Source organism: Acomys minous (assembly GCF_964271855.1).
Source record: "Acomys minous genome assembly, chromosome: 9".
Taxonomy (NCBI): domain Eukaryota; kingdom Metazoa; phylum Chordata; class Mammalia; order Rodentia; family Muridae; genus Acomys; species Acomys minous.
In genome coordinates this window covers 71072640-71970139 of record NC_140490.1, presented here as the reverse complement: position 1 = coordinate 71970139, position 897500 = coordinate 71072640, and the positions used below count along the sequence as shown (strand labels likewise).

At 43.4% G+C, this 897500-nt stretch overlaps 3 protein-coding genes and 1 long non-coding RNA gene across 12 annotated transcripts; 1 reads left to right on the top strand and 3 right to left on the bottom strand.

The window, feature by feature from the left end:
• Positions 1 to 25342: 25342 nt before the first annotated feature.
• On the bottom strand, positions 25343 to 35006 carry LOC311604737 (putative G-protein coupled receptor 141). 2 transcript variants are annotated; one of them, XM_084794801.1, is made up of 4 exons: positions 34966 to 35006; positions 33776 to 33955; positions 31651 to 31824; positions 25343 to 28359 (listed from the first exon to the last, which is right to left on the bottom strand). In XM_084794801.1, the coding sequence occupies exon 4, from the start codon at positions 28352 to 28354 to the stop codon at positions 27455 to 27457; it is 900 nt and encodes a 299-aa protein (XP_084650927.1). In that variant the 5' UTR covers positions 28355 to 28359; positions 31651 to 31824; positions 33776 to 33955; positions 34966 to 35006; the 3' UTR covers positions 25343 to 27454. The 2 variants fall into 2 exon arrangements, with proteins under 2 accessions (XP_084650927.1, XP_084650926.1); XM_084794800.1 differs by lacking the exons at positions 31651 to 31824; positions 33776 to 33955; positions 34966 to 35006 and adding an exon at positions 31194 to 31614.
• A 31838-nt stretch (positions 35007 to 66844) lies between these two features.
• On the bottom strand, positions 66845 to 69388 carry LOC311604635 (putative G-protein coupled receptor 141). The gene is made up of 2 exons (XM_084794659.1): positions 66921 to 69388; positions 66845 to 66877 (listed from the first exon to the last, which is right to left on the bottom strand). The coding sequence occupies exon 1, from the start codon at positions 69214 to 69216 to the stop codon at positions 68299 to 68301; it is 918 nt and encodes a 305-aa protein (XP_084650785.1). The 5' UTR covers positions 69217 to 69388; the 3' UTR covers positions 66845 to 66877; positions 66921 to 68298.
• Positions 69389 to 344152: 274764 nt separating this feature from the next.
• ELMO1 (engulfment and cell motility 1) lies at positions 344153 to 875704 on the top strand. Of its 8 annotated transcripts, none has more exons than XM_084795122.1 (24): positions 344153 to 344324; positions 412116 to 412284; positions 444614 to 444764; positions 466939 to 466979; positions 467825 to 467897; positions 507739 to 507789; positions 518280 to 518449; positions 527627 to 527662; positions 540989 to 541088; positions 549138 to 549289; positions 551647 to 551725; positions 553975 to 554019; positions 555481 to 555531; positions 556691 to 556813; positions 558757 to 558888; positions 613206 to 613310; positions 646471 to 646579; positions 723782 to 723918; positions 833962 to 834125; positions 841746 to 841858; positions 850991 to 851098; positions 858402 to 858484; positions 868618 to 868695; positions 874240 to 875704. In XM_084795122.1, exons 3-24 carry the CDS (start codon positions 444687 to 444689, stop codon positions 874438 to 874440), a joined length of 2229 nt encoding a protein of 742 aa, XP_084651248.1. In that variant the 5' UTR covers positions 344153 to 344324; positions 412116 to 412284; positions 444614 to 444686; the 3' UTR covers positions 874441 to 875704. The 8 variants fall into 8 exon arrangements, with proteins under 8 accessions (XP_084651248.1, XP_084651246.1, XP_084651247.1 ...); XM_084795121.1 differs by lacking the exon at positions 344153 to 344324 and adding an exon at positions 344331 to 344501; XM_084795120.1 differs by lacking the exon at positions 412116 to 412284.
• Positions 786250 to 802552, bottom strand: LOC311605508. The gene is made up of 4 exons (XR_014781990.1): positions 801893 to 802552; positions 800635 to 800827; positions 794014 to 794144; positions 786250 to 787279 (listed from the first exon to the last, which is right to left on the bottom strand). It is a non-coding gene; the product is annotated as an uncharacterized lncRNA (long non-coding RNA).
• Positions 875705 to 897500: the final 21796 nt, after the last annotated feature.

Here is an 897500-nt window from a genome sequence, read left to right as displayed (position 1 = left end):
AGCTAGCTCACTCCAGTTACTTTTATTCAATCATCTCACAAAATTAATTGGAGCTAGGAAAAGTTCCAACTACCAAAGTTATCTTGCCTTTGTCGCCCGAGAGAGCAGAAGACCCACACAAATCTCAGTCCCTTTTGACCATGGCTACCCATAGACATTCCAGATTTGCCGGGAGTGTCTTAGGACCAAGATTTGTGCAGCTGCAAGTTCTCTCATAGTACCAGGTGGAGACGACATCCCTTCAAGGCTCAAACAGTCTCGAAACAATTTCTCAGCCTCTACTGACAAATCTAAACAGAGCAAAGGTTTTGGTGAAACATTTCACTCAAAGCCAAACACAAGGGCTTTACTATACTTTTTACTTAAAGCCGATCGTAAAGGCTTTACAATACACATCACTACAACATTTATGAGTTATCAACCCAAACCTTGCCTATTTCTTTAGAGAACTATGCTATTTATATACTTATTCTCTCAATACCTTCTCATATTCCATGTGCCACTCAAGTCAAAGTATTGACTGTGTAATGTAACTACGTGTGTTTACAGGAATACAGTTTTCATCTGGAGTTGCGGTGTATAGTAAGTAGTGGATCAGAAAAGCTATTATGAGGATCTGCAGCATTTGAACACTGGCATAGAAATGACACTGTTACTCATATAATGAAACATATTATCTCTCAGGAAATCAATCAAAAACAGCATAAATGATGCAGACATAGAAGAGGATGCTACCGAAGGCTGCTCATGTTGAAAGATGGATAAAGACTAGAAATGTGGTGTACACACCGAAAGGGACGTCCGTCTTTGCAGTGGAAGGTGAACCTGTGAAATGCTCATCTTGATATTGTCTCTAATTCTCTTTTATCGTCCATGAAATCTTTTCCAGATACATTTCCACTCCATGCAGATGAACCTTGTGTGGCTCCTCTCCTATATTAACATGTCATTCCACTCCCCCTAAGCTCACAGGCCTCCCCACGGCCATGGCATGTGCCTTTTCTTCAAAAGATTGTTTTTCTATCTTTGGGGAAAGGGCACAAACCTTGAGATAGAAGGATTCAGAGTAAAATGTCAGCTTTCACCCCCTCGCAGGTTGACCTCCAAGCATTGCCATATACTCTTTCCAGTGCCGCTTACCCGCCCCCCCCTGCTCAGATGACTGTCGTCATAGGTAGCCATGTGTATGTGAGTGCCATATTGTAAAGCACTAGGCCAAGAAGTCTGCTAAGTGGGCATGCGAGTTTGCCTCTCTCCTGGTTTCTCTCCTTTTCTCTTGAGACATGACCTGATGACAGAGGATGACTTCCAAAGCTATGAAACGTGCCAGGAGGGCCGTAGCTTAGCAGAGTGCTTGCCACACAATCATCGCGCCTAGTCTGGAACTTGGTGCAATCAAAAATCAGACTACCAACTATTGTGCTAACTGAAAGTGAATTTTCTAACAAAACTTTCACAGATGTTCACGGACCCTTAGTTCCTAAAATACTAAATACTTTGACAAATTTCGGCTTGCTAATGCTAGCTCACTTACTCAACAAAAATCCCAATATTTTCACCTTAGTATATTCTTCCTGAAGTCCTTATAAGAATTTTTCACTTTTGCATGTTTATAAAAACATTTTGTTTATTGTGTCTTCTTGTTGAATTTCAAAATTAAAAACACATAATTGCAACTTCTTAGCATGTCCACCAGGTGGCAGTACGCACTTCTTTGGCTAAGACAGACTTTGCACAAGAGGAAATCCCACAAAATTCTGATCGCCTGCTGTCTCCAGGGCTCTGAAGTTTCCCGGTCTATCATACAGTGAGGATCAACCACTACTTGGGACAACAAAGATACTAAGAGCTCTGGGCTCCTAGCCCGGGGCTTTGTGTTGATTACCCTGTTGCGGAGCTCCGTAATAAAATGACAACAGTTGGAGGAGCAAGACTTTCTAGCAGTTCACTTACTCAGCTTGTGCTGAGCCTCCATGGTCCCAGTCTTTTGTCGCTTGTTTGTTTACTTGTTTGCTGGAGAGTGAATCTCACTATGTCCTGTACCCCAGGTTAGCACATATAATAATATATTTAAACATGGAGTGTGCAGTTTATTGCATATTTTGAAGAGAAAAATGACACAAAAAGACTATGCTGAAAAGGGGCTAACCTGGGGATAACAACCTGGATGTAATCTGAATAAACTATAATAAATTAAAATTTTAAAAAAAGAAAAGGAAAAAAATGGGCAGTCTGTTTTCAGATTGAAAAGTAAAAGCACATAAGTTTGAAAAAAAAAATCTATTCTGGGTAGGAACCAGAGAATGTGATGAAAGAGAACAGGAAGAGATGAGGAAACTACAGGGAAGGTGCAAGGGCAACCAATGTGAAGAAGACTGTTTGCTGTGAAGGAGGCAGCAAGGAAAATAAAGTGTGGGTGCCAGCAGACAGGCAGCCCTTGATAGCAGAGGCCTGGTGTGTCCCTGGGGTTTCTGGGATGTCAGAGTACCATTTCAATTCCAGACAGCTGCAGCGAAACAAACTACTGGAATTTTGCCTTTGTTTCTCAAAACGTTTAAGATTGTGTTTGCATATTATAGTTTATTTTTTATTTTTATTATTTTTACTTTTTATTATAGTTTATTAAACATGCAAAAACATTATGTTTTTATAAACAATGCTAATAGCTTAATTTACGATATCTTATTGTCAGCAAACGGTAATGTTTTCTTGTGACATAAATGTTACCATCAGAAGTTGGTTATTTTCTGATTGGTTCTAACCCATGAAATGGGGCCCAGACCTGACCTCACTGAAGGAGCCAGGCACCTGTAGCTAGATGGCCCCAGGAAAGAACCCAACGCCACCATTATACATCGTGTTAAAATGGCTCCTGGTGACTCAGTGCTATACCCACAGATTAGCAGAGCACCTCTCAACCCTCTTCAGAAACGCTTCTCCTGGCTGTGGGTGACAGTTCACTCAGAGAGCCTCAGCTGGTCAATGTAAAGAGACTCAGGGACGGTGGAATGCTGAGCCCTAAGTGGGACATTTGTACCCTCTAGCCTCAGGGGTCTCTGTAGAAGAGGCAGCAGACATGTTTTAAGAGCTAGAGGTGACCAAGAACATCAAAGAAATGGTGCCAAGTAAACTCACAATGATTGTGACTGCATGCATAGACCTATACAAGCTCCAGGCAGACAAAGTCTTGGCATGGGGGCTGGGCCAGGGGAGCTTGAGAAAACTACCAGTAGTTGAGAAGCTGGTATTATTTTGGCTTCTGGGTTGAGGATAGTCAGTTTCCTTTAGGATGTGACCCTTGGTAGGCTGACCGCACTCCAAATACTAACAAGGCAACACAGTGATAATGGTGATTGTATGGGACGTTGGGGATGGATGTTTTCGAATACATTGTCTGAAATGCCCAAAGAATTATTAAAACTATTAAGGAGGAAACTGAGTACAAAGGAGTAGACACAGATCAGTGGAGCAGAATAAAGCATCTAGAAAAAAATTTTAATTCATTTCACAGCCTGATGACAGCCTCTCCTTGCAGTCCAACTCTCACACTCTCTCCCTCCCTCCCTTATCTTCTTATCCTCGATGAACAGGAGGCTCCCCCTTATGGGGACCAACCTACCCTGGTACATCAAGTCCCAGGAGGACTAGACACATCCTCTCCCACTGAGGCCAGATAAGGCAGCCCAGCTATGTGAAAGGGATCCAAGGGCAGGCAACAGAGGCGGAGACAGCCCCCACTCTAACTGTTTGGAGAACAAACTGCACATCTGCTACATGTGTGTAGTGGCCTAGGACTAGCCCATGCTTGCTCTTGGGTTAGTGGTTCAGTCTCTATGAGCCCCCATGGACCTAGGTAAGTTCACTCTGTAGATCTTCTTGTGGTGCCCTTGACCCTTCTGGATCCCTCAATCCTTCCCCCACTCTTCCATTAGACCCACTGATTTCTGCTTGTTGTGTGGTTGAGAGTCTCCACATTTGTTTCCATCAGCTGCTGGAAAGCAGCTTCAACAAATAGTGTTGATCTTCCTGGATATCTATACATAGAAAAATGCAAACCAATCATATTTATCACCCTGCACAAAGCTCAAGTCCAAGTGGATCAAAGACTTCAACATAAAACCAGAGACACTAAATCTAATAGAAGAGAAAGTGAGGAAGAGCCTTGAAAACACTGGTACAGGAGACAACTTCCTGAACTGAACACCAACAACTCTGGCTCTAAGATCAACAATTAATAAATAGGTCGTCCTGAAACTGAAAAGCTTCTGTAAGGCAAAGGACACTGTCAGAACAAAATGGCAGCCTACAGACTGGGAGAAGATCTTTACCAGCCCTATATTTGACAGAGGCTTAATATCCAAAATAGATAAAGAACTTAAGAAATTAAACACCAGCAAACCAGATAACCCACTTTGTAAAAATGGGATATAGTGCTAGAGAATTCTCAAGAGAAGAATTTTTAATGGCTGAGAAGCACTTAAAGAAATGTTCATCAAAGAAATGCAAATCAAAACGATTCTGATATTCCATCTTATACCTTTCAGAATGACTAAGATAAAAAACTCAAGTGACAGCACATGCTGGCGAGGATGTGGAGAAAGAGGAACACTCCTCCATTGCTGGTGGGAGTGCAAACTTGTACAACCACTTTGGAAATCAATCTGGCAGTTTCTCCGGAAACTGGGAATAGTTCTACGTCAAGTCTCAGCTATTCCATTCCTGGGCATATACCCAAAAGATGCTCCACCACACAACAAGGACACTTACTTAACTATGTTCATAGCAGCTCCATTTGAAATAGCCAAAAACTACATTTTTAAGTTAATGATTATCTGGAGTAATTGAACAGTTGCATAGACAGCCCATTCAGGATTGCCAGAACATTCAATTTGTTAAAAAAAAAAATGGGGTACAGTAAATTTATTTAATCATGCTACTCAAATAAGATGGTTACATTATATAATTTATTACTGAGAATTTCTTCATATAGGAAAGATTAAATAAAAGCAAACACTGGCCCAGGCTGTAATCTGGTTACATGAGTAAAATATTTCATCTTAAGTGATTTTTTAAGTTCAAAATTCTCATGGGTTTCTTAAAATTTTAATAATATAATTTTTGTGAAGAGATATGCTTTTATTTCTTACCTGCAAGATGTGTTAGCATCAGTGTTTACAAAGTATAATATTGTTAATTTTCAATAAAGAATGTGATTGAATGCTTGATTTTTAAATACTGGCTTAATCTTTGCATGAGAGAATGATTCAAATGCCTGGATAAGTTTCTTTCTTTCTTCCTTCCTTCCTTTCTTTCTTTCTTTTCTTTTCTTCTTCTTTTTCTTTCTTTTTTTTCTTTTTCTTTTTTCTTTCTTTTCTTTCTTTTTTTTTTTTTGAGTTATTTCAGTGCTGGAAATACTTTTTCACAGGAGAATGTGGCTTTAAAAGAAAAGCAGGAAAGGTTGTCTGTGCTTACTCTATCACAATACAGAAGATACTCAGTATTATCAGAAAATTGCTCTGACTTCTTCCAGTAGTTTAGATTGAGTGATTAATTGCAATGAGCTAATGGTGACAAAGCTGTTTTATATAAACGCAGATTTATTGGAAACAGCCCAGGAGGGGGGAGGGGGAGGAGGAGGAGGAGGAGGAGAAAGGAGAGCACAAGCACATGCGCTGGGGTGGGGGGAGGGAAGGAGGGAGGAGAGGGAGGTGGGAAAAGGACAAGGGTGGACAAAAGGGGGAAAAGGCCAGTGAATCCAAACTGTCTGCTTTATGTAGTGAGTCTCTGGGAGAGGGAAAGCCCCGCCCCTAGGCAGAGGGCAGGGCGTGCGGCAGGACCTAACACAAATCTCAGCAGGTTTTTCTACTTAATTCATCAGGGTGCTTTACAGTTAGCAAATCATGGACAGTAATGGTGGGAATCAGGTCATTTGGGGATTTTTTTTTTGAGAGAATAAAAAGTACTTGTCTTTTTACAATTTTAATTACTTTAAGTATATTCATTTCTTTTGTCTGCTTGTGTGAATGTGCGTGAAGGGTAGAGCTGAGGGCGGTGTGTAGGGAGGTCGGCCAGAGGACTTGGTTTTCTGCTTCCACCATGTGCATTGCGAAGATCAAACTCAAGTCAGAGGTGGCAAGTACCTTTCCTCACCGAGCTATCTCACCAGCCTGGCGGTTTATTATTGAAAGTATTCTTACTTGTCGAAACTTGAGGTAGGTAATAAGTTGACGTTATCCTCTTGTGCCACTGCAATAGGAGACCACACACATACTGGTCAATTTGTGAAGAAAATACACTTGCTTTCTACATTTTGGGAGTCTTGCAAGACCAATATCAAGGTGCTAGCTGGGGATTAGGGACATTGCTATGGCAACCGCATATGGTTGATAAGGGAGAGCATGTGCAATCACAAGCCCACAGGCCTGCAGGGTGAGGGGTTGAATCTAGACTTTCTTAAGGAACCATCCTGGGTAACTCAAGGCTATACTCAAATAGCAGGAGTTCAATCACCTAGGGTGGAGCCCTCAAGAACTAACTACCTCTCAACACTAGCACACTGGTGGTGGACTCAGCCCAAGACGTGAAACTTGAAAGAATTCATTGAAACCCCAGCATACATACGGCCTGTTTCCACTGTTGATTCAGGATTGGCTAGCACTAAGGGACAGATTCAAAATGAGTGATATTCTGCAATTATAGGTCTGTGATTTGTTTAAAGGGGACATACAAATCTGTAGTTATTTGAGCATGATAATATTTAAATTAGTTAAGATATCTATCACCTGGTTTTTGCTGTAACCAAGGATGAAAAGGTTTGGGGCAAGTTGCAAAAGTGGGATGTGACTGTGTGACAAATTCCTGACAAGAGACACTCAATAGATATTAAGCTTTCTGGCAGCTTTGCACACATATAGTGTTTGAAGAGCTTTAGAATGAGTGTGTTTTCTATTATTCAGAAATTGTAGGACAAATAAACCAAAGAGTACATCACTTAAAATAAATATGCAGGTATAGTGATAATGTCTTTCCCATGTATCAGACAAAAATGTGCAAAATTAATAATGTCTAGTTTTAAATTTTATTTTGTATGTGAGTGATTTGTCTGCATATATGTCTGTATACCAAGTCTGTGCCTAGTACCCAGGGAGGCCAGAAGATGTTAGATATCCCTGAAATGGGGTTACAAATGGTGTGAGCTGCCATTTGTACGTTGAACCCTGGTCTTATGGAAGAGCAGCCAGTGCTCTTAACCAGTGGGCCTATTCTCCAGCTCCTGACTTCCTTTCTTTACCTTTGGAGCCTGGTTTATAGACCCAGAGAACTTGAAGAAATCGTGTTTACAAAATTGAAAATGTCTGTGCTGAAGTTACAAATCTGCATGCAATCGGCATGTGAGGGTCTTAGAAGGCATAGCCGAGCAAAATATGTAGTTGGAGGATGAGAGCACCCAGGCGAGTAAACAGGAAGATCAAAATTTAGGAACAGATAGAATCCATGGAATTTATAAAAGAAAAACTACATGAAATAACCAAAAACCCAGCAAGAGGGGCAGAAAAGGATGATGTTAGCAGTCAAGAAAGATGTAATGATAAAGAAAACTTTAACAACAGTCCAGTCTTAAGTGTGGCCAGGTACAGGAAGGCACAACCTGGGTGGCCTCAGCAAGAAGGTCACAATGGTGCTGTGCCTACAGCTGAGTCCCACGAGAAGCAGCCCAAGGAGTGAAAGTAAAGGTAGGAAATGGAACCTGAACCAAAAGTGCCTTCTACAGTCTAAAGAGTGATGGATGGAGGAAAAGAGTCCATCACCAAGGAAAGGAGGTGCTAAAGGGCTTGTCTAGTAATTAATAAGGTGGCATCAGCTTGGCTATCTGCATGGTCCTTTAGCAGTCGCTGGAGGAGAGGCCGATGAGCTGGGAGACAGGAGACAAGAGCGGGGCCAGCCTCAGATGAGAGGGAGAACGTTTCTGCTAGCAAGATCCAAAACAGCAGCAAACAAACCCCTAATGTCTATAGACTCTACCTTATCCACTGTATTCATTTCTAGTATATTTATGTAGATTATTTCTTTAAAAGACACCTTATGGTGGACACATGCTACCTGTAAAAAAAAAATCTGTGCATAAAAGCTGAATTGTAACCAGTCTATAATCCCAATTATTTAAAATTACTTTAGTATGCAAGATAAATAAAAATATTAAGTTATCCACATTATGCTCATATAAATACAAAATAAAATAGCATATTGTTATACAATTATTAGACAAAATAATTTTACACATCAATGGATAGATCTATGCATGACTGCCAATTTATAGAATTTATAGTTTCATCTTCCCACACTTTCTTTACTATTCCTGTGTGTATATATTTATGTCATCTCTGCTGTACACATTTTATTTGTGTTCTGCACATATCATTCGTCAGGTGAGTTCACCAAACTGTCATGTTTGTGTCATTTCCGTGAAAACACAAATATTACTAGTAGAAAGCAACCTGAGATTTGCTCTGTTAGAAGTTAAGATACCCAGGTGGGCGGGGGTTGCTTTCTTCCATGCATAGGAAACAAGTCAGTTAACTTCCTTGCACGTAAGGCTGTGTTTTTGGAAATCTTCTGCCCCCAGATATGTTCCTATGAAGTCTCCATGAAGCCGTATGGAGTGACCATGGTTTCCATCAGCTTGGCCAAATTTCCTGATCTCCCATCTCACCAATGTTTTTGCTGAAGATTGTAATACATTTTAGTTGATGAATTCTCTGAAGATTGAATGATTGAAATATAGAGTCCCCCACTGTATGGTGAATATTCTGTAATTATTAAATATTTCTGTGCAAAGATATTACTTCATACTACTTTTCTGTGCCAGGCAAGGGGAAAGACTGTGTGGGGGAGGTGTGCGCGGGGACGGGCTCTCTCTGCCGCTGCTGATGTGGGGGAGGTGTGCGCGGGGACGGGCTCTCTCTGCCGCTGCTGATGTCCTGTTACGCTAAAGGAGAAAACAACATTTGACTACAGCGTCTGGTTTTAGGTCATCTTAGCACCATTGTGTCATCTGAGACAAATTGCTCTTTCCACAGAATAAAAAGGGTCATGAATATCCGTGACATACTGTTCTGTAGTAAATAGTTTGTGGGTCTCACAGAGATAGAGAATAGAGTTGTATTCTGTCCCTGGACTAATACAATAGAAAAAATGATGAAATACAAGAAACAATGGCATTTGAGATTTAATTTTTTTCCTTTTTTTATTAGTTTATTCTTGTTACATCTCAATGGTTATCCTATCCCTTGTATCCTCCCATTCTTTCCTCTCTCCCATTTTCCCTTTATTCCCCTCCCCTATGACTGTTCCTGAGGGGGATTACCTTCCCCTGTATATGCTCATAGGGTATCAAGTCTCTTCTTGGTAACCTGCTGTCCTTCCTCTGAGTGCCACCAGGTCTCCCCCTCCAATTTGAAAATCTAAGAGAAATGAACGATTTTCTTGATCAATTTCACTTGCCAAAGTTGAGTGAAGAACAGATAAACAAGCTAAATAGTCCCATTTCCCCTACAGAAATAGAAGCAATCATTGATAGTCTCCCAACCAAAAAAAGCCCAGGGCCAGATGGTTTCAGTGCAGAATTCGACCAGACCTTCAAGGGCGAGCTAATACCGATACTCTTCAAGCTACTCCAAAAGATAGAAAGGGATGGAACATTACCAAATTCATTCTATAAGGCATTTAAGATTTTAAATGGGCATAAGTAAAGAAGGGCAATGGTCCATGGGAAACAGCAACCAAATGAGATGTGCTCCTCCTCCTGCACCCCTCCCCTACACTCCTCTCCCCTGCACTCCTCCCCTGCACTCCTCCCCTGCACTCCTCCCCCTGCGCTCCTCCTCCCTGAACTGCTCTCCTGCACTCTTCCCCCTGCACTCCTTCTCTGTACTATTCCCCCTGCACTCCTCCCCCTGCACCCCTCCCTTGCACTCTTCCTCTGCACTCCTCCCCCTGTATTCTTCCCCTTGTACTCTGCCCTGCACTCCTCCCCTTGCACTCCTTCCCCTGCACTCCTCCCCCTGCACTCCTCCCCCTGCACTCCTCCCCCACACTCCTCCCCCTGCACTCCTCCCCTGCACTCCTCCCCCTACACTCCTCCCCTTGCACTCCTCCCCCTGCACTCCTCCCCCTACACTCCTCCCCCTGCACTCCTCCCCCTACACTCCTCCCCCTGCACTCCTCCCCCTACACTCCTCCCCCTGCACTCCTCCCCCTACACTCCTCCCCCTGCACTCCTCCCCCTACACTCCTCCCCCTGCACTCCTCCCCCTACACTCCTCCCCCTGCACTCCTCCCCCTACACTCCTCCCCCTGCACTCCTCCCCCTACACTCCTCCCCCTGCACTCCTCCCCCTACACTCCTCCCCCTGCACTCCTCCCCCTACACTCCTCCCCCTGCACTCCTCCCCCTGCACTCCTCCCCCTACACTCCTCCCCCTGCACTCCTCCCCTGCACTCCTCCCCCTACACTCCTCCCCCTGCACTCCTCCCCCTGCACTCCTCCCCCTACACTCCTCCCCCTGCACTCCTCCCCTTGCACTCCTCCTCCTCCACTTCTCTTCCCTTCCCCCCTTCCTGCTGCAATTCCACACTCTGTGAGTCCTAGCAAGCTAGGGAAAGGAGAACACAGAAGTGCAGGAGGAAGTACACTTATTTCTCAGGGAGTTGTGAGCAGTGCATGCTCCCACCAGGCAAACAAAAGTACTTAGCTTAGTGGGTGTTGGGAGGAGTTCTCAAATAACACTGGCCAACATGGTGTTCTTCATGTAGGTTTCTAGGACTCTCTGGATCCTTCTATTTCCCCATCTCCTATATTTGTCTTACCTAGAGTCCCAGTGGAATGTCCTCACATCTATCCCAATCTCCTGGTAAGTGGAAACTTCCATGGGACATGTCTTTTGGCCTAGTGTCCAATTATAAGTGAGTATATACCATGTGAGCCTTTCTGCTTCTGGATTAACTCACTCAGTTATGATCATTTCTAGTTCCATCCATTTGTCCACAAATCTCGGGAATTCCTTGTCGGGGCCTGGGGGGGATCTGTTCAAACTTTTGCACTAACCAAGGACAATACAAGTAATAAACATCGAATCCTTACTCTGATCTACCCAATGGACAGGACATTCCCTCAGTTATGTGGAGAGCAGGGACTGACTCTGACATGAACTCTGGTGCTCCATATTTGAGCACCTCCTCTGGGTGGGGAGGCCTGGTGGCACTCAAAGAAGAATAAGCAGGCTACCGATATGAGACTTGATAGCCTATGACCATATAGAGGGGGAGGAGGTCTCCCTAGGGGAGGGGAATAGGGTGAAAGCAGGAGGGAGGGAGGAACGGGAGGATACAAGTGATGGGATGACAATTGAGTTGTAATCTGAATAAATTAATAAAATAAAAAAAACCCTGGCTGAGTACTGGCGAACTAGTCACATGAGCTTGAACAGTGCTGTGAACCTGCTTAACAAACCTTAGAAACACCTAAAAGAACCAAACTACATCCTAGGGGGGAAAACCCACGAAATTATAAAAGTACAAGATACCAATATCCAACTAGATAGAATTTCTACTCAATGTCATTGAGTTAAAAGGGCTCAGCAGTTTGGCAGCCCTCCCAGAGGACCAGAGTTCTGATCCCATAACAGGAGGTTCACAACTGTCTGGATCTCTAGTTTTAGGGGACCTGTCATTTGCTTCTGGTTTTCATGGGCATCCACAAATACCCATAAACCTGGTGCATGTGTGAACACACACACACACACACACACACACACACACACACACACACACTAAAACCGTTTTTTAGATGACAGATGAATGAATAAGCAGGAAAGGACCACAGTGAGAAGCACAGCTAATCAAGCGTAGCTGACCTGGAAGTGACATCAGTTCTGAGACCCAATGGATAAGGTCGTTCTTGTCACTTGGGACTTAAATGCCTCCCAAGAGCCCACTTGGTAAAGTCCTGACCTCTGGCCAGCATTGCTACCAAGAGGTGGAGAAACCTTTAAAAGGTAAACTCTACTGGGAACCTGTCAGGTAACTGGCGCATACAGCTGGCTGGCTGTCAGTCAGCTGAAGATCACACCCAACTGAGGCTAACAGAGTCCCTTGGCCTTCAGACCGGGCAGAGCTGGCTGTGTGCAACCTCTGCATCCTCTTCCTTGAATTCTGTAGGGGGAAACTGACTGAAATCTGAACTTTACACATAGCTACTAAAGCGTTTATTGGTTTTTATAGGCTTGAGTAGGAAAACAAAGGGGAATAAAAGGAGAAAAGCAAATTGGTAGTGAGAAAGCCTTCCCAAAAGCAAGGCGGAGAAGGGGAAATCGTTAAGAAGAGGTTGAAGATAACGACACTGGAGACCAAATCTCTGGAATATATTCCATTCGCGCAGTGAGAGCTACAGAATCAGCTCCTACAGCATTCCAAAGCCAAATCTTTTTGTCATTTCATTCAGTGAGTTACCTAGTCATATCTAAATTATCCACCGTTTTGGCATTGCACTTTTACTTCACAAGCAAAGAAATGGTGCAATTACTTTCTGTACTTGGCCTCTGACAATTCTGTTCCTTTTTAAATACTCTCAAAATTTTTCTCAATTTTATAATTTCTCAGATGCTGTGTGTTCTAAGTTGTGGCCTCCACAGAATGTCACTTTTGTGTCACAGCTCTCGCCTTCTCTCCTCCTCACTGTCCTGTGTTGCATTCATTTGCCTAAAGTAACCTAAGATTTTGTAACTTTAAAATGATTCCAGGCACAGACATAGCGTTCACCCACAGGAATATCCTACGACAAGACACATATGTAATCAGCTTCTAGAATCTAGCATGCAGACATGATGCACTGAGATACACTGATTGCTTAGCCTGAGACAGGGCTACTCACTCTGGCCTTGATCAAATCTCTGAAGCCCCTTGTGTCAACAAAGATGCCACTGCTGAGGGTCTTATTTTTCTTTGTAGGTCATGTTACTTAATTTCTTTTTTATTATTTTATGTACTTGTTTATAATAAAATAAAATAAGATATATTTTATTAAGTGTATGTAGGTATGTATGTCTACATACTCCTTATACGCCTGGTCCCTTCAAAGGACAGAAAGGTGTAGTGGATGCACTCATGTTTTTGTTATGATCCCAAGTGTGGGATATGTAGGGATGTAAACATGTTATTGTTTTGAGCCCAAGTACGGGATGGGGAACAGACTTGTGAGAGAACAGATGATGTGTATCCACTAGAAGTCAAACCACTTCATGGGGGGGAGCTTGGTTTTTTCCCACTGAAACACATCCTAGTACAGACTCTGAGAGGAAATATATGTGTGTATATATACGTGTGTGTGTGTGTGTGTGTGTGTGTGTGTGTGTGTGTGTGTGTACATATGTGTGTTTGTGTGCGTATCCAAAACAGGAGGCTGGGGCTTTTTGGGTCTTGGTATTGTATGGCTGTTCATTGCTTCACTTCGAGACACTCCTAGAGAAAATGGCTCCAGCAAAGGCTTCGAGCCTCCAGGTTCTGGCAGCTACACTGGGCTTCGGCTGCTGATCTGGGTTCCGGCTGCTGTTCCAGGTTCCTGTAGTAACTTTGGTGGAATTGCTGGTCTGCTGAAATCCTGCCGACCACGCCAGGGGAATCACTCCCAGGAACTGAATTCAACAAGGTCTACTTCTCCAGTTCTCATTAACCTCTTTCCTTTCCCACCTAGGGTAGGTGGGTTGGAAGGAGAGGTATAATAAGCATTTTATAAAAAACAAATAAAGTAGGTTTGGAAAAGGTGAAGACTACATGTAACTCTCTCAACAAAAGAAGCCAAAAAGTCCAGAAGAGAAGAAGCAACGAAGGCGTGCACTCAGGCCCCTAATTGCTCAGCTCATCGGGTGTTGGGGAAAGGGGACATCTTGAGACATCTTGGCTGAGGAGGCCTCGTCGCAGAGCTGTGTGCTCCTGGGCTCCTGTGCCTCCGGATACCCTTCCACTGGGACACTGCCCCGCTTCAGAGCTGGGATACCTTCCCAGGCCTCGGGGTTGTGGGTTTCCTGGACACCTTCTCATCCAATTAGGAAGGCCAATACCTCTTACATATATTAACTCAAAATAGATAGCAGACCAAAACATAAAACACAGAATCAGAACCTAAAAGCGAACATGAGAGAGACTCCAGGCAACCCTGGACTAATTAAATGGTCTTTAAAGGCAAGAGGAAATAATGGGTAAGCTGGGATTCACTAAAGTAAAAACACTCTACCCTGAAAGAAAATAAAGAGTCAAGTAAAGACTGGGAGAGGATATTTGTACTAGATACAGTTGATTAAATATTCTTAACTTCAGTAGACAACAATTTTTTTAAAATCAACAATAAAAATATTTTTAAATGAGCCCAGAACTTAATCACACTCTTCATAAAAAGACACTCAGAATACAAATAAGTGCTTTAAAAGATGTTCTGTGTCACATGCTAACTGACAGCTATTAACAATGGCAAAAATCCAGAACTCTAACCACAGGAACTCCTGCTCATTGCTCATGGGGTGTAAAATGATGTGACCTGATTCTAACTGATAACAGTAAACAGCGAAGACACTGTAAGTATCTTGTTACAAAATAAAGGTCACTTGACCCTATGATATAGCAATCCTATTCCTTAGTATTTATGTAAGTTGCAGAAGGATTACAGCCACATAAACCCTATATGGAATACCTATAGTAGCTTGGAAAGCAATATTCTCTGGAAGATGAGTAGACTGTCATCAAAATGGTGGAATAGTGTTTGATAACTGCCTGCCACAAAAAGATGCCAGGAAAACCTAAGCACATTCTATAAGGCTGTGGGCTCTATGGCTCCAATCATGTAAGTCTGAAAATTACAAAGCTATGGAGGCAGCAAAAAGATAAGAGGTCCAAGGGCTAGAAAAAGGGAGGGACAGATAGAGAGAGCCAGAAGGCTTCTTGCAAATGCTTTGAAACTTTTAACTATGTAGCCATAACTGTGGGTGCATGCCATCACGCAGTCTCAAAAACTTGTGGAATATCCAAAACCAAGACTGAACACTAATGCCAACTGTAGACTTTGAGTGATTCTGAAAGCTATATGGATGCATTGAGGTGGTAAAGGTACCAGTCTGAAAAAGGACATTAGTGTAGGGTAGGGTGTGAATTTTCAGGAGTAAGTGGTACATGGCGCCACTATCCTCCTTAAGGGTTCTGTCAACTGGAAACTGCTCCAAACATATTCCCAATTAAGCAAAAGGATTTATATGAAATACATATCCCTATGTCTCATGGACCATGCCCTATACCTGCCCTTCTGCCAGGCCTGGTAATAATAGAACTGAAGGTGTCTCTCCACTGAATAGATAGATGGTCACTAGCTTTGGTTTCCTAACTCTAAGCCCCCAGCCCCTGCACCTTTTCTAAAATTTAAATTTACTTTTTAAAATTTATTCATCAGATCGTAGTGCCCTCCCTTATTTCTGCAAGCCCCATCCTCCCTCCTTCTCTCCTCTTAACCCCTCCCTTAGTCCTCAGAAAGGGGAGCCTTCTTCCCTTACTAACTGACCACAGCCTATTATGTCTCATCAGGATTGCCTGCATCTTCTTCCTCTGTGGCCTGGCAAAGCTGCCCTGCCAGGGGGAAGTGATAGAAGAACAGGTAACAGAGTCGATGGCAGACACATCCCCTGCTACCCTTACTAAGGGACCCACATGGAGACTGTGCCGCCTATGGACTACATCTGAGCAGGAGGCCTGGGTCCTTTGCATGCATGGTCCTTGGTTGGTGCATCAGTCTCCTCAGGTCCCTCTTGGCCCAGATTTTTTGCCTCTGTTCATCTACTTGTGGAGCTCCTGTCCGCTCCGGTCCTTCTATCCTCCCCACTCTTCCATAAGACTCCCTGTGTTCTGCCTAATATTTTGCTATGAGTCTCAGAATTGGCTTTGATCATCCGCTGGGTAGAGTCTTTGGGAGGACATCTGTGGTAGGCTTCTGTCCTGTTCTCTCTCTTCAACTGCTTCCTGTTTCTATTCTATTTGCCCTTCTGAATGAGAATTAAGCATCCTCCCTAGGGTCCTCCTTGTTACTTAGCTTCTTTAGGTCTGTGGATTGTAATATGCCTATACTGTATTATGTGGCTAATATCTGCTTATAAGTGAGTATGTACCACGTGTGTCCCTCTGGTTCTGGGTTACCTCATTCAGAATGATTGTTCCCAGATCCCCCAAGTCCCTTCTTTTTTTATTTTATTTTATTTTTTTTAATGATTTATTTTTTTATTAAGTATACAGTGTTCTGTCTGCAAGTACACATGCACACCAGAAGAGGGCACCAGATCTCATTATAGATAGTTGTGAGCCACCATGTGGTTGCGGGGAATTGAACTCAGGACCTTTGAAAGAGCAGCCAGTGCTCTTAACCTCTGAGCCATCTCTCCAGCCCCCCAAGTCCCTTCTTAAACCTTCAGAGGCAACATTCAACTGTCTGCCACTTCCAGCTTCTAAGCTAATGGAGAAAGTAAAGCTGCTTTCTCTATCAGAAACTTCCATCAAGATACCTCCCTACACTGATAACAGTTGTTTCCTTGAGAGTAAAGCCTGTCCACAGAGAATAATGTTATTGCTACAACTCTTCTAGAACAGAGGGCTTCATAGTATCTTACCATATAACTGCATCATTTGAATATCATCATACAATCCCACTAAATATATTTATTCATAGTTATATCCTCATGCCCATGATACCCCACATATATAGTATCAGTACTATGCTGTTACCAGACTTGCTAAGGTCCAAACCTGGGCCTTTGTCGCCCTACAAGCTGGTCTGGCTATCAGTGGACCACTGAGAGAAAAGCCAAAAAAGGAAATGTGTTCAACATAGGCACGTGAGGAGTAAATAGAGGTTGTGTGACTCCAGGTTTCCTGCCAGGGTTCTGATACAGGCTAAGGTTTAAGCATAAGGCAAGAGGCATGTACAGCCAAGCAGTCCTGTCGCAGTGAGCTCCTGCTTCTCGCTGTCTCCTTACTGTCTCAGCTCCAGGCTCTCCGGCAGTGAGGTCTAACAGATTGTCACAACTGTGTGAAATCTCTTTCAGAGGGAGAAGTTTCTCCTCCAGCTGACAGAGACTGCAGTTTCTCACCTCCCTCAGCCTGGAGTTCCTGGGTAAATTGCAATTCCTTGGGGACCCTTGCTTCAATAGTCTGGCAGGTTAAAGAAGGGACACAAGGGTCTTCGTGTGGAATGTCTTTGCCCTGCCTTGCCACTCCCCTGGCACAGCAACAAATCTCGCACTCTCCCACACTCCATGCAACAGGAGTGCGGTGTTGGCCGCGCGGTGCGGTGTGCTTTAGGCACTGCATGCTCTTCTCTTGCGATTGTTTTCCTTTAAAATAACTTACATGATCTTCCTGCTTGGTGAGCTTAATGAAGAAACCTTATGGAAATAGAAACTGTGAAGCCATCTTCAAAGTACATGTGCATTTGAAACGGTAGATGCGGTAAGTTTTATTTTTAAAATAAATGGATTTTTTTTGCTGTTATTTAAGTGCTGCGTGCATGTGTGCACACGCATGTGTGCTCTGGCCTGCGGCAGAGAGCAGCGGTATCTAATCTGTAAGCCACGTGATGTCAATATTGGGAACTAAACTCGGGTCCTCTACAAGAGCACTGTGTTCTTTTAACCTTTGAGGCATCTCTACAGGCCAGGAAAATGTTTCCTTAGCCTTCTTCAAACCCCAAGTTCGTTACAGGAATATTCCCCAAGTGTAATTTAAAGGGACCCTTGTAAAAGTAGTAGTGTAAAAAGGAAATAGCACTCATGGCGTAAAATAAACTATGTGGAGCTATTTACTATTAAAGCAGAAGATTGCAACTTAAGAAAGATGAACTTAAATGGATCATAAAATGGATGCATATTTTTATAGTAAAATGTTTGCAAATAGAAAATTTTTATTTGTTCCCTATATTTGATAGAAAAAAGAAAAAGTAAGACAGGAGTGGGGACATGCGGGAGACATTCTAGATTCTTCAGTGCTCTGGAATTTACACCAGAATTAAGTCCTTAGAGTCTTGTACCCTGGGGAAGGAGAGGAAGCAGGTGTGTCCTCTTCTAGGCAAGCTAAAATCCCCTGCTTATCTTTCATCTAGCACCAAGAGTTTGTTACCACAGAAAATTCACCTCCTCTTCCTGCCCTGTCATTTGTTTAAGTATGGTGGCATTCGCAAAGCGTTTCCTCCAGGGGAAGGGGGAGGTCATGAGCAGGCAGAGAGGGGTCTACCCCTCCTGTCTTGAGGCATAGGTTTAAGCTCTATAGAACTCCAGGCAGCTTTTAAAAGAAGTGGAATACAGGTTGTATTAATAGTATAACTTAGATGGATGCACTTAAGGATGCTGCTCTTTCTAGAAATGTGAGCGAGAATAGGCACATCACCAAGTGACATGGTGTACCTTGGTGTTAGCACCACCTGATCTGAGAGGCAAGAAAAAACTCAGTGGTAAAAGAACCAGTGAGAGCCAGACTGCCCATAGGAGGAGTCTTCTGGAAAGGATGTAGGTAGAATCTGGGCTTTGGTGAGCAAGAAGGGAAGAGGAATTCTCAGTCTCTCTCCTCCCACTAGATGGCACCTCCTGACAGTGGTCCAATCAAACAAGATGTCAGATAGAAAAAAAAAACCCTAAGTCAGGCATGAGGGCCAGCCTACTGCTCAGAACATGGCAGGACAGAAATAGTGCCTAAAAGCTGGCATGGAGCAAAGAACCACTTATGGCCAGAAGGCTCATAATCAGAACTGTTCAAGCACACTCATCAAAAGACTGGCTGATATTCTCCCTGTGAGATGAAGGTCAAAAGCTAATGACTCCAAAAACAAGCTTATGAGACTCTTGGGCCAAACAGAAGTGCCTTGGAGTTCATCCAAGGGGTTCGGAAAAGAAAACTGTTCCTCAGGTCCCTCTGTAAATCAGAACCTTATGGTTATGGCGATAGCTGCCTTATACATCTTTTCTTTTTGTAATTCTCTGTTCTTGCTCCAAATCCTCCTGTGTCCTCCTCAAAACCTCCTCTCAATTTTGTGACCGTCCGTGTGTGTGTGTGTGTGTGTGTGTGTGTGTGTGTGTGTGTTTTGTAATCTATAGCTGACTGAGTCCAATCAGAGTTGCTCATGTGTACATGTTTTTAGGGCTGGGAATCTTACCAGGAGTCTCTACCCTGGAGAACTCTGATTATCTCTACAGCGGCAGCCACTGACTGCCCATCTCCAACTAGGAGCATGTTGTAACTGGCATGGTCATGAAACACGCTATGTGCAAGCAATCATATTGTTGACATTTTAAGGGCACAGCATCATGTCTTGTGCAGAAGACACTAGCTCCCAGCAGTCCTCCTGGTTTTCACAGTCTTTCTACCCCATATGTTCTCTGAACCTTAAGTGCAAGGGCTTTATATAGATGTACAAGTTGGAACTTTCATTCATTTTTTTTTTTTTTTTTGCATTTTGATCAGTTGTGAGTCTTTGTGGTAGTTCCCGTTATTGCAAAAAGAAACTTCTTTCGTAAGGAGTAAGAGCTACATTTTGCTCTGGATCTAAGGCTAAGTATTTACAATACAAATGGAAGTTATATTGATTATTGATTAAGAAAATGAAAGTTGTAGGCTCTCCCATAGGGTCTATGATCTCTTCAATCACAAGTTTCTGACTAGGTTTAGAGTAGTCACAGGCATGAGTTTCTGCCTGTTGAGCGGGACTAAAGTCCAATTAGACAGCTGTTGGCTACCCTCAAGACAGAGTGCCATTATTGAACCACTAAGAATACTTTGCTGGGCTGGTCCTCATTGTGATTCGGAGGCTTCGCATCTGGGGATGACTGTTCACTGCATTTCCCCTTTAGCTGCTTGCCTCACACCTTCCAATACTATGATCGTCCCTAGGGGGGAGGCCTCTACATCATACCAGTTTGATTCTTCTAAGTCCTGCGTCCAAAGTGCATGGAATCTTAAGCAATATGCTCTCATCTTCAAGCCTGGGCAGTAACAGGGGAAACAGCAATATCCTGTATTGTTTTAGGAGTCTCTTGGAACCTATCTGACCAACAACTCCAAGGGAGGAGTCCTCTGCCTGACACTAGAGTTTTTTTAGGCAGTCTGTGGATAGTAGGGTTAACTTTATCACCCCATGTAGGAAAGTTCTACTTAAATAACGCACACACAGGCACACAGACACACACACACACACACACACACACACACACACACACACACACACACACGCTATGCATTTAAAAATTTTATGAACAAGGGGCATGTCCCATGAAAGTCTTCACTTACTAGGAAAGTGGAACAGAGGGGAAGACTTCCTACTGGGACTCTAGGTGAGAGAAAGATCCAGAAGGTCCTAAAAAACCTACAACAAGAACATTATGATGGGCAGATCTGGGCCCAGGGGTCCTGCTCAAACTATAGTATCATCTAAAAACAATACATGCAGTAAACTTTGAACCCCTACCCTGATCTACCCAATGGAGAGGACATTCTCCACAGTTGAGTGGAGAGTGGGGACTGACTTTCACACGAACTCTGGTGCCCCATATTTGACCATGTCCCATGGATGGGGAGTCCTGGTGACACTCAGAGGAAGGATAGCAGGCTACCAAGAAGAGACTTGATACCCTATGAGCATATACAGGGGGAGGAGGTCCCCTTGAGTCACAGTCATAGGGGAGGGGAGTAAGGGGGAAATGGGAAGGAGGGAGGAATGGGAGGATACAAGGGATGGGATAACAATTGAGATGTAATATGAATAAGTTAATAAAATATATTAAAAAATAAATAAAATTTGATGAACATAGATGATTTGCCTGCAGGTATGTCTGTGTATCACTGTGTGCCTGGGGTATGCAAAGACAAGAGGAAGGCTTCAGATATCCTGTAACTGAAGTTATGGATTATTAAGTCTCCATGGGGTGCTGAGAATTAAGCCCAGGTGCACTGGAAAAGCAGCCAGTGCTTGTAATTGATGAGCCATCTCTTTAGCCCTATTATATGTATTTTCAAGGAAGCTTGTAAAATGATACCCAACATTTTACTTTGTCCAACATTCTTAGTGTTATTTCTCTTCCTCCTCCTCCTCCTTCTGTGTTATCTTCCCTCCTGTGCCTCAGTTGTCTTCTCCATCTACTTCCTGCTTTCCCTCTTCACAGTGCCTGTAACCTTCTACGCCCTGCTTCAGCGTGCCTTCTACTCTCACCCCGTGCTTTCTTACTCGTTTCTGTGTCTACCCCAAGTTGTATATTCAAATCTCAAGATTCAGGGAGAGAGAGAGAGAGAGAGAGAGAGAGAGAGAGAGAGAGAGAGAGAGAGAGAGAGACAGAGAGAGAGAGACAGAGAAAGAGAGAAAGAGAGATAGAAAGAAGAAGAAGAAGAAGAAGAAGAAGAAGAAGAAGAAGAAGAGGAAGAAGAAGAGAGCAGAGAGGAGAGAGGAGAGAGAGACAGAGAGAGAGACAGAGAGAGAGACAGAGAGAGAGGAGAGAGGAGAGAGAGAGAGAGAGAGAGAGAGAGAGAGAGAGAGAGAGAGAGAGAGAGAGAAGTTGTCTTTCTGGATCTGGTTTACCTCACTCAGTTGTCGTTTTCCGATCGACCCATTTAACTGCAGATTTCACTCTTCTTCGCGGTTGAGTAAAATTCCTCTGCAAACACACCACATTTTCACCACCTTCTCACCAGCTGACTGACACGTAGGCCAGTTCCATTTTGTCTCTATTTTGAGTAGAAAGGTGATCAACCTGCCAAACTATTACCTCCGTACTGAGGCACTCTAATGTTTTAACTTATTCGCTGACATTTTCATCCTGATGTTCTGCATCTACCACCACCTCTACGCAACTTCCTCCAGGGCCTCTCATCCAACTCCCTCCCAACCTCAGGCTCTCCTTGGTTACGGCTGTTATGAATAAAAGCAGGGTGAGCCCACTCAGTGATGCCGTGTGTGGGTAGCTGTGGGGTCATCTAGTGGCACGTGAGGAATTCCAGCAGCAGCCATACCTCGAATGTCTGACTATGGGTCTCTATATTTGTTCCTTCCTGCTTCAGGAGGAAGCGTCTCTTTTGATAGACGAACAAGGCACCGATCTATGAGTATAGCAGAGTAGCATTAGGAGTTGGTTTACTACTACATTTTTCGTCATTTTTTAGACCAGTAGTGTTTAGTTTGACTGTAGGCTTCTGGGATAGCTAGTCTGAGGTTGTTGGTCACCCAAGATGTGTTGGGTATGGATTCCATCTTGTGGAGTGGGTCTTAAGTCAAATCAGTTATTGGTTTTTCCCATAAGCTTCGTGCCACAATTGCCCTAGCATGTCTTACAAGCCATACACCATTTTAGGTAAAGGGTTTGTATCTAGCTTGTTGTTTCTGTCTCTCTGTCTCCAGTACCAAAGACACTGGAATGTGTCTGTGAAGGCTCCATGTGAGCACAAACAGGACATCTTCATTGTTAATGAGTTGTGTAGGTGTTATCGTCAGCAATGTGGCCTTGCTGTCAGTTTGTGGAGAGCAACCTAGTAGTCTTTGCTTTCCCATGGGGCCTCACTTAGCCAACAGCCCAATTAGATGAATGGCATCAAATTTAAATTATCTATGTGGCAATCATCTGTTGCTGTATAACAAATTATTCAAGAATATAATATTTTATTGTCTCACAATGACATATTTATCTGTAACTTTTATAGTCTGTGGTATCCAATTGTAGCAACACAAAATAGACTAAGACACAAACCACAGACGGCAAAACTGATAGTGATTCAGAATCCATATATGAAAGGACTAATGGTCTATACTTAGCATTGACTATGAATTCTTATCCTGTTGTCCTTCTTGAAGTGTATCCTAAACTACCCAGATCTGTTTCTATGTACTGTCACATGCTTACCCCCTACCATGCAAGCTTCTGATGTAGTGACACACAGTTCTTACTATCTCGGAGAATAGGAAAAGATTGTTTTTACCAGTAACTGGGAAAGTAGAGACCAGCAGTGAGTTATAAAATTCAGACACAGTGCCTTACACAGAAGAATTTTGTACATGTGATTAATTTGCTTTAAAACATCCTACATCGCCTAAGGCACAGTGTCCAAATGAATCACCTAGAGTTCCATATCAAAGTCTAGAAGTGGCTTAACTTCGTTCTTCTGTCTTGGGGTCTCTCATGAAGCAACAATGAAAGTTCTGGCCTAGTAAGCAGTTATTTTATGGTTTAATGGAAAAAGGATTCGCAACCAGGTTCATTCACAGGGCTGTTAAGAAATCTCAGTTCTTTGCCATATAGGCCTTTCTACAGGCCTATGTCATGATATGTGCTTCTCCATAAAAAAAAAAATAACCAAAATGAGAAAAAGAAAGGATGTCCAAAATGGAAGCCAAGTCTCATAGTGGGAAGTGCCACCTCTTCACAATGCTACTCTATTTGCAAGCCAATAGAGGAGGTGAGGCGGAAGAGCTTGGGCAGTGGTGGGAATGTTAGTAGGCAGCTGCCATTAGCATTCTTCTTAGAGGCTGTCTATCATATTAAAAAAGCATGGAAGTGATTGTACTAGTCACTTGAGTGCCATCTGAATTAACCACAACCATTTTGAAGAGACTAGTTATTGAGACATATCAATCTTATAAAAAAAGAGTAATTAAGTTTAATTTAAGAGCGCTGATTCTAATCTTGTTCTGTAACAAAATAAGACATTTGGACTATAGTATTTTGAAGTGTAATTGGTAATCATAGTGTTAATAATGACAAGTTTTATGGACAAAAATAAGCATTTATATCTTGATTTAATGATGAATTTAATAATAAAGCATGATATAAACATTTGTCAAAAAGATTGCAAGTCTCTAAAGTGTATTTCTACATGGGTTAGCATCCTCTGGGATTTTGGCTCTTGTATTAATGTTACTTTTGCATCGTTGTGACCAATACCTAATAAGATAACCTTAGGAAGGTTCTCAGATTCTGAGATTTCTCCATGGTTTCTTGGTTCAATGCCCTTGAGGAGAGCACATAAGGGCAGGAGCAGAGAGCAAGGATGTGTCTTTTCTAATTGGCAAACAAAAAGACAAGCCCAGACAAGCAAAAGAGTTGACTTCTAGGATGTAGAAAATGGAATAGTGCTTTTAGAGGCCGGGAAAGGTAAGAGAAGAGGGGGGGAAAGATGGCCAAGAGATACTAAGGTGTTTGTGGGGGTAGAGGTGCTACATCCTCAAGAAAACACACCCCATAACTCATTTCCTCCAGCTTGGTTTGAGTGCCCCTGTTTCCAGAATTTCATCAAGCAAAGGCCAAGAGTTTAATCCATAAGCCTTTGAAGGGAATGCTTCATTCATATCTAAACCAGATTTTCTCTTGTCCCCCAAAAGTCTTGTGTCCCTGTCACAATGGAAAATATATTCTGCTCATCTTCGAGAGGTTCCAAAGTCTTTACAGTTGCTGACAAAATGGCTCCATGAATAAAGACACTTGAGGTCTGATTACCTGAGTTAGATCTCTGGACCTAGACAGTAGAAGGAAAGAACTGGTTTCTATATGTGGCATATGTACCCACACGTACACACACACACACACACACACACACACACACACACACACACACACAAATTAATTAATCTAATTTTTTAAAATCTTAAGTTAAACATCTCTTCTGAGACTTAAACTTTTAGCTGTGAGCTTCTGTTGAATTATTTTTTAAGTTACATTTTTGAAGGTATATTGGTTGGTATAGAATAAATAATCCACTCCAAAAAGAATAAATGGGATGATAGCAAGAAGGATAGAGCCCAAGTAAAACTAAATCCCAGTAGAACAAACACTAAATTCTATATTCCATTTCAAGTACCCAGGGCATGTGCTGGCATGATCTAATCTCCAAAGGCGTGAGCAGTCCTCTGCCCATGGCCTTGCAAGAGAAATCCACATAGATGATCATGGGTTTTTTCTCACTTAGTTTTTAGTTTTATACTGTGTATGTGTCATGTGTATGTGTGTAGCATTGTGTGTGTGTTTGTTTAGTGTGTTGTGTGTAGTGTATGGGTGTGTATATGTAGTGTGGTTTGTGTCTTTATGTGTGTATGTGCAGTGTGTGGCGTGAGTGTGTATGTAGTGTGGCATACGTGTATGTGAAGAGGGGCACAAGCATGCAGGTTCTGAGGATCGAGCTCAATTGTTCAGATTTTTGTAGCAGCACCTTTACCTGCTGAGCCATCTTTCCAGCCCTGTTAAGGGTGTAGACCTGTCTGGCCTTGAACTTGTGATCTTCTTGCCTTTGACTCCTCAACATATCTTCCTAGAATGTAGTACCACATTTGACCACATAGCTTCCTTCTTGTCTTGCTCCTCTTGTTGCTTCCAGTTTTTCTGGATACATATTCAACATTCCTGGCATCCCTCAAATCTGAGGTTTCCACAGAAGCTCAGACTTGACCTTGTAGCATCTTATAGGCTGTGTGACCTGTCACAAATTGACTGGATTCCAGAGCTTGCTTTTGAATCGTGGTAGAAATCTCATTGTCCCATAACTCTTTTTCTTGCAAAAACTTGAAAAGCCAGTATTTACTTTAAACTGGCTAAAAGCATTCAGAAAAAAAGATGCCATTGCCTGAAGGTTATACTGTATTGACATTTCACTCACAAAATTTATTAGTACTTCATATTTAATCAATATGACACATAATTTCAGGATATAAACAAAATATAGCTTTGTCATAACCAGCATAGATGGCATTGGGTGCAATTCCCAGAAAGGTCCCAGTCTCCCTTGCAGCTTCATAAACATGTTCATAAAAGCCGATATTCTATCAACATTTGGTCTTCTGAGCTACCACTAGAAGCAACGCTGCTTATGTCACTTCAGAACTGCTTCAACCTACCTTTCCTAATTAGTCCACATTCTAGCCACAAATCAGTTCCAAAGCCCCAAGAAACAATGAGTCTGATCTGATACCAAGTTACTAACAGGACAACTTAAAGGAGGATTTATTTAAACTCACATTTTGGTACTACGCACTTGAGTAAAATATCAACCTAGAAAGGGGTTGTGGCAAAGAACCTTCTTTCTTCCTCTATGGAAAACAGGAAGCAGAAAATAAGAGAAGAAGAACCATTGACCAACTTCCTCTTGGGTAGGTCTTGCTTCCCAAAGTTTCCAGAACATCAACATGGGGACCAAATTTCAATACATGAGCCTTTTCAGGGTATACACCATCATCAAATCATAACAGCCTATCTTGAAATTGTATTGTTCAAGATGCCACTGAAATAGGGAAGCAAAGAGCTAACACTCCAAGTCCTACATATTGAGCACTCTTTTCTGTCACAGGGTCCATGGGGAGAATTTCCAGATAGCTGAGCCAAAGTTCAATGATTTCTGAACACAGATAGATCTCACCCTGACCCCACCAGGTCTCCACATGACTCTAAAATTCCTTTGTATTAGCTATGCTCACCTATTAGCCACTAGAACATTGTTTGACTATAGCATTGATTAAATAATTCTTCAAGGATGCATTATTATAAGCAAAGTATAAGTATATGTCAATTCTATATGATATAAACAGGAACCAAGTTAGTTATCTTGATTGTTTTTATTGAGTATGGCAGACACAGATGCTCATCCTAATTATATAATGGTTCTTGAAAGTATAGGATGTCTTTGGAAAACCATAAAAAGTGTTCTGTGGCCTCAAAGGTTTGTGCCCAAAGAGTCTGCTGGCAAGTTCAGCCTAGGTCCAGGTTTTCTATTTTTTTCAATGTCTTTTACTGCAATTATAGTGGAGGTCCATTGGGAGATGGCCTCTGGCTTCCAAGTCTTACTGTGGTCAGAAAAAAGCCATGCCACTGCCCAGTCTCCTGGAAGAGTTTCCTCTCACACTCTCTTGACCACCCTCTTCAAACAAATGCTCCCCTCCCAATGCCCATGCCAGCAGGAAATTTTAAGTTGCATAAATTAAAGCTATTTTAGGGCCCTGTTTATCTATAGGCTATCTAGCTCTTGGTGGACAGGAATGGGAGGAACAAATATCCAGGACAAAACATGGTAGACTAAATGCCTCAGGAGCCCAGGAAGAACCTAGACATGCTTTTCTGAAGTGATTGCTGAATGGAATGGAAAAAGAAGGGCATGGTGTGCTTGGTGGCTATAAGGCTAAGAATTAAAACCTATTCTGGGGATACCTTTGGAACCTGTAAGCATTTTCAAAGGAAAACCAGATGACTAGGGTCAATTAAGTTTGTGTAGGAAAACAATTTTGACTAACTGAAATCTGTTTTCTATTCAGAAGCAGGGAGTTTGAAATTTAAAGATGATTAACAGCACTTCATCTATGCAGTGGAAATGTTTTTAACCCTGATGGTCTATAAACCAGTCACACACACAAACATGGGAAAGTCTAGTGGATGACACCACCTATGAAACATAACATATCCAGGCAGCAGAAGGCTGTTAAAGCAAGACAGATTTCATTGCAAAGTATTAGCTTAGAGTTTTCTTGTTCTGGATAATTTTGAATAAAGTATACCCTGAATGCATGGTGGGGTATAAAGCAGACAACTATGACTACCAGGAAGAAGAAACTCTTGATTTGGGCTCTGTACTCTTGATGGGCCCACATATCAGGCCAATAGGCTTTTATCAAATGAAGAATGACAGACAGCTGTACCAGAAAGAGGACCAGAACTGTTGTCATCATAATGACAATTATAGAGTAGTTTATAATGATGATTTCCCTGGCATTGAGAGATCTATAAAACTCAAAGCATCGTTGTTGGTCTGTGTAAATTGGATCAGTGCCGTACTGTAAGAAAAATATCGGTAAGAAGATGAGGCTTCCTGCCATCCAAATAAGAGCACTCAGAGCCACAGCATGGTACTTCTGTAACTGTTGCATTTGGAGTTTCTTAAAATAGGCGAGCAACCGAAGTATTACAATGGCCACATAGAAAACAAAGGTAAGGTACATGTGGCCATAGATGGCACCACTAACCACTCGGCAGGTAAAAGACCCGAGCTTCCAGACTGTGGAGAGATAGTAGCTGAGACGGAACGGCAGGCTGATCAGGAGGAGGCAGTGCAGGACAATGATATTAATGATGATCGTGGCAATCGCTGATTGGCTATTTCTTTTGAGCATCATGTGTGACATCATAACTGCTCCAGCGGTGCCTCCAAATAAAACCACACTATAGGCTGTTGTCAGAACTGCCCTGCAGTAGGCATCACACAATGGTCTTGCAGTAGGCATCAGCATGCTCGAGCCATTTGACACAAAGGTGACATTCATCACGTCCATGGTTCCTTAGGAAAAAAATTAGATCACAAACTGTCAAATCGAAAGTTTTATAAAATTATCATTGACATAGTGAAACTATGCAATCGTGTGCAAATATTGGAATTTTCAATCCTCAAGGACTCTTTAAAAACCATGAAATTGTACAAAAGAAGTACTGTTGGAGATTCTACTCAGTAATTCAGATGTATGTACATACATACATACATGCCTACATATATACATACATAAGTACATACATATATAGGGGCTATGCCCCTAGGTATTCTACAAACAGATATGCTCATATATACATGTCAGGACAAGTGGAGTATCAGGAGAGAGAAATCAGATGCAAAATCTAACAGCCCCAAACTCCTTTAGTAATTGAATTAAATTGTGTGTGCTGTGCCTGTGTGCATGTATACTCATACATGTGCCCACCTGTGTGGAGGTCAGTTAGCAACAAGGTGCCTTCCTCAGGGGTTCTCCACTTTAATTTTTGAGACAGGGTTTCTCGGTGAACCTTGAACTTTTCATCTCAGCCAGTTTCATTGGCCGTCCAGACCCTGAGATCTGTCTGTCTCCACACACTTCCCCTGCCTCTCTGTGCTGGGTCACAGACAAATGCCTCCAGGCCTAGCTTTTACCTGGGCCCTGACGATGCAGACTTAGGTCTTGCACTAAGCCTCTCCCCAGCCCATAAATAGTACTTAAAGGCAACATATTTATGATACACAAAACGACCAAATTTAAATGAAGTTGAAATCGGTAGAACCCAGTGCACATTGAGATCAGATTTGTAAATGTGACCCCTCAAATTTTATGCGAATGATTTACAGCAAAGTAGAGAAAAATCTACACAAATCCAGTCACTAATCATAGGTAGACAGGTCAGGTGACATTTGGGATCATTTCCTGGGAGCAGTTTTGAAGCAAAAAGCTCTCTAGCACGTGCCCATCCCTGGACCTCATTCTGCTTAAATCTGAATACTTTCGTGCACTGGTGTGTTAGCTTTTGGTGAAATGCTACTGGAGGGTGGTTTGCTTGGTTGCTATTTAAGTTTTTCAACTGTGATAGCATGAGGGGCAGGTGCAGTGCTCAGTTTAAAGCCGAGGTGGCTTTCAGCCAGTGCAGTCCAGTTTCTAGAGGCCCCAGAGGGAGCAGGAGCCACTGCAGTTTCAGGGGCATCAGCTGCACAGGGAGGAAGGCTGTGGGGATTGTGGTCAGGGCTCATTTAGACATTCAGTGGGCTAGTTTGCTCCAGACAATTTTTTGACTAAGACACAAAAATAATGAATTTTAATATTAAACCGTAGAGGCAGTTTCAGCTCTTGACTTTTACTCTAAGTGCCGTGATAGATAATGAGGATATTTGAGACTGATACTGCACGATTATGTGTTTAATTAATATCTCACTATTTTAAATGATAACTCTTTCTCAAGACTTCTGTTCTACCGTGAGGAGGCTCAGACGTTGACAGCTTCAGCTTGCCCTCGTGTGCCTCTTGCCCATTTGTTGAGAAGCACCTTAGAATTATTTGTGTCTGAATGTGAAGTCACCCTGCAAATGTGTTTCCTGGAAAGAAGAGCTTTTTTAAAAATTCAGGTGCTCTAGCACAGTTATTGCCCTCAATAAGATTTTATGTTAACTTAAAAACATTACAACTTCCATAACAATCTAAATGCTTATAGTCAAAGTAAGCATTTTAATGAGGCATATACATTAAAAGTCTGTAATATTTACCTGCTTTTATGTGATACTATATTTTATATGATATTAAAATCAACAATATAAAATTTTTTTTGATCTTTTCCAAATCTAAGTGTATGATTTAGGATTGAAATTAATTTAAAGTATTTTGAAATTTACATTAATTTTAAATTTAATTTGAAACTAACTAAGCCTAAATTATGGTGCAGCTCCACAGCTTTAGTAGCAATGTGCTAAGGCAGAGGAGAGAATTTGGGAAAAGACAAGTACCATAGCTGCCCCGTTAAGCAGCTTCAATAGGGCAGGTAATTAAACATTGCCTCTAGCTGTAAAAAAAAGTTGAATGATGCCTCCCTTCAAAAATTAATTTGGATTGCATCCATATAGAAAATAAAAATCATGACATTTTCAAGAAAAAACTCAGAAAGACATGTAGAGCAAATAGAACCTAGACATAAAATGATCTCTGTGTGTGTGTGTGACACACACACACACACACACACACACACACACACACACACATATCTATATAGATAGATAGATAGATAGAGAGAGAGAGAGAGATGTGTATGGTGAGTCACAAAATTAGAAAAAAGAGCATGACAATAGAGAAAGAGATATTAAAAGAAAGGAAAAATAGAAGTATTGCATTTAAAAAGAAGAACAACTCGAGGAGAGAGAGACAGCCAGATAGAGGTGAGCAGAGGAAACGGGAGAGAGTGGGGGAGGGGACAATGACTCAGAACCAATCAATTTATGCATGTGGGTGAAAATGCTGCACCAAAAAGTAACTTGTGAGCTAACTTAGAAACTAGTAAACCCGTAAATCAAATAACCTTTTCTGGCATCTTAAAATTTCCTCCTCTGTTATGCACACAAAGCTGTTTAACATGACACAAAAGACCTACCTCACCTTTTGTTGTTTCTCAGGAACTTCCTATATTTTCTCTCAAAAATTTACTTTAAGATTACAACCCTATTTCTAACATTATCCTTCAAAGGCCTGTAATTAATTCTAAGTATTTTCTTTGCTTATTAAAACCAAGTACTAAAAATTTCTAGATACACCTTCCACTAAAACAAAACAAAACAAAACAAAACAAAACAAAACAAACAAAAAGAACAACTTAACCACCAAAAGTACTTGCCTGCTCCTTCCCAGTTGTGGTTGACGGCGGTGGGAAACTCAAGGCAGCGTGGTCACCTGTCGCTCTCCATCAGAGCAGGCAGGAAAAGCAGCTGCTGGAACCAGGACTGCCCTGAGTGCAGTCAGGACCCACGGGTAGGGTGATGAAGCGAGTGACCTGCTCAAGCGTTGCCCTGAAGGCTCAGGAAGTCCAACAGTCAAGATGCAGATCCGTGATAAGCAAGCCCTCTGACCTCAGGCGGACATTATCTCTACAGTGGGGCAGATTCGAAACTGCTCCTCGGGTCAAGACTTTTGTTTTCACTCCCAATGACTTATTTGCAAAATTAAAATGAAACCCGTAGAGGAATTTTTCAGTGCCGTTTCGTCCCACTTCTATGTACCACCCCAAGTGTTCTGTGCACAGAATGGGGTACGGGGAAATCCTTTCTGGACAGTTTTCTCTCTGACGGGCTCACCTCACATTCCACTGTTCACGGGCACCTTTCTCCCAGGCAGGCTGCTATTTGGAGAGTTGGTTCTTTTGAAGATCCGCCTCCAGCTGATGTTGCTTCTACTGAGGGTTCGCATCTTCCAAAGGTCTCATCTCCTTACATGAGCTTTCTCCCTTCTGTCCTAACCTCACAGACATCCTAAGACACCAAAACATGATGTAAAAGAAGTGTCAACTTAGTACACTACCACAGGAAGATAAAAGGAGCCAACCCACCTTCAACAGTTGCAGCCACACCTGCCCCAAATCGGACCAATGTTCAGCTTACAGAAACTACAAACCTCTGAGAAGTTATTGTCTATAAGGCAAGCTCCTTACGGCCTACGAGCACCAATGGAGACTATTTTCAAACTGCATTTGAAAAGATAAGCGTTGCCTGTACCTGTGCCATCTGCTCCTCAATCAGCCAACAGTGCTGATTAATTTGAAGATGTAAAATAACAGGATCTTCTTGTAACAAACCCATCTGCTTAATTATTTGAATAAAGCTTAAAGAAAAGACAAAAATTTGACTCTTACCAAGAAAGTAAAAATTAACCAGCTCAATTCGGCTAGAAAAAAAAAAATCAAATGGAAACAATTTTCAACCAATTTTAAGCATCTCTTTTTAAGTCAAATTAATTCATAAAATACAAAATCTGGGTCACAGCCCAGATTTGGATGTATTAATCTGACAATCTTTATTTTTCAAATAAAGTGTGTTTCTGGAATCTGTACGCTAAAGTATGTTCCCATAGAAACGGTGCTATGTTTAGAGGTTCCTTGTATGAGGAAGGAAAACTGGGAAATAGGTTAGTTGCAACCAACAGCAGGGAATAAAACTAAGACAACGGTAACTGCGAATTGAGCGCTGCGCACCCAGTGTTCACACTGATGGTATGGCTTTCTGCTAAAATGTGTGCGTGTCCCTTCACGGCAGGAAGAGCACAGCAATCACACACTGTCTCCACTCGCAGTCAGACTCAGCCTTTTTTCCCATGCAGACACACTAACTCTTCAAAAGGAAACAGCACACCCTAACAAGAAAGCCTTCAAGTGATTTACTTCTGGAAAAGACAGTCTTCCTAGTCAACCAAAGCTCACAGCTGAGGACAGTTATCAAGGGGGAAACTGAGGTTCTTTTTCCAAAATAGCAGCCTCTCACCTCCAGGATGCACATGTTAGAGGGTTTCTGTTAGCGTAACAGCTAATATGTTTTCTACTGTTTATATTTTTATTTGAATTAACCTTCATTCACTATACAAAAGGGATGCTTTTTGACATTTTAATACACATATATTATGCATTTTTCTTAGATCTTCCCAGATTCGTTTTTCTGGTGTTCTTTCTCCTCTTTCTTTGTCTCCTCCCTCCCAAATACACAGGCTATATGTGTATTCAAAGAAAACGCACAGGATCTGCCTTTCTGAATCCAGCTTACTTCTCTCACCATAATGATTCTGAATCCCACTCATCTCCTGAAGCTGGACATGATTTTATTCTTTATTACCGAAACACTGTTGTATATGTGCTGCATTTTCTTTATCCTTCATCAGCTGGCGAGCATGTGGGCTGCTGCAACCTCCTGGCTGCTGTGAACAGTGCGGCCAGAAGTAGGGTTGCACACGCACCTCAGCAGCACCACGGCTGGCACCCCTTCAAGTGTGGTCAGAGCAGGATGCCCATCACTTGGTCAGTCCATTTTTGGCTTTCTGAGGGATCTCTGCACAGATGTCCATGGCGGCTGCACCAGCATCTAAGGGTTCTTTCCCCCTCAGCATTCCTGCTAGCATGTACATGTTTGTTTTCTTGAGGGCTGTGGGAAGTTTGAGATAATCTCTGAAACCTTGGTTTCAGAATGGAAGTAAACATTGGTATAGAAATACCTTTAAAATTCCAGACAATCAAATTTTAAAGACATATTTATTTTTATTCACACGTGTTTATGAGCATGTGCCCATATGAGTGCAGGCACACATGAAGGCCAGAAGAGAGTGTTGGGTCCTCTGACACCGGAGTTTCAGGCAGTTATGGAACTAAACTCAAGTTCCTCGGGAGCAGCAATACATCCTTTTAATTACCGAGCTGTCTCCCCGGCCCTCAAAACTCACCTGTACAGTCCATCCTCATCGCACAGGCTGAAGTCCGACATGAACATTAATTATTAGCCTGCTGTTTTTCAGAAGGCGTCCTCGTCATGCACACACAAGAAGCAGATGTGGCCGGAAGAGCTACTGTGCACCTTTCTATGGAAGGTGTCTTTTGAGAGGTCTCTTGATGGGTCTCTGCTCCTGAAAAAAATGGGATGGAAATTGACTATTGTCTTTATAGTTGCTAGACTGCTACTATTGGGAAATGTCCTTGGGCAATTGGTAACAAAGCCAGAAACTACTCCCTCTCAAACGTATTTACATTCTTACATTGTAAAGTCCTGGAAAATGCCATCTACTCATAAATTCCAGAGACTAGGTCATCCTGGATGCTGGCTGCAGTGTGTGGGATTTCAAGCACTCTCCACATGAGCATCTGTGTTCTTGGTTTCGGTTCATGTAGGTCTCTAATGGTATGTACATGTCCACTCTGGCTCATGCTCTCATAGGCAAAAACAAATTTTCTATTATAAAGACACGAGATTTGGAATGAAGAAGAATAAAGTGTCCCTCTAACTCTTCCTCTTAGCGGGGAGATGACCCAGGCAGAACTTTCTAGTCTCCTTAGGAGTCAACCGAAGTCTATTTTGAAAAAAGTATATTCTCAGGCTGGCTTTCTCATATATAGAGATTCAAATAATAAAAGTACACCTGGCACACAAAATTTTTCAGTAGCCGAAAGTCTTGGATAGCCTTTCTTAAATACATGAACCAGTCCAACCTTCTCTCACCATTTAGGGTGTCACATGAGCAGATTTCAGGACCAGGGAAACTATTTGGGAAAAACTGTCTATACTAAATACTTGTATTTTTTGTGTCATTGTTCTCGAAAACCATAACTATTTTGGTAGCTTTTACATTGTAGTAGGTATTGATTAGGTGGAAAGGAGATGGTGACATATTAACACTACTCTATTTTGTTTAACAGTCAAGAGACATTGTGAACCATAGATTTTGACATCAAAGATTGCTATGAGGAGCAAATCTTCCATGAAGACTGCAGGCTAGCTGGGTGTCTTTTCCTGGCAAAGTGCTCTTTACAACTAAAAGGAAAAAAATATAGTCTTAATTTTTTACTTTGATGTATGCATGTGGTGTATGTATGTGTGCCATTAATGCTTATACACATATGAGTGTAGGTGCACACATACCACGGACATCAAAGGACAACTTCTGGTGCTGGTCCTCAGGGTCCACCTTGTTTGAGACAGAGCCTCTGTTATTGTTGTTAGGCACTGTGTGCGCCGGGCCAGCTGGTCAAAAGGCTTCAGGGCACCCTCGAGTCTCCACCTCCCCGCTCAGCTGGCACATGTTCTGGCGATTCAGAATCAGTGCCACACACTTGTGTGGCGAGTACTTAGACTCACTGACCGAACGGTGGGCTCAGCCTAAGGAAAAGATTTAAGTAGAGGAAGAGAGAAGTTTGAACTTATACCCAAGGAAAAACTCTGCTGAAAGAAAGAGATAAGACCTCAGTTCACAAGATGCCATGAGGTCTCTGGACTTTTCTGCCCCTGGAGTACCCTTAGGTTTTTATGCATTGTGCCTTTGTCACCTGCCTCAGACTGGAGAGGTGTTGTTTCTCTCCTGAGCACGTGAGGCAGTCCTTTGTCATTCTGGTCTCACTGACAGCACTTCCTTGGGGATCCCCCCACCCTGGGGATCCTCCCACCCTGGGGATCCCCCTACCCACCACAGACAGTCACAGTGTTGGGAGACTGCTTGGGTCTCTGTCTCACCGGCCTGTTCAGTTCCTTTATGAATGAGTCCCAACGGCTCTCTTAGGGTTTATTGGCCCCTTTTTTCCCCTGAACCGCTCTGCCCTCAGGCTCCATGAGCTTGGTCTCTGGCATTTTAAAGCGTGAGACCCCATCGAAGTTTTGAGAATAAGGAAAGATGGTTTGTCTGTCACACTCCTAGACAGACATACATTTCACAGGACATTAAGCCTATTGCTTACTGTTTCCCAGTGATCAGCTTAGAATCTTGCATAGAGTTCCTACAATAATTCAATAATCTAAATGAATATATTACTATATGTGACTTTTAAAGAGTGGTTGTGGGATAATCTCTTTTAGTGATGATTTAATAATTTCCCCCTTAATTCTTACAACTTTCCTGGGGCTAGAGATGAATTTGAGATTTGGCATTGGTCTATAAGAGACTCTATCGTATCAACATTACTCATTTTTTCTTTTGTTACTTTTTGTGAAAGTTTTTTCAGACACTATAGTTTCACCATGTCTTCCCCTCCACTAACTTTCTTACTTCTCCTGACCCAGCTTTTTGTTCTTTTTTCTACATAAATAATAATTTTTATTATTCTTACATATTCTTATCCTTATAAATTCATATATTATACACATTATATGTTGTTATTCTCTATACTATAGTAATTCTTTTTTCTTTTTTAAAAATTAATCTATTTTTGTACATATACATTTACATTATTACACATATGTACAATAGATTACCTATGGCAAGAAGAACCTTGACACAATCAGGAATTAAATCAATGTTACATTCTTAGTGTTTTGGCTACTTGTATTTGACAGCCTTGAAGAAGACATCTTTCCTATCTTGGTGTGGCTAAATTCTGAATGTAAATCAATCTTTATCACATATTGTCATTATCAATTTAGATCACCTATCTTGATCTAAAAACATCTTAACCCCTAAACAATTAAGCTTCATTGTAAAACTAAGCTACCTGCTTTTCAACTCCCTCAGAGACTTAAGAAGGAGTAAACTTGATTATCTGAGTATGTCAGTAGTGCAGGTTAGTAGCTTTCCAAATGAAAACATGACAGAGACAGTTTTCTACCTGAATAGTCACCCAATACTCTTTATAATCTTCTTCAGCCTTCTGGCCCAATACATCTGACAGACATATTTGTGAGGCAGGATTTATTGAGGACTTGCTTACCCTGTCTTGGCAGAGTTTGGCCATCGACTCTGCTTGCATACAAGCTTGCCCTTTTTTAGGCAGAATTCTGTCTGTGGTAGAAATGAGGACTTTTGCCAGTGGCTTGTTTGCCACTTTTGAAGCCATCTCCAAAAGGAGGTTTTTTGATGCTCATCATCTTCTTTGAGGTAGGCTGGGTGTTGTCAGGAGTTAACCTGTCTCATTGTCAATGAATCTTTAAAGTAATATAAACATTTTTAAAAGCCATATTTTGCATGTATCTGGGATTTTTGAAGACATTGTCTTTCTATAGAGTCATATCTATCTGCTGCACCTAAGATGTATACTCTTATGACAAAAGTAGACTAGCAATTGACATGACCATGATTTAATTTGTATAATTTATTTCTCCTAAACAGCTTGATAGCACTTTCAAAGCATTGGAAGTGAACCTTATATTATAATTGAGTTATATGGGTACAATAACTTATATTAGAGTATATATATATAGTGTATATATATAGATTATAGAGAAGAAATATATATATATAATAGACATATATATATTATGTGTGTATGGAGAATAATCTTACATTTGAATTCTATACTACTGTATCTAAAACTTATTTTGCATTTATGTACAAAATTCTGTATCAGTGAATTAAAAATATCTTGTGAGTAACAATTGAGGTATTACGTTGAGGAGTAAATTCACTAATCTACTTTTTGTTCTATCTTCCCTGTACATTTCTATATTCCCTCTTCTTTCTTTTCAACCACTTTCTCCAAACAGGATGTCAATGTTCAGTATATTGTGAGGAATGCATCCTGTCAGGTCTGATCCAATGTTATTGCCTGGTTCTTTTGTTCTGGAAGCATATACTTTCTCACAAGCATTATACAGTCCTAAAATTATAAGTCTATAAAAGGTGTGTGTGATGCATGGAACAATTAACTCTGGATTTCTGCTCTTTGTGTGAGCAATAAAAGGAGACCTCTGTAAATCTTCATTCATGCTATGTGAAGAATGGCATCTAATAGTAATTCATAGGGGTTCTGTAGCCAACAAGAAGCATTGTCTATGCCTAGACATTCACGTTTCAGCCAGTCTCAGAGCTACTCCCATATGGTGGGATTAACAGTATAAGTTACCTGTTTGTTCTGCAGTTTAAATTCTTCACATCCTGATTGTATCTCCCTCCTCCATTACCTCTCAATCCTCCCTCCCTCCCTCATCTCTTCTCCCTCCCTCCTCTAGTATTCAGACAGGGGAGCCCTCTTCCCCTAATATGTGACCTTAGCCTATCAAGTCTCATCTGTATTAGCCGTAACCGCTTCCTCTGTAGTCTGGCAAGGCCATCTTGCCAGGGGGAAGTGATCTAAGTTCAGTGGCCAGAGAACATGCCTGAAGTAGTCCCTATTCTCCAGACTTGGGATCCACAAGGAGACTGTGCTACTACATCCCAGCAGTGGGTCTAGGTCCACATCATACATGGTCCTTGGTTGATGTTTTTGACTCTGTTTTGTAGTATAGTTATCCTGTATTATGTAGCTAATATCTGATTATGAGTGAGTATATACCATGCCTGTATTTCTGCATCTGGGTTATCTCACTCAGGATGATCTTTTCCAGTTCCATCCATTTGTCTGCAAATTTCAAGATTTTCTTGTTTTTAATAGCTGAATACTATTCCATTGTGTAGATGTACTGCAGTTTCTTTATCCATTCTTTGGTTGAGGGACATCTAGGTTGTTTCCAGATTCTGGCTATTACAAATAAAGCTGCTCTGAACATTGTTGAGCAGATGTCCTTGTTGTGTGGTGGAGCATAGTTTGGGTATATTCCCAAGGGTGGTATGGTTGGGTCCTGAGGTAGAATTAATCCCAATTTCCTGAAAAAGGACCAGAATGGTTTCCAAAGTGGTTGTATGAGTTTGCACTCCCACCAGCAATGGAGGAGTGTTCCCTTTCTCCACATCCTCACCAACATGTGCTGTCACCTGAGTTTTTGATCCTAGCCATTTGGATAGGTGTAAGATGAAATCTCAGAATTGTTTTGAGTTGCATTTCCCTGATAACAACAGATGTTGAGCATTTCCTTAAGTGTTTCTTGGCTATTTGATATTCCCCTATAAAGAATTCTCTGTTTAGTTCTGTACCCCATTTTTAATTGGATTATTTGGTGGTGTTTAATTTCGTCAGTTCTTTATATATTTTTTATATTAGCCCTTTGTCTGATGTCAGGTTGGTGACGATCTTTTCCAAGTCTGTAGGCTGTCATTTTGTTATGCTGACAGTGTCTTTCACCTTACAGAAGCTCTTCAGTTCCATAGGATCCCATTTATTGATGGTTGATCTTAGGACCTGAGCTGTTGGTGTCCTGTTCCGGAAGTTGTTTCCTATGAGCTCAAGGCTTTTACCTACTTTTTATTCTAACGGATTTAGTGTGTCTGGTTTTATGTTGAGGTTTTTAATCCATTTGGACTTCATTGTTGCACAGGGTGATAAATAGGGATCTATTTTCATTTTTCTACATGTAGCCATCCAGTTAGACCAGCACCATTTGCTGAAGACGCTATCATTTTTCCATTGTATGTATTAGGCTTCTTTGTCAAAAATCAAGTGTCCATAGGTGTGTGGGTTTATTTCTGGGTCTTCAGTTTGATTCCATTGATCAACCAGCCTATTTATATGACAGCATCATGCTGCTTTTCTTACTGTTGCTCTATACTATAGCTTGAGATCTGAGATGGAGATTCCTCCAGAAGATCTTTTATTGTACAGGACCATTTTAGCTATTCGGGGTTCTCTGTTTTTCCATATGAAGTTGAGAATTGATCTTTCAAGATCAGTAAAGAATTGTGTGGGTATTTTGATGGAAATTGTATTGAATTGTAGATTGCTTTTGGCAAGATGGCCATTTTTACTCTGTTGATTCTCCCGCTCCATGAGCATGGGAGATCTTTCCATCTTCTGAAATCTTCTTCAAATTCTTTCTTTAGAGATTTGAAGTTTTTTTTTTCATATAAATTTTTCACTTTCTTGGTTGGAGTTACACCAAGATACCTTATATTATTTGTGGCTATTATGAACAGTATCATTTCCCTAACTTCTTTCTCAGCCTCTTTATTACTGTATACAGGAGGGCAACTGATTTTTTTTTTTGAGATGATTTTGTTTCCAGTCACTTTGCTGAAGTTGTTTATCAGCTGTAGGAGTTCTTTGATAGAATTTCTGGGGTCACTTATGTAAACTATCATATCATCTGCAAATAGTGTTAGTTTAACTTCTTTTCTGATTGATTTCCCCTTGATCTCCTTTAGTTATCTTATTGCTCTGGCTAGGACTAAAAGTACTATATTGAAGAGATATGGAGAGAGTGGACAGCCTTGTCTTGTCCCTGATTTCAGTGGAATTGATTTAAGTTTATCTTCATTTAGTTTTATGTTGACCATAGGCTTGCTGTATATTGCCTTTATTATGTTTAGATATGTGCCTTATATACCTGCTCTCTCCAGGACTTTTAACATGAATGGGTGTTGAATTTTGTCAAATGCTTTTTCAGCATCTAAGGAGATGATCATGTGAGGTTTTTTTCAGTTTGTTGATATGATGAATTAAATTGATGGATTTCCATATATTGAACCACCCTTGCATGCCTTGGATGAAGCCTACTTGGTAATGATGAATGAGAGTTTTGATGTGTTCTTGAATTCAGTTTGTGAGTATTTTATTGAGTATTTTTTCATCAATGTTCATAAGAGAAATTGGCCTGAAATTCTTTTTCTTTGTTGAGTCTTTCTGTGGTTTAGGTATCAAGGTGATTGTGGTCTCATAGAATGAGTTTGATAATGTTCCTTCTGTTTCTATTTTACAGAATAGTTTGAAGAGAATTGGTGTTAGCTCTTCTCTGAAGGTTTGGTAGAATTCTGTGCTAAATCCATCTGGTCCTGGGCATTTTTTTTTTTGTTGGAGACTTTTGATAACTGCCTCTATTTCCTCAGGTGTGATAAGACTATTCAACTTGTTTACCTGATCTTGATCAATTTTGGTAGTTGGTAGCTATCAAGAAAATTGTTCATTTCATTTAGGTTTTTGAATTTTGTGGCATATAGGCATTTGAAGTAAGACCTGATGATTCTTTGGATTTCCTCAGTGTCTGTCATTAGCTCTCCCTTTTCATTTCTGATTTTGTTGATTTGAATACTCTCCCTCTGCTTTTTAATTAATTTGGCTAAAGGTTTGTCTTATTGATTTCAGCCCCAAGTTTGATGATTTCCAGCTGTCTACTCCTCTTGAGTGTGCCTGCTTCCTTTTGTTCTAGAACTTTTAGGTGTGGTGTTAAGCTGCTAGTATGGGATCTTTCCAGTTTCTTTATAAAAGCACTTAGTGCTATGAGCTTTCCTCTTAACACTGCTTTCATTGTGGCTCATAGGTTTGGGTATGTTGTGCCTTCTATTTTATTGAATTCTAGAAGTTTTTAATTTCTCTTTTTATTTCATCCCTTACCCAGATGTCATTGAGTAGGGAGTTGTTCAGTTTCTATGAGTTTGTAGGTATTTGGTTGTTTCTTTGGTTGTTGAGTTCCATCTTTAATCCATTGTGTTCTGATAAGATGCAAGAGATTATTTCAGTTTTCTTGTATCTCTTGAGGTTTTCTTTGTGGCCAAGTATGTGATCAATTTTGGAGAAGGTTCCATGAGGTGCTGAAAAGAAAGTGTAATCTTTTGTGTTTGGGTGAAATGTTTTGTAGGTATCAGTTAGGTCCATTTGTTCCACGATGTCTATTAGTTTCCTTGTTTCTCCATTTAGTTTCTGTCTTGATGATCTGTCTATTGGTGAGTGTTGGGTGTTGAAGTCTCCCACTATTATTGTGTGGGGTTCGATGTGTGGCTTAAGTTTTAGTAATGCTTCTTTTACAAATGTGGCTGCTCCTGTGTTTAGGGCTTAGATATTCAGAATTGAGAAATCATCTTGGCATATTTTTCCTTTGATGAGGATGTAGTGACCTTCCCCATCTCTTTTGATTAGTTTTGGTTGAAAGTCTATTTTGTCAAATACTAGAGTAGCTACTCCAGCTTGTTTCTTAGGTCAGTTTGCTTGGAATACAGTTTTCCAGCCCTTTACTCTCAGGTAATGTCTATCTTTATTGCTGAGGTGTGTTTCCTGTATGCAGCAGAATGATGGATCCGGTTTTCACATCCATTCTGTCAGCCTTTGTCTTTTTACTGGGGAATTGAGGCCATGGATGTTAAGAGATATTAATGACCAGTGTTTGTTAATTGCTTTTGTTTTGATGTTGGTGGTGGTAGAGTGTGTGTTTCTGTGTTTTGGATTTGTGGATGTGGAGTTATTTATTTCTTGTGTTTTCCTGGGTGTAGTTAACCTTTTTGGGCTGGAGTTTTCCTTCTAGTACCTTCGGTAGGGCTGGATTTATGGTTAGGTACTGATTAAACTAGGTTTTGTCATGGAATATCTTGTTTTCACCACCTTTGGTGACTGAAAATTTTGCTGAGTATAATAATCTAGGTTGGTATCTGTGGTCTCTTAACGTTTGCATGACTTCTTTCCAGGCCCTTCTAGCTTTTATTGTCTCTGTTGAGAAGTCAGGTGTAATTCTGATTGGTTTGCCTTTATATGTGACCTGACCTTTTTCTCTTGCAGCTTTTAATATTCTTTTTTTGCACATTTAATGTTTTGATTATTATGTGGCAGGAGGATTTTCTTTTCTAGTTGAATCTATTTGGAGTTCTGCAGGCTTCTTGCATGTTATGGGCATTTATTTCTTTAGGTTAGGGAATTTTCCTTCTATGATTTTGTTGAAAATGCTTTCTGGGCCTGGGAGCTTGGATCCTCTCCTTCTTCTAGTCCTATTATTCTTAGATTTGGCCTTTTTATAGTGTCCCAGATTTCTTGGGTGCTTTGTGTCATGAACTTTTTAGTTTTAACATTTTCTTTGACTGATGTATTGATAACTTCGATCATATCTTCCACACTTGAGATTTTTTTCTTCCATTTTTTGTATTTGGTTGGTGTGGCTTGTGTCCATAGCTCCTGTTCTCTTCCCTATGTTTTCCAACTCTAAGATTGCCTCAGCTTGTGCTTTCATTGTTGTTTCTAATTCCCTCTTTAGGTCTTGAATAGTGTTATTCATTTATTTCTCCCATTTAATTGAATTTTCCTTTAGTTCTTTATATGATTTATTCAATTCCTTCATCTCTTTAGATCTATTTTCCTGTAGTTTTTTTTTACATTTTTATTAATTTATTCATATTACATCTCGATTGTTAGCCCGTCCCCTGTTTCCTCCCATTCCTCCCTCCCTCCCACTTCCCCCCTTCTCCCCTCCCCTATGTCTGTGATTGAGGGAGACCTCCTCCCCCTATATATGCTCTTAGAATATTGAGTCTCTTCTTGGTAACTTGCTATCCTTCCTCTGAGTGCCGCCAGGCCTCCCCGTCCAGGGGACATGGTCAGAAAAGGGGCACCAGAGTTCGTGTGAGAGTCAGATCTCACTCTCCACTCAACTGTGGAGATTATCATATTCGTCGGCTAGGTCTTGGTAGGGGTTAAAAGTTTACTGCCTATATTCTCCTTGGCTGGTGGCTTAGTTTGAGTAGGACCCCAGGACCTAGATCTGCCTGTCATAAAGTTCTTCTTGTAGGTTTCTAGGACCCTGTGGGTCCTACTATTTCCCCATTCTTCCATGCTACTCTCGCCTAAAGTCTCAATAGGATGTCCTCTCCTCTGACCCACTTTCTTGGTAAGTAAAGTTTTTCATGGGACGTATCCCTTGGACTAGTGTTTTGATATAAGTGAGTATATACCATTTGTCTCTTTTTGCTTCTGGGTGAACTCACTCATTATGATAATTTCTAGTTCAATCCATTTGTCCACAAATTTCGGGAATTCCTTGTTTTTAATAGCTGAGTAGTAGTCCATAGTGTAAATGTACCACAGTTTCTTAGTCCATTCTTCTACTAAGGGACACTTAGGCTGTTTCCATGTTCTGGCTATTGTGTATAATGCAGCTATGAACATGGTTGAGCATATGTCCCTGTTGTGTGGTAGGGCATTTTCTGGGTATATTCTAAGGAGTGGGATAGCTGGGTCTTGAGGAAGCCCTATTCCCATTTTTCTGAGAAAATGCCAGATAGCTTTCCAAAGTGGTTGTACTAGTTTGCATTCCCACCAGCAATGAAGGAGTATTCCTCTCTCCCCACTTCCTCGCCAGCATGTGGTGCCACTTGAGTTTTTGATCTTAGCCATTCTGATGGGTGTAAGATGGAATCTCAGTGTCGTTTTGATTTGCATTTCTCTGATGACTAATGAGGATGAGCATTTCTTTAAGTGTTTCTCAGCCATTTGATATTCCTCTGTTGAGAATTCTCTGTTAAGTTCCAATCCCCATTTCTCAATTGAGCTGTTTGGTTTTGTGGTGTTTAATTTCTTGAGTTATTTATATATTTTGGATATTAAACATTTGTCAGATGAAGGGTTGGTGAAGATCTTTTCCCAGTCTGTAGGTGGTTACTTTGTTCTACTGACAGTGTCTCCTACCTTACAGAACTTCTCAGCCTCATGAGGTCCCATTTATTCATTGTTGAGATTAAGGCCTGGGCTGTTGGTGTACTGTTCAGGAAGTTGTTTCCCGTGCCTATGTGTCCCAGGCTCTTCCCCACTTTTTCCTCTAACTGAATTAATGTCTCTGGTTTTAAGTTGAGGTCTTTAATCCACTTGGACTTGAGTTTTGTGCATGGTGACAAATAAGGGTCTAATTGCATTTTTCTACATGTAGACATCCAGTTAGACCAGCACCATTTGTTGAAGATGCTATCATTTTTCCATTGAATAGATTTGGCTTCTTTGTCAAAAATCAAGTGAGCAAATGTGTGTGGATTCATCTCTGGATCTTCAATTCGATTCCATTGATCCACCAGCCTATTGCTTTGCCAGTACCATGCTGTTTTAATTACTGTTGCTCTGTAGTACAGCTTGAGATCAGGTATGGAGATTCCTCCGGAGGATCTTTTATTGTATAGGATTGTTTTTGCTATTCTGGGTTTTTTATTTCTCCATATGAATTTGAAAATTGATCTTTCAATATCTTCAAAATATTTTGTAGGTATTTTGATAGGGATTGCATTGAGTCTGTAAATTGTTTTTGGTAAGATGGCCATTTTTACTATGTTGATTCTCCCGATCCATGAACAAGGTAAATCCCTCCATCTTCTGATGTCATCTTCAATCTCTTTCTTCAGAGGTTTGAAGTTTTTTTCGAATAAGTCCTTCACTTGCTTGGTTAGAGTTATTCCTAGATGTTTTATAATGTTTGTGGCTATCGTGAAGGGAGTAGTTTTCCTAATTTCTTCCTCTGCCTGTTTGTCATTTGTATACAGGAAAGCTACTGACTTTTTTGAGTTTATTTTGTATCCTGCCAATTTGCTGAAGGTGTTTATCAGCTGTAGGAGTTCTCTGGTGGAATTTTAGAGGTCACTTATATACACTATCATATCATCTGCAAATAGGGATAATTTGACTTCTTCCTTTCCCATTTGGATCCCCTTGATCTTCTTTTGATGTCTTATTGCTCTGGCTAGAACTTCAAGAACAATATTGAAGAAATATAGGGACAGAAGGCAGTCTTGTCTAGTTCCCGATTTTAGAGGGATTTTCTTGAGTATCTCTCCATTTCATTTAATGTTAGCTATTTCTTTGGTGTCTGTTGTTATGTCTCCCTTTTCATTTCTGATTTTGTTAATTTGGATAGTATTTCTCTGCCTTAGTTAAATTGGCTAACTGTTTGTCTATCTTGTTAATTTTCTCAAAGAACCAGCTCTTGGTTTTGTTGATTCTTTGGATTGTTCTCTTTGTTTCTAATTTATTGATTTCAGTCCTCAATTTGATTATTTCTAGGCATCTACTCCTCTTGCGTGTTTCTGCTTCTTTTTTTTTTCCTAGAGCTTCCAGATGTGTTGTTAAGTTGTTTATGTGGGATGATTCCATTTTCTTTTTTAAGGCACTTAGTGCTATGAATTTTCCTCTTAGCACTGCTTTCAATGTGTCCCACAAATTTGGGTATGTTGTTCCATCATTTTCATTGAATTTCAGGAAGTCTTTTATTTCTTCCCTTATTTCTTCCATGACCCATGTGTCATTAAGTAGAAAGTTGTTTAGTTTCCATGTGTTAGTATGCTTTTTGTTATTTCTGTTGTTGTTGAAGTCCAGCCTTAGACCATGGTGATCTGATAAGATACAAAGTATTATTTCTATCTTCTTGTATCTGTTGAGGTTTGCTTTGTGACCTACTATGTGATCAACTTTAGAGAACGTTCCATGGGGTGCTGAGAAAAAGGTATAACCCTTTGCATTTGGAAAGTTCTGTAGATATCTGTTAGATCCATTTGATTCATGACATTGGTTAATGAGGTTATTTCCCGGCTTAGTTTTTTAATCAAAGACCTATCCTTGAGTGAAAGTGGGGGTGTTGAAGTCTCCCATTATTAATGTGTGGGTATTGATGAGTGGGGCAAGCTTTGTTAATAACTCTTTTACAAATGTGGGAGCCCTTGTATTTGGAGCATAGATGTTCAAAATCATGATGTCTTCTTGTTTGACTTTACCTTTGACAAGTATGAAGTGTCCATCCTCATCTCTTTTGATTAATTTTGGTTGAGAGTCTATTTTATTAGATATTAGAATGGCTATCCCAGCTTGTTTCTTGTGACCATTTGCTTGGAATATTTTTCCCCAACCTTTTACTCCGAGGCAATGTCTGTCCTTGTGGTTGAGATGTGTTTCTTGAATGCAGAAGAATGTTGGGTCATGTTTATGCATCCACTCCGTTAGTCTGTATCTTTTTATTGGAGAATTGAAACCATTGACACTGAGAGACATTAATGACCAGTGATTGGTAAGTCCCTTCAATTTTGGTATTTGTAACAGTCGAGATTGTTATTTTGCAATGGTACAGTTACCTATTTCCTATGTAGCTTTGGTTGTAGTTTGACCAATTTGGGTGGAGTTTTCTTTCTAGTAACTTCTGTAAAGCCGGATTTGTGGATAGGTACTGTTTGAATTTGTTTTTGTCATGGAATATCTTGTCTTCTCCGTCAATGGTTATTGATAATTTTGCTGGATATAGTAGTCTTGCCTGGAATCTGTGTTCTCTTAGGGTTTGCAGAACCTCTGTCCAGGCCCTTCTGGCTTTCATGGTCTCTGCTGAGAAGTCAGGAGTAATTCTGATAGGTTTGCCTTCATATGTTATTCAGCCTTTTTCTCTTGCCACTTTTAATATTTTTTCCTTGTTCTGTATATTTTGTGTTGTTATTATTATGTGGCAGGAAGATTTTCTTTTCAGGTCTATTCTATTTGGTGTTCTGTAGGCCTCTTGTATGCTCGTATGCATCTCCTTCAAATTGGGGAAATTTTCTTCTATTATTCTACTGAAGATATTTTCTGGGCTGTGGAGTCAGTTGCCTTCCTCAATCCCTATTATTCTCAAGTTTCATCTTTTCATGTTGTCCTTTATTTCTTAAATGCTCTGTGTCAGGAACTTTTCAGATTTAGCATTTCCCTGGATGGTTGTTTCCAGTTCTGTGATTGTATCTTCAAGTCCCGATATTCATTCTTCCATTTCTTGCTATCTGTTAGATAAGGCCATCTCTGAGATGCTTGTTTTCTTCTCTGATGCCTCTTGATCATCTTTTTCTTCTGTGTGTTCCTGTATCATAGCTTCCATTTTTATCTTCATGTCTTGTACTGTTTTAATGATTTCCTTCATCTGGTTATTTATATTTTTCTGAAATTCTTCAAGTGCCTCTTTATATGACTCTTTCAACACTTCAGCCCTCTTATTTGGCTCCTCCTGCATTTGTTTACAGATTTTATTGTTTTTTCCATTATCATCTTCTTTACTAAGGACTTGAGGTCATTTTCTTGACTATCCATTGCTGTTAGGTTCTCCAGGTTGTTTTCATTGGGAATGTTGGGATCCGGAGATGCCAAACTGTTTTGGTTTTTGTTAGTGTTCTTTCGCTGTCCTCTTGTCATTTTGATGGCTCTGTTGTTGGAAGGTATTTTGTAGTGACATTCACTGGTTGAGAGTGGTTAATTGATGACTGATTACAGGTCAGGTGCTCTTGCCTGTGGGGATCAGGGAGTATTTCCGTGGAACAGGTAGGTGATCCGGTTTCACTCCTGGTGATTTTCCTCTGCACCGTGGGCTCCAGGCTGAGTCAGCCAAATTAGACATCTGTTTGGATTTTACTGCTGTAATTCAGATCAGCAGTTTTGGGACCTAGAATAAGGTCTGCACACAAACGTTCTGGTTGTGTAGGTTGATCCCAGCTGCCTATCCTTCCTGTGGCTTTGTAGTCAAGATCACAGGTATATCAGATCTTCTGGGGGTGTAGCTGTCTTTTAGCTCTGTCTCTATATCCTGTAGATGTGTCCAACGTCTCCCAGAACTATATGCCTGGAGGGACCAAGGTCACTCTTGGTCAGCAATTAGACACTGCAAGCAAGACCCACGTTTCATCTCCTGATAATGTGAGAGTGCCTGGCTTGCTTGGGCCAGGAGCCCCAGCTAGGCTCTCTTGTTCTGGGAGTGCAGGGCCAGTGCCTTGTGGCTGGGACCAATTGGGTTGCAGAGCTCTGGCGGTTGCCCACAGAACCAGATCTTCCCGCCAGGCTATGATGCTCCACTAATGCTCTAGGTCAGCAATTAGACACTGCAAACACGACCCACCCACGTCTCATCTCCCGATAATGTGAGAGTGCCTGCCTTGCTCAGGCCAGGAGCCCCAGCTAGGCTCTCTCATTCGGGGAGTGCAGGGCCGGTGCCTTGCGGCTGGGTAGGAACAATAGGGTTGCAGAGCTCTGGCGGTTGCCCGCGGAACCAGATCTTCCCGCCGGGCTCTGATGCTCAGCTATCGCTCTAGGCAAGACCCACGTCTCCCAATAGGTCTGTGGAAGCACTCCAAGCTGATTTCTCACTGCCTCTGTTTACAGGCTCAGTCCGCTGTGATAGGTGTTAGGTTGGGCCCCGGATGGCCAGCGAGCTGCAGTCCCACTTTAGCTGTCTCTGTTGGATTCTGCCACCTGTGTTTCCACTCGGCCTAGGCGGGTGACCTCCGCAGTTTGGGGTGGTGTGGAAGGAGGAATCCTAGGGCAGATTCACCCTCTTCACTGAGACTCCTCTGGCTGGGGACTCTGGAAAATCCCCTCCCCAAACAGCGAGTCTGTGCTTTATACGCAGGCTGCAGTTTGCATGTGGATTCCATTCTCGAGTTTAGAGAGTGTGTTTAGCACCTCCGGGATGTTGCTTGTCCCAGGAGGGTAGGCCCCCTGTTTGGTCTGCGGCCTTTGGGGCCCCACTCACCTACAGTTCTCAAAGTCCAGCAATCTGTTGCTCCATTTATGTCCCTGGTCTCCTCGGAGTAGATCAGATACGTGGCTTATTGGTCGGCGCCATCTTGGAATCCTTTCCTATAGTTTTTAAATAGGATTTATTCGATTCCTTCATCTGATTGAGTGTATTTTCCTGTGTTTCATCGGGTGATTTATTTTCCTCTTTCAAAACTTCTATTACTGTCATCACCTCAGATTTAAAGTCTTCTTTTTGCATTTCGTGAGTGTTCATATCTCCAGGGCTTGCTGTGTTAGGATCACTGGTTTCCTGTTGTTGTTATATGGCTCTCAGTTTTGTTGCTAGTCTTCTTGTGCTGTCCTCTAGTCATCTGGTTGTCTCTGGTGTTAGCAGGTATAGGGCCTCCTCTAATGAGGTCACTATCTGTGTCCCAAGTTGGCCACGCAGATTGAGAGCAAGGACGGAGAACTCCAAGTCATAGGTTATTTGCTAGGGCTCCCCAGAGGCCTCCTTATGATGTTGGACAGTGGGTGTTAGAGCCTTCACCCAGCTCAGCTCAGCTGGGTTCCCGGACTGTATTCCAGTTGAGTCAGGCAGTTGAGGATTGAGCTGATATATTTCTATGCCCAAAGTTGCTCAGGAACTCTACAGTCCTTTGTGACATGGCAGGGTTCTGTCTATCTGCTGTGTTACAGATGGTTCTTTGTGCTCTGTTTGGGTAAGGCCAAGGGAGAGAAATTAGAGCTCCAAGCTTCTCATAAAACAGCAGTGAATGTGGGGTATGACCTGCACAAATCTCTAGGTGGATCTGGCCAATAAGCTATAGGTGGCAGGGTGAGATCAGGGTCAGCAGCTGGTAGCAGGATTGCAGTTAATGTGTAATGTGGCCCAAGCTGGTTTCTGCTCAGTGTGCTTGCCTTATGTCTTAACTGTGTCTGGGTGGTATAATTCAGGTGGGTGTGCATATACAGACCAAGGCCTTAAGTTGCTCTTATGATGGCGGCTAATGCAAATGTGGCCAGAGCCTGGATTCAGCTCTGCCAGCCACAAAGTTTGTTGCCAGCTAGTAGACAGTCGGGAGTCTTGTAAGAAATCGGGTCTTCACGGTGCTCATAAGTTCCACAGGTCCTCTTGGGATGGCAGAGGTGTATCTATTTCCTCCATGACACATCCAGTCTAGGCCAGGAGGTAGCTGGGGGTCTGAGATAGCTCAGGGCTCAGAGGTACTTAGGTGCCCCACACTCTTTTCTTAGGAGGCATCTAATGAGGATTGTGTCCTGTACCGGGACTAAGCTCTGCCTGTTCACTCCCTATCCAGGATCCAGAAAGCAGAGGACGGGGGCTGGGGGCGGGAGTGAGAGCCTGGTGCTGCAATTATATCCCACAGTTTTTCTGTCCAGGGTCCAGCAAGTGGTAGCCAGCAGTGAGGTCCCAGAACTGCAGGGATTTCCCACAGCCCTCCGTAAAATGGCAGCTAATGTGGGCTGTCCCCAGGGATTTTTTCTGTGGGTTAGCTGGGTGTCCAGGGGTCAGACCCACCTGTGCCCCACACCATTTGGATCCCTCTCACCTGAGAATCACCAGCACTGGTGTTTTGTAGTTCTCAGTTTGGTCTTTAGGTCTCTGTGCACTCCTGGATTTCCTGCTAATCAGATGCAGTGTGCGATGGGTGCCGCCATCTTGAATTGGGAAGCCCCTGCTTTTTGTTAAATTCCTCACTTAGAGGGAGGACCTGAGCTAGAGAGGCAGCTTGAGTCCGGGCTGAGGAGGGGACCTGGTTTGGAGGTTCCTACATCCACTTTTCCTTAGTGACTCACTGCTGCCCGATGTAGTGACCTCAAAGCCACTGTAGCAGAAGGTCACACCATAGTCCAAAAGATTTTTTTTCTGTCTTGGAGGATACTATACCTCTTAACATTTTCAGTAAACAGTGAGGGAGTGTTGGGTTCAAAAGAGACTTTTATGATTCTTTTCAATTCCAGGTCCTTAGAGGTTTGTGAGAGTCATCTCTGTGCCTGATGACTCCAGTCTGAGAAAACGCAGCTCACCTCTTAAAAGGGACTGTGGGATTTGTCTAATCCCCTTCATCTTTGATTCTGCTCCTTTTTGAAAGGGAGATTATTATTTCCTCAGAGAAGATCACAAGAGAGGAATGCGCAGTCTAGCTACCACAGGAGATGTAGTTCTGATCAAAAGATTAAAGCCAACAGTTTCTTGAGATGACAATGATCTTGAGAGTTTATTAGGGAGAGGGAGTTCAGTTGAGACATGATTCACAGTGTATCTAATCTAAAGTGCCAAGGGACACAGGGAAAGTCGCAGTGCCTCTTTAAGGGTATACTCAGAAGTGCCGAGAACACAAACATGTGCATCACTGCAGCACTTTTAAAAACTCAACCTCCAAAAGCAACACTTCTCGGTGTTTACTGTGCTTATGAATCATCTGGAGTCTAATTAATGTGGAGAATCTGACTCGGCAGCACTCTGGGTCCTGAGGTCCTGCACCAGTAACTCACACCCAAGAGGCATACACAGTGCTTAGTGCTCCACAGAGCACACCTTGTGCAGTGAGAGTGCACCTCACCATGCCTATGGTAGCCATTGGCACACGTAAACAACCAAACAATATATAAGAATTCACATGTTTAGTCACACCAGACACATTTCATGTGCTCTCTCAAAGAAAATAATATTGAATATATTTTTTTAAGAAAGTATGATTTATTGATTTATTTATTTTTAATTTTCTGTATGTGAATATTTTGCCTGTATGTGCACCATGTTCATGCTGGTGCCTATGTGGCCAGGAGAAGGCACTGGATCCACAGTCACTGAAGTAACAGGCGGTGGTGAGCAGCCTTGGGGCCGCTGGGAACTGCACCTAGGTCCTCTGCAAGAGCAGCAAATGCTCTTGAGTAAGGAGCCATCCCTTCAGCCTCCAAAGTACAACTTATGAAGTAATTCCTAGTCTCCGTGACTGCCCTTCACACCCTTAGAGCAGTGAGGGTCTTAAAGCATCCGGAGAAGGAGCACTGTCAAGATGGATGTGATCAACACAGAGATTGTTGCTTAGGTGAAGCCACATGTTAAGTTAAAAGCCATCCACGGAGAATGGAGATGTGCTCAGGGTAAAAGAGGCTTCGTAGCTATAAAAATATAGGCTTCACACAAAGGATTTTTAATTGGAAACCTTTTTGCTTATTTATATGATAAAACTAAAAAAAAAATGCCTGTCTTATACAAGCTATAGGGGTCAGTGTGGGCTATCCAGTCAAAATGGGCCCTGTGGTAGTGACCTTTTCTAGATCAATAATTTAATTGAAACACCCTCATCTATTCAGGATCCCATCTCCAATCCTGCATGTCCTAAGCTTTCAGAGAAATCTCCTAGTTCCTTCTATCTAAGTAGAGAAATAATTGCTGTGTCTTGATTACAACAGTGACTGCAGAACTCTGGGTTCTTTTTTACGCTTCAGTTGGAATGAAGAACGATTTCACTAATCACATTTAATTCAAATTTTCACAAGTTCCTTTAAAATAAGCCTTCTTTTCAAGGAAAGCCCTAACCCTGTGGGGTTTTGCCAATCTAACCTGGACACCTTGTTCAGAGTGTTAAAAGCTCTTTTAATTAAGTACACAGACCTGCCTCCTTTGAAAGGAAATAAGACTTCTTAAAAATCACTTTATTTGTCCTTTTATTAGTAAATGTAAAGGCACAGCAAAGCTTGTAGGCGTGGGTGACAAGCAGGGTGGATCACATTTTCCAAGTGCTGCAGCATGGAAGGCCACTGAAGAGCACTGGCCTCATCACGGGGAGGCAGGGTTTAATTTCCCTGGGGCAGTGTGCTGCCTCAGACACTCTCAGAGCACTGCCTGCTATATAGCTCCAAATTCCTACCGGACCACAGCGTCACTGTGTTATGCAACAGACCACTTGACATGCCACTTGCATTGTACTCTTGAGGAAACGGGACAACTGGAACTTGGGCTCAGATAGGTAGTGTATGACTTTGCACAAAACACAGGATCTTTGAATCCTTTCATTTTAAAAACAGGCAGTTTATAATCCTGTTTCCTACAAGAAAGATCCCCCTCCCCCCCGCCCCCCCCCCGCCACCAAGAGATGAAACTGTGAAACTGACAGATAGAACAAACATGTCTTGGCCTCCTAAGATGAAAATGTGGTATAGCTCATTCTCCAAGCCTTCCTTAAGTGTACAGCTAGTAGTGGGTTTTGTTTTGTTTTGTTTTGGCAAGGAATTAAGAAACATCCCTATGACTCATGACGAAGTGATGGTTCTGGAAGGCCCATGGCAATGCCATAGCTAAGTTTGGCTCAAAAGTAGGCACTAGAGAGAAAGAGAGAGGGGGACAGGAAGCAGATACTAAGGAAATAGACTGCGGCAAAAGAGATGCCTCCAGGAACTGCTCCTCAGAGAGGCAGCTAGATAGAAGGGAGGAAGGTTCAGAGTGACAGACCCAGAGAGGCTGGATCTGGGAAGAGGAAGAAAGCAGATGGAAACAAGATGGTGGCCGTAGGTGGCAGATAGAGAAAACACTTCTACTAATGTGTTTATTCTTGCACAGGGGGGTAAAAGAATAGGCAGCAGATTGGGCAAAACTTCAAAGCTTTGACCCAAGTTAATCCACCTGCATGGCTCCCAGCATGGCACTTCCTTGTCACCTGTGAGGAACACTATTGAGCAGATCATGGTCCTATGATGCCGGAAGACCTCTTCTTAGAAGGCCTCATCCTTCTATGCATTAGGGTACCACACAAGAGGGCCAGACTTGTCTGCAGGGACACCTAAAAGAAGAAGATGGCATTCTAAACTCTAGAGCAAAGTAAAAGTAGAGTCAGATCTTGGTAGATGAAAACCATTAACTTGGAAGCTTACAAAAGGTGTCCATGCCATACATGTCCTGCCTTAGATGCAGTCTAAGAATTATGGCACAAGGTGCAGACTTAAGAGATAGAAATAACCTTGGAAAAGTCTAGGTTATGGGCATGCATGATGGGGACAATAGCTTCAGTTAGTGATTGCAGTCAAGAGATGTATCCAACACAAAGCTAAGAGTAAGAACTTTATACTCTACGTAACCAGAGGAAATAGCTTCAAGGTAGGCTGGCAGAGTTGCTTCCCCTGTGATTCTTTTCCACTTTGCTTTTTCTAAGACCAAGAAATAAGAGGAAGAGGAAAAACTGGAGCTAGGGAGGTGGCTCAGTAGTTAAGAGTGCTTACTCCAATTTTGAACGTCTCAAGTACTGTTTCCAACACCAACATGTCCACTCACAGCTGCCTATAACTTCAGTTGCAGAAAAATATGATGCTCTCTTCCTGCCTTCCTCGGCACTAAACACTCAAGCAGTGCCCAAACATACATATGCATGAATACTCATACATGAAAAAATAAATAAAGAACCCCTTTAAAAAGAAGAAAAGTGAAGAGGAAAAACAGAATTGGTCATTCTGATTTCTTGACTAGGAGTGATTTCTCCCCTCTCCATATATACTTACAGATTGATGCCTAGCCCAATCGTCATCAGAGAGGCTTCCTCCAGCAGCTGGTGGGAACAGATGGAGAGACCCACAGTTAAACATTAGGCAGAGCTCAAGGAACCCCACAGAAGAGAGGGAGAAGGACTGTAGGAGCCAGAGAGGTGGAGGTGAGGGAACCAGCCTCCTTAAGGACCCCCATTAAGGCCAAAGTCTGGGGAAATGTGAAAGCTGGCCTACCCATTCTTCCCTTAAGGACCCCCATTAAGGCCAAAGTCTGTAAATCTTATCTGCTTAAAGTGTCCAGTTTGTCCCAAGGACAGCCCGCCTGTGCTGAGAGTCCAGTTTAACTCAAAGACAACAAGTTTGTGTTACAGCTTGTGTTTAAAATTTTCCACTTTCCCAGGAGTGTACTTACCCTTCCCAACTAAGAAAGTTCCTAACACCCTCTGCGACTGCTTCAACCAATCTTCTCCATAGGTCAACTTGTCCCTCCACCAATTACCCAACCAGAAACACCAAGGCTTGTAACTCCCTGCTTACAGCTTTTCTGCCCAAATGCCAACCAATCACATACTGTAAAACTCATTTCTTTGTTGAAAACCTATAAAATGCCCTTGTGTCTGTTTCTCTGACTCTGCAGCTTGAAAGAGCTGGACAGACCCCATTGAGTCCACTCAAGAAATTCCTATGCATTTGCATCGACAACGGACTCTGTCTCTTAGTGGGGACTCCGAAAATAGACTAGAGATCTCTCTAGAGGTCTCAGTCCTACAGAGGGCATCAGAACACAGCCCATCGGATCAACTAGCATGGCTCATAGGGGCTCACACAGACTAAGGAGGCGATTACAGACCCTGCCTGGATCTGTACTAGGTGCTCAGCACACATGCTGTGGTTGTTTATCTTGGGGATCTTTGTGGGACTCTTAACAGTGGGACTGAGGGCATTTTTTACTCCTTTACCTGCTTTTGGGACCCTCTTTCCTCCTACTGGGTTGCTTCATACAGCCTTGATGTGGTAGCTTGTGCCTAATCTTACTGAGTTATGCAGTGTTTGGTTGATATCACTGAGAGGCCTGCTCTTTTCTGAAGGGAAATGAAACAACAGTGGATATAGGAGAGAGGAGAGGGGGGAGGGGTGGGCGGCAGCGCTGAGACTGGGAGGAGTTGAGGGAGGGGGAATTGCAGCCAGGATGTATTGGATGAAAGAAGAGTAAATAAAAAGAAAAGAAAGACTGATGCATCAACCAAGGGCTGTGCATGGACTTGACCTGAGTCCCCTACACATACCAGCAGCATGGTTTTCCTGTGGGTCCCCTAGAAAAAGGAGAGGGGGCTGTCTCTGACATGGATTCTGTTGCCTGATTTTCGATCACTTCCCCCTGGCAGGGCTGCCTTGCCAGGCCACAGGGGAAGATGTGCTCAGTCCTGATGTGACTTGATATACTGGTGTGGGTTGGTAGAGGGGCTTTCTTATCTGAGGACTAGGAGAGGGGGCACAGGGGGAAGAAGGAGGGGGACATGATCAAGATGTAAAGTAAATGAATATATAAATAAAAAAGAAAGCTGGAAGGGAGGAGAGAGAGAGAGAGAGAGAGAGAGAGAGAGAGAGAGAGAGAGAGAGAGAGAGAGAGCCTTGCCACCTAAACAGGAAAAATAATTATGTCATATGGTGACCAAAGTTCTTTTATTTATTTGTTTTTTTTTTTTACTTGTGGTTTTTAATTTAAGACAGTTTTACAAAATAGAAACTTGAGTATGCTAGAGGATCAGCCCACCCCACCCCCAATATAACAGGCACATCGAACCTGACCCAGTGTTTGAAGTCGGTTGTGTACCTTCTGCAAGCTTGGTCTTCAATGATCAGCAGCATCTGCTATGAGAACCCTAAGGGCACACAGCGGAGCACCACTCTAGATCCTGTATGTGAACCAAGGAGAGGCATCTGGCCCCTCCCAGAGAGAAGCAGAATCTCTGGAGGGCCTGTAATGTTTCCAGTCTGATCATCAGCCAATCTTGGCTCATAAGCATCAATTCCGCAGCAAACTGGGTCTGACCGAAAGAGAGTGGACTTCCTTTTCTACTTGGTTCCTGCTTCCCTCTGTGTGTGTGAGATTTTCTTTTCCTTCATAACAAGTGATTTTCCCCAGACAGTGGTGCAGAATGTGAGACACAGATTGGGTCTCTGCCAACTCTGGTTATGTCCTCATACCAGTGACTCAACTATTCTGGCTTTTACTTGTAATACCTGGAATAGGTGAATAGTAAAATGTATATCTGAAAAAAGGAAATTTATCTTAGGATCTATGTATACATATACTTTATACAATATTGACACATTTCGCATGCAAATTACCACCCGGAGTTCATTCCCTATGCCACAGCTCCCTTTCTCATCCAGACCAGAGAAGCATTATAAGCCTCAAGAAAGCCATCCAGACAAACAGAGCCTTTCCAGCGTCATCAAGATGAACTTTGAGTTATCAACTATTTTCAGAACCAACATTAATTATCAAGATCTTCATCACTCTGAATTGTCTTGTTTATCAACCTCTTCCTTCCTATGCAATACAAAAAGTCATACCGAGCAATGGTTGGGGTGACAAGAGACAAAGATTAACAGTTTTTGATAACCTGGGTAACTGATGCAATCACCAAGTCTTGTAACAGGGTGAGAAACATCATGTTTCCTGGGGAGCAGACCTGACTAGGAACATGTGGACCTCTCTGCCTTTTAACATTTTGATTTTGTGTACATAGAGATGTTATTAATTTCAATTTTTAATCAAATTTACCGAGAGAGAAAGACTCTAATTAAAATGACCTCAACATTTTTGTTAAAATTATTAAAGCAAGAACATAGTTTATTAAGACCCCGAGGATTTTTTTCAGATTAATGCTCTATTGAACTAACTCAAAAAGTCAAAAGAAATAATTACAATCTCTTGAAAAAAATTATAGGACTTCTCTAGGAAAATGGTTTACCTTCTGTGAAAGAATAATCTTAAAATCTTTCATAAGAGAAAGAAAAAAATTACAGTGGAAAGAGCTTCCCAAGGAAGCCTAAGCATTATAGTTTTATCTGAATAAATGCTGCGTTGTTAGCTGAAGGATAAGTCATAAATATACTCAGATATACATATTCATATGCTGATGCTAACAGCTCACCCATCTAAGGTTTTTTTATTGCCTCATCTTACTGTATCTGCAAAATGAAGTGTTCAGTACTTCTGCCTGATGCACCCGTTCTGCACACTCACAGGCCCTCTGTAAAGCCATCCATACTTTTAGAATATAAACATTAAGCCCAAGATTCCCTTTTGCAGATGCCATCCAGACTCAAGCACTGGCTTCCTTTGATAAACTAGTAGTTCCGACTGGTAATGAATTTCCATAATGGTGCTGGAAGTTTGGTTGCTTTCGGCTACTATCGTGAAGAAAATGAGTTTAAGGTTCTGAGAAATTCATAAACTGGCCGGTAATTCACATTGAGGAACAGCTGAGAGAAGATACAAACCAGAGTCATCCTTTCTTCCATCCATTCATTCCTCCAATGTGTTTATTGACTGCCACTATATAACAATAACTCCTGGAGTTTATAATAAACTGGAAAACTAATCCAAGCTTTCTTTCAGGATATTTTAATAGTAGTAAATGGGACAGAAAAAAATCAGGAAGCAAGGAATAGATACTGTAACTTGGGGCAAAGTAGCTGGAAGGGGTGGGAATGAGGAATTGAAGTTGTAGAGAGCGCCATCACAAGTTGTGTTTGTGGACATGGCGCTGAGTGTATGTGGACGACATGAAGGACCCAGCCAGAAATGCACGTCATCAGGGCAGAAGCAATGGAAAGTGTCCAGGACCAAACAAACATGAGAACAAAGAGAACAGAATGGCATTCAGTGGGAGACAGGCAAAGTTGGTTGAGAAATTAGGAAATTTTCAGTAAACACGAACCAGGTTTGATTTATACTGTGAAATAATAAGTGATTCTTTTCAGAGGAATTACAACAGTCAAAATTGAGAGGAGGCTGGTACACATAGGCAGTAACAGCAAACTTGTTGGGAAGTGATGACGCACAACAGAATCAGAAATGGTAAGTAAAATCTGTTTAGGGGTAAAACAAAGGTACTGTCAGAGCAGCGGGGTGTGCTGCCTCTTAGTTGCAGATCCAGCCCTGTCCCGTGGTGAAGCTACAATATCTTTCCTGTGCCAATAGACATGGTGCTAAGCTCAGCATCTCCACTGCAAGATGCTGACGAGGCACTGGGGAGTAAGAGGCCGCCTCCCTGCTCTCGTATCTGGCTCTTGGAGCAGGCTACTGTAATCATAAGCACAGTATCTCTGGGCTGCCTCCCCTTTACTCCAGTGCAGGGCTCCCTGGGATATCCAGTGCCTTGGGCAGATTCCCAGTGTGGTCTCTACTTTCTCCCCTGTTACATGCTGCCATGACACCTTTCTTTGTGGTTTTCTAGATGCTTCCATCAGCATGTCACCGAGAACTTTTCCTTATTCAGTGGTTATTGCAGAGACCCTCTGCTACACTCTTTCAACCAAGGCCTTAACTTCAACCTGTGGTGGTGGTGATGGGAGTGACAGCCCTTAGGCAAATGTGTTTCCTCTTACATTCTCCAGCATACACCTGTAAACAGCAGCCATATCTCCTATCTACTGTCTCCTGTAGTATTTTACTTCATAGCAGTTAATCTCTTTATTAGTCCAGTCTTCTATAATTCCTAATGACTCATTATATTAAATTTTCTCTGATGAATTACATGTAGTCTCCATTTCCTGACTGGAACTTGCTGGACATAAAAAAAAAAATTAAAAGTGGTTTCTTGGTATTTGGTCTGAGAAAATCAGTAAAGCATGGTGCCAATTTCTGAGATGGGCAAGGCCACAAGAGGGAAGAAAAAGTGTTCTGCTCTGGAAATTTTAGACTGAAGCTTCCTTTGATTATAAGTGATGGTTTCAAGTTGGCTCTTCCATCTTTGTGGCTAGGATTCAGGACAGAAGACAAGGAAAGAGCTATATCCTGGAGAAATCAGTATATATTTGACATTTTTTTGTCACGAAATTGTATGGTCTCTCTTCTGGAAGTTTGTAGAAAGAGGCAATAATACCACTGAAGACTGAGCTCAATGGCACTCTACACTTTAAAGATAGGATAGATAAAAATTAAAATAAAATAACTCAAGTGGTATGGGGCAAAAGCACTTAAGAACAAGAGCTAATAATGGAAGGAAGTATTTCCGTGGTAGAGACATTTATCATTGCTTTCTTTGAGGCTAAGATGAAGACTCATAGTTAGCCAGCAGATTTGTAAACTCATGTCAACCAAAAACATTGACACATCTAATAGTGGAGCTGGGTGTCCAAAAACAATGGGACTGAGCCAAAGAACTGATGGGAGGTAAGGAGCCAGGCACAGAAGGCACCAAGTGCTTTTGAAATGTTTGTTATGCAAAGCTTATGGAGAAAAGCAAGGCAGTGACCCAACACTGAGTATGGAGTAGTTGCATTTCATGCATTCTTTATACAAATGTTGAAATTCAAATATGGAGGAGGGGGTAGGATAATGTTCCAAGAACTTGATGAAGAAGCACCGGGAATGATAAAACAATGGAGGTGTTGTTACAACATTCATAATTTTGTGGTTTCATATTTTAGAGCATTTTTCCTTTAAAAGAATGACCTACATTGAGCTTTTGGATCTATGTATTATGTTTATGGATGCAAAAAGTTGTATTTCCTCAAAGCATCATTGTAGAGCAATCCATTTGCATCATGCATTATAGCTGTTCGATTGTTTTCATTTAACTTAATTAATCTGGGACAAATGTGTGAACAGTGAGTGCTGCATTCCCAGTAAGTCTGCTCCTTGCCAAGCTGGATACTGTACTGGACACGCCCTCCTGTGAACCCACCCACAGCACAGTTCACGGTGAGCACGTTCTCACCCGGCCAGGCCTTTTAAAGAGCATCCACACACTGCACGCCAGCTGGAAAAAACCACACTCTGACAGGCATGGTATTCTTAATCTTTTAATATTGACAAGAGGCAGACTTTATATCTAACATGAAAATATCACAAGTCGATAATTCCAAAGCAGTTCAGCATATGTTCAGTCTTTGAATGTTTACAACGATATTCTTTGAATGTTTACAATGATATTCAATCTCACATAAAATGTTTCTTTTTTTATATATAACATCGGCAGACTTTCTGAAGCAGTGTGTCTGAAGCAAGGATAATGTTGCTAACAGTAACAACAGACACGGGTTCTTTTTATAGCCACTGAATCCTAATGTTGGGCAAAAAAATATCAAGGACAAAGACTTCTTTTCTAACTGTCATTGTCAACATCCATCTATGGTTCTTTCCACAGCCACCATCCCAAAAGTCACGTAGTTAAAATCTCATAATTTGTATTTATCATATTTCTACAGTTCTGTGATGCAAATACCATGAGTTATCGAAACTATTTTACAAGATGGCATTCAATATATTTTACCATTAGAAGACTCACTGAACGGTTCTTGTATTTCTCAGTATCCTCAATAGATAAACGGAACACGCACTATGGACAAGCACCTCTCATCTGTAGATCCATACGCTACTTAGAAGTTCACTGTCACTGAGTAGAGGGCGCTTGTATAAAAGGACTCAAGTCATTCTAGATTAGCAGAGCTGTCCACTGAACACTGCACTATTAGTGACCATAAACAGGAGGCCTGGGACCTGGGGCAGTTTTCTATAATCCCTCTGGCTGCTGCTGATTTGCAATGAGCTTCCTGCCTTACTAAGAAGCCACTGAGAAGTATGCCAATGTAGACAAAAAGCAGCCAGGATAGAGTCATATGACCTCCTCGAATGGTGAAGGAAAGTGCCTTGAAAAGAATTCTCTGTGACAGGGGGAAAAAAAAAGCAGGCAGGATTGGAAAGTTTTGAACTAGTTAGAAAATTCAAAGTATATGTCTCTTGTAGGATAGGAAATTAAAGCCAAAATTATAAGCCAGTAGTTCGTGATACAATTTGAGATGGTAAAAGAAAGCAACATTAGAAAAGTAAACATGTAATAAAAAATCATAAAAGACCTTATTTAATTATCTTTACCTTATCTTTCTATAGAATCATATCTATCTGTTACACCTAGGATGTATATTCTTGTGACAAAATAGACTAGTAATTGACATGACCGTGATTTGATCAACTAGCAATTAGCCTGTATAACTTACTTATCCTAAACAGCCTGCAATAGCAGTTTCAAAGTATTGGAAGTAAATCTTGTATTATAATTGAGTTGTATGGGTACAATACCTCATATTAGAGTAGAAATATATATAATGTCTGAAGAATAATCATAAATTTGAATTCTATACGAATGCATCAAAAATTAAACTCATTTTGCATCTATATACAAAATTCTATATCAATAAAATAAAATTAAACTTATGAGTAACAATTAAGGCATTACGTTGAGGTGTAGATTCACTAATCTACTTCTCTCTCTCTCTCTCTCTCTCTCTCTCTCTCTCTCTCTATCTATCTATCTATCATCTGTCTGTCTATCTGTCTGTCTATCTATCTATCTATCTATCTATCTATCTATCATCTATCCATTTCTATATTCCCCCTTCTTTCTTCTCAATTCCTATGTCCAAACCTAAGAATGAAAGATAAAGTAAAATGGAGGTCTTCAAAACAAAACCTCAGAGATGTACAGAATACGGCATTTAAAGATGCTGTTATTATTTTAAAGATTTGTTGACAATGAGATGGGTAAACTCTTGGCAACACCCAGCCGGCCTCAAAGAAGATGATGAACGTCAAAGAACCTCCTTATGGAGATGGCTTCAAATATGGCGAACCAGTCACTGGACAAAATGTTCTTGTTTATACCACAGACAGAATTCTGCCTAAAAATAGGCAAGCTTGGATGCAGGCAGAGTTGAAGGTCAAACTGCCCAGACAGGGTAAGCACTTGCTGCAAACTGTCTCTGTCATCTTCTCATTTTGGAAGCTGCTAACCTGTACTCCCTGTATACTCAGGTAATTAATTTTATTCCCCCTCAAGTCTCTGATGGGGTTGAAGAACAAATAGTTTAGTTTTATCATTAAGCTTAGTTGTTTAGGGCTTAAGATGTTTTTATGTCTAGATAGATGTTTTGAGTTGAAAATGATGAGATATGATAGATATTCATTTACATTCAGAATTTTAGACTCCCCACGATAGGAAAGATGCTTTCTTCAAAGTTGTCAAATACAAACAACCAAAATACTATGAATGTAACATTTATATAATTCCTGATTGTTTCATAGTTCTTCTTGATATAGGTAGTTTATTGTATATTTCTGTAATAATATATATATATATATATAATAAAAATAAAAATAAGTGAGAAAACCAAAAAATTCATAAAAGATTTTGATGCTGGTTCAAAAACAAAGGGGAAGATAATTTAGAGCATGTATCCGGATATTTTCTGATTCTAACTGATACACACAAGGACACAGTAGCATGGTTAGGAGTTGGGGCGCACAAAAGACAAATCCAAGAAGTGGAGCACTAGGGAGATGGCCTGCAAGAACTGTGGAAGAACTGTCCTCCTAGGCTTGATGGTTAATGCATCATACTGTAAAAGAATCATGGATTTGCTAGCAATTTGCCACCTGAAGGATGACTGGTGAGGAAGCAGAGTTGGCCTTCTGCTGGAGAAGACCCTGGTGTTGGAGAAGCATGTTTGTGGGGTCATTGCCTTTGAGATTTAGAGGAGAGTGGTCCAAAAATACCTTCTTTAGCATATGAGCATACACAACAACTTACCTGCTTGTGGGGATTGCAACTATATTTTACATCAAAACCCAACAGATATTAATCTCCCCACCTTCTATGCCAACTTTTCATTCTCTTGCCTGCACGCTGTAAGAGAACATAGTTAGTTCTTTTCCTAATTATTTTTCCTTTAGCAGTGAACGCTCTACATTCATGGAAATCAATGGCACTTTTCTCTGCCGTGGTAGGTGGACTGCCATCTTTGTGCAGATGTGCCCTGGATGCTCTTTCATGCTGTCTATTCTTTAACTTCCTCCACGTGCTCAGTTCTTGCACGTCAAGGTTGCTATTATGTATATCAAACTTCCTAAGTATTAACAACTAACCTTGGAAACCATATAAATCTAACTGACTCATTGCCTGTGTTCAGTGTGAGGTCCATTGCCAAGAAGAATGCTCTTTATGGTTGCAGAAAGGAAATGGACAGGTCAAGGGGTACGGCAGACAAGTGGGTTGTCATGAATCATGTGTTTTGTGTACAGAGTTGGAAACCGTGCGAGACTTCCTTGGCATTTCTGAGTTTGAGACTCTGTAGGCCTGCAAAAGTTGGGCAGACCTGAAGATGTGATTCTGGGAGGCAGGTGTTTACTCTTGACACTTAAGACAGTGTTTTTTTCTCTTAAGAACAAAAGAGACAGTCTTGACTCATCTAGATTTTAAGTGACTCTTTTTCTCATGCAGGGACGAGATGAAGATTCCTGTCTAAATCGACCAGCTAAACTGGCAATAATCACATCTTTGTGCCAATACCATGCCCTCTGTAAGAGCTATGGTTCAAAGTGAAAGAAAAGAAGGAAGGGAATTAAATCATTCATTGATAATTGCATGAAATATTATGATATACCTAAAACAAAAAAATATTCCCCCAACATCATTTTACCTTCACTGAAACTTCTTTCTTGTGCATTCCTCTTGCTGTCCTTGGCATCTGCCATCCAGGTGCACCTTCATGCTTGCCCCTCAAGCTCTGATGCCTTCAACTTGCAGCTCTCCAGAAAAGGTCTCATTTTCCCAAACATCTGCCTCTACTTCTCAGACTCCCCTGCCATCTGATACAGGTTAAGCCCTTTGCATGGTGAGGTTTCTTGGTATTATCAAAACAGCGCAGCATCACTGTGGCCCTTTACCATTGACTTCTCTCCACAAGCTGTGTAGAGGACCTTCAATGAGACCCTTATTACAAGGAGATGTTCTTTGTTCAACAGTGCTGATGGGTGGGACAGTATTGTTCTTGGCCTTGTCCCTCATCTTATTTAAGCAAAAATTGTGCAATCTAAGATGCCAGGACCACAAATGTCTATCTTTCTGACTTAGACCCAAAAACTGATTACAGACACTCATCTTCAGAAAAATAAGCATCAAGGCAGGAATACAGATTTAATGGCAATTTCTTGGAGTAGCATCTTGGAAGGTATATATATTTTCTAGACCTCTTGATTCTCGCCACATAAAACTCATCCCATTACAAATAGAGTGGCTTTCTCTCTAATTCCATGGCCCTTTCACAAGAAAAGTAAGTACAGAACACCTGTTAACTGGAGCAACTCTTAATGGTTGCCAGAGCAACATTTTTACCTCTACCTGCATCTCTGCTACTATCTTGCCTTTGGGTCTAGATTCTATTGGACTTGACTATAAGCCAATCAGACAATGATGACACTAAGAGAGATGGCCTTTACTTATCGACAAAGAAAGCATAGACAAAGATGTTTCTGTTATCTTCCTAAAGATCACACTTAATAGAGGGAGGAAACAATTGAGGATTTTATCAACTTGAAAGGAGCATTCCCAAGACATTGATATACTTTTCCATGGTTCTAACATTTATACAGACAGATCTCACTTTACAACTGATCCTCTTCATGGTAAATCAGTGGCTCTCAACTCCTAGATCCTAACACGCTTAGCTTTGTATCACAATATTAAATAACACTTTCTCATTCTATAACGGAGTTTGAAGATAATGAATTTCATAATTTTCCTGTGATAACATATATATGAAAATACATATTTTAATGTGTACTAACAAGAGTGACAAAACAAGGCAATCTGATATTGGCATCTCTATATAATCCTCACCTGAACACAGCAGCTAAACTTATCACTTGTGGTATATTTTAATATCATAAATGGTTTTGCTTGTTCATCATGTGATTTTTGTTTTAAATAATAAACTACTCTTAGTAAAGTTCTGTGGGAAATGGAATAAAATCTTTCCAAACTTTTCTTGATATCTGTGGTAATTGTAGTTTCAAAAAACTCACGTCAAAAAATATTATATGCTTATGAATGCTGAGTGAAATCCATTGGCTCCCATAATCACCCACATATATTCCACTTCCTACATGTCTGGTAGATTATTCAACTACACTGCAAGACAAATGACCCTTTTTTGTGCAAGGCCACATGTTTAAACCCCAATCTCACCACCAGATCCTACTAGTAGTAGTCTTGTAGTGGTGACATCCAAAGTGGCCTTTGAGGCTAATGTCACTTCCCATTCCCATAGGGCACCCACATTTATGGCGACCAAATCAAAAGACCAGACAACTTGAAAATGTTTCATTTATTTTGTGGCACTTGATCAATAAGGTATTATAAATTACAGAATGTTGCACATCTGTATTCTAGGTAACATGTAGGCTGTAGAAATAGATGGACGCTTTCTTGTAGTATTGAAAACTGCATAGCTGCTTTGCATCAGCATATCCGAAATCTGGAAAATATAATCCAGTCTATAAAAGTAAGATGCACAGTCTATAACTACAGTCACCATAAGAAGAAAACCTTCAAGGAAACCCTCAGAAGTAAAACGAATTTTAAATAATTCATGCTCTTTACTTTCTTATACATTTTGTAGACGTTACACCTTTTCTTAAAATGTTTATGTGAGTTAGTAATGATCTTGTAACCTTTATAAATAAAAGTGAGGAAAAACTTAGAAAATAAATAAGAAAAGAAAACTTAATAAATGAAATAAATGCTTTTTTTTAAGGAGATGGGAAAGAAGAAATGAAATTTTAAAGAGTAAAAGTTAGAAACAGTCATGTTTCAGTGTGTTGCTACATCTTTTCTTTAGGATTAGTTGCTATGCCTTAGTAATTTTATTGAAACTAGAGCCTCATAGGGCCCTTCTTGCCCCTCAGATTAAGGTGGGATCCATCAAACAGCATCAAGTCATGACCAGCCTTTAGATGTAAGGATGTCTCTTCTGAGAAGAAGAGTTCTTCTGACCCACCTGACCCTAACCCACCTGACCCTGACCCACCTGACCCACCTGACTCTCCCGACCCACCTGACCCCCCTCCCCACCTGGCACACCTGACCCACCTGATTCTCCTGATCCCCCCTGGCACACCTGGCACACCTGACCCACCTGATTCTCCTGATCCCCCCTGGCACACCTGGCACACCTGACCCACCTGATTCTCCTGATCCCCCCTGGCACACCTGGCACACCTGACTCTCCCGACCCACCTGACCCCCCCCCCACTGGCACACCTGACCCACCTGATTCTCCTGATCCCCCCTGGCACACCTGGCACACCTGACCCACCTGCTCTTCTACTCACACCACTAATGACTCCAGGTTTTCTGAAACCTTACATTTGGACATGGCCCACTTCCCTGAAAAGTTTCAAGATTGTGAAACTGAGGGGGCCAGAAACAGATATAAGAGGAATAAGCAAATTTTTTTAAAAAGCCAATTAAGTATAAACTATAAACCTGTATGTGAGCTTATTCTTGAATCAGTATTGAAATAAAAATGTAATGCAGTTTAATATGCCATATCATGAGTTAGGAACCAAATTGCAAAATGCTAGTAAGAATTTGGCAATGATAATCATATGGTTTAATATTTTAAAGGATGGAATGGTGTTACTTTCCAGCCTATTTATTCATTCATTTTAAAATGTTTTCTAAAACTCTCTTAACCCAACCTAAATTTATATATTCTAAATTAAGGATCATCCCATATCTTCTCCAAATTTCTTTCTGTTCAAAACAATTTTTGTTTACTTAAAAACATACGACTTTAAGAGTGGCGTGCAACTTAAAGAAGTCAGTAAGGGGAGAAATGCATTAACTGTGGCCCCAGACATGCAAAAATCCTTAAAAAAAACAGAAAGAAAAAAAATGTAATTGTTCTGTGTTGTAGAGCACTGGCCTGGAGCATTCTCTGAGTCAGACTTTCATTCTGACGTGTGCATTTTAGGAAAGTTACAGGTAATGTTCAGAGAGAAGAGTATGGTCTACCATATTGTGCAGTCACATCCCCAAGTCCCTACACATAACCATTAAAAAGACAGGGCCAGAAAAGCTCATTAGAACAGGACTTTTGGTGTTTCCTCGAAAGTTAGGATGATACAGAAAAGTTTCTCACTCCTACACTTTCCTGCTTTCTTCCCAGGGTGTGTGTTAACTGTGCCAACTAGTCTGGTAAGCCAAGCAGAGTTTGCCTTGTTGAGGCTGGTTGATAACCAGGATTAGCTTTACGAAGGGGAAATTGAGTGAAAATAAGTCTTTAGCTAACTGCAGCCCAAAGCCTAGTAGAAAAACCATGTTTCAAACCCAGGAAGTCACCAGGCCCTAACAGAACCCCAGCACCCAGTAGACATGGTTTCTGGGTGGGCCGAGCAGACACCGTATGCTGGAAAATCATGCAGTGTTGCAATTCCATGTAGGTTTAACCACAACTCATCTCTGCATGGGCATCCCTCACAAACAAAGGGGGTAGAATAAGGAGTGGGCATGGCCCTTGGACACTTCTTATTCTTTTTCTTTGGCTGATCAAGCAGTGCAAAACCACTCTCGCCTCCCTTGCTTGTTCTCATCCACAACAGAATGAAATGAGCACTGTAGGTCCCCGGCTAGCGGCATAAAAGACAATTCCATAGGTCGGTAATCTTTTGCTTAACCCAATGGCTTCCCCCAAAGACGAAGAGCAGCAAATCATAGCAGCTGATTGCTGTTGTGCTCAGGAAGATTTCATTGTAAAATGCAACTTTGTTCTTACAACTCTCGGAATGTGCCACTACATACAAGTAATAAATCCTGAAGAACTGGTAGGGAATAAAACAAATCAGGATTATGCCTATGAAGAAAAGATTCTTCAGTTGTGCCCAGAACTCCTGGTGGGACAGCAAGGAGTGGCGAAACTTCTGCGCCATGGACAGTGTGATGAAGACTTGGAAACCCAGGAGAATCATCGCAATGGTTATGACAACAATGACTATCATATAGTTCACAACTTGGACATAATCGTGGGCAAGTTCTTTATGGAATCTAAAGCACTGTTGTTCATTGTACTCTTCATTATTTCCGTACTGAGAAACTATCACGGGCACCACAATGACAATGACCAAAAGCCACATGGCAGTGCTAGCAGCGACTGCGTGCAATTTTCTGTAGAATTCGACTTTGTCTCTACGCTTAAAGAAGATGAGGTACCTGATGACCAGGATCACCACGTAGAAGAGGAAGGTGAGGTACATGTGGATGTGCACCATGGCGCTCACGAATTTGCAGAAGGGTAATCCAAACGTCCAGGTCCCCTTGATGAAGTACGCCAAACGGAAAGGCACGGTCAGTAGGAATACCCCATGGACCACCACCAGGTTAATGACGGCCATGGTGGTCACTGAACGTGAGTTCATTTTCACCAGCAAGAACAGGATGGAGATGACGCCTGCCAGTCCTCCAATGAGCACCATGAAGTAAAGTGGTGTTAAATGGTGTACCGGTATAGGATCACAGGAGGAATTCTTGGAGGTATTGTATCCATCCATTCTTCAAACATCGCCTGCACAAACAAAAAAACACCAGCACACCTGGACAAACTTCCAGACCTTTGTGCACAGCTCCTCCAATGTACTGACAGCGTGGCTCTGTACTTTATCTGTCTTCACGGCATACACTTTATATGCTCTAAAAATGAAGATAGCACTCTCTGTAGCCACTACACCTAAAACAACAAACCACTTCATTAGTATGCTTGATATTGATAATAGCAATGCTGCAGATGGAGTTTAAAAAGAGCTTCATGGTTCTGAAAGCACAAGGTCAAGGGCCATGCTTGATGACGTTTTTTCTTTCTGACAGGGTTGTAGGGAGGAAACAGAACCCAGGGACTGTGATGTGAACGCATCTCTTCTAATCTCTTCCCCTCTTTCCACAAAAACATCAGGATTTATGAGAATTCTATCCCAGAGGCATGCTGAGTGGTTGATGAAGTGATACAAAATATTCTTAACATGGTTCTATTTCTCTAAGTCCTTCCAAGTAATTAGCAAATGACCCAAGAATATTCATATTTAACTCCTTAAGAATGCTGACTAACTTGACCAAAGCCCAGGGAAGTCAAGGCCATAGAAAACTACACAAATCTGCTTTTCTTATGATAGTTTTACATTATCCCCTATGAGGCTTTGGGTAAGTTCTTATCCAGAAATGTGACATGGCTCCCAATATGCCATGTCTCCAAATGCTTGCAACTTTAAGAAGACCCACTCTCACTTCTTCTTAGGACTCCTGAAAATCCCTCTTTATGAATACTCAGTCCTCCATTTTCCAAATGGAGAATAATCCATTCTTTGAATTCTTATTTTTATTATTTATTTTATTTTGTTTTTCGAGTCAGGGTTTCTTTGTGTAGCCGTGGCTGTCCTAGACTCATTTTGTAGACCAGGATACAAAGGGTATTTTGCCTGTATCCATATGTGTTCAACACAGGAGTGCTTGGTGTTCAAAGAGGCCAGAAGAGGATGTCAGACAACTCTGGGAATGGAGGCACAGATGGTAGGTGCTGGGAATTGAACCTGGGTCCTCTAGAAGAGCAGCCAGTGTTGTTCTCAACTGCTAAGCCATCTTTCTAGCCCTCCACATTTTCCATTAGTTATTAGTAAGAATTTTTTAATCTTTGGATTTCACTGCACAAACAAAATCTAATTTCCTATTTAAATATTCCAATGGTTTCTCATCCCAAAAGATCAATAATATACATAATCCCAGTATGAAACTCTCAAGAAATTAAAACATATTATTAAAAATCCAAAATGTGGTGGGTTACAGTGCCCAAGTTTTCTTGGTTAAAGGGAGGAAAATAAGTTTGGTCATGCCTAGTGTTCTGACTTGAACAGTTGCATAATAATGAAAACATTTAAGATATTTGTTTACTGACATTAGGAAAACTGGAACTGAGCAAGAACAGCGATTGAGTGATTCACTGAGTACCTGACTTTTGTAACACATTTGCAATTGTTCTTAAAGCTTTCTGAACACCTCTTCAAACAATGCATGCTTACTGAAATTATAAACTAATCACTAAACCAAATGATATACTTTGTGTCCATAAATGTCAAAAACTTTGTATAAATCACGTAAATTCTCAGTGAGGTCACAGTGATTCTAAAGGTACAAAGAAGGTTAATTAAGGGTAAGGAATATTATTCTATGTATCAAGTAGAGATGCATGTATAGTAACTAACCAGACACAGAGATATACTAAATTTTCAGAGGAACAGGGAAGACAATCAGAAAAAAGATCTCTAAAATATTTTGTAAGAAAATAATGATTTCTAAAAAGTTGAGAAATTCTGCAGTAATACAAAGTGACACAAAGTATATATATTGTAGAAAAGTAAAAACTAATGTGAGAGGAAAAAGGTAAATGTAGCCTAACGTGTAGGGGGAGAGGTGGGCTTTAGTTAAAGTTGTATATAGAACATTGGGGCATGGGTGTCTGATGTCATCACAGAATTACACACTTAAAATGATGAGTGCTCATGTATTCTCTTTACCATCATTAAAACATGATGCCCTGACCCCTTCCAGAAAGCCTTTGCTTTTGTGGGCACAGCACACATTTCAGAAAGCTGTGACGCACCTAACTGTATCTCCTTGGAAGCCCTGAAAGTTTGCTGTTGCGTTGCGTAATCTCACTACTTGCCTTTAGTTTTTTCTCAGTAGAAGAGCAGTTCTATGGAGTGGAAATGGCCTTGTTGTCATCTGAGTGGAACATGGATGTGCCACCAAGACATCTGTTCACCATTTCCTCCAGCTGTTGGTGTAGTAAGTCTGATTCCTAAAAGAAAAGAGTAAAGTCAGTGGTCTGTCACTTGAATCAATCTCTTTCTAAACCTCCATGATCACTGCCTTTCAAATATCAGAAACATGTGTTAAACAATTTCTATGTGCCAGGACTACACCATATTGGGTGATTTATTCTTACAGTAGGCTCCCAGCTGCATAACAACATTGTTACATGGAATTTAAGGAGGTGAAACAGCCCCAAGGCCTCCCTCACTGCCTCTCCATAAGGATGGGAGACCACGTGCCACATCCTATAGAGCTTCTCACTCTTTCTTGCTTCCTTCACTGTTGCAGACTTTCTGATGCTCTAGTCCCTGAACGTGACTGCGGGTGGAGCCAAGAGTTGGACAGTGATAGATGCCAATATGCAAAAACATCTGTGTTATCTGATAACACCGCAGCGGGGCGATCCATTTGCTCTCGGACAGCTATGGCAGAATTCCGGGGTTCAGAGCTATAAGTTTCGGACCTCAGATATCAAGGCATGTTAAATATCCATCATACATTTTATCTGGTGTAAACGGAGTAAAGCAGTAAAGAGTCAGGTCAAGAGACTGGGCTTTTCAGGCTGAGTTAAGGAAGGGGTCTGCTCCTCGGTATTTACGAATGCCAATCTTTAAATTCAAGAGCCGATAGAAAACTGTGACGTGCTCAGGTACTCAGTGTGGAGTGCTTGCAACATGTCTTTTTGTTTTGGCAACAGAGTCTATCAGGCCTGTGTAATCAGGCCAATTAGTTTTTGTTGTCAACTTGACAGAACTAGAGCCACCTGGGGAGAGAGAACATCGGCTGAGGACTTGCTGAGCTCAGAGTGCCCTGCGGCCATGCCTGTGAGACCATCTTGATGGATGTGGGAGAGCCCAGGCTACGGCTGGCAGCACCATCCCTACCCAGGTGTTCTGGCTGCATATGGCACCTGGCTGGGCATGAGCCAGCAAGCGGGGCTACTCAGTGGTATCAGCTTCAAGTTGCTGCCCTGCCTGAGCCACTGACCGGGCATCCCTCAGTGGTAGGCTGTAACTTTTAAGATTACGTAAGCCTCCTTCTCTCCCAAGATGCTTTTGCTTTGTGTTTTATCATAGCAACAGACAAGCAAACCAGGACAGAGTCAATGCTAGGCTCAGACCCCTAATTCTCAGCCTCAGCTGGCTGGCTGGGTGGCTGGCTGGCCAAAAGCTCAAATTATGAATATGCACCACCATACCTGGCTCTGACTTCAATGTTTCTAATAATAATTTTCTATAAAAATCTACCTTTTCTGATGTTCTTGAACCTGTTTTGTTTACAGTGGTTCTTAGCCTGTGGGTTGTGACCCTTTTGCTAGTCACATATCAGATGTCCTGTATATCATGTATTTACATTACTATTCATAGCAGTAGCAAAGGTACAATTATGAATTAGCAATGAAATAATTTTATGGTTGGGACATGAGGAACTGTATTAAAGGTTTGCAGCATTAGGAAAGCTGAGAACCATTGGCTTAGAGTCTATATTTTGTACCTTTTTTCAGTCTCTTTGCTTATAGGCTTAAGGATTCAGAGATTTAAAATGTATACTTTTGAACAAAAAAAATGTGTTTGTCTGTTCTGTTGTAGTACTACAAATTCAGAATACTTTGGATTGATTTACCCCTTCCTTTCATGTTACTGTTTTCATGAATTTTAAGTTTATGTATGCTTTATTATCCTAGAATAAACAACTTAAACACATGGCCTGTAAAAGTTCTTAGACAAACTATACAAAATGGTCCATGTCAGAAAAGTTATGGTGGTATTAGCTACAAGGTTTAATGTTCCAATTTGGGTTAAAAGTATCACACTTCTCCATCTTCTACAACTAAACAAAGTTAGATTAGCTAGAGAGTATATTCTAATGGAGTGGCTGCAGATTTTAGCCATCACAAGTAGGTAATAAGAAATGTGGGAAATATGATGATAAGAATAAAATAAGATACCATCCTTCTTAAATGAAATACCTAAATTGGGACAGGCAACTAGCACTAAAGACCTCTTTTGGAAGAGCTATTTTAAAATCCAGGGTAGCAATATAATACACTTAAATTTTGTATTTTAAGAAATTATATTAAAATACTAATAATTATAATCATCAAAACAAAAATAAATAAATGAAAATATCCACATTCATTCACCGTGCTTTTTGGTTAGACAATGGTTGGGGAAATGGATAAACAAAGAAAGCCCCTGCGTCCTAACATTTTGCATTGATCATGATACTTCTAACTTTTTGCTCACACATTGCAAACAGCCAAGGCAGAATAGAAATCTGCCAATATGTATTTAATCACCAAAGACTGAGGATGACTGGATATTTTTCCGGTTGTGTTTCTAAGATTGTGCCCACTAACTGCAGACAATAAAAAGAGGCAAACTTGACAGATCAGAAGTGGTATGTGCCTGACGATGCCATCAGCTTAAACAGCACTCTTGTGTAAAGTCTATTCCATGGAGTTCTGTGCTTGGAGGGGACCTTTTATTTCATGCCTTGCTGTGGTGGACATAAACATGTTTTTGTTTTTATCCCAAGCGTGAGATATGTAATAGATGTAAACATGTTTTTGTTTTGATACCAAGTGTGGGGTGAGGAACAGATTTGTGCGAGAACAGGTGATGTTTATCCACTAGAAGACGAACCACCTCATGTGAGGGCTTGGTTATTGCCAGCTGAAACATATCTTAGTACAGACTCTGAGAGTATATGTACACATGCGCATGCACGAGACACACACACACACACACACACACACACACACACACACACACATATGTGAAAACAGAAGGTGGGAGTTTTTTGAGTCTTGGTATTGCTTGGCTGTTCATGACTCAACTTCGAGATGCTCCAAGAAAGAACCACTCCCTAGAAGGCTTCGAGGCTCCTAGCTCCAGCTAGTGCTCCTGGTTCTGGCTGCTATTCCAGGTTCCAGCAGCATCTTTGGTTGAATTGCTGGCCTGCTGAAATCCTGCCAGCTACACCAGAGGAATCCCTTCCAGGAATTAAGTATAAAAAAGGTCTACTTCTCCAGTTCCCATAAACTTCCTTTCTCTCCTATCTAGGGTAGGTGGGTTGGAAGGGAGGTATAAGCATTAAAGAACCCCAAATAAAGTAGGCTTGGAAAAGGTTGAAGCCTACACCCTCTTGGGATGTTTGCTATTGAATCATCTAGTTAAAGGTATTTGGAAGTCTTTATGGAATACCAAGGTGGAGCATTCCTAGATTTCAAGTATCTACACATTTTCTTCCTAACTTGTATGTAACAGGATGATAAATTTTGGTCATAAAATAGACTTCGGGTTCTATGTTGAAGTCTTCTGGAAGAAATATCTCAAGTTTAAAAATTCTGCCTTCAAAATGGGAATTCTGGGCGCTATCGATAACCACATGGAAATAAGAAGTCTCACTTTCCTCTGATTTGCCCTTGTGTCAGGAGCGACCTCACCAAAGGTAGTAAGGGAAAAGGGCCACAGTCAAAACTCTTTATCAGTGACAATTGTTTCAGGAGGGCAGTTCTGCGGCTCAAAAGGAAGGTCCCGGTTAAAATGGTGAAGTCAAGAACACTGGGGCTGAGAGATAAAAGAGTTTGAGGCTGCAAGTGAAACAACCACAGGAGCAGATAAGGGGAGGGCAGGGATATTGGTCTGGTGTCAGCTGGCTGGCTGGCTCCCCAAAGAGCACATGAAAGGCCCCCCTGCTTTCCTGCACACCCTTGCTTCTGATGCAGCTAAGAGGAACAGGTTCAGTCATAAGGATGGAGTCTTAAAAAGCCCGCATCTATTTTAGGAAAAGTGAGTTAACTATTAGGTAACCAAGAACAATCACAGCTCTCTCGTGGTAGCCATGATAGGGGTCACCCTCACTCGTGGTGAAGCTACAGGTTGACCTCAGAAATGTGCGAGCAAACATAGCATACAATAGTTTACAGCTGACAGAACACCCGGAAAGTTGGTGGCTACTGGGAAGCAACTCACAGACAGTCAAGGTCACCAGCTAACAAACAGGTTTAGAGACTGATGAAAGGGGAGGTTCACCCACCCCTAACTGGGTGAATAACATGAACAGAGCATGCTCGCCTGTCATGTGTGCCAAGGCTACACGCATAGAGCATGTATACTTCCCTTCGGCTCAGCCCATGATGGCCCAGAATACTAGCCAGTCTCAACAGAAAGTCTGTTTGTCTTTGTCCAGTTTCTACCAGAAAGTCTCTAGGGTCCCTCTCTTGGGTACCCCTGCTACCCTCAGAAGTGTCTTTCCCTAATTTTCCTAAATAAACCTCACTTCCACTTTGCTTACTCCCATGGGTGTCTGCATTTTTAAAAAATCTTTCTTGGTATGAAACAAGAAGCCACTGTTTCAGGGTGAAGCTGGGTAACTGTTTTTGAAATCCTAAGTACCTGGGTCCTGCAACCCTTAGGTGAGAGTTATCTATTCTTCTCAAAACTGAGTCACTCTAACACTAGGAACTGGGTTTCCTTCCTCTGGACAGAGAGCTCTCATGTCAGTTTGGCCTTAGCACTGGCTCTGGCTGCAACCATCTCAGATGTGGAAGAATCAAGTTCTGCACATGTGTTATACCTTGTGCAACTTTACTGTAACTGTTTCATCCATAACTTTATATTTATCTACTCAGCTTCCTTATCCACTGTTTGTTATATCCTCATGCTCCTCCACCTAGAGTAAGTTTGCTTCTGCTGAGAAACTCCATTTAGTATTTCCTCTAGTGAAAGACTGTGCGTTCTTAGTCTTTGTGTGAGTGCATCGGAAGATATGTCTTCATTTCATCTTCAATGGGAGATAAATTTTCATGGTGTAGCAGCATAGGATAATGCTTTCTTCCAGCACTTTAAAGATGCTGTGCCATCATACTATAGCCTTCATAGTTGGTACTTTGGCCGTTGATGCAGCTCCTGCATCTACTAAGGATCTACATCTTGTTTCTTAAGCTTTGAGCCAAGTAGGTGGTTTTCTTTGTGCTGGGCATAGTCTCATGACTGTGGGTCCTCCTCCGATTATCTGGCTTGGTATCTCTCTTCGTTTTTTAAGTGAACTGCTTGATATCCTTGGCGACCTTAGGGCAAGTCTTACCACTGACCCTAGAGATGCTGTTTTCTTCCAATTCACTCTTTTCCTTCACAGCTCAGTTACAGTTGAGCTAGGCACAATTGAGCTAGGCATCTTCGTTGTTTCTCTTATCTCTACTTTATCTTTTTTTTCTTCTATCTGGGTATTTTCAGTTGTTCTTGTTCAGTTCTCTTATAACTAGCTGTGTCTTATCAAATAAAACAGATGAGTTCATAGCAAAACACTTTCAGTTCTAGACTCTGCTTATATTGGTATAAAATTTTACTTTGCTTATGACACTTTAGCAAAAATTATTTTGACTTTATTTTTTTCTAATTCTTAAATATTTTAACTAGTTTATTTAAAAGTCTTGGTACTGGCAACTATAATACATTTTAGGTGATTTTTCTCTTGTTTTTCTATTATATGATTCTAATATTTCATATATAGTAATTTAATATTAACTTCTGGAATTTAGTTTTTCATATGTAAAGTTTCCATATAATGTTTTTTCTTTAGAAGTTGAAATTACCTTTAACTCCAAAATAGATTATTTTGACTCATGGCTTGCACTATATACCAGTTTTCTCCAATGCAAACATTGCAACCTAGAACAAAAAAATATAGCCATTTACAGAGCTCAGGAAGCTCCTGAAACTTACAAAATTGACCTGGCTTCCCTCCAAGGTTACATAGGCAGTAAACATGAGATGACACTCTCCAGTCTATCGAGATGCCAGCAAGTCCTGGAGAGCATTCCAGGGCAGCAGCTTTTGTGAGTCATTACCCATGCTGTTGAGTTTTCAATGGCACAGCTACCTTTGAGACTTTCACCCTCAGTCTATAACCCCTCACCCATAGTTTTGTAAGTAGCTTCTGTAAACTCACTAGACATGGCTAGGATCGTGTATTTGACCTGTCACTGGTTCCCTATCTATGGGGAGTAAAAGCTTCTTCCTATCTCTCCAAGGAAGGTCGTAACAGTTTCCTCAGTCCTAGTAAGGCTTAGTCTACCACTTTACTCCTCACACATTTTCAGTAATAGTCAAAAGTATTATTCTGGGTACCTTTAGAGAATGATCTAGGCCATCAGTTCTCAGCCTGTGGGTCTCAACTGCACTGGAGGTTTCATATCTGATATCTTGATGTTTACATGATGATTCATAACAGTAGAAAATTACAGTTATGAAATAGCAATGAATAACTCTATGGTTGAGGATACTACAATATGAGGAAGTGTGTTAAATGGTCACAGCATTAGGAAGGTTGAGAACCACTGCACTAGGCTGACCTCAAATCTTTTCTTGCAAAGCCATTTACATCTCTCCCATACTTTATAGAAATTTTCTATTTTAAGACTGTGGGTCTCTCTCCCACACCAGAATCCATCATATTAAGAAAGAATTTGAATTTGTAGCCCTGGGTTAGAAAATGTCAAAATGGAAAAGAAGTTGTCCAGGTAACTTCTTTGAGTTCCTCAGGAGGCTTGCCTATTTTACTCAATGCCTTGACTACATATTCAGGCCAATAAATTCTGCATTTTATTTAACTTAGTTAAGTTTGGTGCTGGGGCTTAAAACAAGGGCCTAGTACATGCTAGGTAAGTATTGCCCATTTGTTTATATCGTCAGCCTGTGTTTTATCAAATTTCGCCTTTTAGATTGTTCTTGTTGAAATATCTGATCATCTGATAGCCACTCCATCCCATGATGATCCAGATGCCAATGCAATCTGGGGTGTTTTGGTAGCACAGTAAATACTGTTTTAGAACTGATGAATTATTTCTACCCCAGAGAAAGGTAACATCCTTCTAAACATGCAGATTCGTTTCCTAACTGTGTCAATGTTCTACTATGACTTGAATAATTCCATTATGAATGGTAAATTATGGATGATGTTGTGAATTGTACATTTGGGAGCACATTACCTAATGCCTGCATAAGTGAGTATACTCCTCAATATTCGCTAGTCACCCTGCATGTCCTGGTTACAGTGACCTTGTTCCAAGTTCTGCAGTACCCAGACTTTTTTCACCTAGTATTCTCATTTGAATCCCATTATCCAGTTATCCACTAATTCTTTAGAACTCAAGTCCACTGTCATCACTTTGTGGAGGCTGCTTTGCATCCCAGACAGAGTAGGTCAGGTCTGCCTGGCATTTTCTTCCAGAATATTCTAGGCTCTTCACTTATGTGCTTAAACAATTACTTGGACAAAAGGATATTGTTTTTTTATTTCTCCTTATCCAAACCTCCAGGTTACAAATTCCAAGAAGATGAGATGGTATACACTTTTCTTCATTTCCCCTGCTGTATTGACAGAGTCACCAACACAAAGTATTGTCTTAAATATTAAGTTGAGGAATAACTAAATGACTATCTAAGAGCACAGGAGGTTATTTCATTCCTTACTTTTCTCTGTTTTCAAAGTTACTATGGGAAAATTAATCAGTTTCTGTAAGGCTTATGTTCTCACCTAAAATGTAATCTTTTTTCTGTCTCAAATAATCAAGACAAGTTATGTAATATATGGGAAGATTTAAGATAGTAGTAACCAATAATAGTACATGATCAGTAATATCAATTAGTTTAAGAGAAAGAAAACGCCTAAAAGCATGAAGTAGAAATGTTTTCCCAGAATATCCTAAGCATCCTCTAAAAGGCCTGCTACCTTCCGGGTTTCTGAGTGGCCCAGGAAAGTGGTCTGAGGACAGCTGAAGCAGGAACAGTCAACGGTGCTGAGCAGAGCCGCGTCTTTCCATGACTTTCTTCACCACGGTTCCCAGCCCGTGTTCTGCAGACATCCGTTGTACTATGGTGACACCAGCTACTGCAATGACGTAAGGCTTTCCCTGCGCTCAGAACTGGAGTCCAAGCTGCTAAGATGACTTTCCTCGCCAAGCAGCCTGCGGAGGAAACAGGTCTAACCACAGCTGGAAACTGATGCGCTAGAAAAGGACAGCAGGGAATGCCGCATCTTCCCGCACTGCCCACGCCCATGCCCATGCGCACAACTGCTCATTCCTGCCTTGCCACAAACATCGTTTGTGTTCTCCGCCTCACTTGACACTTTGGCGCACTCCCTGTAGCCAAAGGGCTGTAGTCCCCTGACTCAGCGGCCGCTTATCTGACCTTCTTGGTTGTTTCACAAAGAAGTTGATGTGGCAATATCTCCCATCAGCCTGAGTCGGGCATTTGCTTTTCTCTTCAACAATCTCTCTTCCGCCAAGCTCAGCCCCATCCCTCAGCCTTCTTGCCAGTGATTTCAGTTCCAACCTTAAGCTTGGGGCCAAGCATTTCCCAATGAGAAACTGTTCATTGACAAGCCGGGAGGTCCTGTTAAACCACTCCCTGCTCCATCCTGTCCTCAGCACGGCTCCAGCAGTCCTTTCTTTTTCAGTCTCATTCTACTTCTTTGCCCAGCTCCACTCCCAGGACTGCTTGCACTCCTGGCCTGTGCTGGACCATCAGTGCTATAGCATATTGGCTGCCCCCCACCCCCACCCCTGACCCTCGAGTGTTCTTGATAGACAAGCTTTCTTCGTCCACCTATCGACAACACCTACCCAGCTAGGAAACTGGCCCTGAGGGACTTTCCTGGGGCTCCCTCAATAAGCCTGCCTCCCTGCACCTAGCTTTTTGCCGGTTTATGATTCCATTGCTACTGTGCTTTGCTCCTGGGTAATCAGGAGATTGCGTTAGATTTCCCAGCTGGTCTCGCTCAATCTAGAGCTTCTCCATTCCGCCAATCGACCCTGCTAATCTGCTAATCTGCTAATCGACCCTGGCATTAAACTGCTGCTGCTCCCTCTCAACGTGCCTGCTGGGGGCGCACGCTCACTTCACACCAGACTCAACCACCAGGCCTTGAGGAACCCGTGTAAAGCAACGAGAAAACAGAAGCTAAAAACCTCTGTCCCGTGTGTGAAACAAAACAAAACAAAACAAAAAAAACCCGAAAACCTCCTTCCTCTTTACCTCTCTCTCCGAGGCACTTACTCTTTTGCTCTTCTCTTAAAGAGGACCCGAGCCAATGTAACGAGTACCTACCTCCAAATTGGCCACCAGCCTTTGAAAACTAAACAATTATCAGACCAGAGCCAACGTGTTGGGGGCCATGCAGTGGGAACAGCAAAACAACAGCTCTAGAACTCATGGAATCCGGCCCACAGGTTAGCAGACCCCCCATGGACGTGTCTTGGTGGGGCCTAGCCCTGAGAACTAGTGTCCTGAGGACTTCATGCTGTTATGGAGCACAGCTCTGCGTGTTACCCTTGCGGTCCTCATAATCCTTCTAATACATGAATTGTGTGAGTACTAGAAAGGGGTCTTCCAGCCCCTCCCTGGGCAGTGCCACTGACACACACACAATAACAAGGCTAGATCTCTTTCAGGTGTTGCTGCTGGAGCACATTAATGATTCAGTCATCACACTTGAAAAGAACCTGCAGATGTAGATGGCTAACAACAAGGTTAGCTAAAGACATTTTTGTCATTGGCTCTGATGCAGGAAATCTTAGGGAACAGTTTGAGGTTAAGAAAAAGTACACTCTTAATTGTTAAAGCTAGGGACTTTTTGAGGTTGGTAAAGACAACACCCCCAATTAGCACTAGCTGACGTGACTCTCAGTGAAGCTGGACTTCAAGGTGACTAATTTCTTAAACTTAGTTTTGCTCTCAGCTTCCTGATATGATTTAATAAAAATATTAATAAATAGATGAGTACATTTAGGATTTAGTAAAAATGGCTGACTTTTTAAATATAGAAGCTTAGATTTGTGATTCTTTTAAGATTTTTATAATATTACTTTTTAAGATAATTGACTCTTTCTTTGTAACCACAAATTACAGCCTGCCAGTGAAAAAAAGCTGGCTGAGAAATTACCTTGCTTGCTTATTCTCTGTTAACACATAACTGTTGCCAGCTGAAAAGATCCCATGAACAGACTCTGGGAGGAGATATATAAATGAGCCCAGAACTGGAGAGGAGGCTTGTTGGAGACTTCGCATAGTTTAGTTGTTCATTGCTCCACTTTGAGACCCTCCTAGAGAGAACCACTCGAGGGAAGGCTTCGGGGCTCCAGCACCCGCTGAGGTTCTGGGTTACTATAGGTTCCAGCAGAAGAAATCCTGCTGACTATGCCAGGAGAATCATTCCTTGGAACTGATATCCTTACAGTTTTGTTATTGTGTTTCTTAATCCTCTTTTAGTATTGTTTTGGTTAGTCAGGTTATAAGTGATGTACGCTTGGTTAATAAGTTGTTATAAAATATATTGGTTAAGAAAAGTGAGCCTACACATAACAAGTTGGTTAGTTACAAATGTTTAAGTATTCTTGGAAATAACTTGTTTTTCATCCATAATATGTAAAACATTTGATCATGTGAAGATACTGAGGGACATGTTTTTCTTATGAATACTCATTGTAATTATGCACTTAAAGAAAGATAGATTGTGACCACATTATGAGTTTTGTACAGTTTGAAAGATCTTGCTGGGATATATAAGCTGTGAGAGAAATAAGAAAGTTGTTGGCACTCGCTCCTCGGGGTTTGTTCCATCCACCAAATGTCTATATGTGTGTGTATGTGCATATGTACAGTAGCTGGTTGGGTTGAAACTTGCTCCTCAGAGTTTGTTCCATCCACTAAGGTGTGTGTGTCTGTGTGTGTGTGTCTGTGTGTGTGTGTGTGTGTGTGTGTGTGTGTGTGTGTGTGTGTAAAGTAAGAGAAGCTCGAGAGAAGAAGCTTGTTGGAACTTACCTGCTAGAGTCTGTCTTACTTCATCATCAAGTGTAAGTGTGTGGTCCTTTTCTCTCCTTCTTTCCTTTCTCTTTTAGGCACCTGCCACCACCAGTGAGAGCCCCCACTAGAAGCCATGAGCTCTAGACCCCACTTACTTGGTAGCTGTGAGCCCTCACCAAGAAGCTATCAGCCCACAGACAACAATTTGATTCTGGCCCCTCAGTTTGCAACTCAGTGGAAGTCATTGCTGGTAACAATCAACTCCAGCCTGCAAAGTTGCCCTTAGAGAAAGTCTGCAGTGTCACCAGCCAGCCCCCAGATCCACGCCCCTACCTCAGTTTACCCGGTTGATGCCAAAGACAGTCCTTGATACCAAGGGAAGAAGATGATGAACTGATAAAAGGTTTTGAGAGCACAGCAGTTAGAGCCCATTTTCTTCATGACAGAAAGAGAAGGGGAATGGGGGGGGGGAGAGAAAGATAGAGACCAAAGGAGAGGGGAGGGGAAGAGGGAGAGAGGGGAGGGGAGGGGAGGGGAGAGAGAATATATGTAAGAAAAGTCTTCCTATACAGAGTGTATAGAATAGCCATAGGGATGCTGAGACTTTTAAACTAAATGACCTAAATGGTTTTTTTTTCTCCTGAAGGTGATTTATTATCCCATGTGGATGTGTAGCTCACAGCCATGGCTGTGCATGTTCAGTGTCATACCAGCAGAGTCCAAGAGTAACATCATCACTTGTGTAAGAAAAATGCCAGGACTTTATATCCATAGCAGATCGTTTTGATCTATGAGAAACGATAGCATGGTGGACCAAATTCTTATATCAATATCACACTTAAGAATTGTACATCCCATCCAGACTGAAGCAGAAACATTGAAATCTGTGACAATCCTCCTGAGGGGTTTGGATTTAGCAGTGGTGAACATCCACCCTGCAGACCTCATTTCTTTACACAATGTTTTCTCCAAACAAGGCATAACAGTGGCATTAGCTAGCCAAATGGAACCGAAGTCATTTGCATGACTCTAGACTTACTAAACACTTAGCCCTCTACTGCATTTGCCTGTGAGACTTGAGTACCCACAAAGAATGGGGGATGAGATCCATTCCACAGACACTGTGGACAGGAAAGCAACAACAATCACAACAACAGCAAACCTAGAAGACACCCGGATAGAATGTTTGGGATATAGTAGTTAATGTTAGTTAAAGATACCACCTCACATATGAATGCTATAGAAAAAAAGGGGTATAGTTACTCTATCTGTAATGATGCCACACACTCATGAAAATAAAACAGTTTGTTAAGAAAATATGTAAGGGAAAGAGGACAAAGATGAAAGCAAACAAAAGGCAAACAGAGAGACTGAGTGAGGAGGAGGAGAGAATGAGTCCCTGGCAAGAGAGCCACTGTCATCTGTAAGCTTGGCGTCAGCTGTGGCAGCTTTCTGGGTCCAAGTTTTTCCTCCAGGAAAGGCTGAAAACTTAAATATGTACCTAGCTGGCTGTTGTTTAATAAAAGATAAACTATTTGCCAACAAGGCAGCTGATCCCTGATGAGCTCCTGGAAAGTAAACCATGCCATTTCTGCTTCCCTGATAGGAGCAGCCATGCCAGCTGCCGGACAACATGAACAACGGTTATGGAGGCCTAATGTCTCCCCCAGGCCTCTCCGTCAGGCCTCTTCTTCCCCGGGAGTCCACCTCTGCCATGTTCCTGTGCTTCCTCAGGGTCATTTCTCCAGAAACGCTTGCTTATCTTGTCAATGGGCACATTCTCAGCTGCTTCTCAGGATGATTTGCATTTGTCTAACAGTCATGCCATCCTTGTGTCATTAACCCTCAATTTAACTCCGTACTTTGGTTATTTATGTACTAGTTTGTTTTAAACTTTGATTACTTTTAACATTGGTATGATGCTCGAATAGTGGTGATGAGTTGTTTACTAAATGGGTGAGATGATGTGAGGAATTCAGTGACCTTATTGAACCTTTCTTTAATGAACTTGTCATTTACTATAAAGCAGTAACAGAGGTCAGGGTCATGGAAGCGGTCTATGGCCCCTGAGAAAGCTCTCCCAAGGAGTGTAGGCTCCACTCAGTGCAGTGACTACGTGTCCTGCCCAGGGACCCCTTCTCTGTCTCTGATTGAGCCAAAAGAACCAGCCTGAAGCCTTGTCACAAACTCTCGTCCCCTGCCCTGTCGTTTTCCTACTTGAAAATTCTTCTTTGATCTCGTTCAGTGAACAAATGAGATCAGAGTGCCTGACCCGTCCTGTCATTTCTGTCCTTTGCAGTCCAGCTAAGTCACATCACTTCTCATGCCCACTTCTTTCATGTTCTTCCTACTCCCAGGCTTACCAATCCAAGAATATTCTCCTTCGTACGTCCAGGTTCTTTCTTTTCCCTATGCACTCCAAATGCCCAGCTACACAAGCAGAACTGAAGTCCAAAGTGCATCACAAATTATTCCAATTCTCCTCTTAAAAACTTTCCCCAGCCTTCTGTTATGTTTGGGGAATGAATATATATATATATTAAACTTCCATCTATGCAGGTTTGCCTGAAGCTCAGCTGCTGGCAAATTCCTTGTATCTTGCCAGTTCCCTCCTGATCCTTTGCCACAACCTCACTTGGCTGTGTGGTTATTGCCAAACTCAGCAGGAACGACACAAAATCAGAAGTGAAACTTGGAAGTGGTTTCTATGACTGTATTTTAAAGAATACCTGATAGGACTAACACTAGCGAGTAGCCGACAAAAATAAGACTCCCGGAGATGTTGTCGCATTTTACAAAGTAATGTGATTCAGTCCCCTATCCTCCCGTGTGTATAGCCTGTTTCCAGGACACCTTTCCATTACAGAAAGGCTAGGGAGTAGGATCTACAGTGCGGCTTCTCATCCCAGTTGTTAAACAGTATTATTTTAAGTGTTTACTGTAGAGTAGGTAACACAGATTCAGTATGAACAAAGGGCTTCACATCTCTATATTTAAAGGAGAGAAATGGGAAGATAAATTACTTAACAGGATCCCCACGGGTCTGAAAAGCGCATGGAATTTTAAAAGAAGAGTTGCAAGTGGAAGATAAAAAGGGAAAGTGTCAAGTGGAAAAGAGGGGCAGAAAGATCGTAACAGCCACAGGATGAAGGAGTAAGCTGCGAAATTGTGTCGCCTAGTAACTTCAGAAGCTACACCCATAAAGTCTCACTAACACGACTACCCAAATATGTGCTGAATAAAGGCAACACCAACGCACAGGCCTGTGAGCAGGGAAATGCCCCTGAGGCCTCAACCTTACACAAAAAACTATGAGCAGTTGAGAAAAGCTGGTGGCTGTCCCTAGGAAAGGGGACACTAATTGGTTATCTAGTGCTAGATGGTCGTCCCAGAAAATGTGCATCCAAGTAACATTGTATACGCTGAGCAGGTTGTATTAGTAATACATATGAATATACATATGCTCTTATGCTTACAATAACAATTAATGGGAGGGAAAAAGCCATGAATTCAAAGGGATGCAAGGAAGGTATATGGGAGAGTTTAGTGAGCCAAGGGGAAAGGAGAAATGATGTAATTATAATTTCAAATATATGAATTTAAAATAAATATTTAAATATCTAAAATGTTTAATATGGATCTGCAACAGGTGCTGGATTTTGAAGGATACTTTGAAGTTCTGGTTGAACAGAAGCATAAATAAAGCATTGTGGGTAAAGATGAGGCTCTGAACAAAGATTTGGATGCATCTATTGGAGGTTACTAGTCACTTGATATGTCTGGCACCTCAGTGAGATAAGAGAAGAGAGCACAGGTGTCTGCTAAGGAGTCTCACCGAATGCTCAATGTGTGGCCGTGTGAGTTTTTCCTATTTTAGCCTTGAACTACGAAAGATACAGAGATTTTTAGATCACCAAATGACATTTCCATGTTTTCATCTTTAAAGCTATTTTTTTGGCAATGGAATGAAAGTTAGAGAAAGGCCAGGTAGACAAGACCATATCACTGAATGGATATTCTGTTGGTCAAGTTTAAATAATATAAGGCTTGGCAAAGGTCAGCATGACCCAGGAGCATGTGCCCTTTTACTGAACAAGAGTTGAAAATGGGTTGAAGTGTGCTTTGAGTACTTCCATGACAATGTCATCCCAAGACACAAACATGGAAAAAAACAAGATCTGGTTCTTGAACGCTTTGGGACAATAAATTACATTAGAAAGACACCAAATTTCTCAGGCAAAAGAACTATGCTGCTACTTAGTTCCCTAACATGGAAAATGTCATTTTAAAAGTCATCAGAAAGAAGAATGAGATGTGAAAAAGACTCCGGTGGGGGGGGGGGGGGCTGGATGCTTTCTTGGAGGTCCCATACACAAAAATACTGTTTTGAATATTTATTTATTTTATTCTATGTGTATGAGTGTGAGCATGTGTATGATTTCAGGGTTGGCTACCTGGTACTGGATGTGCACTGGGGACTCTTCCCCCAGGGAAGACCATGTCTCACACTCAGCATGCCTTGGTTGCCTATAGTTCAATGTTCTATTAGTTTTACTTTCCCTGACGGCTAAAAATGTTGAACTTTTTTCATATATTCTTTGGCTATTTTGCTTGACTGTTCTATTCATCAGCCCATGAATTGATTGGGTTATTTATTTTAGCAGATTTAGCTTATTTATCTTTGTGGTGTTCAGCATATACTTCCTAAAAAGGTAGTCTTCTGTTGGTCACAGTGTTAGAAGGCAACACCGGTGTGATTGCAGCACTTAGTCTTCAGGCTCTGTTGACATTTTGTCAATTATAGCTAAAATATCATCCTGCGCAGATTCTTAGGAGGGCAGGAGATACTATCTCATGAAGAGTGGAAATGGGCTCTCCGTTATTCCAGGGGAGGATTATACATACAAGAAACATCACACCAACTGTAACGGGTGTGTATGTGCACGCATGTGTATGTACTTGTGTAGGTGTATGCACATGTGGGCAGCGTGGGGGTGTGGGTGGAAGTGTGTATATGACCACAAGGAAGGTCATGAATTTGAGAGAACAAAGAGTGCACATGCAAGGGGTTGGAGGGAGGAAAGGGAAGGGGCAAATGATGTAATTATACTTTAATTTCAAAGAATGAAAAAATTTACAACAAAAATAAGCACACACATACACACAGAGAGAACACTGAAGTTCCACCTTACCCTGGTCAGAGTGGCTACCTAAAAGAAGTAAGTGAAAACAAATGCTGAAGATGGTGTAGGAAAGCTAGGACAATTATACACTCCTGGGGAGGATGCAAGTTAGCGCAGTCACCAGGGAATAAGTCAGCATTAAGAATCCTCAAAACACTTAAAACTAAGCCAGGCTGTGGTGGCACATGCCTTTAGACTCAGCACTCACAAGGCAGAGGCAAGTGGATCTCTGTGAGTTCGAGGGCAACCTGGCCTACAGAGCAAGTTCCAGGACAGCCAGGGCTACACAGAGAACCCTGTCTCAATAAAACCAAAACCAAAAAAACCAACAAACAAGACAAAAAGAGTAACAGTATTAAAGCAGCCACATAGTCAACTTCACTACTCAGGAATGTACAGCAGAAGTCAGGAAACCACAGACACGTGCACAGCCAACGCAGTGCTCACAGTAGCCGAGACGTGGGGACAGAGTTCGTGAAAGGACGAGTAAGGTGTGCTACAAGACCTTGGGGAACTGTGCAAAGAAGAAGGAATTCATGCCATTTGCAAGAAAAATGAATGGAACTAGAAACCATTAAGATAATCAAAGTAAACTAGATTTGGAAGACAAATGTGTTTTATTTCCTTTGCAAAATCTAGCTTTAAACATATATGCACATGCACACATGCACATACATGCACACATGCGTACATATACACAGAGGCACACATGTTCACATACACATATGTACATACACATGCATATAATATGAGAGTGAAAGAGCTCTTTGGAGAAAGGAAATGATCAGCAGAAGGCAGAAGGAGATGAGAGAGGGTAAAGTGGGGTGAAGATTAGCAAGTATGCAATAAACATGGTTTCTAAAATGTCATAATGAGACCCATAATTATGCTAATAATTATAAATATGCTAACAATAAAAACATTGTGCCGTGCTTATATTTTGAAGATATGAAAAACCAATGCAGTAAAATATAATAGAGGACTCTGGACTAAGCAAAAATTAGAGTTTACATCATTTTATAAGATTTTTGTAAATAGTCAGTAAAGAACTATCTATAAATAAATGGTATTTTAATTAAGCAAAAGAAATCTGGGATAGGCACATTTCTCACCACTCACATGGTTATGACTGACAGGTTGAAATTTATCTTTCAACTGAATCTTCTTCGCTGCTTCTCCTACAGTCCAGCCTTAGCTCAGCTGGCAGAACCACCCTCTAAAGAAGGTCAGCCCACTCCTCCCCCAGTTCTCCAGGGGCCTCTCTCCTTACTCAGAACCACACCAAACTTAGAAGTGTTCTCCATCATCCTGTGGGGAGTCCTTCCACTTAGCTATGCCCTTAACCCCACCTGCAATTTCCTCGCTCATCAATACATGGCAACTGAACATGACCACTGACATGCTCCTGCCTCAGGCCTCCTGTACAAAAATAGGGACCTTTCTTTAGGGCTGTTCCCCACAGAGCTGCTGAGCATGCTTGCTTCTTTTGTGCTTTGGCCTCAAGTCCTTGCTCAGAGGTAAGGATGCCCACACACACACACACGTACGTACTGGAGTTAATAGTCTCCACAGCATGTGTTAATGCTTTTCACGTCACTTGCCTGGCTGCCCTGTTGCTTTGTTTGTGTGTTATGTAGGTATCTTGTTTGTTTGCCTGTTTGTCCTAATGCTCACTGAACCAGAATCTAAGAAAGTTGAAGACAAAAACAAATCTGCTTTGTTCCCATTTTAACTTCCAGAGTTTGGACTGGGGCTTTGTGCATATCATTTTCTTGATAAATAAATGTTTAATGAGTAAATTCTAGTGAAGCACAAACCCACTACATAATCAATAAAAGATGCCGCATGCAAATCATAAGAAGGAACAAAGGCAGGAAGGAAAAAAGCTAACACCATAAAATAATAAAAAATTGGCTGGGTGTGGTGGCGCATGCCATTAATCCCAGCACTAGGGGGGCAGAGGTAGGTGGATCACTGTGAGTTTGAGGCCAGTCTGACCTACAAAGTGAGTTCAGGACAGCCAAGGCTACACAGAGAAACCCTGACTCAAAAAACAAACAACAACAAGAACAACAATAATTAATATTAATAATAACAATAATAATAAATCAACAACCCTGGCTAAGTATTATATGCCTATATTCCGAGCACTTGAGAAACTGACACAGCCAGGGTTTGGAGTTACCCTGAGCTACAAAATGAGACTCTGTCTCAAAATACAGCCGAAAAGTTAACAAGCCCAAAATTCTGACCAGTATAAATTATGTATAATTTATTCTGTTTTTTCTTTTAGAGAAATTATTCATAGAATAATGTAATACAGAAAAAAAAAACTGAATTTTAAAAGGATAAATCATATACTTAGTGAATCATCCCATAAAGCCATTACTTAAAAAAAAAGAAAAAAGCCAGAGGACACCAGAAAAACACGAACCACAGAATCAACTGAGCAAGGCTCATAGGAGCTCACAGAGACTGAAGGTGCAATCACTGAGCAGCCTGCGTGGGTCTGCACTATGTCCTCTGCAAATACGTTATGGTAGTCTAGCTTAGTGTTCTTATGGGACTCCTAACAGTGGGAGTGTGGGTATCTCTGACTCTTTCTCCTGCTCTTCGGGCCCTTTTCCTCCTACTGGGTTGCCTCACTCAGCCCTGTATGAGGGTTTGTGCCTACTCATATTGTAATTTGTTAGGCCATATTGGGTTGATATCCCTGGGATGCCTGCTTTTTTCTGAATGGAAACAGAGGAGGAGTGGATTGGAGGAAGGGGGCTGGAAGGAGTGGTGAAAAGGGAATTGTAGATGGGATGTAGAGTATGAGAAAAGAATATTTTTAAATAAATAAATAAATAAATAAATAAAGGTAAAAAGGTAAGGAGATTGTGCCTACGCTGAGCTTTGGCTCAGCGGTGAGAAAGGCGGGGGAAGCACTGAACAGACGTCTGGTGTTAGTGCAGCGGTGCAGTGTATGCTTAACACAGGTAGGCCTGGGATCCATCTCTTCATCTGCACACCAAAGGGTACCAAAGCGGAGATGTGGTGGAGCAGGCGACTGCTTCCCGCTGTGAGGCAGATCAGGCCACTGATGACTTCAGCTGTGCTCATCAAAGCTCTCATTGGCTGTTACTTCAGTAACAGAGCCCTGGAGACTCATCCCAGCCCTGTGATCTTATCTCTCACTCCTCTTCGCTCTTGCTTCATCCCCGGGGTCTCTTCTGTATGGCCTTGCTTTCAGCTTCTCGACAGTTCAGCTGCAGGGATTCAGCCCTGGCCAGTAGATTTCTGAGTAGCGCTTCTCACTGCAGCACCCCCCGCCCCCCCCCCCCCACTTTCTCCACTCAGCCTTACCTACTGCATCTCTAGAGCTGGAGGCACACACGCAGGGCAGACCAGAGAACAAAGAACACAGAACCACTGCGTTTTGTGAAAACGGAGATCCTTGTGTTGAAATACTGGATTAGACTGCAGAAGGCACGGAGACCCACACAAAGACCTTCAGAAGAGAGCCAGCCACTCACTGGCTGATCTCAGAGCTCTGTTCTATTCTCTAGACAAAATCCCCATGGTAGCAAGCGGCAGCGTCGTGCCTTAAGCCCCCACAAGCTGTAGGGCGCTAGTGAGTTTATGAGCGTGTGTGGTTCTGGAGCTCAGCAAGAAGGCACGGAAAGGGCGTCCGCAAAGAGGCTAGTCCTCCACCTTTGCCAGCCAAGAATCACATCTAGATTCCAATATTTGTTGGAAAGGCAGAAGAGCAGTCACTTTAATATCTTTTGGAAAATGAACAGTAGCCTATCCAAAATGTGCCGAGGAAACCTCCAGCGTGACAGCAAAACCAAAAACCCAACGCTATCTTAAAAAAACAAAACAAAACAAAACAAAAACAAGAGTAGGTGAACCACAACACAACACCAGAGCAATCAGAGCAATCTAGAGAAACCCATTTGAGGAAATCCCTTACGAAAGTACGAAGACCCGCCCCCGTCTCCATCTCATGCTCTGTTTTTAGATTTCCACTCTCCGGTGGTCATTTTCCTCTGCAAACTGAAAATAATCACCTGGCTTTTCAAAATCAATAGCTATAAGGAGAAATCTCCCAAACAGCTTCCGGTGAGATGAGGAGCCTTCAGAGCCCACTCAACTCCAGTGTAAACAGAAGAAACAACAGAAAGATGTGGAAAGGGAGTGAAGACGGGAGGGAGGCTGGAAGGGCTGGACTGCGGGTGGTTGGGGGTAGAAATAGTGGGAGGGATGAATGAAACCAGGATGAGTTACATACATCTCTAAAATTGTTAAACAATAAAATAATTTAAAATTTTCCATGCAGGTAGAGAAAGCAACTCTGGTTCAAACCTCTGTCACTTGACAGGTTAAATGTGCTTCCCCCCCCCCCCCCCCCCACTGTGAAGACAACCTTCTGGTTACCTAGAAGGGAAGTGGAAGTGAGGTAAAGCTCCATGAGTTTGAAAGCCGTGGGTTTTGTGTTTTGTGCAAGGCAAGAGCCACACTGTCGTCTTCATTGTCGTGGTGTCAAAGGCGTGAGCCACCACAGCCTGGCTCCCCACGCCCCCTCCTCAACAAGCAGAAACAGCAGCCCAGTTCTTCCCATTTCCGGGAGAACTCCGCACAGACTCAGGTCTCCTCATTGAGATGCCGTGTGCATTCTGATCCTCACAGGTGCTCCCTGCCTGTTTGCTTCAAAAACATTTCCTATCCAGTGACTGTATTTTGCTTTAAAAAAAAAAAAAAAAAGCCTGTGAAGTGCAGTGCCTTCTATTCCTGAGTGTGCAGAGCTGCCTAGCTGTCTTGCCATCCTTCCAGGGGAGCTTTCTAGTGCCACAAACAGAAAAACAGAATGACAGACAAGCAAGCATGTGTGAGCAGTTAAGGGATTGAACATAACTTCACCCAGTCATCGGCCTTCATCGTGCCAAGGTTTCAACCCACGGTCTGTTAAATAAAATCATGATTTCCGCTACCTTCCATTCTGTGCCATGAAATCTCTTGTTATCTCCTTTCCTCCTAGGGCAGGAAGCATCCCTGTATCCGGTGTGTCCGCGCCATGGCACTACTCTCGCGTTCTCACGGAGAAACGACTAGTTGTCGGTTCCACTTCTGCAGTATCTCTGGGTTTTTCTTCTCCTAACCTTTGTTTTACCAAATGACAGCCACAAAGCACTAGCTGGAAATCACAATAAGCCAAAGAGAAGCTGCAATGTGTTTCCTGTGATTAAAAAGACGGCGATTATTGACCTAAAGATAAGGAAGGTATCATAGACGTTTGCTGAAAGCCCATGGAAAGAAAGCGTTTTGTGTCTAAGACTGTGAAGAAGGAAGAAGCAGGCTGGGTTTGCTGTCGTACTCAAAATGCAGAAGTCATAGCTGCAGAGCGCGATAAACGCCAGGCTCAGAAGGAAAAGCGGTGAAGCCAGAGCATCTGGCGCTGCCTGCGGATTCAGCCGCGCAGTGCGGCGGTCACAGAGTGTGTCTTCAAGGATGAGCTGAGCTGCTGCAGTCAACGGCGCTGGTGACTTGATGCAGCACCAAGCCACTATAAAGCAAGAAGCAGAAACTGGTCAAGATGGCTGCCGGCCTGTGCTCATTCCACGTGCCTCACTCTGAGTCTGTTCCTCTTACAGCATTGAGTAGACCTGCATTCCTCACCACCACATAATGTGCGTTACTATCTACAGCCTCATCTAGCCCGACGTTAGCTTTACTTCCTCCTAGACACTAACAGCATTCTGTTTCTTTTTCTTTTCTCAATGTTTTTGTCGTTTTATCTCATTGTAAGAAAGTCAACTAAAAGAAATATAGGAATACTCCATTTAGCATACGTCTTAAACACTTGCGCGTATTTCTTAGTATCTTTTATGAATCTGTGTTAGTCTGGCCTATAGCACTTCAGTTTTCAACAGCGATGTGTCAAAGGTGCTGGCCCTTGACTTGTCCACCCTTAAATGACGGCTCAGTGTTTCACAGAACTGTTTAGCCAACTGCTTAACGGTGGCACGTTTCTAACAGTCATAAATAATCATGGCAAATGCTTTGTGAACTGTGTTTTGTTTATATTTTATGTCATTTCTAGGTGATACATAGAAAATTATGGGGAAATAGTTATTAATATAGATTTATAGTACCAAACTAATTTACCTGGAAATATATGCCAAATATTGCTTAAGGTCCAATGTAACACTTTCCTAGTGGGTAAACTTAAATTACTTTAAGTCCAGCTATCTTCAGTAAGCTAACAGCCTTCGCTTGCTGTGTGTGTAGACAATATTTCTGAAATCCTCAAGATGGAGTTTTGAGAGAAGTGCTGTCATCACGCCATGAGCCATGTGCTAACTTGCAGTGTCGTGAGCTAATCTGTCTGTAAGGGAAACCTCTTCTTACAAAAGGGGTTCTGTGGGCCCCTTCTGTTCCCTTAGCTCCCCTTCTTACCCAAGCAGAGCCTTGAAGAAATCACTGACTCCCATCTTGATAGTGAATATAATCTGCAAAGTAGTTCAGCCATGACCCTGGCATCAAAGCCCGAGAGCAGCAAGAGCAGCAGCAAGAGACCGCAGAAATGGGGCAGCTCCCGGAAGAGCTGGATGTACTGCTTTTCCTGGGTGGGTTGATCAGATTAAGGTTGGATTTTTGCTTTTGCTTTACGCTACTCATGCTGTGTTCTGCCAAAAAAGCTTGCGTTTTAAAATGAAATAAAAAGAAACGTGGGGTCTATTTATTAAGGGAGCAATGGTGTTTCATTTGGAGACTGAGTTAATATCCATGCTTGGAAAGTATCCTAATTCCAAAGTGAACTTGACCTGTCAGCTAAGACAGAATACCAGGCTCGCGCCCCTCAAATCAGTGACCCACAAAATATCCAGCAGGCCTGTGAACTGGACCCACATTCCATCTTCCGTCCCAGGAGCTTCTGGGTCCTTCTTTCTCACTAATACTAAGCGTGTTTACTACGATTGCTGCCCTCCTGGGTTCCAGGTTTTGAGTCCATATTCCAGTACTGGAACTGAGTAAAGATTGATATACACATTTGTTATAAAGTTCCCAAGGATTCTAGTATATAAATATTTATCACCCAAGTTCTGGGACATGAAAGGTCCTGGAAATTAGCAGGTCTCTGTCATTCCCTCAGCTAACTAACAGGACTGATTTGGGTCTCGGCACCATATCATGAGCGACAGCATTGCAGGCCTCCACTGAACCACCATGCTTTCCTGAGCTGAGAATTCTAGAGAACCAACGGCCCCCAGATTTCCTTGGCACTGCTTATATCTCTGTGACCAGTTGCTAGGATACCTGAAGGTAATTCATTTGCATACTAGCAGAAGACCCAGAGAAATCATTTAAATGGGCCCACTCAATGTTCTCCAAGATGAATAAAAAGTTCATATTTTGCAGGTTGCAATGCTAGGGAACAAACACTGCATTCAGAACTTAATTACCAAAATTTAATTTGTCCCTGAAGGAATCCGGAGTTCTTCTAAAATTTCTGTAACTCTTCCGAACCCTTCGTCTTTCTTTCAAAAGAAAGACATTTCTTTGAAATGGGAAATCACGCTGAGATTATCTTAGGGTGGGGCCTGTACACATTCTCTGCCCCAGATGACTGTGCCCAAGGGAGCGCATGCCTCGCCATCAAGGGACTCCCAGGACGGCATCTCTAAGTGTTTTCTGTCCTGTCCCAGCAATGCCCAGAAGCACAGCCAGTTGTGGCTCTCTTCTGTAAGGACCATGCTTGAGTCTTGCCATGCCTTTCCTCTGACTGCTTCTGACTAGCTCCATGCTCCTTCTGTGGCCCAAGCCTCCGTGAAGCCCATCCAACTCCCTTCACTCCATGCTCCCCTCTCACACTGCAAGGCTTCAGCAGCAGTTAGACGCACCTCAGCGAAAACACGACCCCCATGGGAGCAGCCTTGCCTTAGACTCCTGTTCCAGCCCGGCTCTGCTGTTCCTCAGAGGTGCATCTTCGGCACCCCAATGGACCCCGCCCATCTCTCATTAAGCTTCTATAAAATTTGAGCCCCACCTTTCACCCTTATCCCCTCCCCTCTTTTTTTCCTTAAAAAAGTTTATTTCCTGTCTCATTCTACAAGTGGTCGGAATTTTTCCCATATAAGTTCCCCCAAATGAGAGAAGTTGGGATGTAAATTACCTCAGTGTCCTATCAAATCTTCAGGTCTTTTATCTGGTTTACTCTCTGCATGGCTGGGGTGACCTCCGAGTTCCCGAAGATTGAGCATCTAGGCCCTTCATGGAACACTGACTCACAGCTCGCATAAGTTGCAGCAAAGTATGAGTGTTGATATTCTGAGGAAGGGAATCTTGCTGCTAGGGGTTTTCACATCATCTACACAAGAAACTAAAGCCTGTTTCTCTATTATGAAACTGGGAGAGGTTTATGTTATAGAAGTTAGAGTGACCAGGAGAAAGTATGGACTACCAACGCTAAGTGAAAAAAGAAGAAATACAGCCATCCAAACCTCCACTAAGACTTTTCTTGGCAAATGTGCGCATAAAAATGGATTTGAAGAAATAAACTAAAGAAATATCAGAAGATGGAAAATTCTCTCATGCTCATGGACCGGGAGGATTAGCATAATAAAAAAAGCCATCTTATCAAAAGCAATCTACAGATTCAAAGCAATCCTCATCAAAGTTCAAGCACAATTCTTTACAGATCTTAAAAGGATGATACTCAACTTCACATAGAAAAACAAAAAAGCCAGGACAGTAAAACAATCCTGTACAATAAAAGAACTTCCAGAGGTGTCACCATCCCTGAATTCAAGCTATACTACAAAGCTATAATAATAAAAACTGCACGGTATTGGCATAAAATCAGACATGTTGATCAATGGAATCAAATTAAAGACATAGACATAAACCCACACACCTATGAACACCTAATTATTTTATAAAGAAACCAGAATGCATTTTCAACAAATGGTGCTGGCCCACATGGATGTCTGGATGTAGAAAAATGCAAATGGATCCATATCTATTACCCTACACAAAACTCAAGTCCAGATGGATCAAAGTCCTCAGCATAAAACTAGACACAGTGAATGCACCATATTCCTTAGGAGAGGCTAGATAACAAGGAAAGTTCTAGGGAGATGCATGGATCTCCCGGGGAAGGGGAAATAAAATAGATTTTACAGATGAACTGAGCATGAGTGGGTATGGGAATAGGAGGGATCAGGTGTGGAGGGAGAAAGTGTGGGAGGAATCATCTGGCATTGGAGAGCATTTGAGGGACAGTGTGGAAACCTACTATAGGGCGAATTCCTTAGAATTTGTGGAAGTGACCCTAGTAAGGACTCCTGGTAATGGAAGATACTGAACCTGAACCAGCCATCTTCTGTAACCAGGCAATACCTTCAGCAGTTGGACTGGGACATCAACCCAGGCACAAAACCTTCAGCCTACAATCTGTCCTGCCTACAAGTTATACTGGGTCGATGGTGGTTCAGAATGTGTAGGAATGGCCAACCAATGACTTGTCTAATTTGAGGTCCACACCACCTAAAACAGCCCATGCCTGACACTGCCTGGATGGCCAGGAAGAAAAGGCTGGATAGCCCAGAAACTTAGGGTGGAACCAAACATGACTGGGAAAAAAATAAATGAAATGATTCCTAATGAATTTCTGCCTAGTCCAATCATCATTAAAGAGTCTGCCTCCAGTAGCTGATAGGAACAGACACCCGTAGCCAAACATTATGTGGAGATAGAGCCCATGTTGAAGGTCATCATCAGGTACCTCTCCTTAGAGCTCAGGGAACCCAGCAGAAGAGGAGGAAAAGGAATTGTGGGAGGCAGGAGGGTGAAGAACATGGCCCGCAGAAGAAACTAAGCAAGGCTCAAAAAGACTGAAGCAATCACAGAGCCTGCACGGGTCTGTACTAGGTCCTCCTTGTTAGGTTATGATTGTTGGCATGGTGTTTTTGTGGGACTCCTGACAGTGCAAGTGGGGGTGTCTCCAATTTGTTTGCTTGCTCTTGGGATGCTTTGGGATGCTTTTCTTGGCTTTACCCAGTCTCTATGTGAGGTTTTTTGCCTGGTCTTGTTGTATCTTGTTCTGCCATGTTTGGTTGATGCCCCTGAGAGGCCTTGTCTTCCCTGGAGGGATATGGATGGAGTGCACCAAGGGAGAGGAGAGGTGAGGCTGGGAGGTGTGTAGGGAGGGGAAGCTGTGGTCGAGATATATTGAATGATAGAAAAATAAATAAAAATTAAAGGGAGAGAAGAAACAGCATTGTTGGACCATGAGCCAACAAGATGATCAATCCTGAGATTCTACATGTCAACAGAGACCTGGGTTTTACGGTTCTATTTTGTTCCATTTCTTAGTCCACATTGGGTGCCTCCTTAAACTCAGACAACATAACTGTTCTGCATTGTACCAGTTGCTAAGCAACCAACAATCTCTGCCTCTCTTCTGATTCTGAGACAACTGAACTACCTAGATCTCTGTGGACATTTCAAAAAACAAACTAGCTATCCTCGGTATCATAATCTTTCCAGATTACAGAAGAAAACTAAGATCTACCAATGAAGCATGTGTAAACAAGAAATGTATTCTTTTGCTTCCAAATGGCCCCTGCCAACAAACTGATGCCGGGCAGCGTTGGTTCCTGAATTTGTTTTAAATAGATGCTTGGTAACCAGTGTTATCACCAGCCAGTTAAACGTTTAAACCTATTTCTTAAAAACTGTCTTCTGTTGAATTGCTGTTTTACTTTCTTTATGTCACTGAATATAATGTTTAACTGTAATTTTTTTCTTGCCTTACATATTGCTTGGCCATTTTCCTTAATAGAATAGAATCTCCATGAGAGCAGTCACCATGACATTTTAGCTCATATGATGCTGGGTACATAGAAAATGCTGCATGCTTTGTGAGCTATTTGCTTAATTTAAGATTTTATTTTTTATCTCTTTTACTATTTCTATGCTTTTGAATGATGTAACTTTTCCATATAATTTTACTTCAGCCAAGAGATGAAGAAATACTCTGCCACATCTAGAGATCAGGGTGTCCAATCCTTGCTATATTTATTGTAAATTCTCCTTCTGAACAATTGGAAAACTTACATTTAATTTATAAATGCACCTGTTTACCCAAGAGGTGCATAAAAATTGCTGCAATAGTTAATATCATCAACCTGGCAAAAATCTATGATCACCTAAGAGACAAGTCCTCTGGGCATTCTGTAGATTAGGACAGCTGGGATGGAAAGGCCCACGTTGACTTCAGATGGCACCATCCTATGGGGTTCCAGGTGAAACTAGGAGAAATCAAGCTGAACATGAGTGTTCCTTGCTTCTATTTCCTGACTGTGACCAAAATGTTATCAGCTGCCTCATGGCTCCTGTCAAGCCTTCCCTTGTACTGATAGAATTCCCCCAAACTGTGAATGAAAATACCGCCTCTCCTCCTAAGGGTGCATTTTCTTTCTTTCTGACCTTTGTTAGGTATTTTGTCCTAGTCCCATTTAAAGTAATTGATTGCATGGTAATAAGTTAAGAACTCAAGATAAAATGCAGCCAAATTCCTCAAGCAGTTCAATGAAGAAGACATGATATGAGTGAAAATGGGGATAAAAGATTGTGCAATAAAAGCCTAGCTGGGAAAATAAGCCCAGCAGGGAGAGAGCAACACAACAGAAACTGCACTTAAGTAGAACTGAAGGGCAGAACGTATTGGGCAAACAGAGGCGTGAAAGTGAAAAAGAATGTGGAGAAGTGTCAGGACATGGAACAGAGTTAGCCACAAAGGACAAATGCCAGCCCTGAGATGTTTGCTAGTGGCCAGATGTTCTCCTCTGTTATGATCGGAAAAGCATCATGCAGCAAATTCACAACCTTTGTAGACTTTGACAACCTAGCTCGAGTTTTTTTTTCAGATGTGTCCACAACAGCCCTAACGGCCAGTAAGAAGTATATTCAGTTCTCTTTTTAGTTTAGTTTTGGGCTCTATATCTCAGAGTAAACAAAAGGAGAGATTTCTCTTTGCTGCATTTGACATCAACTTTTTGTTCTCAGCACAGTGCCTTGTCTCTATCCTAGTGTTCAGCCTTTCCAGCGCACGTATGACAAGTTATATGCATGTGAACCTTAATTCAGATATTCATAATGAGCAAGGCTCTTGGACATCAGTTGCACCCTTGGGTTTTGACACAGCTTTTTAAAAAAATTCTATCTGTGATAGAAAATTGAAGCTCACTGTCTAGTTGAGTCTCTCATGTAACTTATACAGAGGCAGTGCCTAAGCAGTACTCACAGCACCCTTGGGTCCTCACCACAGGTGCTTTTCCTCTAGGGTGTAAATGAAAATTCTCTCCTCCGCCACCGGAAACAAAGAATGTCAGTTGAAAACTTAATTGAACACCCTGACACCCTCTGTCCTCTATTAAAACAAAACAGAAATAAGTGTGTTCATCGAAACTTCACTTTAAAATAGACATTTCTGAGGGGAAGCCATATACACTGAAGATTTCCTGAGTAAACAGGGCTTATGTGGAGAAATGAATCAGAATTAGATCATGAAATGGGGGGTTATTTATTTATTTGTTTGTTTGTTTGCTTGCTTATTTATTTATTTATTTATTTACTTATTGCCTTCAGAGCCCTGTGTTTTCTACCACAGCCCCGGGCATTACTTAGCCGTCTTATTTCTCGGTTCCTCTTGTTGCTTAACAAGGTTTATTCTTTTCTGTGTCCCATTTTATCACCCGGGCTTGAAAACATTCCTTCCTGGCTTCTCCTGTTCACCATCTTTGGAGCTCATCCATTATTCCTCCCAGTGAGTAACCACCCTAGCTCACAACAGCACAACATCCACACTAGCACATCATTTTGTGTTCTGACTAGAGCTATTAGCTGCCATCTCTCTCCACAATGAAGGATCGACACCCAGGGCAAGAACTGTAGCTCTTTTCTGTTTCCACCACAGCTCTTAGCAACTGTCTGCTGTCTAGTTGCTCCACTGGAGGAATGACAATGTGAACAGTCATCTTGTGTCATGTCCCCAGACTCAATTCCTGCCTCCTCGAATGCTGCTTCCATCCCAAGATTTGTACCATATGAAGAAAATGACTTCATGTCTCAGCTTCCAGGGTGAGTTTCGAACATGCTCCAAGATAAACTAAACAGCGTGTCTTCACTCGTACCTCATCCTTAACATCATCTCGTCATGGACATATGACCTAAAATGAGCAATCACGGTGAGTTTCATGGCTCTTTCTCAGGATGCTGGATGATGGTGAACTCTCCTGTTTTGATTAGTGAGATGTATTTGCTCATGGTCCAGAGATGCAGCAGTCATACTGTCTCAGCAAAGGTTGGCATGTGAAGCTAACCGTCACCTCAGGGTGCCTCTGGTATCTACTATAACTACTTTGTCTTAATGGGAAATGAAGCAGGATGGAAAAAAATCCCCTACTAAGGATTGAATCTGTCAAAGTCTGATTACAACATAAAAGGCAGTTAAATCAGACTTCTGCCCTGATAACATCAGTGAAATTGCTGTGGTGTCTCCATCTGTAATGTGGCACATAGCATAAAAGGCCGGCACAGCTGGGTGATCACTCCACAAGTCAGCACTTGCCCTGTCTTCATTCCACATCTTAGTCTTTAAAACGAAATCTTATAGTGGTGCATTTTAAAAATCAGAATAAATATCTTCCACCTTTAATGGGGATAAAACTAACACAGATGAGGGTTCCCTGGGTACTCTGAAATGCCTACTGCTTGAGATACAGACTAATGGACAGCCACTGTAAAAGACATAAGAGCTTACAAGCCGTTTCTGCACCGGAAGCAACACAGCATGGTGTAATGCGACTTGCTACAAAAGGGGCAGATCACAGCCTCACATAGCAAAAGGGGTTTGATGTCATGGACCATTTCTTGAAAATGAAAGGTGTTCCTTGAAAAATGAGCATAACATCAACTCCTTTCTTCAAAGTTACTTTAATAAATGTAAGTTAAATTGAATGCTGTTAAGATTACCCTTTAATTTTTCAGTATTATGTAAGGTCTGAGTAGAAGGCTGAGCAATTAAAATGTTTGTCACACAATCCGGAGGGCCCAGGTTTAAATCCTCAGAAACCTGCATAAATTTCAAGTAGGTACAGCATCCCTTCTGTAATTCCAGCCTTAGAAGACAGACAGGAACTCCCAGAACAAGCTGGCTAGCTTATCAATGATCTCTGGGTTTGATTGAGGACCCTGCCTCAGTGAATAAGATGGATTGCAGATGATTTCCTATATCAACTTTTGGTCTCCTGACATGCATGCAGAAACATGCATACACGCACAGCCATACAATACACAAGAAAATAGGGGAAAAGACAAAAAAAAATTTGTAACTGGCAACTAGTTACTAAGAGAACCAAGTTATTTATAATTCTTGCTCTAAACTAATACATTAGAAACTAGTATATATATACTACAGGTATGGTGGTTTGAATAGAAATAACCCCCCATAGACTCATGTGTTTGAATGCTTGGCTTATAGGGAGTGGCACTATTGGAAGGTGTGGCCTTGTTGGAGTAGGTGTGGCCTTGTTGGAATGGGTGTGGCCTTGTTAGAGTAGGTGTGGCCTTGTTGGAGTAGGTGTGGCCTTGCTGGAAGAAGTGTGACACTGTGGAACTAGGTTTTGAGGTCCCTCATATGCTCAGGCTACACCCAGTGTGAAAGCCAGACCCCACTGCCTGTGCATCAGGATATAGAACTTTTAGCTCCTCCAGCGCCATGTCTGCCTGCATGCCATCATGCTTCCTGCCATGATGATTATAGACTAAACCTCTGAAACTGTAAGCCAGCCCCAATTAAATGCTTTCCTTTATAAGAATTGCCTTGGTCATGGTGTCTCTTCATAGCAATGAAACCCAAACTAAGACAATGGGGCTACATAGTAATTCTCTATTGGTTTATTTTTATGTTGTCAGACTGTGAAAATATCTCCACTTATTATTTACAAACTCTGAAACCTTGGAGGAAATGTAGTCCTTAGAGTCCAAGTTAATTGACTAGTCTCATCAGTAAAATTGTGGAACAATTACCATGATTACATTGTTTAGTTGTATGTCTGGGTGCTAATTACTATCTACTACAAACAGAAGCTTTTCTGATGAAAGCTGGGTAATGTACAGTTGTATAGGTATAATAATATGCCATTAGGATTACTGTATTGCTATGTTAATTTAGCAGAATAATAGTAGTAGGTTTTCCCTAAAGGCCCATGAATTATCTAATCTCAGGTTCTTGGTGTTATTAACAGTATCAGGTATGGGTACTATCCAAGAGTGGGTCTTAAATCCAATAAAAAATAAGTGGTTGTTGGTTCCCTAACACCAGTTGCCATGATGAAATATAATAATTTGAATGATACGGCAGGAAAAAATAATGAGCCCATGTCCCAGCCTGGCCACTTAATGACTTTCTAAAAGTCTCTTTACATCAAACTATCAGGTCTCTCAACTTTTTGGAGAATAGTGATACAAGCCTTGCTACACCCACATCTTCCCAACACTGTAAAACAGGATCCCAGTCACATTTTTCCAACGAACTATCAGCATGAGACCCATTCTACTCTCAGTAGCTCAGAAAATCTAAAAGTCAAAATGTGTATATAGGGTAAGGGAATCACTGAATCAGAAGACATGAAGAAGGAGGAGGAGGAGGAGTTAACTTTGCAAAAACAGCACACCTCTATATTCTGATACTATCAGTGGCTCTCCCAGTACAATTTAATATAATAGATCGTGTCATCAATATCACAAGATTGTTGTGAAGCATAAAGGTTACAATACAGAATTCTGTTTAGAGCCTTGCATACAGAGGTTCTTAATAACTACTAACTGAAATAGGAATACTCAAAGAGTGAAATAAGGTTTCATTCATATGATATGTAACTGACCAGCATTTTGGAAAGTGAAATGGAGGCTCCTTAGTAGCCAAGTGGGAGACAGCATGTATCTCAAGTGATTGCACAATTACTGATATGAAGTCTGAGATGTTTTTCTAGCTAATACAGTTTAATAGTGACAAGTACATCATTGGAGCCAAGAGAAACACAGAAAAATCAAGAAGCATCTTGATAGCAGAAGAAGAAAAGAAATCTAAACAAGACCAAATAAAAATGGACACATTGACTGAAATTAGTTTCACAGTTATCCACATTAAAACTTTTATAAATTAATCCAATGGTATTTTATCTGAATTTTCTGATATGTAACATCATTGAACTTAACTGATAAATGACACACATATTTGTGTACTGCGTTAAGGACTTCATTGGCCCAATTCTTTATCCTGCCTTTTCCTCGCAGCCCATCACCAGCACATGCGGCCATATGGCTCCTCCCTCTGAAGGAACAGGCTGTGTTTGTGGCTCCCTGACTTGCTGTTAGGCTGGCTCTCTTGTCTTGTTGAATACATGAAGTCAGAAAAGAGTGTGTCAGTTCTAAACTCTGCATTAGATGTGGATTTTTATGCCTTTTCCCCATGTCTCCATCATTACCAGGAGGAAAGCATGCTGCCCTGAGAAGAAAGACAACACCAGTAGATCTAAACCTTCTAGAACACACACCAGTCATGGAAGCAGGCTCCATTGAGGTCTGCAGAGCCACCCGACAGTGTCAGACCTAGTGTCTGAAACCCAACCCCTGCATGGGTCTGTAAAGACAAGTCATCACTCCTTAGGATGTGAGTCTTCTAATGACATAGTGCACAGCATTCTGTCGGTGCCTAATGGAACAGAACGTTGTTAACCATCTTTAAAATTATTGTCTCCATCTGCTCATATAAATGGAAAAAAAGCCCAGTCTGCCATCTTTCAAACATCAGGTTTACTTAAAAACACTGTGAGTCATAACCTGATACAGTAATAATATCACTTAAAGACACAGACACAGTGAGGTGGGTAGTAAATTTCCATCTAGCTTTGGTGGACAGTATTAAAAACAATATTAAATATGCACAGGTGGTCATCATATTTTTCCAACCTTTGTAGTTTCCATCCAACCTATTCCTCAGCCATATACCTCGAGAGCCCCTTAACCACCGGCTTCTAATCTTTGAGTCATTTTTTCTTCTACAAAAGCATATATAACCTATGAGTTCAAGCCCAGAACACAAAGTTAAGGCACTGTACCCAGAAGGGTCATAGCCAAGAAGACAAAGTCCCTTTATTTCCTTGTGTCTAAAAGTCCAGTGGTGTCTTGGTCCCCTAGTCATGTTCCATATGCTCTTCCCTTGGGACTTCTCTGGGGAAGATTTCGTCTTTCTAAGACCTGATCATTTGGGCTATAGATTTTACTGCTAAACAAATAACAGGGGAGCTATGAGGGAGGTGGTTCTCCAGAGAAAGTTACTAAGCTTCCAGAAACCTCAAAGTCTAAACATGGTCCTTAGACGGAAATTTCTGAGTTGCTTATGACCTGTTTCTACAATACAGAGAGTCCTGGTTATCTTAGTCCTCTGGCACTTCCTGTTTTATTTCATCAAACCTCAGAGCCAGTATTCCAGGAAATGTGTAGTCTTTTCTATGAAGCTAAAAAAAATCTGTGTCCCTGAGAGCAATAGTTTGTCGGACTGCTTCCTGTTTGAGAATGTCTGAGCAAATCCGGTAGGATACATTCATGGCCAGTAGAGCAGAAGAAACAGACACATAGGATTCCACAGAGAGGGTGGTTAAAGCCAGGAGACTCATAAAGCTCAATAATAGTTTAAACATTGCATTAGACAAGTAGAGCTTTAATTTTTTTATTTGACTTTCTAAGAGCAGCTACCCTAAAAAGACTGAATCCCTGTTTTTTAAAAAAAAAAAAAAATTGAAGGCTCCTAAATAGATTCATAAAGGCATTTGAATCCTTCCTTACATTGTGTTAGACAGGGATGCCCTGACTCAACCCGTGGATTCTGGCTTTCTGATTCCAGGGTTTCAGCATCTGCTCTTGGGTTTCTCAAAATGATCCAGCAGTACTTCAGAAGGTGTCGAGCCAAGAAGGTGCTCACTGTGCTTGCTCAATAGGTAACATGTAGCCCACTGCCCATGAGTCAAGGCATTGACACTGTATCACAAAAGCTCCACCCTAAGCACAGTCACAAGCCTTTCAGATGAGTCCTGGCTATATTAAAATTATATATACAAACAGTAAATCAACTACTATAATATATTAGATCTTATTTTCTCCCTCACTTAAGAAGCAAAAGGTGAGGTGATGAAATGATTGAGAAATTTTGAATTGTAGCTACGTAATGATTTTTAAACAATTATTTTAGGTATATAATCTAGTTTTAATTTCATCTTTTACATGTCTATATCTAGATATCTAGATACAGATAGATAGATATGTGGATGGTAAAATGATCAGCTCTGGTTTTCTGGCGTTTTCTTTACAATGATGTGGTTACAAGGGCTAGAGAGGAAATGGGGTGAATCAAACCTGAGTGTCGTAAAAACTCATCCCTGCAGCTGAGTAAAACTGAACAACAGCGGGATAGTGTTCCTAGTCTGAAGTTCCAAATGTTCCATGAGCATATCTTTTGAGGAAGAAAACACATTTTGTTAGCACACTGCAAAGAGAACAGTGACTGCGGCAGCTGCAGAGCCACCTCATACTAGCACTTTCAGATTAGCACTCTGAAAACAGAAGAATAAGGGCAGAAAACATGTCAAAACAAAAAACACAGAAGCCCAAACTGATGAAATAAAGACAGATAAAGCTCCATTTTATTTCCTGAAGCATGGAGAATAAAATATGACTTTGGCGAATGCCACCAAGAGAGGCGTTATGTGAGGGGCTCCCACTAGGCCAACACACATGCTAGTTCTCTGCTTGGAACCTTCTTTCTTTACCATCTGCAGAACAGATTTGGGAAACTGAGGCCTCATGTCATGAAACAAATGTAGGAGGATGCTCAGTGCCTGTGTGGGGTCCCAGCAGGCATTTACTGACTGGTCCCTCAATTAAAACATACTCAAAGTAGACATTAGCCACATAGTACAGGATAACCATGCTATAATCCACAGACCCAAAGACGTTCAATAACAAGGAGGGCCACTGGAGGATGCCTGGAGCTCACTCAGAAGGGGAAATAAAGTAGGCATTGGAGGTAGACGGAGTGAAGGGGCTGTGGGAGAAGGGTGGGGTGGGGGACAGGAGGGATCAACCACACAACATTGCCCTGCATTTCTCTATTAGTGGCAATAACTTTGATGGTCATTAAGAAAACAACATTCTTGCATATAGTGTAGCATTCATATCTCTATATAGATTTTCTGGGATTTGCTTAATTATAGTTTAATAATCTCTCCATCTGAAGCAAATTTCAAAGATAAAATAGCCAGGAAGTCCCTATTGTTGAAGGAACCATGGTGCCCCATGGTGCGTGGTGGAGAGAAATGAAGTTAGGGCTGAGATGGAAGCTTCCTCGCTGGCACCTATCTCTCGTAGTCCTTGACTGTGCTGTGCAGACAGCTGGGAGAGAGAGGCTTCAATGGTTTCACTCATCCATGAATCCTACAATCTAGGAGAGCAGCCTGCCAGGCAAGAGTCACCCACTTATGCAATAGCAGAGCTATTGCTGCAGGGGTAACCAACGCCTCTCTGATTGGCTATGAGATCATCTCTACAGAAGGGAACCCATGGCTGTTGAAGGATTGAAGGTCCTAGCAGGGAATTGAATACTGTTGCTGAGCTAAATGATGCCAAACTGCCTAATGAAATGAATGCTTGTGCTAATATCCATTCATAAATACAATTTCAGACATAATCAAAGAAGCCTCTCCAGGCAAAGGTGGCGAGTGCTAAGACTCATAGCTATAAAAGATGCTGAGAACAGTGATGGACAAGTGTTCAGCCCTAAACAAGACATTTGTACGATTCACTCTAAAGCTTACAGAATGTTGAAGAAGATGTGGAGGAAAGAATATTAGATAATGAGAAAGGCTGAGTGATGTCATCTTCTGGGTAAGACACAGCCATTACAGTCACAAACTCACAGTAGTTATAGATGCCTGCACTGGGTCTTTACAAGAATGAGCCCACCAGCAGTGAGGCACGATACAGAGTGGCCTCAAGAGCTCCACTCCTCACTGCTGAACTATTTGCTACTAATAGATTCGGAAGGTGGGAGTCATCCATTGTCTTCAACTGTATTCCCACTACTGACCCCATCAGAAGTCAATGGATAGTTCCAACCTAAATGTCACCCAGATAGCACTGGGGAAATAAAATTGGTGACAAAACAAAAGATTCAATTCTAGGAAACAGATGGGAAAAGGATGAAAAGAAGTTAATAGAGATAGGGGCAAGATAAGAGGACAAGGTGGAAGAGTCATCAGAATCCATTAGATGTAAGTGTCAGATTCCCAAGAGTGAAATGAATCAATAGAAAGAAAGAAAAATAAGAGCCATTAGCATGACATATTTGAATAAATTTCCTAAGCAAGGCCTTGTAGCTTTCACATCTTCCTGCATGGAGATTCTGGTCACTCCCAATGCTTTGCAAGACATGGACCCAATACATATGGAGTTAGCACCCTACAGTTGCCTCTGCTTCCCTCACTCTTTTCCCAGGAGCAACACAGGACATTTCTGCTTGCAGTTGGAGAGCATCTACCTCCCAGGCAACACAGCGCGCATGGTCGCAGTGTTATCAGTTGGTTTGGGTTTGACTACTCTCTGAGGATGGCATCTCAGTCGGCTGCCTCCTTGCTAGTACTTGCAGAAGAAGTAAGAAAAGCCTATTCCAAGTGTAAGATTAAATTAAAAGGCAACTCTTTACTTAATTACAACAGAGGCTTCTCAGGGACAGCTTTTTCCTCCAAGGATATTATCAGGGAAGAGGTTTTTGGTTTTGTTTGGTTGGTGGGTTTGTTTTGGTTTTAATGGCTGTAGCACTAGTGACTAGACTTGGGACTCACTTCCACAGCGAAAGTAGTTCTTTACCCAGATTCAACATCTGTCCTCATTATGCTTTACTTCAAGCTCTTATAAAATCAGACCTCTAAATCTGCTGGTCTTCTGTGGCAGTTCCAACGAGCCAATAATATCTACAGCAAAGCACCTGAGAGGTCACCTTTTAGCTCAGAAGTCACGAATACTCTCATGTTCTCTTCAGTTTAGAAGATTTTCCTAGTATCTAGATGCTTCCAGGGCCAGAGGGCTCACTTTGTTTTCAGAAGCAGTCTGTGGCATTGTTAGACAAAAGGTAAGCGACTCCTGGGCAGCAAGCTCACTGTGGTTCTAGTCTCAGGAGCTTGCCATTTATAGTCATTTTTTGTCTTTTCCAAGCACTGTTTCCTCATCAACTGAATTCTCCTGTCTTCTTGATTTGCTTCCAATCTCTGTCTTCCTTTGAATCCTGCCATTCTTCATTCCCAAGGAAAGGAAGTTTTTAGCATGGGATGTGATTGCAGACTTGACTGAGGTTTTGCTGCTTTCATTTGCTAGCTGAGCTCTATTGCAAAACTGACATGACATGTCCATTTTAACATATTAGTTCAAGTGACCATAATCCTCCTTTCATCTTCAAATTTTCCTATCGCATGTTTTATAAATGCATGTAGAAAATCTACCTAAAACAGACCTCGGGATCAGACATTTTATAAATGTTGGCTGCTGGTGAGAATGAGAGGGAAGGTGTTATACCACGTGTCTATCCTATTTGGATAGCTTGGTTCATCAATAATCCTTATAAATCATACTGCCAAAATTAGAGACATAAACAGGTATAGTTAGGGAAACCAGAATACAGGTGGATGCTTAGCAGTTGATCTGGATATCTATTGGACCTCCCACACCTATAGATTCCTCTTCTATACAATCAGATGAAAATATCTGCCTTGTAATACAGTAAATATGTGCAAGTCCTAGATGTAGAACCAAATTCACAAAGGTTTAGGGTTCTCTTGGCAGCTAGTGACATGAAGCTGCCAGGTGCATCCTGTTCCCAAGAACATCCATCCAGAGCTGCTCACAGCCCACCTGAGTCTACCCCCAGACTCTTTCACAGGAGAGTGACAAAGGGAAGAAGAGAAGAAATGAATTAGGGAGGCACGAGGGACAAAGAGGAGGGTACGTGAAAGAGAAGTGGGGAGCAGGCAAGTGGGTGAGTGGTTGTTTTTGAAAGCAGGGAGCAGTTGGAAAGTCACTCACACAGGAATCATGTTTCATATCCTGTCGTCATGTACAGCCTCATAATCAGCCATTACAAACTATGCAAAAAGAAAAACATGTCATAAAATCCACTCATTCCTTGCTTATAGGGGCAACAGTGCAAAGAACAGGAACTTTGACATCAGTCATGGTTTCCCTTTGATTCAGGTCACATTTTCCCCTTTCCACTTGAATAGCACTTTGCCAGAGCCTCTGCCGAGTGTGGCTGGCAAATCGCGGCACCAAGACCCTCAGGTTCTTATTTGTCCCTAGTATGCAAAGGTTTGCACACTGCTACCAGCTAATCAATAAATCTTTTAATTACAATTGAATTAAGTCTTTTCCCAGGGGCCACAAATTCTATAGCATACTCATATAATTTTAGTGATCTCTAGATCACTTTTCTGACTTTATATAAGTTCCTTGAAAATAGTTTCAATCCTGTTTAGGGAGCAAAGACAAGGAAAACTCCCTGTTCAGCACAAAGATTATTTTCTGAATAATTTCAATTTGCACTGGTTGGCTGAGCTGATGGCAATGAAACTTGTTGATACGCATGGCTGGCTGTGCCTTTGAAAAAGTCTTTTGGGGCTTATCCCATCCCTAAGCTCTACTATGCTTCTGTGTAACTGGAAAAGACTCACGGCAGCAAGTAGTGATCACGAATTCTAGTCAGAGCCCAGACACTAGGCTCTGAGTAGAACATTGTTAAGTTGTCTGTTTAAGGTATGAAAATGATAAAGTTCTCGGTCCCTTTAGAGAAGAATCTAAGTAATAGTAAGGTTATGTTCAACAATATACATGTATTCTTTGTTTTTAAATAATTGACAGAAAGCTGGTTATTGATAGCCTAATGATGCCTGTAAATTAAGGGTGATCTTTTGTTAACTGTATAAACTATCTTAAGCTGCCAACCATCATTTTGAAAAAGCTGTCTCCTCTCTGTTTTGGAAGTACATTGCTGATGTTGAAGCCAATGCCTTGTGCACGCTAGGGAAGCTCTCTTGCACTAGCCACAACCATGCTTCTTAAAAATGCTTTTAAAATTCATGGATGAATATGAAATCAACAGAACTTCCCATGGGGGGCGGGCGGAATCCAGAACTGTAGTTTGGTAAGGCTAGTGGGCCAGAACACAGAGAACACAGCATACAAAACCATAGTCCAAGACAAAGTTAGAGCAAACTGTATTCAACTACACAAAGCTGACGTAGGAGGAAAAAGAACTTGGAGAGTGTCCCTCTCTGCTGCAATACATAGAACACCTTCATGTTCCGGTTCTTGTTTTCAGGGGACGATAAATAAATTCCCCTTAAACAATTCCACCTGAAAGTTCCCAATTGAGAGACAGGATCTTTCTTTATCCAGGTGCCCTCAAGAACCATAATGAAATCTTAGTCTGAGCTGGCCAAGGGGCTCTAAGTATCTGGCTGAACGCACATGGGAGCAAAGTTCTAAGTCTGATGAAATAAATGAAACAATAAAAGAGCATATTTGAACTAATGTTAAGAAGCTTAGGGTATGAAAAATCATTTGTTTAAGCTTCTTTTTAAAAACAGAAGTTACTTTTTTTAAAGTTTACTTTTGAAACTAAAAAAGTATGGTGGTAAAACTAAAATCTCAAGGGAAATATTAAATACAGAGAATAAAATTTGGTGAATTATATACAATAAACTGTTACTTTTCTTAAAGTTTACTTTTGAAAATAAAAAGAGTATAGTAGTTAAACTAAAATCTCAAGGGAAATATTAAATACACAGGATAAAATTTGGTGAATTACATACAATGAAGAATAAGAATTCTTCCAAATACAGCAGAGAAAGAAACATTGGAACACATACACTGTATCCTTTATCACGCTGCAGCCTCTGCTAAGTCATGGAGACGCCATGAAGTTCAATAGAGCTTCAAGAATTTACAGAACTGAGCACACGATGGCACAGAAAAGCTAAGGAACTCACCCAGATTCCAGCCTGTAGAACTGGGCTTGAGTTCTGTTTCCTAGCAACTGCCCTGCGATTCTGTCAGGAAAACGGAAATTATTAAAGAGGAGTCCCATTGAGTTTAAATTTGTCCCAGAATAAGCAATAGTGAAAGTGAAGCAAATAACTTTTTTTTAGAGAGATGATGACTGAAAGTTCTCCATAATTGATGAAAAGCATCAATCATTCAATTTGGTAAGGGTCAAATTTCTTAAGTAGAATTTGACGGAAGACAGAAAGAAATCCTATCCAGGCACAGACCAGTGAACCCCAGAATTGTAAGGAAACAGAGATGTTGGCCACAAAGACAGCCCGTTAAAGAAGACAAATTGATAAAATGAAACCCTTTATAAAAGCAGTGGGCTTCTTAGGCAGTACTGGAAGCCAGGTGACAGGCAAGTTATCATTCTAAGGTAAGGGAAGATGACCATCAGCCACAAGGGGTACCAGTAGGGCTGTCATTGAGGACTGTGAGCAATGTAATGCTTTTGTTTGTTTGTTTGTTTGTTTTTGTTCGTTTGTCTGTTTTTTATTTTTGTATTTTATTAATTTATACATCTCAATGGTTATCCCATCCCTTGCATTCTCTCATTCCTCCCTCCCTCTTCCCCCCTACTCCTCTCCCCTATGTCTGTGACTGAGGGGGACCTCCTACCCCTGAATATGCTCATAGGGTATCAAGTCTCTTTTTGGTAGCCTGCTATCCTTCCTCTGAGTGCCACCAGGCCTCCCTATCCAGGGGACGTGGTCAAATATGGGGCACCAGAGTTCGTGTGAAAGTCAGACCCCACTCTCCACTCAACTGTGGAAAATGTCCTGTCCATTGGCTAGATCTGGGTAGGGGTTCAAAGTTTAGTGCCTGTATTGTCCTTGGCTGGTGCCATGCAAACAAAATTGAAAGAGAGTAATCATGTACCTTCACTAAAGGAAAAACATAGAGGCCATATCCAAGAAAGAAAGAAAATAATACAAGAAAGACAATCTAAGCTATAAAGCAAAAACGTTAAGCTGCACATACATGAATAAATCTAAACCAGTTTTCTATAAATAAATACAAAAAATCAAAATGCTTAGAAGAAAACTAATTAAAATATAAAACTGACAAGTGAGAACTAAAGAATTATTACTAAAGAGGCCTTAAGCCAACCATGGAAACTGATGTCTTTGGAAAGGTAGGGTCTTCGGTGGGAAAAACTGATTTTTCCAGACAGGTCAGGGGAGGTTTGAGAAAAGCTTCAGGAAAATGTAAAAAAGAAACAAGCATTTGGCCAACATTTGTGAGCACTCACCCTCCCACAAGGTGAGCATCCTCTCTGATAGCCCCATGCCAGTGCTGCAGTAATTTATCATCTCCTCGGGCTCCCAACTTACAGACAAGGCTAGTGAGCCTACCGGAGTCAATGCATTTAGGAAAGACGCAGGAACAGCATACATCCTAAAGTAGCGTATATATTGCTAGACTAGGAGGTTGTTTAAATTCATTCACAGCATTGGGTAGTAAGTCCTCAAGTATAAATCACAATACACACAGCGTGTGTTCCACAGCAGAACAGCAGGACACTTTAATAGAAAGGTCTTTGGACATAGCAAGAGCTCAGCAGAGCAGTGAACATCTTCCCACACTGCGCAAAATGTCTCCCTCAACATAAGCACTGGTGGGACTGACATGGCGGGGTTAGGGGGGTCTTGCAACTGACCCACCATACTGCCTTATACAAAGGAGCCTGTAAAAAAAAAAAAAAAAAAAAAAAAAAAAGGAGCCAAGGATCTCAGGCTCCAGCAGTAAAGAGACTGAATATTTGCAGAGCACTCACATCAAGCTGTGCCTTAATCCTCTCAAAGGTCTCACAGGCTTCCATGGACATGAAGTGTCAAGGCCCACCTGACCTGTCCTACCTTTCCAGCTGGCAGCCGCTGCCTTGCTGGGCTCTGCTTTGGGCACTACTTGGGCTGCTAGTGAATTCACACTCATTTAAATGTTTTCCAAGCATTGTGTCACCTCAGCTGAGAGATGGAGATAGAGCAAGAGGTATCAGTGTGAAGGTGCTTCAAACAGCTGTAAACAGAGCTACACGATCCATCGACACCAAGCTTGGGCAGATATCTAAATGACTCTGTATCCTACTACAAAGATGCTTGCTCATCCATGGTCATTGCTGCTCTAGTCACAATACCAGGAAATGGAAACACACTAGATGTCTGTAAACTGACGAATGGATAATGAAAACATGGTTCATTAACACAATGGAATATTACTCAGCTATTAAGAAAATTGAAATGATAAAATTCGCAAGTAAATGGGTCATCCCGAGTGAAGTAACTCAGACCTGGAAAAGACAAATAAGTATTGCTTATTTTTCCTCTTTGTAGATGTTGGCTTTGAACTTTCAGATGCGCACGTTTCATTTGACAAAGCCACAGAGGTCAGTCAATGACTAAGAGCCTGTGGGGAGTGTGGGAGGCACAGAGGTCTTTTGTCCTCTTAGACATGCACTAGGGCAGTGGCTCTCACCCTTCCTAATGCTGTGAGACCCTTTAATACAGTTCCTCATACTGTGGTGGCCCCAACCATAAAATTATTTTTGCTGCTACTTCATAACTTTTGCTACTGTTATGAATCGTAGTGCTAATGTCTGTGTTTTCCAGTGATCTAAGGTGACTCCCCTCCAAAGGGATCACGACCGTCAGGTTGAAGACACCTGCGCTAGGGGAACCTGAAATGTTAGCCGTGCAGAACTTCATCCAGAAGCCTGAAGCAGACCTGCTTTCTAGCCTGGGGACCTTTGCACAATATGTGTGGCTGAAGCGCCTCCTCCAGACCCACTCTCTCATAACCTTGGTTTTTTCCGTCAGTCTATACAATCTAATTTTCTGAAAGGTGTTACATGTACTTTACAAAGAGTCTTGAAGTAGTCGCACCTGATCTATTAGATTTAGGCATGCTTTTTTGTACATGTGGGATTGGGTTAGTCATTACAAAAATAGTTTTCACCCGATTGCGCTGTATTTAAATAAGCCTATAATAGGACAATCAGGGTCAGACTTTCAGAGTTTGAAACAACACTGGCTACTGAGCCATGTTGCGCCAAACTGCCTTCAGGCCTCCCATGGCTCATCCCTCTGCTGCCAGTCAAGGTCACATAGATCCCTGCAGGGGGAGGGGCTTTCAAGGGACAGAAAATAGAATGTGTTGGTACAAAGTGTTAAAATGTAATTATGGGGCTCAGTAGTTAAGAGCACTGGCTGCCCTTCCAGAAGACCTGGGTTCCATTCCCAGAACACACGTAGCAGCATACAGCCTATCTGTTACTCCACTTTTAAGGGATCTGGCACCCTCATACAGATATACATGCAGGCAAAACACCAATGCACACAAAATACAAATAAATCTTTTTAAAAAGTTACTGGGTAGATAGATTGGGATGGGATAAGGGATAACAGGGCAGAAGAGGGAGAGTGACTGGGATGAATACCACTAAGAACTTTTCAAAAAAGCCATATGGGAACCTGGTACTGGAGAAATATATACATATATCCCACTGGTGCAGTAGTGGTACAAGCAACACGGGAGTAATAAACCACTCCCTGGATTTAAGTTCAATTCCACATCAGGCCGAGAACCTCCAGATCACAGCCCCAGGGAAGAACTTATTACTGTTATTCTACTAAATGTATTAAATTTTACATAGTACTAAACTGATTGCTAGTGACGTCTTCTTATACGCATAGATAAATACATGTCTCAATATTCATCAGAAAAGCTTCTATTCTCAGTAGATGGCACATAATATAGGAGCCCACAGCCTGCCAATGGACAGAGAATGAGAGAACGGAGAATGCTTCGATCTGAATGAGTCACATGTACCTCACGCCCTCCTTCAGGGATTATGACAGAAGAGGGCACAGAGGGAGAGTCAGAGCCAGAGGCAGCGGACGACTCCAAGGCTGCGTCGTCTCCTACTCCAGCATCGCAGATGCACACGGGAACTCACTGCAGTTGCAGCAGCGTGCACAAGACCTGTGCAAGCCTAAGCCAGACCAAATGCCAGCATCGAGAGAGGAGTTTGGCACAGTTCCACTGAAAGCCAAGGAGGGATTAACAATTTTAGCTGAGAGAGGGAAGGGCAGAAGAAAAAAAGAAAAGAAAAGAAACTAAGAAAACCAATAAATTGACCACATTCTATTGGAAAGTATTTGAGCAACACAGATTGGCCTTGAAAGAAAAAAGGGAGCACATATCAGGTAGCTGGGGAAAGGTGAGTGGACCTAGGAAAATTTGGGTAAGGGAGACTGATAATGACCAAAATGTACTGTATGAACTATCAAATAACTAAAGATAAGAAGGAAAATAGTGTCCCAGGAAACAGACTACAAACTGGGCACTCACCCAGTCATTTGGCTAGTGATGTTTTTTCCATGCTCTTTGTATTTATTCTAACCAATATTATGCTAACAAACATTAGTCTGGCAAGGATTATATAACCACTTTGTTTTTCTATAAATGTCTCTGCCAAGAGCAAAGATTTTAATGGGCCTGTTTCTGATCTCTGCCCACAAAGAAAATTTGACACTAAATTTCCAATTTCTCTTGATTGGAACATTGTGGAGAGGAGAAAGTTGAGTGCAGTGCATGCAGGGCAGCGGGCTGCAGAAGGGTGGTAGGTGATGTGGGAGATGTTCCGGGTAGAATCCCTTCAGACTACAGCCCACTCACGCAGCCATCCCTTCAGACTACAGCCCACTCACGCAGCCGTCCCTTCAGACTACAGCCCACTCACGCAGCCGTCCCTTCAGACTACAGCCCACTCACGCAGCCGTCACTGAAGGAGGTCCCGCATTTGTAGCTCAGTTATTTTTACGGGACTCTTGGAAGCAAGACATTTTTCATTTATACAAAACAACCAATATTACATACAAATGCCCTAATTCTATCAAGTTCATAGAAACTTAACATAGAATAGAAGTTATTGCGGACTCGGAGACAAAGGGACTCAGGGAAATTACTTCATATGTATAGTTTAACTTGGGGAAGATAAAAAAAAAATCTTCTGGAAATGAGTAATTATTGTGTTTGCCCAACAACATGAATATAATAAGCAACTGAACTATATTTAAAAACGTGTAAAGAGGAAAATTTTGTATACATCATTATAACTGTAATTTTAAAAGCGGTGAAAAGGGGTTTGTCTTCTGCACAGAACCTCCCTGTGGCCAGGAAAGAGTGGGCCTGCCGACCACATGGTGCCTGAAAAGTAGGAACAAGTTGCAACCACTGCAGCTGACTCAGACCTGGAGAGGCTACGTTCTGTTCAATGGTTCCTCCTGCCAGAGATGGCCTGTTTCTGACAGCCTGTGCTCAGTGTCACACATAAGCAGAGGTCAGAAGGAGAGCCCATATTTACGGACGTGAGAGCAAGGAAGTATTTCCAAGCAGGAGGCAGTGAAGTCACATGGAAGGAGAAAGCATCCAAGGGTGCACCAGAGCGAATATCTTTTAAGGATATTCAAAAATGTCTTCAGTACAATTGCTAAGCAGAACAACAACAAACAATGTTTACCAAGAGATGATGTGCACACAGCACAAGTCGGCCACAAAGCTCTACAATTCTGCTTTTCCCCCTAGGTTGGAGAAGTAGCAGCCAGTGATAGATGACATGCCTCATTTCCCACAAGAAGGCATCAGAAATAACTGCCTTTTGTTATTATTTCCTGAAAAAAGATATGAGACAAATTCTCACTGTAGCTCCTAACATTTTTTCATCTTAAGATTTAAAGGAATTAGTAACCTGAAATATTTCCCCTTTTTTTTCTGTTTAAAACCATATCAAATTACTTACTATACTGCTATTAATAGTTAATATATAAATACAGCATTTTAACAATATTATATATTTGTTAAATAAATAATATATATGATATATAATATATAAATAAAATTTAAATTTTCTCTGAGAAGTAAATAAACTATTGAATGTGTTCTTTTAAAAAATGGGATTATTCTTGAAACAAGAAGTGCCGTATACCCCAAGTCCCTCTCTGAACCATGCAGCTGTGAGAAAGCCCTGGCCAGCAGGCACCACCAGAAGAGCAGATGGTGGAGCTCAGTTTGAGCATCTTCGTCAAGGAGCAGAGCGGCACCTGTCTGTCTGACTGTTTGGCCTCTATGGGGAAGGGGAAAGCCTGCTGTTTACCCACAATGCTTCCTTCACAGGTGAGACTTTCTATCCACTCCCCACAGGGCAGGCAGAAAGCCATCAACAAAACTTCCCTCCCCAGCCCAGCCCAGAAATCATGGTGCCAGCAACTTTGCAAGGTCTGTTTCTTTCTCCTGTGTGAGTCAAGTGCTGTAAATGCCACTCTTTTTTTTTTTTTTAAAGTGACCATAACCTGCAGGAACTGTGATCTTCAGGCAACCACATATTTCAAAATGACAGTTACAGCCAAATCTGAAAGGAGAAGCAGCCTTCGAGCTCTGCAGCTAGGTTTTTTTTTTTCTTTTTAGCCTTGGAGTTCCAGGCCTTCAGTGTTTCTCTAGCATGTTCCCCACCATGACATCTTTACTTTCTTGCTCACACACTTAGCTATTTGAAGGATGCTGCTATCTTAGTGAGCACCAAATACTGTTCTCGAACACAAAGGTGAGGAAATGGTCCCTGCTGCGAAACAATATATTATACAAAAGAGACTCCGGTCACATGAAACTTGATTGTGGTTATCATGAATAATAACTTAACTTTGGCATCCAATATAAAACAAGACAGGGAGAAAATTAAGATAATTTAGGATATAGTACAAACTAGCTTTTCAGATACTTAAAAATTAGTATGTTAGGAATACTTGCAGGTGGGCTGACGCTTACAGTGGACTCAAATTGACTTGTGGCATAGTCTCTGAGCCAGATCCTCACCACTGAAAGCTATGTTGTTAAAAAGTCAGGAAATAATGTGCTGGGGGGAAAAGGGGGGCGACTTAGGAAAAATTATACCTGCTAGAGTTTAGCAAGAGGTTGAGTTAATGAAAAATTGCCAAAATTAAAAAAAAATTGAAGCTTACCAATGTAAGGGTTATAGTTGCTAAGTAGAAACATGGCAGGACTCCTTAGGTGTGAAGAAAGTGTGGCTGTACTGGGCCAGGGTCACCCCCAGAGCTGCCTGCTGTGGTGGGCACAGCAGAACAAGTTTGCATCTCCTCTCTGATGTTGCTAAAGACAGTAAAACATAGCTGTGCTAAGGGGTCCATGGAACTTACAGGTCTAACTCTTGGGGGATTTGTTGACGAGTAATTACATCTTCAGAGTGATTGATGTATTGGTTAGGCCACAGTCAGGAACGAGTATCAGCACAGAAACTGTTGATCCAGTGTTTCAACCCAAAATGTCAGATATGCCAAAACACGCCGCTGGCATTCTGACATGGCTGTTGGCTGGTATGTAGTCACCCTGGCTTTGACTGTTGGCATTCTGTCGTGGGTATCAACACTCCACAGAGCTCTGACACTTTTCCAGAAAGAGCTGCGACAGTGGTTGTGACTCCGGGCATGAAGGGAAAGGCTGTTATTAATGCCTAGTTCCAATATGTTGACGATCTTAGGTCATGAACCAAGACAACTTCAAATTGGGTTCATGAAACAATCTATCTCTCCACGCATTAATTCATGGATCAAACTGACATCACTACTCTATCACTATTAGTTATCAGTAAAAATGAACTTAAATTTGTCTAAGAAGAGTTGGGTGAAAGGTTTGACACCTCAGAACTACAGGAAACATTGTACACAAACTATGTCCCTGGCAAAAGAGATGCGGGAATTAACCAAGAATGATAAGGCTGGAAAAGAAAAGATAATACCTGAAAAAGCCGTAATAAAGAATGCTAGCAAGCAGGATCCTAAACACTGGTTGGTTGAAAATCTGGATGTACTTATGGCTTCAAATATTGTCCAGTGCTTTCCAACAATGTTGCATATTGTTGCATTTAAATAAAGCAACACAGAAAGCCAGCAGCAATATACTCGGGTGGATAGCGCTCCATTGTTCCTAATGCTCTCAATCAAGGGAACTGTGAAACTGCATTTGGTGAAGTGTAAGACATGTGTGGTCATTTCGGCACTGTGATACCTCTGTTCTCAGTTACACAATTGTTACTTCTGTTTCTTTAGTTAGAGTTTTGCAGATTCTAAAGTTGTGTAAGAACACATCAACATGAACAAAGTTTTCTAAGATCCCATTTAATATTTGAAAGAAAACCAGTAACACAAATTTTGATTACTGACTACAAAATAAAGTATGTTTACAATTAAAAAAAAAAAGAAGTGTTTGAGCAGCTTTAGGATTTTTCTCTGGCCTCCTTGAAGGGTATCATTAATTTAAAGAGATTATAATATTCTTTAATATATTTGCACCTGTTATTTCAGGAACAACATTCAATACTCCTTAGGGTGCTAAGACCGCGGATCATACATAGTAGACCCCAGAAGACACTGCAGACCATGCCGGCTTTACATTTGGAGGGCACTTTCATGAATAAGTCTGATTTTCTTTACCTGAGCTGGAATTAAGGCCACCGTGGAAGTCAATGGAATCTGTACGCCCTTCTTTCCCATTTAAAAAACCAGTTTTGCATCTACGCAAACTTTTGTAGACAAATTAAGGGGATTGGTAGATCACCCCAAAGCAAGCAGTATCTAAAATGAACAACTCTGATGACCTCTTACATTATAATTGTGAAAAATAATAGTCTAGAACGGGGGACACAGAGGGGGTGGGGGCAGGCAAACAATGTTCCTAAGCCAGATCCGCCTCCCATTTTGCTTTTGTATCCTATGAACTAAGAACAATTGAATGTTTTAATGTTGCATTTAAATAGTTATGGCAACACTAACATGTTGCTTCCAACTTTACCTCTCAGTCTTCAGAGCCTAAAATAATTAGTCTGCATCCCTTATAGAAAAATCTGTCAGGTTTCTGGCCTAGAAGGTTTAGAATCTATTTCTATAACTGAGCAGAATTTTGACGAACAAAATTGCCTTCCCCTGATGGATGACCTCCCGGGCCTCCCGGGCTTCTTGTTGACTAAAGTGCTGACTTACGAACACATTTAGAAACCAGGATAAGGAGTTGTAAAACTGAAGAAGTGATTTCTCAATCAGGTTCTACAGCTGTGAGGAAACTGAAACACGGTGAATTGAGTGACTTGTTTTCATGTTTAGAGCATGCTTACAGAAAAGGCTGGGCTGGCTTCTTAGAGCCAGCTAGTGTGATAGTGACTTACATTTAAATTGCATCATCTTTCATTCCGCACATTGGAAATATGCCATTAGTTGTAGATAGGAGACAATGACATAAAAGGACTTTTTAAATAACATTCCTTGAACAGGTATTCATAAGTTTTATTTATGATTTTTAAAATGAGTGTTGGAGTCTTTCTGTCATTTAACTTAAAATTAGAATGACAACATTTGCAACATGCTGAGGGCTCAGTTGCCTAGTCAAAGCAGGCCCTGGGGGTGAGCTCCAGAAGTACAAAAGGAAAACAATAGAAAGGACTTAAAAGAAGTCTTATCTCACGGATTGTTTTGAGCAGACATCTTTAGAATGTCCTCAGAATGTGGCTGCTATCATAATTTCTCTGTATTGATTAGGGTAGCCGGATGCTTCCAAATGAAACATGTTGATATTGCTAATAACAGTGCTAAAGGGCTTCAATACTAAAAACCTCAGGATTTTAAAGACAGCTATCTGAACAACTGGATATAAATCTAACACCAAGTGCTCTATGATGCTGTAACCAGAATTCATTCCAGGGTTTTTTTTTGGGGGGGGGTACCTTAATTCTGAAATAACTTTGTCCATATTTAATATTAATACAACAAGTTAGGTTTTATCTTCAGAAGCATGTGCCTCACACAGGAAGGATAAGGCAATACTCTTTATAATGGGGGTTTGTGGAAAAAGAAAGAAAGAAAGAAAGAAAGAAAGAAAGAAAGAAAGAAAGACAGACAACGTATGTTCTTTTCATACTATCTGGTTCTAATGATTCCAAATTAGAGGTCTCTCTTCTCACTGCTGTCATTGCAGGAACTTCCACCCAAGGCTTCAACACTTACCTTGAAAGGGCAGATTTCCAGTGCGAGCTGCAGAGTCGGGGCCACAGGTCTGTGCTCCAGGCAGAGTCCTTTCCAGCAGCAGAGTACTTCAGTGCTCCACCCTCTGTGTGCGTAGAGGCCCCAGACTGGCCACCAAACAAAAGGAAGCGCAAGGGTGCTGCTTTTCTCAGGGTGTCAATAGACCACAAAACCTCAAAGTCATTTCAAGCACACAGACCAAACAAGCCAAGCTTTTAAGGATGAACAGTCCAACATGCAAAGATGACAGGAAGGCCAACCATCAAGAAATATTTATTAAAGCTTATTGATTACTCTGAGTTAAATATTTCTTACCAAACTTTGTAGAGAATAAGAGATAAAGTTAATATTGTCAAAACAGAAACAAGAGGTAGACTGTGTATTGTGTTTTGAGAAGTGTGTGTGTGTGTGTGTGTGTGTGTGTGTGTGTGTGTGTGTATGTGTGTGTGCGTGTGTAATATTTCCTACACAGGTGTCCCAGGACTCCTTCTCTTTTAACTTTGTTGATCAGCTCTTTTCTTGAGATGTTATTAATATACATCAGTGGCCAAGATAAAATACTATAACCATATCACAGAATTAAGAGAAAGAAAATTTGAAATCTCAATTGTAGCCCCCTCTCTCATCGCCTCCTGATCTCACCCCCTCCCTCATCTATCCCCGATACCATCACCTCTCTCATCCCGTTTCCCTCTCTCCCTCCCCTAGTCCTGAGATAGGGGAGCTCTCCTCCCCTAACATCTGATCTTAGTTTATCTAGTATCCCCATATACTACATATGATAATGAAGGTTATGTCTAAGTCATTGGTATAGAATTTAGTATACTGATACAAAACATGAGCATGTCAAATACTTGGCAGATTTAACAGAAGAATATATATCCTAAGTCTAACATATAGAAATGACTCTATCAATAAATGTGGTAAATTAGTTGAATAAGGTCTTCAAAAGCCTCAGAGACACACAGAATATGGCATTTAAAGCTGTTCTTACAATCCTAAATTTCTTCGACAAGTTAACTCCTGACAACACTTAGCCGACCTCAAAGAAGATGATAAGCATCAAAGAACCTCCTTATAGAGATGGCTTCAAAGGTGGCAAACCAGCCACTGGACAAAATGTCCTCGTTCCTGCCACAAGCAGAATCTGCCTAAAAATGGGCAGCTTAGATGCAGGCATAGTCGACGGCTGCACTTTGCCAAGTCAGGGTAAGCAAGTCCTCAATAGTTCCTCCCCTGTGAACAAATCTGACAGAGATATTAGGTCAGAAAGCTGAAGATGAAGCTTCAATGTTATAAAGTGTATTGGGTGACTGATCAGGTAGTAAACTGTCTTAAGTCAATTTGTACCTTTTGGAAGCTGCTAACCCACACTGCTGGTTCACTCAGGAATTTAAGTTTTATTCCTTCTCAAGTCTCTGAGGGGCATTGACGACAAGATAGTACAGTTTTACAACCAAGCTTAGTTGGTTAGGGGGCAAGATTCTTTTAGATCAAGATAAAGAAGTTAAGCTATTAGAGTTGAGATAGGATAGATAGTGAATCTCATTTGGAAATTCAGACCCAATAAGACAGGAAAGACATTTACTTCAAATGGAACGAGTGCAAATGGCCAATTTACTATGAATGTAACATGTATAGAACTCATTACTCTCATGAATGTCACATGTTTCTTCCTGCTGTATGTATTTTGTTTTATACATGTGTAATAAAATAAAAGTATGAAATAAAAAAAGGAAAAGAAAAGAAACATTACCCCAAAAAAGAGTGTATTTCTGCACAAATACATTGATTTTTTTGTTGTTCTTTTCTTGTGTGTTTGAGACACAGAGAAAAGGAACGTGGGTAAGAGCCAGAGAGAAAAACGGGAGTGAGTATGCCACACTGTGTGTAAGGAGGATGCCACACTGTGTGTAAGGAGGTCAGAGGACAACTTTGAGAGGTTGAGTATCTTCTTCCATTTGGGTTCCAAAGACTGAAGTCATGTCACAGGTCTGCATCATAAACACTTCTACTCATGGAAACATCTCAGTCCCAGGTTCAACAGAATCTCAAAAGAAATATCTACATACACAGTCATAAAGATATATAGTTTTGAAAGAAAAATAAATTCTTTGACCCATACTAACATATGTACTTTAGATCATTACTCTAGGTTACTATTTTTAAGGTTGAATTATTTGTATTTTTATTTAAATTATATAATTATATTATTTATTATTTTAAAATAAGCCTTTAATTTAAACATACTTTGATCATATTCTTCCCCTCCTCAAAGTCCTTCCATATCCTCCCCGCTTCCCTACCCAGCCAAATTTAAGTTCTTTCTCAAAATAAAACAAACAGAACCCAATCAATAACTAAACTCTTCAAAACAAAACGAAATAAAAACTAAATTCAAAAATAAAAAAAAAACACAAAACATCAACCTGTAACCAACCAAAAAAACCACAAAAACATGTGGAGTCCAATCATATGTTGGTCAACTACTCCTGCCCCTGAGGTCTGTCCTGGAGTGGCTGATGTGAGGTCTGTCCTGGAGTGGCTGATGTGCCCAGTGTCCCTCTAATGGTCTCGCTTCCAGTATGTAGAAGTGACACTTCAGTTGTTAACCTTTACCCTCAGGGCTGGGCTTTCATTCTTTAAAATTATAACAAAACAAAATAGAATAAGATAAAACAAAACTATCATATCATAGTCGGAAGCACAAACCAAAAGAAAAAAAAAGAGCTCAAGAGAAGGCACAAGAATCAGTGACCCACTCGTTTTCGCTCTCAGGGAGCCCATAAATAAAAATGCTCAACAGGAAGCCATAACATATACAGAAGGCCCGGTGCTGACCTCGTGCTTGCTGCTTCAATCTCTGTGAGTTCATATGAGCTTTGCCCGTGTTGATTTAGAGGGCTTGGCTTTCTTGGTGCCCTCCACTCCCTGTAGCTCTTACACTCTTTCTAACTGTAATTCTATGGGGTTTCTGAGCACTGAGGGTAGGGATTTGAGGGTGACATCTCATTTAGGGCTGAGTGTCCCATTATACTGTCTGTGTAATGGTCTCTTCATCTATTCCCATCTGCTGCAGGATGAAGCTTATCTGATGATAGCTGAATAAGGAACCAATCTGTGAGTATAGCAGAATATTATTAGGAGTCATTTATCACATTTCTTCTTATTTTATATCTGTAGTATTTGATTTTACCATAGGCTACTGAGCTACCTAGTCTCAAATTCTTGGTCAGACAAGCAGTGCCAGACAGGGAGGTCTATCTTGTGGAGATGGGCTTTAAGTCAAATTTTAATACTATCATTACCTTGTAAATCACACAACAGTCTAAAAAAATTTTGACTTATAAATGTTCTGTTTAATCAATGTCTTAGACACACCGGATATATATATATATATATGTATATGTATATATATATATATATATATATGTAATATTTTAAAAAGCCATTAAGGCATCAAGTTGATATTAGCCTTGGGTTTTCTTTATTTTGAAGGCCCTAGTTAGACAAATTTGATAATTTCTGGTAGATTCTGGTCTCCAGCACAGTGCTGGGATGTTGGTATTGTGGTCCATCTTATGGCAGTGCATTTACAGTTGTAGTACTCACGTATAAGTGGTCTAACTTTGCAATTTGAAGGGAATTTACACAGCAAAGTCTTGGATTTCAGCATCTATGTGCCGTCTCTGTACATGAGGAGAAATGTTAAACATTAAAACGCCTCATTGTAGAGGGATTTCCATGTTTTGGTACTTGTAGAATCTGTAGATTAATGGGGGGAGGGAAGGAGCTGGAGGGGGCAATCTTTAGCAAGTTATTTATTAATTTAAGGGGCAAGACCTGCAGTGCAAGGCATAAACAGGTGCCTGATTTCCAAACATGCTTCTCCCCTCAAGGAAGTGCTGACTCTAGGCTCAGGACTGAGGACCAGAGCAGAAAGGGGGCAGAGGCACTGGGTAGAAAAGACATCAGCTGAGGGACAACACAAGAGTTCACAGCAACCGTATGGAACTCTGAGATGCTGCCCTCTGAGAAGACATGGACCAGAGATAGCATATCACCATGTGTGTAAATCTCATCCCCAAATGTACTGGGCAAGTTAGATAATTATGTGAGAGCTGGAAAGGTTAGGGCCTTGACACCACAGCACTTGCCCACCACGACACACCTGCTCTCTGAATGATGACGTCATCCACATTAGTCAATCCTTGGTCTTCTGTAACCTCAACCTGGACACGTAGCTGATGCGCGCAGGAGCTTTAGGACAAGCGCGGCGCCTGTGCAGAAGAGCTATCGCCTGCGATGACTGCTAACATCCTTCCCAACTGGCTCTTTGTTTTGGTTTCATTTGCTTTGTTTCTTATTTCTTTGTCTCAGAAAGGCCCCTCTAAAGAAAGTCAGAATGAACATGTTTAAGCCAGCATAGACCATGAAGTGCATCTGCTCAGTAAGTACACTTTGTTCATGAAATTTTAATTCTAATATTAAACTCTCTGGCCTGGAGACACTTGTGACTAATGTTTTTAAACATGCGATGTGCATGAACATGCCTGTAACTCCATGAGCTGACCAGTCTCTCCTGTACTGATGTACCTAGGTCAGCAAAATTGGTTTTGTTTTCTTCAGAGACATTGCTTTAGGAGGCTCTCTACTCATCTGCCCTCTTCTTACTTGCTACAAATACTGTGAGTGTTTGTGTGTGCTTGTGTGTGGATGAGTATGTGTGTGTGTGTGTGTGAATGTGTGTGACTGTGTATGTGTGTGAGTGTGTGTGTATAAGTGTGTATGTGTGATGTGAGTGAATGTGTGAGTGTGTATGTGTGTGCCTGTGAATTTGTGTGAGTGAATGTGTATATGAGTGTGTGCGTGTGAGTATGCGTGTGAATGTGTGTATGAATGTGTGTGAGTATGTGTGTGTGCGTGTTCTGATGATTAACCACAGGGCCTCTACCACTGAGTTACACCCCAGCCTTCTTCCCTCTCCTACTTCCTCCGTGTTTTTATTGACTGCATCACACACCAAATGGGTCAGCCCATCTTGTTCTTACAAAATCATGAAGACACACACACACAAAAAAAAAAAAAGAAAGAAAGAAAGAAAGAAAGAAAGAAAAGAAAAAAAGAAGCAAATGCTTAGAGAGGTCTGGGAGTGACTAGCTTGAAAGTAATTATAATTACTAGTTTGAAGAAAGAAGAAGAAGAAACAAAAAGAGTTAAACTGGACTCCGCTTTATGAACAAAAAAGACATTTTGGAAATTAAAAAATAATGCAACTAAATTTAAATACTCAATTTATGGGAGGTAGCAGATACACATAGAAAAGAAGCCAGAATACAAGTCTATAGAAAGCAATAGATTGAAGAACAATTGTAGAGAAAAATTAACAATTATGTTAAAATTACACAAGTGATACAAAAGAAGAGTCCGCCATGCCTGTGACGGGCTTGGAAGGGGCAGTGTTGCTAAAAGGTGCGTTGGTGAAGGATCAGGCGGATCCCAAACTGAGTGGGGAAAACAATAAAAAACAGTGTACAGATCAGAGTTATTGAGAGCTAACATTTTTTTTAAAGCCATAAAATAAATTGAAGGTTGAAAAACTATTTGTATGTATGGATAACATGGGAATAAGTATATCTTTTCAAAATTGCACAGGTACTCTGTGTGTGTGTGTGTGTGTGTGTGTGTGTGTGTGTGTGTGTGTGTGTGTATGTGTGTGTGTGTAGACTAGAGGTCTACAGTATTGTTCTGTGTGCATCATCCACCTTTTTTTGCAGGGACAAAATTTCTTACAGCGATCTGGGAATTTCTATTTAGACTGACCAGAGAGCCTCCAGGATCCCCCTGTCTTCAGCTCCCCTGGGACTGGACATGTGAACGTATCTTAACATGCCAGCTTTTCCCGCGGGCGCTGAGAACCAATCTCAATTCCTCCTGAATGTAAGGCAAACACTTTACTGGCTGAATTATGTGCCCGCACCACTCAAAACACTTTCAATAGAATAACAATTAACAATGAAAATGGATGTTTTTTAAAATAAATAGTAATGAGACCCAGGGACTATGGAATGGCATTATTCAAATTATGGATGAGAATAACTGCCAGCTTAAGAGTATTTTTCCACTGAAAATATTTACTATCTACCAAACGATTCATATGAATCAAATATAATAACAACTTGTGCCATACTGACAGGCAGTAAGGGAGGCAAGAAACAAACAAGCAGTTTCAGATGAGCAAAGGAGATCTAAGGCGGAAGCCAGGAAAACGTGTGGAGCTGATGAAGTATAAGAGGAAGCAGATGCAGGGTAAACCTTAAGATGGTGAAGATGTAAGGTAATGGTAGAAATACTCACCAGCACGGTTTCCAACACAGGCAGCACCACAATAGCTAGTGCAACAGGAAATGGCCACAGAAAAAGAGAATTGAATGTTCTCAAGTCTACACATCTTCATGGAGCAGGTGAAAGTACTAATTTCTAGTTAATCAGTTAAGAATGTTCGTTGTATACACAAAGCCCATCCTGGATGCTGACTGTATGCAGAAGGAGATGGGTAGAACTGTTCTGTAGTGATCGAAACGGGAGAAAACTGATTACATCTACAAACACTTGGGACTTTTATATTGTGTAAAAGAAACCAGACACCAGAGAACTTCTTGTGGGAGAAAATGTCTACGTAGCTTAATTACAGACACAACGGAGGTGCTGTATTGCAGCCTGTAATGAAGGCCCCTGGGGACTAGTGGGAGGAATAAGGGCCAAAACAGATGACGGGGGCTCGGTACTGTGTCTGAATTGGTGGCTGCTTGTCTTGGGCCCTGGCCATTGGCCACTTTTCTATTGATACATTATACTTAAATAATGAAAGATCTTTTAATGAGTCGCAATGAAAATTTGGCAGTTCAGTAAGTGACTATTTCACAGTCCCATCAGTGCTAAGGAGGGGTCCCGCCAACATTCTTTTCCTCCCGGAGAGGCTTGCAATCAACTGCCTTCCTTTTCCAGATGTCTTGCATGCCAAGCTCATGTTCCGGGGCATGGTCTTGAAACATGCCCTTCCTCATTTTGAAATAGGCTGGGCTTGTGCTCTACCTCCACTGAAATAAGTGCTAAAACAATTAGTTCCAAATCTATAGTGAGAGCCAGCTTTGGAACAAATTTGCGTGTGGCATCTGTAGGCTTCCAGCTCTCAGCCTTTAATTCAGGATGTGAAGCTGACTGTGGCTGAGCTCCGCCACAGAACTTCAAGGCCATTTCAGTCACATAGAAGGAATGGCTTCCAACCCTGGCTCCATGCAGAAGTGGGCACGGTGACGTCATACCCGGCCAGGGGACGATCTGTGCAGCACAGAGCCTCCGTGCTCCTTGGCGCTCTTACCTAAGCCTTTACCCTATTTCTGCTTGATCTTGCCATGACCCTGGCACTTAAAGGTTTTAATTGCCTGAAAGATGAGACGCACATCTTGACCTCCTTGCTAACCTCTAACTTACAACCCAGGAGCACTGGTCTTGTGTGACCTGAATCTTCTCTTCTCCATGTGCAAGGCTGTAAATGTTTTAATTTTCTTTTTCCTTTAAAAAATATTTTTCATATAATATAATTTAACTACACTTTTTTTCCTTTTTCCAGTTCCTCCCAGATTACCCCCACTTCCCTACCCACCAAACTGCATTTCTTCCCTCTCTCTTTTTAAGAAAGAAATAAAAGAAGGAAGGAGGGAAGGAGGTGGGGGAAAGGAAGAAGGAAGAAAAACAAACCTAATCAAACAAATAAACAAACAAAAAGTAAGACTAAAAATCAAACAAACTGTCCACAAAACAACATGGAGTCTGTTTTGTCTTAGCCAGCTGCTCCCGGGCATGGCGCCTCTCCTGGAGTGTGGGTCACATACTCAGTCACACTCTGTTGGAGAAAAGTGATTTCCCCCTTTCCCAACAGATAGCAGTTGCAAACAGTGGGGCTCTGAATACATTTCCTCTTCTCTGTGCTGGGATTTTGCGTTGCTGGAATGTGTGCAGGTCTTATGCATGTTGCCACAGTCTCTAGATTTCATGTGAGCATCAACAGTCAGAAAAACAAAGCAGTTCCCTTGGAGTTGCCCACAACCTCTGGCTCTTCCATTCTTTGTCTGTTTGTTTGTTTGTTTATGGAGACAGGGCTTCTCTGTGTATCCTTGGCTGGCCTGGACTCACTTTGTAGACCAGGCTGGCCTTGAACTCACAGTGATCCACCTGCCTCTTCCTCCCAAGTGCTGGGACTAAAGGCGTGTGCCACCACGGCCCGGATGGCTCTTCCATTCTTCCTGCTACCTCTTCCACACAGATGCCGGGACCTCTGCAGAAAGGTTACCATAGACATCTGTTCAGGCTGAGTGGTACACAGGGTCTCACTCTGTGCACACTGGCCAGTTGTGAGTCTCTGTGTTCATTTTCATCATCTACTGTGAAAGGAAGCTTGTCTTATGAGTGTTTAGTGGTGTACTAACCTATGAGCAATATGTCATTAGAAGTCATTTATTGCTATGTTCCTTTAGCAAAATAACAGTAGTACGTTTTCCCCTACAACACATTTGGTCAGGTTCTTGGCCATATGCAAATGTGTTCCATCTCACGGAAAGGGCCTTACATCCAACTGTTAAAAGTACTTGGTTACTCCCACAACATTTGTGCCGCTATTGTAACCAATCTGTCTTATAAGCCGGTCACTATTGTAGGTCTCAAGGTTGGTAGCTGGGTGATATTGATGACTACTTTTCTCTGCTGGTAGCATGAAGAGAACCTTCTAGCACCAGCTGGGGGTGCAGCTTCTGCTTGGGAACCAGTTTGATTTCTTCTTGTTTGATGGCATGAGTAAGTGGTGTCTTCAGCAACAGAGCCTTGCTATCAGGTTGTGGAGTAAAACTAGTAGCCTTGGCAGCAGCTGGTGGTATTTAGGGGGTCTAAGGGGCACCTTTGACCAACGGATCATCACATTTTAACACATTCATTCCTGGCACTGGGTGTTTTACTTGGTAGCCTAAGATGTCAAGTTGTAGTATTATTTTCCCCATTATATAGTGATTTTATTTTAATTCACTTAAAATATGTATCTATTCAGGAAGCTTCTACAGTGCTAGGTTTCCATATGACTTCTCAAAGCCTTTGGTGTTGGTTGTCCCTTCCTGTATTTCTTCCTTTACCATGCTTTTTTATTCCTATCACCATTTCATTCTCTTACTCTAGTTTCCTCTTTATCTCTTTATAACACTATATCCTGTTTCCCTTGCAAGTCCCAGTACTATTGGTCTTATCTGACCTGAGTCTTCTTTACCTCACATGTGGAACATGTGTAAAAACAAAGAAAGTGGTAAGGTCTTCAGTGAGTTCCTCCATAGGCCTGGCCTCTCCTGTCAAGTTCTTCCTTCTCACAGGGTTCCTCTAGAGCCATGCCAAATGCCTCCAGCATTGTCTAGCCCACCAAGTGAAGGGCGTCTTTTGTTATATAGTAGTTTTCAAAAGATCTTATATAAGCATGCCTTCCACTGCCCTGTGTTTGTGGATCTATATAAATACCATTAGACTGATCCTTAAGAAACTTACCCTGTTCCAAGCTTTTTCGGGAGTTTTTGACACTAAACTCTGACCATTGCACTTACATTAGATGTGAAATATGTCAAACACAATTTACCTCAGGTTCAAGTCTTGCTCTGGCCCTCTAAAGCTTCCGGTTGAGTGCCAGTCCATGTATGGCGTCATACAGCCCGAGTTTCTACCAGATCGCCATGGCCGGCAGCAGCTGCCCAAAGCCTGGCCCTAAACCACATAGGCAATGCTTTCCTACAGCCTTTTGTTGCCTAACATTAAAACTTGCTAGTTGTACAGACTGGTGAGAGATTTCAGCCTCCTTACCTGATGGGGCCCCATCCTGAAGCTCATTTTCAGAGACAATTCCCTTAAGTCTAGTACATCTTCAAATGAGAGGCTCCGGACTTACTCTGAGGGTCATTATCTCCTTCTAGAGAAATATAATAGTTATAAAGGGTCTTTTCATTAGTCTGCCCTAATTTTCTTGTACACACACACACACACACACACACACACACACACACACACACACACATTCTCCTTTTTCCTTTATTTTGAGTACTGTAGTACCAGAGTACATTCCATCTAAGGATGATGAACTTATTAATTAATTCAGATAATGCTTCTTCCCAGCCATTGTACTAACATGCTTTGGTGCTGCCCGTGGGTTCAATTCTGCTCTGGCTAGAGAACTGTCATCTGCTGTGTACCATCACGCATGGGCCTCACTGAGCAGGCCATCACTTCGATAAACAGTCTCCTTGTTTTTCATTTCCCATTTCATCATTTACATCAGGTCCCAAACTACACAATAAATCTTAATTTATATACCACAAAAAAAACCTCATTTGTGGGCTGGACATGTATGTCAGTGGACATAACATGAACAGTACCTCAAGCTCCAGCCCCAATACTACAAAAAAACTTTATAGTCTGTTTCAATTTTATATCCATACAACATTTGCATTTCACTAGAAAAGGGTTCTAGGAAGTTAATGACTATGATTTATGTACCACTGACTGACAGCCACACAAACTCATTGCATATTGTATTATAATCAGTGTTTTTTATTGAATGGATAGTTAGATAAATACTAACTATGCCAAGAGAAAGCTAAAATTTCCATGTTTTTTAATACTGTCACCATAACAATTTTATGAGTGTGAATCATCAGTCTCGTTTTATAGATGAGAAAACAAACTAAAACATTGTGATAGTCTATCCAAAACATTGTTAACAGGCAATACTATAACTTAGTATTATATTAGCCAGTCATACTAATGACATTTATATCCAATTATCTGGTATTTCTTGAATCAGTGCTGTCTTATGCTGTCCTCAGGCAACCCTGGAAGGTAGTGGCTTCCTGCGTTCATTATGTGTGCTCTTTAATACTATACACAGGTGTCCCATGAGTATGATAGTATGAATGGGAGACAATAAGAAGTCTCTTCTCACTTCTTCACACTTCTCCATCCCTAGTCAGCTGAGGAAGTAAACAAACAGAAAAAGCTTCTGTGTTCCTGGAAACAGTCTGACCAAAATACAATCTCTTTCTATCTCATCAGTTACTCTAGTTCCTCATTTTTGGAAAGAAAGTTCTGTGGACCACTAACTTGTCTTCACTAAAAATTGTAAACCTCCGCACACCGTTAGCAAGGGGATCTCCTCAGTTCCATTGGACTGTGCCACGAACTGTGTGTTTGTGTGCCCCAAAATCAGTATGTTAAGACCCAACCCCAACGCGATGCTGTTTGAAAGCAGAAATAGTGGCCTTATACATGGGATAAATGGGATCAGAGCTTGTTCTCTATCACAGAAGGACAAAGCAAGACTCCACGACGAGGTCCCGTACTGTGGGCCAAATCAACACAATGGTGGCACTGGACTCCCAACCCTCCAGAACTAATTTTTTTTTTAAAAAACACCTTTGTAAAGTCATGCAGTTTGTGGCATTCTACTGCGGCATCCTGGCAGACTGTGAAGACCTTGTGATTCACACTGAGTCATAGTGAGAACTTTTTATTGCACTCTGGGTGAGATAGGAAGCCATGGAGGGTTTTGGGCAGAATAATGGTCTGCTCTGTCACCAGCTTAGAGCCCGTGATGCCATGGCAACTGTAGCTGCTTAGGGACTGAAAATGGTCCAGAGTAGAGAAGAGTAAATAGTAAATGGAAATATGATATAGAGAGTTATAATGCCTAAACCGGGGTGGGAGCCATGGAGATGGTAAGAGCAGACAGATTCAGAACTACTGGAAAGTAGATCAGATACATCACATGTGCAAGGAGGAGACAAGGCCAGTGCATAGCTTCTCACTTAAGTTCTCAGCATCATCCTTCACGGAGGTGAGACAGTCTGCAGGTAGGTTGAGTTGGGAAAATAGTAAGAGTCTGACTCTGAACATCTTAAGTAGGACATGACCATTCGACTTCCAAGTGGAGGGCTTTATTAGATAGATGGATGTATATATTTCTAGTCCAGCCAAATGTAGTTGAAAATACCTTGAATTATGGCTTTAATCTGTCCTGTTACTATGAAACTTCATGAAGCAGTTAGGTCGTTGGAACACGGTATTGGGCAAAACTAAATCTGTGCTGCCAATCAGAGCCATGAATGGGTTCTGTCATACTCCTTTAAGACGAGAGCCATTTTTATCTATGTTTACAAAGTCATGACCCCGAATGAGAAATGAAAGGAGGCATTAAATGAGTAAAGGTAAGAACTAAGCTGCTACAGCTGTGATATCTCAAGGGGAGACATGAAGATGACAAAGGCAGCCAGCTGAGAAGGCACATGACCCACTAGAAGGAATATTACAAATGGCTCTCCACAGGCTTGCCAACAGCCATGTCATCAATGGCCTTGGCAGGATTCCCATCCTGGGCCTGCCATGTCCACTGCTCCCACTGCAGTCCCACGTTGATAGGCTCTTGTTCTCGATCTCATGGTCAACTCTTCAGAAAGCCTTTCCTTGACAGCCCCGTGACAGGGAGCCCAGTCACCCTGGCTTGATCTACCACAGGACTTGTTCCTATTCTGTCCCCATGCATCCGAACGGCTAGCATTTACTTGTTTGAGTCTTTCTGCTCTTCCTCAGTACCCAGAGTTAAACCCATCTAAGTGAGGGTGGCATGAGGTTGCATCATCTACGAAATGGCTTAAAGTTCAGCAGGTTCTCAAAGGAACCACAGGCTCAGCAGCACCAGAGACCACAATCCTACTGCACTGTGGTCTCATGAAACAAGAGGCTTTTTTATTCCATTATATTTAATAATATTTTATTTATGGCCTAGAATGGTAATAGAGAAGTTTCTAAGAGCTTTGTGTATTTTGGTTCTAAACTGTTTGTGTGGTGTGTGTGTGTGTGTGTGTGTGTGTGTGTGTGTGTGTGTGTGTATGTGTGTGTGTGTGTGTGTGTGTGTGTGTGTGTGTGTGTGTTATTTTTATTTAGTTCAAGAATTTCTAAAGCTCTTCCTCTATTTCTTTCTTTGGAATATACACCATTGTTTTCCTCTTCTGGCTCTTTTACCAGCTTACATAGGGTAGCCTATGATCTCTCATTTTATCTGGAAGTCAGTGCAATTCATGTATCAAGGTTTGTCAGTCTCAATGAAAAAATTTTTAAATATTTTATTAATTTATTCCTATTACATCTAAATTATTATCCCATCCCTTGTATCCTCCCATTCCTCCCTCCCTCCTGCTTTTCCCCTACTCCCCTCCCCTATGACTGTGACTGAGGGGGACCTCCTCCCCCTGTATATACTCATAGGGTATCAAGTCTCTTCTTCTCAATGGCAAATTTTAAGTGACTGGTAAAATACTTGTATGGGTCCTTTCTTGCAGTCCTAATACAGGTAAACTTGTGGAAACTGAAACATAGAGAGGCAAGTCCTTTTGCCAAACTCAGTTGGGTTTATAACTTAAATTCAAGTCTGTCTCTCTCTACCCACAAATTATAGGCTAATATTCAGTTTTAAAAGGTTAAAGATATGATAAACATTTCAGTACATTTCTTATTTCTAAAATGAAGCATATTCTTGTATAAAGATAATAAAAATATACTTCATTGAAAGAAAAAGGAATAAGTCATAGTGATTACTTATAGTGAACTATTACCCATGTGAAATGTTTAAATTTCTGAGTGTCTACATCTGCTTATGTAAAATTATACGTATAGATAACAGCATTAGAAGTTAAAATGAGATTTCAGAGGTTAAAAAAAGAATCTTCACATTTTCTTCATGCACATTTTAAAATGTAAATTTCTTTTCAGTGTTATATTAGCAAAGATTAGTAAATATCAATAGTATGTAGGTAAAATTCTACAAAAATTAATCCAAGAATACCCTTGCACACAAAGCCTTGCTTGAGGTACATCTGAAGACTCCGGGGGCGGGGGGGGGGGGGGAGATGCACCTGTCTGTGCCATGTACAAGACACCTACATGAGACATGGGATGCAGACTTACTGTCAGTCATGGGAGGGAGACGGTACATTCACTATATTTATTGTGTTATTTTCATTGGCATTGTTTTCTTTTTCAAGTGCGGGTTTAGACTATTTAGAAATTGAAAACTAGGGCTTTGTGATTTATTTTACTGTAAGAAACAGCAACCACACATTGCCCCTTTACATCCACAGAACTATGCCCAGGGCTCATGGCCACCGTGGTCTTCTGCATAAATACTAGAAAAGTTACAGCAAAAACACAGCATCAGAACAGAGTTCCATTATCAGAAACTGAAACTTAGAAGTGGTGACGTCATAGATCTGTGTCACAGTGATGTTTATGGTATTCTAAACTTGAAATCCATGCATCAATGCTTTATATTGTAATCTAAGTGGCATGATGAAGAAAATAAAAAAAAAATCAAGCCAAAGAACAACAAGTTATTCCAAGATCTACTTGTGATAACACTGGGGGTTTACACGGGTTTTAAAGGCTACTGAAGTGAGGTATAGCTCAGTGGCAGAACTTCAGCTCAGCAGGCTAAGATCCTGGGTTCCATCCCAGCACTGTACACATAAAACGACAAAATACGGGAGCATTAATGCAATTCTGACTCACACATGCAAAATTAGAAGTTTAAAATTGAGATATTGTAGCTGTATTAATGCCAATATTAGCACAGACTAGAGGAAGCTTCAGCAGGAGGGAGTCAGCCTCTAACATCACTGCTCACACTCAATATGGGAATAGAGGAATTTTCACGCCCTGCTCACCACCTCCAATACCTGGTTTCCCTGCAGCTGCAACTAAGTGACAGAGACAATGTAGAAAGAGCACACCTCTTTTAAGGGTTCCATTCCACACACCCTCCCAACAAAAGCTCACTGGGGAAACCCAGGGAAGGTTGTTGGAGGTTGATCTGACGTATTTTGATGCTGATTACTGCTTGTTGTCTTTGCCCCACCTGCACTTTGCCTAAGAGCCTAACCTGTTTGGCCAATAAAAGGCCATGACACCTGGGGCAGGGCAAATGGGATAGGTGTGGCGAAGGTTCCAGGACTTGGGAGACAGGGAGAATCTTGGGAGAGAAGAGGGACTGGAGGAGAGGACAGGAGGAAGAAGGCTGCACCACAGGTTAGGTGGAGGAGAAGCATGTGGCAGGCGTGGATGGAGACTTGGCCCAGATGATGGTAATTAGCAAGTATTTGGGATTATGGATGGGAGGTAGCTTGATAGAAATTATTAGAAGCAGATGGGATACCTGCCCCACTATGGGAAGTAGTTCAGGGGATTAATATCTGCCCTGCCCCAAGTTAACTAAGGCTATTTTAAAATACACTGGTGTCTGCATCTTGATTGATTGCTAGTGGGTTAGAAAATACTGCAGTAATAATAATTATAGGCCTAGTAATAAACATTACTAGGCCATGCTGGTAAAATACTGGCAACAGAAGGTTCTGGATTGATCCTGTAAAGAAGGAATGGGGTTGAAATGACAGCAACAAAACAGGCTTTAAGAGCACCTGTTCTTGGTAGAGGTGCCCAAATGTTGAAATATTACAATAAGTACTAAACTTTGCTTTGTAAACATTCCTAGGATACCATTTCAAGAAGCCATGGACATGTTAAATGGAGACTGATGTACAAGTTTCATGAGGATAATTTTGGATAGCTATGTCACTAAGGAAGTTTAAACAATCCTCTCCTCACAGGCTGTGGACAGGGGGAGATAAATACTTCAGCATGTCTAGCTGATGTGGTGCAGAACATGAGTCTGTGCCCAGCTGTGCATGCTAACATCAGCAGCAGTGAGAACTGAGGAGCAAGGGAGGGCAGAGCCTGCTCTCTGTGGACCCAGTGTTGTTTTGACAACTGGGACAGGCGCAATGTAGTATTCTATATTTTACACTATACACAGTAACTAATATACAGTATTGTCCAGAATTAGTAATCATAAAGCAGCCCTTTTCTGGAGGAAAACACAGGGTGCAGCAAGCAAATGCTTCAAAGCTGTATTTTTAGAACTTCATGGCTAAGGTGGCTCTGTCCGAAAGGCTCATTCCTACATTCACAGCCAATCCCGTGGTCCTCAGGTAGACTCAAGGACTATGTCTATATCATGAAGTTACATTCATGTCTTAGAGATTTGTATCTTCTGTGTGGAAGGCCAAGAACTACTTGTACAAGAGATGCAAATAAATCCTGTTGACTTTGAAGATCTTCAGAAATCTCATTTGGGGTTGTCGAAGGCAGAGCTGCCCCTGGCTTCCACATTGTGACCAGCGGTATGCGAACCACCTTCCACTTTGCTGCGCTGAGGGGCTGGTCCCCGGCAGAGCAGGTGCAACCACAGGAGCACAGAGCTGTGCTCACTAGGAGCCTGCTCCACAGTGAGGCTCGGATGCTGCCACTTAAGAAGTCTGACATTTAAAAGAAATCGGCAAGGGATTCTTCAGTGACCTCTGTGGCCACACCTAAGCCATAAACAAGGGCTTTGTCATTTTCCCAGATGCACTAGCCTTTAAGCCAGAAATCCCAAATACCCTGAGGATTATCACTCCATGGAGGATTTGTTTTGAATTCCTAACAGCTGTCTGAGAACCCGCAGGAGAAAGACTGCTAGGCAGTTTCTCATCCCACTAGGCTGTAAATGTGTCTAACTATTAAGGCTTTACAGGGACTCCTTAGCATAAACAGATACAGCTTGACCACTTCCTCTTTCTCTCTCTAGTGCTATGTGCTGGTGCCAGCCTAAACCACTATGATTTGTTAGAAAGCTAATTTCAATTTTAATTACTTACCTAATACAGAAGAGCTCATAAGCTAGCATTGTCTGCTTAGACTCTATACAGATCCATAGTATGCTTGACTGTCTACATTAATCTGCTAATCAGTAGCAAAAGATTCCATTTCTAGCATCGAAGAAACCAGGCCCATCCTGCAGCTGATGGGTTTCTTCCTTAAATCTAATAATACAGCGGTTGGTTCTTCCTATAACATTTGTTCCACAGTTGTACTCATGGACAGATCACAGTATGGCAGCCATTGCTGCAGTTATTAGCTGTTACCCAGCTGTTTCCCAGTTCAAATGCAGTTACACAGCATTTATAGCTGGGTAAAATCATTGGCCCCGCCAGCCCCCTGCAGTCTGCGTAGCACCTTCCATCACTGTGAGAACTGGCTAGTTGGATGGAGCTTCTCTATGTCTGTGACTAAGGTGCCTGGTGTTTTAGCAGCTGGATTTCCTGGGCAAACTGCCTAGTGGGTTGGTGCCTGGAGAGACATTGCAGAGACTGATGGCAGAGGTCTTAGTCCAGCAAAGTTAACATTCTCATCAGGATCAGAAATGGTAGGCAAACCTGAAACCAGCACCCGTGTTGGTGTTGAAGGCTTAAAGAATTCAACTGGCTTACTTCCCCAAAAAGGCACCTAAGTCTAAAAAGTATTTGAAAATATGTGTGTGTGTGTGTGTGTGTGTGTGTGTGTGCGCGCGTGCACACACACACGCTCGCGCACGCATGATCTTGTTTGTGATAAAACTCTATGACTCCTGGAAACACACCATATGAGGAAAGCAGGCAGTGAGTCATCTCCAAAAAACATAATTAAAAGGCTGTTAAGCATTTCCTCTTACAACTTAGTTTGGTTAGCCCAAGGCAACCGGTTTTTGTACAAAACTGACCATAAGAACTGTGATGAAGCCTGAAAGTTACACTAATCTATGAGTAAAGAGATATAAATTTACAGGACAGTCTGAGACTTTGTCCATTTAGCAAAATAATAGCAATAGGTTACCTCTCTGGGGCCTGTGAACTCTCCAAGACCAGTGCCAGGTATGAGATACCTCCCTCTTGAGTTGTTGGTCAGAGATGTCCCAGAGACACTCCAAAACAATAAGGTTATTGTCACTGCTCTTGGTTGCCCACCAGAAGTTGATGGTAAGACCTGGTTGCTAAAACACCGTGCACCTTGGCCACAGATCATGGAGACTCCCCATCTCTGCTAGCCAGCTCTCACAGTGCTGGAAGGTGCTACACAGAGTGCTGGGGGTGGAGGAGGCCAGCAATCTAACTCATCTAGAAATGCTGCGAACTACAACAAAGACTGGCATGACGAGATAAGTCCAGGAACATAATTGTGGCACCAGTGCTGTGGGGAGAACGAACCCCTTTCTTATTAGATTTAAGGGGAAAAAATCACATGCTTGGTCCTGCCAATCTGGTGTGATTCTTTTAAAAAGGACATCGCTAAGCACACCCAAAAGAACGTCCTCTATCATGGAGAACAAAGAAAGTCAGTGTTCATTTTTAAAATAATGTGGGAAAGTTTTGTTGGAGCATTTAGAATGTTAAGGTGTGCAGAGTCCTACCATATGGCCAAGCACAGAGAACATAGACAGTGAAAGCCAGCCCTATTGTTTCTATAAACAAATTTAGAAAAATTTCAGTTTGGCTTGTATTCCATTGAGAAATCATGACTATTTTACTTTAATCATACTTCCTTTCCCGTTCATTGGTTATTTTTGATGTTGTTAAGTTGTTATGTGTACCTAATTACCACAAACTAAAGACAGAAATTTAAAAGGAAAAGAAAATACTGTGGCATAACCATGATCCCACCGACAATTGTGACGCAAGCATTCTTCTTTCTGAAATCCTTGAATGATGCCACCAGAGCTTCCAAAATTACTTCTGACACGAATTGCCATAAACTGGGTGGTTAGAAAGACTAGACAGACTCTCCAATATTTCTACAGTCTGGAGTTTAAACTCAGGGCAGCAGCAGGAGCTTTGGGAAAACCTTCCCTTGTCTGCTCCAGCTGTGGGCTACCCCAGGCTCCCTGAGTTGTGGAAGTGTCTTTTTTTCTCCACTTCACATGGTCGTCACTGTGGGGCCTTCTCCTTTTGTCTCTTACCAGGCTACCATCTCTGGATGACCTCCCCTCGGTATCTTTACCTACTTTTATCTGCAGAGACTCTCATTTCAAATACATTACACTTTGAGGCTGTGAGTAGAGACCCTTTCCTTTGGCGGCCATCACTCAACACACTAGAGACCGGAACATAGCTAGGAGCCCAGGCTGCACCGTAACTGGGATAGACTTACTTGTGCTTCCTTGAAAGACAATGCATTCTCTTTCAGAAGACTTCAAAACATTACTTGTCCACAGCTAAGAGCCCTGCCCACTCCTGAGCCCACCTGGCAGCAGATCCTGCTACATGAGAGGACCAGACCTTTGGAATTACTTTTCTAAATATCCTGAAGCAGAGAAGAACATCGGCGCTGGTATACCTGATAAGTTAACAGAGTCCGTGGTCCCAACCCTTGAGACTCAAGAAAGAAATATTCTCAGGGTGCACACTGAGAATTCTGAAAGTAAGAAAAAGCTGATGGAACTAAAAAACAAACATAGAAACAAACAAATGTCGGGGTGGGGGGACAACCAGGGGTTCTAGGTCATCCTCAGCTATATGCACATAGGACCCTGTCTCAACACCTTACCGACAGCAGGAAAGTCAAGTTTCTATCCCTAAAAATGGGGATTTGCTCTAGGTTTGCCAATGAACTGGGCACAGCTAAGTGACAACTCTAAGCGGGAGTGGGGGTGAGGGTGGGTGTTGACAGTAAGGATCTTAACAGAAATGTTCTCCCCAGCTTCTACGTCCAGAGAACCCTCAACCAGAGTAAGCACAACGTAAGCGACAAGGCAGACAGTCTTCGTCAGAGGCCCAGCACTGTGAAGGATGACGGGGCTCACTGGGAAATATAGAGCTTTGACTGAAAAGAAGACTGGTATGCAAAGACTGACTAGTAATGAGAAAGGGGGAAGAAGCAGATAAAAAGAGAGGGGAAACACAAGTAGCCGCAGGATGGGGGAGAAGGGGCGGGAAGGCTGGGTTAGACGGTAAAAGTAAGCTGTGGTTTGAAGGACGTTTCTTTTCCCCACCCAAGGACCGAACAAGAATGGAATTCCCACAGACATTCATTAATTACCCCAAGAGAGTGAAAGGTTAATCCAAGTTGTGACCTTTGAGAAATGACTAGATTGAGTTAGATTAGATTCTGGTGGGGTTTTCATGGCTGACATGTGCTGGATTTATTAGGAAGAAAGAGACCACACAGACAAAGAAATAACCTGCTCTGCCGTGATGCAATGCAGCCAGGCAGGGCCCTGACCACAGCCTGTTCTGTGTTGTTTAGACTTCTGGCTTCCAACCCCAGTCTAAATACAGCTGCTTTCTTATAAAGCAGTCTGCCTCAGGCATTTTGATATAGTAATGACAAATGAACTAACATAACTAACAATGACTACTTGTTATTATCAACTGGATCAAGATGAGTACAAAGTAAAGGTTATAGACTTTTTGTCTTAAGTACCAGATAATAGCTATTTTAAGCTTTGCAGAGCCTAGACTAGTAAGCTTGGCCACCAAAGGATGACAGCAGTCAGACAATAAATTAATGGGTGCAGTTGTGTTCCCATAAAATTTTATTCCTACAAGCAGGATATGCACCATTAATATTCATTTGGAAGATAAATAAGAACATTCTTCCTAGAGTTAGAACTCAGTAGTTGCTAATTCTCTCTTAACAGTTGTAATAACTTTTTAGCTCCTGTGTTCACAGATAATCAAACCCCCTCACTGGACCATCTCTTACAGGGTGGTGCACTGAGAAAGTGGTTTAAATATTGCCTGTGAATTTCAATTCCAGGGCAATGACACCTAACCCATAAAATAGTCTGTTTGGTCTTCAGGTAACATTACCAGTGTCTAAAACACTCTAAACAATCATCATCACACAGCAAAATCTCCGAGGAGTCCATCTGTGCTTCAGCTGCCCAGCTGATGCAGGGGACTGTACTCTGGACAGCACAGCGCAGTTCAGTGGACAATCATAAAATGCAGTCGTCCACTCACCCTTTGAATCTACATGGATTCTCCCTGCTGCCTTGGTGCGGTCCCGTAACCTGCGTTCTGTGGAGCATTCTGGTTCTCCATCTGGGGACCTGCACTCAAGACAAGAATCTGATGAAGGTTAAAAGAATTCTGACAGTAAGTACTCCCAGTGATGACATCAGTAGCCTCAGTACCCACCACAAGCTCATTAGCAGGTGGCTCAGAGGCAGATTTCCCTACTTACATATTTGGATGCCATGACATAAACTGAACATCAGGGTGCCTTCCTAGTGGGTACTAAGCCTTGTTGAAGGCAGATTTCCAGTGAAATACACTGAACCTCACAGAGGAGCAGAAGGGCTGCATTCGTGGTAGAGTGCTGAGGCCTGTTGGTAGTTCAGGATTAGTGTTTGTTTTGCTTGGGTTTTAGAAAAAAAAAAGATTATCTGATGTACTGCATAGGGACAGAGGCCTATGCAGTAGCTAGTGTGCAGCCAGGCATTCTCTTGAAAATAACAGAAGTGGCCATCATCAGATGATGGATAAAGAGTCTTCTTCAGCCATAGAAAATAATGTTCTGCCATGTGATCAAAACTTGATATTAAATGAAGTCCCCAGAATTCAATTGTCTGCAGCTGGCAAAGATCACGCCCCTGCTAGTTAATAAGGAAAATCACAATCACCAGCTGTGAAGCAGACGCTTCTCCTGCACCTGGGATTGGAATGAAAACATGTTCACATAACATAACTGGGTTTTTAAAGGAACCAAAACTCTCACTACAGAGCCGTGCTAGAGTCGCCAAGTCTGCAGGGGTGATGGCGTTTCTCCTTGTGCTCAGTCACACTTATGGAGGTCAGGCCTGGCTTCTTCACACAGTGGCAGAGAAGGCCGATACAATCTGAAGGCCTTTCCCAAGGCTGACTCCCACTACCAATGTCCTATCAACTAAAAGTCCCAAGGCAAAGGTCAGAATTCCAGGAGTGATCAACAGACTGCCATGGGGTGTCTGGCTAAATGCATGTGAGGACTGTGGCTGTTTGGGTACAGCTGAGATGAAGGGCACACTCATAAGTCACTACAAAGATTGGCATGGAGATAGGTGTAGACTGGTCACACTTCATCACTGCTTGTTCTCTCTCTCTCTCTCTCTCTCTCTCTCTCTCTCTCTCTCTCTCTCTCTCTCTCTCTCTATCTCTCTCTCCCTCCCTCTTTCCCTCCCTCTCTTCCTTTCCTTTTTTCTCTCTTTTCCCATTTTCCATGGGAGTGGTACATACTACAGCACACATGTGATGGTCAGAAGATAACCTGGTTCTTCTCCTTCCTCCATCTGGGTTCCAAAGTCTGGCCATCAGGCATACCGGCAAGTGTCTTTACCCAGTGAGCTGGCTCTTGCTCCTCGGCCACACTTCCCAGTACTTGGAAACCAGATCACTTCTTGGGGTGAAATGATACTCCCATTTTCTGGAAACAAATTGAAACTTTTCCCAATGTGAGGACATGAGCTGCATTTTCAAAAAGGTCAAAATCCAAAATCCAAAATCAGGGCTTCAATATACAAGACATTTTCATGAAGTTCTTTTTTTTTTTTTTCATTTACTTTATCCCAGAAGTGAGATCTGTTTCTGTACACTGAATAACTCCTACACACATACCAATTCATATACTGAACTCTATATTAGTTATTTTTCTCCTTGCTGTGACCAAATACCTGAGAAGAAGTAGCTTAGGAGGCAACAAAGAGCTCAGCCTACGGTGTTTGGTATATCTGCTCCAGTTGACTAAGACATACTCAGCAACTGCTCCTGTGAGGGTCTCCTCTCTTCCACCTTCCTCTCCCTGTGAAGTCTGCAATGGAGCTCATTCACTTTGGAATTTTTGTCCTTCTGAGGTTCAAACTCTCTAAGCCACATCAGAGCTCCTCAGTCCTGCCCACCCCCTTCCTGCCTCTTTCATGGCAGTGGCTTTTCTCAGTCACACCTTCAGGTCTCTGCAGGATTGTTTTCACTGCTTTGTTAGTGATCTCAAATGTTTCCTTTAAAAACACCTGCCCCTCAGATGGCCAGCCTTGCTTGCTTTTTCCTAGGAGTTTTCTACATTTCTGCAAAGGTCCAGAGCAGACATGGCTGCCACACTGTATGCTCTTCAAAGCCTGACTCGGACTCTTTGATATGGTGGTGAGGACTGATCTTGGTGTCACCTTGACTATATCTAGAATCAGCTAAAACCAAGCAGCTGGGCATGCCTGTGGGAGATATTCTTGGCTCACTTGAGGTGGGGTGACCACCTAAATCTGGGCCACACCTTCTGGTGGCGCTCACATGAAGGGACATTGAAGAAGGAAGCTTGGCTTTCTGCCACCTTGCCCTCACGCTCACAGGCAAGTTCATGTATCCTGTTCCTGAGGCACTCCTTCACTGCTCTTAGAACCTACTTCTTTGGGGGCTCCAACACAGACTGAAGAGCGGCTGAGACATTGAGTCTCATGGACCGAGCAACTGCCAGATGCTTAGCCTTTACGTCTGGAGACAGTCGTTGTTGGATCACATAGACCACAGCCTATAAGCCATCCTAGTAAATCATATATATATTCACACACATACATATATATATGTGTGTGTATATATATACATGCATGTATATGTGTTTATGTGTGTATATATACATTGTATACATATTGTGTGTATATATATGTGTGTGTATATACATAAATACGTGTATATATATATGTAATATATATATACACACACACATATATACACACACACATTCACTCTATCACTTTTGTTCCTTTAGAGAACCTTGACTAACTGACTAACATATAAACTCACAGGCAACTGGCACTCCATAAAATTCTGTTAACCCAAAATTCTACTCTTCTTAGAAAAATCCCATCTTCCTTCTATTAAGTGGTCCACATTTCCATATACATGGCTTAATAATGCATCCAAGTCCTGCTCATCCTTGTTTGTGATGGTGGCAATGCTGAAAGGGGGTGCTGCTCAGCAGCCATGGTGAGACTTGTGAAAAGGGAGGCTCGACCAGGCCCTGACACAGGGAAGTCTCCACATAGGGCAGGCCACACCCTAGCCATAAGGAATCTACACTGGAGATGTGCGCAGGACTGACCATCATGGCTATGCTGCCAACAGGCTCAGCTTCCAGATACACTCCTAAGAAGGACCAGAGTCCAGTCCATAGTATTCATGAGGGACGGGTCATGATCTCAGCTGTAGGCTCCTCCCTGGACTGGACCACAGTGAGGCTCAGCTAATAGAAATGAACCTCATTGGGTTGCAGCCTGAATGAGCCCATGCCAATGGACCCATTCACATTCTGTATAGGATTTTCACCTGCCATTCTTTTGCATTCGAATCTTCAGGGAACATACTCTGGGATATTGTAGACAGGGGTCAGAAATGGTCTCTGTAACTAACCACAAAATAGATAATGTTGTCTTTTTTTGCCTGCATGGCTCTGTGTGTGATACTGTTCAGTATCACTAACCTTCAGACTGCTAAAAAAAAAAAATAGGAATTGTTGAAGTTTATCTGATTGTTAAGCTCCGTGGGACAACCTAGACACCTCACTATCACATTGGCATTCTTGGTGTCTTAGAAGCATGGACTGTTTCCTCTGGGCTTGTTGCTACTATTTAATTTGGTCTCTCTAAGCCTCCACAGCCCATTGTTAAAAATGTTGCCAGAGTGAACACGCCATCAAAGTGTTACTCTGACCCCTTTAGAAATTTCTCATTTAACTTAAAGTTGCCTAACTATTCGGCAGATACTCATGATTGGTCCAGCATTTACCACCGTCTCTAACCAGGAGGAACAAAAGCTCTAAAGCCTTTAGAGAAGTTCCCTGAGTAATTCATTACAGTTACCACAGTTCCCTGTGAAGGTGAGTGTCTGTAGTCAGGTAAGAAATGCTAGCAGACACTTAAACTTACCCATCTAAGTCAACGTCTTGTTAAACTGTGTGGCAATGCTGACTTTGACTAGGATACTGCAAAAGGACGTCATTACACAGTCTTTGAAAAACCTATGAAGATTTTGAAACATATTCCCTAGTCAATTTCCTATCCGGTTCCTCAAATGATCCACCCCCCCAAAAAGTGACATGCCCTTTTAGCTGCTGGGGGCCACCCTAAAACAGTAATGCTCTTTCAAAATGTCTGTGCTATAGTCATTTTAGGTAACGGTGCCAAATAATCAATCTCTTTACTTCACCTTTTCAAAATATAAAAGTACCTATTTGTTGCGTCACTCCCACAGACAGGCCCAAACAAGCCTGCAGCGTAGCTGCTTTGGACAGGTGGCTCCCTGGGGATATACTCCCCTGCCGAGATCTGCCTCGATGATCTGGCAGGACACTCCCACAACATCTGTCAGAGCATCAGATTGGAACAGGGGATTGTTTCAAACACTTGTATGCATTTTTTTTTCGTCTTGTAAATAGGTGAGAGCTGTGATGGCCAAATCAGCTGGTAAGACACAACACCTGCATTTGATCTCCTACAGTAACCACAGCAGAGCAGGGATTTTTTTGAACTTGCCTTCTCTTCTGTTGGTCCTAGGTCCTGGCTTATGTGAATCATAAAGCATCACCAGAAGACACTTAGAAATAACCAGTCACAGGGGTTCTTTGACATCCATTTCACAAATCACCACACTAATGTTGAGGGGTGGGGGGAAACAGCAAGCAACAGGTAGTGGAGGCTAACGATCCATCCAAACTGTGTAACACACCTATATTTCCATTTGCTTGGTCCAGCCGCAAAACCTTAACATAAAAAAGCAACATGAAAAGAAGATTAATGCCTATAAAATGCATTGCTATGGCAACACTCAGTACATAAAGCCCGCCTCCACTAGAGTGTCCCACTGTTTACCGGTACACAGCTGTCTGAATATAAACAACACAATGATTTTGTTGATAGTATCAATGACCCAGACAATAATTTTCTTTTCAAATGATTGGGGACTAATGCCTTTTGGATAATTGTCACCTAGAGACACACATATTAAAGGTTGAGTCCCCAGCTGAAGGCACTACTAGGAAATAGCAGAATCTTTAGGAAAGTGGGTAATTAGGAGCATGAACTCAGAGAGAAAATCCAGCCTTGCCTCTCTTCTTTCTCTGTCTTTGGTCCTTGGCTTCCCAGAGCTGAGCGTGTCCTTTCCCCTCAACTGCCACTGCAATGCTGCACCTCACAGGATCACAAGCAGTGTAGCCAATGGCTGAAACCCGTGAAACCCTGAGCCAAAGGAAGCTTTGCTTTTCTATAAGTTTATGGCCCTCGGGTATTTTGTTGCAGTTAAAGAAAGCTGAGTCACATGGGCGCCAATCTCTCAGCTTGTATCTATCCTTCCTTCTGTAGTAAATTCTGCTTGACTGTATTCCTTGTTGTGTTTAGAACTACTGACGCATTTTTAGTTGGGTCATCCTCACAATCTAAAGCATCTGTTGTTCTTTTTGAATTTCTACTAATTGTCATGATTCAGGGACCCTTTTTAATAATGTTTCCCTTCGCTCTACCAAGGAACTCAGCGTCCTCACACACTCCTGGGCTTTTGTTTCTAGTATTCTTATCTGTTTCACACTGTTGTTTTTTATTTTGAAATTGTGGAAATCTACACTACTTTTTCAGTTGAGTTCAGGTTAAAATACTTTTCTATCACAAGCTGATTTTCATTATTCTAAAGATAACCCCATGTCACCTGATGTAGAGGCAAGCATTGATTTTGGACAGGTGCTGTTTGTTGAGGGGAGAGTCTAAGGGGTGAGACACGGTGGCAGTGCAGTTGGGATGAGACATGGTGGCAGTGCAGGTGGGCGGCCACGGGAAGAGAACCCCACTCTCCATTCTTTATGCCTAACTAGTTCTTCCTGGTGTTTTTGTATCATCAGATCCTCACCTAGGCTTCCATCTTGGGGCAGGCAGCAGGAGCTCTTACTCCTCTTTCATCTCTAATTACATCTTCACTCAAGGTGCTGCCTGTCTTAGCTCTCAGCACAGACCCAGCCATGGTGGCAGGTAAAGTGGATGAGCAGAGGGCCTGCCTGGACCAGCTGCTTTCCAAGAAGGTCTTTCACCGATGATACTCAGAGGTGATGACTGACTGCCTTTGTCCACTGGCTTTCAGACTTCTCTGGAGCTGTTTAGGGAAGGAAGATTTCCACGTGACATACTTTTTCTCCAGCATATTTTAGCACTGTGTTCTTTTCAGCTCTGGTCCTTCAGGATTGTAATGTATGTGATTTATGCTCCCATGACTGTACCAGTTCATATTTTTTTCTGTCACTGTTAGGGTTGATATCTTTTAAAATACAACTTTCAGTTATGTCAGTGAAATTTGGGACAGAAAAAGAAATAGTTGTACATGCTGTGTCTGCCGTCTAAAAGAGATATTTTAAGAGTTCATTTGTTCTTGTCAACAGAAAACAACTCTTGGATGAGAAACATGGATCTGCTTTATTACTCATTGTTCTTTCTCATATATATAATATATTATATATATTATATGTTATACATAATATATTACATGTATCTGTGCATACTATTGATATACTCTTATTACTTATTCTATTTTATAAATGTGAGTTTTTAAAATTTAATTTTTTGCTCATTAAGGAAATATATACTATACCTTATCAACTAATTAGGGAAATTTATGCTGGCTTTTTATCTATTTTTAATGATTTGTTCCAACTAGACTGGACTTCTATTGTTTCAGGATGATATTTTATCCCTCTGTGTCACAGGTGAGACCCCACTGTCTCTGGATGCAATCTAAGAAAACTATTCTTATACAACTTCCATCCTCTAGACAGAGATAGCCCCAGGTGATAACCTCCACAGGCCATAACCAGTTGGATGACAGGGCACCATGGCAGTGACGTCATACGATGGAGTCCATGAAGATCACTAAGAAATGGTGGCAACAAAGGGAATGTTTTTGTACGGTGTCAGGAGTATTTAGCATACAGTTGCAATGCTGTGAGCACAGATGAGGTGCCTCACAGCATTCCTTCAGAATTTTCTGGAGAAAATGGATTTCCTAGCTGACCGAAGCCACGTTCCAAGAAATAAGGCAAAGAGCCAAAACAGTCTGAGAATAAATATCATGGCTTCCCTTTTGCTTCTAGCTATGGGGGTCTTCTAACTCTGGCTTTAGTTTAGCCATGTGTCTAAATTTTAATATGAAGTGTTAACGGATAATGCCACAGCTTCCTTGATAAAGCAGCTTCGAGTCTAATCGTCCTTCTAGATATCCAGTGTTGCCATTTGTTAGCTTTGTTTCTGCCCTGCGTTTACCTGATTAGCTTTTCTGTATCCACTAAAGCTTCTACTGAATGATACAACTGTCCCTCTGTAGTGGTGGTTTCTGCATCCACTGTGGATTCTATGAACTGACAATCGAAGGTTCCCTTTGTCAATGACACCCACAGGCTTTTCTTGTCATTGTCCTCTAAACAATACAGTATAACTCTATTTACATATCATCGGCATGGCATTGGGCATGACAAGTAACTTGTAAGTGATTTACATCTTGCAGTAGGAGATGTAAAGGCCAAGTGCAAACACTATTATACATCATATGAGGGCGTTGAGCACCCACTTACTTTGGAATCCAGGGGGCTATGGAAAAAAATCTCAACTGTGCCCTCCTCAAGAAATCACTTCATTAAATAAAAGAATGAATGCAAGCTGCACAGGGCCAGCCAACTGTAAGCGTTAAATCCGTATTTACTGCATTTGTGGTACGTGTACCATAATAAATGTTATTAATTTATTCTCTATTTAGAGCATTATATTAACATAACCTAGACCAACACTGTTGTTTATCTATAGACTTAGAGAGTTTTATAAAATAGCTATATGTATGTAAAAACAGAGCTCTAGCTGTGAATTGTGGGTCTGCTTTTCTTTTCTTTTCTTTTCTTTCTTTCTTTCTTTTCTTTTTTTTTTTTTTTTTTTTAGGTACAGATGTTCATTGTCAGATAAGTGTACATACTATAGAGAAGAATTAGTGAAGCAAATAAGGAGTGACAAGTGATGATACTTTAAACAGAGAACTCCTTGCTGCTAATAGAGCCTGGGGACTTTCAAGCTCAAGGCATGAAAAATACAACAGAGTTATCAAGGCTCCTATATAGCAATAAAAGAACGGTAAATCATCCAGAAGTTTAACAGAGAACCAAGAAACACATTTGCTAAGATGAGCCCTTCAGGAGTTAACCACATGCCTGCAATGTGGTTTCACCTTAGCTGAACAAGACTGTGAGCAACGGCAGCCTGAGTTACTACCAAACTAGTAGCCAGCCATGCATGTACTAGTGGACCTAGGAGCTGAGAGTGACATGAGCCTAAGTCTCAGTGTAGTGGGCAGAGAAAGACAAGCATGACTGTAGTCAGCTACAAACCGTTGTGATGGTGCTTGGGCAAGGGAGCCAGGGAAGCTGTGCTGCAAGGATCAAACTCAGACCTTAAATGCTGCAGAAGAGCTCACCTACCTAAGTCATTAAATAAATACGCAAGCAACTGGGTATACAGAAAACGTCCTCAGGAGAGTGGGAGGGAAAGCATCAGATTCACAGTTGCCCAAATAGATTATCAAAGCATCTATTTTATACAAAAATAGTATCAATGAAATAATGAAAATATACAAGACAAGACTGTGCACAAACAAGAAAAGGAGAAGCCAGTGAAAATCCTCTCAGGGGCCTCCATGTTGATCCTACGTGAAGAAGACTTCAAAATAGCTATTATAATATCAAAAGTGTGAAATGATACTTATTTCCAAAGTAAATAAAAATGTGATGACGGCCCCTCACCAAGTCAGACTATCAAGAGATAAAAGGTAAAAGGCCGGAACTCAAGCTCTGGATTTGAAAGGTAAAATAACTGAAAATAGCTTAGCGTACAAGTTCAAAAAAAATCTGCAAACATCAAGATACATCAGTAAAGACAGCATAAATGGAAGAACAAAGAGAAGGAAAATAAAAATTGCATTAACATCTCAGTAACCACAGCAAAAGCATTCTGCAATGTCCACCGTCCCACCACAAACACTCAACAAACCGGAGAAGAATATCCTCTCTAACTGACAACAGCTGGTGTCATACTGAATGCTGTGAAGCTGAGCGCTTCCTCCTAAGGGCAGAAGCCAGATAAAATGGCTGCTCTCTCAAGACCTCTTCCAGACACTGCACTAGAGTCTAGACACATAATAATAACAAAGATAATAAAGCATATGATTCTGAAGAAATTTATAAAATCATTTCAGGAACTGGGTATGGTGATGTACTCCTTTAAACAGAACACTTAGTGATTTCAAGGCAAGCCTAGTCTATATAGTGACTTCCAGCTCTACATGATGACACACTGAATCAAAAAAGAAAAAGCAGCCTTGGTTTCAAGGAACATGAGCTTTAAAAAAAAAAAAAACAGAAAACCCTTCTAAGAAATGCCTAATTAATGACTTAAGCTACGTTGCAGAATACAAGATGAACCTACAAAATTTAAGGGTGTTTTCACACCATAGAAATGAATACTACAAATATGAAATTGAGAAAAGTATGAATATAACAGCTCACCAAGAATAAAATGTGTGTAGATTTGGAAAAAGAAATGTACAACTTAATACTGTTTGTGGGAGCTTTTGTAGTATAAAATAACAAGTCAATGAAACTGTAAAACTATGGAATAGTATTAAAATCAAGTAGAAAAGTCCACAACAATGGAAAATATCTAATGTCTATGGCTCAGAAGCTAAAACACTGTTAAGATGCCAATGCTCCTCAAATTGGTCCACCAATTCAGTGCAATCTTTATAAATTACATCTTGTTTGCATTGTATATGTGCCAAATCACATGTATGACGCACAGAGGACAGCTTTCTGGAGTGGGTTCTCTCCTTCTGCTACATGCCCAGATGTCTAACTCACATCATCAGGCTTGGTGGCAGCTGACATAATATGCTGAGCCATCTTGATGCTCCCTCAATGCAATGCATATGAAAAACCAAGATGTCTTCTTTGTAAATTGGCAAACCCATCCTGAAATTCACAGGAAAATGAAAAGGTCCCAAGCTCCTCAAAATCATAACAAGGGAAATCCCCCAATTTCAAAACTTACTTTGGTATGTGAGATACAGATAAGAGATATGGATCAAGAAAGTGGAATTAATATTCTAAAATTAAACTCTTATATTTACACCCAATCAGTATTTCTAAGTATGTGAAGATCATCCAGTGCAGGAAGGAACATAATAGAGTAAATTAATGGAGTGGTGACTGCCATTGTACAATGGAGAAGAAATGGACCCTTGTCCTACACACACACACACACACACACACACACACACACACACACACACACACACAAAACATTAATTTTTTAAAAAACAAAACAAAGCATTAAAACTATAAAACTGGGCTAGCATGATGCTTCTTATCTTTAATCCCAGCATTTAAGACTCAGAGGAGGTGGATCTCTCTGAGTTCGAGGCCAGCCTGCTCCTCTTAGCAAGCTCCAAGACAGCCGGGGGCTACATAGAGAAACCCTACCTCAAAAAAACATAATAACAAAAAACATAAACAAACAAACAAAAAAACTATAAAACTTACAGACAAAAATTTTCATATATATCTTCAGTTAGGCAATTCTTTCTTAAATGTGTGCAGAAGCATGGTGTCTTAGTTTCGGGATTCTATTGCTGCGATGAAACACCTTGACCACAGCAACTAAGGGAGGGAAGGGTCTATTTGACTTATATTTCTACATCATAGTCCACCACAGAAGGAAGTCAGGGCAGGAACTCAAACAGGGCAGTAACCTGGGTACAGAAGCTGGCACAGAGGCCACGGAGGGGTGCTGCTTACTAGCTTGCTCAGCCTTCTTTCGTATAGAAGCCAGGACCACCAGCCCAGGCATGGCACCACCCACAGTGGGCTGGGCTCTCCCCCATCAATCATTCATAAAGAAAATGCTCAACATGCTTGATTGCAGCCCAATCTTACGGAGACATTTTCTCAATTTAGGCTTCCTCCTCTCAGATGATTCTAGCCTGTGTCAAGCCGACATAAAATTAGCGAGCACACGTGGGCACTAAAAACTGTGTGTGTGGATGCATATAGCATCATTACTCATAGCAGCTCAGACTGCATCTAAGCCAAGTGGCGTCAACTGGAGATGAATTAAACAAATCGTGGACTGTTCAGCTAGCAGAGTATTACTTGCCTATAAAAAGGAATGTAATGCTGAAACACACGGCAACATGAGTAAGCCCTAATGTTAAGTTAAAGTGAGGAGACACAGAAAGCTTCGTGTTTTGATTAATTCCACCTATGTGGCATGTCTCCACTAGACAAAGCTGGAGTAGACCAGTCGGGAGAAGGAGAGCATAACAGAGATGGAGAGCTAGCAGACATGGGGCTTTTTTTTTTTTTAATGGCAAAGGTATTCTAGAAATAGTAATGCTAAATGTAAACAATGCAGAAATGGTAAGACTCACATATAAACATTTAAAGTGAGAATTCTGTTTAAACTCAGATGTTTGTGGATGCTTCTACAGTAGTGGATTTCTGTGTGATTTTTCTCAATGTCTTCAGTACTTATCTTTCCCTGTAGCCCCTCAATAAGCTTGTCCTGCCCACGGCCATTAAACCGGCCCTGCACCATTATCCCTCTCCCACTTTTATACTGCTGCGTTCTCTCTCCCATGCCTGGTCTCCCACCCATGGCTTCTGACTAATTTCCTGAACTTTATGGTTAACCCAAGCGAAACACACACATCGGAAGATTCAAAGCTAACATCGCCAAGTGAGAGACAACATACATTCTTCCTTCTGGGTCTGGGCTACCTCACTCAGAACAATTGTTTCCAGTCCAATCCATTTACCTGCAAAGGTCACACTTTCATTTTTACTAACAGACCAATGATATCCCTTCATGTAAATGTATCACATGTTCCTCATGTATTCATCGGTTGAGTTGATACACAGTTGGGGGCTTCCATTTCCTCGGGCCACACAAAATCACTGCATGGAGAGTGGAGGAGGGGCATAAAGTCCCATCCCAACCTAAGAAGGAAGTGACTATTGATAGCTACTAGAGGCTGAGGGTGAGATTTCTTTATGGATGCAGTCCCTGGTGCAACGTTGGATACATAGAGGAGAGGGTTTGGACCCAGGAGGAGTGAAGGAACTGGTAAATATGATCAAATTTATTGCATAAAATTCTCAAAGAACCATTTTCTTACCAAGTGAGAAACTTTGGAGCACTAAGCCCTCTACTGAATGCCTCTGTGAGACCTCATCCCTTAAGGCTCAGGGATCTACAGAAAGATTGTAAGAGCCAGAAGTGATGAATGACACCAAGGAAACAGAGTCTTCCAGATACAACAGGGCTGTGACAGCATGCACAAGACCTGCACACATTCAGGCCAGACAAAAATCCAGCACCAAAAGGGGAAGTGGGCAACGGAAGAAAACCAATAAGCTATTTGTGGGGGTGCAGGGTTTGGGGCTTAGAGGGAGGAGGATATGGGAGAGAGAGAGAGAGAGTAGAGTATGCAGCGAAAGAATAGGAAGTGGGGAGACGAGTGGATGAGCACATGGCTACAGGGACCTATGGAGCAGAGCCGCCTAGGAGTCATCAGATAAAATGGCCAACTTGAGGAGATGCGAACAACTGTCCACTTACCTCCAAGAAAGCCTCAACAGACCAAAGAAACAACGTACCAAAGTCCATGCCCCACCCTCCGTGGACCAGTGAGTATTGCTGCAGGTACTCAGGCAAGCCTGGGTGTTTCAAGGGTAGCCACGTCACTGCTAAGGCCACTCCTACAGGGTTGATGGCTCCCAACAGCTCCATCAGTGGAGCCCTCTGCACTTCTCGCTGTCTTCCGTGCCAAAGCGCTGACCAGCAACTGTTTACTGTTTCCGTAACCTTGAGGAAGAGCTTACAGGCCTTGGAAGTTTCCCCAACTACCAGACAACAGTGAGCTTTCCTCCTCCCTCAAGGAGGGAATGTTTCAACTTGGGCAAATACCTACAGGATACTAGATTAAAGACTGTAATTGGGTGTGCCATGTGGCTCGTTGGCTTGTGTCTCCAGTCTCTTCTCATTTCTTCCTTTTTCAATCACTCATCCCATAAATATTAGTGCTAGGATTTGGTCTGAAGACTTAGTATGTGTGTAGCAAGCACATCCTCCTAAGCTGCACACGCAGCACCTAAGTTCTTAATATGAACACAAACGCCCGTTATCTTTATAATTATATTCTAGCCGGGTGGTAGTAGCACACACCTCTAATCTCAGCACTCAGGAGGCAGAGGCAGGTGGATCTCTGTGAGTGCAAGGCCAGCCTGGCCTACAAAGTGAGTCCAGGACAGCCAGCACGACAAGAGAAACCTTGTCTTGAAACACACACACACACACACACACACACACACACACACACACACACACACACAATATATATATATATATATATATATATATATATATATATTCGAATAATGAAAACATTTACACAATTGGTTTTTCTCTCAATTGCTTTTTCTATTTTCTGTTGATGCAGTCATAAGAGTTCATTTTATTTTTTTAATAAAAAAATTATAATGTCCATGTTTATCACTCCTTAATTTTTTTATGAATCAAAACATCATATTATCTTACCGTCTTGTTTAGGGTTTCTATTGCTGCAAGGAAATACCATGAACAAAAGCATCTAAGGAGGAAAGGTTTTTTTGTTTTTGTTTTTTTCCCAGCTTACATTTCCACATTGCTGTTCATCACTAAAGGAAGTCAGGGCAAGAACTCAAACAGGGCAGTAACCAAGGTACAGAAGTTGGCACAGAGGCCACGGAGGGGTGCTGCTTACTAGCTTGCTTCCCATGACTGTCTCACCCTGCTTTTTCATAGATCTCAGGACCACCAGGCCAGGTTTGGAACCGCCTACAATAGGCTGGGCCGTCCTCTATCAATCACTAATTACGAAAATGCTTTACAGGTGGACTTTATAAAGGCATTTTCTCAACTGAGGCTCCCTTCCTTCAGATAACTCAGTTTGTGTGTCAAGTTGTGATAAGACTATCGAGCACAATCATCCATATCACCTAAGATAATTTTTACAGTTTCTTCTTTTCTCTTCCATTTCTTTCTCTTCATGCCGAAAAGATGAATCCAGGCTTGCATATGGTGGGCAAGGGCTCTACCACAGAGCTATGTGCCTGGCTTTATTCCAACATTTATCAATTTCAAAAGATTAAATATCTATTACTATGAATGGGGGAAAACTCAGTAAAATTTTCATTGATCAATTTGCAGCAAACTATCTAATTTTTCCCATAAGTTTTACACTGATATAAAAAGAAAAGGTGTGTCATTTATTGGGGGAAATTTGGGGTGAGAATTTTATTATTTTGGTGTTTCTTTGTTTGTGTTAAATAGCTACGTTCTCTTTAAAGAAGCTATTAGTAATTGATACCTTTTGGGAAAGGACAAATCAATTTTCTCTAATGAAGTGACACTGGATATATGACCGTGCACTCCAGGGCAAGCCTCACACTCACCAGTGTCTGCTCACCCAGGTGTGTGCGCGCGCGCGCTTCTTTGTTTTGGGCTTGAGTTTTTGTTGTTGTTTTTTTTTTTTTGAGAGAGAGAAAGAACATGAAGTTAGGTGGGAAGGGGAATCTGAGAGGAGTTGGGAGAAGAATATTATCAAAATATGTTGTATTAAAGTATATAAATAAATAAATGTAACAAAATAATTTAAAATGGTGAATATGTGAATTTTATTTTTTTTTCATATATGCCTACTGTATTTATACCCTTTTCTCCCTCCCTCTTTTCTCTCTAAACCAGTGGTTATCAACATATTTCCTGTGGTCTTAGGAACTGAGATACCACTCAGTAGCAATATTACAGTCACAAATTCGCAACAAAAATAATTTTATGGTTGGAGGTCACCACTACACAGGGAACTGTCTTAAAGGGTCACAGCATTAGGAAGGTTGGGAACCACTACTCTAAACACACACACACACACACACACACACACACACACACACACACTGACACAAATATATCAATACAACCTGCTAAACTCATTGTGTGTTGCTTCTGAATTTTCATTGATTTCGAATCATGGCTCAGGACAATAGTTCCTAGCCATAACATCAAATGCACTAAAAAGTAAAAATATATTTGAGAGATAATAAGCAATCTATAATTCACTTGTGGTGATATCTGTGTGACTGTAACTATATATAAAAGCTATTGGATGGTTTAGTGTACACATCACATCTCAACAAAGCTCACCAGGAGACTGCAGGCCAGCAGACAGGTACAGGAGGCAAGAACGGAGGCAGAATCAGAGCACACTCAACTTCACTCAGCTAAAGGATGCTGAGAGCCTGGGCGAGACAGGCAGAGTCACAGGTGGACAGATGTGACTAGATTCAAGAGATTTGTACTGTGGAAAAATCTGTAAAATATAGAAACAAGCATAGGGATAAATAAAAGCAGTCTGTAAGCGTACATGGTATTGGAATAATTTACACTAATTAGCTCTTCAGAGAATAACTGCCAGATAAGTCTAAATAAATAATGAGAATGGGCCGCTTTGACTAAGATGCAAGGCTATTCAGCAAATGTTCTGCTTAAAAAGCTGTATCTTTCTTGATTGCTCTTGGCAACTGCTCAGAAAATCTCATTTAATTGTTTTATTGTGAGGCAAGATGTTTTGCTTCTAAAGCCTACTTCCTAAAGTAGAGTCCCTGTCAGAGGCTTAGGTAAGAAAACCAACGTGGGTGTTCGTGGTGTCTCATAACAAATAGGATGCCATTTATTTCAGAGCTGATGTTAAAGGATTTTAAAAGTAGAGGCCTATATTTCAAGTAATTATTTGCTTCACATTTTTCATGTAGGCAGCAAAGAGAAAAGAAACCATATTTGATAATTTATAAGCAAGCATGTTGACTGCAGTTCCAAGGGCAAAAGTCATTGTTTTAATGTATGACTTTCTCATCATTGCTTTCTTTACACAGTTTACTGCGTCTGTTGTGTGTACCTGAGATCATCCCATTTGGAACTCATTTGATGGGGCACCATTCTAATATTTGGTTTAGCATGTTTGCACAATTAGATAGCTTAAAGACAAAAAAAAATTTTTTTTGCTAAGCTAGCAGTGGGGAAAGTATTTGGAAAGTAACATCCTAAACTTGAAAGTACAGTTGATAAGGATTCTTAAACATTTTAGTAAATTTTGGCCATCCCCGGCTTCTATATGACTGAACCCAAGGCCAGGTTTCTAATGTAGTAGACCAGCTATCACTTTGTTTTGTTTCTTACCCATAACTTGATACCAATATCAAAACTATTCTAATTGATATTTGTGCTTTAGCATTAATAGAATGAAAGACTTTTTAACGTAATAAGCTCTGCAAAGTGTACCTAGAACATTCAGGGATGAAAAGCAGGTATCCGAAAGCCAAGTAGCTTTTGCTCCAACAAACAATTTTAGTGTAGCTTACAAAAATATAACAAAGGTGGATAAACAGATTACAGATACGGAAAAAATCAAGGAAGAAGTTGATAATAGTTTTAAAAGGCAAATATTAGGTTCTTACAAAACACAGTGGAAAAAAATTTTAAATGAAACACTTTATATATCTGATTGCAAAATGTGTGTGTGTGTGTGTGTGTGTGTGTGTGTGTACATATACACATTTCAGTAGATTCCAGATACAATCAGACTTGCTTTACTTATGGAAGCAAGATCCCACCCATTTGGAGAATAGCACTTTACATTAAATCACTCTACACAGTTTTCCTTTGCAACCAAATAAATAGAAGAGAAAAGAACATTAAAAGTCATTTTGGGTTTATCAGAGTTCTTGGTCCCTAGTCTATAAGTTGATTTCAAATTTAGAACAGCAAAAACTTCATTTTCCCCTCCGCTGCTGTATCTGTCTGAGCTACACGGTTATCTCCAAAATTCTCGGCCACGCTGAAATAGGAAGCTCCAAGATATGTCGCAAAGATTTGAGAGCGTGCAAAGAAACTGAGATAAAATGTTCCTAATTACTCACACACACGACGCCATAGCAGGCACTCCCCAGTGCAGTACAGACACCTGTCTCCTTTGCCTTGCTCTCCTAGCATTTCAGGCAGGGCAGGGGCATTTTTGTTGCAGTTTCTTATTTTCATATCCTTTGGGAAAGGAATGATGCCCTGGAGGCAGAGGGTCAACATTTCCAGTCTCAAAGGCACCGTGCAGGGACCGCACTGCAGGGCAAACCCTGGTGGATGGGTAGGTGGGTAAGTAGCCAGAAGTCTCCACTTGCTGAGTATATGCAGCATCTGCACCAAACACTCTATCTGGTGCCTGGCAAAATTTAATGTTCACAGCAGAACCGTGTCCTCATTTTTAAAACGTCCAAAGAGCAAAGTTAATTGTTATACCAAAGTCAAATGAGAGCACAGCAGAAATTTTAACCCAGGCTTATCTGTCTCTATTACATTACGTTATTACATTACATTATTAGTCATGTTTCACCATAAAGATGATTTATTTCTCTAAAATGAGCGATGAGGATACCAGTGGCTATTAAACTATACAAAGTACATTTATCTTATGTTAACAATTATAAAGGAAATATTTACTGGATGTAAATGTGTTTACTCTTAGATGTGATATTATGTTTTAAACACACAATCTCGTTTGAGCTAAATATTATTTTATATAAGGAGCTCAGAAAGCTCACATATTCAAGTTTGATGGGGTCCTCAGAGATATTGCAAATTTGATATTGGAGAATGATCTTTACACTTAAGAATTTTGGTAATCAATGCGTAGGGGAAAAAAAGAGCCATGTCTTCTAAAAGAACAAAACAAAACCTCAACAGGCTGGAGCTGTGGCTCAGTGTAGAGTCCCTGCTGCGTAAGTGTGAGGGTGGGAGTTCAGATCCTTGGCTCCTAAGACACAATATCAATATGGTGGCTCCCTACAGTCTCACCACTAGATGGGCACACACAAGAACCCCAGAACAGGTGGGCAGACCAGCCAAACTGGTGGGTTCTCAACATGAGTAAATGGCTCAGCCTCAATACACAGATGGAGAGAAGTCCATGATGACCCCAGCCACCAACCCCTTCCTGTACCGTACATGTGCCCCACACACGTTTTCTAGTGGAGGCGATTGAATTACAAGAATTTATTGGCCTGTTGTCTTCTCACACAGTCAATGATAGAGCCAAAAATCATGGCTCCTGGCTCTGAGTCGTCTTATTTCTCTGGAGTGTTCCTAACAGTGAGAAGCTGGAGTCAGCCCTAGTAATTCCACTGCTGGTCAAGCTTTTATGACCTTATCCAAAGCTGGCCTCCCAGTATCGAAAAGGGAGACCACTGCTTGCTAGAAACATTGCCTCTTCTCCTACAAAGGCCAGTGATGGTATCGCAGGGGCAGCTATTCCGTCTAGGGATTTTTGTTTGTTTTATTGTTTATATTTGTTAAAAAAACAAATTTTTAATGAAATATGCCTTTGAGGGATAAAAATGCTGCTTATAAAAAAAAAACAGTCTCTCCAAAGATATAGAAACCTCACAAAAATCCACCATAAAGGGTTCAGGTGCAGTGTGTGCTGCATGCCCCTGTGAGAGTCAAGGGGAAAGTAAGAGAGCTTTGAAAAGGCAGGATCTGGATACAATCCAGCTCCCTGGTCCTAACACCTGCACACATAATGAACAGCATGAAGATGAAGGCTGGCTGCTCACCCAGCTCAGCAAAGAAGAACACCGATGTGCCTGAATATGACGTGGCTAAAGAAAGCTGTCACAGTGGAGAGGGCAGCACCGATGATGCTCTGAACTGAGCTCTACCAACCGAAATGGAGGAGGCAGATGGAATACCTAAGGACGTTTATATAATTCGTGTGTGTGTGTGTGTGTGTGTGTGTGTGTGTGTTAGTAAAAATGACACAAACATTGACCCAGGCATTGGAATGATTTTGTTTTCATGATTAATAAGATAAGGATAAAAAGTAATAACAGTGACTACAATGTACTTACAAGTCTTACTGATGGATTTAAAGAAAATATATTTGTACACACAATAGATACAAATATAATACAATACAACACACACACACACACACACACACACACACACACACACACACACAAAACTATAATTTGGATCTTGGATGTCCCCTCAAAAACCCCAGAAGCTAAAGGTTTATTCAGTCTGTGACGTTAGTGGATGGTGGTACACCTTTAAGACATGGTGTCTAACCTGCAAGAGTTATGCTATTGGGATATTAGTGATATTAGGGCCCTGATTCTTCCTTTCTGTTTTTTAATACCACTAAGTAAATAGGATTTCTCTCCCACGAGTTTCCACCACGACACACCATGACATCAGAAAACCAAAACAGCAGGGCTCAGCGAAAGCACACCGAGCTGTGAGTGAAAATGTGTGTTTCTTCCTCATGAGTCATATGAGGCATTTTCACTGTGGGACATTTTAAAATTCACACATACCTAGAGAAGAAACTAGTAGAATAAGAAGGGGGAAAAGAGACTTAACTGGGGAAGGGAGAAGGAGGCAGAAAGGTTAAATAACACTATGGATGTTTGTAAAAGCCACAGGGAATCATAATTTCATGTTCACATAAAATTACATATATAGTGAATATTATGTATGCATACAAATATATTAATACAGCTTAAGTAAAGTTGTGTCATTTGAGGTGACAATGTTCCCCACCAAAGCCATAGACTACGTAGCAAAACTTCTAATGCCAAACATGGGAAACCTCCTTCCAAGATGTTGGTCAGAGGAACACAAGAATCCCCCAAAACAATCTAGGCTATAGCCTTTGCTTCTAGTTGCCTCCCAGAAACTTTGGTAAGAAGACACCACACATGACAGACAGAGAACTGGGGCAAATAGAGCTGGAACTGACCTGGACGCCTCTTCTCTGAGATCCAAGCAGCTGTCACCGTATGGGAGGAGCTATGCAAGCTGCCAAGGGGAGAAAAGCAACTGATAGTCCCACCCAGCTGTAGTGCCTGCAAACAACAGCAAAACCCAGAATGACAAGATATCTTGAAAGGTTCAATGGAGGCATTTACATCCTGGGGGCTGTGCAACCGCTATCTGCTCAACAGGAAGGAATGTATGCTTGACAGTGTAAACCCAGCCCGCTACCCATGCTGGTGAGGCCAGGCGCCCCACTTCCCTAAACCAGTCCGATTCCTAACTCCATTCCAAATCCTCATCTTTACACCCACAGGTAAGTGTAGCTCTGTCCCCTCACCAAGAAGCTTCTTTTTGGAGCAAGTAGAGACCATTACAGAAAACCACAACTGGCCAGAATGAAGGGACCAACTGACCATGGATTGCTGTATCGCATCCCCTACACGTAAGGCTCGGGGAACATCTTGGAAGAGGGGGATAGAAAGAGTCTGGGAGCCAAAGAATCAGGATGCCTTCTGGGAGACTGTGCCTTCTATGCATGAGCGGGAAGCTACACCCAAGAAATTTCAGCAATGAGGTTACCTAAAGGACACCTGAATAAAGCTAATACTAACTGATGTGCCAACGTGGATGGGGGAAATCTCACAAAGCCCTTAGAGGAGGAACCACAAATAATAACAGCTACCGAAAGAGGCAGAACCAGTCTTGTCCAGTGATGAGCCCTGGGAGAGGTTAATCCCAGTGGTCAGCTCTAAATATACATACACATGCACAGCACTAAATGAACTCAATGGGAAATATGTATGAATTTATATGTATACACATACGTATAATCTATGTGTATATGTAACAATGATTTTTAAAAATTAGAGACTGTGAATCTGATGGGGGCGGCATTGAGGAGTTGGAGGAGGGGAGAAAGAATATAAATATAATACGCATATATGAAATTATCAAAAGAAACCACATATAGTATGCCCACATAATAGTGTGTATATAGATATTTACATATATAGGTAAAGTATATATTTTCTGTTTATACAGAATACTTAACACATTATTTCGGCATTCATTCAGATGCCTAGTAAATGCTGGCTGACTAAGGATTTTTGCTCTGCTCTCTCTTCTTTATCTCAACTTGATTTTCCCTCAAATTCTCTGAATCCCTTTTCCTATTTTGTATTTAAAGCACATCTCCACGGGCTAAAGAAATCTGTGGCCTGCTACTTGAATAGGCAGTAAATGCCCCTGTAAGCTCTGCACCCTTCCTCTTAAGAAGGCAAGCAAATGGACTCAGCAGCTTTCGTGGGTCATTAACTCACCTTGCAAGCCTCAGACACAGGAGCAAAACCAAGAGCCAAGCAGCAGCGCTGCCCTGGCTGTGCTCCGCTGTCTGGCAGTTTCAGTGTCTCCTGCAGCCATATTTGCTGAGCAGCCTGCAGCACTTCCTTACTCGGAGGGTATTTATTGCTCTGCACTGTTGCCCTATGTTTGGGCCAGATTCCTTTCCCGAAAGATAAGCCTGTTATTTGCTCTTTACAGTGTGTGATGCTGGGTGGCACTGAACCAAGTCCGACCCTCCTTTGCTCCAGGGTTCACACTGCTGCCTTCGCACCTCCTGACAACCCTGTAGGCCTAGCCTACAGTACAGAAGGATGACAGTAAGAACAAAATCAAGTCCTTCCCCACGGATGACATCTATCAGGGCAGAGCAAAGGATCTGTTTCCTGTTTCTACCACCTACCCAAGCCTGTAAATCCGAGTGGGCAACCTTTGGAGTCAAGTCTGCTGCGCTCTGCCGATGCACAGCTCTACCCCCTAAGTAAGGCAGATCAGCCTTCAGGTCTCAGCCATTATTTGGGATCACTGGGTTTTCTTGTTACACAGTGCCCCCTCCCCGCAAAGTGATGTTTTATTATTTTAAGTCATGTGCTGTAGGTTGCATTTGTGTGCACATTGAAAAATAACCATCGTTTTCACAGCCCATTGGTTAGAATGCTCAAACAGTATGTGATTTCTCCAATGGGTCACTTTACTTGAATATCATGCCTGGCACACAGTACACATGTCATATACATATGTTGAATGGTGCAATTTCAGTAATGACCCAGCAGAATAAATCATATAGATAAACATTCCTAACCTCAACTGCCTAAGAAGATGCTGAGTATACGCCAATACAATGGAGCAGTGTGTAAGGTAGCCAGGGTCTTAGGGAAAGACTGAGTTGTTAAGCTCAATCCTGGTCAATCCATGTCTTTAAAAGCCCATTTTCCACACTATGCCTGGGGCTAACATGCATCCACTGCCCAGAAAAATATCAACTGTTCTCTTCGTGACGTGACTACGGCATTCTCTTTTAGACAACAGGCCCACAGCGAGGAAAGGGTGTCAGCTTCCAATGTTCCAAGCATTTCCTATGTGCCCCTTTCGGCAATGAAAAGACCCCGTGTCCACTTGTGTGTATTCCCTAGAGCACCTGTCAGTTTAGAGTACATAGCAGATGGTTCTGTGACCACTCCCTAGCACTTGTCAAGTCACTGCACGCACGGCATGTGGGCAACTGCAGATGTATAAGGATGTGTTTTGTATTTACATGATTCCTGAAGAAAACAGTAACTAGAGTCAAATCATAACATTGAAAAACAGATTCTTAGTGCTACATCAGAAAGTGATGAAATCAAAAGTATTTGGGGGGTAGGGAGCTGGCTCAATGGGAGAAATGCTTACCAAGCAAGCATGAGAACCCAAGTTCAAATCCCTAGAAGACATGAAAACCCTGTGTGTGGTAGCGTGAATTTTTACTACTAGTGCTTCTGCAGTGAGAAAGGAGGTGCAGACCAAATCTACTGATGTAGAGATTCTACTGTTCAGTGCAGAGCAAGTAGATGCTAACTACCTTAGCATATACAACAGCGAACAATAAGAAGACCCTGTCACAAACAAGGTAGAAGATGATGACCAATATCCAAAGTCGTCCCATGACCTCCACATGTACACCATGGCATGAACACATAATACACATGCACGCATGTGCATGCACACGCGCGCGGACACACACACACACACACACACACACACACATACACACACACACATGCGCGCACAGTGGAAGTTTTGGTTTCTTTATGTAAATATGTTTTGGTTTTAAGTCCAAGTGTGGGATATGGGACTGCCTTAGTCTATGCCAGCTGGTAAGAGCCTCATGAGGCATGGAGAGGAGAAGGGTGTGGTCTTTGCCAGCTGGAGTTAGTGTAATTCTGAAGACTCTGAGACAATACATACACCAGACCCAAGAGAGCACTAGAGAGGGCTTCCAGGAGAAGGGCAGAGGAGGAAGATGGCCACTCATCTGTCCTGCTGAGTTTGCCCTTTGCTGTTGCTGGACTGCTAGACATCCTGATGGCTGATACTGGTCTATTCCCAAAGAACCCAATGACCCTGACCAGCTGGAACTAAGTCTAAAGAGGTCTATGTCCTCTTTCCCTTTCATCATTCTCTCCTGCCTAGGGGCAAGGGGTGGAAGGGAGGTAGAGGCTAAAGGAAAACCAATTAGAATAGTACTAAAAAACAGCACCTGCAAACACACAATCAGGAACCCGTGTTAGTCACTAAAACACGTTGTTAGCTAACTATGCAAAAAGTAAACTCTCCAGTCTCCAATGGGTTGAGATAGATGGGAACTTGTTATAGGGAAGCCTCTAAAAACACGCTCTGGGGGATCCTTTCACATTCAGTGTGTGTGTGTGTGTGTGTGTGTGTGTGTGTGTGTGTGTGTGTGTCTGCCTATGTGTTAGTCTGTGTGTGTCTGTATGAGTCTGTGTGATATTGTTCACAATGGAAAATTATAAATAAGTATAGGAATATGAAGAATGGCACAAGGAGCTACAAGCATCCGTTGTTTAAGCATCAATAATTCTAAATATGAGACATGTCTTGTTTCATTTATATCTCCATTATTTCTCCTTCTAAAATTACATTTTTGAAGAAAATCACATATATTATAGCACTTTATTCAAAAATGTGTCAGTCATAAATATAAAAATTCTTTTTTGACATAGTATGTTATTTTCACACCAAAAATCATAGTTTTTTAGTATCTTTACATTTTTTTTATTTTAAAACATATTTTTCTACTGTACAATATGTCCCAACCACAGTTTCCCCGCCCTCCACTCCTCCTAGTTCCTCCCATTTTCCCTCTTCCCCAGATCTGCTCCCCTCCATTTCCTTTTCTGAAAAGAACAGGATCTTAGAATTCTTGGTAGTCTTAGCATGTTGAAATATCCAGTTAGAACTCAGCTTTTCCAAAATATTGCGTACAGTTTGTTTTTGTTTGTTTGTTTGTGGTTGGATTTTATTGTGTTCTTCTTGGCTGCTGGCTTGTTTGATCAAAATCCAAGCAAGGGTCACCCTTTATCCTGAGGGGCACAGCACAGCCCTGGCCCCATTCCTCAGGGTTTTCCTTTGTGATTCATCCTGTGATGCAAATGGACCAGTGGTTCTCACTAGACTTTCTGGATGTGGCACAACCCACTGGTTCACTTGCTTCCCTGTCTCTGGTGCTTCCTGAGCAGTTGCAGGCTGGAAGGGATTTGGAGTTGATACCTAGAGAGAATATTTCATAGCTTGTGCTTCATGTCACGTTAAAAGATACATAATATCTCTTCATTGTATTTTTTTTTGTAATAAAATCCATAATCAGATTCACCTTGAAAGGGTCATTGTCAATCTGAGCATTTTCTGTATGTGTGTGAGTGTACGGGTATACATTTGGTACCCTAACTTATAGTTAACATAAGAATGGCAAAATAAACATTTTCCTCTTGTTTTTCAATTGTTAGGGTGATTCCTTCCCATCTTCCAGTGATATTCATTGTGTTTCAGGTGTTGTAGTTCGTAGTACCACTGTAGACACATGGGTTTAAATATGTTTGAGATGTCTCAAGTTATTACCATTAATATCCATATCAATGGCCCAGTTATCCCTTTTTTAAAGTAAGCAGGCTCTCAGATCTTTAACACGAGACTCCAGTAGTTTCTAGTGACTTCCTCCCCTGCCAGGCTGAGGTTTCAGGCTTGTTTTGCATAATGGCCTCCACAGACATGGCCCTGGTGCTGTGTCAAGAGAGCTTGGATTCCTCATGAGGACTGCAGGCCTGACACTGGGAGAACCACTTTCTTCAAGTTGCTGATAGACATTTTCAGAGGGAAAAACAGAGAAATGTGTAACTTGAAAAACAAAACACACTGGGTGTTTACAGAGTCCGCAGAGGTATTACAAGTCAAATGCAGTAGCATGCACAGCCGTGAAATTTCTTTCACTTCGTATTTGAATCTCTTTCTTCATACACTAAAAATATTGATTTAAATCTTGTCATTAGCATAGCTAACATAATTCCCTTTACTGTAACACATACACGATTGTAAGCATGTGTGCACATTTGGGTACACAAACAGCACATATGCATATATGCATATTGATTTACCATTTCAATAGGATGATATTATTAACACTATGGCTACTAGGCACAGTTTTAAATTCCTCAGTTATGATTGGGCCCCTTGGGATCTATCTTTTCACAGGGAATATGCTAGTAAGACATTGTTTTAAAAGGATTTGAACCATTTTTTCCCCACCTCAGTCTAGATTTCCACACATTTACATTACTTCACATCTCTTTATATTAATTTTCTTATGATTATATAAGGAATATTTATAAACCCAAAGTTAAATCTCATAATAAGAGTATGCTAAAATATCTGTTTTCCAACACAATGTTCTCTATTCTATTTTATTCTACCCTTAGAAAAAAATTCTTACAGGTGTTAGGCTTATCTCTTCCCTGACATAAATTAATTGCTTGCACCACCTCCATTTTTAGGTAAAAAGCCACAGTTTTCCTCCTTGATGCTACAGCTGTGTTTAGTTGCTGTATAAAATTTTAGTGCTCTCTTTTGGTTTCAATAGTCTACTTTTTCCTGTTTTACACAATGAATATGCAATGCTTGTAATAACAAAAGCCAATGTGATGAATGATTACAAGCATAAACAAAATTAGATCAATAATATCAGTTAGCTCTAGGTGAAATGCATATGGGGAACTCTCATCTCATTTCGTGTTTTCTGTGACTCCTTACACTGAACAGGCATAATCTAAGACTGAGATACTATTGCTGCTCTTAAACTAGAGTCCAGGCTTTATTAGAAAACTCATAATTATCTGGTTCTTGCTCACATCAAACCAACTCTCTTTTCACCTCCTCTACTATAGTCCAAAATGGGGCAGAATTGCTCTCAGTGGTGAGAACTTGTAGAGCGTGTAGCTCTTTGTGAAGCAATGAGGCCTTGGTCAATGGTTTTATCTTTACCACCACATAATAGCACAAAATTTCTTATATTACTTTAAATAGCTCATATATTTAGGCATATCTTGACTGTAATCTCATCTTAATAAGAACTTGCATTTCTTAAGATACATTTCTTCTAAGCCAAGTAAAAATTGGTAATTTTTTTAAAAAGCCAGCTGTGGTGGCACATGCCTGTAATCCCAGAACTCTGTGGGCCAGAGGCAGGCAGATCTCTGTGAGTTTGAGGCCATCCTGGTCTACAAAGTGAGTCCAGGATATCCACCAGGATATCCACGACTACAAAGAGAAACCCTGTCTCTCAACTCACCCCCAAAGAGTAACATATTCAAGTAATTGACAAACATTATTTTAAAGAAATAGGAATTATCTGTTTACCTTTCCACTTAAATTCTGAATGCCTCAGATAGCTACCTGCAGGGATTGGATTCATCTGCATTAAAACAAACCCCTTGAGAGTTTTTGGAAGTTGAACTAAAACAGAGTAGTCAGCTGAATTCTTGGGCATGAAGACAGAGATAGACGTAAAGAGTGGTTTCTCTCTGTTACTTGGCCTTTATAGAATGTGCTGTGATGAGCTCCAAGAAAATGCATTACTGATGTGTTGTAATAAGCGATTCTTTCTTCTCTGTTCAAATAATGATTTATTTTCTATTAACCGTGCCGTGAAACATTGCCACTGCAGGTTGTTTTTCAGCACAAGGGAATTGTATTCAATTCCAGACCCTGCTTTCCCATCTACCGCAGTCGCTCTCAGGCTTTGTCAACGAGGCGAGGCGGCATTTATGTCAGAGCACTTGCCTTCGCATTCAGCGACGAATCAATGGAACCGAAGTATTTTTCTTGCCCTAATCATCCCTTTTGTTCCACGCCTTTAATACTCTTCAAATTCTAAGAGATCTGTGGTTCATTCGTGTGGCCACTGTGTTTCATTTATTTCACCTTCTACAAAAATAGGCCTCTAGCTGTGCTACCATAGAGAAGAGAGACAGACCAAAGAATAATTAACTGTCTTGTTTTTTAATGGGCCAGCCTATGCTTTGTGTTTTGCACAGCACTGCATGCCACATCCCATCGTCTAGTTGTACATGCAAATAGCAGCTGCGCATCAGGTGCTTGCTGGAGCATCACGACAGGCTCAAACTCCAAACAAGCGGATTTTCTTTAGAATACAAAGTAGATGAGAAAAGTTAAATCGTATTTACTGTGAGTTTATGAATGCATGCTACACAGTTATTAGTAATGTTCAGCCCAGGACACATCTGATGATGATTCACTTGTCTCCTCTTAGCATTCAGTTGGCACTAAGTTATAAATACACACTACTAAGTACACATTTCTCTCTCTTTTTTTTTTTTCCTTCTGCAGTGGAAGATCTCTGAGTGCCAAATGCTGTTCTAGAGACTGTCCCCAATCTGACTGGGATGGTGACATAGGAGAAATTTGAGGATGTTACACTAAAGGATGCACCATTGTGGGTAGTGACTGAGGTTTGCAGCTGGGAACCCTCCGGCAGACGCGATTGGTGTGGTAACCAGTAGAAATTGTGGTGGGAGAGGGGATTCAGTGCAAGACTTGGGCCCTGTGACCCTAGCTGAACTCGGCCCGCAGTTCGGGCCCCGTGACCCAAATCAATTCGGCACACGGCTCGTGCCCAGAGACCCTAACTGGACTCGGAGTGTGGTTCAGCTGCTGAGATCCTAGCAGAGCTTGGCGTGCGGTTTGGGTCCAGAGTTCCTAGCTGAGCTTTGTGAACAGTTCGGCCCCTGACACTCTAGCTGAGCTCGGCACGCAGTTTGGGTCTAGAGTCCCTGGCTGAGCTCGGTGTACAGTTTGGGCCAAGAGAACCTAGCTGGGCTGGGCACACAGTTCAACTCCTGAGACTCTAGCTGAGTTCAGAGTGTGGTTTAGGCCCAGAGTCCCCGGCTGAACATGGGGGGGGCAACTTGAGCCCAGAGTCCCTAGCTGAACTCAGCAGGCAGTTTGGGCCCAGAGAACCTAGCTGGACTCAGCAAGTTGTTTGGGCCCAGAGAACCTAGCTGGATTTGGCAGGCAGTTTAGGCCCAGAAACTTTACCCGAGCTTGGCACGCGGTCCCAGTCCTGAGACTTTGGCTGGACTTGGTGCGCGGATTGGGCCCAGAGCCCTTAGCTGAATTTGGTGCACAGTTTGAGTCCAGAGCCCCTGGCTGAGTTCATTGCACAGTCCTGGCCTTGAGACTGCTGAATTCGGTGGGCAGTTTGGGCCCAGAAACTCTAGGTGAGCTCATTGCTCAGTTTGGGTCCAGATTCCCTGGCTGAACTTGGCGGGCGGTGCAGGGTCTGAGACTCTGGCTGAGCTCGGTGCACGGTTTCGGTCCAGAGTCCCTTGCTAAGCTTAGATGGCAGTTTGAGCCCAGAAATTCTAGCTGAGTTCAGCGTGCGGTCCAGGCCCCAAGACTCAGGCTGAACTCGGCAAGCTAAGTGCGCAGTTTGGGCCCAAGACCCTTGTTGGACTCAGCGCTAACTGGGTTAAGTGCATGGATTAGGCCCAGAGACCTGTTTGGGTCCAGAGGCGTGAACTGGACTCAGTGTGTGTGCGGTTTGGGCCCTATGACACTAACCTGGACTCTGCGAGCGGTCTGGGTCTGGAAATGCTCCCGGGAACCACAGACTACTGGACCATCAAAGCTCCAGGACTAAGGAAATCTTGGGGAGACAGGGAGTAGGGTGGCCAGTAGACCCCCTACGTCCGACCTGCTTCAGTCCCTGGAGAGCTCCAGTGCTACAAGGGGACCCAGAAGGCTGTGAACACTTTGACCTCACCCAACACACATTCAGTGACCCAGGATGATTACAGGACCCACAGCACAGGGGCGCTGGGGATCACTGGCTGTGAGAGACCCAAACTACAGTGCTAGCCTCCTGCCATCCAGACCAGTGAAGCATCAGAGCTTCCAGCCTAGGGAAATCATAAAAAAACAGGTGAATCTATCCCCATACTCCACTCAACTCCGGAAGCTACCTGCCAAAAACAGAAATGGTAAGATGAGTAAAGGACAGCATAAAATCATACGCAAAAAAAAACCCCAAAACAATATGGTGTCTCCCGATCACAGTGATCCCAAAGAAAACAACCCAGAGAACTCAAACACAATGGAAATACAAGAAAATTACCTCAAATCCTTAGTAATGAGAATGATAATGGAGGAAACAAATAAAATTTGTAATCAAATGCAGGAAGATGCAGCCAAACAGGTGGAAGACATAAAAAAGGGTTGTAGAGAAGCACTGGAAAAATTTCAAGACAATACAAACAACAAGATGAAGGAAATCAATAAAACTCTTCAATCTCTGAAGGCCTATAGTCAATGGAAGAATCTCAGGAATATACAAACAATCAGATGAAAGAAATCAATAAAACAGTTCAAGATCTGAAGATGAAAATGAATTCAATGATAAACACACAGACAGAAGAAAAACGGGAATGTGACAGCTCAGAGAGGAAGGCAAGCAACACAGAGGCGAGCCTTTCTAACAGAATCCAAGAGATGAAGGAACGAATCTCAGGTCTAGAAGATACACTCATAGATCTTGAAGCAACCATTAAAGAAAATGTTAACCTGGAAAAATCCTGACACAAAACATCCGAGAAATCAAGGAAACCATGAAAAGAAAAAATCTGAGGATAATAGGCATTGAAGAAAGAGAAAATTCCAGACTCCAGGGCCCAGAAAATATTCTCAACAAAATCATAGAAGAAAACTTCCCGAATCTGAAGAAAGAGATGCCTATAAAGATACAAGAGGACTACAGAACACCAAAAAGAATAGATCAGAAAAGGAAAACTTCCTGTCACATAATAATCAAAACACAAAATATACAAAACAAAGAAAAAAATATTAAAAGCTACAAAGGAAAAGGGCCAAATAACATTTAACAGCAAACCTATCAGAATTACACCCAACTTCTCAACAGAGACCATAAAAGCCAAAAGGGCCTGGAAAGAAATCCTGTAAACCCTAAGAGACCACAGATGCCAGGCCAGACTAATTTACCCAGCAAAACTATCAATAAACATTGATGGAGAAAACAAAATATTCCATGACAAAAACAATTTTTTTTTTTACATTTTATTTATTTATTTATTTTTATTTTACTTTTTCTTTTTTTATTAATTTATTCTTGTTACATCTCAATGGTTAGCCCATCCCTTGTATCCTCCCATTCTTCCCTCCCTCCCATTTTCCCCTTATTCCCCTCCCCTATGACTGTTCCTGAGGGGGATTACCTCCCCCTGTATATGCTCATAGGGTATCAAGTCTCTTCTTGGTACCCTGCTGTCCTTCCTCTGAGTGCCACCAGGTCTCCTCCTCTAGGGGACATGGTCAAAGGTGAGGCACCAGAGTATGTGAGAAAGTCATATCCCACTCTCCACTCTACTGTGGAGAATGTTCTGATGATTAGCTAGATCTGGGTAGGGGTTTAAAGTTTTATGGACTGTATTGTTGTTGGCTGGTGCCTTAGTTTGAGCGGGACCCCTGGGCCCAAATCTGCCTATCATAATGTTCTACTTGTAGGCTTCTAGGACCCTCTGGATCCTTCTACTTTGCCATTCTCCCATGCTTCTCTCATCTAGAGCCCCAATAGAATGTCTTCCCCTCTGTCTCAGCTTCCTGGTAAGTGAAGGCTTTCATGGGACATGCCCCTTGGGCTAATATGCAGATATAAGTGAGTATATACCATTTGAGTCTTTCTGCTTCTGGGTTAACTCACTCATTATTATCATTTCTAGCTCAATCCATTTATCCACAAATTTTGGCATATCCTTGTTTTTAATAACTGAATAGTATTCCATAGTGTATATGTGCCACAGTTTTTTTATCCATTCTTCTACTGATGGACACTTAGACTATTTCCATGATCTGGCTATTATGAATAAGGCTGCTATGAACATGGTTGAGCAAATTTTCTTGTTGTGTGCTGGAGTATCTTCTGGGTATATCCCAAGGAGTGGAATAGCTGGGTCTTGAGGAAGCCCTATTCCCAGTTTTTCTGAGATAGCACCAGATAGATTTCCAAAGTGGCTGTACTAGTTTGCATTCCCATGAGCAATGAAGGAGTGTTCCTCTCTCCCCACATCCTCACCAGCATGTGGTGCCACTTGAATTTTTGATCTTAGCCATTCTGATGGGTGTAAGATGGAATCTCAGAGTTGTTTTGATTTGCATTTCCCTGATGACTAAGGAGGTTGAGCATTTCTTTAAGGGTTTCTCAGCCATTTGATATTCCTCTGTTGAGAATTCTCTGTTTAGTTCCAAGCCCCATTTCTCAATTGGGTTATTTGGTTTGGTGGTGTTTAATTTCTTGAGTTCTTTATATATTTTCGATATTAGACCTGACAAAAACAAATTTAAACAGTACCTATCTACAAATCTAGCTTTACAGAAGGTACTAGAAGGAAAGCTCCACCCCAAAGGGACAAGCTACAACCAAAACTACACAGGAAATGATAATGATACCACTGAAAAAACATAACCACATAAGTGCTCTACTGGAACCAACATCAAAATTAAGACTCTTAACAGTCACTGGTCATTAATATCTCTCAACACCAACGGTCTCAATTCTCCATATAAAGGCACAGATTAATTGAATGGATGCATAAACAAGATCCAATATCCTTCTGCATTCAAGAAACACATCTCACCCATTAAGATAGACACTACCTCAGGGTAAAAGGCTGGAAAAATATTCCAAGCAAATGGTCACAAGAAGCAAGCAGGCGTAGCCATTTTAATATCTAACAAAATAGACTTTCAACCAAAATTAATCAAAAGGGATGAGGAAGGACACTTCATACTCATCAAAGGTAAAGTCAACCAAGATGACATTACAATTCTGAATATCTACATTCCCAATACAAGGGGACCCACATTTGTAAAAGATCTATTAATGAAGCATAAACCACAAATTGATCCCCAGACAATAATAGTGGGAGACTTCACCACCCCACTCTCACTGAAGGATAGGTCATTGAACCAGAAACTAAACCGAGAAATAACATCATTAACCAATGCCATGAATCAAATGAATCTAACAGATGTCTATAAAACCTTTCACCCAAACAAAAAGGAATGCACCTTCTTCTTTGTACCCCATGGAACCTTCTCCAAAATTGACCACATAGTATGTCACAAAGCAAGCCTCAACAGATACAAGAGGATTGAAATAATACCTTGTATCCTATCAGATCACCATGATTTTAGGCTGTACTTCAACAACAACAGAAATAACAAAAGCCTACACATACATGGAAACTAAACAACTCTCTACTTAATGACACTGGGTCAAGGAAGAAATAAGAAAGAAATGAAAGACTTCCTGAAATTTAATGAAAATGAAGGAACAACACACCCAAATTTGTGGGATACATTGAAAGTAGTGCTAAGAGGAAAATTCATAGCACTAAGTGCCTTTAAAAAGAAATTGGAAACATTGCACATAAGCAACTTAACAGCACAGCTGGAAGCCCTAGAAAAAAAGAAGCAGAAACACCCAAGAGGAGTAGACATCTGGAAATAATCAAACTCAGGGCTGAAATTAATAAATTAGAAACTAAGAAAACAGTCCAAAGAATCAACAAAAGCAAGAGCTGGTTCTTTGAGAAAATCAACAAGATAGACAGACCATTAGCCAAACTAACTAAAAGGCAGAGAGACAGTATTGAAATCAACAAAATCAGAAATGAAAAGGGAGACATAACAACAGACACTGAAGAAATACAAAGAATCATAAGATCCTACTTTAAAAGCATATATGCCACAAAATTCTGAAATGGATGATTTTCTTGATAAATTCCACTTGCCAAAATTGAGTGAAGAAGAGATACACAAGCTAAATAGTCCCATTTCCCCTATAAAATAGAAGCAATCATTGATAGTCTCCCAACCAAAAAAAGCCCAGGGCCAGATGGTTTCAGTGCAGAATTCTACCAGACCTTCAAGGATGTGCTAATACTGACCCTACAAGCTACTCCAAAAGATAGAAATGGATGGAACATTACCAAATTCATTCTATGAGGCCATAGTCACATTGATACCTAAACCTCACAAAGACCCAACAAAGAAAGAGAACTTCAGACCTATTTCTCTTATGAACATTGATGCCAAAATACTCAATAAAATACTTGCAAAATGAATACAAGAACATATCAAAGATATCATTCACCATGACCAGGTAGGCTTCATTCTAGGCATGCAGGAATGGTTTAATATATAGAAATCCATCAATGTAATCCATTATATAAACAAACTGAAAATAAAAAAGCACATGATCATCTCCTTAGATGCAGAAAAAGCATTTGATAAAATCCAACACCCATTCATGTTTAAAGTTTTGGAGAGATCAGGGATACAAGGCACTTTCCTCAATATAATAAAGGCTATATACAGCAAGCCAACAGCCAACATCAAATTAAATGGTGAGATACTTAAGGAAATTCCTCTAAAATAGGGAACAAGGTAAGGCTGCCCCCTCTCTCCATATCTCTTTGATATAGTATTGGAAGTTCTAGCCAGAGCAATAAGACAACAAAAGAAGGTCCAGGGGATCCAAATGGGAAAGGAGAAAATTGCAGATGATATGTACATAAGTGACCCCAAAATTCCACCAGAGAACTCCTACAGCTGATAAACATCTTCAGCAAATTGGCTGGATACAAAATTAACTCAAAAAAGTCTATAGCCTTCCTATACACAAATGACAAGCTTGTAGAGGAAGAAATTAGGAAAGCCACATCCTTCACATTAGCCACAAGCAATATAAAATATTTAGGAATGACTCTAACCAAGCAAGTGAAGGACTTGTTTGAAAAAATTTTCAAAACTCTGAAGAAAGAGATTGAAGATGGCATCAGAAGATGGAATGATCTTGCTCGTGGATCAGGAGAATTAACATAGTAAAAATAGCCATCTTACCAAAAGCAATTTACAGATTCAATGCAATCCCTATCAAAATACCTACACAATTTTTTAAAGACATTGAAAGTTCAATTCTCAACTTGAGAATATGGAAAAACAAAAAACCCAGAATAGCTGAAAACAATCTTGTACAATAAAAGATTCTCTGGAGGAAATCTCCATACCTGATCTCAAGCTGTACTATAAAGCAACAGTAATTAAAACAGCATGATACTGGCACAGCAATAGGCTGATTGATCAGTGGAATCAAATCAAAGGCCCAGATATGAATCCACATACATATGGTCACTTGACTTTTGACAAAGATGCCAAATCTATTCAATGGAAAAAGATAGTATCTTCAACAAATGGTGCTGGTCTAACTGGATGTCTATGTGTAAAAAAATGCAATTGGACACATATTTGTCACCATGCACAAAACTCAAATCCAAGTGGATCAAAGACCTCAACTTAAAACCAGAGACACTAAGTCAATTAGAAGAAAAAGTGAGGAAGAGCCTGGAACACATTGGCACAGGAGACAACTTCCTGAACAGAACACCAACAGCCCAGGCCTTAAGGTCAACCATTAATAAATGGGACCTCATGAGGCTGAGAAGCTTCTGCAAGGCAGGAGACACTGTCAACAGAACAAAGCAACAGCCTACAGACTGAGAAAAGATCTTCGCCAACCCTACATCTGACAAAGGTCTAATATCGAAAATATATAAAGAACTCAAGAAATTAAACACCACCAAACCAAATAACCCAATTGAGAAATGGGGCTTGGAACTAAACAGAGAATTCTCAAAAGAGGAATATCAAATGGCTGAGAAACCCTTAAAGAAATGCTCAACCTCCTTAGTCATCAGGGAAATGTAAATCAAAACAACCCTGAGATTCCATCTTATACCCATTAGAATGGCTAAGATAAAAAATTCAAGCGACACCACATGCCGGCAAGGATGTGGAAAGAGAGGAACACTCCTTCATTGCTCGTGGGAATGCAAACTTGTACAACTACTTTGGAAATCTATCTGGTGCTATCTCAGAAAACTGGGAATAGGGCTTCCTCAAGACCCAGCTATTCCACTCCTTGGAATATACCCAGAAGATGCTCCAACACACAAATTTGCTCAACCATGTTCATAGCAGCCTTATTCATAATAGCCAGATCATGGAAACAGCCTAAATGTCCCTCAGTAAAAGAATGGATAAAGAAACTGTGGTACATTTACATTATGGAATGCTACTTGGCTATTAAAAATAAAGAGTTCCTGAAATTTGTGGACAAATGGATTGAACTAGAAATGATAATAATGAGTGAGTTAACCCAGAAGCAGAAAGAGTGAAATGGTATATAGTCACTTATATCTGGACACTAGCCCAAGGGGGGGGGCATGTCCCATGAATGTCTTTACTTATCAGGAAAATGGGACAGAGAGGAGGACATCCTATGGGGACTCTAGGTGAGAGAAGCATGGGAGAATGGGGAAATACAAAGATTCAGAGGGTCCTAGAAACCTACAAGAAGAACATTTTGACAGGAGGATCTGAACCCAGGGGTCCTGCTCAAACTATGGCATCTGCCAAGGACAATACATGCAGTAAACTTCGAACCCCTACCGAGATCTAGCCAATGGACAGGACATTCTCCACAGTTGAGTGGAGAGTGGGGACTGACTTTCACACAAACTCTGGTGCCCCATATTTGACCATGTTCCCTGGATGGAAAGGCCTGGTGGCACTCTGAGGAAGGATAGCAGGCTACCAAGAAGAGACTTGATACCCTATGAGCATATACAGGGCGAAGAGGTTCCCCTCAGTCACAGTCATAGGGGAGGGGAGTAAGGGGAAAATGGGAGGGAGGGAGGAAGAAATGGGAGGATACAAGGGATGGGATAATAATTTAGATGTAATATGAATAAATTAATAAAATACATTTTTAAAAAAAGGATGCACCATCGCAAACTGAGCTGAGTAGCCCAAGGAAGGAGGACACAGGTATAACATCTTTTCCAGGCGGGGTCAAACAGCTGAAGTCTAAGGAGGAAAGAGTTAACAGGTCTTGGCCTCTCACACCTCAGTCTGCTCAGGCACTTGTTCCTTCAAATCCTAGAACTAGACAGGGAAGAGGGTTCAAAGAGTAAAAGGCACCTCTATGCAAGGCCTATGGGCTGAGTTTGATGCCCAGAACCCACATAAAGAGAGGAGAGATCTAGCCCCACTAACCGAGCCTCAAACCTCCACATATGTGTAGTGATACATGCACACCTATGCTTATGTGCACAGATCACATCAAACATACAGAGAAAGCTTTACACTTTGTAAATGAAACAAATCCTAGGGTCATGATGTCAGAAAGCTCTGTGAGACGCCTTCTGTGCCTCCACTCATCTCCAGACATTTTCCCTACTGATGCCTTAGGTGAAGAACATGCTAGACCTGCCCTGGCCTGACTTTACACATTTGGTATTCTGTGCACTTAGAAAGACTTCTGCTTCTACTGTTGGCACTGTAACACATGACAACTGCAGACACGAAATGCCACATCCCTGCTGAAGCGGCTGCCCACCTACTACTGCTTCACGTGGAGAGCTCGGTCCAGAGTGTTGGCATGTTCATCATCAGGAGAGGAAAGAGAGCAGTGGTGATGCCATGTGGATGGGTCTGGGAATTCAGCAGCATTGACCAGGCATTCTTCCACAAGCTGCCACATTTCATTATGGCTCATGAGTAAATGGCCTTCACATCTTTACACACACACACACACACACACACACACCACATACCACACATACACGCATGCACGCATGCACACGCACACACACACATGCATACATACACATGCATCTTTTATGTAAATTGTACATAATTTATTAGAAACCTTAGGTAAAGATAGATAAAGCAGGGTATTCAGGATCATCTTGGAATAGTTTAAGCCAAGAAATAGAATAATGTTTTAAAAAGACATTTTAGTAAATACAGATCCTCTAGGCAGATATTGTCCTTGGTGGGTAGCTGTTCAAACTTAAGTTCTAATGATGTCATATACTGGTGCTGGGTAACTTTTCGTGGGGTTATGTAACATTTTGCACACAGGCATAACCAACCTGCAGCATGCAAGGTCCACACACCAAAAGACAGCTATGAATATAATCCAATGCAAAATTACACTTATTAAAATATCAGAATTTTTGTTATTTGTTTACTGACTGTAACTTGATCACATAGTTCTCAAATTTGAACTTTGCAGATGACAAAAATCACATTGAGGGCCTAGCAGTTAGACATACACCTGGTAGGCAGATGGATAGGAAGAAAGGCTGCAAACAGATACGAAGGCACATTTGCCATTTCTTCCTCATACTCCGGTCCCAAGACAAAGGCCCAAAGGCCTGGTGTTCCTTTTCTTCTGCTCGTACAAACCCTGCTACCAGTGAACCAATCCTGTAAATTCAAAGCCAGATCAGTCCATGTTTCCCTCAAGTCACTGAAAACCAGAACTCAACACTTGGCCAAGGTCACTTAGCTCTGGACACGTTCTAAATTCCAAGTCACCCAGAGGTCTGTACATGTCATTGTTTGGAGGAGAAAATGTTGAGGTTGTATACATAGCAAACAGTTAGCATTGTTTTATAGTGGGAAAGACCCACAAATAGAAACCCAGATGAAGACTGGAAGGTTCCGTGTTCTGGTCACAGCAACATAAGTGGTTGTCTTCAGAGTGAAAGGGAGGCCTGCACAGTGGCTTGTCTTGTTCTCCAGCCGGTGGCTGTTGACTTAGAATCCAGATGAGTGAGCACTGACTTTATGCTGTGCCTTCTCTGAAGCTCTCCCACCTTCCTCTAGTTTTTAACTTGATTTTCATAACGTGCATTGTGTATCTAAAATATCAGTTTATTTTCCTGATCCTTCCTTCTGTGTTGGCTCTGATTCCTTAATGATTCTACTTTACTAGGAATTTATTGAAGGCATGCACCTCCCTTACAACCTCACTACCCTAAACAGGAAGCCAAGGAGATTAAGGAGAACAAGAATGAAACCTTCTGGGTATCAGTTCTGCGGGGCAAATCCCCTGGCGTAATTCTCAGGAGTCTAGCAGAGCCTCTATCCGACAGAAGAAAAAGCACCATCCATGGACCAAACCTGGAGGAATCCACTGAGCTCGCTGCACACCACCAAATCTTCCAACTCCTTGCACAGGAGTTCGGCAGGAACCTCCTCTGGTCTCTCTCTCTCTCACTGATTCCCCAGTGTCCTCCTCCTCCAAATCATGGTCCTTTTGCAATACAGTACCCAGGCCAGAGTCGCCAAGCCTGTCTTTTGTCTTGGGCTGAAACTTCCGGTCTCTCTCTCTCTCTCTCTCTCTCTCTCTCTCTCTCTCTCTCTCTCTCAGAATATCTAAGATCTTTATCAGTTTGTAGAGACAAAGTCTCAGTGGGGTCAAGCCATCCAGGATTGCTTTCACCTTGGGCCCAGCCTAAGGCAAGGTTACATCCTCTTTATACTTCTGTGTCCTCAATGGATGTTGTGATAAATTGTGTTGTAAAATCAACTTGATATTTGCAGAGAATGGGGTTTATGATAAAGAATATATGTAAATGCACACTAATTTATAAGATACTTGCATAACAGTGAAAGAACTATAACTATAGCTATAATACATATAAAACTATATAAACCTCTATTATCATGACCGCTTTGTTTACAGATGAGCAGAGATACTCAGAATCAAGGTCACACGGCTCAGTAAGCCAGTGAGCATTCAGCCTGTCATTTTTGCACTGTCATTTCTAAACCTTCTACAACAGGAAGGGGATGGAATTTGGTGCTATTCCTCAGCACCATCAGAAATTTATTCACTTAGAAGACTTCATTTGATCTTAATCTCCCCAGTCCCTCAGAGGGACACGCAGAACTCTGATTCCAAGGGCTTACTTAGGCTTGAGTCACAGCAAACACCAGAAACAGGGAGGATGATAAGTGGGCTGCAGCATCACCATTCATTTTCAAACCTAACAAAGATTTGCAAAGGATAAGAAGGCAAGAAGATATTCCTGAGCAATGTCAGAAGCAATACCAAGGCAGGTTACCTGGTGCCTACCTCTCCATGGGCACCAGGTAAGTGTCAAGCACTACAAAAGCACTGTTATCTGTTTAGATCACTGTTGGTACAAATGGCAAGTTTTTTATTTTATATTACAAACTCCTATAGTAAGCAAAGACATTGGTGATAGAATAATTTGAGTTCCTAGTTAGCAGTGGTTGGGCTATGCCGGGATTCTCTGGCTGCCTTGAGCAAAAGGACTATCAGTCTAACAGCCAGCTGGATTGTCCTTGTGCCCCTGGACCATGAATACTCCTTGGATGCTTTAAGGCAACTGTATAAAGACTGCAGCTGATTCCCTGGCACCTGAAGATGCAGCCCAGCCAGGCTATTTAAAACATTTTGTTTGGGGTTTCCTGCTATCCCAAGCCTCAGTGAACTCTGACTGACCCAACAACCATCAATGAATGCCTTGGCTAGAAGGTGGGACTTTCCACAGATGGTCCAGCAGATGAACTGCTACAGTTGATGCTAAGAGGCTAGGGTGTGAGTGTCTCTTCACCCCACCTCAGTCGCAAAATGGTGATGATGCACCCAAAACAGCTAGAATTGGTGCTAGCAATTTGATCTGATTGGCCTAAACATCTCGTATCAGAAGACATAAGAAGGATGCTAAGCCTCAATGAGCCAACATACTGGTAACACGGAACAGTGGTGGGAGGGCATCAGACAGGAGTAACCATTATTGCTAAGCAGTCAGTAGATGGAAACTGGACCCAGGCAGGCCACTAATTGACAGCTGAAGAAGTGGTGGGCTGCTCGGCTCTGTTCCCCAGCTCTCAAGTACCACTATCTACTAGGCACTCCAAGCATCGAGCATCTTCTCCTAAATAGTATCAGCTTCTAGGGTTCCTGTCTCCTAAGCATGGTCCATGCAGAGGCAGGTACCCAAGTTTTCCATCTGACAGTTCTAGAATGTCTAGGGCAGGAGAGGGAGAAGAGGAACTGCAGATACAATAAGAAAGTGGAAAATGGAAACTAATGACGGACAAAATGTATAAGTAGCCTGGAAAGAGACCCTGCTGGGTGCTCTCATCATCAGTAGCTTCAGAGAGCTCTCACCAAGCATGGCTGGGCAGTTGCAAGCAGAGTCACTAAGGGAACAAGAAACTTATAAAACTATAAGGTTCCACTTGCCACTTCTCCCTGCCTCCAGCCCCTGCCACCAATCAAACACCAGGCACAGGAAAAGCTGATGGAAGCTTGCATTTGCACAGCTCCTTGCCTGCCCATTCTTTCTCTCCAATGTGATCAAAACAAGCCCTGGGCATCCAAGTAAGGGCAGTGCCCACAAGGCACAGACACAGACTGAAACAACCTTCATCAGACACATGCCGCACTGTGGGCAGAGTCAGAGCGTTGTTATCAAACCTCCCCCATGATTGTTAGAGCTGATTGGGTAGAACAAGCAATCTGCGCTCAGTTCCTGCCCTAGAGTAAGGTCGGTTCTTTATTTAAAAATGTGAGGGGCTGAGTGATCTATAGCGCCACGCTCAAGCTTACAAACCTAATTACTCTCATGAAGTTTCACAGGTTATCTCCCCATTGAAGCATTATTTCACAGCTGTCGTTACATACTCGGAGAACAAAAGATGCTGCTAGACCTGGACTAGAGTCACCTAGTGCCTAGGTACCACGGACGTTAGCTAGAGGCTGCGGCGAGGTGGAGGGGAGATTCTCCTAATGGAAGGAAATGATGAGGAGAAGCTGAGAGGATGTGGATGCTATGTCAAGGGAAATGAAGCTGGGGTCAAGGAACCATTTTTCAAGCAAGAGACTTTAAAGAGCCAAAGTATCTAATGGGGAGTTTTAAAGTTATCACTTGGGTATATCTGACATAAACATCTCACTCTGCCCACTAGGACTCTTCAGTGATGTCTGAAGAGTCCAGTGCTTTCCCAGTAATGGGTTTGTAGCAGGGAACCAGTCAAGTACTGAGTCCGATTTCTAGGCTGGTGCCCAGCATGGACAGATGCAGAGACTGGGAGGTGACCTGGTTTAAGAGGGCCAGTCATTTCAGTGGAATGTGCCGAGCATCAGGCCGAGCGCTAAGGTTCTAATGCCCTAGACATTGTGGGGAGGAGATGAAATTTTAAAAAAGAGAGTAAAGGAAGAGGATTACAAGGAAGGGAGGGGAAAAGCAAGTGAGCAATATGCCCGACATGGTTGTTTATTCCCTATTATACGAACAGTTCCAGAATTGAACCTGTCTCTAACCACAAGGTCATGATTTTTTAAAGACAAAGTCTTGCTGTATAACCGGTCTAATCTCAAACGTTCTCTTTGTTCATATTCTTTGTTCTTACTTTCTCTGTTTTTAATACCCTGTGATTAGCATGCAATTATATACAATATCCATAAATGAAAAATATACATATAAATATAAAACACATACAAAGAAACCATATGACAGATAAGATTTAATGTTTTCTTTCCATTCTCCTTCCTATAACATTTTTTATGTTTTGTTCATTTAGTTTTTCCATTATGGAAAATAAGCCTTTTTCTCAAATAACATATCTGACTATGATTTCCCCTTTTTGTACTCCCCCCAGGTCCTCTCCACCTCCCCTCCCATGAGCATGCAGCCCTTTTTGTCTCTCACTAGAAAACAAGCAGGCTTCTAAGATATATGATATAATATAACATAATATAATATAGTATAATATAATACAATATTTAACATATCAGAATAGGAAAAATGAAAAAACAGAAGGGAAAAAGCCCAAGAAAAGTCACAAGAAACACATATAGATGCAGAGACCCACTCTTTCTCTCACTCAAGAATCCCATAAAAACACTAAACTGGAAACCACAATAAATACAGAAAGAACCTATAGGGCTAGAAAAGAGAGTTTTATTTTAAAACTCTGACACAATATTGTGAGACAACGAACCTCCAAAGGGGTCATTGAGTTCATTTTCTGTTGGCATCTACTGCTGGGCATGCATCCTGCCCTTCAGAGTAGTTGGGCTAACTGGGCACAGTGGGCACACTTGTAATCCCAGCACTCAGGGAGGCAGAGGCAGGCAGGTCTCTATCAATATGAGGGCAGCCTGGTCTACAAAGTGTGTCCAAGACAGCTAAGGCTACACAGAGAAACCCTGTCTCAAAAAGAGAGAGAGAGAGAGAGAGAGAGAGAGAGAGAGAGAGAGAGAGAGAGAGAGAGAGAGAGAAAGAATATTTGGGTTGCCTTTGAGACTCTGTTGGAGAAAGTTAATGTTTATTTGCAAGTGGCTATCAATTGGAGATAGTTTCTGAGTTAGGGCTGGGACATGTGTCCACTTCTCCTTTCAGCTCTAGGACCCCCAACTGATGCTATCTCAATGTCTGTGTATTGATCCTGTTGACTTAGAGGGCCTGGTTTCTGTGGTGTGGTTCATCCCCTCTGCCTCTTACACTCTGTCCATCTCCTCTTCTGCTGGAATCCCTGAACCCTAAAGGGAGGGGTTGGAGGGGGATACCCCATTTAGGGCTGATTGTTCCAAGATCTCTCACTCCATGCACAATGCCTGGCTGTGGGTCTCTATATCTGTTTCTATCTGCTGCAGGAGGAAGCTTCTCTGATGATTGTTGAATAAGACACACATCTATGAATATAGTAGCCTATCATTAGAAGTCTTTTTTTTTCACAATTTTCTTCTTTAGACCAATGGTATTTGGTTATATCATAGGTCTCTGGGTGGCTATCTAGTCTCAAGTTGTTGGTCACACAGGTAGTGTCAGATATGGGTTCTATCTTGTGGAGTGGGCTGTAAGTCAGACTTTAATGCTATTATTACCTTGTAAATCCCAAAATTGTCTATAGGTTTATGAGTCATAAATTCTGTTTTTAGTCAAAATCTTAGACAGAATATTAGCAGGTGTCATTTTATTGCTAAGTTGTCATTTAAGTACAGTAGTATTTGGTTTTACCCTAGGTCCCTGGGCCAAATGTTGTTGGTATTCTAAGTTACATTGCAGGATTGATTGAAGAAAAAGAGACACCGTTGGATGAATTTAGTCCTCTCAAGAAGTAGGGAAATCAGCCTCTCAAGGGCTGAACACCACGCCCTTTTTGCAGAGCTTCTTTATTGTTACACAGAAGGCACTTTTAGCAAGTCAATTTCCACATTCCAAAACTTCTTATCTGATCTAAGGTTTGTCTTGAAAGAACCATCCCCTTAAGCAATTCCCAGTCATACAAGACTTCCTCCAGGTTTGTCAGGCCTGTCTCAAGATTAAATTATGCAAAAGGCTCCAAGAAACCTTTAAAAAAAAACCCAGCCCCATAAAATCTCAGATGCCTATCATTGACAAAAGACTTCTTCACAGCCAAGGTGGCAGCACTCTGGAATTCATGCCAGATACAATGGTTCTGCTAAACTTCTGCTACAATATGTCTCAGGTTCTTGACTGCCCAAGCAGTGTCCTATATGAGTTCCATTTCATGGAGTGGGTCTTAAGTCAAATAAGATGCTGATTGGTTACTTCCTCAGGCTTTGTGTCACCATTATACTAACACATCGTGCAGGCAGGACACCATTGTAGATGAAACGGTTTGTGGTTGGGTTTCTTCTTTGGCAGCCTGCAGAGTACTTTCTTGTTCCAAAAATGCTAGGACACAGAGGTGAAGGTCTAGGTAGGGACCAACTCAACTTCTCCATGTTAAATGAGTTATGTAGATGTTGTCTTCAGCAATAGGGCCTAACAATCAGTTTGTGGAGACCAACATATAGTCTTCCAACGGGGAGGGGGTCCCATGGGAAATGCCCAAACAAACTCTCCCCCCCCCTCTCTCTCTCTCTCACACACACACACACCACACACACACACACACACACACACACACACACACACACACACACACACAGAGTATATTTAGGCTCACAGTTTGAGGTTCCAATTCATGGCCTATGGGTCTCATTGCTTTAACTTCTAGAATGGCAGGATGTCATGGTGGCAGCATGTAGCAGATTGAAACATTTACCAAAATAGCCAAGAAGCAAAAAGAAAGTTGACGGTCCATGGTCTCCCCAATCTTCTTTGAGGGAACTAGTAAAATCCTAGAAGACCCCCTACCTCCTAAATGTCCATAACATCTCCCAGCTATTTATATTCTGGAGGCCAAGCCCTCAACACATGGACTTTTAGTGCCATCCAACATGTCAACTTTATTACAGAGGAAACATTAATGGCTCCCACTCAAACGTCCCACTCAAACTCTTCTGGCCTCCTACAGAAATATTTGAGACCATTAGTTTAACATTTCTTTCCACCTTCTAGAACAGTCTAGTCTGTTTCACTTTATGTAGGCAGTCTTCCTTTACACTTCCCTTTGTCCCTCTTTTTGGATGAGCAAATCTATATTCATTTTCAAAGCTCTACTTGAAACACCCCCCACCCATGTGGAAAGAGATCCCAATTGTTCTCACTCCATGGGCATACCTTTGTTTGTTTCTGTGTCTCTCTCATCTTCTGTCATTGGTGTGCCCCTTTAAATATACATAGGATGGGGACATACTCAGCTGCTAATAGATACCCATCGCTGAGAATATAAAGATGATGTGGCTTTGGCATTACCTGTAGTAGACCTAAGTAACTCTTGACAAAGCACTTACTTTATTGGGTATGCCTCAATGGTAGAACTTTTGCTTTGAATGAATGAGGCCATGGGTTCAATGCTTAGTACAGAGTCTTTAAAAAATTAAAACACATTTGTATTGTCAAATGTTCCCTCTCAGAGGGAGGGACGTTGTAACAAGACATTGTCATCTATAAAGTTCAGTGTTGAAAATTGCAGTGAAATTAAAAAAATATTTTAATTCTTAGATTTTCTTTCTTTCTTTCTTTCTTTCTTACTTACTTACTTACTTACTTACTTACTTACTTTCTTGAGTTTTGGGTACTGAACCCAATGCCTAATGCATGCCAGGCAAGATCTATCACTAAGGTACAGCCCCAGGCAACAATGGGTAATTCATTTAACTTGTTGGTTTATTGGAAAGTTAGTTTATATCTTCTCTTGTCTGCATGCAACCTGTGAGCCAAAGATGAGATGGCCTTGTGGAATTTCTCCCAAAAAAAGACAAAAATCACATCAGAATGACCTAAGGCTGCACTCAGAGGCTGCCAGTATGATCTTCTAAGTCACTCCTATAAAGCTTGTGCCTGTGCCTACAGAGCACATAAAATAATACACAACAGAAATGCCAATGACCTCACTTTATCCCCCAGCACTCATTTGCCATGTCTATATCGAATTCTGTTTCTGAGGTAAGTAACAGACTTGATGGGCACACAACAGAAGTTGGGGGACATACATGGGATTTCCAGTTTCTTGGCCAAGGTCTTCTCCACACAAAACTCAGGGTGACAGACATGCTTAGTGCCTGCCTCTCCCTGATGCCTTAATTGGCACAGAGAGGATTCCATCCTCCCAGAAAACCCATATTAAAATGAAAGACTATGTTGGTACATAAAGTATCGTATTTATTCTGTACATATTATACCCATTTGGAAATAAACAAAATTACTAAAAGGTTTATGTCCTTTTCCATAATCGTACTGCCAACATTATTCTTCCAAGCCTACACTGCCTTTCTTTAAAATGCTCCAAAGTGCTTCTCTGAACACAATCAACCCTAACAAAAGAGGAGATACTGCTGACTGTTGTGTCCTATTCCTTCCTCAAAAGGCTCCTTAAAGTTCTACATCATTTAAACATGATGGATGAAAATGAGCCAGATAGAAAGATAGCAAGTGAGATGGAGCCTGAGGCTTCTACAGAAACAAAATAATGTGCTGTACAGAAAAGTGTGGACCACCTGGCAGAGCAGATTGGCAGAAAGACATCAGGCCAGCTGCAGACTGCCTCCAGCCATGCCTGAACTGGGCCTCCTCTGGGCTAAATGGCATCTAAGGTAATATTTTTTTTCCTCCAGAATATCACTTGCTTACTCTGTAGCTATACCCCACTTCCTCCTTCTCTCCCCTTTAAGAGGGGCCCAGCATGGTATGGGACTCAGCATCAGTAAGAGGATAGCAAATAGACAAAAGAAAAGAAAGAAAGAAAAAGAGAGAGAAAGAAAGAAAGAAAGAAAGGGGTAAATCCCTGGGTAGAGGAAAAGGGAGAAAGAATGCAAGCATGGTGTTACAGTTCTGGGAGGCCATTTTCACACCCCGGAGTAATGCTGACAGGAGCAGCCTATGCGTGAGCTGTGCTTCTGGAGATCCGGACGCCCATCCCTCTTGTCCCTGTAATTATGACATCAGCCACCCGAGACACCTGAGTGCCTCAGCCTTGGTCACTGCCCCTTTAAAGTTTAAGTGATTGTGGCTCGCAATTAGAAATAGATGTCTATGCCTCCAGTTGTCAAGTGGCACAATACTCTGCAACTTATATGCAAATATCCAGAAAACCATACATAGTATAATAAGTAATAAAAATGTAAAAATATATACCGGGACAGAAAAACAAATATGACAGGATAGTAATCGTGCTTGACTACACAGTGGGAAGACAGTTCTATTCTCTCAGCATTTCAGGATGCTTGAGCTCTTCACTGATAAAAATAATTGCAGAAATACATGTAATTATTGTGTGAGTTAAAATTCGAAATTATGTTTTTAAACTTGGGATTTAAAACCTGTAAAATAAAGAGGAAGAAAAGAACAAATGCAGCCACTTTCCTGGAGATGGTGGGGCCCATTCCACCTGCTTCTCTTCCTTGCCATTCCTATACCTGCTCCTCCTCCCTGATACAACCTGCTCCTCCTCCCTGATACACCTGCTCCTCCTCCCTGATGCTACACCTGCTCCTCCTCCCTGATGCTACACCTGCTCCTCCTCCCTGATGCTTCACCTGTTCCCCCTCCCTGATGCTACACCTGCTCCTCCTCCCTATCACCGCTTGTGCTCCTATTTGGAGTTTTAAGCAGTTCACAGAGTCACCTTGTCTGCACCTTAACTTTTGTCTTGTGTTTGCCCATGCTGCCTTCCCTTCATGCCACACTAATTTAAACATGGAATACAGTGGCTTTTCCCCCCAGTCATATAAATATTCACTGCGGGCAGTTTACTCCCTTGCTCAGCAAAGATTAGGGGATATATTTCTTTTGCACACCTCTAAAGGAGAAATGAAAACTGAATGCACTCATCCCCCAGTGTCCACAGGAGCTTTGTTTCAGGCTCCTGTGGATACCAAAGTTCCATGGTTGTTCAAGGTTTGTAAATAAAATGGAACAGTATTTACTGTACCCTATCATCCTGTGCCTTTTAAATATTCTCTTTCTTAGTTATACTAAATACAACATAAATGTTAAATAAATAGTTGCTATAGTAGACTAGGGAATAATGCCAAGAGAAAATTTGCATTGTAAGTATTCCACATAAATAGAAATTCACCCCAAATATTTTTATTCCAACGATGGTTCGATTTAGATACATAGAGCATTCATGTGTTTGAAACCTACCGTTACTAAAACTCAGTTTGCTTTTGTGGTTTCACATGAATGACATAACTCAGCACTTTCTTCTTACGGTCCCCTCTACCAGAAAGGACAAGAAGGCTTTTTAGAAGTCCCTACTGACGCCTTCAGGAGAAGAGCCAGGCCCCTCGTTGGTTTTCACCTGGTCATTTCTTCTCAGCAGGCAGCCTCCGCCCTACCGCTGGGCTCACTTGGCTCCCTCTCCTCTGCCCCTTCCCTCCCCCCTGCACATGCATTCTGAATTCAACTCTATTCCGTATGCAGAGCCCTCCAGTTCTCTCCGGATTCTGCCCTCGGCCTCTAAATCACAGATCTGTGCATATGTTAGGGGAGGCTGTCCCCGTAGCTGCTACATATCTATTAATTCATTTGGTTAAGTGAAAATTCATTTGCCCCTTGAGAGCAATTACGCTAGCAGAGGGCAGAAGCACTGGTGAAGTGCTTGTTTTAAAGCAATTTTTAAAATTCTTGCTACTCTGAACTGTAGCTTCACCAAACAGCCCTATTTAAAATGTGACAGGCGCACAGGGGCAATTTGTATGGAAACTGTCTGCCAAGCTGCCACAGGAAGGCAGTCCTAACTGGAAACAAGTTGGAAGAATGCTACTGTCGCTGCATTTTCAGGGTGACTGGCTTGAAAAAGGACAATTGAGACGATGTAAAGAGGTCTACCTCCTCCCCAGGTTCCAGCCCCGTTATCTGCCCAGCAGCTTCATTTGCAGTCCTCACTTGCCCCTCCAGCTGACAGCTCGATTCAGTCTTTTTAAACCCAGGTCTCAATCCCTCTGGGCTCCTTCTTCCAGGCTGGCTTTCTCTGCATTGTCCCCAGTGCTCATATTGTATGAGCCAGGTCTGTCCTCTGTATCATTTCTGCCACTTGATCCTGCCACTACATTTCTCAAACCAGCTGTCACAGGGGCTTCTTACAGGGAAGATAATCTGACCTTTCTATCTTGGAGAAGGCCAGGGCCTCCTCTCTCTCTCTCTCTCTCTCTCTCTCTCTCTCTCTCTGCCCAGCTTTTGGAAATTTGGGTCACCAGATAAAGGTACCAAAATACTAATGGTCTAAAACCACCCAAAGGCCTCTTTATTCTGAGCAAGATTGTCATAGAACCTTCCATTTGCAATGCAATGAAAACTTCAGGACAAAAAGAGAAAGAAAATTATTCCAGAGTCTAAACGCTTCCTATCCCATTAGATAAAGTGTCAGAAGTACTCAGACAACTGCACACGAACCCCTACATAGAGACATGATCTTCACCCACAGGGTCATCTGATCCCCAAACTGCACACACCGCTCTCTGTGGGCAAAGCCACGAAAGCTTAAAGAGCAGTCAGTGAGACCTGTCCCAAGCAGCACAGCCGCCTCCACACACTGGTTATTTCAGTTGGGCCAAATGTTACTATCAGAAACTTCCCTTGCCAGCTTTGAGACACTGGGGAAAACATTTCATCATAACTCTAGTAGAATTATAAATCAGGTAAATATTTCTCAATGTGAGCTTTCAATCTATGATTTGCCCCAGCCATGCGTTCACCTTTGTTATTGTAATTTAATCTATCTACAGGTCATTTCTGTATCAGTGGATTTCTCCAACAGTTTATTTACTCATCTATTCCTATGGAGTCAGGGGGTCTCCAGGAACAGTGACATAGTATACCGTGGTACCACTATGGAAGTGATAGGGCTATTTTTCGAAGAACCTTCCTCCCTGGCCAAGTTCTTACAGGCACAGCCATGTACTCACTCAGCATCTGTAGCCTGAGTTGGCAACTTTCATCCCGGGTCCACCAGACCTTCTTCCTATGGACCTGTACACATAGGAAGGTGCTGGCCTTTCTTCTCTCTATGAAAGAGTTGAAAAGTCATAGGTCCAGTGGCACCAGCCATCATTGTGTGCGTGTCATGTCTCCAGCTCACCTATGAGAGAAGCAGAAGTGAGTGACAGCAAGAGAGCTGACAGCATCAAGAGTTCTCAAAAGAGCCATGGCGGCACCTCCCAGAGTTCCGCTGGGAGGCTGCGGGAGCGGACCAGTTTTGCCCTGCTGGTGTTAGTCTTTACTTTATGAGCTACATTAATCACTGCAGTGAATCTTGTTTTGCTTCAACAGACTCATGCAACTTTCTATTACAACAAAGTTGGAGGATAACTGACCAATCACCTATAGTTTAATCACTGTATCAGTTAATCACACACACATGATGACTGTATGCCAGAGCTGGTGTAGGCATTGGAGAGGTGGGATGAACAGCAATGTCAGAGCCTGGAGGAGGAAGGTGGGCAGCTCCCCTTTCTGAGTTGCAGGACAGAAACGTCCTGTCCTTGGCTTGTCCTGCTACTGTCCAGTGCAATCATTAAAGGCTTTGCAGGGACACATGGTGGGAATAAATGCTATTCAGTGATGTCGAAGCCTTCAACAAACTGTGTCAAATGTCAGGACTATCCAGTTGAGGGTCTGTGCAATAGAAAATTCATACTCAACAGTCGCCATGTCAGAGCAAAGGGCATTAAGTAATTTCCTTTTTATGTAGTCTTGATCTGGCTATATAAATAGCCTCTTTACTGAATATGAGTGGGGCAGTGGTAGAGAACTCAGGAAAATGAAACATGGAAAAAATATTTGTCAACATCATTTAATTTTCTAAAAATATATTATTAGTTTTGTTTTGTTCTGTTTGAGCCAGGGTTTCCCTCTGTCATCTAGAGGGCACTCAAATTTATGATCTCTTGCCTCAGTCTTCCAAAGTGTTAGGACCACAGGCATGTACCAAACTCACCTTATATTAGCCAAATTAATTTATTAAATAATATTAAGAGGCCACACATACCCAAAGGCCTGACCCTCAAATAGACAGTAGTTCAGGGTGTAAAAATTTATATCACCACATGCACTTACCCAAAGAGCAGCATGAGATTGCATGCCAGTGTTTACATGCCAATAGTACACAAGCTTTCTGTTTATTCTGGGCATGACTCTTCCCGCACTTAGGAATATAAGGTCCAGCAGAGTGACTCTCAATTTGATTTGTTACCAGGATTCATGTAGAGAGTGTCACAAAATGCTTGTCTTTGAACATTGCAAATGGGTAGGTGCATTGTGTGTGTGTGTGTGTGTGTGTGTGTGTGTGTGTGTGTGTGTGTGTGTGTGTATCAGGTAATTCTAGTGTGCAGCTGAGGTTGAGAGCCACTGGTCTAAGGAATCACTCAGAAAACAAAAGCACATAGTGAAATAGACAGACATGAAACCCTCTCTGCCCAGGTTTAAGGGGTCACAAAGCCTTTTCCAAAGGAATATCTCAGCAGAAACCCGACAGTTCATGACAACTAGTCAGGAAAAATGGTAGACAAGCCTTACAAGTAAAAAGAACAGAAAGTAAATACACAGGACAGTACCCTGAAAGAAGAAAACATGGAACACGGGAAAAGATTAAAAGCAAAGGGGGAAAATATTACAGTGGAAGAAAGACAGGAAGTGATAAAATTGGAGTAGGAAAAAAAAGTTCAAAACACAGAACTTGACATTTTGACATATAATTCACTTATGGAGCAACAGAATGTCATTACGGGCTCTACTATAGGCTTTTGAAAACAGCTACGGATGGAGTGGGCAGAGCAATCTTCCCCTTCTTCGAATGCCCATCAGAATGTCTCCTAGGGCTGGACCTACAATAGGATTGCCCTAGTAACAGCATGGTCAATGCATATATATCACTTCCTGTTTCTCAAAGCTATCTAGATCTCACCATTGTGTTTGATATATTTACATGCTTATCCTCGCCAGGACATCAAAGCAGCTGCATCGTCTCATTAACCTTCACTCCCCACCCCTGGAGCCCATGACAAGGTAAATTATATTAGGGAAAATTGGAAACACTTAACGTTTGAAAGACTTGCCAAAAACTCAGTATGATAAGCTGAGAAGATGCCAAGTCCTGGGACTTCTTGTATCCCCTGAGTCAGAGACTCCAGTTCATCTGTAAGGTGACATTGCTGAGAGGAACAGGTCAGCCTGGAGCATCTACGCTGAGGAGAGCATCACCAATCTCCAAGCTCACCTGCACTTAGGAAAAAAAAAAAAAATAAGAGGGGAACAAAATTGCTTTCTGCTCAGGGAAACTCTTGCAATTTCAATTTCAGGGGAAATAGTTAATTTGTGAACTGGGCTGTCAGGGGAAGAAGGTCTGTGCTGGCTCCTGGGGGATACAGATTTGGAAATCCCCACTGGTAACACAAATATTCCAGCACTTTATATTTGCCCTCATGGGTGAGAGCTTAGATGCTGCTTGTCTAAACCAAAACACTTAGAATTTGATCGGATCTGGTGGTTTTTACTGACTCAGCAGCTATACACTTGTTTCTTCGGTTTTAGGTCTGCCTACTGTAGTTCCCAGGAAACTACCAAATTCTTAAATGGCCACATCTGATCTCCTCTTAGTCTGATCTTGTCTCTCCCCTATTCACTGCCGAGATTTAACTTCTTGCCTCTAGCACTGAGCTCAGCCACAGCCTGAGTTCAAACAAAATAAACTCAGAGAATGGATGAAACCATTTGAAATGCATTTAGTGCATTTACTGCATCTCAAATCACCTACAGACTATAGGCTGGTGAGCCCCAAATTGCCTGCAGACCACAGGTCTGAGATTCGACATTTCCAATGTGCTCCCAAGTCATGCTAGCTCATGAACTTTGTTCTGCTTTTTCTGAAGTTTGAAACTGGCTTCTCCCCTCTTTCAAAATGATCTTCTCTATCACTCTGCTTTGGTTCCCATTACTAGACAGAGTGGCCTGGCCTTCAGAGTCTTCGGCAAAGCACACTCTCCTGAAGGATTAATATCTGATGCTCTTTCTCCCGGCTAATAGTATTGGGGATTATGTTTCAATTGATTGAAATCCAAACCAAAATGAAATATTAGGACTGTGGCTATTCAAGAGCCAAGGTCAGCAGAGAGCAAAGAAAGAAATGCATTGATGACAATATCCCTAGAAGAAAGGAAGGGAGACAAAACAAAAAACAGAGATACTCAGAGGAGTGCCACACCAAAAGATGTCACAGAGATAATGCTGGAGAGTTAGCATTGGGACTGACGTCCACTTCTATTGTGGGGTAAGCCCCTGAGACCACCACATAGATGCTTTTAAAGCCAAGAAGAATGCCTTTATTGCTAGCCAGCGGCCCTGAAACTCACAGCTCTATTTTGTTTATGCACAAAACCCACATCCTAGTTGTTATAGTTTAGTGAGCAAGAAGCAGACAGAGCTACAGAGGCAGAAAAGCAAGGTTAGTACATATTTCTGGAACTATAGACTAGGTCTTTAATGGATCAGGTCTTTGTTTCCATGAGTTTTAAGGTCCGAATGGTGATTCTAACATGGCTTCAGTTGTGCTAAAGTCTGGGGGCCTGATGCACATCAGTCCTAGGACCATGAATCATGCAGCTTTTTCCATGTACTTCCTAATCTTTCAAATGGAAATGCTATCAAATTCCATCCCAAACCCCCTCTCCAAGTGAATAGGATTAAAATTGGTGTGTGTGACCTTAAGTGTGGCCAAGCAGTGAGTATGGACATTGTCCAAGTTTGCTTCTCTGTTGCTATGGTAAAACACTGACCAAAAGCAACTTATATAGGAGATACGGGTTTATTTCATCTTACACTTCCAGATAACAGTTCATTCCTGAGGGATGTCAGGGAAGGAACCTTAATCAGAAAACAAGAGGAATTCTGATCTTCCTTATGCTACTCAAGACCATCTGCCCAGGGATGGTACCCACGCTGCATTGTGCCCTCCTACATCAATTAAAATGCCAATAGGTCCAGAAGATAGAGGTAATCCTGTTCAGATTTCCCCTTTCCTAGGTATGCCAAATTGACAACTAAAGCTAGCTATGACAGACATCACAATCATTTCACATAATATGGTCAAAATATATTCAATGCTAGTCGCAGGAGTTTGGCGGTGGAAGTGATACAGTTTATGATGCCCCAACTCACTTTGGGTGGTTGACTTGTTTGTGTGAGAATCTTCCCACAATTTTCCCTTTGGTGCATGGAACTATGTGATTTACTTACAGGGTTTACCCTGGGAAATACCCCCATCAAGAAGAAAAAGCATCATCTGGTACCATGGGTAATTCATCCAATCCTTTGCTTAATTGGACATCAGTGGTGGAAAATTTCACCTGCCCTTCACTAGCTGAACTTAGGAAAATGAATTTCCTCACCTTTGGTATCTGAGGGCGTCGTGTGAGACACCTGCAGCCCTGATGTGTCATTGTAAATCGTAGCTCTCTCTGCTTCATACCCACCAACCTCCCTAGCATCTAAAGGCTGTTTTCCTTAGAGACTAACCCACATTCAAGACCAATCGGGCCTCTATTTTGTTGTGCTTTTCCAACTTTCAAATGTCCATTCCCGTTCTTTCAGCCTTTGCCTGGATAATGTTGTCAATCACCTCCCAAACTGTAGCAGCTAAAAACAATGAAATAAAGCAAAGCCTGATACGGTGCATGCTGAATTGTGGGTGATGCTGTCAGACTGCTCTCTTTAAGCAACAGGTCTGAATAGGGAAATTCAAATGTCTCGTCTAAGGAAGAAACAGCTCAACAACTCACCACTCAGATGCAGCTGCTCTGAGAAGCTGGAGGTGTGAGGAGTACTACTACAGCAGGCTGATAATAAGGTCTCACCTCCTCTAGAACCCAAATAGCCTCAGGCCAAGGATCCAAAGCAAAATTGCCAGCATATGGTTCTTTTCTTCTATCAAATGATGTTCAATTTGATCTGTGACGGTGTTTTTTAAATCCCATTTAGTATAAATTCTGTTTTATATGAGCTAACAGATGGGCCTGAAAGCTATTGAGCAGAATGGCTATACAGCGTTGTAAGTCACATTAGCAGGATGGCAGAGTCCATGAGTCTGTAAAGCTTGGGGAGCAGTTAAAATGTATAAAGAAAATTAGGTTACTAGTTAGGTGTACTTGGTGTGAAAAAAAATCATAATTTACAGGCCTGGGAGATGTTAATCTAGGTAATTTTAAGACAGGAAGTAAGATGCTAAGATATGCATTGGATAGAAAAGCATGTTCAATTATCTCATAGTTGGCAAAGTTTTCTCATCTGTCAAATGATATTTGTTTTGAGTTAATCATGGACAATTTTTCATCCCGTGTGCAATATCTATACAGCCCTTGCAAGTGACTGCCTTGAAAACCACCTGGGAAGCCCAAGGGTCTACATTAGTCAAATTTCTAGAGAAAATAATAAAGAATTGTATGTGCCTGTACGTGATTTATTGTTTTATATTGATCCACATTTACAAAGCTGAATATCATAATCTATCACCTGTAAGATGGAGACTCACAAAGGCAGCTCAGGGCTAGGTGCTGATGACGTAGTCTCCAGGCTGATCTGAAGGTTTGAGATCCCGGATCACCGAGGGTGGAGGACCTTCTGCAGCTCAAGCACACAGGCGGAGAGAGGATGGAAACAGCGCTCCTTCGGCAACCTCCAGCAGGTGTGAACATTGCCGAAGGCCATCGCTTTACTGAGTCTCCTGATTCGAAATCTAACTTCTTCTGAAAACACTCCAAGACACACCCAGAAAAAAGTACTTAAACTGATATATGAACACCCCACAGTCAGTCAGGCTGGCACATAAAAGCTCTCTCTGGATTGATCATTAATACAGCCACTTATCACTCAACCACTGTATGTTCTGAGAAGTGCACCAACGAATGATTTGGCAATTGTGTGGACATATAGAGTGCATTCACATAAACAAAGATGTCTATGATATCAGTAGGCAAAACAATAATTATAGAATGACTGTCCTACACACTGTCCAAATGCCATTGTGTGTCACATGACCAAATCTGTCATGAGTCCAGGAAAATGGTGGTCATGTTTGTTTGAAAATAACTTGCCATGTACTATGTATCCTAGGCTGGACTTGAACTAACTACTAGGATTACAGGCATGCATCACTATGCCCAGCTTTGCCTTTCATTTGTGCATCCGTGTGTGTGTGTGTGTGTGTGTGTGTGTGTGTGTGTGTGTGTGTGTGCATGGGCATGTGCGTGTGCATATGTGCATAGTACATATGTGGACATGTATGTGAAGGCCAGAGGTTCACTTCAGGTATCTTGCTTAGACACTCTTCACTTTTTAAAAAGATACCTTTAACTTTTTAAAAATTACTTTTGGTCTTTAAGAATATGAATGACCCCAAAATTTCTAGCAAGGAACTCCTACAGCTGATAAACACCTTCAGCAAAGAGACTGGATACAAAATCAGCTAAAAAAAAAAACCAGTAGACCTTCTATACACAAATGACAAATGGGCTGAGAAAAAAAATAGGTGAAACTACAACCTTCATAATCGCCATAAATAATATAAATATCTTGCTGTAACTCTAACCAAGCAAGTAAAAGACATGTATGAAAATAACTTCAAGTTTCTGAAGAAAGAAATTGAAGAAGATATCAGAAGATGGAGAGATCTCCCATGCTCATGGATTGGGAGAATCAACATAGTAAAAATGGCCATCTTACCAAAAGCAATCTATAGAGTCAATCAGCTCCCTTCAAAATTCCTACATAATTCTTTACAGACGTTGAAAGATCAATACTCAACTTCATTTGGAAAAAGAAAAAACCCAGAATAGCTAAAAACAATCTTGTACAATAAAAGATCCTCTGGAGTAATCTCCATCCTGGATCTCAAGCTGTACTATAGAGCAACAGTAATTAAAGTAGCGTGGTACTGGCATAGAAATAGGCTGGTTGATCAATGGAATCAAATTGAATACCCAGAAATTAACCCCCAAAGCTATGGACACTTGATTTTTGATAAAGAGACCAAACCCATATAATGGGAAAAAGATAGCATCTTCAACAAATGGTGCTGGTCTAACTGGATGTCTACATGTAGAAAAATGCAAATAGATCCATATTTATCACCCTGCCCAAAACTAAAGTCCAAGTGGATTAAAGACCTCAAAATAAAAACAGATACACTAAATCTGTCAGAAGAAAAAGTAGGGAAGAGCCTTGAACTCATTGGTGCAAAAGACAACTTCCTGAACAGAACACCAACAATTAATAAATGAGACCTCATGAAACTGAAAAGCTTCTGTAAGTCAAAGGGCACTGTCAACAGAACAAAATGACAGCCTCTGGTCTGGGAGAAGATCATCACCAATCCTACATCTAACAAAAGTCTAATATCCAAAATATATAAAGTACTCAAGAAATTAAACACTACCAAACCAAATAACCCAACTGAGAAATGGGGCTCAGAATTAAACAGAATTCTCAACAGAGGAATATGGAACGGCTGAGAAACACTTATAGAAATGCTCAACATCCTTACTCATCAGGAAATGCTAATCAGAATGACTCTCAGATTCCATCTTACACCTGTCAGACTGGCTAAGATCAAAAACTCAAGTAACAGTACATGCTGGCAAGAATGTGGAGAAAGGGAAACACTCCTCCATTGCTGGTGGGAGTGCAAACTTGTACAACCACTTTGGAAATCAATCTGGTGCTTTCTCAGAATATTGGGAATAGTGCTATTTAAAGACCCAGCTATTTCACTCCTGGGCAAATGCCCAAAAGATGCCCCACCATACAAGAACATTTGTTCAACTATGTTCATAGTAACTTTCTTCTTAATAGCCAGAATCTGAGAACAACCTAGATGTCCCTCAAATGGATGGATAAAGAAACTGTGGTACATTTACACAATGAAATACTTTTCAGCAATCAAACACAAGGAAATCATGAAATTTGCAGGCAAATGGATGGAACAAGAATAGATCATCCTGAGTTAGGTGACTCAGACCCAGAAGGACACGCATGGTATATACTCACTTATAAGGGGATATTAGCCCAACATAGATGTTCTCTGAAAGACTCCACCCAGCATGGGACCTGGAAAGGTACCAGGACTCACAGCTGGATGCTGGGCAAAGAGCTGTGAATAGTACGGAAGAGTTGGGGGATGGAGGGGTGGGCGGTTGCAGGAGCTCCACAAGGACCTCTATCAAGGCTGGCAGATCTGGACCCCACGGGGGCCTGCACAAACTGATGCACCAACAAAGTCACTGCAAACAGAGGACTTAGACTCCTGCTCAGATGTAGTCAATGAACAATCGAGGAATGGGTGACAAAGGTCAAAGAAATATAATCAAAGCTTTGTTCCTGCTTAGCCATTGAAAGACTAAGGGTAGCATTTGTTTCTCAGTAATTTTACTTAACTCTCTTTTGTCTTCTGTACAGAATAATCATTAGACACTTTTGCTTATAAAAAGAAAAGGAAAGCTCCATAGCAGCCAGAATTTATGACAAGTTAATTGGCTCTTGGCTGTGTATCCAAAATTACTCATGAAATCTTCTTTCTTTATGAATGACCAGACATGATATTCTCAAACTGCCTGGTGCAGGCTACCTGAATTTTCCCTCTAGATGGGGTTAGACCATTTTCTCAGGCTACATGTAGAGGTAGGATCTCCATCTGACTCTGTTAGCCTCACTGTACACCCGCTGAAAACATATCCTGGTTCTCCTTAGGGTACTGGCCCTGTGTGGTGCTTTGCCTTCTACTGCTTCTCTCCATATTCCTTCATGCCTCTGTGATAACACCTCCTCTCTGCCCCTCACTCATCCTCTTAAAACATCTAACTCTGCCTCTGGCCCTGTCCTTCTGTTCAGCCCTACCTCACAAGAAAAGCACAGGTGATAATTTTGTCTCTGACCCATAGAGAAGCTGCAACTCCACAGATTGTTCACACCCATTTATCTCTGCTTGGTTACAAGCAGGGACCACTGGGATCGAGATCCTGATCATCTCGATTGGAGTGATCCTCCAATCTCTATGTAAAGGCTATTCCAACCTCCCCCCCCACACACACACACATACAGTCTTCACCTTCAAGGGAAGCCAACCTCTGGGAAACACTGAGGAACTATGCACTTTGCCATGGTGGCAGCTGATGAGACCATAACTGTGGTACCAACCTCAAAATGTGCTACATCATCTTAGGTCAGTCACACAAAGTACCAAATAAAGAAACGTATTGTCTGACAGGTATGAAAGGTACACTCTGGGATCAGGGTTTCTGTGCAATTGAGTTATTCTGGATCAAAGAAGAGCAACTTATTTCAGAGCTCCCTCGGGTTCCTGGGAGTCCTGGTCACTCCTTGGCTTTAAGATGGTATCTTCCAGTCTTTGCATCATCCCCCTTCGAGATGTGTAAGACTCTATGACCAAATAGGCCCCTGAGTGAAACATCAGCCATAATAGGCAACATGAATGAATGTCCACTGTATTGGCCTCTGTAGTGTAAAGGTTATTTAGACCCTAGAGGGCTTCTCTAGCCCACTAGTTCCCAAATAGTCAAGACAGAGACCCTTTGGTTTTATAAAAGTTTTAAGGCACCATAATTGGGCAGATATCAGCCCTCTAAGCTATTTTGCTATTTCCTAGCTACACACCCCAAGTTACCTGCCATAATTTTTCCTGCTGGGGCTGCTTTCTATTCAAGAAGGCCATCCCTCATGCCCACCTGTTCACAGTCCATACAGCCCCATGGCGACTTTCCTGGCTTCCTCTCTCTTCCCAGCCTCCTGGTGCCTATCTCACCTCAAGCCCAGGAACCTAAGCTCCACCTACTTTTTCTTCTGCCCAGTCACAAGTTTCAGCAGCTTTACTAAACAATCAACTTTAAATTAGGTAGAGCAAGCTTTACACAACAAAGACAGGTGTTCGTGAGAGTGTACTTGTCTGGACAGCAGCCAGATCTTGGGGGCCAGGAATTATCATTAGAATACATGGCACCCTTAGTCATCTTGCTATCTCTGCCCAGGGGTGTCTGCTCAAACTATTGCACTAACCAAGGACAAAACAAGTCGTAAACATTGAATCCCTACTCTGATCTACCCAATGGATGGGACATTCTCCACAGTTATGTGGAGAGCGGGAACTGACTCTGACATGAACTCTGGTGCCCCATATTTGACCACGTCCCATTGGTGGGGAGGCCTAATGGCATGCAAAGAAAGAATAAGCAGGCTACCAAGATGAGGCTTTACAGCCTATGACCATATAGTGGAGGAGGAGGCCCCCCTCAGTCTTAGACCTAGGGGAGGGGAATAGAGGGAGGGAGGAATGGGAGGATACAAGTGGTGGGATAATAATTTAGTTGTAATATGAATAAATTAATAATTTTTTTAAATAAAAAAAGAATACATAGCACCAGACCAAGCCCCAACAGGCCTTAGCTTACCCTGATAAGCAAATACCTTATTTCACAGGCACTTGAGGTAAAGACTCCAACATCTGGTGGAAATAGATAATTCAGCCTTTAATGCTTCAACACAACATATCATCATTGTGTGAGCATAAATATCTGAATAATTTAATAATTAAATTTTTTTATAGCACAACAGTACTTTTAAATAAAAAATATAAAAAATGCATCAGGGCAGAAGGATCAATATTTGAATGTCTTCATACACAAATGAACAATGTGTTTGTCCTTTAAGACGTCTTTGTTTCTAAGTGTTTTATCTGAAGTTTCCTCTGGAAATTCATTTAAAGTTGCTTCCTGGCCTTTTTCAGTGGGCTTTAGTTTGTAGAGTGGCATTTTATGTAACTCCAGTTACAAAGCTACTGGTTTCCAACATAATTTTTTTTAACACAAGCACAGTAATATGATCAAATGACACCTTGGATGATGTATGTGACATAAAAAGCTTTAAATTTTTAAGTAGCAATGAATATTAAAATAATACAAAAGTGAACAAAATCCCTTGCAGAAATTCTGGTGCATTTAGACCTAAGACTGACCCCCCACTTCCAGCCACTAGTAGAGTGCATTTACCAGCCTGCTGAAATGGCAACAGTGCAAACGGCATACAATCATATTGGTCCCGTTTGAAACTAAGTGTGTCTTTAAAATGGTCTTTAATTTGGAAGATCTATGTTTTACTCTTCAAAATTGATCAACCGATAAAGAATTTGTCGATATCTTCTGTTATATTATTTCCAATTACATCAGTCAACTCTGCACCAAGGCCACTGTACTTCGTAGCAAAAGCTTCTTCAGTATTAAAAAATCATAAAGTGAAAGTGGCAGAGGAGACAAGCTGCAGCGGATGGGAGATGCCTGAGCCTCCTGAGAGGTCGGCCTGGTGAGGACCACTGTGTGAACAGCCCACGGGCGTTTCTCTGCCCCGTGGCCTTCATTTTCTTCCCTCTCCTCGTCTAGACACATCTCCGAGCTTCCAGCAAAGGAAATATGACCTTTATCATGTGCTCTCTGGGCCTCTCTGTCTCCAGACACGGGAATAGGCCTGTCACCCCTGTGTGTGTCCTCAGCTACTAAATCAAAATGACCCGAAGGTAGAGCACGGCAGTCAGATGCTCAGCAGTGTGGTGTCCTAGCAACCAGGCACAGGGAGTCCTGGGCTTTCTAGCTCTTATTCTATCCGTAGTTCTACTTCCTGGAAACGTAGAACTGGAAATCCAGGAACACCTATTCCCGATAGCAAATGGTTTTATATATTCATTATTATTATTATTATTATTATTATTATTATTATTATTATTATTATTATTATTATTATTATTATTGCTAAGCTAGCAGAATGCCAAAGGAAAGTCATTGAACGTTTGCCTGATCTTTTCACAGTGGTCGTCTGTCATGCCCCGAGACCCTCAAGCCATGAGGACCGTACCTGCTGGCCGCTAGATCTTGCCTTTTCTGAGTTCCCGTCTACATCTAGGCCTAATGCTAGAGCATCTGCGGCTGCTTAACCAGTCACCATTTGTCTCAGCTTTAGTAGCCTCGCCTCGTTGTTATCTACGCCTTCCTGCGCTCCAATCCCAGTAGGCAAGTGAGGTAAGGAATGCCTCGACTGCCACCAGGTGCCCGGGCAACCCAGCATGAGCTCCTGGACAGGAGAACCTGCGTGAATGCGCCGTCCACATTTCCTAACCCAATTCACATCATTTGTGTCGGATAAGACTTTTACGTTTTGGTCTTAGACCTGGCGGGGGGCGTGGGGAGGGGAATAGGGTGAAAGCCAGAGGGAGGGAGGAACAGGAGGATACAAGGGATGGGATAACAATTGAGTTGTAATGTGAATAAATTAATAATAAAAAAAAGACTTGTACATTTTGAGGGTGAAATAATCTGACAAACATGCATATCAAGTCACAGTGCGTTAAATCTCAAATCAACTGTCTCAATTGAAAAGAACCCAAACTACATTAGCTTCACGTACACGCCTGTTCCAATCAGTGAGCCGAGGGCGGGACTCCACAGTCCACGTCATGCTCTACTCTTTCCAAAGCTGAGCGCCCTTTCTTCTTCACAAAATCCTTTCACCACTGCATAAAAGGAAATATTTCTTTCCAACCTAACGGGGAAAACACCCCAAGAAGACCTCTCCCTCTGGTCTCTGGAACTGCAGGGTAAAAACTCTCCTCAAACATTGAACAAGGCTTGTTATATTAATCATATTTTCACATAAAGGTTTGGTTTCGTACATAATACTGATTTGTGCTCAACACCTCTATGGGGTTGCTTCTTTCTAGTTGTTTCTGTTCTTAGGGAGGCATTGGACAGTTATCTTCTATCTGCCCTCACAGCATTGGAGGCCAATAAAAAAAATAATAGAAAACAAGAAAAAATGCAACATCTATGAACTGAGTCTCCTTAGATGTGATTGAAATCTTGAAGACAGAACGTTTAAGTCAGAAAACCAAGCTTTAGTGAGGGTGAGTGGCTTCCTGAGAAATCAGGTCTTGCCGCATGAGGACCATGCAGCCTATTTGTTCTTTTATTTTATTTACTGTGCCTTTTTTAAATTAATTCATTCATTTTACATCTCAATAGTTATCCCATCCCTTGTATCCTCCCATTCCTCCCTCCCTCCCACTTTCCCCTACTCCCCTCCCCTATGACTGTGACTGAGGGAGGCCTCTTCCCCCTGTATATGCTCATAGGGTATCAAGTCTCTTCTTGGTAGCCTGCTATCCTTCCTCTGAGTGACACCAGGCCTCCTCACCCAGAGGATGTGGTCAAATATGGGGCACCAGAGTTTGTGTGAAAGTCAGTCTCCGCTCTGCACTCAAACTGTGGAGAATGCCCTGGCCATTGGCTAGATCTGGGTCAGAGTTCAATGTTTACTGTACGTATATTCCTTGGCTGGTGTCATAGTTTAAGCAGGACCCCTGGGCCCAGATCTGCCCATCATAATGTTTTTGTAGGTTTCTAGGACCCTCTGGATCCTTCAATTTCCCATTCTCCCGTACTTCTCTCACCTAGAGTCCCAACAGGATGTCCTCCCTTATTTGTTCTTAAGAAACACTGCCGGAAAGGGAACTGACAGAGAGATCAGGATACACGGAGCATGCGGAGCCTTTGGCTATATCTCTGTGTTCAAGAAAGACTCATTAGCGTTACAGTCATGTTCAGTGCCTACTAATCTACAAGAGAAGCCATTTACCACAGCCAAATACCACTTGTCCACTACTAGTTCACTCACTTGATTGCTTTCATAAAAGAGAAAGGGGCAGATATTCCTGGGCACTGACTTTGGATCCCACAGTCTCTCAGACAATAGTCTCCTGATCTGAAGCCACATGGGTATCTAGAAACCCTCAGGGTCCTGATCTCCTTATCAGTCAGTATTTCAAAGGAACCTGGTCTCTTCCATCTTGTTGTTTTTATTTGGAAAAGAAATGTGGTGTGTTTTCAAAAAATCAGAAACTGTAGCGCTAATTCTCAAGGTGAACTTGGACTACTGAACACTAGTTGTAAACTCTATGACCTGCAAGCTTGAGTGACAAGCTGTTTACAGTTTTAGATGACGCTGGAGACTTGAAGACCTCTCTACGAATTTCTTAATGTTTTTAAAATATTTAAAATAGAATTTCTGAGTAATTCAAATAGAATGTTTTTAAATGTTTAAAAATAGAATGTTTTTGAAGGGGATCATTAGGAATAATTTAACTACTTTATGTGTCTTAATGTATATTCAGGTAACCCTCTATATCTCTAGCGTCTACATCTATAAGTTCAAACAACTTGTAATGGAAAATAATTGCTTATGTACTGGATATGTAGACTTTCCCTACCATTCTTTAGAGGAAACAGTGTATGGACTATTTAGAGGTGTGTGCATTATATTATGGATCATCAGTAATCTGAGATTACATATGGGCTATGCTATACCACTCCGTTTAGCCTTCAGTTCATTAGTACTTGAGAAACATCATGATTAAAACTAATAATGAGGAACATGTAGCCATTTTAGTGGGCAGCTCTTGTCAGTGGCTGCAGAATAGACTGAAGACAGCCTGTGTTTAAACTCTGCCTGGGTAATCGTAAGCAACACTATGTAGTCTTCCTGGGCCTTAGTTTCCTCATTTACAAAATGGAGTGGACACAGAACATCTCCCCAGATGATGAGTAGGATTATATCATAGCTCTAATCAAATGTATAAGGCATGAATTTGTAATGTAGGTGCCGTGACCCCAATTTGCAAGGCCCCATTACTTGCCTTGAGAAACTGGCTACTGCAGATCAGAAAAAGATGCCAAAATCAATCAAGGTTTGGGTGTGGTTGGTGATTTTTAGAGAAAGAATGAGAGTCTTCTATGTTAAGATACCCAAAAGTCAACCCCAGGGGGCGGGGCAGAGATCAGACTCACATCGCATGCTTAGCACCAGGAGGCTGTGGCTTTAATCTCCAGTGCACACACAAACCAACAGTAGGCTATAATAAACTAAATAGTTAAATACAAAGGCAAAAGTTCAATTGTAAGAAAATATAAAAGTATAGTATTATGGTCTCTGTGTTGAAAAACATTTTTAAACTCTATTAACAAATTCAGCTATGTTAATATTAAGAAATACATATTTTTTAAAAACTTTTAAAAATAGGCACCAAATGTGAGAACATACTTGTAGCTTACTCATCAGACAAAAGACTAATATCTGGAAAGAAAGAGTGCCTATGAATTGTCCCAAAAAAAAAAAAAGACAAATATACTAATAAAGAATGGGCATAAGACCTGAACAGGTCAGATACTCTCCAGGAGGAAATGGGAGAGGGCAGTCCTCATGAAATAGGCTCGGCGTAGAGAAAGCAATGCACGTTCAAACTACAAGGGAATGCCACTCCGCAGGCACATGTGGATGAAGTACCAACATGGGGGAAGAAGGGAAGTAGAGAACAGGAGCACAGATGCCCTGCAGGTAAGTACACAGGCCCAATCGGTAAAATATTAGTCCTGCCAAGTAGTGACAGAAATACATGACCATACATTCCAGAAAGACCATTCCTAAGATAATTCCCAAACCTAGCTACATAGCACAATCACTTGCAGTGTTTTTAGAAGTCCCAGAGTTTAGATGGCACCAACACTAGTTAAATGCGGGTATTTTCTAATACAGTTAGATAAATCTAACTCACAGGGGCATGCCATGTCTGGGTCTGTCTTTGGCCTCTCTGGTGGGTATGAAAGTGGAGTAGGTCCAGGATTGATGGAACATTCAGCACACGTAAAGCATGAGAAGTGAGTCCTGAACATGCTTTTTGTCCATGCACTGTATACAGAACAGAGGCTCTTATCACCCTGGTGTCACCTCTTTTGTCACATAAAGAGGAATTTCTCAAGCTCTTTGTCCCAAGGCATAGTCATAGCCTGCTTCCCAAATACCAGCTGGGTAGTGCTGCTCAAACCAGGTGGTTGGAATGGCCTTCCTGGGCTGAGGCCCAAGGCACAGAGAAGTCAGGCAGCCTTTCTAGAAAGGTAGCTTTAGTTAGATGTCTAAACTGAGTGCTTCCAATAGTCCATGGCCACCCGTTGAGAACGGCGGTGTGCTCTGGCCATGAACGCCTACCTAGCAAGCAAAAGCTTTCTCATATCTTCAGTCAATTAAGAAGTTTTTATTGATTTTTGAAATCTAATTTCATTAATAGGATATTTTCAACCTAAAATATTTCAACAGAAGAGAAGGAAGAGTTCAGTTCTTTAAGTGTAATCTTTAATTATTAAGTAACTTTAAATTTTTTAGTAATTTTTTTAGTTAAGGTAAAAATAAGCTATTTTTTAAAGGGAATGTTCATGCCTACCTATGTGTTTTTATGCCTTGTTCTCATTTTTTGCATCCACCACTGCTTTCCCTTATGGCCTCTCCTCAAGCTTTAAAATTTGTACTACCAGGCCAAAAGGATGACTCAGTAGGTAAAAAGGGTTTGTTGATAAGCTTGAGGACCTGAGTTCAATTCCCAAGGCTACATGTAGAAAAAAAAAACTGACTCCAGCAAATTTCCTCTGACATCCAATCACATGTATATCATGGCAAACACAAATACACACACACACACACACACACACACACACACACACACACACACTTATTTAATTAATTAGGTAAAAAAAAATTATACCTATCTTAAAGGCAATGATTTTTAACAGTGGCAACTATCAAAGACTTAAGGAGATCTTCATTTAAAATGTCTTAACTAAAAATCTCATGTAACCATTTCATGCATAAAACTTGATTTCCTAATATTTATTTTTATTAATTTTAACTATGTATGAGTAGGGAAGGGAAGAGATGTATGTGTGCATCAGGCCAGGAGAGGGGATCCCTTGGAGCTGGAGGTACAGGCAGTTATGAGCCTCCCAACTTGGGAGTTCAGAGCTAACCTACTGTCCCTGTAAATGCAGCACGCTCTCTGCTCTCAGTCACTGAGTCACCTCTCCAGCTCTGAAAGCCTGTCCTTTAAAAGTATGTTCAAAGATAAAGCTCATTTATTTTAAAATAAAAAAACCACTCCTTGAGGACTAACACTCACAGTACCAGAAGGTGCTATGCAAGTTGCCCACGGAGGGAAACCAATCCCCCAGCTATATGCCTATGAACCACATCAGCCAGATAGCCCTACAAGTGCAGTAACAGCTCTCATATTTGGAGGTAACTAAAACATGTCTAATTGGATTTAAGGTACTTTTAACAAGTGGGGAATTGTGCCTGCTACTGCAAACCTGGACAACTCTCCATGAGGAAGTGAAGTCATAGATCTTAGAGGAGAATCTATTACGTTACTTTACTAACCCAGGATAATTCTTAACTTCAATCTATATATTTATCCTTACACCCACAAATAAACCCAACTCTCTCCCTTTGTCAACAAAGCTTCCTCCTCTTTGCAGAAGACAAAGACTATTACAGAAAAACGCAATTGATCAAAGTGCAGGGAACAACTGACGACGGAGCGCCCTCGTTCGGCTGATACATGTGCAACACAACTCCTGCACCTACGGCCACGGTGACATGCAGGAGAGCCAATGGAAAGCCTGGAAGAGACAAAGATCCGGATGTTTTCCCTGTGACTGTGTGATATATATGGCAGGGAAGCTGCAAGCTTGAAATCTCAACAACATAGCTGCCAAAACACGATCTGAACAATGATAGCACCAGTTGACATGTGACTCTGGACGGGGAAATTTTACAAGGCTCACACCAAGATAAAGAGTTATAAGCAGTTAATGCTGCTGAGAGAGCCATAATCTGTTTTCTCATATGATGAGCCTCCTAATGGTTATCCAACTAGGATGTCAGTTGGTCAGCCCAGAGAACATACGAACAACGCTAAATAGACTCACAGTAGATTTTATATTTATATATACAATAACTGTATACTAAATATAAAAGATAAATGCTTAATCACATGTATCACATATATGATAAGACTTAAAGTCCATAAATTGAGAGTAAGCAAAGAGGAAACATGGGAGTGATTGGAGGGAGGAGAGGAAGGGGAGAAATGATTAAATTAAAGAGGTTTGATTTTTTTTTTTTTAGTTGCAAATAAAAACATAACAAAATAAAAAGTTCTGTTTGGAAGTTTTACACAAATTCATTTTTTATTGCAATTATCAAGTAGAAAAATTTCTCTGTTATCATGAAGGCTTATGAAAAGACTCCTCATATCCCTCCAACTGACCCCTTCATTCGGGCCAAATGGAGCTATTTTCTGTTGTGCCTTGATGTGCTTGGCCTGTGAAAAAATTTGCATAAAACCTGATCAAGATTATTCATAACAGCATCGCCACCTCCCTAATAGTGAACACACTACATGCCCAGCGCCCACTTCAACAGAGTGGTGAATCTGATTTGATGAAACAAAATGCAGCAGGGAAAAATCAGTGACCTAGAGGTATGCCTAAGCATCAGTGAACATAAAAGGCAGCATACAAAGTAACAGGAAAAGCAAGTCACTGAAGAAAACTCACAACACTTTTTAAAAAAAAAAAAACTGAACAATAAATTCAAAAGATAAAATTGTTGTGGTATTTTTAGACAAAAAAAAAAAAAGAATTTGTTGTTCAACCATCCTCCAAGCCCACAGACTTTATACTTGCTGTTTGGCTCTACCTGGAGCAAGTCTGAATTTTTTTTTTTTTTTTTTTTTTTTTTTTTTTGCCTCAAACAGGCTTTCTCCAGAGTGATTTGGTTCTTTCTTTCCTACAATTTCATTTGTGCTCAAATTCTGCTTTACTTGTGAAGCCTTCCACACCTATATAGTCATCCATATTACATACACATACCATGCACACATTTCTTTACCCAACCCCCCCCACCCACCCCATTCTATGTATCTGGAGAATGGTCTATATTAGCTACACTTTGGACTTTGAATGAGTGGGTTTATTAAGTATATAGCACGCAAACGTGAAAGAACAAATTACAAATAACAAAAAACAATATGAAGCAAAACATCACATCGGGAGGAGTCAAGGACAGCCAACAGCGAAGAGTAGAGTCACCCGATGGCGTGAGCCAGTAAAGGTAACATCCTTCCATCATGACTGTAAAACACCAGCAGGAACTGACTGGGGAAGTTGAAGCATCAGCCAGAGTGCTCAGGTTGAGGCCTTTCTCTTTGTGAATGGGCTTCCTGCTTCCTGTTCCCACTCCATGCATTTTGATAATACCATGATAAACAACAGCAACTTCTGTTGGAAGTGGTATGCCTTCAAACTGTTCTCAAGGACATAATGTTTTTACTATTCTTGGAGGCTTGTTGTTTCTCTGTCTCTGTGTTACAGAGTCAGGAGGACCACCTGACCCAGGACGTGGAGTTCCAAAGGAGAGATGACAATGTACCACTGTGCTAATCTCATTCCCAAGGAGAGAGAAATCACTTCTGGGAAATAACCTCTCTCCTAAAAGAAATGTTGCAGGGGCAGTGGGAGGGGGGCAGGTGGAGGGTATACTAAAATTTTGTATTAAAAGCCAGAGATGGAAAAAAGGAGTAGAAAGATGCATCTTAAAATGGGAAAATTTTGTTTTCAACCAACAAAATTGAGCATGAGAACAGGAAAGTGTAGTGGAGACAAAGAAGAAAAAACTCACACTTGACTTGCACAGCCCTTAGAGGGTGATGTTAAACATGACACTGCTGCCTTAGAATTTGGTAGGTCAAGGTTAAGTGTTAAATACATGTCATTTCATTCTTGTAGCGTTTTCTGAACTCTTAATGTGTTCCAGGAACTGTTCCAGTCCCTAGAAGATAGCCATGGGTAAACAAAATTACAAGTTAAGCAATACTAAATTATGTTAGGAATTAAATTCTATAAAAGAAAAGTTAAAAGGCCAGGCAGTGGTGGCCCACAACTTTAGACTTAGTACTCAGAAGGCAGAGGCAAGTGCATCTCTGAATTCAAGGCCAGCTTGGTCTACAGAGTGAGTTCTAGGGTGGCCAGGGCTACACAGAGAAGACCTGTATTGAAACAAACAAACAAGAAAAAAAAAAGAGAAGGGAGAAAAAAAAGAAAGAATGAAAGGAAGGAAGGAAGGAAGGAAGGAAGGAAAGAAGGAAGGAAGGAATAGATTGGCAAATAGCCATGTGCTTGTTGAAAGTGGACTGTGCACTCTGGGAAGAAGGAGAGTGTCCTTTCCTCTTGCAAATTCTCTGTCCTGGGTCAACCCTAAAGGTAATTTATTTGAATTTTACTGAGAAACTACACATTCACAAATCTGGATTTATGGTTTGAACTGGGGCTGCAAGCTGCAGTTTGCTACATGACATAACATCACAGGGATGGGAGAGACTCTAAACCCACTGACCACAAAGGAGATGCGGAGGGTGCTGTTACTTTTGGTAAAACTGATTTTACTTTTATTTCACTTTGTCTTTCTTTTTCATCTTAACTCTTGTATAATATCAGTAAATGGTCTTACTTTAGTCTTCGTATTATCCTATTAGATCTTCTGACCATTCCTTAGTTTTCTACACACCTTCTTCTGTGCACTATCTACTATTCTTCCTCTGTACAACCCATACATTTCCCCTACATTGCTAACTCATCTTCATGCTATCCTCCCTGTACCCCATCTTTTTATTTCTTAACTATAATTTTCCATAACTTTAATAAAATCTTTTATCTTTTACAATATCCCAACTGCAGTGGTTTCAATAAGGATGGCACCCCTAGGCTCATATATTTGAATGCGTGGTCAATAAGGAATGGTGCTACTTGAGAGGAATTAGCATGTGTGGTCTTGTTGGAGCAGGTGTGGTCTTGTTGGAGCAGGTGTGGTTTTGTTGGAGCAGGTGTGGTCTTGTTGGAGCAGGTGTGGTTTTGTTGGAGCAGGTGTGGTTTTGTTGGAGCAGGTGTGGTTTTGTTAGAGCAGGTGTGGTCTTGTTGGAGGAAGTGTGTCACTAGGTTGTGTGTGGGCTTTGAAATATCAGAAGCCCAAACCAGGCTCAGGCCTTCTCTTTCCCTCCCTCCCTCTCTCTCTCTCTCTCTCTCTCTCTCTCTCTCTCTCTCTCTCTCTCTCTCTCTCTCTCTCTCTCTCCCTTCCTCCTTCCCCTCCCTCCTTGCCTGTATGCCACCATGCTGATAACGGGCTAAACCTCTAAAACTGTAAGCAAACCCCAATTCAATTCTTTCCTCTATAAGAGTTGCCATGATCATAGTGCTTCTTCACAGCAATAAAACATTGTCTAAGACACCAACTTCTTACTTTCATCTACTCTACCTTCCCTAAGCTTTTTATCTTGGTGGATATAATACTAATCACTATCTTTGCTCATCTTATTTTCCTTCCATTCTTCACTTTAGTGACAAATATCTTGATGTATACCATACTACACATGCTCTTTTATCACCTATGGTTATTGAGGTTAAAAAACATCCATTCAACTAATTAGCATGCTATTTGCATACTAAGCCCCCCCCCCGTAGAAGCTGCTTTTACAGTTAATATTATACATTTAAAGTGATAGTAATATTCATGGTTTGTGCCTAAGCACGAAGACTAAGGGTGTAGCTACTAAACTATACTCCTAGTGCACAATTGTCAACCCAAATTATTATATCCATCAAAACTATCCATTGTAATTGAAAGACAAAGAACAGCTTTTATTAAAGATGTAAGTAAAGTATCACTAAGTCAGCACTGCAGAAGATTTTGAAGGAGATACTATATTCTAGAAAGAAAGATAAACATATCCATCAGGCTACAGAAAAGGAAAAAACCATGGTAGAACAGTAGATAAGCAAATTAGGAGTACAAAACTTTTTTTTAAATCAACAAAATACATAAATACATATATTTCATAATATATGTTTTTCAATATGTCACTAGGGTGAAAAGATGGAAAAACACATTCCAAACAAGTGGAATAGGAAAGAAAGTAGGTGTCCCTGTTCTAGTATCATACAAAACAAAGTTTAAATTCAAGTTAGTCAGAAGATATAAAGATCATGTTATATTGATTAAGGAAAAATCATCCATCAATGTGTGTAATAAGTCTAAACAAATACTCACCAAACATCAGCGTGCTTAATTCATAAAACAAACACTAATTATATAAATACTTTTTGTGATTAAAAAATCTCTGAATAAACTGAGAGTAGAAAAATATATCTTAATAGAATAAATCTATATGCAAGAAAGCTAGAGTCCACATTATCCTAAAAGGTAGAAAAAGTTTTCCACTAGAACCAGGAAGAAGACTACGATTTCTCTTTCCTGCGATACAGTGCTTTAAGTCTTAGCTAGAGCAACTAGACAGCAGAAGGAAATAAAACAGGCATAAATTGAAAGTAAGACATGGAAGCGTCTTTTATCTCACAGACATGGTGATGATGCAAGATGAAAATGGCCCTGAAGACATAACAAAAGAACTCTTTAAACCGAGAAACATTTGCTGCAAACTAGCAGAACACAAAAATCAACATAGGAAAACTGGTAACCTTCCGATATACCAATAACAAGCACACTGAGGAAGGCATTAGGAAAACAGCCACATGAAATAGCTTCAGAAAATACCTTGAAGTAAACTTAACCGAGAAAGTAAAAGATTTCTACAGTGAATACTTTAAAACCCTGAAGAAAAATTCAAAAAAGGTGTTAGATGGAAAGCCACTCCATGCTCATGGATCAGCAAAATTAATAATGGAAAAAGGGCTATACTGTCAAAGCAATCCCATATTCAACATAATGACCATCAAAATTCTCAGAATACTCACAGAATAGAATAAACAGTCCTAAAGCCCAAATGGTAGCAGCATTGTGCACAATGACCATATGCCATTAAAATACATTCCTACTCTAAAGTGAGCGAAAATCATTATTTACCTCCCTGAGTCAACGGAGAGACAGAGAGAACTCAAAAAGGTAGCTTTGAGCAGGGGTGGGGGGAGAACACAGGGGCTGCAGAGATGGCTCAGTGGATCAAGAGCCTGCTACAGAGGATGAGAACTGAGGTTGAGTCTCCAGCATTCACATGAAAGCTAGACGTGGTGGCATACCCCTGAATTTCTAGTGCTGGGGTTTGCAGAGGCAAGTGCTTCAGAAAGTCACTGCCACCCATGCGGCCAGCTGGTGAGGTCAGGATTCAGTGTGCGACTCTGTCTCTGAAAACTAGGTAGAGGGCAGTAGGGTCATTAAGCAATTCCACGCACATGGACACACACACACACACACACACACACACACACACACACACACACACACACACACACATTTTAAGGGACATGGGGCAAAATTAGCTAAAGTCATCTGTAACTCTTGTCAGACCTGTTACCACATTTTTATGTACTAATGACTTTTTGCTGCTTTTTCTAGTCTCTCCTGTGATGTAATTTTCCTTGCGTTCTCACTGAGCGCAGACTGGTGAACGAGGTGCAGGTGCCCTTCAGCTTACCCTTTCTGTTCTCTGTCCTGGTTTGGATTTTGTCACCTAGATTAGGGACATAGCTTCTGCCACTGCACTCCGGAGATACAATCCTGACTGTGCCGATCTCAAGAAGTGAAACCATGTAAATCATTTTAACTGTCTGCCTCCGTTTCCTCATACCTAATGGGAAATTATTTATAATTTCACTTACAGCTTAGCATACATTTAAGAATTATGTGATTATATAATGTTTCATATTAACATGTAGTCTTAAGAAACATGGCTAACACAAATCAAGGGTCCCATAAATTATATCTTATTAAACAGTTCATTATGTTAGGATTTCTGTGGGAATTATCTAAACCCAGTTAGAAGCCTCAATCCAACTTTATTTCCTTATTAACCAATGCTTGCAATAGTAAATTTACTATTTGCTGAGTCTTTGCTTCCTCAGGTCGGGCTTAAGAAAATACAAGGTGCTTTCTCTCATTTGCCAGAAGGCAGCCAATGTAAATAAGCAAGTTGTATTATTCTGCACACAATTCCCATTTATATGTAAACCACAGAAGACTGTGTTCACCCCTCAGGACCCAGGTGAAATGTCCACTCCAATGATGCCTCTCTATTTCCTCTCATGGCCCCACTACCCTGTTCCCAGCTTCCAGGAAGCACTTGGCCTACGAGGTCATAGCTCTTGTATCTCCTTGTATGTACATCTTCCAAATGGACTATGCCTTCCTTGGGGCCGAACTTGCTTTTTATTTGCATCTAGTCTCCAGCACCCTCAGCAGAGCCTGGCCCCTAGGAGAGAGCTGCATGACTGGATGAATGAATTGGTAGGTGGGGGAGGGGGAGGGAGGAGAGGAGCCTAGGGGCGTTCCATAGCTGTCTTGCTGTAGACAGATGAAACACCATGAGATAGCAATTTCCTGTATCACTCCAGTGGCTTCACAGTGGTTTTGGAAGCTTTGAACAGCACATTTCTAGGTAAATGGTGCATAACTCCATTATACCTTGTGAATAATGGACCCCTTTCTCCTTGCTGCATATATAGATAGACCAGAGAAATCAGTGCCTGGAGTGTAGTTGGTATCTCCTTCCTTACTGAAAAGGAAACATACATTAGGATTGTTCGGAGCTAATGGAAACTTTTGGAAAGGACTCCTTGGTCTTGTCAGAGCTTGCTCCAGCCTCCCTGTTCTGTCTCCCCTTTATCTGTACTCTTCCATCTGCTGAGAAGACACTGCAGAGAGCCTGTCACGGTCACATTCAGCCCCTTTCTGCAAATCCTCATAGCATTTTGTCTACTTGTTCCCCATTCCACAGATAAAGAAAATGAAGATCATACAGATTAAGTAACAGGAACAATAGAGGATTCATGATTTAAGAATATAAATGTTCTTGAGCATGTGTATAAACCTATGTTAGTGGGTACATCAACAGATTCAGAAAGAACTCACAAGCTGCACTGACACAACCGTTTTAAAAAAGAATGGACAAAAATTACCTGGTATAGCTTAGTTATTTTCCCTTTTAGATTATCATGGAAGTGTGATACATATAAACATACATACATAGTCGAATTGTGCAGATACATTTATAATGTGTGGTTTTTCAAGGCTAGAATAAAGCCTGAAGCTCAAAATAGGGTCATGTTAAGACTAATGATTGTTCTTTAATTAGCTTTCTGCCACTTTCTTTGCAGAATTGACACCAGCTGCTAAGCTTCTTCTCGGTCTGTTTATTTCAAGAAAGCCTTTGAAATGTCACAGTTGTTATAATATTTGAAATTCTATTCACCTGGGTTCTCAGTACTTCAGATGAGGCTCAAAAAGGCACCGTGGTTGTCATTAGCATGACAACAATGTTATTCTCTTAATCCACCAGAGCCATCACTTACAGTGTAAATACAAAGCAAGTGAGTGTCTGGCTGTGTCCTTTCATGTTTCCTGAGGACCTGTTTGCTTCCATCCTCTGTCACTAAGATAAAACACTCTCACCAAAACAGCTTAGAGGAAGGGTGGGATCATTTCAGTTTACAGGCTATAATCTGTTATTGAGTGAAATCGGGGAAGATTCTGGAATCAGAAACCATAGAGGATTGCTGCTAGCTGCCTTGCTCACAGACCGGTGTTGAGCTAGTGTTCTTACACGGCCCAGGGGCACCTGCTCAGAGAACAGGACTGGCCACAGTGAGCTGGGTCCTCCTTAGTCAATTAGTCTTTAGGACAATTCTCCCACAGACATGCCCACAAGGCAAACTCCTCTATGAAAAGTATCTCTCAGAAGACTTTAGGTTGCATTAAGCTGACACTCAAGAGTAATTAGGACAGAATTCTAAAGTACTTTTAGGCTCCCTAGTGTTGCCAAAAATTTACCAAAAACAGCCTCTTCTGTTTATACCTAGGAACTCAATCATCAGGTCATTGGCCTGTCCCTAGTGTGAGACCCCCTTCCACTTCCACACCCCCATATTCCCCATCACACACTCTCTCTCCTGTGAAGGAGAGGTATAGGACAAACAAGGAAGTGCTAGATTCTGAGATAATGGCCTCTTGTACCTAAAAACATTGCACAGAGAGCGAGCCAGAAGGCACCGGGGCATGTACCTGAACAGGATCAGTAGGGCAAAGGGTGGACCCACAGGCCCTCTAAAATACCCAAGCTAGGGCCTGGTTAGCAGATTCCCAGGGTTAGGGCCACTCTCATCCCAAAGAGACAAGGCTGTCATTGTTCCTTTCCCCACAGCTTTGTCTTCTGTATTTCCAGGAGATTTCATTCTTTGTCCATCCAGGGTAACAGACTCAAGGCTTATGTCTGATCTTGAATCTCTGCTGGATTGGGGCATGCCCTGACAATTTCTTAAGGTAACTAGACCCCTGGCATATTTATACTTCTTTCGCAAACAAGGGCTTTCTGTGATTTATCGTAAGAATCGTCTTAGCTGGTAACCTTGGAGACAGGCAATGCTAACATGACTAACTGCCCCCTTAGAAGATGAGGGAACACAGACATCAGGGAATACAGACAAACCATGACCCCATCCCCTCCCCCCCCCAAAAAAAAGACTGGATATGACCTTTCTTAGCATGAGCAGAGAGACCTGGGTAGCCACTCAAATCACAGCTTTCAATTTCAGTTACACAGAAGGCCCTTAACCAGCAACTTGATTAGGACAAAATGTTCCTTTTTTAAGTTTAGGATGGAGAGAAATGTTTCCCAACACTATTCCTGAGGGCTTGCTTCAGAGCAATCTGCGGCACAGACATGACGACAGAGGGAAAGGGTTGTGAAGGAGAGCTTCAGGTGCTTTCAACACTTAAATAAGGGACCACTTCCATCACCTGAGATTGCTTAGGGCTCTCTGCAGGAGGGACATACTTTATAGGACCATAGAAATGTTCCCAGAACCGATAGTTTCCACTTAGTGATATTTATTTGTTTACATTTTAATATTTTCTATGCTTCCCAATATAACCAGAAGAATTATAAAAACAATTTCCAATGGAAATTCTACTCTTAAAAAATGGAGTCTCGTTGGTTATATAATTTTAGGACATTTGAGTGGAACGTTTAAAAGATCTTGGTTTCTTTTTCCTTGTTGCAATATTTTCTCAAGTTTTCACTTTGTGACAGTGTTAATGTCTATATATTTATAAACCCTCTCTTCTCTCAGATAATTTCTCTACAAAATTCCCTTTTCCAGAACTTTAGGGCCCAATTTTTAGAAACTGCTCTTTGGAAAACATGACCCCTGATTCACTGCATGGCTATTTCTATAGAAGTAGAATATATTTTCTCCCCAAAACAATAACACCAGAGAAAGATCTTTTAAGCAGTAGTTAAGAATAGATGTAATATATTTGAAATCTTTTCAATTTTTCTTTAAAATTTCACCATGTAAGAAAATGCAAGGTCTCTCCTTGCCAGAAGGCAAGAAAGAGAGACACGAGAAAGTCTAAGCCATTACAAGGACCCCACAGAGCTCATGGACAGAGTTATGATCTAAAAGAGGCAAGAAAGTCAGGTGAAGAAAGAGCTTCTCCGAACTCTGAGAGAGAGGCTTCCCATCCACAGTGGTCTCCATCTCTCCGTCTCTAGAGAGGAGCCTTTGTACTCAGGCATGTAGGGTGTCCTAGCAGCAGTCCCTTTGGGCCCTGCTGAGGACTAACAGAACTCTCTTCTAAGCAGAACCTTTGGGGAAAGTAGGAAACAATCTGTGCTTAGAATTGGTGAAGAATTTCCAGGACCACAAACAATCCAAACGCAAATCCCTAGGCCTGGGCCTTACAGGCCTCCAAGCCTGTTTCTCCGGGCAAACCAAGCTGTGGACTGAATTGTACCCAACTCAATTCCTGTGTTGAACCCCTACTTCCCAACATGACTGTATCTGAAGATAAAGCTTGTAAAGTGGTGATTCGGGTTAGAAGATGATGTGAGGGCTAGGTCCTAATACCACAGGAGGACAGAAAGAAATGCAGCCATCTACAAGTCTCTGGAGAAACCAAATTTTCTGACACCTTGACCTTGAGTTTCCAGAGACTCTCATGACTAACCTAAGTCTCCTAGTCTCCCTTGTCTTGTTAGCACAGCACACATTGATGATGCCTGAAAGGATACTGTGACGTGCACTATTAAAAGAAACCTAGCCCGGCGTGGTGGCATAGGCCTGCAGTCCCAGCACTCAGAAGGCAGACAGACCCAAGAGAATCACAAGTCCTAGTTTTAGGCCAGCTGGGACTAAATAGTGGTGCCTCTCAATTTAAAAAACAAACAAAAACAAAAAAATTAGAGGGGGGAGGGAGGAGCACAGGGAAATGTCCTCCATCAGCTCCTTTATAAAAATTCATCCCTAGGTCTTCCTTTGTCCATTGTTTTGTCCCTGATGACTTGTGATTTGCTTCTACATCCCAAAGACGAGATCCTTACTGCTGCCTGTGAGCGTCCTGTGGTACCATGAGTACTAGAGAGAGAGAAGATACTTCACATCAGCCACAGAAATCCTCCCCATAGGACCAAGAAACTCCTTGAGGACTTTCGTTTTCCTGTGCTGCAGCCACCAGACACAACCACAATGGTGGGAGCACCCATTTGTCTCTTGTGTAGTATTTGTGGGATATTTTGTTTGTTTGATTGGTTTGTTGGCCGGTTTGGTTTGATTTTTGTTTTAGGGGGTGCAAAGGTGGACAACTGGACTGGAGAGGAGTGAGAAATAATTATGACTGGGGTACATTGTGTGAAATTCCCAAATAATAAAAACTATTATGTAAGGGGAGTTATCCCATTTCCGATACCTGCTAGAAAGCCCGGTAGGCTTCCTGTGGATATTTTCTCCCTGTCCCCCAGATGAAATCCCCTAGACTTACCATCAGGTCTGCAGCAGACCATCCATAGCTGCTTCCCTGCCCCTGCCCCGGCCCATTCCCATTTCCTGCCCATCCTACAGATCCTCCCTATCTACTGTAACCCCACGCCCTACACACTGGTTGTTTTTTCTCAGTGCCAGCGTCAGCAGGCACTCTCTGCTAACCTAGAAATTAGTTTTGCCAGGGAAGTGGTAGGCTGCCTATAGATCTTGCCCTCTTGGTCTGTTCCTCTAGATCCAATTCCATAATCTCATGCCCAGCATTATGGCAGACTCTGTGGACTGACCTCTCTTCACTGTCTCCCACATTCCAAGGAGACAAAATAAGCAGAGCCTGGAGAAACACTCTCATCTCCTCCCTTCTGTGAAGCTCTTCAGACCCCTAGTCTATTCCCATCCCTAAGTGTCAGCTCACAATACCCAGAAACACATTTTCCCTGCAATTCTTAGTGGCCACAACTGTCAGGTCCAGGCACCATGCAGCCATCACACTCTCCAAAAATCCAAAAAGGAAACAGAAACCAAGGAACAAAACACTTATTCAACATAGGCAAATCCAGAAATTAGCACCTTGATCTATAATCATCCTAACCCAGACGCCATCATGCAAACATGATCAATATCAACCAGTGGTATTTTTAAACACAATCCCAAGCATTCGACTTTACTCTGGAGCCAGATGCTGAGGTGAAAGCCTTCCAGGTCAAAGAGGCAGAGAAAGCATCCAGGTGATCTGCCTATTCAGCCAACATCCCAGAGGGAAAAAGTCCTTCTTCTCCATGCTGTCTTATAAACCCTTCACATTGAATCCCTCCTTTCTACTTCCTGTGACACTCTCTATGGAAGTCTCTATGAAGTCCTCTGGACTTCCCCTCACTCTCTATATTTTTATCCTATGTTCACTTTCTGTCAGTTGGTTTCTTGCTCTGCCTCTTGAACAATGGTTAGCTTTATTTAATCCTGTTCACAGAAAACTCTTGGATTAAAGGTGTGTGCAGGGGCTGAGCCATAACACAACTAGAAGCAGACCTGTGTTCACTGTGTGATCAAATATCTTGCCACAAGCAAGGGTAATGTATCTCTACTATCCTAGCCATCCTATCAGAGCACACCCTGAATATTCCAACATAGCTGAAGCAAAAGAAAAAAAATGTTAAAACTTACTACATGAAGATGATAGAGGTCCTTAAGGAGAAAAAAATAAATCCCTTAAGTAAATGCAATTTACTTAAACACAAGCAATTAGAGGAAATGAATAAGGATCTTAAAGAAATCCAAGAAGATACAAACAATGGAAGGAAATGAATAAGACTCATGAAGATCTGAGATGGAAATAGAATCAATAAGGAAAACAAAAATTGAGAAGATTCTGGAAATGAAAAATTTAGGAATTCAAGCAGGAAGTACAGAGTCAAGCTTCACCAATAGAGTACAAGAGATGGAATAAAGAATCTCAGTTGCTCAAGATAGGATAGAAGGCATAGATGTATCAGTCAGAGAAAATATTAAAATATAAAAAACTCCTGATGAAACAATTTAGGAAATCTGGAACATTATGAAAAAGACCAAAAATAAGAATAATAGAAATATAAGAAAGAGAAAATCCCAGCTTAATAGCCCAAAAAATATTTTCAACAAAACTATAGAAGAAAAACTTCCTAACCTAAAGAATGAAATAGCTATAAAGATACAAAAAGTGCCAAGAACACCAAATAGGTTGGAACAGAAAAGAGAGTCCTCCTGTCACATAATAATCAAGCTACTAAACGTACAGACCAAATAAAGAATGTTAAAAGCTGCAAAGAAAAAAGACAAAGTAACAGAGGCAGTCCTATTAGAATTGTACTTCTCAACAGAGACTCTAAGAGCTGACAGGCCTGGACTTGAGATGTGCTGCAAACTATAAGAGGTCATAGTGTCAGCCTGTGATAAAGAGAAATTCAAACAATATCTGTCTACAAATCCAGCTCTACAAAGGTGCAAGAAGGAAAGTTCCAATCTAATGAGGATAACTACAGCCATAAAAACACAGAAAATAATCTCAGTCCAGGAAAGTCAAAAGAAGGGTAACACACACACACACACACACACACACACACACACACACACACACACACTCAAAATCACACACACACACACACACACCACTGCAGCCATCATCATCAACAACAACAACAACAAAATAACTAATCAGTAATCCCTAGTCATTAATATTTCTCAATATAAATGGTCTCAATCTCCAATAAAAAGACAAATAAAAAGACACAAACTAACAGAATAGATGTGAAAATAGGATCCATCCTTCTGCTGCATACATGAAACATACCTCAACATCAAGACAGACATCACCTCAGGGTAAAGGATTGGAAAAAGATATTTCAAGCAAGTGGACCTAAGAAGCAACCTGGTATACTTCGAACTAAAACTTACCAAAAGAGATAGGGAAGAACATTACATACTCACCAAAAATAGTCCACCAAGATGACACTTCAGTTCTTAACAACTATGACCCAAACACAAGGGCACTAAACTTTGTAAAAAGAACACTACTACAGCTTATATCACATATTGAACCAAATGCACCAATAGTGGGAGACTTCAATATCCCACTCTCACCAACAGACAGATCCTCCAGACAAAAACTAAAGAGAGAAATACTGCAGATATCAGACGTTATAAACCAAATACACTTAACAGAACATTTCACACAAACACAAAAGAATATGTATACTTTCTCCTCAGTACATCACAGAACGTTCTCCAAAATTGACCTCATACTCAGACACAAAGCAAGTCTCAATAGAAAAAGAAAATTGAAATAACCCCCTGAATGCTATCATACACACATTTATTAAAGTTGGATATCAATGGCAATGGAAACAACAAAAAGCTGACAAACTCATGGAATGAAAAATGGACCAAGACAGAAATTAAGAAAGAAATTAAAGACTTTCTAGAATTGTATGAAAATTAATACAAAGCTTACCCAAACTTATGAGACATAATGAAAGTAGCTCTAAGAGACAAGTTCACTGCACTAAGTGCCTACATCAAACAAAACCAGAGAAATCACCTACTAGCAATTTAACAGCACACCTTAAATGTCTAGAAAGAAGGTATCATGCCCAAGAGTAGTAAACAGCAGGAAACAATCAATGGAGAGCTGAAATCAATAAAATAGAAATAAAGAAAAGGATACAAAGAATCAAGGCAACAAAGATCTGGATCTTTGAGAAAGTTAACAAGATAGACAATCCCTTATTCAAACTAACTAAAGGCTAGAGAGAGAATATCCAAATTAACAAAATCAGAAACAAAAACGTGGACACAATAACTACAATCAAGAAAATCCAGAGAATCCTAAGAACAATTTTAAAAGTCTGTACTCTACCAAATCATAAAATATAAAAGAAATGGTTAATTTTCTCAATAGATACCACTTGCCAAAGTCAAATCAAGATCAGATAAACAATTTAAACAGACCTACAACCCCTAGTGAAATAGAATTACTCATTAAAAGTCTCCCAACATGATCATCTCATTAGATGCATAAATGGACTTTGACTTAATCTAATACCCCTCCATGATAATGGTCTTGGAAAGTTAGAGTTAGAAGAAACATACTTCAACATAGTAAAGGTAGTTTGCAACAAGCCTATAGTGGCCATCTTTTGTCACCAAAGGAGGATTCCAGTAGTGGAACTGGGTTTCACTAAACTGAGTAGTCGGCCAAGGGATTGCCATAGAAATTCCCAAACAACCCAGGCTGTTGCTAAGACAATGGGTTGCTCTCTGCAAGCTGACAGTAGGCCCTACTGCTGAAGACAAGACCCACACAACTCATTGAATATGGAGATGAGCTGGTGCCTATATGCAGCCTTCACCCCTACATTCTAGTGTTTTTATTGCAGGAAGGTATTCTGAAGGCTGCCAAAAGAGAAATATAAACACCTACACAGCCACAAGACTTTTGACTTACAACCTGTCCTGCTTACAAAAAAAATGCCATGGCATTGATGATACAGAACTTGTGAGAGTAGCCACCCAACATCTGATTTGACTTAATGCCCACTCCACAACATGGAACCCATTCTGGACACTGCTTAGGCAACCAAGAACCAGAGACTAGATAGCACGGAGAACTCTGATAAAACCAAACACTATAGATCAGGACCTTATTGCCCTGGCCCGCCGGGGTTCGACTAAAGCTCCGGAGGAGAACCAACCTGTATGAAGGACAGAACACAAGACACAAAGAAATGGGGGCAAGTCTAGATTCTGACCAAACCCCATTTATTGACAATTTTCAGAGTTTTTATAGGCACGGGGGCATGGTTATTTGTGTAAGCAAGGGTTGCTATGGATGCCTAACTCTGGAATGCTCCAGCAGGTGTCTACCTTTACAGCTGATATAATCACAGAAGAGGGAGAAATTCTAGAGAGAAAGGAAAGTTGTAAAAGATCTGGTTAGTCAGGAAAAAGTTCCCGGATGCCGGACGGTGGTGGCGCACTCCTTTAATCCCAGCACTCGGGAGGCAGAGGCTGGTGGATCATGTGAGTTCGAGGCCAGCCTGGTCTACAAAGTGAGTCCAGGACAGCCAAAGCTACACAGAGAAACCCTGTCTCGAAAAACTCAAAAAAAAAAAAAAAAAAAAAAAAAAAAAAGAAAGAAAAAGTTCCCGGAACTGCTGCTTGTAGGCAGCTGGCCTCTAATCTGATTTTACCATAGTCTTACTGGAAAAGCTAGATTATGGCCAGAAAGGAGTAGCTCTTACTATGAGCTCGGGGGTCTTAGAATGACCGTCCCCCACAATAAACCACAACAGGTGTTTAACTGCTGAACCACAACAGGGTCAGCTGGTTTCTGGTAAATGACAGACTCCTGGAGAAATAGGAGCCTAAAGGTGTAGGCTCTGACAAGATGGCTGAACACTGGCCATATGGCCTACTGTCCCCAACACCTTATCCAGTCATCAGCAGAGAAGCTTTCTCTGACAGTAGAGGGAGAAGATGCACAGACCCAGAGACAGAGTCTAACTGGGATGTCTTCATCAAATCCTTCCCCTCAAAGCTTAGGGAACCCCATGGAAGAAGAGGAGAAAAAAAAAGTAAGAGCCAGAGGAAATGGAGGGCATCATGAGGACAAGGCCCTTTGCATCAACTAAGCAAGGCACAAAAGAGCTCACAAAGACGGAAGCAGCAAGCATGGGGCCTACACCGATCTGCACCAGATCCTCTGATTATGTATTAGTGCTTATAGCTTAGTATTTGTATGGGACTCCTGAGTGGGTCTCTGATTTTTGTGCACGTCCTTGGAGCTCTTCTTCCTTCTCTTGCATTGCCTTGTTCAATTTTGATATAATAGTTTTTGCTTTATCTTATTATGTTTTACCTTGTCGTATTTGGTTCTTGTCTCTTAGAAGTCTGTTCTTTTCTAATGTGAAACAGAAAGAGAGTTCCAGAAGGGAGGGGAGGTAGGGAGGAATTAGGAGTGGAGGGAGGGAAAACTATAATCAAGATATACTGTGTGAGAAAAGAATCTATTTTCAATAGAAGGAAAAAATTATCCTATTTTCACAGGCAAAAAGAGCTACCAAGAGGCCCAGTGAACAAACGACTTGGCAGATGTCATAATATGCCTGCAGATTCCAGCCTTTGAAAAGTGGACTGACAGGCTTGTGCACTTCTCCAATTCCTAGCAGGCAGACAGCAGTCAACAGACACAAACTGAGCTGCATGCTAATGTCTAAAAACTGCAGAGAGAGAAAAACCTTAAGAGACAAAGGACAAAGCCATGTGCAAGTATGCTGCTTCGATTTTTTTGGTTTTGGTGTTTGGAAGACAGTCTTGCTATGCAGCCCAAGCTGGCCTTGAACTCATGGCCCTTCTCATTAATTCCTCTAGAATTAGCATTACATATGTGTACCACCAAACATGGCTGGAGGGTTTTGAAGTAAAGCAACATACATCTCTTTGTGGGGGTAGAGTTTTGGGTTGTTGCAAGGCAAAGACAGCCTTGTAAACAAGTTACAAGCTCCTAGAGTAAGTTGTTCTGGTTTGTTTGCCAACTTGACACAAGCTAGAGTTATTGAGGGGGAGGGGCATCAACTGAGAAAATTCCTCCATAGAGCTGATCTGTAAGCAAGTCTTCGGGGCATCTTCTTGATTAATGATCAACGCGCAAAGGCCCAGCTCACTGGGTGGTGCTACCACTGGGCAGGTGGTTCTGGATAGTATAAAAAGGCTGAACAAGGCTTGCAAAGCAAAACAGAAAGCAGTGTTCCTCCATGGCTCTACTTTAGTTCCTTCCTCAATTCCTGACTTGGCTTCTCTCAATAGACTGTGACCGGTGACATGGAAGCCAAGCCAACTCCCTCCTCCTGTAGTTGCTTTTCGTTGTGTCCTTTATGAAAGCAACAGAAACCTAACTAAGACATTGGCCTTTAACTAAAAGATCAATCTAAGGATATTGTAATGTTTCCTGTAAAGAAAAGATTTATTTTTAAGTAGGAGGAAGGAAAGTGATGCAATGGATTCTTCTGAATGACCATCACATGTCTACAATAGAGACTGTCAGCCTTATAAATGGATACAGCCATTCTGCTTAAGTGTGTGACAAGTTCTGTATTACACTCAAGGTTGGAGGACTGTGCCCAGCTGTAGGCTCACATAAGCATGCTGAACATACATAACACAGACTGTATTATCATGCTCATTAAGTTGTATATTCAGTACTTTTATTAATATATATTAATCATACACTATAGTGAGTCTTACTAAGGCATTTTCATATATATATTTTTTTAATTGCTCCCATCCCTCATTTTCCTATCTTGTTCTCCTCCCACACCTAGTCTCCTGTTGATAACTTCTCTTCTCAATAGATCCCCGAGTCCAGTCCTCTTCTGCTTTCATGGTTGTTTGGTATGGGATTCTTCCTACTGTTGTTCTTACTGTTGTTTGGTTGGATGCTTGGGGATTTTTTTTGCCTTTCTTTTCTTTGTCTTCTTTTCTTTTGGGTAATTTGTATTTTATTAGGGTTTCTTACAGTATCCTACGTCAATGTGGGCTCTGTAACTGTGGTTATACAACTAAAGAGAATATTTCCTCATCTCCTATTATGGCTGACTACCTATAGATAGATAGATACCCTCAGAGAGAGCAGGACCTCATGAGCTGTCTCCACTGACTATCATTACATCCTGTCCATAACGTCCTCAGAAAGGGGACCGTTTGTAATTGGCAGCATCTGGTTGTTGTGCCCAAGAATCTCCTAAATTCCCACAAATAGTACATGAAATCACACTGGTCCTGGACTTTTCTCTTGTTCACACTCTGTGGTGATCCCTTGCTACCATGAGTTTTCCAAAGTCAAAATTTTCACATGTTCTCCCACTCCCCCACCCCCCCCTTTTTTTTTTTTTTTACTGTATACAATCTACAAATCTTAGCACACCCAAAGAGTCTCTGCCAGTGCCCTCTACTCCTTGTATTCACCCATCTCTTTTATAGGCACTCTGCTGTAGGTGCTCACTGCTTGCACACAGTTCACCTCATAGTCCCAGATTGAACATACAAACAAATAAATAAGAATTATGCATTAGTTTAGAAGATATTTAAAAATATTAGAAATACCATTTTAAACTTAGAAAAGAGTAACTAAGAACAGTCTTCAATAGCAGAAGGAAGGAAGGGATTACAAAAAACTGGGAGGAATGAAAGACAATATTTTAATGTATATATTGGTCAAAAGTACAGTAAGAGTGTGACTTTGAGGAAACAGAACCAAAGTAACACAAAGACAGAAGAGAAGAAAACAGAGCGGTCATGGGAGACTATGAAACTTGAAAACAATAAAAGACAATTTTCAAATATAAAACCAAGACTTAAAAGGATCCCCCACCCCAAAAAAATGATCTCTCAGGCTGGAGAGATGGTTCAGCAATTAAGAGCATTGGCTCAACTTCTATAAGACCCAGGTCCAATTCCCAGCACCTACATGGTGGCTCAGAACCATCAATAACTCCAGTTTCAGAGGCTCTGGTGCCTTCTTCTGGCCTCTACGGGCAACAAGGACATGTATAGGATGCAGACATACATGCAGGAAAAACACCCCCACACACAAACCAAAATAATTCTTAAAAAACAATCTCTCACCTCTTGCACATCAGACCCTGACTTCTCTCTCCTGCTCAGGCTAGGCTGTAGATTGCCCAGTAGTTCTTTTTTCTGCCCTTCTAGACCACCTCTTCAACTTTCAGTTCTTACAGTACAAAAAAACAAAAGTAAAAGGAGCAGGGTTAAATTAGGGACCATGATCCATTTCTCTCATAAATATGTATTTTGCAATTTTAAGATAGTAAAAGTTATGTTTATTATAAGCATTTAAATTTTTTAAATATCCCAAAGCAGGTATTAAAATTTTTAAAACTAAATTACTACTTTTTTCAGGTAGTTTTTAAAATTTTAAATGGCTATTTATTAAATTCTCTTAAAATTTATAAGAGGAATATACTCATTTAATTAAGCTAAATAAAGCCCAAAGAAAGAAGCTTTGAAGTAAGATGTTCAAATGGAGTTTTTTTTTAAAACATGGAACAATCAGGAATTATATTAATGTTACATTCATAGTGTTTTGGCTATTCGTATTTGGCAACCTTGAAGAAAACATTTTCCTATCTTTGTGACTCAAAAATTCTGAATGTAAATAAATATCTATCATATCTCATCTCTACAAACTTAAAACATCCAGACCTAAAAACATCTCAACCCCTAAACAACTAAGCTTAATTGTGAAACTAACATATTTTGTCTTCAACCCCATCATAGACTTGAGAAAGAATAAAATTAATTACCTGAGTAAACAGGAAGTGCAGGTTAGTAGTTTCCAATTTGAAAATAAAAATGACAGAGACAGTTTGCTGCCTGAACAGACACCCAAAATTCTCTATAATGTTGGAGCATCGTCTTCAGACTTCTGGTCTAATATAGCTGACAGACATATTTGTGAGGCAGGAACTATTGAGGACTAGCTTAGCCTGTCTTGGCAGAGTTTGGCTGTCGACTCTACCCGCATCCAAACTTGCCCCCTTTTTAGGCAGAATTCTGTCAGTGGTTGCCCATTGGCTTGTTTGCCACATTTGATTACCACTTTTAACCTTAAGATTGTTTTCAAAAAACATTCTATGCACGCCCCACATTCAACCACATGCCTACACTATTTCTTTACACCTTTATTGGTGGCATTCTAGTAAAGTAATTAAATCTAGCTGCTTTAAGAGATGAGCCAAGAAAACTGTGTTGAAATACCAGGACCTTTAGACCTCTTTAGAGGTCAAATTGTTGCCATCAGCAAAAGATTCTGCCTGTCACCTCCAGGCCTCTCCAGTTTATGACACAAGGTGTTCTAGAGCCACATCAGCACCATATTTCCAAAGTCACAACAAAAAGAAAAGGGCAATGAATGACGAGTCTTTGCAGATCAGGCATAGAAAGAAGTGAGCATCGCTTCTGTGTGTGTTCAGTTCAGTCGGTCCTAATCAGAGAGTGCCAGTTAATTGAAAAATGAGTAAAATGTAGCCATGTTCCCTAAAACAAGCACAAGCTGTAAATACTTGTAGACTTTGGAGTTTATAGTCATTGTAAGATGCATCCACAGACTCTCTAATCTATTCCCCTTCAAAGGGGAGACTGCAGTTTTCCTGCTCTGAGTGTGGGCACGAATCCTAATGTGACTGTCAATGAAAGAAACAGGTCTCACCACAAAGGATTAAAAGAGGCGGTTTACTCTAGAGCCAAAGATTAGTGAGTGTGACCCAGGAAGACAGATTTAGATTTCTTCCAATATTATGCTTCAATTACATAGCAATTTCATGAAGTTTCTATAGAAACAGAATAAAGAACGTCATAAATCGTAATACTCTTCAAATACATTTCAGGAGACATGAGACTGGGTGGGTTACAGCAACTAGGAGAAACCTCTGTTACAGGTTTCTAGTGTCATCTTTTGACATTCCTAGCTTTGAAGTTAACAAAACTTGGTGATCTGCTAAATTAACACATTTCAAAAGGTTTCACTTGATCACCACAAGAATGCTAGAGCAGACACAGAAGTTGAAAAGCAATGGCTACTAAGATAGCCCAAGATTATTTATTCAATAGTTTTTATTCTTTGAGAAATTCGTCAGAACGTGCTGTGAACCTATTCACCCCCAACTCCTCCCATTCCCTTCCCAGTCACCAAAGAATAACGTCTAACCGTAAAATTTTGGAAGCCTTCCAAGAGTATGGCAATGCCTAAGAAGCATGGGAGTATATGTGATATCTCAAAAAGAGGACACCTGCTGCTGGTACTAGGGCTTTCATTTACTAGCATGAACTATTTTGTTGAAGAATAGCTCCATTACACCTCTTCGTATGTGTATATGTGTATGTATACATATAGGTATATATTTTAGGAAGCTTTTGACAATAAAGTGTTTCCCTAGGTTGTTTACAAAAAGCCTTTAGTATTGCTCATTCCTCCCCACATTTCCTCCTCTGCTCTGCCTTCTGTTGGGCCAGGGAGCCACATAACCAGGGGAGCAAGAGTGAAGTTGAGGTATATCCAAACCCCCAAAATCTCATCCGGAGATCAGCAAGAGTAGGGCTGTTCCATCTCTGCACTGGGCATGCCTTTCCTGGCACATGAAGCCTTCTGGGCCCCACCTCTGCCACTTTTAATGTGGTCACATAGCCTGGCAGCAGGTTACAGGCAGGCAGGCATGTTACACGCCCAGCAAGCACCTGGAATTCCTCTTCATTCAAATAAGGCATTCCCTGCACCTTGCCCAAGCCAATGATGTACACTCACCCCCCAAAGGCCTCTACCCACTCCCCAAAGATTTAAATAGTTTTTGTTACCAGCAATTAAACAAGCTGTCTCACTGAAGCTGTCTCCAGAGAAGGCTGTTTATTAAGTATTCACCGAAATGAGATCTTGAATTGCACCCTCCTGCCCTGGCTTAGCTTCCCTTCCTCCAACCCAGATCCATGTGCAATGAGCCTTGGATACCCCAAGGGGGAAGCAGAAACTGGGCAGCAGCCATCTATGCCCTACCCAATTTAACCCTTGCTGACTCATTATGCCCCTTGAAAACCTATTCTGTTTCACCTCCATTAAAGCACCTTCCTCCAGTAGCCCTTTTCAGAATTCCTGACATCTGGGTATTCCAAATGGAATATATGAAGACTGAACTGTAATATACAGAAATGAGAGAAAACATCTAGTGTTTCTCCTCTGCCTGGTTTATCTTGTTCAGGATCATTGTTTCTAGCTCCAACCATATACCTGTTAATTTTATAATTTATTTTTTCTTAACAGCTGAAAAATATTCAGCATGAAAACGTACCATATTTTCATTATCTATTCATTAGGTGGTGAACATATTTGTCATTTTATTGCCTGGCTATTGTGAATAGAGCTGCAACAAACATGGATGAGCAGGTATCTCTGTACTGAAATATGAACATCCTTCGGTCATGTGGGTGGTATGCCTGTATCTTCTAATAAATCTGTTTCAGCTTTTTGAAGATCCTCCGCTTGGTTTTCATAGTGGCTGCACAAGTTGTACTCCTGGCAGCAGGATAAGCATTTCTCTTTCCTCACTTCTATGCCAGCATCTGGAGTCATTTGTTTCTTTTGGCCATTCTGAGGGAAGATAAGATTTTAAAAGTCCCAACGTACTTTTAATTTTCAATTCCCTGAGGGCTAAGGGGTTTGCACATTTTAAAAAGTGTTTCTCAACCTTTTGATGACTCTTCCATTTCATTTCATTTTTGTTTGTTTGGGGCGTTGTTGTTGTTGTTGTTGCTGCTGTTGCTCTTTCATTGTTCTATATCTAACCCACTGACAGATGTGTAGCTAGTAAAGATTTTTTTCCTCATTCTGTAAGATACCTCTCTTCACTAGAGTCATGGTATCATTTTCTGTTCATAAGTGTTTTAGGTTAATGTGGTTCCATTTGTTGATTGTTTATTTTTATGCCTATGTTATTAAAAATCCTCTTCAGAAGGTCCCTTCCTGTATCTATGAGTTCAGGAATATTTTCCTTCTTTTCCGTAAGATTCAGGATATCAGATCTTTCATCAGGATCTTTTGTCCATTTATAGTTGATTTTTGTGCAAGGTGAGAGATAGGACCTGTCTCATTCCTCTTCAAGTAATTAACTAGTTTGAGCAGCACAGTTTGTTGAATGCTGTCTCTTCTTCATGTGATTCTTTGAGAAGAAGGAAAAAGGAGGCGGAGGAGGAGGGGAAGAAGAAGAAGAAGAAGAAGAAGAAGAAGAAGAAGAAGAAGAAGAAGAAGAAGAAGAAGAAGAAGAAGAAGAAGAAGAAGAATGAAAGTAGTAGTGGTAGATATAGTATATAGTTGCTGTGTGTACTTATGTCTGGGTCCTCAATTCCATTCCACTGATAATTTTGTCTGTTTTATGCCAGTACTACACTGTTTTTATTTCTAGAGCTCTGGGCTACAGCCTAAACTCAAGGCCACTAATTCTTTTATTGCTTGGGATTGTTTTAACTATCCTGGTCATTTTTTGTGTTTCCAAGTAAAATATAAGATTTGTTTTTCTGTGACTAATTGAGTCCAAGTTTTTGTGGGAATTGTGTTGAATCTGTAAGTTGACTTTGGTAGAATGACCACTCTCACAATATCAGTCTTATCAAACTGTGATCATCGTGGCTGTTTCCGTCTTCTGATGTATTTGTAAACTTCTTGATGTTTTTGCAATATGTCTTTTCCATCCTTAGTTAGAGTTAGCCTACTTTTTTGAGGCAACTGTGAATGGGATAGATTTCCTGATTGCTTTCTTGGAAGATATATACTACTTGTCTATAGTAAACCTACTGATATTTGTGTGTTAATTTTGTATCCTGCTACTTTGCTACATGACTTTAGCATTTCTTAGTTTTTAGGAATTTTCTGATAGAGTCTTTAATGATCTTTTATGTATAAAATCATATCATCTGTAAGTAGGATTTTGATTTCTTTTTTTATTTGTACTCCCCTTATCTATTTGACTTGTCTTATTGATCTTCAGCACCATGTTGTACAGGAATGCAAAGAGTAGACATTCTTGTTTTGTTCCTTGCTTTTCTACAAATGCTTTGAAGCTGCCCGTGAGATTGTATATCACCTTTATTATAGTTAGGTAAGTCCCTCATAGCTCTTGTCTCTGCATTACTTTTATGATGAAGGGATGTTGGATTTTGTCAAAAAAATTTTTTCCTGCATCTAATGAGAGGATTATGTGGCTTCTGTCTTGGAGTCTATTTATGTGGTGAATTACATTTATATTGATTTATATATGGTAAACCATTGCTATATCTCTGGAATAAAGACAGCTTGATCGTGGTGGGTAATCTTATATGTTCTTGAATTTTGTTTATATATTTTTTTATTGAGAGAAATTGGCCAATAATTTTCATTTTTGTGGTTGGGATGATCTTTGTGTGGTTTTGGTATCAGGGTAATATTGATTTCATGAAAGAAATTGGAAGTGTTCCTTCTTTTTGTATTTTATGGAATCATATGACGAGTATTAATGTTAGCTCTTCTTTGAAGGTCTGACAGAATTTTGTGATGAGCCTACCTGTGCCTGGGATTTTTCTTTCTTTCTTTCTTTCTTTCTTTCTTTCTTTCTTTCTTTCTTTTTTGGGAGGGAAGGTTTGGGTTTTTTTTTGGTTTTTGGTTTTTCAAGACAGGGTTACTCTGTGTAGCCTTGACTGTCCTGGACTCACTTTGTAGACGAGGCTGGTCTTTAACTCACAACAATCTGCCTGCCTCTGCCTCCCGAGTGCCGGGATTAAAGGAGTGTGCCACCACATCCAGCTCTGTGCCTGGGATTTTTAAAATTGGGATTTTTAAATTACGGCTTCTATTTCATTGGTTGTTATGGTTCAGTTTAAATTATTTGTTTTATCTTTATTTAATATTATAGGTGATATGTATCAAGGAATTTATCCATATCTTTTAGATTTTTCAGTTTAATTGAGTTGTGTGTGTGTGTGTGTTTGGTTGGTTGGTGGGTTTTTAAAGAGACAGGGCTTCTCTGTTTGTCCTGGCTATCCTGGAGCTTGCTCCACAGACCAAGCTGGGCTGGACCTCAGAGACCAGCCTGCTTCTGCCTCCTGAGTACTGGGATAAAGGTGTGCATCACCACTGCCAGGCTATGAAGCATCTATCATTGAAGTGTGTCTTTACCCTTTTTAGGATTTCCTCATTATTTGTGGTTATGTTTCCATTTTAATCTCTGATTTTATTCATTTGAGTCTTCTCTTTGCTTAATTTGGCTAGAGTTCTGTGAGTATTGGTAATCTTTCCAAAAAAAAAATCTCAGCTCTATTTATTCTTTGTTTTTTTATTTCTATTTAATTTATTTCAGCCCTGACTTTTATTGTCTCTTCTTTCCAGTCTTCTCATTTTGGATGCTGCCAGTGCTTGTTTTCAGGTGAAACATTAATTATTACTATGTGATCTCTCTAGTTTTTTATGAATGCACTTAGTGCTGTAAACATTCACATTAGGACTGATTCATTGTGTCCCATAGATTTTGGAAGGTTATGTTTTTATTTTTGTTCAATTCTAGGAATTTTTAATGTTCCTTCTTGATTTCTCCCTTCACCCATGTGTGTTGTTTAGCTTATATGAATTTGAGTGCTTTGTGTCATTTGTATTATTGTGGCTATCTAGCCTTACTCATTTGCCATAAGATAAAATGCATGATGTGATTTTAATTTCCCTAAATTTGTTGAGACTTGCTTTGTGTCCTAATATGTGGTTGAGTTTGGACAAAGTTCCATGAGCTGCTGAGAAGAACATGTTTTATTTAATATCTGAATGGAATGTTCTATAAATGTCTGCTAGATCTACTTGATTTATGAGATAATTTAGCTCCAGGGTTTCTCTGTTCAGTTTTTGTCTGGGTGGCCTAAGAACAGAACACTGGAGTCTCCCACTACCACTAGGTGGGAGTCCATCTGTGATTTTAGATCTGACAATATTTGTCTTATGAAACCACATGCCCTATATTTGGTGCATAAATATTAGAATTATAGTAGCTTTAATGACTGTGAAACATCTTTCCCTGTCTCTTTTAGCTAAGTTTGGTTACTTAGATTTTTCAGTTATTAGAACAGCTACCATGATTAATTCTTTGTTCCATTTACTGGGACTCCAGCCCATTACTTAAGGAAGTTTCTATCACTAATAGAAACTCAGTATGTATTTTTTTTTTGAGGCATAAAAACGATGGACCCTGTTTTCTAATCCAATCTCTCAGTGTCCTTTGTTGGAGAATTGACACCTTTAGTACTAAGGGCTATTCTTGAATAATGCTTATTAACTACCATTATTTTTATTGTGGTTGTTTTGTGTTCTTAGTCATCTTTTGGGAAAACTGTTCAGGGATTATATATTTTTTGTGTCCTCTTTGGTATCTTTAATTTTCAGACCAAAGTAGTTCTCCTGTTACTCTCTGTCAAGCTGATTTTATATGACTCCCTCTTCTGGCCTTTGTGGGCACTGCACATACGTAGTACACAGATATACATACAGCAAATTAAGTGTTTTTTATCATGGAAAGTTTTTTATTCTCCTTTGATTATGACTGATATTTTTGCTGGGTACAGTAGTTTGGGATGCCATCTGTGATCACTTATAACTTCTGGAACATCAGGCCAGGATCTTCAGGCTTTCAGAGTTTCCATTGAAAAGTCAAGTGTTATCCCAATGAGTCTGTCTTTATATATAGTGTAGTCTTTCTTGTTATTCTCAATATTCTTTCTTTGTTTTGTACACTTAGTGTTTTATTATGGGATATGGGAATTTTACTTTCTGGTCCTGTCTATCTGGCATTCTGTATGTCTCTTAGACCTGAATGGGCCTCTCTTTCCTTAGATGGGAAATATTATTCTATACTTTTGTTGAAAATATTTTCTATGACTTTTGACCAAGGTTTCTTCTTTTAACTTTTTATTGATTCTTTGTGAGGTTCACATCATGCACCCCAGTCCCACTCTTTAGCCTGCCCCCTAGTATCCACCATCCTCCCTTGTAGCAACTTCCCCTCTCCCCAAATAAACAACACACAAACACACAAAGACAAAGCCTTGAAAACATCTCATCATGGCAGCTGTAGGGTGTCACAGTGTGCAGTGTGTCCCTCTGTCTACACATCTTCACTTGCAAATGTTCATTGCAATAAGTCATTGGTCTGGCTCGAGGTCTCTGGCTTCTGTGACAGCATCAATATTGGATCTAATTGGGACTCATCCTGGTTATCCTGTTGATGTCCTGTATCACGAAGATCCTGCAGCTTTGCATCAGCAGGACCAGCCCTTTCACAGTCCCTAACACTTCACCAATGATGTCATTTTGGGCGTGGGCCAACTCAAAGCCCAGGATCTGAGCCTGGGTGGTGACTGAGCTGCTCAGCCCGATGGCTCTTCTTTATCCAAAGCACCAGGGTGAGATCTCCAGCACTGTTCTGGCTAGGCCACTCAATGCCACCACCATCAGCAGGAGGCAGCTCACCCTCACCCATACCTCCAGAGCCAACTCCATTGTGCTGCCCAGTTGAGACACAGGATCAACTCTCCCAAGTGCTGCAGCTGGTGAGGGGCAGGACAGCTCTCTATTCTCACACCATTGGCTCTGCCTCACCCATGCCTTCATCATCAGGGCTAGCTCCACTGTGTTGGCCAGGAGAGGTAAAGAGCCTGCTCTCCTACCAGTGACATGCAGAGATAGCTCTCCTACTCCTGTGACCTCAAGGCCGGCTCTCCTGAGTACCACAAGTGACAAGGGACAAGGGGGACATCACCCTTCCCCACCCTCTATCCTCTACAGTGCCCACTCCACCTCAGAGCAAATGAGTGGAGGGACCAGTTCTCCCGTGATCATGCTCATGGGTCTGGCTCACCTCTACCCCATTCACAAGGGCTAGCTCTATTATGCTGCTCAGGTGAGGTTCAGGGCTTTCTCTCCCAAGTGCTGCAGCTGCTGAGAGATGGGGCCACTTCACTCTCTCATGACCCCTGACTGCCTCAGGCGGCAAGGGGAGAGGGGAGTGGAAACATCACCCCGACCCATGCCACTCCAAAAGCAGATGAGTGATGGATCCAGCTCTCCTATGCTCTTGCCCAAGGACCAGCTCACCCATGCCCCACCACTGGAGTCAGATTCTCCGTGCTGCCTGGGCAACGGTGAGATGCAGAGCCTGCTCTCCTGAGTGCTGCCACCTGTGAGAGGTATGGCCAGCACTCGAGACTATCATAACCAGTGATGAGCGGGGCGAGTTTTGCACAGCCCTTAGACAGCGTGGTCCTAGGAGGCTGCCCAGAACCAAGAGCATCCACATGGTCTCTACAGACAACATGAGCCACAAACATCAACACTGACCCTCATGGTGCCACATGAACATGAATCCAGACAAGGCCTTCAACAGCAGCACAGGCTAGGACTTCACCGTGGCCTCGGGTGGCCATGGTCTCGCGTGGTGACTCTGGCTACTTACGACATGCTGTTTCTCTCCCTTCTCAAATCTTGTGTCACTTCCCTTGGCAGTGCTCAAATTGTGTTGCTTCTCTTCCGCTTCCATCTGTCCACCGCACACTTGTACACTGTAGTGGCTCCCGCTGCTGGAAGACCTCTAGGTGTCTACAGCCCACCTATGTGGCATGGCAACAGATGGGTCTCTGTGTGTCTACCGGCCAGCCCGCGCCATGTGGCAGAGCACAGGTAGTTGGCAGGTGTCTGCATGTCTCCTGACTTTACTTTCAACCTCCACTGCCGTCAGCACAGCCCTGGGGTGCTGTGATGACCTCCTTGTCACTAGTTTCTTCTCCTTCTTATGCACCTTTTATACATATGGCTTGTTGTAGTTGTGTTGTTGTTGTTGTGGGGTTGGTGGGATGTTTGATTGGTTGGCTTTTGGAGAAAGGGTTTCTCTGTATAGTTCTGATTGTCCTAGAACTTGCTCTGTAGATTAGGCTGGCCCTGTCTTTGCCTATACTAAGCACTGGAATTTAAGGCACTGCCCAGCTACTCATAGGCTTTTTTTTTTTCTGTCCCAGATTTCCTGCATGTTCTGTTCATGCAGGGGATTGGTTTGGTTTTGGTGTTGTTTAACTCTAACATTTTCTTTCACTGGGTGATTCATTTCCTCTGTCTTCTTTTTGAGACCTGATATTCTCTCTTCCGTTTGACCCAGTAGATTGATGATACCTTCCCCTGAGCTCTTTGACTTCTTGAATTTCTCAATTTGAGTTTTATCTCATTTTGACTTTTCTTCAGAGATCCTATATCTTTATTAAAATCTGCTTTTATATCTTGAATTGTTTTTCTTATTTTATTCAACTGCTTGCATTTTCATGGCACTCATTCGGACACTTGTTTATATCCTCCTTGAGTTCCTTAGACATATTTATAGCTGCCATTTTGAAATCATTGTCCTGTTCACAGAGAACAGTTCTATATGGTGCAAATGTCTGAGAAAGCCATGGCATCTTAATTTAAGTCATTTGCAGTGTTTCTTTTTGTTCTTCCTTTTTTTCTTTTTTTATTATTTAACTAATTTATTCAGATTACAACTCAATTGTTACCCCATCACTTGTATCCTCCCATTCCTCCCTCCCTCCTCCTTTCACCCTATTCCCCTCCCCTAAGTCTATGGCCAAGGGGGACCTCCTCCCCCACTATAGAGTCATAGGCTACCAAGTCTCATCTTAGTAGCCTGCTTATTCTTTTTTGAGTGCCCTCAGGCCTCCTCACCAAGGGGAGGTGGTCAAATATAGGGCACCAGAGTTCATGTCAGAGTCAGTCCCCGCTCTCCACATAACTGTGGAGAATGTCCTGTCCATTCGCTAGATCAGAGTAGGGGTTCGATGTTTACTACTTGAATTGTACTTGGTTAGTGCAATAGTTTGAGCAGACCCCCTTTGGGCCCCGATCCACCCATCATGATATTCTTCTTGTAGGTTTCTAGGACCCTCTGGATCCTTCTATTTCCCCATCTCCTATATTTCTTTTACCTAGAGTCCCAGTAGGATGTCCTTATATCTACCCCAATCTCCTGGTAAGTGAAGACTTTTGTGGGACATGCATTTTGGCTAGTGTCCAGTAAGTGAGTATATACCATGTGAGTCCTTCTGCTTCTGGGTTAACTCACTCAGTATGATCATTTCTAGTTCCACCCATTTGTCCACAGACTTCAGGATTTCCTTGTTTTTAATAGCTGAGAGTATTCCATAGTATAAATGTACCAGTTTCTTTCCATTCTTCAACTGAGGGACATTTAGGCTGTTTCCATGTTCTGGCTGTTATGAATAAGGCAGCTATGAACATGATTGAGCATATGTCCCTATTGTGCGGTGGAGCATTTTCTGGGTATATTCCAAGGAGTGGAATAGCTGGGTCTTGCGGAAGCCCTATTCCTAGTTTTCTGAGATAGTACCAGATAGATTTCCAAAGTGGTTGTACTAGTTTGCATTCCTACCAGCAATGAAGGAGTGTTCCTCTTTCTCCACATCCTTGCCAGCATGTGGTGTCATTTGAATTTTTGATCTTAGCCATTCTGATGGGTATAAGATGGAATCTCAAAGTCATTTTGATTTGCATTTCTCTGATGACTAAAGACATTGAGCATTTCTTTAAGTGTTTCTCAGCCATTCTTTATTCCTCTGTTGAGAATTCTCTGTTTAGTTCTGAGCTCCATTTCTCCATTGGGTTTTTGATTTGGTGGTGTTTAATTTCTTGAGTTCTTTATATATTTTGGATATTAGACCTTTGTCAGATGTAGGGTTGGTGAAGATCTTTCCCCAGTCTATAGGCTGTCGCTTTGTTCTATTGACAGTGTCACCTGCCTTACAGAAGTTTCTCAGCCTCATGAGGTCCTATTTATTAATTGTTGACCTTAAGGCCTGGGCTCTTGGTTTTCTGTTCAGGAAGCTGTCTCTTGTGCCAATGTGTTCCAGGCTCTTCCCCACTTTTTCTTCTAACCGATTTACTATCTCTTGTTTTATGTTGAGGTCTTTGATTCACTTGGACTTGAGTTTTGTGCATGGAAACAAATATGGGTCTAACATGCTGTTTTAATTACTGTTGCTCTATAATACAGCTTGAGATTGGCTATGGAGATTCCTCCAGAGGATCTTTTATTGTATAGGATTGTTTTAGCTATTCTGGGTTTTTTGTTTTTCCATATGAAGTTGAAAACTGACCTTTCAATGTCTTTAAAAATTGTGTAGGCATTTTGATAGGGATTGCATTTAATCAGTAAATTGCTTTTGGTAAGATGGCCATTTTTACTATGTTAATTCTCCTGATCCATGAACAAGGGAGATCCTTCCATCTTCTGATGTCATCTTCAATCTATTTCTTCAGAGATTTGAAGTTTTTTCAAACAAGTCCTTCACTTGCTTGCTTAGAGTTACTCCTAGATATTTTATATTGCTTGTGGCTATCATGAAGGGTGTAATTTTCCTAATTTCTTCTTCTGCATGATTGTCATTTGTATATAGGAAGGCTACTGATTTTTTTGAGTTAATTTTGTATCCAGCCAATTTGCTGAAGATGTTTATCAGCTACAAAAGTTCTCTGGTGGAATTTTAGGGGTCACTTATGTACACTATCATATCATCTGCAAATAGGGATAATTTGACTTCCTCCTTTCCCATTTGGATCCCCTTGATCTCTTTTTGTTGTCTTATTGCTCTGGCTAGAACTTCAAGAACTATATTGAAGAGATATGGGGAAAGTGGGCAGCTTTTGTCGTCCCCAATATTAGAGGAATTTCCTTGAGTATCTCTCCATTTAATTTGATATTGGCTCTTGGCTTGCTGTATATAGCCTTTATTATGTTTAGGTACATGCCTTGTATTCCCCATCTCTCCAAAACTTTAAGCATGAATGGGTATATTTGCAGTGTTTCATAATGTGGATTCTTGGGCTCCTTTTTTTGTTCAGTGTCGCTATGACCCCAGCTTGTCAACTTGTGGACCAGCTGAGTGGCTCTTGGTGTTCAGCTGTGGGGCCACTCAGTGTTGGTTTGCTGATGATAAGCCAGGATTGGTCTCAGTTCATTCAGGGATTGGCATACTTTCTGAACCTAGGAGATAACCTCTGTAGACACTCTCTATATAACTTTTCATTGTATAGGGAATTGGCGTTCTCTATACCTGTCTTCATGAGTTTGAAGAGGGCTCATGGATTTCTCATGCATTATCCTACTCCTTAACCAGACTAACTATATATTGTGTGTCCTGACCAATGTCAACAGCCATTTACACTCAATGAAACATTTTATGTGATGTTTGGAGCATTTGAAGTAGCTCATTGCCTTTGAATTTCAGTTTCTTCTAGCCTCATTGATTCTATGAGTTAGAACCAATCATGTGGAGTGGCTAGCTCTATTTCCAAGAAAGACTAGTCTTCAGCACTGTGGTGATTTGAATAGGAATGCCCTCCCCTACAGACATTAGCTCATAGACTTCAATGCTTGATCAGCATACTATTAGGAGACATGGTCATATTGGTAAAGGTGTGTTCTTCTTGGAGGAAGTGTGTCGTTTGTGGGGGGATGGTCCATGGCTTCATAGCTATTTCAGACTCTATCTGTAACTGCTGAGTTACAATGCAGGCTTTTCCCATCTCTGACTTTGGAAATATTTCAGAACAATTGAAATATACTATAATATTTTAATGGAGTTCCTATCCCTTTTCCTCCTCTTGAAATGGCATTCCTTCTATATGTCATGTTTTAGAAAGTGAGTCACTTTCTAAGGAATGTCATTCCTCCTTTGCAATGAATGCAGCTTGTTCTAGAATTTGTGATCCAGGACTTTTACGTCTAGTAAGGCTCTAGGCTCTAACAGCTAGTCAAATTTGACTCATCTACAATGAATCCTGTTGCCACAGGAGACTGATAGCTTCTGTACAATTTGGATAAAGAGTCAACCCAAAACCTCTGGATGCCCCATGTAAAAGTCAGTAGAGTAAAAGCTGTTCCAGTGTGGGCAGACACTGAATGTGCCACAAGGCATCCCAAAGTGCCTGATAGCAATAGCTACAGCATGTGGAACTGGGTCGACCAAATTACTTCTATGAATTGGATTTCATGCAGTCTGCAGGTATCATTATGTCTCATACTGTGAGATCAATAGCCACATCTACAGCCACATTGTGGGGCAAATAGTTATCAGGCCAGACTATACTGTGACAGCAAAGACAGGCATTTGCCACAGATTAACCATTAAATCCAGGAATCTGTTGTATCTTATTCCCAATATCACTGGTGACACAGTTATCTAATTGGATAGACCCAGTTAAATGTATTCCCTTTTCCTTCATGGAAAAATGTATAGTGCTTTACAAATAGCAATTATATATCTTGAAGAAGGATGCTCCTCCCCAAAAGAAAATGCCCTTAGATTTAAATTAGCACTCTGCTAGTCAAAACCTGGGATTTTTTTTTCTTTATTGAAATTATACTGAATAATACAGGAGTCTGTTCCTGGAAGTAGTGAAATTTTTTAATACTTTAAAGCATATATACATGGTTCAAATGAAATGGGAATTTGGGTAAGCAAGCCATTGTAACAAAACTGCAGTTAACAAAATGGTATACTATTGTTACAGTCTTTAAGATCAGCATTATGTCATTATTTATATCACCTATAGAAATACACTACATAAGATTTAAATTTCTAACATACAATATATATTTGAGTTCATTTACTTGTGATTTTTAATAGACAGTAAGACTAGAGGCTATAATCGTCTATCTGTTCTGAAATTGAGGTAGGTATGTCCTCAGGAGGAGGCAGTACATATTGAGGTGGTAAATGTGAATGTAAGACTCTAAGCCCTGAAATTCTATAGCTAAAAGTGCCTGATAAAGTCTTCTTCAGTGAGGCTAAAGGGAGTCCTTGATATAGTATCCTTTCCAATGGATGGAATATCCTGGTCTTAGTTCACCCAGTTCCTCATCTCCTGGGAATTTGATTTATGAAGAGTATACAACCAATTTAAATTTTTAATTATCATTTTCAAAGAGTCATTTATGATCATACAGAACACCTCCCATTAGCAGAAATGGCTCATGTAACTCTTCGTCCATTCTCATAAGGTACCTTTGGCTATGTCAAAAGGAGACAATTGATGTTTTTCAAAGGGGATAGATCTAAGAGTTAGGAGAACTAATGAGAGTGCTTTTGGCCAAGGGAGGCTGAAAGCTTCAGTTAACTTTGCCAACTGTTTTTTCATAGTGCCAGTTGTTCACTCAACAATTCCAGGAGAGTAAGGATGGTAAGCAGAGTGACAATGTAGTACAACAAGCCAAATTTTATGATAGCTTTAAACACTTGTCCTACTGAATGAGTTCCATGATCACTATCCTAGTAGGAATAATTCATTCTAACAGAAATTTTCCTGTGGCAAGAGAAAGCTTCACCTAAATGAGAAAACATACAAATTAACACTAAACCATATTTTTTATTATTTTTATGTGAATGGGTGTTTTGCTTGTATGTATATCTGCATACTACATGTGTTCAGTACCCAAGGAGGCAAGAAGAGGGTGTCAGAACCCCTAGGAATGGAGTTAGAGATGGCTGTGAGTTGCATGATAGGCATTGAAAATCAAAACAGGGTTCTCTGAATGAAGAGTCAGTGCCCTTGACCACTAAACCTCACTAAGACCTCTTTCTATCCTTGTGTCAGAGGCATTTTGATGAAGACTAACTACCAAGCTTCAAATGTCCCATTTGGCAAGGTAAAATGTCCATGGGCTATGTTCGGGATAAATAGACTATTTTAAGTATACCTTGTGAGCTATTGCTAGGGACGGCTTCCAGAAACATTGTTTATTCTGAGAGGTCACAGTTTAGGGATCCTGATGAGCTAAATTATGTATATATTCCAGAAGAGGCAATTGAGCACTTGGGGGTATTATGGTCTTCTCATTAGAACCCAAACAAAGACTACTCTGTAGGCTGACATTGCAACCCTTGTGTTGTCAGGAATCCATTTCTTGTTGTGCCATCTGTTGATCTGGAGGAAGAGGACAGAGATAGAATACCCACAGGGAATAGGACACACCCACTCAGAGCAAGCCATTCTGTGCAGAGCAGCTCTTTTTACTGCTTTATCTGTCAAATCATCGCCCTTTGTTTCTTCAGTGTTTGGATCAGAATGTTCTAGAATTGTAATGATGGCTAACTGTTTGGGCAAATGGAAAGCATCTAATAATGCTGAGATTCGCTGATTATTTTGAATAGATTGCCCACAGGAAGTCAGAATCCCTCTTGTTTCCACGGCGTCCCATGGCTATGTACCACTCCAAATGCATAGTGACTGCATGCATAAATGTCTCTCACTAAGGCACTGGGTCCAGCCATCTGAGCAGGTTTAATACAAGGCAATTGGGCACTCTCGATTGTATCAGGAGTGGAAGGAACTGCTTAAGGTTCCTGAAAATGTCCTGTTCATCTTCTAATTAGGAACCGTCCATAAACAAGGCCAGTTCTGCATTTTCTATAGGAGTTCTCCATAGGTCCCTCCAAGGGGAACGGAGTCTATCAGCTATTTGAGCTCAGTCACACTCATCCTCCTTTATCTCATCTAGTAAAGTGAGGAAGATAACAAGATTAACAGAGCTGCCCCGCACCAAAGAAGCATTAGGAGGTGACAGCAGAAGTAGCTCATTAGAAGTTAGGCGACTCACAGAGCAACACTGGATGTGACAGGAGCTCAGCAGATGTTCTGCAGAGCAGGGTCTATCAGTGGGGAAAAGAAAGCCCAAAGTAACTTCTCTGACTGTTTTAAGGGGAAAAGCAGTAGCAAAGATGGCACCTGTGAGGAAGATGTGCTCTGGCTACTGGTTTAAGGCTGACTGAATGACCCTAGGACCTAGAGAATCAGCAGGCCTAATGAATTTCCTTCCTTCCTCTTGAATGAAAGGGAGAAGGAAAGATTATTATTTGGGTTCCCAAGGGCAAGGATTCCCTTTTAAGCTATCTTTAGAGTCTTGATTGTCATCTCTTCCTCCAGGCCTAGTTGTATGGCATCTGGTTGGCCCTCTTTGAGCTTCTTATGTAGGGATTGGCAATTAAGGAATCGTTTGGAATGCAGTGTCAACAGTAAATACTTAGTCCTAAAAAGCCCTTTAATGGTTTCTCTTTGTTGTTTGGGAGGTAGGAAAATTTCCAACAGCCTTGCAGTAAGGATTTAGGAGCTGCCTTGAGGGTTTCACTCTGTGACACAGGAATTTACCTTTCTGTTAGCTAAGTTGCACTTTATCTTTTGATACTTTGTGGCTCCTTTTATGTGGTTTCTGTAATAAGATTATATCTTTAAGACAGGCATCATATGAGGGAGAACACAACAGCAAACCATTTATGTAAAATGTATCTCTTATAAATCAGTTTTAAGAATTTGAGAAAAATAGGTGGACTCTTCAGTGTATCCTTGTGGCATCACCATTTCATACACCACCTCTCTTCTTGTGTGAATGTAAACAGACACAAGCTGTTTGATGCCACAAGGATGCTTTAAAAATGTCACTGCAAGCATCTATTACTGAAAAAACAGGTTGTATTTAGAGGAATACTAGATAACAAGGTGTGTGGATTAGGCACAACTGGATGTCCTGGGATGGCTGTATCATTTTTGGTCCAGAACTCTTGCACAAATCTCCACTCTCTTTCATTTTGTTAAGAGCAGATGCAAGAGACTCTAAGTTTCTTTCTTGCATTCTTTTATGATGAGTTTGATTTCTGTCAGGACTTCTGTATTGGGAGGTATTGCTTTCATTTGGCAAGTTCATACTTTTCTCCACTGTTATCCCAATCAAGCACATTTTAATTAGGATTTCTATTACTCTGATAAAACGCCATGACCGATCTCTGCACGGCAGGCACAGGGCTGTGGGTTTGAAAGATGAGGTCCTCAATGCAAACTGAGAAGGATGATTGTGTTCCAGAGTTACACAGAAATGTTCATCCCTGAGAGTGGCCTGATTGGGAGGAAACACTAAGCACAATGAATTAGAAATACCCCAGCCGAGATCATCCAAGATGGCTTTGATCGCACACTGTGTCTGATCCTCAGAACAGCAGTGACTGTCCAGCCACCAAAGGACCATACTGAGAGCTCCAAAACACAGTGCTGGTGTTCCTCAGAAAGAAAGAAATTCTGTAATGTCAATCATCCATGTCCTTTTACTGTAGAACCATGAGATCATGCTCAGGTGAGCTCCCAGGCACCCTGGGCCACCACTACTGCTGCCGATTTTAGAGTTATGGCCAGATGCACTGCAAGCCAAGGAGATGGTGTTCGATGAGGGGGTGCTGTTTGAGTCCAGCCTGAACAAGGACTGAACCACCCCCACCACAGGCCTCACAGACCTCCTCTTACAGGCCAGGGACATGCTCAGTGCTGAGAGCTATATCATGCAAAAGTGGATGCTAGGGACAGCATTGAGGTGAGGGGAATGGGGGGAAAGGGAAGGTGGGGTGGCCATGGTGGGTGGAGCACACAATGGAACCAACAGAGCCACAAGTTCCCCAGGACAAGAAGCTGAGCTGGGCCAACATCAATGGTTTCCGTGAGCTACTCAATGAAGATTTTGAGGGGCCTCCACTTGCCACCTGCTTGATGGCCCGCAAGATCCAGTATCCACAGGAGTAGGAGGCCATCCAGGCCTTGACAGCCACCAACAATCTGGCAAATTGAAGGGGAGCAGGTGAGCCAGCCCTGGGAACATGGGAGCCTGAAAGCTGGCCCTGCCTTGAGGATGCAGGAGCTGGAGAGCTGTTCCTGCCCTGAGGACATGGGAGCAGGTGAGCTGGCCCTGTCCTGAGGACACGGGATTGGGTGAGCCAGCCCTGCCCTAATGGCATGGGCACGGGTGAGCCAGCCCTGCCCTGATGACACAGGAGCAGGAGAGCAGGCCCTGCCCAGAGGACACGGCAGTGGGTGAGGTGGCCCTGCCCTGATGGCGTTGGGGTGGGAGAATGGGCCATGCCCTGAGGACACGGGGGCAGGTAGGTGGGCCACGATCCAGGGTTCTGAGTGAACCTCACCCCAACATCTATCCCATGTATGACCTGCTGGAACACATGAGGGGGCCATACCTTTGGATTCAAAGAATAAAAATCTCCTTGACACACAGCAACAATGGGATATCTGACAACAGTCCCAGTGAGGATCCAGTAACAATAGTATGGGCCTCCAACCAGACCCATGACTCAACAATGAACATTTGAAAGTAAACATATGTGGACAAAAGGCTATACTGTGTGATACACTACAGCTTCTATGACAAGACTTTTTGTTTGTTTGTTTTATTTTACTAGGGGAAGGAGAGGGATTTTGGTGCATGACGTGTAAATCACAGACATTCAAGAAAAGTATAAAAAACAAAAACAAAACCACGGCATAACCAAAAGCATCCTGGAAGTAAACGGCTTATTTTAACTTCTATTCTTAATCACAGAGCATCCATGAAGAAAAATCAAAACAGAAGTCAAGGCAGGAAGTGAAGCAGAGGCCAACGAGTATATCTATTAACTGGCTTATTCCCCGTCACTTGTTCATAATTTTTTCTTACACCATCCAGGAAAAACCAGTTGCCCAGGGGTATCACTCTCCCCAGTGAGCTAGGCCCATTCACATCAATCATCAATCAAGAAAATGCCCCCACAGGTTTGCCAACAAGCCAATCTGGCCAGAGCATTTCCTAAACAGAGGTTCATTCTTCCCAAATGACTCTCACTTGTGTCAAGATGCTATAAAACTAGCCAGCAAAGGGCAGCTGATCTTATTTGTCCTGTGTCTATTAAGGATTTTGTCTATAACCTCTCTGCTACTAGTGTTAGGGGACATAAGAGTCAAGTGACACCTGAGAGATAAGGAAGGGGGTCACAAATAAACCAGATGGCAAACTTCCAGCTTCTTCTTTGCCTAGGACAAAGTTCATGGGCTTCTTTTCATGCCAGCAAGTCCCTTTCTGATGACTTGTCTAGACATATTTTTGGCAGGCTCTGGACATGTCTAAGTTTGCATGGGCTGTGAGCCAATGAGCATACTCCCTTGAGTTCAAGCAGATCAACCTAAAACAAGGGGAAGGGACTCATCCAATGTCACCAACAAACCATAAAAACTCAAGTCCTCCTAGGAAAATTGATTGCTGATTCTAGATGCCCTTTTTGCTTGTTCTAGGTGTGGTGTGTGTGTGTGTGTGTATGTGTGTATTCACTTCCCTCATTGGATGGGACTGCAAAGTTTGCTGCCTTTCTACAGGGAGAGAAATTAACCCAATTCAGGCCACTAGATGATAAAATTTGGGAGATAGGTGGGTGGACAGGTTCTTACCTAGGAGTATTCTGAGAATCACCAGGTCATTAAGATCAGTGTAAACCAAGCCAGACTATGAGAAAGGAGAAAGTGGTTGGATTGTTCTGGGCTTCTTCTTTAACTCCAGAACAGGGAAACCACACACACACACACACACACACACACACACACACACACACACACACACAGAGAGAGAGAGAGAGAGAGAGAGAGAGAGAGAGAGAGAGAGAGAGAGAGACTGATAATATTTTTTATTCCTTATCTGATACAGTTTGGTATCAGTGCCCTTTCTCCTCTACACCCAGTTCCTGCTCTCATGTCCTTCTCCATCCATTTCCCCCTCTACTTCTTTTAGGGGAAAGGGGATGCTAAAGAGTACCAACCCACTCTTGCACCTCAAGTCACAACAGGACTAAGCACATCCTCTCTCACTAGGCCAGACAAGACAGTCCAGCTAGAAGAAAGGGATCCAGAGGCAGGAAACAGAGTTAGAGGCAGCCTCTACTCCCATTATTAGGGGTCTAAATGACCTCTAGGGCATGAGAAAATGGACCTGAAAGGAACCTTGCATTATAATATCATTCTCCAATTAGGCTTAAGTGAGAAGGAAAGACTACCGAAACTTCCAATCTAATCTTCTTTTACCTGCAACCTCATCCAGAACATTCTGGAGGATGGAGTCGCAGACTTCAGCCAGAGCATTCTTAAGCCTAGGAAGAGATGTCATAAAAGGGAGACAAAAACTAGAAAAAAAAAGTCTCTCTCTTTTTCTCCTAAGAAATTCTGGTCAGGAAATAAAAGTGCCTGAGTATCTACCCTATTGTTCAGTAGAGGAATTTTAATCCAGCAACATGGCTGTTCTGACCATATCCAAGACCCTCTAAATCTGTGTTATCTGGCTGGAATGCTGACACATACTTAGTATACACTTTTAATCCCAAACAATAAAAGTAAAGTTAGTTTATAGAAGGAAGCACCTATGTTTGAAAATGATGGCTAATTGAGAGGCAGACAAAGTGACTAATCAGAGAAAGAATTGACCAAATAGGATATGTAGGGCCCAACTCTCATGAGAACAGAAAGGGAAGAGAAGCTATTTGAGATATAGCAACACAGAGGAAGGGAGAGAGAGAGGGAGAGAGAGAGAGGGAGGGAGGGAGGGGGTAGAGAGGGAGGGAGGGAGAGGGAGAGAGAGGGGGGGAGGGAGAGGGAGAGAGAGAGAGACAGAGACAGAGAGACAGAGACAGAGACAGAGAGACAGAGAGACAGAGAGACAGAGAGACAGAGAGACAGAGAGAGAGTTTTACCAGGACAGTTTTATGTAGGGTAAGAACAAGCCAGACATGAGTGAAGACTGAATGAGCCAGAGAATGAGAAAGAACTAGAATATTAGAAAAGATTGCCAAAGTTAGTATGTGGCCAAGCAGAGCAATTCCTTCAGAAGAGAAAACAGTTTGAATCAGCCAGCTTGGAGAGGAGTTCAAGGGTTCAAGGCCAGCCTGGTCTACAGAGAGAGTTCCAGAATAGCCAGGGCTGCACAGAGAAGCTTTATCTTAAAGGTAAGTAGGTTGAGAGATAGTTTATATAGATATAGATATAGACATGAGATAGATAGATAGATAGATAGATAGATAGATAGATAGATAGATACATAGATACATAGATACATAGATACATAGATACATAGATAAATACATAGATAGATAGATAGATAGATAGATAGATAGACAGATAGATGTTGGATAGATAGATACATAGATAAATACATAGATAGATAGATAGATAGATGATGGATGGATAGATGATACATAGATACATAAATAAAAGATGAAGCTCTGCTCTAGAAGTAACGAGGCAATTAGGTAGCTAGGTCCTTCTTCACTTCCTGTAGGATACACCTAAGGAAGGAATTAAGCTAGGGAGCCTGGTACAACCTGGGATGGCTTAATGGATTAGAGCACTGACTGCTTTTGTGGAGGATGCTGGTTTGATTCCCACACCCACATGAAAGCTTACCACCATCTATAGCTTCTGTCCTGGGAGACCTGACACCTTCTTCTGAGCATTACAAACATATGCTACACACAGACATTCACACAGGCAAAACACACACATGCATAATTTTAAAATGATAATTTTTTAAAAATCCAGAATCCAGCTACCTCTCTACTCCTGTGATGATGGAAGGCTGTGCAGACTCATCCTGATCTCTCTGACCAACTCTTAGAAAACCCAGATCTAGCCCTCTATGTTGATGGAAGTTCTTCTACACATGAAGGAATCTAATATATAGGATATGGACTAGACGCTGACTTCTATGTATTCAAACCTCAAATCAAGATCAATTCCTAAATTTTTTGGTTCTTTGAGACAGGGTTTCTTTGCGCAGCCCTGGATGTCCGGGAATTCCTTTGTAGACCAGTAGACCAGGCTGGCTTTCGAACTCTCAGAAATCCACCTGCCTCTGCCTCCCTGAGTGCTGGAATCACAGGTTGCTTTTCTGTGGACTCAGATAAGTCCGCCTGGCTGAGCCATTTGTTGAGACATTGCATTTCTTAATGTCTCTGTCATCATTCTTGTCCTTTGGGTACCATATGCAGTACAACATTCGCTCTGGTGTGTCCCTTAACCATGGACTGGTGGAAGTGCTGTTCATTATAACATCACTGATTCTGGTCACATTGGGCATTTATTCCAATGCCAATACCTCATAAGGGACACATATTAGTTTCCTGCCTTACTCCTCATTCTTTAGGGAGAAGCTTTTGCTCTTAAGTAGAAAAGGACCACACTAGGCCTTTACAAACAAAGACTCTATATCTTTAAAAGGACAATGCATCTTTGAACATTATGTGTTCCTTGACCCAAACAATGGCATTTCATCCAGTCCCTTCCTTAATGATACATATTTTAAGTACCAACACTATTGGGTCCCTGTCTGTGTTATTGCTAATATGATGAATGCTCCTGGCCTCAGCTTGCTAATAGCTGTAAGGTCTAGTCTCTGTCAGGAATATCTACATGTAAAATCCACGAACTTGATCAGCTATGTTAGATTCACTACAATACAGAAACTGTCTCAAGGGCTCCCTGCCCCGCACTTATAGGATACTCTGGAGCTCTCTGATAAATGATCTCAATTGCTAAGAATCACTTTGTGGACTCACAGGCCTCCAAAGGCCAACTTCACCTTGTAGGTCAGGTTGGATATAACTAGATGGACCCACAGGTGGTGATCACAGTCCAAGGAAACCATAACCAAGGGTTACCTTCAATAGCAAAAGGAAACTACCCTGGAGAGAGTCAAAACGGGTCTAGGACAATTATAATGGGCAACTTCAGAGGACACACACTTACTGAAAAGGACTTCATGGTAGTTTGAGTGAGACAGCTCCCCCACATAGACGCATATAGTTACACACTTAGTGCCCAGTTGAATAGCTGTCAGGGAACGACTGCGTGGTATGGCCTTGTTGGAGAAGACGTGTCACTAGCAGTAGGCTTTTAAGTTTCAAAAGCCCATGCCACCCCACCCCACACCCCTGCCCCACCCTCCCTCTGCCTGCTGCCTAAGGGTCAGCTTCTTGCCCAACACCATACTTGCCTGCCTGTTTGCCACCATGTTCTCTGCCGTGATAATAATAGACTAAGCCTCTGACACTATAAGCAATCCTGCAATTACATGCTTTCTTTTTAAGAGTTGTTTGGGTCATAGTGCCTCTTCACAGCAACAGAACTGCAGCTGTAACTGTAGAACCCCCTATTTACAACAGACTTTAAAGTTGGCTTATTTATTCTGAGAGGAAGAATGAGCTAGAACACCCCCAACTAAAGAAAAGTCAGGGTTAAAGGAATGGAGAGCATCTACAGTGTAGATCTGAGACTGTCTCCATGGTGATCTCAAAAACAGATCCAGGTCCAACAGGCCTGCTCGGCATCCTAACTCAAATGTGATCTGAATTGACTGTGGGCCAAGGGTCCACCTTTGTAAATGCTGAGGCTAAATCTAGCAACATTTGCACTGCCTTTGGAGGCGGGGGGCAAATTGGTCTCTTTTAACTGTAAGGAGGCATCTTGTATCCTGATTGGCCATGTTCCTTCGCTGAATGAGGTGATCAAATACTCTGTCCTCAAACTCACAGGATTAGGAGAACTTACTCAGAGCACCTGTGCCATACCCATGGGGCATCACTAGCAAGCCTACAAAGCAAAAACCCAGTGGAATAACATTTCTATCTGTGGGCTCTGTTTCTTAACAATTAAACTTTATTAAACAACCCAACTAGCTTACACAAGAGGGAGAAAAGGTTAAAGGGAAAAAAGAGTGAACCTTTTGGTATCCATTTCATGGGACGGGTCCTTAGGTGTCTCTGGCCTGCATGCTGGTCCAGCCTGTTCACTGATCCACGTGTGCTCAAGCCCAGTCTCAACCTGTTGTTCTCTCCTCCCTGCCTGCCTGAGTCACGTGAGAAGGGCGGTCTTCTTCTCCCATTGAGGGTCAACTAGAAAAACATAGTCCAGGTGGAGTCCCCAGGTCTGCTTCCTGAATTCCAGGCCCAGGATGGCTCCACTCAGTCTATCTCAAGGGTTTATCCATGGAGTGCCCAAGGGTAAAGCCCACCAAGATTGCTTTTACCTGTGACAAAGCTTACAGTCTTTCCCACATCTCTCTCATATTTTCAATTTAAAAATGGCATGTACTCTGCCAACAAGAAAACTTGGACCTAAACTCACATGGGCACATTGTCCCAGTGTCCAATCCCACCAAAAATTATTTCTGCTTTGTGGGAAGTGTCATGGCTTTGTCAGCAGGGCATGGTTGATGATACATCTGCTCCCACTGAGATTTCTAAACATTTCCTGTGCTCTACAGGACTCTGGTGTGTGGTTCAACCAATTGCACAATCACATTCCCCCCAATTAAACAAGTCTATATTAACCATGATGTGGAAAAAGTCTCATTAACCTCACCTTTCGATGTTTCTTTTGAGGTTATGATAGAAGAGACCCATTGGGCATCTTCCCAATTCAAGCTAACTGATGAAAGACTCCCCAAGCTCTTGAGTAAACAGCCTTCTTTGCAATGTCCACCTTAACAACAGTAACAAAGATATCATTAGCCTCACTGGCAGCTTAGCAAAGCTTTTGGTATAATTTATACTAATGATCTCACTTTATTTATGTTGCAGATGCTACATCCCCTCCATAACACACTGTCTTTGGAGACACATTGACATGAAATGGCTGTACTTCATTCCAGATCTCTGCCATTGCTTAAGCTCTCCTGTGGCTTCTTGGATTGACCCTCATCAGAGGCACTTTGACTACAGTATTTCCCAGTATCACCCATTTTGTTAGCAGAAGACAACCAGAGCATTCTTTACCCTCAAGCCTCTGAGATGGGCTGATGAGAAAAGAATCAGACAGCACCCTGGAGGGCAGCCAGAGTCCATAATTAGCAAGATAGCAAACTTCTGGATGCTCCTTCACACTGGACAAAGACTTACTGGGCTTCTATGGTGGTTTGAATAAAAATGGCCCCCATAGGCCCATAGGGAGTGGCACTATTAGGAGGTGTGGCCTTGATGGAGTAGGTGTGGCCTTTCTGGAGGAGTTATAGTTCAGTCTTCTTCCAGCTGCCTGTCAATCTGGATGTAAAACTCCTTACTCCTTCTCCAGCATACTTGTCCCCGTGCTGCCACCACGCTTCCTCCCATGATGAAACTGGACTAAACCTCTAAAAGAGTTGGGGAGGTCACCATGTCTCTTTCTAGCAATAGACACCCAAACTAAGATAGCTTCTTTTCCTGCCTGTTGACTGCTGGATAACGTGCTGGATGTGGCCTGGAATAAGCTAAACTTGTATGGGATGGGAGCTAATTAGTTCTCTCTCCTTTCCTCAAACTCACTAATCCAAAACAAGAGGGGACTGACCCGTCCCTGCCCACCAAAGCCTATAAAAATCCTGAGCCCTACAGCAGTAAGAAATTCTAGTTTCCAATGTGTGTGTGTGTGTGTGTGTGTGTGTGTGTGTGTGTGTGTGTGTGTGTTCACTTTCAAGAAAATTTGGTTGCTTGCCATGAATGCAACTTTTGATCCATTACTTGGCAGAGAAAATGAACCTGGTCCAGGACCTAGGTAGTAACACGTAGACAAGATGTTAACTTTCTCATGTGGGGTCCTTTCTGACACCTCCACAGGTAACATGAAAAAAAAATGGAGGACGGGGGTTCTCAACCTGTTAGCATAAGATCACCACTCTCTTGAAAGGAGATATGAGTATTTTGTGTTTCTACAACATGGCGTCCTAACAAATGGACAGGGACACAACTCCATATTAGAGAAATGTGACACCCACATTTTCTTGTAAGTGAAGTTTTACAGCGTTTTCTTAAAGACAGCTGTGGTTACACTGGAAATTCCTAGAACCTGAATTTTGTTTTTATACCGAGGAAGAAATTTGTAAATACGGTGGGATTCAAAACAGATGAGTAAAGACTAGCCCAACATCCACAAAGAGATGGGTCCCTCTTATTAATGATTACATTACCTCTAGGTATCCTAGGGTGTTAGTTGGGAAATGCTGGAAAGTTCTGATTGGGTTTTTTTTTTATTAGGATAGTCAAAATAATGAATGCTGATAGCTGGACCTTGACGTTTTGATAGTTGGACCTTGGTGATCAGTCTTAGGGATGAGTCAGTGGCCAAACAAGGGAATAGATCTGGGCATTAGGAATGTAATCTAGGGAAGAAAGATAAAGGGAAAAACCTGTCTGTGCCATGTTTGCCATGCTCTGGCCTGCTCAAGCCCTTCACCTATTCTACCTGAATTTTCTTTTAAGTCTCCCTGTGGACGCATTGTCGCTTTTAAGAAAGCACTCATTTCAGTTCCTTATAATCTCTTTAATATGGCCAGGCCTCTTATAATAGTTAGGAAGAGCTTTGTCTTTTCCCAGACAGAGCTGGCTGGTAGCTCTCTTTGCCTCGAAGCTTACCGGCTCCAAGTGGAAGCTCATAGTTTTTGGAGTGATGTGCCTTTCCTTTCTTTGCAATAGTTCTTAAGGTTGTTCCTCTAAAATAATAGAAGTATCTGTGGAAAATGAGGTCAGTGCTCTATGATTCCGTTTGACCAATGTGGCTAAATCTTCCTCCAGCTTTGTGAACTATGCAGAATTTAACACAGCAGCATTTCTGTGGTCCTCCAAGTTCTTCAAGAAACTCCTGAGCGCTATTTAAATATGTTGCAAATCCTGTCTGAAAGCCAGAAACAGTCACTCCGATCTTATCTTACAGTGTTGTATTTTGGTTCAGTCAATAATTTGTGGGGACACTGTCAATATCATAGTACAGAGGCAGGTGCCCAGCTCACAGCAGGCAGTTTTAGAATCAGCATCTATTTTATTAAAGTCCTCAAGGGGTTTTCTCCGTTCTTCCAAGCAAAACCATCCTGTGCTTTGCTTCCTGAAGCCAATAATTGAATTCACTGGTATAAGCCAAAAAACCTTGGCTCATTTCTCAGTAGGATAATCTGAATTTTTTTTTTTAAAGCAAATCCTAGACATTGGTCAAGGAAGCCTGTAAGTGATGATTTCAGCTTTTTTTTTTTTTTTTTTTTTTTTTTTTTTTTTTTTTTTTTTGTCCAGGGAGAGTATCTGGGTCCCCATCCCTCTGGGTTTTATCTGAAAACAAGCCATAACATTTTTGCTTTTAATATAGAATTATGTTCCCCTAGGAATTCTTTAAACCCTGTTGGGAATTGTTTAAAAGTTCTCTTTAGAAGTACCAGGGAGAAGAGTAAGAGGGTGAGGTGGGGAAGGAAGAAGCTGATAGAGGAGGCGCAGGTGGAGTATAGGGTGGAGAAGTGGGATAGTGGAGCACAGCAGAATAAGTGGAGCACAGCAGGATAGGTGGAGCACAGCAGGATAAGTGGAGCACAGCAGGATAGGTGGTACACAGCAGAATAGGTGGAGCATAGCAGGATTAGTGGAGCATATCATGATAGGTGGAGCACAGCAGGATAGGTGGGACAGAGCAGGATAGGTGGAGCACAGCAGGATAGGTGGAGCACAGCAGGATAGGTGGAGCACAGAAGAATAGGTGGTGCACAGCAGGATAGGTGGAGCACAGCAGGATAGGTGGAGCACAGCAGGATAGGTGGAGCACAGCAGGATATGTGGAGCACATCAAGATAGATGGAGCACAGAAGGCTAGGTGGAGCACAGTAGGATAGGTGGACCAAAGTAGGATAGGTGGAACACAGCGGGATAGGTGGAGCACAGCAGGATAGGTGGAACACAGCAGGATATGTGGAGCACAACAGGATAGGTGGAGCACAACAGGATAGGTGGAACACATCAAGATAGGTGGAGCACAAAAGGCTAGGTGAAACACAGTAGGATAAGTGGGGCATGGCAGAATAGGTGGAGCACAGCAGAATAGGTGGAGCACAGCAGAATAGGTGGAGCACAGTAGGATAAGTGGGGCATGGCAGAATAGGTGGAGCACAGCAGGATAGGTGGAGCATAACATAATAGGTGGAGCACAGCAGGATAGGTGGAGCATAACATAATAGGTGGAGCACAAGGTAAAAAGAGTAAGGATGTTTGGGATTTATCTTTAGTTTTAGCACAATGTACGGTTTTGCTAATCTCCAGTTCTTTGATGGCTTTCTGTAATCCTGATATTGTTTCCAGAACTCTTACCCATTTCCTGTAAAACTGGCAATGTCATTTTTTTCCTATTTGGTGTCTACTTTTCAATTAAAGTGAGCTGCCCATTCATTATCATTCCTTACTGCCTAGAATTTCTTGTTTTGTATGTGAAAATATACATTGAAGAACCATAAAACCATACTCTATTTAGCTAGATCTCCCCATTTTTCTAAGTAGTTGCAAGTTGAAAGTCTGTAGCTGTCACACGTAGAGTTGGCTGGAGTGCCAGATGACAGTGTATTCTCCAAGCACTTCCTCCTTTAAACCTTGTGTCTGCCACACATCTTCCCCACCCCCATTTACCCACTTTCCCCCCTAAAGATTTGCAAGCCTCTCTGTGCTAGCTCAGGGATGGTACTTTACATCAAGTTTGTGTCTTGCTATGGGACTGACCATCTTCTCCCACTGGGCCTCAGGCTTAGTTATCCTGCATGTTGATGAAAACTTAAGGGTGATCAAGACACTGGATGATCAAAGCCTCATTCATGTTTTCCAAGATGAACCAATAACGTTCCTTCTGACCGAGGGCAATTACCGTAATCTAAGCACTTTTACAAGCAGGTGCTCATAAAATTCCCAGGCTAAGGGCAGAGGGTTGCAACAAGCAGCAGCCACAGGAAAGTGCAGACTTAGGTACTAGAGGAGTGCAAGGAGACAAAGGTCAAATGGTGATCAATCAAATGCTCGACAAGCAAACAAAACAAAGATAAACCAGATAGAAACCAACTTGCCTTCAAAGGTCCAAAACCCACCCAAATAAAAACAAACACAACAATCAGAAACCATAGTCCCTCCAAAGTAAACAAAATGGACACTTTAAAGCGAACAATCTGAAAGCAAACAAACAAAAACATCCACCACAGGAATAGCATCCTAAGGACCTCAACTCAGAACAAACCAATAAACCACCAACCAAATTCAGGCAGGTTCAAGCCCCACAGGGGAACTCATCAAGTTCCATGGAAGGAAACAGAGGCAAAAGGGCTCAGCAAAGGAGCCCTGCGCTGCTACCTGGCACTGAGCCAGCTGATCCCTGCAAGTGAAAAATGGATTGTTCTTTTGGGCTTCATGTTGGGCTGCCAAGAACTGTCAAAGAAAGAAACACCTCTGGCCTCAAAGGAGTAAAACAAATAAATGGTTTATTCTGGAGCAAAATATATGTGACCGTGGCCCAGGAACTTAGACTTAGGTTGCCCGAAATACCATGCTGCAGTGAAGTAGCAACTCCATGACATTTTTATAGAGACCAAACAAAGGTCACAAGTCAAGACACTTTTCAAATAAACTGGTTGAAACGTCCGGTAGGGGGTTATAGCAAAATGGGAAAAGCTGTGTTACAAGGCTTCAGATCCTATTTAATGACACTCTGAGTTTGGGAGGTTTATGAAAGCCTGCTAAGATCATAAGGTCTCCCCTGATAGTCACGGCATGTTAGATCAGACACGGAGGTGAAAAGGTCAAAGATATCCCAAGATGAATTTTAACTATGTTCTGGGCCTCCAACCATTCCAACCTTTCTACAGTGCCTGGAGTTCTAATTGGCTAAATGACAAAGCATCCAGCAGAAAGGGCAGTTTCTATCAACAGTCATCACATAACTAAATTATGGTTAATAAAGTATGGTAGTTGAAATGGCATGTGACTTCTGAGACTATATCACTGTATTAGGACTTTCTATTGTTATGACAAAATAACGGAGGCTGCACACTTTAGTTAAGTTTACAGTTTTGTGAATTCCAGAGAATGATCTGCTCTGCCAAGGTCCCTTTGGCTGTGTCACAGCATGGTTGATGGCTCTGTGGGGAGGGCACCAGTGACAGAGAGATCATATGCTGCAAGGAAGAGATACAAAAGATGTCAGCCTTGCTCTTTTCATAACAACCACGCATATAGAAACTCAGTGGGTCCCAGGGAACCCTATTAATCCATTTCTGGGGTAGCTGCTCTATCAATCCTGCCTCTCCATTGAGCTGCCCAGCCCTTCCATGACCCTACCCCTTAAAGGTCCCATCGCCTCTTAATAATGCCACATCGAAGACCAAGTCATCAGCACATAAACTTTAGAGTGACAAACTATGGCTGTCGGACAAGATGCCACAGGCTCTGCCTCACTCCATCTCCCCTCTCTTTTGAGTCACTTCCTCTCAGTAAGTGCCCATGACCATGTTGTGATGCACAAAGAACTCGACCCTCAGAGCCTGTCTCTGGCCTGTGATTATGATTCCTGCAGAGAAGTAGGGAGCTCCTGTGCTCCACCCAGGAGATGAACACAAGTCATTTCACAATATTGTAGAGCTTGATTTCTCTGACTTCTGATGATAAGGGGCCAATGTGCCCTGCCATTTCTAAGAATAACCATCTTCTCAAGTTCATTTTCACCTAAAAAGATGTGCTGCTTAAGTAAATAGAGTTCCTCAAATGGCCAATCATGAAACTGTTTCCTAGTGAAGGCCTTCCTAAGAAGAGAGAATGGACACAGCATTTAGCACATTCGTTCTTCACGTACAGCAATGAACACTGTGTGAGCTCAAGGCCTACAGTTCTTAAAGGATTAAGTTAAAACTGCTCTTTTTCACTGAATTCTCATTAGCATTTCCACTTCAATAGATACCAGGGTTTATGTTATAAGTAAATTATCAACAATTCATAAATTTACATATTTCCAAAAAAGTGCTAATATTTTATTAACTCTTTGAGACTTTTACGTAATATATTTTGAATATATTAATCTCCTTTTTCAAGACCTAACCCTCACCTCCTTACCCACCCAATTCAATTTCTAATCTCTTTACCCTTCTTCTTCTCCTTTCTTTCTTTTCTTCTTCTTCTTGCAGTTATTTTATCAGTAGGCTTAACAATGGTTATCATTAGCCCTAAAATATTATTATTATGGCTGTATTTTCTAACCTGCTAGCAGTCAATAAAAACACAAACACCTGTTCTATTTTTAAAATAGCCTTAGTTAACCTGGGGCAGGGCAGATATTAATCCCCTAAACTACGTCCCATATTGGGGCAGGTATGGAATATATGCTTCAATCCCATGCCATCTGCTTCTAATAATTTCTATTGAGCTACCTCCCCTCCATAATCCCAATTACTTGCTAATTATCATCATCTGGGCTAAATCTCCATCCACACTGGCCATGTGCTGCTTCTTGCTTAACCCACCTCACCAGTCTTCTGCTTTCTCCTCTTCTCCTTTCACCTCTCCCCACCCCTACCCCCCACCCCATGACCCCCCAACTGTGCACCACCCACCCACCCCACCCATCCACCCCACCCTCCACCCCACCCACCCCACCCTCCACCCCACGCCACCCCACGCCACCCCACCCTGCCGCTTCAAGATTCCCTTTGTCTTTCCAATCCCGGGAACTTTAGCCATGCCTATCCTACTTGCCTTGCCCAGGCCCTTTATTGATCAAACAGCAAGTTCCCTAGGCCACCTTACATAGCAACTTGGGGTACAGAGACAGCAAGCAGTAATTAGAATCAAAATATATCTGACCAAGCTCCAACATCTTTCTTCCTCTTCTTCTTCTCCTCCTCCTCTTTCTCCTTCCTCTTCCTCTTTCTCCTTCTTCTTTCCCACTGAGTCTAACTTGTGTCATCCAAATATTCTGGTGTGAGGATTGTCTCTACAGCATGATCAGTCCACTAGAGGTCACACCATTAAAGAAAACTGATTCTCAAACCAGTTAGGGTGGTGCACACATTTATCCCAGCACTCAGGAGACAGAGTTCAAGGATTGAGTACCAAGACATCAGGACTACACAGAGAAACCCTATGTCAAAAAAAAAAAAAAAAAAAAAAAAAAAAAGAAAGAAAGAAAAGAAAAAGAAAAAGAAGGAGGAGGAAGAAGAGAAATGAAATAAAATGAAATGCATTCTTCTCCCTCTCCCAAAGGCTATCGAACACTAGTATTTCCATAGCTAAAAGTAGGACTTTAAACCAATGCCACCCCTACCTTTTCCCCAATGCTGGAATTTTGTCCAGCTTGAGTGTGTATAGTTCTTCTGCATGCTTTCACAATCTCTGGAAGTTTGCGTGTGCAGCTGCCTTGTTGTGTCTGGGAAACACTGTCTCCTTGTAGGCACCCACCACTTCTTAAAATCTTCCTGCCTTCCTCTCTGGCAATGATCCCTGATCCTTGAAGATAGGGGTGTGATGCAGACATCATTTAGGGTTGAGCAGTCTGCAGACTCTTATTCTCTGCTTGTGGACCAATTGAGGGTCGCTGTGTTAATTGCAAGTGACTGACTGCAGGAAGAAGCTTCTTTGGTGAGAGCCAATGGGTGCACTGACATATAGGTATAGCAGTAAGTTCTTAAGGGGTTATTTCAATGCTCTGCCCACTTAGCAGAGTAATTGTTGTAAGTTCTCTCCTAGGGTTTATGGCTTGTCTAGTTACAGATTCCTGCCACTATTGCACCATTGGGAATATCTTGCCAGACTGGTACTTATTGTAGCTCACAGGATTCAGAGCCGAGCACGATTAATGACTATTTTTTTCCTTCAGTCATTTGTATAGCACCTTCTGGCACTATGAAAGCTAGCCAGTGGGGAGGAAGCCTCCAGGTCAGTGCCTGTTTAATTTCTTCATGCTTATGACCCAAGCATGTGATAGTTTCAGCAATAAGAACTTATTATCACATTCAGAAGGATAACCACAAGCGATGGCAATGTTTGCAGGTCTATGGGACTCCGTTGGCCTACACTCAAAAGGAGACAACCCATTCCTGGTCCTGGGTTGCTTTGTTATTGTTTGTTTTCATTTGTAATGCTTTACCAGCTGAAGATATTTGGCTACTATCCAAACAGTCAAATCTTTCCTTAAAAGACAAACTTACATGCCATGTCTACTCCTGGAGAGAGAGAGAGAGAGAGAGACTAGGAAGGGTGGCAAGGAAGAAAAAAGTTAGGCAGGAAGTGTAAAAAGAAAGCTCTGAGAATGTACAAAGAGAAGGCTTGGCTGAAAACTCCAGGGACAAGTCACTGCTGTCACTGCTGCTTCTTAGGAGAGAGCATGACATAGAGTCGGACCTGTGACCTCCCAGTGCTGCAGGCCAGCTTCCTTATCAGCATTGGAGAGCAGAACCCTACCCCCCAACCCCCACCCCACATGACACTGCATGGATGCAGTATTGAGATACTAAAATGGTTATAGTAATACAGGAACACTACAGTAAAGGTGTGTGAACTGGCTGGCTTAAACACGACCATGTGTGAGATTTTCTGTTTGCTCATTTCACCAATTGAGTAGGGGAAGGCTAAGATCACCATGTCAGCTCGTCTGCTGTCCAGTCCAGTCCTGAAGTATGAAGAGCTGTCTTGTGTTGTTTTGTTACATGGTAGAGAAAGGGCTGCTGCTTTCTCGTGACTCTTAGTATAAGGACATGACTAACGTCATGAAATCTCCTCCTTTATAACCTCCCACAGGCTGCAGTCACAAGCAGCATCACACTGGGGATTAGCGCTTCAATGTATTAATTTGGGTGAAGGACAAAAATACTCAGTGCAAAGCATTGAATCTTTATTTGTCAAGACTCTCCAGCAAAACAAAAGCAGAAGAGAGAGGGAGGGTGAGAATGTGAGGAATTGGCTCATACAACAATCGAAGTTGAAAAAAAAACGCATGGTTTGTTTGGTTGTGTCTGTCATCTGCTAGATAGAGGCATGAGACAGCTGGTGGCAGCCTGTAATGCTGAGTGATGGCTGAGACCAGGGAAGGGGAGATTGTCTCAGTCATGAGACTGGAGAAGAGAAATGCTCCCACCCAAATGATCAGCCAGAAGGCTGAAATCTTCTTCCCTTGCTTTGTATTCCATTAAGACCCTTTAAATACTGATGGATGACACCCAGAATGAGCAATTGCATTATTCCTTCGCATGTAAATGCTAGTCTCGTCCCTCAGCATTCTCATGGACACGTTAGAAACAAAATTTAGCCACATCCAGCATCATCATTCCATAACCAGTCAAGCTGGTTGAATAAAACCAACTCCCATAGTGGGTTACAAATCTCTTAAAGGACAAGCATAAGGAGTTATGAGGGTGGAAAGAGCCTCGATGGGCATTGCCACTTCTTAACCCTCCTTTGCCAAAGGCACGCCTGCTGTGTGCTGGGCCTTCTCAATGACTCTGGGTTGTTTGTTTCCCTTGAAGCCCCTTGGGGGAGACTTTCCAGAGCCAAGAATATTTGCATCAACTCCCTACTACAGTCCAGACATTCGTCCTTTACTACCCCAAAGTCGCATTGCCAGTATGGACACAAATGCTAAAATAAAATAGACACGAAAGTCACTGTAATCTCTCTGAGGACATAGTAGCCACGGTCCAGAGTACTGCTAAACCCTACAGTGCTGGGCTTGCCACTAAAATAACCAATGGCACACAGCTGTTCACTCCTTCTCCACCCTCTCCCTCCAGGGTAGTAAAATACCCTCTGCCTCAAGGACCAAGAATTTTATTTTATTTTATTTTTACTTTATTAATTTATTCTTGTTACATCTCAATGGTTATCCCATCCCTTGTATCCTCCCATTCTTCCCTCCCTCCCATTTTCCCCTTATTCCCCTCCCCTATGACTGTTCCTGAGGGGGATTACCTCCCCCTGTATATGTTCATAGGGTATCAAGTCTCTTCTTGGTAACCTGCTGTCCTTCCTCTGAGTACCATCAGGTCTCCCCCTCCAGGGGACATGGTCAAAGGTGAGGCACCAGAGTATGTGAGAAAGTAATATCCCACTCTCCACTCTACTGTGGAGAGTGTTCTGAAGGACCAAGAATTTTAATGATGGTATCTCAGGATCTTATCTAAACAAAGAGCCTAATTTTTTACAAATACATGTTCTCTCCTAGCATGCCCACATTCTCGTCTCTCCAATGTGCAATTATTAATAAAGCCCATCTCCTGACCATCCTTTCCAATCGTGCCCACTCACCTGTGGCACGACAACACTTTGGTCAAGGCCTCACAGAATGAATCACAGACGCTAAAGGAGAGTTTCTGTCTTTCTGGTGGTTCCTTATCTTAGCAAGCTTGTCAAGTGCTTTTTCAGTACAAGGAATCATGGAAATGGAGAAGCAAAGAATCCCATTAATGTGGCATAGAACTATAAATGTGCTCTGCGCAGAGGGGCGTGAAGGACAGTGTGTGATAGCATGGGACTCACAGGCAGCTGGATGCTGAAAGGCCCAAACCCGAAAGCCCAAAAGCCCAAACTAGAATTTTTCACTGAAACTAGAATTGTCACTGTAATCCTTTCTTTCTTTTTTTTTAAAGACTGTTTTTTTCTTTTTTATTAAGTATTTTTTTTATTTTTTACAGATACATTTATATTATTATGCATATAAACAATAAACTACCCTAAAAAAAAAACAACAATAAACTACCTATAGCAAAAAGAACCATGAAACAATCAGGAATTATATGAATGTTACATTCATAGTGCTTTGACTATTTGTATTTGGCAACCTTGAAGAAAACATCTTTCCTATCTTGGCACATCTAAAATTCTGAATGTAAATCAGTATCTATCGTGTCTTGTCATTATCAACTGAAAACATCTATCTAGAACTAAAAGCATCTTAACACCTAAGCAACTAACCTTAATTTTATAACTAAACTATCTGGTCTTCAACTCCATCAGAGACTTGTGAAGGAATAAAATTAATTACCTGAGTAAACAGGAAGTACAGGTTAACAGCTTCCAAAATGAGAAGATGACAGAAACAGTTTGGTACCTAAAAAATCACCCAAAACTCAATATATATGACAGACATATTTGTGAGGCAGGAACTATTGAGGACTTGCTTACCATGTCTTGACAGAGTTTGGCTCTTGAGTTTGCTGCATCCAAGCTTGCTACTTTTAGGCAGAATTCTGTCTGCAGTAGAAACAAGGACATTTTGCCCAGTGGTTTGTTTGCCACATTTGAAGCCATCTCCATAAGGAGGTTCTATCAACAAAATTAGCTTGTTCTTATCAAATAATAAGATGCTTAAAATGGCCTCTAATTTGTATCAGTCCAGTCTGGTTTGGAGGGCATCAGGAGAAAACTCAAAGGAGTGTAAGTTTTCTTTAATCTCCTCTATATGGCCGAACACAGAGACACCCCAAGACCCTCCCCACAGCCTGTGAATCAGGTACCACACCATGAGTGCCCGGTGCCACCAGAATGAACTCTTCACTCTCCAAACCCACTTGTCTGTTTATTTCTAGGTCTTCACTCTAGAGCCTTCAGTGGCCACCAGATACGTATTTGTTAAGAGCTACCCCAGTTTGGTTTGAGGTGAGATGGTCCCCACTCTTAGCAGCTATGAGTTTCTTGGGAAATTTTGCCATAATTGCCACAGCAGACATGGATTAGGAAAAGCCATGTTTGTATATCACACCGAACACTGTGCCACATTCATGTCAAAAGCCTTTGAAGGATGAGCGAATTTAGAGGTAAGATTCGAGTGGGGCTTTTGTTGTGGTTGGATATAACTTGGTAATTTTATTTCCCTTATTAAGAGCAAGTTCTCCACTGCTGAGCTCCCCTCAGATTAATGGGGAAGGATTGCTCCCTGGAGCCTTGCAGCTATCTTCACCTCCATTCTCCCACGCAAGCCACATGGCAAAGGCACTGTTGATGTCTGCAGTAGATAGGACAGTGTGCTAGCATGGGATCCCTTCAGAGCGGATGTTCTTTGCTTCTGTTGCCTTTGTAGCTATGGGACAAAATAGCCTTTGTTTGGCTTTCAGTCACTTGGGGCACTTCCTAGGCTACAGGGAACTTCCCTGCCCAAGGCAGTCCTGTGCCAGTGACTGTACATAAAGGGACATAAAAACCTCACCTCTTTGCTCCAACTCAAGATATCTGTACTTCAAATCTCCCTGTGGGGTTAGCCAAGACCTTCCTTGGGACTGCATAGCAACCAAACACGTGTCAGCCCAACCTGCTTCTGTCCCTTTCCCCTACAGATGTTGACCCAAGAATGCTTCTGAAAATAGCCCCCATCTGCTAACTTCTATCTGAAAGCACAGCCTGTGACAAAGCTTCACACTGTGTCTGTCACCCCTTCTCTGAGTTCTGCGGCAGCCATGGTATGGGTGTGGCAAACTGAGAGCTGCCAGCCTCGAGCATCTACTGCCTCTGCTTCAGCACAGGTCTTCCAAAGGTACAATCTGGGAACTGGGAGCCTGTACATCAACATGTCTCCACAGTTTGCCTTTGAGTTCCGGAGTAAACTCCATCTTCTCAGACAGTCCCCAGAGGGACGAAGCTTCAGCTACACCCATAAGAAAGACCCTGCATAATATATCCGCCCTCACCACCTCTCTGTCCTTTCCACCTTCTGACCTGCCACTAGTGGCCAAGTTGTTGCCTCAAAATCTGCTTGTGGGTGGCTTAGGGAAAAAATGGGACATCATTCTTTCTCTTTGATTGTTTTGGAAGCTCATCTTCCTAGGGACAAGAGCAGGAAGCAGACTAGACTTGCTAGTAGGCGTGTAAACGGGGGCAGCAGCCTTGGAGCACCATGGAAACAGGCTTAGTTGACTCCTGACACACCTGGCCAGTGTCACAGTATGTCACAGGGAGATTTTGTAAAGGAATATACACCCTGCACACCACCCTTGCTGCATTTTTCTTACTGGAACTGCTCATGAGCCATGAGAGATGGGCCCTCCAAAAGCTGACTGACAACAAATGTCCCTGACTGTGGAGGTACCTGGGCATACATGCATGATATATTGTCCAGAATCTCAACCCTTCACACTGGCAAAATCTTCACCATTTCCTGTAGTTGGAAACTGAGACTCTTCCCATCTGGAAGAGACAGATTTCAAATCTAGACCCAATCACCTTCAAACAGCATGTTCCTCACCAGAAGGCAGGGGGTCCTTGAAAGCTACCAGGGCCCAAGTGTACTAGTTAATTGTCTCCTGTGATGCAATTTAAACATAGGAAAGCTTTATCTTGGCTCACAGTTCCAGTGTACTCTATCAAGGTGGGAAGGCAGAGTAGCAGGACCCTAAGGCAACTGTGAACATTGTATCAGTAGTCAGGAATCAGAGACTAGTGGATGCTAGCCCTCAGCTCACTTGCTCTTTTTTTCAGGGAGAGAAGGTTCTAGGCCAGGTTTCTCTGTATAGCCTTGGCTGTCCTGGAACTCACTCTTTAGACCAGGCTGGCCTTGAACTCACAGAGATCCACCTACCTCTGCCTGCCGAGGTCTGGAATTAAAGGCATACGCCACCACTGCCTGGCTACACTTGTTTTTTTGTTTTTGTTTTGTTTTTTTTTTTTAATTCAGCCATGAAATGCTGTCTCCCACAGTTAGGTGGACAGACATTCCCATTTCATGGAATAGAGTCTGGAAACTCCCTCACCAACAAGCCAAGAGGTCTGTCTTCTAGGTGCTTCTACATCCTGTCAAGCCGAGCATCAAAGTGAAATATCACACCTGCCAAGCAAATTCTAGGCAATGTGGGGCCCAGGGGGCGGAGGTTGGAAACAATGTGGCCTGTGTACTACAGGAAGGAGCCTGAGAACAGATCCCGAGGAAGCAATCTCAAGGTATCAACTCAGAAAGCTTGTCCGCAGCAGCCTAGAGAAAGAAGAGTCATGGGATAATAACAAAATCTTCAATGTCAGCAGCCACCCTTGAGAAAAGCACCCACTGCTGTTCTGTTCCAGGGCAGTGAGGCCCTAACCACTGCCTTAGTTTCCCTCTAGTCTGCAATGAATCAGGAAACAGAAATTAAAAAGTGAAAACGGACTTGTTTACAGTTGGGTCAAACAGTAGGGGTGGGCTGGGGAGAAATTTAATTTCCTCCCCACTGTGCCTGTGATCATCCTGTAGTTTATAGAAAATCAGGAGGCGAAGTCAGAAGGAATGCAAATCCAGCCATGAGACAGATTAACCCGTGGTTTCCTAGAGGAGGTGTACTTGGGCCCCATTCTCTGTCATGGAGATAGAGTTTTTTCCATGTCCAAGAATGGACGGGTGTTCTATCTTAAACCTCTTCCATTTTTAAAAGAGAAAAGAATGCCAAGGTTCCCGTAGGCTGGTGGATAAGAATGCCCCACACCTATTCTGGGCCTGGCAGAGTGCTTTGCCCTGAAACCCATTCCTGTGATAGGTAAGGCGATGAAGTCTTCTGTGTTGTTTCTTTGGAGATCAGAGTTGAGCTCAGACTCCTGGGTGCCTTTTGAAAACAAAAGAACAAAAGCATCCTCTTTAGAATGTACGGTATCTCCTCTATGGTAGTCAGAGGCAGCATAGCTTCAGCATGTGGTCATGGGTACAAAGGTAGACCCCCTGACTGAGCTCTCCTGAGGCGGGGCTCCTGGTTTGAGCCCTATTGAGATGAGAACAGGGAGGTAACCCAGACAGTGACCGTTCTAGCATAGAGGAACCAACAGCTAACACACGCACCCTGATGCTACAGACCAGCAGCGCCGGGCAGCCAGGCAGCTACATCAGGCTTGCCGATACTTGACGATGGAGCCTCATATTCAGAAACGTGTGAAAAACAGAACCTGAACCCCCAAAGGCATGGGATCCGAGGGTCTTCCCTTGCTCTGTGTGGAGACAACGCCATTTTAAATTGCCCCAAAGAACATAAGATTACTATCTAGCCTAGCAGAGGCTTTCTGGAGGACAAAGGGAACTCTCCCAAGAGTTAATCAGAATAAGGATGTCAACCACGCAGACAGAAAAACACTTCCCAGGAAAGGCACCTGCTCCAGGAGCGTTCAGAAATTATATACTTATATAAAGCCTACCTAAACATGTAGGCTAGAATAATGATCACTTTGGCCATTTTTCCCTATCGCTTTTTAAAGCTGTGACCTGGCCACTGTCTACTCTTACCTGTTAGGGTGTTCTCTTCTTCAGGGGTTACAAATACATAGGAGCAGGTGTGTGAAGGAGAAGGCACACATAAATAGATAAATAAATAAATATTTTAATTTTTAAATAAAAGGTTTAGTTACTCAGAGAAAGGGTCAGAATTATCCATCCCATGGCACTGCCCTGTCTCCCTCTCTTGCTTATGGCCTCTATCTCAATCAAAACCCCCTTCTCTCTCTCTCCTCCATCTGTCTGTCCTTCCCTCCCTCCCTGTCCCCCTCCCTCCCTCCCTCCTTCCCTCCTTCACTCTGTGATGGATAATTTTATCTGTCAACTTGACTATGTCTTGAATCAACTAAAAACCAAAACCCTAGGCATGCTGATGAGGGATTTTCTTGAATGGCTCATCTGAGGTGGGGCGACCCATCCTAATCTGGGGCATACTTCCTGGAGGCAGCCCACATAAAAAGATATGGAAGAAGGAAGCTTTTGCCATTTGCCCACCTGCCCTCATTCCCAATGCAAGATCATCTGTCCTGTTACTGACCCATCCTTTCGCTGGCATTAGAACCTACTTCTTCCAGACTCCATGTAGACTGATCACAGGGAGCTCTTCAGCAGTTTGCTCAGCCTCAAGTACAAGACTGGGACTGTGAAGACATCCAGTTTCAGGGACTAAATGACTACTGGATTTTTTTTTTCTATTTCTATTGGAAGACAACCATTGTTGGAAGACTGAGATACCACTACCTCTAAACCTCTCTAATAAATATATAAATAAATATATGGAAGTCTTTGGAAGTCTTAGATAGGGTCTCACTGTACCTTTCTCTGGTCTATACTCACTATGTAACAGACTGGCTTTAAACTTGCAGGGCTCCTCCTACCACTGTTTCCCAAGTGCTTAGAATCCTAGCATATGCCACTATGCATATAGAAGTCTTAAAAACCAACAGAAGTCATTAAAAACCTCTCTCAACACAGGGAACTCTCACAAGGAGTTCTAAAACACCTGCTAAGGGAGTAAGTTCTCCCTTCTACACTCCCACCTGGCCAGGTAGGAGGGTCGTAGCCCTGGCAGCCATGCACTTGGCCCCTGCTTCCACACACCAACTGCCACGGCTGTGTACGGCTTTCTCTAAAGAAAAAAGTAGGCCAGCTATAAATGGAGAGAACACGAGCGCTGTGAAGCCATAGCTTTCTGCTGGGAGGAGTGATCTACGTTACAAAGCTGTGGAGATGTTCCTGGAACTCAGAAGAGCATTTACCGGAGCGGGCTCAGCTGGCTCCAGTAGTAAATACACACATCACTTTTATGGCGGGCCTGGAGAAGGTGTCTCTTCAGTGGTGTGTTTTATTTTTGTTTTGTTTTATCTTTATTTTATAACCTATGCTGTGGTGTAGGAGATAGTTTTCAGAAAATAAGTAGACCTTAAGTACTTGTAAATATTCTGCAGCCTGTACTACTGTCACGACAAAACTCATTCGCAGTTCTTTCCCTCAGAATGCTCTTCTGGTTCACAGCATCCTTGACATATGCCAGTCCTGTTCTCTCATCTTCATTTGGCTCAAATAGCTAATACCTATTTGCATTTCACAGATGAGGATCTTGAAGCTCAGGAAGTTGGCAGGGCCACATGGGGTGGAGATATGTAGGCGGTCTTCACACTGAGCCCCCGTAACCTGGAAAGAAGGAAGGCTGTCACCTGCCTGGGTGCTCAGAAACGAGGAAGTCCCTCTATTCTTGGAATGCTTCTTTAAAATGGATTCCCTTGACTGAGCTTCTTCCTTAGCAAAGCCAAGGTGTTCTGGCATCTTCTAATCTCCTTTCATTGTCATGGGCATGGAAGGTTTCTGGACAAGTCTCTCTGAAAGGCTGTTACATACGATTCTGATCAGGAAAGGAAGGAGAACAAAGCTGTAGCTTCTTGAGTGATTCAGACCCATGCCGGGGACCACTAAGGCTCTGTATGCTACTCAAGAGCATCAAGTTCCACGTGGACCCTCCTGGGGACTAAAGTGCTCCTGCTTTGTCTTTCTTCTGTTCCTATATTCTATATACCCCATTTCACTCATAACAAGTCAATCCAGCACCAAAATTAAGAAAGAAATTTGCAGACAGGGCTAGGCATGTATCTCAGTTGGCAGAGCGCTTGCTTAGCATTGTTGTAATCCCAGCACTTAGAAGGCAAAATGGCAGGAGGACAGAGAGGTCAAGGTCATCCTCCTGAGATACATAGCAAGTCCAAGGTAAACTTGAGCTACATGAACCTATCTCAGTAATGATAATGAGGGTGATACTGATGCTGATGCTGATGATTGAGGATGATGGTGATGATGATGTTCAGTTACTGAGCCATATACTGTTTCAAAGCGATTGTGTATTTGGTTCATAACTCCCAATGGGGACCTATGCATCACTGTTACTATCCCTACTTTATAGATGTCAGTGAAACACAACAAAACAAACAAACAACCAGCATACTTTCTCAAGCAAAACAGCAATCCTGAAAGATAGAATTATAATGGGAACCCAAGTAATGAAATGTTGCTGCTCTTCAGGCTATTTTTTTAAAGATCATTTTATTCTGGAAAATCTCAAGCATGTTAAAAGTTGATAGGCAAAAGTGTGATAACAAAATAATGTGTCTTTCAAAGGTTAAGCCAGTACTGGATGAATTCACCAAGAAAAACAAAACCAGAATTAGAGATGGAACTCAGTGACAGTGCCCAGCCTTGAGTCCAGCCCCCTTGCACAGTACAATGGCAGTCACTATTAGAACAGGGCAGGAGAAACTGAGCTGCCTTTCTGGTCACCTCCTTCTGGGATCGTTGCCAACACCTCTAAGAAGGAACTTGCCAGAGACCTTTGTAACTCAGTGCCCGCTGATTCAGATTTTGAGTGTCCCTGCAAGGTACTCATGTTGAAGGCTTGCTCTTGGGGAAGTGATGGGATTTTAAGGAAGTGAGGCCTAGTGAGATGTCTAAGGTCACTGGGGGCATGATTTTAGAGGGGGCTATGGAATTCCAGTTTATTCCTTTTCTCTCTTCATTCTGGAATTTTTTTCTCTCTCATCTATTCACATGATGTGCTACCTTATCACGTGCTAAAAGCAAGAGGCCAAGCTACCATGGACTAACCATTTTTGTTACTTTTAACAAAATCTCAATCACTTAATTTTACCAATAAAGACTCAGAAGCTAGTTGCTAGGGTGAAAGCCTACTAGCTCAGAGAGGCAAAGAAAGCACCCAACTGACCTTTCTACTCAGCAGACACACCCAAAAGGCTCCTTCCCGCTCACCATCTCCACACTGACTGTTCCTCGTTCTACTTCCTGTGTGTCTCTCTATCCATCCTCCAGACTTCCTCTTACTCTCCGTGGTTTTTTCCTATGTTCACTCCCTGTCAACTGGTTGCTTGCTCCACCTCTTGACCTTCAGTTAACTTTATTTAATCCAGTTTAGAATTCTCCAGCAGAAAGCTCTTGGATTAAAGGTATGTGATAGGGCTGAGACGCACCACAACCAGAAACAGATTTTTTTCCAGTCAAACAATTCAGCCTAAAGATTCACGGTATGATCAGATATCCTACAACATACTCCAATGCTGTGAGCTGAAGTAACCCTTTTCTCCATGTAAATTGATTGTCTCTGGAATTTTGTTGTAGTAATGGAAAGTCAAGTACCACAGAGTTTTCTGTGGAAGATCAGAGCTTGGGTTCTGAACCACTAGCTATGACTAAGGTACAAAGTCAGTTGCTAGTGGGCAGGGACCATGGTCATGAAGCCACCAGCCAGCTCATCAAGGCTGAGAACTGACTCTTCCAGACCAGAACTTTTGTCATCCCACCAGTCTGGCAGTGTCACTCATCCCATCCGACCCTGCCAGCAGCAACAATGAGAAGGATGCTCTGTTCCTTTGCTTGTGTTTAATAACCAAAGATGTGCAGAATGAAAACATCACCTCTCCGATGACTGCGGGCTCTTACAGAAAGGAAAAGAAGAAGGAATCAACAGCTAGATAGTGGAAACACTGCCTATAACAATGGCTGTAGACTGGGTACAAACATAGAGCCTGCTTAGGAAAGGAAATCAGTGCACATCCACCTGGATGCCAGGGCTCCTGACTAAAGCAGAATGTCAGTGCCAACGGAGGTGGCAGAATGCAGGAGCACTGTGCCATTACACCTGTGCTGTAATACCTAGTAGTATAGCCCTGATGCTGTTCGGTGCCACACCAAGCTGTCGGTAGCCACATAAAGATGAGTGTGTCTTCCTCCCGGTGTTGGGCTGTTGGTGACATCTGTGCCTGGGAAAAGAAGCACAGTGTGGTTTTAGTTTGTCCCCACTCATCCCTTAGACAATTAGGCAAATTTCCACTTTTGAACAACTTCAGGTACCCGTCAAAGTCTTACCTAAATGAGGTACAACCGAGTGACAAGTACAGGCGTATGTATCCTCAGACCTTAAGTGAGGTCACACATTGGGTAATTATGATGTTTCCAAGAGTAGGAGAAACATAGATAGTTGAAGTCCCATGAGAAGGTTTGCATACATGAAAATTAACTGCTAAGTGACTGTATGCTTGAGAAAATACAGGCATGTGTGTTACTTAACATTCCTTTGGGGAGGCTGCTCTTACAGAGCTTGTGAGTTTGTTTCTCTGCACACATGAAGGAGATCACAATTACCTCTAACACTAGCGTAAAAAGGGCTGATGACCTCTTTTCAACAGGCACCCATACTCACTCATGTAAATGCACATACCTCCCTCCCCCCCCCACACTCGCGCACTTAACAATAATAAAAATATATTTCTTAAAAATTTTTCCTGTACTTATTGTTTCAAAGATGAGAGACTACGGCTGAGAAAAATCAGTTACTAGATGGACACCAATGTGATAAAACTGCAACCAGAAAGGATAGAATCAACCATACTCTCCTTTGTGGTGGTTGCTTGGCCCGTGCTACACACTTACTCTGTGTTTATTTCAGACTATGGATTTTTTTAACAGAGAAGCATACTGCCAGGATTCCCTACACTGCTTTTTTTAATTAAAAAAAAAAATGTGTAAAGATTTTTTTTTGCCAGCATGTATGTCTAATTACTACCTGTGAGCCTAGTGCCCACAGTGACCAGAAGAGGGTGTCAGATTCCCATGAACTGGACTTACAGACATGAAACTGACATGTGGGTGCTGGGACTCGAACCTGGGGCCTCTGGAAAAGAAGGCAGTGTTCTTAACCACTGAGCCATCTCTCTCCAGCCCTCTTCTTTCTACTTTGCACTGGGTTTCTGTGTCCTCCTGTATGTTTGTCCCCAAGCTTTGGCATGCTCCTGAATTTATGAACCCCTTAGTGTTTTATTATTGCTTTAAATATGAATATCTCTCTGTGTCTCTCTTTCTTTCTGGGTCTCTGTCTCTCTCTGTGTGTCTCAGTCTCTCTCTGTGTTGGGGAAAGGGATACAAGCTCTCAGCTACTACTACAGCACCATGACTGCCTGATGTTACACTCCCTGCTATGATGGTCATGGACTCAACCTCTGAAACTATAAGCTTCAAATAAACTCTTTCTTCTGTAAGTTGTATTGGTCACAGTATCTTATCAGAGCAATAGAAAAGTAACTAAGACAATGCAGTAGTGTGTGTGTGTGTGTGAGAGAGAGAGAGAGAGAGAGAGAGAGAGAGAGAGAGAGAGAGACAGACAGACAGACAGACAGACAGAGAGACAGACAGACAGACACAGACACAGACACAGACACAGAGACACAGAGACATAGAGAGAGCTACCTGGGGAAGTTGTGGGCTTTTGAAACCCCAAAATCCACCCCTAAGGTGTGTGCCTTCTCCGATAAAGCAACAGAGCTCCTAGTCCTTCAGAAACAAAAAGTCGTTCTACCACCTGGGGACCAAGCACTCAAATATATGAGTCTATGGGGGCCACTCTTGTTGAGACCACTGCACGCATGATCTCTCCTCCGTGAAGTCAGAGTGTCCAAGCTCACAGACACAAAGGGTGCGATCCCCAGGGAGGAAGAATGGAGAGAGCTTTCTGACGTCTGGATTGTCAGTCTCTTAGGGCAAAGGACGTTCTGAGGATGAATCTTAGTGGCAGTTTCCCAACAATTTAGGTAAACACAGTGCTACTTCAGGGCAGTTAAAATGGCACTTTTTCTGTCATATCTACACTTACATGTATGTCATCACAAATTTTAAAATAGATTAAGAAAAATAAATACCTAACCCACTCTCAGAATAAGCCACCAGAATAAAAATGCTTTTCACATCCAGATACACTAAACTCTGCCCTCTAAGAATAATTTGCAGAGATAAACACGCATTCCCCCATACACATCTCTTTCTTTCTTTCTTTCTTTCTTTCTTTCTTTCTTTCTTTCTTTCTTTCTAACTTACAGGATATGTAAGCAATGCCCAAGAGAAGGAAGAAGAAAGTCAAGGTGCTACAACTTTCCCGATGCCCAACACAGACTCCCTTAGTGTGATGTGTGGAGGGAGTCTGTTTAGGGAAAGGGTTGGTTGTTTTTCTAATTTGCTGTTTTAAAAATTACGCTGTATATGTAAAAAATAAGTATTTGTTTTTGTGTTATGTGTATGTGCTTAAATGTATGTGTGTGTGCCACATACAAGCAAGCAGGTGCCTATGGCTGCCAGAAGAGGGCTCTCAAGTTACAGTCTGTGGTGAGCCAGCTGTTATGGATTCTGGAAACTGAACCCAGAGCAGCAAGTGCTCATACCTACTGAGCCATCTCTCCAGCCCTTTAATTTGCTGTCTTAGTTTAATGTTTTTGCCCTCCCCCCCAAAGGGAAACTGTTTCTAAGAGAGCTACGTTAGAGGACAGAGAACAAATGACTTTTCCACAGAATATGTTAGCTAAATTATCACATAATTTTAATTATCACATAAAAGTCATTGCTCAGTGGAGCTGGGTTTTGTGGTGATAATGAAGCTCTGACTAAACTAGTCGTCTTTGCTTTAATTTGACTGTACATCATTTACCAGATCGTGCTGCAAAGTATGCTACAAATAATTTTACTGATATTCCCACAAACGGACACTAAAATTTGTGTTTAGTCTCCATGTGAAATCTGCTGGAGCACCGTAATGCGTGTAATGGAACTCAGGATTTTGGTGGCCCTTCTCCCAGCTAAGGGATGCTGCCAGGACCAAAGCCCCTCAAAGGGCTGACATTCACATTGGTGCTAACAGAAAAAATTCTGCCTTCCCTTGACTTGTTCTTTAACCTTGATTTTCTAGAACATATTGTCAAGTTAGCCTTGCTGCACTATAATTATGTCAAGGAGATTGTTTTGTGACTTGAAAGAACATTGCTGTTTTATTATATTAGAGAACCAAGGAGACACAGTCAAGGAAGAAAGCTGTGTTTTAATGATAGGCTCTCTCTCTCTCTCTCTCTCTCTCTCTCTCTCTCTCTCTCTCTCTCTCTCTTCCCCTCCGTCCCTCCTTCCCTCCCCCCTCTCCCCCCCCCCCCCGCTCCAGAAGCCAAAGCTGTGTTGTTTCATTTAAGCCCCAAAATTATTTGGAGGTTTTTACTTTTGTTTTTGATTTCTCATTCCAAGCAGCTTGGAATCTGCCAGCGTGGCCTATAGGTCCATGTGGAAGGTTCTGGTTAATGGGTATGAACATCATCTCTCCTTGCCTGGTCCCTGGACCACTACTCACTGCTCAAGTTAAATGGCACTGATGGTAACTGCACACTCTGCCCGGTCAACCCTTGTTCTTCCATTTAGCCAAACCATTTAGGTACAGGCAGCCTGTCTCTTTAGTGCACTGAATGTGTGCAAGTCCCAAGGGGCCATTATTATTTCACCTGTCTTGAAATGGGAAGAGTAAGCGCTCTGATAAGTGCTTTGAAAGTCTGCCTCATTTCCATAAATACCTGTCTGCTGTTTATGTGCAATTATATTACATTGAAAACATTCTGAAATCCCTCTTGCATATTCCTGAGTGAGCTGATTGCAATGTGTTCCTTGCATTAACACTGCAAATATATATGAATAAATAAATAAATAAAAAGAGGTGGGAGATGATTTTCCTCTTCCTTGGGCAGTAGAGGAATTCTGCTCTCAAAGATAGCATGCTTGAACAATGAGCATTTCCCTAGAGAAATGGCAGTGGTTTTAACAACGCACACCAGGACAGGCGTAATTCACTTAATTTCTGTCTCCAAACATGCTCCCTTGTCAATACTAAGAATCAGGTAAGGAGAGGAGAGACCAGAAGATGGGTGATAAAAAATAAAAAATAAAAAAAAAAAAAAGAACAAACAACTAAACAGCCTTGCAATTGCGGCATCTGAAAACCTTGTCAGGGTAAATGAATCAATCGTGCACTGTCTGATATGTGGATATCTGCTGCAACATTAAAAACGTATCAGTCTCACCTAGGAGACATCATCCATCAGTTGCCTTTTCACATTGCAATTCGCTCATGGCAAACTTGGAGGAAGCAAGCTTTCAGGAAGTTACTCTCACAGCCCTAAACCCAGTTTCCCTGCAGAAAACCTAAGCAGACTATAGACTAAATAAACACCCATGTGGCTCCAACATGGAAACCATGGTGACACACACATTGGCAGCAGCTGTAAGGCACAGCAAGCAAACTGAAACGTAAACAGCGTTTGGTGGCAGAAGACGCCACAGAGAAAAGGCATCCTACTGCAAAGCCCAGATCACAGGCAGGCAGACTCGAGCACTGTTAGGATAGGCTCACCAGTGTCCAGGAGGAGGATGGGTATGTCCCTGTGGGCCTCTGTCATGGAAGGCAGGCACCTAGCTCCTCCGTCACATGTCACTTGGCTTGCTGTCGGCATTAGCAAAGGCAGCTTTTTGCCTTTTAGCTTCTGATGAAGAATGAGAGAAAGAATCTATATCAGAATCAGGTGTTCTGAATGTGCCAACTGCTATCTCTCATAATTAACAACAAAGGAAAACACAGAGATCTTTGTGACCTTAGCTTGTTGTATTTGCTTCAGACCTTTTGAATTTGCATGGGGGGAAAATGCAAACTAGGCCAGTTAAGTTTAAAGCTTCTCTGGCTGCCCTCCTCGGTCCTTCTCCTCCCTTCCTCCCACCACCCCAGTTTGCTATCGCCTGTCCTGGAACTAGGTCACCATTTTGTTGCTTTTAGTACTTGTGACAACTCTGAGTTGGGTTTCATGCCCACTCCACCGATTAGGAAACAGAGGGTCAGGAGTGTCACTCTTTGATCAAACTCATGCGGAGAATGGGTTGAAGAGCGAAGCAATTTGACTTTGCTCTTATTTGAGACTCAGCCCCTTTTTATTTCATCCTGTGTCCAAAAGTGTGACCCTCTGCCGTACATCACCCAGAGATGCTAATAATTCATCCTAGCTCAGTCACTTTCCATCTTTGAACCCGGATGCATGAATTTTCCTTGATTCCATAATGCAAGTTCTATCTTAAACGGTTTTCAAATTTTTGCCCAAACATGTAAACTCCAACATGAACCTCGCTGTGGAGGGACGCACTGGGACAGTGGTATTATCTTATTGTACAAACATGGGCGTCATCTCTATCTGGACACTGCATCTGCATGTTAAATAGACAATGATGCACGGGTGGAACTGCCTTCCACTCTTTACTGCTTCTGTGCCAGTTGGGTGCTGTCTGTGGAGTGATTTTCCCCCATGGATTCTTACACTTTGTTTTGTAACCATAACCCTCCAGAAGCAGCTTTAGGAAAAAAATAGAACAGTGCATAGTTTGGCATCAACAGTGGCTATGGCACAAATTGAAAAGCAACTTGAGAATATGTATTAAGAACCGTAAAATTGTGCATGTTTGGCTTAAGAACTGTGCATTTATATTCATTTTATCAAGAGAAGCACTTCGGGAATTCAAATGCAGAATGTCTCCCCAAGGTCCTTAGCGTGACACTATTAAGATGGGGTAGAACCTTTAAGGGGTGACATGTTTGGGGAGGGGTTTACATCACCAGGGGCACGCCCTCAAAGGAGATTGTGGGACCCCAATATCTTTCTGTCCCACTTCTCTGGCACCTGAGTAATGAGGTGAATTGATTGTTTGGTTCACTCCCATCAAGTTTTGTACAGTCCTTGACAATGTCCCCAAGAGTGGGGCAGCTCAGTCTTATACTGAAACCTCCAGATCCATGAGCCAAAATGAACTTCATCTCTTTATAAGTTAATCACATCAGATATTACATTACGATGAAGGTGAACTAGCTAATGCAAGTATTCTGCAACTAATAGGAAAATGCATACAGATCTTATTTATCATCACCAAATCAAACTAATATGTGACCAACAGTGTTAAATATATTATAGGAGTTTGTGTCTGAATTGTGTGTTACGACCAAATCGTTAATTGTGAAGAAAAGCAAGGCTTCCAACATGATTTAGCTAATTGGCTGTGTTGAATTTGGCAAACTAATTAGCAATCCTAAAGTTCCAGTTTTCCATTTGAAAAATGCCAACTCTGACATCTAACTTACAGAGTCGGAAAAAAAATAAGCTAAAATGCAAAGAGTTATTTCAGTTGCTAGCACTGGGTAGGACCCAAAGCTATTCCACCAAATAGAATAACTATCTGTGAAAGAGCTGATACACTTACTATGGGATGCATCTAGGAAGGAAACTAGATTTGAACATACAAACTCATACAAACTTGATTGGGGTAGTGACATTGAAGGCCACCCACTACAGTAACTCTACAACTGCACTGTTAGGCAGTCCAAGTAAAGTAGAATTTTCTAAGTTGTTACTGTATAAAGTGAGACACAGGAAGGCTCTTCAATACCAGAGAGGAACGTTCTAGCACATTCTAGATTGAGAAATTGTTGGAGTAGAAGGAGCCCAGAGACCTCTCTAATGACACAACAAGGATGTTATCTATTGTTCCACCAACCAACCACTTGGTCCTACTTTCCTCAGCTGTAAAGAAAAATGACAGTGTTGTCTAATTGATACATGTTGCACCAGAAACTGCATTATGTCCAAGTGAACTGGGAAAAAAAGTCATTTGGTTTTTTTATGGTTCCATGTCTCCCGCTGCTGCAGAGCACCACTGGGGCACTGTGCTGGAAGTCTTCTATTCTTAGCCAGAAGTCCGAGAGCTGTGGCTTTTGAGTGGAAAAAGGTGAAGCGTGGGCCCAGGTTACATTTCCCTCAGGAACGGCTGGAGTGGGCTGAATGAGGTCCGTGTGACAAGACTTATGTTATCACCGGGGATGTGGAAAAGAGTTTTTCCACAGAGTGTTACAGTTAGCTCTTTTAATGAGATTGCCGGTACCAGATGACAGCGAAAACTGAGTTCCGAGAGCAGAGGAGGTAGCTTCTTAGCAACAGGGGGTGTGGGCAAATGCCCATGCCTGATCCGGTTACAGTTAGAAGGGGTTTGATCCAAGTGGCAGGAGCTTGGGGTTCGGGTTCGGAGAGGCCTGACCTGACTTGGATAAATCGAACAGCTTCTCTGGGGTGCCAGCAGCTCACTCCTGAAGATGAGCACTGAGCTCCAGTGGTGACCTAGGCAGTTCTGCTGCAGCTACCTGGTTGGAAGTCAAGGCTGGGGGGCTGGGGCAGGTCCAGTGGTGAATTCTTTAGGGAGGAGGGGAGCTCTTCTTTCCCCAGAATAAACGCCAAGTGTCAGATGATCTTTGATGGAATAGATGGTGTTTTATTTCCTGAACATTATAAACCTTGGGCAATGCGGAAGGGTTTTGAGGATGAATGCATTTGATTGGCTAGGGCTAGGAGCTAGTGATGCTCTATTTATATGGGAAAAGATATCAGGTGACAGCTTAAGTGACTGACTACCTGTAACCACCTGGGGGCTTGGTCACATGCTCCAGAGGCAGGCACAGAAACAAGGAGAGAGCTTTGTCCCATGTCTTCCATTCTCAGGATGTGATTTTAAGTCTCCAGTTTGAGATTTCCAGGGTCTGAACATGCTGAATCTCCATCCCATGCCAATTCCTCTGGAGGCCCAGGCCATGAACCTGGCAGTTTATAAAACTTTGCTTATTTAGATAAAAATCATTTCAATACAATGCAAACTTCTTAGTAAGTTGGCATGTTATTCATTTGATCCAAGAGGAAAGGGATGGTGTTTAAACTTAGAAACAGCACGCAAGAATACATGTGTCCTTACCTCTAGGGACTGCCAAGCTGACACTCATCCTGAGTCACCCTACGGCTGCAGCCTATGTCAATACTGATGCTTTAGAGACAGACCTGCTTTAACAGACTGAAGTCACAACAGAGCCAGGTCCCGACTGAAAGACAACAGCAGCTGTTCGAGGGTGCCCTTGACCTTGCAAAACACCATTACTCTCCAGGAACATTGTGTACTTAATATTTTGTCCTTGTTATTTTCATAGCTGTAGCCAGAATGTCTGACATGTTTATGGACAGAAATTGGCTGACTGTGGCCTCCTTTTTGGGTCAGGTAATCTTCAGTGATCTCTATTTCTCTGTTAATTTCATCAAGATTTCATCAAGTGTCACCTCCTGGGCACATTCACATGCATGTACACAGTCTTTTGTGGAGAATTCTCCCCACTCTTGCAGACTTTCTTGGGGGGAAATTACGTGATCCATCTGTGTAGCTGCCAACTTCAGAACTGTTACAAGAAGGACCGAGTGAACGTAAACACTAGAGTCGAGAGTTGGCTGGATGGAGATCCTTTGACACCACACTTCTGAAAGCCAAGCTTCTCATGTAGAAACCAGCAAGTAGCTAGCTGTGTTTGTTTCAAGGCAGATAACACTGCTTTACAAATGAAACGTCTTTTAAAAGGCAGCTTTACAAATGTTTCAAAGAAGGCTGGACATGGTGGCGCACACCTCTAATCCCAGCACTCGGGAGGCAGAAGCAGGCAGAACGCTGTGAGTTCAAGGACAGCCTGTTCTACATAGTCAGTCTGGGACAGCCAGGGCTACACAGAGAAACCCTGTCCCAGAAAAAAAAAAACGTTCCAAAGAACTGATTTATCATTACATGATATATAAAAAATTAAAAGCAGTCACAATACTTCATATATATATATATATATATATATACATATATAAATTCCTAGAACTCTGACAGAATCTAGGATGATTTCTTCTAATTCCGAGGTCAAAGTCAGCTGATTGAAACAGGGTGACTGGTAAAGGCTTGTTTTGTTTCTTGAAACAACAGAGGCCTCCATTGTGAAATAGACTACATCAGTGGCTCCCAGCCAGTGGGTCACAACACTTTGGAGGTTGAATACCTCTTTGCACAAAGGCCACATATCAGATATCCTGCATATCAGATACTTACATTACAATCCATAACAGTAGCAACAAAATAATGTTGTGGCTGGAGGTTCCCACAGCAGGAGGAGCTGTATTAAAGTGTAGCAGGCTTAGAAAGGTTGAGGACCACTGTCCTAGATGAACCTCATCCTTTCCAGTTTCAACCTCCTGAATCGGATTTCCACTCTGCTGTCCCGTCAGCACTTGGGCAGAGGTTGTTGAGATGCTGAGGAATCACGATGCGCTTCATGGAACCTCCCTTCTCTGCACCCTCAGGCAGCTTGTGCTCAGCATACCGAAGAAGTAGAGGAGACAAGGAGGCCCCACATTGGTAACATCTGAGTGAGGGAAGGTAAGTCTTAAACTTGCTCAGCGTGTCAGGGAATCTCAATGCAGCAAAAGTTCTCTAAACGAAAGCCCAGCAGTCTAAGAAGTCTTCCTCAGGACTGTGAGACAGGATCACCACTTCAGAAGGTACGAGCAGTGTACAAGGGCCTCCCTGCAGACCGAATGTTGACAACCAACCACTAGTGCATATTATTTATGTGTTTGTTTGCTTGTTTGTTTTTGTTTGTGTTTGTTTTTTGTTTGTTCAAGACAGGGTTTCTTTGTGTAGGCTTGGCTGCCCTGGACTTGGTTTGTAGACTGATTTGGCCTCAAACTCACAGAGATTCTTTTGCCTCTGCCTCCCTGAGTGCTGGGCTTACATATGTGCACCATGGCACCAGGTTACACTGGGATATTTTAAATCTAATGATAAACAAAGTAGAAAAGAGGAGGAATACATATTTTTTCCATACATACATATATAGGCATACAAGAGAAAGGAAATATCCTTAATATCTAATTAAATCACAGTTTTCTGAATGCTTTACTAAAGAAAACAGTAAGAGCTGGTCTTCATGGGGTGCTGGGATACCCGAGCTCAAATCTTACTTGATTATCACTGGGGACCAATTTCTTAATTCATGTCATAGTTAGTCCTCTACTAGTAAAACGTGAGGATAAATTTACCTTCTCTTACGGAGTTGAGTTACATGACACCATTAAGTAATTAATGGTGTTGTATAAAGAAATGCTGAGCATGCACAATTCTCAGAAAAAGTAAGAGGGTCAAGGCTGACAACAGGTGTGATGGGCTTAAAAGTGTCACAACACTTTAAGTGGAATGAGTAAATAGTTAGACATGTCATGTAACTTTCTGTGCTAAACTAGATGCCCTAGTTACAGGATTATGACTTACTAACTTGCCTGTTAGAATGATTGTCCTATTAGGCACCAGAAATGCTTCCTGATACCTTCAAAACTTTCTTAAAATTTCTACAAAAATGGAGTCCTATTACTGATTTAATCTATATCATTCCTGTAATCAGTACATGTAAAATGTGTCTAAATATCCTTAGCTCGTTTCTCTGTTGGCTTCTTATTCATTTTCATTAATCATCCTTCTCACTTATTAGATATAATCCTTCTTTATTTTAATGGAGACTAAAAGTGTCTCCCTGAACATATAATATAGTTTTTTTACCTTTATTTATAATTTTTAAAGTGCAAGAGTTTTAAAATATCATATATATACATATATATTCATACTTAATTTGCAATGTAGTTTTAAATATATTGTGTATCTCTTTGTAATAAATATCCATGACATTTTCAACTCTATTTACTACCCAATTCATTTTAGTCTTTTCCCTGGCTAGTTTTATGTCAAGTTGATACAAACTAGAGTCATTTGAAAGGAGGGAACCTCAATTGAGGAAAAGCTTCCTTAAGAGCAGGTTATAAGCATGCCTGTGGGGCATTTTTTGAATTAATAATTGATGGGGGAGTGCCCAGCCCACTGTGGGTAGTGCCATCTCTGGGATGGTGATCCTAGGTTCTATAAGAAAGCAAGCTCAGTAATGCAATTGAACTGGAACTCCCTTTCTCTAAGGAACTGGGGAGGGTGGGGGAGGGGGAGGAAGAGAGGATGGGACTGGGAGGTGAGAAGGGATGGGGCTATGACCAGAATGTAAAGTGAATGAATGAATAGATAAACAAACAAGAAAGAAAGAAAGAAAGAAAGAAAGAAAGAAAGAAAGAAAGAAAGAAAGCAGGCTAAACAAGCCAATAAGGATCCATCCTCTATAGCATCTGCATCAGCTCTTTCCTCCAGGTTCCTGCTCAGTTTGAGTTCCTGCCTTGGCTCCCCTCAATGGACTGTGACTCTTGATACATAAGCCAAATAAACTCTTCCCTAAGTTTCTTTTAGTCATGGTGTTTTCATCACAGCAATAGTAACCCTAAAACAGTCATCCTCATCCCAAGGGTAAATGTTCTGTGCATCATATGACCTACACATTTGCACATGAATGTTACAGATGTGTCATTTTAATACTTCTTATTCACTTTTCTGAAGCTTAAAGGTGTTGTTATTGTTGTTGCTGCTGCTGCTGTTGTTGTTGTTTAAGCTATCTAAATGTCCACCAACAGTGTGGCAACTAATTTGAGGCAGTGTATGTGTCTGTGAGTATGGGTGCCATGGAGGCTAAAGGAGGTTATTTGGTGCGCTGGAGCTGGAATGACAGGCAGGAGTAAGCCTCCAGCTGTGAATTCTGGGAGCTGAACTCTGCTCATCTTTAAGAGCAGTGCACACTTGTAACTGCTGAGCTGTATCTTCAGCCCCATTATTTTTTAAACAAGTTATAGAGAAGCTGTATAGGTGCCTTTTTTTTTTTTTTTAGGAAAAAAAAGTATTTTTCCTATCTCTTGCTGTAACTAACACATGGAGCACACTATGTATGACACAGGAACAGACAGAGTGGGCATCTTCAATGTATTACTGGTTATAGAGAAAATGGCCCAGCCACCCTCCATTAAATATAATGCTGCCGGTCAATTTGTTGCCTATTTCATTAATTTTGTCATTTCCTTCTATGCCTATCTCCAAGGTTTTTTATATCTGTTAATCTATAAAGGGATGTTGGACTTTGTCAAAGGCCTTCCTACGTCTATTGAGACGGCTGTGTGAATGCTATCTTTAAATCAGTTTATGTACTCTATTACAATTATTGATTTACACACGTTGAACCAAACTTGCAACCCTGGTTTTAAGTATTTTATTGAGAGTTTTTCCTTTGTAGTCATCATGAAAATTGGCCTATAAGTCAGTCTATTGTAGAGGTACTTATAGCTATAATATTCACAGCAACTAAGTCATATGAATAGGTAAATAAAATGTGCTTTTCTGGGTGACGGTGGGGCATATCTTTAGTCCCAGCACTCAGGAGGCAAAGTCAAGGGAATCTCTGCATTTGAGGGGAGCCTGGTCTACAGAATGAGTTCCAGGACAGCTGTCACAGAGAGACTCTGTGTTGACAATAAAAACAAAACAGAAAACAAAGAAAGGAGGGGGAGTTTATATACAAACTGGAAATGTATTCAGCCATTTTAAAAGAAGTACGAAATTGTGACATTTGCAGGAAAATGAAAATAAAATAACCCAGAATGAAAGAGATAAATACTGTCAATTGTCTCTCAGATGTACACTCTAGATCCATATATATAATATATGAAGGACATGATAGTAAAAAGAACACCCAGAGAGTGGAGGAAGTGACGTATAGGGAAGCGAAAGGCAGTGATAGAGGGTAGTGGGAAATACATGGCATGGATGCAGACGGGGAGACTTTGGGAAAGAGGAGAAAAAGCTAGAAATAGTAGGGAGGAGAGAGGAGAGAGAAGAGTAAGAACAGAGCTTAATGACGTATTTATGAAAATTCCATTGCTTTGTATGTGCTAATTAAAAATTAAGCACCCAGGTGCCAGGCAGAGTGGTGTACACCTCTAATCTCAGCACTCAAGGAAGCAGAGACTTGGGGATCTCTGTGAGTTTGAGTTCAGCCTGGTTTACAAAGTGAGTCCAGGATAGTCAAGGCTACACAGAGTAACCCTGTCTCAAAAAGCCAAAGTAGAAAGTAATAATAATAATAATAATTGTTGTAGTAGTAGTAGTAGTAGTAGTAGTAGTGATGATGATGATGGTGATGATGATGATGATGATGATGGTGGTGATGATGGTGATGATGATGATGATGGTGGTGGTGATGATGATGATGATGATGAGCACTCAGACATGGTGAGGCAAACCTCCAATCGCAGTACTCTGCAGAGGCAGGCGGGTCTCTGTGAGTTCAAGGCCAGCTTGCTCTATACAGTCCAGGCAAGTCAGGGCAACATAGTGAAAAAAACAATACGGTTTTTAAATCATCAATGTAATAAGGCGGTAATAAGTAGCAATGAGTGCCAAAAAAAAAAAATCAATACCAGCTTTTTAATTAACTACCAGCATATCTTCATCTATCAAAGATTTTAAATGTCCAGTGTTAAGAAAAGTATGCAGATATGTGCTAAAATATTTTGGAGATCACTAGGAAAAATATATAAAGTATTCTGTATGAGCACATTTGATGCCTGTAATCAAGCTCTGAGGGTTTAGGGACTGCCACTCAGGTGACATGGTGCAGATGACACAATGGCCTCTGAATAGGTTGGGAAAGTGGCAGGTAAAAGACTTGCAAGTCCTTCAGAGCTAATTTACTTTATTTAAAGAGAATGAGTGGTGAACTTGGGAAATATCACAAGGATTAGAAGGATTACAGGAGCAATAGAGAGTAAAGGATGTCTATATACACACAAAAGATGTCTATAACACAGTTTAAAACTGTCCACAGAATGAGCCAAGTAGCCTCTTAACACACGCACAACCAGAGTCTCTGAACACAGTGTAATCATCCAGTTACTCCAGATGCCACAGTCAGCATTAGAAGTGACAGAAAGCTTGTGAGGTGACTTCTGCATGCTTATTGGTTACATAAACAGACCTTTCTCTGAGCAAGATTATTCTTGAAGGCATATGCCCTTCATAGGCTGTTACTCCATCTTGGATGAATGAAATATTCCATATTCCAAATGCCAGAAGAGTATGTATTTAAGGACCTATACTCACTACACAACAGCGGGCAATATGGTCTTCATCCATCAGGATGAAACTTGGCACCAATAGTTCACACACATAAAGGAGTTACACAGGACCACTAAGGCATGTGAATGTCCATGTTTAGTAGTAATAAGTGTCTATGGCATATAGTTAAGCTTAAAACCAAACTATAAAATATCAGCTATACTGTCTCCACGATGCTATTATACATGTTTTGTGCTGAAAACACAAATTAAAAAAATTTGGAATGACACCTATCAAACTTTAAAAGCTGGGGGATTTTTAAGCTACTGTGGAAGAGTAACTGTCCTCACAACACATGCATCCACGTCAGCCTTCCCAGGGCGGACCTCCACTCAGAGCGGGAGGGACAGATAGACGAGAAGTATGGTTGAAGATGGAGAGACACTAAACTTTGAAGGTGGGACAGTTTCCTCAAAGGACAATGGAAAGTCTTGAACCAAGGGTCAGAGAAGCTGTCGAGGGCAAGAGCAGAGACTTGTGGGAGATCAAAACAACCAGGAGGCCAGCATCATCCTTGCAAGAGCAAGCAGGAGTATTTATGGCACAGACTCATCAAAATACGACACTGAGGACAGACCTTCCATTGTCACCCTCACATTACAGTTCCCTGTCATGTCACTGACCCTTCATAATTTTGTGACAGGTCACTCTTCCTCCCAGTCCCCAGCAAAACCCATCTGCCTATCGATGAGGAAAGGGCCATCTTCCTCAGTTAATCAAGGCTGGGATGAAAAGCTGTGCTGCCTAATTTTTATATGATCTTGGCATAAGCTAGAGTCATTTGGGAAGAGGGAACTTCAATTGAGAAAATGCCACTGCCAGCTTAGCCTGTGGGCAGCCCTGTGGGGGCATTTTTCTAGCTCACCAACCCACAGAGCATGGTGCCAAAGAGGGTGGACGACCTTAAGGTCTCTCCCTCTTTTCCACAACAAAGCACGTGTCTTTCACAGGCAGTCCTTGGAAAATTTAGTTTTAGTTTGTTTGTGTGTGTGTGTGTGTGTGTGTGTGTGTGTGTGTGTGTGTGTATGTATGTATGTAGGTGTACATGTGTATACAGACATGTAGAGGGCAGAAGAGAGTGTCAGCTCCCTTGGAGTTACAGTCACTTGTGAGTCACCTGTCATGGATACTGGTATCCACACTTTGGTCTACATGGTGGAGTAGCAAACATTCTTAGCTATTGAAAGATCACTCCGGTCTCCAGAATTGCTTTTTCTCCTACTAGAGATTGAACCTAGGACCTAGTGCATGCTGGTCAAGCACTCAACCAGTGAACTAAAGCCCCAATCCCAGCAGTTCTTTTAATTCAATAAATAAGTATTTCCCCCTTAGGGATACATATAGATGAATTGCTAGCAGTTTTGAATAACACCCATCTGTGATTACAGTCATGCTGTGCTCATGGGTGGCAGTTAATTAAGACAACTCAGGAGAATATAATGGCTCATGCCTCTTCTTCATGGTCTCAACGTTATTTATAATATCATGTTCATCAAACGCATTTGTGACGGCATCACCTTTAAATGGTCTCTTTAAAAAATAAGGCATAGTTTTTGGAGTGTTTTTAAAAATGCACTCTTAATTTATGATGCTGTATAGAACAAGGGCACACTTGGCTTCTCCTATTTTATTCATAGAATCTTAGCACAGGAAATGCTGCAGTATCCAGTTATGCTTGTGGCTTTACATTCAGCATAAAATTAAGTTTTCTATCTGATGTCATTTGTCAAGTAAGCTTTTAAGGCTGTTATTTCCTGCCTCCCTTGAAAGCACTGCCTTTAAAAGCATGCTGTACCACATCACCTGAGTTGTCTCACAAGACGCAAAATGATCTGAGAGTCAGGGTTTATAATGCCACTGAGCACAGATCAAGCCAGCTCGACGGTCTTCCTCCCACAAAAGCAAAGATGTAATGGCAGTCTGGAAGTAACTCAGCAAATTAAAACACTGCTGCCCTGTGTTTCAACACTGAAAGTAGGCAGACTTTCAGACAACATTGTGTGCATGTTGAACATAATAATGCTACAAGAATTCCCTATAATAGGGAACAAACTATGTGTCTATCACAAAGAAAAGCAGCTAAATAAAAGTATAAATATTTAAGAAATGCTAGCCTAAACAAAACATTTGTTCAACAACAAATTGTTTTAAGTATTTGACTAAATACACATTTTTGATTAATGCTTTGGAGTTAAAGGTGCCTCGAGGAGAATAGAGATAGTGCATAACATCTCTGGCGTGCTGAACAGAAAAACAGGATTACCCAGTCGTCCTTGATTTACAGAAGCACCTGAATCACTCTGCACTCAGAAGAACCTGCAGTTATGTCTCTTCTCGCTAGGTGGCGTGCTCAAGTTTAAGAAAGCAGTCAAATAGCTGGCCGCATTCTTGTCACAAGGTCAGAAAAACAGAAGAGGGTAATTCTAAATGTGAAAAGAGGTGACTATTTTATATCCAATGCATTCAATAAAGAAAACAGACTAAGAGGTGTTGATAAAGGAAAGGGCTCCTCCAACAACCACAATTTCTCAACAGGTCAACCGCCACTAGAAATGCCAATGAAGACCAGGCATGCTGCCTCACCCTCCAGCACAGAAGGCACCAACCAGCTTGAGGAGACTCAGTGTAAGCCCAGTGCCTCTTCCTAACAGACATTTGATTTGTATGCAAACCATGAGAGGTGAATTCAGATTGTTCAGTAATTCTTTTGGTAAAAAAAAGTCCAGTTAAGCCAGGTGTGGTGACATGCCTTTAGTCCCAGCAGTCAGGGTGGCAGAGGCAGGAGGATCGCTGTGAGTTCCAGGTCAGTCTGGCCTAAAAGAGAGAGTCCATGACAGCCAAGGCGACACAGAGAAACCCTGTCTCAAAAACAAACAAACAAACAAACAAACACAAAGTCTGGCTAGTGTGTAAGTTCCTCATGCTTGGAAAGTGTTTTGACAGCAGGGCGTGAGTCACAGATTTCTCAGGGGAAGTCTCCTGATTAATCATTGTGACTAATGGTGCAAGAAAATTCAGAGTGGCAGACTGAATCATATATGTGATGGGGCATTTGGACAGGGGTTGCAGTTCTGTGGGAGGAGAAGATGCACTTTGTACAATGAACTAGAAGTGGCTCTCTTCTGGAAGGGAAGGGTGGTATCCATGTTAGATATTCAAAACTTCAACTGCATTGATCTGTCTTTTGAAGTAATTGCATTGATCTCTGGAGTCTACAGAAATGCATTACTCATGCCCTGTGGATGCTTTCAAGGGTCTTCTTCTTCTTCTTCTTCTTCTTCTTCTTCTTCTTCTTCTTCTTCTTCTTCTTCTTCTTCTTCTTCTCCTCCTCCTCCTCCTCCTCCTCCTCCTCCTCCTCCTCCTCTTCCTTCTACTCCTCCTCCTTCTCTTTCTGCCTCCTCCTTCTTTCTTCTCCTTCCTTCCTTCTTTCCTCCTCCTCCTTTTTTTTAACACAAGCAGTTTGTTTCCTCTTGAGTTTGATTCGCAAAGGAAACATCTTCCTGAAGTACATCTGGTTATTGTGCTCATATACTAGTTTATGTTTGTGTGTGCATGCTTGTATGTGTGCATGCTTGAGTGTGCATTGTACAAATGGGCTTTCAAAACACCTTAAATCAATTTCATGGTTTTTAACCTTTTGAAAAAAAATTCAAATCTTACTCGTTTAAGTTAGTTCATTTAAAAATATTTTCAGGTTGGGGGCGGGGGGGGGGTCAGGATTCTAAACTATATTCCCCACACTCTAATTTCAACTGAGTGAAAATGAATTCAGACATTTATTTAAGACAGCAAGACCGTGGATCCCCACACAGTGTTGGAAAGCAGAGGTGCCTTCTGCCCAGCCAGGCACTGAAGACGGCTTGGGAAGCATTGCTCTGGCCTATGGCTTGGAAACCCAGGCAGCTTTGCTCTATGAATGGTGTCCCTAGACTTCATGTTTTTCCCATTCTCCCCTTCCTTACACATGTTACTTTGGGATGCTAAACTACCGGAAGAGGTAAGGAGGCCCTCCCTTCTCCTCAGGCCTTTACCTGCGGGGGCCTTGAACGCCATCAGTCAGCTTTGGTTGTCAGAAGTGAGTGGAGGATGGTGGTGAACAGGCCTGTAGACAAAGGGCTTGATCTGCACACACCATGGAAGCAACTGTGTGCTGCCTCCTCTGCCTCTGCTTTTTAATTGTGCTCTCTCTTTTAATTGTTCCCCAAAAGGTAAAACTGCAGGTGATCGCCTTGTGAGTATTTGAACTATTATTTCGAGCAAATCTTTCTAATTTAGTTCTACTTGTAGCAATAGTAATAGCACTTGTAGAAAAGCTCTGTGGGTCCCCCAAGTTATAGAAAGCTGAAATCTGTTATTTTTTTTCTTCAGTGCTAATGGGAGCTCAGGGAATTTCTTTTGTTGTTCACAGAGATGTCTGGCTGTATTGGTGAACTCCAGTTAAAGGCTGCAGTGCATGTTATCTATCTACACTGCCCTTCACATGTATGTGGGCAGGCCTGCTCTGTTCAGAACAAACATCTTCCAAGACTCCCAGGGATGGCTGGAACCTTGGCCACCACCAAATCTCACAGTATATGGTGTTTCCCACTTCATCTGCCCATGACAAACCTTGTTAGAAATTGGACATGTTAGGAGAACAACAGCCTGGGCTGAAGCAACACAACACTATATTGTAACACAGCTTCTTTAAAATGTGTGAATTGAGCTGGATCTGGTGACGCAAGCCTTTAATCCCTGCACTCAGAAGGCAGAAGAAGGTGGCGGACCAATGCATTTTGAGGCCATTCGGGTCTATAAAGTGAGTTCCAGGACAGTCAGAGCTACCCTGCATCAAAAAACAAAAATACTAATAACAACAACAAAAAAAGCCTTGTGAATAATTTATATCTGGAATTTTCTGTCCTGTATTTTCAAACCACTTACTTAAAACTTGGACATTGCAGCCATGAATAAGGCATGAGCACTATACATGGTATACATATGCAAATGTACACATCAGTGTGGACTTGTCCTGAGGGAAAGTGCTTCCTCTCACTTGTGGGCAAAGCTTTTCTGTACTTGGATGCATTCTCCTTGAGTTATTTTTATTGCTTAATTATCTTTATCAAGGTCATTTACTGGAAGAAATGCTAACAAAAGAGAAAAAGATGATACTTCACAAAGAAACAGTTCTGAGCACTGTGACTGTTTGTCTGCTGGCTCTGGGGCAGGGCGGAGGAGGTGGCAAACAAAAGCAACAGCTTCCCTGAACAACAATTGGCTTCTCTGTGACCTGCAGCCCAGCTGTCAGTGCGGGCTCTCAACCCTCCATCTCTTCTCGCACTCGCCCTGAGAAACACTCCCTCCACCACACCCACATCCAATACCTCACACACATGGAAAGGGCTTTCCCTAAAGGTCCTAAACACCTCCTCCCAGGGAACAGAGGTACATAGTGTTTATATTTTTAATTAATGAATGATACCAGTGAATCTACAGTTGTGTAAATGCAGAGTCTGGCTCTTTTGTGGAGACTCCTCTTTCTGGAATTTGTAAGGCTAGCCTGACGACAGACTCAATAGTGGTCTTCCTAACTTGGCCTCACGCCTGGAGTAGGCTAGCTTACAATGGAAACTTACGAATGGAAACTTATTTGTTGGTGGGGCAAAAGCATAAGTTAGAGCCGTATAGTGTAAAAATCTTTGTGTCTGCTGATGATGGCTAAGTTCATCTTAAAGGCATTGAGAGGACATTTAAAATTAATGAGAAGTAGGTATCATATTACAGTGTTTTAAGTCTTTCCTGGTATCATTTTATTTTAGGTGTAGAAAAGTAAGAAAGCTGAGCTCCTGAAAAAATAGAAAGAAAGGTATATTTTTTAAAATGTGCACAGTCTCACTGAATATTTATGTTTGTTGGTTGTTTTGATTTTGGTTTTGGTTTTTTTAGTCAGGGTCTCACTATGGAGCCTTGGTTGGCCTATGCAGACCTGGCCTCACACTCATAGATGTCTGTCTGCCTCTGGTGGGATTAAAAGTGTGCACCACTCGCCCAGCTTCTGTATTCGTCTTTAACTCAGATCCAAATTCACACAATTGGAGATGCTACATGTTTTCTGCTCTGCTTTTTTTACTGTAATGCTATTTACTAAGCAATCCTGTATCTTTAAAGTTTCTTGAAAACATAATAATTTTGATGAATCATTTGGAGTACTGTGTTTTGGTGACTGTTATCGTACGTAATATGTGCGAGGTTTTTAGAAAGGTTTCTTTAGGGCAGGTGTGTGTGTGTGTGTGTGTGTGTGTGTGTGTGTGTGTGTTATTACACAGCCTTCCAGTCTGACTATACTTTGTCAACTAAGGCTCTTTCAGCAATGTATGAGGCTCCTAGAGGAACCAGGTCACGATGTTTTTCTTGGAGATTTCCTCTACGCCAGGCATCATGTTGACCGTGTCCTTGTCATCTCACCCAACAGCATCCACAGCGATAGGACATAGCGTCTCTTAACCCCACTTGACTGATGAAACACTAAGGTAGATACAAATAACTTTCTCCCAAGGCCACATGATCTGGGTGTAAACTCACTTACTAAGTTTTTGAGCCTGGGGGAGGCTTGCCAATACTTACTGGACACGCGATTTAAATATTGGGCACTTTGATAAAAGAAAACAGTATCTCATAGCTGTTTTTAAGTTCGTGCTTTCAACATTAGCTACTTCTCTGACAGTTACTGGCCGGTTATATTTCCTCCAGAGTGAATCATCTCTCTCCTTATTTGCTGTTGACTAACTCTCTTATTATATAAATTTGTTAAATGCTAAAACATTCATCGTTGGCTCTGAATAGTGGCTAAATATTGTTCCCATTTGACATTTAGTTATTTGTACACTTTGAGCATAGGAGATTTCTTCACTCCGCTGCAGTCAAATAAGTTGTTATTTCTCTCTGTGATTCTCTTCCTAGGATTTTGTGGTGAAAGAGCCATTCTCTAACCATAGATCTAATCAATACGAACCTCTGAAAACTCTTTCCCTGTGTTCATCCGCCTGCCTGCTCTACCCCAGCGCCCATCACCAGCCTCGCGCTCCTCCCTGTCTGAGACTTCGCTATTATAACAAATTGGAAACAAACACTTTCTGACATTTCTGGTGCCCTGTAAATAGAAATTTCAAGGCAACAAGTTTTGTTCTCTTCAACCTCTCACAAAAAAAAAATGGGAAAGAAAGTGTTGCGTGGCGGTTACTTCCATGGCCGCTGCGCTGAAGGCCTGACAGAAACGACTTCAAGAAGGAAGGCTCTGTTTTCATTCTCAAAGGTTCGGGAGGGGGGATGGGGGTGGGATTTGACGGTAGAGCAGAGCAGTTCCGGGTGATTTAGGACGGAGAAAAAGGAGCCTGGAGCCCAACTGGCTTCGTCCTTTAGCATCTCTAATTCTGTTGAAACAGCAGCCTACGGATGGGTCCACCCACCTGCAGGGTGGCCATTTCTCCTCCGTTTCTTTTCCTCTCTGGAAATGCCCTCACAGACATACTCAGAGGTGTACCTCACCGTCTCCTAGGTGATGCCAATCTAGTGAAGACGACAAGGATGGTCACTCATCAGAGAATAACCACATGAGCGTAGGCGTCACCATCATAAGCTCCTTATCTGACCCTACAGTTTACTTGAGTTGAGTCTCAGCGTAAGAAGCCAAAGATTAACTCATGAGGTATTACTATTCACATCCAAAGGGGAAAAAGGACACCTTTTTAGCCAAGAGGCCTGCTTTCTGAACTGGATCCCATGTCTACAGAGCTCAGCACTATCTGATTATCTGGCAAGGGAACTGCGAAATGCTACTGCAATCAGGGCTCCATAGGTAGGCTCTGTCAGGGGTACTTGGCTGATAACTCTTGGCATTCAAGCTTTGAGAGGAGCCACTTTGTTTACAGTGTACTAATGTGCAGGACAACAAAGCACCAGCAGTGTAATATCCTACTGAAAAGAAGCATAGTCCGTGTTTCAGGGACACCGCACATGGCTGCTCCATCGACCTGAAAAATCTAAGCTTGAAATTGCTCACATGCAAATTTCAGGAATTTGTTAATTAATTATTAGCCAAGGTTGGGATGGTGTTAGGAAGAGTTGATTTGATACTGCTTTCTAACTCAGTCTATAGCAGCTCAGAAGACAAAATCAGCAATTATGAACAAGATACAAGCAGCCATAGTAACCAATAGATACATTTTTTACAACAAATACAATTTTCCAAGACCAGTTCATATTTGTTCATAGCTACACATATACATGGATGGCTGACTTTTTGTTACAAGCTTTTCCAGTAGCCCCTGATGCCTTAAAAACAAAAAAACAAAAACAAAAAAAAAACCAAAAAACCAAAAACAAACTATCTAGGCAACAGTAAGACTCATTAAACTGACTTTAGTTGGATAAGCCCAGCAGCACAGGTTTTATTATTTTAGGCTTTACAATTCTGCAGCTGTTTAAGACCCTGTATTAAACTATTTTTGCCACAAGTAATTTATCAACAAACAGCTACTAATTGGAAGGTTATATATAAAATGACTTATAACATGTTATGGGATATTGAGCAATTTCTGTTTAAAAATACTAACTACAGTGGAAAGCAAAATCATTTTCTACATATAACTAGCAGTTACTTCATCTCATAGCACAAGACTAGAAATATTTTTAATTTGATCTGAGTCAACATTGAAAATATGTCCAAGGAGCTGGGGAAGCAGCTCAATTGAGCCTGAAGGCAGTGGGGTCACTTGCTGCTCGTCACCCTTCTGGTTAGGCTTGAAAACAGAATCAGCCTGCTTGAATTCAAGACCTAAGCTCTTAACTTCTACAGGATAAACAAACATTGACACATTTTGCTAACAAACCCATTTCCCAAGCTGGGCCAATTATTCCATCTGCCCCAAAGTTCTTAAATCAGTCAACATATTATTCAAAATATAGAACTATGCCAGGGGTGTCTCTGTTAGGCAAGGACATGTTGTAGGCAACTGAAGCTGATGAAGTCCCATACCTTTGAAAGCCTCTCTTCCTCAGTGGCACCTCGTCACCATTTGTGTAAAACTTTTGCTGTGTGGAAAAAAGAGTTCAACATGGCCCAGGAAGCTTCCCCTGAGATTCTTTTTTGTAAACCACAGAAGCACCGTAACGCACAGTCATTTTCAACTGGTCCTGATGCAGCTAGCAAACCAAAATCCTCAAGACTAGGGGCACATCTGCTTTTCCCTGCTTATTCTCTCTTGTCGGTTTCCTGCGTGTGTAAATGTTCTGTATCCTGTGAGATGTTGTTGCTGGGGAAGGCCAGGGGTAAGAGCATGGGACCTCTCTGTCTTGTTTTTGGCAATTGCTCATGAGTTTGTAAAAATATAAAAATAAAAGTTTTCAACTACTATCAAATTTCATCTTGCAAGGGGAAAGGAACCCATGTTTTTCATTTGGTAATTTAGAACCAAGCGTGTTTCCTCTTGGGGAGTCGCTGTCGTTTTGAGGAAGCAAGCACGTGAAATGGGCGCTGCTTATTATTACACAGGGAACAGTGAGCTACATTGACGTGGGCCAGGGCTCAGCTGTTCATAGTCCACCAGGGAATCCATCTGGAGGCCAAGTGCTTCTGAAAAACTTCCACTAAAAAAAATGAAAGTTTGGACTGGAGAGAGAGAGCTCTGTGGTTAAGAGAACTGGTTCCTCCAGTGGACACAGATTTGGCTCACAGTTCCCACATGACAGCCCCAAACTACTTGTCATGCCAGGCACAGGGAATCCAGTGCCTTCTCCTGGTCTCTACAGTCACCAAGCTCACATGTGGTGTATAGAGATGCGCAAAAGCAAATAATGATGCTCATAAAATAATAAACTAAGTCTTTTTAAAAAATGTTTTTTCAAAAAATGAGTGTTATGAGGCTAAGGAGATGGTTTGGTTAGAGAAGCACTTTGCTGTGCAGATACAAGGACCTGAATTTGTATTCCCAGCACCCTAGTAATGGCCAGGAATGATGGAGCTCACAGGTAATCCTAACCTTAGGGAGACCAAGACAAGTGGATCTCTGGAGCTCCCTGGCCAGTTAAGTCTTCTGCATTTGAGAGACCATCTCTCAAAATGTAAGGTAGAGGATGATCAATGAAGATGCCAACTTTGACCTTTGGTATCCACATGTGCACATATGCACACATACCATACATACATAAGCCACAGGAAATGAAAGTCAGCCTGTTGAAGAATCGTATGTCCCTGTACTGGTGCTAATCTCCCTTTACAAGAGGAATACAATAGGAGACAAGACGAGACCTTCATCGGGTGTGATAGAATTGGCTGTACTTCTCGTCTGGTTATGCTGTGGATAGTGACTGACAGGTTTCGGTGCTGGATTCTGACTGGAAAGACCATAAGAGTAGTAGGCTCCAAGAAGGGCGTATGTCACAGAGAGAAAAGCAAAGTAGCCTTCCCTGCTAAGTAAGGCTAGTTCAGACCAGAGCCCCAAGAAGAAATAGGGTCTCCAAAGTTTGCCTGAGAAATCTGTTATTGATAAAAAAAATCCTTTGAGTGACTATTACAGGAAGTCCACCAGAGATGACCGATCAGACACAGTTTATAGCCATTTGAAAGTCTTTCTTCCAGCTGGACTCAAGTGTAGTGCTGACTGTTTAAGACAAGGGGTTTTAAACGCAAAAAACACAGCCTGGTATCTCGATTAGCAGCTACGCCAGGAGGTTTTTCCGCAAGCAAGCGGTTTAACAGAAGCTAAGTGCTTAACTGGAGAAGGTGGTTTGCACAAACAGGCAGTTTAGCAAAAGCTAGGTTACCTTGGGTTCCTGGAATAGACTTAAATTATCATTGAGGTCAAATTTTAGTTAAATCTAAAATGGCTTCAGCAACAATAAAAGATGAAGGAACCTCTGCACTGTCTTACCCTGTCACATTACTATAAACCTTCTAAAAATGAGACACTGACATGAAGCACTAGTTGAGGTATAGACGAATGTAAAGGCTCACCCTGAAGGCACCTACAGCAGTCTATATACTGTTTGTTCCTTAGGAGAGTCAAGGGAAACTCAAACTGCTTAGCCTCATTGATGAGGAGGATCCAGAAAAACTCTGAAATTTACTCCAGTTAGAAGTGACCAGAAATGTCAGAGAAAGCACAAATAAAAGCACCCTCCTCATCACAGTCACAACGGGGCAAAAATATGTATAGCGCAAGTATTGAGAAAAAGGTTGAAACTCACAGGATGGATTCAGGGGTAGAAGATTTGTTAGCAGAATTTCTGAAGTAAAACAAAGGTAGAGAGAATCCAAGGGACATCCAGGGGATGACACAGGTCATCCGAGCCATTTGTTTTTGTTTTGTTTTTTTTGTTGTTGTTGTTTATAGATAGGTGAGTCAATGGGTTAGAAGACTTATCTCGTACCTCAAAAAGATCATTTATTACATGACTAAGTGACCCAGGATAAAACCACAATCAAGATGATTCATGTCCCAAAACCATTCTGTTGAGTCAGAAATGAAAATCCACACTTAATTAGTCTATTCCATGCATGGGAGAATTGCAGGGAGCCAGTTTAGGCACTTTGCAGGCACACTGAGAGCTGAATGTGATTATTCTTAGAAAGTAGAGAACAGAACGAGGCTCCTCCAAAGGGAAAGTGCAGCCCCTGGTCCTGAAAGAAGAGGCCTGGTGGAGAGGGTGAGCAGCTGGTGGCCCTGCCAAGCAGGCACAGGCATCTGGGAGTATATTCCCAGATGGCAGCCAGCCTGGAGATCTATTCAATTACCATAGGTTCCTTGCCAGGAGGTTTTCACCAGCTCTACTATTTATCAAGACAACTGGACCTAGTTCAAAAACCACCTTTGTAAATTGCCATTAAAGGGGCTGAGTGAGCTAGTGATGTCGGCTGCCCGTGACATTTTAACTCTTCTCGGAAGTATTCATTTTCTCTTTGCAGCAGTCTCTAGCAAAAGGTAATTCCTTCTCCTCACCTTCCCTTCTGGTTTCAAAGGCATTCAATTTAGGGATTATGTAAATTCAGGAGCTCAATGGCCCTTAGGCCAATTATTTTGCACCTTATGTGTTTCTTTATTCCATTAAGCCATCTCAAATAATTTTCCTTCCCTCAGCCAGCTGCCACCACTTCTTTTTTTCTTCCTTTTTAAAAAATCTGATACCTATCAGTTCCTACTCTATAGATCAAAGTTTGGCTCAGGTACAGAGCAATTGAAAAGCTTCTCGGGACAAACTGCCCATGGCTTGGGTGCGTTTCTGAGACGCACAGATGCTGCTGCATCAAATGTTCTACATTTTGTTAACTATGTGCAGGCACTATGTCATTTGCCATGAACCACTGGTCCTCATCTGTTGTCTCTACTGAAAACTGACCAGCTATTATTGTGAGGTGTTCCAAAGGGGTGGTCTAAGCAGCACACTCAGGACTGTGACAAAGGTAGGAATTCCATCGGTGACAGGTTCAGCCAAGAGGAAACCTGTTGAAGCCAAACCCCTTCCTAAGGGGAAAAGAAACTGCTATTGTAGTTATCATAAGCATGTACGTCTTTTCAGGCAGTGGAAAAATCAATTGTCTTTTATCCAAATGCCTGAAAATTGAATTTATATAAGAATTATTTTTATCTCTTAAAAAATAATTCATGTCTATTCTCATGCATGCAGGACACAGCTTTAAAAACCAGAAACAAGAGCATCTTATTTTAAATGTCAATTAACTGGAGCTCTTCTACATTATTTTTACTCAAACTCATTCTCCTCTCAGAACGGTTGGCATGCCCTTTCCTTCCCCCTCTTCTCAGCCTGGCCCAGGGCTGCTGCCCGTCGACTCACATGGGCAGAATTCACTAAACCAAGAGTTTTGACTGAGAAGGAAGCTGCATGAAGGCAGGACTGCAGCCTCCGCCAGGCCGGCTGGCATCTTGACATCTGCCGAAGCACTGGAAACATGAATAAAAGGGTTGAAGGATGGATGATGAGGGAAAGGTCCATGAAACCGAAGGTGGGCAGAAATATGGAGCTAGCTGGATAACGTGGCAAGGCGTTCTCCCAAGTGTCAGTGATGTAACAAACTCTTCACTCCAAGCAGTGGCTTCTCTCTGGTGACTGGCCCATGATTCGCAGGGATGAACTGTCCGTTTTCATCTCCCACCCAAATAAATTCTAATTGCAATTTTTACATTTTGCTTTTTGTAATACAAGGTGTTTCTATCAGACTGGAGTCAAATTCTATTTGGGGTTTTTTTTTTTTTGCATGTTGTTGGTGCTTTGGGGTGGGTGTTATTTTGTTTGCTTGTTAGTAAATGTTTGTTCTCAGCCTGGGGGTGGGGGGCGTTGGGAAGTGTGTTGTTTATGGAACCAAAAAAAAAAAAACCTACAGCATGGAAAATTCCTTTGGCACACATAGGAATATTCAGTTGCAAATGTTCCTGACTTAAAAGCTGAATCAAATAAAACCTGACAGCAGGGGAAAATATTGTATAGGCAAAGTGACATTTTATAATAATAGAATAATAAATGCAGAAGCAAAACATGAGCGAAGTCCAGCTCCATCCCTTGGATACTTAAGGGTGAATCTCATCGAGGCTTTCCTTCTTCCATTGCAGGAGTACTTGTGGGGACAGCTCAAGCGCTCTTCCGTTTGGAGGGCACCAGCATTTCTGATCATGTCACTACAGATCTCTGAGATCAGACAGTACCTCAGACAATGAAGGAGAAGGAACAACCATGGGAATTCCTTATCAAGCACTTCAGCTCAGAACTAAATCAAATAATGTTTTAAATTTTCTGACCAACACAATCCACTCAAAGCAAATTACAAATGTTACAAATGGAATTAATCAAGAGAAGATATGTTGATTTGCCTACCTGCCTTCATCTTCTATATCCCAGCTCTTGGCAGCCATTGCTTTTGGGCAATCATCAAGGGTCTATCTATCATTTTCCATTTCCATAAAACAACAGTTGTAAAGAATGCTTAAAGCATTGATCTTTAGTGATAGAAAAGAGGAACATCCTAGCTGGGCTTTACAAAGAGACTGAGATCAGGAGAAAGGATGGTCAGATTAAAACAAAAACAAAAAACAAACAAACAAAAACAAAAAAACAAAAAAAAAAGGATGGTCAGATTTGCAGGGAAAAGAGAATTGGAGTGTGTATTCATCCTCTCTTGGGCCTGGAGATGGGTGTTTTCCCGTCCACCAGTCCTAGTCAAATGCTCTTTGTGTTCAACGTGGCTTCTTGTCTGTGAAAAACTCATAAGCCCCATTTTTCTCATTTAAAAACTCATAATGCAGAATAATGGAGCAAGGTGACAAGGAGCTCAGTCATCAAGGCAATGGATGAACAAATGGTCTGGAGAATGTGTTCATGGTCCATGCAGTCAACCAATAGGAGACGTGTATGGTACTTCCTCTGACAAAGGTGTGAGGCAGGGTCTTCAGGCATTCAGAATTGATCTAAAAAGCTCATCTGGAAACATTCAGCTTTGCAAAGTCTGTACTGGAAGCCACATTTATGTACATTTTTTAAACTTCTGAGCTGATACCAAGGATAAAAAGTCCAGAACCCACTGATCTGAAATGTTGGTTCCCCATTGCAAAGTTGCACAGCAATCTGGAAAGGCTGCAGGCAAATGTGATCGGAGCTGGAGCAGAAATAATTGGCAGTAATTCCAGTTCCAAGCCGGCCAGGCGGCACCGCTATGGTGTGTTTCTATAGAAAAAAAAAAAGATCCATAGCTTTTCATCCAATAATCATATCACTGCTTAGAAGGTTTAACACCACGACCAAGTCACAAAACTCCTCAAAAAATAAGTGCATCCTTTTCCAGAATCTGAAAATGTGTAAATCAAGTCATAACAAGACTGCTGTGCTAGCTACCATTTCTGTCCATCTTGCATGTGACTGGGCATAACCTCCCACTTGTCCCTTTGTGCCTTTAGAAATTGTTTTCATTCTCTGCAATCCAGGCCCAGCCCACATGTCCACGGTCTTCTGGGCAGCCTCTTGTCCCTCCACCACCAAGGCTCACTGACCTCCTTCTCTGCAAGCCTTGCACTCAGACCACATGGACAATTGCTCAGCCGATGCTCTTAAGTGGCACAGGTATGACATGAGTGTCATCACAGGAGATTAAAAACAATGCTTGCTTCCACAGAAGTGCAAAAGGATTGCTTGTTGGAGAATCCAAAGGACCTGTTGGGCTGCTGCCATAAAAGGAATCTATCCACAAAGAGTAAAGAAAGCTTCACCCGGTACAACACAGAGGAAGCTGGTCACTGCCATGCTGCCACCGCCTCTGCAGGCATTAGTATTCTGAAAGAACCCTCAGAATGTCAGTCTCCCTCCACACCCACACATTTATTTTGCTGGGAGAGAAAAAAAAAGTAAAACCTGCATTTCTAGAGTGAACCGGATCTCTCTGTGCACAGAGTAAACGCAGTGTCTGTGTTTAGCATCCCAATGTGATAATTATACATCAAGTTTGCTCTGTAGCTACATCTTACATTTTTATACTAAGACTTGAAGGAATGACTAACTGGTATCGATGCATTATTTTACTTTGCCTTTCCATTGTGACTTTAAAAAAATCACGCAGATGACTGAAATGTGTCAGTGAAACAATTGTGGAATGTCATGTGCGTTTAGAAGTTGAAAATTGGATGGGTGTGGGAGAAGGTAAATTATACGACCTTGTATTGTCAATGTACACACACACTGAGACATAGTAAGCAGTAAGTGCTCATGTGCATAAGAGTATGTGTGTGTGTGTGTGTGTGTGTGTGTGTGCGCGCGCGCACATGAATATGTGTCTCTGTGTGTGAGTGTGCATGTATATGTGAAAGAGTGAGAGGAAAAAAAGAGAGGAGGAGAGGGGATTGCATGCCTGTGGAGGAAGGAGATTTTATTAATAAATGGAGAACAAAAAGCTGGGTTATGTAAGCAACACTGAATTGCTTGTATAACAAGAATAGAAACAAGGTATGAATATTCATAAGGAAAAACTGAAGAAGTGCTCGCTTGTGAGGAAGAACTAGAGATGGAATTGTGAGTTTTGTTTGAGCTTGATATTACCCAGGAAGCACTGTGTAGAGCACAGAACATGCCACAAAAATCACAGCACTCTTTTGGCCTAAATTTTAAAATTCTTCAATAGAATAACTAGTTTATTAATATTTCCATTCTTTGTTTGAATTGCTTCACATAGTTTTGATTAATTCATATTTCAAAACCTGAAAGTAAAGGGGGAAAAAACAACAAAAAGGTAAGAACTTTACTAAAAATTTACTCCTTGGGCCAGTAAGATGGGTCAGCAGGTAGAGGCTTTTGCTTCCAAACCTGACAACTTACATTGAATGTTCAGACCTCGCACAGTAGAAGGAAAGTGACTTGTGTAAGCTGTTCTCTGACATCCACAGGCATGCTGTGGTACATGGCAGTGTGCGTATGGGCACACATACAAGGTTTAAAAGGAAATCAAATCCAAATGATCAAAGCCCTAACTATAAGCCTTTTACAAGAAAACATAAGGATAATTCTCCAGTACCTTGGGTTGACTATAGATTCTTATGAAATGACAAAACCAAAAATCACCACCAATAACGACAAAAAATATAAATGACAAAAGAAATTGTAGAAAGAAAGGATGCACTGGATCAGATATATAGCTTGTGTGTTTCAACACATTAAATAAATGTAAGCAGACCAGGGGATGGGATAAAACACTTGCAAATCACATACCTACTAGTGATATCATATCTAGAGTACACAGAATAAGTACCCTTACAGTTGATGACAGCAAGCTACAGATAACCAACTTTAACAATGGATCAAAGGTCTCAACATATTTTCTTCATAGATAAACAGATCCAATAAAAAGGATGTTCAAAATCAGTTCTCACTAGGAAACTGAAACCATAGTATGACAAGACATCATGCCCATTAGAGAGATAAGAAGAAGAAAATACACTAATCACAAATGGTAGTGAGGAGTGATCAGCCTGGAACACACACAGACTTTTTCCGGTGGGAATGGAGAAGTGTTATAAGCAGTTCAGGAAACAGTCTACAAATTCAGCAAATAGTCAAATATAGAATTAACATTTGACCCCAAATTTCTGCTAATTCTTAGTAGAAATCCAAGGAAAATGGAAACATTTGTCCATATTAAAAACCTGTACATGAATATTTGTGTCCTCATACTCGTAAGAGTAAATTGGTTGAAATGACCCAACTTTACAATATCATCAGGATGAATAAAAACTTCGTGGATTCATACAATGGAATATCACTGGGGGGTGGTGCAATGAACTTTTGAGAAATGTTACACTATGGAGAAACCTTAAAATTTTTTGTTAAGTATAGAACCATATTTAAATCCTCTTAAAAAGCACATGTTGAGGCAAGATGGCAGATTAGAAACTGCCTATGCGACACCAGAGGAAGAAGATGCCAGGGAAAAACCAATAGACCACATTCCTAGGAGAGAAAGAGTTGAAAGGAAAAGAGTTTTGTCAAGGTGAGATCTTGACAAAGAGGTAGAGGAAGTGACTGCCAGCCGTCCCTTGGCAGCCTGCACAGCTACAGAGGGGGGTTCACTCCCTTTGTGGACAGGAGGCTCCGAAAAACAGAGAGCTGGGTAGTACCCACTGCATTGTGCAGGAATGACCAAGCACTGGATACATCGTCAGGGAGACAGAAAGCTTCAGGAAGTTGATGGGGGAAACTGACACTGAGATACTCCAAGGACACTACAGAGGAAGCCAGCCCACCCCAACCTCACCTCCTGCATAGTGAAAGCATAGTGAGAACACCCTATTGGTGGAGGCTGGGAAGTGACCACCCAGGAAACGGAGGTAAACACAGGTGGGAGGGGGGCATTCTGGATCAACAGCTCTAAGCTCCCCTGCCTGGGAAGAATGAATCCCAAACCCCAAAGACAAAAGTTGTGAAGGGCAGGCAGGGGTTCCAAGACCTCCTGCGTTTAATAAGAGAAGATGACACTATCACTCAAAAATCCCTCTCATCAGGAAAGATGTGTTTGATTACTAAGACTAGTACTTTTGAGCCCACCCCATAAGCTCCCACAAAAGACAATCAAGAGTGGGGACAGCCATGTTCTTTCCAACTAAGAAAAAATACTGAGGGTCTTTCTTCTATTTCACTTCCCCCCCACACACACATTTTCTCCTTTATTTTATTTATTTTTCACTTCATTAAAATGTTTTTGTTCTAGCTTGTATATCTAAGTAAGCTTTTATGACTGCTCCTTCTTTTAAAAAATTAGTGTGTGTGTGTGTGTGTGTGTGTGTGTGTGTGTGTGTGTGTGTGTGCGCGAGGCATGTGATACAGTGGGAGTCTGTAGGTCAAAGAACAACTTGCCAGAACTGCTAGCTTGCAGGAAAGAGTTGGTTCTTTCCTTTGATCATGGGGCTCCCAGAGATGGAACTGCGTGCAGCTTGGCAGTGAGTGCCTTTACCTGCTGAGCCAACTCAGCCCCAGCTGCCCTCTCTTCTTCTGTACCTACACTACAACATTTTCTCAATTATTTTATACCTCGTACATATAAATTTCCTCTTGCATTCATACCTTGATATTGCTCCTTTCTTATTCATTTTCATCTTATCACTAAATTATTAAAAACTTAATCTGCAGGAAGAAAGAAAGAAAGAAAGAAAGAAAGAAAGAAAGAAAGAAAGAAACCAGAACTCTAAGCTATATTTTTCAAATCAGTGTTCTTAAGCTGTTGTCTCTGAACCTGGCCAGGAACACGTGTGAAGTACACATATTTATTCTATTACACATGAAAACCAGAAATGCTTTCAAATTATTCTATCCCTTACTGTGGTCAGCTTTCCCCCAAAATAGTAGCAGGCAATATAAACCCAACTTGAGACAGCTCACTGGAAGAGCCATATAAAATCAAGCAAACAAAAAGAATAAGGAAAAAGGAAAAACTAGGTGCTGGGGCTGAGCAGATGGATCAGTGTGAAGTGCTTTCCGGACAAGTCTGATGATCCAACCTCAGATCCCCAGCACCCACATATAAAGGGGGTACAACCATCCCTGTCTACAACCCCAGCACTGGCAATGGAAACAAGCCCCTCCCTGCTTCTCACCATCCAGTCAGTCAAGTCAACCAGTTAACCCCAAGTTCAGTGGAGAGACCCTCTCCTCCCCAAAAAATTAAGGTGTGAAATAGTTGTGGAAGATATCCAATATCCACTTCTGCCCTCTACATACATGCACACACTTGAACACATACAGATGCCTACAGCACACAAAAACACAGGATAACATAGAAATAAAAAAATAAAGAATGGAAGATATATCTACCAAAAACTTAGATAAACACAAGAAAGAAACACGCACATGTGCGCATACACATATATACACAAGACCATGCTATTTATACACATATGTGCGCGTACACATATATACACAAGACCACGCTATTTATACACACACGTATATGAGAAAACAAGCCACAATGATGATTCCAGAAACTAATAAATCATCAGTATGGGAAGCCAACGATGATGAGATTGCTGAACTGACAGATAAATATTTCAGAGTCCTAGTTTAAAAGAGATTTAATGACTATATAGATGAGTCAAATAAACAGATATATAAAGTAATCAGTTCAGCACATAAAGTTAGCCAAGAAGTAAATGAAATTGTCCTTAGATGCAAATATCCTTAATTCACTATTCAAAGATGAGACTGACTGACCAGATTAAAAATAAAATCCAACTATGTGTTTTCTCCAAGAAACACATTTCACTGGCAAAGCCTTAGAAAATCAGAGTAGAGGGCAGAAATCAACTAACCAAGCAAATTTAATGCAAAAACAAGCTGGTACAACTTTTCTAAATCTGATTTTTTAAAAAGGGAGGTGGGAACGACCCCACATATTAATAAAGGAAATAAAGGAAGCAACTCATCAAGAAAAATATAACAAGTGTAATTATTTCTTCCATACATGTTGTGGTGGGGTCCCGGTCTCATAAAACAAACATTAATAGGCATGGAAGGGCGCAGAGGTTCTGGTAAAATAAGTCTTTTACATAATTGTCTTCAAATAGGTTTTCAAAACAAAAAGTCAACAGCAACAATAATGAAAACTTCAACAGCTAAACTATACCAAGGGCCAATCAGAACAAGAAAGATTTTCTTGTAATATACCTGACCACATGGTTCTTGGGCTTTGGGAATTGTTTTGTGTCTAGGGTGTGGAAAAGTGTGATGCTTAGGAACTGCAAAAGCCTGAGTTTGCTGGAAACAGAACTTGAGAGGCCACTGTGGTAGAAGATGGAAAGAAAAGAATGCTAAGAGAGGGATGCACATGGAGGTCTGGCTCATGAGCTTTCACAGGCCACCAAGGTCTCTATGGAGAACCTGGCTAAGGGACCTTTGAATGATATTTTGGCTAAGAATCTGGTTTGACTCTGCTAGTTCCTGGGAGGTGGAATGAAGCTGATTTGTTTGGTAGAGGAAATGTCAAGACAGGAAAGAAAAAAAAAGTCAGCAGTACTGAAGAGAAATGTCCTGAACTACAGTGGGACATTCTGGAAAGGTCCTGAGGGCAACCTTGAGGTTCTTTAATTCTTACACCTCCCTTCCAACCCACCTACGCTAGATAGGAGAGAAAAGAGGTTAATGGGAACAGGAGATCTTTCTGGACTCAGTTCCTGGGAGTGATTGCCCTGGCATAGTCAGCAGGATTCAGCACACTAGAAATTCAACCAAAGTTGCCGCAGGAACCTGCAACAGCAGCCGGAACCCAGAACCCTGAACTGTTCTCTGGAACGGTTCTCTCTAGGAACATGTCAAAGTGGAGCAATGAACAGCCAAACAATACCAAGACTCAAAAAGCCCCAGCCTCCTGTTTTTGGCTCCTATACATATCTCCTCTCAGAGTCTGTGCTAAGATGTGTTTCAGCTGGCAAAAACCAAGCCCCACATGAGGTGATTTGTCTTCTAGTAGGTAAACATCACCTGTTCTCTCACAAGTCTGTTCCCCATCCCACGCTTGGGATTAAAAAAAAAACATGTATACATCCACTACACATGAGGAACTCTGTTTTGAGACCATCCAAGCACATGCCAAGGGACGGCCCATAAGCTCAAATGAAGCTGTAGGCTTAAGGGGTTCCCAGCCCCTCAAAATCAGCTACCTATTCTGCTTAAGGCTCAGCACACTGCAGCTGCTGCAGCTGGGGGGGGGGGGAGTGAGAGTGTGGGGTGTACAAGGGCATTGTGTCCACCCCAGGCTGGCAGCAGAGCATGTCAGCATTGTCTGTGTGGCACTAGTTTTGCAGGCGTGAAAGGCCCAAGACTGAGAGACTCATGGGCTCTTACACCATGGTTTCAGAAAGCATAATGAAGCCAGGCAGTATGTGACAGGCTCATAATCCCTGCAAAGAGACTGTAGGAATTCATTGTATGAAGTCTCCAGAAGTTTTCTCCTGCCCATGTATTTGGCCCTATCGTCCATCCATCCATCCATCCATCCATCCATCCATCCATCCACCTACCCACCCATGATATGGTAGAAACATTGCAACAAACTACCTACCCTCTTAAATTGTTAAGAACACCCCAATGCTACCGTTTGCACTACCAGGTATGTATAGTGGCCCACATTGTTAATCCCAGCATTTGAGTGGTAGAGGCAGGCCCATATCTATAAATTCAAAGCCAGCATAATATACATAGTGAGTTCCAGGACAGCCTGGGCTATGTACAGAGCCCCTATCTCAAAAACAGCTAGAAAAGTATACCACTATATTGTTGACTAGAGAGTTTGCAGGGGTGTTGCATCCCTAGACCCTACTCATCACAGATAGAACTTTGATTCTCCATATATTTGTCTTGAGATTTTGAAGGTCCAATATAAAAGTGTCAAATAATAGACTATATGATGGATTGTCTCTGTGACAAGTCCCTTCAGAGGTCGTATTTTTTTTTCCTCTGTTGTAAGAAGCTAAGAATGTAGACTTTGATTAGGGAATCATTGCATCAAGAGAAGGAGCTCCCATAGCTGGCCCTGAGATCAGGCATAGCAAAGGAAAGCACTGGATAGATTTCAGTATGTTCACATTATGTGTAAATAACTCAGAAGGATCCCCAAGTCTGTTGCTCCCAGACGTCTGTTGCTCCCAGACTCTCAAGATTCCTGGAAAGAGAGAAACTGGTGAGTTCTCTGCTTTGCCGCCGACTAAAGCAAGCTCGCTTCCACCCATTTTAACACCCAGCTTCTGCTTATGGAACGAACATAGATGGCATGAAAATAGGCCTGCAGAAAATAGGCCTATCTTAACGTCCAGACGCATCTTCAGTTGCTCCAACCTCACAATGGTTTTAGCTAAATAAATAAACAAATGAAAGAGGCACTGAATGTCATTCACATAAGAAATCTCCCAAGTCCCCTGGAGACTTACCTATAAAGAAACCCCATGCTGTGTGTTCCTTGGAATATCTTAGAGCATCCTTTAGTACCTTTGCATAGGCTCAAGGACAAATCACGGCCTACGCCTTAGGCAAGCATCACACAACCCAAGCATCTGCCTTGGTGAGGAATCTCTGTCCTGCCCTTCCCTCTGACCTTCACTCTTTATCAGAAAGATGACCACCTCCAACCATGAGCAGCAGTGTGCCTTCCAAATCTCATTGTCCTACTTACATGTGCCTTAGTATCTCACTGGAGGAAACATAATTCCCACTGCATCTAACTCCCAGTGACCCTGCACAAGCCCAGGAGAATACATTAAAAAAAAAAAAAAGAAAGAAAGAAAGAAAGAAAAAAAAAACCCTCTTTCCTGCTTAGGTTAAAGACAAAGTCAGATTTTTTTCTTTTTTCTTTCTCTTTTTGATTATAGGGTATCAAAACTTAAGCTTTTAGCTTGTTTGTAGAAGAAAGAGGCTTCTGAAAATCTAGCTCTCAGAATGAACCCTTGCCGGTTTCATATGGTACCTAATAGACTCTGCCTTGGCCTTACCCAGCAGCACCTGCTGAAAACACCCCACAGGACTTGGGGAACAAGGACACCTGACACAGGTGCCCCCAGCACACAGACAGCCTATTTAATGCCTGGGCATGGTGTGCAGTTGTACCAACTGGCAAGAGGAGTCCACATTTGTTGACCCCAAACCAGCTATGCGTTTGAAAGAATTGCACTCCCCTTTCTCAGCTCAGGGCCGGTGTCTGTCCGGCCACAGCCTTCTTCATCGCCTATTTCATAGCACACGTCTTTCTGCTTTGCCCATTCGGGGTAGCCAAACACTGGACTAACGGAGCCTTAGCTGCGAGTGCAGCTCGGAGGCAGAGGATGAGCTAAGAATAAGGGGGAGCCCTGGGTTCAGTTCCTCGGCCTCAAAAACAAAGTCATGAGAACTGGGTGGAAAAGACTAAACCTTTAGATGTTTTATTATTATATTTGGGAAGTATTGCTTCGGTATGGGTCTATGTGGGGTTTGGTATTAGATGCTCTGCCTGTCTGAGATGGCTGAGTGACTGAGGCATCCTCATGCCCCACGTCACGATGCAAGTTTCATGGGGAGCTGGTTAAGGCAAAGCGGACTGCCAGTTAGATGGTACCTACAACCAGCAATGGCTCCTCCTGAGAGCCAGGTTTTCGGAAGAGAGTTCCTGTACAGTGGTGAACAGTATCCTAAGTTTAAACTATAGTAATAGGAATTATATTTTGTTCGCTGGTACATATTACCCAGTGCCTGAGGAACTGCCTGGCGGGCAGGGGCTTCTCAATTAATGTTTGTGTTTGAGTGCTTAGACATAGTTTTAAAGATCACTTGACCCAGAAATGAATCCAATTCATATGTGTACCTCATCCCTTAGGAATATTTTGTCACGGAATTGTTTAATAATTGCACAGTCAGTAACGTCATGCAAATTTGTATCATGTAATTCTTCAGAAGGTTGGAGTTATGAACACAGGCACTTGCGGGATAGAGAATGGTCTGTTTGAAGACAGAGAAACAGGGTGGCCCTGGCCCATTGAGGCCTTCGGGACCATTGTCCCTCCAACACAGTGTGCAACCAGCTGGCTCCTGTGTCAGGGCAGAGCAAGGCTCCTGACACCACAGCAAAGGAAGACATAGTCACTTCTCAAGGTCATGCATGCTTTAGATCATGCTCTTGGGAAAACCTATTTATAGAAAATGAAAAATTAAGTAGGAATGAAAGCAAGGTGTTTAATGTTAGGGAAGAGGATGAGAGATGGGAATTTTGTAAGCAGGGTGAAGTCTGTGGCAGATGGCAAGCTGACTCCAAGAGGGAGGCCATCTTTCCGTTGCAGATGGCTAGTCACACCTGGACACTAGCTGCTGTTCTCCACTCACCAGCATCCTCTTTCCGGCTCTGTCCAAGCAGGGTGGGGGATGCTCACTGATTGCCTGGAACTAATTCTAGCAGTAGCAGCTTCCTTGCTTTAGGGGAGCACAGGCTGGAGGCTTAGATGCCCAAGGCATGGGAAGCAGCTCTGAGACCCTTATCTTTCTCCCTGTACCCAACTGCCATGGTTCCCACACTTTATTTACATTCTTTTTTCACAAATATATCAAATTTAATGGAGACTATTTTAATATATTTACATATTTTATATTTATATAGTGCCTTGGGTCTTCAAGAACCTAAGTGATTTGTAGATACCATTTTTGTTAATCCCACAACTCTGTGAGGCAGGTATTACTCCCACTTAACAAAAGGGGGAGACTGAAGCATAGAGAGGTTAGGTAGTTTGACCAAGAACATACAGTTAAAATAACTGGAAAGCCTGCACTCTTGCACCTTAGTCTTTAGCTAGCTCCCAGCCAAATCCTATGAGAGAATCTATGTGTGTATGTGTGTGTGTGTGTGTCTGTGTGCATATGTGTGTGTCTGTGTGTGTATGTTTCTTTGTGTGTGTGTCTGTCTGTATGTCTGTGTGTGTATGTATCTGTGTGTATGTGTTCGTATGTGTCTGTGTGTGTATGTGTCTGCGTATGTGCGTGAGTGATTAATTTATTTTAATTTTATGAGCATCGATTGATGTTTTACCTGCATGTATGTCTGTGTGAGGGTGCTGGATCTCCTGGAACTGGGGTTACAGACAATTGTAAGCTGCCACGTGGACGCTGGGAATTGAACCTGGGTCATCTGGAAGAGCAGCCAACACTCTTAACCGCTGAGCCCATCTCTCTAGCCCCATCATGAGACACTCTTTAATGAAGAGTATTTATTGCTTTATTTCTTCCTTTCCTTAGCTCTGGAAGGTAGCCAGGGTGTAATAGACAGGAGCATTTTTAGTTCCTTATGAAGACATTTGTGTGGGATGTTTACCATGTTAGTAAATCTACTGTTTCTCTTGGTGACCTCTGTCAAAGCATGGGTCTTCAGAATCGGAAGTCCGGGCCAGTGTAAACTCAAAACCAAGAAGAGGAGTCCCAAAGTGAAGGTGAGTAAACTATTACTATATACTGGAAGGGCTTTTGGTCCTGGCCAGGGAACAGAGGGAGCTCTAGGAGAAGAATGGCATAGGACCACTGATGACAGCAGGGAGATGCATGTGATGGTAGAGAGCCAATGTGTTACATTATAGGCTGTTCACCCTCAGGAAAAGCCCAATAGCTTCAAGGAGCAACTCTGCAGAAAGTTATTTCCGTGGAGCACATGGGTCTGAGGTGGGTATAAGGTGTCCCCTCCAAGGGCTCATCTACTGGGAGGCCGTTCCTACCTGATGGCACTACATGGGGAGGGTGGAAACTTTAGGGACAACCATATGTCACTGAAGTGTGTGTGTCTTTGGTAGCTGTATTGTGTCCCTGACCTCTGTCAGTCTCTCTCCCCTGCATTTTAGCTGCCTGGAGATGACCAACCTTCCTCCATACCCTCCCACCACTACTTTGATTTCACTATGTGCCAACATAAGGGGCTCTGCAGACTGTGGACTGAAACCTCTGACATCATGAACTAAAAGGTGTCCCTCTTTTAATCCATTTGTGTGACTATTTGTCACAATAATGAAAAGTCCAAGGCTGAGAAGAACAAAATCCCATCTGGTTATTGGACCAAAGTGGCTTTCCCTAACTTACAAAAGCAAAATACAAGTGAAACTGTGAGGGAGAGCACACAATCCTATCGAAGGGCTCTCCAATGGCCTTCTACTAAGCTTATTGAAGATCCTTCTGTGACTATCAAGCTATCGAGATTGGGTCAGAAAGTGCATTCATGCCTCAGCAACAGATGCCAAGGTACGATGACATAACAAGTTTGCCTTCTTTTGGACTCCTTTCTCTCCTGGTTGCTGGAACCCTGAGGCTGGCCTTCTGCGGATCCCTCCTCTCTGGGGAGGGGCAGGCTGGTGGGGGTGGGAGCAGAAACCGGATATGCCTTCAATTGAGTTATTGCTGAAAGATGCAACCTCAACAGACTGGGAAAGAGTGCATGCAGTGACAGGAGAGACTATGATGGGAGAAGGGAAATGTGGAAGACATGGAAGCCATTAGAGAAATAGGATGCAGTAGCAGGCCTGGGAAACCCAGCTATGGCAAAACAAACAAACAAAAACACAACAGGGACAGTCAGGAAAAGCAAATCAGACGTCGGGTCTAGATAGGTGGAGAATAAAGAAATGAAAAATAAGGCAGACAGAGATGATCAGTGTGTCCTGTAGAGTTGAAAATGCTGAGAAAGTACCTGAGATGCCTATTAAAGAGTTAGAATGAGGGGACACAAGCAAGAGTCAGACATGAAATGTAGAAGTTTTTCTTAGACAAAGAAAAGAAAAGAAGTCACTAGGAAATGCATCTCAGTAAGTCGCACCACATATTCCCACAAAAACCAGATTATATTCTGACAAATACTTGATTTATAACAACTGCAGAGACAGGAAAAACAACCCTGGAAGAAGACATGTGAGTCATGCGCGAAGGATAAAATCCAGCTGGGCCCATCTTTTCCTAGGTGACACTAAATGACAAAGACAAAATGTTGGCAGGATTTTGAGGAAGAAAATGGGAACAAGAATTTTATCACATGCAGGATGGTGTCTTATAGTGTGAAATCAACAACAACAACAACAAAAAATGCACCCAGATTTACACCGGTTCTGAAGATATATTAGCCATTTCTCTTATTTTAAAATATGCATTCCACCTGAAAGAAAGAGAAAACTGAAATTAAAAAGAGTTCAATATATAATAATTTCATGTCAGACTTGGGTTGCTGACAACTGACACCACTTAGTTCAAACCAATGCCAGAGATTCCATACAGCACCAAAACAAATCTCAAAATAATTCTTAAGAAGAAGCCACACAGTACAGAAAAATAATTAGTCCTACCTTGGGTTTTAACACCTAACAAAAATCTATATGTAACAGGTGGGATATTTTCATTTCTTTTCTCTTTAGTTTTAAGTGTTTCCTAAAATAAGCATGTATCAACTTTAAATAGAAAACAAGTTAAAGATGCATACACATAAATTAAAAGAGAGACACAACCATTTTTCCTATTCCCAGTGGCCCGCACTTGCTTGCCCTCTAAAATTCACTGTCAGAGGCCACCTCTTCCTGTTAGACTCAACTGGTCATCACACAGAAAGGGGCTGAGTCTCTGCACACTTCCAGTCAGAGTGCTTTTAATAAGTAGCAGGCATTTCCTTATACAACTCAACACATTATTTTTACTCACATTAAATATGTTTTTTTTAATCCTAGGAGGACAACTCCTCATGAACCTGTGTTTTGTCAGGCTATGCGCTCCTGGAGGAGGCCAGAGATTGCTTCTTTGTTAAGCTCACCTCCTAGCACAGAACACAGGAATATGGTTGTCACACTGAAGTGCAGTGAACTGAAAGCGATGAGACCATTCTGTGAGATGGTTAACGCCACTAGGATGTTGACTGTCACCATGTCAAAGAGCATGGGACTCTGACTCAGAATTCTCTTGTTGTCCATTGAGCCATTTCAAACTGCTCACAGCCGGGTGATATTTGTTATTCTATATGCTTTGTGTACCAGTGGCTACAAGAAGCTCTAGTAGTGGAATTTCATTTTTTACTTAAATTTAAACACTTTCTACGTCTTCTGCTTTTATTTAGGTCTTGACTGCCATTTTCTGGTATGTTATTTTGCTGTTTTGGAAAGTGTATAAAAATTTAAAGATGGCACATCCAGGCCTTTGCTCACAGTGCTTCCCTGCCCCACACAGCCTTTCTCACCCCTCATCTGCCTCCCGTCAGATTTATACCCTTCTGAATGCAGCTGTCCTCATAGAGTCTCCAATCTCATCGGCTGTGTGAGACAGTTCATTTTGACGGAGTTTTGACATAAATAAATGCAACTGTGTACACACAGTATGCAAAGAACTACATCACACAGGGCAGTCAGGGCAGCCCTACTAGGAGGGAAACTAAGGCACATTCTGAAGTGGGAGGAGTCAACTGGGGACTTGGTGGGAGGCCACGGTAAGTGCATTCCAGGCCTGCAAAAGAGCATGTACAGAGGCCCTGGCAAAGGCATGGCTTATTCTGCTCAAAGGAAATAAAAGGCCGGTGTGTCTGGACCAATGGATGATGCCTTCAACAAGGAGAAAGACTTGCTGGGGCCGAGCCAGCTAGGCAGTCCAGATATAGGCAGCCCTAGTCCTGCGGCAGGTGGTATACAATCCATCACAAATGAGTTACTAGTCAGGGATGTAAGTATGGGTGTGACATAACCGTGTTTCTGCTTTTACAGGATTGATGTGAGAGTGGACTAGTGTGTGACCTTTTAATGGCCTAGAAGTACCATTTACTAAGACAGGAGGAAAATGGAATATGAGATTTACAGGTAGTTGGGTTTTAGATATGGTATAGTGGAACATAAAAAGCTCCACATAACAGGCAGGTATATGGGCTTTGGGGAAAAATGAGTTTATATTTTGTGGAAACACCAAGAGATTTAATCTGAGAGATGTTTACTTATATTAAACTGGTACGGGACACTGTGGCTAGGAACAGATAGATGACTCTGAAGGAACACAACCAAACCCAGGACAATGTCTGAGACACTCCAAAGAGTGGGAGGTCAGACGGAGGACAGAGGAACCCACAGATGGCCCCATGAAGAAGGGGTCTATGAGGTGGAGGGATGTGGCCTGAGGAAAACAAAAAGGAGAATAGTAATGTCGGAAGGAACAATAGCCCACTGTGTGGCTCATTCTAGGAAAGTTAGCAAAGCAAGGCCCTGGGAATGCTTGGGAGTTAGTAGCTGTTGATAGCCTGGTCAGGGCAGTTTCGGTGGAGTGGGCGGAAGAGGTGTGTGGCTAACAGTCCTTGCAGGGCCGCTGTGGAGTGAGAGGTCAGGAAGGACTTGGACCTTGACAGAAGTTCTGCTGACACAACTATTTTTGTCACTTCCAACGAAGCATACAACCTATGTTTTTATTTATTTGTTTGTTTCTCTGCTGTTATTTTAATACAGAGTTTGCTACCACAGCCCGGGTTGGCCTCAGAGTCAGCGGAGAGGTTACAGGCTTGTGCCACACACCTCAGCAAGCTGTTTTGAACAATCCACAATACTTCTTTCTCAAGTCCACTCCCAGTGTAAGATCCAACAACCAAATAGTAACATTTATAATAAAGGGAAGAGTGTGGGAGAAATCTGCTCATTTACTTTACTTTTTTGCTAATTTTTGTACCACGGCTGAACTAATAATAGTTGACATTCTATGAGCAATTAAAAATTTCCAGCTAAAATATTTTGTTTTGTTCACTACCTGAAGCTATCCTGGAGGAAGACATTCTGATTACCTACCTTTGTAGATGACGAACCAAAGCATTGGGAAGGTAAGAGAGACTCCATGAGGCTTCAAAGTACCACTCTGCAGATCAAATGAGGACCCAGCCTTTGACCACAGAGCTCACAGTCCCACCCCTTATAAAATAAGAGCTAAGGACAGAGAGAGAGAGAGAGGCAGGGGGAGCATTCATTACTTAAAATAAAAACTAGAATCATAGCCATCTTCATTTAAAAATGGTCATTCTCAAACTATTAATAATTTCATAAGAGAATACATTTCTTTGATGAGTAATCTTCAGACGTAATTTAGGTGATTTTGCTGGTATCTGAGAATAAATTCATGCAGGCTGTAGGTGTGATTTTTTTTTTTAAATATACAAGTGGGAAGAGGATGGAGGAAATGCAATCAACTGCTACTGAATCTAGAATATTTAAGACTAAATGTTCTAAATGATGTCTCTGACAACATGCCCAAGGAAGTCATAGAGGAAGTGTCTGAATGAAAGTAGACTGTTCTGGGCTATCAGATACACGAAAATGTGCTTTACTGAAATAGACTTTGGCATGTTAAAGAACAAAAAAAAGAAAAGCTCTCCAAACATTTGACTAACCAAAGTACTGTTTCACATCAGTGATGAAGACAAGTTCCAAGTGGAAAAAACTGAGACTCGTTCTTCAGCCAAGAGATCCACTAAAGTATAAATATACCTTAGCAAAAGAGACACAGCATCAATAGCGAGTTCTGCATAGGACAGATGCTGCAGAAGAACTGTTCAGCCCCGTACCAACAGCTGGCTGTGGTGGTTTGGATGAGAATACACCCACATATCTGAAAGCTTGGTGGCTAGCTAAAGGAAGTGTTTGGGAAGGATTAGAAGGCGTGGTCTTGTTGTAATAGATGTGTTAATGGGAGTGGGCTTTAAGGTTTCAAAAACCGATACCAAGCTCAGTTCTGTCTTCTCCCCCGCCTCTCTGCCTTCTTTCTGCATGTGGATCAGAATGTAAAGCTCTCAGTTACTTCTCCTGCGCCGTGCATGCTGCGAGCTGCCACACTTCCCAAGATGATGACCATGGACCAGCCCTCTGAAACAGTAAGCAATGAAGTGCTCTATTTCATAAGACAGCTTCTGTAAGGGCTGCCTTGGTCATGATGCCCCTTCGAAGCAATAGAACAGTAACTAAGACATTTGTCTATTCAACAAAACAAAATAAAACAAACAATGGAAAACAACTCAATGAAATCTTTGATATTTGCAAGTATGTGGTTATCTCTGCATTTAGTCATTTTGCATATAAGTTTGACTCTTACACGTCCCAGCCTTGCAAGAGCAGCAGCTCGTGCTCTTGAGAAACCTGTGCTCTTCGCAGGAAAATAGTTTGTCAGTTCAGTGGCCATGTGCCACTGGAGTGACAGGGTTGGTTTAGTTAGGGTTTCTGTTGCTGCGATAGGGCACCGTGGACCAAAAGTAACTTGAGAAGGAAAGGATTTAATTTCATCTTGCGGCTTGTACACTTCATCATCCAGGGAAGTCGGGCAGGAGTTCAGTGCAGGAACCTGGAGGCAGGAACTGATGGTGCAGAGGCCACGGGGTGTGGTACTCACTGGTTTGCTTTCTATGGCTTGGTCAGCGTACTTTCTTATACATTCCAGGGACACCAGCCCGGGTTGTCACTGCTCGCAATAGCCTATCGATCAGTATTGGAGAGAACACCTCAGAGACCCACCTACAGGCCAGTCTTATTGAGCATTTTCTTAGTTAAAATGTCCTGCTCCCACACATGTGTAACTTTGTGTCAAGCTGACAGGAGACTAAGCAGGACAGATGTCAAAACATAGGGAGAAGAGAAAACAGAAGAGAGAGGTGATAATCCATGGAAGATTTCTGGCAAACCTGTAATATAAATTAATTTTATTTTGTACTTTTAAAACAATACATGTGCCTATTGAGTCAATTACAAAGGAAAGAAGTAGAACAAACACACAAATGTATTTGCCGGGCCTTGATTTTCCCAGGCATGCATCTGTCTGGGTGATGTAGAGTGTATAGCAAACTTCCTTTTGTTCCTCCAATAATATTTTATATTTCATACTATATTGTATGGTTCCCAATCTTATTAAAAGGTTCTGAAAGCCCATACCCCTCAAATTATTGTTTAAACATTTCTCCACTCTTGGCCGTTTGGAATTCATGAAAGTTTTCCTTCAGAAAACAGGTTAAGCTATTTTCACATGACTTCTAGTGCATTTGTTTTTACTAAAAGATATATATATATATATTTGAAAAAATATGTATTATTTAATGTGTATGAGTATACACATAGAGACCAAAAGAAGTGTCAGTTCACTTGGAACTGGAGTCACAGACACTTGTGAGCTGCCAAATGCGTGTTGGGAACTGTAAGAGCAGCGAGCGCTGCTATCTCCGGAGCCATTTCTGGATGCACACACCACGCCCATGCAGCTTGTGATTGCTGATAAAGTAAACTGGGGTAGACACTTCTGTGTAGATCATCTTTACCTCATCCTTGACGTCCTTTCCTTCTATTGCCGGGAGTGAGGAAACAGCTATGTGAAAAGAATGACTCTGTCAAATTGCCTTCCGGGAAGACAACAGCAATTTCTACATCTATAGCATAAGTTTATCCACCTCACTGAACACTGGACTGGTATATTTGTAATTTTTAAGCTAATATGTTTATTAATGTGATGCCTGAAACAGCGCTTAATTCACTTAATTGTTATCTGGAGTTTTTATTGACGCATTCTGGTGTTATGTAAGCCACCCACGTTTCTTTTTCTTTTTTTAATTATCTGCTATCGTATCCTGCTCATTTGAGGTTTCAGAGGTTTAGTGTTTTAGTGATGTGAGTTTATTATATGTCAACACCTGCAACCCACTCACATCCACAGGAAATATTTCCAAATATCTTCCTTGCTGCTGGCCTGATTTTTAATTTCTCTGATTTTAATCAGAAGTTCGCACAGAAGCAAGGCCGAGATGCACAGAAATGTCTGGTGGTTTTGGAGATGAGGAGGGTTTGAGCAGTGTAGACTCAGTAACTGGAGGTCAGGCTGGAAACCTAGAGTCCTGAGGGCTGAGAACAGTTAGTGTTTGGGGTCTCTGTTAGTGTCTAGCGATGAGCTGTGAGGTAAGTGATGTTATCAACACAGTCAGAGTTGATATAGCTCATATTAAAGGAAAACAGGCCCTGCTTTACCTGTGTCAACCAAACCCAGGAAATATTCTAGAAAAGCTGGAGAGCTAAAGCTATAGGGTACAGAGTAATCTAAGTATGAATGGAATCACTTGAAGATAGGAAGCTTAAATTTTATTCATAAAAAACTTCCCTTGTCAAAATATCAACCATCAAGTGAGCAGTGGGGATTGAAAACAGAGCGGGAAAGGAGTCAGAATTTCCTTCAGCCTCCACAGCTTTGATACACTCCCAGAAGAGACAGTTTAGGAACACGCAGCAACCAATGCCACATGTCCATGTTTGGGCCCAACAACCTCATTCCTAGTAATTTATTTGCAAATGTCACAGGTTGTGACACGAAGAACTGAACTCAGAGCCTCCCACATGGTAGGCAAGTATGACGCAAGGGAAAGTTTCTGAAGTGTGTACAAGGGTGTCAGCTGGGTTACTACTTATGATAGCGAAAAAGCATAAACTAAACATCCAAAGCAATTCAAGAGAGGAAACACAATTAAGTGGGTATCGTTAGATAAAACACTGTGAAGCAATTAAGTTTAATGATACGCATTTCTGTTTGTTCACCTTGGAACGCTTTTGTAATAAATGCAAATAAAATGCAAATGAAAAGCAGTGCATTCAGCGTGCCTTTGCAGCAACCCACCTATGTCAGCTGTGTTAGCAGCCTTCTATGGCTGTGACCAAATACCTGAAGCTAACAACACACACACACACACACAAAGGTTTCCTTTGGCTCCTGGTTTCAGTTCCTCCTCAGTTGCTGCTCAGAAGTAGACCTGTGGACCTGGTCCCCATGGCTTCCGGAGAGAACAGTGAGTCTCCAGTCATCTACTTGGCACTGATCTCCTGAGATTCCATCACCTTTCAACAATGCTGCAGGCTGCAGAGCAAACCTCAATACCCAGGCTCTTAGGGTCAAATGCCCATGTCTTCGTAGGCCTACAGTCCTTGTCATCACACTTTGTAGTTCCCGAAGCAAATTTTATTTAAACTTAGCCCCCCCCCGCCCCCTCCCCCGCTCCCCCCACTCCCGGTGAAAAGTACCTACTTCTTCACATTCCTTCCTATAGAGACGTCAGTAAAGCCACAGAGGCCAATTTTCATCCAAGCACAGTCTGTGCTCCCGAGTGGCACTCAGCAAGTATGTATCTAACTAACATGAAATTAATGCATGCTCAGCATTGCTTAGGCCTATAATGTACAGCACTTTGCCAATTCTGATCAGTTCTGTGACTGCAAAGACACTCTTCTGAAAATACCCTTAACTAAGTGACAGTCTTTGAATTCGAGTCCACAGTAGTCCCCTAGGATGAGTTGTCATGATGACAACGATGATGATGATGATGATGATGAAGAAGACGATAATGATGTGGTCATATAACTTCCTGTAACTTCTTCTAACTCCTCCCATGCCCACAGTCCCTCTCAAACTCCTCGCCTCCTCTGTTATTTTTACAGACATAAGCATAAAGATATCGGCACATCCTGCTATGTCTGTCCAGTGTTGCACGGACATGATTTCAGGGCTGACCACTACTGTTGGATAGTGAGTTAGAGGGCTCCTCACGAGGAGCGACTCTTCTCCCGTTCTCAGCATCCCTTAGTTGCCTAGAATTCTTCGTCCAGGTGTAGAGTTCTCTGAGCTTTCCATGGTTGGTATTGCCCTTGTTCAGGTCTTACTTAGGTAGCCATATTGCAGGGTACCACTAATCTCATAGCAGATTTCTTGTTCCTCTGGCTCGTGCAGTCTTTCCTCCCTGCTCTGGGAAGTTCCCCGAGCTGTGGCTGCAGGAGTTGGTCCCTTGGGTTTCTACTTTAAAAGAATGACCATCAGCCCCAGATGAGGGGATCAGCTTCCAGCCCTGATCAGCCACTTAACTGGTGTGTGACTCTGGCAAACCACATCACCCTTTGACTGTCTCTTCTGTAAGATGAGGCTTTTAAACCTTTTTCTTTGGTAATTGTGAAATTAAATGTAGAAAGAATCTGTTCTCTACTTAATTTTTTGCCTCTCCAGGTGTGGGAAAAAAATGTCAGTATCTAATTAGAATATTTTTTATATTAATCAAAAAGTAGCATATTCACAAACACCTGCCTAAATGCTAAAACATTTTATTTATAATTAGTCCCTCTAGAATAAACCAGAAAATTGCCCTTCCCAGATATTATAAAACTTTTCTCTTTTCATAAACTCTTATGCAAATTAAGGAAGATCCCACTTCAATTATGAGTGCTTAAGAGAGCAAAATCACTTTATTCCTTTAACTTCTCTCAATCTTCTATTCAAATTCATGGTGTATTTTTTTTTCTGAAACATCTTTTGGTTTGACTGAAACATTTTGCTCATGGGTAGGAAGTGTTATTTAGAATTTCTGCCTTCCGGCTAAGAAGTTGGGAATTTTACTAACCTTATACGTTCCTTGTTATGCACTAAGTACTAGAGTCCTCCGGGAACAGATGCATCTGCTTGTAAGTGGCATCTACTGTCTTGTTCATAAAAGCTATTTTTATTCACACATGGCATAATGTTATGCCCATAAATTTTATACAAATACATAGTAAAGTATTTTCCTTTCTTTGTACAGCATTAAGTACCATTTAGTCATATGCCTTAGAGTAGAAATTTAGCAGTAAAATATTTCCCCATTGTTAAAGTTTCTTTTAATTTAAATTTTTTATTTTAATTTTTTTGCTACTCAATTATTTTCCTTTGGAAATAAATGAGAGATAAGGTCATGATGGAGGCAAACAGTACAGGTTATTGACAAAAAAAATTGCAAACACTGAGACATTGATATTCAAATAAAATTGATACCTTGTTGTTGAGAATTCAGGAATTTGTGCTCTAAATTCAAAAGGCAAAAATAAAAAAATACAGAGCCTGTGCTCACGACATTAGAAGATGAGCTGACTTCTTTTGGTGTCCATGTCTTTGGAGAGGCCCGTCTGACTCGGGTGTGCGGAGTCACTCCCTGCAGTGTGTGCAGTGATCTGGGAAGGGAAGCTCCAAGAAGTGCCTGTGATTCCTGGGGAGTATGTGAGAGAAGCAAAATGGCTCTCAGGCACATAGGATTTCAGTGCTATGTGCCTGCAAACAGAGACTTCCTTTACAGGGAACCCAAGAGTGACCTTCGGGGTGAGAAGGCACTCCACACTTGGAAAGAATTTTAAACAATACTTAAGGGAGTTATCACTGTTTCTGAGGCACTTTCTTGTCATAATGCTCAAGCTTGTCCTAAACTCCTGGGCTCTAATAAGAACCTATTTTAGGCCCCCAAGGAGCTGGGATGTCATGTGTGCACCACCACACCTGAAACAAAATGCTAGGCTTTTCATGTATGTATTCGTGTGAAAGTATGGTAGAGAAAAATGATAGTGAAAAGACCTATGTAACATTTGCACCGGTTCCTCCCATGGTAAAACTAAAGTATGATATCAGAGACAGGGTTGTGATATCATCGTATTGAAATGTCACCACCAGGATTCTGGCCGGTCCATCACTTTGAGGCTTCTTCTGTGCTCATCATACTGACATGCTCTTCCTTGTGGACTGTCACATACCCTTGGAGATCGCCAGTCCACTCTCCATTTCTACAGGTTTTTTAAAAAAAAACTTCAGTAATACTATTTAATAAAACCATGTAGTCCACATAGTTTCTAAACTAGGATGTTTTTCACTCAACTTAATTTCCTAGAAATTCACCTAATTTCTATGTAGTTTGTTACTTTTATTTCTGTATAATATCCCATGGTGTGATGCGCCATATTTATTTAATCAGGAATCCACAGAAAGACCAAATTTACTCACTTAAAGTTTCCATTTTTGAAGCATTTTGTCAGCCAACAATCATCACTACACTCTAATGATAAGGCATTTTCTCAAGAAGACTGAAAACGTACGTTCACACAAGCTACATTTGGGCTTTGGGCACTTTAATTGGCAATACCTAAAAACTGGAAGGCACCCAAAGGTCCAATCACTGACAACTATATAATTCCATGAATAAATTACAAGGCATCCATACAATGTAATTCTAGTCAGCAGTAACAAACAACGAATGAATCTCAAAACTCCAGAGGAAAGAGAACGTGAAAATACATTTGCCCTATGATTCCATATGTGTATTGGTGGAGCTTCCAGAGCTGGTCCAGTCCATTGATGGTGTCAGGAGCACATCAGTGACTACCTGGGGCGGAGTGAGTGGACAAGGGTGGATGTGCTGACTGACTACCAAGGATAGATTTCATCTACAACTGATACAGTAAACCCCTAAGTAGGGAAAGAATGTGTGATCTTACTTTCCCAGAAAATAAGAAACTGGCAGAAAATAAATAGATTTATAAAACATTTTTAAAAATGAAAGTAGAAGTAATAAAGGTTCAAAGAGCCAAGGCATGAAGGATAAGGAATCGCAGAGGTGAAAATAAAGGGGATTGGAGCAAAGTGATGAATATTGTTTGTTTCAAAAAGCTGGTTGGGCGACGCGGCACTAGAGACCCAGCTGACAGCAAGTTTGACTGCAAGTCCCTTATGTGGTCTGTGGTCTTTACACAGCTGTGCGTGTTGACCTGAGGTCCAATAGGAAAATCTGATTCGTTGAGTGTACAAGGAACAAAAAAATGAGTTGTAAGAAATAAGCATTAATGGCAAAGTCCTGCATCAGCCTGCAACTGGTAAGACATGAAGTCACCTCTACACTACGGTTTCTATGTGCTCTAAGAGAGTCCCTGCGGGACTCTGTGATAGAAGGCTGCTCCCCGGCACAGCAGCACACAGAGCAGTAAAACCTGTGTGAGATGCAGCGCAACTCAAAGCATCTGTCACTCAGGATATCGTTGTCAGAAGAGAATGAGGTAGAACACGGACACCACATTCTGATTTGTTCTTCAGAAAGAGTGGCTACCAGAGCAAGACTGGCTCCTGCTTCCGGATTCTTGTCTTGTCACATGTCCTCATTGGCTCTCTATTGCTGTGATAAAATGCCATGACCGAAAGCATCTTGGGGAGGAAAGGGCTGGTGGGCTTGCTCGTGTTGATCACAGTCTATCATAAAGGGAAGTCAGGAAAGGTGCTCAAGGCAAGAACCTGGAGGCTGAAACTGAAGCAAAAGTCATGAGAAATCCTCCTATTGCCTTGCTCAACCTGGTTTCTTATACCACACATGACCTTCCCCCATCAATAATTAACCAAGAAAATGCTCCCACAACCTTAACTTCAGGCCAATCTTATGGAGACATTTTCACAAGTGAGTTTTTTTTTTCCTTCCAAGATGATCCTAACATGTCAACTTGACAACGTCGACAACAACAACCACCAACCAACCAAACAACCAACCAACCAACCAGAGTACCACGTAATCTGTTGCTTTCACATGGGCTGCCACTGTGATGATACTCTCTGTATATCATTGCAGGGGCAGGGGGAGTTGATCATCAGAGTCACCACTATGTGTTTCAGCTTTCACCCATTGAAGGAGATTAAACAAACATCTTTTCCATATAATGTTCCAGTATCCAATATTTCACTGCACCCTTCTAGTACATTGTACTAGCAAAGAGCCAAAAGAAACGACTGTATTGCTTCTCTTCGGACACTTTCATGACAGAATAAAGTGACGTATTCTACTGACAGCCTACTGCAAGCATTTTCTATGCTACCAAAAAGTCTATAATGTAACAGCTAATGGCACTCTCAGACACAGATAAGCTCTTTTGTTGCAATATGCCCAAGTTCCCTCTGTCTCTGAAAGAGGGGCACCCGCCTGAGTAGTGTAGGGTGAGAAACTAAATCTGGAACTATGAGAAGCCCCTGCTTTTTTGGTTAGAGGCATAGACAGAGTATGTGAGAGCACAGCAAAAGTCGAGGCCCAGGAACAGCTGAACATTCCAGAAAGCCTGGAAACTGGTAGTGAAATGAAATATGGCTACTGGAAGTCTGACTTGGAGAAGTAAGTGAGAATAAATAGGAAACAGGGCCAGAAAGAGATACCTCACATGACAAGCTTTTCCTAAGGACCTGTGTTCAATACCCAGTACCCACAGGGCAGTTCGCAACCATCTGAAACTCCACTTCCAGGGTTACAACACACTCCTCTGTCCTCTGCAGGTACCAGGCACACATAGGGTACACAGACATACATGCAGCCAAATCTACATACAAATACAATACAAATAAAACAATGGAAAAAGAGAGAAAACTATCTGGAACAAAATTGGACTAGTCAATAAAGACTAATCTCTGCACAGAATAAAACAGCCTCCTACTTGTTTTGTTAGGAATGTGAAGGAAACACATATGTGTTTACTCAAAAGACTTGGTGGTGTTACCCTGAGGGGTGTGAAGTTGGCACTCAGGTGGCGGGGACGGAGACAAGAAGGTACTCTCTCTGGTGTGGATGCAGTGAGTTCATCACCATGACTTGCTCTTGCCAGAAAGATTTCACCTGAAGCTCACCAAAGCCAGCTTCTACTGAAATACAAACACAGCACAGTATCCGCAATGGTGAAAAGAAGAGTCAGGAAAATCTAGAGTGTGTGATGTTCTGTTTGAAGATACACTCGGACCCCATACAAGTTATTAGTCATAGGTGTTAGGAGTTCAGTTCTAATATTAGAGACCAGAAGTTAACACTTTAGAAACTGATAACTAAAGAGTTTCCATGCAGCCCCAGGCCAACTGCTCAGTGAGAACAAAAGTGGAGCTGAAGATCAGAGTTCTCTGTACGCTGCTTATAAAATGTAATTAAGCATGGAGCAACTATCCCACATGACTGCCAGCACATAGCCTGCAACTGGGAACAAGAATGGACCATGAAGTGATTGTCTTGGAAGGTAGTGAGAGGGTTCTGTCTGCACTGAGAAGGTGGCTGGCAATGACATGGTTTAGTTTAAAAAGAGAGTATTGTTCAACACCCACCTACAGGGCTGCCAGGTAATTCTTACGCTGTGAGAGAAGTTTCCTGGGGAAAATGGAATTTCATAACAGCAGAAAACACCCACACAGGCACTGTCTATATTCACAGCTAAAAATATGAGGCTTATAAACTAATGATCCAGGAACAGGAGACTATCAAGAAGCCATCAGTGGCAGAGATAAGAAGCAAGGCTAATAGGCCAAAGAAAATGGTTCTACAACTAACTCACTGATTATTTAGAAAGCAAAACAAAAATTAAAAATAAGAGCAATAACAAAACATGCCAATGACTTTTAATTAAAATCTCCAAAGAAATTCAAAGTCTATGGCGTCTTTAAAACACTAATAAGATGCTGTGGAAAAAGGAAACAATCAGAAACACTAAGACACATGAATACTGATATTAAAGAATTTAAAACAAAGAGTGGCAGAAGAAGGAGTTAAGATGTGACACAGTCACTACAGAAGCTGACAGCTAATTGTAGTGAGAATTTTGGAGTTTGGTTTCTTTTTTTTTTTTTTTTGAGTTTGGTTTCTTAAAACACATAAACACACACACACACACACACACACACACAGAGAGAGAGAGAGAGAGAGAGAGAGAGAGAGAGAGAGAGAGAGAGTATAAGATCATGTTTTTGTTTTAATCCCAAGTGTGGGATATGGGGCTGTTTCAGGTTGTCCACAGCAGCTGACTATGATTTGCCTCATGCTCCAGCAGGGGCATGATTTTTACCAGGTGCAGATAGTTTCTGTGGTCGTGTGACCTTTGGAATTCTGGGAAATTTTCAGAAGGTATATAAATGTGTGGGCCCACAGAGAGGCAGAGTAGGTTGTTAGTTACTGTTGGTCACAGTTTGTACAAAGAAGAAACAACAACAACAACAACAACAACAACAACAACAACACCAAGAAATTAGATGTCCTGGCGGTGAAGATCAAATTTTCCGCAAGGAGCATGATGCCCTTAATAAGAAGGAAATAGTCTAACAGTAATGTTGGCCCCTTCCTGATCCCTGACTTTGTTCAGGGATCTCCTCCCTTCCCTCTGTATGCTTTTTTCTCTCATATCTAGTGTTAGGAGGTTGAAAGGGCAGAGAAGAGTGGAGGAAAAAAGATCTCACAACAGAGCTAAGGCTGGTTACACTCCAAGAGCGCTGGAGCTGTGTGCACAGGCATGTGCTCAGTACTCAGTACTCTGGCAGCAGCCAGAGGCAGTGCTGTGGGGCTGGTCACAGAAGGAGCAGTCTGGATGGTGCACATAGCACAAAGAAGTGCTTACAGGAAGATTTGCAATGAGGGGCTATTGAGATGGCTTAGCAGTGAAGGGCTCATAGAGTTCTGGCAAAGGAGTAGGGTTCAGCTCCCAGCACCCACTCCAGGCAGCTCATAACTGCCTCTAAACTCTAGTTCTAGTACATCTTCTACCTTTTGCTGGCCTTCGTGGGCACCTGCACTCAGGTACACACACACACACACACACACACACACACACACACACACACACACACACCAAACACATGGCAGACACACCCAGACGCAAACATACACATAAAAAATAAAAATATAACATTAAAAGAAGAAAAGATAGAAAATTTAAAATTATAATCATCAAAGCCAAAAAAATCATAGAAATATACAAATATGAAGGAGAGTAATGGAATTCTCTCAAAGGAAAGTAAGAAAAATAGGAACAGAACAAACAGAAAATTTTGATAATAGTAATATCTATTAGACCCATGCAACGGAAAATTTAAAATAGAAGATTGTAATTTTTAAAAATTGGGAAAGAGGGATTAAAAAGTAAAAAGTAAAAGTTAAAGAAATTTAGAAGGAAGTATAAGGTAATGTGTTAATTTTAAAAATGTGTAAGCCATTTAGAATTATGTTGGTAATTACTAAAAGAATTCAAAACAGAGAAAGATTAAGTATCTTCAGTGCTAGGAACTAGACCTTGTGATAAGCTTGGGTAAATTTTGCTTTCCATTTGTTGTTTTACATTTTAAAATAAAAAGATACATATATTTTTGAAAATTTAAAATAAGTATTGGTGATATTTTAACCTGCCATGTAACATGTTAGTACCATTATAAGTACATAGAAATTAGCATTCTTTTTTTTTTTGCTGTATTTACTGAGCAGTTAGTGTGTATTGAGCCTTGTTTCAAAGAAGTATCATTATCCCATTATAGATTCAGAAAAACAGAAATGATTTGTCAAAGAATATATAGCTATAAGAACCAGCCCTGCCTGTGGAGGACGGGGAGGGTTGCAGGAGTGAGGGGTGGAGGGCACCACGGGGCACAAGCAAGCAGGGCTCCTAGGGGCTCAGTCATAGAGCCTATATGCAGTGCTTGTTTAGCTTGGAGTTTTTGTGGAACTCCTAACAGTAAGACTATGGCTGTCTCTGAGTCTTTTTTGTTTGTTTGTTTGTTTGTTTGGTTGGTTGGTTGGTTGGTTGTCTCGTTTTGTTTTAAATTTATTTATTTAACCTGCATGCCAGAAGAGGGCATCGGACTATATTATAGATGGTTGTAGCCACCAAGTGGTGGCTGGGAATTGAACTCAGAACCTCTGGGAGAGCAGGTGGTTCTCTTAACTGCTGAGCCATCTCTCCATCCCCGTGTCTCTGAGTCTTCTGCTTTCTCTTTATCTCCTACTGGGTTACCTCATGCAGCTTTGATATGAGGGTTTGATATGAGGGTATTTATATCTTGTTATACTGTGTTCAGTCAGTAGTCACTGGGAGGCCTGCTCTTTTCTGAAGGCACACGAGGAGCAGTGCGTCTAGGAGAGGATAGAGGTGTGGAAAGATTGGGAAGAGTGGAGGAAGGGAGGCTTTAGTCAGGATGTACTGTATGAGAGAAGAATAATTAAAAAGAAAAAGTAATAACCCTAGAGATGTGTAAAAATACGTATCTCTTGTTTGCACAGCCTGGTCTATGAGACTCTGTTATGGCATCCTGAGCACAGTAAGAGACCTTCCTCCAAAATGCTTGGTTTCTCTCCCTTTCATTCCTTTATCTGTCTGAGGACAGCCAGGGCAAAACTGACCATGACAACCTCTTGCTGCCAGCATCCCAGGAAAGCGGAACAAGCCTGGAAAACTTCTCGGCACAGTTCTGTTACCTCATGATGCCCCAGTTCTCTGAAAGGATCCTCAGTGGTTTCAACATTTTGACTGTTGCCCCCTGCTTTTATTTTTTTTTAATATTTATTTGTTTATTATGTATACAGTGTTCTGCCTGCATGTACACCTGCAGGCCAGAAGAGGGCACCATATCTCATTGTGGATGGTTGAGAGCCACCATGTGGTTGCTGGGAATTGAACTCATGACCTCTAGAAGAGCCGTCAGTGCTCTTAACCGCTGAGCCATCTTTCCAGCCCCAACCCTCTGCTTTTATTAATATCACATTGATACTCCACGCCTTAGCTATATAGATTTCAAAAGTTCCTTTACACTATAATTTCTACAGATCTTCACACAAAGGAAATTTTGGGCTTAAAACCATCTTCTGTGGCCAATCCACATGCATCCTCTGCTTATAATTCACCCATCACTCACACTGAGGTCTCAGTCATGAGAACCTAGAGGAAGGGAGTGTCCTTCATACCTGACTTGCAGATCAGGTCGGTATCCCTGTCTTAATATGGTACTGCAAGCCTGTCCATCCTAGATAACACATTCCCTAGCCGCTATTGTGTTTGTGAAAAATCTGTTTCTTAGTAGGCTTCATTGTTTTCCTATTACTGTGATAAAGACCATGGAAACAGCATAAGTGTCCCTCAGTAGAAGAATGGATAAAGAAATTATAGTACATTTACACTATGGAATACTACTTAGCTATTAAAAACAAGGAATTCCTGAAATTTGTGGACAAATGCATTGAACTAGAATTGATCATAATGAGTGAGTTAGCCCAGAAGCAGAAATAGTCAAATGGTATCTACTCACTTATATCTGGACACTAGCACAAGGGGCATGTCCCATGAAAGTCTTCACTTACCAGGAAAGTGGGACAGAGGGGAGGACATCCTATTGGGACTTTAGGTGAGAGAAGCATGGGAGAATGGGGAAATAGAAGGATCCAGAGGGTCCTAGAAACCTACAAGAAGAACATTATGACAGGCAGATCTGGGCCCAGGGGTCCTGTTCAAACTATGGTACCAGCCAAGGACAATATGTGCAGTAAACTTTGAACCCCTACCTAGATCTAGCTAATGGACAGCTAATTCTCCACAGTTGAGTGGAGAGTGGGGACTGACTTTCACACAAACTCTGGTGCCCCATATTTGACCACATCCCTTGGATGGGGAGGCCTGGTGGCACTCAGAGGAAGGATAGCAGGCTACCAAGAAGAGACTTGATACCCTATGAGCATATACAGGGGGAGGAGGACCCCCTCAGTCACGGTCATAGGGGAGAGGAATAGGGGGAAAGAAGGAGGAATGGGAGGATACAAGGGATGGGATAACAATTGAGATGTAATATGAATAAATTAAGGAAATTTTTTAAAAAGTAACTTGGGAGGGAAAGGGCTTGTTTCAGCTTACAGTTTCACATCACAGTGCATGCTAGAGGGAGATTAAACAGGACAGGGACCTGGATGGAGGAACTGAATCACAGGCCATGAAGGAATGTTGCTCAGCCTGCTTTGTTGTAGCATGCAGGACAGCTACCCACAGTGAGCTGAGCACTCCCAGGCAGGACAGTGCTGGGAGCATTTTCTCAGTTGAGTGTCTCTGTTCCCAAATTCTTCTAGGCTGTGTCAAGTTGATGTAAGTCAGCCCTCCTGGGTAGAATGGGAGTGTCAGAAAGGTGCACATGGTGTTTCTCTTGTACCCGTGTAAGTCTTTCTTAATCACATTTGAGCTCACTGTAAGAGGTTCGATGCATACTGAGCTAAGGACCAGTGAAGGAATGCCTCCTGCAGACTCCTGTGCTGCTCTGCTTGGCCTACAGCTGAGCCTAGTGGCCTTGAATTCCAAGTACCTGCCTCCTGTCCAGAACTCATTATCCTCGGGGCAGTGACTTCCTGGAACTGTGACCCATACTTTATGCACCAAAGCTGTTGATGACACTAGGAAGATCATCAGGGGCCTGATTTCCACACAGGAAAAAGGCATCATTTCTCCAATATATAGACCAAAGAACCTGATTGCTGATTTGGGGCAGAATTCTGAGACAAATCACTAAATAATACACAGGAGCCATTTGGAGTTCAGTAGCTGTTTCTACTTAATGGGTTACAAATTAATATTGTGAGCACATGGCAAGAACAGAGTTGGCCAACATGAGTCATTGTTGATTAAAAATACAAGAGGGCACTTTTGTACCCAGGAGTTTCATAGTGGAGATATGATAAAGCTGGCTCTAACCCCTCCCATCTTTGGGTTCTGAACACACAAAGAAGGGTAAAGGTTTGGGTAACACTGCGTGGAGTCCATGAAGTCTGGGAAACTCCTCTAAAGAGCCCTCCGTCTACACACAATCAGTCCTGAGGTCATGAGCTTGCTCGGTTTCCTTCTAATCATCTGCCACTGTCCTGTTCTCTCTTATCCTGAGACTGAGAGGTGTCCTGGAGAGGAGCTCTTGAGCATAGGCCCCTAACCACTTGAGATGTCATTGAAGCTGGTCCATTTGCACAGGGTCCAGACCCTTCCCAGGCCGACTTCTTGAGAATGTAACTGGAGGGCTGCAGTTGGAGTCTGTTTCCTTCCACACAGTAGACTTTATTTCTACTAAAGCTAGAGCTGATGATCAACCACAGGCTGTAAGGGTCCAGGGATACTGGAATTTTCATTCCACTGTGGGCAGAGGCTGCCACGTGGAAAGAGGAGGGTGGTTTTTCTTTGCTGAAATCTGCCCATGCCGTGTCCATTAGCTATTAGCTGTTGTGGACTTCACCAATAGTAAAAGTCACATAGAAGTGTGTGTGTGTGTGTGTGTGTGTGTGTGTGTGTGTGTGTGTGTGTTAGACCTTGTACTAGGAATTTTATATTAACTAATTCCTTTAGTCTTTAGTCAGTCATGACAGGTAAAACTGGTTTTAATTCCATAAGCTCAGTGGTTTTCATAAGGAAACACAGTGAGTAAACGTCAAAGCTATGGTTTATACCCAAAAGCCAGGTCTGGAGATTGGTCCATTATCTATCAAATCACACTGTCCACACTACTGGCCACTAGTGTATTCCTGTAAAGCACTTGATGACAATGAACAAAATAGGAAAATGAGGTTTGTAGATTGCACGCATCAGATAGTTGTTAACAACTACATGAGCCAAAAACTCAAGGATATTGTTTCTCACCGTGGCACAGGGCGCTACAAGAGCCCCTTGGTAGTTATCTTACAGCATTCTAATATTACCTAATCTGTGGATACAGGAAAACACAGGATGCTTGAGTTGAATCCAAGGTGACTTAAGGATGCCAGAACAGGGACATTGGACCCAAAGACCAACACCACGAGAATGGATGTTTCCTAACAGCAGCACAGCAAACAATTTCCAGTCCTCTCCATACAGTTGGTTCTATGATGAGATGAACATGGCAAGTGGAGGAAAAGTTCAGGCTACATCCTAGTTTATGTCTCTTTCCACTGAGCAAAGGCAACTTCGGGGAGGAAAGGGTTTATTTGCTTTACAAATTATAGTCCATCCTGGAGGGAAGCCAAGACAGGCACTTGGGGGCAGGAATGAAAACAGATGCTACAGAGTAATGCTGTTGACTGGCTTACTTTTCCTGTGTGTGCTTTCCATGCTGTACTGGTTTTCTTATAAAACCCAGGACTACCTGCCCAGTGGCGGTTCTACCCACACTGGGATGGAGCCTACCATAGCCGTGTCACACTGGACATGCCTACGGGCTATTGTGACGGAGGCAATTCCTAAACTGGGATTCCTTCTTCTCAACTATAGTGAGCTTTTGTCAAGTTAACAGAAACCAGCCAGCATAGGATGTACTGTGGTTGTGAAGGGCTATGTATGTTTAAGAAAATTATTTTTTTCAAAAAAAAAGATCTGACGCTACATCTCATGAGAAATCATAGTAACAAAATGTTTTATGTTGGGAAAATGTTTATGTAGAGTGTGAGGGGCTACAGTAAAAGATCTGAAATACCATCTTGTAGAGGAAGGATAGGACTCCATGTTTACTGCAATGAGCAAATCTCAAATCACAGGTTACATGGCAGTGAATTTATCTCATTGCTTCTTGCTGGTGACTGGGAACAATTATATCCTCTCATACATACTGGCTGCTCCCAATGTGCACTGAAGTTGAGGTCTCTGTATGTCTTCACTAGAAGTTGTAGATCAAGTTCACCATTAACACCACGGCCACTCCATTGCATCAGAAGATGAGATTCCACTTACTGAGTGCTTATTAAGTGACCTCATTTTAAATGCCTTTACTATTGTGGAGATGATGAAATAGAGAACCTCAGCCACCTTCCTAGAATGACCCTTCTTTAAACTAATAGCTTACCACCATCTGGGCACAGTCATTCCAGCTTCTTACAGAGTTTGCTTATAATAAGGGCTAAAAATCAAGGCTGTTCATTAGAAATATAATGTGAGCAACTAACGACAGCCATATGGGACATCTTGCATTTCTTAGTAGCCATGCTAACTTGTAGAAAAAGAAACCAGTGGGAGACCAGCCTAGCTCATTCCCTGGGGTCCTCTGAGCCTTCCAGCCATCTCCATTTCTTTGTGCCAGTTGCTGATGTCCAGAAGCATTTTCTTCCAGGAGATCCCAGTGGCCACACCAGGCTGAGCCATAGGTAGGCAATGTCCACTCCCTTCCTTTCCTCCATTACAATCTCCACGGTCTCACCTGAAGTCCTGTCGCAGGCTGCCTATGGGTGGCCCCAACCCCTGCCCCAAGTCCATTCCCTGGAGACTCTACTACTTGCTACAGACCGAGGATCTTATAACCCTTTAATCCATGTCCCTCCAGGCTTATTTTTAGTCCTACTGCGGCCTACATTCAAGATCCCCCTCTTCCCGCCACATCTTCACTCCCAGGGGACTCTACCTCATGGTGTGGCCTGGATCCCTCGAGCTCTTTATCACAGCCTTCTCAACCTTTAGCCTTAGCGCATCTCTATTCCTCTCTGTCACCCTCTGAATTGCAGAAGTATTCTACAAAGGCCACCAGAGCTACGACAATGCCTATGATCCCAGGAAGGTATCTGTTGCCAAAGAATGGAACATCCAACCAACAAAGATCTAGAAACATCTCACCCGTCATAATTCCAGATGCCTAGACCCCAGCACAGAAACAGAAGCATGAACAACCAAGATAATATGTCTCTATAAGAAACCAGTGACCCTACTAAAGAAGGCCCTGGAAAAGGCAACAGAGCTGAAGCGCAAGACAAGGGCTTCAAAACAGCAACTGTGAATATGTTCCAGGACCTTAAGGAGGCCATGAATAAATCTCTGAATGAAGACCGTGGAAACACAATACAAACTGTCTTAGTTTGGGTTTTATTACTCCAAAAAAAAAAAAAAACCCACAGTAACTCTTATAAAGGAAAAGATTTACTTTGGACTGGCTGTCTTAGAGATTTAGCCCATTATCATTATGGCAATGAGCACGGCAGCGTGTAGGCAGACATGGTGCTGGAGAAGGAGCTGACTTCTATATGTCGGCGCAAAGGCAGCAGAAGGAGACTGTGTGCCATAGCTATGGGCATAGCTTGGGCATATAAGAGCTCAAAGCCCACCTCCTCAGTGACATACTTCCTCCAACAAGGCCACACCTCCTAATAGCACCACTCCTTATAGCCAAGTATTCAAACACATGAAGCTGTGGGGCCCATACCTACTCAAACCACTACACAAACCGTTGAATGAAAGAATGAGAACACTTTAAGACATGAAAATAGACTTTAAAAAAGAAATGCAATAGCCAAAGAAAGCCCAAACTGGAAAATAAAAATTACAAGATATATATATATATATATATAAAAAGCTTCAAGGGTAAGCCTCACCAACAGATTATAAGACTCGGACAAAAAAATCCCAAGTATTGAAGACAAGGTATACGAAATGGACTCCTCAGTCAAAAAATGTTAAATTTTTACAAATCCAGGCACAAAGCATCCAGGAAATCTGTAATACCACAGAGAGAGCAAATCTATGAGTAGTAGACATAGAAAAAGGAGAAGAGGCACAGAAAATATTTGCAACAAAATAATTTTTAAAAGATTTTCCCAACTGAAAGAAAAAGGTGCCTCTCAAGGTTCAAGAAGCCTACAGAACACCAGCTATACTGAACCCGGGAAGAAATCCTCCACAACACATAATAATCAAAATAGTAAATGTATAGAACAGGGAAAGAGCATTAAAATTTGCAACTGAAAAGTATCAAGTCTTATAAAGGCATGCCCGAACTTGGAGAGACTGCAGATGCCAGTACTCTACTCAGAAAAACTATTAATGATAAACAATGGTGAGTGAAAAACATTCCACAATAAAACTAAATTTAATAAGTAGCTATCTACCAGGCCAGCTCTATAGAAGACCTTAGAATAAAAACTACAGTCTGAAGAGGTTAACCACATCCAAGAAAAGACAAAGAATAAATATTCCCAGAACAGTAAATGAAAAAAAAAAAAAGGAAAAAACCCTATACCATAACAACAAAATAACAGGAATCACAAACACTTCTCACTGAAAACTCTCAATATTAATGGTCTCAGTGGCCCCAGTAAAAAGACACAGACTAACAGATTGGAATAGAAGACTGAATTCATCTTTCTGCTGCATAAAAAAACAAAACAAAACAAAACAACAACAACAAAAAACAAACCACCTCATCATCAAGGATAGATACTATCTCAGGGTAGAAAGATAGAAAAATATGTTCCAAGAAATTGGGACCTAAGGAGCAAACAGATGTAGCCATTTTGATACCTGACAAAATAGATGAACGTGTGTGTGTGTGTGTGTGTGTGTGTGTGTGTGTGTGTGTGTAGGGGGGCATGTTACAAAAGACACTGAGGGCATCCAGAGAATCATAAGGACACACTTAAAAAAATCTGTGCTCCATCAAAGTAGAAACCTAAGAAATAGCTGAATTTCTAGATATATAAAACCTACCAAAGTTAAATCAAGAACAGAGCAGCAATTTAAAGAGACTCATAAATCCTAGTGAAGCAGAAGCAGTAATTAAACATTTCCCAACCCAAAACAGCCCAGGGCTAGATCAATTCAGTGCAGAATTTTATCAGATTATCAAAGAATTAACACCAAATACTTCTAAACTCATGCTGCAAAATAGAAGCAAAGGAACATTTTCTAATTCTTTTTATGGTGCCACAATCACCCTGATACCTAAACAAACAAACAAACAAACAAAAAAGAGCTGCCCCCAAAAAAGAAAATTGCAGATCAATATCCCTTATAGATGCAAAAAATTCCCCAAAATACTTGCAAACATATCAAAATGATTATCCACCATCATTAAGTTGGCTTCATCCCAGAGATGTAAGATTGTTCAACATATGCAAACTGAGAAATGTAAACCCACCACATAAACAGACTGAAAGACAAAAACCACATGATCATTTCATTAGATGAAGAAACGTCTTTGACAAAATCCAACATCCCTTCATGATAAAAGTCCTGGCAAGAATAGGGATGCAAGGGACATACCTCTACATAACAAAGGCACTGTGCAGGAAGACCACAGGCAACATCAACCTAACTGGAGAGAAACTCAAAGTGTTCTCACTACAACCTGGCACGTTTCTATTCAATATGGTTGTTCAGTCCTAGAGCAATATGACAGACAACTGAAAATCAAATCAATGCACATAGAAAAGGAAGAAGTCAAAGTATATCCTTTTTGATGACAATATGGGTTTACACATAAAAGACCATAAAACCTCCACCAGGAGACTTCTACAGATGATAAACACTCTTAGTAACATAGCATTTATAAAATTAACATGCAAAAATCAGTAGCTTTCTCTTATAGATATGACAAACCGACAAAGAAATCAAGGAAGCAGTATCATTCACAACAGCCTTAAAAATCTCAGAATAACTCTAATCAAACAAGTGAAAGACTTGTGTAACAAAAATTTTAAGATACTGAAGAAAGCTGTACATGATAGCACACTGCTGTGCCAGAGGCAGGTGGAGATCTCTGTGAGTTTGACACTGGCTTTCTCTACATAATGAGTTCCAGGCCCTAAGACTATGTAAAAAGATGTTATCAAAACAAACAAACAAAGAAACAGAAAAAAAATCAGAAGATGGAAAGATCTCCCATGTGCATATATCAGTAGGATTAATATGCTAAAGATAGCCATCCTATCAAAAGCAATTTGCAGATTCAATGCAAACCCCATCAGAATTTTAGCATAATTCTTTATGTAAGTTGAAAGAAAACAATTTTCAGCCTGATATGGAAACAGAAACCAGCATGGCTAAAACACTCCTGAACAGTGAAAGCGCTGTTGGAGGTACGACCACCCCAGACTTCAGGCTGTACTACAAAGCTATAGAATAACATACAGTTACAACATACAGTTATAACATGGTATAAAACAAACATGTGGATCATGGGAATAGAACTGAAGACCCAGACATAAATCCACACAGCTCTGTACACTGATTAAAAAAAAAAAGACAAAAATACATATTGGAAAAAAGACAGCACTTTCAACAAATGGTATCATGGTGGTCAGACTGAATGGCTGCACATAGAAAAATGCAAACAGATGACAAATAACTCTGCAATTCCAAATGGATCAAGGGTCTAAACCCTTCAGATCAGATACCTTGGATCTAATGGAAGAGAAAGGGGAGGGTATAGCCTTGAACTCATTGGCACAGGAAAAGGCCTTCTTAACAAAACACCAGTAACGCAGTCACCAAGATCAATAATTAGTGAATGGGACCTCAAGAAACTGAAACTAAAATCAAACAAATGACACTATCATCCCAGTGAAGTGGTACGCTATACAACAGGAAAATATTTTTACCAATTATGCATCTGATAGAGGATTAGTATTTAAAATACATAAAGAACTCAAAACACTGGACTTCAAACAAATAACCCAATTAAAAAATAGGATACAGGGACTGCAGAGATAGCTCAGCGGTTAAGACTACTGTATGTTCTTCCAAAGGATCTGGGTTCAATTCCCTGAACCCACATGAAAGCTCACAACCGTTTGTAACTCCAGTTCCAGGGTATCTGACACACCAATGCTCATTAGATTAGATTAAATAAAAAAAAAAATAGGATACAGAACTAAGTAGTGAGTTCTCAAAAGATGAAATATAAATGAGTGAGAAACAGTTAAAGGAATGTTCACTGACATTAGGCACCAGGGAAATTCAAATTAAAACTACTTTGAGATTTCATCTTACACCAGACAGGGTGGCCAAGATCAATAAAACAAATGACAGCTCATGTTGACAAGGATGTGAGGGGAGGGAAACACTCATGCATTGCTGGGTGGGCGTGCAAGCTTGTCCAGCCACTATGGAAATCAGTGTGACAGTTCCTCAGGAAGCCTGGGAAAGACCCGACTATACCACTCTTAGGTGTAGGCCCAGTGGATTCTATTCTGCTACAGAGATATTTGCTCGTACGTGTTCATTGCTGCTCTACACACAGAAACCCTGTCTAGAAAACAAACAAACCAGCAAAAACAAACAAACAAACAAACAAAACCCAACAGCAACAATAAAAAAATCAACAGCCCATAATAGCCAAAAATTGGAAACAGCCTAGATGTCCCATCAACTGATGAATGGATGATGAAAATGTGGTCCATTTACGCAATAGAATATTGTTCAGTTGCTTAAGAAAATGAAATCAGGGGCTGGAGAGATGGCTCAGTGGTTAAGAGCACTGCCTGCTCTTCCAAAGGACCCGGGTTCAGTTCCCAGCACCCACATGGCAGCTCACAACTGTCTGTAACTCCAAGATCTGACACCCTCACACCAATGCACATAAATTAAAATTAAATAAAATGTGTAAAAAAAAAGAAAATAAAATTATAAAATTTGTAGATAAATGGATGGAACGAGAGAGAGAAAAATCATTCTGAGTGAAGTGACCCAAATCCTAAAATACAAACATTGCATGTTTTCTTTCATATGTGGATGTTAGCTTTTAAGCCCGTGTTATGAGTGCTACAGTTGTATAACCACAGAGATTAGGGAGGAGGAGAGGATCTCCCAAGGAAGGGGCACCAGAATTTGTTGCTAAGAAGAGACAAAGCAGAGACTGGAGCGGGAGTGCGAAATGAGAAGGAGAAGAGAATATGGGGGCCGGGTGGGGTGGGGTTGGGACATCTAACACTAAGGCCATTTGAAGGACCATATCAAAACCTCGTACCGTGGAAGCCTCCTAAAAATATACATATACATGAAAAAAATCTAAGTGAAGTCACTAGACAGACATATTACTCCATCAATAAAACATCCAGGGCTGAGAATGGGTTCCATCTATTTTTACTCATTGGGAGCAGGGCCGTTGTCAAGGCTGCTGTTGGCTGCTCTCCATGGATGGGTGTAAGGCCCTATTGCTAAAGACAGCACCTAAGTATCTCGGTGAACAAGGAGAAGTTGAGCTGGTGCCTAACTAGAGGGTTTCAGCCCCATCGACTAGTGTTCACGGCGCTGGAAGAAACTCTGTATGTTACTAGAAGAGAAAGGTGACAATCAGCCCAGTGACAAACACTGTGATCTACAACGGTGCCCTGCCTGGTGCAGACATGCTGGTGCAATAGAGCCACAAAGGTGGAATTAGCTGCTCTGGGATTGGATTTAAGGCTCACTCCAAGAGATGGCGTGCGCACCTGACACTTCTAAGGTGACTGCATATGCTTGGGGGGAAACCAAACAGTATTGTTCAGGCAAAGAACACAGCAATATCGTGACTGCTAAGGACATTCCGCTATCATCACAGATCAGCGCCTCGCTCAGCCGTCATCAGTGAAGCTTCTTTTTGCAATAGATGGAAAGTAACAGAGACCCACAGCTGCGCAACACGCAAAGAGTGAGAGATTTTGGAGCACTTATTCCCAAATGGGGCATCTTCTTCAAACCCTCCCCTCGGGGTTTAGGGAACTAGCAGAAGAGCAGCGGGCAGGAGGAATGTGACAGCCACAGGGTAGAGATGACGCCAAGGAAACTGTCTTTCAGACACCACAGAGCCAATGCACAGGAGTCCACAGAGGCAGTGGCAGCATGCGCTGGCCTACACAGGCTGAAGCCGGATGGGTTCCCAGCACGGAGAGCGGAAGTGGGCACACACTCCTACCCCTAACCAACAAGCTCTCGGAATTGACACCTGTTTCCAAAGGAAAATTAGTTTTCTCTGATGGATTCTTACAGCACACACTAGTCATTCTTCAGGGTAGGCCCCTTGCCTAGCACTAGATCACCGACACAAAATGTATCCAGCCATATTTTAGTTAGACTTTTGGTCTCAAACTGCTTCGTTTGGGAATTTTTGCTTTATACATCTTTGCTTGTATGTTTTAGTTCAAATACAATACAAGTGTGTGTTTTCTGTTTATTTTTTAATTTTTATTATTATTATTATTATTATTATTATTATTATTATTATTATTATTAGGCTTGATTTTCTTTTTTCTTTTTTTGGTTGCTTGTTTATTTCTTAGGGAGAGAAAGAAAGGGTGTAGAATTCAGTGGGTGGGGGTGGGGTGGGGAGTCTCTTGGACGGGAAAATATGTTGGAATATACTGTATGAAAACAAATTTCAGTAAAAAGAAACTGATGATATTCATTTTAATCCTATACAGATATCCTAACCCGATACACTATCCAATTAATTTATTATGTAGGACATGCAGAACTTTTAGTTGCTGAAAGTATAAAGTCAATACAAAAACAATGAAGCTATTTTATTTTCTTTTTCATGCTAAATCCCTAATGGCTGCTAATGGACAGTTAGCACTGGGTTAGTATTTAAATATTCTGGTGATTAATCTTAAAGGGAGCGTTGCTTCCTGCCTTAGATTCTGCTATCTTCTACGGTGTGCCCCAGCCCCTCCCCCTTTTCTAGAGATAGGAAGTCTGCAGCAGCTCCCTGCCCTCTCTAGGGTGGAAATCCGACTGGGCAGGTGTTTCTCCTGAACTTTCCAACTACCATTTCCCTCCTGCCTGGCAGGTTGGAAGTAAACTGTGTTTGCTTTCTGCTTTGAAAATTACTGAAGTACATTTCATGACTTCAGTAATAATACCATGACCACAAATAACAAATTTAGGCTAGAACACGTTGCTTTATGCCATGCTATACCACACAAGGGACTCTGTTGGAGTTTAGCCTATGATAATAAAGTTATAGGCAATGGAGGAGAAGAAATGGTGTTATTTTTGCTATGCTGTGTCGACACATACACAGCAGCTTCTTCGATGACTTGTTTTAAAACAGCCCACCGAAGTTTCCCCTTCGGTGGAAAATCTCAAATAAGGTGTCCAAAATGAAAGCTTAAAAAAGGTACCACGAGCTCTCGGTCCCGCAGAGGTAGCGCTACGAGGGTGACGGAGTTAATTAGTGCCTGAAAAACGCAGTTTCTGAGCTCATCAGAGAAGTCATGCTCAGCACACACTATTTATAGCAGAGCTGAGGTGTGCATACTGTGTGACATTTCCCTCTTTTTAAGTAGGGGGACTTCAAAAAGTCGTGGGCACCCTGTCCTAGGGACTGTGCGGGGGGGTTGGGGGGAGGGAGGAGGGTAGCAGTGTGGGGGCGGGAAGCAAGCGCACCAACCACGCGTGTCCGCGCGCAGGTGCCGAGGGCGGCAGCGGCAACTCCTCGGCGGCTGCTGCCCGGGAGGAGAGTTCGCGGCAGCTCGCGGGATGCTCCTAGATGTAAGATGTGTCTCTGGCCAGCAGGAGGAAGGAAGAGGAAGTGAGAGCAGAGGCAGCCGGCGGCAGCGGCCGGCGACCCGAGTGTAAGTGCGTGCGTTCGGGCAGCGGCAGCGGGCGAGGATGGGCACGAGATAGAGGCAGAGCCACCGGCGTCCGCGGCCCCGAGAGGGGTGACAGAGCCTCGGGCACCGGTCTACGGCCCCGGTGCCGGCACTCCGGCCTCTGGGAGCCCTCTCGCCGCGTCCAGCGACCCCGGGCAGGTTTGTAAAGTTTGCTAGGTTGGCGCGGCGCCCGGCTCGCTGACCTCGGCGGCCCGGGCGGGGGCCGGGGCAAGAGGAGGGCGCCGCGGAAACACTTTTGTTTCCTCACGGGGCCCCGCGGCGCGGGCGGGTGGGGGCTGCGGGCGCGCTGCAGTTGGGAGGTCTGGACAGAGGCGGGGGTGGGGTAGGGTGGGGTGGTGGTCCCGGGTGACTAGGGGCACGGGGGCAAGGGACACTGGGGGCGGCGCCGAGATGGGGCACGGGGCCGGGACTCGTGGAAACGGCCGGGGCAGCGTCGGCTGGAGGGGGCGCCGGCGGGCTGCGCCACCGGCGTAGGGGTGCTGGGACCTAGCAGAGTGCTCCCGGGACCTAGCGGCCGGCAGTCTTGGAGCCGGAAAGCCGGGAAGCTGCGCGGAGTCCAAGCGGGCGGCGAGGACTCCCGGGCTTGCTCGGGTGCCGCAGACGGGAGGGGGATCCCCGGAGAGCGCGCTCCTGGGATAGGGCGCGGTGGGTTGTGGCGACCCCCAGCAGGCGTTCGCTAAGGAAGACCCGCCTCCCTGGGCTACGCCGGGCTTTCCTCTGGGGCCAGGGGAGGGCGGCGGGGGCTTCGAAGGAGAGGCTGGCGTGGGAGAGGGCATACTGCGCGCCTTCCAGGGAGAGCCGCGGGTTTAGGGCGCTGGGGAGGGAACCAGCGCCGCGGTGGCCGCGGTAGCCCCCCGGCTTTGAGGAAGAGGAAACCCTGAACTCAGCCGGCCGCGGTGCGCTTGTGTGGGGTTGAGAAGTCGGCTGTGTCGCGGGCGCGCGCCAGGCGTGTGTGTGTGTGTGTGTGTGTGTGTGTGTGTGTGTGTGTGTGTGTGTGTGTGTGTGTGTGTGTGTGTGTGTGTGTGTGTGTGTGTGTGTGTGTGTGTGTGTGTGTGTGTGTGTGTGTGTGTGTGTGTGTGTGTGTGTGTGTGTGTGTGTGTGTGTGTGTGTGTGTGTGTGTGTGTGTGTGTGTGTGTGTGTGTGTGTGTGTTCGCGCGCATCATGGTGGTGAGGGCGCTCTCCCATTGACCCTCGGGGATGGGGTTGTTTCCCACCTACTCTCTTACCATTTGAACTAGGCAGCTGATCCAAGATTTGAACTGACCCGACTCTGCAGAGTTTGGATCCCCCCGCCCCCGCCCCCATCAGGGACAGCTCCGAGGGCCTCTGGACAGCTCCCGAGGCGCTTTGAGCTCAATGAAATGCACCCAGGGACTCCGAGCTGATCCGCCTGCCCCTGGCCAGGTCCTACAACATAAGATACAGAGAATAGATTGTGACTTGAGGGACACCAGGGAAGAATCTCTGAATTTTATTTTCTTTTTTTGCACAATATAAAAATAACCAGCGGTTTGCCTATCAAAAATCTTTGAGAGCAACTTGAGACTGGAAGATCCAGTTTACTTGCAATGACTGTTAGGTTAGGAAAGCTGGCGACAGAGGCAGTGCATTAAATGCTTCTGGTCATGGTCTCCTCGTGCCGGCCCTGGCCCTCTTCAGCAGCTGCCCAAGGTGATTTCAAGGTTTACTGCCTCCACTCCCTCAATTGACTGGGGATTCTAGTGAGTTTAGAGCCAGGTCACTTGCAGGCTTGTACAGAAGAGTCCATATTCATTTTCTCTTGCCTGCCCTTTCTTCCTCCTTCCGTCCCTCCCTTCCTCTTCCCCTCTCCTTCCTAGCTGGCCTTTTGATCTTCTGCTCTTTACTGTGGCACACTTGCTGTCTTTTCAGAATTGTGGCTAAATGTGCACATGGCCTTCCTTACCCTCTTTGCTACTCGGCTCTTGTTTAGTTAAATGGAGAGGTAAACTGACGACCGCCTCCCCACTGTGGGGCCTTATGGTGAGAGGGCACAGGAAGCTCGGGGAGACCACAGTCTGTGGAAACTCAGTGCCCGGACAGGCATTGGGCCACAGGGTGGGTGGTCATATGATTGATGCCCATGCCCCACACACAACAGCAGTTCTGACTTCCCTTCCATTTTCCTTGTTTGCTGCTTTCTCTCCCCAGGACCTTTGCACATGCTTTTCTTCTGCCAGAGGATCTTTTCCGTGCATATTCAGATGACTCATCTTTGGCTTCCTTTACGCCTTTGTACTCAGTTGTCAGTTTAAAAGCCCTTTGTGGACAACTGCCTGGGTCCTCTGGTATTACCCATGGTTCCCTCCCAGTATTTATTACTTCTTGTCATTCTTTAGTCACCTGATTGTCTTGTTGTTGTCTGTCCCATTAGGATGGAAGTCTGAGCAGGCTGGTGACCTTGTTCACAGCATTAGGTTAACTTCCGGCACAGGGTAGTGATGTGCTCTGTAAAGGTTTTGTTGACTGATGGACAGAGAGTTGTCTATGCCGGGAGAGGCCACTGGGGAAGCATACTAAGAGAACCCCACAGTGTTAGTGGTGAGTGGGAAGCCAGGCTTTTTACCATACTCTGATCTCCTTCCCCATACTCTCCTCATACTGCCTCTGGCCTGGTTAGATCCCTCGCTCAGAACTGCAGGCTGGGGAAAGGTTCAGAGAGGCCATTGCTTGAACCAGCATAGGAAAACCAGGACATTTTATTAAAAGCCCAACTGTTCCCGGTCCACTGTAGCCTCTTCTCTCCTTGGAGGATGTCTTTTCAAAGCCCGCGTTGCTTTAAGCCAAAGAAGTACTCCTCAGGATGATGGGTATTATCAGAAGCAGCAAGTGGCCGCATATGCACCCTGGTCCCTCCCTCTCTCAAAGATATGAAGCTGAATTGAAGGCAGAGGGGAAGAGGCTGGTAGCAGGGCCAGGAGAGGGAGGCAGAGGGAAAAGCTGGGAGACACATGAGGAGGAGAAGCAAGAGAAAGTCCTGGGAAAAGGAGAAGATGAAGAAAAGGAAGCAGGCAGATGAGGGGCTTCTCCACGATCTGCTGAGTGGTAGCCCTTTTGAAACTTCAGCACCAAGGAAGGTCAGCACTAGAGTCTCTTTTAAGGACTTTGCTTACTTTGGGTGTTTGGTGTGAGTGGGCGGGGAGGGGGTGTGTTCAGGAAGGAAGGGCTTTCAAGCTCTGGCCCAGAGGATGTGGCTGGGGGCATGGCAAGCAGTGCACCGGTGCACGTTTCACGATGTGGTCCAGCGCTGAAGCTTCCGAGGGACCATTCCTGATCCGGAACGGTGGGCCGGAAGATTTCTCACCGATGTCGGCAACCACTCTTTAATGCCTGCAGCCATCCAAGTAGATAGCTTGCTTGGTTTAGACATCCTGTTGAGTTTGGAGAAGGTGGGGGAGGTTACTAAACCTCTCTGCCTTACAAAGCCTCGAGTGTTTGCTGCAAGAGTTGTGTAATGTCAATTCAAGTCAACGAACATAGTGCTTTGTTTGCTTAAGGTTGCAGCCCAGGAGGAGAGCCTGATACCCACTTAGCAGGTCCAGATCAGCTATATACAACACAAACAGAAGCAAGCAGAAGGCCAGTCCTCGGGGGAGGGGGAGGTTAAAGGATCTTGAATTAGAGGTAAGCCTGGGTTAATAGCTAGTTCAAGACCAGCTAGAGCAAGATGCTGTTTCATAGAAACAAGGGCTGGAAGGACACACACACACACACACACACACATATATATATGACATATATATATCATGTATATATATGACATATATATATCATGTATATACACATATATGCACACATATGCACATATACATATACCTATTCACATCCGTGTATATACATGCACATGTCCTTAGGAGCCACCCAGAACAGACTCTGAGTCTTATACGCCACATAGATTTGAGTTTTAAAAAATGTGCTTTAATAATACTAGAGGTTTTAAGAATTCTTCCACCAACTTGCCAGGAATTCTCATGGAAAAGAACCCACGGGGCCATGCTTTCAGAAGCATCTAGCTGTTTCCCTTTCACAAAATATTGTTAGTTTAATTTCTTGTGAAAGATGCTGTTTCCAGATGAACTGTGTGCAGTGTCAGCCTTTGCCTTCACCTTAAAAATGCTACTGTTTATAGAATTTGACATTGCGCCAGGCCTAGACACCACAGCCATCTCAGAGGGACAGGGGACCCAAGTGACCAAGTCTTTACTCCAATGATGCAGCGTCGAGCCATCCCCAGGTAGCTCTCGCTGCACTCAGAAGGAAATCAAAAGCAGCCACTGTTTTGTGGCCAAGTGTTAGCTTTGAGCTTCTGGAGGTTTACTCTGCTGGACCTTTCCTCTCCTATTTTACCCCCGGTATTCCCTGTGTGCATGATTCTAATTACCTTTGGAGTTTCACGGCGGCAGCCATGCTGTTTCGGTAGTAGCCGCACTGCTTTGATGGGTGATTAGATTAGGTATTCCTGCTGACTTGAGCTTAAGACTGGCTAGCCAAAGAACAAAGCCAAAGGGCAAGAACCTCAGCAGCATCTGAATCAGAAGGGCCATGAAGGCCAGCCACGCAGACAAGGTGTGGCTTCTGCGGTATGTGTGTGGGCCTAGAAAGCGCTCCGGTGAGCAACATGGCATTCGTAGGCTCAGCAAAGGCAGTCTGTATACCGCATTCACACATTGGCTGCTGTATTCAATTTCCTGGGTAATCGAAGTTGTCTGAGTGTTAACAATGGCAGCTTATCTGTAGTAGGTGGAACTGAAGCCTGCCAAGCCCCGCCATGCCACCATCAATGATTAAATTAGCTGCTTGTGTTTTGGCCTCCATAGGTGCAGGCGCAACTGGAGCAGAATATTGTTAGCAGACTAAAGTGAGGCGCACAGTGAAGTCCTGAGGTAGGAATATGTGTGGGTGAAGGAATGCTGTCTCATCAAATGGAATTAGCCACAGCAACAGCCTGGCCCCGCGCTGAGTAGAGAACTTAGTCACATGTATAAATAGAAGGAGGTGCTCCTTCGCTTTCTGAGCCCCCACAAACACCGGTTTCCAGAAGCTGAGCAAGATTATAATTGGAGCCTCAGTTTTAGGAATTGATGCTACAGTTGGGCTATTTTAGTTCTAACAGTTAATGTGGGGGATGCAACTTTCCTCAGTAGAATAGTGCTGGCAGCTTACTACTTGCTCCTCTCTGGGATGGCTGTGCAGGAGGGGGGTGGCGATGTTTCCAGATAAGCACCAGTAAGCTAGGGGATGGATGCCACGGTAAGGCAGCATGAAGCATTGTTCCTGTACGACTAGGCCATGAAGTGGGTGTGACCCTTCATCCCACGGCCAATGCCCTTTCCCATGGCATACTGTTTTGGAAGGAAAAGGAGCCATCAGCATGGTGGTGTTATCTAGAGCAATGGCATGCCACAGGGGTGTTTGGACACTGCCTGTAAGCTTTATTTAACTCTTCTGATTTCTCTTCTATTTTCATTTCTTTTTTCCAATACCACGGTATATGTCCTGGTTAGCTACTCATCTTGTTGGCGCAGTGTTATCAAGAGATGTCTCCACTCCTGTGTGTTAGGAGTGCCCGTGACTTAACAAGCATGGTGGCTTCTGCCTCTGACACCAGATCTTGAGATATTGGGAACAGGATGTTTGTGAGGCTAGTCTAGGCATTATAGACAGCCCCATCTAAAACCAAAACCAAAACCAACCAACAACCAATAACCACCACCACCCACCACCACCACAACAACAACAACAAAAGTAAAAAAGCCAACCACTCTCACAAACAAACAACAAGCAAACAAACAAACCACAGCTGATAAGGCTATGCCTTAGTCGATAAAGTGCTTGCATTTATGACATAGGGACCTGAGTTTGATCCCTAGAACTCATATAAGGAAGCTGAGAGGTGGACGGGGGCCATGGAGGGAGACTCAGAACATACTGGTCCCTTGTAGAACTTGTGAAGTTGGCAAATTGTAGGTCAGCAAGAGATGCTGACGAAAAAATAGGTGAAGAGTAGCTTAAGAATGACACCCGCAGCCGGGCGGTGGTGGCGCACACCTTTAATCCCAGCACTCGGGAGGCAGAGGCAGGCGGATCGCTGTGAGTTCGAGGCCAGCCTGGTCTACAAAGCGGGTCCAGGACAGCCAAGGCTACACAGAGAAACCCTGTCTCACAAAAACCAACCAACCAAACAAACAAACAACCAAACAAAAAGAATGACACCCGCAGTTGTCCTCTGGCCTCCACATGCATGAGCACACACGTACACACATACGACTTCGGTTCATAGGGGCTCTGCTCAGTGACACAACATGTGCTTGACCTTTGTGAGGTCTTGCGTTTGAGTCTCAGTGCCATAAAGAGAAAAGCAACAGAAGAACTCACCTTAGTTCAGCTGGATGGGCCCCAGGTTGCCATGACACCCAGCTTGGGATGTCTCTCCTACCGCTTGAGATGGAGAACTTCAGAGTTGATACTTCTCTGGATACTGCGTTCTCCAGTTGCCTGTAACCTTGAATCCAGATCTCTCTGTCAGCCAAGGTCATGGTATTGGAGGATGGAGGCAATTTTTAATGAGAGAGAAGAGAGAGAGAGAGAGAGAGAGAGAGAGAGAGAGAGAGAGAGCGCTTTGCCAAGGATAACAGATTCTTTAGACGACAACACTTAAATTGTGGATGAGTTAATGTGCAGGCAAAATTGTGGAACCCAGTAGTAGGGAACCAGTTGGCAGGGGATATACTTTGTGGTGCACTTGTCAGTTTGTCATTGCGTTGCTTCTTCTGACCACGGATTAATACTCACTGAGGGAACTGGAGACCGACCTGAGCCTATTAAGAAGGATGACTCTTCCTTGGGCAGTGCAGGGGTTGCTGCTGTTATTTTTCTACTTACAGACTTTTCCCCCTTTTATTTGCCCTGTATTTTGGTGCCATTTTGAACTAGTTAGTTCTGTCTTTTGAGGACTTTTCCATGTATTGCAGGATGCCCACCAACTTTCCCGGCTCTCTATTCACTAGCTACCACCATTGCCACCCAGGAACAACCAAAATTGTAGCCCCATTTTGCAGGTGTGTCTCGGGGGCGCCAACCCCAGCTTTCTCTTCCCCTCCCCTGCCTGGTTGAGAACCTCTGCTTTAGTTTCCGAAGAGCAATCTGACCAGACTTTCAACCTCGGTTGTAAGCACCCCAGTTTTCTGTCACTGGTTATTGTTTGGGGCCTAAACTAAGGCTGTGTAGTCACAGGTGGAAAACTTACCCCTTATGTCCATTTGTTTGCTTTAGTCTCCTCCCTAACTTCCCTCACTGCCAAGCTGCAATTGTCTTCCTAAGTCAAACGGTTACAAGTCTGACTTGACTCTCCTTCCTGCAGCCCAGGCTGAAGGAAGCTACACAGGGAGTTCCTCCTGTCCCAGTTCCTAGCAAGGTTTTGAGTTTGGCTACCTGTTACAGCAATCACTGTGACCTTTACATAACAGTTAGAGGGTAAACGAATGGATTCGGGGTGCTAGCGAGCTGTCAGCTTGGCTCAGTTAGAGGCCTGGTCACAGGGTAAAGAAATGTCTACTTGGAGTCTGTAACTGAGGACAATCTGCCCCTGTGCTTGGCACCTGCCCCTTGGCCTATCAGCTGGTAAAGGACAATGGATGTTCTCTCAGGGCGCTAGGACCTTGTAGCAGGGCAGGAAGAAGTCCTTCCCCACTCTCTGTATTAGATTTCTGCGCAAGGTTGTGGCATTGTTTTCTTATGTAATTCTATGCCAACCTCCTCCTTGCCCCCTCCGGCTGCTACAGTTTTGAGAGCTGTAGCCAGTGGCTTACGCTGCACAGAACCCACCTCTGCGTTGGGTATTAGCTGTGTCTCCCCAAGGCAGCAGCCTCCGCTGAGCCACAGCTCTGGAGCAACCCTCCACCCTTCCTTCCGCCCTTTGTACCTTTTATTTTCAGTTTAAGATTGCATCTGGAGCACCAGAGTTCTGCGCTCTGGGGTTCAATGGCCGAGTGTACTACATGAGCTATATTTTCCAGGCTGCTACACACAATTACCCTTAATTTTGAAGTATAATGCATTTCAAAATATTTTTTTTTCTGTGTTGGGGCTCTTTAACCCAAATGTATAAACCGCAGCTGGCTTTGCCTGTGGCCTTCAGAAGGCGTGTGGCTTGGGAGGGTGAGCCAGGGAGTGCTTTGGTCAGACTGCACTTTTTTTGGCTGAGTGAAGAGTGAATTCCAATAACACTCAGTAAGGATGGTTTCAACTTGACTCCTGCCCACCCCGACACTGCTCTGCCCTACGGTGCCCTAGATTTTTACAGTGGACCGGTACTTTAGTTACTCCAGTTACCGGCCACTTGGCGGAAATGACTACTAGGTAAACATGTTGGCTTGGGGGAAATGGGACCTATTCTTTCCTGTAGTAAGTAGTAAGTGTCATGCACACATGCACGCACGCACGTGCATGCATGCACACACACATACACAAGAGAGAGAGACAGAGAGACAGAAAGAGGCGTGCCTTACCTAATAATGAAAGGTCCTTTGAAGCAGAGGGCTGATGTTAGCTGCTAAATTCCATTTTCTCTAACACTTGTCACCTTCACATGGGAACCATGTTAAAGCTACAGTTTTTATCAAGGAACGAATACGTTCCCATCCTCCTTGGACCAAGTGACTTAAGCTCACTGGAACTGTTTTCTCAATCATCATTTGTTCTTTGGCTCAGAGTATTTGAAAAAAACAAAAAACATCTGCCTGGATTTGCATAAGAGAAGCATAAAAAAAGCTTTATTTTTTAAATAATATTTTAAAAAATCAATGTGGAGTAGATGTAGGTGAGTAATAAAGTGCAGGTTCAAGCACAAAACCTTGAATTCCGTTCTTGGCATTTGAACAGAATTTGTGTGTACACGCGCGTGCGCGCACGTGTGCGCACACACACACACAAAATATCAATCAATATGGGTCTTTAATACATATAAAGACTTGTGAATTGACCTGTTACTTGTAGGCTTAACCCTTCACAGTACTTCACCCACTTCACCTTTCCCTCAGTCAGCCGTGCCACAGCCATGTTGGCAGCTCTGTACGTTCTGAGCTCAAGGCTCTCCACACTGGAAGCTTCGCTGGGGGAGAAAGAGAAGATCAGTTGGGAGATAATTGTAACTGCCAGTACTGCAGGCTGGCAGATCACAGGGAAAAGAGTACACAGATGATCATTTGAGAAAGATGTAGAAAACTTATTATTAAAGAAAGATCGCTCAGCAGTCTGTGGTGGAGGAATGCTTGGGTGAGGGCTGGATTCATTTCTGCCTAGAGCTAGAAATTGGGTTGCATGGGTAGGAAAGCTGAAGAAGTCTCTCAGGGCGAGCAAAACAGTCAATCCAGTTTAATGAGGACTCTGTCCCATTGCCGCAGCCCGGACAAAAGACTTGACACTAAGCAGGGAGGAGAAACTGAGGAAGGTTGACACTTCCCTGCTCTGTCTTCTAGATTGACTCAAGTAAACACTCGGGTCTTGGGGAAAGCAATAAATAAATACAGCAGTGAGCTTGCTATGAGGAAAGGCTGCCCCACCCCCCCACTTCCCAACTGAGACCCCACAGCTGGCTGCCAGCCAGAGCAGACAGAGGGGAAGGGGGGACAGTGTTGCAGCCACCCACTGAAGAAAACAAATGGAGGATTTGAGGACTGATTGGATTTGGGAAAAGGAAAAGAATGGTTCTTTGAAGTTTGGAACTAAATAAACATGGACGTGCTAATTGAGGATTCTAGCTGATTTTCAAGAGTCAGATGCGTGGGATAAATGCATTATCTTGGTCAGCCTCAATTTTCACATCTGTCAGATGGTAGCCTTAGTCCTGACTGCCAAGTGAGGTTGGTGTCTCGGTTTTGCTGCTGTTGTTGTTGATGTTATTGATATTATCAGTGTTTTTGGTGGAGGTATTTTAGCACCATCATCTTGCTATACTCATTAAAGATTCGACATTGATTATTTAATTTTCTTTCTTTTTTTTTCTTTTCTTTTTTTCTTTTTGGTTTTTCGAGAAAGGGTCTCTCTGTGTTAGCCTTGGCTATCCTGGACTCGCTTTGTAGACCAGGCTGGCCTCAAACTCAGTGATCCACCTGCCTCTGCCTCCCAAGCTCTGGGGTTAAAGGTGTGCGCCACCATGCCAGGCTATTTAATTTTCTTTAAGGGGCCTGGGCCATTCATTCCTCTTAAAAGCACAACTAGACTTTGCTTCACATGTCTTTGCTTCAGAAACAAAAGCTTGAACTGCCACATTCGGATAAATATCATCAACTGTGAGTTCAATGAACCAATATAATAGACGATGCTACCAATTTGGTGTGCTCAAATGAAAACACATGTAAGTCCATATGTATCTCCTAGTTCAATCTCAGCTAACCCGGAATTTCCCTTTACTGTTAATTTCCACTGGGGAAGAGAATGGAGGTTGCTGTTCAGGGCTCTTCCTGTCCTTCGGTTCTAGCTTTCTGGAAAAGGGCTGTTTATACCTGTCCAACTACAGATGTGAGCTCTGTGAGAAATCCCTAAAGTAGTGGGATCCTAGTGTGTGACAATGGGTGGGTATTGAATTCAAATGAACTGTGTTTTATAAAATTATGCTGTTTTTAAAGGAAGCTCAGTGGTCCCCAACCACTTCATAAACATCCCCTGTGAATCACTTAGAATCTTCTTGAAAGTCCATGACTGCTTAAAGTTTCAGTGGAAGGTGGGTGGGTGTAAGGTGTTCAACTTTCTCCTTTAACCTGCGCTGGCTTGTTAGATTGCCAGCCAGATTCAAAATGGGTCACGGCATGAAGGAAGGGACCCATAACAGCTCCGCTATTCTAGCAGAGTTGATGGGACCAACTTTCTCACTTTTCAAAATGTTCCATGTAAGACGTTTCATTCCATGTCCACTTGAAGCCACAGCTACCGTTCCCATTTCTACTTGTTATTTCTGACCATTGCTTGTTTGGGGGGAATTGCTCTGCTCTGTAAGCTCCTCCAGGAAGGCTGCAGCTAGCACACAGGCATACTAGCTTCTTACACAGTAGCTCAGGTGCCCATCCAATGGTCATTTGGTAATGGCTTTTGCGAGTGGATTAGAAGAAAGCTAGACCACTTTAGACACTAAACTATCATGGATGGAAGCCTAGGTTCGAGGGGGGGGGCGGTGAGTGCCAGTGGAAAGGACTCCTCCAGACTTTGCTGTGGACTCAAGACTATTGCTGCAGTCACGAATGGCCGCTCATCGGAGCACCAATCTTATGAATATCTTGCTTGGACCCAACAAATTACAAGCTATCCGGTCTATAAGAAGAGTGGTGTGAACTTTCAGCCTCTGAATGAGCAGCGGTTGCTCCTTCCTGCCCATCAGGCTTGGTGCCTGCAGGGTCAGACATATTTAAAGAGTCTCTGAAATGTGTGTGTCCTAAGATGCAGAGTTCTGCGCCACGTACACCAACAGTTTAAAGTTCCTGAGAGGTTTGCCTCCCTTTCCCACCCCACAATGATGTGCTCTTTTGCAGCTCTGTCTTAGGAGACACGTCCAGCTGTCACTGTGCCCTCCGTTTCTGACGCTCAGGGTTGCCTCGGTTGAGCGTGTGGCTTTGGAACACTGTGTGGAGTGCGTCACAGTACTTGGTGAGCACAGATGAGGAGCAGTTTGCCCTAGGAGTTTGCCCTCTCAGGAGCATGTGGAAGGGCAGTCATGTGAGTCGCAGTCTTGGCTGCCTAATCTGGAGCTAGCTGCTTGCAAGAAGGCAGAGAGAAGAGGGCAGAATGGTGATTCCATTCCCAGGAGACACCGTTCTGTGTAGTAGACATTTTGTTGTATTTATTGCTGACTGAGGTTCATTTAAAATATTTTCTAATGTGCTGATAATAATTCTTGCGTATGAAAGTATACAAAGAAAAAGTCTGAGGTCAATTAAGGCCTGCGAGGGTCACTGTGAAAAGTTCATGGTCAGTTTTTATTTCAAAGTACATATCTCTGTCAGACAATGAACAGCTTACTTTAAGGCAATGATTCATAACCAGATCAAACCATGGCCCAGAGAAATGGACTGCTAACAGGCCTAATAATGGATTTCTTCTTTTCAAATGAAGAACCAGTGTGGGAAGAAGGGTGTCCATGCATTTGAAACACACGCCAAAGAAAGTGCTTAGGATTGTGTGCGGCGGAGAACCCCCTGTGGCACGTCAGCCCGCATTGCTAGAAGACATTAGAGCCTTTGACTTTCAGGAAAGGGACAAACAGCCATTCCCCCGCCCCCCAGACAGGGTTTTTCTGTGTAGCCCTGGCTGTCCTGGAACTTAGTCTATAAAACAGGCTGGACATGAACTCAGAGAGAAATCTGCTTGCCTTTACCTCCTGAGTGCTGAGATTAAAGGAGTGTGCCACCAGGCCTGGCTACCTTAAATTCTTAATTGTTCCTGAATTCAGATTTGCCCCTGTTGTTTGATTGGAGTTTGTTTTAAATTCATTCATTCATTCACTCACTCTTACATATTGAATCCCAGCTCTGCGTCATTATGAGGCTTCCAGAACAGCACACACATACAAGTTCGCACACACAGTTTCTAGGCAAGAAATGTGCATTCACCATGGGGTTCCAAAACTACATATTGGTGTTTCTTAAAAATAATTTTTAAAAAAGATTTATTTATTTTATTCTTCATGTATGAGTGTTTTGCTGGCATGCATGCCAGTGCACCATATGCAGACCTGCCGAGGTCTAGAAGAGGTGCCGGCATCTTCTGAAACTGGAATTGCATTTGGTTGTGCACCACCATATGTATGCTGGGCGTGGAACACCAGCGCCTCTGCAAGAATAACAAATGCTCTTAGCCAGTGAAACATCTCTCTAGCTCCTACGTGGGGCATTTCAAATGGACTGAGGCATGTGATGTGAAATTATTGGTATGGTGAGAGCCTGTAGTAGAAGCATTAATGTTGTCAGCATGAGATGATGAAAAAATATATAAAGGATTTTCCTGGGGGCTGGGGTTGGGGGAAGTGGGGAAGAAGTGCTCTTCCCGAAGGCAGTGAGGAGGATGGACTTCGGTTTTGAAGGATGTAAAGTCCAGAGCTCTGTAGCCCAGTGTTAAATTGGGGATGCAGGCTGACAGGGAGCATGGGTCTGGGCCTTTATCATGGGCAATGAGAATTCACCCATGTCTTTTCCCTAAGGACTGACAGGGCAGAGTCAATGTTGTGAAAAGCTCTTCCTGAACTGGAAATCACATGTCATTTCACATTGGGCACAATATGGCTGCCACTTCTACTTTCAGAATTTCTAAAAGACAGACAGACAGACACAGCCATTTCTAAAAGAATCCGTTTAGCCATTAGCTTAAATCCTTCAGGTTTTAAGCAGCAATTTAAAGGAGTTATTTGCTGCGGGGTCTGGCAGCCTCTAGGAATGACAGAGGGCTTGCATGTGCGGTACTCAGTGTTTGAGAGGGCCTCAGAGTCTTGGGGATCCAAAGACTGCTGCTTGGTCAGATTCTGGCTGGTTCTGAACGAGAGGACCAGTCTCGTGGTAGGAAGCCAGAACAAAATCAGGAACTGCAAGGCCCAAACCTCAGGAGGCAGCCAGCAGAGGGTGGGACCAGAGGCTGCCCAGGTGTCAGCCTGGGCTCCGTCTCCCATTCTGGAGGGATTTTCTTCCAGTGCACTTGAAACGGATTCTAAATCCTTCAAGCTTCGTCTAATTTATTTTCTAATCCTTTCATATGTGGCTCTGTGCAGCACACTGGCTCACTCAGTCTGTGTTTGCTGTCTTGTTTCATTTTGTCGGTGTTCAGTGAGACCGTTTCTCTGTGAGTCCTGGGTTCAGTTGGCGGGCAGGTGTGAGAAGGGCCTGTGTGATGGGGCGAGGCATCTCTCTGGCTGTGGCCTGATTTGCCCTGCAGCTGGAGGCTGCTCTCAGTGTACAGGAGGAGCTCAGTTCACAACTGCCACAACAGAGAGCTGTATGCAGACAAGAAGGGACATGGGGAGACCTAGCTGGGGAGGGCATGGCCTCCCTTTTACTTTCCTGTTTCCTATGCTCGTCTCCAGAGGGACAGAGAGGGACTACACATAGCTCTTTTCCAGCAAGCAGATAACAGAGCTCAGAGTTTCTGCTTAGCTGCAATCAGGGAGAGTTGAATGTGAAGGGCAAATGCCAGGCAGAAGAGAAATCACACAAAAATAATTGCGTAGTCTGTAGGGCTGGTGACAGAAAGAGACTCAAAAGTGCCTGAGCACACGGCTCCCTCTGTACACATAGTACCACTAGGTGGTCCTGTCCTCTGGGAGCCTTCTGGCATTCCCCAGCACTGGCTTCCAGGATGCACTTGCCCCCGTGTTGGTAGTGCCTATGTCACCTTAATTTCTGCTTAATGACTTTTGTCCTTAGGATTTAAGTAGATGTGCCATGCTAAGCCCATAAGGGGCACCAATGGTCATGTGTAGAGGCAAGCGTTGTTACCCATGTGTGCTTGCTCTGTGTTCTTCTACAGTCCTTTGGGGACAGACTTCCAAATGCCTTTTTTGGATGGGCCCGAGTCAGGGCCCCAGGGGCAATACATTCAGTAATGATTGACATGTGATTCTCCTTGTCCCCAAGTTTGTTGAAGACCAACCACCCTTGCCTGAGGTCACTGTGACAGAAGAGCTCCTAGCTGTGGGTCAAAGATTGTGTCAGATGTGGGAAGGCACATGGTCTTGGCTGTGGAGTATCCCATATCCTGGAGGCAACAGTTACTGTCTCGGTGTCATTCTACTGGGCCCAGATCTACCTCAGACTTGAGTTGGCCAGAGGAGACCACTGCCCTTCTGCGGTTGTATTTCAGTCTGCTGAAGGTTCAGTACTTGTCTGCCTCCTTGTAATTATCTCCTACCACACAGAACCCTTGGGGCATAAACAGAGAAGGCTGCATCTGGCAAGAATGTCGAAGCTTTTTTATGGGTCAGCCCTTAGCATTTCTGTCCCCTTCACCTTTGTCCTCAGGACAGCCCGTGTTGAACTTGGAGAGTCCAGTTTCTTCTCTTTTCATTCTCCCCCAGCTCCTGCGGGTGACCAGGCATCTGTGACACACACTGGTGGGGTGGGAATCGTGACCACATATGTGGTGGCCCATACTTCATTTATTATATTATGGAAGGACTGTGGCCTTGATAATTTATGTTTCTGGGCTATAATTACATATTATATCTGGAGCAGCTATCAGGGTTTCCAGCTAGCAATTGAAATGTGATAGTGCCTGCACTCTTCCTTGTTAGAATGATTTATCCTGATGCCCAAGTGCTGAGCTGAGCAAATAATGCCCACATAGCCACTTTCAACTTAAATGCTGAGTTCTCTTTGGAAGTGACGAAGCAAAACTGGGCCTTGGGAGCCATATGCTCCAATCCTCTCCAGCCAGTTTCTCCCCTGCAGGAAAAACAGACAACCCCTTGCTTCCTCAGTGTGAGGATACCGCCAGTCGCTGTAGATGTCAGCTCTGGTTGTCCACCGCAGACGTTGAAAGATAGCCACGGGATGGTGTCAGAGCACACAGAGAGAGAGAGGAGCCCAAGACTCCATAGACCACTTGGTGCCCATGAGCTCCTTCTCTAGCTGGGGCTACCATAGACTTTTGGGTCTCTTGGAATTGGTGTCATCAAAACCATTGTCCAGAAGTCCCTGAAGGGCCTGACTTGTTCCCTTTCTCCATTAAACAGACACTCTGAGCAAACGCTGTGTATAGGTACATTAGGAGAAGTGAAACATTGGCAGGCTACCCTTTGGGCCGGATAGAAGGATTTACTTTCAAAGGAAACTGACCTTGCCTTTATTCTGGGTCTGTAGGCTGGGAACTGGTTGAGAGGCCAACACTTTGTTCTTATGATGTAGACTTTATCTTTGTTCAGTTGCTCTGAAACACTTCTGTTCATACAGACCAAGTGAGGATGCTGTAGGCTTTCTTTACTGTAAGAAAATGCCTAAGGCTAGGTAACTTTATGAAGAAGTTTATTTTGCCTCCCTGTTCTGGAGTCCCAGGTTGAGGGCCTGTATCTGGTATGCCTGATGATTTCCATGCTGGTTCAGGCTGTCACATGGGAGGAGAAAGAGAGTACACGCGTGTCTATTTTGGCCTCGCCTTCTAAGAAACAACCAGTGTTCAGTCATGGGAGCTCCACGCTGTGACCTGTCTAATGCTAACAATCTCCCACCATCTCTGCTTTTAAATACCACAGTTAGATTAGCTTTCTATACTCTTGTCACTTTGCAGTGGGGTTACATTTTAAAAGGACCCTTAGAATAGTCCCCAATCATATTCAAATAGCAGTGGTCTCCCTAGCTTCTCATCTTTTTGGATTTTCTAGAATACCGTGATGAACCAGCTAGACTTTCAGGCTTGTGTGACTTAACACTGTTCTCCTGGCTATGGTGACACTACCACCCGTGTTGTAACTGTCAATTGTGAGCCCTGACCCCATGACTCTGTCATGTACTTCCTTTAAACGTATTTGAGGATCCTGGCTTATACAGATCCTGGTTGTAATTGCTGACCAGTTGTTTAGGGTAAATTTACAAACTCTTAATGGTTTTGTTTCCTGTTATATAAGTAGAAATTTTGCCCACGTGAGAACAAGATAAAAGAAAAATGCCATTACCTAATAGGAGAGTTCTTTGGCCTTGCCAAAGGTACATTTTATATAAAAGTGTGTATGTATGTAATCGATATGTATGTAAGAAATATTTTTTTTTACCTATCCTATAAAATTGTGTCTAAGGCCGTTATTGGTTAGAAGTCACCAGTGGCCTTACAGCGCAGACCATTTGTGGCAGTTTTCTTATGTTCTTCAAGTTTTCTGACAGTCTTAAAACACACACTATTTTAATTTCCATAGGAAAACGATGCTGTCGTCACTTGAAAGCTCACGACAATCAAAAAATTCATAGCATGTTCTTCTCTTTGCATAATGGTTCAGAATTCAAGATTGCTGGCTTTTCTAGTGCCAGAACTTGCTCCCTGAGTCTAAGTGGGACAGACAGGTGGCCTCCTTTATGGACTTTGTTCACCAACTTCTTCTTTGAGCACTCAAAGCCAAGCAGAGAAGTAGGGATATGGGATTGATTTTTCCTCCTGGGGAAGAAGGAGCCCCAGGGACTCAGCTAGAGTCTGTGGTTGATGCTCTCCTGCAGGCCAGAGATGTTCTTCATGGAGCCCTGTGGTGTCTAGTGCTTAAGAGCTAAGTAAGAGATAAAGATGTCTTAGAATCAGGGCCGCCACTGACTGTTGCCTGCGCCCTGCTTCATGTTGGCCGTCAGTGCTGAGAAAGAGGGCTGGACGAGGCTGGCGGGTAGCAAGGAGGGATCTGTAGATTGCTTAGATGCTTGGGAGTACGAAGCCACCAGTAGACTCAGAGCTCGCCAGAAGGCAGCGAGCAGTACAAAAACATTAAACTTGAGTCTTGGCACCAGAAGTTCTGACGCCGGGAGAGTTCCCAGAATCCATGTTTATGCACAGCCCCAGGTGATTATGGTAAGAAGCCCCTTCTGCAGATCTTTGGATGACTTCTAGATCTCTCCTCATCCTTTATTTTACTCACTTCCGTCTTTGGAGTCTTCTTCCTAAAGCCGTGCTGACCTTGTGGATAGCCAGCTCTCCCTAATGGATCATGCCGTGCTTCTGTGTAGAGAAGGAAAACAAAAAGAAAGAAGGGAAATAAAAAGAAAGAGAAAGCGCAGTTCATGTGTTTGTCCTCTTCCTCATTTCCGCAGCTGGCCTTGGAGCACATGAACCTAACCATGGTGCCCTGTCAATCATCTTTTAATCTGCTGTGCACGCCCACTTCCTGGCACAGAGCATCTAACCACAAAGAGATTTTCAAAGGCCAAATGGGGGGATGCTGAAACTGATCAGCGCCTTCTCTGCCTCTTACTCTCTAGATTAGGCCCTATTGAGTCACAGAGTGGCAGGAATGAACGGTAGCACAGAAAAGCAGAGCTCACCCGTGAGAAGCTTTCCAAGGTCAGTGACCCCAAAGACCTTAAAGGTCTTAATAATACTGTTTAACATCACCATCTGGGGCACCAAGCTCCCAATATGGGCATTTTAGGAGACACACTTAAACCATATCTACACCACAGCCTCACCTCTAGGAAAGACTTAAGTGTTCCAGGTAGGACAAGGGCTGTAGCTCAGTGGAGAGCTTCTCTAGCAGAGGACCCTGACCTCACTAAACAAGTGATCAAATAAGAAACATCTCAGATTTCTTATCTACTGACCACTGAGAGGTGCTGTCTTCTAGTTTCTTCTTCTCCTCCTCCTCCTCGTCCTCCTCCTCCTCCTCCTCCTTCTTCTTCTTCAATACGTGACTGTCAGAAAGGTAAACAACCACATTCCATCTGTTTATCAGAACCCCCAGAAAGGACGTACAATCACAAAGCCACTGGGGACCAAGACATATCAAGTGCCGACGTTTTAAATTAGGCGTTTTGCCTCTTTGCAACTCCTACATTATCTCTTGGCAGTTCCTTCTCCAAACCTCCCTCATTCCCACTGAGGAAGAGCCCTAAGTGTGTGTGTGCACATCCTCCCCGAGATGGTCGGAACCTCACCGGGAGAGGGAAGACTGACTTCCGTGTGGCCTCCCACACGCACAGTTCTGGGTGGCACCATCCCACGCTGTTTGCGTAATAGAGCTCCACACACTGCCGAGGCTTTGCGTCTAAGATTTGAACACATTCGAACAAGAATAGAGAGAGCCTCAGGGAAAGGTAACACCTCCCTGCAAGAGGCGTTAAGTGCCACGTCTGTGTTTCGCCTCTGCTTTTGGATTAAGGACAGAATGTTAATTTAAAAACTGCGCCCGCTCAGCTTCTGAGCAGCGATTAATTTGTGTGTTGCTCTCCTTTTGTCTGTTGAATTGTTGAATTTTTGAAAACACAAAGTGTGAAATGTATCTCCTAGGGGTCTTTCTAATGCGCCTTTTTATTTTATTGTTTTGATCTTTTGCTTGAAAAAGAGCAGCCTTGTAGGAAGGAATTCATCCCCAGACTCTGGGTCCTGATCACTGTTCACATGACAGGAGCTCCTGGGCTCTGAGCGTACACATGTTCGTTAGCTGGTTCTGCTCAGTCCCTGTCTGGAATAGAATATTCCTTGTAGTCACAATTCTAACCAGCCACACAACAGGCTTCGTTACTTTGAGTTTTGCAAGCTCTTAAAAGTTATTTTTGTGTTCATACAATTTTAATATTTGGGGACAGGCTGTACCACTTTCCAGGTGCTAAAATCGATCATTCTAGCTTCTGTGTTTTTTTCTTTCATTAGGCCCTAATTTAGCTTGAAATATAATTTAATTTTTATGGTTACTGTGTGTCTTTGACCCAATTCTCTGTTCCCTGGGCTGTGTGTCCTCAAAAGATGAAGTTTATAATATGAATAATGTCTGCTTATTAATTCCTTTCAAATGAACCCTTCCCCCACCCACCCACACGCCATGAGTATCCTTCACGTTGGCAAATGCCTTAGGAACACCTGGGGGTGTGTCCTTGGATCAGCAGACTGGTCTGGGTATTGACATTATTGTTTCCTGAAGCAGCATTTGTGTGTGCCCAGGGTGGATGTACCTACATGGAGGCTCGGGGGCCTCCTGCAATGGAACAGCCTGCCATTCACAGGAGAAAAGAGCTGTCAGCTTCTGTCTCCTCTGACTATAATTTGCTACAGCCTGGAATGAGTAAGTGGCAGCTATTAAAAGGGCTCTGGAATAATTGCGGTTAAAAGCGAAGATATTATCAACTACACTTACACTCTTTTTTTTTCATCGATAGAGGGGCTAAATATTTGGAGTCCATAAATTCCTGCAAAATATCATCCTAAGTCAGTTCATACGTGACTAGTAGTAACTGTTCTTCGCAGCTGTTTTGTGGACGTCTGAAGCAGAGTGACCGTCTATTGGTGTAGGCTCTGGTAGTCTGGGTACTGCAGACCCGAAGTGGCTGGGCTGTTTGCCTCTGCCTTTGCTGGGCAAGAAAGGTCTCCTGTTCTTGGCCAGGTGCCACTATGTCTGCCACATGCATTTTGTGGCTTTTAAAATGTGAAAGTGTTCAAACCCCAGCCTTGAAAGAAAATGATGTTTCTGCTTACAGGGTTCTAGTGACCGGTCTCTTCTGCACCCTCAAGTACCGTGCTCATGTGATGTGTATACATACACGCAGGCAAAACACTTACATAATGAGTATAATAATTAGGAAATCTTTTTACAAGAGAGTGTCTTAGCCAATGTTCTATTGCTGTGAATAGGCACTGTATCCACGGCAGCTCTTATAAAGGAAAGCATGTTAGTGGGGCCGTTTCAGAGGTTTAGTCCACCACTGTTATGGCCGGGAACATAGTGGCACACAGGCAGACATGGCTCTGGGGTAGGAGCTGGCTCTGGGCCTGGCTTGAACATTTGAAAACCCAAAGCCCACCTCCAGTGACACACTTCTGCCCACCTCCAGTGACACACTTCTGCCCACCTCCAGTGACACATTTCTGCCCACCTCCAGTGACATGCTTCTTCAACAAAGCCACACCTACTCCAACTGGACCACATCCCTTCTCACATAGTACAACTGCTGCAGCATTCAAACACATGAGCCTATCTGTGGGGGATCATTCCCACCCAAAGTACCACAAACAGTGACTGAGGCAGACACTGGACAACACACACATGTACATCCATGCACACACACACAATTTTTTAAAAATGCCTTACCTCTTAGCTAATTTAGCCCATTACAGAGATGTGGCTTTATTCTGTCAACTTCACGTCAGAAAAGCTGTCCTTTTAGTCAAACCAGTTAATCCAAACAATTGCATATGATAATTTGCTTGACAGGAAAATGCTTTAAGCATTTGAGCTTAAGGGAGAGCTAGGCATGGCATTCTTTCTTTGGAAATCCATGAGTCATTTCTGGAACTGTGCTAGTCGGCCTTCCTGTGACAAAATGCCTGTAGCGGTCAACTTAAAGGCGTAAAGGTTTGTTGTGGCTCACATTTCCAGAGGTGTTGACCATAGGACCGGGCGCCTGTTGCCTTTTGTCTTGGAAGAAGCAGCACAACACAGTTGGGGACACAGAACAGGGCAGAGCCGTTCACCTCATTGCAGCCAGAGAACAGGAGTGGGGAGGGATGGAGGAAGGGGGGAGGGGAAGAGGAAGCGGCAGCTGCTGGAGTCTCTATGTTCCTGTCAAGAGTGTGGCTTAAATTTCTTTCCGAAGGCTGAGATCTTCATGGTCCTTCCAGTGCCTCCGGGTGATGTCACTGGCTGACAACATAGGCCTATGATAACATTCAAGAACTAATTGAAAGTGATGTACTTCTTAGATACTAAATGACTTTCATGGATCTTCTGACTAGAAACCCTAGTTGGTCAGGACCACTGTGCTGACAGGGGAGGGCCGTGCGAGTGTTCTCGAAGGTGAGTTTGAGTCTTCAGAGAAGATACAGACACCCTGGAGACAAGATGGCGGATGGGAACCCCAAGGTAATGCTTTTCAGGATATGTCAGGAAAGAGTTAGGCACTGAGACTGGCTTTAAAGGAATGGTCATATAATTCCTTGTTCGTTGTCATGTGCATTTGAACAAGTATAAGAAGCACATTATTCCTCAAGACCCAGCTATTCCACTCCTTGGAATATACCCAGAAGATGCTCCAGCACACAACAAGAAAATTTGCTCAACCATGTTCATAGCAGCCTTATTCATAATAGCCAGAACATGGAAACAGCCTAAGTGTCCCTCAATAGAAGAATGGATAAAGAAACTGTGGTACATATACACTATGGAATACTATTCAGCTATTAAAAACAAGGAATTCCCGAAATTTGTGGATAAATGGATTGAGCTAAAAGTGATCATAATGAGTGAGTTAACCCAGAAGCAGAAAGACTCAAATGGTATATACTCACTTATATCTGCATATTAGCCCAAGGGGCATGTCCCATGAAAGCCTTCACTTACCAGGAAACTGAGACAGAGGGGAGGACAGTCTAGTGGGACTCTAGATGAGAGAATCATGGGAGAATGGCAAAGTAGAAGGATCCAGAGGGTCCTAGAAGCCTACAAGTAGAACATTATGATAGGCAGATTTGGGCCCAGGGGTCCCGCTCAAACTAAGGCACCAGCCAAGGACAATACAGGCAGTAAACCTTAAACCCCTACCCAGATCTAGACAATGGACAGAACACTCTCCACAGTAGAGTGGAGAGTGGGATATGACTTTCTCACATACTCTGGTGCCTCACCTTTGACCATGTCCACTGGAGGGGGAGACCTGGTGGCACTCAGAAGAAGGACAGCAGGTTACCAAGAAGAGACTTGATACCCTATGAACATATACAGGGAGAGGTAATCCCCCTCAGGAACAGTCATAGGGGAGGGGAATAAGGGGAAAATGGGAGGGAGGGAAGAGTGGGAGGATACAAGGGATGGGCTAACCATTGAGATGTAACAAGAATAAATTAATAAAGGAGGAAAAAAATAAATAATTAATTATGAAAAAAAAAAAGAAGCACATTAAAGCTGTGATTTCATCAACTGCTTGCGTGAGATGAGACCAGGCTACACTAATTTTAAGGGACGTGTTAAGTAGAATTGTTCTGGAAAAATGGTGTTTCAAGGAGAGTTTGGGGAGGCACTGATGTCAGCCAAAGCCGGGAAGCTGGAGAGGGGCAGTGTTGCTGATTAGCGCCCTTGTTGGAAGGATGCTGTGATCTCTTTATGTTGCCCCATTTTCCTCATCACCGTCCTTTAATTACTAGGATTCTTGTTCCCATAGATGAGGAAACTGAAGGCTAAAGACAATGAGGCGCTTTCCACAGGCCAGGCCGTGGAGGAGGCTGGGTGGAGTGGAAAGACATCCACCCTAGCTCAGTGGCAGCAGCTAACATCAAAGGAGACCGTTAAGAATAGTTCCTTTGTTAAGTGATTAGAAAGGCCCTTGGGAACAAATATTTATTAAGGGCTTACAAAGTGTGCTAAACTGTTGCAGGTGCCGGAGACCTCAGACGCGTGCTGGAGCCTCTTGTGAACCTAGGCTTGTCACCCAATCAGAGTGGTAGGTTGCATAAAGCACCCTTAGGGGAATTCTATCAATTAGCATGCTGAGAGTGAGGGTGGGGATTGCCTACAGCCACGATCCTTTTTCCTCCTGCAATAATTACAGTTTTCAATCTTGTTTAACGGTAGCCTTTCTTTTGTCCTCCAGTTAAACTTGGTGTGATCTCAGCCTTTGTATTCTATGACAAATCCATTTAGGACAGTCTAACCTTTTTAACTCATTTTACACATGGACTATCAAAGGGGCCCTGATAACCTGGTGACAATCGCACCTAGCTGTTGTCAGAGTTTCGTTGTTTGTTCCTCCAGCAGATCCACATCTACTGTTTCCCATGTGCCGGATATTCTAGGAGCCACAATGAAAAAACAAACAAGAAAAATATAAAAACCTTTTGGCTTTTGATAGCTGCAGTTGGTGTTTGCTGCGCCACCGTCTCTCTACTACCACAGTTTCCAGTTCAAATCAGAACGGCTGATGTGACAGTGTTAGAAGGTGGGGCCTGGGGGTGATATGGCCCTTCAGGGAGGGATCCTAGAGAACCCTTGTTATCTCTCTGGAGTTTTTAGTTCTCACACTGTAGGAGAGTCTCTGGAACTTGACCACACAGGCACTCAGGAGAGAGCGAGAGAGCGAGAGAGCGAGAGAGCGAGAGAGCGAGAGAGCGAGAGAGCGAGAGAGAGAGAGAGAGAGAGAGAGAGAGAGAGAGAGAGAGATTGGAAAGAGCCACACTTAATGTTCTCAGGATGGAGGCTGTGCCCTCTTCACCTTTCGTTTTCATTTCCCCAGCCCCATGTGTGAGCTTGAATAAATATTTATTGAATAAATTAATAATTTGTTGATGAGTTAGGATCTGCTTCCATTCCTTCTGTAATTGCAGTTAACTTAATAGTAATGATAATAAGGTATTTGTTTTGAGAATGTGTTATTCTTTTGAAAATTGAAAAACCAATTATTTCAGAGGCCCACAGATTAAAAGTAGGCTAGTCTGATGGTCACCACTTTTGAGAAGCCCAGTTCTAAATCGTGTTGACCTTAGAAACTCATTGGAGGACAGGTTGTTTGTGCAACAAGTTATATTTGAAAGTCGTCTCTATACAGTTCTCTAGATTGCTAGTTTGTGTTACTTTTAGGTCACATTTTATTTCTTATTTTGATTTCCTGGAATTTGGCCACGTGGCTAAAGTATCAGTCTTCAAAGCCTCACCCAACTTGCTGATATCAACCTGTTGGTGAGGAGTATAATATAATTTATTCTGATGTCAGTGGAAGCCAGAAACTTAAGGGGCAGTCAGTCTTCTGTAGTCACTATGTCCAGCTGTCAGTTTTTCTGAAAGTGCATTTTGAAGATTTTCCCATGAATATTAGGGACTAATAGAAGGTTGCATATCCCCTTCCCCTGTGTGTGGTAGGAAAACGCTAATGCTATTCCAGTAGGAGAGAACTGCGAGCTAGCCAGTGTGTTAGAGGTTCTGAGCGTCCCACATGGCCGGTGCTAGCAGGAAAAGTAGAGAAACTTGAGTGTCCTCTACAGGTTGCTTTGCCTCGTGAAGTGGCCTTTTCCCTCTGTGGACCTTGGTCTTCACTTTACGGGGGACTCCCTTCCTCAGCGAGTCCTCACCACACAAGGTCCATGGATCCCCACACAGCAGAGCAGAGTGGTTAAGTCCTGGGCAGACACTGGGGAAAATAGCTCATTTAGCTGAGGGAGCGGTGCCGTCAGCTTCTGAGGGTGGCACTTTAGAGATTGCCTGTGCATTCTCTCTGGTAGAGGACACTTATCATTTAGAAGAGAGAGGGAAGCGAACCTGACACCAGCTGTCAGAATCGTTGCTAGGGTTCTTGTGGAAGCTTCCTTCCTCAAGAGGGGACTTCACTGAGGAGGAACGGTTTCATCATTCATGGCTCTAAAGACCATAGAGCATTAGGCGTGTATACCTGGAGTAATGTCCGAATGACTCAGTAAATGGAAAGCTGTCAGTTATCGTCAGCTTTGGCGTGGAGAGCTTTTAGAACTTGGGAAGAGAGATGTGGGTTTCGTCTTAATTGTGGTTTGCACTGGGTTGTCTCATTAGATGGGGGCCATGCACTACTGAAGAGGACCAGTGCAGGCTTTCTCGTTATGTTCTGTTGGGAAATAACTTGTAATGGGGGAGACTAGGTTCAGGACAAAGCGCGTGGGACCTGGAGCCTGAGAGAGTTGGCACTGTATCTCCTTTCAGTTTAGTTAGCTGTCAGTTTAAGTGAGTTACGGAGTGTTGTGCGCTTTCGCTTTCCTCCTCTGTAAAGTGGGGGTAACAATAGGGAGAGTAGACTTGGCTGTGCAGTGCTGAACATACGTGGCCTATGGGAGAGTCCAACAAACGGTAGCTTTAACTATGAAGCCTAGGCAGTCAGGCCCTTGCCAGCCCCTCCCCACCCCAAAAGGAGCTCTGAAAAGCCCTTTGAGGTGCCCCCAGGCTCAGTGACCTCCGCCAGTGTGACGTGATACTTTAGTGAGTTTTGGTTCTTGCCTCGGGGCCCATGACTCTGGAACCTCTTTACTCATTCTAAAACTCTTTAGAGATTCATAAATGTCACCAGCCCCCTCTGTCCTTATACACCTGCTGCAGTGCTAATAAAACCCAACAGAACATTTAAAATGCTGAAAGCCCAGCCTCATGAGTAAACAAAATCCTGTTTGGCACATTCCTGCCAGCAGCTGGACCCTTCAAAAGAACCCGGCAAGCTAGGAGAGCATCTGCATTTAATGCCGCCGCTCATGGGCTGTGGCTTGTACCCTGGTCCCTGAGGCCAAAGCAAAGCACAGATCGGAAGTGGGGGTGGGATGGATGAATTAAGGCAATAATATCCAGCTCCGCAGCCAGCAAGATGTAAATTCTCTGTTTAAACTCATAAATAAGACTCTTCCCGGGCTGAGAACGACTTTGATGAGTAATGCCGGCTTGTTTCCATGCCACATTTGTATTTCCCCATGTTGAGCATGTAAATACTGTGTGCCTGCTTAGTGAATCAAGTTGGGGTGAGAAGTCTACAGTGTTGACATAGAGGGAAGCTGATTTTCTCATGCCGGCATTGCCTCTAATCTTGTTACCCAGATGTTCTGAGTATCAGAGCCGAGTGGCCCGACGAGCCACAGTTATCTCTGTTGCACAATGCAATTGGACTGTGACCCGCATTCTTTAAAGGTCACCATTTTTATGGGGACAGAGGCACCACATGTCGACATCTGAGGGGGACGTGTGGTCTCTGGTCTCACCCAGGACACTGCAGAAACACCGTGCTTGGCTCCATGCCCTTGAAGTTAATTTCATCGCATTTGTCCACTCTGAGCAGTGGAAGTGATTTGGGCCAGAGCAACTGGCTGACTGTTGTGGCTATCCCTCGCCTGCTGAAGAGACAAGGCTGTTCTCACCCTCCGCTGTTGGAAGAGCACTCACCGAAACCAAGAGCAATCCCTATTTCAATAAAGACTTTAGTTTACCACCTCTTCCTTTGAAGCTTTCATCCACCTTGCTTCATATTCAAATCCCAAAGAAGCCAGGGCTGAAGTGAGATGGCAGCTTCAAAAACGGCCTTGAGTTCAGAAGTCCTGATTATACGCCAGAAGCTCTCGGCTCAAGTGTTCTCAGCTTTGATATCTGGGGGCCTGTCTGCATAGGCAAAGATGTATCTCATCTGGGGCGAGAACATGGAGTGTGACCCCAAATGAACCTTGATATTTTGCTAAGACTTGGAGATGGAACAGAGTGGGTTTGTGAAGGGTGCACACGGAGTTGAGCCCTGACGGCTGATAATTGCAAAATATGTGTGCCCGAATACTTTCTGTGGGCAAGGTAAAAAGAGAGTCAAGCTGGATGGATTAAGAAAATAAGGGGAAAAACTGTTTGGGAGAGAACTTGGCATACATTTGGTATTTGTGTCTGTTTTTCTCTTGAAATAGGCTGATGTGTTGGCAGCCGCTTCTGGCTGTTGTCAGAGATATGAACATCTGTGCTTCTTTGCAGAAAACTCGAGGTTCTAAGCTGTGTGGTAGAAATGGTGTAATGCTGCCACCACTCACTCTGCCTCTGTTAGAGGAGCCAAGCCTCTGTTCAAAGTGGGCTCGTACAAGGGAATGGGTGACAAGCATTCCGGGATGCTGTGGGGTTTTGTTTGCTCTTTTTTATTTTGTTTTATTTTATTTTATTTTTTGTTACTGCATGTTCCAGCAAACTCTGGTTTCCAACAGCAAATTTCGAGACCACTGGTTCACGTGTGCCCACTTTGTTCCTAGGTTGGAAATAAGAACAAAAGATGCCAAGTTAGCAAGGTAATTGGGGTGCAGACGTGGCAGAGGGAGCCATAAGGATTTGTAAAACTTGAGTGACATGTTCTTGGAAGCCTTTGCTTTCTTAGTCACTTAGTTAATGCTAAATGCTGTTACAAATGTTAAAAGGAAAATCTCTTAGACTAATTAAATTCAACAGAGTGTAGTGCAGAGCAATTAAAAGCAAAGCAAAGCAAAACAAAACGATTAGTGAATTGGTTAGTTCTCAGATGCAAAACAAGAGGAGAATTCAGGCCAATATGATCAGACCACGCTTAGAGACAGAAAGCAGAAATTAGACATAGAGAAGATCTAATTGGTTATAGCGAAATTGGTTAATTAGTTATAGCTCACCATTTTACATTATTCAAATTAGCTGGCCTTCTGCAATTAACTGAAGCACAGCTGTCCAAAACAGGCATTCACGAAAGCCTATTCCTAAGTTAGTAAGTTTATTTAGCATGAGTGGCTTACCTACTGTTTTGATCTGTTAGGGCCAGTGTGGGATCGTGGTTTCATGCAGAGGTCTCCCAAACATTTTATTCAATATAAATGACCCCAAAATATGAATATGGTAATGCAGTAGGATGCAGTGTTTGATCACTTCAAGGTCTACTGCTAGTCAGGTGGTTTGCCCTGGGTAACCATGTTCACGTGCAGTCCACCCTCTGCTCCTTTTGTCAATGACATTTGTGGCAAATGAAGATGATTCTGGGAAACAAAGTTTATCAGTATGTTTGTAAAAAATGCCATTGATCTATTGAACGTGTCGTGTTGTCTCTGCCCCACTGCAAATATTTTCCTAAACCATAGTGAATTTGAGGTTGTTGATTCACGTTAAGAAACAGCACAAGGGGCTGGAGAGATGGCTCAGTGGTTAAGAGCACTGACTGCTCTTCCAGAGGTCCCGAGTTCAACTCCCAGCAACCACATGTTGGCTCATAACCATCTATAATGTGGTTTAATGTGTACTGTATACATAATAAATCTTTTAAAAAAAACAGCACAAATGCTTGTCCTTATATTCATGGGTGTGTGGCTCTCACCCTTCATCAAATACTTTTCTTTTTACAGTGGTCAAAGATCATTGCAGAAAGCCATAACTGGTCAAAATGGAGAGATCAAGTGACTGTTGGGTGCCCACCCCTGGATAACACATTTACAAAACAACCGCTATGCCTGAGGATCAGGGAACATCACAGAGAGAGGGTGGGAAGACTGTAAGAGCCAGAGGACCAGGACATCTACTTTAATATAGTCTTTTTTTTTTTTTAAAGATGTATTTTTTTTTGTACGTATTGGTGTTTTGTCTGATGTGTGTCTGGGTACCATATGAGTTTGCTGGGACATGTGGTGAGAGCCCAGAAATGGATGTTGAATCTTCTGGAACCAGAGTTACAGCTGGCAGTGAACCACCACTTGGGTGCTAGGACTCAAGCCCGGGAGGAGCAGCCAGAGCTCTTAACTACTGAGCCATCTCTCTAGCCCCCTTTAAGATAGTCTGTTTCTAAAAACTAAAGGTGGGAGAACAGGAAACTGGGGAGGATAGGAAGGAGGGGATGGATCCGAGAGGAGTTGTGGAAAGGTGGAACAGTAAATATGATAAAAATGTAATAAAAATGTTATTTTAATAAAGACAATAAAGAAAGTAGGTACTAAAATCAATGCTTGTTTATAATGAGGATGAGCTGGGCTCAGTCATGTGAAAGTTTTTTTTTAGCTGCTTGGTAGATGCATCTCTGCTTCTTGATGTCCAAATATAAAGTGCATTTTCCCTGATTCATACCCTAATAAAAGTGTCCTTGCCCGGTGGCCCAGCGGAGCACTCAGTGCTGGCAGGGTGTGCTGGGGACAGCCATCTCACTTTGCCCTTCAGAGTGAAAACTGCTCTAGCTTTTCTGAAAAACAATTTGGGAGTGTGTCTGAACAGTCATGACTACGTGTTCTGGTCGCCTGTGGGGGATGTCAGACAGTGCCCTAGGAGATGTGAAGCCCACAGATCCCTCCCTTCCTCTAAACACAAATCTCCCCTCCGGTCTGGAATAGATGTAGCCAGAGCATGTGCCTGTTGGGGTCTAGAATGCTTGGGATCTGCATAGTCAGGACCTAAGACACAACGGAGTGCCTGGGACCTAACAAGTACTTCCTGGGTCATCACTTGCTCTAGACAAAGATTATGTTCAAAGATGTTTGCTTGGCATTTACACGTATAGGAAAAAAATGAAACCAACCATGCAACGACCAACTGTACTACTTATAAAGTACTAGAACATCATCATATTTACAGAGACCCCGGAAAGATAACAAAGAAAGAAAACATTGTATTTTATTTAGTTACTTTTTTGTTTTTATTTTGAGACAAGGTTTCTCTGTGTCGCTCTGGCTGTCCTGGGACTCACCCTGTAGATCAGGCTGTCCTTGAACTCACAGAGATACGCCTGCTTCTTCCTCCCAAGTGCTGGGATTAAAGGCCTGTGCCACCAGGGCCTGGCGAAAACATTGCATTTTAAAACAGAAAACAAAACAACAACAACAAAAATGATAAAACCAACTCATCTAACCATTAAAAACATTGACTTGAAATCCCCAGGAAGCTTCAATGTAGGCCTTACCTCTTCTTCCTTCTGTTCCCTAATTAACCTGTTGTCACCAAGCATCCTAACACAGGGCAGTGTGGGTCTTCTTTCAATAGAGCTTAAGTCCAGGGAATGTGGCAGCATCTATTCAGCCTATTTTGTATGCGGGTTCTAGAAGATGACAGTGCATTCTGTGTTTCAAGATGGTTTGTTCCCCAGAACTCAGGTTGAAGTTTAGCTCCCCCAGAGTCTATTATTAGTGGCACCAAGAGGGCTAGAACTTGAAGACAAGGTAGCATTCAGAAGTGACGTCTTTGAGAAGTGACTAGATTAGATGGCCATTTGTGTAGAGCTCTCATGACTGACGCTCTGGTAAACAGAGACCACAGATGGAGACACACATGCCTCTACTACGGTGAAATATGACCGAGGCCGACCCCTATCAGAGCCTGTACCCCGGTGTTTGGGCTAGCATCCAAAATTGTGAGATAACTAAAATTATTGTCTCTGTATAACAGAATTCACCTCTGGCACTCCACTACAGTGATGGCAAAGCCTACTGAAATGCCACCCTGACATTGCTCTTCTAGGGGACACTTTAGAAGTGCACAATGGGGCAGAGGATGGTCCTTTCTGAGTGCCTGAGCCTACTCTTCCTACCCTACTCAGTACGCTCACCTCTACCATCGAAAAACAGACTTTCTGGGAAATCTGTAGGACTGTGTAGTAATTCCAGAGATATCTCAGACGCCCCTATATGTCTTACTAAACTTGGTTGACACTCTGTCCCTTGCTTAGTCTTTGGCCAAATATTAAAAGTCTAGCATCAGAGCCCTTGGCTCTTACCGGTTTCTCTGCCCAGTAAGTAACGCTTGACCCTGAATCCCAGCTTGGCAACCAATGACTTTTGTAGTGCCTCCATGGAGACTCATGATTCTTCCTGCCTGTGTGTGGAAATACAGTATATTGCTGGATCTGCCATCTCCATGCCTGGCTCTGACTGATAGTTTTTATTTCAGACCTACTGCTGCTGGCTTGGCTACTGACTGAGCTGACTCTGGCACATCCAAGGGCCTGATATGCCCCAGCTAGAGTTCCACTGGGGCAGCATATGTGCTCCCAGATGGTGGAGCTCACTCTCCTTGTGAGAGGCCCAGATCAGGGACCTGAATAGACTCAGTTCCAGGTGCTGAAATCTCCCCATGGGCCTCACCTCATTACAGTGAACTGGGCCAGGCCACTAGACACTGGTGAAGTTATAGGCTGCTGTGGGGAGGCAGGGGTGCCTGAGCTGTTCTACACTCAGGAGTCAAACACTTCAAGCAAGCCCACTAATGTCACAGACAGTTCAAAGTGCATTGAGCGTTTAGTCTGTAGACGGAAGTCCAGAAAATGGGCAGGCAGGAAAGACATGCTGTAGTTTCCGGTACTACAGAGATTGTGTTGAGTGGTTCACATAACAGGGAAGACTAGTTGATGAAATCTCTGGGACAGTACATTCACCTTTATAAAAAAAAAATGCAGGAAATGGAATAACTTAACCTGATAGAAATTGTCACTGCCACAGCCCTGGAAGCTAGGTGTTGAAGCATCAACAGAGCCACGTTCCCTCTGAGACATCCCTGGGAGCCTCTGGTGTTTGCTGGCTATGCAGAGGCCTCTCACCTGTCTCCAGTGTGTCTGTGTCTTTATGTAGTGCCGGTTGTTTTTAATAAGCACACCTGTCAGGATAGGATAGGACCAGCCCTCATGTCCACATTTTAATCTGATGGTGTCTGGAGAGTCATGCTCACAGATAGAGGGTTAGGACACAAAATTTAACCTATCAGCAACCTGTGACTTGGTCTTCCTATCTCATCTTCAGTTCTATGGCCATTAGGAAAACAGAGTTTCCTTGGCTATACGTGTAGGTATAATGGTGTCTTCTTAGGGGTTGCTTTGAGATTTAAGTGAGCTCATGTTTGCCTCAGTGTCTGTCATGTTAAGAAGGCGGGGCTTAGCACTTCTGTACACACCCTTCTAGTCTTTTGGGTTCACAAGGGAATGTGTAAGTCAGTGGACCACACACAAACATTAATGCTGAGACAGAGCCAGACGTTAACCCTTTCCATACTATGACACAGTTGTTATTTTTTTCTCTTCTGCACTCAATTTCTGCTACGAGCTTATTGTCAACACTTATCATACATTTGGGTGTTAGGGATCTATCTCTTCAGCATCTCTTTAAAGTCGATGCCAGAGAATCTGGCACGTGTACTGTGCACCCTCATTGTAGGTCTACCACTCAAGTGCTGCTCTGTGTGCGGAGCCCCAGCTGCACTGCCAGATCAGGCTGTGGGTCCTTCCTAGGGTTCAGTAAGGTTAAGGGTGGGCTTGTTACCGTGCGGCTCTTGAGCCGTGAGTGGTGATCTGCTTGCTGAATTATGTAGTGGGAGCGAGATTCCTGATTCGAAACCACATATTCCATAGCATTGTTTAAGCCTAGGCACCTACCGAGGGCCAGACTAGCCTCTTCCCTGCTCTGTCTTGGTGAGGCTCACATGATCCGCTTTATAGATAGTTGACAAAAATAGGGCATATGTGATGGAGGGAACAGTTGCTGTGGTTGAAGACCTAAGTAAAACTTCGTCTACTGGGCCTAGTTAAGGTGCTCTCGGCAGTTCCTTTGTGTTCCTTAGAAATCAATTGTAGAGGTTAAAACAGAGCCCCGGTTTTGCATGCTCATTCACTGGTGCTGATAAGTGGAATTGCACTTTGAAGATTTCATTGAAAACTATCTAGGACCTGAGGCTGGAGAGATGGCTCAGCGGTTAAGAGCACTGACTGCCCTTTCAGAGGTTCTGAGTTCAATTCCCAGCAACCACATGGTGGCTCCTAACCATCTATAATGTGATCTGATGCCCTCTTCTGGCCTGCAAGTGTACAGGAGGCAGAGCACTGTATGCATAAAAAACAAACAAACAAACAAACAAATAATCTAGGACCTTAGATTAAGAGGAGTATAGATTTCATTATGAGATATATTTTAACTTGATTATTTCTTTTCTGGAAATTTTATTCTGAAACATGGTGGAGAGGTGAAACTCATAGTTTATGAGTTATTGCAGTATTACTTATGCTAACACACTCTGGTCTGTTTTCTTCCCCAAGAGAATAATCAAGAATTAATGCGTAAGTTGTATCCATTTACTCTACATGAGAATTATCATCACTTTAATTTCTATTTTTTTCCTGTAGTCTTTCTGATCTTTTGGAAGATATACTGCTCACATATTAATATATTATTTATTTTCCTTCTCAGTACAGATGGTACAGTCCTAGCACTTATTATGTGTTAGTACTGATAGAATATTTTAGATAGATTGCTATTATTATTTAGTTTTTGTTTTGAGACAGGATCTGTAACCTTTGTTAGTTTGAAACTATAAAAGTTAAGTAGACAAGGTTGACCTTGAACTTCTGCACCTTAAGTGCTGGCATTAAAGGGGTGTGTCACCAAGCCTGGTCGTATTGTTTGACAGACTTCAAGCATTGCTTTTGTAACTTGCATTATGTGATGGATATAAGTGATGATGCAGAGAAACAACCGGACTAGACTGCTCTGTGGGCAGAAAGACATTTATTGGGGAGCAAACTCGGGGAGCAGAGAGGATGGAGTAGGGTAGGGCAGAGGGAAGAGCATAATGGCAGAAAAGCAAACAGATTTTATATGACAGCAAGGTGGGGTCTGCTGTGATACAGGCCCTGGGTTGGCCCAGAACTAGTTATCCTTATCAGAGGTAGTTGACCTTTGGGGGGAGATGTGAGGCTCAAGGTTGGGTGGGGAGAGCGGTGTTGTCCTAGATTAAGGGAGGTTCTCCGTGACAGAGACTACCTTAAGAGACATGTTTTTTCAAGAAGACTTTAGGTTTGTTTACCTGATAGCAATTCTCAATTTTCTGGTTAGAGTCCTTCTGTTTGGGACAGTGTCGCCAGCACTACCATTTTGGGGGAATCAGTCTTTGGACCTGGCGATAATGACCTGATCTTATGGGACAAGCTTGCTTAGGCTGTGTGTCTACAAGTGGTCGGCCCAGGACGTGAGCATAGCTGATGCGATTCTGACTCCTGAGCTCCCGCACTCTGTACTTTAGTAGACCTGGTGAATCTTTGCATTTCAGGGGAGAAATATAAGTATAAACCAGAGCTTCTCAGCGGTTTGCATTGGCTCTGCATTGCTGTGGAGCATGAGTTTTAGAGCATGTTCTTTTTTGTTGTTGTTGTTTTGTTTTTTGTTTTTTGTTTTTTGGGGTTTTTTTTAGCCAGAGTTGTTTGGCTCAGGGAGGACATTTGTGCTAATTTATCTAGGCACTGACTAAAAATCAGTGGGTATTAGTCCACTAGGCCTCCAGGTTGCAAGAGAAATTATTGTGACCTTAAAAAGATCCACAGGCCACACACCCAGATAAAGGACAGTTGACTCAGTTGCAACCAAGAGGAACACTGTGGCCCAGAGTGTTTGTCTCAGAATGTCACTTGGTACTTGAGTTTGTGAAGTAAATAACACTAAGGTCAAAGCAATTTAGATAACTAGCTTAAAAAAATAAATTTTTTTTAGCTGCAGGCCTCTCTCAAGGTTTTTCATACATGCTGTATGCTACGCAGGCCCCAAGAGAGAAAACAAAAGGTGCATCTGTGTTTTTTTTTTCAAGTGATTCTGATGGCTGTTTGTGTGTTTGATTGTTCTCTTTATTCTGGCAGGATGAGATTCATTGTCTGCACGTAGGGAGGTGTTACTGTGGAATTTTCCAGCACAGTGGTTAGGATGCGTTTGGAGGTAACTGACAGGAAACCCAGTGCTGATTGGCTTAAGCAATAGAAGTTTGTACAGGAAAAGGTTAAACGTGGGGTAAGCTGCAGAATCAGCTGGCTCAGCCCCTCTAGGTTGTTTAGGGTTTGGTGTATTCCTGCTTTTCTGTCTCTGCCAGGCAAGGCTGAGCCTTGGAGCTGATCGTGGGTAAATTTCCCAGCAAATAAGCAAAGTAGTTATGGGGAACTGCCAGAACAGAAGTCTGATATGTTTTTGGAAGAACAGATGTTGCATGGTTGTTGGAGATGTGACAGCAAGTGCCTGCGATAGCTGGTCACTTGAATAAATACCATTAATTTATTTGTGTGTGGTGTATTCACATGTATGTGTTCCTATGTGTATGTGCACATATACATGAGGAGACCAGAGACTGGCTTTGGATGCTTTCTTCTCACTCCACCGTTCTATTTGAGTCAGGGTCTCTCTTTCAGCCTGTAGCTCACTGATTGATTGAAACTAACTGGCCTGAAAACTCCAGAGACGCCTACATCCATCTTGGCCTCCACAGAGCTAGGCTTACTGGTGCCTACCTCCATATCCGGCTTCCTACATGGGTGTCGGGGATCTGAGTTCAAGTTCTTCTGCTTCTGCAACAAGCACTTCCCTTATTGAGCTGACTCCCAATTCTGGATAAATGTAAACTAGATACATGGATGCACCAATGGCCCTTTCCTCTGTCTTATGTCTGCCACTGTAAGGGCTAGCGTTAACCCGTACGCCCCACTTGCCTAAGGACGGATAACTTCCTGTAGTGCTGGAGGCTGTTACTCATGTAAGATGACAAAGTCACTTGGTTTCACTTCAGTGAACAAGGATGTGCACGATCACACGTAGGTGGGAGGTACGTAGGCAGAGAGTAGGTCAGCATATGCGCATGCTTGTCCCCATTGGGGGAAGACGGGAAATACTGTGGGGTTTGCCTCTGTGAGCACCTGAGTAACCTAACTTCAGCACCATTCTCTGGGAACCCCAGGTATGGACCTAGTGACGGTCCATATTCCTGGCCAGTATTTAATAAAGCTTGCTTTAATTCGTCAGTTATGGATCTGGTCTTTCTCCTTGCAGTTTTCAAGTTTAACAGTTACTATCTTCCATTCAGGGCTGAGAATGTGTCTCGTTGGTAAAGAAAGAAAGGCCTTGCCCACCGAGCCCTTTGTTCAATCAAGTGACCCCACCAAAACAAAACGATCACCGTCACAAACAACAGAAAGTACTGTGTGTGATTTGTATCGGATTTCTGTCTTCCCCCAGCCCCGTGAGATGTTTATTGGTGAATCTTTCAGTGGTTACCCCTGTGTCAAAGTGATTCCTGGCGGGATCGGCAGGATGCCACTGGGCACACTTCAGCCTGCCATGGGCAACTGTAAGGCAATTAGTGTCAGTTCCTCACACCAGAAGCAAGTTTTAGTTTGAATTTTCTTAGTAAAATGAGTGTCATGCTTCATTGCTGTGTCATTGGTATTTGTACATGCTATTAGTTTCTAATAAAGCACCTTAGTGGATATGAGTTGACTTTTTGTTATTATCTTCCACTGTTGGCACAGTGTTTCTCAGATCTGAGGGAAATGCTGCAGGGTGCTTTACTGTACCACAGGCTGGGGCTTTCAGCAGCAGTTTGCATGTCATATGAGTATTTGCTCTTGGCCATGGGGATTTCTTTGGAGAAGTGAAGACTATCTGCAGATCACTCACCTCATTTGGCCGCTTGTATTTCTGAACTCAGTTGTTCAAGGCGTCAGTTCAATCCTGGTTGTGGGTGAGGTATTTTGTGTGGGTTCAAAGTCGAAGGAGAAACTGCAGTCTTCCTGGTCATTCATACTAGTCACAGTTTTTCAGAAAAGAGTAACTTGGTTTGGCTAGAGACCAAATGTTGTAAAGCAGTTAAAACAGAAAGGAAGTAATCGAATGATTCTAAAAGTAGTGATTTATCCTTATAGAACCAGTTACCCTCAAGGCTTAGTGGCTTGACCAGTAGCCAGCTTCTGTTTGTATTCACAGCTCTAGGGGGTCATTAATCTAACTGGGTAACTGAGCCAGGTGCTGCCCCCTAAGGGCCTCTTACTTATCAAGAGGCAGTGTGTTGTCACTGGGGCTCAATCATCTGAAGGGTAGGTGGTCCAGGGATGGCAGAGTCACTCCCAAGGGAGAGGCTCACGTGCTTGTCAAGCTGTGTTGACGGAAGTCGCTGCTTGAACATCCTGGGGCATAGCAGCTTGCCTGCTCTGGAGAAGAAAATGTCTGTTGGTGACTGGATACTCTACTGCCTTAGTCTTGGGGATCACAGGGATCTCTTCCCAAACATCCCACGTGTTAGGAAAGACTTACAGAGTCAGCCACCTTCCTATCACCTGATACCATACTCGGACCAGTCAATTTTGTAAGTTCACAGTTGTAGAGGTTCAAGTCCATGGTCAGTTGACCCTGTTGCTTCTGTGCATGGGGAGGGGAAGTGTGCAGACCCACAGTGCCCGAGGATCCAAGAGAGAGGAAGGGTGAGCCAGTGTCTCCAGGAACCGAACTTCTTTCCACAAGGTCCCACTTCAGGAAGATTCCATCACCCTCCACGGTGCCGTGGCTGGGTCTGCAGCCTTCCACTATGGGCCTTTATGGGGTCAGTTAATATCCAGACACAGCAGCTGCTAAAGAAGGCTGAGCAAGAGAAGGAATTAGCACTTCCTTTTAAAGGGACAGGCCTGAAAGAATGCAGACACCTTGCAAAATCAAAAACATCCTTACACCAGGACAGAAACAAAATACACGCAGTTGCTTTTTCTTTAAACTGTTTCTACATGGATATTCATAATTAGTTCAGTACAGTGGCTTTTTTGGTTGGCAAACCATGGTGTAAACAATGTCTTCATCTACCAAACTACTTACTTTTTTTTTTTTTTTTTTTTTGGTTTTTTTCGAGACAGGGTTTCTCTGTGTAGTCTTGGCTGTCCTGGACTCATTTTGTAGACCACCGGGCGTGGTGGCTCACGCCTTTAATCCCAGCACTCGGGAACCAAACTACTTACTTTTTAAAATGATAATATATTAAAACATTTTACAGCTGAAGCTTTGTAAGACTGGGAACGCGGCACTGTAGTACATACTGGAAACACGGTTGGGGCTGAGGGAAGCTTTCTTCAGTTCCCAGGTTAGTGCCACAAACCCCTGGAGCCCCAAGACTGGGATTGCCTGGCAGGCACTCTGTGGATCCATCCATTCATCTCTTTGGTGCTGCTCCTTGAGGACCTGGTTTGCTCTTCTGAAGAACTCATCCCTATTCAAGGATTTCATGCTGCTTTGCAAACCCTCTCCTTGTCATAACAATTAATTCTGCTATTTGAGATAGCACACTGAGCCATAGCCTTGTTTGATTGCCGACAGTGTTTTATTGAACAGAAGCAGTTGAGAGTGGTGCCGGGATTCAAGTTTGGTGAGGTGCTTTCTTTTGTGGAGCACATATTAAAAACATGGTCATACCTCACGTCACAACGGGATAACTTTTATGATGGTGCATAAGGCATTGGTGCCATTGTGTGAACATCATAATATGTTCTTGTGTGAATCGAGGTGACATAAGTCAGTCGCTTTAAGTGGCCTCTTGATGTAATCAAGGGAGGCAGGAACTGGGCATGGTGCCACACTCCTCTTATTCCAGTTCGTGGTGATAGTGAGAGGAGGATTGTGAATGAGTTTGAGGACAGCCCAGGTACACAGTAAGATCAGGGAGGGGTGTGTGTGTGTGTGTGTGTGTGTGTGTGTGTGTGTATCATTATCCAGTGCAATGTGCTTCTTTATGTGTGTTGTGTTTTTATGCCAGCTCAGCACAGTAGGTTTGTCATGCAGCTCAGCTCATGACTGTCCATGAGACTGAATCACAGAGCTGTGATTGTGGCTGAGAAAACTGTGTCCCGCCCTGTCAGTAATGGTAGCATTCTAGTGGCCGTGAGTGTTGTGTCTCAGCGTTATGGTGTGTGTGGAGTGGGAAGGCAGTGTTCTAACAAATGCTTTGCATAAATATCTTTCATAATAACCAGAAGGAAGAGGAAAAATTTATCAACCAGATAAGGGAAAATATGTTCATTTATCTCACAAATGAATATAAATTCTCTCAGAATAACAGTATACTTCTAAGTAACAATTCCCAGTGGATAAGAGCACTGCCTGCTTTTCCAGAGGACCAAGGTTCAATTCCCAGCACTCACAAGACAGCTCACAACTGTCTGTAACTCCAGCTCCAAGCAACTCAATGCCATCACAGACATACATGCAGACAAAACACCAATACACATAATGAACAAACAAACAAACAATACATTTAAATGAAAGAAGGAAGAGACCCTGAAATACAAGAAATGGTCCTGTAGCACATGTTGCGTCTTTTCTTTAACACACTTGCAGAAAAAGGCAGTATGTTATTTAAAGAGTATTGAGGTTGAAAAGAGTAAGAGTGTTAGCGTCTCTGCCGCTATCATTTTCTATATTTTCACTGCAACAATTCACGGTGCCCACTTGTTCCTGGGAAAGAAAGCACTGTGGTGGTTTCCCTTTAAATACAGAATGCTGTGTTTGGAAAGCACGGGGGAGGGGCGAGCAGTGGCTGGTGGAAAAGAGAGCTTACTTACAGAGGTGTGTGGGGAAGGCTGCCCATTAACTCACCACCGCACCCGTGGGATTTCTCACTTAGATTATTAGCCAGGTGGAATTCCTGTATCTTGGTAATTGTTTCTTAAAGCAGTTTTCTAAAGCTAGCCAAAAACTACACCTCCAACTTCCTGTTCCGGCTGCCGGTTTTCTGTTATTTAAAAAAAAAAAAAAAGGTGAGGCAGGAGTGGGAGTCAGACTCTTAGGCCAGAGCAGACATGGGCCAGGCACCTGTCCCTCTGTTACACTCGGTCCTCGGCATCCGAGCAGGTACTCAGGCTCAGGAAGTGCCCCCTTGGCTCCACTGAGTTCAAAACTCCCTCAAACTTCTTTATTTGTATTTTTATTGTTTCTCTTGCCATGTGACCCACTGGTTTTCAATATTTCCCCAGGACTATGGGTTTTGGAATGGAATGAAAGAAGAGGGAAAGGAAAGCAAGCAGCCTGCCTGGTCTCACTATGTAGCCCTGACTGAACTGGAAGTTGCTAGGTAGACCACAGGTGCCTGGAGCACACAAAGATCCACCTGCCTCTGCCTCCTCAAGGCTAGAATTAAAAGCACCACCACCACCACCACCACACACAGCAACATAAATATTTTTAATTAAAATAATAGCAGGGCGTGATTTGTGATTTTTCTAGCACAGTCTGGAAGTTTGTAAACTGGGTGGAGCCTGGGAAGCCAGCAATCCCTGGTCCTGCTGAAGCTGCTGAGCTCAGCATGAGCCTATGTAACTAACTGAGCAGTGAAAAGCAACGCCAGGATTTGTCAGCACAACGGGGCTTCTCTGATGGAAAGCTAACCCACGCACTGCACCAGTTGCCTGAAATCTGCCGGACACTGGAAGCTCATGGGTGCATGTGATCTCACAGTGCACTGATGTTGGTCTCCATGAAATAGTTTCCCCAAGCTGTCATGGGTAGAGACCTAGCGTGTGCCGATTTATCAACTTTTCCTAGTGACCTGCCGATATATAAAGACAGCCCTGAAACTCAGTGGCTTCTAAACCAACCATGTTTGTTTGTTGATTTATCATCTGTTTGGTTTATGCTTTCAGAAGATGAGAGGTCATGCAGCCCAGGCTAGCCCCATACTTGCTTTGTAACTGTAAATGACCTTACTCTTCCTGTTCTTTAGCTCCTACGTACTTGGATTACAGATGTCAGCCACCATACCCAGCAACAAAGGGTTGATTTTGTTCCTGAAACTGTACTTCTGGGCAGGACTGGGTGGGCATTCCCTGTCTGTGCTTACATGGAGTTGACCAGGGTGACAGTCAGCCCTTTCTGGAAGATCCTTTCTCAGGACTGGAAGCTCAGGTGCTGTAGAGACCCCTAGTGCTGGGGAATTCCTCTGCCTTCGGTGCATCCCCCTGTCAGCGACCGATGCTTTTATGATGCTTTTATTGCCTCTGTATTTTGCTTCTTTAAAAACCCTGTGAAGTTATGATCAGACTTTCCACAGACTTTGTAGAAAAACTGCTTTCTTTCTTCAGAAATGGGTCTTTGAGATTAATTCATGTTTTTGTCTGCAGTTTGATAGCTTCTTTTCTCTTGCTTAGTACTGTTTCATTGTGTGCAGGTACCCACAATTTATTTGTTTCTTTATTGAAGGCTGTTTTGGTCACTTCTGAGTTTGAGAAATTATGGGTAAGCCTGCTGTAAACATTTGCACACACACACACACACACACACACATACACATACACATCTCACATGAGAGTGGGGGAGGAGAGAAAAATATCCCTTAAGCCTAAGATTTTGCAATAATGACATTTTACATAACATTTTCAAGACCAGGAAAGTTACACTTCACAATATAATCAGCCAGATTATGGGACTTACTAGTGTTTCATCCATTTTTACCCAGACCTCTTCTATATTTGAGTGTTTGTAGTTATATGATATTTTACTGTGTGTGTGTGCTCTTCTTAACTGCCAGCCTAATCAAGATTCTGAGCTGTTTTAGTCCACAAAGAAACTGGCTGGAGCTGCCCCTTCAGAACCTATGCTCCCTAGCCCCAGCCTTTCACACTGGTGACATATGTTTTTAAAAACTGTCTTGGGAGCCACTAATCCAGATTTGTTCCTCATCATCTGAGGGATATTTATTTATTTTTCTTTTTGGCTTCTTGTGTTTCTGAGGCTCCTTCCTCTCAGGTTGGCCTGAATGAGCACACACATCTGTAAAACAGGGAGCTCCCCCCCCATCACGCCCACCCGCCAGAAGTTGGTTATAAAGACGTTGCAATCTGAGTATATTTCCTGCAGAACCTGACACGCAGTTATTAGTGTTAATGCAGCAGATAGCTGAGTCTAAGACTACTACATGATAGGGAACTTGCACAAGGTTCATTAGCGAATTCCTTTAAAGAATGACCCACTTTAGTTCATTTAAAACACGATTCAATGTACCAAAAGAAAACGTGCAAATAAATTCTTAGAGGGAATGGCAATTTGTATTCACTAACCAGCAAATGATAATGTGGTTAAGAGCTAGAAAAAGGAGAGGGTATAAACGAGCTGGGAGCAAGGGGGGGGGGCAACACTGAGATGTTGATCGCGCCCATTGTGCATTTGGAAGTACGAAATTCATTCCAGTGGTCATGGTGTAGGCAAGAAAGACATAGGACGCCAGGGAGGTTCTAACTGTTGGGTGCTCAGAGGGCATAGCAATGCACACGGGGAGCCAACAGGTCATGGCTTTGAAAGGAAGAGTAGAAGTGGCCCGCTGCACTTTGAGGATGTACCACACATGCCCATCCTTCAGCTTGTGTGGTGTAAACACAATGTCGGAAGGCAACGTTCATGCCAGAAGACGGTGTAGTTACGTTGTCAAGGGCAACTTTACTCCAGAGCATTCCAGAGTATGGTTTTTCAACCTCAGTGCTGTGTATGCTTTGGGCTAGACAAATCTTTTTTGAGTGAGTGTATTAGTCTTCTGTGAGTGTGAAAAATAACTAAGAAAATTAACTTGGGAAGGATGTGTTTTGGCTCCTGCTCTGCAGGTCCCGGCCTGTGGCTGGCTGGGCGGTGTAGAGCATCCTTGGAAGGAGTGCATGGCAGAGCAGGCTGCTCATCGCAGGGCAGCCAGGAAGCAGAGACTCCACAGCCTTCCTCTTCTCTGTTGCTCTAGCTGTGTTCCAGCCTGTAAGGTGATGGGGCCTCAAAGCACAGTGAGTCTTAACCTCAGGGTTGTCTCACACACCAGCTGTCTCTGCTAACATATTCACTGGGCTCCCAAAAGTGTGCTTTAGTCACCTCTTAGGCATCTTTTTATGTCTAGTCAAGTTGATATTTAAGGTCAGCCATTGTAGTGGGAACTGTTTGTGTTATAGGGCCATTATCAGCATTGCTGGCCAATGTGCACTGGTTTCCACCAGCACCTCTGCCTGAGTTCTAGTGAAAAAAGTGTCTGCAGGCATTATCAACTGTCCCCCAGTGGGTAGGAAGAATCATTTCTGTGTAGGGACCACTCACTTAACATGCATGTGTGTGCGCATGCGCGTGTGTTGTGTGTATGTGTGTGCAGTAAGTGACTTTTTTCCCCCTCAATTTTACAATAAAGATTATTGCTTACATGACGTTCTTTATCTTGTTTTGTCCATTCATTGTATTTGTGATTCAGTCACGTGTATAGATGGTATAGTTTATACTTTTAGCTGCACTACACTAGGTGCTAGCTTGTGTCTGAATTGTCCTTTAACATGTAGCAAAGGTTAAGTCTCTCACTGGTGGACTCTGTGGAGATGGCTGAACCTTTAGGAGGTGGTGACTGGGGAAAGTCACTGGGTGTGCCTTGAAGGAGCTCTTGAGACCCTAGCTTAGCCTAGTCCTCTGTCTCCCAAGCTCCATCAAAACATACCACTCCCACTGCCTTGTTAAGCATCAAGAGATAATAGGACCAACCAACAGGGCAATCAGCCCTTATCTCTGGTCTTTGTTAGTGTAACTGGCAGCTAACTAACAAGTTAGGACACTTCAAGACTGCATTATACTTTATCTATTGCTACACACACACACACACACACACACACACACACACACACACACACACACTTCGCTTCTACTTCCCCTATAAAAACATCATTCTTCAATGAATATTTCTTTTGTATGGAAGTCTGAACATATGTGTGGTAATTCAGGGTACTGAAAGAAGAAACACCATAAGGTTTATTCAGTTTTATTGTAAATGACCAAGCATGTTGCTTTCTTGAGACTTTGTCCTTTTAGACTTCCCTCCCACAGTGTGTGTGTGTGTGTGTGTGTATGTGTGTGTGTGTGTGTGTGACACTGTTTACACTTTATCATTGTTGGTGTTTCCACACTCTTTGCCTGTTTGAAGAGTGACATGCTATTTTATTGTTGCTTTATTATGATTTCTGATGACTACTGCATGCCGTCATCATCTTGTCTTCTGAGAAGGACTCTTGAGACCTTATATTCAGCCATACGTTTTAAACATGCAAAAAACAAAAAACTTAAACAAACAAACAAAGAAAAACCAACCCAAAACCAAAACCAAAGCCTTAGAATATTTTTCTTATTCTCACTCTTTTCTTTTCTTGTCTCTCTTTGGAATGCCATTGTTTCATTGTTTGCTGCCCCTTTTTGTTTCATCACACTGATTTGACATCTCATAAAACAGACATGTGCAACAAGGGTCATAGCAGAGAAAAAAATGATGAAGAATGTTAACAGCACAAATCTGTCCCATTTCACAATTTAAAAAAATGGTTTCAACATTCTTATTTTATGAGTGTTTTGCCTGCCTGCATGTATATATACCGTGTGTGTTTGCCTGATGCTCTTGGAAGCCTGAAAAGAGAGTTGGATCCGTGGAGGCAGAACTAAGCCTTCACGTGGGTAGCAGGGAACCAAACCCTATCCTCATCAAGAACAGCAGCAGGTGCACTCAACTCTGCCGCCATCTCGCTGGACCATTTCCCAACTGATTCCCGGACCCTGGTGCTTGCGTGAAGGGTGGGATGAGGCCTAAGAGGCAGTAGGTGGAGGAGGCCATCCTGAAGGCTTCTTATGAATACCCACAATCCATGGCTTCCCAGCAGCTCGCGATTTCCTCACCTGCAGCTGCAGCAGACTGGCATTACTGATACGAGAACAAAGGATTGATGTTTTCCTTGGGAGGATGGAGGCTAGCTTCTTGAGGCCAGCTCTTAGAACTTTCATGGCTGGAGCTAGTGGGACACTTGGTTTTTCTCTGTAAAGAGTCTGGATATTGGCAAAAGCTGGCAGTCCATGAGTTAGCCAGTCTGTACGTACACTGCGTGTGCCACCAGCATTCCACCCTCACTGCTTTGGAAGCCGCCCTTCATTCCAGCCAGTCTCCCTACTCGATTGCAGTGCCCTCCCTGGGCACACACGCATGCTCCATTGGTTTATGGTGGCCAAAGCTGAGAGATAAAGGAATACAGTACGGAGGGGGCAGCCTTAGTGAGCTTGAGCATTTCATTTCATCATTGGCATTTGTGTCAGTCCAAGCAAACTAAAAGCGTATTTATTTTACTTGAAAGACCTGTTCTTCTTCAGTTTCTATGGGACCGATAAGCAGGCTTTTCATAGTGCTAAACTTTGTGGCCTTATTTTTGAGCTAAATGGTAGATGTGATCTGTGCAAATATTTTATCAAACTTAAAAATATTTCTTGCTGAAAAAGACTTTCCTAATGGACTTTTAAAGGCCGCTGCACACGGGCCTGTTGGAGAGCTTCTTGTGTTGCTTCTGTGATCTGTGTATTGAGCAGACATCTGCGGGTGACCTATGTTCTGCAGCATACTGTCACAGAGAGGCCCTGTCCTCGCCAGCTCCCTGCAAACAGATGCTGTAGTCACTAGAGAGAAGGGAGGTACCAGGCAGTCTCGGGCAGAGAGGAAGAATTGAATAAGCAGTCTGGGGAAATTGGAAAGGCTTCCAATTGGAGGAACTCCCCTGCTGTATCCCGAATAATGCCTGTGGCTGTGACCCACGGAGTGGGGGCAGGGTGAGGCCTGTAGGGGAGGACAGAGCAGGGAGAGGCTGGCTGTTAAAGGTGGGGGGTGGTGGTGGGGGTGGGGGGTGGGGGGGTGGGGGTGTGGGGGGTGTGTGTGAGGCGACTGCTGACTTAGGAGAGAAACTGTGTCTTACTGGGTTTGGGTGATCCTTTAGTCTGAAGTACTCAGAACACTCATACTCTTGGGGGTGATTCATGGCAATAGAATCTCATTATTTCTCAGAATGATGCTCTCTCAAACCATGTCAGTGCCCCGCTGGTGGCTCCATTACCATTGCTTCATTGATCAGGCTCCAGTGACGCCTCTTCAGAGAACTTTGATCAGCAAATGCTTTCTTCTGGCATATCTCAAGGAGCCGGGACTCTCAGTGAGGTCTCCTGGTCATGTGCCATTTGCTTTTTATTCAGAAAAAAAAAAATCTAACAAAGAAAGAAAAAAAAAGGACAGGAGACATAGCCAAGCAATAATTCATTTTTAAAACTATTTGCAGCTGCATTCTGAATTCCAGAGAAAAGTACATGAGAAAGGGTCCAGGAAGCATTTTGAACCAGGATACCTTCTTTTTTTTAAATGAGCTTGAAGGCTTAGCTACCCTCCACAACAGAGGAAGTGCCTTGGGCCTGTGCAGCCCGGGGCCTCACAGGTGGGCGTGCTGAAATAGGCACTGCATCCTCAGGACCTCTGCAGAAGCCATCGTGGATGTTTATACTTCCAGAAACCAAAGAAGCCTCGGAAAGGATTCTTTTCCTGCAGCTCTTGTCGTTATTGGTGGGACCCCTTAGGATGTGCGAGGCAGCTGAGAGAATGGCCAAGAACAAAAGTGAGAGGGCAGGAGAAAGGAAGCTGTGGGAGCCCCCCCCCCCCACTCCTCCTGAGGTCTTCAATAAGGGTAGCAGGGAACAGGAAGCCATCGGCTCAGAGATGAGTCTGGGGGTGTGGCTGCTCTTCCTGCTACAGGGAAATCATGGGTTTCTACACTCACGCTGTGTATCACGTGTCCACCTGTACAATGTCAGAAAGAATATTTTTGTCTTGAGCATTGTCTCTGCTTTGTCTGCTCACACCCCTTCCTTCTGGCCTCTATACCCCTGGCAATGACCATTCCTGAGTCTTTTTTAGAATGCCAAATATTCAGCATTATACAGTATGCAGCTTTCTCAGACTGGTTTTCTTTCTTCCTTCCTTCCTTCCTTCCTTTCTTTCTTTCTTTCTTTTTTTCTCTTAAAAATTTATTTAGCCAAGTGGTGGTGGCACACACCTTTAATCCCAGCACTTGGGAGGCAGAGGCAGAGGCAGGCAGATCTCTATGAGTTCGAGGCCTGCCTGCCTGATATACAAAGTGAGTCCAGGACAGCCAAGCCTACAAAGAGAAACCCTGTCTCAAAAACCAACCCCCCCCAAAAGATTTATTTATTTATCACACATACAGTATTCTGCCTGCATACCAGAAAAGGGCACCACATTTCATTATAGATAGTTATGAGCCAGCATGTGATTGCTGGGAGTTGAACTTAGGACCTCTGGAAGAGCAGACAGTGCTCTTAACCACTGCGCCATCTCTCCAGCCCCAGAGTGGTGCTTTGTTCCACAGCTCATCCAGCTGCCGATTGAAGGACATGTTGGTGGCTTCTAGTTTGGGGTACTTGTGTTAGACACATCACCTAACAGGTTTTTCTTTGTTTGTTTTTGTTGTTTTCTTGTGGACATACACTTTCAACTCATTTAGGTCTGCACCTAGGAACACAATTGCTGGGCTGTGTGCACACTATATTTATTGTGTAAGAAATGCCAGACTATCTTCCAGCATGACTGTTTCCTTCCCCTTGGCCTTTTTTTGTTTCTTGATGGCTTTCACCGGGGAGCCTTAGGTATAATTTGTGGAAGAACACAGGTGCCGCTTAGTGTCTAGCACCCTGGTGTGAAAGACTGCGTGAGCAAAGACCCTAGGTGTCTATTGCTATACAGTTTTTAGTGCTAACTGAACCAGAAGTGCCAGGGCACATACATTAAGTAGTTGGAGGATGTCATCAAAGATGCGAGCCTTTCTTTTCCTTCTGTTCTCTCCCACTGTATGATGGTTTACCATCACATGTCATGTCTTTATATACTTAACGTGAAGAAGATACCAGTAGGCTTCATTTTAGCCTGCCACTTTAATGAGGAAAGTGGAAGCCCCACCCCAAATTCCCCAGCAGTTAGTTATCTTGTGATGCCACATTCCACTCAAATGGGTCTTATGGTCGTTCTAGCTGTATAGAGGGCCGTCAGCAGTTCTTTCTGAATCTCTCTAGTGTCTGCTCATGGTTTCTCACTGTGAGGATGTGTTAGCCCATAGTCTGCTACTTGAATGACGTCCCTGAGATGATCAGCTGGGAAGAGAAAAGGTTTATTTGGTTCATGGGTTTAGAGGTTTCAGTCCATGGTTAGTTGGCACTGTTTTGAGGGCGCTGGTTACCACAGTTACCTTATAGCACTGAGCATGTTGCTCAGCATCCACCTGCCAACCTCATGGCATAGAGAAGTAAACATGAACTCCAGGAACAGGAAGACATAGGTAGCACATATCTGCATTCATCCACTTTTCTCACATTAGGTTTCTTAAAGCTTTGGTCAGTGTGTGCCCTTTTTGAGGCCATTTTAGACCCAAGTGATAGCAAAGATTGTTTTCACCAACAACCTCGCCTTCTATTTTCACCATGGTGGTATTGCAGAGAGAAAACATGTTTCTCTCACCTGCCTCCAGCTTTCTGTTAGAACTCCCGGCAACAAGAGGCAGACTAATAACCGAGAAACAATCTTAGTTATTTACTGTGAGCTTAGGTGATGATGTGAAGATGCAGACAAGTCTGTGACTAGGTTTGAGACAGATTGTTATGCTTTGGATGGCAGGGGGAATTTAAGAGGTCATTGAAGTCGGCTACTGGGGACTAAGGTGTGTATTAGAAGACGTAATAACACCATGGACAGAGTGACAACTGCATGACTCTGTGTGTATGTGTGTGTGTGTGTGTGTGTGTGTGTGTGTGTGTGTGTGTGTGTGTGTGTGTGTTGGGGGTGCTCCAGTACTTAGAGACAGCCAGCTTGGCCATGGGTCTCTGAAGAGAGAAATAAGAGCCCATATGGCAAAGGTGGGAGACTGATCTTAGACCTTTGGAGAATGTGGGGGGTTTCACAGCAAGAGCCTGCAGCCAAACCCTGAGCCCCAGGCTGGAAGGGGTTGGGAGCAGGGTGTGTCCTCCTTATCAAGAGAGCAGGCATCTCTTTTGATGTTCACTCACTTCCCAGGTGAGAAATCCTGACACTGGGCTTGTCTGTTAGCAAGGGACCCCCAGTGTGTGCCTGAGGTGTGTGTCAGGGGGACAGCTGCTGCAGATCAGTAGAGGCTGGACTCGAACACCAGTGACTAGACAGCCTATTGATTGTGGTTGCACAGAGTATGATCTAACTGTAGTGATTGGGGAGACTTCACCACGCCTGTTTGTTCAGTCTCTTGTCACTGGGCAGCTTCAGGCCCCTCCTCTGAGCACAGAGAGGCCCCTCCCACTGGGGGGAATCATATGACTTTATTCAGGGGAGGTCTGAAAAGTATGTCCACGTTTTATGGCCCATTTCAGGAGCAGTGGGTGTGAGTGACCTTCCTGCTTCTGCTGTGACAATTTTGGGACAGTGTGTCCAGAACCCATCCTGTCATGTTTCAGACGTGAGCTTAGGGGTTCCTGCAGGAAGTAAGCCGACGGTACAGTTTAGGGGTATGGATCAGCTTTGCTTTTTCTGCTAATTAAAGAATTAAAAGGCTGGAGGCTGCGGGAAATCTCAAGAGCAACAGGTAGCAGGTGAGAAACCTCAAATGCTGCAGCTGCTGGAGTCAGCAGTTAAGGAAAGGTGTTTCTCAGGGCTGGGGGTGGGAGGTGGGGAGGGTGGGGATGGGTAGGAGTGGGGGTGCAGGGTGAGGAGACAGAAGGATGCAGAGGTACTCAGAGAAAAAGACCGTTTGCAAAGCAGAACTGGGACGCTGAAAAGTCCAGTCTCTTCTCCAGGACTGTTTGTTGTTGTTTTCTTTTCTTTTAAATTCTCTGAAGAGTTTTCCTTCCATAATTTAGGGTTGGTCAGGTTGAAGAAAGGCAGGATGGTTGATTGGCTGACATCTGCATGATCCAGACTTGAATTTGCTGAGTCAGTCCAGCCGGCTGGTTGGGGACTAAGCACAGCAGGTCTTTGTTTCCAGCTGCCAGGTGTTAGGTCTCAAACCCAGGACAAATGGCTGAGATGCCTATTAACATATCAAAGCAGATCCTGAAGGCCAGGTTCTCCCAGCGTCCTTCAGTGACCGGCCCCGCCCCTCCTGGCTGGCATACCCATACCCGCCCCCTGAACTTCTCCAGTCCAGGTACTTTGCCCAGCTCCTCTGACCCCTATATAACTCAGCCATTTTGGCCATGAGATTTGAACTCTTGCCCAGTCTCTTGGCCCAACCCTTTCTCCATCTTGCTTGGCTGCTCCTCTCTTGCTCTCCCGACCCCTCTCTCCTCACATGGCCTGGCTCAGTCTGGCCATGTTAACTCTGGACACTCTCAGGTGTCGCTGCCTCAGCACCTTTCCGTAGTCTTCTTAAAATCTACAATAAACCTTCTCTTCCACCATATCTAGGAACAGCTGTGTCTCTCTTTTTATTTTATTTTTTCATTCAATAGGCTTTTGTCTCAAGGCAGGAAGATGATGAAGAGGATGGCCGTTATTACCTACCCATGGTTCCTCCCCCTGTCTGTCTTCCTACCAGGGAATATGCCTACCTCCTAGCATCTCTGAGGAGCAGAAAGCCCTAGGCTCAGCTTCCCCACTTCCTACTGGCCATGCTTGCTCCCCTTGCTTCTTCAGCGTGCGGGGCTGATCTCCTCTGGATGAGGCTGTTGTAACTCCAGCTAGAGCTATCGCTTCCAGGTAGTCGGAAGTCCCTTTTGAGGCAGAGCCTTCTGGATAAGGGGGTGTCAAGGCTCTTGGTCCTCTTCTAAGTCTTTGGCAAACATCTTTATGAGCCTTCTCTGGAAAACTTTGCCCATTTAAGCCCAGGTTGAAAGAAAATTTCACAGACCCGTTCCCAAGCGTGGGTGCTTGCTTAGCCTCTGTACAGTTGCGGGAAATGAGGTCTGATTAGTCCTGTGTTGAAACCCAACAGAGACTGTGTTTGTCTCGTACTGTAAAAACAGAAGATTTTGTGCCATCTTTAAAGTGGTTTAAATCATAGCTCTTCCTTGACAAGGCATTGGTCTGGAAGGCAAGATAAGGATTTGGACTGAGTTCATGTGCCACTTGCAGGCTTGTTTTTCCCTGGGGTCTGTTAACAGGGAGCTTATCCAGTGCTGGCAGGGGGCGTTTGTGCTGTCTTCCTTCCTTTCCTGCTTCTCTTGTACGTTTATGAGAAATCTGCAGACTTTCCAAATGAGCACCCTGTGTTTGATGTAGTATCTAATTTGTGCTAGGAAATGCCTGTGGCTTTAAAAACATATTTTAGTTAAAATGCCTTGTAATTGGCGTTTATGCCCCAAAGTGATTTTTATGAACTTTTAGGAATAGGTAAACACATGAAAATAAAAAATAACACGTAGCGATGTGCTTCCTAAGGGTGAGTGTGTGGCTGTGTGGAACGGAAGCTTTTTTTATTTTTATTTTTCGGAGCTGAACCCAGTGGCTTCACAGTTTGTTTACACGGCATCTGTGATATATGGGCAATATACTAACAGTCATACTGATCTTGTCATGGGGGGGGGGCACGGAATGATGGCTTCCCAGGCTCACTAGGGCCATATTTAAGTCAAGAATCTTGCTGAGTGACAGCTAAAGGGCCTCAGAACTCATGGAGCGTATGCTGTCTGATGTTCTTCGCTGACAGTGCCTAACTCCCCCGGAAATTGAGTGCTATCCTGTTTTGCTGTGGAAGGCAGTGACACACTAAACTTGTGCCATATTAAATAGCTCGGAAGAGGCAGGGTTGGAGCTAAAGTGTCCCCAGAAGCCCGTGTGTCTGTCACCAAATCAATAGCTCTGCTTCTGTACAATTAATTGGCATTCATCACATGATGTGGGAAGAAGGGATCAGCAAGTTTTGGGACACATATTCTGGATCAAATAGCTTGCAGATTTGCATTTACTTAATCTTTCTGAGGAGTCCGGGACGAAGGGGTTTATGCGAGTATGTGTCGGTGCGTGGCAGAAAGGACTTTATTATCCTCCACATATAGCACAGAAAGTTGAGGGTTGAAAGGTCAAGAATGAACGGCCTTTCAGGGTTTGCCGGAAGCTCCTGAGTGGGTTAGAATGGGGGCGCCGCAGGTGACTTTAACACTGGTGCGTTTGGTCTCTTTGTGAATGTGTACGTTTCTCATCCAAGGAGCTTCTTGCTGTTTCAGCTGTGACGGTCTCATGCCTTATCGGAAAGGATGATGACTGTCTACCAGAAGAAAGCAGCGAAAGCCCTTTCTTCCCTGTTTTCCTATGCACTTGCCTAGTGGCCAACTGCAAGCACAATCATCTCTCATGTTGGGAATTGGTTCCAGGAACCCCTCAGATAGCAAAGGCCTTTGATGCTCAAGTGCCTGCCTAGAAATGGTGTAGAATTTGCATATAACCTATGCACACCCTCTGGGACTCTTGAAATCATCTCTACATGACTTGTAATACCTAATGCAATTCAAATACTATGTAAATAGTTGTTGCACTGTATGATTTAGGTAATAATAATATGATTTTTTTTTTACAAGTTCAGCACAGTCACGGTTTTAACCCCCAGTACTGTGAACAGCAGTTGGTTGGAGTGGAGCCCATGGGTAAGGAAGCTGCTGTACTGTGCTCTCCTTTTCCCTGGGCTGGGCAAGCATTAGGTGTTAGGTGGAGGAGGAGCTTGTGTTGGTGTGCAGTGGCTTTGCATAGGCCTCTTAATGTGAGTTAGAGCAGCCCTGGTGGATTTCCAGCAGGAGCTCTTGACCTGGAAACATTTACATAGGATTCAGATCATAGGCAAGAAAATCACAGCCCTCTGGGGGAGGGGGCGAAATTCCCTCACCCTAAGAATTTGCTGAGTGAGTTAAATACAGATCTTGACACCTGCCGTCAGTATCTGTCAGTTCCAGGCCGACTCTAGGCAGGGTATCAGAGCAGGAGTCATAACCTGGAACATCAACTTGGTCTAAGGAACTTCCGGGTTAAGAGAACACACTCAGGTCAAACTCTGAAGGAAGATCTTTGTTCAGTCAAGACACAGGCTTGGGTATCCTGACTGGAGGTCGCCATTACAGGCTTTCCTGTGAGCATGTGGCTTGAGTGGGTGAATATATTTCATCATACATGTTGCAGCAGTTCCCTGTCCTTTGAGCCTGTGCTGTGTAGGAGCACTGTAAGAAGAAAGAACAAGGAAGGAAGTCCTCCTGTGAAGGGGCGAAGGCCTCACACACGAGTGCACACCTGTTTATCTAGTTGAACAGAGACCCAGTCTAGAGGAACAGTTATCTGCACATGTGACAATTTGACCAATGACAGAATGCATATGTATCAGTGAGCCTGAAATATAAGATTGGTACTGAGAATTCCTCTTGCTCAGTGACATTGTAGTCTGAGGTCACCGAGCTTGTGATGTTGCTGTTAGCCGACTGTGTGCTGACAGTTGCATCCAAGTACTTTAGACATTTACATTATTGGTTAAATATTTACTGTAGTATATCTTTTTGTCTTGTCTTTTCTTATGCATGTGTGCATGCATGCACGTGTGCAGGAGCCCACGCAGGTCAGAAACAGGCTTTGGAACAGGAGTTTCAGGCAGTTGTGAGTTGCCACGAGGGTGCTTGGAACCAAACCAAGGTTTTCTGAAAGAGCAGCAAGCACTCTTAACCACAGAGTCACCTCTCCAGCCCTTTCTATATTATGCTTTCAATCATCATTTAGAGAGCACTCATAGTGTGTATCTTGGATACCAAGTCTCTCCATCACCTTAAGAGACTATGTGGAGGCGTATGTATGTATGTATGTATGTATGTATGTATGTATGATGTATGTATGTCCAGGATACTCCATAGAGACCAGCTTACCTAGTGACCCATCTTAGAATGCATCTGGCATGTAGTGACACATGAGTTTATCAAAGTGAACTGTCCATCGTCTTCCTTCTATTGTCCAAGAAGAGTTGGTGGGTGCTGTGGTTGGACCACTAATGTCTCCCCAAAGTACACGTGGTGAAGACTTGGGTGCAGATGATGCCACCGATTGGGAGGTGAGGCCTAGTGAGAGTGACTAGGCCATTGTGGGCATGCCCCCTTCCTACCCTCTCTGCTCTCTGACTCCTTGTCCTGACATGAGCGTCTTTGCTTTGACACGTGTTCCCTACCATGCTGTTTGCTTTCTCCTTGGACCCAACGTGATGGAAGGCAAACAACCAGGGACCAAAACCCTGATTGAACCCTTCCTCCTTTCGATTGACCATCTCATCTATTGTGTCAGTGATGGGAGGCTGATTGACACAACAGGTGGCAGCAAGGTGGACACAGTGGGCTGCGACAGGGTAGCAGGGCCTCCTGTCCTCTGAGCCCTCACTGTTCTCAGGAGGGAACGTGTGTCCTTGGTTTCTTACTGCTCTCTAGAAAGGTTTCCTGGTGTTTCAAGTATCCAGGAAACACTCGCTGAGAGGGAACCACAGAAGAAACTAACATGGCAGAAACGTGAACAGAGTCAGCAAGCGATCCTTTATTATTCCCTACCTCGGTTTCTTATCCTGTTTCTTGACAGGAAAAAGAGAAGAAAACTTCAGAAGCAACCCAGTAATTGAGTGTTTGCATTTAAATGGTGTGTGGACTGAGATTACAGAAGAAAGATTAAAATCCTGACAGAGAGCAAAGAAAATACGAATATTTTTACTTTCTAGGTGTCTGAGACTTGAGCTCAAAAGCCTCTCACTATATTTTACATGTATATACACTAATAAAAAATAACCCTGGGAATAGAAAAGGGCCGTAAACAATGCCTCTCTTGTGTTGGTAGACACTGTGCTGGGCACTGCAAATCCGAGGCCCTTTAATTCTCCTGACAGCCCTCATGAATGTATATTATGTGTTGTGCTCTCTCAGAGGAGATGGGGCTGTAACAGGGAGGTCGCTGGGGATCAGGACCCACGCTGCTGTGTCACTGTGTGGGCAGGAATGTGCCCAACAGTCTTCTTACAGATGCTGTTGATGGCCTTCGCTCTCCCCCTTCATATTCCTGGTGTATGTGCGTCAAGGATGATGAGGCCTTTTCTAGGCATTTCTGTGAAATCTTTGATAATTGAATCTTCCCATTTTCGTTGTGGGACATTTAAAAAGCATTTCTTTTGAAAGCATTCTTGTTTTAAAGAGCAGAAAGACAAAAGACAAATGAATTTAAGAAAGTACTTTCAAGGAGGCCATGAAAAAAGCATTCCAAGCTTCTCCTGGGTCTTGTACTATTTCAGATTTTCATGTACAGGAAAAAAAAAATCAATTAATTCAGCTGACTATATTTTCCAGCTAATCTAGCTTGTTCATTAGAATCAGTGTCATGGTTGACTTCCTAGTCAGCTGTGTCTTCTGAGGCACTGCTCTGTCTTCAGCTGTACCCTCTTGTTTTCTCTCAGCTCAGCTGTTAGATATGGATAATGATCCTCTAGAACATGATGCGATCAGTTCCTTTTTCATGTGTCATAATAGTGCATCTGCTGCTATGAATTTTCCTCTTCTTACTCCCTTGTCTGACTCATGGGATTTCGTATTTGTGTAAAACATCGCTGCACTGCTCTCCCAAGATTTCCTATTTGTCCATCGGTGTGAACTTTTCTGGCTGTGTCCTTGATTTGGGTTATAAGTCTGCAAGGAATATCTGCAGTACCAATCATTCTTGTCCACGAGAAGAGACACTAAGTGCAGGTCTAATACCTTGCTTATGTCACATCAATAATCTGGTTCCATCATTTTTTTCTTTTAAAAACAGCCTTTTCTCTTGTAATGCCTTCAACCCATTTCTCTAGTCTGCCAATGATGCCATCTCATTGAACTGAATAGGTCTTTAATGAGTGCTCATTTTATGTTTGTATGAGTTAAGCCTTTAACTCTTGTGTGTGTGTGCGCGCGCGTGCATGCGTGTGTGCGTGCGTGTGTGTCTGTGTGGTGTACACAGTTGTGTAAATTCACTTTTGTGCATGCCATGATACATGTGGGAGTAAAAGGAGAGCTTCCTGGGAGTTGGTGGTTCTTTTATCTTGATTTTCAAGGCAGCGTCTCTACTGTTCCTGCTATTGCAGGGCTTATACACACTTTCTCATTCTCTGCACACAGCTTATTTTTTTCTTTTAAACAATGGGTTCTGAGGACTGAACTAAGGTCACTAGGCTTGCCCAGCATGACCCTCTATACCTGCTGAGCAATTTCCCTGGCCCCAAGTTTTGTTTTATTTTTCTCCTTGAGACAGTGTTTTTCTGTGTAGTCCTGGCAGCCCTGGAACTTGCTCTGTAGAACATGCTAGCCTCGAACCCAGAGACAGATTTGCCTCCTGAGGTACAGAGATTAAAGATGCTCTCTCCGCCACAGTCCTGTGTACCTGGCCCCAGGTGTTTAACTTTTGAAGAAAATTGTAAAATTGCACTTAGGCCCAGGTTAGAAGCCTTCATTTGCAGCCTGCAGTTGATATTCTGGTCAGTCTTCTTGGGAGAGGTAGCGTGGCCTCCACTGTACTTAGGGAGAGTGGGAGCCTAAAGGTGTTCAAGTGACTTAATGCAGGAGAAATAGAAGGTCCTAGCTGAAGCGAGGCCCCCTGTTGGCCGCCCTGTGCTGCAGAACTGTGAAAGCACATGCGTTCTCACCTCCACGTCTGCAGTGGTAAACTACAGCTCGGGATCATGCGCATGTGAAAGGACAAGACTCAAAGGATGAAATTCGAGGATGGAAAAGGCTGGAATTGCTCAAGAACTATGTATGATCCTATGGTACTTTCTCTGTCCAGTTCAAATACAGCATGCAAGCATCTGCATGGCTGTTTCTTTCACATCTCATGTAGAGTTGAAAAGAATGCCGTCATTCTCAGGCCCAGACTTAAATATATGATTATTGGGTGTGTGAAGAGAAGTGACTTAAAATAAGAAATAACAGATGCTCTTGCTTTCTATGAACACATTATGTCAGGAGAGGAGAAGAGCTATAAGTGCCTCTTGAGTCTCACCAAATGTGAGACTCCCACTTTCTGATAAGTAATCAAAATGAAAATATGTAGAATCGCCACTTTAGCTTTTTTTTTTAACACCCTAGTGTGTTTGCAGGTATTTTACAGAGATCTTGTGAAATCATGCAAAATTGAACATAACTTAACTTTGCTTAAAAGAAAATATGTGAGGTGTATGCTATAAAACCTGACCATCCATAGGCTGCTATAGCTCCGGTGCTGCTGGAACTAACTATTAAGGAAATACAAGTAGATGGCACGGGGAGAGGCACAGCAAGGGTCAACGTGTCTCCCAGCACTCTCCCCTTTTACAGTGCTATGAAAGTGCTTCTAGCTCTGCCCAAGGTACTTACTGCAATGATGTCGCCGAGGGACACAGACGGAATGAAATCATAAGCACCCAGCACGCCATGATGTCCATCCGTAGCTCAGACTTGACCCTGAGGTAGTCTAGTTGTCAGGGAGAGATGCTGCTCCTGTGTTTAAGAGATGGAGGGGTTGGTTTCTATATATGGAAGTGTTAAATTACTCATATATACTCTTCTTTCTATAGTTCAAGGCTCCTCACACTAGGTAGTTGGCACAGAAGCCCTCTTGGCTATCCTGATGTCTCCCTGTCCCCTGTACAAGCCTGTGTTTCATGCATTTCCATGATGCTGGGCCCTGGCTCTTCTTTATTGTTCCTGTCCCTGATTAACCCTGGTTGACCTTTGACCTGAAAGAAATCCATTCAGACGTCTGCTCACATATGTGCTTGTACACCTTGCTTTTCCTTTTGCTCTCTTCTGCTGGGTTCCTCAGTCAGACTACAAACACGTGGCCTGGGCACGTCGTCTCCACCCCTGCGGAGGTTCCCTTGACGACGGAATTAGGCCCACCTTTGCGCATAGTTGGACCTACTTTTCTGTGTCTGTCTCCTCTCAGGTTCTTGTGTGTATTCCAGTTCCATTTTCAATTTAAAAAGCCCTGGACTCTCCCTTGTGTTGGACTGTTTCTCTTTCAAGCTGGTCTGGGTCAAGCACCCTTTCTCCGTGCTGTCCCCCACACAGCGAGTTAGGCACAGCAAGCTCTGCAGCGTGCACTGGTGTCGTTGTGCCTAAGGGACCAAAAAGCACAGCTCTGTCCATTTTTCCTCCCCACCACTTTATCCCATCTCTGGTGACAGCGCCATCGCGGAGTGCAGATCTGCACCACCCAAGGCAGAGGAACTGCAGACAAGTTGTACCGCAGGCCCTCTCTGTTCTGCTTGCCCATGGCCAGACTCCTTGGGCTTTCCGGAATTTGAGCATAGCAAAAGCTGGAGAGCAAATGGACACTATCCACAGCGAGGGGAATCAAAGCCAGGCACCACTTGAGAACACGCAAGGAAAAGTTCGCTGCTTCGCTTTTCTGTGTGTTCCTTCCCAAAATGCACACTCCGAATCCAAGCGGGAGCAGGGGGAGTGGTGGTGGTGGTGTGTGTAGGGGGGGTGAGGGGGGGAGAAACCATTCAACAAACTCAACTTGAGAGGCATTATGCAAAATAGCCAGCCTCCAACCTTCACACATGTCAAGGCCAGAAAAGCCCAAGGAAGATCTAGAGAAATGTTTCGGCTCGAAGCTAGAGACCAAGCAGTGAAAAGCGCTAGGTGGATCTAAAGCTGCATCCTTTTGTTGCCAGGTGTGGTTGTAGGCTTTGGGTGGAATTTGAATGGGAGCTGAAGAGCAAATGGAACGTGTAGTAATGTCTCTTTTCCGATTTTGATGGCCATGTTGTGGTTATAATGGAATGAGCATTAATGTGCTTGTGGCTGATGAGGCATCTGGTTGGCAGGTTACTCTTACATGGTCCAAGATAAATGATGGCTTTTTGTACTGTAGTTGTGCTTTTATTCTATTTTATTTTTTAATTTGAAACTGCTGCATATTAATATACCGATATGGGCTGTCCTCATGGTGGGGTGTACTGCATTTATGCTCATGGGCCGTGTGCAGCTGGGGCTTGAGTAGACCTTGGGATGAGTTACAAGTCAACTTTTACTACCTGCCTGCATCAGGCTCTGAGACAGTACTGCTACTCCAGAGCACGGCAACTCCAAGATCAGGTGTAATTTGCATGCTTCCTGGAACTAGGCAACGAGAGACAAGCTGATGGTTCATTGCTCCAGCTGGCAAATCTTCTGCCTCTTGGCCACCTTCAAACGAGGCTGAGTGAAAGCCTGGAGACCGCTGGGTAAACAGGAGCTGACCATGGTGGTCAGGAACACACAGGCATGGAGAGCCTGGGCCGTTGGAGTCCACCGTTTGATAGGCTTTAGCTTGCCTATAGGATGTGGAAACTGGGCATGAACTAAGAGATGCTGTGCTTCACCCTATCTGGGATAGAGCAGGGGTGGCCTAACAGGCTCCCATTTTGTCTGCTTTAACTCATGGCCACCCCCCCCCCCCACCTCTTTCAGCATGCTCTTTCTCTAGGTGTGGTCATAGACTCAGAGAGCAGCATCTCTTAACAGTTTCTGTTTGATGATAGTAGTGCCCATGTCTCTCAAAGGTTATGCTGGTTGGTTTTATGTCAACTTGAAACAAGCTAGACTTATCTGAGAGGAACCTCAATTAAGAAAAGGCCTCTAGGCTGTGCGTGGTGGTGCATGCCTGTAATCCCAGCACTCTGGGAGTTCCTGGACAGCCTGGTCTACAAAGCAAGTTCAGGAGCCAGGGCTACACAGAGAAACCCTGTTCCTGCCCCCCCCCCCCCAAAAAAAACTCTTCATAAGATCTGGAGCCTATAGGGCATTTTCTTAATTAACGATTGATGTGGGTCTTGGGTTTTGTTGGAAAGCAGCCTGAGCAAGCCAGTAAGTAACACTCCTCCATGGCCTCTGCCTCTGCTCCTGCCTCCACATTTCTGCCCTGCTTGACTTCCTGTCCTGACTTCCTTTGATGATGAACTGTGGGGTGGCAGTGTAAGCCAAATAATCTCTTTCCTCCCCAAACGCTCTGGTTACAGCGTTCACCGCAGCAGTAGTCGCCCTAGGTAAGACACATACATACATGTCTTTGCAGGTTTGCAGTGTGCCCTCGCTCTTTCTGAGTCGGTTGTGTGTTAACTCTCAGAGGCGGGTTACTTCCAGGTCTGTGGAATTACTCTTTGCCATGTTCGGCTGTCTGACTTGGTGGTGACTTGAGTTAGAGAGAGCGTTGGCTTTGGGGCCACGACTAACCTGTTTCTTCTTGCACTGAAATATTTTATTTCCTCCAAAACCCTTCACTTTTCTTGAGTGTCACCTGACCTTGAGAGATTTAATCAAAATAGATACCTTTATCAGGGACACTGCCCCTCCCTGACAACCTGAGGTTGTCAGTTCCCCGGTTGCAAGTTTGTGCTGCCTGATGTTGGTGTGTGGCGATTACAGTACTTTCTGTAGTTCGGTGCTCTCTCAGCTGAAACCTCCCACCCTCCTGCAGCCCACTGGACCCTTCTTTTGGGATTCTTGTGTTCTCTGAACAGATGGCCACATCTCCTGCCTTAGGCCTGAGTACTGAGCCCTGGAGCCTGTGGTCCCCTAATGGCTTTGAGATAAAAGCCATTTGTTCCATGGATGCTGGAGATTTGGAGCCTGATAATGGAAACTGTGACCTGGAAGTGAGCCCGAGTCTGAGGGCATGGTGTGGCTCAGTGGTTAGAGACCAGACAGAGACGGGAGAGGGAAGGGAGAGAGAGGCATGCACACACACACACACACACACACACACACACACACACACACACACACACAGAGTTAGGAGGGCCACAGAGCAAGAGAGAGCAAGAGTGCGCGCGCGCGCACGCGTGTGTGTGTGTGTGTGTGTGTGTGTGTGTGTGTGTGTGTGTGAGAGAGAGAGAGAGAGAGAGAGAGAGAGAGAGAGAGAGAGAGAGAGAGAGAGAAGAAAGACTGGGACTGAGAGACTGCCTCTCACTGGTGGAAAGTTCTCTGCTGACTATAATTTTATGTTCACATTGCCCTGTGTATATCACTGTATACCTTCGTGCCAATGCCTTTACAGGTAGCTGCTCCAGTGCCTGGCTTGGCCTTCCTATGCTCTGTACTTTGACCCCAAGTTCCAAACTTGAAGTAGACACCCCCTTTCTCCTCCACTGTTTGCTTGTAGAGGGAGACAGCATCTCTGTCCGGGTCACCAGGTCAGCTTGGTGCCACGTTTTGACCACCTGGGCTCTGAAGACTGGTGCTGGCAAACAGTCTGTTCTCCTATTTACAGTGCCCCTTCCTGAGGGGCTCCTGGCCTTGGGTACCCAGGCATAGAGCCGTGGCCTAGAGAGGGGGACAGTAAGCAGTGACAAGGCTCAATCCGTAGAGATTTGCTTTCCATTTGCAAAGGAAACAAGACAGCAGGCTCTGTGTGGACCTTGGAGTGAGTCCCTGACATCTGCTTGTCTCTTCTTGAGTTTGGGACTGTGGTGAGTCCCAAGCCTAGGACCTGTGAACAGGGTTAGGAATAGAGTCGCCGGACACAGACTGTTCAGAGCAGTTGGGCCCTGAGGTCAGGACCGTGGCTGTCACTTTCCTTTTTATCTGGGATTCTGTGCATTTGAGGGTCGAGGCAAAGCAAGACAGGGTGTAAGAAGCCATGTATTCCTTGAGGCTCAGCTCTTCCTTGCCCAGTCTCCTTTGCCATTGGATAGGGAGTTCTGCTGTCAGCTGACAGATGACGGTGTGTGCACTTCATGCAAGTGGCCAAGAGCTGACAGTGCTGCAAGGACTTGTTCCTTGAAAGGGGCGTCTGTTCAGCATAGTCAAAGGGTCACCTTCTTGCTCCCGGTGACAGCTGAGAAGTGCTGATTTGCATGGGACCACCAGTTCTGAATTCCAACCACCGTTTGCATCTTTAAAGTCTGCATTTTCATGCTGGCGCGGTGCCGGTGCCGCTCGCTGCTGTGATAGACGCCCGTACAGCTAGCCCGTCGCTGATATTTCCCACCACATGATTTGCAGAGTGAGAGCTCAGCTGTGTACTTAACATGCAGCTCTGTAGGAGCTGGAAACGCTGGGGCATTTCTTCTCAATTTTAGGAGATGAACGCAGGAAGTGCGATGGGAAGGCTAGGAAAATTTGCAAGTTGGGTGACACCCGGGAGACGGTTTATAATGATGAATTCTTTTCCAGGGAGCCTTTCTCTGTTAAGGAGTGTGCACATGGCTGAGGGGTAATGTGTGAGTGTGAAATGTCTGTGCTTGGTGCTCTGTGCACCCTCATAGATGGAGATGAAACGTTTGGCTCAGCTACAATCTGGACAGCCTGCTTCCCATGGTCAAGGGATAGTTAGATTGCCAATTACAAAGGCTGGGTTTTAGGATCTTGAAACTAGTATGTCCTTGTTCCAGGGCCCAAGCTGTCACTTGTCCCTTTTAATGCTCCACAATGTAGCAAAACAGGAAGCTTGTCTTCCCGCTTGCCAGTTCTTGCTTTGGAGACTCTCGCACACCTGAGATGTCTTAGCAGTGTAATATAGTGTGCACGCTTCTTCCGGTAATAGCCACCTCGGCTCTGACAGAGGAGAAACACACGTGCTGGTCGGCAGGGTGGAGGCAAAAATTCAACCCCTTGAAGCAGACCCTTTTAAAACGTCACCAAGGCCGCTTGGTGCTTTAAAAAAGTCCTCTTCTGAACCTTGAAAGTATTTTTCTCCATATATAATGGGAATGTTTTATGTGGCTGTTTTGCTTAATGTGGGCTTGTTTTATTCTGGACTCTTTGAAACTCAGTATGAAGGCTAAAATTCTACTGTGTGGAGAAGCAAAAAAAAAAAAATGGCATTGCTGGGCTTGGGTTGTGCTAAATTAAAATGACAAGGCACAGATAACAGGGCATCGTGTGGCCACGGATTAGCCCTCTCTAATTTGCTACTGTGGAAAGTAGTGCCTTGGGCTTGCATTCCAATTTCTTTCCTTGAATTCAAGTTTTAAAAAGAAAACATACTTTCATGAAAAGAGAAAAACCTGGGAAGAAAAAAACGCTTTGTGGTATGGGAGTGGTCCAGTGGTTCCCTGTGCTTTGGGTTGTTAGAGGAAGTCCTGCCTCAAACACATGTAAATGGCATGCTGTTATTTTGGGAGCCACATCTCTCAAACCAGCACCAGACTATTTCATGTGCGGTTTTAAGTACCTCTCCTGTGGCACTGTGTGCACAGTTGGCAGCGGTGTGCTTGCTGTCCGTCTCTTCTGGGCACGAGGCGCCATGTTGCGGACCTTGTGTGAACATTCCTGATGGGTGTGGAGGAGTGAATGAGACCAGAGTCACTTTCTCTGAGTTTGTTTAGTTCCAGATAATGGTCTGATATTGATGAGGACTGGAATGGCATTTGGCTTCCTCAACCACAGCATGCTCTGCCCCAAACTATACCACAGCATCCCTTTCTCCTGTCTTAACTTCACAGAGAGCTCAAGCGGCCTTCTCTGATGCTGTGTTGGCACGCGGATTGTAGTATCACAAAACACCAGGTTCCCAAAGTGGGTATCAAAAGCCAGGATCCGGGCTGGGTGTGAGTCAGAGGTCAAATGGTTAACAGGCAACAAGCCCTGGGGAGTCAACCAAAACAAAACAAAACAAAACAACAAACAACTCCCACCCACCCAAAACCCCAAGTAGAAAGCAACTGGATGTACTGTTTACTACAACACTGTGAAATTATTCTTTTTTGGCCACAGTGAGTTAGCGTTTGAGTATCCTTGAATGTTGTGCAGCCTCCAGGCCAACTGCTCATTCCCAAGCCATCATGGCTGGTACTGCTGCCCTTGCTAGGCTTCCGTTACATCTGGCCTCAACATCATTTTTGTTTCTTCCTCTACCTCCTCCTTCTGCTCCTCCCTTTCTATCCCCCCCAACTGCCCCCCCCCCTTCTCTCCTTATTCCCCCTCCTGTTCTCTTTCGGTGAAATTAAGTTCATCCTGGGGGAGCATTTCTGGCTCTTCTTGCCGTTCCTTGTTTGAGTTGTGTCCGACACAAGGGCTGTATGAATGAGTCTATCTCCCCAGGATGTGATTGTAGATTACCAGTGTCGTTGCAGTTATAATTATTTAAGGTGGTGTTGTCCTGGCATTCAGGGGCTTCAGATCCACTCTGATTGATGTCCTTAAGGGAAACAATAGACAAATAGAAGCATGTGTGGGTTGAACCGAAGACTGGTCTGCCGAAAGGACCCAGCAGAGGGCCCAGGCAGGTCCGTTCTAGCTCCTACAGAGGGAGCTCAGCCCTGCTGACACCTCGATGGTGTGCTCTGGTCCGCGCAACGTAAAGCAGTAAACCACTGCTGTTTAAGCCGCAGCTGTAGTGCCTTGAAGGTCAGTCCCTGAAAACACATACCCTTTCCCTCTTGGCTTGAGTTTAAAGCAGGCCAAGCCCATATCCCTTTTCTAGATGCTTCTGAACCAGGCGTTTCTCACAGGTGTCTCATCTCATCCTGGGCCAGTTCTTGGTTAACCTCTGGGAGTAGCAAACAAGGAGTGGGTGAGTGTGTATGCATGTGGAAGCCAGAGGACATGGGCTGTACGTAACTTCCTCTGTTGCTCACTGCCATATTGTCTTGAGACGGGCTCTGTCACTGACCCGGAAGCTTGCCATTTGGTTAGGCTGGTTGGCCAGTGACCTCTCGGCTCTGGCTGTCTCCATCTCTCAATGCTTAAGTTACAGAAGGGTCTAGCTATGTCCAGCTGTTTACAGGGGTTTTGAGCATTTGGACGTAGGTCCTCACGCTTGCAAAGCAAGTTCTCTTCCCCATCTTCCAGTCCCTAGATACTTCTTTAAAAAATCTCTCCATCTGCTGCTAAAGAAGCAGGACTGAGCTGTGTGTGTTGGCAAGGGACTGTGGTGGCAATGGAGGGGACCAACACAAGTTTAGCAGTTAGCCAGAGGATTGTCAATGAAGAGTGCACACAGAGGCCAGTGGGCTGCCAGCAGCAGGGCTGTGAGCATTTTTCTGAATGGGGTGGGATGCCTCTGAAGACTCTTAACAGGGAATGACTTGGTCTGACTGATGTTTCCATGGTTCACTCTGGAGTATCAGCTGCTTTGGGTGAGACTCAAAAGAGTCAGCCAAGGAGCCCCACCACCACACCAGATAAATAGTAAGTCAAAGTAGCCTTCGGAGTATGTCCAAGGCCATGTTTATTATGCTGGACTTGAAAACAATATATGAATGTGGGCTGTGGGAGTGCATGCCTTTCATCTCAGCACTTGAGAGACAGAGGCATAGCAATCTAAGTTCTAGGTTTGGTCTACAGAGTGAGTTCAAGGCCTGCCAGGACTACATAGAGAAACTCTGTCTCAGTAAAACAAACCAAAACAACAATAAAACAAAACAAAATCCCAAAGCCAAGCCCCCACCCACCAATATATGAGCCCAATGCTCTTTGCTGTCTGTTTTCATATACAATATTTGCAATGCCACGTGAACATGGTCACACATTCAAATAAGTTCTGTGTGTTTTTTATTCCTGTGTTTTTGTGTACAGCCTCTGAAGTTAGTTAGAGATAAGCATGGAAGAGGACATTTGTCAGGCTCAAATTTCTGAGGCCTGTCTTGAACAGACCTAGAACTTAGTGATTTCCTGGCAATAAAATAGAAACTCTTCCCCTTTTCTCTTTTCTAATTATTTTGATCACTGTTGCCTACAGTTGTTGTGTCATTTTTGACTCATGCTCTTATTTGGAATTGTCTCATTTCATTGATCTTGTTTGATTCTAAGTAACCAAATATGTATAGTAACATCTTAAATCTTTCCCTGAGGTTTTAGATTGTGCGATCCAAGAGGATGATATGACGTTTCTGGGAAATATTACTCAAGTAGCACTGAGGAGACAGTGTTTCCACAACTTACTCCATGCTACAAGGAAAACACAGAAGCCACCAATACATCCGTGTTTGAAAATCCACTGCACACTTGTACTGATTTAAATGTTGCCTGAAGAATCCAAGATTAGACTCATTCCTGCAACATATGGCATAAGATAAACAGGAGACAGGAAACTCATGAAAAGAAATGAATAATTAAGTAAGCAGAAAATGGAAATCAAACTTCCAAAAAAAATCTTTAAAAATACAGAATGCAAACAGTAGAAACTATATAAGTGAAGTCTTGAGTTTTTGGTCCGGAGTGCCATGTAAATTTAATTCAAATGAGACGTCAAAGTTCATGTACTCACAAGACAGAACACTTCTTTACAAAGTGTTCAAAGCTTATGTCTTCATTAATAAGATAAACCAATGAACTGTACATCCTGATAGGAGGTGTATTGTCACTCTTCTGATATTTCTACCCTAAGCAACCAGAATCTCACTGCAAACTGCTGGTAGACTACCCCAGTTGGAGGGGCATCTTACAAAATAACCGTCATAGGTTTTTCCAGTATATTTCATGTATGTGCAGATTGTGAAAATGTATGGGTGGCGGGGAGGATAGTGAATTTCAGATGTTGGTGTACACCTGTGGTCCTAGCATTCAGAGAACTAAGCCAGAAGGATCCTAAGGCCAACCTGGGCAACATGGAGATAAGGCTATCCCAACAAACCAAAAATAAAGACAACAACCCCCAAGAAAGGATGAATTGTCTCACTAAAGAAAATCAAAGAGGGGGGCTGGAGAGGTGGCTCAGAGGTTAAGAGCACTGGCTGCTCTTCCAGAGGTCCTGAGTTCAATTCCCAGCCACCACATGGTGGCTCACAAACCATCTATAATGAGATCTGGTGCCCTCTTCTGGCAGGCAGGCACACATGCAAGCAGAGCTTTGCATACATAATAAATAATAAAATAAAGCTAAAATAATCAAAGATACATGTTAACTGCTCAGGGCCACAAGCAACCCTGGATTATTTGCTTTGGACCAGGGAAACAAATTATCTTTGTTACTTTTTATAAACATGCTCTTGACTGATAACCCAGACTGGATTGAACTGAAGATCTTCCTGCCTCAGCCCCACGAGATTGCATAGATTCCAGGTGTGCATCTCCATGTTGGTTAACTTTCAGACAAATTAGTTTTCTGCTATAAGGAAAGGCATTATCACGACAATTTATGCAACCCAGGAGGATCCTGTAATAGCAGGCATCAACCTTTATTTCCTGATTATTGGCAATGGTGCTGTGGTCCAGCTGTGGCAATGGCAACGGCGCTGTGGCTGTAAGAGGACATGGAGGTGCTAGGAGAGCAAAGGGCACCACAGACACAACTTGTGTATGTCCCGCTGCAGGGAGGGAAAGCTATCCTATTACCCTTGCAGGTTCTCTGTAGGTATCTGGCAATTGACAAGAGTAAAACACATAGGTTTATTAAGGTCAGCCATGTGGGTGCCTGTAGGGGACCCTCAGTGATGAATAGCTAAGGGCAGGTCAGAACTTTGGCCCATAGAGCATCTTTCCACGGGACAATAAATGGAGGTGGGACAAAACAAAGGGGAGAATTTAGGTTTCCATGCATGGAGGTTATGGGAAGGGAAGTATGTGGGGTGAGAACACAAGACAAGCTTAGTCTAGAAATAATAATAGCTGGTGCAAGTCTGTCTTTAATCCACCTCATCTCAGATGATAAAGAGGTGATCTTTTTCCTGAGAGAGATGCCTGGAGATTTTAAGAGGGGGCCTTTACCTTCTGTTTTCAGGCAGGTCATAGGAGAGAAGAGAGCTTGTCCTGTGTGTATTTAAAAAAAAAAAAAAAGAATGCTTTCAACTCAAAGTAATCTTTATGTCTGCCGTGTGTATTTGAGAAAGACATACTCTGGACTCCTTCCTAGTTCAGAGAAACTTGACACTGCAGGAGGAGGTAAAGCTGCAACTATGGGAAATGTCAGGAAGTCTTGTGGGAGTTAGTTTTTAGTCAACTTGACCCAGGCTGGAGCCATCTGGGCCAGGAGAACCTCAATTGAGAAAACGTCCCTGTTAGGCTCAGGTTTGCTGTAGGCAAGTGATGATGAATGAGTGAGGGCCCAAGCCACTGGAGACAGTGCCACCCCGGGGCATGCATGTGGTCCTGGGTTGTGTGGAAAAGCAGGCAGCACAAGCTGTGGGGACCAAACCGATAAGCACCGTTCCTCCACAGTCTGAGTCCAGGACCCTGCCTTGAGCGCATCTCTCGTTTCCGTCAGTGCTGAGTGCTGAGCTGTAAGATGACGGATCCCTGTTCTCCCTGAGCTGCTTTTGGTCATGATGCTTATCACAGCAACAGGAAGCAACACCTGGGACAGGTACCCTTCACAGCACCTTTTCCTGTAAGTCTGAAGTTATTTTGCATTAATCAGCTCTAAATTTAGTTCAAAACTGGACATTTTATTTTCTCAAAATTTCAGACAAAAAAAAAAAAAAAAAGAACTAGTAGTTTCTAAATAGTAGAGGATAATTTTTCTTTTTTGTTTTTGTTTTTAAAGAAAGGCAAGTGTTTCTCAAATTGTTTTAAATTCATTGTACCAAGTACCTAAAAATACTTGCAAACATTATCTTTTGTCCTTGGAGTGGTGTGAGTTCTGATACACTTAAAGAGCCTGTGGAATACAGTGGGGCTTTGGAAGCTTGTCTTACATGCATAATTCACTCAGTTGGTAGAGAAAGCTAATATGCAATTTAAAATATTTAATACACAGCACTCAGCAACTTGCAGAGGGTTACAAACCATTATAATTGAACAGGTTTTAAAAGAAGAAGAAAACTTTACTAAGAAGAAATTCACTTGAGAAGAAATTCCCAGGAAAAGGTGTGAATAAATTCTGCATTTCTTATGCTATGGCTCTAAACATGCCTGGAGATTGACTTGTGGATGAGTCAAATGTTTACTCTTAAACAATTTTATTTTCTCTTGTTTTTACCCTTGTGCTAATAGAGCCTCCATTTTATTGTGAGATCCCATTGTTACATTCAATTTGGTGTTACCTGATTAATTATCACTTAAAAATGTTGCCTTAGTCTGTTTTGTGTTACTATACTAGATACTTCTTGTTTTAACAAAATATCTTACAAAGGCAATTTAAGGAAGGAAGGAAGGAGGGAGGGAGGGAGGGACAGGGAGAAGATGGGTTTACTTTGGCTCACAGTTTGAAGATGCAGGGTCTGCCATGGTGGGGAAGGCATGGTAGTTGTAGCATGTGAGGCCTCTGGTCACAGTGGACACCTTGTCAGGAAGCAGTAATGAATCTTGTGCTGTTCTCTGCTCCCTTTCTCCTTTTCATCCCGTCCAGGACTTGAACCCACTGTAGGTAGGTAGGTGCTACTACCTTCATTTAGGATTGATCATCTCATCTCAATGAATCAAATCTGGAAAATCCCTCACATGCCCAAGGGTTTGTTTCCATGGTGATTCCAAATACCATAAGGCTGACAGTCAAGATGAAGCATCACAGTTCTTAAAGTAGGATGCATAAGACTCAGTCATTTTTGAAGAACATAGTTTGTTTTATATTTCTAAAAACCTACGATATCTAAGACTGATGGCTGCACCTGGTGAGGAGCCATCTTTCTGCATGTGACATGGTAAAAGGCGTCTTTGGGTAAGAGACAAGTGGCTAGCTTCAAAGTCTCCTTTACAGTTTTACATTAATCCATCCCTGACAGTGGAGTTCTAAAGACTTAAACATTAGTCCCCACCTCCCAATGCTCATAGGGATGTAAGTCTCTAACATACATATCGAGGGATGCATTGATACCTGAGAAGAGGTGGTAGCTGGTTCCTGTGTTTTATGTCTTCAATAGTGCAGGGCGATAGAATGCTAACGTACTTACTAGACTTTTGCCCACTGCATGAAGTTTTCTTTCCCAAGCTCTACTTTCTCCTCAGTCTTTGGTAAACTAGTGATTTGGTTTGGTTGTTTTTTTTTTTCCCTCACAGTAATGATAACATTACCAAACAGTGTACACTACATTTGAAAGAGCCCTCGTTTTCTTGGTAAGACTTGTCTATTGGATGGGCTGGTTGTGAAATTCTCACACCTGGGCTCTGTGTCCATCAACCACAAATGTTGGACAAGTCACTCTCTGTATTTATGAAAGCCCTGCATTTTTAAGAATTCCACTACTTACTGGTATTTTCCTTTAAGTCTTAAGAATTCTTATTTGTGTACTAAATATTGTGAGCTTCAATAACTAAAACCATTTACAACAAAACGGATTCATCTGCAACTTACTGTCTGTGGGACTCCCAAGACCAGCTTGAATTTCACTCTGCCTCAGCCTGCTGCTTCCTTCAGCAACCTGCAAGCTAGACAGGCAGATGGAAGAAGTCCTTTATTATTGACTTGTAACCATCAAAGCAGTGCCTGTTGTGCTCTTGTAGTCACGTGCACATGAACAGAGCAGCCACAAGTCTGTATCTCTTAATAGTTGATCCCCATCAGAGGCTGAACAGAGCTGTACTTGGTCTTCCTTTTTCGTCCCTTAGGTACCAAGCAGGTGGTGTTTTTGCCTATTTGGACTGTCTCAGTTAGGATTCCAGTTGCTGCGATGGAACGCTATGGACAAAGCACCTTAGTGAGGATAGGGCTTGTTTGCCTTACATTTCCACAGTACTGCTTATTCTTGATGAAAATCAGGACAGGAACTCAAACTGGGCGGGAACCTGGAGGCAGGACCTGACGCAGAGGCCATGGAGGGGTGCTGCTTACTGACTTGTTCCCCATTGCTTGCTCAACTTGCTTCTAAAAGAATGTAGGACCACAAGACCAGGCATGACACCACACACAGCGGGCTGGGTCTTCCCCCATCAACCGCTAATTAAGGAAATGCTCTGCAGCTGGATCTTATGAAAGCATTTTCTCAGTTGAAGTTTCCTCGTTTTAGATAACTTTAGCCATGTCAAGTTGACATGAAACTATTCAGCACAATGACATGTATTGTATTTAGTTTTAACTCTTATCCCCCCAACCCCTTCAGCACTGGAAATTAAACCCATGCATGATAGGCAGGTGTATGACCACCCAATTATATTTCAGCCTGTGATTTGAGTGTGTAAAAGGGCCACAGCGGTGGTTCTGGAGTACTGTTTAATGTTCCTGGATACACAAGGCTATGTTACATTGATGTAAGCATGAGCTCTTGGTCATCAGTTCATGTATATGTGGTCTCTGTATTAGTAAGGTTCTCAGACGATCACAACTAATAGAATAAATATATATTGCAAAAGGAGATTTACTAGGCTGGCTTACATGATTCAGGGTGGGTAGTCCAACAGTCAAGATCTGCACGCTGGAGAGGCTGAGACTCCAGTAGCTGCTCAGCACATCGAACCAGATGCTTAACAGTTCTGCTCCAGGGCTCCTGTCCTGGAAGGTTCTGGAAGAATCACTGGGCCATACACTTCCACATTACTGCTTATCATTGATGAAAGTGAGGACAGGAACTCAAACAGGGCAGGCACCTGGAGGCAGGATCTGATGCAGAGGCCATGGAGGGTACCATATTGGTACCCAAACACACCTATGACTGTGAACGCCATCAGGCACAGTGATGCCTTCCTCACATCCACCATTATCAGAGCGAAACAAAGGCAGCTGGTTGGGCAATGCAGCTCTTTCCTCAGAGCTCTTTCTGCCTGGGCCTGGGTCTCTACTGGAAGGTGGCACTCATGCTGGGGGATGACTCCCCTAACTGATTACTCTGCCGTGGAAATGCCCTCTCAGACAATTATGATTAGCCATCCCAACACTTACATAAGCATGGGCATAAAGTTGAATGTTGATTAGTTTTAAAAATAATGCTGTGTCCTTACTCCTGGGCCTGGGTTGTTGGGAACTCAGTTGTCCATACCTGTCTTGATGAGTGAGGACAGACTGTATTTTATTGTCTCTGAGTCATGGCTTCCTGAGAGGCATGGTGTTTATATTAATTATCATACAGCCCAGGGAAATCAAAGTGAGACCTTGTCATCAATATACCAGGTACAGTTAAGGACTGTGTTGGTCATGCTGGTCATACGATCTTCTTGTCACAGCTGACAGGGAAGTTAAATTACTTCCTTTCAATAGCATTCAGCAAATAATTTCACCTCCCATGGTTCCGGGTTCTGTGCTGTGCAGTGGATATCCGAAGGAGAGAAAACCAGCACATCCCCTGACTTCATGGAGATTATAGTCTATTAGAAAAGGAGGGTGCAGAATGACCAGACACACAAATGAAATATAGAGCTCTGCATATTGGTTGGTTCTAGAAAGGAAAAGAACAAGCTGGAAGCAGAGTGGGTGTCTGAGGACCTGGCAGGTGAATCAGGGACAATTTCTCTGAAAAGATGCCATTTACTCTGAGGGGGCAGATGAGCTTTTCAGTCCTGAGAGGCTGGCCTGCAGAGGAGGCCTTAGTGCCTGGCAAGTGTGAGCAGGCGATCTGGCAAGGCAGGGGCCTGTGGAGGATTTGAGGAGCACTGGAAACCCACAGGGAGGCTGAGGGAGAAGGGCTGTTTCGCCCTGTGCAGTCTCTGAGACTGGGAGCGGAGGGAGGACATGAAGTGTGAGGCACCAGCTGGGAGCCTGCTTTGGTGGCCCCGGGTGCACACGGTGTCAGTGGAGGTGAGAAGAGATTGACAGGTTTGGACAGGACATAGGATGTTGCACTTGAGGGTCTTGGCAGCAAGCATCAATGTTCAGGAGGAGACAAGACACACCAGGCATGAGTGTGAGATGGCTCGCATAGGGAGGCCATTTTCCAAAGGGGAAATATTGGAGAAGTAGATTGTGAAGAGGCAGCAACAACACTTTGTCAAGTTAGGTACACGTATTGGCACAGAAACCCATCCATGACTAGAAGGTGGTTTGACACTTGGTCCTGGCAGTGGGGGGTTCTTTTTGCCCTTAATGTGTGTTTCTTTCTTTGTCCTTTCCCCGGTGGATCTGTGTTAACTGGAAGACATACCTGCTCACTCTCCCATCAGCTTTCCGAATACTCGTCTCATCATTAACTAGGGAGTTACCAGCCCCCTCACAGTTTTGCCTGTTTGCAAGCTTCTTCGGGGTTTGAGGTGCAAGTTTTGCATTCGCTTCAGGGTATCAGGAAAGAGGAATGTGGAATTCCTTTGTGCTTGGTCCCTGCAAGGCCAGACAGTGCCCAAGCATCCTCCTCCCGAGGTGAGAGCATCCCAGAGTTGGCTCTGCCCTGGACCACGGCCCCGCTGGGATTTGGGTAGATCTGGGACCCTGCTGGACTACCTGCAAACCCACTTGGCAACACCTGCAAACCCACTTGGCGACACGTTTGCTTGTACTGCTGACTCCTCCTGCCTTTGACACTTGCCGGGAGGAGACTCTTCTCTGTCCATAGCTGTCAATGGTTTGGGACACAGGAACTGAATCAACTGACAGGAAACCAACTGACCAACGAAACTGCCAGGTTTGTTTGCACACACATGCTAGAACGCTCAGTGAGGGCAAGCTCAAGAGCCAGAGGGAAAGGCTTATTATTATTATTTTTTGTTTTATTGTTAATTATATTTGTGTGTCTATGTGCACATGGGCCAGGTGCCCTCAGAGGCTAGCAGGGGGCTGTGAGACCTCCTGGAGCCCTTATTTCCAGGTGCTTGTGAACTGCTAATTGTGGATCTTGGGAACAAAACTTGGGTCCTTGCAGGAACCAACAACTGAGCCTTCTCTCAACCTCGCAACTTTAATTAATTAAGCAAACAAACAGAAACCAAACCCACATAGTTTAGGGCTTTTGTGAAGTAGAATGAGAGATCCCCATGGACTTTTTCTCTACTCTTTTTTCCCCCAGTACTGGGAACATAACCGAGGCTCTGTGATTATTAGAGAATGGCCGTGCTACTCAACACTATGTCCAACTCGTTACATTTTCTTTTCTTTTCTTTTGAGACAGGATCTCAACGCGTTGCCCAGGTTGGCTTTGAACTTCTAATCCTCCTGTCTCATCCTCCTGAGTAGCTAGCATTGCCTACTGTGCCTCCAGGGCCAGGTGTGGCTTTTTGATGCTGAGGACAGCTGAGTTGTGAGTACCTCCTGGTGCTAACCTGAGAACCTGCTGCTGTGCTTCTCAGGGTCTACACTTAAGCCCAGAAGGCCGTGCCTTTCCTTCTGTGGCCTGTTAGGACCTTCTCAGTTTAAAGGGCCCTTCGTACCACTGAGCCATCAGTCCCTCCAAGGCTCAAGTTTTCCTTCCGGTTACCAAATCAGGTTAAAGGGCAAAAGGAAGGGAGGGTCTCCCGAGCTCATCTGTCCTGTGAAGGTGGACCAGGCTCTCTTCCAGAACCTGCTAGATCCCCTGGGGTGGGGCTTTCCAAGAGGCAGTACTGGTTTAAGCAGACAGGGATTTACCCTCTCGGCTCTCGGGGCTTCTTGTTCACTGCTTTCGCATAGTCTTGTGAGGCCAGCTCTGGTAACCTAAGATGGGCACTCAGAACTGTAAGAACTGCCCCTTGCTGTGGGGACGGGCATCTTTAGCTAAGGGACACTTAAGGGGTGCTGTGAGCCCTGGTTCACAGATTTCATGTGAATCTTTGAGATTCAGTAAGGGAAGAAAAACAAAACGACAAAGGACCCCAACTGAAACAAGGGAAGGGTCCACCGTCCCACCGTGGCTCAGAGTCCCTTCGTGCCTTCCTCTGTGTGGTCTGAACTGGGGCTTTCGGGGTAAGGAGCATTCACTGTTTGTTTCCTGGCTCATAGGATGGGAACTTCTCGCTGCTATTTTTGGTAACTGAGGTTTTAGCAGGGAACTAAACATACTGTGTGGAGGTTGTTATGCTGCTGCCTTGAGCGCTGTTACGCTTTCGTGGAAAGGAGACGTCAGGAGCCAGGGAGATGGGAGCACAGAGCAAACAGCAGTAGCTTTAGGGCTTTCATTAGCGAATGCGGTTTTTTCATGTGTCCGGTGGCGGTGATGCTTTGGGGATAATATATTGAGCCGTTAGAGAGACTTCCAGGAATTGACAGGTAGTTTTTGGACAACACGCAGAAATGGGAGTATAAATGAATGTCTACCAACCGCAAAGACTTAGGCACAGCCCTCCTCTGTCCTGAGCTCGTGTGCAGTGAAAATAAACTGGAATATCCCTGTCAGCATCCATTCTGATTGGACGCCGCATGCGCTGAGCTGGGCTAGTCTCAGAGAACAATAAAGCAGAACTTGTGGGAAAAGCAGAAGGAATCGGAGCCTCTGCCACATTAGCTGTTTGGGAACTATGCATCGTGCCCTTACCCACATATTAGTAAAATGAAAAACAATTAGCAAATAGGCGTAAAGAAGCACAGTGCTGTACCGATTGTTCCCATGATAATGGCTTCAGTATGGGTCTGGAAATACTAAGCAACAACTTATGTGTTATTTACTCGCTGGCTGGACGCTCCCGCTTTCCGGTGTGTTGCGGGTGAGCTGAGAGCAGGCCTCCGAAGGCAGCTGGCAGAGGAGGGCAGTGGGAATTCTGGCTTGGTTCTGTTTACATCTTGAGCTTCTCAGTATCAGTAGGTGTGTTGGCTGACAGCAAGTACCGTTGTTTGCACAGCTATTAAGGTTTTTTTTTTTTTTGATAACGTGTTGAGCCTCTTAGGAGGAAAACCCTGTGGAAGTGAAGGAAGTTCCAGGGAATAATATACCTTTTACTTCTTTTAATGAAGCAGGGAACATAATATTCTGCATAGGGATTTTCCACGCGAACGAGCATGCGTATCTTTTACTCCATCGCCTTGTCGGTTGGATGGCTGAGATGGCTTCCTCATGGCTTCTGAGAGGTAAGTGCCTTGGCACACATCTCTACCAGGAGCATCTCAATTGTTCACCTGGTACGGTCCCCTGCTGCACTTTTAAGGGCCAGGCAAGTGTGGTCTTTCAGGAGGAGCCACTTGTGTGGTAATGTCTCCCTACAGGTGTCGAGGCTCGCATGCCACTGCTCCTCCAGTGCGGCTGCCTGCTCTTGCCTTTACAAGCCTGGCTGTATGGTTGCGTCCAGCATCAACTGGGCATCATTGCCAGTCTGCCTGAGTGGGAAAGATGTTGCCTCATGCCAGTCCCTCCCCTCTGCCCCATGCCAGGTTGGAAAGAAAGAAAGCTGGGTTGGGGGGAGGGCCACGTGCCAGATGCCCTAATGAATGAGGGGTTGTATCTGGAATTACAGTGGAAAATTTTTATTAAATGTACAAACCAGTTGATCCAATGAGCAGAAGGGAGAGGGACAGTTTTCTGCTAATACTTGTGTTCTTATTACTTTGAAAGATGCTTGCATATGTCTCTCTCGGCTCTGAGGAGAAGCAAGATGCTTCTTAGCACAATTTGAAGTTATAACGAGGGCTAATTACTCAATTGGGAGGACATTCAAGATTAGATGTGTAGGTGATGGGTATATACAAAAATGTATCTCTGGAACATTCTGCTTGAGGCCTGCTTGGCTTTGTAATCTCAGAAAGTAAAAGCGATCATGCATTGAGTTGTTATTGTGCCTCAAAGACTCATTTGAAATACTTGGGTTCAGTAGTTCTTTGAACAACCTTATGAGATGTCAGTTTTGCTCCCATTGTACAGATGGGGAAACTAAGCCTAAGGGACTTACACAGTTACCTGTGCATACCGAGGCCTTCTCACCCCAGAGCTCATCCCCTCATTTTTTCATTTCCATTCATTGTATACCTTTTTATAATTTTTATAACGTGGTATTAGGAACAGCGTCCTTGTAATAACTCAGAACTTGGGAGGCAGCCGCTTGCCTTTTCCCTTTTCTTTTTAAATGGAAAGTCCCACAGCCACTGTTCTTTACACGCCCTTTATAAAGGTCATGAGGATGACGACTGAGCGATGATCCCCGCTCATGATTGTAGCAACTTAAGTCATTGCAGGATTTTATCTTTGATAATTATTTTCATGAGTTTTAGTAAAAGGGACTTGGAGAGAAGACATTTCTGGGCCCACTACACCTTCGTTCTCTTCCGATTTCTCCCTCCATGAAGATTCCTCCCCATCACTGTCACCTCCCTGGAGCTACCCAGCGACTTCAAAGCAAGCCAAGGACTGGGTGGGTGCTCCAAGTAACTCCTCAAGGCAGTTAGGACTGACTGTAGACCGTAAGGGCACCTCAGGGACAGAAACAGGGAGATGTGCCTGGAGAGACGGCAGCTACCCAGTGCTGTGCGGCTGTACATCCCTAGGAACTGTGTGCCTCACCCTTTAGGAAAGGAGTGACGCTTTAGTCCATTACGGAGTCCTCTGCACGGTTCAGAGTGCCCTTAAGACAATGCTGCTGCTAATTTAAGTATGTTCAATGGAATTTCATGGGTTTTCATATTTATTAGTGTAGGGAGGCCTTGCTCTCTGCTATGCTTTATATAAGTAAACTTTCCTGGCAAATGAAAACCAAAAGCCACAGTTGATAATAAATGATGATGGAATTTGAATTTTCAGTGGGTACCCAGTAGAATAAAGAAACACATAGGTAGATTCTAGCCGCTCAGCCTAATAAGTAGATTATCACCAGTCAGTGAAGCACAGATCTCATTTTTATTCCTCATTCTAGTACAAATTAACTCAGAATACTATCTTAGTGATTTCTTTGTTTTCTTTAATGTTACATAAATATAAATAATACACTTTTAACTTTATAAAAAATGCATTTTTTTCCTCCTGAAACTTTTAGTGGTTTAAGAGTATCATCCTATTTTTGATGTCACTCGTGTGACTATACCAAGGGTTTGTTTTCATTCTTTAGAGCATACACAGTCTGTATGACCAGAGAATGCTTCATTTCTCCTACAGTTGCATCTTGTATAGTCTCTTGCTGCTGGAGATGGATGCTCCTTGGTCTGCTACCTAGAGCAGTGGTTCTTCTCAATCTTCCCGACGTGTGGCCCTTTAGTACAGTTCCTCATATGATGGCAAACCCCCCCCCCCCGCCCTAACCATAAAAGTATTTTTGTTGCTACTACATAACTGTAATTTTGCTACTGTTATGAATGGTGGTGTAAATATTTTTGGAAGTAGAGGGCTGTCAAAGGGGTCACGACCCACAGGTTGAGAACCACTGCCTTAGAGCACAGGACGTACAGTGCCTCTCTTATGTGTACACAAGGGATGGACAGAGCCCATGAAAACCATCCACACTTTGGTTTCACTAGGCAGTGCCAGCATTTCCAGCAGAACTGTTTTGCCAGTTTCCCTCTCACTAGAAGTAGACAGGAATCTCTGTTGCTTTCGATGCTTGCTGGCACTTGGGGTTCTCATGTTAGGCGCAGTTTCTGTTCTCTGGGGGTTTGTTCATTATGCTCTTTATCAATGCTAAGTCTGATATAAGATGATGCTGACTAATAGAGTTTGGTTTTGTGATATACAACATAAGTTTCCTCTGAGTAGAGAAAAACCCTCAACAAACAGCATGGAAGAATAGCATAGGGACACTAAGGCCAGAAAGAAAAGCATCTTCTGAATGTCTTATCCTTTGGCAGCCTCTGGGTTGCTGACCTTTGGATCCCCCTCTGAAGTGTAGTCTCAGCTCGGTGACTCAGCTGCCAGATACGTTCTTACCAATGCAGTGGTTGTGATATTTGTAGGTCTTTATAATGACAACTAGTCATTTCACGTCTTCATATTGTGGCACTTAAGATCGATGCGTGACAGCCCTTGTGGTGATACCTGACTGTGTCTCTGCCTGGGGAGAGACAAGGAGTGAGCTGAGTGCAGACAACTCCTCCTGAGAGAAAGAGGGCTCCTCAACTGTCTGCCACGGCGAAGCTATTGGTTAGTGCATTATTCAGCCTGCTGCATCATCTCACAAGCTGTATTTGCCCCTGGATTTGAGCTTTCGGCATTTCTAAGATAGAGGCTGGCCCTCTTGGCACATCTGAGGGAGTCAATCTGTCCTTTCTCCATCCTCACTCCTGGAGAGAGCTTCTCTGGGAAGCACATTGCAGAGCAGGCTGCTGGTGGCCCTTTCTTGCCAGCAGCTGCTTTGGGGTTGGCCAGTACTGACCAGAGGGAGCTTGGGTACCAGCTGTCCCTGGAGAAAATCTGCAGCTTCTTGCTTTGCTCTGACTTCAGCCACACTTGAGTGGAGTCCCTTGTAGCAAGCGGCATTGACCACAGCTCACCAACTCCTTTCACTGCCAACATCCCTTTGAAAAAATTCTTCAGTCTGTTAAGTTTGCCAGGCTTTGATCATCTTAAAAAATTGGACATAAAGTGGAAACGTGGCCTGCCGTTAGAAGTGACTTCTGTGACTCCTGTTTGGAGCAGACAGAACAATTTGATTGCTTTCCTGGTCTATGTAACCTCAGAGTAAATCTGAGATGGCAAAGAGCTATTGTTGATAGAAAAAAAAAAACAACCTAAAAATCGTATGCACCCCCAAGCCTTACCTTTTTGATTAGGTTGTCCACTCCTGTCAAATATAAAGATGTTTGAACAACATCTACAGATAATATTCAGTATGTCCCAAGTGCCTTGACATACAGAACTCATAAAAACCTCCTGAGCTTCAGTAGGGGTCGCTTCTGACCTGCCTTTTGTAGGTCATTTTTCCATCAAAGGTGCCAGGAAAGCAAATGAATGTCCTGAGCTGCCAGGGGCTGCAGGGGCAGAGTGTGAACACAGATGCCCTCTGGTGTGTGTGTGTGTGTGTGTGTGTGTGTGTGTGTGTGTGTGTGTGTATGTGTGTCTGCTCTCTTTCTCCAACTAAACCTGCCAGATCATAAGATAGTTTGAGCCAGTGAAATGAAAGGAAGAAATTCAGTGTGACTTAGATTGGGTCCTCTTAATTATCAAAGATAATTATTGTGAAAAATATCAAACCAGAGCTAAATTGTGTTGTATAGAATGTATGAGTTATTTTTTTCCCAAGGTAGTTAGAAGTTTTTAAAAGAAGGAAGAAAGTAAGTCTCGTTCTCTGGTTGGATTAATTAATGTTTAGGGTGAGGGAAAAATCGTGTCTGAATTAAAGCTGTTCAGGAGAGTCATGATTTCAGAACAAGTATGTCAACATTCTAGCTCGTTATGTGAGCCAAGAACCCATTCAGCCTTATATTTAATGTTATATTTGACAGACTGTATATTAGAGATGCTACCGTGTGAGATGTCCTTATCTCTGAAGTTCTGTCTTGTATTAATAAAGGGATAGTTGAAAATGCTTTCCCATTCCAGTTCTAAAGAGAAAGGGAGTTGGACATTTTGCTTTCCTGTGATGGACGGATGTGAGGTGGGCTTGTACGGATGTTGCCTGTTCTTCTGTGGAACAGGAACACCTTGTATCACAGTGTACTGGTCCAGGACATGGTTTTAGTTGGAACGGAATTAAAGGAGATAATGCTTTTCCTAGGACAGATTTGGGTAGCTGTTTCCTTGTGGTCAGCTGTCTCCTTTGTAAAGTGTGATTTTCCATGGAAAATTGCTCCTTGATTTTTAAAAAAAATTTCTTAGTCACTTCTAACTCATTTCTGGAATTTGGAATTCCCAGGACCTGGAGGTGTGTCTTCTGTTGCTGTCTTCACTATAGGTGTGGTTAGATGTTTTTATTTCTTTATGGTTTTTTGAGACAGGGTTTGTCTGGGTAGCCCTGGCTGTCTTGGAACTCAGTCTAGACCAGGCTGAGATCCGCCTGCCTCTGCCACATTGCTAGGAATTCTGGTATTTAGTTCATGACAAATGCTTTCATCTTCTGGCTGTAAAGCAAGAACATGGACTTCAGGAGATTTCTTCCAAAGGTCAATTCTCCTCTTATGTGCTAAGGAATATAAAAAACACAAAGGGAGAAAAGACAAGAGAGCTAAGGTTTTTCTGCTTCTTTTTCATTAAAGTCTGGATATAAACTTTCTAAAAGTAGTTGAGGGCAAAAAGAATAAGAGAAGAGAATAAGTTCCGTGTACTTGCTTAGCCTCAGTAGAGGTCTCTACAGCAGGATGGCGATGGTGATGCGGGGCAGAGCGGCCCGCACAGGGGCCCTGCTTGGACTGTGTGGGCCTTAGTTTGTATTTAAGGCCCAGAGCAGTGGGCGTGTTTTAGCTGGGGTGCTATTTGAAAGTCCCTGGAGTTTCTGTTGTGTGTCTCTATGGAGGGTAGGTGGGAGGTTTGTTTCGAGAGTCCAAATGAGAGTGAGTTGTTGCTTTGGCCTGCTAAAGTCGGTGGGAGTGTAGCTGGATTGTGTTGAGGTCATGTGGAAGGGAAGGGAAGAGTGTGAAAAGGGACTTCCTCATACTGACATGAGAACCAGAGGTCCGCAGAGTGTGCTAAAAGGCTAAATCAGCTATGCTAACAGTATTCTCAAAGCTGTATGCTAGCACAACAGGATTTCAGGTTCTACAAAATCCACCGCAGGTCTGTGTGTCCTCCTACACTGTGGTCTAGGCTGACAGCATTTCCACACAGGTTCTGCTGTGCTCTCTGTGCCGAGGAAGCAAAAACACTGGGCACCATGTACAGGCCTTCCAGAGCCCATGGTACTTTTACTCATGTGTCTTTGATCACAGTCAGTTGTATATTCATTGATGTTCCAGCCAACCAGAGGCTAGAAGTACAATCCTCCAGTGTCCCTAGAGAAGGAGAAACAGAAACGCTGGTGTCAAGCTTGATCACAAGCCCCATTTTTAATGTGAGAAGTTCTGAAGGAGAAACTGACAATAAAGATACTATTTGATAATATGTCTTTATTATAAAAATTAGTAATATTTGAGATGCTAAGTAGCTGTGTTAAGTGGACAGTGTGATACTTGAGTACAGGAGAAGAAGGGACACAAGGAAGTGAGGGAGAGAATCAAGTCGGAAGTATAGGATTTTATATACATATATATATATATATATATATATATACACACACACACATATATATGTATGTATGTATGTATACACACACACACACACACACATATATATATAATACATAATTGCCTAGACAGTCTAGAAAAAGGTAAAGTCTTACATATGAGATCTATGTTAGTTAAGCTGGGCTTAGCACTTATTGGGTCTGTGTGATCTTAACAACTGGCAGGCCCACAGACTTACTCATGCGTTATGGGGCACTGTGAGGCCCCCCAAAAGCATAACTGCTCCGTTTGGTAAGAAATGTCACCACTTTTCTCGTGTTATATCCCTACTACCTGAAAGGACACCTGGAAGGAGGTGGCTGTTTATAAATTACATATTATGATTCATCTCATTATTCATTTTTGGATGGCTTTATCGAAGAACAGTAAAGGGACTCAGTTTTCACTGAGTACCAACAAATACATATAGTCACATGACCATCATCAGAGCCAAGACACTGGCTTTTGATCAGTCTCTAAAATTCCCTTGTCGGGGGCTAGAGAGATGGCTCTGTGGTTGGGAGCACTGACTGCTCTCCCAGAAGACCCAGGTTCAATTCCCGGCACCTCTACGGCAGCTCGTCTCTCTCTGAACTCCAGTTCTAGGTGATCATACATTCTCACACAGGCATACATGCAGGTGAAACACCAATGCACATAAAATAAAAATAAATTAATTAAAAAAAGAAATTTTGGGGGAGGGGAGGTCCCTTGTGCTCCATGCAAAGTGGTTGCTTTTGTAATCATGAATATGCTTTATAGCAATGTAATTTTGATTTTTTCCCAGAGTATTCTTTAAAAAGAATTATACAATATGTATTTCTGGCTTCTGTTGTTGATTAACAAACTTTCCCCAAAGAGACCAGGCAGTAAATATGTGAGGCTTGTAGAAATATGGTCTTTGTTGAAACCGCCAACTGTGTCATCTGTGCTGAGGATGGAGTTAGACAATGCTGTGGTTCAGGAAGGTGTGTTGCCTTGCTTTACCAACGATAAGATTCCCAGGCAGTACAAATTATAGAGTAAAAGATGGCTTAACAGCATATTTGTTTAACTAAAAATGTTCATGATACAGGAGCCATCAAAATGTCCCAAACAGGACAAGAGAAGCACCTTTATGCTCAGGCCTGGTGAAGAGGAGGTAGGCATTTAACTGGACCAGAGAGTCCACCCTGTTGGCAGTAGACTGAGAAGTAGAGCAGTGAGGTGAGCTGGCCACTTGGTTTCTTTTCAGCCTTTCTGAAAGACGTTGCTTCTTTCTGGGTAGGACTTCTTCCTCTAGGGTGAGCGATATTCAAAGATATAAAAGGGAGAGAACGATTTTTATGGATGTAAGGACAATTTGGGAGGACGGCAGTTCGAGTACATATAAGCAGCTTCCAAGGAAACAAACAAACAAAGAAACGAAAGAGAAAAAAACGTCTGATTTCCAGGACAGTAAGATAGGTGAAGTCAGAAGATCTTTGCCGCTCAGCCTGGCTTGCTCCCTTTGTTGCTACAAATCAGCATAACAAAATATTGAAGCTCGGGTGATACCTTTACATTTATTTATTTTATGTGAATTGATGTTTTGCCTGAATGTATGTCTGTGTCAGGCTGTCAGATTACCATGTGGGTTGAGGGAATTGAACCTGGATCCTCTGGAAGAGCAGTCAGTGCTCTTGACTGCTAAGCCCTAGGGTAATATTTTTTGAGCCCAACAATTTTATTACAAAGTCAGCATGACTCTATACTGGGCAGAAGTTACTTTTAATACCATACACATCAATAATTCATTATTTTGAAGTTGCTGAGTCATTGTCCATGTGTGTCTGCCATTCTGTAATTTGTTGATCCATCGATTACTTGGTGAGCATTTGAGATGTGTCTGGTTATTGGCATTTATGGGTAAGGATGGTTAGGTCATTGATATACATGTGCTGTGTAAACATATGTCTCACTGTGTTTAGGTAAATCCATAGAAGTACAATTTCTAGGTCAAAGAATAAACATTAATATTATTAGAAAGTAAAATTTTTTATTTCATTTTTAAAAACCAGTAATATATGAACATTTTAAGCTCTTGTCATTGTGGCACATTTGCACTGAATGATTATGTAAACACAAGTAGATGCAAATTATGAATGGAAATATGTTGTGACTATTGTCTGACGTCACTGATTCCTTTGACTTTTCAAGTATTTATTTTATTATGTGTATGTTTGTGTATCTTCTTGTGTAGTATATCCACATGCCAGTGCCTGAGGGAGACAGAGGCATTAGACCCCGTAGAGCTGAAATTATAGATGGTGAGCTACCTCATGTGGGTGCTGCGAATTCAACTAGCAGTGTCCTCCGTAAGATCAGTAAGCACTCTTAATTACTGAGCCATCTTTCCAGCCCAGTCATTGATTTTTTTTTTAATGTCATTCTAAAATGCTTGCTTATCTCATCTTAGGGTTTTACCGTACGTTTTCCACACAGATTTCCTGTCTTTAAATGTTAAGTGTGTTAATACAATTTTCCTAGGAAAGATACTGCAGCCGCTAGCTTTGCGGATAGCGGTGAAGTCAGGGCAGTGCTTACGCATACAAGTGCAGCAGGCAACTATTCTGCGCGTTCGGCAGGCACTTTATCACATAGGTCTTGCTGGTTGGCTGAGCTGGGTGTTGGCTGAAATCCCTTTGAAATTTATGCAGCCTAATTTGATCCCATTTTTAATAGATGGCTGCTTTATCTCCTTCAAATAGAACTGGTAAATACCCACAGGCAGATGCTGGATTTTTTTTTCTCCTAAAAATGTCACTTGGGCCTGCTTTGACCAGAGAGTTGTGTGCTCTGTATGTATGGTTGAATTAATTTTTGCTTGGAAAATTTTTAAGTAGTTGTTTGAAATGTCAACTGTGTCTTTTCCCCCTCCGATTTCAGTCAGTTTTTTTTTTTTTTATAAACTTCTACTTTAAATGGCGCAACTTCCCAGTGAACTCTCTTGTGCCCCAGTGAATTGATTTGCTATTTAGGTTCTTTTCCATAATAAGCTCATTAAATGCTTATTATGGGTATTTCGGTTTTGAGTACTTGTTCTCTGGCTGTGCTCCGAAGAGCTAGATGTCAATTAAGATTATTTCTTAGTAGTGGGAATAAAATCATGTTATCTGCTTATAAAAGAATCTCTCTGTTCTTTCTCCAGGTGAGGAAGCAGATTTGACTCAGATTAAAAAAAAAGTTCATCCCCTTATTGAGTGAAGAGGTGCAATGGTAGGGTTGTGAGGTGATCTTTGTTTTTATCACAGTTGCAACTGATCTGAGCAGTGGGGTGTTTGGGGTGTCTTTCCTACAGAACTGTCTCTCTGAGGTGGTAGTAAGTTGCAAATTATATCACAGCATGGAGAATTGAGTCATTGAGTCGTTGTTAAGCATCAAAATCCCACACCAGAACTGATTTCAAATGTCCAAAATGTCAAAAGGAAAAAAAGAAAAAGAAAAAGAAAGAAAAAGAAAAAGAAAGAAAAAGAAAAAGAAAAGAAAAGAGAAAGCGTGGTTTAGAGGTTGTATTAGAATGAGGACTGGCATGTCATAAAAATGTGCCAGACACGTCATAAAAATGTGCCCGACCTCCTGGCCTCTCTCCTGAGAAACAGGCTGATGGCTGGCTTGCTGCGCCATTGTGGGGCTCAGGGTGGTGGCTGTTCTCGCTTTGGGCCAGCACTGCCCTCACTGTGGTGTGTGAAGGTTAGAGGAAGTTTAGTGTGGTGGTTTAGCATGAGCGTCTTACTGGCACGCCCTGCTCACTGCAATTCTCAGGGAATCCATTTCCTCATTCTTAGAGTGAGGTTGAGGACAGCACTTGTATCCTGGCTGTTGTGTGGACAAAGTGTGCAATATGTGTGCGCTGCTAATAGTTATATAGTGTGGCTCCCATCACTGCCATCTTAGTGTTCATCAGTGTTCATCCTGAAGAACTGTGTGATAGGTGCTATGAGTTTTGTTTTTGTTTTCTTTTGTTGTTGTTGTTTTTCCATTTTGCATTTGAGTAAAAAAGAAAAAAAAAACAGTCTAACAGTCCTGGATCTAGGAGGAGACTCTGGGGGCTCTACCGGTCTCCACTGAACTGTTGGCTAGTGATCGATTCTTAGGGGACGATGACATTTATTGTCTTCAGTTGTGTACCCAACAGTAAGCCTGTCAGACATTACTAGATACACACAGATGGTCCTAGTTAAAATCAGTGACTCAAAGACTAAAACAGAACAGCATGAACATAGGAAAGGGACCTCTAGGGAGAAAGAGGGGATGACAATGGCGGACAGGAGACAAGAGAGGGTGTGTGTGGGAGGGCGTGAGAGTAGACTGAATGCACTGTATACATGTGTGAAGTTGTTGAGCAGATCAATTAAAATACCTTATGAAGATAGAGGAGCAATAGAAATGTCTACACGCCAAGAAGAGAGGTCTCAGAAGACGTCAACCAGTTTCATTTCCTACCTTTAGATTAATGACCCGTGAGGACATATAGTTCTGTTGTTTAGAAACAGAAAGAAGAAGAAACGGAGGAGAAGGAGGAGGATGCAGAAGAGAAGGAGGAAGAGGAGGGCAGGTTGAGTGCAGTGTGTACCTGTTACTGGCCGCCTTCTGCTTTTCTCCTGACTGAGGAGGCAATGGCCATGCCTTTACAAACAATCTGTACCAGAACAAAGAACAGGGAACTAAGAGCGGCCAGTCTTGTACTAACTGCTTGGGCTTTCCCACTGGGTCTCCCAGGAAGTCCCTGCACCCATTGACGCTGGTTACCATATTGTCTAAGAGTCTAGATTCTGTCTAGGAAGGGACAATCCTATTCATACACATTCGAAAGCCAATTCCTGGGCTTCCATCAACTCCCACATCTCCCTCTCCCATAAGTCTAGAAGAACCATATTTTGTTTGCCTTAAACATGGCAGTCACAATCCACTGTTACTGGGCTATTTGTGTAAAAACTCCCCCAAAGGATGCCTCTATGTGTATAGCAATAACATAGGCCCTCACAAGGTTTATCTCATGGCAAATTACACCAGTGTGGCTCTGGTAAGGGAGCGCAGATTCAAAACTAGAAGCCACAGATTTGTGTGAGAGCTTCCCATAATGAGAGAAGAGGGGACATCCACAGGATCTGTTTGTTCTGGTGGGTGTGGGGGTTGTGCCTCATAACCACGTGGATAAAATACAGTTGTCCCTCAGAAAATTGGTCTCAGGGGCTCTCACTGGCACCCTTGCTGAAGTCTCTTATATAAAAACGGATGACATTGTATATAGCCTATGTGCACGCGCACACATACACACACACACACGCACGCACACACACACACACACACACACACACACACACACACACACACTTAGGTTAAATCACTTCTAGGTACGTACAAGTCTTCGTATAGCATATGTGTCATATAAATAGCTGCTGTATTTTATTTTTTTTTCTTTAAAAAATGTAGTTAAAATATTTTCAATCTAAAGTTGGACCACCCGTGAGTGGAGAACTTCCAAGTCCTGAGCATCAGGGAGATTTGTGTTTTCTTTCTGGTCTTTTCTGAAAGAGTTTTCAATGGCTTCTAGACAGAGCTGAGTACTCGTGACACTTTTAGTCCCTGCAGTATCCACAGTTTCTGGGCAGCAGGACTAAGCAGGCACAAATGGGATGGTCTGACATAAGAGAGCAGATGGCATTATGGGAAGCTGGAAGGACATAATTGCGGAAGTTGTGCAATAGTTGTGTGGCAGGTCGCCTCTGTGTACTTGTTGCTCCTCCAGGTATTCATTTGCATCTGACTCTATGCACTTCCTGGGGAGGAAGGCTCTAAGATGTTGTGTCCAGGTCACGTCTCTCACAGAGAGTCGTCCTGAGGTACTTGGTTCTGAACCAGCAGAGACAATGGGTCCCATGGTTTATCATGCAGCTGTTCAGGCAATTCTCTTCAAGGAAGGGGGTGGTCCTCACAGTATCTTACCCATAATATCCACCCTCCAATTTACCTCAGTACAGCTCTTCTCCTAGAACATTCTGCATCTCCTAAAACTCTGAAGAAATTCTCTCCAAATCTTACAAACCTTCATGGACTTAGGGTGACGTCATCCTTTCCTCTTGTGGTTTGCAACCCTGTCATGTTTGTGTCTGTTGTGATTCTTTTTTAGAGGAGAAGAGCTCCTAGGCAGTGGTGACTCTGTGAATCCATAAGATGACACTACATGTGTCCAGGTAACAGTCATTCAGGTTCCCCGAGACTGTCAAATAAAAAAAAAAAGCTATTCCATTGCTTTATAAGTATTTCATCTTCATAGCTGTCTCATGAGAGGGGTGCCTTTTCTCACCTCTGATGGACCACAGCTGGCATGCATATAAAAATAAAGAAGTAACAAAGAGAAAAAAATAGGACACTTGTTTAATCAAACTTCTCTGTGCCATAGGCATGTTCAGAAATCTAGACCCAAGGACCAAAGGAAAGCTTGAGGGAGGATGGAGAGCTTGTGAAATGTGACTGAGGATGAGTGTTTGCCTTGCTGGCAATGGGCAGGACCCAGCAGAACTCTCCAGATTCTCTTCAGCTTCCCTGCCTCTTGGGTTTAAGGAAGGCCTCCCTCTGGAATGAAGTTTTCCTGGCCAGCTGTTGCCAACTTGGCACAGACCGGAGAAAAGGTCAAGCTGAGGAAATGGCTCCATCACACTGGCCCATGTGCATGGCTGTGGGGCATTTTGTTGATTAGTGGGAGAGGCCGCCCTTCTGCAGGTGGACTGCACAAAACTACAGGCTGAGCATGTCATGAAGAGCAGGCCACGATGCTGTGTTTCTCCATGTCGGCTTCTGTTTCCCCTTCCCTGACAATGACCTGCCGCTTTGAAGTGTAAGATGAACTAAACCTTTTCCTCCCTAGGTTGCTTTTGGTCAGGGTATTATTATTCCCGTTACAAGAAGCAAAGGAAGGCAGCCATTGCTCGGAGGAAAGGAGACGGGAGAGAGTGACTTTCAGAATTGCCTCTGTCGGTTTGCTGGCGACAAGTCCTAGTGCCTGTGACTTGCTGAGCGGAGAGGATTCTTGGTTTCTGTGGCCTGCTTCCAGGGACAGAGGAAGCAGAGATAGAAGCGCAGGTGCCAATGTACACCAACGGCCTTCGAATCTAAGTCCACAGGGCGTGCAGAGTGTGCTTCTCTGACCAGCACTGCCATTGCTGGTCCAGTTTGTCGACGAGGCAGACTGTGAGACATTGTGTAACTTGTTTAGAGTCCTGGAGCTTTGTGCTAACACCCAGACCACTCTCTGACTCTGGATAAACCTGCACCTATAAGCAGAATGAAAGTCAAACTCCTGAGGGAGAGGGGGAAGAGGTGAGGCCAGAGGTAAAGTGTACCTGGGTGCCGCCGCCTGATTGCCTTTGCTGCTGTGGCAGACTAGTGTGTGTGTGTGTGTGTGTGTGTGTGTGTGTGTGTGTGTGTGTGTGTGTGTGTGTGTGTGTTGGGGGGCTAACCAGCACTGTGCTCCACATAGTCCTCCCTACCAATCTGAGGCAAACGCATTTCCTAGGCTGGCCCTGGAGTTCTGGGCAGCTGAGTGAAGCGGAGAACGGCGGCGTCTCACGTATTGTTTTTTGATCAGCAGGTTTGGAAACTTTGAGTGTTTGGCTGCGAGCTGATGGAAGGGCTGCAGCGTTTCCTGTGGCCGTCAGTCTGGCTTCGGAGATAGGGAATTGGGGCCTTGGCTCTGCCTCTTGCCGGGGAATGTGTGCCTGTCACCAAGGGACAGGCCTTGTGGGGAGGAAGCGAGCAGCACTGGCATTACAGTAGAGGAAAAGGAATGTGAAAAGCAAATATCCAAAAAAGCAGAACACTAGAGGAAGTGTGTGCATTAGTTTGCAGAGTAATGAGCTTTCCAGTAGAAATTCTGATTCCCAAAGCTGGGAGCGCAGAGTGAGGGGCAGAGAGCCCAGCAGCCTGGGTCAGTCTCATCCTGTTTTCCATCGAATTTCTCCAGGAGGAAAGAATCTGGAATAGGCCGTCTTACCCTTGGGCTTCTGGCTCCCTTTCGATTTCTGTTCAAGAAATAGCTTCTGTTTAAAAAAAAAATGCTTGGAGGTTTCCTGGATTTTAAAAACAAATCATTGGCTTCAGTATTCCTGCATAATTTTTTTCAACAGTCTCTGTACTTGTGTTTAAGAAGCGAGTGATTCATTCATTCGTTCGTTTGTCTGGAAAATGTTGACCTGTTCTAAGCCGTGCCATCTGGGCCAGCCTACAACTGCAGAGGTGCAGGAGGAAAGAGTCCCACTCTAGGGCAACTGGCACAAACAGAGTAAGGGTAGAGAGGAGCTCTGGTGTCGTGGGTCCTTCTAAGCACCCGGGAACATGTCTTCTGGCAGTTTCTAGCATCAATGACTGTGAAGTCCACTTTCTGCGGGGAGCTGCTGCCTACCTCTGGCGCTGACTTCTGGGTGGGCTTCTTTGAAGCAGATACAGGGCAAAAGGAAGCGAACAGGCCAGCTCAGGAAACAGCAGCCTTTCGGTGAGGATACAAACAGCAAACCTTTGCTACAGTTCTGTTACTCCTCACCGTACCGGCAACGGGCTGGACAAGAGATTTGCCTGCTTCAGGCTCCACAGCCAGCAGACACTGCAAACGAGCTGTTGCTGATCTTAAGGGGACACCTACCTGGCACACTGACTAGCAACCCCTTGGAGTACGTACCGGTGGAGAACAGGGGTGGCTCCTTGAAAGCAGTCTGTGAACAGTCTATGTCCAGGTCTGGAGTCACATTCGCACAAACAAAGCACGGAGAGGCTCAGATTCATGTAGACCACAAGTAAATGTAGTTATAATATATACGTGAGGAATTGCACACCACGAACAGGTCTGATACAAGGAAGTTTATTTGAGGGAGGGGAAGGGGAGAAGAGTAGGGAGAGAGAGAGAGAGGGGGGGGGAGAGGCTGAGAGAAAGGGATGGTTGGAGTATGGGACCCTTTTATCAGGTGCACATCTGGCATTCACCTGGCAGCAACAGGTAATGACGTCACAGGTTGCCAGGTTTTTTAGGGGTGGGCTAGCTGACTGCCTATACGCTAACACACGTATTCTGTTTTTGTTTTTGTCATTTTATCTTCTGCTCATTTGCACCCAAGAAGCTGCACTCAGCTGAATTTTGGCTGCATTATGAGACTTGGAAACTGTTGTATGGAAGATTTGGGAGGCTTTCCTGGAGACATTCTCTCCACCAGGTGATGGTAATTCAGTATGGACTTTGGAAAAAGTTTCCTCTGCCATGTTCCATTAATTTCTGCCCAAATCTCTTCAGCAGTTCTCTTTATTGAGAAACCAAAGAGGCAAACAGCCTCGATTCATTGTCTCCTAATATCCCACGAGAAGCCAGTGCCATAAGATCATGGTCTGTGAAAAAAAAAAATCTGGACAGATACAATTGAAAATACTGTACATTGGATATGGAGACTTCACAGTATACACGTGTTCTATTTGAGCCCCCGAGATGTCCTGCTGTAAAGCCACACTCTACCCTCTTTTTAAAAAGAGGGTGACTGTATCATGGGTTGTTGACTCAGGCAAGTGTGGCCTGTGTTCTGACTGTCTGGGCTACATACGGAAATGGAGCACATGCTGTCTTTTCTGTAACGGTACTTCTTTCAGAACTCTGTTAGGAAAAGTATATGGTACGTGCAGCAGTTATTGGTAACTACTATTTGATTCAGTGTTTCCCAAGAGACCTAGCTCTCCTTTTTTCTTTCTTTGCATTGCATCCATTAAAGTCTTAGAGAAAGCATGTTGTGCAAGAGATGCTTAAGTGAGACTAATTCCAGAAATCCATGCATGACTTCAGCTAGCAGTCCTCGAGTGAAACAGCTCCCTGAGCCCTGAGGACCAGGTGATGTTGGAACTCTGAAGTCAATTACCACTGGGTGGCAAACTTCTGTTGTGTAACTGGACTATGCTTTATGCCAGTCATCTAATGACAAGATAATAATAGCCCAGGGCAAAAAACAAAACAAAACAAAACAAAACAAAAAAACAAAACAAAACGGGGCAGGGTTCATGGATTAGCAGTGGTTCAATTACAAGTAGGAGAACCATTGCTTAAACTCACAGAAAAGCAGTGAGTTCATTTGTTCCTGCATCTAGGACGGGTATCAGGGTTGGCAAAGTGGTAGAAACCAGAAACTTAGCAGCTAGGATGCTGTCCTTGCACCTGTTTTTTTTTTGCCTGCCCTCCTTTCATTGGCTTCTGTCCTTCTTGCCTCTTTCCTTTTCACTGCAGACTCCTACGCACTCGAAGGGCACAGGTCTGCAGACAGCTTTAGCTTTTCAGTCCTTAGTGGGAAGAGAGAGAACCCTGTCTTTCCATACCTCATGGGCAGTCACCAGAAACAGCCTTGTTTGGGTCCCATTTGGTTTTGATGCCTGTCCCTGGTGCCAAAGACAGGGCCCACATATCATTATCTGTCGGGCAGTAGCCCATGGGGTGGGTCCTACTACCCTAAAGGGACAGTAGAGAAATTGGGTGGGCAGAGTTCCTCATAGCCGTGTGTGTCAGAAAATGCTTGCTTAGATAACTGTTCCCACATATTGTGTAGGTGTTCATGGTTTCACGCTGAATTTATTTTCTTATTGGCTTTTAGCAGCATAAAAACAAACGTATGTGTTTCTTCAACAAATTCTTTCTCTACATCACATCTCCCTCTTAATTCACTTCAGACTATTAATGTCCACTTGTGAAGCTAGTCTGTCTGATGAGGTTTTTAAAAGTCCGATTAGATTTAACCTCTTTTAGTGGCCTAGTCTTTAATCAGGGGAGTCTCATGTCTCCTCCACCCCACCACAAGGGGCAGTTGTCAGAGTATGAAGACATTTTGTTATGCCATGACCCCCGAGGTGCTACTGGCCTCTGGTGGAGCACACTGTCAACAGCCCACAGTGCACTGATGTGTTTCTTAATCAAGAATCATGTGGTCCCAAACGCCCGAGGTGCTGTCTCTGCGAAGCCCTGCTGCAGCAGATGCTTTGTGAGAATAGAAAAATATTTTTAAAGCTAAATTTGTTACTCCAAATTGTGTGGCTGTTAGAATTTGTACTTCTTTTTCAAAAAGCTTTTGCTTGTGTTTTTTATTCCCCCTTGATGAGTGTGTGAACAGGGTCCTCATTCACTTGGCAGGGTGCTTACTGAGCACCATAGTACCCTGAGTTTCACTCCTAGCACTGCCCAAAGCAGCACCAAGGCACATGGTTACAAGGGGGAAGATTAGCAGTTCAAGGCCTGCCTGGGCTGCATGAGACCTTACCTATAAATAAATAAATAAATAAATAAATAAATAAATAAATGTATAACACTATTTTTAAGGTTTTTATAGTCTTGCCAATCAATAAACTTTTTAATCAATATAATCGACAAGCATGCTTTATGATTTTAATTCTCATCCCTTTATTTCTTCTATTGTATATGTATTAATAATGCATCTCCTCCTTCAGAAATTGCTTTGTTCATTGTCTTTAGGCTATACCAGTGTTTTCCTAATAAACTCAGGAGAGATTATTGTAGAGGAGTGTTGCGGCAGGTTGGGTCCTCTTTGGTCTAAGTGTTTTCTCGGATTGTTCCTTTACTTAAGGCCTCACAGTGGATTTTGAATACAGCGCTGTTTCAACTTCTTCCTATGAAGTCCTTACTTATGTCCCACAGTTCTTGAGGACCGAGCCTTAGAGTCACAGTGTCTGTGGAGTTGATTCCTCTGAGGCCTCGCATGTGAGCTTGAAGCCTCTTGTGCTTTTCCCTGTGTGCCTGCCTCTGCCCTCATTCTTGTCAGGTTACTAGCCGTGCTTGGCTAAAGCTTACCCCGCAAATCTCACTTTTTACTTTGTCACCTATTCAGAAGCCCTGTCTCCACCTACAGTCACATCCTGAGGTTGTGGGAGTGAGAGCATCATCAGAGGAGCCATCATGGAGGGTTCACGGTCCATTACAGTTACTGCTAAAGAGGCTTCTCTTCCTCACAATGTGGAAACATTTGGATGAAATAATTTAAACTGACCAAGATGTCAGTTGTTCACTATTTACAGAAAATAACTAGTTCCATCACGCAGTTGTGACAAAGAGTAAATAGAAGACTGGGCCTCGCCTTTGCCTCCTCTCAGATCCTGTCCACCATCCTGTCCCGTCTGACACCTATCCTATACCATTCATGATGACAAGTGAAGATGCTGGAAAAAAGATTTTCTGTCCAAGTTTCTATCAAATTGCAGGGTAATCATAGCAAATAGCACATTTCCTCTCATGGCAAGTAAATAGCCCTAGTTATTACTAAAATGACTGGTGTTTGTCAACAGCATTTACATAAAATGAAGCATTAGGCTTGCGGCTTTGATTTAGTTTCTCCCTTTCTTCACTTTCTCCTGAATGTTTACATATTCTGCAATGCTCCTTGGTCTCTAAGGCTCACTAGTTCCCTTTTGGCCTCCTAGGACCCAAGAATGGCCATCAGGTACAGACAGAGATAGACTCAATCTGTAGAGCCAACCTCTATCATATGTGGTTCATGGAAACCCTCCAGTGTAGGGGGGACACATTCCACATGGACTTCCATGTCCCTATGGACTGCCCATTCATATGATTTATTTAAAAGATTGTCCTTTGTGAAATATGTTTCAGAAAAAGAAACAAAGTCAGGACTCAGCAAGTCCCGGAATCATGACTTTAACTCAGGCTGAGTGACAGACTCTGCTTCCTCTATATCACTGTACCACTGCACCACTGCATTACTGCACCTCTGCATAACTGTGCCACTGCATCACTGCATCACTGTACTACTGCACCACTGTACTACTGCACTGCCGCATCACTGCACCACTGTATAACTGTGCCACTGCATTACTGCACCACTGCATAACTGTGCCACTGCATACTGCATTACTGCATTGCTGCACCACTGCACCACTGCATTACTGCACCGCTGCATAACTATACCACTGCACCACTTCATTACTGCATCACTGTAACACTGCACCACTGCATCACTGTGTCACTGCACCACATCATTACCATATCAGTGTACCATTGCACCACTGCATTACTGTACCACTACACCACCACACCACTGTATAACTGTGCCACTGCATTACTATAACCCTGTACCACTGCATCACTGTGCCACTGCACTACTGCATTACCGCATCACTGTACCACTGCACTACTGCATTACTGTACCCACTGCATCACCACATTACTGCGCCACTGCATCACTGCACCACTGCATTGTTGTAAAGTATGGATGTTGCCGGTCAGACTTTCAGCCACTCTGACAAGTGCGTGAGCTAAACAATTAATGAGGTAAGATTTTCTTCTCCTTTTGATTTTGAGTCATAGCTTTAGAGGTTTCAGTTCACAGTCACTTGGATCTGTTGGCAGAACATCATGGTGGAACAAAATTGCTCCCTCCATAAAAGCCAGAGTGGTAGAAGAGAGAGAGGGGCAGACGTGGCAAGTGAGTGGGAGGGAGGAGATTATAAACTTCCAAGTCACGCCTTCAGGCACCCAATTCCTCTCCCTAAGCACCACCTCGTCCTACTGCCCCCCCCCCCACAGATTGTGTCACCAGCTGGGGCCAGTGTCCCTAGCATATAAGTCTGTGGTTATTTAATCCATAGCAGATAAGGAGATTGTATCAGTCGGCTTGGAACGGAATGATGCAGCACCGAGAACAAAGCATTCTCCAACCTAGTCTGTCTGCCACGCACCTCCTCAAGGTCCAGTGCCCACCTAGTGCAGCAACCTCAAACATGGAAGCCAGAGAGCCCCAGGAAGATGAGGTCAGCCTCAGAGTGACCCGAGGCTGCCTTCAGTGGCAGCCCCTCCTCTTCCCACAGCCCGAGGCACAGGGAGATGGGAATTACTCAACATTTTAAGAACAAGGCCAGTGGCTCCTTCTCTGCTATCCCATAGGCTTTACTATAAAGCCATTTTCCATCACCAGCAGTGGTGTCCATGTAGGTCAGAGAAAAGGAATGAAGGGCTCGGGCACGCCCTTCTGCTGTTTCATGGTTTTGTCCCTCTGTTCTACCCTGGGGTCCAGTGTCCGGTTCTTTCACACTGCAATGAATCGGACAGCAAGATAGACATCTAGTTAGGCATGGAGCGACTTCTGTCCCTTGGAAACATGACTCTGGGAGACTTTCAGCGGTAGAATGGACCTATCAGGGGTTTATAGAGCCGCATATAACTGAGATGTAGAGTTTAGTAACTGTTTGTCTAGCGAAAAGGGCCTCTTTTTATCTCATACACTCAAGTGTAAACAAGCTACTGAACATCCGTAGTAAGATTGCAGGCTCTTAGTATTACACTTGGGATGAGGTGGATCTAGCAGGCAAGCAGGGTCACTTTAGGATTCTGCCCCCCCCCCCCCCCCCCGCCCTTGCCCGCCTCCAGAGATTTATGGTTACTTTGGAAAGCAGTGGTCAGGATGTCTTGCCAGATGCACCGGCTGCTTCCCCTATTGTTTCTGCCCTCAGTGGCCCTCAGATTTCAGTCTGTGTAAGAATTATTATACCAGACTGTCTGGGCTGATTGCATTAACTGGGCAATGTCAGGAAACCTGCACATTACTTGGGAGATGTAGGGTGTGGTGCACTTAGCTTTCCCTTTGTTGGTAGCTCTCATGAAAGGTTAGTCATCTGACAGCCAGCAATGAAAATGCTGACCTGGTCCTGGATGCACGTACTGTGCATCTTCCTTTACAGTGTTCCAGCATGTTGGAAAAAACTGACAAGCGGCAGGTGTCACATGTGTTCTGCTAGGGGAAGCAAAGGGTACCAGGATGCCAGACTTTTTGGGTAAAGTCTTCAAAGTATATTTCTTTCTTTTTCTTTTTCTTTTCTTTTCTTTCTTTCTTTCTTTTTTTTTTTTTGAGACAGGGTTTCTCTATGTAGCCTTGGCTGTCCTGGACTCACTTTGTAAACCAGGCTGACCTCAAACTTACAGAGATCTGCCTGCCTCTGCCTCCCGAGTGCTGGGATTAAAGGTGTGTGCCACCATACCAGACAGAGTATATTTCTATCTGTTACGACTGACCAAGAATTGGGCCAGTTTGGTCTGTGCGTTAATATTCACTGCAGATACAAAAAGACCATTTACCTGTGTAGCTCTAGTGGCACTGCCCTGACCACCAGTGATCTTCCCAGAATGTGTGCTGCCTCAGAACTTTTCATGAAGCAGGGGTAGGGTTGGCGGTTAGGGGGCTGTTACCTTTTAGTAGTGGGGAGAGATCAGAGATGCTGCCAACCCCGTTACAGTGCACAGGGCAGAGGTCTGACCTTGGTCAAGTTTTAGCAAGCTAAAGCTACTGAGATGCTGCCCTAAGCTCTGCTGGGAGCAGGAGACACAGTGCATTCAAGGCCAGGGTGACTTCCTCTGAGGAGAGAAATGTGGGAAGGATTGCTAACTCTGCCACTATGCCTCCAACTCCACTCCCTGGGAGCCTTGGTGCTCCCTGTCTGCCCTGCTGTTGTTACTACAGGGAGAGCCCTTGAGGCCTGGTTGGCCTGGGAAGGTAGCCAGGGAAGTGCCTGGCTTTTGCCTTCAATGGCCTCTTTGTGCAAGCTGCCCTTCTGCTCTCCGGGGGTGGGGGGTGGGGGGGGGGCTCTGTAGAGCCTGCCCATTGTGTTCTCACCTGTTCAGCAAGTTTTCCTCCCAGAAATAAGGAACAGTTAAAATGGGAAGAGAACAAGGCCGGCCTTTGATGCCTAGAAAGTTAAGTCACTTCTTTCTGTAATTGTAGACTGTTTTGAGGAGAGGTGGAGGGGTGCTCAATGCTGTGATCTATTCTCTTGACCGCCAGGATTGGGTGCTCTTTGTTTTGAACTGAGTTACCTGAGATGCACACTGCCTGGGTTTGCCTCAGAGCTTCTTTCTTAGTTCTTATTCTGGGGCATGGATTTGCATGTGGACCCTGAGTTGAGGTGATTTGCTCCTGATAGGGTTTGTGTTCCGGAGTTCTCAAGTATAGCAGGGCAGAGACCTTACAGAGCCAGTCCCAGTGCAGATTGGGACACTGGAGTTATTTAATAAGCCCCTATTGGTTTTTCAACTTTGAGCAGTTATAAACAGAAGAAGACTTTGTGTTGTTTTAATAGTTATTTCTTCAGGATATCATCCTAGAAAATTAAAGTTACTGAAACATAATGCAAACCATTAGGGCTTCTTAAAAAAAAGATTTATTTATTAATTTTGTGTATCTGCACGTACACCTGCAGGCCAGAAGAGGACATCACATCACACTATAGATGGTAATGAGCTATCATGTGGTTGTTGGGGATTGAACTCAGGACCTCTGGAAGAGCAGACGGTGCTCTTAACCGCTGAGCCATCTCTTCAGCTATATTCTTGGCTGAACGACTTCTCAGTAGCTGTACATGAACTTCTTGCCTAGAAATCCTGAGCCAGCCAATGGTGAAGGAGCACACACAGGGAACCCACTGCTCCCTGAAGCTTTCTTTTTCTTCTTTTTCCTGGTCTTAATTGCTTTCAGGGTCTTGCCTATCTTAAGAATATTCCAGGAATGTCTCGGCCTCCGAGCTTTTGCACGTACTTTTTCCTAGTCCAGGGAGTGATTTCTCAGCTGTCCACAGGGCCCCACTGTCACACTTCTCCCAGGTCTTTACTCAGACGCTGGCTGCACTGCGGGTTCAGCCAGGCTTTCCCTGCATTTCCTGTTTGCAGTTGTGGGCCCTTTGTCTATGCCACCTCCCTGCCACCTGAAAATCACCAACACCAGTGTGTGCTGATGGGCCCCTACCCCTGCCTCTCTCTTCTTGTATCTTGTTGGCATCTAACAACCAGGTCTTCCCCTGTGTCCTCAACACAGAGAGCAAGCCTGGCACCTAACGGAGGTCCAGTAATGATTTGTGGAGGAAAGGATAAACCAGTGCCTTGTGGGCTGGTCCTTGCTGGGCAACACTGATTAGCACAACAGGGTTCCTCGTCATCCTTAGCCAGGAGCAGGAGCTTTGTTTGAGTTTACTTCATTTGCTGGTCAGCTCCACTGAAGGTAGTTATGCACACAACTGTGGATATCACTGAGGTGTCACCATTAACTCTGTCATATTTGTCACATCACTGCGATGTGATGGTCATTGGCAATGGACAGGACTTGTGATGGTCTGATAAAAAACCAAAGACATGTTTGATTAAAGTCTTTATATAGACTTGTGTTTCTTAAAAAACAAACAAACAAACAAACAAACAAACAAAAGGCCAAGGATCCATAGAAACAGGCAGAGTTTGGACAGTGAATAAGGAAGGGAACCTGTGAAATTCCACTGCTATGTTTAGCAATGAGAAGAATACAAGCTAAAAAGTATGTTGAGGTGTGAACTTTTCAGCCTGTCAGGCTTTCAGGCTGCATACACTCCGTCTGTTGGCGAGGCTGTGTGCAAGCAGGCTGCCTCAGGCATTGCTAGAGGGAGGGCAAGTTGGTAGAACCTGAAGGAGGGGGGGCGGCTTTGGAAATGCCTAGCAGAATTTTAAACAGTATCTTCTCTTTGGGCCAGCAATTTTACGTCTGTGATTATAGTGTAGAGAAAAACTTTTACATGCTAAAAAATTACATATGCATACGTTTATGCCTTGCAGGCTTGGTTTGTAACAGCAAAGGCAGGAAAGAAAGCATGGAGTCACGCCACGGCAGGGGGCTGGCTGTTTAGGGAGGATACACCCAGATGACCAGCTGTGAAAACAATGAGTGTGCTCCATTGTTGTGGCACCCAGAGGCCTAGAAGATGGACTGGATCAAAAAGGGCCCAGGGTGCTTGCTGCCTTTGTGTAAAGAAAGGAGAAAATGTCAGAATGTATTTTGTGTTTGTTTGACATCCATGAGGGCATGAGCATCAAGAAGCAATATCTGGGGGCTGGAGAGATAGCTCAGCCGTTAAGAGCACTGACTGTTCTCTTCCAGAGGACCCTGGTTCAATTCCCGGCACTAATATGGCAGTTCACAACTGTCTGTAACCCCAAGAGCTGCCACTCTCACAGAGACATACATGCAGGCTAAACACCAGTGCACATTAAAAAAAAAGAAAAGAAAAGAAAAAAAGAAAAAAAAAAAGAAAGGAAGGAAGGAAGAAAAAGAAAGAAAGAACCAATAACTGGACAGCTGTAGGGTTAGAGGAAAGAACTGTTGGGCGGGGTGACATTTGGGGAGTCTCCATACTGTGTATTTATGCACACATCACTAAATGATCAGCGAGGTACAGAAATGGAGAGGCAGGAGAGGGCAACCATTGCTCCCTTTGTGAGAGAATTCAAGGCTCTTCTGCCCAAGCCACCTGTATAAGCTCCCTCGGGAAGACTGGCCTTGGGGAGGGAGTGGGAGCAAGCCTGTGTGAACTCCTGGGGAATTTCTCCTTCCTCAAGATATCCTGGTTGCTATAGCGCGGATCTATTTGCGACACACAGAAAATGCTTTAAATAAAACCTACTTCCTGACCATGACTTCCTGGGCAATGTGTTCTTCCGGAGACTGCTGAGCGCCAAGGTTTACATGCAGTCTGGGCGCGATCCCTGCTCACTCAGGTCAGAGCAGCATTTGAGAGCCGGGTTCCATCCTGTGGTAAGCAGGCTGCTGTTTTGCTCCTGGAAACATGGCAAGCTGAACCCCTCCAATGCTTTAGCACAGCCTCCGTTCTTTCTTTGGAGACCTGTGGTGCCTTTGGCTGTTGCCCCTGTGGCTTCAGTCTCAAGGCGCCAAGGGGAGCATTTCTCATACGCCAGTGAAAACAGGAAGTGATGAAGCCAGTTCGCCTTGCATCTGCGCTGAACTACTTCTTTCTTTTTGTCATTGCTTGTTAGGTATAGACACGTGTGACCGTCCACACACTAGGACCCCCACTTCCACCGGCTTCGGACTTCCTCCGGTCCCACAATGCCGCCACCCGCCGACATCGTGAAGGTGGCCATAGAATGGCCTGGCGCCTACCCTAAACTCATGGAGATTGACCAGGTGAGTAAAGCCTCCAGGACTGGAGAGCTCACAGCAGTGTTCCGCTCTGCACTGAATGGTTGCAGACTTTGGATAGCCTCTTCTCCCTACTATAAGGGGCTATAAAATCTGGGCAGTACTTGCTGCAGTGTAGTCTGTACATCTACAGTGGCAATGGATGAGGCTTTTATAGTCTTGCCCCATCTGCTGGATTGTGTAAATACAAGGTTCCTGTCTGAAGCAGTAGTGACTCCAGCTGGACGAACAAACTGATTGGATTCTGAGCATCAGGACAGATGGGCTGCCCTACGTCACCTGCTGGGACTCATGGGTAGGCAGATAAGTCTAATATGGGCAATATAAAACTTACTCTTAAAAAACTTATTTATCTCCAAAGGGGCCAACAAGTATTTTTATATTGTAACAGCCTTATAATAAAATTAGTACAGAGGAGCTCAGTCTTGAATCCCAGTCAAACACAGTTTTATTAGTGGCATAAAATTCCCCTTGTGTCTGGAACATTATCTGGAATATAATAGAGTCAGAAAATGTGTACTGGCTATCAAGGAGGTTCATAAGAATCATTTCATTTGTGAGCGGGGATGATTGACAGTCATGTGATATGGCTCTCACTCTTTGATTACAGATTGTCCAGGGAATTTGTTTTTGTTCTCATTTCACTGAAATCCTTCTAGAACAAGTGATTGGAGGGAAGAAAAAAGCGAGACTTCATTTATACTTACAGGGTTCAAGAAGCATAGTGGCATTTATAATTTTAATTAGAATGCCTTGGCAACTCTTAACCATTATGTTCTTGGTACTACGTTATTATTATATTCACAGTCCTTTTTCTGCTCAGATTTTATTATCAGATTGAAGATCACTGCAAGAGTTACATGGCATTGTATAGACTCAAAGGAGTAATCAAAACAAACTCCCCAGGTCAAATCAGAATGAGTGGGCTTAAATTTGCATGTAAAGAAAGGTTACATTGTGCAGATTGTTAAAAAGTGGCTGTCAGACCAGCACCTCACTGATTTTTAACCGTCCTCTGAGGTCACTGGAGAAACAACTCTTGCAAGTAAAGTATCTTTGCCCCATAGCATGGTCCTGATACAGGCAGATATCAGGCAGCCTGCACTCACCCTTCCTCCTGTGAGGGTTGTATAGGACCAGCTATGGTTTAACTTTAAAAAGATTGTCTAGTGATATTTGACAGAGACTAAACAGGGATGGGACTAGGTATGGCCAGTCCAAAGGAATGGCGACCAAGGTAAAAGCTGGCCCGTCACTTACAGCAGTCCTGCGCTCTGCTGAGGCATGGGCCGAGGTCCATTCTGCTTCACAGTTTTGCTTTTTTAGCATGTGGAGCTCAGGAACAGGTAGGTGCTTGGGCCTTAGAAATGCAGATTCCCTGGCCTTATCTAGACCCCTGACCCAGATATGCAACGTAACAAGACTTGCATCGCACCCATGTATGTAGCCTAGCTAAGTGACGCATGCTGTCCAACCCACGGTACACATTAGAGTCACGGGAGTCACTGGTTTATTCTAAGAGTCTCATTTAGTGTTTCTAATGAACGGTGTAATTATGATGTGACCATGGTTGGTGGAACTGGCGGTCTTCTGTGATAAGACAGCCTTTGATACATAGTCCAGCAGCCTGGCAGAGTCAATGTAATGTCTCTGCTTTGGAGTTGTCCTTCACTGTGTGCATGAGAGTCAACAATTTGTAAAGAAAATATTTGTATTTTGGAACAAGTTTAGATTTATGGAGAACTGCAAAGATTCTATGCTTTCACATCTATTCCCTTGTGTTTAGTATACCCTAACATTTACATCGTCACATAGTTTTAGACAATGTGCTTACTCCATAATCACATAAAATATAGCATACAGTCAATATTTATATCTTACCAGTTGACCCAGTAAAGTCATTTATTGCCATTTTCTATGCTGTCTAATAGCCCATCTGAAATCATGTACTACATTTATTATTCTATCTGTTTGGTCTGCACTGTCTGAAATAATTCTTTAGTTGTTTCTGACAGCTGTTTTATGGAAAGCACTTCAGCCTGAGGTTCCCTGGCACACCTATCTATTAGGCTTGACTTTTGCATGTCAGGATAAAGCGCCAGAGAAATGTCACTATGTCCCTTTTGGAGTGACATGCCAGAGAGCTCTCCCACTGCTCAGTTTCATTCTTGTTCATCATTCCAGTGTCATGGATGAGAACATGGATGTTCAGAGAGGCCACGTTACCCGTCTGTCAGTTGGTGATAGGCCAGGCCAGGACCGCAAGCTCCCTTTCCTCTTAAGACTTAACTTTTAAATCATAGTCCTCATGGCAGTTCCATACCGAGGCAGACGAAGAATGAGGAAGCCAGGCTCTTCCTGCGTGGCTCTGTTTCTAGCAGATCCATAGCAGTGTTTCTGTCAGATGCTGCTTCCTGATGAAAGGAGAGCTTGGCATGGGACGTGGAAACGCATGCTCATATGTGCTGAGTAGAAGCGATGACCACCTGGAGTTTCTCCTGCTTATCTGCAGCATTTGGGTGAGGTCCACACTGCCTGTCCGCCTCGTGCCCACCGGACGCTAGCAGAAGCATTAGAGAGCACACTGCTTTAAACCTGGATAACTGCTATTTCACTGACAGGATTTTTTTCCCCAAAGGTTGGGTTGGCATTGCTGGTTTGTGGTCTTCCTCCTATCACACCATGCTGTCGTTATCTCAACTGTGTGTAGCGGTTCCTTGAACCTTGTCCTAGAATCATCCGGGAAGTTTACACAAACACGCAGTGCCGAACAGCAGAGAATTTCATTCTGTCAACAAGGGTAGGGACATGCTTAATATAATAAGCACCGGCAAATCTATGCTGGTTTCCTACCTGTTGAAAAATAGCCACGGGACTCCAGCGTGGGCTTGCCTCTAAATGCTGCTTCTCCCATGTCTCGTGACCTGTCTTTACTTGACGGAAGGACGTTTCACCAGTAAGCCGTGGAGGAGGCGTTTCCTCCATTGGGAGCTCAGCTGTCCTGTAAGGGCACCTGTTTGTGAGGACATCTGCTCACAGTGGACTTGTTTACATTCTTCGGAAGTCATGAGCAGATTCTTCTGTGTTCCTACTCAGCAGGAAGAGTGCCTAGCATCTTTTTGTGAATGGACTTTGCTGCCCCACAGGACACATTCCGATGTCATCCACTATCTTGGTCCTTGACTGTGTTCCAGCCAGGCCATGTGAGGCCGAGGAGGGTGGCTGTCAGGACACACAGAGATGCTCCAGTGCTGCCACATTTTCTGTTTTAAATTACCTTTCACCTAGTATGTCTGCGTGTCTGTGGTATCTGAGCATCTGGCCAGAGGTGCTTCCGGAGTGTCAGTGCAGTACACGGGGTGGACATGGTGGTGGTGGTGGTGCTATGCAGTATAGATGTTTGCTGGGGTCGGACCAAGAGCACTGAGACCTGTTTGGAGTCTTTCCTTTGTGTTTCCGCTGCGTTAGCAAACTTCTTTAGATGGAGTAATAAACAGAACCTTGTTGCTCCCATTTTTGGAGGCTGGAAGTTCAAGATCAAGGCAACAGTGGTTGAGGAGCTGGTAGGACCTGCGGCTTCCCAAAGGCTTTCTCCTCCTCTTGGTAATATTGCACAGAATCCTCCTGAAATCCTATCCTCAGGCATCAGTGATTACTGTGAGGCTTCACTGCTGGGTTAGTGATTTGCCCACCTTGATCCCAGTCTACTTCTGTCCTGATCTTTTCTATCCTCAGCCCCGTGGCTTGTGTGCTCTCTAGATGCTTAAACATCATCCCTGTCTAAGTGATATCTGCTCCCATGACCAATGTGAGCCCTTATCTGGTACCACTTTCAAATCTCTGTCTGATGGAGACATGATTTTCATGCCCAGGCATTCACATACAAATAGTGAAGAAAAAGGTCTCTAGGGATCACTTTGTACATAGGCCGCACTTTGTGTGCAGGTCAGGGGAGGGGCCAGTCATCTTCACTAAGTGTGTGTCAGAGAATTGCTTCCCAGCTTATCGAGGCCCAGAGGGTGGTAATGTGTGACAAAGTTTTCCTGGGGAAATACAGCACACACATCTACTCAGTCCAGATAGATAACCCATGACAGACCCAAGTAGAGATACTACCAAAGTCCAACTTGGTACAACAGTAAGTTTTATTACGGTTACTTATAGGAATATGGGTGAGGGGTTCATCTCGACCCAAAGACTGCTGCACCACTAAAGCCAATGCCAGCCTGGGTGACAGCTCCTAAAAGCTAGAAACCTGACCTCGATGCACAGCATGAAGGCAGTTCAACAGGCTAGAGAGTATCCTCTTCTGGTAGCTCAGTTGGTCTGAGTCTCTTCTAAGTAGCCTCAGCTGGGGTTGTTTCTTCTAGGTAGTTTGACTAGTCCTTTCTTCCTCTAGGCTGCTAGGCTTAGCTCACAGTTTTCTCTGCAGCTTGCCTCCTCTGAGAGAACTCTCAAGCAGTCTTTAGTGTCTACCCTTGGGGAGGGAGGAGCTTAGTGAGTCTGGTCAGTTTCAGGCACTTCCTGAAAATCTTTTGAGTTGTTTACTACTTCCTGTCTTAAGGAGCTTCCCTGTAGGCTCGCATGTTCCCACCTCAAGGAAACTGCTACCCAACAGAAGGAAAGATGATCACGGCTCCCAGACTTCCTTTGGCTGGTTTTTAATTGGTTCCTGGATTTTCAGGGCTTCCTTGCTCATTTCTGCCAGGTCAGATTTATATTGCCCCATTTTTCTGTTTGGATGATTTAGAAAAGTATTTTGTTTGAGAAGAGTGTAATATCCTAAAGAAAAGGAAAGCTCATGACTGATTATGGGATTTTGTAGTGATCCCCAGTCTCACATCAAATCCTAAGCACAGCTTCCTAGCCTCCTGTAATTTCCCCAAGCAGTCTCTGTCCAGGCTGTCTGCAGGGTTGAAGTCCCCGTCTATTTAATGAATGCTGGTTCGTTAGGCGTGTGCCCCTGTGCTTTCATAGGCTTTCTCATCTCTCCAAGTTTCCCTCTGGCAGCTTATTGCCCGGAAATCCTCCTAGTGTTTTGCCTCGCTCCCCTCTGCTGTGAGTCCCAGCTCCTGCTGAGATCCACCTCCTCACGCAGCCCTTTTCTGAACACATTGTAATACAGTCCTTTTTTCCAGCCCTCTATTTTTTTTTGAGCCATTTTCATTGCCTGTTGATTTATTTGCAGTTGGTACATTAGCTGTATGCAGTGTGATTTACATTCCTCTTGTGTATACACGTCTCTTGAGATTGATTAGAAGCTACTAGTGGTCAGTCTGTGGTTTAGGGTGTTTGTGACCTGGGGACTAGCACACTGATATCTGTGTGTCTACCATAGACTTGAATTTTGAGCAGCTAAGATAAAAATAACATTTTGATAGGCCCCATTTGCTACACTTTAAAGAACACCTTTCCGTATATTAATGGGAAGTTTGTCTCCCCAGTAGAAACACAAATATATACTTTTTTTTTTGGTAACCGTGTGCAGTTTGTCTGTGTCTTCACCTCAGTCATTAATCATATTTTATAGCGTATATGCAAATATGAGTTAGCCATTTAAAAGCTCATTAGTTGAGTAAAACGCATTCTCATTTTGTACTCGGCGTTTCAGGCGTTTGCTGATTCTTCCCATAACAGGAGCAATAGTATTAGTAATGGCTGCCATCTAGTCAGCATGCGCTGTGCCAGGCAGTGTAAGTGCTCTGCGTGCAGCGTTTGGTCACATTTCTATAGCCCTAAGAGTACTATGTAGATTTCCTGTTTCTTTCTTAGCCAAGGGTCATTAATTTGGCTACAAATATTCTCCTAGGAAGGTGCGACACTGAATCCAGCAGTGCTCAGCACCGCTGCTCAGGCAATTGTTAGTCAATCTAGGTCTCTCTGTTGTCGGCTGGTTCTGCTTTAGCCTGTGTGTGTGTATGTGTGTGTGTGTGTGTGTGTGTGTGTGTGTGTGTGTGTGTGTGTGTGTGTTCCTCCTTAGTGATTCTTCCCAGTGACAGCCAGTCTGATTTGAGCAGAAACACACGCCATCACAGGTGTGCCTGCTTCACTGCTATCCCTGACAATTTCAGGAACTTGTTAGGTAAGAAAGCAAAGACGACATTTTCTTGCAAACCAAAAGCCGTGTGTGACCACTGGGCTGGCTTATTACAGTAGAGACCAGGCAAGGCCGTACTGGGCCTGGCAGGCTGGCATGCAGGAGCTGGACTCCTGAGCAGGCAGATTAACAGGGCTCTGAAGATTACAGACTTAATGGGGACTGATTGGACTCAAACAAAGCCAGCACTTCCCCGGGGTGTGACCAGGAGGAGTTTCCAGCTTTGTAAGGAAGAGCTGGCGATGTTCCTTCCTTGCCTGCAGGGACGCGGTGAGTTCAGCTCTCTGCTTAGCGATGCAGCAAGTTCTCCTTCTCCCGGTGCACAGAGCAGAACGAGAGTCTCAGATTTTAGGCAAATCTGGAACCAATAATTAAAAACTTCTCCTGGAATACGTTAAACCACCAAGGCGCTTAAGCATTGGCTTTCTGGTCAGAGGCAACCAATAGATATTGAGCTCCAAGTGAAAACACCCAAATTCAGATGGGGTGCTTAAGATAGCATAACACGAGGAAAATCAGACAGAACCTGTGCCGCAGAAACTAGAAGCCGTAAGATTTCCTTGCGGTGTTTCCCTCAAGCTCCTACGTCAGATGCTTAACCGTGGAGCTTTGAGCCTGATGATTCTTGGTTGTGGGGCTGTCCTGTGCCTCCTGGGCTTTTTAAGGACATCCTGGCTTTACTCATTAGATGCCAGTAGCACCTCTCCTGCAGTATGATGAGCAGAAATGTCTAGACAGTGCCAACTATCCCTTGGGCGGTAGATAGAATATCTTCCTGTTGAAAATGAACCAGATGAGAGCTCCCGTGCTTAGCATTACATCAGGAGTGCCCAGGAGCCATTGAAAATACCAAGGGGATAGATGAGTGGCTCAGGCCCATGGATTACTGTTTTTTCTCAAACATCCTTGAGGAGTGATCTCATGGTTAGAATTGCATTTGGACAAGACTGTTGTGAGGTCTTGGGTATTTACTGACTCTGCTGGCCATGTCTCTGGTCCCACAGTAAATTCCAGTGTCTCCCTTAAAGCAGATGACTCCATTTCTGCATCATTAACCGTGTCGTAATGATGCCAAGGCTCTCCCGGCTTTACAGTAAGGTTAGGAGTACACACATAACACCTTCAAGACCTCCCTTGATGCCAGGCGAGAAGCGTATGATAAACCAATGCTACTACATTAGGCTTTTGTGCTGAGCTGGGATGCCGTTTGTGGGGGAAGCTATCCTTCATCTGATTGTTGCAGTGTTTGGACTTGGTAACATAGCAGCTGTTTCTCAAACTTCCTTTAAAATAAAGTGACTAGGGTAGTTCCTTCTCTCTCTCTCTCTCTCTCTCTCTCTCTCTCTCTCTCTCTCTCTCTCTCTCTCTCCTCACTCTTCTCTTTCTTTCTCATAGGATTGTCTGTAGAACCTTATATGTTCTTAGAATATTGCATGCATAGGAAAAGAAAGACAACTAATATATTTCTCTCTTCAACTAAAAGCAGAATATAATTGAACAAGAGTGAACCCCAGCATTCATTCTGCTCTTGCTTTTGAAGAAAAGCTTATATTTTATATGATTTCTAGGTAGGTCAAAGGGTGTTCTGCTGACCTGCCTCCTCCCATAGGATCTTTGCTTAGTGAAGTTTTGGCAACTTGGGGCAGAGTTTTGAATCAATAGTATTTGATTGAAACTTCGTGACTAAAACTTTCTTCATTTCTTCAGTATTATGTATATGTCATGTCTTGTTTTCCCTTTTTAAAAATAGATCAGTTAGAAATTAGTGTGTTGTGGGACACACACACACACACGCACACACACGCGCGCGTGCGCACGCACAGAGAACACACAGAACACACATACACTTCACTGTGAAGGACTCTGTGTCCCCAGAATGATGGAGCTTGCACTCTATAAATAAAGACAGCATGCATTTCATCCCTCGGGGCATGTGACTAAGGAGAGGCGTGTCCGGAACTCTGAGGAAGGGAGGCAGTCACAGGAAGTAGACTCCTGCTGGCCCTTCTGTGCTTCTAGCAACCCATCAGTTGCTAAGTACAGCCTTTCAGTCGATGCTTTCTCTCTCATGGTTCCTTCCGTCTCTGATGGTTCCTCAAAGAAATCAGGGCTGGAGAGCCTCGTTCCTAACGGTCCAGGACTCTGCCCATCCTATGTCCTTTCTGTAGTTTCTGGTACCTGAGTACTCATCCTTTACGGCCTTTGCCAGCCCTTTTAGGGTCACTGTGGCTTCCTTATATCTGTCACCATATGTTTTGTCCTTCCTGTCTCAATACAGAGCCCTTCTCTCTTTAGAACCTTTATAAAAGCCGCTTTTCTTAACTTAAAATCACACTCTGTATTCCCTGCCTGTTGACATTCATTCTTACGTCTTAGGTGGAGTATAAATTCCTGAGAGGAGGTCATGTCTGCTTCTCAGCCAGGAGAGAGGAGGCCTTTTGTCATGTACACCTCTAACATCATGAAGGACTGCCCTTGCCCACCCTGAAGCCCATTGTGTGATGTTCTACATTGTCCCAGAGTGTGCCTTGTGTCTGCGCAGTGTCTGGCACATGGCAAAGCTCTAAGCTGTGTCAGTTGAGTAAAGGAGACAGATGATGTTAGCGTTCTCTGTTTTTATTGATAAACAACGTAGTACAATCATGAAAGGGAATGGCTTTTCAGCAGGTACCACCTTCCTTGTGCTCATTAAGGACATATATTTATGAGGTCTCATGAGGACCAACAGCATGTCTTCTCATCATGATTGTAGGACAAGTTTGTGGTCATATGTTTGGACATATAGTGCTTCTAATTTCTAACTGTTACCCCCCAACCTCCTAGTCCATATAGATGACTATACATCTGCCCATTTGTCTTCCCCTTCCAGACATCTCTGGAACTTCAGTTTTAAATATTCTTCATATCAAAGTTTCTTCTGCTCCTCTGAAGTTTTCTTCTCTTCCTCTTCCCTGGGTAAGAGGCTGCCTTGTCCTCTCTGCTTAACCTGAAACTGTGTGTTTTCCTAGATTCCCTTCTTTCTCAGCATTCTACCCACTCAGCCATTATGGAAGTTTTTCCTTCCATTGTATCTCTTGTTTTTATTTATTTATATATATATATTTTTTTTTTGAGACAAGGTTTCTCTGTGTAGCCTTGGCTGTCCTAGACTTGCTTTGTAGACCTTGAACTCACAGCGATCCACCTGCCTCTGCCTCCTGAGTGTTGGTATTAAAGGCGTGCGCCACCACACCCGGCTTTTGATCTCTTGTTTTTAAGCCTGCTGCTTCTACCCTTGCTTGTCAGTGTTGAGAAACACATCCCAGGAAAACTGAAAATTTTTATGAGAGAGGCAGTAATAACTACAAAAATAAAGGCAATGAACACAAAATAGGTTGTTGTAAACCAAGAACAAGTGGGCTTGGGAAAAAACTGACTAGAAACCTTAGGAATGAAACACTGGAAATAGCAAATAAAATACAAGGCTTAGTATACCACTTATTTAAAACAATAAAACACACAAAGTGGTTTAACTAAAGGAATAATTGGTAATAGAGAACAAAAGTAAGAATTCATCCAAAAGATAGCCTTAAAGAAAAGAGGATAAAAATTAGGAATGTCAGGCTCTACTGGCAAAGTCCCAACTCATGATCCATGGTCAGGTCTACTAATCGAAAGAGAATGGATGAATGGAAGAGAGATGATATTTAAAGAAACTCTACCTAATATTTTACCCCTTTGGAGTTGAAGAACATTTGACCATGAGAAACTACAGCTTTTGGGCGACTCGATGATTCAAGGCCTTCCCATGAGGAGCCTCAGGGACATAGTTCTCTGCCCAAGAAATGGAAAATCAAAAGGCATAAACAGGGGGATGACACGCTTCTTTGTACTTTCAGATGGTCCCAATTTGGTAATTGTTTCGTGAATAGCAAAATGGAATGAGAATTCTTAGCGTGGTACCGCAGCAGCCCAGCCTGGTAACAGGGGTGGGGTCAAAAGAATAGAAAGATATTTCTCCTAGAGGGATGGCAGAACCGCTGCTGTGCGCCCCGCCCCCACCCCCTGGTGATGGGCAGTGTTCTTCCTTCTGCTAAGTATGACTCAGGCTTTGGCCTCGTTTAGTGCCTGTGTCTTTCAAGTGTCCCTTGGGTTTTAACTGGCCTCTCATCCTCCAGGAAGATCTGCTGTTTGAGACTGCATCCCCAATTATGACACTTTCCCCATCTACAAGCCCGTGATGCACCAAGCTCCCAAGAGTTCTTGAATATGACGTAGGCTTTTTCTGCTCCCAGCTTGTCTTTTTAATCTCTCGCAATCTTGTGGTGCTGTCAGCTTTTCTGTATTCGCCGTAGGAGTCCACTTAGCTCTTCCTTTTCATTTGTGGTCCCTTCAGGCAAAAATGCCCGTGGAGCTTCACAAGATACCTGTTGTCAATTACTCCTCTCTATCTATAGGCAGAATAAAGAGGAAGGTTTGAGGTGTGTCCTGGAAAGGAATTGACACAATTGGGACCTGGCACGCAACGTGAAAGATAGAGGCTGTAGGTCTGTATTTCAGCGAGCTAGGAGAAGATAAATGCATGTTGAAAACTGAGAGTCTGGAGGGAATAAGTCGAGTCTGTGCTGGTGGATGAATATGCACACATTTGTGGCCATCTAAGACAAGGAAAGGCCACGGGGAAGCTGGCTTGGAGGTGGTGATTGGGATATTAGCAGCAGAAAGTCAGCTGGAGCGGAGAAGCTGGTGTACAGTTCTAGAGTTAGCATTAAGTTTTATCCTGGTTCCTGTGGATGGTGCAAAAAGAAGGACCATCCACTGGTCTATGGACCTGCTAAGAGGTCACAAATCAAGTAGCATTTATCACCAAGATTAAGCACCAAGGCGCCAGAGTCACAGAGTGCCCTTCCATTCTGATCACGTCACCTGTGTGGCATGGCTTTGAGCAGCTTCACTTACACAGCCTCATACAGTCTTCTCAACAGTACAGTAAGCTTAGTTGACATGAATATGTGGCCTTGTAGCAGCCACAGTGGTCAACTCAGGATAGACAGTAAAAGTCTGCTTTGTTGGAGGTACAAGAGTATGGAGACACTGTGGCCATTTTCTGTACATGTTAGGTTTTCCCTGCAAAGGTTGTTTTAATATCCTTTAAGCCTTCACTTATGCCTTAGGTTGTCACCCTCACATTAATGGGACATTTGTTTCAGATTAAGAAGCCTGAAGTCTCAGCAAACCCATTAGAATTAAGGAAAGATAAATTGGCGTACTGTGTCCACTCACAAAGAATGTGGATTAGTTGTCTAGTGTACAAGATGCCTGTCAGAGGGTGGGAAACCTACAGGAATGTGAACTTGACTCTTAAAATTGCCATCACCATCAGTTCACTCCTGTGTTCTTTGGACTGCCATGGCCCACGTAGTTTTATGTCACCTTAACACAAGCTAAAGTTATCTGAGAGGAGAGAATTGCAATTAGGAAAATGCTTCCATGATATGGGCAAGTATGCAAGCCTATAGGGCTGTCTTAATTAATGCTCCATGTGGGAGGGTCCTGCCCATTGTGGGTGGTGCGACCCATGCTCTGGGGGACCTGGGTTCTACAAGAAAGCATGCAGAGCAAGCCAGGGAGAGCAAGCCAGTAAGCAGCACCCTCCGTGGCTGCTGTACCAGCTCCTGCCTCCAGATCTCTGTCTTGTTTGAGTTCCTGTCCTGACTTTCTTTGACGATGAACTGTGATTTGGAAATATGAGCCAAATAAAGCCTTTCTTCCCCAAGTTGCTTCGGTCATAGTGTTTTACCACAGCAATAGAAACCCTAACTAAGACAAGTGCCAACTTACTTCCACCTTCTTTGCAGTTGACAAAGCTTTCGCAACCCTGTGTTTAAACTGAACCCGGATCCCACTTTGCCTTGACAGTTTCTCTGGCTTTTTCCCATTTAGTCACTCAGTCTAGTCACTTCCCGTCCATGTCCATGAGATGGACAGGCAGCCCGTGTCATTCTGGCCCCTTATTTTCAAACTGCACATAAATATGGTTAACCTCCAGTATATAAGCTTGATACACATAAGTAGATTATTTGACATGGAGGCAGGTAAGCAGACCATAAGACCTGAATCGTTCATTTCCATGTGGGAAAGAACATTTGGTGCTGAGGGCGGGGCAGAGTGGAACAGCTGTCCAGGGAGGCTGGAGCCATCTTGAAGCAATTCTTGGAAAGCTTTATACTGAGCAAAGTAGAGGAAGACAGAGAAAGTATGAAATTGGTTCCTGTTGTCAGAGACAATGAAATTTATGAAATATTAATATTAGCAAAATAAAATAGTAAGCGGGAGGTTATAGATAACACGAGAGCTTGTGTGTGGTGATTTAGTTTTCTTTTTAAAAATGGAGTTTCTTTTTTATTTATGTGTGTGGGGGGGGGGTGTGGGAAATCCAGCTTCTACAGAATGCATTAGAGCCTCTAAGAGAGATAACTGGTTTTTTTGGTTTTTTTTTGTTTTTTTAAGAGATAATTGTTTATTGTTAGCCTATTAATACACTGGGGTGCTAATTATGCATGTCTTTGCTTATCTTCACAGACCAGTGATTTTTTTTGTGTGTGTGTGAAACAACTATTTTACTTTACAATGGTAAAAATATATTATTAATTCATGATTCTTGAAACAAGTCCCTTTTAATAAATCATTTTGAAGTAAATCATTATTTATGAAGAAATAGCAAGCAGGATTTGTCATCTTATTTTTGATTACTGGAATTTTGTTCCAGTGACTCATACTGTAAGTCTTGTCAAATACTTATTTTTGCAAGAAGCAGCTAAATCTGCATCTTTGAAGTGTGAATTTTGTTGTTTCCTTTCAGATTAGTTCAGGTATTGTTATGAGAACAGGCAGTGTACACACACACTCCTCTCAGAACACACCACACACCTGCATCCTAACCTTGCAGCTCTGAAGTGAGGAGCAGTCAAAAGATCTCTGGGGGACAATAAAGCTAACAGAGTAACTGGTGTCACTGACCCAGTGTCAAGGCACCCTGGGAATTACATGGGCCATTGTACATTAAAGTTTCTCCAAGTCATATTGTGCGAGTTTCGGGCAACATGCGAATGCTTTCTCTGTGGTACCCTGACATTTGGAAGCTGGTTTCTTTTCTTTCTGGGCCAACATTATGCGTAACTGCTGTGTGGAATCTGTTCAATGAGTTTCCATCTATAACGCACAGGAAAATCCCCAGCGCTGTGCGGTATTGCTTCAAAGCGTCAGAATGAAGTGGCTGCCAGATTCCTTTACAGCACTGCAGAAAGGATTAAGAAACTAGGGCCCAAAACTTTAGATCTTGGTGGAAAATAGTTTTCCAATTAAAGGGCTGTGATGGGAGGGTCAGTGATTGATGGGACCAGAGCTTGCTTTGCTGTCTTCCTGTGTCACCTCCTCAGTTACCTCTCTGAACTTCATGAATAGTCAGAGGCCACAAAGAGAACTTAAATGCTTCAGAGTTCATAAACTGCATACTGTGAAGGCCTGTGTACCTGGGAACTGCCAGAGGGCCTCGGAGGCAATTGTCTTCAAAGCAAATAGACTCTTGTTGGTCAAATACATAAAAATCCCTCTAAACATAAAGATAATGACGTCCCACCGCAGGCTAGTGTCACTTGAGAGCAGGAGAAAGGATTGGATGTTTAGGAATTTACTTTCTTTAACCAGGGTTTGTCGTTATTGTCATTATTATTATTTTTTTTTTACGCACCTGTGAATGTTGAAACAGGGAGATTACATTGATTGAACCTATTTGTAGGTGACATTTATAGCTCACTATGTGCCATGTGCTGTCCCCAGGGTCTTGTGACATTGTCTCAGTTTTTATGATACTAATGTGTGCAAGGGATAGCTTTTACTATGGCTTTTGGAAGACTAAACAGACACTGAGAAGAGAAGTAATGTACCTAACTTCACAAAATCGGGGACTGCAGAAGATGGGGTGCTGTTCCAGGAGCTGCTCAGAAGGTCCCAGGTGAGAGAAAGTTGGGAGAACTAAGCAGGAACCACCATCGTGAGTGATTGTCAGAGGTCCTTTCACGGAATCTCCTCCCCTGAGCATGTCTTTCTGCCAGAAAAATATTCCAAGTGGATGTGCTTCTGATGGATGGAGTGTTGTTTCTGGGAGATACTTGTGATACACGGGTCACCCTTGACCCTGAAGTGTGGCTGTCAGGGTAGAGAACTGCAGCTCACAGTGCCTGTCACTGACAGGTGTGTGGGCACATCAGCTAGGCTGCTGCCAACTGCAGCAGGCAGGTGGCAAGGCAGAAACGTGGACAGCAACAGATTGGAGAACTCGAAGGTGAACAAGAGGCTGCTGCGTAAAGTCCTCAAGCCTGGTGCGTTGGCTGGCACTCAGGAGCAGGTGGCTGAGTAGCCAGGAGCTGCCAGCATCATCCTGCGCTGGACTGGGAGGGGCTTTGATGAGGGATAACAGCTGAGGGGTCTTCTGGGAAAGAGCCTCCTGGCAGCCTGGTCTGGCTCCCTCCTAAATCAACAGTCCCCAGCGGTCTCTCATGCCTTAAAGGGACATATGCCCTGAGTCCACAGAGTGGCCTTTTCTTTTCTTTTCTTTTCTTTTTTTCTTTTTTCTTTTTTGGTCATTTTGTTTTAAAGAAAAAAGGAGAAGGCTTGTTTTGTAAGGAGAAAGGTTGAATTTTAAGGGGTGGCGGGACATGCTTTGTAGAGCCGTGGATCTGCACCAGGGTTACTTTCAGAACCAGACCTTCGAAGGAAGGAGATGAGGACTCTGAGCTGTTTGTGATCCTGCGTTTTTCTAAAGGAAATGGGGGAGGTAGAGAGGGAGAGAGAAGAGAGAGAACCAGCACACAGGTATCCAGAGCTGTGCCAGAGATCAGGCTAGAAATGAACTGCAAGAAAATGAGACATTTCAGGAATCTAGCTTATTTTATGAAAAGTGAAAAAAAGTCTTTTAACAGGGAATTTGCTTTCTGGACTTAGAGATTTGGATCAAGTCAATGAAACAAAAGCATTCTCTGGGAGAATAAAAGATGGAATGAGAGGAAAAGGCCATTAAAAGGAGGCTAACTTCTACTGGCAGTGTAACTCAGTGGCAGAGCACTTGCCTAGTGTGGGCAGGGTTCTAGGTTCAAGTCTCAGTATAAGGGGCCTAGGTACAAATCTAAGTACACACAGGTCCAAGCCAAGTCCTTAGCTGTATGTATTGGTGTATGTCATCAGGCCAAGGTTCTTATGGAAATGTATAGCTCATTTAACACATGAGTATGTGCTACAAATAGTAAAACGGTCCATTCACTGTGGCTACAAGAAAAGGAGAAATAGCCGTGTCTCGGGGCCCTGTGCATGTAGAAATGTGGTCACTGTCTGGTGCCCTGGGTTGTTCTGAAGCCCAGACATGCTCTTTTCAGCTCTGAGCACTGTGTGGTTGTGAAAGATACTTTTAACTTCAAAACAAAAAAAAACTTCAGAAATTTAACTTTATATGGTTTATATATATATTACACATATATATATTATAAAGCCATACTTAAGCAGTTGGAATGCTTTACATTTGAATCCAAGTGTTTCCAATACAGTCTAAAACTGATTTTGAGTTCTTTGGATAGTTTTGCCATTACATTTTAGACCTAATGTTATTTGCTTTTATGCTTTTTCTTTCAAAGACTTTTCTAGTTAGCTTTGACTGTTAAGTTAACAGAGTCTATAACCCAAGCCTCTTAACTCAAGAGGAAAGCCTCAGGTGAGGCGCTGCCTGGGTCAGCCTGGCCTATGGGCATGTCTGTGTGAATTGTCGTGATTATTAGTTGATGCAGGAGGAATGTGTGTCTTGGTGGCACCATCCTTAGCCAGGTGGCCTGGGATGTTTAAGAAAACAAGTTCACATGGCTATAAACAAGCCAGCAAGCTCTGTTCCTTCCTGGTTCCTGCCTCCAGGTTCTTTTCTTGAGTTCCTTCCCTGACTTTTCTCAATATGGACTAAGACTTGAAGTCGGAGCCAAAAACCTTTTCCTCCTCAACTTGATTTTGGTCATAGTGTTATCACGGCAACAGTAAGGAAACTAGGACAGTGAGTGAAAGGAGAGTTATTCAGTGACTCTTAGGAAGCTCTCGGTGGATGTGTTGCTCAGCATGGGCAGGGTTCTCTGTACTGTACTCCCAATCTTGAAGAACCGGACAAAGACAGATATAGTTTATGGAACATCTTGGACAAGTGTTATGTAGTTAGATCATTGGCAAAGACAGTGATTGGCCTAGAGCTCGCGTCATCCAGCCAGCTGATGCTGAAATCAAAGGTTCATACAGGAAGTGAGAGATCTATGGCACCAGCCCTGTGCTTTCCAGTTTGGTATCTTAATTTGACCTGGGAGTAGCTTGCCTTGCCTGTTGGCTGCTGCTGACTGATGGTGCTCGTCCATGGCCTGCGTGTCTTTTATCATCTGCAGAGTTGTCCTCATCAGCTGGCTGGCTCCAAGCCATGCATTTCATTTCTCCTGAGACTGAACTTGTGCAGAGTCACTTGGCAGCTTTCATGGATCTGTGAGCTTATGGCCAGCAGCTGCTAAGAGCCACCCAGCAGGGGAATATGTTGTTAGAAGCAGGAAACCATCCCACTACCCTAGTCTCTCCTTTATAATAGTTTGCTCCTTACTAAGAAACGCTCTTGTTTCTTAAATCATTTCTTAATTACTTGACTAGTGATTTTGGAAGTGGATCCAGGGTGTTGTTTAAGCAGGCAAAATGCACTATGAGCACATTTTGGGTTTTTTAAAGGGCAGTTAGCTTTATGGGTTTTGATTTAATCGAAACATTGAGTCTCCTTTTAGGTTCTACTGGCACCTACATGGAGTGATACCAACACTGAGGGTAGAGAATGGGTAGTTATAGATGAGCTAAGATGCCTGTTTCTCAAGGGACAAGAAAAAAAAGATAATCTGCAAAGTACTCAGGAATGAGTCATTCTTTTTCCAGGTGAAGAGAGAGAATAATCTTTCTGGAAAGATCAGGGACATGTACTTGGAGGAGGCGGCTTTGACATGGATGATAAATAATTAGTAAGATCTCAGTTGTTAAAGGTAGAACAAAGAGAAAGTGGACACCAGCAGAGCACACGACACAGTGAAACTGTAGATGTAGCATATTGAGTTTAGTCAGACACAAAATTCAGAAGCAAGGGCTATTTGTGCAGAATAGAATTTCTTGACAGCAGACTCTGGAAGGCCTTGCATCTCAAATGTAGGGACTTATACACTTCACAGGTGGTAATGATCACTGAAAATCCATGAAGATATTAGAGGAGACAAATGTTTAAAATGTGAGAGAAAAGTTGAATTTTGTTTAATTTCGGTCGTCATGGTGATTAGACAATAAGACTACAGATATAGAGACTTAACTTACAGGGAACTGGGGTGACAACCCAAGAACAAAGTGGTAGGTACAACTTGAATAGAGAAAGAGGATGTGGTTTTGATGATGACACGAGAACTGGATTTGTAAATGTTCGTGTCGTGAAGAAGTTCTCTGAAATGTGCCTGGAAGGCCTGCCAAAAGTAAGCACACGGACTGTAGGGATTCATAGACAACAAGTCTGACTTAACTTGGCAGTCCAGCATCTGATTGCAAATTTATGGAAACAGTTACTAATTAAGGATTGATAGAGAAGCTTCTTGGGCGGGAGAAGAAGAATTCAGGATGCCAAAGTGGCAGGTGATATTGGAGGCTTCATCCGAGGGTGCAGTTGGGTTGAGGAGTCAGGAGTTCTGAAAGGGAGGAGGAGGTGGAAGAGAAGGTGATCGAGTGAGGTAGTGCTGTGACCATCACACAACTCGTCCCTACAACCCCATATCAGATTTGCTGGATTTGAAGCTAATGAGTTCCAAGGGCAAAAGTGTTGCCACAGTGAAAGTGAAGGACCACAGAGGGTGTATGCCATAGAGAGGGTGATGGGTCATGGCGGATAGGGTTCCATAGAGTGGGTGAAAGGTCCCAGAGGGTGGGGTGCCTCATTGAGGGTAAAGAGTCATAGTAGGACGGGTGCCACAATGACAGTAAAGGATCATATGAGACTGGTAACACAATGAGGTGAAGGGTCATATAGGTAGGATTCAAAGCCAAAGGATCATTGTGAGCTGGATACCATAATACGGTGAAGAACCACAGAAGGTAGAGGTGTGAAGATGAGGATGAAGAAGGTTCATAGTGGCATGGATGGATTCCACAGTGAGGGTAAAGGGTCATAGGCTGGGTACCACAGTGAGAATGAAGAGTCACAGAGGGCAGGGTGTCGCAATGAGGGTGAAAGGTCACAGAGGGATAGATGCTACAGTGAGAATGAAGGACCATAGGGGGTGAAGTGCCACAGTGACAAGGGTGAAGTGTTTCAGTAGGTGGGTCCCAAAGTGAGGGTAAAGGGTCACAGTGGGTGAGGTGCTGCAATGAGGGTGAACAGTCACAGAGGGTTGGGGGCCATAGTGAAGGTGAAGGAAGGGTCATGTCAGGGTAGGGCAGGGAGGATGTGAGGGGCGTGGAACACTCATCTAGATGTAGAGCTGGGTAGGGAATTCCCAGTGAAGCCTTCTTTTCCATCACCATATCATCTGATGTGGTGTTGACATGACCTACTCAACATATTTTTGAGAGGATCTTTAGAATCAGAGCAATGGGGCTGGAGAGATGGCTCAAATGTTAAGAGCATTGACTGCTCTTCCAAGGGCCTGAGTTCAATTCCCAGCAACCACATGGTGGCTCACAACCATCTATAATGGGATATGATGCTCTCTTCTGGCCTGCAGGTATACATGCAGGCAGAGCACTGTATACATAATAATAATAAACGAAAGAAAGAAAGAAGGAAGGAAGGAAGGAAGGAAGGAAGGAAAAGACAAGCCACATTTGCTTGCACTGCATTTGGGATTGTTGAAGTCAGTGAGCTCCAAGGAGGGTTGATGGAGAAGAGCAAAGAAGACAAGAACAGAACTTGGGAGTTGGGAAACCTGAGGTAAAGGGAGGGAGGAGGCAGTTCTTGGACTTTATTGAAAGGTTTTATAGCACAGATGCTCTGCAAAGATGTCACCAATGGAAGAAACAGAAACAACATTGAATGAAGCAGACAGGAAAAGGAAGGTGTGAGCTGCCTTAGGCCATTGGATTAAGGTTTGATTAGAGCAGATAGGAGAAGGGTCAGAAAGTGGGCCATGGGGCCAGCCCCAGCCTTGTGTAACAGTCATTTTAATTGGCTGAGATGCGTTTTGAACGTTCAGCTCACCATTGTTCCCTTCTCTCTGTGGCTGTGAATTTTTGTCTAATCTTTCTGTATTGAGTTTGTAAGCCTTTTTTGGCTTCGTGGTCTTTATTCTTTTCATGTATCTCACTTCAGAATATATAATGGTAACCCAGAGATGCCTTTCTTTTTAAGCTGAGTTCTACGTCTATGAGTCAGATGTGAATTTAAACCCAAGTGATTGTCTAAGACCTGGATTTAGAGCTTCGGTTTGGTTCAGAACAGGGGTTTTGGAAACCTTGCCCTGTTGCAGCATCATGCTTTCTTTTGGCTTTATCTGCCTCTAGTATGATTTAAGACCGAAGCCTGGCCTAGTTATTAATTCTTGTCTTTGAGAGCACAAGAAGTAAGATTTGGGGCCATGGGACTCTCTGATAGGACCCATCTTTACACCCTCACATCTTGTAGCTCTCCAGAATTGTTATCTTATTAGAAAGGTTTTGTTTGTTTATTTGATATTGCCTGTTTGTATTATTTTTTTTGAGACAGTCTTATGGTGTTACCCAAGCTGATGTTAGGTTTGAAATCTTCTGCCTCCAGAATCCTCGAAGGATAGGCCTGTAGCCATGAAAATTTTGTTCCTAAAGGTTCTTGCCACTTGGTTGTAAGAACACATTTGCACTGACACAGATCAGTCAGTGGACAGGCCCTGGCAAAGGCCCAGCATGTAACTTAGCTATAGACATCAGTCAACATTTCTTATTCTAAAAGACAATCAACTCAGGATGTCAAAAATACCAGACTCTGGGCATTTCTCAAAAATTTTGGTTCCCCCTGGGCATTATGTTAAGTGAAATAAGCAAGACTCAAAAAGCCAAATATAAGTTTTAAATTTTATGAGGACACTAAAATAACCTTAAGTTGAGAATTAGATATTGTTTACTGGAGCCTAGAATGGGGGTATATGTGCAGTACAGAGGGGACGGTTAATGGGGAGGGGGTGCAGGGGTGCAGTTGGAGAGGAGGGACTAATTTTGATAGTGCACTGGGTATTGAACCCAGGGATTCACTCATCCCAAGTATGTGACGATGTGCCACTAATTCATCCTCTAGCCCAGGGGAAAAAAAAATCAATCACTAATGTTTTGAAGGCCAATAGAATAACTGTTCAAAAATAATTACTTGAAATTTTTGAAACAGCTTATAAAAGTGATTTTGAGTGTTCTCATCACAAAGAAATGATGTATGTCTAAGAAAGTAGATACATAGTTATCCAATTTCTACACACCGCGCAACCTGTAGTGAAATGCCATGCTGTATCCCATAAATGTGTACAGGTGCCATGTGTCACTTCAACTGTATCTAAGTAACAGAAACAACATGTGAACTTAAGAACAGGCTGGTTCTGTTTCCCTAGACACTATGTGCACAGCTGTAGGCAGAGAGAGACCCCGCTTTGCACTCATGGAGGAATGTGGTGAAGTTTTTTGGGGGTACTGCATATTATCTCAGCCCTTCAGGGGGCTACCGAAGCCTGTGGAGGGCGGCCACAGCAGCAGCTGTAGACAGGCAGCCTTTAGCACAGGGCCAAGGATGAGCTTTGTCAGCAACGCTGGAGGGCAAGGAACCTAGCCGTTTTAAGAGTCTCTTGCTCTCTTAAAGTACTTCCTATTCCATTACAACCATTGAGTTTTCAAAACAGCCTTTAGGGTGTGAATAGCAGCTACCCTCACTTACAGATCAGCTAGCGATGTTTAGAAGATTAAGGTAACAGCGGTTTACACTGCAGGCATGGCAGGCTTCAGGTGTCTGGGCTTGCCAGCCTGAATCAGGATTTCTACCTGAGTACCGTGCTGCTTGATCTTCAGAGGGGAGCGAGCACTAGCTTTTTTAAATGGGCGCATCTGACAGCACCATAATTGTGTGTTATGGTTCGCCTTCTTCTGTTTCCTCTATATGTTCCTCGTCTGGGATTTGTTTCGGTTGACACCGGCCTCTCATTCCCCCTCTCTTGCTGACAGGCAGTGTCTGCTTGCATCTCTCACTGCATTCTTTCTATCTGGGGCCAGGCAGGGCACAGCTGCGGCAGTTGGGGCGAGAGCACAGCTGTGGCCAGCCACCAGTTGACTCAGGGGCACATGGTGTCACGATCGAATTTCTCCGGTGCCTCAAACATGCTTCAAGTGGCATTTACTGGTGCCACAGTTGGGTGGAAAGTTTACATACCTGTGAGAACAATTGCTCATCTCCCCACCTCCCATCTGCCACATGTTCTCATAAAAATATCATGGGTTAGGGGTTGGAGAGATAGCGCAGTAGTTAAAATCCCCCACTGTTTTTCAGAGTTCTGTTCCTAGCACCCACACTAGATGGTCTATAACCACATGTAACTCCAGTTCCAGGGGCTACAGTCACCTCTCTGTGTGCACATGCACCCTCATTCCCCCACATAGACACATATTTAAAAATAGATCTTAAAGAGTGGTCCCGAGTCAAAGTTTCTTTGCATAAAGTGAACGGGCAGCTTGCCTGACTCACGCATAACATGAGGAGCTCTGGGTGCACCTTGACTTTGCAGGCTCCCATTTGGTCTTAATAAGACAAATCAAATTTAAATATGATGGTAATGCTAAGTATAGAAACAAGGACCACAACAGTAATGAATAATTAATAAATTCAATGGTGACACCTTGAGAAAAGTAAGAGACCCATTGCCAGCTAAGAGTAGCAAATGTAAATTTTTCTTACCTAAACTTTTCTTTTTAGTAGTAGTTTCTCTCTTTTTATTTTGTTTAAAATAATGAAATGAAACTGACCGTATTTCCTTTTTCCTCTTTTTGCAGAAAAAACCTCTGTCTGCAATAATAAAGGAAGTCTGTGACGGGTAAGTGTAGCTCTGAGTTTGGCCAAAGCTCTCTAGTCTGTACATACTAAGCAAAGAAAACACTTGCTGTGGCGTGGTGAGCATTACTCATAGCACTGTCAGTAAGTGCTAACCACGCACGTGCTCCCAACTCGTGCTCAGTCGGCGCAAAGTCACTCAACTCCTGTGTGCAAGTTGCACCCCATTCTACCAGGCTTAACTGCTCTTCCTCCAAGAGCAGAGAGCAAAGGAGACGGAGCTCTGCCCTGTAGGCTTGCCTTTTCTTTATGAAGCTGTGCTCCTTTTGGCTTTTCAAGCAGGGAACAGTCTAAAGGACCCTGGGGTTAATCACACACTCCATCCGAAGACGCTGAAAGGACTCACGGGCCAAAGAAGCATGTGATGCTGTGAGGCTCTCCCACCTTTCTGCCCGAGCTGACAATTCAAGGGGGGGAACACATTGCCTAAGACCTGGAACACTCGGTGTCAGGTATACCAAATGAGAATTTAGAATTCAGAGACACTTGAAGAATATTAATCGTCTAAAATGGAAATTGTGTCTATGTCGTTTTTTTAAAAATATCTTTGCTTCAGTCTTTTAAGAGAGGAAGGAAGGTTGAGTTTCAAATTATACCCACCCCAATTGTGTTGGCCATGAAACGGTCAAAGCAGGACTAGGCCTAATCAGTCCACCTATCCACCTAGTGAGGTAGCGAGGCTGTGTGCTTTGTCTTGGAAACTGCCTTGTAGAAGTACTGCACTGGCCTAATTCTAATTCTAGGGAGTTTAATTCCTCTGAACTCTGTAAAACTAAAACAGAAATGGCTACTCTCATGCTTCTGATGACCTGTGCTTGTGTTTTAAAGGTGGTCTCTTGCCAACCATGAGTATTTTGCTCTGCAGCATGCTGACAGTTCAAACTTCTACATCACAGAAAAGGTAGGCAACTGTCCTTCAATGGGGGCCACGTGTACTGAAGGGAAGGAGGTCACTGCTGTTTCCCCTGTCTAGGGATGATCAAAATTTCACGTCCTCACCCTTGGTGACAATAGGGTCTCTCAAGCCAAAACTGCTACTTTAGTACTAAAAAGATGCTGCTTAGCACATTCAAGAGTGAAGTTTATTAACCCCAGCACTTGGGAAGCAGAGGTAGATGGAGTTCTGTGAGTTTGACACCAGCCTGGTCTACGAAAAGAGTTCTAGGATGGGCAGGGCTACATATGGAAACTTCATCTTAAGAGGGGAAAAAGAGTAAAAGCTAGTAGGTTTGTTTACTTAACAAACCTTTAAAATGTAAATATTGTATTTATTTATTTATTTATTTATTTATTTATTTATTTTAAATTAATTTATTCATATTACATCTTGATTGTTAGCCCTTCCCCTGTTTCCTCCCATTCCTCCCTCCCTCCCACTTCCCCCCTTCTCCCCTCCCCTATGTCTGTGATTGAGGGAGACTTCTTCCCCCTATGTATGCTCTAAGATTATTGAGTCTCTTCTTGGTAACTTGCTATCCTTCTTCTGAGTGCCACCAGGCCTCCCCATCCAGGGGACATGGTCAGAAAAGGGGCACCAGAGTTCACGTGAGAATCAGATCTCACTCTCCCCTCAACAGTGGAGAATATCGTGTTCGTCGGCTAGGTCTTGGTAGGGGTTCGAAGTTTACTGCCTATTTCTCCTTGGCTGGTGCTTTAGTTTGAGGAGGACCCCAGGACCCAGATCTGCCTGTCATAAAGTTCTTCTTGTAGGTTTCCAGGACCCTGTGGGTCCTGTTATTTCCCCATTCTTCCATGCTACTCTCGCCTAAAGTCTCAATAGGATGTCCTCTCCTCTGACCCACTTTCTTGGTAAGTAAGGTTTTTCATGGGACGTATCCCTTGGACTAGTGTTTTGATATAAGTGAGTATATACCGTTTGTCTCTTTTTGCTTCTGGGTGAACTCACTCATTATGATAATTTCTAGGTCAATCCATTTGTCCACAAATTTCGGGAATTCCTCGTTTTTAATAGCTGAGTAATACTCCATAGTGTAAATGTACCATAGTTTCTTAGTCCATTCTTCTACTGAGGGACACTTAGGCTGTTTCCATGTTCTGGCTATTGTGTATAAAGCAGCTATGAACATGGTTGAGCATATGTCCCTGTTGTGTGTTCGAGCATTTTCTGGGTATATTCCAAGGAGTGGGATAGCTGGGTCTTGAGGAAGCCCTATTCCCATTTTTCTGAGAAAACGCCAGATAGCTTTCCAAAGTGGTTGTACTAGTTTGCATTCCCACCAGCAGTGAAGGAATGTTCCTCTCTCTCCACATCCTCGCCAACATGTGGTGTCATTTGAGTTTTTGATCTTAGCCATTCTGATGGGTGTAAGATGGAATCTCAGTGTCGTTTTGATTTGCATTTCTCTGATGCCTAACGAGGATGAGCATTTCTTTAAGTGTTTCTCAGCCATTTGATATTCCTCTGTTGAGAATTCTCTGTTTAGTTCTAAGCCCCATTTTGCAATTGGGTTGTTTGGTTTTGTGGTGTTTAATTTCTTGAGTTCTTTATATATTTTGGATATTAAACCTTTGTCAGATGAAGGGTTGGTGAAGATCTTTTCCCAGTCAGTAGGCTGTCGCTTTGTTCTCTTGACAGTGTCTGCTGCCTTACAGAAGCTTCTCAGCCTCATAAGGTCCCATTTATTAATTGTTGACATTAAGGCCTGGGCTGTGGGTGTACTGTTCAGGAAGTTGTTTCCTGCGCCTATGTGTCCCAGGCTCTTCCCCACTTTTTCCTCTAACTGAGTTAATGTCTCTGGTTTTAAGTTGAGGTCTTTAATCCACTTGGACTTGAGTTTTGTGCATGGTGACAAATAAGGGTCTAATTGCATTTTTCTACATGTAGACATCCAGTTAGACCAGCACCATTTGTTGAAGATGCTATCATTTTTCCATTGAATAGATTTGGCTTCTTTGTCAAAAATCAAGTGAGCAAATGTGTGTGGGTTCATCTCCGGGTCTTCAATTCGATTCCATTGATCCACCAGCCTATTACTTTGCCAGTACCATGCTGTTTTAATTACTGTTGCTCTGTAGTACAGCTTGAGATCAGGTATGGAGATTCCTCCGGAGGATCTTTTATTGTATAGGATTGTTTTTGCTATTCTGGGTTTTTTATTTCTCCATATGAATTTGAGGATTAATCTTTCAATATCTTCAAAATATTTTGTAGGTATTTTGATAGGGATTGCATTGAATTTGTAAATTGCTTTTGGTAAGATGGCCATTTTTACTATGTTAATTCTCCCGATCCATGAACAAGGTAAATCCCTCCATCTTCTGATGTCATTTTCAATCTCTTTCTTCAAAGGTTTGAAGTTTTTTTCAAATAAGTCCTTCACTTGCTTGGTTAAAGTTATTCCTAGATATTTTATATTGTTTGTGGCTATCGTGAAGGGAGTAGTTTTCCTAATTTCTTCCTCTGCCTGTTTGTCATTTGTATACAGAAAGGCTACTGACTTTTTCGAGTTTATTTTGTATCCTGCCAATTTGCTGAAGGTGTTTATCAGCTGCAGGAGTTCTCTGGTGGAATTTTGGGGATCGCTTATGTACACTATCATATCATCTGCAAATAGGGATAATTTGACTTCTTCCTTTCCCATTTGGATCCCCATGATCTCCTTTTGATGTCTTATTGCTCTGGCTAGAACTTCAAGAACTATATTGAAGAGATATGGGGACAGAGGGCAGCCTTGTCTGGTTCCCGATTTTAGAGGGATTTCCTTGAGTATCTCTCCATTTAATTTAATGTTGGCTGTTGGTTTGCTGTAAATAGCCTTTATTATGTTTAGATAAGTGCCTTGTATTCCCGATCTCTCCAGAACTTTAAACATAAATGGGTGTTGGATTTTGTCAAATGCTTTTTCTGCATCAAGAGAGATGATCATGTGGTTTTTCTCTTTCAGTTTGTTTATATGATGGATTACATTGATGGATTTCCGTATGTTAAACCATCCCTGCATGCCTGGAATGAATCCTACCTGGTCATGGTGGATAATGTCTTTGATATGCTGTTGTAATCGCTTTGCGAGTATTTTGTTGAGTATTTTTGCATCAATGTTCATAAGAGAAATTGGTCTGAAATTCTCTTTTTTTGTTGGGTCTTTGTGAGGTTTAGGTATCAATGTAATTGTGGCCTCATAGAAGGAATTTGGTAATGTTCCGTCCATTTCTATCTTTCGGAATAGCTTGACTAGTATCGGTATTAACTCCTCTTTGAAGGACTGGTAGAATTCTGCGCTGAAGCCATCTGGCCCTGGGCTTTTTTTGGTTGGAAGACTATCAATGGTTGCTTCTATTTCTATAGGCGAAATAGGGCTATTTAATTTGTTTATCTGGTCTTGGTTCAATTTTGGCAAATGGAATTGGTCGAGAAATTTGTCCATTTCCCTTAAATTTTCGAATTTTGTGGCATAAATGCCTTTAAAGTAGGTTCTTACGATTCTTTGTATTTCTTCAGTATCTGTTGTTATGTCTCCCTTTTCATTTCTGATTTTGTTAATTTGGATAGTGTTTCTCTGTCTTTTCGTTAGGTTGGCTAACGGTTTGTCTATCTTGTTAATTTTCTCAAAGAACCAGCTCTTGGTTTTGTTGATTCTTTGGATTGTTCTCTTTGTTTCTAATTTATTGATTTCAGCCCTGAGTTTGATTATTTCTAGGCATCTACTCCTCTTGGGTGTTTCTGCTTCTTTTTTTTCGAGAGCTTCCAGATGTGTTGTTAAGTTGTTTATGTGGGATGATTCCATTTTCTTTTTAAAGGCACTTAGTGCTATGAATTTTCCTCTTAGCACTGCTTTCAGTGTGTCCCACAAATTTGAATATGTTGTTCCATCATTTTCATTGAGTTTCAGGAAGTCTTTAATTTCTTCCCTTATTTCTTCCATGACCCATGTGTCATTAAGTAGAAAGTTGTTTAGTTTCCACGTGTTAGTATGCTTTTTGTTATTTCTGTTGTTGTTGAAGTCCAGCCTTAGACCATGGTGATCTGATAAGATACAAGGTATTATTTCAATCTTCTTGTATCTGTTGAGGTTTGCTTCGTGACCAACTATGTGATCAATTTTAGAGAATGTTCCATGGGGTGCTGAGAAAAAGGTATACTCCTTTGCGTTTGGGTGGAAAGTTCTGTAGATATCTGTTAGATCCATTTGATTCATGACATTGGTTAATGAGGTTATTTCCTGGCTTAGTTTTTGAATCAAAGACCTATCCTTGAGTGAAAGTGGGGTATTGAAGTCGCCCACTATTAATGTGTGGGTATCAATAAGTGGGGCAAGCTTTGTTAATAACTCTTTTACAAATGTGGGAGCCCTTGTATTTGGAGCATAGATGTTCAAAATCGTGATGTCTTCTTGGTTGACTTTACCTTTGACGAGTACGAAGTGTCCATCCTCATCCCTTTTGATTAATTTTGGTTGAAAGTCTATTTTATTAGATATTAGAATGGCTACCCCAGCTTGTTTCTTGTGACCATTTGCTTGGAATATTTTCCCCCAACCCTTTACTCTGAGGCAATGTCTGTCCTTGTGGTTGAGATGTGTTTCTTGAATGCAGAAGAATGTTGGGTCGTGTTTATGCAACCACTCCATTAGTCTGTGTCTTTTTATTGGAGAATTGAGACCATTGACATTGAGAGATATTAATGACCAGTGATTGGTAAGTCCCTTCATTTTTGGTATTTGTAAGAGTCAAGATTTTGTGAGGTTGTGATTTTGCAATGGTATAGTTACCCATTTCCTATGTAGTTTTGGTTGTAGACCAGTTGGGGTAGAGTTTTCCTTCTAGTAACTTCTGTAAAGTCGGATTTGTGGCTAGGTACTGTTTGAATTTGTTTTTGTCATGGAATATCTTGTTTTCACCATCAATGGTTATTGATAATTTTGCTGGATATAGTAGTCTTGCCTGGTATCTGTGTTCTCTTAGGGTTTGCAGAACCCCTGTCCAGGCCCTTCTGGCTTTCATGGTCTCTGCTGAGAAGTCAGGAGTAATTCTGATAGGTTTGCCTTCATACGTTACTCGGCCTTTTTCTCTTGCCGCTTTTAATATTTTTTCCTTGTTCTGTATATTTTGCGTTGTTATTATTATGTGACGGGAAGATTTTCTTTTCAAGTCTATTCTGTTTGGTGTTCTGTAGGCCTCTTGTATGCTCGTATGCATCTCCTTCTTCAAATTGGGGAAATTTTCTTCTATTATTCGATTAAAGATATTTTCTGGACTGTGGAGTCGGTTGCCTTCTCTTTCCTCTATCCCTATTATTCTCAAGTTTCGTCTTTTCATGTTATCTTTTATTTCATGAATGCTTTGTGTCAGGAGCTTTTCAGATTTAGCATTTTCCTGGATGGTTGATTCCAGTTCTGCGATTGTATCTTCAAGTCCCGATATTCGTTCTTCCATCTCTTGCAATCTGTTAGATAATGCCACCTCTGAGATCTTTGTTTTCTTCTTTGATGCCTCTTGATCACGTTTTTCTTCTGTGTGTTCCTGTATCATAGCTTCCATTTTTATCTTCATGTCTTGGACTGTTTTAATGATTTCCTTCATCTGGTTATTTATATTTTTCTGAAATTCTTCAAATGCCTCTTTATATGATTCTTTTAACTCTTCAGCCCTCTTGTTTGCCTCCTCCTGCAATTGTTTACAGATTTTAATTGATTCTTCCTTTATCATTGTCTTTACTAGGGCTTTGAGGTCCTTTTCTTGACTATCCATTGCTGTTAGGTTCTCCAGGTTGTTTTCATTGGGAATGCTGGGATCTAGAGATGCCAAACTGTTTTGGTTTTTGTTAGCATTCTTTCGTTGTCCTCTTGTCATTTTGATGTCTCTGATGTTGGAAGATATTTTGTAGTGACCTTCGCTGGTTGAGAGTGGTTAATTGATGACTGATTATAGGTCAGGTGCTCTTGCCTGTGGGGATCAAGGAGTATTTCCGTGGAACAGGTAGTTGATCTGGTTTCCCTTCTGGTGATTTTCCTCTGCACCGTGGGCTCCCGGCTGAGTCATCCAAAGTAGATTTCTCTTTGGATTTTACTGCTGTGATTCAGATCAGCAGTTTTGGGACCTAGATTAAGGTCCACACACAGACGTTCTGGTTGTGTAGGTTGATCTCTGCTGCCTGTCCTTCCTGTGGCTTTGTAGTCAAGATCCCAGGTAAATCAGATCTTCTGGAGGTGTAGCTGTCTTTTAGGTCTGTCTCTATACCCTGTAGAGGTGTTCACCTTCTCCCAGAACTCTATGCCTGGAGGGACCAAGGTCGCTCCTGGTCCGCAATTAGATACTGCAAGCAAGACCCACGTTTTTTCTCTTGATATTGTGAGATTGCCTGCCTTGTTTGGGCCAAGAGCCCCTGATAAGCTCTCTATTCCAGGGAGTGCAGGACCAGTGCCTTGTGACTGGGTGGGTAGGCCCAATAGCAGGAAAGCTGTGCAGAGCTCTGGAGAAAGCCTGCGGGTTGGAACCAGATCTTCCCGCCGAGCTCTGATGCTCCACTAATGCTCTGGGTCAGCAATTAGACACTGCAAACACGACCCACCCAAGTCTCGACTCCCGATAATGTGAGAGTGCCTGCCTTGGTCGGGCCAAGGGCCCCGGATCGGCTCTCTAGTTCAGGGAGTGCAGGGCCAGTGCCTTGTTACTGGCTGGGTAGGCACAATCGCGGTGCAGAGGTCTGGAGGAAACCCGCGGGTCGGAACCAGGTCTTCCCGCCGGGCTCTGATGCTCCACTAATGCTCTGGGTCAGCAATTAGACACTGCAAACACGACCCACCCAAGTCTCGACTCCCGATAATGTGAGAGTGCCTGCCTTGGTCGGGCCAAGGGCCCCGGATCGGCTCTCTAGTTCAGGGAGTGCAGGGCCAGTGCCTTGTTACTGGCTGGGTAGGCACAATCGCGGTGCGGAGCTCTGGAGGAAACCCGCGGGTTGGAACCAGGTCTTCCCGCCGGGCTCTGATGCTCCACTAATGCTCTGGGTCAGCAATTAGACACTGCAAACACGACCCACCCAAGTCTCGACTCCCGATAATGTGAGAGTGCCTGCCTTGGTCGGGCCAAGGGCCCCGGATCGGCTCTCTAGTTCAGGGAGTGCAGTGCCAGTGCCTTGTTACTGGCTGGGTAGGCACAATCGTGGTGCAGAGGTCTGGAGGAAACCCGCGGGTTGGAACCAGGTCTTCCCGCCGAGCTCTGATGCTCCACTAATGCTCTGGGTCAGCAATTAGACACTGCAAACACGACCCACCCAAGTCTCGACTCCCGATAATGTGAGAGTGCCTGCCTTGGTCGGGCCAAGGGCCCCGGATCGGCTCTCTAGTTCAGGGAGTGCAGGGCCAGTGCCTTGTTACTGGCTGGGTAGGCACAATCGCGGTGCAGAGGTCTGGAGGAAACCCGCGGGTCGGAACCAGGTCTTCCCGCCGGGCTCTGATGCTCCACTAATGCTCTGGGTCAGCAATTAGACACTGCAAACACGACCCACCCAAGTCTCGACTCCCGATAATGTGAGAGTGCCTGCCTTGGTCGGGCCAAGGGCCCCGGATCGGCTCTCTAGTTCAGGGAGTGCAGGGCCAGTGCCTTGTTACTGGCTGGGTAGGCACAATCGCGGTGCGGAGCTCTGGAGGAAACCCGCGGGTTGGAACCAGGTCTTCCCGCCGGGCTCTGACGCTCAGCTATCGCTCTAGGCAAGACCCACGTCTCCTGATATGTCTGTGGAAGCAGTTTCAAGCTGACTTCTCACTGCCGCTGTTTGCAGGCTCAATCCACTATGATTGGTGTTAGGTTGGGCCCTGGATAGCCAGCGAGCTGCAGTCCCTCCACCTGTTGGGACCCTCCGCCTGCGTTTCCACTCGCCCCAGGCGGGTGATCTCTGCAGTTTGGGGTGGTGTGGAAGGAGGAATCCTAGGGCAGATTTCCCCTCTTCATTGAGACTCCTGGCTAGAGTCTCCGGAAAATCCCTCCCCAAACAGCGAGTCGGTGCTTTCTATGCAGCTGTAGTTTGCATGTGGATTCCGTTCTAGAGTTTGGGGAGTGCGTTTTGTACCTCCGGGATGTTTGTCCCCGGGGAGGGGGGTGGGCCCCCTGTTTGGACTGCAGTCTTTGGGGCCCCACTCACCTACAGTTCTCAAAGTCCAGCAATCTGTTTCTCTATTTATGTCCCTGGTCTTCTCGGAGTAGATCAGATACGCGGCTTATTGGTCGGCGCCATCTTGGAATCCCCCTGTATTTATTTATTTACTTGTGGTTGACAGTATGGAGGTCAGAGGACAAATTTCAGGACTTGGTTCCTGAAATCAGCTTGTAGGAACCAAGCTCATGTTTTTTAGGCTTGGTGACAAGTGCCTTTACCTGCTAAGCCATCCTGCCTCTACACAAATATTTTAGTTATCTTTTACGTTTCTTCTTTTCAAGTTCTGTTTTCCTCTCTGTATCGTTTTGTTTTTGTTGAAAGGACTTACAACAGTGACAGAACATATCGTGAGAAGTGACATTGTCTGGACACTGACGGTTCCATGGCTCTTGGGAACCTGCTTTCTTATTGAGTCATTTTTAACACTGTTTAATACGTTTGGGTGAGATGCAAAGATATGTGACGACTATGTATGATTCTGAGAGAGAGCCAGGTGTGGTGGCGCACGCCTTTAATCCCAGCACTTGGGAGGCAGAGGCAGGAGGATTACTGTGAGTTTGAGGACAGCCTGGTCTACAAAGTGAGTCCAGGATAGCCAAGCTACACAGAGGGGAAAAATATATATATATATGGGTAGGGGAAGGGAAAAGAGCATTTATGGCTCTGCTATTGTGTGCCAAAAGCTGAGCCAAGCAAATTACCTGTGTTTGCTGATGTTTTTCAAAGTAAACTCTGATATAAGCACACTGAATTTCGTTAACAGGTAAAAGCCGAGTCACTGAATTCATGCGCCTCTAAAGTTAAGAAGGAGGTTTATTTCGTTGTGCTTCTAGGATTCCGTCTTTAGAAGTTTCTGAAACAGTTAAGCATCCCACTGATTTCTTGAATAATTGTTACAGTGTAAAAGGGTCTTGCTTCCATTTGGGTGATGTCTTGTGGGGCTGGGGGGGTAAGGAAGGAGGAAACTGGTGAGACCTTGCTGCCAGTGTTCCCTGGCTGTGCTGGAGCCAGCAAGTCCATGGTGCTCTTGAGAAGGGAGAATTGGGTGACCTCAGGCTCTGAAGTATGGTCGACTTCATTTGTCCCAGTCAGCAGCTCCTGGGGGACCTTAGGAATTTTATCATGAACGAGATGGTGGGTGAAGTGTCCTGCTTGTGTCTCAGCTGCTGTCCGTGTAGATGGTGGCCCTCTGGTTATCAGGAATGGCGTAGTTAGATGCCTGGAAATGCTTTCAGAAATCACCTTTTTCTTCCCAGAAGGACACTCAGACTTTAAAGGGTGACTAGGTTTTCTTTTCATATTCCTGGCTGCAGATGTGGCTGTAGCAGTTAGACTAGGTTTCCTGGCAGGTGGTTGTTGTCTTTAAATATTCCTTTGGTTCCTTAACTTTAGTCCACAAGCACTCAGTTTTCCATTTGATTACTTTCTCAATATTTTTTATTTATATATTTGTGGCACTTATATAATTTGTATGCTATTCTTTGTGAGAGAAAGAGAATAAAAATAATAAAAGTTGAATATTGACAGTTACATTTTATCACTGTGGCTTCATTTGCCAGCCATGGACAATGAAATTGACTCAGATGGTTGCAAAGCCTTAAACATGAGAATAGAATAGAGTAGCTCAGTGTGCATGTTCTGTGGGTTTTTGTGTGTGTGTGTGTGAAATTTTCTCATATTCCCGCATATCGAACATATAGATTGAACTGCTTCTTCAACCTCGGCTGTGATGAGCAAGCCACTGGGTCACAGATACGCCAGCTTGTGTCCAGTGGCTTTTCACATCCCTTGTCAGCGTTGGCCGAAGATTGTAGTTTATTGGCAGTTAAGAAAGTCGCATAACAATCACCTCAGGGAGATGGAAATGGGGGTGGGGAAGAGACGGGGGTGGGGGGGGTGGGGGTGGGGGGGGCCGGGGGGCCCTGGAGGAAGAGAGAGGGAGAGAGAAAGCCTTTCCCAAGGGCAGATTTTCAAGTGTTAATACCATAGACTAAGTTGGTAAGCTTTGGATGGGTTCTGGAAGTTTCCATTTAAGGAATTCTCCAGGGCAGGCTGGCATAGGAGAGCCAGGTATTTCTCAAAGAAGAAAGAGCTCTTGTGCTTCAGGGACAGACAGGTTTTCTCTCTAAAGAACTGGACCTATACCCGTGGGGCATGGCGTGCTCTGACCCGAAGCTGTTAGAAGGTTAGATTAAGGAATATATATATGCTTGTACAGCCATCTCTTAGAATGATTTAAAAAAAACTACTACCAATAGCATCATACAGCACTGTGGCATCTTTTTTGAGTTAAAAGTCATATACACTCTGAAAATACAAACTGCAAAGCATAGGGGACATTCATTCTTTTTTGAGTCATCTAATCATCTTTGGAGGGGAATCTTGTTTGCCTGAGAAATTCTCACTGCTGGCTTTCGAAGGGGCCGCCCAGTCTGTCTACCTCCAGTTCTTCATTCCCAGTCACAGAGATTAGCCTTTGATTAAGAGTTTAGAGAGTGAGAAAACTGTTCCTCCCAGTCTTTGTCCTTTGTTTGTAAATAATATGTGACTACTCTCTTCCTCCGTGTGCCTGTGCAAGGCACTGAGCTAGACACGCTTGCGCAGCGTAGAAGACGGCAGTCCACCTTGACCCCCTTGGGGTCAAACCCGGGCTACCCTCAGCATGCACCTAAATGCTTGTAAATTAGTTCTCTCCAAAAAACAGAGACCCCTTTCCTTTCTTAAAATAGCATAGCTAATGTCCTCTTGTTACTTACAGCCCAGTGAGTTGTTAGGTAATATCTACATCACCATGGTAACCAGTGACTAATTTTTGAAGCTTGTTCATGCCGTTAGTTTCTGACTTTCACTTGCTGTGAGATGGTTTTCCTTCCCTCGACAAAAATCACCTATAATTTGAAAGTGAAAATATTCTCTAGCCCCCGGCTCAACGTGGGAACACATGAGGCCACTGAGGGATGTTTGGGATTCTCCCCAAAGATCCTCAGGAAGGAACCTCTCCTCTACTCATTTTCTAAAATAGTTCTCATTGGCTTATTGGGCAATTAACAGGGTTTTTGGTGAGGCGGAGACGATGCTATTATAAGGTGCATTTTGTAGAAGTATAGTATGAAAAGTTGTAGCGGACTTTAAGACGCAGCTATGTGCAAATTCTAGTTTGGGCTCAGAAACATACATTGCAGGATAAATGGATGGTGTGTGTGTGTGTGTGTGTGTGTGTGTGTGTGTGTGTGTGTGTGTGTGTATGTGTACATATGCGAACACGCATGTGTGACTGTATTTCAGTGAAATTTCTCTTTTGAGTATGAATGGTAGTGAGAGTGCTCTTTTTTTTTTTTTTTTTTTTGTTGCTGCCTTTATCGAATGAGGTAAGCATCTTTATTTAAATGGGGAAGTGAGACCAAGGGAAGTTACAAGACAATTTGTATGGGCAGACCCACCAGAAGGGATCAAGGCCACCCTGTTGCCGCTAGTTCCGCTGGCAGAACTGTGGGGTCCCTCTGTTCTGCTGTCTGTTTTCCTGTGTGTTTTACAGTAGCCTTTCCTTGCTGACATCTGCCTGGTGAGCCTGATCCCTGTTGCCTCAGGAGTCACAGGACAACACAGTCACTAGCAGGGTCGCTGTGTGAATTTTTTACGCTGGTCTATTAGGGGAATTTACATCAGGAGTAACTTCCATTAACTCACCAGAGAGTTACAGACCTTTTTTTACCTGCCTTTGCTGTAGATTAGGTGACCATCAGGGATAAGTACTGTGGTTGCACCAGTGGTGTTTTTCTTCTTAAGGGAAATGAGTAAATTGCCTTTCTGTCTTTAACTCTAAGTATGCAGAAAGGGGTGGACCCCTCCGAACAGTAGACACCGGAGGAAGCTCCATGTGCAATGTCCTTTTGGATAACTGAAACCATGCTGTATTTGCAGAATGGTGCTTGGCCCCTCTCTGCTGAGACCAACTCAATCACAGATTTGCTGTGCTTGAAGGAGGGCGCTCTGCAAAGCTGCCCTTGGAGCCTCTGGGCGGAAGTGGGATTGTTAGCGGAACACCTGTGCTCTGCCATCCCCTTCTCCTAAGGGCTCTGCATTCCAGAATTTCTGACAGAAAGCTCTGTGTAGCCTCTGGGGCAGGGCATGCTGTCCCAGGAGATCATTGTCAGGCCTTTGTCATAAGTCACCAAAGTAAAACCAGCACCCAGAAAGCAGTGTCTCTGTGCTATGCAGAGAGAAGCAAAGCTGCCTACCCAGATTTCCGTGTCAGGTTCCTCTTTTCTGTGTATCACCCTTGTCAGAGGCCTGTCAGCCCCGCCCCCTGACTGCAGCCACAGAGGACTGATTTTTGTGACTGACAGGTCAAGAACCTTCTCAAAGTTAGGGATTTCAGCTTAAGCAAACCCAAGCCCAGGGAGGTTATACATTTTGTGGCCCAGCAAGATTCTTCCGGAAGAGGGTTCTTTCATTAAGGAGTAAATGTTGCCTCCTCAGCAAATTTTACATCTCAGACAAGTATGAACAGGGTGTGTTCACACCTGCAGCCTTGGTCAGCTCCTCCAGGACCCGCCCTCAGCAAGCATGTGTGAGTGAGGGGAATGGCTCCTGCACCCCACTTCCCTGATCCTTCAGCCCTTGTGGGTTTCCTGACACCAGATATTTGTCTCCTTGGCCTCTTCTTCCTTCTGACACCCCACGCTGTTGTCTCCACTGCAGAGCACAGGCTGCTGAATTCTTTGCTTGCCTTGTGACCGAACTGGACATTTGTTAACAGTTCTTTACAGACGCCATGTTAGCTACATGCATATGTGTATCAGGCATTGTGCTAAGTTTTGGGTACAGTTGTACAGTGCCAGCCTTCCTGGTTCTCACAGGCAACCACTACCCCAGGTCACTTGGCAAGGACAGTAAGTGCCACAGTGGAAAAATGTGCTTGGACTATAGTCTTTGGCAAGTGGCATTTAGGTAAGGTCTAAAGAAAACCAAGTGTAGAGGTAGGGACAGCAATAAAATGGCCCAGATCAGTAGCTACATGTCAACTCTCAGAACTTGAGAGGCCATGGCGAGATTATTGCCATGTGGTTGAGGCTAGCCTGGTCTACGTAGTGAGACCCTGTCTCACATAAGCCAAGCCAAACCTAATCAAATGATGAAACCACACAAACAAAACAGGCCAGGGTTATTTACTTACGAAGAGCAGGCAGAAAGAGCCAAGGCTGAGGTGAACTAAATATGGCTGTGCAGTTTTGCATAAGCCACAACTTTTCAGGCCCTTAAGGGTGCTTTAAGACTTTTAGCTTTATTCTAAAACTATATGGAGGCTCCGAGGTAATTTGAAGCTGAACTTGACCACAAATGTTTGGGCTATTATCGCCCTGATTGGTTGTGTTGGAAGCCTAAGTCAGTCTATGGTAGAAATTATGAAAAAACCAATTCATTGTGGATAGGAAAAGAATTCAGTGTTGGCTTGAATAAACACAGAGACTGACACAAATGCTGATTTTTATTCTTGAATCCAACTGGAAAATGGGACCAGATAGCAGAATTGAAATATCTGTTTTCATCAGCCTGTGGTAGCATATGCCTTTAATCCAGCACTCAGGATGCAGAGGTGGCCTGGTCTATATTGAGAGCGCCAGGCCAGCTAGGGCTACCTACCAATACCCTGCTGTTTCTTCTTTTTAGAGAAAGAAATATCTGTCTTCATAAAGTGCATGATTCATCATCTCCTTGGCAATTTAACAATGGTCATAAAACCATCGGTTCATGAGTACTTGAACCAAAGTGCTCTTTACTTGTTTCAGATGATGTCTTCTTAATAAGTCTATTTTTATAGCCAGATAAAATGCCAGTGCTTACTTCCCCAATTAACATACCAACTTCAACTTACTGGTTAGCATTACTTTGTATACAGCTATGTATACACATACAGGAGTATCGTGTGTGTGTGTGTGTGTGTGTGTGTGTGTGTGTGTGTGTGTGTGTGTGTACATTTATTACTTTTATTAGGAAAAAGTTGAAAATATATATGCAATATTTTCCATTGATCAGTGTGCAGAATATAGGAAGGGGGATTTTTCCCTTAGATTTTTTAAAGCTTAGCGCATGCTGGATGGAGCAAGATAATAAGACACAGTCTTAGTCTCCATTGAAGATTCCATTCTGGAGATAGATTAGTTGATATCACTTGATGACTGAAAGGCCTTGCGTGTGAAAAGATTGTTGTGGCTATAATCTGAGTTATGTAGGTTTATAATTGAACCATTGTAATTCTGTGCCTTATTAGAACACTGCTGTGCGGAGTGCAACACTTCTACTGTCTTTCTCTATTGTTACTATGGAGCTACAGTCCACGAAAGCCTTCACTTACCAGGAAACTGAGACAGAGGAGAGGACATTCTAGTGGGATTCTAGATGAGAGAATCATGGGAGAAAGGCAAAGTAGAAGGACCCAGAGGGTCCTAGAAGCCTACAAGTAGAACATATGCCCTAAAATATAGCTGCCTTAGTTATTTTTCTTTTGTTGTGACCAAGACAACTTAGAGAAGAAAGAGTTTGTTTAGGGTTTATAGTTTCAGAGGGATGATTTTATGGCCATCATGGTAGAGCTGTGGCAACAGGCAGGCAGGCATTTCACTGGAGCAGTAGCCGAGGGCCTACATCTCGTCCATAGGCACTAGGGAGAGAGAGAGAGAAAAGGAGGGAGGGCTGGTGGGGGGGAAGGAGGAGGGGGAGGAGACAGAGAGACACGGAGCCTGAGGTGCATGATGACTGGGAATGGAGTGGGCTTTTGAAACCTCAAAGCCCGCCCTCAGTGACACGCTTCTCTATCAAGACCACACCTCCTCACTCTTCCCCAATAGCTCCACCAGCTGCAGCAGGAACGTTGAAATGTGTGAGCCTATGGGGACCAGTCTCATTCAGGTGACCAGACAGCTACACAAGTGAGCAGTGCAGTGGTTTTTCTACCATGCTTCGTCGTTTTTAGGGTAGCAAGGTTGTGATGTTCCTATGCAGGATATTTCTGTCTTCTAAAACAGTAGCCTTCAGACTTAAAAGGCAGAAACTAGAGATTTACTTCCACCAGGCCATAGCGAAGACTCTGGCACTTCTAACTCGTGCGGGTCTATCAGGAGCATGTACACCCTGAGGCATAGAGTATAGACTCTGACTCTGAGGATAGAGAAGCCACAAGTCCTATTTTTCATTAAATGAAGGGAAAGTCACAATACACTCTGTGACATAGTCCAACAACCATGGAACATTTGGACACACTGTTTATTGGAGGCAGCCACAGGAGAAGCAGCTGGAAACACGTCCCCTTGTAAGTTGTTTGCAACATGTGAAATGTGAGCCAAGAATTGGCCTGTCACCCCTATCCCAAGCTCTACATTTTGAATTTCTCTAATTGGAAATCCCAAAGATTGTTAGTATTAATGTTTACTTTAAGAGCGTATTGGAGCTTTTTCCCAGTTCAGTAGTTGAGGATCAAGGCAGGGTTCAACCAGGGGTAAAATGCTAGTTACAGAATGTGTCTAGTGCTTGGTGCTGGAAGGATGGCTGCAGTGCAGTAGAACTCACTCCTGTTGTTGGACTCCATCCACACTTCTGAATCCATCGAGCATGACCTAGAAATACTGAAACTCATGAGCACGTGTACACCCCCCCACACCACATACCTGCACACACACATACTCACAACCACACACAAGCACACACACCCTCATACACACCCCACACCCCACATACATGGGTACACATGAACAAACACACACATGCACATGCTACCCACACATGCACACACCACACATACACACACGCTGCACACCACACTATACACACAAAACACACACACTCTCATCACACCACACACATGGGCACACATGTACAAACACACACATAACATACACACCACACACATGCACACCCCCCCACAAACACACTACATCCACATGCACACATTATACATACACCCTCAGACACATCATACATCCCATATACACGTCCACCCCACACCATACACACCACATACATGGACACACATGCACAAACAGACACACACACACATGCACATACCATACACACACACCTCACACATACCACACACTACATACATGGGCACACATGCACAAACACACACATACACACATACCACATATGCACATACCATACACACACCCTCTCACACACCATATACACATGCACACATACATACCACACACAATACATACATGTACACACATACACACACCATACACACCACACACACACACAGATTTGTACACACACACACACACACACACACACACACACACACACTTCAGATTGCCCTGCCTTTATCCAGCCCCCACATTGTCTCCAGCCAGCCAGTGCCTTTGCTGTCAGGGACACCCACCTATATGCTGGTGCCTTTGCTCTTAGTGACTCAAACTGAAATTGGCAGTAGACATTTTGAAATCTCTGAAAACATTTTTGGGTGGTTTTGGAACTTTGTAATTATAGTTTGAGAACTGGATAGAAGGCCTCATTTTGAATTACTCAGTGTTTTTCCTTTAGCAAGGATTTGGAAGTGCATAAACTCCAAGATGAGGAAAACAGACAGTCTCAGTTGAGTCACGTAACCGAGAGGGGTGTGAGCGAGAGGGGCAGCGATGCTCCGGCATTCCTCAGCTGGCAGTGGGTTGTGTGACATGTTATTTAAGCTCACCACTGACTCGTGGATATGGGCTGTAACAGGATGATTACATCGATGGATGTCTTGTTTGCCCAGGCTCTGTGGCTTGTGTTTGGTAAGATATGGCTGCTTCTAGACTTACAGGCGAAGATAAATGCCATGCTCTCCAGCTCGGCAATTAAACCAGGGAACAGACAGCCTCGGTTGCTAAAACTTTTAACTGTGTGCTGCTCGGCAGCACAATGAAGGATGCATGGACTTCCTCCAAAGACAGAATTCCTCCCTGACTTTTCCCAAAGTCAGGTTTTTTCCCTGACTGCAAATGGCTCTGGAGGTACCACTATCCTTTCAAAACCCAAACAGGCAAAAGTGAGACAGACAGACAAGTTCATTATCGAAGCTGTGTGTTCCAAGTGTGGCCCTTGTCTGTTGTCATGTGTTCCAAAGCCAGGGTCTTATCGGAAGGCTTCTAAGCACAGCTGAGCTCATGTTTTTATGCTTTATACAGAAGATTTAGTTTAAGTAACTATTAGATTTTCTTCCTCAGTTTGGGGATGGAAGCTCAGTGTATGTTCATGTGTATTTGTGAGGTGTGTGTGTGTATGTGTGTGTGTGTGTGTGTGTGTGTGTGTATGTGTGTGTGTGAGTGGGTGTGTAGAAGAAATTAAAGATTCATGCAACATTAGATGCCTTGTTGCTTTTTTTGCTTGCTGTTGTTTTTAGTGTATTATTTCTACCTTGCTTTGTATTTTTTAAATATAAAAATATTCATACTTTTAAACATAAATATTTTAAAAGCCTTTCAGATTACTAATGGTTGTGTTTAACAGTTGGGCAACCATTTCATTATTTTCTGCTCTCCATGATCAAAACCAAAGCTCGATGCCATCTACTTGTGTAATGCCCCAATGGATAATTGAGAGAAGAAAGGGGTATCAGCTACTGTCATAATCCAGTAACCCGAGGTCAGGCGTAAGAGATAGGCGTGGACAGGAGCATAAGGGAGAAGATGGAAGGAAGACAGGTAGTTAGATCCGGAGCCTGTGGGGAGGGCAGAGGAAGGCAATTGTGTCTGTCCCATGGAAAGCAGTGTGCATGCAGCATTATGGAGGTGGAGTATGGGCCACTGGGTTGCTATCATTTCCACCATAGTCAGTTAAAATATGATAATTATTGCATAATATCTTTTTCTTTCCTGATTTCTATTGTTCCAATTATCTCTTGCTGTTTTCAAAAACCGTACACAATTAGTAACTTGAAATAGGAACTCATTCCTGGTGGCAGCGATTGGGTGTGCTCGCTGAGGTTTCTGGTCAGGAGTTTCGATGTGACAAGGCAGAGCCAATGGCTTTTCACTACCTGGCGCCTGGGACACAGCTTGGAAGACGTGTGGCTGGAGTCATTTAGAATCTTTATTCATAGGCTATGGTGACTCAAAAGACTGGCCTTAGAGGAGGTGGTAAACTGAGGTCTCCTCTCCCCACCAGCCCCTAGCATTCCTGTATAGTCTAGGCTTCTTCTTAGCATGGCAGCGGGGTTCTCATGGGCAGATTTATGGGACAGAGACTGTTTGCAGAGACTAAAACAGCAGCTGTGTGGCTCCTTGTGGCACACCCTCAGAGACCCTTTTAGTCACTGCACCGTGCTCTCTTGGCCTGAACGCTCATGGCCTGCCCAGATTCAAGGGGAAAGATCTAGACCTTAGCTTTTGCTACCCATGGAAGGAGCCAAAAAGAACCTAGAACCTAGAGGGCTTTGTGGTAAGACGTCCTTCCATCCTGGACCTTTCCAGCAGGGAAAGTTATGATGTAGGCATTTTCTTTACAGAGCTTGTTAGAGAAGAAACTAGCTTCTACCTTTGCTAGATGTTAACTGCTTAAGCAGAGAAGAGAAAGAAGAATGAAGGAAAAAATAGAAGAAAGTGTGTGCCGTAAAAGTGTAGGGTAGCAATGAACCGCATTTCCATGTAGATGAAGGACACATAAGAAAAGATCCTTGGGGCTGGAGAGGTGGCTCAGTGGTTAAGAGCACTTGTTGCTCTTGCAGAGAACCCGGGTTCAATCCCGGGCATCCATATGGTGGATCACAGCTGCCTGTAACTCCAGTTCCAGGGGACACGATGCCTTCTAGGCCTCCTTGGACAGCAGGCATACATATGACGTATGGGCATACGTGCAAGCAAGACACTCATACAGATATAAATAAGTAGATAATTTTGAAGAAGTTAAAAACACAGGGAAGATTCCCACTCTTCTTTCTTACCTGGGGCGGAGGGAAGACAGCAGCGTCATGCGTTCTCAGCAGCATTTATTGGGCCCTTTGATTTGAGTACAGAAATGGGGGAAGTTAGTTACCGTGGTAATTCCCTCTGTCCTTGTTTCAATAATTGCTTTTCACTGTGCCCCTTGGTGCTTTGACTGACAGGAGGAAAAGTGGGCCAGTTGTAAGCCTTTCCACTCTGTGTGTGTGACAGAGGTCATAGTAACCTTGGTTATCAAATATAGTAAACTGCACCTTGTGCTTTTGTGGACATGGGGGGAGGAGGCAGTGAGTTCATGCGTTTGTGCTGGATTTTGTGGCGCACACCTTTAGTCACAGGACTGGGAAGCAGAAGCAAGAAGATCTCTGTGAGCTCAAGACAGCTGAGTCTACATAGAAGTTCCAGGCTAGGCAAGGTGGCACAGTGAGATCCTGTCTTTAAGAAAAGCTGTGTGTGCGTGTGGTGTGTGTGTGTGTGTGTGTGTGTGTGTGTGTGTGTGAGAGAGAGAGAGAGAGAGAGAGAGAGAGAGAGAGAGATCTTACTCCAAAATTTCTGTTTTATTGAGTGATGCATAGAGAGAGATAACTTCCTGCTCAATTGTTTCATTTAATTTTATTTGTCTTCTCTCTCTCTCTCTCTCTCTCTCTCTCTCTCTCTCTCTCTCTCTCTCTGTGTGTGTGTGTGTGTGTGTGTGTGTGTGTGTGTGTGCACACGCCTGCATGGCAATTGCTTTCACTAACTGACCTACCTACTGAGTATTCTGTTAATATATTTCTTGTCTTTTCCTGGTCTCCCCTATTCTATACTATTCTCGTTCTTTTCTGACTCTTTTCCTTAGACTCTGTTTACCTTTCGTTTCTCTGTGACTTCCTTCATATTTCACTCTTTTGCACAGTTCTTCCCGGCTGTCTGCTATATTGGATTGCCAGTTCTATTTAAAAAAAAAAAAAAAAGCAAACCAACCAAACAAAAACTTCTTCCTATTCTGTCCAATGAATGCTCCACTGCTGCTTCCTTTGTGAGTGTGGTTAGGCTGGAACGTTGAGCCCAGCATGTGCCTAGGCTGTGTTTTACTCCTGAGCTGGGTCCCTTTAAAAAGGGATTTTCTTTTTGCTTTTATTTATTTATATGTGTGGCGGTGTGCACCCCACTATAGTGATTGTGTAGGGGTCAGAAGACAATGGGCAAATGAGTTCTCTCTCCTACCATGTGGGTCCCAGGGGTCAAACTCAAACCTTCAGCATTCTGGACAGTTCCAGAAATCCCATGTAGCCATCACACTGGCTTCCTTCCTTGGTCTGTGACACCGTCTTTTGCAACCCCAAAGCACAATAGTTAGGCTCATGGTTTCTGATGCTAAACAAAAATGGCATACTACCTCACCAATTTAAAACAGCTAATGTAAATTTTTTCCCCAGGATTTTCAGCTCTTAAGCAAACAGCTATGAAATCTCACTATATTTCAGAAACATTTATGCAGATAAGACACATTAAAGAACAAGCTTAAGTTCAAAAATCTTACTTATCAAATTATTAGGATAAAATTGGCATTTTGGTATATACCCTGAAATACTTGGCATAATGAGTATATTTGTATTTGTAAAGTGTTTAAAATGCTTTACACATATGTTCATAGATTGCATTTTTATGTAATATATAATAGGCATTTAACATGCCAGTTAACATACAGAGTCTATTCCATTATGTAATAAAGATTAAATGAAGGGATGGCAGCAAAATAGCCTCATATATTGGCCCTTAGACCTCTCAGAGTGAGTCATGCTTGCCGTTCTGAGGCTTTGCGAAGGCTAAACAATATCCCATTCAACTTCAGTGAGACCTTGTCTGTATCTGTACTTCTGAGCTGGTCCACTCTGTTTTGTTCTTTCTCTCTGCCTTTTAAAGACAGCGCTTAAGTATTCAGTTTATAACGCGTTTTGTTAATTCTGCTTATGAGCTATAGGTGGAGGTTGAGTGCTGACTCGCAAGCAACTGTGTCTCCCAGCATCATCTGTAGTGCTCACTCGCTGGCAGACCCTTCGGTCCCAGTCCGTCTTCTATGAGTTACTGCCTTTGAGGACTTAGAAGTCCTAGGCCTTTGGGGCTTTCAGGCCACACAGGTGCAGTGTCAGAAATTAGAACCGAATGTAGGATCCTCAGCCTTTCCAAACCTTTGAGGAACCATAGAATTTTATTAATAGCATCTTCTAAGATACCGCTTTGCGTTGCTTAAGCACAGATAAAATAACCAACTGGAGCTCCAGCAACAGACCAACCTAATGATAGAAGACAGTGGCTCCGTGCAGGCATGCGCTCTGAAAGGCAATGGTCTGATCACATTGATTTCATCTGCTTCAGTAGCAAGGCGTTCGTTTCCTCCTCCCTGGTGCATGCATTTCCACCTTTTACAAACGTGTACTTGACTAGGAAGATTGCTTTTATTTTAAGGGAGACATTTATCCTCTCAAAAGAAATAGTCCAAGCCAGTTACCGGCAGTTCTTGATGCCCTTGGCGACTGTGAGGTAGATGGGGATGCTTGGAGCTTGTTGGCTTGGGGTCATGCCAGATGTCCAATAAAGGTGAAAACCCACCTGCACTACTTCCTATAAGGGTTCAGTAGTTTTTGTCAGGTTTCCTGTATGTGCTATAAAGAATAAGAGCCGTGATCGGAAGTTAGTTATGCAAAAGTAAAGGAAAAAGGGTCCTGATCCAAAAATGCCCATGATGGCAGTGAGGAGACAGAGGGAAATATTGGAGAGTTTGAGCCTAGCCTGCACTATAGAGTGAGACTCTGGAGAGGATGGGCGAGTGGATAGGGAAAGGAGAGGGGAGAAAGGAGGGACAGGGATGGGGAGGGAGGAAGAGGGACCAAAGTAGATCCGTTCCTTTATTTCCAAGTGTCTGGAGGCCTCGGGTAAGTGGCTATAAATGGTTACCATAGCCAGTAGCCAATTTCTGTGTGCATAGCTCCAGTATTCTCAGCCCTGCTGTTAAAGGCCATGTGTGATGCTCTTGCCCTGACTCTGAATGGACTAAAAAGTACAAGGGGCTGTTGCTACTGTGGTCATGCGACACACCGCATGAAGTATTGCTAAGCGTAATTAAGGTCCACAATCCGTTGGCTGTGGATAAGTCTGAAGGGCGATGGCCCTGTGGGCCTGTAGAAGAGAGAAGCTTGAGGAAGTCTTCTGAGGAGGAATGCACTGCATGTTGCAGACAGGGCGACTGCGGAAGGCAAGGCCTACAGAATCTTGAGAGTCCTGCCTCTAAGTCGTGAGTTGTTTCTGCCTAAGAGCTAGGAGCCGGGGCATGGGGCAATCCATCAGGAATTATCCATGAAGACAGAGGAAGTGAATTCTGATGAAGATCCAAGTTCCAGATAGGGGACAGCTCAGTGCCACCTCATGTACTGGTTTCAGCCTCAGAGTCCCTAGAGTTTCCAGAGTAGGGCATCCCTCTCAGGCAGGCAAGTCTTTCAGGCCAATAGAAACCGGCCTAATTTATAAGGGAGTCTTAGAAAACTAGGACACCAAGAAGGGAATTCGGAGCTCCTCCACCCGAGCCAGACAACAGAACACAAAGGCAAACTGCATGCAGAATATCGGTATGTTGTTATAACGATCAGCTATATTGCTGGCTGTTGAATTTTTATGTTAATAAGAAGGTCTGACTATGTCTGTTGATTACCTTAATAAAACATGCATTTATGAGCCCATCAGCACACACTGACTGGTACTAGTGCAATGCCTCTTTGTCTATTTTTGTTTCTGGGGTATCATCTGAGATTCCTTTTTTTTTTTTTCCCCATTTTGAAATAAAATGGGTTCCGTTATTTGAAAACCACTGTCTGGCTAATAGGCACTTTGCAAAAAGACTGCATTTGTGGCATTTCAAGAATGTGGCTGTTGGCAGAGGAAAGACGAGCAGGACTGTGTGAGGCTACCTTAGAGTCAGCACATTGTTTTAAAATATATGTTTATCTTTAATTGTTCTTTTGTTACATTCCAAATAATGTATAGATATAAGAAACCTGCCCACGTTGATTCAGACAGAAGTTCTTCATGAGTAATAGTGGTTTCCTTAAGAGCTGAGTTACTCTAAGGGTAGTCTGAAACTTTTTAATTGGGCCAAATATAGCAAAAGTATATAAAATGCAGAAATGGACACCCTTACGTGCTGCCACCTATCTGATGATAGATGTTAAGACTTGGACTATTGCCTCAGCCCTGCTCTGCCTCTTATCATTTTCCCTGTCTCTTCCTCTTTTCTCCCCTCTACAGAAGTAAACACTAGCCTGGAGGTGATGGGCATTCTCTGCATATTTGATAGGTTCTCTGCATATCTGTACGACCATATATATATATATATATATATATATATATATATATAGTATTACTTTAAATAATTTGGGAGATGGAGGATAGGAAGATGTCTCCGCAATCAAGAGCATGCGCTGCTCTTCCAGACGACCTGGTTTTGGTTTTTCTAAACCCATATGTTGGCTCACAACTTTAACTTCAATTCCATGGGATTGACATCTTCTTCCAGCCTCTCTGGGTACATGATGCACATAAATACATTCAGGCAAAACATTGACACACATTAAAAAAAAAAAACAAATATTAAAAAGAATTGCTATCTCCTGGAAGTATGTTTTGTAACTGAGTTTTTTTCTTTGTTAATATTTGCGAGGTGAACAATGTATGGTGTTCTATGGCATGAACAAAACAGTTGATCTACCCATTTTCTTCCAGAAAACCAGTTGCTTCTTCCCTTTTGTTGTCACAGTGCTGTGCTAAAAATGTGTTTGTCTGGAACCATTTAAAAGCTACAACATGGAGTGCTAAAATGCTTTGCAGTTCAGGTCTGCCAGCCTCCAGCCGTACCCACAAGGCGGCTACTTTCTATTCCTTGATATGAAACTCGTGTGGTCACTCTCCTGCTGTCCTAAGCCAGCTGGATGGATCTTTCTGTGGCTTTAAGCTGCATTTACCAACTGCTGTGGTTGGGCATATTTTTCCATATTTATTTTCTACCCGGATTTCTCTTCTAAAATGACCAGCACAATCTTTGTCCATTTGTGGTGTGGGAGCTCTTTGTCCTCCTAGCTGGTTAAAAGAGTTGGCTATGGTGTTGTCAAACAGACCTTTATAAAAACCATTTTCACATGATCATATTTGCTTCTTTTCCTTCATCCTTTGCCTTCAGTATTTTCAAATCACTTTCTTTTTTCATGCACTTTAAAGCTATTATCTCATGTTTTCTTTCACAAACTTGTAAGTTTCAATTTTCATATAAGGCATTAATCAGTTTGGTACTCTGTGTCATGTGTGCAAACGAATGACGCTGAGGCTTAAATCCTGAGAGTTAAAACCCTTCGGGATGGAGACAGCCAGTCACCTCCTGCACTTGGCTTGCCTTGTCCCTGGCTCAGCAAGGCAGGTTTTTGTGAATCAGGGATCCCTGGATCCCTGTGCCTCTCTGTTTTGTTCTATTACCATGTAGGTTTGATTGCCTGGGACTTAGTAACAAGTCTTTATTTCCAGGAGATGGAATCTGCTCTTGGGGTCTCTCCTCACGTCCCCCTCCCTTACCCTATTTTCCTCTTCATTTTCTTCCTCTTTCATAGCAAATCAAGTCATTTAATCCTTTACTATATACATTTTAACAGTTGCTTGCCAAATCCCATTAGTATTTTGCTTAAAATAGGATTTAACGTATGGCTTAACTTTTGGGGGAAAGTGCTTTCTTGAGGTTATTGACTGTATCACCCATGATGACACTTACTAGGACATTGATTAATAAATCATTTTTTTTCTGTAAAGGTCTTGTCTTTATTGCTTAGCTAGCTCATATTTTTGTGACGATGGTTTCTTTCTTAGCTATTTGTGTACCACTTGTTGAGTGTTTGGTTTTTTGTTTTTTCTGCAGAAATTTTTTAAGCTCTGCAAATACAGAAATATTTGTATGAATCCATTTTCCTCTGTGTATAGAATAACAAACTCAAGTATCAGAGACATGAAGTAACTGTCTCTGCATCTGTGTGGACAGCTAACTAGCTGCACTTTCTACATTTTTACTCAGTTTTATCTAAGTCTGATTCTTTTGCTACCATCTTTTCTTTTCAAATTGGCCAGAGTTTTGCAGAATCATGTTACCTTGTTTAACAGGATCTTTTTATAGTAAGAAACTCAAATCTCATTCCAGGCCTTCCGTGAGTAAGGCATTTAATTTAGTAAATAGATATCCTTAATAACAATTAGCTAATTTATTTGGCCAGGCACATTCACAGCAAAGAATAAGCCTAGCAAATAAATGCTTTCTCTGGCCATTACCTTTAGCTGGGCTCCTAAGGAAAACAGCATTCCTAATTAAATTAGCTTTTAAAGTCTTATACACCCACATTACTGATACTCAGGCACATGTAGGGTCAAAGTCCCCTAGTGACAGGCAGCTGGGGAGACTCATCTTAGTACTCAGTGTTTAGGGAAGTGAGTTTCCTCCCCAGAGAAAAGAGGAAGTGCTCACATTAAGGTGTGCTGACTTATCCATGACTTTTTTAATGCTTTTATGGCACTTTAATTGCCATACAACCATTTTCTTATTTGTGGTTAAAATATTATATTTCATTGTATATCCACTTTGTAACTATTGTTCTTTTTATGGCTGAGTACTATGTATCTACAATCTATATCCCATTTTCTTTATACACTCACGCCTCAACAGACGCCTCGATGGTTGGTATCATGGCTATTGTGAATTGTGCCGCCCTAAGTATGAGAGTGCAGATGTCTTTTAAACACGCCAGCTTCATTTCCTTTGGATATGTACTCAGGAGTGAAATTGCTGGAGCATATGGTAGCTCTATTTCTAGCGTTTTGAGAAACTTCCAAACAGTTTTCCGTAATGTCTGCTCTAATATGACATCTCTCCCAGTGGTGTTGAAGTTGCCTTTGATTCATAGCCTTTGCAGCATTTGCCAGTTTGTGTTGTTTTGAAAATAGCTATTGGAGAAGCTGGGCATGGTGGCCTACACCTTTAATCCCTGCACTTAGGGCCAGAGGTAGGGCGACCTCTGTAAGTTTGCAGTCACCCTGGTCTACATAGTAAGTGCCAGGACAGCCAGAGCTACATAGTGAGACTTTGTTGACAGATAGTAGATAGATAGACAGACAGACAGACAGACAGACAGACAGACAGGCAGACAGGCAGGCAGACAGAAAGACAGACAGACAGACAGATAGATGAAATAAATAAGAAATAAATGAAGAAAGAAAGAAAATAGCCTATTGATGAGTTAGTCCCTCCCTGTGGTTTTGATTTCCATTTAAATGTTAATACTTTAAAAACTGGCACGATTTAACTCTCTTTACATGTGCTATCTGTGTTAATTGATAGAAGTGTCTGTAACCGTGTCAGAGGAAGAGGAAGACGGAAGGAGGAAGGCTGGAGTGGGGCCTCCGTGAAAGCCTCATTCCTGATGTGGGTTCCTAGGCCGCTCAGTTTTAGCCCTGAGTCCATATACTGTTCTCCTGAAAGTCGTCTTTCTGGCCTCTTCTTGCATAAGGGAGCTTTTCTTGAGGGCTGGAACGGGTGATTTTCTGGGAGCAGATGTAGACAGAGTTTGCGGCTGAAAGCCCAGAAGAGGCAGATGTCTCTTTGTGCCTTAGCCTTACAGCGAGGTGAAGTATGACTCGTCTGGGACTCACCGTAGAAGCACACCACAGCGGTGGGGCATGAGCTCAGTGTTCAATGATATCTGTGCCCTATAAAGTAAATATTCGCTGGATAACGAAGGATTATGGCTTAGGGAAGGCTTTAAACTTAGGTTGTGGGAAGAAAGATTATCATTCCTGCTTTGAAGTCCTAAGTTGCCAGTTAGCTTTAGTTCTTAGGTGTATTTTTACCTTTTCCTCCAGGTTCTGCCATGATTAAAACATTCATCCCATTCATTGAGAAAGCATATACTGAGTATATTTTAGGCTTTGGTGATGAGCTAAACATGGAAGGTGCCCACTCTCCTTAAGCACATATTCCTGTGGGTGTGGAACGAGACCAGGAGTTTTTAGAAAACGAACAAAATAGTCATTTTTATCTAGAGTTGGCATAAGACAGTCATGTGGGTAGAGTATGGTGTGTGTGTCTATTTTAGTTTACTCTGAGAGCATGGCTGTGAGAGCATATATTTAAGAATGGGCCCAAAATAAGACTTGGCTAGCTTCAAGTTTACAGTGATGCAAGTATACATGAAGGAAGGACACAGATGGGTGCACCTGGTTCTGAGTTTTGGGGAGTCACAACTCTTATTTCTCTAAACACATGACGCTAAGGAGACATTCTTGCAGCCTGACTGAGGAGGGGGTTCTGCTCTCAGGCTGGGTGCCTCCTGCGGCCCAGGCCCGGGCTCTTTGACTGATTGTTTATGCCAACCCTGGAGTAACTTATATTTCCCTTGAAGGCACTGACTGTCCACCCCGGCAAAGCACAAGGGGCTGCCTCTTTAAAAAGAACAAAAGGGAGCCAGCTCATCGCACTGTAGAGCGCAGAACAGGCAGTGCTGACGCCCTGGAGCATGAAAGAACTCGGTGTGTTAGTGAACAAAAGGGAACAACAGGACATTGGAATGGCATGGGCGGGGCGTCAGATATGAGTGGAAATATTGGCCAGGGACACACCAGGCTGAGTCTTTTAAAGCCACGGTAGGGTTTTGTAAGGATTATGGAGGGCCGTTCTTTTAACCTGTTGTCCATGAACTTGAACGGGATGAAAATTGCAACTGTATCAAAAAGTCAGCTTTACATCACTTTGTCTGGAAGGTACCCCGCAAGCCAGTATCATCATATAAGCAGCAGCTGAGCCTTTGGAAGCAGCAGGAACTATATAGCTCGCTGCTACTCTCATCATAGGAATCTTAAAGTATCATTCACGAATTCACGATCGCTGTACTTCATTGGAAAGCGTGGTAGCTCTTAGATCTAAAGTGACTTTTTTTTTTAAATACGAGGGTTCAGAGGTCAGTAACTAAAGCCTATGAAACTACGTCTTGCTGCCACCCATCTTTGCACGTTAGGATTCCTGCACCCTTTCTTCTGCGTGTCTCTCTTGCCATTAACACTTTCTGGCCCACAATGCATAAAATACTGTCTGGCTCTTTATAGAAGATGCTTGCCCACCCTTGCAGTCATAAAATACAGCATATATTACTACGATAAAATATAAAATATTCAAATAGCCATTTGACTTGCTCACAAGCTTCCATGTTTTATTGCATGTGCTCGAAAACACCCTAAAAACACTGTTCAGACAGGAGATCCAGAGACTTCAGGCTCCTGAGATATCTAAGGTCACAGAAGGCGAAGACAGGTAGAAGTACCCTCGCACATGCCTTAGGCGGAGGCTTCAAACGAATGGGCTGACCTGTGCTTGGTTACTCCACCTGAGATTCGTGCCCTCTTCTGTGGCAGCTCTTCCATTTCTTCAGGCTCTGTCACCAAAAACTACATGTTTGTGACTACAGCTGAGTCATTGTACCCGTGCTGAGCATGCCAATCTGAGGGCTGGTTTAAAGGCAGCAGCGGCTCTAATGCAGTGTCATTGTGGTTATCCTCATGTAGCCCTGAGGAAATGTTACACGCATGTGCAGTCATCAGTTCCTACCTATGTTGTCTGTATCCATTGCATGCAAACAACTCCCAGCGTGTGGTTCTTCTTAAGCCTCTTGTGTAGAACCTTCCTCCCTCATCTCTGTTCTCTACACAATGCAGTCTAACAGCGATTTTCATAGCTTCAACATTGCATTGTGGGTCGTAACTAATCTTGGTTTAAGGTATACAAGAGGTATGCTGAGGTAAGATGCAAACACCATACCCTTTTTAGCATATGGGACCTGAGCCTGATAGGCCACGTGTCTGAAGGACATCCTACATCATCCCAAATCAGTCGCCAATCACGACATTCTCTGATGGCCTTTGACACCTGCTGATGCCACGTAGGCAGTTCCTCACTGAGGTTTCTTCATATCAGGTGACTGGAAGTTGTGTCAAGTAGACAAACTAACCAGCCGGGGCTGGGGAGATCGCTCAGCAGTTAGGAGTCCTGGCTGCTCTTCAAGGTGATCTGGGCTCCAGGGGTTCCCAAACAGTCTTGTGGCCTCTGTGGGCACCAGGCATGCATGTGATGCACAGATATATATATATCTCGCAGATATATATATCACACATACATATATATATGCGAACAAAACACCCATATGATTAAAATAATTAAATCCAACCAACAATAAAACTAAGCAGCATGCCACACGCGTCTCCTGTGCATCCTCTGTGTGCCAGGAGTAGCAAATGCTCAGATGACAAAGCTACAGTCACCAAAGAGCCTGCCTGACACCTGCATCTAGGCGTGTAATAAGACATATTTCTAATGCTCAGAATTTCACTTGACAGCACACTGGCTCACTCGTGGATGGGCACTCTTCTTTTCCTAAGTATGTCCATCCTTTTGTTTCCCGGGTCTCCCCGGGTGAAGGTTCATATAACATTTTCTGCAAGCAGACTCGTTGGCGCTGGTGCAGCCCACAAGCGGCTGTGGAGTTGGTACTTGCCAAACTGTTAAGAGTTCCTATAGTGACTGCTGGTGCCGCTGGAACTGCCATTTCAAAAATGCTTTTTTCCGAGCGTGAGTTTCTTTCTTTTAGACGTGGCTGCAGAACTCGTGTGGTTTTTCTGGGACTGCAGGCTCTGACTTGTCCATCGTAACTCAGGTTTAAACCTGAGCCTGTGCCTGCGGGTTGAAGGTAGATTAAAATTGATGGTAGCAGCAGGGGCTGGCGGTTGGGTCTCTATTCCAGTGGTATTAGACCGCTTCGTGTTGTCACAGCGTTCATGCGAATTTTTTTGTTTGTTTGTTTGTTTGAAGCCTTGACAGCCACTCTCTGTCTTAAAAATGTGGGCAAAGCTTTGCGTGTGAGGCATTCATCTTACTGCCGTCTATCCCGTATTGCAGATGGAGAAAACCACGCTTAGGGTCACCCAATAGCGCGTCAGTATTTCTTCATCGTGTGCGTGATGCATGGGCTGCATTTAGAGTCATACTCCAGTGTGGCTTGCTGTCACTTCCCATATGCTCGCACAGTAGAAAACCCTGTATTCTCACACGCTGAGCATTCTTCTACAGTGACTGTATTACACAACTAGGCTGCCTAACTGTCATTTCTTTACACTTTCCTTTGTCTTGAGGAACATTTAGAAGACTTACAGTACCAGTCAGAAATCAGTGTACAGAGCCCGTATCAGTATTGAATTGTAGAAATTCAATTTACATAGCTAGTTATTATTAAAACCTGGTTAATTATGGACATCAGGGTGAAAAGGACTCTGACGAGCCTAGATGGGATCCTTGCAGAAAAATAGCTCTGGCCCTTAGTCTGAGGAAGAAGACAGTGTAGAAACTTAATTTAGGAGTGAGCACGGCCTCTCCCTGTGCAGCTCTTGGAAGAGGGTGTTGTTACAATAATGATGAATCTGGTATAAAGCAGGTTTATTGTGGGAAAGGGGGGGCGGTCCTCACAACAGAGAAAGAGACAGACAGAGAAAGGGACTGAAACAAAGAGAGGAGGGCGGAGAGTGTAAAATGCTAGCAGGGTCATTTTTATCCAGCACATACCTGGCATGCCCATGGACAGCAGGTGATGACGTCAAAGTTGGCTAGGCTCCTGAAAGGCAGGCTAGTTGGACAACCTGCATGCTAACCAGTATGACTATCACAGATCCATCTCCAGCTGCCTAGCATTCACGGACTGGTCAGAAGAAAGCAAGGTGGCCAGTTGGGTTGCAGAACTGGTTAGAACTGGTTTCTGGTAAAAAGTCTGGCCAGGGGTGTGGGGGCCAGCAAGACCTGAGAGCATTCACATGGAGTAATATGGGGAGAAGGTCACTTTGTCACCCTCTACTGGTGAAGTGTCACATTTCCCCCAGCTGGCCAAGGGAAAGGCTCAGGTCCAGCCTCAGTGCCTTAAAGTAGGGCCAAGGTTTTGAGTTGAGACAAGAAGTGACTGGTCTGTACAGGTTGGACCTTACCTTCTTACTCTGCTTTAACTATTGGTACAGGGACATCTTTTGTGAAATATTACCCGCACCGTCGATTTTTCTGTAAGGTAAAACTTTGAATAGATGTTGGATTTGAGCATTTGAAAGGCCTCTGTCAGACATGACAAAAATCATACACCAAGAATCGTGTCTCTGTTGCTTATCTTTCATGTTGTATATGGAAGGAAAGGCACATGGTGTTGTCATGGGACCCACTGGGTCCGCTCTTGGGATCTTGGCATTACCTCTGGATTGTTCACTTTGACACTGGGAGGTGCTCAGGGCCTCCATCTCTGGGGGTGGAATCTGTACACAGTTGCTCAATTCCACTGTCTCCTAGCTTCCTGAATTTCCCCCTCCTGGCCCAATTTACCACATGTGACAGATTTGCTTCCGTAAGACTCCTTCACCGTATCAGCAATCCTGCTCTCAAGGGCCTTAAATATTTCCTTTCTGTTTGTTGTATTAAGAAAAAGATAGAAAGTATTGACATTTGGCACCGGGCCCTCGCCTCCTCCTGCCGATACGGAAACCAGCGATGGACAGCAGCTGGCCCAGGCCCAGGCTGCAACTTCCTTCCTCTCACTCCATTGTCCTGTCCAGGCCACTGCTGGTCCAGCTTCCTAATCCCACCACTGTCCTCAGCACAGCACCTGCCCCTAAAGAGCTCTCGCTGGCACTTGACCTCACCCCCTGGTGCTCACACTCCGCCTTTGCTGGTGCCACTCAACTGGATGGAATGCTAACACTGTGCCCCAAGCCTCTGCGTGTATACCCTGCCTACACCCACTTAAGTATTTTCACAATCATACCCCACCTCTATTGAACAAATAGTAGTGGATAACATATCTGGGTGTTAGAAGGACAGGGGTTTGGAGTACCTTCAACCCGAATTTTAGTTTCAGGACCTGGGTACTTCCTGCTCTGTGAAAATAAGTGTCCTTTCCCACTTTGGGGCATTTTTGGACATTGAATAGTGCCTGTGCCTTTAAGAAAAGCTTGTCTGTCTTCAGAAAAACATATTGTTCTTTATATCTGATTTGGCTTTGATTGAAACACCAAAGGGGACAGGCAGTCTCCTTCTGCTTGTCCACTTGGATTTGCGTTGTCCTGGGACACCCCTGGGCTGCTGGTGTGGGAAGCACAGAATCCCTGACCGATAACTGGGGAGCATGTTAGTTGTAGGAAATGGGCTTCTTTATCCTTCAACTCCCCAGCCCACCCCACTTCTTTTCCTTCCCCCAGGTCATGGGGAGTGGGGTTCAGATCTTACTTTAGGGTATTTTTTAACACTGTTTTTTATAGATCATCTGTAGTGTTCCACCTACAGACAGCGCTCTGTAGCTTAGCAACCAATGTGGCTTCATTGGCCTCCAGATGGGACAGTGGAGCAAATGGACGGATGATGGATTGATGAGGTCATGTTTCACGCAGAGTCGCTCTGTCTGATGCTTAAGCAATGGTTCTGTTGTCTTAGAGCAGAACATCTACAGCTAGGGGCTCCTCACAACTGAGAGAGGCAGTGACAGAAGGAGGAGATGGTAAAGCTGGCTAAAGGCCAAGAGTTCTAGTATTGGTAGTGTCCCCACCCCTGGGCTTCTCTGCTACCATTGGTAAGCCACAGAAGAGGGAGCATCTGTGGTTTTAACCGGATGCAGTTCTGGATTAGGCTAAGTAGAATGCTGGCCTACAGAGGAAAGCAGGTTCTGGAGTGGAGGACAGGACAGCAGTAGCATCCTTCCTCAGCATCCCATCATCCGGGCCTCACAGAGGCTGAGTGGACAAGGTAGGCACATAAAGAAACACGGAGATCCCATCCTGATGCTTGTAAGTGTCAGGGGCCACTGCAGACTGCAGTGGGCTCTGTGGGTAAACAGGACGACACTGTTCGCCGCTGTCCCTGCTGCTTGTCATTGGCTGCATACACTGTGTGCAGGCGCGGCAGCTCCCTGCGAATGTGTTCCTTCTGCTCCTTTTCTCTTTGTGTCTGAGGAGGTGGCATAAGGAGGAGGCCTGCTTAGTCCAGACAGTGTTACCTCAGAATTCATGCTTGTTCTAACTGTGTCTTGTGGTGGTCTGTTTTTCTTTTTGTAAAATTTAAGTTAAAGTTATTGTTTTAACTGACATATAAAACATGTTAATTATATATTATATTGATACCACATTATGTTTTGATACCCTTACACATTGTATGATGTTTGAATCAGGGTCAATAATACCTCTCTCTTTCTCTCTCTCTCCTCCCTTCCTCCCTCTTTTTTCTCCCTCTCCCACTGTGTTTTTTGTTTGTTTGTTTGGCTTTGGTTTTAGGGTGTGTGTGTGTGTGTGTGTGTGTGTGTGTGTGTGTGTGTGTGTGTTTGGATGAGCTCCCCTTGGTGTGCAGATCTGTGGGCATGTGTATCAATGCATGGAGAGACCAGAGGCCAGCCTTGAATGTCACTCCTCATGAGACACTTACCACCTGTATTTCTGGCGGGCCTGATCCTGCCTTGGGACTTATTGATGATGCTAGACTGGTGTCTATCACCCAGTGCTAATATTGCAAGTACAGGCGACTACTACTGACTTTTCTACATAGCTGCTGCGGACTGAGGTGAGGTTGTCATGATTGCTAAGTGGGCACGTTACTGACAGGACTATCTCCCTAGCTCCTACAACATGCATTTCCTCAGATACATTCATTTCTAAATGATGACTATATGCAAAGTCCTTTCCTAGCCCTTTGAGATACACAGTATATAATAGTTATACAGAGTCGCCTTGTGTATAATCATACACCATAAGTCCTGACTCCGTACAGCTGTGGCTTAGCTCCTCTTTAGACCGTTTCTCTCCTCACTCCCTCACTGACTTGCTTTCCCCTCCCCCACTGCCTTGGGAACCACCATTCTCAACCCCTGTAAGGGCTGCTTTTCTATATTTTGCATATGAAAGGGGTCACATGCTATTTGTCATTCTGTAACTCACTTATTTCCCTTGGTGTAATGACTTTGGCTCTATCTTTGTAAATGAAATAATATAATTCCATTTCCCCCCTAGCCGATTGGTCTTCCATTGTGTTTCTATATCCATTCATCACTTGACGGACATTTAGGTTGCTTCCATTTTTGGCTACCAAGAATATAACTACAGGAAAACTCAAAGCGCGGATGTTTCTTCCACACAGTGATTTCATTGTCTTTAGTTATATACTTATGCATGTGTTGCAAGGCTGTAAGGGAGATGTTCTTCTAAGTTTTTGAGGAACCTCTACTATTTTCTCTGTAACTATATTAATTGTTTTTTCTAATTATTGGCAGCACTTTAGTCTTTCTTTTTTCTTTTGGGTTTTTTGAGGCAGGGTTTCTCTGTGTAGCCTTGGCTGTAATAGAACTCACTTTGTAGACCATGCTGGCCTCGAACTCAGAGATCCACCTTCCTCTGTCTCCTGAGTGCTGGAATGAAAGGCATGCACCACCATGCCTGGGTAGTCTTTACTGTAGTAGCCATTGTTATAGGAGTGAGGGAGTAAATCACTGTGCTTTTGATTGACCTTCCCATGATGGTTCATTATAGTGAGCATTTGTTAAAGACCTCACAGCAACACCATGATATTGAATGGTGTTCTGTCCACTTGGCATCCATCAGAGAGCCTAGTCAAGTCAACAGGGCCATCGGAGAAGGGCGGAATCTACTGAGGATTGGAGTTTAGGCTTAGATTTAAAACATGTGGATCGTGCTGCTGTACACACTCCAGGACTGGTAGAAACAGAAATTTTGAATTGGAGTCAGAAGAATCTTGGGTTGAAAACAATGGATGCTTTCCATTTTAGAGCTCCTGGGCTGTTGAGGAAGTTCTTGGAGAGCTCACTCATGCTTTTGACCCCAGCAGGAGACTCCTGGAAGAATGAAGTTGTATGGGTCGGGATTTTTTTTACTTGACTTCCTGGAGAATGAGAATTAGTCCTGTTTCATTTTGGATCTGTCTCAGTGCTTCATTTACGACGCAGAACACAGTAATGTAGCCATTTATTCATTAGATGCTTACTGAGCACTGACGTGGGCCAGGCCATGCAAGGCCTTGTTCTGGGCGGAGCCATACTGTCACGATACACCCACTACCACTGTCCAGTAAAGTGACATGACTAATGAACAACATGAATAAGTAGACAGATAAAATATTACACACACACACACACACACAAACTCACAATTGGTGCTTGGAAGAGTGAATCAAGAAGGACTGAGTAGCATAGTGATAAATTCCCAGCCTCCAAGTTGAAGCAGCAATTCCTCCAAGGCCAGAGGCCATGCGGATCTGCTTATGGGTGGGGGGCGGGGCATGTGCTACTCTGCTGGAATGTGCTGATGTCTTTAGGGTAACGTAAAGAGTACTGTGAGACTTACTAATCAGGCTACGTTTGTCATTTTTCAGTTGCCAGTTCCCTAGCTGGCTAAACGCAAGCCAGGGAAGAAAGACTTTATTTCGGCTCTTACAGTTCTAGAGGGCATTTGGGTCATCATGGCCGTGAAGGCAGGGCAGCTGGTGCATGGATTGGCATTCAGGAAGCGGAATGGCCACACTTCGTGCTTATCTCGGAAGTAGAAAGATAACAGGAAGTGGGCTTAGGCTGTAAAACTGCAGCTTCCTACTCCCTTGATGTACTTCTTCTAGTAAGATTGAACCTCCTCATGGTCCATAACCTTCGCAAACAGCAGGACCAACTGGGCACCAAGTGTTCAAACACATGAGCCTATGGGGGTTCAAGCCACACCAGTAGATTTATGGATGCTATTTTTGTTTTTAATAATAAACATTTGGCTTTTTTTTTTTTTTTTTTTTTTTGGCGTTTTCAGTGAGTGATTCCTATTCTAAGCAGTGTCAGTGGATTAACTATTGAATCTTTACAATGACCTGGGGAAGCTGGGCCAGCTGCCATCCATGCCTCTTCCAGCAGGGTTCCCAGCTAGGAAGTGAAGTGTGCTCCACTCCTGGCAGACTGCTGCTAAGTGATTGACTGCACCGCCCTGGTGGGAACCAGAACAACTCAACCTTTCCTTTGTTAATGAGGTTTACAGCCAGGATGAAAGAGGTGTGCTGAGGTGGAGCTTCCTGATAGGACATAGCCCCGGAAGCAAGGCTGTACCACTGTCATTCTCTCTGAGCTCAATTTGCCGTCTCTCAGGAGCTAAACGTTTATAATGATTATTGCGATAGCTCTTCTGGTTCTCCTTCCCTTCCCCTCCCCTCCCCTCCCCTGCCCTCGCCTCCCTTGCTGTCCACTTATCTCTGTCCAAAATCACTGATTACACAGAGATGGAGATTTAGCTGTTGACCCAGGCATGTGGGCCGAGTGATGGCTGGCATTGTAAGAACAGCAAAAAGTGCTTTCTTTCTACACAGTCCCAGGCTAGGCCCAGGCTCAGCTCTGGCTCTTTCTATACTATCCAGACAAGGACCTGTTGTCCACAGCACAGGGCAGAAGAATCAGGTCAAAATAGTTAGCCAGGCATTGGAACCCAGCCCTGCCTGTAACACTTCTTTGGCTTTAAGCAAGAGGACACACCAACCTCTGGTTTATTCTTTACCGAAGTTCCCGCTCTGATTGCAGAAAGCGAGAGATCCACATAGGTGACAGGAGGCAGTGTCCCTTCTCTGCCAGGCCAGCTCCTAGTAGAACCCACGTCACCGTGGTGTTGTCCTGTTGTGGGAAGGGAATCTCTGGGGAGCCACAGGGCTTCCCTTAACTTCGTTCTCGCGTCTTTGTAGGGCTGCCCCGGGGAGGAAGCAGACAGGACTGACGGTAGAACAATGTCAGGTCACATAGGTCAGAATCCTTCCGGCCTTGACCCTGATGTTGAGTCAAGATGAGCTTTGGTTTCTGATCTTTAAGGTGGACAGAGAGTTATTATGGCGATGGCATAAACGTTAAAATGGTCTCCAGCTCAGTGCCAGAGTACTGGCGCTGATACAAAGGAGATACCTAGCTCCCCACTCCAGTTTTTCATAATAAGAGAGTGCTAAACATGTCTGCCTCTTTGATTCCCGAAATGGAAGGTTCAGGTAGAGAGAGCGCACTCTCCTGTCTTTGGAGGGTGCCCGCTCTGGTTCTGTCTTGCCTGATCTGAGGGCTTACTTCACAAGGCTGCCTGCTCTCCAGAATCCCTAAGTAAGAAGAATTTCAGCTCTCCATCTTCTGACCCCGATTCCTCAGTGTGTTCTGAAGCTGGTCGTGCATCCAGCTTCCTCAGTACGCTGTAACCAGTATTCGCCGACTTCCCTTCAGCCTCATAGAACTGTAGACTCAGTAAGCTTGAAACGGGCTGAGTTTACACTGCTGCTCCCATCCAGCATGCTCTGCGGCCACTGCTTGTCCCTATGGTGATAGAAAGATGGCTCCCCACAGGGTGGCCCACCTTGGGCTTTTCTCACTGGGGATGGGTTTCAGGCTTGACCATGCATGGTGTAAAGTACCCAGAAGTACATTTTCTTAAGAGGGAGTGCTCAAGCTGCCTCCTGACAGCTTGCTTTATACTTGGAGTTTATTGTCTGTAACTAGTGAGGATTGGCCACGGGAACAAATGATAGATGGGCCTTTGGCATGTGAGGGAGGAATTTCCTGCCACCTCTGCACCTGCGGCCTCATAGCCTGTGGCTTGTTTCAAAGGATGTGGCAAGTGAGCCTCCCAGGCTCAGAGCTGCTTGTGGCCACAGCCAGCGTGAGTTCTGCCAGGTTACCACCTTCTGGAGGCTGAGCCTGGTGCATACTCTGTTGGAAGGAACTGGAATGGCAGCGAAATTCAATTGTCAGTGTTAAGGATGCCCAGGGAGGCTCCGTGCTCACAGACTGATCTGGGATCTGCTCATCAGGCTGCTTGTTCCTTCCTTTAAGAGACCAATGCCCAAGGAACCAGCCAATGCCAAAAAACTCTTTAAAATTCACAGCTTTGTTGAGACACACAACTTTGCAGGACAAAAATTAAGCGTTCTAGATATGATCAATTTGATTATTTTAATTTTATTTGGGGGAAGGGTTGAACAACTATTACTGCAATTAATTTTGAAAATTTCTCTGACTTAAGAGTACACATTTCTCTGTTGAGAATTCTCTGTTTAGTTCCAAGCCCCATTTCTCAATTGGGTTATTTGTTTTGGTGGTGTTTAATTTCTTGAGTTCTTTATATATTTTGGATATTATCAAATGGCTGAGAAACACTTAAAAGAAATGCTCAACCTCCTTAGTCATCAGGGAAATGCAAATCAAACATCTCTGAGATTCCATCTTACACCCATCAGAATGGCTAAGATTAAAAAATTCAAGCGACACCACATGCTGGCGAGGATGTGGGGAGAGAGGAACACTCCTTCATTGCTGGTGGGAATGCAAACTAGTACAGCCACTTTGGAAATCTATCTGGTGCTATCTCAGAAAAATGGGAATAGGGCTTCTTCAAGACCCAGCTATTCCACTCCTTGGAGTATACCCAGAAGATGCTCCAGCACACAACAAAATACTTTGCTTAACCATGTTCATAGCAGCTTTATTCATAATAGCCAGAACATGGAAATAGCCTAAGTGTTCCTCATTAGAAGAATGGATAAAGAAACTGTGGTACATTTGCACTATGGAATACTATTCAGCTATTAAAAACAAGGAATTCCCGAAATTTGTGGACAAATGGATTGAGCTAGAAATGATCATAATGAGTGAGTTAACACAGAAGCAGAAAAACTCAAATGGTATATACTCACTTATATCTGCATATTAGTCCAAGGGGCATGTCCCATGAAAGCCTTCACTTACCAGGAAACTGGGACAGAGGGGAGGACATCCTATTGGGACTCTAAATGAGAGAATCATGGGAGAATAGCAAAGTACAAGGATCCAGAGGGTCCTAGAAACCTACAAGTAGAACATTATGATAGGCAGATTTGGGCCCAGGGGTCCCACTCAAACTATGGCACCAGGCAAGGACAATACAGGCCGTAAACTTCAAACCCCTACCCAGATCTAGCCAATGGACAGGACATTCTCCACAGTTGAGTGGAGAGTGGGGTATGACTTTCACACGAACTCTGGTGCCTCATATTTGACCATGTCCCCTGGAGGGGGAGACCTGGTGGCACTCAGAGGAAGGATAGCAGGCTGCCAAGAAGAGACTTGATACCCTATGAGCATATACAGGGGGAGGAGGTCCCCCTCAGTCACAGTCATAGGGGAGGGGAATAAGGAGAAAATGGGAAGGAGGGAAAAATGGGAGGATACAAGGGATGGGATAGCCATTGAGATGTAACAAGAATAAATTAATAAAAAAACGGGAAAAAAGAGTACACATTTCTGTGAATATTGGTGTACAAGTTTTTGTGCGGACATGTTTTCAGTTCTATCAGGTAGAGAACTTTGAAGCCATTTTCTCTGAATACACTTTTACAGTTATTATTATGCTTTCCTATTTTGAGGTCTCATATTCCTATTGTTTGAGTTAAGCGTCTTTGTAGAAGTAATTGAAAATTACACAAATGAGAATAGAGGGACCCGTAAGAATGTTCGTTGCATAGACTCAAGACCGAGCTGGGTTTGCTTTTGTTCTCTTTCATCCAGCTTCTACTTAAAGATTTACTAAAGCTTTTCTTTCATCTTTTGCAGAATCGCAATGAAATAAAAAATGGCACTATCCTCCGCCTAACTACGTCTCCAGTAAGTTGACATTCATTTATTGCTTCTCATTAAAACTTTCCCAGCCAGGCCTGCTGTATGTGACCCGGGTACAGACCAGTGAGAGTGACTTCTGCAGAACTCAGGGTGCGGTACCCTCCCAGGCGGACTCCAGAGTCGTAGGAACATGCTGCCCTTTCTTTTCCACAATGGGAGGGTGACATTGTCTCGTGACAATGTCAAGTAAATGGATGGTGAAGACTTGAAATTTGTGGTAGTCAACCCAGAGGCAGTTCTCACAGTACAAATGCGATAGTGACTGTCTGGTCACTGTCATCTGATGCCATTGAACAGATTCAGGCAGTGAAAAAAAAAAACCCCTAGCCTCCTACTGCCTTTGCTGTGTGTGTGTGTGTGGGAGTGTGTGTGAGTGTGTGTGTGTGTGTGTGTGTGTGTGTGTGTGTGTGTGTGTGTGTGTGTGTGTAGGATGGGTGAATGGGTATTTGATCATTTTTTAGCCTGGATCTGTTATTAAAACATTTTCTAAAATCAGCTGAAGAGTACTACATGCTTATGCCGTTTTCCTCTCAGCTGACTCTGTGTAAAGCCTTTGAAGGCCTCTGAATAAACGCTGCTAAATAGGATGCCGAAACATATTTAGACTGTGGCTGGGATCGTGATCTTTCTCATGTCTAGAGATTCTGCACAGCGACACCAGTATATTTAAAGTATATCCCTGCCGAGTACGCTTCCTTGCTTTCCTGAAAAAATATCACGCACAAAATACTGCAAGTGTTACTATTTTCACACTGCAAAATGTGATGAAATGTGTATCTATCTATCATTTTTTCAGCTTCCACTGAAGCCATGTGCTAGGCTAAAAATAAAATTCAAAATTGGGGAAAGCATCTGGCTAGAATTAAAGTGCGGGTACCGTAGCTACCACAAACTCTTCTTATTGAAAATTACATTAGAGCCTTAAAAACGCAAACATCTTACCCCGTAACATCTTGAGCCTAACACAGTGGTGAGCTGTGTGGACTGCCTGCCGGACTTGGTGGAGCCGTCTTCCAGTGCCTTCATGCCAGGGCATAGGACTGACAGTTTGCATGTGGGCTTGAGTAGCTGCAAGATGAGCTGAGAACATCACCGTGGGCCTTTCTCAGGCCTTCTTCTTCATTCATGAGGTTGAATTGCTGTTAACTTGACTCTTGGAGGCTACTGTCCCATCAGGCTTTTTGTGTCTCCTAGTTCGTCTGCTAACTACCACCTGGGGTGAGGCTCGGTGTTTCATGTAGGCTGGCTCTATGTCAAGGAAGACTTGACTCTGTGCTGTTGCCCTGGGTTCCTAACAGAAGTCCATATGTACTGATGACTGACGTGGAAGGGGAAAAAAACTGGGCAACAGAGGGCACTCCTGAGAGAGGGAGGGGGAGAGTTGTAGGGCATGGGGAGAAATAGTCTCAAAGTACATTATGTACTTCCATGAAGATAACCCCATGCAATAAAAATAAACAAGTAAAATAACGTACGGGAGAGTTCTTTCCTGGAAGGAGAATATAAGTTGTCAATCAGAGACAATGGATGATTCTCACACTCTGGGTTCGGTAAATGGGTAAGACGGCGTACAGGGCACTGTTATGACACAGGCGCCCACTCACAGGAGACCACTTTGCACTTCCTACAGCAGTAGCCTCCACACTAGGACCAGCTGTAGGACTTAGAGATCCTGACGTCAGACTGGGCGACAGTGTCTGGAAACTGGACCTAGGCATCTGCACTTGAAGGAGCCTCTTGTGTTTGGCTGAAGCTACAGAGTCTATAACCAGGTGACACCACACGGCAGCTTATATGGAAATGGAAAGCTTCATTCATTGGTGGATTTTTTTTTGTATTTTGTGTTTAAATGAAATGAGTCAGACAGGCCAACACTTTAAAACAAATTTATTTAGGTTTTCAGATGGGATCTTCCTATGTTGTCCTGGAACTCCATATATAAACTAGGCTGGACTCATAGACATCTATCTGCCTGCTTCTGCCTCCCAAATGATAGAATTAAAGGCTTGCATTACCATGCCTGACCTAACTTGCTTTTTAAATGTATATAATAAAGGTGTAAAGAAGTGTCTTCATCAAATTTGTTAGGGAGTATTAGAGTGCCATAAAGAACCCAGTAGATGTTTTTGTACTACCTCTTACACAAAGTTCCTTTTCTACGTTGGTTGACTTCTCCCTGCAAATAGATAACAAGATATACAAGTGTATACAGGGCTATATATAGACATGTATATATGGTTGTACAATGGAAACACACACACACACACACACACACACACACTCCAGTTTCAGGTGAGGTCCAGACTGTATGTGCGCATTTCTGTGAGCTCCAGAGCAGCCCTGGGAGCTGAGGGGAAAGTGAATAGTGCCTCTGTGCACCTGCTCTGGTCATAGCCAGGACCTGACTCTGAGGTCGTGCACTGCATGAAGCACTATTTTGAAATGTTTCTATTGGAAAAAGTTTAGATCACCAGATCGTTGTTTTCATCTTCTTGGAATTTTAGTTTTTAAAAAATTCTTCATAATGAGCTGAGCATGCTGCTGTATTTATTTAATCCCTGTATGTGGGCAGCGGAGGCAGGCAGATCTCTCAGAGTGTAAGGCCAGCCTGGTCTACACAGTGAGTTCCAGGTCAGTCAGGGCTATACAGAGAGACCCTGTTTCAGAGAAGCAACCGAAAATTTTCTCATAATGAATATCTGGACATTCTTGGAATGAAACTCTGTATAAGTGGTATAAACCCCAAAAGTCATTTTTATAAAAACAAGGTTGATACATTTAACTACCCCAAGATAAACTCTTCAAAACCTTTGTCTTTGGAAATAACTCCAAACACAGTGTCAAGAATGGTGCATTAGATCAATCCATTTGTCCACAAATTTTGGGAATTCCTTGTTTTTAATAGCTGAGTGGACAAATGGATTGATCTAGAAATTATCATAATGAGTGAGTTCACCCAGAAGCAAAAAGAGACAAATGGTATATACTCACTTATATCAAAACACTTAGTCCAAGGGATACGTCCCATGAAAAACTTTACTTACCAAGAAAGTGGGTCAGAGGAGAGGACATCCTATTGAGACTTTAGGCGAGAGTAGCATGGAAGAATGGGGAAATAGAAGGATCCACAAGGTCCTGGAAACCTACAAGAAGAACTTTATGACAGGCAGATCTGGGTCCTGGGGTCCTCCTCAAACTAAGGCATCAGCCAAGGAGAATATAGGCAGTAAACTTCGAACCCCTACCAAGACCTAGCCGACGAACATGATATTCTCCACCATTGAGTGGAGAGTGAGATCTCACAGGAAATCTGGTGCCCCTTTTCTGACCACGTCCCCTGGATGGGGAGGCCTGGCAGCACTCAGAGGAAGGATAGCAAGTTACCAAAAAGAGACTCGATATTCTAAGAGCATATATAGGGGGAGGAGGTCTCCCTCAATCACAGACATAGGGGAGGGGAGAAGGGGGGAAGTGGGAGGGAGGGAGGAATGGGAGGAAACAGGGGAAGGGCTAACAATCAAGATGTAATATGAACAAATTAATAAAAAAATAAAATTAATAAAAAAATATATAAACATCGCTATTATATGTCACATAAATAATAAATCATTATGAGTAAATTAAAAAAAAAAGAATGGTGTGTTAGAAAAAGCAGGTGGTAATTTGCATTGCCTGGGGATGGTTCTGGAATCCACAGAATCTTTCCTGAATGGCTAGAACCTGCCTCAGTATGTATGGTCATAGGTATAATGGAAGGGAAGCAAATAAAGGGGGGGGATATATATCCATATGTACATATGCGTATGCATACATCATTTCATGTATATATGTAGAGAGGTCTTCATCTCCTTAAAGGGATGGAGTTTATGTTCTTAGTATAGTTAGTGTGAGCAGAGGATACTGTGGATCGGAGTATGAACTGGTGCAACCTTGGCAGGGAACCTTGCTGTTTCCACCCAAGTATATTATATACATTAACCTTTGTCTTAATTCTCCTGCTTGGAATTTATTTGATAAGTAGATTCACAGAACCACAGGACATTTGCACCGCTCACGTGTGCATCCAAGCACGGCCATAGACATCATGTCTTCTAGTAAACAAATGCTAGAAACCAATCATCATTCGTAAGAGTTTGGTATGTAGCACACTGGAGGTTTCTCTGAAGAACATTACTAAGTGCAAAAGTGGCTGGCAGAACAGTGTATGTACCACAGTGCCTATTCTGATTATAGAAATGAAAATAAATGTATTGTGATAAGAGGCCCAAATGTCTCTAAGAGGATACCACCGGAAGTACTTAGCAGCACACTAGCTTTTTTGCTTTGTTTTCTCTCAACGTACTTATGCATTCTTTGTGTCTCGTGCGCCGATACCACTTTTCATTAAGTGAGTACTATGACGTCATCATAGAATGCGGAAAGTAAACCAGCGCATCTGCAGCTAAAAACATGTCTGTTTAAAAGGTTATGCAACTATGTGATGAGCCATTAAGGCATATGGATGAGTTCCTCTTCCTCCTGCTTTCTCATTTCCTTCCTTGTACACAGAGAAACCCAAGCTGCTTATTACGCACCCATCATCGCTACCGTCTCCAGGCGTAACCCTCCCCACTGTTCTCCGCTGCTGCAGAGCAGCTGTGAGAGCCATCCAGCTCAGAAGGCCGGTCGCTCACAGTGACTTGGGGTTGCCTAGTTCTTGTGGTGATAAAAAAGATGTTGATATGCTAGTTTATAGGCTTCATCTCTTCCAAACCTACTGTATTTGAGGTTGTTTAGTGCTTATACCTCCCCCCCCCCAACCCACCTATCCTAGATAGGAGAGAAGAGAGGTTAATGGGAACAGGAGAAGTAGACCTTTTTGGACTCAGTTCCTGGGAGTGATTCCCCTGGCCTAGTCTGTAGGATTTTAGCAGACGAGCAATTTCACTGAAATTGCTGCTGGAACCTGTAACAGCAGCCAGAGCCTGGAGGCTCAAAGCCTTGTCTGGAGCAGTTCTCTCTAGGAGCATCTTGAAATAGAGCAATGAACATCCAAACAATACTAAGACCCCGAAAGCCCCAGCCTCTTCTTTGAGGCATATGTGTACACACACACACACACACACACACACACACACACACACACACACACACACACATATATACATACATACACACACACACACACACACACACACACACACACACACACACTCAGAATCCATACTAGGATGTGTTTCAGCTGGCAAAAACCAAGCACACCCAGGAGGTGGTTCGATTTCTTTGTGGATAAACATCACCTGTTCTCTCACAAGTCTGTTCCCCATCCAACACTTGGGATTAAAACAACAACAAAAAACATGTTCACATCCACTGCACTAGTCATTCCATAGATTCAGGCTATCAAAGATTCTTATCAGAAGAATTATTAGGTTACTAACAGATGAGAATTTTTAAATCTGTGCTGGTTTGAACAACGAGGTGGTCTCTGCAATGGTGATACGCTTGCAGAGAGAGTTGGCCATGGGAGGCAAGAGGCCAGTGACGTGTAGTAGGAGCCAGTAGCTGGTGTTGGTCCAAGCTTCTGGAGTCTGACCCAGAGTGGTTTATTTTAGGCATATTTAAGCATAGCACAATTTGGTGAAACGTCTCTGGTGATAATTAATTGTGCATGCACAACAAAGCATACATAAAACCCTTTGAGGAACAAAACACACTAAATAAAAATCAGATGTGACTACATTCAAACTCCTTGTGAAGTACACTTGACACCTTCTATACAGAGGGGCTATAGGCTGGCTGAGAAAAACAGGCTCATGACAAGTCTGGGGGAGGGCCTAGTGTTGTCTCTGGCCACACAGATAGTGCAAAGGTCACCGGACTGGAAAGCTTGTCTGCTCCCAGCCCCTGAGAAGACCACAGGTGTGGCGTTCCTTCGCTTGAGTGAACAGCCCTGTGTGCTTAAGGGCACAGGTTGCCCTGGAGCTTCTCTGTAAGCACAAACACCTCAGCCTCCTACACAAAAACCGAAGGGGGGGGGGAGAATGTTACAAATGTCTATACTCTGTTTTTCCCATTGCTTTAGAGGCCTAACCCTGGAGAGGCAGCCAGTGGAGAGAAGAGAAGGGTCAGCAAGTGACAGGCCAGGTGCTTCTTGGGTCATCCAAGTGGACGTGCAGATACACATTTTGGAATATCTGAAAAATTAATGAACTTAAAGAGTTTTCAGAAACTTAAAAAAAGCTTCACCTTTTAATTGGCACACTGGCCTAGAATTATGCTGGATGTTTGGGGCTGCATGTCTTTTGACTTCAGGAACAGAGATGGCCAGTTCTGTGCACTCACAGCCCTGGTTCCCTTCCCTGGTCTCCACTCAATGGTCCACTGCTCTCAAGTCAAGCTCTGAACCTCTCCATCCATCTGAACTGTTTGAGTGACATGAAGGGAAACTTTCTTTTCTGTACTTGGAAACACTACAAAGAAATAAAATTCACTATTGGATATGGTGTTAAACTCTGTACTCTGTGCTGAGCCCGTAAAAATCAGAAACAAGGCCATTTTACTTTTAATAATCATGGCTTTTTCCTCTGAAATATAAAAGGAGTACAGAATCATTATAGAAAAATAAAATCAAGTGTGCTACAAAGAAGATTATCGTCATTAAACATAAGTCACATTTTAATTTGCCACACTTGGCTATTTATATACAAACATGTATCTACATACATGTTTGCATACATGACTATATAAAATATAGTCATTTACTGCCATTTTAAAAAAACTCCTGGTGCGTGTTAGATACTGTTCCAGATTCTAGAAATGCTAGCTAGCAAGTCTAACACACTTCATGTCCTGGTGTGCTAGTTGAGACACACATACTTGAATGCGTGTGTCCTGCCTTCACAAATGTTAACTTATTTGTACACTGCCCATTGCCCTCAATACTCTTATCAAAAGACACACCTGTCCTCACATTTTCTTCGACTTCGGTTTATAAGTTCCCTCATTTCATCCCGAATCACATGCTGAGCAAGAGTGCCTGGAGTGTGGATGTAAACACTTCTTTGAGGTCTCCCCATCAGTGCAGTGGACATTTGCTTCAGATGTCCAAATGCTTCCTTTCAGAGCAGCACACCACCACCCAAGAAGTCCAGCGTGTTGTCCTGGACAACAAGGGCTTCCTGTCCCGTCACCTCTTCCATTCCCACCTCCTTCCATCTTCATCTTATTTTTCCAGAGGCCTTTGTCTGTCCTGTCACACACTGCAGGCTTGCTTTCCTTGTAGAGCTTTTGCACTCTCTAGCCCTGTTGCCTGCTGTAGTCTCCCATCCCAGTATGCTGGTCGCTGCCTCACCTCTGCGTGGAGGACACAGCCTCCGGCAGCTTGTTCTCAGATCATCCCATCTAAAGAGTCCACCAGTTGCTTTCTATTACGGCTCTCCACTGTAGTGTTTCCCATTAGCGACACAGTATTTAATTTTTATCCCTATTATTTGACAGTGTCCTCCTCTCACCCCAAGGTGGGTAAGCCTTCTTTGTTGCTGTCTCTCGAAGGTTCACGAATCAGAATGAACTTTCTAGAAGTATCTATGAGTCAGTGAGTGAGGATTCGGATTAGCTTTGCTTTAATTAAAGATAATTTAATATATATATCCGAGAAAAGTCTAAACAAGATTGTGTGCCAGTTTTTTTTTTTTCTGGCATTAATTGATATCCAGACCAGAAATTTCCTTTTCTAAAACCCAGCTTTATCATTACAGACATTTATTCAGCTTTATTCTGTAGAATGGAAGTTTTGTATCCAAATCATTTAGAGATTGGAGAAACTGAGTACCTTTCTGACCTCCAACTGCACGGATGCTGCACAGGCAGTGTCCTGTCAGTTCTGCGTAGTATTTTGATGGGAGGCCACATCTGGGACTCACATGTAGAGCGCCCTTTTCCTGGCTGACTCATGACGGAGCTTCCTGCTCAGCTGAGAAGCAATCTGTCACTTTGAGGGTTGGAGGGAATCTTTCATGTCATCCCACCACAGTTCCTGGATGGATCTGCTGATAAGAAAATGAGGTCAAGAGAGGTAAAGGAAAGCTCACTGGCCCACTGGCTCACCTGGAGCTGATGCCACAGCTGGCCAGGAACTTTGTACTAAGTCACATTGCATTTCTTCAGCCCTACAAGTTCTCTCTGTGCCCCCTCCAATGTTTTACGTGAGTCCTGAGATGAAAATGACGACGTCCCAAGTGCACACATGGGAAGGCGAGGGTACCACTCTGAGCTTTATGAAGAGTTGCTCCTTCAGAAAATTCCAGGGAAGGAATATGGCTCGCCTCAAGGAAAGACCACGACCCAGGACCAGCATGCACTTGTCAAGTCTTTGTACTGGTGAGGACAGAGGACTGTCCTAGAGGAACATACAGGGCCTTGGAGTCTGAGGAATCTATGGGGTGTGAACATCTGACACAATCTGTTGGAGTTTCCATGCTCCCGTTTGTACGGTCCTCTGCTGAGACCCGACCTCAGCCAGGCACTGCTGTGTTGCAGCCATGTGTGATTCCATAGGTAACATAGTTTCCCTCTGTAGAAGCATCACCTCATGGTCGCAGAATTTGAGACTCATCAATCTTGACTTCTCTGCCCAAGTTTTGGTGCTTGTCCCTCTTCCCTTATTTTACTTAGCTAATTAATTAATTTATCTTGAAGTAGGTCCTTATCAAACGCATACGGATGGATGAGAAAGAGTAGCAGAATTCCTTCTCAGCAAAAGGTCTTTGCTGAAAACTGCACAACTTTAACGGGGCAGGCAGACTTTTCTCCTTAGTGCAGTAGAGCTGGAAGGCTTTGCAGTGGCCCAGCCAGGAAGGACAGGGGTGACTGCGCGGGAGAGCCAGTGTTGCTCGGTCCCAAGATGCAGTCAGGTTGATGTGGAAGCCATTTCACACTGGGGTTGGCAAGAGGCAGCATGGAAGCCTAGTTTCTTCGGCAGATGTTTCTAGAGACCCCAACCCAGGCTTTCAAATCAAAGTCGTGCGTGTGGACAAAGGATCTGTGGTTTTAGAAGCTGTCTGGTTCAGGTGTGTTCAGGGAGCCTCTGTTGAATGCTGTTGAGCAGTGTGACTTATGGCTTTTAGTGACTTGTGGCCTGTCTGTTGCCTGGGAGCGAGTTTTCATCCTCCACCCCTGTCCGACGGCTTTGTTCTTTCCTGATTTTTCCTGTTGACTTGTGATGTAATGGGGAATCCTGGTGCGCTCAGACTACATGATACAATACATGTTCTTCTGTCTGGCTTCCAGAACAACTCCTTGGGGCTGTCTTTCTCTCTGCAGGGCACTGCCCTCTACCCGAGCTCTATTGTAGAGCGCAGTGTGTTCTTCGTTTGTTCTGGAACTAATTTCTGTTCAGCAGCATTAGCCGGTTGTTCATGTCCAATACCATGCATTACATGTTCTTCCTGTTATTGTAACGAAATACCTGATGCTAAGTGATTTATAAGAACAAGGAGTTTGTTTAGGTTACAGTTCTAGAGGTTCAAGTACTGGCAGTATTAACAACTCAACTCTGTGCAGGCCTTCACTGTGGAAGCAGTGGAGGGCGCGCCTATGAGGGAGAGCGGTGAGGTGTGTAGCAGAAAACCAGAGTGTCAACAGGCAGGGACCAGAAAGAATGCCCACCTCCCACAGCTAAGCCTCGCCGCTTAAGGCACTGCCACCTCTTGAATTGCCAATACTGGGCATCAATGTCCCAACACACAAACGACTGAGGGACAAAGCGCTTCCAAACGACAGTGTCCCCTTCTTGCTGTAGCTCGGAAGTTGAGCCCTGCTGCACACTTCTAGTCCTCTTCGTTCTGCATGCAACACACAAGTGCAAAGGCCTCAGCATGGAGAACATTAGCCCTAGGAAGAGCTCTTTTAATTGGACTTTAGCTATTCTGTTTCACATTGGTACAGTAGGTAGCCAGTGCGTGAGAAACCCGTGCTGCTGGCTGCTGGCGGTGGCGGCAGCGGCGGCGACTCATTTGTGTGGCTAATGAAGCTTCCCGAGTGCAGGAGCTTATTACTCAGAGCTGTGACTGAATGGGTAATCATGATGTATAAATTTGTGTAATTGCTTAACTAAGCAAGTAGCTTTTTGTCACTTCTAGATAATAATTTTATTGAAAAAGTAAACAGCCCCCTTTCTCTTCCCGTCTGTCACACCCTATCAGTTTCCTGGCTTAATTTTCATGCACACTTACCCGTGTTTGTGTTCTTCATTCTTCCATGAAAAGGGCCCCGTTATTTTCCTCCTGGAAGGCGGGACGGGGGGGGGGCCCTGGAGGGAGGAGTCGTTCCAATGGCAACCTGCTTTAATACGCACCTAGCCTATGCTTCTGGCCTGTGCACATTTATTTCCCAGGGACTCATTGATTTTTGTGCTATTGTATTTAAACACACAAAAAAGGACAATCTGATAGCATGGACTTATCTTCTTTCTCTTTTTTTCCCCTCTCTTCCAGGCTCAAAATGCCCAGCAACTCCATGAACGAATACAGTCGTCAAGCATGGATGCAAAGCTGGAAGCTCTGAAGGACTTGGCCAGCCTCTCCCGGGACGTTACCTTTGCTCAGGAGTTCATAAACCTGGACGGCATCTCGCTCCTCACGCAGATGGTGGAAAGTGGCACTGAGTAAGCGGATCCCACCCTCATGTCTCCCCCTGTCCCTCTCCAGGACCGTGGTAGCTGCTTCCTTCTCTAGTCCAGCAGTTTCTAGCTTTAAAGACCAGACCTTGGCCAGACTCTGTGAAAGTGGCTCAAACACATGGGCAGGCCGTGGGTTTGTGATTCCCATAGCCATGTCCTATACCCGTAACCATGTCCTATTCCCATAGCTGTGTCCTCTACACGCTACATGGTAGAGCATGCTCAGCATCCCTGAGTATCTGAATTTGCAGGATACTGAGGAAAAAACATTAAGTCATTGCCTTGAAAGGCCTAGCCCACCTTAAGACTGTAAAATTCTCTAGACTTTTAATCCCTCAAAGTTCTTGCTTATCCAAGGGAAATTCTTTCCTCTGCCTGGAATAAAAATCAGAATATGATCATATGTTTTAAGGCATTTAGAACACTCTTAAAATCCCTTTTTAAAGGAGCACCTTAATAATTAAAACACAACTAATTTAAAATTTAAAATAAAAAGTATTTATTGGGTACCTGCTATATGCAGAATGGTGACAATTGGCAACCATTTTGAATATGAGCCTTGTCTTCCCAAAATTGGTCATTATTAAATAGTCAGAATTCAAATGGGTATTAATTCCTGCTGAGGGCAAAGGGCTTGAGGCTGGGTCAATTAGATCTTAAAAGGCCTTACAGGGGATGAGATGGTGAGTGAGGCCTGGAGGGAGCTTGCGTTCCCATAAAGGAGGAAGGAGTGTCATTTCTAGTGGAGCTGACCGTTTAGATGAAGACCATTGTCTCTGGTGTGACTGGGGAAATATGGAGGAAGGCTAGCCCAGCCCCCACCTGTGCAGGAGAGTGACCATGTGTCATCATCAGGTGCCAGTTGGAGGGAGGAGGATCAGAATGATGGCCCAGGGGGTCAGCTGCTGGTGGCATGGACAGCACATGGCAATAGTGCTGTAGTTAAGGACATGTCAGCACACGGAGAAGGAGGAAGGACAGGAACAGTTACTGAGTTAAGTCTGGTCATCTTACTCCTCCTTCCTTACAAAGACCAAACGGATGATTGTACACATTGGAGACCTGTCTGCTTCCTCCCTCTGGCTCTCTCCTTCCTCCCACAGGTGGCGTCGTTTAACCGCTGCAGTTAGCCTTGGTGAAAGAATGTTTGTTTTTTCCTCAAGGACAGTATGCGTTGTTACAGTAACACTAGCATCTCCCATAGAATACTGTTCATTCGTATTGGGGTTCTTCAGCTCAGCCTCCGTAGGGGTCCCCTATAATTAAGGGAAGCAGGGGCTGTGCCTGTCACAGACTCTGTTGCCTACACTTTGATCACTCCTCCCTGGCCTTACAATGCCACAGAAGAAGAGGCAGCAGTCCTGATGAGACTTGATAGGCTGGGGTCAGAGGGTAGGGGAGAAGGGCTCCCCCTCTTGGAGGACTAGGGGAGGGGAACAGGGGGAGGAAGCAGGGAGGGTGGGGCTGGGAGGAAATGAGGGAGGGGAATTCAATTGGGATGTAAAGTGACTAAATTTCTTAAAAATAATTTTTTCTTAAAAATTTGGAAATCTTGTCTTGCAGACAAGTAGAATAAATTTCTAGGACCAAATAAGGAAATCAAATCAAGTATAAAAACACCAACAAGTGTTGGTGATGTGGACAAGGGCTGCTACAGCCAGGAGGAAATTAAGAATGAGTTGGCAGCAACGGGATTTGACCAGGAAAAGAAAGTGCCCCAGAGGAAATGTAGGGCGGGGTGTTGTCATAGTTACCTTTCTGTTGCTGTGACCCTGACAAAAAGCAACTGAAGGGCTGGAGAGATTGCTCATCTGTTAAGAGCATGTAGGACTCTTATAGAGGACCCATTTCAGGCTGCCCAGAGCCAGCTGTAAATGCAGTTCCAGGGGATCTGAGACCTTCTTCTGGATTCTGAGGGCACCCACCCTGACACGTGCACATGCCCCCACACAGAACACACATGGGTACATAATTAAAAATAAAAGTAAAGTAATTTTTTAGTTTTCCTTTTTTTATTAGTTTATTCATATTACATCTCAATTATTATCCCATCCCTTGTATCCTCCCGTTCCTCCCTACCTTCCACTTTCACCCTATTCCCCTCCCCTATGTCTGTGTCAGGAAGTTTAAAGTGGGAAATGCTAGTGCTCAGCTTACTTTCTCCAGGATCCTGGCTGTGGGAAAGGTACCACCCACAGTGGGTAGGGCCTTGGTGTATCAAATAATCTGATCAAAGTAACGCCTCAAAGGCGTGCCCAGAGACCCATCTCCAGGGTGATTATGAAGCTCATCAACTTGACCTCGACCGTCGCAGGTTTACCCATCCCTTCATTTTGGTTTCCAGTGAACAGTGGAGAATCCCTTTTGACTGGCATGAGAATGTCCTTACCACATGTCCTTCCCAGAAGGCCACTAATCCTCCTGGGACAGCGAGCCTTTGGGGCTTCTGCTTCAGGGACATTTGCTAACGTGCTAAATTAAAGTGTAAAGCTGTCACCCTGTTTGCTGATGTTTCCCAGCCTTAGCCACTTACACATCAAGGGGACTGACTGTTCTAGTGCCAGTGGTTCCTCTATATGTGCCTAGGTGTCCAGGAACTTCAGCTTTTGAATATTACTGTGTTTGGTCAATGAGGCCTGCATATCCAGGCCTTCTCCGTGCTCGTTTCTCCTGGCATTGGCCTGCTAAGGGTACCATAACACAATTCCAGGGGCTAGCAGCTTAATCAACAAAAAAATGTCCCCCGCGCCCCTCCCCACACAGTTCTGAATGCTGGAAGGTGTCAGAGGCGGGTTGTTTCCTCGGAGAGCTTTCATTAATGTGCAAATGGCTGCCTTTCCCTCATGTTCTCATGTGCCTTTTCCATGTGCCTGCACATCCTAGTATCTCCGCATATTTGGATTTGCTCCTCTTAAAGAGACACCTGTGAGACTGGATTGGACCCATTGGACCCAAAACTAATCAGGCCTTTAAAGGTTCTGTCTCCCACTGCAGTTTCATCCTAAAGTGCTGGAGGTTGCAGCTCCCACATAGGAGTTTTGGAGAGGACCTGACCTGGGTCAGCCTGTACCACTTACCACAGGACCACATCCATTTTTGTTTTACAAGAAAGGAAGGCACAAACGGGTAGCACGCCCTTACCTTGTAAGAGTCCTTGTCTCATCGATCCCACTGCCATTCCCTGTGTCTTAACATAACCCGGACTTATTCCGAATAGCCAGGTTGTCAAAGGCAGGGCTTAATCATTATCACTCTGCTTATGTGCACTGAGAGAGAATGTCAACACCAGATGTCCCTTGTGAACAAACAATACATTTTAGTCCTTGTTTTTTATTTTCAAAAGAATGTCATACTAATTAACACAATAATCGTTTGTGTTCAACCACTGCAACTCGACTCGAACTGTCAAGTTCCAGACACTTTAAGCAGCAGGAGGCCAGATCTCAGATGATGAATTCTCTCTTGTATTTTTCTTCCTTCTTCCCATCATGCCACTCTCCCGGGAAGGGAGAATATCTCTTGGGAGTCCTTCTGCGTTCCTTTGCTGTTTTGCATACATTCAAATCCACGCTGGTTCTGAAGACTGAGGAGCTAGGCCTCCAGCCCCAAGGCCTCTTTTCTCCCATTTGCCAGTCCCACATCTCATGTGGCTCATTGGATCCCCAGGCACTTTTCTGATCTTGTGCTCAAATTACAAAGAAAAGAAAAAAAGCTATTTTTCTTATAGGTAAAATGGATTCTTGGTTAAACGTAGAGCAAGACTTTAATTAATTACCACGAGGCTTTGGAGTAAAACCTCCTGCAGCTGGAAAGTCATTCAGTCATGACTCCTGGGCAGAGGGCCTGCCAGGACGCGGGATGTTTTCCTAGCAGGGCTTATGGAAAGTGGTAGGAAATACTGAAGAAAAACCACTGAAAATTTCCTCCTTACTGTTAGCCATGGCGACCTTCAGACACTCCCAGCTACTTGCCAGTCCCAAGGCTTCTTTAAGGCTCCCTCCTGACTGGTACCAGGAGAGGCCTCAGGGTGAAATCAGCAACAGCGAGCAGCACAGTGGCGCCCTGGCGTGGAGCAGCACGGAAAGCCTGAGGTGCACGTTTCCATCCTCCTGCAGTATTGATATTTTGTCCCTGGATTCTAACTGGACCAGGTGTGGAAACAATATGGAAACAAGTAGCATTGTGGGAAAATGTATTGCCCGTCCACACAAGGGGAAGGATGTTCACGAATGATGGAAAACAAAAGAGGGCCAGTCAGAGACTGCAGATAATATCTCTGACTTGATTCCAGAGACGGAAAAAATGTGCCCTTCACTCAAGTCTAGCACACACACACACACACACACACACACACACACACACACACACAGTGCAATTCACTCATTGTCCCTCCCTCCCAACTACTGAGTGGCCAGTCCTCACTGGGGACAGGCAACAGAGGACTTTTCCAAGAATGGAGGGCAGGACACGTGCAGTTTCCTTCTTACTTGGCAGCTTGAAGGGTGCATGACACCATAAGCACATGAGTAAGCCAGAGCCCCGCCCTGCACAGCAAAGCCAAGGCCGAAGAAAGCAATTCTGGAGAAGCCAGTCTTTATTAAAATTAATCGTTATTCCTTACAAAATGATACTTATCGTTAAATGTATAAAACTCCCCAGAAGGGAGAAGATAAGAATGCTTAGAAGTAAATACATTTACTATCCTCATGTTATTTTAAATACATACATGCATTAAGATTTATAAAAGCAGAAGAATTTCAGGCATTTCTTTCACAATATGATTTTTTTACACTCACATCACTAAATGTTGATCTTTCCTTTAGTGTAATTTTCCACATATGCTTTCATTTTTAGAGACTAGTTGAAACAGCCCACAGACAAATGATGCACCGCATCGAATGGTTCCCATGGCGTTTGTTGTGTCCATATCATTAGGGCTTGCCGTCCTTTTCAGGGGGTTCTGGGATCAATTTCTATTACCTTTCTTGTACCCCTAACTGTGACTATTTAAATACTCTGTGGGGAGTGGAGAAATAAGACCTTCACCTTGCTGAGGACCCCGTTCAGTTCCCAGCACCACATCAGGAAGCTCACAACTGTCTATTACTGCGGTTCTACAGATTTGGATGCTTTCTGGCCTCTGGGCACCCTCACACACGTGGTGCACATAAACTCAGGCAAGCACACATACATGCACATTATGTGCCCCCACCAAAAAAATCTTTAAATTACTTTGTAGAGTAAGACTGCTGTCTCAGAGGATGTGGGGATTTTAAACTGTTTCCCAGTAAGAACAGTTCAGCAGCTTGTGAAATGTCCTGATACTTCATTGTTAGTTTGGACACATATCTGTTTCTGGTCACAGCTGAGTGGGCAGTTCGTACACTTTCTAGTGTTCCTAGGAATGTTGAGGCATTCCTGGAGTTCTCTCTAAATTGGGGAATTAACAAGTGCTAACAAATTTGTTGAGCTGAGATCATTTCTTATAAATTTGTTTTTTTTTTAAAGGACAGTTTCACAATCGCTTAATGACATGGAAAGCCCTTCTGCAATTACCTTTAAAATAATCAACATCCTGTATCTATTAGCCCCACCCTTTGTCATCTATGTGATGCCATGGAGGAAACACAGGTGCTGGATGGGTATGTGCTGTGTAGGAGTTGTTACTGTAGCATCAGAGTGAGCCTCTGTTATGCAGGCTGTTTTTCCTTCCTGGAACTGGAGCTGTTTCTGCTGATGAGTTTAGTGAGAGTGAGGTAGAACTGTGCACAGGGATGGCGCTCTAGCTTTGGAGTTGTTGGCGCCCACACTGAGGAGGGATGTAGGCCTTAGTCCTTTAATCATATCTGTGCTCTTGACGTGCTTCACAGGACTCATGACACAGAGCAGGGTGTGTGTGTGTGTGTGTGTGTGTGTGTGTGTGTGTATACCTGTGCATGTGTGTGTATGCATACATGTGCATGTGTTTATATACGTATTTGTGTGTGTATGCATACATGTGCATGTATTTGTATATGTGTGTGTGTTTGTGTGTGTGTGTGTGTGTGTGTGTGTGTGTGTGTGTGTGTGTGTGTTAAGGAGCTACGTGTGGGGGAATGCTCTGATATCTATGACAGTTTTGTCCATGAGAGATCTTTTCTGAAACTTCGTCTTCAGTCAAAAGATAATTTTTAAAAACAAGTCACAAGGGGACAGTTTGAACCCCTGACAACTTGGTGTGTGTTTCATAAGCCCTGGCTGTTTTGGGGAGGTCTAGGCAGGCCCAATGGGTTAGTTAGCCCAGTTACCGGTTTTGACTTTAACCTCTTGTGAGGCCATGGTGTGGCCCTGCCTTCAGCCCTGGCTGAGGAGGCTCCTGCCATCTCAGTACCTTGCCTGGTACTCCTGTAGCATTCCCTTAGTGTGGCCCAGACAGTCTACCCACTCCCCCGGCAGCTCTCCAGGAGCTCTCTGGTTAATATGCATCACATAGGCCCAACAGGCCAGCCTTCCATGCGCTTTGTTGGAGGTTGTGAGGCAGAGAATTCCTTAAACAGCATTATCTCTTCCTCACCCTCCTTTGCTTTCTTTCTTTCTTTGTCTATCTGATTGGGGATGCAAAAGAGAGGAGTCATAAGGCTTCTTAAAGAAGAGAGTATCTTCTGCCCGTGGGAAGAATGGATGAGGCTTTGCAGTATAGTTCCATCTGTCTGTCTGTCTGTCTGTCTGTCTGCCTGCCTGCCTACTTACTTACCTGTCATATATGCATTCATTCATTCATTCATTTATTCATTTATACATCCTCCTTCTGAGGCAATCCATTTCAGACTACCTCAAATCTTAGCCTTTCTCTGAGACAGTCTCTCATGCTTGTGTTCTCCTTCCCGTCCCCCCATCTTGTTTGCTCACCTGCTTGCTCTCATTTGATGTTTCAAAGACAGGTAGGTGAATTTGAGGTTCAGACTATAACTCCAAGTTAGTTTGATAACAGTAGGACACATGAAAAACCTAAAGATGTTTGATTCTGGGACTTGCATATAGTTATTTATTATTAATTATCTATCTATCTATCTATCTATCTATCATCCATCTACCCATCCTTCTGCCTTCCTATCTGTCTGTCTTTCTATAGTGTGTGTGTGTGTGTGTGTGTGTGTGTGTGTGTGTGTGTGTGTGTGTCTAAGTGTGTGTCACTAGATATAAGACACAGTGTGTGGTAGCATGTGCTGTGCAAATGTTCTACCACTGAGCTGCACTCTAAGCCCCTGTATTTTCTGGGAATAAAGCCCAGCTTGGCCTCACACTTGGCAATCCTCTTAGCCCAGCTCACTGTTGCTGGGACTTCCCGTGTGTACTCCCGTGCTGGACTAGTTAATTGTAGAATCTAACTTGACGTAGCATTCCCTACCCAATTATTCTATCTCCCGGCAGTCTTCTGAACTCTGGAAGAGTTCTGTAGTCATTCTTTCTTGCATGATGGATGTATTTTAATATGATAGCTTATCAGCATCAACACAAAAACACAACTCTCCCCTCAAAGGGAACAAAAGACAGTTTATCCTGGGGCCAAATGCCAGTGACCATGGCCCAGTAACACAGACTTAGGTCACCTCAACTCCATGTTCCAGTGTGGAAGCAGTTGCATGATATTTCATGGTAACAGAACAAGAAAACATCAATTAAAATGATTTCTACACGCATTGGTGGAATTATCAGAGAGGCAGGTGATGGTATACCTAGAGAGCCTGTTAGAGGCCTCCGAGGCGAGCTGATGCCACTCTTAGCTTGGGGATTGGCAGAGACTTCTGGTCTGCTAAGTCAATTCATTTGAAAATGTTTCACCTGATAGTCACAAGGACGTTAGATCAGACTCAGACAGGAGAAGGGAATGGTAGTGGGGCTAATGGGTGAATGAGTCTTGCAGCTGGTTTAGTGGACAGTGCAGCTTCTTTCCAGGAACCTCCGACGGTATTCACCAATAGGACTGGCTCAATGGTAGTTTGTTAAAGATGCCCTTCATGACATCATGACTCTCATGTAGACATAGACATGACCATGCGTTAAAAGAATTTACCCATAGAATATGAGGGAAGCAGACAGGCTGTATTATTTTCAGAGAAAAGTGAAAAAAGCACAGATTTATAGGGAGCAAAGGAATGTTGAGATGAATTGCAAATGGATACAAAACTGGTTTTCCACAAGCAGGGAGGAAGCCAATTAAATTACCACCAGACAGGACAATAGCATCATTAGTTATCTAGAGTTCGCAGAGTCGTAAAAGGCCTTCCGGTCAGCCTGCGAGAGCCTGATAGAGCCGATGCCTGTGTTGCACACATGTGCACAGTTATCCATGGAAACCCATGCTTTTCCTCTGACTTTATCTACTGTTTTTTTCAAGATTAGGCCCAGACTCTCTGCCTTTATCATAAATGCTTGCTGGGTCTCTTAAAATTTTATCCTCCTGTTGCCATGTGATGTCTCATTGTTTTACTGATCATTTTACACTTGGCCACGTGATTAGGTCTAGGTTTCTTCACTGTGACATTTTTCTAAAAATTGGTAATTGATTCTTAAATAATTTGTAGGAAAATACTCTGAGATCATGCACCACTGAGCCTCTCACCTCAATTTCCCCTCCAGTTTTGACATTCTTATCTGAGTCACCTGTGTCTGTGATGGTTCCCTTATGAGTGCTTTGCGGCGCTATTGTCTCTGCCATTGGTAGTTACCTTCCATCCTGTGGTATTGACTCCTATGTGCTGGTGGGTGTTCATTTGGTTTAACCCTGGGCTTCTAAAATGAGATGCTTGGCTGACTCCTTGTCGTTTTCGTTCAACCATTCTAGATATGAGCTCAGAGATGATATCATGTTGGTATTCCAGATCGGCCATGGTTAGCACAGTAAAACTATAGAGGATCATAATTGTTATAAATCAGGTGCTTTTTTTTTTTTTTTTTACCAGCTCAGGGGTTTTGTTCTTAAGCTCTGTGGCCACATCAGTGTTTATAACCAAGCAGATCCTTTATTGCGGTGTGTTCGGTAGGCTGTCCTCTGTCACTTGTATCATTTATTGGTGCTCCTCTTCTACTGGCCTGTATCTAATCTTGAATTTTCTTTAAGATGGGTTCCTTGGGTAAAAACCATCATTTTGAAGCTCATATGGTTGTTTTTTAATTTTGCAGGCGATACCAGAAGTTGCAGAAGATTATGAAGCCATGGTAAGGACACATCATCTATTGATGTGATTTCATACTTTATTTACTGTGCATGATTAAATCTTGGCCTCTTGTTTTACAATTGGACATCTAGATATTTGCAATGTTTTTCCTTTTTGTTTGATGTTATTTTAAACAACCTTAAAAACTTTTCCTTTTGCGATTTTCTTGTGGCAGGAAGGGTATTTTGTGATTGTTGCTGCTAAATGATCAAAGCTGAATTTCTTTCTTCCTCGAGTGATGATAGGCATAATTGTATGCGTTACTTAAAATAAAATGTTCTCTTTTGTGGCCTATGTGACATTCAGAGTTAGAGTCTTTGACTTTCTTCAGTGTCTCGGAAAGCAAAAGATCCATATTAAAACAAAACAAAACAACAAAATTTGTACATAGAATGAAAATTATTTTGGTCTGAAAAAAGATTTTGCTCACCCATCTCCTCTGTATTATGTCACCTGCGCTATAGTCATCTCTGCAAATGTTAGACATCTGACATACACAGGTACACATGAATAAAATAAACATAAATAAATATCAAACAAATAAAAATAAACTAGATATACTTTTAAAAATATTTTTTCTTTATTATTGAGAATTTCATACATGTATACAATAAATTATGACCTTTTGCACTCATGATACCCCACCAGCTGTGTGCCCTGACACAACTATTTCCCAGTTTGTTTCATGTTTGCTTGTTTGTATGTTTGCTTCAATAACCACTCAGTCCAATGAGTGCTGTCCATACATACAGAGAAGGTCATCCACTGGAACATGGGAAACCCCCTCTGGTAGAGCATGTGTCAAGTCCAACCAGCAAGCATTTAGATTCCAATGCTGGGTACGACCATGGATGCCTTCTATGCCGCAGAAGTTTGCATAGCACCTTTTGGCTCTGTGAACGCCAGCCAGAGCAGGGAGAGGGTTTCAATCTGAAATTGCTTTCTCTGTCTTTCAGCCAAACTCTGTAGTCTTGCCATGTAGTTATGGTGGGTAACTGAAGGCTATGGCAATGGCCTGTGTTGTTCTGGAGGCTTCTGGTGCCTCCTTGACCAGTAATAGAGAGAGAACTGATGCTTTGCACTGTCATTCTCACTTAATAACCTGTGTCTTTTGGATGAGCACTGTCCACCCATGCAGAGTAATTCTGTTGGAACTGTTTTTAAAACTAAAGCTATATTTTGCAATTAACTTACTAACTAGTCTGTTTCCATCAGGCGTTTCTGTAGATGCTTAGTTTTGGTTAACCCACCTACAACTACCTCTTTTCCTTTATTTTCCACCCTATCCCAGCTTAGTCTTTTATCTCTACTTCTTTCAATTCACATTTATTCTACTATCTCTACGATTAAACTTCACTATTGGGGGCTGGTGAGATAGCTCAGCAGTTAAGAGTGCGCGCACAAACTGCTCTTCTAGACACCTGAGCTCCGTTCCCAGCACCCATGTTGGGCAAGGTCACAATTGCCTGTAACTCCATATCCATGGGGCCTGACACCCTCTTCTGACTCCTCCTGGCAGTGGCACACACATGACAGATACTCACAGAGACATACACAGGTACGCATGAATAAAATAAACATAAATAAGCAACAAACAAATAAAAATAAGCCAGACCTACGTGCCTCTACCGCCCAAGAGATGGAATTAAAGTTGTGCACCACCACATCCCAGCTTTATTTCAAATTTCAAGCCTCCAGACAGAATATTGTATGGCTAGTCCTGTCGTGTGATTTCAGGCCAGTAATCTCTTCCCACTGCTTCCACAATGGAAAAGTATTAGTTTGGGAACTCTTTTGTATATGAAATTATAATATGGTAGAATAGGAAAATGCGTTTCTGGCGTAAAGCTTCTAAATTTTATTTTCATACACATCTTTAGTACAGTAGAAGCACTTAGGTAAAGCAGCAGAAAGCATCTCTTATGATGTATCTTAAGTATGCCATCTCAGTGTTCAAATCAGTACTTTTAACCTACATCTAAGACCAGCATATAAGGCCTGCACAGTGAGCCTCAGGTCTGTGATGCAGAGGTTAAAACATGGCAGAGCTGGGATGAAAATTTGCTTTTCGCTCCCTACAATTTGCCAAGGTAGGGGAATTGAGGTTCTTAAAAAATATATTTTCTTTAAAATTTGCTAGCCCATTTTTTTTTTTTTTTTTTTTTTTTTTTTTTGGTTTTTCGAGACAGGGTCTCTCTGTGTTAGCCTTGGCTGTCCTGGACTCACTTTGTAGACCAGGCTGGCCTCGAACTCACAGCGATCCACCTGCCTCTGCCTCCCGAGTGCTGGGATTAAAGGCGTGCGCCACCACGCCCGGCTTGCTAGCCCATTTTAACTTTTGTTCTCTTAAACTGCTGAACAACCTGATGGTGTTCCTTTGTCATTTATGGACACAAATCTCCCAGCAGGGAGGGCCCTGGTTCTGCTATGACAGAGTAATATAATCAGACTAGCACAGGCAATGATGAGAAAACTTAGATTAAATGCTACAATCAAAACATCTAGAAATAGCTGTTTGATGATGCTAATGGAAGAACGTAGAAGGAATCAACACTGGGGGGTGGGGGGGCACAAATGGGCTTCAGTGAGATTTGTGTGCTTGCTGCTGTTTGTTCCAGAATGCCTGCTGGGCCCAGTGTAAGAGGTAACAGCAAGCCTCCTTGGTGTTAGCTTGTTATTAATTTGGGGCTAGCAGGCAGCTAGAATGTTAATAAGAAGCCATAGAGTCGGGGAATAATAAACACTTGACCTATGAGGTTAAAAAAAAAGTCACTTAAAGTATACTTAATTTGAGTTTCAAAAGGACTCTCAAAAAGAGAAAAAAGTATGGGACAGGAAAAATATGTGTAAATCATTGCAGAAAAAAAATCATAGAGATACATAAATTCACAGTTAAGAAACTCATGAAGCCTATGAAAGTTGAATACAAAGAAAATTATACCTGGACACATAATAACTTCTGAAATCCAAGTTAAAATGTAAAGCTCCAGGGCAGCCAGGGAAAGAGAACTGAGTACATTGCGGTAATAAAAGTAAGGTGAAGGCTGAGTTCTCACTAGAAATTATGAAGACTGGAAGGCAGCATGTTAAGGAAAAAGAACTGTGAACACCAGAATTTTGTAGTTGATAAAAACCCTCCCTGGAAATGTAGGTGAACTGAATAATTGGCTGTTTTCTAGAGGGGAGAGATGAACTAGAATGCATTATATGAAATTGTCAGCTAACTAAAAAGACAGGTTCCTGTCAACATACATACATTATATGAGATGAAAAGACAAATTCTGGGATGGAGAGATGGCTCAAGAGGTTAAGAGCACCGTCCTGAGTTCAATTCCCAGAAACCACAGGGTGGCTCACAACCATCTGGAATAAGACCAGTGCCCTCTTCTATCAGGCAGGCACATATGAGGCAGAACATTTTATACATAATAAATAAATAAATAAATAGTTTTTTTTAAAAAAGACAAGTTCTTCAAACTGAAAAAACTTAACAGCAGATAGAAATTGGGCTTTATCAGAAAGTATGAAGAACGCTGGAAACTGTTAAAAGTGCGTAACTATATGAAGATAAAATAAAATTTATGTTTTTGCTTGAAGACATGTAACTATATAAATTGAAGTTAAAATGCTGTTTTATCTTAGGATTTATGATATATGTTGACTTAGAATAAATGATAGTAGGAGCACAACAGACGGGGGCATTAAAAAGGATACTCGGGGGCTGGAGAGATGGCTCAGAGGTTAAGAGCACTGACTGCTCTTCCAAAGGTCATGAGTTCAATTCCCAGCAACCACATGGTGGCTCACAACCATCTCTTCTGGCCTGCAGGCAGAATGCTGTATACATAATAAATAAATAAATCTTTTAAAAAAATTAAAAGGATACTCTAACAAGCTTCTAATTATATACTCTTCCATGTATGTAGACCTTACTAGGTTAATAGTACACTTTGTAATCCATAAAATTATAAAGTTGTATAGCTCAAATTCTTTGGATAGATTAAATTGAGCTACTAAACTATATTTGATTAATTCAAAAGCAAGGTCATGAAAGAAAAACAGAGAAAAATGTAGCTGAGACTGATAGAAACCTATTATAAATTGATATTTTAATATTTGCAATATAGTAAATGTAAAGGACTATATACTTTATTTAAAAGGTTAGAGTTGTCAGAGCAAAGGTTGACCCCAGGTATAGACAATTTATAAAATGTAAGAGGGGAATATAAAATTTGAAAGTTAATGAAAAAATACTTCTCTTACATATGCTAATAGTAATATATTGAATAATTTTATTAATATCAGGGAATAGAGTGATAGGTAATATTTTTTCAGGAAAAATGATGCAACTAATAATCAAAATAAGTCACCAGGAAATGTAATACTAAATATGCGTGAATCTAACCTAAGATGCAAAACACATGAAGTATATAAAAACCAAAAGAAGTAAATAAACCCATTCTCCTAGTTGAGGATCTAAAGAGCACAGTCTCCTAATGCATAGGAAAGCCAAGGAAAGCCAGTAAGGTAAAGATGCTGTAATTAACATTACTGAATATTGTTTATGGAGTGTTATAGTTATCATCATAAGAATCCAGATCCCAGTATCTGTGAAACGTTCATCAAGATGTATCAGATGCAGTGCGAAATGAATCTCAGGAATTTTAAAGTAATTTGAACTACACAGATTATGTTTTTCATCCCAAGGACATTTATAAAAAAATCATTAATAAATAGCTGAAAATATGCAGATGCTTGGAAATTAGAAAACATGCTTATTTATCTAAGAGTTGAGGAACAATAACATGGTTGAAAGTGCAAAAAAAATTTTAAGCGATGGTACCAAAACTTGTGTGTTCAGATAAAGGCAGTGCTTAGAGGGGAGTGTACACTCTTAGATGCTTATTTTGAGAAGAAGCAAGAGGAAGAGGAGGAGGAGGAGAGAGGGAGAAGAAGAAGATGGTGATGATGATCAGAGATAACCCAGAAGTAGAGGATTACGTGGGGGAGGATGGGAAGGCAGTACGGAGAAAGGAATATGGGTAGGAACAATTAACACTAAGGGCCTTTTGAAAAGCCACGTGGGAACCTACTCCTGTAGAAGCTTTCTAAAACAAATACATATATGAAAGGAATTTAAATGGAGTCATCATATCGTGGGAGTGGATAGGATAATGGCCTAACTAGACTTCTTTTCCCACCAAATAAAACGTCCAGTGACAAGAATGGGTTACAACTTGTTGAGTTGTTGGCCAAAGGGGTCCACTAAACACTTACAAACATTACAGGCTCTTGCTTGCTCATCATAGTTTGATAAGCAGGCCCCTATTGCCGAACATAATACTTTCTTATGTCATCAAACATAGAGAAACTGAACTAGTGTTGAGTTAGAAGCTCCACCTCCACTAACTAGCACTCATGGAGCTAGAAGTCATTATGTAATTATCCAGCTACAAATCCTGAAACCTAAAACTGTCTGTGCATTCATGTGCGTATCAGCCCTCTCAGATGTACTGGTGCAATAATTACACATATGGTATTGGTGAAACCAATCACTTTTTTGGATTACATTTACAGCCCTAACATCTCTCACCATCTGCACATTGTCTAGTTGTGGTTTTCTGTATTAATTCCCATCAACAGCAAGAGGGAACTTCTCCGACAAGGGCCAACCAAGGCACTTATTGATGGATAGAGCAACATCTCATTAGGAATCGTTTTATTGCTATGCTTCCCTAGCAGAGTAAGTTTTCTCCTAAGCTCATGCCCTTGGCTCATGCCCATGCTCAGGTCCTTGGCTACTTTAGCAGTGTCAGGTATGGGTTCCATTTCGTGGAGTGGGCCATAATTTGTAGTTTTGATTTTTGGCTTTGTTTTGTTTTTGGAACACAGAGAAACAACATGAGCTTTGCAGAGATGGAGGTGAGGAGGGCCTGCGAGGAGTTGAGGGAGCATAAAGAATATGATCAAAATATATTGTATGAAAAAAATTTTAAATAAAAAGCAAAAATAAGAGCTATAAGTTTATACTTAGGGGGTAGGAAACATCTGAACTTATTAAGTAAAGAAAAGTATAAAAATGGTAATCAGTGAAACATGAAAGAGAAATAATAAAGAAATTTTAGGAAAATACGTTATGTGGAGCTCTTCCTGAGAGCAGAATGTCATCACAGAGGTGAACACTAGGGACTACCGAGAGTATATCACTGCAGAGCCTGGTGATTTTAAAAGCAAAACGAAGGCATACCGTGAATAGTTCTCTGCTAGTAAAATTTAAAATTCAGATCAAATGCGCAAAGCCCTTATGAAGCAGAAATCACTATGTGTACCTGCTTTAGAAATGAATGGCTTTGATCTCCTTTCAAAAACAACTTGCCGCTCAGTCCCAAGAAGTGCAGCCCCGGGACAGCTTTCAGCTACAGCACAGTCTGCATCTATGCCAGCTCTAAGCCAAGGCTCTTATTTCCCCGCAGCCCCTAGTCACTGAGCCTGGGAAACATACTAGGCCCTGCCTCTTCCTGCCCGTCATGGGAGTCTTCCAACAGCCATGGTTTGTTCTGCTGCTTATTACTCACCTGTTCTAGAGTTTTGCATTAGTTGTTTGTTAGGTCTCTGTCTGCTTCCTCTCTCAGATGTCTCTTTCCACACCCAATCCTCCTTCTACTTTATCATTTTCTTCAGCTGTGTGCAGGTCTTTGCATGTGTATGGGGGTGTACATGCACATAAGTGGTGTGTGTGTGTGTGTGTGTGTGTGTGTGTGTGTGTGTGTGTGTGTGTGTGTGCATTCAGAAGCCAGAGGCAAACGTTGGGTGTCATCCTCAGAAATGATATTTACTTCCTTTGACACAGAGACTCTTATTGGCCTGAAACTCACCAACTAGGCTAGGTTAGCTGGTTTATGAGCCCCAGGGGGCTCTCCTGTCTGCTTCCTTAGCCTTGGGGTTTCATGTACCACCCACCATCCCCAACATTTCATGCGTGTATGGCAACACCAAACCCAGGTGCTTTCACCTGAACGCCCAGCACCTTACCCACTGAGCCACCCCAGGCCCAGGCCTTTGTTTTTCATCGGTATTACCTAGTTTTTCAACAAACCCCTCAGTCTCCTAACTCTGTCTCAGCCCCTGCTTCTTACAGAAATAAAACCTATATATTAAAACTGACTCCTGATAAATAATAGCTGCGGGCGTTCATGTTTCCTCGGGAGTTAAGATCATTACAAAACAACCGTGCTGGTGTGAAAACTGATCACATAGGTAAATTCTATTTACCTGTGTGGTATATTTGTGGAAGATTTACCAAACGGGGGAAGACTTTACAGAAATTTTCGGTGGCTTGTGTCATTCTAATTCCCTAATCCAACTATGACAATACAAGAATTAAAAATTATGGACCAGCTCACCAATGAACAGAGGTACAGAGACTCCGGAAAGATATTAACATAAAGCCAAGAAATACATAAAAGAGTAATGCACCTTGTCTGATGCCAGCTTAAAGTTAAGGCTGTTCTTTTGCAGCAGCCTCTAGTCACATGGGGAGCATAGTTATTTTTTATTTTCAATTTAATTGAATTGAGAGCTACCTAGGCGATAGGTAAACTCTAATGTCCTTTCCTCCCCTTCTCTCTCTCCTCCTCTGTTTTCCTCTCTTCCTCCTCCCTCCCGCTCCCTGTGTGTGCATGTGTGTGCCCACGTTGTTGCTTAAGTGTGTGTGTGTGTGTGTGTGTGTGTGTGTGTGTGTGTGTGTGTGTGTGTAATGTAATTTCCAGAGAGAAGCACTGGTGAGAGTGAGAGAGGAATTAGACCAGTAAGCTTAGAAGCCAAGTAGAACGAAATGGAAAGACGGAAGTGGCTAGTGTAGTCACTCATCTGTCTCCATCTTTACACACACACACACACACACACACACACACACACACACACACACTCACACACTCACACACTCACTCACTCACTCACATAGTCACCTACTTCTTTCTTTGTTTGCCACTCTGAGGTAAAGAACCCCTCATGTAAAACTGTGAGCCAGTGTAAATCTTCCTTCCCTTATGTTGCTTCATCAGATATTTACCACAGCAACAAAGAGTCTAACGCATTGGCCAGTGTGATTTGTACCAGAAGCAGCTTAACATTTGAAAATCAATCAGTTTAGACATTTAACAAAATACATGATATATCAGATAAAATCACTTTTAAAGGGTAAAGACCAAAAAACCCAATATTCATTCATGTTAAAAGTTCCCTCCAGACGCAGTGGTATGTGCCTGTAATCCCAGCACTCAGGAGGCAGAAGCAGGTGGATCTCTGTGAGTTCAAGGCTAACCTGGTCTACAGAGTGAGCCCAGGACAGCCAAGGCTACACAGAGAAACTCTGTCTCAGAAAACTTTTTAAAAAGTTCCCAGCATAAAGAACTACATCAACCCAATGAAGACTATATACTCTGTGTGTGTGTGTGTGTGTGTGTGTGTGTGTGTGTAAATGCCATAGCACACATATGGAGGTTGAAGGACAACTTAACTTGCATGAGTCAATTCTTTTCTTTCACCATGAAAATTCCAGGAACTGCACAGGAAAGTGCCCTACCCAGTGAGCCATCTCACAAGTTCTTTTTTCCCCCCAGTGATATAGATAGCATTAAACTATGATTTGTGGAGAATTAGTATCTTCAACACACACACACACACACACACACACACACACACACACACACACACACACAAAACCCCTCCATATGTGTGCTCTGGCATTTACACACACGCACATGAGTGCATGTACTTGCACACAAACCAAACAAACAAACAAAAAAAAATCACCCCCTCCAAAACTATATACACAATAAATAAATAGACAAAAAAAAGAGACAAATTTAAAGTTTAGGTGAAAATATAAAACAGGCAACAACAAACTTGGAGAATTCCATAGGGTGCCCGTAAGGTCTACTGTAGGACTGGTTATCAGGACAGCATGGTATTGACATAAGGAAGGGAGGCAGATAGGTCAATAGATACATAACCAATTTCAGTGTGCAGGGAAGAAGTCATGAGCATGCCTACTGATAGAGGTCAAACTGATTCTGGAGGATAAGTGGAGTGTCTAATTGTGGCATTAGTCATCTACAACTTCCAGTGAAGGTTCATGTTCCCGTATTTGATAGAAAGTTCATGCATAGCCTGCACAGTGGAGGAACTGTAGCCTTTGACCATTAAGGATCTATTTGCCACTGCTCATGAATAGCTTTAAGAATTGCCTTTATGTTTATCATTCCTCTTGTTCTGCGTTGGGCACAGCATCCTATGGAGACATCTGGAAGGCCTGTGCTCTTGCAAAATTAGCATCTGAAGTTTACGTGCTTGTTTTTTTGGCTGGGTTTTGCTGGAACGAAGGCTCCATCTACAAGTCGATGAGAAACGTTTACTTGAATAACTCCAGCACACATGGTGTGTCAGCTGTGAGAGTGGCTGTCACCTAGCCCGTGCAGTTTGCAGACATCTTCATTTGCAGCAGTCAGTACTGCAAAGTCTTTAGCCTAGCACTTTATTAATAATAAAGAAAAAAGCTGAAATAAGTAAAAATGTCCCGGAAGGTGTCTTGTGATTTCTTTATGTTTGTAATTCTTTTAAGGCTTGATTCTCCCCTCAGCATTGATTTCAAAAGTAGATCCTGGGCCTTTGCCTTTCCTCTGTGGAGTCTGAGTCGCTCCTGCAGGAGAGGAAGCAAATATTGACATCAGAGTTCAATAAAAGCTACTCTCTCCACCTCATTTGAAAGAGGTCTTTTGATTTAAAATAGAATAAAAGTTTAGCATGGTGTCTTTTCCTTGCAGCTGAAGTTTTAAGGTTGAATTGTGAAAAAGTTTTCATGGAAACACCTAAGCCACTTTGCAATTAGTCAAAGAATTACATGTACTCTGTGGAATATAAGTATATACATATACTATAATGTGTATCGTGTATGTGTGCTATATGCTGTACCATGTAACACACACAGCACAATACTGCGTTAACGTCTAATACATCAGGAGGAGGTCGTGTTAGATGACTCTTTCTATCAACCTGTCAATCATCTAGCTGTTGAGCCAGTTGTGACCCGAGAGCATCCTCCTGATAGTAATGGTATGAGACACAGCTTTTCTGTTCCTTGTTGGCCATCATTGGTGATAATAGTGACAAGTACAGAGCTTGCTATCTGCAACCTGGGAATTTCTGCTCTTGCTCCTTAATAGCTATGCAGATTAAAGCCTCAGACAGCTCAGTTTGGAGGCTCAGAAACCAGCACACTTCCCTCCATCCATCTCCCTTCCCTGGAAGAATCTGTAGACAGATTTCTCAAACACTTTAAAAGAGAATGATTATCTCCCTCGGGCCATTTGGGTTGGGATTGTACTGAGTAGCTACCTGTGGAGCTGAGTCATTTTGCCTTTAGATTCCTTTAGAAGGAAATATGTCATGATTTATCTGTTGTTTTTAAAGAACCTAATGGAAATGGATGTGGAGCCTAAGGCCATGGGTATTCCTGGGCTCCGGTAACTGACTGGAAGGGAAGAGTTGGGCCAGCAATGGATGCTTCCTGGGGCCACTGCCTGTTCTTTTGTTGGTTCCCTTATTGATGTCACCAAGGCAGGCATTTTAGTGCTGAGTAGGGGCTGTGGTGACATCATTGTATGAGAGGTATGACATATGGCAGATCCTTCTCTTGTCTGTGAACATTTAGCACATCAGGTGTAAGCAAATGCCAAAGATCTTTTCACTCTCTGGAAGCAAATAAACCAAATAGCCAGTTTTACTTCCAAATAATATATACACAATAATGTTTTCATAGCAATATAGAAAGCTACCCAGTCTAGTTATAAATCTTACTAATTGAATATGTTACCTGCCTTTTATTTCCTGAGGCATTTCCTCTTTTAGAGGCTGGTAATGGACTTTCTCCAGATTCACTGCACATAAGGTTACTTTTACAGTTTTATTTAGACTTCCTTGGTTCTTTAAAAAAACAAAAACAAAACCAAACAAAAAACTCAAGCTTTTTGCTCTTTCCAATAGTTTTGCCCAGTCTGTTTTGGAGTTTCCTTTTGAGGCACGATCCTCTGATGCCACCTAGGGGGCACCTGCAAGATTTGGGATCCCTGTGTTTTTCCTGTTTCTAAGAACAGACCGCATTTTCCACAGTGGGATGTGGAATGTTTGAAGCCCTGAGCTTCCTTTGCTCTTCAAAGTGCTAACTGTGCGTGCTGCCGTTAGCCAACCCTCACCCGCTGCCTTCCGTTCACACCCGCTCTCCATGCTGTTTGAAGGGCTGGAGGCGTGTTGGCTGCCTTGCTTTTCCTAAATAGCCCCAGGAGTAGAACCACCATCACCACCATTGACTTTCTCTTTACTCACTTCCAATAAATGAAGAAACCAAAGCCAGGACGATGGTGATGTAACTTGCCATGTGGAGCTGGAGGCCAAACCTTTGCCATATGACTTGCTGCCTCCTAATTGCTTCTTTTGAGCGAGCTCTTTCTCTCTGCATTATTGTCCTCTTGTGAGAGTCTCTTCCTCTCTGATGGGCTCCTTTCAGCATGATGGCTTCCAAGATGAAAGTTGCTTTTTAAAGCTGGACTAGGCAGAACCGCGGCAGGGAGGGGCATGGAGAAAAAGCTGTACATGAGCTCCAAACCCATTTTTTATTGTATTAGTTGAAAATAGGGAGCCTCAGCCTAAATTTGTTTTGAGACTTTCAAGTGGAGAAATAATGCGATGTGTTATTCTGTAGATGAAAAATCTGAACAGCCAAGTAAAACCTGAGTGTAGGTATCCATATTACTGTGTAATATAGTGTAGAAATCCTGACAGGCGTTCTGTGATAGTTGCTTTGTGGAGGTAGCTTTATCATGGCAGGAAGGTGGTGTTGAGAGCAAACCCCTTCTCATGCTAGAAAGAGAGAGAGGCCAGGGTTCACTGCCCTCTTCAGCAGCATGACCCCAGTGATGTCAGGACAGCTGCTCACTAAGCCCCATCTCTTCAGGTTTGTAGACTGAGAAGGACACACATGACAAGGGCTGGGGGCCGGAGAGTGGGCGACATCCCCTAGTACTTATCTGTGAACTAAGCCTCCATGCCTCCCACACATAGACATTCCTTAAAACCTAATAACTACATATAAAATCCAACTCATGTAAAAAAAAAAGTGGGTTTACTTACATACTTATTTGCGTATGTATATACATATAAATATAGAGAGCACATGAATCCCTTTTGAGATATCTTTTGACTTGTGTGTATATGTGTGTTTATGTTCATGTGGGTACAAGAGCCTATGGATGCCAGTAAAGGGCTTCAGATCCCTTGCAGCTGATTCTACACTACAGGTTGTTGTGAGCCATCTGACATGGGTGCTGAGATCTGAACTGTGGTCCTCTCCAGGAACAACAGGAGCACTTAACCACTGAGACACCTTTTTAATGCCTTTGGATCCCTTCTTAAGGACTAGTGTTACAGGGAGCCCAACAGTTATGACCACTCAGACTCAATTTGTAGCCAACTGAAAGTCTTTATTCCAGCTGGCTGGGACTATATTCAGGTGTTTGGGTCTCCATGAAGCTCTGAACATTTAGACCAAAGGGTTTTTAAAGACAAAACAAAACAAAACAAAACAAAACAAAACCCACATCCTGTTATGTTGGTCATCTGCTGCAGGGGGAGGCTTGCACAAGCAAGCAGTTTAACAGAAGCTAAGATAAGTTAGCTGGGGCATTTTCTCCTCAGGCTCCTAGGAAAGAGCTGGGTTATTTTATTTTCCACGGGATTCTAAATCAAGGAGATCAAATTTTAGTTAAATATGAAATGACTTCAACAAGAATAAAAGATGGCGGGGCCTCTGTATTGTTTTGGTCTGTCACATTAGTACTCTTAATATTATTGTTTTGATTTTTTTCTTCTTGATTCCTATATGCCATAACATTCCTCTCTTAGTTCGTCTGTCATTGCTGAGAAGTTGGTTACGTTACTATTACTGAAAGCTTATACTCTTCACACTTTTTAAAGTGTGCTGTGTGCAGCTTTGTGGTTATATCGCAACTATCCAGATTCCCAGTGGAATAAACAGTCTCAGAGGGGATAACTGACTTGTGCATGGAACAAACCTGCCCAGTCTCTGACTCTACTTGGTTATTTAGAGTTTCTGTTCTTTCCCATAACTTGTATATGAATACTTTCCTGTTCATATCCAGCTTCCTAAACAGCTGTAGTCTTTGAAATTTTGGCTTTCCGAAACCTTCCCACCTTTCCATCTTTCCTGGTGCTCAGCTTTGGGTCTGTGACATTGATGCCTCTTCTTTTGCAGCTTTGGAGACATGTTGTCCTTCACTCTCACAGCCTTTGTGGAGCTAATGGACCATGGCATCGTGTCATGGGATACATTCTCTGTGGCGTTCATTAAGAAGGTAATGTGGTGCTTCCCTAATGTTGGCACTGTTTCTTTTTTATACTTAGCTCTCTGCATTGTGGGTATTTTATAATTGAGTCCTCTAGATTTTTATGTTGAAAAGTGTATGATTGGTTCATTGTGTGTGTGTGTGAGTGTGTGTGTGTGTGTGTGTGTGTGTGTGTGTGTGTATTCCCCAAATGCTGTGGGGAAATTGCATTTTGTCCCTACAGAGATCATAAAAAGTAGCATGTGAAACCCTAGAGTTAAGGAGAAATTAAAGTGTTCTGTTCCAGTTTGCACAGTGTAACTATATAAGACCTAAGCACAAGGCAGAGATAGGGTTAACTGGGAATGATGCGGGCTTTTGAAATCTTGAAGTTCACTTTCATTGACACACCTCCTAATCTTTTCCAAACAGTTCACCAATGCCCAGGATGGGGTGAGGAGTGAGGGTGGGGTGATGACACACCAAATGACAACAGATGATGGGTGAACAGATGACTAAGCAAGCAAATACATTGTCTTTGGGGACTATTTTCATTCAAAGCACCATACCTGCTTAAAGGATAATGTTATGGGGTTTCTATTTGACATTCATCTTGGGGAACTACTTTAAATTAAAGGAACAAGGGTGTTGGCAATGGCAGCCCCACAGGTCTCATGTCTGCAGGTCATTGCATGTTTGTTTAAGGTAAGGGTGAATTGGAAACTAAGGGCTTCCTTGACGTAGTTTCAAATCTTTTTCTACGTCTATGAACCCAGAAGTATAGGTAAGCAAAAGAGGATCATGCCTTTGTCAGTAGGCTAAATTGCTCAGGGGAAAACCATTATAAACAGTAAAGCCAAAACCACACTAAGGTGCTACAAAGAGCATTCATCTGGTCATGGCAGGGGCTACAGGCAATATCTTATGAGAATAGAACATGAACTGCTATGCCTCATCTTTCTAGAATCAGTTCCAGAGAAACAAATCCACACATGAAGCTACTAGGTTTTCTAGAACTTTATACTGAAAAGTTTTAATACTTTTAAAAATTTATAGCAGGCTCTTCTTTTCTAAATGTCCTGTTCACCATGTGTCAGAGACCCTCTTGCTGGAGAGTGACAACACTGTTCTGAGTGGGGGTTCCTGGAAATTATGCGTACTCACCAGGTTAGCTTTCTGGGTTACTGTAGTCTCCTCCTCCTCTTCTTCCTCCTCCCATCTCTTTGTTCTTCGTGTGTGTGTGTGTGTGTGTGTGTGTGTGTGTGTGTGTGTGTGTGTGTATGTGTGTGTGTGTGTGTGTGTGTGTGTGTGTGAGAGAGAGAGAGAGAGAGAGAGAGAGAGAGAGAGAGAGAGAGAGAGAGGCTGAAGATAAGCCTTTCTCAAGGAGGCTTGGGGTCAGCAAGGTCATGGTAAAGGGAACTCTCCTCAGCGGCCTGTGCCAGGATTTTTTCTCCTCAGACATATGTGTGCTTCCCCACAGACACAGAGCTAGTAGCTGCTGCCTGTGCTGCCCTCCCTGACCTACACAGCAGGGCTCAGGGATTCTTGCTTCCATTTGAGCCACCTCCAGACCCCGAGGAGCCTTTATTGTTAAAAGAAAACCATAGAAGTTGAAAAATACAAGGAGCGTGGTGAAACTAGATTTAAACAGATTTTCAAGGAAAATGCTCAGTGTCAGGAGTAAGTGATAACAAAGCTTTGTTTCTTTACATGATGTGAGTTACGTGTTCAGATACAACGGAAGTAATTTAGTTTTCTAACTAGTTAAGATGACTTCAATTCACTTTAAATTAAATTTAAAAGTCACATTACAACTAAAGGAAGCAGAAGCTAATTTTCTTGACATTTTATATCAAAATTGAAATATTTTTAGAGGCAGCATATTTAAATATTCTTATTCTAATTTCTATGGTATTCCTGCTTAGACAGGAAAATTTGAACAAACAGCAGAGAATTACTTACTGTGTATAGTTAACCCTTTCTATTCATTAGCTGAGCCAAATTCAGCATTCTGAGCACCTGGATCTGTGTACAGGGACCTGTTCTACATAGAGATTTAGCTCAAGAAAATTCAGCTAGAAAACACAGGAAGATGATTCTCTCTGTGGTATATGGTTGGCTTCTTAATGCCAAATTTACACCAGTATGCAGAAGTAGCTTTGCCATGCCAGCCTCTGCCTCTTTTTTTCCAGGGCTTTATCTTTGTCAGTGTGGCTCTAGATTCTGGTTTACGAATCGTGGCTGCAGCAGAGGATAGCATTTTATCAATGCTCTCACACTTGGGATCTGTCGGTACTGACCTGCATACCATGGCTGTTTTGCAAAGACTTGATACTTAGAGAAAGGATGGAAAGAAAGGAAAGAATAGAGCATTCTATGCCAGAGGTTGGTCATTCCCCCACGCACCCTCACCCGAATAAATACCATTGCTTTGCCTTGGAGGAGAAAAGCCTCATACCCAGGCTCTGAGGACCTGGCTCACCCCACAGATCATTTCCATGCTGAGGCAAACATTCAGGCATTCCTCTTCATTGGCCCAACGAGTTTTGCCTTTTGGAACCTGGATTGATTCATGAGCCTGTACTAGGATAATTGCAAAATTGACAGTGCAGCTTTATGCCTATGAATGGCCTTTTAAAGTTTGGATAACATTCAGGAGATTTGAGATTTTAAAAGTACTTCTGCTATCACTGGTTTACATATTGTTGACGTCCCCTACAGTGTGTGTGTGTGTGTGTGTGTGTGTGTGTGTGTGTGTGTTTGTGTGTGTGTTTGTGTGTGTATGTGTGTGTGTTGGAGGGGTTAGTACATGCATATGGGTGTGTATGCATATGTGTTGCAGGGAGGTCAGAGGTCATCTTTGAGTGTTGTTCCTCTGGAGACGTCCATCTTGGGTTTTTAGACTGGATGTCTTACTAGGACCCGAAGCTTGCCTCAGGCATCCACTTCATTCCCTTTCTCCAGCAACAGAATGACAGGTCCACACCAGGACACTTGACTTGACACCCGGGAGCTGGGAATCAAACATAGGTGGCTGTGCTTGTGAGGCAGACATGCTACCATGTGAGCTATTGCTCCCTCCCTGCCCCGAGCTTCTCAAAAGTCACCCACAGAGTCCTCTTACGTACTGATTTGCATGAATGAGTGGCAGGAGGAAGTGGAATACATACTTATTTCTAACTCCGCTGTCTTCTGGATATGGACTAGCTCTCACCAGTCTGTGCTGTGCCTGGCTGAGCTGGATCACCTGCTTTAGTGAATGCCCGGGGGGGGGGGGGGTGAGAAGCTGAAAGGCGCTGTTATTTTTGTGATCACAGAAAGCTGGAGAAAATGTAGCCAAGTGGTCTTTCACCTCCTATCACCATACTCTTTCATCTATAATTTACGAACAGGACACAGGAGATGCTTGTACCTTCACTATTAAGGAGTTAGTTTCCTAGAGGAAACCAGTTGTTGCATTCGCTTAGATCACCCCCTACTGAAAGTGTTGGACCATTTAAATGTCTGGTTCCAACCCCTGATGGATAACAACAAAAGGGAGCTGTCACTCTCAAAACCGATAGATGCTTACCTCAGAGATGTGTGAGGACTCTGGCAAACTGGGCATGTGCTTTCCGTCGAGCCTGTTCCCAACGCTGGGCTTATGTAAAATGCTCATTGGGTGAAATGTTTTAGGGTTGCAGAAAAGCTTGATCCTCTTTGTCAAAGGAGAGGTGATTTAGTAGAAACAAACTACAAAGAGTACTTATATGAATGTGAACGATTATTGTCAGGGATGAGAGGTGAGAAGGCATGGCATCTCAAGGTAAAGTATGGGTGAAGATGCTAATGCCCTTAAGTGAAAGCAAAGGTCATAGGTGATTTGTACCCCAACACAGTGTCCCATGGTTAGGAGAGAATTAATATTCTGTGAAGAACTTAAAACCTATTTTAAGAAGGTGTACTTCATTTTAGAAAACATTTGTGAATACTAATTGAGTATTTTGAGGAAGTCATTATTGTCAAAGGATATTTACTGAAGTATGTGGTCAACTTCCATTTATTGAAAAATTTTGCAGGTGCTACAATGAGAGCTGACTGGGTGCTATTCTAGAGGACTTGGGTTCAACTCCCAGTACCCACGCTGCTGCTCACAGCCACCTGTAACCCCAGTTCCAGGGAATCTGACACACTTTCTGGCCTCTGTGGGCACCAGGTACACAAGTGGTGCATAGACACACATGCACACAAATCACCCATACACATAAAAAGAAAATTAAAAGTTAAAAAAAGAAATGCTTGAGCACTGCAAGCCAGGCATTGGTGGACCATGCTTTGTAACTCTAGATTCCACACCAGCATTTGAGAGGTGAGGGCAAGATGATTTCTGTGAGTTTGACATTCACCTAGGCTGCACGGTGAGTTCCTGGGAACCTTGAACTACACAGCAAGACCTTGTCTCAACACAGAGAAAGGGGTGAGGAGGAAGCATGGCATGGAGGAGAAGGGGAAGACATTGGAGCACAGAGGACACTGAAGGTGCTGCTTTGGGAGCAGTGGATTGGTGGTTGTGTGCACACGTGGAAGTGTGTCAGAGGGAGATGTGTTCAGAGGAGTGGAGGAGAAGGAACTGGGGAGGTTAACCAGGAATGATTATGGAAATTTGGGAAGTGTGATAGTTGACGAGGAGGAAGAAGTCAGGCGATAATGTGATGGTTTCCACACCATTTAATATTTGGGTCCATTGCAATATCCAAAGGACATGACCTTTTGAGTGCCAAGAGTAAGCAATGTGCTTCATGGTACATGCGCTTTTGTGTATCCCTACAGGATTATAGGGAGCCTAAAGTTAAGACTGGGTTGAGTCCTGTTTGTTTGTATAGTTCTGAGTCTGTAGGTCAGATCAAATCTGTTGTAATTGAATCTAGTAATGTAACAAATGAATAAATACTGAACAAATGAAAAAAAAAAAAAAAAGAGACGACTTTCCCCTAGAAGCATTGCAACTGTGGCTGCTGTCACATGTGCATCAGTAGGTAGCAGAGAGGAGAGAGGCTGGGTCTGTACTCAGTGTTCTGACCTATGAACATCTGAATGATTAGTAGCCTAACAGTTCCTAAAAAAAAAAAAAAAAAAGAGCTTGAGAGGACCACCAGTCCAGAGCCAGGGGGCCAGGGCAGGGAGCTAGCCTGAGACAATCAGTGGTCCAGCACCCAGCAGGCCCAGATGCCCTCCCAGGATAGGGAACAAACCATGGATCCCAGGCAGGAATGAGCCTGAGACCAATGACCCTTGCACGGAGCTGGTGACGCCATCTGGGACCATGGTGGGGTCCTGGCCTGGCCTGCCATCTGGAGCCATGTCTGGGTCTGTGGCCCTGAACCAGCAGAGGTCCTGTTACCACCAAAGGCCAGGCAGATGCCCTCCTGGGACTTGTTAGTGTCTGAGGGCTGTGTAGAACTGGCCCCACCCCTCATCTCGGCATCATGGGAGAGTTGACCCTGAGGACATGAGAGCTGGACCGCTGCCCTGGCTCCTAGCCAGCTGCAGTACTTGGGAGAGCAGGCCCGGCACATTTGCAGAACTTGTGGGTGAGCTAGCTTGAGGACACAAGCGTGGGGGAGCTGGCTGCACCTCTTGTCTGCTGGGCAGTGGTGCAGATGAGGAACAGACTCCCTCCTTTCCTACCCTGTTCCTCACCATTTATGACAGATGAAAGAGCTGGTCATGTCCCTCACTAGCTGTGACACTCAGGAGAGCTGGCTCTGGTTGTGGGGGTTTTTGGTGATCTGGCCCAGAGGATGTAAGACTGGGAGAGCTGATGGACTGACCAGCTCAGATACCTCCCAGATGCAGAGCCTTGAATTGGCTCACCTCAACATCTACCCCATCTATGAACTGCTGGAGAGCTGAAGGGGCCTGTCCTGCAGATCCAAAACTACAAGGTCTCCATGACACAGGGCAATAACAGGATGTCCAAGGGGAGTCCCAGTGAGGTTCCTGTATTTACAGTGTAGCAGAAGCCAGAGGCCTCGTGCCAGACCAGTGACTCATCGCAGTGAACATTTGCAAGCAAAGAAGTGTGGACAAATGGGTACTCCGTGGGACATGCTGTGACACTGCAGCTTCCACAATGAGATTTTTTTTCTCTGTTGGCAGGGGTGGGGTAGTGACACAAAGATGGAGGGCTGGAGGGCGGGTATGAGGGAAGGGAAGGTAAGTGGCATTGGAATGTATGATGTGAAATGTATAAGGAATCAATAGAAAGATTTTTTTGAAGCTCCAAAAAGGAGTACCCTCTGTCCCAGAAGAAAGAAAGATAGAAAGAAAATAAGGAAGCAAGGCAGGAAGGGAGAGAAGGAAAAGGGAGGGAGGGAGGGAGGGAATGAAAGAAGGAGGGAGGGAGAGAGGGAGGGAGGGAGGGAAGGAAGGAAGGAGGGAGGGAGGGAGGGAGGGAGGGACAGAAAAAGGAAGAAGAAGGGTGAGGTTGGAGGAATTTGACTGTATCAGCAACAGGTTCCCAGGTGGCACAGTCCCTGGACCCCAAGGTTCATCTCAACAAAGGGAAGCAAGAAGAGTCGCCAGGAATAAGCGGATTAGTGAAAAGACAATGAGAAGGATTGAAAAAAAAAAAACTCCTTTTATGAGTTTTCTAATACCAGTTTGAAGAGTTATCCTGGGATAATACCAAGTGATGGGGCCTGAAGGGGAAGCCAGGGCATTTATACTCTGTTCCCAAGGGACCTATCTTAAGTAGACAGCCAGGAAAGCTGCGAGGGCAGCTGGACTTCGGTCAATTAGCAGTGGGTTTAAAGGAAGAGAGGTGGTGTTCACACGTGGATTTTGTAGGTTGGAACAGATGTGAGAGCTGAGGCAAGAGCTTGCCAGGGACAGTAAACACGTTTGCGTGAGAGGAGCTGAGATGGTCTTTCAAGGATCTTACATTTCCCACACACTTCCTGTAGCTTGTGCTATAAAAACATGGCTTGCGGCGTGTAAAACCTCTCGTTGCCGAACAGCTTCATTACTTCCTATAGCCTGAGGTCCACGGGGATCTGGCAGCATGAGTGCCATTCCCGCTGTCCCCAGTGAGCCCTGAGATAGAGACTGTGGCGTGGTAGCTGGGAGTTGCCTGGGTGCATTTGCATTTTATCAGGTTCAGAAATGGAGGGGGTTGAGGAAAGGGAGTATGTGGCATGGTGCAAAGGGAGAAACTGGGGTTGGCAGAAGAAGTAAGTGTTTCCCCATCACAGAGCTGAGCCAGGCAGCTTTTAAACCATCCTTGGGCTCGTGTAATAATCACTTTTTAGTACGACTTGTCAACAGACAGTAATAACTTTTAATGGAATCTCTAAAATAAAGCCTTTATGGCGTTCATGTGTTAAGATTGCTGTGAGCCGTCATTCTAACCCTGTGTTTTATTTCCCTCTTAGACTGTGATTTATTGTATTTAGGCTTTCGCTGATTAATTTCTTAGGGAATGTGTTTTACCTATAAAACTATTATTCTACCGTTGCTTATTTAGATGACATCTGTTTGCTGCATCACAGAGGGAAGAGAAGACTTTCCTTTAGCTACAGGAAATTGAAAGCTTGGGGGTATATATATTTATAAAACACACATATGTAGGCAGAAAAGTGGGCAGGTGCAGAGCATTGCCTGTTGAATTATATTGACAAGTACAATTTATGTGAATTCCTTAAGAACACAACAGGAACCCAGTAAAAGCATCAAGTCTTGGGTCTAGATTGTGTGGAGGAAGCAGCAGCCTACGATTGGGAAAGGAGAGGAATTGATATCTTAACAGGAAATCTGTTTCCTGAAAGCTGAAACTCAGAATAATAATCCCGGGGAAGCCAGGCAGTGTGGTGCTTTGAAGATGTCCCAGCAGTCAGTTATGGCTGAGTCATAAAATGTTTTGTCATGATTCACAAACATTGTTGACTCCATGCATTTCTTGCTCTGTTGCGGTATGTTGCGTTCTCGCTGCCTTTGTCTTCGCTGAGTTCCCAGATTGCTTTGTTTGCTCTCCTCTTTCCCTCTTTGTTTGGCTTGCCATCCATGCGTGAGGAGTCATTTGTGCCCTAATTGTGTTTTCAGATAGCGAGCTTTGTGAACAAGTCTGCCATAGACATCTCAATCCTGCAGCGGTCCTTGGCCATTTTGGAGTCAATGGTCCTCAACAGCCATGACCTCTACCAGAAGGTAGCACAGGAGATCACCATTGGCCAACTCATTCCTCATCTTCAAGGGTAAGCGTGCTAGGCACTCTTGTGCCTTGATTCTGGAAAGCAGCCACTGTGGTGGCCTGGGAAGCACTGTAGTGGTTCAGCTTCAAGCACAGAACGTCTTGATTTGGTAGCAAGTCAGTTACTCTAATTGGTCATAACCCTGAAATAGCACAGAGCCTCTCCCTTCTACATGTCCCCGGTGGCGTACACCTTTCCCCAGTGCCTAGACCATAGACTGCATTCAGTGTTGGGAAATTTTGGAAGACATTGGTTGAGTTTTACTTTTTATAAGACATACTAGGATACTTTCTCTTCTTAGGTTCTCAACAGAGTCTATATTACCCATAATAATTCCTATACTATTTTCTGTGGTACTATGAACATTTCACTACTATTTTGCCATTTTAAGTAGGGATTTTTCTAGGTGTTTTAAAGTATGTTTTTTATGAATCTTTTGACAATTTCATACAATGTATTTTGGTTATATTATTCTCTTCCTCCAACTCCACCGACATCTTACCTTGGCTACCCACCCTATTTTATGCTAGCTTTCTCTCTCTGTGTTTGAGTCCAGATCTACTTTCTTCTTCTTCTCACGGTCCCTTTCTACTTTCCTGGATTTTATAGTTATGTCAAGGTATATATTGAAACCTAATGTTTGGATCTAGGATCCATACATGAGAGAAAACCTGTTGCATTTGTCTTTTTGAGTCTGGCTTACCTTAGCCAGGATTTTTTGAAAAGCAAGCATCTTCTATCATCAAGGTGCGGGTTTGAGGAACCAAATACAAATGAATAGAAGACATGTGTATTTTCCTGAAGAACCTGACGTGGGAGTTAGACAACTGCTCTCAGACCCTGCCATCTTTGGGGGTCTCCCCATTTTTCTGCTCCTAGGCAAACTAGAAGGGTGCTTCTGACGCTAACACTGAGAGGGACTCTGTTATGGAAGTGCTTGTTCTGTTTAAATGTTGAGACGCTGTGAGCTAACTCACATAAGAAGGAGTTGGTTAGAAGGACATGAGGATGCCTTCGAGAGGCCAGAAACAGTTTAAGGAGATGCGTTTTAGCAAACACCTTGACTGGCATCAGGGTGACCTGGTTCCCAATGACTCCCACCTCTCTTCTCTCAGGTCACATTTGCTTGTCCTTAATAACAAACCTGATTGACCTGTGTGGAGTGGGGGTCTAGGAGGATTGGTTGATGGGGATAGCAGGGCTAATCCAGCAGTTCTCAACACTGAAGACGTTGGCTTATGTTTATAGTATAAACTACAGAAGTACATTCAATGTTTCATTCATTTGGAGGTAGTAGGATGGGCAGAATTTAGATTTGGAATCAGAGAAACTGTGGGCTTTGTCCTCGGTGACTTAGCTCCCGTCCAGAAGGCTGCGCTTCCTCTGTGCCTTCAGTTCAAATCACACGGGGTTCGCTATCTCTGAATGTGAGCGCTGTTGGTGTCAGTATCTGAACTCTTATCACAAATGTTCATTTACACTACATTTCATACACGCACATGCACGCATGAACACATGAACAAGTACACACACACACACACACACACACACACACACAGAGGAGCCTATAGTTTGACAAGTACTGTGCTAAGGATGAAGACACAGTGTGTAGCTCTATCTTCTGTACAGTAACCCTGGGAAACAGTATCTTCCCTAAGTGTAGCTGTGAGGCCCTGGGCTGCTGCCTTGAGCCCCTGTTTACTGTTTACCCCTCGGCTTTCCTCAGAACTTTGCTTACTTTGCGATTTCTGTCCACTTTCCAGTGAAGAGCAAAATGTGAAGCAAAAGTTCCAACACTTACTGTTACAGTGTTTCTGTTTGCCAACAGCTTTTAGAATATGTAAAGTTGCTATGGGAACAAAGCTGTTTTCTTTTTGATAAGCCCAGGAATGTTGAAACATCTACAACTGCCCCCCCCCCCACACACACATATCAGGCATTGAACTGAAAAATCACACACACACACACACACACACACACACACACACACACACACACTCACACACTCACACACTCCCCATGTTGTCTAGGTGCTTGCTTTTAATTCAGATAAAGAAAAGAAAGTTAGCCAACTGGCCTCATGTATTTTTGGGTGACCACCTTTGATCAACTAGTGTAATTGTAACTGTGCATCTACTCTGTCCAAGCCAGGGACTGTGGGAATGCATTACTGTTACCAGTGCCATCTGTGGCATCTAGGTCTCGCCTTTCTCATCTGTGCAAGGACTTCTGTGTTTGTGTGTGATTCTTAGCCTTGCCACGGGGCTAGCCTCTTCTGATTTCTTGTGTTTATGTGTGATTCTGAGCCTTACCATGGGGCTAGCCTCTTCTGATTTCCTGTGTTGTTTGGGTCCTTACAGGACAGACCAAGAAATCCAGACTTACACCATTGCTGTGATCAATGCACTTTTCCTGAAGGCCCCCGATGACAGGAGGCAGGTAAGTCAGAGTTCTCTAGTCCCAAGACTGTGATCAGGATGAAGTTAGGAGCTCTCCTTGCAGAGATAACATCTTACCCTCTGGCAGCTCTATCTATAGCTGGGTACCACAGAACAGCCATGCCTTGAAGGCTGACTGGGGCGTGGGAGGAGAAAGTTGATGAAGAAATCACTTAATAAGCCAATCTAACCAGCAATATAATCCATCAGACTAACTCAGTCTTTGAAATAAATTAGCCATGAGTTAATGCAGTTTCTTGTGGAAAGTTAATGTTGACTCTATTAACCATCGAATTTAAGATTTGCTCATCAGAACAGCGGTAGCATTATAGTTTTTGAATTAAAACTATCTGAGTGAGTTAGGAGATGCTCAAGATTCAAGTTTATGATGACCTGTTTTGGCATGCTCAGAGGAGGCCTGTGGTATATGAATCACACTAACTGCTTACTTGGATTTCTGTAGATTGTATCACAGATGAGGGTGTACACCTTTATCTGGACTTGAGCTTAGCTGTAAAATAGCATTTGTGCTGGTCTGTATTTGCTATTGGAATTTTTACTAGCACAATTTTCATTTTAAATGAAAGCATATTATTTCTATTTTACAAATGAGGAAACTGTGGCTCCACGGGAGTAAAGAACCTGGCCAGGTCACCAAATGGTGACAGCTAGAGCCGGTCTCCCACACTACATTTCCCAGAAGTCACTGGGAGATGAGGTCCACTTTCTCACTCCAATTAGATTGAAATATTACCTAAGTATTTGTACCTTGAATTTTATAGAGTACCCTCTTTTTAAAAATTGATGATTAAGTCTGAGACATTGGATCAATTCTCCTACTATTGAATAATTTGCCTTCTCCTCTTTCCTGCTCTGGGCCAGACATGCTCATAGCACTCCACTGTCAGGATTTTATTATTTATCTAAGTATATGAAATGACTTTGCAGTGACTGAGCTTTAGTGTCCCCCTTGGAGTAGTGGTTGTGCTGTCCCTCCCCTTGGGGTGTCCTTTTCCTGCTGCACAGATGACAGCAGTATGTGTTTTGATTTTGTGGAGAAGACACTGATGCTCGGTGGGCAGATGGGTCTTTTCCTTTGCTACTGTTTTAAGGGAAGATGTGTTGAGAAGATGTCTTCCAATTTTCTCTACAAATACTTAATGGTTTTTAAGCATTATTTGAAAGTGACTTTTAGTTAACAAACTCAGAAAAGACAAATTTCAAATGAAGAAGGTTGAAAGGCTCTTTTTTTGGGTTTCCAGGTAGAGCCCTGCAGTCCTTGCTGCTCAGACACCTTCACGGCTCTGTTCTTCCTTTATTCTATGTACATTTCTTCCTCGTGCATTTTCCCACAAAGTGAGCCATACCATGTGAATTAATTTTATTTACCTATTCTATTCTAAACCTCTTCTAAAAACCAACAAAGATACATGGCCAAGTGCTAATGTTTGTACACCAGTACTCCATGTTTGTGCTATTGAAGGCTAAGCTCCCTGTGAACTCTCATGGGTGTCCAAATAATTCACTAATATTAGGCATATATCCATAAGGAGGACAAAGATTCATTTGTTTTCTCTCTAATCTAGCTCCTCTTCTTAAGGAGAATTTTATAAAATACATTTGATCTTTTTATCAAACTCTTTTTGTCTGCTCTGTGCTAGACATTATCCCTCGGGCTTGGAAGGCAAAGGATGTGGCGTCCTCTGTGTCTTGAGGAGCCCGATCAGAAAATACTATAAACAAATAATTAATAGTTATTAGTTGATGACATTGTCGTGTTTCTTTTCACTCACCTTTCAATTGTATAGATCAGTGAACTGCATTTTCTTTTCCTGTTTTTGTTGCTCTGGTTATCGAACAGCACTTTGAAAATAATTTTATAAGGTTTAAAAAATAGTGAAAAGAGCTGTGTTATCCTTTGGCCCTTCTGTTTGTTATCTGGCCCAAGAGAAGAAATATGAAACAGAAGAAGCCAGTAACGGCCCACCTGCTTTTTCCGGTGTGAAGGGGCTGGTGGTCTGGCTTGTCATTTGGAGGTGTCCTTGGCCAGCACTCTTGGCTTTAAGAGCTCAGAAGAGGACCTCATCCTGGATTTGGACTTTAATGCCCCTGTGCCACTTAGGGCCTCCTGACAGAATATCCACCCTTCTAGTGCAGAGGGTCTGCCCGTGTCTAACAGAGCGCTCTGAATTTCCGTCCCCTCTTCTCTCCTGCTCGCTCTCCTTTCTGTGGTGGCGATGGCGCTGTTAGGCTGATGTAGAGAGCAATGTTGACATCCTTGATTGTCCTCTCACTGTAAGTCATCTGCGTTTCCTTTGTCAGCCGAGACACATGGGCCCCGCCCTCCCATCCCGCTCCCGCCTCCTTGCCTGTTTGCCCCGTTTTAGCTTCTCTCCCCATGCTCTTGATTCGCCCAGCTTTCTGCAAGTTTTCTTTAATCTCAGTAGAATTTATAGTTTTGCTTTGTAGCAGTAGTTTAGTGCCTTCTCTCTTAGTGAGAACTGCAATGCCAGAAATACTCCCCAGCAACCACAATAAAGAGAATATTTTGGTGTCTTCCTGTATATAAGCAGTATTTTCATATCAAGGCGGTGCTGACTAGTTTTCCCTTAGCACCTGCTGGTCGGTACTCAGAAGGACCGTCTGTGAGTCAGCCCTCTTCCAGTTTTCTTCCTGTGTCTGTGATGAGCACCATCACCAAAAGCATCTTGGGGAGGAAAGGGTTTATTCCTGTTTATAAGTTACAGTCCACTGTTGAGGGAAACCAGGGCGGGAACCATGGGGAAGTTCTCCTCGCTGGCTTGCTCCCAAGCTCCTCAGCAGCTAGTGCCCAGCGCCTCCTACCTTCCTCAGATAGCAATCAAGAAAATGCGCCCCACCCCCCACACATGCCCAAAGGTAAATCTGATTGCAGCAGTTATTCAGCTAGGGTACCCTTTTCCTAGGTGTGCCACAACTGAGCATTTAACCAAACCATCCCCCAATCCTCCGTACCAGTGGAGATGCCACAGCATGAAGTACAGACAAGAGGCCGGGCCAAGCTAAGGGGGTGTCAACTCCAGGGCCTCAGCTGCCTTCAATAATCCTGACTCAGCCAGGGCGTGGTGGCGCACGCCTTTGATCCCAGCGCTCGGGAGGCAGAAGCAGGCGGATCGCTGTGAGCTCGAGGCCAGTCTACAAAGCCAGTCCAGGACAGCCAGGACTACAAGAGGAATTCTGTCTCGAAAAACCAAATAGATAGATAGATAGATGGATAGACAGACAGACAGACAGACAGATAATCCTGACTCAGCTCACGTGCATAGACAGCCTCCCTGGAGTCTAGGGCCCGTCTCCTCATTCTTATTTTGCACAGAGTAAGTGAACTGGCTTTTAGCCCACTAAACATTTGACTCCGCCCCCCCCTTTTTGTTGCTTTGTCTGCTTATTGTATGGTAGTCCCTTCATAAGTAAATGTATAAAGTTAGCAAAAGTGATGAGAAGAGATGTGGAAGACACAGAGACACAGGACCAGTTTGGGGTATTTGAGGTTTTAATTCCTTTCTAGAAAGAACAGAAATTAAAAGGAAAAAAAAATCTACTTTGCTTTTGGACCTGGATTTTTATAATCCAAGTGGAACGTACAAAAAAAATGATTTGAATTGGCTGTTTCCCAAGAAATACTGCTGATCTACAGTTAAGCCACACACCCCAGGATGGAGTCATTGCTGGCCATGTGCAACTGAAGCCTTTGGTGGGTGTGTTTTTCTTTCACAGGAGATGGCTAATATTTTGGCTCAGAAGCAGCTGCGCTACATCATTTTAACAGTGAGTACCTGTGCCGAAGCCACTATGTTGGGGAGAAATGGCCTAGTGTTGCGGTGGGTTGTTCTGTGATTCGACACTGGAGTGTGCTGAGTAGGCCTAGTCCGGGAGGGGAGGGTGTGTTTTGAGATTGGCACAAACAGTGCTCTGCTGCAGTGGCTGGCCCTGTGGCTGGAGGGCAGTCTCCACCTGCTGGAGGAAGTCAAGGAGAACATACCCAGCGCAATGCACTACAGGCACCTTGGCTTAGTTTTGCAGGCAAAGAAAATCAGGAACTTCTTGGCTCAAGGAAAAAAAAAATCCACGAATATGAGCTTGTCGTATTTTTGACGAGGAAGCTAGTTGGAAGGTTCTTAGAGAAGGACCTGAAACTTCAGCGGGAAAGAGGCTTGCAGCGTCACCTGGCGAATGTTTAGAGATGAACCAAACAGGATAGGTTCTTTACCACCTCCTTACCAGTCATGGGAAGCAAGCTAGTCTAATGCTTACCAAATCAGCAAACAACAACCCAGTCTGATGTTGTGATGTTGTTCAGCAAGACACACACACACACACACATACACACACTTTCACATGCACACACACATGCACATTCATATTTGACATATAAGTTTTACTGTTATTTAGGTATGGAGAAAAGAACAGGTCAAAAGGCCATTGCCGCTGGAAAGAAAGCTCATGACTTAAAATTCACCAAAAGGGTGCTGTGTCCTATGGGAAGGAGTGTGACACAGCATGGGAGCCACATAAGAAGGAGGACACAGGAAATAAGAGGGCCGTAGGAAGATGTGGGCCAGAGCCCTGCTATGGTTTCCTAGGGAACGGGTGCCTCAGAGAACACACTCCAGCAAGGTGGCTACTCTGGCTCAGGATTGGCTAGCTTCATGATTCCAGCGGGCTATGGTGATTATGGGTTGTGTCTAGTCTCGGGGTACATGGCTCTGGGTGTTTGAGACACAAGGACTGTAGCCATAGGGCACCTAGTTTGCATATGGAAGTAGTTCTCTTGTGTTGTCTGGGCCTGGGGCCTGGGTGTGGGTTCTTCAGGGTGAGGAAAGTCTGACATGTCAGGGCCTCAGATCATGCCGTGAGTTAACTTTGTGGTCTGAATCCTTTCTTTAATAACTTTTTAAAAAATGTGATTTGTCAACCATGTCTCTAGCACGTCATCCGAGCACAGCGGGCCATCAACAACGAGATGGCACACCAGCTGTATGTTCTGCAAGTGCTGACCTTTAACCTTCTGGAAGACAGGATGATGACCAAGATGGACCCCCAGGACCAGGTGGGTGGATGATCCCCACAAATGTCAGCAGAGACAGACAGTGTCGTCAAATGTCTGTCCTTGAACTACCCTGAAATTAGGATCTTTATAGGATCTAATAATTGTCATCTCAGAACTTGGGTAAGTGGCTTTAAAGTTCTGGTGAGCCCAGAATCAGAGAACAAGATGAGCGAGTTCTCCCAGGAGGCCCCAAACGCATCCATATTTTTCCTTTATAGTTAAGAGCTTGAGGCTAAATCCCCTGGGCTCTCAACCATAATACACTGAGCGGAGTCAAGTTCCCAGACAACCGTGGGCAAGGAAGGTTACCTGTGGCATCAGTTCCACAAGTGGGGCTTGGTTTCCATTCTCCAGCAACTGAGAGCAAAGACGGGACCTCTTTTCCCCAGTGAACCCTCACTTCTGGGCTGCTGTTTTAGTTGGCTAGATGCTTCCTCTAACTCCCTGCTGCCTCCCTCCCTGTTTAAAACATCCTATTTCCATCCAGAAGGCTTTGGGGGAGCCTTCCTGTCTGAGGGTAGAGTGAGAGGGAACAGCTGGGAGCCCAGCCTCCGCTGTGCACATTTTCAACTCAAACAGAGCCGCAGCTTTGGGAAGGAAAACATTCACTATTGGCACGTGATGGCCCGATGTGCTGCAGATGCTGCACTGCACATGTGGCGCGTGTGGCCGCGGCGGCGGCGGCGGCTCTCCATTCATGGCGAGAGGCCATGTGATTAACAGCGGTGGAGAAGCGTAAATGGCTGTGCCCTGTGTTTTGTTGCCAGGCCAAGTATGGTGGCCCCAGGGAGACAAGACAGTTATCTTGCCACTTGGATTAAGGGAGATGGGTGCTCCCAATACGGACTAACACTCTTTGTAAACTCTTGCTCTTGTTTACTAAAAAAACAAAAAGCACACGACATAATTTATCACTTTAACCATCAACTCCATTCACAGTGCTGTAAACCTCACTGCTTTCATCCCCAGGCCTCTCTCTGAATTTCTGTGCCCACTAAACCATATTTGCTTTCCTCCTCATTTCTCCCTTCCCTTCTGGCTCCTTCTACATCATCTCTCTGCTTTCTGCTTCTAGTAATTTGACTATTCTAGAAAGGCCCCTTAAGTAGGAGGGGGGGGGGAAGTATTTGTCACTTTGTATCTGGCCTATTCTACTCAGCACATTTAATTTTTAATATTTTAGATTATAATATAATTAACTACATTATTACCCTCACATTAGCATGTCTACTGGTGCCACTGTTGTCCCAGTGATCTTTAGGCAGCCATGTTTCTGACACTTCATATGTGCAGCTCCCCTGACATTCCTAGGAGACACAGTCTCGCTGCCTATTTGTAAGGTTCTTCCTAATGGTAACGTTGGAAACTGCTCCTATCTAAGGCTGTGCAATGATCCTGTCTGTCTGAGCCACACTCGCCCTTGGGCGAGTCAGTCATCCTCTCTGCCCTCGGGATCTCCCTTTTATTTTTGTCCTGTGCTAGTTTCCCTGAAGTCAAGCCCCGGTGGAGAGAGAGATCCTCTGTAGCTCAAACAGTCCTCAAGAACCTTGTGTTCCTCTTAAGTGCTTCAAGCAGGACATCACACACACACACACACACACACACACACACACACACACACACACACACACACTCGCCGACTTAGCCTCCGCTAATCACAGCCCTTCCACTGTATTGGGGCTTCATACATTACCGCCCTGGCTAATGCTTATCGGTCCTCCTGTGACTTGGCTGAAGGATGACTTTAGATCACTGCCAAGCCTAAGCAGCAGAGAGAGGAGTCGACTGAGTTCTGACTTAGGACATGGCTTCTCTTTTCTCTCTTCTGCCTCGCCTGAATGCGGTGATTCATGTAGACTCCGGGGAGTGGGGGAGTCTTATGTCACATCGCACAGTGTGAATGCAGCTTTTTTTCCCCCTCTTTGCCTTTTTTCTTCCTTCAGGCTCAAAGAGACATCATATTTGAACTTCGAAGAATCGCCTTTGATGCGGAGTCAGAACCTAGCAACAGCAGTGGCAGCATGGAGAAGCGCAAGTCCATGTACACGCGGGATTATAAGAAACTTGGCTTCATTGTAAGTCCTCCCTCCCCAGTGAGCGCCTCTCCTCCTGCCCGCCCCGTCTGACCTCAGTCGCATCGAACGTGTGGTCCTCTTGTGCTTTACAGAATAGTTTCCACATTTCCAGATGTTGAGCTGGTTTAAGTAGGATCACATGAAAAGCTCTTCTGGCTGCGGCGAAATGGAATAAGTTGCACAAGTGTGACTAATACTTTGCTTGTTTATCCAGTTCTGATTAAGTGTAGTGGAAAGTAGTTAGCCTGGAATGGACCGAGCCTCCCTGAGCCTCCTTCGAGAGGCTCTGTGGCTCCTGAGGAGAATGAATGATGACAGTTCTAGGAGGCATCTTATTATTGGGCTTGTGACTGGATTACTCACACGTGTTGATTTCATATATGTAAAGAAAGCTGGAGGTCTCCTGGAATTGAGTCATGATGAGATTTATATATAGTGTGTGTTTTCAAAAAAAAAAAGCCTTATTTAGCAACAAATGTGAATGGGTTGTTTCTTACACACACACACACACACACACACACACACACACACAGAGAGAGAGAGAGAGAGAGAGAGAGAGAGAGAGAGAGAGAGACAGACAGACAGACAGACAGACAGACAGACAGACAGACAGACTTACTTGACAAATCAGAGCACAACCTGTCCTGGATCTAATGTGCTGTAATGTTTGTTGCCTGTATTCTGCTCTTACTCATGGCATCACCAGTTTGGGAGCTACCTTTAGCTAACTTGAAATTTTGCAGTTGTAAAATTAGGTTCCCATTTTAACCCCATCATAAGCGACACAAATAAGATTTTTGGCTTTAGTGGCTAGAAATTGCCAGAAAACAGCTTTCCCTTGGTACTGGTGGGGGATCATCTCAAGTAGGGTTTTGATTGTGCCAAATTGCTTTCAGTAAGTATGCAGTAGTTAGCTTTTTATCTTGAATGAGCCAAAGTGACCAGTTTTCAACTTTTTAATAATGTCTCTTTAATTTAAAAAGGTCCAAGTTCTTGATTTTTATAGTGTTACTGTCTTTCCGAATAAGAGTATTTATTGATACCGTGTTCAGCTTTGCAACATGCTTAACAGCATTTTCTGGAAGTGTTCGTTCCCCCATCTCGTCTTTGGTCTTGACAGATGAATTGAGCTGACTGACTGGTGAGACTTTGCTGTGTCTTGGTATCTATAACGTCACCTCCCTCACCTTGTGTCGGTCCTTTCTGCGAGATGGAAGGTGGACAGCATCCGCCTCCCATTTCACCTCCACTGCTTCCGAGCTTTCCTTCTGTGTTGAGAGAGTAAGGCAGATATCTAGTTTGCTTGGAAGTGATGTGGGGTCATGTGGTCCTTTTTTTACCCACAAGTCATCAAAATTGCCATGTGGAACCCAGCCTGGCACTATTCGGCATTGATTTCTCTTGAATGAGGTACAGAGTATGAACTAAGCACTTGCTCTGTGTACTGTTGATCTGCCCAAGGCCTTGGCAGACCCAAAATGCAGCATGGAGGCCAGAGGAAAGAGGAAAGTGAGGATGCTGGGTTTCTCTGAAAGTGGGGGATGGGAGACATGAGGAATCATCCTTAGTGTTTCCAGCCCATTTGCTTACATCATGAGCCAAGGATGTGTGATCGATCGTCCTCAGTGTTTGTGTAATCTGTCCTAGCATTATTGGTAAATCCTGACTCACTTCCGACTTCAGGCATAGGAGGCTCTTGACCTGTCTTACAGAGTTCTGTTTCCCAAATATGTGATGAGCAAGATTGGATAGAGCTTTTTCACTGAAGGTCAATTTTACATTATTCTAAGGACTTTCAAATTTATATGGCATTTTCTCTGAGGACTCAAAAGTTACTTTAAGGGGACGCAGGAGGGATGGGGAACGTTCACTGGAGAACAGCCCAAGGGAACACTGGTGTCCTCGATTTTGTTCCACAGTTCTTTAATTTTCATTTTAAAAACTCCCCTAGCAGCTTCTCCCCGGGCCTCAGCCATAGTCTTGCATCAGAGAATTGAAAAATTGGAAAGACTGTTGAGTAATGATCTATGCTGAAAATGAGCCAGCAATCTTGACAAGATGATGTTTCATAGAGCACCAGGCCCAGCTGTGGACACACAGGCTCCTTCTGCCACCTAGTGGGCGTTCTGCAGAAGCGCTTCAGACCTGTGCGCCATTCTTCTGCCACCTAGTGGGCGTTCTGCAGAAGCGCCTCAGACCCGTGTTCTATTCTTTCTCTGCTTCCCAAACAGACCCGTCAAACTCGAAAGTTGAGTGAGAGGTTTGGATAGTATTTGGATCTCTTTGAGTAAAAATTGAATTTATAAAAGGAATTTAATTTCTCACTTTGTTTCTCCCAAGTGGACATCCCAGGAATCAATAAGTTGATAGGTTCTTAGAGCCATTATTTCAGGTGTTTTCCTGCATCTGAGCCATGGGCTGCGATGCCTGTCTTTGAACATGTGTGTGATGGAGCCACTTAACTGCAAACTGGGCACAACTTCTTGTTTCAAGGTTACTCAGAGCTCTGACAAGACTGTCTATTGCTCCAACAGAGAGCTTAGCGATGCTAAAGCCCTCTTTATTATGGGAAGCACATCTCTTGGAAACTAGTCAGGGGTTTGAGTTTTCCCAGTGTATTAATCAAGGGAACAGTATAGGCTGTGTGTGTGTGTGTGTGTGTGTGTGTGTGTGTGTGTAAATTTATTGCCAGCTTTAAAACTATAGCCAAGTCATACTAAGAAGCTGAGAGACTGACAGTTTACTTGGTCCTAGAGGCTAGTGTCTTAACAGTCTGATAGTGCAGTTGTCTTTCACTGGAGCGGTGATAGCCAACAGCCACTAATTTTACAGGGTGATGTACCAGTCTAGCCCCAGAAGACTGGCAGGATCCGGGAGAGCCCGCTGGCCCCACATCCTGGTTCTGTGGTCAGCCAAGCAACCAGCAGAAAAGTACCTGGGCAAATCAGCCCCACCACAGGGAGGAGGCAGCCCAGCCAAAGGCTCAGCCTTTTCATCTGGGCCCCCACCAGACAGTGCTGCTCACAGGGAGGGCGCATTGTCCCCACAACAGGCAAGGACACCAGGACAGGTATGCCAGTGGTTCTCACGTGTGGCAAGTTGACATTAAAACCAACAGTGATAACAGGATAGAAGGAGCTGCTGCTCCAACAAGGCCGAAAGGACAGTTTTTTTTTAAAGGATGACAGTTTGATGGAAGAAGTAGACAGACTTCTGACTCCTTAGCCCAACACCCCAAAGGAAAGGGTTTTCCTAATAAAGTAACCCCGGAACACACGCACACATACAAACACACACATACACACACACACACACATGCATATATGTGCGCACATGCATGGATAAACACACACACACACACACACACACACACACACACACACTAACACAAGGTCTCACTATATAGTCTCAAGTTCCAGGATCTTGATTTAAAGTTCCTCCATGGCCTGCGTGGTTTGTGCTGCAGTGAAGGAGCCAGCTGGCCATCTGTAGAACGCCCAGCTGGGCGCAAGCTGCCCCTCACTGCCAGCAAGGACGGTGGGAAGCAGTTTAATACATGGTGATGGTGGTGCCCTGAGCCAGGGCTGTGCCCGTTCGTTTCTGTCTTGATGTTGAAGCTGTGGGTTTGTGAACTGAGAATTTGCTGCGCTCAGTCCTTAGGGTAAGCGTTGGTAGCTGCCCTTAGTGTTTCTTCCTGCTTCCTTCTCAGCCAGAGCAGATGATAAAATTGATTAAAACTTTTTTTTCTAGTGCCTCCCCCATTTCATTTACCTTGACTAAGGAACTAAACTAAATAATTGAAATTAAAAAAATCTGGTTTTCATCCTTTGTAATTTTCTTTTATGTGAGAAATTTTAGACATTTTCTTTAACTTTTTTTTCAGAATTATCATTTAACAAAAGAATAAAATAAGGTAGAAAAATAATAAGGGATAGGAAATAGATTTCTTCAGAATTAAGATCCATGTTTGGATTCAGGAGAATCTCGTCGTCTTAAGTGACAGGAGGCAAGTATGCAGTTACAAAAAATGATTACATGTAAGTCCAGGTGCAGTGCCTGCTGTCATCTTGATAAATCTTCCTGAGAGTAGATGGCAGGGAATGGCATGGACTCTGCTCATTTGTACTTCCTCACTTGGCATCCCCACACTACAGAAGGCTGCGTTACTGCTTTTTAAAATGCCTTTCGATATAACTGTTACAGGAATGCTACGTCAAGATTACACATGGGGTCTGCATTCAGGCTGCTCAGACTGTTTCTCACTCTCCCACTTAGATGGAGTGACTAGTGCAAACCGGTTCCCCTTTCTCTCTTTAGGTCTTCCGATAGGGTACTTCGGTAGAGCTCAATGGTAGAGCATTTTTGATCAGAGTGTTTAAATGCCTTGGCCTCAATCCCCCCAATCTTCCAATTAGTAAATACATAAATAAAAATAAGGAGGGCATAATGACTGTCTCTATCAATAAATTATATATACTGAGTTATCAGATACTTAGTGAACTGTTCAGAGCGATGAGTTGTCATGGAAACAGTGTGTGCACCTAGATGTTTTTATTATGAGGTCTTGAAAGCTACTAATGCTGCTGTAGAAATGGTGCCCAGTGACTCGTGATACTGTGAAATATGGTGGCAGGAAAGTGTGCCAACCGTAGGTGGGTCCTGGGGTTAGGGAGAGAGTGCACTATGCCGTTGGTAAACTGTTGGTCTGCTGTACGGCTTGGAGAGTGAGGGAAAGATTATAAAGGTTTTTAAATTAAAAAGGGGGTTGAAATACATAGTCAATCATTGTTACTCATGGATTCCATGCGTGAACAATTCTGTTTGTCCAAACTTACTTGTAACTGCAACATGAACATTCAAGGTACCTTTCAGTGTCATAGCTGGACGTACACAAATGCCACCAAGCCACTTAACTCATGTCTTGATAGAACATGGCCGGCACGGAACAGACTTCTGTGTTAGCCCTCACTCTGCAGGCTGGCTTTCTGCAGCTGATCTCAGCTTGCACGCTCTCAGTTCCGTCTTTAGTGTGTCTGTTTGAAATGGCACAATACTGAAGTTTTGCCTGGGGTTCCTCAGTAGGAGGAGGCTGTGATGTGTCATAGGAAGAAAATGCAGGATGTGTGTTTGAGGCAAGGTTCATGTATGGATTTCAATGCACTTGGCTACATGCTGAATGAAACAAATGAACCATAGGGTGTCTTTAAATAGAAATGCACTTAAGCTTGGCCATATAGGACTGTGTAGTCGTAACAGTAACAAGAATTTGTGGCCAGACACTCCTGTGCTGCCCCCAGGGAGCCATGCAGGTGTGAATTTTGAGAATTTAGAGAAGGTGAGATTGCTTAGTGGGCAAAAGTGCTTGCTGCAGAGCCTGCACACCTTAGTGGGAGCCCCTGGACCCACAAGGAGAGGAGCGACCCACATGCAGGTTGTTCTAAGACCTTTATATGTGTGCTGCCACACACACGTATATGCACAGGCAAGTATACTTAACGAATTTTTAAGTTAAAAAAATTGTAAACGCTCCTAATAAGGAGAATCTGATGTGCTCGGTTGTCCCCCTGGAGGGTCCTGCCTGTGGGAAGTGGAGAGGAGGAAACCCCTTCCTGAGTTATAGGGTGTGTCTGCGTAGACTCTGCGCTCTCGGAATAGTACAGCAGTGCGGGGTGGGGAGGACGCTAATACCTCAGAGTGGGTTGATCGAGATATTTTGAAGTGCAGCTCCTTGGAATTGCGGCTAACCTAATATCATGCCCACGGAACTGGGTGCATTTTCTCTAAAATGATTGTAGGCTGAGCGCTTGTAGTGCAGCCTGGTGTCTGGCTTAGCACGGTGCCCAACAGGGTTTTATCGGGCATGCTCACTGCCAGTGAGACTCAGTCTGTGAGTGCAAGGACAGCGTTAGTATGGGTCAAAGAAACGGGTCAAAGTGACACTGGCCTCACTTCTGTGGTGTGTGCCTCCCTCTCGCATGAAGGAGTTGATGGAACGCACGGAGCAGCATGAGCTTTGCTGAGAACGGAACCGCTTTCCCACCGGGATAATGTGATAAGTGGGCGGTATCACTAGCCCGTCCCTGGCTTGCATCTTAGTTACAGATGTACCCATAAACAACAGGTCATAAAAGCCAAACGACACAGGCTCAGCATACTTCCTAAATCTCTGTACACTCTATGGAACTCCAGAGGAAGGAAATCCTGGCTAATGCTAACGCGGATCTGAGCTCTATCTAGTTCCTTCCATCCAGGGAGCCAATGGCAGCACAGGCAGAGGGATTTCCAGAAATTTAGACCAGTGTGTGGTTCTTGTGTTTCCTTTATTTCCTTTTATTATTTTGTTTTGTTTTGTTTTGTTTTGTTTTGTTTTGTTTTAGACAAGGTCTGAGTAGGTAGTCTTGACTGGCTTGGAACTTGATCTCTAGACCAGGAGGACCTTAAACTCTTAGAGATTGGCTTGTCACCCTCTGGAATGCTGGAGTTTAAGGCATTCAACGCCATGCCCAGCTAGGTGTATGGTTCTTGTGAACCCATAAGCAGGTAACGTGTAGGCCTGGTCCTTGGGGGGAACAGTTCTTCCATCTCTCAACCTCCGAGATGCTTCCCTCTGATCATGTACCCTCTTTCCCATCCTATGTGCTCTGTACCCCAGTGCTGATGAGTTCTAGGTACACTATTGTTTCAAACCGATGCAACATAGGCTTACCAAGAGCATGCATTTGGATGGATAGAGAAGAGAGGTCTGTGAGGGCTTAGGACAGAGGAAAGACATGATCCAAACATACCATATCAAAACAGCAACAACAGGAAAACCTAGCGACTGTAGTCACTAGTAACGCCAGAGCAGCACCAGCCACCAGGTGGTGCAAAGCCACAGCCATTAGCTCCGGCCACCCTCCCACCCCCGCCTGGACTCTGTGCCTCCTACATTGCTTGAGAGCATGCAGGGATAGCAGGTATAGGACAAGTCAGGGTCCTCAGAGCCACCGAGACTGCGCTGTCACCTGGAAGGGGCTAGAAACATTCTAAGATGTCTGACTGTCTTCCTTGTGGAATGGAATGTGTCGGCTGCACCCGGGAGATGAGTTTCGTCAGCACCCTTGTGTCTGGAGTCTCATTTCCAAGCATTTCTCTCTCCGATGCTAGGAAAGCTAAGGGCGGCACAGTGCGCCTAGTTACCATGGAACGCAGGAGGATGCACTTGAAATGGAAACAATCTAACAGCAGTAATAATACATTTTGAGGTTTTAAAACATATTTCCTTAAACCATATGACAGCGATGCCATGGAGAGGTCAGAGGGTGGAGTCAAAGTGAGAGAGCATTCTGGGGAGCTGAACAGCGCTCTGGGAAGCTTGTTCTCTCTGATGGCATCTCCGGTCTAAGTAACACCTCTTGACAATTACATTTCAATGTTTTCCTATAAGCTGTGTGGGCCAAGGTTCCTTCTCTGGTCTCTCCGCGGCTTTGGCGTGGTCACATAGAACGTGCCTTACCCTGGCTTCCTGTTCAGTTTCACGTGCAGAGACCACAGTAGAGGAAAAGAGAGTGGAAAGTTGTCATTCAGAACCCAAGAGCTTCACTTCCCATCAAGGAACCACTGAGCAAGCGCAGTTCATCGCGTGCAGGGCTCTGCCCAGAGCACCACACACTAGTGCTCTCAGCTGTAGCAAGGCGGTTCAGCCACAGGGTAACAGTATCTATATCCCGGGGTGCAGACAACAGACAACCACCCACAACACTTGCAGATCTGCCCTTCCCTGATCTAGCTTTGCTGTCCCACTGCTCTGAAATGGAGTGGACCAGATCGTCACTGTCTGAGGTGACCACAGCTCCTTTGGCTGCAAACATACGTTGTCATTACCGTTTCTGTCCACCTGATGATTTTATGCATGCAGTGTGTTACTCCCAGAGAACAGAGCCGTAGAGACAACGAGGAATAAGCCCATTTCAGGGCCACCTGCAACCTGCAATAGACACTGTATGGAGAGGGAACGCCTGGATAATTGCACTGTGAAGAATTTATTTTATTTATTTATTTATTTATTTTAGACAGAGTCACTCTGTGTAGCCTTGGCACGTTTTGAAGGAAGCTAGTAAATATCTGAGTTTTATTCTTCTTGTAGTTTTAAGTTTTAAAAATTAACTTTAGCTCTAGAAAAAGTTTCTCAGGGGGTGGGAAGATGAAACAAGCTCATTCCTACTGCTGGTTTTCCAGCTTCCTTCTATTTAGGAAGGCCTTGGACTGCATTTTCTCCTTTAGAGGTAATGATGGCTTCTGCCCACTAGGTGGTGCACCGGAACACAGTCATGTAAATAGGAAACTCCAAGGATGAGAAGTGCAGCTCTGTGTGTTTGAGCAGTGTTTAACCTGCGATGTAGGTGGCTCTAAAGGGCTCAGCAGGATCTTCCTTCTTCTCTTTTTAGCTTTAAATCTAAAAGAATCTCCCTCCCCCACCCCTCACCTCCCGCTTATAACGTGGTTGTGACAGAAGGCAAACTTATTAACAGGACCCATTACTCACCTCTTATGTTTCATATAAACTTTCTTGGCACTTTTTTTTTGTCTTTGATATATGGAACTCTGGAGCCAAAAGGTACCATCCAGCAAATGAAGGGATGGAGAATGGGGGATGAAAACAAGAAAATAGGAGGGGATAGAGGTGTTCTTGGGAACAATACAATTTTACTGGAGACTAGCATTATGAATTGTTTTTTACTTGTCCCCCTTCTCTCGAAGCCTCTGGCACCAGACTCCAGGTTTTTGCATCTCTGGTCCATGGCATGTTAATTGTTGACCTTGGCCAAATTATTTAACCTTTCAACAGTTAATTAGCAAGGAGGGAACAGTAGGCTTGGAGTGGAGACTAATGGGTTAACAGACCTAGAAACTTGCCTCACACTAAACAGATTTTTATTTATTTTCTCTCATCACCCCATGTGGACAAGTGTGTGTGCATTTGGAGGCCACAGGTAACCTCCTGGTGTCATGACCACTTTATTGATTTATATACTGCCATCTTTTCTTTTCTTCAGTTAAGGTCTCTCACTGGTATCTGGGGCTCACTAATTAGACTACGGTATCTGGCCATTGAGCCCCGGGGATCCTTCTGTCTCTGCTTCCTCAGTACGGAGCTTTAGTTGAATTGGCCACAAGCACACATATGCCACCCCGTTCACGTTTTATATGGGAACTGGTGATCAACTCAGGACCTGGTGCTTGTTCAGCAGGCAGTTCACTCACTGAGCTACTCCCTGACCCCGACTCTAACATAGTCTCACTCTGGATACTGCTGTATGTAGCTGATGGCTGAGGTGAGCTGGGGCCCGCCCTGCCCCCGCTGGGTGGCTAGAACAGCTCTTTATCTGATGATAGCCACGTGCGATGAGGAGTAAAAGCAGGAGGCTTTGAGACCAGACCCCATCCTGGGATAACACATTCCCAAATCCACGGGTTTTAGGGAATTTTCCTGCGAATCTTTATAAGGGAGGACTTTATCTTTTTGCCATGTAGTAAACATCTTTCGTGATGAAAGAGTTGATCTTATTATTTCTCTGCATTTTTTAGGTTGACAAAATTGAGCATACACTTGTTTAATATCTTTTTCCTTGTTTCTTTATTAATTAAACATTTTTTATTTTTACATATACAGTTATATTATTAAACGTATATACAATAAACTACCTATAGCAAGAATAACCATGACACAATCAGGAATTATATAAATGTTACATTCTTAGTGTTTTGGCTATTTGTATTTGACAGCCTTGAAGAAAACATCTTTCCTATCTTGGTGCATCTAAAATTCTGAATGTAAATCAATGTCCATCACATCTTGAAACATCTATTTAGACCTAAAAACGTCTTAACCCCTAACTAACTAAGCCTCATTGTAAAACTAAGCTACTCAGTCTTCAATTCCATCAGAGACTTGAGAAGGAGTTAACTTGATTACCCGAGTATGCCGGGAGTGCAGGTTAGTAGCTTTCCTAATGAGAAGATGAAAGTGACAGTTTGCTACCTGAATAGTTACCCAAAACCTACCTATTACAGGCTGTTTAGGATAAATAAGTTATACAAGTTAATTGTTAGCTGATCAAATCATGGTCATGTCAATCACTAGTCTACTTTTATCACAAGAATATACATCTTAGGTGTGGCAGATAGATATAATTCTATAGAAAGATGAGGTGGGATAGTTAGAAAAGGTCTTCAAAAACCTCAGAGACATGCAGAATATGGCATTTAAAGATGTTTTTATTATTTTAGAGAGTCACTGACAATGAGACAGGTTAACTCCCGGCAATACCCAGCTTACCTCCAAGAGGATGATGAGCATTGAAGAACCTCCTTATGGAGATGGCTTCAAATGTGGCAAGCCAGCCACTGGGGAAAATGTCCTCAATTCTGCCTCAAAAAGGGCAAGTTTGGGTGAAGGCAGAGTCAGAGGCCAAACTCTGCCAAGACAGGCTAAGCAAGTCCTCAATAGTTCCTGCTTCACAAGTATGTCTGTCAGATATACTGGGCAAGAAGGCTGAAGAAGATGCTCCAACATAATTTCTCTGCATTTTTAATAATAGTCAGACCCTAATATTATTAGGCATATCACTCAGCATGTCTCTATAGACCCGTTCTACCGCAGAGTGTCTGCTCTCACGGAGTAGAGATTTATAAAAGCAGGGGAGACTCAAAACCACAACACACTCTAAATTGATTTTGCTGCATAAAATACAAGAGCTTTGGATTGAATGACTCTCTGCATCATATATCTGTGGTCTTGCTGTGTGGTCCAGGCTAACCTCAATTTCACAGTCATGCTTCACCTACCAGGTGCTAAGATTACAGGTGCATAGGCTCACACCATCACACCCAGCTTCCAGGGTACCCTGTTGGGGACACCTAGGACCGAGGATGGACAACACACGGACCAGTGTACACAGTTAGAGTCTAACTCAGGGTGAGCAGTTGAGAGGTTCCAGATCATAAGGTCAAGTTCTTCCTTCTCTTACCCTTTGCTGTAGGTACCTGGGTGGTATCTGGACTCTCGGGGACCATATCAAGGCATCCCAGAGGACACAGCTGGTCATTCTTGGGACCAGGCAGGAACTGATGGAATGGCCAGAGTAGAGACTCATAACTGAGCCAACAGCTTACCATTGGCTTTGAGTTTGACCATCTTGAGGAGTGAAACATGATCTGAGCACATCTCTTGATTTTTCTCCTCTCCTGGAACACTGCACAGCCACAGCACACTTTATTTTGTTGGCCAAGTGCTCACCATTCATTCGATAGTGTCCTTCGCAACTGAACTCTGTGTGCTGTGAACTTACTGGCCGTATTCCCTTGGACATATCTGTTTCATGTCTGTGAGGAAGCGGGAGCCAGGAGCTACATCTATGGCATGGGATTCTAATTCTGGGGATGGCATTTTGGATGTGTAGGAAGACTGTCAAAACCTTTCCAATGGGAAGGGACAGAACCAATTTGAGAATCACATGGTTATGTAAGAGCCATCCCCGTGCGGGCGTCTCACTCACTCTCTGTCCCGTTCTTATTCATTCGGAAGAAGACAGTGAGGTATGGAAGAACTGCTCCATGCGCTCCTGAAGACGTGCTAACATTTGAATGGCCATCCAGAGATGGTGCTTAGGAAGGACAACATAGTGACAAGGTCCAAGGGTATATATTTGACCTTACTACCTTTGCCCTTACTCTTTAAATTATTACATTCCCCAAGCAGCTAGCCCACTTGATGTAGCTCTTCAGGTGGTCCATGGGGCACGGGGATTATGTCACTAAGGAGTTACACCTGCTGCCCTTGGAGCAGTAGCATTTTGGTCGCCGTTCAAGACCCCAGCCCTATAACTCTGTAATAGTAATATCCCACTTCGTCTCAGAAATGCAAGGCGTAGATATTTGGTGTAGATAGGAACAAAACATGGCTTCCCAGTTCCATGAGGTTGCAGTCCTCCTTAAGGAGCTTCCTTGCTCAGCTGGAAAAGGACACGCAAGACTTTGTGTCAGTCCTCCGCTGTTTAGCCAGAGGAGTACACTACAGTGTAGGCAAGGCAGAGAGTAGAGGAAAATAGCACATCACCATGTGACTTCCAGGTACCATAAGGGGGTGACGAAGAACTCTCCACATGCCGGCCTTCTACTCTTGTGCATAGCATGCCCACTGGTGAGGATTAGCACCAGCCCTCTTGCCTTTCCCTGGAGGAAGAGATATTCAACTTGTCAAATGAAACCTCGTGGAGCATGGCCACAGATCTGTCGCATCCAAAGCCGAGGAGTGCTTCCTTGTCACGGAAACAGCCTTGCATCCCGCTTTGCATGTGTGCTAGGTGACTTTCCTGAATGCCAGGATGGCAAGTGGTGACACTTCTGTCTGCTTCCAGCATCCCCTGTCACTCAGCCTAAGGAGACATGGGCGGGCGCTGCGGTGCGCAGACGTGGTGGTGTCTAATGGGCTGTGTCCTTTCTTTGCTTGTCTACCTCTGCTGTTCTCTGTGCTCCGTTCATTGGTTCTCTTCCTGGTTTTCTTTGCCCTCCCTCTTCTTCCTGGTCCAGAGATCCCTTTCCATCCCGTGTTCACCTTTCTGTGTAGCCAGACAAAGTAGCGAAGGCAGGTTTGTGAAGATCCAGTTTGTGAGTGATCATCATCCTTTATTCAATAACAACCCCAGACATCGGTCTTGTCTCCCCACCCCCATCTCCCTTGCTTCCCAGAACCTGAAGTTATTAATTTTGATTTTGGTTCTCCTGCTTAGTGTGCAAGGATGCTGGTATTTATCTGGGAAGCAATATACTAAGGTATTTTTCTTTTTAGTTCCATGGAAAAGTTTTCCCACATTTGTTGGGCAGCTGGTTCCTTGTTCTTCCTGAGCCAGGGAAAGGAGGAGGGCTTGTGTGTGGGAATCAGTGTAGCTGTTCATCCAATGGATCACCAGAGAGAATATGTTTGGGAGCAGGCCTGCTGGGAGACCTGCCAGGTGAGACCCCAGAGAAGAAAGCTTAGTGCTCACCCGGCTCTGCCATCTGAGAAAACGCTCCCAAGTCCTGAAGCTCCCTGGAGAAAATCTGCCTCTCGTTGACTGGGCATGGGTAAGAATCCTTACGGAGCATCCAGGGCCTAAGGAGATTCCTGTGGTGGATTCCAGATGTGTGGTGGATTCCAGCTGTGTGGACTGTTAGACTTTGATCATCAGAGTCTATCCCTGGAAGCCCAATTGAGAACCAGAGTCCAGAGTCGATGCAAAAGCAAAGGAATTTATTAAGCTGACTTGTCAGGGCCCACCATACTCCGGGGAGATGGAAAGACCCCGTTCTGTAATGGTGGAGGGTTTAAATACCCTTACAGAGTACAAACATGATTGGTTAGTTGACCTTTAAAATGATAGGCTAAGTAATGGTGCGGGCAGGAAAAAAGGCGTGGGCAGGAGAAAGAAGGAAGCTAGCATCCTAGTATCTGGGATTATCCTAATTGGGAGGGGTAAATACATTCCTGAGGTAATGGAAAATTTTAAACACAAGCTGGCCATCCTGCCACACACAATGATCTGATACTGTTGTCCCCGGTTCAAGCTGGACAAATTCATTACCAGACTCGTCATGGACCACTGAGAAGCTGCATTTCCCTTGACTGCCTGTGTGGTGCCTTTATAACAGATCATGGAGTGGACTGTGGTCATGTTGACTGCTCAGCTGGTCTAAATATAAGAGGCAAATCATTTGGTTCATTTTTTAAAGTCTGACAAGTTATTAGCATTTCTGGTACTTAAGACATTGAGTAAATGAACCTGGAACACAAAGACAAGTTAAGGAGAGGCCATGCCTCCCTAGAGCTCTGCTAAGGAACAATGTGTCGTCACTCTGGGCTCCCACACATGCTGTTCCCCTGCTGGAAGTCTCTTCCTCCTCTGCAGCTCTCTGCCTGCTCTTGCTATCGTGGTAGAGGGTGATGAGGGCTGCCCAGATCCAGTCCCTTCCCACTTCAGCGCACATCCCTGCGTATTGTTAGCACTCGTCTCCCCGCCCAGCACCCTCCCATGCCAGTAGGATCTTAATTACTTGGCACACTACTGATTGCATGCCTGGCTCTCAGCACAGTTCCAATCATTGAATAGGGCGTATGTTAAATGACCAAATTAACAAATGAATTAGTGCATTAATGAATGAGTCTCCATTTAAGAAAGGACAGTTGTTTACTGTTGTGCATACATTACAAGTGGAGCTGTTTATACACCACACACACACATACACACACACACACACACACACACACACACACACACACACACGCACGCATATGGAAAATGAAGAGTGTAAAGTGCCCTTGACATTCACAGAAGGAAAAAAACATACCATGTTAGTGGAATCCATGGAATTTTCTAGTTAAGGGGGTAGTAGGTGTGAGTAGGCTGTGGTGATGTGGATGAGTTGGGGTGGTGAACTAGGAGAAAAAAAAATTGAGAAATGGCGGAGTGGTGGTGGCACATGCCTTTAACCCCAGCACTCAGGGAGGCAGAGGCATCAGGTGCATCTCGAGGCCAGCCTGGTCTACAGAGTCCAGGACAGCGAAGGCTACACAGAGAAACCCCGCCTTAAAAAAAAAAAACAAAAAATAAAAAAAATAAAAATTGAAGAATGGAAATATTCCTTCTATTTCTGCTCCTTTGAACCCAGGTCATAGAAGAACGTTGTTGGAGCATTTAGTGTTTGGTAATTATTAAAGTAGGAAATAATTTTAAATTATTGTGGCTAGAGCTGAGGACTTCAGAGTTGTGCTCACATACAGAATATGGTAGGGACTTAGGAGCGCCTGGGGCTGATGCGGGTGAAGAGTAGCCATCAGGCTGTGAGGCTACAGAGGAACAGGTAACTGTGAAAGCAGATGCTGGTCCCTCTGACTGGCTGTGCGACGCAGAAGAGCTTGTGTGCACAGGGATTGGGATCCTTCGTCCCACATGCAGGACACGGAGCTTCCGCCTAGGAGGTGGCTGGTTCCTTTGTGGAGATAGGCATCTCTGGTCTGATGCGTGTGCCCCGCCCCTATTCTACAAGTTGGAGCAGAGGCCTCAGGGTAGCCATTAGTGCTCCTATGGAAGAGCTCAGTGGAAGCCCAGTTATGCCTTCCTTGCTGTGAGAACAGTGTTCAAGGTGTCATTCTTGAGCTCTCACCAACACGCAGAGTCTGACGTCAGCTCCAGGTTGAACTTCTCAATTGGCTACACGTGTTTGAGCAAAAGGTCTGTCCCTAGTGTTACCTGGTTGGTTTATGACAGCAGCCAATGGGCCTTTCCATTGGCAGGATCCAGATGGCCATTCAAAGGAAAAGCAGTACTTGGCTCTTCACGCTTACTCAAGAGACACTAATCTGACCAGTGTTCTGTTACCTAAAAAAGAAAGCTGTGATGGAAAGAGAATTGTCTACATCCACTGTACAAACCCCACACACTGGCTCTCGAGTGTCTTCCTTTAATGCTTGCTGCTACACTTGCTTCTGAGACCATCCCAGGCAGGGCTGAGCCCAGAGCGTGCTGGTTTGCAGAGGGTGAGCTGATGAGGGGACCCAAGTAAGATGTTTGCCACAGCGAAGAGTCTAAGTTGAGCCAGGAAGGGAGACCAGCCCTGCCTGCCTGTGTGTGCCTGCCTTTAGCAGAGGAAAAAGGAGCCGGAGGAGAAAGGTGGCAACAGGGGGAGTGCCGCCACAGGAGCTGGGCTGGACCGTGAGCTGTGAAAACCATGGAGAGCAGCCAGCAGATGGGAACTGAGAAGGCCTGTGGCTTTTGGAATAGAGCCAACCAGAGGAGGACACCCCGGTGACCTTAGAGAAAGGACTTTCAAGAGTTCGCAAGGCTGAGGTCACATCCCTTGAGCCTGTCTGATGTGTCAGTTAGAAATGTGAAGAGTCTTTGGGTGGCTAACCACCCTTTCGTGAGAAGAATGTTTTTTGTTAGAGTTGCTCTATAGTTAATGGAAGATTAAGAAAATATTAGAAAAAAGAAAACCACTAGAGTTTTACCACCTTCACAGGAAAATGGCAAACTTTTGTTAATACCTTTTTATTTCTCTCCTGTGCACACAAGTGTCCTTTCCACCTCCTTTGTGTGCACACATGTGATTTTTCCATCTCCCTCCTGTGCACACGTGTGTGTGTGTGTGTGTGTGTGTGTGTGTGTGTGTGTGTGTGTGTCTTTTCCATCACTCTCTGGTGGACACCCGAAGTTCATGTCTGTCTTGTGTACACGTGGAAGACAGGTAGGTTGAATTCTCAGGGTGAAGTCTGAGCGTGTTTCCTAGATTCATGTTTATGTGGGTTGTGTATTTGTGTGTGCCTGCATCAGGGTGTGGGCTCATCCGTGTGCTCTCTACTAGAGGAGGGACACTTAGAAGAGAAAACTGGAAATGGGGTGGCCCCAAATGGGGTGGCCCCAAACTAATTAGTTTGTAAGAGATCGGGAACAGAGTGGACAGTCTCTATAACAAGCCGTTGGTGCTGTCTTGTATTTAGGTTTCCTGGTGACTCAACACTGTGTGTATGGCGCTGCCTTATTTCCATGCTGAGGATGAGTAAGTTCGCCACACAGAACTGCAGGTTACCAAGGAGCCTCACTGGCCGGCCCTGCAGGGAGCTGCTCCAGTGGGAGATCCTGTCATGCTTCTCCTTTTGTCCCTTGTGGTCAACACCTTCATCTCTCCTCCCTGCCTGCCACATTATGTAATAGTGTGTCATCCCCTGACCCCCACCCTTCACCGCAGCTCAGTTTGCATGCAAGAAGTAAGCTCTGGGCTGGTGCAGGAACATGCAGCTAGGACTGGTTGGGTAAGCATCTCTGTGTGTGGTCGGCACTGTAGGCTCTACCTGGTACAGGGCCTTGCCCTCTCCGGGTCTCTCTTCTCATAGTCAGCCTTTGCTTCCATCCCAGAGATACTGAGACAGAGGCAGCTGAGGTGCGAGGGGGAGTCACACATGGTACTATCCCAGGGAACTCTGTCAGGTTTTAAGGTTTTCAGATCCCTCACAAAATCACGTCTGAATGCACACGTGCAGTTTTGGTTTGTTGTGTGTTTAGCCAGTGGCGACTGTTTTCTTTACACTTTCTAACAACATTTCTTTTGGGAATCAGTATGATGACATCCCTACAGGGGAAGCTTTGGAGAGGAGATTGTGAAAAAGCAAAACAAACACTCAGGAAAATACTGCACCGTCAAGGAGCGCGCAGGGCAGCAGGCCTAAGGCTTTCCTTCACCGCACTTTGCTTCACTCCACAGGTGTGGAGTTTTGTTGGTAGTGGTGGTGGGCTTTTGTTCTTTGCTTGAGACAGGGTTTTATTATGTAGCCCTTGCTGGCCTGAACCTAACAGTGGTTCACCTGCTTCATACTTACTTGAGTTCTGAGAATAAAGGTATGAGCCACCATGCCTACGTGTATATGTGTGTGTGTGTGTGTGTGTGTGTGTGTGTGTGTGTGTGTGTGTGTGTGTGTGTTCGCTTCTCAGGGTTTTTATATGGAGCCCAGGCTGGCTTCCTGCCTCAGCCCATGAGTGCCGACTCTGTAGCTTTTTGTCCTACCACACCTAGCTTACTGAACTGTGCATCCCAAATGTCCATATGTTATAGTAAGTTTTGATAGCAAGGGTTTCATGACAAGGTTGGCCCATGATTTAGGGAAGGGTTTTCCTGTACCTTTGCATAGATGAGGAATTTGTACATTTCACAGAAAGATCCTGTAAGCATTTCTGGGTAAATTTGTGTAAAATTGGGATTATTTCCTTAGGCAAGATTAATCATCGACTTGGGTGAAAAATGTGAGGATGTTTGTGAAACTCTTATTATAAATGAAATTTAAACTATTTGTACATTTAATTTAAAATTATTCTTCCTGCCTAATACAATGTAGGTTTTTAGTCATAGTTTTGTGTACTTTGACTCTGGATTTGTGCTTTTAATTAAGTATTTAAAGCAACTTGTGTGTGTGCATGTGTGTGCGTGTGTGTGCCATGCACATGTGTGCTTATAAGTGCATGGGTGATGGGTGCTGTAGTGGCCAGAATAGAGCTGGAGCTGGCATTACATGCTGCTGTGAGCTCCCCATGGGGTGCTGGGAGCTGAACGCTGGTCCTCCATGAGAGCAACGAGCACTTTTAACCACTGAGTGGTCTATGCAGCCTCTCTAATCATGGTAATTCATATTTGCTCTTGAATTGTTTTAATTCTGAAAGAGGCACTTATTGTAAAGGACTCCAAACTCTACATAACAGATGACCCAGAGAAAAGCCAGGCATAATCCTCTACACATTACACGTAAACGCACACACACACACACACACACACACACACACACACACACACACGTTTGATATATGTCTTTCAGATATTCTTCTTGATTATGGAAATAATTATAATTCCACTAAAATGTGATTATGGTGGGTATTTTAAACCAAATGAAAATAAACTATCCATTTTTCAAGAGAAGAGGTACAATAGGTGAGTACCACTCTGTGACCATCGCTTTATCAGGCAGGCAGAACAGATGTCTGGCTGTGTTTATGTCTCCTTCCCCCTCCTGCAGCAAGCACACTCAGGCTCTGCCCTCCTGCTGGGCTTGGAGCTAGTGACGGATGACTATTGCTTGTCTGTAATGTCCACCTGAGATCAGCGTCCATGCAGCCAACCGAGCAAGTGTACGAGATGTCTCTCTGAGCACAGCTGCTCTTTATCACCACCGGCCTGTCGTTAGCATAATGTTTGCTTTGTGCTCCTGTGGACCTTTTATCACCTGAATTGCAGTTTATGAATATTAACCTATTGATCTTTTCTGCTCCCCTGTCTCCCGTGAGAAAGTCTGATAACTACCATCATTTCTCTGTTACACAGGTGAAGGACAAAACAGGAAAGCAATCCCTAGGTAGGCAATGCTTTCTATGGTTGTAGGTGATGATCTACAGTGTGAGATGCTATGCCTACATAAATATCTCCAAGCTTTTCTAGGGGCTTTTTTTTTTTTTGAGACAGGGTTTCTCTGTGTAGCCTTGGCTATTCTGGATTCACTTTGTAGACCAGGCTGGCCTCGAACTCACAGTGATCCATCTGCCTCTGCCTCCTAGGTGCTGGGATTAAAGGCATGCACTACCACGCGTGGCTCTAGAGGCTCAAATTCTGCTCGAGTCATAAATTTTAAGATGCCCTGTCCCTTTACTTAGCATTTCACTCAGCATTGTGACGTGTGACATACGTCATCACGACTAGATTATAAACGATCAAGGAACATGCTAAAAACAGGCTCGACTCATTCCACAGAAATCTCCCGCCATTTATCTTATTTTTTACATTTTAGCAGCAATTGACTGAGAAAGATTTTGAAATTCCTCCCTGGAAATCAGGCTCTTCCTCTGTTTAGGAGATAAGCACGTATCTAAGCGACAGTCGTATTCATGTGGTCACTGAAAACCAGCTTCCTCAGTGAGCACACTGTGTAAACTGGTGGCCTCCAAAGCACCCATCCGCCATCTCCCTGCTGAGCTTCAGTCCCCATAGGTCTGTGTTCACATCTGTCCTCCGGTCCCTTTGATATTCCCTGTGTCTTTCTTGAATGATTGCACACACCATGGGGCCCGTTTGCTGTTTGATTCGGGGTGCAGGTAAACATCTTCTTCGCATGAGGCTGGTGGATCCATTCAGGGGTGCGGAAGCATTCCCTGTGTTGCAGAAAATGTATTCATGTTAGGGTTTCCATCCTCTCAGGAAAGGAAGTCTGGAGCTTGGGCATTTCGTTCCGTGGTAGAGTGGTTGCTTTGCAAGAGCATGGCCCTGGGTTTAGTCCCAGCACGGAAGGAGAGGGAATAAGAGGTAATTAGGGAGGGAGAGAGGGAGGGAGGGGGGAGAGAGAGACAGAGGGAAAGAGAGAGACAGAGAGACAGACAGAAACCATGGTCTGGCTTCTTCTAAGGTCTCCGGAAATCTGCTTTCTGCTCATCGTGCCCCTTGACTTAGGAACTAGTTATTTCTATTGCAGTTTTTAAAAACCTGTTTCATGTCATGACTAATCCAACGTGAGTAGCTAAAGCAGCATGGCTCCACACATCACGTACCATGTTCTTTCAAACAGTTCCTTACTTTTACATGTATGTACCTGTTTAGAAACCATTACACACAGGGTCACAGTGCACATGTGTGTGTTTTCATCACTGCCTATGGAGGGCATTCCAATGTTACCAAAACCCCTACCACCTACCTCACTGACACAAGCAGACTCAGAACATCGGCTATAGACAAAAGATCTCAACCGAGGCAAGGCAGCAGGCCCACAAATAGTCTTCACTTTGAGCCCAGAGGAGAATTCACCCACCAAACCAAAGAAAGCATCACTCACCAGAGACAGCAAACAGAATTCAGGATCTCCATGACTGGACACTCACAACACCTGCAGCATGTTCCAGAATGCTCTGACACATGAAGAGCAAAGACCAAAAACCCAAGTGCATCTCACTCCATGGTGAGCCAGGTGTTGAAAGTGGCAGCTGAAGGGTGTAAATCTACCTGCCAAGTATCCGCACCGGAAACAAACTGTTTTCATCAGTGGGGATCTTAAAGGAGACATGAGAAGCAGTAGTAGAGAAACAGACACAGTGGGAAGCTGCCAAGGGGAAACTCAGGAAGTGAACAGTGTAGGGTCAGAAATTCCATGGTGTGTGATAAGTTGGTAAATGTAAATGCCCATCATGCATAAGGAGAAGTGCGATGGCTTTCCTCTGTCTCAGTTCACTTGTACTGAAGAAACAGACACGGACAGGGCAGTTCTGCCCATCTGATAGACCTCATTCTCTGCAGCCTCGTGGAAAGCAGTTTGGAAATAAGAAACTGTGTTACTTCCTAACACATTATTTACTGACTATGACGGAAGTTATTTAACTATTTCCATCAATCAGGTTTTTAATATATATATGTATGTCGTATATATACACATGTATATACATATGTATGTATATACATATATATCCCTATAAATGAAATAAGGAGACGTGTCTTTTCTCATATGATCTCTACTTTTGTGTTAAACATTTTCCTTGACACTTTTAATTAGTTATTTTTTGTTTTGTTTTGTTTTTCGAGACAGGGTTTCTCTGTGTAGCCTTGGCTGTCCTAGACTCACTTTGTAGACCAGGTTGGCCTCGAACTCACAGCGATCCACCTGCCTCTGCCTCCCGAGTGCTGGGATTAAAGGCGTGCGCCACCACCGCCTCGCGACAATTTTAATTATTTAGTTTGTCATTCAGGAGGATTCTTATGACACTCACCCCTAAACATTCCCTCTTTAACAACTATTATACATTAGAGTATCTGTCAACTTTTGATTGATGTGTTGTGTCAGCCTCCTCAACTGTACCATAAGCATCTTAGGCTCTGCATGCTATCGGTCTCTTTCATGTGTTCACCCTTCCTGACGTTTTTTTGAAGGCTTATGTGACTAAAAGATCCGCTGCGGACCGTCAGGGAGAAAAGGGGACTAATGTTTTTATGTGTGTTTACAATTGAATGGCAAGGCTGTCTTAGGTGTTTGGTACACTTCTCCATGTGCAATTTCTGGCAAAAGGGTGTTTTATCCTTTGGCTTAAGTTTGCAAGTGCTGTGTGAGCATCACCCACAGCAAGAAAGGGCTTCAGGGTTCACTGATGAAGGTGCCTCTGGATGATGATTCTTTCTTTCTTTCTTTCTTTCTTTCTTTCTTTCTTCTTCTTCTTCTTCTTCTTCTTCTTCTTCTTCTTCTTCTTCTTCTTCTTCTTCTTCTTCTTCTTCTTCTTCTTCTCCTCCTCCTTCTTCTTCCTTCCTCTTCTCTTCTCCTCCTTTCCTCCTCTTTTTTCTCCTTTTCTTCTTCATTAAGGATACTAACTCTCTTCAAAACAGAAAGTTGAGAGAGTTCAGAAGTGCTAAGGAAAAGCACTTCTAGAGGGAGAGTGACCTCTGTACCTTCCTATGTTGTCACTGTCATCTTCATTCTTTTGTTTGTTTTTCGATTTTTCGAGGCAGCGTTTCTTGGGCAGCCTTAGCTGTCCTGGACTCGCTTTGTAGACCAGGCTGGTCTCGAACTCACAGTGATCGACCTGCCTCTGTCTCCTGAGTGCTTGGATTAAAGGCGTGCGCCACCAAACCCATCCTTGTCATCTTTATTCTTACTGGAATAGTCAAGGGCGACATTTCAGTGTGCACCCTATTTCCTGCCTGAGGCCTATTCTTTGCCAGCTTTCCACCAGGTCTCCACGACACAGTAGGTAAGGTTTTGTAGTGGTTGCTTTGAAGCTACTCTACCATGCCTGTATGTAGTACACACCCACACCCCACAACCGCATTCCCACGCTGCTTAGAGAAGGATGTAAATGGTCCTTCTATGTGGAGCGCATTGCCTGCTGCTGCCACCAGAGGGCAGCATCTTCGCATAGTTTTGTGTGCACTCTTTGAGCCCGAGAACAGCGTTAAGAGCAGGCAAGAGGCTAATACTAAGCTCTTCCTGCTTCACTGCTCCAATTTGGGTAAGCCACGTGCATGCCAGCTACTATCTTTGCTTTTGTTTGTATGGGATGGGTTTCATGAGAGGAAGAAGAGGTATATTACATGTTAGCATATACATTTTAAACGTTATGAAAACAGCTGCTTAGTGTACATTTAGTATTCTTTTCTCTGAAGAAACAACCGGCTCTTCTCTCTGTCCTGGCTGCTGTGTTCAATACCCATCCCACTCATAAGCACTTTTCCTCTATGTGGAATACAGTGTTGTGTCTAGACACAAGTCTTTATGTTTACCTCTCAGTTTACATTAAAATGAATTGGCATCTTGTTTGTTAACTAGGTTTGTATTTCTGTGAGCATCCCCGGCTGATATGGAGAACACACAGGCATGTGTGTAGGGCAACAATGCTTCCAGCAAAGGCTGATTATGGTGGCGCAAGTGAATTGGATGACCACAGAGAGGGCAGCTTGGTAAACTCCGCCCATGATTAAGGTGTGAGGCACAACCACTCCCCTGACCCAAACTTTATAGCTTATCAAATCTGGAGATCATTAGAGAACATGTTAGCTTCTGAGCTGGGTCTGTTTTAGGCATGTCGCTAGTCATTGGGCAGGCTGATATCTTTCCATGGAATATTGTTTATGCTACTTGTACCCATTTGGAGTTTGGGCAACCATGGTCTCCCAAATTAAGGATTTTGAGTCTCTCACCACTTTCGTTTTTTAAAGAATTGATCATATTGTTTTTAATTATACGTATCTGTGTGCGTCTGTATGGGGGTGTGTGCACATGAGTGCAGGAGCCTGTGGAGGCCAGAGGTGTCTGATCCCCTCCAGTTGTAGTTACAGGAAGTTGTGAGCTATGTGATGTGGTGGTTGTGATCATTATTTTTATTGAGATAAACTTCACATAATGCAGGGGCAGGCAGATTTCTGTGAGTTCGAGGCCAACCTGGTCTACAAAGTGAGTCCAGGACAGCCAAGGCTACACAGAGAAACCTTGTCTCAAAAACCAAACCAAACCAAAACAAAAAAACCCGAAACAAAACAAAATATGATATTGTTAGGGCTGGAGAGGTGGCCCAGTTGTTAAGAGCACTGGCTGTTCTTCCAGAGGACCTAGGTTCAATTCCCAGCACCCGTATGGCAGCTCTCAACTGTCTGTAACTCCACTTCTCGAGGATCTGACACCCTCACAAAAATAAACATAAAATAACATTAAAATTAAAAACTGTTTTTAGAGAGCTTCACACAATGCAGCCATTTTAAAGTAAAGAATTCATTCTTGTACTCACAGTGTAGAATACCACCAATTGTCACCATATTTTAGCTTGTCATTTCGATATAACTTTAAATTGGAGCAAAGGATATTCTGAGGGGGAATCTTTCATAACTGTCAACCAAATGCATCCTTTTCATTGCTGTGGCTCATCCATTGGCTGGTTTTGTCTGTCTTTGGATCTCTCCATGTGTATGTAGATACATGTAATTCCTCTCCACCTTGAAACTTTTGCAGGCCTGATGAGGCCCCGGATGCTGTGTCACTGAAGACTGTGGCTTACACACTTCCCTAGCAGGGGTGATCGCACAGTTCTAAAACCCTGAAAATCTCCTGTGAATACAGTATTGTGGTCCAGTCCAGCCACACCCTTTCTCAAGTTTCACCAAGTGTCTTGGATGTACACACACACACACACACACACACACACACACACACACACACACACACGCCCTGCTGGCTGTTGTTCTCAGTGCCCACCCATCCCCGAGGACTGCTTTTCTTTGTGTATCTTGACCTTGCTGCGTCCTGAGGAGGGCAGTGCTCTCCGTGTGAGTTAGCTCACTTCACTGCCCGCCTCACTCTCCTTCAGGTCCCTATTGCCTCAGGCTGTCCTCACTCTGTGGAAATGAGTCCTGCATGTTCAGCATTAACCTTAGAAACACCGTTAATTACACTGTTCCTCCAAACACCCGTTTGGTTGATCGGTTTTAGCTTTACCATGCGATAGCAGCTTTCATTTCTCCAGGAGCCCACTGAGAGTCCGGAGCTGAACTTTGTATTCCAGTCTGTGACTGGAGTCTTATGGCGTCAGGACCCCTAGGCAGAGTGGAAGGGCCTGCCATGCTGTGCTCCGAGTAGAGCCACTGGGCTTAATGGGTCGCCAAGGAGTTTGCTGTGTTGACTTCTGAGATGTTAAATGAGAATTTGTGTGAACTGTTGTGATAACTAGGTCAGTCTTGGGTGGAACGTGAGCTCCTGAGGCCACTGACTGGGCTCTCGTTCCAGGCAGGATAGATCACTGCGTCAGTCTGCATTTCCCCTGCTGAGCAGAACCCTGCCACCACCACAGAATAAGTTGGTCCCAGCTTTGATACGCAGCCAGTTTCCTCATGATGACTTGTTATTTTCCAGCTAAAAATAGGAGTAGGTGCTTGAAGCAGTGACGCGGCCCTGCCCCTCCCCTCTCAGGCCCCTCCCCCAGCCTCTCCCAAAGAGTTGCATCTTCTGACCCAGCCTCTTAAATCTGATGACCTCTCATGAAAATTGTTTCTGCTTTTGTTGTAAAGGTGGAACGCAAAAGCAAACTGCACCATAGGCAAGTGAAACCCCACGGACAAACATCCACAGCCCTTTTCATTCAGACTAAGGAGAAGCTCTCCGTTGCTCTGATTTTATAAGATTTTATTTGGGGACTGATATGTGATTAACTAATCTCTTATACAACCAGAGCAGTCAATTTTTAAGTAAAGGTTAAAGCTCTTCGATATTCTGAGCCACAGGGAGCTGGCTAGTTGCACTGGGCTTTGTACTAATGCCTCCTTTCCCTTCCGCGATCCCCGCTGTGTTGACGGCCATGTCTCAGTCTCCTTCTACCTGGGCAAACACCTCATGGTTCTTTGTGGTAATGAATTCTGGTCAGGTGTCTTAGAAACCATTCTTCTGCTTGAGTTTGCTTGATATTTTCTCATGATTAAACCCCAGTTGGGTCTTTTAAAGAGCAGCACAGAGAGGTAAGGTGCCCTTCCCATCACGGCATGGAGGAACCCATGCTGTCTCTTGACTTTAGCACTCTTCTTATGGTCATCCTCTGCTCTGTAGTTTGTGATTCAGTTGGTTTTGTTTTTTACGTGAGATGCTGTGGATGTGTTGCTTAGTCATCTATGCTTCTAATTATGTATATAAAATGGGGAAACTCCATGTCAGAACATCACATCAGAACATTATTTCCCTCCCCTGCAACTCCCCAAGTCCTTTTGCAAGTTTTAACCTCTACTTGAAAAGCATGGATATGTTACTTTGGAAAAATATTGAAAGACTCTTGGACAAGATTTACCAATCTCGAGTGCTCCTCCAGGGCTTCCAGGGGACTCTTCGTGAGCCCTGAGCTGAACTCCTATAGATAGCACAGGGCAGTGAAGGGCTCTGCAGCATTAGTTACGGGATGAGTGAGAGGGGCTGGCTGATTACATGGAGTTGCCTCACAAGCGTTACAGGTCTCAGAAATTCCTGATCTGGCTCCAGAGGATGGAGATCCAAGGCAGTCTGTCCTGTGGTCAGGAGGCCTGGGCACTCAGAGCTGATGGTCTAAGTTCCAGTGAGTCGGAAGCCGAGGACAGAAGATCTGTGCCCTGGCCTAAGTAGGCAAGTGGAGGCTTTGTTTCCCTCTGCCTTTTTGTTCTGAGTCTTTACTGAAGACTAATGTCCACCACTTCCTCTGTTGCCCTCTCACCACACCACTTACGAGGCAGCCCTTACCGTATGAGAGCCCTGCCAGGCTTGAACTTCCACATCTCTGGAATAGTGGGCCAAATTAGCTTTTATAATTTATAATTTATTCAGTCAGTCGTATTCCATTACAAGAGTAGAAAAAAGATGAAGGCATTAACCGTCCCATTAACCACACTACCGGGGCGAGCCTTCAGGTGTCTGCCTTCCCACCCTAGAGACACTACCTCCATTGATTCTGAGAGGAGGGGATTTATTTCTGTGTCTGTGGATTGTTCTGGAAACTGATTTTTTTTTTCTAGACAGGGTTTCTCTGTGTAGCGTTGGCTGTCGTGGACTTGCTTTGTAGACCAGGCTGGCCTCAAAGTCACAGAGATATGCCTGCTTCTGCTTTCCAGAGTGCTGGCATTACAGACGTGTGCCACTGAGCCCGTTTGGAAACTGATTTGAATTTAATATATATACACCTGAGATAGAAGTAAAATAGACATGGATTTCTATTGTTTCATTCACTTGGCCTCAGTATATGCACTGAGCATTAAACAAAAGCTAAGTTAAAGGTATGGAGCAGTCTATAAACTATTCGGTGTGTGACCACCCAGCAGCTGGGATAGTTACTCATTGGCAATGCACCTTGGAAAACTGTCATAGTGATGTCCTCAGTGCAGTGACAAGAATGACATAAAACACACAGCAGACGAAAACAAATATGGCTAGGCTTTTTAAAAATGAGGCCAATATTTAGAAGGTCACCTTTGTTTATTTCCTAAGATTTAATTCTGCTTATGATTCCTGACATGCTCTCGAAATTAGTGTCCTGTGACTAGACTATCACTGGTCATCCATGCTTCCAGTTGGAAAGGAAAACTGGTCTGCACTGGATCTGGAGAGCTATGGGAACAAGCACTGCTCCCATGCCACTTCCTGCACTCTCTGCGACTCTGCTGTTTTTAATTGTTGCCATTTCTTGCGCATGCGTGATTGGCAGCCAGTGCCAGAGCGTCAGGAGCTTTCCCAAGCCCCATATGTGCAGAAGACTTCAGGCAAAGCAGAGAAAAGTAAGTTTATTTGATTCAGCCACAAGGTTTGTTTAGGTGACTGACTATCAAGTACCCAGTTGGGAGGGCGCCCTGTAATTTATTGAGGCTTTAATTTCAATCCCATTGAGAACTTTCCTCCCATTTCCTACCTGGCTGTAAACATGCTAGATGTGTCTGGGTCTATGTGGGGCTGCATCCCTCACTGAAATATACACCTAAAGTTCCCCCTAAGTGCTTTTCGCTGTGACAGGAGCTCTGTGTCTTGTCTTTGAGCTGTACATTTCCAAGGGCATTTCAGAACCATTTGAGGTCAACTGTACATACTTTGGAAAGCCATGAAGTATGTTTTTAAGCTTTCTTTAGTATTTCTTGCACTATTTGTATTCTGTACCAATATCAGTGGCAAGACAGAGGTCAGTTCTAGGCTTCCATTACTGCTTCCTCTCTCTGGCTCTTTTTCTCGGTTTTGTTATCACCAGAAGAGACGATGTGTTTTCCTTGACATGTAATGTCATGGCCTTTCCTCATCTTGTATCATGAGAGTCCTGATGGTTGTTCCCCTCACTGAGTTCATACTTTGCCCAAAATTTTGATATTTAAAAAAAATACTAGATTTATTTTTTAATCATGTGCACCTCGCGTGCCTATATGTGGAAATGTACACAGAAGAACAGGTATCTTCTGAGGTTAGGAGAAGACGTCAGATCCCCCGAAGCCGGAATCACAGGCATCTGTGAGCTGTCTAGCGTGGGTCCTGGGAAAGAGCCACAAGTACTCTCAGCCACGGAGCCATCTCGTCTCATCTCTCCAGCCCAACTTGGATATTTGTACTTACTTGATATATTACACTTCAGTGTTTTTCCATTTATAAACATAATTCAACCAAGCATGTTTGCTCTCAACAGTCTGGCTTTCCCAATTGCGTTACTTGAGTGTTTGAGGTTGCTTATGGCTCTTACTTAGTCTGGATGTTGCCTTCTGCGTTTTATGTTTGTTTGTTTGTTTTCAGCAGTGTCATTTCTATGAAGGTACTTTATCACTGACCAAGGATGGAGTGGGAACCAGGCAGTCTCTTTGGAAGCTGCCCTCTCCTGTGATGCTGTCTTGGCACCCTCAGGAAGTTTCTAATAGGACATGGCCGTGAGGGGATGGTGTCCTGGAGCCTGTGGGGATCTTGTCCAAGTGCAAAGTTGTCAAAGGGCCATCCTGCTGGACTCTCTCAGAAGCTGTTTCCAGTAAAAAAAAGAAAAAGAAAAAGTAGATATATTGCATTCGCTCCGGTACCCAGTCCCTAACATTGTACTCTGCTCTGCCTTTCCAAACATTACTCAGAAGGTATACGTCTAATCTGTCACCTGCTGTCATCGACAGTCATTTTAAACATCACAGCCTAAGTTTCAGTTAAAAGTGGGCGTATCCTTCTCCACTGAGAATAGAGATGGCGTCCGTTCTAATGCAATCACGGGCCATTTGTTGGGGTTTGAGTTGGTCCATGGGAAGAGTGAAGGCAAAGGTGTGGGAATTGTGTGTGGCTCTGTGTTTGAGTCTGTGGCAGGGCAGCTGGGGCACACAGCTATTGCTCCCCTTGCCCTGGCGGGAGGACCTGCTCCATAGCTCACAGCACCATCTCTATATATTCTCGTTTTCCCCAGTGGCCAGTTCATGCCGTGAGGTGGTGACTTCAGGGGACAGCCCGCTCTGAATCCCAGATTGAAAACTTGGAGGAGCAAACCTGACTGTATCCAGCTGCACACTATGCCCGGCCCTTTCCATTTTCATCCTGTTTTCCTGCCCCTAATATTGAATGTGCTGTTTTCCTTACTCCTTTTGCCCTTTGCAGCATTGCCTTTCTGTATGTTCTTTCTACTCTGACTTCCGGTCCCACTGTTCTTTGTTTGGGGGCATCCAAAATATGTGATCTAAATATATATATATATATATATATATATATATATATATATATATATATAACTACAGCATTTGGAGCTTGTATTCTGAGGCTATTGACAGAAGCAGGACTGTATATGAGGTGCCATGGGACGGATTGAAGGGTTGTAATTCAGGGTCTCCGGTGGACGTGACTGTGTTGTGGGGCAGCTGGTGCCATTTCAGCGGGATACTGACCTGTCCCTGCCATGTAATTAACAGCTTTCCAGCCACAGATCATAAAGTGACTGCTGTCCAATGAATATTATCAGGGTGCTAGTGTCTAGAATTTCTTACCCAAGGGATCCAGTGGGCTCAGGGCACCCTCGACTCTCTAGCTAGGAGTGACATTTAAACACAATCACTTGATGCTGGATTATGAGAGCTCTGACACTGGTCCCCAGACAGCTGCTCAGTACAGATGGCTGATGAGCTCTGAAGCCTCAGGCTGACACATCCAGATGCCCAGAGGTGAACGTGATCCTTTTCTTTTCAGGCACCGTGTCTGTGCTGACTTTAGAAAATTATCAGAAGCGATTTCAATTTATTTTTCAACTGAAGCTTAGGGGTTCAAGTTTTGATGATTAAACTGGATGGCTAAATATATTTCCCCAGGCCCCAGGATTCATAAACAGAGCTCTGTGCCTTGAAGTAAGCTCCCCTCCTGTCATGGGTGTCTCAGTGAAGTCAGACCTTTATACGGCTTCTGTGTTGTACACCGAACAGCAAAAACAAATGAGTTAGCTGAAAGCACATTCTTGGGGGGAACAGCATGGAGTCTGGGATGGATAACACATTTACTTGAGATGTGTATATAAATTGGGTAAGCTGGGCAAGGCACAAAAGAGTTGAGTTAGTCAGGATCTCATGCTCTGAGCTGAGGAATTGAGTGAGTGCTTTGAACAGACCCAGGACTTATGCGGAGCTGTGTGTATACCGTCTTCTCTTAGCTATAAGGCTTTATATATAACACAAACCGGGTCACCTATATTTTACCAAAGGATATGCAGACAGGATCTTATAGGTTGTGAATGGTTGCCACTGTGGCAGTTGGCATTTGGCCTTTTCAAAGCCACTGACACAGGCCGTATTAAACTTTCAGGCCCAGGGTCCTAGAGGCTCTATGTGGAGCCAGCTGGGAAGGTAGGGGCCCGTTTAGGAGAAGTGCGAGTTCTCACCAGGTTTAAATGTAGTGAGCTGATGTCAAAGGAACATAGCTCTCAGCTTTTATCCCCTGAAGGCAGCTGAGGCAAAATGTTGCCACAAGCCTTGAAGAGACCAGAGAAAATGGGAGATCAGTGCTGTCACAGCTCCTTTCAGACATACGGCTTTAGTTATTAGCTCAAAAACATCATCATGGCTGTTTGAGATTTTGAAATATAGTTCCTCTTATTCCACTTGAACTAAGTTCTATGATAATTGTCCCTGTTTACAATGACAGTCATATTTGAAATAACACATTCCAATGGAAATAAAGGGAGTTTTAGACATTGAATCAGTTGCTTTCTTCCATCAGTAGTCACTGTGACCTGTCTTCTCTGTTAATCTTCTTGGAAACTGGCCATTCAGGCCAGCAGGTGGAGTCACACACACACAAGAAGAGCTACCGTCCTGATACCCCTACTGGTGAGGTCAGAAAGCAGGATGTCACACTGCTAGCCCCCAGTCCAACTTCAGAGCGTGCCTCTAGAATAAAAGAATAAAATTTAAATTCTGGGCTACTAGCCAGGTGTGGTGGTGCACACCTTTAATCTCAGAACTCTGGAGGCAGAAGCAAGTTCAAGGTCAGCCTGGTCTACAAAGAGAGTTCCGAGACAGCCAGGGCTGTTACACAGAATAATCCTGTCTCAGGGGAAAGAATTTCTTAGCTACTGTAGATGTAATTCCTAGAGACATTTTATTGGGAAGATTAAGTTATGATATGGAAATAGCATTTCACATTTCATTGAAGAGGAAAGTCTGGTGACATTTGTTTACTGTAGCAAAACCTTCTGCTTGTCCTCATCCACTTTCCTCCTCATTTTCAGACCCCAGGTTCCCTGCTGTGCCCCACCTACCCCTCCCCCATAGCAGAAATTCAGTCTTCACAGAGCTTGCTGCACTGGGGAGCAGGGTGGCTTCTGTGGACATTGTCCCTGGAGCCTTAGTTTGCTGAGCATGAGGTACATACAGGCATCGGTTTGCCTGGAGTTTCCCAGTGAGCATACTGTTTGTTTGTTTGTTTCTCAGCATGGATGTGCTTGTAGTCCACTAATTGGTTGGTGATTGAACATTTGACTTGAGCTCCAGATCTTGTAGTATTGATGACGTTTCAACTAAGAAAAGTCACTGGGCCAATGACATGTAGACTTACAGAGCTCAGCTCCTCACAGCTTATGAATCTTGGGCCAAAGTTTACCTTTTTATTTATGATGAACCCTATGAAAGAAAGAAATATAATCAGCAATCTTGATGTTACAGTGTTTGGATGGATCCCCAGAAAGGCAGACAAATGAAGACCTGTTGAAAGGCCTTTCAGTCTTTAGTTAACCACCAGGAGAGTGTTTCCTGGACGTTACAAGTTAGTTTTGTTTTTGGCATATCTTGAATGGCTCAGAAGAGCACATCAGTTTGAAATGACCTTTTCGGGTAGTTTAAGAATGAAACCCCAGACAATCTCCCCAGACAAACACGCCTCAGCAAGGGTGTTTCAAAGGAGGAGACCAAGAGATGATGGTGACACCATTTAGACTAAACGCCGTCCATGGGGAGTGACGGTTTTCTTTTTCTGCTGATGTTGTCCTCACTGTGACCCTACGGAAGTCACTGTCTGGGAATTGTCTCAGGGTGGTTACTGGAGGCTTTTGTCACTCCAGCTCCTATTTTGCTGTCTGATTGTTTGTAGCCTCTGTGTGCTTTATGTGGTAGAAATGTTTTTGAGATAGAAAGCAATTACTCTTATAGTTAATGTGGTCAGTAACTGTACTTTTCCTGAGCAGACAATAGGACACAGTTCTAAAGGTACAATGCAGTAAGTGTCTCTCAGCACTTTCCCTTTGGACTTCTTTTTCTCTTTTATAGAGGCAAAGATTATTCCCAGCGTTGTTGTTGTTGAATTTCAGGTTTTTTTTATTTAGGTCTGATCTTACTCAGGGGAAGGAGAGGTATAAAAACACTCTTTAAACTACATATACTTTATAAGTTCTGGTAAATTGAAGAGGTACTAGAAGAAAAAGTAAGACCTGGCTTTAGGAGTAAACTAATGAATTATTTGTAGTTAATAAGTTGATCCTCTTTCTGTATCTACATGTATATGCCCATATGTCCTTGGGCAGCATGCCGCTGAATAAAGGACACGTTATGTTCAACCCTAATCTTTTGAACTATTACCCAATGCCTTCCATTGTTTAGATCTTTAAAAAGTGTTTATGTTGATCAAGTAAGCTCCAGCGGGCTAAGTGATACATGGACGTCTATGTTTAGCCCTTCTGTAAGCTCAGCGATAGCATGAGGGAAATACTCAGCTGCAGTGTGTTGCTGACACTGCTTTGTTGTATTTTTAAAACGTTTTATTGAGCTTAGCCTGGTCTAAAAGTGAATCCAGGACAGCCAAGGCTATACTGAGAAACCCTTTCTCAAACAAACAAAAACAAAACCATTTTGTATATCTGTAATTTTTATGTGCATGCATGCGTGCATGTGTGTATGTGTGTGTGTGTGTGTGTGTGTGTGTGTGTGTGTGTGATGCTGTGTTTATATGCACCACGCTCAGGCAGGAGACCCTGGAAGCCAGAGGAAAGCATTGCATCCTGTGGAACGTGAAGCTGCCTTGTAGGTTCTGGGAACCAGACTCTGGTCCTCTGCAAGAGCAGTCAGAGCTCTTAACCACTGAGCCATCTCTCCATCCCTGTTCCTGACATTCCAGCCTTTGGAGTCCAGTACTTTTGAGTAGCCCAGTGTAGCTACATTATTTGTCCCTGTTGCTGTGGTTTTGTGGTATAGCTTTTAAAGAATCTGAATCAGAGCAGGAGCCAAGAGTGTTTAAGCTACACACTCGAGTGACTCTACAGCAGCACGTTTCTGACAACTTCTGGGCTAGCAATGGAGAGAAACAGGCTTTCAGCCATTTGGATATCCGCGTTAAAAGCTATTGTTGGATTATCATCTTGACCCTGGCACCCGTTCTGTTAATTTGCTGCTGACATCTTTAATATTCACACATGGCCACTCAGACAAAATGATGATGGCTGTCTCTCTGACAGCAAGTAATTTGCAGATTTCTCTCTCCTCCAAGCTTAGAACCTCCAAAATATGGAGGAGTGAGAAAAGACTTCTTAAGATCAATGAAAGATAGCAATGTTAATTCTGAGTCCTACTATGTAAAAATAGAAATTACGGAACTTTCCATGTGAGCTGGGAATCGTCTCTAAATTGTGGAATTTTGTAGCAGTCGCTCATCAAAACTGTAAGTGACAGGCTTTGTGGGTTTAAGTATCTTCATGTCCTAATGTAAAGCGCCTTTGTCTTGCAATGCTCACAAATATTAACAATGTCTTCAAAACATGTGGAGTGACTCAGTTTGAATATCTAAATGGAAGATTAAAACTTCTTTCTTAACGAGTAGCTGCTTGTTTTTAGTATAAGAAGCCCTACTCAAAGATAGTCTTTTAATTAGGAACAGGAAGAACCAGAGAAATCCTGCTCTCACAACCCGACACCCCCCAACTCATAGCTGCGTTCCCTTCTCAGGAATGTTGAATTTAGGAGCCACATCCTATCATCGTGTTAGAAATATAAGTCGAGCAAATTAAGGTAGCATGGCATTTCCTCTCAAGATCTCACTGAGGCATTTTTAATAAGGCCACTCAAGAATTATTTAATGCTCTCTAATATCTGACTTTGTTGTCACTTGTTCACTGAGCCGCCAGCCAGCAGTTGAATGTCAATGCCAGGACATTTGACCGCTAGGACAGGAAGGCTAACCAAAGAGATTGTAGTGCTCCTTACAACACTGTAGCTTTCCAGGTAACCTAGCAACCTGCAGTCAAGTTCCCTCTGGTAATACAGGGAACACTTCTCTACGTGAACTGGTCTTTGAACAGCGAGCCTCCTTACCGTCTTCCCAGCTACTTCAACATTACATTGCACAAATCATTATTCCTGTTTACTGTGTTTATGAGTCCTGCGTTTCTGCCACCTGTGGCTGGTGCCCCCTGTAGCAGGTCCCCGGAACCTGAAAGTGTGATGCTCTTTTAGCATGCTCAGAAGTGGTTGTCTGAGACTGTGCTTAGGTTAGACTTTACCTAGTGGTTCAGATGTGATTTATCAGCGAATCTCCCTGTGTGGATGAAAGAGTTTCAGGAGCTAGCCATGGGAGGTGTACGGAGGAACATCCAGAACTGGGACAGCTACTCCAGGAGTTAGCGATGTGGGCATGCGGGCAGCCTTGGAAAGCATCTGTGTTCTCTTATCTTCTGCGGTGGGGCATTTCACTCCCTGTTTGTAGTACTTCCTCACAGTTATCACTTGCTTTCCACAGAATTGGGGGCCATGCTGTTTTCTGAGCCCCCTGAAACTCATGAGCTGGTGCTTCAGGATGACTTCTTTTTTTTTTAAGATTTATTTATTACACATACAGTGTTCTGCTTGTATGTACACCTGCACACCGGAAGAGGGCACCAGATCTCATTATAGATGGTTGTGAGCCACCATGTGGTTGCTGGGAATTGAACTCAGGACCTCTGGGACAGGCAGTGCTCTTAACCTCTGAGCCATCTCTCCAGCCCCTCAGGATGACTTCTTAAGGAGAGGGCTCTGCGGCATTAACCTCAGCCCGACCTCTGTACCCCACACACACTGACGGCAGTCTTCTCCCTCTTTTGTGACTCCCATGTCTGTCCCTCCCTCCGTCTCTCTCTCCTCTCTGTCCTTCTCTTCTGTCATGTGCTGCCCCATGTAGAAGATGATATTGTGCTTACCTGAGGTGTATGTTTATTTTGTTATTTGAAAGTTTTCTGTAGTACCTTGGTAAAAATCCTCTATGGTGAAATGCATAAAAACATGTAAGAAATTCCTTATTTTTTTTTTAATTGCAGTAGTTTTATCTAGTTCCTGAGCCATTTCCCCAGGACTGCGTAGTTTGGACATCTATTATTGATATTCCTGGGGCCAGAAGGGCTTCAGAATCCAGAAATTTGGGGATTTTAGGATATTTGCATAGAGTTTATTCCCTGACCATCCTTAATCTTAAATCTGATATAATCCAAAACTCAAAACTCTTTGAGTGATATGTTGGTGCTTTAAAAATTTCTAACTTCAGGTTCTGGGTTGCCAGCTCTGGGATACCTGGCCTGTAATTAAAGTATCCCATGACAGAAGTGACTTAGGTCTCTGATTTTGGTTTGAGAGATTACTCCAAGCACGGTACCACAGTGCCTTACATAACTCGGCACCTGGAAGTTAGGTGAAGTACATGTGTCCAAACTGAGAAATGTTACTGAGTCTTCTTCGTAGACTTATAAATAGAACAAGTTACCTTCCTCATGAGACAGTGGAAATTTCCAGGCTTGAGTGCAGGGAGTCAAGGAAGGTAGACTATATCCACCACCCTTGAGGGAGTTTTGATTTTTTTAACTTTTATTTTATTAATTTATTCATATTACATCTCAATGGTTTCCCATCCCTTGTATCCTCCCATTCCTCCCTCCCTCCCATTTTCCCCTTACTCCACTCCCCTATGACTGTGACTGAGGGGGACCTCCTCCCCCTGTATATGCTCATAGGGAATCAAGTCTCTTCTTGGTAGTCTGCTATCCTTCCTCTGAGTGCCACCAGGCCTCCCCATCCAGGGGACGTGGGAGTTTTGATTTTTAATCAGTTTCTGTCAGGTCCTTTTGGCAGCAGCCTGGGGATGGAAGATGATGACATGAAATCGGGCAGCCGGGGTCTTTGAGGAGGATGTTTCCAAGGTCCAGGAGTCAGTGTACGCTCAGAACAACTCCTGGAATTGGAACTTTGAATTCAGTGAAAAAGCCACCTTTACAATGACATGGGATGTCTAGACAGTTGTTTGAGATCCTGAAGGATTCCGAGCTTAAGCCTAGGACCATAATTCGCTCCCTGGGGAGCAATGCTGAGAGTGGCAGAGGGTGGTGAATTGAAGGTTATTGGTCCACTGGTAACGTTTCTCTAGGGCCTACCCGGTGCTGTATGCGTCTTCTGGTTTTGCCTGCATGCCAGGACAGTGAGAGGAATCCCCATCACCCCCCACCACCCCCACCCTGCCTCCACAAATCAGGTAAAGAAGAAAGTGGAGGTGAAATTTCTAGCTGAGTGAGTTTTCTTTTCTAAGATTATTAGCTAATATAAAAGATTAAGGGATATGTCCCATGAAAGTCTTCACTTACCAGGAAAGTGGGACAGAGGGGAGGACATCCTATTGGGACTCTAGATGAGAGAAGCATGGGAGAATGGCAAAGTAGAAGGATCCAGAGGGTCCTAGAAACCTCTTGTAGGAACCTACAAGAAGAACATTATGATGGGCAGATCTGGGCCCAGGGGTTCTGCTCAAACTATGGCACCAGCCAAGGACAATACGTGCAGTAAACTTCGAACCCCTACCCAGATCTAGCCAATGGACAGGACATTCTCCACAACTGAGTGGAGAGTGGGGTCTGACTTTCACACAACTCTGGTGCCCCATATTTGACCACGTGCCCTGGATGGGGAGTCCTGGTGGTACTCAGAGGAAGGACAGCAGGCTACCAAGAAGAGACTTGATACCCTATGAGCATATACAGGGGGAGGAAGTTCCCCTTAGTCACAGTCATAGGGGAGGGAGTAAGGGGAAAATGGAAGGAGGGAGGAATGGGAGGATACAAGGGATGGGATAACAATTGGGATGTAATATGAATAAATTAATAAAATATATTTTTAAAAAGATTACCCTGGAAGTGGGGTAGGACTTTGCGGCTGACACTCTGCTGCCTCCTTACATGCTATGACAGGTTATGCATCAGCCAGCGGCTTCCCTGAGAGAGACCACCAGGCCTTGAGGGCCAATGTCTCTGGAATGGCTAAGGCCATGGAACCCCTGGAAGCCCAAGGCCCAGAGAAGGGATTCCCCTCGGTGTCAACCAGAGTCCACCTGTGCTTTTTTGGGATCTCCCTTGGCTTATTTATTCTAACAACTTCCCTCCTTCTTCCATCAGGTGCCAGAGGGAAAACACAGCCCTTGACTAGAAAGTGTGGAGGGAAGGGTGTGTGATGTGTAAAGGCGGCCTTACCAGAGCTGCTCACATGTACAAAGGACTCACTTGTAGACAGCTATTAATATTCCTTATCTGAGAGGGACAGAGGCATCTACTGGATGTCACAAAATGTGCTATGAAAACTGGTCTCCGAAGTCCTCTTCAGTGTCTTCCTTCCTCTCTCGATGTTAAAGCTGAAAATGCAGCTACCCTTTACTTGCTGGCGCAAAGCAGAGGGAAAGGCTCACCATTCAGCTTTGAGGTATTATTGAAAGTAAACACACATTTGAGCTTCGAGCACCAACCGCCTATTGATTTTCGTCTGAGTGTATTGTTCAGTGATATTTAAAGTGCAAAGTCCTGAAGTAATTCAAACTACCCAAATTCGCTATGGTCATAATGTTTAATTATGCTTTAAGCTTCAAATACACAATGAAGTCTGTATTTCTAAATTAATATTTTTCATTCATTATTATTTTGAACTTTGGACAAAATAGAATACCAGTGATGGTGTTTGTACTCGCTGCTCAAACTGTCTACAAATGTGACTATTTTATGGTAGCTAAGGAAGAGGAACAAGATGGCTTCCGACGGCATTCAGCCCTCTGGTTTTCTTCTCGCACTTGTCTTTGCCATTGATGTGTGTTGTTCTCCTGCATGATTGCACACTTTGAAAACCATGATTGGCAGCACTGGGAGAATTTCTCTCGCTAACTTAATTGCACAGTAATGTTATCAATTTAGAGCCATAAGAATAATTTAAAGTAAATCTTCTGTAAAATTTAATTATTGAAGTGCCCGCTTGTGAGAGGTTGTTTTAGTAAAATAACGCCCCAAAAAGTCAGCCGGACTCTAGGAAGGTGGCTCCTGTTCCCCCTCCCCCACCTTTGTCATGTTCTGGCTGCAGGCGGACCCTCTGCACACACCCCATGTGGGTGTCCCTCTGGCAGGTGCACCTGCGTGAGCACACACACAGAAAGCCATTGTTTCCTTTGCTTTGTGTCTGTCCCTGTACAACCAGCTTATGTGTGTTGCACCGAAGCTTGCTTCTTTGATTTTCAACATATCGTGGGCATGCTCACAGTGTGTGCATGTGTGCAGATCCTTTCTAACACACCTGTATATAAGTTCCCATCACAAATTCTGCTCATTTCACAGTCTTTTTGTACACGTGGCCTTTCCTCCTTCATACCATCAGATAAGGTCATTTTCCTCTCCGCACACTCCCTGCTCTCCAGTAGGACAGCAGTCCATCTGGTGCCTGCTCTGCCTATCATTTCTAAGTGCTCTCCTGCTCTTGCCTGCTGATGAACGCATGATAATGCACACACGTGCTTGGGCCCATATGGTCTCAGCTGTACCAAAAGCGATAGGGAAAACTGCATCACTTGTTGCATTCTGTATTTGAACTTGCTATTACTGCTTATGTTTAGAAAACAATGTTAAAACATTCTCCAGAGAAAGAGCCTTCAGGAACCCAGTACAAGGTGCCCTAAGGGACCCGGCTGAACCAGAGCTGTCACTCAGTGCTTTGTACAGGCTTCTTTCCCCTGAGTCTCTGGTTCCAGTGAAGCTCCCTTCTGTCCATCTGAGAACTATAATCCATGGGTGCTCAGAAGAATTTTTCAGACCCTCTCAGACCCATCCTAGCTTGTGCTGCCTCATTTCTGGCCCAGGTTCTAAGGCTACACTCTGTTCTGCCTGGAGCCATGATCACAGGAGGGTCACCAATACAAACGAAAGCTTTAAAGTAAATAGTAGTTCTTAATTCCATTTAATCCTCTTGCTAAGGTTAGGGGCCACTTGGCGTCTCCATGGTATTTACTTAACATTTCCAACACTTCTCATTCTTTTGGGGGGAATTTATTGCTTCTGTTGGTAGTTGTCTCAGATCTTACGCCCAGCCTGAGGAATGTGCATGGCTCTGTGTGTGGCTGGGCAGATTTTTATGGGGCGAAACACAACTGTTGGCCTTGACCCGCTCTGTTGCGTTTATTTTCGATGCATCCTTTGACAACTTGTTAGAGGCATATAACCCACTCTGGTGACACTCATCTCCCCACCCTCCGCTTTCCTCATCCTCTTCTCCTGATCCCCCCCCCCATCTTCCCAACAAGTCCCACCCCCACTATCGTGTCTTTATAGTTTGCAATTTACAAGTTTAGCCAGGGCTGCCCGCCTGAGAATGAGTATGATCCTATCCATTTGTCTCACTCTCCAGTCTCTGTTCTCCCCATTGGCACCCGATAGCTGCCGGTGGTTCCTGGGGGAGTGATTGGACCTTGTCCTAGGTTAGTTTCTGTTGCCATGATAAACTGCTAAGCAAAACCAGTGTGGGAGGAAAGGGTTCACTTTGGTTTGCAGGATTTATCACTGACCTTGGGAAGAAGCCGGGGCAGGGGCTCGACGCAGTACTGGAAGCAGAAACCATGCGCTGGCTCTCAAGCTCACAGTCAACTTTCTCTCTTTTTTTTTTTTTTTTTTTTTTTTACATAGCTCATGCCCAGCAGCCTAGGGATGGTTCCACCAGTAGTGGAACCATCAATTAGTAATTTTTAAAAATGCCCCACAGATGTGCCCACAAGGCTGGCCTGTTGGAGGCAGTCCTTTAATAGAGACTCTGTCTTTCCAGTCACGTCAAACTGACTAACCACCACCGACCTTATGCATCTATTCTCCACCCAGGACTGAGTGGACATCGGCCCAGTCTTGTGTAAGCCTCATGTAGGTAGCCACGGCGGCCGCAGTGAGTGCAGGAGTGCCGTAGCCCGGTCATGATCGCAAGACGGAACTTCGAGGCCTTCTGCCCAGAATGCTAGTTTTATAGTATGGTATCACAAGTGCAGTTTAAAAAGTCAGCTTATAGATAATTCTAATATTCAATCTAAAACCATGGCAGTCTCCCTGGTCTTTTTTTTTTTTTTTTAAGATTTATTTATTTATTATTTATAGTGTTCTGCCTGCATGTTGGCTTGCACACCAGTAGAGGGCACCAGATCTTAGTATAGATGGTTGTGAGCCACCATGTGGTTGCTCAGAATCGAACTCAGGACCTTTGGAAGAGCAGACAGTGCTCTTAACCACTGAGCCATCTCTCCAGCCCATCTCCCTGGTCTTTTACTCGCAGCCCTGCGTGACTCATTCCCTTTACAGTTGCTTTGGCCTCACCAGTCAGCCACTGCCTTTCAACCTTCAGGAGCACACGGGTGGCTTCTGGTGTTTAGCTGTTCTTAGGTTGAACTAAAATGGGCGGATATTGGTGGCTTGGTTGCTTCACTCTACATGCTTGTGAGCCCTGTGTACTTATAGGTTGGAGAGCTCTGGAGCTGGAAAGCCACAGCAGGATCCTGCTGTTAGTTCCCAGCACTTCCAGGCCGTCCCCGGAAGCTGGAGTAAGAGTGTATTTTGTTGGTGTTGTAGTGATACCCCAGGCTGGGGCCCTGATCTTACGGTTCTGATTAACTGGATGAACTGGGACCTGTCAGGATGGGGTGGCTGAAAGGGTCAGGATACAGGATGGTGGTCCCTTCATTTCTCTTGGGCCAAATACCCTGGCAGGTCAAGCAAATGTACATCCTGGTACAGCCCAAAAGAAGAGGGGATCTGGGATTGTGCTTATGGTGAGTGTGGTGACCCACACACACACACACACACACATACGCCAAGACATCCTGTCCACCCATGCTGACTGAAATGCTGTTTGCATCTGTGCCACTTTCTGACCAAAGCATGTCTCTCCGGTACAGTTGGATATTGACCCGCTGACCCATAGGGAAGTTCTCAGGAAAGACTGGAGCAGGAAGGAGGCAGGTTGGAGAGCCAGGCTATTTTTCATGTTCTGCTGTGGAATGAATTTGTTTTCTTGTTAGAATGCTGTGTAACAACCCTAATCAAAGATAAGTTTAAAAAAATCAATGTACCTTCATTAGGAAAATATGGACCCCAAGACATTTTTCCATCTTCCTGTCATTATTAGTATCCTGGTGAATTCCCTTTATCTTTTTTATGCATTTAAAGTACAATTATGAAATATCTACTTGATTTATATAATAAGAATAGAAAGAAATTATGGATAAAACACATAAGAAGTAACATGTACCACTATAGAAATTGTACAGAAAAATAGTTACCATCAATTTACACTTCTGCTTTATCAGATGTAACAACTACTCTATGAACGTAACAGAAAAGGTCAGACATCTGGGAATAGCTACTCCACTGTGTGGCTAACGGATGCTTTCTATAAGGCGTGATTTTAGCACATAGACCGTGTACCATTGAATTCAAATCCCGGGACTCCGTTTAATGTGGCTGTGGGCACCATGGTTAACCTCTCTACTCCAGGGTTTGTTAATATTTAAAATGAGCTTGTTGTGGGAAAGGAACCAGACTCTGCCATGTTTTGGAGGTTCTACAAAAGGATAAATGAGGAGAGTGCTTACCGGACACAACCTAAACCCTTAGTTCATCCAAGTTACAGGCAGTCTTTTCTATCTGAAGTTCCCTTTCGGACAACATTGGAAATGGGTTCAGACACACTTGGCTGGCCACTCGGGACTCCATGACGGTAGCTGGCAGGGGAAAGGAGGGGGCCTTCAGTGACAGGGAGGGATGCCAAAACCATTCCTTTCAGAGTAACATTTTCAGTCTAGAGCATGTCTAGTTAAATTCCCGGGAATGTGTGCTGTCATTGCAGTACTTGGGTAAACACTCTGGGCTCTTACAGGAGAACCAGGGTGTTGTCCAATGAGTGAACTACTAGAATTTTAATTTTTCTTTAGGGAAAACTGTGTGTGGTTTTGTCTTCTGTTTTGAAGACCCAGTGTTTATAACAATGCCTAGCAAATGCTTTCCATAAAGGCCAGGTGACAAATGTTTAGGCTTTGTTAGCCGTGTGAAGGTCTTCATTACAAATCAGCCCTAGACAAATGAGCGTGATTGAGTTCTAAAAACACCGTCATTATAGACATGGGAATTGAATTCCATGTAATCTGCTGACCACAGATTATTCTCTGCTCTATTTTCTTTAAAAAAAATCTATTTAAAGGTATAAATGAAAAAAAGGAACCTAGATGCACATCTGAACAAAACAAATAATGGACCCAGTTAGGCTCCTGAGCTACGTTCTGTCTCCACTCCACCCCCCATCTTGGATCAGTGCTTGGCAACCATTAACATGCGAAGAATGTTTCAACATCTGCTCCCCCAACGACGTCCCTGCTGTTGGCACCATCCAAGCCTTTCTGCTATCATAACCAAAGCCTGGAAGGATGTCTTGGTATAGATAGCAGCTGGGGCATGATGGGCTCCTTGGTCCCTCTCGGCAGGTTTGGTTCCTCATGCCAATGGCTTTTCTGTACCAGAAGCTGCCAAGACAGATGGACAGAAGAGGGGTTGGCGATGGATAGACAAGGCCTGTTGTGTGATGATGCTTACTCGGTAGTTGTGTTCTTTGATGGCTGGCTTAGCCTGTGCCCATCCTAGAGATGAGGTGGAGAAACTGAACAGGACTGGAGACCACTCCTACTCCACCCCTGGTTTTGAAGTGATGAAGAGATGCTTGTAGAAGAAAATGGGGCAAAAAGAAGCTTGGCGGTGAGGACAGATGAGAGAGAGGGGATGTTACCCAGAATGCACAGCCTTCTTTGGATTGTTCATACTCCCATATGTGCTTGGCTGAGTAGAAAAAAAAATATGTGGGTATCTTTATAAACCCTGACAGCAATTTCCTTATTCATGAAGGCTTTAAAAAAAAAACTTTATCCAGCTTCATTTTAAAGGAAATTTATTCCCAAGGCATTTTAATTGAGTTTTATGGTGATTCTGTGTGTTGCTTATTGAATCAACACACCAAATAAACTGTGCTTCTGTTTTTCCTTCTAGTCAGTGTCTGCCCGTGTCCTCGAGATAATGAAGTGAGTCAGCCCAGGGTCTCCTGAATTATATGCATAAGACAGTGGAGCCTTTCTTGGTGTTTTACAACTAATTTAAATCAACTTTTTTTTTTTACCTGAAGTAGATTTTAAATGTGTATTCGTTTGTGTTTAGTACGTGTGCTCACATGCACACACACGTGGAAGTTAGAGGACAACTCAGGGGATTAGTTCTTTATTCTAACTTGAGGGTCCTGGGGATGGAACTTAGCCCAGCAGTCCTGCTGAGAAGCACCTTTACCCACTGAGCCATGTCACTGGCCCCAGATATGGATATTTTTGATGAAAGGTTCTTTTTTAAAATGTTTTATATTTTATCATGTGTGTATGTATAGGATGAGTATATGCACACAAATGCAGACATGTGATCCCCTAGAGCTAGAGTCAAAGGTAGCGGTGAACTCCTTGATGTGGGTGTTGGGAACCAAACTCAAGTCCTTTGCAAGAGCAGTGCGTGTTCTTAACCATGGAGCTGTCTTCCCGGTCCCTTGATGAAGAGTCTTATACACGTGGTCACAAGATGCAAGTCGTGTGTGAGTGCACATGCGTGTACACGTATATGTGTGCGTGTCAGTACCTTTCTAGACACAGAACCTCCCCTGTAGTTTTAACTCTTAGCACTGTGTGTGGATATAGAGTTCCCTGGGGTGGGCAGCATCCCCAAGGGAGGAGGCTTTCTTGGTTCCGTGGTAAATGGAGACAATCCGCAGATCAGCTCAACTAGACTTCGTTGTCCAACGGTTTAGGTTTAGTTTGAAGTTATCAAGGGGATGTAGAGCCAGGGTTGAGGCCTAGAGGTGGCTTCTGGGTGGGGAGATTTCAAGAGGTCTGCAGAGGTCCTCGGGAGTCCAGGCACGAAAGGAAGGAACAGCAACTGAGAGAAGTGGGGGTGGGGGTGGGGGGGGGGGAGGGGGCTACGTGAGGTGGAAATGCTGGGGCCTGGATCTTTGGCTTCATCCTGGGTGTTTTTTTTTTTTTCATGAGGATCCTTTGTGAGTTACTCAAAGAATCAAATTTTAATGATGAGGAACTGGGTTCTCATGAATTATTCGTAGGCCAGATTTCCTCTGTTCTGTAGGGATATGCTTCAATTTCTCAAGACTGTTGTTATATTCCTCTCATCAAGTCCGTTTTGCTTCCTATTTTCTGAAGCTTTTTTGAACCTAAGTTAGAAAATAATGTAAAAAAAAAAATCCCTAAGAAATTGCCAAGGTTGTCACATTTAGTAACTGAGACTTTGCCGCAGTCTCAAGTCCTGACCCTCACCGGGAAGATGAGAATAGCACCCATCCCCTTTTCTAACTCTGTCAGGGGACTTGGAGGATTATCTGAAATCCTGAATTCAGCTCCCAGCACGATGCCCCACTCTCAGTGCCCACACCAGGTCAGCCATGTTTCTGTTCCTCTCCGTGTTTGCTCTCTCCTACGTAAGATTAGACAGGCTGTCTTCTCCACTATCGTCCTATTGCATTTTTGTTTATTTATCCTGTGCTGGCCTGAGAGTCCTTTTACAGTCCAGGCTGGCCTCGAACTTGCTGCCATCACAATCATGAATTACCACCAGCAAAACTCTAGATTCTTCCTACATTTTTAAAAAAAGATTTATTTGTTTGTTTGTTTGTTTGTTTATATAGTATTCTGCCTGCATGTAAGCCAGCAGGTCAGAAGAGTGCACCAGATCTCATTATAGATGGTTAGGAGCCACCATGTAGTTGCTGGAAATTGAACTCAGGACCTCTGGAAGAACAGCCAGTACTCTTAACCTCTGAGCCATCTCTCCAGCCCCCTTCTTCCTACATTTAATGGGGAGGGACCAAGACTAGAATAGAAAATTCCTCAATGATACTTGTTGGAGACACTGGCTTATGTGGGAAATTGTGAGGTCAAACACTTCCAAGAGCCTCATTATGCAAATGACTGAAACCAACAGAGTTGTGAGCTGTGCTCTGAGTGTGTGTTCTGCCTTGCCTAGAGCAGCCATTGCGGTAAAAGTTGCTGCCTGTCCCACTACTTGATACAGGACATGGAGGTTCCAACTACCTCAGCAAGGACAGAGATCCCTGCCTCCTTGCATTTGGTTAGGGTGGCTTTAGAATACTGCCGCTCATAAAAGGATTTAGTTATTGTTTTACACTTTACATTTCAGTTGTGAATTAATAAGTACTTTTCAAAGTATATGTTGCTGAATTTCATTTCAGTACACTTGCACACCTGGAAACTATAAACAATACACATAAATATATGTCTTAGTTTATTGCTGTGAAGTGACACCATGACCAAGGCAACTTTTAAAATACATTTTATTAATTTATTCATATTACATCTAAATTGTTTTCCCATCCCTTGTATCCTCCCATTCCTCCCTCCCTCCCTCCCATTTTCCCCTTAATCTCCTCCCCAATGACTGTGACTGAGGCGGATCTCCTCCCCCTGTATATGCTCATAGGGTTAGGAGAGGACCATGGCAACTCTTACAAAGGAAAACATTTAACTGAGGCTGGCTTACGGTTGCATACGTTTAGTCCATTGTCATCATGGTGTGAAGCATGGCAGCGTGTGGGCGGACATGGTGCTGGAGGAGCCACAGGCAGCAGAAGAGACCGCCACACTGGGCGTAGCCTGCCCCCACAGTGACACACTTTATTCAGCAAGGCCACAACTACTCCAACAAGGTCACACCTCCTAAGTGCCACTCCCTATGGGCCAAGCATTCAAATACATGAGTCTATGGGGACCATCCCTATTCAAACCATCACAATGTATTTGGAAAATATACAGTGAAATTTAACAGAATTCTTTTGAGTTGTGAGATTGAGAGTTTCATTTATTTATTTTTGTTCTTAGGCATTTTCCCAAGAAACTTGAATTGTTTTGACAAAGAGAAAATACTTTTAATTTTTGATTTGATTTAAAAATTTTTATTTTTAGTAATATTTTTATTTATTCTTAGAAAATTTTATACTTTTATACAGTGAATTTTAATCACATTCATTTTCCACTGACTCCCTCCACCTCCTCATCTCTACCCCAACATCATGCCCTCCCTTTTCTGTTACTAACAACCCCCCTAGTCCAATTAATACTGTCCAGTGGACATGGACAACCTTCCAGCTTCCACATCCTCAAAGGAGAGTGGCCCTTCCTCCCTCAGCAGCCATCAGTTGCTCCTTTGCCAAGGGGAGAGTCCCCTCCATCTTGTCCAGGCATTCCCGGCTGCTGTGAATAGCCATGCCATGTCTACAGGCCAGGACTTCACAGCCCTCTCCTCCCCGTCTCAGCTCTGACTTTCTTCCCACCCACTCTTGTGTGTTTTCTCTGAGCCGTGGCTGAGACGAGGCTGATGTGGGTGACCCATCCACTGTTGAACACTCATGGTTATTTATACTCAGTGCGTTGACCAGTTATGAATCTCCGAACTAACCATTTTCTTATGTCTAAAGAAACGTCTCTGACAAAAGTTGACAGAATAAAACTATGAATATAAACATAAATATTTAGTAGACAGTATGACAGTGTGAACATTTAGAAGAAAAAAAAACCCAGTAGTTTATTCCCTTGGGCCTATGATCTCCCTTGTCATCACCTTCTCACCAGACTTACAGTGACAGACACCTCTCTTGTAGAGCAGACATATATCCAGTCAGAAAGCAGTTGGGTATCTTCACAAGTGTCCTAACACTATTTCACTAGAGGATAGCTTTCCAGGCAGGTCAGGGTTACAGAAGGCAAGGTCCAGCGCTGAGTAAGATGCTGTTTCTGGCAGGAAGAGAGTTTCCTGGTCAGCATGAAGCCAAAGTGAGTGGTGTCTTCAGCGAAAAAAAGGTCTTATCACGTAGTTATAGTGTATAGCCAAGAGCAATAGCGGTAGCCTGTGTGCTATTTTGGGTGCCTCTGGAGCCACTCTGACCAATAGCCTGTAGTGGGGTCTCCTGTGCCTGGCTGTGAGATTTTCAGTTAACAACCCTGTCTTCTGCGATCGTTATAGTCCATCCGTGTAGGGTCCTTTTGTTTAAACTACTTTTTAATAAAGAAATTAAATTAGCATATATACTCATTTCAATAAGGTTTCTTTATATACCTTCAGCTTTGGCTAACCTACTCCATACCTTTTCCTCTCCCCAATCCCTCTATCTCCTCTTAAACCTGTAGCCTTATGAACTCCTGTCTTTCTCTCATGTCATTAGTAGCCCCTCTACCACTTACATTATTTTCCTCAGGATGGGGTCATCATAGCGTCCCACACAGCTTCATTTTTATACCATTCTTGAGCTCTGCCCGATCCCACTGGACTAGAAACAGCAGCCTTTACCCTAGCCGCAGGGAGGTTCTGACATTCCTTCCAGTTTGAGAATCACTGGTCTGGAAAAGTGGCTGTTAGCGTCTTTGGGGGCATCATAATCACGCGTGAGGTTTAAGAATCTAATTGCTTAGCTCCCAGTTAGTTTCTCTCTAATTTGGGGTATATACTGCACATTGGGATTTTCAACAGCTCCCCAGTGAATCTCCAGCTATATTCCGGGCTCTCTTCTAGCCTACAGAGCTTGATGAAATATCATGCACTTAGTGCCCCTGAGTGAGGAGGTGACATGAGCAGCATATTGCTTCCAGCTCCTGCGTGACCCTCCTTCCCCCTGGAGAGCATGCCCTTCCACTGCCTGATTAACCAATGTCTGAATGTTCTGTGCTGAATGAATATTCACTCAATGTGATTTGTTTTAAAGGTTGCTTATAATGCTATATTTGTTGAACAAATGTAGACCCTCATATAGCACAAATATTAACTCCTAAATCCTCCAAGGGTTTTCCCATGATATGCCATCTGGCAGGCATTATTGTAATCATCTCTCTATTATCCACACTAATGAAGGACTAGCATGGCATTGGTAATTGAAAAACACAGATCATTTAAAAATCATTCAGGCTCTTACCAGCTCTGTTTCCCCAACCAGGAGGAAGCTGAGGGCAGACAATATTGACCGATTACCACTTCCCATCAAGGTGTTAATGCATATCATTTCTCTTAGAGATAGGGTAAATAAGAGGCTTCTAAAATATAACCCCCCCCTTTCTGAATAAATTCATTTCAAAATGTACAGCCTAAACACATACCAGGTGCACGGCATGTGTATTAATGTTGATCCAGTGAATTAAATGTGATGTAGTAGATCTTGTATGAGATTCTGGATATTGAGAGACCCAGTTTCCCATCTTCCAATACTGTCTGTGTAGTTGGAGATGAGCTATTGTACCTTCCAGCAGGTCTCAAAGTGAGGTCCACCAACCAGCAGCAGGTATGTTGCCAGAGAATTTATTATAGTTGCAAGTTCTTGACTCAGACAGGGCTAACAAATTGGACTCTGGTGGTGGTGAGTCCAGCAGCCGGTTCTCTAGTAAGCCCCTTGGGAGAGCACAAGGCCTGCTGGCCCCAAGTGTAGGTATGGAAGAAGTGCCTGTGCCGAAGGTATTCACGCTGAAGGACCTTGCTCTGTCTCTTGCTGGTTGGTCATTGCTCCCAAATGGAGTCCCTGGTGCTTTGGAAAAGAACGCAGCCATTCTGTTCCCCATCCGCTGGGAGCTGAGTGCTGTCTGCTGTGCCTCACGGAGCACCACTTCCTCAGGAGCTAACAAATGACATCCCAGAAGAAGGTACAGAGGTGCACACGCCTTGCAGTAAAACAAGGGGAACTAGCAGGCTATTCATCAAAGCCTTACGCCTTCCTTTTCAAGACAGGTGGAAGAAATAACATAGAACAAGAAAAGAAAATAAATCTGTACGCAGAGCACCTCATCAGTGAGGAAGGCGTGGCCCAGCTCTTGGCCTTGCTGAGGTCTCCCATATTTCTAATTTTTTTTTTTTTGTGACAGTACAGAAAACTTTCAAACATTTAGGCCTGTAGTTCCGTTCCTTTTCTTGTTATAAAAAAAAATCTATGGATGTAAAATGATTTCACTCCCTATTAAAGAACAGACACCAGGCTACCAAGAAGAGACTTGATACCCTATGATCATATATAGGGGGTGGAGGTCCCCCTCAGTCACTGTCATAGGGGAGGGGAGTAAGGGGAAAATGGGAGGGAGGATACAAGGGATGGGATAACAATTGAGATGTAATATGAATAAATAAAATATATGTTTAAAAGAAAAGAACAGACACCAACATATAATCAGGAGACTGGAACCATCTTACCTGGAATCAGTTCATCCGTCTACAAAATAGAATATTCTTCATCTAAAGTACAGTGATGTTTCTTAATTAGAAAAATTTGTTGAGTAATCAAAAGCAATTTTCTAATTGTCTATTGTGTAGCAAGAGCCTATTTGCTGAAGACCAGCAGGGCACAGAGAATCTGGTCTGCTACAGAGTCTGGGAGGGATGGAAACATAGTTCCTGCTTAAATAGGATGCACCACAGGCTCATTCTGCCTGAGGGGATAATGTGCCCTGAGAAGCGCTGACAGTGAGGGACCTGCACTGGATGTCTTTGTGAAATCTGCAGCAATGTCAGATTGACCAGCATCCTGACCATACAGGATTCTGCCTCATATTTATACCCTGGGTTCCGCCTCTGGCTCTGAAACTGACAAGCTACTCAAACTGAGTCTGCCTCACAAGAAGATAGATCATAGCCTCATGGACCCGGTGAGGGTGTGATGGGGACACTTTGCACAACATCTACAGCTTGATGTGTGATTTTGTTATCTACCAACTGGCTACATGGAACCGTAATGGAGCTCTAAACATCTATTGCAGTCAGCCCTCTGCATCCATGGGTTCCTTGTCCACAGATTCAGTCAACCATGGGTTGAAAATGCTTGAAGGGAGTTTATTCTGTACCAAACACAAATAGACCCTTTTAATTTCATTATTCTGTAATGACACATTATAGCACCATTTCATAGTGTTGGCATTAGGTTAGGTAATCCAGGTAGTCTGGAGGTGATAGAAGTACGCGGACACTGTGCGTAGGTTTATACAGCTCTCTGCTCCATCTCTGACTGTTTTCCTCCATCCCTCTCTCTTCCTTTCACTATGAGGACCCTCTGAATACCAGCACTCTATGTAGTGGGCACGTTATATGGCCAAGGAAGAAGATGATTGATGGGAGTAAGCAAGCATCAAGGGTCCTAGATGTAAAATTTAAGCAAGAGTGATGACTCTTACGTTATTGGAGCATTCTCTTAGTCAACTCCCTTAATAATACTTCTAGCGGGTTGTTAGGATTACGTTCAGAATTCAGAGAAGTTATTTTTCTTTCAGTTGAATTCCTTTTCTTTAGTATTAGAGACTGGAGGGGGCTTCATACATTCTAGGCAAGTATCCTAACAGTCAGGCATGTCCTTAGCTCTCTATAATGTTTCTGAGACAGGCCTCATTCAGTTGTTCAAGATGGCTTTGAATTCCCTCTATAGGCCAGACAAACCTTAACCTTGGGATCCTCCTGCCTCAACCGCCTGAGTAGCTGAGATTGCATGGCCAGGCAGAGCTTGCTTTCCTATTTATCTACCTTTACAATGGATGGATAGACTAATACTAGAACTAGCTCTGAAATGAGTATTGCGTTTTGTTCTCATGTGTATCACTCTGCCTCGTTGGCTAGCCTGTGCTACGTCGCGGCTAATACTGGATAGCCTATACCTTTGTGAAAGAAACTCCTTTTAGTCCAAATGCCAGAAGTAGCAAAGTAAATGTGTTCACCAGGGAAGAGAACATGTAGGAACAGAATGTGGTTGAGGTATAGTGTCCAAAAAAGACATTACCAAGATTTGGCTAAAGCCATGCATGCTCTGAGGTCCTGCTAGGCTTCTGGAGGCATCTACCCAATTTCTCATGAGTCCACAAGGACAGCGCAGCATCTGCTTGATGAGGATGTGGTAAAATTCAGGGTTCACCAAGTGTAGATGGCAGTAGCACTTTAAACTACTCAGTAGCAGTCCCTGTGATGTCACCCAGGCTCAGGAAAACCAGCAGTGTCAGAGTAATCAGTTTGTCTACATGGGTTAAGTTCTACTATCTTGAATTAAATAACTAAATTTGGTGTAATATTTTTTGAGTTATTTCAGGTACTCTGAATTTTTTCAGTTGGATATTAATTGGACCCTCTCATGCCAATAAATATCAAATTATGACTGAACTGGAGTTGAAAAGATGGCTCAGTGGTTAGAGGAGTGTGAGCTGCTCTTTCTAAGGCGAGGGTTCAGTTCCCAGCACCAAATTGAGTGGCTCATAACTGGCTGCCATGCCAGCTCTAGGCGTTCCAATGCCTTCTGTCCTCTGAAGTCTCCGGCACTCACAAGTGCACGTAGATATAGAAAAAGACATAATTAAAAAATAAGACTGAGCTGCACTGTGTTTGAAATGCTAAATGATTTTTTGTCATATTAATTTCATTAGCTAGTTATATCTTTCTCATCAGTAGTTGATCCTCAGTATTTTACAAGCTTGCCAATGTTTTATCACATGAATCAGGATGGAATGTCATAATAACATCCAAACCATTGTGATAATACCGCCCACTGCATACACATGATGCACTAGACGCTTTGGAACAGGAACTCTGGGCTACAGGCGGAACCACTCTCCCGAGATTTTAGATGGTCTTATTAGTTCTTAAATTAAACGTCAGATCATCCTGGGAAAGACAGGTGACACAAACTCTTGTTCAAATGAACACATTATTCAAATGTGGGGAACTGTAGGTGGCTTGAACCTTGACGCAGAAAGAAGGCTTTCTGATACTAAGGTTAGAAAGACTCACTATCAACCAAAGTTTCCCTAGTAAAACTTTTTATTAGAAAGTATTCAGACATACTGTGAAAATAATTGTTTCGTGCAAATTACATGGATTTTAAGGAGGTCAAGACTGACACCAAGGCAAAAAAAAAAAAGCCATTATATTTGATGATTTGGAGATTGAATTTAATTTTTCTTTCTTTAAAAAATTTTTATTGAAATAGATTCTCATACAATGCATCTTGATTATAGTTTCCCCTCCTTCAACTCCTCCCAGTTCCTCCCTACCTCCACTCCCTTCTGATCCACTTCCTTTCTGTTCTTTCATTAGAAAAGAACAGGCCTCTAAGAGCTAACCAAACAGGACAAAATAAAACATAATAGGAAACATAATAAGATGAGGCAAAATCTATCATATTGAAGTTGAACACAGCAACATCACAGGAGGAAACGCGTCCCAAGAGTAGACAAAAAGAGTCAGAGACACATTCATTCTCACAGCCAGGAGTCCCATAAAAGTACTAAGTGATTAGCTATAATATGTACACAGAAGACCCGTGTAGGCCCTGCTTTTGCTGCTTTGCTTTCTGTGAGCTCCTAGGAGCCTTGCTTAGTTGATTCAGAGGGCCTTGTCCTCCTGCTTCCTCCATCCCCTCCGGCTCATACAAGCGTTCTGCCTCCTGTTCAGTGGGATCCCCTGAACTCTGAAGGGAGAGACTTGATGGAGACATCCAATTTAGCCTCTCTCTGCATAATGTCTGGCTGGAGGCGGGGGGGGGGGGGGTGGGGGGGAGCAGGGGGGGGCTCATCTGTTCCCATCTGCTGCCAGAAGAAAGCCTCTCTGATGAAGACTGGAGAAGGCCCTGATCTATGAGTATAGCAGAATATCATTAGGAACCACTGTATTGATTTTATTTATGTATTTATGTATTTGTACCAGTAGTGTTTGGTTTTACCCTAGGTCTATGGGCTATCTAGTCTCTGGTTGTTGGTTGCCCAAGCAGTGTCATGTGTGGGTTCTTTATCATCAATTGGGCCTTGGGTCAGAGGAGACACTGGTTGGCTACTCCCACAAGTTCTGTGCAAATGTTCTGCCCTGGCGATACTCTGTGATTTTTATCACACACAACATGATGTTCAGAAGTAGTTATAAATTGTGGAACATTAATTCTAGTGATTCAACAAATACATTATCTCATATGGCTATAATGTATATTGTGGGTCAGTATACCCATTTTCGTAATTCTTATCCAACAAGGTTCTGGATGTACCAACAGGAACAATTAGGTAAGAGACAGGAAGTCATTCATACTGGAAAGGTTGAGGTTATATTCTCTATGTTTGAAGATGGCATCATTTATCACCTATGGTAGAAAACTCTGACGACAAAGCAACCACCAACCCTAACCTACCTGTCAGTACTATGTGAATGCAGCATGGACGAAGGTTATAAAATCAGTGTACAAAAGCCAGCGTCTCTACACAGTAAGAACAGCTTGTCTTTAGCAATATTCTTTTTCTTTTTTTTTTCTTTTTTTAGTATAAATTTTTTTTAAACCATAGTTTTCTTGAATCTATGCAGTCTGAGCTGATTGTGGTGACTGATGTTAGAGAGCGCATCAGTCAGGCTCCAACCCCGCCTATGGATAACTGTATGAAGCCATCCCATGTTGTGTGTGGCAGCTCATGCTAGATACACTTCTTGGGGGCAAGCAAATATCAGAACCCTGTGCCCATCTACACTGTACCCACTGCCTGGACTTAGAGACCTGTCTATCCCTGGACAGTTCACAAACCAACCAAAAGGCATGATCCTACTTGGCCTCACATGAGGATTAAGATGAGGGTAGGTTGTGGCTTCCTGGGGGTCGTCGTCTATCATAAATGACAGGGTTGTGGCTTCACCCCACATCTTCCCTCCCAAATGCCATTGGTTTCACTTCAGTATCGCCATCATAAATAGAATTCACCAATTATTCTTTCTTTATAATTTAATATTCGATCTCTAACTGGGTCTTTCAACTCCATGAATAAAAGCTGGTTCTTTCCTGGACCTAAAGAGCTGGGCGAATTCCCATGCACGTAGATTGGCGTGGAAGCAGGCAATGCCATCATTTTTTATTATTTGTCATTCACCCGTGACACTTCAGTCTTGAGATCTCAGTTCTTTGGTGTTGATGACATCTGCTGATGTGCTAATGGTAGAAATCTTTTGTTCTCTATACAGAATCATGTCAACCCTGCCATGGACTTCACGCAGACGCCCCCTGGGATGCTGGCCCTGGACAACATGCTGTATTTCGCTAAGCACCACCAGGACGCGTATATTCGGGTAAGCATGCCAGCTCTTCTCAGGTACTGTCCTTTGGAACTCGGTTTTCAAACCCACGCACAGAAGGAGATGGGTTCTTATATGAGTCGCCCAGAGTGTTTCCTCTTGTTAGTGGTAAACTAAAGACACGAAATTGATCAAGGGGCCAAAATAAGAACGCCTAACTTGTAAGGGTTTCATATATCATATTTAAACAATAAAGTTCGGTACTGGGTAAATTTTTTTCTTAGTTTAATATAAAAGTATGAGGACAATCTCTTAAGTAACAAAGGGACAGAAATTAACTATATACTCAAATCCTGCAAAATGTCAAGTTTGGTAGAGACTCCCTTTAGGCTTATTCCTGCGGTTAGAAAGTGGCCCCGGTTCCCCAGAGCTGTATCGACCATTTCAGTCTAATGTTAAGAGATGCAATACACTAAGCACAAATACAGAGAAAATTGGGAAATTTGTGGAGAGACGTCTTTCTACATTTCATAACAGTCGGGACATCCTCCGGGCACTATGTTAGTTGGTGGTGGGAGGCAGAAGAAAGTGGACATCTCTGTGCTTCTGTGAAATAGCAGCTGCCACCTGCTGCCTGGGCAGTGTCCTGTAGAGAAGAGAGCGGGTGACAATGACATAAAAGCTTGCCCGTTGGGTTGCACATCTGAAGTCCTGTGATGACCGATGTCTATGTCTTCAGGGAGGAGAGCTCAGATGTAATTGAGGTGGAGTAGGTGCAAGACTGAAATCAAGGAGAAATGGGCGTTGGTGTGCAGTTACAATAATGGCTAGGCCAAAGGTTAGAAAGCATTTGAAGGAAAAATGGCTCACAGGGAGAAGACTTAGACTGAGCTGAAACTTGAGCATGTCCTCTGTGTTCTGGAACATTCTCTGCTGGACTCCCAGTTTTATTGGTTTCTGAAGGTGTGACCTGGCACTGTTACTGGTTAGTGATTTAAGTGTGGAGAATTCCATTGTCTGGACTCAAGTTTTCTTCTCTTAAACAAGGGAGGTGTGTGGGGCTTTCGCCATGATGGGGCTTCCTCCGTGGGGGCTTGGAGACGAGTGTTGCTATGCCACAAGCAGATATTGGGTGTGTGGAGTGGTCTGCAGGGAGAAAACGCACCATCCAGCAGGGTCCACATAGTGAGTCCCATGCCAACCAAGGCTACACAGTGAGAGCTTGTATCAAAATCAAACAAAAAGACGCCCCCCCCCAAACCTTTTAATCTTTTTTTTCCTTTTTTTTTCTTTTTTTTCCTCCTTTATTAATTTATTCTTGTTACATCTCAATGGTTATCCCATCCCTTGTATCCTCTCATTCTTCCCTCCCTCCCATTTTCCCCTTATTCCCCTCCCCTATGACTGTTCCTGAGGGGGATTACCTCCCCCTCTATATGCTCATAGGGTATCAAGTCTCTTCTTGGTAACCTGCTGTCCTTCCTCTGAGTGCCACCAGGTCTCCCCCTCCAGGGGACATGGTCAAAGGTGAGGCACCAGAGTATGTGAGAAAGTCATATCCCACTCTCCGAAAGCCTTCACTTACAAGGAAACTGCGACAGAGGAGAGGACATTCTAGTGGGACTCTAGATGAGAGAATCATGGAGAAAGGCAAAGTAGAAGGATCCAGAGGGTCCTAGAAGCCTACAAGTAGAACATTATGATAGGCAGATTTGGGCACAGGGGTCCCGCTCAAACTAAGGCACCAACCTTTTAATCTTAATCTCTCTCTCCCTCCCCTCCCCACCCCTTCTCCCTCACACACAAACACACACACATATATCTACTGTGCAAGGATTTTCTGTGGGTGTAATCTCCTTTCATCTCAGGCAAACTAGTATTTAGGGAGATCATACAACATCTAGCCTTGGAGAATTGAGTGTGAAAAGTAGAAGCCAAGTAGAAATTTAATTTCCCATCAACTGATTGATGGTTGCAGATAAATGCCTCTAAGATTAGAGCTTGCTGGTGCCAAATGTATTGTTAATTGCATAAGAAGCATATGTCTTATGAAAAGTAATTTAATGTTTTAAGCGTGATTTCTCAATGCGTTTTCTAAACTGTGATGAGTGAAACTAATACCATGGCAACCTGAAAGAACTTTCTATCTAATGGAGGCTTGAGGAGACGCCTAGGTGCAAAGCCAGGCTGCTCTTTTTTGTTCTCCTGCAGTTGTTTGTAGGGACTGAGACACATGTAGCTCCGAGACTGTTGCATTTTCTTGTGAGAGTCCCTCCCATGGTGCTTTCTAGGTCCCACCAACTTTGAGGCATTGACTACTAGATGGAAAGCCAAAGCTACATGTGTAAATGTCATTTACTTTTGTGAACTTGGAGGTTTTCTGCCAGCAGGAGCTGGGTGGCTGTGAAGGTTGACACTAGGGTAGTGAAGCTGATGTCCTCTAGAGCACAGAGTGACTCCAGTTGGCTGGCCTTGTTTGATCTGTGACCTGGGAGGCTCCTTCCAAAACATTGAGAGGGATTTATTTTTTTAAATGATATTTTATTAATCCCTTAAGATTTTAATCGTATTGACTCCTCCCCACAGCTCCCTAGCTCCACTTCTCTGCTGACTCAACCTCTTGTTCTCTCCCCACTTCCTCATCCGGTTCAGTTTGTGCTGACCAACTACTCAGGGTGTAAGGTCGGCCTGGGAATATGACCCCCACGTAGCAGGCAGAGAGAGTGTGACACTGGGCCTGGTGCAGGCTTTAGAAACCTCAAAACCTATTCTCAGTGACACACCTCCTCCAACAGGGCCACGCCTCCTAGTCCCTCCCAGATAGTTCCACTGACTGGGAACCAAGCGTTCAACTATATGAGCCTACAAAGGCCATTCATTGTCAAGCCACTGTTTCTGTGATAAAATACCTTGACGAAAGCAATTTGATGGGGGAGGGCTTATTTCAGTTCACAACTCCACTGAATGCAGTCCACTATGACAAGGAAGTTGTGGTGTCAGGAGCTTGAGGTAGCAGGTTACCTTGCTGTAGCCAAGAAGCTGGCAATAAATGTTAGGAATCCACTGGCTTCTTCCCTTTCAGTCAGTCAAGGATCCACTTCTAGGGTAGGTCCGCCTCCTCCATTAACCCAATCAAGGAAATCCTTCCCAAACATGCTGGTGCAATTCAACATTCTGTCAAGTTGACTAATATTGGCCCTCATGCCAGGAGAAGGCAAGCCCGAGATGAGTGTGTCACGTAAAGGGAGAAATGAAGGTGAGGTGTTATGGTGTGTGCTTTGTTCATGGAGCCACCACCACCAGACCTTAATATGGGAGTGGCACTAATGCCACAGGCAAAGCAGGCACATGTCATTAAAGACATCTGAAACCATATTATGGTACTTTTTGAACCTAAACATTATTCTTAGGCAGATACAACAATTTCCATACAAGAAACCCGAACATTCTCCTAAGTGAATTAAACAAAGATATTATTTCACAAAAATCACTCTCTTTTCAGAGAACCAACATGAGAAATAGAGGCTGGAGGCTAGTGAAGAAAGCAAGGGGTGAGCAGTAAGAAATAAGGCCATAGCTATGGTGGAGAAAGAGAGCTTAGAAACTGACAAAGTGTAGAGGATTGATGGTAACCCAACCAAAGTATGGAGTGTGCCAATAGGAAGAAGCAATTTGGTTGGAGCTAAAGTAAATTTGGCTATCCAAGGAAGAGGGTGTGACTTTTAGTCTGAGTGCCATTGAAGCCTCAAGGGGACAGTGGTATCCTTGGCCATGTGGAGCCCCATTTTTCCTCTTCCTGATCCGTGCTTTTGGGCCGTCTGCCTGAGTGTCTCTATGAAACAGTCGGTGAGCTTGAGGAGCAGAGATGACAGCCACTGGGTTTGTCATTCTTCGTATTTCTTCTCTCCAGGGCCTGCACCCGCCCTAGTCAATGCATCTGAATGACTGCTAAGGTCTCTTCCATCACCTCTGTGCTTTTCTTTCTCACTACCCATACCTTTCTCTTTGTCCTGTGCACTGCCACCTAACCCTTTGTCCCGATAAAGTAATGGCTGGTCACAGGTTAGCCAGGCAGATCCCCCATTTGAGTTTGTGTGACACCCTATGTTTGAATGTTTCATGCCATCTCCCAGATGGACAGCTCTCAAGGAAAAGCTCATCTTAAAAAAAAAGTCCTGTGGCCATCTCCCAGGAAGATATAATTCACCCTGAACCCCGAATACTCAAGTCGAATTCCTTTTATAGCTTTGAATGTATTTACCTGTGTCACCTGTCTCCTGTACTTGACTAAAATAAACGTGTAAGCAGACACCAAAGTTCATTTATGTCCTCAGTTCTTGGCCCATGCCTAGTAACTTCCAAAAATTTCTTATTAACTAAGGAAATAAAAAAAAAATAGTTAGCCATCACAAAATGGACTCCATGTTTCTTTGTTTCTGTATGCTTTTAAAATGTTTTGTTTTGGTATTTTTTTTTGTCTTATTGTTTGTTTGATTCTTGGCCTTTGAAAGAGAGAGAGAGAAAGAGCATGAGTTTGTGTACGTAGGGAGGAGTTGGGGGAAGAGAAATACATGATTAAAACATATTGTATAAATTTTGTTTTGTTTTGTTTTGTTTCTTGAGACACAGTTTCTCTGTGTAGCCTTGGATGGCCAGGAACTTGCTCTGTGAAACAGACTGGCCTCAAACTCACATAGAGTCAGCCTCTGCCCACCCACACCCCCAACCCTGAGTGCTAGAACTAAAGGCATGCACCACCACCACCTGGCTCTGAAAAAAAGAATGGAATTTTCTTAGCTTTATATATTTTTTTCTTCTCATCTGAAATTCATGGCCTCCATGCTTATAACACTTCTAAGGATATTGTTTGCCACATGAATTTCTGGATGGGTGGCTATGCTTCTTATGTAATACTTAAACAAACTGCAGTAACTGTTCTAGTGAAAGCTGTGGGTGTAATTGAGTTACCCCACCGTTGGATGAGCACAGAACCCAAGGAGAAATTGCAGATCTAAGCATCACACTGTGTGTGGAGTGAAATCACCATGTGAAATCAGATATAAATCATCCATCATGTTATCAAATATTTGGCTAATACCAATCAATGTTATTCCAAGGAGTAAGAGAGCCTGGTAATGGTGTCAGAGCAGATCATTCTCAACCGATCTTTTGGTTCAGAACTCATGACATGAAAAGTAACATGAAGAAGCAATCCAGATTTCAGGACCTATCGTCAGTCTTCAGACAAAACCCAGTTAAACTTTAAACGCACAATAATCAAAACCAAATACATGAAAATGAGGTTCTTCTATGGTTGCTTGTATATTGATAGAGAATTCAAAAGGTATGGGGGGAAAGCCTATGTCCTTAGGTTTTTTTTTAAAAAAACGTTGAAGGAAACTTCCATAAGAGTTACAATCATTCATTCAATAACTCATTCAATAATATTAGCAAACACCTAGCAGACATGGTACCATGTACAGCAGATGTGGTAGCAAAGGAAAAGCTAAGATTTGGCTCTCACATAGAAGAAATAATTGCGCGCGTGTGCATGCGCACACACAGTAAGCAGTAGTAATAATTGCTTTCTATATGGGAAATTCCTTGTTTCCTCTGGGGGTTTTAGATGTACACTGTACTAGGAACCTCTAACAACTCATAAAAAGTCTGTTTGATAGCTTGTAAAGTTTCCCACAATTTTATGAAGTTTATATTGTTTACTTACATCGGAATCACTTGGGATTTCCTTCCTCCTGTGACCTTATCAATGGATTGGCTTCCTACAGAAACCTGGTAGTGGTTGGTCAGTGTGGAATAGTGAACACCTGACTCTTTGTTTAGCTTCAGTTCCTGTAAGGCTCTATCGTAAATATAGGTTTTCCTAATGAACCTGCTACCTCAGTGATTTATAGACTCTTACCCACAAAGCTGTTACTCAACAGAATTTTTAAAATCCGAGGCTTCCAGGAACAAAATACAAACTTAATCCTGGCAACGGGTTGTTCTTTATCTAACTTACAATCCTTTTTTTAATTGTGGTGTAATCGGTATACATAAACAATTTGCATAATTAATGTATACAATTTGGTGAGGTACCCTGTAATTCTTGTACAATTCTTGCTTCATCATCTCTCCTAATTTATGACTAGCATTTTATCCTCTGTAATATCCTGGGGTACTAGGTGACTGTAGTAGAAGAATTTCCCGATGAGAGGAATATAGAAATGCTTTCTAAAAATAAGATTAATTACAATATTTTTACACAATTTTAGACAAGGGTACACATATTGTACACACACACACACACATACACACACTGTTTTTTCAAATCAGAACAAAAACCATCGATAGTGTGTCAAGTAAGAGATTGTGGGAAAGGTTAAGTAAGAATGGGTTTCTTAAGGTCCTTTTCATTAGAGTCATTTTTTCCCAGAGATGAAAAATGTAAAGTATATTCATATTATTTAAAAATCTCTAAATGGGGTTTTCCTCTATACCTACCAAACTGTTGCAATTAACTTTTAAGTATGGCCCAGGGTGCTAATAACCAACACCGTGAGATTGTAGTGTATTTCAAAGCTGCAGCCACTACACTGGGAAGAATCTAAACTTCGTTAATCCTATGGCCTCAAAACCTACATATATACCAATAACATGACCATCTGATGACGCCTGGGGTGGCTTCTTCCCCAACTGTCAACTGTCCAGTTGTTGGATCTTCCAACCTCCATTTGGAAGATTTGCCTTCCGCTTCCTGTCCTTCTACCCAGCTGATTGTTCAAACAGCACTTTATTGACAAGTGCTACGTCCAGTCAAGGCATTCCTCTACAATTCCCCCTTTTTAGTCTAATAAAAGCCCCTCTTTACCTATACATTTATCTTATTACACATGTGTACAATAAACTACATACAGCAGGAAGAACCACACACACAAAAAAATCCCAGGAATTATATAAATGTTACATTCAGAGTGTTTTGCTTATTTGTATTTGGCAACCTTGAAGAAAACATCTTTCCTATTTTGTTGAATCTAAAATTCTGAATGTAATCAATCTCTATCAACCTAAAAACATCTTAACTCCTAAACAACTAAGCTTAATTGTCAACTAAACTATCTGTCTTCAACCCCATCAGAGATTTGAGAAGAAGTGAAATTAATTACTTGAGTAAGCAAGAAGTGTAGGTTAGCAGCTTCCAAAATGAAAAAAATGACAGAGACAGTTTGCTGCTTGAAAAGTCACTCAAAATTCTCTCTCTAACGTGTGGGAGCATCATCTTCAGCCTTCTGGCCCAATATAACTGACAGACATATCTGTGAAGCACGGACCATTGAGGACTTGCTTACCCTGTCTTGGCAGAATTTGGCCACCAACTCCATCTGCTTCCAAACTTGCCCATTTCAGTCAGAATTCTGTCTGTGGCAGAAAATAAGGACAGTTTTGCCCAGTGGCTGGTTTGCCACATCTGAAGCCATCTCCATAAGGAGGTTCTTCGATGCTCATCATCTTCTTTGAGACAGGCTGGGTGTTGCCAGGAGTTAACCTGTGTCATTGTGAAAGAATCCTCAAGACAATAAAAACATCTTAAAATGCCATATTCTGTAGGTCTCTGAGGCTTTTGAAGACCTTATCTAACTATTTACCTTATCTATCTATCGAATCATGTCCACTAAACTTGTGATAAAATTAGAGTAGTACTTGACATGATCATTAGTTGATCAACTAAAAATTAACTTGCATTACTAATTGTCCTAAACAGCCTACAATAGAATTTTCAAAGGATTGGAAGTAAACTCTGCATCACAATTGAGTTATAATGGGTACAATGCCTCATATTATGGTAGAAGTATATAATGTGTGTGATGAAAAATCTTAAGTTTGAATTATATACCAATGTATCAAAATTAAACTTATTTTGCATCAATATACAAAATTCTATTCCAATGAATTAAATATCACTCTTTTTGTGACTAACAATTAAGGCCTTAAGTTGAGTAGATACAATAATCTACATTTTGTCCCTTCATCCTTATATATTTTTTGGGTTTTTTTATTTAAATAATTTATTCAGGTTACATCTTAATTGTTATCCCCTCACTTGTATCTTCCCATTCTGTACCCCCTTCCTCCCTCTTTCACCCTGTCCCTCTTGTTTAGCCTGTGACAGAAGGGGACCTCCTCCTCCACCGTATGGTGACAGCCTATCAGGTTTCATATATTCCCCCTTCTTTCTTTTAAACCCCTACCTCCATACCTAAGAAAGAAAGATAAAGGAAAAGAGAGAAATCCTTGAATCCAATCTCATTTTCTCTCTGAATAAAACCAATAATAACATAACAAACTTCCAATGAAAATAGACATCCATAGCCCAAGAAAACAACCAAAACCTTACTGAACCCCCCTTAAGGGAAATGGGCTTTTTCGAGCTGATTTGGGACAAATAATACCTTTGTAGGGGCCCAAGTAAAATGTGCAAAATGGTTAAACAAGCTAGGGATACCATTTGCAGTCCAATCTCTAAATGTTGAAAAATTCCAGGCTTAATAGAAGTCCTATGTGGGATAGTCTGAAATGCTGGACCAATTGGAATCAGGAGCTTCCTTGGAAGCTGTCCTGGGAGCTGTTCTTTTCTGATGAGGAACAGCAGCTGAAGCACTTGTGGCTGCAACATGAAGGATGTGTGATGTCAGTATCTCAGCATGCTGCAGGATGAATCTTGTGAGGTCTGATCCAGCATCAGTGTCTGGTTCTCTTGTTCTGAAGACATAATTTTTCATAAGCATTATACAGTCCTAAAATTGTAAATGGATAAGGTGTACAGGATGCTCAGAACAATCAAGGCTGGTTCTCTGCTCTTTGTATGAGCAGAAGAAAGACATCTGTAAATCTTCGTTCATGCAGTACAAAGAATGGCATGTAATAATGTGTCATAGGCATCCTGTAACTAACAAGAAACAGTGGCTAAGCATACACATTCATGCCTCAGCCAGTCTCACAGTTATTCCCATGTAATGGGATTAGCAATACAGGTTACCTGCTTGTTCTGTAGTTCTTCTTACACCTGGTTGGCTGAGCCAGGAATGGTGGCAAATCCCTGCTCCCTTAGCCCTTGGGAGGTAGAAGCAGTAGGTTGTATAAGAGTGGTCTCAGCTATGTGACAGTGTCTCAAAAGCATAAAGGAAGTAAGCAAAGAGGGGAGGGAGGGAGGGAGGAAGAAACAAAATAGAGAATGAAGGGAGAGACTGGTTAGATGCTGATCTGGGGCTGTTACAAAAGAAAGCTTAGGGAGCACTGCTGGATGCCTTACTATGACAAGTGTCAATCTGAAGCCTTAAAGTACATTGCGATCTGCTCCTCGGGACAGGAAGATCAGGTGACTCCTTACCTTGTCCTCCACATGCAGGTGGCTCTGCTATGTTAGTAAAAGTTCCCCTCAATTTAACAGAGGAGGCTCATGTCAGGTTTCCTCTGTGCACTGTCAGAGAGCACCGGCACAGTTATTACAACGAGAACTGAGTACCTGAGCTTGATGGAGGTGCCTGCAAGGCTTTCATTAATTGCTCACAACACTTTTCTGCAGTTGGTACATTCAGTATTTATGCTTGAGGAAACTGACACTCAGAGAGGGTAAGGTCCCTGCCCGAGGTCACAGAGCTAGAGATGTATCAGCTATGAGCTTTAAATATTTATGATTTTTAATATATTTGTATTAAAATATAACTTTACTTCCCCTTTCCAGCCCCTCCCATAGCCCCCTACTCTCAAGTTGATAGCCTCTCTTCTTGGACTATTGTTATACATCCGTATATATGTATATACGTATATGCATATATAACATATAACCTAGCTCATGGAACAGTGTCTCATAGAGATGACTGTATAAGCAAGACCAGAACATGTCCATGTCAACAGGTAGACTAACATGGAAAGGGGCCTCACCCCTAGAGAGGGAACATGTCCATGTCAACATGGAAAGGGGCCTCACCCCTAGAGAAGGAGACTGTTTCACAGCAGGTATCCCGATATTCTAACTCTTAAAAGTCTTCCTACCTTCCCTTCCAGAATGTTCCCTGAGCTACAGATGCAGGAACTATGACATAGACTCTTTCCTGGGGCCAGGAACCCCATGAGCCACAGATGTCTGCATTGCATCCAGTCGAGGTTTAGTGTGGTGCTTCTCGTGTGCTGTAGGGTGGATGCGGGGCTGTAGCTACAGTTGTCTCTGAGCGGAAGGGTAAGATTTAGAATGGAGTTAGGCTTGTGCTGGTCTAGCAAACCAGCAGTGATGGATTCTTTTCTGAGGCTCATGGCCTCAGCAGCCCTGCGAATCTGGCGAGATTTCCATTACCAACCATGATTTACCTTCTATCTCATGAGCCTGAAATACAGCTGGTGCTCACCACTGACTTGAGCATGCCCCCTCTTGCACCTTTATCTTACCACGCTGTCATTGTTGTGGCTCACAGATATTGGATAGAACTCTTACATGTTTTCCCTCTTGCCAAGCTAGACTGCAGGAAAGAGGCTTCCTGGTCAAAGCCGGGAGGAGTCATCTGAGTGTGTGCTCTTTGCCTGTCTTTTCAGCTCAGTGGCATTCTGATGTGTATATGTACCACATTTCCCTTGCCCTTTCACTGTTAAAGGACAGCTGGACTGTTTTCCTTTCCTGGCTATTGTGTATAGGCAGCAAGAACATGGCCAAGTGGGCATCCATGGAGTATGAAATTGAGTCCTTTGGGCACACACCACGGGGTGGTATAGCTGGGTCATATGATAGATTTATTTTTCATTTTCTGAGTATTCCCATACTGATTTTCAGAGTGGCCACATCAGTTGCATCTGGAAAACCTGGTTTTGTTTTTCTGGGGTGGCTAGAAGAATTATGAGGAGGTTTCAGCCATAGTTCAGATGACCCTACTGACATTCTTTTTTTTTTTTATTAATTTATTCATATTACATCTCAGTTGTTAGCCCATCCCTTGTATCCTCCCATTCCTCCCTTCCTCCCGCTTTCCCCCTACTCCCCTCCCCTATGACTGTGACTGAGGGGGACCTCCTCCCCCTGTATATGTTCATAGGTATCAAGTCTCTCCTTGGTGGCCTATTATTCTTCCTCTGAGTGCCACCAGGCGTCTCCATCCAAGGGACATGGTCAAATATGGGGCACCAGAGTTTGTGTGAAAGTCAGATCTCCTTCTCCATTCAGTAGTGGAGAATGTCCTGTCCATCGGCTAGTCTGGTAGGGGTTCGAGGTTTACTGCCTATATTTTCCTTGCCATAGTTTGTGGAGGACCCCAGGGCCCAGACCCGCCTGTAGTTTTCCAGGACCCTCTGGATCCTTCTATTTCCTCATTCTCCCAGGCTTCTCACGCCTAAAGTCTCAGTAGGGTGTCCTCCCCTCTGACACACTTTCCTGGTAGGTACAGTTTTTCATGGGGATGTACCCCTTGGACTAGAGTCTCGATATAAGTGAGTATATGCCATTTGACTCTTTTTGCTTCTGTGTGAACTCACTCCTTATGATAATTTCTAGTTCAATCCATTTGTCCACAAATTTCGGAAATTCCCTGTTTTTAATAGCTGGCCTACTGACATTCTTTGCTCCACTAAATCCAGCATTTTCTGAGGAAAGGGGATTTGATTTGCCTGGAAGCGACTTAGACTCGTTTTGTTAGCTAGTCACCTGGACTCCTCACTTGACTCTGTTCAGCTTCTTTCTGCCTTCTGCGTCTGCTCAGTACTTTTGGTTGTTGTCTATATTGATGGCCAGCCCCAGCTGACAGCTGTGAGGGCTTCATATGGCGGTACCTGGGTGTGCCCTTTGCCACGACTCAGGTCGGGCTGAATGGATTCTCAGTCTCCTCATGTTGCCTGTCTTTCCCGTCCTTGTCAGCTCCCAGAGACCAGCGCTTCAGCCTGTCCTGGGTGTTTATTTCCGTTCTGAAAAATAAAGGACGGAACTCCAGGCTCCTGGGCGAAGGGTTGGGGAGGGTTATGCCTCCCAGGTTCTCCCGTGGTAAATTTAAAAGGAAGGAAAGCACACCATCCAGTCAGTGGAGAATGTCTTGCTTGTGTTCGGGGAGCTGGGAGCATCATCAGCCCCCTGGTGGCTGCAAGAAACAGAAGCCCATACAGACTGTCCACCAGTCAGTCCACCCTGGAAGGAAGCTGGAGCCAGCAGTGCGGGTGCTCTAAGGCGGGTGCTGCAGGGGGGTGGGGGTGGGGGGATGCTGACTCTTCAAAGTAAATTAAGGAACTTTTCACATTTCAAAGGGGGAAATTGGCAGTTTTCCAAGCAGCATAATTACAGGACAGTGTGTAATGTGTAATTAAACTTAACTATGAAGCAAATGATTGGAATACAGCTTGCTGGAACATCATTTTTTTTTTCTGTTCCCATAGCACTGACAGATCTTCCCCTCCCCTTGTCCCTGAAGCAGCTTCAGCAGCAATTGCTCCTAATTTTTTTTTAAAAATTAAATTATATGTTGCCAGTTAAACATGCGGTTTCGTGTAAAGGAACCTTTTTTATTTGAGTGACATTTTCCTTCTAGGTGATGTGGAGCGAAGATTCAGCTTAGAATAGCAAGGACCCCACAGCACAGCCTTGCAGGAACTGTTTTAAAAAATGATTCTTTGTCTAATAATTCGTGTAAATACTTTATTCCTGCTTCTTCCTCCTCTTATTTTCATTCTTTCTCTGACCAAGGGCCATGGCTCGGAGGCCTGATTTTATGTATAGTTGATTTTTTTTTCATGCTTTAAAAATAGCAGCATTAATTTTGTTGATTGTGAGGATGCAAGCTGTTACTGCCAAACACTCGGGACCCCTTGAGAGTGTGAATGCATGTGATTAGATTTACTAATTGGGCTGGAAAGCACGGATTTTGACTTCCAAAGCCAACGATTTGAATGGAATGCTTCAGCCCTTAGGATGAGATCATTGTTAAACATGGGTCTGGCTTATTTCACAGGATGGATGGGTCCTTCGGGGAGGGAGGGCAGACACACAAGAATATTCTGTGGGGTGCAATGGGTATGTGCTGCCTCCCAAGCCCTGCCACCTGCTGTTCCACCTGCCTTCCTGCACACTCCTCTCAGTGTCTGAAATCTCAAGAGTTCTGTCTCAACGTGGGTCCTTTCCTGATTTAGTCTTTCTCGGTTCCAGACCAAGCTGCGTTACAGGTTAAGCATTTTGCACTGTTTTATGCGATCTTCCTGTTAACTTTAAAGCAAGAGGAAGGACTGACGTGAAGCTTACACTCGTTTCCCATGTGGGAAGCCCTGGGTTAAGCCTGCAGCAACAAATGGAAGCAGTGGATGCTAAAATTATTGGGGTGTTATTTGAAATAAGCGTCTTACCCTATGATAAACTAACTCCGTGCTTGCCTTGTGTGTGGCTGCCACCCTCATGACCCTGTTGGCACTATCTCTCTACTGATTTTCAGGGGCCTCTCTAGTCTTTCTGTCTCAAGTTCAGCTTAGTTCTTCTTATTTCTGCAGACCCATCCTCCACGATGAGTCTGCCTGGCCTGTTTTACATTCTTACTTGGTGATTTGATTAAATGGCGCTATAGTTGCAGTGTGGGGGCTCACAAAGTAGCAACCCACTCTTGCCTAGTCCTTGGAGTGGGAAAGGCTTTATATAGAGATAGAAGGGTTACAGGCCTTCGTGACTTTTTTTTTCCTCATTGATGGCCTTTGTATTTGAGGGCATTTTTAGGCCTAGAGAAGAATTTACCATCCCGTTGCCTTGCCGGAATTGCTTAGCAGTTACAGGGAGGTTTGCTGTGGGAAATCATGTCAGCTGTGAACAAATGCAGCAGGGTTGTTTGTTCCTTCCTAATCTGTAGCAGCTTTTCTTTTTATCACCTCTTTTTATTCTCTAGGGCTACCAGTAAAGACTAAATAGGAGTGGTAAGAAACACCATTGCATCTAATTTCAAAGGACAAAGGTGTCTTACCTCTAAGTAGGATGTTAGATAATGTTGTTTTGTTACAGATGTTCTTTACCAGATTGACAAATTTTCCTTCTGTTTTTAATTCCATGAGAGTGTTGCCATGGATTAGTATTGTGCATTGTTCTCTTTTTTATTATTTATTGGTATTAGTATATCTTGAACTTGTTAATAATATGGGATATACCACTTGAGTTTCAATTTATTGTGATGTCTAATTCTTTTGAGTCACAGTTAGATTTTACTTAATATTTTTGTCGCTCCCTTAGTTATAGAATGCCATTATACTACACGTTGCATAATATTCATTTTGCGTACAGTTGACATCTCCACTGAAGCCAGGTGTAGTGTGCTTTTCCTCCCCATGTTGTGTTGTTACAGCTGCTCACCTCTTCCCCACTGCCATCCTGGCCTTGACTGTAGCAATCAGCAACATGTTCCCCCCTTGTCTGTGATTTTGTGATGTTAAAAAACGTCATGTAGATGGAGCCATGTGCATTTAGTGTTTGGGGACTAGATTCCCACACTGGGCACAATTCTCTAAGGAGTTTAGGTTACCTGTGACAAGGAAGTTTCCTTGTGTTTTTCCTAAGTAATATTCAATGGATTCATATGACAGTTTGTTTTACTGCTTGCTCATTGACAAACATGATTCATTTGTGGCTTGGACTGTTATGAGTAAACCCACTATGAACATGCGCCTGCAGCTGTCTGTGTAAACCCTGAGTTCCCAGTTCTCTGTGATAAATGTTATGGAGAATATTGCATCATGTTAAAAGACTCATCGGTCTGAAGTCCCCATTCTTTGTTACGCCTTTGGTTTTGGTGTTAGGGTGATCTAGCCTCGGCAGAGTTTAGGAAGGAGTGCTTTGCTTCTGACCTCTAGAATAAACTGTAGGGTATTAGTTGGTGTCGTTCCTTAGCTGTTTGATAAACTTTACCAATGAAACCATCTATGCCTGATGCCTTCTGGTTAGGGAGGCTATTAATCATTGATCCAGTTCCTTTAGTAGATCCGGAAGTACTTAAACGATTTGCTTTGGTTCCTTGTGTCACTCAGGGAATTAGTTCTTTCCTCTAAATTGTCAAGTACGTGAGCACAGAGTTGTCTGAGATTCTGTTATCAGGTCCATGGTTTCTACAGCATGGTGTCCCTTTCACTTTCTAAGTGAAACTGTAATTAGTTTTGTCTCCCTTTTCCTAAGCCTAGTTGGTATGTTATAATTGTTCTCTGAATCAACTTTTGATTTCCTTGGTCTTCTCTATTGTGTTTGTTTTTAATTTCATAGCTTTCTACTCCCCCTTTTATTCCTTTCTTTTTCTTTCCTTGGGTTTTAATTTTTCTTCTTTTTTTCTTAAGGTGAAGTTTTAGAAGGTGTTGTTCCTCCTGCAGGATTCTGGCTTAGCTAACCCTCTTTGAGATTTATTTCATGGGAGTGAATATGGCTTGCTTTACTATACCTTCCCAGTGAGTTGGATGTCTGTCTCAAGGTCACTCAAAGCACTAAGAACTCCTTGACCATCTACCAGGGCAAGGCCTGTTAGCCTTACCCTCCAACGATGATCACAGCCTACTTTTACACACACACCTCCCCACTTCCCGCCCATTACTGAAATAATGCACCACACAATCTCTTTCTCTCTCTTACCATCCCTTAACAACTCACTAGTCAGCTTTGACTCTGTCCAGCTTTCATACCCTTGTCTGCTCTCAACATGTTAATCACACTGCTAAGATTCAGTGATGTCCTTAGCAGCCTGGCCAAAGCATGCTTCTATCACGATCACAATCCTCAATGGTTCCCATCTAATGTAGAATACAGTCTAGAACGTCAAGTGTAGCTCATCTACATCTGATGTGTGCTTTTCCTAGGGAACAACACAAATGTCTACTCACCCAAGATGGGTAACTGACAACAGAAGAGATTGTGCTAAAGTCCAATGTGGCAAACCAATGAGCTTGGCATTACTTACAGGAATAGGGATGAAAGGTTATTTACAGAAGCACAGATGGCTCAAAGGCAACTGCATCACTGAACAGCTCATCCCAACATGGGTCCTGACTCATGGAAGCTGCAATCCTGCAGCTTTCTGCATCTAGACAGGTCATCTAAATTACGGCATCTAGACAGATCATATAGACAGGTCATCTAGACAGGTCATCTAGAGGTAGGCATCTAGACAGGTCATCTTGACAGGTAATCTAGACAGGTCAACTAGATGTAGGTATCTAGACAGGTCATCTGGACAGGGCATTTAGACGAGTCATCTAGACAGGTCAACTAAATGTAGGTATCTAGTTAGGTCATTTATACAGGTCATCTAGATGTAAGCATCTAGACAAGTTATCTAGACAGGTCATCTAGATGTAGGCATCTAGACAAGTTATGTAGACAGGTCATCTAGATGTAGGTATCTAGACAGGTCAACTAGCTGTAGGTATCTGGACAAGTCATGTAGACAGGCCATTTAGACAGGTCATCTAGATGTAGGCATCTAGACAAGTTATGTAGACAGGTCATCTAGATGTGGGCATCTAGACAAGTCAGTCCCCTTGCTCAGCAATTGTTCACTTCTGCTATTATGGCTGTTAAGATTCTTGTCAATTTCAACTTTTCCAGATTCGTGAGTTTTTATTACTTCCTGGGTTTTCCCTCCTCCTCTAAGAGTGAACTGTTTGGATTCAGAGAAAATTGCTGCAGAGCAGCATTCTGTGGCTGTGTGTCCTCTACGTCTGTCCCATGCAACTCCAGCCACTGATACTTTGTACTAGTCAGTTGGAGGTCACATAGCTAAATAATCACAGGCTGGGTGGCTTAAAGGACAGAAATGTGTTTCCACACAGCTCTGAAGGGCAGAAGTGTAGGATCAAGGTGTCAACAGGGTCACATTCTCTTGAGGTCTTTTTCTGTCAGTGTCATATAGATGGCTGCCCTCTTGCTGCCTCCCTACATAGTCATCCCCCGGGAAAGGTACATCCCAGTGTCAGTTCCCATAAGAATGCCAGGATTAGCATCCCACCCTGATGCCCTCATCCCTCAATTGCTTGTTTACTGGCCATTGCTCCAAATGTAATCATGTGCTGAGACTCGTATTAGGGCCTTTGATATGAATGGAGAGGCACAATTCACTCTCTCACATCCTTTCTGACCTTGAATATGCTTTGCCTGGGCCCTGTGAGCCTTCTTCTGGCTTTCTGTCTTGTGCATCTGTCCCGTGGTTAGACATGTGCTCTACTCCCACCTCTTCTCTTTTAGAGAATCTCATAGAAGTCCCATCACTTTGTTTTCTGTCTGTTCCTCCTTTGTTTTTCTTCAGGTCTAGCGCTCCCCCCACCCCTTCTCAGTATTTATCGCCCATTTTATTTCCTGGTGGCCCTCAAGAACCTGGAAGCCCAATGTGGGTGCAGAGGATCTCAGCTGCCAGCGTCATTACTGCAGCTCAGAGCAGTGACATTAACACTTTTTTACAAATGAGTGCCTGAACCAAATCAGTGGCAGGGCCCTCCCGTGAAGTTCTGGTGTCACGCCTCCTGGCAGGATTTACCCCCAAGAGGGAAGCCATGAAATGGGTGTCTATCTGGAGGTCTACCCTCCCTGGCTGCAGCTGCCCTTCTGGCTTGTGCCTTACTTGGCATGGGAACCAAAGAGAGAGCACTATTGGTGTGATGCAAGATGGCCTTGCCCCAGTTATGCTGCCACTCACCCTCGGGTGACTCACTGCTGACTTCCATTTTTGTATTGTATTCATGTGACCACGTAATACTGGCCCAGCTAGTATCCGAAACCTGCCTGCCAAAGCAGAAATCATTTTGTATTGGTGCTATAAAATAGAGGTGGTAATGTTCCCCCATTATATTAGTTAAAAATAGCTCCCCTAACTCAGGAACTATGAAATAGTCTTAAAATACCTAGGAGTGTGTGACATTGCCAGGTAATTTTTTTTAATTGACCTTAATTTTTATCAGATTTTTGTCCTCCATTGATATAGCTCAAGACTCCAAAAATTTAGAATGAAATCATATATCATGGGCGGTATTTTCACATTTTTTATAATTTATTTTTATTTTATGTGCACTGAGGTTTTGCCTGCATGTATGTCTGTGGATGACAGATCTTAGAGTTACAGACAGTTGTGAGTTGCCATGTGGATGCTGAGAATTGAACCCAGGTCCTCTGGAAGAAAAGTCAGTGCTCTTAAATGCTGAGCCATCTCTCCAGCCCTGTTTGTGTGTGTGTGTGTATGTGTGTGTATGTGTGTGTGTGTGTATGTGTGTGTGTGTATGTGTGTATGTGTGTGTGTGTATGTGTGTGTGTGTGTGTGTGTGTGTGTGTATTAAACATACTCAAATCATTTTAGTCACAGATGGAACAGCGCTGCCAACTAACTTCAGTTTAGCTAGTTTGTCATATGCTCTTCTGCATCGGGGCCCTTAGAACCTAGGGTGCTGGCGTTTGCCTCCTACACCTCCATTAGGATTTTTTTTAGGAGGCCTGATAGAACAAACACACAGTAAAAGGGGATTAGTGGGCCAGCTAGCACAGTGCTCTCTGGGTAGTCCATCAATGGCACTATTACTCTGGAGAGGTCGAGAACTTAGAAGTTGCTGAGTCCATGAGGCAGGACACTTGAAGAGCCAGAGAACCCATGGAGAGCCGACCGCCGGTCTGCAATGAGGAAGCTGGGTTCTCACCAGTGAAGGGATGAAGCAGCAGCAGCAGCAGCAGCAGCAATGAATGGGGTGGATGAACTTACCACTGAGATACCAAGGCAAGAAGGCAAAGAGCAAGTGTCTCCCTTGGACCTTTTATCCAGACTACCGCGAGAGGATGCTGCCCACATTAAGGATAGGTGTTTTCACGCTGGCTAACTCAATCAAGAAACTCAAACACAGATGTGCCCAGTGGCTTGTCTCATAGTTTATTCTGGCCAATCTGACCCACATGATTAACCCTTGCAGCACCTGCCCATAAATTTGCTATTACCAACCACAAGGTAGTGACCTGGCAATCTTTTAGTTTTTGAATGGTGATGCTCGTGTGCACATGCAGGCAAGAAGGGCTCTGCCTTGATGAGCATGAGAGACTATCACACAGCTGAGGTTTGAGAGGCACGGCATTAAGCAATATGGAACTGCTGTGGAGGAGTGCTATTATTAGACTCTGGTGAGGCACACCTGTGAGGATGTTGGCCGAGGCATGTCCTGACCACGAGCCTGTTGGGAACCCCAAATCCCATATCCAGTGCTGTCTAAATAGGTGCACATCAGTCAGCATGACCACTTTGCCATGGTAGCTGGCTTGACTTTTTAGGGGGTCATAAGTAAAGAAAGGATCTGAAATGAAAAAAATGGAAGACATTTTGATATATGAGACTCAGATACTTGCCTTCCCTTATATCTCAATACTCTTTTGGTATTGAGGGCTTCTGGGAGGAACCAAGAGCAGGCTGCCTCTTCATGATGCCAGGGTGTGGAAGATTGAAGATACTGGGGTTCTTTCCTGAGGGCATGCTTCCCGGGAAAGCCACAGGTATCCATTGCTCTGGCCTGCAGCACTCTCCGCTCTGCATCGGTCCTCAGAGGTATCCCTTGCTCTGGCCTGGAGCAAGCTCTCTCTGCATTGGTCCTCAGAGGTTCTCATCCTTTAGAGAGGAATACGGAGAAATCTCCCCACTAACCCAGGTCGTTAGAAATCTCTTGAGTGTTTTCACTCTTCAGCCAGAAAAGCAATCACCAGCCCAGGAAAGCAGAGTGAGTGTAGGGCGAGTTCTAGCTCAGATGGGGGCTGTGGTACCTAAGAGCCCTTCTGTGTGTGTGAAGGGGCAGGAAAGCCCATGGGCATCTTCCCATAGGCTCTCACATTCTTCACTTCATGCCTGGGATCAATTCCCAAATGTCCTTTTACAAATTATGATTCCCTCAACCCTACTGTGATGTCCTCAGTGGGTGGCTGGGTGCTGCTGTGGGGGCAGCGGGTGGGATGTGTTGGGGACACCTCCTTGGCGTGGGAGCTCCCTCCCATCATCTCATGTTTTGTTCTGCTTCCCACTCAGCATTTACAGGAACCATTTATAGCAAATGCTGGTCAAGTGTTTTCCAGAAACTCACAACTAGGACATTTCCACACATTCCAGCCTTATGTAAATGTTTATTTCTTCACAATACATAAAGGCAGTTGCGCACAGTATCCATGAACTTTGAAATGTAGGCTTTGGCTAAGTGGGGGGGTCTGCTTGTGAATTTCTTCTTCTACCAAGAGCCTTCACCCTGGGAACGCAACAGGCACAGGCAGTCTGGATTCTCCTCCAGAGCTTGGACTCTGCCTGTGGGCTTGTCCCCTAATGAGTGACGCCCAAGCCCTGAGTGTCACCTCGTGATGAAGGGTAAAGCTGGAAGTCTGTGGCCCAGGCACACTCCACAGGTGAAAGAGAACGGGGACTAGCAATGGGCAGGAAGGTGGCTGTATCTCCCTGTGATGAAGATGCAGGGAACATACAGAAATAGCAAATCTGGGAGATCACAGAGAAATTGAGGGTAGGAGAGCTCCTTGTGAATGGCGGGGCAGCTGGCTCTGTGCACAGCTGGCTCCATGCACAGCTGGCCCCACCAGAGGCTATAACTGTTGTCTCCGTTACCCACTCACTTGTATGGTAGCTATATTACCAAGTGTCTACTAGACGCGCCACTCTGCTGGGATGCGAAGCTCACGGGTAAGATGGCTCTGTCAAGGTCTTGATCCCACCAGGAAAGACAAGACTTATCCTCATCCTGACTGGGGACAGAATACTCCAGGAAAAGAGATATAAGTAATACTTTAGGAAAAAGAAATATAAATAACTGTAGAGTTTTAGAGGAAGGAGTTATAGAAAGATTTATTGACTAATTGTCATTTGAGTTATATCTAAGGGGAAGGTGTGGGAGAAGGGTTAATGTGATTTCTGTAAGAGGGGCCCATATCTAGGATAGCTCCTCTCAGAGTGGACTGTTGTACCAGGATTCTTTCTTCAGCCGAATTGCCCAGCTCTGGAATTCTGGCACAGGAGAATATGAAAAGCCACGTGGAAACCTACAACTATTGAAGCTCCCTAAAATATATATCCATGTACGGAAGGAACCTAAATGTTTAGACGTGTTTCTGCTTGGTCCAGCTTGTCTGTCCAGAAGAAAAAAAATGCTATTTTCCTCCCGCATACCTATGCCCTCAGACCCACTCTCCTGAGCCCAAGTGGCTTTCTAAATGTAGCCTCTGTACTGAGAAGTGAGGTGGGAGCAGACTGACAGGAACGCGTCTCACAGCTGAGTCTCCCACAAGAGGCCCCTGTAGTCAAGCAGGTTCTGTCCGAACATGCTCCTGACAGTAATGCGAGAATGTAGCTGAGCTTTCAGAGGTCTGTAATGCTAGCACCCTGGTGACAGCACAGAATGGGCCTTCAGAAACGTCAGGCTTCCTTTTTCACCAAACAGCATCCGCAGACAAACTCCATTGTGCCATCTTGTGCTGCCTTTCCTTTCAGGTGACAGCCATAGAGGCGTTTCTATTGAGTGACATAGTATGAACAAGTCACAGTTCTGCCCTGTGATCTTAAATCACCAATATTTTGCCAGGATGCAGAGAGCCTCAGCTCTGTCCCCACTTTCCAGTTGTAATGAGCCTTTCTGTTGCTCACCTTGGTTCAAGAACCAAAGGGATCCCTTAAGGGAGATGCTGGCAACCTTTCTTCTCCTCTGATACTAAACTTGGGGTTCCCCTCTGCGTGCGGCTCTCCCGGCCTGCCCTCTACATCTCACATGCACCTCTACTACAAAAACTGCTACCACCTTGCCTCATAAGCAATGTAACCAGCTAAGACGTATGTCAAAGCAAAGGCCGGGAAGTAAATCTGCCCATTCTGCCTTACTCTTCTGTCTTCAAAATCGGCTGAAACCCTCGGCACGATATTTTCTTCATACATGCCTTTTCTTTTTCTTTTTCTTTTTTCTTTCTCATGCCCAGCAAGTTGAAATGCTTAAAATGCTTTTTGTGAATGGATCAAAGAGTGACGAATGGCCTGGTCAGGAATGGGGAGGTGTGAAGCTGGGAGTCAGCTACTAGCCTGCGGTTCCTAGGCTTTGTGTTTCAGACCACGGTCCTTGGACTTTGAGCATCAGCATTGCATGGGGGTTTGGTAGGATTGCCCACCACAAGTCCCACTGCTGAATCAAATCCATGTTTTCACAAGGTTTCTCAGTGATCTGGGAATATACTTTGAAAGTTTGTGATAGTGAATGCCTATGAAACAGTTGAACACATGAGCTGTCAAAAATAGCAAGTTTGTGTGTCCTTCACTCTCCCAAGCACCCTATCCCTGCCTTTTGACCTTCTGTAGGACTCATCTGAATTGTCACCTATGGCCACTCATCTGGTTACTCCTGAACTTCTGGTAGTGTGTTCAAAGGGATGGTTTCCTCGTCTGTGAAAGGAAGTCTTATTATTCCCAAGGCTTGTGAAGGCAAATAAGCTGAACATGTGTGAGTTTGTGCATGTCAATCATTTGGTTTGTAGTAGTCCTTTTAAAAACTGGGGTGAAATTCACGTGCCATAAGATCAGGCATGGGTCATTTTAAGAATGAGCCACACATTTGTAATGTCACACACTCACCATCCCTGTCTAATTCCATGACATTGTCACTGCCCACAAATGGCCATAAGCAGTTGCTGCTACTTCCTGTCCACCTTAGCCCCGGCCTTGAGTTCACATGCCCTCCCCAGGGCTCTTCTCTCCTTAGTGACGTTTTACATTAGTTATAGATAAAAAGCAGGTGGATTGCTTCTTCATCTACTCTCTTTGTTTTAAATGTCTCTTAATACAACACTGTTATTAATGAGAGGAACACAGCCGATAGGTGTAGGGCCACCTTGTTTGTTTGTTTAATATTTCATGTGTGCTGCAAGGATCCAATGCAGCGCCTCATTCAGGCTAAGCCAGTGATGTATGACTGAGTCACACTCCGAGCCCCACAAGAACTGCTTTAAGCCATGGATTCCACAAACATAGACGCAAACCAGCGACACTCCTCTCGTACAGGAACTTGTCCTGATTTCAGGTTCCCAGGGCCACATCAGAATCAATGGAACACAGTTCTGGAGATAGGGCTTACAAATTGGTGCTTTCATAAGCTTCTAGAGGATTCTAGTGCAGGAACAAGTAACCAAATCACTGTTTCAAAAAAACAAACGTGGGTTGATGCTTATAGGTGCCCAGCACACCTGTAGCCATCCTTGGGCACAGGGATACTTGCAGTGGTCTAGGAGAAGCACCAAATACTATAGAGGAACGCTTAACAAAGCATCTGCCACTCCTAGCTTGCAGGTGGTCAAGAGGCCCAGTTTCTTGGCTCCCCTCATTGACGCTGAGGTCAGAGGACACACAACCACACCATATCCCATCATTTTTACCTAATCCCCTCCCCCACCTTGTTCACAGAGGAGGCCCAGCCAGCCGCGAATGCTGTAATTGCTTCATGTATTCCACACGTCTGCCTTTTGTTGCACTATACTAAAGTGCAGGGAGCGTTTCTTTTTGGTTGATTAATGTTCAATTCGAGGTCTATTATAAACCTCCAGGCTTTAATTACTACACTATTACCCAGTCGATTCCTTGCCATTTTATATTTATGGCCTTTATTATGCCTTGGTATGTGCAACTGCCTAATTTTATTCTAAATGCATTTTACCTCATTAACTGGGTTTTATTCCATTTTTCTCATTTGTCCAGATTGTTATTTATCTCAGTGCCCTGTGTGTATTTTCTGCTTTTGCTTTTTCATCAATCTGATCCCTCGTGAATTTTCTTGCTCTTTTCCCTCTGTGGGTTGTATTCCCTCCTCTTGCCCTTAGACAAAGCTCCTAAACTTCCTGGACACTCTGCTTGGGGAATTCTCTGCCCAGGCAGTCAGTTATATTCACTCTCTTTTTTAAAAATCAATTTTATTTTTAAATTTCTATTTGCTTTACATCCCAGCTGTAGCCCCCTCCCTCACTTCCTCCTGGTCCCACCGTCCTCTCTCCATTCCCCCCCCCCCCCCAGTCCTCTGAGACAGGGAGCCCTTCTCCCCTACCAACAGACCCCAGTCTATCAAGTCTCATCAGGACTGCCTGCATCCTCTTCCTCTGTGGCCTGGTACTGCCAGGGGAAAGTGATCAAAGTGCAAACAATAGAGCCCATGGCAGGGACAGTCCCTGCTCCCCTTACTAGGGGATCCCTATGGAGACTGAGTTGCCTGTCAGCTACATCTGTATCAACTACATCTGGGGGGGGGGGGCTAAGTCCTCTCCATTCATGGTCCTTGTTTGGTACATCAGTGTCCGCTGCCTGGCCTGGGCCCAGATTTGTTGGTTCTGTTGGTCTTCTTGTGGAGCTCCTGTCCCCTCCAGGACCTTCTATCCCTCCATTCATCCATAGGACTCCCTGCACTCCGTCCAAAGTTTAGCTATGAAATTCAGCTTCCGCTTTGATCCCCTGCTGGGTGGAGTCTTTCAGAGGACAACTATGGTAGGCTGCCATCCTGTTCCCTCTCTTCAGCTGCTTCCAGTGTCTATTCTATGTGCCCTTCTGAATGAGGATTCAGCATCCTCCTTAGGGTCCTTCTTGAGTAAGGTAACCCAGACCCAGAAGGACATACATGGTATATACTCACTTATAAGTGGCTATTAGCCATATAATACAGAATAATCACACTGCATCCCACAGACCTAAAGAAGCTCAGCAACAGGCAGTTACACTCACTCTTAACATGGTTGCTTCTAACCTTTTGAATTTCAGCCCCTGACTTCATAGGCTGTATCCATGGCTCAGGGAAGTTTGTTGTTTTTCTGTTTTGTCTTTTTGTCTCTAGGTCTATACTCTTAAGAAATAGTATGAAAATAATCTCTTAAATATTCTTCTACTAGCCCCTATTCCTTCAGTGCCTCAGAAAGCTTACTGTTTGTTTTTCTGACTTGCATAGTTTCTTGGGTTGAACATTCTAGACCAATGGCATGAAATCTTATGGACACCAACCAGCAACTGTATAAATCAGATGACTAGCAGGTTCTGGAACACACTAGTTTATGAACTACTGGTCTAAATACATGCTAAAGGACTTCAAAGAGAACTGCCTAATTCAGAAATGGTGTCTGTTCCAAGCCCTTGCTTTGCAGTTAGGCAAAGCAGTTAATAGCATCACGGCAGGCAGCCGCGTTTTGCCTACTGTTATCTTTTGAGACCACTTTGCCCTTGAGCTTTTTAAAGAAGAGTTCAAAAATGCAAGTGGTAATCACCCGTGGTTGGCACAGCATTACCGCATCACCATTGCTGCCATCCCGTCTGTGGTCTTTGGGGCATGAAGATCTTTACTTCCGTGTTTATTGTCTGTTAATCTTTACAAGCTTTTGTGGTAGACATTTCTGCCCCACTTTTACGTGAGAAAGCAGATGAGGAAATTTTCACAATGTCAGAAGTAGAATGCGTCCGACATTATCCCCGGGGTAGTTCCCATCCAGGGCCACAATGCTGAGCGTGTGAAGCTCTTTCTTAAAGTCAAGGCTGCTAAGTATTTCATCTTTGACTTTTAGTACGGCTCCTTAGCAAAGAATGTGTCCTCTGGGGCCAGGCCACAGAAGTGCCCAGTGAGGTCTGTTTGTTTTTGTGTTGTGTGACCTTGGAAAATTTGAACAGCATCGCTTCGCATGTGTCCCTATCTGTGAAGTGGCGCGGGGTCATGCTTCGGTTATGCATCTGTGAGTGAACGACAGCAGTCACTCAGAGTGAAGTGCAAGGCCAAGGCCTGGGCCGTAAGCTCCATCTTCCGCTGCTGTCTTGACTGCCTCTGCAAGGCTTTTTGCTTTCAGGTCTGTCTTCCCTGGAGCCTCACTCCCCTCACCTGCAGGTCTGGAGGGCATGTGACTCTAGTGGGCCCTGGATGCTGACTTGCTGTGTTGTGCTGGTTTCCATACCTTCTGCAATGGCAGAGTGTTTGTCTTGCCCACTTAACATCATCCTTTTAGGACTTCAGTGGGTTTGCTTAATCCCGTGGACTTGCTTAAGATCCATGATCACAATTAGCCTCTTGTGCAGCCTTACTGAAGGGGGGGTGGTGGCACTCTCCTGAGTATTTGTCTCTGGCTTACTGGGGACCAATCATCATTTCATTGGAGACAGGAGGAGAAGTGATTCTTGCCTGGCTGCCTAGTCTCTTCAAGAGGAGGCAAAGTTGCTTCCTCTTTGCTCTTGTAGGAATTTGGGGCTGGAGACACAATGTAACATTGTTCAGGGTGTCTGCTGGTTCTGTCACTAATGCAAAAAGATGCTTGCGTTAGGGTACGTGAAAGCCGATTGCCACAAATTAAGATTTTTCTTTTACTCCTTGGGTAATATAATTATTGGGTAAGACAGGCATTTCTCTATCTAGACAGAAGATGCGTTTTTAAAGTTTTTTTCTCCCGATGTCATGAAGGGTTCTGAGAATGACTGTTCTATATTGGCTCTACAGAAGTAGATTAGTGGTGAGATTTTAGTGCCAGAAGCAAGGTGCCATGAGGTGACTTGCTCTAGGGTTCTTTGCCCATCTTTGCTCTAGCTCCTTGTATGTCTGGCATGGGTTTCTGCTTAACTTGCGCATAGGACTTCCTAGTATGCACTTCCAGTGTAAGTTGGCAAGAGCACAGGTAGCTCTCTAGACTATTCTAAAAGAACAAGAAGGCTTCCGGCTTGTGTTCATGTATCCCAGAGGCCTGGAGGTAATCTTTTACAGTCATGATTTTAGTCTTGTTGCTGGTAAAAAGGGTTACATGAAATGCCACAGAGGTATGGGAAGGTGAGGCGCAATAGAGAGAGAATGAATTCTGATTCTGTGAAGCTTGTCTCAGGCCCGTTGCTTCCATACTGTGACCTCATGGGCACAGCCATCCCATACCATGAGTGTTGTGGAATGTCTATAGACCTTAAAGGTGCAGTGTCTTGTGGAAGCCACCATGGGAGAGTAACCACTTTGCTATCCTGACACGGTGTCAGAATTGGGCAGTAGTGACAAATCCCTGCTCTTTGTAGAGAGCAGAGTCCGACTTTTCGCTTTCCTGGCCAGTGAGGACAGCATTATGCTTACTCACACTCTCGGTAGAGTTAAAGCAACAGGACTGAGAGTGGCAGAACAGCATCCCACGGCGAGAAGAACATTAACACACAAGCGGCTTGCTCCAGGGCGTGCCTCGAGAGCCACTGAACGGGTTGTACTTAGCCTAGCGGAAAGAGCCTCAGCAGCAAGAGGGAGTGAGGGTATCAGAGACAGCACACTGAGTGCTCAGCTGCAAAGGGATTCTGAGAACAGAGGGCGTGCACGGGCAGTCCTGTCAGGTGAAATGGAAATGTGTGCCCAGGGAGGGGGATGTGTAGAAGTCTGTGTGGGTACCACAGCCACTTTGGTGACGCACCCTGAAGAACAGATACTCATCTTGAGGGAATAAGGAGATGGATGAGAAGTATCTACTTTATTTTAGGGGCACTGGGGTTCCTAGAGCTACTTCACTGAGACACAGAAAAAACAAACAAACAAACAAGCACCCCACAAAAATTTCCCTTAGCCTACTTGGGCTAAGTGCACTGACTTTTATGCCAGCTGTGTGAAGCCGGTTTCTGCTCTTACAGGGCTAGGCAAGATGTGGTAATGGAAGATTAGTGAGAGTCTATCTGTGTAGCCCAGGCAGTCTTTGAACTCCAAATACTCCTGCTTAAGGCTCCTGGGTGCTGGGATTACAAGTAGCTTGTACCACCATACCCAGCTAACACTTTAAAAATTGAATTCTAGGCTGGGCAGAAGCTAGCTGCGATCTGAGAACACACCTCTTCCTTTTATCGCAACCGTCTTGAGAAGATAATATTAATTAATACATTCCCCGTTAGTCCTGTGGGCATGTTGGGGATCAGCTGATGGACAACAAGTAAAGACAGCCTGTGCACTACAAAATATCATATAAAGTTCATTTAGTAGTACACAGAGGTATCCAGTATTCTTATTTTGTAAGAAACGCAGGTGGTTACAACTTTATTTGGCTTGTGACATATTCTAAGATGGGCGACAATACTAAGTTTAAGATTCCATTCACTGGGAGCTAACACTGCTCTTGCAGAGGACCGGAGACCAGCTCCCAGCATCCACACTGGGTGCCTCACAGCCACCTAAAACTCCAGCTTTACGGAATCCAGTGCCCTCTTCTGGCCGTCATAAGCATTGTACCCATATGCACATATGTGCCACCCCCTTCACCCGTGTTCATATAATTAAAACCAAAATAAATAAATAAATAAATAAAAATTAAATCTTTAGACTTTATTTTTGTTTCTCTCTGTGCTGGCTACTTTAAGTCAACCTGACAGAAACTAGAGTTGTCTGAGAGAAAGGAACTTCAGTTGAGACAGTGCCTCCCTGTGACTCCAGTGTGGGCTTGCTTTGCTTTCTTTCGTTTGGTTGTTTTTCCAGACAGGGTTTCTCAGTATAGTCCTGGCTAGAACTCCCACTGTAGATCAGGCTAGCCTTGAACTCCGAGATGTGCCCGCCTCTGCCTCTCAAGTGTTGGGATCCCAGGCGTGTGCCACCATGCCCAACTGGCATGTCTTTAGTGACTGAGAGGAGAATGTACAGAGTGCCGTACCTGGGTTGATGATTTTTCTAAGTAGAGCTTTTCTAAATGGCTTACGTAGGTACGACTTACTTCAAAATATTGACATTGAATATAGTTATAGAGGTGTGTTTTAAAAATATAAGCTACTGCCTTGTTTAAGCATCTCTCATTCTAGTAAAACCCCATTAGTAATAGTTGTCATAATACTTTCTAAATTATTCCTGCAAAATTTTCCACCTTGATACTCTGAAAAAGGAATTTTAAATACTGTGTCGGCCTTGACTACAAGAATCAGGAACGAAGGTTTGTTTTTCTTCGGGCAGGTGAGTATGAGAAGATAGACGATGCATTAAAAAATAAAGAGAAGGGCTTCTCTGAGCGATTTACATATTGATTACTTAAATTGCTACTTAATTTAGTGCCTGCTAATAAACTGCGCCCTGGAAATGTTTCCTGAACATTTATTGGCTGCAGTAATTCTACCTAGCGTATGCGGGACCACATCCTCATTAAATATTGATGCACTCATGAAATGTTAATAGAATGTTAATGTGAAATACAAGAGAATGCGCTCACTGGGAGCCTGGAGCGAGACGCGAGCTACCTGTCTCTGGCTTTGCTTTATGTCCTGTCTTCTTGCCGTTTTTCTTCCGTTTGTTTCCTGGTTATCAGGAGATTCACGTTTTCCCCTGATCTGCTGTCTCAGAGACAATTTTTAAGAAAGAGAAATAAGACTTTTCTGATGGATGGGAATGCAGCTGTTCCCCCCTTTCCTGCATTACCAAAGTGGATTTCGTGCTGTGAACCAGAAATAAGTCTGCTAAAGGAACTGGGGGGCAGGAGGAAGTGGGGGTCGGGGTGGGGAGCAGTTAGGCCTGAGGTCTGAGGATACTCTTCCCAGCATTCCCTGGCCTCGGAGCCAGGCTTCAAGGACTCAGGAGATGACCCTGTGTGGAAGGGCCACTGCCCTGAGGGTCCACATCACTGCGTTCTTGGCAGCGGCCTCTTTCAGTGCCCCCTTCATTCGCTTGCCCGTGGCATCTCTTCTGACATCTGGGTTTCCGTAGCCAGTAAGCTCCAGCCTGGCCTCCTTGGATTCTGGGCTCCAGAGGCTGCCCTGCAGGTTCTGACCTCGCCACTCCACAGACCAGACTGTGCTGGTGTTCTCCTGCACACCTACTCACCTGAGAGACTGCGACCTTTAGCCTTCTGCTGGGGCTGTGTTCCTGCTCACAGCCAGGTCTTGATCTGCCCCAGACTCTTTAACAACCAGGGAAACATCCTTGACCTCTGACACACAGATTCCCGCACCTTCTCTCTTCATAGCATGGGAGATGGACTGCAACTGCCCTCTTAGGGTTTTTAAAAATCTTTTTCTTCATCAGAAAACGCACAGTGAGGTCAGGGCCCTTATGAGCCTTTTCCTTACTTGAAGAAGTCTAGCCGTTTTCCTGGGAGCTAATAGGTGCTCAGTTAACATTGTTGGTTAAGTGAAGAAAATACCACCCCGGCCACCGATGAGGGCATAGTCTAGAGATGCCCATTAGTCTGTTTTGTGCTACTTTAACAACACGTCTGAGGAAAAGTAGCTCTGCACAGTAAAGAGGGTTATTTTGGCTCACAATTCTTAGACTACAAAGCCAAGACCTTTCTCTGTCAGAGTCCAGAGGTGGTGCAGGCCATACATGGCAAGAGACAAGAAGCACACACACACAGAGGTCTGTCCCTCTTCTTTTTCCTGTCTGTTCTCCCCAACCCCTTTATAAAGCCATCAGTGTTCAGTCATGGTTAGCACCCTGATAACCTGACCTGGTCCAGATCACCCACACAGGCTCCTCTCCTAAACACCAGTCTTAATCTCTCACAGAGGGGATTAAAATTTCAGCACAGCCTGGGGGAACACTCAGGCTGTCTCCAAACTATAATAAAGGGGACACAATCACTGCACAACATCATTACAGATGCTCCTGGAAGGCCAGGGTCTGAAGCCGTGTGCTAGCTAAGGGAATAGCAGTCTAGCCATAGAGTTTCAACCACAGCTTCAGAAATGTCTAATACGGTTTTGTGTGTGTGTAAAGTAAGCAGCCTTCTCAAGTATTATTGCTTTTGTTGACATACGGCTTTGGACTTTATTTACTTTGGAGAGCTAGTGTGTTCTCCTTTGTTCTATCTATGTGAAGAATGGTTCCCTTAGGTTTAAGTAGTGAGATCATTCTGAACTAGCTATAGGAGACAAGAGAATTTCTTATGAAAAGGACAATTTTCAGAAGATGGACTGAGGATCCAAACTTTGACTCTAGTATCTTCTATATGAAGAACAGAAGGCCTGGGATTCATAGACACTCCTGTGTTTTTATTCTTTGTCACTAGCATCCCTGTAATTCCTGAGCTCATACCCTGGGGATGCTGTCAGCATGGAGAGGCCTGTTTTTCCTATTATGTTAGCTACTTTTCTTGTCATTATGACTTACCTACTGTCTCACTGAAAGAACTGAAGGAAAGATGGCTTTTTTTCTGTCTCATGGCTGCACTGGTGTCAGGCTAGCGTGGGGTCAGAGCACATGACAAAGCAAAGTGGATGACATCATAGCAGAGGAGAAAAAAGAATACAGGAAGTGTCCAGGGGAAGATCACCAGCCCACATCTACACCCCCTAGTACCCTGCTTCACCCTGATAGGTCCCACCTCTGCCATTTTCACCACGTTTAAAACCCCTGTCCTCTTGTGGCTGCATCAAGGGACCTACCCACTGATTACATCAGAGCCTTGTGATGTAATCATTTCCAGAAATGCCCTTGTGGACACATCCAGATCTGTGGCCCTGCTCCCAGGTGGTTTATGATCCAATCAAGCTATTGAGAAAAGTAAAGCACTTGTTTAGTTGGAGAAGGCTCAGAGAGGTACTTCATTTGGCCCAGTTCACCTGTTCCCCAGGCATGACACAGTGAGATCACTTTTAGCAAGAAATAAGCCATGGAAATGTTGATGCTGAAGTTGCCCAGAGTTGCTGTCCCTAAGGAAGAGAGATGGCTTAAGAGACAAGGATGAAGTCCTGTCGCTTACGCAGTAATTCTATATTGTTTCATCTTGAAAAGCACGTCACAACAGAGGAATATCACATGGCCAAGAAACACTTAAAGACATGCTCAGTGTCCTTAGTCATCAGGGAAATGCAAATCAAAACAACTCTGAGATTCCGTCTTACACCAGTCAGAATGGCTAAGATCAGAAACTCGTGTGACAGCACATGCTGGGGAGGATGTGGTGAAAGGGGAACACTCCTCCATTGCTGGTTAGAGTGCAAAGTTACACAACCACCTTGGAAATCAATCTGGCATTTTCTCAGAAAATTGAGAATAGCTGTACCTCAAGACCCAGCCATATCAGTCCTGGGCATATACCCAAAATACGCTCCACTGTACAACAAGGACATTTGCTTAACTATGTTCGTAGCAACTTTATTCACAATAGCTAGAATCTGGAAATAACCTAGATGTCCCTCAGCTGAAGAATGGATAAAGAAACTGTGGTACATTTACACAATGGAATACTACTCAACTGTTGAAAAGAAGGAAATCATGAAATTTTCAGGCAAATTGATGGAACTAGAAATGATCATCCTGAATGAGTTAACTCAGACCCAGAAGGACACACATGATACATACTCATTTATAAGCAGATTTTAGCCATATAATACAGGAAAACCATACTGCAATCCACAGACCTAAGAAAGCTCAGTAACAAGGACCCTAGGGAGGATGCTTGGTTCTCATTCAAATGGAGCAATGGAATAGACACTGGAAGCAGTTGAAGAGAGGGAACAGGATGGGGGCCTACCATAGATGTCCTCTGAAAGACTCCACCCAGCAGGGGATCGAAGCAGATGCTGAGACTCACAGCCAAACTTTGGGCAGAGTGCAGGGAGTCTGATGGAAGAGTTGGGGGATAGAAGGACCCAGAGGGGACAGGAGCTCCACAAGGAGACCAACAGAACCAAGAAATCTGGTCCCAGGGGTTGGGGGTGGAGCTGCAGAGACTGATGTACCAACCAAGGACTATGCATGGAGAGGACCTAGACCGCCCCCCATCAGATGTAGTTGATAGGCAGGTGCTGTCTCTGGCATGGACTCTGTTGCCAGCTCTTTCATCACTTCCCCCTGGCCAGACAGCCTTGCCAGGCCACAGAGGAAGAGGAAGCAGGCAGTCCTGATGAGACCTGATAGGCTGGGATCAGAGGGGAGGGAAGGCGGGCTCGCCCTTTCTGAGGACTAGGAGAGGGGGATAGGGAGGGAGGGGGGACCAGGAGGAGACAAGGTAGGGGCCTACAATCAGGATGTAAAATGAATAAATTAAAAAAAAAACATTCTGAGGCACCTCTGTGCAGATAAAAAGGATCAAGCTAAGCAAAATAGCTTCCTGAAGGCCAGAGAACTGGAAAAGGCTTGAAAAATATCAAATATTACGTTCTACATTCTCCGTGTTCTATTTAGTCCTGGCCTCGACAGTCATAGTTGGGGGACCACCCATAGGTTGGGGCCACCTTCCTATGTCTTCATAGGAAGCGGGCCCAGAGTTCGGTCACAGCGCCTCTCTTCTGACCAACCCCCTGTCTCTGTGCAGATCGTGCTTGAGAACAGCAGCCGGGAAGATAAACACGAGTGTCCATTCGGCCGCAGCAGCATAGAGCTGACCAAGATGCTCTGCGAGATCCTGAAAGTGGGCGAGCTGCGTAAGTGCATGTGCATCCACCCCGTGGGTGGAGAGCCTGGCAGACCCTCAGCTTCCGAGCTTGAACCCCCGCTTGTTTGTGTGACGAATTCGCAGGTGCTGACACCTTCATATGCCTTCGCTGTGTGTGGGGGGGGGTCCATTCTCTGGCTCAGGCTTTGTGGTGTGTGTGTGTGTGTGTGTGTGTGTGTGTGTGTGTGTGTGTGTGTGTGTGCATGCGTGCGTGTCCACATGTCTGCTCTGTATAGAAACATTAAAGGCTACAATCAGAGAGAACTTGCCAGTCATTGTGGCTGTTTCCAGTATTATAAAAATGAGTAGCTATTACAGCCCCCGCACTGTTGGTTAGGGAAAAGATTCGTGGGTTTCTTTCTTGTATTCTAGTTCCCGGTGTTTCTGTAGACCATTTCCTTTACTTTCTTTTGAAACAATCTTTCTCTATAAAGAAAAATTGAATACTTTAATGAAATTCTCTTGCTACCAATGTTCCAGTTGTGAGTAATATTTACTCTATAAAGAAAGAATTATTGAAGAAAACGAGTAGCCGAAAATGAAAAATTGGTCAGAGATATCCTTTGGGCTCTTTTTCTTACTCACATTACAAAATTTATGAAAGCACATCCAGAAAAAGAGGTAATAACATCCTTGCCTATTCGCTCATTGGTTCATTCTCACTTTAGCACGAAGGCGGGTATGACTGTATCTTTTCCCATTGTCCTCGCCAATGTCAGGTCCCCTTAAAAAAGCCGATTCTCACTTCTTCTACCATCGATGGAACTGGCACACACATACAAACCCTTCCTCCTAGGTTTAATAACATGAGTATCAGAGAAGACTATATCAGGAAAAGGGTGGGAGTGCTATGTGCTTCCTGTCGTGAAAAACACGGATATGTGACCACCTGTTCGGAGAGCTTAAAATAATGTTGTGGGGTGATTAGTGGGAAGAAGCCAGATAATTACATTGAAAAGGGAATTATGTTTTACTTACATTGTAGGGCAAAGTACAGGTACTGTTGAGAAAAAAATTAAAAATTTAGGAATTAATAAGGAAAAAAATTGACAAGTTGGGCTATCGGGCTGTGCAGGAGCCAATCATCTTTTGAGGGCTGCCAGTTGGGTAGGGAAGCCCAGCCTGGCATGGAACGGCCAAGGAAGGCCATTATGTCTGAGGGTCCAGCACTGCACAGGTGCATGAGGACTGGCATCGCATACCCAGGGCAGCCTGTTACTGTGTGCTCGCCACTGAGAGTTGAGATTTCAGCTGGCAGGGATCCCTGGTGTGAGTCATCTGCCCCTCCATATTGGAGATTGTTGTCTTGGGTATCGCTTGCTGTTTGTTCAGCTTAAGTATGTAAGCCCTAAATCAAACAGCCCCCATGCACTCTCTCTATCTGATAACAGTTTCTTGTTTATCTCAGTTCCGTGGAGAGAGTTGTTGAAGGTCACTTACTAAGAAGCCTATCGGAATCTTCCCATTTCTAGATAGCGTGGAGACACCAGGATTTCTGTGTTCACGTTACTGAACTGCATTGCCTCTTCTTCACTCGCCCTTTCCACCCTCCCACGGCAATGTGTTGGCATCTTGATCTCGTTGTGAGGGAAACGGGAGGAATACTCTTGTGCTGTGAGGTCCCCTGCATGGCTTTCTGTCTCTCTCCTTTGCCCTGATGTCATAGCTTCCTGAAAAGTGGCACCATGGCAGGGAAGGAGATGCTGGTGACACAGAGGAGCTGCATTCTCTCTGCTAACAAGGTGTCTATGGGTAATTACTCCTCTAGCCATTCCTGGTCCCCAGGACAGAACACTTAGAATGGTAACAGTTGGGGTGAAGATCTGAGAGGTGTCATCAACTTTGTAACAGAAAATGCAGAAACATCAGTATGAGGAGCCTGTTGAGAGACAAGACACTCAACTTGAAGGGGCTGCCTAAGGAGGCATGGTTGGATTCTGGACTGGGCTGTGGGTAGGGTAAATGTGGGCCCAGTCTGAGCTAGCCCTCAAAGGAACCAAGGTGACAAGAGTCTGAGGTCACAGCCATCTAGCAAGTTTCTGCTCTGTGATTGTCACCGAGGCTGACTTGGAGGAAGGCACAGGTTCTAGCCTCTTGCAGTGGAGAGTTGATGTTTCTGTGAGAGGACTTGCCTTGCGTTTGGGACAATGACTGGTATCCCTCCCCTATGGCCTGAGATACTAGGATAAAGATGAAGACGAGTGTTCCTTGGACCTGGCATGGTGGTGTTTCTGCTCTTCTTGTATCTCCCACCTTCTAGTGAAGAAAAGTCCTCGGCACTCTGCACAGGCCATGCAGCAGGTGCTCCAGTGCCTCTGCACTGTGGCTGGACTTGAGTGTCCTTTCACTTCAGATAAGGTACTTGTATCTATTTGCTCAGTAAAAATCTACTGAACATTTATATAGTGTCACATGCTACATCTAGAGGTGAAGCTCCACAGAAACTTCCAGAATTTTCTTAAATCTCAGAAAGTGAACAGATGATCTGGGACCGATAGCTTATCCTGTGATTTTTTAAACTTATTATGTTTAAAAAAATAATAGTGCCTGTTTGTGATACAGAACAAGTTTCCCAATATTTTGATAGTTTCATGTTTAACTTTTCAATTTGACCTCCTGCTTGCTGTCATCTGCAAGGGCCGTTCTGGGCATCTTTCAAGGCTTACAGAATGTTTTCACTTCTCTGAAGTGAAACATGCTCAAATGAGTTGTTTTCTGGTCATAAAATATAAAGGGACGGCTGCACTCTGATTGAATGCTAGACATCAGATGATAAAACACCCCATGGTAAGAGGAAAATTGCTTTTTTAAAAATGGATTGCCTTCTGCCCAATGCCATATTAAATACGTTACTAATATGAAAAACAAATTTGAATGCACCCTTTTATTGAAGGAGATACCTATTTTTCTCCTAAGGCAAATTAGTTTCGTGTGCAAATTCATCTGCTTTTGGTTTATTTGCGTTTTCCCCTTCTCACGCCTAAGTTCACAGTTCTGAGTGCTTCTCAGTTTCGTGTGAATAATTGACCTTGAAAACCATGGTCAGTTTAACTCTGTTAGCAGATGCTGAGCTTAAAGAAGTGCCAGTTAATTTAACCAGAAGGGGAAAAAGGATGTTTACATGTAGAAAGATTTAATTTTCTAGAAATGATTTCTCATTTGATTTCAATTTTAGGTCTCTTGAGGAAATTTGGTTTGGAAGTGCCAATTATAATTTGGTATCTAAAGCAAACATTAAATTACAGCTACCAAATATACGTGAACATGTTCTTTCTAGCTTGCTTAAGTACACACAAACACTATTCTGCCTCCTACTTATCGGGATGTCAAAAGGCAAATATTACCTCTAATAGTGTGGCTTAAAATAACATCTACTTCTATTCTCAGTGCAGTTTGTCAAGGTTATTTAGCTGAAGTCTGTAGCCCTCAAGATCAATAGTATCCATGTTTATTCATGAAGGGAGGTCCTGCTCTGATGATATTGTGTGCAGTCACTCACTAAACTGCTCCCAGGATGCCCAGGGAGCTGTGCAGGCAGAGATAGGAAAAGACAATTGTAGCCTTTGCAGGACTGAAGGAACCAACTTGGAACACAGCTCAGCCACTTGTTAGGTGTCTCAGCATGCTTCTCCACTATTTTGAGCTTCTGGTCCCTTACCTATAAAATAACAACCTATTAGCAGGGTATGGTGGCACACGTCTTTAATCCCAGCACTCGGGATGCAGAGGCAGGTGGATCTCTGTGAGTTCGAGGCCAGCCTGATCTACAAAGTGAGTCCAGGACAGCCAAGGCTACACAGAGAAACCCTGTCTTGAAAAACAACAAAACAAAACAAAACAACCTGTTAGGCAGTTGTTGGGGCTTAAATGAAATAATGCACATTGCTTTAGTTGAAACACCAGTAGGGTTCTTTTTTTTTTTTTCCCTCCTTTGTAAGTGGCCTAGTCTTACTTTCCATAAGGAAATGGGAGGTAAGTAAGTGGGGGGTGGTGAGTCTATGCTAACGGGTACAATGACTTTGTTTCTTCACTCTACATATTGCTCACTTACTGTAGTCAGCCCTCCGTGGATGTGGAGTCTGGATCCACAGAATCATCCGACTCTGGATTTAAACTATGGAAAATAAATTTTGTCCATACTGGACATACACAAATTTTTCTCTTTCTCATTGTTGTCGGACACAACGACTGTGCGTCATTTACAGTGTATTAATTATTATAGGCTATCTAGAAATCATTTCAAGTATATGGGCAGCTATGTATAGGTTGTATCCAAACACTGCATCATTTGTGTAAGGCTGAGGCATCCTAGCATTTGGGTTTGGGTAGCTTTAGGACGCTCTAACCCACGGGCAGAGACGAACAAGTGCATTCTCTTAGCCCGCCTTCTCCGTGGGGCTCTTTCAGAACCACAAAGGATCATTACAAAGCTGGACGCCATCACACATGCCCAGAGTCAGGCCTGTATTCTTGGCATTCCCAGAGAAAAGAGTAAAACTGAGGGGGCAAGAGAAGTACGCTTTCAGGATAGGAAGTGTGCGTTCATTTGCTTGGAGTGTGTTAAGGTGGCGGGATGGGTGGTATAGGAGGAAGCGTGTAAATCCACATGACTGCTGCAGAATTGAGTCCTTGAAAACATATTAGTTCCCAAGTACAGAGAAATAAAGCGACAGCTGTGTTTTGTTGTTGCTGCTGTTGTTGTTATAACCCTTTCCACAAATAAATAATGAATGTAAACTTAATTTCTGATACAAATGGAGTACTTGCTTACCTGTTGAACTTGTGACACCACGCCTATACTTTTCTCCACTAGCAGTGGGCACCTTCTCTGCATGCCAGAGTCACTGGGACATGAACTTAGAACACTTCCTGTATCCTCAGGATGCCACAGGCTACCCGGAGGACACATCTCATCAACTAATAATGATGGTTAAAATCCTTTGCCATCTATACTATTTCATTGACAGCTGACTAATGTCTCTAGGAGGCAGTCTTTTTTCTGTTTTTCTGTTACTCTTTTGGGTAAGGTGTGCTGGTGAGGAATAAGAGCTAGCACATGTGGGGACCATAAAAATTCAGAGAAGTACTCTAAGGAAGCCTGGCTAGGGGGATAGTGTGAGTGGCTACTGAAAATGCGTCAACCAGAAACTGTAGGTGGAAGATCTGAGGGTTCAGAGAACTCTAGTTCCGTGTAGTTGAAAAGGAGAGTTTGGGGGAACAAACAAATGGAGGAGACGCAAGTGTGAAAACATAAGCATTTGTCATGCAGAGGGTTGGGATCTGACCATAAAGGCCCTGGGGACCAATAGAAGGACTTGGACTCACAGAGGAGTATCCTGGGCATGAACATTATATTCCAGAGTTCGGTTGTTTACTGGAGGTGAGGAGGACTTTAAGAACAATAATGTGTAGAGCCAGGACCAGGGCCAAGCTGACGTCCAGCAAGTCTCACACTGGTAACGCAGCATTGACGATGATTTCAGCTACAGCCAATAGAAATCCCAGCTGATTGCATGAGGGCAGGTCCAATCAGGCCCCAGGGATGGTTAACCTCTGAGCTGTGCCTTCAGCAACCCAGGTTCTTTCCACTTGTGCTTGGCTAGTAGCCAAATGGCCCAGAAGCATGTATGGCTGACTGCCTTTGACCCTGAGGGTCACTTCTGAAGTAATCCCACAAACTCCCTTGTATGTACCAATGGCTGCCACCTTGGCCTCTGCCTAATCCAGATGTTGGAACAGGGAAAGGGGACGGACCAAGGCACACCAGTCATCACTGCTAATTAGACCAGAAGTACAGCACGCTTTCTCTTTGTGTGTGACTCCCAGATGCTCACCATAGCTAAGAGCATCAGAGTTGTGATTGGAAGGAAAAATGATGTCTTGGAACCCTTGTATTTGAAAAGGCTTTTCTTCATTCTTCTTTGTGATGCAGAAAAGTATACCAAAATATGGCCAGATTACTGCCCTGTATCATCTTTGCTGGGAATTGGTCAAATGCATTAGGGTTTTTATTTTTCGTATGGCAATATTAAAGGTTGCGGAAACATGGATATCGAGGTTTCTTTTTCCTCACCAAGATTCGAGGACAGGGGCTCTGCTACATTATGCCCGCATTAGCAAATGGCTATTCCTGTTTCCTCACATGTGCTCTGTATGTCAGTCCCAGGTGTGTTCTGAAGGACAGAATCGTGTGTGTTGAGAGGTCCCACAGTTCCTTCAGCTTTGCCCTCTTTCCATCTTTAACCACTTACAAGTAGACCAAATAACACGTTCTATTTAGAAAAAAATTAATGAGGAAGAAACTTAACATCGTACCATGAAAACAATAATCACTTCCAGACGTTGTCTTTTGGGGCTGTATTTATTATAACGCACAAGTGGTGCTGAGTGGAGCACCTTGCTCCATTTATCACCTAGACACTTCTGCTTTAGCAAGTAAAACTAACACACTGAGCACGTGGAGGGGCTTCGGCATGCAGCGGCAATTAGAGCAGGCACTTAACTCTGGGACATCGGTGTTTGCGAACACTGAGAGCTACAATCCATCACTTTCATTCTTAGTCACAACATTCTAGTTGAGAAAAGGACAAGAAAATTAGATTTTAGCAATTAAACCTATTAAGGACATTTCCTTCTCCTAATCCCAGCTTCTGCTCTTAACCCTTAGAAAGCTGACTCTCTGGTCTTCACTGTGCCTAGAATTTTTATATTGTACTCAGCTTTCTTATTAAATTTCAACTTTCAAAGTAAAAAGGAAAGACAAAATAATTATTTAAATTCAAATAAGGCTTGAGAGAATTGTGTGTAGTTTGGTCCTTGGGGAAAAATATCCAAGTGATTGAGATGGTTCTCTAGAATAATTATACAAGTCATGGCAGGATTTATAATGCTATCATTACAAAGTATGGAACTTTATTCCAGCAGTAATTTTGGCATTCAGAGCTCAAATCCCTGAGTAAGCATGTAGACTTCTGTCAAGGTGGTTAACCTGTCTCCCTCTATCCTCTCTCCATCTGGGATGTGCAATTGTTGTCATCGTCATTGTCATCGTCCCCTTCCCCATCTCTTCTTCCTCTTCTGCCCCCATTTGATAATTAGGGGGAGACTGTAATAGGGGACTTGGTTGACTGTGATGTCCTCATGTGCAGGGAATGATCTTCATTGGGTTGTCCACAGACTAGGAGAGAGACATGGAGGCACATCTGACAGCAAAGCCAGCTCTTCTGCACACTCTAGGTTTCATAACCTTTCACCTCTATGTTTTGTTCAGATTTGCAAAGGTGTTGTTTTAGAGAAATGGCAATGCAGTGTCCATCCTCATGAGACTCGATTGTGAAGAGCAACTTGACATTTTATAAGGACATTATATCTAGCATACCTCCTTTATAAATAGAGGGCAGTAATTAATTTTATCCTAGGCTCCTTTTATGCTGTGTGCGAAATGATATGTGAACTGGAAACAACCAGGGTCTCTTGCCGTTTCCTGTTTGAGTGTATTTCAGGTTGTGAAGTGAGTCTGCTGGTTTGCCCAGCCCTGTAGAGAAGAGCAATACAGACCCATTGAAAAAGCCTGGCCTCCCACCATCTGCTCCTTGCTCTCTGGACGCATCTCCCCCCCACCCCCACTGCACTTGGTTTTCCCCGACCCCTCCCTGCTCTGCCCTGTAAGGCATTACTCTCCTTGAAAGCTAGTAGCATCTTATCCTTGTTTCTTTTGTTCTGCTCCTGGCTTCTTCTTGATACTTTTTTTTTGATTGTTTGGTTGTTTGTTGTGGTCCCATTTCCCTTGATAGTTGAAATGGTTTATATTTCAAAAACTTTAATATTTTAAAAGAAAAAAGAATCAACTCATAGAAACAAACTGAAAATGCTGGTGACTTCTGTTTGCGAAGTACATGTTAGAAAAGCCTTTGTGTTTACCTCTAAATGGACACTGGATTTGACTAAAAGTGTCATGCGTGTGTTTGTGTATCTAGTTTTATAAGACAGAACAGTGCACCATCTCACAGGAATAAGCTCCACAGAAATCCAAACACTAGTTTTATTCAATATTAAATTAATATTTGTTGACATTTAGTCCCAGGTATGAAGGACGTTGTAACAGGATTTCTCTCTCTCTCTCTCTCTCTCTCTCTCTCTCTCTCTCTCTCTCTGTGTGTGTGTGTGTGTGTGTGTGTGTGTGTGTCTGTCTCTCTCTCTGTCTCTCTCTGTCTCTCTCTGTCTCTCTCTCTCTGTCTCTCTCTCTCTCTCTCTCTCTCTCTCTCTCTCTCTCTCTCTCTCTCTCTCTCTGTGTGTGTGTGTGTGTATGTGTGTGTATAAACAAGGTGGAAGTCCAAGGACAACGTCAGGTGTTATGCCTCAGGGAGCCATCTTCCTTTTTTTTTAATTCCTAAGGTTTGCTTATTTTTATTTTATGTATATGCATATTTGCTTGCATATATTTATATACCCCATGTGTGTGCCCAAGGTGGCCAGAAAAGAGGGTAAATGGTTTTTACCTACTATGTGAGTGCTGGGAGCCTAACCTGAGTCCTCTAGAAGAGCTGCCAGCGGTCTTACAAGCTGAGCCATCTATCTGGCCCCATTTTGCTTTTTAAACCCGGTCTCTCACCAGCCTGGCACACACAGGTAAACTGAGCTGTCTGATCAGTGAGTCCAGGGCTCTGCCCATCTCTGCCTCCTCAGACCTGGGATCACAGGCCTTGCCCCATCGCTCCTGACTTTCTTCTTCTGTGGGTTCTGAGGGAGGAAGTCTTTTCCTCCTGTTTGCAAGGCAAGCGCTTTACCAACTGGGGTGTCTCTGTAGCCTCAGGATCATCTTTTTATCATTAAAAAAAAAGCTGCTCTGAACCAGCAAACTAGCATCATATTTAAAACTGAAAAAAGTTTTAAGAACCAAAATAGGATGTTATAAGATGCTGATATTCACATATATTATTTTACTGTGGTCAGGAGAACAGAGCAGAGGTAGAGTTCATCAATAGTAGCTGTGTCTTAAATTACGGATAACAAGGCTTTCTATCTACTGTCTGCAGAAGGGAAGGCTGTTAGAACTGACCTAAATGAGACAGGAGAAACAACACTTAGTAGCTTTCTCTATTTCACTGATGCTCAAGTCATTATAAAGTGGGAGAAAGTATTGCGGAGGAGGAGGCAATGACAACAACCCCAGCAGAAAGCCCCTCAGAAGGTTAGAGGAAACCATAAGGCTTCACTAAAAAATAGCACGCAGATTTCTCATAGGAAAACATTAATATGTGACAAGTATGTCAGTTGCCCCAGGTCACTGTGCTGGTTCATGTCACCCTGGAGTAGCAGTGGGAACTGGTGGAGAATGTCACAGAATAAAGAGTTCATTGGAAAGAAAAAGGCCAAAACTAGTGATGAGCACTTGATAAAGAATACCAATTTTTTAAAAGATCAATGAAAGATGTTGCATTAAGCACCACTCCTTCAAGCCCATGGAGGTCCTCTCTAAGCTTTTATAGCAGAACCCCTGAGACCAGGTAACTTATAAAGAACAGATACATTTCTTCTCACAGTCCTAGCATTTGTGAAGTTCAAAACCAAGGGGCCATATCTGGCACAGACTTTCTGGAGACTCCCTAGATTAGAAAGAGGAAGAGGCCAGAGAGCCGCAGAGGACAGCTGGGGTGTGTGAAGGGGCTAAGTTCAGCATGGGGCCAACGAAGACGACCACCTGACTGCCTATGAGTTAGAAACCAGCTCTAACAGGCCGTAACAACTCACCCTTGGAGACACTGCCAAACAATAGACCTTTCACCCAGAGTCACAAAGTAGAACGTGTACACACACACACACACACACACACACACACACACACACACACACACACACCGATAATTGGATTATGAAAAATATGTTTCTTATAGAAAGCAGGAAAAAAGGCTTTCAAAACATGTGAAGAAGCAAAAAGATAAAAATAAATATAAAAATAAGCCTTTCAAAGGCTGGGAATGCAGCCCAGTGTCGGTGAAGACACATGACCCTATGTGAGGACATGTAGACTCTCCACAAAAGGAAACAAGCTGACAAACACCTTTGGATTGGACTTGGTTCTGGCCTCTTCTCTGTGAGGGATGTACCTGCCTGTCGAGGGCCCCTCCAAGAGGCCTTGAGGAAGAAGGGTGGAAGAAGGCAGCAAAGACTGCTTGCTGAGAGGGCAGCTCTGTGTCAGGCTGCAACTTGTGTTGGCAAGCAGAGGTTAGAGAGATGCCCTCTGCCTCCTTGTCGGCATCAGAAGTGCCTTTCTGGACTCTTCTTTTGCCAATGTACCCCACCTTCCCTTCTGGACTGCCACACCTCAGCGGCAGTGGCTTGCCTAAAATCTATGGCTATACGCATGAGCAGCTGTGAACTAGGACACAAGGCTTCTTATGAAGGGGAAAACATAAACGAAAAACATAAATTTAATAGGTTCCAGTCCCCAAAGAAGCTGTTTGCATGAATATTGTCATCATACTCCATCTACAAAATTAATCGTTTTATAGTCACTCGAAAAACAAAAAAGAAGTATTATCGAATCCTCCTTTCCTCGTCACAGAGATGCCAGCTGCTTCAAATAAATCCCCAGGCTTGGAGCTATGGGGTCTTTGACTGGTTTGCTTGCTTCTTTCTTCCAGAGCCACAGGCCTAATTCCAGCATTTATTGTAGGATCATTTAGACCAGACCATCGCCTCCAAAGTCCGCGTTATAAAACTTACATTAACATGGAAGGGAATGTAGAAAAAAAAAATAGAGCAGAGCTGAAGGCTGCAAGGTTTAAATAGATTTAAAAACAAACCAGACAAAACAACAACAACAAAACCAGACAATAAAACTACAGATATGATACTGAAATAATGACAAATACTAATACGTAAGGTTTTAAAGCTAAAAGAAAAGCAGAGCACAGCAGAAAAGAAGGATGCTCATGGTGAAGTCTTTGGCACTCTGGAAGGTCTGTCCCCTTGGGCCCTTAGAGAGTCCCCAGTGCTTGGGGGAGCAGCCTCTGAGAAGCCCTGGAATGCCTTTTATTTCCTTAGCCTGCAGCCTCACAGGCTAGAGAACTGTCTTGTGGGTATGGTAGATTAGATTTTACTCTCTAAAAGATTGCCATCCATTGGATGTTTTCTTTTTTTTTATTTGTAATAATTTATCTATTTATTTATTATAATTTATTCACATTACATCCCGCTTGTAATCCCCTCGCTCTTATCTTTCTTTTCCCACCCTCACTCATTGGATGTTTTCTAAAGAACAGAGAATTCCCTGAGGTCAACACTAAGCCCAAATTATCTCTGGAGACTTTAAACATTTGCACTTAAAAGTGAGAAACCAGAGACACAGAGAAAGGTGAGACAGACAAAGGTCAAGTAGTTGGGGACAGACAGACACCTTTCATTACTTGCTATTGTCTCTGTGCAATGCTGTCAGCCACTTTCCTTGTTTTCCTTTATTGTCTTGTGCTCCTTACGGACTGTAAGCTCCTTGAAAACTTGTCTCCTGGTGAACCAATTCCCGTCCTCACCCTAGTGGTTCAAGCAGTCTACATCCAGCAAGCAGTTATTGCAGAGTTAGAGTAGTTTTCTGTTTGCTTCATGATTAATTATAAATGAATAAGAAAAGAAATGAAATAAAAAGGGAAAGAAAGGATACCTAAACAAGAAAGGAGGAGGAGGAGGAAGAAGAAGAGGAGGAGGAGAAGGAGGAGGGGGAAGAAGAAGACGAAGAGGAGGAAGAGGAAGAAGAGGAGGAGGAGGAGGAGGAGGAAGAAGAGAAACATGACCACTCCTTAGTATGGTGGAGAAGAAAGTTTATTGTAGATAAAATGGAGAGAGTAGTTAGAGGCAAGGACTCGTGGGAGAGTCCTGAGTGGTCATGGCCAGACTGAGATGTGCCACACTGGGAGAGGGGGGAGGGGGAAGGCGAAGGGAGAGGAGAGGGCACTGTAACAGGTAGGGACTGAGGGATGCTGGGAGAACCTGGCAGCCAGGTCTGCTCTGACATATTAAATAGGCACCTCAGTCAGGTGTCCCAAGTGTGCAAACTAACTAAAACCACATCACTATCTTTTTTTCTGAACTTTGCATCTTCCATATGACCTCTCAAACACTTCTTTGTTCCAACCTCGGTGGCAGTGGACTACCATCACCCATTTCCCCTTCAGAGTAATCTGCTGAGGGGCCATTGGGTCACATGTGAATTAGGGAAAAAAAATCAACACTACAATGTGGTCTCCATAAGGGGAAACATGATCTATTATTAATCTTGTATTTCAGAATATACAATGGTGTGGCCTCCTAGTCTGTTATGTCCCCAACTCTGTCTAGACAGTCCTGAGTTTGCCTTAGACGGAACAGCTCAGACTTTAGCACCAAGATTTCCCTCTGATTAGGGCCAGAGCTCCAGGAAAGTTTTGGAGGACCAATGAAAAACAAACTTTCTCCGCAGATGCCCACACCTCCAGCAGGTGCATGAGCAGCCATCTAGAAGCATGTGTAAGGGTGGCTGTGAGCCACGGGAGCCGAGGTTACCCGGTGTAGTCACTTGTAGGTCCACCCAGCTGCAGGGCTTTCTCTTTGAGCTCCCTCGCTCCTTGCTTCCCAAAGAGGATTTCTGCCCATTGTGGGGGAGTAGAGTAGGGTAGATCAGAGGTCAGGAAGCGCTCGAGGCTGTAGTGGCTTCCCTTAATTTGGATTTCCAAGAGTTTGGGCCACAAGAACAGATTGCAGCTGTGGCCTGAGCATCTTTAGAAGTGTGAATCATATTTTTCCTTCTGAAGAAGCTATTTTGAGCTTTATAATTGCATATCCCCATGTTGTTTTTTTTTTCCTCGTAGAGTGAGTAAGAAGAATGACTTGCATCTTTTTTAAAAATGGAAGTCTGGTTTCTTTGCTCTTCTGTCTTACATAACCTAGTCTATTGATTCCTGACCTTGACTGTGTGCATCAGGAACTTCTGGGGAGACGTCCAGAGGCTGCTCTGTCCAACACACTCTCCAGATGACTCCTAGGCACAGGACTGGGGTGTGTCAAGTTTGCTCATATTTTCCTGTGGTGACTCGGACTGTGCTTAAATGTGCATTTCCTTAAGGTGCACGGCTCTTGAAAGACACTTGAAAAACCTGGGTTCTGTGTGTAGCTCAGTGCTGAGCAGATCTGGACCAGTGTCAGTGTGGTCCTCATGGTCCTCTGTCATCACATACTCCAAATGCCCAGGTGCCCTCTAGCTGTAAAGCGGCTATGAAGTGGAGATTTATTTTTAATTTAATTAATATGCTTATCCTGACTGCTAAACCAGGAATACTAGAAATTTTCCACCACCTGATTATATGGTGAGTGTATCGGCTAACTTTTTATCACGTCAAAAATATCTTCAAGAACAACTTGAAGGAGGGTTCCAGAAAGCCCGTCCCTGGCTGCATGGCTCTGGGCACTACTGCTGAGTTTCGCTGATGTGGGAATGGATGGCCCAGGATGGTTTTGACCTCTGGACAGGAAACAGAAGGGAAGAGTCCAGGGCAAGATGCACCCTTGTAAGATACCAGGGACCTGCTGCCTCCAACCAGGATCTCCTTGCTACCTAGAACTTGTTGAAATAAAAACATGATCTGGAGACTAAGTGTTCAACACACTAGCCTATAGGATGTGTTACATTTAAACAATTTAAGGGTTCTGATTTATTTGTTGATTGGTGGGTGAGTGGTGGGGTTGAATATTGGACCCAGGATAACATGCATGCTGGGCAAGTGCTCTGCCTATGTGCTCCGTCCCCACCTGTGCCACCATCTGCTCTAAAGTATGTTTCTCGCCTAGGTTGTCTACCAGACTCTTTGTGAGAGACTAATGGAAATAATTTGATAAGAAAAGATATGGGTTGATTTCAAGACCTAGCATATGGGCAGAGGACTTCTTCCCAGGCAGGTTTGATGCCCTCACTATTTGGGCAGAGAATTAAGTAAATTGTTGTAGCTTTCTCATGCTGAAAAAGTTCCTTGTTGGAAATATAAACTCAGTATCACTTTTATGAAGTACTTGGACCAGAAGTGTTTAGGATTTAGGATATTTTTAGATCTTGAAACATTTGTGTATCTGTAAGTATATAATGAAATATCTTAGAGATGGGACCCAAGTATAAATATGAAACTCATTCATGTTATGCATACACACTACCCACAGAGCTTCAATATGATTTCATATAATGGTCTTAATAATTTTATCCATACAAGTTTCACAGTGTGGAATTTTTCTACTGTGATCTGATATAGTTAACCAGCATGTTTTGAGAGCTGGGCATTTTTGTTTCAACTTTACTGCCTGCCAGCAAGAGTCATTTGAGAGTAATTAAGCTTTGGTTTCACAGTTCACCCCCCAACCCCCAACCGTCCCAACCCCCCACCCTCCATTCCCCCACTCCCCCCACCTCCCCCACACCCACCCTCCACCCCCAACCCCTGCTTTGTGTGTGTGCTGGGGATTGATCAGGAGCCTTACTCATGTGAGCCACCCACCAAAGAACATGCTGGCCAGTTCCCCTTGCTCCTCTCTGCTGGACACATTGTCCCCTAGACATTCCCACACCTACACATTCTGTAGGTTGGTCCTGGAAGCTTTTGTCAGAGTGGTAGAATGAGCTGCCTTTGGGGATCTTTTCTAAAACCTAACGGGATGGAAAAGAGTAGTAGAAAGAAATAACAGGATGGTGTACAGATGAGGGCTGCCCTGTGTACACAAAGGTCCCTGTGATGAGGGTGCATGGAGCAAGCTCTCAGAGGATGCTACATCATTTTGATACTGCTGGTGTTCTTAAACACACGGTATGTTTTCCAGTGATGAGTTCTTGCTCTGTTTTATAATAGTGTTTTTCTAGACATGTTAGAAGAAGTGAAACAAACCAGCATTGCTCCCAGGTACCATGGATGGCTGTTTAAAGGGGAGTAGTCACACAGCATGCCAAACAGAAGTGGACGAATATTACCATCAAGTGGGGGGTGGAAAGTTCAGTGTGTATTTATATGCTCATAAACAGAGGAAACAGATCTGACAATGTGAGAGACCTGTGCATCCATAGCTTATCTTTTTTTTTTAATTAAGAAAACTTAAGAGAGAGAGGAAGAGAGGGAGGAGAGAGAGAGAGAGAGAGAGAGAGAGAGAGAGAGAGAGAGAGAGAGAGAGAGAGAGAAATTGACTGACTTAATGTGGCCTCTTTGGGAAAAGGGACGAAAAGGTCCAGCGACTCCCCTAACTCTGTCTTTGTGACTCCTGACATGCCAGTGAGGTTTAAATAAGAATTAAGAGATGTGTCTAATTAAACAGTACATCCAAGTGTGGTCCATTGTCCACCACTGTCTGTGTCAAGACTGTCCTTAAGGGTTAGTCTCTAGCATACACGTTCATCCTCCTGTTGCCTCTGGGACTTCAGCCTTTTTCTCTCCCAGCAGGAAAGTCTAATTTGTATGTTTCAACAGTCAGATAGCTAAAGAGGTAGCACACTGTCCCTTTAGAATATGGCATATTCATTTCTACCTGACAGCTTGGTTACATTTCTCCATTCTTTAACACCTCTATCTTGTGAAATATGTCTGTGTCTGAAACAAATATAAACAAAATCTAAGTAGGAACATGGCCAGATAGTGATGGGTCACTCTGCATAAGAGCCGTTTCTATATAACCTCTTGTGTTTTAGTTGCTTTTTGAAGGAAGGGCTGCCTTAAGCAACTACATCATTTTGACTTGAGACAGAGTCTCTACATGAAGGAGATTGAGGGTAGCCTCAAATGTATCATTTTTCTGCTCGTCAAGTGCAGTGTATGAAGGCAAGCACTGCCCTGCCCACCTAACTAGTCACTCATAGCTGTATCTTTTCACTTATCTTTAGTGATTTCCACAGAGAAAGTCTGTGGAGTACTGTGAACCAGACAGAATATATTCTTAGCATCTTTTTAAATTCCAGACTAACCATTGCTCATTTCTGGAAAATCTTAAAATGCAGAGAAGCAAAGCTAAGATCAATTATTCTGCCACCAAGATAAAATCATGTTTCTTTCTAAACTTTTTTTTTGTTTTAAGATAGAATTAAATTGTAATATTTTTATATATTTATATTTAATATATTTACATAATATCAACATATATTATAAATTAGAAGATATATGTAATAATTAATATATTATGCCTATGTTTGTTCCCACAACAACAGAGATATAATGATATCATTATTTCATGGCTGGATCTACAGTAATTAATTTACTAGACTCCTTTTAGTAGGATATTTATGGATGTTTCCATTTTTAGTGAGAAATAGCACTGTGGTGACTGTCCTCATAGTTTCATCTGGTTATTTACTGAGGACTAATTCACAGAAGACAAAGCCAGTGTTAAAGGGCCCAATGTTTAAGGCTCTTTCATTGTTTAACACGGTTTACTTCTAGACATGCAGCAGCGTCCGTCCTCTGCTGACCAGCATACCTCTGCATCTAGTCCTGCTCTGATACAAGCTTTAACCACTGATCACGTGGTGGGCAGGAATAGGTCTCACTGAGATGGAGATCATTTGTAGTAAGAAACTGAGATGGCAGGTGAGTAACTAACAGATACCAACAGGGATCCACAGCTGTGGACACTGTAGAGCTCTGTGTGTGCATCTAGACATAGCCTTGCCGTAGCCTTGGTGGGCGTCAGATGCTCTTCGGTTTCTGAGACATTACTAAGCTTGGTGTTTTATGACTGTACTGTTATAAGCACTATGTCCCAGGCTGAGTTCACTATTATACATGTGATGCTATTATTGTTTTCCTTTCGACCTAAAATTAATTAAGCAGCTGCTGCTGCTTTGGTGGTGATGGTGATGGTGATGGTGATGGTGATAATAGTGATGGTAGTGGTGGTTGTGGTGGTCGTTATGGTAATGGTGTGGTGGTGATAGTGTGGTGATGGGGTGTTGGTGGTGCTGGTGTGGTGGTGGTGATGGTGTGGTGGTGGTGATGGTGTGGTGGTGGTGGTGATGGTTTGGTGGTGGTCATGCTATGGTGATGGTATGGTCCTGTGGTGGTGGTGATGGTGTGGTGGTGGTGATGGTGTGGTGGTGGTGATGGTGTGGTGGTGGTGATGGTGTGGTGGTGGTGCTGGTGTGGTGGTGGTGATGGTGTGGTGGTGGTGATGGTGTGGTGGTGGTGGTGATGGTTTGGTGGTGGTCATGCTATGGTGATGGTATGGTCCTGTGGTGGTGGTGATGGTGTGGTGGTGGTGATGGTGTGGTGGTGATGATGGTGTGGTGGTGGTGATGGTGTGGTGGTGGTGATGGTGTGGTGGTGGTGATGGTGTGGTGGTGGTGATGGTGTGGTGTTGGTGGTGCTGGTTTGGTGGTGGTCATGGTATGGTGATGGTATGGTCCTGTGGTGGTGGTGATGGTGTGGTGGTAGCGGTAGTGATGATGATGATGATTCTAACCAGTAGGGTTTGGGTCTTTGTTCTCTCTGCTTGAGACTGGGGCTCAACTTTCTTTGCTGTTCCTAGTTCTAAGGAAAAGTTGTAATCAAAGCTAGAGAGAATTCAGGGATTTCAAGTATTGAACCATAAGCATACACACATGCACACACACACACACACACACACACACACACACACACACACCAGTGTCACAATAAATTTACTCTCTAATTAGTGACTACTATTACTTTATCCTCAGCATGCTGCACTGTCTCTTTGTAGCTGTGAGGTTAGAAGGGCCCTTTGTTGGACTTTTTCATTTTACCACATCCTGTTCCATGGGCCGTCTGAATTTAGACTTAGATAATAGCATATTTTCTACCATTTTTAAAATATTCCTCTTGAGTCACGACCTTGAATCATTTGATTTCTGACTTTGAATAGTACACGAGATGTGCTTTGGAGCATTTTTTTTCCTCAAGGAAGAAGAAAAAGCAGTATCTGGAATGAGGCAGTCAGGTGGCTAGCTCTTTGGAAGAAATTGCGAATAGTGACTCATGGGGTGGGGTGTGTGATAAAGGAAATCACTTTAGTGAATTCTGAATAGTGTTTTTAAAAGACGAAGTAAAATAACTGTCAGAGTGTGTACAATCCGCCAAGGCGCGTGTTTCATTAAGTCCCCTTCCCATCCATCTGCATCTGTACTAGTGTGTACAGAATGGTTTGTGCTGTAGGTCATGGCTGAAGAGTTACAGAAATTCCCCCAACCCTGCCCATTACAAGCAGTTCAACTTGAAATTACTCCGTAGGGCACTGTCTGCTCCCACCGTAATGTATAGTTAGGTGGTGTTGTGTTTTGGTGTTGGTTTGGTCGGTCTTTCTTTTTCTTTCTTTCTTTCTTTCTTTTCTTGGTTCAAACAAAATTTTCCATCAGAGTTGATCTTTGGGCGTGGGTTACTTGTCACGCTGTGATCCAGTGAGGCTGGCTCTCATCACAGCTGTCTGCTGACGGGTCTCTGGGTTTCTGAGTGACAGTCTCGATTCCCAAGGTGGTTCCTGATTTGAGAGAACTTCTAGATTGTAAAACGTTCACATGATGTGTTCCGCATGTACTGTGGAGGGAGCCACAAGCTGTGTCTTTAAATAACGGGGCCATATTCATTGTTTTAGCTTGCAGAGTCATCCTATGGAAACTTGACTTTAAAACAGCTTTTGTGTTTCTCGTTCACTTCACTGTTTTGTGTGGAAGAGAGTATTCTGTTTCATATATTTCAAAATGAAAAGCCACAAGTTAAAAGCCTCATATCCAAACACAGGCAGAAATGGCTGGTTAAGTGATAAATACCCACCGTCCTCTGAACTCTTTCACACACAGTCAAGGGAAAGCGAGTAAGTGGGGCATGAGAAAGCAATCTCGAGGTCCCCAGCAATAAGGAAATTGTTGAATAGGCATTCACTCCCACACAAGGCAGTTCTGTGGAGAGCCCCCTCTGGCCCTGGCCTTGCATAGCTCCCTAACCTAGTGTCTATTTGCTTTTCTACATTAACTTTCTAAGAAGACTTTTTAAAAAGCTAAACCAAAGACCAGAATCGGTTTATGTTTTGTTTCGCCGGCTGCTCCCATTTGCAACTCCCTAAGCAAGTCAGATCACTGCATGCCTGCCTCGGCCCTGGTTCTCCCCAACTGTGCATGATCTAATATGACTCAGCCTCTGTGGCCCAGGCCCATGCTCTCTCCTGCCACAAAACCTTCAGGAGCCCTCACTGAAGTCATTGTGCTCCTGCGGAGCAACTGCCGCTAGGGGCTGAAGTAGGCATTGGGCTGGGTTCCCTTCTGGCCTATGCTCTCTCTATTTCTACCTGCATGGGTCTTCCCGTATACAGACACTTACCACACATGCATATATGGGACCACACCGCCTGCTGTAGTTCAGAATTTCATTTACTCAGAATTATTACATCAGGAACTTCCTTCAGGGAAATAATCTTAATGAGCTGACAGCATTGCAGCCTATAGATATATCATAATTCATCTTTAACAGATGTATGCTTTTCTGTACTGAGGTTATATCCTATTACAAAAACTTCTTAGATTTACTGCCAGAATGAATTCAGAGAATTCGTCCTTTATCTTTTACTTGGAAAAGACTTCTAGAATTGAATTTTCTATTCAGTAGATGTGTCCATCCTTAATGGATCTACTATGCCGCTATGCTCTCAAAAGCATCCTGCATGCATCAGGAGACGGAGACAGTGCCTACTTCACCATACCAAGTGTAATCATAAAAAGCACAGCAGAATACAGACCCTCTTTCCTCAACCCCAAGTTCATATAGCAAAGAATGCAACATCGGATGCATGAGAAATGACATTTTTATGTATGTATTGGCCAGTTTTTCTATGAAAATGGTTGGTTCTTTTCTGACTGCATGACAGTGGCACATGCCTTACATTTTATAAATAAGAAAAAAACAGGAATATTCCTCCATTGCAAGCTCCAGTGAATAATTATTGATACTGGAACTAGGAAGGTTGTTTCTTTAAAAATAATTTGATGCTTGAGTGACGCTCATTTGGAGCACCTTCAGAGCATCTATTTTACTTAAATAATTTAGAGTGTTCTGAAACATTAAAACCAAGGAGCTCTGTTGATTGGAATTCTCCTAAGAACTTGAGATGCAGGAGATCATTCCTTGTTACTGTAGAAAACAGTGTGGGGAATATGAGGTCCAGACTGCTGCATCTGGAGGCTCCTTGCTGCCTATACCTGATGCTCAATAAATCAGGGTTCCTTCTTGTGATACCTATTCTCATTAATAACTCAGCTTAAGGGTAGACTCTAATGGAAGCCCAAGGATAGTATTATTAGAGCTGGAAAGAAAACCTCCTAGTGCAGGCCAGCTGTTAACCTCAGCATCTGCTCAGAGGAAAAGATGATGGAGACAAGAAAAAAAGGTACACCTTTTGCATCAAGCTGCCATGGACGTCAGCTACGTGGTAGGGAGGGGCTTTAGAGAAGGAACAAGTAAGTCCAAATCACCAGAGAGGGCAGGGTTAGACTCTTGTCCACATCCAATGGAAACAGAAAAGGGAAGGTCACCTGTGTGAGTTGGGACTTCGTGAGCCGGGAGGGCCCAGCTGAACCTCATGGCCACTCAGCTTGTAGGAACTGCTCTAGAGAGCTGGGGCTTGGGGAAAGATTATCTCATTAAAGGAATGATTATTCTACTTATCTTTTTAGCAAGGCTTAAGATGAACCTACCTAGCTAAGAGCTGGTCCTTACAGTGTATGGTCTCTACTGAGGCCAGAGATTTTCTTCTCAGGACTAAGAGTTTTTCCATAATGGGCATCACATGGCACAGGGAGTCAGTGTGCCCACTCAGTCATCCTCTCTGCCACCTCCTCCTCCTTCTCCTGCTAACAAGAGGCATCATGGGAATTTGCCTTCATGTTTTCTCTAACCCTGATTACCAGCTCCCCTCAAAGATGCCATCAGATTTGACGTTGGAAATTAAGTTTACATCACATGCTCATTGGATTGAACATCAGATCACAGTAGAATCCTTTGTTTAAGGGCCCTGCTGTGCCACTTCAGACACTTAACACTTCCTGTTATTGAAGTGCCTGCTGAGTAGCTTGGTTGGCATTTAACATTTAAAATGGCTCGATCTTTTTATTCAAAAATTGTATTGACGTATCTTATGACATTGGAAAAGTATTTTAAATGATGACGGATATTTAAAATGCAGAGTGCCCTTCCTCACTGACATTTCTTATTGAGTTGCAGTGCTGAGTTAATGGGATCACCTACGTCATTTTCTTCCATTCCATGTACAATATAACACCTCTCTCTCTCTCTCTCTCTCTCTCTCTCTCTCTCTCTCTCTCTCTCTCTCTCTCTCTGTTATTTTAAAGTTGTTATTTTTAGTAGCTGGGAAACATTTATAGATGAGTATGTGACCTAAAATGTTTCAAATGTGAACACAAAGTTTTACCTCCAAAGAATTTTGTTTATTATATCTTGAGACATGAGAGGGCCGGGAGATGATCCTTCGACCCAGTGTTAGTAGGGATGCAATGCAGTGTAATAGAATGCCTTGGTTTTAGTGTTTATTTGTTTGCCTTTCAAGTTACACCAAAGAAAAGACACTGTTACCAACTTTAATTGTCCTCTCTGTTTGATACATTTATTTAAAATTTGGAGGCAATTCAATTGTGGTGGGGTGCCAACTAACTGCACTTTGGCAGGGGTCATTCTCAAAGCATCTAGGACCTATTCTGTTCTTGAATCTTCTCACCCAAGATTCTAAAATGCATTTTCTTACTAGTATTTTCCCCCTTGGAAACAGAGGCAAACTTTGGAAAAGTCTATTCTGTTTTTGCCTTTTCCTGATATTGGGAGTGTGGTAAAGAATGGCCCAAGTTGTGTGTGTCAAGGTGGGTTCTGGAGATGAAGGCGTTGCTCTCTGGTCTCTTTGGAACCTTGTAGTGCGAAGCCTCGTGTGTCTGCTTCTCCCATTCGTGGTAAGGATGGATTCCAGCCTCTGAGATGTGAGTGGCTACTGGCCAGTGAGCTGTAGGTTAATCTTTTTTTTTTTTTCCTTCTTCCTTTTAATGACACTTTTTTGAAGTATATTTCAGTACAGTAAAGTTTGCCTCTTTTCAGGGTACACTTTTCTCTTTGTTTTGGTAAATGTGTACCTGCTTATACACTCGCTCCTGCTATTAGGTTTGCACTTTCGATCTCCCTCAAAGCATCCTCTTGACTATGTGCTTTGCCCATCTAACTAGTAGCTCTCACCCCTACTGCAAGGTCACAGGACATAGTGACTTTGACCCTAACCTCATCCATCCAGCTTTTCAGGACTACATATCTTGTCCTTAAAGTGACTGTGCCCTGTCCTGTAAATTATGTGGGAAAAAATTCAACAGCAGAGAAAACACTTCCCAGGGAGACACCCCCCTCACTTGGATTCCCTATGATAGTCACTTCCACACAGTGCGCTGGCCACAGAGCACAGCTGCTGCGCCTCATTCTGACCCTGCCAATCACCATGTCAGAACCAGCCAGGGCCACATAGAGGTCAAGAAGGACAGCTAAGGGACACAAGGAGTCAGCGAGGAGCGCGCAGGAAGTCAGGATGGGGTAAGATTGGCAAGCCTTCCATATTTGGTACTATTCGCTTCCAACATATAGGTGTGATCTCAAATTAACCCACAAAACCACTGAGTAAAGCACATGATCAGTGTTCCATAGATTTAGGTAGAAACTAAGAAGGGGAATTTTTTTTTTCAAACGGCTAGCCAGGCTGACAAGTCCTGTTTTATAGGTCACAGCCCTCCACTGCAAGTGAAGAAGAAATCAAAAAGAGCATGCCTTCACATGGCGTTCCCCCAGCCCAGTCCATCCCCCGTACGACACCCCTGTAGCACCGGGAGGTTGGTGAGGTGCTGCAGCTGAGGGGAGTTTGGCAGGCGCTCTGGTCTCAGCTGGTCCCAGGGCGGCATGGCCAGAGGATGCAGAGTGACAAACTCCAGTCGGCTTGTTTACACCTCCCCCGGTTGCTGTCTTCTCTTCTCACCCCCTACAAAAATATCTTCCACGTCTAGTAGGATGAGGTAGAAAATGGAAAATTGCATTTATTTTAAGCTTGACGTTTAGCCAGATGGGAACTAGCTTAAGTTTCACTGGAATATATTTGATTTTTTTCTCCCTCTGTCACCATCCTGTGGTAAATTCCCTCTGACAGTTGATAAAATTCACGTTCTTTTTTTTTTTTTTTTTTTAGTGAATCAAGGATTTAGATATAAATATGCAGAGTGAGCACAAAAATTGACTCGTGTTCTCAAAGTTAAAATCAGGGGGTAGAGGGGTGGATTTTGGAGTAATGTCATATAAGAAAAATTTCAAGTCATGAAAGTAAGCGGGAACAAAATAGATGATAATTCAGAATTAAATCCCAGAATTCTTCAGTTCGTGAGACTCAGCAGCCTGGGGAAATGCTCTCCCAGACTTGATTACTAAGTCTGAGACCCATTTTCTCAATAACTTTTAGTATAAAATTGGAGATGGACTCCATTTTAAAAGGATTCCCCCAAACATTCAACTAAAAAATGAAATAAGTTTAAAATTGGGTGTATTATGAAACGTGAGACTCCAGAGTTGAGCTCCTGCTGGTGACTCATTCTTGGTGCAAGTCGAGAATTCCTCCTCCGAGGGATTTCTTCATTGCGGTACTTGTGGCTGCTGTGTGGCCCCTGCTCTTGCTTCTGCTGAGCCGGCATTTACACGGACGTGTTGGGGTGGGGGCCAGCTGGGCAGTGATGGTGTGAGGTCCGGTTTGGCCCTCTGTGGAGCGTGGGGTTTCCAGTTCTACTGCTTTGCATGTAGAGGCGGGTTCTTCACAACAGATCAGTCTAAGCACAGCCCTGCTGGGTGCTGGCGAGGCAGGGGGTTGTTACGTATTCCTGTTGATCTTTGGTAGATGCAGGATGGAAGGAGTCACTGGTTCAAGGATGAAGCACGTGTGTAACACCACATAATGCAAATGGCAGTGGATCGTGATGAGCCTCCTTGGGCAGCAGCAGCAGCTACAGTGAGAAGGCTATCTCAAGCTACAGTGAGAAGGCTATCTCAGGCTACAGTGAGGAAGCTATCTCAGGCTACAGTGAGAAGGCTATCTCAGGCTACAGTGAGAAGGCTATCTCAGGCTACGGTGAGAAGGCTATCTCAGGCTACCTGGGAAGTCACTGCATGGCTGCTAGAGTGACATGACCCTGACTCCTAGGACAGAATAGACATTTAGGGGCAAATGATTCACCAAGTTATTAACATGTTTATATTTCAGAGGTACGATTGTTGCTAAGATCAAACTGTATTCTTACATTAACTTGTATCCATTGTTTTGAAGTCATAATCTGGGTGACCATCTGATGGTATCCCAGGAGCAAGAAGGATGCCTGGAAGGGTCAGGCCTTCTACAGGACATTTCTCTAGGGACCCCTCAACATAGCAATGTTTAGTGGCAATTAGCACCCATCTTTTGTAAACCCACCTAAGGCGCTCTTAGTTTTGTTATATCCAGCGATGAACCAGTGTAGCCACCCTCCTTATCCATTCCCTTAGGTTGAAATGTTGTGGGTTGCATTAATTCCAGATTTACATGCATCATAAAAGTCTTGACCTTCCAAAGAGTTGACTTCCTTATTTATGTTTTACTCAGGCATGAGTTAAAGTGTATCCTCTTTATTGATAGGGGCCTCATAATTTTCTACTAACACTATTCCAAGTTCTAAGCTTGCAGAGCCCTCTTACTGAAGGTTCGAGAACTATTCTTCGAGTGGACCCCTCTTACTGGCTAACACTGCTTCTCAAGAAGACAACAGAACTGACTGTCACTTGGGCTGCTAGAGTCGCGGATAACTGTCTAACCCATCTTTTGGCTTGCAGGCTTAATTTAGAGCCCACCTGCAGGCACCAAGGCACCATGCAGCTTCCTGTCCATTCTCTCGGTCCAGTGATTTCTCTGTGATTTCCAAATGTGTATCTTCTGTGAGTCTCTATAATAACTGAATCTGGGGTCCTCATCACACATCAAGGAGAATTTGAACTGTTTCAGCATGACTGGGGAAAGCATGCGTGGAGCTTATACTCCGACACTCTTGAGATTTGTGAATGAGTCTAGTGCGAGGGGAGCACGCGGGGACACACCCATCCGCTGTGCAGCCTCCTGTTCCAGGGACTCTTTAACCTCCACAGGGCTGATGGCAGGAAAAGTCAGGCTTAAAACATGATACGCGTTTTCAAGCTGTTCCAGACTTACAGTTTCTATTTCTGGTTTGTGAATTTTGAGGTTATGTAGTTAATAGAGATGGCTCAGAGAGAATCAAAAATGGTTGAGTCTTTTAGCAGTCTACAACCATTATTGACATTATTTCTCTTTTGACATTTTTCTCTGTAGGCAAGACTGTTTTTTTTTTCCTGTTACTGAGATGGACACTTTATACAATTAAATAATTAGAAAATTGGGCCTATAAAATAGGATAAACATCATCAGACGGCCAGGATTTGTGTCTATGCCAACTTCTGCTGTGCGTCTGCTTTAGATACCTTCTTCATTTATTGTACCCAGCAGCTGACGGGCCTTCTGAAGGAGGAAGACACTCACGCTGGAGTGCGGGCTGGCTGGTCACTCACTGCTGCTGTGATGTAGGTGACGTAGCACCTTAACACTGTCTGATAGATGATTCCTTCCACAGCGCCCACCTCCACATCCATGTTGAGCTGTGCCGCCGAGAGCCTGGGTTTCATGCGGTCTTCCTTAAATTCTGCCAACTCTGCTTTCTAAATGCAGCATGGTCTTTGTCTCTAAAATTACCCAGATAATTTGTTTTCAAGTCCTTTGGACTAATATCTTTGTAATCAGCCAAAACCCTCATGGGGTGTTGCAGCGGGCCTGCTTTTCTCATTTAGCAGTGCAACCTCTCTCAAATTCAAGTGAATTTCCAAGTAGCAAAACAAATCGCAAACAAAGAGCTCTCCAATTTATCTATCTTACAAATTAAAATTTCTCTGGTCTAAAACTGAGATGAGCTTTTTGAGTTCAGCTTTCTTTGTATCAAAAGCTCTTTGAAGCACTGAAGCCCACTAACCCATAACCACAATGGCTGCTCTAAATAATAAGCTTAGAAGGCCTAGGCATTGGGTGCTGAGGTCACTTTACTGACCTGCTAGAAATGCAGAACTATAGCCAGGGATCTGCATTTGTTTCTGTAGGATCACTTTGAACTGAGGGAATTTAGTTCTGCAGTATAGATATTGTCCTTAAATTGCCAATTACTGAGTTCAAAAAGGTAGGTGTGTATGCTTGTTTTAATGGCCGTGCCACAGTGGCCAGCAAGCTGCCTTTAGCTCTTCTTTGTGTGCTATTGATCTTCGTGGTTGGCTGCCTTTGAGGATTATAGAATATGTTCTTCCAAGATGGCCTGAATATTGTTCAAGACTGGGAATATTCCTATGCTTGTCTCCATCCTCCCGTAGCCTAGGAGGAGTGTTTTGACTTTCCCAGTAGATACATATTCAGATGGGAGGACACAGAGGGAATGCCTCTTGGCAGAGGAAAACAAATTAACACGCCTTGCCTGCAGTGCACTGAGGTCATGAAAACAGTTAACGTTGTGTAGAGAGAATTAAAGAATTTAGAGCAGGAAGCATAAAGGTCCAGAATGCTGGCCTAGGGGAAACTTCCATAAAGGGAGAGGAAGAAGGGGAGGACCACATGAAGGCCTATTTGAGTCAGAAGCTCCAGAGACAAACAATCACTGTGGAGTCAGGCTAGCAGAGGATTGATATATGTCCTGAAGGATGCTGGAGACGGGAGCAAGAGCAATCTTCAAGGAGAGACAGATAGGAGACAAAATGAGTGAGACCCCATCATGGATATCCCGGACTGATGGAGGTACCACTTTCCAAGATGGCGGCACTTTTGTTCAAATTAGCAGCCACGTGGGGGTAAAAAGAGAACCATCACTGTAAGGTAAGCTAAGATGAAGGATTTGAATCCTGGAAGAATCTTTGCTTTATTTTTATTCATGGTGGAGTTACATTTTTAAACTTAAATTCTTGGAAAATTTGGTAGCCAGTTGCAAAATGTTTGACATGACAATAGTGAGAGGACTAAAACCACTGAAACTGGTCAACACACTTTACCTCTGTCCTAGACGTCAAAAGCTAGTCGATCAGCACTGATCAGAATACTGATGACCACATCTAATGGCTGGCAGGAGCCATGAGAGAGCCACATGACTCATGATGGAGGAGAGGGAGGTGGTGCCAATGGTCTGGCGCTGAGGGTACGGAAAGAGATTGACTGATATGTGTAGGCTGGCTCCTGAGAAGAGGAAGGATTTAAGAGAAGGGAAAGGAGTTAGAGGAGAGAGCCAAGATCCAAACTGATGATGATCATCAAGCTAACGACCCTGGGTACCCGTTGTGTGTGAAACAGTGATCTTTGTGCTCCACCTGGCTTAACTCCTGTAGCAGCCACAGCATGGCAGCAAGGAGAGTCATTATGTGCTCATGAATGAGCAGTCAGACTCACAGGGTAGTTTTCCCAAAGCTGCACAACTGTCAAAATACAAAGACAAGCTTTACATCTTGTGATCAGATGTCCCAGCCCTCATACCTACCATCTACGCTAATCCCGGAGAAACTGGAAGATTCTGTGGCATGTGGTTACCCTGGGCTGCTTGCTGAAGATTTCTGTTTTCTTTAAGAGTAATGCAACAACATACCTTTAGACTGAGGTAAGACAATAAGAGATGACAGTAGAACAAGTCTGAGATAATGTTGAGACGCTCGGGGCATGGTCAGAGACACAGGAGAAAGTGTCCAGGTAGTGCTAAGGACCTTGGCAGTAGTTAGGATTCTTTAGGAATAAGGAGACAGTTGCTCTATTTAGGTGAAGAGAAAGGAGCCCTGAAGGCTCCTCTACTTAGGCTGGGACTGATCAAAGGGAAGTTGAAGAAATTTAAGAATTGAGGAAATTGGGAAGAAAAAAGAATGACCATTGGCCTCAGAATCTGCACATTTGTGAAAGCAGGAGGAGTTGGTTGGACTTGAGCCTTTGATGGGGCAGAATTATTACAGTTTTTGGAAGAGTTGAATAAGGAGATAGGAGGGGAGGCCACGTTTGAAAACACGAGCACTGTAGTCTATCAAATTTGGTGACAGTGCATTTTCCCATACTCTGCATTCAGTGTGTGTCTTAAAAGCAGTAAATGGAAACAGTCATCATGGAAGATGAGCTCCAAGGCCATACCAATAGGTTTAAAAATAGTCCAGCGTGATGACAGAAATTTCAAGGAAGAGAAAGCTTATGACCACGGATATTTTCTAGAATGCTTACTATTAAATTATGAGCCATTTGAGTTCTTTTTGTGACGCAAACAGCCTTTGCAATTCGTTTTGTATGTAACTTTGTGATAGTTGTTAAAGAGGACAAGTATCCATATAAATTGTGTTTAATACTAAAGTTCAAGATCTTCAGGCAGATATTCTTTTGAAGATTTAGACTTCTTGTCAAGCCTGAAAATGAGTGCAAAATGAGGCATAGTGAATAAGTCCTAATTGTGTAGTGTTCATTACATGCAGGCATCTGCCGAAGGCTGCTCACTGACTAAAATAGTCTGCAGCCCTGCCTCAGTAGTACAGTCAGACTCGGTCCAAGCTGAACCTCATCAATTTGAATGGCAATTCCACAATTTTGACCTTCACATAGCTTCCAGATCTCCATTTGTTTTCCCTCCTGTTCTTTCCCTGAAACCTAAAAGGGGGGAAATGGCATTTATAAGTCATAGCAAGTTATATCATGTGTATCATACCCTCTTTCCCTCTCAGCTGGGTGAAATAAATTCATGTTCCTTGTCTGTGTGCGCAGAGGAAATGCATCTGTTCTTCCTCTTTTGATCCCTCTGCAAGGTCTGGGCTCTCACTGCCTCTACCAATTCCCTGGAGGTAGTGCCAGTCAGAGAAGCCATTTTTCTTGCTGAAAAATAGCCAGCAGCACATTGTGAATGCAAATGCTGTTACCTTTGCATCGTCTCTCCAAGAGTTTGCTGCTCAGTTCATACAAAGCATAGCCTGACTGTAGCTTCCTGTGCTTCAGAGTCTTGTTTTCTTATATTCTAAGTGGGATTAATTTTCATAACTCAATTTACCAAGTCCAGGAGGCAAGCTACAATTGCTATGGAAACAGTACCGAGTGTCCTGGCTTTTGTACATTTAATAGATCAACAAGGATGCCACAGCGACAAAAATACTTCTTCCTATTCCTACTTTCATTTTCCTTCCCCTTGTTGGATAGATGATTGTTGAGGAATGCAGATTTCATTTCACAGGCTAGTTTATCTGACTTGTGTGTATTCATCCAGGGTCTTATTTTCATAATTACATGGGCATGTGTCTAAACTTTACTTCTCATCTGTGGTACAAGTGTTGATGGACTTTTCAGATGAGATTCATGCAGAAAGTTAGAGAGAAAATGCTCATCTTCATACTATTTGTTGAACCTCAACTTGGCTTTCTATACTATGCTAAAAGTGAGCTGCATATCTAAAATGTCGTGATCACTCATTTCTTCCATAAAACGTAAAGGCCTTTAAGCTTGGATATCTATATAGCCATAGAGTATGATTGGCAGAGAAGTACTTGCATTGCATTTCCAGGCCATGTAATCTTTAGCCTAGCATTTGCATATTAATAGATAATTGTAAAACATTATGTAAATTAAACATGGTGGTGAATAAATTACCAAGTCAAATGGCCTTTAGGGGTAATTACAGGATTGTGCTGTGTCAACTAGGACACTGCAGGTTGAATGCTGAACACTTTACGCAAGATGAAATATAACCCGGGCAAGATATTTATTTCCATCCACAGTCATGGGTTTTTCTCTATGTATGACTATGTTATATTAAGCATATTTGAGGTCAATCAAGCCACTGAGTCCCAGAAACTAAAATGATAGTCTGAATAAAATATATAAAATAAGAATCTATTGGGTGGTGATTAGTTCAGATATTTGACTCACAGAGAAAAAATTTAATATCTTTTATTTTGTCCTTTTGAGTATAATTTATATTTTTCTTTATTTGAGAATCATCCTTCAGCAGCAGCAGCAGACAGTATGGCCTCCTTAAGCACGCTGCCATTATCCATTTTGGCTACTATGGCATAATTCCTCAGACTGAGTAATTTTATAAAGAACAGAGAACACGGTTTTGTTTGGCTTATTGTTCTGAAAATTTGAAAATAGAAGTGCATGTCATTGGCATCTGGCCAACACTTTTGTGTTTCCTATCCCATGACAGAGGGAGTAAAGAGCAAGAGGGAGAGAGAGAAGAAAAAAGGGAATGGGAGGGGAGGGGAGAGGAGGGGGGGAAGGGAAGGGGGGGGAAGAGAGGGGAAGGGAGGGGAGGGAGAGAGAGCGTGTCCTTTTACATGACCCACTCCTATGGTGTAGCTATGATGTCATTACACTTTTCCACCTTGCACAGTTCCCACGTGCCAGCACTTCTGCGGTAGGCATTAAGTTTGCGACATATGAATTTTGGAGGAATGCCCTAGGACTACAGCGTACACTATTGACAAATGGCATCACTCTTTGCTGGATGCTTGCTGGTCTTTCTGGTCTCTGAACAAGCACCTGCTGACTCATCATCTTGTTTTCCACGAGTCTACCTCACTATGTATGGGAGTAGGAGACAGGAAAGAAGAATGGGCAGGAAGGAGGAAATTTGTCATCTTCCTCCATCCTTCAGTAAAAACCAAATCTCCTTAGTACATTTCTCCCCATAAAAGAGTCATATTAATTTTGTTGCTTAGTGCTTTGAAAGGAGGCTGCCTGTATGCAAATATCGCCTGTTGTTAAACAGAAGACTCGAAACCACTCGATCTTTGTCGCTATTTCAGTCTGTTCCTTTCTCACTCCTTACACCTCTACAAATTACTTTTTCCTCTCCTGCTTGGCGTCCATACAGTGCCTGCCCTCTCCGATTTCTATTCCTCCAAGTGATTCTGGTTCACCAAGTACCTGTGATTACTCAACGACAGCTGAATGGAGCAGATTTTATGCTAAAACAAACCTGGTGTTATGGCAAGTATCTCCCATTGCAAAACCACAGTATAAATATTGATCAAGTTTAGGAGAGAAAAAGACTACACATTGACGAAAACAATTATGTGCTTTAAAATCTGGATCTTGGCTAGGGAAATTTCGAGTCAACTTTTTGTTGCATAGGGTTAGAGTCAGGTGGTCTGGGGCCCATAGTCCACACTCTTGAAAAAAAATCACTGTGTGGCTTAATTATAACAAAGTAAGGACAATGGCACAGTTTCATAAACAGTAAAACTCAAACTTGACTAAAAATTGTATGCTCTAGTTCACTTGTAGAGTTCTGTCATCTTTCTAACCAACACTGGAAAAAGAAATGCTTTTTTAAAAGCGAATTCTACTGCTTTCGCAGCAGCAGCCCTACTCTTCGCTGGTTTCTGTAACATCTGACAAGTTACTTAATTTAAGCTCTTAACTGGCCTTAATAACATGGATGATAGCTACTAAACCCAGGGTGCATCACAAAGGTCAAAGGAATCAGGTAGGAAAGTCCCTAACAGAAGGTGGGGCCCAAACCAGGTGCTCAGTGCATGCCTTTCTCTGACGTCCCTTTTCTTCTTTACACACCCTTCGTGCAACGGAGTTGTGACATTCTGTACGCTGATGATTGTCATAACTAAAATACCCAAGGTCTGTACCTACCCTTAGGCAAGTCATTTATTTATCATTCCTCCCCCCCTCCCCTCTTCCCAGCTCAGATGTGTAATTTGAAGCCAGTGTGAACTAATGAGAAAATGAAAGGCATTGTTACCATTATTGCCCTGGTGCCATGAGATCTCTGGTGGGGACATTTGAGGGAGGAAAAGGATAATAAAGGAAAAAAGTCGCCTGCCTAGCTTTAAGCTGTGCCTTCTAGGGCTTCCCGCATATGACTTCAAAGCTGTGTTTCTGTAAGTAGGAGTTAAAGGCTTAATCTCTTTGCTCTTAGAAATAATTCCTAATGATTAACATAATAGTAAATCATTGCTGGGCTCTGTGAGATACTATTGATGGTGTTTCCCACTGAAAACGCAGGGAAACATTGAAATGGCTTCTGCCACACAATGAAAGAAGAAAATACAACAGCTAATTAATAGACCATGAAATAGTTTCTATTACTATACACTGCAAGTTTGACACACATATTATTAGTTTTCCATAAGAAGTTGTCTGCTTTTTATGGTATTCTGTCAAAAAGCAATTCATAGCCCACCTCCTACTCTCTTGCTTTGCAGTCATTTTAGCCCCTGGTCTTGATGGGTGCTGTAGCAGATGGTCGTGACTTGCTGGCACTCCCCATCTGGTCTTTCCCAAGAGACCCCATGGCATCAGAGCAATATTGCAGTGACAGTGCTTTCCATTTTGTCATTTGCTCCCTCTGGATCCAATTTACAGCTCCAATCTGAGCAGGTAATGGGTAAAGAGGAAGAGATGATGAACACATGACTTGCCCAAGGAAGGATGTCAGTGTTAGAGATGCCTGTGGTACATCACAGGATGAGGGGAAACAAGAAAACTCACATCCAGAGAGGCAGGCATTGAGCATCTACTGTGGTTAAGGGATGGATTGGAATTGCCTACCTTCAGTTCATTGAGAGAATTCATCAATATGGAGGATAAAAAGGACCTGTCATAGCAGCTCCACGGGGTCTGAAAAGGCTCCAACATCCAGGTCTAACTTGAAGCTATAGCCACACAGAGACTTTGAATCGCCTTCAAAGACCTTAATGGAGATCCTGAGCCAGGGCAGAGCATCTGCACAGTAATACTAGAACAGGGAGGTCATTAACCTCTCCCCACGGTCCTCAGTTCGCTCATAGATCACAGATATCCTCCATGGAAGTAAGGAAACAAGAATGAGTTTAATTCTCCCCCCCAAAAAAATCCTTGTAGTTTGTGTATGAAATTAAACTGTTAGCTATGGACTTTCCCAAATAATCCCCCTACCAAGTCATTACCTTGTGCTAGGCTGTTTATCCTAGATATCTCTTAATTAAGAGTCAGGGGTGAGGGAGTGTATTTTGCTCATAGGAGGTGAGCCCTTCTCAAACTTTCGGTGGCATTTCATTTACCATCATGATGATGTCCACAAAATTAAGTTCTACCAGTTCTCAATGGGTCTGGCGAAAGGTTGGTAGGACTTCTATCCCCTGCCTTCTTCCCTACTCCTTCCGGCTGAGTGTTGACACCTCATGCCCCACGATAGCAGAGCTGTGACCTGTGGGCAGAAGGAAAAGTAGTGCTTTTAAGTGAACTGTAAAGTCTACAATGAAAATGTAATAAGCCAGCTAAAATGTTGCTTTGACTTGAGTGATACCTACTTGAGTATTGACAATTTATATGAAAACAGCCCCCATGGAGTGAAAGAAAGTGAGAAGAAGACTTGACTGTAGCCTGAAGGCAGATTGCAGAGCTCCAGGCTGACGTCCCACTGGCCTGGGAGAGAATTCTCAGGCACCCACTGACATACGACAAATGGAAAATGTTTGTTTGTACACTTTAGGTATATACATGGGCAGATGCATGTGCTTGCTTGCAGACACTTCATTTTTCATTTCCTTTGTAGCACGTAAGCATTGCTTCTAGAATTGTGCTCTGACATCTTACCAGACTTATTCTTCCATTAATGTGGTTACAGGAGGCAAATTTTTACTTGATGTTTTTAGACACAATAAGGAGTTAATAGCCTCATCAGTAGCCAAATTGAAGAGTTTCTAATTTGAAAACTCCTCAGGTAGAGGCCATTTGCCAATGGAATCCTCCCCTGTCAGTTTTCTATCAGCTTCTAATGTGAAGAGAATAGTCTGACTAATGGACCACCCAAGGGGGCAAAACTATGGTGGGTACGTGTCCACCTGTGCACATGCATGGGTTTTAGAAGCTGAGACAAGAGGTGAGCTCATGGTGTGTGTGTGTGTGTACACCTGTGCACATGCATGGGTTTCAGAAGCTGAGACAAGAGGTGAGCTCATGGTGTGTGTGTGTGTGTGTGTGTGTGTGTGTGTGTGTACACATGCGTGTGTGTGTGTGTGTGTGTGTGTGTGTATACTTGTGCACATGCGTGGGCTTCAGAAGCTGAGATAAGGGGCAAGCTCATGGTGTTTGTGTGTGTGTGTGTGTGTGTGTGTGTACACCTGTGCACATGCATGGGCTTCAGAAACTGAGACAAGAGGTGAGCTCATGGTGTGTGTGTGTGTGTGTGTGTGTGTGTGTGTGTGTACACCTGTGCACATGCATGGGCTTCAGAAGCTGAGACCAGAGGTGAACTCATGGTGTGTATGTGTATGTGTGTGCGCGTGTGTATGTGTGGGTGTGTACACCTGTGCACATGTGTGGGCTTCAGAAGCTGAGATAAGAGGCAAGCATATAGTGTGTGTGTGTTTGTGTATGTGTGTGTACACCTGTGCCCATGCATTAGCTTCAGAGGCTGACACAAGCTTTTCCACAATGGTGAGTTCATAGAGCTGGTGTGCCCTTGCTGATCTATGTCCAGTCTTAACGTTTTGGGTACATCTAGAAGATGGAATGATTAGTGTCTTGCTAAAGAAAAGGTGATGAAAGAATTTCTTTTGGCGAGAATTTCACAAGAGCCTCATAGCTTGAGAAAACTTGACTTCAAGTTCCAAAAGGTTTTGCCATTATCTACCACTAGTGAGAGTACCGCACATCTCAGCTGCACAGAAGGTGGCACCGTGTGATTAAGGGCAGGCAGTCCTCTAATGAATGCTTTCTTTTCTTTGACCACATGAAATTAGGTCTTGGCATAAGAGGCTGTTAAAATATTTTATTTTTTAAAATCAAGACAGCTATCTAGCATGATATAAGTGATTTCAATTTCTTAGGACTCCAGAGCCCATCAAAGATTATATAAAAAGAATAAAATACTGTGCAAAAATTCTACTGGTAATATAATTTTCTTCAAAATGGTTATAATTAATGTCTGTCTTATTACATGCTTGTTTAAATCCATCTACCACTCATTTATTAAGTATCATCACTTTCCTCTTTTCTGTGTTATGTGCATAATACGAAAAGCAAGAATTAGATATGTTTTAGTACTTACCATGTGTTGGAAATTCTGCTAAGAAATATTACATTTATTATGTCATTTAAGTCTTAATTCATCTTATGAAACAGGTGGCTACCAATGGCATCTAAAATGTCCCCCAGAGTATCACATGTCGAAGACTTGCTGCCAAACTGTGGGGCTCTGGGAGGTGGTAGAACCTGTAAGAGGCGGAACCTATTGGGATGAGTTTGGGCATTGGAGATGTGCACTTGGGGGTGGGATATTAGGACTCAGCCCCTTTCACTCCTGTTTCCTGTATCACATCCTTCCTGAAAACCAAACAAACAAAAGACAGATTTGAAATTTTCAGTTTGTGTTCCTTTGTTTTTGTTAGCTTGTTTTGTTTTTTCAGTGATGTGTATTGAACTCCACTACTGAGCTGTACTCCAGCCTCCATGTCTGGCTTCCCAACAGGCATAGGCACTGAATTCTGATGGCCTGTCAGTTTGTTTACAATGTTCAGAGGAGCTGGGTTTGTTCTAAGCAAAATGGCTACAGTAAGAGTTCTGAAAGATGATGTGCCCAGAATTATTTATATCATTGTGAACTGATGCATGAAAAGATGACCTGGCTGTGTGCCCCTGTCAAGAAAATCACTTAGAAGAAATGGTGACTGTACTGGCTTTTTAATCACTGCATACATTTGCTCCTGGGTGCACAGGCCCTTGTAAAGAATTGGCTAAAAATCTGTAGTCAATAAAAAAAGCTATGCTTATAAATAATTTTTACTTTAAGTGTAAAAATCTTTTCACAAATTTTACTAAAACAAAAATCTCAAAGAAAGACAGGCTAGGTGGATGTCGTGGTCCACACCTGCAATCCCAGCACTCTGGGATCCAGAGACAGGTGGGCCTCTGTGAGTTTAAGGCCAGCTTGGTCTACAAAGCAAGTCCAGGACAGCCAAGGGTACACAGAGAAACCCTTTCTTAAAAAAGCAAAATAATAATAATAATAATAATAATAATAATAATAATAATAATAATAGTAATAATAATAATAATAATAATAATGAAATAAATGTTTTAAAAAGGAAAGAAGAAAGAAGCCAAGCTAGGCCACTTTAATTGATTGTTTGGTTTTGGTTTTCTGGGTAGAATTATGTTTTTCACTTACATTGTTTCCCCAAAGCACCAATGTTTATCAGCTGTTTTGTGGTTAACTGGTTTCTGGTTAAGGCTAAGCTCAGTATTAAATTGCCATGGATTACAGGCCAGGCTTCAGTGGACTACCTACTTTAAACCAATGGAGGTAGCCCACTGTCTGTGTCCACTCATAGCTAGGCTGCATTCTTCATAAAAACTACGAGGGCCTGCACCATTCACCAGAGTCCAAGCCTACTTGTGATACCCAGGTCATATAGATAAGATAATTCAGTTGTGGTGACATGTGCATCCTCAGGCAGTCCCTTATCTTATCATATCTTAATTTAGTCACATGTGATTTTAGGAGATAGAGCTAATAAGAGATTCCCCCTACTGGAGGGCTAGGACCAACACCTGTGGACATCATCTCATAAGGTGGTTGAGCAAATGGGTAGCTTGAGAGCACATTTCATTGAGTCCTATGACAATATCTGGGTAGTGAGCTGGTGGGGGGTAGGGGTCGTGATTGCTGATGCTTTGACTATGGTTTCATATACATATCTATCATTATTGTCATTCCAGAAGCCCCCACCCCTCCGTTTTGGTTTTTGTTATAGTATCAATTGTTAAAAGAGGAAGCAATTGGGGCTACAGGAAGGAACCTGTCCATATTCACATATTTAATCTTTGAGCTTTCTTATAATCATTTCTGCTTATGGTCACAGGAGCCACATGCTCATGTTCACTTTAATATTTGGTGTTTATGTTTTGGGATAAGTTGAAAGTGCATTTTGACATGGCTGACAGGAAGACATGGGTACCCTGGGAGGCTAAATGATTAAACTCCTTAGAAATCCATCTCTAAGTGGTGAAATATGCTCACCTCTATTGTTTGTAAGCAGTGGCATTCCTGCTAGGACAGGAAGTGTAATACATATGCTAATGTGTGCATGAGTGGCTGGGATGATGTTTGAGTCAAAGAACATCATTTCACATTAATAGCCAATTGAAACGGAAATGACTTTGGTGCACTTCCTTGAAGGTGGGAGAGGTACAGGAGCTGGAATTGCTTACCCAGTGAAGCCCCCCTTGAGCTACTGTAAGCAGGTAGATAAATGGATGCTAATCTTGAAATCCTGGTTCAGCAATACCACAGGGTATTTGTTGTGTGCAACAAACCACTATGAAAAAAAAAACCACAAATTCTTAAATTAAATTGCCTTGGATTAGGATTATGTAAAAGATAAGAAACTTTCAATAAGTTTTTCTAACCCTAACCCTAACCCTAACCCCTAACCCCTAACCCCTAACCCCTAACCCCTAACCCCTAACCCCTAACCAACCCCTAACCCCTAACCCCTAACCAACCCCAAACCCCAAACCCCAAACCCCAAACCCTAAACCCTAACCCTAACCCAACGTATTAACGTTGGCACATTTAGCCTGTTATCACTGATCTCAACACAAAATGAGTCCTTGAACATTTATTACTTTGTCCTGGCAAATGTCATTTCTGTTCGTGAAGTGGGACATTTGGATCCATACCCAGTCCACCTTACAAACCACTCCTCCCAGATATTTGAAAACAAAACTTATGTTTGCACAAGCATCTTTGTGGTAGACAGTCAATCCTGTGTGTCAGGGAACGGATAGTGAAAGTTATCCTCACACACTTTAAAAGTGGATTTTAAAATACATATCCATCACAAAATTTTAAATGGATTATTGAAAACTCTAATGCCTGATGTTTATGAAAGAAATGCATCTATATGGGGAACCATCTTGGGTTCTAAACATATAATTTCTACTCAGACCACTCTATTCTCTCAAAAATTTTAATAAGATAAAATACACAAGTGTAATGGTACATCTAAATTTTTAGCATGATCACATGTTTGAAGAATATCTTAGAATTTCATTAGCTGCATTTTTTGAAAAATAAAAAGATTTTATCCACAACAGATTTTACTTTTAGAAGACCCCACAAATGAAGAGGGGAGTATTTCATAATTAAAGAATTGTTATGCCCTCACACACTGAAGCTGAGACAACTATCAAGGCTGCCCTCATTTTGACAGAATTGTGTGCTGAGACTGTATGTCAGTTGCACAGGAGGAGAGCTTAGGAGTCTTTGATCAGCATGCTTGCATAAAAATACTGAGTATTTGGTGACAACGCATCAAGCCATATTATGGAAACTGATTAAAACTGAGTAAAAGCACTCGAGTGTCATGCACCACTCACAGTACAGTTTCCAGATCCAAGGAAGCAGTTAGTTAGTAGTCCTGTGGGAAATACATCCTTCTCGAACCATAGCTAGTGTACCAGGAAACACTCTGGTGTGCAGTGTAAGGAAGGAAACAACACACTTGGAAAAGAAGGAAGTGATATCTCAAAGGGCAGACTGGCAGAGAGAGGACTGGTCAACCGTGAATGGAGGGGAGGCAGGGGTGGCCTTGGCGCTCTCCTTGGTGCTGAACCAAGTCACAGTCCTTTGCGCCTCCTCGCAGGCTAAAGCTCACTTTTCCCCCTGCAACAGTGGACATCACACCTCTTGCTATATCATCACACTCCGTGATATGGGATCTGAATGGCGTACTTTCATCAAGCCTTCCGATAATGTTTGCCTTTTCCTAAGTCCTGCTGGCACTTCTAACCTGTATCTCAAGAAAGGTGACATGTTGAAGAGATTTGAGAGGAAGGAAGATACAGCAGGAAGACGGCGCATTTGTAGATCTATGTTGACGTATTCAGCAGTTATATTTATGATATATCTTAAAGTCATTGCATCATGTATGTTGATGCACTTACAAAACACAGACTTGAAAGCAAACATGGATATGATGGACTTTGCCCGAGGAAGATAATTTTAAGGGTTTGATGAGGCCACTGATAGGCTCATCATACAGATATGAAAATTGTATTTTCCCCTTATGGTTATACGTTAATGTCACGTATGCAAAGCATAGTTATTGGTGACTTGAATGTCAGTTCTCTAACATGCTTTGCATAAAGTGAAAACGCTTTGAATAAAGGTCACCATGTGAGAACTTAGAAGAGCTGCGTTGACAGAATGTCTTTGTAACAACACCAGAGATCCGCTCACCTTGAGGTGACATGATAGACAGCTCAGCAGAAGCGAGGAGGGAGCTGATAGATGGGCTGAGAAGGGTGCTTGTGCGCTCCTGCAGCTCGCAGCAGTCAGAGGGAAATTCACTGCTGTAAGGATTGCTTCTGTGAGGGCAGAGAACCATCCTGAAATGACAAAGACCTCAAATGGGGACATCTTGGAAATCTCAGAATTAAAAGGGAGCTGGGAGGAAGGATAATATATTGAAAGTAAGAGCATGGATTGTATGGGAGGACAGAATTCCATATTTAGTGACATTTAGATTATATGACGATCTGCCCAGAAGACAGGCCATTTCAGACTCATCAATTATATAGCCGGTTTTAGTGACAGAATTCTGTGAGTAAAATGTGTATCCAGAAATAACTCAGTAATTATAATTGATAGACCATTGCTACACTGAATTATACAATTAGTAAATATTTTCCATAATCCATGCAAGCTTAAGGAAAGTAATCTCTTCAAAATAAAGGGGGAAATAAAAAACAAAATTCAGGAAATAAAACAAGATAAACATTCATTCCTCTAGGTTCATCAAGTGTGATTCTGTGACTGGGAAAGATTTTTATAAGGAATTTTAAGAGTGAAAGAATTCATAATTCATACTAGTTTATAATTTAAATCATCTTTGAATCAAGTGTCCAAGCTCAAGTCAGATTTATTCATCCTGGAAAGATGATCTGACTTCAGAATAGTCACTGAAGATGTAGCTCATTGGTTCAGTAAGTTTTTTGGTGTCATTCAGGAATATTCTCCAGAGCTAAGGTGTTCATTTGAAAAGTTCATGTGGTCATATTTCACCCAGCATGCTCAGAGGCCCAAGTAGACAAAGTCCGTTTCTCCTTGTTTTCTTGTACTTTTAGCATTGCAGTTGCTTCCAAAGCTGTTCTGCTCCTCGGTTCCACTCAGACAGAAAACAGTTTTCAGTCCATGGTTTTGCAGAATAGCTAGGATCAAGCCCCATGTACTTTCTCAAGAAGGAAGGAAGGCACACATAGCAAGGGAAGAATTCCCTCGGGAAATTCCACAGTTGCAACAGGGCATCCACAAAGCAAACCAGGGCCTCTGTCTGGACTGTGTTCTGTGCAGAAATTGCCTCCCTGGACAGTAGTTAAAGCCCAGTAAGGGCAGGCTACATGGCAGCAACAAATGTTTGATTTTCTTCCACTGAAGTTGAGATAAGTTTGTGATAAAACACATTAGTCAAGCTCTGAACTTGGTTTCTGTGTCTGTCAAATAGGGTAGTGGTTTTATTATTTTTACCATATAAGTAACACACCTAAACAATACAGTATATATGCTATACAGCATAGCATGGTAAGGACTTTGAATATATCAGTGGAGAGTTGTGTGTGCTAATTTCATGTTAGAGGGCACAGTTAGCAATGTCTGGAGATATTTGAAATTTTTATAACTGGCATAGCATCATCATATAGGCATCCAAGTGGGGGAAGACCAGGAAGCCCCCGGACATTCTCGGTGATCTGGACAGTTTTCCCTCAGTAGTGCTGAGGTTGAGTAACTCTGGTCTCAGGCTCTGAACCAGCTCTGTCAGAAACCTCACAGTGAACAGATTCAGGTCTACAAGGCAAACCAGGTGATTGCAATAAAGTAGAAGGATGTGTGTGCTTAATTGTCAGAGCATTATTTCAACCAGCTGCCAGAAGACCAATGAAAGTAGAGCTTGCTAATTTGGTTTTTTAAAAACACTGATACAGTGTGTGTGTGTGTGTGTGTGTGTGTGTGTGTGTGTGTGTGTGTGTGTGGTGTGCACCTGCATGTGTACAGCATTTGTGTCAATATCAAGGGACAACTTGTGGGAGTCAGTTCCCTCTACCATATGTATTCCTGGGATCAAATTCAGTTCATCAGCCTTGGTGGCAATGGTGTTTACCTACTAAGCCATCTTGTTATTTTCTGTTTTAATATTTGTTTCTTTTTTTTTTAATCCCACTTCCTTCTTAAAACATCTGTAATACAAAATCTTTCTTGGTGATGCTTAATCAATAGCCTCAAATAATGGCACAAATCTCTCTTTCTGAAGAATAGGAAACTTTAGGTTTAGGCACTAAAGTCCATACACTTTATTTAGAAGACTGCACTTGGATTATTTTTAGTGGAGATATCATCAGGAAGATTTGTAGCTGTGATTCAGCCAGAATGTTCCTCCTTGAAAGATGTGGTGTATTAATCCCACAGGAAGCAAATGACACTTGGATACATCTACTTCCGTGAATAAATGTTCACTTTGGTATGCTGAAATTCTCACCAGCCTCGTGGAGGCCAACCTGTTGTTCTTGCCTGTTTAGAACCTTCTGTGGTCACTCCAGCTGCTCTCTTGAAGGTTTTTAAAGCTCACAGTGTTACATAAACATCAGCCAGTAGAGAGGAGAGGCTGCAACAGGAAGGCAACATCAGTTAATGAGCTATTTCCGTCTTTAACAAGCTCCTCTACCCCCAAATTAGCCTATAAAATGGCATACCAGGTCGTTTGTATTCAGCAAACATACTTCAGCCAGTGTTAAAGGCTGGAGCCAGAAGGTGAGTGAGCTCCTGGAGACATGCGCTTACATGGCTCCACTCTTGCTCTTTCTCCTCTGCAAATTAGATAAGCAACGGTAGCAACTGCCTAAGATGAAGTCCTTTTAAAAGCCTGGTGTTTGATTTATACTGGGTTACAGTTTCCTTTGACAGGAACCTGTGGCTTATAAACACTGAGCTCCGTTCCTATTTCATCAGTGAACAGAGCACAGTGAGTTCCAGTCATCTTCCAGTCTCCAAAAGCTTGAAAGAATGTTGCAAACCCACTCGTGCTTTGTACTGGATTTGTTTAGCATTCCCAGGTTCCCTTTCAAAGATCAGAAAGTGAATTTACCGCAGCTGTTACCAGTCTAGATACCCCCTTGATCTTCCAGAGGCCTGTTTGTCAGTCTGAGACAATCTGAGCGAGGTACATATTGTTGCTTTCCCCTTGATCCTGCAGTGAGTTGCAGAGCATTAGGGTTAACGGCAGACACGGGCTTTGTCCTTTGATTGCCTCACACTTTGATTCCTTTTTGTCTTGCATTGTTTTCATCATTCCTGTTCACCCGCTTGATTCATCCGTGATTATTAAATATCAAAACACAGAGTTCCGACCCCTGGTCTAATGAGAGCAGCCACAGTGGGGTTCTTTCCTAATCTAGCCCCAAAACCCTGAGTACAACGCTGAGGGGGACATTTCCATGCTGTCATTCTTCAAAAAGTAGGTCATTCGGCCTGGGCCCTTCCACTTTTTCCTCACATTAGTAAGTGCTAATATCTTGGGATTTCGTGTGGGGGAAAGTACAAAGAATGGTTGGTCCTTCTGATGGAGTTATCTATGTTGATCTGATGTCTAACAAACCCCATTGTATATTTGTAGAAACAGTTCCTCTTTTTAAAAAGCTGACCTTGAATAGTCTTAGAACTGTGTATAACTGCAGGACAGTCATGCAAGATCTACAGTTCTTAAGGTGGTAAGAAAAATATAGGTGACAAGAAAAGGCCAGCTGGCCTCAGGGCTTGTCCATATTTGAAAAGCAAGGAAATCTGGGTGGATATAGAGGTGGGCATAACAATAGGAAGCTCAGGACTGCTTTGAATAGGAGGAGGGGACGTGTGGACCTTCTCCACTCATGGCTGTTTCCCATGAGACTGCTGTTAGTTCGAGAGTCACGAGGGAGATCAGACTGTGGCGGATGCAGGAAGGGCATAGTTCTACATCACTAGAAAGGGTTACCTCACCTCTCAGAGACCCTGAGAGGGGTTAGTTCTGAATGTCATAGTCAGCATTAGAGAAATGTGAAGTAGGGAGGAGATGCTCTCTGCACCGTGCAGTATGGCACACGAGACGCCATGGCTGTATCATAATCTTCAGCTGCTGTAGGGATCAGGGAGGATGGTTCCTGACTCTTTGTCTTCTCCCTCCCATCCTTTTCTGGGATGAAGCAGTGCATAAACAAATAAGAATATACATTTTTCTCCTCTTCAAATAAGTGATATTTTTATATTTGCTACACTAACATTTCATAGAGAAGAAAAGAAAGCAATTACCGTTGAGCAAAAGCAGTGGGCAAGGAACAACAAAAAATAAACAGTCTGAACTAACAGAACTTGGAGAGGGGGTGAGGGATTGTTTGTTTTTGTTTCAATAAGCCCACATCATATGTTTGGAGCAGCAAGTAGATAAAGCGAAGTATTAGTACAGCATAGATCTAAAGAGAAATGGGAAGGTAGGTCAGAGAACATAAAAAGCCTTACATGAAGTTTCTGCCTTGATTGACTACTCTAAGTTAGTTTGTTACATTTGTTACCATTAATAGCAGTTTTATTTAATACATTTGTTACCATTAATAGTAGCTACATTAAGTAAGGCCATACTCAGTTTTTATGTAATGCATTTTTCCAGTTCCTAGATCAGTCACTAATACACACTCAGTCTCAGGTTGCAGTGTGAATCTGTGGATCAATTGGTTATTCTTCTCACAGGTCTCTATTGATCTCGCTAGTAAAGCATTCAGGGCCTCACCCTGATTAATAATAGCACCTCTATCCCAGAGCTCAGCTGCAAAAGCTAGGCAACCCACACCACAGAGGAGGCAGAGCAAATGATAGTGTTAACGATATTCATGTACAGTACTGGTAGCTTTACTTTTCTAATTTATACATGCTGACTTTACACATATTTTACATGTCTTTTTAACCATTTTGTTAACATTAAATATTTTGATGCTTAAGTTTCAAAATGAGCTCCTATCCATAGCAGCTGATATTTAATTGAAATTGTAGAATAAACCTTGGAGATAAAAGACCAAAAAGACAGTGTGTGTTTTCTTTTTCTTTTCTTTTCTTTTTTTTTTTTTTTAATTTTAAACGCTCTGTGTCCAGCATCACAATAAGAATGCAAGTGCTGATTCTAGGATAGTGTCATATGTGTGTTTGTGGAAAGAGTGAAGAGCTATGCCCAACCACCAGCTCTGTATAACTCAGAAAAATTAACACTGATAGGTGGTTTTAAATAAACTATAACATCATGAGGGATCATTAGATAACTTAGTTGTAACTCTTTCACCCAAGAAGTGATATTGCCTCAGCAGTAAGCTACAGGTGCCAGCCAACAGACCCCCAGGCAGATGTGCAGCCATGCTACCATGATCTGTTAGGCCGTTTGTGTGTGTGTGTGTGTGTGTGTGTGTGTGTTCACTGCTGTGAGCTCATCCATGCACACTGTATGCAACATCAGGAGAGGCTGATGAGAGGACGGACCCATCTCACAGAATCCACCTTCTGTTCTCTTGTGCTGTACATGGATGGATGAATACCTGGCATTTGGTGGCAGCCAGAGCCAAGAAGATCACAGGAGCAGGGCAAAGGAATCTATGGACGCAGCGTGGTCTGAGGGGTCTCTGGGATACTATGACGCCTAGTAGGGCAGAAGAGGGAGGAACACAAGCAGGAAAGTCTCTTAGAAAGCATGGATTCTGTGGTGCAGAGCCAGGAGCTGCTTTTTTTTTTTTTTTTTTTTTTTTTTTTAGCATGTGCAGAGCAGAGCCAGGAGTTGAGGTGGCCAGGGGCAAGGTGAGGACTTTGTGGGCCAAGAGCCAGATAAGGATTTGTGATTGTTTCTCTGACTGGAACATTCATGAGACAAAGTGACAGCAGCAGCATTTTATTAATACTGTAAAAGGATTGCTTTGGATTCTTCACGGCACTAAGAGTGAAACAATACAGTAAGGAACCCCCATTGGGCAGGAAGCATGGCAGTTTGGTTTTAGGTGGTACTGGCAGGTAGTAGGGTTCCAGTTGTATGTGGCATTTGAGGAGCCAGAGATGCTTCAGGGTCTTGGATCAATTTGATTAGGAACAAGTAGATGGATGCAGGAGAATGGTAATCAAAAGTGCTGTCCTGGGTACTGAATTTAGACCCTCGGAATGGAAATATTGGCAAACGGAGATGCCTCGTGTTCCATGGGCATGGATGAAAGTTGCCTACCCAAAGAGGGGATAGGAATGCAGTGCAGACCACCCGCAGGACTGTGGGTAAGAGTGGGAGGAAGAATCAGGGTAGCAGACAGCCAAGCTGAACAAGAGCCCAGAGGGCAGAGCTGCTTACCTGCAAAGAGAAAGGTGATCATGGGCTCAAACCCTAGCATAAGCAGAGTGCAGCAGCACTCACCATGGACCGTATATTTGGCAGTGTAGAGATCATGGGAAAATCAGGACCATTCTGCTTTCAACCGAAGAAAGTATTAGCCTGTAATGTTGCGGGGATAAATAGGCAATGGAGACTGACTGTTGGCACAATTAATGTTCTGTTCATATCAGCTGCCATAACAGGGTAAAGTTCAGACATCACTTGCATGTGTGATGGCTGTTCTGAGCCTCCAGGGTGATTGATCTGGAGGTGAGGGCAAGCCATTGCTGTCGTTGTCCATGCTCATAAGTGAGGGTGCTCACAGAGGCTGGGGTACCAGTTCTCAGTCCATGCCTCCTGGAGCATTTCACACTACCCTGAGAACAAAAATGAAACCACACACGCTTATTGTAAGTCTTCAATTAAAAAGATGGGTGGGCTTTACAATTTCTCCTCTTTAGAAGGTGAACAATTCCTAGTCCATGTTTGAACAGAACAAGAGAGGGACTCTAACTTGAAAAGCAAGGCCCCTGAGCTCTGTGCATAGAGCAGCCTGCAGAGCCAGTCAGGGGCCCTGTGTGCACCATCTCTGACAACTGCAGTTGTAAGGAGTTTTATATTTACGCGTCTCGATCCTGGATATATATGGAGTCCCTTGGGAACATTAAAACAATGCTCCTTTCCTGACTCTGCCTTCGGCTTTCTGACTTGATTTATTTAGCGTTATGGCCAGATAGCATGATGGTTTTTAAAATTTAGTTCTTGAGATGTAGTTTCCACACGGCGGTGTTTTCCCTCAGTGTACAGCTAGGCTCTAGAAAATTTTAGTTATGCAGACAACATTACAGCCAAAATTCAGGCCTTTGTGTCACTCCAAACAGCCTTGTGCTGGTTATCCTAGGCCCCGAGGACTTCTCTTCCGTCTATCTGCTTGTGGTATTAGCATTTTTAAAGGGGGTATGTGTGGTACACAGATAGGAAGGCAGCCTGTACTAGAATATTAGTGTGCAGGGGATGAAAGCTGCTGGGTTGTCTGTCATCTCAGCCTCACGACTGCTTTGTTACCATTAGTTGAGAGAAGACAGCTCTGTTCTTGACTCAGGTTGAGGTATTCTTTTCGCACAATGGTTCCAGGGCAGGAAGAAGTGAGGCAAAAGGGAAACTCCAAGGCATTGTCTGCAGAACTTCAACCCCCCACATCAGTGGACACAGTGGAGGCACTGTGCCTGTGTGAAGTCTCTCCCAGTGGCTAGCACTGTTTGCCACAGCACCGAGATACAACGGTGAATCATTAGTATGACACCTCTGTCCAGATGGGACTGACTTGAAGGGAGTGGAGCTGGCCAGTGATGATCAGTGCATTCCGAAGAACAATTGGGAACCATCACACACATAACTGGCCCTGAGTGAAATGACAGGTATAGTGTGGGGCTGCTTTCCATTTGGTGGCTCAGGACAATGTCTCTCCATCTCCTTTAAGCTGAGACCCGAATGTCCCCTGAGGACAGTGGCCATGCAGGATCAAGGAATGTTTCAGAACCCACAAGAGGAAGATGATATTGCAAGTGGGATTTGTGAGCGTTAGGACAGAAAGCAAGCCTATGTGCCCGCTGATGGGCAAAGGCAGAGTGGGGGAGGTAAGAAGGAGAGGCAGGCAGAGGCCACCTCTCCTGGGACTCTCAGAACCATCAAAGGAGGTTTCATCTAAGTCAACAGGCATAGGGTCTGATGCCAGAAAATAATGTGAAACTGGTTCTATGGAACACGACTGTGGCTACTGTGTGGAGACTGTGCTGTTGGAGATTGGTTGAAAATAAGCAGAGAGCCCCCTTGCCCCCGCCCATCCTGCATTCCCTCCCATCCCAGCCCCAGAAGTGAGTGCTTGCTCTTGGGCTTCAAAAGAATGCCCTCCAGGGCATGGGTAGAGCAAACAAGTGATCATGGGTTATTTTTTCCAGGTGAGAAGTGAAAATAGAAAGTAAGCACACCCTTCAGGCTAGAGTGGGCTAGGCAGAGAGGCAGTAGCAAGGGACTACGTGCAGTCTCTGGATTGACAAGTCCTATCTAGCGGTTCGTACCCACCTTCTCACAGCAGAATGGTCGGGGTTTGTCTTCTTCCTGGAGGAGGGGGAGGTGTTTTAGACAGTGTCCTTAGTGTTCGGTCTCTTATAATTAGATGAAAGAATAAGTATAGGTGTAACTACTCCTAAAAATAAGAAGTTCAGTGGGGAGAGGAGAAGCAGTGATGGCTTGCGAGTGGCCCTTGGGAGCCTCTGACCAGGTCCCAGACCTAGTCTACAAAGACAGGCCTTTTTTGTTGTTGTTGTTGTTGTTTTTGCCAGAATCTTTTCTTACTTTGGTCAGCTAGGCTATCACCCAGTGCCCCTCTTATTTAATCTTCTCTAGGGCACCTGACTCTTCTGGTTTCTTCCATGACAGATAAAAGAATAGATCTGACTAGTCACTAGAAGATGAGTTACAATGCTGGTAAGGTAATGCACCCAGGTCGAAAGAGATGGCAGTGGCCTGATGGGGTACTTCAGAGATGTGTTGAAATGTGATTTGGCCTTGCTGGTGATGGAGGCATGAGGGAGAGTGGAATCCAAGGCCTCTCAGATTTTGGCATCTTCCGTTCACTTGTGATGGATCTCCACTGTCCTCACCCCATAGAACCCACATCTTTTCCATACAGGTTTCCACTGTCTAGTTGGGATTCCTGCTTGCTGACCCATGGATAAGAAGCCACAGGCACAAGGCAGTTGAGCATCTCTGGTCCCATTGTAAATAAACACAGGAAGGAAGAAATCAGGCTCAGGGATTTACTAGTGCCTAGCAACATTAATAGTGTTAAATATAGAAATCTGCAATTAATAACTAGTATATACCAAAGAAAATATGTTTGGTTGCTTTTGGTTTTGTTGTTTCAAAAGACGTGCCCCCCCCCATATGACTTTCTAATGCAGTAAACAGTAAAGTAGGAGACTCATATTGCCAGCTAATATGTAACTCTTTTCAATAAACTAGAGCTGTCAAGAGTATGTGAAAACAATTACATGTGTTGTGAAACAAAACCCATGAGTCTCTTTACTTTCAAAAGCGTAATTAGCTTTGTGTGTTCCATCCACACTGAGAATAAAATCCAGGAAATGTGCGACCAGATCTGTGCCCTAGGTGAGAAGCCATCCATTCCTCTGTAGGCTGCCCCTGTGCAGGGCTGGGTTTCCACCTGTGCAGGGCTGGGTTTCCACCTCTTAAGATGTACATTGGCTATAAGCTCACTACCATTCAGAGCTGGATGCTCGTATTTTTTCTCATCCCAGTTTTAGCCATTATTCAAGAGAATGCAATTTCATTGTAAAGATACGCACGTATATTTTAAAAATTATTTTTGAGGTGTTATTTGTTTTTATTTTATGTGCATGGGTGTTTTGCCAACATGTATGTTTGTGCACCATGTGCGTGTAATGGCAGCAGAGGGCAACAGAGCCTCTGGAACTGGCATTACAGATGGTTGTGAGTTGTTACGTGGGTTCTAGGAACAGACTCCAGCATCTTACCATTTCTTCAGTACCCAATGTGCAGATATTTTAAACATATGAAATGATATCATCGTTTTGTCCCTTTGGCCATGCTGTCCAGGCAGCATGTCTACCTTGGTCCCCGTCCCATCACTCTAGCTATAGATATCTGAACATGAGCCCTAGTAAACACTTGAGTGAAGTATTGAAAATTAGTGGAGGAGGGCAATGAACAACAACAACACACACATAGGAGGAAGAAGATATGAAGTAGAAAATGATACACACAGAACTAAATCTAACCGCCTCATGACGAAGGTCGGCCACAGAAGACTCTCGGCCCTCTCTGCCTTCCCCGACCCCACAGACCTCTCTTACAGTCAACTGAGGAACCCACACTAGGTCATCCAGGTAGGCAAAGACCTTCCTGTTTATATTTCAGGGTCCTTTAATCTGTCTGTGATGAATATGGCCTTCAAAAGTCTCAGGCTTGTGGCAAGAAAATGACAAATGGCAACATTAATCTTGGTGTTGTTTCTTTCCCCTGTGGTCATTATAGGGACAGCCAAGGTCAGTGCAGCAATCTGACCTGAGCACAGTTTTTTTTCCTTCCCTGCAGTGGGTTGACACTACCTATTATATGTATTATTTTTCTCTCATTTATCCAAATTCCTATCCCAGTATAGATTTCATAGTTGTAGAGTCCCAAATATACAAACACAAGGGAGACATGTTTCTTCTCCCTGCCATGCAGGCTGCTGATCTTCACCTGTGTCCTGCCTTTCACTAATAGAGAAGCCTATATAGGCATGAAGTAGCGAGGTATGGAAAGCGTGTACTACTTCATGTCTGCAATTGCTGCTCCTCTTCTGAGAACCACTGTATATGGTGTTATCACATGGGGGAGCATGAGGGATGCATCATCCATGAACTTCTGAACGGCCAACTTGGAGCCATGCCACTAACAGCCACATCTGCTGTTTCTGTTGCTCTTTCTGTCTCCATGCATGTTTTCGTCATTATGATTTCCTTTACTTACGGCTTCTCCTCTGTCCAGCTTGCATTCTACAAGAACTGTTTGTATAGCTCTCTATGCCCCCTAACCAAGATACCTGTACAACCATTGCCCCAGGGGTTGATGGCTCTTTCTTTGAGGATAATTTAATGTTTTTGTGTATGTCAAATCTTAAAACTGTGCTGCCAGCCACATTAGATCCTACTCACAGTGGCTATTTAAATAGGAACTAAGTCGAGATAAATAAAAATTTAAAATCCAGCTGGCCCCACTAGAACTATTGCAAGGGTCTCTCTCTCTCTCTCTCTCTCTCTCTCTCTCTCTCTCTCTCTCTCTCTCTCTCACACACACACACACACACACACACACTCCCATCATCACAGAAAATTAAACTGGGCAGCAGTATCATATAATGGCTTTGCTGAGTTAAAAACAATGTTTTTGAACTTTTAAATTATTTTGGATTAGTACATACATTTCCTGTTAAATCTTCCAAGGTGTTGATCACACGAGGAGAGGAATTTATGTCAGTAAGTAAAATTCAAAAATGCATTTATCTAAACCATGTGGATTGTGAGTGCTGCCGATACTTAGGAAACAGAATGAAGTACATGCTGGGTTACCATCAGCTGGATTCAAGCTAATGAGAAAATTCTCACATGAGGAGCCATGCAGGATGGCCATAGCATTTTGCTTGCTTGTTTCTCTCATGATTATGAAGAACAGTCCTATAAGCTCATGCAGTGACAGTTAACACTCGGGTAGCTGGAGAACCAAACGGCCATCCTTGCTGTCCGTTTCTCCTCTTATGTGTGTGTTAAGACTCTCTAAATTGGTGAATCTGTTCTCCATTTCTATGGAGAAAGGGCCAGACGCAGTGCTAAGTGCCTTTCTGCTCAAGTCAGCTGGACCCAGAACATGCTGCTCACTGTATGGAGTCCACAGGAATAGAAGCAGTGCGACATCCCTTTTGATCTGTGACCCTGAGTCAGAGACACAACAGGGTATTGGAGGAGAGAAGCAATGTGGGTCCTCCTAGGAAAGAATGCCAGTATCTTGAAGCAAATTAAACCATTTACCATGGACCACAGCATGTCATAGTCTGTCCTGCTCCCTTGATAGGTATATGATGTAAAGTGTCACCCATTTGTCAGCTTGTGCAGATCCACATGACTGCCCTTGTGAACTAAACTGTGATTATTTATAGTGGCATTAAGTCATTCTATTAAATGCTATTTGGAACCTTTACCGTTTCTCTGAAGGCAGTATGTAAGCCCGGGTTTTCCCAAGTACTACAGAAGTCCTTCCCTCTCCCCCTCTTCCCCTCCCTCTTCCCCTCTTCCCCTCTTCCCCTCCCCCTCCCCCTCTTCTCCTCCCCCTCCCCCTCTTCCCCTCCCCCTCCCCCTCTTCTCCTCCCCCTCCCCCTCTTCCCCTCCCCCTCCCCCTCTTCTCCTCCCCCTCTCCCTCTTCCCCTCCCCCTCCCCTCCACGTACTTCATCCAGTGCATGTGTTGAAGGCTAAACACACAGGGCAAGGGCATCTGAAGATGGAGCCTTTAGGAGGGAATTGTTACAGGTTTAGATGAAATCACAAGAGTATGGCCCTCACAAAAATATGTATAAAGAGGCAGTATGTGTTCTCTGCCCCTCTCCATCACCAGGGGAACACACAGCAAGAAGGATGCCATGAACAGGACAGAGACTGTACATCAGGGTTAGAATGCTTGCTGAGTGGCAATAAGGCTCCCCTCAAAACCAGCTCTCTGCGAGCTAGGAGGAGAGCCCTCATGAGCCCCGAATTTTGTCACACAAGGCTGATACAGGGAATCCAACAGCATGATATTAGAAGGAACTCTCCAAGCAAGGAAAATGCTTGCCACTTGTTTTTCTATCTCTAGTTGAGAATGGAAATGGGGGGGGGGGGACAGAGAGGGGGAGAGAGAGAGAGAGAGAGAGAGAGAGAGAGAGAGAGAGAGAGAGAGAGAGAGAGAGAGAGAGGTCTCTGAGAATTCAAAGTGTAAGTGATGTTTAGTGTTCAGGAAAAGTAGTATTTTTGTGCTAATAAATAAAGGACATGAAAAAGACTAGTGTGAGCATCCTTTATGACACTGGTGTGGACTGAGTTCCTCCCAGTCAGAGCCAGCTAATAAAGTCAACACAGTAGTTATGGGGGTAAGCACACAACCTGGGTGCAGCGCCAGGGTTACAGGAGCTGACATAGGTGGGTCTGAAAGCAGAAACACCCAAAAGTGGCATGAACACCAGGCAGTTTGGAATGCGTAGAGATGAGATGAGAGCTACATACGCAAGAGAAAAGTCCAGAATGTTTTAAGCAGAGACGCTGGAGCCAACAGGGGGCTAAGCATGATGCAGGTGAGCTGGAGGCTTCGGGCTAGCTATTCCCCAGGGGCTTGTGCTGGACGCTTGTCCTGTTTGCCTTCCAATGTAGCTGTGCACACTAGTTCTTTGATAGGAAAGCGCAGAGCCATGGCACACAGCTAAGGAATGTGTCTTAGGTCATGGGGATGAGAGGAGGCCAGGGCAGATAGCGCCATTCTAATCCTATGTAGGATGGTGGGGCTGTGTAGTCAGAGCAAGGGGGCCACTGTAACCTAGTCTAACACATGTGTGGGGGAGGTGGTAGCCACAACAGATCCGTCGACTCTCACCTGGCTCTGGCATGTATGTCTACCCAAACCTGGTTCAGAGTGTGGGTAGAGGCGGGTGGTTGCCAGAGCATGTAGATCTAGTCTTGTTTAGGATATGGGGTGTACTAGTCAAAGCATGTGTGGCCATCCTAAGCTGGTATGGGGTGTGGGGGATAGCTGCCATGGGCAGAGTGGTCCTTCTAAACCGCTAGGTGCTCAAGCTGTGGTCTTTGGGGGAAAAATGTACTCTCAATTGTAATTTCCAGGTCTGTCATTCAAATATCTGGGGGAAAAAATCCTTACTTGTTTAAAATGTCTGTGGATCTTTTATTTGGTGTCAGTCTTTCTAGAGACCTCTAGAGACCTGCTCACCCTAACCGACCTTCAAGCCAGCCATTACTCCTTCTTCATGTGTCCCCCAATCATGTATTTAGACAAAACAACAATCCCCCAGAATGCAGTTTTGGTTGGTGAGAGGTCTGGCCAGTGAGAGATTCTGTGTTTTCCACCAGGCCTTCTGTCTTCACCACCAGTCACTTGAGGAAGGTGATACACACGCCTGTGTTGTTCCACAGCACGATGTGGAGCACTGCCTGGTAATTCCCTGGCTGCAGGTGGCAACAATCTACCTGCTTCCTTAAGGGTGAATGGGCAGAATTGGCTGGGGCCCAGGGAGGGGGCAGCTAATCAGTTTATTGGACCCAAGTAAGGAAATGCAAACATAACTATCAATGTGGAATAAGCTTTTAAGGTCATTTAAAATAACTGGATATCCTGTGTGACCCTCCCGTGTGGTACATAGGAACTTCTGGCATCAGATACATTTCTTTGAAATCTGCATTTCACTGCAGATTTGTTGTTGTTGTTGTTGTTGTTAAAATATTAAAAGACACATTCTACCCTCTATAGTGGAAAGCTGCCATGTCAAGTATTGTGAGTTGAACTCATGAATATAGAAACCATCCATAAATTAATAATCAGTCCTCACTCTATTATTTTATTAGGAGCACATGGGCTGTTCTGCCCTGGCCAACTGGCATTTAGTGGCAGTGGCACCCTCACTTTTTCCCATTTCATCATGGCCTTCCTTGTGCCTAGTCTTCTGTGATGTCAAGAAACTCTGGCTGCAAGGTTAACTTTGCTCCTTTTGTTTTCTCATCCACATAAAAGTTATTGAAAAACTGTTTTGATTACCTCCTGCTGTGGTGTCCAAACCTTGGTGATATCACCAGTGGGTTACCAGACTCATGGCACAAGCTTCATCTGACTTCAAAGTTTTGTGTCTTGTTTTTAAAAGGAAAATCAATAGCATATATATATATTTGTGGCTCCCACGTATGGACGTTCTCTTGATTTTCTGTCATTCTTAGATTTGAGCTCAAATTATAACTGCCCTGGCATTTGTTAGCTGTCAGGCTTCTCTAGAGGGACTGCTACTATGTAAGGTTTTTAAAATAGATTCTTCACTCATACACTACATCTGGACCAGTTTCTCCTTTCTCCACTCCTCCCAGCTGCCCCCTCCCCTCCCCTCTACCCCCGATCCACTCTTCCTCCATGTAGTCTTCAGGAAAGAGCAGGCCAACAAGAGACAACAACCAAACATGATGAAACAGTACAGTAAGATAAGGAAAAAACCCTCACACCAAAACTGGACAAGGCAACCCAACTGAAGGAGAAGAGTTCCAAGATCAGGCAAGTGGGTCAAAGACACACCCCCTCCCACAGTCAGGAGTCTCTCTCTCTCTCTCTCTCTCTCTCTCTCTCTCTCTCACACACACACACACACACACACACACACACACACACACACACACACACACACACACACAAAACCAAGCTAAAAGCTACAACTTGCATGCAGAGGACGTGGTGCAGACCCACTCAGGCCCCATGCTTGCTGCTTCCATCTTTTTGAGCCATTATGTGCCCTGCTCCGTTGATGCAATGGTCTGTATTCTCCTGGTGTCTTTCATCCCCTCTGGCCTCCTACAGTCTTTCCACCTTCTCTTCTGTGGGATTCTCAGCTCTCTGAGGGGAGGGGCTGGATTAAAACATCCAATTTAGACTCTCCCTCGCTCTCTCCCCCCCAACTCTCTCTCTCTGCATAATTTTCATTATGGGTCTCTGCACCCGCTCCCATCTGCTGACAGAGGAAGTCTCTCTCGTGGCACCCGGATAAGACACCAATCCATGAGAATTGCAGAATATCATTAGGAATCACTTCTTTCTTTTTTCTTTTTCCAGTCCTGCTTTCTTCTATCTTAGGTCTCTGGGCTATCCAGTCTCCTGTTCTTAGCCATCCAAGCATGGGCTACCTCTACTGGAGTGAGCCTCAGATTAAATCAGACATTGGTTGGCCACTCCTAGGTTCACGCCACTCTCACCATTGCCCCAGCACATCTTGCAGGTAGGACAGATTGTAGGTCAGTTGTTTTACAGCTAGGTGACCAGGCCCTATGCAAGCATCAGATCAACCTATGCACATTCAAAAGCCAGTGTGGCAGGAACTCTGGTGCCCCATATTTGACCACATCTCCTGGATGGGGAGGCCTGATGGCACTCAGAGGAAGGATAGCAGGCTACCAAGAAGAGACTTGATACCCTATGAGCATATATAGGGGAAGGAAGTCCCCCTCAGTCACAGACATAGGGGAGGGGAGTAAGGGGAAAATGGGAGGGAGGGAGGAATGGGTAGATATAAGGGATGGGATAATCATTGAGATGTAATATGAATAAATTAATAAAATATAAAAAATAGATATCAAAAAGCTGTGTGGATGTTGTCCTTGGCTGTCACTTTGCAGAGAGCAACCGTCTGTCCTAGCATCAGCCTTGGTTGTTTGTGGATCGCCATGAGACCCTCTCAGCCAACAACTCAGATATGTAATTTTCTTAAAGCTGGCATGATGAAACTCAATAGACTCAGTATCTTATATTTATCATTTGAGAATGCCAAACGCCAGGAGGCTGGGAGCAGGACTTGAGGAGGGCTGGATTTCTTCCATCAAGCCTCCCTCCTGGGTTTACACCCTGTCTTCTTCCCGAGGTTTCCCAATGCCTCCCCTTTGTACCAGGGCCCTGATCTGCTTTTCCTATTAGAACACCAATCACATTAGATTAGAGTGTCCTTTTTTTTTTTTTTTCTTAATCATCTCTTTACAGATTCTATCTCCTGAAACAGTCCTTTCTGAAGTACTGGAGGAAGAGAGGCGGCTAGGAATCCGGAATCTATGACTTTCAGGAGCCATAACTCTGTCATGTTGTTACGCATCTTGCCTCTCCACTCTTAACTGTGTGAGGTGTTGGGAAATTAAGTGCCTCCACATCTAAACATACACCTATTTTGTGTTAGATCAGAGTTATGACTGGGGCCCTCTGATGCTCAAGGCAATTATCCTACACTTCACTGCTCTCACCTGAAATCTAACTCAGAATTATGCCTGGACCATTGTGCCTTCCCTTTACTGCCCAATGTGTTTGCTCAGCACCACTGAATATGCTATGCACCAGTCCCTTCCTGCCCTGGGTGCTGAGCAGTCATTCACTATCTGTCCCTTGTGTGTCCTCTTCTCAATTTCTCCAATATTATGGTTCCCGGTGCCCAATCCTGGGCACGATTTGCCCTCTGATTCCTCTCCAGGCCCCATCTCTTTCTTCATGCATCCATAGGTACCGAGGCCATTGTACCCTTGCTTCTCAAGAATAGACATTTCAGCCTTGAGTGGCTAATGCTGACTTGCAGTCCTATGCCTGTGAGGTTTTCTTTCATGACGTGTGTTTCAGGCACTGGCCTCGCTTCCTTTCCACCCAGCATTCCTGAAAGGAAAGCATTGCTTTCATGAAGCTCTCCACCTCCTGAAAAATTCAGAGTGCTGTGAGCATGCTCTGTGTGTGCAGTGTGCCTGTAGAGGAGTAGGTGGCAAGTATTTTTACCCTCTTTTTATTAAAGCAGAGGCAGAGTGTGCTGCACAACAGTCCCCTGGAAGGCTGAGCAGCTTGCACTTAGCCAGCCTCTGCTCTGCATGTTTTATCCACTGTCATAAACTCCCTGTAGACAAACAGAACAGACCATGGACAGAAGTGCATCCTTTGCAAAGAATATATATATATATATTCAGTTAAAAAGCTTCTGGGTAACAGTGACTCTAGAACCGTGGAGTTCAAATGTCAGTGGAATGTGAGGTGATCTTGCCTGGGAAATGGCTCTGAAAGAGCAACACACTCAGAGCTATGAATTAGACAGATTAGGGGCCACCTGTCTTTCAATGCAATTCAAATACCAGGTCTGTAGAAACAAGGCTTCCCTCCCCTGCCTCTGAATCCTTTATCTGTTCTTCTTTTGGGGTACAGTTGTTCCCGTTACCCTTGGTTTTGCATTGTGCAATATTGTTTCCCCATGAGCAGCAATGCTCCAAAAATATTAAATAGAAATTTACAGGTGCTGGGGAGATGGCTCAGTTGGTAAAATGCATGTTGGTGCAATCACGACCACTTGAATTCAGATCCCTAGCACCCACGTGAAAGAGGTAAATGAGGGGGCATACATTTGTAACTCTAATGTGGGGGTGGGGATCACTGAAACAGCCAGATCCCCGGAGCTTGCTTCTTTGCCAGCGTAGCCAATCAAGTGCGCCCAGTAAGAGTCAGTAAGCTATCTTGTCTCAAAAGAACAAGGTAGGAAACAGTAAAGAAAAGCAATCTGTCTTTATGTCTTGCACACACATGCACACACACCACACACACACAGCATTTACATACACTACACAAATATATGCCCCACAGAAATAGACATTGAAAGGTTTTTAAGTCACGCCCTGTCAATAGTAACAGTGATCATTTGCAGCATCACAGTGCTTCCTCCCTAGGATCCTCCCTTTGCTCAGTGTATCCTTACAGTGTATGCTGTCCTCACGTTAGTCATGGAGTGGCTGTTTCAGTTGTCATACTGACTCATAGTGTCACAGTGCTTGTGCTCAGAATAACCTTTACTTTCCTTCAGAATGGCCCAAGTCACTAAACCTGACAATTGGGATGCTTCCTTTAAGTGAAAAAGACAATGCCCTTGACTTGATCACATATATGTAAAACATGCACTGTCTGCTCGGTTTGATAGCATCCGTGTTCTCAAGTTGCTGCCAGGAACGTGCCCCTCACTAATGAGGGGGTGCTTTGTTGTTATTCATCTACATAGAGCCCGTGCCATTTTCACCTCTGTGGCTAAGTACCCCAAAATGTTTTCAGGAGTGGAAAGAAAGGAATTGATCTCCAGCATTTTAACTGTCATCTTGCTGGGAGGTCCTGAGTCCCTTGAAAGGCATGCAGAAGATCGCTCCCTTTGCCCTCTCTGCCTGCTCACTGCTGGACTGTATTGAAGACTTGGATCCAACCAGCCACTTTCTCAGCAGCTTCTCCCAGAGCAGCAGGTGTCAGCCCGCATGGCGAGTGCTGAGTTTGCCTTTACCTCCTGCAAACTTTCCCCCTTGGATGGACACAACAGAGTGTCCACAGCCAGGAACTGACCTCCCAGGACCATGGTGAGCAGCATTGCATGGCTCAGTCTTCCAAATGCCTCTGGTGCTTCAATAAAAGATGCTTTAAATAGAGCTGCCTGTTAAAAATAAGTACTGTCAAGTCTCACGCTGCCCCTGTGTTTCCCTTTCCCTTGCTCCCTTGGATGTTTTTTCATGGTGCCAGTAATGTCTGAAAAACATGGATAATAGAGAGGAAAGAGGAGCATGCTCCTTTTGTCATAAGCATGAACCATGAGTCATCCGTTCTGACTCACCTGGAACATACAAAGGAAGCCAATCAGCAGGGAGCAGTCTAATGGGATGTTTCCAGTGACTCATGCAGGCCTGCAATAGGAGCCCGAAGCAAACCAAACAAGTATATTTTTGAATATGGGAGGGAACATTTCCTAGGACAATATGATGGTGAGGCCCACACACTTGCTGGCTTATTTTAAGCCAGGCCCTAAAATGTGTGGGCATGGTCTCCAAAGAGCCTTCTCTGGTGCTGCTTGCATTTTGTTTCTCTATGTTTAAAGGGGGCGTTTAACGATTAACCAGCACTAGAAGGAAGGCGATACTCCAGGGGCAACACGTCCACATCAGCAGATGAAGAACTTCTAATGTAGGGACTCCACTGACTTTGCCCCTCTGACTCTGCACTGTACATGTCAGATTATTAATAACCCAAGCCCCAAGATGCTTAGACATTCTACACAGGCACACGGGAAGGAAAAGCAAGCAGACTGTGAAACTTGGAAAACATGGGTGATGGAAACACTTAGGAAGATCAGCCTATGGTGATGAGTTAAAGAGACCCACAGGAGGTGGACTTGCATGCACCAGCTCCGGGGAGAGCCGCACTCGCTGCTGCTGAGGAAGGCAGCAAAGTGAAGACAGTTACTTAAGGTGGAGGGGAAAGGCCACTTTGAAATAGAGAAGCCACGGAAACACTTTATGGATGGGCTCATTCTATGATGTTCGTAACACCCCCAAATCGCTTGTTTCTATGCCCCTGGCACTCTCATTCTAGAAGTTTTAGTCTTGGAAGACTGTATTCCACCTCCCCTCTTAGAAGACCTTTCCTCTTCCATCCTAGCATCCTAACCTCTGTGAGTATTCCAAATGAAGCACTCATGTTTGATGCTTCAAAGTAATGTCCATATGAACAAAAGCATGCAGTGTTTGCTTCCGGATCTGAGGTGACCCACTCAGGATGATTGTTGCCAGTTGCATGAATTTATCTGTGAATTTCCTAAATCCAGTGGAGGAGCATCTGGATTAGGATTGGCGGCATGTTTGAGGGGATAGTCTTGATTGTGTTAGTCTAAGTAGGGAGGCTCATCCTCTGTGAATGGCATCGTTGAAGGAGAAGGGGGTCTTGTACTATATTAGAATAGAGAGTGTGAGCAGAAGACTAACATTTGTCAATTAACTCACTGCTCTGTGCTCATCACTAGGGGTGTACTTTGACCCCTAGTGCCTGCCACCTTACCTTCCCTGCCTGGACTGTAAACTGGAATTGTGAGCTGAATAAATTCGTTCTTCCCTCTCTTTTAAAAAAGGGAAAAGAAAATGGAGAAAGAAAGAGGACAACAAAAACTGGCCCTGAAGTTGGCTCACTAAGGGGTTGGCAGGGTCTACTTTGAGAAGAATAATAAGAAGTTAAGAGTTTATTGAAGGATTTTATTCTTTTTTTATTAATTAATAACACATTTTTATTGAAAATTAAAATAATTCCTATTACATCTCATTTTCTATCCCATCCCATGCATCCTCCCATTCCTCCCTCCCTCCCACTTTCACCCCAGTCCCCCTTCCCTATGACTGTGGCTGTGGGGGACCTCCTCCCCCTGAATATGGTGCTAGGGTATCAAGTCTCTTCTTGGTAGTCCGCTATCCTTCCTCCGAGTGCCATTGGGCCTCCCCAACAAAGGGACATGGCCAAATATGGGGCACCAGAGATAATGTGAAAGTCAGTCCCCAGTCTCCACTTAACTGTGGAGAACATTCTGTCCCTTGGCTAGATCTGGGTAGGGGTTTGATGATGGCTGCACGTTTTGTCCTTGGTTGGTGCCTTAGATCAAGCAGAAACCCTGGGCTCAGATCTACTCATCATAATGTTCCTCTTGTAGGTTTCTAGGACCCTCTGGATCCACCTACTTGCCTATCCCCTATATTTTTCTCACCTAGAGTCTCAATAGGATATCCTCACCTCTATCCCTGTTTCCTGGTAGTTGTAGACTTTCATGGGACCTGCCCCTTGGGCTAGTGTCCAGTTATAAGTGAGTATATACCATTTGAGTATTTCTGCTTCTGGATTAGCTCACTCATTATGATCATTTCTAGTTCAATCCATTTGTCCACAAATTTTGGGAATTCCTTGTTTTTAATAGCTGAGTAGTATTCCATAGTGTATATGTACCACAGTTTCTTTATCCATTCTTCTACTGAGGGGCACTTAGGCTGTATCCATGTTCTGGTGATTATGAATAAGGCTGCTATGAACATGGTTGAGCAAATTTTCTTGTTGTGTGCCGGAGCATCTTCTGGGTATACTCCTAGGAGTGGAATAGCTGGGTCTTGTGAAAGCCCTATTCCCAAATAAAAGGAATATGTAGCTGTAGTTAGGTTATAATGTGCTCCTCACTAGGGATCAATGTGCCTTATTGGTCCATTTTGGGCAAACAGGTACCCAAGAATTTCTTAAGCTGTTAGGTTTTGTTCTCTGAGGCTTTCAGAGCTGTCTAATAATTGTGATGGGTGCAGTTAAATACACTAGCTATACTGTAAGAAACTTGGTGTCTTACCAGGTGACTTATGGTGCATCCCAGATGACAGTAAATGTGACAGGCCGATTGATTATGTGTGTAAGAGAACGCTAATAACGGTGATGTGATCTCTTTGGAGCTGGTGTAGTGTTTATGGTTGGGGTCTCAATGGTGAGATGGCTAAGCCAGGGGCATCAAATGTTAGAGTTCAGGCTTAGGTACATAGTAAGACCTTGTTTGTTGTGGGGGTGATTTTTCTTTTAATGGTGAAGTTTCTATACAATAAAAGTGTTTAACTTTTAAGGCATTCGATACCATCCCCAGAATCCACAGTGTGGAGGGAGAGGCCCGACTTCCTCAAGTTGTTTTCTGACCTCAGGTCTCACTCTATAACACACACACACACACACACACACACACACACACACAGAGAGAGAGAGAGAGAGAGAGAGAGAGAGAGAGAGAGAGAGAGAGAGAGAGAGAGAACAATGAATGACACAAAATGCATTTGTCAGAGAACAGTTTTAAAATCTGTTATAAAACTGAGTGACTTAAGACATAAATGAAAACTGTCTGCAAGGCATGGGAATGAGTGTGTCTTTGAACATTATCGTTTGCTTATGTAGAAGAAAGTTCTGGTAAGTTTCAACTGTATCTTCCAACTGAGGGTAAGCCATCTCAGTTTTAGTCTCTTCCTTAGTTACTTTTTTTTCCACTAAGATGTGTTATTATCTAAAAGAGCTTTGTCCTGGCAAGGGCAAACAGAAAGAGGAGTGGCATCAAGACTCTGGAAGCCAGAGTGGCCCTTACTGAACTTGGGTTAGGGCCACTTCTGCTGGAGGCAAAGCCTGTAATGGGATCATGCATTCCCTAGAAGACTTAGAGATAGTAATAACCCCGCAGGAGTTTACCCTTATGAGTTAGCAGGAGGTGGGGGAAGGGGAGACAGCAAGGGGCTGGAGAGATGGCTCAGCAGTTAAGAGCACTGTCTTCTCTCCCAGAGGTACTGAGTTCAATTCCCAGCAACCGCATGGTGCCTCACAACCCTTTATAATGGGATCTGATGCCCTCTTTTGACATACAGATATACACGAGGACAGAGCACTTATATACATAAATAAACAAAAATTTAAAAAAGAAGGTGGGTGATAACTAAATTTTAAAAAATCTTTTCCCATCAATTTAAGGCTAACTTTCTCACATGTAAGGTGTAATTCACAGGTACACCTGTGTTTGTGGCCCAGCGACAAACAAGCCGTGTTTTGTTTGTTGGAGGAGGTGACATACAGATGCATGGGATGAAAGGCACTGTCTTTCCAGCAGGAACTTAACTTAATCTCACCACTGCTTTTTATAATGCAAGTAATTTGTATCATCTGCAAACCATACTTGCTTCTATGATGTCTTTGTGTTCAAAACACTTCATTGCAATCAGGGATCGCATCTGGATAGTCCATGGTCTCCTCAACAAAGCTGACAGCATATCACCGAAACCCTAGTAATGGTTTCTGTAAAGCAGTGGGATCCTTTGTTTAAAGAAATCAGAGAGTAAATAGAATTGTTTTCAGTGAGTTGGTGTAATATAATTTGTCTAGTTTTATCTTTAATTGTTACACAATACTTGTACATATCCATGTGGTGTGGTGTAGCACTTCAGTACATGTAGGCAATATGTAAAATGTTCAACTTAGGGTAAATGGCTATCAACCTGGCCACTTATGGATGGGATATTCTAATACCCAAGAAAGACGGGACAATTGTAGATATATAGGATTAGTCAAAATAAAAGAGACTTGGGGGCTGGAGAGATGGCTCAGAGGTTAAGAGCACTGGCTGCTCTTCTAAAGGTCCTGAGTTCAATTCCCAGCAACCACGTGATGGCTCACAACCATCTATAATGAGATCTGGTGCCCTCTTCTGGTGTACACACAGGCAAATATATGGTAAATAAATAAATCTTTAAAAAATAAAATAAAATAAAAGAGGCTGTGCTTTAATATGCTGAGTCTGGGCAAACCCACAACACTTATTGAGCAACTGGCTAGGAGGAGTTGGCATTGCTGGGCCCAGGAGCCCTGCGCACACTGTGCATGGATCAGTTTGGTTAAAATCATCTGCAGGCCAATTGCTTTCTAGAATTATGTTGGCTCTGCCTCTCTGGTTTTGTGACCCAGGCAAGGTACACAGCTTCCTGTGTCTCCATGACTCAAAAACTTCATCTGAGACTAAGCATGGTGACATATGCCTTTAATCCCAGCACTTGGTGGAGTGTGGCACAGAGGCAGGAGGATTGCTTTGAGCTTGAGGCCACCTTGGTCTACACAAAGAGGAGAAAGACAGCCAGAGATACTTAGTGAGACCATGTCTCTATCAATCAAACCAACCAAACAAAAAGGATTTAAGGTGTCTCATAGGGAGATTACAAAAACAGAGGCTGGCATATATGAGAGACTACATGATTATGTAATGAAAATACAATGGTTGGATTAGGTTGATTTTCATAATCTTTCAGTGTATTAACCTTGTATTAAAATGGGCACATTTGTGTCATCATTATTAAGCAAATGAAGAAATTAAAGTCCCTGAACTTGAGATTGTAGGAAGTTAATATTTTCTAATCATTAACATAGTAAGATTAGAAAACGTCAGGCTGTGCTGCTACATCTAAGCACTGTGTATTCAAAACCCACCTGAGATGAAGAGGTTACTCTTCAGAAAAATGGTCAATCAGAGGATTTTTGTTTAGTCTTGGATTTTTGAGACAGGGTCACACTGTGGAATTCACTATATAGTCTAGTCTAGCGTGGACCTCATGACAGGTACTCCTACCTCGGCCACTGCATCCACCTGGTTTAATAATTATGTCTTTGGTTGTTATTAAGGCACTTCAGATAAGCATCCTAAGGAATCTTAGCTTTTTCCTCATGGTGGGAACTCTCTTTCTCACTGGTGTCAGGACCCTAGTTTTTTTTCATGGTAGGAACTCTCATTCTCACTGGTGTCAGAACCCTGATCCCAAGAGAACGTGACGCTCCGGCTCCTCTTACTGCTAGGGAGAGAGCCGGGTGAGCATCTGGCGTTTTTTCTGTTCTAAAGCTCCCTGACCAAAATAAAAAAAAAAATGGGGCAAGAAAGAGTTTATTTAAGCCTTACAATCTCAAGTCACAGTCCATCATTAAGGGAAGTCAAGGCAGACACTTGAAGGCAGGCCTGCTTGCTGTTCCCACCACACACATTACCTCAGATCTGTGAACTCATTTCAGAGCCATTACGTACAGCAGGAGCCATGGAGGAAGATACCTTATGTTCAGCTAACTTTGTAATACAGTTCAGTGCCACCTGCCTAAGGATAGTGCCACCCACAGTGGGCTCTTCTACACCAGTTAACAATCAAGACATCTCCTACAGATATGTCTGTGGGCTATTCTGCCCCCCTGGAAATTTCTCCTTTGAGAGTTTCTCAAATGACTGACATTGTATCAAATTTACAACTAAAACTAACCAAGACAACTTCTTGTTGCCTTGGACAGTAAGACTGACACCAGAAGCCCCCACCCCCCCACCCCCCGCCTCCACGGAGTTGTTATGTAGATGAATGAAAATCTGTGTAAGATAACAAATTCCTGGCACTTGTCTTTCCGGACAGCTTTACTACTTGGCCATATCTAATGTCCCAAGTATCGTGGAATTAAGATTATGCCCTTTTCAAACATTTCAGCCAAGTGTTACTGTGTCTGAGTTCTGAGAGGCCTCTGTTTGCCCGCCCTCCCCCCAGGCTTTCCCACATGTTCCTTGGCCATGGAGCGTCATCCTTATGTGCTTCTGTTTAAAGTACTGAGCACAACTGTTTGAGGTAAAAATGTTAGGGATTTAGGCTGTTGCTTATTTACTGATATGAATCTCTATCCTCCCAAATCCCACAAAGGTAAGGCATGCTTGTCAGCAGATTACTCCCTTAAACTCACCTGTGCTTCCCTTAATCCTGGCCCCCAAGGTTAAGGTGCTGTTAACACTGTTAAGCAAGCCTTGAGGCTGTATGAGAGGCTGAAAAGGACCTGCAGTGAGCAGGAAACTCCATGCTCCTGTGCAGAGCTGGGAACGGCCAATGCAGAATCCCCTGATGCTGATTGACCTGCAGAAAAGGGAGGCATCTCTGTATTTCAAGAACATAATCAGATTTTTTTTCTGTTGAAATTGTATAGTAAGTTTGCTTACATTATAATATTCTTTATTTTTTGAGAGGATCGCTACAGTCCTCATACTATTCCTTATAATAATCTTCATCATTCTCTTTCTTGAGGGGCTCTTTACAGTGTTTATAATATTTTTGCCTTTTTTTTGAGGGGAACTCTACAGTGTTTATAATAGTCTCCACTGTCCTTTTCTCAGGATCAAATTTGCAGGATTGCTACAGAATTTATATCTCTTTTTTTTTTTTTTTTTTTTACAATATTCTTTGCTTTGTTTTATGCTGGCTCCCTACAGTGTTTAGAAGGCCAGATTAAAACAAACTGGACAGGAAGCCTGAGATACAGCAATGGGACAAAGTATGTCAGGCAGAGCCCAGCAACTGTAAGCAACATTATTGCAACAAAAACAATTCACTGCTCTAAGCAATGAACATAAACCACACCAAGAGTTGTCAAAGTGCTGCCCAATCGAACTTATGACCTGCGGTCTTCTAAGAGAACATCTAAGGTTGATTGCAGAAAGTTGAGGTTGGTAGCCACGCACTGGGTCATTTTGAAGCACGGACTATTTTGAGGCATTGGGTAAAGGTATACGTGATGTGGCACCTTCCTGAAGAAGTCCCCTTCTGTCTGCGGCCCCACTGCAGGAGGGCCACAGTGGAGTTGACTGCACAAAATCTGGGGGATATGCTTTGTGTCCTGTAGAGTAAGGGATGGCATAGAAAGACCACAGAGAAGAAAAGTGTGAGGCTGGCGGTGCAAGGAGGATGGGAACCAAGAGAAAAAAGTGTGAAGTACCATGCTTCTGAAAGGCTGAGAAAGAGGGAGCCGTGAAGAGACCAGACATGACTAAGTCATAATCCCGTTCCTCATGAGCTCATTACTCAGAGGGACTCTGGCAGGTACCAAAGACAGAAATCCATGGAATTGTAGCGGGTGAAGTGCCTATAACTCAGTGGGCTTCACACAGAGGAAACCCAGGAGCTGAGCATGTGGAGGCACAGCCTGGGGGTGGGGGGTGGGGGGCAGAGGGCGGCTGCCTGTAAAAGAAATATCAATTGTGATGACTCTTAAGAGTTTGCCCAGTGGTCAAAAAAAAAAATGCTACACGTGGCAGTATAGGACGAGCGTAGTTGGCTGCCTCACTGAGGTCTTTGTATTTCAATTAGTGACACCTATAGGTGATCACTGATAGGTCGCTTCAGGGGAGGCATTGGCTGGGTAACGGTAAGTAAGCACATGTGTTACGAGCAAGCCTTGACCCACTGGTCCTTTAATTCGCAGGTATCCTACACAGACCTGCTTATTTTTAACCTGTTTTTGCCTGCTCCTCACATTCATACCATGAGCTTCAGGTCAGAGGCCATCTCAGTCTCAGGATGGCCCTACACAGTGATGCAGCCAGTGGGATACACAGTAGCTGCAGATCGATCAACGTCACCCATTATAACCCCAAGCGCCCAGCTGGCCTGGTGAGAAAGGGCACTGTTGATAGCCATGCTAAGTTCGATCCATGAGTCTCTGTTTTTATATATAGTTTATGTGTGTTACTGCACACCGCGCAGGTGCATGGGAGTTGCAGCTGGTTGTGAGCCACAACATGGGCGCGGGTCCTCTGCAAGAGCAGCAAGTGTCAAGCGCTGAGCCATCTCACCAGTCTTTTCAGCCTTAACGTGCCTTCTCTCGTGTTAAATTTCTTCAAATAATGTTTTAAAAGAGGGCACTGAAGTTACTTGTGACATGTGCTACTTACACTGGCTGCCTTGGACTGCTTCCCACCCAACAAGAGCATTCTCCTTACTCTCTTACTATTCTTTAGGTCCTTCAAGAAAAACAAAACCAGCAATACACACACACACACACACACACACACACACACACACACACGCACACACACGCACACGCGCGCGCGCGCGCACACACACAGGTATGTAATGGATATTATATATAATATTAATCACAGAAAATTAATATTATACATAATATTCATTGAAAACTCTTCTGTATTCATGAATATACAAATATTCATGAAGCTTATTATGAGGAATTAACTGGCAGAATCCTTGGAGGCCCAACAGTCCCAGCATGTAGCATGTGGGAACAGGGAGCCCGATAGAACTGATGATACTATTTGGTTTACACTGAGGGCCTGAGAAGTTGGGAGTTGAGGAAGCTGAGCTGACATGTCCTAGATCAAGCAATTAGGTGGAAATTAAAAAAGGACCAGATTCTTCCTGCCTCTAACATTTTCTCCTATTGGACCTGGACGGGAACCCACCCACACTGGATAGGGCGATCTGTGGTATAGTAATTCTAACAGGGATGTGCAGAACCACCTCTAAAGACCAGGAAAGCCCATCTTGACCCATAGAATTAAACCACACCGATCCCCAAAGCGAGGTAGCCTGTATTTTGCAGGCCAAGTGTACCGCACTCCGATGGGTATTGCAAACCCATAAGATTGATTCTGCTTTCCAGCAAATGCTTTCCCTGTGCTCCCCTTTCCGTCCTTGAGCCAAGAATATGAATGTGCAGTCTTGTCCCTGAAGGTGGCTCCAGAAATGATGATTACACACACACACACACACACACACACACACACCTCCAACAGATAAGGTCCCAGCAGTGCAAAATCTGTTTCCAACTTTTCTTGATCTGCGTTAGAGGACAAAGGAAAGGAGCAAGCTCATATCAGCATGATCATTTTATAATTATAAGCAAACTCCCAGGGGTCACTTCACTCCTGTTATCAGAAATCTTCATTTACTAGAATTTCCCTATATTTGCTTTTGGCTAACTAGCTCACAAGATGACCTTGACAACACTACTGTATGACTTCACAAAAGAACCAGGGCTAAGTCATGGGAAGCTGGCTATGTAAGACTTCATCACAATTTAAACCTAAGGTATTTTGGTAAAAAAAAAAAGTGTGTGTGTGTGTGTGTGTGTGTGTGTGTGTGTGTGCCATACTTATATCCTGTGCAGTATATGGCTAGCATGTACAGAGCACTTAATACATGACAAATGTCCCTCATTTCTCCTCCCCACTCCTTTTATGTCCTAAATGCAGTGAGTGGATATACAAGTTTCTTTTTGGAGACCCAGGTTTTTTTTGCATCTTTTAATTTTCCATCCATATGCTAGTAGTATCTTTACATAATTACTCTGTACTGTAGTTTTGTAAGTCTTTGTATTTGATGGCATTTGGTCTTCTGAATTTGCCATTTGACCTATATATATTAATTGATTTATTAAAACTAATATCAATTAATACTGTTGTAATGTTTATATCTGAAGATGTATGAATCATTTTACATTCATGTCTAATCCCAACAACTCAGTGAGATCAGAGGTATTGTGTTTTAATTTTAATGAGGACTACATCCAGTACAACCATAGGGCACTCAAGGTCATGCTGCTGCTTAGTGGTAACACAGGATGGGCACCCAGAGCAACCTTCTTCAGTCTCTCTGGTCTGTAACTGCAGTCTGCATGCCTGGGCACCGCCTCCGTCGATTTTTGGTGACATGGGTATCTTGCTGTGTTGTGTGTCTTGATTTTCATCATTAACACTGGTTTAGTATTTTTTCCCCTCTTTCTCCAGATGCTGGAGAAAGGCCTACAAGGAAAGTGAGCAGTGTGAAACATTGGATTTGCTTCCGTGTCTGTCTATCCATTGTTGATTTTTAGGCTGGTAGACGATAAAAAGGACGACCTACAGTTCTATTAAATGACTTCAGGAGCTTTGAGTGCTGAAAAAGTTTAGAGCCTCTAATTCTGTCTGAGATAGCGGGGGTGGGGGAGTAGCTTCTATATGGCCTGAACTTATGGAAATGAGGGAGCTGCAAGTTCTTTGCCATGGCCCGCCTCACTTCTCCTCCCTACAAAAGGTTCTGAACTTTAAGCATCTTCCCACACAGTGCTGTTCTGCAAACTCAAACAGCTAAGGAATACCAGGTCTAAAAATAGAAAACCCAAGGTCTTCTGGGGGACAGCTAGACGGTTCCCTGCAAAGATATACATCTATGCATTTGCGTCTTAGATTTCATAAATGTGTAATATGGAGTTGCACAGAAGCACAGCTAGTCCTCAGGTGAGTTTCTGTGCCATGGACGGGTGCTGACGTTTTGTCATTTCGCTGGCAGTTGTCATGAGTTAAATTCTTTTGAGTGTATATGATTTATCACCTCTTCCTTGTAATTCATAATTTTACAGCGAACTCCCATATGTCTTAGCCCTACTTATTAGTCTTTCAAAGAGCACATTTTCAAAGATCGTTGCCAAGCAAATGGCTCGCAGTGTCATGGTAGAAATAGTATAATTTGCCCACTGCTTCCCGAGCTCGTGCCTCACGGTTATCGCAGATAAGTTCAAAGACTTTCTTTGCATAACTCGGGTCATAGAAAGCTTTTTAGCATCTTAAAAATTACAAGTGAGTGAGAAAATTACCGTGAAAGAGCAAAATTGGGCTCTACTTGCCTGTGTCATCTTGTTACCTCATCTTCAGTCGGCTACTTTTTTTTAATGTAATGGTCTACATAAGCTGGTATGAAAGTATAAAAACAACCAGCAATTTTCTTATGAAGAGTAAAGACGAGCACAGAAAACATTAAGCCAACCCAGTAAGTGCCATGGTGATGCCTTAACACCCTGAGGGAAATGTACAGGTGGAATGTGCGGTCATCCTGTCTCTAAGGGAAGAGATAGGAGCTGTGAAGTTCAGTGCAGACACAGTCTCCGAGTTCTATAACTTTTGGTGAGCATTAGAGAGTAAAAATATGAAAAGATTCACAACCTCACATGTATGTGTGATGGGGTAGGGGGGCAGTGAGGGAGGACAGAGGGGGTAGAAAGATGAGATTTTCGGCTTATTAATCTATCACTCTATCTCATGTACAGGTATTGGTAAGTGGCAGGTTATAAGGTCTCAGATCATTTTTAGAACCAGTTCTTTCTGCTCATGGTGTGTTTGCTGCAGTGCATTGGCCATTCTTTTTTGAGAACCTCATGACAATATGGACCTCACCTCATATTATCTAATAGAAAATAAGAACACATCCCTTTGGCAGGTGCTGCTGCTTTAGGTGACTTTTGTGTCCTATGGGTTCTTGCACTGGAGGCTAAGACCCAGTAACTGTAACTGTATTAAGTGGACCTGTGAAGAGATGGAGGCTGGCTAGTCACTGGGGCGTTGCTGTGCTTAGGTTTATTGCTGATTGCTTAGAGTAAGCTCTCTCACATGAACAGGTTGTTAGAAAAGCACAGTTATCTTCTTGTCCTAGAAGGTAATCTTTCCTTCTTAAAACATTCCCACAATTTTTTTTCCATTTTCATGCAGCCAAAAGGCCTGAGCAAAATAAAAAAGCCAAAGGGCAGGTGCTGACGCAATGTGTTCAGACCCTCAAAACTGTGAGTGGTATCGACATCTTCTCTACAGAAAGCCTCCAGCCTCCAGCATTTTCTTACAGCTATAGCAAATGGGGTGATATCACTGCCACATAAGTGTGTCTTGTTCTTATTTTCCTTCCAGAACTTACATGTGTAAATTATAGTTACTAATAAATGAATTACCTATTGGCAAATTAACATTCCAACGTAACCCTGAAAATAGCTTTATATTGAAAACTAAAAAGACCAGTGAGTCAATTCTCTTGTATAAAATAGAATCTCACTGGGTTAAAAATAGTGTGCTTATGAACAATTTGGCTTTTTAAATGTCTTACTATTTTTGTCTCATTGAATGCTTCTCTCCAAATTTCATTTATAAAGTCATTGCCTGGTACATCAGTGTTTTTCTTTAATAAGCCTTGCTGGTTTTTTTTTTTTTTAAAGAAAATAATGAACTCACCCTCCTGTAATTGTTTTTTTGTTTGTTTGTTTTAATCTCTGAATTAAAGGCTGTTCTTGAGACCCAGTCCCTCCTTGTGGTCGTCCATAAGCTTTCATATTTAAATATGTGGCATTTGACATGTATACCATAATATTCTTGACCAAAACTACACTGAGTGTCCTCTTGTGCTTACCAACCCCACCCCACCCCACCCCCGCGACTTGATGCAATTCTTTTTAGTGTCGCAGATGAGAAGAGTGTAGCATAGATGATGAAAAGACTTTCCTGTGTAACCCAGCTGATAGAGCTAGGATTTGAACCTCAGTACTTTAACTTAAAGCATCTGTTATCCTGGAGTCTTGAGTGAACCACTTTGCCCTTCTGATAGCTCTTGCTTCAAGTGTATTTGGATTATTCAGATTCTGTGATAACCAATCTCCTTGGCGATGTGACACCCAGGGGGAAACAGAGACCTAGCTGAAGGACTGCCCCCATCAAGATTGGCCTACAGACATGTCTTTGTAACATTTTATTGATTTTTATTCTAGGAGGAGGACCTAGCCCATTGTGGGCAGCACTGTCCTTAGGCAGATGGACCCTGGTTATATAAGAAAGGTGTCTAAGCATGAATAAGCAAGAGAGGATGCCAGTAAGCTTTGTTCTGTGGTTTCTGTTTCAACTTCCTGCCATGGAGTCCCTGGATGATGGGCTGTCTCCCATAAAATGAAATTAACCCTTTTCTCCCCTAAATTGATTTTGGTCATGGTATTTATCTACAGCGACAGAAAGCAAACTAGGGCAGATCCTGAATGTCTGCATTTTGAAACTTTCAGAGAAAACAACTCTACTAGTAAATAATCTGACTTTTTTTTTAATTCTTTTAATATAAGGAGATCCTTAAAGAGTGACATGTCCACAGAAGCCCTTTAGTTGTATCTTGTGCATCATGGGATGGACTGATTTGTTGTCTGCCTACTCCTAGGTGAAAGGGGAAAACCTTGAAGAACCTCAGGATGAACTGTGCATGATAGCTCACACTTGTGTTCCTAGGAGGCTGTGTTAAGAAGAACACGAGTAGAAAGCCATCCTGAGGAACACTGAGGGACCCCACCTCAAACAAAGCAGAGTAAAACAAAACAGGAGGGTAGGATGATGGCAAGGCTGTCGTTTCACGGAGAGTCCGAAAATACTGACTCCAGAGACCGAACTTGGGTTTCTGTTCCTGGCCCTTCACCACACTTAACTCCATTATTCCTTAGGCTTCTGTGTGTGCAGTGCAGATAGTAGGGTTAGGGGTATCTTCAGGAGGGAAAGCCTGAGTTAAGAGCTCACAGCCCAATGATTCCTCTTCATGTGAAACTCACCATTGAGATCACACAGGTTCCAACACAATCAATAGAGTTATTGGCTTCATCCCCTGTGTAACTACTGGAGCCCGGTGCTACTCCCCAGAGTTTTCTCTAACACTGTTGGAGTCTTACATGCAGCTATGGAGTGCACTGGTGGCTGGAATAGTAAAGAGTATGCACGAAGCTCTTCGCCATGTACTTTATAGAAAGGATCTAATTTAACGCTTTTGAACATCATATGATTACATTTCATAGTTGATGTAACAGGCTCCAGAATCTTTATCATCTAAGGTTATACAGTACGTGAAGAAATGTCAAATTTAATGTCTGTATGCAAACATGTTTCACCGTAACCCTTGTACTTACTGCCTCCTTCCTCATCTTATGACCCCCCCCATAATTTTAAGCACATGTTTTCTTAGGTTACTATCCATGTGCTTCCTGTCCCTTAACTTTTCATACCAATAATTATGTGTCTAAGCATAGTGTAAAAAAATCCAAAAACAGTAATTTAAGCACAGAATTCCAGAGAACAAGTTTGGGTTCTTATGACGTCTCCACACTGGCACACAGAGCTCTTTGTAACTAACGAGGATACAGCCTTCGTTTTTAGGCAAATAAAATGCTTGCAGGAGCACAGTCGTCATCCTACATTCCAGACACAAAAGAGTTAAATCAGGAAAGCAGGAACAAAGGCTAATCAAGCCTTCCTCTTCCCCTTCCTTCCTGGAAACTCTGCTAAGAAATTTCTACTTTTCTGTTAATGGCTATGATTTGTTCATGTGACTTCTCTTAGTTAAGAGAGGCTGAAGATTGTATTTCATAGCTGCCTTCATTATTATCAAGATCCAAAATTGGGTTTCTGCTTACATGGACATGAAGTTGTGAGTTTCTTGAAATACATCATTTGTGTGGGAAGGGGCAGACTTCATTAGTGACTGACTACCAGGGAATAAGTCGACATGTGGTAGATGCCAAGAGTATCTTTCTGCAACAAAGACTTGGAACTAGGTTGATTTTCTTGGTACTTAGGAGAGCTCAGGAGAGCTGTCAAGAGGTACCTTGGCCTGGCCTCAGAAAAGAGAGGAAAACAGTGTCCCTGATAACTTGAATTCCTCTTGGGCCATGAGTAGCAGGGCAAAAGCAGAGAAATCATAGCTCTGAAGTGTGCTTTAAACACTTAGAGTTGACCCCCTTGCAAGAGTTTACTTTGTAAGTGTGTGATGAATAAAGAAGTCATTGCTTTAGAAGTGTGTTTGGGAGATTCCACAAAGGCAGTTAACAAACACACACAGGTGACGAAGTAGAACACAACGGAGCAGCAGTGATGGCCTTTGGAGTCATGCTTACCCAGGTTTTAATCCTGGAACTACAATTTGTGATCCATGTCTGAATGAGAATGCCTTCCCCCCCCCCCCCCAATATGCTCATGTATTTGAATGCTTGGTCCTCAGTTGATAGAACTATTTGGGAAGGATTAGGAGGCGTGGCCTTTCTGGAGGAGGCGTGTTACTGGGGTTGAGCTATTAATTTCAAAGCCAAAGCCATTCCCAGTTAGCCTTTTCTAACTCCAATTTGCTGATCAGGGTTCAAGCTCTCAGCCTCTGCTCCAAGGCCATGTCTGCCTGCGTGCTCCTGTGCTTCCGTCGCCATTGTGCTCACAGATTTACTCTTTGAACCGTCAGCCCCCGTTCAACTCATCTCTAATTTACTTTGGTTATGGTGCTTTGTCATGGCAATAGAAAAATAACTGAGACATCATGCAACTTGAAAACTCATCTCATCTTTCTGAATCTCCTATTTCCTATTTTTCAAAAAGGAAACAATGGGAATGGAAAAAAAAAAGAAACTAATACACCTCTCATGTGATTGCCAATAAGTGATTATAACTTAGACAAAACCACCGTCCAGTGCATGACCCACAGTGGTGGGACTGCTGGCTTTAGTGCTGTGATCACAAGGCCATGTGTTCTCACCCAGCAGGCGCTAACTGTGTACTTGCTTGAAGCCCCTTGGCACTGCAGGCCATGATCTGGGTTCTTGCTGAAGGAGGGGTACAGGAGGTCCAGAAAAGTGCGGGGAGAAATTAGTTTTCAAAGCAGCAGCCACTGGGAAAATCCCTGTGCTCTTAATGTCAGTGAAGGCTGGAAGCCTACTGCTGGCTCAGCTAAATTGGAGGTTTCAAATGCTTACTTAGGGCCACTTAGAAACAGCTCATGATGGAAGGGTTCATTCCTACAACTTTTGCTCTCCTCATATATAAAATGAAGATACCCATCATGCCCACCTCCCTGGCTTCTTATGAAGATAGTGCCTGTTGAGCCTGGCACATAGTGTGCATCCAACAAATACGGCCAATTATTATGAGCTTGCTTCCCTTTCTCTCCACCCAATCAAAAATGGGGCTCATGGGTTTTGGAGCTGTCTCAGCTCCAGGAATGCTATAAAAATTTAACTAGGGCATAAAGTACACATATAATCACACTAGCTCCAAAAATGATACTGTGATAATGTGATTAATAATGAGTTCTTGGACGGTAATAGCATCTTAAGTTGCTTCTGTAGACTTGTAAATTTCATGGGCTCCAGTGCTTGTGGAAGTGAGACTGACGGCTCGTTGCCCAGGGCGGCGGGCAGCGCAGCTCGCCTGCACTGGTGTTGCACACTCCCTAAATAGCTTTGTGTCTCGGGTCAAAGCGTCACATTTGCTGGAGTCCCTCTGGATTGGAGTGGCTTTACTTGTGTCCTCTTGCTTTTCTTTGCTGATGTGTGGCCAAGCTTGACCAGGAAACAGAGGACACTCCTTGGAACAGAGTACTGCTACTGGCAGCTGAGACTCCTTGCCATGACCAGCACCTCTCTCCATGTTTGCGTTACCTTTTCTCTCTTCCAGGGCAGGTTTTCTATGAATTGTGCCATGTGATCCTCTCTAAAGCCTAGAGTGAAGGCAGACTGAATTTCATTTCTTCATCTTAGTTAAGAAAACACAGGAAATGCAAAGTGTCATTCCCTTGCTTGACATGGGCTGGACATGAATCCACATCTTGGCTTCTAGGACTTTTCTGCCTGACTGCGCGGCAGGTAGCCTGTGTACTTGTGCTGTCTGGGAGACAGTGGCATTTATGTATCTTCATATTAAGTTGCCCTTTCAGAAAGGGTGAGCTGTACAAATGCACACCCGTTTGCCACTGCTTTAGATGGCCGGAGGTCCAGAATCACTATACTTACAAGGCCTGTGGATGGATGGAGTTGGGATGTAACAACTGTGCCGGGGCAGAACACACTCATTCTACCAGTGCTGGGATTCACTAGCCGCTTCCCAACACTAGGGTTCACAACCAGCTGGTTTTGTACCAGAAATGAAGTGGATATTCATATGCACGGCAAGCTGCATGGCTCTCTGCAGGAGCTCTCTGCTGCAAGCTCCACTCCTGACCCTCCCATCGCTCCGCTCCTGTATTTCCAAAGCCTAAAATTCTATCACCTCAGGCCTAGAGGAGTACTCAAAGCTTTGAAGAGATTCCAATACAATAGAAGCATTCACCTTCACTGTGTATAGGAGCACTCATTATAGTTGGTTCCTCCTCCTCCTCCTCCTCCTCCTCCTCCTCCTCCTCCTTCTTCTTCTCTCTCTCTCTCTCTCTCTCTCTCTCTCTCTCTCTCTCTCTCTCTCTCTCTCTCTCTCTCTCTCTGTGTGTGTGTGTGTGTGTGTGTGTGTGTAAAGCTTGGATTTTCTTTCAGTGAGGCTGGTCACAATGCTGAGTTCCCTCTACAACTTTTCTCCATGACACAGTTAATAAGAGATTATTCAGTGATCAGACAAATTGTCACATTTATAAAAGGACTATATTCTGTATTTGGGGCTTGAGATGGCTCGGAAGTTAGGAGTGCTTATTGTTCTTAATGAGGACCCAGGTTCTGTTCCGAGCATCCACAGCTGCCTATAATTCCAGTTCCACATCTGGCTCCTTCTTCTGGACACACAGACAGACAGACAGACAGACAGACAGACACACACACACACACACACACACACACACACACGGTGCTTATATACATGCAGCTGAAGTACTCAGACTCATAAAAAATCTTTTTTTTTTAAGGACTATAAAATGCACGCTTGGAAGATTGCTGAGATGTGAGGAGGGGCTTGGGCTGTGGTCTGGTCTGAGGGAAGGGACGAAGGGGGCTAACCTGGATCTGTCCCAAGGAAGCTCACCCTATCTGGGCTTGGAAGCCATCTAAGCTAATTTCCTGGTCGCCTGTGAAAACTGAATGCTGCAGCATTCAGAGAATTTGGGTTGCTTTGACCTCCAGCCATCTGTGCCTGGCCTGTAAAGTGAAATGGTCAGTGCCGTCAGATGGCGAATGACCGCAGACAGTCCCTGCTCACTGCCTTAAGAGGGCAGAAATGCCCCCTGGAGACATAATCATAGATGCTATTTTCAAAGTTGGAATTAATTGAATATTCAGGAAAGCCCATCTTCTGCCAATTATTCTATTAGGATGAGGGAGGCATTGTGTTTCAGAGAACAGTTGGAATAGTTTCTCAAAGGTCACCTATCCCAGAACTCCTGGAACAAAGCTCTGAGGGTCACATCCTGGAGAGAATTAGTATGTGGCATTTTACAGTCAAAATATGTACCTAAGAATAGGTCTGGCCCTCTTGCCCTTAAGCTTTTAAGGGTGGGAGCTGGCCTTCGGTGCCTTTTTAAAATTACTTTTCTCCATAGTCACATAATCAAAACTATGTCACTTTGTCTCCATGGACACCTAATGTGAGTTTGACTCCACATTTTACTATATTAATATGTCTCTCTCTTTCCCCATCTCTTTCCTCCAGCTAGTGAGACCTGCAATGACTTCCACCCGATGTTCTTCACCCATGACAGAGCCTTCGAGGAGTTCTTTTGCATTTGTATCCAGCTTCTGAACAAAACATGGAAGGAAATGAGGGCAACTTCCGAAGACTTCAACAAGGTAAAGGGTTTGCTGTGGCCTGGTGCACGGCATGCCGCCCGACGGGTTTGGGGCTCATGGCCTTTGCCATGGTATGCTGTGTGTCATCACTGTGCACAGAAGTAGTGGCCAAGGGAAGAGAAGGAAAGGGGTGATTTTAAATTGTACCAAAAAATGGAAGAGACCACTAGGTATCTGCTTGGGCCACTTTTGGTCCCTTTGTCTAAACCAAGGCCACCAATAGAGATCCTTTCTGGGGAAACGTGAATTTTTTCCTTTGTAATTTTGGTGTGGAATGCCTTGTCCCTGGTGTGAGGTTATTAGGTAAAGTGTCATTGCTCCACCTGTGTAGAAGATAAGTACGGGCATGATACAACCAGGAAGATGACTCTCTGGTCCACTGGTATCTTTGTGTAGTGTGAGGGCGTAAGGTCATCTGTTACTTCTGTGTCCAAATACAAATTATTCCTATGATAGAGGAGATCTCTGTCTCTGTCTCTGTCTCTGTCTCTGTCTCTCTCTCTCTCTCTCTCTCTGTGTCTCTCTCTCTGTCTCTCTCTCTCTCTGTCTCTGTCTCTGTCTGGAAACAGCACTACATGTACCATGTCTTGGTGTAGAGCATTGGTGCATTTGATTATTTGAATGAAGATGTGGTGGGACTTTTAATTTAAATGTTTTTATTCTAATAATTTGGGGCGTGTGTGTGTGTGTGTGTGTGTGTGTGTGTGTGTGTGTGTGTGTGTAAGAATGTGTGTAACATACATAGAGGACAACTTACAGGAATCAGTTCTTTCCTTTCACTGTGTTGGTCTAGGGTCTTGAACTCAGGACACTAGGCTTGGTAGCCCATGCCTTTATCTGCTGAGCCATCTCACCAGTACTTGTTTGTTTGTTCTTATGCTGTCATTACTTGCAAGACTATGACTTTCCCATATCCATGGGTGTGAGAATGTTCATTGAAATTTCTTGGTCAGCTTAGAGGAGTTAGAAGCAGAGTTCCTACTTTTATGGACAAAAGGCATCTTTATCCTTGCAACAGGCATGTGCAGGAGTGATGCCATGGCTAATCGTGACTAGTTTTAGGGTCTGGACAAGCCTAGGTTAGCCTATAACACTCGTAACATGCTTCTAAATAAGGCAGTGGCCCATTTCTCAAGCTTCTCTCCTGGTCCTAAGGATCATAACTGTTTTTAAGAAGCTAAGAATTTGGCGTGCTACTTCTGTAGCTTTCGTGCATAGATAAAAATCTAAATTCCAACTGCACTTGCCTCCCTGTTACCTTCTGTCTGAATTCATGTCGCCTCCATTTTGTTTTATTTGCAAGTTCTGGTTTGTGGCATCTTGAACCACTATAGGTTGAAAAGAAAGAAAACACAGGGAAAAGGGTGGAAGCTTCAGCCAGGCACTGCCCTGCCTATCTCCCTCAGCTGGGCATTTCCCTCTGTGGTGCCTACCAGCTCTCCTTTGCACCTGGCACTGGGTGCTGAAATCCAGCCATGCTAATGTGCCCCACCTTGAGCACAGATGTGCGGGTTGCAGTTTAGAGCCGCTGTATATCTGCACAGCATTGTCTGAGCAGGCATGATTCAAAGAGGACTGGGGAAGAAAGGAGCCATTAATTCGATTGCAATCATAGCCACAGCCTCCTCTGTGTACTTCACTTGATTATGAGAGACTTTGCTATTCAGGTGCAAATCACCTCAGTGAGATGAGGCCTTCCACACTCAAGCCACCAGAAGAGACTGAAAGCAATAGCCTTTCAAAGTGGCTGCGGCCACTCTGCCCTGGATCAGCATGACTCTTCACAGGCTGCGGGGGCCAGCCATCGAAGCCTTGGCTTTGTGTGTGAGGACACTTACTCCTGGGGGAAGACAAACTCACCATCCATGATGTATATTAACACTGTTCAACAATGCATGTCAGAGAGGGGTCAAGTGTGGGAAAGACAAGGAATTTTAACTTTCCATAATGGTCTGCTTTTCCTCTGCTTATTTCAGAAAAGCATATAAAAATACATATATAAATACAGACATGGTTATATTGAGATATAAATAGACAGATAGATATAGATCAATAGTAACATTTGTATTCATTTTCTATTGCTACTACAGTGAATGACTACAGAATTAGTAGTTTAAACAATGCAAATTTCTTATCTGACTGTTCTGTAATTCAGAGGCTGATGGTGTCTCATTGGGCCCCACTTAAGGCTTCGGCAGAGCTATGTTTCTATCTGGCAGTTCTAGAGAAGAATTTGTAGCCTCCCATCCTTTAACTTCTAGACACTCCCGTATTCCTTGGTTTGCATTCTGTTTTTCCTTCTCCAAAGCCAACAGCCATGGGTCTAGTCCTCTCTGATGCTATCTCGTCCCTCTAATGTCAATGTCATCTTTTAAATTCCCTGAGATTGTTTAGAAGTTGGGTAATCCAGGATGATAATCTCCCTGCCTTAAGGTTGGTTAAAAAGCAACCTTAATTCTCTTTGTAATCTAATCACACTTTGCCATGTAGCACAGTTACAAGTCTTGGGGATTAAAACAAGGGCATCCTTAGAGGGTGGGTTTTTTCCCCATCTTAGTCTATAGTTTATTTGTGTCTGTGTTTGATTTTTAAGTGTTAATAACAAAGTTTAATATAATATTGATAGATAAGCCTTTTTCTTGTTATTTTTACTGGCAAACACAATTCCAGAATTCTGCTGGTAGCTTCTCGAATACAGATATGTTTATGTCCCTTTTCTTTTGTGTCCCTGATCTGCCTGTGGTAGCATTTTTAATTGGGGTGGGGGGCGGGAAGACAGGGAGGGTGCACTGTGAGAGAGCCACTACTACAATTTGAAGACAGTCTCTCCTGTTTTTTTTCTTCCCGCCCATCAGCCACTGTGCTGCTTTACCCAGTAATAAACAATAAACGGAAGGAGAGAGAAGTGCTGAGACTGAAATCAGTTTCCTTTTCTTCTTGCTATTAACTCAGTAGCAGAGGAGATTGCATTAGATAGAACAAATGTGGGGTTGGAGATACTGGTTGATTTAAATGATCTCATGTTCTTGAGGTTGTCTAATTTCAAATTCAGGAATATTCTTAAAAGAACCCAACAGGAAACACCATTGCTTTTGAAATATTTTGGGTAGTATCTTGGGCTCTGGTCAGTTTGTATACAACAGGGAAGGGAGATTGAATTGCTTACCTAGGACCCCTAATTCAAAATTTTAATTTCACCAACACACCACACACACCATGTTGTAGCAGAGGCAGGGATGGCTTTTGCTACCCAATTGGCTTGAACTCACCTGAACATCCCTGAACCTTGCTAGTCAATGCACTAGTTAGGGCCGCTGCTGGGAGGTGCTTGGAAGAGCAGCTCTCTACTGCTCTTTCAGCTTAATAAGCAGCCAGTGGGAAGTTTTTCTTATTTATGTAAGAGAAGTAGAACCGGGGAGTGATTAAAATATTTATGTTTTGGAAAGCACTTTCACTTTCTCAAAATAGCAGTCTACGGAGTAATCCATTGATTCAAGCCATTGAGTTTGTATTCTGTGTTTTTTTTGTTTTACTACCAATATTTTAGAGTATGTATTATTCATTTTTATGGGTGTCACGGAAGAGATAACTGTTGCCAGTTACCTCCCAACACAAGCGGCCCAACCACCATTTGAAGCCTTCATTTATGATGTTTTGGATACAAGAAACTTATTTATGCTTGTGTGGGTTATTATTGTTTGCACTTTAAATATTCTAACAAGGGTTTGCATGTGGACTGTGGATCTATGTGGCAGCGTTGCTCAACGTTGGATACATTTGGAGCAGCTGGGAGCCTCTTATCTCAGTGGGCAGTTGAACTACAGACCAGTGAAACCACAGGCTGGGTAAAAGCTAGCCACGGATGTTTTCATGAAGTTAGAACTGATTACTAACAGTGATTTGTATCAATGGAATTTCCACCTGATGGCATGGACCACACATATCTCAAACTAATACAGAATGCCTGCATTGATAGATTGCTACTCAAAAACTCCATGCCTTCAAGTTAACAAAAATAAAAATGAAGATGATATCTCATCCTCTCTTATGGTGTTGTTAGAGTAATTTAAGTAATAAATATAAAAATACTTTGAGGAAACAAAATTATATGCAGATGTAACATGGCTTTTTTAAAAAAAGAAATCATAAGTCTCATTTGCAAAACATGAGTAAACAGCTTTTTAAAAGTCTTTTTAAAGCTGGAAGTGCTGGTGCATGCCTGTAAGCCCAGCACTCGGAGAGGAAGAGGTAGGCGGACTACTGTGAGTTCGAGGCCAGCCTGGTCTACAAAGCAAGTTCAAGATAGCTAAGGCTGCACAGAGAAACTCTGTCTGAAAACAAGCAAGGAAATCTTTTTAGCATGTTATGTTAAAATGGAAGTGAGTTCCGAAGATGCCCGAGAACTTTACATTAAGTTCTGAACTGAATGGCTTACCCAGCGGTGGCAAAGGCAGACTTAAGCTGGTTCCAGCAATTTGTTTGCAAGCGACGCTATGAACTTCCTTGTTTTCCCATGTTGGCACACCATGATAACAGCCGAACAGAAAACAGGAATCTTCTGTCCTTAACAGCTGTGGAGAATTAAGGCCTCTCCGACAATTACCTACTTGCCCAGACATATTTGGTGGTGCTTAAGCCGTTCTAGGAACCATCAACTGTCTGTTTTTATGGCATTGACGGCGCTGTCAGAACCAACATTATAACCAAGACTGCACAACTTGGCATGTTCCACTCCACCGAAACAGAAGTGACAATTTAAAAAGTTGGCCTTACTGTGGAGTAACAGGCTTGTTTTGGAATTGTATCCAACTGCAAAATAAGCTCGGCACACTTGCTGGGGTTTGGAACCTTGGGCACACAGATGAAAAGCTGTGGATGTTTAAAATATCAGAAACTGCCCTGGGACAAGCCTGGCCCAGCAAAGCAGCTGCCCCATGGCCAAGCTGTGAGCTTCATTTGTGTCCATGGGAGAAAATCCCAATTAGGAAGAATTGGAGAATGGGCCAGAAACAAACATTCATAAAAACCCCCTGAAGAGGATCCACAAAAAATAATCTACCTCTAGTGGATCATGGTGTGGCACAAAATGGGATGGTGCTTAAAACGTTAAAGCCAGCTCAAAGGGGGAAGGCTCACTTTCTGCATTGCTTTTGGCTTACTGACTTTCAGTGTGTGCTTTGCAGAAGATAATTGCATATTCAGAAATCCTCATCCTAGGCGTGCTCAAGCTCCATAGCTGGGCAAAAGGCACTCTTTAGGTTTACTGAGGCAGCCTATGGAATGAAAGGTAGTCTGTAACTCTCATCATGAATAAACATGAGCCTCATTTGCATGAGGCAGGTGACTGTAAAATATCTTGCAGCAAGTCATGAAAGGAAGCTTTGTGTGTCAGTGCCCAGGGGGAGCTGGGAGGCCTCAGAGTTGTTTATCTTCATTAGAATTCCATCTAGTGCTGCTGTTATTGATCTGAACTGGACCTGGTGTGGCTAATAAAGTAGGTGTACATTTTAATTGAAACATGAATATTTAAGTAGAGGAGCCGTCTTTTAAAGAACCCTTATGTCATGCAATGAAATTATGTAGTATTTTTAGCTGTCTAGGCTATTAACAAGTATTTATTCAAAAAGCCTTCTCATCTGCCACAATAGGTTTGTGCGTTTGCACTGCAGGCAGCCAGACCTCCTCTAGAACCAACTGCATTGTACGAAGAGATGTAGTTTTCCTTTACATGTTTCCCCGCTGAATAGTGGCAAATGGGTTTCCTGCGCTTGTATTTTTCAGCTGCTAATTTAGGGTGTTGGGCTTTGTTCGTGGGCTTTGCCACTTTTTTCTTAGAGTGTCCTCATCAGTCACAATTACGCTATCTTGGGAGTGCAGAAAGACCAAGAGTGCCTTTGCTAACTGGTTTTGTACAAAGCATTTGTTGAAATTGACTATAGGGTATTTGCTTTATAAAAAAAGAACTGTGTTGCTAGCAACCGACATGGGGCTGCCTGAGTCAGGCAGGCAATGGCAGTGTAATGCTATGTTTTGCAGCCTCTTTTGGTATACTCTCATTAGACTTTTAAGGTCACTTTCCTTCCCTAATCACCTTCCCCCACCCCCTGAAATTGTTATTATACAAATACCAAGTACTGTATATTTGTACCCAGGATAGATTTCCAAATATCAATAACATATACTTTCTCCTGCCTTTATATAGAGAGCCAGTGAAATCTGGCTTACTAATGAGGGCAATTTGGCCATTGTGGAAATGCATTCCTAAGTGAAAGAACCTTCCTTTAGGTTCCCGGTTTTGAAAGCCTCCTTTCCCCAGCTCACCTCCAGATGCACCTCAGGTGACTCGGTGGTGCTGTTCACAGCGGTGACTAAAGGCGCCACTCTTCCTTTCCTGTACCTGGGGCTTCAGATTTCTATCTGTGAGATAGGAGCAGGGGTACTACCTATCACTCAGGATGGCTCTGTGCTCTCCTGGAGTCAGGTAGGTGAGCTGTGTGTCTCAGATCTGCCCAGGAGCCAGCACCAGGCAATGGTGATGTGGAGGTGGGATGTGACATGGCATAAGGTCTTAACTCCAAATGTCTCCAGGAAAAATGGGCAAGCTCCTTGCTTGGACAGGATGATTTCTGAATAGAACACTCGTTGCCATGGGTCCGGCTTCACAGGGAGCACGCCTCATTCATGAAGAACCTAGATAGGACCTTTCCCAGGTGCTCGGCACTTCCTGCACACAACTGCTCCCGCACTTACAACTGAGAATGCAGGGAGACCCAGAGTCCTCTGAGAAGTCATTTTGTTGCTGCTGTTTATATAATTATGGTAAAGAAAAATGCTTAGCTTGATTAACATGTATTTGAAAGGCTAGCTATGACCACAGTCTGCTGAAGCCACGGCTATTGTCCTTTGCCTCGTGGACAGTGTGTACCACTGAACGTGTGTAGGATAAAATTCATGAGTTTCACAAATGGTTCTAGATAAACCTGGCTAATATATTCAGAGAGTATCCCTTCATAATCCAAGTCTGGCAGAGAATTTTCACTGCCGAAGTCTGTCTCAGGCCTGTATAACTTTCGTTGCTGTGTCTTGATCTGGCAACTGTGAGAAGGAAACAATTAGCAGGTTCTTTTGCTCAACAGCAACACCATCCATCAGCCCCTTGGTTCAATTATAGACCATCGCTTAGCAGGAGAACAATCACTACTCGCCAAGCTGATTGCTTTATGTAATGCTATTTAGCCTCTTCTGGAACTTCTTTCCCTTCTATTAACTGTGCTTTGGGGTTCTGTATGAGTGCTTAACAAGTTCCTGTGACCTGAATTCCAGACTCCGTTGTGGGTTATATGAGAGATTTGATAATGGCAGAGAAACCATTTTATTAGTATATGTCCAATTAACAGGAAATCACCTGCATCTTAAGTAAGGCATAATGAGATGGAAGCATTTTAAATTAAAGGGCAGCTAGGAATCAGAGTTGTCTAGCTAGGAAGGGTCCCATTGGGTACTGATCTCTCATAATATGTAAGTCTTCATTGATCAAAAAAAAATATTTATCTTGTAATTGTAAAGTAAATTACGTTTAGTGGGAGATTCAAAATGCAGCTGTAGAGAGTACAGCAGAGAAAAGAGCATGGCTAGATCGTGTAGTCGCTCCCTATTGTCGCCTAAAAGTGCCAGGTGTGATTGGTTGGGATTGAGGGTAAAGAGGAGACATAAAGAGTCTGTATTAGTTACTGTTCTGCTGCTGTGATGAAATACCATAACCAAACCACTTCCCTTGGTGTGCCAGAGGGCTAGGTGTCCGCAAGGGCAGAGAAGGCATGGCAGCAGGAGCAAAAAATTCCAAGATTCCTTCTTTGTCCACACCCAGGAAGGAGAGAAGAGTGTATTAGTCAAGGCTCTCAAAAGGAAAAGGAAGTGATAGGTGCGTGCGTGCATGCGTTTGTGTGTGTGTCTGTGTGCATGCACACGTGCATGCATGTGTGTGTGTGTGTGTTTGTGTATTTTTGTGTGTAATTTGTTAGACTGACTGGCCGTGGTAGTCCATCAGCACCTGTCTCCTAACAGAAAGGTCAAAGGTCTGGAAGTTGTTTCCTCCATGAGACTGGATGTCTCAGCAGTCCCAGTCCCAGCGAAGTCCTCGAGAGCTGCTAATCTTCAGTCTACGTTAGAAAATCCCAAGGGAGCAAGTTCTAACCCCAGTGGTGGAATGATTCAGGAACAGGATGGGAAAGCCTGATAGTGAGAGTGAGGGTAAGCATGCAGAGAGCAAAAGCGTCCACTTTCCATGTCCTTGCAGGCAGGGCAGGCAGCCACCAGAGGGTGTGGTCCAGCTTTAGGGTAGGTCCTCTCGCTTCAGACGATCTAATCAATAAATATACCCCACAGCTGTGCCTAGCTGCTTGGTTTATAGCTGAATCCACATATGGTTGAATTGGCAACCAAGATCAGTCATCACAACCTGGAAGTGAGATGAAGCGCTAAGCCCGCAAAGCCACCTCCAGAGATGTCCTTCCACCAGCAAGGCTGGCCCCCCTCCACCGGTTCCATACCCTCTCCGAGCAGTGCCACCAACTGTGGATCCCAAGTGTACAAACGCAGGAGCCTATGGGAAGCATTCGTCGCTTACTCACCACAGAGTCAGGGTGGAAGATGGCGGCCAGAAATCGTTGGCAACAATGCAAAACAAGAGCTGTGAGAAGTTAGGAAACCCAAGGGAGCTCTCTAGATGCCATCAACAAAGACGCCAGGTCTGAGGCTGGAGAGGTGGCTCAGTAGCAAAGGACACTGGCTACTTTGCCAGGGGATCTAGGTTTGATCCCCAGAACACATATGTTGCATCCTATGGCCCTAATTCAGTCCTTGGAGGGGCTAATGTTCTCTTCTGGCCTTCTTGGGCCCTAGGCTTACCAGGCACATAGGCATACATTCAGGCAAAATCACCATGCACATAAAATCAATAATTTTTGACCAGCCTCATGCAGCCCCCACACCAGCCTGCCTCCTGTTACCTGTTACCTAAGCCTGTGAGTCAAGAAGCTGAAAGAGGGACAGAGTTTGAAAGGCAGAAACAGGCCAAAGGGGAGGACTACATCTCTCAGTAGCTCGTTTTGTCCCTCAGTAGCAAGTGTTAAAGGGAGAAAACATGAATATTGAAACATGAATTTGAGAGCTATGGGCTCCTAATTGCCTGTTTATTCTCCCTCTGCCGTCTCCATCTTTTGTTGCCTCTAAGTGCTTTGCTGACTGTAAAGATAGAAGGAAGTGGTCCTCAGTGCATCTGGGTGGAAAGAAATAATTAAGGAGGCAGTCAGCTCAGTTATCATTTCCCCAGTTGGGCCAACATCTTCTTCAGGGAAGATAAAGTCCATGACTGTTCCGCACTCACAACAACCCATTCAGGTGTCCCTGGGTGCCCCTCATCCTGCACCATCCCCGTGAAGACTTATTTTCTACAACCTAAGGCAGTGGGGTGTCTGCCAACTCGCTCTGTCACAGTGAATACCTATTGTCTACAACATGGCAGTAAACGGTTGGTTCTCAAGTTCCCTGAGAGGAGAAGCTTGAATTGCCTGTATTCTTAGAGCCTTGCACTGTGCCTGGCATTTAATAAATATTCAGAATTCTATCTCATAACCACTATACAAATACATGGCACGGTCCCGTCTATGTGTACATCTTGGGTAGCCAAGCCATAGTCTATGCTACATTTTCAGTGCAAGCCGTTCTTTCCATAAATCTTTGTGTCTGTATCAGAATATGAAATGACAGAACAAGATCATTTCTGCTCTCTGAGGGCAGGCAAGCAGTAAAGTTCTCTTTGAAGCGTCATGCGCTGGCCTCTCTGTTTGAAACCAATCACTAGCCAGAGTCACATAATCACAGGATAATTCTTTATCTTTTCATCTTTGCGCTGATTCCACGCCGGATGTGGTCAGTCTGATAACTGCTCACAGTTCCTGCCTTTTGCAGCACTAGTTATGCCTACAAATCCTGTCTGTATCCCCCCCTCTGCCCCCCCCCCCCGTTGACTCGGTCAGCTGGCTTTTCTTGCGCAACTGGGGTGCGCTTCGATGTGAAATGAGCAGAGCGCTTGAGAGCTGTGGAGCTGCTGCTGGCTCAGTGCAAGCCCCAGACTACGACATATGGGGTACAGTTTTCTGTAGTCAGCTCACAAAGCTAGGGATGTCAAAGTATGACCAAATAGCCATTTCAGCTGACCCACATCCCTGTGAGGATAAGGACCAAGTCTTAACATTTCCGATTGCTTGTTACTCAGCATGTAATTGGCAATAACTAAGACACCAACTTTTACACTTACTTAGCTTCTGTCTTTGAAAACTCCTTATGCTACAAGTGTTTTCAATCACAAATCTGACCATATTATTCCTGCGTCTCAGCTTCCTGTGGCTGTCTGTTACCTGGCTCAGGAAGCTTCCTGGTAACATGCTTTTCCTGCCTCTACTGCGTGCATTCACTCTCCACCTTTCCGAGGCTGCCAGCACATCCCGAATGCCCACCATTTTTTGTATGCGCTGTAACACTTTCATCTCTCGGCGTTAGCTCATCCTCATTCTCTCTGCCAGAAACGTCTTCTCCCATCTGCCTGTTGAGAGTCTACTTATCCTTTAGGATTTTACACAAGTGCCACCTCAGTGTGATAGTTACCAACTCCCTTTCAATTCAGTTTGAAGCTTTGCACCTCTGCCTCCAAAATGTGGAATTCAAATTTTCTATCAGAAAATACCTCGTAGCTCTACAGTAGCTGTTTAATTATAAACCCAACTTTCCAAATTAAGTCTGTGTATTACTGGATGCAGAACTTTCATATCTTAGTATTCTCTAGATATTTTGCAAGCATCTGCTCAATTAATTTGTCTTAGATCCTGAATTGATGGCCAGACATATTTGATTCATCATTTAAAATGGTCCTTCTGGACAAAAGTTGAATTGGTTTACATCATTTCAATATAGAATGGCTACTGTTGCTCACCCCTAGGAGTGAGAGATACTGAATATTTTGAAGTTCTCCTGACTAAAGAATTGTCTTAGTTAGACACGGTAGCACAAGCCGTAATGCCAGCAGTCTGCATGTGGCAGCAGGAGGATCAAGAGTCCAAAGCCAGCAAGTCTGAAGCCAGACTGAGCACTTCATCAAAAGCAACACAAAAGCCAGCCAACAAACAAAGTAACCCATCGTGCCCAAGGTGTCAGTATTCTCTATTGGGAAACCCTTCTAAATCTATCCTTCAAAAAGCCTTCTTCAGATAGCAATGCTTTGAGAAACTTATAAAATAATCTTTCCATTTGTTACTTAAAGTCACAGTAATAATCAGTTTTTTTCTCCCAGTGTAGCCTTATGTAAAGTGATGCGAAGTTTCAGAGAATTTGAGCCATTGCAGAATAAACCCAGCTTCTCTTTTCCCAGCAGCACAGTTGGAACTGTGTTCTCTTTTTCCAGCCCCACTCATTTATTATATCCCTGTGAGTCATGCTTAACCCACACACCTTGTCAATTCAGGGATCCCTTTAGTCTTCTGTTTGTCAGGTGTTCGGGCCATTGAGGGCGAATGCTGTCAATAATAGCGTTTACCCTTTCCTATGGTGCTGTCAGGAGATGTTCCGGTCCAAAAGATGGACACAGCTTCTGGATGTCCATCCTTTGAAGGGACAGGTGCTACCCAAGCAGACCTGACAATGCACAGTGAGGGTCAGGCTTCATGGATGAGACACAGGAGCATGTTGAACTCATCCTAAAAGCTATCACTGTGTTTTCCCATTTCCCACAAAGTTCTCTTAAATTGGGAGTGGCGTAACACAGGAGGACCCCTAAGGATGCAGTTTTGCCCAGGTGGAGCTGGAGGTCTCTGGTCCCTGTGTTCCTCATTTCCCATTTACATACCCATTGGTATGGCATGGCTGGATCTGACGCAGATGGCATATGGCTTTTTGCTGCTTGAACTGCCACAGAAGGAAATGTTATTGGCATAGAATGCCAGATTTCCATTTTGTGAGTCACAGAGCGTGGAATTCTGTCTGAAGGCTTCCTGGCTGCAATGTGCCCTTAAAGCAGAAGTGAGCAAATGCTGTGTCTTCCAGGTGTGCAGCTTCTATGTAGGTGATTTATCATGATGAAAAATCTGCTAGAAATGGACATGCCAAAGCCCTCAGGTGTGGCTTGTTTTACTGTGGTCACTGAGTGAGCAGGATGTTGGCCCGCAAGCCTTAGCTGAATAGGCGCCAGCGAGGTATGGTTGTTTTGTAAGTTTTCAGACAGTTAGAAGTTTACTTGTGCATGCACCAGAAATAGACAGAGTAGAAGATGCCTGTGTTTAGGGGATGCAGTTTGCCACAATATAGTATTTGCTAGAATTTTCAAATTGTAAAACACCTCACAATAGAGCTAACAGTGCTGGAGACCTGACACTATCACTCACACACTCAGCCCTGTCTCCTCTCCTGCCTATCCTTTCACTGAGGATCCAAGGGAAATATGAAGATTTCCCAAAAAGAGGATTAGACAGATCCTTATGAAATTTCCTTATACTTGGTGATTTGAAAATTATTTCTTTTACTTTTGAGATTATAATAACAACATTTTATTCTTGCCCGTCCTCCTTTCAAACTCTCCAAGATATCTCTCCTTGCTCTCTTTCAAATTCATGACCTCTTTTTTCATTAATTGTTGTTTTACACACACACACACACACACACACACACACACACACACACACACACACACACTCCTAAATACATATTTTTTAAAGCCCATCAGCCCTCCCAGGCTGTATGATGTTACTTGTATGTGTGTTTTCAGAACCCAGCAATATGAAATGGTTCAGCTTTGTAATTGTGTGTCACATAGGAGCAGAAGTGGCTAACCTCCAGAACTGACCACCAATTCCCATCAGTCTTCCTGAATTTTCCACAGTACGCTTTCCTCATAGCCTGTTCTGTGACCATTTAACTGATTCAACAAATTATCATAAAGTCTAGCAGTACTGACTCTGAGCCCATGGAATGGGGCTCAGCCCCAGATTCAGTATTTCCTTTTTGAGTGATTAACCTGTCTGGTTATTTGTCTCCTTTGTCTGTCAAGAATGAACCTTAATAGAAGAGCCATGAGTATTAAATGACCACCTGAAATGGCCAATATTCAACTATTTGTGAAATGCCAAATTAGCCATTTGCTCTGGCTCATGCTAATGTTTGTAAAGCAGTGCATTCTGGAACTGTAAGGGCCCCAGAGGCTGCACAGGGAAGCATGGCTCTACCCAGCTCTCCTAAGATTCACCCAGCACCTGCACTTACCCATCTCCCAGGCAGAGCTTTTGTTCCTAGACACCTGCACAGCCAGTTCTGGTGTGCTTTGAATTGTATCCTTCTTGGCCAGTGATCAGCTTTAAGCATCTCATCATCAATCTCTTCCTCTCAATGCTATATGAATGCATTGAAGCCCCCGTTTAACACTTGCATCACTTCAAGCCGGGCATCCTCGAAGGGTACCTTCATCCACCTCCTTTACTCTTCACTCATTCATCCACTGAGAACTCCATCCTATGTTCACTAAGAATGTATCGCAGCAAAGGAGAAGTCTGGTTATAAAATATATTGTTGGGCCTTGAAAATCTTTTTACTCACAAAATCTACCAGTTTTGACAAATGCAGAGGCCTCTGATGAACAGATCCACATTTCAGGCTTTTTATTTGCTTCTTTACAGCACTTTGACCCCATTGGACACTTGTATTTCGTTGTGAAGACTGTCTCATGATGGTTTGCAGAGTGCACATATGCACAAAGGATCCACAGTACACACATACACATGCAGGGGCCAACCTACATTGAAAAAAGCACATGCAGGACATGAAATAATCATTATTGCCTCAGGTACTAGTATAACCTTTAGAAAAATGGAAGATAAGAAGAGCTCCAATTACACACACACACACACACACACACACACACACACACACACACACACGAGAGCATGGCTTTAAATTTCAGTAGTGCATATTTAACACCAAAAAACTCCTTAGTCACAGAAAGTATGAAATGCTGCTGCTTAACTTCTCCCAAATACATTGGGCAGTGGTGGTGCACACCTTTAGTCCCAGCACTCAGGGAAGCAGAGGCTGGTGGATCGCTGTGAGTTCGAGGTCAGCCTGGTCTACAGAGTGAGTCCAGGAAAGCCAAGGCTTCACAGAGAAACCCTGTCACGGGAAAAACAAAAACAAAACAAAAAACAAACAAACAAACAAAACACCAAAAGCTTTTCCTGAGTAAATATAAACAAATGTCTACTCACCCTTGGTAGGGCTCCAACAACTGACCAGAGAAAAGATTCTACTCAAGTCATGCTTTGTAAAGCAATGAGTTTAATTGGGGTTTCTTACGGAAAAATGGGTGAGAAATGCCTACAGGAATGTGAGCAATTTATATGTAAACCACCAATGAAAGGTCTGTTGCTCCCAGCAACTGTTAACTAAATAGATATCCCTCCCAAAGGAGATGGGGCCTTGTGACTCCTCCCCCAGCCTTATTACAGAAAGTTACTCTGTACAATGGCCTGTGAGTGGAATGTGAGTAATCAATGATGCTGAGGGCTCTGGAGAGCCATCCTATGCCCAGAGGATGGTGTTAGCGGACACATGCTTTCTAAGATGAAAATGGGATTGGAGTTTCACACTTGTTCTAAATGTAAGGTTGGAATAAAGTTCTGATAAAAAGATAGTCATAACAAATCATAGAAATAAACGTCGTATCACCATGATTGCTCTCATTTCTCCTAACCCGATCCCCTTTCTTCATCCTGAACATGTTGCCAAGTCACCCCCAATGCCTGCACAAAACGTTCACCTTGTTACTCTGCTGCGGTACTCATCTGTCACTGTGCTGACGAATCTTCCAGGAGACAATGCTGTCCTTACTGCCTCTCACTCTTGCCATGGCCTAACGTCACTCTCCTACCTGCTACGGTTGCTTGTCTGGAGTAGCAGTCAGTTCCTGGTTGTTCTTCCCCACAGAGCTGGTACCATCGCATTGCCTTAAAGCGTGGTTGTTCCACCCCTGGATCCTGGGGTCCTTGGCATGTTGGACTCTGACCATGCTGCCACTGTCCCTCTGTGACCTCTTGAGCATAAGCAATTCCCTAAATCTAACTTTTTGTTGTTATTGCATTTTTGTATGATGTCCTCCTGTCCATTCAAAGTCCCTTGACTTTAACCATTATAGAAGATAAGTTGAAGTCCACCCCCCCACACACACACACCCCAAACTCCGCTTTGCATGACTAGCCCACCGACCCTTCAAGCTGGATAAGTCTAAAGTAAGTCTTGTCGTTTTTAATCTCCTCTCAGCTGAGTCTTTGGGTTTCCTAACTCTAAGAGGTCCTCTCTGATCTACCCTGCGTTGATCCAACTTTTATACTTCTTTGAAGTCAGTCCCTTAATCCCGCCACGCTGCCAGCATCTGAAAACGGCCGCCCGTCTGCCATCTGCTGCTGGGACTGTATAGAAGCTCCCAGGCCTTCTGCAGACTGTCTTGTCCCTGGGTTCCAGAAGCACCTTTTAAAAACAAGGTTTATGGCGTAATATCTCCATACTCAAAACTCTCTGGGGGCTAGAGAGAAGGCTCAGAGGTTAAGAGCACTCGGTTTTCTTGTCGGGGATCCAGGTTATATTCCCAGTAGCCACATGGTGGCTTACAACCATCTGTCACCTCAGTTCCAGAGGATCTGATACCATGCTCTGACTTTCACAGGCACCAGGCAAATGTAGTACACATACACATAGCCAGCACACACACACACACACACACACACACACACACACACACACACTAAAACACATACTAAAACACACCCCAAAACACTTCAATTCCCTCTTCTTGCAGCCTAACAAAACTAGACATTCTGTCCCAAACGGTGTGCCTGTCACACCCAAACACACAGTCCTTGCTAACCTATAATTTGTCATCTTTATTTTTTATTAAGCATGCTTTGCCCCTCCAGATCTCCATCCTTGACCATGGCCCTCTTGCTGTCAAGCCCTGTCAATCCTCTCTTTGATGTCTGCTCTTCAGGTTCTGCGGGTTCTTCCTTTGAAGCAGCAGTGGCTGTTCCCTCGGAAGTACATGTCATTTTTGTCATAGTGTACTGGGATTGGACCCAAGTCCTTGCACATGCTAGTTAAGGGATCACCCTACTCAGCTACGTGCATGGTCCATCTTTATTTTTTATTTGAAGGTTTCACTAATTTAGCCAGACTTGCCTTCAAGTCCAGATATTTCATTAAACCTGTTTAAAAAAATCTTTTGGGCCATGTTTTTGTTGGGAAATTCACCAACAGCTGATGTCTCCATTGCAAAGCCACTCAGTACAAAATAGGTCTGTAGTCATGAATATGGCTGGAGCCGGGAAGAGTGTGAAGCAAAGGTATCACACAGTTATTCATTTCCTTATGAATTGTAGAGAAAAAAAAAGAAAATTGCCTTATTCGACAGCAAGCATATTAAAGTAATATATGAATTCACATTTCTATTTCAGAATTTTTCATCATTCACAGTATGTGTTACTAAATGTCAGAAAATACTTTTTATTTATGAGGAATCTAGGCAGCAGCATGCAAAATTATATCTCAACTAAGTAAAAATACAGACGTTTATGTAATTTTAACAATGGTTTTTCTACATTGTATTTATTTTTAAGTTTCTCTTCAAGATCATGCATTTCACAGAACACGCATGCTCTTAGACTTATTCTGTAAGGGAAAAGAAAGATTTGCCTCTACGGGAGCAGAACCTGTTTCTAGGCTTCAGGTGTGGTCCAATCGGTGGTGCAGCAATTTGTGGACAGTTTCTTGACCTTGACCGGACATTGATTGATACTAAAATCAGAAATCATCTGAGGCTGGACTGGGAAGATAGTCACTAACGGGAAGGAAGTGCTGGGCAGATGTGCAAGCCTCGGAGGAGCATGTACTGCTGGGTCTCAGCCCTGAGGGGTGGGCAGGATTCTTCCAGAACAGCTTCCTCCTGCTTGGGCTTCAGTCTAGCTGTGGCAGGGGGAAGTTTCCAGAGCATTTTGAGAGCTCCTCATGTCCTAAGTGTGCATGATGCTGGGGAGAACAACAGAGTACCCTAAAACCTTCCATCCTGTGCCTGAAGCATTGCCTGCCAGGCACCTAGAGGTGTTTCTCGTTTCTCGGGTTTAGATAATAAAGTCAGTTCTACAGTGTGACCGACAAGGGCAGCTCTGGGTGAGTGTAACTTCGCCGTAGAATGCATGGGCAAAGTTGTAGCATAGCCTATGTGTAGAAGTCACCCTATGTTACAGAAAGGGCTACGCTCGGGAGAGCTTTGGACCATGACTCAGAGCTCAGGGGAGGAAAGCAAAGTCTGAGAGGCGTTCAGGCAAGGGTGAAATATAATGCAACACACGAGGAAACATTTAATGAATAGAACTTTATTAAGTTGCAGGTGCCAACTGTGAAGACTTGAAAGGAGCACATCCCAACATATGTGCATTCTAAATATTAGTTTAGTAAACAGACACCTGACTGAATTTTCAAACTGAAAGTTTTGGTGAAATGTCCTCTTTTCAGTGTATTTCCTGAAGAGCCTAGATGCCTAGTATAAAGTAGATTCCCCAGCAGCACAAGGAGGAGTATTTACCCATGATGCAGCAGTGGTGCTAGTCGGAGCTGTTTGCTCCATGACTCTCATACCTGCCTGCCGTGTGCTAGTGGAGCTGTGGACAGGAGCTGTGGACAGGCTATTAGGAAGCCATGCTCCCTGTTCTCCCTGGGATGATTTGGTAAAGGCATTGCATATTAGAGGATTAGTTACTGCCCTTGGGGCCATTTTTTTTTTTTTACTCTCCATCATCAACTTAATAATTACTTTTTGAAGTTAGAAATGTAAATATGCAAATGAGTAGCAATTATGTTTTTTATCTGCATTTAATTTCTGTACAGTTGAGGTCGTAAGCCCTGCTCCCTGTAAGGAGGATTTGTTTCTGGGGTCATGACCCACAGTTGCCTTTAGCTGAAAGTGGAATGGGGGACAATTTGAAGCCATGCGGTTGTTTTAAGCAGAGAAAGGTTGGGCTTAAGAACAGCCATCCTATCCTCGTGAGAGACACACCGATTCACTGTGAGCATACTGCTGGGATTATGTTTCTAGAGTGCCGAGAGCTACCGCCGCTACTCAGCGCATCTCCAGTCACAGACACTCTTGTACATCTCACATTTGACCTCACTGATTCTGGCTGCCTAGGTCCCTGATGTGTGGGGGACTAGTCTTTAACTGCAGGGCAGAGAGTAAGTCTTCTTGTTCCTCTTTGGCTCGACACTATTCACCTTCCCCCATGCCTAGCTTGCCTTCTCTGATGCACCCAGTGACGGGAGACCAGGATGCAGAGGCATCTGGCCTGTTGATGTGCCGAAGCGTCTGTCGACCTGCAGCAGAAAAGCAGGGGAAGCAGTAGCCTCTAGTGCTTAAGCCTTTGATGGAACATAGCAGCCAAGATTTAATCTCTTTTAACGTTTTGGGTGAAATTAGTCTTCAGAATGAGAGTGTCAAAAACTAGTGTTTTCTTTTCCTCAAAAGATGGAATTGCTCCCATGGGACGTTGATATGTTTCAGGGTTAGGAGAGGTAGACTCCCACAAAGGCCTGAAAACTGTCAAGAGTGTGGAGAGAGCCCTAGATCCCCTTTTCACAATGGCACAGAAGCTTTTTGCATTTTTGCACCATTCATAGAGTACCCTACTGTTGACCCAGTAGCTTTTTGCCACCATATTGCCAGGGACACGCTTGGCAACACTGAACTGAGAATTTGGGGCCTTTTCACTTTTTCCTTTTGGCACGAGTCTCTTCAGCACTCAATTCTGGGACACGTTTCCCTAGCATATTTGGAATAACTTGAATTGGCAAGATGCTGAACTCTGAATTTTCCCAGCTTTCCTTTGCAAGCCACGCAGGATTGTTAGAAATGTGTCACAGCAGGCAGGCCTTCCTTTTCTCTCGCATGGTCCTTAGGCCAGCCCATTCCATTTTGTCAAGTCTGAAGTAACCCAAATCCCATCACTGCACTCTACCCCTTTCAGTGAAAATCACCTGTCATTTTGGAAGAGGAATGAAGGGGCGTGTGGGTTGTAAAATGGGTTTGTATTTTATGGATGCGGTTTTATTTCACAGAGCTTGTAGAATTTGCCTACATATTAGACATTTTTTGTGGGAAATATCATTATAGCAAAGTCTGAGGAACTAATAACCAGGTTAGAGTCCCATTTTGCATAACGTGGCCTTAGATGCTGTGAGGGTGGTCCTGCCTTAGCTGCTTGCTCTGAGAGTTCTCTGGCCATGGGACACTATCTTCTCAGACAGATTTCTGAGTCTTTGATCTGACAGTCCCCTACTACGAGATATTGGTTGAAAACCAGGTACTGAAGTGTATTGAGCATCATTGTTTCCATTTGGAAATGGAGACTTTATGATATTACCTTGTGGGGGAAAAAACGTGTTGATAATTCTGTGCTCCTAAAGATATCTAGGCCTGTCACAAAGAGCTTTCTGGCCTGAGACCCAATGATACAGTGACACAGTATCAGGTTTTGTATGTTCTGTTTATGATTGTCTTTCCTTGTAACTAAGGAGAAGCCAAGCGGCTGTTCTATGGGCTGTTACTGATCCATCGCTGTAACAGGGCTATGGCTCAGGGCTGTAGTAAGAACTACACCTGGTTAATCCAGGTGAAGTGCTCAAGACTTTCCCAAAGTGTGTATTAAGCTTAGTCATGCTACTGAGGCCAAACCGACAAATGAAGAACATCCTGGAACAGATTATTTTTAATCATATTGATATTCTATTAATACATCATTGAACTTCAACTGAGGATCTGTGGAGTTGATACACTGGTGAGCAAGAAATCATTTGATGGAGTACCACAGCTGATTAGCACCATGTTGCTTTCAGAATAAAAGCCGACCTTTTGCCAGGCGTAGTGGCACACGCCTTTAATCCCAGCACTCGGGAGGCAGAGGCAGGTGGATCACTGTGAATTTGAGGCCAGCCTGGTCTACAAAGCGAATCCAGGACAGCAAGGGATACACAGAGAAACTCTGTCTCAAAAAAAAAAAAAAAAACCAAAAAAAAAAAAAAAAGCTGACCTTTCTTCTGGTGTCTGGATCTGTACTTGTCTCAACTCTTACTGGCCTCCCCGTTCTCACTGCATCACTGCATGTGGCCTCATGTGCATTCCCTCAACTTTTCCCAGATGCCAAACTCCTCACCCAAGCCCTGGGTAGGTATGTTCCTTATATCAGGGTGACACGTCCTCTTGTTTTTAGTTTATTAACTTTGGCTCCTACTTTCTTTATTATCTCAGATAGCACTGCTTCCAAGACATCCTTTCTGCTCTCAGTAAGGCAGACGCCCTGTCTGTGTTCCTCGTACGTATAGCTCACAACGCTCTTGCACACCCACAGGTACACTCTATTATGTGTTAGTCTGCTGTGCTCAAGGCTGAGGGCCGCAGGGCAGAAGCCATGTCACTTGGCTGTGTCACTAGTGTAACTTCCTGACGCAGTAAATGGCTACTGAAAATACTGAATTTTGTTTGATGGGGGACCTGGGTGGAATAACATGTTTCTGCATTTTCTAAAATGGACACTTGGGTGTTTTCAACAAGGAAAGAGGGTAAGAGTAGGTCACTGTCCTTAGAGTAGAGGACTCTGCAAGACTGATTACCAGGAAAGCTGCTCTTTCCACAGCCCAGGGAATATGAAAACAGGGGAGGAAATTGCCAGTACTGTTGTGATCCATAGGACAGAGCTGAACACCAGGGAATGGATGGTGCAAATGGGCTTTGGGCCAGCTGTCACTGTCACTTTAAGAATAAAGGGAGCTCAGGGCAACCATTCTTGGTGAGTAGAGGGTGTGTGCTAAGCAGATAAGTCACCTTGGCTGCCAGGGCCAGAGACATGCAATGGGCTATCTCAGTCTCAGCCCTGTCAAGAGGTCTCACACTTGCAAAGAACTTTGTGGGATAGACAGTTTCCCTTGAAGATGTGCTGATGCTGATGTTGACAGCAGATCTGCTTAGATCTTAGCTTTTTTTTTTCTTTTCATGTTTGTCGTTTTCTATATATGTGGACATGTGTATCAGAGCATGGCTTCCCCCCGCCTCGTGTTTGTCATTTTCTGTATACATAGACCTGTATGTGAGAGATTGATGTTTTGTATTCCATTCCTCAAGAAACTTGACAGGGCCATTCATGCCGCCGTTCATTGCTCAGTGGCGGCCCCTGCTGCTAAGGAGAAAGACTGCAGCAATACAGAGCCTGGCATTAATTCTGATCATGCCATTCATGCAGCCAGGAGAATTTAAAGCAAGCGGGAGGGGGAAGAGATGGGAGGGATGAAAATGTACTGAGAAAATTAAGGAAGGTCTCTCGTGTCCAAGATGCTTTGGTGAGACGCTGATGCAGGAAAGAACTTACCCTAAAGACTTCATGCTTACAAAATCCTCCAGATTCAGCCATCGCAATATTTAAAGGCTCGCTAGGAACCACAGCAGCACTTTGTGAGAGACACCAGTGCGAACTTTTATTTGAGGTTTTCCAGGGCTATTAGGTAATGAGTCAGTCTTTAAGGCACCACACCCATTCGTTAGGTTAAAGGTTTCTATGGGTTTGAGTTAAGGGTGGAGGCCGTTTATGTTCCTCTGCATCTGTGGGAATCAGAGTGTGGATTCTCTCGTGGGACCCCTGCTGGGATGAATGCTCCTCTCTCTATGTGTGAACATCCCTAGTGCACAGGCAGTGTTTTACAAAGTCAGACACTTCGGAGCATTTCCCTCTAGAAACTGTATGTGGAGAGAAGGTGGAAGCATGCGTTACAATCAAATAAAAGTAGAGGGGGGCAGAGATGAGATTGTAGTTGATTATGGGTATGGCAGCAGATGTTCTACACGAATCCAACTCGCTGCAGCCAGTCTGTTTCCATGGCAACAGAATCAGTAATTATTGAGCCCTGGCACTTCCCCCCCCTTCCCACCAAGGTGGAGGCTGATGAATGTGAACTATCTCCAGCTTCTTCTTGCTCCTCTTCTCTCTCTCTTCTCTCTCTCTCTCTCTCTCTCTCTCTCTCTCTCTCTCTCTCTCTCTCTCTCTCTCTCTCTCTCTCCGGTCCTTCATAGGAAAAAGTAGAGGCACTGAGGAGAGCTAAGAAAGGGAGCTATCCGTGTCTCGATAAAGACCGTAAGAAATTAAATTGAAAGCCATCTTTTTCCTCGTGATACTATCAGAGCAGAGAAAAGCTCTTCCCAGAAAAGCCGATGAGCTCTGAAGATGCTAAATAAATGAGCAGGAGTTTCCCTGAAATGGAAGCTCCCTTTGATTGGCTGATCTTTCCACAACTCCTGCCAATCGGAGCACCCCTGGGCTTCAGCTCCATAAACATAAGCAAAGCTACATGCTTATTCTTCTGGACTTGGAGCGTATTGCATTCGGAGGTGTGCGGCGGGTCTCCGTTCACATGGCTCAACTGGAAACCTGTTTCTTGATCAAGCTTACTGGGGTGCCATCTGGTCTTCCGGCACACTGTCCTACCGGGGGGGTACGACTCTAAGTCCGATCGGTGACAGCAGCTTAGAAGCAGTGCGTGTCATTGGGGAAGATGGACTTACGGAAGCTTGGTGAGTAAATCTTTGTCTTAACATCTGTGCACTGGTATTAGCAGGCTGAGATAGAATGTAGCTTTGTTCTATTGTCTGCCAAGAAAGCTGACTTGCAGGGAGCACACGGAAGAACACCCGTGCAAGGGTTCCCGTGATGTGGGAGACTGTTTCAGAAGGCTGCCTGCTTTGTTTGCTTCTGGTCGGATTTGTGGTTGATTGTAAATTATATTTGGATGTTGGCAGTCTAGTTAGGATTAGTGTGAGGAGCGGAGTTGTGTCCTGTCTTCCTGGGTATTGACTCATTTCAAAGAAAATGTGTTTAAAAAAACTAAATTAGTAAGAATTAACCCTGTGCAGTAGTGAGAGGGAGAAAACGGTGCCGGCACAGGGCTTGAAGCTGCCAGGGTGTATGGCTGGTGTTCGCATTGAGAAGAGGGATGTCATTAGAATAGTCTGTCACTCGTCGGACCCCTGGCCACAGAAGGAAGCATCTCTTCCCCGTGCCCAGCTGTTCTCAGTTTCAGAAATGTGCAACCGGGTTAGGTCATGTCCTTGCCCTCTGTCAGGAAACAAGCATCCAAATTGAAATGTGCTTTTTCAAATCAATTTCAGAGATGAGTTGAGATGCAGGCAGAAAGATCTTAGCAGCCAGAAAGCATGGTGTGAAAGGTCTCTGTGTTACACCGCTCCAATCCTCTGAAACCCAGGGGGTTTGCAAAGTTACGTTTAAGCGTTGGCTTTGGACCAGAGACAGAGTGTTCTGAGCTATTGCTCTGCTCGTAGGGGCTTAATTTTCTGATGCTAGTGATGAAATGTGCAGTGTTCAGTAGTCACGGACAGACAAGCGAGCAATACTGTGAATAAGCAGTGAAGATCAGCACAGGGAGAGGAAAGGTCACTGCTCTTGCCGACCTCCTAGCTGCAAACTTAAAAATATATGTGTCAAGAGGAAGCCCAGGCCCAATGCAGAATTCCACAGGAGCTATGATCTTGGCAAGTCCGAGAGGGAAGGTGTTGCCTTCAGCTTGGTTGCAGTGAGCAGAGGCTGAACTTGAGTTACCATCTCTGCTGAAGATCCGTTTTTGTCTCTGGTGTTCTCAGCTTCATCACTGTGGCTTTTTATAAGAATGCGATTTCCTATCTTATGTGAGGAAAGCATTGTAGTATCCTTGGAATCTTTTATGGAAGTGGGGGATAAAGCATGATCATTAAATTTATGAAGAAAATCACGAGAAACAGTGGTACATGGGAATGCATTGATTAGCCCCTCAAAAAGAGTGTCCTTTGACTTGAAAATTATTGTGGCTCTTTACATGGATGTCAAATGGAATTTGCTGTGTCCTAAGTGGGAATCTGATGCACTGAAAACACAAAGGCACTAGGTAGGCTTTGCCTGTCTGAGACTTGGGAGAGGGCATTGGGATCAGACAGATCTTCTACTCTATCCATGAGGGAAGCAGGCTGGTGCAGGGGGACAGGGAGGATTTCCTGACTGTGAGTGACAGTGCACCGAGGACCTGGTCATCTAGCAGAGCAATGATGCCCCTTAGCTGATGTCCTCTCTAGGCATGCAGGCTGGCCTCTGGTCCCAGGAGGCCCCAGGTGGGCAGAATCATTGAGCCTCCTACCTGATCAGAGCTGCATTTCTCTGAGTGAATTCTTAGCACAGTGGCTCACTCTGCCACCAGCTCCAATCCTGGCACAGGTTTGAAGAAGTCTGGATTCTCCTGGGTACACACTCAGGAACAGTCATCTTAGAGTGGTTTTTCTTCCACCTTTGACCCCCCCACACCCCCCTCCCCAAGTGTCACTCTACATGACGGAAAGGTGGGCACCTGTTGGCAAGAATAAGACAAGAAACAGCCTTTTATGGAAGAAGCAAAAATGTTCCAAACATTCTAAAAGTGTAATTCACAGCCTATTTTGGGATCCTGGAACTCTTTAAGAAAGCTATGAACCTCCTACCTGCCCCCAGGAAAATATATTTTGCATAATTCTCTTACACTTTGATAACAAGCTGTTTCTAGGGAGAAGGAGATTCCTGTCCTGAGGAATAGCAAACAATGTGTATGCACAAAGTCCTCATGAACTTTTTTTTTCCCAAGTGTGAGGACTAAATCTTACTACATCCCCATCTCCTTACCATCTACCAACCTTACTGTAGTTAGCAGTGAGACTGGCTTCTGAGTGGGGCTTTTAATACCATCAGCGATGGCTAGAATTAAAAGTCTTGAGGCTAGAGCTACAGCAGCGGCAGAGGGCTAGCCTAGTGCATGTAAGGCTCTGGATCCGATGCCCACGATGGTTTTCTGTCTCCTAAGCTCGGCGAGTTCTTGACAAACTGGAGTCATTGGATTTGTGCTGCAATTGATCCTTCAATGTTAGGGTGTGGACCATGCCTTGTGACAGTTCTGATCACTCTTGAAAGAGAAATCTGCTTTCCATTGCTTCTTCCTGCCATTTGTAGACTATGGAATATTGGAAAGATAAAGGTAAAGATAAAGGGGGCTGGAGAGATGGCTTAGAGGTTAAGAGCACCGTCTGCTCTTCCGAAGGTCCTGAGTTCAATTCCCAGCAACCACATGGTGGCTCACAACCATCTGTAATGAGATCTGGTGCCTTCTTGTGGTGGGCAGGCACACGTGTGGGCAGAATACTGTGTAAATAATCAACAAATCTTTAAAAAACAGATAAAGATAAAAATACAATAAATTTATTTAATGTTTGGAAGAACGTAAAGTTACACAGTAAGAGCCTAAGATAATATGAATATGTTGAATCTCGTTCCTGAAGTTAAATATGGAGAGTTAAAACAAGAATTCTTTGCTTTCCCCCAGAAATTGTAATAAAACTAATCAGAATATGCTGGCTAACCTGTGATTGTCACTGCGATGACTCCTGAATCCAGTTTTGCTCCACACATATTTTCACAAATGTGAAGCCATCCATTGGAGCATGGTTGACCTACTAAGGCCCGTGTCCTTAGAGAAAATTGACTTTTCTTAAATCAACTGCCCTGCAGCTCTTCAGTTGGGGCCTGCAGATCATGCGCCCCTCCCCATCCCATGCTAGAAGTTGACTGGCTTGCTCTTTTGAAGGTCTTGTGCGGGCGAGAACAGCTACTGTGGATTCATGAGTAGAGTGGGTTCCTGTCGTGTCAAGAAGATGCTATTTCACTGTGGTTCTCATCTCTGGCTTTTACAATCTTTCTGCTCCCTCTTCCTCGGTGTACTTGAGCCTTGGTCCAGGCGTGATGCAGATGTAGAATGTACCATTTGTGAGTGAGTACACAGGTACTCCCCTGACATTATTCACATTACTTTGATGAACTGTGAATGTCTGCATTAGCTGTTGTTGGTTGCATAAACTTCTCTGATGAGACCTGAGAGTTGCATTAACTCTAGGACTAGACCAACAAAGTAAAAGGCCTGTTTGATACTATGTCCATTTATCAAAATAACAGTAGCAATCTCACCCCAGGGGCCTAACTAGAGTTTTGGGGGTGGGGAGTGGAGACAGTGTCTCCCTTTCTCTGTAGACAAACGTGAACTCATAGAGACCCACTTACCTTTGACTATCCGAGTACTGGGATTATTGACATGTGCCGCCATGTCCAGCCTGGACTATTTTTAATGCCTCTTTCATAGATGAAGATATTGAACGAGCAAGATGCTATAAAACTGGCCGAGTTTATCCTTCTAAAAGCCAGTAAGTTCTTGGTTTAACATGCTGGTTTATTGAGTGCTGCATTCATAAATGGAAAGAGAGTGAGTAAATGAGAGAGATGAGACGAGAGAGAGAGAGAGAGAGAGAGAGAGAGAGAGAGAGAGCAGTTTGCCAGTCTGCCTGATTGGAGTCAGGCTGCTTATGATTGAATTAAACTATCATCATGGTAATTTAAATCAAAGGAAAAGGCTACTCTGTGGTGGCTGGACAAAGTACTAATAATACTATTAAGGAAAAAAAGTTTGAGCTAATCAAGCCAAGTAAGAACTGTCACCGAGTGCCTTCTGGTTACTCTCCTTGTACTATTGTATGATGCACAGCTGCTGCCCTGTGCACTTGATTGGATTCGCTGATGTAGGAAACAAGCTCTACCAGACAGATGGGGAGAAGCTCCAGGGCCCCAGTGTTGCCCATCCCCTCTTAGCTGGCATGCTCCCGGAATGACAGTCAGTGGGTAGCGCAGCTGTGGGAATGGAGCAGGAAACCTGGGGCTGGCCTTGTACTATGCTCGGGAGTTTCCTGAGCTCCCAAGCTTTGTAAAGACCCCTGAGTAGAAGCAATGGACCCAACTTAAAAATCAGCTTTCCATGGTAATCATATATACATACTGTTGAAGTGACCAAGGCCCCATAGAAGATTAGTCTTGGAAACGATGTGATAAAAATTGTTTCCAAAACACATTCCACAGGGCTTTGTGGAGCTGAGGAGCAGGTGGATCCTCCACTTCCACACCCACAGAGCTTCCCCACTTTTGTTTTCAAACTAACATTCACAGTGGAACTGCATTAATAAAAAATGAAAAAGAAAAGGTTAGCTTACCATGAGGAAAAAGAAAAACTATTGATCGTGTCAAGATTTTTCATTCAACATATAAAGCACTAGAGAGTCAGTCCCTATGAGGAAGCTTGCTGTGCCGAGTGGGTTGGGACTTTATAAGGGTTTGCTTTCAAACCTGGGGTAGCTGCTATCCGTGCCTAATATTCTGCACATTCTAGTATGCATATTAGGTATGTGTGAACGTTTTAATAATGCCACAAAAACTATGTTGGCAGATCTCTTTCTGGACTAGTAGTCTCCAATACAAAGTATACGCAAGTTAAGTATGTGGTTTTCGTAGGCACGTTAAAAGCCTGCTCAGATAGCTTTAGTAAGATATTACTGAACCCATCATGTCTGACATGTCATTCTACTATAACTATAAAATTATTAGCAAATATTTATATTGACGTTTTCATGTTAGATGTCTGATGTTTTCTTTGAATTAATGTAGTACAGCCCCATTTGAATATTGGATTGTCACCTTTTTGTTTCTTAAAATTTACAGTATGAAAAGTAGATTTGTATATAAGTTATTACATGCACATTTCCTAGTAAATGAATTGACCATCTGGTGGCCTTTGTTTATTTGTTTGTTTGTTTGGAGTGTCCTTTTTTTTTTCTTTAAACTAGCCAAAATCAGATGAAGTAGAAATTTATTTTCAGTCATGGTTGCCTCCACGCCACTCCGCACGGAGGCACAGTTAAGACTGGAGCCTCATAGCACTCTGGGCAGACACTGAGCCATTCACTGCTATGAACCCCCCATGCTATAGTGCGCATCTGGAAGACTCCTCTGGTAACAGAGACATAGGTCTGGCTTTCACAAACATGTAGCTTCACCGTGATCTCTATTGTACTGTGGACACAGGCAATTGAAAGTATTCCACTTCCTTATGCAGAAAGTCAACCCCTTCTGTAGCTTTTTCAGCCTCTAAATACCTTCACTTTGTCCTTTAATGATGCCTCCCTTACCGTGTGCTTTCCCTGCCTTTACCGCAGAACACCCAAGATACATGTAATTTATAAAAAAAAAAAAAAAAAAAAAGAAATAAATAAAATTTACAACTGTAAAACTGCAATGAGGTGCCAGCATTTGGTGAGGCCAGCGCATGACAGCGCATGCACAGTCAATGCTCCCTTCTTCGATCCAGCCATTCCTATCACATACGTCCTTGCTCAGCTTGAATTACCTCCCCAGGACCCAAATCATACCAACTTAGAAAAAAATTAGAAGATTAATTATATAAAATCAAAGATTAAAATTTGCAATGCAAAAACTTGGTAGACACGTTCAAGCCATAGCATTTCTCAATTCAGGATAGAATGTGGATTTAACTTCAATGATATGCAAACCATCCTTGAGAAGGTAACTCTACGGCAAACAGATAATTCTTTGCAATGGTGAATAGAAATGAAGACCAAGAGCGGTTTAATTGCTGTCACTCTTTTCACACTGCACAGTTTGTTTAGATGGAAAATATTGACACTATTGACATGGCCTTAAAATTCTTACCTTCAGCACCAGCTTGTTCCCTGTGTCTTTATCTCCTCTCAGAAGATATTTTAAATGTAAAACTAACCTTGAGTCATCAAACTCTATAATAATAAAGTAAAAATTACACTTCTGGTCCAGATCCCCCCATCCCCTGCATGTGGCACAGAATCCTCAAGGAGATGTCTAGTGTACTTTAACACTCAGCAGGTTTTTTGGTTTGTTTTTTTTTTTAAGGGAATTGTATGTGTTCCTTATGACTTGTTTATCATTATGACCTAACTGGACCTTCTTCCCTGAGGCAGCACCAGCAGGCCACTCAGAGGAGACTTTGGGTAGGGTTGACTCTAACTGCAGAATGAGTCAGTTTGCATACCTGCTGGTATTTGGCCAAGCCAAGGGCTAAAATGATGGAATAAAGTCGTTTGGAGGCACTAAGATACAATGGTCTATCACACTCATAAGATTAGTGCTACAACACCTATCTTGGAACCACTACAAGGTTTTGAAGTCTGCTTATTTGCTAATTTATCTTAAGCAACGTGAGGGAGTCTTGAATCCAGGACTACACAAGTGCTTACGAGCAGGAATGTGCAATCTAGGCCTCCAGTTGTACCCCCAGGGTACTCAACCTTTGCCGCCTTTAACATCTTCATGTGGATCATGTTTAGACTTCATGACATACATGCTAATTAGGTGTCACATCTATGAACGCTCTGGGCCTGTGTCACAATGGTGCTAGCCGTCTTTCCCAAGGTAGCCAGATAGAGCCTCGGAATCCTTCCTAACACGGAACCAAGCCAGCTGCAGCTGAGGTCAGCACTGGCTGATAGCTAAAGAAGCCTCTTCCCGTCCCCCTTTCTCCATTCCACGCCTTGGTCAAGACTTTGCATCGGAGCACATGGGGACATTTCATCAATGCCATGCTTCAGAGAGAAGGCGGTGTCAGCTCTTTCCTCCTCCCCCTGCTCGGCTGCTCTGGAGAGGTGCTGCAACTTGACAGGGAGGGTAGAGCCTGGCACTTGGGGAGTTCACTTTACTTTGCCTTTGAGCTGGAAGTGATGAGAGGGCCTGTCAAGGAAAGCGGCTCTCTGGCATCACTCCCAGACCTGGAAGCACAATGAAATAAAGTTTCCTTCTGACTCAGTTGGAATTCTTGCTGCTGAACACTGAAGAGAGCGTCTGCAGTGGTTCTAGCATCCGCTCTCCTGGTTGGAAAGAAGCACTCATTAATTAACTAATGGGTCTTGGACCTTCCTACTGGCAGCCCAAGTCAAAGGCCCTTAGAGCAACGCATTTCAAACCAGAGCCACCAAGGCCACATCCCAGCACGTGTAGTAAAACCTATGGTGTCCTGTGGACCAACCTTTGGACTGTGTATTTTAGAGACTTTACCATGAACATAGAGAGTGATGTCAAAACGGTTCTGAAATCCAGCCACACTGCTCACATTCCCTGGACCAAGACCACTTAGTGCCAAGGGCTCTGCACTTGAGAGTTGAGGTCCAGGCACAAGAACATCATCTTTGATTCCTTGGGCCTTGGTCAGACATCTCTGTAAAGGAAAGACCAAAAACAAAATCTTTAAAGAACATCTTCAGGGATGTCTTCTGCCCTCTCTGAAATGTCCTGAGAGCTGTGTAGATAGGCTGTGTAAATTCTCTAAAACTTTAGCATCTTTACCTGTAAAAATGGAAGCAAAGCCACAGTTCTCATGGGGAGGAAGAACAATAGAGCTGAAGAGAAGTTATGTCTGTGCGAGTGATTAGGAAGCAGCTGTGAGTGCGCTGTATTGGGTCAAGTCAGTATGATGATGATCACACTCAGGGCTCAAAGCTGCTTATTTGTGCAGACCTTGCAGAATGGCTGGCTGCCTTTGTTGTAGAAGATTGTCATTTCTTTGATCATTTTTCTACACCCCCATAGAAGACCCCTACCCAAATAGCACTGGAGGCCACCCAGAAAGAGCAAGAATCAAACTTACCATACCCTGGGGTCAAATCTGAATTTAGTCATCAGGTAAGATTTAGATTCCTCCATCATTGCCTTTCTAATCTGTAGTGTCTTTTTCTCATGTTGCTGCTCTACTCATACTACTATAAGTGGCATGCAGAGGTGTTTAGAGAGTGATACATGCCATGTGTCTTGTGAACTATAGTGTATATATATAAAGATATTATATACTATTTATATTTTCCACACATCTTCTGTCTTCAAGAAAACTGGCCCTTGCTTGTAGCAGTGGAATTATTAGAAGCCTGTTTGTGGAGCCAAAACAGCAAATGCTCAGGGCTGGTGATGCTTTCCTTCCTGACTTTGGAAGCCAGTCAAGATCAACCAGGCTTGTGTTCTTAGGAAGGCGCCATGTGGCATTCCAAGGCGCTATGACCTGCAGTAAATAATCAGTGGCTTGTACATTGGTAAGTCAATGTGTTCTTGGTCTCTGCAGAGAGCCCGTAAATCTATCGTGATAGCCCAGCCTTGGCCATCCTAGTCTACCTGCATCTTTCTTCTTCTTGAAGGCAAAATAAGGCTTTAAAGGTGAATATACATTTTTAGTTGTTCTGTGTCCAGGTTTCCAGCCCCTTCTTTCATGCACTTCCCTGCCCCCTGCCCCCCCGCCCCCTGCCCCTCATCTGCTACATAAGCCCACCTCTGGTTTATGCATCTGTCGAGAGAGGAGGAGAAGAGGTGATTTCTAGCTCTTCCATCTATCCTAATCTCTTTAATATGAGCCCTTAAAGAAGCCTGAGATGGGGGAAGAGCGACATAGAGGACTGGAGTCCACCCACTTGTTTTGACAGCCTGCGTCCCACTAAGCCAGACCCAGCGGGCCTGCAGGCAGGCAGGGGCAGGTATTCCCTTAGTACAGTGGAAGGAAGAACAGCCTAGTTAAGTTAATGGCGTAGCACTGTCAATAGCAGCAAAGGTCACAGTATTTCCATCTTAATTTATTCAACAACTGGTATTTGCCTAATAACAACCACTTATCAAGCGTTCTAACCCTCAGGATTGGAGGTTTCGAATATCTCTGGATTATCCCACCGCTGAGATTTAATTTTTCAAGACAATCAGCTTTACCATTCAGACTTGCCAGAAGATGGTGGCTATGATGAGAAAAAAAAGGTCCAGCAAGCCACACTTGTTTATACAATCCCTAAGGCATCTGCATGTTTGCTAATGCACTCATCTCCTTCCCACTGAAACAATAGAAAGAGTACCTACATGAATAAGAAAGGGCCCTGGTAAGAGTTACGAGAAACCAACTTAAAAGTGATAGGCGAAGAAGCTGGCTAACAGCTGTTCTTGCCTCTGCCTCCCCTTCTGAGTAACTAAGGCATTAAACTATGAAAGCGAACTTGAGTCATCTGCTCACTCGTTTTACATAGCAGCCTATGGGATGAAGCCTGGGTGAACCCAAAGCTTCCCACTATACCAAAATCTGCTGAGCTGTCGAGATTGTTAATTAAAAACTGTCCTGAGGAAACATTTATAGCCATGGTGATGCAGAACTGTTGAGATTCCATACTACCCGGAAAGGGTAAACAACAGTGGGCATGAAAGACTCCAGGCGCAACATCTGAACGTTGCCGCTAAATGAACAGCCAGCTGCCAAGTGTCTGTCGCCCTTGTCCATGCCATGCTGATATAACTGTCCTTTATAAGCTTAATCCATGTCACTAGCTTCAAGGCATTACCCATGTCAGAAACATGGCCCAAGGCTAGGAGAATTCTGTTGTGTGTGTGCTGGGCGTATTACATATGCAACGATCTACTAGTAGATTGTACAAATTATTTTTAAGAAATGTTGATCATAGATATGCTTTTTAAAACATCATGGGCCACAATATGGCAGGTGACAGTGTCTTATGAGGAGTATATATTGAAAGCAGCAAGGCCTAGGATGAGAAGTCTCCAGCTCTTGCTCTCTCCCCAGAGTTTAAAAGCAGTGTTACTTGAATGTTTGATTTTAGCCATTCTGAAGGCTGTAAGATGGAATCTCAGAGTTGTTTTGATTTGCCCATTTGATATTCCTCTGTTGAGAATTCTCTGTTTAATTCTGAGCCCCATTTCTCAATTGGATTATTTGGTTTGGTGGCGCTTAATTTCTTGAGTTCTTTATAAAGTTTGGATATTAGACCTTTGTCAGATGCAGGGTTGGTGAAGATCATTTCCCAGTCTGTAGGCTGTCGCTTTGTTCTTTTTACAGTGTCTCCTGCCTTCCAGAAGCTTCTCAACCTCATGAGGTCCCATTTATTAATTGTAGACCTTAAGGCCTGGGCTGTTGGTGTTCTGTTCAGGAAGTTGTCTCCTGTGCCAATGTGTTCCAGGCTCTTCCCCACTTTTTCTTCTAACTGATTTAGTGTCTCTGGTTTTATGTTGAGGTCTTTAATCCATTTGACTTTCACACGATCTCTGGTGCCCCATATTTGGCCATGTCCCTTTGTTGGGGAGGCCCAATGGCACTCGGAGGAAGGATGGCGAACTACCAAGAAGAGACTTGATACCCTAACATCATATTCAGGGGGAGGAGGTCCTTCTCAGTCACAGTCATAGGGAAGGGGGATTGGAGTGAAAGTGGGAGGGAGGGAGGAGTGGGAGGATGCATGGAATGGGATAGAAAATGAGATGTAATATGAATTACTTTATTTTTCAATAACAATGTGTTTAAGAAAAAAAAAGCAGTGTTACAAGGCCCGCTGTCTCCTGAATTATGGACAGTGACACGGAAGAGCACTGGCTTCATTTGTTCTCCATCTGATAAATACACTGAAGCTCATGTCCACCCATGTCCTACTCCCCAGGCTTTAACTTCAGAAGCATGGTTGAACAGATGCGACAGTGATCACTTATGCAGTCAATGTTTAGTATTAAGGTTTTTTACATTAAAAACAAAAACAAAAAACTAACCTTATTCAAGGTGGAAACCACTGATACACTATATCCATCTGCTTTGATAGGCTTATTTGCACTTTTTTTTTAAAGTGAGTGAGTATAGACCTCTGATCATTACTATAAATATATGCAAGGTTACATTTAAGAGAATGGCATGTCATTTCCTTTATAAAGTGCCAAAGTTAGAACATAATAAAAATCATATTATTTAAAATTGTTTTAATTTCAATGAATTTTTTTCTTAATCTCATTGTCTGTGACGTGTATAAGGATGTGGTGGGCAGTGTTAATTGTCAGCTTGACAGAGTCTACACCCGTCTGGGAGATGGGCCGCTGCTGGGTGTCCCTGGTCGGGGTGGGTATTTTCATTCATTCATTGAAGTAGGAAGGCCTGCCCACTGTGTATGGCAGCATTTCTTGGCTGGGATTTGTCACCGCAGAAATGGAGAAGGGGAGATGAGCAGCACTGGGCCTTTGTCATTCTGTTTCTTTTCTGCCTGTGCCATGTGACCAGTCCCTTCAGCTCCTGCCACTTTGACGTTCCTGCCGTGATGGACCTAGAACTTTGGTCATGATCAGACCTTTCTCCCTGCCCTTGCTTTTGTTGCAACATTTTGACATATCAACAAGAAAAGAAACTAAGACAAATGGGTACACTGATTTTTTAAGACTAGGGAGCTGGGAGGCCACTACCCTAAAAGGCAGTTGAATACGTGACTCCCAGAGTTCAAGGCCGTCCTAATGGGCAGAAGCTTGTCTGTTTCTCACACAGTAAATCAAGGGTCTCACAAATCCAGTGGGTCTCTGTGAAACAGATTTTCTGCAGCTTAGACAAGTAGGCGATGTGGACCCAGGTGGGGTCTGAGGTGTTGGGTTAAGAGCAGCTTTCCAGACAGTAGAATCTGGTGTCTTGTACATTTCAGAACTGGCTGGAACCGGTGCTGTGGACTCAAGCATTGGGTGGATGATTAAAACCTATTTTGTAATCTGGATGTATGCGACGGGTTGATGTGCTGGAATCTTAACCTTTGAATGATCGAATTTAGAGATTCAGTTAGATTGAAGTCAGAAGATGGCCTCTAGCTCAGTATTATTGATAAATACACACACACACACACACACACACACACACACACACACACACACACACGTGTGGCTTTTGAGACCTGCATCTATATGAAGAGATGCAGGGAGAGCACAGCCATCTACTACTCTGAGGAGAAAAGTCCAGGGTCTCCCCAATAGCCCTCAAATGGAACCAGCCTTGCTTGACACCCTGATCTCAGGCCTTCAGAGCAGCTGCTTCCTCGGTCCGCCATCTTTATCATGCTTCCTTCGCATGCAGCCCCAGTGATCCTGAAAGCATAGGTTCTATGCTTTCCTAAGCCTGGTCGTGTGTTAGCGCTATATGTGCACTTACTGCCCGTCAGGACACAGTGCTCTGGCCCCCAGCCTCCCTCCTGCTCCTGAGTGCAGAGCTTAGTGGAACAGCAGAGATCAAGCCTGAGCGCCTGGGTTTAAATACAACTGGCCACGCTCCCTTGTACCTGAACGGTCTTACTTGCAAAATCACAGGAAGGCTCGGGCATGGCGAGTTGGCTCTGTGGCTTTGGGGTCTGTCATGAAGCAGAGCATCACAGCTGGGAGTTCACCTTTCTCCTGCAGTGCAGGAGCCACACCCAGAGAGTGCTGCTTGCTGCTCACTTCCAGGCTGAGTCTGCCATGTCACTGACATAGTATAGGTAACCTGTGCACCCGTTACCGACGCACCGTTATAATTGTCAACTTGACATAGTCAGGGGGTTGTCTAGATCAGGTTGGCTTGTAAGCATGGCTTGTGAGGAATTGTCCTCTGTACTTTCAGTAAGTACTAACATTTTAATACTTTTAATTATCAAAGTGAGTTCTTGAAATGTATTTTTAAAAAATAATTATATAAAACAAACCCCTTCAAATGATGACACAAAAGAGAATGAAGACATTTTAAAGGTGGGTCTTTCGCTGGTGACTTTAATCATTGGAGAAGCATATATAGGGGTTCATTCGGGCTAGGTTTAAAGCAGTGATTACCACCTTTTGCCGCACACAGCAGTGTCCTTGGGAAGAGCTACAGCTAGCAAATGAAAGTAGCAGGAATTGGAGGAATAATATGGACATCATGAAACCCAAATGCTCTAAGAGCAAGAAAGAGTCGTCTTGTAGATTATAAACTGCAAGCTGTGAAAAAAAAATCAGTGAAGATGGAACTATAAGGAGACAAACACTAGATGCCTGTGGTGACTTATTAATAGGCACAGTATTATGCTACAAATATGTAGATTTTTGTGGTTTATAAGCATGAACAACTAGATGCACAGTGAGTTAATACCAACCAAACATTGAGAGTATGCCTCAGTGTTCACACAGCCTTTGGGAAAAATATGTAACTTACTTGGTTAAAGTTAGTTTTTGTTGAGTCACAGAAGCAATCCAAACTGCTACTACAGACCACTTGAAAAAAAAAACCAGAACTCAATGGTGCAGCCAAAGCTGCCTTCCACTGATAGCCCTGAAGCCACTGGTTTTTAAAATGACTTTTAGAAAGAGTAAAAAAGTAAACTAATGCTGAACTCATGTTAGAAACTAACAACAAACGCACCTAAAGGACGCAAGAGGAAGGGCGCATCCCGAGCTCTCCACAGAAGTGAAGAAGAACAGACTCAGTAAGCGACTCTAAGAACTGTATCTGTGGAAGACGTCAATATAGATAACACACTGGAAAGGCTACCAAAACACAAAGAGCAAGTACCTTAGACTAGAAATATGAAATAAGCGGCAAGTAAAAGATCATTAATTGACAAGCTCATTGAGCTCATGCAGGTGTGTGTTACACACAGGCAAAGTAACTACAGGCCTTCTATGAATACACAGTATTTGAGGCAAAATGTACATTAAAAAGTGTATGTGTGGTATGTGTGTGTGTATGTGTGTGGTATGTGTGTGTATGTGTGTGTGTATGTGTGTGTGTGTGTGTGTGTATGTGTGTGTATGTGTGTGGTGTGTGTATGTGTATGGTATGTGTGTGTATGTGTGGTGTGTGTGTGTTTGTGTATGTGTGGGGTGTGTGTGTGTGTGTGTGTGTGTGTGTGTGTGTGTGTGTAGCACACATATGGATATGGAACAGCTCCCAGGAATTGGGTTCCTCCTGCTACCTTGTGTGATCTGGTCATTAAACTCAGGCCTCTCTCCACACAACCATCTCACCAGCCCTAAAAGATGCAAATCTTAGAAAAGTCATTTCCTGCTTCTCTGTTCCACATATGGGTGAATACAGTCTTATAGAAAATGGCAGTAGCTTTCAAAATTTTTTAAATGTTCTTTGACCTTTGACCTTTAATTTTAAGTGAGAAAATTTATCCCAGGAAAACCACAATGTAGAATATGTATTCTTTTATTTAAGACATGCAAATTTCAGACCACTAATGCTATTGGAGCATACTAATTATATTGAAATGTGTGGCTAGAGGTAAAACAATACATTGATTTCATCTAGACACAAAACTGTGCAATTATAAACAAAATTAATTCTGGAAGACTCCAAACCGTAATGCTAACAAATAACTTTTATGTGTAGGGATCATAAGTGATTTTTGCTTTCTTGTAATTTTAAATAGTCCAAATATCCAATAGTATTATAAATTTTAAAAGACTTTACTTTAGAATGTTTATGTGTAGCATGTTCTGCCTGCGTGTTTCTGTACCACATGCATGTGATACCCATTGCGGCCAGAGAGGGCGTCAGATTCCCTAGAACTGAAGATACTAACAATAGTGAGCTGCCATGTGGGAGCTGAGAATTGAATCGGGGTCCTCTTGAAGAACAGCCAGTGCTCTTAGCCTCTGACCCATCTCTGCAGTCCCTAAATTATAATAAATGGGTGCTAAAACAAATGAAGAATTTAGGATACCATAATAAGAGAGTTTTACTAGCTGGGAAAGAGCACACACAAAGCATTGTGCACAGTGTAACAAACTGAGGGTGTCGCTAACTCTCTTTGTTCCCTGAGAGGTTTATCTGGCTTCCATTCCCTGCAAGAGTTTGGCCAAGAGGCAGAGTTCGGGAGAGATATGAGCTGAGACACTGTCTTAATGTAAAACCCTCGGGTCTTTGGCAATCACCTTGTTTTCTTTCTTTTTTAAAAAATATATTTTATTAATTTATTCTTGTTACATCTCAATTGTTATCCCATCCCTTGTATCCTCCCATTCTTCCCTCCCTCCCATTTCCCCTTATTCCCTTCCCCTATGACTGTGACTGAGGGGACCTCCTCCCCCTGTATATGCTCATAGGGTGTCAAGTCTCTTCTTGGTAACCTGCTGTCCTTCCTCTGAGTGCCTCCAGGCCTGCCTCCCCATCCAGGGAATGTAGTCAAATATGGGGCACCAGTGTTCATGTGAAAGTCAGTCCCCACTCTCCACTCCTTGTTTTCATTATGAGTCTTTTATTCAGCTAAGAAGACAATCAGATGTTTATTATCAGAAACATGGGCCTTTACTATACACCTGCCCAGGAACAGGGGTTATTTCCTCCTTTTGTCTGTCCATCCTTTCTGTGAATTCTGAGGGTCCCACAGCAGTAACACTCTCCTTTTCCCAGATGCACAAAGTATGGCCAATGCTCCCCCTACTGGCCATTTAGGAAATATCCTGGACTAGCCCACCTCAACACCTGGGCAGAGACCTGAAGCTAGACAGGTAAACTGAGTCACTTATTAATAATGTTTTGATCAGACTCCAACTCCTGATTATGGTCCAGAAATATACGTACTTCTTTCAACAAATAGTGCAGGTGATGAGATTTTCAAGTTGTAATCTAATGACTGGGATTATATACTATGTTTTAGAGGAGATGAGGAGGAGCTCTTGTAAACTCACAAGGTGTTGGTTTCCTACAGTGAAGTCTCGTGGCGAATGTTGCTTCTGCTGAGCCCTGCTTAGGGGGTGTCGGTCACAGAAAGGGCCAGGCCACTGTTCCCCTAGTCTCCCTGCACATTTCTAAGCCTCATCACCTTGGATTTTCCCATTTGAAACAGCCCGCTGATTTAATCAACATGCTTCTTGTCATGTTTTCCAGATGGTTAATGGGTCCCTTAAATAACACTGGCCTTAATTGCATCTGGTGTTTCTATTCTTGTGCCTTTTGCCGAATAATTTGCTTTGTGGTCAAAGTTTTCCTTCCGTTATTCCTCCGTAGCCTTCGGTGATGTCTTCCGAACACTTCTTTGTTCTCAACTGTCAAGTGGCGCACTAATTCTACTCGCTGGTGCGACTTGTGCACTGAGAGACAAGGAGAGCACCCAGGTTCATATCAACATGCGGTCCTGGTTGCTCATTGTTTGCTCGTGAAGTTCTAGAGACTAGGTTTGCCAGCATTGCTGACTGAGGAAGGAAAGAACCTTTGTCTTGTGCAGTCAGAGACTGGCAGTTTCTTCCCACTGCAGGCTCTGCCTCAGGAAGAAGAGCCCTTGTCACAGGAAGCAGTGTCATGTGGGAATCAGTATAGAGATTCCCGTTTTTAGGAATCTTGCTTAGAAGTCTGTGGCCTTAATCAATGATCCACGTTATGACGATGGATTCTAAATCTGAATGGCTGAGCTGACTGTAGATTCGGTCTGATTCCCACCCCACAAATGGTTTTCCAGGGATGCAGTCAGTTCAAACTGAAGTGACATTAGAGTGCACATTGGCAGAATGCCACCACGGTGCCAGGCTTCCACAGTACTGAATGGCTGAAAGGAGGCAAGGTAAGGAAGGCGGCCAGAGGTTCCGAGAGTTAATGGCAGAAGCCGCAGGAAAAGAAAAATACAGCTCTATTACAGCACACACTTGCCTCTTCTTCCTTTCTATTGCCTGCCTGAGATGATTTCACAGAGTTTAAAAATAAATGAAGTGTATTCATTTTTTTTTTTTTGCCTTTAGAATTTTGCTTTAAAGGAAGTTTGTAAAGAAAAAAAAAGAAGCACTAACATGAGCAGAATGCGGCAATCAAGACATAAAAACGTGCGCCGTGTATTCAGCAGGTGTACCCTTATGTAGGGGGACATGCACGCTTCCAATTAAAGCCGGATCGTCCAGGCGAGCAACGTTAGGGATCTGATAGGTGATGCTGACAAAATGACATTTTGAATGAGCTCTGCTCTCAGTTGTACCTCCCTCCTGTCATCTTTATGGACTGAATCACACGGTGACTGGGACCGGGGTTTTAGTAGAAACCTAATGCCGATTTTTTAGTACTGACTTAAAGATGCGCTCCTTGCCCTCCAGGCTATCATTTATGTTCATCATGGCTTTTCACATTTTATCTTAGCTGCAAAAGCTTTATTCCAAACAGTGGAACGCCACACAGAAAGCACATGGGGTGTGTCTCTAAGGGAAGGCAGGGTGGATGGAGAGCTCAAGGATTTGCCTGCTGAGCTGGTTTCCTAGGGCCGGTCTCCTTTCCCTCGGTAAGCAAGCTAAGGGAATAGTTTACTCTGTGGCCGGGGGGGAAACGCTTCGGCGGTCATTGGTTCTCAAATATTGCTTCAGTGCCTGTGATGAGCCAGACCTTCTTCCCCTTCTGGGCACTAGGAGTAAAGCTGTAAAAGGGAAGGACACTGCCTGTCCTGATCAGGAGAGCTGCAGTCAACAGAGGTGCGGATAGGTGCTCCTCTAAAGAAGATGGGGGGTGGGGGTCATAGAGAGGGACCCAACAGGACATCCCACTTAGAGAATCATCAGAGAAGGCCCAACACAGAAACTCACGCATTGAAAAGAGAGCCTGTGTAAAAAGCTTCAGAAGGAATGTTCTAGATAGAAAGTTTCTGAAAGTCCCCCAGAAAGGAACATTCCAGTGCTGTTACAGGGTTTGCGGTTACAGCCTACACCTCAGCAAAGCCAGGTTGGGCCACCTGTCTTGGATAAAGCAATTGAAAGAGCCAGATGGCTAGTGAAAAACATGAGGTGGGTATTTTTCACTATGGCTCCATTGGAAAGAAGGACAAAGAAATCCACAAAGGTACACGTTCATCTTTGGGGTCCTGATGTGAGTGTAAATAGAAGGCAGGAGATGCGCGTAAGTGAGCGGCCCTGCCGCGATCTCACCCCCACCTATCATTTCTTAGCTCCAAGGCTCTGCTGCAAGGTCAGTCTCTGCTGCAAGGCCAGCTGACAAGTTGTAGCTCTGTGTCCAGAAGACACATTCTTCCTTTTGTAGCCTCCAGGGCAGCAACTTTACTCTCCAGCTGGAGACTCCTGGGCAAGAGGCTCAGGTCTTGGACCCACTGTTTCTGTAGTCTGGTAGCCAGAGAGAAGCGCACAAGTGTCAGGTTCTCATCCTTGGGGTCTAGGCTTGGACCAGGCCACTTAATGGACTATCTAGTATGCATGATGGAAAGTCACTGCTTCTCACTGTGTTGTAAAACTGCTTTTAATATCCAGTTATTGTGTTAAACTATTAAACTACAAAGGACTATATAGGACTGAATTCTTTACATTCTTCTCCTGTCAATGTCAATGTCAAAATCTAAAAGAGTTTGAGGTAACTGCTATACAGGGTGTATATTGCAGGCCTTTTTTTTTTTAAATTAAAAGCTCAAAGCCATAGAAAGGAGAAGGAAGTAGTTGTATCTTAAAAATTACTGTATGCTTTAGATAGCGCAAGTGAGGATTTTAAAAAGTAGTTTCTCCCAGACATTTTTGGCAGCAGCATTACAGAGTTAATGACAGACTTTTCATTCTATGATCTTACAATAAGGGGCAAGGGACAGGGGCTGACAGGTGTAGAATGTTTGCAGGTACAATAAAAAAAAAAAAGTAAAGCAAATGAAAAAAAAAGTAATAAAAAGCATTTTCTCACAGTCCAGGTAGGAAGAGAGGGGGTGGGGAGAAGAAAGCGAAATGATGCCTTACATAATTGTGACTCATCAAAAAGGCACGGTGTTCTTGAGGGAAGAAATGCCTAGTGCTGAATCCTAAATATAATGTTTTACACTGGGCCTTATGTAAGCGATATCAATAATTCTCTTTATGAATATTGAATGCTTAATATATGCAAACTGGGGATTTAGAAACCCTAATCAGACATACATTTTACCATCTGAGAGCTTGCACTTTAGTGGGGTACACAGTGAACATGCACAAAAACTACCCAAAGCAGGAGGTATAAACAGACTTGTTGGTGTCTGTAGACATTGGCTTTCATGACACTCTCAGGCACAGATGGAGCTTACGAGCATGAGTCTAGCCCACTGCAACGTGAGAGGAAAGAAAGTAGCCAGCCAGGTTTGCAAGTATTTTATAGTCAGAACTGAGCACAAGTACCCAGGAGCCTGTGCGCTTAGTTCCCCTGTGACAGCAGTTGGAGCAGACGAAGAAGATGATGCCCCTTCAATTCACACTTGACACCGCCAAGAGCCCAGGACAAATCAACCTTATGAAAATTAATTAGTGCTTCCTCCCCCCCCCCACATTTAAATATACACTCATGTGGAATACATTCTGGGTAGAAATTACAAAACACAGATATAACAAAAGGAAAAGGCACAGTGTCCACCCTACGGTCCCTACACTCTTGAGCACTGCATATGCGGCCTGTTCCTCAGCTCCATTTGCTTTGAGATGCCTTTCACTGATGTGCGTTCGGCTATGCCTGTGTACCAGCAGCCATGGGAGCAGTAGTGAACATAGAGGTTGCTCCCTCCCCGACTTTTTACCTAGATGCAATACTGCAACAAGCATTGTCTGAAGCCATTTCCTCCCACTCTTCTCATTTCTATAGCACTTACCTATGTCTACACAGGGCACAGGGCAGTGATTTTTACTTCTACCTGTTATGAGTCACACTCCTTCCCAGAGCTTTTATTTAAGACATTTACTGATTGACTATAGCTGTAGAAATGCTGAGCTACTTTTTTTTTTTTTCCAGAAGTGGTACCTCAAAGCACTTAGCAAGTCAATGAACTTTCCATTCTCATTTGTCTTTCCTGTCTTGCCATCCATGCCTCCATCAGTTTCTCTAAGTGAGTGGGCCGGGCCAGAACATAGGTAGCCTTTCATTTGTCCTCCTTACCCAACACTTACCATGTCCAATAGTTACCAAGGTCTTTGAGTTGTATCTTCAAAAAAGCCCTGCGTATACATGCTTGCCTTTCCCCCACAATGCCCGTGTGGTCCGGTCACCTTCCCCAGGTGACTGCAGGACCTCCTAAGTACTGCCTTCCTTTCTTTGGGTCTTAGCTTCTGTTCCAAGCCACCTTTGGTATCTCATTGGAAAGTCAACTGGATAATAGTGCACCAGGCCTCAGAGCTTTTAATGGCTCCAAATGCTTCCCTAGATAAACTTCAAATTCCTCACAGTGACACGGGGGCCTTTATCAGCTCAGTGGGCTTAGGTCACAGAATCTGGGGTTTTCACACCTCCTCTCTGGTTTTAGGGCAAGCATCTGGACCCCTTGTGGGTCCCAAAGCGGGCGCCAAGGACATGCTGATCGGCTTGGAGTCCTCTCTAGGATGCAGGAGCCAGCTACAGCTGGAGATATCCCCCAGCCAAGGCTCAAAATTACCCAGCACGGTGTGGTTATTTTAGGAAAAATTTCAAAAGCGTTCTACCAAAAAGCAGCCTGTTTTCAAGTATAGATTAGAGGATCGTTTCTATTTAGGAAGCCTAATTTAATTAAGTGACACGATTTTTGAGGTAGTAAAGCTTTTCCTGCCAAGTCAGGATTCTTTTATTCTTATTTATCTGTGTGCGCCTCTCTGCTAATGTAAAACAGGTAGTGGAAAAAGAAACAGATTCCAAGAGATTCCTACATATCCACCTGACCGTCACCATGGCCACAGCACCAATGTTCCCCATGCTGAGGGGCAAGAGGCTATTTTGTATACATTTTGCTAAAGCATTAAGTTCTGAGTTTTCAGTTGAGACATTTAAATGTCAGGCTCTTTTAAAAAAGAAAAAAGAAAAAAGCCTGAAAACCATTAGCGGTCTGCTCAGAAAGTGAGTGTGTAATTTCTAATTCCCTTCAGGCCATGACTGGGCTCTGAGGTGAGAAAACATCAAAGACAATACAAAATGGAGATCTAACCATGGCAGGGCTTCCTTCTCAAGCTCTTTTCAAGAGATGCTTCATTAAGAGTGAGGAGGAGAGGGAGCAATTGCGTGAGAGACAACCAGGAGAGCAAGGGCAGCAGGAGGTGGGAGCCTTCACAAGCAACCTGTAGAGCATCCTCAGAAGCAGCCGCTTGAGGCACCAACAGACCAATCCCCACAGCAAAGGGAAGGTCTGACCTGTTATGACCTTGTAGGGGTCATCTCAGCTTATATCACATGATTCAATTCAGCACAGCACACATGACAAGGAACATGAAGAAGCCGGTACCTTAAGTTGTCAAGTCACAGCACATATTGCTTATCTGAGAGATCTTCAGGGAGGCTTAAGCCCCGACCAGACAGTGGACGCTGGCCTAAAGATACAGATGTGTTCTAACATAAAGAAAGGAAGTACACACATACCACCAAACTGTTGTGAAAAAGAAAAACAAATGTAAACTATCCTGTTTCTTTGAAATTAATGGTAAAGTATTCAGAAAAGGGATGTGTGTGTGTGTGTGTGTGTGTGTGTGTGTGTGTGTGTAGTGATGTGACAATAAAATAGCATTTTGTGTTATTTTACTTTGATCACTCATCTTGAGGTAGTTTAACGGGTTAAAGATTTCTAGTTTTATGTCATGTAATATGAACACCAGAGGTGCTAATACCATTCTAAAAAACAGTGATGAGATTTTTAAGACAATTTTTGTTGTGCCGCTTCCTACCCTGTGGATAGGAAAGGGACCCTGTGTCTTTTTCACAGTGTCCTCAGTGCCTATTTTGTGGTAGACAAGGGGTAAAAAAAAATCTGCATTGTGCATGCGTGCACTCTTTCAAGGACATATGAAGGCAAAGGAATTGACCCTTGACCTAAGAGAAACTTGTAACGGAAACAGATACTTCTTTATTCTAATTCCCACCTACCTGATATATCAGATTATTATTATGTCATGCACATTGTCAAAGAGATATTTTTAAACAAAACTTCTATTTTGTTTTCTTATATGGCTGTCTTTTCTCTTCATGCTTCATGCGTATTCTCAACTCGCACATTCCATGCTTGTCACAGATATGGAAGTCATGTATATGTGCATTGTAGGGTCAAGTAAGTCATCTCCAAGTATGGAAAGAAATTAAAAATTAGTTTTCAACATCGTAGGTAGAGAAGAGCTCCCCAGGCATGGCCATGAGCTCCGTGAAAGTGTTTTGCCACAGACAAGGGAGCTTTCACAGAACGTGAGTCAGCCATATCCTAGACCACAGTGCTGAGTCCAGCCAGTAATATACTTCCCAGATTGGACCTTCTGTATGAAAATGGCAGAGACAGGCTTGTGTTCATGTGCAAGCTGATGGAACAGCACTAATCCATTACACAGAAGTCACCAAAAAAAAAGAATCATCTAGTAAAACAAAACAAAACTCCAAACTGCTTCTTAAGAGAATCAGTTTACATTTGTTGAATAGTTCTTTTTTAATATTTAGGATATACATAATTTTTTAAGATACAGATCGACAGAGGATGTTATGTACGGCCCTGAGGTGGAGTAGGAGATACTTTAGGCATCAGAGAGCTTATAGGTCGTGTCCTAGTTTCACTTCTGTTGCTATGATTTAAAAAAAAAAAAAGTCTTAACAAAAAGCAAGTTAAGTAAGAAATGGTTTAGTTTAATGTACAATTCCTGGTGACAGCCCATCATAGCAAGAAATCCCAGTGGGAGGAGCTTGAGGCAGCTGGTCCAATCTCATCCACAGTCAAGAGCAAAGAGAAATGACTGCACCACTCTCAGTGCACAGCCAGTTTGCTCCACTCTCATACAATCCAGGATCTCCTAGGAAGTAGCGCCACCCACAGTGGACTGCGTCTCCCACGCCGATTACTATAACCGAGACACTCCCATTCCTACAGACCAGTCTCTTCCACATAATTCCTCATTGAGACTCCTCAGTAACTCCCGCGTCTGTCAATTTGACCATTAAAACTACGGTTTCTCTGAGTTAAGACACTTGATCTGTGAGTCTGCAGCTGCAGAAGTTTAGCTTCAGCAGGAGCATCCTCTAAAGAAAGAAGAGCCAGCATCTAACAAGGCCCCTAACACCAGGCATGAGAAGCCCTCTTCTGAGCTGTTGCTCAGAGGTGTCCAGGAGACTCCCAAACCACTACAGGCTATTGCCATTGCCCTTGCTTGCCCAACAGAGGGAAAAGGGAAGTCTCTTTGGTGAAGACACCACATACTTCAGATGTAGAGCCCAGAGGCCCCTGAGCTAGAACTGACCTGAGTGCCTCCTCCCTGAAGACTAACTTTCATGCAAGGAGCTATGCGAGCTTCCAGAGGAGGGAAGCGACCAATAGTCCTATTCAGCTATTAGGCCTATGAACCATAATAACTACTAGCATGGCCCAGTAACCCTAAGAGTGCAACATTAGCACGTACACCTTACCAATGTGGCACAGTAACCCTAAGAGGGCAATATTAGCACGTACACCTTACCAGTGTGGCACAATAATCCTAAGAGTGCAACATTAGCACACACACACCTTTGAAGTAACCAACAGCTCTCTACTTGGACTTTAGTCCTGCTCAACAAGAGAGCACTCATGCTTGGTGCTGGAAACCTAGCCATCTACCTGCGGCTAATAAAGTTATCAAGCTTGGATAAGAACCCAGCATAATGCCTAACTACATTTTGTCCTCATGTGCCTAGGTAAGGGTATTTCTCATACCTCACTGGGGAAACTTCTCTTTGAAACAGACAGAGACCATTCCAAAAACCCACAACTAATCATAATGAAGACTTGTGGAGCCCAGTTCCAACAGACATATGTGCAAAACACTCTCACACCTGGTTGCCTAAACATGAGCTGAACAAGGACAACACCAGGAGACACGCTGAAGTGGATAGGAAAAGCCCACAATGCCTCAGCCCTACACAAAGAACTACAGGCAACTGAGGAATGCTGAGCGAGAGACATAGTCTTCCAGAAAGAACACACCAATTATTTATCCAGTACAAAATGGTCAGCCCTGAAAATGTACAGATGAGTAACATTATAAAGGTGTGTGTGTGTGTGCGCGCGCGCGCGTGTGTGTGTGTGTGTGTGTGTGTGTGTGTGTGTGTGTGTGTGTGTACAGATAATGAAAAAGGAGGCTATGAATTTGAACAAGAGCAAAGAAAGCTATTAGGGAGTTTTTGGAGGTAGGAAAGGGAAGGAAAAATGATATATCTCGAAGACAAAGAAATGATAAAATAACGAAGCAGGGGCCTGCAGAGGCGGGCAGTGGGCATGCCATGTAAGCATCAAGACCTGGGTTTTAATTCCCAGAGCTCCTCAAGTTCTTGTGGGGAAATGGGCGTCAGAGACAGGAGAATCCCCAGGAACTCATGGGCACTCCTGGCCTACTGTATTCAGCAGGAAATCACAGAGAGATTCTGTCTCAAGGAAGACAAGGAGCAGGTGTCTCTAGCCTCCATATATGCACTGTAGCGTGGACTTGTTCACATTTGGACACTGGGGTGGTTCATACATATTGTATGCAGAGAGAGAGGCTGGGAGAGGTAGGTAGATATGCTTGAGGGTAAATGAAGAAAAGCAAGGCAAAACTTTCGTTTAATTTAAAATTTTACTAATGTATAAAATACCTCAAAGCAAGCTTTCATTTTGCCTTGGGGGGGAATAATGGACAAGAAAGAGCTGTAGGGAATTAGATTAGAGAGTTAACCAGGGGCCAGACTTTTCAGGGCCTCCTGAGCTATGTAAAGATCTTTGCTTTCGTTTTTAATGAGGTAGGGAGCCATTGGAGGTTTTGCAGTACAGACAATGCATGATCTGACAGGTCTGAAGGAGTCCCTGAGACTACAGGAGAGTGTGGGTGAGATGAGGCAAGGGAGAACCCTTGGATGGAGTGATGTCTCAGACCAATGTGATAGGTTGATAATGGCAATAGCTTCTTATTGGTACATTCTGAGCTTTTACTTTTTAAAATACTTTTAATTTTTTGAGATAATATATAATTGCATCATTTCCCTGTTTTCTTTTCTCTCTCCAAATGCTTTGATGCTTCCCCACTTGTTCTCTTTCAAACTCATGGCCTCTTTAATTGTTCTGGTGTGTGTGTGTGTGTGTGTGTGTGTGTGTGTGTGTGTGTGTGTGTGTGTGTGTGTGTGTTTATTCCTAAACACAGTCTGTATAATGTTACCTGTATGGACATGTTTTCAGGGCTGACAGTTTGCTGTTAGATAACCAAATTTATGTGCTATTCTCTGGGGAAGACTCTTTTTTCCATTCTTATCCTTTCTTTGTTGCTTGTAACTCCTTGTTTAGGGTTGAGACATCTGTGAACTTTTACTTTTCCACAGAAGCTTGTTTATTGCAGTTGTCTTTGTTCAGGTGATATTTAGGCCGCCATGTTAGTGTAATGTAATGGGTATAACTATTCTGAAGCATTTTATTTATTTATTTATTTATTTATTTATTTATTTATTTTAGTTTTATTATTTTTTTCTCCTTTATTAATTTATTCTTGTTACATCTCAATGGTTATCCCATCCCTTGTATCCTCCCATTCTTCCCTCCCTCCCATTTTCCCCTTATTCCCCTCCCCTATGACTGTTCCTGAGGGGGATTACCTCCCCCTGTATATGTTCATAGGGTATCAAGTCTCTTCTTGGTAACCTGCTGTCCTTCCTCTGAGTGCCACCAGGTCTCCCCCTCCAGGGGACATGGTCAAAGGTGAGGCACCAGAGTATGTGAGAAAGTCATACCCCACTCTCCACTCTACTGTGGAGAGTGTTCTGTCCATTGGCTAGAGGCAGATATGATAAGGCGTACTAGATGGGGGATGGGGTGGGAGAGAATGAATTAAGTCCAGAGGACATTAGCTTTAACAACACCATTCATGGAGATGAGGGGTACTGAAGGAAGGAAGGAAGGAAGAAGAAGAAGAAGAAGAAGAAGAAGAAGAAGAAGAAGGAGAAGGAGAAGGAGAAGGAGAAGGAGAAGGAGAAGGAGAAGGAGAAGGAGAAGAAGAATGGAGTTTGGAAGCATTGGCTATGGAATGCCTAACAGACATCATGGCGCACATATGGAGAAGGAGGGAGACATGCCCCGGAGTCATAGGAAGAAGTATCCACACTTGGATTGCTTTGGATCAAATCACCTAAACATGACAGAGTAGAGCCCCAAGCACAAGATGCAGGGCATTTCAATAGATGGAGACCAGGAGGCTGATTAGAAGAAAAGGGAAAAAGCATAGCAAGGCGAGGTGGAGGCAGGGAGGCTGGGCACAGGAAACGTACAAAGACTGGAATCTTTGTTTTCTGAACTCCAAGAGCAGAAAAGCCGTGGGAACCAGACCTTCAAGCACTGCTGTGAAATGAAGATTATGAAGGATCAGATGTGGCCATATGGAAGTCCTTGGTGCCTATCATCAGAGCAGCTTCAGCCCCAATACATTGCTTGATCAGAGGAGCTCTCCTGTAATTGCTTGGTTTCTTAGTGAAAGGAGAATTAGAGTTATCTTGTGAAAACCAAGGAGGCAGGTAGAGGCTTTTTCAATTCTGTAAACAGAAAAGCCATAGCATACTAATCTGGAGAACAAATCCTCTCAGAAACACAATAAGACTTTTGGATAAACTAAGAATTCTCTTGGTAGTTAAGGTTATAAATTTAAGATGAAAACATTATGCATTCTATAGTCTTCCTAAGCATATTAAGCTCCTCAGATGAGTGGAAGCAGAGAACAGGATTGAAGTAAAATCAATGTATGTCTAACCATGGTGGGAAGCACGCTGGGGCTTTGGGAATGAACGTGAAGGGGTGATTGTATTAGAATGAACAGAAGGCAGAGACGTGGATAGGTTGACAAGGAAGAAATGGCAGTAGGATCAAAGATCAGTAAGATCAAAGATATTTTTAAAAATAGAGATGAAAGAAAGAGTAACTCGGAAAGACATGGCTGAAAGATAAAAGTTTGGTAATGACTTGATGTTTGGATGGTTTGATTAAAAACATTTGATGTTGTATTGGCAATGACAGGGCTTACGATACAACGGCTAGTAACAGTGAACGGCTACAAAGGGACTTTTAAAGGGCAAAATCATTTGACTAAGGAACCACAGAATGAGAAACTTGGAGGACTTACATCTTGAGTGTTTTGTAATTCCCAAGAACGAAGGTGAGGGGAAGGAAGGGCAAGAAAATCTCCAAAGAACTGACATGGCTAGGAGGGCCAGAAGAACACAGGAGAAATGAGTTCGTGTTCTCTCATGGAAAAGGGTCTAAGAAATGAACAGGGACTTAGGGACTAGAAGGCTTCAGTCAAGAATTAGCACCGAAGACCAAGAAGGCCAAACAATAAGATGAGGAGTACCCAGGCTGTTGGAGGAAAAGCGGAGAAGACAGTGAAATAACAGCCATGCCCTAGAAAGTCATCCAGGCTTATACCAGAACCAGAAAAAGCAGCCAGTGATCAGAGAAGATGCAGAATTGACTGATTGGAGGCCCTGGTTGCCAGAGGAGACTCTGGGGGAAGAAGGGGGGCGGGTACTTAGGTGAGGGACTAAGCAGAGCCTCTGGGTGTGTAGATCTGTAAGATTTTCATTGCTGCAGGATAGACCAAGTAAAGTCCTGGCTTCTTGCTCCAGGGTTAGGGGCAAGGAGGAATGAGAGTTATATGCCGTCTGCTAAAGAGCTGAACGGTCTACTGATGCTGGTGAAGAGGTGGGGAGGGTTGAAGGAGGAATGGTGGCTGCAGCTGAATGCAGGCACCAAGCTGCCAAGACCTGGGTTTTTGTTCCAACACTGTCCTTTTGTTAAGGGTAACCATAGGCTTTCAGAAAGGACTCCTTCCCTTGTCCTTACCTCCTTTAAATTAGAAAAAACACCACGGATAGAATGGACTCTTTGCCCAAATGTATTTAAGAATTCCTGAGTTGGTTGAAAGATTCAAGAAACACTGTTTTCATGGAGAGCATGCCATGGTAACATTAAAAAAGAGCTGGTATGGCCTCTCCTCAGATGCAAGGCTGGTGGTCCCTAAATAGCCTTGGCTGTCTTTGGGGGACAGCACAGCTTGAGCAAACTCTACAACATTACCATGAAGCACAACATGGAAAAGCCATTCTTTGCTCTCCATTGAATGTTTTGAACTTGGGAAGCTCGCACTGCCAGCTCAGTGTCTCTCCTGCCAGGCGATCCTGGCTTATTTCATGAGCAGTCCTGTTGAAGGGCACACGCTTCTTGTCGTGATTCCCCGTCATTTCCCTTGCTCTCCCCAAAGTATTCATTTTAAAAGGAGCCTAGCTGAGTTGCGCCTGTCAAGCTCCACCTAGCAATGGTTCCGAAATAGATGCTGAGACTCACAGCCAAAGACTGGGAGATGCGGAGGGGTTCTTGTGGGAAAGTGGGGGAAGGAGAAAAGGACCTGGAGGTGACAGGCACTCCATAAGAAGACAAACAGAACCAACTAACCAGGGCCCAGAGGGGTTTGCTGAGACTAAAGCACCAACCAAGGATCATGCATGGAATGGACCTAGGCCCCTACATAGATGTAGCTGATGGGCAGCTCAGGCTTCATGTGGGGCCTCTAGTAAAGGGAGTGGGAGATGTCTTGGATATGTACTCTGATGCCAGTGTTGTGATCACTTCCCCCTGGTTGAACTGCCTTGCCAAGCCACAAGGAAAGAGGACACATACAGCCCTGATGTGACTTGATAAGCTGGAATGGATGGGAGGGGGGGGGCTCCCCTTTTCTGAGGAATAGGGGAGGCAGGAGGGAGGGTGGGGCTGAGAGGAAAAGAGGAATGACCAGCATGTCAAGTGAAAAGAAAGAAAGAAAGAAAAAAATTGATCAATTGATAATGTTTATATGGAAAGAATACAATGGCTTCATGACTTGCCTGTAGCCTTGACAAAGACAGCTTCAAGGAAGAAGCATGCCTTTTGGCTCCTGGCTCAATGTATGAGTCCATCATGACAGAGCAACCTCAGCAACAGGAGCCTGAGCAGTGGCAAGAGAGATGCTGTCAGCTGCTACTCAGCCAGTGAGCTTCTTTTCTGCAGTCCAGAACACAGACACAAGGCATGATGCCACCTAGCTTCGGGGTACCTTAGTAGCTAATGTAGTCTAGACAGTCCCTTGGCTTGTTCCTACTGCATTCTAGATTGTGTCAAGTTATAGTCAGTGTAAATCATAACACGCAATTTTGATAACTGTCGTAGAACTGCTAAAAACTTTGTCATTATAGGCTGTCATGAAATAGATCCACTTGGTCATCTTAAAGTCTAATTAGTTTTCCTGAATGCTGGGTGCCTTTTTGGGCTGTGAAATAAAACTTGTTGACCTTTTTTCCTGAATGCAATCACGTATTTCAGAAATGTCCTTTACAAACATATAAAACATTGATTGATTTGATGGCATTTGGGTCTAAAATTACTTCTTAGATTTAGAATAGAACAAGGCCTTTTTTTTTTTTTAAGTTTCTGACCTAATGATTTTCTTTCAGAAAAGAAGGCAAATTCAGAATTTGTAAAGAAGTACAGATTTCTTTCTGACCTGCTCTAGAATGAATGTTCTAAAATAAGGGTTTTAGGAAAAAAACAGACACTGAGATGAATAAATCTGACCTGGGCCCTGCTATGCACAAGATCGTGTGCACATAGTCCAGCTCGGGAAAGAAGCTAGTGATGAACCCTGCTGAGTTAGCAGTAGACTTCTGTAATAGAGGGGGCAGGGATGGCAGTAGGCTTCCATTATAGAGGGGCAGGGATGGCAGTAGGCTTCCATTATAGAGGGGGCGGAGATGGCAGTAGACTTCTATAATAGAGGGAGTGCGGATGGCAGTAGACTTCCGTATAGAGGGGGTATGGATGGCTTGCTGTCTTGGAGAGGAAGGAGAGAAAGCTGGGCTTGGGAGAAGGAGGAAGAGCTTGGAATTAGCAGAGAATGGAGTTGTCTGAAGTGAATTTTGATAGATAACTAGGAATTCATCACCTATATGGGCAGAAATTAGTATTGATCACCTAATTTTGCATAGAGTAAGACAGAGGACATCAAGAAAGGTAGTCAGGGTGGGTCAGGAGTGTGAGCAGTACACGGAGGCACAGATAAGGAGCCTTTGGAGCCTTTGAGATCAGTAAGGGGCCCAAAAGCAGTCCCTGGTGAATCGGGTCGTTATGTGTGGAAAAGGGTTTTATATTCATTATTTGTTGCAGTGTTGATGGATCAAACTGAGGTCCTTGTATTTGGTCCTTGTATTTCCAGGGCTACAATCGCAGCCCTGGAAAAATGCTAACTGACGTTTCTCGAACACCATCCTTTACAGATTTAGAGAGGATAAAAAGATGTCCATGTTTCTAAAATGCTATGGAGAGCATTCGCTTTTGTTACTTATGTACCGAGGCATCCATGGATCAGGCTATTGTAATGCACTAATAATGGAATGGGAGCCTTCCTCAAAGGGAGTCTAATTATCTGGTGGGTGTTTCTGCAAAGGAAGACTTTACACATGCTCAGTGTGGTGCTCTTCAAACTGTAATACATCATCTATGAGTCTTTTCTAAACAATGAATTCTCTATTCATTGGGGGTGGGGTGAAGAGACCATGGAGTATACTAGAGAGAAAGAAAAAAGCAAGGTAATAAAGTAATAGAAGCAGAAGGGAGAAAGGAAAACCCTAAGAAGAGTTTATTTCCAGGTGAGACCAGTTGGGAGCTTTTCGTTGAGGGAGGGGAGTCGGGGGGGTTATTGGGTTCCAGGTTCTAGTCCACTGTCAGGGGAAGCCCAGCCAGGAACACAGAGGGATCCCAGAGGCAGGAGCAGGAGCTATGGGGCAGGGAGGGCGGCGGGGACATGCTGCTTACCAGCCTGTTGCCTGTGGCTTGCACTCCATTGGGAATTTTCCTTTCTCCCCATAGGCAGGGTCTTAGGTTTTTCTGTGACTCATGAGGTGTCATGACACAGGTACTCCTCTGGTCCCACCAGGCGTCTCAGGATTTGGAGCCAATAGTGATCCTAATCTCTTGGCACAGCCTCTAGCCTCTCCACTATGGCCACCTCACTGCAACAGGTTGTGGAGTGAATTTAAGAAAGACCCAGAAGCTTTGACACCCAGAAACATGGCTTAGCTGGGATGCTTGTATGAATGCCAAGTCCCTAGGACCTCCTCCTGGCTTTCTGACCCAGTAGAACTACAGTTGCACGCAGTGCATGTTTAGTAAACACCCCGTGACAGCTCACAATAAAGGGAAAATTTCAAAGAAACTGACCCAAAAATCTTAAGGGAAAAGGTTAGTTTACTCAGTAATGTCAAGCCAAACATGGCCCAACCCTTTAATAAAACCTTGGATTCTCATCTGAGAGAAAGCTAAGATGCCCCCTTTAGCCTCCTAGGGTCTTTCTTGATATGCACCATTGTTGGAGCGTGGTTATGTCATCTTGCTCCAGATAAAATGGAGTTTAAACTCTGAACTCATGTTGGGTGTGGTATGAAGGATCGGAGCTGTGCCTCCTTCTGGCTTGAGTGCCTTTGCAGTGGCAGCAGGGGCTCAAAGCCTCCTCCTCTTCCAGAACTCTCACATCACTAGTAGCAGTGCCCCCTGGGAAGAATCACTCTACCTTCCCAAGCCCCGCCCCTCCCTTTGCTTCCTCCCGTGTCCTACCTCAAGGGACAGCTATAATTCGGTCGAGATGCTTGAACCCTAATCATGATGCTCAGTGGTACTGTGACCTCAGGCCATTGCCTTGCTCTTCGAGTCTCTATTTGCTTAACTATAACTAAGGATGACATTAGTAGCTTGTAGCATTTTTGTGATGATGAAGCAGTGTGTGTGTGTGTGTGTGTGTGTGTGTGTGTGTGTGTGTGTATGAGGGGGTGTTTTATATGAGCTGCTGTGTTGTATCTGCTCTTCAGACCATGATGAACTCTGACCTTGGATGTGAATGACGCACTTTTTGAAGTCAGAATGAGGGAGCAAATTTTAGATAAAAGGATGAAGGCAAAACAAACAAACAAAAACAGCTTTTGGATTTTGCTAAAAGACTGTCAGTTCTTTTTATGCTTGGGGATATGTGCCAAGACCCTAGTGGGTGCCTGAATCCAGATAGCACCAAAGCCTACAGGTCCTGATCTTCCTTATAACCTGCTGCCTACATACACATAACAAAGCTATATTTGTAACTAAGCACAGTAAGAGGTGAGTAACAAAAACTAATAAGTAGAACAATCCTGATAGAATACTATAAGAGACATTGTGTAAACCCATTTATTTGAGGAATTTTTCACTTGCTATGTTTGGGACATGGCTGTTTATGGGTCACTGAAGCTACAGAGGGGACTGTAGCATTAGCTTCTGAGTCACAGTGATATCATTTAATTGTGCCATTTAACTCTCTTCTTTTCAAATTTCCTTTTGAAAGAACCAATATGCATGCACATGTGCACACACAGTGAAACAGAAACACACAGAAATATGCACTGCACACACATACACAAAGAGAGAGAGAGAAAGAGAGAGTACCAAATGCTAAAACTATCTTTAGAAATACTCTTAGATATATGCCAAAAGTTTCCTCTCAGTGATAGAATTTGAAATCATTTAAAACTATTGCCTACTTATAATATATTCTATCAAATTTAATATACTTATGTGATAAACAAATATGCGTGACACACTGTGTTAGTTGGGGGTTCTTATTCATTTTTTAAAAATATTTCTGGTGAGCTCTCAGATGCCGTAGTATGTGTGTGAAGGTCAGAAGACAACCAGCAGAATTCAGGGCTCGTTTCAACTCAGTAGCCCTCAGGTGTTGAACTCACATCATCAGTCTTGGCAGCAAGCGCCTTTATCTGCTGAGCCGTATCTATTTCCAGACCAGGGTTCTTATTGTAGCTGAAGGACTAAAATTCTTTTCCCAGAAAATTGTGGGCTTTGAGTGATGTCTTTCTCTATGCCAGTAAAGCTGCATTCTCTTGTACCCTGACTTCCTGTCATTCAGATGTCCTCGGGCTGGACCACTGCCCTGTGGGTATCCCAAGAAAGAGACCTGACATTAGTAAAAGAAAATACTGTTCTCACCTTTCTGGTGCCGTGTGTGTGTGTGTGTGTGTGTGTGTGTGTGTGTGTGTGTGTGTGTGTGTGTGTGTTTTCCCTCGCCCACTGTTCTTAGGACAGTAGAATTTCTCAAAGGAAGTAGACTTTCTTGAGACATGTGATGGAAAAGAATGTGTTGTGTTTGCTTTCTGGGGAGAGAGTTAATACACTTTCCTCTTTCCCTCCATTTGTTTTCCTAAGTGAGTCCAGAGTGATTTCTTTCTTGGTGAACCTTGCGCAGTGTCCCAGTCACTGCCACCTGGGAGCTTTGGAAGGTTAGACTGATGACTCGGGGCTCCTGCTTATTAATCAGGTGTTTGTTCTGTTCAGCATTAATCACACGAGCCACACAGCTGGGTGAGATTCATTAGTGTCATCTTCCATGGCACGTCTCTCCCCACCACGCCTGCTCTCCGCGGCATTCATTAAAATGCCACCATCGCTTTGGTCTCTGGCTCCCCTTCTCCTCATCTCTCACCTCCCCAGTCATACTCTGTGCTTGGCCTCTTGGGTGTAGGAAAAGATCACTAAGAGGTTATTAAGCAGAACATTTAATTACAGGGCCTCTGATGGCCTTTTTGACAGATTTCCTTTCAGATCCTTGGATCGTCTGGAAGGCTCATCTCAGGATTTGTGTTCAGCGCTGTGCCAAATGGCAGCCCCCAGGGGTGCAGACGACCTCAGCGTGTTACTGAGCATCTGTGTGCAGGCTTTCCCAGTAGGACACCTCTGCTCAAGTCAGTCATCCTCCCTCCAAGCTAGGGATGTCATGCTGTTGACAGACCTCGCCCCTTGGTCCCCAGCCAGCTCCTTCTCAATGTACTCACTACCCGGTTTCAACAAAGACAGCTTCAGGCTCAGTGAACATCGGTGTTTTGGTCTCTAAACCTTCAATTGGTCAATCTTCAGTACATATTTATAAAGTACCTATTATGTGCCTGGTTCTGAACCGGGACACAATACTAAGTCAAAGACGAGTAATTCTGACCTTGTATGTCTCACACTGTAGCAGGGAGGGCATGTGAAGGCAGAACAAAAGAGCAAATGTGTCCTCAAGTCTAAGAAGTGCTGTGAGGGGACAAAAAAGGGCAGACACAAAATTTACTAGATACGGGTGGTCACATATGCTGTAGTGGCCTGAGAGAATGCTGTGGCCCCACATCCAGCATCATCAGCATTGTCTGGAGCTCTCAGACTTCGTCTCCCACATACATTAGTCTTGATTCAGACAGACACTCCAGAAGATTCTGGAACCCACACCAGTCTGGCAAACACTGATTTGGGCTGTGTCTGTGTGATGGCAAGGAGGAAGCCATGTAAGTGTAAAAGTGCACTTTCCTCAGAGTGAAGAAAAACAAAGACCACAAAGGGCATGGCTTATCCAAGAAACTGAATCCGAGAGCACAGTAGGGCAAGCCATTTAAGGACCAGTTGCAGGGCTGTGCTATAAGAAGGGGCAGCTGTCTTCCTGTTTTAAAGGGACTGAATGTTGTCAGCCTTCCTTGAGGGGTTTTCTTCACCTTCGGAAAGAGAAAAGTAAAGAAGAGAGATAAATTGCCTAAGGCAGTGAAGCCAAGCCTGCCCAAACATCCAATGGGTATTCAACGAAAAGCCAGAAGCAGATGTAGAGGTGACAGCCAGGAGGAAGCTAGAGGAATCTGGGCTCCATGGCAAATGACCTTGTGACCACTTAGTACTGTACAGAGAAATTGCAGGAAGAAATAGCCAGGAGGACAGATTTTTAAACTCGCCTCCTACAGAAAAAAGTAGGATGGTAGCTCCAAAGGCCATGTGGGAGCCCTGCAGTTCCTCAGTCTCACCAAGATGCTGTGTCCGTCAGTCATGGGTATGGCAACTTGACCACTCAGGAGTTGGTCCTGTCCAGTTGTCCAGACTGCTTTATTAAGATGGTACTTCTTCGTTCATTGTTTATCAGTGTCGGTTCCCAGTTAAAGAGTCTGTGTCTTTTAGATGTAACCTCCACACACAACACTTTCACAATAGTGAAGAGCTGTCATCAACAAGGCAAAGAAGGTGAATCTGAGGAGCTGATCCAGCCTGAACAGAGACCCTTGAGAATTTGTTCTAGAAGGTATTTATAATGTCTGTGTGAGTGGCATCAGGCTAGACAAGCAATTTTCAAATGACAGGAAAGGGTAGAAAATTTAGCAATATCTTGATGTACTTCTGTTTACTGCAGCTGAGTGGACAGAGGAAGCCACTGACATCCAGTGAGCAGAGGCCAGGGCTACTGCTAAACATTCCTAGTAGGCATAGGAAACCATAGGAAACCACAACAAAGAATGGTCTGCACCACATCAGTAGTGCAAATGCAGGGAAGTCCTGGGCTAGATCCTGTGCGAAGGAAAGATCCACAAAGTATAGGCTGTTCCTTGCCACCAAGAGTGGATATAGCCTTACTGATGACACACTTCAGCCTTGTCATGACAGGGAGCAGATGAGGAAGCACAGTTGGATTCAACTGTAATTTTAGTGCTTGTGTAAGTCTTACTGAAGTCAAACATTGTTTACCACTCTCCTTTCTTGTTTGCAAAGCAGCAGGCAAGGTGAGGTGTGGAAACATAATGGAATAAAAGGTGGTGGGCATCCTCATGGAACTTATAACCCAGGGTTGGATGTCTACTTATGCAAAGTAGAGGGAGTGACCAGAGCCTTCTGTTGAGAACATGTCCTAGAGGCTTTGTTGTAGGTGGGGATGTCTCTAAGCCATAGTGTGTGTGTGTGTGTGTGTGTGTGTGTGTGTGTGTGTGTGTGTGTGTGTATTTTCATCTTGATGTGGTGTGAAGAAGAATATGGATTTGGGAAAAGAAAAGAACTAGCTTTGAGCCTCCATTTCCTTCTTCATAGGAAAGAGATAACCATAGGATTACATTGAGAACAAATAAAAGCATCTAAAATGGTTCAAACAGCCCCTCGCACCTATTTCTCTGTTAGTGGTAGAGACTATTTTAAAGAGAAAGCTACTGTTCTAATGGAATGTATTTATTTTTCAGAACTTCTGATAACATGTGCAATGGTGATCTAGTTGTGCATGCTAAGTCTTCTTGTATTGGAGTTTCATCCACAGACTCTTGATTCTGTATAATTATTCAAAGCCTGGGCCTGAGTGATGACCTAGCATGCTTCATCTTCCCAGTCACCACAGAGAAACCAGGTCTCCTCCCATGATCATCTTTCCAGAGAGTTTTAACGTGTGCCTATTAGTTGATTTGAGATGAATAATTATTTCATATACAATCAAGTTCCTCTTGACCCTACTTACAACTCTTGTCCACCTGTCTATTCAGGCTGCACTTACTGAGTATTTCCTGCTTGCTAGGAAGAGTTGTAGGAAATTAGGCATAACAAATCAAAATGCCAAGTGTTTTCTCATGCTCTGTAATTTGACATCCATCTTCATGAACTCTACCATATTATTTCAGTAAATATACTTGTTCTGTGCCCTGAATGAAGGCACAGGTGGCCATGAGAAGATTCACCAGAGAAGAGGGAGTATGGGGCTTATAGGCAGATAAAGTCCAGTGAACTTGTGTGTGGAAGCCAAAGGAGAGAACCACAACCTCAGGTCCCTGTCAGAGTGTGCATGAGTTGAGCCAGAGCTTGGGAAGGGCCCTGTGAGGTGCTGCGAAGTTGAGGCTTTGACCCAGGATTGTGGAAATGTTTCTCTATTGGACCAAAGAAAAAACTTAAGCCTAGGAGAAATGTGCTCAGATTTGCACTGCAGAGAAATGGTGCTCCAGACAAAAGACCTGGATTGCTGAAAAGAGACCAATTTAGGAGTCTGTTGTCCAATCTGAGCCAGAGCTAGAAGTGTCTAAATCAAAGTAGTGGCCAAAAATTATCATGGAGTCAATGGATTTCTTAGACTACTCATTCAAAAACTGATCACTTGTTGTCGAGATAAAACTAAATGATTAGAAATTGAAAGTGATTTCTTTGTAAACTTTGGAATAGACTAAGCATCCAGAGACTAATTCAAACTCAAAATGCTCCCAGTTCCAAAACATTTCAGTGCTAATACAGAGTCACAAGTGGATTTCTTTTACCCTGACCTCAGTTGGTAAATCACAACCAAAATGCTGGTTCACTTAGTATCCTGTATAAAATTACCTTCATTCCATGTGTACAAGGAATATAGAAAACACAAAGACTTTTAAAAAAACTTAAGTCCCATCCTTAAAATATTTCATTATGTAATTAATGGTACAAGAAAATGCTCTAAGATGCTAATAATTCGACATCTGAGACAATTTCTAGTTCCAGAAATTATAGATAAAAAATGCTCAATCCTGTGCTTGTAGTGGAGACATGAGGAGCAGGAACAAGCGAGGCTTGGTGGGGATGAGGTATGTGTTTGTGCAAGAAGAGAATTTCTCCTTCTTGAACCTGGAAAGTCGAGAGAGTACAAATCGCCTAGAGATGCAGGCATTAAAGAAAACTGAGTTGTTTGGATGGATTACATCGTTGAGACAGAAGGTAAAGAGAAAGGAAAGAGTCTCAGCCTCTGCACCTTCTCTTAAGAGGCACGCGAAGAACATGGACTCCCGAGGGCTCATAGGAAAACCAGAGGAAGGGGATGGCTGTTTGCAGGGGACAATCTTGGATGCTGATGGCTTCAGAAGGTGGCGGTTTGTGAAGACCACCCAGCTACTTGTCATAGATACCGTCTTCTTATAGAAGCCATGGAGAAACAAACACTGTCTCAGAACTGTCATTCTACTTTAGCCAGTGGTGGCTTTATGGATTCAGCCACAAGGAAGTGAGAGGGAGAATTCCACTTTGAACTCCTTGATACCTTTTATCTTCACAGTCTAGTGGGAGGATCCAGCGGCCTCATGGATGACAGATACACTTAGCCTCCGACCGTTAATACCACCCGTTCTCTCACTTCCTGGGAGGGCAGTGCAGTCCCCCTGGTTGCCCCTGGACTCCTTCCCGGCGAGGGAAATTTCCATTATTGACAGGGAAACTGCAGGCTAATGGCACAGATGAATTGTAGATTTTGACAACCCCGACAGGTAAATATTGGCTTTGCACAAACAAGTTTCTATAAATAACCTGTCTGCTGTAGAAAGCCCACAGATGGCAGCAGGACTGCCCAAGCGTTGATTTTTCCCAGGATGCTCAGTGCAGAAAGGCACAGCTGTCAACTCCGCTGCTCTTGCTAGAGCCAAGGCCCCTGTGCCGAGCTGCAGCAGACTGCCCATGCCCCAGAGACATGGCAGACAGACACAAGACACGTAGAGATCAATCATTCTGCGACCTCCCTCCAGCGCCTTCCATTCCTCAATTCTAAGGAGGTTTTTCTCAAAATGTCACTTCCTCGGGTTTTACAGTCAACGTGAGAAGTTGTCTGATCTGAGGATTTATTGGCCTCTTTTAATTAATGTCGACCTTAATGAAAAGAAAACGAGGAGGAATGAGGCACAGTCATTGTGGACCGTGCGCCATATGGCTCGGAAGGCTAAAAATAGCAGTTTCGAAGATTCTGAAAAGAATGTCAGACTATTGTGTGTGGTACATGGTGGACTTCAGCCCATGGGATGCATTGGGGTATGAAGCCCGCCATGTCAGAGACTCACTCCAGTGAGGATATTTGCCCAGTGGCCATGTCACTCCATCTGGAAGGCGGAGGGGAGTATGGCAAGGCATTCTAGGTAAAATAGAGAAGGATTCTTCACCTCTGTGTTAAAAGCCCCAAATGGGGATAACGCTGAGTGAAATGGCAGTGAGTGAGCTTGCTAGGAGACACACTAAGCTGATGGTGAGTAAATACTCTTTCCATCCTTCTGAGGCCAGTCCCTGGCTAGGGTTGTATACTTCCTTCCCTCCCTCCCTCCCTCCCTCCCTCCCACCCTCCCGCCCTCCTTAGTGTTCATCTGCTTCTGATTATTTCTTTGGCTTGTTGATCTAGTTTACTTTATCATAAGCCCCTTTAAGCCCTTTAGAAGGCGACAAAAGTCTGAGGCAGGTGACTTTAGAGATGTCCAAGGTGATAATAATGACCCGAGAATAGCCCCTACCAAGGCTGAAGCACAGGGGGTCAGTGGGTAGTGAGCATTCAGATGACACGGGTAGAAAATCAAAAGGCAGTGCTGAGAACTGGAGTCGGGGAGCACCCATGGGAAACGGAGTAATAGTGGAGCCACACTGAGAGGAGAGGAGGACAGCACTGGGCACTGGCGAGTGTAGCACAGGAACATGTCCTCACCCATGCTCTGAGCTCACTCAGTTCCCACTCTTGGGCAATGGGCCACATCAGCGCATGCTCCCTCGTTTCTCTGCTGAGGGACACTTGCTGGCTGTAGCTCCATGTTGAGCAGGAAAAGCATTAGCCTGTGGACACTTTACACACAACTGGCTATTTTACACAGCGCTTGGCATCCGTCTGGGAGCAGATCAATGTGTGTGGAAAGGAAGTGACCTCAAAGAGTCCTCATTATCAGGAGATATAACTTCCACATTAAAGAAGCAACCAGAGAACATGTCCAAGGCTAATATTAGAGCTTCAAAACCAACTAAATGTGTGATAATGAAAAAAAAAACCCTGCAGGCAGGAGGCCCAGTGGTATGGTAAAAAGTCCGTGGGAGTTTGAGATCAACCCTGACTTTCATTATGACGTATGCACTCTTCAATGTGACCTGATGGACTTTGGTCAACTTTGGCTCTTTGAATTCTTCATTTTTATAATATAAGCAGAAATAATTGAACTCTCCTGTTTGCCAGATCCAAAACTGCTATAAACTGTAGAGATGCAAACAAGGAATCAGAGACTACAGTGCCAGGTTCAGATCTGCACTTTGATGCTCACTACAGAGTGCTGCATAGCAAATGGTGTTATTTTCTGAGCCCCACTTTAAAGTGGGGTAAGGGCGGCGTGCAGCTTAGTGGAAGAGCATGGCCCTGTGTTAAATCCCAAACACAAATAAGTAAACGCATACAGTGGCTGTAAGCATTAGTTAACGTGGTGGCATTCTTTGAACACTGTGACACGTTTCACCTGTGCTCTTTCAGGTGGCACCAAGAAGACCCTTCTCCACCACAGACGTTTCACTCTCATGCTTTCTAAGGAGCTTCTGGGCCACTTTAGAATTGTGGAACCACATGTATTATCCCGTTTGTAAAGGATTATACATGATATTACTTAGTGTCGCTTCCCTAAGAGGGAGACTTGTGCTGGCTCCGCACAGAACCAGGAAGGAGGCCCTTGAGGCACCAGGAGACAGAACAAGATGAGTGGTGTTGGGCAGAGTGGTGGATAAAGTTTTATTTCTTTCTGTGCTTGAGAAAATAAATTCTTAAATTGCAGCAGAAGAAAATGAGTGCATGGTGTCCTGAAAATGAAAGTGCTCTCCATGGTTACTGAATGAGCCATGACTGGGCTAGTAGACTGAAGCTAGCGCACCTCTGCCTCTCAAGACGGCAGAACAAGACTCCACTTCTTCGCTTCCTCATTCCAAACCTCATGTATAGTAATTATACGTTTAGTCCTATCTGGGAATTTGGGTAGAAATAGGATCTTAAATCCAATCAAACTGTTAAAAAAAATGATGAATGAATATTGATGCTACAGGAAGTTAAGCAATAATAGTCTGTTTATGAATAAAGATCAAGATACACACAGGGAGAGCACAAACAAGAGGAAATCAGTTAGCCTTGTGCTAGGACCAGGACAGTAGCTAAGGCAGCTCCTACCAGAAGAGATGGGAAAGGAAGACAGAGTTTATACAAACACCAATGTTACCCTGAGTTCCTTTTGTAGTTACAAATGGAAGAGAAGGTACTGTTGACAATCTCAGAACTTCAAACGCAAAGTGATTACATGACAAAGAATACACATGGTGCAAAAACTGTCTTAGTCAGTTCCTGCTACTAAAATAAAATATCACCATTTGGGTCGCTTATCAGGAACAGGAATGTATTTCTCACAGCTCCAGAGGCTACAGAGTCTAAGAGCAAAGCAATAGCAAGTCTGGTGCCTCCTGAAGAATTATTCCATTTCCAATATGATTCCTTGCTATAGCCTAACATGGCACAGCGATGGGAGGGCCAGTGGCCTGGGGCACACCCTTCACAATCTCTTGTAAATACTAACGCCCCCATAACAACAGTGAGACTAAAGGATTTTTTCCTAATACTATCACCCTAGGTATTAAGGTCTCACACAGCAGCCCGCTGCTACTATGGCCACAAGGTGGTTGGTCATGACGATGCTCTGCTGCGAGAGTATCTACTGCATGTCAGGCGCTGTGCTGAGTGGGTTTCACTTTAACACCGACTAACTCATCCTAACTGAGCAGGTCAGTGGCGTCTTTTGTCCTTCTGGCCCCTTGATGCCTCCTTCCTAAGATCACTGTAGCAGCTGGTGGCTTCGCTGAGTTCTGCCTTCGGTTTCTCAGGAAGTGATTTGTGTACCTGTAGAATGTTTCCACGGAATCTAAAACATTCTTTGGCTAGAGCATTAAATCTCTTGGTTAGCGTGCAAAGCCTTGGGTGGTCTCAAGTACCAGTTCCTCTGGGCTGAAACAGCAGTGACTCCATCATCAAAGTGAGAACTTCCCTCAAGCGGGTGAAATTGCGACTTTTGTCCCAGCCTGTTTTCTCTCAATGTAAAAGGCACAGTCCTCATGAAACAAACTAAGTAGTCATGACCAACTTCCTTGACATCAAAGTAGCAGCAGGCTGGTGTGGGTCCCAATGCACTGGGGCCCAGACAGATGCCACCTGTGAACCCTAGATTTCCATTTCAGGTGCCCCTGAGGAGTGTTGTCCATGACCATCTTTCAGATGAGTCAGAGTTCCTAGCCTCTTGTGTTGTCAGCTTCCTCAGAGGCCAGCAGCTTCACCAACCTGTCTCGAGAGACAGACAACTCAACGTTTTGAGCCTTTCCACATGTCAAGAGCTGTCACTTGCAATTACCTCAGAATTCTATTTTAAGTTTTGTTGACATGCTCCAGTAAAATCACATTGTTTCCCCCAGGTACAGCCAAAAGGGGTCTTAGAAGTAGCATCCAGCTACACTTTGTGGTAGAAGAGGAAAGATTTTTCTTCCAGCTGTGGCTGAGGGGAGGGGCTACACAGTGAGTCAGACTCAGTGCTCTCTGCAGCTCTTTGTTCAGGGCCCGCCAGTCTATGAACCACTGCGTAGACTCTGACCTACCAAGTGGGTGCTGTGAAACCCCGTGCCTCTCAGCATGGGCACAAAGAACCACTTGGTGTGCCTGTTGACGAGGTGACCATTTCGTCCATTGGCTTGTGATGACAGTTGCACATCGATGCTTCCTTTTCTTTATGCCCAAGTTGTGGCTTTCTGAAACCAATCATTACGGCAGCTTCCTAATGCCGTTGTGTCCTGAGACGGCTAGGCTGGGGTGAACAGGGAAGCACTGCAAAAAGACTTCAGTTCCTGCCACTTCCTAGATGTGTAGGCTTAGGCCAGGAGGCTCACCTTGCCGAGCTTCCTGTGAAAAGAGGGACATGACACCCACTCACTGAGTGTTGTGACAGAACACAGAAGGACCCTTTTGGAGAGTAGGTAGTTCCTTCTAAAGGTAAAGTTCAAGTAACCCAGTGGCAGTTTGTGCTTGATCGGTTACCCAGGAGACATCATCACACTGATGTCAAGGGCGGATCTTCCTGGGTGTCCAGATTGCCGGGAAGGCTTTGAGCTTGGCCTGATGTTTTCGTCAGCACTGTGCCAGTTATCAAGGCAGCAGTGTCCAAGGTGAGCTGGAAAGTAGATCATTTAACAGCTCTTAACCTGCTAGGGGATCAACGTTTCGTGAGGCCAAATGTGATTGTAATGTGCTAAGTTGAGGAAGTTGAGAGGATATGACTGATGCACATGGCTGATACACGTAGTGAGCCTTCAGGAGACAGTTTCTCAGGAGTTTGTGTCATCAGCTTCTTGCCCCCACGCCCACTTCTCAGCATATTGTAGGTTGCTATAGCACAGAACTTTGTCTGAAAAATGCAGGTTAGGCATTCCAACAAAACTGCTCTCAGCTCTTAACATGTGTATTAGTACAAACATAGAAGTGCACTCAGGGATGGGGCTTAGCAAGTAATAGTAGAACATGCAAGACCATGGATCCAATCCCCAGCACGTGTAAGAGTGCGCGCGCGCGCGCACACACACACACACACACACACACACACACACACACACACACACTCAGCAAAAAAGGGGAGAGGTTGGTTTGTTTCCTTCTGACCAATTACTATATTTTAATGTATATTTATTCCTTTGCACACTTAAAACTTTCTGCTATACAATGCATATGGCTTACTTCCTCTGCTAGTAAAAAAAAAAAAAAAAGCCCACGTCACAGGATTCTACAATGTCTAGCACAGAACTCAGCATGAGCTGGATACTCAGGTGCTATCTAGATACTCAGAGGAATCACTGGTCAGTGAGCTTCTCCAGTTTCAGTTCCCATTTTTATTGGTATTATTAACTAGCTTCTATTTGTTCATCACTATTGTGCTAGTCAATTTGAATTGGTTGTTTCATTCGGAGCAATACTCTGAAGTGGATAGTCCTTCCCCTAGCTTACAAAGAAAGAGATGTCATTAACTAACCGTAAATATCTTGCTTAGTATCATAACCAGCGTTCTGACCTTGCTTTGATTCACCCAGCTCACCCTCCAATCACAAAGTTTACTGCCCTCAAGTTAAAGGAACATGAATACTCACAATCCTTGAGTGTGGTCTCACAGGAACTCTGAGGTTCTCCGTTCCTTGAAAGTCTCACGAGAGTCAATACCATGAGCCACACCAACCGCTTTTCCCAGATGGTCTGAATGTGGACTGCTTTCCTAGGCCTATTTGTCGAAGGTGTTTCACTGGGTCTAAGGACTGTGACTCTGAACCTTGTTAAGCTCGGGTTAATTGCCAATTTTAGCAGTGTTCGTGTTTTGAAAGCCCCTCCAGAGAGCACAGCGTCTGAACTGGGAGGTGGTTTTCTGTTTGCCCAACTGCTGATGGGGTTACGAGGATGCCAACACCATATGCATCTCCAGATTCTTCTCATTCACACGGGCTTGATGGTTTCCACACTTGTGATTTAGTCCGTGGCTGTCTATGGAATCAGGAAGTCAAGTCAGCCAGGCTTCCTGGGCACACATCTGCACTAAGGGCAGGGTGGGCACTGAAGTCACTCACACTCTCTCTTGTTCCTAGTTTGCTCCTGTTTGGAAATGCAGTGTGGTGATGAGTAAAACTGTATTTTGAGCTATTGCTCTAAGTCAGATAACAACTGTTAGCATGCCACAAGGCAGCCATTTAGTTCCCCAGGCTCAACATCGCAGCAGCAGTAAAAGCAGAAAAATAGATTACTGCTACCATGTCTTTCTTGCCTAAAACAGCCAAGAGTAGAGGGACCTCCCAAGCAAAGGTTCTCCTGCATTCTAAATCTGCATGGTGCTCCCTGTTTGCACACGATGATGCAAGGCTGCTGAGAAGTCTCCCCTACCAGCTCATCTCAAAATGTCCAGAGAACAGACATCTTAGCATGGAAGTGAAATCAAACCAGAAATATACTTTGGAATAGAGGCCACTCTGTAGACATTGTCAACAGGTGGACCAGAGCCTGCAGGAAAAGCTGGTGTCGGGTTTCTCAGCCTCTAGGGCTAAGTTCGGGGCCCTGGCCTTTTTTCTGGTGAGTACCTGAGTCTTTGGCCCAGATGCAGTACAGCCAAGAAGTCCAAATCCTGCCTGAGGTGTGTCACGTATACACTTATATCCATAAGAAGGTGATTTACAGCATTTCTGCTTTTAACGACATAGGCAAATAAATGCATGTTTGCATCTCTAACATATTATAATATGTATGATGTTTTGAGTCAGAAAATTTTTAAAGTAATATCATTGAACAAAGCAAGCAAGCACTGTCCTAGCTTGCTGTTGCTGTGAAAAACACCATGGACAGAAGCATGTGAGGGAGGAAAGGACTTATTTTACCTTACAGCTTAGGACCCATCATGAAGGGAATTCAGGTAAGGCACTGAAGTGGAGGCCATGAAAGACTCATCTTACTGGCTTTCTCTCCATGCCTTGCTCAGCCTGCTTTCCTATCTCATTCAAGACCACCTGTCCGGGGATGACACCACTCGAAGTGGGTTGGGCTTTCCCACATCAGTCATTAAGCAAATGCCCCATCCACACTTGCCCACAGGGCAATCTGATAGAAGTATTTTTTTTTCTATTGAGATTCCCTTTTTCTGAATGATTCCAGTTTGGAAAATTACCACTCTGGACAACAAAGGGATAAAATGTGGCATTTGTCTATCTAAGATGAAACTGACTGCAGGGGAGTCTGTCCATCTTAGCCTAGGCAGCTCCTTAGTTGAAAAGTTGACAAAAGTTCTTGGTCTGCTTTTTGTCTTTATAGCATAATACCCCAAGACAGGGTTTGGGGTCATCACATTTCTAGAGGATGGGAAGCCCGAAGCATGCAGCCACATCTTGCATTACTTTAAACATGATAGGAGCCAGACCTCAACATAAAACCAGAGATGTTAAATCAGTTAGGGGAAAAAGTGGAGAAGAGCCTGGAGCACATTGGCACAGGAGACAACTTCCTGAACAGAACACCAATAGCCCAGGCCTTAACGTCATGAGGCTGAGAAGCTTCTGTAAGGCAGGAGACACTGTCAACAGAACAAAGCGACAGCCTACAGACTGGGAAAAGATCTTCACCAACCCTTCATCTGACAAAGGTCTAATATCCAAAATATATAAAGAACTCAAGAAATTAAACACCACCAAACCAAATAATCCAATTGAGAAATGGATCGAGAGTACAAAACCAGGATCTGTATTCGTTTCATAACAACCGACTCTCAAGGTGTATAATCCAGGCCTTGGAGGGAGAACTTACACAGGAAGGGTTACTCCCCCCAAAGCTAATTACCCTCTCTAAGCAACACCCACCAGCTACCAAAATCAACTGTAGTTCAGCATAAAACTTTAGAAGTGACAAACAATATTCAGCTATAACAATGGTCATGGATTGTGGCCTCCTTAAATAATTTACTTGCATGCAAAGCATTGAAGCATATATTCAGCCACAAAGGTTTTGTTTTTCCTTAATGTGGGCCAAGGCATGTTCTTAGCCGTCTTAATTATCCTTTATAAGTACTACAACTTAGCTAATCTTCTAACCTTCAGTGGTTGACCCACCTACCATGGCTTTGATTGGGCTCTTGCAGCATGCTTCTTTCTTGCCTTTGAAAGCATCCCCACTCATTCAAGTAAGAGCCTTTTCTTTTCACATTCATATTTCATCATCGTGTATAACATGCGATCACGTTACATACTTACGATGACAAGTGTAACTGTCAGAGCCGTGTTTGAAAACAGAGACTCCTAAGTATCGCGTCACAGCTGGCGGAAGCAGCAGTGTGGGACACTCCCGGCGCTTGACTGTTAGCTTGGCGTGTCAGCTTGGGCATCAGCCGACACATTTTACAGAAAGAAGTGAGTCTGTTTCTTACTCAGGCAAGTCAGCTAAATTAAGAGAATTCCTACTGCATTCTTGAATGTAGTGATAAGGAAGTATTTCCCAGTAGATTCCCTGGAGCCCAGAGAGTTCCTCAGGTGTGAATCTTATCAGCTCCCTTCAACACCAAGAGAGGCCCTGTGATCCTCTAGGAGCTGTGTTTATCTTCTTTAAAAAAATACTTAAAAGATGAGTGGTTTAAACAATGCATTGAGCACTCATTGGAGAGGAAATCTTGGGCTGTTAGCAGCCAGGCACAAATTGCTGCTGGTAGAGGACACCTTGTAGCAGTTTTAATTTTTTCTATAAAGACACATGATGTAAATTGTCTGCTTGGCACCTGCTCTCAGTCCATTGTTTCTGGGTTGGCACTGGGGTGCTTTTTCTAGGGCTGCTGTGACAGAGTACGGCGGGGAAGGGAGGAGTTGGTGGCTTAAAATAACAAGAGGCTTAAAATATGTCATTTCACCGTCTGGAAGCTAAAAGTCTAACATCACAGAGCCTGCAAGGCCATGGGGCCTCCAGCGCCTGCGGGGGAATCTTTCCTGGCCTCCTGGGGACTTCTCATGATTGGTTAGCAGCCTTTGGCAATCCTTGAAACCGACTGTATGGGCCAGGGATCAGTGTGCACTAAAAACCCAAGTCTTTAACACCTTGTGTGAACTGAATAGCATTCTACAAAAGAGAGATTGGGATTCTTGACCTCAGCATCTTGAATGTGACACTATTTTTTAAACAGTCAGGAGACCTCACCTTAAGCACTTACCTCTGCAGTGACTAGTTCTGCCTCGTGGCCCCAGCACTTTCGAGTCCTCAAGACTTCCACTGAATGACGTTAATATTTGTAATGCCAGAGTCTGGGTAGAACCTTAATACATTCTCTGGAGGATCCTGAAGCTAAGGTCAGGTGATAAAGCCCAGAAAGAGAAACTTCAGTGAGGAAAAGAAATCTCCTGTCGTTTACTTTTTGCTCAGTCATGTGCTAAACAAACACAGCCTGCATTTTGTTGTTGATTTTTTTCAGTTGCCAAGTCATAACAGGTGTAATTGTCATGTCATATGCATTCATTTACAGGTAACAGAAAACACATTGTCTTTAAGCAGAAAAATGCAGTGTTGCTAATTAAGCAGAAATAAAAAATATGATAGACTTCAGTACTACTATAACCATGGGGTAGACGTTGGTACTAGCTTTATGCAGGGGCAGCAGCTAGCAGTGTGCTCCCCTGAGTCCTTCCCTCGTGCAGCAGCTTTATCACCCAACTGTTAGGGAGTAATGGCAGCAGTGGGGGGCATTTGCATATCACCCCACCCCAGGGAATACAGGGGGCACCCAGAAGGAGCAAAAACCTTCATAGAAGCACGCAGTGAGCCCGCTTGTCTCCCCACACTCAGATTAAACGCAAATACCATCAAAGGGACAGGAACTGGTAGACCAATTAGGTCTACACCTAGGTGGAAATGGGGACTAGGGGTTGGCATTACTCTGGCTCCGGGACTGACTGACAGATGGAGGGAATAAAAATGTTCTCCAAGGAAGGAAGAGGACCAGTCACCAGAAGCGGCATCCCGGCATCGAGATGAAATCACCCAGATTCGGGAACCAGGCACCTCTTTGCAAAAGCACACGGCTCCTAAGTGTTAGATCAACATTCCCAGACGTGGGGCTTTGAATTTTTTTTTCATCTGTGTGTCATCACCTCATCATGTGTGAGATAGAATGGCCAGCCACCTCCTATGGGTGGGAGAGTAGTTTCACAGTTGCAGTGTATTAGAAACTTGATCTTTTAAAACCCTAGGTTTCATGTTTCTAACAAGATCAGAGAGTCACGGAGGGGTGGGGCAGAATTATGGGGATGCTCCCGGCCACTGGGATAGACATTTCCCAATGAGCCATGGGACCATTTGATCAAGGCATCAGCTATGCCAGGACTCCAGGAAAGGTGGCATGATGAAAACGGGTGGGGGGGGCGACGTCTCCAACTTTGTGTTGGGTCAACTGGGTCAAGAGGAGAGAGTGCTCTAGAGCAAGGCTAGGCTCCTCAGAACCCTGGCCCTTGGCTGTCTGAAACATTTTCTAGAGTCACTAGAGGAGCCCTGCAAAACCCACAAGCTTTTCAAGGATATTTCACGGCATTCTATTATGTGTCAAGAAATGGGATGGAGGGAGGGAGGGATGGAGGGAGGGAGAGAGGGGGAAGGGAGGAAGGAGTGTCTTGCTTAGTTATTAACCTTTAAGCTAATTGTCTCCTAATCATCAAAAGCTCATGATTTCATTTCCATTTCAGTTATTTACATCCTTAGCAGAAGCAATCCCAATTTTATTGTCTTCCCTAACGGCCAGAAGTAAACAGCTCTGAGCCTCCCCTGACGTGACTAAAAAGTTCCCACTTGCCTTAGAAGGCCAGACACAATGCCAGATGAGTGCAGAAGAGTGACATCAAGGGTGGACAATATCAATTCTAATGTCCTTCCTGACCTACAGGGCCTCTGAATCCAAGATGAAGGATGTAATTCTCTGAAAGTCACTCCTCGGCCACTCCCATTCCTGAGCTTCTTCAGAAAGTGCTCCCAACCACACCCCAGCCCAGCTGCCTGGGTTGCCTGGAAGGAAGCGTGCTATTTGAGTCCCCGTTAACCATGTGCTCCTTGCCCTGTTTGCCCAATTGCTTTGAAACCTTGCTTACCAGGCCTGGCCTGCTGCAGCTCTCTGCACGGCTTCAGGGATGGACCTAACTAAGATGATGGGGGAATGAAGGAAGGATAGACCCATATACAGAAAATCTGGCCTCCAGTGGTCTGCACTTGCTCTGACTGAGGGGACTGACCACAGCATGGACACAGAACTGTACATCTGAATTGAGGAGGTGGACTTGCTGTATATAGCTGAAGGAGGAGACTGGTTTTGCTAATCTCTGTAGGAGGTCTCTGTAAGGGACGGGTCCCAGGCTGTGGTCATCCTGGAAGAGGAAGAAGCTGAGGTTGATGGTTTCTACATGCACTGTCAGAATGTGCACTGCGAACATTGTAAGGCTTTATGATCTCTGTGGGCCTCACCACAGGAGAGGCTCTGTCACTCCCATGGGTCTGAGGCACTGGGGTCCTTGATGTGGCTTTGCTCAGGACTTCCTCTGCTCTGCACATGTGCTCTGCACAGCCTTAGACCTGTGCTTAGCCTTAAACCTCTCAGCTTCATTCCTAGAGGGTTGCTGTTGTCATTCTGATAGAAGGGACAAAGAAGTCCTGCCCCCTGGCTCTCTGAAGTGAGTCCCAGCCCACATCACTTCTTTGTAATTCCTCTGTCTCCTTCAAATACTGTGAAAAGGCACAGAGCTGAAATCCCATGGATACAGCCCATCAGACTAGAACTCGCAGCTGCTCTTGTGTTCTGTTCTCCAACTCCTGCCTCCTCTGCTGAAGACTCCAAGCTCTAGATTTTGCCATGTATCCAGAAGGGCCTGTCCTCCAGAGCCATCTTATCTTCTGCCAGAGACTGTTCTCTTTATCTCTTTTCTCTGGCCCTAGATATCTGTTCACCACAGGCCTCTCATGGGGGCAGCCCAACCCAAAGGATTTTTACACCCGTTTTTAAAGCACTTCTCATGTTACTGAGATTCTGTGGCTCATTGTTGACTGAGGAGGCTTGACAGAAGCCACCACACTCAAGTGCTACGAGAAGAGCATGGACCTAAAGTCTTTGCAAAGCATCGCCTAGAAAGTCACGTGGATGTTCTAGGAGAAAGCCACCTGACAGTCCTATCTGGGGTTCCCTGGGCGAAAAATGCTTTCTTGTCTGCAATGATTAATATTATTATCAGTTTGACATTACAATCCACCACAGTGACAAACCTTTGCTTGTATCTGTTAGGGAGTTTTCAGAGCGAGCTGAGGTGGGAAAGTCTACCCTACATCTGGATGGTTCCATCCTATGGGCTAGAATGCTGGAGTGAGCCAACCACTAACCTTTTGAATCTCTGCTTCCTGGCCGCAGATCTAATGTGGCCATTTCTCTCAAGCTCCCTCCCCGATGGCTCCCCCACCATGAGGGACGCTCCCCCACAAACCATGAGCCAAAAGGAACTCTTCTTTCATTACGTTGCTTTTGTCTGGTGTTTTCTTACGGGATTGAGAAAAGGAACTGATGTCAGTAGGGTGTCTTTGTGAATGCCCTTGTCACACTGTAGGAAGTTGTGAAACCAAGGCAAGTGGTGCAAGCTAGTAGTCCCTCTACTGGGGAGGTAGAGGCAGGTGGATCAGGAGTTCAAGGTCATCTTTTGTTGCATAATAAATCTGAAGTCAACCTCAGCTACATAAGATCCTGTCTCAAAAAACGAACTAGGAAGGAAGGAAAAGAACATGTACAGAATTGTGAGTTGTCACATTTGAGTCTTGCAGGTGACTATGATGCTGACCAGTTGTTCCAGGTTCTTTTGCTTGTTTGGAGACGGGGTTTCTCCATGTAGCCCTGGCTGTCCTGCAGTTCATTGTGTAGACCTTTGATGGCCTTGGATTCGCAGAGACCTTCTGGCTTCTGCCTCCTAAGTGCTGGGGTTAAAGGTGTGCACCACCAGGACGAGCATTGTTCTAGGTTTTTAGCCTCTTGTTCAAAGTGGAAGAACAGGAAACACAAAAATAAAGCAGCAGAAAGTTTTACTAGAAAGAAAGTACAAGTTTTGCACACACTGCCTGGTGAGTTAAAGAGCAGTCAAAGGCCTTTTTGTGGGGTCCAGGAGAAGAGGGCACTGGTTGCCAGGTGGCTTTCTGGCTGACAGTTGGAGTTATGTAACCTGTCCTCTACTGCAAAGACTCTTTCCCACGATGCATCTGATTTCATCATGTACAACCAGTTATGTATGTAGGCATAAGAATGCAAATGCGATTCTCCCTAAAAATCCACTCAGGACATGTACCCTAATCCAGTTCTGACTTGATCAGCCTGGCTCCCGTGGTGTCCAGATGTATTCTAGAATATCTTTTAAAAGAAACAGAGTCTTAGCAAGGGGAATAACTTAGGTGTAGGCTTATGTATGTGCAGGCTAATTTAGGTCCAGGTCCCAAGTTGCCTGCTAGTGTGTGCTGTTGGGAAAGCGATGTATTTCCTGAAGTCTTATGTTTGCTTTCCTCATAGGCAAGGTTAGAGCACAGTCATTGCTAGCCCAAAGCCTGAAGTCCTGTAGTCTTTTCAGGTAGGAGTCAGTGAATAGCAGACGCCAGCTTTACATGCTCCAGTGCTGCTTTGAAACCAGGGTTAACTGAGGGAGAGGAGACCTCAGCGGCTTAATCACTGTAGTGCTGGGTTTCTGCAAAGAATGGGGCAGAATTGATCCTTGTACTTTTGGAACAACTGAGCCCCGAGAGCAGCAGCACCTTGGGGAGGCTTTTCTCTGCCCACTGTCTCAGATGCGGAAGTAGGCATTTCCCATGCACTGTGGCACATGAGGGAGCAGGTATCTCCCATTTCTCTGCTGCATCCACAACCTTCTGAGGGCCCTTCCTGTCCTGGGCCCTGAGCATGTGCTCTCAGCATTGAGTGGGACACCGACAGAGTTTCTGCCCTGATGTACGAGGCTGAAGATTTATAGGCACCCCCTCCTCTTAGAGACATCCAAGACACAGAAATATGTAAGAGCCAGGAAGAGCGCAGTAGCCAAGGCTTGGCGCTCTGTGCCTCTTTTCACGCAGCATTCTCAGCCTGCCCCCTCCAGCTCACGGGAGCAGCTTTGGGTTTGGGGAGATGGCTCAGTCCAAAAAGTGCCTGTTCTGTAAGCCTGAAGGCCTGAGTTCAGATCCTCAGAACTCACAGAGAAAGCTAGCCTTAGCTATGTGTGCTCGCCATTCCTGAGCAGAGCGGAGGAAAACAGGCAGATCCCTGGAGCCCTCGCCAGCTATCCTAGCTGAGTAGATTTGACTGCTTGAAAAACCAATGGGGAAGAAGAGTCTAGAAAAGGCATACAGCATCAACCTCTGGCCTTGAAACCTACATGAGACCCATGTGCACATACTAGCAAGTACTTGTAGCACATACAGTACACCCCACGAAGAAACTTGATATGTGGCCATGCTTCACTTGATATGTCCTTGCCGGTCTGTCTACCACCACCTCTTTAAGAGGAAGCAACGGTTAACCCTTTCTAGAATTACAAAGGCTTTGAATTAGTGGCTTTTGATTTCCTGGTATTTGTGCATTTTAAGATTCCCAACTAAAGGCACACGCATTTCAGTCCTAACACTCCATCCATGAAACCGGAAGTGACAGAGGGAACTTAGTACGCATGCTCCCTCTTGCCACAGATCATCCAATTCTGGGTTCATTTTAATTTGTATCCCACTTAATATAAGAACAGAACAAGGTGGGGAAGAAGGGGAAGTAATAACCGCTAACACTAAACTCTGCTCTATCTAACACTAAACTCTTCAAGCACCAAGTGGATCAAGTGCAATGGTAAATCCAGGCACTCATTCCTATTCTTATGACTTTCAGAGAGCCATGGGGACAGAAAGAGCCTGACCGGATGGGGCCCCATTCTCTCACCCCTCAGGTGATTCTCACAGGTCTGCTAATTCCCTACAAGCCCTCAGTATGAACGGCCTCTTCCTTTATACAGGAAAAAGGACTGTGCCATTTTTTCACCCTTCTTTTCTGTTTGCCTCACTGGAAAACACTGACATTGCAAACCTGACTTGTGCATTGAGAGGGAAGAATCCAGCCAAGTTTATTTTTTTAAAAAATCAGTCAAGTGTTTCTGAAAACAGAGCAGTAAAACTGATGTGCCTGCGCATGCTCTGTGGAGGGCTTTCTCCTGTCTCCTGGGGTATGGCAGCCGTGCCACGGAAGCATGGGCGCAAGCGAGGGCACGGGCACAGCATGTGACTTGGGAGACATCCTGCTAAACCCAGCCCGGCCAATCACAGGCATAAGTGATTTTAATGACAGCCTAAGAGAACTCAACCTTCAAAGGCTGGGATATTTCAGCTTTCACTTGGGGGCATTGCATGAAGCCAGACTTTCTACTCTTTTCATCTTAAAAAGGCACCTCCTAAAATATTACAATATATACATGTGGAATAAAATTCACCAAATCTGTAATTTGAAGCATAATACAGCTTTTGAGTTATTCTAACACTGGTCTGTTATTGGTTTTATTAACATTAACTGTCCTGAGCCACCTTAGAGTTTCTAGGCATGTGCAGTGGGCGTTCCTAGTCCCCAGGCAATGCTAGCTGCCCTGGGTGGGACAGTGCTGAACAGTAAGTTAATTCAGTTGTACTACATGTAAAGAGAGCTTGTGATTGCTCCACGTTGGCCGCTCCCCCACATCTCTTTGCTGTGGGATGCCCAGATCTCCTCACAGCAGGATGCTACCTAATGAGCAATATAATCTCTCACCATGCTTCAGGCCCTTGCAGAGATGTATTATTTCATTAGGCCACTTGTATCTCTTGGAGCAGCAAATTCTTCATTTTCTCAATCGCTCCCAAAGGGTGTACAAGGCCGAGGCAGCTCCTTACTTACACTTTGGTCACAACTCAATGACCAGAAAGGCTCTGGCCCAAATCCAGAGGACTTCGTTGCTTAGCGCCTGTAAAAACCACCACAATTGACCTGGGTATCACAGCCTTTAATGTTTCTTGTTTCTGTACAGTGTTGCCTGCAATGCTTATAATGATCTTGTATAGAAACTCATAAGACTTTTTAAAAAAAGCCACCTGTTGCTTGAACAGTCATTGTTCATTCACTCAACAAACATCTTTCTAAGAGATGAACATTCTAGAATGGCTCATGCTAAAAGACCATTGTGGTGCTTTGTGGATCTTTCCTTAGGATGATAAGAGTACTGGTATATTTGTCCATTAAGAAGAAGTTATATAGTCATTTTAATTCCCACTTAGAGCTGTCTGCTCAGTGTTGTGACGTGCATGCACCAGCTGAGACCTAAAGAGGCAGAGAAAGCGCTCCAGATACCCGAGAGTTATGGTAACACCATACCACCTCTTTCATTCAGACAGGGCGGGGTGCAAAGCTAAGCCCTGTCCCTGTGTGGGTAAAAGAGGTGGTTTGGGACTAATGGTGTGGCCAGCCTCAGGACACTGGAATGAATTGAGCTTGTGGTGCTCCTCACCCCAGTCAGCATTTCCCAGGGAGACAGTGGTAAAGCCTGACTGTCTCCTGTCTCTCCTCTGGGCTCCCTGTCGGCTCCTTCCCAGCCACTGAGTACCTAGGTACATATAGCCTTTAACTTGGTGGCTGGCTAAAACAAATACTTTGTAGCTGGCAGCTGCCCACAGCTGTCACGTTATGCTGTTCTCAGTCACCCCTATCCTGTTTGTCACAATGTTTGTCGTGAACACCCCCTGTGTGTGCAGGAGTATGTGTGCGATTTGAAGCACTCCGAAAAATTCCTTTTCACACCCCATCTGGTAGAGAAGGGCTCCCCGTTTCCCTGCGGGCTGTTTGATTCCTGGAATCCTCTCCCAGCAGGCTCCATGGGTGGGCTGGGTAACTGCATTTGAAGCTATAGTTTATACTTCCAGTGTGGACTGTGAAGGGGCTGGGCGAAAGACGACCTGTCTGGCTGCTTAGTGGTGACCGTTAGTCACCCAGCAGCAGTAGATCAACAGGGCTGGGCATTGATGTCAACTCTTACTGTTGGTAGCAGAATGTTGCTGCCTCTGGCTTTTCTTGTCAGTGCTTCCTGGACGGCTGGTGAGAGAAGATGGAATATTATACCATTCTAATCAGATGACAGCTTTTCAGCTACCCGGTGCCATCCCCGTGTGGCCGATGCTTCTGAAATTGCCTTCTGCACATGACGGTGCCTGTTGACTTAAAGTCTTATCGATTGGTAGGGAGGGGCAAGCCTTGCTGTCAAAACCCTGCCGCAGCTGCAGGCAAGGGGTTGGGAAGAGATCCAGGACTGACAGTGGTGCTGCCCTGGGGGTAGCAGTTAAGTTGTTACAAGGCTTCCGGTTTCTGGGATAGGTGGACTCTGCCCTCCACTTGACTCCCCGAGGCGCTCATCCCATAACAACTGCACAAGCGATGAAACTTTGAGACGTTCCGTTTCCTCGGCTACCTTTTGTGTTCCACGGAGACGGGCCAACAATTAAGGTCAGGTTGGATGTCTGGACAAGCAGAGGTTAACTAGCCTGGATTAAACATTGAGTAGAAGTTTGCTGGCTTGCTGGAACAGTGTGAGATGCGTCACCTATTATGTGACTCTGAACTCCAAAAATCTCTTCTGCCAGAGTCCACTGTAGCGCTTAATGGCAGATCATCTTGGAAGCAATTGATTCCTTTGGGTATATAAGTGGTACATGAGCTCCGTGGGTCATTCATACTTTAGTAGGAAAAATTCCTTCAAGTTTGGTCCCCTAGAAGTTATATATATATATATATATATATATATATATATATATATATATATATATATATGTATGTATGTATGTATGTATGTATATATATGTATGTATGTACATATACACACACATACATATACATATATATAATATATATATGTTTTTATGTGTGTGTGTACATGTAAATAAACAAGGAGTCTTATACATTATAATATCCCATGAAACATGTCCACAGTACTGTTAATAAGTGTAACACATCAAAGTGCTCTGGGGCCCAACATATCTGACCTGTACATGTTAGCAAGAATCCTAAACTCAGTAGTTTGTGAGTCTCCAGTGTTCCCTTGACATCCTCCCTTGCTCACCAAACACTGCTTGATTAAGAGTTGCCCCAGGAATAAGGAGCTCCACTTCCTGCTCTGCCACTCACCTCCGGCTTTGCCCTCGGTTTCCCCTCAGCTGTGGTGGGGGGAGTAATGACAGTCTCTAATGTTTTGAAGTAATTGAGCGAAGCGAGCTCTGTAGGGCACCAGAAGCATTGCTGTAGCACTGCGCAGATGGCAAGTAGCCGCTCTCTGCTTGCTTGGGATGCTGTTTAAAGTCCAAGGCTGTTTATCTTCTTAACCGATGCTGTGCATCAACCCACAGCTCCTATGTGATCTAGGATTTTCAGGGCAAAGTACATGTTCTTTATTGAGCCAGGGTTTCTCTGTGTAGCCTTGGCTGTCATGTACTCGCTTTGTAGACCAGGCTGGCCTCAAACTCACAGTGATCCACCTGCTTCTGCCTTCCTAAGTGCTGGCATTACGGGCATGCGCCACCATGCCTCGCTCTTGTTCTTAAAAGTAAGATACAGGATTTTATTTTTCCTTTAGTACAATATGGAACTAAGGCACGATTAATTGCAAAAATAGGAAGCACACACTAAACTATGAGACTCTGTTACTTTGTGAATTACTGCACTAATTTACATGCTAAATACAGAAATATGCGTTCTAAGAGTCAAATAAGAAATTGAGCATTGTACTTGAGAGCAGTGGAAGGTGGGTCTTGGCTTTGGGCTTTTGGCTTTTGGCAGTGCGTGGGCAGACCGTCAGCCTGGTGTCAGCCATGGAGAGCTGGCACGAGGGTGTCCTGGAGTAGACAGAAAGCAGCATGGTAGCTGTCATCCTACTCCAAGGGAGACAGGGACCGACCCAGTAACCCAAACACTTAAGTATAATTCTGAGCAAGTTCTGGAGAAAGAATGGTGAAACCGGGCCTGAGCATAGTGTGGCTGGGCTGTCTTCCCTGTGGCTCTCAGCAGCAACATGAAGGCTAGTCCACCCTACTGCTACGCGCACCCACACGCATGACAAATGCGCAGCTGTGCCCTGTAGGGAACTGGGAGTCCAGTAAAGCCTGCTTCCTAGCCTTGTCCAAGTCAGGCAGATTCAGTCCGGCTCTTCGTTTCCTTTCTGCTGACCACGGGGACTTGTGGAGACGTGGGAATGAAGTGTGCTTGCGGACTCCAGAGCTCTTCCCTCCCTCCACCGCTTTCCCTTGGGCAGCTGGGATCTCCCTTATGTAACGAGCCCAGGAAAAGGAGGACAGCAAGGTAAAAATATTACCCCAGAGTTGGGTTCTGGGGATGGAAGAATGAAAACGAAGGAGACCCAAAGGGAAGGAGAAAGGAATGGATGGAGCGAGCAGACAGCGGAGATGGGTTCCCCTCACTCTAGCATTGGTCTCCGCTCGCCCTTCCTGGTCACTGCTGGGGCCACACTAAGACCAGGAGCCTCCATGGAGGGTGTGCAGGAGATGCACACACAACACCGTTGCTCAGTGTTTAGTTTTCCAGAGCCTGTCATTAAATGCATTTGCCTGCATCCGAGCAGCCTTCACAGACACGCGCGGCAAAAGAATCACCAGTAAATGATTTGTCTGAGGCAATCACCAGGCTACTTCTGGGTTCTTAATAGCATTTGCACCTTTTGCTTTAAAAAAAAGTGCTTGTTAGAAAATTCATTTTCCAGACTATCTTAGCAATCTCTGTTGGAAGGGTCAGAGCAAAAGAAAAAGAAAAGGATCAAACACTGAGCTTTCAAGTCCTGCACTGAGGAGGCCCAGGAGGGTTGAAATGAGGTGGGGGTAACCTTGGGACCAAACGGAAGGGACAGAAAGATGAGCTGGGAGACAGTGCTCATGAGGAAGAGCAGACCCTTCACTACAAGTTCCTGCCATTTCATGCTGAGAATAGCCTCCTTTCATAAATTAAGGTTTTATCTTCTGTGCAGCAGCTAGCCTCGGAGGCAGGGATAGGCGTGGGGAGGGGGGTGGAGGGAGGGGAGGGGGAGGGTGGATCTGAGGCAAGGCTATGTATAGACTGCAGGGCTTTGGTTTCCCAGACTCTGGAAACCTTCAAGCACTCCGAGAGTCACGAAGAAATGATCGCTCTGTTTGTTCCTTGAAGTATAAAAATGGTTTTATTTTTAGACATGACTGTGTGTGTGTGTGTGTGTGTGTGTGTGTTTTAATCTCCTGACAACTGTCTTCAGAGGCAGCCAGGGGAAGTGGAATAGTGCACCGAGGTGGGCACAGGCAGGAACCCCTCAGAGGATGAGCTGCCTCTGTCTCAACACCTCTGTCATTTGGGGGGTTCAACAGTCCTGGGTTGGGGTGGGGCTGCCGCATGCATCTTGTGATGTGAAACAGCGTTCCCTACCTCCGCCCACTAGATTCTAAGTATCTCTTCTCCAGCTGGGAGGGCCACATAGTGCAATTGTCCCCTGGGGGTTAGAATTAGCCCTACTTGAAGCCACTGCTCTAAATTCGAAGTCATTTCACCACTGATGTTCTGTCTTCAACACAGTTAACAACAGTGCATCTTTCCTGCAGCCCCTGCATTGCTGCTTTTCTGGTGTCAGCTGTGTCTTCACACGCTGGTGTCTCTCAGGTCCTCTTTCCTTCCAGTCCCGTGTGTCACCTCCCCTGAGGGTACTGTTCCCTGTCTTCTGCTGGTCTCCAGCATAAGGAAAGCATCTCCCTTCCTTCCATCCCCTGTTTTCATTGCGTCTACCAACCGTGTTCCTGTTGAGGGAAAGTTGGCCAAATACACCGCGTCAGCTGGAGGCACACATTTGGACCCAGTGTTTTCTGCTGCATGCGTTTACGTGTGTGTTCAAAGGCATGGCCCAGAGGCCACATTCCTCCTCAGGCCACTGCAGTGCTAGTTATGTGACTGGCTGTTGTCAGTTTATTCTTTGATGATATCATCTGTGGGAATAATGCATTCTGATCATGGACACCCCCATAACCTTCTCCTGTCCCTCTCCCCTCCTCCCCTTTCAACAGGTCCCCACCAGTTCCATGTCTCTCTGTTTTGTTTAGTTTGTGTTCTGGGGCCCACTGGATTTACCCAGGCCACTTGAGTGGGCGTGGGTTTTAGAGCTGACCATCCATACTAGGCTGCTGTTCTGCTGTTTTGGACACTCTCCTTCCCAATATTTGGACTCCTGGAAGGAGACAGAGAGACATGGTTTGCTTTTGGGAGGACCTTAAGTCAAAGCACCTCTATACTCCCTTGTAACATAGTGTACCTAGTAGGCAGCCCCCAGCCTCTGCATGTGAGAGCCCAACACCCACTGACTGCCCTTAGGCATATGCCCAAAGAAGACAGACGATTTTCTTAGGAAAGGCAAAGTAATCCATGAAGTCAAGGCCAGAACTGAGATCTAAATTTAGAATCTGGAAGGAACCAGAAATAGTTAGAAGAGCAATATCATAATACACGGCGGCTCTAATGATGACAGTGTGCGTGCTTGCCTAGAGCCCCTGAGCACTCCTGCTTGCCTGGGTTGCAAGGCCTCTGTCAGCCCGCACATGTGCTCAATGCCTACTTTACCTGAGTACCGACTTCCTTTCCTCACAGCCCGATAGATATGGTGGGCAATCCCTCTCAGTTTGCAGACATACCAGAATCTTTCTCACCTTTACCTGGAGAGTCCCACTCTTCTCTCATGCCTGGGAAATCCCTACTTACTCTTGTCCCAATTTACACATCTCTTTGATGCAGCTTCTGAGCCCAGTACCAATGCTGTAATGACTGCAGCATCTCATGAAATAATAGAATTGCTTGTTGCTGCTCTTCTGTGAATTTCTTATCTGGGTGCCGAGTGGTTGTTCTCTGCATAGACAAGCAGACTGGGGCCTGGGCACAGTCTCACAGAGGTAACTTAGATTTGCTGCCCTGGAAAAGGCTTTCCCAGGGTTTCAGAGACCTCTGCCCAATCCCAACCCTATGTATCCGGCTCTCTGCTGCTGGCAACCAGCCTGCAGGATGTGTTTGTCATGGTCCTTCTGTGTGAGTATCCCAGTGACTGTGGCATCTTGGAACTGTTTTCTCTAAGCATTACCTGTGTTTCCTCTTATCCTTTACTCTCCCCCACGCGCATGTGGCTTTGGCAGACATGGCGTGGGCCCAGTTTCAGAAAGTATTTCACCTATTGCTAAATTGACCAACTCATTGGTTCTCTTAGGGCATCTTCTACCCTATAAATTTGATTCTCTTTGACTATTTCCTGTATATCTTTTCACTCTTTTATTAAGGGCCATCACAGAGATGTAGACAAACTGTAAGTATCACAAGGAGCTCACAATATAAGGGGAGTTACTTCACCTAACATTCTTTATCCACAAACCTCCATCAAGGGAGATGGAATATTGAGGGAATGTAAGAAAAGAGACTGTGCTGGAGCAGGACATAGGTGGATGACAAGAAGCAACTTAAGGGGGAAAGTAGGGTCTGTATGAGTTCACAGGTCAAGGTTACAGCTCATCATGAAGGGACGCCATAGCACCAGCAGCTTGAGGCAGCTGGTCACATTGGCTCTGCAGTCAGGAAGAAGAAATGAATGCTACTGTCCACTCTGCTGTCTCCTATTTACTCAACCTGGGCTCCCATCATGTGGAATGGTACTGTCTGCATTTGGGGTGTACCTTCCCACCTCAGTTGACCTAATCTAGACAATCTCACACCTATAGGTTCATCTTATAGGCAATTATAGATTGTGTCAAATTGGCACACTGTACCCTGGTTCACCCTTGCCATTCACCCTGTCTGACTGTATTGATGATGGTCATTCCCTGTCATGATCATCTTTAAGAATGGCAGAAGGTACAATGAAGGGCGATGCACAGGCCATCCACAGGAAGTATGTCATTAGAGTAAAGCTTTAAAATAAAACCTGCCATTTGTTTAAAAGCACCCGTGAATGGGAAGGTGAATGGGAAAGAGGTTCTGGACCTTGGTCGGTGCTGGTAGCTAAGTCTAGCATCCAAACAGATGCACTTATGCTCGCTTGGAATCTAGGTCCTTTCCGGTAGGGATGTCCCACCCCAACTATAGCAAATCCATAGTTAAGACGAATTTACCTATAAAATGGAGATGATCATTCTTTCCTTTATCTCACTTTTCCTTCTCTGTAAAGTCATTTTGAAGATGATTTCTTAATTTCAAAGGCAAAAGATCCCACTATCCAAGAATAAAACTAATGATAATGACAAATTGATCAAAATGAGAAAAATAATCTGTGGGCTGAAATTTTCCCCAAAGCCATGAAATAAATAAAATGTCTCTTAAAATACCTGGTGGAGGAGGCTGATAAAAGAAATTTAATTGTCTGTTGAATATTTTAAGTCAATAATATGTGAATGCCAAATGAAAAAAAAGATAGCAAAATGTTTAAGGATATAGCATAAAATAGTAACAGAATTCCATGAGGTTTGTGAATTTTTAGGTTGATAGAAAATATATTCATAGTAAGGTGGCTAAGGAAGCTTTAGGCTTCCTCTGAAAACCTGCATCTGTCATCCAGCCCCCTTCTCCTCTGTGTTAAATTACTTTAGGTGAGGCAACTGGACTTGTTATTAGTTGAATTTTTAATTAGTTCACTACACTTTTGTTTTCCTAAAGTTTCCCTGATTCTCGTAAGAGAATTAACCAAAATTAGAAGATAGCAAAGATTTAGAATTTCAAGTGTTTGGAGAAAGTTCCACAAGAAGGAAACAGTTCTGGACACTGGGAACTAGGCAAGTTGAGAGAAGGCCACTCTTCTACGTGGTCAGACTTTACCTCCCTACAATCCAGGCATTATAGAACTGCCCTGGGTACAGTCCTGTCTCACGGGACCTTCTCTGGTGGACAGTCTCAAAGCTAACAGACTGCCACAGTAATGAAGCTGAGGTGGTGAATCCTGTCCCAACCCAGGTCCCCTGAAGAACATTTTGCACATATAGATTTTCTATTTGTACACTGATGGGTTCCGCAGAATGCATTAGTAGTCTCCAAGTGTTCGCAGTCCAAGGACACCTCCACCTGACTTCTAAGTCAGCTACAGGAAGGAGACTTTGCAGTTTTCCCAGACTCAGGAGGACAGAAGTTGTAGCAATAACAAAGTCATTGACACTGGGCTTGCTGCTGTTTCTACCCGCCATGACATGTCATTCCCACACTCCTTTGAGATATGGTACTGTTATTATCTGTGTTTTATGGCTAAATCCCCGTGACTACTGAGTGGCAGAGCCAAGTTCTAAAAAAAAAAAAAAAAAGGGTCCAATCCAGTGGGCCTATTCTTGACCACAGCTTCTCGAGCAGCTAAGGTCAGAGTCTGACAACACTTATTTTCTTCAAATGGCCCCTTTCTGCATCTCCACTTAGCAGAAGTGGTGGCAAGGCCCCGTGGGCCTCATCTATCATAGCACTAAACCCTCCTAATTGCCTTCCAAAGACCCCATGGCTTCCTACTGTTGCACTGGGGTTAGATTTCAGCATATTTAAGACGGCACCATTCAGACCATCGTAGATCTCAACACTGATGGACTGAGTGTGCTCCTGGAAGCCTGGGAGGTGTACATAACAGAGACGCCAAAGGGAGAGTCAGACAAGAAGGAATCAGATAAGAAGAAACGTGGTCACACAGCAGAAAATAACGTGGGCAATTGAGAATTCTGTGGACAAGCCCATTATTACCACTTTGAAAAAAATGATTCAGTATAGATGCTTTCTGCCAAGATTTTAACTAGATAAAACTATAGTAATCTATTGGAATTCGTTAAAATTTGTGTATATATACATGAATCCCATTATGTACATATATAAATTAGCATATTTGATGATGATGATGATTTCTTAGCACATAACCAGAATCCATGTTCTGATTAAAATTTAAAGACCTTATTGTTTGGGACATTGTAGCAGTTCTTCAGTGTCCACAAATCAGCCGAATGAGAAACAGGAAGTCTCTGCATTCAGCCTGTCTCTCCGTAGGCAGTGCCAGGTGTTGGCTGCCACACTGGGCAATAATCCCACATCCAATCAACCCAAATAGGACTCAGAGATGAAAACTAGCATACTGTATTCATACTTTATTCCTTTTCATTGACTTCTTTATTTAACAAAAATCATAGTATGTCACAGTCCCTGTAGGTTGACTCTTGTGTGGCTTGGCCAAGAAGCACATTAGCCAGGGAAGAAGAGGTAGGGGCAGATGATACCCCTGGCCAGCCTAGAGGTATGGAGGCTTGGTCCAGTCCTTGGAATAGAAAGCTCTTGGGAGTCCAAAATAGAACATTCTCGGGAAGAGCCAAAACATATGTTCAAGAACTGTCAATGTCAAAGGACAGACTTTTGAACCCCTACCAGGAGTTCCCAGTAACTGTCCATCAGCTCTTACCAATGCACAGAATTTAAGCCATTTTGGGCATCAGCTGGTGATTTAGTGATATGGGCTTGGGCTTCACGGACAGGGGCTGGATAGGATCAGTTAGGCTGTCTGACGATGAGTTGTAAGAAGAGCCCCAGTTCTCATGAGAGCTGTGGCTGCAGAAGCATTCCTTCTGCGCACAGCATCTGTCACCAAGTAGAGACATGAACCACAGCTCCATGATCATGTAGGATCAGAGCGCCCATGGGACTCCAGCACCGGCTTTGCAGCAACCCACTTGAGCCAGGAGCAGTTTTGTGGCCAATTTCCAGGCCCTCTGTTTGCTTGGCACAGCATGGACAGTGTCTGGTTCTCACAGCAACCCAGCAAGGTTGAGGTCATCATCGCATTTTACAGAAGAAACCGAAATTGAGCCAGCAGGCAACAGAGCCAACGTCCATGCCCTGCATAGCCTCAAAGGGTATATTTTCCCTAAACCACTTTCTCATGAGATGAGCCAGGCTTGAGTCGCTGTCCAGAGACATTGGCTGAGGAACTTATCTCAGTTGTCTCTTGGTATCCAAGCAGCACAACAGAGACAAAGACTGGTGTGTGCTGAATGCTGGGGGTAGTGGGGGGGGGGGGCTGGGCTGTGACTGGAAGGGACATCCTTGCTGATACTCACTGTGTGGCAGATACCGTGGAGCACAGAGTGACATCCAACAGGAAGCGTTCCATTTTCCAACTGGCGGTGCACATTTGCTTGTTGGAATATTGAGCTATTAGAAGGACAGTTGCCACGTTTCTGCAAGTTACCACTATTGTGAATGATAAGTCCAAGCTCAGGTTAAAGCATCCTCTCCCGGTGCTGCCTGACAGCAGAATAGAAGTGTGCTTGCTCACTGCCATGGCTTAGCTCCCTTAATAAAGACGAACCAAAGGAAAAATCATTTTCCCCCACCCCTTAGAGCATGTCTACTTTAGTGAGAGGTAGCAATTTTATAGCCCTATCTGCAACGTTATTTTCTAAAATTCAAGTGTGTAGGGAGAGCAGGCAGGGCACCATGCTGTCTACACTTATTGTGATTTGAAATAGTTTTCTTTTTTAGAAACTCAAATGTAGCAAAAGCTTGAAAAATTTGAAAGCGCCAATTGGGAGAAGCACGAGTGGCTGGAATTCAAACAGACAAACCCTCAGGCTTAGCCAGAGCCCTCAAGCTCACCTTTTCCCACCCACACAGACGGTCTGCTTTGTCCTGGGCTGGGGCAGGTTGTGGAGGGACTGAGCCTGGCCATCTGTGTCCTTTTGTGAAGCCACTGAGTGCTACTGATGTGCACTGAGTGTCCTCTAAACACTTCGTTTTCTTGAGCTCATATTTTCATCCATAAAGCAGAGAAAAATGAAACTCCACCCTTTTATTTCCTCAGACCTGTAGGAAAGCAATGTGTGTTGAATAAGTCCTACTGTTGCCAGGAAATGACTTACAGAGCGTGGCATTTAATCTTCACAGGAAGTCATGGGGTTTAAAGAACAAACTGGCTCTCAGATAAGGGAGTGAGCTATAGGGACGGGTCAGCTTAGAGCTTGCCACAAGTCCACCCAGACCCTCCTATTATTTTGTAATTGTTTCTCTTACTAAACTGCTATGACTCATTCTCATTATGTTTTGGGGACTGGCTCTGTTGCTGGGCAGACTTTCAGCACTGTCCCCCTCTCTGTTCCTCTGTCTGCTTGCATCCCGTTTTTATTTCTGTTTTCCCTGGTTGGTAAGCATTCATGCTCTCTTTAGCTCACTCCAGCCACAAAGAACTCCACAACTGACATCCCCACTGTGACCTTTGAAGATCTGTATGGAATTATTTCTTAGACTTGCTCAGGAGTTAGATCCTTGGGCCATGCACATTTAATTTCGAGTTGCCCCCAGAATGGAAGCAGTGTGTGAGAGGTCCCATCTCCTTGCCTGTGCACCAATATCTGACTTGAAACGCCTCTTGGTTATTCTGACAGCTGAAAGTGGTATGCCACTGTTTTAGTTTCCATTCCTTGGATAGCTCATTGGGGCATATTTTCACATTAAAAAAAAATCTAGCTTTCCTTTCTGCAAATCAATGTCTTATGTCTTTTATCTATTTTAAATTCACAATACTCTCAGTATAAATCCTATGTTAGTTTCAAATGCAACAATAATTAATTCCCAATTTGTACTATGATAATTTATCAATGATATCTTCTTTTTGCCAAACATACTATGCCAAGCAGGCAAGTGTAGCATTCTTACATTTAGTGGTTAGTGACCCCAGGGTCATTTTTAGGAAATAATTTCTACTCCACATTAGGGTTTGGATTCTTTCCTGTAAATGAGGAAATTATTATTTCATGCTACTCAGTCTGAAACATGACTTGAAATTCAATAATCAACTGCTCACAACTTAGATCATTATATTCCTGACATTTTTTAAGCCATCAGATACCATGAGCACTGAGAATGTTTTCAGAGTTGTACTTAAAGTTCTCTCAAAAATTTCCCTTGTAGCCTCTCATTCAGTTCCACTGGATTTTCCTTTCTGCCCCTAAATTCTTGCAAAGTGTCTTAAATTGTGCTACAACCAAGCTAGTTGGAATTACGGCTTTGGCTTTCATTAAGCTAATTACTATTTGTACCCAAATGGAGCCATTTCGCTCAAGCAGCACGAGTATTCCTTCTCTGTGGTGCTTCTGCCTGTCCAAGAAAGAACAGAGGTGGCGCATGAGTGGTGGGTGCGGCTCCTGTTTCTCCAGGGAGCCCTCCGTGCTCCTCAAGGCTACAGGAAGGGGAAGGCTGGGGAAGCAGAGAGGAGGCTGCACTAAGCCCCTTGCTGAAACTCCTCCACACAAATGCTGCCCTTGCTGGTGGTGTGTATTAAGTAGTACGTACAATCTCTGTGCGGAAAGAGCCCATTGTCCCTTGTAGGGGTGGGGAGAGGTGAGAAATACTGCATCAATGAAGAACTAAGCTACTTAATAGCAAACACAACACACGCACACACACACACACACACACACACACGCACTCACATTTGTGTAGTGATTTACTATAGAAAAACAGTTACATCAGTTAAATTTATAATATCTCACAAGACAGGCTTATTTTAACAGCTGTGGCAAATTCAGCTTATAATTAAGACTGTGTGGTATAGATTCCATTCCAGCAGAAGGCTGAAGGCTAGCACTGAGGAAGTTGCACCTCTAATCCCTCTGCCTGTGCAAAGACATTATGCCTGGAAGTGACGGGGAAGGAAAAGATCACGAAAAGACTTGGGTAAAATGGGTCTCTTGGGAGGAAAGACTCCACCCATTTATCAGAGAGCTGTTCTGTTTGATGGGGCCCCCGGGGCAGCTGCCTCATTTCATTGCATCTTTAGGGCTTCCCAGGTAGGGGGCGGCCTGTCAAAGAGACAGAGCAGAGATGTCACTGTGCCCACCGCATCTTCTCCAGCTCCAGCACCAGGGCTATTTCAACTCCTGGCTCATGACTGAGCATAAGCCTCATGGAAACTAGCCTCCTGGGAACTTTATTGAAGCGGGTTGCAGTTTCAGAAGGAAGACCTTGGTAGGAAGCACTTCAGGCTCTCACTGGGCATCTGCTTGACGCCGCCATCCCTGCCAGCCATGCAGTCCTTCCCTCCTGCCCCCATCGCCTGTCACCCACAGCTACATCCATCCTCCTTATCCCTGAGGTCACTTGCCATGACTCAGCTGGAGGCGTCCTCCCCGCCTTTGATTTCTTGAGTCGGCAACAACAACAACAGGCTGGTTCTATTTTTAACTTGTCTCAGATAAGGAGATTGGGAGCTGGCCCTGCGGCCCTGAGGCCCTCTGCTCTGCTCTGCTCTGCTCTGCTTTGCTGAGGCACCATCGCTGCTTGGCCTGCTCGCCACCTTCATGAATTCCTTTCGTACTTCTAGTTGGAGTTACCTTTGTTTTAACTCTTCAGCTAGAATCCATCAAGGTCTGGAGTCCCTCTCTGCTCTTCCTGTCTTAGATGAGTAAGCACACTGAAGTGCACGCCTGAGAAGTTTTCTTTCACTTGTGCATAGATTATGATGAGCATCCTAAACCAGACAAAACAGCCTATTAGGGCTGCTGCTAAGACACCGCTCTAGCAAATGAAAGCGACTGTTTCCCCTACTTGAACTGAGAGGAGCTTGTCTTTTATGCCAGGAGGCAGTTTACTCGAAAGTTTCTGATGGTTCTAAAACAATAGAGGATAAAAATGTGCATTCCTTTAGCTCCTTCAAGCCTCTGCAGCTCTTTAAAAGCATTGTCTACCTTACCTTATAACTCCAGGGTCGATTTTAGCATTTGTATTCCACGCAAACAGATTCAGGCGCAAAAGCCCCCAACTTTACAATCAAAGCATTATTTTGAAAACCAAATGTGTTCAGGAGACTGAACGGATTAACCCAGGCCCAGCACATGCAAATGATCTGCTGCTGTGAGAGGAGCCGGATTCAGGGGACAAGGAAGTGCTTTGCACCCTCTTCTGTGAAGGCTCTTCCTTGGGAACCCCCATATCCTTTCCATCAGAAGAGCCTCTGCTAGCCAGCCTCCACAGGCCTGCTTCCTTTAGACCCCGGGAAGCTCCCAGTGGAGGAAACCCATGTATGTGCTGTTGAGAGAGTATCCGAGTCTCAGGTATAACTCCTCATTCAGTAGTAATCCTTGCTTAAACTGTGACACGGTGTTTTCAGGCTCCAGACAGACTTTTGAGCTGCCAAGTTCTATGTTGAAAGGCTGGGAAGGATCTTCTCAGCTGCTGCTGATAGGGAGGTACCTCGCTACAGTCCCATGATGTAAGGTCAGCACAGCCAGCCGATGAGCTGTAGCATGCAGGCTCACCTGCGCATTCCTCACGCTCCGTTCTCACCAAGCCCTAGAGACCCCCTCTCCTGGGTAGGGACAGCAGCAGACTCTGCTGGTTTTTAGTAGCTTGTATGGGCTCTTTTTCTGTCCCCGTTCATTTTACGTGGCAGGGACCTTGGCATGAAGGAAACAGCAATGCCATGCGCCCACTGTCTCCTCCGCTCATAAATTGGTCAAACTCTCAGAACTCAATTGCTCTTGTTGTCCCAATAATATACGCACTCTACAGTTTTCATACCTGTAAGTTTCGATACTTTTTCCACAAGCCCTATTTAAGTCTCCCCAAAATAAAGTCCACATTGTATTCTCCCAAGCACATAGCTTATTGGTATTCTTCTGCTCTGACGCAGCCGCCGCCCTTGAATCAAAGGTCTTCCAATGCATACATAGTGGTGTTGCTCTGTCACACAGTGTCTACTGAGCGCGTGTGGACACTAGCTATCCCTTAATGGTTCCAGGCTCATGAAGCCGACAAATGACTCAACAGCGGAGAATCCAACTTGAAGATCTATGATGTGTTTGCTATGTTGTCCCTTCCTTAAGCACTTCTGGCAGGGAAAAGTACTTTTTCCAAAGCTATATCTCTTCTGAGCAGTGTGCTAAGGGTTTCAGAGACAAACGTTGAATTTGAGATACTTCCTCAGCTTAATTAAAACATTCAAAAATGACTTCTATGAAGTGGTGGATGTTATATTAACCATAAATAGAAAAAAAAGGCAAAAACATTCCCTGATATTTACAAAGCACATACTGTATGCCCAGAAATACATTTTGTACTTTCACGTGTTTTAATGATTAAAATATAAGATGGCGGGCAACATATATTATATGGAGAAGCTTTTTATATGAGCAGGGGCAGAGAAGAAAAGGGAGAAGCCTACCCCAGAGAGAAAGACGAGAAGAAGAGGGAGGAAGATGGTAAGAGAGAGAAAGGAGATGGATATGTCCTTTTTATATCCTGGGCAGGACCACACCCAGTGGCAGATAGGCAATGACATCACAGGTAGGCAGAGTGGGGTGGAATCCTCACAACCAACCTGTATCACCTAATTTAACCCTTCCCTGGCCTTTGAAGTAGATACCACCTCAGTTTTTACAGAGGTTCAGAAGTCTGAAGGTGCTAAAGACCTTGCTTTTAAAATTGGGTTGTTTTTACTGCATATCGCTGAAAATGCCTCAGGAGAGATAAGAAATGAAGCAGGAAAGAGTGTGATGGTTTATAGTTGCTATCTGCACCTCACTGGCCTCCTTTCATTTTCTCTTTCCTCCTGCCCATCATAGATAAGCAGACACCCTACAACCTCCCTTAGGCTTATTATCCCGGAGCAGCTCTGACTAGAAAGAACATTCTACGAATTCCACAATAACTCCATTTGGACATGGCTCCCTGACCCTCTCGTGGTGTTCCCTGCACACCCCTGGTGGCTTTCTAAGCAGGAGCATGTCCCCAGGAGACATAGAAATGGGAGAACTCCCCTCCCACAATCCAGGAACTCCCTTGTCCTTTTTAACAAAGCTGGGAACAAACTCTCTGGAGGCTCCACTTCTGGGAGATGACTATCATGGCTCTGACACATCTATTTGGTATCACAAAAGTTTCTGGTTGTTCTCACTGAATGACCCAAATTTCATCGCTCTCACAATTTAACACTCTAACTAAATGCCAGCAAGCGTCAGCGCATTGGAAAATTACTGTATGTCTAAAACAGCTTGGATATCAATATTTGTCATACATCCTTCCTCGGCGTAACATCTAGAGCAATACTCATTTAGCTGACTCGAATTCCCTGGGAGGTGTTTACCCAACAGTCATCACTCATGTTTGTTCATGAGGTGTTGGGGTGATGAGCCAAGCTGCTTGTATTCTCAGCTGGGCCCAGAGCCTGCTAAGTTTGGCACTGATTAATGACGTGCGAGGAGCAAGCGGTGTGCAGAGCCACCTTAGAAACCCACTTAACCGAAGACAAATAGCCGAAAGTTGGCTGAGAAGTAAGGGGGAGCGGGCTTTGTAGTAGTGGGGTCATTCAGAGACACCAGTATAACTTTCAGTTTTCTAACTAGAGAAAGGCCTATCCTGCCACTGATCGTGTTTTGGGGTCTAGTTGTGTGGTAGGTCCTCAGTATATTTCTTAAGCATGCTATTAATGTACAGGTACTCACTGACTTATGACAAAGCTATCTTCTAAGATACTCATCGTAAATTAATATCAAGTTAACACCACAGGTCAAAAGTAAATTTAGCTGAGGACAGTGGTGTATACCTGCAATCCTAGCAACCCAGGAGAGAAAATTACCTGAGCCTAGAATTTGAGGCTACCTTGGGCAACATAGTGAAGCTCTATTTTAAAAATACATTAAATTCACTTAATCTATACAAATAGCATATCTTACTGGCATAATACCCTGTGTAGTATCTCATGGTCCCACAATTGACTGGCAGCTATGGCAGGCTTGTCACTGCCCGGTATCAAGGCAGAGTGCTATGACACATACCATGAACCCAGGAAAAGATAAAATTCAAATAAAGCTTCTACTTGAGATACTTGGAAACATCTCCTGCCACAACAGGCAGCTTTGTAGCCCTGCCTTTTCTTTACAAACGTACTCCACCCTGGCATGTGACTGTGCCAACCACCTGCTTTCCTTGCACTTTGCCTTCTTGTTTTATTTTCCCATGCACTAGGTTGTTCGGCCATCATTTATTTGCTCTAGCGTTCTCTCTTTGCGCGCTGTCCCTCATGAAGGTAGGGCGTAAGAAAAAGGTGGGATGATCGAGAAGCTCTCATTGCTGTTTTAATAACAAGCCCAAATAAAGCACAGAAAGTTATTTACTTTACAAAATAAAACCTTTCCTCTTTACCACCATGTGGATGTTTGTCCCTGGCAGAAACACTTTCCTCTGTCTTAGTGTTATATTTCAGTGACAATGCAGGACCGAGGGCTATAAGAATATTTCCTAAAGACAAAATGGCTCTTGTTTGGAAATAGCATTTCTCACAAATGCATTAATAATACTCAGATTGGGGAAATGGGAAGGAGGGAGGAATGGGAGGATACAAGGGATGGGATAACAGTTGAGATGTAGTATGAATAAATCAAGAAAATATATTTTTTTAAAAGTAAAATAAATAAATAAATAATAAGCCTACCTATTAAATAATGGGATCAGAACAGTTATCCTGTAACATTTTGGGGGGACAAATAAAACGATATTTTAAAATGAAAAAAAAAAAGTCATATGGAAACACAGCTCATCTGAGAAAGAACAAAAACATTAAGGACGCACATGTGAGCACAGCAGTGTGATGCTAGGCCTCTGTGCCCAGGCCTCACTGGTGACCTTTGACTTTTATCATCCATCCTTATAGCTGAAGATTTGCATTTCCACCCTCATCTGCAAGATAGAGTCCAAACTGCATCTTTGCATGTAGCTGACACAAGTGTCCATGATTTGATCTCAACCTGTCTTCAAGTTCTTGCTTCTTCCTAAATGGAAAATAAGCAACCACCATTTATTTATACCCAACACCCTCGGGACTCTTGATAAGATTCTCTCTTTTAATCTCGTGTGTGTGTGTGTGTGTGTGTGTGTGTGTGTGTGTGTGTGTGTGTGTGTGTGTAATACTGCACTTTCTAGTTTATTGTGAATCTGAGAGAGTCAGATATTTGATCACAAGTGAGGGAGTTTGGAACCACATCCACTTCGCCTGACTCTGGATCTCAACAATTCCCTTGGACTTTTCTTCTGAAATCAAATTGCTCAGAGCAGCGGCCTAACCACCTGTCTTCCTTTTTGAAGGAAGTCTTACCCACTTTCAGGAACCTGCTCAGCTCACAGAGCTTTTCTGTACATTCCAACTGGGCAGATCTCTTCTTTAACCCTCAGAGCACTTGGGGTGATACCTGGGCATCAGTCCCTGCCCAGAATACTGTAGAAAGCACGAGCGTTGCCACCTTCAGGTTCATATCATTGCTTTTCCACCTTCTAGAAATAAATTTTGAGTAAGTCACTGAATTCTGCTTCTGAGTTGCTACATCCTGCTTCCCCATGCTAACATCAGCCCCAAACCAGGATTCTCAACTTATCAGAGATACACATATGTATATGCAGATGATACAGTTATCTGACCTGTGCTACTCTCCCCTTTCTTTCCCAGTGTCTGGTAGAATGTTCAGGAAGAAGAGCAATTGAATAGGTTGTGAGAACCATTTGCTCTTCAGTTCCAAATCCCACCCGTATTTATTTGCTTGTTGGTTTACTCTCTCACACTTTCATTTGTTGCTGAAATTGAATATTCCTTCTACTTTCCAAGGCTTTTCCTGAACATTTTCAGGGCCTTACTCTGAAGTACAGGGAAGCACGGTCATTTATTTGGATTAAGTCTTTTGGGGGATAAAGATGTTGTATATACAACAAAGACAAATAAAAGTCTTTTTTAGGCCACTACTAGTAAGGCAAGAAGGAAGATTTGTAAATGCCTTATGTCGACCCATACAATGACCAGAAAACTAGCTTTAATTGTTCTGGGCATCCCGCACACCTCATACAATTATAATGTTAGAACTGTATAATGCTTGTGAGAAATTATGTGTTCAGAACAAAATAGTATAAGATTTCAAACACCAGCAAGCTCTTGGAAAGTTTCCAGCATTCCCTCCATCCTCAGATAGCCATGGGTGCAAGCCCACAGTCATCAACCTGAATAGAAAAACAAATGGCTGCTATTGACAATGCTACAGTGCTATGATTGGTAGTCTCAGAAGAGTGGATACAATTGATAATGCTACAGTGCTCTGGTAGTCTCAGAAGAGTGGCCACCATTGACAACACTACACTGCTCTGGTACTCTCAGAAGAGTGGCCACCATTGACAACGCTACAGTGCTATGGTAGCCCCAGCGTGTATCACCCCTGTGCTTTGCTCCACTTTCACTTCTGCGGGTGCTCAGGCATGCCCTCTGGGAAGAAGCATCTTTGTAACACCATTTTGTAAAGGAAGAATCATGTTTGCTCTTCCCAAATCTTTGCACAGTAATTTTCCCATGTCAAATAGTCATGCTAATTCTAAGAGTCTGCCTTAACGGTAACAGCAAAAGTAAAACACACTGCTGGGCGGCTTTTATTTATGATGGCTGCTTTTCTTGTTTGGTATGTATTACTCACTAACCTTGTCAACTACTTAGTGCAGAGGCATCTGTTCACTACAAGTTAAAGTGAAATGGGTTTTTCATTCAACTCTGCTATTCCAAAATCAACCGTAACTCAAAACTTACACTCTAACATTTAATCCATGGGCTTCCAAATTTTACAGGATTCACAGGAGTCCCCTATTACCTACCAGAGGAAACTACCCAAGCTTTGTTTCTTGGAACTGAGAAAATAGAGCATATCTACTCAGGAGGGTTACTATGAAGATATGTGTTTACGCTTACCACATTATGCGTTTGGGATGTAGGTGCCAGTAAATGTTAGCAGTCACTGTGCTGTTGTATATGACAAGAACATGGTTGCAGGGCGGGGTGTTGGTTGGTTGTTGTTGTTGTTGTGTTTGTGAGCTGGGAAGGTAGCTTAGTGGGTGAGATCACTTGGTGTGCACACACAAGGACCGGAGTTCAATCCCAGACACCCAGCACAACGTTTGAGGTCTGGCTACATGCATACCTGTAACCCCAGCGGAGACTGGGCAGGGACGGAAGGATTCCTGCGGCTGGCTGGCTGCCAGCCTAACTTCCCGTTCAATGAGAGCACCTGTCTCAAGGGAATAAAGTGGAAAACAACAGAGAAAGACACCCATGCTCTCTTCTCTCCGTGCACAGATATGGACATCTACACCTCCATTCAACACACATGTACGTGTGTACATGCACACACGCACACATTTATTGAACATTCATTACTGTCTAGTTACGGAGAAGAAAGGGGTTGGTATTGAATTTCTTCTCGGTTTAAGGTATTTTCTAGCTAAGAATGCGACGGGGATGTGTGGGGGAGTGGGAGGAAGGACTTCCATAGATGTGGTCAAGATGCACGATAGCATGTATGAAATTACCAGAAAACAAATGCAAGGGGGGGAGGAAAGAAATTTGGAGTTACCATGATGTAGTTTGACATATATTTATTCCCAAAGCTTGCTGTAGTTGTCACTTTTTACAAAGTGTCCCTTTTTACAAAACATCCTTCTTTGATCCTGTTCTTCTTTAAAACATACCAACGTTTAACATGACATGGATTCTCGAGGAATGTGTTGACTAACAGCAAGGACGACTTCTAGGATAGCAGTTCAGTGATTCATCGTTTTGTGAACATCATCGAATGCACTTACACTAAAGCAGCTCTGCGGCCACCGGGAGACCCAGCTTTGCAGGACACTGCCATATGCACGGTCCTTCTCAATAGCACACAAGGATCTGAGCTCTCTGTGAATTACATCCCTTCGGACATAGCCACTTTATTTGTTTTGTTTGCTTATTTGTTTGTGTTTTTCATTTATTGGTTAATTTTTATTTTGTGGGGCTGTTGGATTTTTTCTGTTTTTCTTTTCCTTCCTTCCTTCCTTTCTTTTTTCTAAGACCTCTAATTCCAGCAATCTTTTAATGAACAGGAACAAGAACGTCTCTGTTATATGAATAAACGTGTTTAAAAACTTAATTTTACTATAATTATAATTCTCACACTTTCTTAGAAATTAAATATACTACATTTTCCCTAGTAGTATAAAACGTTGAATTTTTTTAATGTAAAGATAGCTGTTCTAGGTATCAGAAGGTTTATAGTTTGACCTAATGCGTGCTTATGGCTTCATCCTTTCAGTGCTATTCTTCAGCCCCCCTTGGGTGGTTGGTGTCAACCAGGAATGTGTCCTTGCCCCAAATATTATACCATTTCCAGAGACAAGAATATGAGCTTCAGTTACAAAGATGCCAATGATGTAGAAATACCAATTAGCTATTGGACAAAACAACCAATATTCATGAGCACATAAAAATGCATTAAATCAGGCTCTAATAGTCTTTTGACCAAACCATAAGAAGTTTTAGTTAGTAGACACTGGAACTTTTAAGGAAATCTGATCCCAAGTTATTAATCAGTCCTGTGCATTAAGATTAACTAGTGTTTTGCCTTTGTGCATGAAATTCAATTGACAGGCAGCAACTTTTTGCATGCAGCATCCTGGTTCAGCAGGAAAAGGTGTGGTAATTAGTTACTGATGTCTGCCACTGGCATGGTAAAGAAGAATGCCAGTGTACGTGCCACACCATTGCCATCGATGCTGTTCCTTGCTTTGGATGCACCAGCAAAGAGAGCAGCTGCATGGAGTTGGGGGCAGGGGGAGCATAGCACAGGTTTTGGAAGCCACAGGGACAGTTTGCTTCATACCTGTGAGTGGTATGGACAAAGAACAGAAAGAGATATTGAGCTGGAAAAAAGCCAACAACAACAAAACCCAGAGCCATTTCAGCTCTGCATGCACTCAGGGAGTTCAGACACCATGTGACAGCAAGTTTTGCATAGTCACTTCCACCACTTTAATTGTCTGCGCATTGTGGCTGTACTGGATGACAGGCTCTCCTTTAAACATAATAAATGGCTCACAATTACTTTACTTTGGAGAGTGCTCTTCTGCCCTGGGACACTATAATAACCTGCAAAAGGAAAGAAAGGGCTTCGGGATTTATGAGATGTCTCCATTGCAACTGTCTGGGAGAAATACAGCGCTATGGTGGGGTGGCCGCGTGCTTACGGAGTTCATCTGTCCTGCTCCTGCTAGGAGCCCTTCTCTCTCCTGCCCAAGAGAGGGGATTTGTCCCTGGCTTTCACAGAGACTGGCCCGACAGCATTTGTTTCATGTAACTCTAGAAATACAGTCCAGTTAACTTTCAATTTACTAGACCACGGGGAGTTTTTCTAGGTAGGAGAGATTTTAAAATTCAGTGGTGTGTGTGTGTGTGTGTGTGTGTGTGTGTGTGTGTGTGTGTGTGTGTGTGTGTATACTAATGAGCTGCAGCCTTCTCCACAGTGTGCTCTGTGGAAGCCTTGGGTAAGATTAGAAGTTGGCTTGATGAGGAAACCAGGAGTACATTTAATTTGCTTTGATTGCCTTTCTCTCTCTCTTTTTTTTTTTAAGATGTATTTATTATTATGTATACAGAGCTCTGCCTGCATGTGCACCTGCAGGCCAGAGGAGGATATCAGATCACATTATAGATGGTTGTGAGCCACCACGTGGTTCCTGGGAATTGAACTCATGACCTCTGGAAGAGCAGTCAGTGCTCTTAACCGCTGAGCCATCTCTCCAGCCCTTCTCTGAAATTGTACGAAGAGCCCATATCCATGAAGCACTTTCTGAGGTCACCGTGACTTGTTTACACACCATCTTCCCTGCTCTGGTTTCTCTGGGTGCCCACTAGGTCTAGTTCTTGGCACTGCCAGCCCCTCGCCTAGTGATGAACGTGTGTGTGTGGTGTGTGTGTGTGTGTGTGTGTGTGTGTGTGTGTGTGTGTGTGTGTGGTGTGTTTGTGTGTGGTGTGTGTATGTGTGTTTGTGTGTGTGGTGTGTTTGCGTGTAGTGTGTGTATGTGTTTGTGTATGTGTGTGTGTGTTTGTGTGTGTATGTTCAGAGCATAGGAAACACTACCTGAGCAGATGCAGGATTGACTATAGTTCTAAAATTACTTTCTTAGTTGTTTTTCTTTTAGAACTTTATACGTGAGTATCACACGTGAGCATTACATCTCCATACACCCCTCCAATTCCTCCGATGTTTGATACTCTAAATGGGTGGCGCAGGCTAGCCTCAGGTTTGTGATCTCTTGCCTCGCCCCTTCAGCATTTCCTACCAGCAGACACTGCCAAAACCACCCAAATCATCTAATACCAGCACTAGAAGGCAATGCGTACGAGACAAACTTACAACCAAAATGTGTTCACCCATAGGATGAATCAGCCGGATCTGGAAACTGAGTCACATATCTTGCTGTTTTCAGTGTTCCAACCAGGACTTTGGGCATTTACTGTTTCACAGTCAGCCTCGGGTTTTCTCAAGGGGGAGGAGGTATTTGGAGACGGATGGAGAGCAGGCAGACCTCCATATCCACAGATGTGACACCCATAGTCAGCCAGTCAAGACTGAAATCCATTTGGGCATGCAGCTAGGGGGGCAGGTGTCTCGGCTCTGAGTATATGCCGCTTTCTCCTTGTACGTTAGGAGAGCTAATGAACAGCAACTGATCTTCTGTTAGGAACAGTACCTCATTTGCATGTGATCTGCAGTAGAGGGAAGGACATAGGTAGGCGTTTGCAAACACTACACCATTTTATGTAAGAGATGCGAATCTTCAAACTCGAGTGTCCACAAGGGCCCTGGGAGCAGTCCCTCACAGACACGGAAGGGTGACTGTTGTGTTCCTGGTATTGACCACTGAGCCCTGCACTCCCCGCCTGCAGAGGAGCTTCCCCATGTGGGTTGCCGACTCTTTATGGAGGACTTGCTAAGGCAAGCCTGCAGCCTTGCCTGATAGCAGGTTTTTTTTGGGGGGGGGCAGGCTTTTCCTTCTCACTCCATTTCCCCCGAGTTTGCGCCTAAGCAGACTGTTTTTAAAGTTTATTAAATCTCCTTTCCAGTGGGGCAGGTTGTCCCCTTTCATTTGTCACCATTTAAAAATGAATTCAAAACAGGCTGAGAGATTTAAACAGGCATGGCTTCAGGTTTTACCCTCAAAATGAGACCGGAGACACTTTCCTTTACTTCAGAGCGGTGACTAACCTCAGCGTCGAAGGAGGCTGGCTTACCTGTGCCTGCTGTGTTCCTCTTCTCTTTCCTTTATTCCACAAATGTTTACAAAATTGACAACAAGGTGTGAGAAACCTAAAGATGAATTAAGTGACCCCAACCTTCAGCTGTTGAAACCTTAAAGGAGTAGCACAGTGGCCATTAGCTCCGTTTTTCAGGCCTTGGAAAGGAAATGAGAAAGAGGCAGCCATGGATCTCAGATGTTCTGGCAAGTGGCTGTAATGCTGAGAGAGGCGCTGTCCAAACCATTTCATCCCAAACAAGAATATGAGGAATTCTTCACTATTTTCAGTCCCCTTTTATTTTGGGACCTCGACTATGTGTGCAGAGATGCTGAGGAGCTGATGGCTCAGCACAGTGAAGGTACATCCTGAGCCAGCATGGGATCTGGAATCCCAAACACCTTTATAAAAGATGGGTGTGACAGCCCAAGTCGGTAGCTTCAAGGCTGTAGGAACAGACACAGACAGGTAGATCTTTGGAAATCACTGGCCAGCCAATCTAGTGAAGTACTGAACCATGGGTTCAGTGAGAGGCCATGTTTCAACAAAGAATGTGGAGAGAGACTGAGGAAAACACCTGACAGTGACCTCTGGTTTCTACATGCATGCATACGGGTGTGCTCTTACACAGAGAGAGAAGGGGGGGGGTCAAGAAGAAAATAACAATCTGCTTACTCCTTTGGTTAATTTGGGGGAATCTCAGCAAAGTAATCACCAGGCAGCCATATTTAAAGGGAACAGACCCCAACTCCCAGCAGCTCTCACTCAACAGACTCCCAGCCCTGAGTGTTCTCTGTAAATCCCAAAAGCCCTACACAGACTACGCTGCGGCTTCATGCTGGCAGTGCACACAGGAGATTTGTGAGCAGGCATTAGAGGTCCAAAATGCAGTGTGGTTACTAAAAATACGCTACCCTTTTACCCCAATCCCAATAGAGGGAAAAAAAGACAAGAACCTCTCCACCTCCCGCCCCCATACACACACTACACACACTCTTAGGTTTTGACTGACTTGCTTGACCTGTCAGTTTATTTAAAGCTGTGAACTAAATGCCATTCTCTGATGTGATTGGCACGGGTCCTTCTTTGCCCGAGGCTGATTCTATCAAATGGTGGTGAAAATAGCTTTCTCCCGTCCACTGGGGCCTTCAATTAGCTAACCAACAAATCCAGCCTGATTGCCCATGTTAATTTGGCTCCCTGTTTCAATGGGGCAAAGTGTTTGTTACACAGGTACTTGCCTCCTGATCACATGGGCTCAAGGGCGAGCTGCAGAGAGAAGGTTGTGGTTCCCGACCTCCTCTCTCCTGTGCGTGCTTCTTCCATGGATGAGCTTCCTGCTAACGATGAGGACAAGGAGAGGCGCGGACTTTTTCCTGTTTGCTGCTCTTCTGTGAACCTAGGGCTGATTGATTTTTACATGAATCACTGGTTGAAAGGTTTACTATTTTTACCTGCTATAAAAATGCCTTAAACCTTAAATTAAAAGGCCTTCTCAGAGAGAGCAGAGCGGCTGTTAGTGTTGTCCGCCTTTGTGTCCACCTTAGTCTTCAGAACCTGGCATCGCTGTATTAGCATCTGAATGGAACGACAGGGTCTGCCATTATATAATGAGTGGTTTTGAGGGTAACGCCAAGGTCCTCGGAGATCTCTGGTCAGTCTTATTGGCAGGATGTTTGAAGCTGTCGTGCTTTATCAGAAGCACAAAACTAGAGACAGTGCAGAAGCTAAACTGCAGCTCCCCATCTGTGTTGCTATCGGGGTACATTTGAAAAACCTTCTTGGATAGTCTCACAGTTGCCCTCCCTGGGCCCTGCCTGGCCTCTGCCAGCCACAAGCTTGCCTACGCAAGATTGCTATACAGTGGCGCCCTGCTCCTACCAAGCATTTGAGAATACTATCCTTGACTGCTGCCCAAGGAAGTGTGAGTGTTGTGGGAAGACGTTGGCTGCCCTTGATAAACATTCCTGACTGAAATATCCAGATGCCTTCAACATGGGCTCTGCGGCTACCTTAGACAGAAACCGTCCAGGAAACAAGGAGTATGTATAAGCTCAGTGAAGAACCGTATCTGACGAACCTGCCCAAGCAGGCTGGGAGCATACTATAGCTGATTTCTCTTGGTACCTGAGTGCCTTTGGCAAGAGCACTGATGCCATCCATTTTAGGGCACTGGTAGACAGTAGCAGATAATGACTCAAGCCCTCAGCTGGCATCTATATGCCACACTAGGCTTGAATCCCAGTTTTGCAGGAGGAGGGAAGACATATCAGAAGGAGAGCAAGGTCTTAAATGAAAGTGTCCACGGCAGGAGGAAGGAGATCGGGGAGGAAAGGAAAAGAGTTAGTGTCAGGCTGCTGTGAGGTCCTTGGTGTGGTGAGGTCATGGAATCCACCTGCTGGGCCCAGTAAAGATGGTGTGTTATGTGGGAAGATGGACAGTGTCTCTGCTTCCTTTCTGTTGCTGTGATAAAGTTCTGTAACAAAGGCAATTTAGGGCAGAAGGGTTTCTTTTGCCTCACGGTTTCATCATACCCGGAAAGTCGCAGGCACATGAGGGGACTGGTCGCATCACAGCCTTAATCAGAAACAGAGCAATGGTTTCTGCACACCCATGCTCACTTCATTTCTTCCATCTGCACACAATCCAGAATATTCTACCTGCATATTTTCTGCCACTCATGAGGATAAGCTATTCCGCCTTAATTAATGTAATCAACATACCCACCAGTGACGCCCAGAGGCCCATCTCCCAAGTGATTCTAGACTTCCATCCTATTGACAATATACACTAACTGTCACAGCCAGTGCCATGTTAGACTGTAGGGACTGCACTCCAAAGGTACTCCTGGGTCAGTGTAGCAAGTGATTGACTTGGCTTGACATTTTGAGAGGAGGTGGCAGTTGGGAAGAGAGGCTGAGAAGGACAGAGTTCAGGTCAAAGTCTACTGTCCAAACCAGGACAGGTACTGGGGCAGCAATTCTAGGAGGGGTCAGTGCAAATGATGAGAAATTAACAGCAGGGATAGTCAGAAGCCAGAGTTGGCATCTCATGACCCTGCACTTGACAGCTGTGACCCCAGAGCAACATTTCCAGCTGTCCTGAGCAGGAAGCCCTAATGGTTCCATGTTTGTGGTCGTTGGTTCAGATTGTGCCATCAGGGTTGCTTGACAGTCACGAGTACAGGTATCTGGTCCCTAAAGAACAGGCCTTGGCTTATGGATTAATGATACCCCAAAACTCTAACTGGGAAATAGCAAAACCATTGGTAAGATTTAGTCTCCAGAAAACTAAATTTTCCTTAGCTCCTTGATAGAATGCGCCAATGAAATGATGCTGTGCAGAGAAAGAAGTGCGAGGCTCTCCCTGCCTACATCAAACACAGACTGGCTTTTGGCTACAAATTAGACCTTACTGCTCCTCTAGACAGATGCGGTGAATGTGAGGTCTCAGAGAACCGTGAGGACCGCACTGAAGAAATGGAGGCCAAGCGTGGTTAATGACATCAAAGGAAATCATATCCTTTGTGAGATGGAGAAGAAAAGTTTGCATTTATCAGTGAAGAAAGTGTTTCTGATTCATCTGATCTAATTGAGGACATGTGATAAAATGGTGAGAGGCCAGAGGGTGACACGGGGTCTCTGTTACTCCAGGGCACTCCTGTATTTACAATAAGTCTGACCGGCAGAGCTTTATTTAGGCAAGCAGGGCTTCACGACAGAGGACTAGCGTGCTCACACCAGGCCAGGATGCATAGCAGAAGGCGAGAAACAGGCCAGAGGATCTGCTAACGCCCTGAAACCTCTCAGGGTGAAAGTGCACACTATTTAAAGAAAATACCCCAGTGGAATCTGTCAGAGCCAGTTCTGTGCAGTGTGACCTGAATGTAATCGTGAACTGGTCTAAGAGCTATGTATACATACAGTCACCACGGAAGATGTGCAGGTCTGCAGGCTAAAAGGGAGAGTACATTTTCCGTGCAAGCTATCTTCGAAGTTTTAACTCAGAGGGAGCCTCATAAGATGCTGCCATCCATGTTCAGCCTCTCCTAAATCTGACCACAGATACTGTGCTGGCCAGTTTTATGTCAACTTGACACAAGCTATTGAGAAAATGCCTTCGTAGCATCGGGCCATAGACAAGTTTATAAGACATTTGCTTAGTTATTGGTTGCTGAGGGGAGGATCCGGCCTATTGTGGGTGTGCTGGTGGTCCTGGGTCCCCAAACTATGGGGAGCAAGCCAGTAAGCACCTCCCTCCATGGTCTCTTTACCAGCTCCTGCCTGCAGGTCCCTGTCCTGTTTGAGTGTGTTTCCTCACTTCCTTCAGTGATGAACAGTGATGTGGAAGTGTAAGGCAAATAAACCCTTTCCTCCTCCAGTTGCCTCGCTCAGGATGTTTCGTCACAGCAGTGACAACCCTAAGGAGGCCAGGTGATATCTCTGCTGAGGGGATAAGGAAACAGATGCAGAGAGGCTGAGCCTTTTGCCCAGGCCAGCTGGTGAGTGGTGGCGGGGCCTGACTCTGCAATGAACGCTGTGGACTCTGAAGCCCAATGAACGCTGTGGACTCTGAAGCCGCATGCTTTTCCTCTGTTAGCATTGGTTAGCAAACTGCCTCAAGAAGCTGCCATACCCTCCTCTCCATCCTCAGAAATGCTCCAAAGCTTCCCTCTTGCTGTTTCTCTTGAGAACAGCCTCTCTGCATCACAGCGTGTCTGCATGTGGCCTCTTCTCAATCTGTAGCTGAAGTCCTTGTGCTGACACCATTTGAGAGTGGCTCGGTGTTCATGGAATGATGTGTGGGCCCTTGCTGTGCTGTGACGTCACTTCCTTCAGGGAGGCCAGCCTGGGCCGAGAGAGCTCATTTACCACAAGGCTCCCAGTGTCCCTCAGCACCTTGCCCTGAATAAGCGCTTAAAAACATTTGATGGATAAGAGAGTGGCTGGTATGAAGGTTGTAGGCTTAAAGTCAAGGCCTGAGGAGATGAGACTAGGAACAAGAGAGGCTCAGTAGGTGTTGGAGAAGGATCCAGAATCAGTTTAAATGAAGAGTAGACTGACTTACCACAGGCCTGTTTTGTTTAGTTTTTTAAAGAAGTCTTTCAAGGAGCCTATGGGGATCCTCTACTTTTTTATATAATAAGACCACACAGAGAACAACCTGTGCTAAGGAAGCTACCTGACCCCTACTACCAGCATGCTGCAGACATTGCTTGAGTAATGGGACAATGCCAACAGCAAATATAGATTCTAGGAGCTTGTATTTGCTGTTGGCATTGGCCCATTTTGCTTAGGGTACACACACTGCGACAGACACCCTAAGCAAAATGTTTTACTGTGCATTTCCTGGTGGCTCTACCACATCATCTGCAGATTTTTCAAATAAGTGGCAAATGGTTCCATGTGTCTCAAAGAAGAAACAGTCAACAATGGCAACTGAAAATGTTTTATACATGACGTGTGAAGAATTCCCATCATTGGTAATAGAAAAATCTACAGAAGCTAGAAGCTGTTTTGCAAAGACTCAGAGAGATGTTTAACTTATTTTTTTATCATCTTAAACAAACAAACAAACAAAAACCAGCTTACGGACTCAGACACTTTCATCATTTGCTCATCATATGGAGTAACAGTAGAACTTAGTAGGGCTAGCAGCACCAAATGAAAGTGGGCCATGAGTGGGCAGGCTAGTACTGGGCTCCACCAACTGCTGTTCTGTGTTTCATACCCACTTCTTCTATTCCTCCTCCTGGCTGCAGATGCCAGTCAGCCCACCTACTTTTAGGGAAAGTTTTATGCTTTTCTTTTTCAAGTTGAAAGGAAATTTTAAAGGGCTTTTCTACTAGTCTTGCACCCAGCAGGGATAGTAGTCTTGTAGCAGGGACTCACTGAAGCTCTGAGCACCAGATGTGACTAGGAATGCGTCCATGAATTTGGTAAGACACTCGTTGTTTCCAGGCAAGCATACAGCTATGGAATATAATGAAAGCTGCATTTAGAAGTCATTTTCTTTCTTAAGTTTAAAATTTATTTTATGCATGCCTTGCTTTTGTCTACATATGTGTTCATGTACTACTTGCATGCCTTGTGCGCAGAGTTCAGAGAGCATTAGGTTCCCCTACAACTGGGGTCACAGATGGTTGTGAGGCATCATCTGGGTGCTGGGGAACAAACCCAAGTCCTATGGATAAGCAGCCATTTCTCTTAGCCACTGAGCCATCTCTCCCGTCTGATGGTCTTCTTATTAAAGTAGTGCCATCAACTCTATTCATCTTCTCACACACACACACACACACACACACACACACACACACACACACATGTGCGCACACGCCGATTTCTCCATCTGACGGGGCTACCTCAGACCCTTGTTCCTCTTAGACATATATGTTGGGAATCTGGTTGCACATGGCAAGCATCCCATGTGTATCAACTCAAGAAAACAGCATTTGATTCACGTACACAGAACACTAGAACGTAAAGTTAAAGAGACTTTCTGATCGAATGAAGCACAACCGCTGTCGACACTCTCCACAATGACGTTTTTATCTTCCCCCTCATTCTGCTATGTTGTCTCTACCTCCCATCATCCTCTGTGTTAAGGAGCGTGTTCTTATATTTCTGAGAAAGAACAGGCCCAGCCTATATTTCACATTAAATTGGAATGATCTGGACAAGGGTGTTGATGGAGCAGTTTGGATGACATCATCACCTCTGAGCCCTAGCATGAGTCTAGGCAGCTATGTTATAGAAATTACCATCTCTTGGGACACCCCCTTAAATATATGCAATAGGCAAGTCACTCTCTGAACTTTCAGTTTTTCATTTGTACAACAAAGGAGTTGGAGCTAGCTTCAAATGGTCTCAGTGTGTCCTGATCCTATTTAAAATGCCACTTATTTTAATCACTGAACCCTTTTTTTTTTTCTCTTCCATGCCCCATCAATCCACCAGAGGAGCAAGAGCAAATAGCACTGGGAAACCATTACATCACTGGCTCCACTCAAAGGCTTCCTAAATGGGGAAAGGGTTACCCCCGACACAAGTGGCAAAGCGTAAAAATTCTATCTTGACCACATTCAGCCATTGACAATGCTTCATGACATGGAGTGCTTAGAATTTCAAAAATTTTCAAGCATCTCAAGTTCGCAGTGCATTTGGGGATCAGTTGGAGAGTGTCCTACCTCAGCATCCTTGGAGCAGTGAATGGAGGGAGCGTAGGTAGTCGATTCTGCTTTAGTTGTGGCTCAGCTTCAGAGCTGTTAACGTGCGGAGATGTTCTGGGTTATTTGTCTGAGTGTGCACCAGTTGAACCCCCATTCTTGCTCTAACGATGAAGTCAAACGTATCTTGAATAAATGTCGCCCACCTGTCAGTGCAACTAAACTGGCCATCCTTTCTACACTTCCGTTCTGATGATCTTGGGCCTTGTTCTTATCCCTCATAGGAGGCAGAGTCTGTATCTGATTCCCCTTTGTTCAGCATCAAGTCTATAGATGGCCATCACATTTGGTCCTTTGGGGGTCTTCCGGATACGCACGTTAGGCAAGTCACCCACTCGAGACAATACTCATATCATGTTCTCTTCTGTTGGGGAGAGGATTGAATGAGGTGGCGCATGACAAAATACTTGTACCAAATTCATCATGAAGCAGATGTTCGTACATAGTTCTGTTCTATTTTTTTTTTTTAAAAATCCTAAATAGCATTAAGGAAGGGTGGCCTAAGAGACGGTATAGGGTGTTTACAAACTTGAGACCAAATCTTAGTCATGCACTTGGGAACCGACTGCAATTCTAAGCTGATTTATTAATTCTGAAGCTTCCGTTTCTTCACAGAGTAGAAATGGGGGCACTGTCTGCTTGTAGATTTAAGTGTGTAAAGAAGAGAAGATGTAGCACACATACACACATAAGAAGCATCTATCAGGGCATCAGGTGTTTGGTGCATATGTAATAAAGGGCAACATTTGTAATAAAGGTTCTCATTTGTAATGGAGGATGAAGGGCAGCAGCAAGATTATAAGCCCTTTGGATGCCCCTGTGGGTCCTCTGACCCCTTTTTGCTTTATGCGTTTTGACGAAGATGAATCTACATTAACAGAGGCAATGGTTAATGGCCCCATGTGAGCTAGACAAGGCCAGAAGCATAAATTACCATGTTCTTTTTTTCCTTGAAGTTTCCAATGTGACATGTCTGTTCTAATACAATGAACGCCCGCCCCCCCCCCCCCGACTAGTGGCTGACTCAGAGAGAAAGAGCATACGCCTATTTCTAAATGCACAATTTGTATGAACACTTAGGCCCTAATAACATGGGGAAGAGGCCTGGGAGGGGTGGGTATCTATCCATTTGAGTTGGTGCCAGCCAAACCTCATGGTTAATTGTATCACAGCAATTTCCTTCTGGAAGTAATAATTAATATGCTGGCTTTTAGCTGTGGTTTGGCCTTTGCTCCTCTCTGACTCCTGAGTTTGTACTGTTTATGGGGCCGTATCAGTAGCTGTCACATACTATATAGAGCAAATAGGTACTAACCCTGCCCTTCACTCCAACTTAGTCTGTTTTCATCCCTGTGGTCCCTACAGTGTAAGAGCAGAAAGAAGAGGCTGGAGAGATGGCTTAGTGGTTAATAGCAATGACTGCTCTTCTAAAGGACCCAGGTTCAGTTCCCAGCATCCACGTGGCGGCTCACAACTGCATGTAACTCTGAGATCTGACACCCTTCCAGAGACATGCATGCAGGCATAACACCAATGCACATAGAATAAAAAATAAATAAATTACGTATAATTTTTTAAAAAGAGCAGGCAGAAGTATACAGAATGAACGTTTATCTTTTCAGAAAGCACACTCATGGTTGGGGCCCAGAGGTCATGCTGGGAACCAGCCAGGGAACAAGCGGCCTATAACACAGGAGTCTTTCTTGAACAGGAAACCTTGGTCCTGAGACTATAACGTTCTTCCTTTCACTGACAGGTAATGCAGGTGGTGAAGGAGCAGGTTATGAGAGCACTTACAACCAAGCCTAGCTCCCTGGACCAGTTCAAGAGCAAACTGCAGAACCTGAGCTACACCGAGATCCTGAAAATCCGCCAGTCTGAGAGGATGAACCAAGAAGATTTCCAGTCTCGCCCGATTTTGTAAGTTGCCCGCCTGTGACCTCCTTCTCTGCCACTGACCCCCTAGTGGTCCAGTGACATAAGAGCAGAGCTAGGTTGTGAGCACGAGAGACTTTCCAAAAGTAGCCTTTAAGGGATGCCTTTCAGTAACTCCTTGGACTGGGACTTGTGGGGGCCAGCAACTGTTACTAGACCATCCCTCAGGGAATGCGCGTGACTTCTTTCACACTTATAGTCTACAAAATGGTGTGTGCAGTGGGTGTCCTTTTTTTTTTTCTCCTGTGACACTGTATTTTACACAGTTACCTTTTGGAGTGGCAAAATGTTACGCTATGCAGAGAGAGGCACCCCAATTATGAAAGCAATGTAGCATAAGTTCCAGTGAGAGCTGTAGAGGACAAGGAGGAACAGCCATCCCCTTCCCCGGGGTCAGCCAGTGGCCAGTAGCATCAGAGCATCTCCTGTCACCTGTATGACTGTGAATCTATAGGCTCCCAGTGGAGAGACAGCAGGCCTCCCCTCTACAGGGCTTTGCATTAAATGTCACTTGGCAACCATTTCAAAACTTCATGTATCTCCATCTCTAAAATACTCAGCAATCTAGAAAATAAGAGCGCTTTTGTTCACACCATTTCCTCTGAGACCTAGCCTGTTCTTCTTTGCTACAAACCAGATTAGAGTTATCGCCTTTATATTTTATAGAAAAGGACATAGGAGTAAAGGTGGGATGCGGGAAAGGCGGTCGACAGTTATTGCAATTCTGTAACCAGAGGACTGGAAATGACTGTAACCAAAAGACTGGAAATTCTGTGCTTTTGTATGTATTATCTATTACTGTAATTTCTCCCTCTCCCCTCCCCCACCTCCTTCTCTGTCTTGTGTGTGTGTGTGTGTGTGTGTGTGTGTGTGTGTGTGTGTGTGTGTTGCTTGCATATACATGATACTGTCAATGGATGACAATCCACAGAGCACTGTTTATTCTAGTTCATTTCTTCACGTCCCTTGAGATAGGCAAGTGCTATTCTCAAAGCGGGAGAAGTAGCTCGGGGAGGAGCGTGGCCTTGAACCTGCTGAGCTCTCAGCTACTGCTCCATCCACCCCGTCAGACGGGTTCTGCGTGTGCAGGCCTGAGAGGAAGTTAAGAGAGTACATAGGTTAGAAAAGACAGTAGCCATGTGCTGACATTCGCGACTTGCTTTTGAACCTTAAGCACCACTAAACAACACAACGTACATTAGAAGTGTAGGCTTCAGTGGGGGTGAAGTTCATCAGCAGGGGCCAGAAAATGCTTCTAAGGACTTAGAAGCTCACACTGTTATAAACCCTAAGATACATCATCTAATACTGGCCCTTATAAAAAACACAGATTTTCTTTTTCTTTTTTCTTTTCTTTTCTTTCTTTCTTTTTTGTTTGTTTTTTGTTTTTTGGGGGCTTTGTTTGTTTGTTTGTTTGTTTTACTTGATCCTCAACCAGGAGATAGTCACAGTCAGAAATACCAAGCACAGAGTCATTGGAATAAGTAGCTAGCTACTGGATGATGCAGTTGCTCACCCACACGAAGGATGTGTGCTGCCACACCCTCTCAGGACCTACCTTCACAAAACGCTGGATTTTAAATGCTCTGTTCCAGCAAATGTACCAACACGAGGACACTTCATTATGCATTTGACGATTCTTAAAAACCTAACTGGAGAAGTGAAGAGGTGATGAAGTGAAGGCCAAGTGCTTCCCAATTACCACCACTTCAGCCAAGCCAAGCCACCCTCTCCATGCTCCATCTTGACTGTTGCAGAGGAGACTGTCAGCTCTAGCGAGGCTGAGCCTACCCCGCCGCCGTGCCTTTCTTTCTTTCCCTGCAAGATGCTGCCCCTACATGCTGGAGCTTCCGTTTCCTTTATTGCAAGAAGCTCTTACCTTGGAGCTCCTTGAGTGAGAAGACACAGAGCCAATGGAAAGATTGTCTCCTGCATGGAAAAGACTGGAAAACACTAGACCTCACTGGAATTTTTGTCCATAGGACTGCAGCAAAGTGTCTTCTTGTACCTAACTTTGCTGCAGTCATATGGACAAAAATTCCAGTGAGGCCTGTAGCTACAGCCTCTGTTACCAGCAGGTAGAAAGCAGGATATAGTTGGTCTATTAGAGGGACCTGTGCACGCAGGCATCTGTTTTGTCTCTTACTGTGACCTGTTAGGCAGAGAACTTATTGTTGGACTGGATGAAGTATATAAGTGATGCCAATACAACTCCCAATGGACAAGAATCACTCAAGAGAAACAGGAGGATCGTTATGCACGTTTGTTTTCTTTCTTTCTTTTATTAGTTTAACAAACACATATTAAGCACTCCCTCCATGGTAGGCTCAGCCCAAGGTGCTGAGAAGCACTAGGGTGCGTCACTATCCAGACTTCAGAAGTTGGGGGTTGTGGGGGTAATAACAGACTGCTAGCTACTTAGCTACAGGAAATGCACCTGGATCTCCACAAAGCCGGCAGGAACTGCATGGTTCCAAGCTCAGGAAACCAAACGGCACCGTCAAGGCTGTCTAACTCGAGCCTTAGCTTTGCAAGCAGGGACAGCAGCCCTGCTAGGCACAGCAGCACCAGTCCACTGCCCTTCCACTGGCTCGCTGGCACTTCCAACTCCATAGCACTCTCTCCTGCCCGTGGCTGCCCACATATCACACACAACACAGTGGCAAACCTCACTTCCATGCAAACCACATCAGCCTTGCCTTGATAAAAAAAAAAATGATCACGTATCCCAAGAAGAGAAAAGTTAACTCTACGTGAACAAATGTTTGGGGATTAGCTATGGCTAAAGAGCAGCCCTGGCTCATTTCCTGGTTCCTGACAAATGGTTTCAAAGAGGAGATGCCTTCTATTTGCACTTAACAGAGAAGATAAATCTATCCTCATTATTGGTACAGGCTAATGGATAGAAATGGCTTAAACAGTCAGAAATGGGTCATCTAGTCCTGAGTTGGGAGAGGAGACAACAACAGAGCAGTACAACAGGCAAGGAAGATGTGCTGAAACCGTTTGCAGCGTGCCTTCTGGAAAAGGCCATCCTAAGCCTGCCTTTGCCTTCTCCAGGAAATGAAAACAACGAGCACTCTCATGTCATTAGGCTGCTACAAGGATTCAACACAATAGCCTCTGAAAGCCAGCCAGCGCATGCTCATGATATGCACCAAGTAACAGAACACAGAGCTTAGCTGAGCTCAGTGGAGCATTTCTGTAATCTCAGCACTTGGGGAGGCAAAGGCAAGCTGATCTCTGTGAGTTCAACTCCAGCCTGGTCTACAAAGTGCATCCAGGACAGCCAAGGCTACACAGAGAAACTCTACCTTGAAAAACAAACAAACAAACAAACAAGCAAACAGAAAAGCTCCACAGAACTTAACATGTTGTGATGTTAGTAGTATATGTAAATGGAAAACTTGACACTTGAGTGTATTTGTATATTTTTCACATTGTCAGAGAATATACAAGAGAAATAAATGAGAAAGTTTATTTTTTTAAAAAAGCCAGAAATAAGGCTCATTTACACACACACACACACACACACACACACACACACGTAGCTTTCCTAAAGACCATCCTACTAGCCTAGTATTTCACTCAAATCCTATTCTTGTAGGTCAGTCTATACAGGTATACCATGTCCAGTGTTCAAACATCTGACAAATATGTATCAATATCTGATACATGCTGGTCATTGCTCTTTTGATCTGTGGTTAAACAATGAGTAGAACATATACAACTCTAACCCTTGTGGTGTTCAATTTTAGAGAGGGGACACATACTATACATATATAATGTAGGTGAGATGACAGCAAGTTAAGTGGTGACAAAATGACCATATAGATAGAATGTGTGCATAGGGCAGGATAAGAGGAATGAAATACAGTTATGAAGATGGTAAAAAGATACCTTTAATTATAATGATGACATTTGAATGGTGATATAGTAGGGACTCAGATATTTGGATGAAGGGCACCCCAAGCAAGAAGAGTGACTTGCGCATTCATCCTGAGGTCAGTGTATATCTAGGTTTTCAGTGAACGATGAGGTAATGGGTCAGGATGAGAATAATTGAGGACGGTAGCAGTAGGAGGTGACTGTAGGAAGGGATCGGGAACGGTAGTTCATGGGGGCTTTGCTGACCCCACTTGGGGTTTTGAGTGGACAACTACCATGGGGCTCTGCGTTGGAAACGTCGCAAGGAGGCACATTCAGAAGCAAGATCATTAGGACGCTGCTGTAGTAACTCAAGCAAGGTATAATAGGATTAGTTTTTGCTCTGCATTAGTTATTTTTTGAAGAGGAGGGAAATGGTATTTCCTGGTGGATTAAATGCAGTTTTACAAAGAGAGGAATCAAGGGTGGGCTCTAGATTTGGGGCCTAAACAACTAAAGGACAGCACTCTGGAATGGAAACATCCAGAAAGTGGTCATGTATGGTCATCTAGAGGGTAGCAGACAGATCTCAGTTGGAAATACAAATCTGAGAGCTGACAGAACAAACTTAGTACATAGAGCCACAGTTCTTGGGCCAAATCTACCCACTACCAATTTCTGTAAGAGCATTTTATTAAAATTCAGCCACATTCCTTCATTTTTCTATTGGCCTAATATCCTACAAACCTAAAACATTTACTGCCTGATGGCTTATAGAAAACATTTGCCAAACCAGGTTCGAGATGACCAATGGGGATGGTAGCTCAGCTGGACAGACCCCAAGCTAAGCGTTGACCTCATTCTGGAGGTGCTGTCTGTCTTCTGTGCACTGCTCTGCCCTTCCTGAGCCTGGACTAGAATTGTTTTCCAGAGAAGGTACTAGAGTGAGCTGCTTTATATACACTCACTTAACCCTCCCTGCTTTAATCTCTCTCCTTCTTCATGTACAAGTCAGCCAGTGACCCCACCACCCCGGCCTCAATGACACAAGCTACACATTTCATATGCGGCTCAGGGTCTTCTCACTTGGCATGCCTAAAAGGTCATATATATTAGTCACCCAAACATACTGTAAGAATATTCTGGGCTTTCTTCATATGTGTGAATATATGGCTACTGAGTCTGTTTGCAAGGAAATGGAAGAAGTCAAAAAAATTAAAATAAGGATTTCTTATTTTCCTTTGCCCAATCATGTTTGGAGTCCTTAGACTTTTATTTTTTAATTTTTTATAAATTCTCTTGGTGAGATGTAGATTCACTTCTTTTAGTACACCCACTGGATCTGCTGAAGGCGTGTGATAATGATAAGTATATCCAAGTTTTTCCCAAAATATCATGAGACATCATTAAAATAGCTTGGAATTTCCTCCTCACGTTTCGCATCTCTCCATTTTAATACCGTAGCCACAGACTATCAAAACTACCCTCAAAATTGATGAATTCCAAGCTTCTTCCTCCTGTGTGCTTTCCATCCCCGGAGGCTCTCTCCCTCTCTGCCCAGTTGCCCAGACAGAGAAGTCGGACCCAGTGATTTATTGCCACGAACAGCTGCCCATGTGGTACTCAACTCCTTCTCCATCCCACGCAGGGTTCCTCAAAGCTGTGATTTGCTGAGTCTGTTTTATAAAATATGAGCACTGGTAATAAACCATTGTGATGGTGATCTGAAAGCCTGAGCTGAGCCCCTCCGAGGCCTGTGGATGGAAGGCCTTGAACATGCTCCAAGCTGTATCATTAGTGCAGCATTTCCATATCACACAGGATTTAAAGGCCATTTCAGCTCCCGAATGTGGATTAGTTGTCCTCGTGACTTTTCCCATGGCTATGACAAAATATTCAGACAAAAGCAACTTAAGGGGACAAAGGATTTATGTTGGCTCATAGTTCAAGGTTAACGCACAACACGCCTTAGAAGTTACAGCAGTGCAAACTTGGCAGAGAGTGATGAATATTTGTGCCCAGCTAACTTTTTAAAAATATGCAGTCTAAGGTCTTAGCGCAGGGACTGGTACCACCTACTCTTCCCACCTCAATTAATCTATTCAAGATAATCTCCCAAAACTACATCCAGAAATCTATTACCAGATGATCTCATCAAGCTGGAATTTAAGTTTAACTATCACATTAGTCCTTCTTATGTCATTCTTTCTTTTATACAATAAGATTTTAAATTTAGTTATTTTATGCATACAAGTATTTGGCATGCGTGTATTCCTGTGCACCCCATGCATGCCGGCTGCCCACAGTGGCTAGCAGAAGACACCAGATCCCCTGGAACTGCGGTTACAGATAGTTGTGAGCCGCCAGGTGGGTGCTAGGAACAAGTATTCATAACTGGCAAGGCGTCTCTTCAGCCCCGCGCCCCGATCCCTCTCTCTTTCTTTGTGCTTGTTCACGTTAGCACAAGAGAGGTTCTGGTTTTTACTCTGTTCTACTCTTAGCTTCCTGAGGAGTTTCCACATCCGTAGGATGGGAGCGGTAATATTAAATATTCATCCTCCAAGTTTGTGTTAGTCTGGGGGAAGTGAAATCAAACGAGGTAAAAAATCACACAATGTACTTCTAGTCTTGCGGGTACCTGCCAGCGGAAAGTAGCCTTCCCCACCTGCTGCGCAGGAGCAGGCGGAAGCAGCTGTCTGCCCTCTGCCAAGGCAAGCGCAGAATCAAGACCAAAGCTGATGAATATGGGAGCCTTGAGTGCGTGTCACAGCGGTCATTTGGCGTATTGGAGCAAAAGAGAGATGGTCACCGAGGTAGATTCGGTAGAGCTTCCATCACTGCCCAGTGTTCATAAGGACTTGGGCTCACACACTGTCTCCTTTAGGAGTCACAGCATTTTCTCTGGAAGGATTCTAATCCCTGTGCTAATCTCTGACCTCTGCTGCTCTCACGACAGCTTTGACTAGAATACTGATGACTTTACTAGCCTCAAATGCCAGGAGGCTAATTAAGCTTCATAACATACAAATCCCTTAAAGGTATAGAAACCACTGCACTCTATCCCGGAATCTTTGCAGCGTAGACCATCTAAAACTAAATTACATCCTATTAGCCTGAGACAAGCTACAAATAATTTTAATTTATCCCATCATTATCTCAACCTCTGTGGGCTAGAATCTGGGACAGCATTGTAGTTCTTCTCATTTGTGAGAGATGAAATAGAAAGCTAAAAGTGGTCCTTGCTCAAGAGACAGTTAGTTATGGGATGTAGCGACTGCACGGTCCCCCAATATTCCTGCTTGATCACCCACAAAACTAATGTGGGGGGTTGTTTTGTTTTTGTTTGTTTGTTTTGTTGCTATAGGGGAAAAACTAAGAGCCAGGAATCTATTTTCTTGGGCTTTTGCCTAAGCTACATTTATGACTCTGTGAAATATGGAATTTCTCAGAAGCCTTTGTTCTGGAGAAAAAAAACCACAAAAGCGGCTGGCACTTCTGTGGATAGTCTGCAAATGTCAGAGACCCGGTAGAGATGTTTCAACGGGGAACCCTGGCCTAGATTTCCCAAACAGCACTTAGAAAAATCTCTAAATGATTTTCCAAAGCACCAGCTGGGGAAGTCCTGGCGTGTTCACAACAGGAGGCCGCCCGTGCTCCTGCCCATTGGCCCACAGGGCTACCAACAGTGGCTGCTTCTCAAGGCGCACTGTGGAACACAATGTGTTTGTCCTCCACCAGGGAACTAAAGGAGAAGATCCAGCCGGAAATCTTAGAGCTGATCAAGCAGCAGCGCCTCAACCGCCTCGTGGAAGGGACCTGCTTTAGGAAGCTCAACGCTCGTCGGAGACAAGGTATTGCTTAGGGAACTCCACACACATGCAGGGACAACAGGAGCTTGCTTCTGGGTACGCACAAGTGCATAGTGTCATTCCAGGACAGCACTGTGCTTGAGACACAAATGGCAATCTGGGTCCATCCTCGTTTTGTAGGGAGGAAGAACCGAAGTCCAAAATGACGAAAAGATCCATGGAGCTAAAGAGTTGTCTTTTGCCATTTAGTGGCACAAAGCTAATAGTGGTGGTGCCAACAACCACTCGTACATGCTATGACTCGACAGTGTGCAAGGCTGTTCTCTTCTCTCAATGTGTTATGCACACAGCCATGGATTGTATGTATATCGGTCAACAGAGGACCACACATACAGCTGTGGCCACTAGGAGCATTGCACCACCTTAGTTTGTGTTATGACAGTCACATGATGGAATCATGCATTTCTTGCAGACATATCCCTATTGTTGAATAATTCATGACTAGGTTAATGAAACTCATCTCCAAAGTAGCCCTGGGAAGTACTTATTGTAGTCACACACATTTGCACATAACAACCCAGGGGTCCTGAGGGTTGAGTAACTTTTTTTTTCTCCTTTATTAATTCTTGTTACATCTCAATGGTTATCCCATCCCTTGTATCCTCCCATTCTTCCCTCCCTCCCATTTTCCCCTTATTCTCCTCCCCTATGACTGTTCCTGAGGGGGGGATTACCTCCCCTGAGTAACTTGTAAAGCTACAGAGGGGCAAGGCTTTGTCCTCAAAAGCTACAAGCCCTTCCTTCTAGTTTTTACTTTCAAAATGTCTATTTTATTTATCCGTATTGTATCTGTGACTGTACGATTTGTGTGTGGGTGAAGGTATACACACATGCCGTGGTACGCAAATGGAGATCACTGACTTCTGTGCATCTACTCCCTCACTGTAAGTTCAAGGAATTAGGCTTGCCATTAGGCTTGCACGGCAAGTGCTTTTTACCCACTGACCATCTTACTGATCCCGCATCCTTCCTTTTCATGACTCTCTTGCACCATAAAGAAAAAAAAACTGGCACCCACTGTCTGGTTGGATCTTGGTACTTGCTGCATGGGTCTCAAATTTCCTATACTGATGCTGTTATTTTATTGGGGATATAAGCAAAGTGTTTAAGATGAAGTTTAATCTATTTTCTAAATCTTTCGAGACAGACTTCTGAATTGTCTCTTATTCCTGACCTTGAAATGTCATATCAAAAAGGTGCTAGTAGACCAGGCACACTAGGTGGGCAGCGGTCCCAGATATTTCTCTGCCTTGGTAGTTCTCTTGTTCTCTTGACGTGCTCTGATTACACAAAGTGTTCATATCAGACCGTCCTAGAAGAAAACAGCTAGGAAGCAGACTTGAGAAATGAGATTTGAGAAGAGGTGAAGAAATTGAGAAAGAGCGAGGCATAAGCAGCGGCATTCACAACTGTGCTGAGAACAAATATTAGTTATGAGCTGGGAGAACCACTGGCAGGTAGTGCTGAAACCCGACGGATGCCTTGCTGGGAACAGCGCTCGCCCACTAATGACAGTAATCAGTTTGTGTTTGTGCCCATCTCCCTGGCCGTTTACTTTAACCGCTCTGTGCCGAGTGTTCAGTAATTGAAATGTGTCGATGTTACCATTGAAAAGCACACTGAAGGACTTCAGTAAGTGTGGATTATTGGGGGGGGGGACATGAAGCTCAACAGAGAGCCTAGGAAGGGGGTGGGGTGCAGCTGACGGGGACCTAAGGAAGGCTAGCCTTGTAAAAGTAATGGAAGAGAGAGCCCATCTACGTCCAGCCCTTGAAGAATGACTTCACTTCCTCCTTACTCTCTGAGTTTCTTTTCCTGCTCTTCCTGTTCAAATCTATGCCACTCCAAGAAGACACTGTGCTATAATGCACAGGGCTGGCTGCCCTCGTCCAGCTACATGGACGTGTGCCGTTTTCAGTCAGTATCAATACCTGCTTCCTAAGATTTCTGCAAGAAATAAAGGTGGTTAGGAAGGGAGCTCCTAGGGGTCAAGCCAGGAGTCACTGCTCTTGTGGAAGACTGTGTTAAAAAAAAAAAAAACACATCTGAGAGTGAGAGAACTTGCCGTGGCCTTCTCAGCTGTGCAGCCAGCCCCCTTAGTGCCTTCAGGCAAGACATTTGATGTCTGAAAACACTTCCACATGGGAGTCTGGAAGTGTACAATCTGAGAGGTATTTATTAGCCAGGTGTTTGCCCTCACCTCCCTATTGGCCCTGGGTAGATCAATATCTAGGGTATATAGGTCCATTAATGTAACTTAAAACATTTTCTTTTTTACTTGGCATTGGGCAAGAGACTCAGAAGTAGAGTCCGGAAAACACATAGAGACTCTGCAATCTTTCACTGAGGCCAGCAGAGTCCTAGGGCCTACACTTACACTGGATATTCAGGCCACTGCATGACTTGATATTCCTTTCTAGGCTGAAATGGATTACCTCTACCAGAGTCTTCCTTTCTAAATAAGATCATTACAGATTTGTGTTTTTAAAAAAATATTCATCCCTTATTGTTGATGAACTTCCAAATGAACAAAAGCAGTAGCATCTAGCCGGTGGATGAGTTAGCAAACACCTGGGCAGAGTGGAGCCACTTGCATTGAATACAAGATTCTCCTTCTGCGAGCGGAGAAGCCTGTTGGCTAAGGCTGGTAACCAGCTCTCTGCCTGTGCTGCATGTGGTTTCCCACCACGCCATCAAAAGACTGGGTTTACATTTCGCACAGCCTAGTGGGCTGGAGTGTAAAATCAATCACCACCCCTTCAAGTACATGCACGTTCAAGGAGACTTCACCACAGATTAGATCTGGTACTCCCTGTGTAGGAGCCATGGCTACCTCCCTTCCACCTTGTCTAATAGTGGGGCGGACACAGATGAGCAGATTCACTAATTACAGTTACAGGGGAAATTGTGAAAGCTTCTGGTCCCACAGAACTGGAAGTAGAAGAGTTTGCAAAACATCTTCTCCTTTGTTACATTTTGTCAGAATGCCCACAGTTGGCATTTGCCTATCATCCTATCTCATCCATGGCTCTGACTCTTGGACAGTCCAATGCAAACCATAGTAGCCTGGGCTTCTAGAGTGTCTGGACCCAGTAGACCTGGGAGGCAGAAAGTCATGTGGCTTAAGGCCCAGCCTCCCCATTCCTGGCTGAGTAGCAGTTGACAATCTGTTCACAATCTGCTCCTTTCCTCTTCTGTCACTCAAGGATGCTGTTGCTTCCTACACCAAGTGGTACTTTCAATGGTTAAGGAGAAGCTCTGTAGTGCTGAGTATGGAGGTTATCAAGCATTCAAGAGGACTCTTATGACTATTTTTGGTTGTAGCTTCTTGGCGTGTAATTTTTAAACACCAGAAGCAGACTGCTATTGGATGTCTCAGGCTTCCTTTCCTCTTTCTACTGACTACACACTGCAAAGCTTGACCTTGCCTCCCTGTCCCACATCCTCCTAGAGTGGAGAGTGAAGATAAATTCCTGGAGGTTGTCTGTGGTACAGCCACAGTTGCGTCATAAGACTACAGTTTCCAATGTTTTCCTCTACATTTTCTTAGACTTGCTTGCATTCAATGGTATTGGAAAACCCCTGAGTTAGACACTAGACAACCATTTCAACAAATGACACCATAAAATTTACTTCTCACCGAAGACGCTTCGTAGCTTCCCGTATTTAGGTGCCAACGTGACCAAGCTATCTCAGAAGAATTCTGTTCCAGGTCAAACTTGTCTTCCCACTTTGAGGCCTTGTAGCTCACAGAAGTCTTGTAACTCAGTCAGAGACGTGGAGCCGAGTGGATTATTCAGGCGCAGCCTCTCCATCAACCCTCTGGGCAACAAGCTGCTGCTTTCCTGTTTTAATTACATTTCTCTTTCGGTGTTTCATGAAACCTAATCAGCCGATTTTAACAAAAAGGCAGGTACAAATAAGCATGTACTTACAAATGAAGGAAAAACAGTTGAGTTTTGGGAAAGGCATCCAATGGGTCACGATAACAGATCATTGACATTTCAAAAATGGGGAAGGGTGAACAGTAGAGTGATAGGGACACGTTCTCTGACTGAATGAGCGAGTGCTTGTAGCCAGCCCCATGGAGAATGCAGGATGGATGCTTCATGTATGTTTTACTTATGCAGATAAGCCTAGCCCTTTACAAGTGAAGAACGAGCATCTTTCAGGCTATAATTTTGCTAAGGGCTCTAGCTGAGTCCCAGGACCAGGTGCATCATCAAGGTCCAATCATCTTCCTGCGTGTGTGAGAGTCCTGGAACCGTGAGCTAGGAAAAGACACACTACCTCCAAGGAGGCAGAATTCAAAATCAAAACAAGTCTCTGGCTTCGAAGATGGTCAGTGAATTAAGAAAGACGTATTTGGAAGGCAGAGTAGTCTTCACTGCCACCATGGCTACCAACCCGCCTCCTGACTCCTGACCCAGCAAGAAACATGTACGTCTGATCGCTGGGAAAGTGACATTGCCTTTTCAAGGCACTGTCCAGACCTGCTATTTGACTTGGGCAATTTGAGTTGAGTCTTAGACAAGATGTGAACTTTCTGGACACAATGATGAATTGGTATCATTTAGGGCATCCTAATGGGAGTGCCCTAACAACATAGGTTAGCAAATGCTTCTCCACCTCTGTGACAAGGGACTTCCAGGGCCTGCTACCAAATATGGCTCTGCACCTATCTCCAGATGTCTCCAGATTCCAAAGCAGAGTTGGTCAGACTGAATTCTCATACCTCCTGGAATAGCCAGCACGTCACACCAGTGGTGGCAACTCTCACTGGATGTTCTAGTCCCCTCTAAAGACCAAGAGGCATGCTTACCCATGGCCAGGTTGGAAAAATGAAAGAAAATTTTAAATTTGTTTTCTTATTGCATAAAGCAGTTAAGGATAAGTTGTATCATTGCAGAAAGTTCTGCTAGACAGTATTGTAAAATTTTTACTTATCCATGGGACATCATAAATAGCTTTGATTAGACCTTTTACCCAAAGTTATGGATGGTCCTAGATAGCATTAACTGTCAGCCTGACATAGCCTAGAAACATTTGAGAATAACCCCTCACTTGGAGAATCACCTAGATCAAACTGGCCTGTGATGTCTGTGGGGGATTGTCCTTATTAGTCGTTGATGCAAGAGAGCTCAGCCCACCATGAGCAGCACCGTCCCTAGGCAGGAAGGTAATCGTAGGCTGCATGAGAACAGTAGCTTAAATATGAGCCTATGAGCAAGCCAGAGAGCAAGTGAGGAAACAGTTCCTCTATGAGTGCTTCCTGCCATCAACTTTCTTCAATGATGGATTGTACCTTGGAAATGTAAGCCAAATAAAGCCCTGACACTCAAGTCCAGGCTGCTTTTGGTTAGAGCTACTACAGCACAGAAAAGAAATGAAAACATGAGCTGTGAAGTCCCTCTGTTCCTTTAACGTGGGTAGGGGCAATGGCATGCTCAGAGGAATGGAAGGAAGGATCAGTGACAAAGGAGAGGAGAAAAGGGAACAGACTTCAAGAATGAGTAAGAACTAAGGAAAAGATTGAAGTACAAAATTGTCTCCATATTTTTTTTCAGTCTGGCAATGGAAAGACAACTGTTAATATATTGTGCTTTGTAATTGACTACAAGTCCTCCACATTAGCGCTCACATCCTCCGTAGATGCTAGTAAACAGTCTTTGATAATGTTCTCATTGCTTCTTGCTAATTGCTTTTAATGATGAAATCCACTCTTCTCTCGCCCAAAGGGATTGAGGAACTCACAGCATCATGCTGAGTCTTAAAAGGAAAACGCACATTTTTCCCCACAAAAGAACACTACAAATCAAGCTGCTGCTGCTGTGGCTGACACAGATGTCTCTACCACTGTGCCTGTGTGCTGTGCTAGGGGGTGTGGGCAGCTTCCCTTTTGTCTATAGCAGCCCTACCTCTGAGACAGAATTATGCAAGATCATGATGTCTCTCACCCTAAGGTCTGTAGTACCCATCTCACAGAAGATGCTACCTCTTTGACCACTACTCAAGACAAGTTTTCAGCCACTTCAGCCCCTCCTTCATCACTCTGTAATCCATCCAAAACTTCCTACTTGCTGAGGAAGAGAAGAACACGGTGCTCCCATCAGGCATGCACAAGACTCTTTTGGCTCTTGACGATTGTAGTAGTAGACAGAGTAGGGGAACTTGTGTAGAGTAACAGAAGCATCAGCTGGAGGCAGGAGGAAAATCAGGGCAGGGTGAAGTCCTGTAACCCAATGCAGTTGAGGGTGAGGTCTTGTAACAGGTTCTCTTCAGTTACGAAGCAGACAGTCAGGCCAGCGTTCCAGGTGGCCTCTTGTGTTTCTGCTAAATAAGCTTCCATCCAACTTTGCAAAGTAGGTAGTCATTTCTGACACGTGATAAGTAGTGGTTTGTGACCTAAGAATAATTTGTAAGCAAGAAAAGTTCTCTATTCCTCTCCTAGATTGCCTTTGTCCCTACTTTCCAGTCCTGGACATAAGTGTTTGTGAGGTCTTTCTGCTGCCACCATGAATTAAGGGAACACCTTTTACGTCTGCCATTCATTTAATGACTTCTCGTTGCTCCTGAGGAACACTGGGTACATTGCAAATTTATCCTGAAAATGTAAGCAGCAACACAAAATTAACATATTTTGTAGATGAATATACATTGCGCAGCTCCTTTCATATTATACTAGCTAGTTCAATTTCTTAATTCTCCCCATCAGGCCATACTGAGTATAAACAATCACTGCAGCATATAGACCTCTTGCCTTCACATTGCACCACTGAGTCGCAGGCTAACCCCAGCTGACAAAGAAGGCATCTCTGTAAAGAACAGGCAGGTCTTAATCAACGGAAGAACTGAGTGTCCCAGTGTCACACCCCACCAGCCTCCTTCCCATTAGCCATCAGTCACTCACTTAGCCCCCAAACTCCCTTAGAGGTAGCACACCTTACAGAAAGTCACTGGTAACATGTCGTCCCTGTGTGTAGGGAGGACCACCATGTCCTGTTATTTCAGGCCCCTAACAGTTCTGTGGTGCTTAGAACGCTGATACCCTCCAGACTTGACAATTCCTATTGTAATTCCAGCTCTGTTTCCCCAAATGCATCCTTCTCATGGATGGCCAGGATTTCTCAAACAATTCTAAAATTCTCTTATACACTAGGAAGACAAGAGTCACAGACACAATTTCCTCTTGTGGGTCAAGTCGGGCATTTTCGTTGTTCAATATGTGGCTTTTACTTCCATTCTTAAAGCTTTCTGTTGATTAAATGAATTATGGTTAAGTGGTGTTTTTTTCCCAGTGAGAGCAATTTTAGGTTTAAAAACTCCTTTTATTACATTGTAATGGATTTTGGTCAGCATAGTTTTAAAAACAATTTTGGACTGCGGGTACAATAGAGGTGACTCGACCAAGACCATAGGGAAACCAGGTGCATGAAAGTACCAAGAGGCTGGAGGGCACAGCTGCTGTGTGGCTGATGTGTGTCAACCAAATCTCCTTAAATCTTCATTTTCCAGTTTAGCCAGCACCAACTGTGCAAACATTCAGCATCCGGCACTGTACCAAGGCATTGGGACCATAGCCGTTGTGAAGACAGTGGCTAACTTCCACACACTGTCCAGACTAATGAGGACCCCAGATTCTCTTGTCTGATCAGCAACTGTTCATGGTACAACCACTAGGGAAGGCTGCTTCCCTTGGGTTTTACAGCAGGGAACATTAAGATGGCTAATGTGTATATAGCAATAATGTCAGGCAGATATTTTCTGGAGATGGTCAGGTCATAACTGAGAGCAAAGAAGCCTTTCTGGGGAAGCCACCATCTAATTGAACCTTCATAGCTGTACAAACACTGCAGTCAACTTCCAAGTCTGTGACTCTATAGGTCTACAAGGGTCACTCGCCTCCTTCTCCCTGCCTCAGTCTTGCTCACATTTTCTTATCACACATGGGAGCTGGAGGGACAAGATCATGGGAGGCCAGTGAAAGAATAACCCTCAGGCTTAGTCATTTCCACTCAGGCCCAGACTGAAGTGGTTAGTAACTCTTGTACATTTCTTTACTCTTTCACTGAGTCCTGAATTATTCAGATGGTTTCTCCTGGATCCCACCGCTGTGACTATCACCAATGCCCCGATAGTTTGCTCACGGGTCATGCATGTGGTCTGTTAGCGTTGAGGGACACCTGTGTGTGCTGACAGAAGCATGACCTTGTGTGCAGTGTCCAAGCAGGCTGAACCAGAACGGCAGCACCTCAAGGCTCCAGCAGGGATCCTTCCTTCACCTCTTTCCCACTTTGCCAAGCTTTTGTGGCTAAGGACTAGCCCCTGTGGTGATTACAGACACTCACGGCATGTCCATGGAAACCACCCTCTTAGAAAATACTTTTCCATTGACATCCCCAGTGGTCACCAATGTTGAAGAGCAGGGTGAGTGATACTGAAATACCAAAATCAGAAGGGGGGGGGTTCTGTTCAGGAAGTTGTCTCCTGTGCCAATGTGTTCCAGGCTCTTCCTTACTTTTTCTTCTAACCAATTTAGTGTCTGGTTTTATTTTGAGGTCTTTAATCCACTTGGACTTGAGTTGTGTGCATAGTGATAAATATGGGTCCAATTGCATTTTTCTACATGTAGACATCCAGTTAGACCAGCACCATTTGTTGAAGATGCTATTTTTTTTCCATTGAATAGATTTGGCTTCTTTGTCAAAAAATCAAATGACCATATGTGTGTGGATTCATTTCTGGGTCTTCAATTCGATTCCATTGATCAACCAGACTATTGCTGTGCCAGTACCATGCTGTTTTAATTATTGTTGCTCTATAGTACAGCTTGAGATCAGATATGGAGATTCTCCCTGAGGATCTTTTATTGTATAAGATTGTTAACACCAGGACATGAAAATCCATTATTTCTTAAGGTCTACACCAGCGGTTCACAACATGTGGTTCACGACCCCTTTGGCAACCTACTAAAGGGCCGGAGGAAGGCTGAGAACCACTGTCTAAATCAAATGAGTGGCTTTCCTCCTCTGGGAAGCACTGCTAGGAAACAGCATGGCAATGTTTGTGAAGAACAGGATCATTAACCTTTTAAACATGTGGTTTTCTTTTCAGACAAGTTTTGGTATTGCCGGCTTTCACCAAATCACAAGGTCTTACATTATGGAGACTTGGAAGAGAGTCCCCAAGGAGAAGTGCCCCACGATTCCTTGCAGGACAAATGTAAGTGGCTTCCTTCCTCGTGTAGGACACATGGGTCTTGGTTGGTTAGTTACTTCTTATTTATAGTATACTGTACAGAAAACTATTCACTTAAATAAACCCTTTGAACTTGACTCTTCCTGCTATTTTAACCTGTGCATTCCCATCAAGTGCACAGCCCGGAAAGATGTGAGGCTCAGGGATGCTCAGGACAGATGTCTGGTGATGCTTCTATATCTTGCCTGGAGGAGGAACGTAGGAGTTCAAATGCCTACTTTAAACTAGAGCTATTTTAAAGACCTAGAACCATATGTAAACCTGATTTTATCAATTGTATTTTCTAATAACATATGCAACGAACTCCACCACATACTGTTTAACGTGCTCTGGAATCAGATCACAGGGTTAGTGAAAGAGTCAAGTGCTGCTTTTGCGAACTCAGAAACTTGAGAACTTACGATAAATGACTTTCCAGGACTCAATAGGCCTGCAAGATATGTATTATTTCTTGTATTTTGCCCTTTTCATGGGCTTTGTTCTAACATATGATTCTGAAGAGATCCTTTTAAGCAAATACCAAGCCAGGTACCAAGTACAAGGAGCAGTGCTAAGTGTAGAGTCTAAAAATTAGTAGAACAACATTGAAAAGATGCCAGGATGGTGAATTAATTTGAAAGAGAAATGAGACAGAAGTAATACATCCTTGGAGGACACTCTAGTCAGAGAAAGCGAGCAGGGGCTAGTTGTCAGGACATGCTTAAATAACCTTTAAAAGTAATGCTGATCCTGCTGTGTTTAGATAACCACATCCCAGGCAGTGTCTTCGACCTCCTACCCCCTGCCGTCTCACATCTGCCTCCCTTCACCCCAGGGCCCATGAAAGTCAAATCTGGACTGCTTGCTATACGACTCAGGACCACAGGAAGCAAACACAAACCATGAGCAGGAAACTTTCTGACACTTTCAGGCTCTGCGTTGACATCTCAGGCAGATAGCCTAGAACAGTCTCTTCCTCCAGTTTAAAAATGGGACAGCCTGGTCTTTGTAGTGTCATAGTTCATTCCTGGCTATAGGGGAACTGCTTTGCCAGCATGTATTATTGACACCCCATAGCAGGAAAAAGTAATGTGCTGATGGCTGATGTGAAACTCAAAGCTGGAGGCTGTGCCTGGGCAGTCCCCACACTCCCCTACACACACACACACACACACACACACACACAGAGAGAGAGAGAGAGAGAGAGAGAGAGAGAGAGAGAGAGAGAGAGAGAGAGAGAGAGAGAGAGAGAGTGAACTGTGCAGGAGAATCCCCACACTCCTGACCCCACCCCGAGAATCTGCTCTCTCTTACAGAGCGCATCATTTATCTGCATCCCTACAGATGTCTGATCCACTTCTCAACGTGAGCGCAGGCATGTAGCTGCCAGTTGGTCAGGTTTACGAGTGGTATGCCCAATTGCCTAGGAAATTAGCAGCCCTGCAAGAGAGAAGAGGTGTGGAGGATGGCTAGCACCCAAGCCCTAGGAAAGAGCAGTTGCTGGGCTTTCCCACAATACACTGCGCCATCACCTCCAAAGCTCCAGAGAAAAGTAGGCGTGCAGGGAGAGCACCTGGCCTGCGTTGTCACAGAAGAGCACAGACAGAGTGGTGGTGTCTCCGTCCTCCACACTGGGTTTGGCAGTGGCCATGGCTGACATTGGTTCTGGGAGAAAGCAGCATTCTTCCTCCTGAAGATGATTCTAGGGGTCTTGTCCCCCCTTTTCCTCTGCAGCCTTAAAGTCCAGGGATGCAGAAATTCTAAGGCCATCTCACACTTTATCCCTTGCAAGATAGGTAGACATCTTATGATTTTAAGAATGGGAGTGCGGAGTGTGTGTTGATGAGACTGCATCTATCTGTGTAGAGGATCGGAGAAGGGGGCCCTTTCATATAATAATGTGAAATGAAACTGGGTACCTGAGAAGGCACTGCGCTGTCCAGGAAACTGCAGTTTGGAGCTTCAAGCACACGCCTGCCAATTCTATATTCTGCCTGGGACCTTAGAAGCAGAAAATGTATTCCACTAGAAAAAGTGAGTGTGTGTGTGTGTGTGTGTGTGTCAGAGAGAGAGAGAGAGAGAGAGAGAGAGAGAGAGAGAGAGAGAGAGAGAGATATCTTGAAACATTCGGCCCTAAAAGGGAAATCTCCACCATACCCCTCCCCTCAGGGCTCAGGGAACCCTGCAAAAGAGGAAGAGAAAAGAGTGTATGAGCCAGAGAGGATGGATGACACCAAAGAAACAAGGCCCTCTAAACACAACAGAGCCAAAGTGTATATGATCTCACGGAGACTGATGGGATCCTAGAGCTGAAAGGAGTGGACAATGCTCCCATCCCTAACCCAGAAGCTATCTCCAAATGGCAACCATTTGCAAATGAAATGTTACTTTCCTCCAAGGGAGCCTCACTGGGGCTAGGCTGCATGCCCAGCAGTAGATGGCCAACAGAAAATGAACTCGATGTCATCTTTGACGGGTCCTTGTCTTGATAATGTCACGTCAGGACTTTTCCTTGTCTCATCTTTTAAAATTCCATCTTTCCTCCCCACCCCTCCCCCACTTAGGTCTCCTGTGTATCTATTGTGGCTTCTGGTTTTGTCTTTTTGTAGGATCCTGCGTGTATAAATGAGTGGGTCTCTTTGTTTACATCTGTCTCTTGTGCCTTTTCTTGGACTCTTTTGTTTCTGTTTGTTTTATCCTATCCCAATGTGTTTGTTTTTGTTTTATTTCATTTCGTTTTCATTCTTTTGCTTTCTAATGAGAGACAGAAAAGGGAGGGATCCAGATAAGAGAGGAGGTGGGGATGAACTGGGGTGGGTAGAGGGAGGGGAAACTATAGTCAAGATATGTCTTATTAAAAAAATTTATGCTTCAATGACAGAAAAAGGAAATACCCTTAATCAGTGGTAAGAGTCATTGCTTTGCCACAAATTTCTGTCCTCTCTTGAGGCCAGGGGGTCTGTCTTGAATTAACCAGGGCTGGACAGTTAGGTATTGGTGGATCACACAGTTTAACTGCACCCTTTACTGCAGCAGGTACTAGTGAGGCTTGAAGGATGCTTCCTCTTCTGTGAGCTCTTGCTCTTCATATCCATTCTGATTGCCGGGAAATCAGGAAGGAAAAATCCGCATTCCCTTGCATCTCCTTCCACTCGGCTTCTGTCCCAGGGCTTCAGGCTCTCATCGCCATCACCCCTATCAAACAGGAGACTCGTTTGCTTTTTAGTCATGCCCAGTGCCCCTCAAGGCCTCTGTTTGAAAGAATCTAGGCCAGTTTTCTTCGCTCCCCCACATCAGAGGGACAGGGAGGAAAGCACAAGCCGATGCCCCCGCTCAAAGATTAAGCCTATTATAGAGGATGGAGAAAGCAGCTGATGGCCAGCCAGACAAAATGAGGGATTTGGGTCATGGAAGCACAGTGAAAAATGCAGGTGCCTCCATCCACTGAGAGAATTAATGCAGATTATTAGTAATGGGAATAATGGCAGAAGGCAGTTGCTAAGTGCATAAGGTATGCTTGGCACTGTGCTCAGAGCTTACATAAGTTATCTGCTGTGCAACATGAAGGTGCATTCCATCCATATTTTATAGATAAGAAAAGTGAAGTAGAGACGCATTAAGTATAACTAGTTGACAGTTATGGGTTTGTAAACAGTAAGATAGAGGTACTTGCAGGCAGCCAAATCAGCTTTGGGACCAATTTTAATTCACTATTTTTCTGCCTGGGCTAAAAATGATCTGGGACAAGCCCAAAGCGGTAGAACAAGAGGTTGGCCAAGCCCACAAAGACTTAGTTTCTGGTTCCAAAGACACAGTATGGCCCATCACTCAGTGCTCTGAAGCTGACCTTCTGGGTTAGGGAGAGCAGAACTCTGTCCTAACTGTTGGAGCAGCCTGCCTCCTGCCTCTGAAGCTTCTACTGGCAATATCTGCACACAGCAGTGTCTGTAAACAACACAGACTCAAGGCACAGAGCCACTTCCTTGAGGTGTTTTGCCTTGCCTTGCCTCCCCACCCAGGGAGTGGGGGTGGGGGGGTGGGGACGGACTAAAAGTGTTTAGTGGCCAAGTTGGTTCTTAATAATATTTTTTATTTAAATCATAATTAAAGTTTCTTCCAAAATACTAGCAATGAGTGTCTTGACTGTGTTTGGAGTGAAGACCACATTTGTGGATGTTCTTACTATGATGCAGGTACTGACAGCTTCCAAACACAAAGGGGCGGAGCCTACAAAGGAAGCATGGCGCTAAGACCACATGTGCCCCTGGCCAGCTGTGTGATGATGTATAAGGGATTCTTCCTCTTGAAGCTTAGGCTTGCCATCCGCAGGATGGCGGTGTTGAACTAAATCATACAGACCCTTCTTACCGGAGCAACTATGAGGGATGAAGGTGTGCCCCAGAGTAAGGGCATCACTTCTTTCTCTGGTCACCTCCTGCTTCTCCCAGCTCTGTGGCCCACTGCTTTATTCTCCCATGTAAAAAGAACAAATCAGAAAGTTAGCTTGGCTTTGCTATCCTGGGGCGCTCCCCACTGTGCGAGCATGGCCCCTCTGTTTCTGCCCTGGACTAGAGAGGGCCTTACTTTACGTTCTCCCCAGGCCTAATCTTCCAGTATATCCAGAGGAAAAGCTATGGGGGAAAAAAGAAAAAAGAAAAGAAAACACCTTTTCAAAATGACTGTATTTTTAGAATTTTGTGTTTTCTTTTTAGTCATAATCTCATGAGCGACACAGCAGCTTATCTCCCTGATATGGACAATGGATATTTAAAAATAAAATATGGATAGCCACAATATCCAGTGAAAAGAGATTTTCTCCTGTGAAGCCTTTGTATTAAGGATTCAAAAGACTGATCCTGGCAGTTCCATTCTACATGTTTTTAAAGCCAGGAGGTGACTTAATTTTGTAGAAGAAAGACACTGTGGAGTTCATTAAACATTTCACATCTCTACAATGTACTTGTGACTCAAAAGCTGGGCTAAACCTTAGGACATTTTTGGTTTGCTTTGCTTTGCTTTGCTTTGCTTTGCTTTGCTTTTCGTTTTGGTTTTTCAAGACAGTCAAGCCTTGACTGTCCCGGACTAGCTTTGGAGACCAGGCTGGCCTCGATCTAACAGGAGTCCCCCTGCATCTGCCTCCCAAGTGCTGGGATTAAAGGCGTGCGCCACCACAACCAGCGTTATGAGGTTTTTTTTATTGCTTTGCTAATTCAATTTAAAAATTCCCTTCAGTGTCTCCATTGCAAAAGTAACCAACTTCCCCAAGTATTGAGCTATGCTCTGCAGTCAGACCGGACACCAAGGCAGCGAGGCCAGTCCTTGGTGAAATCTGAGGTCAGTGTCCAAGGACTGACTTCAGGTCTCACAGATAGACTCAGGAAGCATAGTGCCCACTTACAGGATTCCCAGTCAAAGGAGACCAGGAGAGGGCCAGAGAGAGAAGGACTCTGAGATACAGGGCTGAGCCAGTAGGGAGAGGCCGGGGTGCTACACCGTGGTGCACAAGCAAGCAGCCCCACATCTAGTAGCTTAGCACAGCAAAAGGTTTCTTACCCCAATATGTTGATGAAGGACTGCTCCAGTCAGTTAGAGCCACAAGCTAATTTCTCCTTTGTCGTACATACCTACTTCCTCCTGGGTGGAACACAGGAGGAAGAAATGGCAGACAGGGACACACTTTAGTACCTTGGTCTGGATAAGTACTTTCTCTTACATTTCACTGGCAAGAGCTAGTCACAAGACTCCGGCTAACTGCAAAGGTTGCTGGGAAGCATAGTCTCCTTGTGCCCAGAAGGAAAAGCCAGATGTTGATATTGAAATTGAATACAAGGACCCTGGACAGAGTGTACTAGAATCAGGACTATGTGGTGCAGGAGCAGAGACTGGGAAGTGGATGGCAGGGAATCCTGCAGGGATTAGAACTCATCACACACACACACACACACACAGACACACACACACACACACACACACAGAGACACACACACACACCCTTCTCTGGGCTTAAGAGCTCAGGGCATGTTATCAGACTTAGGTAAAGGCTTAGTATTTCTGGGAGCTTAGCTTTTATACTATTGTTTTAATATACCATAAATTTATAATTTTGTCCTTATCAACACTGCAATCAGTTTCTTCTGTGGAAGTCTGAAGGCTTTAACTGTGAAAACTGCCCTCACATTCAGGAAAGGGTAAGAAAGTGATGGCTTCCAACCGTCCTTTGGCAAAGCCAAGCTAGTCATCTTGTGCAGCTAGATTTGCAATCCTCTGTGGGACTGGATGAATTGGTATTGAAGAAGGAGAAATATCTTAGAGTTTGTTTTTATTTTTATATCAAGGTTCTGAGCCAGGCTACTCGCCCTTGTCTCTCGCATCTGCTCTTAAAGAGAATTTTGAATGCAGAGCCCTTTCTGTTTCTTATCTCCTCCCTACGCCTGAACAAAGCACACGATAACATCATTCTGTGGAGCGGCATTACTTTCCAAAGGCTCTATCAGAAAGGAGAGTTTCCTTTATTTTATTGAGTTTATTTCCATTTCCCATTGAACAGGGAGAGCAAAATCCTCCTTACAGAGTTGTTGTGAGAATTAATGGCGTGGGAAAGGGAGAAGTTCTGGAGGAGAGTTCAGAACTGTTTGGAATCAGAGCCGGATCTACTTAGTCTGTTTATCCACCACTCAGAAACAAACAACATGGATGCAAATGCTGGGGGTATCAATACATCTAAAGCACTGGACATTGTTAGTCTGTTTATCCAACACTCAGAAACAAACAACATGGATGCAAATGCTGGGGGTATCAATACATCTAAAGCACTGGACATTGTTAGTCTGTTTATCCAACACTCAGAAACAAACAACATAGATGCAAATGCTGGGGGTATCAATACATCTAAAGCACTCGGCGTTGCTCCTGGCACACAGAAGCCCTTACAGTGTTAGCAGTAGAATCGCCTATCTTGCCATAACCACTGTTAACCTACTGCTGCATCTATTATAATACCATCACTTGTAACAACAGCACTGTGATGGGTGTTATTGTAGGTTTTAGTGAACCTAATTATATTTATGGAACTAGCATGCTACAGATACTTTTCATCAGAATATAATATGTGTGAGTGTCTAGTTTCTAAACACTGCCCCAGCTTGTCTTCCTCTTGTCCCTCCTCCTCCTCCTGTTCTTCGTGTAGAGGCTTCAGGCAGTGCCAGTCAACGAGTACCTTTGCCGCTTTATTGACATTAAACCTTTCAACGGTGTAGTAACGTTCGTTCATTGTTTTTATGAATTGCAGTGCCGGTGGCAGATATCAAAGCAGTGGTGACGGGAAAGGACTGCCCTCATATGAAAGAAAAAGGTGCCCTTAAACAAAACAAGGTATGGCTTCTAGATCATTGTAAATGGCTGTGTCTGTACAATGCAGGGAGCCACCGTGGCGATGGCAGCTTTCATTTATGCGTGCATTGGAGGGCTCACCGTGGAACCAACGGATATTTTATGTAGAGTACGGAGATGCATGCATTTTATGTAGAGAGCATCTCCACTTTCCTTTCCTCTTTCCTGATCCATTCCTTTCCTTTTCTAATGCCTTTATTCTTTCTCTACCTGACCACTTTTCTAGTGCTCGCTGTCTCTTGTTCTCCCACTCTGTGTCTCCTTCTTCTTCTTCTTCTTCTTCTTCTTCTTCTTCTTCTTCTTCTTCCTCTTCTTTTTTTAAAGATGTATTTATTATATAGGTATACAGTATTCTGCCTACATGTGTGTCTGCAGGCCATAAGAGGGCACCAGATCTCATTACAGATGGTTGTGAGCCACCATGTGGTTGCTGGGAATTGAACTCAGGACCTCTGGAAGTGTAGCCAGCCCCCTTAACCGCTGAGCCATCTCTCCAGCCCTCTATGTCTACTTTTAACCCTGGAAACTACAATGGCTGGTCCCCCTCTGTCTTTGTACGTCTTTCTCTACTCATCCCCATCCGTTCTATAGACCTCACCTCGTGTTCGTGGGATCCCCTCCCCTCCGCAGCCTCACTAGAGTCTCAGTGCAGCCTAAGACAGACAAACACCAGCTGAGCTGAAGAATATTAGAAAGCGTTAAGTACCCCATACCCTTCAGCATCATAGAAAAGAGACTACTACGTATCCAAATGCAGCTTAAGGAAAGCAATGCCCAGCAGTACATGTTTAGGTTCCCATTAACAATGCATCTCTCTCCATCCCTTTACAGTTTACCAACAAGGTTTCTATGTTATTTTATGAGGAAACAAAGTGGTAACATGATTTAGAAAGAACGAAAATCTCCTCCGTTTCTGGGTCAGAGGGTGCGTTAAGGAGCCAGTTCTTTGCTTATACCCCTTGGTATTCTGTGTTTTGGCTGTGTGTGGTTATTATACCTGTAACCCTAGCACAAAAGGGGAAGAGGCAAGAAAATCATGAGCCAGCATGGCCTACATAGCAAGATCCTGTATCAAAAAAAAAAAAAAAAAAAGTTTAGATTTACCTGGCTGCTGTAGACATGTGCCAGATGTCACATGAATCAATAATTTATTTCTTTGATTCTAAAAATAGTGTCTAGGAGGAACAGGAAAAATAAACCTTCAGATATCTTGTGCATCAATCAGGGTTACCATAGATAATCCCTGTTTTCTGATTCTAAATGAAGATAAAAGGTCATTGCCCTACAACTATGCTCCAGGAAAACAAAAGGTACTGTGGCGGTATGGTTCAAAATGTCAGAAAGGAAGGAACTGGCAAGGATGCTGTTTGCAAGATGCTTGCTCCTTGTGTTATATGGCTATAATACAACTCAAGTCCACATGCATTCCGTCATTGCTAAGCGCACCACAGCACTAGCCTCTAGAACATTCCAACGACAAGCACAATCCTGCAGAGGAGTGTTGGGAAGACTACAACCTGGGTAACCTGTTGTATAACCCCTGTGGGGGCTCCCATGTCAGAGAGACAAGGGCTGTGATGCTCATAGACTCCAAGGAGCACTGTAAGCTGTGGCAACAAATGCCAGCCTTCATGCTTTGCCTCTTCCTTCAACACCAGCGCCAACTTCCTTCAACACCAGCAGGGATCGCCATATGTTCCACATGTCAGGTGTTCCCTCTGCAGTCTCGGGGCGCACAGGCTCTGCTCAGCTCCACAGAGGTTCCTGCTTAGATAACACAGGAAGCCACGTGAAGAAATTGACAGCGTAAGAGTCTAACCCAGAGGGCTCGGCTAGGAGGGCAGGAGAGCAGTCGGCCAGGACATGACTATGCTGACTAGGCACTGGGAATTCTGTAAAATATTTTCAGAGGTTTCCTGTCTTCCCCCCAGCACGTGAAGGTCTTGAGAACTGTCACTCTCTTCCTGAGCTGAGCAAAATGGCAGGTTTGGCAAGAGACCCTGTGGCAGTCAATGAAATGGAAAGTGATCTAGAAAGATGACTAATGTCAACTTTGAGCCTACAGATGCATGGGTACACATGCATGTATACTCACATGTACACACATGTGAGCCCAAACATGTGAACACTTATACATTCATAGATACTCATATATTTCACACACACACACACACACACACACACACACACACACACTTGCATGCAAGAGAAACCATAGCCCAATTCTCTTGTTATATTAACATAAATTATCAATCTCGACCTGACTATCTCATTTCTTATTACGAATATGTTCCAAGGAAATTAGAGGCACACCTGCTCTTACCCTGAAAAGGAGGGTGAGGTGGAAAAGCTTACAAAAGAATCATCAGAACCAAGGCTCTGGTTTCTTTGTAGATTGTGTAAATCATTTGCCTTTTTACCAGAATGACACAGATATAGAGCTTGTCGGATTGGAAAGTAATAACTGTGATTTCAAATGTTATGGGCTACAATAGGAAAAGTCAACATTATACGAGAAGTGTTCAAATGAATTGGTTCTGTCAGAGTAGAAACGATAAGGACTAGAAGCTTAGATCAAAAAGAAAGCAGGAGTAGTATCCGAGAAAGAAAAGGCGCAGATAAAATGCAAATATTAGTTTTTTAGTCAGCCATGCAAAAGATTGCTATGTGTTGCTGACGACCATGGTAGTGAGAGTGTGTTGAGTGGTTAAAGCAACTGGAGAGGTGGAGCAAATGGAAGCTAAATTAAAGAGACAGGAAGGAGCAATTACCATGCTTACATTAGAAAAGAAGGCAAAAGAGAAGGGGAAGGAAAGGGACAGAACAAGTAGGTAGTGTCCCCAACATAGTCATGTTTTCCTAAACGCATCACCGATCACTTTCAGTATAAACAGTCTAAGTACAGCAATTAAGAGACAACTGTTTCCAAACTGATTTCTTACACAAAAATGACGAAAGTATACTTTTTAACTATACATTGTAAAAGCTCAAGCAAACGGTTTTGTTTTTAAGAAATAAAACAAAAATAGCACTACAGCTCAAGGAACAGAAACCTATACAGAAATAAAGGATAGACCATCTAAGGAAAACAACAACGATGACGACACAGGAGAGAGCCTGGATGGCTGGGGTCCAGGCTCTTTGCTGTGTGAATTTACTACAGCTCGGGAGCGTTAGTTCTAAGTGCTGTGTTGGGTTCTCCTAGCAGATTCTGGATAAAGATTAAAATGCGCCTGACCCCGTACAGGGCAGACCACTTAACCTTGAGGATGTCCAGGCAGATGTTGCCCCGGATGTCAGCGTTGGGGAGTGGGGAACACCGGGTGATTATAAAGGGTAGCATATGGAGAACTCTATAGAGAGTTTATACCTCAGCTCTTCACAGCTGGCACGTGCTCTACAGATGGCCCCTGTCCATTTGGAAAGGTTGTCTGATTCAGAGAGCCCAGAAACTCCCTTATCACCAGACAGTCTGAGGGGCATCAGCGCCTGTTGTGGGCTCTTGCCCACAGGGTCCCAGGTGGCACCCCATTTGTGGATGCTGGCAGTGTCCAGGTAGTGATTCAGGGAAGCCATCCTCAAGCTGCTGCCATGGCAACAGGAACATGGGCAGTACACAGCAACTATAAACTCATAGTCGTTAAGTGAAGAACCATATGCTAATTCCAATCAAAGGAAGTCTGGGGGTGCCTCAATTAACCTTATACAAACCAGACCTCAAAAGAGAAGAAATTATCGAGGAACTATTTTTTCCAGAAGGCACAACAACCTTACCTGACACACATGTGAATTTGATAAGAAGCATCAAAATACATGAGTCCAGAAACTGCTAGAGCAAAAGGGGACCTCAACATCCCTCCTTGATAACCAATAGAAATCAGCCAAAGGGCAGTCAAATGGATTCCAGTGGTGTGAACAGCACCACCAATCAGCTTGATCTAATTGACCTTAATAGAATAATCCAGCCAGCCAGCACAATACATGTTCTTCTTGGGCTCACAGAAACATTCACCAAGACATACATTGGTCCATAAAACTGTTTTGTTCAGTTTTCATCATGACAAAAATAAGATGTTTTATTTTTTCATAACAGTAATCTTGAAAGCATATTCTTGATTCACAACAAATTTAAAGTAGAAACCAACAGCAAAAATGCAAATATTTGAAAATTTAAAAACACACTTCTAAATAACTGATAATTTAAAGAAGTCATAAGAGGAATTACGTGTCTCAGGCTAAATAAAAAATTTTTAAACCAACAACTTATGTTGGATGCAGTGAAAGTATCGTTTATAAGGAAATTTATATTAGGTGCTTAGAAGAGAAGCAAGCGCTGAATCATTGATGTCCCTATCATAAAACACTAGAAAAGAGGAGAGACTCAGTAAGAAATAAATGAATAGAAATTAAAGATAATAAAACTGAAAATAGGAGAGGACTCATCAAAACCCAAGTTAAAAAGATGAAGGAAATTGATTATGTAGCCTGATGACAAGAGAGAGAGGGTGAAAACCCAAATCGCCAACATGGGCACGGCCGTGGAGACGAGTTCGCCTTCGTCTTTCAGGCCACATGCCCCTCACTTACAAATTCACAAACAAACTAGCAAATAATATTTTCTAAGGTGCTGGTGTTTTTATTATTTTCAGGATGCTCATTTTAAAAAATTGAATGGATGGACTATATAGAGAGTTGCTGTACAGTCCGATGGACAGCTGGGCGGGTAGGGCACACTGCTGCCAATAGACAAGCCTGACCACTTTGTGTTTGCCAGCTGTTGCAGCCACCACCACCCTCTTTGGGACTTATGGGTAAAAAAGGGCTATCTGCAGTTTCAAGGAAGGTGTGGCCCACAGTAGGGCCACACCTGCCCGGCCTGTAAAAGCCAAGGTATGGTGCTAGCCCTTCAGACAGTTTTTATAGCTAATGAGCAGCTTCTGAGATTTTGTGCAGCAGGGTTCTCCATGAGCTTAACTGCTGGGCAAGGCCATCTTATTTATCAGCATGAAGAAGTAGGGGGCTTTGCTCATAGAAAACTGCTAGCGACTTAGTCTTGTCATGCATTTAGCATTTGCTGGTGTCTGGCATAACCCAAGGCCGTAGCATGGAAATATCAAGGGAGCTGGTCCTTCCCTTGAGCTGTCTGTGCATTCGGTCAGGCAGCACTAAGCTTCAGAGATCTGATGAGCTCTAGCAAAGAGTGGTGATGAGGGCAGATGTGGCCCAACCTCTTGCCCTAGAGCAGTGCTTCTCAACCTTCCCAATGCTGCGACCCATTAGTGCAGTTCCTCAGGTTGTGGTGACCCCTGGCCATAAGGTTATTTTCCTTGCTACTTCATAACTGTAATTTTACTACTGTTATGAGTCATATTGCAAATATTTTGGGAGCTAGAGGTTTGCCGAAAGGCTTGTGGACCACAGGTTGAGAACCACTGAGTGAGAGTCTGAAACATTTAACAGAGGTTAAGACAACAGGAAAACGTCTGTGGAGACAAGAAGTAGGTGGCATGTCACAGTAGAGAAGTTTCCTGACACTCGAATTACCACAGGTGGGGAAAAAAAATTCAATGCAAGACTTGATTTTAAAGGAATGGGATTTCTAAGTTCATTTTCTGTAACTGTGAAAGTCTTTGGTAGTTTGCTGTGTGTCTTGGTCAGGTATCCCTGGGACCAACGTTACCAAAAGGTAGACTTCGGTGGCTCCTAGAGGTTCAGATGAAAATGCATTTCTGGTAAGGGACGCTACCACATTGCCATGCTCAGAAAGTAATGCAGTAAGGCTGCTGGTAGTCTAGGGGGTTACAGTTACTGCATTCATTGTCTGGCTTGGACAAAGACAGAGGACCATGTTATGGAGAAAGGGAAAGTCGCTGCTTTGTCCCGTCACTATGAGCAACTCCTGAGGCTGGGAGGCCAGCAAGTGAACACTGGCTTGGGTACTTTATGAGGCTTCTTTGTCCCCTCCCCTTTCCCCTATTCATCCTATTTAAATAGCCACTCCCATGCCTTGCTACCGTTTCTCCTTGCTGTGTCTCGTGGGAATAGGAGCCACCGTTGCAGTGACCTGTTCTACTTCCTGTGTCTACCTGTGTCTCCCTGACTGCTTTACAGAGCTCAGCTTCTGTCTTGCCAGGAGGCTCTCTAACCAAGATAAGAGGCAGATTCTGCTAGAACTCGATGTATCATTTAAAAAGCTCTTATCTTAACTAAAATTCCTGCCACTTGGTTGACTTCATTCATCATCATTCATTCATTGAGTGTACTGAGCATCTCCTTTGTTGCCAGGCACCAGAAGTACAGAGGTTAGGATGGTCCATTCCCAAGGTCTGGGTATCCAGGGAATTAAGATTTATGGATAAACATAGTTATTATTTATCATACATCTTAACAAAAAGGAAACACATATGTTACCAAGGCAAAGCTGAGACGAGGTCAAGAGCGAACGGCACCTGAGCTGGCCTTCCAGGTGAAGGGGACACGAAGAGGCTGAGGTGCACGTGCTCATGGGAGGGGCTGCTCTGCCTGGGGAAGAGGTCACAGCACAGCTGGACAACTGAGCTCTTGAGATGTTCAGATGCGCTGCAGCCAGAAGGGTTGAGAGGTCTACCTTCGTGAAGGGGGCAGGCTCTGCGCTACAGGAATAAGAGACAGCCTTTTTCCTTTTAAAATAGAAACTCAGGCCGGGCGTGGTGGCGCACGCCTTTAATCCCAGCACTCGGGAGGCAGAGGCAGGTGGATCGCTGTGAGTTCGAGGCCAGCCAAGGCTACACAGAGAAACCCTGTCTCAAAAAAAAAAAAAATAGAAACTCAGATTCCTAGGTGTGTAGATGCGATGCTATGAAATCTGCTGCTATATCTATGGTCATATTTAACACCTACATATATGTCAAACTGTATCATCTATCTTTCATCCAAACATTCCACCCTTAATGTGACTGGATCGATGGAGAACTCACATAGTTAAATGAGCTCTGGTGAAAATGGCCAATGTGTTGTTACCCAAAACAATATGAAAAATGGCAGCCAACACTGTACACTAAAGATACGTTGTGTAAAACTGTACTCGCATATTGGAAGCCTATCATGTACCCATGGCAGAATGCAGACTCAGATGCCTCCTAATGCTAAGCACTCTTTCTCTGAGTGTCTCCTCACTCTGCCCGTCTTGGGACAAGTCCCAGAGCTAGAGCACTGAGTGTGAGTTATGAGTTCAGAGGCCTCAGTGGGTGAAGAAAGTTTGCCTTCTCCTGGTCCCTCTTTCCCCTCAACAAGGCCCGTTCAAAGCCTTCCTGGACAGGACAAAGAGGCACTCAGTGGAGCAAGGTGGAGATGGGCTACTATTAGAGCTAGTTTTCCATGTAAATAAATCCAGAAAGAACAGACTTTCAACAGCGAGCAACAAAGCCTCAAAGTGTTAGGTATCTGTGAGTGGGGTGTGTGTGTGAGTGTGTGTGTGTGTGTGTGTGTGTGTGTGTGTGTGTGTGTGTGTGTGTGTGTGTGCGCCTGTTCAGCTGCCACCTGGAGCCTGTGTTCCTTATGGGCAGTTTGGACAGGTGGCAATTTCTGGAGAGTTGGCCTGAAGATTGCCATTGCTCCCAGCTCCGCATCCTCCCTTCTTGAAGTGCTGGAGAAACGACCTTCACCAGATGACTCAGTGACAGCAAGCCAGGATGTCAATAAAACCCATTAAAAATGATAGCACCCTTTCATGCAGGCATGCAGCTCAGAGAATTAATTCCTCCCACCCCTCCCAGGCAGCCCTGGTGAGATTAGAGTGGGAATTGACATTCTCACAAATTTCCCATTTCCTGCCTGTATTTATCAGGAATCTAGGTCACGACAGCTCAGATCCTTCATGTCCCGAGAAGTGTGAGCCAAGGGAGGGCAAAGCCCAAGGTCACCGTGCTCCTTCCTGCCTGCCCTCCGGCTCTCTGCAGCAGAGATGACGTCTCAGTTCCAACAGCCCCGTTGCCGGTGGTTGCAGCCCCTTGTCAAGGGCATGGGTCTTGGCTAGGTGCTGTTCACACCAGCTGTTGTCACAGGGGTAGGTAGGGCAGAAAGACCTTGGTGAAATTCACCTCGTGCTGTCTATTTGGGAAGGGACCTCCTTGTAGCTAGAGTCCCAAAGCAAAGCTGCCCCTCCTCCTCCTCCACTCTTTCAAGAACGAGTCAGAGTCCTCCCATTGAATGACTCTCACATCAATGAGGAAAAAGGCATTTCTATCTAAGAAGAATTTTATCAGAAACCTATTTTAAGGCCAAATAATGACCCATAGCTAGCACCTACTAATTCTCCCTTCATGTGCTAATTTCCAGTGTCTACAGGCTGCCTTATCACAACTGTGATCAATATGAACATTTCTCCTCGGTTTTTTTTTTCCTTCATGTAACATTAGACTCTCCTTCATGATCATCTTAACTATTTGTGATTGTTTTTAATACTCAAGGGAGCGGGAGAGATTTAATATTTCATAACTTCCTTACAAGTAATAATGTGTAGCTTTGGCTTACTTGGGGATTTTTTAAATACTCCCAGGAGTGGAATTCATGGTTGCTGATATATGTTGTTTTATTGACTTTTTAAAAAAGATGACATAAATTTACGGTACCACTAGTATAACTATTGCCATTTGATTATAAATCTAAAGGCGTTGAGACAGTGTTATGAAAACAAGTGCCAAACTCCTAGGAAAATGTGCTTTCTTACTTGCTTGACTGTTGCATAACTTCACTGAAGCTTGAATGGGGGGCTGAGGAAGAAAGTGAATAAGAAGTGAAGAGACAAGTTTATGCAGGCGAGCATCCATGACTCAGCATCCTTTCCTTCCAGGGTTTCTATTTCTGGCAGAATGAGGGGACCCTTTGAGTGTGAGATGCATCGCAGCCTAGCCTCAGAGCGCAGCTGCCCCTCCTAGTGAGAGGACAACTGGAGGTGAGCCAGACAGAGAACCCCACAGGAGCCAGAATAGCTCGGCAGTAAGCTGTGTTCAGAGTGGGGCCAGCTAACACAAGGTCTTCGGGGTTTATTTTGGAAGAATTCTTTAATTCATCTGAAATATTTTTTCTGGGGCATTGTGATGAGTCACTTGCCAAAGGCAAATCCACTCACAGATATCAAGGTAGGAAACGATATGGAGAGGTTTGGCTTCCTAGAGGAAGAAAAGTGTTTTATGGTCAGTTTCTCAGCAGTGCTGTTCCCAGATCATAATATGGCAGAGGTTGCAATCAGTGGTACCTAATAAGGGTGCAAAGAAGGTATGCTAGGGCATACATTATCACAGTACAGGATACTGGTATGGATGCACTTGACTCTTCCTGTCTAGATTAGGAGCCAGTGGGGTTCTAATGTGGGCTATTGGTTGATAGCTTCCAGGTGCTCTACTCTGCTTACTTCTCAAACCAGTAGAGTGGCTGTGGTACCCAATATGGGTATGGCACACCCTCTGATAAGTGTTTTATAACCTATGCTGTAGATATGGCACTAGGTATTTCAGCCAAATGTATCCAGGCACAGTGAAATGAAAGTGTTCTTTGGCCCTTGGCACTGTGGCGCTGGCCCATAGTCTGCACTCGGTAAGTTCACACCAATGATCAGTCTGTCTTCTGACACTGGCATCGTGCTTCTCCTCTGCATCCTATATCCTCTACTGGATAAGTCTTGGATGTATGTATCCTTTGCTGACAGTGGTACAAAGATCCAAAAATAGACATCAAGATATGGGCCTACCCAGAAGTCTCATTACCTCTGAATAGCATGTATATTTTGGGGAGTCCATATCTCTATGGGATTCTGTCTGCTAGAAGTGACTAAGATTGATCAGCCCTCGGTGCTGCTGATTGAAGGGCTTACCACCTCCCCGCCTTCTTGGAAGGGAGATACACAGCTTTGCCCGTGCCCCATCAATCTCTCCAAACCCTGCCCCATAAAAAGCAATGATAAGGCTGGTGCCCTGATCTCATGACAGTGAGATGGTTCGAGCAGGCCTGTGCTGAAGAAGAAGACTCATGCTGGCATCCTGGGGAAGCGAATCCCTTCCTTCTGCCAACCTCGCAGGTGTTCCTGTTCTCTGTACGGTGATCTCGTTTCACGTGGTGTTTTCTCCGCTCTATCCTAGGAGGTGCTTGAACTTGCGTTCTCCATCCTATATGACTCAAATTGCCAACTGAATTTTATTGCTCCTGACAAGCATGAGGTAAGTTAGGGTCTTGGTAAGGGTTAAGTGATGAGATAAAAACAAGAAGAAAATGCCGTAGAAAAGAAGAAATGTCACTTCTTGTAGGAACCTGCTTTTGAAAAATAATGATGTCGGGGCTGGAGAGATGGCTCAGAGGTTAAGAGCGTCACCTGCTCCTCCAAAGGTCCTGAGTTCAGTTCCCAGCAACCACATAGTGGCTAACAACCATCTATAACGTGATCTGATGCCCTCTTCTGGACTGCAGGTGTACATGCAGCCAGGACACTATACATAATAATAAAGAATAAATCTTTTTAAAAAAAGAAAAAGAAAAAGGATGATGTCTTGTTGACATGGAACAGAAGCCTCCTAAGCAACCACCAGCTACAACCCAGACGTCTTAGCAGCTGAAGCAGCAGCCGTGTGTTCTGCCCTCATTTGCTCTACTATAACAAAATGCCTGCGGCCATTTAGAATAACGGTTTACATCTGACCCCTTTTTTCAGAAGCTTGAATTTATGGTCGGTTGCCTATAGATGAGTGCCAGGTGCAGATAGAGGAGGAGCCTGTTTGCTTCTTAGCAACAAGGAGGCAAAGGGGAGTGGGCCAGTGTTTTGAGTATTCCCCTTTAGGATATACCCTCCAAAGACTCTTTCCACTGGGCCCACCTCCTGAAACATCCAGCATCTCACAAGAGTTCTCCATTCACACGGCCTTTGGAGGATATTCAGAGTCTAATCTGTGGAATGGTCAAAGGACAGAAAGTGTTGATGTGCCAATGGCTCAGGCTCAGCAAAGGCTTAACTAATCTGGAGAAAGAGGCAGCCCTGGCTAGGGCCTTGATGCATACTGAATATTTAATTTTTGTTCTGGAGCTTCCTCCAGATAAACTGGTATCTCTCTCTCTTATTCCTGGGACCATCTGATGAAGTGGTTTCTCCACCAAGTCTCCTGAAGCTATTTTAAGAGGTTTAGGGCTGCCTCTGCTGTTGGAATCTTATTTCCAAGATGCTTTCATTCCTTTTTGACATCTTGTTATATGTATAATTTGCTCCTCTTCTTGAAGCACACTGTCAGCTATATTTAAAATATTTAGCATAAGTCTAGGAAAATACATTTGTAAAATAAAGTAGCGGTTATGGCTGATTTAACTTTTTCTCTTGTAAATCAGGCCCCAACGTCATGCATGAAACTTTATTTTTAGATAATACCATTCAAATTTTGTTTTTCATGTAACTGCACAAACAGCATTTAGGAGGAAGGGAACATTTTAATAAAATCTGACTTTTGTTCTCATTTCCCTGAGGAGACTCAGTTAGTTTAAAAGGTATTTAGTGTCTGGTTTTCACTGGTTTGAAGGTTTTGAATAAAATTATCCATCCTAAAGAAAGAGAAAAGATTAGACACAAATCCTGCATTTAGAATGGTGCTTAAATATAATTCTGTGTCACTTGACATTTAGTTTGCAGAGGGGTAAGACTTTGTCTTCATCTCTCTGAAAATAGATAGCATATCCTCCTATTTCTGCTTTTTAAATAACGTTGTGGTTATGAACAGGCCAACATATCCAAGATATACAAGAGACAGAAAACGACCAAAAATAGGAGTTGAACTGTTACTTAAGTCAGTGCCAAGCTATTTTCCCCAGTGTGTGCATTAATTCCAGATAAGGCTAAATGCTCTGGCACTGCCAAGGTTTTTCTTTTTTCTTTTTAACATAGCTGCCACTTCTTATAGACTATATATATGCTTAGGAGAACTTTCAATTTCTTCAAGTAGTATCATTTTATTTTCATAATTGCTATCAAAATAGAAGGTTCTTTTGCAGATAGCCTCATTTATCAAGTAGAGGGAAAGAGGCCTCCCGAACCTGAAAACCTGACTGTAAGGAAACTGGTACCAGGGGCCTGGGAAGGGAACTTGTGGGGCAGAGCATTTGCTGTGCAAATGTGAGGACCTGAGCTCTAGTCACCAGAAGCCATGTAAAAGCCAGGTACCTGGGCCCACGTCTGTATTCAGTGCTTGCTTCTGCGGTGTGATGGGAGGAGGAAGTTTCACAGAAGTCCACGGCCTGCTAGCCTGGTGTGCATTGCAGTGGACAGCAAAAAACAGTCCCTGTCTCAAACAAAAAGCAAGATGAAGACTGGCATTTCCACCCTGTGATACACACACATGCACACGTACACAAGCACACATGCACACGCGCACGCATGCACACAGGCACACACACAGGATAATTGTAACTAACTTGCCCTACTCTATATCTGGCCCAGTTAAGGACTCTACAGATTTACAGTCATTCTGGAGAGTGGCTGTCTAATATGAGTCTCCCTGGCCTACCATCAACATGGCAGCAGGCTGCACTCCGTCTCAGAGATCAGCACCAGCCTTGGCCTCCATGGGTTTCATCAATGACAAGTTTAGCTCTCTCTGCAAACCATTGTCACATCCTGGTCCACAGTGAAATCATTGCCTTCTGACCCTTCCCTCTCTCTGACATTGAAGGCCCTTGGAATTATATTGGGTCACCCAGATAATCAAAATAATCTCTCTCTGTTATGGTCAATAGACAACAGCCTTGTTTTTCCACATAACTTAAGATCTTCCCTGGGTGCTGGAGTAGAAATACGGACATGGTTTACAGGAAAGTTTTCTGTCTACCCCCAGCTGCAGCATCATTGTTATATATAAAAATTAAAGACATTTGACAGAATACAAGGTACCAGGCAGATATTATGTTATACAGAGTTTATTAAATGAGGGGAGGAAAGGGGTAAGGGGTACCCCAGAGAGAGAAAGGAAGGAGAGAGAGAGAAAGAGTAGAAAGAGAAAGGGGAGAGAGGGAGAGAAAGAGTAGAGAGTGAGATAGAAAGAGAGAGAGAGTGGAGAGAGGGAGAGAGGGAGCCACATGGAGGGTCTGACTTTTATATAGCCCTGGGCAGGGCCACGCCCCTGTGGCAGATAAGCATTGATGTCACAGGTAGGCCGACTGAAGCAGAAGCCTAACAATCATTGTGGCATCTTTCTTTCCCAAGAGTTCCTATAACTGGTAGCCAGAATTCAAACCTACTTCAGATTCAGCCTTCAAGTAACCGTAGTGACGTTTTCTTTTTTTGTCACTTTGCCTCTTTTTTAAGAGTTAGCATCCACGGATGGTTGATTTCTGTCTAAACTGTGAATCCACTAGAGTTTGAGAAAGGCTTTGTCTCAATTCCATTATCTCATTTTTATTTACGATTGAGATAAACAGAAACAAGTCTTAACAATTGCTTATATTCCTAAAATTGGAATACATGATGGCGGGACAAATATTTGATTCCTTTGCCAAATTTTTAAAAATGGTAAGCATGTCCTAAAGAAGATAAAGAAGATGTGTTTGGTGTTTAAATATCATTATGAAGTCAGAATTTAAAAATACATGTGTCTTCATGTGTTGTTGTCTATATAGTATCCAGGTTACTCGATCCTGGATAATAAGTGCATCATCAAGTTGGCTTATGAATCCTAATGACACAGTCCCATGCCTTTAATGACTTCCTGGCTTTCTGGTAGGATTGGAAAGTCCAGGTTCAGCTTTTATGTTTCCTACCTATTTTTTTTCTATCAGGCCTACTTACTTTTAATAGGAATTAGTTAATTAATAATCAGAATCTTGATAAAACTTATTACAATTTGGTTATAATATTTAGGTTTTTCAGAAAACAGAGCTAAAAGTGAGATTTTTACTATAAAATCTGTCATGTATTAGTGCCGAGAATTTCAACTCCAATTCAGTAGTACAAGAGTTTTGTTTTATTGGTCAATGTAATTTTTGATGAAAAGGTCACTGCCTGCTGATTCTCAAAAGCAATGTTCCTGTAGGTTAATCTGTGCCAGGAAGTTAGCCAAGGCTGGGAAGGCTTTGTTCAAAGGACTGGGACTTGGGATCACTATGACATGCTGCCAGAGCTGGGAAGGTCTTCTGGAGCACAGCACTCAGTAGTGCCCATACCTGGGTGTTTTTCAGAACCACCAGGGAAACTCTTGTAAATAAAGTCTCCTACCTCTGCCCAACACAATCAATTCTCTCCAGACTGCAAACTAGGTACTTACTTCTACCCATTATTTGTGAGCAGATTGCTGGTTGGATGTGGTCAGAAAATGGTTGAGACTTTCATGAGCCCACTTACACTTCCAGAAATGTTTTAGCACCACACATGAGTTTTGACAGGCTACGTGTTTTGGCTAAGATCACATCGCTGAGGTAGAAAGAAGTCTTTACAGCCTAACGCTGCTCTCTTCAGGCATGGCACACACCAGTGCCATTGATGTGTATTGCAGAAGGTTTCCGATGCATCACAGTAGTCATAGGTAGCTATTGCTTCTGATAAAATCTTCCCACACACCATAGAGCACACCCTAGGCGACCACAAATGCAGTGCTTAGGCTCACTGGGGTCTGGAATTAAAACTTGACCCAGAGAGTACAGGAAAGGATAGAATCTAGAAAGCTTGGAATCCAGAACAAATGTTAAGAGGAATTCCAAGCCAGCAAGAGGCAAAACACATTGTCAGCACAGAGTCCTTCCTATATAGGCCCAGGGACCACTTAACAGGTGAATGAGCAGCATCCAATATACAGGCAGTTGTCTGAGATCCTGGCTCTTTTTCTAGATGCCAGGGCTTCTCCTTTGAAGTTAGAGCAGAACTCTTACCTTGTGAAGAGGAATTGGCCAAGAACAATATACAACTTCAGATAAATGAGACATGAATCCTTCTCCCCAGAGCTTCATAGTCTACTGAAAAGGCAAAGACTATCATTCATTTTGAAAAGAAAAAAGTCTGCTTAATAATGTCCTCCAGGATATGTTCCAAAAGAGATGATATCCGTAGGGACCAATCACCAGAAGCCTTGGGCATTAGATCCCAGAACACAGGAGGTCCAGACAGGCAGTCAACTACATCTTCCTACAGTGACCAATGGCGTTAGACCTTCTGCTTATCAAACACTCAGCAACTGAAGGCTACTGCCCAGCTCTTGTTTTACTACGAAACACAAAGGCCACCTTGGTTGGCTTCATGGTGAAACTGAGCTGTCAGTGTCTATGCTTTATAATAGATACACGGTAGGAAAGCATTGCCTATATGAGCAGGGAACTGTGGTGGGCATCCAGAAAAGGGAAGCTTGGCCTGCTGCTAAGTGTGTACCTATTGGGATGCATCCCACCTGTATCTTAATTAGCAACATCATACTGTAGAGTCAAGGGAATCTAGTTCTTTGTGTCCCATAGGGAAACATTCTTACACGTAAGAGCAAGCTTCTAGAATCAGGTTGCCCAATTCCCAATCCTACCCACTCCACCTTCTCCTACGTCACTCCATCCTCTGCTTTGGTTTTCTTAACTTGAAAAACATATGTTACCAGAAGCCTCTGCCTCTGTTAGATAGAAGGTATAGAGAGGGTGTGGGTACTAGTGAACACCTAGGGCAGCCTTGCACATGTGCCGTGTACTAAATTCCCATAGTTGCTGTCCCTGTTGTCGTCATCATCAGCGATGTTCACTGCCACCTCTTTTGTCACCAGTATTGCATCTGGACAGACGGCCTGAATGCACTGCTTGGGAAGGACATGATGAGCGACCTGACCCGGAATGACCTGGACACCCTGCTGAGCATGGAGATCAAGCTCCGCCTGTTGGACCTGGAAAACATCCAGATCCCAGATGCGCCTCCGCCCGTCCCCAAGGAGCCCAGCAACTATGACTTCGTCTACGACTGTAACTGAAGTGGCTGGGCCCGGACACATTCCTCCCAAACTGGAAGATGTAGCTATCAGTAGCGAGGAGCGCAAGCACACCCACATGTTGGGACTGTCCTTCGGTGGTGGAGGGAAGCTGCGGGCCAACCCTTCCTTTGGCCTCCTTTTAAGCCCTAGGGTTTTGTTGTTGTTGTTGTTGTTGGGTTTGTTTTTTCTTTTTTTGTTTTTTCGGTTTTTGTTTTTGTTTTTTGTTCTGTTTTTTTTTACCATTTCTTGGCATCTTACCATCTCCTCGAAACTACTTCCTGACTCAGTGTTTTAGATCAATTCCCACTGCTACAGCTCACTAATAGATCATGAGCAAAAGTGGCCACTACTAAGAAAGTCAAAGGGTCCCCTTATTCTAACCTGTTGCAGGCATTTGTTCCTTCCTTCTACCCTGGGGTAGGAAAGCCAGTTAGCCCCAAATTTCCTTACCAAATCAAGAGAATTGCCTAAGGCCAGGGTTGGGTAAGAAAGCTCTGGAAGACCAAAGGCCACCGCCTCCTACCCCTTTTTCTCTAGGCTTGTCTCTCATCGTCAGCTCTGTGTGAGGTGAGATCATTTCACAGCTCCTCTCTCCCCTCCCTGCCTTGGCCTTGCTCTGGTCCACCCTGGCCCCGTGTGTAGCAGCAGCAGCAGCAGCCGCCGCCTCACTATAGTCCTCTACAGCATCAGGTCTCCCAAACAGCCCACATGCCTGCTCCTTGTCTGCACTGTGACCCTGACCATGACCAAGCTCTCCTTCACACTATCTAGTTGCAGGCTTCGTCTCTTCGCCCCAGCTCAGACCTGCCTTCTCTATTTCTTCCAAGCTCCCAGCCCTTAGCAGAAAGCACAAGTGAAGTCATAGCCCTGCTCCATCTCTAGTAGACTAAAGCTAACCGCCATTGAAGGCGGCTGTCGCTTATCCAGCGGTTCTGTGTCACCTTCTCCCTGGGGCTCTTACTACAACCCAGGTTCTCCAGGGTGGTCAAGCTGTCAGACATCTAAGTTTACATCGTTGTAATTATTATAGGTCTTTACAAATTTACCAGGGTTTGGGGTTATTTTGTTTTGTTTTGTTGGCTTTGTTTTTGTATAAAAGAGTCTAACATTTTTTGCCAAACAGATATATATTTAATGAAAAGAAGAGATACATAAATGTGTGTACTTTCCAGTTTTTTTTTAATTATTTTAATCCCAAACATCTTCCTGAAAATAACATTCCCTTAAACATGCTGTGGAATAAAATTAAATGTGATGAGTTGGGGAGCTGGTGTTTTGATTTAGTAATGTGGGTGCTTGCTACTCAGTCATTAGCATCACCTGAGAACTTGTTAGAGATGCAAGATCAGACAACCCCTCCAGACTTCTGAGCTGGGCTGTCTGAGTACGTGTTAATTTGGGAAGCACTGATCATCAGCTCTAAGCATCGCTGGTATCATTTCTAGGAAGTGCATCCCAACTCCCCAAGGAAATGAGACTCAACTGTACAAAACTATGATCTATTCTTTTTATATGGCTGCCTCCTCAGCATACTCCCCCATTGTGTCCTTCTTACCTTTTCATGATTTACAGAGCCAGTCCAATTAAAGATGCTACTGACACCAAGGGAACACGTTTAACCATGGAAAAGGACTATAAACCCACACACCTGAAATCAGTTATGCCGAAACCAATCTAGCTGTGAATTCATAAGTTATGGTCAGAGCACAACGGGGCCTCTTCTTAGGTCAGCTCCCCTGCAAATGTCATATGGATCATAAACTCTAAGGGCTGGGAAGGCTGTCAGACTCAGTGCAATGCAGCTAAGCCACTCTGAACTGGCAGCCAAGCTGTAGGTGCACGCAGGGGACTGCTCTTTGTGGCTGTCAAGATGGTCAATTACAGATTGGCCTGGGCTCTCGAGTGACACGGTCCAGAGCACACCATGAATTGCAAAATCCATAGTCGGCATTCTCAGGGTGTCATCCTTTCCACCAGAGTGCCCACACCTGAGTGTCAGGTTGACATTTCTTCCATCCGTAGGCTTGAATCTTATTAACATGTATGTCCTTGCTGCCAGGGTCATCTGCTTCTTCTACCTGCTGTGTGGTAAGTCAGGTGGAAGAAATTGGGTAGAGGCAAACCACTTTCTACTTCAAGGCTTAAGAGTTGTCACCTGTCCTGTGGCCTGGCTGAGGAGAGTTCATCTTCTGGTATTCCTATGTTGGGTTATTAATTAGAAATTTGGGGGGATTTTTATTTTCTATTGATATATAGTAACTGTGCATATTTGTGGTGCACTCCAGTGTTTTGATTCACGTTACACTAGGTATTGAGAAAGCTTCTCTGTTGCCATAACTTGTTATCCTGTCTCTATCGTGAATACGCTAGAAATCCCCTCTTCTAGTGATCTCGGGATATATGACACCTCGTGAACTGTAGCTGCACTCCTGGGCTGTAACCCCAGGATATTTCAAGCTGTCATTGTATCCACTGATCAATCCGTTCTATACCCTGCCTTCTAGTGCCTCCAGCCTCCAGTATTTACTCCCCAGTCTCTCAGGAGCTTCTGGATTTCAGGAGATGTTTTGCTTTCTGTCCTTGATCTTATTTCATTTAATGTCTCTCAGGTCCATCCACGGTGTTGAAAGTAACTGGATTTTATCTTTTTATGGATGTGTAGACAATGGATCGTTGTCTACACTACCACACCTGTTGGTGGACACTGCAGGCGGGGCCACAGCACCTAGCCTTTGCAGGTTTCTCCTGTAACCTTTGTGTCTTTGTACAGACTCGGACTATAACTCTGCAGACTGACAGCATCTTAAAAACATGCTGTCGTTGTTCTGGTCCATTTTGAGGCACAGTGGGAAAGGGTATTGTCCATATTCGCCATCTCACCTCTCCTGAGGCTGCTGAAGGCATTTCTCACCTACAATGAGCCCAGTACCTCAACTACCTCAACTGAGTCTTTCTAGCCTCAGAACTCTAAGCCCAAGCAAGCAAGGTTCATGTAACGCAGAAGAGAAACAAGAACCTGTTTCTCATGAAATTCAAGTTCTGCTCTCCAATCCAGCTTCACGTGAAAGAAAATATTTCATCTGAATTTGCTAATATTTTACTTACCATAGTAATCTCCGTGATCACTTTTGAGAGCAGGAAATGCCAATGGTTACTCCAACAAAAAATGTACAATCCTAAATGTTCCCTCAACCTATCTGCAAGTCTTCCAACTAGCAATGACATAATTTTTGTAAGTTATTTAGTCATACATCCAGAAAGTTCCAGCCCAGTGCAGTCAGTGAAATTCTGGTCTCTGTTTAAGGTGAAGCAATATTAAAGAACATGCTCAATTGTCACATGGTGGCACATGTCTCAAATCCCCACATTCAGGAGGGAGGCAGGCTGATCTCCATGAGATCAAGCCTAGTGTAGTCTGCATAGTGAGCTCCAGCCCAGCCAGGCCTACAAAGATGAAGAGCCCACATTCAAGGTCAGCCTGGACTACATAGTGAAACCCTATATCAAAATGTTAAAAAAAAAAAAAAAAAAAAAAGCAAATACTGTGGTAATGGAAAGTGAATGGTAGAAAATCGATTTAGGTTTTATACTAAAGATAGTCGCCATGAGAAAAGATACTCATTGTGCAAGAAATGAACCTGGTAGGTAAAACAAAGAGTATAGAGTTGGGAGGCAGCAACAGCTGTGGCCACTCAGGAATCTGCAAGCCTCTCTGTGCCTGGTGGGCAAAAGGCTCTAATACTATAGCCAAAGAAAGGCATGGAGCGAGAATCAGTGACAGCGAGTTGGCAAGGCCCTTTTATTTGAGGACAAAAGAAAATGCATTAGGAGTGATGTTGTCCATTTTAGCATTCAGAAATATCATAAAACAGCTATGTCAGGAAAAGGTTAGAGTCAGAGGAATTGGAAGCAGACATAACAGCAAAGATGTTATTGAAATAGTCCCCAGCAAGAACCTTTTGGGCCCAGACGTTCAAATCTGCAATTGGAATGGGGAGGAGGATGAAGTCATCAAAGAGGCAGCGTGAGCGGGAAGCGGAGAGTTAATTAAGCAGGGAGTGATGGAGAGAAAGCGCAGAGGACTCCTGGGCTTCTGGAATAATGCATGAGAAAGCAGGAAGCAGTGCCGGGGCCCACATCTAAAATCAGGAACAGCGGCGGGAAGGCAGATCTTAGGAAGGGACAATGGAATGAGATAATGAAATAGTTGCATTTGTTGGACTTCTCCAAGCAGAAAAATAAGATTTGGGACAAGTCACTTAGCCACTGTGAGTCTCTTACTTCACTTTTAAAGTGGAATTCTCATCAACTGGGAGCATAAATGAGATGTCTGCAAACCATCAGGACTCAAGAAGCAGCCTCCCTTCCCGCTCTCCCTCTCTTTTGTTATGCATAACAGTCTGAGTCCAGGATCTTTATCACAGTTGAGCTAAATGGCGCGTTTTTACCAATCCAGTCTGTTTTATCAGGAGGAGAGAGGGAAAAAAATGGAAAATTACAACTCAACCTATTAATGAAAGATCTCAGATACAACAATAAGGCTACAATGTAAACTAAGTTCAGGAGAGAAGGATGCGTGTCCTATATGAAGATATAATTAGACCTAAGAATTGTTATGTAATTTCTTGTCTGCTGAGTGTGGCTATGTAAAATAATCACTTCGAGTCCGAGGCTTATTTTTTAATTCAGAATAATCGTCAGAATACAGTCAGGTGACAGAGGGGAAATTACTACAGTTCTTTAACTCCTCCTGTCTCTTCCCGCTGCAGCCTTGGGGTTATAGGCCTGTGGAGCCATGCGCAGTTGTGTACGTAGGTGATGAGATCCGAACTCGGGTCCTCACAATTCTGCAGCAAGCATTCTTATTCACTGAACCGACTCTCCAGGGCCTCTGCCTGCATTGCCTTTAAACTCCTCAATCAGAAAGGGTATAGATCCAGACAGGAAAGAAGCTAAGGAGGGACTGAGAGGACGAGGGGGACTGGAAACCATAATCAGTATATACTGCATATGCCCCCCCAAATCTCTTTTCAATAAAAGAAACTATAAAAACATGACAAAACAGGAAGATGAGCCCTTGCCAATAGATTACCTGTCTTCCTCAGCACTGGCCCATCCTGCTCCATGCTGTCTCCCAGTCCTCAGGCCTCAGTTGACCACCACCCACAGATAAGCCTACTTACTCCCCTTAAGTTCTGCTGGTCTCAGCTGTGCTCTCTTTTTCTTCATCCTATCCTCTCTGAGCAGTCAGTCGGTCCCTAGTAAGGAGGACTCCAGCCAATAGGCATAATTATTTTAATATACTCTGAGTTAACATTAATTTAAATCACCATCCACATGCAAAAAAAAAATTCATTCTTAAGTCAGCTGTGGCTTGAACCGTGGCCCCCAAAACTCATGTACTCACCAAAATGTTTCCTTTATTACAGACAAATCCAAATATATACAAGGACATAAAAACATTCATTACATTCAGTGGCTTTCATTAAACAAAGCCTTTAAGGGTACATGTCAACCTTTAAGTTGATGGTTTTGGGGACAGGGAAAGTCATGTGGTCCTTGGTAGGTCAGCCATGGATAGCACACATTGGACTTGATAGGTAATTCAAAAGAAAAAGAGGAGGTGACATTGGGACTGGGATAGGAGCTGGCAGTGGGTCTGGGAAGAGTGGGGAGGTAGAACCAAAATTCTATGAAGTTCTCAAATAACTAATAAGATATTACATTAAAACTTCTGTACAATCATTTCAAAACAACAGGATGTTTAATGATTAGATTACATCACATTTATTAGTTACAGTGGATAATGTGTGACATACAGCAAATACTCAGTAAATAATTCATACTAGATATTTTCAGTTAGACCTTTCTGATGCCCACAGACAGGCACATGTCCACTTTGAAGTTCTTAGGAATTTGAGACTTTCGTTCTTGCAAGCGTGAATTAAAGTCTTATTTCCCTATCTAATTATTATCTCCATCCTCTTATGGATAGTGCCATCTTGTCATGTGTCAAACAGGTGGGTCAGGCTTTGGATGTGACCTGAAAAACCAGGATCAGTGGTCCAATCTGCCAAGATAAAGCTAAATATGTAAACTGAGTCAATGTACAGAGGTCAAACGAAACCAGAAAAGACAATACAGATAGTGGCTACAGGGTACTCTATCCACTGACAAAAACAGTTGTAAAATCTTGACAGCTCACCTTTGTTGGACATGAGATTGTGATGGGTGTTGAGCTCTGTCTGCACTAGGAGTTATCCCTTGATAGACAGACAGACAGAGGGGCCATGACTACATAATAAGGATGGTTGACTTCCAACATAGCTGCTTTCTACTCTCTAGACCTATGGGCTTTTTCTCCAGCCAACAGGTTCCCTGCTGGATGGATTGGCTCAATTGGTACATGGCAATTCTTGGCCAATCAGCTACCCTGTCTTTCTTCAAACTGACCAACCCTAAATGAGGGGAGGAAGACCCTTCAGAAACCTAAAAATTCCAGCCCTCAAGAAGAAGCTGGAGTTTTCAGCTTCGCAAGCCACCTTCTCCCCCCACCCCCCTCCTTTGCAGTGGGCTTTTTTTCTCTGAGTGTCCGATGCCTATGTGTTTCCTCACCTGCAATGAAAGTCTTTTTTTCAACTGCTGAGTCTACTGCTCCTGTGTGCAGCCTTTGAGATGCTTCCACTGCTACCTGTGGCACTCAATAATCTCCCTGCCTTTTAATTCTTCAACTGTTAAAGAAAAGGAACCCAAAAAAGACGCCCTAGATAGCTAACACCTTGGCTCCATGCCTTATCTGCTCACCGTTCTCACTATCTCCTACAAATCTAGATATGTTCTGTTCGCTCAACTCTTCTCTTCCTAGTGCTGCTGTCCTGTCTCTCTTGGATAATTTCTCTAGGCACTTCTCTGTCCTATTTGGGATCATTACAGTTTATGGATGTCTATAAGCTTTCTTATAGGGTTAGAGTCAAAAAAAAATATATGCTTAGGTGTATGTGCTGCCCTTGTCGAGTACCTGTATCAGGTGGCTCACAATTGACTGCAGCTCCAGGGCTCTCTGATGCCTCTGCCATCCTCATGCACTTGAATTCATCCTAATCCACATATACTCACACACATATACACAGAATTAAAAATAAAGTAACTCATAAGAGGTGATTGATAGATTTATAAATGGATGGATAGATCAGGCAGACAGAAGATGACGATAGAGTATAAATACTAAATATAGATGATAAATGATGGATAATAGATGATAAATAAATAATAGATAAGATAGATTTGGTGATAGATGATAGATAATAGATAGATAGATAGATGATAGATAGGTGGTAAATAGATGATAAATGTAGATAAGTAAATATAAAAGTTATAATTCCAAAATAGAGTAAATGCCCCCCCCCAGTCATTCCATTGTGACAAAGAATATATAGAGTCCTTAAATGATTCTCTCCATTTCCCCTATTGCTAACTAGCAACTCTTTTCCAGGTGAGAACAGTCTTTCTCAGGACTAGATTTCCAACTGTTATATCCACAAAATGCAAAGACAAAGGGTGCAAGGGGTGTGAACAGGCTTCAGCCTTCGCCTCCCATGCTGCTAGGTGGGCGGCACTGCCGCTGTGAATTGGTCATCCACACACGGGGCTCTCCAGGAGCCCGTGGCTGACTGACTTTGCCTGTGTGAAGAAGAAAACAAAGTCATATCATCCTCCTACCTGTCCCCTGGCCATCTATCCTGGCACCTACTGTGAGTAGAAAGAGAAGAAATGAACAGTCAAACACGCAATTGCATTTGGTCCAAGTTATTTCAGCATCGGGAAAGTAAGAAGCCATCTATCACAAATAAAGTCATTATCGAAGCAGCTGTTACCAGACGAGAATCGCAGCTGGGGGGGGGGGGGGAGGGGAGCAATTTATCTCTTAGCAGCAGCTTGCCAACACCTAACCTGCCACTCTTGAGGAGAAATCTTCAGAAGAAAAAAAAAATCCAAGAAGATATAGAAGAAATGGCTCTTTAATTCCTTTTTAAAAGTGCCCATTGCACTTTAATATTTATTAAAACCTCAAGATTTTGGAGAATCTAAAAACATACCCCCGCAGAAGACTTGCTTGAAATCAAGATAATAACTATCATTAATATTTTTTAATATAGTCTCCTTCCTGGGACATCAAGTTGAGAATACAGTCTATGTTTTTATGTGTTTGTGTCACCAACTGAAAGGCATCACAATGGCCTTCTTTAAACAAATGTCCTGGGATCACAGCCGTGACCTTAGCGAGTTCCCTCCAGACCTCTTTCCACAAGACCATGCACCGGGCCCTTCTGAAAACTTACCTTCATATGCAAAGTATCTCATGTGTCAACGTTTAGTATTGACATATGAGAAGAATAGCAAAATTAGTAAAGGCTATGTGTTACGTGAGGAAAAGGTGAATGAAAGGCTCCAAGTCCAAAGGAGCTGAGCGAATGCAGGGCGCACCCCCGTTTGGAAAGAAGGAGTGGATTTTATTTAGAACCTGAATTGGGCTGAAAGTTGTATCTGTCTCCTTGATGCTTCCTTGATGGTTGCTCCTGATTGTCCACTTGACACATATGAAATCACCTGGGAAGGGGTTCAGGGTAGGCTGGCCTGTGGGCATGCCTGTGAGGAACTGTCTTCACTGGGTTAACGTAGGTGGAAAGATAGCCAGTACCTCAAGGACGTTTGGCAGCATCCAGGCCCTCCACCCACCACGCTGGCACCACTAGCCCTTCGTCCTTTAGTTGTGATCATTAAAATGACTCACGGCATTGCCAGAATTGCAAGAGTCACCTCAAGTTGAGAGCCGTTCAACCAGGCAGGCAAATCATGCACATCACAGGCATGTCAGCAGCATGTTTGAGAAGGGCTAGAGCTCAGAGGCACAGCTTTCTCTGGTTCTGGGAAGATAGAAATACAGATGGAGCATAACTTACAACCTAGTCCTCTTGACAATCTCTGAAGGTCAGCTTTGTTCCGTCTCATTACAGGTGGGGAAACCGGTGCTCAGAGAAGAAGAGTCTGATGTCCCTTCCTCTACAATGGCTATCCATCCCGAAAGATATTGCCGTGGGGTAGGCATAGCTCGCCAATTCTCGGTGTATACAACTTAGAACAGAAAGCTTAGAGCAGGAGAAGGAGATGGCTAAATGAAAGCAGGCTTATGTGACAACAAAAACTCAGTGCTTCCGCAGAGGAGATTTTACCCATGTGCCGAAATCCGCCAGTTTGTTTAAAATTACACTGTCAGCAAAATTGTCATTGGCGTATTTCGCGTGCTGATTGGGCTCTGCAATTATGTCTTCCTTGATGAAAGCGCATTAGGGCTAATTTTAAATCTGATTGCTGTCAGCAAGGCATCCACTTGAAGCTGCTTTCGCACAAGCACCAGTGATGGTCCCAGGAATGCCAGGGCAGAGCCTGCTGCCAGAGGTCTCTGCAGACACTTCTCCTGGCCCACCTTGGTAAGCCCATCCAGAACTGTCAGTTCACAGTGTGTTAAGCTCAAAATGCCTTGATGCAAGGAAAACCCTAGTGCATCTCTCAAGAGCCCAGAAACACTGTGCATTTTAGTGCTGGCCTGTGTCAAGATGGCAACAGAAGATTGAACATCTAATGAGATTAGTGAGAGAAAAGGCTTCGGGGCCGGGGCCTGAGCTCCCTTGACTGAAACTCTCCTGTATTAATAAAAATACTGTATGGCTTGCTCTGCTCCCTTGTGGAAGGATAAAGGCAGAGAGGGGTTGACATGGATTATTAAGTAGCCTCTTGGCCCTAAAGCCTTCCACTCCGTCTCAGATCTTCCAGCCTTTCTTTGAATAAAACATGTGTTAAGCAAGACAGCATTTGTGAAGTCTGGCCTCTCTAGACCCATGTCAACCAGTGGAAGGAATGGCCAGTCGCTTTCTACTGTCTAAAATGCTCCAGTGACTGCACCAAGTTATGGGACAGTACAGTGACATAGGCCCTGCCTCTTAAAGGTTCTATCATTGCAGTGACACCACAGAGAGCAAGCTCTCAGCTTAGGGACCTTTGGGGACAAACCAAACCCAAGCCATAGAATGGCCTATAAGGAAAAGGAACAAGCCAGGCATACAATAGGATGTTTGGCAGCCTAGAAAGTAGGGAGCTTGGGAGCAAGCTCCTGTGTTCAGCTCTATACTTGTAGGCCCACCTTTAAGTTCTGGGAAAGTGGCTGAGCTGTGGCCTTCACCTCCAAGCTCAGGGAAGGACCTCAGCTTTGGCCCTCCAAGAACCATTGAGACTCAGAAGTTTCCATGGCCTTTGTAAACAATGGCATATTTTTTAAATGACTTTCATCATTGTCATTCTTTTTAATATTTCAAGTTTACATCTTAATGAGTTTTATCCTTTTGATTTAATTTATTAATTAGTTTTTGTTAATTTTTATTTTCCTGCTATAAGATGTCTTCTTATTGAAGTATGTCTCCATTCATTCTTCAACCTCCTATATTTTCAATTTTTGTACCCTTTTTAAAATGTATTCTTTGATAATTTTATATACTTCTGCATACTCTTCCATGTTTCCCAACTCTTCCCATATCCTCCCCACTCAAGTCCACAGTCTTTCTCTCTTAAAAAAGAAAGAAAGAAAGAAAGCCACTAAAAAATATGGCTTTCCATAAAAATATGGAAAAAGCATACTGTTACTGCATTTTCACTCTCAGGTCACATGACAAACTATAACAATTAGCATTTTGAATAAAAGTTCTGGATATCATTTACCTGGTTCCGGCATGAGGACAGAATAGATGTCTTTCACCTTTTACTGGTCACTTGGTTTCTCTATGACATCATCAGTAGCTTTTCCCCATAGGGTTGTAGAAATGAAGCCCAATAGTACAGTTACACTTCTTACCCCACGAGGCAAAGCCTCTTTTATTTCAGGGTTAAAGTTTACTTCCAACCCCAGTGTGGCAGCAGGCAGAGGTAAGCGGCCAGACTCTGTTGTCAAAACAAGTTAAATATTTGGGGTGATCTTAAGTCACAAGCCTCAGGATCTGAGAAGCTATTTTACTATATGTGGGAAAGCTCTGGCTTCTGTTTCTCATGTAGGTGTAGGTTCAACTTATTTTTCATTAGCTATTGCTTTGTGAACCTTGGATTCTTCTAGAAAAGGAAATAGATGGCCTAGATGTGTTCTAAGTACTATTTATGCTACTGAAAAACACCTTCTGAATTCACTGTTTACAAGTACCAGGTATCTTCTCCAACAGGTTTTTTTTTTTTAGCTTTTCTGATTTTTAACCAAATAAATAAATAAATAAATAAACAAACAAACAATAAGGATAAGCTGTGGGTAATTCAGCTAATGTGTTTGTAAAAGCACAGCCCAGGTTCACTGCTCCACTTGAAACGTCCCAGGGCTCATCCTTGTGCCTGGTATCCAGCAAGTACTCAAAAATAATTCCCAACCATGTGGTTGCTGTACGCATAGAGAGAGCATTGCAGTGGCCTGTGGCCACAAGAATAAATCAAAGCCGATAAAAACTGTGCCTAAGCCGGGCAGTGGTGGCACACGCCTTTAATCCCAGCACTCGGGAGGTAGAGGCAGGTGATCACTGTGAGTTCAAGGCCAGCCTGGTCTACAAAGTGAGTCAGGACAGCCAAGGCTACACAGAGAAACCCTGTCTCGAAAAACAAAAACAAAAAACAAACAAACAAAAAACCTGTGCCTAAGCAGTGTGCAGGTGTTTGTTTGATCCACTTCTCTGAGCTATTGTTTCATTTGGAGATGTGGTGTGGAGTGAATTAGTTATCTAAAGACATTTGTCCTGTTGCTGACTTAAAAACAAACTTGCCCAAGGGTATAGTCACTGGTACAGAATGTGCTGTGCATGTAGGAAGCCCTGGGGTGTGTCCCTAGAATCACAAACATTTTTTTTTTCATAAGGAGACGTACGAAAACCACTGAGGGTTATGAGGAGATCTATGTTTAAGTATAGCATGGTTAGTAGAAGTCATCTTCCTATTTTGTTAATGCTTAGTACACTTTACCAAGTGAAACTTCGCCTTTTTATATATCGGATGCTGCCAATAGACTATCTGCAGTGTCAACCTGTGTTCCAGTGTGAGGCATTGGACTGTTTCGAAAGAGTGGTCAGTGGGAGCAATAGTATGTTTCAGAGTAGTATTCTCATGGGTTATCCGTTATTCCCCCTCAAATGACCACATTTGATATTTCAAAGTCTCTAGGGGTCAGCAAAGTAGGGGGAGCTGAACACCACACATAAGCTGGGGCTACTGCCATCCATGGGTTTGACTGGGGCCCAGAAACAGCCTTCCATGTGGCTCATTCATGAGACTGACAACCTATGCTTAATTCTGGTGAGGATCCTCAGCTTCTTTCAATAGGGATCTATAAAATTCCTGAGTGTCCCCAGGGCATGACAGCTGACTTTGTCCAGAGAAAAGTCCAAGGGCATACAACGTAGAAGGTTCAGTAATGGCATCTGTCTTTTCTGCTGGCTATAAAAGGCAGCCCTGTTCATGATGGGAAGGGAACCACAGGGCATGCATCATTGGAAATAAGAGACATGGACAGCCATGTGGGCAACTGGGAAACTATTCTGCAACACACCTCATTGTGGGAAGGATTGTAAGCTTTGTCACAGGTGAAAGCAGCCTTGGCGAGCTTTGCCCTTGGACACACCATAGATATTCCCTGAGATTAACCTTGAGATAGACTGGGTGGAGCCATCCTGGGCCTGGAATTCAGGAAAGGGACCAAGGGAATCCACCTGGACTATTGTGTTTCTAATCGACCCTCAATGGGAGAGGGAGACCGCCCCCTTGCACGTGAGAGACAGGCATGTGGAGATGACAGAGAGGAGCAGCAGGTTCAGACAGAGATTGAGCGCAGGTGGATCGGGAAGAGGATCAGTGAACAGGCCGGACCAGAGATGCCTAGGGACCGGTCCCATGGGCCAGATACTGGAAGGTTCACTCTTGTTTCCCTTTAACCTTTTTTCCCTTTTGTGTAAGCTAGTTGGGTTGTATATTAAAGTTTAATTGCTAAGAAACAGAGCCAACACCTCATCGTTATGTCTGTCAAACAAAAACCAGTTTTCCGTCTGCATTTCAGACAAGCATTTTAGGACTGAGTAATCCAGTTTGAGAACAACTGCTCCACTGTACTTAAGCATGTCTGCCTATTCTTCTATGCAAATGTAAAAGGATTGAAGTTATCATGAGTGCTTGTCCCGTCCCGGGGACAAGATTTAGGGTTAGGAGTGCCAAACCTCTGCTACTTCTTCTGATAGGAAATGACTTTAAGCGTTATTATACAACCTCCGTAGATGTTTTCCTGTTATGTCTGAATCTCTTTGGACTTTAAGTCAGAAAGAACAAGCTATAAGAACACAAGCTCTAAACACTGAGGCTGTCTCCCGCTGCAATAAGACAGAAGCTAATTACGTGGAGTTCCACTAAAGGAAAAACACCTGTTCTTGCTTGCCATGTTCCTCTCCAAAGAATTGGAAGGTAATCAACGAGAGGCAAAGTGGCCCAGTTTCTCTCCCTCATCCCTCCTGTCTCTTTACAGGGTAGAGCAGACATTTTGGAGAGAACTTGGCGGTGCAAGTGAGTGAGGATGGCCTTGTTTTAACAGTCCAACTGTTTCCATTGTCCTACTTTCCAAGTCTATTTATACAGCCCCACACCACTTAGAGAGAGGTTTCCCAGATCAAAACTCTTCAGACGATTTCAATTGGTCAAGGCCATACATTGAACAGTGTTCTCTCTTGGGATTTTATCTAGAGTCAGGCTCTGCGCACCAAGAGAAAGTACAGAAAGATGAACAGAGGTGAGAGAAGAAAAGAAATGAGACAGGGGAAAGTGCACTCATGGGAACAACAGACCACCGGGAGTGCTGTCTTTGTTAGATATGGTTTAGTTTTATACTATCCCATTATCAATACTTTTCTGTTCTCCAGGAAGGTTCTAGAAGGGCAAGCTAACACCCCTAGATTCTGTGCCAGGGTCACCTCTGTGCTCAGTGACTCCCTGTTTCCACACTCTCATCCTTTGCACACCTTTGTTTCACTAGGATGAAACAACCATTTGTAACCTATCTATATAAACAGCATAAATGCATTGCTAGGTCCAAGAACATGAGACCATTGACTCATGTCCATTCATTTGGCCAATATTAGCTTTTCCCTAATGAAAGGCCTACTATACACAAATTTTCTGAAACAGACATGCATTTAGGGACACTATTAAAGAACAGCAGAGCTTTAATATTCTATAATGTATATAAAAGTCCACTTACCCCAAACATAGTGGCTTAGTCTGTTTTAAAGTATTTGCTCACTGCTGGTTGACAGAGCTTTAGGAGGCAAAGCCATGCTCAGTGTAAAAGGTGATGATATTTGACCCAGGACACCTAAACAAATCTGTACATCTAATCCACATGATCTAGCCTATGCCAACTGATAAAGAATCCATGTCTTGATGGTTGTGGAAAAGTAAGGCTTTAAATGTAAATACTCTAGTCTCTAGCAGTAGAAAAGGCTTTTATAAGTTGTTTCAATTTATACATAATATAAGTCACCTCTTTCATAAATACAATTCAATGGTTTTTAGGATATCAACAATGTTGTAAACCATCACCATTATCTAACTCCAGAATATTTGGATCACCTCCACAAAGAAACTTTCTCAGTACCAGGGAGCTAAAGAGGATCTTGAAATTTCAATCCTCCTGCCTCCACGTCAAGACAGCTGGGATGTAGCCAGTGCTACCACGTTCAGTTCATGTGATGGTGGGGGCAAGCACAGGGATGCACACATGTTGGGCAAGCTCTCCACTACCTGAGCTACATCTCAAGCCACAGATTTTTTTAAAAATTGATTTTCTCGTATACACATCATATGTGTATGTGTATAAGCATTTGCCTATGCATATGGAAGCATGCCACATGCGGAGGCCAAAAGAGAGAAAAAGATCCCTGGGAACTAGAGTTATGAATAACTGCCACATAGGTGTTGGGAGCAGAGCCTAGGTCTCCTACACCAGCAGCAAACGCTCGTAACCACTGAGCCATCTCTCCAGCCATGAGTATTTTTAGTACAAGTTTTAAAGTATAGAATTCATGCAGAAAGGAATGTCAGTCATAAATTCATCTCTTGAAGAATCCTTGCCAAGAGAGTCCCCAGCACCCAAATCCAGACACAGGATGTTCGCAGACTACTCACAGCCTGCAGAGCCCTCCTTTAGTCTCTCGTCATTCTTCAGCGACAACCGCTTCTAATGCTGTGTCAGTCTTGACCTTTGCGAAGTCTTTTACAGATGGAGCCGCGGGTTTTGTGGTCCTTTGCACTCAGTTTCTTTGCTCCGCTCCACACGTGTGAGATCATTATTAGCTTGTGTAGCTGTGGCCAATTCTATTTCAGTGCTCTCTGGTTTATATTGTGTGCCCCAGACTTTCACCATCAACTGTTGATAAATATTTGGGTTTCATTTTTTTTTAAAGGTATTCTTACTGGTGTCACTCTGAATTCTCCTATATGTCTCTCAGTGACTATATACACATTTTTAAATGTTTGTATGGGAGTAAAATTGTTAACCCTTAACTAATCGCTATGCTCGGTTGAGTAGCTACTGATGATAGTTTCCAAAAAAAAAAATTATGACTTTCTCCTCAGCAATGGGTATGTGACACAGTTCCATCATCACCAGCATGAAGGACTGCTTGGCTATTTTAAGTTGCCTATTCTAGGGTAAGGTTCCCACCAGCTTTGCAGTGAGAAAGTGTTTGCCTAGTGACTACTTATGCTCAGCACGTTTTCATGTAGCTGCTGTCGTTTGGAAGCCCATCATGCCTGCGGTGTTTATTCAAAGTAGGTTGTTCATCCCAATTAATTTGTAGAATTTCATATGCCCCGGATCTGAGTCAGGTAGGGGTGGTATATATGTTACAATACAATACAATACATATGGTATTATGTTGTGCCATTGCCCATGTATCCTCTTAATAGTATCTTCTGAAATGATCCTCAATTTGAATGCGGCCCAGCTTATCCGTTTCCCTATTAGGATTAATGATTTTAAAAAAATGCTTCATTTAAGAAATATTTTCCTTCTCTGATCACAAGATTGCTGCTTTAAGAAAATAAAAGCAAAGAGCTATTTCCTCTCGTGCAGAATGTCAGCTCCCTCGGGCCTCTAAGACAGAGCCTTCTCTGATGCTGTGTTTAAGGAAACATGATACAGTCATCTCAACTAGCACCCGCCTTATGCCTCGGCTTCCTCCCCAGCTGGAGAACAGCCTCTTTGCGGCAACAATTAGTTTTTGATTCATTAATCTCTGTCTTTTCATAGAAGGAGAAATCACACTTCATGACTCAGTTTGTAACTGGTCCAGGCAGGAGCAAGGAGCTTTCTGGGAAGGGCAGTTTAGCAATGTTCAGCTAGATTTATTTCCCCATCGGAAGCTGCCAAGTGTTCTTACAATTACCAATCTGGTGACAATACAGCATCATAATTTATGTGGTAGAGAGTCCAGGGGACAGGAAATAGAAATTAGCCAGCTTTTCAATGGCTTTGCACTGTCGTATGAAACAGAAGGGCTCGCTCACATGTCATCCTTTATTCAAGGGTCACAATGCCTTCCATAGCTCAACCCAGTACACACAGTAAGGACATCAGACTGACAGTGGCAACTGACTCTGCTATTGTTAATTGTTATTGATTTATTATTAATTTCTTTGAAACAGAAGCTTCAAGCAGTTACAACCAGGTATTGGGAGAAGGATCTCCTCTTGGTAGGTGCTCGGAGCAGCAGAGCAGCAGAGAGGCCCATGCCCTGTGGAGCACAGTGTCAACATATCTTCACTATGGAAGCTTTTTTTGGGCTTTTCTAACACACTCTATTAAGGATCATGGCAAATCCCACAAAGACATGGTTGCTTGGAGGATTAGGACTGTGAGAAACAGTAAAAACAGCCCCAGAAGCACTCCAAAATCCACACCATAGAGGTGAGATTATAAGACGGAGGGCCTTAGATCACTGTCCTATTCTCTTGGGTTGGAGAATGGCCCAGGAAGATGTGACGAAATATGTTTTGATCTCCTCCCCCCCAAAGCGTGGCTTTCTTAGGATTCAGCAGAAACTGGCAGATAAGGAGCAAAGATGATAAGAGATGCATATTAAAAAAACTATTACTTATGAAAGACTAAGGATTTCTCAATTATTACCTAATATATCTCTCCTAGACCATGCAACATTTCAACAAGTTAATTTCCCAGAATAGTTTCTATTGCTTTTCAAAAAGGGGTGAGAGATGTTGAAGGCAGAGGGAGGATAGCAAGGCTCCAAGACTGGGTGAGTTCTCTGTTCCAGGCACAGCTGCCCACCTGCCCGCCAGGAGGGAGGCCGAGGGCTGGCACAGCAGCTCCTTGAAACAACTCCTTTCTGGTTGGCTTTGCCACCTTAGGGCTTTGCCCTGCTCTCATCTGCACAGGCTTCGCACCATGGGCTCTTCCCTTGCAGACAACAACTCACACGCCATTCCTCACAGAGGCCTTCTTGACCCACGTAGAGGAAGTGTTACTTTGCTCTAGTCTCACAACTAGTTACACTCATGCAGACCAATCGTTTATTTATTGCTTCAAAGTTATCATCAAATACAAGCGTCCATGAACCTGCACTCTGTCTGAACCCTGCATGAGGTATGAACTTTGCCGCTGGTTCACTGCCCTAAAAACAGGGCCACACACTCTTGGTGATTTTATACTTGTGGCAATAATGAGAGACAGTGACAAAAATACGATTGAGAATTAAGGACCAATATTTTAATAAATGATATACTTTAAATTGACCAAAGCATTGCTATACTACAAGGTGCAGAGACAGGCATTTCTACTGTGAAGTCAGAATGCTGTCCTAGTTGCCCAATTCCTTGTGATAAATGACTCTAAAGCTTAGCAGGTGAAACCAATACTTTCTTTTCTCAGTTTCTGAGGGTTTGAGACTCAGGGATGTCTGGATGCCTGCTCCTCTGGGTCTCACACGAGATTATGGTCAGAAGCGACTGCCATTTCTGAAGAACATATGGTGATATCAGGATTCCTTCAAGAGCTTCTTTGTGCTGCTGTTGTAATTTATCTCCGTGTCCACCTCTCTGAGGCACTGTTAGGGACACGGCTGCCTCTGGAGCAGGGACTCAAGCGGTTCTCAGGACGATAAGAACCAGCAGAGCCTCTGAAACGTCTTCTTATAAATATCACATTATCGAGGCCGGGCGTGGTGGCGCACGCTTTTAACCCCAGCACTCCAGAGGCAGAGGCAGGTGGATCGCTGTGAGTTCGAGGCCAACCTGTCTACAAAGGGAGTTCAAGACAGCCATGGCTATACAGAAAAACCCTGTCTCAAAAAGCCAAACCAAACCAAAACAAATAAATATCACCTTATCACTTATGCAACTTGCAGTGAGATTGTGTCTCCTAGAAATGTCAAAGTCCCATCACTGTGACTGCCTAAACATGAACCGAGCAAGAATGACACCAACAGACATGCTAAAAAAAACTCATGGGAGAAGCTCATGGAGTCTAAACATTTATGGATGAACATTCAACAATCACTTGGGTTTTTAAAATCATTTTGATCAGTTATAAATATCTGCCACCACTGCTGCTCATAGCTAAAAGAAGCTTCATTGACCAAAACTGACAGCAAAACCAATCTAGTCTGTGGACCTAACATAATTCTTTGGAAGGCGATTTGATGGGCACATGTCTGTTTGCTAAAACTTTCCCATTCGGACTTATGACTTTAATAGTCATAGGCATTTGACCAGGTTTATATTCCAGATGTGAACAGCATCCTGTTGAAAGGGTCTCGAGTCCAATTTAGGAAGCCAAACAGTTTTTTACATGGTTACTCCCATAACAGACTTTCCACTGTTTCAACAGTGAATGCATCTTTCCATGTCCTCACTGCTACCTCTCATCTCCCTATCCGTATTCACTGCTGTGGGAGTGTAAACAGGTACGCACACTATAGAAATCAGTGTGAACATTCTTTTAAAAGACAGACTAGGATTCCCATGTGATCCAGATACACCACATGGACATATACCCAAAGGACTTTCGATTCTTCTAAAGAGACATTTGCACATCCATGTTCATCGCAGCTGGAGTCACAGGAGCTGGAAATGGAATCCGCCTAGATGTTCATTGGCTGATGACAGGATAATGAAAATGCAAAGGACATACAATGAAAATGTACTCAGCTCTAAGAAAAATGAAATATGCAGGCAAGTGAATAAAGCTGCCAAGTCAGGTACAGTAATGCCCCCCAGCAGTTCTGTTTTCCTTAATATTGCTTTAACTATTGTCGTGGTTTGAATAAAAATGGTCCCTATAGGCTCCTATATTTGAGTACTGAGTCACCAAAAAGTGGCGCTATTTGGAAGGATTAGAAGTATTGCAAGCTGTGATCTCTTTGGAAGGCAGTATGTCACTGGGAGTGGAATTTGAGGGTTCAAAAACCCATGTCATACCTAGGCTCTCTCTCTCTCTCTGCCTTCTGATTGAGATGTAGCTCTCAACTGCTGCTCCAAAGCCTGCCTGAATGTCGCCATCTTCCTTGCCATGGTGATAATGGACTAAACATTTGAAACTGTTAACAAGACCCAACTAATGCTTTCTCTTATAAGAGTTGCCTCGAAACCATCTTTGTTTTCCAATGGTCTTAGGAAACCTCTGTAACTCCCAGAGGGGTTACAACCCACAGTTTGTTGAGACTTGCTTTTCTGCCCTGTTACATGATCGCTTTTAGAAAACGTGCTAGGGCTACTGAGAAGAAGGCATATCCTACAGTGTGAGAATGGAATGTGCCGTTTTAAGGGTCAGCTCATATATGATGCCATTCAACTCCAATGCTTCTCGAACGTTTTTGTCACGATGAGCTGTCTATTGGCAAGGATCAGGGAGTAAAGCCACTCACTACTCTTTTGGGTTAATCTTACTTTATATGTAGAAGTATTTCTTCTATCAAATTGGACACACCTATGATGGGTGAGTATATATTTACAATTATGCTGTGTTCTTGATGGTTGTTCCCTTAGTCAACATGACGTGAGACTCTTTATTTCTTCTAAATAGCTCTTGTCTAAGATCTATTTTGTCAGATGTTATAGTGATGTGCATTTGTTTCCTGATCCCATTTGCTTGAAATACATTTTTCCATTCTTTCACCATAAGGTAGTCTCTCTGCTGGTGAGACATGTTTCTTGAAGATAGCAAATAAGTGGACCTTGGTTTTTGAGGCAATTAGCTGGTCTGTATCTTTTTATTGGGAAATTAGGACCGCTAATATTCAGAGTTATTATCAAATGGTATGCTATTTTGCTGATTTTATAGTGTCTGGTGTTTTGCTAATCCTTGCTTCTTTAAATTCCCTCTAGAATCTCTTGCTTTTTCCCCTCAGTAGCCTTTTGGATTTATTTATTGTTTTCAACCTGAAGGGTTCTTTCCAGTAATCACTATAGAGCAAACTTCATAGTAATAAATTACTTAAGTCTGCTTTTATTGTGTAAAGTTTTTCTTTTTTCCTTCAATCATGGTAGACAGTTTTGCTGCACAAGATAGCATGGGTTGGAAGAGTCGGAGTCTTTTAAAAGCTAAAATATGTTGTTCCAAGCTCTTAGGCTTTAAATGTTTCTGTTGAGAAATCAATTGTTATTCTGATGCGACTGCTTTGATATATGACTCTGTGTTTTGTTCTTGCAGCTTTTAATACGCTCTCTTTGGCTGCTTTTTGTTTTAATATGTAGTGTCATAATTATAAAAATAAATTCTGTCCTTTCCACACTCCATTGTATTGGTGGGGGTTTTTCACTGAGGTTTGTGCTTAACTCACTAAGTTTCCCAGGTTTCAGTTTGGCTTTTCTTCACTATCTGTCTCTTTAATTCCAATTTCATATCAGGCATTGACTTCTTTATTTCAGTAAGCTCTTTTGTATCTTTAAGATTTTGAGGGCTGGAGAAATGGCTCAGAGGTTAAGAAGCACTGTCTGTTCCTCCAAAGGTCCTGAGTTCAATTCCCAGCAACCACATGGTGGCTCACAGCCATCTATAATGAGATCTGGTGCCCTCTTCCGGCATGCGGGCAGAACACTGTATACATAATAAATAAATAAATCTTAAATTTTTTCACTCTTTAATTTCCTTTTAATATCTTTATAATTCTTTGGAAATTTTTGTCTGAAATCTTACCCAAGACACTCACATAGTGCACTGTTAATACTAGACTGGTAATTCAGAGGTGATATGTCCTATCTTGGCTTTTCATGGTTGCTGTGCATTTGCATTGGGATGTGCGCATCTGGAGTTAGACCATTAGTGAACTTCCCTTTCATTTGTCATCTTTTACAGTGGAAATGTTTGCGGTGCGCAGGACGGCTGAGGTTGTAGTAGGTTTTGCCCACCATTTCTTCTGTTAGCCTTTACCATAGTACCAGGCTCTAGTTCTGGTGTTCCTCCTAAGAGCAGAATACTATCTGAAATAACAGTCATTTTCAAAAAGTGTACCATAATGAAAGCTATGGTTTCTTTGTAAGCTCAGTCATGTAAATATGTTTCTGTTTTAATCCCAAGTGTGGGATTTAGTTGGGGCTTTAGCTTGTCAGCAGCTGATAATTGTCTCATGAGGGGCATGGTCTTTGTCAGCTGGAGTTAGTGGGATTCTGAGGACTCTGAGAGGTATAAATGAGAGAGCATAAAGCGAGAAGGCGGCGGTTTGGAGGAGACCAGTGGAGGACTGCCTGCTGCTCTGCTGCTGACAGACGAGATTGACAATACCCCCAAAAGAAGCCGACAACACTACCCGCCCTAAAGAAGTAAAGAGGACTATGTCCCTTGTTTCCTTCTCTCTAACCTTCTTCCTCTCTTACCAAGAGCTGGGAGGTTGGAAGGGAGGTAAAGGTGCTTAAGAACCCTAAATGAAGTAGGTTTGTGAAAAACCAAAGCCCACGGTAGACTGACATGAAAATAGAGCAGTACTCAGCTACAGAACTGTCACGCCTCAAGTGCCAATCATGTTAGGGAGCAAGCAATGTATTCACTGTTGGGGGTATGAGTATGAAGAAAGAGAATTAAAAACCATGGCAAAGCAGTAATATCATTGGTTTTGTAGAAAATGGGGGCACATAGACAAGGGTGGGCTGCAGGAATAAAAGGAGTGCGAAAGAAGGGGCATGTGTGCGCTGTTTGCAGTCTGTCTTCAAGCCCAAGCAAGCCTGCCCACTTGGTGTTGCTGCTAGTGCTTGCTCCTGAGAAGACAGCTTCCTGGGGTTCTCCAGTCTCTCAGGTCACTGTAGAGGCTCTGGAGTCACAGACACGCACCACTGAGCCAACCGCACATGGGTTCTGGGGATTGGAAGTCAGGTCTCCACGCTCCTGTGCCAAGTGCTTTACTCACCGAGACATCTTTCCAGTATCTTTAATTTGTTGTCATTATGACTTCTTTAGGACTTTCTTTTTATAAGACTATGTTTCTAATGCGTTTAGTGCTTTTTTAACCATGCCAGAGCTCCGTATTTTTTTCAATTATTTTTCTATCTATGGATTTTTCTATTCTACTAATATGGTATATCATATTGATTATGTTTAGTTATCCTTGTGTCATCAGAAGAATTAACATTTTGTCATGAGCCTGTGATCTTCTTAATATACTACTGAACCTGATTTACTAGTATTTTGTTGAGGTTTTTGCATTTAAATTCATAAAGTGTACTAGATCGTCATTCTATTTTTTTTTTTCATATGACATCTGTGTTTTAGTACCAATGCAGAGCTAGATGAATAGAGTGAATTAGAATGTGTTCCTTTCTCATCTTTCTGGAGCAGTTTTAGAACTGGACTCACTATTATTATTATTATTATTATTATTTATCATTCACTAGAACTCACTAGAAAGATCTTGCCAACCTGGTCGTCCCTCTGTGGGAAGTTTTTACATGACAAACAGAGTTGCTTTCCTTACATCTGTTCATAGTTTTCTTTGTCT

Excerpts from the sequence above, each read along its gene's own strand:
- LOC311604737 (XM_084794801.1), bottom strand. The coding sequence starts at position 28,354 with ATGGACGTGATGAATGTCACCTTTGTGTCAAATGGCTCGAGCATGCTG.
- LOC311604635 (XM_084794659.1), bottom strand. The coding sequence starts at position 69,216 with ATGGATGGATACAATACCTCCAAGAATTCCTCCTGTGATCCTATACCG.
- ELMO1 (XM_084795120.1), top strand. The coding sequence starts at position 444,687 with ATGCCGCCACCCGCCGACATCGTGAAGGTGGCCATAGAATGGCCTGGC. Across the intron at positions 466,980-467,824 it reads ATAAAGGAAGTCTGTGACGG|GTGGTCTCTTGCCAACCATG; the intron begins GTAAGTGTAGCT and ends TGTGTTTTAAAG. Across the intron at positions 613,311-646,470 it reads ACCAGGACGCGTATATTCGG|ATCGTGCTTGAGAACAGCAG; the intron begins GTAAGCATGCCA and ends GTCTCTGTGCAG.